Source organism: Sciurus carolinensis, chromosome 6 (assembly GCF_902686445.1).
Source record: "Sciurus carolinensis chromosome 6, mSciCar1.2, whole genome shotgun sequence".
Taxonomy (NCBI): Eukaryota; Metazoa; Chordata; class Mammalia; order Rodentia; family Sciuridae; genus Sciurus; species Sciurus carolinensis.
In genome coordinates, this window is record NC_062218.1 from 47,566,876 (window position 1) to 48,720,308 (window position 1,153,433).

The window sequence follows — 1,153,433 nt, forward strand, 5'->3', positions numbered from 1 at the left end:
TCTCCTCACAGGTCAATGGTGATTTTCCATCCTCTACTCCAAGGCCAGAGCAAAGGTCTGGCCCCCTCACCTCTGGAGCAGCTGCACCATTTCTCAGCTGGCCTCAGGGCCAAGCTCTTTGACTTTAGGGAGCAAACATTGTCTGGGCAGCTGCTGGCCTTCTCAGCTTGGCTCTCCCTGTGAGACATCTGACTCGTGTCACCCGGGGCTGTGCCAGTCACATTGAGCTTTCCGCCTTCTCTCCTCTGCTTCCTCCTGGACTTTGATGGTGGATGGTCCCCAGGTCTTCTGGATAGACCCATAGATAGACCAATTTAACCTCTCTTTGCCTCAGAATCTTAAAAACCATTGCTGGCCTGACAAGAATTCCTCCCAAGGCACTAAAATTCCTGATTACAGTGCCCACCTTCCAGAAATATAGTCCCTCCCCATATTCCTCTGGGAGAATTTGAAATTTGTAAAAATGTGTGTAGTAAAACACCTATGAATGGCAACATTGTCTTTCCCTGGGAAGTCCTCAAAAAATACTCTGCCTACGATTGCTTTTGAGCAGGGGGCCTTGTTGGCTATTTATTTTTCAACCACAGATTCCTTTCCCTCCTTCAAAAACTTCAAAAACCATATGTTTTTCTTTCTAAAGTATTCTTCTTTCTAAAGTATGTTTCCCTGGCTCTGCATAAAAGAAAAGTTTGTATGCAGTGCAAAAGAAGCCTTTACTGGTTTTGCTCTTGCCTCAGGTAATACATTCAGGGCATCCAGAATGTAGAAGCAGGCCTTTAACAACAGTTTAAGCAAATGGAATAATATCGAGCACATTTTTCAGAAGTTCTGTAATAGATATCTTCCAGCAGTCCCAAATCCAGCATTCTTTTTCCTTCTCAGAGCTGCAAGGACTCATGCCTAGCCTCAGAAACAGGTCTTTTTTTTTTTTTTTCTTTTTGTCCACTTCTAGGCTAGCAGGAGGTGGGCCTTGTCTGAAGGAGCTGTAGCGAATACAGAGAATTTCCCCATTTCCACATTCTGTATGCACAAGCATTACCTAGACACAGGCGTGTGGGTTCAGCCCCTGGTGCAGGTTGCTTTTCCTACTACAAGGTAGACTTATCAAAACTTAGGGATGGAAGCCACCTCAGAAGCTATGTAGTCAAACAACTCCATTTTCCAGTCAAAAGGACAGGCTGTGATTGACTGAAGTCAGAGCAAGAGGGTGGTGGCACACTGGCTGGGTTTGAATCCAGTCTCTAATTCCAGCTGCTGTGTGACCTTGGACATGGTACCCAACACTGCTGTGTTTAATTAGCATCTCTACTTGTGAAATGGAGACAGATAACTTTTGCCTCATAGGGTTGTCCAAGTGAGTTGATGCATTTATATATAGTGCCTGGAATCAAATGAGCGGACACTGAGCACGTGATTGCACCTCTACATATGTATCCACCGAAGCACAATTAAGCAAGGAATAGCCTACCCACCCACTTAGCAGATAAAGAAATGAGTCTGGAGAAATTATGCTACCCTCCCCAGGTTACAGACCCTAAGAGAGGTGACATGACATTCCAAGCACTAATCCCAGCCCCCTTCCACCACAGCACAATGATTCCCATTGCCCATGCCCCCAGTAAAGCTCAGCAGGTGCAACAGTGTGGTCACCTTGATCCAGAGCTGCTTCCCTCCCACACTCAGCAGAGAAGTTGAGGACCCCAAGATCTTCGCTGTTTTGTTCTGCTGCACTGTTGCTGCGCGGCCCTAGTTCCAGCCCCTCCTCTGCTCACGCCTGCTTGCTATTCTAATGAGATTCCCCGTCTCCAGGAGAGCGGGGACCATGCTGTGTGTCCCCCTCCCCTGTCTCCTCTGCCTGCCCTCCCTCCCTCTCTCAGAAGGGCTGCTCCTCCTCGCTGTTTTCTCTACCTGCTCCTCTTGGCTTATTTTATCCCCTCTGTGCTCTTGAGGAAGAGGGGAAGACTTCCAGTGACAAGCCCTCAGTTCCCTGCTCCCCCGCGCATCCTAATCAAAGCGGACGGCCCTGACACCTCAGCCCAGGAGGACTGAATCTTCTGCTTTGTTGTTCCACTCACAGCGGGCAGATTAAGGACACAGACATCTGTTGGGAAACATAATTGTCACTGTTCAGTTCCATGATCCCAAGGAGCTGCCTCCTCTGACGTTACAGCGAGTGACCTTGAGCCTCTCAAGAAAAAATGCTGTGTCTCTTCTTATGCTCTTGGCGACCAGAATTCCCGTGGGGAGCCATTGCGTCAAGGATGAATAAGATCAAGAGCAACGAAAATCACATCCTTCATCTGGTGGAGAGGGAGGATTTCAGGCTGTGTTTTATGTGGTTAGAGAGCAAGTTTTTGTTTTTTAAAGATGATTTATTTTTGCAGAGGTGAGGCTTAGCCTTAAAGTATCATTGTTCTTTGATGAGGCCCTGGCCCCAGGGGGAGGGGGAGGGAGTTGGGGGGAGGGGGCAAGTGTTCTGGGCCACCCTCCACCCTGGGTCCCTCCATTTTTTTTTTTTTTTTCCTTCCAGAGAGCATGGTCTCCTTTTGCAACGTGGCATGGTGCCCTTTAAGTACAGACTGTTATTTCACTCCTTCTGGGTGCCCACCTGTCTCACTCTTCCTCAGGTGCCCATCTGGGTTCCTATCTTCCTCCTCCACACCCTCTGCTTCCTTTGGCCAGTGGAGTTTTGCTCTCTCCTTCATTCCTTGCCACACAATGATCAAAACCTTCCTCTCCTCCCTGTGGTGCCCTTACCCCAAAGCGGAGACCTTTCATGCTGTGGCCCGAGGACAGTGGGTGAACACTGCAGGTGGCAGGAGTCATTTTCAGGTGGCACTCTGCCAAGTTTTCTGCAGAGCTCTGGGCTCTGATAAGAAACGCCTGACTACTTGAAAAAAATTGCTGAAAAGACCATGAAAGGTCACTCAACCCAGTGACCTACAAGTATTTTCTATCTTACCCCTCATTAAAACTTTCAATGATGAGCACACACATTTACTCATTTGTAAATATATATGTACCGCTTATCAATCTAAGCATTAACAAAAATATATGAAAAATGTCCGGATAAAAATTCAACTTTCTATTTATATGGACTTCTAATATTTTCTTCCTACACTACAATGGATCATTTTACACACCTCCCAGGGTGATCTACCTCGTATTTCCCTTCTCTAGAACAACCACATTTTTAAAAACAAAACAAATATTTTTGAGTACCTATTGAATATTCAACACTGTGGAAGGGACAAAAATGATTCAAAAACAAAAGGAACAAAACATGTTCTCAAATTACAAGTTTCTTCTAGTATAGCTATGGAAGTAAAATATAACAGTAGGCATAAGATTTAAAGGGAGGATAAAATAGTATGTATCAACCAGGGCACTTGTTACAAACAATATAATCCACTCTTGCTATTTTAAGTTTTAAAAAATGGGGAGAGGGATTTATTAGGTGACCAGAACTTCTTGGAGGACCAGTAAGCGAGGATTTGATGATGTATAGCAGTCAGAAGAAATAATCAACTATCCACAGGTTGTTCTGGTTGTAATCATGGGTTCAATTGTCTGTCACTGTGCACCAATACCGTCAGGGACCAGGGAGGGCAAGCACTACTGCAGGTGCTAAGAGGAAACGTGCCTCAGTCACCCTGCTTGCAAAGAAAGCTGAGCTCCCTACAGGCAGTCACTGGTTTGCATAGTCATTAATTTCTTCTCAGTAGCATGTGGCTGCATGCAGAACCAGGTTTCAAGGGTGTCTGTCTCTCTTAACTCTTCCACCTCGCTGTGTAGAAAGGAACAAAGAGACTGGGAGGGATATCAAGGGAGCCAGTACACAGGAACTGCCACATTACAATAGTGTCCTATTTGAGGACGAACCTGATGGATGCATGGGATGAGCTCTCATGTGGGCAGTGCCAGGAGACTGGCTTAGGACCTGCCACCTGCTACCCTGGACTCCAGGTGGATCTCAGCCCAAGTCAGCCATGGGTTCCTGCTGCAATAGGCAAGCTCTGAGGAGCCTTCCTGTCTGATGCAATTTCTCCTAAGTCCCAAATCTTCATTTTTTTTTCTATTGTGTTTATTTTTCCTCTTCTGACTACTCAAGCTGTCACAGACTGAGGGAACTATCATGGATCAGATAGGAGTTGTTCCCCAAAAAGCTCGTGATTTAGGCAATGCAGGAAAGTTCAAAGGAGAAATGGTTAGATTACCAGAGTTGTAATCTAATCAGTGGATTAATCCACTTGATGTACTGGGTGTTAACTGTAGGCAGGTGGGGCGTGATGGAGGAAGTAGGTGACCGGGATCTTATGCTTGGGATTTATGTTTTGTCCCTGGCACCTTGCTTTCTCTCTGCTTCTTCGCTGCCGTGAACCGAGCAGTTTTCCTTCACCATGCCCTTCCGCCATGATGTTCTGTCTCAACTTGGGCCTGAAGCCATGAAGTCAGCTGACCATGGACTGAATCTCTGAAACCATGAGCCCAAAATAAACTTTTCCTCCTCTAAGTTATTCTTGTCAGGTATTTTGGCCACAGTGATGAAGAGCTTACTACCATAGGAATGCAGAGTTCAAACTCAGTAGGTAAACAATACTCACCCATGTCATTTAACTTGCACATTACGATTAACCTAAATGTATCCTGATAATTCCTTAAAATGGTTAATTATGATATATTGGTTGCTTATATAAGCAATAATACATAATGCTTGTCATATGTGGTTTTCCTTAATCATTATTTACAATATTCCTATGCAACTAGTCATTATTTGCCTGGGAGGTCATAATTTCTTGCTCCCCATAACCCTTCACTTACGTGCCTACCACTGTTTCCCAATCTCTGAGTTATAGGGTGGGTATACAAAAGCTGACCCCTTTACCTCAAGATAGAGGTACTTTGTACTGCAAAGTCCTTCCTATGATTAGACTAGTCTCTAGTTGGAATCACAGATGGCTTAGTTTTCCCCTGATTCCTGAGAGTATCACCCAATCATTTGACCAAGAATTCCTCTCTCAGGCTCTCTTTTAGGGAAACTTATTAAGACTGGTATGCCTCCAATGTTACCACATTAATATGGATATGAAAAAAGTCATTAATGCACATCTGTGATCTCAGATCCTCAGGAGGCTGAGGCAGGAGGATTGCAAGTTCAAATCCAAACTGGGCAACTTAGACTCTGTCTCAAAATAAAATAATAAATAATAAAATAAAACAGCTGGGAATGTAACTCAATGGTAGAGGACACCTGGATTCAATCCCTAGTACTAGGAAAAAAAAAAAAAAAAGATTGTCACAGGTGCTGCGCACTGGGAATATTACAACAAACCTACTAAGTTTATTCCTTTGGGAGAATGTCAACCACTTTATTTCTGATTAGTTTCCTAAAAGATGCAAAGAAATATTGTTGAATATCAATAAGGCACATAGCACATCATAATGTTGACTATTCTGGGAACTAAAGGTAAAAATGGTATTCATGGGTGTATTTCTTGTTGCTACTATAACAAATTACCACAAACCTGTTGGTGTTGAGTAATAGGAATTTGTTCTCTCTCTTTTGGAGTCCAGATGGCTGAACTCAGTATCACTGGGCCAAAATCCAGGTGTCAGCAGGGCTGCCTGAGGTCCTCTAGAGGGTCTAAGAGAGAATCTGCTTCTTTCCTCTCCCAGTTTCTGGTGGCTTGCAGCATGTTTTAGCTTGGACCAGCATCACTCTGATTTCTGGCCTGTGGCCACCTTTCCTCTTGCCCCTCTATCTGTCTCATTTCTCCCTCCAATCAGAGGATGTAATCACATTTAGGAGCCACTCTGATAACCCAGGAAAATATCCCATCTGAAAATCCTTAATGTTATACAGAAAGATCTTTTTTACACATAAAGGAACGCTTGCAGTTTCCAGAGATTAGGACAAGAATATCTTTGCGAGGATCATTTTCCAGACCACCTCAATCGATGCAGTGTTTCTCTGCATTGCTGCGCTCCTTCACCTTAACACTTCATCACCCAGAGACCCAATTGCCTCTTCTTTACATGTTTTACATGTTTTATAGTACCACAGTATGTCCTCTGCTCAAGGATCTTGCCATCTCTTGCAGGCTCCCTGCTCAATCATAAATAACAATTCAGGTTGACATCACTGATCACAAGGGAGTGTAACCCTCCCGCTGTGGTCTTGCAGGCCCTCTATTCCAAGAGGAGGTAGAGGAAACCAGTAAGGCTTTAAAAAGTGTAAGACTTGAGCCGTGTCTTAAAAATTGATTCCACTTGGCCAGGCAGAGGGGAAGGGAGATAAATTGATTTTTTTTTATTTGATTTTTACTATTTCCATTTAGGATTGTATTTGTCAAGTATTTTTTGGCCAACTTCTGGTAAATAAATTTTACATCATTATACAGTATATGAAATATAATGCAAAATAAAAGTTTTGTAAGGCAAATGTTATTAATTCTTAACAGGAGTTTTCATTTTTTAATTTTCTTCCATTTCATAAATTCTAGTTGAGGTTTATTGTATTACTAAATTGAATCATAACTATTAGTGAATCAAGACACAGACATTGGAAAACATGCCACTCCAAGGCAAATACTTTGTACCCTGACTTCTGACCATACGCACTAGTTTTCTATTGCTGGCACAAAAACAATTACTCTAAAATTCACTGATTTAAAACAACATCCATTTACAATCTCACAGTTTCTTAGGACCAGGAATCCAGATATTGGTTACCTGATTGCATCTGCTTCAGGGTCTCTCACAATGCTACAATCAAATGGTGGACTGGGTTGAGATCTCATCTGAAGGCCAGATTTTGGGAACAGGAGGAATCACTTCCAAGCTCACTTATAAGCTTGTGGGACTCATATGGCAGGATTCAGTTTCTGCTGGTCTTGGAGGGAGTGATGGGCTAAGCTGCCCTCAGTTTTTTGCTTTCTGTGGGCTAAAGTTCTCCCTTGGTTAATTTTCATGTGGACTTCTTCAAAGGCAGCTAACCAACATGACAGCTGTCTTCCTTCGAATAAGAGAGGATGAAGAAGGTGAAGTCGTAGTGGGTTTTTCTTTTCTTTTCTTTTCTTTTTTTTTTTTTGTAATTAATCTCATCACTTTGTCTGTACTCTGGTCCTTAGAAAAAAAACATTATGTCCAACCCACACCTAAGGAGAGAAGATTATGCTATGGTATGAATAGCAGGGTTTAAGGATCACTGCAGACCCTCTTCAAGTTTCCTACCACACCTGCAAGTCTGATGTCAGCAAGGGAAGAGTTAGTGGTTGGGCAGATTGAGCATGACCTGAGATCTAGCTTGTTCCCTTTGGCCATCCATCTTTTCTGTTGTTCAATACCGAAGGTCACAGCTTTAGGGTAAACAAAGATGTGAGACTGCTACCTTAATTTAACATTTTGGGAAATGAGGTATGGTAATTGATTTGTTCTTATTTGCATGGCAAGTTAGTGATCATGCTATAATTAAAGTCCTGTTCTCCTGGGTAGAAAGATTAGTAATGTGGCCAGGGTTTCCAGTTCTTCTGTGCTGATAATTTGTAAACCTGACCATGGTCACAGAGGTGTACGTCAATACAATACCACACCATGTCTCATACCAAGTTAGAAAGTAGAGTAAAGAGAACTGGTTATTTACTTCAAGTTAAATTAACTGATTTAGGAATTTGTGCTTTCTCTGAGGCAAAGGGAGAGTATAACTCATATGAAAGCAAACCAAATCAGTTTTCAAAGCCTCTGTGCTCTTCTACCAAATCACAGTTCACTTTTCATTGGTCACAAGAAGCTCTAATAGCCTGTAGAATTTTGATAATGATGTAAAGGAAAATGTTGACGTATATGGAGAGCAGGATGCTATGCCACACATAATCTAAGGTCTTGCTATTTTTTATTTATTTATGTTATTGATTGAAAAACTGGCATTAGGAAAAAATAACTTAAAATTCTTGGATTCCCCATATGCCCTAAGGCTCTGTTTTGGTCATATGTAGTGTTTAAGGAATGCTACAAAAGTAACTAGTGACTCACAGATATATCTGTTTTATATATAGCACTTCCTAGGGTGCAGAAGGTCATCTAAATATGAGGAGAAAGAAGGTAGCTTTCAACAGCAAGTTATGAGAGGCCTAACCGGATGCTGAAGAGGATGTCTGAGAATTCAAGGCCTCTTCCCTAGCATCACTCGGAGGGAGAACAACAATGCCATTCTTTTGTAACCTTGCTGGTGTTGCCATGGTGATTGCTATGCTCACTGTAGCCAGAGACAATTGCGCTGAGACGCATTGAGGAACCCCTCCTCCCGACAACCTGCTAGAGGGATTTCAAGTGATGGTGCTCATCAGTGATGCGATCCGCATTCTAAAGGATGTCATGGAGACTTCAAGCAGCAGGGTGAGCTGTATGAGGTGACTGAAGAGACAGAAATTTTGTAAAGATTCTTTTTTCTTTGCACCCACAATGACCGTGGGGTGAAAGAGGACTTTCTATTCTTATTGTAATCATAACTTTAAAGAACAGAAAAGAATTTGTCCAGTGCTCCCAGTTTGGGGATGGGTTGTGTAGGAAGAAGGGTTAGGGGCATGAAACAAATGAATATTTCTTTTTCTGTGTTTCGGAACTTTCACTAATTATAAAAACTAGTGTCCTTTATTTATTGGTGCATTATAATTTGACATAATGGTAGGATTTCATTTTTGTACATCCGTACATGCTCATAGCATAGCAATATAATTTGGTCAGTTTTGTGGTCCAGTACCTCCCTTTCCCATCCCCTTAATCTTGTCTTTTATCAGAGGGACTCTTCGTGTTCTATGAGTGACAAGACATGGCACAATAGAATAAAATTGAAACTGTGAGTTCAATAAAGAAGACTGAAATCTGAAGAAGAATTTTTTATATCTTAAAACTAATAATAAAATTTACTAAAATTGAAGTCACCATTTTGAAATAAATTTTAAAATATGCTTACCTTTGTATTCTTTGTCTTTATTTACTCCTAATCATTTTTAGAGAGAGGATCAAATTCACAGGTCTTGCCTGACACAGATGTTGGTAGAACATCTCCTCATGAATGGGTCTTGAAACTATTAGAATTTTTCTTTTAGGATCTGTATTTTCTTTCCTCTATTCTCCAGTCTTTTCTTCCATTCTTCCCATGTTTCAGTTGGTTTAGCTTTTGGTCACTTTCATTGACATGGATTGGGGACAGGAGACTCAAGGGTTGCTATTGGATAGCTTAGCCTTTAGCTGGGCCTTCTGAAACTTCATGAAGTGTTGTGTCCCTCTCCCCACATATACACTACTGATTTTGCCCCCACATTTTCATCCAAACCCCTGAAGGAAGTTCTATTGATAATTATCTGTTTTCATAGATTTCCCTGTGTAGGGCCACTATTATTAAAAATACTGTTTTTCTACACTGAGATTTCATCCTAGTGCAGTCAGATTGGCAATTATCAAGAATACAAATGGTTATAAATGCTGGCAAGGATGTGGGGGGAAAGGTACACTCCTACATTGTTGGTGGGACTTCAAATTAGTACAACCACAATGGAAAGAAGTACAGAGGTTCCTCAAAAGATTAGGAATGGGGGCTGGGGAGATAGCTCAGTTGGTAGAGTGCTCGCCTCGCTGGGTTCGATCCCCAGCACCGCAAAAAAAAAAAAGAAAAGAAAAGATTAGGAATAGAACCATCAGATGACCCGGCTATTCCCCTCCTTGCTATTTATACAAAAAAATCAGCATATTATAGTGATACAAGCACAATGTTTATTCACAATGTTTATAGTAGCACAACTCATAATAGCAAGATATGGAACCGACACATATGCCTGTCAATTGATCCACACACAATGAAGTTTCACTCAATCATAGAGAAGAATCAAAGTATGGCATTTCCTGGTAAATGGATGGAACTGGAAAATATGCTTAGTTACAAGTCAGACTCAGAAAATCAAGGGTTGAATGTTCTCTTTCATATGTGGAAGCTGGAGCAAACTAAGGGGGGAAAAGGTGGAGGGGGCTCAGATATAATAAAGTCAGAGGGAGGGAAGATCAGTGGAGTGAAAGAAGGAAATTGAGGGAGAGGGAGAAGGGAGGGGAAAGAAGAAATGCAAAATGAATTTGACAAAATTATGCTATGTGCATATGTAAATATACCACAGTGAATTCTGCCTTTATGTACATCTATGAAGTGTCAATTAAAAACGCAGTAATGAGTGGAAGATAGACCAGCAGAGCAGAAGAAAGGGAATACTAGTGGTGGTGGGAGCTGGGAGTTACCATGTACTGAAATGGAGTAAATTAAATCATATGTATGTATAATTATGTCAAAACGAACCAAACCATTATGTACAATCATAATGAACCAATAAAAGCAAAAAAGTATTCATTTATCTATTTATTTATTCGGGGTCAGGGATTGAATCCAGGGGCATTTAACCACTAAGCCACATCCCCAGCCCTTTAAAAAATGAAACAGGATCTCTCTAAGTTGCATAGGGTTTTGCTAAGTTGCTGAGGCTGGCTTTGAACTCACAATCCTTATACTTCAGTCTCCTGAGATGCTGAAATTACAGACATATGTTACCACACCTGGCACAAAAGTACTGTTTTTAATTAAAATATCCTTGGCTCCACCAATGTCTTATTCCATGTGGCTTAGTCTGATGTAAGAATGACAGCAATTCTACTTTATGATATTTTCTCTTTGGGATCCATTAAGTTCTCTTAAAAGAAATCTTCAGTTGGGATAGGCAAGATTTTTAGCAGAAAGAGAGGCTAATGGGAAGTTAGAAAGTGTAGATGAAACCTCTCTAACCTCACTCTAGATTGCCAATTGCACACTAATCCCTTCCTTGGTATGTAAGTGGATATTGGACTGGAGACGTGGACACTGTCACCATCTGTTCAGTCAATTAGACCAGCCAAACAATCCATCTAAAACGTATAAAATTATAGTGACCCTAAGTATAGATGAATCTGTTTCTTATGGGTGCTTCTCATCCTGGGTCAGTTTGCTCCCACCTGTGTGCCCAGGAGGCATCACAACATGGCAGGGGCAGGAACGGAAGGTTGGGTGTTGCAGAGGAAAGGTGTGGATGACTGACTTGCTTTTGCTCCTATTGTTCTTAATGGATGACTGCTTACATGGCTTGTTTTTGGAGTCAGAGAAGTACCATTTGGTTTTTTGTTTTTTTGTTTTTTTTTTTTCTTTTGGGTGCTGGGGATCGAACCCAGGGCCTTGTGCTTGCAAGGCAAGCACTCTACTGACTGAGCTATCTACCCAGCCCGGAGAAGTACCATTTGGAAACACACGCTTTCCTTTTGAAAATAATCTGGAGTAGAGTATTACAATGTTCAAAAAGTCAGCAGTTTCAGGTGGTTTTCTAGAATCTCCTTGACTCAGTTTGGAGTCCTCTGCTGTGGTTCTTATTTTAGCCTTTAAGATTTAGGTTGCTAACTAAATGCCTTTTGTTTAACTTATTCCAGAGGCCAAAGCCCCAGCATCTGATCCTCAGTGAGTGACAGAAAGACCTAAATTGCTTAAGTTGTCCTTCGTGTAACCAATATCCCAGTTCCTCACTAAGGCAGCCAGCTTTGAGCACTGCATTTTAAATGTGAGCTCATCCTTATACAGTGAGAGAATAAATTTCTGTGAACTTGTGTTCTACACCTCTATTTATACATCCACATGTTTTCTGCTTCCCTTCAAGATAACAAAATTCTGTAGCTGAAAACACAGACTGCTTAAATGACCTCATTTAATCTGTTTGCTTCTTCCTGTTCTTTAAGTTTGTATTTAAAGAGTTAAAAAAAAAAAAAAGAATACAGAGGAAATGCAAGAGGAAACTTCAGATTTGAGATTGAAAAATGAAAAAGAAAGAAAAAGTATCTGGGTAGAGAGTTGACTCGAGATCAAGGATAGTTTATGTATCATTTTATTTTCTTTCATTCCTAATCAAAATCTTTATTATTTTATTTTTCCCCATATTTTATTGGTACATTATAGTTGTACATAATGGTGGGGTTCACTGTTACATATTTATACATGCACACGATATAATAATATAATTTGGCCAATATTATTCCCTAGTTATATATCAGTTTATATAGACTTACCAATTCTGGTTTAAAAGTAAGGAAGCTTCAGCACAAATTTATTTTGAAAAGAAATTTATAAAGACAAGATTGTTTCTAAACTGTCATCCCTTGCTTTTCAGAGCATGGACTGTGGACCAGCTTCCTCAGCCTAACGTGAGAGCTTATTTTGAAGGCAGTTTGCATTTTAACAAGATGCATAGGTGGCTATTAGTTTCCTTACAGTCTGAGAAGCCCTGACCTGATGACTTTGTGAGTTGTTGTCCTAATCTGGTCATCCCCATTCCAACTGAATTGTTTTGTCATTTGGTCCAGTTGCTGCCTGCAAACTGTGCCCACTTTCAACTTGACCAAAATTTCCAGCACACTTTCTCCAAAGTTTGTTTCGAGCCTGGCCTCCCATGGCTCCTCATACGCATACATTATCTGCTGCCAGACTGGAGAATTTCACTCATCACATCAATATGTGCCAACCGCAGGGTCACAAGTCACTTGCCTTTTCTTATGATGTTCTTTCTTCCTGGCATGCCCTCGTTTCCTCTGTGCATGCTAACATCCTGCCAAATTCTACCAGAACCATATCAAATGGTATGTCCTCTATGAAGGACAGGGTTCCTTTCTTTCCTTGAATGCCTATAACACTTGCTTTATAGCTCTTTTATGGTGTTGTCCTAATGATGGTTGGTTTTACTCATCTGAGCTTCTACCCTCTCTCCTAGCCCTGCTCCATGTATTAAGAACTTAGAAACAATGGCTCTGTTTAACTTACAATTGTTCTTCCTGATGTTACTAGTTGAGTACCTTGCACGTGGTAGGCAGTAAATACATTAAATTCTCAGACAATATAATTTGGTGAATATAAAATAATCATACACTAAGCTTCACATTCAAGGAAGATAATGTTGATTATCACCTACATATATATTGTGAGATGAATGTTTAATAGCTGAAGAATATACTCATGCTCAGTTCTATTTTTGAGTATTGTTTCAGTGCCAAAGGACAAGAACAGACCCTTCAGCTTTAGAACATAAGTAGGCTAATTGATCCTGGTATGCTTCTAATTTATGGTTTGTCTTCATTTACTGAGATGCTGACCAGGATAACCAGGATCAGTGTGTGAATGTTGATTTTGCTACTTCTTGGAAACCTCCCCTTAAGCAAGTAACTGAAACCTGCTAAGCTTCACTTTTTTATATAATCAAATAGGACATAGGAAGCATTTATTATGGTGCCTAGTGCATAAAAAACATTTAATAAACTGTTTTGATGACATCAAAAGTAATGATGTTAATTGTAATAGAATTCTTATGACCATCTTCTTTATTACTCTAAAGTAAAACTTACAGATCTGTGTGTAATGCTGTGTTCAGTGCTCACCTTCTTTTCTGGACAACAGTGGACATGTCTGATTCCCTGTGAGGTATTTCTTACATGCAGTTGGAAGATTGCTTTCTATCACTATAACAGACACCCAAGATTCTCCTTATAAGGAGAAAATGTTTACTCTGGCAACAATTTTGGAGGTTCTAGTCCATGACTGATTGGTTCCATTGCTGTTGGGCATGGGCCAAGGCAGCATATCATGTTGGGGAACATGTGTAGAGCAAAACTGCTCACCTCAATTGCCAGGAGCAAAAGAGAAAGAAAGAAGGGAACTGGGTTCTAAATTCTTTTCAAAAGTACACTCCCAATGACCTAAACACCTCCCAATAGGCTCCACTTCTTAAAGGTTCCACCACCTCTCAATAACATCAAAGGCTGGAGACCAAGACTTTAACAACACATAGACATTCTTTAGGGGACACTTATCCAAATTATAACAAGAATGGAATTATTACAAAATGATACAGCACAATTAACTCAAACATAGAAAAGTAACTCTTTTATTTTCATTTTTCTCTTACATCATTTAAAATTTTTCTTGAAGAGTTTATTATCTTAGAATCTAATACTACACAAAATAGCACTTGTAGATTCACCAACTTAAATAAAGTAAGAAACATATATATGGAATAAAGTAAATAAAAATTTATTTTCATCATCCTGAACACTGAAAAATAATGAAGGTGGAAAAGAAAAATAATTACATCATAATGTTATCAACATTACTGTCTTCTTGTGATGTTGTCATGGTGATGGAGGAAACAGTTCATGTAACAAAATCATTTTCTTGCTTGCTTGGCATATTCTGTCGCCTGTAATGCTGGCAAAAGGAGCAAACTTGTTATTTCAGAAATTTTAACAGAAAAATCTTGATCAAGTTTATGGATTTATACTTTCTAGAACCATCCATCATTTCCTAGCTCTTCCTTCTCTGACATTTTAATTTTCAAAATAATTTTTCTTCCCTTTCTGTGCTCCAGCTTTTCTCATTCTCTTTGGTCTCAGATCTTTGGTAAACAAAATAATCTCATCTTTCATATTCATCATTTTCTCATTAAATTTCCAACTATTTAATATTTTCCATAAAATCAATGGTTTTACTTCCCCTCTGGATCTCTTCAATTTGTTTCTTATGTTAAAGCACACAAAACTGAAAAGAGGAATCCAGATTTTTTTTTTTTTTTTTGCAATTCTCATCAAGTAGGTTCTTAAATTCTCACTGCCATTGGAAAGGACCAGAAGATTGTAAGAAAAATGATGCCAGGACACTCTTAATTATTCTAAGTAGCAGAGATAAGAACATTCTGTGGGTTCTGGAAACCTACTTCCCCTGCCTACCATCTGGTTCCTCTGTGGGTAACAGCATCCCTTTTTCATAGGAGAATGCTCTTCTTCCACTCTTAGATCACATGGTCATGTGACACTCACTTTGCCCCCTCTGGAAGGATTGGCACAAGGCCCAGAACTGGCCACTGGACTCTCTGCCTAGGACTTCCTTTGGACCCAGTATGAGAAGCACTTTTCAGCTGAGTAGCTAGGACATAAGTTGGAGTTCTTGTCATGACTGCAGAGCTCACCTGCAGATGAAGTTACACAGAAGCAGCAAAGTTGAAGTGGAGTGAGAGTATCTAAGGCCTTATAACCTGTTGGACTCAGAAGCAGACTTTCAGTTATACAGGTCATTTAAATTCCTGGCTTAAGTCATTTTGTGTTATGTTTCTTTCACTGTGGGATGAACTACTCCTTTCTGATACAAGTAGTTTTGATTCATCATGGTGCTTCTGCATTCTCTGTGTAGCTTTATCCTGTTTGAATAGACTTGGAGTTAATTAAATACAGTGATAAAAAGAAGAAATTCTATTACTGTTACATCTTGTCTATGATCTAAATTAGAAGCATCAAATGTGTTTGATGTCCCCAATGTCCCCATGGTGCTTCCTCATGGAGACAGATGCTTCACTGTTCCTTGAGGCATCACACATCTGATTCTTCGGGGGAACACAGGCTTTACAGCACCCCACTTCATTCTCTGGATATTGTAGAACACTGAATTCTCAACCTTGTCCCACTCCAACATGCCAGAAGGTAGAGATACAACACAGTAGATTATTCTTAGTGAATCTCCATGGTGGATGAAAATGCTCCTCTGATAAATCTTTAAAAAGAAGCTCTTTATGCTTGGCACAGTGGCACTCTCCTGTAATCCTACTAGCTCAGGAGGCTAAGGCAGGAGGATCACGAGTTCAAAGCCAGCCTCAGCAAAGTGAGATGCTAACCAATTCAGTGGTCGAGTGTCCCTGATTTCAATCCCCAGTATAAAAAGAGAAGAAGAAGAAAAAGAAGAAGAAGAAGGAGAAGAAGAAGAAGAAGAAGAAGAAGAAGAAGAAGAAGAAGAAGAAGAAGGAGGAGGCGGCGGAGGAGGAGGAAAAGAAGAAGAAGAAGTTCTTTAGAGAAACCAAAGTAATGGTACTAAACATAAAGTAACAAAGGGATACGTACAATTTGCTTTTGTGTAGGAGCTGGCTCTAGTCCACCATTAGTGGGTGGGTAAATTGGGATTACAACCTCTGGGAAAATACATGTGGTGTGCAGTTGAAAAGCTCCCCAGACGATTTTGAGAATTTTCTTTGAGTGGATTTCTGCCCACCTTTTCTATCACTGAGAATTACCTTTGCAGATGTTTAACAAATAGCAGCAAGCTACTGGGATTTGGGGAAAGAGTATAAGTACATAGGTACTATATTTTTCAAGGTTCTGTTCAGATACTTTGGGTCAGGAGATGGTAATGTAAGCCAGGATATGAAGAGCAGCTTGGGTGTTAGACCCTAGATTCACTGATAGTGCTTCTGATCATGATGATTGCAATCTTTATAGCAAATATTCCACTCCCATTGGTGGAACTGAGAATTTCTTTCTCAGATGGGTTGTAAACAATTCCAATGCTAGATGGTTTCACATTTAAGCAGTGTTTATTTATGGGGCATAAATTGAACTATCTGAAGTTATTTTGGTTACCTTCCAGCAACCATATACATCAGTTCATTTAATTGTTAGATCAACTGTGTGAGGCAGTTACTATCACTATCACTATCACTATCACTATCACTATCTCTTTTATAGATGATGAAATGGAAACAGGAAGAGGAAAGGACAAGTTATTCAAGAGCAGACAGGACGTTGATTGGAGAGCTGGAATTTGAACTGAAACTTGTGATCGGATGCGGAGCTCTGGATGAGGCCTCCACTAGGCTCTCATTCCAAGAAGTGGGTTGGGACAGAGGTTGGGCAGAAAGAGGATGGTGGTGCAAGGTCAATTTGCTTTCTCCCATCTATCTTCACCTACTCCTTTATAGGGTGCTATGCATGTCATCAATTGTGATGTCTTCTAGGAGGGCACTGGTTATCAATTGCCTCAAAATTCCACCAGGGAAGACACCCTTGATCAATGTCAAGACATTAGCAATCTTTCCCTGAGAGCTGTTCCTGTAGCCTAGTCACAACACACCAAATGCATCAGAGAGTGCTAGTCATCCTCCAATGTCCATTCTTCCATTTTTACATAATAACAGCAATTCTAGTTGGGTACATGACTCACAAAGTCCATATTTTCTGGATTCCCTTGGTGTGGCCAGGCCACAACTTTCTGGCCAACTGGATATGAGACATGAATTATGCAGTTTCTGAGTGGTACTTCTAAAGAAAAGATTGTATCTACCTTCACATTTTCTTTCTTGTTGGACAAGATGGTGGAAATTGTGAGTTGGGGACATGCATTGAAGCCTGGACTCCTGAAAACTTTGAGAAACAAAGCTACACTATCAGATTGGATTTTATAGAAAAGAAATAAACATTTCACTGTTTAAACAATTTTTATTTTAATGCTCTGTTATAATATCTAAGTATAACCAAGACATCAAAGGATATTCAGCTTTTGGTAAATCATCATGCTAACCTCATCATCCTATAAATATGTTTTTTTTTTTTTCAGCTTACAATGGCTCTTTTGCTGTTACTAGCTATAGCTGCTATTCTTTCTCTCTAGATTAACCAAGTACACCCAACATTGTGTTGTCCCCAATGATAATATCTTTCTTTCAATTCTCTGTAAAACCCAATTCCCAGAATTCTACTCCTTTTGTCTCTCACCTGAGGCTGAGTACACATATATTAAGGAAATGAGGAGTTAGCTGAAATTCAGACAAAATCTAAGGATGATGCTGAACAAATCAAATGTCAGATACAGTTATCAATCAATACTTGTTTGCAAGGAGGAGCCAGGGAATGGGAAGAGTTGGAGGTCTGTACAAAACTGTAATCAAAAATTAGGCAGATAATGTAAGAAAAAAGACAAAGGAGATTTGGGGGGTTAATGTACAGCAATCAACATTACCCTCAGCAGACTAACAGTAGGATGAGCTGAGAGAATACCTTGAAAAGGTACTACATGAATATTCAGGTGGTCATGTATTTTTACAGTCCTTGAAAGAACATTTACATGTAGGTCAAGCCTACAAAGCGAACACAGTAGCATCTGTGGCCACAGTGAATCCTCATTCAAGCCAAGTATTAAGGCATAATCCATACATGAACGATATGGAACAGGGGATGTTGTTGTTGTTGTTGTTGTTTTCTTCAGACAGAAAATGTGAGCTAGTAATGGATCTAAAGAGATGTTTATTCCATCCTTCATGTGGGGAAATGTGTGACCTTCCAAGCCTAGATTCTGGTCCTTTAAATCTAACACTTTTGAGCAACTCCTTGAATTTTAAAAATGCATGGTGAGTTTTCCAAACAATTTTGAGACAGGCTAGACTAATGTATTTGCTGAAGTCAGCTGGAAGCGAACGAACCTGAACAGAGATGAGGGTCAGAGAAGAATGGGAGCCATGTGGTCACAGGGAGGCTGGCCACACATGCCCAGTGTCCCTGGCATTTAACTGTTCTTAACTGGTTTCTACCAGACAGATTATTGGATTTCCATGCCTGATAAAAGGTGAATGAGAGATCAAGACACAGAGAAAGACAAAGAATGGGACATAGAATTACTAAAATGACATTGCAGATTTTTTTTGGAGTGGGTGGTGCTGCTGGGGATTAAATCCAGAACTTTGTGAATGCTAGGCAATTTTAATTTAATTTTATTTTAAGACAGGGTCTTACTAAGTTGCCTAGGCTGGTCTCAAACTTTAGATCCTCTTGTCTCCACCCCCTGAGTAGCTGGGATTATAGATGTGCATCCATACACCTTGGTTTTATTTCTTTTTTGAGAGCATCTTAAAACAACCATATCAAAAAATTGCCCACTATTACCATTTTTGTACATAAAAGCCATTTGAATATCAAAAGAGAAGAAAGCACATAATGCCATAAAATAAAATTCACTCTTTCAAGCTCAATGAGTTTAGTTTTAAGAAAAACTCATTACATTAGGTTGCTTTCTCCTTTTACTTCAAATCAGCACTTGAGTTTTTCCAAAAGCTACAATTTAAACCTGAGGTCCTTTGTGCTCCCTCCTGCTGTTCTTCCTATATATAGATTGAAAAGATTAGGGCTCCTGCCACAGCTTATGTTAAAAGTAAATTAAACACCTATCTGAAACATGGACTATCAAAAGTCGTTACAACTTTTAAATCATCTATTCTGAGGTACCTAGAGCATTAAAAAAGCTATTGGTAGGGTTGGTAGAGAAGACTTAGTAATCTGTGAACTAATTAAAGTTTAACTTGGTTAAAAATTGTGATTGTGTTATTCAAAACTTTTAAAAATAAATATGAAGCAGTGTTTTTTTTAATTTGAGAGTATATGTCAAGATGATATGCTGAAAAATATGTGTGCATTTCTTCAGTTTTTCAAATTAAGCTATTATTTACATATCATAAAATATAGCCATCTTCTCTGCACAATTCTGGAAAAGTTGGCAGTACATAATTTGTGGGACCACCACCAGAATTTATCATCTAAGGTTTCTCTCCCTCCTATGTAGTCCACTACCTCCAACACCTAGAAATCACTAATTTGTTTTCTGCTTTCTAACCCTATAGTCTAGTCTTTTTCAGAATATATATTTACAATTGCAGTGACATTTGTAATTATTTACATAATGATTTCCCAACTTTCCACGTCAGTGGAACCATACAGTAAGTATCCATTAGAGTTTGGCTTCCTTTCACTTAGCCAGGAGTGCATCTGGCATTGTTCTGCTGTTATTTGGATCAATAGTTCCTTCCTTCTTACCACTGGGTATACCACAGTTTGCTTATCCATTCGCTGGCTGAGGCACACTTGGGTTGTTTCTCTTTAGGGAGTAGAGAGATTATAAATCAAGCTACTGTAAACATTCACATTCAGGTGTTTGTGTGAATGTAAATGCCTAGGAATAGAAAACCTGAGTCTCATGGTAAATGCACGTGTAAATTGGTAAGAAATTGCCAAACTGCTTTCCAAAATGTTGCATTCACAACAGTACTATATAGAAGTTACTGTTGATCAATATCTCTGCCACTACGTAGTATTGTCAATGTTTTCCTTTTGTTTTGAATGTGCATGTAATGGAAAAAGAGAGAGACTGGACACTCTAGTAGGTATCGTAAGCAGTCAGTTCCCATCCCACCCAATCCCCACTCCTCTAAGCCCTTGCTAGCCACTAATCTGCTTTCTGTTTCAACAGATGTGTCTATTCTAGGTATTTCATATAAAGGGCATTTGGGGGGCAGGCTCAAAATGGCTATAGTTAGGCTCCCTCACTGAGGCTTCTGGTGGGCTATGTTTTTGGTATGTAGCCAAGATCATTAACACTGATTCAGTGCTTGTACTCAAAGTCATAAACATTTGCTTGTAAGCATATGCCCACCGATGTAAACTGCTGGCAGTGTGCCTTCTTTGTCTGGCCTGCATATAAAAATGCCTTTGGAAAGGACTCAGGGGGGCTAAATGGAACTGGTTGGGGGCTGAAGTTGGAACTGGGAGTGGGCTAAATGTTATTGTCACCTCCTTATAAAGCATGTCTACTATCCCAACTATGTCTTGCATCTTCTTTTAACTGCTTGATCTCTGAACTTTGCTTCCCAGGCTTGAGCCTCACTCTCTGCCTGACAGGCATCCTACAACTGTAAACTTTACACTTAGTAAAATGGTTTTGAGGTAGATATGTGTTATAGCATCTATTAGCACTTTATTTTCATGACAAAATCCTATTTCATTGTATGGATATACCACATTTTGTTTGCCAATTCATCAGTTGGACATTTGGACTGTTCCCATCTTTTGGTTATTGCAATAAACCTTCTAATACATGTTTTTGTTTGAATAATGGTGTTCAATTATTTGGATTAGAAGTGGAATTGATGACTTATATGGTAATTCTTTACTTAACTTTTTGAGGAAATGCCAAACTGTTTTCCACAGTAGATGGAAAACATTACACATTCCCACCAGTAACACACAAAGCTTCCAATCTCTTCACATCCTTGATGAGGATGTTATTTTTGTTTTACTTATTTAAAATATTATTATTATTATTATTATAGCCATGCAAATGGGTATGAAGTGGTAATTCATTGTTTTGATTTTTCATTTCCTAATGACCAGTGAAAGTGTAATATCTTTTCATGTGCTTATTGACCATTTGTGTATCTTTATCAAACATTACAGGTCTTTTGCCTGGAAACATTTTTATGATCCCTAAAAGTACAAATGGGAAATCCCAGATAAAAGAATTCCTTAAAATTTTGGACAGCTTTATCCAGTGGATTTGGAAAAATTTAAGAAGGAAAGCAGGAAAGATTGAGGTAAAGTACCCAAAGAATTACTTGATGGATTAAGTTTCCAGTCCCTGGAGCATTGCTTGCACCTCAAGAGTGCATGGCAAGGAGTTAGTATATATAAGATTATAAAAGGAATCACTGAAAAAAATGAAAGGAGAGCCATGAAGATTAAATGTAGGCTTGCAACCAGATCTGAGCTACATGCTGGCCTGATAGGAAAATCTCTGTAGGAGGGATTACCCAACACAAGCAGGAGGAGGTAAGCAAGATCTGTTTAGATGCAAAGAATGCATTTTAAGACTCAGAACTTGTTGATTGCGTATTTTTCATTATGAATCATCCAAAAAATAAAATCTAAAGAAATATGATTGAAAGCAAATGTATGGGTCAGAAGAAAAAAAAGTATGGAAGGAAGGTAGGCACTTAATCCAGCGAGTGGTACAAAGAAAGAAATGGGAAACAGAGCAAGCTGTTAGAGATCTATTAGAAATTTCCCCTCAGACAAAGGGGAAAGTCAGCAGTGAAAGAGGATAAAACACAAAAGCCTAGACTGCAGCGATGACAGGGAAAATGCTACTCAAGATCTGGAATCTCCAAAAGCAGAGAGAGACGCTCTCTAGAGATACATCTGGCAGCTTGCTGGTCTTTAAGCTCAAAGGACTATTAATGTTTTAGAAGCATCAACAGTAGGTTTGTCCAGGAATCTGTTGAATAAGACTTTCCTCAACAAATTTGAAGAAAAAGAAGAAACTCTACAGGAGGCAGGTATTCAGACCTGAGCAATTTCATAGCAACATGCCATGGAAAATAGATAATTAGCACAGGATGAAATGTATCTGCTGAATAAGAGATAGTGAAGGTAAGGAAATGAGACAGATTCCCGTCTTCACTCAACACAAGGCAGAAGAGAAGGAATCAGAGAGAGCAAGAATACTGGCTCACACAGGAAATGTAAATAAAGAGATTATTGTGCTGCACAGGAAAGAGAAGAAACTCAAAAATGGTGGATAAGTCTGTCTGTATTGAAAATTTTGGAACTATCAAGGAAAGCTGCAATACCTCAAAAAACTTTCTGAGAGAAGAAATTATATATAGATGGGTTTCGTATCTAACACAAGGCAATGTATATTGCCAAAAAAAAAATTCTCCCCATTGAATTTAAAATTTCAGGTCATGGACTCCAGACAACTAGTATTGACTGACCAGCATCCAACTAGGCTAAAATCAATTATCAAAAAAGGATTTCTTTTCTATCTTTGCTGCATCACTCAGAAATCACTTGGGTTCTGAATGAAATTGAGTAGAACAAAAAATTTGTTAGAGTGGCTTTTAGACTTAAGATTTTTGAATATTGAATTTCTAACTCATTAAAAAGGAGATTTGAGTTTGGGATTTTAAGAACTATTTATATTAGATATTTTGAACCTTAACTTTTCAGGAATCTGACAATCTGATGAGATTTATATTCAAAATAAAGATATATCTACATGGTCATCTCTTCAGTGTTGGAGTTGTTCCATGTATTTTGTATCAGTGTTTCCACTTATTCTCCTGGCTGTTCCCCTGAGTCTAGGATGTACAAAGCAATCAGACATAAAGATTGAGGAAAGAGAGAGAAGGTAAATTTCAGTGTCAGTCTACTCTGGGCTTGGATTGAATTTATTAAGGTACTAACTCACTTTAGATCCATCTGATGGCAAACTCCATGCACTCTACTGGTGACTCCAGAACTCCTCAAGGTTACAGTGTTGGTAGCCAGGGCCAGCCCTGTCAAGGTATGGTAGGATTTTCCTGACACACTCCTGATCATCTGCCCTGAGAGAGAGTCACACTGGGATAAGGAAAGGGGAAAGGAGACTTTTCCACTCCTAGCAGCTCCTTCCAACTGGAAGAACATTCATTAGCATTCTATTTCCCATGCTGGGTCTCTCCAAATATTTATTCCTTCTTCTTTCCTGCAAAGATGAACAACTACTTGAATAGCGCATTTGGGAAGAGTTATGGGTCTCACATCTGTCCCACCAGACTTTTTCTTGAAAGTGAGGTGAGCAGAGTTCTTTTTTCCAGATTTTGTCTTACACAGGAAAGCCTGTGATTGATTTGTCTGGTCTTAGTTTGTTCACAATCTCTTTGGAGATGCCAGAGACCCCATGTACAGTGAGCAAAGAAGAAACTGGATTTCAAGTTAATAAGGCTTGTGGAAGAACAGCTACCTGGGCCTTGAAACCTAGAAAGTACAAATAATGGGGTTTATTCATTTACAACCTGATTGGCAAGTACCACAGTAGAGTGGCTTTTACTAAGTGCCATTCCCATGTGACCCTGGACTCTCAACTAGACCGTCTATTGCAAGTCCTTCAACCTTGAAATCATCCTTGCTCTTATGAAGGGGAGAGTCTCTTTGCTACTGTGCTCCTTTTACTACAAGAACAGAATCCAATTAGATGAGGTCATTCAAGTGCTCTGATTACACAGCACTCCTCTTTACTAGGTTATAATACCTAAACATTTGCCATTCCCCCAGATCAGAATTAGTTGCTTTATGGCTCAGAATGATGGGTTTTAATGTTTGAACTTTATCCTGAAGAAAAACATAATAGGGCAATTGTAGTCCCTTCCTGTTTTATTCACCAACAACATGGTGGTTTGGGGACAAGGAAAATAGCAACAGGCTACATTATATTTTAAACCATGATCAAGTGCATCTATTGTGGTCTGTAGCTAAAGGAGACTCTTTTGGGCAAAGAATTTCCTTCTCCTTCTATCTGAAGTCTTTTCTTCTGGTAAGTTCAACTGTCTTTATGAAAATTTCATCGTCCACCTTGAATCCTCTGGTTAAAGTGACAACATAATTTATTGACAAACTGAGATGTTGGGTATGAAAGGAGGTGATAGGTGTGAAGCAAGATTTCGAGATAAACCTGGTCACCATACTATGATATTTCCTCAGTGATTTTGCAGTGTTTATAGCTTATTTTGTTAGAATCATGTATTGTTAATTATCCTCTCAAGTATAGGTTCTGAGTTCTATCTTTCTGGTTGAAAATAACTGAAACAACTTGAAAAAGCTTAGGGTCAAAGCAAACAAATGAACAAAGAAAAAGGAGGAATATTTATTTAAATCAGGGGCAGAGGGGAGCCCATGAAATTCAAGAGCAGAGAGCACAGCAGGTTGTCATGAGACCCCTGTGGAGGCTGAGGACAGGAAAGCATTAGGAACAAAAGACAGACACCAGTCTGTGGTCTGTGTATTTTCTGTACTCATCTGCTTAAGTCTTTTCTTCCTCTAAGGCCACAAATAAGGGAATTTGCAAGTTTGAGAAACTCGAGTGTGTAAAATTCCTGGGTTCCTAATAATACCACCTTAGAAGATGCCTCATGCAGATTGGCCCTGTGGTGTCCTAACTCTTAAACTTTTCATAGACAGCTATGCCAGAGTCTGGCATTTTTATTACTCTCTGACTTGGGTTTTATATGGAGTTTCTTTGTTGTTATTGTTGTGCTAGGGAACTCTGGGGTGCTCTACCACTGCCTAAGTCTTTTAAAAATTTTGTTCTATTTTGAAACAGGGTCTCACTAAGTTGCCCAGGCTGGCCTTGAACTTTCATTCCTCCTGCCTGAGGCTCCTGAGTCACTGGGATTACAAGCATGCTCCATGGTACCTGGCAACATATGGAGTTTCTTAATGGCATTTCTCCTTCCCAAGGGGGCATCTAAAAATGCATTTGGACTAGGGAGGCAGATGGGCTAAATTTTCCTCACTACAATGAAGGACAACTCTATACAATAAATTAACCAATCCCAATACCTCCTCCCATGCCAGTAGGGTTCTTACGGAGAGATGATGTCACACAGGTGCTACCTACAGGAAGCTGGATGGCTGAGTATGAAATATGTAGATCCCTGAATTGAGAAGTAACCTAGTACTCTGGTGTGCTCAGATTTTTTCAGCAGTGTGAAAATAGAGAAGTACCTTCCCTGGTCCTGGACAAGAAAATAAAAACCATATTGAAAGAGTGATTTGTGTTGTTGCATGTTTTTATCTGGAAGCTAAGCAAGATGTCATTAAGAAACATTTGTGCCGGGGACCACTGTACGGTGGAGCACGCCCATAATCCCAGTGACTGGGAGGCTGAGGCAGGATGATCCAAGTGCAAGGGTAGCCTGGGTAAGGTAGAAAGACTCTGTCTCCACATAAAAAGTAAAAAGAGGTAGGGATGTAGCTCAGCAGTAGAGTACCCCTGGGTTCAATCCCTAGTACTGAAAAGAAAGAAAGAAGAAAAGGAAGGAAGGAAGGAAGGAAGGAAGGAAGGAAGGAAGGAAGGAAGGAAGGAAGGAAGGAAGGAAGGAAGGAAGGAAGGAAGGAAGGAAGGAAGGAAGGAAGGAAGGAAGGAAGGAAGGAAGGAAGGAAGGAAGGAAGGAAGGAAGGAAGGAAGGAAGGAAGGAAGGAAGGAAGGAAGGAAGGAAGGAAGGAAGGAAGGAAGGAAGGAAGGAAGGAAGAAAACCCTGTGGTTCTAGCCGCTGTAAATGTAGGCCAGTGTAACAAAACCTGGGATGATAGCACTGAAATAGACATCACTCATTTACCCTCAGGACACTCTGTCCTTCTTCAGAAAGCAAATGTTAAAATTCCCCAGACTAAGGTGAGTGTCCTGTGTATGCTGACAAGGCACTGGGTATTAAAAATAGCCTATTTTGATCCCTGGGATATTTCAACCAATCTTATCAAAGCATTTTTCAAATGTCAGACCCTTCTGTCACCTGGTTTTCATTGACTTTCCAGTCTGCTGATTTTAAGCGATACTTAGTCTATAAACTGCAAGAGTTTGAATCCCCAAATCTAAACTGAGCTAAGCAGGCTTGCTTGATGAGGGTCTGCAATTTCTTTCAAGTTGGGATTTCTAGCTTTTCGTGTCATAGATTCTTGACCTGGGAAGCTAAGCTAGAGCCCAAATTGGAGCCTGATGCCCAGCTGCTGGCACCCGCCCCACCTCCAGGCACACTGCCCGCCCTCCTCTCCTGGAGCTGTGACTCATCATGCGGTTCTGAGTGGATGAGTGGAAACTTGGCTCTTTGCCCTAAGCAGATGCTTTGGAGAATACTTCAAACTGCTCATATCTAGTATCAGGAGACAAGAAGGAGGTTTACATTGACATCTTCCGGTGTTATCTAATAGCTTTCCTGAATGACGGAGAAACAAGAAATCCTGAAGTGCAAAAATAAAACTTGTTAGTATCAGCAAACTTCACAGCAGAATAGCCTCTCTTTTCCTCTTCATTATTAATGAAGTCAAAAGAGAGTCTGAAGTTTCGATCCAGGAAGCACCAAGGATAACTGTGGTAAACCATCTTTGCCTCTCAGGAGCAGGGTGGAAACCTTCCATGGCAGACAGGTGAGAGTCTGGCCTGTGATCATCGGGGCTTTCTGTGGATGTGGGCAGGGGCCCATGGTACCAGTAGACATGGAACAAAGGCAGGTCATGATACATTTACATTTTCCTAGGCAGAACTCAGGACAAATATCGCAGACAGGTTTGCATAGTCAGAGAATTTTCTGGAATGTCATTGCTAATGCCTTCCTCTTCACAGAAAGATGAGCACTCTCATTTTCCTGGAACACTGAATTAAACCATTTTTATCTTTATGTTGTAAACTCATGTCCTTTAAACAACAATTGCAGTCATTGGTATTACTCAGTTCGATGAACAATTGAGATTTGTTGGCCTCTTTAAGATGAGACAGTTGGGAATGAAGAGCATGGTGGGTATTCAAATTTATTTCAGCTGAAGTTGTGTCTTTAGTCTTTCCATTCTTCCATTCTTTTTTTTCTGAGTCATACATCAAGCAAGATTTTTCAAAGTTACTCTAGTTTAAAATGTTTAATACTAAACGAATGGTGTGTGGTGTGTCAGGTCCATAAAAGGAAATGTGTGGGCCACACAACTGACTCATTAGAAAGTAGTTAGAGCTAGACTTGAAACCAGAATGCCTATATAAGGCATAGACACACAATTGCATGCTCAAGTCCCTTTTCCCAAACATGTCATCCCTATTAGAGATGATCGCCCCGCACGAGTCCCTCCACAGAAGATCGTGAGTCTTCCCTGTGCTAATGACCTGTTAGTTGAGCCTCCCACATTTGACTCTTCACACCTCCTCCTGACCAGGAGTTCATGAGCTGACTCAATGTTGGGGTACAACCTAGCCCTACAATGGAGATTTTTTTCTTTGTAAAGGGAGACCATCTAAATGGAATTTTTATCCAGGATCCTGGCGTAATCAACCCTGGGCATCTAACTTATGGAGAGTTTGAACTTGCTACTTATATGGATATCTCACCTTTACTTTTTGAATCGACCATAGGATGTTTCATTTTCTTTTATTTGAATCTATCTAAAATTGACCAGTCAATTTATTTTGGGACAAGGTAGTACAATGTAGTCAGTGAAAATCTAAGTGATGTCTGTGTTTCCTTAACTCTTCTTTAAAAATGATATTTTATCTGTTATAAAAAAGTACCATTTTGTTTGTTTCACTGTTTATAAAGCACAGTATAAGTGCATTTGGAGCAAATGACTTTTTTTTTTTTCAATCATAGCTTTTTGTTGTGTGTCTTCTAAGTCATTGGTCTTGTCATGGTGGGTCTGATGGCATTAGTAGTGAGTAATAGCTCTGCACTAGCCAGCCTCGGGGATGGTGGGCCAGCCATAGTACTTTAAGCAAAGCCATAGTGTGGGTGGATACTGCATGTCCACCCGAAGTCTATCAGGTAAGTAAGAATAACTTTTGGTAGCCTGAAGGAAAGCACAGAAGAGCTCGATTATGGTCCCAGATCCTGGAAAGCTCGCTGGCCATAGCTGCTTCTGCACTCCAGACACTGCTTGTCCTGCAGACTTTCCTTGCTGACCAGAGCATTGGATGTAAATGTCTTCTTACCTGGTCACTGGCTAATTCACCTCAGTATCAGCACCTTCTAGGAAGCCTTTCTTAGATACTGAACAGGCTGAAGGTTATGGGTGCTAGTGTTGATACTGCCGTTTACTGGTGACGAATTCTGCTCCTTCTAATGAGAAGCACGCCACCACAAGCATATTAAGCAGGTTTTATTTAAAGGTAATAATACAGACTTCTCCCGGGAGGGAGAAGGGGGCCATGGCTGATGTTCTAGAGTCCCCAGAAGTGAGCTCACCCTACATCTTTTATAGGTTAAGGTCTCTTTTGTTCTCCAGTTCTCTCCCCTCTTATCTCTCCTTCTGCCTAGGTGACTAGGCCTGGTTTTGCATAAAGTGAGAAGCCATGGGCTGGGGGAGGGCCAAGGTGATTCAGGCAGGTAAGGGCCCAGGGGGCATTAATTAGCAGCTCCTTGTTTGCAGTCCTTGATAAAGGCAGGTAAATTTGGTAATCAATAGGCTCCGGAGATCCTTGACATTCCATTCTTCCAGGGGCAGTCTCCAACTTCCAGAGGCAGATGGCTTCATGGCTTCATTTCCTCAATTTGACCCGATCCCCTATTTCTACACTAACTACCTGTCCTTAATTCCGGCTTCAGTGTCAATCTTTAAGTTAGGATAAAATTGTCCTTAGATATCTTGAAACTATGGTGGGAACAGTAAATATCACCAATTACAATAAATTAGAATGACAGAAAAATTACACAAAACAAAAATTACTGCTACTAACAAAAGAACCAGCAGCAGAACCACATGCTTTGAGCCATTGTATAACTCTTTTCCTGTGCCATATACTCTCCTCAGAGGGCTAAGTACCTGACCTTGCTAGCATAGGAGCGGAAGAAGGGTGATCCCTTTCCTACTCTTCATAAGGGGTCATGGCCAACACCTCTGTAACATAAGACAGGTTAACAAGAGAATTGAATTCAAATTTATTAATGTGCATGACATGTACACAGGAGTTATGTAAAATGTGAAGCTCAAAGAAAGGCTAGCTGGTTGAAGCCCAAGTACCCACTTTGCAACAGAGGAAAGAAGAGGAGGGGGCTGTAGAAAATTTTAGAGGAGTAGTAAATGATTTCAAGAGGACATGAATGAGCTCGGAGAATACACATTGGCCTGGGACACAGTTCCTCTGGATTCTAGTTTTTAGTCTCTTCTGTGGTGTGAGCTTAATCTTTCTTAATTAATGAAATTTCAGTAAGAAGATCTTACTGAAGGCAATTGTGCTCCTCTGGCAGAAGCGATCTGTGGGTAAAGAAGGGAACCGCAGAGAAGCCTCTCCCTACACTTCAGTAAAGAAGATCAGAGAGGTTAGAGAGACCAGGGCAGAGGAAGGTCAGACGGACCTGAGTTCTGAGACTGGTTCTCCAGGGTAGCACGTCAAAGCGCCACATTTCGGGGAAAGGTTTTTTGAGTGCCAACACTGGCCAAGCATGAACTCATCAGAGTGTTTCAGAGCAAGTCTCTGTGGGATATGAGCTCTTCCAGTTTTGCATTCAACCTTCCACATATCCGAGGTGAGTACTGGGGTTGGTGGCACTTTGTACTCATGACGACATTGTTCTCTTTCATCACCCCACCCACCCAACTCCCCCATCTCCTTCACACCCCCGCTGTTTCAAAGCGGTAGTTCAGAACCATGCTCTTAAATAATTTGAGAGTCTCCACACTTAGGGCAGGATGTATAGACTGTGAAACACTTAACTCAGAGGTAAATTGGGCTTCTAAGTAAGTATGGAAGCACAAATTCACTTCAGGGAATTTACCTCCCTGAGTTTTAATAAGGTGCTAAAAGCATGACTTCTCAGTGATTCATTTCTGTTGCCCACTGATGAAATTAAATACTACTAAAATGAGATATTCTGGAGATGTGATGATCCATGTTTACAGTTGAGCCTACTAGCATCGTGCCTACTGTTATAACAAACCTCAAATTGAATCTCCAAAGCTGTAAAAACCAACCTAAATCTGGGTTCTTTGACTCACTCTGTGTCCCAGGTGTGGGAGGGATGGAGTTAAGGCTTCAATGAAGACTCCAGTGGTAAGTGGGGTGCAGAGTCATCACTGGGTACCACGGCTGCCCTGGGAGGAGATGGGCAATCTCTTCTCTACCACACTCTCCTCTTATTTGCTCCTCCTCATCTGCTAACCACATCCCTTGCCACTGCTTCCTCCTCCATGATCTGTTATGGAACTGGAATTGCAGTACTAAAGGTTCACCTTGAGTGTATTGAGGGATAAACAATTTTCAGTTTTGAGGGGTATTGAACAGGAACCAAAATCATCACCAGTGAAGGACCCAGAAGCAGCATCCTGAAAGAGTCTAGAAGATCCCTTTAGATATGAAAGAATAAACCTAAAACACACAGGATTAAAAAGTTAGGGTTTGGGGAGAGAGGAGAGAGCCTGAGGATTCAGCCAGGAGACAATTCTTTAAGATCAGTGTTTAGGTAGTAACACTGCCTACAACTCAGGGAATAATACCAAGAATCAATAAACCAGTGGCATCAAACTCTAAAGTGTCTGCACAGCAAAGGAAACAACACAAAGAGAGAATCTAAGAATGGGAGAAAATCTATGCCAGCTTATTATATAAAGAATTCAACTCAATATTTAAAAAAGAAAACCCAATCAATAAGTGCACAAATGAACTAAACAGATATTTCTCAAAATAAGTACAAATGACCAACAATTATATACAAAAAAAAAAAATGTTCCATGTCTCTATTCATCAGGGAAATGCATATCAAAACTGCACTGAGATTTCATTATACCCATGAAAATGTCAACCATAAAAAATGCAAATAACAATAAATGCTGGAGAGGATGTAGAGGTGGGGAGAGGAACTCTGATACAATGTTGGTGGGAATGTAAATTAATACAGTCACTATGGAAAGCAGTATGGAGTTTTCTCAAAAGACTAGGAATGGAACCACCATATGATCTAGCTTTATCAATCCTCAGTATTTATCCAAAAGAATTAAGGTCAGCATGTTGTGCAGATATATGCATATTCATGTTTAGAGCAGCACAATTCACAATAACCAAACTATGGATCCAGTCGAGGTGTCTACCAACAGATAAATAAAAAAGATGTGGTGTATACACACAATGGAGTTTTACTCAGCCATAAAGAATTAAACTATGTCATTTGCAGGAAAATGAATGAAACTAGAGATCATCATATTAAGAGAAAATAGTCAAACTCAGAAAGTCCGAAGTCATATATTATATTTTCTCTCATGTGGAAATTAGAGAGAATAAAGAAAACAATAGAAGGAAAACCTGTGGGCTGGAGAAAGGGGGTCCAAAGAAGGGGAGGTGTCGGAATTGAAGTGCAGCAAACCACGTAACACATAAGTACGAATATGCCACAATGAAACCCACTGTTCTGTATAATTAGTATGCACCTCTAAAATTTTTTACAAAGAATAAGAACAACAAAAAAGACATTTCCAGATAAAAGAAATCTAAGAAATTTAGTCATAAGCAGACCTGCACTACTAAAACAAACAAAAATAAAAACAAAAAGGCCAAGTAAAAAGGAAGTTTTGGGGTTAAAGTAAAATGATATCAGATAGAAACTTGAATCTTCAGAAAAGAAAGTGGTAAAAAAAACTTGGTAAATGTAAAGCACTGTATTTCCTTTTCTTCTTAGTTTCTTTATTAACCATACAACTTCAAAATTAAAACCTTAACATTGTCTTATGAGGTTTACAACATATGTAATATATTACAAAGAACAAATATAAACTAAAGATAGATATGAGCTCTCACCACCAAAAATATGAGCAGCTTCTAGATGTTTTGCAGTTTTATGATAAAACTTTCCTGCCACCCATTTTGTCACCTTATTTAAGATTGTAGGGAGGACTATTTTTCAAGGTTTTTCTGTTCTGTTTTGAGATAGATGCTAAAGATTGATTAAATAAAATTTATAGCCAGTCAAAAGGGGTCCAACTTACCTAGTGATATAAGGAAGTACCCCATTTTAACACCATAAACAAAGTAGCTTTGAGACAACCGGCCTGCTTTCCGTTCTCTGTCTCCCCTTTCTGAAGTCCTTTTCAGTCTGTGAAGTCAACCTGCTCTACTCAGCTCATCAGAACACACATTCTTTTTCACAAAATGAGATGTTGTCTGATTCACAAATCACAAATAAAAGTCAATTAGATTCATAACTAAATTTGTTGTAACTTTGTCTTTTGTCGGGAGAGAGCAAAAAGGCCCAGATTTACTTGAATTGTGTCTACATCTTAGCCTAAACTGAGAGTTGGCCAAGTAAGAGCAAGGTTTGCTGACTTGGACTGCAGCATGAAATGGGCCGAGGGTTCTAGAAGGGACTGTGCCGTGAGGCACCTCTGACATGCTTTGCCTCCCCGCAGCTCTACCCCAGGCTACCCCCGATCTTGCTTTTGGCCTTCTGAGTGCCCTTGCTGCGTCAAAGGAGTACCCAGGCAGCTGCCACCAGGGAGTGGAGTAGCGGCAGCTGGGTCCTGGGCGGAAGTCCAACTCTTCTCAGCTGCCAACACTCTGGCCCTGCCCAACCTCCAGGCCTACTAGGAAGTCAAGAGCCACCCCTCACCCCTGCCAATGTCCTAGCCATGCCCTTGTGGTCTGGTCCCCAGGCAGAAGTACATTGCCAACTTCTCCCCTGAAGCCAGGCTTGGGCCATAGGCTCCATGCTGCTCCTCTGTGCTAAAAGGCACAAACAGAGGAAACTTGGGGAGAGAAAGTTGGCGCTTCCTGGCAAATCTGGCAGCTTCTGAAGAGATTTCTGACTAGGGAATTCACTGCCTCTGTAGTGCTTTTAGAAAACAGTTCCCAGCTTGTCAGAGGAAGAGAAACTTTTGTGGAAAATGCCTGTCATTCATGTTCCTGGCAGATCTGCAAGTATTTTTTCAGCACAAATGTAGCTCTGATTGCTCACTCTACAAACACAGATGGAACCTTTGTCAGGACAGTGGCTGTTGTGTGTTCCAGGCGGCAGACAAACATGACAAGGGGATCAGACAAACAGCCAAGGGTGATCCTCCTTTCTGAACAGCGGGGCCGGCGGTGGGGGTGGACACTCACTCTCTATAAACACCCTTGATCCTACCACAGCAACGTACCCCCACCTTCAGGATGAAATGCTTTCTCTCAGGATCTAAGGGGATCTGCAAGACATTAAGCTAAATTGATTCCAAATGTTAAAAGTTAAAGAGACATGTTGAAGTCCAAATCCCTACCATCTCACAGTGTGAGATATATTTGGAAATAAGTTTGTATCAATGTAATCAGGTAGGTGAAATCATGCTAGAGTAAGGTGGGCCATTGATTTGATGGTCCTGGTGTCCTTAGAAGAGAAGGGAATGCCATTGGAGAGACAGAGACCCAGAGGGAGGAGATGGCCATGTGTCAGGTATAACCAATGATTGGAGTGATGCATCTACAAACCAAAGAACACTCCAGAGTGACCCAATAAAAGCTAGAAAGAGGCAAAGGAGGGTTCTCCTCTAGAGCCTCAGGGAGAGCACACCTCAATTTAAATTTTCTGGATTACAGAACTCTGATGAAATAAGTGCTTGTTGTTTGAAGCCACCAAGTCAGCTCCAGAAAACAAATATGCTAACCAACAGCAGTTTGATAATTGTCACTGTGAGCTGGTGAAGAGTTCAGAGACAAACTAGCAGCAATCCCATCCAAACTCACTGTTAGAAGCCCCAGGTAGAGCAGGAGTCACACAAAAACGCTTTTGTTGCTTTTTAGCTGACGCTGCTTCTATTCCACTGGTCCTCAGGGGGTTTGTAACCTGTTTTCATATTCCACAAACCAAAGTGCCAGTCTTGGTCACCTTCTTCAATAATAAATGTGGCGACTCCTTTAGTCTTTGCCCTATGATCTAGACTTGGGGGACAAGAAAACAATCCTTGGGAGGAAAGACTTAGTAATTTCTATTTGGTTTAAATAGAAAATGTCCTAATCATTCCAGAAGGAAAAGCCTAGTAAGACCTGGGAAGTTTATCCCATGACCCTGGGATTTGATTCATCCACTTCTGATGAACTGTTGATGCTGTAAATAACCTTGGTGAAAAATTGGACAGATCTTAAGTTGCCTATAAAGATAGTCAATTTCTCATCGCTTTGGGGATTAAATGGAGGAGAAAATTGGTTGGAGAGGGTGGCAGGGTGGTGTATCATCCAGGCATGAGGAAGTCACTGGTGGAGCCAGGGTGGGACAGCAAAGGTTAAGGGGAGGGAGTAGAACCAACTTGAATGTAAGGAGAAAAGGAGAGGCTCCAAGTTCTGTGGCCGAGTTCTGGATCTGGAAAGGGACCGTGTCATGGCACCTGCCCTGCGTCATCCAGAGAAGAGAGCATTTGTTCAATTGATTTTAAAACGTAGATTTCCAGAAACATTCCAGGCAAATCACAAAACTAAACACTATTCAAAGAAGACAATGAAAATTAAAGAACAGAAAAGAGATTTATATGAAGGAGGCAGAGATTTTAAATGTTTCCAAGCTTCTGCATAAAGAAAACGTGAACGATTATAAGACAGCATGCACACACACACACACACACAAGTGCACGTGAAGGAAATAATCTACTTCAGTTTTCACTGTACACAAATACAAATTCTTCTAAGGACAAACGTTTTCTGGGAAGTCAGCTAGACAACTTTTTATGTCATTATTCTATGAAATTTCTTCTTATGGTGAGAAAATGATTTGATATACATATATATCATCCTCTAGGTAACTATGTATATTTTTATCTGTATGTATCTATACAAAAACATAAACGTAGGATACAAAATTTCTCGAAATCTTACTGGGCTTGAATAAGATTCAGTTCAATTCTGTGAATGGATTCCCTGATTTCTGTGTTTACTCTCCTATCCTCAAGAAATTCAAGGTATAGGATTAAAAGCCAGATGAAACATCTGCATGGTTTTCCAGGCAATATATTTGTTCTTCCCCACCGTCAAGTCTTTGAGCCAGGGAAGCAGCTAGGGAAGTAGCAATGGGTGATAATTGAAAGGCAATCAGTTGCTTGGTCTTACTCAGCAAGAAACAGAGATGGTACTTTTAATCCCCTGGGGGGAATTATCTCATGAAAATCCCAGTTAGTAGAGAAGTCTCCTTACTAATATTAGCTTTCTTTCAGTTTAGGATGCAAGTGTATGCTGAAAGTCATTTACTGAAAATTGCTGGTTTCTCTATTAGTGTGTTTGAAATCTGAGCTTCATAGTGATTAATTTGGTCCTTGAGGTAGGTGAAGTCTCACTTTAGCTCTCCTTAACTCAAAGGTTGATGCTGAATGACCTGCCATGTGGCCCCTGATGCTACTTTTGTGTGTGTTTCTAGGAAAGAGCAGGCCTGTTCTCTTAGACTGCTGAGATTTCTCTAAGTTCAAGACTTTGTTCCATTGACTTTTTTCCTTCAAGAGATTTGAAGGTTCTTAGTAGCATTTATTTTTTTATGGTCATAACCATTGATATGCATATGGCCCAATTATTGGATCAAAAGAAAGCCCCCTCATCAAGTTGCTCGATTTTCACATGTCCCCACGCCTCATCCCCACACTCTTCATGGAACATACCATGTTTCCCAGAATCAATGACAGTGGAGCAATGGGCAAAATGACTGACCTGTAGATCCAAAACAAAATCATGATTTAATCAAAAGATAAGAATTTTATATGTAAATGAACTACCCGTTCGGAAGTATTAGGTCTGTTTTTCTCAATAGCTTTCTGTGTACATGTATACACACATGCACACACATGTTGGCTAGAAATACAGCAATTCTGCATTAATCACATGACAAACTAAAAAGTAATATGGGAAAAGACATATTCTAATATTCAGTGGATAGTGTCAATATTGCCGGACACCTTTGCAGGCCACATTGTATCCTAAGTCCCTCTGCTGGGCACCTAACTGCTCCCTTCACTTACCAATGAGGAAAGGGAGGCTTTGCAAGGTTAGGTGACTAGCCCCATCCTGCACAGCTGCGATACTAAAGTAAGAACGTGAACTTGCATCTGTATCATTTCTAAGCTGTTCTCTTATTCTTTTTCTATTCTACCATGACTATTGATAGTAGCTGGCTACATACAGAATAACTCAATTCTGTAATGCATAAGTCTTGACCAATAAATTAACAATAATCATTCTATTCACATCAGAATGAATGCTAGCATTGTCATTGTTAGTACTTTGCTCTTTGCACAGTCAAATGAGACTGGCTACACCCTAAGCCAAGCCAGTGCCTTTCGGAAGAGTCTTCAGACTCCTGCGTCTGCTGTCTGCTTCCTTCCCTTCTTCCTTTCTTCCCCAGAGCATGGCAGACTCAGGGCTGGCTCTATTACTCATCCCTCTGTTTTTCCTGGCATTTGTAAATGAGGATTTGGATACCATAGAATGCTCAGTTTTGGAAAACCCTGCCCTTTGATCTTCCCTGTAATTGGCTCTTGGTGTACTTGAGAAATTACAGTTTCTCAGTGACCAGGAGGAAAACCAGTAGCCAAGTTGACCTACAACATCGGAGGTGAACTCTGTTTCTTTTTGATGATTTCATAAGACTGTTGAGAGAACTGCCCTCCAGTCCTAGAATATCTAAAAATTCACCTACATGAAATTATTACACACACACACACACACACACACACACACACACACTACTCTCCCAAGAACTCCCATATCACTACACCATAATCTCTATTGTTTTCCTTCCTTCCCTCCTTCCCTCCTTCCTTCCCTCCTTCCCTCCTTCCCTCCTTCCTTCCTTCCTTCCCTCCTTCCCTCCTTCCTTCCTTTCCTCCCTCCTTCCCTCCTTCCCTCCTTCCCTCCCTCCCTCCCTTCTTCCCTCTTTCCCTCCTTCCCTCCTTCCCTCCTTCCTTCCTTCCTTCCTTCCCTCCTTCCCTCCTTCCTTCCTTCCCTCCTTCCCTCCTTCTCTCCTTCCTTCCTTCCTTCCTTCCCTCCTTCCTTCCTTCCTTCCTTCCTTCCTTCCTTCCCTCCTTCTCTCCTTCCTTCCTTCCTTCCTTCCTTCCTTCCTTCCTTCCTTCCTTCCTTTCTTCCTTCCTCTGTCTCTCTCTTCTTTCTTTCATGCCCTTCCTCTTTTACCCTTCTCCTTCCTTCCTTCTTCCTTTTTTCCCCTCCTTTTCATTTTTAAACTAACCTCAGGTCCAGAGGATTATCTTCATCATAAATCTCAGTCTATGATACGCTGGAACCATGACTCCACACAGGGACACCTGATGACTTTTATACATGTAATTCTTCCCCTTTCATCCTGATCCCCACTCTCACTCCTTCTGCAAGTCTCTTCCCTACTATGATTCTGTATTTGCATGTCTGTGGCTGGCACGACTCTTACCCTCCTTACACAGTAATTAAATTTATAGCTGGGCACCAGACATGACAACATGACAACTTGGGGATATAAGCAAAAGTGATATGTATGACTTCTAGATTCCACCTTCACTGGGCAGAAGTGTCTTTCCCTTTCCTTTATCCTGTTTCCCACTGGCTGGGTTTTGATCATGGTGGTGGAATATTAGGCAATCATGATAAATTCATGAGTTATGGGTGGCAAAGGAAAATAATAAACGCAACCTAGGTCCCTGATGATTTTGAAATACAATATGTGCATGGATTACCTACCTGAAGTTTTTGCAGGAGAGAAAAAAATACTCTCTATCCAATTTAATTCATTACTATTTGAGCATTTCTTTTATAGCTTTGGTAGACTTGCAAAATTTGTAGGGCATTTTCGATGTCTGCATGTGTTTAAAATTCTAAATGGTACTATTTGGTTTCTTAGGCTTTTTACTCAGCATTATTTAAAAAAAATCTGTCCTTTCTGCAATGAGCATATCTAGTTGTTGCTTTTAAGGAGACTATTATGTGAATGTACCACACTCTTCTTAGACACTCATCTAGTGACAGACATGTGTCAATTATAACTTCCCACCACCACAAACAAGACTGATGGTATCCTTAGTGATATTGTAATGGTGACAGATATGGCTCCATGGGAATGTTATAGGTCAGACTATGGGGGAAATGACTGAACAGACTCCATTTTGCTCTGAGACTCCATCTTATATAGGAAATAATCTTCTTCCATGGGAACACCCGCCTCTGTACCCATCAACAATTGCTTAGCTTCTCCCATGGGAGCACCCCACCTCTGTGCCCATTATCGGTTTCTTAGCGTGACATGTTTAGCAATACAAAATGACAATTCTTATGTAATGAAAAATGCTCTCTTTTGATTCCTATTGCTCCTAAACAATGCACCATGTGAACAGTGATTGTGTGGATGTTAGTAACCATTCTTTAGTTTGTACCGAGATAAGGGTCATTTTGACCCACTTCCTCCTCTGTCGATGATCTCATAATGTTAGTTTGTAATTTCGAATCATAGCAACAGACACTTGTGATTGATGTGATTTTTGGTATAAGAACCCCTACAACCCTATGGTCAGGGCTGTTCTCCCAATCGCAATTTTTTGGGGGGCATTGTGTGAGACAGTCAGCCGGCTGGTTTAATAAAGACTCTCAAATTTGGACTTCTCAGTGGTGATCGGTCTGTACTTAAGTTGCACCCCATAACAATATGCCTTAGGAACCTTCAAATAATTTCTCTTGGGTATATGTAGGAGACGACAATTGTTTATCTGAGTAGTCTTATGTTGAAGTCCATCACATACTACCAAACCCCTCCCAGAAAGACTGCACCAGTCTGCACCTCCATTAGCAATACAATAGGGTCCCTGTTTCTCCACATCTCTGCCAATGCTCTCCATCAAGTAGTTTGCTATTTTTTTGTCAATCTCAGATGACTTGTTTTCATCTGCTGTTCTGTGTGACTGTTCATATACTTGTTAGCCATTTGGACTTTTCATTCTGTGAATTGCTTCTTCCTACTCTTTTCTCATGTCCTTATTAATTCATGTTCATTGTAATTGGTTTCTATTCCTGATCTTTCAAGGAAGATCCCTTTTGCATCTTATTCATTGAGATGCAAAAGTCATTTTATATCAGTTCTCACATTTTTCTGCAACCCATATCCAATTCCTACATGAGTGTCCCACCTCACCCCAAGCCTAGTCATGTCCCTGATGTCTCCAGTGCCATTCAACTGCCTAGTGTCTTCAGCTTGCAGCATCTGAACAGGAAGTTATTCTGTCCCTCACCATTTGTTAACCAGTGTTAGCCAACAATCTCCTCCTCCACTTCTCTCCATTTAAGTCCCCAAGTCCAAATGTGGTTATAAGATACTAACGCTGTCTTTTTCCTGTAATCTCCTTTGCTTCTTCTGCAGTTAAGAAGCAGAGGAGAGTAAGATGGAATTTGAATTCTGCAGCGAGAGGTTAATATTTTACAACTTCAACATTTGAAATTGGGAATATAGATGAGAAACTTAAGATCTGATTCTAGAAAGTCTGACTCTTCAGAGTATATGTGGGAATTTACAGAGATTTTCTTTTTGTTTGTTAACCAAAAGGTTTCCATTGGCTATACCACTTATTTTTAGCTAAGATTTTCTTTAGCAAGAATTCTGGGACAGAGGCTTGGGAGTTTGAAGTAAGAGGATCGCAAGTTCAAAGACAACCTCAACAACTTAGCAAGGCCTTAAGTCTTAAATGAAAAATAAAAAAGGACTGGGGGATATGGCTCAGTGGTTAAGTGACCCTGGGTTCAATTCCTGGTACCAAAAATAAATAAATAAATAAATAAGAAAGAATCCCGGAAAATATCAACCCATAAAAATCTGTGCAAAAATATTCATACAGCTAACCAGCAAAATCTTTAAAGAGTCCTTGAAGCCAGAGAGGGAATAGTTTACGTCTTGTACCACTGTACCACTTCTGGGGGTCCCTGGGGTTGACCAGGGCCAGAAAGGGGAGGACCCTTCCAAACATCAAGTCGACTAGCTGTCATTTCTGTTTCTAATCATGGTTTACTGCTTAAGCCATTCTTAGTCAAACTTGACCTTTTATTTTTTTTTCAGTCCTACTCTGGAAACCCCCAACCCTGGATTAAACCCACCATCCTCCTCCTCTGCTCTCATAATGAAGGGCTCCTGCAAAGGTTGCAGCGTGGTGCTGATTGAGGCTGTTGACAAATTCATGGCCACTGACCTCAACTGGGCTTTCAACACTGCCTGGCAATCTTCCCGAGCTCTGCAGACAGTGCCCAACCACCAGAGTGTCTCTTTCAGACTCCCTCCTCCCACTTAGGGTGCTTTCTTCAGGTTTACATAATCCTTTACTCTGTGTACATCTTAACTTTCTGGTTGACAAAGGGGAAGGAAGGGGACACAGTTAAGGGAGTTACCTTGTCCCTCACTTCGATTGATTTGCAGCTCATCCATCCTTCCTGCCTTCTCTACAGCAGTGTCTACTGTCTTCTGCTATTTGCTTCTATCCAATGACATTGTCTAAAAAATATTTTGTAACCCTTTATTCTTTTACTGCTGAGAAGTCATATGACTTAATGCTAGGGTGTGAGTGTCCCCCAAAGTTCATGTGTTGGAAACTTGAAATAATATTCAATGCAGCAATTGTTGAGAGATGGGATCTTTAAGAGGTGTTTTTTTAATGTCATGAGCTAGAAGTGGGTTAGTTACCATGGGGGTGAATTCCTGATAAAGGATGAGTTCGGCACCCCCCATCCATATACACACACACAACATATATAGCAAGAAAGCCCTCTTCAGAAGTGAGTCCCTCCGCTTTGGATTCTCAATCTCCATAACTGTAAGAAATAAGTTTATTCTATTCCTTATAAATTAGTCCTTTTGTTCCTTATAAATGTCTTTGTAGTATACTGTTAAAGCAACTCACAATAGACTAAGGTATGGATGTAGACACATAATTACTTCTTAATTTAATGCTGTAATTACAAAATAAAGGGAAAATTTAAGTAAGGTAGCATATACTACAATATGTAAATCCTCAGGCACTACTACAACAGAATACAAAATCAGGCAGGCAAATGTGTGCACCTAACACAGACTCGCTATGCGATAGTTATGAACACGTAGGCTGGTACAGGTGCTCAGTATCGGAACTGAACAACAGGAGCAGAACGGCTCAAATACCCACAGAACACTGTGCCATCTTCCCTTGATTTACACAGCGGTTGTGTCTTTGGAAAATTGAGTCTATATTAAAACTATATAAAAACTACTTTTAGTTTATATGAAAAGCAGGTCAGTTCTAGACTCTGGTAATTCTACACAGGTTTTTCACCACTCTACTACTTGATGAGTCCCTTGATTGTTGTTTGGGATATGGAAACATTCTTCATTATGCCGGCCACTGCAGGACAAAAAACATCCCTGGACTCTGCCCACTCAGGGCCTTGACACTCCTAAATCACTCTGAGAACCCAGACCATCCCACACATTTCCATAATGCTCCCTGGGAGAGCCACACCTTCGAGTGGAGAGCTGGTTTTGGAACTCTCCTCAGTGACCTTGTTTCTTTAGGTATCCCTTCATTTCAACCTTACCTTCCTGACTTGCCATTTGTCCTCAATTCTGTCACATAGTAAAGTAAAAACAACCCCCGCTTCCCAACCCCAACATTAGATTCTCCTCTGGCTAATGCACAATCTCCTCCCTCCTCTTCACAGCTAAACAGCAGAGTGATCCGCCCTGGCTGTGTCTTCCTCTTGCCTTCGACACCATTGTTCTTAATTTCAATTACATGTGGCCACAGAGTTCCTGATTTTCCTTCTTTCGGGTTTGCTGTTTGGGGTTTTATTTTCCTGCAGAGTTCTTTGTTTGTCCATCCCTTAAGTGGACCACTCCCTCAGAGTCCCTTTTCTCAGCAGGTACCACCATCATCTACCCGTCGTTTGAACAGAAACCAGGGAACCATGGTAATGCTTAGTCCCAGCACTCAGCCAGATGCAAAGTTCTATTGCTTTTCCTTTCTTTTTTAAGATGTTGATGGATGTTGATTTTATTCATTTATTTATATGTGGTGCTGAGAATCGAACCCAGTGCCTCACACATGCAAGCAGCTTTACCACTGAGCCACAGCTCCAGTCCCTGATTTTCCTCTCTTAGCATCTCTTCAATATTTGGTCTTTCTCCATCTGTCAGGGACCAAGAAGTTCTCATTCTGAGAACATTCTGACCTTTACAATAAGCAGCAGCGCCCCTCCCCCCCTCCTGGCTGATAATTCTGACAGTATGTCGCCTATGGCGCCCACGGCTTCTCTTCCGGGACTACACTTTCCCGTCGGCGCGAACTTCACCTTCCCGCCAGCGCGAATTTGCACCCTATCAGGAACCCAGCAGAAGAATACAACCAACCAGGCTGCACCTCGTCATACCCCTCATTCCCTCAGCATAAATACCCGTGAGAACAATAAAAATTTGCAGCTTGATCAGAATTCCTGTCTTGCTGTCTCTCCCTGCGTCTCTTGTCCCTTCATTCCTTCTCTCTTAGGTTTGCCGTCCGCGTTGATGTCCCGCGGGTCGGGACATCCATCTATTCTAGGCCTCTATCTCTCACCTGAATTACTATAAAAACTTCTTTCCTCCCCTCTCCATACCATGTGTTGATCCTTGCCCTTGTCTTTGAAAAAAAATTTGAATAGTTATTGGAAAATTAAGGACAAAATCTTAACTTCTAAGCACACTGGAAAATAAAAAGCCTTTCTGAGACACTTGCCCAGTTTCACCGCTCACCATTTATTTCCCTGCAAATTTGCCCAGTCACAATGAGTTACTGGTTGTCTCTCCATGGAACCAGACTTTAAAATGCTCCTTGGTATTTTCACATGCTGTTCTTCTTGGATTGCCACCTCAACTTTTTTCTGCTTCTTAATTCAAACTTCAAGATATAGTTTAAATAGACATCCTTTCCTCCAAAATGAATTCTTTGGGCCACCTGGTCTAGGTCAGGTGACCCTCCATTGGTTCTACCTGCCTCTGCCAGAGCTCTTAGCACACTGCATTGCAATTACTTATCTACATCTGCTTTCTGCTTGAGAGTGAGTTTCTTATCTCTGTAATTCCAGTGTCTAGTACGGTGACTAATACTTAATAAAAGTCATGACATGAATACATAAATAAATGAATGAAAAATGATAGTTTAAAAGTGCAGCTGGAGTGAGATGAAATCTTAGAGTTCTTTTGATTTGCATTTCTCTAATTGCTAAAGATGTTGAACATTTTTTCATATATTTGTTAATTGATTGTATTTCTTCCTCTGTGAAGTGTCTGTTCAGTTCCTTAGCCCATTCATTGATTGGGTTATTTGTTTGGTATTAAGTTTTTTTGAGTGCTTTATATATCCTGGAGATTAATGCTCAGATTTCATCTCACTCCAGTCAGAATGGCAATTATCAAGAATACAAGCACCAATAAATGTTGGTGAGGATGTAGGGAAAAAGGTTCACTTATACATTGCTGGTGGGAATGCAAATTGGCACAACCATTATGGAAAGCGGTATGTGGCATGAAGATTCCTCAGAAAACTTGCAGTGGAACCACCATTTGACTCAAATATCCCATTTCTCAGTTTCTACCCAAAGGACTTAAAATCTGAACACTACAGTGATGCAAATCCATCAATGTTTATAGCAGCTCAATTCATAATAGCTAAATTGTGGAACGAAACTAGGTGCCCTTCAACAGATGAATGGATAAAAGAAAAATGTGTATATATACAATGGAATATTACTAAGTCATAAAGAAGAATGAAATTATGGCATTTGCTGGTAAATGGATGGAACTGGAGAATATCATGCTAAGTGTAATAAGCCAATTCAGAAAACCAAAGGCCAAATGTTTTCTCTGATATGCAGATGCTAATTCACAATAAGGGAAAGAGGGTCTAGGGAAGAATAGAGTTACTTTGGATTGGGTAGAGGGGAGTGAAGGAAGGGTAGGGGTTTTGGGGGTGGGAGGAATAGTGGAATGAATAAGACATCATTACCCTATGTACACAGGTGACTGCATGACTAGTGTGAATCTACATCATGTACAACCAGAAAAATGAGAAATTATACTCCATTTAGGTATGATGTATTAAAGTATAAATGCATTCTACTGTCAGGTATAGCTAATTAGAACAACAATAAAAAAAAGTGCAGCTGGTACCAATGGTTCTCAGTTACCTAAGGACTAGTCCAGTGATTTGCTGTATTAAAGCAAAACCAACCACAAAATAATTCAAAATTCCTCTCTGTCAGTCATGGACTGTATTAAATTTTTTGTCAATCTCAAACAGATGTGGTAGGTGGGCAAATGTTCAACAGGAACAAATGTTCATACTACTCACATATGTAGACCTGTTCTACTTCAAAGAAAAATGCCCAATATATTGCATGATAAAGCAAGGAAAACCTTGTATAAAGATGGGTAAAGAATCAGCCATCGCATGCTAGTAAACATCATGCAGAGGATAGAGCAGTGTAGGTAATAGATGATGGGTGGGATTGGGAAGATGAGGGCTAGTTGGAAAGGAAAGGAAATAAAATGTTAATACCATCAGGACATTTCCCACTCCTCCTCCCCTGTTTTCAAAGTTACCTTCCTCCAGGGGATTGTTCCTCCCAGCAAAGAGTTAATGAGCAGCCCCCGGTTGACACGTTCCTGCCCTTGGATCACTCCACCTTTTGGTCATGTACGCATTTGGGGGGCAGGATACAACATAAGAACAAAAGAAACCTACCATGTACAAAAGGGGCAGGACACCCTCACTTCCTTGGACACCCAGCTCTGGGGTCCTTTCTCCTCCAAGAAGTTTATTCTATCCTTTGAATAAAACTTGCTTCCTACTCTTGCCTCAGCATTTCTCAGTGTTAAATCTTCAGCACAGGGGAAATGGGACTCATCACCCATATCAACAGAATGTCGGGAAACACCTCAGACAGCTGCCTTTAGCACTCCACTGCAGCCAAGGGCTACAGGAGGAGGAGGAGGATGTTAGCGTGTAGGGAAGAGGGATACACTGAGAAGAGGGGACATATTTTCACAAGAGCAGGACCTTGTTTCTTCATCTTTGCATTTTCCATAGTTAAAATAATGTCAGATATGTTCTTGAGCAGTCAATAAACATTTCATGACTCACTAAATCAATCCTTCATTCATAACAGAGTTTTATAGAGCTTGGCTCCGAGTGTGTAGTCTGCCTTTTTTTCTTCTGCCTTTCTATGCTTTTTTGGTCCTATACAAACTTTCAACAATGAGCATGTTCTTTTATAACTCCTTTGGTAATCAGAAGTGTTTCGTGGAAACAAATGGGATGTGTGGTATGGTCAGATGACAGTGTAGATGGTGGGACATATTTTTCGGTAGGACAAATCTTCTACCCATTCATTGTTTCTTCATGCCTCCTTTATGTAAAAGAGTGTACCTTTACAGAGCGGTTAAGAAAGGCCATCATAAAGTCTAAGTATGATCTATTGTATCTCTTTCCTTCGGTTTCTTTCTCTCCTCTCTCTCCATTGCTTTGTCTCTCTATTACATAAAACAAATAGTCCCGTGGGCTGCATGTGAAGAGGTGCAGAGGCAGAAAAATGATAGGGGATTCCCAAGCTTCACAAAACTGTGTGGGAATCAGTTCTTTTCAAGTCAAATGAAAAGTTACTTAAATCCAAACCCTATTATGAGTGGTGCATTGGCGTGGATTTCTGAGGACATTCCTAGTGTGTACAAATGAAAAGCTCTCATAAGTCCCTTCACAGCCTGAGAATCCCCCAGTGCACTGCCATGAAAGTAGTTTAAAGGTCACTGGCTCTGATGATGACACTGCTTTCCCTCCTCTCCCCTACCTTCCCCAAACATCACCAAACACTTCACACAATTGCCAATGAGGAAACAAAGACCACTAATTCTAAACAAGAGTAAATGGAGTTTCAAATTAAGGGGTATCGGTAAGAGAGGAAAATAGATGCTTTCAACTAGTATTTGAGAGGAAATATATAAATATACGATGGGAAAATGAGAGAGACAGAGAGAGAACACACACGTACAAGCATACTAAGGGAGATCTCTCAGAGATAAGTGAGGGATTGAACCCTGAACCCTTAACCACTGAGCCACATCCCCAGCCTTTTTGTAATTTTTAAATTTTTTTAAGAGAAGGTCTCACTAAGTTGCTGAGGCTGGTTTTGAACTTGCGATCCTCCTGCCTTAGCCTTCCTAATTGCTGGGATTACAGACATGTACCACCACACCTGGCTTTCCCATTAACTTTTGACATCTTCTCTTGGTTCCTTTCTTTAACAAGTTCTAAATATTATAGAACTCATGGTTTAAATGATCCACTCATATATGCAAATGGCTAATTGTTTCATCTAGCCTTGGATTTTGATCTTCACATAGTTCTGTCAAAGATCCAGTGGCACTTCCCCTGGATGTGCTTTATATAAAGTAAGCTAACATGCAAAAGCTTTCAGTAGCCCTCATTAGGCCCATCTCTCTTAGCAAAGTGAAATATTATCTATCTTTGAAACAAGAAACAACAGGGACTGAATCTGTTGCATATGCAGCAGAGTTTGTATGTGGGTCACAAAAGTTACTATCTGTTCTCTAAGCGAAAAGTTTCCTAACCCTGATCTTCATCTTTCATGAATTCACCTCCTTCACTTTTGATAATAGTAATGCATTTTTTATCTTTTTTCCTGCTTAGTCTGATTAGAGGTTTATTAGTTTTATTGGATTACTCAATCCAATATTGAACTTTGGGTTTCATTATTTTTCTATTATTTTTCAATTTCTATTTAATTGATTTCTATACCAATCCTTACCTTTTTCCTTTCTTTGACTTTCTCTGTATTTTTTTAATTAAAATCTTTTTTATTTTTACAGACTGCATTTTGATTCATTGTACACTACCAGGGTACAACTTTTCATTTCTATGGTTGTGTACAATGTAGATTCACACCATTCATGTAATCATACATATACATAGAGTGATACTGTCTATTTCATTCTACTATCTTACTTTCTCTGTATTTTACTTCCTCTTCTGTTCATAATTTTTAAAAAATTATATTTATTTTATTCATTCAACAAAAATGGAAATTGATTCTTACAGAATTATTTAGACTACAGATTCAGCAAACAGGCTAAACCCAGACTAAAACCACATTAGCAAATTATAGCCAAATGCCGAGCCTAGACTAAAATCTAGTACATTGCTGCGAATAGGTTTTTCTCTATTAGCAATGTAGACATGAATCCATGGGATGGGCACAGCCGTCTAGCAAAAGGAAGACCTGTCTGTATTCAGAAGTACTTCTCCCTCTGACTCTGATTTAATTGATGAATCACACAGGTTCCTTCTTTTTCTTAAGATGCTTTTAAGTCCTCATGGAACAGGTTGATAAGCCACCCTTATAGGCTGTCACTTATCCCTGAGTGTTTAAATCCTCTTAGCCTGATGCTACACATGTACACATACATATGATTTTTGAGTACCTATTTTATAATAGGCACTGTGTATGCTCAGTAAATTTTAAACAAGAGGACACACCACAAATACATATCTGCATATGTATAATTCATATTTTTAATAATTTTTCACAAAAATGATCAGAAAAGGATTTTCTTTGAAAGCATAGACCTGCAAGGACAAAAGGACTGGGAAAGGAGATGCCACAATGGCATTTTAGAAGTTGGAAGTAGACAGGTGGTAATTAACTTGGAAGTAGAGTGAGTAGACACCTAAACTCAGAATAAGGGAAGTTCATCAGTAAGCTGATTTATGCAGTAAGAACCCATAAAGGCTCAGAAACTGGAGGATCCAGAGCCCTATGGAAGTAGACACACCAGTAAATTCCAAACGCAGAAAGATCAGTTGAAAACATGTATATGAAACAGTGAAAATCTTATCTCCTTCATGTACTGAATACCTGCCTTTCATTCATGCTAGTTCTAAAAGTTTACCCTCTAGTGTTATTTTCTCAGGAGGTGAGGGGGCTATCCTGACTCAGTGCATTTAAGGTGGGACAGATTGCCTAATGTTATTTTTTTTTCGATCTAAAATCACTTGGAGATTATTTTTTCTGCAACATTGGAAAATTATACTTTTTAAATGCACAGGTACATATGTTTTTTTCAATCCTCTTTTAAAGAGACAATCTCTATTGTTCTGCATCTCCATGCGGATGCAGATTTTGCTGATAGGTGTATTAAAGTGGTAACCCTGCATGAGTTTGATAATAATGTATTGTTGACGTTTTAAAAATAAAATAAAATACAATTTTACCCTCTAGAGAGATTGATTCCAAAGGAATTCTGTACTCAGAGTGGTTGGCCACTGCTGAGAAAAGAGGTACCATATTAGAACTGGAGAGCTTATGTGAAAATATATATTTTGAACTGAGAAAACCCTGGTCTCTCCTCTATTCAACTGGTAGAAAAATAGTAGCAGTAAAAACATTGGAGAGGTGACCACTGGGAAAACCAACAACCCATAATAGAAACACCTAAAAATAGCAACTGATTTTAGATGTCCTCCAGGGAAATAACCAAGAAAGAATACCTCCAGCAACCTCAGCGAGCCCTGTGCACACACTTAGCATTCAAATATCCAGCTCTTCAACCTGAACGGACCACCAAGGATCATCAAACACGGGTGAAACCTCTAACATGAAATATAGACCACCCAACCAACAAGAGGTGAACAAGACAAATCAGGAACTATAAAGTGAGCAAAAGGTCTGACGCAAACTAATGAGCATCAGAAGATATCACATCCACAGCATGGATGATCATGAGTCACTTATGATTCTGATTTTTTTAAACCATGTGTCTGCATTACATCTACAAAAAAAATTAAAAATAAGAAATAAAGTAACTACGTGAAATAGCTCTTGTAAGAAAAAAGTTGGAGCTCAGATTAGTTGAAGAATATAACCAACCAGGGTGACATAGCTGAAGCTAGGTAAGTCTCACTTCTGCCCAAAGATATTTGGGTTTCTCCTAGAGTCCAAGGGGCACCATGTGGACCCTGGAAGCTTAGAACAGGATCTTGATCTGTTGTGAAAAAAATCTCTCAGCCTTTCTGTTCCCTAGATTACTGCCTCTGTTCATTCACAAATACAACAGATGGTTCCGCACAGGTGTTGCAGGCTGGAGTTGTACTTCAAAGAAGTTCAGCTCCTTAAGTGAGAGGGCAGTCTCATCTGCATTCATTTTGAATGCTACCTGCTGAACCCAGAGAGAGGGGTGGGGATGATTCTGGCAGGAACACTAGGTCTTCATACCAAGAGAGCTGAACCCACCAGTACTCGTGAGGTCTGTGTTGATGCAAGAAACACATTTATTTCTCTTATTAAAGACAAACAATCACATGGGTCATGGTGCTGATCTTCACAAAATAAGAGAAAGAGGTGGGATTACAAAATGCTCTTGGGCAACTTCCCTTTCTCCCTTGTACTGAATAACCCCAAGGCTATAGAAGGAGAGAGAACATACCATATCCTCCAGGGGACACCTCACCTTCCTGGCAAGACCAATCTTTTTTGAACCCAGCTGCCTGGTAGCATATGTGCAAAATTATAGAAAACCAGAAAACGCCACAGCAGCCAAAGCTGCTTCTCTTCTTCCTCATACTCATTATGAGTTCTAGGGCTGGCAAACACCATGGATATTCTAATAAGCCACACTTCACATCTTGGTCAAAACAACAACAACATAGTGACCATTTTAGAATCATTTCATGAGTGCTGAACACTTTCGATCTTCACCAACTTCATGAAAAGGAATGAATCTGTCTGCGACAGAGAGGCCTCTGCAGAGCATTTGAGAACAACCAGGAGTATACAGAGGGAATTGATAGGAGTTCGTGTTCACCCTACTGGATCAGCCTCAGATAAAGAGATCAAAATGATTCTCTCTCACACACAAGTGTAAGCTGGAGGTTCAGTCTAAAGTCAGCCAGCATAGGTTGGAATCCTTGCTCTGCCACTCAGTGAGGCCACAGATGAGTTTGTTTTTAACTTCTCTGTACTTACATTTCCAATCTGTTGGATGAAAAGACCTGTCAAGTGAGTGTGTAGTTACATCTGGTGATAATAAATGGAAAGGGTTTTGTCCAACATGTTAAGCTCTCAAATAGTGAAGCAGAGGGAGGCCTGGGGTGTAGCTCAGCAGTAGACCATGTACTTAGCTTGTGCACAGCCCGTGAATTGATCCCCAGTACCTGAGATTTAGGGTTTTTTTGTTTGTTTGTTTGTTTTTTCTCCTGCAACACTGACAATTGAACCCAGGGGTGCTCTACTACTGAGCCAGCTCTTTTCATTTTTTTTTTTTTTTTAATTTTGAAACAGGGTCTCACTAAGTTGCCACATCTGGCCTTGAACTTGTGATCCTCCTGCCTCAGCCTCCTGAGTTCCTGGGACTACAGGTGTATGCCACTATGCCCAGAAAGAATTAATTTTTTAAAAAAGAAAATTTAAGAAATCCCCTGAATAATGCCTTGGATACTGATAAATGACATATAATAAAGAGCTAAAGCAACAATCCGATTAAATATCCCCCTCTTTCCTAGAGGACGTATGATGCTTCAGAGATAAACTGGCTTATATACATATATCAGAACTGACCTTTTTCAAGGGAAATCTTGTCCCTCTCAGTCTCATTTGGCTTCTGTCTGATGGGCAGAATATTGAACAGGTTTAAGGCTGATATGGTGTGAAGCAGGCTTAGCGCCCATGCTCCTCCCTGATACCCTCCCCCATTGCTTTTCCTATCACATTGAAAGCTCCTGAAAAGCCAGAATCCCGTCTTACTCTTTTGGGAGACCTGGTACCGTGCTCAATACAATAGGCAGTTGCCTCTGCTGAGGTGTATCTTGGGTCTGTCCCTCAGTGGTGAGAAGAATTACAAAATTCATTGTCTTCTTTTACCCAAGTCCTTCTAGGATGCATGAAAATAAGGCCACAAGGTAGGATGGAAACAAGGACAGATGCTGTGTTCATAAAACAGAGAAAACCGCTTGTCGCTGAAGCAGTCAACTTTCCCCTGGGGTGTGCTGGGGGGAGCCTCCCACCCCCGAGGGGGCTCTGGGATACCTCTAGCTGTTCTCCGTCTCTTCCATTATAACACTAAATATCACTATAATTCACCTGGAAATTATTCTAATGATCCAGCACAGGATCCAAACAAGGGAAAGGAAGTAAATATCAGTCTGATATTTTTGCACAGAAATAAAGAGTTACATATTGTTTTAGTTTTGCTTTTTTATTGCAGTGACCAAAGGACCGGACAAGACCAATTTTAGAGGAGAAAAAGTTTAATCTGGGGCCTATGGTTTCATTCCATAGACACCATTCCTTAGGGCTCGGGTGAGGCACAACATCATGAAATCATGAGGAAAGTGGCTCAGGTCATGATGATCAGGAAGTAGAGAGAAACTAAGCTTAGCTCACAAAAGGTGTACCCTAGTCACGCCCCCAGTGACACACCTCCTCCGGCCACCCCCTACCTGTTCATAGTCACTACTCTGTTAATCCCTATCAGGACATTAATCACTGATTGTGTTAAGGCTTTCATAGCCCAATCATTTCACCTCTGAACTTTCTTACATTGTCTCACTCATGAGTTTTTGGGGGACACCTCACATCCAAACCATAACAAATATCTATTCAGTACTGGACTAGGCAAAATGAGACCCTTGCACATCTAGGATATATACCAAACTGAAGGAATTTCCAATCCGGTTGTTACTTTCAGCCAAGCTTTCCAAGCAATATCCCCTACTCCTAGTATCGCCTTTGCAAACGTAAATAAAACTGGTACATCTTTAATCTATCTTCAGAGCAAGACTGCAGAAACCACATGTTCTCAAATGCACAGAAATTCCACCCCCTCCTCCGCCTGCTTTTTTTGTCTCTGTGTTCTCCTCTCCGGACATTCTGTAACACCAGAGTTGAGCTGTTTATTTAAATGCTCCTCTTACATACCACTCTAAAAGCATCAGTGTTTCCTTATCCCTGTTCTGTTCCTCCTTACCCTTCCTTTACAATCCATTAATGGATCACGAACTGTAGTTTGGAAACCTTCGTATGAAGTTTGCAGTGAGATGAACACTTAACTAATTAATCCAGTGCTCTTATGTACTGTAAAGAATGTAGAGAAGATTCTTATATCAAAACTTCCATATTTTAAATTAGAATTCAGAGATAAATTAAAATGATTAAGGTCACATAGCTAATTTGGAGCCGGAGCCCTAGCCTCCCTACAGTGCCAGAGATCTCTGTCTCCACCCCACCCAGACTTATTGGTACCTCCTTGGAGCAGGTAGTGTGTGTACTAGTTAGGATTCTTTCAGGGTCAAGTAACAAATGCAAGGGCTCACTAAAATGACTTAAATCATCAGAACTAGTAATTTCTTACATTGTTAGTTTAGAATTAAAGCTGATTATTTCAGAAGGTCAAACATATTTTCAAAGACTCAGGTTCCTTCTATCTTCTGTTGTGACTTTTGTTGTGATTTCAGGTAGTTCTTTTCAGGGTCTTGAGAGATCAGTCCAACCATGAAATCCTCAGGAATGACTTCCAGAGCCCAGAAGAGACAATGCCCTTCCTCATCCCATGCCCTATGTGTCAGGGGTATCTTTTCCAGAGGCCACCTGTGTATCATTGTGTTGCTTGGCAGCACAGCACGGTGCGCCTGTCCTAACCTTAAACCTCAGCAAAGGTAGAAGACTCACCACCATAAAAGGTTCCATCAGCCTATGGTTCTGGGAGAGGCTGCACCTCCTGGAATTGGCTTCACGAGAGCTAAGTAAAATCTCATGCCTCTTCGCCAGGACAAAGTGGAGGTAAGAGACATTGAGTGAGAGTCCAAGAGTCTGTTTAGTGGCCATGGGTAAAACTTTCAGGAGGTGGTACCTTTTTTATTTCCCCGCCTTCCTTCACACCTGTATACCTTTCCTTTCCAGTTAAACAGCCAAAGTCCCTTAGCTTCTCCTCTCCCATACTCCCTTCCAGTTGCCTTGATGCCTTAATGATCTCAAGCCATCCTAGGCCAACTCATACCCATTCTTCATCAATTTCTTTCATTCATTTATTCATTCAGGCAGTTACTCACCTGTTGGTCTCCTGTTTGATGATGACCCTTTACATGGCAGACACAGCAAATCCTGGGAAAACAGAAGAGGAGCAGCCCCACCTTTAATACCCAAAGTTCAATGTTAATTACTCAGTGCGCACACACATACATGTAGAAATTTCTCATCTGCCATTAAGCATGTACAGAATGGTATGTAGCTCAGAATCCTAGGAAATGGAGGCTGAGGAGGGGAGCAAACTGATGATAGTTTATATGAGAGGTGCAAGTCTTTAAGCAGTGGGGGTGAAAAAAGTTTAAGGCAAAAACAAAGCAAGTGTGGACAGAAAAAGGAAGGGAAGTAGGAAAGAGATGAATCAATGTGTCTTGATAAGTTTCCATGTTGGCTGCTGTTTCACTGGGAGCTGCCAGGTTGTTTGGTAGGTGCTCTTGTTGGCATGGAAATGCAGGGAGCATAGTGATGGACTTCAAAGGGAAGACCAGGTTCCAGAATAATGTGGCATGTGAAAAATAGAAAAAAAGCCTAGCTTCTTCCTGTGTGTGGATTCCCTATCGTCGAAGTTGATCTCATGAGGCATCACCTCCCTTGAACTTCTGAATTATCATTTGAACTCTTTGGTCATCCCTTGTGGTGCCAGATCCCAAGCTCTGTGTTCCATTGTTTCACCCAATTATGAAGGCAGAGGTGCACCCAACTCTGATTGTAAAAGCACCCAGCTAGGGCAACTGAAGCCTATGAAACTGCTCAGTTTCTATTAGTCAGATTTTTCACTGCTGTGACCAAAATACCTGACAGGAACAGTCCTAGAGGAGGAAAAGTTTGTTAGGTGCTCATGTTTTCAGAGGTCCCAGTCCACAGATGGCAGACTCCATCGCTCTGTGCTGAATGAGGCAGGACATCATGGTGGAAGGGTGTGGAGGAGGAAGGCCACTCAGGACACGGCAATCAGGAAGCAGAGAACTCTGCTCATCAGAGACGAAATATAAATCTCAAAGGCAGGCTCCTAGTGACCTACCTTCTCCAGCCACACCCCACCTACCTAGAGTTACTGTCCATTAAATTCACATCACTAGATTAACCCACCGAGTAGGTTACAACTCACAACCAAATCTTTGAACATTCCTGCATTGTCTTACACATACATGAACTTTTGGGGGAACACCTCATCTCCAAAGCATTACATGAATGGTTTTCCAGAGAGAAGAGGATGCAATTTCCTTCTAGTTTCATCCTTCTTTTTTACAACATTTTAATCTTTATATCCTTTAGTCTGTGTCAATTTATAATGCCAACCCTAGTTTTATGGTAACAGCCAAACCCAGGTTTTCAGTACTGCTAAGGGAGCTAATACCTGACTTCTCCTTTCCTTTTGTTCTTTTTTGGAAATTGGCCAATCAGGTGATCCTGCTGTTCTTTAGTAGCCAGGTCACCTGCTACAATGCCTGTAGTAGCACATATCCTTTTGATTAAATATAACATATGAGATAATGTTGGTTCAGATGTGTGGTATCTCCCAAAAACTCATGTGATACAACGCAAAAAGGTTCAGAGGAGAAATGATTGGGTTGTAAGAGTCATAACCCAATTAGTGAATCAATCCCCTCATAGGTATTAATTGAGTGGTAATTAAAGGTTGGTGGGGTGTGGCTGGAGGAGGTGGGAACTGAGGTGTGACTTTGTGGGTGTGTATTTGTATCTGGCAAGTGGAGACCTCTCTCTCTGCTTCCTGATCATGATGTGAGCTCCTTCCCTCTGCCACACTCTTCCGCCATGATGTTCTGCCTCACCTTGAATCCTGAAGAATGAAACCAGCCTTCTTTGAACTAAGACCTGTGAAACCATGAGCCCTCAAATAAACTTTTCCTCCTCTACAGTTGTTCCAATTGGGTCCTTTAATCAAAGCAGCAAAACAACTGACTAGAACAGATTATTACTTTTTTCGCCAAAACTGAAAGCGGAAAAACAACTCCATTAGGTCTTGACTGGCACTTTTAAAACTCTGTGGCACATAAAAATCACCTAGAACACTTGTTCAAACGTAGGTTCTAGTACGCAACTGTAGATTCTTATTTCAAGGTCTGGGGTAGGGTTTGATAATTTGCTTTTTCAATGAATTTCTAGCTGATGATGATATCAGCTCAAGAAGTACTGGTGTTAGAGGAAATGGAATGATCAAATACCAATGATCTATCAAAATGTACAAATGTATTCTACTGTCATGTACAACTAATTAGAACAAATAAAGTAAAATTTTAAAAAATACCAATATCTTGACTTAATTCCTTACTAGCCAAGCAAAAGCGAGTAAGTATCCTGCCTAGAAATATCTTACAACCTAATGGGAGTAACAGAAAGTAAAAAACAATTACCACGTCATGCTTTGCATCTTAAATTCCCACCAGAACTCCTTGGGTGTTGGCTTGGTCCCCAGATGATGGCACTTTTGGGAGAGGAGTGGAAGATTTAAGGGTGGGGCCTGGTTAGAGCAAGTAGGTCACTGGGGTGGCGCCCTGAGTATTTAAAACTGGACTTTGATGCCCATGAATGTCGGGAGCTCATTCTTTTCCTTAGCTTGCTTTTTGGCTGACATGAGATGAGCAGCTTCCCTCCATCCTGGGTTTCTGCCATGATGTTTTTACCTTACCACAGACCCAAAAGTAACCCATCCAAGTGACCATGGACAGAGACCTCTGAAACCATGAACCAAACCAAACCTTTTCTCCCTTAAGTTGATTTCTTACAATAAAAAAGCCAGTACGGGGTTATGTACAAAATACTAATGGGAAAAACTTTGCAGTATATATATATATATATATATATATATATATATATATATATATACTTTAAATTCATTTTTATTGTAAACAAATGTGACAAATCTTGTTTCTCTGTTTGTACATGAAGTAGAGGCATACCATTTATGTAATCATACATTTACCTAGGGTAATAGTTTTTGCTTCATTCTGTTATTTTTTTCTCCCCCCCACCCCTCCCACCCCTCTTATCCCTCTATAGAGTCCCTCCTTCCTCCATTCCTGCCCCCTTCCCACTCCCTATATGTTCATCATCCACTTATCAGTGAGATAATTTGTCCTTTGGTTTTTTGAGATTGGCTTATCTCACCTAGCATGATATTCTCCAACTGCATTTGCCTGCAAATGCCATAATTTTATTATTCTTTATGGCTGAGTAATATTCCATGGTATATATATACCACAGTTTCTTTATCCATTCATCAATTGAGGAGCATCTAGGTTGGCCACAATCTGGCTATTGTGAATTGAGTGGCTATGAACATTGTTGTGGCTGTATCTCTGTAGTACACTGATTTTAAGACCTTTGGGTATAGGCCAAGGAGTGGGATAGCTGGGTCAAATGGTGGTTCCATTCCAAGTTTTCTAAGGAATCTCCACACTGCTTTCAGAGTGGCTGCACTAATTTGCAGCCCCACCAGCAATGTATGAGTGTACCTTTTTCCCCACATCCTCTCCAACACCTATTGTTGCTTGTATTCTTGATAATCGCCATTCTAATTGGGGTGAGATGGAATCTTAGGGTAGTTTTGATTTGCACTTCTCTTATTACTAAAGATGTTGAACAGTTTTTCATATGTTTGTTGATTGCTTATAGATCTTCTTCTGTGAAGTGTCTGTCCATATCCTTAGCCCATTTGTTGACTGGGTTATCTGAATTCTTGGTGTAGAGTTTTCTGAGTTCTTTATAGATTTGGAGATTAGTGCTCTATCTGAAGTATGATTGGCAAAGATTTTCCCCCACTCTGTAGGCTCTCTCTTTGCATTGCTGATAGTTTCCTTTGCTGAGAGAAAGCTATTTAGTTTGAATCTGTCCCAGTTATTGATTCTTGCTTTTATTTCTTGTGCTATGGGAGTCCTGTTGAGGAAGTCTGGTCCTAAGCCAATGAGTTGAAGATTTGGACCTACTTTTTCTTCTATAAGATGCAAGGTCTCTGGTCTGATTTCAAGGTCATTGATCCATTGTGAGTTGATTTTTGTGCAGGGTGAGAGATAGGGGTTTAGTTTCATTCTGTTGCATATGGATTTCCAGTTTTCCCAGCATCATTTGTTGAAGAGGCTATCTTTTCTCCATTGCATATTTTTGGCACCTTTGTCTAGTATGAGAAAATTGTATTTATTTGGGTTTGTGTCCGTGTCCTCTATTCTGTACCATTGATCTACCTGTCTATTTTGGTGCCAATACCATGCCGTTTTTGTTCAAAAGTATATTTATACTAGATATAGAGAGTGAGCAATTTTCCAAGTGCAAATGATCGTATACATGATGTAAAAGCATCATTTAATGGAGACAAAGGGATAGCTACCCATGGCTGATGGGAGGAGTAAAAGGTGATTTAGTTCAACGAGACCCTTTAGGGTCCTAGGACTAAGAAATTGATCATGTGGGGAACAGGCGGTATCGTCACTGAAATTGGATCCTAGACAGTAGAGGGCCCACCTTCCTATACTCTCTCCCACTTCTCAGTCTATTTCTCTCGCCCTTCTTTATCTGCTCAACTTTCTTGGTCATTAGGTATTTGCCAGCCATTACTTTTAGAGCAATGGTTTTCAAAAGTGTTCTTTGACTGGTGTGTAATTCTGTTTGACACCAAATGTCTCCTTAAAAATCAGGGGTGGCTGCTCCCAAGTCTTCTGTGGTGGAGAGCTGACTGAACTCTGCCAACTCCTCTTGGATCCCTCCCTCCCTCCTTGAACATGAGTTCTGCTGGGGTAGCAAGGGGCCTTGTACCCACCCTCAGTCTGATTCGCTGTGGCAGATGTGGCATGGCCTGGCTGTCTGTCTCTCACTGCCCAGAAGCTGTAAATGAACAGCAAGAAACAGACACTAGTGCTAGGGAGAAAATGAGCAAGGTGCTAAGAAGCTCTGAGGTGACAGACTGCTTGTTCTTCCAATTAGTGCAGCCTGGTGGCAAGAGCAGTGCTTTGCATGAACCGGTACTGAGTGTTTGTCACTCCACACTCAGTCTTGCTTTTTGGATCAAAACAAGGAACACAGGAAAAGCAACTCTCAGAACTTTTCAGACAACATATTTTCATGGTTCAGATCTTGAAGCCATGTCTGTTGGCTCAGGATTTTACCAGATGCTCTGCTGAACAGATAGTGGTGGAGATTGGGATCTTCACTCCCTTTGCCAATGCAGACACACTGTGAGTGGTAGTGCTAAAATCCTCATGGTGTCATATGTGACCCTGCCACTGGGCAGAGGCATGTGCCTATCTCATCACTTAACTTTCTTATTAGTTTCTTTTTCTTGTCTACGACCTCAACTCTTCTCACTAATGTAGAATTCTAACCACATACTAAGGCTATCCAGATGGGAGTGGATAAAAGAATATGAGCTAGTGCCTGTCATCTAGCTTTGGTTCATGAATATAATCTGTAACATCTGTAATGAAGAATGGTTAAAGGAAATCAAAGACATTCCAACAGTTTTATTCCTTATTATGGGTCAACACAAATAGGATGCAGAAATGGCGATGTGAGTTCTGTCAAATTTGTAGTTCGTACAAGATCAGTCTCAGCATTTAGCCTGTGGATAATCTGAGTGAAGTCAATCTATCTGGGCCTCAATTTAGCTAGCTACAAGACAGAGTGAATCATGTTGCCACTTATAGACCATAGTAGGGTACTGAGATGAGAGGGTGGAGAATGTGGCAGGGATCAAATGAGAGTTTCATGTCATACAATTTTCCAGGCTATAGATTGTAATTGAAACAGCTGAGAAAAGATGTTTAGGAGGAGAAATGGAAAAGAGAGATTTCAGGAGGGAATGGTTTTCCCTCCATCCCCATACTGGAAGTGCAGGAGGGCCTGATTCGTTTCTCAAATGCCTCCATCTTAAAAGGTTCAGTCAACATTGTAGGATCTAAATGTTACCAAACAGGGGTGGAAGGTTAATGGACTGAATTGCATTTAATGTAATCTATTCCCATATTTTTTTTTCTTTTCTGTATGCCAAGGAATAATCAGAATTCTGCAGAATGGAGAACAGAGGTAGAATGAATTCACAACTCACCTATGTCCCCCATCCCACTTGTCCAATCCCATTGAAGAGCATGGAATGGAGGAGGGGGGGAGGAGAATCCCCAGGATAGGAGAAGGAGAGTGTTACATGTCCTCTGTGGTAGTGGGATCAAACCCCAGGTCTTGCACATGCTAGGCAAGTTCCCTGTCACAGAGCTGATTTCCCCAACCCCTTACAGTAATTTAAGAAGCTGTGTCTTAGTCCACCCAGAATGAATACCATCAACTAGGTGGTTTATAAATAACAGAAATTGATTTCTTGCAGTCCTAGAGGCTGGGAAGTCCAAGATCAAGGTTCTGGCAGATTCAATGTCTGATAAGGGCCCACTTTCTGATTTACACATGGCAGCTTCTAGTTCTGCCATCCCATGATAGGGACAAAGGAGTTGTCCTGGGCCTCCTTTATGAGGGCACTAATCCCATTCACAAGGGCTGGATCCTTATACTCATCATTTTCTGAGAGTCTCTACTTCCTGACACCATCACTTTGGACATTAGAATTTCAACAAAATTTTGAGGAGGGCATAAACACTCACACCACAGCAAGGCAGCAATAAGACATGGGAAGGGCAGGTTCTTTTTATGCACAAGCACTCTGGTGGGCCTAAGCAACTAGGCCTCCAAAGCAGGGTTCTAGTTTCAGTGTGTACAACTAGTAAACCACATGAACACCATGGAAGCCATAAGCTGGGGTACTGTAAGGATCCAACGCAGCTGGAGCACACAAATGTCTGGTGCTCTCTCCAGTTAGACTGAATAAGAGACCTTTTATGCTGGGGAGAGGGGACATACCAATCCTGACAGAGATGGGACATTTCCAACAGTAAGACAGGAACCAAATGAACTAAATAAAGCAGTATTTCCTGTACACCTCAATCCACGGACTAAGCTATCCATTACAGAGTTTGGCATTAAGCATTTGGAGACCTAAGAAGAGCTGTGGGGAAGGCAGCGCTGCAATCGGAAGGGAAAGCGCAAGTTATGGGGTTGGTACTCTCCCACAACAGGGTGAATGGGGCTTTTTCTTGTGGGGGGCTTTCTGGGTTTGTTTGGACTGCTTTCCTGTTGTGGGTTCAAAGCGTGTCCTGGGGAACGGTTTCTAGACAAGAGATCTGAACTTGGGCAGGCTGGACACACCTACGTTACCCTAAATCGGCCCAGAGAATGAGTAGAGAAAAGAAGGGAGTTGGTTTTTCCATCTCTTTGTCTCACTTTGGGGTCAAGGGCCTTGAGGAAGGGAATTGAGTTTAAGGAGGATTGTGAGTTCAAAGCCAGCCTCAGTAAAAACGAGGTGCTAAGAAACTCAGTGAAAACCGTATCTAAAGAAAATACAAAGCAAAGCTAGGGATGTGGCTCAGTGGTTGAGAACCCTAAGTTCAATACCAGGTACCTCCCTCCAAAAATTTCCTTAGAAGACTTGTTGGGCATCATTTGGCTCCGGTGACTGTCACCCTTTGGTGGGGCAGGAGTGGTCACAATAGACCATTCTGCTGAATTACCCTTATTCTGCTGGCTATGGTTCAGAGCACTATCTGGGGAATAAATGTATGCTATCTTCAACTACACTCATCATGAGAAATTAATCCTTTTGACATTCATGAAAAATACAGACTTTTTGAGGAACAAGCAAATGATTTTTCATCAGCAAAGAGATAGAAAACTATAAACTGCTTTCATTCAGGATGTAAGCAGGCTCCAAAACAACCTGTTTTTATGGTATCCAAATATCTTTTTAAAAAATACATTTGTAGTTGTAGATGGACACTACACCTTTATTTTATTTATTTGTATGTGGTGCTGAGGATCGAACCCAGTGCCTCATGTGTGCAAGGCAAGCACTCTACCACTGAGCTACAACTCCAGTTCTAGAAATATCTTGATTATCAGGTTGACATGCATTTAGCCTTTGTAGCTGTGGACTCTGTATTCACAGTTTAATTAAACCAGATAGAAATTATGTGTACAGAACATCTGTACTTCTCTGTCATTATTCCCTAAATAATATAGTATAATAACTATTTACATAGTTTACATTATATTAGGTACTATATGTAATCTACAGATGATTTGAAGCACACAGGGTAATGTACACAGGTTAAAGGCAAGTGCCACACTATTTTATAGAAGGGACTTGAACATCCTTAGATTTTGATGTCAGCAGAGGATCCATGGATACTGAACAATGATGGTATATCCATTACCAATTTGGTGGCTTTAATAAACACATATTAAGAATCTATTGTGGCCTGGTACTGTGGCGCACGCCTATAATCTCAGCGGCTAGGGAGGCTGAGGTAGAAGAATCCTGAGTTCAAAGCCAGCCTCAGCAAAAGTGAGGTACTAAGCAACTCAGTGAGACCCTGTCTCTAAAAAAAAATTAAAAAATAGGGCTGGGAATTTGAACCAGAGACCTTGTGCATGCTAGTCAAGTGATCTCCAACATGAGCTATTTCATCATGGCAACTTGAAAAGCTATAGGATAAGCAGATTTATAGCTCTCTCTGTTACCTTCTTATAACTCAGTCTAAGCACCTGAAAGATAAATCAGAAAGCTGCCTTCCATCTTAATTACCAAAAATTAGAGAAAATAATTTTTTGTCCTTATTTCTCAAAGTTGGGAAATTAATAGTAAAATTGATAATAAATAAATTGGTGTCAGCATTGTTCCAGTTACACTGTTAACCATGATTTAACCTTCTGGTATTGCTTATGCAATTTTTATCCAATGTAATAAAGTATTGATTTAACCTTTTTAATATTTTTCATATTTTAATCAGATATATAAAATTATGTGTAATCTAAAATCATATGTGATAGTAATCTCAGCCTAAAATAAATTCTCTTTTTTGAAATAAAATATATGATAAAAATAAAAAAAAAATAGGGCTGGGGATGTCACTCAGTGGTTGAGTGCCCCGAGTTCAATCCCCAGTACCCCCTTAAAAAAATAAAAACCTACTGTGTCCTGGGCATAGTTTAAATGCTAGGAATAAACTAATAAGCAATGAATTTGTCTTAGGAGCTGAGTTCTGGTAGGAAAGACAAACCGTTATGCATATCAATTTTTGATAAGCATTATAAATAAAATGCAGCAAAGTTAAGGGGACAAGGTGGTAGAGTAGGGGTGCTCTTTTACATTGGATGGTTAGAAATTGGCCTCAGGACCTGCCGAGCTCTCTTTTGATATCCCTCAATTTCTCCTGATATCCCAAGCTCATTTGTATATCAGGTTTTTTGCAAATGTTTCCTCTGTCTGGGCCTTTTCCTCTTCCTATCAACTCCTTTTCCCCAGTTACCTCTTACTGTCCTTCTGATCTTAGCCCCAAATACCTTCCTCCAGGAAGCCTTCTCTGGCCTCCAGAACAAGTCAAGTTCAGGTTCCCTCTTAATCATGGCACTGACCTTTTTCATTGTATGGAGCAGAATAAGAAGATGGGCGTTGAGTTACTTAATACCTTTGTCCCCTCCAGTCTACAAACTCCATTAAAGCAAAGACTGCATTTTTGTTTACTGTTGAATGCTTAGAAGCATGTGGTGTGCAGAGTAGGTATCCAACAAATAATTGCTGAATGTCTGAATGATTTTCAATATAACAGAATATTAAGTTAAGCACGGAAGGCCTATTTAGAAAACACCGTGCTTCATCTTACAGGCCATATACGTAACTTTGGGAAATTTTTTTACATAGCAAAAGTAATCAACAAAATTTGGTTTCATTTGGTTGAATCTCAGTACTAACCTATGGTGTACCTATCCTTTATTTCAACAATATTTATCACTTTTGGACATGTGTGCAGACTGAACTCCAATCTAAAACCAGTAATTTTTATTTGTAAAACACCAAGTCATAAATAGGCAGAATCAACCCATGCTTTTATTTTCATTGCATATAAAAATTTCATATGAAGGTATTGATGTACAGTACTATCCCCATGGGCTGTAAGAGAGGCTAAGAAACCACTAAAAGAATCATCATTTGTAATGCTCACACACAATTGACCACTCTGAAAACATATCCAAAGAAACAAAATTTAAAAACAACTAAATTCAGTAAGGATGTATTTTGTAATTATAGTGTCCCCTTTGTACTGTTTAAAACAAAAGTAATTAAATTCCTTTGGGCCAGGGCTGCTAAAATCTACAGTTTGTGTCAAAAAATAAAATAAAATAAAACAATAGGAGGCTCATTTTTCCTAGAAAAACAATCTCTCCTTTCACTGATAAGTCACACGTTCCAAGGGCCGGGCAGCCGTGGGAGGGTTCCACACTAGCCACTGGGGCACTTTCACAGCTTTCAGGAACTGGCCACTGTACAAAGTTAAATGTAATAATTCTAAGTGGATATAAGTTTTGCAGAAACAAATTTTAGATATTTGAATTGATATCACACCAAACTGCATTTAAGTAGATTTGGGCATATATATATAAATCTTAATCAAAGAAAAATTTTAAGGTTAAAAAAAAAGACTTTTATATTATACTGTCTCTTAACATGACTGAGAGCTAATGGAACAGGTGACTAACCAAGATGGGTGATGTATGGCTCCAGTTCCAATCAAGTTCATTTCCCTGTGAACTGTGGAAGCCAAAAAGACCTTCAATAATCACTGGATGAAAATATATTTCCCCAGTAGTATTTGAAAGTAAAAAAACCATCAAATATAATTAGCTGAAGTAGCTCCTCATTTACATCTAGAAATAATTATCACACATATAGTGCCACTCCATAGCAAGAAGTACCTACAAGCTTCCATCTTGAAAAGGTGCAAGATCTGTCAGAGGTTTTGTGATTTTGTAAAATTCAGCTACTGCCAGAAATCCAATCAATTGAAAGCTTGGATATAAATGCCCAGCCCTAACCCCACCATTACCTTGCTTTGAAATGCAGCAAAACAGAAGAAAATATTGGTTAAAGTTAAGGCACAGCCCTGGGACCAAAGACCTGCAGCTATGTTATTTAAATTTATATATCTTTATGTATTTTATAGTTTTCTTGAATCTTCCATAAACAAGCTCTAAAGTGACAAGACTATATTACAGGAGAAAAGAAAAATGTACAAGGAGTATGTATACACACCATTCATTCTCTCACCAAGAGTTTCCAAATATATCAACACCATCCTATCATGGGATGATGTTTTAATAAGAACTGATAATTTACAATTAACATTACAATATGTACATTGCAATAAATACATGGTTGTAAACAGACAAACAAGACTGTATTACAGGTAAGGTCATTTGGTGAGAAAAAATGCATGGCACAAAAAAATAAATAATGCATTCAAAAATTATCATAAAGCTTTCTGTAAAATCCATTTCATTCAAGTTTTTTCTTTCCTCTTCTGCAATTTGTTCTATCTACATTATTTTCTTGTGAATTTTAACTGATGCAAAAGAAAACAAAATTAAAACAGCATTATTGTGTTCAGTAACTTGCAAGCTGAAATGTACTTGTTTTATGCAAACTTGGACATATTTTTCCCCATACAGTACCCAGATATTGCATTTTCTTATGGCATTTTAGGAAATGTAAAGTCACTTGTGTAAGGATCTTCTTTTTAAAGCAGTGTGTATTTCTGAAGCACACTTTGGCGAGAGAGACTGAGGGGTGGGGCAGACAGGAGGGAGTGAGAGAGGGAGAAGAGAAGACAAGCAGATTGTACAGTGCATTAGTCCCTAACTCTTGGATATTATGCCTTTACTACAATTTGTCCATTGGTGGATATCTTTACAACATGGGACCATTAAAACCCAACAAACGGGGGGGGGGGGGCTTTATTAGTGCAGTTATAAACTCTTTCAGGTCTGAATTTTTTGACATATTGCTGTTTAAATTTTATTTTTCATTATTGAGATTCCAGGCACTCTTTGGGGGAATTGCCAAGTGAAGGGAGGGGAAGGAGGGAGTGAGAATGATTTGGAAAGAGAAATAAAGCCTGGACTCTCTGCTTTTCCTTCTAGGCCTCTCACAGGGACAAACAAAATTAAAACAGAAGTAAGTTCCCAAAAGTTCCTGTGAAACTACTTGGTCAAACACAGAGGTCTTTTTGCAAGATTGCTGTCTTTCTTTACAAGGGCAAAAGAATGGAAACTGATTCCTATTCTGTCCCATCCAAATGATCAGAGACATACTTTTTCTATCAAAGGCTGTAAGCATCATTTGGACCTCAGGAGATTATCACAGGGACTCTCTTCAGCGTGGATCATTTCCTAGCTGATAACTTTGTTTCACAGTCCCCAGATGGCCCATGAGAAGTTCCAAATGTGAGTGTGTTTAGGGTTGTTATTTTTCTTAATGTTTCGTGTATTTTCTATTTAGTCAGATATCTCTCCTTCAGTATCTATCTTAATTCTTGGATATCAATGAGAAAGGTGGTTATGTGAACTCCAAACTCTTCACAGAAAAGTCCTTTATCAAGGACTGACTTCAGAAAAAAGTCGACTAAATAGACACCCAACAATTTAAGCTGCGATCAGCAGTAGACACTGGGAATTAATCTCTAAAATTCCCATATAGTTCCAGGTGCTGAAATCAGCTGAGAGTGATCTCTGATTTTTTATTTAAGCAGACTCTTTTTACCAATCCAATATTTTAGAATGTATCTTATTAACAACCCTCTGGTGCTAATAGCTTCACCAACTGCTTATCCCTAAATGTGTTTAAAGAAAGAGATGGTTATGGATCAATGATAACTGGTAAAGCAGTGCCTAAACATTACACAGATATCCATTAAGAAAAAGCAGCTGCTACGCCTTAAGACCACTGCTCAGGGATACTCCTCATGTAGTTCTTAATCCCACGGTGAAATCACAGAAGCAAAAGAGAACTAGTTGTAATGGTGTTTGGTAATATATTCGGTTAATATTCTTAACATCTGTGTAGTTAGCTGTAAACTTTTCTCTGTAACCCCAGAGTAAAAGTTAGTCATGACATACAACCTAATGATAGAAATAAGTGCTAACCCTAACTTGACTACCTGTTTCCTTTCATCCATCAGAATGGTGGTGATAGATTTGGTAAGACCACATCTAGTGAACATGGACAGAAGTTCAAACACACATTAAATAATAAAGCAGCACAAGGGGGAAACATTTTTCTTACTATAAGTGGCTATAACATGATAATAAAAATGAGCATGAAATGTGTGGGTTATTATAAGGACATGCAGTTATGAAATGCATGTCTCTTGACACAGCAAAAAGTCATCAGAAGACACTAAGTAGGAAAATATCTAAAAAAGACTGACCATTTTAGCTACTGGGTGTTTATATATCTCCCATTTGCTTCAGACAACACCAACTGATGATTGAGTTTCTATGAGGCTTAAGACACATTTGATATAACGCACACCAAAGTATTACAGAACAAATATTCACTTTGTACACTGTGAAGAAAAACACTGGAGAGCAACTCTGCTTATCCAGAAAGAGTAAGATAAAAAGCAAAGTAAACGAAGACTTACAAAAAGGGTTTCCAGCAACATAAAATTGTTTTTCTGTTTTAAAATATGGAAGTTGTTGGTATATAAAACAATGAATCACTACAAATCAGTTAATTGCTATGAACTCTAAGGTGCAAGTAAAATTTGTAAATTAGATTTATCCAGTGTAGCACAGATTTGTACTGAAAACTTGCAAGTTACTTCTTAGAAAAAAATAATAACCAGTGGCAGATGAAGTTCTGAACATAGTTTTTTAAATATAATACCTCAATACATTTAATAATAAAAGTAAGCTCTACAAAAAATCTGTTTTACATATCATACAAAATGTAGAGGTGAGTGCAGCTCACTGAACCACACTATTCAGTCATGTATCAGGAAGACTTGAAATTAGAAAATTATGCAATTTCTGTGGCTCATCCTCCTCCTGGGAACAGATTCATGCTGTGTCCTATTTGTGACATTTTTGTTGCTTCATCCACTAAGTTCACTCTGTCCGTGCAATGCCTTCTTTCTTCCAAAAAATATTGCAAACAAATAAAAGAAACCCCAAATCCAATCCACTTTGGGCTGCCTGATGAGCCACACTCCCTTGAAAACATTTTGGAGTTAATTTTATCTGCTTTGTCAGCTCTCCCAAGCTGAGATCTTGTTAAAATGCTGTTCTCAAAGATGTCCCCCTTGCTCTGATGACATGGAGGTGAAGAAACTGGTTACGATATTCCTGAGCGCGAGACTGAGTAGTCAAGGTCAGTTTTGTTCAACAAACGTCCTGGCAGATGAGAGTGAGGTGTGACCATGGTTGTGGCATGTGACATGCACTTTGGAAACAATTTTTCTATTTAAAAAAAAAAAAAAAAAGGCGTGACAGTCTCTGCACTGTTACGTATCAGGAGAATAATCATCTATGACAGGAGCTTCCGGCTGGCTTTCTTCTTCCCCCACTGCCTCCTCTTCCACCTGTTCATCAAGGGGAATTTCAGTAGACTCTGAGTCTTGAGTACACAGAGTCTTGGAGTCACTGCAGCTAGTGTCTTCTTCCACTTGACTTCCACTGTCCTTCTCGGTGTCCGACTCACCATCTTCCTCTAAAGTTAGTTCAAACTGGAATTTCTCAGTTTGACCCTGCCGGCCCTCCTCTTGGTCATCAGGTGCAGGAGAGGGGCTCTGAGGGATTGTGCTCTGGTACCATTCACGATTGTCCTCCAAAGTGTCCAAAATGTCCTGGGCATCAGGATGTACCAGGTCTGCCCAGGTCTCCCAGAGAGGATGAACAATGTAGTCTATGAAGCCCACCTAGTGAAAAAAAAAAGTTCAATATGAGAAGTCCGATTGGACTGAGAGACCATGAAGAAGGTTAAGTAGATCATGGCCCACAAATATAATACAGATCTGAAGGTTACTAACCTTAATTTGGTTAAATAGTCATTATTTGAGAAAAGAGATCATATAAAAGTGCTTTTCCTAGTTGGTGAAAGCCTCTAGAATAACTATTAGTTGAAGAGTACGTTCACAATGTAAAATCGTTTTCCCTTATTTACATGGCAGGATATGGGGCTTGGCCCTTATTTTCAAATAGCCAAGGTAAAGGTAAATCCAGATAACTGAAAGAAGCCGAACACTCTCTGATATACGAATGTGGTCATAATGAGCGAAGAGAATGCACGGAGTGGATGCCCAGCTAGGGAAATCTAAGTTCCATGGCTGCAGGTTTGCTAGATTGTAAGTGCTAAGGATCGTAAGGTGAAACTGATCCTGTCAAAACCAAATCATTTTAAAAGTCTTCAAAAACACTATGAGTAATCGAACGCTAGCTGCATCTTTTGTCTCTTGAAAGCCTTCTGTGCCATGCCTTACCTGTGATTTTTCTACAGATGCATTGTGCTTGTCACACATGGGACTTATCTCCATGCCACGCTCCCTCTCTCGGTCTCCTTGGCGGAAAAACTCCTCCATTATCCGGTCTGTCCACTGGCGGTACAGCTGGAGAGGCTTCGTTGGGTTGCTCAGGTCTGCACAGTGCACCATATTCTGAAGGACCTAAAGGAGACAGAGTCCTCCTCTACTTAGCACCTGCTCCCCATTTTTTTTTAACTAGAAATTCACGTCGGATGACTGTGACACTTAAAAATACATGTAGTGTTAAGATTTATTCCAAACAGCTCAACCAAGATGTGTCTGTGTGTGGTTCACACTTGTATAAATAGTTCCAAATTATGCCACTTCTACTGCATCTAAGTATCATAAGAGGAGCTGTCTATGATGGTTAATGAAATTCAGACCTCCTTATGTGGATTTTTTTTGTGTGTGTGTGTTAGTTTTTCTGTTTCTAAAATACATGTGCAACTGAAAAGACCAATAAGTTTCTACCTGGTTAATAATCAGGATGAGAATGTGGATAAAAATCTTGCCCAAAGTCGCTAAGAGTATAAGATGGATGAATGGAAAAATGAATTTTATCAAAGCAGAATACACAGACACATGTGCATGTGAGCACGCACACAAACACACACATACAAACACACACACACAGAACACAAAGTCAAATAACAATTTACCTGAATCCTATCAGAATAATTATCAAGGAGAAGAACCCCAGAACTTGTCACTTTCTTAGTTTCAACCATAGTTTTCAAATCAGCCAGTAGATTCATGTGCTTTGACATGTCTGTTGCAAGTACCTTAAAACATAAAGAATATTAAGTTCAAAGGAAAAAGTCAGAATTTGCATATGAAAACATTTTTTGCAGAATGTGAGAGGGAATGGAGAACCACTATGACTTCTGATGGCAATATATGGAACTTCTAAGGGCACAGTCTTTTGCTTTTGCTAAAGTCTCTTGGAAGCCCAGCTAAACGTGTACACTATGCAGAAATATCAGGCACTGACCACCACCTTCATGGTGAAAATATGATGACATCTCTGAGGATAAGACATCATCACACGTTTCAAAGTTTCTTCATTCCCTGGCTTCCAAAGTGGTTATTAGATTACAATGAGCTAATTCAAGGTTGCTCACAGACCACTTCAGAAACAGTATTCTGATTAATTTTCTGCTTATCCAAGAAAGATAATCCCTGTCTCTGTGTGTATGAAGCTAGTAATTTTTCATAACCAGAGATTTTTCTGCATCTCATAATCACTCTAAATAATGTACACAGAGAAGAGAGTAAAGTCATGTACACTCCAGCTGCAGTCCAAACCCTTGACTTTTGCTTCTCCATCTTTTTCTGCCTGCTGCATGGAGCTCAGAAAAGAAAACATGAATAATGAGGTCAAACTATTACTATTCTTAAATTCAAACTGCTGGAAGTAGACAACCTATTATAGAATGGCACTGCCAATAACGGGCACAGCTTCTAGAACAAAAAGGGTGACAAAGGTTTGGAAATACACTTGCTTTTATCTGATACTCATCTCATTCTCATATTTTTTTAGACAACTTTCATCACAATTTTTTTTTCTTTGTCAACTACTTACAATGTCAATGACCATTTTCCTTAAAGATTGTCTTTGCTTTTTGGTCAAATTCTGGAAAATGTCACAGTTTTCTTCCTGAAGCAACTTAAAGCCCACGGCCAAATGATGGTTCTCTAAGACAGAGGAGTCGTTATACATCAAAGCAAGTTCAGAGTCTAAAAGGAAATGAGACAGATGATCACCAAAGCTGTTTAATTAGAAGTCTATCTTATTTTTAAAGTTCTATGATACTTTGGGTTTAGGATGCATTTTGCCTTAAATTCTCATTCATTCATTGGAGTGAATTCCAATGTTACTAACACATGGCAGGGCATTTCGCTCTGTGGGCCTCAGCTTCTTTCTTGGCCAGACGACTTTTAACCTCTCCTTGTAATCTGCCATAAACTCAGTGGGACACTGAGTGGAATATGGCATTATTTTTAACATCAGCAACATGTTCAGAGCATAAGATGTTGTATTCCTGATAACTGTGAATTCCCTGTCCTGCAACTTATATAAGGTGAGGATCATACAATGCAGCTGTGAACTTACAGTAAGTGCAAGGATAGTGCAAAATATATGAACAACACCAGATATGCTTATACTGCTCTTATTTTCTTCCAGAGGACAGCTTTGAAAGTCTAAGTTTTGTTCACTTTTTTCCATTTCCTTTTCCAAGTATCCTGGAAGTTCAAATATGCATGTAAGCTTGCCCCCTGCTTGCTCATGGCTTCCAAAAGAGATTGTATTCTGCCATCTACATGCCTTGTGATACTGCCCTGGACCCATGTCTGTCAGGCAGGAAGAAATCCTGCCTTTTCCCCAGATCTCTAAATAGCAATCCCAGATCTAGAAGGTAGTTATTTAAAAAAAATAAAATAAAATGATGCTTTATTCTGTTTCCATTTAAGTCCTTGAAATCCTTGTAAAGACTAAAAACACATGTATTGATCTTTTCTTCTGACTAATGAATAGAATATATTTGGAAATCTCTTATAAGGAAGAAATGCCCTGTCCCACTCATTGTTTTCAAGGAGCCTGGGAGGGCAGCAGAGGCTAAATCTAAACTTTTGCTACCAAGTTACAGGAACGGAGATGTCTAGGATAGTAGGGAGCAGATGTGTAGGAACTGTTTGGTTTTCTTTCTGGATAAAGCAACAATATTAATTTTTTTAAAAAGGCAGTAAGTGTCTAGTTAAGTTTTACTTTTAAACTATCTATAAAAAAGTCTGTCTATAGATAGTTAAGCACACAGAAATCAGAAATTTAATAGTAAATAGGATCTTAGCATATGACATTATTGTGGTTCCATTGTGGAAATTACATTAAATAAACACACTGAAAGGAAGGTGGAATGTTTTCTAGTTGGGGAAATAATGCTGAATCAATCTAGTAAGGTTCATTTAAGGGAGAAAATATGCGTAGAAATAAGGCATTTGTTGTAATAAAGGACTTGACCGACTTTACAAAAACCCTAGGTTTAAATGACCCCTGAAAAGAGATATAAGAAATGAAGGCCATTTAGTCTGCAGAAGAAAAAAAATGAGGAGCTACTATGTCCAGGAAAAGGGTGATCTGCCTAATGAAATTGCAGTGGGGAATTCTATTCAATATAAGGATATAAGGATGACTTTACATGGGGCAGATGCCCCAGGGCACTGGCTAGGCCTGCCATGGAAAGCAGTCATCTCCTGACAGGGAGAGTCCCTGATTTCAGCTAGAAAGGCTGTGAAGTGATTCCTTTTTGATCTGATGGGCCTCTTCAGCCTCTTGTCTCTGAGGCCATCACAGAAAGGTGGTGGTGACTATTATTTTTAAATAAATGAAGGTCAGCATTTAGGAACCTAAATCTCAGGGTAGAAGTTTAACTTTCTACTCATATTTAAGATTGAAGGCATGTGGTCACATCTAAAAGGGGAGGCAAGGTTCTGCAGCTCCTCAATAGATTTCTACAAAAGACTCTATTCCATCACTTCTTAGTAGAGTCCTTGAAGCTCAGGAATCATCGGGAAGTTATTTTCATACTTCGGCACAATGGGGTGGAGGCTAGCATGGGTCTCATTTTTGGTGAAATCCTCTCATCTTCAAGGCAAGTACAATTACCTCTTCCATGCAGCCTTCCTTGATTACCCCACCCAGAACTACCCACATGTCCTGTCAGCTCCTATACTGTTCTGCATCTCTCACTGGGAATTTATCACATTCATTTTATCTGTCCTTCTCTCTGCACACATCTTTCAACTGTCTTGCCCCAAACCTCCTAGATAAAGGTAAATATTTTTAATTGAATGGGCTTGTTTGTCTGGTTTTTCTGTGGCACTTCAAGTTTTCCTAACGTACAAACCAAAGAGAGGAACAGAATCTCATGAAGCACAGCATTTAGAGGACTTTCATGCCAGGCACTGTACTAAGTGGTTTGTAGGAATCATCCCACTTAATCCTCACAACCATTCTCCTAGGAAGATTCTCGTGTTCTAGCCATTTATAAATGAAGAAAATGAGCTTTAGGGATGGAAAGTAAATGCCAACGTCACTGGCTGTCAAATACTAGGGCTAGTACTTAAAAGCAGGCAGTCTCTAGAGACTTCACCTCATACTATTATTACAGATGCTTTAAAAATAGAGATGACAACCGTGAGCAGTGAGCTCTATCAGTGAATCAGGAAATGATAAACATGATCCCTTCAGTGCCTGGCACATATTAATAACTATATAAGTATTCTCTATTGTATTGATGGACCAAGCATTTCTTCACAAACCTAAAGCCATAATTTATTACAGATAGATCAATTATGCTCATTTTTAAGAACTACCCTGGATCATCAAGAATAAATTACATTATTCTCAATATATTGCTACTTTTAATCTCCAAGTCCCTCTCTTCTGAGTCCTCACTGGGTTGGGGGTGGAGGGTGGGAAAGTACCACCACATAACTGAGATCATGTACTTCAACTAGCTGATGCAGATTAAGTGTATGTTCTCAGTAATGTAATAAAATGCCTAATTACAGGAGTTGGCTCAGGCAATTATGCAGGCCTGCAAGCTGGAGAAGCAGGAAAGCCAGAGGTATAATTCAGTTCTAGAGTGAGGACTGAGAACGGGAGCATGGGGAGACTGGTGTAAGTTCTCTCTGGTAACCAGGAGCACTGATGTCCCAAGGCAGGAGAATACGGTATCCCAGCTCAACCAGAAAGTGAGTGCCCTTACAGTTTCATTCAGGTCCTCAATGGACTGGTCGATGCCCACTTCACTGGGGAGGGCAATCTTCTTTACTCAATTTACTGATGCAAATGCTAATCTCTTATGAACACACCCTCAAAGACACACCAGAAAGAATATTTACCAGACACGCTGGCAATCCTTAGCCTAGTCAAGTCACACACAAAATCACCCATCACAAAGTCCACCCCTTTGCCAACCTGGCACCTACATACAACGCATCTCCTTAAGCTCTATGTAGTCTCTAGCTAGAGACAATAACAAGCTCTCGATTCCACCTAACATGATACGACTATTCTGTATGCAACTGAGAACACACTAAATCCTTCTCCAGAAGAGGTAAAGCTCTGGAGTGATGTTTATTCTTCTTGTGATATTCTGCAACTTAAATACTATGATGCAAAAATAACAATACCTAAAAATGGATGTAAAGTCAAAACATCTTACATGATGAGGGAAAAAGGAGAAAAACAAAGAAATTTCCTAATATATGTATATCTACTCACAAAAGGGTGTTCTTAAATAAGAAAGAAGTACTCACAATGATTAGGGTCCTCATTTCTATAACTGATCTTGTGCTCATAGCTGGTATTTCGAACTACCTTCCTCTATTACTCATTCTTTATCTCCTTCGTCTTTAGAAAGTACCTAGTCATGGTTCTTTTTCTACTGGGGTGACACAAATCTTCATTCCTGAAGGGTCGTTAGTGATCTTGCCTGGATTGGGTTGTTATAGTTTCCCCTTGGCCTTACTCACATGACATAGTAATACAAGAGGTGCCATCAGAGATCTCCTGTATCTCATGCACACTCTTCCCTACCTAGGCGGTGGAGTAATAATCCAGTTTCCCCCTGATAGTTCAGATCAGTCCTCCCAGATAACACTGTAACTCCTTTCTTGGTGTCTTCTTCATTTGGAGCCATACAGAATCCAAAGGGGCTGGGTCTTAACTTCTAGGTGAGTGAATTACTGTCATGCTTCCTGGTAAAAGCATTACTCCTATGGAACTAAGACCTCTAGGCCAAAGAACATAATGTTGCCAAAACAGAAAAAAAAAAAAATTTATTAGTGGGTAACTGGGGATAAGAGTGAGTGGTGCTACTTCCATGTCCATCTTTGATTCCTGGATCTGAGAGTCTTGGTTATGGGAGAAGAAGCACCAAGTGCTGAACACTGGTTGAGATTACACATGGCCTTCTGGAACACTGCCCCAGCCTGCAAGGTATCCCCACCTAGCTGGAGATGTAACTGAGGCCACTCCACCATTCTAATTAAGCTAGTCACTTCTGGATGGTGGGCAGCCTTTGCCAGTGCTCCATAAGTGAATAATGGCACAGCTACTAGATCTGCTGAATCATATGACTCAAGTGTAGAGTAACCTGCACAGCAGCCTGGACTTGCTGCAGAGCCTTCTCTTATTCTGTGCCCCCACTCAAAACTAGCAGTTCTTCAGATCACTTGGTAAATGGGCCAAAATAACACACCCAGACAAGAAACTGGATACTAGGCATTGGGCTTCCTTCATGGTTGTAGGAGGGGCCAGATGTAATGATTTATCCCTCTCCTTAGAAGAGATATGTCAACATGCCCCATACCACTGGACCCTTAGAAATTTCACTAAGGCAGAAGGCCCCTGAGTTTATTTGGGTTTATTCCCTAATCAACATCCTCACTATACCAGCAGAGATCCTGGGAAGTTGGGAGCTCAGTTCGCATTGTATTTAGTCAATCACAGGAGACAGTTCTGCCTGGTACACCTAGAAGAACTTAGGCCACTGATGTGGTATTTGATCTTGGAATTCCAATCCCAACTTCATCCTTTTCCCTCACCACTTGGTCCAGTGACATCAGCAATAACCAACCAATTTCATTACATTCCTGAATTTTCTAAAAATGTTTGAGAATCACTTAGCTCCTTGCTTCTTATGTAAGTGGTTGATTAGGAGTACCCAAGGCAGAAATTTTATGTATAAACAGTTCACCCCATGGACTATCAATGCTACTGAAAACAGTCATTGCTGTCTTTAAACTTAATCACATTTAGAAAGCCATTTCCAGAAATCCCATAATTAATTCAGAAAAGTCATCCTCAAAACTCTCTTCCTCTATAACCATTCCCTGTTCCAAAATCACTATTATGGGATCTCTAGAGAAATAAAACCAACAGGATAGAGAGATATATATTCCAATGTGTTTATTATAGGAAATGGCTCAGGAATTGGCTCAGGTGATTATGGATGCCAATATCCCAAGATCTGCAGTCTGGAGCTGGAGAAACAAAAAAGCTGGTGGTGTGATTCAGTCCCAGTCTGAAGGTCTGAGTTAGGGAATAAACGGGGAGGGGATGGAGGGAGTGGAGAAAGTAATTGATGTAAGTCCCAGTTCACAACTGAAGGCCAAGGACCAGCGGCATGGATATTTGAGAGCAGGAGAGGATGCTGTCCTAGCTCAAAATGGGAAGGAGAGTTTGCTCTTCTTCCACATCTTCTATTCTATTCAGCCCCCAATGGCTTGGATGATGTCTACTTACATAGATGAGGATAATCTTTACTTTACTGACTGATTCAAATGCTAATCTCTTCTGAAAACATTCTCACAGATTCACCCAAATCATTTTTTGCTTCTGGGCAAGTCTCAGCCTGGTTAAGTTTACAAATAAAATTTACTCTCGCATCCTTAGACTATAGGCCCCTCCGGGGCAAAGTACTTCTTTCTTGTGCTTTAATACAACCGCAGATCCATTCCATATATACCTCTGCTTACATCTGCTTGATAAAATATACTTTGAAGAGTAAATTAAATGCATATTCATCATATAAGGGTTTGAGAAATGGTCATGAGTTTGGAACTCGAACAGACGTGGCTGTGAAATCAGCATCCAACCTCTCTTCCTTTGATCTTACTTGTAAAGTAAGAACAACCCCCACCAAACTCCTGGGAGGATTATATGCCAGTAACATAATGGACATCTGGGGGCTTCTAGTAATGCCCCAGGGGTTTCCTCCACAAATTGCAGCTGGACAGAAACAGTGGGGACTGACTTGAAACCTGCATTTCAGTAGCTCTCAGTCTAAGAAAGGAAACAGGGAACAGTTTTTAAAACTGTTTTTTTTTTTTTTAATCAGGAAGAGCCTGTTTAAAAGGCACAGAAATAAGAGAAGATGGAGCCTTCATGTGATGGTAAGAACATCCATGTGGTGGATTCAAGCCAACACTAGGAGATGGGGCTGGCACACTTAGGATCGAGGTGAAGACTGGGGTATGTACACCAAGAGTAAGAACTACATTCTCACTGTTACTATAGTTTCACTAGCTTGAGCCAAGAGATTGAAAATGACAGCAAGCTGCACTGGGACTCTAAGTTACAGAAGACAAGAACAAAAAAGTCTTCAAAAGAATTTCTGAACAAAACATTTGTCCTTGAAATGGGGAGAGGAAGTGGTGGTTTTAACTTAATATTGGTGCTGACATCAAAGGGTTAAAGTTGCTTGCCCATTCCCTCAACTCCTCTTTCGGTGCCTCAAGCTTGCACTGTTTTCCTCCAAAGCTCTGACACCATCGCATGCCACATGTTCACTTAAGCTCCGTCTTTTCCAGCAGAATGCAAGTTCCTAAGAGCCAAGGCTCAGTCTGGGCCACCATACATTCCTAGTGCCCAGAACCAAATTTGAATACATCTTTATTGGGTAAAATAACCTCAGTAGTTACATCTATACCATGTCTGTTAAAAATAAATTTACCCTTTAATAAAACATATTAGGTTTATACAGAAAAACAAAATTCTCTACATAATTCATAATATGGCTATGGGAAATGTATTTTTAAATAACATTAGAGAAATTAAAAACTATATGTACTGGTCATTAGCTCTAACTTCACCTTAATATGATGTGATGCTTCTCTGCTTTTAAAAGCCAAAATACATATGCTTTGATTACATGCCTAATATAAATAAGTCTCTCTTTACGACTTGGCCATCTTTGATATAAATAAAAATGATTCTTTTCCAAGTAAAATTTAATGCTATGTATATTCTGTACTTTTGACACTGCCTTTTTATTTTCAGAAAATAAAGCTGTGAAGTTAGATAATTTTTTTATAATAAAGACATTCTAGAATGTTATATTCAAGACTTCATGATACAGTTCACATTTTATAGGTTTAATTACCTACATTGTCCTTAAAAAAGAAAAGAAACGAAACTACAGGTGGAATTTCAGTTTCTCTAAGTCACACTCCTTATATCTCCAAGTTATTCATTAAAGCTCAACCAACTCTGCCAAGTAAAGATCTCTCTGTTTTCAGAACCTCCAGGCTGCTTACAGTGAGTACAAGCACAATTAGTGTCAAATCATTTGGGCACCCAAAACTAACACACATGACATGATTAATGAGAACCAGGATCACAACTAAGAAGCAGACTGTAACTGCACTGTAAACCAGCCAGGTGCACCTAGTGCCCTCTGAAATCATGCAACTTCATGTAACTTCAGGACATTCCTTACCTCGCTGCACTCAAAGGTGCCTTTATAGTAAGACAGATAACCTTCCAACTATGGGTTTATAAATCTGATAATTAGGACTTTTTAGAATTCCTTTTTATAAAAAATGGGATTCGATCTTCAGTTTGGGGCAGACTGGAGCTGCAGCTCTGAGCCAAGAACAGAGAGGGTGCTAGTCTGACTCACTGATGTTCAATTCAACCATAAACATAGGAGAAAAATACCAACTTTAGTCCATTAAGGAAAAAAAAAAAAACATTTACAGCAAATCAAAAATAAATGCATTGCCCGGTGAAGTGGCACATGCCTATAATACTAGTGACTCTGGAGGCTGAGGCAGGAAGACTACAAGTTCGAGGCCAGCCTCAGCAACTTAGCAAGACCCTGGCTCAAAATATAATATAAAAAAAAAAGAGGCTGGAGATGTGGCTCAGCAGTTAAGCAACCCTGATTTCAATCACTGGTACCAAAAGTATATAAATGTATAATTCTGATCATTTCACAAAGCTAATTATTACAAGTTATAAGAGATTCCCATATAGCATGCTGTGAATAAAATGCTTTTGTTTTACCAGCTATTAAGCCCTTTCTGTGTTCTTCAATGGAAAAAAAGGAAAAAACTGGCTCATGTGACCCCTTGTTAAAAGCTTACTAAGGCAGTAATTCTGATCATGCCCGGTTACTGTGACCAACTGTGGAATACTTTCATGTACCAAATGATAATGCTGATTCATCTGCTCAGGAATAACTCAGTCTCCTCACACCCCAACATCAGGAACGAAAGTTGTTTGGTGGATTGTGAGTGTCCCTGTGTTCCTGTGGTACCATAGAAAGGAGAGCATCACAATATCACAGGTAGCAAGGAACTTCCAGGTCCAGGATTAGTTATCCTTCCACCCCAGGCAGGTCACCAGAACAAAAACCTTAAGTGGACATCTCTGGCTACTCTCTCTGTATTTACACTCCTCCAAATTTCTCCATTATCTGTTTCAGGGACTCTTAAACTTCAATGGGTATTAGGTTTATCTATAGACTGGGGCTGTGCTTGCTTAAGTGACATGCTCCGCAGATGCCAAGATGCTCACCACAGTCCTCCAGGGCATTATCCTTGGAGGGGTCACAAGAAAGATTAGAACTGGTCTTTATTATTCTTTAAAAATATATCAGAGTACTTGAAAGATAGTAATTTTACTATCACTTTGTCCTCTTTTTAATTCTAGTGTTATAAGGGAACATAAAATATGATACATAATAGAATGCAAAGGAAACATATTAGTCTGAATGTTCACTGTTATTAACTGAACAAATTGATATTAACTGATATTTCTTAAATATCCAATATAAAATAAAAATAATATTTTTATGTATTTGTTAAAAATCAATGTTAGAAACATACACAGACAAGCGTAGTACCTAAATACCAAACCTGGCCGGGTCCCTGGAAGGTGCCAGCATACACTGTACTGCATGCTTCTCAGGAAGGACACAGTCCACCCTAATCACTAACACACTGCAACCCTAGGAGTAGCATCTAGTATGTCAATATTTATCTATGTATGCCTTAAAAAATATATATATAAAAAATACATTTAATATTTATTTTATATGTATTATATATATTAATATGTATAAATATGTATATTTTAAATATATTTAATACATATTTTTAGACCTTTATTTTTATTCATTTATTTTTTTGTGGTGCTGAGAATCGAACCCAAGGCCTCACACAGGCTAGTCAAGTCCTCTACCACTGAGCCACATCCCCAGCCTTCTACGTCTGCTTTCATGGGTACCCAACTACAGGTTCTCATTAGATATTGGAAACTGAAATATTATCCTGCCTACCCTGTATAAATAAGTTCCTAAACCAAGCTTCTAAAATATACTTGACTAATCACACATCTCAGGACACTTGTAACTTTTCCAATCCTTTTGATGTGTGAATCACTAAAGTGTATTTTGTTATAGGTAGAGCAGAGGCTGTTAAAAGACACAGAAGTAGATTTAAATAATCCTTAAGTCTGAGTCAAATATCTCAAAGAAAGAGTGCATTTAATTTTTCTCTTTAGATCTGGGTACAGTCAAGTATAAGAAATAAACAGTAAGCAACCAGATTGTACTATGGCTAGATTGTTATAGCATGTGAGAAGACTATTTATTATCCACAAATTCAAGCAGAAAAAAAAAGGCAGATTCTTAAAATGAAAAAAAAAATTTTTTTCCAACAACTTTGCATTTTTTTAATATATAAAAGTAAAATTATAATATTAATCTATTTTAGTGATGAGGAATTAAATCACAGTATATTTAAGTAATTTACCTATTGACTGCAAGTACCAAACAGAATTTCTGTAAAACTAACCTCTTTCCAAAGGCAAAAGTGGAACATCACCTAAACATTCCCTCAGAGGTTTGCTGTGTAGCTGTCAGAGATGTCCACTGTCAGAGATGTCCACATTGAACATTCTCTACCATCCTTAACATTTCCAAATTCAGCAATGACTTCTTAAACAGTGAGAGGTCACCACTGAGAAAGACTGAATGATTAAAATATCAAATTAAGAGATAAGTTCCTGTTACCCCCATTAAGAGGTTTAAAAAGGAAAGAAGGGGGCTGGGCCTATGGAGGGTGGGGAAAGATGAGCTACAGCTTCTGAAGGGGATGAAATGATGATCTACATAAAGTGAAGGTCTATTAGTACCCAATCATTCCCATAGCTTTGCTTTGGTTTTTTTAAACCTTTAAGGGCAGCATAGCTCTCTAAATATCTCTTCATATTTTCACTTTTGATTATCATCCTTATCTAGGGAAATAGCAATATACTATTTCCAGAGAAGTACTATAACACATATTTTCAAGCATCATAATATTCCGTGGGATGTAATGATAACTTTCAGAGACAAATTACAGTAACATACACTATCAATAAAACACATATTTACACATCTCAAAAGAACTTTATAGACCTGGAAAAAAAAAACCCAAATTACAATGATTCTCAGAAAAATTTGTTCTGCAAAGATCAATGAACTTTTTACTTACTTGTATTGATCAGAAATTGATTTGACACACCAGGATGATCTACATCATGTATTGCACTAGCAAAAATTGCTGCAAGAATCTCCAAATCTGTAAACACAGCCTGGAAAATCAGACAATATCGATGTTACTATTCTATAATGATATGAATGAAAAGTATAAATAAAGCGAGAAATGACTTCCTAGAATTCAGATGGAAAACAAAACTTCAAAATATATTATCATCATGTATTATGAACAGATTTTTAGATAATGGGGTACCTATAAATTTTTTAAGTATAATTCTGGAAGAAAATATTTTAACTTGTTAATCTGAGGATCGTTATATTTTTATAAATTATAAAAAAAGTATCCTTTTTTTTGTTTTGTTTTGTACTAGGGATTGAACTTGGGGCACTTGAACACTGAGCCACATCCCCAGTCCTATTTTGTATTTTATTTAGAGACAGGGTCTTACTGAGTTGCTTAGTGCCTCACTTTTGCTGAGGCTGGCTTTGAACTCATGATCCTCCTGCCTTAGCCTCCCGAGATGCTGGGATTACAGGCATGCACCACAATGCTTAGCAAAACAGAGTATCTTAATAAAAGGACTATTCTTTTCTTTGATGCAAATCAAGGTTTCTCAACTTCAGCACTGTTCATATTTTGTGCCAGGTAACACTATGTGTGATGCTGTCCTGTATCTGCACATTATAGGATATTTAGCTGAATTCTTGGTTTGACCCAAGACAAGCCAGTAGCATGTACAATCAAACGTGATAGTTTTGACAACCAAAATTTTCTCCAGGCATTCCAAATGTCCCTAGAGGTTGAGGTTGGGAATAAAGGAGGCAAGAAGTCATCTAAAGTTGAGAGCCATTCATCCAAATGATGAGGTATTAACATAATTTTATAATAAGAATGATACAAACTACATACAAAAAATAATCTTTAATGATACAAACTACATACAAAAAAGAATCTTTTTCGAAAATGATAAAGGAAATCAAATTGCTTCAGTAAACACTTAACGGAATAATGTCGTAGGATTTGAAAAAAATTAAAGAAGTATTTCTTCCTAATAAATTTTATGGAAAATATCAATGCATTCACTGTTTACATTTTATAAAATAATCATTCTTTGAGCTCTAAATAGAAAAGTCATCAAACTGAATTTGAAGAAAACAAACAAAAGTCCAGATGTGCTTTATGAAATGTCCACTGGATCATTTCAAAAGAAGCAATATCATAAACAGATGAATCTCTAAATCTTTGACCCACTTTTACAGACAAACTCATCAAAGACCTAACTCTTTATTAACCACAGCATTTTTCCTCTGTAAGTCAACAAATTTCCAATGAAGCCAATTATTGTCTACATCATAAACTCTTCAGTATGAAAGTTTAAGACACTTTCATGAATGGCAAGTTAGTGTTCTTAAAATTTTAAAATACAGATTTACCTCCAAAGCAGGTGTGGACAGTAGCACATGAGTGGACTGGACAACATCTGCAGCATGGATGTTGTTGTGATAGGCCACATCAGCATGGTAATGGTCTTCGAGGGTCATAAGGTATGTAATTAGAGTGTCTACTGGAATTTTAAATGTTTTTAACAAATCCCGTTCCTGTAGAAGAAGAAATTCTTGTAACATTTTTGTCTTTTTATTTAAAAAAAAAAGTTTCACATAGAATGTTAAAAAAAAAAAAATCACACACCAGAACTTCCTACAGATGACTCAGAAACAGAAATAGCACTTTCCCATGTTCAGTGAAGGAAATGGAAATACTTGGGAAGATACAGAACTTAAGGGGCAATATCAGAGTTGAATTGTCCTTCTGGAGGACAACAGTACTTTATCCAAACCTATGGTGTCAGGAATGAGTTGCCTACTCTAAAAACTTCAGTGTCCCATGACTATGGAGGTACCTGCAGTAGAATACCATTGACTCAATCCCTAGACCACACCAGCTCGACTCTCCTTCTAGGGCTGGAGTTTCCCATTCAAGTCTCAGTGTAATCAGCAACAGCCTCGAATTCTTATTTAAATCTCACCCTGAGCTGAGGAAAAGGCTCCACAAGAATAAGTGGATATGGAAAAGATAGTAGCACACAAAAAAGTGATTAAAGAAATTATGTTCTAAGGTTAGTCTGTGGAAATTTCTCTTTTTTTAAATTTGGCACTCCATTCCCTATGCAAGTCAGGATTATAAAGATGCTTCTTAAACTACTGTTTTAATGAATTGCTTCATCCCCCCATAACACATCTTTTTCTTTTTTTTTTTTTATTGTAAACAAATGGGACACATGTCGCCTCTCTGTCTGTACATGGCGTAAAGGCATACCATTTGTGTAATCATAAATCTACATAGGGTAATGTTGTTTGATTCATTCTGCCATTTTTCCCCTCCCCCCCACCCCTCCCACCCCTCCCCTCCATCTATACAGTCCTTCCTTCCTCCATTCCTGCCCCCCTCCCTAAACCCAACTCCAACCCCAACACTAACCCTTCCCACCCCCCATTATGTGTCATCATCCACTTATTAGCGATATCATTCTTCCTTTGGTTTTTTGAGATTGGCTTATCTCACTTAGCATGATATTCTCCAGTTTCATCCATTTGCCTGCAAATGCCATAATTTTATCATTCTTTATGGCTGAGTAACATTCCATTCTTAAATGGAAAAAAATAAAATAAAATAAAATATATTTGTGTTTTACCCACACTCCACTTTTCTATACCTTTATTTGTCCCTTGGAAAAGGAATAGATTAGGAGAAAAGATACTGTCGAAATGATCAACAACAACAACAAAAGGGTGAGTAATAAGGAAGACAAAATGCATACACATTTCATAGACTCAACAGTAAGTCCCTGCACAATAGAACTGTGATAGAACTCAACTATTATACCTGAAAAATGGTGTGCATGATAACAGTCAGAGGCCGGTTACCAGACAACTCAGCTATTCTGAAAACATGAAGACCCCATTTGTTCACATCTTCTAGTTCCTGGCATTAAAAAAATGGCATCAAAAAATTAGAACATGGAAGAACATGAGGCAATGAACACAAATATTTAAAAATTAGTGACTCTGATGGGAAGATTATTAGATTTTTTTAAAAAACGACTCATTTTAAATATACCATGAAGTATAGGCAAACTTCAGGCAAATTTATTAAATGTACTGAAAACTGAGGAGCATTGCTTAGCCTTGTAATTTTGACAATAATTCATATTCACAGATTTTGAATATTTGAATATCAATCTCAAAGCATTTCTTCAATGGATAATATTTACTCACAGAAAGTTAACTATTCTTCTAGAACCCAGAAGAGATGTAGACTAACTTCTTAAGACTAACTTCTTAAGACCAAAAATCAAATGAAGATGCAAAAAAATAAGACATGTGTACCAAACCACCTGTCTAAATTCACATATTAATAAACTTCAAATAATAAAAAGAGCTTTAAAAACTGCTTTTCTATCTTCAAACAACCCTATATAAATTAATGAACTTTTCCATCTATTTACAATAGAAGGAATTAAAATTCATGCAAAACATCACTGCATACTTATGATCATGCTCCCTGAAATTATCTTACCTTGGCCAGAACATCTTCTTGTTCTGTTTTAACTCCAAACCTTGGGATACTTGAATTAGTCAGACTAGAACTATGCATCAATTTCTTGACTCCACTGATCTGAGACATTGGTCTTTTCTTTTTCTCCTTTTCCTTCTGAGTTGGAGAAGGAATTTCCACTTCATGTTGCTTATCTTAAGAAATTTAGAAAATGTTCTACATTTATTATAAATTTTACTTTTAAAAAACACAACATGCATAATTAGATAGGTTATAATTAATCACTGGGAAATGTTTACAGGTTATACTTTCTCTGGTAGAGCTGAATATTTATAATTTCATGCAAACTTGATATCCTCACACCCAAAATTAAGCAAATAAATTCTATAACAACTAATTAATGGCAAACATGCCCAGTGGTTACCTCCTGATAGATTGCCCAATGAAAAAATTTTGCAAGATGTAATCATGATAGCAGACTTGGGAGAAAGCACAATTCTTGGTTATTTGCACTGTTCACCAACTCCAGTACTGTATGACATTAATTCAGAGGCTTGAAACTGCTCTTGCCAACTAAGGATTCCTGTATTCAACACATTTTAAAATAATAAAAACTACCCCCACAAATGTAATAAAAATAGCAGTAACAAACCTAATAGTTAACTAAAACTAGTCATACTATGGAAACTGAAGCAGCATTTTTTGAAAGAAAATATGTGTTTATTTATTTTCTGTTATTATAGAAATAAGCTTTCTAAGAAAAAAATTTTCAAAGGGAAGTAGTTACATCTGACAAGGTAAATTAAAAAAAAATTTAAAAATGGAAATAGCATTTTGAATTTACTTGATTACCTCAGCTACTTTCTATTTCAATACTACAAAGAGATAAGTTATGATGTAACCAAGTTTTATGGGAACCACATAGAATTCCAACTATAATCTCAAGTGAATTTACACAATTGCTCCTTATTGTTTTCTATAGTAAAACACATCAGACGTCTTGGTACATCCATTTATCCAGTATTTAAAGCAGTCAGCAAGCCTACTCATCCTTGCAGGTAGTATACTGTCATAAATGTCTATTCGGTAATGTGCTAATCAGCTATTAGAACAGTTTTGTTTTGAAAGTAAATTTCAATCAAGGATTTGTTCAAATTACTGATTTTCACTTATTTCATTTTCTTGCTGCTGATGAGGTAGAAGGGCTATCCCAGAACATTGGACTTTCAAATATTATTAGCAAACTTTTCTTCAGCAGTTGTACCCAACTTGCTCCCCAGTTTGTCAGACATGGTGTGCATTAGACATTGAAGTCATCAAGGGCAGGACTATTTCTAATTTATCATTAAATACCTACTACTCAGTCAGGGGTGCATTTAAAACAAATCTGTCAAATGCATGCATAAATATCTCATAAAGTATATTGTATGGTTTACTATTATGACAAAAAACTGACTAGGGATGTAGATCGGTGGTAGAATGCTTGCCTCTATGAGGACCTGGCAATCCCTAGCACCACTGAGTAAATAAATACAATTTACTTTGTCACCTTAGTTTCTAAGGCTTAGAAATTTATAGTATCAAATTATTAAGATAATAAATACGAATGGAATTTTTGACACTTATTTGGTTTCCAAAATGAGTTGGTGCTCCAATCCCTCTCGAAAAGCCAACAAGCAAAGAATTCAAAAGAAAAATACTAAGCCGCATGGAATTATTCTCACCTAAGAATGTGTTTGATATATACTCCGACACTTGGTTTCCAGACCGACTCATTTCAGAGAGATGGGTGAGCTCCCGATTAAGCATTCTTTTAAACTGAAAAACAAAAAGATAAAATGAAACAACTCAGAAGAGGAAATTTTAAGTGAAATAACAAAAGGATATCCTTGGACACAGGTAGATACACCCCCAAAATTTTAAAATTGCCTTCACAATTTAGAGCAGTACTGTTCAACAGAACCTTCAGCAATCATGGGGAATACCATGACCTGTGTTGTTCATGACAATGGCTACCGGGTGCAGGTGGCTGCCAAGCACTTGAAATATGGCCAGTTGTGAACAAGAACAGAATTTTGAATTTCGTTTAATTACCTTCAATTTAAATAGTCACATATGACTAGTGGCTACCACATTGAACATCACAGATGTTGATACTCAGTGACAATTAATAGTAAAAACAATTATAAACTTCAGATGTGTTATTGGTATTTAGATAAAAATATAATTTACAAGCATATAAAAGTATTTTCACATGACTAAGTATGGTACACTTTTATCATTTGGTTTATCACTATCAGAAATGAGTATATAAATAATATTGGTCAAAGGTTAAAATCTGATCTTTCACCCCAAGGAAAAACTTTAATAGATTTGAGTACTCTTTGAGAACTATGGAAAAATAAAATATTTTAATAAACATTTTACAATGTATCCATTTAAAAGTTTTTTTCAAGTAAGGAGTACAAGGTTTATTGGTTTTCAGCATTCACAGAATTTGCCAATCCATTTCCTAAGTCATGAAATAAAAAAAACAGATCAATTTTCATTATTCTATTTCATTACTTTGCAATTTGTTTTACTGAAGCTACAAGTGCCTGTTTTATCCAAAGACACCCTGGAATTAACTACCACCACATGGCATTGCCAGTATCCAACATTTTCAAAGATTTGATGCTTTCCTACCCATTAGCTGCTTCTTAACATGTCTTCCTTTGACTCTGAAAAGAGTCCAAATAGGCTTTTTAATATGCTTTTGATACTTCTCTTAACATGCAAAAACAATGTTTTTCAATATATAAAGTAACTGCTATTAGATCTTGTCGGAAGTCAAATACCTAATCTTTAGCAGCCCTTAAGTGGTTGAACTTCACTATAAATTCCCATTTAAATCTGGAGAGGAGCAATGAATTTATCTTTTAGAAATGTCTGAAATGCTATTCTTAGTATTGAATTACTTAGAATGTTCAAAAAATATGGCTTAACTGATACAAAGATGGCATACCTCAATATAGCTTGATAAATCTCTCCAAGAGTCAATCTTATTGACCACCTAAATGAGGTATAAGGATTGAACTCTCACTACAAAGCTCTGCAGAAAGCCACAACAACAAACCAAAGACTGCTGGACACAGGAGTGCATACTGGCACTCTCTGGCTGTCGAAAATCAACTGGTCCTGATGTATCTAGTTGTCAATTTACAGGTCGAGAAGTTTATTCTCAAACTCAGGAACACAATGGTTACGTTCTCCTTATGCCTTCTTTTTGTAACTTCTTGTTAATTATAAAATGCACATGTATGATAGAAAACCCAGAAAGCTGTATAGAAGAAAACAAGAAACCATGGAAATCTCCACTATTTAGAGATAAGAGCAATCAGTTATATTTTCTTCTATGCGCTTTTATAACCTGTGAGTTTTTTTAACAAAAATATTGGCATCACATAGTATATAAAACATAGCTGTTGCCTGTTTTCACTTAGCATTATGTATTATCATCTACTAGAATGTCCTAAGAATATTCATAAAATGTTTGCAGTACTGTTCAAATTTTTTTGTCCATCTTACCAAGTTATGTTTCCTTGAGTAAATTATGTGATACTGATTAATTAATTAATCTAATGGAAAGTCTTCTATTTAGTGTGACACATTATGGTTGCTCAACTTATTTGAATTCTTTTACCCAGTCCTCTTTCTAATACTCAGCCCCTACTTTTGGGTATTTTTTAGTTGATACTGATTTTTATGATTGAAGAAACATGCAGATTATGGTTATGAATAGCTAGCTTTCCTTTATCCAATCCCATAAGAGAGTTTAAGGCATGATCATGTATAATCCCACACAGGTTAGAGAGATGGCAACACATCTTGCTTTACAGATGAAATACACCTTTGAAAACATCTACTCATTAGACACACACACACACACACACACACACACAGAGTCTGCTACTAACATTTTATGTATGCATTCAATGAATTATCTCTTTGACCAGATGTTGTCCCTGTCATAAAGTGCAAGTTGCTATCATGACAAAGTCCTTTTATGTAAAAGATGTGAAACAGGCACTACTTTCAGCAACTGCCAGTCCCTCAGCAGTCCGTACAGGGAAGGTGTCCATCTGCACTTCTCTCAGTGCAACTAAACTGCAAGGTGCAAACCTTGTGGGGCAAGTGGAAAAGTTAGGTGAGGATAAGACCCACCTTCTAACTTGTGCACAAGCTCTAACCTATGAGGAATATGTTGCCATATGCACAAGTGGAAAAATGTTCATGCTACCTGCAAATACATGACTCCAATTACTGGTTTTTCTAGAAGAACATGAAATGTAATTTTTCTGGTAGTTCACCTACATAATTCATCAACATAGCCATTAGTACAGATAACTAAAGCAAAAAATGCCAGTGAATCTATTGTGTAGACTGAATAAATGGGACTGCATATTTCCTTGAATATTTCACAGCATACACATTATTTCCAGACTATTCTGTCTTTGTTGAAAACACAAAAACCTGGATTGCAGAAATCCTTCATCACACACCTGTCTCTCTACCAAGGCTTGCAAGGTGCTCAAAGAAGCTCAACATTTCTTTTTGACATAATTATAACTGACAGTAATTAGAAGCAACCTTTTCTCTTCCCAAAGAAGAGTGTGAGGGATTTCCTAAAGAGAATTTTCAAAGCATTCATTGAATTATAACATAAGGGTATTTTCTAAAAGAAATAAAAATCATTTTCCCGTATGGCTATTACATAAAACTTTCAATCCAGGGAAACAAAATTAATAACCACAAAAATCACCACAATTGCTTTCTCAATCTTGCAAAGTTGTTTTGGAGTGTATAGCCTGATGTACTAAAGAACCATATACTAAACCATTTAACAAACATTTCTGAACGTAAGCAGTATTTCTCTAATTTTGAGATAACCCTGCAACATTTATTAAAATAACTAGATAAAATTACTATGGTTGGTGAAGAAAGGATGGTTTAAAAAGCTAATAAAAAATATTCTTTTTGAAATACCATTATGTTTCATGATAGATTTAGAAGTCACAAAACACTGAACTGATTTTCAATTAATGATTGCAAATTAACTGAGCATTTATTTATTTTTAAAAGTTGCCTTTAAATATTTTCTGCTTGTGAATTTTTTACAGGTTTTGGTCTACATAGTTTGAAAATAATACATAGTATCATGGTTGCAACTAAGAAAATAATGAGGAAGATTTCTAAGTCCTTTGTTCTCATTTAGCATCAGAATATCTGTGTACACCATTTAAAAGGCATAAAGGAAAGTGAAAATGCAGTTAAATTTGAATGGTGTGTTTTATGCTTCAGAACTACAGTTCTCCAGTTTACATTCAAGATTGTATTTAATTTTTGTATTTAAGATTGTTAAGGAAGTGAAATAAAATAAATAAAAATATTCTTAAATATAATCCTCTAATATCCTGAATCATGCCCGTGTGCTACTTGGGTATATTACATATCTTCCTGGTATATATTCAAGGAGGGGGTGCAGCTCAAACAGAAAGAAAATGCTTAAATTCCCCTACAATCGTCTGCTAAAAAGTCATTAAATTTGCTGTTCTGTGACAAGTTTGGAAGCCAATAGTATTAAAAGCTATTTAAATTTAAATTTGCTGCATAAAAATAAAATCTTCAAAATACATAAGACCATATCTTTATTTGCCCTTCTTAAAATATTGTAGGGATGTATGTATTAAAATATAAACTAGGCTGTCCAGGAAAATTTTTCTTTAAAAAGTCAAGTGCTAAAATCTATATTTAGCTTTTTGGAGGTATTGTTCAAAAGCAAAATACAAAATCAAGCCTTTCAAAAATATATCAAATATGAGTGGTTAAAAGCTAAGATAAATTCAGGAGTGGGGGGGAGATTATGGGTATTTTTTATGTTACTTTCTATACTTTTTCTGAATTTAAAAAAAAAAGTAGCCCAGAAATGGCTAGCAGAATTCACATAATGAAAATCTACATTTTTAAAACATTTTGAAAATATGGATCATCCATAAATTTAAATATTGAAATGTTTTCTAAAAATTCAAGTAAATCTCGAAAGTAAAGAGGAAATTTTCCTTTAAGCAAAGAAACAGATAAAATATTTCAACCTGCAAGTCCTTAAAGTAATGGAATGAATCTTTAAAAATGTGTTGTGATTGGCTCAAACAGTCAAGGATAAGCCTCACTTTCTAAAGTGATGCTTCACCCCGAACAGAACTAAGTTTTTCTACCTTCCCCTACTGTCATGGAGGTAGACCACAATGCTAGCATTACCACAGAATAGGCAAAAAGACTGTTAAGTATGAACACATTCTTATTAAATTCGGTATATTAATTCATTTCTGGAGATTAACAAAAGCATTCCCAACATACAAACTTTCTTACAGTTTTATAAGACAAATATCACCTTAAATACTCAATGTCAGTTTTTAATGTTATTTAGAGTAGTATATGCAAAGGTGGAAAAAAAATTTGTCAGATTAAAGTAGTATAGATATTTAAAAAAAAAAACACAAATTGTGTAAATTTGAAGTGCTACATATTAACTAGAATCCATAAACCACAATAGGAAATTGGACCAAAACTGTATTTGAAAATGAATTTATTTAATTACCTTGATATTTTAAAGCATAACTCAAACTTACACCATATGACAAACAGAAGAATCACTGCACATCAAAGCTATTTTAGCAAACTACACATGATAAAAATTATACAATCATCTTGAACACTGAAAAACACGTTTCTTTCCTAGTTCATGTAAAAGTGAAAAATACAGAATTGCTTAGAAAGCTTAAATACCATCACAATTTGTTAAAACTATTAGTTATGTAATCAGAGTAACCAGGAGTTTTCAAAGGAGAAATCAATCTTACCTTTATGTAGCCCCAAGACACTGACAACAAATAGTTTGCTTCAGGCATTTTTGATTGCTTATCAGAAATGCTTATATATATGACAAATAAGTTAAAAAATATGTATATCTTCAAAACCTTGATACTTTCACAATCCCCATAAGCCACACAGTGTGTGGGATTTTAAAAAATTTGGGTAATTAAGTATACATAAGAATGCCTCGCATTAGGTTCCATCCAGTCTTCTTCCCATTTAATATATGCCATTTGTAAAACTCCAAAATGGAACAAAATTCAACAACTATTCTGAATAAAGAAAATCCATGTGATAAAGGAAGAGCTAAAGATCTAAGGGTCTGCATCTTTCTCTCTCAGAGCTCCAGGGCTTAATGAATAATGTATGTCAAGATGCTTAGCTGCAAGAAAGAATAGTTCTGTCCAAAGCTACCAAATAAGGAACTGCCGGGAAGCTGGGAAGAGTGACAAGAAACCCCTCCCACAGAACCCCAACTATGCACCAATCGCATTCCATCCTCTGGGTGTGAGGGGCAGAGGGCGTGGACGTGGAGCAGACTGCTTTGTGATTGGCTGGTGAGGGCGAGCCTCCCGGGAAGAGGTTTTCCACCTCACCCGGTGAACGCCATTTAATAACGGTCTCCCTGCAGCTCTGAGGCTGCTGTGGGAAACATGAATGGGGCTTCCCTCTCAGAGATGGATAACGACCATGACACTATTCAAAATCTGCAGCTTGTTTTAAAACGAGGACTGCCAGCCCTTCTGGGGCCAAGTCTATGAATTTTAATATTCTTGGACTTTTCTTGCATCTACACAAAAGCTGCTCTGAAAATACGCATGCATTTTAATTGCTTCCAATTAAATCCAAAACAAGCGGCTTCCCTGGTGACGTAGATATAACCATGGTTCTTCCCCCCCTTCCATCGCAAAAGCAAAGAGATTATAAAATGTGACCTATGTTCAGAATTCACAAGTGGAACGATGCATCCCCTGACCTGTAGGTATGGCTGGCCTCAGGTCCTTTGTTTGTGGTGCTATATATGCTTGAGTTCTTTAAGTTCAACACCTTACTGTAGAGATGATTTATCACAAATCTGCCTTGGGAGAAAAGGAATCTGAAAGCTAACAAGTTGTGTATGGATAAAGACTGCAGTGTATATAGATTTCAGGATCTATATTTTGATCAGAAGAGAACATTTTTATAGCTGTATACAAAGTTAAAGTTAAGTGGCTTTTAGGAATACAGAATTAAGCTGAAGAGTAATCACATCTTTTATGCAGAGGTGTCATTCTTTCAGAAAAATATTTTTTTCTGTAAGGTTTAGAGTAGTATTACTCTGTAATTTTTATATTAAAAGAGGTCCTTTGTATGAGAAATGAATGAAATCTTGCTTTTGCACTATTTTAACATAAAATTCTGCCCATTCCCCCTCATCTCCATCTCAAACTTTTACTCTCAGTTCTTCTGTGACTTAATGATATGGTTACTGCACATTCTTCCTGTCATTTAAATACTTCTGTACAGGTTTGTCTGTCTTAGTAAGCCCTCATCATAGATACAGCAGTTCCTCCTTATCTGCAGTTTTACTTTCTACAGTTTGTTAGTCTAAAAGCATTAAATGGAAATTCTAAAAATAAATGTTCAGAAGTTTTAAATAACTTTTATTTTGGTATATTGTTAAAATTATTCTATTTTATTATTAATTATGATTGTTGATCTCTTATTATGCCTAATTTATAAATTAAAATTTATCATTATGTTTGTATAGGAAAAATACATTATATGTAGGTTCTGGTATTCTTCACTGTTTTAGGCAGCTACTGGGGGGTCCTTGAATATAACCCCTGGATATAAGAGGGGACCACTGCATTTTCTTCCTCTTTGAAATTCTATTGATTCTTTGCTGTGGAAGTTCTCAGTTGCTATTTACACCTCTTGTGTTCATTTCCTAAAATCCTCTTAATCCTCTACAAAAAGAAAGGAAAGAAGGCAAAACGTTTTTTTAATCCGGTCTTTCATCCTGCTTACCTTCTCTGAAGTGTTCAGCCTTGTCTGATCACTCTTATCACTTTCCCTTAACTCCCAGGATCCTGAACTTCTTTTCTTTCCACTTCTCTGACCATACCTCCTCTGCCTTCTTCTATTAATCCCCTAACTCAGGATCTCCACAAAGACTCTGTCCCAGGCCTACACTCTTCAATGACTACTTCTCACCCGAACAGTAGTACTGTTTTTCCAAATCTATGATACTCTCCCCTTTCAGATGTCCTGCCAGTCACGTCAAACTTTTTCAAAACTATGAAACATTTTTCTATTTAAAGTAGTTCTTATCATAACTACTCCCATTGCAGTCAGGGGGCCCGTGTTTCTTCCAGTGTCTCAGATGAAATCTGTGACTCCTACTACCCGATAGGTGTCTCATGTGAGTCACACACTATCAGGTGTTTAATATAAATCATCTAACTGAATCCTTGAGTAACCCTGACGTGTTCCCCTCTACCACATTACCTTCTCGCCTCACCCGAGGTCGTGATCAACTCCAATCTTATAAAATGCCATTACTTTTGTTCCTTTCCATTCCCACTCCCAATGTCTCAATTCAAATACTGAGGAGTGAAATGGAAAGTACCTTCAATTTCATTCCCTCCAATCTCTCATTTCCACATAAAGAGACACCGTAAGGGTAAAAAAAAGAATTTCCCGGATGCACCCCAGCACCTGGACTCTAATCCTAACTTCTAAATAGGTTAGTACAGCAGCTATTCTGCAAACGACTCCTCCTGAGTCACACCACCACGTTCTGCTGAATCTGAGCTGGCCTGTGTGACCATGTGACGCTGCATGACTGCTCAGGCTGTCACAGAAGCCTCAAGCTTTCACCTTGCTTTCTTTGAATGTGCGACTGGGATCCCTGTGCTGATATATAGGAAAGCCCAAGTGCCCTGAAGAAATCTATACTGACTTCCTGAAACATTGGTGCTGGGGGCGGATACCAAGAGATTGAGTCTGCCTGAGAAGGAATACACATTTGCCCAGTCACCAACCAGACCTGAGATGAAGGAGCCATCCCAGTCATTCAGCCCGGTTTGGCTTTCGGATGACTCCAGCCCCAGCCACAACCTTACTGCAACCACAAGAGACCCCAAGTGCTAGCCATGCCCAGTTAATCCACAATATCAGGAAAGCTAGTAAAGATAAACTGCACTTCAAGTTTGAAGTGATTTGTTATACAGCAATCGATAGCCAGAACAGTTAAGAGGATTAAATGAGATAATATATGCAAAGCACTTGAAACAATGATACATAAAAGTTAAAGAGATATCAGATGATATTGATAAGAATAGTTCCATTATCATATCAACATTTTTTAACTCTCAAACTACTTCGTTTTTTAATATACCATGTTTCCTTTTATCTGCATCATGTCACTCCGTGTGTCAGGTCTGAAATACTGTAACTGCTTTTCCACTCATCTTCTCCACTCTGGCTTTTGCCCCTCCAGGGCCATACTGAATTCCACTGTCAGAACCCATCTCCTCAAATCCAGCCTCAGTCTGGGACTTCAAAGCTGGTAACCCACGGAGCACCACCTACTGCCCCTGCATCCACACTCCTCTGTGGGATCCAGATTGCTGCTCCTAATCCCCAACTGCAAAACTGTTTTCAGCCACTCTTTCACACCTCTGCCCTGTCCCTGGAAGGCTAGAAGTCCACCTGTCTCTTGGATGAGCAGCGGATCCCACTTCCCTATTGTACTAGTTCACTACCTAGAACAACCTCCTCCTTCCACTCTGCCTGCCTCAAACCAGCCCTTCAAAGTCAGATTTAAGTTATTTAAGTATATCTCAAGAATAAAAATTCCAGTCCTTCTTCAAATTCTAATTATCCTACATTCACCCCTTCATTCAATAAATATTTTTACTAAACTCCTACTATATGCCAAGCACTGTCCCGGGTGCTGGAGGACACAGTATAAACAAAACACATTGTTCCTTCCTGGAGCTTACATTCAACACTAAGTTAGCAATATGAAACACACTGGAGAATGATAAATACAATGGAGGGAAAGAAGGGAGAGGGAGGCAAGGATGTGTCAGGACAGAGAGGACCAGGGAAGCCTCTGAGGAGATGATGGACACCCAGAGATCTAGAGAGCCAGCCAGAGCCCTGGGAGGGGACCCCGGCTAGAGAAATACCCACAACAAAGGGGCCCAGGCAGCAGCACATATGATGCTGGGTTCCCCAAGACCAAGGCGTGTCATTAACTCCAAGTCACATGCCAAGTGGTTCTCAGCTGTCTCAGGCTCACTGCCCTGACTCCTTTTGAAATCCACCCATCAGTCAATTTTATTCTTTGACAAGCTTCAAGCTAAGTTATCATTTTCTTTTTATAACAAACGTTTCTTTTATCCTGAAGTGAAATTCTTAACCATCATTCCTATAAATATACTTTACTAAATAGATCTATACAGACTAAATAGTCCCTACATAGATAAAAATAAGTATAATGGTTTATCAGTCACATAAGGAGAAATAAAAGAATTTAGATGGAATAATACAAAACATAATATTTGTACACAAATATATTAAAAAATTGTCAAAATCTTAGATCTTACTATCCTTGTTTAGCTATATGACCTTGAGGGAGTTAAATGTTTCAAGCTTCAATTCAGCCATCTGGAAAATAATAATAGTATCCAATAGTTCCCCAAATTTCCTGAATGTTCCCCAAGAAACAACTACAATCTGTGTTCTAGCTGTTTCTACTGTTTTGAGCTTGGCCTCCATAATCAGGAGGTAAAATCATTGAGAGAAAGTATATATCTTATCCTTTTTCTATATTTCTTGAGGTAGTTAATGTATCACAGGTACAACAATGTTGCTGACTGATGCAGAAGCAAAAATTAGCAACATTTTCAAACACCTGTAGGAGACAGGAAAGGACCAGAGTTTTTACCCTCAGCAATGTCATCAAAGACATTTAACACAAATTACATATGGCAAAACAACAGAACCTGTCTTAAAAAATTGTGCACAAACACACACACGGTTTCCCCAGCCTCTGACTCTCCACTGCCCCTTCTCCTGCTGAATGCAGTGGTGTTTCTATTCCACAGACTTCCATCAGCAACCAAGATGCACAAGTGCTCGGATGGTGTCAGATTTGAAATAATCTTACTGTAAGTCCCTAATCTGCTGCCAGAAGATTACTGCACAGTGTTAAGTAAAAAGTACCAAGGAAGATTTACATAGTTCAAGGGAATCACAAGTCTTTTTTAAGCACCAAGCCAAATTAAAACTCGATTTACTTTTTTCCCACTATAAGAAACAGACTAGAAGCTCGTTCCTACTGCCATGGTAGGAAGAACTTGTATAGAGGGATTCTAGACAATACAGACGAGAAATTCAGGTGGGTCCAGAAAGATACAACTCTTACTGTCAGACGTGATTTCTGACGATGTAAACCGTCACAAGTTATTAGACATCTACTTTGTGCTGGGAGTTTTATACACCTTCTTTCCTACCTTTGCAACATCTCAGTTATGCAGATGCTATACCCATTTTAAAGTAAAAAGATGGACACACTTAAATACTCGATGACGTGCCCCATGGGTTACAGGGCTGAGGCAAACCCAGGCCTCCTTCTGTCTCTGCTCGTCATGGTCCACAACAGCTTGTCATCTAAGAGGCTGATGCAAGATCTATGATCATTCGTAGGAAGTTGGGAGCAGATCCCTTTACCCTCCATTCTTCTGCTGACTCTACAGTGTCTTAATGAAAGAACCATGGTTACTATCTCTGTGGTCCGATCTCCAGACAGGGTGGATCCTAGCAGCTAACTTAGTCAGGAAGCGGTGCCCAGATACGCAGCCCCACCCAAGTGAGGCAGGCCTATGTTGGGAACGCACCATGAACCAAACAAGGATGTCCTCTCATGCAGAGTGGCAGCAACACACTCGGAAGAGGAGCTGAGGTCCAGAGAGTCCTGACAACGCGGTGTGAGGGACAGTGTCACAGCTAGAATTCAGATTCCTGTTGTAATCTGCTGCTCTTGAACATATGAACGGTTTATATACATGTGTGCGTATGTTGAAACAGAAAAAGTACTTTCCCTCAGCATTCAGTTCCTGGCTCCTGAAAATTCTCCAGAGAACCACTACATGCCTCCTCTTGTGTTCCTCATTTTCTCAGTCCTTAATAGATACTCCAAACGATCAGCACTCTCTCTGGACTATTTCAGGATACTTAAAATTCTGCTGATCTTTGACACATTCACACATGCTGGCAGCATTGACTTGATAACAATGGTTGAGACAGAAAAGCCACACTTTTTAACAGGGAAAAATTAAAGTCAAAATATGAAGAAATTGGGGCTCAGAGAAGTCAAGTGCCTTGCTGAAGGTCACAAAGCCAGAAAGTAGTAAGGCCAATGTTTGAAATTAGGCTGTCTGGCTTCTGCTCAAAACAGTATTTCATAAGGCAAACACAGAAAGACAAGTACTGTATGTTCCCCCTCCTGTGAGGAAACTAAAAAAAGACCTGAAAGTAGAATAGTGATCACCAGGGACTAGTGAGGGGAGGGTTGCGGGGGAGGGGAGAGAAATGGGTGATTTGATCAGTGCAGGAAAATAGCACACCCAACTCCATTAATGTACAATTAAAACATGTTAATTAAAAAAGCAGCATTTCAGACTTTAAGTTTAGCCTAGAGTCTACACAAGAGGTCTATTAACATAATCAATTCTAAGCTGAACATTACATTATTATACTTGAAATATTTAAGACATATAATTTAAAATAAACATTTTCTTAGATTTCTCCAGTCTCAGGGATTGTTCTGGAAATAGTATTTTTGGTAGGACTTATACTATTGGAAAATATTTTATTCTATAATCTATCTACTTTTATTTTATACCTTTCTACTTAGAATCAAAGTTCTGGTAGTTATTATTAACCAAGACCCAAATCTAAATAAAAGCTGGGTCTCATACATCTAGTCCTGTTCAGTTCAGCAAATGCAAATACAATTACTTAAATCCTCCTGGAATAATTATGAGGCAAAGTTTAACTTGAGATAGTAAACACAAAAGCTACAGCAGACCAGTGTCTCTAAAAACAGTCTATCTTTGTTTTCAAATGTCTTAGAAATACTGTATGACAATATAGACGTACACACATACACACACAGATAAATACGTACATGCTTTACCACTGAGCTATAACCCCAATCCTTTTAAAAAAAATATTTAATTTTGGGACAGGGTCTAAGTTGTTGAGGGTCTCACTATAGTGCTGAGCTGGCCTTGAACTTGGGGTCGCTTTTTGAGTCACTGGGATTAGAGGTGTGTGCCAACACATACAACTATAACCAATATTTTAAATCAAAGAATTTTAAATCTACTTTCACATTATAAAAACTGTATTTACTTTGATTAATGCTAAAACATGAAGAAACCTTGAATAAATCCACTACATCTGTTTGTGTTTACTGCCCTCTAGTGACAAAGGACCCACATTTGACTTACAAAGCAGCTCTCCCTGAGTTACCTTTCAGAAAATGAAAGTTCCCTCACAAGTACTAAGGATACCTAAGATTAAGAGGAGCTGCAAGTTGATTCTTAGAGACAGAACAATCACCTAGAGAATAAGCTAAGGTTCATTCTCTAATTAATCTGGTCTGAAATGTTTCACCCAAACGGCTTTATTTAAAATAAGAAGCAACTGCAACATTTATTGAGCAAAGAAATTCCAATACAAGAAACTTTATTTTTGTTGTGGCTCCTCGAGGCTGCAATAACAGGAGGCTGATCTGATAGGTGTGTTTGCATTTCTCTTCTGCCTGGGCTCACTCTTACTAACTGTTAGCACAGCACCCTGCAATGCTGATCCAGCTTGAATGCACACAGAGCTGTGCAGGTCTGCACCCTCACAGCCGTTTAATCTACCTGGCTGACACCATTACCATCTTCATCACTTTGTCCAGAGGGATTTTTGTTTCACTGAAGAAAAATCAAAGCAATAACTGGATACACAAAGTCTCCACAAAAATAATCTGGTATGAAAGGGTACTATCTACTTAGAAAATGATGATCCCGATGCACTAACACTGGCCAGGGTCAACACCAACACTTCAAGCACAAGGGGGCCATCAAAATCATCTTAAAATGCTCCCTCTTCACTATGTGGTGTGCTTTGTGAAATGATTTAAACAGAGAAGGCCTGTCTTCTAAAGCCATAATGACAAATGTAAACAGGCTTACTCCTAGACATGCATCATTTTCACCTGCACCGCTTTGATATGTGGATCTTAAAGGAATTTTAAGTCACAAAAATTGAGCTATAATTCAAAGAAATGAAAGTGTATTTCTTTCAACAAAAGATGCTTGAACAATTGGACACCCAGTCACCAAACAATGAACCCCAACCTTGTGCCATACCGATTTCTACTTGATTCTTTGCAAACTATTTCAAAAATTTGAAGTGCGGGGGGATTTTTTTCTGAACTCCTTCTAAATGGACAGCAAAACCTTAATGCCAAAACCAGACAAGGACACAACAAAAATGAAATCTACAGGTTATTAATCTTGATGAGCACAGATGCAAAAATTCTCATCAAAAATTAGCAAACTAAATCCAACAGCATGGTAAAAATGATTGTTCATCCTAATCAAGTAGAATTTATCACAGGGATGCAAGGGTGGTTCAACACACACAAATCAATGAATTCTCCTGAGCTACATCACACACAGAATGAAGGACCCAAATCATGAAAGATCACCTCAATAGAGACAGAAAAGTCATCTGAGAAAATGCAAAATCACTTCACGATAAAAACTCCCAACAACAGCTTCCAAGGAACCTAACACAATAAAGACCATATGTGACAAGCTCACAGCTAACTTCATACAGAATGCATACAAAAAGTTGTTTCTCCAAGATCTGATGCAATACGAGGATGCTCACTTTCACCTCTTTTATTCAACATTGTCCTGGAAGGCCCAGCCAGAGCAATTAGGCAAGAGAATGAAAGAAAGGTCATCCAGTTTTGAATGGGAGAGGTCAAACTGTCCCTGCTTGCAGACACAATCTTAAAACAGAGGAAACCCTACAAAGTCCACATAAAGAAAAAAATAAAACTGTTAGAACTAAAAAACAAATTTGGTAAAGTTGCAGGACAAAATCAGTGTACAAATGGCAACTTTCAGCCACTAATGTTTGTTCATCATTGAAAAGACAACAAATATTTATTGTATACTCATTCTAGGCTGAATGCTCTGTCAACTGTGAGACAGAAAAAAATCCATTAAAGTGGGTATGACTTTTTGCACAAAACTGAAGAGCCTCAATAGGAGAATTCCCTCTGAATCCTTTTGTTTTTGAACACTTTTTCATAGTTTTCTTCCTTTTCCAGCCCTTGGTTGTCAGCCTGGTCTCTTTATAGTCAGTAAAAATGTGCTTCATTATACTCAGTCTATGATGCTTTTCCCCTTTTAGGATGAGCTTCGGTCTAGGGCAGCGTGTCCCAGAATGTGTTGTGAAGGGGAGCAACCTAAAGCAGCACTTTGTAAAGATGACTTCCACTTAACACGGCACTAACTTCTGTGGAGGCTGTACATTAGCATAGTCAAGGCTCTGCGAAAGGACTATGATATACAACCTTGCTTTATTTTGTTTAACACAGCATTTCCCAAACTTGTTTTACTATGGAACTGTTGATATTACTAATAAGGAAAAAAACTCATAGTACTTAGGTTTAATAAAAGATTCCTGTGAAAGTAATGGGCTTTAAAAAATCAGACAGTTAAGAGTTTGAGGATGGTTATCACCTATTCACTCAATGATATTTATTGAACAGCTAATATGTACGTGCCTGAGGGACACAATGATGAACATGACAGAGTCTTCTTGCCCATATAAAATTTGGGGCAGAAAGACAGACCCAGAAAAAAATTAATGAAAGAACAATAGAGGCAAAATGTACTGTGATGGGGGACTATAAGATTTAGTATTGAGGAAAAACTGTACCAAGAAGGAACTTGCTGAGAAGAGACCCAAATAACCATGAAGAGTCAAGTACTGCAGCAGTGTTCACAACTGCTAAGATATAGAAACAACCTAAGTGTCCATCAAGTGATGACAGGACACAGAAAATGTGGTGCACACACATCATGGAATGCTATTCAGTCAATAAAAAGAATGAAATTCTGTCACAACAACATAGAAGGAAATGAAACGTCGCAAGGAAAACATTTCGATTAAAATGGTTGCTTTAAGATGGCTACCATGATATCTACCCAAAGGTTTATGTACCAGTGGTTTGTCTGGAAATTATTAAAATCATCGATGCTAGCCAAGACTGCTTTTGGAGATCTCAAACACACCTAGATGTTTTTCTCAGGATGCACCGGTCTGACAAGTGCAAAGACCCTCAGGAGTACTCTACTACAACTCTTCAAAAACCATAGTCTGCCTCCCCTGGGTTACTACCGTCAATGTGTAAGTTCATTTCACTTTGGGTAAATGCAAAATAATACACTGAGTTCATACCATTCTTCAAAAGAAGCTCTTTACAGACCCCTTAAGACTGATTTACAATGGACCCAGCAAATGGGATTGTATTACAGGAGTGTCAATAAAGAGAAGAGTAGCCAAGATCCTTAACTCTTTATGCAAAAACGCTACAGACCCCACTAACGGTGATGGACAGCTGAACATGGACAGCTATGGCTTGGGTGGTCACTTTCCCTCACAGCTAGGGAGGCAAGTGCGTGGATTAGAATACACACACTTCCATCTGAGGTTATTAAGAAAAGACTCCAAGTAGATGGCTTCAACAGCCTCCAAAATACTGGTCCTAGTGATCCACAAAATTGTCTTTCCCTAAAACTCATAATAAAAGAATAATAAAAGCTAAAATTTATTGAGTATTTACTATGTGCTGAGGATGGTGCTGGCTATTCTACTGGTGTTATCTCATTTATTTTAAATAAAAACCCTATGGGTGAGCACTAGCATTATCCCCGTTTTACAGATGAGTCTTAAGGCTTCAACTATCAACTCTGTGGAGACAACACCCTAGTAAAATTTTGACTCTTCAGCAGAAAACCAGGCCTGACAGTTGAAGGCCTAGAGAACACTGCTACTTACACACGGAGTCTCACCTTCATCTCATGGCTGAAAGCTTAACTGAGATAATGTCCCACAGTCCCCATCCCAATCTGGCTTCTCTTCCTCATCTGCCAACTATCATCTTTCCCATTATTTGGGTGCAGTTTGACACTGTCCTCTGGCTGCAGTCCTGTAGTCTTAGAGGTCCCATCGCCCTCCCCCATGCGATCCTTGTCCTGGCCATCCTTTCTTTTCATTCCCATCCTGCTTCAGACCCTTATCACTTTAGTACCTAATTCTCCAACAGACTCTTCTTGATTTGAGCATGTCCCCTGAGTATGATCCATCCTGCGCACTTTCACCAGATTGACCCTCCTAAAATCACGTGGTGGTTATTTTCCTTTCTGATATTTTCCTTACAATCAAATGCCAGGTTCTTCAGATCTACAGGAGAGTTGCGCGTGGCTTAGGCTGTCGTTTAAGGCAGCTGGCCCTGTGGCCCAATCTGCATTTCTCACCCTTGTGCCTGGCCCTATGATCAGATGGTTCTGTCAGGCTCACACTTCCACTATCCCCACTAATCTCTCACCCCACAAACATATGATAAAACTAAACCACAGGATATTCTATCCTACTCCGGATTCTTCTAGACCCTAGGAATTCGCTCTTTCCTCATTAGCAACCCATGTGCATCCTCAATGTTCCAGATCCAGGTGCTGAAGAAGCACGTTCCCTGGAGACTTCTCAGTCATTCTGATCCTGTGTGTGGGACTTTTCTACAGGACAGGGACACCAGGAAGCACTCATTAAATGCAACAGGCTTAGTTATAAGGCTAGCTATATTTTCTTTTTTTTTTTTGTTACTTTTTTTATTTTTACAGACTGCATTTTGATTCATTGTACACAAATGGGGTACAACTTTTCATTTCTATGGTTGTGCACAATACAGATTCACACCATTCCTGTAATCATAAATATATATAGGGTAATATTGTCTGTTTCATTCTATTATCTTTCCATCCCCGCCCCCTCCCACCCCATTTTCCTCTATACCATTCGAAGTTCCTATATAGGCTAGCTATTTTCAATGGTAAGCCTGTATGTTTTGATACTTGGGTATCTACCTGTTTGCATAAAAACACTCACACATTAAAAATCTCATTTCGCCTCTAAGAACCTTGAGCAGACAGAGTCCTGCCATCTAAAACACAAGGATATATAACAACACCTCAGTGAAAGCCTGAAACCTGAACTGTGGTTGACTGCAGCCCAAAGGTGCCAAACAAACCCAAAACCTCCTAATGGTTTATTTCCCACATGAAAATGGTATCTCATCTAGAGAATGGTCAAGGTCAAACAAAGTGACAGGGACTTACCAAATTAAAAATGTCATTTGAAAGTGATGATGCCCATAAAACCCAAAATCAGGATTATGACTAACAAGACCAAGTCTGTTTCTTCCTAAGTTAAAAACCCTGATAAAAGCAACACAAGACTGTGTTGTCCTGGTTCACTTCAACTCTCCTGTTCCTTGTTAATTTATCTGTATAATGAAGGGGAACAGGACTCACATATCTCTTTTACCTCTAAGGACTTTTGGAACAGAAGAGGAAAAAAAGAGTTTATTAAGCAAACTCAAGTTGGATTCCTCTGCAAAGTGACTGACATTAAGTGGAAAATGGAAAGGGACCAATCGCCTATGCAGTGACTCATTTTCAACCCTTCTAACAACTGCTCCACTAGGGAAGTTTTCTCTTGCTGGCTATATCTAGTGTCAGACTCATGACTAAGACCTCATCATGGGGCTGGCACCAGATTCAAGGTCATCTCATCTACTCCTCTGTTTTCTCAGCTAGATTGTCATTTGTAATCTGCAAGGACTAAAGGGTCTAGTTTTTGTTCATTTATACATTCACCAGGAAAAAGCACTTGTTATCTTGATATTGACTGATATTAGGCACATTTTTTTAATCACAACTTCACATTTCACCGAATCAGAAAAATAATTTGGAGGGGCCTTGGAGGTTATCCAGGGTAGGAAAAAGCAAAGCACAAGCAAAGGACCAATTTTTAGACAGATAAATGAACTGCATAAAAGTAGTACATATAACCTTCACAACATTAGTAAAGTCTTTTTTTGTGGTTGCCTTTGTAGTATTCTTTTAGAGCCATCCTAATGAAGTAGTCAGCAAGAGTGTAAATAAAAATATGCTATCATTGGGTGCTAGGTAACCAAGATAACACTAAAGTAAACAAATCTGTGGGCATCACATATGCAAGCTAGTAAGGTCCCATAAATCACCATGACTGGGTATCAGGATTTCAAAGGCACACTCTGAAAACTCTCTCCCAGCCTGTTGATTCAAGCCCCAATTGCATTGGGTTACCTATATGGCAGCATATAAAGTTGACCTTTAAGTTTAAAAATAGCTGCAGTCCTCATCCCTACTAAAGATAGGCCATAGCACCTACCATGTGCATGCAGCACACTACGTACTTTACGTAAGTTTTCATTTAAGTTTCAGAACAGTCCAGTGAAGCAGGTTGTGTCTTGACTTTCAGAGAAAACAGAGGCTTGGGGCAGGGCGGGGGCGGTTGAAGTAAGTTAATGGTCCAAGGTCTTAACTTTAGTGTGGGGCAGATTTACATCCAGAAAAGAAGCTGCCAAGTTCATCAGCATTCAGGAGATGCAAAGGAGAACTGAGAATTTGCTATTCTGTTCCATTTAACTCTCCTACCGTCTAAGTAAACTTACAGTCCATTACAGTTAATCAGCTGATACTTATGGGGACATGCTCTTTTCACCCTATTGCAGTTTGTACCTTGCTGTCACATACCCCTCAACTATTCCCAATCCTCACTCCTGGGCACCAGGCTCCTCAGGGGATAGCCCAGCAGTTGGATTTAGCAACCCACCCATGCTGCTACTGGGCTACAACTCAAGGAGGCCACAGGTGAGGGAGATGACACCGGCTATTACACTACCAGAGACGTGAGCCTCATGAAATGCACTGTGTCCATAAATCTCCCTCACTAGTCGGTCCTCCCCCTGCCCCCAAAAGCTGATGCTGACCTTCCTCCCTAAAACTTTCGCACCCTCTGGTTGACCCATCAGATTTCTTTTAGCTTCAAAGCTGTCCCCAAGGCTAATTACAACCAGATTTCACCATACAAACCCTGAGGTGGAAGGAGGCCAGGAACACCAACCAGTTTGCCGCCAGCCAAGGAGAGCCCTGACCGCTTGCCAGCCCAATCAGACATTCTGCCATCTCCCACCCCTCCAGGCCTCCCTGCACACTGTCTAACAGCTTCTCTGTCTTTCTTGCTACCCTTCTTTCCTTTAATCTTCATCCCTCACCCCATCCATTGGTCCACCTTCCCTTCCCATTTTGTCCCTATAGGAAAACAGAATTCCAAAGCAACCTCACAGTAACAGGCTATTTTTAAAACCCTAAACCTCCTTACACCTTCTCTATCTCTTGTTGCCCTCCTCATCTCAATACCCCCAGATTCTCTGCCAGCTTGGCATTTGGAGATCTGTTTAGTCATCTGGTTTCCTCATCCCACCAATCTCATTACCCCTTCATTTGTACCTGTGCCCAGTTAACCACCTACCTGCCAGGGTGGCTCCTGACCAAACACACTATCTCACTATCATGCTCTTCCTAGGAGCAAGGGGGCAGGTCAGGTTTGTGCCTATTTGACATGACTGAGAGAAAGAAGGCAGAACAAGATGTACTACAGGATTCCCCTTGAGGAATTAGCTTTTGCTGAAATTGCTCTTGCTAATTTGGAATCTAGTACTCACTAAATAAATGTTTTAAAATGTGTGGAATATTTTGAACATGTAGCCTGAGAACAAACACTTGTTTGAAGTCTCCATTGTCACCCAACACTGTATCTAAAAAATAATCACCTTTACACCTACTAAAAGCCCCGTAGAGCACTTGCCAGACCTGCCCAAGGCCCTGGGCTCCCCCAGCACTGTGAAGCATGTGCTCCCCCTCTCTCCACACGGATCTTGGGTAAATATAAACGAGCCTCAGTTGTTCATGTTTAAAAATGGAAGAAATTATTTTCACAGGTAGTTTTACTATTTCTAGGACTAAATAGAAACTTAAGGTTTGAGTTATAAGAAAATAAACAAAATCACACCTTACATTAGAAGGTAAGGTACATACTGGAGTTTCCTGACCAGTAGTAGTCAAAGATTATTCATATGTACCAAATAGATAATACTATCACGTTTGACATTAAGCCTAAAGGGCAATAAGTAATTGATTTTTCCATTAAATTTGACTTTTCAGATAATAAATTCCTTTCATATAGGGGCTGATCATTAAGCCTGTCATAACACAAGTTCTTTGTCTTTTTATCTTTTGGCTTTTATGTCCCCTTTAATCTTCTCATTAACATTAAAAGAAAAATTAAGATTTAGGCCTAAATAATACCTTCTAGGAAAAACTAATCTGATGTATAGAAAAGAAATAGGCTAATTTCTAGTAAGATTCCTCATGAGTTATTGAACCCAATTATCACTACCCTCATGGAGATCTAAGAGACCATACTGAGAATATAACATTAACAAAGAAAAATAAAACATACACCAAAGAAAATGTTAATATTTCATTCTTATCACAGCATGTTGCTGAAAATGACTTGAAATATTCAAAATAAAAAGATGGAAAAGGATAGATGCTTAGTTTAAAAAAGGGAAGGGACTAGTCAATGAATATTCACTAAATACCACTTCTATGAAAGGCCCTGAGCCTAAGCGCTCAAGGTTTTCCCAAACCTCGCTTAACTTTTTTAATGTTCTTTTAACAGAAGTATAGTTTTGTTCACCCTTTGCAACTTTTAGTCTCTTTTGTGAAACTTGCCTGAAAATAATGACCTATTTAAATCACATATACATATTTAAAGCACTGATGAAGAATTCTCTTTATTAAAAACTGTGAAAGCCCTCTCAAATTAAAAATTTATTTTCTTCCTAAATTCTCGCTACAAAGCCCATCAATTGTTAAATACAGTTTATTGTTTTTTCCTGAAGCTAGAAAAATGAAAACAGCAAATATAAAATAGAACCTATCTTGGTCAACTCCTTTTATAAAATGTAGAGTTGATTTAAAGGCATAAACAATATAATATCACCTTACTAAGAAAAAAAATCTGTAATTCTGTGTAACTCAGTATAATTTATTCTTTAAAAAATTTTAAAATTATTTTATAAAATTATACAATAACTTTTATATTTATAAAGATATTTATATTTATAAATATTCATATTTATATAAATATTCCTATTTATAAAAATATTTATTTTTTTTCTCTAATTTCTCACTGTTATTCCTTCTTCAGTGAGTTTGGACTGGAATAACAAAAGGAAACACTGACACATTTCCTCAAAATATTCTGAAAATTATTTCTGTAAGATGATTATGAATAATTAATATGAGTAATGCTCATTCATATTTGTCTAAAAACAAATCAACCAAAACACTGCTATGTACAGAGACCATGCCTTAAAATCAAGCAGTTATTTTTTGAAGTGGAGAAGGCACCACGGCTCTGAACTTCCTCCAATATGGCAGCAGCATCTTTGCCTAGTTGCCATGGACACATCCCCATCACGCCTGTGCTTTCTCCTCTCCAGACCTGTTTATGATAGGCTGAGGTGTTTCCTACTATGGAGCCTAGGTCTGCACAGCCTACTGCTTGCCAGGAGTAAGAGCCAGAGGCTGCCACTGTAGGAATTACAGTGCGGCAGCCTCGAGAAGCTAATGGGAACCCAAGCACATGCTGGGCAGAACTTGACAGAATAGATCCTAAAAGGAAAGAGCTGACACACACACATCCTTTCATCAAGACTAACAGAAAACATTTAGATAGTTATTTTCAGTTGGAATAAACTAATAAAAAGGAAGTTATTGCTAAAACAGATATACCAGGAAACAGTTTAAGGCCATGGATATAGCCTGTCTGGCTTTAATCCTGAGCACTAAAAACTTTAAATCTAAATGAGATAAAGTTAACCTACTATATGCTGTGATAACATTTCTGAGAGATGAGTTATCCATAAGCAGAACTGAGATTCATAAGTAAAAAATACTCAGGACTCTTGTCAATGAAAGAAAAACACTTTCATAAAGGCAGGAATTACAATGCTTTGACTCTTGGTTTACCAATCTCAGCTAGAAATGCCATTTATATTAATCACTATCATGAGCCCTGTACTGATTTATCCGATTACCTACAAAGTATGATATTGACACTTCCTGGGTTTAAGCTGAAAGCAGTGTAGAAAGCCTCATCAGAAGAATAAAACAAAGGCCAAATATTGTAGTGAGTAAAGAGAATCAGAGATAAAATCTGGTGGAAAGTCATAGAAGGTAGACCTTATATCTAATGGGAAGGGGGCTGTGGAGAGAGATTCAGAAGAAGACAGGACACAACAGGCTTCAGAAAGAAGGCAACATTCCAGAGAAGCCTAGAGGATGCTTAAGATTTTTTACATAAACTTTTTTTTTTAAGGTTTTAGGTTTACAGAAAACTTGAGAAGATAGTACAGGAAGTTCCCCTATACTCTACACTCAGTATCCCTATTTTATATTAGCATGGTACATGTGTCACCATTACTGAACTATATTGATGCCTTTATTCCACACTTTTTCTGACTTCCTTAGCTTTCACCTACTGTTCTTTCTCTGTTCCAGGATCTCACTCAGGATACCATGTTATATTTACTTGTCATGATTCCTTAGGCTCCTCTTGGCTGGGAGTTACCTGAATTTTTCTCATTTTTGATAGCTCTCACAGTTTTTAGGAGTTCTGGTCAGGTATTTTGTGCAACGTCCCTCAATTGGAATTTGCCTGATATTTTTCATGATTAGACTGATGTTAAATTAATCACAGATGCCAAGGAAAATCACAGGTGCAAAACACCATTTTCATCAGATCACATTAAAGAAACAGACTCTTAACATGACTTTACCACTGTCAATGTTGACCTCGATAACCTGGCTGGAGTAGTGTCTGTTGAGTTTCTCACTGTGGAGTTATTCTTTTTCCCCCTTTTCATAGAGTACCACTAGGAAGGAAGTCAATATGCACAGCCCACACATCAGGAGTGGGGAGCTACGTTCTCCCTCTTTGTGGATGCAGTATCTAAATGTTATTTGGGATCCTCCTACACTGGAGATTTGCTGATTCTCTCCCACTAAATTATTTATTCAGTCATTTCTATCGATATGCACTCGGGTATTTATGTTATATTTTCAGTCATAATATAGTAATACTTCATTTTTTCGGTCCATGTTGTTTCAGCTTTGGCCACTGGGAGTTCTTTCAGTTTGCTCTTGCACCCCGCATATAGGTCCATGTCAGTGTGTGATTTTGTTTGTTTGATCAATTCTTACTTTCTGACACTATAAGATGCTCCAGGCTCATCTTGTACAGTTTCTGACTGAGTCCCTAGAATCAGTTATTTCTCCAAGGAATCCTGGCGCCTTTTATAGGAAAGTGGTGCTAGAAACTAAAATGGGGGTGATAGGTGTGCTCATGCTGCCGGGGTGTGGTTGCTTCTAGGCCCTCTCACCTGAGAGACCAAGAAAATATTTGTGGTATACAAGATGGTTACGATGCTGAGAGGTGGAATTGCAGGCTATGTTCTCAATATACTTTTATTAACATTAAATATTAATTAGATGGTGTGCCTGGGTTATTTCCAGTCTCATTCAGAGGAATTACGGAGATATATTCATTAATGAAAAAAACCCTCCACTGCTTCATGCAAGACTTTAAGAAGGACTAAAATTTTCCTTTATAGATGGAAATAAATGGCTTAACACAGTTAGTACCTATTGTGTTCCTGCTTCAATAATTCTCACCTTTCAATTATCAAATCGTCACAGCCACTATTTAACAGATGAGGAAGCTGAAGCAAAAATGGAAAGTGGTCCCATTTTCATTTAGTATAAGAGTCCAGCTCAAGCAACCTGGCTATAGAAGGGAGGTCAAAATCCACAGACCAGGGGCTGGGGCTGTAGCTTAGTGGTAGAGCACTTGCCTAGCATGTGTGAGGCACTGGGTTTGATCCCCAGCATCACATAAAACAAAATATACAAAATAAAGGTATTGTGTCCATCTACAACTAAAAAAATAAATTAATTAATTTGAAAAAAAAATCCACAGACCACTCTGAGGAATGAGTATCTAATTAATAAGAGATTTCTGTTGAAGAAATTTTCCATTTCTTCTAGAAGAGAAATTTCCCTAATGGCAGAGAAAGAAATCGGTAGGTTGTTTAAACCAAACATATTTTTGTAAGTGAAAAGGATTCTCCATAATCTTTTTGTTACAGATTCAGATGACTATGTCCAAAAATATGGCCAGTGATCACAAGTGGTAAGCAAAATGTTGTAAGGTGGCCTTCAAATGAATGCTTTCTTATTTTGTCATATATTAATTTTAATGTATACTAGAAAATAATATAACTAGAACCTCAAACCATTAAGTCCATGCATTTCATTGCTTAAGTTGAAGTGGTCAGGTATTTACATTTTTAAATAAACTGCTTTAAATAAAAACCTTTAACATACAATAGCAGATATGAATGTATACACAAATGAGTTTGAGCAACACTAAATAAGATTATAATTTAGACTTTAAATTCTCACAGAATAGAAACAAGAAATATTACATTCTTATACTGTTTACATTCTTAAACACACAGCTTTATTGATCTTGATATTTTGTGTATATTCCAGTAGGTGAGTGCAAATAATTTATGAAGCATGTGTTATGTGAGCTATGAACACATTATAGCTAATATTCTCACAACATTTCAATTTATTTCTCCTTTTGTTATCCCTACTTAAAAATGAAGAAAATTGAACTTCAGAGATGTGAGGCATCATTGCCTACCAAACTATTAGGTAGGAAACAGCAAAGCTGCAATTTGAAACCAAATTCACCTGACAAAAAAAGTCTAAGTTCTTGCCACTCTGCAAAGTTGTCCTAAGTATCACTGGTGCACACTCCAGGTCAGCGGGTAAATATCACTCATACTCATTACATACAGAGTAAGCAGACAATAAAAAAGTTCAGAATTTAAAATAATAATAATAAAAAAATTCTATTAAAAAATTCTTTAAAAGAACACAAGCCTATTATTACTTTAGCTATTAATGCAATTTAACTAATTTTCTAATGAATATAGAACTGTTGTGGTTTAAGTAAATATTAAGGTTCATCCCCTATTCCTGTAAGAGTGAATAAAAGGAAATGCCCTCTTACCATACTTTTCAAAATTTGTGTGACTAGGAGGGTGTGGTGGTGATTACAGGTCTGTAATCCCAGCAGCTTGGGAGGCTGAGGCAGGAGGATCACAAGTTCAAGGCCAGCCTCAGCAATTTAGTGAGGCTCTAAGCAACTTAGCAAGACCCTTCTCAAAATAAAAAGTAAGAAAGGGTTGGGGATGTGATTCAGTGGTTAAGTGCCCCTGGGTTCTATTCCTGGGGTAAATAATAATAAGAAAAAGAACAACTCAGGTGACTATTAAAGTGAAGTCTTCTCTGTCCATTTTCTAGAAAGATCTCAAACTATGCCAATTATACTATGATGACAAGTAACCAGGTATAGAACTATTGCCCTGCCACAGACATAATAAACTCCAGCAGTAAGCAGCTTTAAAAAAGAGCTGGTATCCCTCACTAAACAAGAGAAAATCAGGCTTTACAGATTTTATGGAGCAAATGAAAATCATGACACTAACCATATCTCACATCCACCATATATTTGTCTTAAAAAACACTGATAATCCACATGACTACTGCAAAAAAAAACTTCTTAAATAGAACCAAAGCATTATCTTCCTTGCTATTCAGAGAAAAGTTTGTTTAATCTATCCATAACACTGATAACAGTACTATTTTATCTTAGTTAAGTCTTATGATTTAAATATAATGTTCTCATTTGGAAGCTACCATTTCCCAAGAATCAAATCAACATGTAATAAGTGAAAGCAAATTTTCTAGCAATGATTAATTTCTTGAATCATATAATGAGGAGTTTTTGATAACTTGAGTGTTAGGGGTATTTAAGCTTACTGATACTAAATACTGACACAAGAACTGAGTTGATGACAACAGAGACAGCTTTATTCTTTTCACCCTTAGTGTCTTGCTAAATTAAAGTCAAGTAACTTACTATTCAATAAAACAAAAATACCCATTAAAAGTGTTTAACTCTTTTCTATTATTACTTTAAAAAAAGAGCATTTTTTCTAATAGTGATTATAAAGACAAGGATTTCCCAATCGCTTGCATTCACTTTAAGAAACTATAAGTAAGTTACAAAAATCTTTTCTAACTCTACCTTTATTAAATGGATGAAGGAGCAGATGTCAAGCTCAAGAAAACAACAAAAAGTTGAGTTTCTATAGTTAGACAAGTTTTTTTTATTTTTTAAGTGGATTTTTTTAATAATAGCTTTATTTTATTTAGTTTTGTGTGTGGTGCTGAGGATCGAACCCAGTGCCTCACACGTGCTAGGCAAGCACTCCACCACTGAGTCACAATCTCAGCCCTAGATAAGACTTTTTTTAATTTAAAGTATTTCTTTAGGTACCTCAGTTAACTCTTTAGGTACCTCAATTAATTCTTTTTTCTGAGTTTTATATTTTAAGGTAGAAAACAAGGTTGCTATAATGCTCCATAAATGGTCTTTTTCAATTAATTGACTTCCTTCGCAAATTCAACACTGATTTCTATTCTGAGTTATCTCTTCCTTGTGCAGTGCAGAAATACCTTAAGATGAGCCACTTCTATGAACATCTCATATTCCTTTCAGCAGCCCTCCTGCCCATCAAATGTATCAGCAGTCACAGAAAGTGCTAGTCTCTGCTATGCATTGACAATTACAAAGCAGCAGGGGGAGCAACCCATGAAAGTTCTAAGAAAAAGCACCCCAGAAAAGCAGTGTAATTTATAGGCAACAGAAACACACTAGGGATAACTGCTAAAAACCAAAGATACAAATTAATTCTATGAAGCAGTCATATCCACATTTGCAAAACTGGCCTAAGTACCTCTGGAATTAACTATAGAACAACCTTAAGTCTCTTAGAAGGACTCTTGAATCCTAACATCAAGACAGACTTTCAACGTGAAGGACAGTAGTTTCCAGTAATGCCAAGCCTCAGAATTGTCCCCAAAATTAGAGAGCAGAAACAAAATACATTTTTATCTGGGTGTGTTATAGAAAGAATTCAAAATTATTTCACTCTCTCTTTCAAACTTCACTGCACTTACACTGAACGCCTGGTGAAATGTGCATTACTAGGTCACAATAAAATTAAATTACTGGGTTCCAATGCAGTCTTTGAAAGTCCTGAGGCCCAATTCCTATCCTGCCCTCCTTGCCATCCATTCTACCCTCAATACCCTTTCCATGAGAGAAAACCAAAAATACCATGAAACTATATTCTACATTAAAAAATATTTTACCAGAAAGGCACTTTGCTTTGTAAAATCTATGAAAGGATAGAAAAGTAACCACCTATCTATATGAAATTTTGCATGTTCTAAAGATAAATATGGCCTTTGTTTTCAGTTTTACAGTAAAACAGATAAAATAATTAGTTGTTCTGTCTGGAATTCCACAGCTGAATTATTTTTAAAAAATTAAGCTTCCAATGAGGACTTCAAATGTTCTCACAGTTTTAAAGACAGCTATCTAAGAATTACAAAAGTATCTATGAAACTTAATGTGTCTAGCATAACTTATGGTAGGAAAAGAAACAAAAAAATTCAATATTTTAGCTAAATAGACAATCAGTAAAGTTTGACCTGAGTCCCAAATAATACCGATAACAACAGGTATAGTGCCTACTCTTGGCAGACACTGCATTAGCTTGCTGTTCAATATATATTACATTGACCTTTCAAAGTAGCTATTATTATACCTATATTATGCTAAGGAAACTGAAGCTAAAAGGTTTAAGTTGCTAATGTAACTCAGTTAGCAAGGAACAAAACCATGACTGAACCTTCAGGTCCATCTGCCTCCAAAAGCTCTGAGAGCTCACTAAAATTGCCCTCAACTGTAGCAAAGAGGTTCCAAAGGAAATCTGTACAAATCTCGTGCAGATTAATGTGCTTATGAGGGTAAATGCTGTAGATTTAATCACTCAAATTAAATGCCATCTGGAATCTCTTACCCCAATTGGTACAAGCATCCCACATGTCATATAGCCAACTGGCCTTGGCCAAGAATTCAATAATTTTCCTACCTCAATGGCATTAAAAAGCAGTATGCACAGTATAAAACCAATGCAGAAACTACAGATAGTTACTTCTAAAGCATTATTTTAAAGTTACTAATTGTTTTAGGTTTCTTTTATTAAGATTTTTAAATATAGAAATTGTTAACCCAACTTGTTGAAGGGGTTTGAGCAGTTTCCTTCTTCCTAGCACCCAAATTCATCTCCATCACTTTTAAATTCTGGTGTCTTACTAGTGTTTTTATTGTGCTTTTTAATCTATTAGAGTACAATTTTAAATACCTCAAGAAAGAGGAAAACTGCCCTAATTTTTCCAAGGTAAAAGATAAACACTGACAGAATAGATGGCAATAAGACTAATAACCAAAAAGCAATGTTGCGAACTTATTCCTTCTTACTCAAGATATGGTGTGAAACAAGCTGTCTGTATTTCCAGTCCAGATTGAAGGTAGGGCATCACTCACAGGGACCTTCAGATCAGCTGCTCCAGCTCAGTTTATAGCTCTTGTGGCTGTGGCTTATTCATGCCCTTGTTACCAAGCAGAAGGGTAACTTCCCAACCTTTGCCAAGAGCTTTAGTTCTTTCTAATTCTTTTTTATCTATAAAAAGTTATGTGAGCATAATACAAATTTAAAGATGAGTAAGTTGAAAAAGAAATGAACAGCCTAGAAGTTAAAAGTTGAAGCAAGAGCTTTGGTTGAGCCAAGTTTCATTTTAAAAATAAGTGTCATGTCAATAATCTTTCAACCACAAGCCATAAACACAACTGAATGGCTGCACTTTGAAAAAGTATTTTCTCACTTTACCTACATTTCACTTCAACCAAATAAACCCACCTTCTGCACTAATTCTGTAAATTAACTCAAAAATTTGAGAGCCTTCACAGAGAAGATTTAAAAGAAGAAGAAGAAAAAAAAAACACCTCTTATTTGGAGGCTTGCAAAAGAAAGCTATCATTTTGAGCAATTAGTGTGACCTAAAATGTTTTTATCTTAAAGTATAGATAAATTATTCCACAGTTGCAATCACAATACATTGTTAGATTTCACATCAATTTTTAAACTCAAACATAGGTTTCATCATTAAGAAAGTGAATTTTAAGGAAGGTGAACTGTAACCTCTCAGGTACTGAAAAAGTACTGTCAAATCATCTCAAAAACATAAACAAATGCATGCATATCACTAGATGCCTTCAAATTCTGCTATGCCTTTTACTACATGGAATCAGTAGAACTCGGCCCAATGTAGAATGCTCCCACTCAGCATTTAGGGCACTAGACATAACTTGGCATATATCTCATGCTATTATGAATCAAATTATGAAAAAACAACTTCTATTTCTAGCTTTTAAAAATAAGAATTTGTTAGCCAAATGAGAACAACGGCACCTAATGCTACTGCAGGGATTAAGAGTTCCAATAAGAAAGCAATTCTAAGAGAAGCCATGCCAAATTTAGAAATAAGACCCAAATTTAAATAATAAAAAAACCTGATCTGATCATCAGCACATATATACATGGGTAGATCGGTGTACATATGGGTAGGTTAGCAACTTCAGGCAGTGTCTGGGGATCCCTTTTATTTGCTTGAAGCCAATTAAACAACAATGCTATCTAAATAAGAAATGTTGACAGACAAGACAATCAAGTGCCTGTGATGCTATGCTATTTGTGTAAAAACTGCAAGAGAAAAAAAAAAAAAAAAAAAACAGGTGGGATAAAAACTATAGTAAGCTAAACTACGCACCGCTCATTGAAATACATGTACACACCTGAAGAGTAAAATGGCATAACCTTCCTGACCTTGCAAACAGGTGGCCCAAAACACATAAATATCTTTAAGAAACAACTAATTGCCACACAATATTACCAGTCCTTACTGGCTGAATCCCTCAGACATCTGCATCCAACATGCACATGCCCCCTTTTCTTGCCCCTTCAGTCAGTCAGTCATTAAAACACACATAATCCCAATTATTTCCTTGCATAACTACAGACAAAAAGAACAGGAATTTTAAAAAAATACTGAAAATACTCTACCTTTCCTTCCAGGCTATTTTATGGCTGTTTCATGCTGAAGATTACTTATCAGTCTCCCAAACTCCATTAACTGCCAAGACTAGCACTTCTGTACATATGGCAAAAATGCCCAGCTAAAGCCTCCTTGAAACTAAATGACCTCAGAAACCTGGATTTGTTCTCCAACATTGAAAGAAAAAGTATTGATCATAATGAAGCTTCTGCTACCGTTTCCTGTGAATGTGTATGACCAACAGAATATATAAAGGCTGAGGTCTTACAGGGTACCCTGACAACTAGATAAATGAGGGTTAAGGTTCCAAGTTCAGTGAACTCTTCTGAGTTTGAGTGCAGTAGGTGGTGAGATCCAAGTGATTTCATAGACATCCATCAACTCTTATTTCCAACCAGGAATCTCAAGAATACCTTTAAATATGCACCGCCAACAGACCCTACTGGGTTTCTGGTTGCAAGGCCAAAATGTCACTTAGGAACCCTGTGTCCTGGGATATTTGATCAAACTATGTCAAAGTTGATTTTGCAAAATGTTTAATTTATCTAGAGTGAGTGGAAGAGAGAAGGAAGGCATGGAAACAAGAACCTTCTTCCTAGGCAGAACAGCTAACATGCCCTAACCATGACAAATTTCTCCATGTATTTCCCGGGGCCACAGGGACTGGTGCTTCACCAGCGTGGTAATCAGCAGCCTTAGAGCGTCAATGACAGAGGAACAGGAGCTTACCTTGTTGGAGGCCATCTCACTGACGGAGTGCCTGGTCTGCAAGGTCTCTAGCTGGTCCAGACACCAATCCAGTTCCTCCAGGGTCTCGCTGGCCAGTTTCTGGTAGGCCTCCTCTGCGAAGAGATAGGGAAAGGGGGTCTCAGTTCTCAAGCGCTTCACTGGGCCGCCAGCGAGTTCAAAGGGGGCCATCCTGCCATACCCCGCCATGCTCGGATGCCCGGTGCCCGCACATGAGGGCTGCTCCTTCATATTGCTGAGACCGGCAGCTCGATGGGGGCCGAGTCTCTGCCCGCGGGGCCGTCGGCGACTGGAAGGTTCGGTTTCTCCAGCTTGGCGTCGCGTGTCGGCCTCCAGAGAGGGCGTGCAAAGTGCGACAAGCCAACTTTTATTACGGGAACGCGGGTGGAATAACCAGGATGCGACTTTTGGACAGCGCGGTTGGCGTAAGTCCTAGTTCGGGAGGATGGCGAAGGGATGGCGCGCACGCTTCGCAGCCCGTCCAGCAGAACGGCGTCGGGGCCACGGCCGGGTCTCCTCGGCCCCCGGCCCCGCGCCCGCCCCTGCTAAGCCTTTTGCTCGACACTTGAAGCGAATGAATCAGCCGCGGCCGGGTGAGCGGCCACCACGTTTCCTGTTTTCTTTCTCAAGTCCTCGGGCGGCGGGCTCAGCGCGGCTCCATTGCCGCAGCTTTCCGGGAACACTCCCCCTCACGCCCCTCGGCGCTGTCTGGCTCCTCCTCAACTCCCTTACAAAAAGATTCCGAATTGCAAAAGCCTGTCCATGTCACCCGCCGAGTCCTTCCCTGCAGCCCCGCCACCTCGCCGTGGCATCACCCGGTGCAGCCGAGCGCCACTCGCTTTGAAGCGCAGCCGGGGAGGCGCGGGCGCTAGCGTGTGTCTGTAGGGCTGCTATGGGGCTGTATGCAGGAGGAGAGCGGCGGAAAACCCGGCGTGGAGCACCCGCAGCCCGCCGCCCGGGGTCGCGCCCGCCGCGGGGCTCAGGCGGGGCTCAGCGGGACCCGACGCGCAGGCGCGGGCCGCCGCGCACCTGCCCCGCGGGGACCCTGCGCATCCAGCTCGGCGGTTGGCCCTCCGGGACTAGGGGACTGCCAGAGCCTCGGCGTTTCCACTCCCCTGCACGAACAAGGTTACTGAGGACCCGCACAGCACAGTCGTTTCTGAGGGTTTATGTGTTAGAGTTTCTGAGGTTCGCTTTCTGGGGGGTTAGGACTTACATTAAGGTAGATCAGTTGTGGGAATAAGAACATTTCTATCAAGAGCAGACTTTCAGAATCTGGTCCACCTCCTAAGTACCAGATCTGTAAATTTGGGGGGTGGACATAAAACAGAGTGCTTTGTTTGAGATTCAAACGCCTAAGAATCTAACAATGTACTGTCCTGCCTGTTCACATTGAGTTACCTAAGAGTTATCTTAAAGGAGCAACAACGTGAATGAACCACAGAGTAAGGAGAGTTCACACATGTCCTGAATACGTGCTTCCTTTGTGGAATTGCACAAGACCTGGATGATGTGGTGCCAAGGACAAAAGTCTGGAAGGGGTGTTTCTACCCCACCATGTGCAGAATAAACTATAAAAACGGTAAAACAAAAAGACCATATCCAAAAGCAATGTGGGGAAGCTGGTTCCGTTTATAAAGGTCAACCCAGGAGACCACAGTTCACTCCTCCCTTAACCTAAATGGATCACGCATTAGCGTGGAGATAAACAAGTCATTGTGAAGGAGAGAAAACCCAAAGTCCCATGGGTCCATCCTATAAAACTTTGTCATTCAAAGAAAAACACTGAAAAGCTCACATCAAGTGGTGGAGTCCCTTTTGGGGAGTCTTCCAATCTACTGATATTGATGAGGAAGAGATTCTGTGCTTGAAATTTAGACTTCATAAATTAGCAGGGGCACAACAAAGAATTTCATGGACTAACATTCAGGATCCTGGGACTTTCCAGACAGGTTTTTACAGAAAATATGTAAGGGTTATAGTAACTCTCAAAATATTTGTTACATGTGCCACGGGGCTTGTTGTTATCAAGGATTCTTGAACTGTTTGCTCTTCACTTTTAGTACTCTAGTTTTTGTCTCTTTTATTTTTCCCCCTGCACCAGTCTCTGGAAATACATACTTTAGGTGGATGAGCAACTGCCTAAACCTTGCCAGGTAACTTAAAAGTTTAAGGTTGAAACTTTTTAACCTTAACAGAAAGAACAACCTTAAAAGATAATTTAAAGTTTAAAATACTTTAGTTTTTCTGTGATTATAAGGCTATAAAATGTTACATGCTTCCTATTTTAAAAACTGAAACATTACACATATAGAAAAAATCCCTTGTAATCACACAACCTGAGATCTCAAAGGATTCTCTCTGTGGCTGTAACACAACCATTTTCAATTTACTGAATCCTTTCCATATGGAAGTACAGCATTACCTAGTTGCCATAAGAGTACATCCACTCTATGGTTTTGTTTTTTTCTTTTTTCCTCCCTTGGCTACATAAAATAGGGACATAGGAAATAGTAATTAACTTATTTTATAGTCCTTTTGAGTTCACAGTTAGTACATCCAGTAGGCATAGCCATTGTGCGGGTGTGTTCACTATCATCTTTTCAGTCATCTGAAGCCAGGAGTCCCCTCTCCCATCTCTGAGGTTGGACTTTCCATATCCCTCTCCTCTGCAGTTCGACTCTCAAAGCCTGAGACCCAGGGGACCTCCCAGTACATAAAATGTCTCCCCCTCACCCCAACTTCACTTAACTTTCTAAAGTTTTTCTGAAATCAGAAGTACAAATTCAGGCCTCAGACCTAGCAGGATATAGTTCCACATATTATATTTCAATCTTTATTTTTTAATGTGGAAAGGCAATTTAGGAAAGCTTCAGGTTAGAGCCCTCATGCAGTGTGATATAAGATTTGTTCTTAGGAAGGTGATATAATGACAAGAAGGGCAATTCATTTCAGATGATCTGTTTTAAGTTCAAATCATGGATCAGCCATTTGACTATCAGGATTTGCGTGCCAACACAATGTTCTAACATCTTCTACAATGTCCTATGTAAGTCAGAAAAAATGACAAAAAAAAAAAAAAAGGAGCCAGAACATACATACCAGTAAGTTAAGGAAATAATTACAGCAGAATAAAGAACAGTTTGTTTTATAAAGTTTGTTGCTCAATAAAGAATTATTGTTGATATTAGCATAGAATTGAGAATATTACTTTTTCCACATTCCTAAGTCAATAGGTAATATGGCTAGCCACAATTTTTCAGGATCATTAAGCCTTCATTTTTAGGAATTTTAACCCCAAGTGTTCTAAGGCACTGAGTAACTGACTTTTTCTATCCTTACCATTAAAAAAGAAAAAGAAAAAGCCTCAATGTGCAGTTGTCAGATATCCTACAAGAAATTGAATCACCACACCAAACACCTAAATGCCATCTACAGCTGGCACGTCAAAAACAGTGAACTGGTTTTAATTTTGCTTTTTACCAAGAACACATACTGCATTCATTAATAAAATACCCGCCCCCAAGAATAGTATACACTACAGCCCTATTTAAAAAAAAATATGAAAACCCTTTTATTTAATCTCGCTAAGTCATAGAACTAAAGAGAGAAAAACACCCAAGCAAAACTATTGGCTAAATTCCATACAGGCATTAGAGGGCTATGGAATAGCAACTGAAAAAGAACTTGAGCCTTTGGCAGCCGCCCCCCTCTCCAGGCCCCCAGCAGCATCGGTTTTCTCCAAGGCACCCTTGAACTATGTAACACCAGGGCTCTGCTCAAACCCTCCCGTGAACAAACAGTCCTCAGTGCCTGTGGGCCAGCACTTGGCTTCCGTCATTGTGATGCGCACAGGGTTCCCCTGACACATGGCCTGAAACAGTGCCAGGGGCTCCAGGAGAGGATGCTGAAGCGGCAGCTTCCCTTGGAAAAGGAAAAAAGTCATCAGCTCAGAGCCACAACAGTTAGCTGGAGTTTGAGGTCGTTTTCTTGTGCAATATTCGGCCCATTACTCTCACCCACAACTTAGAGCCATGCCGACCGATGAGGTAAACTGATCCACTCTACAGGATGTGTAACTGTGTCGATGTTAGTTTTGTGCCAACATTTACAGGGTTAAAGGTTTGTGTAAGTTTGTCGCAATTCCTAGACAAACCTATTGCTGCAAATGAGAATAGGTCCAACAAATGACTTACTTTGGATACCCTTTGCATATTCTTAAAGAAAATAAAAATTATCGCATCTGATTCAGATTGCTTTTAAATTAAAACAACCTCAGTAAACAGCTTCTAAGAGTAAATACTTGATACCTTTCTAACCAATGCCAGTTTCTCTTCTCATTCCCAGCAAAGTCTCTTCCTTGTTCCTAAGGAAGGAGTTGAAAGTGCAGGTAGAACTGGAGAAAATGATTTCTGCTTCACCCTGCATTGCTTTGAGCTAGACACTCCCGGACTTTGCTCTAGTAAGAGATTTGTGCAGGTTAGCTCTAACTTTGCTGACAAAATTTTTTTTCCTCTATAAATTTTATCTGATGGGAAGTACATGAAGGCCCTGGAGTCCCTTTCAGTGTGTACCTTCAACAGGCTTAAGCAAAACTTGCCAGTGGCAAGCTGCTTTTGATTCCCAGTGTATTTCTGGCATTGAGCTCTTGTTTTGAAGTATTTAAAAATCTTATAATATATATATAAACGTTCACTTAGTACTTCAAAAAATGTCCGAAGTGAAGATGAGTTTAACTTTTGTGAGGGTTTTTTTTTCTTTTATCTTCCCACTATCTACATTTTTTTCCTTGTGCTGCCTTAAGGCTCTAGTAGAACTTCTTAAATGAAATAAACAAAGGATTGAGTTTCACTGACTTTTGGTCTCATCAGTCACTAGCATTTATTTAGCACCGACTATGAATGTGTCACATATTAAAGTCTGCAGGAACAAGAAGATTACAGGTGTGCGTCCTTTATCCAGAGGAACCTAGAAGCCAGCAGTGGAGACAATTTCAGCACACTGCACAGTAGAAAGTACTTTCGAAGAAGGAAGCACATGGGCTATGGGACAATCAAAGAGGGCCATTTAAATCAGACTGGGACAGAGGTGGAGCAGGAAAAGGCAAAGTCCTAAAGAAGGAAATAGAAGGCAAGTAAAGAGGGTGGGAGGGATATTTAGGAGAAAACAAGCAGACACCTAGAGCTGTGATCAACAAGATGTGTCTGTTGTGTGTGTAGAAAAATGAATTGTCATGAATAGGTCCTTGCTCAAGGGAAAAGAGGCTGGGAAAAAAATCTGAAAAATCTGAGAAATCCGCAGACACTAGCCACGGAAATCTTCTCAGGCATCGGCAGGTAGGAGCTTTGGACTATCTTCAAAAGCAGGAGACTGAGTAATTCAGAGATCTGTGTGATGTGGTATCTGATTTTAGTTTAGCTGGAAAGTTCTTGGGCTATGAAATAAATGGGATTGAAGGAGTCAAGGCAGAAGTCAGGGAAACCGTTATCTTTGGCCATATTATTGCTAGAATAAAACTAAATAATTTATAGACCATTTGCTTCTCTGATGATTATTCTTATTTAGGACAACCTCTATATTAAAACAGGTTGGCATATGTTCTCCCAACACGTCAGGCATGAATGGAGGGACTGCCCAGTGTGACCTGAGAGAAGTAGGATTTCTGCTTTCAAAAACTACAACTTTCTAGTCACTGAATTTTTAATCATATGTCAGGAGAATGGTGCATATGATCAGAATATCTTTCAGAGAGAAACTTCCTGCAAGAAAATGTTACTTTAGTAAGCCTACTTATGGCAGAAGGTCAGGCTTTGAGAAACTATGGGTGGTTAAAATGAATCTATGGCCTATTCTACACAGGAAGCCAGATGATTAGGCTGACTGAAAGGGAGTTTGTGTGTGTGTGAGAGAGAGAGGGAGAGAAAGGAGTTAGTCTGGTCTAAAGAGTAAGTCCATCAGGTAAAATTTTTTTTCCCTCAATCTTTGATAAAGTTCCTGAAGGCACAGGAGTTGTTTTGTTCTAACTCATTGAAGGGATTGCACTTGAAGGCCAGATAGACTAGAGAAGAAGTGTTTACCTGAGTTGACACAGGAAAGAAGAGACTGAGGAAGAGGAGAAAAGCTTCTAGTACTTGATTTAAGAATAATTTTTGTCCAAACAATTTGAGTTTGATCCAAGTGTAATCAGATACCTGAGCTGGTGGCTCCATGCAACATGTGTGTAATTATAAGCAATATTATTCCTTGAGAAAAACTGGAGAAGTGGAAGAAGTATCCAATCTCCATTCCACTATTTACAAGCCACAATCACATGGCAATTCCCCCAATTTTTCTGGATTCTTACTTTTTTCATCTATAGATTGGGGAGGTAATAAGAACTCTGCAGGTTATTTTAGTTTAAGTGAGAGATTGTGAGTTAAATAATCTTGCATTGCTTACCAGATAGATTCTTTCCACATCCTCCTCTATTTAACCTTCCCTTCCCCCTGGAGTTATTTCATGTATCTAACTCAAATAATCCTATTAATTAAAGTAAATATATTAAATAATACTTAGGTAAAACCTAGGACTCCAGAACCTTAGCCCCAGGTATCTGGGATAGTTTTTAGGATGTCTACAAAGAAGAAAAAATTCAAGAAAGGAGGCAAAGGTCCTGTCCAAAAGTATGTACTTTATGAATCTGCTTTAGGAAAACCTTGCCGCTACATTTGGTCCAGAATTCACATATATAATTTAACCATAGGACTTCATACAATAAATCTATTGTCCTTTTGATATGTTTTATTTGTGTTTAAATTGAAAATGATTTCTCCCAAATAACACAGATATGAAGTGCTCTTATTTTAGATAAGCTAATTCATTCATTCAACAACCTATCTTTAAGCATATATATATAGTATATAGTAGGCACTATGTTAAATGATGAAGATTTAACAGTGACAAAGTAGTCAAAAGTTCCTTCCTATTCTCAAGTTTACAATCTACTGGTTATGAAGACGTTTTCATTTTAATAAACATATACTGAACATGTGTCATGTGTCAGTTGTCAGTTTCAAAGTACACTAAATGGAAGGAGATGACCTTGGACTTCAGGCTCCATTGAGGAACCAGGACAGTATTGTGTAAGTTGTGCACTAAAACTAGGCAGTAAGTATGGTGCAGTGTAAACAGAAGGCAGAGATTGGTGACAGAATTGGTGCCACTTGATACAGCCTTGGAAAGACATGGAAAAGCTTTCTGAAAGGAGCAATGTCCATGCTGAGTCTCTAAGGATGAAATCAAGAGTTGACCAGGTGGAAAACAGGAGGCAACAGAGGCAAACACACACCATTACCAGGTGGAACACACAGGCCATTCAGGAGCCACAAGCAGATAAAGATGTAAACTTTAGGCAAACCATGGGTATATATAAAAGTGGAGAAGAAGTTTTGTAAGACTACGGTATTTAAGAGTTTATGACTTTTGGAGGCATCACAATACCTGACTTCAAATTATCCTACAGAGCTACAGTAACAAAAACACATGGAACTGGCATAAAAACAGACCCATAGATCAATGGCACAGAAAAGAAAACATAGAGACAAACCCACATACCTACAGTCATCTGAGCCTTGACAAAGATGCCAAAAACATACTTTGGAGTAAAGATGTTTTTTGACAAATGGTGCTGGGAAAACTGGTTATCCCTGTATATGAAACTGACCCTTATCTCTCACCCTGCACAAAAATCAACTCAAAATGGATCAAAGACCTAGGAATACACCAGAAACTATGCAACTCCTAGAAGAAAACGACAGGTTGATACTTTAGCATATAGGTACAGGCAATGACTTTCTCAATAGGACCCCTAAAGCTCAGGAAATAATGCAAGAATTAATAAACAATACAGCATTGAATTAAAGAGCTTCTGTGCAGAAAAGGAAACTATTAGGAATGTGAAGAAAAAACCTACAGAATGCGAGAAAATCTTTGCTAGCTACTCTTCTTTCAGAGGATTAATATCTATAATATGAAGAACCCAATAAACTTTATGCCAAAAAATAAAAAACCCAATTAATAAATGGGCAAATGAATTAGACTCTTCTCAAAAGAAAAAAATACAAATGGCCAACAAACATACAAAAAAATGTTAACATCATCAGAAATTAGGGAAAAGGAAATCAAAACTACACAGATTTCATCTCATACCAGTCAGAATGGCAGAAATCAATAATATAATAAATGCTGGAGAAGATATGGAGAAAAAGGAACACTTTTACACTGCTGGTGGGATTGTAAATTAGTACAATCACTATGAAAATCATATGGAGTTGCCTAAAAAGACCAGGCACAGAACCACCATATGACCCAGCAATACCACTCCTCGGTATTTATCCTAAAGAAGTCATCACACTATGATGATACAGGCATACCCATGTTTATAGCAGTACAGTTCATAATAGTTAAATTATGGAACCAGTCTAGGTGTCTATCAGTGAATAAACTAATAAAATGTGGTATATATACACAATGGAATTTTATTCAGTCAAAAAATAATGAAACTATGACATTTGAAGGAAAATGGAACTTGAGACAATGATGTTAAGCAAAATAAGTCAAACTCAGAAGGTCAAGGGTCAGATGTTTTCTCTCATATGTGGAAGTTGGAGAGGAAAAAAGAAAAGAGAGATGGGGGTGTGACTCGTGAAAAGCAAAGGGAGATCAGAAGAGGAAGGGAGCAAGGCGGAGAAGGTGGGGAGGGAGGGGAAGTGCTGGAGAGTGATACTGGCCAAATTATATTTCTATATTGTGTCCACATATGAATATGTAACAACAAATTCCATCATTATGTGCAACTATGATGCACCAATAAAAAATGTGAGGGGAAAAAAAGGCTTATTTGCTTTTTCCAAAGGATCCATAAAACATGTTATATGCTAGAAGTCATATGGTCAAATTTGTTTCTAGAAAGATTGCTCTGGGAATAGAATGAAAGGAGGATTGGAGAATGAAAAGGCCAGTATAGAGGTTGATGATGAGATAAGGAGAAAATTCTGGCCAATGCCCAGTGGAGAAGCTGCAGAGCAGAAGAATTGCTTAAGAGACAGAAACAGAATTTCAAAGAAGAATATTGCTATGGAACAAATGTTTGTGCTTCCCTAATATCTGTATGTTGAAATCTAATCTCCAACGTGATGGTGTTTGGAGGTTGCGTCTTTGGGAAGTAATTAGGTCATGAGTGTAGAGTCCTCATGTGCGGGGTTTATACGAGACTGGGCAGCCAGCTTGCTCTTTTGCCATGAGGAAGAGATGGCAGTCTGAAACCCCAAAGACAGCTCCCACAATCCAACCACATTGATACCCCTATCTCAGACTTCAGCCTCCAGAACTGTGAAAAATGAATGTTTGTTCTCCAAGTCACCTGATTTATGGTTTTAGCAGCAAGAACTGACTTAGACAGATATTAGACTTTACTGCTAATACTCAAGACAGACTGTATATATCCACAGGTCTGGATTAAAATAATTTAAGTCCAAACTTGTATTTTAGCACCATAAGATCAAAGAGAGTATTAAAGTATGTTAAGGAGGAAGTTTGTGTCTATTGTTTCAAAATGTAACAATAAAATGTTGCAAACAGGCTTAAAAATAAGTATGAGAACCAAATTATTTACATACCTTTGTAACAACTTTAGGGATCAATTTTATTCCCATGGTATTGTGGGAAGGTACGTATGTTTTCATTATATCCAGTCAAATCTGGAGTACAACAGTCTTTGAATCTTTATCTTTGTCAATTACTGCACAAATAGTTCTTTAGAGAAAATAAGGAGTCTCGTAAATGGTCTGAAGTGACACTGGCTCTCATAGTCCTTCAGTCTCTGATCTTACACCATGTCATCTGGGTTAGGTGCTGGTTTTAAGGTTGTCCAGTGTTGGTTATCACAGAAGGGCTCAGCTATTTTTGTAGGGGAACTTTCTGAACTGACTAGATGCTGTGAAATATCCCTTTCATTACCAAGGATGGTGCTAGAATTCTGTTGAGTTAGCTTAACCATATACCAGGTGTGGATGCTTTATATTTCAAATCAAGATATCCAGAGAAATAAAGCTACTGATAAACAGTGTGACCAAAGATCGAACAGGAACAATTTTAGAGGAGCAGAAGTTTATTTAGTGCTCATGGTTTCAGAGGTCTCAGTCTATAGACAGTCAACTCCATTACTCTGGGCCTAAGTTGAGGAATATAATCCAAGAAGAAGGGCATGGTGGAGGAAAGCAGCTCAAGATATGGCAACAAGGGAGCAGAAAGAGAGAGTGTTCTGCTCACTAGGGACAAACAATAAACTCCAAAGGCATGCCCCAGCGTCTATCTCCTCCAGTCATACCCCACCTACTGCAGGTACCACCCACTTCATCCCTATCAGGAGAGTAATCCACTAATTAGCTTTAGGCTTTCATAATCCAGTCATTTCACCTCTAAATTTTCTTTCATTGTCTCACCCATGAGATTTTGGGGTGAATCTCCTATCTAAACCATAACTAAGAGGAAGTGTTTTGATCCTCTTTTCTGCCTATCTTCACTCTTGCCCCAAACATATTACCAACTAATACTTCACCAGCTTACCAATTTCTTCTTAATATCTGTAATTGCTAACTTCAATCAAGGTTTTTTCGGTTATTTCTAATGAACACAAACCAACCGAAAGCTAGAAGTTCTATAGTAGAAACCTATTCAATGTCACTTAACGAGTATTATCTAAACTTGGAATGCTTTCCTTGGTATGGCAAGTATCACTATTTTTTTCAGTCTGGAGATTGAACTCAGGGCCTCACACATGAGAGAGAAGCACTCCACCACTGGACTACATCCTCAGTCCTTTTTATTTTTATTGTGTGATAGTCTTGCTAAGTTGTTGAGGCTGACCTTGAATTATCCTCCTGCCTCAGTCTTCCAGGTAATAAGGATTACAAGCGGGTGTCACTGCATGTAGCTCAATTATCATTTCTTGAAGCACCCTTGGAAAACTATACTATCTACACCTATATATCAAATATTATCTGTACCTATACTATCTATACCTATATATCAAATATGTCTCAAATATAAACTCACTTGCTCTCTAAGTGCCCACATCTTTGAAATCTCCACTAGGAACATTTTATTTCCCCCACCTTGCCTTTGCAACAGCCTACCATTGAGAAATGGTCAGGGAGTAATCTTTTTCCCTCCTTTCCCACTTCATGTTCTCTCTTTTCCCCAGAAAGAGAGCAATCAAAACACCCATAAATAGTTATTTATTGATACATATTCTCCGATATACTAGTTGCTGTAAAATACAAGAAAAATGAAAGATTCAGTGGCCTGGACCTAGGAAGGACCTTAACATATCTTACTGAGAAAATCAGACACATGATCAGCTGCTCCCTAGAGGCAGTGTAAGTGTAAGGTGGCATATAAATCATTCAGTCTGTGAGTGCTACTGGAGTTCAGAGCAGGGAGGGGCGGGGTGTGAGCTGAAGCTGAGGGCGCAGACTGCCAGGAGGAAGGCCAATTGGGATGCAGGTCTTCAGCCGAGTCTGTGGTTTGAGGGGCTGTGGGAGGAGGGAGTCAGCAGGCATTTCTTTTCAGGTACAAGAAATGCCTGGAGCCTGCATCAGGGTAACGTGGGCGGGTGGTAAATGGCCTGGGCAGAGTAGACTCCTTCCAGGGAGGAGAAGGGAAATAGAGTTGAACACTTAAATGTGTAGCCTTGAGCTAATGGATACTGTGGGCATTGGATAAGTGCAGTGGTAGCCAGGGAAGATGAAATGGAGAAGAAACAAGGAGGGAGAGTGAGGAGCCACTGTAGCAGTGCAGAGGCAGAGCGGAAAGCAGAGGTTTGAAGGTGTCCATTTTAGAGGCCTACCACGGCAGAGCAACAGAGAGAACTGAGGTTCCCTTACTATCTCTGCAACTCGGCAGCCACGTGGAGAATGTGGGCAACTTATTTAACTACTCTACACCTCAGCTTTTTCTTTTGCAAAATGGGACTGAACATCTGTCCTCTGGAAGGTTACCTGTGTCATTTTTCACATTTTATTTGAATATTAAGACTAACTTTAATCTAAAAATCATGTATCTATATCCCTATTTCTTTTTTGTTGATTACAACTTAAAAATATGATTTGTCTTTTAAAAAACTGTATTTATGAGCCTATTACCTATAACACATGAGATGCTTTTAATAGCAATCCGTTTTCTCTCCATCTCTTCCTAAAAGACAATTCATACCATCAAAAGAGTCTTGTACATATTTTTGGTACTAGTGGGAGTCAATTCCTGTACCTGTCTAAAAAGTAACACAATTAAGAGTGTTAATTGTGCTTACTTTGAAATATTAAAACTGCAGTCTTCTTTTATTAAGCAAGATGTATAAAGCATGTCATTTATATTTTCTTCAGCTTTAAGATTAGCTTTTAGAAAATCATATTATTCCACAATTTTTGTTTTTCAGTGCTGTGGAGCAAATTAAGGGCCTTGTGCCTGCTAGGTGAATGCTCTAACTTGAGCAATTATTTTTGATAACTTTTGCTATGATTTGATCTTGCAAACTTAAATTTTAAGTAATATTCCAGTTGTATGCTTAAATGAGAGCTCTGTGGTAAGAGAAAAACAATTGCCTAGTATTTTTCTTCCCATTGTCTGAAAACATGGATATAAATATATATGTGTTATACATAATGTACATATAATATTTATACATGTAGCATACATAACGTATATGTGTGTGTATATACCTTTAGGGAATATTTGCTAGCTTAAATCATTTCATGTAATGTGTGGACATTTTGTTTTATGATAATTAAAACATTAATATGAATAAAAGATTTTCAATTTAAAACAAATGTTGGGTTTACTAAAATTATTGTATGTGTGTCTTTCTGTTGATTTCATATTTTTCTTAAATGGCCTTTTATATCTTAACTGTTGAAGTAAATGTGTAAGTTATTGAACTGATTTTTATGAATATTTCTATTTTCTAACACCACCATACTGACTGCATTCACTATTTCACGTGAAATTATTTATTTATATAAATTTTGGTTATAAACCTAACCCATGAAGAAGATTCTGGATGTTTAATTCTACATTCTAATTTCAACCTGTATATCTTTTTTGTTTTGTTTTGTTTTTCAAATTTGTCTTTTCTGACTCAACAATTATACTTTTTCATCTTGAAAGTGTCTTGCCTTCATCTCCTTCAAGGGCCCAGCTAACCAGACCATTGCTTTTTGATATTCTTCCAGATCTTCCAACAATTGCCGTGACAGGGAACTTCAAGTCCTCTGACACCCCTGATCATCTTGTGAGGTCCCAGACTTCTCACACATAGTTTTGCGGGATTGGGGGGAATTAAATGACATTGAGTGACTTACAAACATTTTGTCAGTGAACCACAGTAAACACTCTGTTTCATACTATGACATGGTAGGCTTGTTTCAAGTGGGAGATGCCATGAATATTGTTGTTAATTGTGCCCTTTCTTGAAGACATGTGGGCACTGATTCCTAGTAGTATAAAAAATATGTACGGGAATGGAGAAGGTTTCATTACCTATATTTGTTTAAAAAGAGATGGTGGCAGATTCCTACTATAAACATTTATGTGTTAAAATACTCATGGCAAATTTCATTTAGAGTCCTTTTAACACACTGTGTTTTTCAGTTCAGGTGAAACTAAGGGAAGGAATTCCATCTGCACAATGTAAAGGAAATCTGAATACAACTGAAGCAGTGTATGCACCACACATATGTAGCGACTAGGAACAGAACTTTGCATGAAGTACTGTTTATCCTTGCTACATATGGTTCACTTTAATATTTTGTATTTCTATGGGCCTTACTGACCAGTTTGCACCTGTACCAGCAACAGAGCTTAGTGGTGGTGACAGAAACATTCTGGAGAGTAGTGTTTACTCTTGCTCATATGAACAAGGTAATTTCAAAGGACAGAAATTGAAGTGCTTGTGCTGGGCAGAGTGATGATGAGGAGTATCATTCTTTAGGAGGCTGAGGTGGGGGGATCACCTGAACCCAGGAGTTCCACAGCAGCCTGAGCAACACAGCAAGACCCTGACACCCAACTTAATTTTTTGGGGGCGGGAATCTGGCTAGTCACTTGAAACACTATTTGATTTGGAGTCAAAACAGAGATTCCTTTCCTGACTCCAATAGTGACCCAGGAATGGTCATGGCCAAATGATCTCAGCTGTCCCTGGACCAACTGGGACCCCTAGGAGATGCAATGTGAGGAACGCAGACTGACCATAAATAGTTGAACCTGTTGACCTAAAAATGACCTATGACCCAGGAGCACTATTTCTCAAAGACCACAACGCATACTCACCCTTTCATTGATGAATGAGTAGGAAAGACACATCTTTCTATTTGACCCTCATTTTCCTCTCTACCCCTTCAGGTCTTATATTCCTGGCAAAACACATTTCCTACATTTCTGGTGTTCTCCTCTTTCAATACTTCCTACATGATCTTATATTCCCAAAGCAGAGTAATAATAATAACAATAATAATTACTATTATAACAGTAATAATAATACCTCTCAACAATAGTAGTAATAATAATTATAGATCTCTTTATCGAAGACCATATTACAGGTTTTTATTGACTAAAGTTTTCATCAAACTTCAGTTCATCTTTTGAACTCCTCGAAAAGCCACCTCACTTCCAGCACCGTCCCTTATGTCTGATCCCACCTCCACCTTTGCAGTAAGTTTTCTGAGTCTGGACTGTGCATATTTGGTCATGTTGGATTACTTTTTACAATTTATCTTTTGTCACTCGATCATCACTCAGTCTGCATGATCAAGCTCCTGCCTTTCCTAGTCTACTTCCTGTATGTGAAATTGCCTTCCAGTCTCTGCGTAGTCTCAGAGGACCCAGATGACAAGCTCCACCTCGCAGGGGCAGCAAGGAGCCAGACCTGACATCACTGCGGGAAGGAAACAGGGGGAGATGCAGGGCCAGGGGTCCAGGTCTGGAGGGAAGCCACACACTCTACTGGTTTGGTTTTACCTGGGGTGAGCCCTTACCACTGACACAGTTGAAAACTAGAGTTGTTAAATGATTCATCCCTGTCTACTTAAATGTTGGTTTGACTCATTACTTCTCAATAAATACTTGTTGAACCCTGCTCAAGGCAGCAAACCCGTATTCTGTGAGGTACTCTTATTATGAAGCTGAGCTCAGAAGACTTTTGGCTAAAAGGTGTCCACAGACCAGAGGTACCGATAGCAAATGGATAATCACAGTGATTTCAAAATACATTTATGCGTGCCATGGCAGAGACATGGCCAGGTCAGTGAATGCAGGCTTCCTGGGGAGGGCGAAAATGCTCCCCTCCACTTGGTAACTCATCATTGGAATTTGCAAAGTACAATACATTTTGCTCTCATAGGTGATTGGGGAAAATCCAGGTGATCCCCCTAGTAGGAGTTTCCACTAAAGATAGAGACTGGTAAATATGGTCAAGGCACCACAGAGAAAGCAGAAGTAAATCTTAAGTCACTAGATCTGTAAACAATCTATTGAAATTATTTGTTTGCTACTAGAATGAATCTCTCCAGTGTTGGGACCATACCAAATTTTGGTGCTAAACCCTCACTGTCACATATTAGGTGTCCAATAAACATTTGAATTAAACTGAAGTAAAAAAGCATGCAGCATTACCCTTATTAAGATCACCTTTCTATAATGTTTCTATATCTTCTCCTGCATCTGGACATCAATAACTAAACTTTTAAAAGAATATGAACATGATCAAGGGACTTTTAAACATCATACTCAGAGATACCATATGACCAGACTAACTTTCATGCCACAGCAGAGAAATCACTGGTAGGATAACCTGTATCTCCTACTTTTCTCTCCTGATGGCCCATTAATGCTTTGATTCTCCAGGCACCTATAGACACTGCCACATTTATTTATTATGATACTATTGCCCCTGTGCTTTATGGGTAGGGGGTCCACACCTCCCAGATGGCCTGGAACTTACCGGGATGTTTGTTTTTCTAGCATAGTTAGCAATAGCACTGCCTTTCACTCTAAAAAGTGTCCTGGTTTGTATGCTAAATGGTATGGATGCCCTATTTATGGGAGAGTTCACTGTCCATCATTTAGCTTCACAAGTCTACCCTGCTTGGAAGTCTGGTTACTACACCCTGCTTGGGCTTTCCTCCATGAGGGCAGCTCTCTTAGTTCCCGGATCAGGAGGTTTAAATCCACTTCTGAAAAAACAGATGCCTGTCTATGGAGAGATTCTTGGAAAAAAGTCAGATCTCTAAATTTAAATTCTTCCTTTAGTCGTGGGTCTCCAATGCATATAAAAAACAAAGAATCCCTAATAATTATATTTCTAAATTTAGTGAAATCTAGAAGATATACCCCTTTAAAAACTCTAGTAATTATACTTAAGCGTCTTGGTTAAACTGCACCTTAATAATGTGGCTTATTTTGTCAAAATCAGTTAAGGCCTCTAATGTGATTTGGAATAAATGGACAGACAAAAATTAAAACGTGGCTGGTCAAAGTAATCAGAAAGCTCACTTCGTTCACTCAATAACAATGTCCATTTAATGGGTTCTTTTTACTACTGGGATGTAATTGTGCTTGACTTTAATTTCTCATAATGATGGAAGAAATGAAATTACTTCAGACTTTTAGGAACATTTGGCTACATCATGTTTTGGTGCTTCTATAAACACTGTTGGAAATTAAGTCAGCTCTGTGATTGCTCACTCGCCCTCGTAAAAGGCATGCCTGCCTCATGTCAGCAAAAAGCTAACTACTGTCTTAATCCAAGACACTGCAGTAGAGGTAAAAGAAATTACCGCCCTGCCTCTCTCCTTTCAAATCTCCCTATTTGTAGCTATCAAATGTTGGCATGCTTGTGGGGCACAATCTTGTTAGAACAAGCACCATAATTCTCATGTGAGATGTTAGGACTTTCTCTACAGTAAGGTCAAAATGTACCTATGATTCAAATTTAGATGAGGGTATGAGTTAACAAGAACATAGAGAGCATCAGTTCAAGAACTCAGGCTACTATTATTCTGAGCTACCAGTTTCTCCTTAATTCCAGGTGGACATGCAAGCTTTGAGGTGGAGAATCTATTGTAATGTGCCATTAAAATTAATCAGCCTAGAACATTTCATCTTTAAACCTTTACCCAGGGTAGTAAAAATGTCTACTACAGTGGAGGGTGAGTAGGGAAGAATGAAGGAACTTTGGATTATGCATAGGGGGAGTGAAGGGAGGGGTGAGGTGGTGGGGATGAGAAAAAAAACTTCAAAAAAAAATAGTCTAGCAGAAATGAGCACAACCTTCTCGAACACTGCAGCTGTTGAGCTCACATGGTAAAAATCATCCTATAAATTATGCTGCAAATGGAGTGCTAAAGACTGATAAGAAATATTTAAAATCCAGGCAGCATTATTAATAACTACACTATGGCAAAGACTGTTAGCTGTCCTTTACTACCACTGCTTTTCTTCATCAGTTGTACTGGAATCCCAATTTTCTCCTGAGCGTGACTATCCCAAATTGAGAAATCATCCAGACTCCTTTGTGGCCAAGTGTTGCCATAAAACTAAGTTTCTAGAGAATGGGTTGGTAGTAGAATCATTATGTGGTGATTCCAGGAACTTTTCTTAAAAGATATCAGTCATGTACCTTTATTCCTTTCTCTTGCCTACTGGTTAGAATGTGAATTTGATGGCTGGAGCTGGAGCAGCCATATTGGATGATGAGTAAAACTTAGGTACAGAGTTCACATCTAACAAATCAACAAAATGGAAAGAGTGTGTGACCTTGAAGACTTCATGAAATAATGTGACCACATTTGCTCTGGACTGCCTACTTTTCAATTTTAACATAGAAGAGAAATAGCCACTTCTATTTAAATATCTATATTCACAGTCAAATGCAATTCCAGTAATACAATTACCAATTATAAAACTCTGATTCCATCATAGTTTAGGGTCATAGCTTAGTTTTAACAATAAGTGTGTTCACATAGGCCATGCTGAGATTTGAATATTGAATGACTGGTTTTTAGCTTACTGGTATTCAAAATTATTGTGCAGTCATACATTGCCAATAGCTTGTTCCTGAACTATCAGAAAATGATTTTTAGAAAACCTGTCAAACAAAATCCTACAAGAACCACCCTGAGATTCCCTGTAGACTTCAGAGATTTGTCTTTCTGACCTCACTTGAAACTGGTTCCAGCCTGGAAGTCATTTTGATGAACCAAATTCTCCTTGTCTTGAAGAAGAAAAATATTGTCTTCATTGCTAGGTGGTCCTCCTTCTCCAAGAACTCCTCTTTCACTCATTTATACACTTGAACGTACGGAAGTTTAAAAATTTTCTTCTGACTCAGTATACTCAGACTTTGAGTATATTGGTCTTGTTAAATCTTTTAAAAAGATGGAGGGCTGGAGGGTCTGGGTTTTTGTTGTTAGTTTGTTTTTTGGTTTTGTCAGCGCTGGGGATTGAACCCAGGGCATTGTGCACAGTAGGCAAGTGCTGTACCACTGAGTCACACCCCCAGCTCTCGGAGGATCTTTTTGAACCGATTTCTTTCCATGCTTTGCCATCTAAAGTCACTGTTCTCTCCCTCGACAAATATGATAGCTTTCAAACTAAATTCTGATGACTCCAAGTCATGCCTGAAAGATTTACTGAATGACATATTGTGGTCATATTATGAGAGCACAGATATTTCTGAACGTACAATATTTTATAGCAAAACAGTTTATGTGTAAGTTCTTTGAGGTTATAGTCCATGGCTATCTTATTTATTACCAAATCCCCAGCTCCAAGTGCTTCTCAATATAAATCTGTCCACGGGATAAATGAAGAGTCTACCTAGAGTAGTAAACCTGTTATTTGTATATACTTGACACTCTCTCTGTGTGGACAGTGTCAATGAGTCAGACAGGAAGGTGACTGTACAGAACTGTGTCTCTGTGTTGTCCACTGAAGTTATCAGGGACACACCCAACTTTCACAAATTGTTCCAGCATCATACCTTCCTCCACAGAGAATCTTGCTGCCATTCTGAAGGCCTGAAGCCCTGTCTCTCTCATTTGGCTTCCCTGACGCACAGACAGATGGTTATACATACTTGGGTGGAAGGGAATATGCATGATGGAGCTCCCTTAGGGGAAAAAATGGCAATTGTCATAAATGTGAGCTGTCAAATTTAGTGGCATAGGTCATGAAACATAAATCTTGACCCTATTTGTTCACAACAGTGAGAACCTGTATATTTGTTATCTAAGATATAACAAATGTATATAACAAAGTTAGAAGTACCATTTGGGGAGAGGGTCCCTCAACCAGCTTCAGTGAGGGTATGGCTGTGTCAGAATCATTACCCAGGGGACTGCTGCTTCTTCCAGGACCCAATTCAACATCATCAATGTCCCCTCCACTTCTCTACCGCTTACGGTCAGGGAGAAAGTCAATGGCATTGTCTAAGTCAAAACTATTTCAGTCTTTCAAAACTGGAATTATGTTATCACAAGAAGAGAAACAAGATACAAAGCACAGAGACACTAATGTGGCATCCTAATGAACGCTAGCTAACTATAATGCCAGGGATAAGTGTATCCCTAAACAGATAAATTTATTAAGGGGAATCGAAAAGCCTAAATATGGCTGTGATATGTCCCTTGATAAACCTTTCAGGCATGACGTAGGTTCCTAAAACCAGCATTTAGTTACTTTCCATCTATTGATGTACCATGCACCTTTGCAAATTTAAAATGCTAACAATATGACGTTTTCCCCCTAGATATGTGAGCTGTTCCTCAACTAATAGTTGACCTATTCCTTCCATGCGTCAATATCTGGACTGGAGCTTGAGGTAAAATGTTTTAAATAATTCATGCTGTAAATTTCAAAGGCAATCAGATGTTTGAGACTATACTGTAGTTATATTGGAAAGCGTCCTCCTTCTTGGGAGTCATACCTTAAAGAATTTGGGGATGGAAGGCCATGATATGTGCAGTTTTCTCTCAGGTACATCAGAGAAAAAAATAATGTATGTATATGTCCGTGTGCATGTATATATGTGAGTGTGTATGTGTGTACATATGTACAAAAGAGAGCGAGAATGACATAAACCAAATGAGGCAGAATGTTCACAGGGAGTGACTCTGGGTGAGGGACATGCATGTATTCTTCACACTATTCATGAAGTTTTCTGGTATATTTTAAATTATTTCCAACTAAAATGTTCTGTTTTATAAATAAAAAGGTGATCAGAACAGTGACAATGATTCAATTATTTCCCCTTGGGGCACTTTTTACCACCTTCCCTCCATGGACACACGCCACCTACACACATAGGCTCACATGAGTGACACGTCCTATACTTTTTGTGTATATGATGAGTGTTAGCACTGTGCATGAGTAGGAAATTCAGTCTTCTAATCAAGCAATCAAGTCGTCTAATCATGCAATCAAGCCCTAAGTAATTCTAAAAGACGTTTTAGGCAATGGTTTGACTTTTAAGACAACAGTTTTGAAGAGGTAATATAATGTCACCCTTTATAAACAAGACTGACCTTTTGTCCTTTCAGATTTGGCTGCAACTGGCCCACAGAGTACAACTACCTGCGAACACATCCTTGAGAAAGAGAGTCAGGCATGTTGCCCAAACCACAGGCTATTGAAAACTTGGCTAAAAGTGACTACCCTGGACGGTTGACCTCCAAAGTGCTGATGAATACAATGAACTGTGGAGGATGTATGATTTGTTTTGAACAAATTTACTATGATTGATGGCCGGGATTTGGCAAGTTAGTTCATTCCCAGTGGAGAGGAAGGTTTCAGGGCCTTGCCTCTTTCAACATTCCTGTTGAGACAGGTTTCACTCTTATTGGCCAATGTACTCACAAATCACTTACATTTGCAGCATAATGAACTCATTAGCTACACTATGGATCAATGCTGTGCATAATATTCCTGAGTCAACATGAGCTCTTAATTGAATTTCCTTATTATAATGCCTCTGGAAATTTTCCTTCAGGCTACTAAATTTCAAGGCATGAGTCTAGGTGTCAACCTGTAATTATGCTGGTGACTTTTTGAGACCAGTCAGAACCAGGACCAGAGTCAGGTTAGGAAGTAATCTATTATGAATGGCAGGTTTGAAAACGTACATGTGATCAAAATACCCACAAATGGACTCACACCATTCTACTCCTCAAGTTTTTCTAACAGCGTATCAGCCTTCTGAACAAGCCAATTTCAGTTACTGATTTTTTAAAAATCGTAAACATAAAAACTGAGATAAATCATGTTGTTTGGCAATGGTAATGATGTGGGGACTGAAAACGAAGTTAAAAATGAATGAGACCAGGACAGTGCTGGTTCTGTTGGAGGAAACTGAAATACTTGTTTTAAACTGGTGAATATGATGCAGAAATATAAAAAGGGCAGAGAGAACTTAATTCTAAGGTAACTCTAAGGAAGAGGCTACGTAAAGTCTGACCTGGACTGTGGCCAGTATCCAAGTTTGATTGTTTTTGTTGTCATTTTTACTATTGTCATTAAATAAAGAAACATGAGAGTAAAATAAATATTTTCTCTTGTACTCACTACGAAAAAAGGAGGGAAGAGATGGGGAGATGGAGAGATGGGGGTGGGGGACTAAGTCTAGAACAAGACAAAATCCAGATTTAAGATCCCAGAGAACATTATATTTCTACTTGCTTCAAAATATCAAATTTTGCTAATAAAATACATTGGAAGCATTCTTTAAATTAGATTTTATTTTTTAATGAACTGGTAGGCCAATTAGTGAAGATGACATTCATCCTTGCTATTTTCTCAATAGAGCTGTGTGGGTTGCCACCAGAAAGTCCCAACCAAGCCCTCACTGGCCCACTTTGTACTAGGCAGACCACACAACCTCCCAAATAAAAGACAACCACATGCTGGCCCAGCCGAAGGGTACTTTGCTCTCAGATCCTGTAGGTTTCTCATGTATCCATTAAAAAAAAAAAAAAAAAAAAAAATCACAAAAATCCAAAAGGGAAAGAAATATCTAGCTACCAGTCATAAATCTGCCAGCAGTAAATTTTCAATATTCTATACACAATGATGATTTTAAAATTCAGATTGGGCTTCTTTTAACTAAAATTGATAGTCTAAGTCTAACATGTGGATAAACCCTCAGCTTTGAGTTGTTAATCAAATAATTCTTTCAAAATGCATTCAGAATATCAGTAACACTTGAATTAATATAGCCATTAGTGATGATCCCCTTTCTAAACTCCTTCCCCACCACCCCCGGATCCTGGGGATTGATTGAACCTAGGGTCTCTAACATGCTAGGCAAACACTCTACCACTTAGTTACATCTAATCTACAGCCCTCTAACCTTATTTTTCTTTTTAGGCACTAGTTTTTGTTTTATTTATTTATTTTTTTTCTGTTTTCCTATTTGGAAGTCAAATAGCCTTACTTCCAAGAATAAGAAGTACTTCAGTTGTATAAAGTAGGGTCCAGAAGGTGCCCTGCTTTCAAAACAAGAAATACATTGATCTAGCAATCCCATTTCTTGGTATATATCCAAAGAAACTAAAAGCTGAGACATCAGTACTCTTACTTTTACTGCAGAATTATTCACACAGTATCCAAGATAGGGAGACAACCTAAATATCCATCAACAGATGAGGATGGACAAGGAATACAGTATATACCATGGCAAATTATTTAACTTAAAAGGAAGGAAATCCTACCAAGTACATAACACGGATGGACTTGTAGGACATTATGCTAAGTGACATAAGCCAGATACAGAAAGACACATGATCTTGTTTACATGTGGAATCTAAAATAGCAAATCTCATAGAAGCAGAAAGTAGAAAGGTAGATGCTGGGGACTAGGAGAAAGGGGCAAAAAGGAGGTATTATTCAAAGGGTAGAAAGTTTTAATCTTGCAAGATAAGCCCTGGAGAGTTACTGTATAATATATAGCATATAATATATAGCATATGGTTAAAAATTCTATATTGAATCCTTAAAAAAAATTGACTAAGAAGGTAGACATTATGTTAACTACTTTTATTACAAAAGGAAAACTCCAGAAAACCAAACCAAACCAACAGGACAGGATGAAACTTCTGGAGGTGATGAATGAGTCTGTGGCATTGTGATATGGGCTTCATAGGTATATACTTATCTCTAAACACAGGAAGTTGTATGTAGTAAATATTTACAGCATTTTGTATGTGAATCATACCCCACAAAGTCTTAATTTTAATATCAGAAAATAAGTTTATTAAAGAAAAGAAAATCAGAAGATTCTATTCTTTCCTTACCCACTAACTTCATGTCCACCAATGTCTAATTGTTGAATTTGGAGAGATTTGCTGCTTTCTACACATACAAGTCCAATTTTTTTTTTTGTCACAAAGGATAAATCAGATCTCCTTGTTATATTTGTAATAAAAATGAAATATCACAAACTTTTCTTTGAAGAATAAACATCTTAAGTCTATAGTTTATTTTGGAAATATCAGAAATAATTGTCAGGAGACTCCACAAAATATTCTGTCAAGGAGCACCAAGTACACAGAAAACCTAGAGGTCCTGTTCTTTCCTTTGACTCAGACTGTTTCAATCATATGATATCCTGCAACGGTATTTGGACGCTACTGAGACATTTCAACATAATATTGTCCTTAGAATCTATGAATCAGGTCTCTCTTACAAGAAAGTTCATTCTATAATAATAAGTACATAGAGTTTCAAAGGTGGTTAGATTAAGTAAAGATGTCCCAGTTTTCTCCATTTGCTTATCAGATTCTGTTCTAAAAATGTATCTTATTCAAACTACCAGTGGAAAATCCACTGATTCATTAAATCATGTTCTATCCACTAAACTCTGAATGAGATTCTGGAAATGCAAAGAGGAATAAGATAAATCCCTGCCCTTAGAAGCTCATTAGCCTAGTGAGTGTGGTGCTATAAGCCTGTAATTCTCTTGGGAGGCCGAGGTGGGAAGATCACAAGTTCAAGGCCTCAGCAACTTGTAAGTCCCTATTTCAAGATAAAAAATATAAAGGGCTGAAGACATAAACTCAGTGGTAGAGCACCCCTGAGTTCAATCCCCAATATCTCCGGAGAGAGAGAGAGATAGAGAGAGAGAGAGGGAAAGAGAGAGAGAGAGAGAGAGAGAGAAAAGAAATTCATAGTATGGTCCAGCATAGTATGGTCCAGAAGTGAGACAGGCTAATAAACATAATAAACAACCCAATCCCAGTAACACTGTGATAAGAACTCCAAGAGCACATATAGGAACACCTAACTAGGTCTTGAAGGAGCTTCCTCAAGGACGTAATGCTTGATAGGCTAAAAAGGAGAAGGTCTTATGAGGCAGAGAAGAACAACAAAAACGGGGTCAGGACAGATCAGTGAGGATGGGTCCCAGACAGAGAACGGCACAGGCAAGGCACAAAGTCATGGGAGTTCAGTGCATTTGGGGACCTGCCCATCATGTTACAGCAGAGTGCTTGTGTGGAAGGAGATGAAGTCAGAAAGTTGAGCAGGAGGGGATTGTGAGATTAATGACTAGTAAAGAGAGCTGGTTAAGTCCTCATGCAGTGGGAGAGTAGGAAAAGATTCTTAAGACAGTGTTTCTTCTTTCTCATTGCATGGAGAACAGAAGGTACTATGATCTGAATGTTTGGGCTCCCAAATTCATGCGTTGAAACCTCATCATCAGAGTGATGGTGGTAGGAGGTGGGGTCTTTGAGAGGTGCTTAGGTCTTGAGAGCAGAAACCTCATGGATGGAATTAATATTCCTTTATAAAAGAGGCTGGAGAAAGTTGCTTTGCCCTTTCCACCATGTGAGGACATAGCTAGAAGGTACCATCTGTGACCCAGGAGATGGGATCATGCCAGTACTAAAGCTGCTGGTGTCTGGATCTTGAGCAACTTCTGCTCCAGAACCATGAGAAATAAATTTCTGTTGTGCATACATCACTAACTTTATAGTATTTTGTTATACCAGCCTAAGCCAACTAAGAAAATAGAGAAAAAAATGCCTTTATGGAAAGCAAATGGAATGGTACAAAATAGTCATGGTTTCTGAAGAGAGGAAAAGATGTATGATCAACACCTTGTTTCAACTGGGATCTTTTAATTTTTATGTAATCACCTACCTTACACATTTCTATTTGATATAATGACAGTGAAATACTGACTAGTTTTATGATACATTTTTTGGAGTCTGAACATCACTGCAAAGATGAATAAGCAAACAGATTGAATTCACATGGGTTTACCATGAGACACACTTTTTTTCCACATAAGATTAGAGGAAAACTCTACTTCACCCAATTCCCTGCCTTATTTGGGTTAGAAGTAAAGTTGGTGCCATTATCCTTTTGCCTATTCTTTGTATTGAAAATCGGATGTGGAACTGTGCAACTATGGATGAAAACATTTAACACCTTCTGCTAGCTCTTATTACTCGGGCATTTTCATGTGAAAGGGGATGGGGGAGACAGGACCTGGACTTCTCCTTAGCAAAAGCACATTATTTCAGACCTTAAGAACTTTCAATTACTAAATAAACACATGGCTATAGTTTGATTTTAAATAGCACCCAAGGGTCCACGTGTTAAAGGCTTGTTCCCTAGAACAGCACCATTGATAGGGGGTGGAAACTTTAAGATGTGGGGCCTAGTGGAAGATTTGTAGGTCACTGGGGCATGCCCTCTGTTTTAGTCAGCTTTCGCAAGGCTTGCACCAAACTACCTGACAAAAACAACTTAGAAGAGGGAAAGTTTATTTGAGGCTCATGGTCTCAGAGATTTCAGTCTATAAATAGCCAAATCCATTTCTCTGGGCCCAAGATGAGAAGCATATCCTGGGGGAATGGTCCAATGGAGGGAAGTTCCTCCCCTCATGGCATTCAGGAAGCAGAGGGAGAAGGGAGGGGGCTAAAGGGAAAATGTATCCTTCCAGAACTTTCCCCCAGTGACTTACCTCCCCAGTCATGCCCCACCTGCCTACAGTTACTATCCAGTCAGTTCGTTCAAACTAGAATAGACTAAGTAGGTTAAAACTCTCATAAGCTAATCACTTCACCTCTGAACATTTGGGAAACACCTCACGTCAGAACCACAACATCCCAAAGGAGACTATGAGACCTCAATCTTTTTCTCTTTCCCAATTTTTTTTTTTTAAACTCAGATAATAGGGGCAATCAAAGATTTTTTTTTTTTAAAAGTATTATTTTGTGAGGAGCTAGATCTTTGCTAGGAGTTCTATTTCATTATTGGCTCACTGATTTGTTACTTCATTTATTCACTCAAACATATAAATTTAGCAAGTTTTGTATGACAAACACTCTAACAGGTGCTGAATTCATTGATGAGCAAAGTATCTGCCCTTTCTATGCTCAAGAATCTGCCCTGTGAAACATAAAGTCAGGCAAAGAACATCAACAGTAAATGAAAATTTAAATCTGATTAATGTTATATGTAGAAATACAATCCCACCAAAGAAGATAATTTGTCTCCTATTAAGAGATGAAAACAACCCTACAAGGAAGCTAACCATGTAAGCAAATCAAAAGCAAAATTATCAACAACTGATGCAGTTCTCAAAAAAATAAAAATAAAAAAAGGTGCTGGAAGGAGAGAATCCTGGATTTCAAATCTAGCTGTGTGCTCTTCAGCCTGTTACTTAATTCATCTAAGACTGGGTTTTCTCCTTTGTAAAGCGAGGATAAAACTACCTGACTTATCTGATCGAGCAAAAATCTGGTAAAGACCAGGCAGCTCATTAAATTAGAGTTGCTCTAACTTTACTTTTTTTAAATTTTGAGTTATGAAAACTTCATACTGATCAGAACATTGCAACTTTGGAAGATTAAGAAGGAATTCAGATGTTAGGATAGCACAGAGAGAAGGGACAAAATATGTGAATTCCAGTAGCCAGAATGACAATGGTTTCTTAGAGGAATGAAAAATAGATCCATGAAGCTGGGGCAAAATATCACCTAAGTAATCTTTCAATCTTTTCTTTCAACTAGTGAGGAAACATTCTAAAATTTACTTAAATCTTTTTACTTCCTCATGCCTCTCTATTCCCCATACCATAGAAATACATCTCTACCATTTTTATGATCACTCAGTGGTAAGAGACTTGGTTCATGAGGATCAGCAGATGCCACATCATTGGACAAAAAACTGAAAGAAAAGATAATAGCAAACATGTTCGATCTGAGAGCTTGGATGCTTTAGTAGATTCAAAAGAGGCAACTAAAGAACTGAACACTGGTGTAGAGGCCCTTCAGTTGTTCTTCTAACAGCATCCTAACCATTATTTTCTAACTGAATGCAGCCTATCCCTTATTTACTCATTGTATATATGGACTCTTCTCTGAGACAGGAAGCTCAATTTTATCCAACAGGGAAGCCTTTCCTTCTTCCCTGGGTGATTCCCAAGCAATCATGAGAACAGTGGTCATATCCCCACAGCTTGTACTTGCACAGAGCCTCTCTTGCATGGCACAAGGGCTGACTCACATTTCCAGATGGCCTTCTTAGCTTTCCTTCATGCTTGGTGCTCTTAACCTGATCTGGTGTGTTTGCAATAAATATGCTTCTCCACTATGAGGACTGGAGTTTTAAAAAATACAAATGTTTATTATTCTATTTTATGAATACAAAAGGAGTCTGTTTTTATTATAGATTCTTTGAACAATGAAGAGAGTAGAAAGAATCCAAAAAGAATCCAATGATCCAGCAATATGGATCATTTTATCATCCATATTGCTACCATTCAGAGATAGAGATACTGAAAAATTTCAGTCTTTTTTTCTTTTTCTTTTTTAGTTGCAGATGGACACAATACCTTTAATTAACTAATTAATCAACTAATTTATTTATTTATTTTTTTATGTGGTGCTGAGGATTGAACCCAGTGCCTCACACATGCTGGCCTAGCTCTCTACCACTGAGCCGCAACCCAGCCCCCAGTCTTTTTCTTTTTATCTTAAGTAGATCCCTAAGAGAGATTTGCCAAAGGGGAAGTAGTAGCTGAAAGGGAATAAACATTTTTTAAGTCTCTTCATGTGAAACTATCAAATTGTTTTGCAAAACGTTATACCAATTTCCACTTTTAGAAGCAGTGTTTGAGAGTGATGTTATATGATATTCTCACCAATGCTTATTGGAGACTGTTAACTGTAAAAAATTGTTCCTGCAATAAATCTCCTTGTTTGAGTTCCTTATTACAAGTGAGAGTGATCAATTTTTAAGTTAAAATTTTATTTTTAACAAAATCTAAACAAAGTTTAAAGAATTACTCAATTCAGTATTGTAAAGATCAAGAAAATAAGAAGTCTTTCAAACTGTCCTTCCTACCCCAATATATGAACACATCTTCCACTCCCCAGAGGTACCTACTTTTAAACTTTCAGCAAATCAATTTGCTATATTCCACTATATCTTTAAATGACACACCTTCCTTGCTATTTCCTAATATATCAGATTAGATAATGATTTTTGATATTTCATGGTGGAAGATGAGGATTTAGCTCCTTATCCATTCAGGCTTTTCATCCCCCATCTTTCCAACATATATTGTCATTTTAGTTTGAGGGGCAGTTAAAGTTTATAGATTAGTAGTAAAACAAAGGGAAACCTATAAGCCGTTTACATAGCACACTCTGATTGCTTTTTATCTGCACAAGTTTGTGCCTTTTTCATTGAAAGTTCTTGCCCCTTTGTTTCCTTATGTGTCTATGCATTTATCACGAATTAGATCCCAAACATTCCTGTCTGCAAAAATCTAAGTATGGTTCAAAAACATTGAGATTTTATCAACTTCATCTTTTGAAGTACTCTCTTCAGAATCTCTTTGATCTGGACTGGTTTTTCTCTAGGTCTGTTGTCAGGGGTCACTTTTGGATGTTCCTGCCTCATTATCCTGAAGATGTCTCCATAGTTGTTTTGATAAGCACGTTTTCTAGCAGCTTCCTGAGTAAGTATGCACCAGAGGCAGTACATTATTCTGTGCTCACTTCAGATCAGTGGTTTAGTTGAGTATGGAATTCTTGGTTGAGAATCAAGTTCCTTCAGAATTCAAAAGGCTCTGCTCCATTCTTTCCTAGGTGTCCTTAAGACCCCTACGAAGACTCATACCCTTTTGATTTTTGATACTTTCTCTAATGTCCTTATTCATTATTGCCATTTATGCTCAGAAAGATCCTTCTGTGAATTTTAGAAGGTAGAGGAATTACAATAATATGCTAATTGCTCTATCTTTACCAGAGATCTGTGTTTTTTAACATTCCAACTTGTCACGTGCATCCTTTTGTGAATTGCCTGAACATGTCTCTGCTGATTAAATATTGAAGCCTTAGTATTTTCTTTTCTTATTTGCATGAGGTCTTTTTACTTTGTCAGGTTGTTAACTGTTGATCTGCAGTATCTTTTAGGATAACTTATTTCAAAAGTGCTGCGTTTTCTGTGGTTTCTGTCATATACTCAGGTCATGAACTACTCAGATGGAACAGATATAAAGAAATTCTGATTATTTCAACAAAATACATATATTTAAAATCATATAAAAAACAACCTTCAACCAATAAGCTTTGGACTTGTAGCAGGAAATATTGGTCTTTAACTGCATTCATTATACACCCTGTTGTTGAAGAGTTGACAAGTGTAAAGCACCCTATCGTTGAGAATGTAAATAATGAGGGAACTGAGTCCCTTTCTTATAGGAGTTTTAGGAGTGAAGAGATCAATGGCTAGTTATAAAACAATAAGGACTGATCCAAATCAGAAGCACCAAGCTAAGGACAACTCACTAGACCTATTGAGTTAGGGGAGGCTTCAAAGTGAAAGCTGGATCTTGAAATATGAATGGTGGTTTTGGCAATATGGAAAGGTGACAAAAATATTCCAGCCTGGATAAAAGACAATGTGCTGATGCTACAGATGTTAGATATGTGTCTTCAGGGAATGGTGAGACGTTTCTGGAGATGGCTGAAGGTATGGAACATCAACAGGGAAATCACTGAAAATGAGGAGTAGAGGTAAGTTTGAATCAAATTGGGGAAATGTTTCTAAGCCTCCCAAGTTGTGATGATGCTGTCGTTGTCAACTGGGAAGTGTTCAGGGATGAGAGGTCAGGGCTTCAAGGGAGACCTGGCCCTTCCAGTGCCCGGATGAACCATAATCACTCCAACCAATTTCATGGCATTTCTCCTGCCAGCAGATGGTTTCAGTGTAAGCATATGATAAATTTCTTCCAAGTAAAGATCTGAGAAGGAAATCTGTTAGAGAGCTCCTGGGAAAGGTTTTGTATTTCTTAAAAAAGGAGAAAAGAAAGGGAAGTTGTGAGAATATATTGTGCTTTGGAGCTGCTGCAAACATAAGGTGATAAAACCAAGATTGAGAATTGAAGTGGTTAGACTGGGTGAGTTCAAGGAAATAAAGAACCTGGACTCTTAAAGCACGTTTGCACCTCTGGACTCATTTCATCACTATGATTTTTGTTATGTGATTCAATCTCTTGTTTAAGATATTTTCAATGGAATCTTCGGTTATTTGCTACCTAAACACACATCCTGATTCAACATCCCGGCACATTCTGTCACACATAATTCAAGGAACACTTGTTAACAACTTCATGGATGATTAATTTTTCAAGGAAATAGCCTTTCAAAAATTCTGAAAGATTAAAACACACTATGTATATTTATGCATGTTACTATATCTACCTGTAATGTGAACTACCTCACAGTGGCAAAAAAGAGCAATAACTTGTGCAGGGCTCTAGAAGAGGAAGCATTAATAGATATGAAATGGAGAAAAAAGTGAGTTATGAGATATAGGAAGGTAAGAATATAAAATCTAAAATGAAACCCAAAGTCAAAGAAGGTTAAACTTGAAAGGATTTTAGAAAGAAAGTCAATTCTAACCTTCATTTTATATATCAGAAGTCAGTCTTAGAGAAGTTGCAAGTTGTGCAAGGCTCTTCTATTAGTGATAGAACCAGGACTTGCACACCATGTTCTGAATTCTTTCAGAGCATTTTTATTACATCACAAAGTGTTTTACTTCTTACTAAAAATACCAATTATTTCCCTAAAAGTGAGTGATCAGAAAACCTGGAAGACACAGACTTCAGCTCTAACCTGCTGCTAGCAATTCCTCAAAGTTCGTTGTGGTGAAGGAGTCTGAGGCTTACAGAAAGGAGCATGATTTCTTAATTACAGCTACAGGGACATGAAGGAAGATATGCCATATAATTGTTTTCCATGGGCAGGAACCACCTCAGAGGGAATGAGAAGTATAAAATAAAAGGAAAATAATACACCATATGTAATTATGAACAACCTCAGTTTTGCTTAGCCTATATTATCAGACTTATTCTTTAAAAAGTCATTCAATTTTGGACTGGTTTATCTGAAACCTCCAATTAGCTCTTTTAGACAATAGATATGCTTCCTAGTCAGTATTCAGACTATGAAAAACTATTTAGTTATTTTGTTTTTTTTGTTCAGGTAGAAAATTCATTTTATAAATGATTTCAAATAATTGGTATGAATGTTTTTGCAAACAAGACTCAACTTGTGAAACTTTGCTCATTTTCTCACTCAAGCAAATAGACATTCCTTAATATACTGCATTTCCTTTAAATACAAGAAATCATAGATTTTCTTCAAACATGCACTTATTTCAAAATGTTTATTACTTCTTATAAAAATAGAGCATGTAGGAGATTCTTAGTATTTTTCAAAGGTTCACATTAGGTAGACATGTTATCTTTTAGAATACTATATTAAATTTTAAAAAATATTTCCCACAATTTCTTTATCTCCTTTTTTTCCATTACAAATTGTTTATATTTTTAAAGACCATACTATTCTTTCCTAGGTGATTTACACTAAAATGATATTTTCTGTAAATGAGGCCATATACTTTTCCATGTTTTTATTTCTTGAAGTCCTCAGAGTCATTGCAGATCCTTCTAGAAATCACTTTTTAAGAATTGTGCTTTACTTTGGAGCACTAAGAATTCTTGGAATAAACCAGAAGAAAGGTTAACAAGACAAAAGAACCCTATAGTTTCCTTAATCTAGCAGAATTCCCTGGCTCACTTTGGCATTCAGTGTAAATAAGCAGTCATATCACACCAGTTAGACATATTTTACACAGTATACACTTCATGCTGATATTTATAAAAAGAAAAACAACATAATTTCTTAGCTATTAGGGAAGCCTCTTGCCAAATAAAAGAAAAAATTATTTCCATTAGTGAAACACTAAAGTTTAACCTAGAGAACATGTACCCAAAAAATCTAATAGGAAAAGGCTTGATATCCATCATGGATAAGCAACTAGGTTTGAATAATGTAGTGTATTCACAGAGAACACCTGTTGGACTATTTGCAGTTTTCAATGACAACAAGAAAAAGAAAAGAATGAGCTAACTGCATCAACAAGGAAAGTGTGGAATCTAAGCAGTGCCTGGTGGCCTTAGCTATGTGTATAGCTGACTATTTAGATACAGTTCATGCATTTAGTAAGTGGGATAAATATCACTGTTACTCTCAAGTTGAAACAACTCTTCTTGGCCAAGAGCAAAGAATTGTTATTGAGCAGATGGTATTACATTTTTTTGCCAATTTACATTCATAAAATTCAATCAGTGCCTTGCCTTAAAAATGTCAAATAACCTAGATTTCAGGATAACACATACCAACTAAGCTGTTCTGCCTCTCTCAACCTTATCACTTCCAACTATAAAAGTTCAAGCAAATCATGAATGACACAAATAAAAATAAAAATTAGTTTTTCTTAGTTAAATGGACTGATTTATAATTTAGCATTCCAATATCTTATAAAAGATATACCATAATTGAAAGCAATAATCTGTCCCAAACTAAATGCCACCTATAAGAAAACATTTGTTTACCAACATAAAAACAAATTGTCTTTCAAGATGGTGTTAAGAGCCAGAACTTCAAATACATAACAACTTGGGTCCAAATCCTAGCTCTGACACTGTAAGCTGTATAATTGGTCTAGTTCCTAAATCTCTCTGATCTCAGATTTCTTATCTATAAAGTTGTAATAGCTTTTTATAAGCCTCTTTTGAATGTTAAAAAGGCATCTTATATATTAAACTCTTTGCATTATGTCTACATAGATTAAATCTTTAACAAAATAATAGCTAATACTGGCTCAGTTACTAGAGAACTAGAGTTTTAAATAAATTAAGGAGCTCCCAAATTTTCTAGGTAAATTTTCCCTCCATTTTTCCCTAATTTGTTTTGATTTGTAAAACAGATTTGCAGGCAGCTGAAGTAGTTGTACTATGGTGTACATTCATCCACAGGACTGACAGTGTATCTCCAGGATTTGGCAAGAGTTCCCAATATTTTCTTCTTGCACATCTGAGGGCCACCCTGCACATCTATTCAGCCAGCTACTTTGGGAAATGGTTGCAGGACCATTTCCTGCAACAGGACCATTTCCTGCAACAGGACAGGTGATTCAGAGTAAAATTGGTCATATACCTTTCCTGCCACCCATCAGAGCTTGCTTCCAGCTGTAGATCAAAGGAGTTGCTCTTTTCTGCACAAGGACAACAAAGACTAAAAAACACCTTGGTAGTGTATAGTGTGAACTTTCACTAAAACTTCTTCTGAGGACCCCTGAATTCTTAAAACATCTCCATTCTCCAGTGAGGTTGCTCTTTCTAAGTGAGCATCAGTAAACTGCAAAACTTGATGAATGTTTTATACTTAGAAACAATTGATTCTAGTCCCCTCAGTCTCTTCTTACCTTATGTTCATCTCTTTTATCGTTTCTCTCCATCTTTACAACTAATTCACTGATTTAAAAATATATACAATACATAAGCAAGCACGCATAATAATGTTCAGTGAAATGTTATTTCAATATAAAAAAGTACATTACTAGGAAAGCAGTTAAATCAGAATCTGAAATATAAATATTATGCTGCAATTTAAGAAGACTGCCTTAGATATAGATTACTGAAGTGGAATAATCTCCAAAGCATATTAAATACAAAAGTCAGCTGTAGAATAACATCTGTAGAATATCACTTTTGATTAAAAACTACCCATGATCCTGAAAGTTCATATATAAGAATATTCAGTTTCAAACTCTGGAAAAATATTGTTCTAGTTTGAATGTGTCTCCTCAAAACCTAGTGTCGAAATTTCATTGCCATTTTAAACAGTATTATGGTATGAGGAAGTGTGTTTTGGTTTAGATGTGAGGTGTCTCCCAAAAACTCACATGTGAGACGGTGCAGGAAGGTTCAGAGGAGAAATGATTGGGTTGTAAGAGTCTTAACCAAATCAGTGAATTAATTCCTGATGGGATTAATTGAAGTGGTAAGGTGTGGCTGGAGGAGGTGGGAATTGAGTTGTGGCTATGGGGTGTATATTCTGTACCTGGAGAGTGGAGTCTCTCTCTCTCTCTCTCTCTCTCTCTCTCTCTCTCTCTCTCTCTCTCTCTCTCTCTCTCTGCTTCCTGATTATCTGAGCTGCTTTCCTCTGCCACACTCTCCCACCATGATATCCTGCCTCACCTCTAACCCTGAGGAATGGAGCCAGCCTTCAATGGACTAAGACATCTGAAACTATGAGCCCTCACCTAAACCCTTCCTCCTCTATATGATCTTTGTAGTCACAGCAGTGACTAAATCATAGCTGACTAAAACAAAGTGGGACCCACCCAAAAGGCATTAGGCCATGAGAGTTCTGTATTATTGCTAGAGTGGATTTTAAAGGAGTGAGTTCAGTCAGTCAGTCTGTCTGTCTGTCTCTTTCTTTATTTCTGTTTCTCTCCCTCCCTCCCTCCTTGCCTTTTGCCATGTGATACAAGAGCAAGAAGGGCCTCACCAGATGCCACTACCTTCTAGTCTCCAGGACTGTGAGCCAATAAATTTCTGTTCACTGTAAATTACCCAGTCTCAGGTACAGGTTGAGTATCCCTTCTCTGGGATGCTTAGGGCCAGAAGTGTTTCTGGTTTCAGAGTTTTTCAGGTTTTGAAATATTTGCATAGACTTTACCACTTGACATCCTTAATCCAAAATCTTGAAATACAAAATGCTTTGAAATTCCAAAATATTTTGAGTGCTAAATTTCAGATTTTGAAACATTTCACTCTCAGATTTTAGAGTTTGGATGCTCTATCTCTGTCCTGCTATAGCAGCACAAAATGGACTACTATATGCCAAATGTACTATATATTTCTAAGTGGATATTCCAAAGAAGATAGCAAGGATACCAAAGGAGAGGAACATAGCTATATATATATAAAAGACTCTGCCAAAACCCATTAGAACTAATAAACAAATTTAACACATTTGCAGGATATGAAAGCAACATTCAAAAATCTGTAGTGTTGCTATCTGCCAATAATGAAATCTGAATTTGAAAAAAGAAATCAAGAAAGCAATCCCATTTATAAAAGACACCAAAAATACATAAGAATAGGACTGGGGTCGTGGCTCAGTGGTAGAGCGCTTGCCTAACACATGTGAAGCACTGGATTATATCCTCAGCACCACATAAAAATAAGTAAAATAAAGGTATTGTGTCCATCTAAAAAATAAATTAAAAGTACATAAGAATAAATTTGGTCAAAGATGAGAAAGATCTGTACACAAAAACTATAAAACAATGATAAAAGAAATGGAAAGACATTCCATGTTCATTGGAAGAATAGATATTGTTAAAATGTCCATACTACACAAAACAATCAACAGATTCAGTAAAATCCCTATCAATATATCAATGGCATTCTTCATAATACTTGAAAAAACGATCCTGAAATTTTTATGAAAACACACACACACACACACACACACACACACACACACACACAACTAGCCAAAGCAATCTCAAGTAAAAAAAGAAAGCAGGCATTATTACACTGCCCCACTTGAAAATATGCTACAAAGCTATACTACAAAGTTTAATCAAAATGGCATGCCAATGGCATAAGACTGAAGATAGATCAATGGCACAGAATAGAGAGCCCAGGAGTAAATCTGTGCATCTGAAGCCAACTGATCTTTGACATGGGAGAAAGGCAGTATCTTCAATAAATGGCGCTGGGAAGGCTGAACTTCTCTATACACAGAAGACTGAAACTAGACCTGTCTCTCATCAGGTACAAACATCAACTCAAAATTGATTGAAGACTCAAGTGGAAGACCTGAAACTACTAAAACACACAGGCAAAATGCTTCAGGAAGTCAGAATGGGAGGCATTTTTGGATAGAACCCAAAGCAAAGGAAACAAAAGCAAAAGTTGACAAACAGGATTACATAAAACTAAAAAGCATCTGTACGGCAAAGGAAACAATCAACAAAAAGAGGAGTTAAAGAACTGGAGAAAATATTTGCAAACTGTACTCTGACAAGGGCGTGATAAACAGGATATATAAAAACTTCAACAGCTCATACCAAAAGAATAAAAAAAAAGAAAAACCAAAGAGAAAAAGAAATATTGAAAACAACAAAAATAAGTAACTTGCTATATAAAAAAAGTAGACATAGTGTTTGTATATTATAAGATATATTCATGCAGAAGATAAGGGGAAGTACTAGAGATTGAATTAGAGCAAATTATATTTGATGCATTTATAATTATGCCAAAAGAATCCTAATGTTATATAGAACCAATATGAACCAATAAAAAATGAATAAAAAGAAATTTTTGGAGGTGATAGTGATTGATTGTGGTGCTAATATTATATGTGTATGCAAAGTCAAAACACATCAAATGTATGAATTATATATGTGCATTTCTGTATATCAATTATAGTCCAATAAGGCTTAAAAAATGTGAAAAAGGTGTATTGCTATGCATATTATGTTTAGCATTAGCTATAGCCATGACTCATTTTTCTGGTGTAGATAAGAAATAAAATTTGGAAAAAAAGAAGGCAAGTTTGTTTATTATAAAATTCAAAATCATTAGTGGTAATGACTTTTATAGCTTTACTATTCAAAAATTGTTCATTTTTTCCTATTTAATGGCTCATACAGGATTTTGAGAAGCAGAACTTAATAATTTTAATTAAAACCATATCCTAAAAAAAGAGCATAGACCAAAATGGATATTTCTCAAAAGAAGATATACAAATGGTCAATAGGTATATGAAAAAAGGCCCAACATCACTAGTCACCAGGAAATATGCAATTCAGAATTACAACAAGGTATCATACACCTCACTTCACTTAGGATGGCTATTCCTGAAAAGACAAAAATAAATGTTGGCAAGGATATTGAGAAAAGGGAACTCTTACACATTATTGGAGGGAATGTAAATTAGTAAAACCATTATTGAAAACCATTATTGAAATGGTAGAGGTTCCTCAAATATTAAAAATAGACATATCAAATTATCCAGCTATGCCACTCCTGAGTCTATACCCAAAAGAAATGAACTCAGTATGTCAAAGATACATCTTTGTATCCATGTTCATTGCAGCACTACTCACAATAGCCAAGAAATAGAAATAACCTCAGTGTCTATTAATTGATGACCAGATAAATAAAATGTGGTACATCTAGTACACAATGGAATATAATACAGTCATAAAAAAAGAAGTCCTGAAATTTGTTACATGGATGGAAGTGGAAGTTATTAGGCCAAGTCCAATAAACCAGGCACAGAAAGAAAAATACTACATGATCTCACATGTGAAATGTAAAAAAGTTGATCTCAGAGAAGCTGAAAGTTAGAATAGAGGCTGGGAAGAGTAGGGTGGAGAACAATGGAGGAAGATTGATCAATGGGGTATTAAGTTATAGTTAGACTAGAGAAATAAGTTTTGATGTACTGTAAAGTGACTACAAATAATGATAATATACAGTATACTTCAAAAATTCAGAGGCAAAGATTTTGACTATTTTCATCATGAAGAAATGACAAATATTCAAGGACATGGGCACACTTGTCCTGATTTAAATATTGTACAATGTGTACATATGTCAAGACATCACCTGGTGTCCCATTAATGCGTACGATTTTTATATGCCAATTGAAAAGAAGGAGGAAAGGAAAGGAAAGGAGAAAGAAAGAGAAAGAAAAGATAGACTGATGTAGTATGAAGTACATTCCTATATTCTTAATCATTAAAATGTATTATGTCAAAGACATATTTATTAAGTTAAAAAATTATATATCTAATGAAATTCTTGTGGTAGAAATCTTATGAACTTAGAAAAATTAGAGCAGATAAAGAATAAGCATGCATAATTTGACAACCCAGTGTTTTCCTTTGTAAAAAATGGCCATTTTTCAATATATTTTTATACACATATGTACAGACTGAATTTTTAAAACATGACTGGGTCTCTTTTCATTGGCCTTTTACCCTAAAAAGTTAAAAATACGTTAAAAATGTTTTTTTTTTTTTATTCCTACAAAGAAGCAACACTAAGATCTATGGACCAAAGTATGTTGTGGCTTCTAGCTATGCAGCTTAAAGCTCAGCTGAAGACAGGATGCGTGGGACAGGGACACTGCAGCCCTACACATACGTGTTTTCCATATTCCCAGTCACATCTGTGGTCAGGGACGCTAAGAGACCTGCACTGGCTCAAGTCAGTGACCTAATTCTAACACTTCACTCTGGTTCATTTCTTGCAGGACCTCAGAATGGGTCATTGTACATTCTGGAGTATGGATTCCATGTGTGAGCTCTGTGGGCCTCAGTCTCCTCACCTCTAGATTGATCTCTACAGACCTTTGCCAGTGTGATACACTATCAGCCATACAAATCACAATGATCAGACCACCATATTGTGGTCTGCTTCCTGAGCTCTTATGATCCTCAAAACTTCCTGTAAACTGAAATCACTCCTCTATCTGAGGAACTTTTCTCTTTCCTCCAGAATACCCTCCAGATCAGAAAGGGGTATCTCTTCATCTACCAACATCCTCACATTGTTTCTTACTGCTCACTACTCAAAGCTGAAAAAAAAAAAATTTAAAAACCCTGTAGCAACAGGTACTCAACTGAAAATTGTAGCTTTCTTCTTAGGAGAAGGCTGCAGGACAAAACAAGGGGCCAGAGAGCTACCACCTGGGAGTGACAGTACAGATGAGTCCTGGTTTTGATCTTCTTTGAAGTTTATTAAAAACAAACTGGAATCTGTACCAAGCCTGACAGGTATGGATGTCATATTCACAAATGAGAAATGGCAAGCTTCCCTAAAATGCCTTTTAATTTCATGTTATAGATCACGCATCATATTATAATTCAACATCTGGACTATTAATATGAAGAAGATTGCATATTAACTTATAGTCTTATTTCAAATAAAACCAGGCAGAAATCTTAAAAACGAAAACTTAGCTCTCTACCAGACACTGGAAGAAGATATTAGTAACAGTGGTCCTCATTAACATAGCAAGTAGTTTATTTGTTAAATACTTGTAATCAAAGAGGGATAATTAAGTTCAAGTAAAAATTACTCAACTTATGGATTATAATGATTGGAAATTTATTGTCTATCAAACAATGAGGAAAGAGCATAAGGCCTACTGTCTCCAAGTAGAATTCATGCTTTTAAATGAGGTCAAGTTGTATCTTAAATGTCAGTCAAAGGCCCATGTGTTAAAAGCTTAGTAGAGGTGGCTGTCAGTGGGAGGTATTCTGGTGGCTGTCAGATGCCTTCCTCTCCTTGCTCTTTTGTAACCAAGCCATGAGTGTACACCTGTGCTTGGACATGCACTACCTGCCAAGAGATACCGCCTCACCGTAGGCCGAAAAGCAATGAGGTCAACCAATCAAAGAATGAAACTTCCGAAAGTGCCAACAAATATCAATCTTTCCTCTTTGTAAGTCTCTGCTTTGTCACAGTAATGACATGTTCTCCGTAGTAGGAAAACTCATTTACTTTTTATTTGAGAACCATCAGAATGATGGCAGGGAGCCAAACGTTATTCAAGCTTTATTTTATAGAAGCTACTCAACTATTCAGAGAAGTGACTGGAGTTCAGTTACTGCTATTCCTTATTTCAGAAGAGAAAGTCAAATGTCTGATTTTTAGGAAACAGTAATTTCCTGTAAATATTTGCTTTTGATATGTATACATGATAAATAGCAAAAGAAAGATCTTTTTTAGTAATGATATAAAAATTCCATTCAATATTCATTTGGATTTTAAATCATTTTGCTTTCAAATATTCTGAGTCTTATGGGTAAGAAGTAATCAGGTGAGAAAAGCAGATTTGTTATCATACCTATCTCTTAAGTTCAGTCTTTTGGTAGGCATTTCCTCTACTTTGTCTATGTGATTATACATTTAAAATCATGGCCAATTACTAAATAGTTTTTCACCTTTTCTTCAAAATCCTATTTGCTCTATTAGTGGCTTATTCTTTCAAAGTATTGTTATCATCATATTGCTATGCTAATCCCTACAGCACAAAACTGAACCCACAATATTTATCCTACTATCCAATCATGTCCAGGATGTGGCCCACAACACTTGTTAAAGAGCTGGTAGTAAAACAGTTCCCCTAGTACAAGGAGAATAAAAGTGGTTCCTGATCATGCTAATGAATAACTTTCATTCAATGTCTATATCCATAATTAATAACATCAGAAAAAAGAAGGTATCTACTGTCTCCATTATTATTTAATGCTGCTCAGAAAATTCTAGCCTAAGCAATCAAACACAGAAACCAAATACACAGCACAAAAGTTTGAGAAGAGGGAGGAGAACTTTTACATTTTCAGATGTAATCCATTAACTCAAAATTCAGGAGAATTGACCAAAATGTATAAGAAAAGCAGGACACCATGATTTATAAGAAGAGTAAACATTGCAAAATACATATCCACAGTAGGTTTGCTATATGACAGGTAGAAAATGAAAAAATGAGCTCATTTATGAGTCTCATAAAACATATAAAATAGAGAAAAATTAATAAAAGATATAAAGGTCTTATATAAATATTACAAAACATCATTGAAAATCATTTTTCAAATTTTTAAAAAATCTATTTCCAGCATTGAGAGAGTCAATAAAGTCATCAAGACTATTTGTAGATTAATTTATATGTTTTATGCCATTAACTTTGCCCTAAAACATTAAAGGGTTCCCAATAATCATGCAATTTGAATTTTTACGTTTATTTTCTTCTCGAACTCACTTTTCTTGGAATTCTCTAATGACTCCAATTCAGGTTGCCTGCTTTCTAAGCCCACTACACTACTGTCATACTGAGATTTGTTTTCACAGAGCACCTGGGTTGATCCCTTTGGGGTTCTTTGTACGTAGGTTAATTTCTTCTTTTCTTTCCTGATTTATTTGGTACAGGGGATTTAGCCCAGGGGTGCTGTTACCACTGAGCTGCATCCCAACTCCTTTTTATTTTTAATTTTGTGACAGTGTCTCACTAAGTTCCTCAGGACCTGGCTAAGTTGCCCACACTGGCCTCTAACTTATGATCCTCCTGCCTCAGCCTTACTGAAATTACAGGCATGCGCCACTGAGCCCGGCTACCTAGGTTAATTTCTGAGTTGGATTCTTGTGGCTTTGTTTTGCTGAAGGATATCTTCAAGTCGTACCTTTTTTTTTTTTCCTTTCTTCAATTAGGAAGAGTGTGTAGGAGGTGAACTTGTTATCTTGAGCCCTTACATGTTTTGATACATCCTTAGTTTGTCCTAACACTTGATTGTTCAGCTATCAACGTTTGGTTCCAATTAATCTTCTTCAGAACTTTGAAATATTGCCTAGTCTGTTCCAGCTTCTACCTTTGCTGATGAGAAGTCTGATAGCTTGGGTAGATCCTTTTTTGTTTTGTTTTGTTTTGTTGTTTGTTTGTTTTGTTTTGTTTTCAAGGAGGTTTTAGAATCAATTTAGAGTTCCTAAGAGTTCTAACATTTTCTCAGTCTGGGTCTAGTTGTGTATCTTTTCCCTATTGGACATTTCAACCTGAAGACTTGAATTATCCTTCAGGTCAAGGAATTCTTGTTTTCCATTTTTTTCCCTGTTCCTTGCCACTCCATTTCCTCCAGATTCTTCATCTCGCTTTAACTTTCCATCATACTTTATATGCTAAACTTTTGCTCTACATTCTAAGAGATGTGCTGGATTAACTCAATATTCAGGCATGTTTTAGTCTTTCATCCATCTTTTAAATTATTTTTTCAAAATCCTGATCCTTCTTCATGGAAATCTGATCATACTGAATAGATATACTCTATATCTCTGAAAATTTAATATTTCAAAAAATTTAACCATACTTTTCATTGTGTCTTTATTTACCGGAAAACAGAAGACAATTTCTTCATTCAGAAAAGTAGAGTTGTCCTGTTTAATCATTAGTTTCTTTTCATTCAAGCTCTAGTTTTCTTCAAATGTTTGGTGATCCTTTGTTGCTAGTAATATTTACATTCAAAGAAATATAATGGTCTTTTTTATTTATTTCTTTATTTTTAACCTGATACTTGGAATTGAACCCAGGGGTGTTCTAACACCCAGTTGCATCCCCAAATCTTTTTATTGGTTATTTTGAGACAGGGTCTAGCTAAGTTATTTAGGGCCTTGCTAAGTTGCTGAGGCTGGCCTCAAACTTTTGATCCTCCTGCTTCAGCCTCTGGAGTCAGTCTTTTTAGAAGAACATGGATGATTATAAAATTAATTCTCATAATTTATAAATTATTTTTTATAACTTATCTAAACCATATCAGAAAAATTGGGGAGATCCTAAAAAAGAAAATTAAGTGAAAGGGAATATGTTCTACCAGATGACAAATATATTTTTAAAAATCCATAATAATTTGTGACATGGGGCCTTCTGAATCAGGGCAATATATCAAGATTAAAAACAAACCTATCACCCTTAAATTTATAAAACTGTATAAGTGTCATTTCAAGTCAATAAAGAAATGATGAATATGCAATAGTATTTAGACAGTTTAGGAAGTCAAGGAAAAGAATATCAGAATTCTGATTTAAATTGAAATGAGTTCTATAATTATTAAAGACTTAAATATATAACATAAAACATTAAAGAACTAGAAAAAGATATTAGCATATATTTTGGGATAGCAAAAGTCTTGCTAAGAATTTATAAAATATATTTATATGTAGACAGTATAAATAATTTAAATTTCTGTTTATCAAAATGAAGTACCCAAAAGAGTAAAAATGGAAATGAACAAATGTCAATAAAAGTAAAAAACACAGGACTGGGGGTGTGGCTCAGTGGTAGAGCACTTGCCTAACATGTGAGGCACTAGGTTTGAGTCTCAGCATCACTTATAAATAAACAGAAAATAAAGGTCCATTGACAGCTAAAAAACATTTTTTAAAAAAGTAAAGAAGAAAAAAAATAAAGGAGGAATCAATGTCCTTAATCTTCAAAGACCACCCTAAAATCAATTTTAAAAAGACAAATAAACCCATGGGTGAGTCTTCAAATGATGAGACTAGGTAAAGATGTATAATTGTCATTAGACATATGAATGGTATTTGAATATTCTTGATGCTAAATTAATTCATATTAAAACAAGATGACATTTGATTAATCAAACAAATAAATTAGCTATGATGTATAGGCACTAGTCCCTAAATAAATATTTGTTGCTAATTTTAAGAAGTATGCATTATACCTGGGTTGTTCATATATTATACCATCTAACCACCACCCTTTTGAGGGAGTTAATGGGGACACCATAAATCACAGAGTCACATAAGGCACACCAGGAGAACCAGCCTACACAGACACTGTCACAGGCACAAAATGTGCAGACACCCTAAGGATACATCTTGACTTTACGAAGCAAACAACCTTTTTTGAGGAGACAAGATTCAATGAAACTAGTAGAAAATAATCTCCTAACAAACATCAGGTGTTATTGGAGGTCTAAGAAGTAAGAGGCAAGAGAAGAATTCAGTAGTTATTTGTAGAGCAGAAAAGACAGAAGTTGGTGACTTCCAGGAGCCTGAACTTGAGAAGGGAAGGACTCAAGGATGACACTTGGATTTCTGGCTTCAGTGACCATGTGAATGATGGTGGCATCTTCTCTCAATAAAATAGAAAAAAATGCAGATTGGATACACATCAGTATTGGAAATAGAGTTTGAGGTGCCTATTAATATCCAGGTAGAAAATTCTGGAATAAGTCTTTCGTGTGTATCTTTTTGTGAGATTTTGCATGTAATGGTTCCCTAGTCTGAGTCTATATCTCTTATCTGGGACTGTCTTAATGTTCTAAGTCTCTGAGCCTAGACTCCTAGGAGGCCAATACATACTTGTTGAATAAATGGTTGACTTCCACCTGTATTTACCTTTCCTTTTGTTTACAGCAAATGACTGAATGCGTTCATTTATATGTTCACTAGTAATTATTTCTTTGATAGTTTCTGAGAACACAAAGATAAACAAGATATTGTCCTTGCCTGCAAGGAGCACTTTATTATTGTGTCATCCTTGTTTTTCCTCACGCTAATCATTTAGTTATATGTCTTCTCTTTATCATCTTCTCTATGCTTCACAGTTCTAAAACCAAAGTAGAAGTTCAATGTGTGTTTGTGGGAGAGGCTCACGTTGCCTTTTGGGGATACTTCCATTAGAAATTCCCGCTGCATGGAAAACCTCAGTGTGACACCTCAGGTAACTGTGGCAGTTGATAGGCTTTGTGCAATACTGGGACGGAGGGTGGAACTGTGAGCTTAGGAAAGAAAAGGAATGCTGTGTATGATTCCATGTCACCAGCTCAGCTCGCCTGTGATCCTGATTTCAACAAGATTAAAAGGTGAGGGCTGGATTGTGGCTCAGTGGTAGAGAACTTGCCTGGCATGTCTGAGGCACAGAGTTCGATCCTCAGCACCATATAAAAATAAATAAATAAAATAAAGGTACGGCGTCCATCTACTAAAAAAAAAAAAAAAAAAAGAGGCAGAGAAAATGTTTTAAAACAGTATTAAAATATGAATTTCTATTCAAGTGCTATTCAACTTTATGTTAGTTTTATAATAATCAGGAATTCAAGGGATAACATTGATTTTTATATTTATAACTATTATTATTTATTAATACTAAGGCAAGATAATATCAGAGTTACCATCCATTGAACCTTTATGAAAGAAAAGCCCATTTTTCAGCACTTTTGTATGTATTAACTTATTGAATCCTCATGATTCTTTCATTTCCATTTTATTGCTGGAGAAGCAGAAGCACAGAATACTTCAGTAACATTTCCCAGGTCATTCAGCTGGCTCTCAGAGAGATGGGATTCAAACACAGGCAGTTCACACTCCTTACACTTGTATTATGCTACTCATAAAAGGAACCCTGAATGTTACAAAACCAGATTTTCAGTCTTAAATTTACCACATAGGAGTGAAGTGAATTTAAGGATGCTGGTTTACCTTCTGAGTTTCATTGTCCTTATATCTTGTGAGGAAGAGCCTTTATGTAGTCTTTTATAAAATATACAGTGTTATAGATTCAAGAATTTCTTACACTACAATAAAGTTACTTTTAAGAGTCTGAGAGTCTTCCAGAAAGACCACATGAAGACAGCGAGGAGGTGAGACATCAGCACTGAATGTTCAGACACCTCCTAACCCAGTTAAGCTTCACATTTTATTGCTAAACCTAATGGAGAGATTAGACAGGAGGAGAGTGAGAAGCAAGAAGTATGAAGTCTGGGTATTTAGGGACTCATATAAATTATTTTTATGGTTGGTTTAAAAGTACTCACAATTACTTATGGGATTTAACAGAGTTAAAGGGGCTTGGGGAAGGAGTAAAACTACAAAAATAGTCAAGGTTTTAAAATTGTCAAAGCTATCTGTAAAAGCATAAGCAGTCTCATCGTTTATCTCTTCTTTAGAAAAGACTTCATGTTCTTGTCAGTTGCTATTAGCACTCAGTTGGTGAACGGCGCTCATGTTTCATGTGTATTAAAGTCGACACCCTGTCCAGGGCATTTGGCATTAACATCGAAGCTAGAACAGGACCTGAGTTCTGTTCCAAGCTTTGTGCCTTGTCAATACAGAATTGGTCATATACCCATGGGGGGATCTGTCTCCCTCTGTGATAAAAAGGATGTTGACGCACTTGCTTCCTTCTCCATCCCAAAAGGATACTCTGAAAATCAGTGAGGCAATATCCATAAGATTCTTTGCACTCTCTAAAGAGGAGGCACACACAGATGTCCTGCTAGGAGAAGCACCATCATCCTCTCTTAAGCACAGGAACTGTGGAAAGCAAACCTCCAGAGCAGTTCCATATTACAAAAATGTTAGGTAGGAGTGCTGGAAGTCACGAAAGAAACAAACGGAATCCAAACTAAGTTTTACATCCTTGTTTCCACGGATGCCTTCTTCTGGAGAATTATCAGAGCCATGCTTCTTGAGAGGTGGGAGCAGAGGCTAAAGTGATAAATGGTAATAAGTAAGGAGATGCTGCTAACTCAATTCCATTACATACAAATGACAAGCAATTGATGGATAAAGTTGTCTTGCTCATCACCATGTTGTGGCAGGTACTCTAACTTAGATAGTCTTTTGTTCCCTAAAAGGGGCTCAAAATGGCTTCTAGAAAGTGTTTTGCATGAAGTGCAACAAATGCAACCTAAAAAGAAAATCCAGTGTCTACTAAATATATGAAAGTGTTTACCTTAATTGGTAATCAGTTTAATAGAAAGACCTCATTGTAGAGTTTCCACACTTGAAAAAAACAATAAATAAACAGACAAACAGAAAGGAAATTCTGACAACTCAAAGGGTTTTGATTAGAATATGAAGCATCAGGAACTCTCATGTGCTTCTCATGCACTTTGTTAGCCTCTTTTTCCTCATCTAGGGAAATTAAAGGTATACTTGATTTAGGACACTACTCCCAGATATATTCCCCTATAGAAGTGTGTTCATATATGCCTCAAGATATGTGCACATGAATATTCAGAATACCTTATCTATAACATCCCAAACTGGAAACTTCCCAGGTGAGTCACCAGAAAAGATTGAACAAATAAATCATTTCTGTATAATTATATATCATGACGATTATGATGTACAATTCCCAGTCACATGCAGTATTGATGAATCTTATGACTAGAATACTGTGTCAAAGAAGCAAGATACAAAAGTATCCAAAAATGAGCCCATTTACAGGAAATATAGAAACAAGCTATAAAAACTCAGGAAAAAAATGGAACATCCAAATGCTAAAGTGTTAACAAAGAACTGAATATTTTTGTCCCCAGAAGTATCAAATGAGTCTGGTTTAACTGAAATTGAAGACAAATAAAACCCTGTATACTTAATTAGATTTTAATCTTGAAGATTCCTAAGCCTTGCCTGAAACATAAACAAATTTGTGAGGGTTCTTAAAGAAGCTGGTGTGATCTGTTTTCATAATTCCAAAGTGTATGTCACTTATGAATCTTCTTTTACCAATCTCTGGCTGGATATTCTTTTCTTCTAGTTGTTTAGTATCATATATTCACAAATTCCACCTCTCCACATATGATTTAAACATAGATATAAAGAGTATATTTGTTTTGCTGAAAGATAAGAGGACAGAATTCAAATCAATTATCTATGAGTTTGTGTAACAATGAGTGCTTAAGTCTTACACAAGTCCTACAGATACTGACAGCATTTATTCTTCTAAAGAATATTCTTTTACTGTTTTCCAAACCTGAAAGCATTTTAGATTAAGAAATTATTAAATAATTCAATTAATAATTTTGGTAGAATAGAAAGTCTCCTACATCATGAACATGGAAAGTGATTTTGTATACCTGTACATAATTTTTAGGAGGCAAGTCAGTGTGGTAGTTGAGGGAATTATCTCTGGAGTTAGGACTAGAATTAAATAAAAATTTTCCATCTACTGACTTAGACAAATCACATGGTCTCTTTATGCTTCAGTATGTACATCCTGGTCTTCTTACAAGGATGGAAATAAATAACACATGTAAAAGACTCAGTAAAGTGCCCAGCACATTGTACACACATATTTTGCATCATTGACTTGCAGATCATTCACAAAGCTTGTCCCACCTGACCTTTTCCTACTATAAGGTGCTCTTACAAGCCACCTTCTTCCTCAGCTGTGGTTTCCCTGGATTTCCAGTAATGGATTCCCAACCAAATAGGATGAAACCATACATGCTTGTTATCTTCTCTCTTTTTTTTCATACCTCACTAAAGTGAAAGTAAAGTAATAAAAACTCACATCTACAAAGGAATAGACCATACGGGAGGAGAGATCAGAAAAGGAGAGATTTAGATGATTTTTTTTCTCCATACTGGGGACTGAACCCAGGGGCACTCTACCACTGACCTACATGCCCCGGCATTTTTATTATTATTTATTTATTTATTTATTTTTCAGGCAGGGTCTCGCTAAGTTGCCCAGGCTGCCTTTGAACTTGGGATGTTCCTGCCTCAGCCTCCTGAAAACCTGGCATTATAGGCATATATCATCAAGCCCAGATCAACTGATTTTCTGAAGACAGAAAATGGATAAAGGGGAATAGAAACTGTCTTAGCACAATGAGAAAAAATTCCAAGAGTGTTCCTCCAAACCCAGTGAGATTTGTACTCGGAAGCAGCATAGATCGAGGACAGCAGAAGTTCAGGGAAGGCTGAAAGTGCATGAAAATTATATAGTCTTTGAATCCCACCAATTCTGCTCCTCTGCTGGAAGCTGAATCTTTGTTTTCTGCAGAAAATCAATTGGAAAGATTTCAAAGTGAGGACATTAGGCACTGTGACAAACAAAGTCCTCAGTTAGAGAAGTAGAAGCCTAACTGAAAGTCTATAAGAGTTCCCAGTGAGCTATTCAACCTAATATGTCATGCTCCAGGAACACAGCAGTCATGGATCTGCCCCAGGCACTAGTCTCCCAGGCAGTAAGCAGGGAATCCACTGAAAATGGCATTGAGAAACTTCCCCCCAAATTCACTGGCTGAACAACCAATCATGCAACAGTGCAACTCTACAGTTAACAAGCCCTACCTATGTTTGCAGAATTTTAACAGTGTAATGTCATCACTGTTATTGTCTTGTTGAGGATGTCTCATTTTTTTAAAGAACGAATAGCCTCCTGGAGAAACTCTGGAGAATAAAGAAGAGAGACTAGACTAATTAGTCACATCAACCAAACAAAGAAATTCAAAGGACATAGAGACAGAGGAAAACACAAGAACAGATGCTACTTAAAGGAGAAAACAAAAGAGGGCTGAATTCTAAAAATCATGGTCAAAATACAAAAATTTTAATAGACATACTGGAAGGTAAATTTGAACAAAATTTCTAGAAGGTAGAACAAACAAGAAAAATTTAATGGAACACAGGAAGACAACCATGAAGGATTTGGGTTTAAAAAGTCCAACATTCAACTATGAGTTCAAGAAGAGAACATAGATGGCATAAAATTACTAATGATTAACAAGAGAAGATTTTCCAGAATTGAAGGACACATGAGTCTGGAGTTAAAGGCCTACTGTGTGTCAGGAAAAGACCTACTGGGCATGAAATGTGGGATCATCAGAATTAAAGCTCATAAACACCTCTACAGAGAGAAAAATAGGTCAGACAACAGGAAGTCACCAGTGTAAGAAAACTGTGGCACAGCGCCTGCAAACTGTTGAGAAAATACCTTTGTAACCTGGAATTCAGTTGCGGCCAATGCAAACCTGGGATGAGAGGGATTGATGGTCACTGAATAGAATACAGGAAAGGTGCCAGAAGAGGAAATATGAAAAGCTAGCTTTTATCCCCAACTTTGGTCCTAAGTACAGAGACATAGGTAGGAATCAGGGGAACTCCAAGCATCTCTCTGAGACTCTGGAACTCCTGAGACCAAGGTCTTATTTGCGAATACCATTGAGTTGGAATCAAGAAGCTAACCAAAGTTATAAAGTCTGTCTGATTTTGCATTCCTGAAAAGATAGTATACTATTTTTCACATACATGAGACCTATAAAATATGAATCAACAGGTGATATGCTACAAAAAATCAGAGCCAAGTAGTCATTCTGAAGCCAATTTTGCTTATACTTTGTACATTGATAGCAAATTTTGCAGGTCCTAAAAATAACTAAGAAAGAATGACTTTTTTCCATTAACTAATGACCTAGCATTCAACTATCTGGGTATGACAAAGTAGAAAACATTCTCTTATTTTTTGCCTCTTAAGTTACATTGGAAAACATTTGTTAACAATTTCGTGAAAGGAGGTGTTTTTAGATGCTAATTCTTACCTAAAAGGAATGGAACAAAAAACAATCATACCAAAAGAAACAAAAACAAGAACAAAAGCTTTTCTTGGTATTCTAGCATTATTTTACAAAAGATACTGTTTATCACAGTAATTGACTCCCTCTTTTACACTGGGGATATTACACTTATTAAATAACTAAAGGAAAAACTTAGGTAACAGTGGAGCTATAGTTCTTTCAGAAGTAAGATAAATAGCTCTGAGTGCCAAGAAAACTTACTTGGAACGTTTCTTTGTACCCTCTCATTATTTCTGGCTACCTGATTGGCAGTGTTAACTGCTTTCTTCTGGAGTCATTTCAAGTCTACAATGATTGCCCCTAGTATTATCCCAACTACCAGGGGAAAAAAATGAAGAAAAAATTCTCTTCACTTTATTTACCAAATATGTTGAATGGTTGATAACATTAGCTTTCCCCCCCCTAATTCTCCAGACTATTTGGATAATTGGCGAAGACTCATCATAACAAATTAACAAGTGTGAAATCATTATAATAAATTTTCCTACTGAAAATGAGAAGAATTTCCAGAAACTAAAACAGAATTCAGACTGAGCTACTGAACGGGCTCTTTCAGGTGTTCTCAATGCATTCCTGATGAGGATAGGTAGCCTTTCATTTCCCTTAAGTGTTTTTTATTTATTTCACAAGTATTTTTCATTGTTTGCCATGTACACAGCACCGTGCCAGTTATCCTGGAAGAAAAGGAGGGGGTGGGGATATCTAGTACTTTTCTTCAAGGCAGATGGGGAATTCTGTGGGATTTAGTGGTAGGGCTACCTATAGAAGGAATTGCTGAGCAGGAGGGTCTAGGGAAACTAAGAAGAAGCAACTAAGTTGTGTATAGAGGGCCAGAGTTGGGTGTGGTGGCACCCTCCTGTAATCCCAGCAGTTTGGGAGGCTGAGGCAGGAGGACTGTGAGTTCAAAGTCAGCCTCAGCAGAAGCAAGGCCCTAAGTAACTAAGTGAGACCCTGTTGGAGCCATCCTTATCTGGCAGAATCAGACGTGGTTGAGCCATGGGACAAAGAGACCTGACTCCTAGGAACTGGCAGTCATAGAGGACTGTCCCATAAGGCCGGGGAGTATGTGGCGCTATGTGGGAGTGGTTCCCCATCTGGTTCTAGGATAGTTTCCCTAAGCAAATGGTTCCCCTAACTCACCCCATCCTGTTCGTCATAGAAGAAGCCCGCCTGGTAGGTCCCCTTTGCCTGTGTGGCTATAGAGTTGGGCTACTCCATGTTGTTAGAGGCCAGATCTGGTATGACCTGATCCATCACGCCCCGTCTTATTTGTAAAGAGTATTGGCTCTTGTGTGTTTATTGATTAGATAAGTTTATGGGTGATTAATTGATTTATAGCCAACATTGTCCTCTGGCAGTTAACCCTTTTCTCATCCATGCGGGATGTGGTGAAAACCCCCCAGAAGATCCTGTCTCTAAATAAAACACAAAATACGGCTGGGGATGTGACTCAGTGTTCGAGTGCCCCTGAGTTCAACCCCTGGTACCCTCCCCCCCAAAAAATAAAGAGGGCCAGAGCCATGCTTCTTCATAGGGTGGAATGGGATTTTCAGTCCTGCTCGCCTCTTCCCTGGCAGTTCCTTAAACAAAGTTCAAGTGGGCAATAAGACTTCAGAATCTAACTCCAATCAGTCTGTCATTTAGCAGTAAACAATGGGAAGGTTCTAGCTCATCAAGAAGTATCACTGTTCTTCCAGTGAGCAACTGGTTCTTCTTAAGGCCTAGCATTTATTCTCCCTTCCTTTTGAAAATGATACCTTGATTTCCTTTGTGGAACCTCTTTATAGTCAGATCAAGCCACTATGACTGATTGGTTCAGAGTAAAGTACACCATTAATCACTGCCAGCTGCTAGAGAGATGCCCTTTTTTCATGTTGGGTATATAGCTCAGAAACAGGTGATGCTAGAATTCTGATACTGGTCCTGTTCCAACACGGATGGAAGCTGAGGATGAAGCCTAAAGTGGGAAGTTCAGACAAAGGACCTACAGACAACCCAAATCCTCACAGGGTTCTAACTGGAACACTGTCCATAGCCAACTTAAACATGTTAGTGGGGGGCAGGGGCAGTAAAACCTTCAAAATACTGAAGAAGAAGTTCATCCAGGAAGAGATTTTACCAAGTGTGAAAAAAGTGTGTAATGGTTGCTTACGGGTGCATACTATTCTTTGCTTTTATCATCTACAATGTCAAATTTTGCCCTTTAAATTCACTGAGGACTATTCTCAGACTATTCTTGGCTGTCAAGGAGGGAAAATTCTTGGGCAAATACAAGGAGAAACTGGCAAATGACCAGAGTTGTGATTTTTGACACAGTTTTTTGTTTGTCAACAAGCAAAACCAACAAAACAGGAAAATGGATACGTGAAAAAGAAGGGGCTTGTGGTGGAAACACACACCTTTACAAGACTGCTGGGTGATGTATTTTAAACGCTGATACGTCATGTTAGTACTTTTATTTAAACCACAGTGACTAGTGTTTTCCTGAAAATAGGTCTGTACTCTAAAAAGAATAATATGCAATTTTGGACCAGTGCAGGCTTAATCTCACCTCCAGACATGCAAAATTTCTAGATTTCATGAAGACCCATGCCTCCTACCCCCTCCACTCTCCAACGACCCAAAGGAGCAAATCACAGCAGTACAGGGACACTGAAGAACACCAGAACTTCTCAGCAAGAAGCAAAATAGGATAAAGAAGCATGACTGTATTAGAAGAGGACTTTTTTTCCTTAAATATGAGTTTTCTTCCATCAAGCAAGCACAGAAGTAACCTAGTAGTACTAATGTGGCTCTTTTTTAGCTTCTGCTTGTTTGTTTTTAAAGACAAAAAGAATCTGCTTAAAAGCCAAGTACACTGATACATGTTTACTGATAAAATCTTCCAGATGGATCTACTTTCAAGGAAAGTCAATTACAAGCCTCGTGTCTCTCCTTTTAATGATATCCTTTAATGATTCTCTTCCTTTCCCAGAAAATTAAGTCACAAAAATAACTTAGGCTGAGAATGACCCAGTAATCCTCATAATCACACTGCAATGACAGACAAGGAGATCAAAGTGCAGGTGCACTGAGAAATGGGGCTTTCCATCCTACGACAATGTGAACTTGCCATTAGCTGATCTCAGGGTAATTTTTAGCTTCCAAATTTCCAAATCCCTATATTTTAAAAATTTTATGATTTCCTTGATGAACAAACTTCCCTCAATTTTTCCCCTCCCATTTCTACTAAACGTCACCAGTTCTTCACATTTTGTGGCTGTGTTTCTACAGATCCAAAGGCTCACAAATTTTAGAAATTTGATGAATTAGGTTGAAGCTCTAATAGCACTAAGAAGTTCCCAAACTAGTTAGTAAGCTATTGTCTTCAATATTGTAAGGAGAAAAATAGAAAATCATATAAAGACAACCTGCCAGGCGTGGTGGCACATGCTTGTAATCCCAATGTCTCAGGAGGCTGAAGCAGGAGGATTGAGAGTTCAAAACTAGTCTCGGCAACTTAGCGAGACTCTGACTCAAGATAAAACATTTTTAAAAGGGTTGGATATGTGGCTCAGTGGTTAAGCATCCCTGGGTTCAATCCCTGGTACTAAATAAATAAACTGATGTCAATGTATTTATTAGAAAGTAAATTAGTTAGTAGGGCTGTCCATAAGAGAGATATTGTTGCTGGATGCAGTGGCTCATGCCTGTAATTCCAGAAACTCAGGCAGCTGAGGCAGGAGGATTGCAAGTTCAAGGCCAGACTGTGCAATTTAGTGAGATTCTGTCTCAAATTTTTTTATAAAAATAGTAATTTTTCAAAAAGGGTCAGAGATAGCTAAATAGTAGAGCATCTGGGCTTCAATCCCAGTACGGCAAAAAACTTGGTGCATTAACATTTTAAGAAAATAAGAGAGATGTTTATTTTTGTGTCATATTAAGAAAACCTAGAAACAGATCAAAACTGGAATGATACCACCATGTGCCCCAGGGACCTAGACTCCAACATCTTCCTGCCCTACCATCTTAACGTATGCCTTAGAAGACCATTCAGGTTACAGGATAGTCTCTGATGCTCCAGCCCTCTTATAAACATTCCCAAGTCAATATTACAAGAAGAGGAGCAAGGGTAAAAGTTAGTGTTCTGCCAGAATGGCACACATCTGTAATCCCAGTGGCTCAGGAGGCTGAGGAAGGAGGATCGACAGTTCAAAGCCAGCTTCAGCAAAAGTGAGGCACTAAGCAACTCAGTGAGATCCTGTCTCTAAATAAAGTACAAAATAGGGCTGGGGATGTGGCTCAGTGTTTGAGTGCCCCTGAGTTCAATCCCTGGTACTCCCTCCCACACACACACCAAAAAAAAAAAAGTTAGTGTTCTGAGACAGGAGTGCCTTCTGCTTAAATTTCACTGTCTATAACCATCTCTAAGGGAATCTGACAAATGTAGTCTTTTGATTAGGCAGATGCCACCCAACATAATTAAAATTCATTTCATACTCCTAATTATATTGATAACTAAATAAATGAATCTGTAAAGGATATTCAATCAGCACCAGCAGTCTTTGACACAGCAGAGAATCATTGATTTCTCAATACTGGGTGGAAATTGATCCAGTCTGTTATTTACAGATAGAGAAACTGAGAGCTGTAAGATGAAGTGTTCCCTAAATCATAAAACTGATGAATCCAATATCTAAGTGCAGTGTTTACACTTTGATCTAACATTAAAATCCAGTTTTTGAGAAAGCAAACTCCAACAAGGTCAGTCCAGGAAATTCAGCTAACCAACATGAATAATAACACATCTTTGTACCTGGGTCAGACCCCCATGACTCACTTCAGGCTTTACAGTCACAACTGCTCACAAGTTGCGACAGCCACCCTCTTTGGTTATAAAGTGAGAATCACCATATTCACCACAGGTTTTGTAAGTGTTTATATGGCCTCTAAATTACCAACAAAATGAGAGAGAGATGCGCCATCTAACCTGACAGGACGAGTCACTGTTGATAGAACAGAACGTTCCATGCTCATGGGCAAAACCTGGTACTTGAATTTCATGAGTGACTCTAGGGCTTTTATGGTGATGGCTTTTAAAACGCACGCAAACACATTATTATGGTGTCTCCCGAAACTGACATTCTCAAAAATAGCACCCATCATTATACAAAGAATGTTCGAATATTTGGGGGAGTTTTATCACTGAAGGTACTGCTCTTATCGTCTTATCTCTTCTTTGACTCTGGTCAACACTTCCTCAAACTTTCCTCCCAACAGTATTCTCAGCCAACTCCGGTCTGTATCATGACTCACGTGTTAACCTGGATTCTGCCTCAAGCTTCTCGAAGGTGGGGGATCTTATTCCTGCTTTATTTTTCATAATACTCAGCATGTAGGAATGGCATTCCAGTTTTCCTTCATAAAATCCTGACACTCTGAACCAATCTGCCTGGTTCCAGTGGGTTCAGGATCATCTTCTTTCACCCCTATTCACAGTTGAAGCTACCTGAGTGATTTCTCAAAGTGACACAACACAGCAAATCTCTTTAATGCCTCTTTGCAGGTGCCCCTCTGTCTACAGATATTAACTGTCTTAGAAAGTGCCTTACCTGCACTTATCTCTGGTCTTTTTCCTTATCCTTCCCTCCCTTTGCACCCTACAGACCATAAGTTACTTAGAGATAGTCACCTCTCTTTCCCCATGTCTGTGATTTTATATTTTGATATCTCTGCCCATCCTTCGCTTTTGTATGGAGAGATTCCAAATGCTTTCCAAAGAGTGGATCAATTATTGATTGTGAAAAGCTATTATGTATACCCAGGATTTTCTAAGGGACAGGGAAACTCATATAACAAAGTCGGACACCAGTTTACACACACATACATTATCACATCTATTTTACTGAATTTGGAAAACCCCATGTATGTAGAAATGATGTTCGTTTTGGTTCACTGTGAATCCCAGGCTGTGATGCACAGGAGGTACTCAGTAGGTAGCAGAATAAATGAACGTCAGTTTCCATAACTACACTTGAATAATTTTCTTGAAATTCTTACTACTTGTCTTAATAGATCTTGCCTCAGTTGATTCTGTGTTCAGTTGATTCTGTGTTCACAGAGGTGGGCCTAAGACTTAGATGTAAATCTTGTCACTTCACCTCTGTTTTTCCAGTTGTCTTTCTGGAGCCCAGAGCCACCCTTTCAATAGGAAATCCAACCTTTCTCTACTTGAAAACTCTTTATCTTCAAATTGTCCAAGAACCTCAGGGGTTAGTCAGTCTAAAGCAGACTCTTATTCTAAACTTCTTTTGGGAAACTGGTCAGTGAGCATGGAAGTTTCTAACCCTGTCCTGTGGTATCAGAGTTGAATAATGGTCCTGCTCTGTCCAGTATCTGTGAAGCCAGGTCTCCCAGGCTTCCAAGGGTGGCCCAATCTTGGACTCTTAAGACTGCAGTTCTTTAATTTCATTCTCGCTTGTTCAGTGAAAATCAGCCCAGCTCCCCCTACCCCATTAATCCCTCCAGGGCTTTTTGCAATGACATTCCTGCTGACAATACAACAGATAAACTGCTTTGATCCATTCTAATTGTTTCCCTTGCCTTTAATTGCAGAGAGAAGGTTGGGGGAGGGTTTAGTCTCAACTCTCTATAGACTCCTGAAATTCTTGGGTAATTCCATCCACTTTCAACTCAAATTATACAAATGATTGGGGCAGCTTCTTGTCACATCCTTTATCCAGGAAAAGAGATGACTATAGGTGTAACATTTATATAACTATGGAACTATGGGAGTTACTTCTTTCCTTCCTTCCTTTCTTTCTTTCTTTCTTTCTTTCTTTCTTTCTTTCTTTCTTTCTTTCTTTCTTTCTTTCTTTCTTTTCTTCTTCCCTCCCTCCCTCCCTCACTCACTCACTCACTTCCTTCCTTCCTTCCTTCCTTCCTTCCTTCCTTCCTTCCTTCCTTCCAGGGCCTTGCACATGCTAGGCAAGTACTCTACCACTGAGCTACATCTCCAGTCCTTCCTTTTGCAGAAATAATATATATATGAACCATCAGCAGCTTTTCCAGTAACAGAAAAGGGGACAATACTTGGGGCACAGAGACACAGGCCTGTAATCCCAGCCATTTGAGAGGCTGAGGCAGGAGGATTGTAAGTTCAAGGCTAGCCTGGACAATTTAGCTAGACCCTGTCTCAAAATAAAAAATAAAAAGGGCTCAGGATGTAGTTCAGTGGCAGAGTGTTCCTGGGTTCAATCCCCAATACCAGATGGGGCGGGGGGGAAGAAGAAATTAGAAGAAGAAGAAGAAGAAGAAGAAGAAGAGGAGGAGGAGGAGGAGGAGGAGGAGGAGGAGGAGGAGGAGGAGGAGGAGGGGGAGGAGGAGGAGAGAAGGAGGAAGAGGAGGAGGAGGAGGAGGAAGAAGAAGAAGAAGAAGAAGAAGAAGAAGAAGAAGAAGAAGAAGAAGAAGAAGAAGAAGGAGGGCATAGAGATCTAGAATTTTTGCATCTCTAGTAACTCTTTCAACTGTTCTTGAAAATACTCTTTGAAATTAACAGTGATTTTTTCCAAGTTTTTACTTTAGGAACCATAATTTATACCATAAAGGCAAGGAGGAATTAGGGCAATTGAGAAACTTTTGTCCTAAAGGTCCTTTCCTGACTGGCCAAGGACACAGTGAGTCTAATAATCAACTATTTTTTTAAAACGCACATGGCCTAGCAATCCAATAAGACAAAAAGAGATTCATTCTGAGGTAAGGATTAAGCATTGCAGGGTCACATTTGAGTGGGAGAGAATGAATATGATAACAATAAATTTCAATTAGATGACAAAGTCAGCCACAGGTCATCGTACCAGCAGCATCTTTCCCACTAAGAATTGGTAAAGGGAAGCTTAAAATTCACCTTGTGTCTGTTTAAAACAGCTCTCTGGGAACCCTTCCTTCAAATGTGTCCATCCAATTGAGTTTACATAATTCAGGGCAGACTACCCCCAAATTGAGGCTTAATTTATTGAACTGCAGTGACTCTGAAAACGAATATTCTTCCCCACATTATTTTTTTCTGGCGCTGGGGATTGAATCCAGGACCTCCTGTGTGCAGGGTGAGTGCTCCAATGTTCAGTTAGACTCCTAGCTTCCTCCCTACTTTTTAATACCTCTGAAACCCAGGTGTGGTTTACAAGTGTGCCTTGCAATCAACGGCATCTTGAATTTGATGCAATAAAGTAATTAAATGTCATAATTAAATCAAATAGAAATATTTAAATCAAATATTTTAAAATGTAAATATAGAAAACCTAGAAATTGTCCAAACACCCAGGTTCCAGCCCCAGGATCAGGATTTGATCCTATTACTGTAAAGGCACCTTCAAGCAGAGACCCAGACAGCAGTACTGTTCTTCAAAGGGGGAAAAGCTGACAACTGAAGACGAATAGTGTAGTACAGTAGTTCTCAAATGTGGGTCCTGCCCAGGAGTCCAGCAGTACAAAAGCAGCACTTGGAATTTTCAAGTCCCAAGTGCAAAATTCTCAGTTCCCACCTTTGTGCATGAGTTTGAGAACCACTCGTAATATAACTCGCTTCATAGAGACATTTAATCAGAATGTATTCAGTAGACCTGAGTATGTATGAAACAAGTAACATCCTAACATTTCAACCCAGAGTTAAGGTGGCCATAAAAGCCGGACCTGGTAGCCCATCGTGTAATTCCAGCAGTTTGGGAGGCTGAGGCACAGGACAATTGTAAGTTCAAGGTCAGCCTTAGCAACTTAATGAGGCCCTCAGCAATTTAGGGATACCCTGACTCAAAATTTAAAAAAAAAAAGGGGGGTGGGGCTTGGGGTGTGGCTCAGTAGTAGAGCACCCCTGGGTTCAATCATTAGTACAGAGGGTGGGGGACAATATAAGAGGAGGAAGATAATCAAGACCCATGCAGGCAAGCACTTTAAATCCCCTCGTTTCCTAGTTTCTGACGTTATATATGTCAAAACAATCTCTAACTAAAAGTTTGTTTCCCAAGTGGCTGAACTACAAGGGAAGTATGAACTCTCCAGACCAATATGGCATCTGTCTACCTGTCAGTGTATTTCTCACTGTAAGTTACATCATTAATACTTCTTGCTCTTATGTTAGTTCTGAGTGTTGATAGCAGCACTGAATCTAACTGGGGTCTAAGAAAATCAAATTGCTGAACCTGGGAAACTGAAGGTTTGCCCCTGCAATTTGTGTATATTATGAAGACAAAGCTCGAAAGAGTCCACTCCATACCCAAGCCATTTAAATGGACAATTTACTGGGTGAAGAGAAATGGAGAATTAAGGGCAATTAGGTCAAGATTGCAAACTGGCATTCCTCAGACCAGATCTGGCCCACAGATGTGGTTTGTTTGGCCCACACACATTGTTTAAAACTTGGGAAATTTCACATAAAATTTTGGATTTCTTCCTGTCTTAAGAAAGCTAAAGGTTTGATAGTAGGGAGCTCACGAAAAGGCACTTGAGTGCTAGCCTCAACCGTCTGGCACATTAGGGTCCTAGGCTCCTTACTGTCCTACCTGGCTAGTGTGTCCTTTGTCATGCCTGCCCAGTCCTGGAACATCTAAGTTTGAGGACCCTTGTCCTATAAATCTACTTTTCATGAGAAAGACAATTGTACTAATTCGAATCAAATAAATTACTAAGAAAATTAACTCTGTTTACTTTGTACCTTTCTAGCTATTTGTGTGTACATGTGAGCAGGGGTGTAGAGGCAAATTATTTTTCACAATAGAAACAGGTTTGGGACAAAGGTTGCCAATTACAGTAGAAAGAACACAAGAATTGGTCCCTAATCTGCCACCTACTAATGTAAAATTATTCTTAAGCCTCAGTTCTCACTCCATTTTATGGAACTGATAATATCTGCAGTATACAGGACTTATTATGATGCAAAAGTTGAATCAGAAAATATATGCTCAAGTTCCTGACCTCATAGAATCTTAAAAATATTAATTGAACTAAATTTTGATAGTTTTATTACCTACATTTTATTTTAGAAATTATACTTAAGATAAACTTGGGAAAAAACTGAACCTTCAATAGCCTCACACTGTGGAGAGATAAAGTAACTGACACTGATTATCAACTATGATTGAGGTACCATGTTGGGTGCTTTATATACATGGTCTTATGGAAACCTCACAGCAGTACCAAGTGTGAGTATTGATCTTCTTATTCACCTAAAATCCAGGGCTCAAAAAGTTTAGGTATCTTACCCAAAGACACACAGTAAGTGTTGGTAACCAGGGTTCATCTTACTACAAAGATTTTACCTCATATGTAGTTACTTCAATGCTTCTCACTGGCTTGATTATAAGAATCACTGTCTACTATTTAAAAACACAGCTCTCTGATTCCTTCCCAAGTTTGCTCACTTGGAGGAATCTATGGGAAATTACCTTAGTATCTTCATGTTTTATCAGAGCCCCAGGAAACTCTTAATAATAGTAGGAAACTGCTTCAGAAAACTATCAGAGTGGAAGTAAACAGAAAAGAACTGCTTTGTATTATACTCAGTCGAAGAAAGAAGAAAGATATAAGAAAGGGAGGATAAAAGAAGACAGGAAGTAGGAGGAAGAATTGAAAGAGGGAAGGGAGGGAGGGAGGAAGGGAAGAAGTAAAGGAAAGAAGAGAGAAAGAGAATAAAAGTGGGGAGGGAAGAAAAAAAGGAGGGAAAAAAAGACCCTGGGGTTATAGTCTGGAGCATCTGCAGGATCAGGAAAACACACTTACTTGGATGCTTTTTCTAACTGCACCCAGCCTGTTTACTGCAAATCTACCAAGCCAGCCAACAGGAAGCCTAGCTTGCCACTGCAGAGGAGTAAAGCACTTTGAACTGAAGACATCTTGTACACCCAAATTACATACTGTGATACACACAGTATTTGAGCTGTTCCGCAATACAGAAGCCAATTATTCTTGGCACGTACTTCTGTCATGCTATCCAAATCACCATCCCTCACATGTGGAACTGTGCCACATCAAATGCACCAAGTCATAAATTCCTTAAACTCTGAAATGAAAGTACAAAGCTAGAGAAAAAGATGGTCTGCTCTATACAACACGTAGTAGAAAAGATGCACGCTTAACTTAGTGCTGCTAGATCTGTTACGAAAAACTGGGACAGCAAAATTTTGCCTGAGGTTTTTTGTAGGGTGAAAACTGAATTTTTCCAAGGTAATTCAGCATTTAATCATTGCATCAGAAAATCTTAGTAAAGATATTTTATTTTGGTATTCTTATTTTCTTTTAACAAATACAAATTATTGTCAAAGGGAATGAATGTGTTTTTCCAACAAACACTTCCAACATCACCCTTCCTTAGCAACAGTACTTAAGAAGAATTGTAGCATGTGTGTTTGTGTACACACATGTGTGTTATGTGTTTGTGTATGGAGGGGTGATAATTGGGCCCAGGGAAGAGTAGGAAAAGGACTTAGGGCCAAAAGGCTGAGAGGGTCAACATCTGCGCTTTATCTCCTGATTTAAAGAGAACTTAGTATAGTGCATCCCAAAATTTAACCTTAACTAACATTAACTAATTCATAGGGATTCAGTAAAGTAGTTCCCCCTTATCCAATGTTTCGACTTACGTGGTTTCAGTTACCCACAGTTAACTGTAGTCTGGAAATATTAAATGAAAAACTGTAGAAATAATTTATAAATTTTAAATAACTTGTACTATAGCATATTATTTTAATTGTTCTACTTTATTATTACTTATTATTCTGATTCTCTTATACCTAATTATAAACTAAACTTTATCATAAGAATGTATGTATAGAAAAACGGCATTGGATATATAGGTCTTGGTACTATCTTAGTTTTGAACACTCACTGGGAGTCTTGGAACATATCTCCCATGGCTAAAGGGAGATTACTGTGTGTGTGTGTGTGTGTGTGTGTGTGTGTTATTATAGCAAATGTATACTGAAACAAATTCACACAATATAATTTCCTGTGTATGATACACTATTTTTCTACTTTATCCCATTTATTCTTTTCTAACAGTTGGTTGTGACCCATTAAGTTGATGCTATATGCATGAATTGGTTGTGACCCTCAGTCGAAAGGCACTATCCTAAGAAACATTACTCATTCAAAAAAAAAAAAAAAAATCTTTACTAAACCCTGTATGTACCATGCGCTGTGCTAGTCCTTTGGGCATAGCAGTGAAGGAAGTAAACAAAGTTCCTTCTCTCATGGGTGAAGCAGTCATTAAACAGCAGCAACAACAGAATGCGCATAAAGTATGATGTAATTTTATTAGTAGTAAATGTTGAGAAAGTATGGGCACCCTAGAAACTTTGGTAAGAAGACCTCACTGGATCTGGAGCATTTAAGTGGCCCGGCTCATAGATGCTAAGACAGGGAAAGCTCCAAGAAAGAGCAGTCAGGCTTCAGAGCATCCTTGGCCTACCTATAATGAACACAGAAAGATGCAGGAGCCAGCTGGGCCTTGACCTGGGTTGAGTAATTGCTGTCCAATCACATGGCCAGATGTAGGGGCAGGAACAAGCCCTCCCTCCCTCCCTTCCTTCCGCCTTTGCTCATTTCCTTCTTCTCTTCCTTCCATGCACACCTTTAAATGCCCCACATCACAACCAGGGATACAGCATACATCCTCACCAGCAAACAGAATGTGAATGGAGAAATGGGGCGGTGGTGAGGAACTGATTGTACGCTCTATCACTTCCCTCTTAAACACTGAGATTCTGATATTGGCTGATTTGAATAAATCACTTTTTCATTGTTGTTTTACAGTACAAGGGGTGGAACCCAGGGATGTGCACACGTTAGGTATGTGTTAAGTTACATCCCCAGCTCTGTTTATTTTGAGACAGGGTCTCGCCAAGTTGCCCAGTTTGACCTCAAACTTGGAATCCTCCTGCCTAACTCTGGAGTAGCTGGGACTACAAAATATTGAAAATATATCAATCCTTCTACATTGATTCTACTTCACAAGTTTGTTAAACTTAAAATTGGGGTTCCTTTATTAAATTGGAGGTATGCTGTATTATCAGAATTGAACCAATCAACCAGAAAAATCACTGATAAAAATAAAACATTCACAAACTAAAAAGCTTTTCCTCAGCAATCAGTAATGTAAAGAGAGAGCCTACAGAATGGGAGAAAATCTTTACCACACACACTTCAGATAGAGCACTAATCTCCAGAATTTATAAAGAACTCAAAAAACTTAACACCAAAAATACAAATGATACATGGGCTAAGAAACTGAGCAGACACTTCACAGAAGAAGATATACAAATGATCAACAAGTATATGAAAAAATGTTCAATATCTCTATAATTAGAGAAATACAAATCAAAACTAATCTAAGATTTCATCTCACTCCAATCAGAATGGCAATTATTAAGAATACAAGTAACAATAAATGTTGGTGAGGATGTGGGGGGGAAAAGGTACACTCATACATTGCTGGTGGGAATGCAAATTGGTGCAACTCTGGAAAACAGTATGGAGATTCCTCAGAAAACTTGGAGTAAACCACCATTTGACCCAGCTATCCCACTCCTTGGCCTATACCTAAGCATTTAAAATCAGCATACTACAACCACATCAATGTTTATAGCAGTGCAATTCATGAAAGCTAAATTGTGGAATAGACCTAATGCCCTTTAGTAGATGAATGAATGAAGAAACTGTACTCCATTGTATACACTGTATTCCATTGTATACAATGGAATATTACTCAGCCTTAAATAAGAATAAAATTATGGCATTTGCAGGTAAATGGATGAAGTTGGAGAATGTCATGCTAAGCAAGATAAGCCAATCACAAAAAATCAAAAGCTAAATGTTTTCTCTGATAAGTGGATGCTGAAACATAATGGGGGTGGTAGTAAAGGAAGAATGGAGGAATTTTGGATTGTGCAGAGGGGAATGAGGGGTGAGAAAGGGCAGGGGGTCAGAAAGGTAGTGGAATAAGACAGACATCATTACCCTATATTCATGTATGATTGCATGAATGGTGTGACTCTGTATCACGTACAACCAGAGAGATGAAAAGTTGTATTCCATTTGTGTACAATGAATCAAAATGCATTCTGCTGTGATGTATAACTAAATAAAACAAATTAAAATAAAAAAATAGATAATCCCCCAAACAGATGCTCTTATTTGACTCCTGATTTTTTGTGGTGCTGGGGATTGAACCCAGGGCCTTGTGCATGTTAGGCAAGCACTCTACCAACTGAGCTATATCCCCAGCCCATTGACTCCTGAACATTATTATTTGTGTGACCATGGGTTAATGTTTAACCTCCCTGTGCCTCAGTTTCCATGACTATAAAATAAGAACAATGATGCATCCAACCACATAGATTCACAGTGAGGATCCCAATTAGGATATGTGGCACAAGTCATCACCCAGTAAATGGCACTGCTTAACAAGATATTGAGGATAATTAGGCTACTATTAACTGTGACCACCATCTACTAGGGAATTCTCTTCTCCTTTCCCAGGAAGTAACTTTTATATTTGATTTTATATTTCATCTTTCATATCTGATATGTCCATTTTTTTTTTCACTTTCAGGATTCATTTTCGAAGGAAAAAGCAAGGAGGGAAAGAAAGTTGCAAAGATAATGTAAAAAATTCAACTCCATTGGTTAAATAAATGCTAGACCATAAAGGACTACAAAAAAGTTTTGAAGAAGTATACATTGAGATAGGAAAATGTTTGTGACATTTTGTTAAGCAAAATATACATGTATGCAAGTATTTGGAAGGCTTGGCACCACAAGATCAAGCTGGCATGAATGATTACTAAAATATGGACATACCTTTCTCAGAATAATGAGGTAAATTATCTTTAGTGGGTGAACATTGTGAACATCTATTTCAGGCACTCAGAGACCTCATTTGCTCCCTTCCTGATGCTGATCTATCTTCCAGGTGAAAGGGTCACCAGGAGGTTGAGGGCTGAGTTCTCCATACAATGTATACTGTGGTTTATAATTGAGCTATACACACAGGTTATGCTTCCTATGCAACTTGTATACTGAGGAAAGTCTGATGGAGCTCCCTGAGCTTACCTGTCATCGTTTACTCCTCTTCCAGGAAGCCCACATGCATTGTTGACTGATTTTAACACAGTATTCTGTAAAGCCATAATCTATAATTACCATAAGTAATTAATAATACTTCGAAAATAACCTTGCTATAATTTTGGTTCTGTTTACAGCCCCAATAATGTAACTCCCACAAAATTCAGACAGATGGATAGTTACTGGAAAACATATTTCTTACCTCAGAGAGTGGGTCAATTAATGCTTGCTGTATTCCTAATAAATATATAGCTAAACATGTATAAAAGTACAAGAAGTAAAATGAGAATCTGTCCAAACTCACTAGCAGCATGGCACTAAGTTATGTTACAATGTACTGTTTTGAGGGAGAATATTCAAGAAATTGAAGTGCCTAAAGCATGTGTACAATTTCCCATTGTATAGTCAGAGAAAACAGAAAGGAATGATGTTCAGAAGGCTCAACCCTTAGATTTGTACTGTGTATGGGCTGCATGCAATTTACATTGAAGATGAAGATTCCAACCATGTTTTTGCCTTCTGACCCTGATTTATCGAACTTAACCCAGCTCAGACTTGCACAGACAGATTTTTGAAATAACAGTCACCAGGAACATGTGCAAACGTGCTCCATGAACATCTAGGTACGTGCATTTTACTACCTTTCCTTTCTTTTTCACTCTAAGTGCTTTTAAGAATCAGCATCATGGCAATAAAAAGAACCCACAACTGCCTTATTATTGAATTTTAAAGCAATGTGTGCAGGAAACACCCCTCCAAGTAAGTTTTAAGAGGGTCAAAAAGGAAGATGCTCTGCACGTACCACACGGGCACAGGAATTCTGGCGAAAGAAGATACCAACACAGAGCTGCTCAGATGATGACTCTACAGCCAGGCAGAGGTGGGAGAAAGACGAGAGCTGGCCTGGCAGGCACAACAGCTGGCGGGGCTGGGGCTGGTGGGGGGGTGACAGTGTAAAGGCAGGAAAGACAACAGGAACAACAGGGTTTCACACAAGTTGCTGAAATAGACCTACTCCAAGTTTCCATGTTTCAAACAAGTTTTTGTTTTTTTTTTTTTAAGTTCAAAGAAAAAGAGTACTCTGCAAGATGAAAGGTTGCTCGAGGCACCTAGTTTTAAATAATGAACAACAGTTGGTAATTATTCAATATAATCATTAGCAACAATAATGGTAAGACTAAATACCAATAAAAGTACTTTACAGTCTACAGTGGTTCTATGTGCCAAATCCTTCATCTGTACTTAATTTCTCTACATTTAGTCCCTATTATTTCTCTGGTTTCACAGTACCTGTACCTGACACTCTGGGATTCAATTTCTCAACATAGGAGTTATAAAATTCCAAGATCACTGCTGAGTTGAAATACTCTCACTTAAGCAAGGCAGGTCTTATTTGCGAATTAGTCTATTCTGGAGTCTTGATGATATTAATTATTCAACTTATTAGCAGATTAATCTTCCTAGGAAAAATGCATTTGCAAAATATTGCTATGTCCATTTCTGTTCAAAAACTGTCTGTTGACTTAATTAGTGTCCCAAATATCTCAGTTAGGCCAAGGCTAAGGAGTCTCACTCATCTGGACCCTCTGCTGCAGAACTGTCACACTTGTCACACACACACACACACACACACACACAGAATTCAACATTTGTACATCACATTTGGGGTGTTTGCTCTTATTTACATTTTTTAATCTTTAAGTCCTAACTCAAACCTTACTTTTTCAATGAAGTATTTCCTGAATAAGGTAACTCTCAAAGATCTTTTTTTCTTCTTTTCTCTTTTTTCTTTTTGTGATACTGGGGATTGAACCCAGGTCCTCACACATGCTAGGCAAGTGCTCTACCACTGAATTACATCCCCAGCTCTTATCTTCCTCTTCATAGTACCTACGTGATTTACTGGTCCTATTAATCATTTGATTGAGAATTAATTGCTGCTGCAATGGTTATGCCAGCCAGAACTGTAAATATTCAAGAATTTTACAAAAGAATTGCTAAACCAGTGGTATCTTGAAATCACCCATGGTGGGAGTATTTACACCAGGGGAATGGGAATGGGCAAACATTACAGATCAGGTTTTTTGTTTGTTTGGGGGGCAAGTTTGTGGAACAGAACAAGGAAGAGAATTGGGAGACTTGGTGTGCCATCACACCATAAAATAAACCTCCTAATCCAACTACTTTTCCTACTCTTAAAATATGTTGCTAACCTCTTACCATACTCTCCAGTATAAATTCATTTATTTATTTTTCTATATTTTTGTTGGTGCTTTATAATTGTACATAATGGTGTGATTTGTTATTATATATTCAAATGTGCCATAATATAACAATATAATTTGACCAATATCATTCATTAGTATTTCTCCTTTACCTCTGCTGCTCCCTCAATATAAATTTAAATACTACCAGAACAAAGTAATCCACCTCTCAAGAAATTAAATTCTAACATGAACATGTGTCCACATATACAAATTGAATTGAAGGCTCCTTAGCTGCTAGCTGTTTGTCTTGATCTTTGTGTTCTTCATGGTGTCCAGCATAGAGAACAGCAAAAAGCATCCTTTTACCCTTCCTGCTTTAGTTTCCAGGTTTTGTATCCTCCTTTACATTTTCAGCCTTATTCAACTTTATGGTTATTCCTCAAATATCTCACCTTCATAACTTAAATAAATATAAATATCTTACCTTCATAACTTTCCTGAGGCTACTTCTCTGCCTTGGCTAGCCTATGCTGATTGAAGCCCCGATGGCTTTAGCAAGCATCTATGTAGCCCTTGTGGCTTTAGCAAGCATCCCCTAAATATGGATTGCATTGGAATTGTGTGTTGACTTATTTATCTCTGTATTATACAGTAAGCTGCTTCTATTTTACATCCAAACTTTTGGTCAATTTTCCAGATTGTCATTTCCCAAAGTCAATAGATATTGCCTTGGGTCTTATGGCAAAGGCATGATCATACTAATAGTATTGTACTTAATTTCTAAACAATCAACAGGAGGAATTCTTTGATTTATGTGTATATTTAGGCCTTCCCCTATGCCTCAGGTTCATCTCTACATCACACATAGTCATCCCTCTGTCTTAATAATGAGCAACAGTGAACTTAATTCTAAAATCATCTCTAATTCTTCCTTTTTGTTTAACTTTCTATCAGCAAATCCTTCTGTGGTGTTTACTTTCTCTGTCAATTCAGGCAATTCAGTTCATTAGAAAAACAAAAACTCTTTTCAGGTTACCTTTATTTCCCTTTCATAATCTTATGTTTATACATACTATTAATTCTTTATATTGCCCACACCTTCAAATTCTTTGTTCTTATACTATTGTATTGCCATCAAAATATTGATTCCAAAATCTATGACCTTTCTAATTCATTTAAAATACTAGTTGCTAAGTTTCCAACTGCTTTTAATATGGAAGTTCTTAAAACTAGCATCAAACCAAATGTTTTAACTTCATTTCTAAAGCTCTAGACCATTCCAGACATTCTAATCTCTAACATTTACAGGTAGGAAATATGCATGCCATTGCAAATCTGGAAACTTCTGGATATGCAGGTTCACGTGTCAGATAGATTAGAAGTAACTCATATCTGAAGGATCCTGTAGGGAGGCAGCATAGCAAAGTCCTGAGATTAAAAACTTGCTTATAAGGTCAGAAAACCTTGAGACCAAATTTGGCAATACTGCTCATAAGCTATAAGACCTTAGATAAGTTACTTAAATTCCCTGAGCTTTCTCACCGGTACAATACACAAAGGTAGCATTGTTTAATGGACATGGTCTTGTCTTCAATGTACTCTCTGGTACTTCTACAACTGTCAATTCACCAAGGCCTAACCTTTATAATTTTTGGAAAATATAATCAAGAAGGAACAGCTTTCCCTACCCCAAACCTAGGCTCTGGTTCTGCTCTGAAAATGTCCCTCTTTAAATCAAAACACCTTTCTAGGTCTCTGCTTCCTTGTTTATAAAATGAATGGTGGTTGATTGATGAGTTGCACTTCATTATTTTTCTTTTCCACTTATTTCTAAGAGATTTTGCCTGCTTCAAGAAGAACTAGTCATTTTAGATCTCTTGCTGAAGAGTTCCAATGCTGAGGCAGGGCCTATAGTACAAACATGTGTAACCAAAGCCACAGTGCTCTCAATGCGTCTAGTGTTGGGTTACACCAGTTATAGGAGGCTGAGCTGTTTTGTTTCCATGGCTCATTAAGCCAGGGTTAGACGGTGTCCATAATCAAATTCACTGCACTTATCCTTGCCTCCTCCCTATAAAGTAGGGCCAGACCCTAAGGCAAAGAAAGATTTGAAAAATGTCTCTCACAACCCCCAAGTCTGTGGTAATTCTGTCCATAAAGGAAATTAACACACCTGAAAAGGATTACATTTTTTTTTTCCTTTTCCAAATGATCCTCTTCCTAAAGCTTCCTCTGTCAGCCAACTGCCAGCCCTATTTGCTAATTCCCATCCCTCATCAGTCTCACTAGCATTTCCTGCTACAAATTAGTGTTCAGTGGACCTGAGCCTGATTGCAGACACATCCAGATTCAGGGCTCTGGGCTTCCTGAGAGGGTGCCTGGAACAAAGGGCACCTCCACATCACTAGGACACCTCCATCACCTACGACTGGGGCGAGTTCCAGGCATAAGGAAGGGAAACTGGGAGACAAAAAGAACACCAAAGAGGAAGAAAGGAGGAAGGCTTTTGTATTTTTCTCTGGAGGAAACTATCTGGATGGAAAATATTGAAAATCACAGGTGGGGCGGGATTGGGGGATGACAGACACTGACAGGAACAAGTCAGGGAGATGGTTCAGAACAAGGCACAGGCAGGAATGGTGAAGGGAATAGAAATGGTCCTTACTGTGTTGACAGCATTCACATTTAAATCAGGATTTTTTTTTTTTTAAATCCTTGGTGTACAAGGAGTTTTGCAGGAGTCTCTGTCCCTGCTTAATTTTCCTGACCTCATCACCACAAGACACCAACACACACATTCACACATTTAGAACCAGGGGCTCTGAGCTTGTGATGCTGTGACGCAGGACCCTATCAGATCCCAGAACTCATGTTCAGAATCCTTTCCTTTTATTACTATATAAGAAGGGTGGGGGGAGAGGAAGAGAGAGCAAGGAGGAAGGGAATGAAGAAGTAAACAGGAAGCTAAAGATTCCATTTATGAAATGGACAAAACAAAATTTCAGGAAAAGCAAAGACAAAATGAAAAACAAAGGAAAACAATTAGCTAATATGAGCCAAGTTACAGATTTACCTGTATCCTTTAAGCATATACAACCAAAGTTCCCACATGGATAATAACTCATCTTTCCATCATCACACTAACCAGGACAGGGTACATGTAAATGTACCTTGCTAAACTCCTTCCCCTTTTATTTACTGCACCACAAGAAGCCCATCTAATACAACCTTTACTATTTTTCAAGATTAAATGGGATGAAGGAACGGGTTCTACTTTAAGTGTGATTTATGTTTTTGAAAGAGATGTTATTTAGCATTTCTTCATTTTCAGAAACAGGGCTCAAAAAAGAGCCTCCATAATTACACATCTTTCTCTCACGTGGCTGCTTCCTTCTCCTACCACTCCATTTGAAATAGGAGTTTCACATAATACAATTTATTAAATCCACATTTCCTGCCAGACTTTGCTTTATGTGCATGTGTTCTTTTGTTTTCCTGCTAACATTTCCACAACTCAGAAATCATTCTTTCTGGTATAACTGAAGGATAAGGATATGAAAATCACATCAGCAAAAGATTTTATGGAGTTGGGAAGTTGCCAATTGATGCTGTAAAATAAAGCATGAAGCAGAGCTGATATCATCAAGTCTATTCTGTGTGGTTTTAATATTGCTGGGGGGTGGCAGGGAGTGAGGGCAGAGCCACCAGAACTATTGGGAGAGGGAAAGAGAATGAACAGATTAGGTTAATTATGGAATTTAAAAGCCAGGGCAATTTACACTAAAGAATTGTTTTCAGACTTCCTAACCTCCAAGACATTTTCCAGTCTAGGTAACCTTTGAATTACAGCTGGAGGTGGTGTTCTTGGAGCTGCCTCTGAAAGCTGAAATCATAACACAGGCGCAGTGTCCCTTCCCAAACCCACAACTTTTGTCATTTTCTCAGACACACACCACACACACACACTCAAGAATCTGGGGCTGTGTTGCTTTGTAGCAGCTCCTTTGCAAAAAGTGATTCCACCCCCCCCCCCATTCATCAACACACATTTAAAGCCTATCAGTTTAAGTTCAGCAATTTCATCCTCAGTGGCTCAGTGGCTTATATTTTCTCCTGTGGCTTGGGGCCTCTGTCCAGCACCTGGGTGGCACAGTTTATTTTATCTGAATTCAGAAATGTTAGCAAAATTAAATATTCTCTCTCTCCCCTCCCTCCTTACTCTCAATTTAGGCAAAAGAGGCACTGCAGCAACCTGTGAGTGTGTGTGCATGTTTTTAAAAAAAATACAGGAAATACACAAAAGAAAGACGAGTTCAGTTGGAACCACTGCTTCCCCCTTTGCTTCTTTCCCTCCCCACCCCCCACTCTTGAGCACCGGCTTTTAATTTTCAAAAGCACTGCAATTGCTTGGTGTGGTTTTGAGAGCTGGGGTGCCATTCTCCCTGATGATGACTCTGCTGACGTCAATGGCATTCTTATCGTGCCGAGTGCGACATCAGAAACCAGCCCTCAGAGGCTCCTCTTGTTCACTGTGCCTGGGCTCTCAGCAAAATGCGGACCGGATTTCGAAAACCCAGAGGACTGCTCTTTCCTAGCCAGCGCCGCGATCGGCAGGAGAGCCTGCTTCCTGGGCGGCTTGCGGGTTAAGACTTGGTTCCCTCGTGTCCTCTGCTGCAAGGAGCCTCTGAAGGAGAGAGACTGCTAAGTGGAACACAGAGCTCCTCCGTGTCTGACCTTCAATGATTTGCATGTCCCTCCACCAAGGACAGACTCTGGTGAACCCCACTTCTCATCATTCTCTGAATTTTACCAAAGCATTTGATACAAGGTGATTCTCCTGTGTGGCAGCCAACACCCAGTCCTTGAAGTGCTCCTAGCTTATTTCCTGGGTCAGAACCAGAACTCAGGTCCAAAAATCAAGCCCACATTCATTTCAGACTGTGGCAAGCACTCCCTCCCCCTTTCAATAAAGAAAAAAAAAAAAGTTGGCAATACAAAGGAAATCATTATAGCTGAATAATAATGTTAACAGCCAAATATGAAAGCAGTATCACTGAGAAGTAAACGTTTTACTCTAAACACTCATGACTTTTTAAGAGGTCTGAATTTACAAGGTAATCACAAGATACTAAATCCATTATTCACTTCCTACCCAGGAGTTTGGGCACGGCTATTATGGTGATGATGAAACTTTCTCCTTTGCAGTGGAGATTACCATGGTCCAAATCTACCCTAAACATTTCAGAGATGTCTACAACTCAAATTGAGATGTTTAAGGAGTCAAGGTCATTTGGCATGAGGATGGAATGGTACATATCTAGGTAGATTTCATTTGCCTGGTCTTCTACATAGACAAAATTATCTTGGAATCTACTAACCATATTATGATTGTCCCTCTAAGATACTAAATCTCCTCTGGTAAGCTTATTAGGAGAAACTGTTCCAAAGAAACTTAACAGTATACAAAACAGACCATCATCAATTCCTTTTAAGACTTTTGGAATCAAACACTGAAGGGATACTAGCTTGCATCTGGTTCAACCCTTTCACCTTCATGTGGGAGACTGAGGCCCAGAGGTTGTTTTTGTGATTTATCCGAGGTCACACAGTTCTTAAGTGACAGGGCTGCCAAACTCAAGCCTTCTCCTAACTGGCGCACTCTCTCCACTGCCACATTGCTCATGATCATTGAAAACCTATGGACAAACCCAAATTGATTTGCCTAAGAAATTTCCATATGCATTTAAACAAAACGACAGTTATAAATTTCTTGATTAAAGTGAATTTTGGGTGAAAATTTAAGGACATTCCTTAACTTCTTTGAGTCTTAATTTCCTAGGTGTTAAACAGAAAGTAATAACTCCTGTTGGTTGTTGAAAGGATTAAGATAATGTTTACTAGGTTCTGGCACACAGGAGCAACCTCCATAAGGGAAAATGATACTGATGAAGAGTTTAAAAAATGAGAATCGTAAAATTGATAAGGCCTAATAAAGTAAAAAGAAAGGACAGATGGTGTTTTTTTGCTCAATGCTCAGTGCCACTAAAATGAAAAGGGCACTATTTCTTTAAGAATTTTGCTAGTGAGAAGTTAATTATCTAAAGTAAAATATATAACATTAGTATGCACTAGGAATTTCCATAAAATACAGTGGAATGCATTTTGCACTGAATATCTGATTACAAAAAGATGTCAAGTAGCTATAAAACCTAATTATGTTCTTTTTTTATTATTATGTGTTCCTTTTAGATAGATATGACAACAGACTGTATTTTGGCATATTATATAGACATGGAGTATAACTTATTCTAATTAGGAGCCTATTCTTGTGGTTGTACATGATGTGGAGTTACCCTGGTCATGTATTGATATATAAGGATAGGAAAGTTATACTTGAGTAATTCTACTATCTTTCCTATTTCCCTCCCCCCCTCTTTTCCCTTTGTTCCCCTTTCTCTAATCCAATGGACCTAATTATATTTTTAAATGTTCTTTAAGGATTATTTTGAAACTAGTCTGTAAGAGCGACTTTAAAGGTAAGTGATTAAGGGCTGAGCCAGTTGTTTTCCTTTCCCCAAGACAAACTGCCAATATTCATCTAGGTGATAAGTAGCTTTGTATACACCAAGATAAGAAGCCAACTCAATTCTTTGAACTTAAAAGCAAACCCACATTAAAGACACAGTGTTTTGGAAAGACTAGCTGTCCATTTGGGAGACATCACAGCATCCCTTAAAGCGTATTTTCACTATTTACCTACCATGTTATGACAGAATTGAGCTCATTTCATTAATAACATTTAGTAATATAAAAGTGACTTCCTTTTCACAGATCAATAACTTAAAATAAGTTAACAATAGTGTTTAAACCCAGAAACCAATGACAGTCATGTCTGTTTAAGTTCACCCAAATTTCATAAGCAAAACCAGAGTGGACTGCGCAAGTTTAAGATGGGATATGAAACAAGGAAACCTAGATGTTGAAAGAAGAGAACATGATTCACAAGGATGAATATTCATCCTGGTAATTTAGCCCTGAACCAATGAGTTTTGCTTGGGGCGCTGGAGGAAAACAAACTCCTATTCTTTAGGCCTTACCTAATAAAGATTTTCACCCAGTCAATATCTTAGAAAGTTTCAAATGTTTGATATCCTTCTGCTTCTTTCAAGCAAACGAATGGGAAGAGTTTAGTTCTATCTAACACCTCCAAACTATTAAGTGAGGCTGCAGTGCAGATTGGATCCTGTTGTTTCCTTCCTCAAAACCCTTCTGTAGTGATGCTCATGACCTACCCACGTTCCCAATGGGCAGGTTTCAATGTGAGAAGGCGTACCAGTTTCTAGTTCATCCAGCCCACTGGACAGTCCTGCAGCATCTATCTGCCCAGAGATGGTGCCTCTTAAAAATAAATGTAAAGGGCCTTAAACATAGAAAAAGTAAACAGAGATAAAGGGCAGTCCCATTGGGTTTCTGTTTAAGGTTGATTTCTGATTTGGTTTCATGCTCTTACAGAACCTTGTATTTTGCCTTCATGGTACTTAAGGCATTTCGATTGAACGTTTTGTGTAATGTTTCTTTCCTTACTAGAGTGCCAAGTAAGAACTGTGACCATATCATTCATCTCCGTATCCCTGATTCCAGTCAAAGTAGCTGTTACACAAGTAGTTGGTCAATAAAAAATTGTCATATAAAACTGGGTTATGTCATATTTAATAGCTGCTATGTTTTACACAGAAGTAATTTTTGAGAGGATATGAAATAACTTCTGTGTCCTCATGGATGGCACTGTCACGGTCATTTCCAAACAAAATGGGCATGTGGTATTCCAAAACAACGTTTTACTGGCTCTTAGTGAAATTAAAGGAACAATAATAAGGCCAACGCAACACATTTGCACATATTAAAGGTTTCTGCACATCCCTATGAAGGATGATAGCTCTTGGGTCCTTACTCTTTTATGATATTAAATGTATGTAGTATGCTGGACATACTGTATGAAAGCATGGCTTCAGTATATGGTAGTTGTTCTGAGAAAATAGTTTTATTTGGCAAAAATTAAGAGTTGGCAATTTCACTCTGGGCACCATAATTTTTAATTTTGAAATTCCAAAGTCTGGGAACCATAGACTTAGCAGAATTTCCCATCAGAACACAGACTTGAGGGTTTTTGTGAGGCAGGTCTTAGTTTATAATCACAAGATGCTCCAATTTATAATCCTTCCTACTTCTACTTCCCTATCCTTCATTTTGTCATTTTCTTATTTTCCACAACTTTCTTTTAAACTTTATTATTTTCAATGTGCAATTCTTTACAGTGCTTGTTTCCACTATAGGTTCAGTTTACTGCCTTCCCCAACAATACATAACCTATTTTACATTCAGAGAAAATGTTAATAATTAAATTTTTAAAATTATACTGTTGTAGCTCAGCATAGTGGTGCATACCTGTAATCCCAGTGGCTCAGGAGACTGAGCCAAGAGAATAACAATTCCAAAGCCAACCTCAGCAACTTGGTAAGTCCCTAAGCAACTTAGTGAGACCCTGTCTCAAAGTTTAAAAAATAAAAATAAAAAGGACTGGGGATGTAGCTCCATGGTTAAGTACCCCTGGGTTCAATCCCTGTTACAAAAATAAAAATACAAAAATTATACAGTTGTAATAATGGACCTGAAACACTCACTCAGAACTCACTCAAGTAATTAAAAGTAAAACCTTTAAAGATGAAAGTAACTAAGTTTATTAGCATGCATTAGACTTCCCAGTGGTGTGCCATGGCTTGGGACTCACAAGTGAACCAAAATAATGATTTTTTTCAGTCCTTGTTTCAAGTATTGGATGCTATAGTTTGGATGTTTAGTGGCTTATGTGTCCTTGTGGCTTGGTCCCCAGGGTGGTGGTACTGGGAGGTAGTGGAACCTTTAGGAGGCGGGATCCTAGCCCTAAAGTGGGATTGTGAGTCCCTGGCCTCTCTATCTTCCCTTTTTGCTTGCTGGTTCATGGTGTAAATAGTTTTGCTCCAAAAATGTGCTCCTCACCATTGCCATCCAGCATTCCTGCCAAAGGCCTGAAGGTAATGGGACAACTTGGTCATGGGTTGGAACCTCCCAAAACATAAGCTAAATAAAACTTTTCTGAGTTAATTATCTGAGGTATTATAGTAATGGTAAGCTAACACAAGGGGAGAGTGAACACAAGCCACATTCTTTATTCATTATCATTTTCACTAGAAATATAATTATCAATGTGTGCCATTTTGAAAAGTACTGACCTAAATAACCTTTGCAATGATTCAACACATGTGTAAGTTGAAATTCAGAATATTAAATCTCAAAATGATTCAGAGGACCTTATTCAATGGTATAATAGCATTTAAAATTTCATATTCCATTACAACACATTTCAGGTGCAGTTAAAAAAAAAAAAAACTTTAATGTAACCAAAACATGCATTTAATGAACATATGAAAATAGCTCCCACTTTATCCTCCCTTTAAAAAAGTTCCTATTACTATTTCTGCTGCATATACAGACATGAAACTCCATGGCATGGATGGCATATCGGTAATAAAAGCATCTACTTGATTGTGGGCAATGGGATTCAACTCCAGTTTGGCTGCAGAGAATTATTAACCTGAGGTAAAAATGATATACTGAAACAAAACTCTCAAGAAGTAGAAATACTTGTGTTGTTGAACATGTTCAGCCTGCTTTAACAATGGTAGCAAGTTGAGATGGTTCTGCCTAAGGGAGATCTTCCATTGCTCTAAGAATTTATTTTGCTGAAACTAGTATTATGAACAGTGTATGTGAAAGCATACATTGGCATCAAAAATTCTGCTCACCCAACTGTCTTTCCATTCTGTCATTACTTGGAGAATTGAAAAATTCACCTCAAAAATGTTTGTCTCTGCTGTATACACACACACACACACACACACACACATACACAACTAAACACATAAAAAATATCTGAAACTCTTGTCATGTACATGAAACACAAAAATAAACAGTTGAAATTTTGCTGTAAGTGTGAAACAGAAAAAGAGAACTTCCCTTATCGTTATTATTTCTGGCAGGGATTCAGGCTTTCCAGCAGGAATGGTAAAATGGATGCTGATTCACCAGCAAAGAGACAAATGACTTTGGAAATAAAAAGACCTCGTTTCAAATTCTAGCTTTGCAAACACAGGCAAGTCATCAACCTCTTTGGTTCTTAGTTTTCTCATCTGTCCAATGGAGTCCATCAAGTTGTGAGCATTCAACAAGATGTTGTCTGACACCCACTACAAATAAGGCATTCGAGACACTGCATTAGTATACAGCACTACATTAAGATTATTAGAAAAGTGTAATTTAACAACTCTGTGGTTGGATCCATTCTGATTCTGTTAGTGAACCAGATGTGAGTGCACTGGCCCTGTGTATGTCCTTCCCAGATCAACTCTGCCCAACCCACCCCATGGGCATAATCTACTTTCCCAGTTTCCTGGCCAGGACAGCCCCAGTAAAGCCTTAGTCATCCCTGCAATATCCTCATCCTCTTTGCCTGTGCATCCTGGAGGTGGAGGGTCTGGTCTGGGCAAACACCTCTGACTCAACAGGAACCGTCCAGCAGCAAGTAGGATGCATGCTGGTTCTGGTTCTGCTGGCACTTGTGGGAGGCTCCAGGGAGCGTGAGAGCCTGTGGAGCAAACTCTGACCAATGAGAGACATAAAACACATGGGCAGAAAAAGTGCTCCCTGTCTCTGCCCTGTGTAGAATGTTCTAAGACACAGTGGTTTTATATGGTTTCACAGGCTATGGCTCTTGTAACTTAGCAACTAGCTGTGTTTTCTGTGAACATGTGACAAGCTTGGTAGTACATTACCTTGTATTTGCTCTCTCTTCCTCCCTAAGGCTAGTCCTTTCACCTTCAATCCCCTTTTGCTTCCCTAGGATTGTATGGCTCTACCTACCCCATAAAGTGTTGGCATGAAAGGTAAGAGTGCACGAAAGAGAGAATGCAAGCCAAGAGTGTAAGATATAGAAAAAAGATGATGAGAGAGAGAGAGAGAGAGAGAGAGAGAGACATAATGCTCAACATCAATTCTACTGATGTATAATTCCTTGGATTCCTCTAGTAGTGGAAGCTCTTACAGTCACATTACCACCTTATTAACAAAGAATACCAGATAAGATCCTTAGAACAAGGGGCCTTTGAGGAGAAACTACCGTTCATTTCATTCCACAAAGTCTAGTTTCAATTATAGCCCAAGATAACACATACAGAGCTACTCAATGCTGTCATATAAGAGGGAGGAGAGAGAGAGGGAAGGAGGGAATGAGAGAGAGAGAGAGAGACAGACAGACAGAGGGTATTTCTCTTTGAAAAGTCTTGTTTCATTGCATTTAATTAAAAGGTAACAGGATATTAAAATGCAACCCTGACAATCTTCTTTCCTCCAGAAATATGCCCACATTTTATAAAGAAAGCCATATACTGAGGTTCTGCAAAAAAAAAAAAAAAAAAAAAAAAAATTGCAATTTTCACATTAAGCGTAGATTCTCATGTCTGGCATTTCTCCTAGTGCTTGCACATAATTATCCATAACTGCAGTTTTTCCAACAGGGGACCCACAGAAGTTGTTCTGACTCATTCCACATTCTATGGCCCTCGCACGCAGCGGTGGTGGTCGTCGATGCCAAAGCCCCTGGCTGCCATCTTCCTCCAGCCTTCATGGTACACTTTTCCTCTTGGGCCTCATGGTATCAAATACATGACCTCTATGTTGCTAATCAGGCTTCTTTTATCTTCATTTTCTGTATTTTTATGACTGTTTTCTGCATAGGCACATTTGCTGAGTTGGCGCCTCACAGGTGGTTTGGTTTGTGGCATATTTTAATAGCTATGAAACCATGGGCTCAGCTATTGGGTTGCAAGGAGTTACATAATGCATGTGTGATCCAGTGCACCAACAAGGGGTTTTTCCTAAGACCCCAAGTGACCCAAGAAACTGACATTCTGAAGGGGCTGATCTTCCCTGAATGTCTCCTAGAAAGGATGTGCTTGGCCTGACGGGTGCATCCTTACCATGAAGGACGGTGGTCTGTGGAGAGCCGATCTGGTAATCAGCCAACTACACTAGGGCACATTTATTTCTGTTGCTATTTGGCTCATTTTATTTTGATTTGGTTTGTTTTCTGTTCTGAGCAATCAGGCCATTTTATGAGCACTTTGGCAAACAGTAATAATAGTTGTTTTCTCTAGGAAATTTTTAACCTTTCAAACACAACGATATTATGAACATTATAAATTCAATTAAATACAGTCCCTGGTTCCAGATTAATGGTCATAACCATTCTTTTCTTCTTCTTACCACTCCTGTTTAATTTACTTGCAACCAAAGAAATAAGTAGGAGGTTCCAGTGATATTGAGTTGAAATTCTGGGCCTAAAAAAACACGGCTCTTTCTTGTCTGAGCTCATTGCTCAACCTACCTCTTCCAGAAAAGTCTGTCATTGGTCAGAAGGATAAACTTCAATAATTCTTTATTTATCTTATTATTCTCCACATATATCTCATTATTCTCCACATATAAGCCAACACTATGCAGTGCTAGATGAGAAAGAGATATCATATTGCTGAACTGCAAAATTCCTGCCCTAGGAGAACTTGCCATAAAATTTTCTTGAAATATGTGTTTTGGCATTCATTTTCCAAATTCCCATGTATTATGAGGAGGAATAAAAAGAAGTAAATGATATCATTCACTTATTTATGCATTCATTATCTGTTCATTAAAAAAATATTTATTGAGAATCTACTTAGTGATAAATTCTAATACTGCACCAGGAAAACAAAGGATAAAAGATACCAAGGGGTGTCCAGGTGCCATCTGAGCAACATCATTTTCATTGCAAAGTGTTGTTTTCAAAAAACACCACACTAAATGAAAGTTAAATTAGAATAAAATAAAAAGGGGCATTTGTTTCATTCATCCATTCATTCATTCATTCATTCATTCATTTCATATACCCAGAACATTAACATATTAATACAATGTTAAAGTCCCCAAAGATAACTAATTTAATGAGATTCTCACTGGGGTGTTGGGGCATGGAAAGTGGCCAATAAATAGATGAAAAATGGATCAGTTTTATTTAAGAGTAAATTAGATTGGCAAAATATATAATTTGTGAATGCCTGTATAGGAATACAAGGTTTTTTTTTTTTTTTTTTTTTTTTTTTGCCTTGCTAGGGATGGAACCTAGGACCTCTCACATGCTAGACAAGTGCTCTACCACTGAACTACATTCCCAGTCCATATATAAGCATTTCTTATACTGCTGTTGAACTTGAACTTGGAATGGATGTAGCTTTTTTTAGGAGACAGTTTGGCAATATCTATGAAAATTTTAAGTTCAGTTTCACAGCTAAGAATTTATTCAGTGAATATACTCACAAAGATACATGAAGATTTTCGTTTACAGGGATGTTTACGATGTTACTGGAGTAGTAAAATGTTGGACATGATCCATAAAACTACCAATAGAGTTAAATATATTATTGTACATAAAACAACACACGTCAGATAAGAGTAATATGGTAGATCATTATCTCCATAGAAGGTCATAAAAAGATACTCTATTAAATTAAAAATAGCTTGGTGCAGATAGTATTTTCAGTACACTCTTACAGACTATGCTAGAAACTGTGAATACCTCACTCTACACTGCCATGACCAAGCAATTAGAGTTGGCACAGGCAGGTGGTATCTATGGCATGTGCTGTCCTCCACTCCCATCTGATAATATTTATTGTAAGTAGGCCTCCCTCTGAGAGGCCTGTGCTTGTCCAAGATCTTTGAATATTTGGATACAGCTAGAATCAGGAAGAAGCAAGGATCAGTGCATATTCTCAAAGGAATGAGGATCTTAAAAGAAGAGAGTAATAAGGAGAAGGTAGGGAGATTGGTGTGACCCGGCTTGCTCAGGACTTCCTCAGTTTTAGCTGTAAATGTCCCATAGTACAGGACACCCCTCAGTCCCAGGCAAATGGGAGCAACAGGTGACCCCTGCCTGCCTGAGGTTACTGCCCAGGCTTATGCGACAACTGTATCATGGAAGAAGATGAGTTGCTATGCTCCTGCCCATATCCCAACTTCCCAGTACCTCTGCCACAGGGCTCCACAATTTCCCACAGCCACATTCCTGGCTTTCTTCCGCCTGTATCCTCTGGTGCAAAGATTTTTACATTTGCTTTGGTGGTGTGACCTTTTGATTAGGAGTTCTAAAACTGTCCATTTTCTTGAGTTTGCGTATAATTTTACAGGAAAAAAGAACCTATTGAGAAAGAACTGAGAAGGGATTTGAAAATGGGGAGGGGAAGTTACTTGTGGAACTAGGAATAGGAAATCAAAAAAGGTTTTTGAGGCAAAGAAAAAAATCATGCTATGGATGGGAAGGGCTAAACAAATATTCCTTAGAAAAGTTGAAATGGGGGCTGGGGTTGTGGCTCAGTGGTGGAGTGCTTGCCTAGCTTGCGTAAGGCACTGGGTTTGAGCCTCAGCACCACATGAAAATAAAAGATAAAAAATAAAGGTGTTGTTTCTATCTACAACTAAAAAGATATTTTTTTTGAAAATTGAAATGGTATCTATAAAATTGCTAGGTATTAAAGAGGGTACTTTCATAGCAAAATGTATCAACTGGATAAGAAGATATATTACATATGACCTAGTATGCTTTGGTGGGAGCAGCTCACTAATGGCAGAAGAATTAAATTATGCCCAGTTGCAGGTGTGTGCTGTCGTCTGCACATTCGTCTCTAATGAGGTTAAAAGGAAACGTCCTGAGGAATGTCATTGTTTACAGTGCCCATGGAAGAGGGGAGGCAAACACTGGAGTCACATTATTGCACCTTTGTCCCTGAAATGGCATAATGTTTCAGACTCAAGAAGAGCATTAGCTTAGCTGTTGAGGGTGTTTCTCATAATGGTGTTGGTGCTCATGTCCCATCTATGCCACAGTAACCATTTATTGAAGGCAAGCTGAAGATATTTCAACCTGATCACATTTTCTAAGACTTTCCTACAGAAAGCAAGCCTCTCATTTTTTACAAGTTATCTAGTTTCTTACCTCTAACATTTGTGCCCATTTAGGAGGTGAGGGTGATACGTTGCTGCTTGTTGCAGCAATCTATCAGCAGCTACACCACCTTTCAGAAAACCACATTTTTCTCCCTCTGGACCATTCATTTGCTCATTTGACCAACATTTTCTGGGAAATGAGTGGGGTGTCAGGGCTTCAGAGATGAATAAGACAGAGACCTCTTGAAAGCTCAGGAGAAAGTCAGGAGGACAAAATCAACAAATATGATGACATTATAAAAGGTCTGTGAAAGATCATGGAAGTTGAGAGAAGGAAATGATACTCTGGGGGAATCAAGGGAGAGTAGGTGCTCTGCAGTTTCTGTAAAAGGAAAAGACTTCCAAGGTGACAGAATGATATCAGAAGGATCCTTACAGAGGCGTGGGTAAGTGGGATTTGACCAGGATACTGGGAACTGCAGACTGGAAGGAGGGCATGCATGTGGGAGGGGGAGTCCCCTGGGGCACGTGGGGCCACATGACGGGGTGGGGATGTGAGAGTAAAAGCACTTCACCTTATTGAGCATTTATTTTGTGCCAGGCCTTTTACTGCTGCCAGCTCATATGATGACCCCAATAACTTTCTGACAATGTTGGTCACTTAGTCATGCAAATGAGGAAACCGAAGATGAACAAGGTCGCACCTGCGCTAGCCACTATTTAAGGCCAGGTATATCTAATACCCAAGGCCCCGGTCACTTTACCACAGGATACTGTTCAGATGAAGGGTAAAGAAGTTGCAGCTTCACCCTGAAGACACTGCAGACTCTCTGATGATTATCAGTGGGAGAGATAGGATCAGAACTGCATTTTAGTAAAAAAGCACCTTAGGCAGTTATGTGCAGGAGGAGGAACTGGGGGCTTTTCCTAGGAGGACAGTAAGAGGACATTTTTATACAAAGCTTCAGTATCTACCGAGACACTCGCCAGTCTGAAATGTAAGTTACAAAACCAAGATGAGGGATCCCTGAAACTCTGATCTACCCTGAAGAGCGGGGAGATGGGGGATCAGTTTGGGGTGAACAAATATTACATTTCTAAAATTTAGAAACATGACCAAAAACTTATGCAGATGTAGCCCCACATGTATAGCCAGGCTGACAAGAAGACCTCCATTCTTCTTTTTATTTTTTATTTTTTTGGCACTGCTGGGGATTGAATCCCAGGCCTTTTTCATGCTAGGCAAGCACTCTCCCAACTGAGCTACATCCCCAGCCCAAGACCTCTATTCTTTAGAGCAACACCTAGGTATGCTGGGAGCCTATGAAGAAGTTTTAACTTGCATGCGTGAAATTACTGCAGAGGACTGCACTCCTGTCAAATGATCCTCTTGCTTTAAAAGCTTGAGATGCTGCCTGGGCTACGCACTCTCTTGAGGTGCATGTCTCAGTGTGGCTATAAATTTCAGTCAAGTCATGTCCTGCAAACTGGGTCTCATTAACGAACTCAGAATTGGGGGCAGGTACTGGGGAATAGACACTCAGGGAAGGAGTTCATATGGCTCTTGCAAATCTAATGGACATTATGATGCCTTTTGGGGTATGTAGACCCTCTTATACACATTAGTTTTGCACAAATGAAAGTGGCAAAAGAATCACAGTGTGAAAGTTCTTAAGGACTACTTTATTATAAACTCGAGTAAAAAAGGCTTAAGACTATTTTTGAGATTATTAGGGGAAAATGTGTCAGAAAATATTGCTGCAGGATCTTTTCCAGAAATAGCAGTAAAACATCTGTATTGTAGTAGACACAAGCATTTGCACCACGAGAAAAAGCAAACCCTTATCCTAAAGACATGAGTTCAGGAAATGAATGGAAAGTAATGTTCCCCGATGTGACTCTGTCATAAAATGTTAACCCTCTACTTGTTGTCACCTTAGTGCCAAGGACGCAGTCATTCTTTTTTTTTTTTTTTTTTTTTTTTTTTTGGTACTGGGGATTGAACCCAGGGGTGCTGCTTAGGGCCTCACTAAATTGCTGAGACTGGCCTCAAACTTGCAACCTCCTGCCTCAGCTTCCACAGCATCTGGGATTACAGGTGTGTACCACCGAGCCAGCTAAGGATGCAGTCATTCTTTGAAAGCTGTCAAGGTCTTACTTGATTCTGCAGAGTGTTCCACTGAGGGTTAAAATTATATGTGTGTATACCTATTCCACTTGCAAAATCAGGAAGGATCCTGTACTTATTAGAAGTGGCAAAAGAAAGAGCTAAGAAGTAAAAATACATATTTTTTATTTATTTATTTTTTTTTATTTTTACAGACTGCATTTTGATTCATTGTACACAAATGGGGTACATTTCGTTTCTATGGTTGTGCACGATGTAGATTCATACCATTCGTGTAATCATACATGTACATAGGATAGTGATGTCTGTCTCATTTCACCATTTTTCATAACCCCCTCAATATTATGGCATTTGCAGATAAATGAATGGAATTGGAGAATATCATGCTAAATGAAGTAAGCCAATCCCAAAAAATGCATATTTTACTTACATGGTAAAGTTACAGAGGTTTTAGGAACCATACACAAAAAGAAAATAAAACTTGCTGACTAAAAGGCAAACTGTTTCGTGACTTTTTTTGAAACTTCTAACAAAATATATTTCCTACAAGTTTCGTTACCCAAAGATTCACAATTAGACATTAATTTCTTTGCATGTATAAAATAAAAATATTCTAGAAAGTAATTTTTATCACAGTCTAATCTTTCAGTTCCTTTTTTGTAATCACCATCTTTGTCCAAATAAGTTTTGTTAGCAATTTTCAGGCTATTCAAAACTAGAATTATTTTAAAGTGTAGTTTAGGCCACACCTAGCTTTCATTAATAAGGCCCAGAGAGGTGATATAATTTTTCCAAGGTCGCACAGTCTGTAATTAACAAAGTCAAAATTATGGACAATTGCAGAATCTTGTTCCTTGATCCTTTGGAGGGTCTAAGGAAGTTCCTGAGAAACCTATTCTAGAAAGTAAATGTGGTTAAGCAACAAGGTGATGGGGCTCCAGGCCCCCGCATCCTCACCATGTCTGCTGTGTTATGGGAGTTACATTCTGGACTTTTCTCTGAATAACATTTGTTTGAAGGAAAACCTTTTCTGCTACCTGAAAGGTTTAAATGAGTACCAAGTGGACCATGCTGATGGACAGCATTTGAGCATGTGGAAGAGAACTGTCCTGGTCACTGGTAGGCAGTCTGCATGCTCCAGAAAGCCAAAAGTCTGCCCCCTTATCTGGAATTTTCTCCAGCATCTAATTTGGTGCCCTCTGTCAGGGGCTTAAATGAATAGGGCCTATAAGTTCTTTTATCTCCAGGGCTCCCTTCCGAGTTTCGGATTATACCCAAGTTGTCTTCCACTGATGCATGTGACTGATGTGCTTATCTGTATCTCTTAAGGCCACCCCTGACTTCTTCCTGACCCACCTATTTCCAAATGAAGGACACAGAATTCCAACTTGACCCTGTGTCTGCACATAACCTTTAAGTTCAGGTAAATGAATGAATGAATATTAGGCTGATAGTGACTGCAGGGAAAGATAAGAGGTAAGAAAATAAAAATGGAGAAATTACCAGGCAATGGATGCCCTGCTATCTAAGGAAGAAAAATGGGTTTGTCCTAGCATTTCACTGATCCTCTGAGAAATTTTCAAGATTGCCTTCTCTCCTCTGTGTACTCTTGTATCTCATGCTTTTCCACCTGTAAGGAGGCTCCAAAAATAGTTTCCTATTTCCCCCATCCCTATTCCCTCCTCCTCTGATTCCAATTGATAATTAGGTCATAGATTTACAACAGTCACAGATACTGTGAAATATTCTCATCTCAAAGCAAACTTCAAATTGTAGTCTTCAAAATGAAAACCAAGTTTTGTTCTGGAAACAAACACCTGATTTCAGCCAATTTCTGATTAAGTGACCACAGTTCTTGCTGAATTTTGCCTAAACATCGGCTCCTTCTAGAATCACACACACAGAAGTAGTGGTTTTTAAACTGGGTGAGATCTGAGAAAAATATTTCAATGCTTTCATAATTTTATATTTCCAGTTAAACGATATCTTTACAAGTTATGTTTTATTGGTTACAAAGACCAAAAACTTTTTGGTTGTAATGATTGCAACAAAAAGATTTTGCATAGAAAGAGAATTTTTTAAAGTCAGTTTCTGAACCAGAAGTTCCTCAAATTCATACCTCAAAGTCATTTCTTGGGAAAACCAGAAGAAAGATTTTCCCCACTAAAACAGGAGTTCATAATGATATGATCAGATCACAAAGAATGATCTGGCCAGGTGTAGTAGTGCACACTTGTACTCCAAGTAACTCAGCAAGCTGAGGCAGATTTCAAGTTCAAGGTCAAGGTAGGCAACTTAGTGGGACCCTGATTTAAAATAAAATATTAAAGGGACTGAGGATGTAGCCCATTGACAGAGCACCCCTGGGTTCAATGCCCAGTACCATATACACACTCACAAATGCACATACAATCTGTAATAATGGATTATATGGCGGGTTAGGTGGGAATATAAAGGAAAATGTGTTTCAGACTTCCTATTTATGAAAAACTCTTATTAACAGAGGTTCTACAGAGGCACTAAGTTACTTTCCTTTTTCTTCTCCTTTCCACTTTCCTTTTGTTTCCTTCCCTTCCTCTTTCCTTCCCTTCTTTCATAAATACTCAAATACCCTGCTATCTTTAAACCTTTATTCATATACAAACTTCAATCCATTTAATTGGCTTTTATAGGGAGAGTTCTATTCTGAAGAAAATTGAAATGAAATGTCAACATCAATAAATCAACGAAAGGATCAAGAGGAGATATGGCAGGGGCAGAGAATGGATTTGGCACAGGGATTAAGAGGTTATCCAGTGGGTCTGATCCAGGCTGGACCACAGCTGCAACACTCACCATGCATGTCCTTGAGCCCTTAATTAAGGCAAACCTTGCAACCTCCCATCAAAATGAGGCTAGCTCTGTCTCCAAGCGTAATTGTGAAGATTAAACGATAATATGTACAGACTGTGCCTGGAACATGGCAAGCACTCGATGAATACTGCAATTAATAGATTGATGCAAACATAATATCTCATACTGCTCAGACCATTACAAAATGATAAAGCAAAGGACATTCCGACACCCCACCTAATTAAGCAGAGAAGTATTCAAACAATTTAATTCATGTGTTGCTAGTGTTGTTTGTAATTATTTCATTCAAATGACATTTTTGTAAAAACTGTGTGATGCCTCAGCTACCTTGATTCTAGACCTAGATCTTAGAATTAATCATTAATTGGTGGACTTTGAACTTGGGGAAGTTGTGATAGAGTCAAAAGCTGTAATTCCAAGGGTTGGTGTAGGATCACTGCTTGTCAGGATGTGCAACTCTACCACTGAAGCTAGCTGACTGTCAAAGCAGAATAGGGCAAAGGTACTTCAATTCTTCCATGGCCATATGTTTTCACTTTAATCCAATTTTAGATGCTAGCCACATGCTCTGAAGATCATAGGTCCAAATAAAGGAAATGTCCCCAGGAATTACTCTATGGCTTATAAAAGAAAAACATCTCCTATGACTTTATTGGTCTAATTTTCTGTTGGTAAAGACAAAAAGAATTCTCCTCTTTGTCCTTAACTAAAGCAGCCAGTTGTGAAAGCCAAGTGTGCTGTGGGTCAGGAAAATGTGAGTTCCGGCCACCAACCAGCCCTGACCTCTCTGAGTACTGAGACTCACTTCCCTTCTCTGTAAAAGGGATCCCTGCTTGATGGTCAGTGAGATGCTTTCCACCCCTTACAACTGATCATTTCACACCAAGCAACTTTCCTCAAAGGGCAAGATGGCCATAAACAGTATGTTCAAAGAAGACAAAATGAGATAGTAAGCAAGGGGTGTATGTGTGTCTTGAAAGAAAGAAGGAAGGAAGGAAGGAAGGAAGGAAGGAAGAAAGGAAGGAAAGAAAGAAAGAAAAAGAAAACTTCAAAGTTATTCACTAGATTGTTCAACAAGGAAAAAGATGAGTGGTGTTTTGAATATTAATCTTCATATCTCAGTTACTAAAATATGCTTCACAGTTAACTGCATATAATATAATGGGAATTTGAATATATTAAGCAAGAATGATTGAGAACTGACAGTGTACAAAGTTTCCATCTAAGTGCCATGGAGTTTTATACAGTTTGGATTCAACAGAGTCTGTCTTGCTGCAGATTGCCATCAAGTAGATGGATAAGTATAATGCAAATTTCATGTAAAATGCTTGAAAGGTTTCAGACAAATCACATTAAGACACATCAGACTAGTTAACTGGACTACCCTGGTATTATGACTTAAATGGTTTATATATTTAACACAGGTCTTTGGATTTTTGTTTTAGAGATCCTCCCTCCCTCAACAAGTTAAAAACTCTCATCTAGAGGATACTTTTGATTAGTGTTACTTTATAGATAACCTTGCTCTTTTAAAAAAGTGTGAATTAAGGTGTTGTTTTTATTACAGAATATTTATCCATTAAATATAAGTAGGAAAATTCAGAAAATTGATTTTTTTTTTTTTTTTTTGGTTACAGAAAATAAGGGATGGATTTAGTGCATGGCATTTTCAGGTGCAAAGGTGTATTTGTAAAACGCTTTCTGTGTAATAGGCACTCTTCTTCCCATTCAATTGCATCTTCCTAATGACCCACAGTATTATCGCCACATTCGTGAGGCTCCCGGAGGGTCAGGATTTTCCTGCATGTCTCATTCAGTGGGTAGGAGAGGTGGAATTAAGCCCAGGTCTAAGTGCCAGAGACTGTGCCCTCCCCACCCTTTCACATGTCTCACCCTCAACCTTCCTAGAACTGAGCGGACAGAGGAGTGGGCAGGCACTTTTCACCTCTGATGTACAGATATTATTTGAAAATAATCTTACAAAATTCATTTATCAGCTAGGGTTATTAAAAATGCACATCCATCTTCCCTATCATTTTTAAAGAAATCAAATGAATGAATTTTAAGTGCAAATTTACACACCTACATGAGAAGGACAGTAGATTGAGACAGGCATTACTACCCAATACACATGTATGAAAAAAATTTTAAAAATCAAATTTGCAAGTCTTCCTAGAGACATAAGAAATCTACTGAACTAAGCAAGAAAGACACTATCCCATATACCTAACAAAGAGTATCCCTGAAAAGAGTGCTTGATAGCCATAAAAACATATCCTATATTTAATATTATAAGGCCCTAATAAAAAACTGTATGTTTCATTTGAGTGACTCCATGTCTGAAAAATTATGTGGTTTTCTAATTAACATAAATATATTTACACACAGTTAAGGTGAATTTAACATGTGTGTCTGAAGACAAATTTAACAGGTTAAAAAAAAATCAAAGTCCTGTTCCTACTTTTTAAAATTGAAAAAAAAAATACACACATAACAGTAGGAAGTTTTTCTTTTCCTACAGATATCTTACAAAATATTAACTTAGTAAGATTAAACACTTTCTTATTTTTATATGCTGCTAGATCATATATATTTTGCTTCTAAATGAATGATATGTGCTTATATAATATGCGAGAAGCTGTTAACAACTGATCATTTCTGGGACACATTTTGAATTTTGAATTATGAGAATATATTATCTGTGAAAAATATTTTCAATTCAAAAAACATTCTAGATGTGATTGGTAATTAGAAGATGGATGGAAGGTAACACTTCCAAAGCCACCAGAAACAACCATTTCTTTAAAGTCAGTAAATGAATTAGCTGTTTACTCAAGAAATGGAAGTGGTCTGACTCAACTTTCTTCCAAATCAAATAATGTAGTCCAGTGCAAACTGTCGAATGGGTTTTGATCATTTTATTTCCAAATTGGATTTGCAATTTCTCCTTTTTCAGATTTGAGAATAGGATAGGACTCAGATTCATAATATAATTGGACAAGACTCCCTATAAGAAAACTTCAGAAAACAATTGCCTGCTTCTTTAAAAATTTACCTTAATAAAATAAACAGCAATATTGAAAAGAGTGTATTCAAGTTAGAATTACACTTCCCCTAAAACCTCTTTCATATCTCTCAGCCATATAACTCCAACAGTTAAGAGCATATGCAAATTTTAAAATTTAGGGTCTTTGTAACTTTGGCTATATATATTCTTTACAAGACAACAACAAAAAAAATCACAAATTCTATTTTGCTACAGTTGAGAATAGAGGTCAAAAACTATATTTGAAAAGTGAAAAAGAAATACAAAGTTTTTTTGGAGGAGGTTCTTTTTTACTCAAGCACTGTCAAAACTCTCAAGTTATTCCTAAGATAGATTAGGTTTTGAGTACATTGATAAGGTCACTACTTGTCAGAGCAGCCTACTTTGTTCCTTGAACTGGACACTGGTGTGACTGACTTGGCAGACCTGGAATCCAGGGTGAGTAGCTGACAAGCTCACCTTGAGTGTGACCCCTGAAGATAAGACAATTTAATTCTCTATTCTTCATCACTTTTCCAAATAAATGGTATTTAGAATTTATGGGCCAGTTTCTGTCACCGCAATCTTAAACTGGATTTAATATTGTTTATAAAGTAGATGCAAGAACTTAACTTAGTAACCCTGTTTCCTTTACTTAGTTCTTTTGTTCTCTCCAACGAAGTCCAGTGAAATATCATATTTGACTGGGTTTATTTTCATATAAAATTCTATCATTTGGGTAGTTTTTTCTTGACTTTCTCATTCCCTAGTATCCATAATTTTTCTAAGAGAACCAAGTATGAGTATCTCTCCCACAGCATTAGGCCATGCTAAGATTTAGATGTGAGGTGTCTCCCCAAAGTTCAAGTGTGAGATAGTGTAAGAAAGTGTCAAGGTGAAATGATTAGTGCCTCCATTCACTTGAATGGATTAACTGGGTGGTAACTGTAGGTGGGTAGGGTATGGCTGAAGGACTTGGGTCACTGCAGGGTATGCCTCTGGGGTAGGGTGTGGCTGGAGCAGTTGGGTCACTGGGGGCATGCCTTTGGGGTACATATTTTGTCCCTGGGGAGCAGAGATCCCTCTTTGCTTCTTGAAAGTCATGTCCTGAGTTACTTTCTTCCTCCATACCATTCCACCTTGGTGTTCTGCCTCACCTCTGGACAAGAGCAATGGAATTGATCACTTATAGACTGAAACCTCTGAAACTGTGAACCCCAAATAAACTTTTCCTTGGTCACCGTGAAGAAAAAGCTGACTAATACAGGCCATCAATGTGTGATTTATTGGTATGAGGGGACTTGCAAATGTTTTCCAAACCTAGCGGGTATTCACATCATTTCTACCCAAATATTTTCCTGTTTTTCTCAATAGAGGAAAGTCTTTACTTGGTGATTTCTTCATGTCACTAGAGGAGGTAACCCATTCTCAGTTAGAAAATAATATGTGTTTCCCTAAATGTTGACTTGTACTTTGTTGGTATTTTGGTGAGAGTGATTTTAAACTCCATGTTCTACAATGTACAGGGTGTATGACTTTATTTCAGTTGAGGGTAGAAATGAAAAATTATATCTGAGAAGTGGGGAAAAAAACATACAAGACTTCTCCACTGAATTGAAGGAGACTTTTTAACACTTGCTCTAACTCCTCAGTCTAACCCTCCAGTTATTATTTTTCTTCTCAAAGTTTCACTGTTCTCATTTGTTTCATGGAGACAATAACAGCAGACTCTCTCATCACAGTGAAGAGAAGGTGAAATAATAATGTAGATAGAAAGTTTTCCTTAGCCCTGGGCAGTGATGCACACCTATAATCCAAGTGACTATGGAGGCAGAGGCAGGAGGATTACAAATTCAAGGCAAGCCTCAGTAATTTGAGACCCTTGGCAACTTAGTGATGCCCTGTTTCAAAACAAAAAATTTTAAAAATAAAAATAGAAAGGACTGGGGCTGTAGCTCAGTGGTAGAGCACCCTTGGGTTCAATTCCCAGTCTGAAATTAAAAAAAAAAAAAGAATAAAATTATTTTTTGCCCAATATCATGGTAAGCATTCAAAGACAAGTTATTCATTAGTATTTTAATTTGTTATTCATTTTATTTTACATATAACCTGGTTATCCTGGAATAAATCTATTACCAAAGAAGACTTTTAAAAGGAATTACTCCATAGATGATAGGTTATTTGATAGACCTATAATAAATACCTACTGGGAACAAAATCATTAGCCAAAATCACATATATGTATATATAAAATTGGTTTATATGTGTGTATAGACATATGCATACAATGCACATTTTTAAGAACAAGTTTTGCATTAAATAATGGGAAAAATCTTTCTATTACTCTACAACCACCTGTGATCCACAAATGCCAAAGATATGTAAGTACTTATCAAAGGAAAACGTGACCAGTGATGCCTGTGCTGAGCTCAGGCCTGGATCTCAGGATGTGAGCAGGAGATGCCAGACCTGTTTGGTAGCAGTGGTAGTAATTGCAAAACTTGGCATCATCCGCTCAGAGGAGCTGGAGCTTTAAGGTATTAATTATCCCCTCCCACTTTCTAGTACCATTTTCTCTTAAACTAATACACATATCCTCAGGTTTAACTAGGCAGAAAAGCAAACAGGGAAGAAGTAGGTGGGCAAAGACCAGTAAATCAAAGTGAATACTCTGCATTTGAGTTGAAAACCAATTCCAAACTCAGTCTGATCGATAGACATTTCTTATTAGTTCTGTAGCTGTCTGGAGCCTCTGAGCCCTCTTTTCCAAAGCGTTAAGCCCTTTCACTAGAGGACCAGGTTCTTTCAGGTGCTATCTTCTTTGGAATTTAATTTGTCCTAACATTCTTCCAAGAGTTATTACAGCACACCACATCACTGTATCCCATTTAACTCAAACCACAGAGAAGTTGGCTGCAGCATCAAACAACACTATTAAAAATACCACAAGAGAACCTTGGAGTAGGAATTCCAGGCACAAGTAACTGCCTTGGGACAAACAGAGGTTGTAAGGAGTTTGATACTGGGATGGCAATCTAGGAGAATTTTAGAGTCTGCAATATAGTCCTCAAGATTTGCTTATTGATTGCTAGGGCTGTTTCTCTGGTTGTGCAGGTTAGTTAAAAGATGAGAATAAACTTTATCTTTCTCACTGTGACCTTGACTTTTTCTTGTCAATAGATTTGGGACTATACCCAAAATAGTTGGCAAAATTGTCCAAAAGGAGTCCCTTTCTCCCATTACTGGGCTTTGCAAAGGAACAACAGACTCATTAACATAGATTTTTAAAAATCTAGATATCTTTCCTGTGCCATTTAAGCAATTAGTTGGAAGCCTTCAGGCTGAAATCTTGACTCCAGGGGTTTTAAAATGGAAGTGCAGAAATAAGCACAGTCATGGCTTCATAAGAGGTCCTAGGCATTTCAAATTTGAATGAATGTTCTGGAAATGCAGCAGACTTGACAGATTAGTCCTGCTTTAGAGTCCTTCCATGTGGGAGGTCCTAATTCAGAGCCACAGATCTGGGAGCATGAGACTACAGTTGTGGTGGCAGCAGACTTGGAAGAAGAGGTGGTAATAGAGAAGGAGGATCCTCTTCTGGGTGGGAGAACAAGAGGAAGAGAAGCCAGTGCTTTGCTTCCAAGCTCTGCAGTAGAAGTACCACAAGCTAAACACGTCAATGGAATAAAGGACTTTTGGCAACAACTTACTTTTTCTCCTTGATGGTCCAATATGCCTCTGGAATCTTCTCAGAAGATCCATTCTGCCAGACATAGGTGTTTGTTTTCCTATGAGGTTCTTGGAGTATGGGTGAACTGGACTTCTGGTCTTCCACTCTTATAAAAATTTTCCTTCATATAACATACTTCAGTTTGGAATTTTACATTCAGTACTATTACTATTCGATTCATATATATCTCCTCTCTCTTGTCCCTAAATTGTAGGGACCAAGACCAAGGATAAAACTTCTTTTTGATCATTACTGACTCCAAGAGCCTTGCTTAGTGCCTGACATAAGAAATTATTTTTTAAAAGAATGTTATACAAATTGTCAAATGGACAAGTTCTAGATAAGTAATCCCCAAACAGGCAATCTGTGGGCTCAGCAATAGCCAACAACCTGTAATAAATAACTACAATGGAAAGTTATCTAACTCTATTTGAAAATTTGTAGGTTCCAGTTGTGATTGTAAATGGAAAATCATAACCAAGGTAATTAATGTCAGGAGAAAAACCACAAAATCATCATTGTCATTGTTGAGGTCATCATCATCATCTACAAATGACCTGAAGTAAAACTGGGGCTAGAGAAGTTATGAAAAATCATGAATAAACTGGGAAAATGAGAAAGTTGATACTATGAAGAGCAGAGGAAGTGTCTCCAGAGAAGGGGAGCAGTCCATATCTACAAATAGGGCAGAATCTCAAGGAAGTCACCATGCTTCCTATAAGCAAAAGATAAAGTTCGGGTTCTCTCGAACTGTGATGATGCTTCAAAATATTTAAACTTTAGTCCACCTGAATCCATGTAAGAATGACCTTTATTTGAAACTAATTATTTCTGATAACCAACTGATCCAATGAGATGCTACTGGATGCTGATGAGGGCCCTCAGCAACTTAACTATGTTAAGAAAAGATACTTACTTTGGCCAGTAGCTTGAGAATCTGGAATCCCTTCCTGGAACTCTCAGGCTGTTTTTAGGAAATGTCCCCAAATAGTTTTAAATTCAAGGAAATGAAACCCTGACCAATTCAAAACATGGTCACTCTAATAAAATATGTTATTGTTCAAGTACTACTGGGTGCCCCTCGACATTTGCTATAAGAGCATTATACACAGGAATGGTACTTAGTTCAGATCTCACAGTTCTGCATTTGGCTTCTATTTGCTGCCTAGAACTCGTTTCCTGGTAGTGACCACAGAGAGAAGCCTTTTCTATTTCTAGTCACTAGAGACCATCTGATGTTCAACAATAACTTAATTTGTGAGTTATCTGGCAGAATGAAATTCCTCTTCATGTTCACTAATGATACTATGTATGGGGCAAATGACACAGGCTGTCCACATTTATCCTCACCCTGTCTTGTGCTTGAAGCTTGACACTGCTTTAAACTTAGGCAGAGACTTTGGGAAGCAGAGGTGAAGAATGGCAGAGAAGACTGAATCTGCCCCTGGGAGATGCTATGGTAAGGAATGAGAAGGCATCATAAGGGGAGACCACATGGGTGTTATAAGCAGCATTATGTTGCTAGAACAAAAGTCCAAGATAATCATTTTATAAAGAAAAAAGGTTTATTTTGGTTCATAGTTTTGGAGGTTCTAGTTCATGATCAATTGGCCCTGGTGTTTAGGGTTTATAGAGAGGCAACACATTATAGTGGAAGTGCATAGTGGAGCAGAACCACAAAGAAAAATAAAGTAAGAGGAAGACGCTGGGGCCACACTATCCTATCTCCTTTGAGGGGATACCCCCAATTTCCTAAAGACCTAGTAGGAGACTGCAACTCTTAACATTTCTACCATTTCCCAGTAATGCCACCCTGGGGACCAAGCCTTCAACCCAGGTCATTTGCTATGGGATTAGGAAGCTGGGAATAATAAGATGAAGAGGATAAAGAAAGGAAAGGGATTTAGACAAGGAATTGGAAGTCATAGAAAATATGGGAAGAACTGAGAAAAAAGAATGGAAAAACAAGATGCATAAGATATAAGGGAAAGAAGAAAGAATATAAAGTATGAATAAAAAGAATGTGGAAAAAAAACTGATGTGATCTGATTCAAAGGAGACCATCACCTATTGTTTTCAGGGCATGGACGCTGAAATACAACTGTCAAGATTTTGCATCTTGGTTCTACAACTTTCCAGAATAACGACCATTGGAAATTTCCTTCAACTCCGAGCCTCAGTTTCTTTTCTAAAATGGGCAACGACTTACCTACCTCAGAAGGTAGCTATGAGAATTAAACGTGACCATGTGGGACAAGTCCCAGCAGGTTGCTTGGCAACAGAGTTGTTGTTATTAAGGTTAAGAGAAGGAAGGGAAGGGCAAAACCAAGAACAAAAGGAAGGAAGTAGGAAGGAGAGATTCTCAGATGGTGGAAGGGTGAAAAAGAAAGATGCACTCTGTTAATTCTAACCTTTCTTTCCCTCATTGCAATCCAGGTCTCTGCCTCCTGCATTGTTTTAATGACACGTGGGGAAGATAAATATGTTGAACATGAATACATTTAAAAATGTATTTTCACATTAAACTTACCTGAAACAGTTTGCAAAATAGATGTTCACATTTCCTTAAGAGTTGAAATGCTTCCCTAGAAGTGAGTGAGATCAAGGCTCCTTGCAGCTAAACCAGACATTCCCAAAACCATTTGTTTACTTTCCCTTCCTCTTCACTGCATCGACTAGCTGTTTGATGGAATTAACGAAATTGACTGGTTATTTTGAAATGTGTTAACCCAGCTGTAGGCACTGGGGAAAACAGAGCCCTTAGTGTTCTCGGTGGTGCTTCTCTCCAAGTTTCTCCCCACAACACAAACCACTTCCTCTCACTCGCAGTCGTTTTGCCTCTCATTAGTCTCTCCATCCAGGGGCCGAGGAGGAGTGCGGAGGCAGCCCTGGTCCAGGACCATGAAACAGCCCCACCAAACGTGCCCAGCACACAGAAGAAAGGCCCTGGGGTTGTTCTGCCCCTCCCCAGCCAAAGCAGGGAGGGCAGCGGAGGTATGAGAAGCTCCCGGGGTCTATTCCACTCAGGGTGGAGGGTGGGGAGGGAATGGAACCACAACCCAAGTCAGAAGGCAAAACTGGAAGGGACCAAAACAACTTGACACTCATCACAGCAGCGCTGGGTGCACCTGGCCTGGGCCTGCGCCCTTTCAGATGGCAGCCCTGTTTCCTCGGGGTTCCCACAAAGCTGAGTAAACAGTGTTCTCATTGGCTGGCCAGTAGCAGCTGGGCAAAAGACCCACCTTTACTGACCACTCTCAGGCTGCTCCTAAATGCCACTCAGAACACACCAGAAGGAATTTTTCCTTTTCACAAAATCATGCCCCTTTGTTGGACCATGCAGCTTATTTAAAATATTGGCCAGCGGAACACATATAGTAATGGCATGGGTTCTCATATTCTCCTCATGCTGGGTCCAAGGACTGACAACATGGAGAAGAACATCATCATTCCCTTCTTCACTTCTTTCAAGTTACTCCCACCTATCAAAGGGGCTAACAGTCACATTTTCATACCAGTTTTTTTTTTTTTTTTTTCTCCTAGGAGAAAAAAGTTTTCCATGTTAACTTTTTTTTTTTTTTTTTTTTTTGGTACCAGGGATTGAACCCAGGGTCATTTATCCACTGAGCCACATCTCTAGCCCTTTTTGTATTTTATTTAGAGATAGTGTCTTGCTGAATTGCTTTGGTTTTAGCTAAGTTGCTGAGGCTGGCTTTAAGCTTGCGATCCTCCTGCCTTAGCCTCCAGAGCCGCTGGGATTATAGGCTTGCGCCACTACACCCAGTATTCCATGTTAACTTCTACAACAATTTCACTCTCCTACCTTTTGCTCTTAAATACTATTTAATTAGTCATTTCAAATAATCAAAACCTCTGCTTTGAGTCTATTGAACACCTGTAAGTCAAGCATGATGGTGTGTGTCCCAGCACCATGCACTAGTACCCTGAAGACAACAAAAGAACTGACATATTATGGGGCAGACTTCTTGAGAATAGAGAAGCATAGACTACAATGTTTAGAATAATTTCATGGGTGTATCCTAGAGATACATTTGGAGGGCTGTGGAGACACCTGAATGGAAAAGCCTCTGGCAGATTGGGAAGCTGGGCACAGTTTGGATTTTAGGTATCCCCTCACACAAAGAATGAGATGCGGTAAACCAGACGATTCTGAGAGAAAGTGAGTTCTAGATGGGGAGAGGAGAACAAGCCACAGAAGACCACTGTGCATCATGCTGTGTGGGGTGGAACAAGGTTGTACTGACAGCCATGCTGCAGCTGGAGAGGAGGTGTCTAACTGGCTGGGCCTTGGGCTCCACTCCAGGGAGGCTGGATTCTACTTCCTGGTGATGGGGAGGTACAGAGGATTTTAAATAGGCGAGTGATCTTTTCACATTAATTTTTGAATTAGATAAATTTGGTTGCCCTACGGAGGCAGAGCTAAGAAGAGGTATAGTGGAGAAAGGCCATTCAAAGAATGTGGTTCTCAAATTTTTTGATTTATAGTAAGAAATACATTTTCATGGCAAAATGTGTGTGTACATGTGTGTGCATCAATGATTTCATAAAACAAACTGATCCTTAATATTATAGGTATGGTTTTATACTTCTATTACTTTCTATTCAATTCCATATTTTAAAAAAATGTTAAATAAAACTGACAGTTTCAAAAAAAAAAAAAAAAGAACTATTTCAGGCATTACTCCTGTAATTCAGGGGAGGTGGTGAGTGCCTGAATTAGAGAAGTGTAGTAGGTTAGAGAGAAGAGTAGAGATTTCATAAATATTTAGAAAACCAAATTTTAAAATATGGATTCAATGGAGGGGTGCATGATTTTGAAATTTCAGTGTGAGGTATAAGTACTTCATTAACTGAGGCAGGAAAACCATATTTATGATACAATATTTGAGTCCAGTTTTGGACATATCAGAATAGAAGGATATCTATGTGCACTGGGCTTTTGTGTGAGTGAATCTGAAAATCAGGGAAGTTCAACTAGAGATAGAGCTTTGGGAATTGTCTGTGCGAAAGTGGGGAGGGCAACTATTAAAGGACATCCAAGCATCCAGAGTAAGAAAAGTGCCGAATCCCAAAGAACTTTCTAGAATGCTCATGTTTAAGAAGGGAAAGAGAGAAAAAGAGAAACTGTGAAGGATGGTGAAGAGTAGAGCAGCAAGAAGTGTCTGGAATCTCCTGGGACAGAAACAGGTCCCAACAGAAGCTTGTTGAATAAAATCTACTGAGTGAGGACAGTTTAGAAGGGAGGCTTCTAAGAGGAGGACTGAGCAGCAAACAGGAGCTCACAGGGACTGAGGCCAGGACAGCCCGGGTGCAGGTGTGTATGAGAAAGTCCTCCCACAGTGGGCTGAGGAGTGAGGAGGGCCGAGGAGGGAAGGACAGAGGACTGGAACGAGGGTCAGTAAGGAGCCTGCTCCTGGACTTGGCCATCCTTCTGTGTGTTTCTAAGATTGAGAGAGAGATGAGTAAGGAAGGAGCCAGAGCGAAAGGAGACTGCAGATGTGGGCGGTGGAGGGATGCAGCGAGGACCGGGAGGAGCTGGAAGGAAGGAAATCAAGGGCACAGATGGAGGAGTTGGCTCTGAGCAGCAGGGAGAAGGGACTAGGCAGAGGGAAGGGAGGCCATGGATGTCTGTGGGGGACACAGGGACTGGGGAAGTTCATGCCTTGGTGCTGCTTTTCTTTAGGAAGCAACAAGTAATGCCGTGTGCTGAGAAGCTACTGAGTTGGGACGGAGGAAGGAGGCAGGAGGTGTGGAACAATACCAAGGGAACTTTGAGGGGCAGAGCAAGGACAAAGTGTCACATGTTCCGAGGGTCTGCTGGGGTGACAGGTCTTGATTTCGTTGGAATTCCAGCTTGAAATGATGAAAGACACCCCCGTCCTCAGGAGTTTAGATGAGTAAGTGGAGAAGGCAGAGTGCAGGACTGAAAGAGAGTAGGGTTTCTGAGATGAATAATAAGAACAGCTTGGCAAGGAATGCAAGACAAACAGGGCAGACAAGAAAAGGAGGTTAGGAAAGGCTCCTTTGCTCAAAGAAATAGAAATCTCCATACAAGGGGATTGCCAGGAAAAATGCCTTTATTTCCCAGTTTCTTCTGCAGTTCACTTAGGGCAAACAAGGAGATATAGATAGGCTTATGTGGGATTTCGGGGAAGTCTATTCCAGAAGGAGGGGTGTGCTTGTTCTCACTTCCTCTACCTTGTTTCTGGCAACCTAGATGTGATGGCTAGGGCTCTTGCAGCCATTTTGGTCCATGGGAATATACTCCATTATCTAGAGATGGTAGAAGAGTTATCTGAAAGAAGCTTAGGTCCCTGCTGATTTTATAGTAGCCATATCAGCCCTGGATGGTCCTCTCTGGGTTCCTTTTATCGGAAAGAAAATTAAATTTCTGTCCTGATTAAAGCATCATTTTTTTTAAAAATCAAATTTCTTAAAAATTACTTTTATTGTACATATTTAAGGTATACAACTGAATATTTTGATGTACACATATAGTAAAATTTCCAGGTCTCTTTCACTCTAGCTTAACCAAATTCTAGCTTAAATAGATTACAGAGCAACTGGAACACTTATAGATCCTTCTTGGAAGAGAATGTTAACCTTCCACCACAGAATGCCTGAGCAGGGAACATATTTTATAGTAAGTAAAAAGCTTTGATCTCTGTAGGAAATTGTAGACTGTTTTTGATTTGGGAGGAGAGGGGGAAAAAGTCAAACTTATATTTCTTCATTAATTTTTCAAAAATAAACCCACATGTATGTTGTGTTTTTTCCCCTATAACATCAAGCAGAATCTTTTCACTTTCTGTAAAGCAATGTATTAAAATTAATGACAACATTAATATCCAGAATGACATGTCTCCACTGTCTGACAAGTTTGCATTTTCCCCTAAAGGATCAAACTTCCCATCAGTTAGCACAAAATGATTAAAACTTAACCCTAGTAAATCACTTGCATTGCGTTATTTGCAAAGTGACCAAACAGCTGTAGTTTTCAAGGTCAGCCAAATCATCTGTCAGGGTCACATGTGTTTCACATGTCAAGTAACGTATATGGCTTCAATTCCATCTAGGATCATACGGAAAAAGACATTTGCAAACAAGTGATCTGAAGCCATGTTTCCAAACAGCTGCTAGGGTCACTCAGATATGAGTTACTATTGTAAACCACTTGGGTTTAGGACTATGTTTCCAATCACTCAGAAAGAATATTCATTTCAAATCACAGTATTTAAACAAAGAGGACCAGTTGCTGATCATAATGACACTCAATGTGTATTCACTGACGACGAAAGAAATGTAGTAGTATTATATAATTGCTATTGCTGTCATAACAACATTGTTCATGGGCAAGTGAGAAGAATTTTATACTGGGTATAAAAACACCACCAACCAAACACATAATTAAGAGGGAAACCTAGTTAAACAGCTAAAGAGAGAGGATTTCAAGAAACAAGACTTGGCTAATACTTCTCTCTCCAATTCTTGCTTCAGGCAACATGAATAGAAGCAAAAGACATGACTCTGGGATGCTAATAACTCCCTTAACAAGCTGTAGTAATTGGTATCATGGAGCCAGGCTGATGGAACGGAGAGGGGATGACCTCAGGATTTAAGAAGTTTAGCAACAGGAAAACTTTTTTTTTTTTTTTTTTTTTTTTAAGTCCACATTCTATTCGGACCACGGTTAGAGACGTCTGGCTTTTCAACATCAAGAAGGAAATGGGTATTGACTTTTGTGAGTTGCTCCTCTACTCAGTTCTCCTAACTCAAAAGAGATAATTGACTTTGAATAGTAACTCTTAAGTTGAATTTTTATTGAGTTTTCATTACGTTCTTGGTATGTATTCTTCAAAGTCCACATCTTTTTAGTTTGTTACCACTTATTGGCCTAATGATCCTCCACCTGTGAGGCATGCTCCAGAGGAAGAAGACTGCTTTCTAATCATTTAACTCTTCTCTGTAGGATTTGAGGTTGGCTTCTGTATTTTAGCAAGGAAAATAATAAAGAGCTCCAAGTGAGAGGAGAAGTGCAGACAGGCATCAACAAATACCCACTCCAGCTAAGTATGGGCTCCAGTTGAGCTGGAAAAGGTCTCTCAGCTCTGAGTCACTTGTGAAGTTGAGTCCCTGAACTTGTTTCTGTCCCTAATATTTTGTTGCTCTGGGCAACCATCAAGTCCACATGAAGACTTCTGCCAACTGGAGAGGATGACTAGCCAGGGGAGTCATTATTTCCTTTTAACTCTTTGTTGAAAACTCAAAATAACAAATGGTGTCAAGGATACACCCGCCCCCCAAAGATCCATACTGGGAAAGGTGGAATTCATTGACGTGGCATATCTTTTATTCACTTCTTAGGGGAATATAAATAAATACAGCAAAGACAACTAATTAGAAGCATGCATTTTAAAAAATAACAAAATATTATGATATAACTAGTTAGATTCACATTTAATCTAATATCTCCATCTTATAGATGAGAAAGCAAGTTAAATTCCTGACCAGAAGTGACAGAAGGAGACAGTGGCAGAATTGGGATTACAGCTCTGGTCTCTAAACCCTGAGGTCAGTGCTCTTGCCGTGACTTCCAGAAACCCAACAATAGATGCAAAATGAAAAAATGTTAACAATCACAAGTGATGGCCTCTCTTTTTTCAAATGGGCATGGCTGGAAAGGTCTGGTTTGCTGGGATACAAGAAGTCACTGCAGAGCTCTCCAGCTAAGGAGTGACCATTCATCAGTGCTCCATTACAGACAGTCTGGCCATGTGTCTGCAGAGTGTTCAACACCAAGCAGAAATACCAGTTTTTCTGGAACCTGCATTGCTTATTATCCAAATTTGATTTCAGTCTCCTCTGAATTATTAAGACACTTCTCTGTGGCACAGTTCTGGGACTACCTGCGATATTTTATTTCTTTTTCATATCAAGTTCTTGGGGGTGGGCCTACATCTTACTTATTTTTGTTTTCCTGACACCTGGAACACAAGATTAAACATGTTTTCATTGATTGGTTGACAATAAATCAATATTAATTGTATTAGCTCTAAAAGTATACAATAAACTTATCTAGAGATTTAATTATCCAAGAATTTATACTTCTGAAAACCAGTGAGGTGAAGAGAATCCAGAAGAGTCAAGTAAGTGCATTTAAAAATGTTTTCAGGATCCTATAGTTCTATTTCAGAGATGGATTGCCCCCGAATTCTTCTTTCATTTTCAATTAATTAGCTTTTATTTTATGCTCACTGCAATGGTTTGGCAATCTAGTTGTCCAAGAAGAAAACAGCAGTAAGTCAGAAAAGATAACAAGGCCAGGCCTAGTAACATCAAGTGACCACTGGACAATGCTATTGTTTGAATGTTCCCATCCAAATTCAGGTCTTACCAAGGTGATACCATTAGTAGATGGGTTTTAAAAGTCAACTAGGCCATGAGGGCTCTATCCTTGGGAATAGAATGGTACCTCTAATAGGGCTTGAGGAGGGAGTTTTTCTCCCTTGTCCTTTCCCTTGCTGCCATGTGAGGATGTAGCAAGAGACCCTCCTGTAATGCTGGTGCCTTCATCTTGGACTTCCCAGCCTATAGAACTTGGGGAAAATAACTTTCTGTTATTTATAAATTCCCCAGCCTGTGGTATTTTATTATGGTCGCAAAAAAGGGACCGAGACAACATGGGAGCATCAAATGGAAATTTAAAGTGCAATAAGATTTAGGGCTCTTTAAACAATTTTTTTTTTTAAAGTTTTACAGTGGTGGGGATCAAACTTAGGGCCTCGCCCATCCTAGGCAAGTGTTCCACTACTAAGTTATACACCTGGCCTTGGGCTCTTTTCTATAAGGACAAAAAGATCCTTCATAGATTATTATTAGCTCCTAAGTGCATCTGTAAATGACAGAAAAGTATAAAAGCAGATGTTCATAATGATGACCAGAGCCACTAAAAATGATTTTTATTACATTTGATGTGCTCTTTCAAGAGGTTAAGAATGAGCATACCTCCTTTCATTTTCTTTCCAAATGGTTAAAATGATTATAAGTCTTAGTTTTCTAGAATATTCAATATATGAGACACTTTTCCTAAGTGAAATGTAGGTAATCTAGGTACTGAGAAAAGCTAGTTTAAACTTGTCCATTGGACTCTACCTATCTATCTACATATGTGTGTGTGTGTGTGTGTGTGTGTGTGTGTGTGTGTGTGTATTTGGTTTCATATATTGTCTGAATTACTTTACATCCATTCAGTAAAATTAGACAACAGTTAGTAAAGCCTACACATTGGTGCTTCTCCTATCCTTTGCAGTCACTCTTTCTTTTATCCCCACTATTTAAATGCTTTGCCAGGGTAGTGTCTTTATTACACCATAAGCTTGGACATTGCTGTTATCCTCTAACTGGTCTTTGACCCTCTAATATTTTTTTTTCCTTTGCTGTCTGGAATTTTTAAAAGTCCCCAGGTGATTCTAATGAACAGACAAGTTTATGAACCACTACCCTAAGTGCTTAGCACACCATTCATTTGACCCTTAATTACACCCTATCATGGAACTAACTCCTTTAATGGCAGGTATCCTGGGTCTGTGATTCTGAGCTTAGCTGCTCTTAAAAAAAATAGTTTCTTTTTAATAAAAAGTATTCACAGTCCCCTTCGTTTCCATTTCCCCTCCATCCACTTAGCAACTACCATGGAGCCTTTAGCGCACACTCTTCCACAAGACCTTCTGTGCTGGCTTTGGCTCTCCAGCACAGAGGTGTACTTTTCTCAGGTGCCAACGGATGCTTATGCACAAACAGAGATGGCAAGTAGCGGTGGCTTTATTAGCTTCCTTTTCTTTTCAGGGAAGCACCTAAGGGGATCTGCCACTTTTCTTTGAAGGTCTGATTTGAGAGTAGATTGGGCTACATTTTGTACAAAGGCATTTTAAACATGCAGGTGTGACTGCTCAAAATAACAATGATACTTTGAACTTTAACAGAACCTTTCATCCAATGATATCAAAACATTTCAGCTTATTAAAGCCTTAGGAAGCTGGTGAACAAAATATTCAATTGATATAGAAGTGGAGATTTTCTGCATTAACTGGGTTGGTGAGTTTTTTCCAAGTGCCTAAACAATGAGAAATATAAGCAGAGAAAACTACATGATTTGTTTGATCTGTATCTCCAAATCATAATATTTAATTTTAAAAATCTCCAAGAAAAACTAATCCTTGTCCTTTTTAATTTTTGCTGAATTTCAGAGTTAACAGTCCAGAACCTGGTAATTATTTTTCCTCCTTAGTTTGAGCAAGCATTAGCTCTACTTTGTGTTGTCAAGGAGCTCATTGGACTTTGCCTGTTCACAGAGAACTCTCATCCACTGAATTTTTAAATGAACAGTACATCATACAAACATGTCGGATTCTTCTGGGGTTATGAGCATTCAAACCTCTAGCTGTGAATTATATTTAGCTGAAAAATTTACTAATTCAGTGTTTTCCTACTTTTGGCTTCTTTGACTCTTTCTCCTTGTGCATAATTGCTGGGAGCGCAAGATAATCAAGATTCAAAGTAGGAAGCGGGGTGTATTCCTGTTTCCTCTTATTTAAAATCTAGTAAAGCAAATAGTTATGGGCAAAATGTGTGAGGAATGTTTATCAGACTATGTTTTTTATTTTGCTTTGTCCTAGTATATTAGCTTTTGAAAAAAATCTTGCTCCATTTCAATGGTTTCTTTGATGTCTTGTTTTGACCAGCTGTGGAGTTTTCTGTGGTATCCATTTACATCATTTTAAAAAATGGTACATAAATGAAATTCAAACAAAATGAACAATACTTTCACATTGTTTCAAAATCAAACATGTTCCTAAGGAATCTGATTTGTGGCAGATGGAGAACAAAACCTTCCAGAGGGACGGCTGTTAAATGAGTCTTAATTGCTTGCACATGAAAATATAATGACTAAGATTGTGTGCACAATTAGGAATTTAAACATGTAGGAAAGAACTGGCCAAAGAAACAGGCAGACATTTTGTGCATGCACAGCTAGTTTCTTATGAACACAGACAATAAGAAACGAGTTAGTAAAGTAAAATGACTTTAAGAGAAATGTAGTTGTTTACTTCATTTTTACTTATGTTGACCTTCTAATTCTAAAGACAATTCATTTCCCTCTGAAATTCACTAGAGGAAGTATCATAGTATATTCAAGATAAACAGGTTCATTCAAGAATTTGTATTTTTCTTTTTAGGTCCTACCATGTGCCAGATGCTAGATTTGTTGCTTATTCTATTTCATTCTTATGTGGCACTCAGAGATAGGTGTGCTATGACTCTCATTACATAGGTGAGAAATAAAGGCTCAGAGAACAATTTCCTCAGTGTCAAATGGCTAATAATAGCACAGTCAGGATTCTCTGTATTGACTTAATGAAACCAAAGCATACCCTCTTACAATGTCTAGCATCTTCCCTGGAAAAAGACACATACTTTAAAAAAAAAAAAAAAGATCTCCAAGGATGGCCATTCTTTCAGTTTTGTATTAATAATGTCTTCTTTGTGTCAGGTGGAAAAGGTGTAATGAGGTAGGTGGAGAGGCCAGAGTAAATCAGGTCAGGAGACAGATCTGATGATGTTGAAGGTATGCATGGTTGAAGGAAGGCATGGTTGATCCCTGGTGAGGCAAATTGCTATGCGTAGGGTGTGTGATGTCTGAACTGGAATGGGGGCTGACAAGATGGACTTAGGCCAGGACCTGCTACAGGCTCTCTGTTCTCGGAAGTTTGGACAGTGTGGGGTGGTTAGTATGGTGGATGGGAGGAAGCATCCAGCAGAAGCTTGAACCAGAGTGGCTCTGCAGGAAGCAGGTGTAGGTCATTGAAGTTCTGCCTGACTGGTTCTGCCATGATGTGTGACACTCTGCCTAGCTCCTCAGAAGCTGGGTTTGGGCTCTCCTGATCACAATGACACTAACTTTACAAGTGGGTAAGTTGTGCAGTATTCTACAGTGAACTTCCCTTGGTCTTGGAGGATTTAAGTCCACCTCATCCCACAGAGCAAGGTGTATTTCCTCAAATTCTCCCTCTGATACTTCTTCTTTTTGAAATGGAGTTGGGGCTGATGCTAAGGTATCTTTGATAAATGCCAGTGTGTGGATATACACGTCTAAACATTCAAACGATGGACCTTCCAAGGAATTTAGAAATCCAACACATACTAGGGCCCACTCATATTATTTTCAGAAAACTGAGAGGACTGAAAAAATTGTAATACCTTATTATCCTGTATCCCTAAAAGTAAACCTAAATAATGAGTGACTCATTAAATGATAGTCCATCTTGATTACTACTAAGCAAAGATAATAGGGATGCAAATTACTTCTTGCCTTGGTCCCTACACTTGACAGTAAGTCAGAAGTCACAGGTCATGGTCCCCTGTGTAGAACAAAAGCATAAAGGAGGCATCAATAAAATTTTTTTAAAAAAAGGAGATCAAATAATTTTTGTGCTTTCAGAGGAACTGGGCTCCCAGAGATACATTAATAAATAGGTGCCATCCCACATCCCTAAGACACTGAGTATCATAAATAACAGTTTACTGGGCTGGGGTTGCGGCTCAGTGTAAGAGTGCTTGCCTTGCACATTGTGAGGTGCTAGGTTTGCTCCTCAGCACCACATAAAAATAAATAAATGGAATAAAGATATTAAAAAAAAAGAAAAACAACAGAAAATAACATTTGTTTTTTAAAAAAAGAACAGTTTACTGGGAAATAAATAACCAAAATAAATTGCACATTCAGGCCAATCCCCTTATCTCACTATAATTAAGATGTTTGTTTTGTCCATCAGCATTTATTTCTCCTGAGAGTATCATGATTTCCTTTAGGAAGTTACTTATTGTCTCCATTGGATAATCTTAATAATTGCATAGCTAACAATGACCAAGTGCCTACTCTGGTGCCATCCATTTTGCTTCATATATATTATCTCCACATCATTAATTATTGTATTGTCCACTTAAAAACTGATAACCTCAAAAAAATATGAAAGGTAAGAATAAAAAAAAAAATTGATGACCTAGAGACTCCAGAAGGTCAAATGAATTGTTGAGGAGAAACATCTATAAGCAGCAGAACTAGAATATGAATCCACAAAATCTGACCCCAAAACCCAGGCTCTTACTACCACATTATACTTAGTCTGGTGGAACTGAAGCCAGATGCCCTGTTAATCTTTTAGCCAAGGATCAAGACCCAAACTTGACCAATTAGATTCCTTCTTTGCAGTTTGATTCTTAAAGAAGAATAACAGGGAAATAAGATCAGTTGCAGGAACCTCACTAGCTCGCACATGCCACAGGGTTTGCCCCCATGATCTGTGGCTTTTTAGCACTCTGAAGATACATTGATTCCTTCAAATCTCATCCTCCAACTCCTTACAAACACCAGGAAATTAGGTGTTCTTCCAAGATTTTCTTCCACTAAATTATCTTTTGTGTAAGCTAGTAGAGTTGCTTCTTGTCCTACAACCAAGGGTTCATTGTTGATACACAATTCTCTGAAGGGAGGTGATAAGCCAGCCAAGGTGAGAATTTTGTAGAATTCTCAAAGAACAAGATGCTAAAGCATTGTTAAGTGCCCAGCAATAATTTAATAGACTTACTAAGAAATAAGGCCATAACAAAACACCAGATCAATTTCCACTGTTGTCCTTTATCTGGAAACCCTTGAGGACTCTTGGACCCTCCTGAGACAGTGACCTCAGGTAACTCAGCCTTCTCCTTTACAGCTACCACTGTGAAGGGGTTCCAGTAAATGGCACTTCATGGGGAGGATCTGTAGAGACATAGACTATATGATCAGTGACTGACAGGTTAAAAAGAAATCTCCCAGAGATGACCACACTAATTAGAAAATAAAGCCATCTCCATCAAAGTGACCCATAGGAAAACTTGTGGATATGCTTATTCCATATGTTTCCATGATTAAGGAATTTAGGACTTCCTATCTTGGAATTATCTTCAGAGTCCAAGTTTTACTTTCAACACTTCAAAATTTTCTTACCCATTCAAAGTGGCTTCAATTCTGGAGTTAGCCTCATCTAGATTAGTCTGGTAATATGTCTGGTGAATAGGGTTAGTAATCACATTGGAAATTGTATTCCTGGTTAAAAATAAAGTCTTGAGAGTAAACCAGTTAGATTTTTTTTTTCTTGGAGAGCTTGTAAACTGTCACTAATGCAATTCCCAAATGTGTTCAGCGATGGTAGAAGAACTCAAATAAAGTGTGTAGTTTTCAAAGGATCAACTTTGAGGATCAACAGTAACTAAGTAACATAATCCTATTGATAGTTGGTGATGCTTTTCCATATATAAAGTACTTTCCACATGCTTTTTAGTAAGCCCTAACATCTACCATGTATCAGATACTGCCAAATTTGCCAACATGAATTAGTTCATGTAATCCCTTAAAATTAGTAAAGTATTGTTCACTCCACTTTAACAAAAAAGATTCAAGATATGTGAGTAACTTGTCCAAGGTTATACACAGAGTGGTTGAGTATGACAGCCAGCCAGGAAACAATGTCTGTCCAGACTTTCTGAATCCTGACACCTACCCTTCCTCTCCTACTTAGGTTCTGACCTACAGAAGGAACAAACATAACATACCTACCAAGGTTTGGAATTTCTTTTCAAAATGGAATGAAGAAAATAAGGAAGGAAACCAAGCCTATTTCTATGTAAAAATTTTTAGATGAATAGTACAGTCAAACCCTAGTCAATGACTTCAGAGGTATCTCACAAACTCTTCTTACCTGTTCCTCAGGTCTGTAGCCTATGTTACATGACCAGTCCTTTTCTATTTCCTCCTCAGCTATTTGGAAAATATTTCTTCTGTTTACTGTTCTTACTTTTTCTTCTAATGCTGCTGAATTTTTCCTAAGGCTTGTATTGGTTCCCCAGGCCCTTTCTTCTCTCTAAGTTAAATAACATTGTAGGTAGCTTCTTGTGAAAAAGATCTAACTCTGTCTCAATTTGTCCTCCCTCCCCTCCTTATTTTATTCATGTATTCTTTCACTTATAAACTCTCTCTTATTTAGTTAAAACTCTTTGTCATTCAGTAGAGCACATTTTACCTTTTTAAGTTGCAGACACTTCTAGAGTAATGGTTCTTTCTAATGCTCAGAAATGTTTTATACCTCCTTGGATCTTCTGAACCTAAGTGCAGTCTTTTACCCATGAGGGACAAATGAATGAAAGAGCAAACCCAGGATGACACATAGAAATGGAGATTTCCATGTGGACAAAATTTAGCGTGCAATATAAAAACATCCAAAATATGTCCAGAAAAACACTGTAGTGACCCTCATCTCTTTTGCCGGGCATGTTAGAAATACTTCCACAAGGCCAACAGTACTGCAATAAGAACCACAAAAGAAGAAGCATACTAAAAAATACTGGATACTTGGACATCAGAAATATCTGGAGAAAGAGCATTTGAGGGATGGAGAGTTGGGAATTTTATGCCTGGAAATGGTACTCAAGAAGACAGTGGATGGGAAGATCCCTGAGCATGCCTTGTCATGAGGAGAACATGAGATTCTCCCTGGATAGAGCCTAGTGCAAGCCAAGGCTGGTACTAGTGAGTGGTCCTGGAGTTGGGTGAATGTCAAAGCTCAAACTCTGCTTCTCCCCAGTCCTGAAATTCTCCATCTACCTCACTTCTCACACAGACCTGGGGCCCCGGCTGGTTGATGTTCTGGCCCTGAGCACTCTGGCAACAACGGAGGAATCAGGAAGAGAACTGCAGGGACTGATGTGTGCATGAAGAACTCTATGTCCCAGGCAGGAGTCCTTTCCTTAGCTTATAGAACTGATTTCTTAGGGGTTCCCAAAGGGATTCTCAGCATCAATAGATCCAATCCCTCTGCTTGTTCTCCCCTCCAACCATACATGTTCAGCAATACATGGCCTAGATTCATTCTCTACTCTCGAAAGGAAAAAGGAAGAAAATAAAGAAAGGAAAAAGGAAAGAAGCAGGGGGAAGAAGAGAGAGAGGGAGGTTCAATATCCACAAGGAATAACTTCTTTTTGGGGCGGTAGATACAACAACTTGAGTCTATTTGGGAATATATGTCAATAAACTTAAGAGGGAGAAAAGACTTTAACATTCTGTGAGTCAAGCTTCATCTACACTTAGTACTTCACTAGCCATATTTCTTTGATCAAGTTATTTTACTTCTTCAGCCCATTTTCTCATCTATAAAGCAGGAAGAGTAACAGTGTCTATCTCTTTTGATTATAGTTTTTAAAAAGATTACATGTCTACAGTGTTTAGTTCATATCAAATGTCAGTAAATGTTAGCTTTTGTTACTATTAGTATCAATAATATATTCGACTGATTATTAAAGCATTTTTGAGATAGTAAAAGAAAGCACGTCATGAGTGAACACTTTATTTATTCGTAGAGATAAATAATTCAGCGCAACATTCAAACAGTAAAATTTGGGAAAGAGCCCCAAAGGAATTTTCAGTGTTTTTCCCCACCACAGTCACTGTATTTCTGAGTCTGCCCAGAATGGTTTCTAAGGCTCACATGGTGGGAAGCACTTAGTGGATAAAGGGAGTGACTGAGGAATGCTGCTTCTGTTGTTCTTTTCTTTTTATTTTCCTTTTTTTTTTTTTTTTTTAAAAAAAGGAGACTTAGTACTGGGTTTGCAAAGACAAAAAGAATACAGTTACTAAACATAACATTTCCCAAAGTCACTCCTACCCCATTCACAAACGAGGACACGAGGCCTCATTTTGTTCTAGGAGTGGAGCAAGGCTCTAATTAAAATCTTGTACACATTTTGAGAGATAACGGAGATGATGACCCTGATGATGACGACCGTGATGACGGGGATGCCAGATAATAAGATCACCTTGTATTTCTTTCCACCAGTTGTAGGCCACTTGTCACCGATTATCTCATGTGTCCTGGACAGTGCCGCTACTTCCATGGGGCTGTGGGTGTCACTACATGCGTTTTTCAGAGAGACAGGAATTTTCCAACAAATTACTGGCAGCTCAATGACAGCAGCATTCTCACCTGCTGCACTCAGTATCTTTTATTCTCCCAAATATGGCCCATCCGATTTTCCACCTGGCATCACTAGTTGACAGTACAGATTCTCAGTCTTATCTCAAGGATTCTGTTCTGCCATGTTTGGAAATCAGTCTTTCTGTGCTTGTTTTCAAATATCCCTTGGGGATTCCTTGGTTCAATGCAGGTTTGGAATGGTTTGGCCCTTTTTAAAACTCAGGGCAATGAGGAAGGGATACTGGCGGGAGTGGACTTTGGTGACATTTAGATTCTTTAATTACTTGGTAGCTAGCTTTCCTGATCAGTTGAAGAACAACAGAATGGTCCTGCCGTAGACTCAATAATCAACAGAATACTGCTCTATTCAAGAGATACTATTTGGAAATATATCTCATGCTTAATTGGGGCACCCTAATATTGAAACACCATTAGACAATTTCTCAGCAGAATATTGTCTGGGTCGTGAGAGGTTAACAACTGAGTCCTAAGAAACACTTAAATATCCATCACTAGATTCTGTGCAAAAGTGTACTGTCTGCCCTTGCCAATCACTAATAAACACCTAAACCTGTCTTAAACTGAATCCAACGTCCATAATGTATTATTTAAAATGAAAACCTTTTTTGATATTAATTTTTTCATAAATAAATCATTTTTAGAATGAGTTTTTTAATACTTAAATGGAATTCTGATATTATTTAAATATTTGGGTTGTTTTAAATCTTATATGCATATTCATGATACTATGATTGACATCTGTATATATGATTTCATTTTTTTTTTTTTTTACTTCCTCCTCATTCTCTAATCTGATCAACCCTTAACTCTTCTCAACCGTTTCTCAGAAAAAAAGTTGGGAATATATTCCTCTCTACTGACACTACTACCCCAGGTTAGAGTCACATTACAAGGCCTATGCTGCTTCCAATTGTGGTCACTTTAAAAGGCCTATTCATTTCCAGGATTAAAATTAATTGATGAGGCTGGATGTATAAATACCTCCAAAGTAGAGCACTTGCCTATCATGCATGAGACCTTAGATTTGAACCCTAGCATCATAAAATTAAATAAATAAATAGGATTAATAGATAATTTTCCATTGCTCATAAAATATAGTTCACCATTCTTTGTACTGAAGTTGCTTTAATCTAACTTTGGAGGCTTATGTTTAGTTGCTCCTGTACACTTTTAGCTCTATTTGTCCTTTCTTGTTACCAGTAGCCTGATCATGCTTCCACATCTCAATTTTATTGGTTCTGCTTTAAGATAATCTTTCCCTAATCACATGGAGAACACCATGTTCTTAGAAGTTTAGCAGAGAGCTCTTTCTAGGTAGAACCATTTGCTTTTCCTTCAAATACATATTATTTGAAGAGCCTTCAATCATGGTATTTAGTAAGTACTTAATTATTTATAATTCCTTCTCCCCTAGATTGTGAACTCCTTAAAGTCAATAGTCACTTTTACTCCAACACACGTATCTTGTTGCATACCTTATGTAAGGTGCTTACAAAACATCTTTTGACCAGATGGTTAATGTCAGTAAAATTAAAATTATGTTAATAATAATAACTAACATTTTTATGAATATATTCTGGGTACCAAGCATTATGTCAAGTACTGACTTAGAATTTACTGGTGAAAAAAACAAAACTCAGAGAATTTAAGTAAATTGACCAAAATTACACAGGTCAGAAGAAAGCTGGATTTTCAACTTAAATGGCTGGACTAAATCTTTTTGCATGCTAACAAAACAAACATTCAGTACCATTCATTTATTTCAACTAAAGTTATATTAAAAGCATCTGAACTGGATATTCAAGCAATAGAGACAGAATTAAATTATTTTCCCCATAATTATGCCATATCACTTGTTTTCTCTGCTCTTAACATCATATAAAACTTCCATCAATTCCCAGGCAAAAAGACACTTGTCAGATCTGGTCTTTTTGTATATTAATAGGTATGACTCTACTTATCAAAATAGAAGCACAGGAAGGCAAAACAAATTATAAAATATGTTGTATTAGTAAGGAAGAAAATAGACATTTACTGATCTAACAGATGATAAGTTTAACTAATAAATAGCCATATGCCATGCATTTAAGAAACTTTTTTTTTGTTTTGCTTTTCCCAGAAATCTTTTTCATGTGGGAATTTTTATAAAAATAAACTTTAATTTAAAATTTTAGAATACCTGATGTATTAAGATGTATTAAGTATGAAAGTAAAACAAGTAAGACTCCAAACAAGTCAATTTATAATCATGCACGCATACAATCTTGATTTTTTTATTAAAGCTATTAAACGTGATGCATCATCAGCATTTTTCAATTTGCATCCTTAAGAAAGTTTACTGAGAGCTCATTCTCTGCAGTTATTAAAGTCTTGTCACATCTTTGCTCTTCTTAATAGAGAAATAAAAAGGACTACAGGAAGGGAAGTGGGGGTGAGGAGGGATCAGAATGGGAAAGACCGTAGAATGAATCAGACATAACTCTCCTAGGATCACGTGAATACATGACCAGTGTAACTCCACATCATGTTCAACCACAAGAATGGGAAGTTACACTCCATGTATGTATAATATGTCAAAATATATTCTACTGTAATCTATAATTAAAAAGAATAATAATGATTTTAAAAAAGGACTACAGGGGACAGTCCGTGCCTGTGAGTGGCTGAGGAGTAAGCAGGCTGCTTGACCTCCTGTCCTCACACACTGACTTAACAGGGGCTTGGTCTCCTCAGGACTTGAGCATCTCTCTCACATAGGTCCCATGTTTCTTCTTTATGTGGCTCTTGCTCCAAACTATAATCCCAGATATAGATGCACATATATCTTTCTATATTATATATGATGCATTATGTCATAGATAGTGTTTGTCACAAACACAGACACAAAGACTTAAAGGCAGATCTAAATAAGTATTTGCATCATTATTGTCACCATGAAATACATAGTCTCTTTTCTTTAAAGTATAAAATGATTAGTCTAGATAATAAAAAAATAACTATTCCAGTCAGATATCTTTGTTGTGTTTTTTCACCCCTTATTCGATGGTAGAAATGGCTTTGTGTTTTCGATTCATCAACACACACAGTTACATTTCTTCTCATTTTTGACTGACAGTATTTGGATAGCTTCCTTCTTTAATATTTTGCCTTATGGATTGACAAAAATTCTATTGTAATAAACTTATTGTTTAATGGAGCAATGAGTTTTTAGGGTAAAAAAATACGAAGTGGGACAGAGACTTACACATTATTTTTGGACTGAAACTACTTATGTGGTGTTTTAGGCTCGCGTGGCATTGTGTGTCGCCCTCTACAGGTAGAGAGAAGACAACTGTACTCATTGTATTGCTTGGATGTAAGAACTTGTATTCTCCAAAGTCCAAAGTCCGAAGCCTTAGGCTGCCCATTTTTCTGCCTCTAGAATAATCAGTGAATATAATTAACATAGCTCTAACCATAAACAGGTATTCAATGGGAAAATGGGACAAGAAATTTTCTAATTTTCAAGTCCATGTACAAAAAATCGAATGCTACATCTAATCCTCAGAAATTAATATTCTTTAATATTTCTCTTATTTTCCTGAAAACACATAATTCTAAGAGTTGGAAAGCTATCTTATTCTGATGGGTTATTTTATTTTATAGGGGTGTAAGAAGGGAAAATAGAACCATATATTTATATTCAGATGTCACCAAGTAGCATTTTTGACTCACTAGGTTTCAGTATTCTCATCTTCCAAATAAAGAAATTTAAATAGATTTTCTCTGAGTTACATTCCTGCATGAAAATCCCCAAATTAAAGATGATTAAATAAAGAGGATTAAAATATGGAAATCCAGAAACATACTGAAAGTAATACTGTGAAAACATGACAAGGTTTTAGGAGATAGTCGCAGAATTCTTTTCTTAATGTCATTTAAAAATGAAATGCTTGCTGCCAGGCATGGTGGCTCCTGTCTGTAATGCCAGCGACTCTGGAGGCCTGAGGTGCAAAGATCATAAGTTCAAAACCAGACTCAGCAACTTAGTACCCTGACTCAAATTTTAAAAAGAAGATGAAAAAGAGACTGGGGCTGTAGCTTAGTGGTAAAGCGTTAAAACATCCCTGAGTTCAATCCTGAGTTCCAAACCAAAACCCCAAACAAATGAGCAAACAGATTGACCATGCCCCACTTAACAGGACCTTATTCCCCAAACAGGGCTTCCTCATCCCCACACAGGCACGGCTGGGTCCTCTCTGACTCTCTGCTGCCCTCTCGTGTTTCAGCTCTGGCAGGTACTGCCTGCTAAAGACCGATAGAGATGAGACTGAGTAACTGGGGGATTACTGCAAACACCCAGTAATTACTGTGTGAAAGTGAAGTCATGAAGAACATATACCAGAAAAGTCAATGAACCTTAATTGGCCTCTGCTGCTTCCACTCTTCCAGTTTTTTAATTACCTTAAATAATAAAAAGTCTGGAACATAGGACAGGATTGTAGAAAGAAATGCTTGGTGAACTACCCACCACCTAGTGAACTTTCTATAAATTATCTCCTTGAATTCTTGCAACCACTCTGAGAGATAAGCACTCAAAATCCATCCTTCAAATTAGGAAATGAAGTGAAAGGGAGAGACAGGTTTCACATTCAGGATCCGAATGCCACACATCAGCTTTTTGTTATATCTCACTAAAGAATAAAACAGCTCTTCAGTAGTAAATCTCTTTTATAAATGTTCGTTTAGAAGCCTTAACTTTAAAGAAGTATTAGTTTATTTTAGATCTATATAATTACCATTCATAAATAGAAATAAAAACTGGCAGGCATCTGACATGTTTTAACTCTAATGACATGAAATCAAAACTTTCCTGTCTTTAATATTTATCAAATCAAAAAACTTGGGCCTGGAACAGTGGCACACACCTGAAATCCCAGTGACTTGGGAAAGTGAGGCAGGAGGATCACAAGTTCAAGATTAGCCTCAGCAATTTAGTGGAGGCCTAAGCAACTTAAAGATTCTATCTCAAAATAAACAAAATAAAAAGGACTGGGGATGATGCTCAGTGGTAAAGTGCCCCTGGGTTCAATCTCTGGTACCAATAAATAAATAATCAAACTCGAAGGGGGTAAAAAGGTATTATAAGTTCTATGGGACTAAGTCTCAGGAAATATTATATGCCATATGTAGAGACTTGAAGTTCTTAATTTTTTTTTTTTTTTTACAGTTAAAGAGTTGGTTTATGGAAGAGTTACAATGAATTTTTTTTTTTTGATCAAAAAACTAGCTCTCAAAAGTAAGTCTTTAGACTCTGAAAAACTCCTGAAGAATAGTCCAATCATCTTAATCACAAATGCACCAGCATCTGTGACAGTGATGAGGGGAAAGGAGACAGAACTGGGACAATATGAGGTCTCATTTGGACAGGCACAAAGCAAGTGTGTCTCTGTGGGCCATTTTGAGGGATCCACACACTTTAATGATCCTGCAAACTTGTCTTTCAGACTTCCCTCCCCTTCTTTTATCACTTTGTCTATTCCTTCCACTATCCTTAATCATGGATTGAAGATGTGTGGGCACCTCAGATTCACATCCTACCCCGCAACATGGTAATATTTGAAGGAGGGTCCGTTGGGAGATAATTAGTTCATGAGTGTGGGCCTCATTAGATCATGAATGCAATTAGTGCCCTTTTAAAGGAACCTAATCTCTCACCCCCTTCCTACCCTGTGAGAATATAATGAGAAGACAGAGGTCTGCAACCTGCATGATGTCCTTCTCCAGAACCCAAACACATTGGCAAGTTGATCTCAGCCTCCAGCACCATAAGCAATAAATTTATGTGGTTTATAAATTTATGAGGTCAGTCTCTGGTACTTTTTATAGAGTTTGAACTGACACCCCTGGTTCTATGTACAGAGTAGGTCAGAGAAACAAAATCAAATCAAAACAGCAAAGCAAAATTTACTAAGATTATTTGAGTGCTGACTCTTTTGGGCACCATGCTAAGTAACAGCACATGTGTTAACTCATTCAGCCTACCATCAGTGATCCTACTGCATGAAGTGGGATCGCCATTTATAGTCAGAGAAACCAAGGCAAGAAAGGTATGCACTCTGCCCAGGGCCATACAGCTATCATGATAGGGCCCAATTTGAATTCTGGACAGGCAGCACACAATTCCAGGGACATCACACCTCTGTGGTTCTATGAAGGTGCCCTGCAGGGGAGCCTGGAGCTTGCTCACTATAGCCTGCTGGGTTGGTCAGGAACTGAACGATAGAAAACACTTCCTCCAGACCTTCAGCAAAATTTCAAAGAAGGCTGCCTTGATCTGAAATGTTGCCTTGCTGTCTTTAAAAAAAAAAAAAAAAAAAAAAGCAAAAACAAAAAAACCCCACAAAAACAAAACTTTTCTCCCCTCCTCCTCAGGGCTACTGTAGAGAGATAGGTTCTAACAGGAGGGAACACACAAGTACTACCTTTTCTTATCTGAAGTCTAGTGTCAAAGACTCAACCACCATTACTATTACTATTTAGGTTTTAAGGACCCACTTTTTAAGACTGGGATGAGAGAGAGGAAATTCTTACTGCTCTTGCCATCATGTCCTCACACCTCACACTATCTTCCCACCTTAGTTTGCAAAGTTTGGACAAGAAAACAAGAGTTCCATTCTCTAACCAGGCAATTTCCTGTTGTACTTTGTGAGGAGCCCAGCTGCCAAGCAGTTAATGACACCTAATTGGTCTCCCTTCCTACATGGGATGTTTCTGTAGTCCTCAGGTCAGGAGTTACTGGGTACAAATGAGGCTCTATTAATCTTAATTGCCCAATTCCAGTGGCTCTTAGTTCCCTCTCCAGGACTTCATATTATGTAAAAGTTTCCATGGGGTTTCTCACCTATGTGTAAGATCATGTCTGTGGTCTCTGAGTGTAGCTGCTCTCCCATGAATCTGGGCTGATTGACTGCCAAGATGGCTGGCAGATGCTCTGACCTCTGAGCACCCAAACATCTTGTGTTGGACACAAGGAGTTCTACTGGTGCCTAAAGCTGTTGTTCTGGAGAGATGCTGCCCCATCTGTGAGACTAACTCATATGCAACTTCAAACTAAAAAAGAAAACCGCCAAGAGACCAAAATAGCACACATTCGATTCAAACTGCAATGTCAGTCTTGCTTATTGCAAAAGTGGGTCGGGGGAAGGTATCTCTTGTTCACAGGGGTACACTGAGTACCTGCAATTCTTGGAGCGGGGTTGGAGACCAGGTTCAATGTGTTTTTTGTTCCTAAAATAAGTTATCTTAGTATTTAGAAATTCTTACTGTTAATCTGCTGATCAATGTCAAGAAGAAAACTGGTAAACCACATGTATACCATGAAATGAGTATGTACACTATGAAATAACAATGGAAAGTCATTACCAACACAATCTGTAAAATGAAACATGAAAAAAGAACCAATAATTTAATAATTATTGAAATACAAGTGCCATTTGATAGACTTTCAGAAAAGAACACAACATTAACTACTGTTTCAGAATCAACTCTGATGTCGTGTCTAAAAAGGCGACCAGTTGACTGGACATGATGAAGTTAAATTTCAAGAAAAGTGTACCCACTAAAAATTTAATAAGGAGTTCCTCAGCATATTATGAGTTGGGGTTCTAAGAAGACACTTGAATCAAGATGAAGTATTGGTCTAGTTTGGAGAGTATGTTAATTTTCTTCTGGTAATAATTTTAGAAATCATAGGTTTTCTTTTCCAGGCAATTATTTCAATGAATCAATTGGGGTTTTGAGAAATGATTAAATGAGGTTCAATTTGGTTTCAGGTTCAGCAAAATGAGATCATTCATTTTGTTTTTGGTTCAATTGAGGTCAAGTCTCCTGGTTAAAACCAGACCAATAGGCATTGGGATAATTTATTTTATGCCCTTTCTTTCCCTTGTCCTTTCTTCCACTATTCCTCCCCAAACATCTCTGGATCCTTTTCCTTTGAATATACTGAACTTTCCTGTATTCTTCTCTCCCCTCACAAGTTGAATTTATACTCAGCAATCTGAGTCCCCATAACGACTACTGGAATAATAATATGCTCACAACACACAAAAAAAACCCATTCCTCTTACTTTCACTTTCATTAAACTAAGCTACCACATATGAAGATGAAGCAGGTAACCAAGCATGGAACAAAAATGGTGGACATTCTGAAGGCAACGCCATCTCCCACCATCTCCCGCAACACAAATCCCTAGAGCAATGCTGAACGGTTTTCTAGCACAAGGTCAAGTGGTTAAGAATGGGGCACATCAGGAAAGGTTTTCCAAGAAACAGCTCAAATGGAAAAATTACAAGGTCAATGATAGTGAGGATAACATAAAGAAAAAATTCATTTTTTCAACATGTTAGACTTGGGTGGAGTATACAATTGGCATTAATGTGATTTTGACTATTGAAACATACAGATTCTTCCTGGACATGAGAAGAATAAGTCCCCAGATCTCTCTTACCTGTTATGGTGGCTTTGTTGATGGATGGTTGGTTGCACATTGGTGATCTTCTGACAAAGAGAGAAAAATGCAAAGCAGTAAATATATGGCCCTTGTTGATTTGAGTACCTGCTGAGTCATTTTAGATATACCATTTTAATTTTAAGGATTATTTTTAAGTCAGGACATGCAAATGATTTCCTTCAGACTAGGCAGTCAAGTTCTTGGGGGTCCTTTTACTATATTTCAGATCATATGCATCAATTTTTTAAAAAAGTTAAGTCTCATGGTGATAGACATTGGGGTAGATTATGATGCACATGTCACAGGGACATGATAGAAGAGGAAATTCTTATTGATTGACAATATTCAATTAAGCTAGGGTTTACAGAGCAAATAAAGACTTTCTGAATTTGGAAAAATAGTCAACTTATCATTGTTTTTCCTAAAACAGTGCTAAGAACCTTTGTTTTTGACATAAAGCCTCATGTTTGCCTGTACATTATCAGAAGTGCATGATTCTTTGTAAACTATCTTACAATTAGAGAAGGTATTTAAAATTTTTCCTATTTTCTTATATTGAGAAACATTTTTGATACATTTGTCAGAGAGGTATATTAACAAGTTGTCTAAACAGATGCCACAGAGGTTTTAGAAATATTGTAAACCTAAGGTATTTAAATAGATTCCATCTGGTATTCTTTCTTTCTTTCTTTTTTTCCAGATGTTTGCCAGGTTCCACAAGATGATTGTAAACACCTTGAGGTGAAAAACCATGTTATATGATTAACTCATATTCCCTTCAAAGTACAGCACAATGTACCTAGTATTTAATCAGTGCTCAATAAAGTATGCTGAAAAGAACATCACTTATGGAATGTCCAAAGTTTTTTGAAATATAACTTTACAAAATTGTTACTTATAATTGATAGCTTTTAACTTATTGCCATCTTTGAAAACACTTTAAGAATAGATACATTTAAGGGTGTCTGCAAAATATTTGAGGTTTGTGTGTGTGTGCTTCTTCCAGTGGCTACACTTAATAAGCACTTAGTGTCTGTCAGACGCTGTGCTAAATGAGCACTTTAAATGAATGATCTCACTTAATCCTGACAAAAAGCCTTAAGGCAGGTAGACTCATGGTTCTCATTTTCCCAGTGAGAAAGATAAATCTTTGGGAAGTTGAAAATCTGTTTTAAGTAAGACAGCTGAGATTTGAATCAAGGTAATGTGATCCTAGGTCTACTCTTTGTCTTAACTTGGAATGCTTTTGTGGAAGCTGAATGGATAACCACATGTATGTGGAATGGTGGCAGGCTCTTTAAATCTGCCCTGCTGAACTGGTAACTATTCTAGCAGGTCTTGGGGGGGCTTACAGAAAGCAGTTTGGTGTTTTGTAAATTCTCACTGGTTCCATGTAGCCTCTGGCTCTGTGACATTGCTCTTAGGTTCACTGGTGCCAGCTTGGGATTGAATTTTTGTGTTTGATTGAAAATGCACCACTATTTCTTCTGACTTTAGTTTTTTTTTTTTTTTTATGAAAATAAAAGTGGGGGATGGGATATAGCTCAGTGGTAGAGGACTTGCCTAGCACGTCAAAGGCTCTGGGTTTGATCCCAAGCACCACAGAAGAGAAAGAGAAGAAATGAAAAATGTGAATTTGAACTTGATAAATGCTTCATAAAACAAAAAGGTGAATGTTTTAAACTGTTGCTCTGCATTAGCTTTGTTCTCTATGCTAGTAGTTACTTTCCTTCTTGCCAAGTGTTTACTATTTAGATGAGATTGGGGATATTCAGGATGATATAGTTGTAGGCTAGAGTTTATTCAAATGACTTAAATATTGATGACTGCTAAAGAACTGCTTTTTATACTTGCTCTGTGAAAATTTAGAAAAAGTCAACTTTTTCCTGGGAAAAAATACAAATAAACATTTATCCTTTTCTATAGTTTTGGAAAACCCGATGGTTGACTTGTTACTAATTATTATTTTATCCATCATCCCACTGACACTTGGGAACTTGACATCTCAATAAGTAACAGGAAGCAGGAAATAGTAGTCACTGAATCCATGGTAACATTGACACATTATTTAATAAAGAATGAGCCACAACTCACTCTTGGGATTAAAAAAAAAGTCTAAAGGACAAGAAAGAGCAAGAAGATCACAAGAAACCCGCAACGGGCTAACACCAGAGTACCCATCCAGGGGTCAGGCTTTGGATGAGTTCTTCCTGGACTAAAGTAAAGAAAAAGGTAGCTTGTGAAAGACAGCACAGGTCTTCTTCAATTTTCAACAGTGAGGTTGGAAATGTTCCAGCAGCACAGTGAGTGCTGGGCAATTGGATTCTGATTCCTTCAGAGTCGTCATGCTTCATGCCAGTGATGCCCTCTTTGTATACCAAGCACAGCAGAGTCCAGCTGTGTAGAGATTGAGTTCTACTATTCTGACACCCCAAGAAGCTGATTTGTTTTGAATCAATAAAGGAGGTACAAATCTGCACTGACCAAAAGGGAGACCATGCACTGGGCTTGATTTAGAGTCTACCAGATAATGCGCAGTTGGATGCCACCATGGGCATGGTATAGTGAGTCAAAGTAGGTGTAAGTTCAGGTGTTAGCTATGATTTTCTTTCTCCCTCCTTTCCATTTTAATCTATTCTGTCCCTGTAAATAAGTTGAGAACCTCTGCCTTGTATAAAATGGGTCGAAGTACATTTCTTTGGGGACAGAAGGGTCAGTGTAATACCATCACACCTGTTAGAGTAACTGTGCCACACTGCTTGCACCCAGATAACCACATCCAAAGGAAGCTTAAAGGAAGTTAGTTTCTTGTTTCCCTTCTAAAGACAAGACCTTGATTTCTTACATGAAATTTGAGGCTACAAATTTTAGAGTGACAACCAATCATTTCAATTTTCCTGTGGAGTTGAGGTTTTCCAAAAGGTAAGGTGATTGTACCCAGAACCCACTGAATAACAAAAGCCCCAAGGGGGCTATCGAGGTCAGCCTGATATTTTACAGTTGACCATGCTGCATAAGGAAACACAACTAGCAAGGAATGGTTTCCTCAAGTCACACCCCCAGGTTTCAAATGCTGAATTACCACTTTACACTTTCAGCTAAGGAGCCTTTGCAGAGATTTAGAAATGAGGTATTCCCTAAAAACTCATGTGTGAGACAATGCAAATGAGGCAAAATGAGAGTTGTAACCAAATTAGTGGCTTAATCCTCTGAAATGGATTAACTGGTGGTAACCGAAGGCAGGTAGGGTGTGGCTAGAGGATACTTGTCACTGGGAGCATGACTTTGGGGTTTATGTTTTGTCTCTGCTAAGTGGAGCTCTCTCACTCTCTCTGCTTCCTGGTGGCCATGTTCTGGCTGCTTTCTTCCTCCACACCCTTCTACCATGATGTTCTGCCTCACCTTGGGCCCAGAACTATAGGGGCAGCCATCTATGAATTGAGACCTCTAAAACCATGAGCCCAAATAAATTTTCCCTCCTCCATATAGTTCTTGTCAGGTCTTTTGGTCACAGCAATGAAAAAGTTGACTAAAACAGAGCAATTACTCTGTGTTATGACAGGCACTGGAAACACTAATTGAACCAGCCACACCCCTGCTCACTGGAAACGGCCAATGCTGAGGAGCAAAGAGGTGAGGTGATCAGGCAACCAGGGCCCAGGGAAAAATGTTCTTTCATAACACGACGCAACCAGGTGGAGATGGAAAGGCATGTTAGCCAGCCAGGACTGGTCGCTCTATGTCTACATTCTGCAGTGTGAGGGACAGTGCCCCCAAAGCAATTATATTTAAACTGTGACCTTAAGAATGAATCACAGTTAGCCAAGTGAATGAGAAGAAGAAGGTAAGTATTCAAGTTGAGGAAAAAAAAACTAAAAATTCATCATCTGCACAAGTGGGCAAGGTTCTAGTTCCATCCCAATTATTTGTGTTGTGGCATTTACACTGATTTTTTTTTTTTTAGAAAAACTTTCTCTATTATAGGACGAGCTTGTTTAATGGCCAGAGCTTCTTGTTCATCAGGGAAATGTGAATTGGAGAGGGAAATTATGTTAATATGGAGTGGAAAAGTTCATATTTTTTTCATATTCTTTAAGAAGTAGTAAATACTATGAAATATAGACTCAGATATGCTATAATACCTAATAAATTTCTACTCACTATCCTCTTTATATTCATTTGAATTTTTTTTATTTTGGAAAATTCTTCCAGGCTGATATTTTGGTGATAATTTATTATTCATAACACTTTTTAAAAATAACAGATATTAGAATAATAGTTTGTCAGTCTCTCATTTAATCTAGCAAAATTTACTTTCTCCTTTCAGATTTTTTTCCATTTATCAGAATCCCCCAATTTTAATCATTTTCCATCTCAACTTAATCTCTCTCAAATACTTCTATTGTTATTACATCAATCTCAATTTTATTAATTGCTCCATAAAAGCTGCTGCTCAGAGAGTCAATGAATGACAGCAGGAGAATCAAAGATCTTTGCTGAGATTTGGTGTTTCTCCAGTTAATTGCTATCTTAGAATTAACAGGATGACTTTGAGATGACATTAAGGTATGATGAGATTATTTGCCTGTGGTAAATTTATGAAGTAAGTCAAAACTATAAAGTTACTTTTAGTGTAAATAACTGGCCAGAAGACGGATCATGCCAGGTAATTTATGACAGATGGAATCACCATGTTGATTTATCACACTGTTTCATTTCTGATGTTAGAATCATCACTACACTGTATTTATAGTAAATTAGCAGGGCATCATCTGATGTCTTGTTAATGTCCATGATTAGGTAGCATGGCAGTGACTCAGAGAACTCTAATATTTTGTCTTGAGTTCAATTCAAATCGAGATGACACTCTTTAAAAGCTCAGCAAAAAGGACAAGACTCAAGAACAACTTACTTGCTAGGTGCTCGATCTTGCAAATTAGTTAATGCAGCAAAATTGTTTCGTACAGTTCGCAGGCTGGCTAAGACCTACAACAAAAAGAAATTCTTCAGATGTCTTAAACTTGGGTCACTTTAAATGCAATTAAAAGTGGTTTGTTAAGAGGAAATCTGATAATATTTATAACTTACTTTCATATACTAGTAAAGAGTCGCCCAGCACTTAGCAAAGTTTGCATGCATCCATATGAAACCCAGGGAGGTCACAGTGCCAAAATTTTCCAGAAATCCCTTCTCATTATTTACAAATATGGTCACAGTAGCAGTAGTTTCCACAGCATTCCTGGATTTCTAAGTTGCTAATACAATATCCCAAGCAACGTATATGTAGCGTGGTTGCATTTTCTGCATATATGAAATAGTATAATATAAAAAACTAATGAAGACTTACTTTAGGGATAAAAATTAAAATTACTCTCAAATTCTCTTTAAGAATTCACCACAAGTTCCATGATTTGAAGTCAGCAAGCTAAGTAAATCTTAGATTGTTTTCCACTTTGCCAAGTGGCTATTCTAGCTAGTGCACAGATGGTCTTTTCCTTTGTTAAGATTGTGGATTACAAGAAGTCCCCAAGGAGGCATTTCTCGCATAATATGCTACTGCTCTATATGTGCATACCTCCTGGCACACAGAAAACACTCAATAAAAAGTTACTGAATGACTGAATACCTAGATGCAATATATCCACACAGATGACAAAGTTGGAAAAAGATGCCACCACCTCTGAGAGCCCCCTTTTCCAATTCCAGTTGGGACTGGAAAGTGGTCCAGGAATGGAAGTGAGCCTAGGACATACACTTGCATGAATCTACTGCCCCTGGTTTTTTCCTAGAATGGGTTCATTTCCTCAGGGTGGATCCTAAACTATGTGGGATTATAGGTGATCTGGATGTGAACTAGAATGCTAAATTTACCTAAAACACAGACTTGAAATGTCCTGGTATGTACTAGGGTATTGCATGACAAACCAGGCTGCCTGACTCCATTAAGTATTAAATGTGTGAACTTGAACAAGTTACATAAGCCTCTTCATACCTCAGTTTCCTTAAATACAAAACTGTGACAGTGGTATATAACTCACAGGATTGGAGTGAGGATTATATGAAATGACAGGTTAAGTGTTAAGAAAAGCACTCTGTGTGTATGATTCCATTAGGGTAGCATTTTACTTGATTAATGATTTGGCATGCACACAGCAAATTTATTTAATGACTATTAGTTACTTCAAGGACCCCCCCACCCAAATTTCGAATTGCTCTAAGGCTCCAGAATTGTCTCCAGAGTTTTTTCATCTGGCATGGATCTAAAGTCAGTTTATTGTTTCTTTTTCCAAGACAAAAATGTTTCAGACTTCAAGAAAAATTTGGCATTAATTTGTGTTAGTCAATGGAAGTTTTTGCACTGGGACAGTGACCTACAGCGTTTCCCCTGAAGAAATCTATGGTGCTTCCTAAGGAGCCAACCATGATTAACTCAATCACTGGAAAATCCTGGCTCATTACCACACATAAACAACCAACAGCTCTGAAAGGTCACACTGCCTATGACGGAATATTCAAATAGCTAACTGTTGACATCAGACCACGATGTCTTTCAATAGGCATGAAATCTTGACTGATGCAGAAATAAATTGGATAAATGATCCACTGTCATTAAATCATGCAGGCTTAATTTATGTTTTAAGAAGTGAATATTGAACACATTTAAAAAGCATTTTAAATAAGATTATTGCACCATGTAATTGATCCTTTTTTTAGGCAAAATTTTAACCTGAGAATTCTGAGGATTTTATCATAATATGCTGTTGCTAAATTCACTGCATTTGACAGCTGATAAATACAAATAATATTGCAGGTAAATCACATTCCATGCTTATTTTGAAAGGAAATTAATTCATGAAAGGAAACATTAGTTCATAAAAGAAATTTTTTTTGTAAATAGATTTTGCCTGTTATAATAATAAAGATATTAAAGTAGATTATTTTGTTTTAGATTTTATGTTTTCCGTATTTATTTTAAATAAGTTATATATTTGCCTTCTGTAGAAGTTAAATATAAACAAGACTACAGCAAAAAGTCTCACCTCAATAATTAAGTCAAAATCAAAATTATTGTTATTTCTGAGGCAGAGAGATGAACATGGAAAGGAACATTTCGGTGGCATTAAAATATTCATAGTGTTCTATTTCTTAACCTGTCCATTATTAGTATTACTATTATTCATGCTTTATGTAGTCACTAGATATAGTCTCTTATATAGGTGAATTATTTCAAAAGAAACAAACAAAAAAAAAAATGGAAGAAAAAGTACCCCCAACCAGCAGTAGTCTGACCTTCAGGCATCCAGCTGCCAGACCCTGACTGACTGACTTTGAGGCTATCTCTTACAGTTTGCTTTTACAAACACTGCTGTAGTAAATAACCCTGTGTGTGCACGTTTTAGGTCATTGTGGCTTTTGTGTGTGTGTGTGTGTGAGTGGTGGGGGGGGTGATAGGACAAGCAGTATTTTATAAATTTTAGATTAAGTGTTAACTATTATCCTTAGCACTATGGCATATGTGACATTCACCAAAGTATCAATAAAAGTTTCAGACAGTTCTTTTAAGGGGTGCTGACTGGGGAGCTTCATCCCAAATATCACTGGGTTTGTCTTTGCGGGACACCAAGAGGTAAGCAGCTGTTACTGTAGGCTGTGGGAGAAATGGAATCAGTTTTACTGCAACCCCTGAGTTAAGGCTCCATTATTCTTTGCTTTTGTTCCAGGGCTGCTCTCACCCCCTCTGAATTCAGCCCTCTAAGAGCTGTAGTCAGAGCTTTATTGCCCCTATAATTCTCTTCCCTTCTTAATGCTGTTAACCAAAGAGGTCCCTGGGGTTTCTTCCACATGGCTCAGTGACAGAAAATTAAGGTCACTGCTTTCTCCTCTTCTCCTCCGAGTAACATGTAACTGATCAAGATCAAAAATACCTCAGGAATAATGAGAAATATATACACATGTAGGAATGCTGATAGTACTACAGAAAAATTGTGGACAGAGATGATTCATACACCGGCCTGTGGAGTGGGATGTTATTTATACACACAGCTCTCAGAATCCCTTATGTTCTTTTAAACATCTATTGATCAGTAGGATTCACCAAAATTGACAGAAAAATGTGGGCTTCATGAATCAGTAATGAACAACAGTCCCAAGAAGAGTTTTGAGAATTGTTTTTCAATCTATGTACACCTTCTGCCACTAGGTGGCGGTAAAACACAGACTGTGAGATGCGGGTGGGGTGGGTGTAACCCTGTGAGGTGAAAACCTTCCTGGTACAGGTTTCATCTTCAGAAGAAATGCTGGAGTCCACTTAGAATGATGTAGCAGATAGAAAAGAAAATCTCTCTACCTACTATGTTTTGGTCAAACCATATGAAATTGTTTTTGTTATGTCAACAAGTTATTGACAATTTCATATGATTTACTGTAGCAAGAGTTCACATATCTAGAAAGATGCTAGTTGTCATTCATACTAATTAAGTTCAAGGAAATGCTGGGGGAGGGGGAAGCAACTGAAATGAGACCACTCTTTTCTTCCATTGCCTCACAGAGAGGGCCTGGTGGGTCCTGCAAACTTAGGGACTGTGATGAGATCTTAAGATCTCTCTATGGAGTGAAATAAGGACATTAAAAAAAAAATATATATATATATATATATTGGTAATGCTCTATTACCAACTGAATAGTAAAATGTTCTACAGTATTAATAACTACAATATTTTTTTCCCTAAAAGTATTCTAGGTGCTATATTTTGGTTAGAGAAGGCAAAATCATGCGGGTGTTCCTGCCCAGTCTTCTTGGGTCAGGCACATGTCTCTAGACTGACAGATGTGAGGCTCTCCCCAGGGAACCAAGATAATGTTTGGGTGGGTGATTCCTGTCTTTTGCTTCATCAAAGATTCCACTTCTTTCAATATTACAGACTTGCAGATGAGAATTCTAGGAGACTTAGAGTTTTATAAGGTTGTCATAATTGCAAACTGTGAGACTACGGACCAGAGACAGCTGACTCCAGAGGACAATTTCCAACAGTACTCAGCAGTGTTGTGCCTCTGTAGTGCTCTTGGTCCCCCAAGAACTCTGGCCAAGTTGTTAAGCTTGTGGGAGGAAAAGGGCAATGGGGTTGCTCTCAACACTCAACCTCCATGCCTAAGGAAATACTCATACCAAAAGATTTCAACAGAATTTCAGTTTTGAAATGGAAGTATACAAACTAATTAAAGCTGGAACTTTTTCTAGGGATCAAAGAAATTCTGAACTTATATGGAAAAGCCTAAGACACTAGAGGTAGAAGATAGTTTAGGCTGAACTCTAGCACTCTGAGAGTGTTTTTGATATTAGAACAAAACACGAGGGATAATATTGTAAGATCCTTCCTGAAAATCAGGTCTAACCAAGTTGTTTTAGTTTCAGCCCCATCCAACAGTGGGATATATCTTTTTGTGACTTCCTAAGTTCTCTTGTAATTTAGTATTTAATTCTTTTCAAAACACAGGAAGACATGGTTTAGAAAGAACAGGGAGGGATCCTTCATGTTTGGGGGCTGCACTCAGGCCTCAAGAAGATGAGGATGAGACGGGCTTGGAAGAAGGTCTTTGATGATTTTGGACAATGGGGGCCTGTTTTTAGAAGTCATAAGAAAAGTCATAACGCCCAGCAAAACAAACCTAACTGGATATAAAGTAAAATGTCGACAGTAGTTGTTTGGGGGTTGGGAATTATAATAATTTTCTTCCTTTTGCTTATATTGATTTTTCTAAAGTTTGAATGCAAAAGCATTTTGAGAACAGTGTGGCTCTCACTGCAAATTTTTGCCAAAATTTGGTGTGAAATTAACAAATCCAAAGCATGCATGGTAAGAAGAGGGTATGATTCTTTGGTTTACTTGATAAACATTTTTCTGAGCAAGTTGGCTAAAATCAGTTATGGGAATGCAGACCAAATAATGTTGACATAGCTTCAAGCAACACAAATATTTTATATTTTTGGCATTATAATATTCAGCATTAAATGGTAAGTGCTCTGTCCTGTATTATACACTGTTTTTTGAGGCAATGACAATTATGTCAACAAAATATGCCTGTTGGGCCCAACATGGCTTAAGAGAAGGCCTTTGGTCTCATTTACTTCCCCAAGGATGCTGTATCAGTGCTTAAACTGCTCAGAGTTAAAAAGCCTTTTCTTTCTTACATTTTAGTATAGCTTTCCAGATCTAATGCCTCAGGAAAAGTCCACTTATGGAAACTGTGGTGAAATCACTTAAAAAGAATTCAAGCCCCTGGGGCAATGACCACCTTCTACAAGGTGAATGAGTCCCTTAGTTGATGATAAGTACACTCTCCTTAAGTATATTTCAGGTTATTTTCAGACATCAGATATATCTGAATATTGCAAAGTTAGTTTATATTCCAAGTTCCAATTTAAAGGGTATTAATCATTGTAAAATATCCATAAATGATATTTTGTATATAAAATATGTGTAAACTTCCCAGTATACAGAAATTTGATTGATTTTTTTGGAGATTATAGATACATTATAGAAGTTTAATTATGTAAAAGGCTAGACTTCTTTAGAATTTAAGAGCATTGAAGGCAGGAACCAAGTTAAATTTATTAATTTCTTAGAGATTAATAAATGTTACTTGAAATAAGAAGACAAGGTATTACACAGATTTTTTTCCCATTTTTTACAACATTCTTAGATACATTTTTTTCTAATGATAATATCTAGATATTTTAGTTTTAGCTAGCTACCTGAATAAACTCATGATGGGATGATTGGTTCTGTATTTGGTAATGGTAGTTTATATTGTTTTGCCTGATTTGCCTGTTCACCTAACTCTCAGTTCTTAGATGTAAAATTATAAATTTTCAGCAGTAATTAATTAGAAGCTCAGTTTCATAAAAATTTTGCTATCACAAAATATGATTAAAACAACAGTGTAAATTTTTTGACACAAAAATACAAGTACTAGAAAGAATTCATGACCTCCAGCAAAACCTTGTGCAAACAGGACTTTAATCATGTAGAATTGGATGGTGATCACATTCTGTCCTTAGTTGCCAGCATTAATTTTTTAAATCACCATTTGACATTCTGTTATTTATGGATTGATTATAATTTTGGTCTAAATTATTTCAGAAAATTTTTAAAAATTAAAACTATGCAAAAACAAACACTGTTACTATTCATTTTTAAAAATCATACCTGTGTGACATTTTACAGTGAAAAGAGTACTTTATCTCTATACAATTAAACCAGTAATAATTAAAATTTATTAAACATTAAAATTTTTGGAAATCTTTTGAACATTTTGCAAGCCCAGTATTGTTTTAACCTTTTAACAACCTTATGAGGTGGGTACTCCTGAATTATTTAACAGAGGAGGAAGCAAGACTTGGAAAAGTTCAGTGCCTTCCTCAAAGTCATTCAGAGAACTTAAATAAGTTGCTTGAGGTACTATAGCTGTTTATGACATACCTCTGATTATAGTCTGTATAACCTCTTAGTACTACTTGTAATTCAACATTCAGTATTTCTTCTTAGTCAGTATTGGTTTCTAAATGGGCTTCATGACCCAGTTTATATAAGTTTTACCCCGTTCTGTCCTTAGTTGTCTACATCAGGGCCTGTTAACTTCTCTTACACATAGTAAAAGTACTATGGCCTTTGAAAAATACAAATGCTTGCATCCCCAGATTTTTTCGAATCCACAGGCATGCAGTCTGGACTTTGGGATAAGAGTGATTGGGGTGAATCTAACTTTCATCTAGGGTTGAGAATCACTGGTTTTTACAAATCACATCCAGTCATTAACCCTTTTATAAAGACTCAAGAACACTTCAGATCATCTCATCAACTCTTGCATCTATGTCATGTGATCAAAGTATTTTCATGATATATATGCTGAAAATGAATAAACTTATGCAGATCACTGGACTAAATCTTTGTGCCAATCACACATGTAAAAAGGAGTAAACAAGGTGTCAGGTTGAATTGTATGATTGAATTTCAAGCAATGATTAGGTACCTAATTTTATTAAATGTAATTTAATCTACAATATAGTCTTCTGCTTCTACTGCCAGTGTCAGTTAAAATATATAGGCCTATTTAAATTCTCTATCTCTAGGGTAATTTGTTATTTGAAGCAAAGACACTCTTTGGGTCTACAGTTTATAGAAAACAGATTTCTAGATTGAGAGGCACATTTTCTAGCATTGCCTATAAATTACTTGGAAGAACTACACAATTTGTATTTATAATTTACTTTAAAACTAAATTGAGAAACAGAACAAATCCTCCCAAACCAATTTGCAGATCTGTGAGAAGTCGGCCTGCTTACTGAAGTATGCTTACCTGAGCAAATGGAGTCACAATCAAGTCATCTCCATGTCTGAAAAATAAACGAAATCCATGTTAGAAGCCATCAATAACTCTAAGGCTAGTTTTAGTCAGTATTCAGTGTGAAGTCCCACTTTCCTAAATCCCCATAGAGAATTACAATAATTCCACCCTTATTCTTCAGCACATGTTCGTCTCAGGCACTGGGTTGAAAATACATCTCCTGGGATTTGAATCATTATCCAGTTCTCTAGTTGAAAAGAGGAGCTCCTTGATCATCAACCAGGGTCACTGCTGCTTTTGGGGCACACAGGGTACACCATGGTAGAAACAGAGTTCCAGCACTGGGGGCTGGCTTTTACTCTTGCCTCGTAGTGTAGGTATTCATCAGGGATGCTGTGGAAGGAACCAACAACCTCAGTGGCTTCTGTGAGAGGACCCTGCTCCATCTAACATTTGCAGGTGATTAGTGCCGAGTGTTCTGCATCATCCTGTGGAAGTCCTGGATGGGCCAGGAACTGTAGATGACATGGGACTGCATCATATACTAATAAAAACTCCATGAAATTTTTCAACTGACTCATGTCTCAACCACCATAGTTACGGGGGAAAGTTACCCTGTGTGTGCCGTTGCTGCGGCAACCTCCGCCACACCAGGCCTGTGATATAGGAGCAAGGTGTCAGCATGACGTGTCTTGGAGGGACAGAGAAAGGCAAGAAAAGTTGTGCAATGTTCTACTTAGGAGAAAGTGAGAAACTGGGGACTGCAATTCTTTCTGGGTATTTCCTAGCATGAATAATTTGACACCAGGATGTTCCTATCTTCATGGGCTATTTCTTGATCTAGACAGCCAAAGCTCTTGAATCAGGTATATGGAGTTATTCTGCACAGAATGCTTCCTGGACATCACCCTCACTGGAAAGAGTGCAATGAACTCTCTGTTCATGCACAATCTAAAAGCACCCAAGTGGCCTAAAACAACACTTAGGAAATGTGATACAGCACAAGAAGCATGTGGATGATGTTCACAATGGATTGCAACTGACAAAGAGACCGATTGCCATGGTCACCATTAAATTACACAGAGATCTTGAAAGTCAAAATGTGGAAAATAAAAGCAGAAAAAACTGAAAAACACTTCAAAAGAGGCATGTGTCATTTTCCTCTCCAGTGGTTTCAGAACCACATTTTCAAGGGACACCTGTTATTTGGAGTGATTATTCATAGAATCCTACATGCTGTGAAGTGGACATCAAGTTTTATGATCATTTTACAGAGGAAGCAACAGAGGTTCAAAGGGATCAGAAGGGCTAAAAGCTAATAAATGGTAGCTCTAGGATGTCAGTCCAAAAAGTGTTGCTGAGACCAAAGCCAGAAAGGCTCTTTCCTAGAAGAACAGCCCAGAGTGAGAGCAGGCCTGGTGCCCTGAAGCATAAGAAAGCCCGTGTGCCAGAGGCAGCAGCAAGGGCAGGAGAAGCCAAGGAGGCAGAGGAATCACCTGACTGAGGAAGAACCTGAGGAGCTACCAGTGGCTCAGTGATTCTAGAGAAGGCCAGGCTGGGCAGCAGATGCAGGAAGAGTGGCGGGTGGTGAGCCAGGTTGCAGATCACTGAGCCCTTGTACGTGTAAAGAAAACCTGGAATCTTACTTCCTGATGGGAGCGAGAGTTGGAATTCTGACCCTGCCACATTCTAGGTGTGTACACTTGTGCAAGCTTTTCAACTTCTCTTTCCCTTGGCCTCTTCATCTGTAAAATGGAGATGAAGGTCCATACATAGTGTTGTTTGGGGATTAAGCTAATGATGTTCAGGTGTTCAGAAATGTGCTTAGCATAAAGTTCAATACACTTCAGTAGTATATAGTTAGTAGTTGTAAATATTTTTCTATTCCAATGGCTCTTGCTTTCTTATGCAGTTAGGAAATTTAAAAGATTCAGAAAATTGATAGTTAAGAATTCTTGAGCCATTATGACAGGTTTGTAAGGGACTGAGAGTTTTGAAGGGGCAAAACTGGAAGCAGGGAAAGTAGTGTCAAGGGTGGAGGAAATGAGGTCCTAGGGCTTTGTAAAAGAACTTAAGAAAAATTTGAAACATACAAAAATGAGAATGTTGTCATGTCGGTACATTTCATGTACAATGTCATCAACTGTTACAACGATGATGCAGGGTAAGTGGTATTATTCTCATCTTGCAGATGAGAAAAAATTGAGGCTCAACCTGGTTAAAAGACTAAACATAAAATCACAAAGGTAAAATACACAACCACACCTGCTATGTCCCTGCCTGTTATGATTTCACTAGCTCACTCCTATAGGACAGATTAAAAAATAAGGCCCTACAAAAATACAAGAAAAATAGGAAACTGTTAATATAGTAATCTAGTAGAAGAAAAGAGGTGAAAACTACATGGCAAAACTCAAAATGATGTCTAGAGTTGGACAGCTTCATTGGTCCATCATTCTGACCTTGCTCTCTCAGGGTTGATGAGACGCACAATTTAGGATTGCAATTCTGTCTATGTACTCGCTTTAAAATAGTAATCTAACTCTTACAGAGCAACTGAGAAATATGTGCAGATGTTCCAGTTTTTAGAAAGCATGAGTTACAGGATTCATGGCTAAGCACTTTAGCATTTGACAAACATATACATATCCATTTGAAGCCAAATGTTTTTGTAAGCAGTGAACAAATCAATGAATTGTTTAGTGTGTTTTAATCTGTCATTGTTAGAAATTCCAAAGTCAAAGACTATTTCAACAGATTTTCATACATTCAAGACACTTCAGTGGTTTCCACAAGAAAAAGTGTTATTTAAAAAGCAGGATTCCATGATAGGAAACACATTACACAAGGAGAAAAAGATATGCAATGTGTCTCCTTGATTTGGCAACTGAAGAGCTGTCAATCTGCTTCAACACGTGGTCATACTGAAAGCAGTTTGGATACCCAGCACAAAAATAATATGAAATCTAGACACTGTCTCAAGCCAAAGTTTTTTCTTTCATTTATTCTTTATAATTTCCTGACTTTAAAGTTTACTTTCTAAGCGCTAAGTCATATGGACCAAGGCACATTATTGTTCTTAAATTAATCCATGGAAATAAGTCCCTTTAGTTTTGAAATGAACCACAGTGGAGTTGAACCGCTCAAGGATTGCATGTTTGTTAAAACACTTAATTCTTTCTTTGGTTGAACTACATTCTAAAACTTTGTAAAAGATATATTTAGAATATTCAATATTTAAGATAATTTATCCTTCTTGCTTTCTTTTCTTCTCAAAGTATAAAGAAAGACAGTTGTAATTTTAGTGGAGCTATGCTATTTTTAAAAATTGTCTAGAAATCATTTCTGTCCAATATCTCAAGTTTGTCTCATTTTAGTAATAGTAAAATGATCCCTAGAATTTCAATGGCAGACAACTTCTATAAGGAACATTTTATCCATTTCTTTTCAAAAGTATGTAATCATTAATTTATCTTTGGATGTATACCTAATATATAATTTAAAAATCTTTGTCTTCAACTCAATGTTAAAATAAACTTTTCCATGTTATTGTCAAATATAATGATGTAGGTAAAATATGTTCCTATTTTTGGAGAGAAGAAATAAATATAATATGAATGTATCTTTTAATTGTGTACTGAACTTTGCATGTATAATTAAAAATAGATTTGAGACTTAAGATCAACAGAAGATTCATTTTGTTATATATGATTGGCTTAAAGCACATGTGAGTTTATGTTTTTATTATTTTATTTTTTTGAGAAGGTTTTGTTGTCCAGGTTGGTCTAAAGCTCCTGGGCTCAAGTGACCCTCCTGCCTCATCCTCCTGAGCAGCTGGGACTACAGTGTGCACCACCAAACACAAAACAAAACAAAACAAAAAGCCCATGAAAGAAAGTGATTCTGCAACTTGCACTTGAACAACTTTCTCAACAAGGAAATTTTAAAAAATACTGAAATGAGTTAGGAGGGAGTATAATATCATGCAATCAAATGGGGCTTTCTGAGATGGGAAAAGACAGGGTCTCTAACAAATTAAGTTTAATTCACAGTGTTGCATGGAGATCTGAGATTGTACCTATTGGTGTCATGAATTTGGAGGAGAATTATTTAATATCATATTTTCTTTAAGTACAAAACACATAACAAACTTAAAGCCTCTGAGATCTGTTTTAAAAGGAAAATAATTTTCTTTTCAGAACTATAGTATTTGTAGGGCACAGAGGGAGAGACTGAAGGCTGGGGGTACTCAGGAGAAAGCTACATTTTGACATTTTATGTATGAATATATGCATGTGGAGAACAAGGAGATTGGGACACAGGAAACAGTCACAGCAAGGGACAAGTGCAGAGACTTCCAGAACAGACAGATGAACCACTGGAGGTCACTGTGACGGCAGTGTGACAGTGGTTTGAGTGCTGTGATGTGGAAGGAGGTGCCATATCACTGACATGGCTGTGGTGGGTGGACCCAGAATCCCCACCTCTATCCTGAGGAACCCTGCCTACACCCCCCACCCCCTACTCCCCACCCCAACCCTCACTCCCAAAAAGAAGCCTTGCTATTTCCTGAGCCAGCACCACCAGAGGCAGGGGATGCAAGATCAACACTCTACTCTTCTTGCTTTCAAAACAGGAATGACAACAGAATCAAGAACTCCCATTCTCTATGCGTCCTTTGCCTGTTTCTTGTTCTTTCCAAAATAAGATGCTAGAAACACAGGCAAGAAACTGAAAGAGAGAGAAAGAGAATCCCAGTGACTCTGAAAGAGAGAGAAAGAGAGAGAAAGAGAATCCCAGAGACAGAGATCCCAGCTGAGGCAGGAGGATCACAAGTTTGAGGTCAGTCTCAACAAATTAGTGAGACCCTAAGCAATGTAGTATAAACCCTGTCTCAAAAATGAAAAGGGTTGGGGATATGGCTAAGCAAGCCTGGGTTCAATTCCCTGCGTAAGAGAGAGAGAGAGAGAGAGAGAGAGAGAGAGAGAGAGAGAGAGAGAGAGAAACAGGTATCTAAAAGCAGACCTTCTTCTGGAGGCCTTGTTGGGATCCATAAACAATTCAAGTATAGTACTTAAATTTGGACAAATACATTGTCATCTTAAAACAGTAAGTTCAACCAACATCAGCACCTGGAATTATATATAGAAAATCCATTTCAAAATTATAACAGGGGACACCTTTCTTCTTGTTGGCTTCAGCACTAGAGGCCTTTGTAATATCTTATCATTTTCAATTTCTTTTTTAAAAATTTTTTTTAAAGATGTTGATAGACCTTTATTTTATCCATTTATTTATAAGTGGTGCTGAGAATCGAACCCAGTGCCTCACACATGCTAGGCAAGTGCTCTACCACTGAACCACAACCCCAGCCCCCAATTTTAATTTCTTAAAACAAGATTTCACTGTATTCCTTTTAAAAATTCAGAGTATAAACATTCAATGAAATTGTAAATAGTAGTTGTGACTATAAAATTAGTTATCATAAACAATAATGATAACTAATATTTATTGAGTGATTACTTTATGCAAAGTATTTTACAATGATAACCTCCTATTAATTTTTTTTTCAAAAATGAGGAGAGGGAGGCCCAGGTAGAATACAAAATCACATGTCCATGAAGTGATGTGGTCAGGATTCAATTTGGGTCAGGTAACTTTGGGGCTCTACTCTTAAGAGCTATGTAATTCTCCACCTAAAACACATTTATCAATGCCTAAATATCATCCAAAGCAACGCTTACTCTTTAATATATTTTTTTGTGTCATGAGACAATATCAAAAAGACAACAAATTGAAGAATTATACATGAATGTAAAAAGTATCAAAACAACATAAACAAACTAACCAAACAACATATTATGAATGACTAATAAAACAAAATGAACTTAGTCCACCTAATGATTTTCATGTCCTACAACCCTAAATAAAATAAATAATTATTTTTTTAAGGTGTAAAGTTCTGGCTGATAGTTATATAACATCCATAATCAGGGTGTGATAAGAATATGATAGTCCTAACAAAGACCTCTGAGGATAATATACATATACATAAAACTTTTTAATGTAAATATAAGTAATTTATATATGTCTATTTCGTAGTATGTTTGTATATGTAATCCTAAGAAATTTTGTGGGCTCTTGTTCTTTTAACGGAAACATTTTAATTCTCCACCTTCTGTATTTCGAATGACGGGGGTAAAGTACTGTTGGGGGGAAAAAAAAACACTCTCATCTTTACTGACCTTAAGAGAATTTACTGCATCATTTTGATTATTCTAATCAAGGAGAAAACCCTTCAGAGAACACCTGTAAACACTGCATTCTAATTGATATTTTATATAATTTAAAATATCACTTTAGAAAATGTTATAATCCTAGATGTTTAAACTTCTAAATTTCCTTCCCCTTCCCCTTCCCCTTCCCCTTCCTCTCCTCCTCCTCCTCCTCCTCCTCCTCCTCCTCCTCCTCCTCCTCCTCCTCCTTTTTTCCTTTTGATACCAGGGATTGGTACCTAAGGAAACTTAACCACTGAGCCACATCCCCACATCCCCAACCCTTTTTATTTTGAGGCATGTTCTTGCTAAATTGCTTAGGGCCTTGCTAAGTTTCTGAGGTTGGCTTTCAACTCTTGGTCCTGCCTCAGCCTCCCAAGTCACTGGGATTACAGGTGTGTACCACTGTGTCCTGCTAATGTTCTAAAATTTAAACCACTTGCTTAACACTTACCAACATTTTAATAATTAACAAACAAATTAGTACTAAGAAAGCAAAATAAGCCATTAAAAATGGAGCAAAAGAACTGAGTAAACATTTATTAAAACAAGACATACCAATAGTCAATAGATACATGAAAAGGTGTTTAACATTAATAATCATCAGGGAAATGCTAATTTAAATCACAGTGAGTTATCACGTCTGACCTATAAAATCAGCTTTTATCAAAAAAGCCAAAGATAAAAAAATGTTGAGAAAGATGTGGAGCAAAAGGAACCATTGTACGCTGTTGGTGCGAATGTGGATTGGTGTAGCCATTTTGGAAGATACTACGAGGTTCATCAAATTAAAAATAGGACCATCATATAATCCAGCAATTCCATTTCTGGGTTTATATGCCAAGAAAATAAAACCAGTGTGATAAAGAGATATCTGCATTCCTGTATTCAGTATAGCAGAATTCACAACAGCCAACACAGAATCAATCTAAGTATCTATCAACAGATGAGTGGACAAAGAAAATGTGTTACATAGACACGATGAAATAGCACTCTGCCTTAAGAAGAAAAGAAATTGTACCAGTTTTGAAAACAAATGATGCAGAAATGAGCCTCAAGTACATTATACTTAGTGAAATAGACCAGAAACAGAAAGTCATATAATATGTTATTGCACATATAATGTAGATCCTTAAAAAAAAAATTGAAGTCTTAGAAAGAAAGAGTAGAGGGGCTGGGGAGATAGCTCAGTCGGTAGAGTGCTTGCCTTGTAAGCACAAGGCCCTGGGTTCAATCCCCAGCACCCCCCCCCAAAAAAAAAAGAAAAAAGAAAGAAAGAAAGAGTAGAATACTGGTTGCAGAAACTTGGAAATGGGGTTGGGGTTAGGATGAGGAGATGTTGATTAAAGGGTACAAATATATAGTTAGATTGGAAGAATAAGTTGAAGAGATTTATAATATAGGCTACTGACTATAATTAAGAATACCAGAGTATACTTGGAAATTGCTGAGCACAGATTTTAAATGTTCTCATCACAAAAAGTGATAAGTGAATCAATGGACTTATTATGAGCTTGATTTAATAATTCCACAATGTATACATATATCAAGACATTACATTCTACATCACATGCACATATTATTTGCCAGTTAAAAAATAAATTTAAAAAAACAAATTAAGAATTGGACTAATCATTGATCAAAACAGTTCTTAAAGATCCATAATTTTTGGCCCATGCATGCTCATCTCTTGTTAAGATTATGCACTGATGATAAAGCAAATGGAATTAGAGGAATTACGCACCATAAGCAAAACAATTTTCTCATTTGAAATGGAATTTTTTTATGTGTCGTATGAAAAATACTTAGGAAAGAAAATACACAAGGCCAATAAATGCTCTTCAATTTTTAAGTCCTATGATGACACAAAAGATAATCTGTGTTTAAAATTATATATCAAAATTTTTCCTATTTCAGTAATTAAAAAAGTATTTAGCACATGCTTGTAAATGTGTTTATTCAGTATATTGAATTATTTTCTTTGATAAAAACCAGTGCAATAGAGGAATTTTCCAAGGGTGCTAATGTCACAAATAACCATCAGCTGTTTTGAGTACTGGGCTAAGTTGACTTCCACCAAGGGGAAGAAGGAAGTTCAAAGGGGCTGAGCACACAAGAATGGCTTTCACAAGCATCCTCACTTTGTGTTCTAGGAACAGGCTCTTCTTTCACTGTTGATCTTATTTGACAGGCCCATTCCTAATGTCAGTGGCCCCGCCTCTTGGTTCTTCTCCAGCATGGGTTCCTCGGAGGAAGATTTATGGGAAGTGTGTGCAACTGTTTTAAAAGACGGTGTGTGATAGACTTAGTGGATTAAAAGGACCCATCTGATCAAATAGAGAGGAAAGCATTATGTTTAATGTGAACCTACTATGTGTCAGGCACAGGCCTCCACCAATGGGCAATATCTAATTTCGAGAACTCTGCATTCATGGGTACTCATATTGCCACTACAAGGCAAAGAACCAGGCTCTGAGAACTTAAGTAACTCATCACAGTCATGCCCTTGGCAAGTGACTGAGGTCAGTGGTTTCCAAATGCCATTCTGAGATCTGGAACTTGCCCAACAGAATGCTCATATGTTGTTGTCAAAGCGAGAGTAAACATGGGTCATAGAGTGAGATATTAAAAAAGTTAAACATATTTCTTGGGAAAGCTCTTTTATTATGAGATTATACAATTTAATTTTTTATTGAAGTGAAAATGCCTTTTTAAAAGAATGATGGTGTATGCCAGTGGGAGTTTTTTTGTTAATAGCCTTTATCTGACAAAGTGCAAATTTAGCAACCCTAGGTTATTCTTCCAGGTGTTTTTTTTTTTTTTTTTTGACATTACAGATCATGAACTCTCAAGGTATGGAAATATGCAGTATATCTGATTTTAAACTCAGGCTTTAAAACACTGTTTTGTTTTGATCATGATGCTTTCTGGGTGCTCATGTGAATTTAGACTATTCTGAGGCCCCATGATGTAAATATTCTAGACTCTAGAAAAGTGCTGCCAATAGAGATTCCTACAATCATGAACATATTCTCTCTGTGCTGTACCATATACTATCTACCAACCACAAACATACAAACAAATCAGTCAAACAAATAGAACCAGACTTGGTTACTGAAACAAATTCTGAAGTTCTCTGAGTACCAAAGAGCAATTAATTTTGAGATATGGAAATATGAGATGTGCATGTAGCTTTGGTCTCCCTGGGAGTTAAAATGTTTTGGTCTTGGGGTCATTCATGATGTTTACTAGGAGACAATGTCATTCTCTGAATTGTTTAAACGATTTCCTGTCCCATTGCAACCTCTCACATCTGTAAAAGGGTGATGGGCTGTTTTTTTCTCTTCCTGCTTTTGATTGTCTGCTTCTAATGAGAGGGTCATAGCAATTGGTGCTTTATACAGGCTTAAACACCACTGTCCAGTATTCAATAACAGCAAGTTTTTCTTGACCCAAGGTTAGGGAAAACACTGAAATCTCAAGACTCTGAACAGAGAGCAAACATAAACCTTGAGAGAGACTGCAGTTGGCAGATGGAACAATTCAATTGTTGTTGTTGTTGTTGTTGTTTTAATTTTCATTGAACCTGACCCAAATCATACCTCCAAGTGCCAGGAATCTCAGCAAAACCCAGGGTCTGCATTTCTGACTTGGTTTTTCTTAAAGAAAAATGTGGGTCTGACTGAGGCTTTTTCTTTCTCTATATTTGTAGTAGTCTATCTTGAGACATTTCATGTTCTAAAGGGTTAGGATAATTTAGTAATACTTCTTGGTATATCTTATCTTTAGACACACATCACATAAATGTTCTAGTGGTGGGATTATTTCTCCTTATATGGCTCAGAGAACATACAGGAGACATTGAGAACAATTTTTTAAGAAGCTAAAGTTGAAAAGCAAAATAAACATTTTAAATGATGAATGTGTAAGTGAAAACAGGTATTAATACAAGAATCCCAATATAGGCTGCCTAGCTCCCTTATTTGTAGAATTTTTAAGATACCTAAATAAACACAGGAATGCATGCTCTAAGCATTGTTTTACCTTGTTTATAAATCTAGGATGTCTTCAAATGATATCCTGACATGAAGTAGGTGCTACTGATATTTGCTGAATGAGTAAAAGAATGATATTCATTCTAAAATGCCATCCAGTTAGTACACTCCTTTATTTAGAATGTGGTGGAAGACACAGATTGGCTACCTCCAATGGAAATCAGCTTTCTTCTTTCTCCCAGCCTGCCACCATCTGCCCCACTCCCACTACCCACTATCAAATTTAAAGTTCAGGAAATTTCCATTTTGTAAAGCCCTGAAACCTGCTTTGGATTTCAGACTTCTATAATACATGGAAGAAAGAAGGTAGAGATAAGAAAGCAAGTGAGGGAGCCACCAGGTTCGATACCCACCACAGGTGGAAACAGAACTCGGTTGCAATGGCCATCTGCCCTTTACAATGTCAAGGAAGAACCAATGATGTCTGCCTATGGTTCTCTCATTTGGGACTGCATCGCACTGAAGCACTGTCCAGGTGACTGGGCTAGCTTTTCTGCTTTCAAGATGTTTTTCCAATTTTTGTAATAATAATTTGTTGGTTTATTTTACTAGAAAAGGTCTCTCAGAGGTTGTATTCTTTTAACATACTGAAAAGAGGCCGATCAGTTCTTCCTTGACCAAGACTATCCCGTTTGATCACTGGCAAGTATCTGATGCCTCATGGATTGTGGGATAATCACTTTTATTCTTAAATCATCCCTTTTCCCCATGTTTTAAACATTAGGTGTCACCCTTCATAAAGTATTAAGTCTAAGATAAAATCACAATTATATAATCAAATATTTACAGATTTAAATATTTTATCTTCACATTGCTTATTCCTCTTATACACAGAAGTTGGAAAAGGCTCAAATGACTGTGTTTCTCAGTTTTGTTTGTTTGTTTTTACAATTAAACGAGAGTCCAAACATGGAGAAGCGTAGTAGATGTGAAGGAAACAAAGAAAATTGCTTGGTCAATATTAGGGCAAATTTCTCCAAAGGTGGAATAGTATTGCAGTAGACTTATAGAAATAATGAATTGCTACTATATTTAGTTTGTTTGCATTTATTTTTTTCTCTGTTTTAAAAAAAATTTCATGACTGATAACTTCTCTTTTAAGATTCCCTAAGACCTCAGGACATGTCTATTCCTTTGACAATAATAATCATGGGGTATTAGTATACAAAACTCAAATAATTTATTATGTTAAAAGACTGGAGTACAAGGATAGTCAGGCACATTGATACCATCTCACTGTAATAATCATTAAAACTGACTCTGGGCCTCCTCTCTTGCTCCCTCTCTTTGCCCGCTTTGCTTTATGGAGTGTATTTGTTCTACTTCATGGATCATTTTTTCTAATTCAATAAATCTATGCTTTGTCTGTCAAAAAAAATTGACTTTTTATTTTTACCCTCTGGCACTTAAAATATGACCATTCACAATGTCAAAACATTCAGATCTCCTTTTTATGATTTTTTTAAAACACAAGAATAAAAGTTTAAAATGTATATTCAGTTGGTTTATTTTTATTTTTATGTTTTTGGTACTGAGAACTGACCTCAAGGGCACCCTACACTGAGTTACATGCCCAATCCTTTTTCTTTTTTTATTTTCAGACAGGGTCTTACTAAGTTGCCGTTACTGACACCTCAAACTTGTGATTCTCCTCTCACACAAGTAGTTGGGTCTACAGGCCTGTGTCACTATGCTTGGACTCAGCTGGTATTTTTATTTTCTTTAGTTTGAGAATTGAAAAAAATGTGTTTCAATTGTCTTTTACTATTCATGGAACTCCTGGAGTGTTTGTTTGGTTCTGTACTGGGAATGGAAACTAGGGTTTGAGCATGCTAGGCAAGCACTCTACCACTGAGCTATTCCCCTGGTCAACTTCTATTTTTTATTTTTTGATTCAGAATAAAATATCCTTAGTGACTGAACGAAGAACAAAGATGCAGAACAAAAAGAAAGACTAAAAGGAAAAAGACAGATGGTATTCAGCAAGTACTCTGGTAATCAAATATCTTAGAATATGGTGTCAATGGACTTCTTGAGATCTCGGAGCTGGTGTTAACATCTGCATCAGCACTCCACACTGACAATGACAACAGCGGCCAGTTAGCAGGAATGAAGAAAAAGAGCAGTCTAAATTATTATCAAGAAAATATCATTTTTTTTTTTTTTTTTGTGGTGCTGGGGATTGAACCCAGGGCTTTGGGCTTACAAGGCAAGCACTCTACTGACTGAGCTATCTCCCCAGCCTGAAAATATCAGTTTTGAAAATAATAAAAAAGAGTTTGGCTACCTGAGATCCTAAAGGAATTAAGAACAGGATATACTCTACTCTAGCACTTGTCAAATAATTCATGACTTTGAACCTATTGTTTTTTTCTTTTCTGACAAATTTTTTCTTTATGTAAAGATTTTATTTAGCTCCAGTCCTAAGGACATGAATCAACACTCTAATGCAGAGGTTCTCCAACTTTCTTAGCCCATGGCATCCTTAACAACTCATTAATTTTTTATAGCAGTGCATTGGCCCAAAGAAATAACTAACAAATGGGATTATTAAGTAGTTTGATCCAAACAATTAAATAAAATCTTATCTCAACAATGTAATACCTATTGAACACTATGCATCTTCTCACTTTGAAATGAGATTGGGTGCTGACTTTCTCATTTCTGGTTCCATGTCGATTTCTGCTCAGTACTTGCTTTTTATCTAGCAACCACTGAAAACCCAGTTTTGCAAACATGAGGTAACAGAATGGAATGTCATGATCTAAACTGGAAACTACTTGACATTGTTTTGCTTTCCAGGTGATTGACAGATGTTTCTGTGTTTCCAAAGAATATTTCAAATATCCTTTACACCTATGTGAGTTCCCTCTGGAACCCCAGAGAATATTTAGGGAACCCTCGTCCTCATCCCTTTACTCACACCTCAGTTGGGAACACTCACCATTTTGGCCATGATACCATTTTGAATTTAGTTAACAGAAGATGGCTTTCAAATGGCAAGTCAGTTTCCTTTGGAAATGTTTATTAGTGTAATAAGATCTAAAACCTAGCTAGGACAGAGTTAGAAACTTTACTTATATCTAGTAAGACTAGCTGTGTCTTCTTTTTATTTTTGGAGATACCCTAGTGGGGCCAAGGAAGCATCATGTAAACTATAATAAAAAATATGAATTGACAAACAGGTAATCCTTCTGCCTTTTGCAGTTCTGGACTAGAAGCAATGCACCCTTCTTCTCAGGCAGTCGGGAGGAACTTTTTAGGATCCTGAATGTTAGCATAGTTCAACAGACTTGTGTATGTTTGCTGGGTGGGTTGCATTCTTGTCTTATTACCCTCTGACTACTTTGAGCTTGACCAGATTTTCATAGCATCAAGTAGTTCATTTGGTCAAATGAATTTAGTTTTGCTGCAGTAGTTCACAGCACTTTCTTCCCAATGGCATTATCAAAATAATATTCTCCTAGAAATGGTAAAAATGTTTTTTGTGTTCCTAAACAAGATTAAGATCACTGGACTTTGGATCTCTTGCCTGCAAGTGGCATAATAATGTCCCTATTGAAAGGACTGTGAGGACCTCAATGAAACAGCAGGTGTGAAAATACCTGGGAAAACAAAGGGTAGAACATGCAATGTGAGTTATGATTATTATTACTGACATTATTAGCCTTTTTTTCTGCATATGCCTCAACTTCTTTCCCACTATTATTTATAGAAGATAAAGTAGTAATATCCAATCTACTAGGAAGTGATTGTTTTCCTCACTTTTCAAATAAATTAAACAATTACATTCCGAATTACTGAATGTTTAAAGGTTTTCTAAAGCATTTCATTCAAATAGACAATCACAAACCTTCATTGGTATTGTTTGTGCTTAAAATTTCTCATTAGGAAAGTTTAACTAGACTGATAAATGTAAAATCCTCAAGCACAGATGAATTATAGACATTGGACAATCTGCACAGCATTATGAATGAGATAAGGTAAGAAAACAAGCTTACATATAGCCACAGGAGAAGTCCAATAAAGAGAAGGCATACTCCTTTATGTGCAGAAAACCTGGGATGTATCAGATTTATACTGAATCAGTAATTATTTATTCTACTTATCTTTCTTCCTCCAGAAGCCACATCTCCCTGGTTGAAAGAATGTGCTTCATGTGTTAGTGAGTGTGAAAGGAAAATCTTATTTCTCTGATGTAAATATCCCAAGGGAATGGGAAAACTGAGCATGTTCAAGATGTTATTTTTCTCTAATATAGAATTGCATCATGGCCTGATTAAACTTGTCACTTTTACAATGAGTCTGAGCTGATAAAGAAACTCTTGTACTGGTCCAGAGTAAGATGAGGTCATCCCTGTCAGTGGGCTTTGAATATAAAGGCCCTATTTAAATATGAAATGTTATAGGCCTTTTATAAAATACACGTGTATATTTAATCCTTCCTATCTTGAGTAGAGGGTGTGAAGGAACAATCTATATATACTGGTACTGGAAGGTTGATTTACTACAATTGTTGAAAACAGGACACAAAACTATATAAAGTTTATTAATTCATTGTGAGTTTTTTACCTGGTTTCTATCCTAAACCAAAATTGTCTCGCCCTTGATAAAGCTGGATTAGATGTCTTCCATTCAAAATCATTATTGTTACCTATGGGGATATTTAGTGTTCCTTTATTCATTTCCATTCTGTTTTTTCTTTTTGATCTGCATGGTGGTTGTCTTAGTTGTTCCTCATCCTTCTCTGGTTATCAATGGCTATATGTTCTATGATTGCAAAAGTAGAGATCATTAGCCATTAACTCTGTAAACATTTCACTCCTTCATCTCCAGATTTATGTCTCGCCTTCCACTTGCTTCTTTCTTTTTCTTCCTAAGGAATACAGTACTTGTCTCTATTACTTTTTGGAGATAATCTCTTTACTTGAACCCAGATCATATTTTTTCAGCAATAACAATTCCATTTTTATCCTTTTTTCCTTGAATTTTAGTGTCTATTTTCACTTGTCTCAAGTGTTCCAAATTAAAAACATAGCTCCCCTTAAACTTAACTCTACTCTTATTCTCCCCCTCCCTTTACTCATTAACCTTCTCAAAAGATGCATGTACTTGCTCAGATCTTAACTCTCAGCTCTCTCCTTAACCTTCTGGGTTTCTAATTCTATTACTTGACTGGAATGCTTCACTCAACTGTCATTCAAAGACCTAGTAATTATAGGTGGTAACTGGTTCTTCTAAATTCTCCTGGTCCTCTGGACTACTATTTCTGCTCTTTGTCCTTTTGCCTAATGGTTGTCTTGTTCCCCTATCCTCAGCCTGTAAATGCCAAATACATTACTCATTACCAGCTATCAGGTCTACTCTCTGTCCTTTATTCCTCACATAAACATCACCATTTTACTCATTCAGGGTAAAAACTAGCAATCCCTTTGATTCTCCTTCCCTAATGCCTATTCCCCAACACACACACACACACACACACACACACACACACACACACTTCTGTAAGCTCTGTCTCTCTTGCATCTGGATCAATCTCTTTGCTCCATGGCCACTTCCTTCGTTTCTGTGAATTCTGACATGAACCTCTTCCCTGTAGTCACTTCCCTGTGCCCACATCCTACAATAGAGTGATCGCAATGCATGGAAACAAGAATAAGATCGGTGTGAACCTTAACTAAGAAACTCTGTGGCTCTCAGCTCCCTTACACTGCATCTGAATCTTTCTCTCTTGCCACACTTTGCTCCCAATGCAAAGTAGACTGTCATTCCTTAACTGAGCCATCCATGCCTCACATTTTGCAAATGTTGTTCCCTTAGTCTGTTGTTTCCTGCACTGCTACCCTGGGCAGAAAACACCCTTCTCTTCTCTGTGCTGTTGTAGTGATTTGTAAATACTTTAAGGATGTTATACCCCAAATTTTATAACAATGACCTAAAATTCCAGACCTCCACTCCACCCTCCAGACTGGGAACTGTAAATACACTGTAAGTCTCAAAAAGTGTTTTCATTATGGGTGAATAAATAGGTAAATATCCTGAATTTCAAACCTATGAAAGTGGGATAAGAATAACATAGAAATAGGGCCACTGAGAACAGAATGTTGTTTAGAAACAAAGAGTGGACAACAATAATAGAACTGCTAAAAAATAGCCCCTAGTAACTATAGTTTATAATGAAGAGTAAAACTCAACTTCATTTCTAGAATTCCACTTAGACTACCTTCAATACTTCGATGATCTGTTAGGATACCTAGACTAACACAGGCCCTTAGGGACCTCATAGAGTCTAATTGGTATAAGATGAATTACAACCCACTACGTATTTCTGAGATGATGTTATGAGAAGATGGTGAGTGTAACTGGACAAATGTCTAGACTCAGAGGAGGAAAGTGGAGATCAGAAAGCTGCCAAAAATGGCAATGCAGATCTACACAGAAGCTTTCAGAACACAGAACATGGACAGTACAGTAAAAACAAGAATGGAATGTGCTACAAAAATGAGTTAAAAATAGTACAAAATCTGCAGTTTTAATTATTTTCCAGTGTGTGCCATATCTTCAATGATATTTGAATCTGTCCAATGTTTTACATGCTTACCTCTAGTGCTTCATCTTTCAAAACTGGTCTAATTTGAGAAAAACCTCCAAAACATCTCTCAAGTGATCTGGCAAACCCAGTGCTAACCTCTGAATATATATCAGTTGGGATACATTCAAAACACTATCCACTCACAGAGATTTTCTAACTGACTTTAATGTTTTTCAAAATATTAGAAAATATTCATTGTGGCAGGGCAGCTAAATCCACGTCCTACATAAATATAAGCTGACAATTAAGTGTAAGTTTCCATTAAAAATGCAATCCTCACTTTTCCCAGCGTGCTTTCTGGGAAAATAAAGATGTCTTATCAAGAGTGACAGAGTATTCAACTTAAATCTACCATTCATTTTCTTTTTTTTTTTTAATGTAAACAAATGGGGTACAACTTGTTTCTCTGGCTGAACATGAAGTAGAGGTGTACCATTTGTGTAATCATACATTTACATAGGGTAATGATGTTTGATTCATTCTGTTATTTTTCCTTCCCCCCACTCCTCCCACACCTCTTTTCCCTCTATAAAGTTCCTCCTTCCTTCATTCTTGCCTCCCTCCCACCCCCCATTATGTATCATCTTTCGCTTATCAGCGAGATCATGCATCCTTTGGTTTTTTGGGATTGGCTTATCTCACTTAGCATGATATTCTCCAACTTCATCCATTTGCCTGCAAATGCCATAATTTTATTCTTCTTTATGGCTGAGTAATATCCATTGGATATATATACCACAGTTTCTTTATCCATTCATCATTTGAAGGGCATCTAGATTGGTTCCCCAATCTGGCTATTGTGAATTGAGCGATTTGTATAATTTTACTCATTCTTTCTGCTTTAGAGAAGAGTGATGCAGTTGACCAAATTTTTGGCACTATTGCATCATCAACTCTAGAGATAAATTGGGTAGGTTTTGGTAGTGTCTCCCTCTTCACTTCTGCCCAGAAGGTACTCACATATCACTGGCAATGGAGGAGTTCCGGGACATAGACTTTGGAGAGAGGTCATAATCGCTGTCGGATCGATATAGGAAGGACTCCGGCGTTGACTGTGGACAAAGTTTGCTTGGAGAATTAGCCCAGACCCTGGGCTGGTCATGGGATCCAAGGGACTCCGTCCCGCAGATGTGCCATTGTCCACATCAAAACTGTGAATGAAAGACAAGGAGTTACGATGTGGTAAACACTTATGTGTTGATATTTTACCAAAACATTTAACTTCAATTTAGGAATTTACCATGAGAAAATTTATGGTTGATTCCTGCTGGTGAAAAATGATAATATTAAAATAAACAAAAGTTAAAAAAAGAAACACAGACGCATATTGGCTTCAAATTCTGGTTTCCTAACTTTTGATCAGATACATAAGACAGATCTTTCTAAACTCAATTTCGGCTAAAAAGAAACCATTCTTTAAAAATAGTTCTTCTAATACAGGATTGCTTGTTGGAAAAGAACAAATACATAGTAATTCACTAAACCTTTGAGTTCAACTCAACAAGTATCTGTTATATGCCTATTATCATTATTCCTCCAAACCTGGGCTTCTTTCCATACCCAATATACATATCCAGCCACTAATTTCCATTGTATCCACTTCCCTTCATTCCTTATTACAGGTATTTTAAATCTAGGATTCCATGAACTCTCACCTACCTTATTATAATAGCTTTTCTATTGGTCTCCTCAACCCATCTTCCAACCTATACCAAGTGAGAATCTCCTTAAAATGAAATCTGACCACAGCATTATTCCATTTAAAATCCTTCAGTAATTCACTAGTACCTTTAAGTTGAAGCCCAAACTTCTTTACTAGGTTACAAGTCTTTGCTGTTTCTCTCAGTTGCAATTACTTATCTTCACAACCTCAACTGGCAACCCTCTGCATCAGGTGCACTGTGCACTTATTGAAGCAACACACCCTCAGCACAGGATAGCCCTGCCTCGCTTCTGCTTTTTCCTGCCTAACTATTGTTCATCCTTGAGGACTCAGACTTTTACCTCAGCCTGGTAACTCAGAGATTCATGAAATGCTCCTTCTCTATGATCCCAAGACACTTCTCCATTCCTAATGACAGAATTTACAATGAATTGAAAATGTTTACCATCCAGTCTCCATTCCTAGACTGTGAGCTCTCTGAAAATAGAGACTCCAGAATATTCTTAGAGCTTCACCGGGCACTGGTTAGGTAGAGGTGAGTAGGGAGAAATGACAATGAAGAGTGACTGAAAACCCCAGGGAGGTTTTATCTAACAGGATAGGGACCTGGAGGTAGGGACCTGGTATGTTAAAACCACCCCCAGCCATAATTAATGACATCCCTTTAAGAAAAAACAAGTTTCTGGACCATGTCAATCATTATCTCTTGTAACCATGTCTCCAGGACCCTCTCTTATCACCGAAAGTATGTCACAACCTCCCCTCACCCTGATAGCCAAAACAGCAAGATACTCAAAGTAAACTTGATGGAGACTTTTAAAAAGGTAGCATAACCAATTAAGGGAGCAGGAAATTGAGACAAAAACCTAAGGACTGGATTTCCTTACAAACTCCAACGCTGGAGTCCACGCCCTCCTCTCTGCAGGAGCTCTGTGCAGTTCCTATGCTGTGTGGTGCCCTCACTTCTTGCTCTAATAAACTTTTGCTTCCTACTCTGTGTTTGGCTGGACTTGTTTGGGCAATATTAACAACAGGGGCACCGGAGGACTGTGGTGGCTGCCCAACTCCATGTGGCAGGCCCCAGGCCTGGAACAGCATTTCAAAAACAGCCCTTTCTGATGATATGATTGTATACTTAGAGGAACCAGGAAATTCCACCAGAAAACTTTTAGATCTCATAAGTGAATTCAGTAAAGTAGCGGGATATAAGATCAATGCACATAAATCTAAGGCATTTTTATACATAAGCGATGAATCTTCAGAAAGAGAAATCAGGAAAACTACCCCATTCACAATAGCTTCGAAAAAAATAAAATACTTGGGAATCAATCTCACAAAAGAGGTGAAAGACCTCTATGATGAGAACTATAGAACACTAAAGAAAGAAATTAAAGAAAACCTTAGAAGATGGAAAGATCTCCCATGTTCCTGGATAGACAGAATTATTATTGTCAAAATGGCCATACTACCTAAAGTGCTATACAGATTCAATGCAATTCCAATTAAAATCCCAATGATGTACCTTACAGAAATAGAACAAGCAATTATGAAATTCATCTGGAAGAATAAAAAACCCAGAATAGCTAAAGCAATCTTTGGCAGAAAGAGTGAAGCAGGGCGTATCACAATACCAGATCTTCAACTCTACTACAAAGCAAAAGTAACAAAAACGGCATGGTATTGGTACCAAAATAGAAAGGTGGATCAATGGTACAGAATAGAGGACACAGACACAAACCCAAATAAATACAATTTTCTCATACTAGACAAAGGGACCAAAAATATGCAATGGAGAAAAGATAGCCTCTTCAACAAATGGTGCTGGGAAAACTGGAAATTCATATGCAACAGAATGAAATTAAACCCCTATCTCTCACCATGCACAAAAATAAACTCAAAATGGATTAAGGATCTCGGAATCAGACCAGAGACCTTGCATCTTATAGAAGAAAAAGTAGGTCCAGAGCTTGAACATGTCGGCTTAGGACCAGACTTCCTCAACAGGACTCCCATAGCACAAGAAATAAAAGCAAGAATTAATAACTGGGATAGATTCAAACTAAAAAGCTTTCTCTCAGCAAAGGAAACTATCAGCAATGCGAAGAAAGAGCCTACAGAGTGGGAGAAAATCTTTGCCAATCATACTTCAGATAGAGCGCTAATCTCCAGAATCTATAAAGAACTCAAAAAACTCTACACCAAGAATGCAAATAATCCAATCGACAAATGGGCTAAGGAAATGAATAGACACTTCACAGAAGAAGATATACAAGCAATCAACAAACATATGGAAAAATGTTCAACATCTCTAGTAATAAGAGAAATGCAAATCAAAACCACCCTAAGATTCCATCTCACCCCAATTAGAATGGCGATTATCAAGAATACAAGCAACAACAGGTGCTGGCGAGGATGTAGGGAGAAAGGTACACTCTTACATTGCTGGTGGGGCTGCAAATTAGTGCAGTCACTCTGGAAAGCAGTGTGGAGATTCCTTAGAAAACTTGGAATGGAACCACCATTTGACCCAGCTATCCCACTCCTTGGCCTATACCCAAAGGACTTAAATCAGCATATTACAGAGATACAGCCACATCAATGTTCATAGCTGCTCAGTTCACAATAGCCAGATTGTGGAACCAACCTAGATGTCCTTCAATTGATGAATGGATAAAGAAAATGTGGTATATATATACAATGGAATATTACTCAGCCATAAAGAATGATAAAATTATGGCATTTGCAGGCAAATGGATGAAACTGGAGAATATCATGCTAAGTGAGATAAGCCAATCTCAAAAAACCAAAGGACGAATGATATCGCTAATAAGTAGATGATGACACATAATGGGGGGTGGGAGGGGTTAGTGTTAGGGTTAGAGTTAGGGTTAGGGAGGGGGGCAAGAATGGAGGAAGGAAGGACTGTATAGAGGGAAAAGAGGGGTGGGAGGGGTGGGGGGGAAGGGGGAAAAAATAACAGAATGAATCAAACAACATTACCCTATGTATATTTATGATTACACAAATGGTATGCCTTTACGCCATGTAGAAACAGAGAAACAACATGTATCCCATTTGTTTACAATAATAAAAAAAAAAATAGCCCTTTCTACTGTGCTAAGGGTGTAGCTCAGGGGTAGAGCTAAGCCTAGTGTGTATGAGGCCCCAAGTTCAAAATTCAGCAAGACAAAACTGAAGAATGAAACAAACTTTTAACAAACTTTCACTAAGTGGTTTGAATGAATGATTGATGCTCTGTTCAATAATATAGATTTTAGATTTGGAGGGGAAAAGAACTACACATGTTTTTAAAAATCACAGTACTCATAAGCTGGATGTGCTTTCTACAAATCTTTTCTAAGTGAAACATCCAGAAGCATCAAAATAAATTCGACTCTTGTGTGTTCATAAGAGAGGAGAGTGATAGCTGGAGATAGTCCAGGAGGCAGATGATTTTAAAAAAATTGTTGAATAAATGAAATTTAGTTATATGAATAAATAAACAAATGCATTTAAGTTTAAATGTCATCAAGATTTCCCCCATTAGAGTGTTTATCCAAGCTATTAGGCAACAAATTTTAAAATGTCCTTTATTTTCTTCATTGGATTTATTAATAGGGTTGTGACCAAAAGATTAGAAGCCAAAGCAGAAGAATAAACTAGAGGTTAGATATTTCATGGATCAACTACAAATCTATGATACAAGAACCCTGCCTCCAAATCAACCCGTGAAGTATAAGAAGAGAAAAAAGTCAGTGTAGCTTGACCACCCAAAAATATATTTTCCAATTTAAAATTTTCTTATAAATGTGTCACCTTAGAAATACATTTATATTTGGTTCCTTACACAATGAGAATTATTTAGTTGAACAGATTCACTTTATAGACAAGGATACCAGGTCCTAAAATAGTTATTTGGCAAGTTACTGAGCTAACGGGTTTTAATCACCTATCATTCCTGAAATTCCCTCAGGTCCATTGTATAATTACATAAACCAAAAATATATATCACTAACTGTGATATCAAAAAAGGGACGTCTGATTCACCTGGATAGGTTAGGCACTGGTATAGGTGGCACTTATGGCAATCCCAAGGAAAGCCAGAGGGGAACTGGGTCTCTAATTGTTGAATTCAAGGCATATTAGGGGATCTCAAGCAAACTCCTCCCAAATGTAGTCAAATATGCTTAATTAAACAAACAGTAAACACCTACCATGATCACTTGGAGACACAGAAATAAAGACAGAAAGGTTAATTCACTTGGATCTCTGAGAAGTCCAAAGATGAGTGATATTTAAAGAGGACTTTTGAAGTCATGCAATATACAGCTCAACAGGGAGAGGAGAGGAGAGAACTTCCTACTATAAAGATGCTCAGGAAGTTCAGGCTGAAGCCTGAGGACCTAAGAATGAGTGCTCAAATAAAAGCTATGTGCACTGACTTCCCGTTAGCATTAAGAAGATCTTTCTGTTATAAAAACTAAAAGAAAATGCCCTCTTTTCTTCCTGCATGAATGAAAATATAGGAGATATAGGAAGGTGATTTTGGTTTAGTCTTTCTCAATTTAACTGAGTAAATATCAAGTAGCCTCCAAATTCTGTAATTTTTAAAATTAAAATATATATTTTTTCAGTTCAATTAAGCAACTAAATTACAGGGACACTGTTCTTATGTTTTGGGAAAATACTGCCAAATGTATTAAAATATTTAACTTTTTCCATAATATTACCAATTAAAACCAAAATATTTATTACTAGGGCAGAAAAATGCCTGATAGGAGGCATTCTAGGGCACTGGTTGTTTTTTGAAGGTTGTACTATAATAATTTGTCCACTAGATGGTGATAATTTTCTTTCTGCTTATTTTGGGGGGTAGGGGGATGCTGGAGATTTAGTTAATTTTCTTGAGTAAGGAAATCCATCTTAAATAAATTTGAAGCTAAATTTCCTCTTACTAAAAGACTCATGAAAACAACCACCACTTAAATAAATACCAGCCAAAAATAAAATCTCACAATCTACAAAGTGGTTACCTATATGAATAAAATCATATTTTTCTGAGAAATATTAGTATTAGCTTAACTGTGAGAAGGATCAGAAAATGTTCACAGGTATTATTAGATTTTTACTTTTAAAACTCAAGTAGACATAACTTGAATTTTCGTAACAAATCACTAAAATTCATTATCTTGGGGCAAAGTAATGTAGTGTCATGAATGCTTTGGGGAATCACTCTAAGGAAACAAATTTTCTCAGAATAAAGTTTGCTTTCAGTAGTGTACCCAGGGTCTGAGGCCACTATCATGGTGAATTTCCATTACATTAAATGCTTCTATGATGAAAATAAATTAGCAAGATAAAGGAATATTACTGAGAACCCCTAGTATGAGGCATTACTGAATGTTAGTATTGGTGTAAAGACTTTCACATTACAAAAGAGGCATCAACTTTTACAGTCTGTCTTATGTCCTTAGACTAACGATGGAATAAATACAGATATACTAAACACAGCACTTCTCAACTAGGCAATAAAGTTCAGGTCGCACAATACAACATGAAGCAATTACAGAAAAAAACCTCAAACATATGGCATCTGTATTAAATAGTATACAAATCCTAAAATGCTACCATGTATGGATTAGGCAATCAAAATATGATTTAGACAATGAATATAAAGGGAGTTTGATAAGTTAACGGATACGCATTTTTGAAGTACAGATAGAATTGGGGTGGGAGTGGAGAATATCCAGTCAAAGCGAGGCAGCAAAAGTAAACCAAGTAGGGATGACTGAGGCATGTGTGTAAAACAGGAAATAGAATGTCTGGCTCCATTTGTGGGTGGGTCTTAAAGAATGGCGGGGACCTATAAAAAATAGCAATTTTGTACGGTTCAGTGTAATAGGGAGAGCTGCGTGTGCTTATGGAAAGCTAGGCCAGGGAGCGTCAGAAGCTTGTATAAAGAAATACATGGAAAGACACATGTCAGCTTTTAACACTGATATCTCGGGAGCGAGATGGAGAAGGCTATTTACTTTTCAGTTGTATACTTTCATATTTTTTAATTTGTTAAGATAAACATTATTATTTTTGCAATTAAAGGGAGAGTATAAAACAACAGAGTAGAAAACCACAAAAGAGAAAATAAATACATAAATAAATAAACAAACAAACAAACCAAAGGGGGAATCCTTTGAACTTCCCAGAAGAAAAAACTTGTTCATTAAATCCTTCAAATATTAGAACTAGTAAGCTTGCCTTGGGAGAGATCATTTTGGATTAAAAAAAATAAATAAGTAAAGGCAGGACTTTTTCACTCAGCAGATAATAAATTAACTGAGCATTACACTACTTATTATTTGCTTAAATTTCTGAAAGAGAGCCTAATTTAACTGAGAGTTAATTTATGCTGAAAATACAGACGCCTTTAAATAAGCTACTTATTTTTGCAACATAACTTTATAAACAGTTCATGTCATGGTAATATTAATAAAACAAGAAGGCAATGAGAGGTAAGGTAGCCCTAACCTTAGATGCTGTTACCAAGGAGATCAAGAAGTGAATTGCCCAGGAATTCCTTAGCAAACTCTTGGTAGAGAAAATTCTCTTTTGACTCACTGCCAATTAAAAGAGCCCAAGCATAGATTCAGATGCTTGGGAAAAGAAAAATTTTAAGAGAGTAAAAATATGCAATTATGAGAGTGTTGATAATAATGATAACTAATAATGAAAATTTGGAGCAGTTTAATGTGCAAAACACTGTGCTTTGTCTGTATCATCTCATTGAGTCCTCACAATAACACTTTGAAGTAGGTACTACATTTTCCATATGGTCAATGAAGAATCTGAGGCATGGAGACAGGGCTTGACATTACATAATGTGTTCAAGACCATCAATCTTATAAGGGGGTTTTAAACTCAACCTGTCTGATCCTAGAGCCGGGAGAATGGACACTGTATGTATGTCTTTATTACAGTCTCCTATTAACCATTAAAGAACACAAGCTTCCTTATCTGGATAGGACTTCTAGTAGTAACTCTTTAAAGTAGCATTTTGATTAACTTAAGGGGCATGCATGCCAAGGCTCATTCTGGGCCTGGATGTCCACATTAGCCAACATTTTGGCTAGATCTCTAACTCTTCCAATTCTGAACATAACAGTAGGCTGTGAAACAGTCTGCCATAACCTATTTGGTGGGTTCCTTCACAGAGTTTGAGATTTCATTTGGAATTAAGGGAGGGTTGGTGGGTCCTTGAAAGGTCTTAGCAAGTGTAACTAAGTGAGATGCTCTACCGCCCTACCTGTTTGCATCCTTCTATGTGATTTAAAGATGCACATGCTCCTCACAAGAGATGACTTTTACCAGAAAGCAGCTGCAGAGAGGCAATGATGCAGCTGCATTGGTCCCCTATGAGGATAAATCTGTTCCACTTGGAGCTCTTGAAGACGGTGTGTGCTCTGCATTCTTTTTCTATGAAATCAACCTCCCGCAAGAGATAAGCAGAAATCAGACAAACTGACCAACCAACAAAATTACTCTTAGACCTTCTTGCTGTTCCATTTCAGTGGAATAACTGGATGCTAATACAGTTTAAATCAACTTTCTAGCCAGTTTCTTTGACTGCTCCCATACTTCATGTCTACTGACCCTGTAATTATTTCTCTGCTCAGGGTCGTTTTTCATCCTTTTGGCTTGATGCTAGACCCTGCTTTCCTGGTCTAAACATTTTGCATCTCTTCTCAACCACAATTCAGTCTCTTCCTGAGAGCCAGGGTCCTGCTACTGTCCTGGGTAAATCACTCCCCTTATCTACTCTAGCTTTCAGGACCTTGTATTAAACACTGATGGCCAGTTTGGAGCCTGAGATGAGACACAATGAGAATCCCAGTGGAGGAGTTGCTAGGATCGGCTATCAACAGAAGTTCCCATGATGAAAGAACCTATGAAGAACTCCCACAGGAAAGACCAGGTTGAATGTTGCTGGGAACCTGGGAGCCTCCACTAATACCAGGAGTATCTGAGAGCTGCTTCTGCCAGTTGGTGTTAAGAACAATGGTACACTGACAATACAGATCCTATGCTCCCTGTTAGGTGGGGAGATACCCCACTGTTCCTATTCAAACATTTACTTGAGAGTTAGAAAAGCAGAGTTAAACTTCAAATCTTGGTTCTACTACTTTTGAACTGTATGCTCTTGGTCAAGTTACTGTACCTTTCTAAGCTTCCATTTCCTGATAAAGATAATTACGCACTTATCCCTGGAGTCATTATATGGGTTAGAAGAGAAAATGTTTGGAAAGCATTTACCACATTGCCTGGCAGCTAGCACATTCCCAATATTTAGCAGCTATGTTTTAGTTTTATTACTCCTTATCTTCCTGGGTGATCTCCTGTCTAGGTCATTTGCCTTACCTGACTCTATTTATCTGGATGCTTGACTTTGGGAAGACTCTAAATGGAGAGGTGAGAGGGGAAAGGAACTGAGGGCCAAATTGTGTGGATCAACCCTGGCAATCAATGAGGTGACAGATGCTGGAGCCAGATTGCACTTACAACTTCAGCTGCTATGACGTCACCACCCTACTCCATACTTCCAATGTGATAACATCTAGGGAGAGGGTGGAGACTGTTGATTTTTCTCTAGATATTCCTCACTGAGGAGAAAGAGCAATTTCCTGGTAGGAAATGTTGGAAGGCTTGGAGGTCCTGAAGATTCGGGTGGGGTTGTAGCTGAATATAATGGGCAGAAACAGTACTTCAGACCTCAGTCTCCAGACACAGGATGTACTTTGAGGACCTGGGACCACAACTGAACTGTTGTTTATTTCCCTAGACCAGCTGTCACATGTCTATGGTAGCCCATGCTACTGGCCATACAATATGGTGGCCTACACTGTTGGTCATATAATGGATTCCACTTTGGTGCTTTGCCATTTAGGGAGAGCAAAGGTTTACCCTCAAGCTTAATGGAAGTATACCTAGAAATGAATGACTATTTTGAATTCTTTTCTCTGAATAAAATTAAATATTTTACCCATTGTTATCAAAATCACAAGGTTGTGAAACTTGTTTCTAACTAACGTCAATGACATTTGCTCATTTAAAATTTCTCTGCAGGTAAAATAGCTTCTCTGAAGTAAAGAAAACATTGCTTCCCCAAATCCACACTTTTAATATTTACTTTGCTCTGATTATAGAGATAAAACTGTAGAAAATAGCATTTTACAGTGATACGCACAGATGACAATCTTTGTCAAAAACTTCACATCAAATTTAAGAAGTATATCCTGATAGGATCTTTAGTTACTCAGCCAGATTATGCAGTTAAATGATACTATGTTTGACAGTTCACATCATATTTTTATTACCATGGAGAACAAACATTTAAGAGCAGGAACTAAATTTTACCCATTTTTCACAAGATAACAAAAACCTGGCACAAAGGATACGTACTTATTTATGAATAAAAGGACATATGCTCACTTGTGAGATAAAAATATTGGGTGCTCTCCATAAACAAACATTTGTCTCTTACTTGTCAGAGTTCTTTCAAGTAACAGAGGCAGTAAAGAGATTCAAGGTGAAAATGATAGCTTGAGTTTGATATCTGAGATATTGCCTCACACCTATTAGGATGCCCATTATTCAAAATAATAAGTATCAGCAATGCTGTGGAGAAACCAGAACCTTTGTGCACTATTAGTAGAATTATAGAATGATATAGTTATTATGGTAAATGGTATGGAGTTTCCTCAAAAAATTTAAAAATAATAGGAATACCATATGACTGATCAATCTAATTTCTGGGTATTTACCAAAAAGATAATATCAGCATGTCAGAGAGATCACTGCACTCTTGTGTTCACGGAAGCATTATTTGCAATAACCAAGATATGGGAAAAAAAATCTAAGTGCCATTGATGGATTAATGGATAAGAAGATGTGATATATACATGAGAAGAAATATTTTTCAGCCTTAAATAAGAAGGGAATCCTGTCACATGATACAAGATGGGTGAACTTTGAGGATAGTATGCCAAATAAAATAAGTCAGTCACAGAGGGACAAATACAGCATGATTCCACTTATATGAAGTACCAAAACTCGTCTTGTAGAAGCAGAAAGTAGAATGGTAGTTTCTGGAGTCCGAAGGAAGTAGAAACTGGGAGTTGCTATTCCATTGGGCTTTCAAGTGCCAGTTATGCAAGATGAATACGTTACAGAGATCTGTTATGCAACACTGTGCTTGTAATAGCAATAAAGTTCTATACACTTAAAAATTTCAGAGATTTCATGTTATGTGTCTTTGTTTTATTATGATAAAAAATGATGTCACAACTAAAAGAGGAATCAGGAAAACTATCCCATTCACAATAACCTCAGGGAAAAAAAAAGACCTAGGGAATCAATCTAACAAAAGAGGTGAAAGACCCTACAATGAAAACTATAGAACATTTAAGAAAGAAATTGAAGTCCTTAGAAGATGGAAGATCATGTTCTTAAATAGGCAGAATTAACATGGTTAAAATGGCCATACTACCAAGAGTACTAAACAGATTTAATGCAATTCCTATTAAAATTCCAATGATATTCTTCACAGAAATAGAAAAAGCTGTCATGAAATTCATTTGGAGAAATAAGAGGCCAGGTATAGCCAAAGCAATCCTTAGTGAGAAAAGCAAAGCAGGAGGCATCTGATACCATACTTTAAATTATACTACAGAGCTATTGTAACAAACACAGCATGGTGTTGGCACAAAAACAGACATGATGACCAATGCTATGGAATAGAAGATACAGAGACAAACCCACACATACACAGTTATCTCATTCTAGACCACAGCGCCATAAACATACATTGAGGAAAAGAAAGCCTCTTCAACAAATGGTGCTGGGAACGGTGGAAATCCATATGTAGTAGAATGAAACCTAGTCCCTCTCAGATATCATCTGCTGCTCTCAGCTAAGAGTACAGAGGGCACAGTAGAAGGGCACAGCTCTCCAGGTTGGACTGGACCTGGGAGTCAGATATGGCCCCTCAAGGACTAACAGGTTGTATTTGCCTTGTGCTGCTTGCAACAGGTTACTACCAAACTTTGCCTTTCTGACCACTTCTAAGGGGTTGTATTTCCAAAGTGCAGGTTTCCTCTGACTTACTTCATCAAGCTAAAGCTTAAAGAGGAACAGTAGCTTGTTAAACAAGTGGGGGTGGAGAGTGTTTCTGTATTTATTTATACTTTCTGTGATATGGAGCAACTAAACTTGCTTTAATAAGCCCACATTGGAACACCAATATTTTAACAGAATGCTCCCCACTGCTTCCCAGCCCCCCATCATAGTTATGCACTATACTACAGTCGAAGTGACCCTGCTACAATGAAAACCAGATCCCTGCAAGTCCCTGGACAACATCTTCCCATGGCATCTTATTTATTCAGAGTAATCACTATGTCCTCAGAGATTGAGGCCTTTGGCGATGGACCCCTGGTCCATCTTGCACCTCCATCTCTTCCTCTTTCTCACTCTGCTTCAGACTGTCCTTTTCTATTCTTGAAACAGGTGTACATGTGTCTTTCTCAGGGCCTTTGCACCTGCACTTTTCTCCTCCTGGAATAGTCTTTCCCCAAATATCAGCTCAATGTCACCTTCACAGTGAGACATTCCCACACTGCCCTATATAAAATTGCTATCCCTAATCTCTGAGCCTGTCACAAGTTTCCTTCCTTTTTATTTTTTTCCCACGCTGTTATTAGGCACTGATAAACTATCTGTTTTACCCATTTTATTATCCTAAATTTTTATTACCCATTTATCTCTCCATTAGAGCAGAAGCTCCACAGTACAGATATTTTTATTTACTTTCTTCATTAAGGTTTTTCCAGCACCTATAATAATGCCTCTAGCATAGTAGTTGCTCAATAAATATTTGTATTGTGAATGCACAAATATCTTTATATGCAGCACTTCCTACTATCTCTTGGTTATCGTTTATGATTATGTGTGGTTCTACTTCAAGTGAACTTCATTATTGTATTTTTCAGTTTGGTCAAGAATTGCTCACTTGTTTAAAGAAAGATTTGCATCAACTAATGACTTTGATCAGTCTGGAAAGGTTCTGAGAAGGCTGGAATCTTAAAAAAGGCATTTTAATGGGATTATTTTAGATATCTTCCTGTTTGTTCAATAATCACCAAACAATCAGGGGTGGGATGCAATCTGAGGTGGGATTCAAGTATTGTGATATATCAAAGTGGTACAATTTGGGGAGTCTGTTTTGAGAAAAAATAATATAAAAATTTCTTACTTTTTCGAGTTTTACGAAAACCTATGTGTAGCTGCTACCTGGAAGGTCCTCAGATCAGAGAGGGACTCTGAGCTCGATTTTCATTAGTTTCCCAGCAACTGTGCATCTTTGTCAATTATAGAGCAGAAAAGGACAAGAATAGCAATGGAATGGCTGGAAATGGAAACACAGATCACCCCCTTCACGGGTGAGTTAATATTAGAGGTGAATTTTCAGAATAATTCTCACTATTAGCACATGGTTATTTTCCAGTGAGTCCTCCAGTGATTATTGGCCAGTTCTGGGAAGTGGGGAGCTATTTCATTGGTTAGGATATTAGAATAAATCTGAACTTCTGAGGATCTTTCCCCATTCCTAAATCCCCAGAGATTATGACTTACTTTTTGACAGCAGGGGTTTTTAAATAATTCTCAATCATATCCCTGGCTATTATGTACTTGGACTTAGAAGAAATTAATTTATAAAAAGGTTCAATTGAATAAGAATTTTTAAGTTATGACTCCTTTGTGAAAATCATTATCACTACATATTGTAGGTTAACTAAGTCTATGTAAGATTCCAGTTGAACACAAAACTGTAATAGTTCTACAAGAATTGACTTTAAAAATATAACCTAAATCTGATTCTTTTCCACTAATGGATATGAAAACTTATACACCATGTTTTTCTCTGGGTCTGGACTCTCCCTCAAACAGGTCAGGAAACCATTCCCCAGCCACCCTACTATTAAATCTATTTTGGAGAAGTGATATTACTCAGTTTCCAACCTCAATGATCCAAACATGGGGGTTTTTCACTTTAAAGGGGGTAGAGGAGAATAGGAAAGGGCTCCAGAGAGTTGTGTGGCTCAAATGATCATTTCTTCACTCTTACCAGGGTAAAGGATTACACAAATATTACCCTGTAATGGTCACGATCACTCTCTTCTGCCATTATTTTAAAATACATCACAAGGGATCAAAAAGGATATGTAAATGCTCATGCCAGAGAGCCTGCATCTCACTGTCTTGTGGGCACAGTGACATTAGCTTTCCCTTGTAATTTATTATATTTGGTGAATTACACACAAACCTATCTTTTAAAGATTGAAGACATTGGGGTGGGCTACCAAAAAGGCTGTGTTTGATCTACTTCAACAATGCTTTTGAAGAGGTAAAAAGTATTTTCCTGTGTTCTTGAAATTGTGTTGTATATAGTTCTTACTAAAAACGAAATGATCTTGGAAGAGCAAAGCTTTCAATAATCAGGACCGTGAATGTGGCAAATTTTGCGTGCTGTCTGCCAAATTCCATTCTCTGCTTGTTCCCGGGCACAGGAGAAGTCTTCATTTCCATGCCTTCCTTGCAATTAGATGTGGCCATGTGACTGGATGTGAGCAGAAATACTGCATGCTACTCTTGGCATTGGCCCGTAACTCCTCCCGCGTGCCTGTCTCTGTGCTCTGTCTCCTTCCAGCTGGATGGTGAAGATGCTGAGGCAGGAAGGATAGTGGAAATATGAGACTGAGAAATCTTGGTCCCCATCTGAGACAAAGGAAGGGCTCTGCCTTATTCTCCAAAACACCACCCTAGAAAATTACTTGATGAAGAATGAGCCTATTTTTAAGTCATTTAATTTTGATGTTTACCTGTTAGCACAATAACACTCAATGAACTCTATTACAACAAGTTAAGCTGGCAGTATGGAAGGTAGGTTCAACTTTCAGCCATTTCACATTCAATCAGCCTCTGGTCCAAACAAAACCAACTCTCTCTTCATGTCTACCATTTTCACACTTGGTTAGGTATTTTTTTCCCTTTACCTTCCTGTGTATTTTCATTAAGACATTTCTTATTATCTAAGAAACTGCATAAGAGTGAGAATATAAGTTTGTAAACATTATATAGAGTTGTGGTTGTTCTATAGAGTGAAAGCCAGTCCAGTTCTGTTCTGCCTTGATGACAATCTAGCATGAGAGCGATGCATGAACTTGTCTCCATATTTTAGAAGAACAGGAGTTATCAACACAAGATATGGATTCATGCTTTACTCCAGCCAAATAGGTTTAAGAAATACCTGATCTATAGGCTTGCCTTATTAGAATGGGATTCCAGAAAGAAAAAAAAAGGACATTTAAATGTGCATATTTTGGGTGAAAAATCTATGGAAAAATTCTAGAAGTATTTCATAGTTTATCCAAATCTAAAAATAGAACCACTCTTCACTGTGGCCTACTCATCTGCAATGCAACCAGAGTTGAGTTGGTTCTTTAGACTGGGAATATTGTTATTGAATCAGATGCCTAAGGCCCTTCCTGGCCTTAATTCATAAACTAAATGCCCATGTGTCTCTCTAGAGATAAAGAAGCAAATTACTTGGGGCATTCTCTTGGCTATGGGGCTCCTGAAATAATGCAGTGATGTTGAATTTGAGCTCTCTTACTGAGTTTCAGTGCCTTTCTGGTAAAACAAACATTTTATTGCTACCTTGGAGATCAAACTCAAACGATCAATTTATCCTGAAGGTGATAAATCATGTCACACAAAAACAGAGTCATTTATCTATTTGCAAATATCCATCCACTATTCACCATTGCCAGACTTGAAAGAGGAATGAAGTTCATTGAGAAGAGAAGACATAGGACTATAGCAGTTGTATTGAGTTTTTGCTTTTAAGCTAATACTGGATTTTTTTTTTTTCCCTCTTGGGATGACCACAATTATGCAGAATCTATTCATAAATTCTATTGCGTTTCCAAGTCCATAGCCAAGATAAATGCACAGCTGTTTCCTAAAAACATCTGACCTCTTCTCTAATCATCTCAAGTTGAGAGCAATGTCCACAATGACCCTCATGGCTTTGACATTAACTATGTTTTCAGAGGAAATCAAATTAGGTTTTACTTCCTCAGTCATTAAAGTTCCTCTCATTTTTATGCAATGACATCTCTCAAATATTTGGATTTATTCATCCATTCTGTGACAACTCAGCTATTTTCTGGATAGATTATAAAATTCGACTGTGTATTTTGTCTTTTTACTTCATTATAGAATTTGTTCTGTAAAATCTTGGCTCCCATTTTATGTTCCACTTATACTCCTTCTAAAAAATGATTTATACTTTTAAAATAAAGAGTCCAAAATGGTACACAGAACTCTAAGTTCAGTGTAAACAAGGCCATCTGTGTGCAACAATCTTTCAACCCAAGAAAGATTTGTCTAATAAGCATTGGATTATAATATTATTCATGCCAGAGTCCTTAGATTTAGTGTTTTCTACAGCAAATGTAATTGTTTTGATTCCTGGCCTGCAACATATTTAATTCTTCACTGTACACCATAATGAAATAAATAAATTAAATGAACCTCTATCTCTAACCCACTTATATATCATAAATACTCTTGGTGAATAATTTAATTGTAAATGTGATCAACTTTATAGAAAATATGCGTTATAAAAGAAATTTTTTCGTACACTAAACTAAATTTAGAAGAATAGATGTCAGCTTTTCAAACTTAGGTTGGGGAAAACAAACAAATGTGATTAGATATTTTGCTGACCTGTGACATTTAATTTTGACCAAATTTTGAAAATAGGGTTTCAAAGTTACAGATTGAGCTAGGCACTGTGGCACGCCTGTAATCTCGCTACATGGGAGGCTGAGCAGGAAGATTACAAGTTCAAGGCCAACCTGAATAACTGAGCAATATCCTATCTAGAAATAAAAATTAAAAAGGGGCTGGGATTTAGCTTAGTAGTTGAGTGCCCCTGGATTCAATCTCCAGTACTGAAGGAAAAAAAATTGAATTACTGAAAGGATGGTTGTACTTCATGAAATACAAAGGGGAGGTTTTATGAGCATTTAATGTAGGTATCATCTTTGCTTTCTTCACTTCATTAAAATGTCTTAAAACTTAAAATGTGATCTTACTAAATTTTTTTCTCTGTAAAATGTGGAACTGAAATTTAAATTTGATCAGAGGGGGAAAAATCCAAACCATGTCTATGCTTAATCTTCTCCTCCTTGATTCAACATCATATTCTTCAATGTAATTATGAGTCTGAATACCACATATGCCACTAATTCCACTAATGTAGTTGGCCCATCAGGCCACATGGAAATGATCTCTCCAGGGGGCTGGGAGCTTTATCATTGGCCACATCCAAGATCTTCATCTGTGCTTCTGATGGTCTGCCACCTGGTCTTGGGTGAGATATGAGTCTCTCCTAAAGGCCTTCCCTCCTTGTGCCTCTAACAATGCCCCACATTCATTTTACTAATTTTATCATTTTAATCACACCTATTTATGGTGTGCAGAGTAGAATTTCAATACAGGTATACAATATATCCCACAATATATTTAAAGCCAGTTTACAGTCATTGTTCAATGGATTTGCCCTTTAACCCTGGCATTAGGTGATGGGGGTGTGATGGGGGTTATTATCCTCATTTGTGGGACAGGAATTTGAGATTCTGGAAGGAGGGCAACGGTGTGCCCAGAGTATCACAGATATAAGCAGATAGATTATGACTCAAACCAAAATCTTCTGATCTTTGGACTAAAAGTTTAAATGGGGGATTAAACAATTGGATTGGTTTTAATTTCATAACTCTTGAATCAAAAACAAATTCTTATTTTAATGTGCTCTATTAGAACTCAGAGATAATATCTAGCTGAGCACAATGTTCAAAACCTTTGCAAGGAACATGACATTTTGCTGAAATGAAAAGACAGTTACGTGTCTCTGAATAACAGAATGAAAAAAAAAAAAAACTGGCAAGAGATTATAGCAAGGATCCTCCATTTTGGTAACCTTGCTACTCTTCCTAACCATACTGTGATGCCTTAAAGCACATGGTAAACATGTAATAACACTTAGAGGAAGACACAGTAAATGACCACGTGGTTAAATTCATTTAAATGAATTGTAGACCATCTTTGCAAGACAAAGGGATTTCCATTGCATATTCTAAAGCATATTTGAAACAAACACCAAAACAAAAAGGAATGCATTTCTTTATAACTTAACAAAGATAAAAACTAATCCTGGGCCTCCAAGACTCTACATTTGAGTTCTGATTTTGCTCCAACTGTTTGGGATTTTGGCAAATCTCTTGACTTCTTTGGGACTTAGTTATTTCATCCATAAGAGAGAAGACTGACTACAATTCATTCTCAATTACTGGTCTGCTCATGACTACAGAGAGGCTTTTAAAAATAGACACTTAGACCTCCTTTTTGACACTTGGAGTCAGTTGATCTGGGTCTAGACCCCAAAATCTGTATTTTTAAAAAGCTGTCAAAGCAATTCTGTATGTTGTGAGGCTAGAGACACAGGACTTGCTGATCTCTAAGGTCCTTTCCAACTTCAATATTCCTCATATCAACTGGGCAGCACTAAACTCATATCATGTTCCTTTATTTTGTGCTCACTGGAGGGAGGCCTTTCAGGGCCAAAGGTGTCCTCATTCAGAGTATCACACCTGCTCCCTTGCCGGTGTCCCTGCCCACGTGTCTTGCACTTCTGCACCACTCTCTACACTGTGGTTGGGACTTAGAGTATAAACAAACAAAAAGGAAGGGGAGAAGAGAAGAAAGAAAGGAAAGGGAGATAGCTTGGGTGGACAGCAGCATAATGTTGGACAACTGAAAATCTGTCTAAGTTTCCATTTCCTCAGTTATCACAGAGACATAATATTGCCCTCATAAAAGTGTGTGTGTATGTGTTTCTGTGTGTGTATGTGAACTCAATGATGTACAACCTGTAATACCTCCTCTCTGGCACAGGTGCCAGAGAAAGCACTTGTCCTATGCTGGCTACCTTACTTGGTGTGAGAGACAATCATTCTATAACTAATTGTAGCTGAGTTGTGTGAATGTCCACCTGTTGGGGGTACACTTATTCCTGAGATTTTATCCTTCTCGCCCCTTCATTGAGAAATACCGACACTGTGTCTTGGTGGTCAAGAGCACAGGGTCTAGGCTATGTAGGTTCAAGACTTCCTTCTTTATTATCCATACGAGCTTCCAAGCCTCAGTTTCTTCTTCTATAAAATGAATTCGATGGTATATAGGATAGTTGCCTGGTTTGTATGTGTGATAAGCCCCATGTACTTGTGACTATTTCTTTTATTATAGAGGCACGTATATCACAAGGAGAAAATATTTGTCCCTTGTGCCTCTCAACCAAAATTGATAATTCATGCAATAGAAACAAAAGTAATACTGGGTGGTATATGCCTGTAATCCCAGCAGCCTGGGAGGCTGAGGCAGGAGGATTGGGAGTTCAAAACCAGACTCAGCAAAAGCGAGGCACTAAGCAACTCAGTGAGACCTGGTCTCTAAATAAAATACAAAACAGGGCTGGGGATGTGGCTCAGTGGTCAAGTGCCCCTGAGTTCAATCCCCAGTACCAAAAAAAAAAAAAAAAAAGTATCACAGGAACCTATTCATTTCCATTCAGATTAACAGACAACAGTAATTAGATGGATGTCTGAAGAATACATGAGAAATTATGTATGGAAAGAAGAAAAACAAGAAGTAGGAATATGTATTTTACAAATACACAAAATTAAGTGTCAGTTCTTAAGCATTTCTGAATGAAGTAGAAGAAAAAAGCCATCTGACTTGTTGAATAGCTTGAGATACTATACTAGGTTTGGTGCTCTCATTTGAAATAACAAAACTTGCCCCTTCCTTTCCTCAGCCCCACTACCAAACAAAGAACTAGGAGGGGGAAAATGATCATATTTTAGAAACTGTTCCTCTCAATTATGGTTATCCCTTTTAAATCATATATCAAAGGATCTGTCCACCTGGGAAATCTTATACACATTTAAAAAGTTTAGAATTGTAATAACAAAAATATATGCTACTTGTAATGTCAGAATATTCCCAGCCTTGTATATGGTGTGAGGTAAGAGCAAAATTATTTTTTACTTTAAGATATTAGTAATGTGAGATCAGTGTCCTTTGGGATAACTGGAAACTTGAGATATTCATTGCATAGACATCATGTTAAGATGATCTGAGAAAGGTAATCCTTGGATGGTGATTAAGTTGCATCTAAAGGCCAGGTGTTCCTGCTACCAAAATACACACTGCTTAAGCAATGATAAACATGGGAGAGGAATCAATGAGATAGGGCTTTCCCTATCCCTTTGCTGGAACTTTGTATAGTAAGGTAAAAGAAATAAACACTTTTGGGTGCTTGGCCTGTAATTCTACCACGTGGGGTCCAAGTACAGGTGTTGCAACTGCTGTTGATAAATCTATGCTTTCTCCTGGATGCTTCAAGCCTTGGCTGATGTCCTGACAAAAAGCATGGTTTAAAAAACTCTGGTAACACTGACCACTTTGCTGAAGCACCTCCTCACTGGGATCATACTATCAAACTCTCCTGACCCTGCCTTCCCAGAGAGAATGAGGACTGATATCCTAGCAGCTTCCAAAGGCAGGCCCACCAGACATCCTTGAGTGGCTGAGTCACTGTCCATGGAACTTGGTTGCCCCTGTTTTGTGGGCCGATACCAACAGCTAATAACAACAGAAAATGTATTCTCAGTATTTCATATCTATTGTCTCATTTGATTTTTTGTTACTATTCTGGATAAAGAAATGGCACTAAGCCTTAACTTCATGTTTTTAATCTATTATACTACATTACTTCTCTAGGTTCCAGTGGCCCATTATTAAAACACAGAAGCAATTCACTAAAACTAGGTCCTCAATGCCATTTAGTTCCACAAAATATCATGTAGTTAGTTGCACAAACTATATGGGTTTTGAAGTGAAACCTGGACTTGTATATGCTGTATTCTTTGCCAACTATGGGACCCTAAGCAAAGTACTGAACCTCCTGAGCTAAGTGAGATTCTGCACTTGTTAATAAAGGATTATAAAACACTCACTTTTAGAGAGCTAAATTGGTTAGTGAATATTAAAGTACCTAGGACAAAGTTTAAAAAGAAACTGTGCTTAGTAGATATTAGTTTCCCTTTGTATTCTTCCTTTTTTAAACACACAGAAATGCCCTAAATGCTGCTTTGATATTTTCATAAGAGCATCTTAGTTTGTCTCATTGCATACATTCATGCACCTTGAGACCAGTGAAGCACAAATGAAATGATCACTGTCAATTCTTCTGGTTATTGAAGTGAACAACCAGGACACAGCCTTCTCAGTGCAGAAAGTCTACTTATGTCTTAAGGGAGGTGTTAGTTACTTACAGTGTCCATCAGAACAAAATTCTGTTATTAGTCTGACACTAAGACTTTTATGTTATATATGACAATGTCAAAGCAGAGAAAGGATGTGATTTGAATTCTGGTTCAAAGAAAATAAATAAAAGTAATTTACTTACTATAGATGTTGAAAATTCTTATTAAATAGCATATTCTCAATAGACAAGCCTAATTCATCAGGAGATGATAAAGTCACATGGAATGTTCCAAATTTAAAATTTCCTTGTCCCTAGGCTCACTTGCTTGTTTTCTTACAACTTTTCTAGTTCTCCAGATATTTGATGAGTAGCAAGAGGAAATCAATGGATGCCTCATGTCTGTAAAGCACTGGGCTCTCAGTTTAAGACCTGCAAGTCTTCCTGATGAACTAAACAAGTAGTTCTGTGAATAGAACATTTAGACCCAACAGGTGTAGACCCTGCCCTGGACGCTGCAGGAGATTGTTTCTGCTCAAATAATTCTAACAGAAGTCAATACACATTACCAACTCATAGTAGAGGGTGGACAATTTTCATATTTTGGAGGTCAGACAACCCGCTAAGAATAAGATGACTCAGAAATTTTCATAAACACAAGACTTCAAAAAAATCGTAAACACACACATACAGACACCCCTTTGAATATAATTCCAGCAAATTCAATATGGGGTAATATTAAGTCTGATGGATTTAGAGTCAAATAACCTGGCTTAAAATCATGACTTCACTGACATATAGTTATGCAAGTGATTTAACCTTTCTAAATTTCATTTCCCTCAAGTTCAAAATGGGAATAAAAGGAGTACCTATCTGATGGAGTCATTATGAAGATTATAGAGGATAAAGCATATGAAGCGCTTAACATGCTGTGTGACAGTAAATGCTTTGTACATTCTGGCTTTTATTTTAAGGGGTTCTAGTTCCCCAAAGCTTATTTGTGAACAGCAGCAGATTAAGAATTTATGCTATGAAAAGAGAACCAAGTTCAAACCAATTAAGGACAATCTGCCTACCATAAAAACAAGATCCTATTGAAGTTAAAGAACTATCCATAAAGGAGCATTCAGCCACTGGGTCTGCTACCCTGCCTGGCCCTGAACAAGCAGGACAATGGGTTCAGCTGCATCTCCCCTTGGCTCTCAGGGGCAGCAATTATGCTGCCTGGCTTATGCTGCCTGCTGCACCCGCCTGTACCAGCCCCAGCCCAGAACTTGGCAGCCATGGTTGCTTTTTGCACTTAACTGAAAAGGAAAACAGCTTTCTGGCTGCCTAAACTTTGTAAGGCCACTGTCCTGTTCCTGATATATTCTTTACAAGGTTCTAGGTGTAAGAAAGAATGGCTTTCTCATTAGGTTTTAATGAGAGAATCTTTGTTAAGTTTCCAGCTTTAGTGCTGACCCATAAAAAGCTCTTAATAAATGCTGTCTCTTTCCATGGATCAGGAATAAGGGTAACACAGCTTGACAAAGTCACTGCTCTGGGAGAAATTCCACTGACACTCAGGGGACTAAGTTACGTGGTTTAACTAAACATGACTTGAAATAAGGAGGCCCTGGAGAGGTCTTTTCTTTGGAGAGAAAATATACAGGTTTCAGTTGGCTGGTGTGATCATTTTCTCTTTAGACATTTGACTTCCTTTAAGGTAGACTACTTTAGTCAAAGTGGACTTTTTTAGTCACTATATTTTGAAATGACTGGAATATCTAGAAGTCAGCAATTTCCGATACATCAATCTTTAGTAGAAAGTAACCACAAATTGAAGAGTGTCTAGAGATTCCACATCATGTTGTTTGGCTTCAGAAAGATTATCACAGAAAATGGTCAAATTCGGTAACTTTAATATACTCATTTTGAATTCCCAATATCTAGCACAATTTTGACTCCAAGTATAGGTACTTAACTATTTGTGGAATGAATTTTCTGTATGTGGACATCAGTATCTACTTTAAAAATCTCTCTCTCTCTCTCTCTCTCTCTCTTTTTTTTTCTTCTTCTTGGAGACAGGGTCTTTCCTCATTACCCAGTCTATTCATGAATTCCTGGGCTCAAGGAATTCTCCTGCCTCGGCCTCCTAAGTAACTGCAACAATAGGCATACAAGCTCCAGGGCACCTGGCTATAAATCCCTTGTTTCTCAATGCAGGTTTTATTGCTATGCCTGGTGAGGGAAAACGAACTGCGCAAATGCCTGCTGCTGTTGACACAACTGGCATGGGACAGCTCTATCATGACCTGGAGAACCTCATGCTTCCTAGTGGGTTCTCTGAGCAGAAGAACAGCAGAATCACTATTTCATTTTCAAAACAGTTTTACTGATGCTCTCTCTACAGGGCTTACCAAACTCTGAGTAGTGCTGTTACTTTCAATCTCAACTCAATGTCAGGGGGGGGACAAGAGAAAATGAGAAGGAAATATCTAAATGAATAGAATTTAGCCCTGTTAAAAGAGACAAGAAGACAGATCACAATTGATACTCCTCCAACCATCATTTTAAATTATACATTTCCATTTTCTAATGCATGAATAATGATTGAATTTGATGCCAGTGACAGCAGGAATATTAAGAGTCAGTGTTCGTTGAGTGTTTATTATCTGCCAAGTATTGTGATAAATTTTTTGCATGGTTTATTTCTTTTAGTCTTCATAGCAATCCAAGTACAGGAAACTGGTATTTCTCTCTCTCTTTTTTATACATAATAAAACTAAGGTAGGTTTCAGTTAAATAAGTTACAGACAGATATAAAACTAGTGTCCAAGCATCAAAGTTAGAGTTCTTCAACACACTGGTATTCCTCCCCATGTGGCCTGGAACCACCTGCTTCAGAATCAACTGGATGAATGGCTAAAAATGAATAGCTCTTGTTGTCCAAGGTAACTGAATCAGTCTTAGGGATGAAGCCCAGAACTTTGCATTTAAAAAATGCTTCGCTTATTGTCACCATACTTTGAGAACTACTGTCTGAGCAACCTGAATTTCATAGCCTGTAATTGCTACATGAACCAAATTGAATAAAATGATTCTTTTTTTTATTACAGAGGCCAAAACTTATGAGTCATAACATTTAAAAGAAACACTTGAATATCCTTTCACCAAAAATTGTCTCAACTATTGAAATTATTTAAACAAAAACCCCAAATTGTCTTTTGAACTGATAATGCAGATGTAACTGTTTTGAGTCAGGTTTAGAAGGAAAACTTTTGTGCTCCTAAGAAAATAACCAGAGATACAAATTAAGGTTTCTTTTACAAAGATATGCAATAAACAGAGAAAAAGGGGAGAAGCTTAAGTGTCCCCAAATTAAGGCATGGCTAAATAAATCATGTTGTTATATATAAAATGATTCATATGCTACCATTAGAATATCGGTTTCCTAGAATTCTATGTCCTAGGAGGAAATATTTACTAAACATGTTGCATGCACAAAACAGGGTGAAAATAACACACAGTCCTCACACTCACCTGACACACAACACACAACTTACTATGCTTGGGTTTAACGAAATTTCAACTTCAGGATGGTTCACAAGCATACCTACACAACCTTTCTCTTTTTCACTCAGTACAGTATTCAATACATGAGCTATCCTGCACCTTCTTATAAACTATGTTTTGCATTAAATGATTTTGCTCACTGTAGGCTGGGAGTATTCTGAGCACGTTAGCCAGGTTAAGTTTGGATGTATTAAATGCATTTTGGTACAATATTTTCAACTTAGAATGGGTTTATTGATATGCAACCCATCACAAATGGAGGAGCATCTGTACATTGTAATAAAAATGTTTACAATGTTCAACCTCTGTGACTCAATTTTGTCAAATCCCTATGTATAGATTTACATATGTGTTTGTATATCTAAATATAGTTGTGGTGTGTGTGTATGTGTGTGTATTATCATTTAAAGAGTTATGCAGGAAATAAACCAACATGTTTTAATGATGGCTATACCTGGATGTCGTGACATGAGGTTATCCGTATTTTATAACCTACACTTTTCTGGAGGTTCCAATTTTTCTACAATGAACATACGTTCATTTTGTAGTTAGGAAAACATGTGTATTACAAAAGAACTCAGTAAGAAACGAGTTTTGGGACTATGTATATGATGGAAAGTGCAGCAGACCTGTAATATGCTCCTTGCTAACAAAGAGGTCTTGGCAGCAGCCTCACCAGTGCACCCATTGACAGTAAATTTGGCAATACATGCGCTGTCAGGGGAGCTCCATGCTCAAGTGCTGCCAATTATGAACTTGGGTACACAAGGACATGTTGGAAGTGGCAGGCAATGTTAGCTTCCTCCAAAACAATGGTCTAGCAAATGTGTGCTTTTGCCCAAAAAGGAAAGTAATGTGGCTGTAACTGAATATTGTAAACAAGTGGCCAAAGAATCCCTAAATAAGCAATATCACATACGCCTCTTTGTAGCATATTTTTCCTTCAGGATCTGTGTCAAGCTTACAGACATAAAGGCAGTCAGGATATTGTTATCTGTTTGCCGCTAATTTATTTTTTAACTGTACATGCCAGACACGGGAGAAACTGTTTCTTTGAGAGCAAAATTAAATTGGCAATGAATTCTTGAGTTTTTGAAAAATCTTGCCAAACAGAGACTCTACTTATAATGTAGCTGGAAAACCTATTCTTGTTCAAACTCCACTTCAATTGAATATATATGTATGTATTGGAACCCTAAGACTTGGCCTCTAAACCTGACTCTGCCTTGTGCCTTTGGGCAGATTTCTTAGCCTCTGTATATCTTACTTTTGCATTTGTAGATGTAGACAGAATTATGCCATACAGGATTCAGGAAGGTCAGCAGAGAAAAAAGCAATTTAAGTGCAAAACACAATCTCAGGACATAGTATGCACTGCACAAAAATCAACTTGATTCCTTTTCCCTCCTGCCATTAATTAAGATGATTTCAGGCATCTAAAAAGTATTTCAAGGAATACAGGAATGTAGTCCAACAAGTATGTGTATGATGAAATATATACATGTGTATGTATGAAAGATCTCTCTATCAATTGATAGAAAGACAGACAGAAACCTTTAAGACTGGAATTGTAATTAGCATATGCTTAAACAACAGCTAAACCTTTGAAAAATTCTTTATTGTCCTGGGGCGTTTAGGTGAAAATGCTCACTGATAGACAAGAAAATCAGCTTTGCCTGAAAAACATAGTCATATCTATTTGGTAAGGTACTGGTCATTTTTCTTTTAAAATACTGAGGCAAATGTATGAAAGGTTATTCATTATTCTAACAAAACCCATAAATAGGGGCTGGGGAGATAGCTCAGCTGGTAGAGTGCTTGCCTCACAAGCGCAAGGCCCTGAGTTCGATCCCCAGTACTACAAAAAAAACAAAACAAAACAAAACATAAATATCCAAAAAGAAACATGTTGTTATCCATCAGGTCTTTCCTGTCTTATTTAATAATAAACGTTAAGGTTCTAATTCTAGTCAAAACCAGCCCTGTTCTTAATAAATCTGATATAAAAATCTATCACCAGATGGGGACTATATTAACTTTAAGTAATACATTTTACCATGATGACTAATAGTTCCACAATTTTTATTGGAAGACGAATAACCATTTATGGAAATCTTCTTCATGGTTGTTTTTTGTTGAAAGGAAGACTGGATCTACATGCATGTCTACATACTAATGAAAAGTAAACATGCAACCAACCTATTCAAAAATTTGGAATGATAGTCATTTATATAGTTCCAGATGCTGATTTTTATCCAGATAAAGTGAGACTATTTTATTTCTCTGTCAGAGCTATAAAACTAAGTATTTTCAACATTCAAATAAATACTCTAACACAGTGTAAATTTGTATATGCATTGCACATATGCATGTGTCATAGGCTGAGAATCTAATCAGTTTTTGTACAAGTTATTACAGTTATAATACACGTTGTGGACATTTTTGTCTGTAAAACACCTATATCCACACACGAATGTACCCATGTATCATCATGATATGGCTTTTAAAACTGTCATATAGTTGATCTCATTTGATCCTAACTGAAACCACAGTCTAATTGAAATAAATGCATCACTATGTGATGTTAGTGATTGTAAAAGCAGTTGATTTATAGGAATATCTATTCCACAACCATAATAGCTGAGTTAAGTAGAGAAATATGCCATACAATGTTTGGTAAATTATGGAATGACCTTATATTAAAAGACACACCACAAAGTGCTGATTTTTAGGAGGTGAGCTATTATTTTCAATGTTTATGGCCACTATTTAAAGTGTAAAAAAGTCTCCTGAGTAAAAATTTAATAAATAAGAGGTTCTACTCATGTTCACTCAAGGTTAAGGTCAAATTCAATTTTCCAGAGCCTCAGAAATGGGCACTTTGGAAAGCTGGGGGTTGGCCGGGGAGGATTAGGATGAATGGTTTGACCAGATTGGACACAGTAGCTTTTTTCATTGATAAAATGTGCTGTACAATTGTTTATTGGTGGACTTCTAAAACATAAAAATGGAATGTAGATCTTAGATGTTATTGATCAAGGTTTCCCCCAATTAATATAGTAGGCATTTTCTTAATGAAAAATGACAACTGACTGAACAGGTGGCGTAGGCAGTTATTACAAACTACTCTCCTCTGTAGTATTATAACTTGAACTTCACCTGCTGCTCTGGCTCCTCCCTGGTCTCTAGAAATAATTTGACTTTAAGTAGAAACAAATTTAGGAGCCTAGTATCACATCGTTCTGCCACAGTTACTCTGAAAATATGTTCCATTTCTGATTGTTGGCTTCTGCCTGGAAACTGTGTATCTGCCTTCCCTGACATGCCAGCCAGGTGGCCTTCAGAAGTGGGCTTGAGACGCTCGATTCCCATCCCTTCCCTAAACTGCAGGCTGTAATATAGACCTTCCTGCAGTCTTCTGATGTAGAGCAGTGGATAGCATATTTCTATTGGTTAAAAAAAAAAAGTGCAAGAACCTCCATCATCTACATGCAATTTTCATAAATTATGAAGTGTTCTTGCACTATTCTGCCAAAAATATTTTCAACTTTCTAAAATACACTATAAAAACGAAGCTTAAGGATAGGAAACTATAGTATTTTCTTTGCATACCCCAATAAGTTGTTCATATATTAGCATACTTCCAAGTATTACTTGCTCTGAGCCACAATGTAAAGATAAATAAAAATTCATCCACAAATGAAGTAAAAATAGTCAAATATTTATCTACTCTTAGGAATATTATCCAATTATTTAAGCAAAGAAAGCTACCATAAAAACGAATAGATATGACTATAGAAAATACTATGAACAGAAAAAAAAGAAACTAAAAATTAAACTAGTTAATTCCAATGAATGCAAAATGAAAATGCTCATATATCAGGTAACAAACTTTGGTAAAAAGCAAGAAAAACTATACAACCCAAAGAAAAACAGCTCAGAGACCAAGTAGAATATTCACAGAAGACAAATGGCTAGTAACACATGAAAGCAGGTTCCTTCACATAGGTTGTTCAAAAATTTTAAGTAGAAAATATTAAAATTCTATTTTAGTCTAGGCACAATGGCACATGCCTGTAATCCCAGATACTTGGGAGGCTGAGGTAAGAAGATCACAAGTTTGAACCTAGCCTCAACAACTTAATGAGACCCTGTCTCAACATTAAAAAAATCAACAGAACTGGGAATTGTAACTCAGTGGTAAAGCGCCCCTGGGTTCCATTCCTGATACCATTAAAAATAAATAAATAAACCCTAACCCACACATTACTCTACTATGTGATTAAAGATTTTTTTCTAATTATAAAAATTCTGATGGTGGTGTAGTATGAGAAAACCCCCAAGCAGTGTTGTTTTGAGTGTAACCTGACATAACCTTCATGGAAATATTTTTGTAATACATATTAATAGTCTTAACATAGTTATATCTTTTGACATAGCTATTTTACTCAGGAAATAATCAGAGATAAGCTAAGTTTTAGGCCAGGTTAGGTCAAAGATGTCCATTGCTGATATTTTTAATCACTAGGAAAAATTAAGCAGCCTAAATGTCCAACAATAGGCAAGTGTTTAAGGTAGAAACTATTTCAAGATGGAATGTTATTTATGCACATAAGTTCAATTTCAAATAATAATAAATAACATGAGGAAATGATTATGATTAAATGCTAAATATAAAAATGTTGGAATTCAAACTATAAGAAAATTAATAAAAATTAACAGAGGTTATTTTGGGAAGTAATAAGACTAGGAGTAACTTATATTTGTATTTTTATACTTTCTATATTTTTAAGAAAACCTAGAGTGCACATAAATCGTTTACAATAAAATTTAAAAAAGATATGTGGGTGTTCTTATGCCTTGAATGTAAATACTTTGCAGATGAGATGACAAAAGATGAAAGAATGATGTTTTCCTATTTGAATAAAATATAAAGAAATCTTCAATAAAACAGTATAGTTAGAATCTTACATATTCTAACTTTACATATTTCATATTTGATTTTAGGCAAACTCCTACTGTGTTGTACCTTATTTAAAAAGTCTATTTAGGCAGTTTTCCTTAGGGCCCGTTATCCAAGACGTAGCACAGCAGAGTGGTTGAGGTTTCCCAGCAAGCGTCACTATTTTCCCCTAAATGGAGGCTTTGTCAGAAACATTTTCCAATAATTGAATAAAAACGGAATGTAATTATTCACGTTGTCTTGATTTTGAATGAAGTGATAGTACAGAATGAACAGAATGATATCTAGAAGTAAACAAATACCCCAGCAGTACTCAGCTTTGCTTCCTTCACTGGATGCCTGTGCTCCAGTGACAGAATGACAATGTGCGAGCACAGTCCCAGTGAGCTCAGTCATGTCCTTAGCAATTGCAATTAGATCATGATCATCAGTGCAGTCACACAGTCACATTCTCTACTCAGGCTACACACAAAATTGTCAAAGAATCTTGCCCCCGCCCCCACCAGCTCTTCCCCCCGCCCCATGAGGGAGTAAACTAAACTACTGTGAGGTTTTTACAACACAAAATTCTTTGTTAACTCTGTTGACATTTGGCAAACGAATTACTAGTTGCTTCATAAAAAATAGTTTGTCTTCTTTAAAAATAAACAATAATCCTGTCAAATGGAAAATGTACCACGATTTGAGAGCAATACATTTCATGATGTAAAATTTTCCACATTTAAATAAAATGAAATAGAGTAACATTTCTCTTTAGTTATAATTATCCCCATAAATGAGTTCTTCAGGAATGGATTAATTGGATGTACTATGTATTCTGGTAGCATCTGTTAATTTCATTACCAACCCCTCCACCTGCAAACACAGTCTCCACACATAGTATTCTCCTCATTTCTCAGTAGCAGGCAGACAATGATTGAAAAAAAAAAGTATTCATTCTTCATCTATAATTTTGTTCTTTTAAAAAAGACTTTAGGTAGAGTCAGGTATGGTAACACATGCCTGTAATCCCAGCAGCTGGAGAGGCTGAGGCAGGAGGATTCCAAGTTCAAAGCCAGCCTCAGGAACTTAGTAAGGCCCTAAGCAACTTAGCAAGAACATGTCTCAAAATTAAAAAAAAAAAAAAAAAAAAAAGCAGGGTGGGGGCTGGGCATATGGCTCAGTGATTAAGTGCCCCTGGGTTCAATCCCTGGTATTAAAGGAAAAAAAAAAAAAAAAAGACTACACTGTTTTATAAATTTCTGATAAAGTCAAATTATTTCACTAAAAATTTAGTTTTTGCAGATTCTTTCCTCCCTATCTTGATAGAAAGACAAAATGAACCAAAGTCATGTTATTTTCAAAATGAGCTTTGATTAATATATTAGAAAAAGAAATTATGTTTTGAACATTCAAAGGATACCAAATTATTCTTTCTTCAGTTAGAAATTATGTACCCCAAAGCACCAGAGAAAGAACCAGCAGTCACTGTGGAGCAGTGTCATAGGAGGGTTGAATGAATAAATGCTTCCTGAGTAAATAAGTAAATGCAAGAATGAACAAATCAGCAAAGCAAATGAAATTTGGCTCTTTCCGATCGTTTAATTAGGCAAGGGAATTCAGCCAAAGGCAGAAATCAGAATCTCCTGGTATGCTTCGCATAGTGGTACTATAGGTTTTGTGTTAATTCAAGAGAGAAACCCAAGCTAAAACGACTTATTTTCAAGCACAGGTGAAAGTAAATGCAAAGACACTTCAGAGCTGCAGGAGAGATGTGGTGCAGAAGGTAACCAGTCTTTTTCTTCCATCACCCACACATAGTGCTTGGAAAAGCATGTGTGAGAAACCAAGACTCCAAGCTTACCAGCCCCACTGCTAGTCTTTTCTCCCTCTCCCCACCTTTAGTCCCTTCTTCCGTGTGAATTAATTTGAATAAAACATTTGAAGAACTCTATTTTAGAAAAGAACTATAAACAATGTCTATTTTTAAAACCATACCTTGGCTAGTAAAGATAGAAAATCAGTCATTAAATATTTGCCCTAACAACTAAAAATGATGTCAATCTGGGCAGCTAGCAATGAGATGGGTTTGCTATGCCAAGCACCTCAGAGTGCAGAAAGACTGAAGAAAAGTACAGCTTAAGAAGCCCCTGGCCTGAGCAATATTTGCCAGAAGAAAATATGTGTCTGGTTTTTTTTTGTTTGTTTGTTTTGTTTTGTTTTTTTGTTTGACATTGAATCAAAATTTGCACTAAAAGACTAATCTATGTACATAGGAAAAACCTCCCAAATTCAAAATGAGCACTCAGTCCCATTCCATCTCAGATTTCCAAGTCTGTAATCATCTTCTCTCCAAAGTTAGCAACTTTTACTATCCTTATTGAACATGCAGAAAGATGCTTGGAAGTAAAACACATTTATGCATATAGAATTTTTTGTATTTTTACATAGGAGGGAATATTGTAACTTAATTTCTTCATTTGAAAATACCTGGACTAACTTAATGATTCAGCCATTCAATAGAATAACGTTCTGCTATTTAAAACAGCATGAAATTGCAGACAATTTGGAAAACAGTCAAGAAGTTAAACACAGAGGTATCATGTGACCCAGCAACTCTACTACTAGGTAGATTTCCAAGAGAAATGAAAACACATACCCACACAAATATTCACTGCAGCTCAATTCAAAACAGCCATTAATGAAACAACCTAAATGCCCATCAATTGATGAATAAGCAAAGTATGGTATATCAATACAATAATAATTATTTGGGCATAAAAAACTTAAAATCTGATACCTGCTATGCCATGGATAAACCCTGATAACATGCCAAGTAAAATAATGCAGTCACAAATGACTATATATTCCATGACATATTCAGATTAGACAAATCTATAGAGGAAAAAATGTAGATTAGTCATTGCCTAGAGCTAAGGACAGGGGGCAGGTGAAGGGAGGTGAGAGACTGGTAGCTATGATTTAAGAGGTTGCTTCCAGGAGTGACAAAAATGTTTTATTTGTTTTAAAATCAGTGATGGTGATGGCTGCATGGATGTGAACATATTAAAAATCAACGAACCCTACACTTTCTATGGGTGAATAGAATGTGATTTGGTCAACAGGGTCATTCTGTTCCAAAAATACCAAGACGGTTCTCTATGTACCAACATATTTTCAAACGAAAAATGCAAACTGCTGAAAATGCAGATGATGCTTCTTTTTGTGTTGGAAGAGGGAGAGAACAGAATGTATGCTCTTGTTGCTTGCACTTGCATAAATTCTAAGGGATACACAAATAAAGCTAATGAAAATGGATACCTGTGAGCATGCATATCACTGTTTGAAATAATAGCAATAGCAAACATCATGCGGAGGCAGCTCCATACCAGCATATGACAGATATTGCTCACAGACAAACCAGCATTTCACTATCTTTACACATAAACATTCAATTGGTCCTATACTGATGGATGTCTAGGCTTTTTCCAGTCTTCTGATACAAAAACTGCTGCAGAATATTTTGTACATATGTATTTGCATATGTACATGTATATATGTAAACATAAGTACATAAGTTAAATTTTAAAAGATGGAGTCACTAAAGACAGACAACATAAGAAATCCTTAAAAAGTGATGCAACCAAAGAACATCTCTGTAGCAGCTGTTAAACCACAGTAGGGCTTAGTTACAATTACAGAGCAAAATACATTCTTTTTTTTTTTTTTGGAAAAGATTTAATGAAAATGTAGGATTTCCCCCATTCTCTGTAGATACAGCGTTAAAGAAAGCAGTTCAATAATTTCACTTTAAAAGAAATTCAGTCAAAAATGAAATGGTTTGTTCTCCATAAGCTCTGGAACTTGAGAAAGAGAAGCCTCCTTTTAATAGGCATGAATTTATTTGAATTCATTGTGGGGTTTTCCAAATGCTGTGCACATTTTAAAATGACCTTTCAGCCTCTAAGTAGGAGTCTCAGAGTAAAAGGATGAAGAGAATCTGTTTCAATTAAGATAAACATCAAGTACCAAGATCCAATTATACTATTTGAATTCCCAGAAGGCAATTCATTGTTAAAAAAAAAAGAAAGAAAGAAAAAGAAAACTCCAGGGACATCAGCAAACTTGGTAAAATTTAATTGTGTGAAGTTTTAATGATGTGAGAAGATGCTGTTGAGTGTTCCACTGTGTTTGGATGAATTCCTTCCTTCCTTCCACTCTCTCTGCTTCATTCTGGAGTTGTTTTTGAGTGATTCTACTTAGCAACATTGTCATTTTTATTTAAATGGACATGTCTGGGCAGAAAAAATAAAACCCTATTATTCACTGAGGTTATCTAACAAGAAATTTGTTAGGTATTAACTAACAAAATGCCACAGTTGATAGACAGTTACACATATATTGTTAATGAATGTTTTGATGTTTAGAGAATCACACTGCCATGTGATTTATTCCATATGAAAACCTTAATTCCATTGCTTTTGGTTGTTCCCATTAGTTTTGTCATTATGTTATTGTTTTATGCTCCGGAAAATCCTTGAGAAGTTAAGAATGAGCACAGGTGACTGAAGCAATGCTCTGTGCTTTCAGTTCATAGGGGCCCAAATGTATTTGCTGTTTGAAGTTGACATAACCCATCCAGAGATGACTTAAGAGTGACCGGGAGGGAGACCCACATAGATTGAGTAGTCTTGCAGTGGGAAGGCCATATAAATTGAAGTTTTTACAAGAACTTCTTCCACTTCTTTTCTTTTTCAAATGATTGACAAAGGTTGTTTCTCATCCTACAGGTTCAAGGCCTCTGAACTTGCTGCACCTCTTCTCGGTATTTACTTGATTGATTCCTTCAGTTCTCAGCTTCCCTGACCACTCCAACTAAAGGTGATCTGCAGGGTACACACACACACACACACACACACACACACACCGTCCCATGTGTGTTCTCTTTACTGCACTTAAACCCCAATTTGAAAACATTTTATTTCTTTAATGACTTAAGCTAATAGGAGTGGGCTATGCTGTGAGATTTACAGAGCCAGAAAAGAGACTAAATATTTATTTCTCAGTAGAAACTACCCTTTACAAAACTATAGGAAATTATCACAAATAAGTCTAGTTATTGAACTATTTTATATACAGAGGCATTTATATCTCTTCTTGTTGCATCAGTGTAGGCTACTATGAGATAAATTGATATGAAAGAACTGACTATGAGAAATTAACAGGGTCATGTCAAAAACATTCCATATTTGGTAGGAAATCACACTATTTTTGTTTCCATACTTGTATATGTATAATCAAATAATAAATTTCAATTAAACCCAAAATTTAATTTTTAAATTAAGCATTAATTAGGTTTTAACTAGATTGTGATGACATTTTCTTAATAAACTTTCTATCATCCTTTAACTTGTGAAATGTCATATATATGGCACATCATATGCCATTTCGTATATGCCTACAACTCTTACATGGTTGTATATTAACTGTGTCAAAACAAATGTAAACATGAAAATGTTCTTGGTATTTTTTTCCTCATAATAGTAATAAACCAGCTAAGATCTAGTTGCTTTGCTGTGTCCCCAGCACCAGACAAGTAATTTCCCCATACCATCACATTTAACCTCCACAAAAGCCTCGTGGACAGTTCTTCCCACTAAGCTATTCACTTGATGTTCAGCTGAATCTTGCCTTCTAGACTAGACCTTCTTTATGTGGATTTGAAACATATGAAGAAGTTTACAATTTTGCCATATTTAGGGAGCAGCTGAGTGAAAAGGAATGTCCAAAGTGACTGGCACCAAGAGCATTTGGTATTTTTATATAAATATTTGGGAAGCCCATGTTAGCATGCACAGTTATTAGTTCTCTATTCTTTATCTCTTATGTTCACACAAAGGGCATGGAATTACGGAAGCAAATGTATTTGGTGCTTCGAACAAATTATATAGCTCTTTGAAGTAATTATCTAAAATTCTGGGTCTTGGAAATTCAGGCATTTTTTTGCTATTAAGAAATGATGTGTGGAATTAAAAGAATGAACCTCTGGCCTTTATATACAAAGAATTTACAAGGCAAGTCAAATTAACTACAGAACAGAAATCAATGAAAAACTGAACTTCAAAAAACTAAGTTGATTACTTATGAAGGGATGACCCATCTGAGAGAAGGGGAGGTTCAAATGAGAAATTGATTTAAAGTTTAACAAAAATCTTCTAAACACAGTTCCTAACCAAAATCTTATAGTTTGTTTGTTTGTTTGTTTTTTGATCAGTGGCTAAAGTTAAGAAGGGTAACAAGTGCCCACAGTATACACCAAAGCACTGTATGTTAGGTGGGACAGGTTCTGAAGTCACTGAGTTCAAAATTAGCCCTATAGAGCTGGACCTATAGCTATGCAGAAATGCTAGTGGTCCAGATATTTGAATGGGAATCATGGTTCATTGTCACACTCTTGTAATAATTTGGTACTTGTTGGCAAATCATTGTCCGTTGCTGCAGAGTACCAATGAGGCAATTGTAATCCTTAACTGAACTGCTGAGGGAGATAAATACCATTTTCTGATTACCTACATGGAATCTGGTCTTTGATTGTTCTTTCAAAAGTTTCAATTAGATCCCAATTTGATAAAATGACTTCATTTAAGCTGATACAGTTATAGTCATGGATTAAGATAACAACAAAGGAATATGACTATAATCAACCACAGTAATGGTTAAATTGGTTTCTTTAGAGAACTGGCAATCAATCTAGCAGCAGTTATTTATAGAAAGGAAAACTTTATTTCCTTCACTAGTGAAATAGCTCCTCAAACATTTTCAAAATTAAAGTAGGATCTATAAAACTAAAGGTCCCCTGGAGAGTACCTATAAAGACAGATTTTTAAAAACAAATTAAATTATGGGAGATAATCATTTTACATGTTATTTTTATTTTAATTCGCTTCTTTCTAGTTTTTTTTCTCATGTGCTCTTCTCATATCCCCCTTTCTATATATACATTAAAATTTCCCTAGTTTATATATTTTATGTTTGAAAAAGCAAAAGCTAATTTCACCTAAGTAAGAAATCTGTTGATTCTAAAATTTCGTTAAATAAAATAAATTTAAATATTTAACTTGGCCAACAGTTTTGTTAGGAGGCGATTAGGGAAATAATTTGTTTAGAATGATACTATCTCCTAAAATGATGGCATGGTTTTCCAAGTCAGAAAAAAAAAAAATTCTAAGATAAAAAAAAAAAAAGAGAAAACAAATATATCTCTATAGACCAGAGAAAATATTTTGATGTGAAAAAATAAAATATTACAGGTTTATTTCACTACTCCATTCCAAATTCAAGTAATGAGGTTTTTAAGGCTTTTAAATTATTTTGTTCACTACTGGATTTTTTTAAAGCAACTGCAACATTTTAAAATTATAAATGTGGTTTCCTATCATGAAAGTAAAAAATATCATGAGGATATATTAGTAGCTAAAACTCAAAATCCTTTAGTTACAAATTGTAAATACTTTAGTTACAAATTGTAAATTTTTACAAAAGTAGGGACTATAAACTTCATCATTGTTTCTCTAACAGTTAGAGGGCAGCTGGGCGGAATATTGTTAAACGAAGCAAAAAGAAAAAATGTACTTTTATTTTTTGCAACTAATAAACCCCCAGAGATGAAACTTTTTTCTGAGAATCATATCTTTTAAGACATAGAATCAGATTAAAAGGTAAGTGGTTAGAAAAATTTTGCACACATTAGAAAAATCGCTTCATCTTTTATTAAGGGTTAAACATTGATATTAGAGTATTTCAAAAATCTTAAAGTCTTAGAAGTGTGGTAAAGTTAAAAACTGACTTTGTAATGGGAAAAGTTCAGAATGCAACCAGGAATGCTAACCCTGAATTATTCCCTGACTTTGAAGGTCATGGGTCAACTCCCTTTGTGAGGAGTCTAAGACAAGCTTGTCTCTTTGGTTCAGCATCCAGGCTGCAGAATCTGCCTAACTATGACAACTGTGTTGGGCTTCAAGATGCTCATGAGGAGGAAAAAATGAGCCTGAAGAGGTGGTCTTGGTATCACCACCAACAGATTCCTCAGTTGTGCCTCACAATCACCCACTAATAGAGTGATGTCTACCATGTTAACTGGATGATAACCATGTGCAATACTTATTAGCATTTCTGTATGCACCATTCATTACTAGCCAATGACACTGAGAAGCATCACTCAAGCAAGGACAATATGTTGATGGAAACTAGAAAGCACAGATTCTAAAATAAAAATATCTGAGGGGATGGAAGGTATTTAGAGAGCTGTGATGAGACCGGAATTCCCAGTGGAGGTGGTAAACTAAGAATTTTAAAAAGTCACAGGAAATAAGCAAATCTTCCCAGATCTTTACAACTTCTTCCATAGAGAGTAATTCTGCTTCTACAACACACTAGTACAATCTCAACCAAGGTGCCATATAGTTTTAAAAAAATAAAATTAAAAACAGATTATAATTTTCTCTATAATACAGAAACAATTCACTGACCCCTCCTGTTCCTGTAACAGACAGATACTAAGTGCCCACAATGGAATAGGCACTGTGCTGGAAATAGGGACTCATTTCTAAACAAAGATGAATAAATCCAGTCCATTCTATTACATGATTATAGAGAGACAAAAGACAATAAGTACAATCTTTCAAGAGTTAGAGAGAAAAGCAGTATGGAGATTCCTCATGACAGTAGGAATGGAACCACCATATGACCTATCCCACTCCTTAGTATTTGTATGATAGAACTAAAATAAGTATATCACAGAGATATAGGCACATCAATCAATGTTTATAGCAATGCAATTCACAGTAGCCAGGTTATGGAACCAGCCTATTAACAGATGAATGAATAAAGAAAATGTGTATATAAAATGTGCATATAAACACAATGGAGCTTTACTTAACTATAAAGAAAAATGAAATTATGGCATTTGTTGATAAATGAATGGAACTGGAAAAACATCATGCTAAGTGAAATAAGTGAGATTCAGAAAGTTGAATGTTTTCTCTCATATGCAGAAGCTGGGGCAAAACAAAGAAGAAGAAAAAAAACCTGGAGGGATCTCATGAAAAATAGAAGGGAGATCAGTGGAGTAGACTAAGGGGATCCAAGGGGAGAAAAGAGGGACAGAAAAAGGAAGGAACTGCAGAATAAAGTTGACCAAATTATGATGTGTACATATGTAAATGTGTCACTGTGAATTTCGCCTTTGTGTACATCTATAAAGCAACAATTTAAAAATAAGAAATAAACAGAAGGAAAACTAGCAGAGCAGAAAAAGGTGTAAGGGAGAGGAAGGAGAAGAGAAAGAGGAAATATTGGGAACTGAAATAGAGCAACTTACATTCCATACATATATGATCATGTCAAGATGAACACCAATATTATTTATAACTCTAAAGATTTAATAAAGCATTTAAAAACAATAAATAAATATAAGGAAGACTAGTAGAGTAGAGGAGAAGTGAGGAGAGGAGGGAAAGTGGAAATATGGGTGATTGTCATGGAGCAAATTATATTCCATGCATGTATGCAATAAAACAAAATAAAGCTCAAAATTATATGTAACTGTACTACACTAGTAAGAACATTAAAACAGAGTTATAACAGAGAAAAGTATAAGGTTTCAGGAGAGCACGGAGAAGGGAGTTTTCATTCTGAATGGGGAAGTTTAGGAGGGCTTCCCAAAAAAATGTCCATTGGGCATGAATCTAAGCAAGAGAGTATGGACATTAAATTGTATTCAAACAATTATTATAAAAGGACAATGGAATTTTGTTGCTGTTCCCTGCTTCCCAGTGTGGGGACCAAAGGACCTCACCATATGCTAAGCAAGTGATTTACCACTGAGCTACACCTCCAGTCCCATGACAATAGTTTTTAATGCTTATATAGTGCTTTATACAAAATTACTATTTAAACAGTTCATTCACCTATTTTTACCCTGAATTCATTTCTCAAATATATATATATGTGCATATATATATATGTATATATTATCTGTATATCGGTGAGAATGAATGAAGCATACACACATCAACAAGGATAATCTCAAACATCATTTCGCAAGAGGATGAAGGGAATAGCCGAGGACAAAATAATATGTGCAATATTATTGCTTTTATATAAAATTCAAAAGCAGATAACCATAATTTGTGATCTTTGAAATCAGAATCATTATTACCTTTACTGGGGGTGGGAAGTGGCTTAAAGAGGAACAAAGGTCATTTTTTACTTCTGGCAAGACTATTTTTAATCTGGTTGGTGATTACAGGAGTGATCTTTGATAATAACTATTTTTTTTCCTTTTTTTGACTTGCAACATCCCAAAATAGTCTTTATGTTTATTATACTTATGCAAAATATTTTCCATAGATGGTAAATACACAAAACTATGTCAAAAATCATGGATACACATTTGAAGGCATGCAAAAATCCTGCTTCTGCTATAGCAACTTTATCTGCATGCACATTTAATAGTAGGGTTTATATACATAGAATTATCATGAGATCATCAGAGCCATTTAAGAGGAAAAGAACCACACTATGTCCTTCTTCCCTTGGGTAAACATCATGAATTGATGATGGTACTTTTTCTGAGTCCAATGCAGCTCTCAGTATATCATTCAGTGTAGCAACTACTAATTCTGAGAAGTTGCCCTTAGATTAAAAAAGTTAGCCATCTTGGTTTTAAACATAGGACTATTTGTTTTGTTATATACATGAAAAAGACCTTACAGTTATGGAGGAATTTCACTCATATTTCTAAGTAAGGGTATAATTTCATACCTATGCATGTAAAATGACTTTCTCAATTATAACTTTAGAATGGCACGTTTGCTAACAGCAAGTTTGCTTTTCTTGTCTGTCTTTTATATTACCTAGAAATACTGTTTCATATACAATTAGACTCCTTTATAACAATAGGACTCAGATAAATAATTGTGGTTTTTTTTATCCCCATCAAAAGACTCAGGGAATCTTCTGTGGTCCATTTCCTGCCCACAAGATGGTTTACTCCACCTTCAATTACAACTCTTATCCCAATGTACAGTTGTAAATTATAACAAGAAATGCTTCTACACATTTTGGGGTAACTATTCATAATAAAATAAGTAGATGCCAAAGACTGTGGAATACAAATTGCCTTCTCTCACTAATGTATTGCATGCTTGTCATCTACAGCTGCTGTGGCTGTGTGGTTTATCCTGTAGGATGTAGAAAGTAGCTTAAGACCTTTTTACAAAACTAGGGTGGAAGAGTACATTAAAGAGAACCCCTGCCCAGGATGTGGTCTGATAAGAAACATGAGCCCCAAACATGGATCTGTGAATAATGATCTGTGAATAACGATCTGTGAATGGTTTATATGCTATGGATCCACAAACAATGATGTGAATGACAATCTATGAACTATGTATCTATGAATATTGATCTATGAATCATACAACCAAGAATGCACTTCCAGACTAGATGAGAAGTAGGTTTAGAGAGGCAGTGAAGGTCTGTCAGCATCATTAATAGAATTGCTATGCATTAGTTAATTTTCCAGTGATAAGTTTAAAAATTATGTTAAAATCCAATATGAATTATAACAGGACTGCCCCTCATACCTTTCCTGATAAAGTAGTTTTCAGGTCTCTGTTTGACTTTAAATTTATTTTTGAGTTTTTAAAACTCAAAAACCTTTTACCACTCAAGTACTAAGAGTTATTCTTGATCCTACTTGACCAGAAATGTTAAAGACTAGCAAAACTTGGCTAGCTGCACATTGGGGTTAGGGATGGGAAGAATTATATTATAGGTTATACTCTGTGGTCCTATTCATTTAAAAGAATTTATGGTCCTAAGAAACTGGTCAAATGCCAGAAAGGAAGAAAACAGTGCAATTTGTAGTCTGACCAGAGGGAGAGGGTCACTAAACTGAGTGAGTCAGGAACTAGCTAGATCTCTAAGGGATGGAACTGTGTCAAAGTCCATCTTCTATTTCTTAACACATATCTAGGGTCCCTGGTTAAAATCCAAGATTTTGTGTCAATCTTGGGAGAAAAGGTAGACAAATACCAAAGGTAAACATGTTTTTGTATGCACAAATTAAAAGAAACTTGAACTATCAAGGACAGGAAGAAAAGGTCTAAGTAGAAGCCTACTGACTTTAAGTAAGACCAGGAGGTAAAATCACCATGTGACTGAAAACTAGTTTAGATAGTGCAGCAAAGCAAACAAACCAAAAGGGGCAATAGCAGCAATAACAAAGTGGGATTTATCATTAGACAGACCAGGGTTTTCCTGAATTCACAAGCTGTATGACTTTAGTGTACTTTGATACAATTTTTTTGAGGATGAAATGAGCTCAACTGTATATAGTAGCAAGTTAAATGTCTGACAAACAGATGCTCAATACACTTTAGCCATCATCATTACTTAGGTTACTGTTTCAACTACTGCTATAGATTTAGGAACTGCTGTACCTAACTAGCTGGTCTTCTGACTACCAATGGGTTAATGGCTGTCCTATAACAAAGCTGTAGTATCACAGAAATACATGACAGTCAGCAATGACCTATTCCATTTTGGAATGCCTTTCGTTACAAGTTGACACTAGTAAAGAAAAAAATTCTGTGTCACATTGCAATGGAATGACATCATGGATGTTAGGAATTACGATCTTTGGATTCTATAGATACATGAATACATCATATAAATTAATTAAAAGCTGAAATTCTCCTCTTGAACATGTTTTAAAAAGGAAGGAGAATTAAGTACAATGAGAACACTCTTCTGTGGAGGTGTGAAGACAATTATATAATGAAACTATCTTTAAGGAAACATTTAACAAGTCACACTGGTGCCATCTACTTAACAATTCAGAATGAATATTTCACACTGTGAAATGGAAAAATGTCCAAGAACACTAAGTAGCAGCTTCAAATTATATACAAGAGTTTACTGATTTACTGATTCACTATTGCTATATCTCTGAGAACTAGGAGGAAATGGGCTAACATTTCAGCAAGGGGGATTATTATTAGATGTAAACAAAAATTCCTAACTGTGCAGGTTTAGGACATCAGGACTGCTTTTTATAAGTTGTAATCTCCTGTATGAATTCTACAACTACTTTCTCATTTTCTAATTTCCTGTTTTTGGTCATATGTAATAGAGAAATGGAAGGACTTGCAGTTGCCTCCCTTTACACTCTTGCAGAAGTTCACAGGGCTGAGAAGAGGGGGAAATGTCCTTTCATTCAAGCACATTAATGGCAGCTGCAGCTTTTGTCCCTGAGGTGGCAGTATGATTAAACAGGGCAGGGCGCTAGATGGCAGATGTCTGGTTCAAAATAGGCTGGGGTTCTTGTACTGGTCTGTGTAGAATCTTCCTTCTTCTCTGACCAGCCTTCTCCAGATCTTCCCTTGAAATCCTCCCTTGCATTTTCCTAATCTCTATTTTGAATGACAGTTTAGCCTCTTGCTAATTTCTCCCTCTCACATCCTTACCATCCCACAGGATGCTCCTGGGAGAGCCCATACCCCAAAGAGGCTGAGGGCAATTAATGAACACTTATCATGTAGGCTTCCCATGTCGTATTAGAAAACCACATCCCTAGGCTCTGGGATTCTCCCTACTCTACGCTCTTTTGAAGTACTTCCCGGTGTAGGCCAAACTTGACCACAGAGCTAGGTAATTGGAGAACTGAGACAAATCCCAAACACAGGCTCAACCAGTTATCCCTACGCAGTTACATTTAGCAGCACTTTACTGAGGGTCTCTGTCTCTGTGCCCTGTGGTAGCCCAGGCTTCCTGCAGGTCTTTATCCCTGGATGGTATGGAGCTTTGGCTAAAGTATACCTCACCTCTACTGTCCATTTTGTAATTCATCTCCGACCCCTTTGTGTCTTAAGAAGATGTATCATCTCCAGAGGGTTATGAAAATCAGTTTTGTTTTTTGGTTAAGATGGAGCTTTCTTGACTATCTTCTCCAAACTAATTTATCCCCCTTTATTCTTATGCAGGTCTTCCTGCCTTTCTGCAGGCTTTGACAATTCTTCTTGTTTAGTATCAATATTATTCAGAATATACCTATGGATCCCTCAGGCGTTTTTTCCTGAGGAAAATGAAAAACTCCCTGAAGAATTCAACATTCTTTCTCTTCAGCCTTCTAGTGGAATCTCCTCAATCTCACGAGCAACAACTGGGTGGTTCCAAGACCAGTCATTCATTCCTATTCTCAACATCACACTCATGTCCTTCTGATCCAATAAAGCTCACTATATGGTGGGAATGAGTGACAGAGGACCTAATAAATGGGCTATTCCTTTATCTCTGCTGAAAGACAAGTTTTACTTATAGACTCAAAATCATCACATGTTCAAGGTCATTTATGAAGAAGAGTACAGTTACAGTTAGAAATATTAGGGCACACATAAAATGAGACAGCTGTATTAATGCAGACCCCACTGAATGCAATGTCACCGGCAGAGTGCTGCATGGGGCAATATTACCTATGACCTGCACTTGCCAGTGACATGGTAGAAAAAGGGGATGGAGAACCCAGTTTGAAATACCCAGAAGCACCTTTCTTGTGGTGAATTCAATATTAACTCAGCATTTCCTTACCAATCACCATGCTGAATTCCTGAACTATCAGTTATGCATATACTTACTGAGCACTGATTTCTTCCTCCCAGACAAGTTTAAAATTAATAGACCTTAATTATTTAATTCCAACTTTCCTGTGATTTCTCAGAAGTGAGAAATGCCCTTCAACTATAAGGCAGAATTATTGGTACTTACACTCCTCAGTAAGTTTAATTACCTGCCAGTTTAACTCAGTCCATGCAGGGATACCAAAAACACAAATGACTATCCAGAGGTAAGACATATGGAGAGTAGTACTATGACTGATTTTAGCAGTTACTAGCTTGGTGTTTTAAAAAAATCCTCCTTGGGACCTAGCTCTTGGGAGGTACTGCATGGACAGGGATTAGATTTAGGGTGGGAGCAAAGGTAAAAACTCACTGGATGTTTTATCATTTTATGTGTGTTAATATATCTGAACTTATACATTTCATTCATATGTATGTTTTAAAATATTTACCCTATGTACATATATAACTATATGACTGGTGGGATTCTATATCATGTATAACCAAAAGAATGAGAAATTATATTCCATTATATATGATGTATCAATGTGCATTCTACTGTCATGTATAGCAAATTAAAAGAAATTTATAAAAAAAATTAAAAATAGTCTTATTTTAAAAGGATCTTTAAAACTTATGGTTCTTAGGATGAATAAACTCTTATTAGAAAAAAATTCATTTAAAAAATTATATCTATACATTAAATATACATATAATCTTACTTTCAACTACACTATATACACACATGTATTTATGTTAAATTCCAAGTCACATTTCATCAGTAACAAGTGTTTCATTGAAAAAGCATGTTTGAAATTCATGTGTCTACCTTATTCATTACATTTGATAGGTGAATAGACCTGGATATGGAGGGAACTAGGTGACTTTTCTATGGACACTGAACATGTTAGAAGTAGAATAAGCACATAACTTTTTTTTTTTTCAGGGAATCTCAATTCATGACTTTAAAGTGTAAACTTCTCTGTAATACAACCTGTCTTTCCTAGTTATGTTTTAAATAATGTTTAAGGTATCTTAATTACTTCTAAAATCTGTGCATCTTTAGGTCTATTGCACAGCCAATGTGACATATTAAAAATCTCTCTCTCATGGTCAAGACTCTGAACCAACTTTGACAGTGGTTACCTAAGCAAAGTCACAATGTATATTAGATAGGTAGTAAATAAGCAGATTTCATTTATTTTCCCACTTATGCAAACTTCTAAAATAAAAGATATAGGAAGGGGACTTACGTACCTGTTTTCAAAGTTAAACTAAAACTGTGTGAAACTCCATACAGTCTGAAACAAAGTATTCGATTCTAACCTTACATAAGGCTGCAGAGAAGAGTAAACCTTGATAACATAATTGTAAAGATGTCCTATTGAGACTGGGGAATATTTACCTTATTCAATATTGTATATATGCTACTGCAGGGCACAGATGAGCTTACTTCTAGCAGTAGAAAGTACAATGGCAATAGAATCTACAAGTATTTTCAAACACACATTTCAACAACCAGTACAGCCTTAAACTTTATAGGAAATTATACTTATAAAAAGACAGCATCCACATATTGCAGTGTATTCAGATATATTTACAAAACAGACAATTTTCAGTTATTAAAAATGCTAATTAGGGGCTGGGGCTGTAACTCAATGGCAAAGTACTTGCCTAACATGTGTGAGGCACTGGGTTCGATCCTTAGCACCACATAAAAATAAACATGTCAAATAAAAAGGCTGTACAACTACAATTTTTTTAAAAAGATAATTATTACTGGACATGATGGCACATGCCTGTAATTCCAGTAACTCAGGAGGCTGAGGCAGGAGGAACACAAGTTTGAGCCAGCCTGGACAATTTAGTGAGACCCTGTCTCAAGATAAAAATTAAAAGAGCTGGGGATGAAGCTCAGTGGTGAAGAAGTGCTCCTGGGTTCAATCCCTAGTACTGTCAGGGGGGAAAAAAGACAGTAACATAGATTACATAGACAGTAGCAAGGGATGACATGCTGAATTGAAAAAAGCCTTTGCTTTTGCTTTGGAGGAGACAAATTTGGGTTCTATCTCCAGCTTTCCCTGGCATTTACTAGTTACAAGACCTTGCCCAAGTTATTTCATCTAGTAGACTCATTTTCTCCTCTGTAATATGTTGGTTAACAACTTCACCTTTCAATGTTGTTATAAAATCTAAATAATACACTGTCCATCAAATTCTCCACAGAGTTCTCGTTCACAAATGACACTCCATAAAATGAAAAGTAGATGAATTATTAGAAAAAGTGAAATGTTAAATGAAGAATCAGAGTACAAAAACTGTATTTACAACTATTTAAGATATGCAAGTTGTGTTGAAAATGAAAAGAATTGAGTATGGGATTTGGGGTTATGAATAATTATCCCATCAACAGATCAATCAATGTTGTTATATCTTTTTTTTTTTATTCTCAATTATAAAAACCAGTCACATCAGCCTAGGCAAATACTTTCCACTGTGATTTTAAGGCGAAAATAAGAACGCTCAGCCAATGTGGATTTTTACAACCTTAGGAGGAGAAAGCTAATCATAAAAAAAAGCAATCATTTATTGGTCTGAGCTGGAATGTAATTCAGAAAATTGAATCTTCCTAGTAACAAAATACTTACATTTTGGATTCTTGAGTAAATTATTTTTAATGCATATACATATAATTAGAACATAAAGATGAACTTACTGATATGCACAAAATAGTTATATTTTTAATAATTTAAACTTTCATGTATAATACTTCCTTGATTAAAAACAGTCAAATAATACAGAGATAGAGTGAAAAAATAAAGTCTCCAGTACCAGCATTTCTACCTTTTTTACCCTTAAACAGTAACCACTACCAAAAGCTTGAAATTAAGTCTCCCAGATTTTGTTTTATGCCTATAAACCTAACTACAATTTTTACATATTCTATTTCACTTGAAAATCTGCTTAAAAAAAAGCTGTAGTCATATTTTGGACAGCAGCAGTTCTTTTTTTTCTCCAGATTACATAATGAATGATTTTAAATATAACAAGTGAATCCTAAAAGCTGAATATTTTGATAGCAGGAAAGAACAAAGTCCAGTTTTATCTACCAACGTTGTCTTTACATTTATATTTGTGAGGCTAATAACTTTTTACTTAAACTAAATCATATGTTTTAATTACATTAGTGAGAAATATCCCTGAGATATGTTTGTAAATGGAAAATTGCTATGCAGATAAAAACTTTAAGTGATGTAATATTCAAATATTTCTGAAAAGGCAATGGCAGGTTTTCTTCTATTGAATTTGAAGATAGAATGTTATTACTGAAACAATGGAAATAGAAAAGCAAATGATGCCTTAAAATCAAGAAATTTGTTAATTTTATTAACTTTATGAGCATAAAATTACACATTAATTTTTTCTCAATTTCATGCATGCAAATGTTTCAAAAGAATGCTTTAAATAAATGCCATAATTGCTTTCTGTTAGAACCTGGCCATGTCATAGTATTAATAAATAACTACTGAATGAACAGAAACAATCTCTTATATCCCTTATTATATAAACTCAAATCTTGTGACACCTATATTACAAGAAAAGAGAATAATTTCAAGATTATTTTTATTTCAAATTTTGAAAATCATAAAATTTTAATTATAAGTAAAGCTGACTTTTTCAGAAGGTGAACTAAGAGGAAGAGTGTGAAAATCATTAGAAGTCTGTCATGAAATCCCTTTTAAAATGTGACTGTGCCATAGTGACTTAATTAAACATTTAAATAAAGTTAGTGTGGATGACTTTTTATGGTACTGGTTGAAAACAGAAACAGATAGAAAAAGTAAAAGAGAAGTAACCCAAACCACTGGGTTCTTGCAGAAGACTTGTAATAAATGTCCAAAGACACTGTTTGGCTTTGGGCCTTCCTCCCTTCCCTAAAGTAGACAGATGCAGAAAGTGGGCCAATGGATTAGAAGATTTACAGAACTAGAATTAAGATGGAAAAGCCAAACTCTGGGCTCCAAAGAACAAAGTATTCTGAAGAGCACAATGAAAAAAAAAAAACTTAAAAAGGGACACATGATAATTCAGCAGGTCTCTTTTGTGGGATGTTAACTGTGAAAAAGGATAAAGCAAGCTTTGGTGTTTGGAAAGGAATAGCGGGTGGTGGAGGTGGCTGAGACTTTAGAATAGGAACTCTGGTAGGAAGACATTGTCCGGCTGAGCTCTCTAAGGCTTGTGGCTTTGTGTGTAGAGGCACATTGCTTTTTTGTTTGTTTGTTTAATTGAATAAATATGTGTGTCTATACACACAAATGTATATATTTCTCTATATAGCTGATTTACAATGTTACTGAGTTCACCATATATAAATATAAATAAATATAAAAAGTGTGTATACTTTTTGAATGGTAAAAAAGCATAACAAAATGGTAAGTCTGTAATTAAAGCTCATTATAACCTCAGGCCAAATTATTTGAAAGCCACAGTGATACACCCAAGCAATTATATTATGAAATAAAAAGTAATATTAAAAAGTGGAGAGGTTTCTGTAGTGTGTAGTTACATCTAGGAATCATTAGCATAAAAGGAGAAATTTATTTTTATACAAAAATCATTTTGACTCTAACATTATACAGAATATTTAAAGTTCAATAGAACATAGACACATTGAGAAATCAGTATTTTTCAATATGTATTTTGAATTGTGGCCCTACGTATTCATGAAAAATAACTCATACAATTTGAAATAATAGGAGAATTGTAGGAAAAATTGACTATGACAATTTCTGACAGGTATAGGTGTCAACATTATTAGTCCCAAAATGAACTAGTTGTTGCCAACAGTTTAGCAGTTGAGGCAATAAGGGAAATAGATTAGTTAAACACTATCGGTTTAAATATTAGATTTTTTTTTTCACTTAAGAAAGATATGAATCATCAAATGAGAAAAAATTCCTTATTTTATGAATCCTGATTACCTGTGTCAGAAATTTACTTTAGTTATGTAAGTTATAAAAGAATTCTAAGTATTTCTAAGTATTTTTGTTTGGCAAGAAAGGACCTTACAAATATATTTACAGGTGCAAACATTTCTTTCAATAAACTCAAAGAGTTATTGCATGTATTCTTTTATAAGGAATGACAAGTATTACAAGAAATAAAAACTTCATCTATAGTATATTAAAATTCACAAAAATTTTATGGGAGGACTATTCTTGCTTCCAGTTCACCATAAAGGTTTAGCGTAAAAACAGCAAACAAGTACCCACTAAACATAAACCACAACCTGAATTTCTTTTACAAACAATGTGAGTATATAGATGTGCATTTGGTTGCTCACATAATACATAACAGATTTTGCTTGCCTGTTCATTCTGTCCCTGTTCTCGGCTCTTAAATCATTGCTTTTATTTTCCTTATTTGAAGCATGATGATTTATATTTCAGAAGTGAGTTTAGTTGCTTATTTACAATCACTAAGACAAATAAAATTAGAGTAACCTCTGAAATAGCCATATAAATATTCTATAAATAGCTATTCAAGGCACAAAAGACACTTTGTTGGGAAATTTTCCTTATGGACCATATACTTATGAGCATATGAAATAAGCATTGGGGAAATAGTAGAATAAATATTAGAATAAACTGAAGTGAATATACATTGCATTAGAGTGAACATATTAAAATTACTCAAAATATCACTAGTAGGGAATATTATTATGACAAAATAAAACAAGAGAGATGACTGAATCATAAGTGACTTGATACAGATTTAGTCACAGTTTTCTGTTCAAGGTGGTTTCATGTTTATGTTTAAAGAAACATAGCATTATTAATTCCTAACACATCTAAGTCAACAGCCAAAGTATTACTTCCAAAGACAAGGGCAGAATATCAACTTCCAGCCTGCCTGCAACAAGCATACAAAGATGAGAAAACAAGAAATCAAATCAGACTGTGAAAAATGATGTCTTCATTTTCAAAATTCTCAATACATTTGCCACTGTCTATCCTACTTTAAAAATTATCATCAGATAAATGGCTACTGTCCACATGGAGTTTAAAAAAAAAAAAAAAAACAATGTGAGCACCTCTTTGGATACAGCAGACAAGTTACGAAGCAAAATAGAGAATAAAAGAGCCACCAATACTTCTTTCTCACAAAACGTTAACATCACACACCATATCAATTAATTACAACATGCCCAGGTACTATGTCAATCTTAAAAGGGAAAGAGGGAGAAGCATGAGAAAAAAAAGCACATTACCAAACTGCCTCCGTTGTCCTTAGTGAACTTGTTGACCTGGATCTTGGCTTCATAATAATGCTCATTTTGGGGAAAGAAAGAAAAAAAAAAAAAAAAAAAAAAAGAGAAAAAGAAAAAAATATGTTCAAGTATCCTAATTAATACATTTCAGCTGTCTGTCCACAAAGATGATTTTAAATATATTCCATTTCCAAGGGAGGCTGCTTGAAGCAATCCACTTCTCTGCGAGTCCACCTCTTGCCCTCAGTCCAGCTCATCCGGAAGGTTCTCAGCAGCAGGAGCGTGTTCCTCTTTCATACTGAATTTACTCCAGTACTAGGCTGTTGAGAAGTGACAGTTTCTTCTCTGTCTTGCATTGCCAAGGGAGGAACTGAATTTTGAATCTATTCTTCATCTGGGTCACAGGGGAAACCAGCACAGTGAAAGTGTCACTTGATCTCTTTTTAGCAATTCCATAATAACAGGTTTAAAGGTTGCCAACACTGAAACTACCCAGGTAGAGGAGAAAGGAAAAGAAAATGACGGGGAGTACTGTAACACGGAGAGCTGTCAGGGAAGTTTCATTTCAGGGCAACCACAGGAAAGCAGTCTTCTAGGTGGAGCAAAGAATTTAGGGAAGGACTAAAGCTCTCCAGCTTGGGTTGAGTGGGCCGATTTACCTGCCAACGTAATCTCCAGCGGGTCCCCTGTTTAGAATTTGACTCCAAGCCTTTGTGAATGAGAACTATCACTCAATCTCACCCGGCAAAAACTATTCCTCAAGGGCCTAATGACGTCTGTAAGAAGGCAGTTCAAAACATCGCAGGGAAGTGAGAAAGAAAAAAAAAAAAAAGAAAGAAAAAAAAAAAAAGCAAGCGCCCAGCCCCGCCGGGTCAATTGCTGAAACTTACAAAGAAAGGGGCGGACCTGCTGAGTCCAGAACTGTAAACCAGCCAAGCAGACAGGAGACCTCTCAAAACTTGTAAAACTGTTTCCTCTTCTAGAAAATGAGTTGTCTGTGTTATTCAGGGTAAAAATCCGTGAGCACCTTTATGAGGAACACACCCCTTTCCATTGAATTTTTTGTTTATTTAAAAAAAAAAAAAAAAAAGATATTTTTCTCAAAGCACCACATTGAAACACGGAAAACTAAAATTCTGGTCAGGAGCAAAGTTGAGAAGACTTGAGGACTTAGCAGTTCATTCTGATTAGAATTTAATAAAATGCTGCACACTTTGGGGTTGGTTGTGGAGATAAAAATGGATTCTTAAAAATCCAGCCAAGTATAAACAGGCATCTTTGCATCAGGAGGTGCTGGAATGTTTAAACTGAAAAATCCAAATGCATTATTGCTGGACAAGTGGTTGCATGTATGCTGCATGCTGTGCCCTTTCACAATGTGTTTTGAACCTAATTTTTAAAAATGATGCAAATTTTATTGATTTATATACACAAAGACTCTGGGTTTGCTAATTCTTAACAGCTCTTCAGTCAACAATGAAGCTTTACATCATGTGAGTATCTCATTTTCCAGACTAATACCTGCCCCACATCCTACATCTGAAATAAAAGCTGTTCTATTAGAGGAGATAGCATCTAAGCTGATTCCAATTGCTCCTAACAAGGAATATATGACCATCCTGTCTGTCCCCTGAATGTCTGTACAAAGCATAGATATTCCTCCATGTGTGCCAACTTCAATTATTTTGAATGTGAATTATCAAGTGAAAAGTAATTTAAACATTCTGATTCCTTAAATGACATTAGTTAGTGCGTTGGTTCTCTAGTGTGACGTGAACTTGGTATTTATTTAGCATTTGCAGACAGGATGTTGGAGTGCAGTGGTGACCCACCCAAACAACTTGGAAAATTAATGTAGTAAGGCATCCGCCAGAGGCTCCAGCTGCTTATTACAACAAACCCTCCACTTCTTCCCTGGTCACACTTCAAGGTGCATTTGTGATTTAGTCTTCTTTTGAGTTTCAAGCTTCTTAAGGTAAATGCTAATTGATTCCCACATACTTATCTCTAAGTTTTTCTGTTGTCCTGTGGTTCTTACTTCTGACCCACGTTTGGTATCTTGCTGTCACTTTAAAACAGTTTAACTGATCACGCAGTCCTAGAAATTCCAAGGAAGGTTTGTGAAGCTACTATTCCTTTGGGAGAGGAGAACTTAAGACAGGAGGTTTGACTTTTTTCTCCTTAGAATTTTAATGTGGTAAAAGAAGATGAGCAAATATGTAAAATAAAGGAACTTTTTTTTTTTTTTCTCTGTGACACTGTTCTCTCCCACGGAAAGTCTGCCAACTGTCTTTTGTTACTGTATCAGAGGAAAATGACAATAATCACAGAGTCCCATGTCTGAATGTCATGTTAAGCTCTCCAGAAATAATCAGCCCTGTGTTCCTCGGTCCCCCAGAGGCGCTCTGTCCCAGTGAGATTACTTGCTAGTGGCCACTCCCTTCTTTGTCACTCACACTGGAGGAGCTGGTGCCTCTTCATGTGCCATTTCTTACTAACTTGCTCAAAGCTCCCTGTAATCCAAGCATCCTTCTCTGAAAACCCCAACATACTTAGCGGGCATCTACTGAGTAACAGTCCCATAATGACTAATACATCCTCCCCATCCCCATCCAAAGAAAACAAGTTCAAAGGGGAATTGGACAATATATACAATGAACCAGAACACTCACAGTCTTTGGATTGGTACATCAAGATTGCCATCACAGAGAAAGAGTGACACACAGCACTATCAGGCTGAAGAGATTTAAACTTTATCTTTTGCTTCAACCCCTAATATTTTTTAGTGACAGGCTAATAAACAAAGCAAAACAAAACTAATAGTACTCATTCAATATTACTGTGTTGTGTCCATTGAAAGGCAAGTTTTCCGCATGATCATTTCTAAAATACTGTTCTATAATCTGAGTGGCCTGTGACTTTCCCTCTTAAAAGCTGCTCAGAATGGAGAAGATATGACACTTATGCTCACCCCCCACTCCCCATAAACATGTGATGGTGTCCTGGCTGAGGAAGATGTCAGCATGTGGGGAAACTGGGCTTCTGAAGCACCCCTGTTGTCTGTAAGGATTTGGAGAATGTGCCTATGATCAGAAGTTCCTGCCATTTCCCTGAATTTTCTGAATATACTTAACTGTATAAGGTGTAGACTGCTTTCTATTTGCGTGCTGTCATCATATTTCAATGATCTGTACCACAGATGTGTAAGCTCACTGGGTCATTCATCTATGTATATTTTGCTGAATAAAGCTGCTATCTAATATGATGTTTCTCAAACTTCAATCATTTGGATACCACCTATATTTGCCATTACTTGATATTTTTCTTCACTTGTCTGCTTTTTTAAAAACTTAAACTAAATTTAAAAATTAACTTTTAATTTATTTTATGTTTAATATACTGGTTATATTATTTCCAAAATACAAGTAAATATATTTTTTAAAGTATCAATTGTTCAAATATCACCTGAAACCCGTCTCATACAACTACTCATGCCCCAAATACAAGTGGCAACTGTCTCATGGTAAATATTCACTACATACAGGTAGATGTGCACCCTAAAGTGTGATTTACATTTTTCTTATCAGTCTATGATGAGCATAATCTATGGAAACACTGGGATTTATTAAGTACCATGAATTATACCTGCAAACTGAAACCATAGGAATGAGCTATTACTATACAATCCAGGTTTTCTCAGGTACTGTCACTTTGAAATATTTCTCTACTCTCAATCTTCTATCCTCTAAGTAAAATTCCTATTTTCAGATTATAAAAGATGTTCTACAGTTTCCTATCTGTCCTGAATAGATTTCACAGAATGATATTATATACTAGCTACCTATTTAGGCCTGTCAAACGTACTTGAATAAGGCTGCAGAGAACAAGTCACTTGGAACTCTTGTTGCATTTCCTCATTATTGAGAAGTGTTAGGGTATTTTCCATATGTGGAGAAGAATTCTGAATAGTTTCCTGACCATCCTTTTATCTTACTATACCCACTGTATGGACAATTGGACTCAAGGACTTTCCCATTGTCAAGAACCTCCTAAATGACTAAATTCCTAAGGAGCCCCTTCACATTTCTTACCTAAAATGTCAGACCAGGATAATAATAAGTATTATTTATTAGTATGGCATACTATACACATTCATATGTAGCACTTTTAGGTTATAGGTGGTATATATTCTTATTTATTCATCACAACATCCCTGCAAAATAGATGTACTAATACTAATTTCAAATAAACAGAGTCAATAATTATTTGTTCAAAATATTTGTACCCAGTTATTATATATAATTCCAAAGTATGTTTGTGAAAGAGAGAGAGAGAGAGAGGAGAGCAATATAAAAAATGTTCTATCAAGTTCTTGAAATGGTTTTAACACCATCTATCCTTCTTCAGTTGGACAGTGGCAATGAAAACTTATTAAAAGTGGTGTGTGTGTATTACTGATATAAGTATGGACATATTTTAACAGCTATAACTTTTAGATTTTCAAGATAAAATAACTAAACAATGTCACAGTCTTTGTTTATTATTTTTAGGCATAAACATCATGTTAAGCATGTTGGTGACAATATTGTGAATCTGTTAGCCGTTAAATGGGATAAGGTCTTTGGCCATAGTCATAGCTTGAATAAAAGGGGCTTTCTATTACCTGTAGAACAGATGGCATTTTGACTATGCATTGATCAAGTAATGCTGAGTAATAAATGATCATTTCAAAATGTAACAATAGGTGAGAACTCTGACAGTGTATAGATTTTGATATTTGTTAACAAAATTCATTGCCTATTAAAAGATATAGAAAGCTAGTTTATACAGAGCTAGAACCATACCTGCCTGGGACCAGTAAAGATGACATGAACTGTGTATTGATTCAATATTGGATTTCAAGGAAAAATGTAATAAAGAATTAAACTGTCTAATTTAAAATGTTTTAAGTGCTGCTCAGTTTTCTTTGTATTATGCCTCCCTTTTTCTTCTTTTACTCTTCATGTTTTTCTTTATCATAAATATAAGTGCATCTCTATAAATTTAATTCATTTGGAATTAAATAAATGCTTTTAAAAAATACATGGGATAATGTAATCAAGCAGGGATGACAGTAGTATCCTCAAACTCCTGCTCTGATTCCTGACCACACTTCACATCTAAGGATGAGTCCTAGGAAGGTACTCAGAGGCTCTGTGTGGATGGGTGAGACTGATGCACTCTACATAGAGTCCAATGATAAACATTTTATTGTGTATATATTTATAATGTGTGTGTGTGTGTGTATATATATATATATATATATAAGTATAAGTATATATCATAAAATGTACTTTTAACCCTTTCTAAATGTACTGTTCCATGGCATTATATATATTCACACCCTCTGCCACCACCAAACCATTCATCTCCAAAACTTTCTCATCTTCCCTAACTGAAAACTTGGACCCACTGAATAATAACTTCCTATTCCCTTTTCTTCCCAGCCCCTGACAACCATCATTCTTACATTCTTCCTTTTTAATTCTATGAATTTGAGTATTCCAAATACCTCATATAAGTGGACCCATAAATATTAAGTTTTAGTATAGATTTAGAATCTTATAGCCACTATTGGTCTAGTTGTCTCATTCTTTTGTTTGTTTGTTTTTTGTAATTTGGTGCCAGGGATTGAACCTGGGTAGTTAACCAACAAGCTACATACATCCCCAGTCATTTTTATTTTTTGCTTTGAGACGGGGTATCACGCAGTTGCCGAGGCCCTCACTAAGTAGCTGAAGCTGGCCTACGAACTTGTGATCCTCCTGCCTCAGCCTCCTGATCCTCTCAGATTACAGATATATGCCACCATGCCTGGCTCTCATTCTTAAAGAGAAAAATAAATCACTGGAAGCACAAAGTTTGAAGACAAAAAAACTCTCACCTAGAGATTCAAAGTACTTGCCTGATCCATTGATTCTCTTCAAAGTATTTACTTGATTTTGAAGAACAAAACTATCTATGCATTGATCAAAGTCTGGTATTTTAAAAAAAATACCATCCTTTGAGGTTTTTGTTTGTTTGTTTAAATACATACAAATGTTATTGGTGCATAGTCAATCATATTATTGATCATATTAAAACTTAAGTTCCTATTTCAAATTCACAACAATCTCCCATGTTTAATTACTCTTGATACCTATCTCAAGAAAGAAAACAAAATTAACTTAGAGTAACTTATATTAATGAGAATAATTTTTAGAAGATTTTTGAAAATAAATAAACCACTGGACAAATAAGCCATACTACCAAATGAAATCCTTGTCTCTAACACTGATATATTGTTTATATATCATCTATGATATAGCTGTTTCTAACATCTAATATATTGATGTTTTCATTAAAACAGAACTTGCAAAATACCATGTCAGAAATGCACAAAAAAAGGCTCAATAATTATTGAATTCCTCACATAACAAGTAATGAGGAAAATTTATATTTTAGAAAGAAGTTTTCATCAGGACCATGAAATTTACATTTGTATGATAACAGTTTCCCCTGTACCTATTAAAACTAAAGGCAAAATAAATGCAGGCAACTTGGGCAATTTCTCTTTAAGGACACTTTACAAATAAGTTTTCTTTGATATAACAGATCTGCTTTATGAGAAAATGCCTAATGATCAGGAAGGTGTGTAAGATGAGGTTAAGAAGTAGCTCTGAGAATGAGACTGCATGTGCAAATCTGAACTCCACTAATCACTAGTTTGATCTCAAACAAGTTATTTAACCTTCTCTAAATCTCAACTTCCTATGCTAAAAAGCAGAGATAAAATAGGATTTTATGAGGATTAAAAAGCACAAAAAAACTTAGCAAAGTATCTGGCATATAAATAAGAGTTCAATAAAAATTACCCACTACTTAAAGCAAGTTTTAAAAGAGAAATTTAAAAAACTATGGAGGACAGCAACAGTAAAACTTAAAAGCCTATGTTACTATTCGGTGCTAATACTCTATTAGAATTTGATTTAAAATAACTGCTTTATGTTTTGTCTTGGCTCAGATCCTACCTTTCCTGATTCCCTTTATATAATAGATTATATATAGGTTTATTGCCTCCCTTCTTACACATCTAAAGTTCATTCTCTAAATTGTCTTAAGATATCTTTTGAAGACACAGAACTTAAATTGCTAAATAAACTGATGGATTAAAACCCTTCAATATTCCTGACCGAGTCAAGTTCAGCCTTCTTTGTGGGTTAATTAAAAACCTGTATCTGTCATTCAATCTGTCAGTTAGACTTGCCCTTGATAATTAGAGTTTCCTCCCCTAAAATGATAGCCATCCAAACTTACATGGCTTGCCCCAAATCTGCTCAAGCTTTGTCAATCTATGAAATCCTTCACCTTTTTCTCCCTTTCTGAAGAATATGCATCCTACTCTGCCTGCAAACTCTAACCTAAGCAGCAGTAAAAATCAACCTGAGAAGATCAGTCTCCTTGGCTTGATTCATTCTGTGAACAACTTGGGTTAATTTGCTTTATTGTCATTAATTTACTTTGTGCAATGTATTTGCAGTGTATGGTTGCACAGTGGAGATCACAGGGACATTAAAATCTCAGCTACTCTTTAGTCACTGATTTTTACCGTGTGATCTTTGAAAACACTCCGCCCCTTTCAGGTTCAATACCCTTTTCTATGAAAAGAGGACATCACACACAATTATCATCCTTCCAGATTTCCTCAGGGATTAAATAAGAAGGCATGGTGCCCAGTCTGCAATCCCACACTCTATCACTTTTGGATCTTTGCATATGTTTCTCTGGCAAGATTACTCTTTTTCCTTTTATCTCTATTTTCCAGGAATTAATTCAGGTGCCCACTCCTCTAGATATGTTGTTTTTCAGTCTGAATTAGGTGCGTGCTCATGCAGAGCTCTAGATATTGCTGCTACCTCTGCTCAAAGTCCTTATCAGCATTATTATCATGATTCTTTCTACATTTGGCCAACTAACCACTAACTGGAAACTCCAAGGAAGAAAGAATTGTTTTATCCACTTTGTATTCCTAGGATCTGGCCCCAGGAGGCACTTGGACCTCTGTAATGCTGTGAGTTCCTTGGAAACATGGAATGGGGCTTATTCATCTTTGTATTGAGAGTAACTAACACAATATCTGACTCACAGGTTGTTTGCTAAACAACAGAACAAATCCTTGGTCAACCGTAGCAGATAAGCCTTTTACAGATTTTCTTCCTGTGCCCTTTTTGGGCATTTGCCTCACAGCTGGAATTAGATTTCAAAAATTGAGTCTCATCTTTGTCTTCCTTTTCATAAACCTCTATCCCTGAATGTTACTTTAGCCACCTTCTTCAACAAAACCGAGTTCCTACAATATCCTTACAATAAAAAGTATGCTTCCAAAGAAATAGGAACTGGGAAAACAAATGCACTGGGAGAAGTCTTATGCAGGCAGTGAGCAGACCCAGCATCATTGTTAAGAAGGGAAAAATTCTTTCCTAAGTATATAAGAGGAAAAAATCAGCCTTAATCTGGAGAAGTTATTATGCAATGTGGTCTTTAACCCAGATACAGCATTCAGATTCTAATAGGGATCTTTTGGAAGCTCAATTAAAAGGAAAATGACTTTTCCAGGAAAAGTTTCCCCATATCTTGGCAGGATGAAGCAGGTGCTTGTGGCATGTTGAAAAATCTGCCAGTCGGTTATCTATGGACCTACAAATGTTTTCTGGATGGGAAGGCTACATCTGGTCAATGCTCTCTTAACCTATTGAAAGCCACTAAACATTTTTATTTATATCAACCACATGAAGACATTGTACACACATTTATTAGATAAGGGTGCTTCCCCAGAAAGTTGAATGGAAGGACCAAGTCAGAACTTAGGCCTTCTGGCTCCAGAGAAGGGAATCTGAAGATGTTTGAATTCTCCTTGCCTCATGCTCACCAGGCACTGGGTAGGATGCTCTGTTCTCTCATTTAGCATTTAAAACATATCCATGAGCTAGTACTATTATTTCCTTCACCAAATAGTTAAGGAAGCTTAAGTCTAGAGGAGGTTCAACAGCATGTTCAAGGTCTTAAATTTAGGCGTAAACTCAGTTACCAAAGCTGAACATCACCTGAGGAAACTAGGACCTGAGGAACTAAACAGATAGCATTGCAAGTAGCATCTCAGCAAAAGACTATTTTTCTAAACTTGAAATTCTTATTTTTGCTACAGGTAGTTTGTAATTATCAAAGAGGTAAAGGAAACAGCACACTAGCTGGAAATTTTAAATATTAAATTGCAATTCAGCAAGTCTTAGATAAAAATGGTAGGAAAGATAAACTTTTCATCTCTTGTCCTATTTGGGGGGAAGACATGACATTGAAATAATTAAAAATTAATAATTTTTCATTCTAAGAATTAAGACTTTCAAATATTTCAAATAATTTTGTATGGGACACCAAGCGTACATATAAATGTATTCAAGAATAACTTTTGAGAAAATGTATTTTTATTTTATTATGGTGATTTTTCTCTCAAAGTGACTATTTTTTCTTTCTTTTTCCAAAATAATTTCTATGCATATATCATATGCACTGTTAACATTTTTTTGAACGAATAAAGAACTAGGAAAACTGAGTTGGATACTATTCCCTGACCTTATATATCTGTCTGTGCTCTTCTGGAGAGAAAGGCAGGCTGCTCATTCCAGGCATGCAGTGAACTCTAAAAAATACTCACAAACAACACAGAACTCTGATTTTCAGAGAAACCACTCTAGTGTGTTCTAGTGTATTCCCTGTGTGTTCTTACAGAGACTGCTTTGTCTAGTACTTTTACCAAAAAAAAAAAAAAAAAAAAAAAAGTTGAGTCTTAAATATGTCACTTGGCAGAAGTTGCTTTATGGAAAGTTGAAGGCAAATGAGCTAGAAGAGATAATGCCAGAATATTCTATTTTCAGGGCAGAATGTTATTCCATATGGAGAGACAATATGAGAAAACTCTCCCCCTCTATCCATGAAATTTAAGCTTTCATTTGGCTGACAGTTCTGCAGTGAGTCAGATCTCTCTATATCCAAGTTACTCCCAGTTTGACTTGTAGGCAGTAGCTTCTCTGCAGCTAGTTAATTAACCTTTTTTTTAGGAGTCTCTTTACAGTAATTGTAAATTATCATTAAAGTGCAGTGATTTGGGCATGGGATGTAGTACTGGAGATGGAACCCAAGGGAGCTCTACCAGTAAGCTATATCCCCACTCTGTTTTATTTCTTTTTTTGAGACAGGGTCTCACTCAATTGCCCAGGCAGGTCTTGAACTTGGGATCCTCCTACCTCAGCCTCCAGAGAGGCTGGGATTACAGGTGTGCATCACCATGCTCAACCAAGTACAGTGATTTAAAAAAGTAATACACACACACACACACACAAACACACATACACACACACACACACACACAAATGTATACAACATAAACTGTTTTACAAATAACAATCTTGTGAGTAGTAGCTAAGGTAGGAATGTTTTGATGCCTTTGTTTGCTTCTGTTATAGACTGGATCTGAAATGGCCCCCAAAAGCTTATGTATGAAGCATGGGTCCCCTACATAACATGCTCAGAGGAGGAACTTTTGGGAAATGTTTGGATCATGAGGGCTCTAACTTCATCAATGGACTGATCCATTTATGAATCAATGGCTGACTAGATGATTGGGAGGTGGTGAAAACTGTAGGAGGTGGGAACTAATTAAGGGAGATGGTTCTTGTGGGCATGCCCTGGGGACTGTATCTTGTTTTGGGGCCTTTCTGTTTCTCTGCTTCCTAGCTGCAATGAGGTGAGAGTAGCTTTCCTCAGCTACACTCACCATGATGATGTTTTGCCTCATGAAAGTTCTAGAATCAACAGTCAAGTGATCATGGACTGAAACCTTTGAAACTATGAGCCAAAATAAACCTTTTGTCCTTTTAGTTAATTTTCTTGGGCATTTTGTCATGGTTAGGGAAAACTGACTAATTTAGTACCACTGTATATCATATCCAACATATTAAAATGGACCTGCATTCCATATTATACACTGTTATTTTTGCTATAAAAATGTGGAAAAGGTCTTTATAACTTTGCTTTTAAAATTACATGTCTATTATTAAACTTCTTAAACTAACAACTGGCCTTTATTCCTTTGCAGTCATCTGGCAAACTTGAGAATACTTGCATAATGAAAAAATTTAACCCACAAGATTTTATTCAAATATAATAAAACTTTTATGAATACTCATTTAACAATGATTGAAATCGACATAATGTTATGCTTTGAACACTTAATGAAACTTTACTATTGATTTCTGCAGTTTTCTTTTGTATTTTGGAGGCCATGACTTCATTTTTCAGTTTTCGAACATTCTGATTGGCCACAAAAAGCTCTTGGCTCTAGGTACTAAGGACCATAGTTCCTGCCATGGACAACAGAGCCCTGGAGGTGGGATCAGTCAGGAATGGGAATTCTGGTAAGAAATGATTCATGCAAGGAGACATATTTAACATTTTCAGATAGTCTGTTATTTCCTGTACAACTTTGATAATTGCGAACTGCCTTTGATAACGAGGTGAAGTAAGGTATCAAGCATTCACTGTTCAAGGGCTGACTCATGATCCAGCTCATAATTGAATAGCACAAAGGATAAAAAAAAAAAATCTCACACTGTGGTTGCCACCTTTGAAGACCTAAAAGTGCTGTTTTTCCTAAGGTTACCTTTTTTTTTCATAATTGAAATCATGAGATTGTAAAAATAAAAATTAATGAATAACCAAATAACATGATTTTCTGGGTTTTGTTAAACTATCCTCAAAAATATTTGACTAAAGACATCTAGACTAAGGTAGACAGAATCTGAGAAAGCATGAAGTTGTTGGTAGCCCCAAAGGCCAAGACAGCAAAAGATCATTCATTTTTTTTCTCAGTCCAGGGATGTAGTTTTGAACTAGGGTTAGGTTCCTACTCTAACTAGAGAACCTGGAAACATACAAAGAAGATTTGAGACAAAAGTAACACATGTATACCAGAGTTGAAAACTCTGACTCCAATTCTGCCCAGTTGCTTTGTGGCTATGGTCAGCATTTTTTCTCTGAAATGTACTTTGTTTTCTAAAGATAAATGGAATGTATTGTTTTGGAAAATGGCATAGGATATTCAGTGAAGCCTTAATAACCAAATTTATTTTCTTTATTGTTATTCTTACCAAATAGGTCCTATAATAGAAATAGAAATAATATTGATTTAGTGACCAGAGGAGTTTTCCCCTGCTGTAAGTGGGTTGGGTGCCTGCATAGGTAGATTTTGAGGCTAAATCTCAATGCTTGAGTGACTCTCCTTACTCAATGGAAGTCACACACCACTGAGGGCAAAATATGACTGCAGTGTTATTGCATGGTCATTGGAGGATGGTGACTCACCATTTCATGCTAAGCTGTGACACAGCATGGAAAGGTCACCACACTCACCTACCCCAGGGAACTAAACCTGCATGCAGCCTGCCTCTAAATCCTTAGAGACCATTTCAGGGAAACTGGGTCTTCAACTATTGTTCCCCATGACCAGAAACTAAAGAAATGGCTATAGATGGGGTAGTCCACCCTGAGGAACTCCCAGCAATCTTTGGATGATATAATATTAATCGTGAGAACTTAAGGTCAGATTTTGATGCCAAGCATGAAGAGAGAATTAAGTGGAAGTGTTTTGGGTAGTGGGCAGCCAGTTGAAGAACTACTTGAAGGAATGAACAATACAACCCATTTTGCATGAGGGAGCATTTTAGCAGGTCCACTGCATGTGTCACTGTGAACTGCACAGTGCCCAGCTCTGGGGGCTGCCATTTTCAGGAAACATGATGAGAACTGTGCTTTTCCAACTATATAAAATGATGGACTTCTCTTTCTGTTTCTCAAATGGTGAGACGATGCAACTTTATTTTCTACCTTAGGTGTCCAACGGCTCTAGTTAAATCACTGAGGATAACAAACTGGGCTAAAGCAGTATCAGATGGTGCTTAGCAGCACTTAAGAGTCATATTGCCAAGGTTAATTGCTTACTTCTCTTTGTCTCAGTCTCTTCAATTATCAAATGGGTGAAATCAGGGTGATTGAGAGAATTAAATTAGACACTATAGTTAAAATACTTGAAAGAACAGTACACACAGTCAAGAACTCAAGTGTTGAATTTGTTCAATCACTGGGATTTAAAGACAAATAAAAATGATTACTGATGTATGATTATGATTCTGACTCAAGAAAATTTATGGTTCCAGAGGAAATAGTTTATGTGAAATTTAAGACCAAGAACTAGGAACAGTTTAAATAAATATTCTGGAGAAAATGTAAAATGGAATTGTGTGACCATCATTAGAAGTTTAAAAGATACTTGTGTTGGCTGGATACTTTCAAATGCAGTCATCAGTGAAGGCTAATGGGAATCCAGGAATTTTCAAATTTTGGAAGAAAATGATAGGCATGCTAACATAAACATTGAGCAAAAACTACAAAATTAAAATTATTCCTTTGTATTTCTCCCCCTTTTTTTTTCAGGTGGTACTGAAAGCATGACAAAGGGTTATGGAACCATTTGAAAAATTTTACTGGGAGAATCAGATACTTGTGAAGATTCGCTTTTTAAGAAAGTTAACCAAATAGTTTTTGACTACTAATGGATGAACTTGTCTGATAACCTTCATTTTTATTTTAACAAAAGATTAGCTGTGGTTTGGCTTCTCAACCCTGGTAGTAACCTAGGAAAAACACCAGGGGAACCTGCGGGGAATGTAAGTTGTATTAGGTGTTGGTTGAATTCTTTTGTTAGCCCAAAGCAAATTGTGAAGTCAGAGATATGACCTTCTCTTACCGGTGTTAGGAGGCTTGTTTGCTGATAGACTCATTCTCATCCCCCCCCCCCCATTTTCTAGGATATCCAGGTCATTCTTCAGGTACCTTCATGCCTATGACCTCTGCAGGACAGTTAGTAATGCTGGTGAGGACAAGGTACAGATTTCTGCCATCAGGCATGACCACTGGCCATAAAGCTAAGGACCATCTACAAAAAGTATCTCTTCAGATTATCTCCTTTGGGTGTCCTGTTTGTATCTTCTCATCAGAGATTTAGCCATGGTCATATTAAGGTAACATCTTTCATAATCTGGGAAGATGGCACTTCCTTTGGAGAAGGTGCTCTCCCTTCTGGGCTTCTGTTCCCTCGCCACACCATAGCCTCTTTGTCCCAGAAACTAGGCTGGTGCTGTCAAAGAGTAAACCAGGCTGAAAGTTAGGGGAAAAAGCAGTTTAGAATGATACTGGACAGTGACTCCTATTTGTCCTCAGAGTTAGGATAATAAAAACTGAGGAGGCTGGGACATATTGTAAATGCGAACCCTCAAAGGAGTCAACTGCTATGTAGGCTGCTCCTTCCCTCAGGACTGAGCCCAGCATGGCCAACTTTTCCCCTTTGTAGGGAAATGTGAAGTCATCTGTGAGATCTTTTCATTTTAAATGATGGTGCTAATTCAAAATTGTACAAAGCACTGTCTGACCAACGCTGTGAAATAAATCTGGGGTAGGGTTGGTGGTTGTGTTACCAGATGTTCTTTTAATATCTGCTAAGACATAGATTTATTATTTTATTAATCTGTAATAAATTCATTTATATAGCATGGCTAATGCATCAGTGATCTACTACTTAATATTTCATATTTTAATAGTAAATAATAACTTAAAACAATTAATTTCCAAGGTAACTATTGCAAGCCTTCGGGGAGAAAATTTTTGAATTAGAGAATGAACTGTGACAAAATAGCACGTGCTTTTTCTATCCATGCATAAAACCAATCCCAGTAGATTTGATTTTCAAAAAATTCCTGAATTATTACTCTTTAACTAATCATTAGCCAAAATCTCAGTGACTAGTTGAATGAGAAATTTGATTTAGGTCAACTGGAGAAGGCAGAAGGAAATGAACACCTACTATCTGCTTGGTGCATTATATATAATTAACTCTAAAAGACAGTTGTAATTATTCCTTACTTTGTAGTTGTAAGTCAGTGTTTAAAAAGGTCATGCTAAACTCCTCTGGACCATGTTCTCCCATTACACAAAGAATATTGATCATCAAGTATTAATGCAGGAGCTCTATCAGCAATCAGAGACACACACACACACACACACACACACACACACACACACAAACATTTAAAACAACAAAGTTAAACTCCCTCAGGCAAGATCAGCTGCCATATTGTAATTCAAAGAAAAGAATTCTGTGTTGATAAATAGAGTCTTTTTAACCTTAGTTGAGTCATCTTAAGTCATTGTTAGGCACTGTGGACAGTATATACATTAACTGGCATCTCATACTTCCTTGTACCTGTCATAAAAACCAAAACTGGGCTGCATGTAATTAGGTGATTTAACTCTTCAGAACTTTCTGAAGGGGAGATGGGGGTCTGATGAGGTTGGAGAGAGAGGGATCAAAATTAAGAGATATAAAACTGTTTTGATTCCAAAGAGTGTTAAGAGTAAGTGGGTGGAAATTGAAACTAGTTCAAACATTTCCATGACAGCTTTGGAGTTAACATCCTATAGGGAAATCATTTACCAACATTGTGACATTTGTCTAAGCTTCCATAAGTAGGACAGTGTGTCCATCCATGCATATCAAATGAAGTCATGGTATCAACTTTATCTAATATCATATAAATCTTAAATGATTGAATCTACCATCTATTTAGAATATTATTGCATATTTATGAAGATAGATCAGTTAATAAGTATTCATGGGTCATTTTAGTAAATGCAAATAAATAAAAGGTAGTACATGTTTCAGGGAGCTTACAATAAAAAAGAGGGGATGGGTGGTAAGAGCCATATCACCACAAAAACACATTACTGTGTTTGGTTTGCTTTAGGTCACATATCTGAAAATAACTGGCTTCATAATTAATATTTTATTTGTGTCCTTCCATGTCTTATTTCACTTCCCACTCCTTTACTTATATTTCTTAAACTTCTTAAACAATAAAGTACTTGTATCCCTTGTCACAGGGCCTACTTTAGTGGGAACTAAACAAATACAGGTCTCTTCCATAATTTTTGTGAAATCAAAGAAGAGCTTTGACTAGGACTTACTGGGAAACTGTGCATGAAAGCTGAGTGATGAATGGCTAGGGTTATTTGTCTGTTCTTCATGGAATATTGAAATGCTGCCATATTATTTTAAACAATTTGTCAATTTTTTTCAAGTGCCTCATCTTTCTCTACACTACTCCTCTCTGCCATTTGGCCATTTTTAGTCTCTGGCAGGCACTCAAATAGGTCAATGAGAATCATAGAAAAAAGTTTTAAAATGCCTACATTTCACAGTGCTTCCTATATGAACTAAAAAATACTTTTATTATTTATGTGTGTATAGGGGTTATAATGAATAGATTATATATGCTTGCAAATTAATGTGATATTTCTAAAAGGAAAGGAAATATCAATTTATTTTCATGGGCCTAAGTCAGTGTTACTTTGAAACAAATATATTTCTTGATATGCAAACGCACACACACATACACATCCCTTAGCATGTGTGTGTGTGCATACATGACATACACCACTTAGTAATATAAACAAACTAAAGATACTGTCCATCAGCCAATTAAGAAATAGGAATCTAGAAGCCATCAAACATTCACATATTTAAATTAATTTGGTCCTTAGCACTATTTAAATGCCATATATGTCAGAATTGCTTTTCAGTCTTCCATTATTTACAACAAGTGTACTAACTTGGGGAGGAGAAGAGGACAGATTTCCTCTAAGTATCAGAGGAGCTTTCTGCCCCTTTTCCTTCTTCAATCCATAAGAAGGGAGAAGATCACTGTGGACTGGGGAAGCTGGGACAGGGAAAAAAGATATATAATGTGATTTTGATCTTCACTTTGCTGATAGCAATAGAAGGCATTTTGAGGTTGTGTGGGGGAGGGAGAGACAGAAAAGGAGGGAGGAAATATGAGAGAGCCTCTAAGAAGAGTTAAAACATTAAAACATTCCCATATCTAGTTTGGGATGTAATAGAGTAGATTAATTCCCAGAGTGCTAGGCAAGTGCTCTACTACAAACAAACTTTTACAGATCCAGTCACTTAAATATTTGATGAGAGGTATATAAAGGTATGACTCAAATTCCCATATTACCAATATGTGCCACTTCAAAGCTATGGGACTTTGCAATCCTTCAGGCAGATTGGTGATTTAGATTTAGAAGGCAAATGAACGAGGGCATTTTGAAAATGACATTTTTCTTAACATGTTTGTGACCCTTAAAACTGGTCCATCTAAAAGATATTATGTGGTTTCCTTTAGTCTTTAAACATGGAACATATTTCTTTATATTATAGTAATAAATAGTTCATGATCATGTTCTAGAACAAGTCAGTGTAGCTACATTTTAGGTATGAAATGAGGAAGAGGGAAAGACTTGTAGAAAGGATCAGACCCTCAGAGCAGGTGAAAGCAACATAAAACTGAGTCAACCTCATGTCACGTCAGTTTGTATAAAAACTGTACTCAGATGGGCAGAGGAAGCAGGAAGTCCCCTTGGCTCATGTGGAGGAGGAAAAAGCTGTATCTAGGTGATGGTTGGAAACTCCCTACTATCTTGTTCACAGACCCAGCTCTGCATAATGAACTCTAGAATGTGACTGGTATCAGTTCCAGTTGTGGACGGAGGAAATAATCTTCCCTGAATGTGGCTGTGAAAGGGCATGATGTCCCGACTGTGGTACACAGATGACATCATAACCACAACACACCTGCTTTCTTCAGCTCTATGAGAACATCTCCCACCTCACACAAGAGGTGGAAAAATGGGAAAGCCTGCCTGTCCTTGGACACTCAACTTCTAAATGGATGCCAGGTTCAAGTGCTGCCTTCCTGTCTGCTCTAGGGACAAGACTGTGGTCACTCAAGGGACACTGGTCAGTGCAAAGACATGCACCACCACCTCTCTCAGCTCTCAATTCATGCCGATAATTTGAGACCTAGCAGCTGGTGACATTCCCTCTTTACATACTAGCTGTGCCTACAGGCCAGTGCACATTTGAGCCAAAGTTGATATTGCTGGCACTTGCCTAGATGTTGAGAGCACCCCTGGCTTGGGGGGTACCAGCCAAGGAAGGGTGTAAACAGGTCACATCATGCTGGCACTTCCCAAAGAAGCAGCTGCCTTCACACCACTCGCTGAAGGAGGCACACAGGGCCCACAAAGGAGTGTTATCTGCCTTCATCAGTCAAAGGGAGGAAGAGGACAGTTATTTTTTCAATTCTATCAAAATCAGTTAACACATTGCTAACCTTAGTCATAATTAGGCAGGGACCAACAGGCTTCCTTAACACCCTTTTTATTAAGAGGCATCTTTTAGGTTCATCAGTTTATGTCTCTGCAAAATCAAGACATTCAGACTACAGGCAGAGCCATCTAACAAATGGCCCAGCTACGGCTGGCACACAGAGTAAAATTACCTCTGGCTGCATCTGCTTCTCATATTCACAGATGACTTAAACCAGCTCTCTCGCTTGCTCCCGTAAGAAACTGGCTCTCCAGGTGCAGTCTCTGAAAGAGCAGGAAAACTGCACGAAGACAATGGTGATGCAGTAAGACCAGAGCAGGAGATGCCCTGCTTACAGGAAATGAGGAGCTCCAAAGTCCAAAGCATTTCCCTTCATTTTTTTTTTTTTTTCCAGAGTTCCCTTGAGGTCATGTGGCTGCATATTCTCAGAGCTGGGAGCAGACTGGCTCACTGTGAAGTATTCATTCTACCTTCAGATATTTTCAAGCCCTCTGTTATGACAGTTGACTCAATTATTTCTCAAACCAAAGCACATGTGTGTCTAAGTCTTCTGATCTTAACCTCTTGGAAGGCAGTAAGATGAAAGAATGTTCGGAATTTTGTTTGTCACCAATTTTACTTTGTCCTTTAAGGACAATTCTTCTTTTTATGCAAAATATGCCTGGAGTCATTGGGTTTCTCAACTCACTGATGTCATATACCTGGAGAGAGAATATATAATAAACCAATTCTTCTGGCCTGGCTACACAGGAGGTATTTCTATAAATGTAACATGGTTTATTGAATAAAGTAATAAATTATTTCAAAAGGGTCTTTTCTGTCACATTAGAGAAGTTTTAGATAAAAGTCACACTAACAACACCTAGAGCATTGAGCCATTACCAACTACATATATTGTCTACTTTTCACAGATGAGAAAAGTCAGGTAGAGCTCAGTTGAGCAACTTGAGTCATAGCTAGAGACAGATGCCTATTAACTGAGAAGGATATAGGATTTTTTTTTTATTTTTTTATAACTAATCAATTAAATTATAAAGTTCTGTGCTTTCCCCTTGATTTCTGAAAGGAAAAGGTACCCAGTCCCTGAAGGGAATATATGCAATAGAGCTTAGATGAAATTGCTTCAAGGCACCAAAGAAGCCATTAAAAAAAAGGAATAGTTTCTGAAAGAGATGAAAGTATTCTCTTGCACTTGTTGAAGTACAGTACAATGGCAATTTACAGACTGATTGCAACTTAAGGAAGTAGAAAATGTCCAAAGGGGTATGACAAAATGTGTTAAGGTGGTAGAATAGGTCGAGATGTTCTTTTTACTTATTTTTTCTATAATTTGTGGATGTTTGATTTTCTTTTTGTAATTAATATCAGTGTATTAAAGACATAAATCACTAAGCCTCACCTCTTTCCTGCACAAGGTGGCTGCTGATGTCATAGTTCTTTAGCTCAAACTGCATGCATGTGAACTTACTGACCATTTATTTAAAACCAAGAAATTGGGAAAATCTTCTTCCTTTATCTTAAGAAGAAGGAAGACCACAGCCTTTTTGTTCATTTTGGGATGTCATTGGTTAAGATAACACACAAGAAAAAGAACAGGTTATCGAATATAAAGGTGTTTATTTAAAAAATCAAGTCCCTGCTTTTAAGGTGCTCATAATTGAAGGAAGTTTAGCTCATCACTGTGTGCTGCACAGTAGACTTGGACATGCTAATTTCAAATATGAGTGTATGTTTACACTGATATAGAACTCATGTATATTTTATAAAATATAAATATTTATAAAATATTTATATATAGTGTGTATATATATGTGTGTATGTGTGTATATATATATGTGTGTATATATATATCTACATATATATATATATATAAACTTTTTTTACAGATGCTTTCCTTTTTCCTTAAAGATTATCATTTTGTCAAGAGAAAATAATATGAAAGAAAATGGCTTGGATTGACTCAAAACTCTGAATATTTGAAATTCAATTTAGTTCTAAAGTCAGAAAAAAAAATGTCTACCCTTCTGGTATAATGCTTTTAAAGCAAATGAATTCCATCATGCATGTAAAACTAATCCCCTGACCTTTCATGGTAATTATACCAATGGAGAAAAGTTTCACACACTTACTTAGGACAAGGAAACAGACATTTGCTCACAGTCTGCAGACTCTAGTTCTGCTGACAGTAATTTTCCATTGATGGTAAGAAAATCATGGAATTTACATTGCTATGGTTGGCTTTCGACAGGTCCTATATAAACTTAACCCATAATTATATCTCTGTCTTTTGTGTTGGAAGAATACCAAGTCTCATAAAAGATGTTGGTAATATCTTTGAAGTGACCTATAATTACTATATCAGATAGAGTTGTAGCTTTGTTATCTATCAACTATATATTTTATCCATTTGTAAAACTTACGTAGGCATAGTTAAAATTCTGCCAGGAAAAGCAATAAAGCGCTCAGTTCTGAAAATTTTTTTCTACAAAGGCTACAATAAGAGTTTTTCAATGACTTTAAAATTTCCATAGGAGAAGCTTTTGAAATGTATTTTTCCAAATGCAGGTGGGAAGACACCTTCTGAACTTTGAGTCAGTTCTACAGGAAATAAGAGAAACACCAAAAAAGTAAAACACAATAAAACTCTCCACTCCATTGCTAAAGCAATGAAGCAAAACTATTGCCAAAGGTCGGTGGAGCAGTCACCCCATTCACAGTCCTTTATGCTGGGATGGTCCTGGTCACATCCCCAGTCACACCTTTCTGAAGCTCTGACAGTCTTTTGCTGCCATATTATAGAGTTCCCTAATAGCCAGGTTTCCAAATGCAAGAGTGGTGTGTGTGTGTGTGTGTGTGTGTGTGTAAACAAATTCACTTATGAGGGATGAGGTGCTGATAAAGTGAGAGAAATGCTAACCAAAATTGTCAAATGAAATAATACATATAAACACTTGTACATTATGTGGCACTTAGTCTAAAAACAAACATCACAAAGAACATCTTTGGTTTACTAAAATATAAAACATTATCTGTTTCCAGACTTTATGGACACTGCCTTATATGCAAATATAAGCAATGATTTATGAGAACCCTATACAAGCAAGAAATATTTTTAACCATATGACTTACTGACAAAAATTTTTTGGCAGTGTTGGGGATCAAATCCAGAACCTCATGTATGCTAAGCAAATGTTCTGACAGTTTACTAAACTTCAAGAATTTAATGGTAATTATACTTGGTATAATTTATTATTCATATTTTTGTCTACAGCAACTTGTAAAAAACACTTAAGCTAGGCACTAACATTGTTAATATGTCTTTAAAATTCAGACCATTTTAGGAACATAGTACATCGAAATACAACAAATCTGAGACATGCAGATTTTAAAAAAAATATAGTTTTAAAATCTGATTAATAGCAGATAATTTACTAGTAAGTACTGGTTTTTAAAATTAGTGAAATCAGAACACATATTTCCTTTGCAAATCTCTTTCTCGTTCCCATTCTTCCCTTTCTCTGTTCTTTCTTTCTTTCCTTTCTTCCTATTTATTACTTACCAATCAACCCACCAATCTGTCAAACAACAATTATTTTTTGAAGTTCTTTTTTCATTTAGACAAATCAAATAAGCAATCTATTACTTTTTAGTTAATAAATTTTGTGTTGCAAAAAATTTAAAAAATTAAAAAATTAAAAGTTAATTTCCAAGGTAAGTTGCTTTAGGACCCATCCCAGGCTAAGTACAGCAAAACATTTAACCCAAGAATGAAACACAGGTCCAGTGACTTCTGTGTGAAAACTTGACCCTATAATATTTGTATTTCCTTCAGTCTCAGTTTATTATGCACCTGTTGCACTTTCATTCCCTCCTTCTGAAATCCCTTCTTTCACTCCTCTGGTGTAGCGCCATGTGCATTCTCCCTGAGTATCTGCCTCCTACCTAGCCTGTCTTCCCTCCAGTCTTTATTAAGGGTCTTATACATACAGTATACATAGTGATGTATCCTCTGATCTGTTAGCCCTACCTGGACAAATTTTCTAAGCTCTGGGTTGGGATCAAATTTTTCAAGGACAACCCTGGTGACAGGTACAATTTAAAGGTCCCAGTAGGATTTAATCTGTAAATGATTAAGCTTGAATATACTTGTTGAATCTTGACTTGCTTGGCTTCTTGACTTTGTGTTCTCCCTGTTCATTTTCCTTTTTTATCAAATACCTCCTTAAACATTAGGAATTTGGGAGTAGAAAAGAAATCCTAAAAGAAAAGTTAGAATTTTGTTCTGAAATATCTAAAGGATAATGTGAAGGGAGACTCAGACCTGAATGATGCCTTCCGAAGTCACAAGTCATTCCCAGTGGCACAGAAGCTACAGAATGAAGTGAGATAAAAGTGCTAAGTGGAACAGAAAGTGAGCTTCCCTGTGTATTATATGCCCATGCCATTGGTGTCAAATTTTAAAAAACGATCTTATAAAAACAGGACATGCATACACACACACGTACATATGTGTGCACACATATTATAAGGTTTTCTCCAGCACCATGGGGCTATTTGGGCTTGAGGATTTATGGACTGATAAAATGCAATCTTAGCCATATGTCTTTGATTCAGGAATTCAAACAAATGATTAAAATTTCTTGCTTATGTCACATTAATTTGCAATCTAAAGATACCATAGTTTGAGAATTAAAAGTCTCATGTATGCAGCTAAGCTCTGCAGTGGCGAACAATTTTAATGTCACTTCTATTGGCCACATATTTTCTGCGGGTTAATTAAAATACCCTTTTGGTACAATAATCAACACAATGACTTGGTTTAACTTTCATAAATGTGCTGAATTTTTGGAAAAACTCCAAAGACTACATATAAAGGAAAATAGTGCAATCATTTTTTGCTATTTTAGTTCTTTTTTTTTTTTTTTTCTGTGGTGCTGGGGATATGAACCCAGGGTCTTGTGCTTGCAAGGCAAGCACTCTACCAACTGAGCTATATCCCCAGCCCCTGTTTTAGTTCTTATCATTTACTGAGTAGTACTGACGTGAGAAGCAACACCAGCCTCTAAGTAAGCCTAGGGAAATGGACTAATATTGTTGCATGAGGCCAAAGGAAACCAGTCATGACGATGAGATGCTCCTGAAGTAGTTGGTTCTATTCTGACCAATCAACCCAAAGACTAGCTTAAGTGCCCATGTCATTCATTTGGGGAAAAATACAGAAATATAGGGCAAGAAAGGAGGTCACTCAATGCAGTTACTCTCCTGAATTTGTAACAAAGATCAGTGAGAACTCCACTTGGGAATTCTCATGTTCTAGAAGCTTCATGGATGATGGATCAAATCTGATGCTATCTATCTTTATATGCCTTGTATGAGATCATTGTTAAGCAAAAATTCACTGCCATTTTCCCTCTCGTCCTCTTCTCTTTCTGATACTGGGCATGGTCATATTTATTATTTTGGCCAAATGGGCACAAATGGAAATCCCTGTTCTAAGATGAGGCCTCAAAAAGTATCAAGAGTTCCCACTTGCCACTTGGAGTTATCAATTGTGTCATAACAAGAACATGCCCTGGGAAACTGCTGGTCCAGAAGAAGGAGAAACCTGAGGGAAAAACATGAAAGAAACTTGCAGCCTTAGGCAGAATTATCTGGATGCATAAGAAACAAACAAATGCTTATTATTGCATGCTACTGATATTTTGAGGTTTTTCTAATGTAGCATTACCATCACAATGGCTGACTAATACATCTTGCAGTAAAGGATTAATTTAGGTAATATGTTTTTTTTTTCCAATTCAACTAATTCACAAACTTTCTATTTCATTTTACCCATTCAACTGTACCCTAACAACCCAATTCCTTACCATTATCCAAATATGCCTCACATCGTATACAGAAACCCTGCTCCTTCTTGATTTCCTTTTGCCTTGAGCTATTTGTCTAATCTTTATATGCGAGATTCAACCAACATGCATATCCTTCATGGGAAACTTGAGATTTTCCCACTTGTTTTATCCTCAGAGAGTAGCACTTCCTATTCTAAACTCCTTTATCGCTTTCTTGCTTTAGTCGTCTCTTTCTGCAATCAATGGCAGTACCCCCAGTACTGGCTTTCTTCTATCGCTTAATATATCCCTTTGCACCTGAAAGTGCCGTAAGGACTGGAACACCTCTTGAATTTCAGCAGAATGGGCCCCTCACACCCATTAGACACAATCTGCTTCCCCTCTCAACTGTTTCTCCATTGTATGTCATATCTCAATACAATATCATTATCTTCCTCGTGACCCACACAATAAATCAGAATGTGTGTTATGAATCCCTGTGTTTCTCATCTCCCATAAACCAAGTCCTGTTTAGCTGAAACTCCTAAATACCAGTCAAACCCAGTCACATCTCTCCAGCCCCACTAAAAATATCTTAAAGCCCTTCACCATTTTTCTTTCCTGGATTATTGCAATTGATTCTTTCATGACCAACCTCGTGTAAATGCAATCCAATTTACCATAACAAAGACATTATTTTGAGGTACACATTCTGTCATTTGATGTTTAAATATTTCATTAGCTCTGTCCATATGACTCATCACAACTTCTGTGATCTATAGTTTACCTCTCTAGTCTTTTTCATGACTGACAATTGTTTATCAATTACCTGCATCTCCCCAAACTCAGCTATGTTCCCTCTTATCCCAATTAGGATAGTCCATATGCTTGATTCCTTCTCTCTCCTTCCACAATTCTTCCCTTGGCTATTTCCTCCTCTTCTTTATATCTCAGGCCATGTTACACTTTCTTTGTAAGTCAACTCTGACACTCTTTTCTCCCCTGGTTCTGGGGAGACTAGCCACATGCAATCCTTGTGTATTTCCATAGCATCCTGCATTTACATGTTTTCCCATAGCACTAACTATACTGTTATTTCTGACTTACTTGTAGCTGACTCTACAGGTGCTCTAACCAAGAGATATTTCTCCCTTTCACTCGACCTTTGATGTAATTCAAATACTCACATACCTCTGTAGCCCTGTCCTTGTGGAGAGGTGATCCTCAGTCCAAGCCCACATGTGGGAACCCTGCTTATCTCAGCTAACCCTGGAGGTCCCATTTCTGAGGTAATGATTAGGTAAGACATTGGCATGTAATAGAATTTTGGTTGATGAGACAAGGGAAATTTGCATGGGGCATCTGTCTAGGAAAGACTTTTTTTCCACCTTAAAAGAATACATAGAGAAAAGAAGAAACTTCTTTTCTGGCAGTCAGAGTTGTATGTGATAACCAGAACTCTGCAGACATCTTGAGATCATGGAAGAAACAACATGAAAAACCACCAAAACTTAAGGGTGACAAAACAGAAAGAAAAAAGAACCCAGGGCCTTGAAGATGTCACCAAGTTACTGAGTGACCAAGCTTCCCATAGCAGGACTGCTCATGATTTTAGCCACTAGCGTTATAATTTTATGTTATTTGCAGCTGCTAATATTCTAACACGTGCAATGGTATTGATAGGAATAAAATTTGTGTTTGTAGATAGACCTGTAAAAGACATGTATTTAAAGAAAACATCTTAGAAAACTGCATAGCTTTATAGTAATTAATAAGGAAAACTTTATCAATGAGGCATCATCTAAAGAATCAAAATCAGCTCTGAGGAAAGTCTATCGCATTCTTTTGATTTATGATCTGTGCAGAGAATAAAATGAAACTGTAACAGCCCTTTGAAAAGTTAGCAATAAAATGATCACAGGGATTGTACTACACCAAATTTGGAAGGCTCCAGAAAAGTGACCTACATCAGCTTCTTCTCTGCTCTATCCCTTGCCTTTCCTTTCCCATCTTAGCTGTTTTTTGTTTGTTTGTTTGTTTGTTTGTTTTCCTTTAAGAACTGAAGAACTTAGAGGGAAAACTCCAACAACATATTTTCCTATGCCTTGAACAAAAATCCAAGAAAAGGTGGAGGTGATAACTGAATCCACAATGACATTAACTTTTTGTGGATTTGAGCATTGAACAATTCAGTATTCTATTCAGCATCTGCAGAGTTTCTTGTTAGAAATAGGAATTTGAAGAAAAGCAAGGATAAAAAAAAAAAACTCTCCACTAAATACTTTTCTTTTTATGCATTTAATATTAAGTATCTGGCAAGGAGGACCTAAGTAGTAGTCTATTAAACAACAGCATCCTTTTAAATGTCAACAGACCCAACTTAATTTTCTTAAGGAAATGGAAGACAATGATATGTAATATGGATGATGAAGACAACTGATTGCATTTTTAAATTGGTTGATATTTTAAGTCCTTCTTGTGCTGCAAATGGAATTGATTTGTTACTTGTAAAATAAGATGTTTTGACCATTGATTTAATTTTATCAATTTAAAGGTCTAATCCAGTGTGTCTGTGTGTGTGTGCGTGTGTATGTGTATGTTGTGTGTAACACATATTTGAGGGGAATTTTGGGTCAGTTTGGATTAAATTTATTTTTGTACTTTTACATATGATCAAACTTTAAAAGTAAGAAACAATAAAAATATTACAAATTTTAAAATAATAATTTTCCTTATGATTCTAGAGCCCTACTGTTTAAGAGGGTAGCTAAAAGTCACATGTAACTATTAAGTACTTGAAAATGGCTAGTACAAATTGAAATGTGTCAAAAAAGTCATATACACTATGAGCGAACTAAAAAAAAAGAATGAAAGATAACTCTAACGATTTTAAATATGATTAATTGATGATAAATTTTATATTGATTATTAATATATTGATTGAAATTAAAATGTATTGATTATATTGAGTCAAAAATACATTCTTAAAATTCATTTCACTTGTGGGACAAAGGAGGGTGGTAAGGGGGAGAACAGAAGTTCATTGGATTAGACAAAGGGAAATGAAGGGAAGGGAGGAGTTTGGGAATAGGACCAATAGTAGAACTTTCCTATGTTCATATATGAATATGTGACCAGTGTAACTCCACATCATGTACACCACAAGAATAGGATCTTTATTAGAATAAGTTATATTTCATGTACGTATAATATGTCAAAATTCTCTACAGTGTCATTTATATCTAAAAAACAACAAATAAAATAAAAGATTCATTTCACTTATTTTTAACTTTTAAAAATACGACTTACTAAAATACTTAAAATTACATATGGAATGTGCACTCCGTTGTCACTGGACAGCACTGTACTACAAGCACTCCCCAGCTAACTTCAGCATGATGCCTTGCATCGTAGATACTGGTGCCTGTGTAATCTTAGAAGCACGTATTATAAAGCATATTCCTTCTAAATAGATGTGTGATTTTGGAGAAGATGTATAACTTTTCTGGGTCTCTATTTAGTCATCTTAAAAGGTCTGCATAACATGATTCTGAAAGTTCTTTATAATTCTCCTATATTTAATGAATTCATAATTTTCCTAATTCTACATCCAGGAATACAGTGCAGTGATAATTCATTTCAGTTTCAAAAATTTCTGGAATTGCCAGTTCTTGTCTTAAGGTAATTCTACATCTACATATCCCCTCTGTATTTAGCACTACTCTTTATTCTTGGCAACTCTTTGAGAAATATCTGTGGAATAAATGCACACATTACTATTCTGCTCTATATTAAATTTTAATGAAAAAGGAAAATTTGTATACATGTGCTCACGTATGCACATATACACATATATACTTCAAATGAGCTATGAATGAAATACTAAAAAAAAAAAGTGAAAGATGAAGTTGTGTGTTTTTTTTTTTTTTTTTTTAGCAGAAACTCAAGTGCCTGAATGGTCTCTGAACCCTGAAGCTAAAAATGCTTTGCTTCTTCTGAAAAAATGGAAAATGCATTGTGATTCTGAAGTAAAGAGCACTCCAATTTTAGCTACCTTTGTCCTCTTTGAGGTTTGCCAGAGTCAATAATTAGCAACACAGCTTCTGGGATTGATAGAAGGAAGAGGATGATGAACAAGTGCAAATGAGCTACTTTTAAAGAGCAATAGCATAAAGCAAGAGAGCACTTAAGACTTTCCTGTGAAAGGCATTCAGAATGGGCAGGCCAAGAAACGAGAAATTGAAAATTAATAAACTGGAACCTGACTGTGGGCACTTACTTAATGGAGTCCACTGTTAATGTAACACATTTTCACCTTCTACTTTAGTAAGGACTTCTCAAATTATTCTAAATGCTTCTTTTAAAATGCTTTTTCAATTTTACTAGGATTCTTGAAATTCTTTTTAATTTTCTTTCCAAACTGTGTTAGAAAGAAATGAGGAAAAGTCTATATTGGAAAGAATGCTGGCCGAAAAGTCAGGAAATCTGATATGTCATCTTAGAATTGCTACAAAGTTGGGATATGAAACTTAACAAATTTTTCAGTCTTTTTAGTCTGTTTCTAAATGAAGATAAAGCTCTCTATAGTCTAATGGTAGGTAATGTGATCAAAAAATAATGGCAAGAAAAAACATTTGAAATTTATAAATATTCTGCAGATGGAAAGTATTTTATACATTAGAGAAATCTTTGATGAGCTAAAATCTGGGGAAGATATTAAGAAACAAAAAATAAAATATTACCTTTTTTTTTTAGTCTCCATATAGGTAATAATATACTGTTGATTCAGAGCTGAAAATCAGGCACATATGGCAAAGATGAAAATTCCATTCAAATATTTTCATGAGTCATTTGCTAGGAAACTCCCCTAGTAAAACGCATGGGCATGTACTTCAAAGTATTCGGTACACTGCCTAATCATATAGACTTGGGGGACAGACTAATAGCATTTGAGGTCTGCGCTGCCATTTGCTAGTGGTATGCTTTGTGACGTGTCATTGAAGCTCTATACACTTCAGTTTTCACAACCGTAAAATGGAGGCAATAGTAGTACATTCCTCACATATTTGCTGTGAAGATTAAATGACAACATATATAACACTACACTGGTGCTGGGACATCATAGGTATTATAAAAGTCCAGTTGTTATTTGGCAGTGCTGTCTATGATGCATTAGACTCTATGCTGACCTCCTACCTAGCATTTGTTTTGCCTTGTTTGAAAAATAGCATGAATTTCCCAGACACACATCAAATGTTGGAAGTATCACAGTGTATGCTGGGAGAACAAAGAAAAGCAATGTTAGTACAGAATTCACAAAAGAATAGTTTAGATAAGTCACTGTGTGGTTGAACTACACTTTTTAAAAGGCTGAAATATAAAATAGATGGTGAAACAAAGTCCACTCATGTGGGACCTGGGTACATGTGCTACTCTCTTTGTTTCTACACTTTCCTCAGGTACTGAAATAATAACAAAAAGTGTCTTTCATGGGCATTGTGTTTTTAAAATCAACTTCACATCTGTTACTTCATTAGAAGTTCAGGGTCATTAAAGGTAGACAATGGACTTACTTGCACCCTCACCAATCTTTTTGAGGAAACAAGTCAATAGAATATTTGTACTTGAGAAAAGAGGTGAACTCGTTGCCAAATATTTTCTAGCAGATCATAAGCCTGAGCTTTTCATCTGAGCCAACTGCAGGCTTGGAAGGGCCAGAGGAATAGCCCATCTGTTCTGCAGACCTTGATACCCCCCTGCAGTATGGGCATCATGCCTTCCACACACAGTGACTGGGCAGTAAATGGTCACTGACTGCAAGTTCCTTGACAAAAAGGTCAGGTTATATATTTCATCAAGGAATCTAAAAGATTGAGTTAGAGAAAGACACTAACAAGTTGGGGACTTTCTCCAGATTTCCCCATAGGCCATGACCCATTGCATAATCCTATTTGGTGGGTTCAAAGGTGATTTTCCATGAGACTACACATGCTGGAAAGGAAGGTCTTGAGCTGGTTCTTATCTAGATTGACCCATATTATATCAGCATTGTTGATTCAGAGTTAAAACTCAGGCACACATGGCAGAAATGGGAATTCTGTGCACGTATTTTCAGAGTCATTTGCTAAGAGATCCCCTAGCAAAAAACAGTATAGACATGTGGACATGCACCTTGTAATGTGGCTCTGATTCATTCTAATTAGAGCTCTTACTCCCAGAAAAAACTATTCTCAGAAATTATAGTCTATTCATGCTAATTTCTTTTATCTAAATACTTCTTGAAATCTTAAAATATTTTATAGCAATGGAATAACTAAAAACATGTTCATCTCTACTCAATAAGCATAGTATCTGAAGGTCAAGATTATCATAATACTTTACATGTCAAAATTAAGCCCATCTACTCTTGGACCAAACAAGATGATTTTAAAAATTAAAATTTACTTCATCATCTTGTGTTATTCTGTTCTTTCCACCAATAATTGGGACTTAAAAATGGGACTTGAAAAACCAAAAAAAAACAAAGGCAGGTCCTCCTCTACTTTTTAAACATATATATCAGTTTCTCAAATAGAATGGGCATGCAAAAGTATTTATATAATAAATGAATATCTGACAACTTTGAGTCTCTTTAACACACTCATATTTTTATTTATCTATACACAATAATCTCAAACACATTAAGAGAATCTTACCAATATTAGCAACAGCAAAAATGTTTTCACTTGCAGGAACATAACGCTAACTTACAATTGTGCAAACTCAAAAGATAATCTACAAATTAATTACAAAGCATTATTAAATGAGGCAAAGCTGTTCTATAAATAAAAAATGTAGTGCTTTTCTAAAGGTTGTTGCTATCATGTGCAAGCCCTCAGGATAAAAAATGGGAATCCGATTTTAATAGCTTCATCACAATAATTAATGAATATATAAACAATTTATGCAAGCACCTCAGACAAGTATTGTTCTTGGGGACCAATGGGACATTTCAGTAACAAGAACTAAAAGCAGGGAGCACTGTGTTGATAGAGGAAACTTGTTCTAAATTCTATTTCTCCAAAGGGTAGTATTTAAGCGGAACCTGGCACGGAAGTGAAATATATAATTGAACCCAACTTTCCCTTGTAAGGTAAATACAATCCTTTCAGTATTGGGAGATGGCTTGGATCCTGCCCCCAAGTTGTCCCCAGGCAACCTGCTCTTCCTGGCACTGTCCTCACTTCCTTCTGTACCATCCCCTCCTGCAGAAAAAAGCGCCAGTATCTTAAAGCTCTCCCACTTCACAATGAAGCTGCTCAAGATTCTTAACAAGGAATCTAATCCCAGATATTTACAATCATATGAATCCAAAGTACCATTTCCCCTTTTCCTGAGATTTTTGCAGTTTGGGGGTTTTAACCTCTGTATAAAACACCCCACAACAACATCAGACATCAGGAAGAGAGTATCTTTTAGTTTGTTTGGTTTTGAAATAAAGGCCTTTCTCTGACATTGGAATTACATGTGCAGGCAGGCTAAACCAAACAATTTAGTCACATTACTACAACTAAAAGGCACTGTGCATTCATTTATTGGTTGCTCATCACTGACATCCTTGGCTAGCTTTTCAGTTTCTTGGTGTCGGGCACACGTTTCTGATTGGAGATGGATGTCTCTAACCCGAGGACCAGTCCTCCTGGTGGGAACACAGTTCAAAGCACACCCACCATTTTCTTCCACCAATCCCCTTCCTTCCAGATGGATGCAACCCAGTGGAGAGCTCATCTGTTACTGAGCTTTTCATCTCCTCACCCCATTGCAGCACTGCAAATTTCAACCATGTGACATCTACACAATGTTTTTAGAAATAATTTTTTTTCTATTTCCACCTCTATGAATTTAATTTATGATCTGATTTGTTTTCTTTTGTGGTACTGGGAATTGAATGCAGGGGTGCCCTACCAGTGAGCTACATCCCAGTCATTTTTATTTTATTTTGAAACTGTCTCACTAAATTGCCCAACTGGCCTTGAACTTGTCGTCCTTCCGCTTCAGTCTCCAGAGTTACTTGAATCAGACATGCACCACTTTGCCCAGCATGATCTTCTTACTTTTTAAAATAATAATAATAATTGTTCATTATGTTACTTTGTTAGGTTTGCCATAACAAAGTACTAAAGACCGGAAGGTTCAAATAACAGAAATTTATTTTCTCACAGTCCTGGAAGTGGAAGTCTGACATTAAAGTGCCAGCTGGACTGATTTCTTCCTGAGTCCTCTCTTCCTGACTCACACATGGCCAACTTCTCCCTTTGTTCTTATGTGGTTGTTTGTGTCTGTGTTGTGGGGGGTTTCCTAATCTCCTTTTATTACAAAGATACCAGTCATATTGAACTAGAGCCTACCCAATGGCTTCATTTTATCTTAACCTTCTTAAAGACTCCCATCTCCAAATACAGTTTAAGGAATTGGTATTGGGACTTCAACACATGAATTTTGTTGGTACACAACTCAGTCCACAACACTCATGTTTTCTTTAGAGCACCTTTTTCAACCCAGAGTACCATTTTTTCCAGAAAATTTTGATAATTTGTAAAAAATACTATTCTATAGTCACAGATACATCCTTAAAGACTGTTTCTTCAGAATCCACAGACCTATTGTTCCAAGTTAGGATCCTCCTTCCACAGCCTCTACAACTCAGATTTCAGTTTTCAAGTCCCCTGCTACAATTCCAGTAAAGTATAGTCATATTGGATTGCTCGAATGTAGGCTTCTATTGCTTCCACTTAGCTTTTTTCTCTCCAAGATTGGCACTGTCCTTCAAAAATCTAATCACTAGCTAGTTTACTTTAGCGCCACCTCTCTTCAACCTGAGATGCACCCTTCCAAAGGGCTCAGTTCTTGCAGAGCCATACCCCATTAACCTGGGTCTCCTATTTCATTCATCTTTCTCTGCAAGTTTCCTATGTCACTAAACCCAAGTGTCCCTCAAGGAAGGGTTTCATCACTTCAAGAATGCTGAGTATGTCATTTGTTGAGTTAATTAAATCCAGTTGGTTTGATATCAATTGTTTTGGTGGTTAATATGATTAAAATATCATAAATAATTATTATTTATTCTTGTTTTCAACTTAGAGACATGCCATAAATCATGGTTTGATGACCAAGATCCAGCAATGGTTATTTTGATTGATTTTTCTTCCCCAAATAACAATCACAGTGTGTGTGTGTGTGTGTGTGTGTGTGTGTGTGTGTGCATGTGTATAATTTCTTTATCAATTTTTGGTGACATTTATGAAAACCTGGAGAAATACTCTTAGTATTATCCATATTATGATTTGGAAAACCCTGGGGTTCATTTGTAGCAATTGGTTTGCCTAATGTATTATAAGAAATGGTTTCAAGACACTTTTTGATAATTTCCTACTTAATTTCCATTCTACCCATTTCAAAGTTTACTTTGTATTTGACATAAAAATCTTAGGATTTTCCTTCCATATCCCTGTCCATGAGCAACCTTAACAAACTGATTTAACTCTTTAAAAGCTGCATATTTACATAAGCCAAACGTAGACCATGATTTGATTAGAAAGCCAGGAAAGCCAAACATTCACTTTCCCATCCTTTTCGCTTTAGAGACAACCATGTGGCATGGTTCTGGCCTCTGTGTGCAAGCTGAAGCCTTCCAGGGTATCAGGGATAAGTGTTTTTGATAAGTGGAGTGGAAACAGCTAGAGCTTCCCCTTCTCTTTTTCCCCTTCCAACTTCCTTCTCACTGCCTATAGCACAGACATGACGTCTGCAGTCATGAAGAAAAGGTCAAGAAAACTTCATACATGCTGGCCCTCCACAAATGTTGATAACATCATACAATCCCCGAAACACCTTCAGCGACCACCCACTTGGAATTAATCTCTACTTGTTCAAGCTATTGTACATTCAGGTTACTTGGTACAGTTGAGAGCATTTAAAACAGAAATACAATGCATATATCATGGAAAGTTTGAGTTTTCCACAAAAAGAAACTCTCTGGCCATAAAAACATCCTCTCCAACCAAAACTCAGTTATGAACCCACAAATCCATTTCCCTAGGTCAAAAGGAGGCAAAGGAGAAAGAGCTGGCTGTTTTCACATAGATGAGTCACCACAAGGGGATCTATGTAATGCTCATTCTTTATGGTTGAACGGCAGTATTTTTCTTTTACCCCAGGGATTAACTGTTTTCTGTGCATGTTAAAAAAGGAAGAAAGCTACATTGCAAACTAGAACAGAAGGAGGGATTCTGTGATAGCCTTCACTTACATCTTATTGTAATCTGCTTCATGTGGATGAAGAAGGTATAGAATGACAGAATGTTGAGGTCCAGCTGCTTTGTGTTTTGACCCTCCCTGAGCAAAAGACCTGGTAACTATGATCCATTCTTGGCAGTAAATCCATTCATTTCCTACAGAAACTCAGGAAGCTTGGACTGCCTCTCTTCAACTCATTATCAGAGCAATTAAAATCAGCTGTTGCAATGCTGCTTTTAGGTTTCAGATTCTGTAATTTGCGTAGCCCAAGGCATGATTCATTTTTATGAAGAGATTTTGGTTCCAGTCCTGCTGAGTTTTAAAGAGTTTTAATTAAACACTCTTTGGGGAGTTTTTCCTTGATCTGCTGGATTCAAGATTCTTTAATAAATAGCCTCCCAGGATTATTTTGGGTGGGGATAATTTATCTTTAATTTTAATTCCCTAATTGCATTTTATATATATACTGAAACCCCAGGACAGTAATCTCATTAAATAAATATAAAATTGCATATAATGAAAACAGCACATTGTTAAAAGATGTATGCAAATCCTTAAACCTGCAGGCTTTATGTTCATACAAAGCCAGAAATTCCTTAAATGGAATAGTATTGCTGCTTCTTTGAGTAATAGACACCCTCAATATTTAAGGCTAAATTAAAAGGCTCCAATTTACATACAAAGTTTACTCAAAAAATTCACAAAATAATTACATTTCTGAATGGTGCCAAATTTAAGACAGAATGATCTTTCTACAGAAGTCTGAGAGCCTTTGCAGGATTAGCAAATTATCTGATATAAATCATCTCCAAGAGAAGAAATTAGGGGAAACAAATGGGAGGAGATGATCTTGAGGATTTTTTATTGAAAATTGAGTTTGTATTGTAAACACAGGGGTGAAACTGTATTTAGAGTTTATGATAGTTGTGTGGGAAAACCAATGGATCCCAATCACACTTTGGTGCCATAATTGTTTTACCTAGGTTTGTAAGGAAAGCATAATTATATTAACATGGGAATATAATTTTAAGCAGGTCATCTCTTCACATTCACATTCCTGGGCTAAAAATTCATATTTTATTAACTAATTGAATTATATTTTTATCTTTCATGGAAAACATTAACCTATCAGTCAATTACTCCTTAGTAAGATTGAGAAAAATCATTTAGTTCTTCCTGTCTCTTCTTGAAATATCCTGAGTACATCTTTCCCAGTTCTGAAATACTTTTCCATCTACTTTTCATGTCACTAATTTCTTTCTAGCTTTATTTTTTCAGCTTGTGTATTATTTTTTTTCCCAGAAGCTTTGATTGCCTGTCCCAAGAAAAGTCCTTTCTTGGGACTTTTTTTTTCTTCAATGTATTTTATCTCATTATGCATTTAGTCATAGGCTGACATGTATGTTTGTCTCCACTATGAGTGAATATAGAAAGAACAAAGACTATTTTTTAAAGCTCAAGAGGGCAGAACCGTGTCTGTTATGTTCATTGCCGTGTCCTCAGACCCCAGCCCAATGCTGGCATTGTAGAAGTGTTCAAGAAACATCAATAGTAAAGATCTCAGGTTGCCTTTCTGAGCACAGAGCCTGGGAACCAACTCTTCTATTCTTCAAACAGTAAAGCACACATTTCACAGTGCAGACAGATGTGAAAATTGGAAAGCTTCAAGAACCTGGGTAAAAGAGGGTGATAAAGAATTACACGTATTTCACAATCTTGCTGAGGTTCATATTAGTTGTTAATAATCTTTCCCACTGAAAATATGCATTTTTTTGTTCCTATAGGTGGGCAATGCTAATCATTGCAATGGATTTGAGATCCATATCCCACATTTATCATTTTAACCTGAGAACTAACTTGAAATGAATACATATAGGTAAAATGATGAAGAGGGATATATATATATATATAAACACAAAGATTCTACAGTACCTTTATAAGTGTCTTCCTCAGAAAGATGAAGGAATTGTTTCTTTAAAAATGTGTAACACAATGAAGGAAACTCCTGAAGATGGAAACAGAACAAGCTAGGTGGCAGCAGATGACCCCATCAATGAATAGAAATGAGCTTGCTAACAGTGAGTGGCAATATTCATATAAATAATATAATTAGTTCAAAAGACTTTCAGAAATATGTTTTTAAGCCACTCCCAGCACTTTGGTATAAATATGGTTTGAAATTCCCCTCATCTTTGTAATTCTGAGAAGATGGTCTACACTAGAGGTCTATGAGTACATTCAGATGATTCCTATTCATAAGCTGAGCATACAAAATAGACTAGCTTCCTTAAAGTGATACTGCTGGGAGAACAAATTGGTTCAAGAAATTACAAGAACAACAACAAAAAAGCCAGTCAGGCGCTTCAAGGTAATCAATTTAGTTGTATTGCTTTTTGCAGTGACTCTGAAGAAAGCTAATTTAATCTCTGAAAGTGGTATCTTGCTGCCTGGAATTGGTACCCACCAGCTTCAAATCAACTATTCCATGAACTTGAAGTTGCCCTTGACAAAAAGGACACACTTAGCTCCAAGCCATTAGGGAAGGTATGGTTTCACATGGCCAGACAGCCAGGGAAAGTGATCCTCAGAGGAAACCCTTTGCAGAAAATATTTTGCATTTCCCTCTCCCCACACATTAGTAACCTCCACACAGCTATATTTGGATTGTCTGTCTTTATTCCATTTTAGCACTTTTATCATACTTTCGGAAACAATATTTTGGGCTTTTTTAGAAGCAGGAATGATTAATGAAAATGTGGCTGTAAAGCCAGGCAGCCTAGGATTCAAACCTTGACTACTTCTTAGTCATATATATATATATATATATATATATATATATATATATATATATATATATAAAACCTTCAAGCAACTGCTTGCCCATATGACCTCCATTTTCACAGCTGTTAATAAAGACAGGGGAGTGAGCAGCAATAATATTGTCACCTCTCAGAAACATTGTGAGGATCAACTGAGTTAATACTGAAAATGCCTAACCCAGGTCAGGCTTATTGTATGGACTAAAGAAAACTAGATCTCACTTCTCTCACTTTCTTCTGGCCTTTCCCCTCATCCTCTCTCTCCCCCATCTTCCCAGGACCAGCCTTAGTGGGAGCTGGTTGTCTAGGACTCCTGTCAAGCCCTCTGCATGTCAGGTGGCTCTGCATGCTGGCTGCCTGATACAAGACACAGCACCTTCAGGGACTTTTGCCCACTGTTCAGTTCATATTAGAATGTAAATGTTCCTGGAGGGGTGGGAAACATTAATTCATGTCTAATTGCTTATTTACTCTTTTGGCTCTTCTTCAATTTTTATAATTTATTGTGAGCAGATTTTATGAAGGAGAATACAGAAAGAACAAAGACTTCGGCTTTCAGGAGCTAAGATGTGTGAAGGAAGGGGAAAAGGATAAAGGAAGAAGAGATGAAGATATCAAACACCAAGCTTCCTGACCAGGAACTTAATAGAGCAAATTAAATTCCCTGCATATATGATAATGTCAAAATGAACTCAAGGCTTATGTATAACTATAATGTACTAATAAAAGCATTTAAAAAAAGTTACCTGCATCAGTCATTCTACTGAGCCAGCCCACTATGAACTTGCCATTTCTTTGGTAAACCAAGCTTGCATGCTTCCTAAATTGCCAATTGTTAGTTTCTCATCATTTTTTTTTTCTCTCCTAAATTTCTGGCATGGGGGATTGAACCCATGGCATTCTACTACTGAGCTACATTCCCAGTTCTTATTTATTTATTTGTTTTGAGACGGGATCTTTCTAATTCCCAGGGTAGCCTTGAACTTGTAAAAATTTTGCTTCAACCTCCTGAGTTGCTGGAATTATAGACATGTGTCACCATGCCTAGCTCTAAACTGAAAAAAAAATGATAATGACATTAGTATAAATGAAAAGCATTCATGAATTCATTTCTTTTGTGAGGCTGGCCACAAGTAGTAGTGAATCATTAATATTTATGGGGCATCTGTACTTAACATCTACCAGGCAGTTCATGATTATTTCAATAAGTTCTACAAAAACCTGACAAGTTGGGCATTATGGTTTCAATTTACAGATGAGGACACTGAAGCAGAGAAGAAGGGAGAGTATAGCTAGTAAGTAGTAGAATTAGCTAATAGGAATGGATCTCCTAGTCTGACTCCAAAGTCCAGTACTTTACCTCTCTTAGGTGATCAGTTGAGTTCAATAGGACTTGCAGATGTTCTTAACATATAGTATGATGTCATATTTTTGGGTTTTTTTCCTCCAAAGTGAGTCTTGGACAATTATGAATGGGCATAGGGAAGCTTTTAAAGCTTATGGAGTATTAAAATTAGGAAGGGCAAAGGTAGACTTGTCCATCCTACAATCCTCTTCCTGTCCACCTTCAGTCTTTCTGTCCACCTTCCCCCCTACACCGAAAACTTTTATAAAAATCCATGACTATCAGCTGCATTTCTTTAAGTAGTGGGAAGAGAGGTGGTGGACACAAAACATGGGAAAATTCACAGTTAAAAATCATGAGAACCATTTGTTTCCTACATGGTTTTGTGTAAATATTGAAAACCACTTCCCAAGAATTCTTTAAGTTTCTATTACTCTATGATGCCCCCCAAAAGGTAACCTCCATGAAAATACCTGACATTCCTATATCAATTGCCAAATAACTCTTCTCATTTGATTTTCAAAGCCAACCTCTGAGGTGATTAGGGAACATAACAGTAGTCCTGCTTTATGGAGACAAAAATGGAGATCCAGGGCCCTGTGGTACACAGAAACAGAGTTCCAAACTGGCATCTATGTGCCTACCCCCAGCCAAGAGCAACTTCCATCCACACAGAGGTCCCATATGTGCAACAGACTGTGACTTTTGTGTTGAAAACAGTCTTCTCAGTGAACCAAAGTTTGTGCAGGGAACCCAAGGGCTCCATGACCTCAAATTGCTGTTGGATGTGTCAAATCTAAAGAAACTGCCCAAGGGTCTGGGTAAGCTGCCCTGAAGGACTGCATGACATGAGCTCTTTACCATGGAGTTCATGATTCTAAGCTGCTGACATTTTTCTGTGAGGAAGACAGAGCACTGTATTTGGCTCCAACATAAATGAAGTATGGTAGACATGAACGGAGTGTGATTAGGACAGCATTTGGGAAGTCTGGGGCAAGTGTGTGGTTTGCAAGTCCCCAGGGAACAGGCTGAGGACTAATGTGTCCCCTGAGAGGTGCCAGACTGAAAGAGAACAGTGAAATAGCACCCTTTAATTTTTTAATTTAAATTCCTACAAATTCTTCGTGGCTATAGTAAACCATTAATAAAACAAAAGAATAGAACAAACTAAGAGATACATTATGAAGTTTTTTTCTCATTATGAAGTTTTTGTACATTGTGTAACTAGTGCCAACTTCACAACCATTTAGGCAGCTGATAGTGATGATGTATTTATCTTGTCATTATTTTTTCAAATCCCAATTCATAAAAGTATAACTTCAAATAGACATCCTACTCTTTCTCTAATGCAAACAGAGTGCTAGAGAGTGGTTAACCTCAAAACAGGAGTTCTTTGACTCCCTCTGGTCTAAACCCTATGGATATAAAAATAACTAAGACTTGTATCAAGCATATTTTTAAATCCTTGGTTTGATTTTTCTGGTGATAGTAATAGTAAGCTATCTTAACATCAAATTATATATTGTCCTGAATATTTTATGTTTTCTTGAAGCCATTTTTTCCTACCAGTCTACAATGAACAATGGCAGAAGGGAATTGAATATATTTCGGCATTTCTAGTGTTTTATAGTTCTTACACCTAATAGGTGATATAGGATTTATAGATACTAAGGAAGTGGGGAGTTGTTTTCTGGTAAAATAAGTCTGAGAAAAAGACTTAACAAAGTCAAACAGTTTTTCAGTAATTCTCAATGTCTTTAGTATATGATGAGTGGATAATGTTCAAGAGGGAAACTGAACACACTCTTTTTCTTAAAACTATGTGTAGAACCATTTTTCTGCAGAGCAGTTGCAGGACCAGTTTCATGGGTGCATTCTGTGTCACATGAGCTTGGGATTCACACAGAAGGGAGTCTGTTACAGCTCAGAAGAGCTGTGTGACCTTGACAGAATTACTGAAGCACTTTAAGTTCCCATGTCCTAGCCCCAGTGTCCTGAAGTTGACAAAAACTCTATAAGTTAAAAAACAGTGAGAAAGGGCTGGGGCTATAGCTCAGTTGGTAGTGTTTTCCTCACATGCACAAGGCCCTGTGTTCAATCCCCAGCACCACAAAAAAATAAATAAATAAATAAACACTGGGGAAAAACTGCATCATGTTCTCGTCATTCAAATTCATCACCACAAGTCCAGAATGCACTGATATCATTGTAGCATCTACTCTTCTTCCCTTAGAAAATTTAGTAAAACAAAGCAAAACATAATAAAATCCTCCTTGGAGCTCTGACACCTGCTACTTTACAGAAACGTGTGCAGTCTTTGCCTTGTCTGGAATCTCATTTTCATCAACAGCTTTTGGTTGCTAAAATTTTAACTCTCACTTGATGAGCAATTTTGCACTGACTAGAACAGATTTTTTTCTGGAAACAAACATATGGTGAACTATGGCAGACTTGTTCATAGAATTTGATCTCACTGTTTTAAATTTCATGATTTTCATCTTTTTTCTAATAGTTAAAAGTTATCATTTTCTTGACTCTTTTCTCTTATCACTTCTATCTAGATCAGCACTGTCCAGTAGAAATACAGTGGAACCATGAGTGGGTGCCATACATACAACTATAAATTTTCTAAAAACCAAATTACATTGACCAAATTATATGTATCCACAAATATATCACAATGAAGCTACTATATATAATTATAATACAGCAATAAAAATTCAAAAAATAGAAAACAATTACAAAAAGTTTCTTTAAAAAAAAAACAAAGTCGATACTTTGAACTTGATTTTAAGGGCTGGGGTAGTGGCTCAGTGGTAGAATGCTTGCCCAGCACATGGGAGGCAATGGGTTCAATACTCAGTACCACATTAAAAAATAAATAAAATAAAGTTATTGTTTACTCTATAGCTAAAAATATTTTTCTTTCTTTTTTTTTTTCTTTCTTTCTTTTTGCAGTGCTGGGGATTGAACCCAGGGCCTTGTGCTTGCAAGGCAAGCACTCTACAACTGAGCTATATCCCCAGTTCCAAAATATTTTTAAAGAAATTTAATAATATATCTTATTTGGCTGAATGTTTATAATATTATTAGTTAGACATGTAATCAATATACAAAATTACTATTGAAATATTTTCTACTTTTGTACATTTGGGTTGATCATACTTAATTCAAAAAAAACTCCAAAATCCAAAATGCTCCAAAATGTAAATATAAACATACTTGAGCACTATCCTGATGCTTAAAAAGTCTGAAATTTGGGAGTCTTTAAGATTTTTGGATTAGGGATACTCAGCAAGGAAAATCTACACAAATATTCCAAAATCTAAAAAATTCCAAAATCTGAAACATTTCTGTTCCTGAGGCATTCCAGATAAGTATACCCAGTCTGTACAAGTATTTGAAATCCAGGGTTCATTTTCCACTCCTGGAACACCTCAGTGCTGTGGCTAGTGGCCATCTTGTTATATAGCATAAGTCTGATTAGCAGTCAGCTTTCTTTTGGGGGCCATTTTTCTGGACAGGTACAATGCATTTATCACGTCAGAGTAAAAGTATGTCCAAGGGAGAACAGATAAGGAAAACATTTGTGAGGTGGATACTGGGTGATCTATAGGTTCATTCAATAGCTAAGAATCTTAAACTCACACAAGATCTATGGTATATGGGAATGTCAAGAAGTACCAGAATCCATTATCATAGCCCAAACCACAAAAATAAGGGACCATTATAATTGTTCTGCAAGTGGGAAAAGCTTTAAGAGTGATGTGAAATTTTTACAAAATTAAATTTTCACACACACACACACACACACACACACACACACAATACCAATTGAATACCTGATATTTGGGTATTCCTTAACATTTCAGAAAAGATGTGTGACATGAAAAATCCAATTTTCTGGGCACAGGTAAGCATGTATATGGATGTGTGTGCATACATACATATATCTGTATCCATGTCTACAACTATGCAGCATATCCAAATGTACATACATACACACATATGCTTGTATGTGTGGTATAAATCCCATGTGTTTTAAAGGGTGATTTGGATGGTGGTTATTTTTTCTGTTCCTGTTTATTTTTTTAAGTAATGGACACAATTTATCTTTGATGGAAAGAAATGTATAGCCTATACTTGTGAATAATGATGGCTAAAATGAGCAGACTACTTACTGTATGTCAGACACTGATCTACAAATGCATTATTTCAGTGCTCACAGTATTAAGTATGTGAGAAGAGAAGCAACTGAAACAGAGTACATATAAGAAATTTCATCAATGTTATAAAACTACAAATGGAAGAGTTATGACTTGTTTGTTTGAAATGGGGTTTTATTATGTTGGTTGGTCTTGAATGGGTAGACTCGAGTGATCCTCCTGCTTTATCCTCCTGAGTAACTGGGACCACAGTTGTGTGCCACCATGCCCAGCTTAGAAGAGTCATAATTTGAACTCAGGAATCACTGCTCAATAATGAACTAAACTCTTTGATTTAAATGAATGATGTTCTAACATTCTCTTTTTAGATGACAATTTGTAGCTAATCAGAATTACATACAAAAAAGCAATGCCCATATTTCTTATGATTTTAAATATGTATGGAGATCTTAATGGGAAAGAACTTGGAAATATATAGTTTTATACTTTGCATAAACTCTCATTCTACTTTATTCCAAGATCCATCCATGACAAAGCTCAACTTCATTCCTTATCTCTGACGAATACCAGAATCTACAGAGTAGGGTGCTTCTTATCTACATCATTTCACTGAGGGCTAGCCTTCAGCTTTAATGTTGATATTTTGTGGTCTGGCTACTCTTGAGGGATGACAAATACCTTTCTCCTTTGAACTGTAAAACAACCATATTTGGACTTGCTTCTTCATACAATTTTTATTAGTCCTTTTTATTTCTCTCATGTACAAATTGAAACTTTAAAATAATAAAATCTCTTTTAATGATATCTAAATATTTGTTTTAGAAATTCAACAGAGTTTGAGTTACCAGTAGTTGCACATAAACCAACTGAATCAACTAGGCAAGTAAATAGCCCATAAAGTTCACATCAACCCAGTTGGGAGTTGGTGGCAAGGAGATCTTTTCCTTGGGACCCCAGAATACACAATATAAAGTAAAAACTAGTCTTCATTTTCATTCCCCTCCTTTTTTTTCTAAAATTTATTATAAAAATAATTGACAAATAAGAACTGTGTGTGTATGAATATATGTGAATATGGGGTATAACATGATGTTTTAAAATAAGTATACATTGTGTGATGGCTGAATCAAGTTGATTAACATGTATCAACTCACATATTTATCATTCTTTTGTGGTAAGAATACTTTGAGTCTCCTTCCCTAGTGATTCTTCAAGTATATAAAACACTGTTATTAACTACAGACACCACGTACAATCAATTTTTTGAGCTATTCTTCCCAACTGAATTTCTATATCCTTTGACCAGCATATTCCCAGGTCATGGTAACCACTCCCTACTCTCTGCTTCTGTGACTTCACCTTCTTTACATTGCACAGGTAAATTAGATCATACAAACACCTTCCTCTTGCTTATCCTTACTAGCATTAACCCAGAAGAATAATGTAAGCAACAGGATCACTTTTGAAATTCTGCTAAGCCCTGATTTAAATCACATATACCATAAAGTTTATTACAAACTTTATTACATAAAGTTTGAGGCTTCATAAATGTAACAGGTTTATACATACCAAATGTTCATTTGTTGAATGAATGACTAAATTGCTTTTAAGTTCATAGGGACATCAGACTATCCTTTGATCTTTCCTGGGTTTGGTTTTGATTTCATGAATGCATCCTTGATATGTAGAGAAATATTTAGGCACAAATCTTGGGTCATGTATAGTTTTCTTATACTTTCATAATACTATTTCTATAAGAATTCAGTCATTTCATAGTTTATATACAGAATTTCAAATGAGAAGGCTGAGGGCCTGAGAAGTTATGTGGCTTGTCAGATGTTATATAATGAGCCAAGATAAGAGTGAAACTCTAGTTTAGCTGGATGCTGCTATTCCATGTAAAAAAAAAAAAAAAAATGGGTAGAGTTCCTCTTATAATTACCATATGAATGAAACCCAAAGAAACATTGTGTTGGGACTTCATTTAGGATAATAAAGAAATTTACATGAAATGTAAGAAATTGTAATTTGCATGGTGAATTATACATTAACAGGATATAAATGAAGTCTGCAATTGTATTTGAACATTAAAAACTATATTATGCCTTCCGATAATATACAAAATGGTTTGGGGAAGGACTTTTTTGAAGCATAATAATGAAAATACTTTCTATCTGTTAAGTCATTCCTTAGTAATGATTTTAAAGCAAGGAAAACTAAAAGACAGACAGACCTACACCTTCTCCATTCCATAATTCACTGTCACAGTGGTCAAGGGTGAATGAAAATGCTCAAAAGGGACCCATGGTCACTAAGTGATTCCACTTTTAGCACAAACTTCATATCTCAAGTGGTGTAGGATGATAATCAGTTTTCTCAGAAGTATAGCAAACTCTTCTCCGAGAATGGAAGCAGTGTTGGTGGATGGGCCAGGTTCCAGAGACTCCCTCTCTCAAGTTCTCACTTTAGCTGTCTCTGGGCTCTTCAGTGGCTTAAATCATTTATGGAAAATTATGGTTCATTGCTAAACTTTTTATACAAAAGCAGATGTTCCAGAAACCTTGTTATGAACCTGTCAGAAAAGAAAAATAACTTACATCTTCTTTCATACCCATCTTCCCTCTCAATACCATCTCCTTAAGATTGTTCTTGCCCAGTGAACCATGAATAAACCACTCAAAAGAGTAGATATTTATTATATGCATTCACAAAAATGATGCTTTCAATGTCTAGATATTTTGTTTGTGTATTAGTATATTATAGTTTCTATTCTACTAGTAAGCATTAGTATTACTTTTGGACTCAAATAGAAGAATGCCAATTAATTTTTGAATGATTTCACATACACCTAATCATTTGTATCTTATTTGCAAAATTTACTCCATCCTAAAAGTTTATTCTAACACTTGTATCCTAAGCCCTTACTACTTTAAAGGTGGTCCAAGGACCAGAAGCATTATAGCACCATCCTGAAGCCTGTTAGAGATGCAGAATCTCAGATGCCACCCCAGATTTATTCAATTAGAATCTGCATTTTAAAAAGATCCTCAGGAGATCCATGTGTACATTCAGGTTTGAGAGGCACTGGCCTAAGCCTCAGAATTCAGTATTTGTTTATAAACTGTCCTGTTCTCTTTGGCAGTACTTTAAGTTTCTCTCTAGGTCTGACGAATGGCCTAGATATTCGTTCAAATACATAAAATTATTGGGGGAAAAAAAAAAAAAACAACAGAAGAAAAGACAAACCTTGCCAAGGTAAAAATAAAGCCTGAAAGCTATTCTTTTGTTTATTTTCCAGAGTTTCAATTTGCTGTCAGATTCTTCCAACAGGCACTGCCTCTGAATAAATTCCATCCCTGGAGGCCAAACCCATCATGTCAGGTGGATTCATTTGCATTCAATGAATACAAGAGGTAATGATCTGCTTAGAGAATGATCCATGTCCTTGGTTATTCTTTTTCTCTCTAAATTTAGATATTTCATATCTTTTTATCACCCTCAGCAGCAGGCAAGACAACAGGGAATTGAAAATAATAGCCACTCTGCTTCTCTTTAGTAATTCTGCTAAAGGATTTAATAGGTTGAGAACATTAGTTAAAAATAAAGTCTATGGATTTTAATTTACCATGCCACATTTACCACTGACAAAATTATTGACTGTTCTAAGCTTCTATTTGGTATATATTTTAAAAATATTTTTGTGATCTGAAAGAATTAACAGAACTTCTAGATAAATCAGGGGAATTATTTAGGCACTGAGGAATGTTGGTTTTGAGAATTATATTTTTAGAAAGGCCTTATTTCTAAAGACTTTAAAAGTAAATTCAAATATAATAACATCTTTCAGAGCCTACTAAGGTAGAAATTAAACTTTAAAAGAGAATATAATGAATTTATAACTACCAATTTATGAATCAGTTGACCATCATGTAGAAACTACTTTTTCAAAATATGTGATTGGAAACACATAGATAAATAGATGATAGTAACAGTATATATTGTTGCATGTCATGAAACTCCTAGAATACATCTATACTGCCTTGATAATCTGATTTTTTTTCTCAATATGCCACAAACTAGCTATAGGACTAGGTTTTGAAAGCTTCAAGAAGATTCACAGTTATAACATACTAAATTTCTCCAGACATGATATAGAAGTTAATGATCACATTTCAATGTGGGATAAGCTGAGCCTGGGTCAACTGACTTGATGTGCCAGTAGCCAGATTGATATCATCCATGAATTTATGATGAGCTTTAGAGAAGCTTACATACAAAACTTACATATATTAAAAACAGAAAAAGAAAATAATGTCAAAGAAAAAGGAAAGAGAATTAAGGGAGAAAAACTGTTTTACATAGGTTAAAAAAATCTTTGAAAAAGCAACACACATTTATAGTAACATGACTTGCATTACTACATATTTGCTAATGCTTTAAAAATAGGTTAAGGCAACCTAGGTACCCTTCAACAGATGAATGTGGTGTATATATAGAATGGAATATTACTCAGTTTTAAAGAAGAATGAAATTATGGCATTTGCTGGTAAATGGATGGAGTTGGAGAATATCATGTCAAGTGAAATAAGCCAAACCAAAGGCCAAATGTTTTCTTTGATATGTAGATGCTAATTCCCAATGTGGGTGGCAGATAGGGAAGAATAGAATTACTCTATATTAAGTAGAGGGTAGTGAAGGGAGGAGAAGGGGTATGGGGATAGAAAAGATAGTAGAGTGAAACAGATATTATTATCTCATGTGTATATATATAACTGGCATGACCGATGTGATCCTATAATATGTACAATCAGAAAAATGAGAAACTACATTCCATTAATGTATGATTTATCAAAATACACAAATAGATTCTACTGTCATGTACAGCTAATTAGAACAAATAAAAAATAAATAAGATTTTAAAAAACAGGTTAAGAACTGGTATTGTGGCTCAGTGGTAGAATACTTGCCTAGCATGCATGAGGCACTGAGTTCACACCTAAGCACCTATAAATAAATAAAATAAAGGTTCATTGACTACTAAAAAATATTAAAAAAAAAAAAAAGCAGGTTAAGGTGACCTATAATCCCAGCAGCTCAGGAGACTGAGATAGGAGAATTGCAGGTTCAAAGCCAGCCTCAGCAACTGCGAGGTGCTAAGAAACTCAGTGAGACCCTGTTTCTAAATAAAATACAAAATAGGACTGGGGATGTGGCTCAGTGGTTGAGTGACCCTGGGTATCCCCTAAAACCAAACCAAAACAAACAAAAAACAGATTATTTCTTTTCTTTTCTTTTTTTTTTTTTCAGTGCTGGGGATCAAACCCAGGGCCCTATGTTTGCAAGGCAAGCACTTTACCAACTAAGCTATCTCCCCAGCCCCAGATTATTTCTTTTTCAAGAAATAATTTATAAAAGAAAAAAAATCTCACTTCTATTCAATGTAGTGTTAGAAATTTTAGCCAGAGCAATTAGGCAAGGGAAGAAAATAAAAGGAATAAAATAGGAAATGAGGAAGTCAAATTATCACTGTTTGCAGATGATATGATCCTATACCTAGAAGATGCAAACACCTCCACCAAAAGACTGCTAGAGCTAAAAAACGTATTTGACAAAGCACTAGGTTACAAAATCAATATACAATATCTTTCCTATATACCAAGAAATCAGGGAAACAGTTCCATTCACAATCGCCTCAAAACCCAAAAATAAACAAAAAAACCTAGGGATAAATCTAATCAAGGAGGTAAAAGACTTCTACAATCAAAACTATAAAATATTGAAGAAAGAAATAAATAAGACCTCAGAAGATAAAAAGACACATGTTCATACACAGGCAGAATTAATATTAAAATGGTCATACTACTGAAAGCAATACACAGATTCAGTGAAACCCCCATCAAAATACCAATGGCATTTTTCACATACCTAGAAAAGAAAAAAAAAACAGTCTTCAAATTCACTTGGAAGAATAAAAGACCCAGAATAGCCAAAGCAATTCTAAGACAAAAAATAATTCTGGAGGCAGCACAAGAGCTGACTTCAAATTATACTGTAGAATTATAGTAACAAAAACTGCATAGTACTGGCATAAAAACAGACACATATACCAGTGATACAAAATAGAAGACACAGACAAACCCACACATCTACAGTCATCTGATCCTCAATAAAAGTGCTAAATATATACATCAGAGAAAAGACAGCCTTTTTAACAAATGGTGCTGGAAAAACTGGTTATCCATATGTAGAAGAATGAAACTAGATCTTTATCTCTTGCCCTGCATAAAAGTCAACTCAACACGTATCTAGGAATTAGATCAAAACTATGCAATTCCTAGAAGAAAACACAAGGTCAACACTCCAGCATATGGGTACAGGCAATGGCTTTCTCAATAGGAACCCTAAAACTGAAGAAATAATGCCAAGAGTTAATAAATGAAATGGCATCAAATTAAAACGTTTCTTCACAGCAAAGGAAACAATTAGGAATGTGAAGAGAGAACCTACAGAATGGGAGAAAATCTTGGCTAGCTACACCTTTGACAGAGGAATAATATCTAGAACATATAAAGAACTTAAAAACCTTTATACCCCAAATCAAATAACCAAATTAATAAATGGGCAAATGAATTAAACAGGAACTTCTCAAAAGAAGAATTGCAAATGGCCAAGAAATATATGAAGAAATGTTCAACATCATTAGCAATTAGGGAAATACAAATCAAAACCATGCTAAGATTTCATCTCACACCAGTCAAAAATGATGGTCATCAAGAATACAAATAATAATAAATGCTGGAGAGAATGTGGGGAAAAAGGAGCACTTTTATACTGTTAGTGGGACTGCAAATTAGTACAACCACTATGGAAATCTTTATGGATGTTCTCAAAAGACCAGGCATGGAACTGCCATATGATCCAGCCATTACACTCCTCGGTATATATCTTAAGGAATTAAAGTCAGCATACTATAGTAATACATGCATGTCTGTGTTTGTAGCAGCACAATTCACAATAGGCAAACAATGGAACCAGCCTAGGTATCCATCAATGAATGAATGGATAAAGAAAATGTGGTATATATACACAATGGAGTTTTATTCAACCATAAAGAAAAATGAACTCATGGTTCTGCAGGAAAATGGATGGAACATGAAAGCATTATGTTAAGCGAAATAAGTCAAACTGAGAAGGTCTCTCATATGTGGAAGCTAGAGAGGAAAAAGGAAAAGAAAGTTGGGGGGTGCTGAATTAAAGTGAAGCACAGGATACATAGCTAGAACTAAAAGTGGAAGATAAAAGTTTAAAAAAGAATGAAAGATTATTCATTGGTTTGGCTTGGGGTAATAATTGTTGGGTTGAAACATAAGAGTGGATGAAGTTTAAGGATATGTTGATGAATTAAAGTGAATATGGACCAAATAGAGGGGAAATTCTATTTTTCTAATCAGACCAACTTTTTCATTGTAGTTGCTTACTTCCAAGTTATGAACGATTCATCATGAGGCAGGATGCAGTGTGAATAATTCACTGTTACACACACTATTCCTGGAAAAACAGGTCTTATGGATCAGAAGATCCAACTACATAAACAAAAAAATCATAATGGCATTGCTATTTATAGACAATAGTTTATTAATATATTGTCATTGAAAATGGAATACCTAGATGACCTGTACTTTGGCAAGGACGTAGCAAACTAAAACATTGCTTTGTAGACTATATAAATGATGCAACTATTTTGGAAACCTATTTGGCAGTATCCAAAAACACATGCATAACCCATACCCAGAAATTCCCCTTCTTGTGATATACTGAACCTAGTGTGTGTACACAAACCTACAAACACTACATGCACATTTGTTTACCAAGTGACATACCCTTAAATGTTCACTGCAGCTCTGTTCACAATACCCTCACACTGGAATATGCAAATATCCATCAACAGTAGAATGAGTAAGTACATTGCGGTATGATCATTTAGTGAAATACTATCACAGTGAGAACGAGGAATCTACAACCACATAAAACGATATGGAGGGATCTCACAAATGCAAGGGTTACTGAAAGAAGTCAAAACAAAGAAATACACTGTGTATTCCTGTTCATATAAAATTCAAAACTCAGCACATATATCTTTGCTCTTGGAAGTCAGGACAGTGGTTATCTTTGGGTGCCTAGTGACTGAAAAGGAAGATGATGATGTCTCCTTGGGAGCTGATAATGTTTTACATTTTGATCTGGGTGATGGTTATATCAGTAGAAATGGTTGATTGTATTTTTTTCATTTAGTAGCACATTTACAAATTCTACCTGATAATAACTAATCTCATAGAGTGCTAAGGGTTTAAAACAAAGAACAAATAAACAAAATCCTTTACTTTTAACAACACTGGGAAGACAAGATGCTTTTAAAAAGTCAGAACTAAGACAAACACAAAGCTTTTAAAAATATTCACTCCAGAGATATTGAACACTTTTTCATATACTTATTAAACGCCTATATATCTTCTTCTGAAAAGTGTCTGTGTAGTTCCTTGGCCCACTTATTGATTGGGTTCTTTGTATTTTTGGTGTAAAGTTTTGTAAGTTCTTTATAAATTTTGGAGATTAGTGCTCTATCTGAAGTGCCTGTGGAAAAGATTTTCCCCCACTCTGTAGCCTCTCTTTTCACATTATTGATTGTATCCTTTGCTGAGAAAGGGTTTTAGTTTGAATCCATCTCATTTACTGATTTTTGATTTTATTTCTTATGCTTTGGGAGTCCAAGAAGATATACAAGTGATTAATAAATACATGAAAAAGTATTTAAACCCTCTAGAAATTAGAGAAATACACATTAAAACAACTCTAAGATTTCATCTTATTCCAATTAGAATGGCTATTGTCAAGAACACAAACAATAATAGATGTTTGCATGGATGTGGGGAAAAAGGCACACTTTTACATAGCTGGTGGAGTTGCAAATTGGTACAGCCACTCTGGAAAGCAGTGTGGATAATCCTCAGAAAACTTGGAATGGACCCACCTTTTGACTCAGCTATCCCACTCCTTGGCCTATACTCAAAGAACTTAAAATTAGCATACTACAGTAACACAGCCACATCAATGTTTACAGCAACTCAATTCACAATAGCTACATTGTGGAACCATCCTAGATGCCCTTCAACAGATGAATGGATAAAGGAACTGTGGTATATATACACAGTGGAATATTATTCAGCCATAAAGAGGAAATTATGGCATTTGCAGATAAATGGATAGAATTGGATAATATCATGCTAAGTGAAATAAGTCAATCCCAAAAAACCAAAGGCCAAATGTTTTCCCTGATAAGTGGATAATGATATATAATGGGGGAGGTGGGGTGGAAAGTGAGAGAAGAATAGAGGAATTTAATATTATGTAGAAGGAAATGAGGGAGGGTCTGAAAAATGGTGGAATGAGATAGACATCATGACCCTATGCACATGTGTGATTACAGAATGGTATGAATCTACATCATGCCACAATCATAGAAACGAAAAGATGTACCCCATTTGTGTACAACGAATCAAAATGCATCTGTAAAAATATATGAATAATTTTAAAATATTCACTACAAAATACAAAATAATTTTTCTCCCTAAGCCTGTACATCTCTTAACCCTTTCTTGGTATTTCTCTGTGATGTTTACATCATCTCAGTCCACATGGACTTGTCAGAAGAGAACCCTGGTGTTTCTCATCCTTGATTATCTCAACCAAGGATTCAGTAGTCAGCACATGCAAGAGAGGCTGTAAGATATCGCTTGCTCTCTTGGTCAGGGAAGGCAGAGGGCAAGAATGTGCCCACCAAAGGCCGTGCCCCCTGGCAACCTTGCTACCACCTTTTCTCAAGGCGTCCTTGGCTTTCCAACAAGGGGTAAAGCAAACTTACAGTGGAAAAACATCTCCTCATTTTCCAGGAACCAGTCCGACATGAAATGAAAGAGTTATCTGAGCAATGAAATGCTTTCATCTTTCAGTTCATCTGCAATCAGGGCAGCATGGAACCCACAGACGGGAGTTTTTTTTGTTAAGCAGGACCTAAAGATGATGACAGAGGTTTGTTTGTTTCTTTCTTTCTTAGCTCTTTCTTTCTTCTCTTTTTTCCTTTCTTTCCTTTCTCTCTTTCCTTTCTTTCTTGCATTTTTTTTTTCTTTTTGTCATGTTTTCCCCTCCCCTAAAGTGACTGTCCTTTCACTAGAGAATATACTTACGTCATCAAATTAACTTGATTCTTAAACAGGATATAAATCTTCCCTTTGGATGAGAATACTAATCAGGCTCAGCTAATTTTTCATTGTCTATCCAAACACTGTATTATGTGAAAAGAAAAAAATTCCTGAAAACCAAGGATATTTTGCAGAGTTAAACCTCTCCTCCCAGTCAATCCGCTTCGTTACTCTACATAAACAAACTGCACCATTACGTTCCTTTTACCATAGCAACTTGCAGTGGATAATCCACAAATCAATTAAAGACAAGTTAATTGCCAAAAGGGATCAAGTGACAAGGATTGAAGCATAATATTTACAGGCACCATCCTAACAGTGTATGTGTTGGAGAAGAGTGTAGTCTGGCTAGCTTTCCTTCTAATGCAGATTTAAAATTTGTAAGATTACTTTTTAAAATAAAAAATGTGTTACATAATTACTCTTAGCTATGACATCTGTTTTGCAGGCAGACATGGACAGATAAACCAAGCAAAAGGAAAAAAAGAAAAGGAAAAAAAAAGGTACTACTCTAGGGCATACTATTGCTACTGATTTTTAACTTCCAATTTTTTTTACTTTAATATACTCTACATATGAAACTTTAGAGAATTACATGAAATAATATAACATAATGTGTATTAAAAATTTTTCCCTTCTCTCCCTTTTCCCTTCTTCCTCCTCCTCCTCTTCTTCCACCTACTTATAGATTTACAATTAATTTGAAGCAGAGGCAAATTCACTTGAGATTAAAACTTCATCTGACTGAAAATAAAGTCAGTAATGAGGGCAATAGTCATATGGTGCTACCATTATTGTACAATTCTGAGTTATGGATTATCTACCTAGAACTGCAAATGTAGTTATGGATGCATGGAATGGATACCTACGTAAATTGGCATTTTTCTCCATAAAGACTTCTCTGACTTCTCCAAGAAAAAAGAAAATCCCAGTTCCTATTTCTTCTGTTTATTGGTTGTACTTGTTTATTTTCTTCCATGCTCCACTAGAAGGTAAGCTTTATGAAAGCGGAACCCTCATCCATTTATTTCACTCCTCACTATCACCCTAATATGAAGAAAATGATTTCAGGTGGTTAGTAAAGCGTCAGTCACAATGGTGTAAGAGAGGTCTGTAACAGTGGGTGAGCGTGGACTTACACGTTTTTTGGGGTATTTATAAGTTGGTTGTTATACCAAATAACTACTAAAATTATACAAACAGAGTTAAACCAATTATTATTAAAACAATAGTAATTCATATTCAAAACTCACTACTTTTTTAATAAGCTGACTACATCCGACTATTATTTAGGTTTTTGAAGTAACTTACATTTATTCAATCTATAGGTGCTACTATGTATCTCTTGCCCCAATTCCACATTTAGTCATGTCTGCAACTTGAAGTAGGCTGGTGGGAGAATTTTAGGTATGTAAATTGGTAAATACTACAAATAAGCTTTTTGTTTTTAATTTTTTTATTTAAATTTTTCCCTGCCCAGAGTTGGCTGTTAACATTTACCAGCACATCACTGATAGAGTGTACCACAAGAATTGAACAATGGTCCACAGTCCTCAGGCTACCTCAGAGCATCAGTACTTTTATGTCAACGGCACAAAGTTCTTTATCTTTCGTCCAGGCTTGTTCCATGTGCTGTCTTGACAGTCAGGGCCTTCATAAACTGTGTTTTTGCTCTTTTTCTGTTTTGACCTACTTTGATTCATTGCACAGGTTATTTAGGAAGCTGGAGATGTGACTTTCTTAAAAAAATTTAGGTAATGCCTTCTGAAGAAAAGCTGTTTACAAAGTGGCCCTCCTAGACAAACTCTGTTACAACTTGTAGGTAAAATGTCTGAGCTCAGACAAAGTTTCTCTATTATTCATAAACCTGTTCTTCCATGGTTGTTGCCCAATTATGACCCTCACCTAATTCCCCATCTGAAAAAAGTGGGTCCCAAGTAATTCCCCTTGCTGCCTTACAGAAGGCATTGAATTAGATTCGATTTGGACTGATGTGGGGGCAGAGGCTCTGTAGCAAAGGTTTCCATAGAAGTGCATAGAATTGTTCTTGCTCTAGCCAAGAAAATCCTCAGGTCCCTTCAGCTCTAAACCTTTGTTCCCATGAATGTGGCACAGGAAAGCAACATGTCCCCATGCTAGTCAGAGATCTGAAAACAGCAACTAGTAGTTTCCTTCATTCAATACATGTGCACCAGATACTCACTCTGTGCCAGATATCCTTCCAGGCCATCTTCAGAAGGGGGGAAAATACCAAAAATCACTGTCAAGGCAGAGTTTACCTTCTACTATTCATAAGAGCTAGTATTTATTTTAGAGTTGTTTGTGTATCAGGTACTTTATGTGACTAACACACTTAAATCCTCACAAAACCACGTTTGTAGATGAGGAAACTGAGACCCACAAAGGTAAGTAACTTGCCCGGTGTCTCATAACTCTAAGTAAAATGTGGAAATTTAACCTCAGCAGTATGGCTGTAGAGCCAGCCAGCTCTCAATCTCTCCTGCAAACCACCTTTCCAAGGTAAGCCTGTATGCGTGTGCAAGGTACTTACAAGATCACTGATCTGCTGGATTGTTCTCTTCTATAACTAAGAGTGGTCCCAATGATGGCAGTTAACCTCTAAACATATTTGATAAAAGGAGCCTCAGAGAGTTCATGAAATGATAAAGAAAACTTGGAAAATGCTGTAAAAGAGGTGGTAGGTAGAGCTGTCTTCATGTTATATTTGTATTTAATCTGCACAATGACTTTTTGAAGGAGGTATTTCCATTTTCCACTTATAGACGTGGAAATGGTTCATGGAGATTAGGAAAACTGTCCAGTGGAGAAAGCAGCAGACTGGCCCTCAAGCTTGTTCTCTTTTGTATCCAAAGTCAAAGTCACCTCCTACCTCATGCTACTTTTCTCCATAGTGTACAATGATGGTTAATGTTATTGTTATTCTTTGGTATAAATGTTGTCTGTCAGCAATTATTTTTTATTGTCAATTTAGTTAATATTACTCACATTTTTGAATATCATAAAAAAAGCTAATATCTTAGCCACGATAATGCCAGTAAATGAATAGGCACAACATAGGATGAAGATGACCTCTCTAGCCAGAAAATCTCCAGGCTACTCTGAACAGCTGCCCAAGAGCAACATTTTGGCAGAAAAATTCAACCACATGACCAAGAGTTTTGGCCAGATGAAATAAGCCAGATGGAAGCCCATGAAGCAAAATCCAGGGAGGAGACAGAAGCAAGCTACATAAAATCACAGATTAGCTTTTCTTCTTCCCTTCCCCTCCCCTTTTCTCTCTTTCCTCCCCTTCCTTCCTTCCATCCTTTATCCCTTCCTTCTTATTTTTACATAAGAAATATTTTGGAGGGTTGAGGGTATTGCTCACTTGTTAGCATGGGTGAGACCCTGAGTTCAACTGCAGCACTGAAAAAAAACCAAACTGATTTTGATGCTTAATGCTACTTTAAACTATTATCAATTTGCCTAGAGTAAAATTTAGATATTATTTAGTAAATTTATATTTTAATTGATTATTTCGCCCTATTCTCTATTAAATTATGAGGGTTTTTGTTTGTTTGTTTGTTTGTTTTTCAGAGAAAGCTGTTGAGTTGAGCAGAGGAAGACAGCAAGACTATGAGAATCGGACCTCCCATCATGGAATTCCTCCACATGGGGTGAAAAGAGGGCCTTCTTGGGAAAACAGAAATGGAAGAGGAACTACGTTGGGGTCCAGGTTCTAGGGCAGCTTGCCAGGGTCTCCCTAGGAAGCTCTCCCTAGCTTCCTCATTGGTAAATAGTGGTACTGCTAGATCCACCCCCTGAGGATGTTTTGGGAATGGTGTGCAGGAGAAAGTGCCTGCACATCATTGGGAACACTGCTTGGTACAAAAATCAGCTTTCCTTATTTTTGCTCCAGACTTTATACCTATATATGGATGTGGTCTCTGGCCCCTACCTCTCCAATTTTCCCTCTATTATTTGACAGTATTTGTATCTATCCTTTGTCTGAAGAATAAAGTAAAATGTGTGTGGTGGGGGAGATTGAAACCAACAGATAGCACACCTGTTACATCTGGAAAGTTTTAAAAACTAAAAAAATGTTGTGCAAAAAGAAATATTCTTGTGATACTTAGAGAGTTACTTCCTAGTACATTGGTTCATGGTGGCAATCATTCCATTTCTAAGATGTGGGATCCAGCCAGCATTTTCTAGTGGACACTGGGGGGTTTGATTCAACCACTTGGTGATGTCCCTACTTAGGTTCTGGTAGAAGCAAAGAGTACCTTTGAAACCATGCTCTGCTGTGAACACTATTTATATCCTCTACTAAAAAATTTCTAGCTCAAATTTACAGATTTAAGTTTAACTTTCTTAGAGATGATTTAAGACTATTTAGATCTTTTATAAGGGAAATATTACTTCAAAAATGTCTTACTTTTTATTTGTTCTTTTCATACATACATGACAATACAATGTATTTTGACATATTACACATACATGGAGTAAAACCCATTCCAATTAGGATCCCATTCTTGTGGTTGTATATAATGTGGAGTTACACTGGTTGTGTATCAATTTATAAGCAAAAGAAAGTTATGTCTGATTAATTCTACTGTCTTTCTTATTCCCATTCCTACTCCCTTCCCTTCATTCCCCTTTGCCAATAAACTTCTAGTCTTCCCCTCCCTACCCTTCCTTGTTTTGGATTAGCATCCACATATTGGAGAGAACATTCAGCCTTTGGTCTTTTGGGACTGGCTTATGTCACTTAGCACAATATTTTCCAGTTCCATCCATTTACCAGCAAATGCCATAATTTCATTCTTCTTTATGGCTGCGTAACATTCCATTGACTTCCTCAATAAGTCTCCTAAAGCCCAAGACGTAAAATCAAGAATCAATAAATGGGATGGTATCAAACTAAAAAGCTTCTCCACAGTAAAGGAAACAATCAAGAATGTGAACAAAGAGCCTACAGAATGGCAGAAAATCTTTGCCACCTGTACCTCAGAGCATTAATCTGAGGATGTACAAAGAACTTAAAAATCTTAACACTAAAAAAACAAACACCCCAATCAATAAATGGGCAAAAGAACTGAACAAGTACTTCACAGAATAAGAAATATGAATAGTCAATAAATATATGAAAAAATGTTCAACATCTCTAGCGAATAGAGAAATGCAAATTAAAACTACACGGAGAGTTCACTTCACTCCAGTCAGAATGGCAATGATCAAGAACACAAGTAACAATAAATGTCAGTGAGGATGTGGGGAAAAGGCACACTCATACGTTAATGGTGGGACTGCAAATTGTTGCAACCACACTGGAAAGCAGTATGGAGATCCTCAGAAAACTTGGAATGGAACCTCCATTTATTTGACCCAGCTATCCCACTCCTTGACCTATATCCAAAGGACTTAAAATCAGCATACTACAGTGACACAAGCCACATCAACCTTTATAGCAGCTCAATTCACAATAGCCAAGCTATGGAACCAACCTGGGTTCCATCCTTCAACAGATGAATGGATGACGAGAACGTGGTGTGTATATGCAAACATTGCTTTTTATCTTCTCACACCCAGAAGATCATTTGGGCCATATTCAGTGCTTCTGCTCTTTACTTGTATCCCGTAAAAAAAAATGTTACTCATTCCCTTGTCTACAAGTGGCATAAGTATGTTCACAACACTGAAGGGATCACCAACTTAGTAGCTCTGTTAAAAAGCTGGGGAGGGAAAGATGTTGCCACAATTTGCAAAAATGAGTTTGGGAGATTTTCTGAGCATTTCAGTTTTATAGTGTATCTCATGACCCCTCGAGAGGCGAGAAACTAGAAGACACTTTCTGTTTCTGGCTCGTGGGATGCAATGGAATCATCTGTTCTACATTTAGATGTACCCTGGAAGGTTTTCCCTCTATTTGCATAGCATCCACCCCCCAGTCACGACAGAAAATCCCTTTTTGAATATCCCTTTTTGGAGAAGACACAAAGCAGAAAGTTTATGATTAGAAGACAGGGACAGCTCCAGAACAGTAAATTCTGTTTAGTGTTTTCTTGAACATTACTGTAATTTTGACTTTGTTGTTGTTGTTGTTTGTTTGTTTGTTTTCTTTGCTTCCTAGATCCTATTTTCTCCCATTTTTTTTTTCTCAGTGCTATATTTAAACCACAAACACAAATTCACTGACAAGGTTTTCTGAGCATGTCAGTCTCCTCTCTCTCGCTGAGACAAATAATCAGGAGGATCTTTAAACATGTATGCCAGCACCTCGGTGACCAACCAGTGCCTTGCCTCCCAAGAGCTGATACTCAGCTCTGGGAGATGAGCACCATCCTAACAGTGAAGCTATCACTTAAAGCCCAGTTGGCTCTCCATCCCACAGAGCAAAATAAACTTCCTCACTATGAAGCCCTCCACCACACCCTCCTCTCCTTTTCCTCTCCTTTCTCTTCCCTCTCCCTCTTTCTTTTTTCTCTTTCCCTCTTTCTGTATCAAATCAAAATAACTTATAAGCTGTATAAAAATATTTGACTTTTTAAAAAAAAAAGTACTAACAAAAGACAAAAACTTGTCACTGCTAAAAAATCACTTTCATATCAATTTTTGGCATTGCATTATTATCTCATATTGTATTTCTTAGGAGCCAACACTCATCAAATATATATAATTTGCTATTACTTTAACAAGTCAGACTCTGACTGAATTTCATGTCTGAAAGTCTTGGCTTTCCTTTAGCCTGAACATTAATAGGCAGGGAAAGCACTGCCAAAGATAAATATTGCAGCTTAAAGCAAAGTGTACCAACAATATCATGCATGAATATCTTTTTGATGTTCAAAGAAAAATGATACATTCTAGACATATTTGATTTTCCAAAATATAACATATTGTTCTTAAGCAAAAATATCTTAAATGTGAGAAATCCAGTGAAGAAATGTTGGTTAATGTCCAAGTTCTTTCAGTTGCTTCAACAGTAGAATTACATCCAAAGCTTCTTAAAGGTCAAGTTTAGCTTAAGTTACTTCTGTGTTTTCAAGGATCTTGTATATTAAAAAGGAAAGGAACAAATACAAAAAGAGGGTTATAAAATTAGAGGGCATTTTAAATATTTGTATGACACCATTTAGTACATCTAATTTCAGCAATGTTATGCAATAAAACTGTTATTCAGAAGATAATTATAGCATTTAAAAGTATGTGCATGACTGTGTATGTGTGTATGTGCATGTATACATACGTACATGTATACGTGGACTCATCTGGCATTTAGGTGCTATGGAATGATAAAAATTTAAAGTTAAATGATAAACATCTTTTTTCAATTATTGTCAGTATACTGCTGTGGTTGAATGCACAGTATCTTTTGGGAGGTGAGAGACCTCTGGAAAGTTGAGACCAGGAAGCCCAAAGACTTCCTATCTCCCTAACCTACCATTTCACTCTTGACCTGGGATAGGCATGACCATATCAACAAGTTGGCCATACCAATAAAGACATAATGCCGTCATACCAGATAAGACAGTGTAGCAGAATGCTCCATCAAAGAGGCATTAATGGCATTCCTGTTGTATGTAAGGGAACCTCTGACCCCAAAGTGTTTGCTGTCCAACTGGGAAGACAACATCAGATTCACAACAATGAAAATGGTATATGTAAATAATCAAAATAAATATTTTGCAGGCAATTAAGATTTGAATGAATTGGAAATAAATGAGGAATGAAGTCTTTCAAGTTTTTAAAGAGACTGACCAACAATGGCTACTTGAGATGTCACCCTTACCTCTTAATCTTCTGCAAATAAAGCTTGTCATTAAATACATGAAAAACTGACTCATCCTTAGCTATACCAGTGCTTGTATTTTGGGAAGGTGCAGAGCTTGAACAAAGGAAAAGAAATTTTTTTCACCAGAACAAAAAGGCCGGATTCATGATATATTCGTGAATCACACAGAACTTAAAATCAGCATTTCTTGATATTTCTCAGATTCTTCAGTTCATCAAGGTATTACCTTTTACTCTACCAACCAGTTATATATTAAGATATTAAGAAACTGGCTAGCAGATCTCAGTGATGAGGAGAGCTTAGAAGCCACAGTCTATAGGAAATATACACAGCAATGCTAATAAATATTTGATGATAAGTTCTGAGCATACAACTTAGCACCTAAGAGTGAAATGCAATTAATAAATATGAAAATAATATACAGTAGAATGCAAAGTATACAGTAGGCATACAGTTTCTAATATTCAACCAAATTTCATAGCTACAACAAATCAACATAATAAAAAATAAATGATAATTATTTTACTATAAAATGGAAATAAATGGAATTATACATCTATCTGCCAACTCATGTTTACTATACCTTGTCAAAGTTTGCTTGTGTATTGTTACTAGTGAATTTCATTATTTGAGTTCTCTGACTTTAAATTTTCTAAAAAATTATAAGGGCACTGTCTACCTTATTGTTTAAAGTAAATAAATCTTACAACTTCTTCTTTGTTTTTTTTTTTTTTCTTTTTTCCCTAAAGCTAGGGATTGAGCCTCATGCATGCTAGGAAAGTACTCTACCACTGAGCCACATCCCCAGCCCTTATTACTTATTTTAATCCAATTTTGAATGTTTTCTTATGCAGACAAATCAGAACACATTTTAATTTGAAGCTAGTACATACCTCTACATAAGCCTGGAAGTTTCTAAATTTCTCACATTTGGTCTAAATTAAAAAGATCTATTCTGTCATGTATATCTAAATAGAAAAAATTTTTAAAAAGACCTATTATTGAGATTTTGCAAAAAATTTCACTTCTATTTATTATTACTGAAATAGCTACCAGTAGTATAGACTTATTGATTAAAAACACAAAATTATGAAGAGGCAATCTTTTCCTTATAAATACGTAGAACACTCAAGTGAAAGAAGAAGCCAAATTTTTTTTTTTTGGTTCTTTTTTTTAGTTCTCTCTATTTATTTGGTTAAAATAAGCTAAACTCTGACATAGAACAAAGTCATTGATAATTTATTGAAGACATGACATTGAGACTTTTCACATGACTTTCAGAGAAATATTTGGAAATAAAACATTAATGAAGTATTTATTTAGAACTTACAGTATCTAATTCTGCTAGACAAGATTAAAACTGAATTACTACTTAGAGGTAGGTTCATCTTTTCCACGTGAATGTGCTCTGGGACACCCATAAACAACCATATAGTATTTTTATTTTGCCATTGTTTGCTTACTTAATGAAAGAAGAATCCTTTTCTAAATATCGATAGAGTTAAAGTTAGTATGACCAATTTTGATAATATCAATGCACTAGGCAAGTTAATACTCTTGTTTTTCCAGATCACAATAATGTAATATGAATGCTTTTCTAAGGTCACCATTTAACTCTCAGTATAAGCTTTTAGAGTTGGCCAACTTCTACTGAAGCAGGTTCTTACAAAGCCCTGACTATATCAAGGTTCACAATACCTTATCTCTTATTTCACATACTGGCAACCTTATGAAGTAAATCATAAGAGAAAGGTTTACTTGCAAGGGCCTAAGGCAGATGTAAAATCCTTCCTAGCTACAAAAAAGAAAGTGCGATACCTGTAGGACTTTGAGAAATGAAATCTTGATTTAGCTCTTGGAGATGGTCCTGGTACTGTGGCTCCCAGAGGATCCCAAACAAACGCCATTTGTAAAGAGGGTGCCAAGATCCACAGCAACAGCAGGAAGTCAGAGCTGGTGGTGCAGGGCCCTGGGGCTGGAGGGCCCCGCAGGGAGCAGGAGGCACTTGTGGCTGAGTGAGGGCATTTCTTCTGTGTGGTGGTATGTGCTGACAGAGAGGTGGCAGGCTGGCTAAGGCAGGGCTAGAAGGGACGCCAGGACTTCCTGCTGCATGACTCTTGCCCTTTGCGACAGAGCTTGCTTCACTTGGACTTTATCTCAATATTAATGTGAGAAACACTCCCTTATAAATTTTTTAAAACTACTGCCTTGATTAAACAATATAGTCACATACCACTCCTGAAAAGCACAACATAGACACACACAGACACACACACTCATGAGAGGAGGTATAACTGAAGTAGGTGAAATTTCACACTAAGTGTGAATGTTTAAAAACAGTAAATGCAGGGTTCTGTTAATAAATAAATAAATATAGGCCCATGACTGGGAAATTGAACAAAGATTTCTAAATTTCACACATTCAGCTGCCAAGTATTATTTTCCTTATTTCAACTTGTCTTAGAAACATGGCTGGACATCATTATTAGCAAACCTTCCACAAAGATTTAATTGTTTTAAAAATACCAGCATCTCCCTGCACGTCAGTGTGAGAAGAAAACAGTCAGATCACTTTCAAAGTGTTTGGCAGGTTTTCCCTCAAGGAGATGCTGTGTCACCTTGGAGGGTGAATTATAATGCATGACTTTGACAACAAAAATCAATTTTCTTGTCCATTTTCTATTCCCTAGAAACATCTCTTAACCCTCTGATAAATCCCTTAAAACAACCTTCCTTCAAATTAAATAAATGATGAAAGCCGAAGAGAGTCCTTTGCATGTTTTACGAGTCTAGCCACATCTCAGGGAGGCATATATTTCAAGATATTGTACTTGAGGAGTCAAAGGACCCCAATGCCGTCATCAGCTCACACCAGCGAGTGGCATTTAATGTTAACACTGCAGCATAATTCCATCAGTCCCTGTCCAAACACTGCCCCGCGGGTGACCTCCACTGTAAACCAAGGCAGAGCTCCTTTTCCAGGATAAGATTAGAGAGGCTCCTAGTGCCCAAGAGTGAATTTAACCCACTCTGAGCTGGACAAAACTAAGACATGAGTTTTGTGAACATGGCCATAACTGCTACATTTCAAGACACCTAAAACTCAGTCTCTCTCTCTCATAGACCAAAGGGGCTCAGAACCTTTATTGTCATTTCCATAGAAGATGAAGAACTTAAACACAATGCTTAGTTTCACAACAGCATCCAGCACATCAGGGGTTTTTGAGAATGCTACTGGTTCCATATCAGCTTTGGGGATGAGTAAGAGAAAACATTTTTACAGCTTCACCTCTTTGTTATCTGACGTATGGGCTCCAAGAGAGTGGGTGAGTGAGAGCTGCCCTGAACAGCAACAACCTTGGAAGAGCTGGAGATCCAAAATAAACACATTCTCTCTGAATCAACTGCAATATTTTTATGTTTCATAAACTGCCTCTTGGCTTTTGTGTCGGGTTGGTGCCTATACCCGTGCAATCTGCCCCTCGGGTGAATGAAATTGTACTATCAGCATTTCTCTCCTGTAGAACGACCCAATTTCCACTTCAGGGTAGCTCTTAAGACAATGCAAACATTCCTGGCAGAGTTAACACGTTGCCCAACAACTGGTGTTTAGTAGGATGGCTTCATCTTAGACTAAAGGCAGACAGTGTAAGGGAACTGGACATGTGAGTAAAAAGGGGAGGAGCCCTGTGGGTTGGGGGAAGGGGTGACCACACTGGCATGGAGGGAGGGGGAGAATAGAGCCCGAGGAAAGAAGTGGGGTGATCCTGGCACCTCAGGAAAATACCAAGATCTTGCTCTGTCCAGTGACCTTTTAAATTCTGTAGGTGAAACAGCATCATTGTGTCTGATAATGCAAACCACAGTCCACATAGACAGCTTTCAAGGCAGAAAAATACTACTTTGGTTGTTAAATCAATTTCCCATCCAGGCTAACACCAGTGATAGATATTTTCACTAATAATTGTCTATGTCTCCTTATCAATTTATATTCTAAAAGAATGTCCTGTTGGTTGACATCTAATTAAAAACATATAAGGGCATAATAACAAACCCAACCCAGGATGATACTACTAAAGAAAGCATGGTTTTGAAAATTGTACAAGAAAGGAAAAAGAAATTTATATTTTTTTATTATTGCCAAAAATGGTTCTTCTTTTTCTCCCTATATTTTGAATAGTTAAGCAAGATTAAAAACAAACTGTAAGTATGAGTTTATGAATAGAAAAATGGAAACTTTAGTCCTTTATCTTAATATGAATTGGATAAAGACATTAGAAGTGTCTGCTCATGTTAATCTTATTTTTCCTCAGAAATCACTCACTGCCTCCTTATTTCTTCTGTACAGTTACACATAATCCCTCTTAGGTTACAGGCATCAACAAGGTCATAGAAATAAGCAACTTATTTCTGAGATTAATCATGAACACACTTAAGCTTTATTTCAAATATAAGTGTCAATACTGTTTTGAAGGACTGGATAGAAACTTTCACAGGTGCAAGAATTTAGATATAAGAAAAATACTTTTAAAAAAATAAAGTAAGATGTTTTTTAGGATGAACTTTCACTGTCATTTATATCCCAACCAACTGTTTATAACTTTTACTCCACAGGCACAAGGGTAGAAAAGGGTTAAGTAGAAATCCCCTTAATATTTTAATTGCTGTCACTTTATAGTTTATTGTTCCAGAAGAATTTTAGTAAAAGCATGACTAAATGCAAGGGGTGAGACTTTATCTCTGAGATTAAGTCTCTTCTACAAGTTGAAAATTAAACTTACATCCCAGAGAAACAAGATTCTGAGATTTGAACACTGTAGCATCCAATCTTTTTCCACATCATTCTTCACCTTCTAAAACCTCAACAAAATGCCCACCTCCTGCCAATAACAGATCTTATGTTCTGCTGAGCTCTAAATAAGGCATCTTTTTTGCCTCTTGACTATTTCTGTGATTTGGGATCCAAGATTCCAAATGTTACAAATGATAGATTGAGGTTTTAGTGTCTGACACAGAAACTCAGAATTTCCTTTATAGGAAATAGCTTCTATCAATTAAACTAAAGCTCCCAAATTTAAAAGTGGGAGAATTTAAACAGAATTCACTTAGGCATTCATTTACTTATACAGTGGCCACTAGTTGACGGCATATTAACCGGTGTGTGCATAGGGGGTAAGCTAACCTTCAGAGAAAACAAAGTTACATCAGTGGGGTTTCGTTATGTTGAAATACATTGCCTCAGGAAACCAGAGAAGGCAGATAGATGGGTTTCAGGATAATGTTGCATTTTGAAATAGTTGCTGGTCACAGACTCAAAGCCAGTAGATGTTGACAAGGAGGCAAATGATAGACTGTTATCAGTTTCATCTGATGAGAGTATCATTCTAATAATTCTATTTTCAGAGTGATCCATGGCAAGAGTTCAATGAAAGGAAGTTTGACAGGTGGATTTGTGCACTTCTTAAAACTAATGTTCTTAGAGAACCAGTCATTGTGGTTTTTTGAAAAAGGCTTTTTTATTACATTAATTTACTAAATTATAAATCAACTACAGCTTATATAATCAGCTATAGTTTATTTCTGCAAATGGAAGTCCTACAAAATAATGCCAGAATTTTCTTTGCATTGTTTTCAGGTATTTGTTCTAAACCTTACGTGAGTGTACTTGACTGAGAGGTCAATTATTCCATGTTCTGAAGTGGGGGATACGTATGTGCTGGAATGCAGTGGAATATTAAAAAAATAGAAGGTACATGATCCTGAAGCCATTAGGAAGTATGCTCATGGTTTCAAGTTTCTGTAAATATATTCTTTATTCATATATCCCAGGACACAAACAGAAATAAATTTAATTCAAGAGCTAAGGACATTAAGGAATAAAATGAAACACCAGCAAAAGACAAGCTTAAACATGTAAAGAAAAGATCAATACATTTATGGATTGTGAATCAAATGTTTTTATATACTTGAGAGTATAGACAATAGGTGTGTAAGCAAACAAAACTTTACTATGCACTTAAAGTTAATCAGGTCAAGGCTTTTCTATTCAATAAGGCAATGGGGCTCCTAAATACTTGGGTAAATGAGGATGAAGGAAAGCAATGAGAAGAAATGGGAGGAAAGGAAATAATTTTGATGTTTATGAAGTATCTACAAAGTAATTCACAAAGTCTGGGAGATTTTTCTAACTATTCAATGGGAAATATCTCTAGAATCAAATGCTTTAAATGTCTTGAAATTAATATGAGTTAATCACTTGAGATAAATAACTTGAATTTTTAAAAATTATGTAAAAATCTTTTGGGATCAGTCACTTTCTGACTGTGTAATTCTCCATATGTGAATATTTTCAAAGTCAGAAAAATTCTTTCTATCCAAGATTGTATTCATGAATACAGTATGAAAAAAAAATCCTCCTTAGTTAGTGGATGGTAGGTGAAAGGGTGAATATGGGATTTCATCTTGAGGGCCTCCTCCTGCTGAAAGCCTTCTTGGCTTCCCCAGACCATGTGCCCTCTCCATGGCACTCTGCACTTCCTCTTGCCCATGTCACCATTGAAAAACAAAAACCACAATCATGTTTGTTTAATAAATGAATACACCAACATTCTCAGGGATTCTTTCAAATGAGATGCATCACCAGGATTATATTCTTTTATGTACTCCAATGGGGAAAAACAATCTCACCATAGTAATTAGGTAATTCAGGTCCACCTCATTTAATTTCTTTTTCCTTAGATGCTCCTTCAGACAAAGCCAGGATTGTTACAATAAATGAGAGGAGCAAAACCAAAAAATCCAGTTATCCTTTTGACCAAATGAATTAGCAGCCTGACTCCAAAATAATTTTTATTTTAAAATATAGCCTCACTGGACATACATTCAGCACAGCATTGGTAGAGGGCATCAGAGAGTAGGGCCACAGTTATGCCATGAACATGCCATATGACCTTGAGCACTGGTGGATGACCTTGCTGAGTTTCAGTCTTCTCTACTTGGATCTCATTTGAGAACCACTGCAAAGAGTTTTTGAGAGAACTGAATAAGCCAATTTATATAAAATCATTCTGAAAACACATAAAATTAAAGTACTACCAACAACAATGTTTATTACTTTTTGAGGGAAGTATGGAAATTATTTTCACACTGTTAGAATTATTTTCAGTTTTCACAATTGTCCTCTAAAATTGGTTATGTCATGAGCAAAGTAAGTAGGGACACTGTTTTATGAGTTTCAAAAAAAAAATCAGTCTTCAGTTTTTATGGGTAACTATGTTTTTCTATTTGAAATCTCTTTATCATAGTGTGTAAGAACAGAATATCAGCTATTAGATTTTAAAGGTTAATCCTATAACGAAGTCTTAATGTTTTATTTGCAGCATTAAAACATTAAAATTCTCTATAGATTTTATTTACAAGAACTGAAAAACAACAACAAAAAAAATAAGTGGAAAGTCAGGCATGGTGGCACATGCCTATAATCCCAGAAGCTTGGGAGGCTGAGACAGGAGGACTGCAAGTTCAAAGCTGGCCTCAGCGGCTTAGCGAGAGCCCCTGGATTCAATTCCTGGTACAAAAAAAAAAAAAAAAAAAAAAACAGGCAAAAAATTCTACTACAATTAGCGATGGAAATTTTCCCAATTGTTCAAAATTCTGGCATCTTCTAAATAATAAGAATGCTTCCATTTTTTTTTAATTTGAAAACTTATGGGATCCTGAAGATAGGTTGTTTAATTGGAAAAGTATTTGCAACACTGACTCCAACTCATGCGCCTCTCCTTATTGACCATACACCAAATAAGGACAGAAATGGCTTCTTCCAGCTTTTTAGAACAATGCTAGCAACAAGCAAGGGCAGTGATAGAATTACCAGACTGCAAGACAAAATCACTCCTTCAGGAGAGAGGCAAAAAAAAAGACCCTAAGTACCAAGCATTCCTAAATAACAACAATCTCCTGTGTTCAGTTTTGTTGCCATGAACATTTTTCCACGACAGTGTTCAATATCTTGCTAAATCTGGATGTCTGTTTGTTAGAGCAGCAGTTATAAACTTTACCACTCATGGGCACTTGGTGCTGGCCTGTCACCCTCAGATCCCCTCCTCACCCTGACACTTCCCAGGGAACTAACTGAGTCTGAGCAAACCTGACCAGATTTCTCATTTTAATATGATGATATCAACTACTTATTTGAGTGTTTATTCTGAGATGAGGGCATAAGACACACTGTATGATGCTCCTATCTATGAACTTCATATTATTTCCATTCTGTTTCACCACTGAAGAGATGAAGCCTTACAAAGTAAGGAGTAACTTGCCTCTGTGATCACACTGCAAATGTGTGGCAGATCTGAGGTTAAAATTGAAGTCTCTCTGATTCTAAATCCTATTATCTTAACCAAGATATGCCTAGAATATAAGTCAGTGAAGAAATGAACATGGTCAGGGCCTTTTTTCTTGAAGAGTTAGGTCATAAAGGAAGTTTTGGATATTCATAGGAAAAGGAACCAGCACCAAGTATGAGATTTATATAATCTGCTTTAATACACCAACTCTCAGGTAGACGTTATTATCACCACATTATAGATGAGAAATCTGAAGTTCAGAGAGGTTAAGCAACTTGGCTGTTATCTCAAAACTAATAAATGGTATAGGTGTGAGTCCAAATAAGTCCTGCCTGTTTCTAAATCTGTTTCTAAATCTGTTTCTTTTGAAACTAACTTATTCAAGCTGTTTAATGTCCTAATTCTAGGGATTCCCGGGACAAGATTGATCTGTGAGCCTGGGTGGTACTGAGTGGGCTCCAGAGTGATAATGGAGAGTTAGAGACAAAAAGTGAGGGGCCTGGTGACAGGACAGGCTTGGAGAAGAGTGACGGCAGCCTTGTTAAGGACCACAATGCCCTGGATTTTCCCTCTGAATAGTCTACACACAAGAGAAATATAAATACTCTTCACCCATCCAATCAAAAGTGGCAATTTACTGTATAACACTAAAACAGAAATCTGTGTATTTGAGCTACAGCCAAAGAAAATAATTTATTTTTGTTATTTGTTTTCTTTTTGTAATAGGGTGTATAAAACTTAGGGTTCCATTTTCTAGCTCTAGAAACTACCTAAGAATTTATAACAGACATTTATACAATTAGGCCAGTATAAGGCAATAGGGCAGGTCCTGATTTCTGCTTCCAATGCCACCACTAATTCTATTTCTGTTGGTTCAGGAGCTAATTGACTTTCTCAAATTTGATGAGTGGTAAGTAGCAAACCTTGATTAAAACTGTAGCTCACCTCTAAATGGTAGAGAGTGAGTCATTTCTGTATTAGAGCCTCCTTCTGGTAAATCTACTCCCTTAAAAATGTAGAAGTAAATTTGAGAAGATATAATCCCTATTTCATTGGTCAAAAAATATAAAGTAAAACCATTTATAGCAAAATTCGGATTTAAATTGGACCTATGTTGGTTTGATGTATATTATTAATGACTTAAAGGATCGAATTTGTGTTTGAAAATAAATTGTCATCAAAGAAACAAAACCTTAACTCTGGAATGTTAAGCAATAGACCATAAGGAAATATTTGGGATAGCAAACATTTTTCTAGCTATTCTGAGAGTGGCTCTAAGTCATAAAATCCTTTGAGATTAACAGAGCTAGAAGATACAGCCTAGTAAGCTAGTTTCTATAGGGAATTCAGTCAATCCACCTCCCTACCTCTTTCCTCTCTTCCTCCCTTCATCACCCTGCCTTCCTTCCTTCTTTGTTTTCCCTTCTGCCTTCTCCTTCACTCACAGCTATACTGTAGGTATCTCCTATGTGCCATGTGCCAAGCCAGTTGCAAGCTGGTGATCATTTATGAATTACTGTTCATCCTGAGAGAATCTAGAGAGCTGAGGATACCAGAAACTGAAATTTTAGGCATTTGAGAAATTGAAATGGGTTCACATTTTTAAAAAGCATCAAGACAGTAAAGAAGAGTTATAAAAGATAGAGAGATGGAGGATAACCTGAATTCTTATTTGTAAAAAAATTAAGAAATTGATTTTTCAGATCATGAACATTAAAAATAAATCAACTGAGATCTTGGTGAAACTCCCCTCAGGGGCATCTGCTTAAGGGACATAGTTGTCTTCCAACAATCAAATCTGTTTAGCTGGGAATGACTTGGGAGAGATGCATTGATAAAGAAGTTCTTAATCAAGACTAGTGTGGTTCCAATTCAATGCTTAATGACTGAGGGCACAAAGGGTCGTGGTATCTCCTGACAGACACATGCAACATGGAAAGAATCTCACCTCAGAAAAACATCTCTGAAACCTGTAATGGTAAGCTTTTCTTGTTTGTTTCTGTTTTTCTTCATTAAGACATGTCAATAGTGTTAACAAGATTAAAACTCATGTATTATGAACATTTTCAAGAATACAGAAAAGTTGAAAGAATTTCATAGTGAATAATGGTGTTTCTACCACTTAATTCCACTAGTAACATTTAAAAGACTCCTTATAACACAGGTGATCATCATATTGGTCCTAAGCAATAAAACCACAGCATTAAAATAAGATTTATAAAGTAATACTAATGAATTGTGGCTTATTTTGAAACTAAATTGTAAGTTTTTTGTTTTTTTTATGGATTCTTAAAGGGTGGACTTAGTGCAGGGAAAGACATCATGGTTTTCTTTTTTCCTAAGTAGTGAAAAACTCAAAATAAATTTGAATTCCTAAATCTTACCAACAAAAACAAATTAATGATAACAGTTCAATGTTAAAGACATACTCAAAGATTATTAATTATTAAAATTAAATATCTATTTAAGTGATGAAAACTGTCAACTATGAGGTTTTATTCCAGTGTAATTCTAGGTAATGTTTTCCGAATTATTTGATGCAGAGAAACTCTTGGTAAATTATGCATCAGTCAACAGCTTGGTAGAAGAATGGGGATTTTCCATACTTAACTGCTATTGTACAAAATCTCCATAAAATTCATAAATTAAGAGACATTTCAAAAAAAAAGAGACATTTCAATAAATGAGAACATTTGTTTTTACTGTCGGTTTAATTTTTGGTTCCTTTTATAATACTTTTACATTAATATTGCATAAATGTTAGGCTTAGTCGTTGACAAGAGATTCTACTTCTCTAAAAAATGAAAAAGAAAATAAAACTAACATCAGTGATTAAGTTTTTCATTTGTTGTTTTCTGATGTTCCTACTATAAAAGTCAGTTTGCTACCTTCTCAGCAATTTGAAACACAGGTCAAGGTCAGATGCTATCTCACAAGTGACAGAAAAACCCAACTTTGGTCTCCATGAAACTGAAGAACTCACAGAAATGATCACAGAGAACTCATGCTTAGTTCGTGTATGGAGTGGTGCGATTGCAAAATAATCCAATCAAGGAGGAGCAGGTACTGAAGATTTTTGGAAGAAGTCAGTGTGCTCTCAGGTGCTATGAGGACTATAAGCATCCCTGATTCAGACATTCATCCTCTCAGGTGCAACCAGGGATGTGTATTTACAACTCTCGTACAACCTCACAAAAGTAGACAATCAGTGAAACAGCAAATACACCGATAAACAGAAAAAAGTGGCATTTTCAGGATATCACTATTAATTCTTTGTTAAAAAGAATATTGTAAAATTGCTAATATTAAGTAGAATCTAAGTATGCCTGAAAATCATTTTTCAATTAAAACCACCTAATCAAAATAGGAATAGGAATGAGAAAGACAGTAAAATAAATCTAACATAATTTTCCTATGAACACATATGAAAATATCTAAGTGAACTCCATCATCATGTCCACCCCCAAGGATGGGGTCCTAGTTAGAATAAAATATATCCTATGTTTGTATAATTTTATCAAAATGGATTCTACTGTCATGTATAACTCAGAAAAACCAAATAAAATTCTTAAAAATATGTACCAAAATATCAAGACTTTTATATATGGGTCATAGGAACATATTTAACATTCTGTTCCATAATGTTCATATTTTCTACAATGAACAAAAATTAATTTTATAATTAGATAAAATTAAGTACATGCTAATAAAAAACTTGAGTAGTTAAGTTTCTTTTCTTCCATCAGGAGTTTTAAGTTTTAGGTTGATTAGATTTAAAAGGCCATGGATAAAGACTTTTGAATTCATATTAAATTAAACATGTCTAATAGATATTTTACATGTTGCTGAGATGTTTAAGAGATAGAGAAAAGTGCAGGAAAGCTAGAGAGGCGTCCGCATCTTTTAACACCTATGATGGTATGATTTAAAATCAAATTAAAAGCAGCATGATATCATCTGCAGAAGCATAAATAGAAGACAAAGCAGCCTGCCTTCCAGAATTGTACCAAAAGTTATGACCAAGAAAAAGCAAAGCAGGGAAAGAAATTAAGCTCTTTATAAATTAAGGAAATCCATAAAGTAGGAGATCACCATCTGTTTTTCCCCACTACTTGTGAAACTTACTCTTTTGCTTGAAATGAACAGTTTTTCCATTTGATAAAAAAAACTGAATATTATAATTGAAGACTATCATAAAAGTAAAATATTGTATATTCATCTTAAAAATAAGGAGTCCTTTATTTACAAAATGTTAATATATATCTGAAAATATATTGGTCACCTGCAATTTCACATGATAATCACTAAGAAATTACCAGTTGAGTAATATAAGTATTAGGAACATTGTTTTTAAGTGAAAAATTTTTTATTTGTTCTAATTAGTTATACATGACAGAATGCATTTTGACACTTCATACATAAATGGTTTATAACTTCTCATTCTTCTGTTTGTATATGATGTAGAGTTACACAAGTCATGTAATCATGTATGCACAAATGTACAATTCATTTTACTATCTTCCTTTTAGAGTGCTTTTAAATTAACTCCTTAATTAGAACAAAAATGTTAATTCATATACAGATCTTAATTCTATTGATTTGAAATTATATGGATAATTGCTTAGCATGAAGAAACAAATTCTGGATGTGTCCTGAAAAGGGAAAATTAGTCTGGAATGTGATTCAATGTGCAAAAGAGGAGTTATGCTTTATCTGATAGGCTGGTTCAAAACAGGGGAGAAAATATTCTGTTCTTACATTTAGTTGGGCAACAGAGAAGAGAGTAGTCTTCCCATTGCACAGCCTAGTGGATGAGGAAACGTCTGGCTGAGCACAAACTATTATTAAAAAGCACTGATAATTGCCCTTCTGACTAGAGTGAGATGAAATCTCAGTGGAGTTTTAAATTGTATTTCTCTAATTGCTAGAGATATTGAACATTTTTTCATATAGTTGTTGACCAATAATATTTCCTCTTTTGTGAAGTGTTTGCTCAGTTCCTTTGCCCATTTATTGATTGGGGTTTTTTTGGTTTCGTTTTTAAATTCTTTATATATCCTGGAGATTAATGCTATATCTGAGGTATAGGTGATAAAGATTTTCTCCCAGTCTGTAGATTTCATCTCACTCCAGAGTGGCAATTATCAAGAATATAAGTAACAATAAGTGTAAACAATAAACATTGGTGAGGATGTGGGGAAAAAGGTTCACTCAAACATTGTTGGTGGGACTGCAAGTTAGTGCAACCACTCTGGAAAGCAGTATGGAGATTCCTCAGAAAACTTGGAATGGAATCACCATTCGACCTAGTTATCCCAACTCCTCTGTTTATGCCCAAAGGACTTAAAATCAGCATACTACAATGATACAGCCACATCAATGTTTATAGCAGCTCAATTCACAATAGCCAAGCTATGGAACCAAATTAGGTACCCTTCAACAGATGAATGGATAAAGAGAATGTGGTATACATACACAATGGAGTATTAGCCTCAAAAAATGAAGTCATGGCACTTGCCTGGAAATGGATGGAACTAGAAACTATCATGCTAGGTGAAATAAGCCAATCCTAATAAACCAAAGGCCAAATGTTCTCTTTCATATGCAGATACTAACACACAATAGTGGGTGGGGCAGAGAATAGAAGTTCATTGGATTACACAAAGGGGAATGAAGGGAAGGGAGAAGGATGGGAATAGGAAAGACAGTAGAATGAATCAGACATAACTTTCTATGTTCATAAATGAATACACCACCAGTAAAACTCCACATCATGTACAACCACAAGAATGGGAAGTTACATTCCATGTATGTATAAGATGTTAAAATATATTCTACTGTCAAGTATAACTAAAAAGAAAAAAGAAATAAAAAAATTTTTAAAATTAAAAATTAATAAAAAGCAATGTTAATACTAAAGAATAGCTTGGAGAGCCCTTCCAGTTTAATGCCCACTAGTTTTTCCAAAATCACCCCAAATGTTATATATTAGAAGCTAAACTAGTATGCTGCTTGTGCAAATACAGGTTCAAAACAAGTCTCCAGGATCCTTCTCCTTCCAGTCAGTTTGTCATCATATCTAAAGCTACTACTCTTGAAATTGTACTCTGGCCTCTGCTGAAAGCTCAGACTGTTCATTGATAAGCATCTTTGTGTTCCTGTAGAAAAGTCAACATGAGGCAGATAAGGAAGGATGTGTCTGTGTAGGAAGGTACCCATCTTCAGAGCTTGGGCAATAGAATTTCACAAAGGCAGTGGGGCATGGTGGTACATTCCTGTAAGCCCAGCAGCTCAGGAGGCTGTGGCAAGAGGATCACAAGTTCAAAGCCAGCCTCAGCAATTTAGTGAGCCCCTAAGCAACTTAGCAAGACTCCATCTCAAAATAAAACATAAAATGGGTTGGGGATGTGCCTCATTGGTTAAGTGTCCCTGGGTTCAATCCCTGCTACGAAAAATAAAATAAAATAAATCTTCACATGGGTTGGAAAAGACAAATGCCATCCAATTATATCTCTGTCTCAAACATTTTTCCTGGTTTGAAGAAGAGTACATCCATCTCTTTCTTGGACATGAAAATTTGAATCTTTAAAAGTCATAGGGTGATTAAAATCCACATAGTACCATAGCAACATGAGCTAAATGAACGAGTTAAATAAATTCCCCCAATTTTTTAGAAGACAGACTCCTAGGAAATTTCATTATTTTGCTCTAAATTCTGCTTTCCTTCATGTAATGAATATTTAATTCTGTTTCTTTCCAGAAAAGTTTTAAAGTGTCTCCATTTCCTTTGGTAGTTAACCTAAATAAGCCCAAATCATCCATTCTCCACCTACCCAATGGACAATAATATCTCATGCTTGCATTTCTCACAGCTTTATTTGTACTTTGATATGTTTGAAACCATTTCACATAAACTGGCAAGTATCACTTGAGGATATAAACTATTAAACTTTAGAATGTCCAATGTAGCTCTATAAACAATTCCAAGTAACCGATTGAATCTGTCAGTTTAAATTATAAGTCAATTGATTCAAAATTTAAAAAGGAAAAGGAATATGTGTAGAGAGAAGTTTAAGCGCTAAGAGTTGTTTGATAGGATTATTATTTGTCAAGTAAACACAAGAACACAATTCTCAATCTTCCAGTCATTAGGGATTAAAGCTCTAAGGAACCTGATAAAAACAAGTATAAAGTGAATTAAGAAAAAAAAAAAAACATTGCTTATAGGTCCAGTTTTGTACATTTGCTCATTCTATGTTGACAAATAAAAAAGGAAAATGCTTTACATATTTAGAAGATAATCATGCTGCCCAAAATATCACCAGAGAAGCTGAACTGAAGCTAGTGACAAATTTTTACTTTGAGACACATTACTGTGGTATTTTTGCCAATATTATTTATGGGATTTCTTTCCATGTTTTATGCAGGTCATTTCTAAGGAATTCTGTGTTCAGGGCAAAATCCAGCTTAGCATCTTTGGGTCTTCTGCTACCTGTCCCACCTCCTCTCCACACACATCCATAATAGAGAAAGGTAAGTGCAAATGGCAGATTTTAAAGAAAATGTGTGTGGGGGCGGGGGGGGGGCAGGGGCTGATCTGCTCTGCTTTGCCACCATCCAAGGAGTGAGTGCACAGGGGAATTCTATGTTAAAAGTCAGCAGGTAGCCCTTTCCAGTAGGTTCTTGCATAGCAAAGAAAAACCTGTGCATAGCAATTCAGACCCAACATAGAACCCAAGACAAATCACTCTATTCTGGGGCTTAAGGCAACCCTCATAATGTGTCTACTTAACAAGCAAGAATTCAACTAAATGGCTTTTCTGATGTAATAAATAATTTTCTTAAAACCCACTGACCTGTACTAGTACTTACCTAAGTATCATATCTGAGAAAGTATTTTCAGAATGTTGAAATAATTTTATGTTTCAATAACATTTAATTTTAGGACTATATGTAAATGCTAAATATTCATAATGGAATATGTAGAAAATGCAGAAAATTAAAATGAAGAAAAAATTACCTCTGCCCAGTAGTTATGTGTAAATCTGGCTCATTTTCATTGTTTTTATGTTTAGATATATCTTTATGCATCTAATTTTAACATCAATTGAGATTTTAGTATTATGATTTTGGATTTTTTTTTGCTTTGCACTTCATGTTTTACTATAAGCAGTTCCCATATTGTCTAATGCTTTTGAAAATACTATTTTTGGTGGGTGATAAGATTATACTGACTTGGGCTAATGATGGCTATTTAAACATTAGTTTATGTAGACATTTATAACATACCTAGGTTCTCAATATTAATTTTGGTGAATATATTTGGACATAAATATATTTAACATTACAAGTTACTTCAGCAATCTAAATATCAATAAGTAGAATTACTAAAGAGAAAGATTATTTTTGAGACTTCAGAGTCCTGATGATTTTTATCATTTTTCCTGAAATAAAACTCTGAAATTAGTTCAAAAATTAATGACAAACTACATTTATATGCATGATTTTGCCTTTTAAAAAGATTAAGAAAATAATTCAAAATGACTTGTTACATACTACAAAGAGTACTCTCATCACATGAAAATTATTCAGATCCTAGAGCAATAAGACAATAATTCTTCTCTTATAAGATGGAAAAATAATTCCTACCACATAAAAACTCAATTTTGATCATATTTTTTGAAAAGGTCAAAAGCAATTAAAAAGAAAGACATATGGTTATTATTATAGCAACACAAAGGTGGTCAACCACTTCAAGTTCTTGTGGCCAGTGAGTTCATGGAAGCTGCAGGCCAACATTTCAGACAAATTATGCCCATTAAAGTCACACTGCTCTACTTGAGGCAATTTTTTATAACTGTAGTGCTCTGCAAAAGATCCTTGACTTAAAGTATCCTTTTGTGCCCTCTAGTGTTTAAATTCTTCAAAATGTTTGAGAAGTTTCTATCCTACTTCTAGACTACAGTTGAACACCTTTACACTCCTTTTTATACCAAATGTTTATCTGTATTCAAAGGTGGCCAACATGCACCTTGTTGCAAAATATTTAAAGTTAACTTAAAATGTTTCACTTCAAAGAGAGCTAAAGCCAGTACTGGGGAACTAACACAGGGCAAATCTTGCCCAACGCCTGCTTTTTTTTTTTTTTAAACAAAATTTTATTAGAACACACCGTGCTCATTCCTTACATATTGTCTACAGGTAACTGCATTTCCTCTTCAACACTGAAGTTGATTGGCCACTGTTAAGACCTTATGTCCTGAAAAGGCTAAAGTATTTACTATTTGACCCTTCACAGAAAGAAATCTGCTGATTCCTGGACTAAAGAATCTCTTTGATAATTATTTTGGAAGTCATTACATTTTAAGATGCTCTTAAATTCCATTCATTTTCATCAACCACCAGGATACTAGTTAAAGACAGTGGTGGGTTAGTGAATTAACTGCATTGTTCAAGTACCACCTTTGTCCTTGCTTGGTGAAAATGTACTATCCTTGATTTTTGTAATTTCTACTCAGTGAGAAAATATCCACTCCACACTGATGGCTTTCACACTGATTTGATTATATTCATGAATATACAATAAGATCAAAACTTTTTATCCATGAAGATCAGGACAGGAAGAGATTTTGCATCTTGTGTGCTAACTCCCTGTGTTAGTCAGTTTTCCATCACTATAACAAATACCTCAGATAATCAACTTATAAAGAGAAAATATTTATTTTGGTTCATAGCATGGGAGGTTTGAGTCTGTGACTGGTTGGCCCTAGTGCTTTGTGCAAGGCAGCAGATCATGGTAGGAATATGTGGTGGAACACAAATACTCACCTCATTTCCGGGAAGTGAGAGAGAGAGAGAGAGAGAGAGGAGTTGAAGGATCTGGGGTGGCACAATCCTTCATAAGGTATACCTTCAATGACCTTCAATGATACAATCTCTTAGAGGTTTTACCACCTCCCAATCCTACCACTTTAGATACCAAGCCCTTAACACATAGGCCCTAAGGGGACATTCCAGAGCCAAATTATAGAACTCATCTATTATTGATTAAGTAGAACTAGAAGTTCATGGATGTTCCCAGCCCTCTTCAACTTCATACAATTAATAGTAAGCATGCAATTACTTTTATAAACATATACAATCTTTCTGGAATACAGTAAACATGCCATTTATAATTAATATGACATTAGCATTTATGCTTCATTAAAATGTAACATATCCATTTCCTTTACATAACAATGAAAGCACAGTGCACAATAACAAGGCCATACCTCTGTGTGGGCAATGTTTTAGGTGACCTTCCTCTCCCAGTACAAGTCTCACACTTCCCTAAGTGCTTCTGATATCTTACTCTCACTTTTGTATATCCAGGAACTTTGTTGATGTTTCCTACTCTCTGTTTGAAAATGGTTGATACATAGTTCATCAGAGCTCATTTTAATATGGTTTCCAGGAAGTGAATCTATCTTATTGCTTTCTAACTTAAAATTTGATTTCTGTTTCAAAATGGTTTTCTTTATTCAAAGATACACATCATCAATAGCCTGGCCAGAAATCTTGCACAACAATAGGAGAAAACAGAAAACCACAGAGTTAGATTGTTTTTCCTCATGTAAAGGCATGTCTGTCCTGTGCCATGTCTCATGGCCATTGTAGATGGTATGCTGGGGGTGCAAGGTTGCTGCCCTGCTCAGCTCTGCCATCTCGACCCATGCTCTGTTCACTTTCTCATTGTTCCCTCCCCCAAGACAATCCTCTCCATTACACCAGACACAGAAATCATTCAAACACAAGTCTGAACACTAGCACTGCAAAGATCTGTCCTACAGAATCACTTTCTTAAAACCTGGGACTTAAATTAGAAACCCACAAGGCTACTTTTCAAACACTTGCAATATTAACGAAAATTTGTACAGAGACTCACGCAATCTTTGCATATTTAAAGATTCAAATATGCAAACTGAAATAAAACTCAGGAAAAAGTGACACCATACCTCTCTGTAGTCCATAAGAAAAAAAGAAATACTTCCAAACTTACCTGTAAAAGAAGGAAAAAAAGTAATAAATTTCATATCAGAGTACACTTATTATCAAAATAAAGCTGATTATTAATCAATTCCTCTATTAGTTTCTACAGTAATTTTCTGTTTTGTTCTTATAGGTGTCAACAGGGATGGCAGCAATATTTTCCAGTGGACAATTTTTACTATATATAGCCTCCTTTTCCAAATGTAATGTTAATGTAAGAGTTTATAGAAAAAAATTTTAAGTGATTTCCAGACCCAGAAAATCTATGCATTACAAGTCATATTTTTGGAAGCTTAATAACACTATGGAAAATAAGACTTTGGAGTAGGCTCACTTGTGTTTAAATTTCAGTTCAACCATAGTCTTGTCAACTCAAGTCAACTCATACCCACTGAACCTCGGTATTCTCATCTGTACAATGGAGACATTATATTTTCCTAACTGGAATATTACATGCCTTAAATGAGGTCATTAAGTGGCATGTTGTAGAAGCTCAAAATATATAAATTTCTTTCTCACCTTCCTGAATGCTTTCTTCTGGAAGATAGATGTTTCATATATATCCAAAGCACAGGAGAGCTTTAAGGAATTTAAAATGGATAGAAAAGATAGACAAGTTCCATATTTTCCTGTCTTTTTCATAGCAAGATGAGGTGGGTTTATATGAACTATTAGTCATCTTCTAAATGCTCAGTGATTTATTTTGTCATGTAAGTTAGAGCATTGCACTCAGGTCAAGCAATTAACTGAGAGCATAGCAGTCTGTGACGTGGCCTATGTCCCACATATTCACATTGTGTCCCCTATTATGTCCCCTTCACTGTTTTACATCACACTTACTGCCTTCTAGGCATTCCTGGAAAAGAGCAAGTATGTTCCAGTCCAGGGGTATTTGTAGTCTCTGTTCCCTCTGGCCATGAATTCACAGTGATCACTCTGATTTTTCAGGTCTTGCTTAAATAGACCTTTGTCCATGAGAGCAGTCCTGATCTCTCTATTGAAAATTCTGACCATACTTTCAGCCTTGACTTTTTTTTTTGCAGTACTGGGGATCGAACTCAGGGCCTTGTGCCTGCGAGGCAAGCACTCTAACAGCTGAGCTATCTCCCCAGCCCTCAGTCTTGACTTTTAACTCTCTTCCTCTGCACTACTGTCCCCAGCACTTATAGCCTGCTAGCACATTACACGCAGAAGCAGGGATTTCAGTATGTTGTTTTCGTTAATGAACACCCAGGACCTGGAACAATGCTGGCTCAGTAGAAGGTACTCAAGTAACACTTGTTTAAGGAATGAATAAAATACTCAGAGGAGATTACAATATAAAAACATAAAAAATTCACACATTACAAGCGTCTTTATTTATAAAATACATTTATTTCCATAGTTATATAATATAAAATATTTACCTATGTATTACATATATGACTATTTAATGTTAAGCTAAAATTCTAACTAGAAATAAATTATTTTACTTTTACTTAACAATTCTTATGAGGGAAATTGTGGTTGTCCTTAAAGCTGCTAGCTCCATCTCTCCTGCTGTCCACCTGTTGGGTACACGCAGATGCACTTAATAACCCCTCGAGGGTGGGATGGGAATAAGAGACTGGTTCTGGCCAATGAGTCAGGTGTGGACAAGCACTGAATGGTTGGTGTGAAACCTTCCACCTTTTCTGCTCTTTCCCTCTGCCAGAGGAACTAGCAAAGTCCATGATGATAAGGCTATCAGCCTCCTGACTATGATGAGGAAACTGGAGAACATAGGTCCCAGCTGAGAATACATAGCATAAGGAAACAAAAACAAAAATAAAACCAACAGCTTCTGCTGGGGGAAGATTTGGAAGCTGTTAGAGCAACTTAATTCACCCATCATGATAGCTAGAGAAAGTATGCACATAAAATTTAAAAATTGTACTGAGTGTTAAAACACAAAACTAGTTAATGTGCCCATTCTGAATGTTCTTTAATCACTTTGTTTCTACTAAAGTTCTATAATTCTGAATAATTGGCTTATTTTTTTCCTAGATTTTTAAAATTCTTAAAGCCATTATCTGTTTAGTTCTTGTTGCAAATAGATAAACATTTAATTATCTTATTTTGATCACCTTTTCCTTTCTTTCACCTTGGTATATGATAATTTTAGTTAAATTTGCTCTTTATATATTATTGCTGTTTACTTATCATTACTATATAAATCATTTACTACATGTGTAATATGGGACAAGTTTAATTTTTCCTAAAATCATTGCCTTGTTTTTTTTTTTTTGTTTTTTGTTTTTTGTTTTTTATCCAAAATTATTGCTCTCATCTGCCATTCCCCTCAGATGTTTAACAATTTCATTCCTCTCTTCAGAGCTCCGCCTCAGGGCCTCTACTTTCTCTATAATTCTAGGCTAATTGCTTCCTAGGCTTCCTAGAAACCTGACATTCTAAACCTCTCTCTCTTGTCCTGTGCTGAAGACCAGATTCTAGGACTTCCTCTTTTATAGCTTCCTGTTTCTGATGGATCACATTGTACAGAAGCTAAAGTGGCAAAAGACTGAATAGTATTCAACTTTTTTTCAGATCTTGCATGACTACAGATGGCTTTATTTTGCCTTTATACTTGCCGATGGTTTGCTATAGTTTTCTCCATTGAAAATAAAATTTCTTCAAACTATCAGAATATAGGATTAATTGAGTTCCAGCAACTAAGGCTATTAATTGTATTTGTTGCTGGAGAAGAGGGAGGAAGTATAAAGGCCTAAGCCAGATCCTTTGCAATTTAGATGCCTCCTTTGGGCTGACTGAGGCCTCCCTGAGATTCCAGTCCTCCTCCTCCTCTGCCCCTTTTGACACTGAAAGAAGTTCCTCTAAGTGCTGTTCACCAATCTCTTATCTGAGATCCTGTTCAGGGAACCAATCCTGCCACACAGGCATTTCCTGTAAACTTTTTTTCAGCTCTACTGTGTACTACATCTGTTCCCTCAGAGTTCTGAACTTTCTAATAACATTTCCCTACAAAATAAATGTTGGGTTTTGCTGTGGGAGGAACTATGTTTGCTAATGGCTGCCTCTGTGGGATGGGTAGGGGAGGCAGTCTTCTCTCCTACTCCTATTCCCCTCTATTTAATTAGAGATGATATGAACACATTTGATCGATTCACTCCAATTAAATAAAGGAGCACATTTTTTAGATTATTGGTGCAATTGCTCTATTCTATGAGCATGTATGAAAAACAATTTTATCATTAAAGGCAGAAAAATGCGTAAGAACGTTTCCCAACTTGCTGAATAGAATCCTGTCTTTTAAGATGAGTCCAGTTGAATAATGAAAAAAAAAATTAAAAGGAGAGTCAAATAATTTTGAAAACATGAACTTGTCAATTTTAAAGAAAAATGCTTTTTAATCATAGGACTTCTAAAAGCTTTGAATATATGAACTGGAGTGTGAATGTATCCTAGGAGCTAGCAGAGTGTGTACAGAACGAATGGTCCCCCCTGCACACCAATACATATCAGAATAGGTCATCCTTTAGAATGTGACTTGAGAAGTGCTGCACAAGGCATCTAAAACTGAACTTTACACTAATTGAAGTGATTCTATAATTCTTACAAGAATTCCTTTGCCTTAGCTGTTGAGGCAAAATGAATTGCTAATCACTTGAAGAGCAGCATGATTGTACTGAGTAATGAAACAGGTGAACCCAGGCGAGTACTTTCTCCATTACATCAAATTGCCTGCTAAATTAAAAATCATCATAATATTTGAATTAAGATCATTTAATGTAAAAAAAAAAAAAGGTTCTAACCCAGAATATTCTATGCTACAAGTCAATTTCTCATCTTCCTGAAATTTGTTCAAGTAATCTGCACATGCTGTAGTGGAGCACTAACCCCATTAGATATTCTGAAAACAAACAAAGTTCCATATTTAATAATATTTACAGCATATGGTATTTTTGTTCTTAGAGATTTAAAATATTTATCTAGCTTGTTTACAAATTCTTGGGAATTTTCTAATGATGTATTAATTTACTTCTGTGAAGTTCACTTTATTAAACTATGAAATCACTTTGCATGTAGTATCTGTATATACATTATATGAACCCAACATTCTACAGAATTTGCATTGGGAATTACTGACCTAGGCTAGTAGGGTTCTTAATAACAGGGGATGATGAAAACAAACTGCTATAAATATTAAAGGAAAAAAAAAATCTCCAATGATATTCACCAAAAAAGGTGAATTTTGTGAAGCCACTGATTCTTAATGGGATAGGAAAAGGAAACAGAGCTAGTAGTTTCACAGTATTTATATACATGCAGTAAGCTATGGGTCAAAACTTTTTGCCTAAATGTGTCAAGTTCATACTGTCATAGATTCATTTGCCCAAAGCTCTACTGTAATACCAAAATGCATCTTTATTTAATTTGCAAAAGTTGATATGTTTATGGCATGATGTTTTGGTATTTGCATACATTATGGATAACTACATCAAGCTAATTAACAAATGTACTGCCTCAGTACCTACATTTTTGTGATAGAAACAATGAAAATCAGCTATAGTCAACCCAATGTACCATAGATCTCTTTAACTTATTCCTTTTGTATAACTTTAATTTTGTATCCTCTGACCAACATCTCTGTCATCCCCGTCTCTGGTAACCACTATTTTACTCTCTGTTTCTATGCATTCAACTCTTTAGTTTCCACATATAAGTGAGCTAATGAAGTAGTTGCCTTTCTGTCCCTGGCTTATTCCATTTAACATAATGTCCTCCAAGTTCCTTTGTGTTGTTCCAAACAACAGGATTTCCAAAATATATAAAGAACACAAACAAGTTAGTGAGAAGAAAATAATCTTAACAAAGAATGGGACAAAAAAATCTCACCTGTAAGTGGAATCTAAAAATGTAAGTACCATAGGAGTAGAGAATCAGAGAATCGAAGGTTGGGGAAGTTGGGAGTGGAGGGATGGTGGATTGAAGAGTTGATTTAAAAAATACAAAATTGCAATCTAAAGGAATAAGTTCAAGAGATCTATATACACAGCTTAGTGACTACAGGTAATGATGATATACTGTATTCTTGAAATAAACAAAGAGAGTGGTATTGTTATCACAAAAACACCTGTGAGTTCACAAATATGTTAATTAGCTAGATTAAACCACTTCACCATATATATACTTCAATACATCACGTTATACATAGTAAGCATACACAATTGTATCTGCTGATTTTTAAAAAATGGTAATGCAAAGGACCTGAATAACATTTCTCAAGACACAATGATATAAATTCCATAAGCACATGAAAAAATGAAAGAAAATGTTCAACATCACTAATTATCAGAGAAAGGCAAACTAAAACCACAATGAGACACCACTGTATAATTCTTAGAAAGACTATTATAAAAACATGAAATATAACAAATGTTGATGAGGATGTGGAGAAAGGGAATCTTTGACCATTGTTGATGGGAATGTTCATTAGTAAGCCATTATGAAAGATAGTTTTGAGGTTTCTCAAAAATGCAAAGCAAAACAACCGTGTTATCCAGCAGTCCCGCTACTGGGTCTGTATTCAAAGGAAATGAAATCTGTATGTACCTGTGCTCCCGTGTTCATTACAGTATTATCCACAGTAGCCAAGACATGGAATTTACCTAAGGGTTTGTCAAAAGATGAATAAAGGAAATGTGGTGTATATGTTTGTGTGACAAAAGGTTAATGGGATTATATTTTAACTCTCACCCACAAATCTTTTAGAACTTCACTGTACATTATATAAATACACAGATTAAAAATATGAAGTCTATGAACAAGTTTGTGAATGAACTGCAGAGGAATTGGTAAAGTCCCTGAATTTATTTGCAAACTTGTACGCATAATTGCATTTTTCAAGGGAATGGAATCATATTTAATCAGATTTTTTAAACTAGTCTGACAGAACTCCCAATAAAGATCATTTGAGGAGATAATCTCTAAGGATTTGCCTTCCTTTCTTTTTTTTTTGGGGGGGGGTGGGTACTGGGGATTAAACTCAGGATCACTCAACTACTGAGTCACATCCCCAGTCCTATTTTGTATTTTATTTAGAGATAGGGTCTCATTGAATTGCTTGGCACCTCACTTTTGCTGAGGCTGACTTTGAACTCACAATCCCCTGCCTCAGACTCCTGAGCTGCTGGGATTACAGGCATGCACACACTGCCCAACTTGCCTTCCTTTCTGATCACAATTTTATAAGATTTCTTATGGATGGTGTTATAAGTCAAGTATATGATATTCAATAACTTATTTTCTGAAACTTTCATTTTGACATATTCAAGACATTTAAAGGGCATTGTAAAAAACAAGATTAACTTATAAGTATTAGTTTAAACATGTTTAACTATGTGAGTTTTAGTGTACTTTCTCTATTCCATAGTTGGGACAGGGAGAACCTGTCTGAAGATCGTCCACAAGATGGCTCTCTATAATTTTGAATATGTCTGTTTCCCAAATCAATTTCTCAGAAAAAAGATTTCTAATGTCTTCTCTTCTCTGAAATGATTCAAATTAACAATAGGTGATTCTCCATCATTATTTTACTTCTATGCTTGACCATCTAGCAATGCTTGGCAATGTGTATGTCAGTATTTTTTGAGTGAGTGATTAATAGACAGACACTTTAGACATTCACAAATTATTTACAAGTTTCTGCCACATTCATAGCTCTGCACTATGCATAGTAGTAGATTTAAAAACAAACAAAAGGAGTTAAAGTTCAAAGAGCAAATCATTATCCCAGTATCTCAGGGAAGATACAATTTTTATATCAAAAATCTTTCGAGCATATATAAACAAAATTTGTTATAAACATATGATATACAAAGAAAGGACGATGTCAAAGTGGTATTTAATTAGAAAAAAGAAAAAAGACATTGAGTTATTTGACCTGCAAGGCTTACATGAGAAGAAGGTAAGGAGAAGATAGTCTAGCAAGGGCAAATTGCACCAAAAGTAACTTGAAATTTTGTAGTCACAGCAGGCAAGAAAACAGCCTCCCTGTCCATAAAACTAGTGTGGAGAGTCATTCTTGGGGGAAGGAAAGGAAAGGAATATTTACTGAGGCCATCCTTTGACTCATGCTGTGATTTAATGATCTCCCCATCTTGAAAATACACCTATGTACCTCTTACAGTGTTGTACCTGGGTACCATGTTTGGTTCCTTTAAGTAGGTTGATCCTCTCTAAATGTTATACCAAGTCCTAGTATTCAATAACCAGACCAAGAGAAGTGTCCTCAAGGAGAAATTCAGAATTAAGAAGTGGGCCTTCAGTAAGCATCAAAGGAGACTTAGCTTCTCTGTCTTGAATCTGTCTCTCGAATGAGGACTGTGTCTTTCAGAGCCCTCTCTTACGGGAAGGTTAACAGCCTCAGCTGCAGTACAGAATAGGAACCAAAAGGAAGACTTCCCACAAGGAACTGAATTTCAGCAGAGTATCTTCCATGGCAAGTCTGATAAGCTAGTTTCACCTTGTTTTGATTTTACAAACAATTTCTTTTTGTCACTAAAGTCTTGGTTTAAAACTCCTGTTTGTCCCAACTGTTACACTAAGACAAGCATTTTTTAAAACATTTATTTGGATAAAATTAGGCAAAGGAAAGAAGGACCTGCCTCTACAAAGAATGGTAAAAGTAGGAAGGAAAGTTGAAAATATTCCAAGAAAAAATATCCATCTTGGGCAAATGAGGGTGGAGGGATGTGACCTTGCTGCCCAACTCCGAATTGAGAGTTTCCTTCCTTTCTAGCCTGGATCACCAAATATGTGAGTCAAATGGTCTAACCAGCATTCCCCCCTTGGCTTTCTTAGAGATGTCCCAACTCACACATCCAGAACACAACTACTGGTCTTCTCTACTTTTTCTGATGCCTTGTCCACCCCAGTGGATAGCAATTCCATCCAGTCAGTTGATCTGCCTGAAAGTTGGCATCATTCTCAACTTCTGATACCACATTATTAATCTGTAATGAAATTCTGTCCCTTTCCCTTCAAAAAAAGATCCAGAATCCAACCCCCTCTTGACCCTATCCTCCACTGCATTAATTGTGATCACACAGCATCATATCTCATGACACAGCTTCCTCGATTTCTTCCTCTGTTTCTCTTTTTATCTCCCTAAAATCCATTTCCAAGTTGGTGATCAGGATGGTCTTCTTAAAACCTGCTCAGAGCTGGTATATCCTCTCACTGTGAATTAAGGCAAGTCACTAGTGAGGTTGGTATGAACTGCCCAACCACCACCCTTCACTCTGTTTGTCTCCTCTTGTTCTTCACTTTGCTACTTCAGTCCATCCATCAAGTTCTCCTGTCTGTTTCTCAATCGTGGCAGGAAAAGGTTTCATTTTCCTCTACTGAGCATATACTTCACCTTGATGATGAAGTCTTTTTTAACCCTACTGAAAATTCCATCTCTCTCTCTCCCTCTCTCTCTCTCTCTCTCTCTCTCTCTCTCTCTCTCTCTCTCTCTCTCTCTGTCTCACACACACACACACACACACACACACAAATTTGTTAACCTGTTCTGATAAATTTTTCTTCAAAGAACTTACCACAAAATCCCTTTCCTTTCTCTATATGCCCATGCAAGTACACATGTGTGTGTATACACATGAACACACACACTTTAGATGTTTTTTCTCATGTTTCTTCTACACTTCGAATATAAATGCTATTATGGGTAGAGTTATTTTTTTCAATTTTGTCACTGCTATATCTCATCTAGTATATAGAATGCCTTCAATGGATATTATTTGAATTGTTACTATATATATATACACATACATATATATATAATATATATATACATACATATATATATATATACATACATATATATATATTAGTTGTAGATGGACACAATACTTTTATTTTATTTATTTTTATGTGGTGCTGAGGATCAAACCCAGTGCCTCACACATTACAGGAAAGGGCTCTACCACTGAGTCACAATGCCAGTCCCAAATAAGGTTGTTTTGTTTTTAAATCTGAATTCCTATGTTCTCTTTAAAAAAAATCTGAAAGCCTGCCAACACTGGCCTGTTTGTACATGGCAACAGCTGTTAGAGCTTACAAGGAGCTGCACATGCAGATGGAGACCTACCCTTCTATTGCCCAGGATCCCCACCTTCTTTGTCCATTTGCATTACCTCCTGGTCCCTGTTGATGTGTGAATTGTTACTTAGGCTGGGAGAGTCCTGAAATGGAGAGTGACAAGATGAAGTGAAGGCTTTCTATATGTCATTTGGAAGTCGTGGGTAGGTTTGATTTAATGAGGATGAATGCTGACATGCCAGTCAGTATCTGTTGTCCAAGTCCAGATGTGAATGGCTGAAAATCTGTGTGAAGCCAACAGGGGAGAATGAAGGACAGAACAGCAGAGTTTGAAGGAAGAATTAATAGCACTTAAGGTGAATTGGAAATTGGAAATGGAAAAAAAAAAAAAAAAGAAAGAGTATTGACTGAAATTTCTAGACTGATTGACTATGGGTATGGTAACTCTGATATAAAAAGAGAACTCAAGAGTCTTCCTTAGACATAAATAAGAAAACCATACATATGAAAAGAAATACAATGATCTAAGGGAAAAAGGTTGAGTTTGAAGACACAGACCTAAAGGTATTTGGTGACAAAATAGGACTTTGAGATCAAAGTCAGAGTTTAGACTGTAATTTTGTATACTGTTCCTATACTTCTTGTGAAAGGAAACTTTATGATGAAGATCATTCTAAGAATAGGATATGCAAAATGGATAAAAATGGAGGGAAAAGATTCCAAATTATAGCTAAAGTAGTTGGAATGAGATTTAAAGGCAAAATTCTTTCCTCCTCCACTACCAGTTTGTGCACCTACACAAACACAAATGTGAAGTGATTTAGTGTGTAAAGCTGGCTGCCCCCACTGCATGTGCATTTCACCTTTCCCCATGCCACTCAAAGATGCTCCAAACTAGCAAAGACTTACATTATAAATGACACCACTGATATTTGTGGACATGCCCTCCTCTTCCTTTCCTGACTTTGTATTTCCAAATCATATATATCCATGGATACTTCTAAGTGATGACAAAACAGTTCAATCAACTGATATTTAGGATTTAAAAAAGACTGCAATTATTTTTAATTCAGGCATCATGCAAAACTCTTCTTATTCAACAAAGACTAGGTGCTGGACACAACACCAAGAATGTAATAGATGGTCTCTCTTTTCTCCCTTTCCCTTTCTCTAAAACCTAAATACAAATAAAGTTTTATCACTCCAGCAAACGTGCACTTTAATTAAAATTGGAAGATAAATGGAATAAAAGTTTTCTTTGGGTTCTTTAAAATGAGTTCTGTCTGTAAGGGTCAAAAGTATTATTTTCTGTTATTTAAAGTCACTTCCTTGTGGGGCTTAATACTTCAGATTTTGGATACTCATTTCTTTGGATTGAAGGTTTTAGAAAGGTGTTTTCCACCTTTAATGCTCTGAAATGGTTCCCCTTGAGTTGTTAAAATATAGCCTGTCATTTTGGTTGCCAAACAGACTCACAGAGGCCTGCTATTTATATTGGCAGATAAATGATAGCAGATGGAATCAAGCATGCGCCCTGTCTCATCAGTAAGACTGCAGGCTTAGGAAATGGATGTGCCCCTGAAGCATTACGCAGGTTGTTAGTCTAGCATCAGTGTCACTGTCACGGTTGGGGAGAGGGAAACTGGCAAGCCACTATACATAGTAGGCAAGATGCCACACTCACAATTCTTACAGGCGTATTTTCCTCACTCACATCTTGTCTTTTTGCCGAAGGCAGGCTTCTGGGCCAAGATGTTTTGCCAGTCTAAATTTTTTTTTTTTTAATCCAGTGTGTAGAAGGATAATTAATGTTGCCATGAAGGCATGTGCTGCCATTAATATTAATTCCTTTAGTGGATATACTAGGAAATGAACACAAAAGTGAATTATCAACTTAATAAACATAAACTAGGTTTACTGTACTATACAATCATACTTTTTAAATTACCATCAGTGGAAATAATGAAAGCAAATACTTTTATATTGTGTAGCAAACACAAGGCACAATCCTGGGTCTTGAAGTTTATTGAGTTCTTAAAATTCTTACAACAACCTTAAGAGCTTAGCATTACTAACCTCATTTTAGATAAATGAGAAAACTGTAGTAACGGTTACTGCTTATTGTAATATGATAGTAATAATAGCTGATGTGTAAATAATTAATATGTGATAAGTGCTATATATGTCTGTTAAATAAACGTGTGCATGTGTGCATATACACATACATCAGGTATATACCTTAACTCCTTTAATGTCCCTTTGAATTGGGATTTTCATTCTCATTTGGAAATGAGGAAGTGAATAATAATAATTGATAATATTAATAATAGTAATAGCAGCTAACTTGTGAGTTTAATTTGTATCAACAATTGCAGACATTATCTCCTTTAGTCTTCATGGATGTTAACATTACTATTCTGGTTTTAAAGATGATGAAATTCTAAGAATTCAAGAACAAATAATAAATAAGTACCTGAGTTTTTAACAAATACTGAGTCTAAAGCCTAGTGCATTCACCAATGTGCTAGACCATAGGCAACACATTCTGGAAACACAGGTGTAAACACAGGTGTGTGATCACAAGGAGTTAATACAGAGTGAAGTGTGCTTTGCACCAGATTGCATCAGTTGAAAAATGAACTTTTAATGTCAGTTTTCTGAGGGCCCACTATTTTCAAAATTGCATTAACTAGTAGAAAAAATGTGAAGACAGACAATACCATGGCTACTTGAGTATCCTAGGAATTGTGGTCTGATGTGGGGATCATTCTCATGAATAATGCACCAGAGTGAATGAGGCAGGCAGAGTGGGGAGCGGGTGAGTGACAGATGAACTGTTCACTGGAATACCAAGCTTATGGTTTGGAACTTGGGTATTTCATTGAAATATTCTGGGTTCTCACAGGACCATTTGTCTCTTTCTATTGAGCTCTATTTACATGTATCTCCACAGATGCTTCTCTTGCAGACACTGATTTTCCCAATTAACAGAAAAGGAAGAGGTAATGGTTTGAGCACATGGGCTGCTGCTGCTCAGTGGGAGAACAGTGCTGCTCTTGAGGGGAACTTACCAGCATTGTGGGTTTCTGCCTGCTGCATTCCCTGATAGCTTGTCATTTAGGAAGACTGGCAGTAAGTAGAATGTACCCACACTCTGGAAAGTCCTTCCTTTTTGGACAAAACACAGGGCTTTCCTGCCAAATTAAGAAACCCTCACAGGCTGTGTTCTGACAACCACCTGAAGGTCAAAGAGATTTTTTTTCTGGATGCTTTTGAGGCAAAGGGAATTCTAAACCTGCGAGGAAAAGTCTAGGCTACAGTAATTCTGAGAGACAATGCCTAACAGTGAAGACAGATGTACTGTGCAGGCTGTACACAGAAAACCCACATCTGCACACTACTGTTGTACTTCAATGGAGTCAACAATGTCATGGAAATCCTATGTCCTTTCCTAAGAAGGGCAATGACCTGAGTTAAAGGGTGAAGGCAGCAATTCATTAAAGGGACCTTGTAGCTTCTCTTTACTCCTATTATTAAGCATCACCAGCCCTGAGTGTGCTAGTGGGCTTGAACAGGCATCCATGTCTCCTCTCTCTCCTGCAGTAGCCAGCCCCACTCTGCTGACAAAGGACATCACTGTCCCTGTATTACAGTTACTGACAATATTAAACCTACCCAATGTATAAAGGGAAATGGGATTTCCCAATCAAATACTGAGTAATCCTAATCTAAGATATTTCACTCTGATCATACTAATAAGCAGTGGATGCTTATCATACTTGGAAATTCAGTCCTTTTGATTCCTTTCAAATTTATAAAAGAATTATTAAACATATTTTCTCCCTAAATATACTACACAAGGTTTAGAACAAACTACAGGAATCTTTTGTGCTGCCTCTCTTGGCAAGAAACTCGCAAGCGCTTCTGTTTTTTAATCTAAGCTTCTCACTGACTTCCCATGAGGGACCGTGAGGGGTTCAGACTCTCACCAAGGGGCTTCTCCACCCTGCACCTTCTAGGTTCCTAGTATAGTTACATAACAAGTCATTGTTATTGGTTAAATGAACATCCATTATTCCTGCAAAGTAATGTTTACTGATAAAACAGCATGCCATGTTCATTTCATTGAACAACTTTTTTTTCTTTCTGGAATTATAAATTGTCTCTTTATTTGATTGAATTTGTGGCATTATCATTCATTCTTCTAGAACTCACCAACATGCTCTTTTTATTATGATTTATAGTTATATACAGTAGTTGGATTCATCCCAACAAACATATGTATGAAATTCGATTTTGGTTCATGATCTACCCCCCTTTTTCCTCCCATCCTCCCCCAGACTCCTTCTACTCCACTCTACTTCCTTTCACGCATCTATTTATTTATATTTGATTGGTCCTTTTTACTAATACATAAAGGCAGAATTCCAATGGTATATTTATATATGTACATAACATGATTTTAAAGGAATTCATTCTGCATTGCCTCCCCTAACACATCCCTCCACTCTATTAATTTCCTTCTTCTATAATAGTGATCTTCCCTTTATCTTTGTATGGTCCTGTCCTTCCTTCCCCCTTTCCTTTTACTCTAGCTTCTGCATATGAGAGAAAACATTCAACTTTTGATTTTCTGAGTTTGGCTTATTTCACTTAGCATAATATTCTCCATTTCCTTCCATTTACCAACAAATACTAAAATTTAATTCTCTTTTAAGGCTGAGTAGAACTCCATTGTGTGTGTGTGTGTGTGTGTGTGTGTGTGTGTGTGTGTGTGTGTGTTTCTTAATCCATTAATCTATTGATGGGCATTTGAGTTAATTCCATAATTTAGCTATTGTGAATGGTGCTGCTATAAACATTGAGGTAGGTGTATCTCTATCGTATGATGATTTTAGTTCTTTTGGGTAAATAGCAAGAAGTGGAATAGCTGGGTCATATGGAGGTCCATACTGCTTTCCAGAGTAGTTGTGCTAATCTGCAGTCCCACCAACAATGTACCTTTTCCTTATAACCTCACCAGCATTAATTATTTTTTATACTCTTGATCACTGCCATTCTGACTGGAGTAAGAGGAAATCTAAGTGTAGTTTTTATTTGCATTCCCCTGATTGCTAGAGATATCTCCAACATGATTTTAAAAGCCCTTTGTAAAATATTTTCTGCTTGGCTAAAGCACATCGATTATTTTATCAGTTCCCTTACCTTTGATTGATGGTCTATCAGGTTTGGGATTCCAAGTTACAAATCATTTTTACTCAGAATTTTCAATGTATTGCTTACTTGTCTAAGTATCCAAGTACTTTCAAGAGGGGAAACCAAAAACCACAAGAATCCTAATCAGAAATAGAATATATACATGTTTTTCTCCCCCTCTATAAGCTTTTAAAACTGTAGTCATATTACTATGTAGTGTTCTGAAATGTCAAGGTATGTCATTAGTGTGCATCTATTTTCTTTTGTTGTGCTAGGTACCAATGGGTCATTTTATTTTTTTTTCTTTTTTTCTTTTTTTTTTTATTGTAAACAAATGGGATACATGTTGTTTCTCTGTCTGTACATGGCGTAAAGGCATACCATTTGTGTAATCATAAATTTACATAGGGTAATGTTGTTTGATTCATCCTGCACCAGTGGGTCATTTTAATATGGAAAATTAAGTATTCCTTCAATTTGAGGAAATTTTTGTGCATTTACTTCTTTGATGAGTTCATCTACTCTCTCTCTCTCTCTCTCTCTCTCTCTTTTTCATTCTTCTCAGACATCTAGCACCTAGCAATCAGACACATCCTCAGGATGGTTTTTCAAACTTTCTTGACCTCTGTTGTCCTCTTCTCTCGCAGTTGTTTTACTTGCTGATAGACTTCTGAAATTTATCTTTTAGTGAGGCCATTGATTTTTAAATTTATCATTATCTAAAATTCAAATGTTTTTATTCTTACTTGTTAGTTTTGTGTACTATCTTTTTGTTTTATTTATGTAATAACTTCTCATTTCCCTGATATTAATTTGTTATGAATCTTCTATTATTTCTCACTTTATTTTTCTCTCTAAACATCATCATCATCATCTTCATATTTTTTTTGACTTTATGTTGACTAGCTTTCCCAAAGGTGTGTAGAAACCTTGCTACTCATTCATATGACAGAGGGAGGTGCCAGCATGCTGAGCGGGGGTGCTGCTTGGACTCACTGGGCATATCAAGTCTTGGGATTGCCCATAGGGTAGCTGGGGGAAGAAAGAACCCTGCCTTTTTCACTGAGTAACCATCTAAGGCCAGTACTTTTCCCTTCAATAGTGATTCTGTTTTCTATGGAAGGATTCTTCTACTGCCTAGGCATCATAAGCCTGACTGAGTCCTTGTTCCCAAGTGCTACCTGAAGAGCCAGAATGTCACATTCAGTTGGTTGACTTTTATTTAATCTCATACCTTGCACTTTGCATGGTATCTCCAGGTCAAAACACCTCTTTTTTTCATTTATTCATAGAGTAAATTTCCATTTTTCTCATGAGAATAGATTGAGTTGGTCTTCTAGTTAGGCAGAGTGAGAGGAATACCTTTGGACTGTTCACTTCAAATGCAGATTTTCCATCTATTTCCCCCAATTTTTAAGAGTTCCTGAGTTCCTAAGTACAGATTTCCACAAAGGGAATGACTTGGTTCTCTTGAGGTCCTCCTCTGTGACCACTTTAGAACTAGCATTCTCAACTTTGTTAATTTTTTTCTCACTTTTCCACTCCACTTTCTAAAAATACTCTTCCCACACCTCCAGTGATCTCCTCTCTTACATCCCTTTGTTTGTGGGAGTTTATAGTCTTCTATCCTTTATCATCATTGCTAGAGAAGACTTTCAAAGACAGCAAGTAAGAAAGGTTCTATTAGATTCCTAAGGTAGCCATAACAAAATACCACAGATTGGATGGCTTAAACAACAGAAATTTATTTTCTTAATGTTCTGAACTTTGCAAGTCCAAAGTCAAGATGTCAGCTAGTTTGGTTTCGATGAGGCCTCTCAGCTTAGCTTTCAGAAGTCTGCCTTCTCTTCTTGCTGTGTGTTTACTTGGTTATTTCCTTTTGTTTGGAAGAGTCTGGAGTGTATGTCCAAATTCTCTTGGCTTATAAGGACATCAGTCAGATTGAGTTAGGACCCACCCTTAGGACCTCATCTTAATTTAATGACCTTTCTAAAGTCTTATTTCAAAACATAATTACTAGGAGTCAGGGCTTCAACATATGAGTTGGGGGGCACAACTCAGCCCATAACAAAAGTCATGTTGAAAACATTATTTTAAAAAATTCTTGCGCTGGCGTGTGGCTCAGTGGTAAAGTACTGGCCTAGCATGTGTGAGGTCCTGGGTTTGATTCTCGGCACCACATATAAATAAATGAATAAAATAAAGGTCCATTAACATCTAAAAAATATTTTTTTAAAAAATTCTTAAACATGTGTTGAACATATTAAGAATATTTTCTACCCTTTTACTTAAAGACACTAGGTCTTTAAGTAAAGACCTTAAAGATCTTTAAGTAAAGATCCATGCATGTTCTCCATGAAATAAAACAGTTTTCACTAATTCACTGTCTTACTAATTGAATGGCAATCATTGAGCACCTATTTTGCAAGGTTCTTGGTTTAGCTGCACAGGGATTCAAAGGCACGTCAGACCCAGTCTCTATATAAGAAGGTTTCACTGAAGTGAATAAATGTAGGAGGCTTTATTTTTCTGTGATGAATTTTTATAGGATGTTTTAAAACATAAAACACTTGTCAGTTCCTTAATGAAGACTCCTGAAAAAAATTTAAAAATGCCTCCAATATACTACCACAGCTCATCTTCTACATTAAATGCCATGTTTTCACTTGCACTTATTTTTTAGAATTCCTTTTGCTATGCAGTAGTTAGGCATTTATGAAGGTTGCCTCATACTACTTTTGATTGATCCTATTTCATTTTAGGGAATATAACAGTTCAACCTTCAAATGAAAAAGAAAGTGAAGAATTCAGTGGCACTTAAAGGATTTCTGTTTTCTACATGTACACACCCACGTTTACCCTCCTGTTAGGGCAAGTTGGGAGCCCTGGGCTGGGGGAAGGGCTGTTCCCAGGGAAGAGAGTAACAGCCTTGGCAAAGTTCCAAAAGAGCACATGACAAGGTTCCAATGGATCTGGCCATGGTTTTTTCACTTGGCAAACACAGAATTGAAGCACACTGTTACATCTTTTGCTTTTGTGAAGTATCGATCCATGGAAAAACATTAATGATTAACCTAAACTTAAGCACTACAATAAGAGTTTGTTCTTTGTACCAGCAATTTTTGACTTGACCAACTACACAAATCACATATAGAATGTATATGAATCAAAAAGTAAACAATTGTTTCATTTACTGATAAGTTATTCTGGTCCTTCACCAAAATAAAATTTCTCATTTTAGTCTAAATTAAACTCCTCAAAAAGTCATCATCTGCTATTCCCAAAATGTTCTGTGCATGTATCTCCACTGGCTATAGGGAATTTTCTGTGAGCATAAGCTAAAGTTTAAGATGAAATTTTAATCAAGGTTTTCTTTACTAGTTTTCATAGACAATTTTCTTTATTTTGGTGTGGCTGGGGCTATATTATAGTCTGGATAAGAAATCTGGTCAAATTTAAACATGTCAGCTTTGTATTATAAAGTATGTGGAAGAAAACTATCTACATTTTAGAAATTTGCAGTAAGAACACTGTTCTTTTCAGCAAAAATTTGTTATATATTAGATAAAGTTGTTAATTGGGTTTCCCAAAGGCTGTTCTTCAGAGAAAAGGAGTTCAAGTGTAATTTTTTTCTCCTTATACCAATGTAGACTGGCATAACACATCAAATGCCAAATGCCATGCTTGTCTTGTTGGAGATATTCCTTATTTGCCTCCCATGCCTTGAAGCTTCCTTTTACAATCATCACCCCTCCCTTCCACCCACAATCCCTGAGCCTGTGTGTAAATAAATAGAGACAGGTGGTCAGCATACATTTCAATCTAGGTAGAAAATATCACAGATGTGATATGTGGCCAAGAATAAAATCAAACAGGTTGGGAAAGATGTGTAAACATTATTTGGCATTCCTGCTTCTATCTATCACCTTATGATTTGGATGTATTTGAGAGGGGACCAAACTCTTCAAGTCTCAGTTCTTCAAGAATAAAATAGGGATATTATTAGCTTCCTCAAAGAAGAGTGCTTTCTGGTGAGGACTGAATGAGTCAAGGCACAAAAAGTAATTTTCTCTTTTGATATCTATAGGTACACACATATGTATCTGCACATGTGTGCTCATGATTCAACTAAGTTTGAGGTATAAGCCAAACCCCAATAGTCAAGTTTGGAAATCAAACATATATTGTGTAATGATCCAAGTGACAATAAAAACTTACCTTGGGAGATATTTCAAAAGCTTCATGATTACTTGGTGCAGTGGCCACACCTGTAATCCTAACTACTCAGTAGGTTGAGGTAGGAGTATCACAAGTTCAGCCTGGAAAACTAAGTGAGACCCTATCTCAAAATTAAACATAAAAAAAACTGGGGATATAACTTCATGGTAGAGTGCCCCTGACTTCAATCCTCAGTTTAAAAAAGAACAATAACAAAAACAGAAAACTGCAATAATTAAATACCCTATGACTGTACAGTACTGAAAATAACTGAGGTAATGTATGCTCTCCGAACTCTCACTGAATGCCAGTATATACATTACTCTGAATATACAAGACACCCCTGCAACTTTAGGTTTTGTGATTTAATTACGTATTGAGGAATGTGAGGCTCACAGAGTCTAGGCAATTTGGCTAGGAAAACAATGAATCCAACTGATCCCTTTGGGCTCCAAGCTTGTCCTCCTTCCATCAGCCATACAATCCTGCATCTTCAATGTGGTGAACTATATCATGCTCTTAGAGATTCATCAAGGTAGAGGCATAAACTGGACTTTAAGAAAGGGCAGAATTTGAGAAGGAAGCAAAGAAAGCATGGACATTTTGGGAGAAGAAATGACGTGAGCCAAGTATGGAGATGGAAACAAAAAAAAGTATCTATGAGATAGTCATAAACTAGTTTGTCCAAAGCGAGGATCTGTGTGGATAGAAAGCAGGAGAGAGAGCTGGAAACGTCTCCTGGAAAGTCTTGAACTCCAAAGAAGAGTCATTCACCAGCTTCTGCAAAATATGAGGACTTATCAAGGAAACACTATACCGTATTATAGACCTATTAAGACAGAACAGACAAACAAAACCTCAAACAAAAAATAACAACAAATAGACTGTGTTTTGTAGAGTTTGTGGTCTGCTCATCCCAGTAGATGAGCCAGTGCCCTGAGGTCATGGAAGGAGTCTATGTGGAGGGTCTTGGCAGCACAGGGAAGAACACAGTCATGTGCACCTGGCACAGATGCTATCGAGAAAGGATTACAGGGCTGGGGTTGTAGCTCAGTGGTAGAGCACTTGCCTAGCATGTGTGAGGTACTGGGTTTGATCCGCAGTGCCACAAATAAATAAATAAAATAAAGATCCATTGACAACTAAAAAATATTTAAAAGAGAGAAAGGATTACAGAGGAGACAGATCTCTTTTCAAAGTATTGGGTGATGAAGGAATGGTTTGAACAGTGAAGCTATTTTTGAAAGATGGATTCAACAGCTGCATAGAGTAGGTCAATGTGGGGTGATGGTTAAAGTGTGAAGACTGAGGCTAATTAAATAGATGATTGCAGCTGTCTAGGCAGGACAAGGGGGTGGTGGCCATGGAAATGAAGAGGCAGAAAAACATGAGATGTTTCAGTGAAATTCTCACAAGATGTGATGGCAGACAAGGCCAGCAATGGAGAGGACGATTTAAGGATGCCTCAAAGGTTCTGAGTTTAGGTAAAAGGAAAATTAGCATTGTCTTAGTGAGAAACACATGAGTTCTGTTCAGAAGGACTGATTCCAGGAGACAGGTAAGTTCAGGGGAGATAGGCTGATTCTTTGACAGCAGGATACACAGGCAGTTAGAGATAAGATCTGCAGCAGAGTAACTTACATTTCTGTATTTTGTTCCCTGCCTACCTGATTTATAGACCCCAAAGTAGAAAATTTACTTCTTTCAAATACTAAGAAATGAGAGGACAAATGATGTGATCATAAAAACAATAATAATGAAGGCTAATGTTTCTTGAAGGTTCATTATGCACCAGACACTGTCCTAACTCTTTGATAAGTACCATTGGTATTTTTTCATTTAATCTTCATAGTAACATTATAATGTTAGGACTACAATTATCTCCATTTTACAGATGAGAGGACTGAGGTATAGTAAAAGAAAACAACTAGGCCAAGGTAGTACAGGGAGTAAGTGACAGACTGAGTATAAACCCAGATGATCTAAACACATATTATTGTCCAAGAGGCTCTGGTGTACTGGGAGGGGGGTCAGTATGACTGAAGAACTGAAGTTTTAGCCTTATTTCCATTTTAATAGCTAAAACTAAAAAAACGAGTTTATTTGGTATTTAGAAAACTGGTAAGTATATTTGGAACAACTTGGGTAAGTGAACCTGTACTTCTATTTGTAAATTTTATAAAATTTAAATATAATCAAGGGTTGGGGTTGCAGCTAGCATATGTGAGGCACCGTGTGAGGTTCAATCCTCAGCACCACATAAAAATAAATAAATAAAATATAGATATTATGTCCATCTACAACAATTATAAAAAATAAAAAATAAATATAACCAAATGATAAAGGAAAAAATTGCATCCAAGTAGATATATGGTATAGATAACAAATGTAATCAAGGATTTTGAAGATTTAGTATGATAAAAATTATATATTTTATTAATGATCCTGTATATTTATTATAATTTGAATTGATAATGTTTTGATATCGTGAGTTAAACAACCTTATGTTTATGAAATTAATTTCACCAATTTCTCCTTACTTTTCAAATATGGCACCAGAAAGTACAAAAATATAAATGGGACTCACATAATATTTCTATCAGCCATCATTGTACCAAACACTGAGAAACAAACAAATGAGAGGTCAACTGCAAATGAGAGATAAATGGCAAAGCTAACAGGACAGTTATTCCTTTTCCCATTCTGCATCTCTATCATTGATGAATCTGCTGGTGACATTTGTTTAAGTCTCAAAGGAGAATTTCACTCACAGATGTTTTGTGAATTTTGACCTCAAGTTTTGTCTTCATGTCAATCTCTATCTAGAGTCCATTTTATCAGAGAATCCCAAAGGAAATCCTACCAAGAATTTTTTGAAGTTTTCCTGAGAAAATACTAACTAGAGACATAGAAGCTGTTCAAGATTGAAGCATAACCATCTCTTTTTCTTTTTTAATGGGAATGCTAGTCTGATCATGAAAACTAAACAGTGTTTGAGAACTTGTGACAACAATTCAGATGTTTGCTCTCCTAAGAGTAATATGTGTGATACATTAAAAGTAGATTTTAATTAAATGGGAAAAAAGGGTGATAGCTAAGCATTTGTGAATCATTAAATTTTACAAAAATTGAGGAAGTGTCATTGATCAGGAAATCTAAAATTCTACCAAAGCACTATTCCTTTATAGAAATTTTCTACTAAAAATCTTAAGCGATATGTTCTCTATGGATTTTAATTTACTAATTATATATTATATATAACATCCCAAAAGTAAATAGGATATGATAAAGTATCATAATCTCTAAAATACAGCAATGAGGTCCCCACATCTCTAAGACAAATGAAAAGTAACTTCCCTGGCTGAAAGCACTGGGAAAAAGATAAACAAATCCATTAGAGAGAACATTAAATGTATTTGAAACTGCCTCAATAAAATAGTTAAGCCCCTGGGAAAATAATGTATCTGACTACTGATAAAACTGGTTTCAGAACCATTACAAGGCAATAACACACAAATACCCACATCTAGCCAAACAAGACATCACTGTGCTTATTGAACTTCCAGTAAGAAATGCTTAGTTATAAAGGAAAGGCCATTTTACCTTCTTTTTTTAAACAAGCCACAAAATAGAAAATGATAAAAGACTCGATCTCATGGCTAATTTTCACCGTGTGGTCAAAAACATTCGTTTTTCCAGTGGTTGAGGAATAGCACTTTCTTTGTTGTTGGTTTCTTCTCTGTTCTCCTCTGTAATTCTGAAATTATATAGTTCTATCTTTTTCAGAAAATCTCTAACCATTATGTCAATTTGGTTGATTTCTGGCAATTATACCAGTTAACAGTTACATATATTGCTGAGAATGTAATAGTGAAGCAGATCAGTATTAGATCATCTATTTCTTATTAATATCTATTTTATAAGCATTTGTTGGTTAAGCTCAGAATTTAATACCAGAACACATGATGACTTGATTTTTTTGACTTGATATTTTTTATTAAAGATTAACAGTTTAAAATTGAATGTCATTTTACAAACCACTAGGAATCTATGTATCTTATAATTTACTCAAGGTCCAAGTGACCTCAGTAATAAAATATTTAGGAATAAACACTGAAGTATTTTGGACTTTTTTGTAAATTATTTATCTTCCATTCAAGTTGCATTGAAAGGTCTGCACAATATAGCACAAGGTAAAAAGTAATGTTCTGATTGGATACAAATTGACAAGGAATTGACCGTGACTTTGAAAAATGCTAAGCTTTCACTTAAATATAAATCCAGCCACAAACGTATATGTTTCTCATGAATCTTGGTATTCACATCTCCCAACTCCAACCTCTTTTATTCTTTCTTTGATGTTTGTCTGCTCATCTCTATTCGTCCTGCCAAGTTCTCAAAAATCAGTTTATCCAGGAAGAAGTATTTACGTTCACTCTCAAACATGCTTCTCTTCTTGATCTCTATTTCTGTTAGCAGTGAAACTCTTCCACCAGAAATTCTAGACTCATCAGGTTATTTGCAGAGGACTAGTGTCCTCTTTTCTTTCTTATACACATCAAGTCTTATCAGTTATTCCTCCACAGGTCTTTAGAAAGTTCTTCCTTTTCCCCATTTTATTATCATCATGCACCTTGCCATCCTAAGTCCTAAATACTTGCTCACTCTCAAACAAAACTTTTCTTTTCCAGATAAATTTTTATATAGTCACTGCATAAACTGCAGTACAAAAAGATGACAACTCATATTGTAACCCATTATCTTGTGTTCGTTACCATCTTTTAACCTTTTATAGTAATAATTGCTATAATTCTTCCCACCAGGTTTCTTATTCCAGTCTTTGGCTGTTTCAAGTTATGTCTTCACTGATACCACTTTAGTCTTTCTTAAACAAAGTTATGATCATAGAACTTCCCTGTTCAAAAATTAATAGTTCTCCTTATCTTAAAAGATAATTCCTTAGCTTCAATTCATGATCCTAAAAATAGTCTCGCTCTCATTTTTCAGTTTTGTTTACTAAGATGGATTCTCAAATTCATTAGGTTTTTACCATAAAACATTATTTCTCTCTAAAATTTCACTGATTTACCTACATTCTTTTCTTTGTGAGACTTCTCTCCCATTCTTGAAATGCCCTTCATCCTCAATTCTACATAACTAAAAGTAAATCTCAAGACCAAATGCTAGTTTGTCTATGAAGCATTCTGTGATACCCGCAGTCTCCAGTTAGAAGTTAGCCCTTTCCTAAGAGCTGCTCAAACATTTTACTTCTGCTTTCTCCATAGCACTTAATAAAATACACAGCACACAATTCAGAGACCAACAACTGGGGCTTAGTCCACAACCATAGCACCTAACCAACCATGTACTAGAGAAAGACCCTTGAGCTCCTGAGTCTGTTTTTTTACCAGTTGAGATGACAATATGTGAAAACCCACTTTGTAATCTACAAAGTGCTAAGTAATGCAGACTTATTCTCTGCCAGCTGCCTGCTTTTTGGCACTAGCAATCAAAAGAATGTCTCATCCTCTTTCACAACCTAATTAGTTAAACCTTCCTGAATAGCCCAGTTGATGGCAGAATTGGCCCCATATGCCCCCTGGGAGGATAACTAAATACCTAAAATGGTTATAATTTATTTTTTCTTTGAATTTTTGCCTGAGAAGTTAGACTGTGATCTTTATGAAAGATGGGAATTTGTCATTCTCAGTTTTGCATTCCTACCAGAGAGCTCTGGACTCAGGTCCTATTAAATAAGTGTTTGCTAAACAGCTGAACATATGAGTGAGTGAATGAATGAATTACTGATAACTGGATCTTGTGGACCAGTTATTTATACTTAGTGTCTGTTATCTCTCTTTAGACTAGAAGTTCCATTTATATTCTTATAGTTTCATGTGCATGACAAGGAATAAATTCTTGCAGAAAGTTGAATACAAAAATGTAGTTTTGCTGGGTCACACACTAGCGTGTGGAGTTTACCTGCATATAGATCTTTCTTATAAAGAGAATATTTTACTGGAATACATACAACCTTAATCTCTGTTTAACTCCACAAATGAGTCAAATTATATTTATCATCAACACTGGAGTGTCTTCTCAAATTGAATGTTTTGAATATTCCATTTGTTTTCTTTTTCAAAGAACCTTTTTTGTGTTTTCATTATCATTCCATATTTAATTGGTACATTACAATTATGCACAATGAACGAATTTGTTGTTACACATTCATACTTGCACACAATATAACAATATGCTTTATGCATATTCAATTATATTCAATATAATTTATATTATATTCAATTATAATTCCCCAGCATTTTCTCTTTCCCTTTCCTTCTCCCTTTCCCTGGTCTTCTACTCTATTTACCCTCTTCAATTTTCATGAGATCCCCAACTTTCTTTTCCTTTTTTCTCTCTAGAATCCACATATGAGCGAAAACACGTGACCCTTGATTTTCTATGTTTGGCTTATTTCTCAAGTTCCATGCATTTTCTTTTAAATGACATAATTTCATTTTTCTTTATGGCTGAATAAAATTCCATTCTGTATATATACAACACATTTTCTTTGTCTATTCATCTGTTGACAGATACCTAGGGTGTTTTCATAGTTTGACTATTGTGAACTGTGCTGCTATGAACATTGGTATGCATGTATTGCTATAATATGCTGATTCTAATTCTTTACCAAGGACTGGCATAACTTGGTCATTTGGTGGTTTCATTTCTAGTCCCTTGAGAACTCTTCATGCTGATTTCCACAGTAGTTCTACTAATTTGCAATCCTACCCAAAGTAAACCTGTTCCTTTTTCACCATATCCTCTCTAGCTTTATTGTGTTTTGTATTCTTGATGCTGTCATTCTACTTGGAGTGATACAGAATCTCAGTGTAGTTTTGATGTTCATTTCCCTAATTGCAATGTATGTTGCTATATGTCGAACATTTTTTTCATATATTTATTGTCCATTTGTATTGTTTTCTTTTGAGAAGTGTCTGTCTAGTTCATCAAATCAAATTTTTAAAAATTGCTTTGATGGGACCATAACAAACTTCAGTGGAGTTATATCTTACTTAGGCTAAGTTTTAACATGAGTCTTTGTGGCACAAATACTGGAGAGTCTACATTACCATGGAACATCCCTTAAATCATTCAAATTTGGGGCAAGCTGTTCACACCATGATGGGTCCAATGAAAACTGAGTCAGGAAGAGAATAGAAAATTGATATCTCCTACCTCACACTTACTAACCAATACAGTTGACTGCATGTTGTGGCAGGAGAAGCAAATGCAGTTGTTCTATTTAAATGGCTTCTCTCCCTCCCCTCATTTTGCTTAGCACATATACTCAAATTTGCATAATGTAGAGCTTGGATTGTGTAATTCTATTGAATTGTCCCTTTACAGTGTCAGTCAAGTCCTCTCCTTAGTCATGGTGCTTGTAAAATCTCTCAATAACTTGGAAAGATTAATCATTCTGAGCAAACCTCATCCTCCGTTGAGTAAGTTAACCCTGATCTTCCTCACAGTAACATATCCTCATCTGACTTGGAGAGTCTCTTGTGGTATAATCAAAATGGCAATTTAACTTTAAAAGCTGCTAGAAATGTGAAGGTTAACTTTCATCTTCCTGTTCCATTTTGGAGTGACTTTGAACAGAAGTCAGAGTCAACAGCAATCTTAGGGTGGGGATGACCTGCTTCCACAGGACTCATCATACTAGATTCTTGGCATCTCTGAGCCGTACGAGTCAAATGGGATTTCCCCCAGAGGGAAAAAGATTTTGCTGACAAAATGAACTATCAGACAGAAGAAAAATCTCTTTCAAGTCAAAATGGCTAAGGATTCCCTTGTTAGTAGAGTATAAATCCTATCATAAGCATCTAAGAGGGAGAAGTGGATTGTACTACTCTTGATGTTATAGCCACTGGATATAAAGATACACACACACACACACACACACACACACACACACACGAAAAAGAACAGAGAAGGAAAAAGAAAAAGAAAAAAAAAAATAGAAACTCTAAGGGAACAGAAGTTGCTGGTATTCATAATGCTTTTATGTGCATAATGGATTACCATGGTAACACCAGTATCACATAACTCTTTTTACATGGGGTACCAGCATACATTGTTCAGAAATATCAGCAGAAACAAGAGAATACATTTGTAGTCAGAGTTTTTGGGGGAGAATACAGAAATTACAAATTTAGGAAAACTGTACACCTGTCATAAGTATTAGTTGAATTATTTATGACCATTTAAGATGTGGCACTTCTTCTAACTTCTGCCTGGATTAAAAATCAGTGACTAAATGCATATGCTTATGGTAATCACCCATAGATTATGATTAACTGCAGGATATTTTTGAGCTAATTTACTCTGAAGTCTTGTAGAATCACAAGCTCAGATTCAAGAAACATTATAATTTTGAATGCTTTCATCATGAAAATTTTGCAAATTCATTGTTTTCTTTTTCAGCAATTGCTCAGAAAAAAAATCACAAAGGTAGAACTGGGGTATTGATATTTGGAGTCAATTAAAAAACTTTGGAACTGAGTACCCACCATTAAAACAGTTTTGGTGTAATTTTCACATAATGCAGAAATTTGAATGTTGCTAAAGCAATAGAAACCAATGAACAAACAAACACGAAGCTCTTTTGGGTTAATTATACAGAAACCAGCAGTTGGACATCACTTAAGAGGTTTCTTAAAGTAGTTCATGTGAGTGAGCATATTCATAAAGACAAAGGAGGGATTAATTTCAGAAGTCAATAGGCAAAAGCCTTCGTGATGAGAGATGAAGGCAGGTGACAAAGGTGATGCTCAACATTTCTGGTTTGGAATACTGGGTAGTAATCAATCAGACCAAGGAACAAAAGAAATAGGACAGATTTTAAGAGCAAGATGATGAATTCAATTTGGGCCATGAGAGCACATGATCAAAATTTCAAGCAGTGAACATAATACAATTTCAAAGTAGAAGAGTGGTCAGGGCTTGAGATGTACATTTAGAAGTTGCTGGAATGAATTTAATGTTTCTCCAAAAGCCTATACCTACACTTACTGTTTCTGATTACTTTTTAAATCCTAGTTATAAAATTAAAAAAGTTCCACAGAATTTGTTGGATGCCTATCCTGTGCCAGGTCCTGTCTGAAGCATTGGAAAAACTGATGAAACATACTGGTCTACACTTTTCTCTCAAGGTCCCATGATTGAATGTAGGAGGAGACTCCTCAACCCACAAAATACATAAAAATGTGATTACAATAGTGAGAAGTGTTCAGAGGCCCAATAAGTGTATAAATAGGCACCTAACATAGTCTGAGCATTTGGAGAATGTTTCCCTGGTGACCATGAGGCCTGAGGATGAGTAACAACACATGCCCCTGAGAACCACATGAATGAAGCCTGATCATCTTTTGAAATTCAAAACACATCCCACCTTGTCTGAGAAGCTCATTATTTTTCCCTTGGATACCTGTAATGTTCTTCTCATCAAATTATTTTTCTTCAGTGCCATTCTCTGTTATAACTATCTTCCATGTTGAAGCAGCCTCTTTCTTAAGGCTGTACAAAACAGCATCAAGTCCAAAGTCATGGTTCTTGTGTTAAAGGCTGTTGGTTGATTGACTGCCCACCCCTCTTTCTGCCTTTGCTTCTTTCAGACTCTCTACATGAGTTCATAAGCTGTTTGACAGCAAGGTGCCATCCCAAGCCCAGAATGCTTTGCCAGCATTCCCTGTTTTACTTATCACAATTTACAAAGGAAAGGAAAGGTGATAACAGAAACTTTCCTTTTGAAGTTGAAGTTTATCTAAGTTATAAGTTTGTTCAATCCAAGAGCAAAGCCATGAAAAGATGAAGAAGAAAAAATTTCAAAGGGAAGCTAAGTGACTGAATGACTCTGACTGTATATAGAAACGGACTAAGACATGAAGATCTGTGGTTGTATGGCATTTCCTGTACTTGGCTGGCAATAAACGTTCTAAGCACTCTAAGGAGCCTCATTCCTTTCCTTTCAGCTAAGAAGGATATCTAATTGGGTGATGAACTGAAGCAGAAGAACAAAGGTTAACATTTAAGACTTTTTATTAATCCCTAGTTGTTGGGAATGGATTAAAACTTGACCATTTTTTAAACTTCAGTTGGAAAATATTGCATACTTCTTTTTTACTTGTCTCTTTCTTTCTTTTTTTTTTTTTTTCTTTTTGTATTGGAGACTTAAACCAGGGGCACTTTGCCACTGAGCTACATCCAGGCCTTTTTGGTCTTTATTTTGAGACAGGGTCCTACTAAATTATGTAGGCCTTGCTAAGTTGCTGAGGCTAGTTTGAACTTTCAGTCCTCCAGCTTCAGTCTTCTGAGTCTCTGAGATTACAGGAATACTCCGCCGTACCAGGCACATACTTCTTATTTCAATGCTTTAAAGCCCTCAATGATGAAATGAGATGCAAAGAATGTGTTTTTAAATGGCACTACTAAAATTAAAACTACTCTGATATTTCATCTTATTCCAGTCAAAATGGCAATTATCAAGAATACAAGTGACAATAAATGCTGGCAAAGATGTAGGGGAAAAGGTCTACTCATACACTGCTGGTGGGACTACGAATTGGTGAAAAGAAGTATGGAGATTCCTCAGAAAACTTGAAACGGAACCACCATTTGACCCAGTTATCCCACTCCTTGTTTATACCCAAAGGACTTAAAATCAGCATATAACAGTGATGCAGCCACATTAATGTTCACAGCATCTCAGTTCACAATAGCAAACTATGGAAACAACCTAGGTGCCCTTCAGCAGATGAATGGATAAAGAAAATGTGGTACATACACACAATGAACTATGACTCAGCCACAGAGAATGAAATTATGGCATTTGCTGGTAAATGGATGGAACTGGAAAATATCAGGTTATGTGAAATTAGCCAATCACAAAAACCAAAGGCCAAATATTTTATCTGATATGTGGATGCTAACTCATAATGGGGAGGGAGGGAGGGTAGGGAAAAATAAAGGTACTTTGGATTAGACAAAGAGGAATGATGAGAAGAGAGAGGGAATGGGAAGAGGAAAGATACTAGAATGAACTGAACATTAGTATCCTATGTGCATTATGAGTACATGATCAATGTAATTCCACATCATGTACAATCAAAAGAATGAGAAGTTATACTCCATGTATATATATACTTTATATGTCAAAATATATTCTACTATCATAAAGATCAATTTAGAAACAAAAAATTGCACTGCCAATGCATAAATTAATAAATTCAGTAATCCCTGGATGCTTCTCCAAAATGAAGATTAAAGTTTAAAAAAAACCTAGCACACTCCCCTCTCTACCCTCCACACTTCCTTTTTGTCCCTCTCCTCCCTCCCTCATTATACTTCATACACCTTACTATTTTGGTTCCTTTAGCATTCACAGGATCCTTCACAGGAGTTTTGGTAGAGAACTTTGTTGCTCATCCTCAGACCTCGGTTATTGCCAAGGAAATATTTTCAAATGTTCAGATTATGTTAGGCACCTATTCATATCCTCATATTGGACCCTGGTCTCCTTTAGAGCAGTTCTTACAACTGTAATCACCTATTTTTATAATTGTAAACAAATTGTCCCCATCAGGATTTTCCACTACTTGCCTCTAGTGGTCTTTTTCCGATTCTAATTTAGGTTGCATGCCATGGGTAGATTCTTCTCCCAAAAATATTTGTTTCCATTTTTTCACTCTTTATACCTAAAATGTAGAGTATATATCAACGACAGGACAATTGAAGAGGACCCAGAGGTATGGGGGTAGATCATGGTCCTTTTAAATTTAGATTTCTTTTTCATTTCTTTTTTTCTTTTTTCTTTTCTATTTATTTATTTATTTATTTAGTAGGCAAGGAGAAGTTGGTAGTGGAACCATGGAATTGTCATGAGACATTTCAGAAGATGTACCTGTGGGCGATGGTGAGGAAGAAGATGACAGTAGCATAAAAAGGCACATCAGGAGGCTAGCAGTCTTTGATGCAGGAGAGGGTGAGGGCTTGGATGAACATGCCCACGATCGGGATGGAAGGACGTGGTGAGCAGGAAGAATACGCCTGCAGCCAGCTGGCCTTTGAGTGCTCAGACTGAAGGAGGGGAAGCTTGCAGGAGGAATTCACAGTCTGTGACTTGGATTACCAAGGACATGGGTGGGATTAAAATTCCATATATATATTGAGTTTGAATTCTCTAGAGAACATTTGGCAACAGGCAGTGAGACATCCAATTCCAACACTGCAGGGAGAATGGGGAAGTCCATTCTAGATAGAATCAGTACTGCCACCAATTTTGATCCAGATGTAGGGAGGATTAGAAGGAATCGAGGCTAATTAGAAGTTTTATTTAAAGTGAAATGAAGACTCTGTCATCAAAGACTTTTTCCCCATGAGTTTTCCCCTTTATGAAATTTGTTCTTTATTGTTAGGAATGAGCTTGTTATGATAAAAATACCTGTGGCTCACATATTTGAATGAATGGACCCTTGAACACAGGCATGAGACAGGTGAGCCTCACATACCAGGCCAATGGAACTGTCACTTAATACTCATCATCTACTGTGCAACTTTACCCAGTACTTTTTTTAACCTCCCTTTGAAAAGAGATCAAAGTTTAGCATCTAGCCTAGAATTACCAGAATGTATTAGATTATTTATTCAGTTTTCCTTAATGAAAGCTCAGTAGTACCCCTACTAAAAGTATGGCAAGTCCTGAAAATGCAATAGCTAATACAGACACAGAAGAATTACTGAATATTTTAGATTATTTTAAAAGTGTGGCAGTTGTCTATTTTTAACCAGGTTAAGAAAGCATTATTTAGTGGTTACTGAAGAAAGATAAAAGTATTTTCATGAATGCATAAACTATGCCAATCGTCAGGATATAAACAAAGGTCTTCAAAGAGCTCTGAGATACACCCCAGTTGAATTTGTTACATAACAACTTGTTTACTCAATTTCCACACTATTGATGTGTTGGGTCAAATACTTCTTTGCTGTAGGAAAGTGTCCTGTGCACCATAGGATATTTAACATCATCCCTCAGCTTCTGCTCTTGAACCACAAGCCAATCAATCTCACCTTGCCTCATGACAATCAATAATGTCCTTAGAATTTCCAAATGTCCCCTGGGTTTCAGGGTAGGGAGAAATCACCCCAATTGAGAACTACTGGTTACATGGATAATTAATTTTTTCCCATGAAATGACCCCACCCCTTTTCCTGCTTGCCCTAAAAAAGACTGAACAAAAGCAAATGTTGGTCTAAGTTCTGTTTGCATGATTATTATGAGTCTAAATTAAAATAGTTAGATTTGCTGATTTATTATCAGTAATGTATACTTGTTTTCCTTTGGCACAGGGAATGCCAAGTACTATACTGTATTCTGCAATATCTGCTTGCTAAAGGTTCACAATCATTGATTAAATCCATTTTCATTAATATGAAGACACAAATTATTCGGGAATCATAGCCCTATTCCCATCATGCTCCATGGTTATTACTAGTACATAATCTCTATGGACAGTCTGTTCTGTGCTGAATGGCATCTCCTCTAAAATTTGTATCTTGAAACCCTAAATCCCAGCACCTCAGAATGTGACTATGTTTGACGAAGGGATTTTAAAGAGGTGATTAAGTTAACATGAAACTGTTGAATGGTCCCTAGTGCAATTCGTTTGATGTCCTTCTAAGAGAAGAAAAGATGACACACAGTGGGACACCAGAGGTGACCATGTGAGAATAACTTGACAGCATGATCATCCACAAGCCAATGAGAGAGACTTCCAACAAACCAAATCTGGAGACAGCATGTTTTTAGAATTCCAGTCTTGGAAACTATGAAAAAATACATTGTTATTTTTTAAGCCATCCAGTCTGCAGTATTGTGTTATGACAGTCCTATCAAATTAATTTATCCTTTCAAATAAATAACTTGAGGATTGTAAGAAATCTAACTATACAACTTTGGAATCTTTCCTCAAGGAGAAATCTTAGTGGTTATGTACTCAAACTCATTGTAGTCATTCTTATTTTCTGGCTTTTTGTAACCTACTTTTCTATGATGATAGGAGTCCAAGTCTACCCAAAGGATCAGAAGAACAGAGGCTAGAGAGTTTATACGAGAAGTACCATCTCTAGCAAAAGGGAGCATGGAGGGTGCATGGCCTCTTCAGCCAGCAGAAAGCACATCAGTCAAGCCTCCAAGATGCTGGGGGAAACTAACTGGGGAAGGCACAGTGCTAGGTAAGGTTGTCAAAAGTAGCGCCCGAGAGCACAAAGCTTTCCATCACTTCGGGATCTAGCAGTTCCCATCTCACCTCTTTGTTGTTCCTGGTTTTTATTTTCCATTTTGATTTTTTTAAAGAAACACGAGTTCTACATTATGGCAGGGCAAACAGAACCACGGTATGTTCCAGAGTTTTGGTTGCTGATTTTATGAACTTTGGTGCTTCTATCAGATTTCTCACAATTTTATTATTATTTCCCTCTAGAAATACCCCCATTTGCCCTCACATGCTTTTTCTCCTCCTTTCTATTACTTGAAGCCTCTCTCTCTCTCTCTCTCTCTCTCTCTCTCTCTCTGAATACAAAAGGGAATTTCAGGTTCTGCTTTACTGACCTGGTAAAACCAGTGATGCCTGGCCACTGAAGCCAGGGATCTCAAGTCAGTGCTACATGCACCTTCCATTGGGAAATGAGAAAGAAAATTCAACTTATTCAAAAGAAGAGCACAGACAAAAATCTTGCCCAAGGCTCCATAAGATGGCATCCAGGAAAGGGATATACGTGCCTTTGCCAAAATACGTAACATGTACTTTTCTAATTATTTATTTACTTAAAAAGCATTTATTGTGTGATCTGTATGGGGCTCTCTGCTGGGCACTAGGAAAGTTACAATGAAGAAGACCCGACAGCCCTCATACTCGTAGAGCCTACTGTGTGAGGATCTTCTGAAAGAGAGAGGTTAAATCTGACTTTTCAATCTAAGGTATTAAAATTGAGATGTCAACATTTTATCAAATTAAAACAAAATAATTATATTTCGTTAGAAGTAAAAATGGAACTCTAGAATTTGAAGAGGCTACAAAAGATTAAAAGAAAACATTTTAAAAATCACAAATACAGAGAGAATCATATCACAGATGGCGGGCTGTCATTTTCTTCAACTTTGAGCCTAATTAAGATTTAGTAGTTTAACTGCTTTGTTCAAGTCTCCATTGTCACTCTCAAAAGAAAAATTGAGAACTATTAAACAACCATGTGGCCAATCTTCTACTACAGATGATTTTTAATTTGGAAATTATTTCCCTGAGTTCCAAGACAAACATGCTGTTCTTTCAATTAATCACTATTTTATAAGGGTATACTTGGATTTAAACTGAGTCCTTTTTTGCATTTATGTATTAGATCTTTCTGCTTTATTCTCCCCATGGATTCTAATGAAAAGTCAGATTTCTTTTTTATCACCACAATCTCATGCTTCATTGGGAGGTTAAAACAATATATGGCTTTAAAAGCTTTTCTTTCTCTTTGTTCCCCTCCTTCTCTCCCTCCCTTCTTTTTTTCTCTCCCTTCTGTCTTACAGTCCTCCATTCCTTTTTTCCTTCCTCACATTTTATTTTTGTAATTAGAAAAGCGATTTCCTTTCTGTCAAAAAAACCACAACCATGAGTATATAAAAATAAACGTAAATGTGCTGTTTTAGATACATCTTAGATGAGTCATCCTGAAAATGTAACCAGTTAATTTGGGGCAACTGTGAGTGACTCTACGATGATGAAACACTGTCATTTCAGGTGTACTATTTTCTCATCAGATTAAGAAAAAAAAAAAAAAAAAAGCTAAGGTCTTAAAATTTGTAATGTTAAAAATGAGGTATACAATAAAAAGGCGTTCTCTATGATTTGGTCTTCTTCGACACTGGTCCTTCAATGTCGACCATTCCTCCCATCACATATTTACACACCCATGGAAAAGAAGCTCTAGGTAGAGTGATTTAAGTTTCACATCTGCACACACTAAAGTCATTATTTAATTGATTCATTTACTAATTATAAGCAGCATAGCACACTAAAAGAAAAATGAGATCTTGTATTTTTATAAATTCCAAAGTCTGTACTACAAAATATTATTATAAAATGACTTTCCAAAGTATCTCCTTGTGAAATACATCGTCTCGATTTGTTTTTAAATTAGTATTTACTTAACCAGATACTATGCTAAACACTTTTAAATAAATTAGTTTGAATTATAATCACAACATCCCCACGAGACAGATTTTATACCCTTTATACAAAAGAGGAAACGACAGATCAGAGCAATTAGGTAGGTAACTTGACCCAAATCACAAAGCTGGAAGAGTTGAAGTACATGGCTAAATCACAGGCTACATTAGAAAAAAAAAGGGACCATTCAGGTCTCTTCCAGCCCTGAATGATGAGGAGTTTGCTTGTTTGTTTGGTTTTTGTTTGTTTGTGTGGAACTGGGGATTGAACCAAGGGCACTGAGTTACCTCCCCAGTCTTTTTATTTTTATTTTGAGGCAGGGTCTCACTAAGTTGTGCAGGTTGATCTTGAACTTTCCAGTCTTCCTGCCTCAGCCTCCCCAGTAGCTGGGATTGCAGGCATGTGTCACCACATCTAGCCCCAATGTGGATTTTCTTATTGTCTCCATTTAAAAACTAATCTGGAATAAGAATGAAATTTCCTGGGTATCTGTACCTAAACATCAGCTTATATAAAGGTAAGTCAACTGACCTCTACAGAAAGGTGATTACTTTTTAAATATAAAAATAAATATATATGTAAGGAAACAGGGACATAGCATTTACACATGGATTTGGCAATGCGTGAGGTTTTTATTATTACTCCCCCTAACTAGAGGGGGAGTGAGGTAACTGGCAGCAACTGAGACATGCTGGGTGTCTCAGGACACATTTTGCTGAAGGAACCTTAAAATAGTTGATTGTAGCTGCCAGCCTGTTATAAATCTAAATGGTGATAGAGCTAGACATAAAAACCTTGGTATCTATGGAAAAATTAAATATTTCCCCTCACTGAAAGAGAAAAGCTGATTCCCATCAGATCAGGAAAACATTATTATAGATGAATAACTAAAACCAAGGCATTTCTGAAAGTGTAGGAACTTTTTTTTGTTTTTAATCACTCAAACATCTAAAAGTTCTTTCACTTTTATAATATGGTCAAATTTGGCAAAATGTGTATTTTGTGTGTGTGTGTGTATGTGTGTGTGTGTGTGTGTGTGTAATTAGAAACAAAAAGCAGAAGAATAAGTCACTAATGATATTCTTCTAGTAAAATACATTATCTTCAAAATTTTGGAATTTTATTCTGGGAGTTACAAAACTCGGGAGGACTGGCATTTTCACAGAGAAAAGAGAAAATCTTCATAAAATGCTTCTGAAGCTCATTGTTAAATGCTGAATATGTTTAAAAGCAAAATTTAGGGATAATTTTTGGACACATCAGTGAAACACATTATCATTATTCTACCACTGTGTTAAAAAGGCTGGATGGTAGCAAGGGTCTGCCGAGCATATATCCTCTTTCCCTGTAACAAAAACAATGAGCTCAGCTTTGAAATTCCTAATTATGTAACATGAGTTTGCCTGTGTATGTTTATATGTACGTGGTGTGTGTGCTGGGGGTGGAGACTATGAGTTAGCAGAATTCTGGAACACTGATATGGAAATGACAACTTCTTCACAAGAAAAATATATTGCCCTCTTCTGCAGTGACCACATAAAAATGAATGGTTTTGTGGAATTGTAACACATTTAGATCACATTGGCATTGAGGAAAGATAGATTAAGAGCTACTGGGCATCTGGTACTAAGTGTTGCTAATAAACATGTCCATTATTTGACTAAATCCTCTTTCAAATTCTCGTCATGGATGACTCTGGTGGTAATATTAGCAACAGCAATCTCTCAAATTCTTAAAATCTACAGACCTTGAAACCGGATTAGCTTTTACTAAATAGTAAGCTGAGAATATTTTTCAGCTTGCCTCTCAGGTTAATTTTTTTCCCCCAACTATCCAGTATGGTGAATTTACCCAACTAACCTCTCGCCCTGACCCTCCCAGCTCAGCAGACCTCCAAAGCAGTTACCAGAAGGTAACAAAACACAGTTTCACTGACAAACAACTAGAGGAAAGGAAAGCAGTTACCGTCTCCTCTGAGGCTTAATATCAATTGGCTTGTTGATTGCATAAGGTGATCCATGAACATAAGCGCTTCGGAATCTAGCCACCTTCCCCAGCGTTAGGTGCTCACAGCTGGTTGGCAAACTCATTTTATCCAGAAGGCAGGAAGTAAAAGCAAATCTTAGTAGTCAGCCCAGCATTCCTGGGAAGGCTGGAAAGAACGTGTCAGATAACGGATTTCAGACATATGCTGCTCACTGGTCGCTGGGTGCTTCTTTTCTTCAAAAGTAAACGCGTGTTTCTCAGAGGCTACATGCACTACCTTGTTTTCTGTTCATGGCTACAGGAAGCTTGTTGCTTATTTCTAACCAGAGCTGTGCTCCAGCCAATTATTGGCTGAGCAAATGAAATAGAAATTCTGTAGCTCCACAAAAGCCTACTTCCACTCAGACCAAATCTCTGGGCAGACAGCAAGGTTTAATCCATTTTCATATAATGTCTTAAAGGATGTCGACCTAATGCAATAGTGGTTGAGTAATCAGCTATTTACCTATACACCAAGCATACAGCTGATAGAAAGGAATAATTGGTTATTTGCTATATCTTCAAAGCAGAGCACAGCAGGGGGTGTTTGCTAAACTGATTATAAATACTGGGAAATAAAATGGGCACATGGAAATGATTATAGGTAGTTTTCCGATTTTCTGGTCAAAAAATTGTGGGCTCTTGTTCATAAATTACTGTTCACAATAGAACTGAATTCAGTCTCTCAGGAACATAAAAACTGTAAGCAGAGGTTTATGTGTACTAACACTAAGACTCGATACTGATTTTTTTTCTTCATTAGAAACATTCTCTCAATAGATGATGTATTGAAAAACTAACAGCAAATTGTTGTTAATTCTCTGTAAGTCATTATTTCTTAATAGTGAAAGACTAATAGTAGAGAAATCAGAAATGATAGCAAATCACTCTACCGGGGACATCAGGGTCTGAAGACAAAGTTACAACTTCAATTAGACCCCTGTTTCTAGAAGCCTTCACTCTGTTTTCTAGTTATAGCAACAAAACCTTTCAAACCCCATGTGTGGCCTCCAGACAGCAGGGCTTCTCAGTACTGCACAGGGTAGGTAATTGTGATATTAGAAAAATGAGTTCTTATTCAGAATTTGAATATACACAACCAATTTATTTAAGAGTCCTAGCAACTGGTCAAACATAAAGTGTGTTGAAAAAACAAAAAAAAACTATATTTTATTCTGTAGTGGCCAAATTCAGACGTGGCCTAGATTTAAATAGCAGACATAATTTAAGTTCAGAAATTTTTAAGTTTGAAAAGGTAAGTAGTTTTTCTTTTGACAAGAAATATTTCTATCCAATGACTTTGTTTTATATATATACATATATATATTCATATATATATGTATATTTAATTTTAAAATGATATGTGTTCTTTTTTTTTTTGGAGACAGATCTCACTTGGTTGCCTGCTGAGGCTGATCCCAAATTCCTGGGCTCAAGTTGTCCTTCCTCTGTCTTCCAAACAGCTGGGATTACAGGCACATACCACTGTGCCTGGCCATGCTTTTTGACATGTCAAACAACACAGAGGTATATAAATAAATGTAGTGGTTTTTTTCTTCATGCTTATTCTACCAAACATATGTACAAACATACATATACATACACATAATATGTGTGTGTGTGTGTGTGTGTGTGTGTGTGTGTGTGTGTGTTTGTATTTTCCTCTTTTTTGTGAAGTGGAATCCTACTATATTGAAACTTCTATAAATACCTATGTGTTTACTTGTGTATTCTTTTAAGTATTACATGAGATTCCATAGCATGGCTATATAGTTATTTCTTCATCTGGTCCTTTGGATTCACATGTTGGACTTCTATAAATAATAAACACATTTTTCATTATATTCTTACTGAGAATGATTTTATTTCTGAAAATGGATTGCTAGACAATAAATCATGTACATTTTCCCTTTAATAAATAAGCTATAGCAGTCTATATTCTCATAAGCCATGTAGGAAGTTGTTAATTTCCCCCACCCTCCTGACAACACTATTTACTGATATTCAAGTTTGTTTCTTTATAGCATAAAAATAAGGTAATAAATCTCCAAAATGTGCAGTGATTGCATATGGTTTCTTGCTAAAATTAAACTGTTACCTAAGGGACTTTACAAAGGTAAGGACAGCCTATCTTAACTGAAAAATACTGGGACATAAGTGAATGATTTATGAAGGTTTTTCACAGTTGTGTATAGACAACTATCTGGAGTCTCATCAAATGAGAGAATGCTCCATGCAAAGTAGAGTTAGTAAATAATTTTGCCTAATTTGCATAATTAGGAAGAGATTAAATATGGAGGGAGTTCCCACTATGTTGTCACTCTTCAATATATTTTTCTTAATCAGGATAATATTTCATGATTGGAGAAACATCACTAAATTTACAAAATGGAAGTAGTACTAATGACTGCCAACTAATTGTGATGTATGACTCTGTGTGATTAAGAGTTCTTGAGTGTAAGAGGCCCTTGGGTCCTACTCCCCTATTTTGGAAATCCTAAGAACAATGGAACAATAAAACAAGCTGATTTAGGAGTCTTTGTCCAATAGTAGAGGACAGGAACTGCTTTGTATGAGAATTTCCTAAAAGGTGTTAAGAGTCAGAAACTGAAGGGCAAGACATCAAGCTCTGTGGAAGAGATATATGTGTCCTCTGATGGGGAAAATTCTGTGGATTTTCTTAGCAGGGACATTTTTGCTTGTACCTCTGCAATGATTTACCAAGAGCCTGGCAAGGACTCCTGGGGATTACTTGTACTTAAAATTGGATGAGAAGGGATTACTGCTAAAATTCAACCTGCCAAGAATCTAGATGTTGTGAGAACTCTGACCAATTAGCAGGATGTGGCCTAGAAGGGAAAATTGATTGTTCCTGTCTTCAATAACTCCCTGTCTCTGGGGCTATACAGAAGAGAAGGAAGACCTTACCTCTGGGAAAATAACAACACACTGGAGAACTTAATCTCATCTAAAGATTAGACCCACAGTGTGTAATAGGTTTATGGCAAAATAGAGCTCATACCTCACTGAGAAGGACTATGCTTACCCCCCTATGTTTTGTGAGGTTTTGCATATAACAGTTTCTGTGGCAGACAGGCAGGGATCCAGCACAAATTTCACTTACCATCCCCATGACTCTAAATTCTTGAGAACATTAAAACAAAGGCAGAAATCACATGAAAGGATCTGGAACATCAATTTCCCGCAGCACAGTCTGGGTTGTGATGCTCTTGGTAGCAATTAAAAGCAATTGCTAACAATTGAGGCCATAGAATTTTTCTTCTAATTGTAATAATATTTACTAAAGAAGGTTCTTGCAGCCTGTAGCTCTCCCCTGACCTGACTGGCAATTTGAAAAGCTGGAGAGCCTTCTTTAGGCCAGGAGGACATCATCAGTTCACAGTAATGTCAGGGTACAAGAATCAACTGAATCATTTCCCCTGGCCTGTGACTTGGGAGGACTCCCTCTCCCTAGTCTTGTTTGCTCTTCTTCTCTCACCCTGGGGACTGGAGAACAATTGCTGCTGGGGTTAAAATTTGACTTCAGTTCTCTCGGCTCTTATTGATTCTAACCTCCAAACTCCCTGGTCACTACACCCAATCAGGAGCTTTACATGCCCCTTAGGTGCCTAAAAACTCCCACATCTGTATCCAGAATGCACCTCTTTCTGCTGTTACCACCAAACACTAATGAGAAAATTCCATTTGGAACCCTCACAGGTACCTAATTCAAGCATTTATAATGTAACTCACAGCGACTTTTCCCCTACCTTCACAGCCCACATTTCTCCCTGTATTCTCTGGCCCTATCACCATGCAGCCAATGATCTGACCATCATTGCTAATTAGGCCACAAGTCTCACAGATATGAATAATATTAGCAATAGTATTAAAGCCATGATGGATAACAGCCCTGATCACATGCTTTCTATGGTGCTAGGCACTGTGGATAGCAGAAATAAACCCATGTAATTATCATACAACTGTATGAGTTGTGCACTATTATACATACCCCAGGTCGTGCTGGATTTAGGCAGTGGAGTCAGAGTTGGGAACTAGTTAATCTGGCTCCAGAGACCACACTATATGTTTTGCCTGTATATACAATGCACTTTCCTTAATAGTTCTTCTATTTATCTTGTTTTCATAGTTTGCCCAGAGTTAACACTTCCAGTTTCTCCTCCTTACATCTATCTTTTACTTGACTGCCATGATCATTTTAAAATGGCAATGTGAACACAAGTCTATTTCTTGCAATCATTCAATGACTTTGGTGATGAAGTTCAAGTCATACATATCTAAACCCAGCACAAATTCTCTATGACCTTGCTCTCCTTTCTTCTCTTGTATCTGCTCCCAAGTAACACTTGACTGTGACCTTCCTGTGCACAGCCTGCTCTTTCACACCATGAGGGGTTCACAGATGATAAGCTCTCCTTCCACGGCACTTTCCTCTCTCCTCTGGTTAACTCTTTGAAATGTTACATCTTCTAGAAACCATTCTGCATTGCTCAGTTTTATCTAGATGCCTCTCATTTATCTTCCCATCTGCATATGATCCTTGAACACCTTCATGGCTACACAAACATTTCTAACTCCTCCCAATGGCATTAGAGTTCCTTGAGAGCAGAAGTCTTACTGGACTTTGTAATCCCAGCTCCTAAAGCCACACCTGCTCATTAAAGTAGCTTAAAGTGCAAGACCTACTTTATTTTCCCTTACTTCCTCCCCAATTACTCTCCACAGAATAATAATTAAAATAGTAACTATTACAAGTGGTGGCCGTATTCAGCACATCCTCTTGAACAGGGCTATCTTGCCAAGAGTAGCCACAGGAACCCAGAAATAATGTCTTCCCTCACCGGTATGGATTTTAATTGGAGGAGATGGAGATGTGCCTGGCTAGGCTGACAATTTCTGTTTAATAAATAAAAATCATTAAATATAAGTTATTTGACCATTTGAATAAGCACAATATCATGCTCTGTTTTGAGAACACATTATCAAGTTCAATATGTATTAGTTAATGAACCCTATTCTATGAAGGAATAGTTACTTCCAGTCATTCATCGAAATACTCTGATGACCCGCTGCAGTCTTACTCTACACAGTCTTGCATGCAATGGCTACGATAAGAATGACATACCATGAATGGAGGTGACCACAAAGGTTGTAACAGTGTTTTCCAAAACAGTAAAATGATGCAAGTTTTCTTAATATCCACAGGCTTAAATAATACATGGATTACCCAGTCCATGTGAATATCAGAACCATTAAAGTGATGATGTTGAAAATTTTCCCTTGGTAGTTTTCTAATCACTTGCAAACTTTTGCCCATATACAAATCTTTCCTGATTGAAACAAAACACCACTCTGGTGGGGGATTTTCACAGTCTGGTATATTAATACTTTCCTGGGAATTTTATTGATATGACTTAATCCTTGGTTGTGAGAAACTTTGAGACTGAATTGAATGCCTTTTAGAATTAAAGAACTTAACCTATTAATCAGCTGGCCAACAGGCCGAATTCAATTTTATAATGAGGAAAACTTGTCAATCAAGACCTTCAGTTTTTTTTGTTTTTGTTTTTTTTTTTTTTTGTTTTTGCGGTGCTGGGGATCGAACCCAGGGCGTTCTGCTTGCAAGGCAAGCACTCTACCAACTGAGCTATCTCCCCAGCCCGAGACCTTCAGTTTTATAAAAAGGCAAGTTTAGGATGAATGAAGTTTGGAAGATGAATCAACTTCTTTTAAAATTCTGTCCTCTCTCTAATGAAGTTCCCTTGAGGGCAATTTCTCTCAAAATCTTATTTTATCTTGTTAAGTGTTAATTCCTTAAAACGCTGGAAAAGATGTTGAGCACATGAAATCAAGTTCACCAATATACTGCAGTTAAGAAGACCACTTGGACACCATCTTAAAAGACTTATAAGAAGTACATGAAGCAAGTAAACATTAACTTTGTTCTCAGTTTTGTGAAATAGAGACAGAAAGGGAGGTCTGCCACCAGTACTGTTGAACAGGGATAAGAAATTATGTTGGTTTCTATTCTCATATCCAACAGAAGCCCATGACTACTAATAATCTTATTTCAACAAACTATCATATATCCAAAGTTTAGGCAAAACTAAAGTAGCAATAAAGCCAACTGAATAAAACGATGCTCATTCATTGAAGTTTTAAGCAGGCCCACGCAATTCATGTCTCCAAGCTCTGTTTCAGCTGTTTGAATGTTAAATGGAGTGACATTTGCTTTAGAATGTATGGAAATGGAAACAAATGAGTTTAATGTACACAACAGGCTTTGACAACATGACTTCTCCAACAGATGTCCTACACCACTTCCCACACTTTCATACATAAAAAGCACAGTCTACTCGCCAACTTATGAAATGTTGCCAATGTTCACTTGCAGAATAATTCCCAACAGTAGGAGCCAGTGGAAAGAATTAAAACACTGCACATTTATTTCCAAAACACTGAATTGTATCATTATAAAAGCACAAGATAAAAAATAATCATGCTATAAGGTTGTACTCTGTCAGCTAGTTGGTTGAGCAAAGAGATGGTATCTTGGGCAAACGCTGCTCTATATATGGCTGAAAGTAACCTTTAAAAATCTGTTTAGTCATTTGCTACTAATGCCAGCATTAGTTGAGCATGTACTTTGTTACACACAAGAAGTAGATGACACAACTCCCATTTAGAAAAAAAATATATAATTCATTTAAATTCATGGTTCATGACAGAACTGACTTCATCTGACAACCTGCAAAATAGAAATAAACACGGCATAGCACCAATGGGCCTGTTTGAAAACTTGTTGACTGAAATCCCATCAGGCCTATAGTAGCCTATACCATCATTTACTGCCTTCTGTTGGATTTTTAATGTTCTGTCTTCTATGATGGACTATAAACCACAGGTGGGAAAGTTCATGGCTTATTTATCTTTGAATTCTCCCCAGTGCCTAGTAATTGCTCTACAGATAGTGACACAGTGCCTAGTATAGTTCTGTACATCGTAGGTATTTTTTGTTATAAAAAAGACTTGCATTTGTATTTTATTTCCACTGACTTTTTAAAATAGGGAACTCTACAGTTTGGCTGAATGGTATAAAGCTATTGTGCTGGCATGATTATGAAATAGCACCTCCTTTTACTCTCAAAAGCATCACTGTTTGGATTATAAATTATTTGCTTATATGGTTTTAGAATTGTACATTTACAAGGTTGCCTCAGTCACATAGCTGAATGAAGTTCAAAAGCAAAGACAGAGTCTGACTCATTTTGGCTTCTCTGAATCTATCTTAGTACCTCAACTCTTCTAGAACCTGCATAAATATTCCAAGTAAAAATAACGAATAACAGGAAAACTCTTGGGTAAATCAGAAATTTATTCTCTAGTATAAATCTAGTATTCTAGTATTTTCTAGAGTAAATATAGAGAAGAAATAAAATGTCTAGGTGTGATACTCATGGAGTTTAGGCAGGCAAATAGTAACCTGAATGGTCTCTTAAATTTAGATAATACAAATATCTTCTCTCTGCATTCAAATCCATAGAGCAATGAACTACCATTAATGAACTATCACTGTCACTCACTGTCACTGTCAAATACTTTTAGAGCCCTGAGTTCATTCAACAGAATTCCTGAGTTATTAGTAATAGAGAACTCAAACATGAGGATATTGGTATGAGAGCAAGTGACTTTGGTTCACAGCCTGATGCTGTGATAAAAGGCTTAGGTTACCAGGTGGTAAAAATTATGCCTTTGTAGCACCAGTTTCCATGATACATAAGCTGAATTTACTCATTCAACAAATATTTACCAACTTACTATTTTTGGTATTGGAAATTCAGTAGCAAACAAAACTGACAAATACTCCTGCTTTCATGGAACTGCCATTCCAGAAGAGACAGGGAGGTAGACATATCAGTAGGTAAAATATATAGGAGAGATAATAACAGAATGGAGAAAATACATTACAGTAGGGGATAGGCACAGGGTGTTGACAGGGATGGGGAAAGGGACTGACTCCCTGCCCTGAGTTTACGGCACAGGAAGAAAATTTAGGGGCTGGTCTTCCTGTGATGAATGACTCAAAAAGGGAGAAGACTATGCAGAGGTGCAGAAGCGGGTGCTGTCCCTGGCAGTGCTCAGTACAATATTTGCTTGTTTTGTTGTGTTGTGTTACAGTGCTGGGTTCTGAACTCAGGGCCTTGGGTATGTTAGGCAAACACTCTATCACTGAGCCACACCCCTAGTGCTTTTAATTTTATCTTGAATCACTAAATTGCCCAGGCTGGTTTCAAAGTTGTGATCTTCTTGGCTCAGTCACCTGAGCCGCTGGATTACAGGTGTGAACCACCATGTCTAGATTCAGGACAGTATTTATTGAATAAGTAAGTGAATGAACAGATGTTAGCTATAATCCTAAAAGATATCAGATCTGTCACTTAAGAAAAATATATATCCAATGAACTTAACTATTATTAAGATTTTGTGTCCGGCGTGGTGGTGCATGTCTATAATGCCAGCAGCTTGGGAGACTGAGGAAGCCTCACGAGTTCAAAGCCAGCCTGAGCAACTTAGAGAGGCTCTAAGTAAGCGAGACCCTGTCTGTAAATAAAATACAAAAAAGGGCTGGTGATGTGGCCTAGTGGATAAGTGACCCCAGGTTTAATCCCTGGTATCCAAAAAAAAGCTTTTACAAGTCCCTCCACTGAAGCATCCCTCTTAATTAATTAATGAAAGGGAGACATTTTTTTTTCTGAGATGATTCATTTCTTTGTTAATGTACTACTACTATGTTAGTCACTAGATAATTTAATATAAGCAACTGTGATATAGCAGCCGCTTTGACAGTTTTCCTTTTAATTTTGATGAATTAATCCCAAATCTAGGTAACAGAGAATACAAAGGCAATTATAGAAAACATAAATTAAGAGAAAATCAGTTGTAAATAGCATAAGACCTTATTAACTCCCTTAATTATTTAGCAACAGAAGACAGTGCTAAAATTTTAAATAGTTTTTAAAAATTTTAAATATCTTTCTTTATTCCCCTAAGACAAATAACCAGTTATAAATTCATGGACTAGTCACTACCAGTAACAATTATAGATAAAATATCTATTGAGCATTTACTTGTCCCATGAAGCAATATGCCAGGAAATTTTTATGTAAGAGTCTCCTGGTTGAAAGGTCTATTGGAAGTGATTGGAAGTGCAGGTTCATATATTGGGGAAGACTACATTCACAAGTATGTGTCCCTGTCATGAGGAGCAACCAGTTTTATGGGACACCAAGATCATCTCTGAGAGATCTAAATATGAAGAGTTCTTTATACCAAAATAAATTTCATCTTCTTGAAGTTTCTACCCCTTGATCTTAGACCTGTCATCACTGAAACCAAGGCTGATTCTTTTGTAATATGACAACCCTGTGATTATCTAAACAGAGCTTGTCTTTCTTGCTATTCAACCACATAGTATGAGATCTTTTGACTGGTTACTAATATGGCATAAATTCCAAATGCTTTTCCATCCTGGAAACAGTTGTGGAAAGATTCCTGCTTGTCGATTTCTCTTAAAACATGGTGTATGAAATTAATCTAACATCCCAGGTTGATATGATTAAGAAGGACAGAGAGAGATAGCTTTATGTCTCTGTTCACCATTTACATATGAAATGAGGCTTATGATAGAATCCTCCACATATTCTTAATTCATGTACTGTGTCTCATAGGCCCCTACCGTCTAATTCAGATTAATTGTGAATTTGAAATTTCAGTCATTTTCATTAGCAAACACAAATAACTGTGGATACTGACTTCGTCTACCAGTATATTTACTCTCCCTTTCGTCCATGTTCTTTTATCACTTGGATGAATAATCTACCATCCAGACAAACGTTTAATCCTTATTTGGTATTTTCATTTATGTTTTTCAATTGATAACAAACATATTTAACTACACTTTCATTATATATACAATTACACCACAAGAGACATTTTCAAATACCTTGCCAAAATAAAAATGATTTCTACAGCATTTTCCTGATTTACCAGACAAGTGATAATAAGATTATGACTAATTTTGTGTCAATTTGAAATACAAATGATAACTAACAATGGGCTTTGGAACTAAGTTCATTTTTATTAATGAACTGGAAGCTGTGTGTGAGAGAGGTAAAAGAAATGATAGGTAGTATCTTGGAAGAACATTCAGATTCTAAATTGAGTTTAAAAAATGAAAAATAAATTTATTTGACACCAAAGCAGTATCATTTGGGCAGAATTAAACAGAAAACTCAGATTGGGGAACGAAAATATGGTTTTCCAAAATTAAACGTACATAAAAGATAAGTTTATGGGAAATGAACAAGTTAGCAGCTTAATACAAAAGCAAGAGAGTTAAATGGCAATATCATTTAACCCTCAATGTCTCTTTGAGTTCATTTTCCTGTTGTAGACTCCTTAGTTAAGCAAGAGCCCCATTCAAAGGGAAGAGTGACAAAAATAAATAAATAAATAAAGGAACATACAGTATGACTGAGAAATATGTTTAAATACATGATTCCATTTTGCCTGGAGATGAGAAGACAGAGATGATTTAATGATGTTTCAGAGATTTTTGCAAAGAATAATAATGCCTACTGCATTTCATTACTGTTAGAAAAAAATATTATTAAAGCAGTGATTTTAAAGAAAATAGATGCAGCAACATAAGAAAGCTACCTGAGGTTCAGTAAGCACTGTGTGTTTAATGTGAACTTTCAAAATGTCTTCAAGCATCCTTCTACATACACCCTCCTGCCACAGAGGTTCATAGGAATAATCCAAGCTAAGGGCAGACAGTTTACACACCTGATTTAGCTGTGTAGAAAAAGTCATTGGCCAGCAACATGATGAAAAAATGCTAACAGAAGCAGTGTTTCTTTTTTTTTGTTCTTCCTTCCTTCCTTTCTTCTTCTTTTATATATATATATATATATATATATATATATATATTTTTTTTTTTTTTTTTTTTTTTTTACCTTTTCCTGCTGTTTTACTCCATTAAAGAAAACCAATCATTTGGTCACATATGGCCCTTAGAAAAATTCAGAAGAGGAAGAAACTTTGAGATACACAGGAGAATGAAATGGCCCCTTGTCTCAGAAAGTTTACTATATTTAAAAAAAAAAAAGAATTAAATATATGAATAAATTTGCAGTGAATGTCAAACAATACATAATGTGTGGCTCAAACACAAAGAAGGGTTTATCAAAAACAAACTCAATATCCACCCTGAAGTAAACTTGTTCTGTTTATAGAGACTCTACTTCTGTATCTTTCCAGGCAGACAACAAAAGTCTCTAAAACAGCCCAGATGCAGTGGAACACACCTGTAATTCCAGTGATTTGGGAGGCTGAAGCAGGATTGTAAATTCAAAGCCAACCTCAGCAATTTAGCAAGACCCTAAGCAACTAAGCAAGACCCTGTCCCAAAATAAAAAATAAAAAGAACTGGGATGTGGCTCAGTGGTCAAGCACCCCTGGGTTCAATCCCCAATACCAAAACAAACAAACAAACAAAAATCCCCCAAACAAACTGGTTACATGGTTGCTGGAAATGATCATCTGATCATTTATCTTATGAAAAAAAAGAAAAGATCCCTGTTTTTCTCTTATCAAAAAAGAAGATAAAATGGCAAATATTTTACCCAAAGGTTTAGATAATGTTACTTTCCAAGATGGCATATGTTTGTACTTTATTTTTTATTTCCATAAAAGAAATGACAAAATTCCTGAACTGCATGTTCCATTTAGGAAAAAGCATGTACTCTGTTGTTCTCTTTCAAATGCGGGAAAATCAATGGTGCAATTACATGGAGAGAGAAAAGGCTAGGTCATCAGAATTACCAATGTCATTGCTATTATGAATAACAGATTGCAATATCTAGGATTTATTTAACATGTGATTATTTTGCTATCATGGACAATGTTAATCCTTAAGGGAACAGATGGTACAAGCATATTTTAAATTATTCAATGAAGTGTGCTTTTCAAACCACAAATGCATATTGGCAGAGTGGATATATTTAGTATTTAATCCTTGCTTACGGATTTGCCCTCCTCTATTCTAAGCAATAACCCTACTCAGCTGAGAAGTGTCGTTTTTTCCTCTGTCTCTCTCAACCTTTGAGTACAAAAGTGATAGAAAACAGGCAATGGGGAGAAGAACACTTAACTTAGCCTGGAAATTAAAAGAAATATATAGAAAAGAAAAAAACATTCAGTATTTCTTGGGTGGTTCAGTGGGACAGTACTGAGAATGCAGTCTTTTCTTAACAAGTTGATAAGACTGAACTATTTGAGATCAAATAGTAGAATACCTAAATGCACTTTGTAGTGCCTTTCTTTAATGATACTCTCTTCACAGGGAACATGTATCTGACTATAAAACTTAGAAATTCATGATAGCCAGGCTACATTGTCTTAGAAGTAGGTTATCTTTAAAGCATAGTGAGAAAATTAAGGATGCTGCTTGGAGGCTTTACTTTCTATTGTATTTTATTTTTGATTGACAAGTATTAATTTCATATATTAATGGGGTTCAATGTGATATTACAACATATACCAACAGTATACGCTAATCAAATCCAGCCTATTAGAAACAAAACTAGGCATCTACTAAAGACTTTGGGCTTTACATATTCTATTAGTCCATTTTTCTACTGTTAGAACAAAATACCTGAAGCTCGATACTTTATAAAGAATATTCATTTAGCTGAAAGTTTGGGAGGTGCAAAGGCAAGGTCATGGTATCTGCTTAGCTTTGGTAAGAGCCTAATGTTGGATGACATCACAATAGAAAGAGTGTGTGTAAGAGAGAAATCACTGAGACAGCAAGACAGAGAGCAAAGAAGGGCTAGTATTTTCTTTTATAATAACCTACTTTCATGAGAACTAACTCAAAGAGATCAGGATTCATTCATTTGGAAGCCAGCATCCTCAATGTCCTAACTGCCTCTTCCTAAGCTCTACCTCTTAAAAGATCCACCACCTCTTACACTATAAAGTTTCCAGCACATGAAACCTTGGGGGACAAACCACATCCAAATCATAGCACTCATGGCTCTGAAAGCATTGGAATACGATACACAGAAGGGAACCAAGGGAAATGGTAATGGCATGAAAGAAATACAGGATGGAGTGGGTAAATTGGTCCTGGGACCACAGGTGAATCATCAAGCCTGAGTTTACCCAACACATGGTTAGCTTTTCCTTCTGATATAGCATTTAAAGCACACAGAAAATGTCATAGAAAAATTGAAATTGGGACCTTTTTTTTTTCAATTCACAAGGTCTAAAGCATGGGGTCTTCCAAATTAGAACAAAGTATGGCAATCTCCTTTAGAGGAGGCTGGTGCTCTTGTTTGACAAGTCCCAAGCAAATTACTAATAGATACATTTCTTGTTGGCTTCTATAAGCATTTGACTTGAAAAGACACTTCATGTGAGATGGAGGTATGAAAGAAGGAATCTGCTATTACCTGGTTGAATTCTCATGAAAATAGCACTGAGGCTAGACTATACACCCTGGTTTACTTGCAATTTACCTACCACTTCCAGCAACTATTTCAAAGCTACAAAGTACTTAATTTGAATTCCAATTGCTCTAAAATTGCCTTATTTGTTATGTATCACAAAGTATCTACCATAGTATGAAAAAAATGTGCTCATTTACCAATACAAACCTGGACTTAAAACAAGATCAATATACACAGTCAATTTTAGTGAAGGAAGAATCATTCAATAGCATATTTTTCATGTACTTAAGAAACATATTGAGTTTATGTCAGGAAATGCTTTCCCAATGGTATTGACATGTATTGTTTGTTTGGTTTAGTAACAAGTCTAAAGTTTCTGGTAACTTCATCCCCAATATTTATAGAATAAATGAATAGAATCAATTTAATATATATTATTATAATAAGTACAATGTAAATACTTCTCCTGTTGCAATTTATCTGTAGTTATAAAGACAATCAATTATTTAATAAGACTCCAGGAAGACTATTCACATGACCTAGATAATATAAATTGATTTAGTCAAAATTATTTAACTTCATCCAAAAAAAAAAAAAAAAAAAAAATACACTGGGCCAAAGATAAGTGTTCAAGCAGTATTTTCTGGAAACACACAAGGTGAGATTAAATCTAGTCTTAATCAAATGCTTCAGATTCATTAGAGAAAATTTCATAGTTTGGGAATTATACTGCTTATGTATGCCTATATATATATTTATTTACATATATGTGAAATGAAGACATAAATAACTCTGAAAAACACAGCATTTCCTTCTGCCTCACAATATAATTAATTTATCTTAAATGGCTAGAAATATTTAAAATAACAGAAAATAAAATGCCCAGCAGTGATTTTTTTTTGCTGTGTTGGGTAAAAGCTCAGGGCTTCATGCCTGCTGTCCACTGAACTAAACTCTGGTCCCACAGTAGTGATTTTTAAAGCAGTCTTTGTTACTATCTTCACCTCCATGTCCACATATAGCCGAGTATGCACTAGTTACAAAGGAATGTCCATGGATGGTTTAAAGATAGAAGCCCCAATAATTAAATATCTGATCTAGTACAATTTGCCAGTTTAGTTTTCTAATATAACAGAAGGACTTGCTCTAGAGCACAATATGGAAATTTTCAATAGAAAATAACTCAAAACTTTAATTTGGTCATGGTGCTATATGTATACATGTTAAATAACATCATCTTTTAGGTGTAAACATATTACATAGACATTAGATATAATCTAGAGACAATTTTGTTTATATTCATTTCAAGTAATTACTAAGTAAACAACCTATAAAGTAACAAAGTAAACTACTTATAAAGTAACAGGTGATTTTTTAAAACATATGTATTATGCAAATTCAAGCTGGTGTTTCTTAAGTGATTACTTTCTTTTTTTCTTTTTTTGGTTGGTACTAGGCCTTGAACCTAGTGGTACTCTACCACTGAGCTACAACCCCAGATGATTTTACTCTTTAACAGGGTCTCACTGAGTTGCCCAGAATGACCTCAAACTTGCCATCTCCTGCTTCAGTCTTCCAAGTAGCTAGGATTAGAGGCATGTGCCATCACACCTTGCTAAATGATTTGTTTCAATGGATAAATAGAGCTCGCCATCTGAATGATTAAAGAGTGAATGCCCCTAAGACTAAAGACACTGGGACACATTTTGGGACACTATCATTACAAGCCATATCCAGTGTGCATAAGACAGCCTCTTGATAATTATTTCCTATTTTAATCCCAAATAGCCTTAGTTCAGAGGAACATCTACTTCAATAATCACACATCATGCAAGGACTTTTTGCAACTACATAGAACCAGATCTACCCTCAGCAAATGGAGATTTGCCATCAAAGGATTAAAAATCATATGCAGCAAGGGCTTTGAAGGGAAGTTCAAAAAGGATTCCCCAAAATATTAGAACAATGACAACATCCCTAAAAGATATTACTTAGAGTAGAACTTTTGATAAGTATTATTTAAGCAGGCTCAAACTCCATTAGCTCAATGTGCAAATTCTGCTGTGTTCTAGTTAATCTCTCTCCCTCTTTTCTCTTCTGTAGGAAGTATTTTTAACACCTAAAGCAAAGTCTACATAACTTCCAAAGTCAATTGTAGACATTCATGCTCTCTTTAGACTTTTTGGTGGGACAGATTTTAACTACTTCATATGCAATCCATAAAATGTCACATCAGAAATAAAAAGTAGTCATAGCTTTACATATTCCTTTGTAAACTCGGCATTATCTGTGCCTGCAGACTCAGGATTTGTTTTGGAGGAACCTAAAAAGGGTCAGACTTACAAGACTATGGGTGTTACTTTGGTAGTTTACTGTGTCAACTCTTGGGTTCTACGAGATGGTTGGACTTGGCAGTGGTCAAGTAGATGTTATATGGATTCCCTGTTCAGGATACAAAGTTCAAGGATCTTACCTTCACATACCTAGACAACACCTATATCCAGTAGCTTCTCCTTCCCTGAATTTGCCTATCTATACTTTTACACGTAGCTAGTCATAGTCATTCTTCAACATTCCACTGTGGGCTGAACTCCTTTCATAAGATTACTTATAGGAATGACATAATATATACAAAGTAGGGAAGGTAAAGCAAAACCTATCTATTAATTTGTTAATAGTTAATAAAAGATTATTAGGGTTTCTGATTTGTGCCAGCCACCCAGATGAATGTCATATTGCTCTTGTCCTCCCAAAGCCCACAGCTGATGACAGAGACAAGTAAACCAAGTACAATCGGTGTGTAAAGCACTAGTGGATAAATGTGTGCATTGGTAAACAGGACCAGGAAGAAAATGGAGAGCGATTTGTCAAAATGACACAGTAGAATTAGCTATAGCAACAGAGGCAGTACACAGAATATATGTTCAAGATTCAAGTAATTTTAAAACTATTTTAGAGGAACGTGATAGAGGGTGGTGTTGTCAAAGTCTTGAACAGCTTTCTGAACGTATTCCTGTGCAGCCTTCCTCACTGAGAGTGGCCCTGTCACTCCCCATTTCTTCTACCTTCTCAGAACGGGCTACTCCTTCATGTTTTATTCCAGAATGAAAAGGGATGATATGATCCGTCATAGGACCTGTGACAAGAGCAAGAAATAAAACTGCATTGTACCCACTGAAACATCAGGGTGGTTTGTTACCTCAACTTATCTGCTATAAATGGGTGAAAAAACATTTAAGTTCCTTGTAGTCAGAGACATTGTGGGAAAACATTTATATTTGATTTTTGAGTTGGTAAAGATGAACACATTTTGTGAAATAAAATGGTACCTTTTCAAAAGGTTTTTTTTTTTTTTTTGGATAGAATTGAATCCAGGGGTGCTTAACCACTGAGCCACATCCCCATCCCCTTTTGATATTTTATTTACAGAAAGGGTCTCACTGAGTTGCTTAGGGCCTTGCTAAGTTGCTGAAGCTGGTTTTGAACTCCAGATCCTCCTGCCTCAACCTTCCAAGCCACTGGGACTATAGGTGTGTGCCACCACACCCAGCAACTATAAGGAGAATCTTTGGTTGTCATTTGAGGTGGGAAATCTTGTGCCTTGCCCCAGTACTCCTCAGCCACATTGTTGGGAAGTTTCTAAGACTTTCCTTCTGGTTGTCCCTTTTTCTGTGCTCTGGGTTTTGCCCTCCCAAATGTTGCTCCACTAGTAATAGTGTTGGGTGGGCCAGGGTGGGGGGACTGGGTTGGTGATGAAGCTTCTCGCTTTCTCTCCGTGTATCAGGGTATTATTTCCAGTGTCATCAGAGTACATTAAAATTCACAACAGACATTACTACAGCTACAATTAAGAAACAATATTTTCAGTATGGGTCATACAGGTGTTTTCTTCTGTCAGAGTTTGGGAACAACAAGAACAACAGAAAGCCTTTCCTAAGTGCATCTGTACAACCTTCCACCTCCTACCCACACATTCTTTCCTGACCTCAAAGCCAGGTTGAGAGGTCCTGCTTCACAAGGGTGAGAGATTACTGATGGAAAAGCAATGCTTTTGATGCACCAAGACATCCAAGTACTGATACTACTTGCAGTTCATGCTCAAATCTGAACAGCAGATGCTTCTTCACTCAGGAGTCCTCAACTTGACCCACATTGGTTTACCTGAGACAGACCCCCTTTGGCACCTGTTGGTTCATCTTTTCTTGTGTATTTATTAGTAATACTCCTTTACTTCTGTACAACAAATTACTTGGTCACTCTAAATTTGAGCTTATTACCAACAAAAGTTTAGGCCCAGGAAAATGCCAGTGCTCTCTTATGCTAGGCTTGTGCGTTTTTCTGTCTAACCAATCAAAAGTGCTAAAACAAATACCCTTCAAAGTATCCTATCCTCCCCGCAAATCATGAACTCATGACAAAAGTATTATTTACTTAACCCTGGAAGCATTATATTAATCATTCATATTACATTTCTTGATTATCTCCCTAGTTTTATTGTTAAAAATTATTTGTTCATAATAATCATGGCTTCCTTCAAGTGACAGAGATTGATGTTTTGGATTCAAAAAAACAACTTTCTTTTCAGTACTTTATAAATGTCTATATTCTTAGCAGGGCATGGTAACACACACCTGTAAGCCCAACATGGAGTCTGAGGCAGGAGGATCGCAAGTTCAAAGCTAGCCTCAGCAACTTAGTGAGGCCCTAAGCAATTTAGAGAAATACTGTCTCAAATAAAACATAAAAAATGGACTAGGGATGTAGCTTAGTGGTTAAGCACCCCTGGGTTCAATTCTTTGGACCAAAAAAATAAACAAAGTATATACTCTTAACTTGATTAAATCATGTATGTTTTCTCAGTTTTTTATCTGATGCTGCAGAATGGTGGGGTGTGTAAGGAGTTTAGAGAAACAGAAAAAAGACACTTTCTGGTCTACCCCTCCCGACGTCCACAAATTTGCAATCCGAACCATGGAAAGGGGATTGAACTCCATGGACGCACTGATTTCCTTGAATCACTTTGACTTTCACAATGTTATGTGCAGAAATTTTAAAAAGCCGATTGAGAATAATATCTTGCCTTTCACTTATCCCATATGCGTTTATCCAACAGCCGCTGACTAATAGATTCATTTTCTAGTGTCTTTTGCCTTTGAGCAGTTGTTTTTCCAGCATTCTGGTCATTTGTACCACACTGACATCCAGAGCAATGCAATTTCTGGTTTATTTTAAGATAAAATGCTAAGCTAAACGCTCTATTCTGACTATGTAAATGATCTCCCAGTGCCAACTGATTAGCATTTTTAAGGCAAAGATTTGGAAGAGATGGTATGTTATGAACATTTTACTTAGTGTGAGAGCAAATCATCTATTTGCTAAGGTTTTTGTGATACCAGTTTTTCTCTGCCCTATAAACTGTATGTAAAATTGAGGTATACGCTATTTAGGAATGTTTTCTTTAAGAAGAGGTTTTGATTCCTACCAAGGCATTCATTACTCAATTTATCAATCCATGATTCACTGAATAAGGAACATGGCAAGCCAGCATTTTAGTCCAGAGCATACTACTTCCACCTAGTGGTCAAAAGGTGATTGTGCACTCTAGAGAGTTTTAAGGAATAAAAGGCAAAAACACAAGCTGCTAATCTTTCTTTAAAAAACAGAACCCAAGCACTACATACATTTTAAAATTCTAACAACTATTAATCAATTTTATTTCTCATTTCCCTAAAATTCCATATCAAATATCCTCTTTTCTTTCTTCTCAAACACTTGAGTTCCCACTTCCCACACACAGCAGATGATATTCTTACTCCAAGAGAAAATAGTAACCATCAAAAAGGAACATACTCCATGCCCAGTCACCAGGGCAGCAAACTCATCTTCACTCACATTTATTATTTCCATTTGTCCCCATTACGTCCTCTGGCAAATTCTTCCTCTTGGGTCTCAGTCCTTCTTAAAATCTTAGAAATCCAGCCTTATCCATTATCCCTTATTTTTTTTCTTCTTCTTTGCCAAATCCTTTACACATAATTCAAATGACATCAATTATTTTTCACTGTAAAAAAATCTCCCTCAATTCCTACTTCTCTGTGCAACTCCCTCTTCATTTATCTACTATCTTAATTTTCCCTTCACGCCTACAATTCAACCTACCTCAGTCTTATTTCTCTCCCCTCACTATGGGAATTTCTCTTACAGGGTCACCAAATGACTTGTATTTCAGTAAATACAATGAACATTTCCAAAACCATTGGTCTCTCCCTCCTTTCTGAAACAATCCTTTCCTTTGGCTTTCATAGAAACTATTTTTCTGTTTCTTCTTAATCTCTCACTTCATTATTTCTCCTTCAGCCTCTTCTACATTCCCTTCACGTGGTGGCATTTCTTTGAACTGGAATAGGGCTCTTTGTCCTCCTAATCCTGTTGACCCTCCAGTCGATCTTATTGGCATAAATAACTTCCATGACACTCTGTGAGTGGATGATTTCAATTAGCTTCTCTGGTTCATATCTGTTTTCTGAGTTCCAGGTATTTCTTGCATAACTGGCTCCTGCATAGATCCACCTGGACCTCAAGTATAACCATGGGACTCTTCTTCCGCTGGTGTTCCCACTTGTGGGCTTTATTTTGAGTCTTGGGAACGATCCTAACTCCTTCTTCAACCTGTCTCCTAGAGCCTGTCAATTTCCTAGCCATGTAGGCCTAACTCTTACCCCTCTATCTCACATCAGCTCCCTTTTCTCCATGACCTCTGGCCATCATTCTGCTCATACCAACACAGTCACCTGCCATCGACTTCTAAATGGTTCTCTGTCTCTTCCCAAACAATTCTATGCAATGCAACCACTGATTTTAAAAAACAAACAAACAAAAATACAAATGTCTACACCATTCCACTGCAAGGTCTTCCAATTAGCTTGGGTTCAAAATCCTCAAAGCTTGTCAGCCTTCTAGTGTATTCTTGCCTCTCCTTCCTTTCTTTCTCTCTCTCTCTCTCTCTCTCGCTCTCTCTGACTCTCTCTCTCTCTTACTTCATATTCAAGTTAGCCACATTGTTACAACTTAAAATGTGCCTCATTTTCTCTTCCCTTGCACACTATCTAGAATATTCTTCACCCTCTCCATTGATAGATTTCTAGTCACACTGAGGTTTTAACCTACATTTTACTGTTTTGGGTCAATGTTAATTGACTACTTCTAATACAGTATTTCCTTCTACCACTCTTATTAAAGCTTTATCAGATACTCTCCAACTAAGGAAAGAGATATGCTGTTTATATAAAAAGGAGTAAATTTAATAGATATAATCCATTGCACTGGTGATGGAAGAATTGAAATGCCCAAACAAAGAACTGTGAGGCCACCCAGATATTAAGAATAACAGGAAGCTACTACTACCCCTGGTCTGGAGGAGAAAAAGAGGGCTGATATTTCCAAAGCTTGGGGCCACCTGGTTGAGAAAGGAGTCACAGAAGAGATGTGGATACTGCTTGAGGTATCTCTCTGCTCAGAGAGAGGAAAACGTCTGATTTTCTCTTTCTTCCTTTCTTCAATGCCCACCAGTAGCTCCAGTGTGCTGAATCTATTTAACAATCAATAGACAAGGAAGCCTAGAAACCACAGCCTTCAGGGTTAGTCTCAGACAATAAAGGACAGAGAGGAAGGGCAAGATATGGACCTGAGAATAAAATGTCCAAATGCCAGCAGAAAACACCAATCACATTCAATGTCATTGCTTGCAAAGATTTTCCATCCACTTCAAACTGTAACGTCCCTGAGGGGAAAGACTATGGTATAACTAGTTTATAAGGTTTGTATTTTAAATAACAAAGGAACTAATACTTAAAAATCATTCAGTAAAAATTGGTTGAATGAGGAAATGAGTACAACATCATTGTCCATGTGTCAGAAAGGGAGAGGAAGGACCAGAGAGGAAAAGCAACAGCCTAGAGTCCCAGAGACAGGAGGAGGTGAACCTTTGATCTGAATCTGGTTCATCAGAGTCCATACTCTCATTAAAACATTATCTTGACTTTGTGGTCTCGATTTTATTATTTGGCTTTCTAATTTCTCTTAAGGCACTGATTTTTAAAATACCCATTCTATGGTGGTTGTGATTGTTGAGTTTGCTTCTTTCATTCTTATTTATTTCTTTATTTATCTACTCAAACATTTATTAAGCATTTAGTAAGTTTGACTAAGTCGAAAAACTGTGGAAATAAACTATGGATTTTATCTATCATTGTAATAACGGAACTCCTTCATAATGAGCATAATAGGCCTTCAATATACGTTTGGCAAATGAATCATTGTGCAAGTTTTAAATGCATACATAAGCAGGTTTTGACTGCTTAAGACAGAGGAAGAGAGCTCTTGAAAATTAAGGAAAGTCATAGTGAATGCTCAGTGAAAAGGGTCAAAAAATTAATCAAGAGAAACTGAAGGGTTCTGAACTTCAGAGGACAAGTCACTGAAACAAGGCAGGTGCCACTTGCTGCTTCCTGAATTCAGACTTTGTTCCTTTCCTTCAGTTCTATGTGGCTGGAGTCCCTAACCCATCCATGATGGTCACGCTGCTTTGCATATTAAAAAAATATGTTTTGAAAATAATGATATAATTGGCTAAGCTAGGGAATAAAAAATAAATAAAACAGACTAGCATCTTGTTAATCTATAACTATTTTGAACATGGTAAATAATTTCTCTGCTAAAATAAAATGACAATGCATAAAAGGAATGCAAAAATTTAAGTGGCATAGCCCTGTCTGTTTTAATTATAATTCTGCAATGAAATTTGATTTCTCCCACTTACACGACACTTTCTTGGGAATATTACATCATCCATTACCAATATTATATATTATTGACAATGTGAAAAGACAATTGGCATAAGATAAAGAAAGTGGAAAGTTAGAAAAATTATAAAGTTGTCTGCTAATAAATTTACACTTACCTTAATATCAATGACAATGTATATTTTTCTTTATTATTTGAATTTATAATTAATAAACATCGAACACTGAATATGTCCCTAAGAATAAAAACTGTTCTCTAATGATTCTTTTTTTTTTAATTAAAAAATGCATTTATATTTAATTTCAATGCTCTTCTTCAATAACATAGATTGCCAGTCATAAGATTAGGCCTATACTTTAAAGTAGTAAACACTAGTAATTTTTATGATTAATTTTGTGACTTGAGAATCTCTTGGTTACTGAAATTCAATTTGATTCTCTTAATTTCACTCTTTGTTACCAAAGCAGAAATCTTATTTCTTATTTTAGAAATCTTATTTCTAATTATTTTGAGGAGAAAAATGTGTTTAAGTTTAAACTATTGATTTTAGAAACCAAGTTAAAATTGAAAGCACTCATTTGGGGAGAATCTTTCTCATAGGAAAGTTGTCCTTACAACATACAAGATAGAGTCCTGAAATATTTTTCTAAAGTTCGAATAACATTTACCAGTCTCAGGTTATGTTCATTCAAGCTTCAAATCCAGTGGTTCTCAACTCTGTCTGCATCTTGGCTTAAACCCTAACCCTGATAGTTTAATAGATTCAAAGTCTCTCCAAGTGAGGCCAAGCATCACAATTTTAACATTACCCAGGCGAAACAAATGTACATACAGGGGTTCAATCTAACAGGAATTTGAGACAGCTTCACTAATATGATTCTATGATGCTGAACTTATACCACAGGTAAGCTAACAAGTAAGGTACTCCAAAGTCTGGGATTAAATTTTGACCCCAAATTTAATTAACATTATGTGTCTAATTGGGCACCAATTAATAACATTTTAGCTACAGAATGAAGTTAACTCAGTTCAATATTCGCAGATCTTTAACCATCTGAAAAAGCTAGGAACATACTCCTCAGTATACTGAATATTTCTACAACACTGGGGGTGCAGTTTCACAGAGCATCCCCAGACCATGTGAAGCCAGCTGTGGATTTCTCTAATGCACAAGGAGGAGATGGCTTGCTATGGCACCATAGAAACAGTAACTGAGTTATAATCAGGCATGTGTTCACCCTCAAAATGGGGAGCCAGAGGGATGATGCAGGGCTGATGCAGGGATGGGGGACTGCAGCTTCCACCCAGACTCTATGCTGTTGTGTACGGGAGCTCTGCCAAGGTATGTGACTACACTAAGAAACACGCCAGCTCTCCGGGAGGGAAGGGAAGCTGTAAGCCAAGTAAACCTAGGCACACACCTCCTCTGCCATTATGAGCTACTCTGCAGTATCGTAGAGGAGAGTACTGCTTTGTTCTGTTTGCAACTTCACAGATACAGCAAACAGACAAGAAATCTTAGCTTAGAAAATGTGGGAAGGCATGTAGTAAATTTCCGCTTCAGTAAAATTCCCATATACTCACAAGTACCAGAAACCTCAATATGCATATAAAATCTTTTGGAAATAGTTACCTAAGAGTAGGAGAGGGAGAGAAGATAACAGATATGTATTTTACCTAAGTCTTTCATTTCTGTGGTATCTAGATTATTTTATCAAAAGGTTATAATACTTACATAATCAAGAAAAATAAAATAAACATTTTTAAAAAGTTAAAACTGCTTAAGTTCTTTTTGGACATAGTTTTGAAACTTGGTTTCCTGAGGGACATTATAAAATAAAGTCATTTGGTAATTAAGAAATTGTTTTTCTAGGCCATTCAGGCTGCTCACTAGGTCAAAATGTTTTCTTTTGCTTGCATTCAGTTCAGCTATGAGCAATGCAGGAAAACAAAAACCAAAACAACATGCAGAATGAACATCGTATTTTTTTCATATTTTTTCTTTCAGTTGTCTACCTGCCTGACTTTTTCAGTGTAGTTAAAATGTCATAATTGGTTTGTTTGTGGAAGCCTCAGCTAATCATTGCCTCAGAGAAAACTAGATTTTTCCCCATGGATGATTATTTAGATCTCCAATTTATTTTTTTTTCTAATATGCCATCTTCTAAATTGGACAGATTTTTCTGAAATATGGATGATTTTTCCATATTTCTAGGCTCTCAGTAGGAAAGGTAGCCATCCCACTCATAATATTATCATGTCCCTATATCTTGTCCATTTTAACAGTTATAGTGGAAAAGTAGATTGTTTGGAATTTAATACAAACATAAATAGTATTTTGTTAACAAGGAGACTGGCCTGTTTGGCATATTCAAGCTCTCATTTTTAAGAGTTTAGTTAGTCCAAGAGGATCAGATTAAGCAATGAAGGCAGATAATATAAGGTAGCATTCATAAATATTGTTTAGAATGGTCAAATCAATGCATTGGTTGAATAGTTGTTTCATATTTGATCATTCTTTTTTTAATGGTAAAGAAAAGAAAGAAAAGAAAAATACTTCTGAGAGTAGCAAGTAGAAACACTTAGATTACATTATTTTCAGTTCCCCTCCCCAAATTATTTTCCTCTTTGTTATCATGTCATCCTCCAACCGTGTTACTTGGCAAAACAGTTAACATGGATTCTACTGTTTTGTCCCAGCAAGATGAGCTCGTGTTTCTAGATAGCACCAAGGTATTGCAGGTACATCCTGAAACTCCTTAAGTACTAACTCCAGCACATAAGCCTAGTTTTGAACATCCTGGGATTTTTGTGAGTCAAACTAATAAAATGTCATTTTATCTTTTAACAATTTTTTTTTGCATGCATGGTAAATCCAGTTTTGTGAAGCAAAACAGTTTTCATCATAAATCTAAAAAATATATCACCAGAAACACACTTTTTTGTCCATAGATGAAATGCACTTGCAGACATTTGACTTGTTGATCTACAACCAGTATGAATTCTACTACCTTAGGCGGGAAAGAAATAAGAGGGAGCAGGGTTGCCACAACAAAGATTTATCTTAAGATAAAATCCTTTCAATGATGCTGTATTTAATAATTGGGAAAAAAAAATTCACATCTTTCATATGTGAAGTTGACTTATATTTTCTAAAGTGCCATTAACAGTATTTTGAAACAAAGGGGGTACAATGAGTAAAGGGGAAAGATAAATTTTAATAAGGCAATTATACACAATCTGCAGGCAAATTTTCTTCTTGTCAAAACTTCATACTCAGAATGTCTGTATTCTTTACATATAACCTTTAAAGTAATTGTAAGGACTAAGGTCTCCTTGGTTAGTCATTAAATTCAATGAATATTTATTATATATCCAGAGGCCCTATGCCACAGAGCAAGGTTAACACAGGGCCCTCTCATTGGAGTTGGATGAACTGCATTATTAATTAGATGATGTAAATTGGGGTCCTGGAGAAGATGACTGAGTTGAAATGATAGATGGAGATTAATTCACACTATACTGATACATGCATTTTGTCAGGGAAACATACTACCCATGGAATCCTCCAATAGCCTACACTTCTGATATGAATCTTTATTGATTATGATATTTATCCTCTCCAATGCTTAGCACAGAAAGTATCAAGAAGAAATAAAAGGTAAAATTAAATCACATCCATCTATGTCCAAATAAGGTTACTTGACAGTGAAAGTAAAAAGGGTTCACATTATTAAAATCTATGACTGAGATTGGGGGTGTAGCTCAGTGGTACAGCATCTGCCTAGCAGATCAGAGTTCCTGGGTTCTACTCCCAATACCACAAAAAATAAAAATAAAAAATAAAAATAAAATAAAATCCATGATTAGTGCCAACCTAGGACTAGCAGTCCCAGCTTTCTCTGAAAACAGGTGGGCATGGGTTCATCTCTAAAAGCAAAGGCACCCCAGTGGAATTGTAATGATCATTCTGTTGTTTGACTTTTCCAATAGACAATGAAAGTGTTTAGTGATATTAGCAGAGAGATTTTTGTCAGGAAATTTTTCTGCTAATTGGGTCAAATAAGCAGCTGCATGTTTAAGTCAACATTTCTTTTAAAGTGTCACTGATTTAGAATCATAGAATATATAGGGATCTTAAAGAATCTCAGGTTACTCAGAAAGCACATATGCAAAAATAATACCAAAAAAATCCCATGACAATAAGGTATAGAACTTCTACGTGTTGTTTTTTACAAATACACATATGCTGAATTTTTATCTTCTGGCAAAGCGGTGGAGGAGAAAAACATTTCCAAAATACAGATTTAACTATATATGAAAGTAATTTTCCCACCAAGACAATAAAGTCTTTTATTGTCTTCTCATCATTTTTAGGATAAAAGATGACACAGTCTATGAGCTTCTGGCTCAGTTGGCTGCTAACCTTCTCTTTAGCCTCATCTCAAATTATTCTTCCTTTTAGCTCAGCAACCTTCCTTAGGTAAACTGAACTTTCCATACTATCTCCCACATCAGGACTTTACCAAGACAGCCATCCTTTTTATTTCATAATCCAGTTTATTCTCTTCCACCATCGTTGCCTAACCATTATTATCACTGGAACACGTACACATACAAATGCATATACCTATGAACGCAGACATACCCTCAAACCCCAATCATTGCTCCATGTGAAGAGAAGTATTTGTTGACCCTTTAAAGACAGGTCTCCCTGTTACAAATCTTCTACACTGTGTATAATTACTTCATAACAATTATTGCTTTTATTTTACATCATTTGAGATTAGGAGGATTTTATTTTAAAGCACAGAAAGTACTTTGGAATGCTGGTTCCAGAAATTATGGAAAATAGAATGCAAGAAACACTGAAGAAAGTCATGTAAACAGAGCCAGCATTTTTAGTGTTGACAGTTTAATAAGATAATTACCTTACATTTATATTAGAGTGTGTACAATTAGAGCTTATATTAAAATTTGCAAAATTGGAATTATTAGTAGACAGTTAAGCATGATTTCAGAACTTAAAACATGATTTCTGGAACTAAAATTTCAGTTCCAGAACACTCAATCTATTCCCCTGGGATCATAAGTATGTTCAAAATCTTCCCCTCCAAAGACCTGACTCTAGTTGAAATCAGCCTTAATTAGGTAATTATTTTCTACAAGCCCAGATTGTTTTCTGTGGTATGTGTTTGGGTTCAAAGTCCTTTACACTTTGACCCACTTGCAGAGGTCAGTGTTTCTTTTAACCAGATCGCCTCTGCTGCTGGAATGTAGAGGGGGTTCCCAGGAATGGAGCAGGGACAGGTCATCTGCTCCCTGCCTGAACGGAGACTCTGGTACTGTTTTTTTCCTGTGAAAATAAGGGAGCTGAAGTCAGCAAGAACTGAGTAAAGGGGTCCTCATTTGGATCTCTTACTCCATTATTTTCAGTTTAAAACAGTGTTTAACATAATGTGTCCAGTCCTGTAGATACAGTGACTTAAACGGAAATGGAATGTAAAATATGATCAGTCTTTATCTATGATAGATTGTATTCTAACTGGGGAGGACAGAATACACATGAAATAATGAGAAAATGATTAAGTGAGAAGATAAAGTATGGACTATTATGGGTTGAAGTGTATACCCCCTAAACTCATAAGTTGAAAGTGCTATCCCTTTGTACCTTGGAATGTGACTATGCAGTCATGCTTCACTTAACAACAGAGACAGGCTCTGAGAAACACATCATTAGGTGATTCCATTCTGTGTGCATTATAGAGTGCACTTACCCAACTAAGACAGCTATAATGTTGCTGGGCAATATAGTCTCATGAACCACTATAGTATATAAATCCTGTCCTTGACTGAAACATAATTGGAGATAAGATCTTGAAAAAGGGAATTAAGTTAGAATGAGGTCATTAGGGTGGGGCACAATCCAAAATAACTGGTGCTCTTTTAAGAAGAGGTTAGAACACAGACACACAAGGCACAGGAGAAAACGGTAATCTACAAGTCAACAGCAGAAGGTTCAGCAAAAAACAACCTGGATGACATCTCCAACTTAGACTTCTAGCCTCTACAACTATAAGAGAACAAATTTCTATCATTTAAGCTCTCAGTCTGTGGTTCTCTATTATGGAAGCTCCAGAAAATTAATACACTGCCTCTATTGAAGAAATACTTCAGGACAAAAATAAACCAGTATGTGTTGGCGCACTGGAAGAAAGTTCTATGCAGGACCTGGGTCTGAGCTGAACATAGACAGAAACTAAATGATGGACAGGCAGAGGGATGATACCCCAGGAGAGTGAAAACTCAATAAGGTCAACTTAATAAATGATTAAGCCACTGGTAAAAGTCTCTAAAACCTTTAAATCTTTATAGTTGTTGATTTTAAATGTTAATCTATGTCTTAAATACTTATGTTGTATAATTTTAAGTTGAACAATGTGTTATTCTCAAAAGAGCTATGTTGATGTGAATAAGGACATACTATTTACCACATTTAAATCTTGAACTCCATGGCCATATAAAAATGACTACTAATAAAGGCAAAATTCCATGGATCATTATAAATACAATTGCATTTTATATGTTTTTTTATATGCATGGGAGGTGTATATGTAAAATGAGAAAGAGAGGATCTACACAAAATAGAGTAAATAAAATCTGAATTCATTGGTATTTCTCTTATTTATCCAGATTCTATACATATATTATCAAAAGCTTAAGGATTCTTCTGGGTGAAATCTAAACATATATTCATGATAATATGCTGTGACATATTTTAAGATTATAGTATCAGAGCTATACAAATGAAAATTAAATATTAAAAATTTTTTTCTCTTTTAACTACTTCTATAGATAAATAGATTTAAAACTATCATTCATATTGCACACAATGTTTCCATTTGGGATTTTTCAGAAAAACGTTTAAAAACTGCATTTAAGTGAATAATTTCCAGCCTGGGAAGGTAAGCCAGCTCAGCACCATAGGCTGTTCATCTAACCAATGTGCAGGTGTAAATAAATATTTCAAGAAAGGTCCCTGTCTTCTCTGTACATGCACAGTAACAATCCCAGACCACCTCTCCCAACCCTGTCTTCCCAAACTGCTAGTCCCCTCCCTAAGAAAAGAGAGGAGTGTTTGAATGTCACTTAAAATTCTTACCAGTGTCAGGCAGTATGTCATTCTTTGCTGTTGACAGCATTTTCATCTTTTGGCTTTTGTTTTTAAAAGCCATTTGTTCTACTGATCAGGCAGGAGCATTTTCTTTCAGTATTATGGAAGAGAAATACCAAAAGTACTTACCTAAAAAACAAAACACACAAAAAAGGATTAAAGTGAATTCATAGGCGTACTTGATCATTTGACATAGTGCTGAGGTAGAGATAAAGATACTGTAGAGCATCTAAAGGTGCTGAACCACATGGTAAACAAAGAACATAAAGTATGCCAAGGAATATGCGTATAATCTGCAGATTTTCTGAAACTGAAGAGAACAACATGGTAGGCCTTATTTATTTTTAAAAATGAATAGGTGAAGCAAAGTTTTGATTTTCTTTTCTTTACCATTTTCTAAACAACTTAAATTACCAAAACCTCCATTTGGGAAGTCTATTTCTCTCTGTACTCTAAAAGACTTTATAAATTGCTTACATAATGTTTTCATCATTACAAGCCAGAAGACCTTGATTCTAGACCTCATAAACCTCTCCATCGGAGCTTTCAATGCTGCATACCCCAATAGCATAAGGAATGGACAGGGACATGCTGGATGCTGGTTGGTTATGAGGGAGAAAAGGGTTTGCTAACAGTCATCTTCCTGACTATGAGACCAGGGAACTGCCTTGGTATGAGACATTGTCATGTTGGCAGAAGGGCCCAGTTTCTGAGTCTTCAGGCACTATTAACACAGATGATATCAAAGCTAGTGCACATGATAGATGCAACATACAACAGAGAAAAATGACTTTTATATACATTTAGGAAAAGTTGCATACATCATCAATGGCAAATGTCTAATTTCATCAGTGTGTCAGCTGGGTTTTGGTGTGCTGCCTTAAAGTCTGCTGATCACAGAAAGTTCTCTATACAGGGAAGGTAGAAAATGGCGTTGGAATAGTTTTAGTGAGTGACACCTCTGGAATGGATGGAAAAAGGCACAGAAATACTAAGAGAAGTCCATTTGCTCTGTCAGTATTAAAAGCCAAGATAAAGTTTCTTTATAAGAAATGATTTCCCCATTCCTCACTTGACAGGCAAGAGTCAAACAAGGAAAAAAGTCCCAAGAGGAGGAGGACCCTGGAGAGAAGAGCACAAGAGCTCCCACTTACAAAGGGGAGAGAGCATCTATGCTTGGTGGCAGTGACAATAAGGAAATGCCAAATGCAATGCTGGCTGGTTAAACCAGAGGTACAGGAAAGCTATGCTTCTATGCCCTCCTGGGCATAAACATGATATCCCAGGGACAACCAAGATATATACAGTTAGTATCTCCAGAAGGGAGATTTTATAATTTCCATTTTTAATAATTATCCCTGGTGAATTTTATGTAGATAGCCCAAACAAGTTCACATAGAGTCTCAGAAAACATTTTAGAAGGGTTGGTTTCTCTCCTTATTAAATAAGTGCTACTTGTCAGAGTTCATTCTCTAAGGATCTGACCTACATTATGATGTCAGTATTTAGTGAAATGATATCATGAAACATAAGCAATAGAGATAGGGATTCCACATTTCTCTTTTTTTTATTTAAATTTTCCTCAACAACAAGTTGCTAATAAGAAAAAACAATCTTGCATAAAACATATCACATTAATTGACCTGTGCTACCAATTAATGCTGTTTTCCATTCTTAGACTACATGGATTCTTGTTAATAAGATGCATTCAGTACCCCTACTCATAGAAAGCACTATTTTCTTGCTATTTCATTTAGCTGCAGGCAAATGATAATAACAACCAAACAACCCCCCTCATAATGTCATCAGTGAATTTAGCCTAGAAATAGTTTAAAATATTATAGAGTATGTAGTAAAAAATTTTCAGCACAAACTCCCATGAACCTGGATTGTCTTTAATTTCTATCTTCTATTGACCTATGACACTTTCATTTTCATTTATAATGCTTACATAACACTTGAACTATTTTTATCAAAATATGGAGAAATGAGAAATTGATTTCTTTATTTTTTTTCAGAAATATTTTTATCACATTCTAATATTTATTTTCTTTAGATTTTTAGAAATATTCAACTTGCTTCTACGAAACTGTGGCATACTTGAAAGGATGAAAAAGTGCTGGAAGCTTGGGTGTATTTAATACTACATGCAAAAAAATGTTTTTTTCCAGACCAAAGTGCTCCCTTCCTAAGTATAATTTAACTTTAAAAATATTAGCCATAATATCAGTAAGCTGTGAATCAACCTCAATATTACTATCTACACTTACCAGAGAAGAAATTGAAATGCCTTTATGTTTCTATTTGCAGGTGAAACTGCACTGCCGTTTTAGAAGGTTTTTCTAAGTTTCCATCTGGGCATACTGGCATGTATTTCATGTTTCTCAAGTAATAGGACTGTGAAGATTCAATCAAAGAGGCTAACAGGGTTGACCAGGGGTTAGAAGACTTGGGGTGTGGGTTAGGAGTTGGGGAGAAGGTCAATAGGATAATTTTTTAAACATCTCCTGTATCTTAGAGCATAAAATAAACATGAATAATTAACTGACATAGGGCACAAAGCAACACAGAGTAGCACAAACAGCTTCAAAGGCATCATCGTAAGCCACACATTCCTGTACACTCCTTCAAATTCTGTTATCCACTTCCTTTTCCCTTTCCATGATACATAAGTGACAACAGTTACAGAATGCATCATTAAAAAGGAGGAGGGTGGGAAACACCTGAGGAACATAACGTGACAGCAATGAGGGTCTGCGTCCTCTCTCCAGCAGCACATAGAGCATTGCCTTTCTATTCTCCTCATTTGTAAGGTGGTAATGCAACATGGTCCATCCGCAAGCCAAGTAGCCAAGCTTCCAGAGTTAGCTACTCTGTGACTAAGATAACTCATTTATGGTATAGATTTCATTTTTTAGTTATGGGGGAAAAGTGTTAAGAAATCATAGTTGGAGAATATCATACTAAGTGAAATAAGCCAATCCCAAAAAGCCAAAGACCAAATGTTTTCCCTGATAAGTGGATGATGATATATAATGGGGGTGATGGGGTGGGGGGTAAGAGAAGAATGGAGGAACTTTAGATTACGTAGAGGGAAATGAGAGGGAGGAGGGGGCGGGGGTATGAAAGATGGTGGAATGAGACAGACATCATTACCTTATGTACATGTATGATTATATGAATTGTGTGAATCTACATCGTGCACAACCATAGAAACTAAAATTTGTACCCCACTTGTGTACAGTGAATCAAAATGCAGTCTGTAAAAATAAAAAAATGATCAAAATTTTAAAAATGTAAAAAAAAAGAAATCATAGTTGCTTTATTTCAAAATAAATAAATAAATAATGAAGAATATGACATAAATTTCCCTGCCAGTGGCAGGTCAGAATACACATGACAGAAGAAGATGAGAGAAACACAGAAGAGATGAGAGGTCTAAATTTTCGAAAAGAGAAATCACAACCTCTTCTACTTCTATCTACTGTCTTTGAAAGCACAATATATTAAGGCCAAATTAAACAGACTTTACCTGAATTTAGCTGGTTGAACTATAAAGAGAAAGTAAATACAAATCTAAAGTAAATATACCTGCTTACTGAAGCATCCAATGACAATATTCTTTTTTAAAATCAGGTCAAGTACAGACTTGACATGTTAGAAAGTTGAGTTTGGACAATGCTGCTCATATACAAGGGCTGCCTTTATAGGAGACACAGCAAAGGAGAAAGAGCCTCAGAATTGGACGAGATGGGCACAGTCACCGCAGCTCCTAATCCAAGATGGATTTCATTGTTTTCATGCACTGGAAATCACTTCCCCAAGGCAACAACTCATTTCACTTGCTGACCTTCCTCCTGAAACACTTGCCTGGCAAGTAGGTTTCTCATTAGCTTTCAAAGATACCCTATCCATGTTGTTTATACCCTGCAACTGCATGAACTATAACCTTCCCATCACTTTAACTTTTAATTTCCCCTTCAAAATAGGAGTTTTATGAATTCATTTGGCAGATCATATAAGTCTCTCAACACTCTTCATTAACCTTGCCTTGCAATATGCTTTGAAACTAAGATAAACCAGTTCCATATTTTCCTAATATCTACATAAAGCCTATGCTGAAGACTGCTGGCTGGAGGTACTGGCCTAATTAAAGAGCTAATATTTCACAGAAAAATTTGAAAGTTAACTTTAGATTTTACACTATTTGTTAACAGCTTAAAAACAAAGAATTCAGACTAGAAATACTTTCAACATAGAAGAAAAGTTAAGTGCTAAAAGCAGATTATAGGGAAATTATTATTTTTTTTCTTACATGTGAATCTGCCATTAATTCTATCTGACACTGTAAACAGGAGAAAATTTAATCTACAAATAAAAGTGTGGATTTTATTGTCAGAAAAAGCTAGGTTCATCACCTTTAACATAGTTAGACCTGTTCAAATCTTTCTACTTACTCATGAAAATATATGTCGAGAGAAAGAATGACCTAAAATAAAACTTAGAATGTGAATAATACTGAATGAAAGACTATTTTAGATCCTTTCTTAGTAAACCAACCAACTCTCATAGTTTTAACTATGTTAATAGTTCCCAAATACAGAGTTCAGAGACTAATTTCTAAATAAAGATTTAATACTAATTTCCAGAGGTCAGAATAGAAGCATCATATAAATCACCACATTATTAGAACAATATTATATGCAATTCAACTAGGAATTTTTCAATGATGAGATCTATGCACCAATAATTACATCAAAAGCTTGTAATTAATTGTGTTACTGAGAAGATGGTAAGCGAATGCCGGACTCATCTACAAAATTCACCAAAGGCATCTTTCCTTCGTATGAAAAACTGTCAAGATGACTTGGTTAAGCATTTCTATTCATTCTGCAAGGAAGAGACTCTTTTTCTTATTTTGCCTACCTTTTTAAAATGCCTCAAAGTACCGCTGCTTCAACAACAGCTCCGTGCCCAGCATTCTCAATGTTTAGATTTCCAGATGTGATTTTTTTGTGACAATAGATCTGCATTTATTTCAGATGTGTTTAAGAAATCTGTGAAGCTAGAGCTCATCTAGTCTGTCAACATTACTCTGCATCACCCTCCAGCAAATGGTCAGGCTAAAAACTGATGCAGACCACTAAGGATGCCCTACAGTGAACTATAAGAAGAAAGTGACCTAGGAGATTTGCCAGGTTTCTGATCACTCGATATGTCACTCCAAGTAGGACAGCAAGAGTCAGTTCCACTGAATAAAAATGGAGCAACATGGCAATTGTTCCTTTGACAGTCCTCCCATAAAGCTTAGCTTAGAGTTAAAACCCAGAAAGTATGCTGGGCATCATATTTGCTCAGTTCAGCTTCGCTATAGGGGTTGGTCTTGATGAAGAATTTTAGAGGAAGTAGAGGGGGTCATGTAGCTATGAAATTTAAATAACAGCGCATGTGTTATTAGGTTGTCGATAACCTAGGATGGTTTAATACCAATAAGAGTAAATCAGTGTTATGTTCAAGTTTTCCAAGTTTCTACTTCTACTTTATCCTTTTTAAGTTAATTACATGCCATCGTTTGCCCATTTATTTTAAGTTCAGTTACAGTGTATTATGTAGTTAACGTGGAATATTTTTTCTACCAAAAATATACTTACTCCCCTTTTTCCTGTTCAGTTGTAATCAAAACTTCAAAAAGTTAGGAAAACTGGGAGAGGAGTTCAGAAAAGAGGGAAATGGTAATTAATGTATCTACAAATACACCTAGCTCTCTTCTTATTGGGCATATGGTAGGATTTCCTTATACCCTCTGATCTCAGGGTCATGTGATATACTTTGGACCACCAGATTTGAACAAAACTGATATGTGTCTTTTTTTTTTTTTTTTTTTTTTCTTTTTTTCATTGGCAGTGCTGGGGATTGAACCCAGGACCTTATGCTTGTGAGGGTAGCACTCTACTAACTGAGCTATATCCCCAGCCCGATATGTGTTTTTTTTTTTTAATAAAGTCCTGACAACCCTGTAACTATATTTTTGGGTTTTTTTGCTTTGTTTTTAATTTGCTTACCCTTCTGAGGAAGCCTGACTTGAGATACGCCATCAACCACTGTTGGTTCCAGAATGTCCACAATAAACAGAGATTCTTGCTTAAAATATTTAATATTGAGGAAGAGTAGGAAATAAACATTTGTTATATATACCATTGGAATTTCGGATCACTGCAGAATAACCTAGCCTATCTTGACTTTTATGATGAGTAACCAAAATAATAAAGTATTAATAAATGAAGTCACAGAGAGTTTTATGCAAAAAATGTTAATTGTGTGTAGTATTTATTAAGATCAAAGAATGAAAAAACAAATAAGGGTTGTCTTAATTACTATCTTCAGTTTAAAAACAGGGTTGGTTTGTTTTTGCTACCATTTCCCTAAGAAATATACTTCTGTTAAATAAGAGGAAACTAAGTTGAATCAGGGTAACTCCGGGTTGAAGATAAGAGAAAATTAAAGAATCTTCAGATCAGTAATGAAGAGACTGAAACCAAGAATAGGATGAAGGCTATTGGTCCCTTTCCCTAGAGAAGCCTAAATAGGGACATATCTCCATCAGCCCAAGATTGCTCGTGTTGGTGAACTTTTGAATTTTAGAATTAGAATAAAAATTTTAGAAAAGGCTTAGGAATTCCTAAAGTAATTCATGAATTAGCTTAAGGGGAACTGACTGATGAAGCTAATAGCTAAATAGCATGGGCCTAAGAAAGGCTTGAACTTGAATGAACACCATTCAGAGCAGAAGGTCTATAGATTACTCAAATTTTCAAAGAGCCAAAATAAGGTTAAGAACCATTTTCAGATATTAACCCTCTTTAAAAAAAAGGGAACTGTAAAGTATAACCTCAGAGTTTTTCTCCAACTCTTTTGTGGATAATAAATCCACAGTTTGACTTTTACCTTCAAATCAATAAATAGCATGACAAGACTTTTTACTCTTGTCTCTTTAAACTACAAATTAGTTTTACAAAGAAGAAATTCTAACTTGAATTCTAACCAGGATGCTAATTACAGATGACATCAAAGGCAGAGAGGTTGGGGTTCTCAGGTTTTTACCCTATCCCTAAGGTCTCCTCTTTTCTCCCCTCTGAAAAGATGAACAAAGAAGGGTTTGCTGAGCCTCCTACACAGTGCATTTCGGACACAGTGCTTTTCAGACTGTCAGAATTTAAGATTTCCAGACTCAACTGCCTTAGGGCTCTGGCCCATGGCTTGCTGTGTTCTTCAACATCCTCAAGCCCCCAAGGTGTTCCCACCAAGCACTGAGACCCAAAGGGAAATAAGAGGGCAATTAGGTCCTTCAAAAACACCCCCACCCCACATTTCTGGTTGTTTCCATTTGATTATCGAAATCATACCAAAGAAAGTTATTTGATGACTGTGTCAAGAATCCAAACTAGATGTTTTTAAAGACTTGGCCACACACATCACAAAGAGATGCGAAGCCAGGTTCTTAAAGTCTGCTTATGTGGATCACAGTGCAGAGAAGAATGAGAAGCAGGAGTTCCTTCCCTCCACCTACCCTGCCTTCCTCACTCCACCTAATGAAGAAACTGGCAACATTAAAATTCAACTGAGTTCTGCTTTTGGCTACAAGGAAATAATTTATGGAAAAGCAAGAATCACCCCGAGAACACACACACACAAACAAAAGAAAACAAAACAGACAGAACCTAATCTAACATGAAGGGGTGAATTGTGATTGGAGTATGGCCCCAGGGCCCCAGGAGGGCTTGGTAAGGTTCCACTTTCTAGATCTGGATGATGGTTACTTAGATGGTTCATTTTGCTGAAATCCATCAAGCCGCATTTATAATTTGGGTACTTTTCTTTCTGCAGGTTAGATTTCAATTATCTCTTTAAAATGCTAATTGAATTTAGTGGGCTGGTGAATGACTGTAACCATTATTTGTAGAGTGTAAGCATATTCCCTGAGAGCTTTAACTTCATGACATGCCATGAATGTGTTCCAATTCACTTCATTGGAACTACTCTCTTCTCACAGTTCCACATAAGCAGCAGTCAGAGACAGAATGGCCTTCGGTTGTCATATTGGTCATCTTGCAGAAAGCAATGCCCATTTGGCACTGACTGCTTTTGCCATGAATATGGTTTGGGGTTACATACTTTGGAAAATGGCATTATATGTGGTTAGATGTTCTCCTGCTCCTTAACGTGTCTAATCTATCTTGCCTATAATTACACAATAAATATTCTGCATTGTATTTTAAGTAGAAAAAGCTTTGAAATATTGCTTGTAAACTACACTTCTTAATAGCATCATAACATGTAACACTAAACCATTGTAGAAGATAATGAATTACATCTCATAATAACTTTCAGCAATTTGTAGACAAATATTCAGAGATAATAGAAACACAAGAAAAAAGAACAATGGGACCATCAGTCTACAAATACAAGGTATGGAACACAAAAATTACACTAATATCAAATTCAAGAATTAGAATTAATACTGCAATTGATGGAATATTTAAGACAGCTGTGAAATCCACCATCTGGAAATTAAAATGAGAATATTATTCTTCTTTAGATAAAAAGAACCTGATAATGATATTGAGATAACCATTTCTATAACTTCCTTAATTTCATAGATTGAGCAACAGTGACTATTAATTGATTTTACTCTTAAAAACAATCACATCCATATGGTTCATAAATTTTATCTTTGAAAAAGTCAAAGGGATATATTATTAATGTTATAAAAGTATTAAAGACCTCTTTGTATGTATAAGCTCACTTACATTCCAATGAAGTAAATTAGTAAAGGTTAAAAGTTCTTATAATTTAAAGATATTAAAAGAACTAAATTGGTTAGGTTCAGGTAACAAACACTTAAAGAATTTAAAAAGACCGCATTTAGTTGCTACCATACAGTAATTATCATCATCTGGAAATATGTACATCTTATTCTTTCAGGCATTAGTAATTTTTGCCAGAGAATTATCTAATTAAAGATAGCAATCTGTATAAGCACAGAGTAGAGGTTTATAGCTACATTACTTTTTCTCAGATAGATTAAACACATCTAAACTAAATTTAGAAATAAGATTGCAGAGGAAATATTGAAATTATCTAAAAAAACAACCTGTTTTTAAGAACCTCTGAAATGACTGTTTATATATGAAAAATGGATATGCTAACTACCAATCACTTATCTTCTTACTCAATTGGGTACAGAAAGACTCTCTACTTGTCACTACTTTAAATATCTAAATTAGTTTACTAAATGTACTGGACATATTTGGAAGAGTTCAGCAATTTTATACCACAAAGATGATTTGTGTGTGCGTGCATATGTGTATCAGTTTTAATTAAGACCTGTGACAAAATTATGGAATTCATTTTTGTTTTTGAAAGATAATAGATAACTGATGATTATGTAGGTAAATTATTCGAATATATGTAAGTATTCAAAATTAATCATTTGATTTAATTAGCTAATCAGGTGTCTCCTGAACAATTTTCTTTTTTTTTTTTTTTTTTTTTTTTTTTTTTTTTATTGTAAACAAATGGGATACATGTTGTTTCTCTGTCTGTACATGGCGTAAAGGCATACCATTTGTGTAATCATAAATTTACATAGGGTAATTTTGTTGATTCATTCTGCCATTTTTTCTCTTCCCCCCCTCCCCTCCCACCCTTCCCCTCCATCTATACAGTCCTTCCTTCCTCCATTCCTGCTCCCCTCCCTAAACCCAACTCCAACCTCAACACTAACCCTTTCCACCCCCCATTATGTGTCATCATCCACTTATTAGCGATATCATTCTTCCTTTGGTTTTTTGAGATTGGCTTATCTCACTTAGCATGATATTCTCCAGTTTCATCCATTTGCCTACAAATGCCATAATTTTATCATTCTTTATGGCTGAGTAATATTCCATTGTATATATATACCACATTTTCTTTATCCATTCATCAATTGAAGGACATCTAGGTTGGTTCCACAATCTGGCTATTGTGAACTGAGCAGCTATGAACATTGATGTGGCTGTATCTCTGTAATATGCTGATTTTAAGTCCTTTGGGTATAGGCCAAGGAGTGGGATAGCTGGGTCAAATGGTGTTTCCATTCCAAGTTTTCTAAGGAATCTCCACACTGCTTTCCAGAGTGGCTGCACTAATTTGCAGCCCCACCAGCAATGTAAGAGTGTACCTTTCTCCCCACATCCTCGCCAACACCTTTTGTTGCTTGTTTTCTTGATAATTGCCATTCTAATTGGGGTGAGATGGAATCTTAGGGTGGTTTTGATTTGCATTTCTCTTATTACTAGAGATGTTGAACATTTTTCCATATGTTTGTTGATTGCTTGTAGATCTTCTTCTGTGAAGTGTCTATTCATTTCCTTAGCCCATTTGTCAGTTGGATTATTTACATTCTTGGTGTAGAGTTTTTTGAGTTCTTTATAGATTCTGGAGATTAGCGCTCTATCTGAAGTATGATTGGCAAAGATTTTCTCCCACTCTGTAGGCTCTCTCTTCACATTGCTGATAGTTTCCTTTGCTGAGAGAAAGCTTTTTAGTTTGAATCTATCCCAGTTATTAATTCTTGCTTTTATTTCTTGTGCTACGGGAGTCCTGTTGAGGAAGTCTGGTCCTAAGCCAACATGTTGAAGCTCTGGACCTACTTTTTCTTCTATAAGATGCAAGGTCTCTGGTCTGATTCCGAGATCCTTAATCCATTTTGAGTTTAGTTTCGTGCATGGTGAGAGATATGGGTTTAGTTTCATTCTGTTGCATATGGATTTCCAATTTTCCCGGCACCATTTGTTGAAGAGGCTATCTTTTCTCCATTGCATATTTTTGGACCCTTTGTCTAGTATGAGAAAATTATATTTATTTGGGTTTGTGTCTGTGTCCTCTATTCTATACCATTGATCTACCTGTCTATTTTGGTACCAATACCATGCCGTTTTTATTACTATTATATGTAAGTATTCAAAATTAATCATTTGATTTAATTAGCTAATCAGGTGTCTCCTGAACAATTTTCAACTAATAAAGTAGTATTTAACATTTAACCCGCTCTTCGATGGCTTTTTTACGAGATTTTAATGAACAAGTCACAGTCTTCTGTAATATATATTTTAAAATGTAATGTTCAACATTGGGCTAAAGGTTTGCTGAATCTAACCTCAGTTATTTTTAATACACTGTTGTTATTTGTTACTATATTTTTATACTTTTTAAAATATCTATTGCTCCTTTGGGTGGCGCACATGAAGCATCTTAAAAAAATATGACATTAAAAAAGAATTGTTAAAAAGACAGAAGTACTCAACGCACAAGGGAAAAGCATGGCTTCAGAGTTAGTGACAATCTGGACTCTGGCTTCAGGCAAGAATCAACTGTGAATTCTCATAATAAAAATGATGCCCAGGTCATGTGCTCAGAGGTTCTGACTCAGTAGGCCTGGACTTTCCAGGATTTCTGCATTCTCCACATAGTTCCCCAGATATGACAAAGTGCTTTTATGGTTGGATATCCATTTCATAACAACTCAGGAAACTAACAGCAATGCGAAGAAAGAGCCTACAGAGTGGGAGAAAATCTTTGCCAATCATACTTCAGATAGAGCACTAATCTCCAGAATCTATAAAGAACTCAAAAAACTCAACACCAAGATTACAAATAACCCAATCGACAAATGGTCTAAGGAAATGAACAGACACTTCACAGAAGAAGACCTACAAGCAATCAACAAACATATGGAAAAATGTTCAACATCTCTAGTAATAAGAGAAATGCAAATCAAAACCACCCTAAGATTCCATCTCACCCCAATTAGAATGGCGATTATCAAGAATACAAGCAACAACAGGTGTTGGCGAGGATGTGGGGAAAAAGGTACACTCATACATTGCTGGTGAGGTTGCAAATTAGTGCAGCCACTCTGGAAAACAGTGTGGAGATTCCTTAGAAAACTTAGAATGGAACCACCTACATTGCTGGTGAGGTTGCAAATTAGTGCAGCCACTCTGGAAAACAGTGTGGAGATTCCTTAGAAAACTTAGAATGGAACCACCATTTGACCCAGTTATCCCACTCCTTGGCCTATACCCAAAGGACTTACAATCAGCATACTACAGAGATACAGCCACATCAACGTTCATAGCTGCTCAATTCACCATAGCCAGATTGTGGAACCAACCTAGATGCCCTTCAGTTGAAGAATGGATAAAGAAACTGTGGCATATATATACAATGGAATATTACTCAGCCATAAAGAAGGATAAAATTATGGCATTTGCAGGCAAATGGATGAAATTGGAGAATATAATACTAAGTGAGATAAGCCAATCTCAAAAAACCAAAGGAAGAATGATCTCGCTGATAAGTGGATGATGACACATAATGGGGCGTGGGAGGGGTTAGTTTTATGGTTAGAGTTAGGGTTAGGGAGGGGGGCAAGAATGGGGGAAGGAAGGACTGTATAGAGGGAAAAGAGGGGTGGAAGGGGTGGGGGGAAGGGAAAAAATAACAGAATGAATCAACCAACATTACCCTATGTAAATTTATGATTACACAAATGGTATGCCTTCACTCCATGTACAAACAGAGAAACAACATGTATCCCATTTGTTTACAATTAAAAAAAAAAAAACAACTCAGGTAGATACTGGATTAAGTCCATCATCTGCCCTTTCTAGCTAATGATGTTTAAGTCTAAATAATTCCTGATAAAAAATTAGTTACATTTTAAATGAGTTACCTTGTATCTAACCTCAGAGGAAAGAAAGGTAGAAATAAAATACATTTTCTATGTATTAGCCCTTCCATCTTTGATAAAGTTCCAAGTTTCCCATTTATATTTTTATCAGTATATTTCAAACTGAGAGCACATGGGTGAAACAAATTTCATGTTGTTACGACCTTTAGAACTAAAAAAAATGGATTATATTAGAAATCATCACATGTAGTTAGATTTTGTGAAACTTCTGTCTCAGTTAACATACATACATATGTTTAGTGGTAAAATTAAAGGAATTTATGCAGTAGATTGTTGTATTCTCAGCTGGTTCCAACTGCTCTCCTTTGTTCACTGTCAGAAAACTGATAAACTTCTATAACTTCAAGAAAGGTAGCCAGACTCAGTGGTGCAAATCTGTAATCTCAGCAGCTCTGGAGGCTGAGGCAGGAGGATCATGATTTCAAAGTCAGCCTCCTAACTTAGCAAGACCCTAAGCAACTCAGCAAGAATCTGTCTTTAAATTAAATACTTTAAAAAGAGCTGGGATGTGGCTCATTGGTAAAGCACCCCTGGGTTAAATTCCTGGAGAAAAAGAAAGAAGAAAGGGGGGGGGGGGAGGGGAAGAGAGGGGAGAGGAGAGGGGAAGAAAGGAAGAAAGAAAAGTGAAAGGCCCCAGCTCTTTGTCTTAAACCCATGACCTAGGACACTCTACCAAACCCCCCCCCCCCCTGGGAAGGTTGCACGGCCTACCTGGAGGTCGTTAAACTGATAACTAGGTTAAGAAAGAATAGGGCGGTTGGGAAAGCATAGATCATCGGGTCCCAGGGAGAGTGCCTGAACAATCAGGAACTGATAAGCGGGAACCAGGAACCATAAAAATACCAAGAATACCAAGTAATAATTGTGGATTTTTTTGGGATATAATAACCTTACCCTTCAAGTAACCTAGGTGCTGTGTATGTGCTGGATTCAAAATAACCAATAGGAAATCTGTTGCTTACCGTGCGCACGAAACTTGCCCCTTTACCCTATAAAAAACCTGTACCCCAAAGCCCGGTGTGCCAGTTCACCGAAGCTCCGGCTGAGGTTTTACTGAGCACCCGCAGGCGCCTGTGTAATCAATAAACTGCCTCTTGCTTTTGCAGCCAGGGATCACGTGAGTTCTTCCTTGGACAGGGGGGCTTAGGGTCTTTCATTTGGAGGTCCCACCGAGATTTCCTCTCGACACCCCAAACCCCTGCCCGAGGAACGGCCAAATACTCTGGGAGGTAAGTTAAGCTGGCCAGCAGGGGGTTATTGTCTGTCTTTGTCTGTCTTGTGTAGTTGCTTTGTCTTGTTCGTTCTGAAGCGCAGCGATTGTACTTTGTAGGGCACGCGTGTTCCATTTGTAGTTTGGGCAGCCTGAGAAGGAGTTGACGAACTCTGACTTCTCTCCTGCCACCCTGGGAGACGTCCTAGGGGTTTTGGTGCCCGATCCGTCGGGACTTGTTTGGTGCCCGATTCGTCGGGACTTGTTTGGTGCCCGATCCGTCGGGACTTGTTTGGTGCCCGATCCGTCGGGACTTGTTTGGTGCTCGATTCGTCGGGACTTGTTTTTGGCCGGAGGGGCTTGCACTCTCCGACCAAGACGCGCAGCGCTTGTAATCTGTTGTCTGGTCTATGTTTTCTTGTGTGCCTGTTTCTTAAATTCCTTTTTTTACCAGCAAGACTGAAATGGGGCAATCCATGGTGACCCCTCTGAGTCTCACCCTCGATCCTACAGACCTAGGTTAATGATTTTTGATCAGTTCTTTTTATCCAACTCGAGTTATTTTTAAACATCTGCTACATTGCAATGGAGATGAATATTACAAGGCCTTTAGTTTTGTGTTAAATATAAGCGCGCATAAAAATTAAATTTTTTAAAATGGATCCAAATACTTTTAATTCACGTAATTTAAAGGTTCAATTCAAATTGGGTAAACTAATGAAAGTAAAATGTCTTTGAAAATAACTCACAAGTCTCTAGGTGGTCAAGCAAATAAAATATTGATGTTAATAAAATGTCTAATATCAATTGTTCCTAGGACTTTTCTTCAACAGGAAAGAGACAGCAAATACTGTTCAGGACACCTGCCTGTTTTCTTGGTTTTTACAGAATAAGTAAATTAGAGTTAACATGTATGGGACTACTCAAATGTGTTTGTTGGTGACATCTGATTAATTTGCAAAATTAAAATGCTCATTGTTAAATAACATCAGGTACTCTTAACTCCTCAAATTCCATGGGGTATCATACTTAAACCTTATTGGTGTTTTCATAGGTTGGTAAATAAAAGGGTTTAAACTTGCTTTGTGTCATCACTAAACTAAAAACAAAGTTACTAAGAGTTATGTCCTAACAAGTGGAATTCTATATACAAAGGGTCCCAAAAGTTTCAACTGTGTTTCAATTAGAGTACTATAAACAACAAACTATTTAATCTTATTAAAATAGAGCAATTTATCTAAATTCAGAAATTTCATAAGAGTTGTTTCAGAATGGGAACAAAAAGGGGTCAACAAATAGGAAAAAGAAAATAAAAGGTTCTGGGTATGGAAATATATTTAGTAAAAGGAAAAAGGAAATGTTTCTGGGTAAGAAAGTGCTTGTATGATGAAATACATGAGGGTCTAAGTAAGTGCTAAGAAAGTCTGTGTATGTAAAGGGCAAGTTTCAACAAGTTTGCGTGTAACTAAGTTGGTTGTATGTATGTGAGACAGCTAAAGCTATTTAAGGTTTTTCCTAAGGTGAAATACTAATGTTCTGATATAAACCAAAGTTTAATCTATATGGTAAAATAACAAGGATTTCTTAGAAACACTAATTTACTCTTAACTTTGTGTCTATTAAGTTTTATTCTTTAGAACAATTAGTCTTAAAAATTGGGGTGTATACAGTTATGGTTAAACAACTGTTAAAGTATTGTACTGTGTTACAGAGTCTAAATTTTTCTTTAAAAAAACTAAATTTGGTAAGAAAAAAGTGTCAAGGTAATTGTAAAATGGTTTTTAGTTGTATATTAAATGTGTTCATATTTTTCAGGTATACAAGTTTTAAAGCAGGGAATTTATCGAGCTGCTATTCTCCAGATAAACTTGTCTGTAATGGTAATTTTAAGCTTATAAAGAGTAAATTTTATTGGGGATCAATTTCTATCATTTAATGTTCTATTATAGGACCTGCTATCAATGGGGCACGTGTAAAATTTGTTACTTTTTACACTGAGATAAAGAACTTCAAATTTAAATGTAAATGTATATCTAAGAGTTACTGACAGCCTGATTTGTTTAAAGGTTCATATTATAGAAGGTAAAAGCATTTTGCTACACAAAAGAAAAGTTAAAAGCTCTCTCAGCCTTTCTTTGATTCATGTTTTAGATACAATGTTAAATTGTGCTAATTATAAAGTTTGTATAGACTCAGGAAACAGTATATGTAAACTACTTAATGATATTTAAGGAAGAAGCAAAGATCAACATCAGAATTAAAACACTTAAGATCTGTAAAGAGTCACGCCTTACCTGAGATAAGGCTCTGCCTCCCACCTTACTGCATGTTAGAGTGACTCCAAAATAAGTCAGACTTCAGCTTATTTAAAGTTATAATCAAAAGATTGGTTTTTGTTGTAAAATTACTATGATCTCAAATAGGAAATATAATGTGGTTCTCAGTCAAAATTCAAGATAGCTATTATACAAGCAGAATATATTTTTACTCTTGCTAATTTCATTTTGTAAAACTGTTACCTGTTAATGTTTTGCAGAAGTAGCTGCTTCAAGAACACGCAACCTAGGTAACTTGTGATAATAAGCCATCACCTAACAGATAGTGGTAACAGATATCAGAACAGATAGTGGTAACTTCCAGAACTAATGCAGACTCCAGTTAGATAAAAGGGTAAATAACTGTAAAGTTATGGACATTAAAGTTAAAGCCCAGTACTCTTACTTTATGACTAGTGAAACTGGCTTGCTGGATGATTAAGATCAAACTTAGAGATTGGAATTAAATACAGAAGGCAAGATAGGCCAGTATTTGGATCTTTTGTCCTCAGTCAGCCTGAACCCACGAACAAGAGAACTTCTCTAAGGAGCTTTGCAACTCTGTGTCACACAACCTCCTGATCAAGGAGATTGTTGAGACTAGAGGATGAGAATCGCTCAGTGCATCTGCTGCAAAGGAGGGTCATGGAAAAAGGGAGACATCCCTTTATGCTTCCAAAGGAAGTCACCTCATCAAGGAGACCCTACCTAACCAATGGCACTGGTGGAGCTAAGAAGCTGCCCTTAAGTTCTCTACAAGTGGCCCCTGTGGGAACTCAGCTGACTCTTTAACAAGACAGGAACCAGGTCAATTTGACCAGCTTGATCTTAGACACCCAGCAAAACAGTGAAAACCAAAATATAGCCATTCTTGGGCATTTAAAAGAAATAACAGTTAAATGTAACTTAAGATGTACACTTGTGTTAGTCCACTAGAATAAAAACTGGAAGCTACAAATGAAAGAAAGATTCTTCAGCAAATGTGCCTGATAACTATCAAGAGAAACTGCCAGAGTCAGAAGTTTTTAGTCAGTTTAAGGCCTGCAGACCTTCCTAAGCTATACAGGTAGACTTGATCTATGTTTGCTTGTATGATTACCTAGCCCTAAGTAACAGAAGTATAGAGCTCTCTACTAAACACAGGTTATACCAATAAAGGGATATTTTACAAAATCAGATGACTTAAGTAGCTTAACTATATTTTTTGGGATATCTATGACATTAAGAGTTAAATGTTGTGTTTACATTCCTGATAACCTGGACAATGTTAAAGTTCCCAAATAAAGGCCTTGTCCTTTCCAGCCTTTGCTAGGTCTAGTTATGGGAACAATTTCTCAGTTCTTCCACCTCCTGGTGAGAGATTGACTTCTGTCATTTTCATGATACTCAGTGGCATGTTCCAGATGCTGCAACATTTACTTTGTACTAATTGCATTTCAGTACTCATGTCTTTTTGTTCTTCTGTCATAGAAGCACCCACCCCCAGATGACTTTACAACCTGCTCTTCCCCAACCAGACTTCTACCTTGGACCCCTCGATTGACCCGATTTTTAAAAGAAACTCCAAACTGCTTGCCCCTCACTGCCCCCTTTCAGCTTCGAAGCAGCCAGAACGACCGACGCCCCCTTTTCCTTAAAGCAGTTGGGAGTTCCTATAGCTAAAGGGGGGAATGAAGCCAGAATTAAGGATAGGTAGTTAGTGTAGAAATAGGGAATCGGGTCAATTCGAGGAAATGGAGGCCATAAAGCCATCTGCCTTTGGAAGTTGGAGACTGCCCCTGGAAGAATGGAATGTCAAGGATCTCCGGAGCCCATTGATGACCAAATTTACCTGCCTTTATCAAGGACTGCAAGCAAGGAGATGCTAATTAATGCCCCCTGGGCCCTTACCTGCCTGAATCACCTTGGCCCTCCCCCTGCCCTTGGCTTCTCACTTATGTAAAACCGGGCCTAGTCACGAAGGCAGGAAGGAGAGAGAGGTAAGGGGGGAGAGAACTGGAGAACAAAAGAGACTTTAACCTATAAAAGATGTAGGGTGCGCTCACTTCTTGGGACTTTTAGAACATCAGCATAACCGAGGCAGGATGGACAAATGGATATAAGATTCTATCCATGATAAAGAAAAAGGGGGGAAATGAAAGGCCCCAGCTCTTTGTCTTAAACCCATGACCTAGGACACTCTACCAAACCCCCCCCCCCCCTGGGAAGGTTGCACGGCCTACCTGGAGGTCGTTAAACTGATAACTAGGTTAAGAAAGAATAGGGCGGTTGGGAAAGCATAGATCATCGGGTCCCAGGGAGAGTGCCTGAACAATCAGGAACTGATAAGCGGGAACCAGGAACCATAAAAATACCAAGAATACCAAGTAATAATTGTGGATTTTTTTGGGATATAATAACCTTACCCTTCAAGTAACCTAGGTGCTGTGTACGTGCTGGATTCAAAATAACCAATAGGAAATCTGTTGCTTACCGTGCGCACGAAACTTGCCCCTTTACCCTATAAAAAACCTGTACCCCAAAGCCCGGGGTGCCAGTTCACCGAAGCTCCGGCTGAGGTTTTACTGAGCACCCGCAGGCGCCTGTGTAATCAATAAACTGCCTCTTGCTTTTGCAGCCAGGGATCACGTGAGTTCTTCCTTGGACAGGGGGTCTGAGGGTCTTTCAAAAGAAAAAAGAAAAAAAAAAAAGGAAGGAAGGAAGAGAAAGAGAGAGAGAAATATAGGTAGGTAGGAGTTTACCCATTCATAATTTGAATCAAACTAACACATTAAAAATCTTGTAACAGAATAACCATGGTCTATATCCTGAAAATGCACACTGCAATAGGGAAGGTGTATAAATTAGCACCTAATTTCTACTATCAAGGGTTTTCTTGCCTTTAAATATTTTACGACTCTCATACAGCATACAGATTGGTCTTCCTATTTATGAGAGGTATTTTTGGAGGTTCCTGTACTGTCATCATTTTTTTTTTTCATTTCTGAAAATTTTGGGAGTAAAGGTACAGGTCAGGGCTAAGCACTTGTGTAGCATTAGGTAGGCACTGGGTTTAAATCCCAGAACCACACACACACAAAAAAATAATTGAATAATTTTATAGGCATGAGTAATAAATTCATTCAAGGAAGAATTCACCACGATTTTTATTCATAAATATGCTAGTACTCAGAAGCTTATGCTTTTTGTTTTTTTCAGTTCAAGCTATCCAGTAAGTTTTCAGTTTGCAAAGTAATCCAAGAAAAAAAGGGTGGAATAATTTATAGAAGAGAAAGGATGTTTCTCTTGGCAAAAGTACTGCCCATGTATTTCTTTGAAACACCATCTTTTCAAGAAGGTTGTCTATCCTAACAATGGAAAATACACTCCCTCACACACTCGGAATGGTTCAAGATTTAAAAATTACTGTCCTGTCAATGTCGCAGGTGACCTCCTTTATCTTATTTCCCACTGTCACCCCCACCCAGGCTTGGGTCCAGTCCAGGCTACTCAAGAATGCTTCTACTTTTCTTCATTCATGACGGAGTCGTATCACAACCTGTGGCCACGTTGGGTCACTGAGACTCATCAGCAAAGAGGGTGATGGAGCAATGTGTCAGGGTGGGAACACCCTGAAAAGCCAGGAATGACTTTTTAGCAGTCATTTTGAAGCCAGAATTAAGGACAGGTAGTTAGTGTAGAAATAGGGAATCGGGTCAATTCGAGGAAATGAAGCCATGAAGCCATCTGCCTTTGGAAGTTGGAGACTGCCCCTGGAAGAATGGAATGTCAAGGATCTCCGGAGCCCATTGATGACCAAATTTACCTGCCTTTATCAAGGACTGCAAGCATGGAGCTGCTAATTAATGCCCCCTGGGCCCTTGCCTGCCTGAATCACCCTGGCCCTCCCCCTGCCCATGGCTTCTCACTTAATGCAAAACCAGGCCTAGTCACTTAGGCAGGAAGGAAAGATAAGGGGGGAGAGAACTGGAGAACAAAAGAGACTTTAACCTATAAAAGATGTAGGGTGCACTCACTTCTGGGGACTTTTAGAACATCAGCCATGGCCCCCTTCTCCCTGCCGGGAGAAGTCTGTATTATTCCCTTTAAATAAACCTGCTTAATATGCTTGCCTTGGCGTGCTTCTCTAGTGTTCAATCTTCAACATTAGAAGGAGCAGAACTCGTCACCGGTAAACGGCGGTATCAATTTCATTTAAGTTCTTCTGTTTCTTTCATGAATTCTTTTTAATTTAAGCAAATTCTAATAGTTTTCTGTTCACTCATTCACTTAGTGAGCACCTACTGTGTGCCAGGCAAATAAATAATAATCAAAGGGAGCGTGGTTCCTGCCTTTATGGAGTCCAGTTCCTCACATCTTGTCCTGATTAAAACAATTTGTTTTATTCTCCTTTGAAAGGGACTTAAAGTCAAGGCCCATAGGCTTAAGGGTTCACAGAGTAACCAGGACAGCAGTGACCAGGGAAACGCCACACATGTGTTGTGCATGAAGTCAGAGATTGCTTGCATAGCAGGGTTCTGGGGACTCTCTCTGTGGTTTCAGCAGAGGTCCTAAAAAGGCCAAAGGCAAAGGCAAGTAATCCCACCCTCTGGAGTTGCTAGACCATCTCATAGGACTTGCAAAGGTGCAGTCACTCTGCCCGTTAATTGACATCCCACATGCAGCTTTTAAGAAGCCAGAGGGATGAATAACAGACTAAGGAAAAATTCAAGAGAGGATTTCTTTTGAGATTCGTTGGCATGCTTAGTCTCACCTCTTCATTGGATGTTAATGGCAGTAAAAGGAAAGATGGATACTTTCTGACCATGCTCATGAGTCCGAATTATTCAACAGGGCGGTTACACTTCCTAATAGACCAAAGAGTAGCACTGTAACTTGAAAACAATGTGAATCAGAAAGTCTAGTCTGGAACTGATCAATAGTCACGCACCTCTGAATGTATCATTAGCCTCTCTGAAACTCAGTCACCTGTTTTCTGAAATGGGATTTGATTAGGCCCGTGGATCCTTCACATGGGAATCTTTGCCATATATGGCCCTTCTTCCATGCTCTGTGGGTGCACTTAGGTGATGGCTGGGAAAAGTGTCCAAGGTACAGTTAGTTCTAAAAGTCCTTGAACCCTCCTGAGTTGCTGGGCTTCTGTGATCTGTGATTTGACTTTTCTTGGAAGTAAGGCCCTTGGGTCACTTTGGAGTTCTCATCACTGTCGTATGAATCACAACACTTTGTTGAAACCATTCCTCAGGTGGCTTGACTTTCTACATACAGCCTTTGTGCATACAAAACTCACTTCTTCAGAAAAAAACACCTTCAGCCGGGCAAGGTGGCACATACCTATAATCCCAGCAGCTTGGGAGGCTGAGGCAGGAGGATTGAGAGTTCAAAGCCAACCTCGGCAATTTAGAGAGGACCTAAGCAACTCAGTGAGACCCGGTCTCTAAATAAAATACAAAAGGGACTGGAGATGTGGCTCAGTGGTTATGTGATCCTGGGTTCAATCCCTGGTATAAAAAAAAAAAAAAAAGAAAAGAAAAGAAACAAAGAGAGAGAGAAACACCTCCCCCCCCAAAGCAACTCTTGCATTTTAAGTCCATGAATTCCACTTATAAAAGTAAAAAACTTAGTGTTTAACATCCCCTTAATTTGCCTTCTCTTTCCAGCTTGTCAACTAAAAAAAATGACAGATATTCTTTTACAGTTGGACTTATGTGAACCTTCTCATGTTCTATAGTGTTACATCTGTAATTCCTTAAAACATAACTTGGGAAAGTTGCATCAGCTAGTTGAGTGACAATGTGTTTACGGCAACATGCTGGTTCAACCATTGTCCCCTGGTCTCTTCTTTCTAGAGAATGACTGTAAGGGCCAAGAGAGGAAACATTTGCTTTGACACTATTCTTGAAAATACTCTCTTTAAAATGACCTTCCTCTATAGTTGTAAGCACTAAAAGAAACCATTTAGCAATGCCATTTCAAATATTGAGACAAAATCATCCCTGTAGTAATCAAAGAGGGTACCCTTGGAAATTCAAAATTTTTCATAAAAAAATATATCAGCCTAAGTCAAAGAAATCAAAGACAGAAAAGCAATTCTTTCTTGTTCTTTTAAAACAAATCCATAGAGGATAAAGTATTGCCCTAGGAAATAAGAACAACCTTTAGAAACACATATACATCATTATCAAAACAGTACAAAATTCATTGACTCCTGCTTAGTGGTCATCAGCAATGATGTTCTCCTAATCACAAATTATTTTTTTTTTTTGGTCATCTTTAATAAAAACCACATATTCCAATATTCTACATGTATTCACTGTTTTACATATAAATAAATATATGAGATGTGATGGTGTATTTTATATGATAATTGGATGGGGTCATTTGATACCCAGGTATTTTGTTATCCTTCATTTTGAGTATGTCTTTCAGGGTATATTTGAATGAGGTTGACATCTGAATTGATAGAGTAAAGCAGATTGCCCTCCCAAATGTGATGAGCCTCATTCAATCAACGGAAGACTTGAATAGAACACAAAAAGAAGGCTGACCCTCTGCCAAGTAAGAGGAGACTGCTGCCTGACTGCTTGAGCTGAGACTTCAGCTTTTCTTCTGACTTTGAACAGAATCTGAAATCTCAACTTTTCTTGGATATTATGCCTGCTGCTTTTGGTTTGGAATTTATACCATAGACCCTCTTTGGTCTTTAGCTACTGACTACAGATCATGAGACTTCTCAGTCTCTATAACTGCATGAGCAAATTCCTTAGAACAAATCTCTCTCTATATATATATACGTGTGTGTGTGTGTGTGTGTGTGTGTGTGTGTGTATACACATATACATATATATGCATTTCTATCTCTATATATGTATATATACATATATATACCTACATCTATAGATATATATGTATTGATGGTTTTGTTCTCTGGAAAATTCTAAAACACATGGAAATAAACTTTTAAATCTTTTAAATAAGGAAATATATGAACCTCTCATATATATAACCTTGAACTCATCTCCTTCTCTGGATTTTCATAAGAAAAAAATGTTCATAGCTTCTACAAACTTTTTCTTTTCCAAGGATCTTCCCAAGGCAAACAGAACAACACTTTTTTTCTCTTTTTCATGTTTTTCTAGAAGTTACTAGCAGAACTCCTAGTATTATGGACATTAGGGCAAATGTCCTTGCTATTTCTTCTTGGCATTGAGTGACTCATTATAACTACAGACTAAAGATGGGGGGGAAAGAGTGGGGGCTTTGGATGGGGTCAAAATAACTACATACACAGTTTATCTGCATGTATGACCTACTCAGGATGGTTGCCTGGCAGCTATGGCATCCAGCTAGTGCTCGGGATGTAAGTTGCTTTTCAGTGACACACTGCTACCTCCTTTATCTTTAAGACTGATGTTCTAGAAAAAAGTATACCCTCTTCTTATTAAAGATGATATCAATGATCGTTAAGTGGACAATATCAGTGGACTAAACACAAACAAACCAGTGTAGCGGAGATTATTATGGTTTCTGTTCCAGGAACAACATAACTACATTTTAACAAGACATATCTATTGGGAATGGGGCCAGGCACAGCACGGTTTTCACATGTGTCTCTTTCCCTAATGGGCCAGCGCTGACTCACAGCTCTCTGTTTCCTCTGGTTATTATGCTCTGCTTCTTTCCAATACCATCAACTCCTTACAAACCCAACTACATAAAACACATCTGGGAAACTCCACTTCATCCAGGCTTTCCCATGATGGGCAGGTTCTCAGAAAGCAAGAAAAAGCTACGGTTTCCAAGGGACTTCCTATCCATGTGCTCCATGCCAAATGTTTTCTTAAGACCAGCACTAACTGGTGAGGTAGTATCTGATGAATAATGCTTTTGTTCTTATACCCAACATATAATGGACTGTGGTTGTTTAAAGCCAGCCACTTAGCATACCTTTATCCTTCCTGGCCCTGTAAATGTTACATCTTTGTGTATAACGGACTTCCCTCTATTCAAGACTCTGTAACTATGGAATTCTGTACTTTGAGAAACCCCAGGCAATGGGACACATTGTACAAGTAAGGTCTGATTCCCTTATTTTCCACACTCCACATCACACTCCACTAAAACAAATAAATGAAGCAGATACACTAATGATTGACCATAGTCTCTCCTTTCTCTCATCCTCAGTCAATGACAGCATCTAATTCAAAGTTTCTGCGGACTCATTCCTGCAACATCTTTTTTAATCCCATCTGATTTTATTACATTTCTGAGAGGAGGTAACATATATACAAGAAAGAGCAGCAGATTATAAGTTAGCAGCCTGTAGTTTACCTCAGTTCTGATGCTAACTAGTTGCCTGCTGCTGGTGACAGTGAAGCCAGAATTGGGGACAGGCAGTTAGTGTAGAAATAGGGGATCAGGTCAAATGGAGGAAATGGAGGCCATGAAAACCATCTGCCTCTGGAAGTTGGAGACTGCCCCTGGGAGAATGGAATGTCAAGGATCTCCAGAGCCTATTGATTACCAAATTTCTCTGCCCTTATCAAGGACTTCCGCCAAGGAGCTGCTAATTATTGCCCCCTGGGCCCTTGCCTGGCTGAATCACCTTGGCCCTCCCCCTGCCCCATATGCTTCTCACTTTTTACATCTCACCTGCAAAACCAGGCCTAATCAAGTAGGCAGGAAGGAGAGATAAGCGGGGAGAGAACTGGAGAAGAAAAGAGACCTTAACCTATAAAAGATGTAGGGTGTGCTCACTTTTGGGGACTTTAGAACATCAGCCACGGCCCCCTTCTCCCTCCCGGGAGAAGTCTGTATTATTACCTTTAAATAAAACCTGCTTAATATGCTTGCCTTGGCATGCTTCTCTAAAATTCAAACTTCAACATTAGAGGGAGCAGAACTCGTCACCGATAAATGGTGGTATCAACACCACATAGTCATGTGTTTCACCTGTAATATATAACTTGGGTCAGCTCTGAATTTCTATGAGTGTTTTAAAATTCTATGATTCATCAACCACCATTTGAAATCCAGTAATACCTGTCATGATGTATGCAACTCTAACTAGTGAACCAATTAATTAAGTTGTCATTATAACAAAGCTAGTTCTGGTTTTGTACCAATTTTTAAAACAATTCCTAGAACCTTTGGAAATTCCACAATATCATAGGAAAGACGAGGAGATAACAGATTCTGAGGAGAATAGAAATAAAAGCAAATCATATTAAGGTAATATCTGGTGATATCTGATGGGCTTTTCCCATCGACCCCGTCACTAACAGTGGTTCATGGAAGACACAGTAGTTATTTGTTATCTGATTGAGAGATTGATAAAAAGATGAATATGCTATCACCTATTAGTATTCAGGAAACTAAAGGATGACTGTAGAGTATATCCAATAGTTTGTGCAATGTGTCAGCCATCTGGGTTTTGTTTTCAGTGCATGGCATTGTTATTTATTAAAGCATATGAATGATTAACACACAGACATCTGGCACTGCTTATATACCCACAATGCAAGTTTTCAAAAAAAAGATATACCCAGGAAATTAATATTTATATTTGGACATGAATGTCTGGTTTAAATTTTTTAAGTCTCTACCAATAAAATTTTACAAACCGCCTCTCTTCCCAAGAATAATGCTTTGAAGCAAAGCTGCTCACAAACTTTGCAGTTACTTATTTTAAATTTATTAAATAGGTACATATATTTAATACACAGCTATGTACAATTTTACTGCAGGATACTTTTCCTAGAGGAAATGTCCTGATTGAAAACCAAGAAGGTAAAGCCTCTAAATGCTTTCCTGTTGCATAAGATCAGAGCCAACACTCTCAGGGAATGATTAATACTCAGACTTTTCCAGTACTGTCAAAATACTGCACACACAGGCAGAATGCAGGATCGCCTCGGGCACTCCCAGCCCCCTGACGTCAACTCAGATCAAATTCAGATAACTTGCTATTGCCAGCTGCTTGATTCTCCCAGGTTCTGTGAAAATCCAATTCTCTTTAAAATGAGGTTGCCATCTAAATACCATCAAAGGTACTTTGAAAAGCAGGCAAAAGGATTTAAGCTTTCTTTGAATGCTTCTCACCGCCCCACATCAGTAAGCCTAAAAAGAACAATCAACTCCTTCCAATTCCCCTCCATTATGATCATGATTATGATAAAAAATGTTGTTTCCGAGCTCCATAGTTTGACCAGAATGAAAGAAAAACTGTATTCTGTTAAAATTACACTCCTATAAGTCCTGGACATGATTTGGTTGCAGACTATGTCATGCATGTGCCGCCTCCCGGCTTCTGAAAACAGTGTTGCCTAGGAAACCATAGGGTTGGCTTTGTTTGCTCCCCTACCATCCACTTCCCCGCCCCCATCCTCACCTTCCCTGGTCTTTCTCTCACTATCTAATGGCACTAAAGACTTTCTGTGGCTGTTCTTCAGAAACAGAAAAAGGCTTTCAAAAACTTGAATTAAATATCTTCATTATTTCGCTTCTAAAAGTTGTAAATTCATCTTAGTCACCATTTTTTATTGTGCCATCCTATATTAATTTTCACAAATGAAAATAACACTTAAAAAGCACTTACCAAGTGCCTTATTGTATACACATTATATATAAGATATATATGTATAATTTTAGTTAACCCTTACAATACCTTTTATGAAAGAGATTATTATCTCCATTTTCTTGGTGAAAAAAATGTAGGCCCATAGTTGCTAGATGAGTTGCTCAGTGTCACCTGGCTTGCAAGTGGAGGAGCTGAGGTGTAACCATGTTCTTTTTTTTTTTTTTTTTTTTATTTTTTTTACGTTTACATAGGGTAATGATGTTTATTATATTTTTTCCCCTCCCCCCCACCCCTCCCACCCCTCCCACCCCTCTTTTCCCTCTACACAGTCCTTCTTTCCTTCATTCTTACTGCTCTCCTTAGCCTAACTCTAAACCTAACCCTAAACCTAATGCTAGCCCGTCCCACCCCCCATTATATGTCCTCATCCGCTTATCAGCGAGATCATTCGTCCTTTAGTTTTTTGAGATTGGCTTATCTCACTTAGCATGATATTCTCCAATTTCGACCATTTGCCTACAAATGCCATAATTTTATCATTCTTCATTGCGGAGTAATATTCCATTGTATAAATATGCCACAGTTTCTTTATCCATTCATCAACTGAAGGGCATCTAGGTTGGTTCCACAATCTGGCTATGGTGAATTGAGCAGCAATGAACATTGATGTGGCTGTATCTCTGTAGTATGCTGATTTTAAGTCCTTTGGGTATAGGCCTGTAACCATGTTCTTAATCATTAGTATACACTGCTTTTATTTCTGAACATAAAAAATTTCATATGTGAAATGGCCTATAAACTTTTAAATCATTAAATACATAGCACTTTGGTGACCTGCCTAAAAATACTAGGTAATTATTAAGCATTTATTGTATGTCAGTAATTGACACTTTTGTATTATAGTAGGAAATAGAAAATAACAAAATGTTTGCTCCTGGAGTCAAGAACTTGACTTCCTAAATAAAATATTATTTTGCAAAAATAGTTACTATGCCTTCTTACTTTAATTTCTAGCCCAAGAGTTGTGCAATGTAAGAATGCTTATAAGAGAAAGTAAATGCTTATAAGAGAAAGTAAAATAATAGGGATCATACATCTATCATTTAAAATTATAGGATCATCTTTTTAGTTAGTTATCTGTGATCTAAAATAAGACAAAAGATCCCAGTCATTCTAGGGGTGGGGGAGATAAAGGTACTTTTTAGGACAAAAAAAATTTCGTGGGAAGGTATTTCCACTGTTCTTGGAAAGGTTAGAAGAACTTCTACTGGGAGTGAAGGAGCAGGGAGTAAATTTCATGTTGATAGAACATTAAGTAAAGAGAAATGGAAGTGATGAAAAGAAATATCAATTTAAAATACTCATTTGTGCTCAGTTAGGTAGACACTAGGAGAAAATGCATTAAGTGAGACAGGTGAAGACCAGAAGCCACATGACTAGGTTCACAACCCTTTCACACAGGGATATTCAGAATGACTTTGTATAAGTTTCTTAAATTCGGGTCCCTCATGAGTAAAATGATGCTATGAGCCATATCAACTTTCTTGTTAGTTATTGCTCTATTTAATTATATACATTCTTGTATCAGAAAGGGTTTTAAGCAGTTTATAAGGATTTATAAACTGAGATAACAAAAATAAAAAAATAATCAAGAAGGAGATGAACCCAAAAAAGTACCAGAAGCAAGACTAAGAAAAAAGGCACCTCAGAATCTCCTCTTCCTTGGCTGTGAAATGATTCTGCCTTAAAACAACATGGACAAGGGAAACCTGATGAGTTGCACAGCTCAGGAGGAGAAATGTCTGCCTCCTAGCACTGCAGGGATCAAGTGAGACCTTGCATGTAGCAAATATGCACACCCTTCTTGCTCCTCTACTCCAGGCAGCGACACACAGGACAGGACCCGCCCAGTCTGCCCACTTAGAGAATATCTCTTGTACCCCACACTGGAAGGATTCTGGAGCTAACTAGATACCTTTGGGTGCTCCATGGTTTTCTCAGGTTTCACTCCAAGTTGTCATTTAACAGTGTGGACAGACAGCCCAGATAGATCTTCTGATAACAGCAAGAGCCAAGAACGTTGACTAGTTGAAGTAAAAAGTATAATGCATTTGAAAGTGCTACAATAGCTAAGGCCCGTAGGCCACCCAATCTACAGCTTTCATTTACTTTTTTTATCACGCATTTTCATGCTTTACCGGTTCCAAATAATTTGAGCTATTCAGCTGATGGAAATTGAGAAAAACAGCAGAGAGATCTGCATCTTGTAAGATTTTGAATACAGCTATTTAATCTATCATAAATGAGTTTAGAGTAGATAAGCGGTTTAAGTACACATTTGAAATAGCATTAATGGGAACATGTCTTTGCTCTGTATTGCAGTTTTTAAAATAAATTTGGCAATTGGTGGCATGACTGTAGGCATAGCTGTGCAAACTATGCTTAGCAAATGTTACTTAATGCCAGGATATTCATTTAAATGAAAAAAATTATATATAATATATGTATATATATGTATATATATATGTGCATATATATATACAACAGAATATTGAACTTTAATAAAAATAACCCCTAGGAACAATCATTTTTGGGGATAGGAGAGGTCTTCAGAAAGCTTTTAAAGTGTATTTGGAATATTCCATGGCTTTAGAAATGGCATGAGAATATATATTGAAATGTATTGCCATGATGAAATATTTTTGGATGTACTGGGATTGATGGTTTAGCTGGTAAGTAGAGTTTAAGGGTGAGTAAGAGAGAGGCAGATGCAGAAAACATCTGTGTCTTCCAATTGATATGAGTCAAAGAGGAGGGAAATGACAAACGTCTGTGGCAAATGAGCTTTGAACCATTTCCTAGCCAAGCCAATTTTCATATTAATAAGAGCTGTTGCTATTCTCCCTTGTAGTAGCACCCTCCTCCAGGGCTTCTGCTTACTTAGGATCTTTTGTTTCTTACAAATGCATAAGCCTCTAGGAAATATTAATCACTATCTCTTGATATGTCAGAACTATTCTTTAATTGAATGCAATTTACGTTGATAAATGAAATTACTTTGTTTTTTTAGATCTACAAATTTCTAGGGAGAATCATATTAAAAAGTTTAAGATTCATATTTAAGGAACTCTACTTGGACAACACAGAATGTTTGGTTTAAGAATCTGAGATATTTGTTATTTTAATGAAATCAGATCTGTGGTGTTTGAGTGTTCTTTTTTTTTTTTTTTTTTTTTTTTCTTCTCTCTTTATTGCTTCAATATGCACAACATTTGAGTTTGTAAGATTTGGGTGCCTTAGCAGTGTGGATGAATTCTTATTCATTTCTTTGTTCCCACATTAAAAAAAGTGCTCAAAATGACTCATTAATGAGAAGAAAGGCTTAAAACTGAGAGAATTGTTTCTTTGTTGAGTCTCAAGGGAAACTTGACAATATCATGCAATATTCAGTTTTCAACTTATTTCTTTGTATTTTAATAACTTACCAGTTTTCTAAGGAACACATCTTTCCCCACACAGTTGTTTTCTTATATACATAGTAATAATAAAAGTTATCTAAGACTTCAACTTCTAAAAAGTATGTGTTTAATAAAATCCCTGGCTTTTCTCTAGAGATAATAAAATTATGATAACAGCATTGCTTTAATAAAATAACAATAACATTTTAATTGGCTATTACACCAGTATAGTAAGAATATGATTTCTCCAATATTGGTTTACCTTCTTTGACCCTCTCTCATTTGCCAATAAAAATGAGATACTCTTATATGTAAGAAAATGGATATATTTTCTTCTTTCCTAATGCAATTGTACAGTATATATACTGTGGAATAGTAGTGAAGTAATTACCTTCTTAAAATAAGCCTCCGTGTGCTAAATAATTTTCTAAAGAGTTGATGGTTGATCTTAGTCAAATGAAAACATTTAATATATTGGCTACTTCCCAACCGCACCATCACACAAAGAGTTTGTCTTTTCAGGTGATTATTAGCAACTGAATATTGAGTAGCTCTTTCATGCCAATTACACTGCCAAATGCTTTTATATACACCATCTTATTTCTTTATATTTATCTTATGAGATAAATATTATGAAGTCCACTTTATAGATGAGACCAGGAAGGCAAACAATAAATGTAGAAAAGAAATAAAGCCAACTAAAAATAGTTTCTGACCTTAAAACTATTCCATTCTGAGAGTATATGCTCATGAACAAAATTTAAACCAATTAGAGATACAATTTGTCATTTTTATGCCTTCCCTGATATACCTGCAGTTTTGTACTCTAATAATATAAAATTAAACTATTATAATTGAATTATCTTGCTATCTTTACTGTATACAGAAAATAAATAGGAGAGAACTTATATTATGTGCCAAAATTAATTTTCAACTGATAATGGTACCACAAATGCAAAAGTCTCAATAATTTCCCCTATCATAAAGCAACTCAAAAGTTGTCTCTATTAGAACTGCAATATCATAAAGTGTACAGAAGACATATGCATAGTAGAGGAGAATGGGAACTCAGAGCCCCCTAAGAGAGACAAAGTCTTGGTTCTACTAACTGCCAGTGATGTTAGCCATGAACATCTTTCTCTGAATTTACCTTTCCTCAGTTGAACTTATAGGGGGTAAATGACATTTTAAGCATATCTATACTGTTTTATTTATTTTAAACATTATCTGAAGCAAAGTTGACTTACAATGACATGCTTAGATTAAACTTTTGGGTGGTGGGTATATATGGTATTTTATTTTGCTCTGCATGCTTCTGTGTTTGCAATATCTTGTCACTCTTTTGAAAAAGAACTAAAATGAATAAGTAAATGACATGATATATGATAACACCTGCTTCTGGGGGAAAGTCCAAATGAATTTTAAATCAAATATTACATACAAAATAAATAACACACAGTAGGTACCTCTAAGTATTAGTTCCCCTCTCCCTTTATAATTATTTTCTTGGCAATAAACAATGACCTTCTACTTGATTAATTCACAAGGGTGAGCAGTGACTCTCCAGTGAAGTAAGTTATAATATTTGATGTAAGTAGTGACTGATAAAATGCTAAGTATCTATTATACAAGAAAGAAAATTATGTAACATTGAGAGCACATTTAAATTTTTTAGAAAATTTTCTCTGTACTCTCATTTTGAATTGCAACTGATATCTATGTTAAGTGAAATTCAAGTACTTTTTTCCTCAGTTTTTGTATGGAAAGATGATACAAAAGTTGTAGCACTTTCTTTTTTGTGTGTGCTTTTAGATTTTTTATGTTCTTTTTATTATATTATATATTATCCATACACAGATTCTACCTTCCCATTCTCATGGTTGTACATGATGTGCAATTGCACTGGTCATGTATTCATACATGAAAGTTATGTCCGATTCATCTACTGTCTTCCCTATTCCTGTCCCTCCTCCCTTCCCTTCATTATCTCTGTTTCTATGTACTGATATTCATGCAGGCCCAAAAGGTTTTTGTGTACATTGTCTCTTTATCAATTTAATTATAACAATAAATGCTGTGGGTAAATATTATGTCCAATATATAGAAGTTGGACTTTATTATTATAGTAATAAAACAGGAGATCATGGGTCTTCTGGTAAGAAAGTAGAAGGCAATAGATAGACTTTAGGTTGCACAGACAAGAAGTAGGACAGAGAAATTTAAAAAATCTGTTGCTTTGTTTATTAAAGTTATGAGATTATGCAGTGGATGCTCAGATGTACAACCCAGACACCCGTTCAGGGGAGAGATACTCATTCCCCTAGCAGCTGGCTGTGTTGGCAGCTGACAGTTCTCAGATAAGTCCTTCTACTGGAATTGCCTTCAGCTAAAGAGAGCTAAATCTTACTTCCTTCACTCCCCAGCAGGTGCTGATCTTGAGAAAATCTGCCCAACCACCAAAATTTCCCACACATAAACTCTGGCTCTGAGCTTGTTTTCCAGAGAATCAATCATGGCTGTTGCACTATCTCCTTCTTCCAGGCATATCTTTGAAGACTTTCAGTAGGAGGGTCAGTAACCTAGAACATGGATTTGGTTTCTGCAAAAATTTACTGTGCCAATGGATACCTATAGTACTTCACTGACAATAAACTGCAGAGATAATTCACACTTTTAGGTTCTCAGAGAGTCCACTCATGACTAACCGCTCATATTAATCACTCTTATATTATTATATGTAACTATAATAATATAAGATTCTGTCTCATTAGTGAGAGGTTGCCACTTGGTGCCTAACTGACCACATTTCTACATTTTGCTTGTGACAGTGCACACCTCTGTTGTTCTGTTTTTTAGAAGAGTTAAAGGTAAGTATATAAGAGGTTTATCATTTATTTATATTCATCCAGAAAAAAATGCTATGGAGTTCATTGCATAAAATAATTTCTTGATAATGGATTAATAAATTATTGAAGACAGTGAATAAATCAATGGTGTTTTTATCGTGAATTCAGTTGGTGTAATTCTAAAACCTTGACTATAGTTGATGTTAGTGGTTTAAGATTCAGAAAGATGTTGATCAGATTCCATAACAACAAACTATAATTTTCCTTCAATGCACCAAAACCAAACAAGATGTCCCTTCAGATTCATCACTCAAATTTATGTAAGATTATCTGTTTTCACCTTCACTGTTCCCAACGTAATTCATGATTACCTGGAGCTAATTTTCACATGTACATGTGCAATGTAAAAATATCATGGCAGTTTATTAGCATAGAAAATTGATTGGCTTATATATTCAATTCAGTAAGAGGTGTCCATTGGCTATTACTGTTTATACACATTTGAAGGCTTTTTAAAAATTGTCAGATTGGTAATAAGATATAACTTTCATTTCAATAATTTATTTCAGGCATTTTGGTAAATAAACATTAGGGACCCAGAAAAAAAAAAACAAAAAAAACAAAAAACCACACACACACACACACACACACACACACACACACTCTTCCAAAATGAATAGAAACTTCATTTTTGTTATGGGGCGCAACTTAAAAACAGACCGATCACCACTGAGAAGTCCAAATTTGAGAGTCTTTATTAAGCTGACCAGCTGACTGTCTCACACAATGTCCCCAAAAATGGCTATTGGGAGAACAGCCCCGACCACAGGGTTGTAGGGGTTCTTATACCAAAAATCACATTAATCATAAGTGTCTGTTGCTATGATCCGAAATTATACATTAACATCATGAGATCATCGACAGAGGGGGAAGTGGGTCAGAATGACCCTTACCTAGGTTCAAACTAAAAAATGGTTACTAACATCCACACAATTACCGTTTACATGGTATGTTGTTTAGGAGCAATAGGAATCAAAAGAGAGCAATTCTTTACTACATAGGAGTTGCCATTGTATTTTATTAAACATGTCACACCAAGTAACTGATGATGGGAACAGAGGCGAGGTGTTCCCATGGGAGAAACTTATTTCCTACGTAACATGGAGTCTCAGAGCAAAATGGAGTCTGTTTAGTCATTTCCCTTAGAGTCTGGCCTATAACATTCTCATGGAGCCAGATCTGTCAGCCCAACACAATTTTATTTTTTGCAGGTGGCTGAAATTCTTTGTTAAGATTAAAAAACTAATTCTCATTCTCAAGTTAAATTACCTGTTACATGACCAACATCTCATTCAGTTATAAATAGAAATTAAGTAATTTTTTTCTCTAACAAACATCATCTCAGTTCTAGAGATTAAATGACAAGTGTCTTAATGATTTAAATGTTATAATTGCAATGTTTCAATGTTTAGGTAAATTACTAAGACAGAAATTAAATGAATAACTGGAGATTGATATGGCAAAGTATTTCAGGATCTACTCTAAGAGTTAGATTTTGTTTATTTGTGAAAGTACATTTAGTGTTTAACTCATGAAGTCACACAATTCTAAAAGGATGTACACTATAACACAATATCAGAACACTGTGGAAGAAGGTGGAACACATGCATGTATAAAACCATGATCTCCTCACATTTGACCACATCACAAAACAGTCCTCATTTCCCAGTTGTAATAAACACTGCTTCAAGACAGTCATGGTGGGACATGCCTATAATTCCGGTGACTTGGAAGACTGAAGCAGGAGGATTGAAAGTTCAAGGCCTGCCCTAGTAACTTAGTGAGAACTTGTTTGAAAAAAAAAAAAAAAAATACAAAGGACTGGTGATGTAGTTTGGTGGTAAACTTCCCCTGGGTTCAATTTCCAGTATCAGGAAATTGGAAAAAAAAAAAAAAAAAAAAAAAAGTAAAAGGCTTAATGTAAATGCATGGTAATAAGATTAAAAATAATGTGAGTTTTGTAAACTGGCTTTGCCACTAGTAACCCCAATTAAAATTAGATAAATACTTTCATTAACAGTTTGCAGTGTGGTATCAAGAACTGCAACATAACCCAGAGTAACAGACAATGTAACGTTCTAAGTGTTGCTACCTGGTGAGTTCAGATCAACCCCAGCAGGGGGAATATCCTCAAAGCTGCTGGAATTGTTTGTGTTTCATTTGTGAATGTGGCAATGTATCAAATATGCAATGAAGGAGCTATGGAGGAGCTGTATTGCTATTAAACTTCTGAGCTATTGCCACATAATTAATGATGAATTATATAACTCAAAAATAAATTAGGATACAAACATGTCCTGAACATCTATTAAGGAAAGTCACTGGCCTAATTTGACATGAAGATCAGATTGATTTATCAACCCAAGAATAAAACCTGGGAATTTATTTCTTGGTCTACATAAATGCTTACCAAAAGTGACAAATCAGAAAAAGTTAAAATGCATTTTTTATACCTGCCACTTACTTGAGGTGTTTGTTTTACTATATGTAAGATTTTGCAAATATTTTTGTAATTTTTTTTATTAATCATTGCAAAGAAATATGACCAGAGTCATGTAATAATCTTTTAAACTATTCTTAATGATTTCTAATATGTGTCTTTCAGAGAAAGTTCCAAATGTTTTATAAAAGTCCTTCTACTTGCAGAAGGACTTGCAAGCAGCCCCAATAGTAGCTTGCCTCCCACAACAACATGCCCAGAAAACAATTATTCAGTGATTACAGAAGACTTCAAGGCATTTTGAAACTTTATTTCAAACATGGAGTCCAGGAATGAAAGGAAGTGAATGGATTTGTCCTAAACATTTCTCAGGGGGAAGAAAAAAAAAAAAAAAAAAAAAAAAAAAAAACAGGATCTAACAAAGGCTCCTATATTCAAATGTCCTTCAGGCAACTTTCTACAATTACCAGTAAAAGCAGAAATCCCTCTGGCTGCTATTTTTTCTATATGTTCTTTCTATCTTATTCAGTCCAGCTTAATTGCCACAAATAATTACCTCCCAGGGGACTTCTTTGAGTCTTCTCTGCCTTGGTGATATGATAATGTGAGCAAACTCACATGCATTTTCTATCACTTTGGGAAATAACTGGTTCAGTTCTGTGACCATCACACTAAAAACAGGCTTTCTCTCAAAGGCATTAACTTTCAAACTGTCTTCTCCTTGTCAGCATGCTGCTTCTGGTTGGTTGGCCTGCCCCTCTTCCTTCACCTTCTTTGCAAACCTATCACATCTCTGTGTCTCCCATTTACCAACCTTTGGACCTGTTTCAAATTTTCCTAGTGGAATTTACCATTAAATTTCAATTCAAGCCTCATCATAAATCTTCAGCCTCCATCTCTCCATTTTATTTTCATCATACAGCTGTACTTCTGAAGTAACACAGATCTATTTCTGAGATACAATACAGATATATTTCTGAAGTGATGCATAGAAATACAATACAGATATATTTCTGAAGTGATGCATAGAACAAACCCATTCATTTACTCCAAGGTTCCACATGAGGACTAAAGTTTGGAAATGCCTTGAAGTCTCATAGCCACCACTGGATATGATTGATCATTATATCACTTTTTATAATGAGTTCACAAATATCCACCTGTCATTTCTCCTTCTTTTCCTCCCTTCTCATTTTTTCTTTCCTCACTATCACTTTCAGTACTGTTGTTCCTTTCTATTTCTCCATGTGACAATCTAGCCCTCTAAGCCAACTTATTTTCATCCTTATTTAGTTTAGAGTCTTGGATTAAATTTGCATTAACACTTTTGAATCTCTTATATTTGGTTTTCAGATGTCACACATTGTAAAAATTCAAACCATATACACTACATATAACATACATATGTAATATATAAATATTCAAAGATAATTTTTATATTTATATAATAAATATAATGTATTTGAATATATATACAGTATATTTGCTTTCTAATTTTGATTTTGTTTGATTTATTTTTCCCTTATTTTTAGTTTTTGGGTAGTCTAAACAGACAGCCTTTTATTTCTAATAAAAACTCTTCACAGCATATTATTTATCTGTTCTAAGACCCAGTGGCTACAGAGGTGAATTTGGAGTTCAAATGTGTTTACGTCAACAAACATTTATTAAACACAACTATACTAAATAGAGTGGAGATGCTAAACAATAGTCCCTTAAGGAATTTTCAGTGTTTGGAGAGAAAAATGAACACATAGGCAATTTCAATATTGTACAGCAAACACAAGGAGAGGTTGTGTCAGGGTTTAAAAGTATACAGGATAGTGTTTAAGCATCCTGGAAGGCAGGAAAGGCAAGGGATGCATCTAGACACAGAGGGAGTCTGAATTCAAACTCAAAAGATCAGAAAGAAGCAGCTGGGAGAAAGAGGAAAATAGATGTTCTTGACAGAAATTACAGCAGGTTGTGCACAAGAAAATTAAAGCAGCTGGATGGGAGAAAGGAGCAAAACAACCAGATGCCCAATCATCTGTTGAATCGGTATCCCCAATATAGTAACCAAAACTCCTTCATTTACTCGCAATAGATTCTCTTTTCAACAATATATTAAATCACATTAAGGATGATAATTCAAGGGTCCAGATCATGCTAAGTGAAATAGGCCAAGTCCAAAAAACCAAAGGCCGAATGTTTTCTCTGATAAGTGCATGACAATATATAACAAGGGGGAGTGATGGGGGGGAAGAGAAGAATGAAGGAACTTTGGATGGTGTAGAGGAAAAAGGGGTGGGAGGGGTGGGGGGTGGAAAAACAGTAGAATGAGATGGACAGTATTACCCTATGTATATGTACGATTTACATGAATGGTGTGAATCTACATCATGTACAACCATAGAAATGAAAAGTTGTACCCCAATTGTGTACAATGAATCAAAATGTGTCTGTAAAAATAAATAATATTTTAATAAAAAAAGAAAGAAAGAAAGAATAATTCAAAGGACAAGTTTTAAAGGAAAGAGTTTCAGGAAGTCACTGTAGATCTTCTTGTACTTTTGGGAGCTATCTTAGAGCCTCTGGAAATCAGCAAAGCATTTTAAATGGGTATTACAAGTTTATATTTAAGCTTTTGACAGGTTTCTCCAGTGGCCAAGTGAGCAATGAGTTTAAGTGGAAATGCAATTAGAGGAAAGAAAACAAATCAGGAAACTGTTACAATGGTTCTATGAGAGCTGATGAGGACATAAATTAGTACAACCATGATATAATCAATAAGAATGATAAGAAGGGAAGGACTTAAGAAATATTTGGAATATAAACTCAGCATATCTTGGGGACTGATTAAATGTAATAACTAATGATACTGGGGAAATACTGGAGCATCAAGAGGCCAGGGAAATGATGTGAATTCAGATTCTGATAGGTTGAGGTTAAGCTGCTAATTAGAATGACTGCTAATTAGAGTGGAATAGACAGTAGAGTCTAAATTTTAGGGAATAATTTAGCAATAGAGGTAAAACTTGAAGATGTATATGCATGCTTGTGACAGGTAAAATTCTGACCTTACTAGCAGTTTCCTAAGGAAATTTAAAAATGCCTTTGGAGACCCAGAGGAACTGTCTTGTGCTATTGCTCCTCTGTCTCCTTTCTCTGGTATTTCCCTCTAAATTAAAATCTCCCAGAGGACTCAGACTATGCTTGTTTCATGGCTGTAGCTCTCCTGTCTTATGAGGTAGTACATTACTCTTAGGAGACAGCAATCATTCTATCAACATTTATTAAACTAAAAGGTCCTTATTAGCATGGACATATAACTAATGGATGGATTCAATTTATGTGGAATACCAGAGGACAGCAAGATGCCTGTCTGCGTATGTTCCATTAACATTTTAGTCCACCTGTGACTATATAACTCAAAGCAAAGAGAAAGAGGTCAGACATCATGTCATGACTTGCAGAAGTGAAACATCCAAGTAGCTGCCTAAAAGAACACGTCTCTGTTTAGTCACCTCCAACCTGTGGAGGCATCAGGACTGTCTTGTGTAATGAGGTTCAGATTCAGATAGCTGTCAAAATGCCACAAGAACAAGAGGAGTTTCTTCCTTATACTTCCACCCAATTAAAACCTGGAGTGAATATTGAAAAGACAGCAAGATGAACAAGACTCAGATAATTAGTTGAGTTCAATTAAGAAAACTGAAAGCACCATTATTTCCCATTTAGATAACTTCCTTATTCCTAAGGGTGTTATTATTATTATTAATTTTTAATTTTTTGTAAAACTCTCCCTAGGGAGTATTGCAATAATTGTTTTTCTTTACATTGACATAGAGACTAAAGTCTGAATTCACACTATTCCTAACCTCCCTCAAAATACCCAGATGGAAATGTTTTACAGCATATTAAAAGTTCTTTGAAGACTTCTTTGATATCCTTGTAAAATGTCAAGTAGGTCTGCACAGTCTTTTCATTCTGTATATATCTCAGATATCAAGAACTTTGGTATACTACTATAATTTTTATTCAGGAGAGTTCATTTTGTAATCAGAAGTTGTTATCTACTTATCCATCATTATGTTCGAGACATTGAGTATATGTACTTTATAAAGGGTTCCACATTTTAGTGGGAGAAATAGTGAACAATTACATATATTCGAGCATATTTATGAAAAAAGGACTTAAATTATTTTCTGAGGTTGCTTGTATTTGATTGCTTTTGAAGCATTGATCTCGATCTTTATTTGTCATTGAAATGTGATGTAAGTTCTGTATTAGGAGAAAAAAGATCTAGAAAGATTTATAGTCTCATACAAAGCATTAAAAAGTGAATTTAAAGAGGGTCTGCCATGGAAGACCCCTCAATTCAGTATCATTTCGGGTAGGATGAAAGGAAGTTAGGCCACAATATTCCCAAATGTGACTTCTTACTATGGAGTTCTTATGTAATTTTACAAAGCATGCATGGCAAACTGATGAGAGTATATTAGTCCCATCATTTACTAATGATGGAGAAATACAGGAGAAACTAATCAGATCCTTAGAAACTTGGCCTTCAAGGAAAAGTCAAATGAAAACAAAATAAATAATTCCACACAACTGATGAAAACCCAGAAGCAGGTTGGTTCCATAGAAGTACTCCAACCATTCACACATGGCAAACGTTCCCATGGATACCAGGTCTGCACAGTACAATGGTGGTACTGTCCACCCAGGACACAAGGAGATACTGATAGGGAGTCTAGAGCACTTGGATGCTGACTTCAAAACTTTCCATAACAATAGCTGTAGAGTAGAATGAGATGCATAAGGCAGGGTTTATTTCAAGTTCAATTAACCTGAAGGTTTGTCTCCTCACTTTCTAAAAATCTTTGAGTATATGTTCTCAGGATTCTCCCACTATATTTCACAAGTCTTCAAGTTTGGTTCCACCTTGGTTTCATCACATATGCCATCTGTCATTGACTATTGACCAAAACGTTGTCATGCATATGTGACGACAGTGCCTATTTTAATTCTATATTTCCATTTCCCCCAAAATATTGTGACCCTCTTAATTTAAAGACAAAATGTTACCTATTTCTAAATATTGGGTTTATGATGGGCTGGGGAAAAAATAAAATACTCACTAAATGACCAAAATAAATAACAAATAATAAATAATCAAATAATGTAATTGCATGTACTAGGTACAGTGGGTACCAGATTTGACAATGGACCATGAGAGATATAGAGTATTAAAGGGACTGTTTCAGTTTTAACAATGGTTCTTCATTCTGTTCAAGAAAATTACATATTGTTATTTTGTAATATATTTGGACTAAGTTTAATTCATACACACATACACACACACACACACATTCAGTCACAATACATTTTGTATTTGTTAGTAAGAAACAGTATATCATTTTAAGCAATTTAAGCACACATAATTCTTCCTGCTGGCATAACTGAAGCTGAAAGGGAAAACCCAACAGCTACATTTCATTTAATAGTGTATGCCAATCAACTTAATTACATGCTTTAAAAAAGCTACCCTGGTTTTAGGACATTCCTAGGAAGTAGTGATTCTATAGCAATGGGGTTCATTTCTCTGTTCTGATACATTTTATTCTCTGTAATAAAGGAGTCTAGTTTCACTTTTCAATATTTGATGCTAACAGCTTTAAGCCCCATTCTTCTCTTTTCTCATGTGTCTCACATCTGGACAAACAATGTTAAGACAGTGCAGGTATTCTCTTCTTCCAAGCTGGTGGGAGATTTCCAACCACCTCTCCCCATGCAGAACTCTCAGCTTACCCCCAACCTCTAAAAACCACAAAACCCAAGTAAGTCCCATTTACCTGCCCTCTCAAACCATGTCAGACCTCGGTAGACCTGCTTTGTTCTGTCCAGAAACACCCTGATTTTCTAAGTTACAAATATTTTAATAGCCTATTGGTGTGGGACAGAGGGACATTCATTTTAACCAAATTTTGGTTAAAAAATTTTGGCATGTATTTCACCAAATTATAGATAGAGGTTATCTAAATTTAAACCATGGCTTCAACAGTTTAATCTTCTAGATATTGGTTTTCTACTCTTCTACTGTTCTTCTTAGGAGGGAAATAAAATGTTAAGATATCTGTTCTTAGGTCACATAGAACCTAGTTCTCTTAGACATGCAGCTTTAGCAGAGAAAAAACTTAGGGAAGAGGGCAGAAATGATATTATTATTAGCACAAGTTGAAAACATTCACCTGCATAATTCTGAATTGACTCTGGCATCAGTAGCTTTCAAAACTATGTTCAAACAGCATTATTACCAGAAAGTCCTGAAAAGAGCAGGAAATTACTCTTTTTATGCTTACATTTGATTGGCCTCTTGCAGTGCATTAATATCAGGGTATGTGGTACCATTTCCAAAATTAATGTTATGGAAATTAACATGGACACAAGAAAAGCAGTATTCTTGAGAATAGTACATTCTTAAGGGTAAAAATGCCAATTTATATGTCTTATTCATCACACAATAACTGTTTAAAATACAGTTTAGAATTTACTTTGTGCCAAGCACTGTGCTAAACATTTTACAAACATAGTATTTATCATTATAAAAGTCTTACGTGTTAAGCACTATTGCCATTTTCTTGACAGAGAACCAAAATGTTGTCAGAGATACAAATTTTTTAACTGAATACTTCTTTTTAATTGATACCCATTTATACATGTGTAATTATTCAATACCTGTATATAATGTATAATGATCAAATCAAGGTAGTTTTCTGTCTCCTCAAATATCCTCATTTCTATGTCTTGGGAACCTGCAGACTCGTCTTGGCCTACTCGGTCTTACCCATACTTTTACTCATTCATTCTATGGTTTCAAAAAACATTAAGGTTGTGAGATTTCTTGCTTCCTGATCATTTTTGGAAGTATAATAAGCCTTTAAGATAATTAGCTGGTAAACTTTGGAAATAATCTCCTTTTTCCTGCTAGGGCATAGCTGATAGGACAGATGAAATAGAGAAATTTTATAGAAAGGAGAGCTTTAATCATTTCAGCTACATTGCCCCAAAGAAATATATACCACGAACTTAGAAGTAGCTGGACTGTGGAATATGTGACTTTAGATTCTTCTCAGTGGTTCATTACTGAATTATGTCAGAGCAAATATTCCGGGAAATGTGAGGACAGGAGGTGGAGGTCATGTTGCTGATTTTAACATGCTTATAATACAACCAAGAAAATGACCTATGACTCAGTAGTTTGTCTAGCTTTTAACAATATGAGACATTAATCTTATATTAATATGAATGGTTTTTTAATATAAAATATTTTCAAGTACTAGTTTCTTCATACTTTATTTTTTGAACAATTATGGATTCACAGGGAAATCAAGAAGATATGTAGATTTTTCATATGTAATCTACTAATATTAAGTATTCATTTTAATATTTATTTTGTCTTTAGACAGTAATTGATTTCACATGTTCAGTCTTTGATAAATGAAGATGTTTCTTTTTAAAACAGCTTATCATTCAAAAATTTACTGTTTTAAAGCTAATTATGCACAATCAACAGGTATAAAACTTAAACAGAAAATATTGGAAGAAACTCAACGACAAATTGGGCAAATGAAAGGCCAATTTCAGGAGTACTGAAATAATTCTTCAATGTAGCTTTGAAGAGAAGAAAAAGAAATATAAGAACAGATATGGACAGTGAAATTATTAGATGATTTTTTACAGTAATTCCTAGAAAATATTGAACCACAAGGAGGAATACTTTACTGCACAGAACACTTCAAAAGGTCAGGTGATTTTTTTCAATGCACAAAATCACTGATCCTCAGGAAAACACAAACTAAAACTACTACCAAACACTACCATATACACACTAGAATGGTTAAATCAAAAAGATAAATCATAACAAGTATTGGCAAGAATGTGGAGCAACCAGAAAATGGAGACATTATCAGATAGGATCTCAACTGGAAAAACTACTGGAGAACACTGTGTGGCAGAATTTTTAAAAAATTACATGGGCCATAATCAAGCCATCCTACTTCTGGCTATATCCCCAACAGAAATGTATACTGATACATAAAAATATCAGTACAATAATGTCCACAGTGGTAGGATTAGTAGTAGCCTCAAATAAAATCAAAACAAATAACAATGAAACAGATAATTTATGGCATATTCACATAAGGATGAAATGAAATATGAGAATATATATTTAAGACAGATGAACTTTCCCAAATATAACATCAAGATTAAGAAGGTAAACACTAAAGAATGTGTTCTCTTCAGTGAGTCACATGAATATGGAGATAGAAATCAGAATAACAGTTACCCCTGATGGGCAGAATCTAGTAGGGGTCACTACAGTGACTTCTGCAAGTTGGGGATGCTCTTCTTCTTGCTCTAGTTGCTGGTTATATGAACATGTGGAAATTCACCAGGCTGTCAGTTTAGGCTTATGTGCTTTTCTCTATTTTACAGAACTCAGCAAAATTTACTGTCAAAATTACACTGATTGTTTGAAAGCATTAAATTAAGAGTTTCTGAGACTTGAGGTTAAGAAAGTATGATTCTACATGGTAAGTGTTAGAGCTGATACTTCACTGAAGGCATCAGTCAATCCTTTGGGTACCAGGGAAAGAATCAAAGTCAGGAGTCTAAATAAAAAGAAACTCATGTTCTGACCCTGAGAGTCTCACACCTAAAAGTCAACAGCCATGGTGGGTAAACAAAACTTTCATGCAGGACTCATGATTTCATATACCATGCCATTCTAATCACAAGTATGCATTCATATAGGACTGGGTACTTGTGGGACCCCAAAATTGTAAACTTAATGGATAGTAGATCCATGGTTGGTAGAGCATGCAGTTACCTAAATTATAAGTAAACTTTCTTTGGAAAATACACTTTACCCACAAATAATACACACTGAGAAAATACTATGAAACATGACCATGCATGTGTGTGTGCACACCCAGACACACACACACACACACACACACACACACACACACAGAAAGAAAATTTCCATGAGAGATAATCAGCAGAAATAATAAACTGAAGAAATAGATCAAAAAGATTACAGATATTAGAATTATCAAATAACTAAAATAAAACATGCTTAATCTATTTAAAGAAATAACAAAATTTGGCAAATGAAAGAGTTCCTTAAAAAAACAACAGGCATATTTAAAATAAAAACAATAGAATCTCTAAAACTGAACATCTAATAACTGAGAATTGGAACTCAATAATCAGGATAAACAACAGATTAGACACAGCTGAAAGCTGAATTAGCAAGCCGAAAGACTATGAATGAAATATGCAGAATGGAGCAGAGAGAGAAGATATGGAAATCACGAAAGACACTAAGAGAAGTCAGTGACAGTTAGGACAAGGAAAGTCTTCCCAGGGTTTTCTGGGGAGAAAATGACAGGAATGGTCATGAGGTAATACATGCAACAGTAACAGAAAGAATTTCCCAAAAGTAATAAATAACGGAAATACTCATATTAAGGATAGGCAAGGACAGGCAATAGATTTTAATTAGAGCAAGTTTTTTTTTTTTTTTTTTTTTTTTTTTTTAACAACTATTGGACTGGAGTAAAACTATAAAACAACAAAGATAAAAAAGAAGAATTTAAAAGCACCCAGAAAGAAGAGTCAGAAAAAAAGATTTTTCAAAAGATAATATTAAGTGTTAAGAGAGTAAGAGTGCAAATCAAAACTGCTCTAAGATTTCATCTCACTTCAAAGAGAATGGAAATTATCAAGAATACAAGCAGTAATAAATGTTGGCAAGGATGTAGGGGAAAAGGTACACTCATCATTGCTGGTGGGAATGCAAATTGGTGTAACCATTATGGGAAGCAGTATGGAGATTCCTCAGAAAACTTGGAATGGAACACCATTTGGCCTCGTTATCCCACTCCTTGATTTATACCCAAAGGACTTAAAATCAGCATACTAGAGTAATGTAGCCAAATCAATGTTTATAGCAGCTCAATTCACAATAGCCAAGCTATGGAGCCAACCTAGGTATCCTTCAATGGATGAATGGATAAAGAAAATATAGTATACATATATGATGAAATACTACTCAGCTTTAAAGAAGAATGAAATTATGGCATTTGCAGGTAAATGGATGAATTTAGAGAATATCATGCTAATCAAAATAAGCCAATCCCAAAAAACCAAGGGTCTAACGTTTTCTCTGATATGCAGATGCCTATTCACAATGGGGAGGGTAGAGTTACTTTAGATTAGCTAGAGGTGAGTGAAGGGAGGGAAAGGGGTATAGAGGTAGGAAGGGTAGTAGAATAAAACTGACATTATTACCTCATGTACAACTATCACTGCATGGCCTACAATATGTACAATCAGAAAAGTGAGATATTATACTCCATTTATGTATGATTTATCAAAATGCATGAATGCATTCTACTTTCATGTATAACTAATAAATTTTTAAAAATAAAAAACTTTAAGCAACTCATAGCATTATGTATAATAAATACAGTAAACCAAAATAAATGCTTCCAATAAAATCTATCACACTTTAGTAACTCAAAAGTTAAAAAAAAGAGAGAAAACTGGGGCAGGGGGAGAGGGAGTGCATATGCAGAAAAACTTTTTCAACTCTAAGTGCAAAACAAAGATTTTTAAGAAAAAATATGTGAAGAAAATACTATAGACACTCTCATTAGAGGAATTTCTAAAAGCTGTAATTTAAAAATAAGAAAGGCCTGAGATAAAAGCACTGGCATAGAAAATAGAAAATACATTTTAAAATACCCACAAATAACAAATATCATCTTATTAAAACTATAATAACTTCTAAAATGTGAGGTAAAAGTGAAGAGAATTGAATTCCAATCTTTCGTTTTGTGTTGTTTTGCATTGGGAGGAGGGTAAAGGCATCGTAAAACTTATTTAATATTTAGTCTTTTTTAAGTTAAATATTCAGGAAATCTTTTTTAGGATTATTACAAAATAAGAAAATTAGGGTCTAACTGGGCAGAGTGGCACATGCCTGTAACCCCAGTGACTTGGGAGGCTGAGGCAGGAGAACTGGAAGCTCGAGATCAATCTCAGCAATTTGGTGAGGGCCTAAGTAACTTAGTGAGACCTCGTCTCAAAATAAAAAATAAATAATAAATAAAAAGGGCTGGGGATATAATTCAGTGGTAGAGCACCAATAGGTTCACCCCGGAACCAAAAAAAAAGAAAAAAAAAAAATTCTAAAACATACAAATGAGAAGAAAAGATACAATGAGAAAAGATAGTTTCTTTCATGCAAAACAATGCAAAAAAAAAAAAAAAAGAAAGTGAAAACAAACATCAAAAAGGATATGTTAGCAAGCCTAAAATCATATTTTTGAATATTATATTCATAATTAACCCAGTATTCTCAAGTGAACTAGAATTTCCAGTTAAAACTAGTTTTAACAAATATGAGAGAATAGGTATTATATAGGTAGATACATTGTTTTACAATAATGGAACAAAGTTATAAATTAATAAAAACAATATAAATATAAAAGCCTAGTCCTTTGGAAAAAAAATTTATAAAGCACTTTCAAATAAACTTAAATCTGGAGTAATCATAGAATTTATAAAATACTTAAAACTGACTAAAAACTATATTATGCACCAAGAATGAGGGATTTGCAGCTATATCCATGGAATTAAATCACTATATTAACAATAAAAAGTAAAAAGTAATGCACAAAGCAACGTACTTAAAAATAGCAAAATAGGCCCAAATAAAGAAAAAGGTGATAGTAAAAATAGATACTGATAACTAGAAACAATTATAGAAATTTAAAACCCAAAAGCTGTTTGAATGGACTAACAAAGTGGTCTGGCAATTTGACAAAAATGAGATAGAAATAGAGGAGGGGAAAAAAAAAACAGAATCAAAAATTCTCTAAAAAGGAGAGGGAAAAGAATGGACAAAATTATGAGATAGATAAATTGAAAGCTAAGAAATAATAAAAATTTAAAGGTGGAATGACTTGACATAATCAATAAAGAAGCAGGAAATGTACATGAAAAAACCATTCATATGCAAAAAGGAGAAACCTTTAATGTGTCTTGGAGAAAATACAAGGGTTTTGGTGAAAACTGTGTAGCCCCAGCGAAGAATATTGGCACCACTGGTTCTAGCAGAGATGGCAAGGAGGTCTGGCAAGGAGGTCTGAAAATGTAATTGTACCTCCTATTACTTAAGCCTATTTATTTATTTTGTTTCTTTCTTTTTTATTATAAAACAAATGTAAGTACCTACTGGTGATGGTAAGATTCAGTGAGGGAAAGATAGAATTAGACTCAATGGTGATAGATGACAAAATAAATAAGATTAAATAGCTTTATTAATCAGGTCATTCAAATAAATGATATCTTTTTGATTACAGAATGTAGTAGACATAACTACAATTATAAAATCTGACCCTAGTAATTTTATCACTGAGAATTTATCTTAAGAAAATTATTTAAAAGATGAAGGAACCCTCTCAAGATTTTTCTAAAATTTTTATTTCTTTTCTTTTCTTTTTTTTTTGGTACTGGGGATTGAACCCCCAGGCACTTTACCACTGAGCCACATCCCCAGTCATTTTAATTTTGAGATAAGGTCTCACTAAGTTGCTTAGGGCTTTGCCAGGTTGATAAGGCTGACCTTGAATTTGTGATCCTCTTCCTTATCTTCCCAAGTCTCTGGGAATATAGGCGTGCACCATTGTGCAACTTTAGAACTATTATTTCTAATAGTAGTCAATGAGGAAACAAAGCTAAAGCATCATACGGATTTTGAATCAAGTTTATAATTGAAATAATAAGTATGAAGATGTTTTCAGACAGCAGAAAAGTGTTTAAAGAATAACATGAGGTTTAAAAGGTAGTACAAAAATCATATGTAGGGCTGGGGAGATAGCTCAGATGAGTAGAGTGCTGGCCTCACAAGTACAAGGCCCTGGGTTCAATCCCCAGTCCCATCAAAAAAAAAAAAAAAAAAAAAAATCATATGCAATTACTGTTATAGCTTCATAAAATACATATTCCAATAGTCAACATTTGGAAGGGAAAAAATGAAAATTACTGTATCTTGGTAATAGGACTATAGGACTATAAGTAAATTTTAAAAAATCTAATATATATATATGTATATACATAAACATATATACAAATTTGGGAAATAAGACAAAAATTTAAAATCTTGTAACTGTTGACTAGTATGCACAATGGTGGTAGAGACAGGCCATTAGTTATTATTTTTGTGAATTCCCAGGAAATTCACAAACTAGAACACAAATATAAAATTATTTTAAATGAAATCTAAAACTACAATAATTATATTGCTTTTCAGTTTCACTTAGATAAATATGAAAATAAATAGTAATTTTCAAAATGCACAGCTGAGAACAGATTTCGAGGAAGTATCTGATGTGAGTTTATTATGAACAAATAGTGTTCAATCAATTCAATTCCCATAGAGTGACAAAATAACCAGCCAGGTTAGAGCCAGTTGGACAATATGACTTTGGAAACTCCCCACATGATATTCTCATTAGTAACATAAAAACACTGGATTTCTGTTCCATGGAATAAGCACTTCATAAGCCATTTCCAATAAAGCTTTTAAAAACTGTTATACTTTGAGGTCTGATTTGAGCTCAAAGATGGATGAAATTTTGGTTTTTTGGAATATTAACAAAGTATAACATGGGTTTGGATTTCTAAACTTTTGACTATATCCAATTTTAACCTATAGTTTGTGTGTTCAGTGGTGGAAAGTCATATAAAATATGTACATTTTTTAATGGAACCACAATTTGACCCAGTTATCCCACTCCTCAGTTCATACCCAAAGGACTTAAAATCAAAGTACTACAATGGCACAGCCACATCAATGTTTATAGCAGTTCAATTCACAATAGCTAAACCTTATAACCAAACTAAATGCCCTTCAACAGATGAATGGACAAAGAAAATGTGATATGTGGGGCTGGGGAGATAGCTCAGTCGGTAGAGTGCTTGCCTTGCAAGCACAAGGCCCTGGGTTCGATCCCCAGCACCAAAAAAAAAAAAAAAAAAAGAAAATGTGATATGTATATGATGGAATATTACTCAACTTTTAAAAAGAATAAAGTTCTGGCATTTGCAGGTAAATGAAAGGAGTTAGAGAATATCATGCTAAGTGAAATAAACCAAACCCAAAAAACCAAAGGCCAAATGTTTTCTGATATACGGAAGCTAATTCATAATAAGGGGGGTAATAGGGAAGAATAGAGTTACTTTATATTCGGTAGAGGAGAGTGAAGGGAAGGGAAGGGGTATGGGGGAAGGAATGATAGCACAGTGAAACAGACATTATTACCTCATGTACATGTATAACCAATGTGATCCTGCAATATGTATAATCAGAAAAATGAGAGATTACACTCTATTTATGTCTGATCTATCAAAATGTATAAATGCATTCTACTGTCATGAATAACTAATTAGAATAAATAAAATAAAAACAATAAAAAAAATACAAATAGGTGAAGACATAGCCTTGAAGACCTGGTACAATAAGTAAATGACTAAACCTCCATATTTTGTGTAAAAAAAAAAAAAAAAAAAAAATTAAACCTATATTTTTTCCAGCAAAGAACTTTTATTAATGCAAAGTGAGACAGTACACTCTTATATAATGACTCAGTGCTGAGGAAAAAAAAAAATAACCTCATCCCAGTCTCCTATCCTGTACCAAAATCAACTGGAAATGGATCAAAAACTAAGTGTATAATCTGAAACTACTAGAAGTGAACATAGGGGAAACACTTGAAGATATTGGTATAGGCAATAATTTTTCTGGATAGGATCCCTAAAGCACAGGAAACAAAAACAAAATTTGACAAACTAGATTGCATCAAACTAAAAAGCAAACTCGGCAAAAGCAAATGATCCACAGAGTGAAAACCTACAGAATAGGAGAAAATATGTATGAGAGAAAATAATTATTCATCTCGCAGAAGGTTAACATCCAGAATATACAAAAAACTCAAAAAACTAAACTATAAAAAGTAAACCAATTTAAAAATGGGCAAATGATCTGAATAGACACTTTTCAAAAGAAGAAACAAATGGCAAGCAAATATATGAAAAGATGCTCAACATCATTAGGCATGGGAAATACAAATCAAAACTAAAATGAGATACCATCTCACCAGTTAGAGTAGCTATCATCAATAATAATAACAATCACAACAACAACACATCTTGGTGAGAATGTGGAGGAAAAGGAAATCTTATACATACTTATTTCACTTATGCTAAATGTGGGAAATGTAGATTAATAGTTCTATAATGTAGAAGAACAGCATGGAGGTTCCTAAAAAAGTAAAACTGGAACTCCCATATGATCCACCTATCTCACACTGGGGATACGTGCAAAGGAAAGAAAATCAGTATACCAAAGAAATATCTGCTTGACCCTGTTTAGGAGCACTATTCACAATAGCTGAGATACGGAACAAGGAGAGGTGCCCGTCACCAGAAGAACAGATAAAGAAAATGTATCTATATGCCATGGAATATTTTCAGCTATGAAGAATGAAAACCTGTCATTTGCAAACAAAATGTATGTGACTGGAGGGTAGTACGGCAAATGAAATAAACCAGCCATGGAAAAACAAATACCAGATGTTCTCTCTCACATATGGAAACCAAAACCAAACAACTGGAAAGTAGTAAAGTGATTAATAGGGATTGGGAAGGGTGCCAGGTGGTTGGGAAGGAGGAAAGAAAGATGGTTAGATATGATCAATGCATGTCGTAAGATGGAAACATCACACTGAACCCTGTTAATAAGCACAATTAATGTTATTAAAATTTAAGAAATAGATTAAAAATAACATTATAAAATCCCCATCTTTAGAGATTCTAAAAACATTTCTAGAAAATCAACTTCCTTTTGGATGATATGGCACCTTCTCTCCTAGAAGGAACAGTAGGTTGAGTGACCTGAAGTTTTCGTATCTGTCTCTGGGTCAGTAATCAGACTCACAGCATGCATTCTAGCACACAATCACTTATCTATCAACACAGGCTTGCCTGCCAAGTCTCAGAGATGTGTGTATCTCATAATCTTTACAAAGACATGTTCCAGGAAGCTACCACCAATTAATAAAACCTATTTTATAGCCAGACCTCATTAAAAAGGAGAAGAGATGAATGAACACAAAGTAAAGTTTAAAAAGTATCTCTCCAATTTCACTTCAAGAATTTTCAACCCCTTGGAACTGATTAAAACAAAATTTTAGGTACACAGAAGTAGGCTTCATTTTGGTGAAGGGCTTAATATTGGATTTCCCATTTCAAAGGAAGGCCAAAAGATAAAATTCACTCAGAAATCAGGGGATGGAAGTCAAATGAAGGGATATTTGTTAATGAGGTTGATATTCAAGTAGAAATATGGACATCTTCTCTAACAAAATCTTATCATTACAGAATAACAACATCACTGGATAAACAAGCAGTACCAAGCACAAGAACCAAGTACAAGTACCAAGTACGAAGCAGTACCAAGGACAAGAAAAGAAAGCTACTTCTATTTTTGGAAAGAATTAGGTGATGTCTAGTGTAAAAAGAAAGAATGTGTCAAAGTATAAAATTCAGTTTTATTTAACCTTATGACTTAGGTTGTTTCTCTTATTAATGTACAAGAATATTACATATAGTTTCCAAAGCCTAAATGTTGTCATAGTAAAGTCTTCACTGAAAAACTGGTAATGAATATGCAGGGCAAAATAAGCAATGAGATAAAATTATAGAGGTTTCTCACGCCCATTCTTTTTAAGAGTCAATGATTATATCGTTATCAGTTTATAACATGGCTGTTTAATTACATTCACTTTGTCTTAGAAGAATTTAACATTATTTTTGCCTTTCCTCCACTAAATCTGTCATTTTAAGATCGTCAGTAGAAAAACCCAGTATCCTGGAAGTATTTCGCAACTCTATGTCATATTAGGATGAGATTAAAACCAGGTGTGGTGGTACCTGCCTGTAATCCCAGCAGTTAGGGAGAGTGAGGCAGGAGGATCTTAAGTTCAAGACCAGTTTAGGTAATCTGTGAAGACCCTGTCCCAAAATAAAAAAAATAAATAAATAAATGGGGCTAGGTATGTAGCTCAATGGTAGATTGTTACTGGGTTCAATCCCCAGTACCACACACATGCAAAAAAGAGAGATCGAGAAATGGAGTAAACAACAAAATTGACAAAAAACAGCTGAGCACATCATCTAGATAATGGGTTATTCAATCTCCCAGGAAAACAATACATTACATTAATTCTACATATTCATGCATTAATGAGAAAATACTTATAATGCTGAACAAATCCTTCAACATCAGAGCTGTGTGGTGAGAGTGTCTAGTTCTTCATCCCTTCACAGATGAGGAAATCAAATCTTTAAGAAATTACTTGTGCAGTTCATACAGTGCATGAACAGAATAATATCTCCAGTGTTTTCTTCTATACCACCAAACATAGGTAGCCAAAAAAAAAAAAAAAATTCCATAAATTACTAAAGTGAAATATCTTCTACAGAATGGTACTGCTCCCAGATGCCAACAATATATAAGAATGTAAGAAAGACCACGTGACAAGGAAATGGTGTAAAAGGAATCTCACCGAGAGGCAACAAATAAACTTACTTCAATGTTTACACAGGGTTCTTGAAGGATAGTGAAAATCTATTCTCTCTCTCTGAAGTTAGCTGTGAACAGGCAAATTTAAGTCCCAGTAAAAGAGATTTCTCAATCAGTTAAAAGGAATACTCCTTAGGCTAAAATTCATGTATTAGGGCTAAATGATTTTCCGAAAGTTTATAAAAAGGCATCCACCTGTTATTTAAGTATGCTAAATCACTGCTGAATTCAATCAGCCTATAGGTCAAGTGAAATCACTGGGGGAGATTTAGATTTTTGCACAAGCCTTTAAGCTGGTGCAAAACTAAGAAAAGTGTTTATGATGTTCAATTTAGAAGCCAAGGTCTAGCATTTCCTCTTTTAGGAAGTGTGAAGCTGTTAGGAATCACCAGGGGTCCTGCTTTTGCTGGTAGCCTGAGAAACTTTGTTTCTTTTGTTTCCTTTTAACTCCACAGAATCTTTCTAGTGGCATTGAAAACTGTGTCTAGGACTGAATTACTGAATCCATTCAAGATTGAATCAGTGACTAAACAAAACAACCTTATGAAAACCATTCTTTTCATTGTTCAATAGACACTAACAAACATTTGCTCTATCATTTACTAGTTTTGTGATTTTAGGAAAGTAATGGAAACTCTATGTATCTCAATTTCTTCATCAGTGAAATGCTGATAATAACAATGCATTTCAAAAATAATTTTAAGACATTAGTTCACAAGAGGGTAAACAATTTGTTTAATAATGATACTTTAAAATTGTCAGTCAGTTACAGAGGCACATATTTATAATCTCAGCAATTCAGGAGGCTGAGGTAGAAGGATCAGAAGTTTGAGGTCAGCCTGGGCATATTATGGAGACCCTCTCTCAAAATAAAATAAGAAGGGCTGGGGGTGTAGCTCAGTGATAATACACACCTGGGGTTTATTCCAGTGCTAGGAAGGAAGGAAGGAAGGAAGGAAGGAAGGAAGGAAGGAAGGAAGGAGGGAGGGAGGGAGGGAGGGAGGGAAGGAAGGAGGGAGGGAGGGGGGGGGGAGGGAGGGAAGGAAGGAGGGGGGAGAGGGGGAGGAAGGAAAGGAAGTGGGGGGAGGGAGGAAAGGAAGGAAGGAAGGAAGGAAGGAAGATAGATCAAGGATTATATGATGCAAATCTGAATCAAAATGACAGATTACCTCTAAACCACATATTAGTAAATCAAGCAGCAACACATATAGATTTGTGTATGTGTGTGTTTATATGTGCATGTATGTGCATAATGTGAAACACATTTTAATAGTTCATGGAATTACTAGATTAAAGGAGAAAAATCACATATCTCAATAAATGTCCTTTAATTCAACCATCATTTGTGATATAAATTTGTGGCAAATTTGGAATAAAGGGAATTCACTAAAACTGAGAGAAGACATCAACTATTTATGGTGAAATGTGGAAACATGTTATTTAACTTCAGGAAATAAAGATTGCTTGTTTTCGTCTTTCTACTTAACAGTCTATGGAAAGTCTTGTCATTTTAGACAAGTATTGTCACTATCTCCTAGGAGCTTGTTTAGAAATGCAAACTCTCAGGTCCTGACCTACTTCTGAACCAGCATCTTCCCTTTAATATGATTCCCCCGAAGATTCAGATATATTTTAAAATTTGAGAAGCACCAGACTCACGATGACAGAAAGACAATAAATATTGTTTAAAAGTGGTATACAATGTAGAGTATAAAAATTGGGATGGAAAAAAATAAATCTTTTTATTATTCACAGATGATATGACTCTCTACATAGAATACCTTAAAAATCAGAAAAAAAAAGTTATTAAAAATACAACAAAGTTTTGACAAGTTTTCTGGATATGTGAACAATTAAAAAATTATTTGATTTGTATATAATTCCAGCAAGTATCTAGAAAACATAACTTTGAAAATTGCTGCCATGCCAGGTATGGTGGCGCATGGCTGCAGTGCCAGCTACTTGGGAGGTTGAAGCAGGACAATAATGAGCTTGAGGCCAGGCTGTGCAATGGAGTGAGATCCTTTCACAATTGAGATTGAGAGAGAGAGAGAGAGAGAGAGAGAGAGAGAGAGAGAGAGAGAGAGAGAGAGGGAAAGAGAGAGAAGGAAAATTGTTGCCATTTTACATGGTAACAGCAGCTCACAGTGTATACAAATAAAAGATGCACAAGACCTTTATAACTAAATTTATAAAATGTATTCAAAACCCTGATGCAGACATAATTAATAGAGAGATATGTCATGATCATAGATGGAAAATATCCTGAATATGTCATTTTTTCATAAATTGATCCAAAGATTCAATGAATTTTAATCAATACCAAGATATTTTATTTCATGGGGCTTAATAAGTTATTTTAAAAAGCTTTTAAGAATGGAGGTAATAAGGAATAGCCTAGACAATTGAGGAAAACAAGACCAAACATAGGGAACTCCTTATCTGATGTCGATTATTATAATGCTATAGAAATTAAGACCATGTGGGTTTGGAACACAGATAGAAAAAATAAACAGCACAGAGCAGACACCCTAGAAATAGACCCACAATAATTAGAAACTCAGTGTATGTTGAAGGCAGCACTACCTTCAAGTAGCCAGTCAATGGGACGGAAATGACTGGTTTGCCAAATGGAACATATGTAGAAAAGTGAGTTCCTTCTTATACTACATGCAGAGTTCAATTTCATGTGTAAAATGACTTAACTGTAAAAAACAAAACTTGAAAACTTTTTGGAAGACAATTCTTGCCAATAAAAAACTACTTCTAGTTTTTCAGGAGGAAAAAAAATGTTAGAGTAGGGTTTTTTTTTTTTCCACTGGGAGAAGATATTTTCAATTCTTATGATTAATAAGGAATGGTAGAATTAAAAATGTTCTAAAAATCAACCAGAGAAAGACATCTTAGGACAAAAGTGGCAAGGCAGGGGGCAGAATTTTGTAGAAGAAATATAAATGAATAATAATTATATTTTTGATACTCAAACTTATTAGTTATCACAGCAATTAAAATTAAAACCTGGACTGGGGCCCTTGCATGGTTCAGGGATAGAGATAGTAATTGCTGGGTATGTGTGAGGTTCTGGGTTCAATTCCCCGCATCCCCCTAACACACACAGTCAAAATCAATTCCAAAATTACCATCATTTTATAACTACTACATTGAAAAAAAAATGTGTCTGACAAAGAACCACTTAGGAGAACTTTTGCAATCTACATATGACCACATGTCCCACTTTCTCCAACACTCACTGAGAGTCACTAAATCTTCCATGCATATTCACACAGATACCTACACATATACACAATCAAGGTTAAAATATAGTAAACATTTTCTTAGTTAAATTATTGTCTGTGGGTACTTCATGTAAACTTATTTTTTCAATGTTTGAAGTCAATTGTTATTAAGACATGAGACAAACTACTCTCTTGATTCAATATAATTAATATTGTTTTTTTATATTTATTTATTTTTTTTAATTGTATACAAATGGGATACATGTTGTTTCTCTATTTGTACATAGAGTCAAGGCATACCATTTGTGTAATCATACGTTTACATAGGGCAATGATGTTTATTTTATTTTTCCCTTCCCCCCCACCCCTCCCACCCCTCTTTTCCCTCTATACAGTCCTTCTTTCCTTCATTCTTACCGCTCTCCTTATCCCTAACCCTAAAGCTAACCCTAAACCTAATGCTAACCCCTCCCACCCCCCATTATATGTCCTCATCCGCTTATCAGCGAGATCATTCGTCCTTTAGTTTTTTGAGATTGGCTTATCTCACTTAGCATGATATTCTCCAATTTCGTCCATTTGCCTACAAATGCCATAATTTTATCATTCTTCATTGCGGAGTAATATTCCATTGTATAAATATGCCACAGTTTCTTTATCCATTCATCAACTGAAGGACATCTAGGTTGGTTCCACAATCTGGCTATGGTGAATTGAGCAGCAATGAACATTGATGTGGCTGTATCTCTGTAGTATGCTGATTTTAAGTCCTTTTGGTATAGGCCAAGGAGTGGGACAGCTGGGTCAAATGGTGTTTCCATTCCAAGCTTTCTGAGGAATCTCCACACTGCTTTCCAGAGTGGCTGCACTAATTTGCAACCCCACCAGCAATGTATGAGTGTTCCTTTTTCACCACATCCTCGCCAACACCTATTGTTGCTTGTATTCTTGATAATCGCCATTCTAATTGGGGTGAGATGAAATCTTAGGGTAGTTTTGATTTGCATTTCCCTTATTACTAGGGATGTTGAACATTTCTTCATATATCTGTTGATTACTTGTACATCTTCTTCTGTGAAGTGTCTGTTCATTTCCTTAGACCATTTGTTGATTGGATTATTTGTATTCTTCGTGTAGAGTTTTTTGAGTTCTTTATAGATTCTGGAAATTAGCGCTCTATCTGAGGTATGGTTGGCAAAGATATTCTCCCACTCCATAGGCTCTCTCTTCACATTTCTGATAGTTTCCTTTGCTGAGAGAAAGCTTTTTAGTTTGAATCTATCCCAGTTGTTGATTCTTGCTTTTATTTCTTGTGCTATGGGAGTCCTGTTAAGGAAGTCTGATCCTAAGCCAACAAGTTGAAGATTTGGACCTACTTTTTCTTCTATAAGATGCAGGGTCTCTGGTCTGATTCCGAGGTCCTTGATCCATTTTGAGTTGAGTTTTGTGTAGGGTGAGAGATAGGGGTTTAATTTCATTCTATTGCATATGGTTTTCCAGTTTTCCCAGCACCATTTGTTGAAGAGGCTATCTTTCCTCCATTGCATATTTTTGGAACCTTTGTCTAGTATGAGAAAATTGTATTTATTTGGGTTTGTGTCCATGTCCTCTATTCTGTACCATTGATCTACTTGTCTATTTTGGTACCAATACTATGCCGTTTTTGTTACTATTGCTTTGTAGTAGAGTTGAAGATCTGGTATTGCAATACCCCCTGCTTCGCTCTTGCTACTGAGGATTGCTTTAGCTATTCTAGGTTTTTTATTCTTTCAGATGAATTTCATAATTGCTTGCTCTATTTCTGCAAGGTACATCATTGGGATTTTAATTAGAATTGCATTGAATCTGTATAGCACTTTAGGTAGTATAGCCATTTTGACAATATTAATTCTGCCTATCCAGGAACATGGGAGATCTTTCCATTTTCTAAGATTTTCTTGAATTTCTTTCTTTAGTGTTCTGTAGTTCTCATTGTAGAGGTTTTTCACCTCTTTTGTGAGATTGATTCCCAAGTATTTTATTTTTTTTGAGGCTATTGTGAATGGGGTAGTTTTCCTAATTTCTCTTTCTGAAGATTCATCACTTATGTATAAAAATGCTTTGGATTTATGAGCATTGATCTTGTAACCTGCTACTTTACTGAATTCACTTATGAGTTCTAAAAGTTTTCTGGTGGAATTTCCAGGTTCCTCTAAATATATAATCATGTCATCAGCGAACAGGGATAGTTTGAGTTCTTCTTTTCCTATTTGTATCCCTTTAATTTCTTTGGTTTTTCTGATTGCTCTGGCTAGAGTCTCAAGGACGATGTTGAATAGAAGCGGTGAAAGAGGGCATCCCTGCCTTGTTCCAGTTTTTAGGGGGAACGCTTTAAGTTTTTCACCATTTAGAATGATATTGGCCATGGGCTTAGCGTAGATTGCCTTTATAATGTTAAGGAATGTTCCCACTACCCCAATTTTTTCTAGTGTTTTGAGCATGAAGGGATGCTGTATTTTATTGAATGCTTTTTCTGCATCTATTGAAATAATCATGTGATTCTTAACTTTAAGTCTGTTGATATGGTGAATGACATTTATTGTTTTCCGAATGTTGAACCAACCTTGCATCCCTGGGATAAAACCCACTTGATCGTGGTGCACTATCTTTTTAATATATATTTGTATGCGATTTGCTAAAATTTTGTTGAGAATTTTTGCATCGATGTTCATTAAGGATATTGGTCTGAAATTTTCTTTTCTCGATGTGTCTCTGTCTGGTTTAGGTATCAGGGTGATATTGGCTTCATAGAACGAGTTTGGTAGGGTTCCATCCTCTTCTATTTCATGGAATAGTTTGAGGAGTATTGGAATGAGCTCTTCTTTAAAGGTTTTGTAGAACTCGGCTGAGAACCCATCTGGTCCTGGACTTTTCTTTGTTGGTAGGCTTTTGATGACCTCTTCTATTTCATTGCTTGAAATTGGTTTATTTAAGTTGTGTATGTCCTCCTCGTTCAGTTTAGGTAATTCATATGTCTCTAGAAATTTGTTGATGTCTTCGAGGTTTTCTGTTTTGTTGGAGTATAGATTTTCGAAATAGCTTCTAATTATGTTTTGTATTTCACTCGTGTCTGTTGTGATGTTTCCTTGTTCATTCCGAATTTTAGTAATTTGAGTTTTCTCCCTCTTTCTCTTTGTTAGTGTGGCTAAGGGTTTATCAATTTTATTTATTTTTTCAAAGAACCAACTATTTATTTTGTTAATTTTTCCAATTGTTTCTTTTGTTTCAATTTCGTTGATTTCGGCTCTGATTTTAACTATTTCCTGTCTTCTACTACTTTTGGTATTGGTCTGCTCTTCTTTTTCTAGCGCTTTGAGCTGTAGTGTTAAGTCGTTTATTTGTTGATTTCTACTTCTTTTTTTGAATGCACCCCATGAAATAAATCTTCCTCTAAGTACTGCTTTCATAGTGTCCCAGAGATTTTGATATGATGTGTCTTTGTACTCGTTTACTTCTAAGAATTTTTTTATTTCCCTCCTGATGTCTTCTGTTATCCATTCATCATATAATAGTGTATTATTTAATCTCCAGGTATTGGAGAAGTTTCTGTTTTTTATTCTGTCATTTATTTCTAATTTCAATCCATTATGATCTGATAGAGTACAAGGTAGTATCTCTATCTTCTTGTATTTGCTAACAGTAGCTTTGTGGCATAAAATATGGTCTATTTTAGAGAAGGATCCATGTGCTGCTGAGAAGAAAGTGTATTCGTTCTTTGTTGGATGGTATATTCTATATATGTCCGTTAAGTCTAAATTGTTGATTGTGTTGTTGAGATCTATAGTTTCTTTATTCAATTTTTGTTTGGACGATCTATCCAGTGGTGAGAGAGGTGTGTTAAAATCGCCTAGTATTATTGTGTTGTGATCTATTTGATTTCTGGAATTGAGAAGGATTTGTTTGACGTACGTGGATGAGCCAATGTTCGGGGCATAGATATTTATGATTGTTAAGTCTTGCTGATTTATGCTTCCCTTAAGCAGCATGTAATGTCCTTCTTTATCCCTTCTGACTAGTTTTGGTTTGAAGTCCACATTATCTGAAATGAGGGTGGATACTCCAGCTTTTTTGCTGTGTCTGTGTGCATGGTATGTTTTTCCCCATCCTTTCACCTTTAGTCTATGGGTGTCTCTTTCTATGAGATGAGTCTCTTGCAGGCAGCATATTGTTGGATTTTTCTTTTTAATCCAATCTGCCAGTCTGTGTCTTTTGATTGATGAATTCAGGCCATTGACATTCAGGGTTATTATTGTGATATGATTTGTATTCCCAGTCAATTGACTCATATTTGTTTTTGACATGATTTGGTTTCTCCTTTATTTGGCTATTCCTTTAGGCTAGTTCCTCCTGTTGCTGATTTGCATCGTTGTTTTTCATCTCTTCCTCATGGAATATTTTGCTGAGAATGTTCTGTAATGCTGGCTTTCTTTTTGTAAATTCCTTTAGCTTTTGTTTATCATGGAAGGATCTTATTTCATCGTCAAATTTGAAGGTAAGTTTTGCTGGGTATAAGATTCTTGGTTGGCATCCGTTTTCTTTCAGGGCTTGGTATATGTTGTTCCAGGCCCTTCTAGCTTTTAGGGTCTGGATTGAAAAATCTGCTGATATTCTTATTGGTTTCCCTCTGAATGTAATTTGATTCTTTTCTCTCGCGGCCTTTAAAATTCTGTCTTTATTTTGTATGTTAGGTATTTTCATAATAATGTGCCTTGGTGTGGGTCTGTTGTAATTTTGTATGTTTGGAGTTCTATAAGCCTCTTGTACTTGGTTTTCCATTTCATTCTTCAGATTTGGGAAATTTTCTGTTATTATTTCATTGAATAGATTGTTCATTCCTTTGGTTTGTTTCTCTAAGCCTTCCTCAATCCCAATAATTCTTAAATTTGGCCTTTTCATGATATCCCATAATTCTTGTAGATTCTGTTCATGATTTCTTACCGTCTTCTCTGTTTGGTCAACTTTGTTTTCAAGATTAAATATTTTTTCTTCAGTGTCTGAGTTTCTGTCTTCCAGGTGTTCTATCCTATTGGTTATGCTTTCTATGGAGTTTTTAACTTGGTTTATTGTTTCCTTCATTTCAAGTATTTCAGTTTGTTTTTTTTTTTCAGTATCTCTAACTCTTTATTGAAATGATCTCTTGCTTCCCGTATTTGGTCTTTTAACTGTTGATTGGTGCGATCATTTAATGCCTGCATTTGCTCTTTCATCTCCTCCTTCAATGCCTGCATTTGCTCTTTCATCTCCTCATTAGCTTCCCTGATCGTTTTAATTACGTACATTCTGAACTCCCTTTCTGACATTTCTTCTGCTGTGCTGTCATTGGGTTTTATTGATGTAGTATCTAGGTTTGTTCGGGACATTTTCTTCCCTTGTTTTCTCATATTGGTCAGCTGTCAGTGGGACCCTGAGATATTGCAATTTTCCGCTATTGGCTTATAGTGTCCTGGTAGATTTCCAGTGTATCACCTCCCAGCCTTCAGTAGCCTGATGTCTTGGAGGAATCTGATAAAGCAGCTCATCCGAAGAAAACTGCCCCTAGCCCCCTACTGGTTCCATGGTTTGGAACTGGCTCTGTGCGGAAATGCTCTCACTGTGGGCCTGCACCGTGCAGCTGGCTGTGTGGGAGGAGCCCACTGCCGGAGTGTGGAAGGCTACCTTGGGAAGACTCTAGCTGCCCTGCCCGGCTCCAATAAGCCACCTCTATCTGGGCCTGCCACCCGGGCCGAGCTTTATCCAGTGGGCAGACTCACCCGTGGCTCTATTTCAGTCCGAGTCTCTCAATGCCTCCCCTTCTTAACTCCTGGGTTCTGGAGCGACTGGGGGTGCAGTCTCCCTCTAGGCCGCCATCGTGGATCGCCCCATGAAGAGAGCCTGCAGCCGGAGTGGGCAGAGCCGCCTGAAGAGGTCTCTGGCTGCCCTGCCCTGATCCCAGAGGCTGCTTGCAGATCGAAGCTCTCCGTTGGTTCGGGGACTTGTCATTAATATTGTTTATAAAGAAAAAAGTGATTGGCCACAAGATTATCTTATATTAGTATATATCACATGATTTTAAAATGTAATATAAAAGCTGGGCATAGGGATGCATGCTTGTAACCCCAAGGACTCAGGAGGATAGACATGTTCAAAGCCAGTCTCAGCAAGGCCCTAAGCAACTTAGTATGACCCTGTGTCAAAATAAAAAAATAAGGGGCTGGGGAGATAGCTCAGTCGGTAGAGTGCTTGCCTTGCATGCACAAGGCCCTGGGTTCGATCCCCAGCACCAAAAAAATAAAAAATAAAAAAATAAAAAAAAAAATAAAAAAATAAAAATAAAAAGGACTGGGGCTGTAGCTCAGTGGTTAAGCACCTCTGGGTTCAATCCCCAGTAAAAAAAAAATAAAGAAAGAAAATGTGATATAGAAACATCATTTCATTCACATTTACCAGCTCATCTTTTAAAGGTTCTTTGTATGAAATACATGCTTAGTCTTCAAAAATCATTTTTGTTAAGAAGACAGATGTTAGAATTTTAATGTAAATTGCAATAAGTAGAAAGATTGTAAATTTATCAATGAGCCAAGTCAAATGCACTTAGTTAATAAGAATCAAGAGTTTACTTTTACAGTCACCTTTCAAACTAGTTTCAGGTCCTGGGAATCCTTTGTTGTGACTTTGTCTACTTGGACACTAGTTTCATAGAGAACAGGTGAACGTTCACCCAGCCCATTTACTAGTTGTGTGACATTGGGTACGTTAAAGAGCCTCACTGTGTTGGGTTCTTCACTAGCAAAATGAGTCTCCAAGGAGCACATACCTCACAGGGCTGAAACAATCACAGAAGTGAGAACACTTTGAAGTGCTTCGGGCAATGTCTGGTTCACAGCAAGAGATCTGGGAGTGTTAGCTACTTTTATTCACATGGTTCACATTTAATAATAATAGCCCATGCTTCCAAAAATAGTGTGAAGGCAGTGGTCATTTCAGTCAACCTAGGTGACTTTTATTATTGACAGAATTTTATAGCTATAAAGTTTACGGTAAAAATAAAATGTTAACACCATTGACAATAGTAAAAAAGAGAAAGACCTTACCTGACCATCAGAACATTTAACTGCATTAGTTAAAGGAATTTATTACTTGCTATTTCCATTAAAATGTGCCTAATAGTTTTATGAATGGCTTCCTATTCTGGTCAGTATTTTTAGCAGGTTTTTATTTTCAAGCATTCAAATTGAATATGCTGGATTTTGATTGGAATTACCTCCTGATTTCATCCCGGTGATTTCTCTTATCAGATTAAATAAATAAGCATATTGTTTATACTAGTGGCAAAGAGTGATTTCAGTTTTGAAAGGCAAAGTGGTATTTGTTCTCTATCATCTATATTTAAATAAATGCACTAATAAAGCATGCTTAGGTATTTTTTTGCTGTCTGAACACTCGTTAAAGCCATCTTCTATTGAATAGATGAGTCACGATGAAAACCACAAATAACTATTATTAATTTTCTGTTGTGTCAGGGCTTGGCTGTGCATGTGGAGGCTGCAGAGGAGGAGGGGGAACAGGGCATGATTACTCACATTGGGGTCTTAAATCATTATAAGCAGACAGAACTAGAAGACTCACAACAAAAGTGAGCAATAAGGAACAGGGCCAGGTTGACCTGTGGTGGTGTATAGGAGCCTAGTGAAAAACAACAGAGAAGGAGTTGAGGTGGGCAACCGTCAGGGAGAGTTTCACGGTGGAAGTGGGAATCGCAATGGACCCTGAAGGAAAGAAGCATTTCTGGAGGTCAGTTACCCCTGATCTGGGCATTAGACTACATCCACATTTCTACTTCCTGATTTTTGGAGCATCTGAGCTTCCTCTAAACTATTATTCAGTTTAAAAAAATTTTAAATAGATAACTTTTTACAAACCAAAATACCTTTGTTTGAAGGGAAATGATATGGTGTTACTATATGTAGAAAGTTTGCCATAAAAAAATGGGGAATGCATCTGAAAATAAGTACAATGCAAACAGAACAACCCTGTTCCTATACAGGTAATGTTGTCTTCCAACGGCTCTGGGGCTAGAGGCCAATTTTATGGTATTTTTTGTTGCTGTTGTTTGTTTTTTGTTTTTAAGTTACATTGAGCAGGTATTAAGAAGTATTAGAGACTTGGTCACACTAACATCACACTTGCTCCTGTACTTCCTTCTTCTCTACCATTCTTTTTTCTTCTTTCCCTCCATCCCTTTCTTCCCTCTCTGTCTCCTTTGCTACCTCCTTCCTTGTCTTCCTTCTTTTGTTCACAAATGTTTGTTGAGCATCTATTATGTTCCATGCACCATTGGTCACTGGAAATGCAACAGTGAAGAAACGAATGAAAGCTTTTGCCTTCATAGAGGTCTTGTTGAAGGAATACAGTAAATAAAGAAGAAATAAGGAAAGATTTAGTCAGTTATCAGTGCTGTGAAGATAAATACAAGGTGTCAGAGTGGAAGGAAAAATAGAGGCAGGAAAGGACTACTGCTAATGCAATTTATGAGGCTTTATCTAAAGGGCAGGATGGTAGCAGCCATGCAGATCCTTGGAAGAGATTTCTCAGTATCAATAAATGCAAACATGATTGACATGTTCAGGAAAGAGCAGTGACGACAGGGTAGGGAAAGTAGAAGGTGAGGGGGAGAGTGACTTTTGAGAAGAGCTCAGAGCCATATCACTGAGTGGTAGTGAAGACCAGATCATGTAAATGTTTAAAAGACACATCTTCAAGTAAGATGAGAAGCTACTGGATGACTTTGAGCAGGGATCAAAGCAGCGTGAGCTAATTGCTTTCTTGTGGAATAACTTTGTGATGTGGGGGTTAGACTCGAGGGAGAAAGAATAGAAAGAAACTAGTGAGGAGGGTATTGCAAAAAGTCTAAGAGAGAGATGATCAAATGTGAAGTGCTAGGGGGAAGCACTGGAAGTAGAAATATTGGATTTGCTTGGCAAACTGTACCTCCTTCACCACCCGTCACCACATGAAAACATCTACATTTTAGCACTTACATATTCATAAATGGGGACTCGCATAGAACTGTTCATCCTGCCCCACATTCATTGAAAGTGACCAGCAATCATGCCGTACTCGTCTACAATCCTTAGTGTTGACCACAGCATCTGACACGGGTGTTCAAAGATCTGTGGATCGAGATTGCAAATGAGAGGGATAATGAAAGGTGCAGAGGCCAGAGGACTCATGGCAGTGTCCGTGACATAAAGACACATGTGGGAAGAGTAGAAAGGGCACAGACACAGCTGGGGCCGGGGCTCAGTGGCAGAGCGCTTGCCTGGCACATGTGAGACACTGGGTTTGGTCCTTAGTACTACGTCCAAAAATAAGCAATTAAAATAAAGGCCTGCTGTCCATCTACAACTACAATTTTTTTTTAAATAATAAAAAAATTTAAAAAAGAAAGTGCACCCACCCTGGGGAAAAGTTACTCTCAGGAAAACAGGTTCACATGAGAATGTGTTTAAATGAAGGAAGGAGAACTAAGAGAAAGATAGGGAAAGTGAATTTAAGATGATGTGGAAGAGGCCAAGTTTCATGGAATCTTTATTCCAAGAAAAATCCAATGTGGGAAAGAGTTACAAAAAGGGTTCAGTATTTGCTATATAACTTCTCTTTTTAAATCAGTAAAACCTTAAGACCTTCAATTTTAACTTTCTGTTCACTAAAATAATGTCAGAATTTTACTTATTTTTCTTCTTTTTTGGGGGTTACCAGGGATTGAACTCTGGGGCCCTTGACCACTAAGTCACTCCCCCAGTCCTATTTAGTATTTTATTTAGAAATACAAATGGCTGAGGCTGGTTTTGAACTCGAGATCTTCCTGCCTCAGCCTCCTGAGCCACTGGGATTATAGGCAGGCACCACTGCACCTGGCTTATTTTTCTTCTTTTTAAGAGACTTTTTTTTTTTTTTTTTTTTTTTTTTTTTGTGGTGCTGGGGATTGAAACCAGGGCTTTGTGCATGCAAGGCAAGCACTCTACCCACTGAGCTATATCTCCAGCCCCCAAGATTTTTTAAAAGCTGTTCCTCATCAGTCATATATGTATATTAAGTACACTTGTTTCAAGGACTGGCCTGGAACTATTTCTTTAGCTATAGGGGGGAACTTTCTTAATTCTTAATTTTAATTTGTGTTTTGAAATTTTACCTGGTAGGACAACTTTTTTTTAAAAAAAAATTATCACACCAAGGTACATGTATATAGTATGTAATTACTAAACTGAGGTAGTTAAAACAAGGAAACTTTATCATCTTGAGATGAAGAAACATGCAGGTCTCCTCCATGTGTATCTCAATTGGCTAAGTATATTTCAAAAGAACCAAAGAAATAATAGGGAATCATGACCAAAGGGAAAAAGGAAAAGAAAAATCTCCACTGCAAAATAAAACTACTAGGAAATGGAGGTAAGACTGGAAGCAGCAAGAGAAAATACCACACAGCTGTGAGTGAATAGGGACAGAGGCATTGAGGCAGGAGGTCCCTAAGGAAAGATGGCTGGAGGGAGCACAAGGTTTTACACAAATGCGTTCATGGAGAGGAAACGCAGCCAACTTTTCTTTTCTTTTCTTTTCTTTTTTTTCTTTAGGTGCTGGAGATTGAACAGAGGACCTCCAGGCCCCAATAATCATTTTTGCAGGTAGAAGTCAGGATATTTTCTGTTTCCTAATGAGGGTCATTCTCCTCTCTTGTCTGAATAGTAATGATCTCTTAATTGGTCTTGCACATCTATATTTTTCATGAGCCAACCATCAGGGCTCAAAGCTGTCCTTGAATAAATACTTAATCCTGTATTATCTGGTTCTATTCCACTTCTTGACACTCTCTTCCCACCTTCCAGCACTCAACATTACACAATTTCCTGGTTAATTCTTAAAAAGTTACCTGTTCTAATGCCTCCTTTACCTCTTCCTCCCCTCCGCCTCCACAATTGTGTTTATATCCTTTTGGTTCTGAGGAACATCTCACCTCCCTATCATAATATTTGTGGCACTTGGAATTCTACATCTGCCTCCCCCAGAATGTAGGAAGTGCCTGGTCCACAGTAAGCACTTAAATATTTGTTAACTGTTGAAGGTTGAATATTGACTACTGATGAACACAAACATATAAAGACAGTAGTTGATCCTTTCTTGAGAATACAGTTTTTACATTTTACATAAATTTACATTTCAGATAAGGAGAAGCTGGCTCTCTGATAAGTTCAAGAGAGTACTGAATAAATAGGACCCAGCCTTCATTGAGACTAAAATAGAAGGCAGCTCAGGTTTAGAATTCTTCTAGAATATTGTACACTCTTCCACATTCACCAGTTTAAAAAAAAAATTTTAAACTAATGAAAATAAAGTTTGTGTAAAGTATATTTGAGAATCAATTCGTCTCCTTAGAGAAAAAATAAAATGAAATTTACTTGGAATAGTTAATTGAATTGTTGCATTTAAATATTTGTTCTTGAACTAGGATGACTATGTAGAAATGTGAGAAAAATTAAATTTAAAAGGGTGTTTATTTTGAGTGTAGTTTTAAAGCAAGTCCTATGAGTCAAAGTAAATACTCATATATGTATGCTTGTGGTACTGGAGTGTACTTATTCTCCTATAAACTTGAGACTTAGAAACAGTTGCTAACCACACACACACAGCTTTCCTGTCCACTGTTGTACACAAACCACAATCAAGTGGCAAGAGAAGGAGAATTCCCTGATTACTTCCGGGTATGTGTCAGATGTTTAAGCTGCACATTAACTTTTTCAGGCTACCAGGGTAACTCTTAATGCACCAAAGCGATCATTTGAGACCATTTGATTTATAAGAGAGCAAGAAAAATCACCAGCAATTTTTTTTTCACCTTTGTTCCATCCCTTCCTCGCACCCACCAGGAATTTTTAGTATTTGATCTTATTAAAGTAAGAATTCCAAGCAACGAATCTTGTGGCAAGAAGCTGCTTCTACCGTTTCACATTTGTGATCTACAGACTGCAATTCTAAATGCCTGCCATTTCCACAGCATGGCATATGCAGAACTTGGTAAACTTACACCACCAGTGAAACTCCTCATCGTGTACAAGCATAAGAACAGGAAGCTAATTAGAATAAATTATATGCCACGTATGTCGAAATACACTCTACGGTCATATATATCTAAAATCGACAAATAAAAAAAAAAAAGAAGAAGAAGAGGAGGCTCTACTACTACAGCAATGTGTTTCAGACCCTCTGAGTATGAATCATGCTTAAGAGGGACAGAAAAGTTCAACAGTAGAACAATGTTGACTAGACTTAGAAGGGGTACAGTTTTAAAAGTGTTTGTAGCCTTGGAACAGAATATCTATCATTGTTAATATCAGAGTTTCTGAGGCACGATCAGTAGGCTTACCTCAGTCCCTGTCAATAGTTTGTAATTTGCTTATTCCTAAATGCAAATCCTCTACATTGGGGTCCTTGAATCTTGAAATGGATGCTAACCAATATCATTGTCAATGACTTGGTTGTCTGCTTCATGCTCTATCTCATTCACTTCTCTTTCCCTTTCACTTTTATTTCACTTTTCACTTTTATTTTCTTTTATTCATATATTTTGTTCACACATACTTTCCCCTTCCTTCCATTTGTTTTATCCTTACTGAAAAGAAATAAATCAGGATACACCTGCAAAAGAAGAAGCCTTGTCCATATAGAACTTCAATCCATACTAGGTTTTGTACCTTAAGATTATAGACATATTTTGTGAATGTTTATAGATAATCTAACAAATACTTATATAGATGTCAAATATCATTTCTGAACCATGAAAACATTACCGAGATGTTTATGCAAACTGAACTCTAAACAGAGTTCACTGTTGCCACTTGAATTTCACACATATGGATTTCCTATATAGTTTCTGAGAGAACACCACATTTGCCCAGGGTTTGGTTCATTGCACAAGACTTCTTATAGGATAGATGATGCACCTGATTTTGTACTACATTCTTGAAAAGCCTCAGTTGTTTTCTGATCATAGAAGTTCAGTCACTAATGGAGGGTAGAAAGAAGGCTGCCTCTATGGAAACTACCTAGTAGCTTTAACAAGATGCTTTACAATAAGAATCGTTTAAAAATACATTTCCTTTTACCAAAAACAAACTTTTACAGTCATAAACATTTCCATTCTTTTAAGTACCATCAAAGCTAGATGCGCAGAAGAAATGACATATTGCTGCCTCCTGTGCCTTGGGTTGTACAGCAGAGCCTGCTCAGCACCCTGAGAAACTGCAGTACTCATCACTAGAGAGACATTTGCAAATAACACTAGAGGGCAAATGGGGCCACAGAAGCAGACCACAGAGCTTTGCAAAAGGGTATGCTGCAGCCTGATGTACCAACCACAATGAGGCAATGGGGCGCTTCTGACCACTCTCAATATCAAAGAGTGTTTTTTTCAAGCCTGCCAAACTCTAGATGTTTCTCAGCAGGCACTCATCAATGACAGCCTAGGGACCAAGCAGGGGGTGACATAGAAAGGCATGGTTGTCTGGGCTTACCCTTCTCTTGGTGATTTGACTGGAAAATATGATTAAATAAGTTCCTGTTTGCTTCCAAGCATTTTCCCTTCCAATTTTATTTCAAATTTTGGGGCAAGTTAAATTCTCCTGTGATTTTATTCTATAACAATTCCTGTTTCTGGAAGTTAGCTTGTCTTGTTATCTAATACTACAGGAAATCTGAATGTTGATCAACTTCTAAAGTGGTAGCAGGAATACTTTCTTACTGTTTTATTTTATTTCTTATGTGTTCGGCTTTGTTGGTACAGCCATTTCCCTACTGGTAGACATTTTGGTTCATTTCCATTTTGCACTATTACTAAGGATGCTTTTTGGAAATTTTTAAATTAAAATTATTTTTTCTTCTTATGGCAAAATGAAAGCTTATAATAGAAGATACAAAGATGTGAACATTTAAAAATATCTGCAATCCTACTTAGTCTGAAATACTGAAAAGAAGGGCTTGGTGGTAGTGCGGTGGGGTGTGTTCATATACTTTCTTTTTTCTGAGTGTAAACATATATGTAAATTTGAAAATTTACATGTGTCAAGAATGAAACGCAGGGCTGGGATTGTAGCAAGAGCACTTGCCTAGCATGTGTGAGTCACCGGGTCTGATTCTCAACACCACATATAAATAAATAAATAAAGGTTCATCAACAAGTAAAAAAATTTTTAAAAGAATTAAATGTATAAGTTTGTAAAAACTTGATAATACTAAACTTACTTTTTATAACATGCTTTGTTTTTTTAGTCCTGTTGTACATTTAAAGTATTCCAAACACTATATATCTTCTAGCCCTATGTTCACAAAATGTTCAATTTTTTTTTTAATCACCAAAGAAAAATACATTGTATTAGACAGAAAAGAAATTTGGTTGAAAGTTATTCTCCTAACATTTGAGAGCGACTAGAATAAATGAGGCTTGGTGTACTTGATCCTAATGAGATGAAGTGAAATCCACCTTCAAATACTTCAAGGCTTCATTACAAAGTAAAATGAGACCCATTCTTATTCCTTCAAAAACGTCATATGCTTAGGAAAGTAAGGTGCCTACAGTTGAAAGGAATAATTTTGTGTCCTTGTCTCTAAATTGTATACCAATTTCTCCTGTTTTGATTCTGCTGTCTCAGATATTTAATTAACAAGTACCATTTGTAGCAAGGGGTTTGTCTATAATTTTATTGAGTCACCCACTTCTGAGTCATCTATTCCAATTTGTTTTAAAATCAAATGCAAGATACTTGGCTAACATACAATTGCCATGGGCTGGGAATATAAAGAATAAACCATAAAGAAACATAACAAAATAAGCTCTCTACAAATGAACTAAACAGACATTTATTTTAAAAGAAATACAAATGGCCTACAAATAAATGAAAATATGTGCAACATCCTTTGCAATCAGGTAAATAAAATAAAAAATATATGGAGATTTTATCTCAACCTATTTAGAATGGTAATAAAAAATACACATAATAATAAATGCTGGAGAGTATGTAGAGAAATGGTACACTTAGATATTGTTAGTGATACTGCAAATTTAGTAAAACCACCATGGAAATAAGTATAAAGATTTCTCAAAAGACTAGGGATGAACCCAGCATATGTCCCAGCTATCCTACTCTTTGGCATTTGTCCAAAAGAATAAACTCAGTAGACTACTGTGATATAGGAACATCAATGTTCCTGTTGCTATGCTATAAAACCATTCTAGTTGACCCTCAATAGATGATTGAACAAAGAAAATGCCATGTATAAAGAGTTTTAGTTGGCCATAAAGAAGAATGAAAATATGTCATTTGCTGGTAAATGAATGGAACTGGAGAATATAATATTGAGTGAAATAAGCCAGACTCATGAAGTTGTGTTTTCTCTTATATGTGGAAGTTAAAGAGAAATAAGAAATCAAAAAAAAAAAAAAAAAAAAAAAAGTAGGGGGAGATCTCATGAAAATGGAAGGGGCAACAGTGGAGTAGAATAGGGGGAATGAGGGGAGGAGGGAGGAGTAGTAAAAGGGAAGAACAGAAGACGAATGAAATTAACCAAACTATGTTGTATGCATGTATAAACATCACAATGCCACCTTTATGTATAACTATAATGTACCAATTTTGAAAATAGATCAATAAGAGTAAGTATTCTTTGATATTTTCCTATTTTAATTTGAACCTTCTTTTTTGATAATAAAAGTTGGTTCTCCACTCACTAAAAGGCATTTCTTAAACCTCTTTCTGTTATATATGAAGCACCAAGTCATCAACTCCTCCCTTCTTATCCATCAGCCATCAGCCTCATCCAGTTAAAGTTAATCATGGGAACTGTGTATTTAAGTGAAACCATAAAGTGGAAGACTCTTGATTACAGGAGTTTGTAATCTAGCAGGGGGGACTTGTGATTAAGTGACATTCTGAAGAACACATACACATGTACCAGAAAGCAAACCCACACTTAGTAAAACCAGCTGGGCTGACCCTATGAGATCTATGATAAAGCTTGTCTGAGAAAAACTGAGGGAGCAGTGACAAACCTAATCAGGGAAAGGGGTGTGTTTTGGGAAAGAATAAGATGACCAAACTGGGAGGTTAGAGGATAGAATGGATGGCAGAATGACCCAGATCTCACAAGATGGAGTTAAACAGGGACACAACTAAAGTCTTGCCCTTTGGTTAGAACAAAAACATCCAAGTGAGCGCTACCAGTTAGTTGAGTGCACGCTGTGACAACAATTGGATGTGGCAGCTGAAAAGTCTATGTAAATCTAAAGTCACTTCACTGATAAATAATGTCCAGGAAGAGGAAAAATTAGTCTGCATGATGCTCTAGGTCTCATTTGGAATTTGCTCATCTCTGGGCCACAAATTTAAACAAAGAATACAAAATGATATAGGAGTTAGTCTAAAGGAGAGTCAGTGGGGCAGGGAAAGGTAGCCATGACAGCATGGGGAATTAAGAACAGAAAATGTAGGCAACAGACCTGAAGGTTACAGGTACAAAAGAGTGTCAGGTGAAAATGGGATTGGACTTGCCCTGCGTAAGTGCAAACTTCACAAGTTGAAGCAAAGCTGTTTGGAAGCTTTGAGGAGGCAGAGTTGATTCACCAAAAGCCAAGACCAAGATATTGATGTAGAGCAGGCCCAAAACACATTAACAGCTGCCTGGGAAAATAATGAGCTCTCTGTGGGAGCAGTGACCCGGGAGCAAGCACTGACCTTGGAAGGTCATCTCATAGCTTGCTAAAGCACTGAAGCAAATCGTGTCTTCTTTCAGCTTGACTACTCTGATTCAAGATGTTTGTCCCCTCTTTTGTCTTCCTATATATTCCCAACTTAGCTTCCTTGGAACTTATTTAACTTCTGTATCCTCCATCCCAACTTAAACTATTGTACTTTTAAAAATATGTGGGTTGATTTAAGGTTTTGAAATATACATATAATATATGGCTAAAATGTTTGATAAATTCTCAAAAGCGTAACAATAAATACCTACTTCCCTGTAAATATCTTCTGAGACAAGAAACACTAAGCTCCCTTGATGAAAATAGCTTCTTAAAACATGATGTACTAGAGCAGTCTATTCAGAACAATGTGAGTTCACATGGACCTGCTAAGGATCTAAGATACTTGATGGTAAGATTCATAATGAGAGTCCCACGGATTGCCCTAGCACAGCTTTTCTCACAACAAATGTGCAAATAAATCATCTGGAATCTTGCTAAAATGCAGTTTGTGACCAAGAGGTTTAGGGTCGGGTCCAGAATCTGCGTTTCAACCCAGTTTTCAGGTGACATTCATACTGAGGGGACAGAGATCACAATTTAAACAGTACACAGTGGGCAGACTGCCCATGAACGCAGAATGTTGCTTACTATAGTAATAATTACCTGGGCATTTCTTTGCTTTATATGTTAACATTTCTGGTGACAAACATCAGAATTTTCATTCTCCTTTCCTTTGATAATTAAAATATATAATTCAATAAAACTTCTTCTAAAAAGTCATTTTTTCCCCCTTCCTAAAGAGGATGTCCATATAACACTGTTTACTTGACCTCAATCAGATTACCAAAAACTATCAACACCCAAACTTGTCAAGATTTGAATGTTACACTGAATTACCATCCTGATTTATTTTTTAATTTATCATGGGCAAGTCAGTCTCTGACAATAAAATTATTACAATGGCTCCCCCCACTCCCCACACTAAACTGAATGTAAAAATTCAGTTCAAATGTAGTCTGAGATACCTCTGAGGAGTTATAAAGTGTCATTTAATTAAGATGTAGAGTATATAGTCCAAAAAGACTCAAGTCTGACTATCTCCCGGTTGCTTGTTAATACAAGTTTTAAAGAATTTTAAAGAATGCATTTTCTTTGACTAAGGTGTGAGTGAGATAGTAATAATTTTTTCACCTATTCTCCGGCAAACATGCAAAAGTGATTGATATTGGTTAGACAAACCTGCTTACTTCCTTGTTAAAAACAATTCAGAACAGCATGTGTGGAGTTTTGAACCATTATCCTAAATCATCATGTGGTTATTAGCCATTGCTCTTTAAATGCTGGTATTTAGAATCTAGTTCTTCTGGGTCACTGTTCTAAAGTGACAGCCTTTGACCTTCTGCTCTTTGACTGAAATGTTCCTTCCTTCATCTGTTCCAAGTCTTTACACAAATGTTAACATGAAAGGCTACCTATCTAAAATTATATTGCCTATTCATTCCTGTACTTCCTGTCTCGTTTTCTGACTTTGCTTCTCTTCAGCACTTGCCACTAACATTACATTTTACCTATTTTTCTTGAATATTGTCTGTCTCCCCTTTATTAGTTTTCTATTGCTGGTATAACAAATTATCACAACTTGGTGTTTAACAATGAAAAGCTTTTATCTAATAGTTCTTCTATAGGTAAAAGTCTAGCATAGGTGTCACTGGGCTAAAATCCAGGTGTGAGCAGAGTTGTAGCCCTACCTAGGTGTTCTATAGAGGATCTGTTTCCTATCCACAATCCTTGTCTCACAATCCCCTTCCTCCAACTTCAACGCCAACAAAGTTGTATCTCTCTGATAACTTCTGTTGTCTCACTTTTCTCTAGCCCGGTCATCAAAGAATCTCTGCTTTAAGGTCTATGTGATTACATTAGACTCACTTGGATAATCCAAGACCATCTTTACATCTAAGATCTATGTCCTTAATTGTTATATACACAATCTCTTTTTCTGTGTAAGGGAACATTATTTATAGGTCCAAGGGATCTGGCAGTGGAAATCTCTGCAGTAACCATTATTTTGCCTACCATATTCTACACGGGAATATAAGTACCTTGAGGTCACAGATTTTTGTTTTGTTCTCTGTTATATCCTTAGTATGTAGAACAGCACTTAGCACATGGTTTGTACTCAATACACATTGTTTTCAGTGAATGAATGAAAGCTGGATTGGATTAATGATGAACACATATTTGAAGTTCAGGTGCTAGAACACAGGCCTCTATTAGCTGTGTTTAAAGAGTGCATCACTTAAATAATCTTAGTTCTTATTTGAAATGTGAAAGGAACATTTAATTCACAGAGAAGTTTAGAGAAACAGTCAATATTGTTTACATTGAGGTGATCTGAAATTCTTAGTTAAGAAATGCAAAGTATTAACACTACATTTTTAAATTGGTCTGAGATGTTGTTTTTGTTTGTTTTGTGTTCAGTCCCAGGGTTTCACACATGCTAAGCAAGCACTCTATCACTGAGTTATGTACTTGTCCCTTTTTATTTTTAAATTTGAGTAGGGTCTCCCTAAATTGCCCAGGCTACCCTTGAACTTTCAAACCTCCTACCATTGTCTCCCAAGTAGCTGGGATTACAGACACATGCCATCATGCCTGGCTTAGGTAATAACCTTACCTACACATTCAAGATTCTTTAGGCTCAAAATATCTGCAATTCTGGTCATAAGTATACTCTTCAGATTTTTAAAAACCACACCCGAAATGCTAAAGAAGATGTGTAAGAGACCCCAAAGTGAGGGTATAACCTTCCTTGGCTTATCTCCTGCCAGACATACCAAAACTCAGCCACATCTCTACAATGAGTGTATTCTGCTTAGACTATCTAAGCAGATGGTGAGATAATGGGACATTATTGGAAATATTCGTGACTCAGTCTAGTCCAGGCTTTTTGATTAGTCTGGCCATATCCCTTAATTTCTCTAAGTCACCCTGCTACCTATGGACTGTTGCTCTCAACCATGTTATTGAAGATGATATCAAATAGTACAGTGGTACAAATGTAAAGGACAAATAGCCTTACCATTTTAATCTCCTTCAGATTAGGACACATTTTGCCCAGCACCCTGTCTTCATGTAACACAAGTTAATAGTAAAGATAACAACATGCCTACAAATAATTAAAGAACTATTTTGCTAATTTTTTCAACTTTTATCATTTATTTTTAGAGTATTTGTACAAGAAGGAGTGCCTTCAACTTTATTAACATTCATCAATTTTATTAATAAAAAAAAAAAACTAAAATGTTGCCTGGAAATTATATGCCTATATTTACTAGAAGAGTGAAAAATCTAAAGGTTTAAAACAGAATCTTCTATTGTCTTAGAAAAGCTGTGATGCCCAGATTAGAAAATGATTTTCTCCAGAACTGATGTAATCAAATGTACTAAAAGTAGGCCAAACAACATGACAGTCTTAATATAGATGTGGTTTGCTTCTCTGAGTCTATGACTATACAAGGGTGGGTTGGAAAACATTAGGCTCTTTGGGGACAGGGTATGCACTGTCAGTCAACAGACCTATGCATTGTAGAGAAAGCACAACTAATAAAATCATTAATATAATGCAGTGTTTCTTAAAGAATAGTCCCCACACAGCAGCATTCACATCACCTAGGGATTTAATAGAAATGCAAAATTGAGGGTTCCACCACAGACCTCTAGAATTAGAAAGATGGGGGTGGGGTTGGAGCCCAGAAATGTGTGGTCTGTTGTCCCCTATAGGTGAACGCTGTTTTTAGAGGGAGATTGAGGACTCTTTCCGTAAGGACAGAATAGTATATGCACAAAATCACCAGATTACGAAAGAGCCTCCTAGGAAACCTGCAAACAGTGCAGTTAAATCAAGCAGGACTTCCCCCCTGGATTAAGGAGTTTGGGTTATCTGTAAGCAATGGTGAATCAGTGAATTTTTAGTCTATGTATTTACATATCACACTTTCTTAGGAAGATGGGCTCTGACTACAGAATAAATTCTAACCTGAATTTTCCAGAGACTTTTGTTAGGAAATTCTGGAAAATTCCAGCATGACAAAAATCTGGAACCAAGCAATGATGGTGGTAATGGAAACCAGAAATGGAGAGACTTTGGGCCAGGTTTAAATATGCTGGTCAGGGGGAAAAAAAGAGGAAACGAGGTAGAATCTTGGGCTTCTTAGTAACCATTTTTAAATTTTGGGTGTGATACTTATTTTGCATCAGCTATTCATGCAAACTACTGAAAGCTAAATGAGGCTTTTATGTTTAGGTTGGGGTAGGAGTAGAGAGGCTCTATCACGTGTTCGGCTGGTTTAAATGAACATTATTTGGAATGACATGGGTGGGAGGAAATTGGTATTCTGGAGGCAGAACAGGTGTGGACACCTTTTTTAACCAGTAGCCACCTAAGCAAGATCGGTGAGTTTCCAAAGGTGTCTGGCCTAGGCATCAGCATTTTAAGATCCTCAGGTGATTTAAAGGGGATGAGTACTATTGCTTAAAAAATGTGGAAAATTATCTTTTTTTAATTTGATGTGTATCCTTAAATTTCATTCTGTCAATTTTCCTAAAAATATGTGTTGATATTAATGAAATAAAAGTGTTCAATATTTACCTCTTACGGATGATACAAAAACAAATGAGATAGTTTGTGTAAAAGCACAAAATGCTGGTACTTATTTGGGTCCTATTATTAGCACCAGTCCTTCAAAAGTTTGCCACAGGGAATAAATACTTACATAAGTTACTAGAAAATACAACAAAGTAACATACTTTTTTCACTTTCACGTTTAACACATAGGCCACAAAACTATCAGTCATAAATATCATCTGCCACAACTTAAAACGAATAGATCCTTTTTTATTGACATAGATGAGCATCTTTTTTTCTTCTAAGGCCTCAGAAGGGCAACAAATGCAAACTGGATAACAGCACTCATCTGGAGAGTTTAATTTTTCTTTCTAGAAGTTTATAAATGGCAGACCCAGAAAATGCTCGTATCGATGCACAATGAAGACTCAATAATAGCTGAGCAACCTTAGCACGTGTGTTATATTAATACAGAATGGCCATATCACACCAGGCTGGGTTGTGCTGAAGGCATTAATCTCATCCAAGCCTTGAAGAATACTGACTATTAGCAGTAGAAACATCTGGGCAGACATGTAACTAAAGTGTTCTGAAATAATTAAAAAACCTAAAACAAAGAATAAAAGTATTTTTCTAGGGCACTGGTATAATTACAGCCTTAAAATTTTGGAGAGAAGAAAGAAGCCATAGAAAAGGGAAAATAAATGTAAGAAGTAATAGAGAAAAAGAAAGAAAATATCATAATGACCTACATGAATTATAATTTGAAATAATTCAGATGCAAGAAAAAGAAGAAATCATTTATATGGTTACTTTGGAGACACAGATATGGTGTATATTAAATCCACATGCAGTAAAGAGTAGCTTTTAGTTACTTGTAAAGATCTAATCATGAATACTGACACTATTCAGGCCTAACTCCAATGAACATTTCAGAGCTTTGTACATTTACAGTATTTAACTCTTTTCACTTTTTTCAAATTTTAGATTTCTTAGAAATTTGTAAGAACTTTATTCAACTCAGCCTTATGGACTTTTGAATTTGTTTTTCTTTTCTCTTTAATATAATATTTACTGTCTATTTAGTGTACTGAATGACATTATGGAAAAAAATCTACATTTCTGTATTATTCATGAATGAGACAAATCTAAAGACTTACCCTCATAAATTTGGTACTTCCTACATGAAGTAAGACCTCAGTTTTAAATATAATACTCTCCATATATTATGACAAATATATACTTAGTATATGAACCATTTGGTTTGCTGCAATCAGACCCACCCTAAACTTAAGCAAGCTTATCTGAAATTTACAGGAGTTTTACTACAATTTACTGGATGGTGTGTGTGTATAGTGACTTTATTGTTTCCTTGTTACTGAGTAGTCAAGACAAGAGCTATGATAGGACATGAGGACAAGCACTGTGCTGGTTGAAATAAAGTATCAATTAGTGAAAATAAAGGTTCCGAGGATCTGCATTCCAGCAAAGAACTTGGGAAAAGATGAGACTTCAAGAAGACAAGTTTGACTGTTTTGATCAATATCCAACCTTCCAGCTACAATCTACATTATGAATGAGCGAAAAGTTTGCATTTTAAGTGGAAACCTCCCAATTATTAATTAGAAAAAAGTCAATATATAGTATGTCACAGGAGTAGATTTAATTGTCCACTGAAAAAAACAAAATAATGAAGCTATTAAAAATAAAATGTCATCAGAAATAAATTATTCATGCTCTCTGACTTTTCTAATTTAATAATGTGAAAACATTAATCAAATACTTGACCATTCTAAATTTTGTCATTGACAATTCTTGGTCTCTTTATTGCTCAAGGCTAATTGAAATTTGTGTTCCTATATGTTAATTTTTCTAATCATGTGTGGTAAAATAAGTTCAGAAGTTTCATAACTGTGAAGACACTTTGGGCAAAATTCACAGAATAGTTCACAATTTTTGTGAGAATTTTCTTTAGTGTTTGACAACTTTCACTTTTACAAGTAATTACTCAGGAAATAAGTGACCTCTTAACTTCTTCTTTGAAGAGAAAAAGTGTCCAACATTCCAATTTCAATATTCTATCTGAAAAATACATCATTTATATAAAGTTAATGAGACTTGGGTGATAAAAAAAAAAACACTTCTCCCTTCTCAAAATGGGAACACTTACTTTACCTTTGAACAATTGGGGAAGAGCTTAGTTTTTAATATTACTCTCACCAAACAAGACATCTATAGTAAATATATTTACATGTTACTGTTATAGGGAAATTATCCCTTACGAGAATGAAGACAGAATGCTTAAATTTGAGTTAGACCATACCAGTTCTCTTGTATTCTCCAATGGTGAAATAAAATTTCAACTGAACAATAACCAGTTGTACAACAATAGCCATTGAACAAATTGCTTCGTAGGATTTTTTTTTTTTTTTTTTTTTGGAAAAAAAAAAAAAAAAAAAAAAGGCTGCAGTTCTAAAATTTACTTTGCACTTAAAACTGGCATCAAAGAGCAGAGCCTCAACACTATGGACATCATTGAGGACTGTGAAAGAAAGATCTTTGGCTTTAACCTCTGTCCTGGAAAACACCAGAAGGATTTATGAGGACAGGTGAGGCCTTAGAGAAGAGGTTCCTATAAGTTCCAGGCCTGTTTTGGATTTCCAACAATTTATTGGGCATCTCTCCTTGGATTACCACAGGCTTCTCGGAGCCTGCCTGCCCTAATTAAATATATAATTTTACCCCAAACCTGCTTCTCCTCTTAGACTCATAGCTCAGTGAATGGCCCACTATTTGTCCAGGTACCCAAGGTGTCTCCTTCTTGCTCACTTCCACACCTAATGAATCACCAGGTCCAGTGAATCTCTTTTCACTCATCGTCACTCCTATCTTGCTGCTGGTTCAGGCTATGAGAACTTCTTTGGATTATGGCAGCAGGGTCCCTGTGGGTCTTTCTCCAGGTTTGTCCTTCCCCAGTTCAGTCTCTACAGTACAGTCAAATCCTATGATCTCAAAGGTTTTGTTCCCGTCCTGTTGGAACAAAGTCCTGGCATTCACAGCTTCGTCTCCTATCATTCTGCAGACTCTACAATTGCCACTGGACACCAACACCCACCAGGTGAAGCCATGTTCAGTTACATGATGGTGTCAGGAACTTTCCACCTTTGACTTTGCATACAGTCTCGTGCCTACCCTGTCCTTCATCTGACTAATTTCTACACATCATGCAAGCTATACTACCTCTTCCTTAAATGTTCCTTGACTCCTTTCTCATCTTCTTCTGCTAAGTCTAGGAGAGTTGCTTGCATGGCATTCTATACTCCGCCTCATCTTGAAAGTTATCAGACTCTATTGTGCTTGCCTGTTTACTCATCTAGTTTGCCCCTTGGACCTCTGGCTTCACAAGAACCATGGTGTGATGGACTGACTCACTTCTAAAACCTGGCCCATCATAGTGAGAAGACTATGGTCGGTGCTCTACAAATATTTGTTAAATGAATGAATCCAAGTGCAATTATACACAAAGGCCACAGAGTTCAGATTTCTGTTTATGCTGTTAGCTATCCAGTGAAAGTACTGCAGGCAAGAGAACATGATAATTAGCTGACAACTTATTACGAAGTACCTCCCTGCTAAACAGTTTCACTCCCCGCCTCCCAAAAAAAAATCCAGTTGCTAGTTGTTAGATGTAAATCTTTTTGATTCTACTTATTCTAGCCTTGGTAAGAACTGTAGCAACCATCATTATATTTAAGAGGAAAATTAAATTACTAATATTGGTCTGCCCATTTTGCCAAGAAAATAAAATTACTTCTCTACAGAATTAAAACACCATTTCCTTGAATTTGATGAAGAAGCCAATTTTCTTTTGTGTTCCTGTCCCCCAAAAGAATATATGTCTAGACAGAATATTAGTGAAGTTTTTCCATGAGATATCCCTTTTTTGCTAGAACAAACTTCATTATTCCCACAAAATTACATAAGTAGCTCACTGAACCTTGTTGCCTATTTCTTATTTTAAAAACAAAAGAACAAAAAACAATTCAGGTGAAAAAAAACCCTAACCTATATTTCCCAATGTAGAATTCTACTCCCTTCCTCCTGCCCACACACAAAGTATGGATTCTCTATTTTTCCCCAAATTTCTAAATATTATAAAATCCATTTTAAGAGGAGCAGAGTCATTCACCCTGTATTATTCTTTGCACCAGTGGGTCTCAGACTATAGCATATACCAGAATCTTTTTTTTTTATGGTCTTAAAACCAGCAGTTTTTTTTTTTTTTTTTTTTTAAGACAGGTTGCTGGGTCTACACCAGAGGTTTTTATTCATTAGGCCTGACATGGGACCAGAGACTCCTCATTATTCCTTTTAAACATTTTGTAGAACTGATCACCAAGTCCGCTAACAAACCAGTGAAGTCTCTTTTATTCCGACTCCTAACAAGTTCCCAGGTGATGCTGGTGCTCCAGGTCTGGGAACCACACTTAGAGATTTGACAGGCAAGCAACTTAGAGTACAGAAGTTCTTTTTGTGTCTACATCATTATATCATGGTGCTTTGGAATTACCAACTCCACTCTCCTCTCTTAGTTTTGCTCACCAGTATCTAACTCAGTATTGCCAGCCAAATATGTGAAGCAGTGTTCCATGCTGAAACCACACAAAATACATCATTTTCTTGAAAAGAAAGGAAGAGGTCTGTTTCTGAAAGTTCGAAAATTAAATGGAAAGACAACTCCAAATTGCTCTAAGGGTTTTACCTTCCACACAACACGTTTCACCTCAAATGTGAGGTCCTTGATCAGGAACCAACCTGGCAATAAAGCTGGCACAAGGGATAGGAGCCATTTGTTTAAAGTGATAGAGTAGCCCATTTTAAGCCCAAGAACAATGAGGGCCCACAAGTAAGCTCATCTGAAGTTCTAGTTCCTTCTGTCCCCTCATTGCTCATCCTGTATTCTCATAGCCACAAAAGAAGGGAAAAGAGTCTCAATCATCTCACACCCTTTCCCATTTAAACCATTTATAGCTTACTTACAGATGCAATCTTAAGTAATGCTCTTTAAACACTTTGTACAACTGATCATCAAGTCCACCAACAAACTGGTGAAGTCTCATTGGCTCCAATGGTTTTACATGAACTTCTGTGTTCCCCTGTTTTGTCATTGCTCTGAGAAGTATAAGGTGAAAATCCAGTCTTGAGTTGGGCTTGGTAGGAGGGTTATGTTTGTCAGGTAGACTTATTTCAAACTTCTCAGGAAGAAGGGAGCTCTTAGGAAGTTCTAGTTCTCAGCAGATCTGGCATTAGCTTCGTCAAGTAATGTAAAGAAAGTTAGCGTATCATAATGTAAAGAAAGTGAAAACCTTAGTACCTGCTAATGAAGAAATCATGCACAGCATGCTGTGACTTTCACAGGGCACTATAAATGTTCCCATTCTTCTAGTAAGTTCTTTAACAAGTGGATTCTGTCTTGCTCACTGTTATTTATCTGTAGAATTTAGAGTAGCGCTAAGAAAATAGGTGGCACTCAATATTAATATTTATTGCCTGGTTGGTTGTCAGTATGAGCATTACAGGAAATGCACAATAAAAATTAAAGTGTAGCAGGGCATCATGGCATATGCCTGTTATCCTAGCAACTCAGGAGTCTGAGGCAGGAGGATCACCAATTCAAAACTAGCCTCAACAATTTAGTGAGGCTAAAGCAACTTAGTGAAACCCTGTCTCAAAATAAAATATAAAAAGAGCTGGGGATGGGGCTAAGGAATTAAGCCATCCTGGGTTCGATCCCTGGTACCAAAACAACAACAACAACAACAACAAAAACAAATTAGAGTGTAACATGACACCAAAGTCCAGACATTAAACATAACCAAACAGAGATCATTTCCATTAATGAAAGAATTAATCAGAATTTTTTACAGAAGAGAATCATCTCTAACCCCTTGTTTAGAATATATCCATTACCAGACTTCTGCCAAATGGAATTTCACGGAACATTTCTTTTTACATTTCAGGACTTAAGTATCTTGTTTTATACTTGCACAATGCCCATATGAGTAAAACATTTTTCACTTAAATTGTCTTCCAGTTTGCACAAGGGAAGGAATTCCTCATGGATCATCACCCATTCTCCCTATATATATAGGAAACACTTTGTGCCAAACCCTTCCTCAGTATAGTGTAGGAAGACAGTAAAATTATTAAATCAACAAATGTGATTACTTTTTTTTTTTTTTGTGGTGGTTCTGGGGATCAAACCAGATACATCCCCAGACCTTTTTATTTTTATATTTTGAGCTGGGGTAACATAAGTGGCCAAGGCTGGCCTCAAAATTGCAATCCTTCTGCCTCAGTTTCCCAGTAGCTGGGATTAGAGGCATGTGCCATTGCTTCTGGTTGTGATGTTATTTCACTTTAACATCAATTGTTTTGTAAAAACCACTTCTCTAATTTACAGGTATATCCATAGTTCTTTACAGCCCTTTCAGCTGAATTTATTCACTTCAGGCTCAGCCTACCTGAGTCCATGAAAGAATCTTCCCACCAGGTACATTAAAAGATCTTCATCAATCCCCAGCACAAAAAAAAAAAAAAAAAAAAAAAGATCTTCAGATACAGGTAGGCCATGCACTCAGGGGTGGCTCCTGGGTCATCAAGGATGACCACTGGCTTATACCTGATCTACTCTTCTTCCCAGTTCACCCAATCCCTGAGATCTACTCCAAGGACTCCAAATCCTGGATTAAACAAGCAAATTAGGATAGCATATACCACAATGCTTACCCCCTGTCAGCTCTGGATCTCCTGTGACCCAAGACAGCCTAATCCAAGCCAGACCCTCTTATGCCTCTAATGACTCAAAAGACCAGCCTCCAGGGAAATTCTTATTCTCCCAGGTCTCTTCTAGTATCCTAGCACATTTCTTTTCCTGCCCCAATTTGATTTCTTTCCCAGTCTTTGTTGCTGAAAACCCATTGAATCCTTCACAAATATCCTAAATCCTGGCAAAATAAGATGTGGATGTCTTAAGTTCATTTTCAGGGCTCAGTGTGTAATAATGACTAGTCATTCAGCACCCAATAAGAACACTGCACAGAGAAAATAGAAGTTGGAATGGGGAAAGGCAAAGGAGAGCCTTTTGGTACTGCAACATATTTCCACAGAATAATGTAATTGGTAAATTTTCATATCCAGTGAGGATCAAATTGATATACTATTTTAGCATTCCCAGAAGAATTCTCCTACCTCATTTTTGCAAAGAATTTCATTTTACGGAAAAGTTTCACACTGTTTAGCATACTATATAATTTCATGCCAAGTAGATGTTTATTTTAAGAATAATAAAATATACTCATTAAAAATTTCTGGCACAACATGTGCTATGTATTACACATTTATAGATTTTTAAAGTTCCTGACAAGCCTTTCTTGAGGTTCTGTTTAAAATGCAGTCACAAGCAGAGTCAAATATGATAAAAAAAAATAGATAATCAACTCACAGAGGTCCAGCACCTGCCCTACAGGTACTAGAATTAGAAATTTGTTTGAAATCAGTTGGAAATTAATTATGCAGTACCTAAGAACAAAGACAAGCTATGATATTTCCTTCTACTGAACAACATAAAAGGCTCAGAAATGAAATGTATAAACCTCTTCTAGAAATAAAAATCAATAGAGAAGAGCAGTCCAGAAAGCATTAATGCAATCAGTCTGCATGGTGCCAGCTCATTTATAACCCAGGACGGTCAGAGCCAAGCAAGAACATTTACGTTTGTTCTTCTGGTATAATAGAAGCGATGAGAGCATAAAGGATCTGCTGAATCAGATCGTGTCTGACTGAGGAGTGACAGAGGAGTTTTCTTCAATTAATAGCCAGCTGCATAATTTGAGTCAATGCCAGCCCAGCTTTCGTCATGAAGTGACACAGAAATAAATTATTCTATACTCAGGTGCTGGCATGGTAAAGTGAATTAATCTGCTCCAAAGTTGGGACAGAGGGAAGGACAGTCAATTATGCTGTTTTATGAGTATATTTCAGTAATCATTTTAAGGATATTGAGTTCATCATCATTGCTTAAATGTCCCAGTGGATCTGTTGAGGCTCAAATACTTGTTTGAGCACATTCTTAGAAGGGAGGAAGCAAACAGGAGAAGTGGTCTCATGAAGGTCATGTTGATTTCTTTTGCTGATCAGTGAAATCCATATTCACACTCAATTCTCATGGTCAAAGGAGAGTGGACCAAGGGGTTTATTATGGGCTTCCATATGCAGGAATTTTTTAAGGGAGAAGAGAAAAAACTGCAATCACAGAAAAGGAATCCAGGATAGGTTTGGAGAGGTCAAACGCCTGCTAGTTCATTCAGAAAAGACCCAGTTGCTGGAATTTTCTAGTTAGGTGCCTGTCTTGGTGGTCACAAGTCCATGTGTCTTCTGGCTGCCTAGCCGCATTCCCGTCTGTCTGGGTGGATGAGCGCCCACCCACAATCCAGACCTTTTCATTATGGGAAAACTTCTGAGCTAACACGTCAGGCAAACTTCGCTCACCCATGTAAACACTTCTTCTATGGGGATTTCTTAAGAGAAAAATCCCCTTGAAAGCACCTCTCCAAAGCAACGAAGGTCAGAAAAACAGAAGCTCTGTGAATATCTAAGTAGAGAATACGCAGGCAAGAAAGGTGCTCTCCAAAAGAGGACTCAGTAGCGGCCTGACTTGGGAATTCTTTGCTATCTGTTTACTTCCTTAATTTTCAAACCGTAGCCCTGGAAATATAAACCCACAATTGGAAACATTCCCAGGTCTGTGGCAACAAAATGTGACACACAGGCTGCACCACTGGGGCATAGTCCATAAATCCTTTAGTGACAGGAGGGGAGGTGTGGAAATGGACCATCATCATTCAGTACCCTGCACCAAAGAAAACTAGGCACAAAGAAAAGGCATTGGCAGCAGATTCTGGGTTCACTAGTTCATCCTTAAGAAGGATCTTGAGGATTGAGTTACCTAACTGACGCTAATTCTACCCATGCCAGAGGGCAAAAGTTACATGACTGCCAAAGGCCACAGTTGCTTTGAATTTAGGTAGAGCGGCTTGTTCTGCAGTTGTGACAGAAGGAAGTCCTGGAAACAGGGCTTCTCACCAAGTCTGGGAATGAGTGCTCCCTTTCTGACGTGGATCTTAGAGAAGGACTAAGGGGATCAGATTCCCAGCCTATGACCCTTAAAATCTGTCATCACCAAACGGATGAGAAACAGTCTTTGCTACTGGTAACATAGAAGGGAAAGGGCAAAGAAACCTGTCACTGTTGATAACTTTCAGAGCAGCAGAAAAGAGAGTCCTACAAACATGTGACACCCTGCTACATCAGTGGTTGGTCAGCCTGGGAGATCTTAAGCTATGAACTGGGAGCTATCTCCACAGTGAGCTGGTGGAAGCTGACTAAGCAAGTGCTTTTTCAAATGTCATACGGAAGGTTAATGTACACCCTAATGTAATTCCCTCCAAAATTGGCAATTTATACCCAGAATGTGGATGGGCACAATCTCTCAATATGAGATTTGCATGGTATTTCCCAAGTGTGAGTTCACTTTCCACGAACTGATTCTTAACATAAAGCACTTTATTTTCTACAACTCCCTATATTATACACAAATGTGTGAATGGAAACAGAAAATTCTGATCATTTACCAAAATACTGTGTAAAAGCCTACTGCTTTGCCTTGTTTTCATAAATTTTCTTATGGGTAGAAAGAGCCTCTATTTTCATCCTGGCTAAACAATACATATAGGTGAATTAACAGACTCTATTATTGAAATACTAATATATTTATATGCAGTCTTATCTCTTTCATTCAGGGACCAATTATCTAGTTGATGCCTTATTTTTCTTCAATCTTTTTCTTTTGACTTGCTTTTTATTAAAAAAAATGATGAGATGGTATCAAAATCTTTGAGCAATCAGCATGTCCCTGGCTATATGCTAGGTAAATAAACATTAAACCTAATGTTTTTTCTGAGGCTAATACCAATTACACAGAAAGCAAAAGAAACTCAGAGACAAGCCAAAACACCACTATGCCCTAGTTGTGCCCCTGCATTTTATTTAATTTTAGTTTTGTTAACTCTTCATTTGCCCATCTTCCTTTTGCATGTAATTTCCTTAAAGGTAGGAGCTATATCATATTCATCTTTTCATCCTCAGTGCCTGGAACAGTGCTTGGCATCTGCTAGAAAGAGATGAGAGGAGCAAACATAAACCAGGTAGGCAGAAAGCAACAGGATATTTTCAATCTGTAAAAGTCTGACCTCTAGACCTCACAGGTAAAAAACGTTGCAGTCTATCAGTGATGTTTGGCAGAAAAATGGGTGTTGAAATTAGTTCACTCAGTTTATTCTAGACAGGCTCACAACCAGTCATTTCTCAAGAAATATTTGTTGGCAGAATTCATGTATCCAATTTAGTCTGTTTCCTAAAACCATAGATAACTAAAAATTCAGTTAATAGCCTCAATGCAAGGTATAAGAGTTTTTATTAAACATGAATGACCATTTACTTTGTTAAATGATAGCTTAACTTTTCACCTAGATCACAGGAAATATACTCAAACATCAATTTTACTTTGAAGAACTGAACTGAGTAAAATTTTAAGTGCTCTCTGCAAGAAAAATTCTATTTTTTTCTTATTGCACGCATTCACAATGTAAATACAATCACCGCGGCATTTCTAAATCTGTAAAGCACAAGAATTTCTGGCAAACTACATAAAATAGTTTCATATTTTGTAAGAAGACTGCAGACATACACCTGAGGATTTTCAGGTATGTGACTTTGCTGGTGGAAGGGAAGCTCCTTTTTCAACCACGACACCACTTCCTCCATTTCATGTGCAGTGACTAATATTAAAAGCAAAAACATGTTTAAACTAGAAAGATAAACAATAGGCAGAAAAAAGTTGTTGGGCTTAACAAAATTCCCTGAGTTCATAGCTTCACATGTAAACAGTACAGCTATGATAAGGCAGGTCATTTTAGCTTATCTAGTGGAGAGGTAGGCACTGTGCCCAGGGCCATGATTCTCTTAGGAACCTAAGAAAATGTATGAATTATTTTTAATCAGAAGAAAAAATAAATAAAATATGCTTTGAATTATATTTATCTTTATATAAATGCAATTATAAAATATATTTTTAAATTATTTTTAATGGAGGTAGGAACTCATAAACTCAAAAGTGCATAGGTTCCCTAAGATCATAGTACAGTCTTGAACTGTATTTAATCTATACATATCTGCTATAGTATTATGATTTGGTGGAATGCTACAAGCATATTAATGTTATATGCCTTTTCTTTCTTCTCTCCCACTACTAAAATCAATCCCTTGAAAAAGATTGAAAACTTTCATCAATTGGATTGGCTATGAATGGAATATCAACAGATACCAATATCAAATCCAATTTATCAGGACAATGAAAGAAAAGGGTTTCCTAAGGAAGCCTTTTTTATTTCTATATCTCATATTTCTTACCTGGAACAATTTAGAAATAATATTGTGCCTTAATAAAAACAGTAATTTAGAAAGGCTGAACTACTAACTTTTTTTCTTTAACACAGAATTAGTTGATTGTATTGAGTAATTCCTGAATCTAAGGGCATACTTTGGTATGTAGTCATATCAAATTACTGAGTCAGTACTGAATTAGTAACCTAAATTAAGTACTCAGTTTGTAAAAAGGCTTCTGTCAATGGTAAGATCAGGCATCCCTTTCTTATACAGTATAGCACAGCTAACAACTTCAGTTCAAATAAGCATCATGTCTTCAGGTCAATAAAGTCATACCTTAACTTTCTGAAGGCTCTGCCTATGAGTTAGTCCTACATTCATTCATAAATAGGATGTTGATGTAAATATATTATCTCATTCTTTCTCAAATGCTAACTATTCTGTAGAAGAGAGTATAAAGGAAATGACAAAAAGTTGAAATAAAGTACCTACAATTTTGGAGTCTTTGTTAAGTATTCCTTAGCATAGAAAAAGATAAGAATGGTTGAAGTAAAGTTTTAGCATTATCTGTGAATTATATTTATTTAAAACAATCTATTAATCCTTATTTAGGAAAGAGCAGTGGTAGTATCTACATGATTCAAATTCTAGTATGTAGAAGGGAAAAATTGTACAGTTTCTGGCACACTTTAAATATTCTCTTTTTTGAAAATATGAAAGAATTAGAAGTTAACACCTTATGTATATTAATAAGTTATAAAAGTATATAAATTATATGAGAAGAAAATTAGTAATAACAACCTCATGTGAATATTTCCTTTTATACAGCTAAAGTTTACACTTTTGCACATTTCTATCTCCTTTTCACTGTTAGGAATGATATCTGATTTATCATATAGGTAGACCAATGGAGAGGTTCTGTCACTAAAAATAAAGTCGAAGTTCATTTTTTTCTTTTAACCTTTGAAAGAACTGTATTCTGCTTCATTGTAATGAGATACTTTTTTGTTTGTTTGTTTTTGTTTTGTTTGGTTTTGTTTTTTTGAGATACTTTTTAAATACAACTTATTTTGGGGAATTACAATGCATCTCTCCAGGTCTTCCCTTCTTACTCTCGTCTTCCTCTCTTATTCTTATAAAAAGAACCTAAATTTCCCTCTGGAGAATTACCCTCCAACCGAAGGAAACAGCCTCCAGGTCTGGGATTCATAGAAGCCTGGTCAATCACAGTTGATTCTGGGCTGGTCTAATCCAGGCTACCCGTTTTAAGACAGTCTGGAGTGTTCCTTTGAACCGCTGGGAGACAGATGTTCTCATGACACTGAAATTATTACGCCTGGCGTTACCTTTAGGGAAGAATTACACCTGGTGCTACCTGAACTTTCTTTGCCACCACATATGATATTGAGAAAGGGAGGCAGAAGGAGGGAGGGAGAGAAGTAAGACAGAGACTAATGCCCTAATCTCAGTATGAGAGGGTCTGAAAGAAGCCTTTCAACCAGCTACACTTCAATTTTCCCAGTTACAAGACCCTGTAAGCTGTTTTTGTTTGTTTTCTCTTTTTTGTTTAAGTCAGTTTAAATTTGGTTTCTATTCTTTTCCAGTTAATGGGGGAGAAAACTCTAATGACTCTGTTTCAACCCATAGATCTTTTCAATGTTAAGGAATGTAATAGAAATCTTGATGCAATTCAAGTTCATTCTTTCTTACTTATTCTTTTATGCCTTTGTATTTGATTGACAATAAGGGAATCCAACTGTTTATTGTTGTACCAACGGGACAAATTTACTCATTCACTCATTTACTCATGCATTCACTCAACAATGATTACTGCACACCAATTATGTACCAGGCACCCCCACTAAAGATTCATAACTGAACACTACAAGACAAATGATCTACCATTGTAAAATTTGTGATCTGGAATAAGGGAGTCTATCATTAACTAATAAATAAAGAGATGCACCATGTAAGTTAAGTATTTTGGATAGCTACATGTTCAATGGAGAACATTAATCCAGGAAAGAGGACACAGACTGGCTTTGATGATGGGTTTTTTGTTTGTTTGTTTGTTTGTTTTGTTTTGTTAAAACAAGATAGTCGAGAAAATACCTGAAGAAAGTGAGTGCCTTCCTCAGGAAGGAGCAAAATGTAGTAACTGAACTTAGTAGGGTGTCTGGCAAATTTTCCTCACAGGATTTACCTAGACACAGAAGAGAGACACTTTCATTGATGCTCCACTAGAACGTTTTGCTGCCAGCTCTCTGAGGGAAATGGGCACATTTGTTTTGTTTTACTGTGTAAGCAAAAATATGAGTTAGGGATGGTGGTAGGTTCCATGAATCATTATTATTTTCAGTGTGCACTCTCAGGCATAAAGACTGTAATGTGAATTGCTGACTAATTTTATAAAGCACCTGGAGCTCCTCAGGGTGAAAGCACTATGTCAACACCAACATTAAGCAAATAGCAATAATTGGCCAAGTCATCTGGTGGTATAAGGCAAATAAAATATGTTCCCTTTTAGAAGTTCATGATGTCTGCCAGGTTAAGCAAGAACAAGGCAAAGCAGCTTTAAAAAACCACTTCGGTGCCCATTGTATACAGCCTCCAAACAACCACTGTGAAACGTTGAGTATTTAACAGCAAATTAAGACTGAGTATGTTTTTTATTTCACTGTCACAACAAGGTACTGAATAACCACTTGAGATATTGCACTTTATCATTCTCCAGCAGTTTTACTATTAGTCAGAAACAAGAGTAGAGTGACATTTATTAGATAATAAAAGCAGAACCATTTTCCACTAATTTTTAGAGCACACACAAATCTCTATTTAGCAAAAAGATATTTTTTCACCAAGCATCAACTCTCTTACAGTTTCTCCATGTGAATTTTGATTAAAGAAACTTACAAAAAACAAGAATGATTTATAGGATTCCAAATGGTATGCTAAACACAAAAAATCTACAACTTATTAACCAGATTTCTTCATTTCTCTGAATTTTACAGGGAAAGGTATCTAATTACCCACTCCACACCATTCTACAACAAAAGAAATATCGGTGAGAGAGAAGCACAATATATATACACAAGTTAAACAAAAGACAATCAGGATTTGGATTTTAAGTAAAACAAAGGATAACCCAGTATAAATCTGATTTTACTCTACTAATTACAAAGTTCAATATTTAAAAAGTAACCATTTCTCAAGATTATTAACCATCATTGCTCACAGAATTATGGAGCTCCTTTGTTGAAAGCCTTTAGAAATAATCTAGTATGTCTTCTTCATTTCACCAATGAAGAAACCAAGCCTCTGACAAATTACTTCACTGGGAATATTGAAAATAACTATAATAGCCTTGAGTCAGGACTACTGTTAATATTTTGGGATATCCTCTCAGATGTTTTATAAATTATATATATATATATATATTTCTTATTTTTAAAAATTAGCTCTCACTTTATGTATTTGTAATGTTCCTTCACTTAGCATTCCATGAGTATCTATCATGTTAAAAATTATCCTCGTGCATTAGTAGTCTATCATATATATTTATCTTTATATTTTAAACTAATATCCACTTCTGGATATTTGGTTCATTTTCTTTTTTCCTTCTCTGGCAGGAGGTGGTGCATTTTCAATTTTTCACTATAACAGTAACAATGTAGCTGACATATTCTCCGTTATCTCCCTAGGCTAAATTCCTTTTTTTTTTTTCTTTTTCTTTTCAGTTGCTGGGGATCTAACCCAGGGCTTAAGCACATTAGGCAAGGACTCTGCCATTGAGTTACACCCCAGCCCTCCCTAGAATAAATTCTTAAATGGTAAATTGTTGGTTTATAGAGTACAATTTTTTTAAGGTTTTTGGTATTATCGTTGAGTTATCTAGAAAGCCTGTTCAGCTTTTCAATCCTATTGAACAAGCCCTGACTTGAATCAGTATTTGTTATTTATCTAGCTGTGGCTTTGACTTTTAGTCCTTAACACTGATTAGAGAAAAATGTTGGACCACTGCTTAATTTGCATTTCCTTACCATTGAGATTTTAGTCCAGTTGTTGGCAAACTGTGTTTCTTAAGAAATGATTACATTGATTTTTCATACAATGAATTATAAAGCTGACTTTCTTTTCATAAGCCCTAGAAGATTTTAAATAATAAACTATTTGTTCACCTGAAGTTCAGAAGAAACACTTTCTCAGAATTTCTCTGGGTTGAATGTCTTTTCAAGGGCTGATTGTTTAAAGCTGTTTTGTTTTTGTTTTTGTTTTCTAATTTTTACTTATAGATATTGCTTTATTGAGGTTATGTACTTTAATTTGTGTCAAATTTGGAAACACATATTTTTGTGGGAGACATGATTTAATCCAGATTTTGCTTATCTCCGTGTTTCTCTCTTTGACGTGTCTATGGACCTCACCCTTTCCCCCACCACCTATGACTGTTTTGCCAGCTGTTGAGCATGATGGCTGTCTCTTTCGCTCTCAACACAGAAACCTGGGAAAGACATTTTAGGAGTCAGGAAACAAGCAACCTCTCATATTCTCACCATCCCCCAAGAGAAGTACTTAGGGTCTCCAGGCCAACAGCACACTCCTTTGTGACCACTTTCTGAATCCCCAGGGAGTAACTTTCTACTTGGAGCCTTCAAAGAGGGAGCATGGATCCTTTCCTCATAATCTAGCTGCTAAATGATTTAATAGGTGTTCCACGAAATTCAAAAACAGTTGGTAAGATTTATAACAGAAACACTTCTCCACTGCTGGTCTCTATTCTTACAGCCTGGCTCTCAATACAAGGAGTTCTTTGAGACTCATTTGTGAAAGAACATGTCATTTTAAATATTATGTAATATTTTGAGCAACATTTTAATGAATGCTTCCTGAGATTTTTCAAATAGATATTAAAATTATTTTATGCCACTAACTAAGAAAGATTAGCAGAGCATAATGAGTTATACTTAATATTTTAGGGACCAGAGAAGTAAACTATTGTTTAATAAACAATGCAAGGCAAGCATTAGAAAGTGAAACCTGGAGGACTAATGCTTCCAACATAATTAAACCCTGCCTCCAGCAGACCCTTATGGAGCTCTTTGTCATTTAGGAGTTTGCAACAAATAGAGGAAACTATTGAGTATGATATTAGCTACGGTTTCTTGAACACGTCCCTACCTGGCATAATGCTAGGTGTGACCCACCTTAGCACCAAAGAGAAGCTTCTTGAATCTGCACAACTTTATAAAATTGATACCATAATTGCCACCACCCCACTATGTTTTATAGAGAAGGAAATTGAGGTTTAGAGAGTTGGCCTGTTCAAGGTCACACAGATGGCAGGTGACTGAGTCAGAATATAAAACCAGACTAACTCCAAATTTTAAGCTCTTAATCATGATACGTTCAGAAATGCCCATCAAAAAAGATGGTGGAATTTAGAGAATATCATCTATAAGGCAAGTCTACAGCAATGTGAATAAAAGCACTCAGAAGTCTATGATTTCTAATTATATGACAGGCAGTTTTTCTCAGTTGTCATCTATTCTAAATCTCCACTGGGAAAAGAACACAATGGAACTCAACCAAAACTGTTGCAGGGGAGTTATTTGTGAAACAACCAGGCTTCTAAGCCAGAAGCAGGTCTTGCTCTACCAAGAGAGGTCAGCCAGGTTTGACCACAGGCTTTAGGATCCTGTTTCTATGTTCAACACAGTAATTTTGAATGAATGACTTGCAGTAAAGCAAGAAAAACAAAGGGTACATAACCATCCGAGTGCATGTGTTTCTATTCTAAACTTCCAAGGAGATAGGAGGGGGAGGTGAAGAAACAGGACACAAAGGTGAATACACTTACTAAAACTATCAGGAAAAGAGCAAAAGGTGGCACTGTCCCCCAAGTGACAAGTGGAACTCTTCTTGTACACTGTCGTAGTCACTCTGAATCCTCAAACTGTCAGAAAGTTAGCATTCTTGGGTCTCTGCAAACTGTGTCTAGTCATCTTTTTCTGCTCAGTTGTGTGGGACTCTAGCACAATGACATTGTTGCATGTAAGTTATAAGAATGAATCTCTGTCTCTTCCTCCACTTCTATCCCAATCCCTAACCCTTGCTCCTCCTATAAAGGGACAGTATTAAGAAGCATCCTGACCTTGTTTTCTGCTAGTGGTTTTTTCAGTCAGAGCTTCACAGGAATGTGACAATCTGCTCAGTGGGACCTCGGTCACCCCAAGTTGTTGGCTAGAGGAGGTAGAGTGTTGTTCCTCCTTCGGGTGAATATATAGCCTAAATTCCTAAACCTTTCTAAACTTCACTGTAATGCTTTATGCACTTTCTAGCTGGTTTCCATAAGTTATGGCCTTGTGTTTGATCAATATTAAAATACACACTTTCAGTGCTGGGGTGATAGCTCAGTGGCAGAACACTTGCCTACCACTGAGGCACGGGGTTCAATCCTCAGCACTATATATAGATTAATTAATTAATTAATTGACAACTAAAAACATTTAAAAATCTACACTTTCTATAGAATATCATGTACAAAATCAGCCATCTCTTTACTTCTCTGACTGTGCTGTTCTTTTCAGGAGCAGTGTGTCACATGACATTATTCCTGGCCTGCACACCTGAGATAGAGTCCCTGACATACCTGATAGACTTGTTATCTAATTCCTGACCTGTGTATAATGCTCTGATTTTGACTCTTTATTCAAATTCTCTCTCTTCCTGTATTTCTTCAGCACCCACTAGCTGTCCACTGTGCCAAGGGACTCTCACCAAACCAGCACACTAACCCTTTTAACCATTTAGAGAGAATGGAGGTTTGGAGAGGTTAAGTAACTTCCATGTGGCCTTATCCTTGTCTTGCAGTGGTCCTGACGTTGGCTCTTATAGCGCTCACTGTTCTTTACCCAGAAAGCATCCTGCACTCCCAGAATACTGTTCCTTCAGAGGAAGCACAAGGGCCCTTATTATGGGAATATCTAGTCCTTCACCCAATTTTCTTTTTTAAAAAAATTCTGAAATAAAAAAGCTTTATTTCCTTTGTACTTTCTGTAATGTACTGCAAATCTCTCCACCCTTTCTCTCTTTCTCATAAAGAAAGAAGGAGGGAAGGAGAGAAAGAAGAGAGGAAGAAAAGACAGAAGGGAGGGAGGGAGGAAACAGGCAAACATAAAATAACTTACTATTCATATTTTAAATTATTTGGAAGTTAATTTTCAATAAAGAAAATCTTAATGAAACACCTTATCCTTTTTGTGAAGTAATAAAAGGTGTAAGACAAAAATGCTGAAAAAAGTGAATTGTTTACTGGCAGAGAAGTATTTGATCTGATGTTCCTTGTTCACTACATCTCAAGGGTTCCCAAGAGTGACCACATACCACAAAGATGTTTGCTAAATCTTGTCTTAAAATGTAGACTATTCTAAAATTAAACTTGGTATGACCATGATTTATGCTTTCATCCATAAGGCCATTTATACCATTCTAAGCAATGTAATAACTATTGAAAATACCACATGCTCTTATTTTACATAACTTTGCAATTTATATTATCCCTCCTCACCTCCTACATTGGTAGACATTTGTTCCAATGATATCACATGGTGAGTTTTATTTTCAGGTCATGTCAGTCTCTTGAGATTCAGAATCTTTGTAGCTCTGGATCTTTGGTGACTGGCTAGGTGTCTAAATGTCAGTTAAAAGATACTGAGCTAGACTAAAGATTAAGGCTAATCTTTTAACTTTGTAGATGTTTAAAACATAATGATGTTTTTTAGAATATACTTTAGAAATAATTTCATCAGTAGCTTTCTGTCTACTTGTGTGTATCCTGTGAGGTTATATAAGCATTTTACACTATGATAGGTGGTGTTCCCTTCCTTCGTTACTGATACACTGAGAGAACAGGCGCTTTATTTAATTACAGAATGAATTAAAATAGCAATGTGGAAATATAGAAAATAAACACTGAAACCACATAATGCTAAACATAGATCAGCATTGCTATATTTGCAAATGAAGCCAGTTAAAGGGAGGAAAGTATAAACCAACAAGGCCAAAAATGCAGTGGGGGAAAATGAGAACCTACAGAAGGGAGGAGCCCAGCAGTGCCTGGGTTCAATTCTTCCAACTGGAAAGGTCTACAGGTAGAGTGAGGGATCACTATAATCCTACCTCCTTAGAAAATGATGACAATTAATATGGAATAGTAGTGGTAGCTCTAAAAAGAATACATCTGGTTATACAGGAACATAAACTTTAGGAATGCTAGTATAAAAACACATATTTGCAGATTTACTGCAGACCAAGTTTCCATTTTTCCCCCCTACCAAGCTTTATGGAACACCTACTATATACTAAGGCTGTTAAAGGTTCCAGTGATACAAAAGGAAAGAAAACAGGCCAAACTCCTTTTCTTATGCAACTCATATAGTTGGAAGGATATAAATATTAAACAAAATAAATAGTATAAGGTATCTTAGAAAGTGACCAGGCACAAGAGAGAAAAAATTAGCAAGGGACACCATGGGAGTGAGGGTTAGGGACAGAGAGTACTGTTCCCAATTTTATGATTAAATTAGGTACTTTTGGGTGAAGACATGAAGGGAATAAGCCATGTAGATACCTTGGATGGTGGTAGGGACATACCATTCTCTCATCTGGATATAAATGTACTGGGGGAAAAAAAAAAACTTTTTATACACTAGACTGTGTCTCCAGTCTTAAAATACAGATGACAGAGATTTGTGAAGGAAAGTCAAGGTCAACAATTTGGAGAAAAATTAATATAGAAAAATAAGGGATCAGAAGGAGACTTTGAAGATATAACCTGAGGTATTAAAAATAAATTGCATGTAATACCATAATTCTAGGCTACTCTCCCAGACACCAAGCTGTGTTAAATTCCTTGTGGCATGAAGTTTCAGTAGAAGAGTCAAAAGAACACTTTTCTTTGCTGGGTCAGTCACACTGGGGTGATAACTGAGTTCAGGGGAATTAAAGGATATCTATGTTCATTGCATACACACTATAAGCAAAACATCATGGACATCATATGTGTCCAAGCTCAGAAGCACTAAATGAATCATATGAACTTTAGGTAGATCAAAGCCACGTGTGAGGTAAGAAAAATTAATGGTGGTGGTGGGTTTGAATCTTAGAATTATAAAATAGTTACTTTTAAAATTTTACTTATTTATATTTTTAAATAAATTTAACCTTGACTAATGGAAGTAGGTATGAAGAAGAAAAGCAGTATGAAATACACATATTTAAATGAAATCATGAGTTGGTGCTCTGTGGCCATAAATTACTTTACTAATTAACAATATTAATAATATATGTAAAATATCTCATGAAGTTCATCTTTTATCTTAAGAGACTATTTAAAGGCTTCATTTTTCTTTCCAGTACTGGGGATTGAACCCAGGGGCACTCTACCACTGAGCTACATCCCAGTTCTTTTTTTATTTTTAATTTTGAGACGAGGTCTCCTGAAGTTGCCCAGCTTGACCTTGAACTTGCAATGTTCCTGTTTGAGCTTCCGATTAGCTAGACATAACATCTTTACAGGAAATAATATTCATTGAGGAAAAAGAGTTTGACTATTTGCACCCATTAAGTTATTTATCATTTTTTAATTTAAAAAAAACTAAAAACATAATTTAATTTTTAATTTATGTGAATCATGTTAGGACTCTCAGTAATTTGGGGTCCTTGATTACATATGATTCATTACAATGCTGTAATATAATTACACAAAGAGATGATTTCATTTACTATAGGAACTCTGTTTAAGGAAATTAATAGGAAAAAATTAAATGTTTGTTTTGGAAAGGTTACATGCTATTGACTTCAAAGCACCAGAGCCTGCAGTGGCCCTCCTGAACAAGAGTTGTAGATAAGAGTGTGAATGACGTTAGTAGTTCTGCGTGAAACTGCCTGATGTGAAAACATTTCACATATAATGTCAAAGGTCAACTACAGCTAATAGCTCATGAGTATGTTCCCACAATACTGAATATTTTGGCAAAATATACTTTAATGACTTTCTGAAATGGAAATCGAAAATATTTTTTTAAAGTTTTCCTATGATTATGTTGGAAGTTTTGGGAATTTTCTTATAGCACTAAAGAAGAGTTTTTATTTGTTTGTTGTTTTCTGGAATGATGCCATTAAAGATCATTCCAGTTCTTTAAGCCCTAACTACCTTCACAAAATTTCCATTTCTCTATGCAAAACATTTGGGAATAATTTACATATAAATGAAGAAATATGCCACCCTTTAAAAATATGAGTAGCTCGACACAGAGTCCAGTGAATAGTTGCAATTTCAAGTCTTTCATAGATTCAAGGTAAAAGGAATGGCAATTTATTTGAAAAGGCTTCCAAAGCACAAAGGCAGCCTTGTTTTGCAGACAATGCTTCTTACACACTTGGTTTAGGATAGGACACCAGAGGCCTTGGCAGTGGATACTTTGAAGAAATGTAAAGTTTAATAAAACCATGAAAATCAGTCCCAGATGTGGTTTATGTTTTTATGTGCACCATATTTTCGTACATAGTCTAGAGTTCAAAAAAATCTAAAAATCCCTGTAATAGGGATCGATATCCATTTCTAGGGTTAAAACTAGGTAAGTTCAATTCATTTAAACTTTATTGAGTACCTACACCATGAAATATACATATTGGGTCCTATAGGACATATAAAGATATAAGAAAAAATATACTGCTCCAAAGAATATGAACAATCAGGAAGAGTAAGGCAGATAAACCCCACTCACTCGTTCATTCATTCGTTCATTCAATAAGTATATATATTGAGCCTCTTTTCTTGGTTAAATACTCTTCTGGTAAAATCAAAATAAGGGAGGCGAGATCTGGGTTCTTGCTCTTTAGTACCTTTCATTCTAGTAAGAATGGCATTAAAGTTTGCAAGAGATGCTAATGAGCTCAGAGGAGGAGCCAGAGCAAGCTGTCTGGGAGGTGGGATGGAGTGTGGAAGAACTGCCAAAGGAAACAGTAGGAGAAGCTAGTGCAGGCTGTGCAAAGGTAGGGAAAAGCCATAAGAGACAGGGAAAAATAGGTATACTGTTCCTGAAGTGTCTTAGGGGACATGATAAACAGAGAGAAAATACTAGCAAAAGAGGCAAGAGCAAGGCTTCCTGACAGACAAAAGGCTCTGGCAAAGAGTTTGTTTTTATCTTTAGGGCTCTGAGAAGCCATATAAAGATTTCAAGTCAAAGATTCTGAAATATATGACAGTGTAAGCTGACACTACAATCCTCATGTAGATATTATGGCAGATATTTCAACAGTTCACCAGTTTCTAATTTTATTTTTCTGACTCTACAGCAGAATTTTACTTCCTTTCCTCCTTGAGGTTAACAAAATCGCATTGTTTTGAAAAATGAAATACAATTTATTTTTCTGGGTGGAAGAATTTAATTTCTACTGCTTGGATCTCTTATCTTTTCTTCTGTTCTAGGGATTATAGACACCTATGGTTAATATGAATATAGAGTTGGCTGGGCTAATGGTTACCCAGATTCACAGTGGGATTTTGTGTGTTATTGCAATATAACTTTGCCTATCCTAAATAATAGACATATTCAAGAAATGGGGATATTCGGTTAAGAAGCTAATGGCTCTGATTTGCAATGTGTCATTTGTTCAATCAAGACAAGAATGTCCCTTAGAACGGCTTATCTTTCCAAAGTAAATTCCTTTGTCTTGGTACATGAAATCACCCTGTTCAGATATTAGAAGTAATAGTTAATGAAGTTTTTGCTTATTTATTCACTCATAATTAGCTTTTGTTTTTGGAAAAGTGAAAAATGCAGAGCACAAAGAGTAGTGTGTGCATTTATCTTCATAAGTTTCAGAAAGAAGCAGTACATTTACAATACGGTATCAGTATTATATTGTAAATTAATAAATGATTATAAATTAATAATTTACTAAGTCCTAGAAGTAAGTGCTTTACTTGTTTGTATGCATTTTATTCTTTGCTCTTTCTGACTGATGCTTGCTTACTGCATGCCTCCTATCACCAATTTGTCTTTAATTCATATGTCAATAAATGTTTAAAATGTTGGAGAATCTAGAGGAATCCAGAAACCTTTCTCAAAGATTCATGTGAACATTTTACAAAGTGGAAGAATTCATTGATTGACAATTCTTGGAACAACAAAGATTGTAGATTAGCATCACAAAAGGGAAATTACTTATTCTTACATTTATAATATCAGATCATTTATTTGACCTAAATTTTACATAGATTAGATCTCCAAGGAGGGATATTCTATATATTATGCAAATGAGATATTTTAAAAATAATAGAGGTGAAGGCAATGCTTCCTGAAATGAGAAGATGTAAATTTGCCTGTAAAATCAGAATGTCTTAGCCAATCCTTTGAGATTCGACCAGGATGTTCCCTTGGGTGAGGAACCTAACCCTTTCAAATTGCATGAAAATTAGAAGACAAATGAAGATGTTGTGAATGGAAATTCATTTCCAAGTAAACACCGGAATGGAAAACATTAGACTCTTAGTTTTTCAAGATTATGCTTTTTCTCTCTTTATCACTCACAATTACTTCAAACACATGCACTTTAAAGCATATTTATGTAGTTAGATTTTAATTCTCTTTAAGAAAAATTTCTTATGACAATTTTTTTTATTCTATAAAAATGCTCCTTTAAACAAATCACAATGTTAGCATGAAGTTGATGGCCAAAGAAAGCATATTTTCCATCTTCCGTGAACTTGAAAGAGAAATAAAATCTGTTTCTCCCTTTTTTGCATGGTAACAACATCTCAGTAGAGTTAAATTCTTAGGACAATGGGACATGCTGCTGTGAGCTGTTTTACACATGGCTTAACTTTTTGCAGGATCAGAGAGGATAACTCACCCAGAAGCTCCTTCTTATTTCCTTCTCAGTGACAGTTAGCTATTAATAAATATTAACATGCACTGATTCAACTCCCAAATATGGAGAAAGGAGCCACTGGTTTGCTGACTCCAAACTGGGTTCCAGAGGGCTCCAAGCTGGTACAGCCCCTCTGGGCATTGCCAGGCCACGGAGGCAGTGGCTGGGTGGAATGACAACAGGTGTCAGACATGCTGCCGAGTGGATGTCCTCAGAAGCCTAGGGAGGAAGGGAAGGGTTGCCATGCAAAGTTCTGAGCAGTGGCCTCAGAGGAACTTCAGCCTCAAAAGAGACTTGAGTGGAAAACAATTTCACAATATTTCAGTTTCCCAGGATGGGAGCCACAGACTCATTGAACAAATGAGAACAAATTAAGCCTACTCTAGTTAACATAACTCCCAAATAAGAATGTAATTCCTGAAACTATCATAGCCTTTGAAAAGCTATCCTGAAACAGTCATTTCACTGAGGACTTAGGGACATCCTCTGGGTGGAGGGACCCTGCAAAATGTGAAAGAATTAAAAATAAGTGACCTCTGCTAAATCATTATGTACCAGACATGGTTGGAAACACTTTGGAGCATTAACTTAGTCAGTCTTCACAGCAACTTTCTGACATAAGCATTATTTTTTAAAAATATTTTGTTTTAGCTGTAAGTGGACACAATACCTTTATTTTTTATGTGGTGCTCAGGATTGAACCCAGGGCCTCATGCATGCTAGGCGAGCGCTCTACTACTGAGCCACAACCCCAGCCCAACATAAGCATTATAATTTGCCCTAATGTACACTAACAGAAAAGGAGGCATGGAAAAGTGAAGAAACACGCCCATGTTGATACAGATAGTAAAGAGAAGAGTCAGAGAATTAACCTAAGCCTACTTTCACAACCCATATTCTTTTTTTGTTTGTTTTAATTATTTTTATTTGTTTTAATTGATTATATATGACAGTAGAATTCGTTTTGACACATTGTACACAAATGGAGCATAACTTCTCATTCCTCTGGCTGTACACATTGCTGAGTCACACAGTAGTGTAATCATATATAGCATAATAATGTCTGTCTCTTCTACCGTCCTTCCCATTCCCCCTCCCCCCCACTCAACTCTGCACAATCCAAAGCTCCTTAATTCTTCCCTACCCACTCCCACTGTGGAGCAGCATTCACTTACAGAGAAAACATTCAGCTTTGGTTTTTCGGGATTGTCTTATTTCACTTAGCATGATATTCTCTAGTTCCATCCATTTACCTGCAAATGCCATAATTTCATGCTTCTTTAAGGGGTAGAAATATTCCACTGTGTATAAGTACCACATTTTCTTTATCCATTCACTTGACAACCCATATTCTTAACAGCAAACTTCACCATTTGTGAGAGAGAGGAAATTAGAAAGTAGCAAATTTCCAGTGTTGCGAAAGGAATCACAAGTTACATACATGAAAATATAGAAAATGATGGGTGACAAGAAACATACAGTGATGGAATGGCCCATTGCACACTAGAAGAAGTAAAACAAAACAAAACAAAACAACTAAGAAATGCATCCTCGAAATTGGCTGTAAACAAATAGGGACATCAGCATGGAAGATAACACACAGCCTCATAGGGGCCAGGGTTCAAATTCCAGCTCTGCCTCTTTCAAGTCATATGCCCTTGGGTGAGGGATTTAGTTCTTGGTACCTTAGTCTTCCATTGACAAGGATAGAAAAGCCTAAATTTCCAGGGCATTCACGAAGGATAAGCAAGACTGATTATGCACAAGTCTCAGCGTGATACCTGGTATAGGTAAGTACCTAGTATTTCTATTATCTATTTGGGGGAGAAGGGAAGAGAGATTCAGATGAGGGGAACCACATGTGAAATACAGAACTATAATTTCTGCTAGCTCATTTCCAGCTGACCAGATTAATGAAATGTCTGACATGAGTTTGGAAAGGAGAGAAAAGCTTCCTTAGATGGTCACTAAATGCTCTCAAAGCTTTGAAGACTTTCTATGTACTCTTTTGGGTTAAGAAATATCACCTATTTTGTTTAAAGCCATGAATGTAGGAAGAAAGTGAGAGGTTTCTGAATGAGGAAAACCCTTTGCATTTGGTGAGATGGGGTGGCATGGAAATGTGCTTAGCCAAATGAGCACAGTGGACTTGGAACGGGTGACCAGAAGAGCAGAAAATAGGGATTAACTCAGCAATCAAAGAAATGTGTCAGTCACCAAGCAGGTGGCAGGCTGTATGCTGGGTGTTAGGGTACAGAATGAATGAGGGTAGGGAGAACAAGGAGCTTGCAGGAAACTCATTCTTGTGAGGAAAATGGGAAAACTGCATGCGCAATACTATATGAGAAGCGGTATTTGAAAGCAAAACAAAAAACATGGTGCAGGCTTCAGAGGCTGTAGGGAGCTGGGATGCAGCACAGGGTTGTAGGGAGGAAGGCTTTGAAGAAGAGACTGGGCTTCACATGAGCTATGAGGGCACAGCAGTCTCACAGGCAGATGGGCTTGGGGGAGACACGCTGGTTGGAAGAAACAGCATGGAAAAAGGCAGGAACATGGAGTAGGATGATATATTTAAAGAATTGCAAACTGCTTTCCAAGAATAGGGTGCAATTAGGGTGTGGCACGTGAGGTGGTGAAAAAATGGACTAAAGATGCTGCAAGAACCTGCAGGAGAGAGATGGACTTGGCTGTATTTCTCAAAGAGGCCCCTGTGGAAACAAAGAGAAGGAGAATGGGGACTGTGGCAAAACTGGAGGGTGGGACACTATTTTGAAAGCAGCTAGGTGAATCACAGGTGAGAAGTAGTTGCAGGGTCACTGGAAGAGGAAAGGGCTGTAGCATTAGCTTAAGGAAGAGACACGGGGTGGGGAAGGTCCTGGACAGGTGCTCAGGATGATTACAGCTTCAGGACACACAAGGGCAGTGGCCGCTCCCGATCGCTTTCTCTCTCTGTCCTGTCACGCTGTCCTTCTCCACCTTCTGGATATCTCCCATCTCAGAATTGAGAAATGGAAGCCAGTGTGTAGGGAGTGGGGAGATGGTCACAATAGCAGAGGACAAGGAAGAAAGAGAAGAGAGTGGTGATCGAAATGAGACAGGCAGTGCTTTTGCTAATGCTACCAGAAAACAAAACGTGGAAGATACACACACACACACACACACACACACACACATCACATGTATGGGAGGATTAAACAAACTTTAACCCCTGTTAGCCAGAACAATCTTTTCTAAGCAGACTGGGAAACAGAAGTGTTAGAAACCTGGGTGGGTAATCTTTGTTTTCCCCTTTGAAAAATGGTCATATTTTGATTTTCAGAAGTGCACAGATGGGAAGTGAATTCTTGATCTTGGAAGTGTGGTGGCTGTTCTTCACCTTTGGGATGATGTGAGGATGTTCAGCAGAGCTGCCAAGTCCTGGATGCTCTAGCCTCCACAGCTACTTACCCTCCTCTTCCGCTCTGTGCCTGCCTCCACCCTGGCTCCTTGTTTGCTTTGTATTAACTCATTGTTCATTTACTGCATAAGCTTTTCTCTTCTTTCTTTGGGGGTTAGTTTTTACTGATCACTCAAATGACAGCTTAAACCACTCTTCTTCAAGGAAGCCATTCCTGATCTTCCTGAACAGGTCAAATATACCCTCATAGATTCTTCCAGCTCTCTTCCACAGTATCTGGCCCTGTCACAGTCTTTGTTGTGGTTGTTGTTGCTGTTGTTGTTTGTGTGTGTGTGTGTGAGAGAGAGAGAGAGAGACAGAGAGAGAGATAGAGAGAGAGACAGAGAGAGACAGAGAGACAGAGAGAGACAGAGACAGAGAGAGAATTTGATTAATGCCCGTCTGCCCCACTTGATTGTAAATTCCATGTGGGCAAGAACCCTGTCTGATTCTGCCTACCATTTTAACCTCAATGTCTACAGATGAATGGTGAACAGAAATAAGCATGTGTGGCCATGGTGAATAAAGTCAGGGTGGGGTGAAAGGTTGACTAAGCTGCAGCTGAAAAGTGTGTCCAAGATCAACTTAATCTACTGACCATTTTGCCTGCTCTCATTATTATGTTCACATTATATTTCTTCTTTCTGGCTGAGTGGAAATTTTTGTTCACTTTCTAAAATCTTGGACCATAAACAAAGGCACTGCTGGGAAGTACACTTTTGTGAGAACCCAGGGAAAAATAAGTGTGTTCTTGAGTTCTATAATTTTCATATTACAGGGATTTTTTTTATATTAGCTTTCAATATAATACAAAAATTAAATACAAATTGGTGGCATATTAACTATTTTATGCAAGACTTTAACATTGTTTTCCTTAGAACATTCATTGAAAGTATGGTTCATCAGTGAAAATCTATGCTTCAGTGTGTTTCTAACCATCTAACCACCTTGAAAATAGTTGCCCTAATGCCTGAAGCTGAATCCCTGCTTTCTTTTGTGAGTACAAGGACTCTTGGTAAAACAGAGCATGGCCAATGTCCAGCTGCTAAAGGTGCATCCTACGAGTTATTCCTTTCCTTGAGATAGCACCAGGAGACGGGCAACCTACAGTTCTGTGGCATCTCTCCAAAAAGTGCAGATATTTATAGGTAAAGAAGGTAAAAGTCAAACTAGTCAATTTTCTTATTATAGACATAGTTGTCACATGGGAAATACACTGGTTACAAAAGAAGGTAAAGGCAATAGACAAACTTAAATTGTGGAAACATCTAAAAATTTCCATCATCTATGCTCCAAATTACTAAGAACAATATATCAACCTGTATCAATCTTTATATACAGAAGAGTATATGGAATAGAAAATATATTTGAAAGTCATAAGAGTTTGCATGGTACAAAATTTTATGGGAAAAATTATAAATTTTTCTAAGGCTTTGAGAAAAACTGAACTTCTATTTATGTATTTCAACTTCAGTCAGCATAAATGGAACAACTCCCCTGGAACTGAGCAATTTTGTAAGCAAATGGATGGTAAGAGCCAGGTTTCTCACTGGTGAAGTAAAAAGTTATAGATCAGCAAAAGGTAGAAGAAGGGATGAACCATACAGTAAAGGGTTTTAGTTAGAAATGTTAGGATAAACTCATATATTGATGCAGATATACACACTTACACACATATGCTGACATATATAAATATTGCAGATAAGTACATAGACATGGGTTAGCATTCCTACATATATCCTTATTCTTTCAGCCAAAAAGGACTAGAGGAAATGATACCCAACAGCACAGTGGGCAAAGCTACTACTTAAATATTGGTTTTTTATAAGTTGTTTTTGTTTGTTTGTTTGTTTGTTTTTGGTACCAGGAATTGAACCCAGAGGTACTTAACCACTGAGCAACATCCCCAGCCTTTTAAAATATTTTATTTAGAGACAGGGTCTAGTTGAGTTGCTTAGGGCCTCGTTAAATTGCTGAGGCTGGCTTTGAACTCATGATCCTCCTGCCTCAGCCTCCCAAACCACTGGGATTACAGATGTGTGCCACCACACCTAGCTTATATATTGGTTTTTAATAACATTCTTTGGTGAAAGAAACCAGAACACACTGGAGAAATGGCTGAAGATAGGGTGGGGAAGGAACTAAATTGTTGATAAGCCTCAAACATCTTATAATACCTGAAAATTAGAGAGGGATACATAAACAGGAGCTTAAGACAATACACAACAAAACCCCCACAAGTAAGGGGTTGAGGTAAGTCAAAGGAAGACAGGGAGCAACTGAAAGGCACAATTTCTTAAGCCAAAGCTGGAAAAACTTGAATAACACAATAAACAAAGCACTGTTGGATTATGTCTTCTTTTTTTTTTTTTGGTATTGGGGATTGAACCCAGGGCTGGCACTTAATCACTGAGCCACATCCCCTGCCGTTTTTATATTTTATTTTGAGACAGGGTCTCTCTAAATTGTTTAAGCCCTCCCTCAGCTGCTGAGGCTGGCTTTGAACTTGCAATCCTCCTGTCTCAGCCTCCAGAGCCTCTGTGATTATAGGTGTGTACCTTCACCCTCAACTGGATTATGTCTTAATGTACTATATGAAATGAATACCCATGATTCCATACCAGTATACATAAATGACTGAATAAATAATCTGTCTAAATGAATTTAATAGAAAATAGGCAAATCTTCTACAGACAAGAATTCCAAATATTTTATGTAGATACTCTGCCTTCAAGGGTATGGGGCATAACCCCCTCTATTTTAAGTGTGCATTGTTCATAATGATTTCCTTTTAAAGAGTAAACTATGAAAATGAGGAAAAAGAGTGTTCATACTGGAAAAACTTGACCATAAGCCACCTCAGCCTCAGATTAACATCTTCAGTAATAATTCACATTCACAGTGCAATGAAAATTGACATTTTACCTCTGTCCACTACCTCTCCCAAACACATAACCCCAGTCTGAACGTGAGAAAAACATCAGGAAAGAGCAGTAGAAGAACACTCCACAAAATGCCTGACCAGGCTCCCCCAAACTGTCAAGATCATCAAAACAAGGAAAATCTGAGACACTGCTATAGCAAGGAGTCATCTCAGGGTGATGATGTTAACTGTAATATGTTATCCTGGATGAAGCCTGGAACAGATGAGGATCCTTCAGTAACACTAAGCACATCTTGGAAAGTGGGACCTTCATTAATAATGCATTCATATTGGTGTATTAAATAACAAAAGTACCAACTCATGTTGTGGAAAGTGCATATGAGTAAATGGGAACTCCTTGTACTATTTTCTCATATTTTCTCTAAATTAAAAGCTGTTTTAAAACAAAATGTTTATTTTTGAAAAGAACCAAATGTATATAAGTTTAACTTAAACTGGTATAATTAAATAGTAAGATCTCATCTTATTGATATGTCAATATTTAATTCTCTAAAACTAAAAGATAATATTCTTTATATTTTAAACTCTATTATCACTGGCTTTTTCTACGTCTCCTTAAGAAAATAGTAGGTCATTGTCAATTGAAGCCGGGTTAGAATGTCAGGGAATTTCTAAACAGATGACTCGCTTAAGGGAAAGTTTCCTAAAACTTAGGAAACAATTTATGCAAGATATGATGTCTCTTTTAAGAATTCAAAGATCAAGACCAATACAGTACTCTAAGATTCAAAATGAGAGGGCAGGACTGGGGACATGGCTCAGTGGCAGAGTGTTTGCCTAACCTGAATGGGACATAGGTTCAATTACCAGTATTAGGGGAAAAAAAAAAAAAAAAAAAAAAAAAAAGAACAACTAAGGAGAAACAAAGTTTTAAGTCAACCCCCTCCCCCCCCCAAAAAAAAAGATAAATTGTGGCAAAATGGTAAGATGCTAATTTCTCATAATATTTGATCCTTGCCAACAAGGTATATCGGTCATCTCTGCTTTCCACTGTGAACCCTTGCAGGCCATATCACATAAAATGTTTGTTCTGACAATTACAACACTCAAACCATTCTGAGGCTTAATCTCTTTAACTAAAGGTGCACTGACTAGTTGTTTGTCACATTAGCAGCCACAAAGAACCAGCCTCTCCCAGGTACCAGTTCTTCAATGACTGCATAATTTTCTCTCTTTAATAATCATAGTCTTTCAACCACTTTATATGGGACAAAGTGTGAATTTGCTTCTTCCCTTGTCTTTCTCCTCTGATGCTCTTCAGTTTGTCAGAAAGCCCAGAAGTGGGCACAATATTCCAGCTAAGGTCTGAATGATGCAGGGTAAAATCCATTTATTAACTCTTTATTTTGGGTCATTTGAGTTCTATTGATGCAGCCCAAGATGTTCTGTGAAATCACCAAAATAGATTCCATATTTTACTTCAAAACCAAATGGCAGATACAAATACTACATTATCTGTGATTACTGTGAATCAGGTTAGCACATTGTTATTTGGTTGTGACTATCATAACTGGCCTCCTGGAGACATTGAGTATTCATTATCACAGGACCCCTGTGATGACACAGAGGTGCCCTAAGAATGACATACCTTCTAGCGTTCCCTTATTCTAAAAAAAGCCACATCCTCTGTTTGTTCCAGTTTATATAGCTGTAAAATCAGAGCTGAGCCTAATGGATACTAAGATTAAGTCTTACTGAGATTAAGTCTCAATAGTTAATCTCCTGATATTTTCTGGACATCTTAAAGTAGTATGCATTTTCATGTGAAAGATTACTGCCTATGTATAATTAATAAGGATCACATGCAAAATTAACCAATTAATAATTGAAGAAAACTTTAAATTCAGGTGCCAAAGAATATATTTTCTAATCTTCATAGAAAATATGTAGAGAATTATAAAATTTCATTTGTAAATTGTAAAAACAATGCTGGAACAATACAGATGAGAAATTTCCTTGAAATGGTCTTAAAATCTTATTATTGATTCATTTAATATCATTTCCATCAATTCTACTGACAAAGATATAGATATATAGTCATTAATGCTTTCAGAAATATACAACACTGATAAATATGCAAAAGAAGTCACAAATCTCCAAGAAAAGAAAATCAAGTAATGAATGGTAGGCAAATTTCTAAGCTAACTCAGTGAAGTCATTGGTATCTTTGGTCAAGAAAGATGAATAATGTTAATCTTAGGAAGTTTATCTTTAGTGGACTTAGATTAAATAATACAATTAACAACTATTGAACTTGTGGATCAGAATTAGAGGCAAGGAAAAACATATTAATCAAGTAGACATGTTAACAAAATAATAGATTAGACAATATTACATTTGAATAAATTAGTCCCTCTCTGAAAAATTTTGGTTTGAGACATTTTTTTAAGAGTGACACAGGAATGAAGGAAATTATTTCCTATGATAGACATAAAAGTTCCTAAACACGTCATGTTGTTGATGTAAAGCACATTTGCAAAAGGCATTAGGGACCTCAGTTTAAGAACAAGAGGCAAGGCTGATGTACTGGTTGCCTCCTGAATTCTATACTCAGCAGTTTTAGAGCACTTAACAGTGATGAATTGGCACAAGGAATTAGGTACTGAAAAGCCATTTCCTTGGAAATGAAACTTTTCTTTTTATTATTTTATCTTTTGCCTCTCTTGATTGAAGTTCTGCAGAAGCCAAGGATACAGAAGGAGTGGGGAAGGCATATGCAACTCAGATTACCCAGAGGAGATACTCATGATGAGGCTGGATAAAAATAGATTCTGGGGAGAGGAGGGGGGAAAATGGCCATAATCCTCAAAATTCTTTTGATGTGTTATTGCTTTCAAAGCTGTGGATTTTCTCGAGGTAAAGCTGTTTGATGCAGATGGACTCATCTGTCAATCAAACATCTTTTACAGAGAGCCAAGTCAAACACTTAACTATTCCAGTACTGGAAAAAAATTCTTAGTGCCAATATGAAACAGTCAATTCACCTAGCTGGCAAAAAGAATAATAGCAAAATGGAAAAATACACAGAGCTTTTATGTCTTATATTTCAAAACTGCATTCATTTATATTTTATGAAGTTGTTTTTGCGTATAAAAATGTGTGTGTGCGTGTGTGTGCGTGTGTGTGTGTGTGTGTGTGTGTGTGTGTGTGTGTGTGTGATGCTGGGGATTGAACTCAGGGCCTTGTTAATGCTAAGCATGCACTCTGCCACTGAGTTTCACTTCATCCTCTGTGTAGCTGTTTTGTTATTTATTTGAGGTTTTTTTTGTTTTGTTTTGTTTTGTTTTCTGGTCTCCTTTTGTTTGCTTATTTTTACTCCCAAAGGATTTTTTTAGGGGAAAAATAGATAACAAGCATATTACACATGACAGAAAACACTTATTTGACCTGGCCTCATAAAGGGAAAGGATTTCCTAAATCCCAGAAGCTCAGGCACATGTCAACATCTGTTTTCCAGACTGCTGGCCATTTCATAATCATTTTCGTGGTTCTCATTTTCCTTATCAATGGGATTTGTGCTTGAAACACTCAAGAACATTTGTCTCTAAGATTCAGGTCTCTGTAAAATCACACAAGGTTGGATCGCCCTTCACTGCTGCTGCCATTAGAAAGGTTGTAGGAATCAGAACTCTAAGACACAATGCCGGAATGGACAAGAGGAGAAGGCTCAAAGTATGTGAGAAGATTGTGCTTTTAATTTAAAAACCATAACTTGGCAAGATAGAGCATTTGTTCATAAAGAACACATTTTCAATTTAGATTATCCTTTTACAAATACATCAGTAGTATTTAATCAGATTTTAATGAAATCTGATACAAGGATTTTTTTTTGATTATGAACTAACAATTGTGTTTACAATTTTCAAAGAGCTTTCAAATATACTTCAATATTCACACAAGCTTATGGGGAAGGGAAGGGACAAGAAGGAAAATAAAATGTGTAAAATATCTTTATATATCGTGTCATATATAAATATATTTTTTATTTCTCTTTTTTAATGCACATGCAATATACAGAAACACACAGAAAGATATACATATGTAAGGGGATTTTTTTGTGATCTTATTCCTCTTTATGTGCAACCTTAGGACAAATTTCCTCCTGATCTTATTATCAGAAGTAGGGTACTTCCTTGAGCTATTGAGTTGCTTATATCTAACGGTCCCTGGATTGATATTTAAACTTCCTGATTTACACTGGATTCTAGGAAGTTTATGAAGAACTTCATATTGCATCTAGCATATTCATTACCTTCCTGGTCTGATTAGCACTTAGAAGCTGAGGGCCCTCTGCCCCCATTGAGATCTAGACAAAATTGATTTGACTTCTCAACTTCGCAACCAGTAAAAGTCTCCGAACTCACCTCCTGATTTCTTATCATTTCCTAGGGGCGGGGTTCATTGACCTCTCTTGCCAACTAGAGTCCTTGTCATTCCATAGGAAGTCCTACATTGTTCTTCTTTAGCAGATGGTTACTCCTGATTCTCAAACCACCAACATCCCTAAAATCATTTACTCTAAAACTTCCTCGACATTTTTTTCTTTCTGCCCCTGGAGAGGGATTTATTTATGCATCCATCGTTCTCAAGGGCATCTCCCCTTCTTCCCCTCAACTCTTCTAATTTCTCTTCCTCTTCTCCATCACTCTAGCTGGCTCCATAACACCCAATTCTCCCTGCAAACAGAGTAGTTCTCACCTTCATTGCCCCTGAGCATCTACCTGTGGCCAAATCCTCAAAGGATTCTATTCCTACCCGAAGAGTATCTTCAAAGACCCTTTCAGCAAGGGGCCTTTCTCGTCCTCAAGAAGATCCTCATGTCATTTGCTAAGGCAATATAATTTCTTCACCTCGCCATGTATACACATGACTAGGAATGTCAATCTTTTTCTCACTGTGCCTTCCCTCATCTTTCACCTGTAAATTTTGCACACATATATCTGTTGCCTGCCTAGGACACACAGGGTTTAGACAAACAAATAAATGTGTTATCTCATGGAATCCTTACAAAAAACTTGGGTGGTTGATACTATTGTACTTTTCTTTTATGAATGAGGATAGCGATGCTCATAAAATTAGATAATTTGCTCAAAATAAGCCATTCGACATCAGAGTTGAGTATGAATTTAGTCTGATAGGACTCCAAAGCCTGGGATGTTCCCTTGCCTAGAACTACCTGCCAAGAAAGATGAGATAACTCCTCAAATGCTTTGTCAGAATACCTAGGCCACCTCCTATCCACACTTCCAAATCCAGATTCTCCTTGTTACTGGATGGGAAGGTAAGGACTATTGCATAGACATGTGCAAATATTTCTAATATGTAATACAACTGCCTTCCTAATGATATTTTCTTCAACTCTCATCATCTCTATCATAGTAAGAACCAAAATTCTAGATCATTAAAATATTGAAGATGAAATTAATTTTCCACATATACTCTGACCAAGAAATACATAAATATATAAAATAGTTAATGATACTCTTTCATAGTAAAACTATATTCTAATATGTAAGGGGATCTAACAGACATGGTTGATATTTTGAATGAAATAAAAATATAGCACCTTTGACTCAATTTCAATTCAATAGAGAAATTATTTTTCTTACAAAATGTCAATATTTTCAGGGGCTGGGGAGATAGCTCAGTCAGTAGAGTGCTTGCCTTGCAAGCACAAGGCCCTGGGTTTGATCCCCAGCACCCCCCCAAAAAAAAAAAACAAAAAAACAAAATGTCAATATTTCAAAATAGTTTTTGACATGTTCACTTAATGCCTCCTTTTGAAAGCAAATAAATTCAAACCAATAGCAAAATGAGAACCTAAGGAATAGTGCTAAAGACAAAGGTCTAATAAGGCATTGGTTACTTCAGAATCAAAAGGATCAGGGCTGGGGACATAGTGTACTTGCTGCCCAGCATGTGTGAGCCCTGGGTTTGATCCCTGAATCCCCAGTACCATGAAGAAACAAAAACAAAATGACAACAACAAAAGACCATCCAACAAAAGAAGAATCAAAAGAATCAAGTAGATCCCACTAACTGAGCTTGCTCATTCCTTCCTTCCTTCCTTCCTTTCTTCCTTCCTTCCTTCATTCCTTTCTTCCTTCCTTCCTTCCTTCCTTCCTTCCTTCCTCTCTTCCTTTCTTTTATACCTGGGATTGAACTCAGGGACATTCTACCACTGAGCCACGTCCCCATCCCTATTTTGTATTTTATTTAGAGACAGGGTTTCACTTATTTAGAGACAGTGCCTTGCTTTTGCTAAGGCTGGCTTTGAACTCAGATCCTCCTGCATCAGCCTCCCAAGTGGCTGGGATTACAGGCATGCACCACACACCCAGCATGAGTTTCTATTTCTTGAGAAGAACTGTGCTAAGCATTTTATAGAAAATGCCTCATTTAATCCTGGGGATGGGGTAGGAATTTCAGCTTTATTTTTGAGGTGAGGAAAAAGAGGTGAAAAGAAGTTTTACAGTTGCCCAGGGCATATAACTCAACAGTGGAAGAACAGGGATGCAATTCGGGTTGTGTACGTCCAAAGTCCATGCAGTCCTTTCAGTATTTCATAGTGTTTTACTGGGCACAATGTACCAAAGTGTATGTAAAGGATGGGAAATTATAAGACATGAATGTTTTTGTTTGTCCTGATTATATGTGTCAATTAGAGAACCTCACCAGGCAACAGTAAATCAAACACCATGTTGTGCAGTCTTTTGTGTTAATGGGACTTCAGAGAAGTGAGCTATCTGAGGTCAAAGGACGTTTCATGAAATAGATTAAGGGGTGGGGGTGGGGACTTGAAGAACAGGCAAAGCTTTGGCTAGGCAAAGCTGAATACAGAAATATCCCATATGGGCACATCGGGGAACAGTGAAAAGAGTGATGAATAAAAGACGCCTCTTGTTGGAGGATCATAAGAACTATATATTGGAAATTAACGATAAAGTCAGAAGCTTTTAGGAAAAACTTTGAAGGTTGAGTAGGAAAACCAATGTGTTAGATCATTCACACCATCACAAGATCTCTGAATGTATACTACATGGGCCAGGGAATATTTTTTAAAAGGAAAAACCAGAATACAATAGTTCTAAGGAATTCAGGTTACAATTCTGAAGCAATTTTTGTCAGAGCCCTGCCCATATCCCCTCGGCAATAGTATGCCTATGGTTCTCCAGTCTAAGTGCATGCATTACTTCACTTTAGACTTGTTTTGCATGCAAATCAGACTGGAAAAGGTAGAAATAAGGAAGGAACAAGAGTTGAAGGATCAACCCCTCTGTTGGTGTTCTTATCCCTTGAAGTAGGACAACTCTGATGCAAATTCTTTATTTTTTTCTAGAGACCCTCAGCAGGATTGCCTGTTGTCTGACCATGACTACACCCTTTATTAGATTTTTTTCTTCTCTTTCTGGCCTTACTTCCTTCCTCCCCTACTGGTGTTTCCTAGAATCACCTCTCAAATAAACTTAACATGTACTCAAATCCATTTGGATTCATATCCTCTGCTTCAAGGAAACCCAACCCCACATGATCCCCAATACCTGTAAGGATAACTAATCATGTAGAGAACCTGCATGCTTGGAGCTGTTTTAAACATTTTATTTATATGACATTTCATCCTCACAAAGACCTATGAAATAAAAACTATGGTAATCCCCATTTTGTAAATGAGAGATTTGAGAGGTTAAAGAACTTTCCCAGTGTCAAAACCAGATTTGATCCAAACAATCTGGACCCAGGTTCTGTCTCTTAGTTGATATGTAGACTGCCTCTCTGCACACGGAAACAAATTACTATAGTAACGAAAACAGTGCTATTGGAAGCAGAAGGATCTCCAACAGGATAGAAGGAAGGCTTAAGCCTACTCAGAGTTCAGGACAGGCCAAACAAATGAAGACCTGATGGGCCACCAGGGGTTTGTCATGGCAAAAAGTAATCAGACAGAAGTACATCCCAATGCAAGGCCCACTGAGCCGTAGGGCAAAGTCTTTAGATACCACTGGGCCCATAAAAGGTGCCAGGGGAAGGGGTGGTAAGTCCTGGTAGAGGGTTGTTGACCAATTGAGCTGCAGTTTCCCCAGCCCTTCTTCAAAAGCATGACATTTATGTAAATTTCTCATCAACAGTGATCATATCTATTTTACTTATTAGGTCACTGCCTAAGTTCAAAAGTAGGGTTTGGTGACTTACAACTGTTTGCACTGATAGCACCAAATGCTGGCAAAGATGTGGAGCAACAGGAATGCTCATTCACTGTGAGTGGTACTGTCACTTTTGATGACAGTTGGTGGTTTTTGTAAAACAAAACACATTCTTCCCATATGATTCCACTATGATGCTTCTTGGTATTTACTCAAGGGAATAGAAAATGTATGTTTTTACAAAAATGTGCGCACAGATATTAACAGCAATTTTATTCATAAGTGGCAAAACTTGGAAGCAAAGAAGTTTCTGAATGAATAGGTAAATGAACTGTGGTATATACAGACAATGGAATATTATTCAGTGATAAAAAATAAATGTACTACCAAGCCATGAAAAGATATGAAACCTAAAGGTATATTACTAAGTGAAAGAAGCCAATATGGCATTATGGAAAAGAAAAAACTGGTGATGGTAAAAATGCTGTCAGGGGAGCACCAGGGAGGAGGGATGGATAGGTGGAGCACAGGAGTTCTTAGGGTAGTGAAACTATTTTGTATGACAATCTAATGGCTGATGCATATCCATACATTTGTCCAAAGTCATAGAAGGTATACCACCAAGAGTGAACCATAATGTCAAATCCAGATTGGGTGATTATGATGTGTCTATACAGATTTAGTTGTAATAAATCTACCACTCTAATGAGGATGTCTACATAAATGAAGGGAAACATAACTGAGAACCCATGATAAGTAATAGAAAAGTTACGTCTGTATATAGAGATTTTGCTCTAAAATCAAAGTGCATGCATGTGTGTACGTGTGATTGCAACCACTATACTAAAGAACAAATATATTTAAAAACTCAAATATTTGAAGCTGTGGTTGTAGCTCAGTGGTAGGGTGCTTGCCTAGCATGTGTGAGGCACTGGGTTTGATCCCACCAAATGAATAAATAAATAAAATAAAGGCATTGTATTCATCTACAACTGAAAAGTTTAAAAACCTCAAATGTATGATATGTATGCTAGAGTACCAAAGGAGGTAACATTGACAGTAATGATAGCTGGCACTTACACTAAAATATTAGAAAGGCAGAGACCAGATGAGACAGGGCCTTATGCTCTATTATATAAATACACAGACAATACATTTTTCTTGGCAAATGAAGAGATAGTATGGAGACGATTTTTAGAGCTCAGTTTGACAGTATAAGCTATATGACAAGACAGAAGAACCACATGCGGAAGCTGGTCTATGTCCAAGGAACATATCATGCGATGAAAAGCAACATTTATAAATGTTATAAATGCAGACATGGACATAACTAAGTATCAGAACCAGCAGTAGTGTTAATATGTAGACTTTTGTCTTGCTAAATTAAAAAAAAAACAGTATCTTCAAAGAAAGATCCCTATATAAAAGTGAATTGACTTATTAGTTTTGAAGAAATATCTAAGATAAGGTAATTTGGAGGAATAGCATTTGGATTTTCATATTAAATACAATTCAGTGAGATGGCAGATTCCATAAATTCAGCTAAATTGTCCTAATTGCCAGAAATCAAGATGTGTGGGAATTATTTACGCCAAGTGTGACAATTTTTATAGAAATTTTATGAGTTCAAAAACTTGAACTGTCTACTGAAAAATCGAAATTAATCTTGAAAGCACTAAATTTCAGGATTGCAATTCTGGAAAAGTAATTTTTTTTCTCCTAAAGTATTTATTGAGCACCTACTATATGTCAAGCACCATGCTAGGAACTGAGACTATAATGATGCAGGACTTGAATAAGACAACCCGTGAAAAGAAAATCCATCTGGCATAAAGAAGACACAGAGTCAACATGCAGGAAGGCATCAGTTCACAAGGGCAAATGGTTCTCCTTGAGGCTTGAGAGATGAGGGACATGCACTAGTCTACAATTCAAATTTAACCCAAGTTTTTTTTTTTTTTTTTTCTGGTATGTACTCAAAGTTCCAAAATGTAATATAGAAGAGGGAGTTTGGTCCTCCATGTAGCTAATGGTTTGCAGCTGGCAATTAGATTGCTCCAGGCAACCTGGTTAACCATTCACAGACTAGTTTCTACTTACTGGTTCCTTACTAAGTAACAGGTGCTCTTTTTAAACACTGCTGCTTTTCTCATTTAATCTTTACAGTCACCTTATGAAGTGAGAACTATTTATTGTGTCCATTTTATGAATGGGGAACCTGAGTCACAGAGAGGTTAGATGATTTGGGGAAGGATTATAAAAGATAATGCCTATGAAAAGGTTAGTCTATATGTGACATTAATTAGCTCTCCAATGTGATACTGATTAATATTATCTTTAATTTTTTAGAGCATAAATTCCCTTACCTCATGTCAAAACATAGCACAATAACGATATTTAAAAAATGTGAAAGAATATCTAATTAAATTATTCTGTAAATAAATATATATATATATATGTTTTTTGCTACTTATCCTTATTTTTCCTTTTATTCCCCCCTTTTATTTTTGGTACTGGGAATTGAACTCAGGGACAATTAACCACTGTTGTTGTTGAGACAGGGTTTTGCTAAGTTGCTGAGGCTGGCCTCAAACTTGCCATCCTTCTTCCTCAGACTCCCGAATTGCAGGATTATAGGCATGTTCTACAACATCCAACATGATTTATCCTTTGCTATGCACATACTCATTCAAGAAAAACATATAAAATCCCTTTCAGGTGAAACACTGTACTGGGTGTGGGGTACAGAGTAGAGCAAAGTCCTTTAGGTGGCCACTCTGGTGAAGAGTATAGAATGATTTGTTACTAGGAAGTCAATAAGCCTCACTTGGACACAGTTCCTTCAAGCAGAAGGACATGCAATGATGGCCTCATAGCATGTGATAAGTCTTTCAAATGGGGACATCCTGATCTACCTTAATACTCAACCTCTCTCATAAAGCAACTCTTGCATGGATGACTTTCTAAAAAATGAGATTTTCAATAAATACTCTCTTCTTTTAGAATTCACACACTGCAAGATTAAGATCCGAATGCCTTACAGTGATTTTTACAAGGTGTCTTCCCATGCTCTCAATAACACCACGGTTGCCTCAATTTGCCTCTGAATAGCTTACTGGTTTTCTTTTCTTCTTTAGAATATTAAGGACTCTCATCAGTATTCCAGTTATTGGTTTTAAATTTACTAATACATGGTTGTTAATATTAAGGACTTCACACCACTTCATTTCCTTAGACTAGATGAGTCTAGATAAAGCACGGGCCAAGACCTTTACCAAGAGGGGAGTGGGGAAGACAGGAGAGATGCAAACACAGTATGTGGGTACGTTGTCAATCACGGAGGATGTCAACATCGAAGGCCACAACACTACTGTCTTACCCAGGAAAACAGCTGCTGTTTAAAGTTAGTTTGTAATGAGAGGGAGTGGGGGTATGAAAAATGGTGGAATAGACAGGCATTATGACCCTATGTGCATGTGTGATTACACGAGTGGTGTGAATCTACATTGTGTACAACCATAGAAACGAAAAGTTGTACCCCATTTGTGTACAATGGATCAAAATGCAGCCTGTAAAAATAAAAAAAAAAACAAATAATTTTTAAAATAGTGAAATAAAAATAAAGTTAGAGTTTGTGAAGAAGGAGTTAAGCAAAATATGGCAGTTAAGAGGCCAAGGGTTTTCTAGAAGAGGAGGCAAATACTTCAGAAAAGCATTAGAGCTCTGTCTTGGCACAGTTTGTAGATCAATGCATTGCTTCTCTGCACTACCTCAATCTGAAATGCAGCCGAACCTAAGCAAGCAAGAAATGAGTAAATCCATTAGGTAAAATATAGCATCATGTTTAAAAGGCATTATAGCAATCATTGTGTCAATCTCCTCACCTTCAAATTTGGAAAAGAAAAACATGGACACTCATGGGACAGGAAGAATGAGGTCCCTTTATGAGAGACCAGGACTGCTTGGTACCTTATTTAGTTTTGGAGCCACTGCAGAAATCCCACAAAGAAAGTCCTGTATAATTCAGTGGTGAGCACCCTACCCCCCAAACACACACAGACAGTATTAAAGAAGCAGCTCTGTTGACCCCAGAGAAAGAGCTAATGATTAGAAGAGATGAAAGACATCCACACTATCTGCTAAACTCATGGTTCCTCCCTCCAGGGTTTATTATTGTGGCCTATAAATTTATAAGCCTACTTAATAATATCTCTTTATTAATTAATATCTTATATTTGTCATCTTTCCCTCTGAGGTAATCAAGGCAACATAAAAGAGATTTTATATTTATAAATATTTAAACTAGGTTAGACCAGTTCTGGCTCAAGTCATGTTAGGCTTTGTTATTTTCAGTAAGTTTCCCAGGAATGATGACACTTTCAAGTAAACTTCACAAGGGTTTTGAAGAAATCTTTGTGAAAGCGGGTTACATATATATGGACTTGTGACATTCTAACATAAACCACTGAAAAGTTCTTGCTAAAAAGTGAGCAAAGCTGAATCATTTTGCCTTGTCTTCCCACTGTGATTTTTATTCATTTGAAGATAAAATTCAAAGCGAACATCTTAGAACTTCTGTTTGTCACTCAAGAATGATTTCCAGGCAGCATAGGAAATCTTACATTTCCAAAATCAGGTCATCAAACTAGAACTGCAATCTAATTAATATGTTCATAAAACAGTTTCTATCACTACCACACAGAAAACAACTCTGACAATGAAATCAACTTTGGGTTCTTCAGCATCCCCAAAGGCACGAGCAATAGAAGAAATTCGAATCACAAAACAATTTCTAATTTAGAAATTAAGAATTATAATATTTCCATCACATCTCTATCCCTTTCCCTGACATAATGCTTTGTGTAAATAATATTAAAAGCAGAGTAAACATCCTTCGTTGACTTGATATGTTTGTTGGGTATCACTGAACATTTTTCAACTTTGACACCCTTATACTTTGCTCTTTGTGGTCTCTTCAACTTCCCACAGTGATTCCATTTCCTTCCTAAGTCCCCCACTTACTCTTCCATGGTCCTTCCATGTGACCTTGAATTCTACTTCCCAGAGAAAACAGAAGCCAGGAGATGGAAACTCCCTCTTGTTCTCCTTCCTTCTACCAAATCCTAATCTCTGTGTTGTCTGCGACCATCCTCCTCTCACTCCCTCCTGTCTCAGGGTGGTCATGTCTTCCCCTAATGTTCCAGCTCTGTGCCAGGACACTTTCTTCAGGAATGCCCAGACATGCCCTCAACTCACTCTCCAATGTATTACTGATAGCAACTCATTTTCAATACTATTGGATATATTTTTGGTCTCTTATTCCTAGACATTTTTAAGGTATTTGAATCAAGTCAATTAACTTGCATCTTCTTTTAGATTCCTTAATGCTTTGAATATATCTGTATTAACAGGATCCCTCTTATATTGTAATTATTTATTTCTATGACTGTTTTCCTCACCATGCTATAAGCATCTTCAATACAGGCCTCTTACCATATTTATCTGGACATTCCTATACTTAAAAGAATCAGCCTATCTCACCTGTTCCAATACTATTCATTAAGAATGATATTTTTTAGCAGCTCAGATATCTAGCTATTTTATGATTAAAATATTTATTTGGCCCATATCTCTGATTTCAGAAAATGTTGATATTCTTTAAATATACACAAAATAAAATTGAAAGATCTATAATCAGTTGAACATTTGAAGAAATTAATCATGTCAACAAACCCCACAACTTGTATGCTCTTTTTTGTCAGCAAAGTATTCTCAAGAATATTTCAGGGGCTGGGGAGATAGCTCAGTCAGTAGAGTGCTTGCCTTGTAAGCACAAGGCCCTGGGTTCGATCCCCAGCATCCAAAAAAAAAAAAAAAGAATATTTCATGCAACCATTGGAAAGTGAAGGTGGAGCATCAAAGCAGCGGCAGAGCTGTTTGGGGCAAGGCCCAACAGCGCCCTGCAGAGATGGTGAATGGAGCTGACCCCATCTCTGCTCTGCTCACCAAATACCTGCCCAGAGGAAGGAGCGCCTTTCACTTTGTACAGAGGCTCTGCCCATTCACCAAGCAACACCGTTTACATTTCTTATTCATCAACTCAAAGTGTGTCAGCTTTCCTAATATATCTGTGCCAAGAAGTACCTTTTACTAATTCACAGAAAGGACCCTACGGGCCAGAATGGCCCTGAGAACATAGTTCACTGCAAATTCCTTATAAAACTTCTCATTCTGAGAAAACAGAAAAAGCTGCTGACACAGACTAAGTACAGGTCAAAGTCTGAACGTTAATAGGAAGGGCTTCTCAAGAAAAGGCCACTCACATTCAGTATATACCTACCCAACTTGCTTAAATGGCAGAGTGAATCTGATTATTTTGCTAGTCTGTTTTCCAGGAGGCCTCTGGAAAGAGCACTGAGGCATCTGCCACAGAAACGATATACTGGATTTAAAAAATGTTGGGCTTTCAATTCAGGGTTGACTTGGCTTTGACTGGGTCAGCTTCTCTAACTAATACGAATGTGACCTTGGGCTCCTTACTTAAACTCAGTGAGTATTATCTTCCTCATCTGCAAATAGGGATTCAAATAAATCCCTCCTTAGAAAGTCATTCTTGCTATTAAATGATGTAATTCTTGGGAAAATACATGGGATACATCTAGGGTTCAATCAGTCTTGATCCCTTCAGTGATGTATATATTAGTTGTATTTGTTGCCTATATTTTGAAAAAATTCATTCAAGTGCTGTTAGTATGTCATTGTTAACATTATAATAGATGATTGTTACCAATGTTCTATGAGCTCTCCTTTAATCATCTACTCTTTAACATAAAGTGGGCAAATATTTGCTGCCATCATTTTCAACAGACAAATGAAAGCTCAGAGCACTTTCACAAGGTCACACAAAACATTAACACCAGAATGGAATGTAAATCAAGAGTTGTGCCAATAACCTGAGTATATAGAATACAGATGATCCATCAATATTTGAAACCAACTATATATATAATACATGTATACACCAAATATATATATAACAAATACATATACTAAATATATGTATGGATCCATATATAATTTAAAAATATGTATGTAAAATGCTTACATATATAACACATCTATTTTTAAAAAGTGTATAAGATTTATAAAAATTTTATAAGACATATAGCCCCTGGTTGAACTATATTGTCTTGGGAATATTTATAGGCTGGTACTTCTCAAACAACTGGAAATTCTTCTCAGTAGTCTAAGTGATTAGCAGTTGTAGTCACAAACATATGATTGGGAGATATTTTTGAAATATTAGTTAAAAGGCAGAAGGGGAAGAGGAATGGGGTAGAAATAATATAGAGTGAAACAGACATTATAACCTCATGTACATATATGACTGCATGGCCAATGTGATCCTCAATATGCACAATCAGAAAAATGAGAAATTATACTCTATATATGTATGATTTACACAAAATGAACAAATGTATTCTACTGCCATGTATAACTAATTAGAAAAAAAATTTAAGAATTTTTAAAAGATAGGGGGCTATTGCAATACATAGTATTAAAGAGCATTAACTTTTGTGGGATATGAAGGATAAGAGGAGAAGGGTTGGAGAAGAAAAGAATTTTTAACCTATGACAAGTGAGAAACTGGTTGTGAAGGTCCCTTAGGTTCTTCTTCCACCTTTGAATTCTGAAAGATCTTCCCTTTGCTCTTTCTCTGAGCCTGAAGAACTCAGCATTAATGGAAATAACACAGTAATAGCCGATGAAAAGACATGAAGGAAGAAGGGGTGGAAAGTGAGGAATTTAACAAAAGCTAAATATCACAAATACTTAGCTGACAATTTTCATATGATGGAAAAATTTTTTTTCCTTCTTCCTTTTGTGAGGATTTTTTTTTAAGACCTCCCCAGTTTAGGCCACCCACTTAGCCCACGAAGGATGCAACCTGTCAACAGATTAAAATACACAAACTATTTTATTAGTCTATAAATCCTTCTGGGACTAAAAATTATACTTACTCTCCATAAAGGGTAGGCACACTAGTATTACTAATACTAACAGCAACTTTTCTCCTCTATCGTAGCATACCTAAACAAATTTATCTTAAAAATGAAAACATAAAAATATGAATTTTTATTTTGATGTTTAAATTCCAGGTAATAAAGGGCAGAAAAATAGAAAGCCAAAAATTAAGTAGGATCAAATATTATATAATGGAAAAATCTGTTGTGTTACATCCAAACTTAAATTTCTGATTTACACAACGTTCTGACATTCCTAATGAGCCCTAGGGACTGGTGCATAATTATGAGTCTAAATTTTATTGGCCAAAAGTGTTGAACAATGAACAACTTGGCCTAAAGAAGATTCAATCAAGCTGGGATTCTGGTGTTGGATTTTAGAATTCCTGGGTAGTTCTGTCACTCAGAGGAAGAAAAGTAAGTTCATATGACCTGCAATCCATGAGAAGACAAGCAGACTCCCAGTGGATTTCAGTTTGACTAAAATGAACAGAACTCCATGATTTTGCATGAGAATACTCCGTCCTTCAATGCATACACTGTCATCAAACTCAACATTTTCCCTGCCCACTCAAATTCAAGTAAAACCTGATTATTACACTGGGCAAAACACAAATTCTTGAAAGTGTACTTCTGGGTTGAATTTCTGTAATGTCAACATGTGGAGAGCAGAAAAGTAAAAAATGAGATTGATAGTGTCTAGATAGGAAGATTTGTCTAAGAAGCAGGGCAGCTTGCCTTTCTCTGAATATTTATTCATTGGGTTAGTTATTTGAAACATATAAACACACATATGAATGTTATATTGAGAGATTGATTTTTATCTTGTTTCATCAAGACTTATATCAAACAAAACAGCTACTTTAGGAGTTGAATCCTTGGTCTGCAGAGTGACATCTGAACTGTGATCTGTTAGACCACTTTACAGGCACCGACCGATCTTTGGAAGGGATCGTTCAACCAAGTAATGTCAGGGCCTAGAAGGAGGGAAAAAAGTCTCAGCGTTGAGCTAAGTGCCACAATCTTCCCATTTTTGCCTCTTGATTGGAATCAGTGGTCAGCATCACAAAATGTTTGATAAAAGCATTTAGCTCTCTGGTCCTTAGAAAATTAAACCCTGAGTACCAAATAAGTAAATAATTAATCGCCGTGGTCCACAATTGCTTTCCCCAAATCTTCTTCTGGTACCCTCAGAGAGCACTCTGAGGGCAGCACTGAACAACCTACCCTTGTAGGGGTCTTTCACTTCCATTTTCCATTGTCTTCTCTCTGAGTTATTTGAATTAATCATAAAAAAGAACACATGTATTCAAAGAAAATGTCCTAAATTTTACAACTTCAAGACTATTTGATAGGCCCCTGATGTTTCTGGCATTAAATTACATTTTTACAACTCAGATTGTGAAAAGGGCAAAAGTTGCAAACAATGTGACACCATATTGTGTGATTCCTGATAGACCCTTACATGTGATTCAATGTCATGAGGAGTCTAAAGAGTCCACTTAATTGCTGCTAAATGGAATTTAAATTCCTAGAAAGTTGACTTGCATTTTCCTTCTTTTGACATGCAAGGCCCATTTCTGAATTTCCAGGCTGCCATTCTATTCTCATGACTAGCCAGAATAAAATAAAATATAGGCACTATATAGTACTTGTTTACTCAGTGAGTCAAACCCTTATCTTTGTTTAGCTTGGCAATAAAAAGACAGAAAAGGGTAATGAAAAGAAGCCTTTGCAGTAAAATCCTCCAGCAAATACTTCTAATGTAGCTTCGAACAAGAAAGACACATTCTTCATACCACTCTCTTAGCACTTATGGGGTAGTGTTCTATTAAGCCAAGTAATAGAAGCACTTATTAACTTTAACTTGTAACCAATACACAATGAATCTGTAATACAATTGTGCAATTACCAACACAACACAACAGCCTGAGGGTAGGAGGATGAGAACGATTTGAATCACTACTTCTGATGAACTTTTGAAGACTACTCCAGACTTGGTAGGTCTCAATTTTTTCTCCTGCTTGCTTCTAGAAAAGCACAAGAGAATAGAGGCAGAGAATGCATCTCTACATCCTTCACAGAGGTGAACTAGGGCTCCTGAAACCAAAGTACATATCTTTAAAATGTTTATTATACCCTGCCATTGATCTGTTGCCACCTTCTTATCTGTCTCTTCATGAAGAAAGACCAGCATGCAAGAATAAAGAAAGAGAGAGTCTTTGAATGTGAAAAAGAGAACAACCAGACAAACCCTTTCCTCTTAGCACGAACATTCAAGAATGGAATCTGATCCAACAGGGATGCTTACAGTAGGACAAAGGGAAGGAAGGTTTCCTGTCAACAAACACCTAGAATCTCTTTCTGTAGTACTGAAAGGTGAGGTTATAAATAAGAGGAAAACAACAACAATTAGGGAGGTGGAGGACCAAGCACATTAACTGGGTCACCTGGAAAAACACCACTACTTTCTTCCTTTGAGTCCAATGTCTCATTGATAAATCCTTCCAAGGGGTCCAGGGAAGAACACATATGCATAGCATTCACAATTCACACTGGCTCAGCTTGGCTACAACAACAATCTGGTATATCATGCAGTAAAATGGATGAAGGTTTACCTAGCTCTAGGCACAAAATAATCAACCAGGACACTCAACTTCTCTATAGTTTTGAAACATATACATTACAGATCCAGAGAGCATGAATAAGCAAATTTGCATTCTTTCCAACACTAAAGAGTTGAATAGCTCATTTTTCCCAGTACAAAGTAGAGGTAAGGTTAATGCAACAGAATAGAAGGTGCTTATAATGTTAGGTATTCAGAGAGTACATGCATTGTACCTATTGCAACATAAACAGATGTACTCAAAAAAGAAAATAAAAACAATAGGACTTGGGCAGAACAAAAACTTGCTTTACAGCAAGGTATACTTTGTAGAAATGAGTATGGCAATTTTTGGATCTAAGTAACTCTTAAGAGGTATAACATTAACCTTAAAGAAAGGCACAAAGGAGGAAAAACACTGGACAAATGTCTACTATGTGCCAGGGACTGCTTGCAGGACGGTTTAATCCCAGTATTAAAGTCTTCTGACGTGAAATTTTCTGTAGGAATGAAGGACCATATTGCTGATGTCTGCCCCTCACTAACAGGACAAGCCAAGGCGATGGCACCAAGCTGCCACTGAGTGGGGTGCTCTGGTGATGCAGTTGGCAGTGGGCCACTAAGGTTTGCAGGCATGGCACCCAGGATCCCTCCCAAGCACATTAGAGACCAGGGACAGTGAATGTGGTCAGTAGAGAAGGAAGATACGCCACAAGGTTGATTCTGGATGTCTCTGGTGACAGAAGATGAGCACCTGCCTGGAGTGACAAGATGTCCCCCACCCTTGTCTGCAATGGATTTTGAGTTGAAAGCCAAAACCTCTATAACAAAACAGCAGGTGATTTTGGTGGTGCCTTAAGCTATCAGGAGGCTTTCATTAAAGACACTTTCATAAAAGCAGCTAGAAAACCCTCAGAAACCTGTGTTCATATATCTATTACTTATCCTGAGTCCAGCTAAAATATTTAGCTGGGAAATACTTTGAAAATCAGACACAGAATCCAAAACAACCCATGTTCCTAGGCACAAAGCTTTAAAAAGTGCCTTTATTATGCATTCACAAAGTTTCTGCTATAAGAGATTGAATCTAGACCACCCTAGAGGTATAATAAAACAAGCAATTTTAAAATAATGGCCTTTGCTCTTGTACTATTCTCAGAAACTAGTTCCTATACACATTTGGACATAAACTTCAACAAGAAATGGTCCAAGATAGCACATGCCCAAGGACCTTAATGCATTGCCTTGAGCCTTAAATACATAACCAAATATCCAACACTAAGCAAGTTCTATGAGTCTGAACACTTCATGATTCATGTATTAGAGTTCTACTAGAATTCTATTGGTTCATTCTAGTAGGACTATTTCTTGAACAGCTAAAACATTTTTAAATGAGAAGCATCAACACATCTAAGAATTATTTTTAAATCGAGTCAGCAACTCTAAGTTTATCTTAACCTTCTTTTAGAAATTCAGACCAATTGATATGAGATGTCAGAAATTTATGAGAGCCCTTCTCCAGGGAATTTTCAAACAAAAACAGATAAAAACAAATCACAAACCTCCTCTTTTCAGTTATTAATAAGTTTCCATTCTCAAAGCATTTTTTTTTCTTGACCATGAGCTGTTAATAGTTATAAATGTCCTCATACTTGATTTCTTACTTGAAATACTTTATATTAAAAAGTAAGTTTTTTATTGCATAACCAGTACTTTCTCAGACAACATTTGATTTTATATGTTTGACTTCTCATTCTCACTTGATACTAGCATTCTTGTTCCAGAGAAATTCTCATCTGGTAGCTGTCTTGGAATTTTAGAATTCTGAGTTTTACAAACTAAAGGGGATATCGATTACTCACCATATCCAGGAATGCCTTCTAAAGGGAAAATTATTCACGTGCATCATGTTCGCAGATCTTCTGTCATTAATATTTTCCTTGTCTCCTATGTTATATGCAGTGATTTTCACAGATGAATTCCAACTCTCTTGTTTGAGCAGCTATCATGGGCAATTATTGCAACAAGTATTGAATTCCAAAAAAAAACCCCCAAAAAACAAAGAGCAACAACAAAAGCCCTTCCAGAATTTGAAGAAAGAAGTATCACAGAGCACTGCAGGTATGGGTCCATCCATTTAGGTTCCACTAGTTAGTCGACACACTAAAATAACCAGTCCAACTGCTAATCCTAAATGATGGCAAATATTGTCCTGGTAAAATCCAGCTGCCTTGAGTATAAATTAATGCATCCTTGCAGGAAGGACTATGGAATGTGAGAAGAAAGGAGTCAAAAGACAGTTTCTTGTTATCCTTGTTAAAGAAGTGTTAGAAGGGAAATCGAAAACTTCAGGTTGCTTTGCCATGCTGTCCTTTAGAAATGAATATTGCTTTTTCTTCTTTCTTAGGCACATATTCATGTGTGGTCACTTTAATGCAGTGCTACTGTCTAAGACGTGTCGGACAAAGACCTGGGCAGAGGGGCTGGAAACCATGTATAATTAAAGCCAACTTCTTCCCCAAATCTCAGAATTGCTGGTCTCCACTGCAAAAGTAGGAAGGCAAAGAGTAATTTCTGCTTTGTAGGACAGGATTACCATTAGCTAACATCATGACTTCAGAAGGTGCTGTCGTGATGAAATTCATTTCTGCTGCCTAACCCCATAATAAGGCTGTCTGCTCTCTCTTTAAGTAAAATGACTAAGCTATTGATCTTTTCACTGCAGAAATTCCCTCTAATCTGTTGTTATCCAAACCATGTGTGGGCTTTTAATATTTTTGCCTTGTAAAGAAAATGAATTTCACAGCTGCAAGTCAGACGTTGTCTAAGAATTTCTTCCCCCACTGTCTTTCTCTTCTCTTTGCTCTCTCTTTCGGTTTTTCCTTTACCCCAAATTCAGTTTCCCAATAAATGTCATTTACTCTGATGCTCTGACATCTTCTGAAAGGTTCTCATGCCCAAGCTATACAGACCTTGCATGCTTTTAAAACACAATGGCAACAGGCTCCTGCTGGAGTCCCCCAGCGCTGAATTTCCAGCAGAACCTTTGGAATCGTCGCAGCCGCCTGGTCTGCCCTGCGCTGTGCCGCCCCAGCTCTGAGCAGCTCAGGACACTTGCAGGCTCCGTGGTACTGTACATTAACTCTGCAGCAGCCCGCTCGGCTGCAGACTGCTGCCTGACAGGGGATGTGCTGGCGTCAAGGGGGCCCTCTAGGTGGGTTCCCAGACACTGCAGAGTGAGCGCTCCCTGCCAGCCTCCAAGGGAGAGCGAGCAAAAGGGGTTAAAGGAAGAGCTCACCCGCCCTGAAGGAGCAGATTTCTTTCAGTAAGTAATTACCAGGCAAGAAAAGCTAAACAGCAAGAAACCGGTAAATAACCTCACAGGGAAATGACACCTTAAACAGATAGATGTTATTATGGAGGTAGGTTTTTTTGTTTGCTTGTTTTCCATCTTATCCAATGAATATAAAGGGAATAAAAGAAGTCTAGAGAAAATTTTAAAAATGACGAGATCTGTTCGATTCAGCTCTTTAAAAAAAAAAAGAAAAAAGAAAAAGAAGGAAAAGAACTAAAATATGGGGAGGGAGACTTGCTTATTCCAATTGTAACCATTGGGCTACAGATGTTCACATTCTGATTTTGGGCAGGAAATCCTGTGGAAGCCAGTTCTGCAGAAGTCAGTTAGACTTAAACTGCAATTGCGCATGCTATAAAGCTGCTTGTTTGATTAGGGGGTGTGTAGACTGGAGGAGTGCTGAGATAAAACATTGCAATGCCTATAGTTGGTATTTTGTATTTCCTCAAGCTTGCCCCTTTGTTGCAAAAATTCTGTTCAATAATCCCCTGAAAGCACCCCATCACTGTTGATGCCATTTTGGAGAAGAATAAAATAGTAAACTCTTGTAATAGTAGGTTGGCACTTAAATGGTGTTTGTTTGAAATCTGTAAGAGAACGGGCTTGACAGTAGCAGTGTACTCAATATTAATGTGTCACTTTTAACTTGAGTATTTTAAAAGGATGCTATGCAATTTCTTAATATTAAATGGAATACTGGCAACACTTAATATAGCATGCTATTATCTTCAGTTAGGATTTCCCCAGTGAGGTTGTATCATTGCAGAAAATATTACCCAGGTTTGGGAGAGAGGGCATTTCCCATAAATTCAAAGGTGGATGTAAAAATAATACTGAGTTTTGAAAATTGCTATAGTTTGATCAATCCATGATCCTATAGGTTCATCATTCCTGGGAGGAGGAAGAACTGGGTGATTCCTTTAAAAGCAGTTTGAACTTTAGGTTCACAAAAATGGCAGCACAGCACAAAGGAACTTGAGAATACACACTGGGATTTCCTGTAGACCAAACCATATCCTCACACCTGATTTTTGTGAAGGAGCTCAATCTCTTTCATAAGACCATTTATTATCTGATCCAAAACACTTCAGCATTAATTTTTTTTTAAGCTGGGAATGTTTGGAATCAAACATCATAGAGTAATTCTAATTTTGATATTATACTCAATATTTAGATATTATTATTTAAGAGCTAGAAGAACTGAAAATATCCCGGGTCCTGTTCTAAGAGCGTCATGCGACTATCTTACTCCTCATCACAACACGATAAGGTAAGGATTGTTATCAGAAGAGGAAGTCAAGGTGTTCAGATGTTAGGTAGCTTGCTAAAAGTCAACATCCAGAAGAGTCACCATCTGACAAGGAGACTGTGATGTAGTGTAATGTTCACACTACATTCTAGTGCTTCTCTGACAGTAATCATACCACCCTGAGCTAGTCCTAAGCTTCCTAACCAAATTCCTTTTACAAGTATTAATTTAATCTCACAGACTCATGCTGAGGAGATTAAAACAGTTTTTATGCCATTTGGAGATGATCTCTAAAAGGACAGTATTAGTTCATTACCACACCTTATGGCAGCAGAAGATCTAGTAGAGAATTTAAATTATTTCTGTGCTTAGTTTTCTTTGATGATGATGATGACTATGGACATTCATCTTTTTCAAAACCAACATATCCTTCTTGCATTATATTAAGAGAGTAGGGCTCTAGAAAGTAGTAGATAAAATGATGTAGAAATATATTTTCCATTTCATAAGCAGTATTTGGTTTTTTTTTTTTCAGTCCACTCTATTCCATACTAAAGTGTTACCTATCATATCACCATACAATAGCAAAAATACCTCTGAATCTTTCTCATCTACCAGGCAGCTAAACACACAATAATTGTTAGTTATGTTTCCATATGTGAGCAATGATATACGCAAAGCACTTTATAAATAAAAGACAAATAATTTAGTCATTAGATTAAAAAAGATTTGAAATTAAAATATATTTAAACTAAAAGATTTCAACTAAATATTTAAATAAACCTTTCTTACTTTTAAAAATTATTGGCATATTTGTAACTGTTTCAAAGAAAGTATAACAAATTAGAATGAAAGAAAACATAACGGAGAAGCCATGATAAGTAATAGAAAAGTCAAATTTCTGTTTGAAGAATACTAAATAAAAAAGTTATTTATTTCACAGTTCAAAGAACCAAGACTACCAATTAATAATCAACCCTAAATTGAATATTTTTAAAGACTGAAGACAAAAATATATAAAAAAGGGTTTTTTTAGATTAGAAAGAGCTCACTTCTAACATTTTTATCTTATATACGTTAGAAAAAGGGCCTTAAGGGTTATAAGCATGAAATTACAGACTGAAACTTCATAAGACCTAAAACTTCATGAACATGTAAGCTTCAAGAAACAACCATTAGGCAGAAGCACTAGTTTTTGTAACTTAAAAACAAGTCCTCCGAATGAATAATGTGGATGGGACTAGGGTACTACTTTTTTGTTCTAATAAAGATACTTGTCTTTTCACAGAACATCTAAGAAATATTAGAAGTAACCATGAAATGAGGATGTGGGGAAAAATGTACACTCATACATTGCTGGCGGGACTGCAAACTGATGCAACCACTATGGAAAGCAGTATGGAGATTCCTAAGAAAACTTTGAAAGGAACCAACCACCATTTGACCCAGCTATCCCACTCCTTGATCCAAACCCAAAGAACTTAAAATCAGTATACTACATGACAGAGTCACATCAATGCTTATAGCAGCTCAATTCACAATAGCCAAACTATGGAACTAACCTAAGTTTTCTTCACCAGAAGAACAGATAAAGAAACTGTGGTATATGAACAGGATGGAATATTACTCAACCATAAAGAAGAATGAAATTATGGCATTTGCTGGTCATGGATTGGAAAATATCATGCTAAGTGAAATAAGCCTGAACCCAAAAAAACAAAGACCAAATGTTCTCTCTGATATGTGGATGCTAACCTGCAACAAGGGAGGGTCAGGAGGGGAAGAATAGAAGTCCATTGGATTAGACAAAAGGGGATGAAGGGAAGGGAGTGGGGAGGGGAATAGGAAAGACAGTAGAATTAATCAGACATAACTTTCCTATCCTTGTATTTGAATAAATGACCAGAGTGATTCTGTACAACCACAAGAATAGGATCCTACTTAAAATAAGTTATACTCCATGTATGTGTAATATGCCAAAAGACACTCTCCTGTCATGTATATATAAAAAGAACAAATTAAAAATTTTAAAGATAGATACGAAGTAAAAAAAAAAAAAGAAAAGAAGAAGTAGCCATGAAAGATTATTGCTATGGTCCACACCAGTCCCATTATTTTAGTCAATAAAGGAGTGCCAATTATTAGCAGGACATCATATATTGGCACTAGCTTGGTGAGTTCCCTGTGGCTATGGTACAGCTTCAGCTCTACCAGCACAAGGGTTGTTGATTTGGAGGTTTTTAAAATTTTATTCACATGGCAAGCAAAAGAGTAATTGGTTTTTCAAGGACAGACTCACATTAGCTACCCTTGTATGAGAATGGTGTAAGAAAAATATAATGTTAACTCATTAATAAAGTGAAAATTGCAAACTCAGAGCAAACCAAAATCACCAAGATTTTTACCAAAAAATTGCCTGGTGCACTCAGAATCAGAGGAAGAAATATTAATTAGCCAGCGTTTTCCAATCAAGTCCTTTTATGACTAGGGGTTTATGCTTATATGAGTGATGGTTTTTAAACTAGGTTCCTGGGAACCCTTTGAGTTTACAAAGCCATCTTAGAACAACTGAGAGGCAAGGGGGAGAACAACAACTTTGTATTGTTTCCACCAAGTATCTTCTCCTTTTGCAGTTTTGTCTCAAAGTTTGATTGGAAAGAACCTGGTCTTCAGAAAAAAACAAAAAAAAGTTTACAAAAACATAACAGTATGAAGACAGAATTAACACTCTTTAGGCACATTTTATGTGCCTTCAATAATACAATGACTAACTTAGATACTTATGCTGATACAGTCATAGTGTAATAAAGACACACCCTCGTCTCTGAACTTGGGTGTTTCCTAAACACTTGGGTTATTTGTACTTGCAGATATGGAGGGTGTGATGACCTACTTCATTGATTTTTCCCTTTCCCTCCTTGAGTTTCACTTTCAGCCCATGATTTTACTTCTAAATATTAAGATGTATCTTTCTGTCACCAACTCATTCTGGTATGATCAATAAGCTAATATCAATATTTGCCTTTTAACTTAGAAGAAATAAAACTTCTATATTTAGACATGATATGGCAAGGACCTAAGTGATGATATTTTGTTAATTTTATATGAATATTAACCATTAGCTCAGATATTTTAGGAACACTCCCATTCTTTTAAGAGGTGTGTTTACTTTTGCGTTTCAGTTGTAAAAAACAAAACAGAACAGAACATAAAAATCCGGTCCCTCATTTTACATACTTGGTTGGCAAATATATTTTATATACAAACATCTCTACATATTCTCCTTAGCACATTCTGTCTGCATAGTAATAGTATAAATATGTTATATCCAAGGAACTATTAGCTACAATTCTTTGGATGTCTTGAGGAATATGACTTCTTAGATAAAGTATCTTTACCTTTACTATTAAAAAGGAAATGTAAGTGTAAACATACATAGATTTGTCATTTTCACTGCACCCAAAAAACAGATGAGAGTTGGATCCCACGTACAGAGTGAGACCAAGATGACTGCATACTTCCCAACCCTGCTCCAGCAGGAAGGGGACATGTAAAACCTCTCGCCACCCTTATCCTCTGGGAAGGAACAGCATCTTCCTCTGTGTATTTATAACACCAAACACACTGTTGGCACTCAGTAAATGTTAACTAATAACCATGTTGATAGTGATGACTTTCACTTCTGGCAAATTCTAGCAGACTCTGAAGGTATGCTGCTCAGCACATTCACAACTGAAATAAGAGAAACACTTCATGAAGCCATGGTTTCAATTGCTAAGTGTCAGGGAACTGCGTCGTGCTTCAGCAAGTTGCTAGTATATTCAATTTCAACATATTCTTTAGCCAAGAAAACGGTTAGCAATTGAAAAATGAAAAGGAATCTATTAAATACCTATTTTGATGCCTTACTGAAAAGGTTCATCATTTAGCTAATAAAAAACAGTCATTTTGGATCATACAAAGCCTAAATTTTTTAATCTTAATCATGAATAAATGCATTTACAGGAAAAAAAAATGGTGTATCATCAAGTACAATACATTTCACAATTGGAATATCTGGAATACTTGCTAAATTCTACTTTGAATAGTTTTGGAAGTCAAAGAGTCAGAAAACCTAATGATAGAAAATAAAGAACACACTTAAAATGTATACTCAAAAATCAAATGTGGAAAAAAAATCCACACCAAGTTTGAAGAAAGGAAAAGTCAATTTGCATTTGGGTTTAGAGTCCCAATATAAAAACACTTAACCTCAAGTTCTTCCTTTTACTTTTAGTGTAATTTTGACCAATTCCCAAAATCTCTTTGAGACACAATTTTCTTATCTATATTATACACATTTTAGCAAAGTTATAGATTATTATAATTTTTAACTCATAGAGTTAAATTATAGAAATCTACCTTGTAAAATGAAGTCTTCAAATTGTTATTCACATACATTTTTAAAATTTGCTTATTAAAATATTAAAAACAGATTCTTCACTTGGTTGACAATTTACTTGAATCAAAAAACAAATGAAATAATGTTAAATATTTCTTATGAAATGGAATTATATTTCATTCTGTCCAAAAGTTTTCTAAAGACATTTTTTCATATTTCAGAAATCTGTATTTCAGAAATATTTTCATATTGTGTCAGAAAGTCAAAGGATCAAAAATCTTTCTCATGTAATAAAATAAATATCAGTTTCAAAATATACCCATGCTATAAAAGAGTAGATTCCTAAAAATACTTGGAAAAGAAAATCTGAAATGATTAAAAGAAACCCTCAGGTTTTCAGAATATTATTTTGAGTGTGAATTCATCAATTTATTTGTGTGTTAATATATAAATTTATGCTATTGTAGAGGAAAAGAACCAGAAAGATACACACCAAACTACTGACAAACTACCTTTAAGATAAGAAAGCAGAAGTAGACAGCAATAAAAAAAGATTTGCACTTTTTATTTTACTTATTTTTAAATTGATTAAATTTAAAAATAAGAATATAACCATGTATTATTCATGTGATTGAAAAAGCAATTAAGAGAAAATATATTTAGTGTTTATTAAGAAAGAGTAGACATTTGTAACTGACCTCTACATATTGGAATATCAAACCCACCTTTCTAATTCTTGCCAAAAAGACTTGCTGATACATATCAAACATCAAACCTCAAAAAGTAAAAGTTTAGTTGAATTCAAAATATGGATTTAATAATGTAAATATTCTACAATATTATTAGAGAAATCAATACTGAGTCTTAAAGATAAACATAATTAGTGATTTACTCTTTTTTCCATGTCCACATCAGCACTGTAGCTGGGGCCAGAAGCAGTAATCACAGTTCAGACTAACAAGAAAGATATGCCTCCCATTGAAATTAAATATCTGATCAAATGTCCTTATCATACATATTAACAGTATGTTATTGTATTGTTTTAATAGTACATATTAACATTGTTGCTATGATCATATTTTTCTCCAGTACGAGTATGTGAATGCAAGCATGTAGATTTCCTCCTGCCCTCCTGCACCCTGAAATCCATACAGACTTTACTCCATCATACCCAGAACAGGTCAAGCCAAGAGTGAGATTGTTTTAATCAGCAGGAAGAGAAGTGTATCTGGAGTACATAACTGCCCATTCTTTCATGGGCCCTAATTGATTAAATGCATACAAATAGATGTTCCTTCATTGATAATTTCATTGGTATTTATTGACAAATTGTCCTTGATGACAGTTCTTACAACTTTCATTCTCTCAGTTAAAAAGCAACATCATCCAGGTCCCTGTTCCACAAGTAAGGAGCTTGGAAGTTGTCCCTTAGTCCTGATAAGTTAAACAGCTGGACGAACTGAAAAGGCAACAACCCTTCTTAGATCTGCAAGAGATGTGAGGTCATAGGACAAACTTCTGCCCCACAGAATTGGAGAGAAGAACAAGAGGATGCAGAAAATCACAAGATATTAGAGCTGAAACCTCCATGGGAACCACTGTTAGGGTAGGAAAACCTAAATCATAATTGATGGATTGCTGGAGGCTATGGGCTGAAAACCTGAGGTTAAAACTCCAGGGGAATCCCGTAATAAGGAGGGTCCCATGATTGTGAGTTTTATCTCCAGGAGTTTAATCACGGTCTCACAGTGAATATGAAGGAAAATTCCCTCTCATTTCTGGAAAGAGTAGAGGAAAAGTCAACATTTTAAAATACGGCAGAACACATTGCTCTTCTTAACATGGTCTTCCCACAAGAGAAACTAATTAATCAGAGTCTAAAGTGCTGAGGGTTATTTTTTTATTTTTATTTTTTTTAATCTCATCGGAAAATATCCAACTCCAGGCATCCATAGTCTTCCAGGTGGGAGAAGGGACATACTGAACTCCAGCCCTCTCCACTCATCCTATCCCACATAAGGAAGGGAGGAAAAAAATCTGAGAAATACTTGTGAGATTCATAGTCTGGAGGCATAGGCTCACCAAATGACTAAGACCTAATTATTGGATTATGGAACACTTCCCCTTCCCTCCACTTTATCACTATTTATAGGTGTATTTATAGTACTCCTTTTAACCCAGAATACATCTAGCTGTGACGGAAAATTATAAGGAATACTAAAAGTCAAAAAGTGTTTGAAGATAACAGAGCAAGCATCAGAACCAGACACAGCAGCGATGTTGGCATTTCCTGTATGATACAATAATGGTAGGTACATGTCATAATAGATTTGTCCAAACCCATACAATGCACAACAGTATGGGTGAATCCTCATGTAAACTACAGACTTTGTGTGGTCATGCTGTTATTGGAGGATCATTAATTAAACCAATGTCCTGTTTGTTGAAAGATAGTGATAATAGGCAGGTTATGCATTTGCAGGGGCTTAGAATACATGGGTCATCTCTATACCATTCTTTCAATGTTCCTGTGAGTCTAAAATTGCTCCAAAAATAAAAATATTTTTAAAATGAAACATCAGAAGTATTGATCTGTCACACCTAGAAGATGTCCAATATTTACACATTTTCAAAATGGTAGATACTAAAATCTACATCATTTATGTGAACAAATTTCATTTCCTTTAGTTAACTATTGGTTGAAACAAGAGCAGACCCATACTTTTCTCAAAAATGTTTGAGACATATTTTGAGAATTGATAAAATCAACACACTATCCCACAGCTTCTTTATTAATAAATGCAACAGAATTTAATATTTCTTTTAAAAATGAAAACATAATTTCGTTTAGGAAATGATGTGAATTCATCATGGGAAATACAAAGGAAAGAAAGACAAACACAAAGAAGAATCAAGTCCATTCATGATCCCTTCCCCAAAAGAGTAGTCGGTGAATTTCCTTCTCTCTGTCTCTCTCTGTCCACCCCTTTTTCCCACTCCACTGACTTTCCATTACTGTAAAATATTTAACTAGTCCTCTGCAGAGAACTGCCTGAGCAAGACCTCTTGTATTTACCAGATGGCACACGGTGATGGAGTTAATCAAACCTCTCGGTCGCACAGGCTTATTAGGGTGAGCAATTCCAGTCAGAGGAGGTTCCCAGAGGTTTTTCTTCTCCTTAAACCCTCGTGATGCAATTTCACTGTGGATGGTCTCTCGAGGATATTCCTTCACACTTTTCTGCTTCTAGCTCCTAATTTGGATCCAGATTAGAGTCTGCCAGTACATTTCTTTTTAAAAAAAAAAAACTTTAGTTGCTTATCAACTCCTAGTAGTAGTATATGGTAGAAAATATATCTATTCCAGGTAAAACTAAGAAATTGTTTTTACTCATTGTTAAATGGAATTAATAGGATGGGCAGACTACCATTTCTATTTTCAATCTAACTTACTGCTTCTTTAATATACAGGCATAACATCACAGTCAGTCCTGGCTTTTAGTGCTTTTTAATAATAAGGTTTTTGAGGGAGGGTGTTTTTATAGTAATGTGAGTAAAAAGGTGAAAGAGACTGCATTGACTTCTGTAAGTCCAATACCATTTAAAAAATCCAAAGGTCCCAAATGCTAAGTACGCACACACACATACGCACACACACACACCAATGACAATTGATGAGTTAATTAAAAGCAAATATGACTGATATTTAAAATATATATTTGTATATATATTTATAACATGTTACATATACATATACACGCAAATATGTATGACTATTTCTTCCTTTTGTATTTACTATACAGAGACATTGCTATTTCATTTTTCATTATCTTTGAACAGATAAAGATTATCATTAGAATATCCCTACCTGAGCACTGGGGTTTTTGATCTCTTTTGTTCCTGTATATCCTCAAAAGCTTAGAATAATATCTGGTACATAATAGTTGCTCAATGGAATGTGTATTGAATCAATTATTATTATGAATAAATCAGTCACTATACCAGACATGACTATTTATGTTTGCCCACAGCTCCTAAGGAACTTGCCCTCCGTGTACCCATACCCTATTCTGATAAAACTTAATTGGAATAGGTATGCAAACTTGATTCACTGCCCCCCGATTCATTCACTGGGCAGCAAATATTAATCTTCGGAATGTGAAAAGTTCCAAGTAAAAGTGAGACTATTCAGTCCAAAGTGGCATTGAACCAAAATGCCAAGATGACTGAGGAACTGAGTCTGCCAATTGTGGGTCACGTAAAACCTAATCACCAAGAAGAGAGTGGCGCCCACAGTGGTAGTGCAGGCCTTAATCCCAGCAGCTCAGGAGGCTGAGACAGGAGGATGGCGAGTTCAAAGCCAGCCTCAACAAAAGTGAGGCACTAAGCACTCGTGAGAGCCTGTCTTGTACATAAAATACAAAATAGAGCTGGGGTGTGGTTAAGTGCCCCTGAGTTCACTCCCAGGTAACAAAAAAAAGAAGAGGATGGCAATTTCAGAGGAAAGAGAAAAGCAGACAGACACAGAAACAGAAACAGAAAGGGATGACTACCTGGCCCCCAAAAGAGTTGCTGCCTTAAGTCCACAGTGTTCTAACCAGCTACACGTGTTTCTGTAAATTTCTGTAACTTTACCATAACTATAATTCCTTTTTTTTTTTTTTTTTTTTTTTTAAAGCAGGAGTGTCTGAGTCAGTTTCTTTTTCTTGCAGTCAAAATCTTGATGAGTCACCATGTAAGAAACTTCATTTGGCTACTCATAAATTCTTTCCTCTCCTCCAAATATAGCAATTTAAAATTAATGCTAGAAAGAAGTATGAAAAAGTCACAATGAATCAAGTTGGCATTTGATTAAAAGTTACAGGGTCAAGAGGCTTAAATGAAAACAAGTTATTATCCCAAACTACATCCACATCCAGATGTTTTAGAGAGACTGTTCTTTTTCTCTGACTGACATCTATTACACTTCCAGTCAAAATATTAGCTTCTTATTTTTCTTAAATGCCTTTCATAATTCTTTTCACCGTGTGTCAATTTGTTTCAGATAGGAAATAGGAGAAAGAGAAAAAGAGAGAGAGAAAAAGAGAGAGATTAAAAGGAGGATAAATACTATGATTTTTTTATCAGCCTTTAGGAAAACTCCTTTCTAGGGAGAAAAATAGAGCATCTTATGAACATTTAAAAATTAAGTGAAAAGCTAGAAAATGTTAAGATGTATTAAAATTAGAACACAAAGTTTTGGAATAACTAATAGTTTCAAAGTCAATAGGATAAAATTAAAACATTCTATGCATTTCAGAGAAAAATACATTCAAGGCTAGTTATTAAATCTCAGTTTCCCACTGTAAACAGATACCTCTCCCTCACCTATAATATTCCAACTTCTGCGCTGCTGTTTATACTGTGCTCAGATGAGGGTAAATCCATAATGCTGAGTACTTGAAGCTATCAAATAATCTGCTTCTCTCTGTAATTAGTATAGTCCCACCCTAAGAAACATCAAGATGGACTATACAAATCACTTAACAGATGCAAAAAAGCAAAACAAGCAATATATCTGTAAAACTGATGAGACAGAAAAATATTAGCATGAAACTGAATTGCCTTGCTACATATCTTATACTCTTCTCTTTGGGATGCATGCTATGAGAAGGAAAGAATTTAATATCAAATACCATGATTTCATCTGTTGTTTTTAGTTTCAAGATTTGGAAAATGAGTAAAGATATAAGATCTTCAAACTTTTTTCATAAAATAAAGCAACCTAGCTCATCAAATGGTAAATTTACTTTTAGGATTTCTCCTCCTTTTGCACTGATCTTTGCCTTTTAGATGAGTGACCAGTTAGGATTTGGGATAGAAATTTTTAAAAAAATAAGAAAGTTGGCGAGCACCAGGTTTTTGTTGTCTGTTTTTGTTCTTCCATCAAAATCTCAGCAAGTTTCACTAATTTTTGAAATCACTATCTTGTTTTTAAAACACCAGAAGTCACACAGGAAGCAGGGACAAGGTTGATGGTAGTACAAACTCACCTTTCTCCCAGCTCTCCTTAATTACTCCCTGGCCAGAGGCACAGGTCACTGGAGGTGAGCCTACCCATGTGCATGTGGGAGGACTCAATAATTTTTTTTCTGAAAGGAGATCAAGCAATTTTGCAGCCCCAAATCTTCAGTGGCCTCTCTTCACAGACTGCAGGTGCAGAAAGCAGGTAACAGTCCAACACCCCTATTCCAAAGGAGTCCGAAGGGAGGAAGGGGTGAAAAAAGACAGAAGGAAGTCAGAGTAGACTGGGACAGAAAGACGCCACTTTTAATACTATCTTCCACTCCTCCCATGAGTGACTGCTTTCTACACCTTTACTGTGAATTTATTCTGGGATTGGACATAGGCATTTTAAAAAGGAGGGGTCATTTGCTGGAAGGTGTAAATCATTTGCCTTGACGTTCCTCGCAAATATGAGAGGACAGGAGAAATATGCAAGTAGAGATATAAAATTGATAAGGTATTGTCAAGATAATTTTAAAATATTTGTAAATGAGGGGTCAGGGATATAGCTCAGTGCTAAGAGTATTTACCTAGCATAAGTTTATCCCTAGGATTGCACAAAAAGAAAAGAAAAGAAAAGAAAAAGTAAATAGTAAGTGTCACTATTTCACCGCCCTGAGTTTATCCCCAGGATTGAAAAAAAAAAACTAGTAAACAAGTGTCACTATTTCACCACATTTGTTGAAAGGCGTGTGATATGTATTAATACCCATTTTATTTTGCTATCCCACTGCCCCCTTGAATTTTCTTTATGGGGAGTGTCTTGTGACTTTTCAGAGCACTGTTAAGAAATAGCTTTACATTTATTCAGATTCTATTACATTCAAGCAGATTCTATCAGAAATTAGAATACCCACTCCAAATTACAATCCCGAACTCCACACTTCCTCCTCGCTCTCAGTTGAGCAGGATAACTGCTTGCAGTGAGGAGAATGCAATGGAGGACGAAGTGCAACCTGGCTTATCCCCTGCTGCTACTGACTGCTCTGGGGTTAGGGGGCTCAGGGAAAGAGGAAGAGAGAGAGATGGGCTTTTCTTCCCTTGAATTGGCACTGCTGTAAGATGGCATCTCCTGCTGGGGACCTGGCAGATGTTGAAAGCCGCCTCTTTGCCTCGTGGGCCCTTTGGTGGGTTCATCAGCAGCACCCCTGCAGGGCCCCCTGGCTGCAACTCCTGCAACTCAGGCAGAGCCTGTGTTCCAAGTACTGCTGGTTAATCAGCCCCCCACCAAGCCCTCGGTTTCTAGTGGTGCAATCCATACAAACTCTAGGTATTGGAGTCCAACTGTCTTTCCCAGATGGTCCTCTGGGGAAGGACAAAAATGGCTGAAGCCTAGGACTCTGTCTTGTGTGTGGTGTGAATCCGGTCCATGAGAAAAACTCTCACCATTGATGTGAAGAAGACGACTGCATCTCCTTTTGAGTGAGAGGAGAGGAAGACTCTCTCACTCTCTCTTAAAAAAAAAAAAAAAATTACGTAATTTATTTTACAGGAAAGAAAGGGTTCACAGCCTTTGGACCTTGTGCCTGGCTATGGTCACTCATCTTGTGTTAATGAAGAGTCAGGCTAAGCAAAAGGGCAATGTGCTACAAGAGCCAAGCATAACCTAGCTGATGTGCTAAATAACCAACCCTGGAACCATGTACCTTGACACTTCACATTATAAGACAGTCACTTGTCCTTGTTGGCTTAGCTCATCTTAACTGCCAAAGTCCACAGTGAAATATTTATTATAATCCAGATGACGGCCCCTCTAGTTGGTAATCAAGTTAGACAGGAGAGGGACACTTGTGTTTTTCACTTCTATTTTTTTTTCCTTCCTAAATGACTGGTGGGTGAGCTCATCTGCCACAAAAAGCACTTTAAAATCAGATGTTAGGTGAATTTTCAGAACTGCAATTGCTATTATTGAATCGAAACAACAGCTGTGATGACACCTATGATAACAAATGGAAATGAAAACAAACAAAAGCTGTGTTCAACTTGTGAATCTGTCATTTATCTGTCGGCTTGGAACTTTCTCGGAGTTCATGAGGAAATCAAAGAGATGCCTACTATGACATGATGCTGTCAATATCTAGGGCAATGATCACGTGCCATCTTAGAAAATTAGAAGATAAATGTGTGTGCCAAAAACCCTTTGGAAATCAAATTGTATTTAATGCTGATTTCCATTTAAGGATCAAGCAGGGACCTCTTTTACTGTTCTATACCATGATGTGGGTGTGCTTATATTAAATCACTTTCTGAGAAACACTAGGTGACTAATTTGTGACAACAATATGTTTGCAGACTAACACATTCATAAGAACAGCAGAATAATGAGCTAATTTGTAAATTACCAGATGGAGTTTACTGAAAGTTGGTGGCCTAAGCTATTACAATTGTCCTTTATACACCAAGAAGATATTCCAGTAATCTTGCTACCCACATCTTTGCTTTGGGATAAACAGGCCAAGGTATAACCATTCCTTTTCCCATAAAGGTAAGCCTCACCTGGGGCTCTGAAGCAGGGTCATGTTTGGCTTCTTGACCCCTGCGTGAATGGCATCCCATAATGAGAGCTCATTCATCTTAACAGTTCTGCAGTTCACGTCACAGTTGTTTCCTGTGATGTTTTGTCAATAGTTCACGAATGCCGAGGTGCATTTCCATTTATGACCATGCCTTTCTTTTTCCTCTGCTGGTGTGTCACTAATCACTGAAACAGGTGCTTGCCTACAGCCCTTTTGAGATTATGACTTTTCCATTTTGCTTTTCCTTTCCCAAATCAGTCCAGGTATGAGTTTATCCTTCTTATCAATAGTCTCCCCCTCCACACACACATACACATTCCTTTACTTTCAAACAAAAGTTTGAGATTGATACACCTCAACACCATTTATGGCTTTCTCCATTATATTTCTTCAGAGCCCCAAATGTAAACCATCTGTGCTATTAGTTAATGGAAATTTTTCTGAAGAGAGAGTCAGGTGGAAGGAGCACAGGTTTTTAGTATTATCAAACAGATATGAGTTCTCTCACTGGCACTTCCTTTACTTTGGGCTCATTTCTTAACTTTCTCTGAATCTTAATTTTCCTGTTGGAGACAACAGTGATGTGTATCTCTTAGAACTGTTTGGTATTCAATTAAAAGGTATAGATTCACACAGCCCATGAAAGAACTCAATACACATTGGTTTCCCTTGAACTCTTCAAATGTTTGCCATCCAGCTGCCAACTGCAATGGTGGAATGTCAAAATTAGAGAAGGAAAATAGCCCTATAGAAAGAACACAGAAGAGTGTACAATTCTCAGGTGATTACTGATTCAAGTTGTCAAGGTTGGCTGCGAACAAGACCCTGGTATGGTTTTTGCCTTGTTTGCCTTAAAAAGAGCCTATAGATTAATTAGAGTAAAACCAACAACCTCAAAGAAAAATGAGAGATGGATTCAAATAAGCATCTCAGAAGAAGAACTACAAATAGTAGTCATTTATGTGTTGACTCTCACTAGGCACCAAAGAAATAAAACTACAATGTGGTATTTAGTCTATCGCAGTGGTTAAAAAAAAAAAAAAAAAAAAAACTTTTTAAAAAGACTAAAAATATCCAATGATAGTGAGGAGATGTGAACAGGTAGGCCTGTTCACAGTTGGTGGAATCAGGATTCAGGAATGACCTTTTGATAGCATAATGGAACAGACATTTTAAAAATGTAAAACACACATATCATTTGATAAAAAATCCAGTTCTAAGAGTCTATCCCATAATGATCATGCAAATGAGAATGAATACACACACACACACACACACACAGATATTCTTTTTTCACTATTAATAATTTTTTAAAAATGCCATTTCTGTCTCTGCATCACTGACTTCCTGGAGATTGAACCAGTCTTTTTGCTCCTCCCCAGTGATTTCCAAGACCCAAACATATAACAGGGTCAAAGATGGTTAAAAGTGCATATTGATGACAGTTAAAATATTTTTATTGTAATCAATGATACAGATTTACAAGATTTGTAGTTGATTTGTTTTCAGAGGTAAAAAATGAGTATTTTATAATTTCTACTCCTCAAGTTTATCTTTTTGTACCCATTTAAAAATTGCAAATCATTTCATAAAATAATTGATTTTACTGAACTCTTCAACCCTCTGTAAATCTTGCATAATTTTTATTAGAGACTTGTTATCTTTCAAGACTTAGCATATTTAAAATATCTCACCGGGCACAATTTAGTCTTGTTCTATTGCTACCTTTACTCTCTCCTATAACATACACAAGGCTTTACTGTTGCACTTTTCCCAACACTTGAAAAACAAAAAACATTGCCCTTATAGGCCCAAACTGCTCTCATTTATCCCAAAAGTACAAATATTCTCCAACAAAGGTCTCAACTCCTGTTACTCTTACTCTTGGGGCCTGTTCTTAAATGAGATTCTCATCTTCTTGCAATATAAAATGGGGAAAGAGGAGATGGTTCTTTCAAATACAGAACCATGCTTCTGATACCATTGCAGGGTCACTTTTCCTAGTAGTGAGGGTGGGATTCCACTTCTGCAGTCATATTACTCAGGCTATGGGACGGGGTGAAGTCTATCTGTTAGTGAACTGTCTGACCTGGGCTATGAGGCAGATTCTTGTATCTCAAATGGAAATTCATCAGATGGTCAGTACGACTTGTTTACTTTATTATAAATAAGATTTGACATTGAAAACTAAAATAATACCTTATTTTTCAAGGAAAATTATACTATACAAGACTACAGTGACTTCATATATACATATATATTTTTCTTTTTTTATTTATCTTTTATTGTAAACAAATGGGGTACATCTTGTTTCTCTGTACATGAAGTAGATGCATACCATTTGTGTAATCATACATTTACATAGGGTAATAGTGTTTGATTCATTCTGTTATTTTTCCTTCCCTCCCACCCCTCCCACCCCTCTTTCCCCTCTATACAGTCCCTCCTTCCTACATTCTTACCTCCTTCCCTCCCCCCTTTATGTATCATCATCCACTTATCATTGAGATCATTTGTCCTTTGGTTTATTGAGATTGGTTTATCTCACTTAGCATGATATTCTCCAATTTCATCCATTTGCCTGCAAATGCCATAATTTTATTATTCTTTATGGCTGAGTAATATTCCATTGTGTATATATATACACACACACCATACCACAGTTTCTTTATCCGTTCATCAATTGAGGGGCATCTAGGTTGATTCCACAATCTAGCTATTGTGAATTGAGCAGCTATGAACATTGATGTGGCTGCATCACTGTAGTATACTGATTTTAAGTCCTTTGAGTTTAGGCCAAAGAGTGGGATAGCTGGGTCAAATGGTGGTTCCATTCCAAGTTTTCTAAGGAATCTCCATACTGCTTTCCAGAGTGGCTGCACTAATTTGCAACCCCACCAGCAATGTATGAGTGTACCTTTTTCCCCACATCCTCGTCAACACCTGTTGTTGCTTGTATTCTTGATAATCGCCATTCTAATTGGGCTAAGATGGAATCTTAGGGTGGTTTTGATTTGCATTTCTCTTATTACTAAAGATGGTGAACATTTTTTCATGTGTTTGTTGATCGCTTGTAGATCTTCTGTGAAGCGTCTGTTCACATCCTTAGCCCATTTGTTGACTGAGTTATTTGTATTCTTGGTGTAGAGTTTTTTGAGTTCTTTATATATTCTGGAAATTAGTGTTCTACCTGAAGTATGAGTGGCAAAAATTTTCTCCCACTCAGTAGGCTGTCTCTTCACATTGCTGATAGTTTCCTTTGCTGAGAGAAAGTTTTTTAGTTTGAATCTATCCCAGTTATTGATTGTTGCTTTTATTTCTTGAGCTATGGGAGTCCTGTTAAGGAAGTCTGATCCTGGGGCGACATGTTGAAGATTTGGACCTACTTCCTCTTCTATAAGATGCAGGGTATCTGGTCTGATTCCTAGGTCCTTGATCCATTTTGAGTTGAGTTTTGTGCAGAGTGAGAGATAGGGGTTTAGTTTCATTCTGCTGCATATGGATTTCTAGTTTCCCAGCACCATTTGTCAAAGAGGCTATCTTTTCTCCATTGCATGTTTTTGGCACCTTTGTCTAGAATGAGAAAACTGTATTTATTTGGTTTATGTCTGTGTTCTCCATTCTGTACCATTGATCTACCTTTCTTTTTTTTTTTTTTTTTTTTATTATTCTTTTTTTTTTATTATTTACTTATTTTTTTTACGTTTACATAGGGTAATGATGTTTATTATATTTTTCCCCTCCCCCCCACCCCTCCCACCCCTCCCACCCCTCCCACCCCTCTTTTCCCTCTACACAGTCCTTCTTTCCTTCATTCTTACTGCTCTCCTTAGCCTAACTCTAAACCTAACCCTAAACCTAATGCTAGCCCCTCCCACCCCCATTATATGTCCTCATCCGCTTATCAGCGAGATCATTTGTCCTTAGTTTTTTGAGATTGGCTTATCTCAATTAGTATGATATTCTCCAATTTCGACCATTTGCCTATAAATGCCATAATTTTATCATTCTTCATTGCGGAGTAATATTCCATTGTATAAATATGCCACAGTTTCTTTATCCATTCATCAACTGAAGGGCATCTAGGTTGGTTCCACAATCTGGCTATGGTGAATTGAGCAGCAATGAACATTGATGTGGCTGTATCTCTGTAGTATGCTGATTTTAAGTCCTTTGGGTATAGGCCAAGGAGTGGGATAGCTGGGTCAAATGGTGTTTCCATTCCAAGCTTTCTGAGGAATCTCCACACTGCTTTCCAGAGTGGTTGCACTAATTTGCAACCCCACCAGCAATGTATGAGTGTTCCTTTTTCACCACATCCTCGCCAACACCTATTGTTGCTTGTATTCTTGATAATCGCCATTCTAATTGGGGTGAGATGAAATCTTAGGGTGGTTTTGATTTGCATTTCCCTTATTACTAGGGATGTTGAACATTTTTTCATATATCTGGTGATTACTTGTACATCTTCTTCTGTGAAGTGTCTGTTCATTTCCTTAGCCCATTTGTTGATTGGATTATTTGTATTCTTCGTGTAGAGTTTTTTGAGTTCTTTATAGATTCTGGAAATTAGCGCTCTATCTGAGGTATGGTTGGCAAAGATATTCTCCCACTCTGTAGGCTCTCTCTTCACATTTCTGATAGTTTCCTTTGCTGAGAGAAAGCTTTTTAGTTTGAATCTATCCCAGTTGTTTATTCTTGCTTTTATTTCTTGTGCTATGGGGGTCCTGTTAAGGAAATCTGATCCTGAGCCAACAAGTTGAAGATTTGGACCTACTTTTTCTTCTATAAGATGCAGGGTCTCTGGTCTGATTCCGAGGTCCTTGATCCATTTTGAGTTGAGTTTTGTGTAGGGTGAGAGATAGGGGTTTAGTTTCATTCTATTGCATATAGTTTTCCAGTTTTCCCAGCACCATTTGTTGAAGAGGCTATCTTTTCTCCATTGCATATTGTTGGAACCTTTGTCTAGTATGAGAAAATTGTATTTATTTGGGTTTGTGTCCATGTCCTCTATTCTGTACCATTGATCTACCTGTCTATTTGGTACCAATACCATGCCGTTTTTGTTACTATTGCTTTGTAGTAGAGTTGAAGATCTGGTATTGCAATACCCCCTGCTTCGCTCTTGCTACTGAGGATTGCTTTAGCTATTCTAGGTTTTTTATTCTTCCAGATGAATTTCATAATTGCTTGCTCTATTTCTGCGAGGTACATCATTGGGATTTTAATTGGAATTGCATTGAATCTGTATAGAACTTTAGGTAGTATAGCCATTTTGACGATATTAATTCTGCCTATCCAGGAACATGGGAGATCTTTCCATCTTCTAAGGTTTTCTTGAATTTCTTTCTTTAGTGTTCTGTAGTTCTCACTGTAGAGGTCTTTAACCTCTTTTTTCTCAAGTATTTTATTTTTTTAAGGCTATTGTGAATGGGGTAGTTTTCCTAACTTCTCTTTCTGAAGATTCATCACTTATGTATAAAAAATGTATTAGATTTATGAGCACTGATCTTATATTCTGCTACTTTACTGAATTCACTTATGAATTATAAAAGTTTTCTGGTGGAATTTCCTGGTTCCTCTAAATATATAATCATGTCATCAGCAAATAGGGATAGTTTGAGTTCTTCTTTTCCTATTGGTATCCCTTTAATTTCTTTGGTCTGCCTAATTGCTCTGGCTAGTTTTTCAAGGACAATGTTGAATAGAAGTGGTGAAAAAGGGCATCCCTGCCTTGTTCCAGTTTTTAGGGGAATGCTTTCAGTTTTTTACCATTTAGAATGATATTAGTCATGGGTTTAGCATAGATAGCCTTTAAAATGTTAAGGAATGTTCCCACTATTCCTACTTTTTTTAGTGTTTTGAGCATGAAGGGATGCTGTATTTTATAAAATGCTTTTTCTGCATCTATCAAAATAATCATGTGATTCTTGACTTTAAGTCTGTTGATATGGTGAATTCCATTTATTGATTTCCAGATGTTGAACCAACCTTGCATCCCTGGGATAAAACCCACTTGATCGTGGTGCACTATCTTTTTAATATATTTTTGTATGCGATTTGCTAAAATTTTAAGAAATTTTGCACCGATGTTCATTAAGGATATTGGATATATACATATATTAAGTAGGATATACTGCAGTATTTTCAGAGTAAGGCAATTGGAGAAAATCCTTCATCAGAGTAAGTCCCAGATCAGTTGGTATAAACCCTGTATCTGCATATTTCTAGCAACAGAAATTGAACTAAGCACTTCAAAAGAATATATTGTTTTGACTGAAGGCACTTTATTAATAATTTGCATAAGAAATTAATTAGCTTTCTTCCATATGCCATTTTGAAACATGCAATAGCATATCAGAAATAAGAAGAATGAAATAAAGTTAGCATTTTGGAGGGGAAGGTTTTCTGCACTGAGACTTGCTTATTTCCTTTGAGATTAACAGCAAAGTAAGTATTAATCTCCTTCATTTTATAGATGAGTAATCTGAAGGACCTAGAGAGGTTAAAGAGGTTAAGTTACTTGCCCATGGACCCAGATAACAAGGGCTGATCTCTGATTGAATTTCCAAGTCTACCTTTGTCCACCACACTGAGACCAGCATTTTCCTGTGGATTTAGACATGGCCAGAAAGGATTGTTTAAAAGGAATGCAATTATAGAAGTAGGAGGTACAAAAATAATGACCATGAGTTCTGCAATCAGTAAGTGCCAGGCACTGTGCTAAATAAACACTTGCTACTCCTCATTTGCTATTCCTCAAAGGCACTACTAGCTTGTCCATTTTATAGTGAGAAAGTCATTGCACTGAGTAGTTAAGAAAGTCACTCAAAGTTGTACAGGTAATTAATAAGTCCTATGATGAGTTCAGATGAGTTCATAATATTTCATTGTTTTTACTTTCTATCTATCTATCTATCTATCTATCTATCTATCTATCTATCTATCTTACAGAGGAAACAATCAAATGAGTTAGATTACAATTTACTGATTTCATATAACCTGGAGAGTTTTACTAGTGTCTTTTACTAAAAATATTTTATCCCTGCCTTTGGGATGCCAAGATGCTGTCTGGGGATATTGGAAGACACTCTACCGACATTCTGACATTCAACAGATACTCATAGAATTAGGCTACGGTTTGATTCCTAACCCTGTGCCTAATGCCTATATCTAATGCCTCATTAAAAATATCTTGCTTTAGTTGCTCTATATTTTATCACAAAATTTAAAACAAGTAAGTGTCTGTTTAAATATACTAATATACAATTTGGCAAAGGTTGATATTTTCTCTTGTCTCCTTGGCTGGTATTTCAGGGATTATTCATCTAGCATTGACTGAGTGCCCAGCATCCAAGCCCTTCCCCTTTCCTATTTATTATCAAGCTGCTGCAGTGCCGCACTGAAATGTCTGATCATTTAGATCATTAAAAATCAATCCAATGACCAAAGAGTTCTGTACATTTTAGAAAAATGACCAAAAGTATAGTATTTGATTGTTATTATCTTGCTCTGGGTTTTCTTTTTACAGTTGCCAGGAAAGTCATTTGGCAGAATTGATTAAACCACCATGCCAAGGAGAGAGGGGGAAAGCAGAGATATGTAAACATAGTGAGCTTCAAGGGGAGGGCAATGATTTTCTTGGGAGTGAAGTGAGATGTTGTTGGTGGAGGCAGGAGGGGGCAGGTGGGAGGAGAAACCTCACATAGAGTGAGCATACTATAATTTGGGATATAAGAGATTCAAGATGGTAGGTTAAAATCAAGCAAAATGCAGAAACAATAGAGAATGAAGGAAGGAAGAGGAGGGAAGTTATCCCTGTGTTTCTAACAGACTGCCTGTACAGGTCACATGGCACAATTTAACTGAATTAGTCCAAGAGATAGCACTGGTACCATGATAAGAAGCTGATTTAAGGATTTCAGTAAATAAAACTCTCTCAATAGCAGGAGAAGATAAGGCAGACCTTCTAGGCACTCCTAATCTGTTGCTCAGTTAGGCTTTTTCTGTAAGAATAATTAATAAACAAAGGAAACTAAACCTACTTTTGCTCCAAAATGAGTGCCTACAAATTCACACATGCATCCCCCTATTTGTTATTATAGAGTTCATACATAATCCTTCCCTCCAAATAGGAATTGCCTTCTGCTAACAGAATTGCTTTTCCTCCCAAATATCTGTCAGTGATTTCCTGATTAATCTAAAAAGAACTCTAGTTTATGGAACCACAGTGTCCTGAGAAGGATGAATTTCAATGTGAAGTTTCTGCCACTGTGCCACTATTTCTAATTCCTCCCTGTGTCCTATTTAAAGTCACACTTAGCTCACACTGCTCATCCTTCCATAGAAAAGGGCAACAAAAATTACCAAGTGTTTATTTGTTCTTATTTGCTATATAGTAAGTCTGCACTCATTTCAAGTATGACAACTACCTAAACACAAGGGATTTAAAAATAGCATTTAAAACTATGGATAAAGTAAACAAGTCATGGAAGAGTGCATGTACTTTCTTCGATATTGGACACAGAAAATGATGGAATATAAGAATAATTTAATTGTGTAGGAAAAGACCAACACTGGTCTAAAGGAAGGAACCCTCTTGAGAGAAGTCTTACATTTCATTTACTCCATGATGGGTTTGCTACTTGGCAGAAATTAAAATTCAGAAAACATTTACCTGCAGCCATGTGTTTATATAGGAGTAAGTAGCTTTTTTGAGTGGAAGTGGTAGCCAGCTTCCAAGAATGGTCCCCAATTACTCTACCTCCTGGTATTCACATCTTTGTAGAGTTCCCACATGCTCTATTTCAGAGTTGGTCATCAGGTAGAGGTGACAGGATGTCACTTTCAATATCAGACATAAAAACTGCATGTGGTTTCTGTCTTGGGGTCTCTCTTTCCTTTCTCTCTCTCTCTTTTTTACTCTCTCTCTCTCTCTCTTTCTCGTTCTCTTCTCTTACTGTGGTGGATACTAATTATCATACTGTGAGCAGTCCTATAGCAACAGATGCATACCAACAACTACATGAGTTACTGTGATAGCAGCTGAAACTTAAAATGACTACGCCCAAGACAGCAACTGGTGAGAGACCCTTAGCCATAACCAATAACTAATATGGGGGAATCTTGAGCCTTCATCTGATTGAAGGTCATACATGTAGATGTATGGCAGAAGAGGCAGAAGTGAGTAGGGAGACAACAGAAAGTGATAGGAGCAAAATTCCAAGAAAGAAGGTGTGATTATCACCATTGCTGTTCTTCAGCATTCTCAGATCTTCTTCAAGCAATGTGACAAGATGGCACCTCCTTGCCCCTTAGGAGTTGGGCATGGTCACCTTACTTTGACTAATGAGATATAAGCAGAATTAGAAAGGACGGAATACCCTTCTCTCTCTAATTTGTATTTGTATGCACAAATAAATGTATGTATGCCTTATTAATTTATTACTATGGATTGATGAAATAAGACAAAAAAAAAGAAAGAAAGAAAGAAGGAAAGAAAAGAAGAAAAGCAAAAAAAAAAAAAAAAGAAGGCAAGGAGAGAAGAGGTAGCACATGTCAGTTCCAGGGAAACCATTAAGAACTGGTATATCTCCCTTCTTCTTTGCCAAAGTGACTGAAAATTTTCCATGTCTCTGTTATGGTGTGGATGTGAGGTGTCCCCCAAAAGCTCACGTGTGAGACAATGCAAGAAGATTCAGAGAGACATGATTGGGTTAATAGCTTTAACCTAATCAATGAATTTATCCCTGAGGAGATTAACTGAGTGGTAACCTGAGGTAGGTGGGGTGTGGTTGGAGAAAGTGGGTCTTTGGGACTCACTTTTGGGACGTGGCTATGGGTATATATTTGTATTAGAAAGTGGAGTCTCTCTGTCTCCCTCTCTCCCTCGCCTCTTGTCCTCCTGATCACCATGTGAGCTGCTTCTCTCTGCCACACTCTTAAGTCATGATGTTCAGCCTCACCTCGAATCCTGAGGATTGGAGCTGGCCTTCTATGAACTAAGACCTCTGAAACTGTGAGCCCTCAAATAAACTTTCCCTCTTCTAAAATTGTTCTGGTTAGATTCTTTTAGCCACAGCAGTGAAAAAGCTGACTAAAACAAAGCCAGAGGTTCCTGAAAAGTGTAGTGCTTCTGGATAGATGGTGGTGACTGGCAAATCCAGTCGTATCCTGGAAAGACCAAAGTTTGTGTGTGAGAACTGGAGGAATTGTTTCCACTAGATTCCTAAAACCTGTGAGCCTAGAAGAATCCCAGCTGTTGGCTCCCCTTGAGAGAACAAGAAAGGAAAATGCATTCTCTTTTCTACTCTGCAGGTGAATAATGTGCTGGCACTGCCCTAGATGGAATACAGAATATTAATAGCTGGAACAAACTTGCTGGAGTCTGCTGCTAGGCAGTAGAGAGACCAGCGAATCTGAGTTGAGGTCACTGGTAGAGCAGAGGCCAATACAAAGTAGCATTCCCAGCAGATTCACACAGGGCAACTTCAAGGTGCCTCTAAGTCTCAGAGATCCTTAAGTGATAAAGGTTGTGTGAGTCACTGGGATTAATTCTTGAGACAATGGGCACAGAGTTACTGAGATGGGAGAATTTTAATGTGACCTAATTTATAATCACTGGCTTGGAAAGAATGAACACCTAAAAACTTATCACTTTATTATTCACTCATTTATTATTCACTATTAACTAATTAATAATTATTATTGCTTTATTTGTTGTAATAACCCATCCCAACTCCACAGTGTATTATATGGCATCGTGTGATTCTATCTCCATCAGGTATCTTCTTGAAAAGAGGCTTGTTTTAGCCAGGGATGGTTTAATCTATTCAAAACTGCCACCCACAATCAGATGCTATAGAAATAAGATGATAACAAATTTGTTGTTTTAAAATGTAATGCCCTATAATTTAGTACAAAAAGACATGGGCCCCTGGGAGAAGATGTGGTTAGTTCCACTGAATTAACACTTGGAATCTTTGCACCTTTTACTTTTGGATGGGCTCCAGTCTCAGAAACCCATTCAAACTGGCCTCAGTGAGACACCACGGAAGCAAGCGGGAAGAGGTGCTGAGGGGAGGTTTTGAATGGACATAAAGTGAAGTTAGTAAAGCCAGAGAGAAAAATTCACACACATGATTCCTCTTTTATTTCAACACAAGAGAGATGTGACAAGGGTGGAGGGCAAAGAGTCAGGAGACGAAAAGGCACCAATCCCCTTTATTTCCTTTGTAGCATTCATACTCACTAACAGAAGGAAACAAGGGCAGAGAATACAAGGTCCCCCATAAAATGGGAAGAAATAGGACCTAGACCACAGGCCCAGTGCCTTGACAGAGGATTCACTACTCAAATACTTCCTGGATTGAACCCACAGATCCTTCATGAATTGTTATGGAACCTTCAGGATGGCTTTTCATGACAACCTAGTAGTTTTAGTTCACTTGGGCTGCCATAACAGTATGCCACAAACTGAGTGGCAGAACAGACCTTTATTGCTCCCAGTCATGGAGGCTGGGGATCCCAAGATCAAAGAACTGGCAGATTGACTGGGGCCTGTCTGATGAGGACCCTCTTCCTAGTTCACTGGTTGCCATCTTTTCACTGATACCTCACACGGTGAAAGGATCTCTCATTCCACTTTCATGAGGACACTAATCCCATTCATGAGTTTCCCCCAACCTTACTGCCTCCCAAAGGCCCCACCTCCTAATGACACCACCTTGAGAGTAAGGATTTCAATACATGAATTTAGGAGGGACACATTCAGGCAATAGCAGTGGTTTAAAGCTTGTGACTCTTGTTCTTTCCATAAGCACCCTTATCTTTTCTCTTCTAGTACTATTTATAACCTGCATTTATATATTCACTTGTCTGTCTCTCTATCTTTCCAACTGGGGCATGAGCTTAATGGGAGCAGATCTCATTTTCATGGTGACAGTTGAATACCTTCCCAAGCATGCACTGTGGCTGATTGATAGTAAATATTCCACAAATATTTGTGGGTGGAAAAAATAAGCACAGGCATAAGAAAAAATTTAATATTATTAGGCTTCACTGCTTAAAATTCCAATATTGAATTGACCTTAGCTCTCTTTGGCCCTCTTCCCATTCTAACTTAAATGAAGTACTAGAACGAACTGTGGTTCAGAAGGCCTACACCTTTGTAAAACCTCATTGATATTTGGAGGTTTTCAATCCAGTCTAGATAATATAAGAGCCAAATCTATCCACATCACTAAACCCAATCAGCCAGACTGTCATTCTTACTCTGATGCTATTTAGAATGTGCAATGAGCCACCGGATTCCACTTCCTAAAAACTAATTTCCCTAGAGCTTTTGCTCTATTATTTTATCAATGCCCCTGAGGTCAGAAACTATGATTTCTTCTCTCATGAACAGCACAATGTCTCATTAAAACTTCTTATAAGCCTGAGTATTTCTTTAGAAATTCAAGGCAGTTTCAAGGATCATGAAGGACCTTTGGTTCAATACCAGCTATATTTAGTGCTTTGAGAGCAACAGCACAAATTCATTAATGACCCAGAAACAATTAATTCAATATGTATTCTGATTCCTTGATTGACATTGTTCTTTTTTTTAGATTTATAAAAAAATTGATGTGAGCAATTTCTCATAATCATATGGTCTTATAATCTTTTTATATATCCCAATAACCAGGTTGGCTTATTATATTTACACATGAATATGGATGTCTGATAATCCAACAATTAATATTTTATATTCCCTGCTTCTACCCAAGGAGAAAAGGTAGGAAAATTAATTCAACAAATTTTTATTGACTGCCCCCCATGTTCTAGAAACTGCCATAGAGGGTGGGGATTCAGCAGTGCACTATGAACCAAGAGAGGTGAGTAATAAAGCAGGTGATATCAGGAGCATGCAGGTTCTGGCTGAAGTGACAGAAAGAATGAGGTCCCCAAGGAAGGCCTGTGCTCACAGAGGTGAGGAAATAGAAGGAGAACAATGTGACTGGATCAGAACAGAAGCAGAAACAGAGGGGTGGCAGGAACCACAAGTGGCAGGCAATGATAAGGATGCTCGTCTTCATTTGCAGGAAGATCAGAAGTTATGGAAGTGTTCTGAGCAAAGGACTGACCTGACACAAACTAGATTTTAGCAGCCCGACTCTGCTGAGAATAGACTGCAACAGGGAGATCAGTTGGGATGTGCTGCAGCAATCCAGGCAGGAAGACTGGTGGCCAGGACCCAGCTGGCAGTCATGAAGAGGGTAAGAAATGGTCAGATTCTGACTTTTGAAATACAAATGGCTGGATTTGCTGACTGAATTGAATATGGGGTGTGAGAGACAGAAAGAAATCAAAGTTTCCTGCACAGTTTGACCTGAGAAGGGGAAGTCCAATGGAGAACCAGGTTCGGTGGGAAAGAGCAAGACTCTTTTGGTTTTGGATGTATAGATTTCAGGCACAGTATTCCCCCCTTATTTGCATTGCTTTCTGCAGTTTCAGTTACCCATGATCAACTACCTGAAAACATTAAATGGGAAGTTTCCAGAAATAAACAATTCATAAGTTTTAAACTATTTGCTATTCTGTGTAATTGCATGCACTCTGTGTCCATCTTCCCATGTCATGACATCTCTTCATCCAGAGTATTCACACCGTACATGCTTGTTACTCAGCAGCAATCTTTGTTATCAGACTGACTGGTGCAGTATCACAGTGGTTGTGTTCAAATAACCCTTATTTTATGCAATGGTCTCAGCACAAGAGGTGATTACCAGTGAGACTGGAAATTCAGATATGCCAACGAGAAATAAAAATGTGAAAGTTCTTGACTTAATATGGAAAGAAAAAAAAATCTAGGCAAGGTTGTTAAGATCTATAATAAGAACAAATCCTCTATCTGTGAAATTATGAAAAAGGAAAAGGAAATTAATTCCAGTTTTGTTGTCACCCCCCAAACTGCAGAAGTTATAGTCACCAGAGTACATGGCACAGGCTTAGTTTAGATGGAAAAGGCATTAAATATGCATGTAAATGTATAGGGAAAAACATTCCTTATGCAGAATTTGGTAGTTTCAGGCATCCACTGGGGGTCCAGCAAAGGCGTCCTTGTAGGTGGGGTGGCTACTGTACACAATAGATACCCAACTGGGAAAGACAGGAAGTCAATCAAATGTAAGAGTCTGTATTCAGGGGAAAAGTTCAGACTAGTGATAGGAACTTGGTAAACCACGATACACAGAGTTTAAGGTCATGTGATTAGATGACCTATAGGAGAGGTATAGAAAGAAGACAGAAGAGTGCAAAGCTAAGCTTGAGGCATGTCATGCTAAGACCTGAGGGAGCTGAGGAGTAAGCAGGGAAAGGGGATGAGGAGTGACAAAGGGGAAAGGAGAAGACCCTCAAAACTGAGATGCTCTGAATCCTGCATAGATAGTTTTGAGTACCAATATAAAGACAAAGGCTCTGCCATCTGCATTTGGCTGTAGGATTCACAGCCCTGTTAACTTTTATCTGGATTGAAATTAAACTTAGTTTGTATATTTTTGAGTCCAGTAACTTATGAGAAATAAAAGAGGAGGAAAAAATGCCAGAAATGATGAATCTGTGATTAACTGATTTCACACCTGTGAACCAAAATTAAATGATCTTAAGACAGTCATTAAATTATGTCACTAATACTACACAATCAAAACTATCTTAATTTTTAGCTGAAGTTTTTTAGAAAATGAAGGATTTGACTTTGAATATACTAAGGAGGAAAGACATTCTCGGTTCATGTTTTGCAGCATACTTATGTAAGTTAAACTTATTTCCAGGCAAATCCGTAATTTAAATAAGTTCTGGCCCATTTCTTACTTTCTGCCCTGATGAAATTGACCTGACCATGAAACACACATTAAATTCAAAGAACACTCTGCACTTAGATTAGCCCCATAGGAACAGGCCATTTTAAAATGCAAATATGTAGAATTAGGAAGAAAGAGAATCATGCTGGAGTAAGCATCTTATTTTTAGAGAAAAACTAGAACTGAATTTTATGCCAATTATAATATTCAGGCTTTGTGTTATGATAGGAACTATGATTCTGTTTTGTGTTGGTTTTTAAATAACGCTTAAATCAAAGAGTTCTTACAAGTATGGGAAAAGTGAATTTAAAAATAAAATAGAGCTATGTGGGATACATGCAGTGCAACTTCTATTATTATACACAATCACAGCTCAGAACTATAACACAGTCTGTGTGCCCACAACTATAGCAACAACACGCAAAGTCACATACCATCCACTTCCCCCCTTTAAAAAGTGGAGATAATAATATAGGTCCTGTTTTTCTAATCATAGGAGATTTATTATTTAAAGTTATTTTAAAGCCACAGAATATTGTATAACATCAAAGGATTAATTTAGCATGGCTTCTCTTTAATAGGGGAACATTTAAAAGTGCCAGTTGGTTTGTAGACACTGGAAGGGGTTTATGTTTAAATCTACATGTCCTCAGGCCACTGTGCTGATACTCAGATCATTGCAAATATGACTTTTTGATACCTTCGAGGTGGCCATTCTCATACTAGTCCTGCCTTCCTTATCTAGAGGTCAGTAGCAATGCACACATGTTAGACTAGCATTTTGAGTTTAGAACTTAAGAATCAAATCCTAACTTTCCCAGGATATATTAGACAAAAATGAAATTGGCCCCTAATATGTTTGAATTCTGAGTAGTTTTGGTACATCATAACTCTCTAGTTCAGAGGTAAAAGCCTCAAATGGTGTCATAAACTTTAAGGTTTCTTGGATATTCAATACTTCTTCCTGACATTTTGATGAGCCTAGTGTAAATGAATCATAGGCACATAGATTAAATTCCCCATGAGATACTCATAGCTATGAAACATTTAAGGAAAGGTCTTTTGGCAAAGAGTCAAGTATGTTTTGCTGACCCCTCAATATTTTCAAGATACTCAGTGGACAGAGTCAGTCAGCATATTCAACACAAGATAAGTGACCCAAAGTGGTCATGCTTGCTTGGCTGTCACCAGTCTTCCTGTCACCTGGCATTGTCAGCAAGAGAAGCTCTTCAACAATACTGTTCACATTTCTATCTTGGTGAGCTGAGACAATCTGACCTCTCAATTTTACTGTGGACTTATTTTGAATGTAACCCTAGTAAGCTTAAAATTAATTTTCTGCTTCCCTTACACTCTTAGTTAAATAGAAAGGAGTTGATACCAAAACAATATCTCCTAGTGAAACATATGCAATTTCCAATACATATAGTATGTTATCATGGAAGTCTTCAAAAATGACCTTGCAGGGGCCTAGGATAAGTAAATATATTTTCTATATGTATCCACAATCTATCCCAATAACAAACCAAGCACAGAGGACCTCTGATTTCCAATGAAAATTAAATGTGTTTGCAAACAGGATGTTTTTTTTTTTTTTTTAAGTGTTTAAGACCATGCTTTATAATGGAATTTCAAAAAAGCAGCCATTTCCACCAGCTTTATTCTTATTTCACTTTACAAACAAACCAGTTGTTTTTGGATTTTAAAGTTTAAAAAAAATTTAACACAGTATTTTGGTGTTTCAGCACTTTCTTTCCATTTTGAAAATGAGCCAACTATTGATGTGGTCAGATCTGAGACTACTCAACCCGTTAGAAATTATAACTGTGTGATAAATATAATGCAGCAAATTCCAAATTGGCAACTCATATTGAATTTAAGCATAGGCACTACCTACAAAAAGCTGTTTCTAAGTTCATATGTCTGTCACTTTAATAGTGCCATGCTCCCAGCAATGCTCTGAAATGAGTCACTGGCCCTGGTCTTTACAAGTTTTATCCGTGCAAAATAAAAGTAAACTGCTAAAGTTAACATCAAATTTAGAATACTAACAGGTCTCAAGTAGCATCTCTGAGCATGTGCTCAACCTCTATTTTTTTCTGTTTGTGTGCATGTCATAAAGTTGCTCCCATGGAGATTATAATTCTGCTTTAATTTTTTTCCTATTCTATGCATTTCAAGAGCTAAAAATAATGCAGGGAAGGATAGATATATACACACATTTTTTTCCAAGATAATAGAGGCTTCAACTTATCAATGCATTATTCCGAACTAATAATGGTACATCTAAGATTTTAAAGTATTAAATAACATTATTTTTACATACATTTTGTATGTTTGTCATTTTTTTTCTTTTAAAATACCCACCTTGTTTGCCATTACTGAGGGTGTAGACTCTCTTCTTATTTGAAATCAACATTCAGACTAAAAATATATCCTCTCACATGCCTTAAAGTCTCATTTTAGACTGCTGAATTTCAAACCTTGCTTTGTTTATGGGTAAATTAGGTAAAGAGAGTTGCTGTGGCTGAGGATCTCAGTCTCCTACCTCCAACCTGGGAGAATTCAATTTGGAAAGCAGTGTGGTAGCTCTGCAGAACAAAAGTCATTTACTTAAGTCTCTTCTATGACTACTACAATAAACATTAGGCTATAAATGAGGGCTCTTAAATAAGAGTGAAAGCTAATATTGATATGTGCATGTTTGGTAACAATAGCACCATGAATAAATTAAAAGTCTGACAAAAATTAATGGATTCTCACTGTTCTGGCTTGAATTGTGTCACTCACTAGGATTCATATGTTGACATCCTAACCCCTCATACCTAAGGATGTGACCTTATTTGGAAATAAAAGTATAGTTTAAGAGGAGGCCTTACTGGAGCAGGGTGGGCTTCTAACCCAATATGCATGGTGTTCTTATGAAGAAGACATCGCATAAAGAGATAAACACACACACACACACACACACACACACACACACACACACACAGGAAAGACAGCATGTGAAGAGTGCAGTAATATAGTCACAAGCTAAGGAACTCCCAGAAACCAGAGAGAGACTGGAAGGACTCCTCCCAGCTCCTTCAGAGGGAGCAGGACCTTTCCCATACCTTGATTTTGAACTTTCTACCTCTAGAACTATGAGACAACATACTCTGGTGGTTGAAACCACTTTTTTTCATACTTGTGATGGTAACCCTAGCAAACACATACAGCACTCATTTCTCAATGTCCTGCACTTTGTCTCCAGTTCCCACCGTACCATGAAGTGCTTTTCACCAAGCTATAACCTCTTTTTATGTCTATAGGTTCATTCTACTTCTTATATGTTGAACATCCTCCTCTTTAAGCCTATGGCCATTGTTACTTTCTAATTTTGTGTTTTACTAACAGTTTTGAACACTCCTCATTTTATTCCTTCAACAATCCTTTGCTATATGTCATGAAAACAAAAAATTCTTCCATGAATAAGAGTTTCTGAACTCAAGGAACATAAATCAGATAGGAGAGAGAAGTAATCAATGAGTAAAGCTCAATCTTGTATGAAGACCATCCTACAGGTTTAGGCAAGATTCTTCTAGAAAGTGGCATATGAGCTGGAATATAAGTAGAGGTTATCTAGACAGAGGTGGAAAGTGAGAGACCTGGGTCAAAGAGAAGAGGGTATACTAGCCTAAAAGATAAACAAAGGCTCAAAGATCAGGGAAAATAATGAAAATGATGCCCAGAACTGTGTGCAGAATGCAAGGGAGGGCCTGGCAAGAAAATAGAACAGGGGTTTGGTCCTGATGGGCCATGTATGTTGTTGTAGAGCTTAGACTTTATTCTGAAAGTGAGTCATTGAAACGTTTAAATCAGGAATATGTATATAAATATCTAACCATATTTACCTATTAGAAAATATACACTGTTGTATGAGGAGTAGAGAAGTAGAAATAAGTACAACAAAAATCAGAAAGTGACATTAGGAGGTGGTTGGAGTATTTCAGAAGACAATGACGGTGGCTTAACCTGAAGCAGTACCTATGGGTATGGAAAATAGTAGAAAACCTTGGAGAATACTACCAGGGGAACTGATATACTTTGGTAATTGATTGGACATGGGAGACAAAGATGAGAAATAAATTCAAAAGCAATGATCACATTTCTGGGTTGTAAAATTTGGAGAAGTATGATATCATTCATTAAGATAGAAACATGGGAGGGGGGGCAATAGAGTTGGCTGTGATGGGAAGGGGCTGGAGGCAAGGAGGCATTCTTTCTTTTTTTGGTGGGGGGATACCATGGGCTCAACTCAGGGGTACTTGATCACTGAGCCACATCCCCAGCCCAATTTTGTATTTTATTTAGAGTCAAGGTCTCACTGAGTTGCTTAGTGCCTTGTTTTTGCCGAGGCTGGCTTTGAACTCATGATCCTCCTGCCTCAGCCTCCCAAGTCACTGGAATTACAGACTTGTGTCACCAGGCCCAACAAGGAGACATTCTTGAACCACAGAATATGGACATCCTTTATGAATGCATCTAGAATACCAACCTAGGGTCTAGGTGATCCAGATGAAAGACTGGATCATGATAGCTATCATGGTTGCTGTGAAGGTAGTCATGAATAAGACCCTAGGCTAATTCCCAAGGCTGGCAGCAAATCAGAATCATTGGTGGAATTTCTGAAAAAGGTAAGTGCCAGGACCTGCTCCCTAGTAATTCAGATCCAGATGCTCTAGCATAGCTGGAAGACTGCTGCACTTTTTACAGCTTTGCAGGTGAATCTTGAGCACCCCTGGGATACAGAATGAGAACAGTAAGGGCTGAGAATGAAACCCAGAAGAGTTGTCATTTCTGAGATGAGCAAAGAATCAAGAACTTCAAAGACTGACAAACTGCAAGCAGATAGCTAGGGGCCTGTAGAAGAAGAGACTGTTTTAAGAACAGAGAATGGTCAGCCTTCTTGAAATATAGAAAAGAGTAAAATAAAGACAAAATACATCTACTGGATTTAGCACTAAAAATATTGGTATTTTCATAGGGGAAAATATAAAATTGGGATTCAGAATATAAAATCTTTTGATTATTAAGGGAAGGAAGGTGGCAGGCAAAGGAGAAATAAGTACCAGTGAAAATGTGTTTGTTTTTGCTTAGCTTTGTTTTGTTTTTTGAGGGAAATATTTTAAGGATGTGACAATGTTAAAGACCCAGCATATTGGGAAGGTTGGTGGGCCCAAAAGAAGTGGCAGATAAGGGAGTAAGTCTACTGAAAATGCAGAAATGGTATAAGATTGAAGGCACAGGTACAGGTTTTTGACTCAAATAGAAAAAGGATGGAATCTTCTATGTGACAGAGGGAAGGGGTTTCAATGTGGGAGCAATGGACAGGCAGATGACTAGAGAAACACAGGGAGTATTGGTAGCAATGGCAGCTCCCTTAGTTGGGACTAAAGACCATGAACTGGCTGTGCTACCAAGGTATGAGGCTGTGATTTCCTCTGGAAATTCTAGGGGTAAAAATGGGAGATCAATGCTGATTAGTAATTTTCTTATGTGGGTACAAGTGTAACAATGGAGGGTTTAGTAAGAAAACAGTGGAAATATCAGATTACAGCATGTTTAATGTCATAAAAGGAGCTAAAGGAAAGGAAGCTATGTTGAAAGCATGGGATATCTGAGTGTAAGATTTCAACAGGGGTTGGACCAGTTCTGACTGAAGGCAAGGGCCAGAATATGGCCGTGGAGGTGAGTAGAAAAAGTAGAACTGGAGTTCAAGGTCAGTGGGTTTAAGGAAGAAAAAGAGAGAGTAAGATTGTGGTTTCTGTTCTTGGTTGCACATTATGATCTCCTGGGAGCTATAACATCTCTCAACACACAGGTCCAGGTGAAATGAGTATCTCTGTGCATAGAACAAAAACATGAGTGACTTTGAAAGTAGAGGTTGAGAACCAAAGAACTCAGTTGCCTGTTTTGTCTAGCTGGATTCTGAAGCCACTTAAGATGAGGAGTCAAAAGGAACTTCTAGTTTTAAGACTCAGGAAAGCATTAAAGGTAAAAGGCTTAACAAAATAGCCAGCATAGGGACATAACAGAGTTCTTAAGGCTCTTAAATATTTTGTGGTTTATTATTAAAAGATAAATGAAACTGGGATAGCATTATTAGATTTCTTTCTTATGAGAATGTAGGGACATCTCCTAAACACTCATTTTCTTATTTTGCCCCTAAGATTTGGCGTTCAAGATATCTCCATTTGGTTTCTTTGTAAAGTTGAATCTGGCAGGGTACTGACTCTGCAAATTCCATCATCACCCATCAGGTTGCTATCTTGGACTTGGTCTTTTTAGACAGGACTCCTTGGCTAGTTTTTCAGTCACCACTCAATCCCAGAGACTGGGGATTGATCAGATCCCTTCCAGAGGCCATAAATGCTCAAGATTAACAGAAATTCTTAATGCTTCCTGGAGCAAGCACTTTCATCTGGGCTTAATGGAATAGGAGTGGAAGCCAGCTGAGTTCCTCTTGTAACCATGATGACCTTAGCATCTCTGAATTATAAGTTTTTATAGAAATTTGTCCAGGTGAATATGCTTTGAATGTGGTGAGAGAACAAACCTGCTAGGCCTATAAATGATGTTTCAGTTTATGAAAGCATGGAGATAATGATTGGGTATTCCTTGGCACAGTGGCCAATTCCTAGTAGTTTCTTGCTGATTAAATCTCATTTTCTTTCCTACAACAACAGAGCACAGGCTTTTCCTGAGAAGTGAAGGGTCACAAAGATCTTGGTTATAAACAAAGTATTTGTAATGTTGTCTCTTGCATGCCTGACTTAATTTATCAAGAGTCCACTAGTACTCATGAGAGGTCCACATTATTTCACTTGATATATTTTCCCTTACCTAATCAGCAAGGAATAAAGATATGTTGCTAAATCAGGTTGTAGAATACTAGAAACCAAATTTTCAAAAATTTCTATGCCCCAAATTATGTGATATCTGAGAAATGGACTCCAGTAATAAATACTAATGATTTTAAATGATAACACTTCAGAATTAAGAATTTTGTACATTATAATTTATGTTTTTATTTCTTTTATTTCATTTCATCTTTACAATAAATATGATAAAAGTTGCCTAATTTTAAAGACTGTGGCTTATGGCTTCAAAAGATTAAATTTGCCTGAGATTAAACCTGAAATTAAGTGACTCACTATAATTGGGGATTAAAATCAGATACTACAGTTTTTTATAAAAAAAAATATGTTCATACATATACATATGCTTTTATGTATCTGAGTACATGTATATGTATTCATATAGTTTTAGAAGAAACAATCATTCCAAGAACTATGGTAAATATCAATAACCACTTGAGACCAAGTCTTAATTCTAATCTGCTAAGATTCATACCAGAGTTATTATAGCTTCAAAAAATAAAACAAGCAAAACAAAACAAACAGAATTCAGCTCTAGTCTGACATAAAGACTCCCTACTAAGATTGGTATTGTATAGCTCATCTCCATTGAGGTTCAGATCTCAAGTCTAAGATATTGGCTACCTTAATATGGCTATTGTTATCCTGACTATAACAATGTTTTTAGACAATGTTTTGTTTTAGACAAATCTCTATTTCTCTCCCTATCTGCTCATTTTCTCTTCCCAAAAGAAGAGTCTCCCTTCAACTCTTGCCTCTGAACCTTAAGGGAGCCATGCTGTTATTGCCCTTGCCAGGTAACAGCTCAATACCACCTGGGAGAAGACTTTAGAATGAGTCGAAGTCATTGGCCTGAGACTCCATCACCCAATTTACAGTCCACAGAAGGTCTGAGAACCTGGAGACAGGTACTATGAACCTAAGAAAGTACTGGAAGTTGTGGCCAGGGCACTGTAGTTCCAGTTTGGGGCTGGTGTCTTGGGGCTGATTCTTTCTAAATTTAGCTCAATTCCCATTATCCCCACATCTCTTCAGTTTTCCTGCCCAGTTCTTGATTCTTTGTCTTTGGGTTACCACCCAGGATGAAAATCCCTTTGGCCCTGCACTTACCATATTTCACTAATATTAGAATGCCACTGATCATGACATGCATCATCAATCAGTTAACAGTTTTCAGCAGAAAGAAATAAACACTACCTTATTAAATGAGCATATCAATTGTGTGACTCATCCTAATCAAAGAAATGTTAAAAGGACAAAAGAATACTTCAAGATTGTCCAAATACAGAGCATCCTTGCTCACATCCTCGTGTCGGTAGTTTCTGTTGCTCCAACATTTTCTGTAAGATCTGATCCTCTCATTTCCCTGCACCTCTAGTACTGTTCTATCCAGTTGATTTTTCAGTGGTGATAGAAATGTTCTAAAATCCATGCTATCCAGGGCTATGGAACTAATCTCATACTTGAGCCACATTTTCATTTCCTGTCCTAACTTATACTGTTGTTCCCAGTGACAACTTTGATCATGGTGACAATTTCTTCAGATTTACCTACACCAGACTTTGGAAACCACGGTCAAGGACTTGTTCACCTCCAACTCTGCCTCCCATTTCCTGAAGTTCTGTAGCTGCCCTCCTCCAACTCTGAAGCTTAAAACTCTTTTACAACTTCTCTTTAATGAAATCCATTATCTTCCTACCACTTAAACTTCCTAGCTCATCCTGAATTGGTATGTGCCTTCATGAGAACTAGACCCCCCAGAGTGCCAATCTCTGGACTTTTGTAAACCTTGAGATCCATTGCTTTCTCTGTGCATTCCTGGCTGCTAAGCCTTATTAGGAAAAAATAATTAAGTTAGCCATGTTGACCAGATACTCACAAATAACGTTATTGACTTTTACAAAGGGCTCAATGTTTTTCAATGATACTCTTATTGAACAAACTATTAAATTTTTTGCTATTAAGTTTACAACTTTATCTCACTACACTGTCAACAGAAAATAAGAAGGATAACAATGCTAAAATGAGCTAATATTTCTGAGGACTTATAATACAGTATGCATTATTCCAAGCACACTACATACCTTTGCTCATTTAATTCTTGGAACTATTATTTGGGCTGTGTTCTATTGACCCTACCTTCTTTTATCACTTTTACTAAGGAGGGGAAAAAAGGTGGGTCTGTGTGTGTGTGTGTGTGTGTGTGTGTGTGTGTGTGTGTACATGCAAGTTTGTGTATATATAAAAATATATATGAATGATCCCATAGTAATGAGACCTTACATGAAATGACTCAGCATCTCTCACTTGAAGCCACTACTCATTTTCTTTCCTTTTCCTGTATTTCAGAGAATTAAGACCTCTTTATGAAATCAAACGTATCTATGTATGGTCTTAATTCTATCTCCTTTCCATCCTTCATAACTTTCTCTTAATCCCATTCGTTCTTCCACTCTTTGGTATCTCCATGAGTTTGATTTCAATCCTCATTTTCCCATTTCCCCTCTCCCTATTCTCCTTCCTTTATTCATCTTTCTTTTGCTTATCAATTTATTTGTTTATTTTTAATTTGTTTTAATTAGTTGCACAGGACAGAATCATGCACCTCTGCCTCCCTCCACATTGATCAAAATGGTTCTTTTCATTTTGTCTACAAATTCTCATTTAAAAAACAGAAAAATGAAAGTACTTTACTCAATTTACATGTTTCTTTTTTTCCCTTAGACTCTTCTTTTTCCTTCATAGCCTTTCAACTTCCTAAAAGAATGGAGTGGGTGTGTGGTTCTGTGGAAAGCTTGACCCCAGGCTGCAGTCAGGGAGGAGGCCATACACATACCACAGCACAAACACAGCAGCATTTATCTTTAATATATAACTGGTTGAAAGGTCCATGTAGTTATATGGCCTCTACCTTCTGTTTTAAACATGAGGACATTTAGTCTATGTTTTAGTGATAGGAAATATTTCTTATAACTGAAATTAGATAGTCATTTCTTCATTTTTCCTGGTACTTATCATACTCAGATGATTAAACTTTCGGCATCCCTTTAAGTCCTTATAGTCTGATTTCTATCTCTATCAGTTCTGATTGATAGATTGAAATTTCTAAAAAAAAAATCAATGTGACCAAGATTCATAGCTATCATTATTGTTTGTCTTAGCACTGAAATATAAGGTGATTGACTCCTCAAATACTTTTCCATTGCTTCAAATTTACTGATTGGAATTATACATCTTAGCTGGTGCAGAATTTTCGGGTGGGCCCCATTACCTTCAGCCATTGTGTTAAGCAATGGTTATGTTAAGTTACATGGAAAGGGGGATTCCCACAGATTAAGATTACTAATCAGTGGACCTTAAAATCAAGCAGAGGTTTTTCTGTGACTGGAGGCAGAGGAAGAATTCAGAGAAGTGAGAAGACTGAGGGAGAAGGTTCTCCATTTCTGAGTTTGAGGTGAACCATGGTGCAGAAACCTAAGAGAGGCCTCTAGGAGGACAGGCATGGAGGGCCATTGTCAGTAGCTAGAAAGGAAGAGGATTTCCATCCTGCAACTACAAGAAATACATTCTTTCCAAGGCAGAAAGGAGTTTGAAAGATAATTTGAGCTCCTGTTCAGAGCACAATTGGCCAGCACCTTAATTGTAGCTTTGAGCATGAGCCGGAGCAGAAAACCTAGCCCTGTCAATCTGGATTTCTGACCTAAAGAACTGTGGGAACTTTCCAAAACAAACAAACAAACAAAAAAATGTAGCTTTAAATTGCTCAACTTGTAGCAATTTGTTACTTATGAACAGAAAACCAATATAGCCAAAAGTATCTGGATAATTTATTATTGCACCCTTCATCTTCTTAAAAAAAAATAAGGGAGTATCATATAACTCCAAAGCATGAATTTTTCAATTTTCCTCTAAAACAAAGTTTTATTCAAGTTTTAGTTTTAAAAATCATGTTTCTTCTTTAAATTTTTTTTTTTTTTAGAATAGATTCTTTCAAAAAATCAGAATACTGCATTACTGATGAACTGCTAAGCATTTCAAACTAATGGCTCATGTTCTTATTAGGGACTATTAATATATTAATATTTGTTGGATTCCATAAAGTGACAGTTGGTTTTTGAAGCATTTAATAAAATGAGGTTCCTAGACCTCAAACATTTTAAGCCAAAGTCAGTGATGATTCAAACAAAATGGTTATATGGACTCATGGTGATGATGTTAAAACCTCAAGTTGTACATATTAAATAAATACAATTTCTATTTGTCAATTATAACTTCAATAAAACTGAAAAATTACATTTAGTTGTTAAAACACACGGAATTACACCTTTATTTAAAGGCAATTGTTTTAAGAACACAACTGAGTGACTTTATCATTTGGAAATTCTATTAAATAATTTTGGTTAAGCTAACTTCAAGCTTGCAGTTTGCAAAAAAAATGGAAACAAAACTTTTTGATAAAAACTCATAAGCTAAAATAAAAGTACAATAGAAAACATTAATAATTTAATGGTGAAAAGATGAGCATTATTTTGTTTAGCTCTCAGTAGTAAAACATATATTAAGATCCAAATCATGTCACAGGTTATTTGAAGAATGAGAATAGAGTCAATATTTTGATTGAATAAATTAAGGTAATAACTTTAATGAGCAGTGAGCTGAAAAACCAAATCAGATTGATAGAGGCATTTCAAGACCCTGAAAATGTATATGCTTCTGTTGGTTCCCATGTTTCAAACAAACATAAATATGATCATTTGTACATATCTTAAAAATTATTCTTGATATATATCTCCTGCTTTTGCCTTTTCTACCTCAAATGGTAACACTTCTGCTGCTTTTGAAAAGCAGCTTGATAGACACATCAAAAAAGCTTTGTATTTTGCATACCTTTAACTTTGAATCCTCCCCCTATACAGTCCCCAGGGAAAGATCTACTCTACAGCCTCATTAGGGAAGTAAGAACACAGTTAGGAAGAAGCTTAGAGTCTAGCCCTTCCAGTAACATGTTGCATTTTCCAGAGAAAATGACCTTTCTCCCCTGAGGTAACTAATTATGATTTCTCAAATTAAACTGGATGGTGAGGAGTTTGAAGATGTGAATCATCTTTCAGTTGTCGCTTCCCTGGGACCAACACTTTGTTTTGTCAGAAAAGTCACAACACAGGTGGCACTGACATATTGTTGTTCAGACAAGGAATAAAATATAGTAATATAAGTTATTTTAGGATGCCACCCAATGTTAGGGGTTTATTTTGTCTTTCCTTTTTCAAAATGGAAGCATATTTCAATTTCCATGCCATAACTATTGCATATTTTATTCTTGCCTAAGCCCTGAATTGTATGTAAACCATGTTTTCTATCACTTTCCATTTGTATTATGTGTTAATTATGCTCCCCATAACCTTTTATTTTGCAGATGGTATCAATGAATCCACCAGTAGGAGTGTAGGTCAGAATTGAGTAATTTTGCTTGTGTGCTATTGCTCTGAAGCATCAGATTTTTATATGAAACCACCAGAGTTTTCATAAAATATAGATGGTTATATAATGCAAAGGTTTTCACTGCCCACCATGAGGAGTGTTGTAGACTTTGGCTACTTTCTGAACATGAAATTACCACAGCACTGCTTGTCCCTATCATAGGTACTGTACAAAGACAGCAACAATCCATGTATTTTCTGGGGCTGAGGGAAGATATGTATCACACCTGGACATCCGCTGGTCCCTTGCTAGCCCCAAGTCCTCCTGCATCCACATTCTATCCTCAAATGAAAAATAGCTCAATTCTTAGTTCTCAAAGAGCCATTCTTAAGTTGTGTAAAATAGTCTTTAAGATTAATCATCTACACCTACGGTTTATCTGAATAGTAAAGAGAATCAGAATTAAAATAAAACATTGCTGCTCAGTATCCACAGCAATTATGTTAATGGTATTCTCCAGACAACCCTTTATATCTTTTTGAAACTTCAAGTTATATATTCAACTTGCTAACTGAAGAAAAGAATGTTTGTAACATACCAGTACCATAAGCAAGACAAAAGCAAGCAGTGCCTTTTCCGTACATCAGAGGGCAGAGAGCTTGGCAGTGCTGTGGAATTCTGTCAGGCAGCACTGGACAAGAGTCTATGGTTCTCACTCTGTGCCCAGCAATGTCCAGTAGAACTCTCTGCAATAGCTGAAATGTTCTACCTTGTAACTTTAAATACCCCCTAGTGCTCAGTCTTGCCACCACTAGTAGATACTTAAATCACTTATTAAAATAATATTTAAAATGTAACTTCTTTCATATGTGGCTACTAGATACCAAATTTGGAAGAGAATGAGACTCCTTTTAAAGATATGTACAGCACTTATCATTTACTGAACCCTGAACTTGAACCAAACAGTTTCTCTTTTTCCCCCTACAATTATTTATTGAGGATCTACTTCATGCCAGGCTGTCGGGGTTTCCGGGACCCCCAGCCTTGAGCACGGTCAAGATGGTGCCTGGCACTGAGCCAAAAGCGGCCAGCTATACAGTAAACAACCAGAGAATTCCAATGATTGGCTAGTTAACGATGTGATTAGAGCATGCCCCCCTCGTTTACCTATTCTACACCTGCAGCTGTCCGCGCGTTTACCTCGTGTGCTCTCCCCTGATTGGTTGAAGTGTATATAAGCCTGGTGGGTGGGAGAGTAAGAGGAAGCTGAAGCTGGGAGTGGGAAGAAGATGAGAGAAGAAGCTGGGAGTAGGAGCAGAAGCTGAGGGCAGAAGCAGAAGCTGAAGCTGGGCGCGGAAGAAGCTGGGAGTGCGCAGAAGCTGAGAGAAGAAGCTGACAGAAGAGAAGCTGGGAGTGCACGGAAGCTGGGAGTAAGAGAAGTGTAGGAGAGGGACTGTGCATAATAAACTTCCAAAGCTTCAGACGTTTGTCGTGTCTCTCTCTGCGGCCAGAGGGAACGCGATACCAGGCCCTGCCCTGGGTGGTAAGAACAGAATGATATCCACAACAGGCAAGGTCCAAGACAGGTAAGTAAGGACCCTGCCTTATGAAGCTTTCAAGCTAGTGTGGGAGATAGAAAAGATGAATAATTCTATGACTTACTTTTATGTGATTGGGCATGTTATATAGGACAAAGGACTGAGGGAAGTGGCAGGACTGTTCTTAGAAAAGGCCATCAAGCAAACTCTCTCTGAATAAAATGGTCTTTGAGGGTTATTGGTTGACTTGTATCTCTCCACCAAAATTCCCATGTTGAGGTCCTACCCTCCCGGTACCTCCAAATGTGACCTTCTGTGGAAATAGGGATTTTGCAGAAGTAGTTAATTAAGATGAGCTCATATTGGAGCAAGGGTGAGTCAATCCAGTGTGACTTGTATCCTTATAGAAAAAGGAAATAGAGAGAAAATGAGAACATACAAGGAGGATGGCATCTCTGAGCCAAGGAGGGGCTTTGGAATGGATCTTTGCTCCCAGCTCTCAGAAACTTCCCTGTCAACACCTTGATCTCAGACTTCTAGTCTCCAGTACTGCTGGGCGATGAATTTCTATTGGTGTTTTTTTTAAAGACAGTCCCATCCAACTAAATACAAGTAGACACTTGGGTGTGGAAGCCATGTCAATTGTGCATGTCATTTAATCCTCACAGCTACTCAGTTGAGTTAGGCATTGGTGTCTCCATTACCAGATGATGATACTGGGTTTGAAAAGCTCAAGTAGTCTGCCTGAAGAAATATTTCTCTTATGTGGCTGAGTCAAGGCAGAAAGCTCAGTTGGCCTGACCCCTGAGCCTAATGTCCTCTTAATACTACTCTCTGCTTTTGAGTTATCTTTTTCTGAATCCAAATAAATGTGACACAATGACAATGAAGTAATTTTATACGTAAATAAATTGTCAGTTATTGCTATGCTGCAGCATTTCAGTTAACAATTGAATATCTAGCAGAAATCTTATTTGGCTTTTTGTTCAAAACTAACTAGATATTTTGTCTCATCCCTCTGTAAATACTAATCTTTGAAGCATGGACATGCACACACATGTATACTCTGTATATAATGCTGAGGCTATTTCACATTATAGACTAACAAGTCATATGAAATCTGCAGTGTCACTTTATTAACATTACAGCTTCCCCTCTCTTTCATGTGTGCAAGTGGACACTCATATTAATTCACTCCGCAGACATCTGCTTGTTCAAAGTCATTTTTCCATGAGGGCAGATGATTCCTCTTTAATGAATCTGTGCACACATTTATAGAACCTCACCTTGTCCAAGGAGTTCCAGTACTCTGTAAAGAGTATGAGAATTTGTCTTCTAAAAATATAAGTATCACTCTTTCTCTCCTGAAGAAAGGGTGGTGGAAAGTTCTCATGAGAAGACAGTCAATAGTTTTGTCTGTTCAACTGGTGAAAAGAAATCACTTCAGTGGCAAAAATGATTCCCCAAATGAGAACACCTGTATAGAGTTCTAAATATAGCATGACATTAATCAAGCAATGCCATCTGTTCAATGAGTGGCAAGGTCACAACTTTTATAATAGGAACAGCATCCAATGCCAGAAATGGACGTACAGAAGTCTAACTTCTCCTGCACAAAACATGACTACCCAAGTTCTAGGAGGTATATGGACATGCTCCTTGATTTGTGATGGGGTTATATTCAAATAAATTCATCATAAGCTGAAAAAATCTTATGAGAAAAATGTATTTGATACACATAATACACTGAACATCCCATAGTGCACGATGTTAGTGATATAATACACTCTATAGTGTCAGTTGTTTCAATAAGCCTGACTGGGAATGGTGTTCAATATGCCTGACTGGGGACAGTGGCACAGCAAAAAAGGATCATATTGCATATGACTACACTGCAAAATGATCAAAATCCATAGTTCCAAGTTCAATTTCTACTTCAGGTGAATTACTTCCATTGTAAAGCTGAAAAATTGTTGAGGTCCACCTGTTAGCTTCCTGTGTGACCTTTGTAGAATGTACTCTGATGGATCTGGTCCTGCTATACATGAATTGCAGGTCCTTGGCTAAGTTTTCAGAAACTTTGTTTCCTCCCTAGGAAATGGTTCTGATAATTTTTGTCTCATGTTTGTGGTAAGAATAAAATGAGGTCATATTTATAAATGCATTTTGTAAACTGTAGAGTAAAATGAAAGCAAAAGGCATAACTTTTCTAATTATAATTAGTAACTCTAGAAGAATGAAAAATATTTTTTTTCTTTTTCAGTTCCAAGTAATTATTTACTATTAGTGTCTTGTAATTTTGATACTTTGTTGTCTTTAAAAGAATTTCCTCTTTCATTTTCCTTATTAATCCAGAGACTTTTATAAAATTGTACAGCAGGTAATATAGCAAAAAGCCCAACATACCAGCATATATACTTTTATTTTTTATTTTTTTTTATTTTTATTTATCTTTTAATTTTTTACAGACTACATTTTGATTCATTGTACACAAATGGGGTACATAATTTCATTTCTATGGTTGTACACAATGCAGATTCATACCATTTGAAGCAGGTTTGAGTACTTATTTTGCACATAGCTCATTGCCAATCATTTTAGCTCCATCATCAATTTTTCTTACATAATGACACTGTCAATTATGTACTATTACTATTGCCATTTTGCATAGGAGGAAACTAGTGTTTCAAATAGGTTAGGTGAGTTGCCACAGAGTGAATTTGAACTCTACCTGATCTCAGAGTCTATGATCTTAAGGTTTCTTCTTTCAACCCCTGCTCCCTTGGGGAAAAAAAATATCCTAACAAAGAGCATATTTTTTTGTTTTCGTTCTTAACTTCATTACAGAATAAGTACTTTGCTCTTGTTTGTAGAGACCAAGATTTTACGATTCATTATTAAATTTTAAAATTCTAAAACAAAACTTTGTATACACATATCTGTCTTTAATAGGAAAATTACTACTTATAGTAAAAGTCATAAATATTACTTACTACACAACATTTTAAGATACCATACTATTGTACATTTCAAGGACCCACTTTTTAAATGTGGCAAGTCACCAAAGCAATCCTAAAAGTGTCAGTGTTAATCATTTACCTATGTTTTTTGGAATTCTTCACTAATCTTTGTGTATGACTGTTTAAATCAAGAAGAGGATTGATATCATTTGATTTAATGACATATACATGCCATAGTGAAAAAGAAAGGAGTGTGTAGGGAGGATAAGAAACAACAAAGTGATTTGAGAAGGGATTGGTCTTAACGGTATTTTTCCCTAGCAATAATTAAAATGTTTATTTTAAGATGATTTTATTAGCCCTTCAAAGATATGTACGAAAATCACTTTTGTTTTGTATTATTTTATTTTTATTAATGACTCTTTATATGACAGTAGAATCCATTTTGACATAATTATAAAAGCATGGATTATGTCTTGTTCTAATTCAGTCCCCAGGGCCTCTCCTTCCACTCCCTTCCATATAAAAGGAAGGTAAAGTGTGAAGAGTTATTAAGTCATAGTGGATTGAGGGCAGTGTGCAGTGTTTTATATCAGAGATTTTACAGGAAATTTTTTTGGAAAATATGAGGCAGACACAGGATGTCCCAAGGCCCTCAGTTTTCATATGTTTTGGAAAATCAGTGAATTTGTTACATGGCATTTCACAGATGCTGAGTTGCAGAATTCTGATTGGTGACTGCAGTTCCTGCCAGAGGCCCTACTTTTGTAAAGAGTTACACAGTAAACTAGAGCTTTTATTCTATTTTCCTTTCATGTTGCTTCTTTTTGGGGGGAGGTGAGACTAGAAAAATTCCTGCTAAAACCATCACCTAGAAGTCTCTTTTTATAGTATAATATATTCAAGAGTTTTTGTATTTCAGAGTTTGATTTTTAAAGATATCATATTAATGGTGATTTAGCAACTTACTGAAATACAGATCTGTAGTAATATTTCAATGACTATTTTATAGCCTCTGGATATAATTAATCCCTTCTTTTGAAATATATGTTGTTCTCTCCCATTATAAACAATACTGTAATGAACAGCTACTTAGTGTATATCTCAGCAAATTTATCTGAATATACTCTCCAGTGAAATTTCTAAAGGTCAGAGAATCTCGTGGCTTTTTTTAATAATGATCTCTAAAAATGTATCATAAGGCCATTACCATTCTTTCACCATGTGGTTTCAGAAGCATAGTTCTTGGGGCTGACAATTAGGGGGATAGATTATTTGGAGGCGAAAGGAGACTGACAACTCAGAAGCCTATAACCTAAACTCAGGCAAAGATAATAGATGCACAAATAAGGGACAACAGAGAAGCTATTTAGACAGTGGAATCTGCGGGATGTGGAAACTGATCCTTATGGGACAGAGAAATTCCAGGAGAAAAAGAAGTCAGGGGTGACCTGAGGCTTCTAGCTTGAAAAACTGGGGAGGAGATAATGAGTTCCAAATTGAACATGCTGAGTGCCAGGTGCTTCCAGGCACCCCGGTGGAAATGGTGCATGGGCAGGGCAGAGGGAGAACTATACAGGGTTCCAGGACACAGACCAGGCCAAGGCCACACACGAGACGCAGACGCAGTAAAATCTAGTTTGATTTCATAATACTTTACTATCACTTGTTTCTCTACTTGTTCTTATTAGCTTCTCCTTTCACGACAAATTTTAAATGTACTGTGTGCATGTTTGTGTTTATGTGTTGAGGGGTGGATAGAGATTACAGAAAAATGTTTCACAGGGTGTTGGCAAAAGTCACTGTATTTGATACAATAGTTCTTTTTTAAGATTAAGGTTAATGCCACATCCTTAAAGAAAATACTGAATACAGAATACTAATTGAGATGTGTGTGTTGGGGAATTTTACAAATTTAAAACCAGTGTGTATATGGAACAAAATCATTATCAGAAAGTAACAATCAGGGCTGGGGTTGTAGCTCAGTATAGAGCGCTTGCTTAGCACGTGGGAGGCACTGGGTTCCATTCTCAGCACCACATAAAAATGAATAAATAAAATAAAGGTATTGTGTCCATCTACAACTAAAACCTTAAAAAAAGAAAGTAGCAATGCTTCCTCTGAAGAATAAACGTCATCATAATGCCCAATATTTGTAGCGTCTACTGTTGTTTTGTTTGTTTTGCAATGTTAGGCATTCAACCAAGGGCTTGTGCACAGCAGGATAGTACCACCAAGTTGCATCCCAGTCCTATTATAATTTTGAATATATTCATAAGACATTTCATTTTTACCATATCTTAGAAAGTAGATAAGATTTTCTTATCAGTTTACATACAAATCTAAGCAAACTTAGGTTCTGAAAAAACTAAACATCTTTTCTCTTATCTTACAGCTGGTAAATGTCCAAATTGGGAGTTGAAACTCTGGAACTCAGATTCTAAGATCCAGGTTCTGCCCACTCCCCTTCAGCTGCATTAAATCAATCAATCACTCAATCATTCGCTCTTTTCTGCCTGTTCCTTTGCTTTTACTTCCTCCTTTTCTTCTAATAAAAATACTTTGATTTTTAAATTGTTAATTCCGAACTTATCTTTGTGGCAAAAGGTTTCACATCACTTCATGAAAATTAGGAAAGTTTCTTTTGTGCTACAGTACCTAAGTGGAGGAGCACAATCCTCCCAGGTGGTGCCCACAGGGGAGACACAGTGTGCTGCCTGCTGGGACAGAGTGAGCCATGGCTGACTCATGTGCTGGGCACATCACTTGTCTGCCCCTCCCAGCAGCTCGTCCTTCTACTTCATTCTCCAGTCACCTTCAACTCCATAAATCCTGCCTGATAAGTGTATGTGCAACTGAAGCTCATATACTGCTTTTTGGAACCATTATATTATCACTTCTAATACCAAAAAGACAGATTTTCAGTGGCTTTTTTTAATAAAGATCTCTAAAAATGTATCATAAGGCCATTACCATTCTTTCACCATGTGGTTCAGAGCTAAAGCAATTAAATTGTTCTCTTTTTTTTTTCCCCCCTTGTGTTTGGTCTCTGTGCTTCTTATTTCTCAGAGATTAATAGGCAGTCGTTCCTATACAACACTGTTGAGAAGCCACATTTATTTTTTCAGGTCTTTTAGGCTGAGTCTAATTTGGAGTCTCTTATTTTACTGGTTCGGTTACCTTAATCTGAAAGGGTAAAGTGACTTTCTTCAGCTTCCCAATTTATTTTAGAAAGCTGCTGTAACTGACAGGAGAAATCTAACCAAGATAGCACACACACAAAAGTTTTGTTCAAATTCAATTTTACCATTAGCTGAAAGCTGTTTATTACATGCGTGGTGCCATTTTTTAAAGTAACAGTTTTATTGACACATAATTGAGATAAACCGCATATTTCAAGGCATTCGACTTGACAAGTGTTGACGTATGTCCACACTGGTGAGAAAATCAGAAACAGCAAGGGACCAACACATCCATCACTCTCAAACTTTCAACTTTCCTTTGCAGGCAACTATCTAACCACTGGAGGCTCAACCTATTTCTGAGGGGAGGCTTGATGTTATAAAAGCATCTAATCCTCTCCTACATTATCAGAAATTCAATTTTTATTTTAATAAGAAACTCAAGAGTCTTAGAATCTGTGACGAAATTATCCAAAGGGTGGGGGGGAACAACTTTTAAGGTAAACTGTTACAAACAAGGAAAGTAAGAGAACTATAACTAAGTCAATGTAAATAAGTTAATGTAAATCAGGAAAAGCCCCCAGGCAGAGAATGCCCATCTGGTTAAGATGTCTGAGGAAGTTAACTGACATGTAATGAATTGTCAAAGAAATGACAATTAAAATAACAGGTATTCGTTTATATTTATCTTCTTGGCAAAGCTTTAAATAATACTATAACACCAAGAGTTAAAATGGGTTTTGGAAAGAAGACACTAAAGTATTGCAAGAAAAAGTTGAACACATTTCTGTATAACTACTGCAATTAAATGTGCCTTATTTTTGACCTAGTGACTTGTCTAGAAATTAAAATGAAGGAAATCTGCAAACAAGTGAACAGTGGCAACAAGTTGTGAGCAATGTTAGTCCTTAGTACATTGATTGAATATATTGTGATTCATCATATGATGAAATTACTGGGGGACATTTAAATGGTGAAGTTTATCTATATGCATTAGGTGGAAAGAAAAAGAGTAATAAAGAAAATGAAATATGTATAGAAGGATTCCTTTTGCATGGAAAAATATTTTGAGTATGTTTTTGGATGTATAGAAATAACTCAGAAAAGGATAATATGACAGTTCACAGAAATTCTCTTTGGGGATAGGAGTAAAAATGTATATTTCACCTTTTATTGTATTAGAAATTTTATTCTAAGAGATATCTACATTTATAATTTAAAACATTGTTACTGGAATAACCATATGCATATATTCTTACTAAAGTCATAAGTTTCCCATGTCTTTAAGCATATCCACCAAGGAGAAAACTCTAAAAAAATATACACTACAAAATGTTAAGAGTCATTCTATAATTACAGTAGTCTTGTAAAACATTAGTGTGAATTTTTCTAATCTTTTTAACGTTACAGTTGTATAATGAAATATGCCTAACAAACCTTTTCTGTTTAAGTAAAATCAATATATTAAAAATCATCACAATAGTAGCAAATAATCTCTAACAATGTTCTTCTCAAATGCTGATCATCATAACCAAGTAAATATGGTCCCTGGTGAAACTTGTGTTCCCTGCTAAGATAGAGTAAAAGGAGCCTGTTTTATGTTCCTTTGTGAGGCAGGGGCCGCAGGGGGCCTGCAAAACTGACCAAACATGTGAAATGAATTTTCGACATTAGGCGGCAGGTAGCTCTGCACAGCAATAGAGAAGAAATGCAATGAGATTTGGCTGTGATGGCCCAACTCACACCTGAGGAGGTTTCCTGGCCTCAGCATAGGGAGGGGAAGCCAAGCCAGAGCCCACAGTCTCCCTAAATTGAGGAAATGGAGCTGGGAATCTGAGGAAATCAAGGCAGACAGTTTGCTGAGCAGAAGGACAGAGAGGAAAGTGTGGCACAGAAAGTAAACTTGGAGAACATCCACACAGGCTCCTGGTGAAGTCCTCAGCTGAGCACTGGTCAACTAGGGGAGGGCAGGAGATTTAGGAAAAGGCCTGAGACCAAGGGGAGCAGGGACTATTTGGTGGGATGTATATATTTGCCATCTTGACTTTTTTGGATTTCACAAAGGTATTACACATACATCAAAATTTACTGAATTGTGCACTTTAAATACTTGTAGCTTATTATATATTGCTTTCATCTCAGTGGGAATTTAAAGAGATTTTGTAAAGAAACGTTGGTGAAAATGAACTGATAGCATAGGGTCCTTTTGTACTAGCACAACATAGCATCAATTTGTAACATACGAAAGCAAGTAAAGATGCTTCCCAAACTTTGAAAAATTTTGGCAGTTTTCCTTATTGGATCAAAGTTTTCCTACCATGTGACTATTTAATCAGTACTGATTGCTCTTAAGAAATTGGAAGTTATTAATAACACAAAAGGCCATAGACTAAGTCTGCCCTTTCCCCTCTACTGAGAATACCTAGCATCTTTAGAAGATACGTCAATGTTCTGACTCCAAGAAGGGGAGAATTACATGCCAAGAGAGATGTAAAAGTACTGAGCAAGAGTCTGGGGAATTTAGAATAAGCCTTGCCTGAAATCAACAGGAAGGGCTATTCTTCAACAGGATATTAGTAGAAAAACCAGGAAAACCAAGTACCTGGGTTCACAGGACAGACCTGAGGACAGTTACATGGTGACTGACATTACATGTTCCCTGAATCAGCAAATTGCTATTGAGACAAACTTACCTATATTGACTGCTCTCAACCAGTTAATTGGAGGCAAAAAGTACCTTGGCAGCCAGCTGAGGGGAATTTTGGCACTACTTTGGCCTAAGTAATGTATTATTGATCTACAATTAAACTGATCTGAAGGTCAGACTTCTAGGATTTCTCTCTGTCTCACATTTTGAATCAATTGTTGTCTTTTAGGAATGGCTAGACCAGAGACTCCTGACTCATCTTTAGTCCAACAAAAGGAACTAACCTGGTGTTAACAGCATCTGGGCCACAAATACAACAAAATTAGTGCCTTTAGATTTTGCTTTGCAGATTTTCCTGAATTATGGGTCCATGATCACGCTCCAATGCTCAAAGTTTCTGTATCAAGAGAGAATGTGAGTAACCTGCTTGTTCATACTGAACATTAGTTCAAAGGTTCTCGTCACCAAGTATTTCACGGTTTTTAAATAAAATGGCTTATCTATTGATATTAAAGCTGTCTGAATTTTGATTTCTTTGTTGATATGTGTGCATGAGAGTGTGTTTTGAGTGTGGGTGTGTTTTTTCTTGGGGGCGGGGAGAGGTATGAGGGATTGAACTCAGGGGCACCCAACCACTGAGCCACATCCCCTGCCCTATTTTGTATTTTTTTAAATTTAGAGACAGGGTCTGACTGCTTAGAGCCTTGCTTTAGCTAAGGCTGTCTTTGAACTTGTGATCCTCCTGCCTTAGCCTACCAAGCTGCTGGGGAGTGTGTGTGTTTTAATCAGTGAAATGATGGAAGAGTCTCAGCTTACTGATAACTATCCTGAAAAATCTAAAAGATAATCCATATTCAAAATATCATTTTCTTCTCCTTGAACTGAATTTTTCATCCCATTATCATAAATGCCATTTGATGCTTTAAAATAAAGCATCAAATAAAGGGGAACTTTCAAATGACATGGATGACTTCTTCCTATGCAGGGTACAATACTGGAAAACAACTGAACATTTAAAGCCTGCTAGAGTCCAGCTAATTTCCCCCTCAAAAGATTCAATGATTCAAAGATAGAGACTAAACTAATTGATTGATTGACTAGTCTCTGGTGCTGGGGATTGAACCCAGGGGTTCTTTGCCATTGAGCTACATTCCCAGTCTTCTTATTTTTATTTTAAGACAGGTTTTTGCTAAGTTGCTTAGGGTATCCCTAAGTTGTTGAGGCTGGCCTTGAACTTGCAATCCTCCTGCCTCAGCCTCCCGAGTTGTTGTGATTACAGGTGTTTGCCATTGTGCTTGGCTAAGAAATTGACATAAAGAAGTTTAATATGTGAAATGTTGCTATCAAAAAGGAGAATATATCAAAAGAATTTCTAAGCCAGGCATGGTGGTATACACCAGGAATTCCAGATTTCCAGATGTTCAGGAGGAGGATTACAAGTTCAAGGCCAGGCTCAGCAACTTAGCAAGACTGTTTCAAAACAAACAAACAAACAAAAAAACAAAAAAACCTAAATAAGGGCTGGGGATGTAGTTCAATGGTAGAGAGCTTGCCTAGAATGCACAAGGACCTGGGTTCAATCCCTTCCACTGCCAAACACAAAAAGTTCTAAGAAACACTCTCTGAACAATGGTGCTGACCTCCAGGGAAACATATATATATATATATATATATATATATATATTTTTTTTTTTTTTTTTTTTTTTTTTTTGGTATAACTGGAAGGTCAGAGGCCAGATTCTTTGTTTCTTTGGTACTCGGATTTTCTGTGATCTAGAAATTTCCTGTATACTATTGAAGTGGATTTATTATAGACAGGAAGGATGAGGCTCAGAGAACCTCACCTGTGTGAGCCTCTTTCAAAGTCACTAGAAATGGTGAGACAACATGCTTAAAGGCTTTGGGAAATCGGTAAGAGTGAAATACTTTAATTGCAGATATTTAAGACCATTATCTACACTCTTGTTTTATTTCCATCATGCTTTCCTTTTGGGCCACGTGGCATGAAAGTGATCATTCCAGGACTTCTGGGGATCTAGTTAATTGGAAGTTGAGTTAAAGATACATTTAGTTTGAGGTTTGCTGGAATTATATATCTGTGATTCTCAGTCTCTTCTACGTATCTTCAGGTTATTGCTAGGAATTTTTTCATAGGAAAAGCTTCTACAAACACTACTAATGACCACTGTGCTAGCATTGGGAAGATGCAGGCCAAAGGTTACACTGATATCCATGTGCCCAGGGTTCAGACAACACTAGTCTGTGTGGCATGAAGAAGAAACACTTAAACATAAGACCAAGCACTTCGAAGTTCCTCCAAATTTTCTAGTTCAAATATGAAAAACTTTTCATAAAGAGTTTTATACATTTGACCATGATCCTAAGAATGTTTATGAAATAAACAATAACAAATGGAGAAACTTGATTTAACTTTTCTAAACCACCAGTAATAAAACATCAGATTACAATCAATCATACTGGAGAAAAAACTGCATATTTTTTTATTCTCAACATAGAAAACACAATAGAACCATGGTCAAAGGAAGAGGCAATACTGGAGAAAAACCTGCATATCTTTTTATTCTTCAACATAGAAAACACAATAGAACCATGGTCAAAGGAAGAGGCAATCAGAGAATAAACAGCCCAAAACTGTGGAGCTAATAAAATAAAAATAATATCAACATTATATAGGTGCATCAAGAAATTGGATTCTAAAAGTTAATTTTATAGATTTAGTGATGCTTGTAGAATCTGTCAGTACACTAAATTTGCTATTTTATTTTTCTGAACCTAGGGTATCATGAATACTAAGCACAAGCTCTACCAATGAGCTTATATTCCTAGCCTGTGTGTGTGTGTGTGTGTGTGTGTGTGCGTGTGTGTGTTTGGCATTCTAAGTAAATATTCAATTATTACCTGTTGTTGCCTTTGTTGCTACTACAGTGGGTTCTCCTAGTTGTATAAAGCTTCAGGCATCATAAACCCTGGATCTACCCTCTTCCTATCATCATACCCTGAGATATAAAGAGGAAAATTCTTTCATATTATGACTAAGTAATAAAAGACATATGAATCTATTATTAACTACAAATGGTTATATTCAGCATTGTTAAGGGACCGAAGCTTATAATCTCCCAGGAATACAAACAGGTCAAAATCTATTTCCAAACAATAAACAAATGAACACCCTGCATCCTTGATAGTACTTAAATAAAAAATACTACTTTTCCTTATACTACATTTTGAATTTAATTTTCCCTATAAGTATTTGTTGTTGCTATGATTTGGATTTCAAAAGTCTCCCAAAAGCTTGTATGCTGAAGATTTTGTCCCCAGTGCATACTGTTCAGAAGTCTGTGGGAGATTAGATCATGAGGACTCTGACCTCATGAGTGGATTAATCCATTTATAGATCCTAGCTTAATGGGTTTTGGGGGAGGAGCTTTGTTATAAAAGTGAGCTCTCTGCTTTCTGGCTGCATGAGCTGAACAGCTTTGCCCTACCATGTGCCCCTTGCCATCATGTGCCTGATTACAGGTCTAAAAGCAAAGGAGTCAGCTAATCATGGACTGAAAGCTCTGAAACTATGAGACCAAATAAATATTTCCTCCTTATAAGTGGATTATCTCAGATATTTTGTCATATTTTGTGATGGAAATCTATCACTGTTGTATATGCATAGTTCTCCAGAAATATTTTTTTAAAGTCTTTATATATAACACCAGATTTTATGTTCTCAGTATAAAACAATGTGTTTTGAACATTTGTTTGGCTAAATATTCAAACATACATAAGATAGGAATGACACTATAAAAGGCGAGTAAACTTGTAAATGACACATTTTGCAAGTTGGTCAGACTTGTTCGACTCCCTAACCCTCCCTACAAAATGCACACAATCTGACATAAGACAACCTTCAAATCAAAATGGGAGCTTTCATTAAATTTAGCAAGTTACATGAATCACATATGACAAAAGATAGCTATCATACATGTGATGTTATAGATAATTTTGAATAATAATTTATGTTGATATTGGTAAATTGAAGTCAAAATAAAAAGCAAATAGCACTTTATGATTTATTATTATAATCTAACACAAAGGGTAGGATTACTATTTTTAAAACTATGGGCTTACATTCACTGAATATCTATAGGACTCATGTATTATTTCCTTTTTATCTATAATATTTATATCTATATATTTCAAACAAATTTGAAAATGGGGATTCATGGATTTTAAGAAGTTTCCTATTTTTCTATATGATTTATATCCCTATTTTTCTATCTGATTTGTATCTTTATATTTTAAATTTAAATTTGATATTGGGGTTCACAGAGTTTTCAAATTAGAATAATGGTGATTTCAAATATACCTACAGCTATTTAAATATACCTACAAAATGAGCAGATTGTGAAACCTTGAAATAATTAAAATCTACCTTATAATGCATCTTTTACAATATCATTTACAGGTACAGGAGATAATGGAAGGTAGGACTAAAGAATGTTGGATGTTAAGGGTTTACAAAGAAAAAGCATTGTTATAGTATTTTCAATTATGAAAATATTTTAAAGAAAGAATTCAAAAGAAAGCAAGTGTAGCATAAGATTATATAAATGTGTTTACACTAAGAAACCTGATTTTTTTTGTGTAAAATTTTGAATTTATATTAATTCATAAAATAACATTGCCTTTAAAAGACTACTGAATGGAACTATTAAACATATAACTTTTTAGTAAGATTGCATTTTCTACATGTTTGAGGAAAAGATCATTGTAAAATGAAGTAAAACTAAATTGGTGATTCCCAGTCTCAATCCCATATCTCATAATGGTAATGTAGATGTTTTTCAATAGCACACGAAACTTTAAAATTAAATGCAGGGGCGGGGGTTGTGGGTCAGCGGTAAAGCATTTGCCTCATACATGTGAGGCACTGGGTTCGATACTGAGCACTGCATTAAAAAAATGAATAAAAAATAAAAGTATACAACTCAAAAATATTTTAAAAAATTAAATGCAAAGTCTATGGGTGATGATATGCACATATACAGTTTTTAAGAGAGTGTTATTAGGTGGTTTAAGACCCTAAAATAATTCCAGAATTTCTAAAAGAAGAAAAAGTACACACCGGTCTATTTTATTTTCCAGATGGAATACAGTACTTTCACAGAGAAGGAAAAAGAAATGAAGTTCTAATTGTGTTGGTTGGTGATGACCCAACCCCACCCACGCATCACAAGATGGGGAGAAAAAAAAATTCCAAGAAAAATTTGATAATTTCAAGGAACAAAGTGCCCAGGAGACATCTTCACTGAACAATTCCCAAAGAGCTCATGTGTGAGCAATGCGAAAATTCTAAAAATACAGCTCAGTGACATCTCAATAGTTCTTCAAAATACCAGACTAAAGAACAAAGTCTTATTCCAAGTCAGACTTTTAAATATGGTTACATGTTTTCATTACATAATAATTTTAAGTAGTCTTTAAGCCTATGGACACTTTAGTAACCAGAATACTATGAATATGAGCTTTTGCAGTCCTTAAAGGATTAATAGGATAATTAATTATTAATTTATTTTAAGTTTGTGAAAACCATCTTCAATGTTAATTACTAACCATGACAACTGATAGGCAATATTTGGACCAACACTGACAGCAAGCCATCTGTGAATTCTGCTCAAGATATCACATTGGAGGTGCAGCGAGAAGAGTGTGAAAATTCACAAAAACTCTGACACAAGAGGAATTATTAAAGCAATTTAGGCATCTAGCCTCAAACAGCAAAGGTTTAATGGAAGAAATTATGGCTGTGTTCAGTTGTATTATTAGAGCAAGGAGATTTTTAGAATTATTTTTTATCCTTCTAGCTATACTCCTCATACCAAGGAGAGGAAGTGGCATGGAAACAGAATTTAGCAAAAAGAGTACTTTTCTCAAAATGAACCCTATGAAACAGATAAAGAGCTTGTTCTATAGGTTGTTGCTCTCTCCTGAAAAGACAACCGAAGGAACAAGAATTTTCTGAGCTGGGTTTCTACACCAAAGTGGGACACTGAATTCCTACCTAAAGAAAATCCCTGTCAATCCATGAATTATATGATCTTGATTTATCCAGAACAACTGCTTGTTACCACAGAAGACACCACCTAAAAATAAAACTGCCTGAGGACCACCCTTACGAGTTCCAAGTAAGTACTGAAGGTGAGGTTAAGAAACAGGCCTTTCTAGAAAGTTGTGTACAAACTCCAGGATTTTCCTGCAAGTTGCTTTGGTGAATTTTGAGCCACAGCCCCGTAACTTTCTTCTCTGAGGAAATCTGAAGAAAGATTAAAGCTCTTCAAGGCAACAGCATTATATAAACCCCAAGCATGTTCATACTTTGAAAATGTGCTCACATAGAGAAGTGTGAGCAGAAGGAGGAATCTGAGGTGGTAAGGAAAAAGACATAAGCAGAGGCAGAGTGGTGAACGGTCTTCAAGACAAGGATAAGGAACTGAAATTGGTTAAGAAAGCAAGAGGGAGCCAATCAAAGGAACTGGAAGGATGAGTAATGGGAAGTTAGATGAGAAAAGCTAGATAGATTATGTTGGAAGCTAGGATTTTGAAGTCTTTAGAGAGGATAATGGCCAAAGGATATTGTAGAATTGAGATAAGAAACCAAAAGACAAGAATGGATACAACAATTCCTGAACCAGGAATAAGACCTCACAGAGGTACCAGGGATGCAGTTGTAACAGAAATAAGGACTTTACTGAAGCAGGTTGCTATCTAACATTGACCCAAGCATGGCACATATGTGCCATTAGGAAATGTTTGCTGCGTGAATCATGAAAAATAAGTCTATTCTTATATAAAACAAGTATTAAGATCAGTACTTTGGAAAATAAAAGATTACTATTAGATAAAAAATTTCTATTCCTGAACTTCTTTTTAAGAACTATTTAGATTTCTGTCCACAAGTTAAACAAGAACATCAGTTCTTAAGGTCTAAGATTAAAAATGAAAATTGTTCATTTTGAATTTATTCAATGTACAGGAGTTTTATATGAAAAGTACAGTCATGCTAACTCTGTAAACGACATATAATCTCTACGAGGAAGAAAATACCCAATATTCCCCTTGCTCATATATACCTTTCAACAAATTTGGCAACAAGATTAACCTTTACAGACGTGTCTTTATAGATATTCATCTTCAGAATGCAGATGAATGAATTAGAAGAATGGCTCAATTTAAAACACTTTTCACTTAGTAAATCTAACATTTAGGTTGTCAATAAAAGAATTGTTCTTTTAGTCACAGAAAATCCTCAGAAATTCTTAGAATTGTTTTTCTGCTCTGAATTGGCACAAATTATCTCTAGGGGAATTAATTCCAATAGGAATGAGGAGGTTGGAGTTAGAAATCAGTTGCTTGAGCTACATTTGTGTGTATGAAAGGGCTGAGTTGGTATTCAGTCTGTAGCCACCACTGACAGTATCTCAAATGAACTAAAGAGCAATCTGGAAAAACTTCATGGAGATCTTAAAGGACTCAGCACTCTTCAGCTAATATCCATTCTTAAGTACCATTAAAGTAACACTAATGTGTCCTTTCTTTTTAAAAGTGTGTGTGTGTGTGTGTGTGTGTGTAAATGTGTATGTACACACACACATACACAGATAAACTCAACTTTAAAAAAAAGGAAGTTTTCTAGTTAGTTTCTATACTATATTTAATGATATAATTCATTTCACTGCCTTGCCTTGAAATAACCACTACTTAATAAAGAAGGTAATTCTGTTTCAATTTGAAATATTGAATTCATGTATCTATGCACTAGGTTCTCCACAATTTCATGTGGATGCTTCAAAAACCATGCCATAGTTAAATAAATTAAAAACAGAACAAAGAAGTGCATATATAGCCAACCAAACAAAAGCCTAGCCCAAATAAATATGCTGCAGTCTTCATAAAGTGGTATTTTTAGATATTGATTAATATATTTGTTTTATAAAAATGGTGGTTAAATGAGATCAAAACTTTTCAAATAAATATAATATTTCATGGTTATCTGCTTCTAATATAGATAATAAAGACCTTTGGCATCACTTTTAATGGATACTGAATATCTTTATTTTTCTTTTCTTTAATATGGAAAAAAAATTTTACCTATATTTATCATATAGCTAGGGATGGTCACAGAGAGTACCTGGGTCATCAGGTGTGTGGAACTAATGTTCCCATGGGAAACATTAATGACTGTTGAGTGTGATAATAAAGTCAACTCTTGACATTAAAAGAACAGATTTTATGAAAATTATCATTCTATTTTCTTTCCCAAAAATAGCAGCCTACTAATTTAAAGCATTTTTAGAAAAAAAATATTGGGTTGGGGGAGAGAAAGAAACATAGAGGGAATGTAAGAAGGAAGGAATCTACCCTGATGGCCTTCCTCAATGCTCACAGGTTCTAAAATACCTGACTAACTGTAGTGGATGTTGTGATCATTTACCTTGAAGGATGAAACTCATTTCTCTAGGTTTGGAAAGTGCTCTCTTTTCTCTTTGAGATTTGCCTCAGCTTAAGAAGAGTGCCTTGTCCAAGCATTCAATATTGGGTCCATAGGAGGGTATCAAAGTCCAGGCCCTTCACCCACATGTAGGACAACTCTGAGAGACAAGGCCACTTCAGAACTCCCCAGGGGCTCTATCAAGGTCTTCCCACACTACACTGCAGACTGACTTCACCCTAGCTCCTGATTCTGCTTTCTATCCTCTTCCTCCCCTCCATAGATGGTGATCCCATGAACAATCTCTAAATAAGACTCTACCTGATTGGTTGCTCAGAGACTGTTTTTCTGGAAACATAATCTATGAACCAACTAAATGACAACATTGGGGATGCCTCTGGCCATTCATGCTTTATAAGAGTGTGCTATTTAAGCTACTGAAAAAAATGAACCTTAGAACAATTTTCAGTGTTGCATATTTTCCATTATGAACATCAATGTGCACTGATATGTCACATAAGCATTCACATATACCAACTCTTTACTTGCACAACATTTATTCTGTGTGCTCAGGATATATCCTGGTAAACAGAGAATGAACTAAGAAAACTCCCCCTGCAAAGGACACAGAACTCTCATGACTGTTTAAAATAGATATAGGTGGTAATATAATTAAGAAGCATACATTTAACTGTACCCTTTTTAAAAATTTCCTTATGATTGCATATTGTTTGATAGTTGGAATCTCGACTGTATTATTTTATCCATTTTTTTTCTCCAGACAAACGTTTATAAAACTTTAGTTTCTCATTGTTCAAATCTCAAACTTTGTATTAATTGGAGCTCAGAGAACATTCATGTTGATAGAAATTCAGATTTTATTGTATGTATTTTTTATTACATCATGGAAACTGTCAAAATTTAAATGCAGTTAACATAGGCTGACAAATAAGAGACATTGAATTATCTGGTAAGTCAGTTATTCTTTCCCGACAAGTAAGCATGTTAGATAGTATTGCACATTACATAAATACCACTTACCTGAATGTTCAGTTATTCAAAACAAATTCACTCATATTTAATAATAGCAATTAGTATTGAAATGTCACATTCCAGAAACATTTCAATGCAAAAATGACACTTCATAGAAAGATTAATTTCTTAAACTGAAAGATACTAGCCAACATTTCAAAACTGAAACTTATAAAATACATCCATTGATGAGGTTCATACACTTGCATATTGAACAGATTATTCTTCAATTATATGTTAAGCAAAAAAAAAAAGTTTTAAAGGCAGTGATTATAGATAAGATATAATGAGAATAAACATCCTCTTCCTAAGGGATCATCTGATACCACAGTGAATGTGCGACTTGCATGTGAAGGAGGAGCAGGTGGAAATCATAAGAGGACGAGCAGAGGATACTACTCAGTAGGCCTGGAGATGGAGTGACGAGCCACAGGAATAGGGAAAAGGGAGGGAGTGCATACAGACAAATGCTTTGTATTAGCCATTAAGCCACAGAGGACTTCTGCACTTTTTGAATCTTGTCTCAGGAAATACTTCAAAATCATGAAAATAAAGAAAACAGTTTCCTCCGACGTACACAAAACTCTAATTCCAAATTACTTTATCACCTTGTCCATCTGTGGAGGAAAAATGGGTCAACAGGAGTGGAAAGGTGTAGGGAGACAGAAGGAAGAAGGAAGAGGAGGGAGAGGAGAAGAGTAAAGAAGAGGAGAGAGAGGAGGCCAGGCAGGAATGAAGAAAAGAATATGACTGTCCACTTAGCATTTGTCAGGGCTTTGCTGGTTCCAGACGACACTGCCCCACATCTATTTCTGGCCCTGGTGGCTGGCCCTCCCAGACAGCGTCAGCTCATAGGCAGACTTTGCGGTTTGAGGTGCTTTGTTAGTAGCAGCACCTCCTCTCTTGTCTGTGGGTATTGATTTGTATCAGGAAGGTCATGACTGGCTACTCCCAGAGCTCTTGGTTCAATAAATGGGGAGGGTTCACTACTTCGTGGACTTGCTCTGCATCTTGTTTTAATAGCTTTATGGAGATATAATTTAAGTACCACACAATCCACCCATTTAAAGAATATAATAGAGTGATGTCAGTTGTACATTCATTACCACTTTCTAGAATATTTTCATTATCCTATAAAGAAATCTCACACCCCTTCACTTTCAATCTCCAATCCCCTGTTCCCCCCAGCCCTAGAGAAGTACTAATCTCTCTTTCTCTACATAACTGTCTATTCTGGACATGTCATGTAAATTGAATCATACAATAATTCATTCTGGCTTCTTTTATTTACCATAATGTTTTCAAGGTTCATAGATGCAACAGTGTATTAGTACTGGATTCTCTTTTTGTTGAATATATTCCTTGTATGACTATATCACATTGTTTATTCATCAGTTGATGGACATTTTTATTGCTTCTACTTTGGGGCTATTATGAATAATTTCTGCTATGAACACCTGTGTACAGGTTTTTGTGAAGATATATGTTTCCAATTCTTTTCCATATATGCCTAGAAGTGATGATTTAGATCAAATGGTAACTCTCGAAATCTTTGAGGAACTGCAATATCTTGTATATTTTCTATTCGTTTCTCTGTATCTTAAAATAATCATCTCAAAAAATCATTGCCAAATTCTTTTAATGTGGTTCAGTTTTCTGCCCCATGTTTAAGCCAAAGTTTCATGGCTTTTGTTGTTCAGTGGATTAACATTGCAAGTACTTAATCAAAAGGCATTCACTAAGCTGGGTATGGTGGCACAGGCCTCTAATCCTAGCTACTTGGGAGGCTGAGGCCAGATGATCACAAGATCAAGGCTAGCCGGGAGAATTTAGTTGAGATTCTTGTCTCAGAATAAAACAAGAAGGACCCAGATGTAGCTTGGTGGCATAATGCTTGTCTAGCATGCATGAGGTCCTGGGTTCAATCCACAGCATAAATCTAGACAATAAATAAACAAATAAATACCATTCATTAGGCAGCATGTGTTCTTTTTTTCTTTTTAATCCAATATACTACATATTGCTAATGAAAATTAACTTTAGAAATTTCTTGAAGGTGGAAGCAGAAAATGATAGTATCCCATTAAAATACCCTGTATGTTATTTTGTTGTTCTGGAACTTTTAAGATTAAACATGATGTTGGAAAAATAGTGCCACCCTTAATAAAAATATGCAATATTTTACATCCATGTAGCACTTCATACTTAGTAATTCCAATCTGGACAAATTTATTTAACCCTTCAAGCATTTATATTAAAAAATCCTCTCCCTCTAAGGATGAGAAAACTAAGATATAAACAGGGTGAGCTGCTCCCAAATATTTACTACTACTCACAGAGCTGGGTGGGACTTCCCAAGATGTTAAGTTCAAGTTGATTGCCTGTTTATCTGTCACTATTCCAGTGAACAGAGAACTTAGAGCCATCCTGCTTGTCCAGTTTCTACTCTCACCTTTCCTTTCTACATCCCCCACCCAAACCCAAGCCCCACTCAATTCATGCACAGGCTTACACAGCATACACACAGGCCTCCCACGCTACAGACATGGATGTGCACACTCACACCACATCTGCCACAAAGAACACATGCACATGTGCTCACTTTACACACACCCTAACATCTCACACCCACATCCAACTTACAGATGCATAGAATATACTCATATGTAACACGCACATGCACATATATGTATATATATTTCTCACACACACTCACTCTATAGACACGGAATGAAGTCAAATATACACACCTCACTCAAACCCCCATCTCACAAACGTGCCTCATGGGCACAACAAACACAAGAATATACTCACACACATATACACTGCCTACTATCCACATAAAATCTCATGCACAGAACATTTCATATATACATACACCACACATAAACCTCAGGCATGCATGCTATCAACTCGCACACATATGCACAGACACACACGTATTCACACAGGAGGGAAGAAAAGTTGTGAATTTGCACCATCAGATTAGGTATTGGACTAGATTCTCCAGGGATATTCCTTCAGTAATGTGCTACAAGGTCCTGTCACATTCTCTCTCTCTCTCTCTTTTTTTTTTTTTACATTCACTTTTTTTATTGTAAACAAATGGGGTACAACTTGTTTCTCTGTACATGAAGTAGAGGCATACCATTTGTGTAATCATACATTTACAAAGGGTAATGGTGTTTGATTCATTCTGTTATTTATCCCTTCCCACCCCTCTTTTCCCTCTATACAGTCCCTCCTTCCTCCATTCTTGCCTCCCTCCCATCCCCCATTATGTATCATCATCCGCTTATCAGAAAGATCATTTATCCTTTGTTTTTTGAGATTGGCTTATCTCACTTAGCATGATATTTTCCAATTTCATCCCATTTGCCTGCAAATGCCATAATTTTATTCTTCTTTATGGCTGAGTAATATTCCATTGTATATGTATGTGTATATATATATATATATATATGTGTGTGTGTGTGTGTGTGTGTGTGTGTGTGTGTATATATATATATCTCACAGTTTCTTTATACATTCATCAATTTAGGGGCATCTAGGTTGGTTCCACAATCTGGCTATTATGAATTGAGCAGCTATAAACATTGATGTGGCTGCATCACTGTAGTATGCTGATTTTAAGTCCTTTGGGTATAGGCCAAGGAGTGGGATAGCTGGGTCAAATGGTGCTTCCAAGTTTTCTAAGGAATCTCCACATTGCTTTCCAGAGTGGCTGTACTAATTGGCTGGCCAGGTAGGTGAATCCACAGTGTGTCATCTCTTACTAGAAAGTCTCTCTCAAGTCCATGTGCCATGTGGCTGACCAGAAAGTATTATAACCAAAGACAAGGATCTGGGCTTTGGAGAAAGTGGGCATCCCTGCCACATACCTAACCCCAAACTCGGGCATAGCAAGGGAGGAGCTGGTTGTTCTTGAGCCTTATTAACATTTCTAACTGTGAGCACTTCAGGAGTTTTCTTAAACTTATAAATCTTAGTGTCATTTTATGATGATACTAGAACCTACATCTGACAGTTGTTGCAAGGTCTGCGAAAATATGTTACATAAAATACGAGGCACTAAAAAATGGTAGCTGTTACTACTACCACAATCAGGTTTATCCCCACAAAATATATACTCAGAGATGTACTTGCAACACAAGATTTGTTTTTAAAGAACAAATTAGAAAAAACATTAAAAACAGATGATTTGATAATGATATCTCTATAAAGAATGTGATAACCATTTGCTATTTTATGAAGAACTGTTATGAGTAATAATAATTCTTTGCTATTATCATTGCTAAAATTGAAGAGTGTTTTAGACAGCATAGTTTAATTCTCAGAACTGTTGGTCCCATTGCAACTCCAAGGTATCAAACAATTCATAGAAGACTTGTCACTTCTTCCCCCTCATCTTGCCGATAAGGACTGTTTCATTATCAATAAACTAAGGATGTGATTTTGTCTTATTCTCTGAATCTTTAAAGTACAAATGAATCCATATTATTGAATATGTGAGAGTTCTTGATAAATTTCTAATGAAAAATAAAGTTCATCATTTATTTTCTAAAAAAAGCATTTCTGTACTTGTCTCTATGAGCTTATATTAATTACACAAATCCACACTATACGTTTACATTCACACACACATATATACAATCTATATATTTTAACTGATGAGGCAGTGTTGCTCACTGACTGACATTTAAATTCATACAGAATATTACTCAATAAAATGGGCTCACACTCATGTAATTAGCTAATTCATAACCATATCTAAAAAATAAATACAGAGATAAATAAGTCTTCAATTCAAACAGTGCCAATGTATTTTGCACATTACAATAAGGTTTTTTCTGAGTCACATTTTATTGTATAATTAAAGTTTAACATACAGAAATCTGAATTTAATCAATGTTTTAAGGTACTCCTCTTTGCAAATTAATGCAACCTTATCATCACAGTTATGAAACTATTTGAATTTATTAAATAAATTCCACATTGATTTTAAATTCCCTAAGTAACGTTATAAGCAGGTTTAGAGGAAAACTGAAATTATTCTTTGCTAGATTACCATGAGGTTAAAGCTTAATAAATGCTTGCTGAAATAGAATCTATGCTCATATAGGAACAAGCAATTTTTAATATATCAGATTATTAATTATGATATGAAAATCAGAGTGATATTGCTTTCTATAGCTTATAGATTCAACAATAATTTTAAAACCAGAAATTTATGAGTATTTTAGTTACTCAAGTCTTACACCTAAAAACTATTGGTCCTGGGTTGATGAATTAAAATCCGAAGCTTTGAATTTCTATTCTGTTCCATCTTCCTAAGGACCCAAAATGGGGAGCCAGATTTTAAAATGGGCAACTGGTGTTTGGTGTTGCTCAAATAACTACAGTGATCAGTAATTATAAATTAATAGGGTCTAAGACATTTTTATGCATGGTTTAAAATTCTGATTGCTATTTTAATATACATGCATAATATTTATAGTATGTGCATGTATATACATATAGATATACACACACATTGCATTATATATATTCATATACACACCCCGACATTTTTTAGGTGTGAGACTTAAGTAACACACACACACACACAAACATATATTTGTATATATACTAAAGTCTATTACTATTTATTTATATACATACATGCATATATGTGTGAATATATATGTATGTGTGTGTGTTTAGTCTGTTTTTATTTTTGAGATGGAGTCTTGCTATGTTGCCCAGGCTGGTTCTCAACTCTTGGGCTCAAGTAATACTCCTGCCTCAGTCTCCTGCGTAGCTAGGACTTCAGGCATGCATCCCTATACCTGGCTTGTATGTTTCAAGAAAAGTTTGATGTAACTTTGATTTTTTTTTAGGAACAAGTCCTTACTATACAATTAAAAGCTAAACAGTCTAGGGAGTTATTCACCCTCAAGGCTGATATTTATGCTTGGAAGGGATGTATTTAATCAGTAAATAAAAGCAACTTTTGCAGATTTCTAACAATAGTTCGGTGAAAGAAATTGCTTAGAGTGAATCACTTAGGTAGGAATACAAATTTACTGGTTCCCCATTGGCAGACATAGGGTTAATGGTGTCTTAATCCTTCTTTCCAAGAATTAGAAGAGGAGAACATTGAACAGAAGGGAAATGAAGCACTAAAAATATTGGGTCACCCAAGGAGAGGAAGGAAATAGGCAGAAAATGCTTCTAAAGCTAAGCACTTAGGGACAGAGCATTAGTAACAGAAGTGACTAATTGCAGTTTTGTTTCTTTTGCAAACTAGCTGAGTGAGGAAAACTATGACAAAAACCAAACCACAAGTGAGAAGTGCTTTACTTTTCAAAGTGTGGCTTCCAGGCCTTTCAAATGTTAGGAGAGAAGAGATTAAGAGTCTTACAGGTAGGATGCCTTTAAGACGGTCTGTTCAAAAATATTGTTTTTACTTAGCAATTTGTTCCAGCTAGGTCCTTTCTCTGATGTATTCAGCTACACCGACCATCCATACCAAACTGCCTAAAGAGTTCTTCTTTTTTTTTTTTTTTTTTTTTTACCGACTGCATTTTGATTCATTGTACACAAATGGGGTACAACTTTTTGTTTCTATGGTTGTATACAATGTAGATTCATACCATTCATGTGGATCATACTTAAATAACTCATTTATTATAATAACCTCTTTTTACATCCAAGAGCCAGCTTTCGGCTACAGCAAACACAAAACTTAGTCTAAGCTATGCTATGTATCCTTGGGCTCTGCCTGATTCAAAATAACATCAGTCAGAAGACTCCTAGTCTCTAAGGAGTCTCTCAAAGCAAACTTGAAATTTTTAAAGAAACACTGAATTAATAACTTTATATTTCATGATATATGCTTCTTATGTAGGTGATAGTAGTCTATTTTATTATTTTTTGTTCAATGTTTGGTAACAAAGTTCATTTGTGTTAGCTTAGGCCTCAGACAGAATACATTATCTTTTGCAAACTTGTTTTTGTTTGTTTGTTTGTTTGGTTGGTTGGTTTTTTGTTTTTGTTTTTGTCATACCAGGAACTGAACCCAGGGGCATTTAACCACTGAGTCATATCCCCAGTCCTTTTTTATATTTTATTTAGAGATAAGGTCTCACTGAGTTGCTTAGGTACTCACTAGGTTGCTGAGGCTGACTTTGAACTTGAGATCTCCCACCTCAGGCTTCCAACCCCCTGCTATTACAGGCATGCACCACACCCTGCACAAACTTGGTTTTCATGGAAACTGTATTTAAAACCATTTACTTTTTCTTATCTTCTCTTTCAAGGACAAATGGACATGAAAACTAGTTTTTTGGGTTTTTTTTCCCCTTTTTTCCTGAATTTCTCCTTATCAAAAGCAATTTCTCTTCTACAATTGAAGAGCCATCTGAGAGCAGTTACCGTAGAGCAACTAAAGGTGATCATATTTTAGCCTTTTTAAGAAAGAGTAAATTCATGCATAGGTCTTTGCTTTGGAGAATTTCTGGAATTCAAAGATGAAGTAATGAGAATACTATACTGGAAAAATAATGCCAAATTGGACTAGAAGGCTACTTTACAATTTTGTCTGTGGATTTTATTCAATGAAGAATAGGCAGCCAGCAAGGCTAAGCAAAATAATTACTGAAATATGTCTCATATGTTTTAGGCAAGTTATAGAAATTCCAAATTCTGCCTAAATTAGCAGTGAAAATAGCTATTTTAAAAGATGCCATTCATTATTTCTTCTGACTGTAATCCACCACTGAAATCATAATGCCAAGAGTAACCCCTACTGGTCAGTCTCCTTTATGGCTAATGCTACAATGGCAGGAGAGACGTTATGGCTACAACCCCAGAAACCCTTCCCACTACTGCATTAACAGAAGCTTCATTAAATGTCTTTTTGCTTCTTGCCATCTAGCTCCTACGGTGACCCTCCTTATGTTTAGCAAGTTTTAATTTTACAATGTTAAGTTTTCATAAACATCGAAAATTTAAAATTTCTAACAATGTAAATAATATTTTAAAACCAACAGATAAAATTACATTGGCTTGAATTAAATAGTACTCTGAAGAAGGTCAATTATCAAATGATTTTTGAAAGCTCCATGACAGGTTGCATATCCTTATTCAAAATACTTTGGACCAAAAATGTATCATATTTCATATTTTTTCTAATTGTGGAATATCTGCATACACATAATAAGGTATCTTGGGCATAGGAGCTAGGTCTAAACATAAAATTTATTCATGTTTCATATACACTTATGCACATAAATTAACCTAAAGGTAACTTTATACAGTATTTTTAGTATACCTGCATTTTTGACTGCAACCTATTGTATAAGGTCAGGTGTGAAATTTTCTAGGCATGACATCAAGTTGGCATTCAAGGGCTTTAGATTTTGGAGCACTTTGTGTTTCAGGTTTTTTAATTAAAAATGTTCAACCTTTAACTGCTCCAAGTTTAAGGACCTAGACAGGACACAGAATGAAACCAATAGGGGTGGTGTCATTAGGATGCTAATTTACATGACAGGTTATATAAAGAGCTTGTTCCCAAAAAACCAAAGTTCCAAATGTCTCTCTGGTATGTGGATGCTAACACACAATGTGGGGTTAGGGGGGAGATTGGAAACTCAGTGGATTAGACAAAAGGGAACAAAGGGAAGGAAGGGGGATAGGAATAGAAGAGACAGTGGAATGAATCTGACATCATTTTCCTATGTACATATATGAATACACTATAGTGACTCTCACCATTGTGTATATCCACAAGACTGGTATCCTAATTAGAATAAGATATGGTCCATGTTTGTATGCCAAAATAGATTCTACTGTCATGTATAACCAAAAAGAACAAATAAAAATTATAAATGAATTAAATATACTGAAAAACAAAAAAGAAAAAAAAAAAACATGTTGGTAATTCAACCCAAATGCCCTCCATTTTCTCTGCTAATAAAGTATAGTATATGACGCTAGAATTTTACACAAACACATTGCAGACTCCCCTTCTTTATTGAGTGTTCAGGTAACCAGAAATTAACTTATAGTCTCTGAGCTATAATTAGGTAAATACACTTGTCCATAAGTAGTTTACCATGCAATCCAATTAATTTTCATATCTAGATATCCAATCATTACTAGACAGTTTAGAACGTATCATGCAGAGGGCAATATTCTCACTTCTTGGCCTACTGCATCTCTCTTGCTTTCTTTATTGGTTTGTGAAAGTCAGGTTAAGATCACTGGGAGTGATCCATTTCATTTGAGAAAGAAGACAAGTGAGCACCATAGCTCAGGATAAACCAAGGGCCAAGGACAGATGCAGAAGGGACTTTGCCTTTTGTAGCCTGCTGGGGGCTGCTAAATTCATGAATGTCATACACTGCCTTAGATTGCATTATTTGTAGTAATTCACTCTTTAGCCCCGTGGTGAGCACCACATGAATTTTTAGGCATTCTGGTTTGGGGATATATTGCTCAGCCCCATTATCTAGCAGGTCACAAACAAGCTTGGATCAGTGGAAGTGGCAATATGTCATTTCAAGGCAAAGACTGAAGAAGCATCCTGTGCTTCCATTGGCCATTTGCTCTTTCTCCTCTGCCTCAGGGCAGTGGTCCCAGCCCCAACTGGCTATCCCTTACTGAAGGCTCAGCCATTTCCTTCTGCTTTCTGCTAGTGGATCTAAAGGTCCAACATACTAGTTGACAGGAAAGCGAGAAAATAATTTGGCTGGAAACGAACTCTTTTACATGATCTCAGGGAAACTGCTGAGGACTTTGAACTGCTCTTTGAAAACCTTACTTATCAATGACCAAGGCACAGGAGACAGCAAGGTACACTGCGCCATCTGGGCCTCATTCTTGTCAACAACACAACGGATGGAATGAGCATCATTAGCTTTCTTTGTACAGCTCTGAATATGTTTTTGTCAAAACTATCTGAATGCATTTAGTTTCAGTTTCCCATACATGTAATCGCATTACTCATAAAGTTGACTCTTAAGAAAGATTTAAAATATGAAAACTTTTAAATTTTTTTAAATTGAAAAAAAAATTAAATTTAAAATATGAAAATTTTTACAAAGAGGTTGCCATTTCTAATTGTATAAATTCAAAAGAAGTAAAAAGTTTTCTTTAAAAAAAACAACTTTATCTTCTCTTTTACTTGCTTATAAGAAACCATATAAGTCACTCAATGAAAACAAATCATTAGATACTTATTATTTTATATTTTAATTCTGTAATATTTTATAAATTAAAACAATGGAATAAAAATTGAGATTAGGATGAGAAAGATTCCTAGATTGCAGAAAGACAACTTTAACTTTTGGTATTAATTTTCTTCCTTTAGAAACAGTTTGTGGACTGGGGTTGTGGCTCAGTGGTAGAGTGCTTGCCTAGCACGTTTGAGGCACTGGGTTGGATCCTCAGCACCACAGGACAAAAATATTTAAATAAAGTTATTTCCATCTACAACTAAAAGCACCTTTAAAAAAATAGTTTGTAATTCTGCCCAAACAGTTACTAATTCTACCCAAACTTTTTTACAAAGAAAGAGATGTATGGACAGACATCTAAGATTTTTTTATAAATAAATTTTAACTTGGAAAGTATTAGCCCCACTTTAGTATGCCTTAAGTTTAAAGAAAGTATTATTATGAGCCAATGTTTCATAAACTTTGATTTGTCTCCCTAATACTTCTAGAGTAAAATTATTTAATTGCTTACATAGAAAAAAAAGATTTAGAAATAACCCAACTTTGCTTATTTTCACTGATACTTTTAAAATAGAAAATCAATTTTAAGATTTTGCCATCTGAAATACTGACTAATCATTTAATTTAATTTTTGATGCTTGCTTGGTTATATTTTAATATTTTTCAGTATTTATATTTTTTCTGAACAAATGAACTATTTTACCATATGTTCATCCTCCCACAGAACCTCATATAATTTCCCAAATAATGGCATCAATGCCGTAGGAGGATCTATTTACAGGCTCACTGCATTTTCTGTGTCATTACTGGCAACAGATTCCTAAGCAACTGCTGTGGAGAGAGGATCAAAATATACAGCAGAAATTTGAACCATATCAAGCCTGAAGGGCCTGGTGAAGGTTAGCAGGACACCACAGCCTTCAACTCTGCTCCTTTTCTTACCCTCATCTCATCTCAAAATATATGTAGGAATGTCTCCATTTTCCCCTCCTAAATATAATGGAGATCTTATTTCAAATTTGAAGCTACAAGTAACAAGTTGGCCTATTTTAAAAATAATTTCCTTATTTCTGATGTACTTTAGGAACAATCCAGAATGCTGGCAGGAAATTTTTAGTCAACTGAATTCCTGACACTAATACTAATATTTTATTCTTGTTTGACTAAGTTCCTAAAGACTGATGTAAACAAAAACTATAGAATCTCACATATGCTATCTTATTCCTTCATTCCCACACTCTCCACAAATCAACAACCTTTGTTTACTGATGTTTTGTATTACGAGACATGTGGATACATATTTCAAGTCATCTACTAGACCTGCCATGTTGGCCTAGTTGAACCTATAACACAGTTTGTTCTCGTATTGACCAAGGTGATCTATATGAATACATTTATTCATTTATTTTTTCAAACTTTCTTTTATTAGAGCTTTATGGTTATACCTTCTAGTTGGGTTGATCTCAATGAATGCTTACATGCATGGAAATCAATTTCAGATCAATATACTTCATTTTCCCTTCCCCCTCCCCTTTGAATGTATTTATTTTGATAAGTAAAAAATCATATTTGATATTTTGACAAGTAAAAAGCATTTAATATGAGTGTTCATATATATTATTTCATTTTAAGTTTGATACATAGTCAACTGTTGATTCGTGAGTAGCTTGCCTTTTGTGCTAAATATTTAGAGTCCACATAATAGTTATGGGGAGACTTTAAATATAGGGTCATCTTCAGAAAGATTTCTCTGGTGGAGGAAGATCAAGAGTCTCCACCCTAGAGGGTTATCAAAGTTATCAATAGGGGATAAGAAAAGAATATAAAAGTGTGTGTTTATACCCCCATGATTTCTATTTAATTTTGATATTTGCCTGTTTTTTAAAAATTTGCCATTAGTACACATATGGAGCACAGATTTGTAGCTATCTAAGCAAACATATAAACATATCATATTCGCCACTTCACCCCTTTGCCGATGTGAGATCAAAATGTTTAGAAATTATTTGTAAGTGAATCAGAAACAGAAAATCAGTGAAAGATCTAGGTCTCTGAAAATAGTCCAGATAAGTCAAAATGAGAACTTGAAGTAAGACATTAGAAACAGAGAAAAGGGGAGAGACCTCGCATATTCTCGAGAAGTCATACAGACTGCCGTGAAGAGAGAGAAGGTCCAGGGAGGATACTAGGATGCAGGGTAGATTGATTGAAGGATCTCCCCGAGAGCAGAGAGTTGTCAAAAGTGGTGTGCCCTGGACTTGGATTTGTGAACAAGAAGTTGTTTTGCTTTTTTTTTTTTTTTTTTTTTTTTTTGTAAAATTTTGAGAGAAACTGTAAGCAGAGAGGAGAGGATGGAAGGAGAAAAGTGAGTAGGTCATTCTCCAGACCTCATTCCTGCCATAACTCAACCAAAATGCTTCTCTTCTATTCATTTTTTTTAAATAGTGAAGTTTCATGCAAAGTTTTGTTTGGAAAGGGGAGTTTTTTTACTTCATATTTGTTTTGCAGGACTGGAGACTGAACTTGTACATGCTAAGCACATGCTTTAACACTGAGCCACATCCCCAACCTGGTTTCTGACTTTAAAAAAAATTAAATAATAAAGTTTAGCTGGGCATGTTGGTGTATACCTGTAGTCGCAACTACCGGGGAGGCCAAGACAGGAGGATCCCTGGAGCCCATGAGCTCAAGACCAGCCTGAATGACAGAGTGAGACCACGTCTCAATTAAAAAAAAAATTAAAAATTACTGGTTTAGAACTCAGTACCTAATTCACAAAGAATACTTATGATGGGAGAAAACCTGCAAAAGATATATAACTATAAATAAAGCCAATAAAGCTAAATTTTTATACTTAAGAAAACCCAGCTTCTTAAATGAGGGGGGAAATTTTGTTTGTCACATTGTGATGAATTATTCCTCTCATTGTCACTACATTTAGGTACAGTGGTCTTCTATGGACACTGGAATTGTCCATAGAATTTGGGAATTTTATTCTATCTCCAAAGAGAATATTACTAATGCCAAAAGAAAAACAAGTTCATGGAGTCACACATCTGATTACCAATATGAAGTAACTATTGTTTTCATTATCATGACCCCAAGTCCCTGTATGGTGATATGTTCCCCAAATTAAACCCAAATAATTCATACAAATTTTATAAAAAGTCGAAATGTCACCAGAGGAGTATCAACTGGTCATCTCCCTGGAGCCTTCCCAGGGTAGCAATAGTAAATCTGCCACCAGGTGAACATGGGCATATACAAGGAGCTGCCTCAGGGCATTCCAGCAAACAAAGTTTAAAAACAACCATGACCTGTGACCAGCACTAGTGGACAGAGCTTTTTGCTTTATGTTTGTGTAGTTGCTGGAGTGAAGTTACAGTGCTCCAAAGACAGTTATTGTTGCTGACGTTCCAAGCAACTTTAAGTTGATGGAGTAATTATCTTTCCTGTGAATAAACTTTGTCTGCCTCAAGCCACTGAATCTCTTATTCTTCCTAGTATAAAATTTCTATCCAAAAAGCAATCTACCACAACTGAGGAAAAAGTCCATGAATACATTACAGTCAGAAGAATGTCTCTTCAGACCCTCTAGCAAAATCTGATGATTGCTTGTAGTTTATAAATTATCTCTGCATAGAAACACACTATTGTTGTGACAAACAATATGCAAATAAGCTGAAATAACCTGCTATGGTCTGAATGTTTGTTTCCCTTCAAAATTTCTCTGTTAAAATTTCCAGTGTGATGGCATTAGGAGGTAGAGCCTATTGAAGGTGGTTAGATCCTGAGGGCAGAGGCCCCTTCAGGAGAGATGCCATAGAACTCCCCTGCCCCTTCCTGTATGTGACACAGCAAGAAGGCACTATCAATGAACCAGAAAGCATGCCCTCATCAAACACCAAATCTTAAGCATCCTAATCTTGGACCATCCAGCCTTCAGAACCGTGGGAAATAAACTTCTACTGTTTGCTAGCTACTAAGTTAATGGTAATGGCTGTGGCAGTCCTGTGAACTAAGAAAAGACCCAAATCACTATCGATGACCAAAAGACTAATTTCTACTATTCCTGGAATCTGAAGACAATTTACTGGACCTTTCCTTGAAAAAAAAAAAAAAAAAACAATACAAAGTCTATTTTAGGAAATAAAGTTAGATGGATAGATGGAATTTGGTGTAGTCAGTTGTAATTTACTAAACATAATCTCAAATCTTTTGGAATTTTTCAACAAGCAATAAAGTATCTCTCTCTGCCTAAGCAGGATTTTTTTTTTTTTCATTCTACGGAGAAACCAGACAGTTGGTTGCAGTTTCTGTGCATTTTATTCATAGGAATGCATAGCATGACTTACTGATCCTGAAAAAGACTGCTGAAAAGCAGATTTTAAAAAGAGAAAGCAACTAAATCGTAAAAGGTCCTAGCGATGATAGATTTCACAATTCCTTAAGAATCTGTCTCCACAACCCTCCTGATTTTTGGATTCCAAGAAGAATGAGAGCCGTGGCTTATAATTAGCCCAACTGTGTCAGGGGCATGACCAATGCGGTTGACTAACCCTGATGTCAGAGTCGGAACTGTCTTCTCATTAATATTCCAGCTCCTTTCCTGAGTGCAGGCATTGGTTTCCTTGTATGTTGCAAAGATGTTGTAACACGTATAAGGTGGGGCCTAGGGGTTATGGAGATGAATAATGTATCTGTCTGGGTCAGGCAAGAGCCAAGGAAATGCCAAGTGAGCAACAAAGACCGGGTAATTCCAAGAAATGGAAAATGTAAGCGAATATTACATTACGATATCATTTTGTGTTCAATTCAAAAATTCAATTTGCCAATTGAAGATGTTTAGCAGGATACACATACTGTGAGAGTTAGCCTGAGAGCTGTCACTAGGCTTACTTGGCATCCCTGCCAGAGAATTTTATTGTGGTTCTAACAGCATCATTTTTTGATGCAACTCTCCTCTGGGGCCTTTCCTACCTAGAGGCTTTGGCAATTTCACAATGATGAGAATAAAGTTAAAATGAAAACTTTATATCTTGTATCAGTTGGCATGCTTCTCACTTCAAGTAATAGAAAACTGACTCTGCTGGCTCTAAAAATGAGGAAAAACAAAATCCCAGCCAATAAAAAGTCCCGAGGCTGGTGACTGCAGGTTTGATTGAAGTGGCATGACTGTTACGTCAAGGAAACACGTCCTTTCTGTCTCTTTCTGCTCCACAGTCTCCGTGTGCCAGGATTCCTCTGGCTAGCTCCCTCGGGGCCACAAGACAGCTACTCCAGCAATAAGACCATTCAGCTAGTGCAGAAGATTCCATGCTCCTCCTGAGCATCTCTGCTTAACAAGTCCCAAAAGAACTTCTCTCATACGTCCTTTTCCAGAATTGTCATCTGCCTATATCAAAGACAGTCACTTTTAAGGAACAAGGGGAATGGAGGATGAGCCTGATCAACTACCACAATGTACTTCTAAGCTGGGGACAACGTTACCTTCCTCGAAGAGAGTGACATCAGAAGAAGCAATTATGCTTTTTAACAAAGGAGAAGACAGAGCAGAGTATATATGAATTTCACTTAAATTCAAGTCCCCATTTCTGGTTTTTTTTGTTTGTCTGTTTGTTTTGCTTTTTGTTTCTTTGGTTAGTTCTGACAATTAAATCCAGGACCTCATGCATGCTAGACAAGTGCTCTACCACTAAGTTACATTCCAGTCCATTTTTTATTTTATTTTGAGACAGTTTCATTAAGTTGCTGAGGCTGGCCTCAAATTTGTGATTCTCTTGCCTCAGCCTCCTGAGGTGCTGGGATTACAGGTGTGTGCCACCAGCCTCGCTTTTGTGTCTTTAATAAAATTATAAGTGTTAGAAAAGAAAGGAGTCACTAAAATCACCCCCCTTCTCTGATCCAAAACAGTGCCTGAAGTTATTGATCAGGCTGATTTTGAAGAACAGGTAGCTATCTGTTCTCCCCTCTTCTGGAGCCTGCAGGAGCCCTGTTCTGGTGCTTCTCCTAGGAGATCTACTAGTCTTCTGGTCTGTCTCCACTGGCTTTACATCTATTTCCTGCTCCCTTTCAGAGCTTTCACTGGAAAGTCCCTCAACTCACTTCTGAAGCTTCTCTGAATACTTCCATGGCTTCAAATAGCACAATTATACAAATGTCTTTCTGATTTCACTTCCAACTTGGGGGTAATTACTTGCATGCTATTCTCACATTCAAACTCAACAAATCACACCCAGGATTTTCTCCCAATGTAGCTTTTCCTCCTGATTTCCCTATTTCTGTTCCTGGCTCACCATTCTCCCAGGCAGTCATTCAACCCGAACCTAAGGATGATCTGCGATGTCTCACTCTATCTCAACCAGCACATTAGCTACTCATATACTCCATTGATGCCTTTCAAACATCTCTAGTATCTACCCGAGTCTTTCCATTTCACCAAACTTGACACCACACACCTCTTACCCCATCTGACCCACCAATATTAATTTCTCTTAGACCACACACCAGCTGGCGCTCCCATGAAAGCATGCCAGATGGATCTTCCTACAGCATTCCATGGACATCTGCCCACTCTTCTTTCCATCCTGTATTTGAGCTCTCTAGCTCCCTATGCTGAACTTCCTGTGTTTGTGCCTTCCTCCCAGGTCCTTTGCTGTCTGGAATTTCACTGTTCCTGCTTCTGTGGAAATCCTACCTATCCCTCAACTTTTAAGCATTGAGAATAAATGTCTCCTTAAGATCATATATGACGACCACAGACCATAGCAATTCAACTTTTCTTGGCATTTTTTTTAACTGATCTTGAGGAATTCCTCAGTTCTATGAGATTTGGGTACTCCTCTGTAATTGGAGGGAAGGGGAAGAGGATAATACTTCCTTTACCTCTATTATTACAGAACCATGAGCAAAACTTTTAAATGAGGTGAATATGTAAAATCAAGTACAAAGGCTAGTACACTCTACCATGGAGAGCACATTATCATCATCCTCTTCAATGCCACCTATTCACAGTACACTTTGAAGCATCTTTCTGGGATGCCACATATTTTCATTGTTTTAGTGGTCACTACAAGAAATATTCCACATATTTTCATTGTTTTGTTTTCACTACAAGAAATTTTTCCACTTAAAAACAGGCCTGCCAAGGGTCACTAGCTCTTTGGGATATACATTCATATTTAGAAGACATAATAGAATTTCACACTCATTGATTCAGGGAATAAAAGTAATAAAAGGCATTAGTTGTAATATGATCATATGGATGATCCCCTTTAATCTACTTATTTTAAATACTCTACATAGATGCATAATTTGAAATAAACATCTACATAAGCATTGAATGATGAAGTCACCTGACTATCCTCTGAAAGGCTAGGTTTATACTGATTTACTCCAGGAAATAGCTCAAATTCAACCATTTCTGGAGTTTTGCCAAGACATGCTGGGCATAATAGGAAGTATGGGCTTGCTAAGAGTACTAGGACAGGGGATGTCTTCTTAACATTGCATGGGAAATTTCTAAGACCACATTTTTCATTTCAGATTTTTCATGTACCAGTCGGGACCATAAGAATTTTTTTCTTTTTAACTTTTTGCATGACTGAAGACTTATCCTATAGTCTCAAATTTTTCTTTTCATTTTCTTCATCTTTTATTTGAGAACATAGAAACATTAAATAAATTCAAATCTGTATTTTATCAATTAGTACCACCATTGAGAACACAGAATCCAGTTCAACCCCTGGATTTTATCATTATGGATCCATAACAGGGCACATAGTCCATTGCCTAAAACTGAGTTTCAATTTCACATATGCAAAATTAATTAGCGCTACTCTACTTTGTCAATTCTGTGCCACCACACAGCCATCAACAAATGCAGATGAGGTAGTGGTAGGTTAATGAAATGTGACAGCATCATGGTAAAGAGCAAGGATCGGATTACTTGCTTCTCAGTTTCCTCATGTGGAGAAATGAGAGCAACAAAAATGCATCTAGTTTAGAGTTGTGAAGTTATTTGATTAATATACACAAAATGCTTAAAACATAAAACTTCTTAAAGTTGAAATCAGTATAAAGAGACATCTGCCCTGCTATGTTCATTGCAGCACTACCTGCAATAGCTAAAGACAGAAACAGCCTAAGTGTCCCTCAGTTGACGAGCGGATAAAGAAAACATGGTACACGCACTCAGCCATAAAAATGAATGGGATCTTAGCATCCATACTACTTGGATGGAACTGGAGATATTATGTTAAGTGACATAAGCCAGGCACTGGAAGACAAGTCCCACATGATCTCACTCATAGGTGAAATCTACAAAAGTTTATTTTGTAGTTGAGAGTACAATTGTGCTTGTGGGAGGTCTAGGCGAGCAGGGGAAACAGTGGGATAGGCAGAGGTTGGTCAACAGGCACTCATTACAGGAGCCAGAAATTCTGGTGTGCTACTGCATAGCAGGGTAACTGCAGATGATGATCACCTGCTGTAGGTTTCAAAAAACTAGAAGAAAAGATTTTCAAAGATTTTACCATAAAGAAATCATACACATTTGAAGAGACAGATTTTTAACCTACTTTAAATATTACACAATGGATTAATGGATTAAATGTCACATACTATGTATAATTTTTATGTTTGTATATATCAGTGAAAAAAATAAAATTAAAATTCTTAAAGTAGTACCTGACCCATAAGTACTCTATACACATCGGCTATTATTATTCTTCTTGGTTTTGACTTAAGAGTTACAGGGTTCCATTATTTCAATATATGTAATAAGCATAAACTAGTTCTTGAATTTTTTTGAGAGAAATATAATAAAGAAATTAGGCAAAAAATCTCTACAACAGGTATTAATAATTTTGTATGGTTTAATAACTGCTATGATCAAGATAGTTCCTTCAATTGCCTTTCTGGTGAAAATTTTAAAGTGCATACACCCAGCATAAATCCACATAGATTCCACACACATTTTTTATGGTACAAAGTATATCCACAGATAGATCAGAATGAGGAATAAGCTCTGGCTTTTTAATCTGGCAACTGTGACCAAAGTTCAACTATATCAATATCTCCTTCTTGACTCTGATTTACCCACTCCAATTATCAATTATCAATCTACTTATCAATCATCAATCTATAAATCAAGATCTTATTCCTGTCTAATTAGCTAAACACACAGCCTGACCTCCTCTGAGCTAGAATCACAGGAAGAAATTATCAGAGATTAAAATATCAATTCAGGCAGGCAGATTTCCATTTAAAAGAGGAGTAACATCTCTCTCTCAAGTAAGGGTAGCTTATTTGGCTAGCTTGATTCTTTTCTAATTATCTTGGAGTTAATGGCAGATGATAAAAACATAAAATGGCATGTAGAAATTAATAAAGTCAACAACCATGATAGTCATCTTTCCCAATAATGGAAAGAAACCAAATATTGCTTCATTATCTTTTTCCTTAAAAGTTTTAAAAATCACTCACTCATTAAAATTTTTAAAATCACTCATCATCTAACAGATTTAGCAAATGCTAGAACTCCTTGTCCTTAGATTCTTTCTAAATGTTTAAACCTTCCATTCTAAGAGAATTTGCATGTAAGTATATTGTTTCTAAGTTCAGGACCTTCAAGAGATCCAAGTTGCTCAAGGTCTTTAAAGCACACTCTTGGAGATATTTCACATTTTCGTGGGCTCTCCCTAAGTCTTGAAAAATATTTAGGCTAAAAGACAGGGCTGGAGCCCAAGTTGAATTAGAACCTACTTTTTGCCAGCAACAGCATGCCTTGCCAGGCTAAAAAGTTTGCCAAGACCACACAAACAGAAAATAAATAGTAAATTACATTTGTATTTCTTTTTACAACTGGAAATCATTCTGAACTTCTTCCTAAAGATGGAGAAAATGAAGAGGGGCCAAAACCAGAAACCATAAGGGCTCAGAGATTATTATTATGGAAAACCAACAAGCATTTACCTAATGATTCCCCAGGGCCACTCCTAGAAGAAGGAATGAAAGGAAAATGTTTACACCACCCACAACACAAAGATTCAAGGCAGTCAGTGAACCAAAGAAAAATCCAATTTTTAAATTTGATAATAGCCTGATATTACTCCCTTCAAATTTCTAACTGTTTGGCTATATTACAATGGATTTTATACATATATTCATAAAATACCAACACCCAATTAAATTTTACCACCCTGAGAAACACTGTCATCAGCAATTCTTTGTGTATAATCTCTCTTAATTTTTATTACTGAAAATTTTTGGCTTCCAAGTACACAAAGGGAATTGCTCAACAGGATGTAATACACAAAGTCCAGGATACATCACAAATTAATCTCTCAAGGAGATAATCACTGCATGTATAAAATAAAAGGGTTGCACAAGAAGTTTAAAATCCCATCCAGCTCTAGAGTTCTAGGATAGTTCTCTTCTATCAAGTGCCAGAAGAGAAAACATTCTGAGCTGGTAATTCTTCAACTTCCCCAATAATAGCCCTTGAGCCTGCACATGTATTGACCAATACCTTGAAATAATAACAGAGAAGTGTGCCATAAATACACTGTTTGGGCCTTGTAATGTCTTAATTATATGCAATAATTACATCCATAGTTTACCATCTATAAAATAAAGGTATTGGAAGAGGCATCCTCTGTCTTTACTTACAACTCGACTTTCTAAGAATCTATAATTTCATACACATGAATAGTACTTATTAGAAAGAAGCCTTCTACCTCATTTAACAAGTAAATCTTTGATCAGGAAGGTTATGTGAGCACTCTTCACACATCTGGTGCTTTTAGGAACCTGGTGATTCTTTTTTAGGTGGGACAGTAATGGCCCAACTGTTTGCCAAAGACTCAGCAGAATGCAATTTATCTTTTCCTTGGTTTGTAAAAACAACTATGTAAGCTTTACAACATTCTCCAGTATTTCCATTTTCTAAAGAAACAGCTCACTGATTGCCAGGATTCAGTTTTCCAAGAAGGACAAGATGTTTCCTTGTTTCTGAGTAGTTTGGAAGAGTGAAACAGACCCTGTGAATTACCTCCTAAAGGCATGATTCACGATACCAACCCAATCATTGCCTCCTTTTTTTAAAATACATTTTTTAGATATTGATAGACCTTTATTTTATTCATTTATTTATAAGTGATGCTGAGAATCAAAACCAGTGCCTTACATGTTAGGCAAGTACTCTACCACTGAGCCACAACCCTAGCCCCATTACCTCCTTTTTGAGTGCAAAACAACACAAATTGTTGCTTTGACGAATTTAATAAATAAAAATCCTGTAGGAAGTACAATTGTGTCTTCTTCCAGACTTCTATGCGAAATAGAACCACACTAGCAAATTCCTGAGCCACTTCCTTCTAAGGGAAGCATGTTGCCATCTAGTGATCAGTTAGGAGATTGCATCTGTGCATTTTCCACAAGCACGTATTCCAGTGTACTACAATTGGATCACACATTAGAATTTAAAGAAAAGAAGTACAATAAGAATTCCTCAGGCAGGAATGTTACCTAGTTATTTGCTGTGTACACAATTCTGCATAATCATTACTAAAAATATATGAGTTATAAAAATAATAATATGGCATTTTCTCTCTCTGGGTCACTTTTTAGCTTCAACCAACCATTGGTTTAGTCATATAATTCCCCAAACAAATGACTTTCCAAGGAACATTTAATTTAAATGAACCATTCTTTTGGTTCATTAAGTATTAATGAAGCTTTTGAAACATAATTCCAAACAGTGCTTGTAAAATACATTTACTCTAAAATGCTTCATTTTATTGACTCTAAGTGATGCCTTGCTAAGATGCTACTCAAATTGTTGAATATTTTAAAACACAGAGGAAACATTTATATTAAATAAGTGCATACTATTTAAAGATTAAAATGATTCTCAATAGGAAATCCAAAGTATTCCACATCATCATAAAAAAGCACCTATTTCTAGCTTACAGTCATGTAGATATCAATAAGATAATCCTGCCTGAGAGAGGCTATGCCCTACACTGTCTCAGAAGAATTTGTCCAGTTCCCTACTCTGGAAAGTTCTAGAAAGACAGAGATCATGTCTGATGCATCTTTTCATCTTCACATACTCCTGCATTCCCAATCCTCTCATCATCGGCACAATACCTGGTATTTTACAGGGACTCAGTATGTGTCAGCCTAAGGAACCAATAATATTTTATGTCTCTAAAATGATAATCTTGAAGATTCTACTTACAATGGAAGTACGTAAGTAACAGAACTATGGTTCTCTGCTTCTCTTCAAGATGCTCTCCCTGAAAGTGACATGTTGACTTGATGGATGTTCAAATTGCTGCCTTCCTAAAATTTTTAGCATCTTGAGTTTCCATGTCCAAATGGCTTCCCTCTAACAGTCAGACATTATAGTTAATGCCCCTTTTAATGAATTGAATCCAAAAGGCCAGGAATTAGGAACTCTTATTTTTTAGTATTTTCAATGGTAAGACTGAAGTTCTACAGTAAGGAGGTTTCAATTCTTTAATACATAGGCTATCGTTCACAGTGTAAAATGCTTTTGGCATCGTGGGCATTGGGTCACAATGCACAGTTTAATATAGCGTGGTTCAAGAAATCCACCTCATCTTCAAATATTGAATAGGAAATTTCTTCAGTCATACTCTCCCTGAGTAGTGACTTCTAGGTAAGCCATGGTATAGAGATGTTAATATTGAATATATAATATATTTACCTGCATATCAGCTAACTATGACTAGGTTTCACAATGAGGCATAACAAATTTCAGTGAAAACATCAGATATCCCATTCCTTAAGTAAATAATCTAAAAACATATATAACATCTCTGTAAAACAAAACTTGAAAAACAAGATTTATCTTCCTCTAGTATTGTTGAATTGTGATTAAATTCAGTAATTTTTCTATAATCAATAGTAAACTTAACGGATTACTACACCTGAAGTACAAAGATTGTCATAGGGTAGAATGGAATTAATATGTTTTTAAACAATGTATACATCCAGGTCAGCATACTATTTCTCCTTTTAAAGTCAAAATCGTTTGTTCCTAAGGTAATTGTAACCAAGAGTTATTAAATTATCATTGTTCCTTAAATATGTGGTTGAAGGATAGGAAATGACATGTCATGATACTTCTGATAATGAATCAAGGAAAGTTTTCAATAGAAAATGAAAAAACCTCTGACCTGAGTTCAAACCTAACTCTTTTACTTTTAAGTTTGAGCAAGTTACTGAACCTTTGTGAGTTTTTTCCTTGAACATATGGAGATGGTCTTTGTTCATCTTCACAATGCAAAGTTCTAATTTGGGCATGCATCGATCCTTAAAGAGAGCAATAATTTTCAAAGTAATTTTGAGATTTCCGTTAAGAAACATGATTGTAATAAATATAGTTTAAGAGCCCACAGTGCGACCTTAAAGATTTTAAATTTAGGGGGGCCTGGGAGCTAACTGAGATTAGGGATCAAGTTGGATATTAAATATCACAAGCATGTACTTGTATTTGTGAAATAGAGGACCAGACTTATGAGCAAGAAGAATGCAAACTGCATTTAATTTATCAAATAAGGGAATTAGTTTTTTAATTACTAGTTTAAATAAATCCATTTGGTTGTGCACCTGAAGGAATTCCTTATGAATCAATTCTGCATTTAACCTTGATCTTGAGATAGCTGGTATTGTTTAGAGACTTCTCATATATTTCAAAGGATGAAAAAATTCATTCACTTATATTTTCTTTCACTCAACAGATATTTATTATAGGCCTTTCCTGTGCCAAGTATGTTTGGGAATTGTCTACTTGTGATACAGATTAATATGATTTTATGATACAGATTAATTCAAGGGATCATGTTAAATTTGTTATAAACTAATGAAATAGCAGCTACTAATAGCTGAAGAGTTTTATAGTTGCACAAAGCACAAAGAACAATATATTTGAAGTCTCAAACTATTGTATAATAGAATAAATAAAAGAAAATTAAAGTATAGTAAGGTATAGACATTAAACAATAATTTCTTGAGTGAGAAAGCAGTAGGAAAATTAATATGGATGGTTTTAAAAGGGAAAAAAGAAACGAGAATTTTAGCTTTGTCTCCAAATATATCTTACCTTGAAAAAAATTATTTGTAATAAATTTTTTAAAAGTAGTTAATTGTTTGCACCTATACCCATAGAGTCATAGTTAAAATGTAGTCTTTATCATTGTAAGACATATTTACAGACAGACAATGCTGGCTAGAACATATCAAAAATGAGGAAAAAGTTTCCTCATTGTTTAGCAGTCTCCCGCCAGTTATTTAATTTATACACTATCAGTACCCTAGTGATCTGGCCTCTCTTGATCCACTGAAATAACATATTACTTAGTATTTATCCAGCCTTCTCTAAGTGGAAGCTTAAGGTTTATTTTGAATGAATCTATTATTGACTCTTATACTAAGAGAGACAGCAACCAACCTGAGCCACGTGAAATCAATGAGCCATGGAGATAACACAAAAAGTCAAGTTGCACTGACAATCATTTTCTGATAGAGAACAATGGAAGATGTGGATCTCTCAGAATTATGGACTATAAAGTTCAGCCAAAGAATTTTTTTGCACAGTATATTCAGAGCTGATATTCAGAATGGCAGTTCTACCTAAGACTCTAACTGATCAAAAACTAATTTAATGGGTTCGATCCCCAGCACCACAAAAAAAAAAAAAAAAAAAAAAAAAAAATTTAATATGAGCGGAAAGTCCGCTGATTTTTTTTCTTTTCCTCATTCCCTTCCCTTCCCTTGCCTGCCACCACCCTCCTCCTCCTCCTCCTCCTCCTTTTCCTTCTCCTCCTTCTTCTTTTCCTTCTCCTCCTTCTTTTCTTTCTCCTCCTCCTCCTCCTCCCTCCTCCTCCTCCCTCCTCCTCCTCTTCCTTCTTCTTTTCCTTCTCCTCCTTCTTCTCCTTCTTCTTTTTTTTTCTATTCTCCTTCCTCCCCACACTTTCTCTCTCAGTATTGAACCCAGGGCTGCTCCATCACCAAGCTGCATCCCCAGACTTCTAATTAGTTTATTTATTTTTGTTATGTTGCAGAATGGACCTTATTAAGTTGCCCAGGTTGGCCTCAAACTTATGATGCTCCCGCCTCAGCCTCTTGAGGCCCTGGGATTTCAGGTGTGCATTCCCACATTTGGCAATTAATATTGTTATAATGGCATCTAATAGAAGATTTAGAAATGGAAAGGACATCTGAATTAATGTTGAGCCCAACAAGCAATCCAGGGATCCAGAACACTCCAAAGTCCAACCATTTGTCCCCTCTGGCTCTTTCTAGGTGTGACTCATCCAAAAGTAGTTAGCTCTTAAGTTCTTAAATCCTCTGTGCCTCCCTGGACCATATTGTTCACCTTTTAGCACAGTTCAACATTTGTTTTTGTATTTTTATGATTATCTTCCTCCACTAAACTTTCAGTTCTTGGGAACTGAGAAGCTTATTTATCTTCATACTTGTGAATCCTACTAAGCACGTAGTAAGTGCTCAATGAATACTGAATAAGTAAACCAATGATACTATCATTGCTTAAAACTGAGGTGCCTGCAAAAATAACCACAGTACTAAAATAATGTTAGTCCCCCAAGAATTGTTTAAACACTTTAATGTCAATATCAAATGAGTGGAAAAAACATAGTCTTGGTTTCTTTCAAGAAAAGTATAATGTTAACTCTAATTCTTGCAAGATTAGTGTTACTGTAATATTCTTTTATAACTTTAATGGAAAAGATGACATTTCAAAATTTACTGAAGATATAAATACAGATATGTGAATAAAAAATATAATCTTATCACTCAGAGTTACTATATTTTAGTTCAAATATTTAAAAATGTGTAAAGAATTGCACTGTTTAGTTTTGTGACAGATTTTAATGCAAATATCACTTTTTTTAAATATTTGAGGTACCACAATTTTAAATACTTTTATTAGTTCATATAGCACAATCCCTGACAATTTTTTCTGTCCTCATATTGTTAATGAGCAACTTACTGAAAATCATCTTTGTCCATTTTATCTAATTATTAGCTGAGGACAAATGTCTAGAATTGCTACATCCAAAGCATAGGGACATTTTTATAGGGAGTTTTAAAATTGCTTTTGTAATTGTATCCCATTTATAGTCTCTCTCACATATGTGCACCTGTTTCCTTACCCCTTCCTAACTCTGGGTATTATCAATCTTTCTAATGTTCCCAGTCTATTTCCAGTAAATTTTCAAATTAATCTCAAAAATAAATTGGAGATGAGCTGATTCCCTGAATCTCTTTAAATGGCAAAAGACAACAATACAAGTCAACATTTGTTTTTAACCCATACGTATTACTCGCTCAGCTTGTCTTTAAATGACACAATTACTATCTGTATAACTCCATAGTAGAGAAAGGACAATAAAATTATTTCCAAAGCTACTAAAGCTGTAAATACTTCTTAGACTAGAGAGTTTAGGTATCATAGTAACGATGGCTTAAAGGACTGAAATCTAACTGCTTATCTTGATACATTTGTTACTTTTCCATTATAAAACAAATGAAACATTCCAAGTTTATTTTATTTTATTGCTTTAGACCACATCAGCAACAGTGAGAAAAGTCCCTGCACAGTACTACAAATAGGTAATCAGATACATCTGCGGTTGCCTTGCCTCCATAAACACTTCCTGGAGATTTGGTTAACTATAATCCTGTAACATGAACCCTCTGAATTTTACTTCAATACAAATCCCAGATTATTGGAACAACATGCAAAGAGCTAAATGTCAAACTGACAGTCACCTTGCTTCTGTAATCAAGCTCCTGCCAACTTAAGTTGAAAGGAGATATATGAGAGAGATAATCTATTGGCAAGCTAAAAAGTCATTCTACTATGTGTACTAAGCTCTTTTCCAATATCAAGGCACCAGACCTATAATAATTTAAATTCCTATAGAAATACTTACATACAATGATGGCTTAAATTTTGACTTCTGTAAAGGCCAAATATAAGAAAATTTACATTTATCTATGATTGATAATATGTTCTTATGTGGTTTGCACAAAATAACTGTCAAACACATTGTTACTTTACTTTATACAAAGATTCTAATGAAAAGTCTTAAGATTAATTTCTGAAAGTTTTGTTCCTGGAATAAAAAAAAATATCAGGTTTCCCTTTCTGCTGTATCTTTAATGAAATTTTAATTTTTAAAACTGTAGGGACTATAGAAAGATATTAGAACATAAATATAAGATCATACAAATGTGATTTATGTTCTAATGACTTTCCATAGTCCCTACAGTTTTAAAAATTAGGATAGCTTAAATATTTTTTGAAACAAAGCATGAAAATACATAGTTAATAACACTGTTTCTATATTCAATTTTGACTGCTTACCATGATGAAAATAAGATGAGGTATAAATAACAAGATGTCAAACCCCAGAGAACCACACAGGCATTTGGAATTTTCTCAGAAATTGAAATATGTTTAAAAATACTTAGCCACCAATATTTGCTCCTTATTTTCAGATTATACTGAAGTTTGGTCAAAAACCATGTTCAGTAGGTACTGTGACTGAAGTCATAACAATCCAGTTCAGGAAAACACCGCAACAGTCTCCACTAAGTATCTAACAGTATAGGCATTTCTCATTACTGTGGAGATGATATTATTTGTTCCTATGTCAAATACTGAACAGAAAACACCAATATCCACATTGTTCAATTCAGTCTAGGTGAAAACAAATTTACAAACGGAAACAAATGAACTAAGTCATATTTCCAGTGAGCAACACAACCACTTTGGAGTGAGATGGAGTGGAAATGAGGGAAGAGCTAGGCAAGCGATTTCTGAACACATGACAGGCATATAAAACAAAAAGAATGCTACAACAGTCTACTGAAAAGGCTTAAATCCTTTTTATTCCCCCACAGAGGCATGGGTTAACAATTCTGAAACTGCTTTCTAAAGCTACATTCTAGGATTAAGCAAATATGTAGTGTATTGTGAATAATGGGTGCCATGTTTCTCACTATTGGAAAATTCCGGAAGTTACAAGTATGAAAATGGAGGACAGAATGAACACATCAGTGAGGAATTAGAATTGGAAGCATGGTAAAATCACAGTTTTAATATATGGAGAGAGATATTTGGACTTACACAGGGATACAGACATGCATGAGTGTATACATGTATGTACATATTAATATACATGGACATGTACACATACGCTGTCCCCCAGATCTCTCTGCTGGTAGAACCTGGAAGCAAAATCTCCCTGCTATGTTCCCCAACTCCAAACACCATCCTCTATAAATAAGAACCAGGGATCCTTAGAAAAGTAGTTGATCCCAAGGCTAGGGCAGGGAAAAATAATGAATTTTAGGTATCTTTTAGCAGAAAGTAAGAAAGTATGAAGGAATGACATAACAAAATGACAAAGGACTCAACTTAGAACATACTCCTACTATCTAAATCTGGGACAGGATGAGCATCAAAATAATGACATTAAGTAACAAAATTTAAGGTTTATAATCTACTAAATAAAGAATCTATGGGCACACAGAGAAATGAGCAAACTAAAAGAGAACATACTTCTGCATAGCAGAAGACCAAAAAATGAACAAGGCTAATAAAAAAAGATAGAATTACACTACTGCTCCTTAGCAACTTCTGAGATTTGACTGTATCCCCAAGATCATGTGTTGGAAGCTTGATCCCCAGTAGAACAGTGTTGAGAGGTGGGATCTTCGAGAAGTGATTAGTTCATGAGGACTCTGCCCTCATGAAGGCCATTATGATGGCAGTGGATTTTACATAAAAGGATGAGTTTAACCCCTTCTTTCTCATCTGTGTGATGTCTTCTGCCATCTCCCATGTTATGATACAGCAAGAAGGCCACCAGGTATGGCCCCTAGATCTTAGACTTCCCAGTATCTAAAATTGTGAGTCAAATAAATTTCTGATATTATCATAAATCACTTAATCTGTGGAATTCTGTTACAGAAGCATACAACAAACTAATACAGCAGCTATCAGAATAATAACTGAGTACAAAAAGACTCATCAATGGATTATAAAACTTTTGAGGAATAACAGGATATTATGTAGCCTCAAATTATCCTCCCATCTCTTTTCATTAAAAAGGGGGAAACCAGTAATTTTATTGTGAGGAAGCCTGGGAGACACCACTTTAACCAAATAACCAAAGCTAAAATGTAATGGAATTCAACAACAGCATGTGCCTCTGAATTCAAGCACTTAACATCATCCCTGTGTTATTTCAGTCAAAATTGCAAGCTCTGTGTTCTCATACATGAAAGCTAAAAATTGAGCTGATAGGAATAGAGACTATTATAGTGATTAGCAGTGGTTGGGAAGAGTTGTGGGAGGAGAGGAAGACTGGAGGGTGGTTAGTGTGTAAAAGGGTGCAGTTGGATAGAAGGAATAACTTATAATGTTCTTAGGGGAATAATAGGATAATTATGGTAGACACCAATTAATTGTATATTTCAAAACAACTAATAGAAAAATTTAATGTTCCCCACAGAAAGAAATGATTAATATAGAGGTGAAGGATATTCATTTACCTTGATATGATCACATTGTATATATGCATTGAAATGTTACACTACTCCATCAAAATGCAAAATTATTATGTATCAATTAAAATTATTGAAACAACTTTTAAATGTATGATCTGCATCTTATCCCAAGGAAATACAAAGCAAATTAAAATTGAAGGATAATCTATGCATACACTGGATACCTATGTCTCTCTCACACACTCTTATCCCTCTACCAAACATGTGTTGAAACAATCAGCAATGTGATCGTTTAGGGGCCTCAGGAAGTGATTAGACCATGAGAGCAGAGCCCCAATAAATGGGATCAGTGCCCTTAAAAGAGCGATCAGTGAAATTCCTTCATTTTTCTGCCATGAAAAGACATAGCAAGAAGACAGCCACCTGTGAACCAGGATGCCATTCCTCACTAGATACTTAATTTGCCAGAGCTCAGATCATGAAACTTCTCAGCCTCCAGAACTATGAGAAATAAATAAATTTCTGTTGTTATCTAGGCTGTGGTAGTTTAATAAAGCAGCCCAAACAGTCTAAGATGTTTAAAAAACATTTGGCCTATATTTTTCAAAAATATTAATGTCATGAACTAAACTGTTCCAGTTTAAAGTATACTAAAGGAATGCCACAACTGATTGCAAAGTATTATATTTTTTCTTGCTATAAAATGAGGTTGGGTCTATTATTGAAATTTGAACTAGGGTCATTTTTATCATTGTTAATTTGCTAATTTTGACTATTGTACCATATCTATGTAAGATAATTTTATGTTTTGGGGAAGTACTTAAATACCTAGGAGTAAAAAAGAGTATCATGTAAACCATTCAGGAAAAAAATTATATAAAGAAGCATATGAGAGAGAATGAATGTGAATAGATGGAGAGTTTGAAAGCGAGAGAGAGGTGGGGCCGGATTGGGTCAGGCTGAATCCAGCAAATGTAAAAACTTGTTAACATTTGGAGAATCTTTGTGAAGAGCATCCAGGGATTCTTTGCTTTCATTGCACTTTAAGTAAATTTGAAATCATGTTAAATTTAAATTAAAAATAAATTCTTTGTTAATGAGAAGATGCTTCAACTTTATGCCAGGTTTTTATTTTCCAGGCCTGATTTTAATAAATGACTCAAAGAGATTTATTTTTTTCTGAATAACAACACAAATGTATATTTCTTCCCATGTCACTAGTTTTCAAAGTGTGTGTTGCAATCTACTTGAAGGTTATGAAATATACTTAGTGGGATACAACCAGGCTATTTTAATGGATTGGAATAGAGAAAGAATGTCAGAATGTTCATATTTTGTAAAACAAATTCCTTGTTTTTGACACTTGCATTGTGATTATATATAATTATATGCCTTTGTTTGTGGGTCTTGGGTCATAATGTAAAATAAATTTATTTCTATAGTCCTAACCCTTGTGATTTAATTTTCTCACTTTTAAGTTATTCATCCTAAAATTGAGCTTAAAAATGTTTACACCTTCTATATCTTGACTCTTGGCATGTACTAGAAAATGTGTAAAATAATGAACAGTAGCAAGAAAGTATTCATTAAAATATTAAGAAGCCATACATGAGGCCTACTTTAAACAACTGGAGTTATCTTCTGAGCATGTGCCTATGCGAAAATATATTTACACAAATGTAAAATAACCTGAGTTTTCAGGATATGGCACTATAGATTTTTCTGCTCTTGTCATAATCAAACAGTCAATTTAATTGCTTTTCTACCTGGAGCAACTTTTGTTTAAAATGTAATTTCTACATAGATTATTTAGTGAAGAATGATACAATTTTCTCTATTTCATAATGTTTTCTTTAAAGTAAAAATGTTAAATGGTGAGGTGTGTCACTCAGTTGTACAGCTCATGCATGCTTAGCATGTACAAGGTTCTGGGGTCAATTTCTAGAACCTCAAAAAAATTAAATAAATGAATACAATAAAAATATAAAACCTTAGAAATATCTACAGTTCTTATAAAGTGGAAAAATACATTGACTTTAGAACTTACGAAGATAAGTTACATTCTGGTGAAATTCTGTAACTCCTTTTCCAAACATCACAAAGCAGGCTTACCATAAAACCCTTCTTTTGGATATCTTATGTGAGTGGAGAACAACTTGATTTTTCAGTTAAGTCTTTATAACTACAAAGTACAGTAAGTAAATATATGCAAAACAGGAAATGGTTACTCGCAACAAATCTCACACCTAAAATAAAAGTCTGCTAAATCTTCCCATTACATTTGGGTCTTGTGTTGTATATCTTTGCTAGTTGTATCAAAGTGTGATTTCTTCATTTTAATGTATTTATTAGTAGTTTTTAAGGATACTCAACATATTTAAATATGTAGAAATATTTTTATTTGGTAATATCATCCCTTTGGGTATTGTATAAAGGAATTGTATATATCCACCCTACTGTGATTCCACCAGGCCCAAAGGACTTTGAGATGTTCTGAATCAAATCGAACCCCATAGGAAAAAGTCTGAACTACGTACCAAGACCAGAAACCCCAAGTAATCAGACTTTAGGCCAGTGGATTTACTCTCCACAATAAACTCATGAATGCCCTATGGCATGTTAGCCTCTTTCTACTACATACCTATTCTGTTCTCTCTCACACCACTATGCATTTGAACACGTTGTCCACTCACTCATCAACCCCTAACTAGCCAGTCATCCTTCAAGACAAAGCTCAGTGCCAACTCTTGCACAACATCCTTCGTCTTTCCTCAAAGGTCACTCTTTCTTCTTCTGTTGCCTCAAATCTCTTTGCTCCTATTTCTATCTAACACTTCTATGCTATATTCAAAATAATGAATTTTAAAGTATTGTCTCACCCATTAGACTATCATGGTTTCCTTTGTTGTTGGTGGTGTTTTTTTATGACCCTCACTTCAGGAGCACAGAAAGATGTCTAACACAGTTCTCAATAACTGTTTTTATAGCAAATGACTAATAAAAAGCAACAGTTATCATAGGAAAATACAAATAATTATAAAATTTCAAAAGAAAGTGCATTGTTCAGAATCACCTTCATGAAAGTAGTGGTAACTGATTTAGGCATGAAGAATGAGCAAGTCTAGGATCAAAAATGACAGCAGGAAGAGTACTATAATTGAGAACAAGAAAGAGAAAAAGCCAAGATCGAGAAGCCTCAGTGTGGTGGTTAAAGAAATGAGCTACATGACAGACACCACATTGGCTAAGGGCCCTAGCTGCTGCCTCTAGTACCCAGTGCAGCAAAAGAGCTAAGATGGTGCCTTCTCTGATTGGTTCCCTGGCAATGACTGAACACAGACAAGATATTGATCTTTTCCCAGGAAAAAAAAAAAAATGGGGCTCCTCCGATGTTCCGAATCTCTCTGGCTTAAGGACATGGTTTTGCCTAACTCAACCTAGAACACTCCCACCCAGCCTCTCTTCCTCTCTTCATTCATTACTCAGGATTAAACCTGTATTGCCGTACGGAGATTAACACACACTTATCTGGCTCCCTTGCTATTCTCTTTTACAAGGCATTTCCAATCTCTTTTTAGCATCTGATTCTTGGAAAACTCAGTAAGCACACAGAATGAAGACTGTGTATGGAATAAATGGTGGTATTTTAAGCTGAAGGAGCTTGTTGGGACTTTATCACTGAGGACAACCAGTCAATTCAATACTTTGCCTCAAGGCAGGATAAATCTTAATTTCTTAACTATGTTGTTTCAAAGTTCACCAGTGACAAAGATTTCATAACTTCCGTTTGCAAATTGTTTCATAGCTTAATCATCCTTCACATCTGACTTAGATCTATACTAAATCCCTCATGATTTAAGGTCATTTCTTCCAGTTTAGTCCTCTATGGTGATAAATTACAGCCAACTATAGAAATGCTTATTTAACTAGGTCAACTTTCACTCATAACAGGAATTGTCTCTCCAATATCCTGCACCAGGTTTTTGCAGGGCTGCTGGCCACTTTTCTTTTTGATATGAAATTATGTCTCATTAATATAATCTAATCATGGAATACCTGTTCTCTATGCATAGAAAAGAAATATTTCCTACTTGTAAGCAAAAAAAAAAACAAAACAAAACAAAAACAAAGGTCTGTGTATTTACTTGAGATAGAATTTTATGATTTCTATCAGAAAGAAAAAATGTTCCTAAGTCTCTTAACTACTCTGCCTGCCTTTACTCATAAAATAAAACACCCAAGTTTCAATTATTTAGATGAAACATAACATTTTATGCAATTTAAAATAATAGATGCATTTTTTTTCTGCCAAGATTTGAAACAGAGATGGAAAGCATGTGGGAAGCTCTGTTCTCCTTCCAGATCTCAGCTTGAAAATGATAAAGGAATTTGTCTGACTGCAATAAGCACATTGTCCGGTCCAGATTCTCCAAGTATGCAAATCAACATATAAAGCTCCAGCAGCAAGACTTACCCATCTGCAAAGAGCTTCAAAAAAGGGGATGTACTTACCTAAAATAGAAAGAAACATGACATTAGTGACATTCATTGCAGTTTAGACACAGTGACAAACACATTCTACAAGGCATTTAGAGCATCTGCTCCCCTCACTATTGCCAGACCCGGTTTCAGGGCTTTTCTTTATGACACACAGGCCAGATGGTAGTGTCTCTCACACTGTCCAAGTTTACTCTGAGTATGCTTCCTAGGTATTTGCTCAATAAATGCTGGAAAACATTACAATAATCAACTAACCAAGCACTACGGTTTAATAACAATAGCAAATAACATCTATTGAGTGCTTTTTTTTTTTTTGCCTGTTGAGCCCAATGTGATACACCATATATGCTTTTTCTCATTTACTTTTCAGGCAAATGGAGCTAAGTATAATTATTATCTCCATTGTAAATATGATATAAGTGAGGCCGAGTGAGTTTATCAACTTGCCTAAAGTTATACAACTAGAAAATGTTAGAGCTGGGTTTCTTATAGGCTCTTGATTCCAGAGCCCAATCTCATAGATGCTATTCTGCTATAACTCAGTGGGAAAGAAAGATGATACCAGTAGCAGTACTTAGTTAAATAATAAATTATAAAAATAGAACTGATCACAAGTTTAGAGCATAGAATAATGAACAATGAACAATGCCTGTTATATAGCAGCTACTCAATAATATCTGATAAATGAATAAAACAATAAATAACAATGTTGTTTTTATTTAATTAATGTACACTGGCTCCATCCTAACATGATCAACATCCGCGCAGCAAAGCACTGATATAGACGTTCTTTCTTTCTTCCTGTAGATGGTCAGGTATCACTACTTTATTGTGCTGCTTACCTAGAAGTGAGAACTTAGTATTCGTGAATGAGAAGGATGATAGATGGATCTAGAACAAATGTCCAGAGAGCTACAAGAAAAAGATGTAACTGCCAAACCCTCGAATGACATGTTAGACAACATGAAAGATGCTTCAATTGTTCAAGAATCAATTAGCAAACACTATTTATTAGTTTTGTTTTCTTCAGGATTTTTAGTGGCTCTTTTGCAGAGATTCTGATTAAAAACAAAATGTTAAAGAAAGATGTAGCTGAGGGAGTAATAGAAATAAAGAGACAAGGTATTTGAAAGAATATGGTAAATTGGAAAACAAAATAAAAAGTGGGGCCTCAAGGTCATGGACAGATAGCTATCACGTTATCTCACATTTTAATACTGACAACATACATTAATACTTACTTTTAAAAATAATCAATACCGGGCTGGGGATATAGCTCAGTTGGTAGACTGCCTGCCTCACAAGCACAAGGCCCTGGGTTCAATCCCAAGCACCGCAAAAAAAAAAAAAAAAAAAAAAAAAAAAAAAAAAAATCGAGACCAAATTACTCCCTAGAAATGCAAATCTCTACTTCTATAAGCTGGTATTAGAGTAAAACAAACCAATTAAATAATGTTTCATCCAAATGTCCAAATGTTATTTTATCAGACTACTCTAATTTTATTATGTTTTGTGTGTAAATCTTCAGATTTGTGACGTTTTTCTCATCATTATTTATAGATTTGAGTTACATATTAGATGTTATTACCATAGTTAAACCAATTTAAAAAAGGAAAGCTGATCAGGTTTTAAACAGTTTTATTTATTTGTTTCAAGGTCAAATCGAATGGATATTAAAAAGAAATCATAAATATCTGCAAATTTTAGTGAAACAAGTGAGAGGATTCTGGATTCACTATTTACCCTTACGAATAACCGGACTCAGTGACTCAAAACACTAATTAGGAGTTAGTCCAAAAATTGCATTTTATCCCATTTTGATAACACTGGAAAAGATCTAAGGAGCAAAGGTCTTAGCATGTAAGTCAGGTAAGAGTTGATGGAATGTGCTTGTTGACTAAGAGAGGCTAATTTTTTTTTTCTTTATTTACTTTCTTGTGATGATACTAAGGTTCCGGTTAACAGTAAGTATGTCACTGAACACATAAAGGGAAAGAGCCTAAATAAGAATCAGTTTCAATAGGACCAAAGCAGTCTTCAGATTAAAAGTTATGCCACTCTTTCTCTGAATATTTGGAATCATTCTCAGAGATAAAGGGATATGAAAATAAGACATCAAAGGCTGGTGCCTTAAGGGTTGAAAGACGTAGGGGCAACTCAGAGATAGATGTCATTTGAATTTGTGCTTAGAAGGAAAAAGACTTCAAAGAACAGTCATACTAATTCAGCAGACTAAAGAAGAAATATTTCCAGCACTAAGCCTGTGACACAATACTTTATGCAACCCAACTTACTCTCCATTTCCAAATATTTTGGTCATACAGCACTTTCTTTCTTCAAGAAAATAAAAAAATAAACCACTATCATCTCATTGGAAATTTAATGGCTTCATTCACAAACTCCTAATAACTCAGTTTATCTATCTACTGTGAAGTAGGTGAATCAGGGCAATGGGATGTATAGATTCTTTTCTGGCAAGATGGTTAAATCAGTTTGAGATGAGGTCAATATCTGTGCTTTACACTATGTCTATGCTTGGTACAGTGTAGTGAGTTCTTGATCTGAAAGGAATTTTATTTTAATCTTGGGAAGGCAAGAAAAGCATACACAAACCAACTATTAAACCATGCAAAACAACGTATAATTAAATGTAAATTACATGGTAGAAACATCAAATGCTTTAGGAATTAAAAGAAACGAAGAGAAGATGTTTTAGCAGTCGTATGGGATTACAGTAATATGTAGTAACTGGGTGGAAAGTCGTCAGAAAAGCTCTGGACTTTGTGCAAACAGAACATGCTCTTCCTGCCAGCATGCACGGAGTCCAGCATAGAGATTTCTGGATTAGCAAGGGAGCTACTCAGAACTAAAGCAAAGGCTCAGAGGGACTAGGAGACTGCAGTGGTTTTTTGAGGAACAAGACCAGAGTACTCTACATCCACATGATCATTTGTTCCTACAAACCACAGACTACAATTGGCTCTAACAAGTAACATATACAACAGTCTACTTTTTTTGTTTTGGGGGTTGCTGAGGATTGAATTCAGGGGCACCCAGCCACTGAGCCACATCGCCAGCCCCATTTTGTATTTTATTTAAAGACAAGGTCTCACTGAGTTGCTTAGTGCCTCACCATTACTGAGGCTGACTTTAAGCTGGAGATCCTCCTGAGTTAGCCTCCTGAGCTACTGGGATTACAGGCGTGGGTCACCATGCCTGGCCAACAGTCTCCTTTTTAAATAACCTTTATGAAACATTACTATTAATAAATTTTTCTCAAGAACTTTCCTTATTCTCTCAATAACTACTTCCAGAGGATCAGTTCTGTGCCAAGGAGACTCACACAGATGCTCATAATCACGTTACTTTCAAATTAAAGTGAAATCCCCCAGTTATGCCTAACTAAATTCCATTGATTTATATCTAATCCACTGTTAGCCACGGGGAAATATCCAAGGTCTCTAAACTTGTGGATCACCTTTCCCTTCAAAATTCAAGGAACGTCACGTATCTCCTTCTCATGTTTATTGCAGAACCCAAGAACCCATGTTCCTCTTATGTTTCTGTATTTTTTAAAAGAGCAGGGCCACCTCCAGGATCCTCTCTTCTACAAAATTTCTACTGATCATCATCCTATCTACCCACCTCTCACGCAGGGACTCCTTTTCTATTCTTAGATCCTCATTGTACATTAGAGTTGCTCCCTCAAGGTAGGAACTGCCATCTTCTATTGCTAGCTATGTAACCAAATGTTGTCATTCCTGTGGCATCACATGGTCACATGGAAGGTAAGCAACATGTTGATGAAATGGTGAAAAGGTTCCATTAGTTATCTTATAGATCAGTTATAGGCCCATGGTCAATCCACTCTGTTTATGCCATAGTGACTATTTGTATAAAATGTACTGGATCTTGAAGTCTTTTCAGATGAATTGCATAGAATCAGGACATGTTCAAAAATGATGATTCATATTTGATTCTATTCTTGTTAAAGTGATTTAAACTCATATTTTGATTGATTTCTCAAAGTTATTTAAACTCAGAGTATGGAAGCATTATTTTAGAAACCATTTTGTGCTAATACTCTTATTGAATTTTTTAAAAATGGGAAAATCAAGGATGATTTGTGTGTACAGATGAAAGAAGGGCAATAACTCTTTTTTTTTTTTTAAAAAAAAACACCTTACATTCTTCCTATAGATTTACACGCATTGTGCATTTGATCCTCCCAACAACCAGGGAGGCACGTACATCTGGGAAGTGAAAGATTCAAAGTAAGTTTCATCTGAGTTCACACAGCTGAGTGCTAGAGCCAGTATTCAACACAGACAATTTGTCCAGAATCTCTGTATACATCTGTTAATCCCTACTTCATTTAATAAACTTGTTTAATGATTATTCATCAAGTGCACACTAAGATCAGGTGCTTGTTCTAGGGATAAGTCAATGACTAAAATTTCCTGGTCCACATGAAACTCACATTCTAGCATCATTGCTAGAAGAACCAGCAATAAGCAATAACATAATATATAAGTAATTACTTAGTAAGAATAAAAAGGTTGAGCGCTGTGGAGTAAATTAAATGGGGAAGCAGAAGGAGAGAGTGGTGATAGGGGAGAGGAATGAATTGTAATGGTAAATAGGGTGCTCAGTACAGACCTCATTGAAAAAGTACACCTGAGCAATGATTTGAATGACATTTGAACATATTTTTAAAAAATAAGACACCAGTAAAAGTTAAGGATACACTAGAAAACATTAGAAAAAACTGAAGCTCTTGGTTTTTATGTTTTTAAAGGCATTTACCTCCATGTCTTATACTTTAGCTAATCTTGCATGTTTTATTTCTTCTATTATTTTGTAAGTTCCTTAGCTGCGATAATTGTACTCCACGCATCTGTGTGTGTGTGTGTGTGTGTGTGTGTGTGTGTGTGTGTGAGATATGGGGTTTGAACCCAGGGGTGCTTTACCCCTGAGCCACATCTCTCGCCCTTTTTGAGATAGGGCCTCACTAAGTTGCTGAGGCTCACTTTGAACTTGCAATCCTCCTGCCTCAGCCTCCTAAATTGCTGGGATTACAGGTGTGCACCACAGTGTAAGGCTACTTCACATGTTTTGAAGTCCATCCACAGCATTTAGAAGATTGGTTGTCACAACAATGAGTATCTATTGAAGAAATGTTTGTCTAATGGAAAGAGAAGAAGTTTTAAAATCAGGGGAAATATTATTAGTGATTAAATCAATGGTTGCAATCATCAATAAGCATACTCCCAAATGTATCTAGTATGAAAAAGAAATTTCATGAGAGTTTTTTTCTGACCATAGCAATGAAACTGAGATAACATATTTTTTTTTCATAAAACAGGAATAGTTTTGTTAATGTTGGGGCTGAGCTAGTTGAATGAGAAAGTCTTCCTGGTTGGAGGTACTTTGGGTTGAATCTATATTGATGGCCCACAGTTATCAGATTGAATACAGTTATTCATCCATTTAATCAGTATTATTATGAACTAGCTGTGTATTAGATACCAGAGATAAATTAGTTAATAGTCCCTGAATTTATGTGCTTATATTATAAAAGAGATAACAATTTAACAAAGAGCTGTTATTAATTATCATAGTCTTTTATTCTAAATTTTTAATTTTTTTAAAAAATTTATTTGTTCTAATTAGTTGTACATGGCAATAGAAAGCATTTATACATTTTTATAGATCATACATAAATAGAGTATAATCTCATTTTTCTGGTTATACATATTGTAGGATCACACGGGTCATGCAGTCATACATGTACATGAGGTAATAATGTCTATTTCACTCTACTATCATTCCTTCTCATTTCCTTTCCTTCAGTGGTATAAAAAAGGCATACAGAAGGTCAAATGGACTTAATCTTCTCTTGGGTGCCATGAAGGTAAACCTGAGAATTTTCTGCATTCTAGGTGCTATGTTTGTTCGGTCAATGAATATTCATCAAGTGCAACTATATCTCCTTATTATATGCACCCAACACATACCAGCTCATCTACCTTCACAACAAATCTATGAATAGGGCTTATTTATAAACCTTTCACAGGTGAAAAATGGAGGCTCAGAGAGATAAAATACTTTACACAGATAACATAGGTTGTGAGCCAAGATTTCAACCCAAACTTGTTCAGAATTTCCCCCAAGATGTCAAGGATCAGGAAACCTGTTAATAAGATCTCTGTTATTTTGATGAGTTTGGACAATGTATTTGCTAAAAAACAACAGCTCACATCTGACTGCAGACTGAGGCAGGGCAGTCTGACCTGGGCTGGAATGGTCAATGAAACCCCAGATGAATTGCCCCAGTGGAACTAGCCCTTTGTTCCACTAGGCATAACAAACTTTTCTACCTTATTTACTGAGTTTATGCAATGAACACATATTGAAGAACTATAGACATCATTTTTAACACTGTGAATAAAAATGCATTACACATATCCTTCTCCCAAGGAGCTCAGTCTGGGGAGGATCCAGGTCCCTGAACAGTTGAATAGAGTCTAACATGGCAAACATTACAAAAATGTTACAGAAAGCATTCAGTCCAGTGGAAAAAGCTTCTAAGTTTTCCTGAAGGTTTCTCAGAGGAATTGGCCTTTTCTCTGGAGATGAGGGCAGAACAAAGGGAGGAAAGAGACTAAAGAAAGTCCGCCATGTTTTTCATACAGCAGGTGGCTGTTTGACTGAGTGTGTTGGAAGAGAGGGAAATGGCCTAGTCTACCTTTAAGCAGACACCACATGGCAGTTATCTTGGCACTGACTTCTTAAATTAGATGAATATTTGAAAAGTTGACTATGCCATGTTCTATTCTCTGGCATGGGCTCTATAAAACTATTACCATGATGAATAGATAAGCAGAAGAAAAGAGATATTCAAAATCACATACAGTCCCACTCAAATCCTATGGTAATGAACTCTACCTGTAAACAGGTTTGCTGCTTCTGGAGAACACTGTAACACTAAATGTAAAAAGAATGTCAGCCCATATACGGTGCTTAGAGATATTCTGGATTTACTTGCTTCATGTTTACTTATAATTTGGAGGTTGAGTGATATCAAGAACATTAAGAAATTCATTTCTTAACAGACTCCAAAGAATCTATTTAGATCAAAACCATAATGACACTCTCATGATCGGAATGGCGGCATAAAGTCAACATTCTACTCTGAAAGACCCATCAACAAGCATTTGATTCAAAGAACTTCCTTCATTAGCACAGACCATCCCTAGTGAGCACAGATTTACCCAAGGCTGAAAAACCTGATTTCTCTGTCTCTGAAACTGCAAAACCACCTTAGCAGTTGCCTCATTTCTTTGAGAATAGTGGTTTCACTTGGCAATTGGGCGTGAGAGACCTCAAAGTGGGCGATCTACCTTGGTGGATACACGGTGTACTTTCTCTCTTCATTAGTGCGCCTCCCATCAGCTCAAGCAGAACAGAAGAGCTTTCAGTGTCAATGGCTTTGACCAGTTGGTATCTTGAAGCAAAATTTCTTTCTTTTTTTAATTGAACAGCATGGCTTTATTTTATTTGTTTATTTTTATGTGGTACCAAGGATCAAATGCAATGCCTCACACGTGCTAGGCAAGCACTCTGCCACTGAGCTACAGACCCAGCCCCATGAAGCAGAATTTCTTAATCTTTTAATTTCTACTCTTTCTCAATTCATCAATAGCCAGGAAAATATAAGTTTCTTATAAATCTATAAAAACATTATATTTTCTTGGATCATACAAAAGGAGATATGTTCTATTATCAAAAATAATTTTTAAAGGGAGAAATAAGAATCAGAATATGTTAGTTAACCACACAGTGTGGCAGTAAACTCTAGCTTCATAACTACAAGTACAGGTATTTCAAAAATTAATACATGTAATATATATTTATTTAAAAGGTTAACTCTTCTAGTGTCACCTTCTACGATTATATAAAAAAGCACCAATAGAATCTTCCTGGCTTCCAAATCCATTTGAAGAGTGTAACACTTACTTATTTTTTATCTGTGGGGTTTCTGAGCTATCAGAAAGGTGGTATGTAGTGGAAATGCAGACCCTGGACTCAGAATGCCTGGTTCCAACACAGGTAAATTCAAAGGACCAAGAGCAAAGTCTTCATGATGACGATGGTGGTGATGGTGGTGACTGCAGTGACCTAAATAAAACTGAGGAAGATGGAAACGGGGACCTTGCCCATGGACATTGACTTCTGCAACTCTCCTGATAGGCCGGGTACATTTTATATCTCTACCCTGTTCAGGTTGAATCAAAAAGCAATTTTTTCCCCAAAGTCTTCCCCAGGTTAGACGGATGCCAATTAAATGTCAGTGTATCTCTCATTTGAATCACCACTACTAGTTCGATTCAATTTAGACAGACTACCTCCTGAGAGAATCTTAATAGCTTTTTCTGCACAGGAACTATAGAGTATTGATCAGACAGCCTCAGGCAGGATCCCTTGAGCTTGTGTAGGTAAGTTTAATCCAATAGTGAACTGAAATTCCAATACCTGCTCTGCAGGGATCCCTGGTCACAAATTTCAATACCCTGCTAGAAGAAGTTGCATAAATATTACCAACTTCTATCCAGTTGACAACTGGGAATATCTAGAAAACTAATAAAAGAGAGAACAAAACATTCAGAACTTCAGAGCTGAATGATTACAATCTCTATGAGTTGTGATTTAAAGTAAAATCACCAAATAAATGCAAATGCAGCTAATATAAGTTTGCAGTAGTTGGCTAACTAGAAAAATACTTTGTGATATTTTATCACTTTACCAACATCCCAAATTTGGGCAATGATATCTCTGGCATTTTAATTTCCCTTCTACAAATTGTGTCATTAAGATTTAACAGAAAACAATTTATTCATTTTTTACCAATTAAAATTATACTCCACTTACGTATGATTTATCAAAATGCATAAAGCATTCTCTCATGTATAAATAATTAGAACAAATTAAAAAATGAGATAGAAACACAACTTTGCTGAGATGAAACAGAAAGAGACTTCATGATTCACATTTATTGCAAACCAAAAATAAACACAAGTTAACATAAGTATTTTTATGTTTAAAATACCCAAAAAAATGGAAAAAGGAAAATAAATACATAGGAATATAAATGTATTAGTGTTTAGACATTTATACTTAATAATTCATTTATACTTAATTAATCTATATTTCTAGATTTCCCCACCACATTTGTAACAATGCTAATCCTCCTCCTATCTTCAAAACTTATTCTACCTGCCTCTAAATCTCACCTTATTCTTGAGTCTTATCTATCACCAGTAATTTCTCACATTGTCACTGACCCACATAATGATCATTTCATCATATATCCCATGGAATTCCTTGCCTCAGTGTGACAGACACAGAGAAATGGAAACAGAAAGTAGCATAAGACATGAGGTATGGTCCTGGCATAGAGGTCATGGCAAAGTTAATGGATTCTCTAAGGACAAGTGAGTCCTAATCAATAGAGATATGATGTCAGAGAATGATGTGGAAGGCAGAGGACAGATGCATTCACATTACAACAACAACTTCCTCAGGCAATGATTTATTATGATTTATTATGCTTTTGTAACTTATACTGGTCCTTTAAAAAAATACCTGACAGGACTGAAGAATTAAAAGGACACGATTTAAAAGTGAACTTCTTAGCATCCAATATGAAAAGGGAACACAATCCCTTATACAATTTGGAATGTGGAATTATTCAGAAAACATCTACCCTTGTCTCTGAAGTATCAGGTAGAAATATCCTGATACTATTAGGAAAACACTAAGAGTGTTGACCATAATGTTTTGCAAATATGATATAATATCATGAGCAAGAAAAGTATCTTGGAAAAATACTTGAGAATTATCACCTACAGCCTCCTGCTCTTGACCATGAAGGTGCATGGGTAAGCCACAGGAATTGCCTATTTCACATCACATTTCATCAATCATTGTACATCTCACTTCAGCCTTTATGCACAGCTATCAATGAAAGAAACATGCCTTATTTTTAAAGAATTTTTATTGTTCATATTTTTGATGATTTTCAGACAATAATTAACACACAATTAGTTTCTCCCTCTGTAGAGGAAGTAACTTACACTCCAAATAACCCTTATCAAAAGAACAGACAATAGATACAGACTTTCACAGCATTAGTGAAGAATGACCATTTAGAGAGTCGCCATGAGGCTTGTACTTGTAGAAGGAATTTTCCCTTTGCAACTGAAGGGGGATCTGTCGGTGTTTCCTTGTCCCCAGCAGTTTGTCAATAGCCGACTTCTCAATGAAATGTTTCCACTTTGCACCCTTTGGGTTCAGTTGTTCAACCGGTTACAGTTAGTTAGATTAGTAACTGGTTGAACAACTGTAACCAAAGAGTACAGATTGACGTTTTGGTTGTATTAGAGGGACGTTTGCTAGTGGTGTTCAGCAGAGTTCTCTGTCCTCTTCAATGTTAGCATGAATGACTTGGAGCAAGATACATACATTCAAGAGAAATCATTAAACATCCATTCAGAATCTAGTATTTGTTTGTTACTATGGTGGGGACTGAGTGAACCAAGAGAAAACATTAGTTATATGTCCCTAACATCAAATGAGGAGAAAGAGAGGAAGCAGGGAGAGGGGCAGAGAAGAGGGAGAGGAAGGGAGAGAGAGGAGAGGAGAGAGGAGAGAGGAGAGGAGAGGAGAGAGAGGAGAGAGAGAAGAAGGGAGGGAGGGGGAGAGAGAGAGAGTGAGTGAGAGAGAGAAAGGGGGGTGGGGAATGAGAAGGAGACAGAAAGAGATAGATGAGTTATATTAAACAACGGGAAAGTTAGTAGACGGCTTCTGGCTAGAAAAATGAATGAAAAAAATATTTCAAGGAATGTGAAGAAGGTAGCTTTCACAATTTACAAATTTTCCATCAGAATGAATATTCAATCATTTTCAACACTATAGAACACAGATCTTGGATTTTACCTTCAATTAATCAAACTCACACAATATTTTGTAGATGACATACTGACAAGTCTTAATTAACAACAAAAATAAGAAAACCCAAAAGTCCTATTTCACTAAAGAAAGTAGAGGGATCTCATTTCCCAAAGACCTAGGTTTGATTTGGATTCTTTGGGAAACTCATCCTTTCAATCTGGGATGCTATCTGTCTGTAATAATTATTTCATTTCCCTAAACACCTAAGAATTCTGCAATGGACAGATTTCTGCATCAGACTATACCTTGCTTACTCTATCATCTGAATTCTGAAGATTTTCCTTCAGTTATCCAGCATTAACTGATAATTTGGAAAGCTGATGGCTTGGTGCTTGAAAATGGAAAAAAAAAAGAGGTAAAGAAAAGTTATTCTCAGGGAACCCACTTATTCATTGGATTGCTTTGCTACAACTCATAGATCCAATGAGATTAACTGGTGGGTATTTTTTGCTATTCAAGAACTGATTTTTCCTCACTTTTAGTATGGATAAGCAATGAATATTTACAAGTCTGTGTGTCCATTAATTGTATCCAGGAGGGTCCAATTCTGAGCTTACATGATGTCCCACCTCTTAAAAGTGACAATGTAGACAAAAAAGCATCATAATCCAATTACATGCAAGATGGAAGAATGGGCCCAGGATACTTCAAAATATTTTCTTTGAAATGTATGTTTCTCCATCAGATTTATTTTGGTTTTCTAAAACTCTGTAGAACTAAATATTGCAATTGCTGATATTAGTCAAAGCTGTTTAAACCCAGGCTTCCCTTATTTACAAAAAGCAGTTTTTACAAGACAACCATCATGGATAAACACAAAAAGAAATGAAAACTTTTCCATTTCTAGCAATTCACCAGAGTAAACTGGCTGTATATTGAACACAGCTGTTTCTGGGAGAGATTTCTCTTTTTGGGGAATTTAATATTGACTGTGCTCTTGTGGCATGAATATAGTCAATGAAAGATTGTTCTGGGCTTGATAAGAAGAGAGGCCAAGAATAATTGCTCCCACAGGTCTTTCCCTTCTTTAATAACCAAACTGCTATCTAGAGCTTCCTGAGTAAGAGCCTGTCATTTGTCATGTCAATTACACACAAACAAAATATTCTAGGACTTCTCTTACCACCTTCCCCAACCTGAGAAAGACACAGAGGCAGCAGGCAAGCAGTTCTAAAGATAAAATGGAAAGTAAGAAGGCAAGCCTCACATGTAAACAGGAAAGAGCCTCTCACTCCTTATACTTCTCACTTTCTCTCCGAATTGAAGGCTTTAAAAAGGACAACTTTGCCTAGGATATACTACATATATATTTTTACACAGTTTTTTATAATAATACTAATAAAATTGGATGGTTTTAGCAGCTCATTTAATAATTTAAGGAGGCTTTTCTGGCTAATTTGCTGAAGAACCCACTTGGGTTGCTAACATTAATAGTTATCAGGTACTTGAGGTTGGGAGAGGAACTGTCTACAGTACTCTAAGGGTTACCATGTTTTTTCTTTCCCAGAAGCAATCCAGTGATCACTTCTTAGACTCCAGTTTGTCCTATTCAAAGTGATGGATACTGGCACAATATTAAAAGGCATCACACTGGAGTTAGATGAATCTCTATTTGAATTCTAGTTCTGAGAAGTTGGGCAAATTACAAAATGAATATAACAGTACTACCAAATTCCATAATACAATTCTAGAGACTAATCAGATATGTGAATATTTGGTCCATTTGCAGATCTGTAGTTTAATCTCTGGTACGTTCCAGGGTTATTTGATATTTTTAAAACTTCCAATAAGAAGTATGGATCTCGACATCCTCAAAGACAAACAGTGCCTTAAAGACCAGCCAATTTTATGATCAGGTTCCATTTACTTGGTCATGAATACCGCTTTCCGACCTGACAAATGCTTTCACAAGAGCTCATATCTGTTCTTTGACTGCAGCTTCCCTCAGATCCAGAGGAGGGATGGTCAGCCAGGATTTCAGGGTCATATATCCTGTGTGGTTTGGCTGCATTAGCTCAAGAAGAGACTGAGTCAAATTCTGAGGCCAATGAAGAGCTTTTTTTTTTTGCCATCAGCTTAAGGTTAAACTGGCACAGACCTACCTTCATGAGCAACACTGGGAATCTGAATAATTAAAAGGTAGGATATCAAAAATGATGTGATTAAACCAAAGGGCTGAAACAATGGAAGCGTGACATTCTGTGCTCAAGTTATAAGGCACTCAAAGGGTAAGAACTAGGGATATGATTCTCTAGGCAAGAATGAAAACAGGGATAACAGTTGATCCAGGTTTTTCTCTCAATGTGGCTTACAGGTTTCCGGGATTTGATTATCTTGCTTACATCTTTAGGAAGAAATGAATTCTACAATGTGTAATTTGTCAATAGGATGTGATTCAGGTTTATAGAGATATTTTCAACATGGAAGAGTTGGTCACGAGGTAGGAAGGGCCTAAAATTGACAGGAAACACAAGTCCTTTTTCTAGTTCTTCCTTAAACATGCTTTCATATATTTTATTAAATAATTTTTTAAAATATAAATTTGATCTTTTAAAAATATCTAAATCTAAATAAAAGAGTAATTTTAATAGTTATATTCAATTACTTTTATGAAAAAAAAAAAAAAAAAAAAACAAATTGTATCTATCATAATGAGAAACTTCAAATGATACCAGTGATACAACCATGACATCCAGGAAGGTTTTCCAGCAGAACATCTTCAATAAGACCCATAAGATCTTAGGAACATAATGCAAGTTGCATCTCAGCTTTGTTAGAGAATTTGTTTTACATTTCTTGACAGAATAGTTTTTATTATGAATATTAACATCATAACTTTTTAAAATTCTTTTTTGGTAGATGGACACATATCTTCACTTTATTTTTTTTTTTATGTGGTGCTGAGAATCAAACCCAGTGCCTCGCACATGCTGGGTGAGTGCTCTACCACTGAGCCACAAACCCAGCCCAACGTCATAACTTTTTAAACCTGTATACCTCCTTAGCTACACACAGAAGAGTGAGGGATGACTCACTCAGAAATTGTGACATAAATATCTTCAGAAAAAAATAGTCTGACTCATGTTCAGAGACAGCAAATGGTAAAATCATGGACCAACTTTGCACCTCTTTGTGAATTAAATTCTTTAATTCAACAAACATTCTTTGGTCTATTGTTCCTACAAGCATGGAACGGAATCAGAGAAGATACAACCCTTTCCTTGAAAAAGCCCCTGTCTGTGCAAACTCACCCACAAGATGGAGGCTTCCCGGTGCTGGTCTACTGTGGGGCTTAGCAGACTGCCTCCCAGGTCAAATTAAGCCTGTAGTTAACTGTTGAAACAAGATTTTATGGGAATCCAGTCCACTCATTAGTTTACATATTGCCTATGGCTGCTTTGGGGCTATGATGGCAGATTTGAGTAGTTGGGAAAGAATCACTATGCTTCTCAAAGCCAAAAATAATTACAAATTTGGTCCATTACAGAAGTTGGTCCTATAATCTCACAAATACCAGCATTTGTGAGCTTAGATTTAATATCTTAAAAATGGGAGTGCATATGATTATTATCACTTAGTCTGATGCTCTAGTAAAAAAGACAAAAGGAATTTTTATATAAATTATGATATATTCATACAATGGGGGACTCTTGAAGAATGAAGCTGCTTTTAAAGACTAATACAAAAAGTTATCCAGGAAAATATATATGTGAAAGGAAAAACAAGGTACATTCAGAGTTCTTTATACAAAAAAAAAGTTGTCCACCTGTACATGTTTTTACATTCCTTAAGTATGTTTAGAAAAGTACATAAAAATTGATAATCTTCTTCTTAAAAAGGGAATTACTAGATTTTTTTTTACTATTAGAAATTGGCATTATTTTGTTAAATAGCCTAAAATACATCTGACAGTACTTCTACATAGTGTCCTGTGTGTGCAAACATATGTGCTCATGCATGTGTGATAAGGACACAGAGATTTATTCTCTATTATAGGAGCCATCTTTGATATGAGAATCACCTCAACGTGAAGCCCACACTCTAAATATAACCACTTACTAGAATATCTAGGGCTACTATCTTGCACTGCACTAAGAAAAATTAATTTGAATAATGAATATTAAAATAATTTTCATAGATGAACTGAAGGTGTTTGAGCAATGTTCATTGATTCAAAAATTGCAATTTTATAACTGATGAACAGGAATGTAGAAATCTAAATGGTGTCCTAATCCTGAGCTTCCATTGGTTCTTGGATCCTCTCACTGTAAGTGAAATCTATCACCAAATTCTGTTGCTATTTCTCCTTTAAGAACATTGCCACATTGGCTTAGGATGGGTTTTCTGTGTAAGACACTCATGGTATTCTCTTGGGGATAAAGAGTTGGGAGTCTACGGAACTTTTGAGAACGGGCTGGATGATGTTCTGTGCCTCCTTGATAAGATAACAAAAGCTTTCAGCTTACCATAATTCAGTCCAAAACGTGCTTATCTTATTACATTGCACATGATGGTTTGGCTGCAGGAGAGGAGACTCTGGTATCTTACACTTTTCTAATTAATGTTGGCTATGATCTTCACTGGAAAGAATCTGATAGCTATGAAGGGTCAAGATGCCTATGTCAGTTCACAATGACTAATTTAAAATAAATGGTTAATGTTGATAAAAGAAGTATTGCCTAAGCCTCAGTTAATGAATGTTCCACTAATTTGTACTCAGGACATGAAAGTCACCCTGGGTAAAGTCAAAATCTTTGACAAAAAGTCTGCATTTTTCATCCAGTACATTAAAAAAAAAAAAAAAAAAAAAAAAAAAAAGGATATACCATCCCTACACACAAATGTATTTTAAGCAGCACTGAAGCTAAGTCTTATCTAGTGTTGAGAAGCTGTGAATTTGATGGTATAATCATAACATTTTAGATGTAAAAGGTACTTTAAAGAGCATCTATTTCATCTGCCCTCTCTATGCACCATTTTATACAGGAGAAAATGGAGTTCTACGGACTAAAGGAACTTGCCTACACTGACCCAGCTAGACAGAATCAGAGCCATTAATGCCTAACCTTTCCTCCTGAAGGCTCAGGAAAAGAAATTCATATTGAGGAAATGAGGAAAAGTGTTTAATACTTTTAGCTTAGCACAAAATTCCTACGAATTCCTCTATAAACAAAAAAATCTAAACTGCTCAGAAGAATGGCACCTCCTTCACCATAGCACATTCTCTGAAGTTACTTCACAGCTGTAAACCTAACTAACACTGACTCCTGGGTGTTTTTACTGATATAGAATTTTCTGGAAAGCAAACTAACCTTCCAAGGAAGAATATGGGATCTGAAAGAGGAAGAGGACTAGTGCCAAGAGCTTGCTGCTGAGAAATTTTTGGATGGCAAGAAACACAGCAGGGAGTAGCAAGAAATGGAAGTTGCAGACGAAGCTGCTCTTCAGGCACAACTTGGTTTCTAACCAATCATGCTGAAAAATTTGGGAGCAGCTGAACAGAAACTTAGTCCAGAGGCAGCCGCCGTGGGGCTGGAGTGCTCCAGGCTATCCATCTCGGTATATAAATAGGGCAACTTCCTCTGATCCTTACAATGCAGGAAGAGGAGGCTGCAGGGGCACAGACTTGAAGGCAGCTGTGATAGGAGAACCAATCACTGGGTGCAGTGAAGAAGAGAGCAAGGTTAGATTTGGATCTTAACACCGTTTTCATAAAGAAAGGAAGTTAATAGCCACAAAAATACAAATTCCAGGCCTCTGTCAGTGTATACAAAGCTCTGCAGAGGAGGCCGCCTAAGGGAAATATGGGGACATGCTCCAATCATTGCAGCAGGTTTACTGATCCCCTTCTGTGGGCACCATGTGCTGTTTGGATCTCTGGGATTGTTAGGGAAGAAGGTATACTTTCTCTCCTTAGAACTTCTGATTCTGGATGGGACAGGATAAATGCACGCATGTGAGTATGTCACAAAGACATAAACAATTACACAAGGAAGCAGAGCTGTGCTGGCTTGGGGCCCAGGGAAGGGTGGAGAATTGAACTTGAGCCCTGAGTCTAAAATGAGGCATGAATGGCTTGATGGAAAGGTCAAATCGTCAGTTCAGTTTCATACATGAGAAGGGATCTGGTTTATCTGCAAAGTGCTTTCTGCATTTCTACTAAGTATGGGAGGCAGGAAGGTAAGAAACCCTTCCTTCAAGGGTAGTTCAGGGGTAGAAGAGCCCACTTAACATGTGCAAGCTCCTGCGTGTGTCCCCAGCTCTGCTAAATAAATAATTAAATTAAATAGGATGGAAGGACCAACCAAAGCTTCTGAAACCTACATGTATGTAGAGAATTCACTCCTTTTTCAAAATGAAATGTTGAGATTCATGCAAATGACAGAACTCAGTATTCTGCACAGTAATAATTAAATGAGAATATCCATTTAACATCAACCCTAATCCCTCAAAGTCTCATTTGCTAAAATAATCATGCTTCTCAGAGAAAAGAAAAACCTAACCTAAAATAACAAAAGATAATATTTAACTTAATGTCAACATTAAAAATGAATAAAACAAAACCCAGACTGGTATTATATTTCATAGCTATAAGAACTGGTAATGTAAATTCTATAAATGTCATACCCAATTAACCTTTGGGAGGAAAAATATTCCAACGATACAGTTCTAATGCTGTTTTATCATCCATAAAAGCAAAATTTCTCATTCATAAAAATTCTGACTATTTTGATAGTTGGAAGTTTCACATACCCTACATTGAATCCTATCATACAGCAATGGGTTAACCATAAGCTACCACCTGTGCAGCACTGAATAAATGAGGCCTGTGGTAGAAATGTTACAACATTTTATAATTGATACTAATAATAGACTAATAAGGCACAACAACTCTATGTACATTTCATAGGGAAAAGAGGTAAGTAAGACATCAATAGTTGAAGTCATTTGCCATTGCTCTGCCATTATTCATAGCACAGACACCAATCAGAGTATAGTAATCAATTTTATATATCATCTCTCAGAGAGTTCCTGAGTGTCTTATCAAATGGGAATTACAGACAAAATGATACATGCTCGGGCAGTGAGTATGGAATGTCTCTCACACTGAGTACTTGCTATTAGCAATGTCTTAGCAATCTTTATACGCCTTAAGGGAATTCTTATAACCACATTTGGAAAGTTTTCTTCATTCAGATGCATCATACTCCCAGAAAATTTTTGTTGATAAGAAATATTTATTTTTTCCCAAGAATTCTCATAATTGCTCTTAGTTATCAACCCATAAATCTTTCTGCCCTGCAGTTTTTATCCTCCATTAAAAATCAAGTAACGAATATGCCCATTCACATATTTAACCAGGCTGTAAATAATACTCTTCTGTTGCATAATCTTGCAGTTCTTTCATCATACTTTCTTCTGCTCTCTCCACTCCCTTCAAATTGTTTGCATATTTTATTTTCCACTAGGATTGAGTTGCTGTGCTTGAGGCTCTGCATAAAAACTGGTTGGGAATCACTCTCAGAATGGAGTGTGAATCATTTGCTAGGGTCTACCCTACCTTTCCAGTTTTTATCTGACAGGACCTCTGCTCTTAACACCTTCACCATTGTGGGTTCTGAGTATTCCAGGGATTTTTGAGAGCATATGATTAATTCACTATACATCTTCCTTCTTTGGTACATTATGAATATGCTACTTCTTATTGTATATCAATCTGGAAAAATGGTTGGGGGAAATGCTTATAAAGCTTATATAATGTTCAGGTTTTATTCATTAGCAATTCTCATTTTAAAATCTTCTTCAGTAAGGAAGGGGAAACATCCAAATCGATTGTGATCATTTGTGGATTTTACTTGTCCCTGCACTCTTTCATTAGCTTTTATATTTGACTGCAATTTCCTTTGCCAATTACATTATCAAAATCAAGTGCATTTCCTTCAGGCCTTTTCAAAGTTTTCCCCAGTGGCTACAAATTTGACTTCTGATGCTTGGACCTGCTTTGACAACATTCAGATGGTATAAAAACTGATAATTTTCCTATTACTTTTAAGGTATAAATTGATATCAGACAGCTCCAATAACATCTAACTAAGCCATCTTGCTGCAAGCCATAAGAAAGAGAAGCAATTCCTCATTACATCCAGCTCCATTTCTCTCCATTATATTCATTCTCTTTCTACAGACCTGAAATCTTTTTCTGCCCTTAAGTTCTACATGATCTTACTCTGCCTGTCTTTCTTTAGACAGAGACTACATTAATGTAAACATGGAAGCAACTTAACTTTTCTAAGTTTCTGAATAAAATTTTTAATGAAAAGTCCAAACTTCTTGTTTCTCATTAAAACCCCACCACTTTTGCCACTGGATTTATGAACCTACTGAAGTCATCCTGCATAAAAGGTACTGACACACATTCTGTCCAATGACCTTAAGTTATTTTTAAAAATACATATAGCATTATGATACATGTTTTATGGTTATCAATGAAGCAAGTTTAATCTCAAAGCATGGTACATAAAATTAATTTCATAATTATTGAAATTAGAAGGCAGAGATTCTGAGTAAGGTTCGATGATTTATGCTCCAGGTATACTAAAATTAGTGAACACTTTTCAGAGACATGGTACACATAACCTGTATTAAGTTAGAAAGAGTCAAAAAATGACAATTTTAAATGAGTTTTTAAGTGAATAGTTCAATATTCATATTTTACTATAACATTGTGGAATATTTGGTGCTTAAAGTTACTAATCATCTATGAATTTAAGTTTCAAGTGGTTTGTTGTGGACATTGTTGTTCTGTGATTAGTACTTCCGTGACACAGTCATTTGCTTTAGGAATTTGATACTCTTAAAACAGTTACATAGAATTGTTTAAATTGAATATAAGAACTCACAGAAATAAAAGAACAAATGATTAATGAACATTTGAAGAGATAGGAAACTTTTCCAACAATCAGGAAGAGAGTAATTAAAACAGCAATGACACATATACTTAACCCATAGCAAACATTTTTTAATCGGATAAAATCAAATGTTGCAACAATGTGATAAACAGCAACTCTCATATGTGGATTGCCAGAGAGAAAGCTGGGGTAGCCATTTTGTAAAGCAAGTGAGGATTATATAGGGAAGTTGACAGTCTTATTTACTTTAATGCCCAGCAAATCCTCTTCAAGTCATGTACCTCAAAGAAACTCCCCCAATGTATACCAGCAAACAAGACAAGGGTGCATGCATGGCAGTGTTTAGCCATTCATTTATTCATTTCCTTTTTAATTTTATTTGTTCTAATTAGTTGTACATGACAGTAGAATTCATTTATATATTTTGATAGATCATACATAAAGAGTATAATTTCTCATTTTTCTGATTACACATATTGCAGGATCACATCAGTTATGTAGTCATACATGTACATGAGGTAATAATGTCTGTTTCACTCTACTATCATTCCTTCCCCCATGCCCCTTCCCCTCCCTTCACTCCCCTCTATCTATATAAAGTAACTCTATTCTTCCCTATCTCCCCCCATTTATTGTGAATACCTTTGCATTCATTTATTCATATCACAAAATAGTTATTGAAAGAGCAGTACTGTTAGATTAGGATATGTCTGGGACTGAAGTAGAAATTCTCCCATCTTGATTGGCATATTCCAGATACTGTTTGTGTTACAAGACATTTAAATCATTTAAATAACTACCCTGATATAACAGATAAAGTAGCATGAAATCATAATGGAACCAAAAACAAAGAAAAGAAAACCCTCTATTGAGAGAAAAGGGCATGCTCTGTTGCAAAACAATGCTTACATGATATATGATTTGCAAGAAATCTAGAACCATGTAAAATATTATGTAATATTTTAAATACGTGATTGTGTGTGTATGCAAAACCAACATAAAACTGAACAGGGAGGATATAACCTATTTGTATAATAGTAATTAACTGCATTTAAGAAATGGGATTAAAATGCTGAATAAGAGAATTTCAATTTTATCTATAATTTAAAAAATATGAACTAAGTATTATACTAAAAATTAATTCTAGTTGGTCTGCCTATGTGATTATTAATCTTTGAATTTTTAATATTTTAAAAACTGTCTACTATAGCAACAAGATTATTTTTCTCTTTTGGTAATGTCTAAAAGAAAAATTCGTAAAAACAATGATTCCACCAATAACATGACCTAATTAGTTTATTACAGGGTGATTGGTAGCCTACAGGATAAACAGAGCATAATGGAAGAAGACAAGATAAATCTATAACACTAAGCAATTACCACAATCAGGTCAACTGAATAGACATTATGAATATCTACTCGCATTTCCTTTGCTTTTGTTTGAATACTGCACTTTAGAAACATGTCACATGATAAGAGGAGCTGTTGTGAAAGCACAGTGGTAAAGACTCATTAGGTGTTTGTCAAGCTCCCTGCTTCAGTTACCAATTAACACCCATGGAAATAAAAGGACAGGTTCAAGTCTCAGCCTTAGCCCTGCCTGTAAATTTATTGAATTAACCTATTCAACCACAATGGCATGATCTGTTTATAATAAAGTTACATACCCATATTTTAATGAACTCCTATGGAAAACTTATATGGACTATATTTTAGCCTGTGTGACCTTGGAAAAAGAACTTAACCTTTCTGTCTCAACTCCCTCATCAGTAAATTATAACTATTATTAATAATAGTTACCCAAAAAGGTTTCTTATTATTTGTTATATCAAGCACTTACGCTGTATTTTCTGTGTCATTCATTGACATAAAATTTGTGCCATTTTTTAAATAAGTAAACTGATCTAAAAACCATTTTCATAGTGTTTAGACTAAGATACATTCTAGTTGCCTCACATGTATTTTAATAATTTCAAAATAATATGGCTTAAGATTTTTAAAAAATTCTATCACAATACATCCTGTGTACTGCAGAGCACAACAGAATCCACTTATACCTCCATTTTTATGTAATTTTAGAATACATCTGATGAGTAATTACTTAAAATAAAACTATTTCTGTCTTCCATATATCATTAAAATATAGGAAAAATATTTGATTTAGCATTATCAATTCATTCCCTTTCATGTAAAATACAAAACACTAATAAACAGCATGAAGTTATTTATTTGAACATAATGCAACTCAACACTGCCTGCCTCCTAAATATGCACCAGAAGCTACATGAAATGACAACCATCTTGACTCTAATTCTGTGCTTGCTTTTGCATCAGTGTTCTGAGAGACTCATGGAAGAAGTACATTACTAGTAGGCATTGCTAAAAGATTTAGAATGGGAAGAGAGTGAAGAGAGCTTTTCTTTCTTCAGGATAAAACCCTTTGATCTTGGTTCTCATTAAGCTCATTGCTAAGCAGGCTGATGTGTGTCGTTGATAGAGAACAAGAGGAAAATGCTCTCTGGCCTCCCTTTTCTGCCAGTGGATTACATTAATTGATCCCAGGAAAGCTTCTCATTTTGCTGCCTTCCCCACATCAAGCCTTCACCTACCTTAAGACCATCATGCAAATCTCAGTCAGCATGGCCTTCGTCTGCAAGAACCTGCCCACATTACTGCAGAGAATGTGCATTAATTCTTACTCTCAGAGATGCTAGCATTTCTCCTGCTTCGGGGATCTATAATTCCAATGAAGAGCTGAACTGCTGAAGGATTCATGTAAATTAGCATCTCATATTATGATTCACTGTCACCCTATCATTATTTCTTATAAATACCATGCTTGTAAAGAATTTAAGAATTGAATTCCACATGCAAGATAGAGGCAGCCATGATTCTAGAACTACACTCAACATTTCTGAACTGATTTAAAAAAAAGATATAACCCATTTGGAAAAATAAAATGTTTAAGTAAAATATTTACACGTATGTAGGAGACTACCAAAAATTATTAGGGTGAATATTCAACATCCAAAACTCTATTAAATTGAGAATAGCACTTCAGTTATGTGTTCACTTCATTCTGGTGCAGAAGGCATCTAATAGTCAGAGTGATTAGGAACATTCTAGCATGTTTCCATCCCTGCTAGAATTGATAATCTCTTGACAAAAAGTAAGAGAACTGATAATGACCAACCATGTAGCACCTGACTCTAAAACACCATAATGTTCTGAACACTTTCTACAAAGCCTCTCACTTCCACTTTCCATTTCCAAGGTGAGGAAACAGAGGCAAATCTCCATTATTATTTCTAAGTCATCAGACTTTGACTTGCATAAAAATACTATAAGCATTCTATTAAAAAAAAATAAAAAGATATAGCAAAAGCAAACTTTCTAACTATTCCCATACCCTGCTCCAATTCAGTACAGTTGGTTTGGGGTAGACAGTCAGCAATCTAATGTTATGATCTCCATTCTCAAGTGGTCTGAGGACCACGCCTGGAAAACAGGACCCTGGGTTACACCCTTTCCAACAGCATCCATAGGGAACATGACTGCCTCGTTGGTGTTGCATGGGTCCTTGTTTTCATGTTTCTGGACATTCAATCTCCTTTCATGTCCAACTAAGAATATTTTGGTCTTAATAGATTTGATTCCCTATTCTGTTTTCACCTAAAGCTTAACCAAAACAAACTCTATGGATCTGCTTTCACCTTAATGACATTAGCTTGAATCAAAGCCATGGCGCTGTCACAAGCTAGAGAGCACCTCTCTTAAGTATTCAGGCACCCAAAAGGCAAATTCTCAAAATCTTTGTGTGCACAAACATCAGTTTAAGTAAGGATTATAACTCTTTCAAGCATACATGAGAAATACAGAAATTCCTGGTGAATGCTCAGCTATAGCACCATTCACAGCACACAACCTAAACATCATGAGAACAGTCTGACTTCTTCAGAGCCCTGATGAAGGAAAGATGCTCTGAATTCTTCAGCAGAGCTAAAATCTCAGAGTAACATTTGCATAGTAAGTGCAGTTGTTAGGAATATCTTGAGATGGTGCTGGCATAAACACTATTTCCTTATTTTCACTAACATGAAGAACGAGTTTATGCAGAGAAAAGAAAAACCAACCATCATTTCCTTCATCCATGACGGCATTCTGCATGGCTTTCCAAAAAGATGGAAAATGTCTTTCAAAGTGCAGTAATTTGAAAAGCAGTGTTTAAAGTTCTGAAGCAGTTCTTAAAGGAGTCTGAAATGTAGGATACTAAAAGCAACTGCTCTTAAAACCAAAGCCAGTCACTTGCGGAACTTTAAGTCTCTCGTTTCTAGTTTCACATGGGGAGTCATGGGAGAGACTTTGTGGTGAACAGGGTAGGAGCATTACTAAACCTGTAACTTTTGAATCATGTCATAAACTGAAATGAAATTCACCCCTGAAACAATAGGATCTTTCTGTACATGAAGCCCGTGCATCTTGTTTTATCAGTTGGTTCTCCAGAGGGAAGAAAGCCCTGATTTGTAGACTTGGTCGAACTCCATAGGCATCTGCCACCACCCTGTCTGATTTCAAGCTACCAAAGTGAAGGCACTAAAAGCAGAAGAGTGGCATAGCATGTTATGTAGTATTTCTACCCACAGACACAAGAAGCTAAATAACTTCAAGGACACAGAAAATAGTAAAGTAATTAGGTAGTAATGAGTATTGAGTATCCATTATTTTCCTTGTATATAAAATTGACTTAATTATAAGGTTATATAATTTAATAGTGATTGTGATTACCAACAGTTCTAAACATTCTCAAATATGTAGAAATTGGTTCCCATGAGCTGGTTCTACCAGGTTCTGGTTCACCATTGCATGTATCTCACGCCAAGCACAACCTCACATCCTAATCCTAATGTTTTCATACAGGATCATTTGTGGAATTTATAATATGATTTACTTAAGTAAAAAGATGTACCCCATGAATACACTAGGTTAATTAATATGATTCAATATCTGCAAGATTATATAGAATGACAGCACTAGATAATTTTAGTAGTAAGACAGATTCTAGAGTTATCTGATCCAACTCCTTTGAAGATATTCCATGAGAACCACTGGGGTTGCTGTTCATACGCCTCCAAAATTCCCAAATTACAACCTTGTATAAGGAACCACATTTAATTCAAACTCTTCTGACTCCTCTTTAAGACCATCCATAACTTGTACCAATTCTATTTGTTTTTGTTTTGTTTTTCTATGCCTTCTCCCAGCAAACATCCAGCATACCGAGTCATCTCATTATCTTCTATAAATGCCATGTTTACTCTTCCTTCTGAAGCTATTTCTTTAGCTTTGTCACATGTAAACTCATCTGCATTTTTTAGCTTTTTAACAAGAATGGCAGATTACTTACATACTTGTTACAAATGATTTCAACTACAAGACTTAGCATATCTGAGTAATGGAATCAAGAAAGCTTTATGTGTGCTTGGTTTGTTTTGCATTTTGCTATGTTGCCTAGGATTCTGTTGGGCTAAGGGGGCTCAAATGAACCTCCCATTTCAGCCTCCAGAGTAGCTGAGATGACAGGGGAGCAGCCTAGCACCTTTCTTAGAACTCTGCTTCATAAGCGAGGAGCCCTCAGGTGACTGTAAGATCTTTAAAGTTTCACAATCAACTGGTTTACGAATTAGCAACCAAAATTTAAAGTGAGAATAAGAACATGAAAGACAAGATCTAATAATTTAGTGGCTATAAAACTATATACAGTTATCAGTACATGGAATACCACAACAAAATAACAGGCAGGGCCAACATTAAAGAGAGAATGACAGAATAAGGAGCACTGATCACTGACAGGAAGCTTCACAAAGAAGGAAGAACTAAGTCAGGTGCTTAAGAATGTGTTCCCTTGCTGGTCCTCAAAGTTCAAGGCCAAGAGTGGCTGAAAAATGTCTTATACAGGGTCAAAAATGACTTTTGAACACAGGCCTGGACAAGGCTGAAACCATCTAACACAGAACGCCCATTGTTTGCTTGATAAGAATCACTTGGGTTCCAGACAAATGTAGACTCCCTAGCACCGAACTCTTTGTCTTAGAGATTCTAGCTTACTAGAATGGATAAGGTCTTGGAAATCAGCATTATTAACCTGAGAGAAACTGGTATAGGAGCAAGGGACCCAGAAATGTCTTTTATAGGGAGTAACACCTTCAGATCTAAGTTTTAAACTAAGCTTGAAAATCTTACCTATTTTTCTTAGTTCAAGTTTAGCACTCATTGAATCTTATCTAATGATTACAGCCCACGTTGATCTCTTCTTTGTTTTGTATGTCATTGACTTGGAGTTCAACTTCTACAGTTACTGATTTCCTATGTATTATTCCTTTTCTTCTATTGCCAACCCTCAGGAGTAGAAATGGTTTATCTCTCTGTATTCCTAATAATGCACAATGCAGGCATAAGCACACAGACACACAAGTATGTGTAGATCAATTGATTTTATGCATTCTCAGTAGCTAGTTCTGTATCCAAGGCACATTCACAAGGAATATATTAAAAGCCAAAATGTGATGAGTATGTATATTCCAGTTCCTCTTGGAATGACTTTACTTATATTAACTCATTTTATTACAACCTTATGAGATAAATCCTATTATTGTCTCCATTTTATAGAGGAGGAAACTGAGGTTTAGTAATTTTCCAAGGTAGACTGGCCCCAGATCCCATGCACTTTGTAACCAAGGCATACTCTTCTCCCCAACCTGACCCACTAGAGATGTTGTTTAAATAATGAATATATATATTAAAAAAGCAACAAACGAACTTTTATTCCACAGCAGTGATTTTTAAAATAATTAAGTCAGAATCCTCAATAAAAGATGCTATTATAAACTACAAAGCAGTCCAAAGTGCTCTAAAAATTCCCAAGTTAAAATCCACATCTTGCTAGTTATGCCTTGCTGATTTCCACCCAGGCTCCTGATTAACAATCTCCTCTGTGTCTTCACGTGCCCATTGAGAGTCACACATCAAGAGAGGTGCATCCTTGGGTGCAGCAGCAGCAAAAATGACAATACATCACAGCCTCAAAATCTGTGACAAGCCCAGCCTTTTGACAGTCTAGTGAGGGGGTGTGCATCTTGAATATTACCAAATGTGTCATGATCTTTGTTCCCCAAATACTCCCTTTTGGATAATGAAACAGCAGAAGACACTATTCAGGACAATAAAATAGGTTCTAATATTCCCATACACTATAATTAATCTTCATCCAATCAGAAGAAGTTCTGTTCAATCTACTGCTTGAAATGAAATGCTAATAAGGCAAGAAAATGGAACTCCAGGACGATGCCAGAAAATGGCCTTCATTTCTCTTCTTTTGACATGAATAAGATGCTTTTGATCATGTTAATGAGTGAGAAATGCACAAGTCTCTAAAACAAGGTTTAGTTAAATTATATCCATCCTTGGAGATGAATAACCTGAATTTTAAAGAATAATGTGGTTGGAAAAAAAAAAGTTGAAGCACATTGTCAGTAAAAGTCTAATCTTTTAGACTTTTAAATTCAATTTAAAATATTCTAGAACCTTTAAAATAGTTATTCTCACACATTTCCCATTTTCCAACATTTTTTCTCAATCCTCCTATTTCCTTAATTCTATCTCTTTACATGTTCCCATGAAAATCTTATTTATTCTAGACTTCCTGCTTTTCTAAGATTGTTTTTGAATGCTTGCTGGCTGCTAGCTATCAGAAACCAAAGGAGAATAGTAAAATCTATCTCAGGCATATTAAATAAACCTTATTGGGTTTCATCAATTATCTCTTATGCAGTTACTAACCAGTTTAAAGAGCTCACAAGAGAGATCCATACTGACAAATAATTTTATATATTGGATATTTAAACTCCTATTGACCAGAACATTACTAGCCATTTGACTTGAATCTAATTGAGCTCAGTATTCTCCCACATGCTCAAAAGTTTTTGCTTTAGAGAGTACATCGTAGGAACACAATAGATACATACACAGAACACATGTACATTCCCCTTTTCAATCTCTTTCTGCTTCTGGAAATTTGAGGAATGAATTTAGATGGTTGTGTGTCTTTCACAGTTGCTTTACTATTACATAGTTACAGTTCAGTTTCCTTTAAAAATGAATAATCTTTGTAATTGCTTTCAAAGCTGATCACAATGTGGCTCAGAACTGTGTCAAACACAGGGCACTGAGATCACATTAAAGCCAAAGTGATCTTCCTTTTCACAGATCAAGGTCTAGGTGACTAGTAGAACAGAAGAAGAGGAGCTGCCCACACCATCGGTGTTCTTGGGTGATAGAGAGGACACCTTAAAATGCTAACATAAAAGGATTCTCCATGGCAGTGAAATTCAGAATTCAGGATGGGAGATAGTAATGACACATGGGTGCCAATCTCAGGGTCTCCTGGTTTTCCCATAACCAGTGTGTGAATATGGGTAAATTATTTATAGCTAAATATGTTTTCTAACCTATACAATAGAAAGAGAATAAACACCTCATAAAATGTTGCATACTAAATGAGATATTATACATGAAGCATTTAATAGAGAGCCTAGCACAGAGTAAATGCTCAGGAAATATGGGATTTTTGTTTTATTTCTAGGATTTAGATAACTTTTATTAGTTTGGACAAATATACATATGGTGACCCCATAAAAAGAAAAGTAGAAGTTGAGATACATGAGATTTTATCACTTACCTACAAATGCATATGGAAAACAAATAGGTGTGAATGCACTGCCCTTGGTGGAACAACATGGGGTTCTTCAGGCAAACACTTTATATGTGAATGGCAGAAGAAATCCAATAATCAAAACACAGTATGGGTTTTCCCAGTGGAAAATATTTGAACACTTCCTTGAGAGATGCATTCTGAGACCCACTTAAGTAGCTGTTCAAAATAATATTGTATGAATTTGACATGACAGCTGGGTTTGAAAAGGTGCTTTTAGCGAAAACTGAACACTGATTAACTTTTATCCTTGCGGTTGGTTACATTAAATAATTTTATCCAGAGAAGGGAGTGAGAAGCTAAAATTCAGGTCATGGAGCATTCTGTCATGTTTTGTTTCTGTTTTCCTTCGTTCTTCCCCTCATTTAGCAGAAAATCACCGTCTGTAAGGGAAGTCAACCAGGGTATGCTTTTCAGACTCCTTTTATTTTTGATTTGAAGAAAGAACAGACTGAAGGATGGGGATTACAAGAGACACTAGTTGGTGATTTTCCTTGGGCCTTCTAGTATCTGTCTGAAGACTGTTCCAGAGAAAGCTGTCAGCTCAGCTCCATACTTAACTAACTAGTGAAAGCCAAGAAGCAGGCTGACGTAGTAACCACTCCCTTAAGTATAAAGGTATCTATGGAGAGATCATTTAGACAGAGAGTCCTAAAGAATGTAAAACCCAGGATCACTTCCTCAAAAGATTAAATCTCACTCTAACAGAGAAAGATGACTTAAACAAGACTGGAAACAGAATAGGTGTTGTTTAGAAAGAAAATATTTTTGTTTATTTGGAGTTAATTATGCATAATTAAAAGTATATATCAGGAAGTCCTGGGCCCAGTTTGTTTTATTGGCTTACCCACAGATGACCTTCCCTCCCTATCCTCTCCATCTCAGGGAACGTGACACAATGAAGTCAAGTGTAGGACACATTGATGGATTTCTCAAGTTAGGGAGAATTTTGGATGTCTGGATGCCTTGGACGGCTGGAAAGCATGGCCCTATTCCTAGGGCTTTTGTATCCTTGGGATTTATCTTTTATTTTTGCTAAGGCCCAATAAAAGTAAAAATGTATAACAATATTACATTAAAATATCTAGTAGAATTTAATATAAATAGCAGAAGTTAAAAGTATGAGTTGAACATTCATTCATCAAACTCTGACTCTGCTTTTTACTAATTTTGTCACTTCATGCAAGTTACTTAACATTGTTAAGCCTTGTTTCCTCATCCATAAGACTGGGGATAAAAGTGACTGTCATGAAATATTTTAATGGTACCTTGAGACCCTGAGTACCTCACCAAGGTTCTTTCCCTGCTGTCCCTCTCTTCTTTCTCCCCACTGTCATTGCATACATTGTTCCTTGGCTTTCTCTTTTCTGGTCTTCCTGGGGGTAGGAGTGAAAGCTTAGGTGTATTGCACCTCCTCAGGCAGAGTGCTCAACCTGACCCTACCACATGTCAAGTTAGTCCCTGAATTCTCCACACTTCAAGAATTGCTTTGTTGTTATTATTATTATTATTATTATTATTATTATTATTATTATTCCCCATGAGTTTTGTTTGCTACTGGACTGGGTGGGCTGGATCTACGTTCTAGGTATCTTCTTATTCACTCAGGTATTGGGCCCACCACATCTATACCTTGTAGATGCTCAGTGAAAGTTTGTGGAATCTTCTTTTTTTAACAAACAGCAAAAACCCTTAAAATGCTAAGAAAAAAGAATAAGCAAAACAGTAGGAAGACTTTCTGGAGGAGGCCATTCATTGCCCAAAAAAGGAACTCTTTCACTTGGGAGGAATGGGGAAAGATCTTCTAGCCAGCATACAAATATGAGAATCATAATCAGTGGGTTACCTTGCATGCCAAATTGATTTACAGCCTTGGTTTTCTGTAAATGTCAACAGTAAATCTAATTCGGGAAATGTTATTTGAAAAAAAGAAATCTTAATTTAAATCTTAAATGTTTAAATTGTTAAGAATTAGACTATATTGCTTTGTACTGAGATCTCTTGAACTCAGGAAACAACTACAAATCCTGAGTTTTGTTTAAATAAAAAGTCTCCATAAACATGAAGATTGTTTTCTCACATCAGTAACAGATTAGGTTCCCTCCAAATTATTTGGAACAAGGAAAGCTTTGATTTGAATCAATCTGTAATCTGCTGTGTGACTCTCACCAAATGAGGAATTTCTCTGCATTTCATCTTCCCCCTAAAATGGTTGATAAAACCCTTATTAAATGTCCTCCAAAAGCTCATGCGTTGAAGACTTAGCCCCAGCTGATGGCACTATGGGGAGATGTTGTCAATCTCAGAAGGTAGAAACTAGTTTGAGGAAGCAAGTCATTGAGATGTGCCTTCCATGTGAATACTGAAACCCTGGCCCTTTCCTCTCTCTTTTTCTGCTTCCTGGTCACCAGGGTGTGAGCAGCTTTGTTCCATCACACTCTCCCAGCCATGACCTATGTATGTCTTGACCATCAATCCAAAGCAATGGGGCCAGGCAACCATGGACTAAAAACTCTGGAACTGTGAGCCAAAGCAAACCTGTCTGCCTTTTAAGTTATTTATCTCAGGCATTTTGTCATAGTGATAAAAAGCTAACAAAACCACCCTGAGGACTGATATGAGGATTAAATGCAGGGGAAAAAAGCATCACAAAGTACATAGCACAGTGCCTGGCACTCAGGAGGACTCTTAGTTCTCTTCTTTCTTCTCACCCACACTTGCGCCTCAACACACACATCTAAAGTCAATGTCTTTGCAATAAATACTTTATAAATTAAATAATATTTTCCCAAAAGTATGATTTTTAAAAATGAGTGTCAGGCATTAGATCACATAAATATGTTATATAAAATATTTTTGCACAAGTTTTGTGTGAATCATAGCTTTGAATTATTTTGTCATAAGTATATGAGATATCCATTGCTGTGGGCTGAATTATGTCCCTGTAAATTCGTTTGCTGTGACAGTATTTGGAGGTTGGGGCTTTGGGAAGTAATTAGGTTTAGATGAGATCATAAGGATGCGGCCCACGAGATGGAATCGTGCTTTTTTAAGAAAAGACCCCAGAGAGCAGGCTTTCTACCACCCGAGAAGACAGGTGTCTGCAAGCCAGCAAGAGAGCCCTCACCAGAACTCAAATATGATGGCACCCTGATCCAGAACTGTGAGAGAGTAAACTTCTATTGTATGAGCCACCCAGCTCAGGGCATTTTGTTATTGTAGCCTGAGCTGGTTAAAGCACTCATATGCCAATGTAGGGTCATTTTAGTTATAAATTCAATATTGATGCAGCATTAGCTATGGGAGTAAAATCTATGAGAGGAACAATACAACTTTTCAATAATATAATTAGTTCCTTTATTCATACAAACATACACTTTGTAAAATACATATAAAACATGTGAATATATTGAATAAAATCAATTATATTACCACAAAGTCTGATTCACTGATCAATTTATAAATATTAGTTAGGTTTACTGAGTGACTGAAATGTGCCAGGTGATGCACTAAGAAGTAGCCTGTAAAGACAAACCGGATACATTCTTATCTCCATTGAACCCATAGCCAATGTGTGATAAATGCTTAAAATTGTAGCTAACATAATATTAAAAGCCATTCTACTTCAGAACTGTTTTTCTCTAAAACTATCTGTACTGACTCCATCTAGATTAATCCAACAATTGTCTCCCAAAATTTTTATTGCAAGACATATTTGGGAGGCATTTAAGGCAGAATAAAGTTATCCACATCAAGGTCAAATACGCCAACAATTCCCTCCGCAAAAAAATAGACATAGATTTTGAGTTTCAGCTCCTGTCAATTTAAATGAAAATAGACAGTTGGTTCAGCGTATGTTGATTTCTTAAAATCGGAAATAGACTTTCCCAGCAATATGCCTCAGGGAAAATAAATGTGTGGGTTGGTTTATTCACTTATATTAAAAGGAAGCTTCCAGCTGAGGTTTGATTACACTCCTGAAGAAAAGAAAGAAAAGATTGTAATGAGAAAATTACAATTACCTTTTCCTCAGGAGTAAAGATTTCTTGGTCTGAGAACTTGCTTCAAATCACTGGTTAGAACACAAACAAACAACAAAATTTAAAGGGAAAGAAATGAGAATGGTACTCTTGAAATAGCTACTAAATCTGAGTGGGCACATCTTGGGTTCTGGAGTCCAATAGACTAATTGAAGTCCTGGTTTTGAGGCCTAACAGTTATGTGATGGTGAGAAGGTTTCTTACCCTCCCTAACACTCAATTTACTCAGCAGTGGCATACGACCAAAGGAGACCCATTCATAGAATTGCTTGAGAATTTAGGGAGATCATGTGTTCCATGTGCCTGAATTATGATGGACTCTCAATATTGATAGCTAGTTGTTATGGTTTAGATAGGAGACATCCCCCAAGAGCTCACATGTGAGACAATACAAGAATTTTCAGAGGTGAAATGATGAGATTATGAGAGCTGTAACCTAATCAGCTTATTAACTGGGCAGCAGTTGTAGTCAGGTAGGGTATGGCTGGAGGGGATATTTCTCTGGGGGCATAACTTTGGGATTTATATTTTGTCCCTGGTGAATAGAGTGCTCTCTCTCTCTCTCTCTCTCTCTCTCTCTCTCTCTCTCTCTCTCTCTCTGTTTTCTCTCTCTCTTCTCTCTTTCTTCTCTCTCTCTCTCTCTCTCTCTCTCTCTCTCTCTCCCTCTCTCTCTCTCCCCCTCCCTCTCTCTTGTTGCCATGTCCTGATTTTCTCTCTCTCATTGCAATGTCCTGAGTTGCTTTCCTCTGCCACACACCTTCTGTCATGATGTTCTGCCTCATGTTGGGTCCAGAGCTATGGAGTCAGACAAACATGGACAGAACCTGTAAGACTATGAGCCAAAATAAACATTTCCTCCTTTAAGTTGTTCTTATCAGATATTTTGATCACTGTGACAAAAAGCTAACTAAAACACTAATAGTAATAATATTATTATTGGAAAGAAGAGAAATAAGAAAGAACAGCAATTTGAAAGACTGCCAGTAGTTTCATTAAAGTAGAATTTTTACATTTAGCTTCACTTTGCTTTCTCTTTATATATATGAACTAATAATAAATAGTACTTGAAGTTTATACTGAGTAATTCCACCAGGTTTTTCAGGTCTTATTTCACTTAGTCCATAGTCAATAAGCCTCAAATCCCCATTTGACAGATTAGGAAGTTGAGGCATAGACATAGTAAATACCTGGCCAGTGTAGAATAGATGAAATCAGAACATAAGCCCAGATCTATCCTAACTCTGAGGTTCATGTGAATATGAACAAAGCATAAAGCATAATATTACATAAAAACCATAGTACAACTACTCTGCTTATTCTCTCTTAACCTTCTATTCTGTCTTCTAATATAACCTGAGAGGTCTTAGGTTTGATTTAAATATTAACTCAAATCTCTCTAGGGGGTTTCCCCAGAAAGCCTAGACAACTGAATTCTCTACCCTGATGTTTCTCTCTCTTCCAGGTATTCAAATACATGATAGTAAGAAACTGTCAACTGAATATGCTAGGGCTATTCTTTCTCTATGTGGTATCTCAGTTAGACCTTGTTCTTGGTCTCCCTATGTAGCTCTACTCTCAAATGTTTGACCATGGCTGTCTTGTATAAACAATCATTAATAATGTTAAACTATTAATATTTAACTATTGAAACCTTGTGATGAGTATAATACAATATAGAGCACAAAATAGGCTTTGAACGTTGTCTTCTATTTGCACTCTATGGTTAGTGAAATACAACTAGTGATTGACATTTAATTTGATCCCCTACTCTAATTTTAGTAAAGTTATATTTAAATTGGATGGTTGTAATTGTTGTTGTTGTTGTTGTGATGATGGTGGTGATAATGATGATGATGTGACTATAGAACTTTGGGTGTTGTAAGTACATATATTATTTTTGTAAATGGGAAAATTTTAAAAGCACTCTATCATTCTAGATGTAGCATCACATCTTATGCTTAAAATGTTCATGGTTCCTAGATTTTATTAGCGTGATGGTGTTAAGAGGTTATCCTCTGAAAAAAAGTTATCCTTGCTCCCCACAACCCAAAATGCTTGCCACAGTTTCACGAATGCCTCATTTTGTCATCTGACATTTGTGGAAAAACTGTTGACACACTAACTTTAAATAAAAGAGAGAGTCATAAATGAGGGAGAGAAGGATCTTTCCAAACAGTCTGGGAAGCACCTTGACCTGATGCAGAGGCTTGCCTAGACTGCATGGATTTCACCCTCATGCTGTATGTTGTGGACCACATCTGGTTTCCAAGCTTCCAAGGTAGAAAAGCCTGAGACTTTACCACAGCATCTACTCCAGTGGCTCCCAAACACCAAAGCTTTGCTTGGAGAAAGCTGTTGCTATTCCACATAGAAAAAAAATAGAAGTTTTCGTATATTTGTCATTAAGTACATTTTCCTGATTTAATGAATGATTCCTTATTCTATGATATTAACTGTTTTAAAAAAATCTTAAATATCCATGATTTTATGAATGATAAAATTGCAGCGTTTGTTTTTTTAATGATATCACGCAGCAAACTAAAATAATCTACTATAAGAACCTCATTTTTAAAATAACTATTAAAAAATAAAAATCTAGGAACATATGTGGCCCATAACACATATCTTTACTAGTAGAGATCACTAATATAGTGACATATTTTTTTCCTCTTAGATTTTAATTGTCTTCAGATCTGGAAATGCACATGAAGATAGATCTAAAAACTCAACGTCAATCCATCAATAGTTTATCTCACATAGTTCTGAAACTTTTGCTTCCTTAAATAATTCTAGTTGTATTTAATTCTAGCTGTATAGTCAAAGTGAAATGAGGAGTATTTGGGCATTTAAATATTTATATATATGACCCACTACACAATTGCAATTTTAACAGGAAAAGCACCTAAAAATAGCCATTCTTTAGGATAAAGGAGTCACTATTCAATGAATGATTTAGCATCTTGTAAAGGTCAGAGGAAAAAAATGATAAATCTGAAGAAAACAGAAAAACATAATGAAAGAATCAGGAAGGAGAAGAAGCATCAAATGTTAATTAACACACTTCCAGATCACTATCATAAAGTTGATTGAATTGAAGAAGAAAAGAAGCACAAGTCAGCTCATTAGGAGGTTACTGCAGTATAGTAAGAAATGAGTACAGCAAAATCACTGAGACAAATCATTATTTTTATTTCAAACCTATCCTTATTTCAGTACTTAGAAACCTGAAAGCATGTAGAGAACATTAATTGATTGTTCCCATCACATTCTTTTCAGAAAGTCTCTAATGACCTTGGGAGAAGGTTTTCATTGAAGAAAAGAGTTGGAAAGGGGGAATAAGAGTTCCATTTATATTTATATGCACAACTTGGACTTTTTTTATTTTTTAGTTAAAAATGAATCTCAAGTGCACTTATATGACCCCTGTGGAAAACTGCCAGATCTCTTTAAGCTAAATGTATCCACATCGGTAAACTAGCGTTTCTACTCATCAATTCAACAGAAGTGTATACATATTTTAAACAAAAGATATGCTAGAGACTTATAGCAGTAGTATTTGTAATAGCTCCAACCTGTAAGTTGCCCAAATGCCCATCAGCAGTAAAATAAAAAATAAAATGTAGTCTATTCCCACAGTGGAATATGGATGATTTATAAGTTCATGTTGAATCAAAGGAGGAAGATATTTTCTAACAAAGTAATGTAAAGTACAAAAAGAGGCAAAACTCCAAGTTGTTAGGAGTGAGGATAGAGGAACCTTGAAGGAAGGAAGAAGGAACTGGACAAGAACAGGAGGGTAGTTTGATGGAGTGTGGGGCTGAGAATGTTCTGTTTCCTGATCTGGGATGTGCTAACATAGGCATGTGCAGTGTACATTTATGTATGTTTTTCTGCATGTATGCTATGCTATAACACAAAATTACAAAGAAAACTCAGTTACTAAAATAAATGAGTGAGTTGTCAGAAGGTTTATATCCAGCAGTTTACAATATGATGACAAGATAATGCTTTTTCTAAACCTATAAAGTTGCAAAGGAATTTGGGCAAGAAAATAAGCTCAGAATGAAATTTAGAAGAGATCTGAACATTTACAGAACATGCTACGTTTTCAGATCCACAGTATGTCTCACAGAGGACATTACCTCTGGCAACATTATTTTTTAGAAAAACAAAACTAACACTGATCTTGGGAAATTATTTGTATGAATCTCCTCATCTTTAATTAAAATAATCTATCTCATTCTATTATGGTCTCATTTGGGACTAAGACTTCACCCTGGAACAAAGCAGTTTTAGACATAACATCGTTTTTCCAAGTCACTTCAGTAAAGGCTTGAAATTCTGGGGAAAGCTGATACACTTTTTAAGCAATCAATGTTTGCTGAAAACATGGAATTGTCAGAAGATCTGGCTCTATTTCTATCACTTAAAATCTGATTTTCAGTTTCTTTGTGACTCTAACAGTAGTTACATTGACAATTGCTTATCAAAATCCTTTTCTTCTTGGGCACATGGTTAAATTTTATTTCTGAGCCTCCTTTACAATTAGCTGTGGTCACATCATTCAAATTCGGTGCAGATTCCTCAGTGCTCTTTGTCCAGTTCAGTTATTTGGAGTATAGACATCCTCAAGGTAAATCCTGGAAACCAAGCATTAAAGATGGTAAAATTTCCACTAACCTGAGTTCCTGGATATTGGGTACAAAAAGGGAAAGAAAGGATCTCTTGTGTTTGTATCATACATTTTTATTATCTTACCCTAAATCATATACCCCAGGAAAACATTTTGGTCCAAAATAAAATTGGCCAATTATTATTTTCTTGTGATGTACAGTGGGGTCTCTGTTCCCCTTACCTTCTTTATACTTCTACATTCTTATAAGATGGAAAGGGGGATATTTTACCAAAACAAGGCAATAAACTATCAGTTTTTAACAAAAGAGACTATGTCTTAGGTTTATTACTTTCTTAAGACCCATGGAATAAGGGAGTAGGCTGGGAGTCAAAAATAAAAGGGGGACACTGAATGGAATAAAAAGCTGCTAGTGGAGTAACAAAGAGATGATTTGCAAGACTTTTCTGGACTCCTAGACAATTTGTGGCCTATCATGAGTAAAGCTGAATTGTCTCTGGTAATGGCCAGTAGTTGAGTATCCTTTTTTACGTGGTGGGGAATGAGGACTGGAATCTCATCGGAGGTAAAAAGGAACAGCTTCCTTGCAAGCTTGAACAGAAATAAAGTTACTGACTGACAATAATTTTTTTATTTTTCAAATGAAAGGTATAAACACTGCGCTTTATGCCCTTTATTAATTATCTTGTAATACCAGTCTTAATTTCTCTGGACATGAGATCATTGCCATGAGACCAATTAATTATGCCTTCTGAGACCAATTCAAAGGTCAGAATAATACACCTTCATAATGCAGTCTTTTGTATACAATTGCAACTAAAGCTCTCTAAACAGAAGCTGATTGTGATCCTTTAGATGGCCAAGACCAGGAATCCCTCATCCTCACACTCTAGGAGATATCCAGCAGACTATGGAATACGAAGATTTTATAAAAGAGGCAACACTTAGAGTGAACCTTGCTTTAGGACCATTCTTCCTAATCCAAATGATACTACTGGGCTAGTGATATAATTCATTCTCAGTCAGAAAACTTGAATGAGTCAGCTGGAGGGGAGAGAAGCCAATCCTCTATCACTGAGAAGAGAAACAGGAGGAAGGCAGGAAGAGATGGGTTTGTTGACACCAAACTGGGCAAACACAGTTAAATAAGGTGACATTATGGCTGGGTACAAAATCTCACTTTGCCTCAAACCAAGGAAATTGTAAAAATTAGGATATAGTTACTTTTAAAAATATTAGCTGTTAGTTGAGATAGATGCGTTTATTTTTAAGTTTTAAATGCTGTTACTTTATTAAAAACTTTTATTTTCAGACACTACTTTCACATACACAGAATAATGGGAAGTGAAACATGTATCATTTAAACTAGCTCCACGTTTGAGATTCACTTAACAAGCTATTTCAGTCCAAAGGGATTATTGGCTGTTGTTAATCAGTGAGTTTCCTCATTCTCCCTTTTCCATTTTGAATCAGCTATAAATAGCCTGCAAATCTGTCCATTCGATATTTTCTGCTGTTTTCAGAGTTTAATTTCTACCCTGCTTAATAAAGCAGGATCGCTTTGAATTAAAGATCAGAGAGGTTGCATTTCAATTATTTCAGTCACATGTCCCATAGACTGTGTGTGAATTTTGCTAAACCATTTATCTATGAAACAAAGAAAGTGAGTCTTGGGAGTGCAGAAAATGAGTCACTTGTTTTTAATCTGAAATTAGCATTTTTTGTATTAGGTCCCAAACACAGTTGTATAAAGGTAGTGTGATCTGATTGTTTGAAAACCCTCATGTCATATTGCTTTTCATCTCTTATTATAATTGTTTTTCCAGTCCCATCAAATTTAGCTGTGTCCACTGAACTTTGATACTATGGCAAGACACGGCTGATTGTATATCTAATGTCCATTTCCCCTTAGATTTCACTTATATGAGTCTAATATTGTTCACTCAACAATAGATCTAGTTAAAAACACAAGTGACCCAGTGTCTCTTAAAGCTAAGTACAAGATGTACAAAGAGAACTAAACTGATCATTCCTAGGAAAATCCTTGCTGTCCTGATATAGACATCATTCCTTTTGCTACCTTTTCATTTCCTTTCTTTACCCCATGTGGAAAGAGGAGTCAGTGCTGAAGGAGCCGCACTGATCCTGAGGTGACAAGGACAGGTTGGTATGCTAAAGATGGCAGGCAGAGAAGACAAGACGGCTTCCTCCAAATACCCTGTGCACAGGGCAAATAAACCCTTAGATGGTTAAATAGGTGATAGTTGTCTCTTACTTCTACCTGAATGTATTGCTAACAGATATACAAAAGACCCTGTAATGATTTTACACTACGACTTTGTAGCACACCTGCCCTATTTGAAAACATGAGCATTCTAAAGGAGTTGGTGCTAACAATTCAAGCAACCACCTTCTTCCTAACGTTCATGAGCTTAGCTTTTATTGGAGTAAATATTTCCTTCCGTCATTTCTTTCCTTACAAACCATTTTTAAAGTAAATATACACAAATTATCTACAAAATATTACCTTGAAATTACAAGAAGCAGAAATATTTATAGATCTAATTCAATTATTGCTTCCTTTCCTAAACTATAAAATTCACTTGGTATAAAATGCAGTATAATTGAATGTTGTTCTTGTATTTTGTGCACATCAGTTGTCAGGCTAATGTGCACAAAAGGTTTTTATCCAGCATGAATGTAAAAAGTAAATCCCAGTTCTTGCCACTGTAAATGCTGACAGACTGAATAAAATTGCTGACAATTTCCAAAATTTGTCCAGATAGGTCAGTGCTGTGCAAGCATCATTGCAGGTCCTGGTGGACAAGCTAATGCATTCATGTGTGGTATTTGTCTTTTAAATTTCAAAATAATAAAATTCACTACTTAGTTCCATCTATGCATTCCCTATAATTTTCTGGTGACCCAACTTTATAGTGTGAATTTCAATAAAATTGAGCCCTTCTTTCTGTATTTGATTTTATCCTAGGATTAAAAATAAACTCTCGAACTAATGCATCCTTCTCTGAAAATCTGTAACTTAATCTATGCTAATAAGAAACATTTTATCAAAAAAATATTTTATCATCTCATTGTCAGATTGTACTGTATATTCCAAATGCCAGGAGAATAAGATATGGAAAAAGAGAGAAAAAGAAACAAAGAGAATTTCCTCCCTACAAAAAGGCCTTTGTTTCCATCAGGAAGGTTTTTTTTTTTTATTATTCATTAAAAAATTTAATTTACAAATTAACAAAACTCCACTATGAAGATCTGATTGAAGAAGAGGAATGGAAACTTCTGACCTTTTGGATACTAATCCTGGGATCAGCTTTTTCCACACTCCCCCATTAAATGCTGGAAATGCTCAATATCAGCTTTCAGATTGAGATGAAGCAGCTCAAAGTAAAATCTTGCTTTCGGACAGGTTGGGACAATTGGTGGTAATTAAATAATAAAATTGATTTAAAGAGACTTCGCTTCTAATCCCTGTTGGATAGATACAAACCAAGAACCTATTTATGTCAACTAAATAGATAGAATCATTCATTATGTAAATATGACCTTTAAAGTCATATCACAGCTATAATGTGAATAATATACCCATGAATAATTGAGGATTGACAGCATGTAATATTTATTAAGGGCCTTTTATATGGATTTAAGTAAATCCACTCCATAGACCCAGTGATGGTATCCATTTAATGATTAATTCAGTCACTAAAATGATGAGTAACGTGTCTAGGAGAGTGAGTTAGAAATTGCACAAAGGAGGTTTCAAGATGAATGAGACACTGTCCTGTTTTCAGATATTTCACGTAGTAAGTTCTTTGGGGAGAAAATAATAGTTCTTTACAGGAGGTAAAGGTCAGCCCCACATTAGGGATCAGGAACTTGAACTGGAGGTGTGAATTGGCCCTGAAAGATGGACTTTGGTGGGTGGTCATATTAAAAGGAGAGTGTTTCCAGGATGTGGAAGGGTAAAGTCAAAGGGCAGTGAAAGTTCAGGAAGGTAATTCTTTCAAGGTGAGACACCTGCAAAAGGTGAGGAAAAAACCTCCACAGGTAAGATGGAACCAGGAACTTGAAGGGCTCCGGTTAGACTCTTTTGAGAGGACAGTGGTGAGAAAGAGGAGAAAAATGGGCGAGATGCAGTATAATCAGAGTTCCTCCCCTATTCCCCAAAGAATAGGACTATTCTCAAAAGAATCAATCAGACATGACTTTCCTATCCTTGTATTTGAATAAACAACCAGGGTAACTCTGCATCTCATGCCACCATAAGAATAGGATCCTAATTAGAATAAGTTATACTCCATGTATGTACAATATGCCAAAATACACTGTACTATCACGTGTGTCTAAAGAGAACACATACAAGAATTTTAAAGAGAAAACAACATACAGTTACCCATACAAAGAAAGAAAGAAAGAAAAAGAAGGCATAAAATTTTAGGATTAGATTCATATCTTCTTCCTCCATTTATGATTACATGGATTAAAATCGAGTCAAAATCTTTCTTCAACTCCGCTAACTTACTCAGTGTGCAATTAAATCTATTTTTCTGAGTGCCCCAATCATGAAATGTCAGCTGACCCTGACTTCAGTTTTACCCTTGTAAATGGCACCCTTAACACCAGACTTGCTTTCCTTTTCTCGTCCCTTCCTTTTAAGTCTCCAATTTCTTAATCATTTGACCTTTGTAGGTAAATATCAAAAATAAAAAGAAGGGTAGATTTTATTAATTTTTAAGTGATGAAATAATGATTTTTAATGAAACTATTATTGACAGTCACTTCTTGACTGTGACAGAATGACACCAAGTTTCAAGTCAACGGAGTAAGGAATAAATCTGTACTAACATGAATTTGAAATTCTCATGGACTCTCATTGTCAGACTTTAGGGAATTATGAACTTCTAATGAAAGAGATCATCTGAACCTCCTCTTAATTTCATGGCTATGGAAACAAAAAATTCTCACAGACAGAGGCAGAACTGTCACCTAAAAATTATATCGGAGGCTGGGGACATAGCTCAGTTGGTAGAGTGCTTGTCTAGCATGCACAAGACCCTTGGTTCAATCCCCAGCACCACCCCAAAAAATATATATATATGTGTTTTAAATATTTATATATATATATACATATGTATGTATGTATTATGTGTGTGCACATGCACATGGCATGAACATGCATGTGTTCCAATATATATTATATGTACACATATACATATATACATATGTATATATATATATGTGCATGTGTGTATATGTGGGTATATATATTCTTTCACCCACTCAGGTAATGATTTTATTTAAAAACATTCCTTTTTCTTAAACTATACTTAATTCATGTTCATGGTTTAAAAAAAGAATCAGTGGGACAAAATATAGTACATACTATTCACAGCAATGAACTCGATGGAATATTTTTAAATGTGTATAGGAAATGACATACAAATTGCAAATTATAAAACTGGTTTACTTCCTTGTATCTACTTGTCTTAAGAATTCACAACTGAATTAAATTTCTTCAAGTAAGATGCATTAAACTGCTGTGTTATTGAGATGGGCTCATGAAGGTAAAGATGTTTGACTTTATCTGCTGTGATGTCGTTGTACCTCTGGAATATGGAAATGTACAAATTATCTCATAAATAAAGGTTTGATGTTCTGATCATTTTCTAGGTAGATATGAGAGAACTGTCAAGAGGAAGTAAAGGATATTAAGATAATTCCACATATTTACCCATTGCCATTCTTTAGTGTACTCCTTGGATGTATTTTTCTCTCTCCCACTCCAAACCCTACACACCCTCTTTTCCTTTTTTAGAGAAGAGTCACAGTTAAAAACACAAGGGGATTTAAATAAGTTATATGCATGTTCTAATGTGGCATAAAATTCCACTCTTACATATAATTATAATGCTGCAGTAAAACTAAATTTTTTAAAAATCAGGAAAAAAAGAAGTTGGAAATATGCAAGGAAAAGATGAAGAAAACTTTCTACATCTGACCAGACCAACCTGAGTCAGTTCAATTACACACTTAGGCTTGTGAGGTCCAGTCTGCAATGTCTGATTAAATCTCAAACTGGCTTCACAGACGTATGCAGAGAGCATATCCCAGGAGATGCTATGGAGGAAAGCCTTAATAGGAACTGTGAATTTTTATAAGCACTGTGCTCATGAAATACCTCAAACCCCATAAATCTTATATTGAGGTTTGAAGCTCCATCTACTCAGAAAACCAGATTTATCCATTGCCCATAGGGTATCTGTTTAAAAGTGCTACTTTCCTAAAGAAGTTCTGTGAAAAAGGTTATCTACTTGAATGCCAATGAAATAGTTATACATAAGCCCGTCTATGCATCATAGAATGATGTCGCAATGATAAAACATAAATCTTAAAAATGTGTTAAGGACCTCGGAATCAGACCAGAGACCTTGCATCTTATAGAAGAAAAAGTAGGTCCAGAGCTTCAACATGTCGGCTTAGGACCAGACTTCCTCAACAGGACCCCCCATAGCACAAGAAATAAAAGCAAGAATTAATAACTGGGATAGATTCAAACTAAAAAGCTTTCTCTCAGCAAAGGAAACTATCAGTAATGTGAAGAGAGAGCCTACAGAGTGGGAGAATATCTTTGCCACTCATACTTCAGATAGAGTGCTAATTTCCAGAATCTATAAAGAACTCAAAAAACTCTACGCCAAGAATACAAATAACCCAATTGATAAATGGGTTAAGGAAATGAATAGACACTTCACAGAAGAAGATCTACAAGCAATCAACAAACATATGGAAAAATGTTCAACATCTCTAGTAATAAGAGAAATGCAAATCAAAACCACCCTAAGATTCCATCTCACCCCAATTAGAATGGCGATTATCAAGAATACAAGCAACAACAGGTGTTGGCGAGGATGTGGGGAGAAAGGTACACTCATACATTGCTGGTGGGGCTGCAAATTAGTGCAGCCACTCTGGAAAGCAGTGTGGAGACTCCTTAGAAAACTTGGAATGGAACCACCATTTGACCCAGCTATCCCACTCCTTGGCCTATACCCAAAGGACTTAAAATCAGCACATTACAGAGACATAGACACATCAATGTTCATAGCTGCTCAGTTCACAATAGCCAGATTGTGGAACCAACCTAGATGTCCTTCAATTGACGAATGGATAAAGAAAATGTGGTATATATATACAATGTAATATTACTCAGCCATAAAGAATGATAAAATTATGGCATTTGCAGGCAAATGGATGAAACTGGAGAATATCATGCTAAGTGAGATAGGCCAATCTCAAAAAACCAAAGGACGAATGATATCGCTAATAAGTGGATGATGACACATAATGGGGGGTGGGAGGGGTTAGTGTTAGGGTTAGAGTTAGGGTTAGGGAGGGGGGCAAGAATGGAGGAAGGAAGGACTGTATAGAGGGAAAAGAGGGGTGGGAGGGGTGGGGGGAAGGGAAAAAAATAACAAAATGAATCAAACAGCATTGTCCTATGTAAATTTATGATTACACAAATGGTATGCCTTTACGCCAAGTACCAACAGAGAAACAACATGTATCCCATTTGTTTACAATAAAAAAAAAGAAAAGAAAAAGAAATAAAGATGTATTTTCCTGTAAAAAAAAAAAATGTGAATCACTGTCATAAACTACGAGATTAGAACAGGAATGTACAGAAATGTAAGCCGAGAAAAGAGTTTGTTTTCTATTAATTGTACTCAGGAAATCTGCACCCGAGAGTTCGGTTTTAAATTATTCAGCTAACTGACTTGAACTACCATCAAACAAATTCTAAGTTTAACACTTGAAGAGGATCCCTGTATTTCTATTTTTTAAATAAGTGGTGATAACATTTTTCAAAATATTAAGAAATTAAACAAGTTTTTGCAACACACACACACACACAAACTGTGAGAATGGTGCACAGTCACACATCACTTAATGATAGGAATGTGTCATCAAGTGATTTTGTCACTGTGCAAATTTCATATGGTACACTTATGATGCAGTATATGGTATAGAAGGCAGAGTTTCCTACACACCTAGTCTATGTGGTACAGCCTCTTGTTCCAAGGCTACAAATCTGTACGGCATGTTCCTATAATGAATACTGCAGGCATCTATAGCTCGATGGCAACTATTTGTGTATCCATACATATCTACACATAGAAAAGGTAGTATAAAAATCCTAGATGATAGGAATTTTACAGTTCCATTATACTGTTATAGGATCACCATCGTATATACAGTCTCTCATTAACTAAAACATCACATGGTACACGATTGTATTATATAAAAAACTGAGATATATCTGACATGTGTAGAAAAATATATTCAACATTTAGTTTTTTTTTTTTAATATAAGGAACATTATCATAAATCAGAACACATGTCTTAGGAATGAAATGTCCTTACAATAAATTTTAAAAACAAAATAAAAGAATCTAGATACAGTTGCTTAAAACAAAGCCCACAGACAAATTTATGTGATAAAAAGAAATAATACACATGTATAAGAAAATAAACCTACAGGTAAAAATTAAGATCCATCAGGTAGATCTTGAAAGGATTTGAGTAGAGTTCAGACAAATGTATCTACAAAAGATAAACAATTGGAATAACACTGCTCCTTACTGAAAATACTGTCAGTGTAAGTATTTAATGTTATCTAAAGAATATTTTGAGAAAATTATTATCTTAAATCTGGCTAAAATGATACAATATTATTGGGGCATTGCAACTTGCTGTAAAGTCCTTTGAAAGCAATGTGACAAAATGTGTCTGAAATTATGAAGGAAACAATCAGTTCTACTGAGTTAAATAAATAAATATATCTATGAAATATATATGTAAATTATATATATCATATATAAAACATATATGTGTGTGTGCAGAAAAGACATTTATAATAGAATTAACTGCGTCAGCAAAAAGAAAACATTATAAGTATTTAATATCTGGAGAATACTTATTTCAAAGACAGGATTATAATTATTTTAAAATGTTCTTATTTTTATTTTCTATAGTCTTCAAAATTTTAATTCAAATATATTACTTTGGTAATTTAAAAATACCTGCTAGTAAATACATGCATAATATAATATGAAAAACAAAAATGTATTTAGCTTGTGGTCTTTTTCACAGAAATTAGACATTGTTAAGAAAACAATTTAACATTGTTATTCTCTTTTAAATTCTCCTTTATAATAATTCTGCATCTATGCAACAACAGCTAGTTAATTATAGTACTGTTTTGTCATCCACACCAATGACTTTTATAGCATGACATAAAGCTTAGGCTTTGAAAGTAGCCATGTAATTCTACATAATCTACAATCACAAGAACGGGATCAGAATTGTAATGGGTTGCACTCCATGTATGTATAATATGTCAAAATACACCCTACTTTCACTTATAACTATAAACATCAACAACAAAAAAATGTTTAAAAAATAGTAGCCTTGGCAGAGAAGGCATTTGAGAGAATCTGCTTTTAAAATTGATAAGTTACTCAAGTGGCCTCAAATTTGCCATCCTCCTCCCTCAGACTCCAAAGTCATTGAGATGACAGGCATGTGCTACCATGCCCAGTATCTCACTATTATTATTGTTACTGATGACAATGATGATCATCTTTTTAGCATGTAATCTGTATAAAGCACATAACCTATGAATTATCATTTTTACTCTCCAAGACAACCTTTTCAAGCTTGTCATTTTGGTTATTTTATCTCCCTTTAAAAAATAAGAAAATCAGTGTTAAGAAGGATTAGACTTGTTCAACTTATGGCTAAAATATAGCAAAGCCAGGCCTCAAGCAACACCAATACCCAAACTTCTGTACTTTTATTTGTCCTTCAAGATGGTAAGCATCTATGTAGGGACAAAGGTTTCAAATTTCTGTACCAGGTACGTGGTTATCAGGGTTGCTAAATGTAGTCCAGGAATTTCACTTAGGTAATGTCCCAAAGTTGATAACTCTACTCCTTATTTAGAAACTCTTGTCATTTCATTTTGAAAAAAGAATCATTCTACGGAGAAATATTCTCTCACTCTGGCTTCAGTGTCACTGAAAACACTTGTCTCTATGACTCCTCACAGAAAAAATTATTTTGGGAAACATTGTTAATATTTATTTGGAAAGGGAATAGTGCTCAGCGAGTGGAACAATTCAGTACTTCAAGCCAACATTACAAATACTGAAAGCTCTATCCACAGCTGAAGCCTGCCATTCAGGACGGGGCAAACCAACCTTCCAGAAGACCACAGCAGTAGCACACGACAACCACTGCAGTGGTGGGTGTGGCAAAGTGGCTCTTGATAACAAAGCCTCTGCAAGTTAATACATGACCAGTGACTATTCTATAAAGGGGGACTGGAGCAAGGGCACAAAATAAGCTGGACCCTTTTATGATGCCTCTTCTCTTTTCTTTCTTTTTTTTTTTTTTTATGGTGCTGGAGATCAAATACAGGGTCTCAGGCTTGCTAAACACTAAACACCACATGCTCTACCATTGACCTACACCCTCAGCCCCCTTTATTCCTGATCTAAACAATTACAGGTGTATCAAAAAATAACACTGGATGATCTAAAAATGGAGTCGCATTTCCCAATCATGACATAAAAGTGGTACATGAAGAAAAGGTGGATAAATATTACAATATTAAAAAACCATTTTTGGAGGGGGGTGGGTACTGGTAATTGAATTCAGGGGCATTTGACAACTGGGCCACATCCCAAGCCCTATTTTTCGTATTTTATTTAGAGACAGGGTCTCAATGAGTTGCTTAGCACCTTGTTTTTGCTGAGGTTGGCTTTGAACTCTCCATCCTCCTGTCTCAGCTTCCTGAATCTCTAGGATTACAGGAGTGCCCTATATTCAAAAATTTTTTTTTTTTTTTTTTTTTTTTTTGTGGTACTGGGGATCGAACTCAGGGCCTTGTGCTTGCAAGGCAAGCACTCTACCGACTGAGCTATCTCCCCAGCCCCCAAAATTTTTAAAAACAAATAAAACTGGCCAGAGGATTTGTATGGACATTTCAAGGATCAACAAGTAAATGAAAAGCTGCTCACTAGAACTAGTTATCAGACAAATGCAAATCAAAACCACAAGGATTTATCATTTTATACCCATTAGGATAGCTACCATAAAAAAGAATGTTGACTAGGATGTAGATAAATTAGAACTCTTGTATATTCTTGGTGGAATTGTATAATAACAAAACTACTATGGAAAACACCATGAAATTTCCTCAAGATGTTAAGGATAGAACTATCATATGATAAAGCACGTTAGGGAATATATCCAAAAAAATGGAAAGCAAGGTCTCAAATAAATATGTATACATCCATGTTTGCAACAGCACTGTTCACAATAGTCAAGAGGTAGAAGCATTCAAATATCCATTGACAGGTAAGTGGATAAACAAAATGTGATATATATGCGCATGCGCGCGTGTGCGTGTGTGTTTGTGTACATTTATTTGGATACTATGCTATGTATATATGTACATTTATTTGGATACTATGATTTTTAAAAACATATGAAAAGTGAAAGAAAAAATAGACTGAGAAAGACACTTAAAATAGTTATGACAAAGAGGTAATTCCTAAATACACTGTTATAAACCAATACCAAATTACTATCATGTCAATTTTTAAGGATGGAAAAATGAACAGTGGACTAAAAATGGCAAATAAACAATGAAAGATGCTCACACTCACCCACAAAACATAGACTAGTAAAATAATAACAGAAACTATTGTTTGCCCGTACTAATGATGAAACATAAAAGTAGAACATACCCAGAGATGCTGAGAGTTTTCATGAGAAACCAGTGGGCCTTTCAGAATATTTTTTTATAGGTGTGAAAAAAGTGAAATAGTTTTGCAGGCCAGTTTCCTTATACCTTAAATGTTTAAAATGAATGAAACTTTGGACCAGGTGCAGTGGTGCACACCTGTAATCCCAGTGATGGGAGACTGAGGCAGGAGGATCACAAGTTCAAAGTCAGTCTCAGCAAATTAGCAAGGCCCTAAGCAACTGAGTGAGGCCCTGTCTCAAAATAAAATATGAAAAGAGCTGTGGATGAGGCTCAGTGGTTAAGCTTCCCTGGGTCCAATCCCTGGTACAAAAAATAAATTAATTAATTAGAAGTAAAAAAACTGAATCAATGATTTCACTAGAAGAAAAAGTTTTTTTAATTATTTTTAATTTTTTGTAATTTGTAGATAGACAGCCTGCCTTTATTTGTTTTATGTGGTGCTAAGGATCGAATCCAGTGCCTCACACACGCTAGGCAAGTGCTCTGTCACTGGAGCTACAGCCCCAGCCCCTAAAAGGAATATAATTCACAGATAAAACTTTCCATTTTTGTGGTGATCATTAAATGAAAAAACAGAATTACCTAGCATTGGGTTAAATCCATATTAATTACTAATATTCTTATATTTACTAAATACACCCAAAAATCTTGAAAGGCTATACCAAACTAAATTAAAAATAGTAACTCTGGTGGGAGCAGATAGAAAGCCAGGACACAGGCAAGTCATTAGAGGACTTACTCATGGTTGCGTTTCGTAGGAATTTTCAGGGTTTACAAAATAATCCTACTTTCAATTTTAGTCACTGAGACTCAGACCAAACCTTCACAAACACTGAGAAAAAAATCCACAATTCTCCTTTATGAACTTACTATGCTGACAGTTTTCCTCCTTCCTGTCTCAAGAGAATTCAATAAAATAGAGTTTCTCTATTTCTCTTTCTCTCATCCATCTCATCCATTTCCAGAGTCTTTGTAAAGAACCATCAACACAGTATGACTGGAATTCGGTGACCACTGAGTCACATTCCCTGCCCTTTTTGTAAACTTTTTATTTGGAGACAGAATCTAAGTTGCTGAGGCTGGCTTTGACATTCCTGACAGGACCTTGACAGTTGTCCACTTAAAGGAAGCCTGATGTTCTTGTCTCTTCACCCTTAGAAACCTCATCACCTTAGCTATTCAAGCTGGAATCCTGAAGAGCTTTTGGAGTTGTCGGCAAGTATTGTCCAGATGGGAATGGTCTAAATTTCCTACTCTCTGGGTGGCTTTCTCAGTGACTCTTAAAACAAAACACACATTTAGACATGTAGTAGGCTAAACAGTGGCCACCAAAGACATGCACATATATTAATTCCTGGAAACTGAATGTCACCTTATTTGAAAAAAGGTCTAGGCAGATATAATTAAGAATATTTTCATTTTTTAATTTTTAAATTCTATTTGTTCTAATTAGTTGTACATGACAGTAGAATGCATTTATACATGTTGATAGATCATACATAAATAGAGAGAATCTTGAGATGAAGCCATTATCTTGCCTTATGGCAGATGGGACTCTTATCCAAATGTCCTATAAGAGACATGTAGAGGAGAAACACACAGAGTAGAAGAAAGATATGAAGATGGAGGCAGAGATTGGAGCCATGTTGCCACAAAATGAGGAAGCTGGTAACTACCAGAAGCTGCACAAGGCATGGAAGAGATGCTCACATAGAACCTTTAGACCAAGTGCTACCCTGCTGACGCATGAATTTTGAGCTCCTGGCCTCCTCAACTGTTAAGAGTGATCCTCACTTATATCTCATCCTTGTATTTATTTTTGTCAGTTTGAAAAGTCAACAGGCTTCACGGCGCCCTACATACTGCTGAAAAGACACCACTTTCCTTTAGAACACTTGTGGGGAGAAGACCTTCTGTTGAAATTGCCACAACTGCTAATGTGGTTGATATCAATGATGTTCCACACTTCTAAACTCTACAGCTAAAACTCAAGGACTTGGGATGGGAAGACATTTCTGTCTTTTTAAGCTCCTATTAAAGTGCAAAACTACTGAAAGATACAACTTTTGAGGTGAAAACTATACTATTTCAGGGTGCCCTCTATGCTACAGGATTTGAGAAAGGGTGAGAAGGGGGAATACAAGGTCCAGACAATTCCAAACACTGCTTCTAAGTACTGAGCATGTTTCTTAGAATGACAGACCAACTTCTCTATGACATCAAACCATCAGAAAAACAAAACAACTAATTATATTCTGGCTAAATGTTAGAAATATCAGAAAATGACTTTCAATACGTAAATCATGGTTGTCTCACCAGACACCTTACATTAGGGAATGGAATGACATAAATTTTCCTCATTGTTTCTGTGATTACCGTTCCAAAATGTATATTTAGTGCTGTCACAGATTCTGGAAAAGTGCTCAGAGGATGGTAGGGGAGAAGAGATTTACCTAGGATGACTGACAGATTTATTTTCCAAAAGGTCTTGAAAGTTAGTGATATCTTGGAGGAATTATAAGGGTCAGAATATGGCACTATTATTATGGAGACTCAGAAACTGGAATATCTCAGCCCATGAAACTAGTCTGTTCTCTCAGGCACAGACTCACATTGGACAAGCTCATGGGACTCTTGAACAGAATCCAAATTCCAATTTCTTTTTTTTCATTGAGCACCAAAATCATTGCTTAGATCATTATGTTTCCAGAAGCCTGACCTAGTACTTTGCTATATGGGACTGTATAGAGAATGCTATATAACAATGAAAACTACTAGCAGGAGTTTGTTTTGTGAGCATGAAACCAGAACACAAGATAGACAGACATTCAGACAGGATGCTGTTAGCTGAATAAGCAACATAATTTGAATGTTCAATATCAGTTTGTTAAACAATTCCTTATTCGTAGACAGTGTTTGAGTTTGTGCTTCACGTGTTTCCTTTGTAAACCTCTTTGATGCTAGCTCTGACTCTGAACAATCCTACCATCTGATTGGCCTATAAACTTACCTCTTCTGAGTTTTGCATCTCCTCTCTGATGCATTAAGCCCAGATGTCACATGTCAACTCACAGGGCAAGAATCTTATTTCTCTTATTCCTACCTCTTAACCTTTGGAGTTAGTTGTGACCACAAAATTAATTGTAGACATAATACAGCAGAGGAAAAAAATTTTAATATTGCTATAATGTAGCCTACCACCCTTGAACACTTAACAAGGTCATCCTTCATTATTGCTAGGTATGACAATAACACAATGACTACAAGAAGAAGCTGGTGACCTTAACTTTTCAGGCAGCCCCTAGTATAAAGCCTGACTTTGATGTGTTCAAATAAGCATAAATATAGAACTCATGACGAGGTCTATTAGGATTGTAAAATCTTCTGAAAGGAAGCTTCTAGAGCTGCCCTGCTTAAAAGATTTAAAAGCAGACAGATCAAAGCATGTGTCATTGAAAATCCTGCTGGTTGTCATGAGAGAAGGGGTAAAATTGTAAACCCATTCGGTAGTCTCCATTACTGTAATGACTTAGAATAGGCTAGATGACGAAAATGAAAGGTGAGTGTAGGGGGGCATAATAATATTAATCACAGGTCATATGCCACTGATATTGAATCTTTATTTTGTACAGCAAAGAAAGCTTTGTATTTTTTTTTCTTTGGATAGCTATGGTAACAGGTTTTATTTCTGAGTGCCTGGTTTCCTGTCTGCAGACATCTGAGTAATACATCTATCCCAAACATTCATTAGGCTATTGAGGATGAGTCAAAAAATAAGATGGACATATGCCAAAAGATTTCATGCTAAGAAGAAAATATATATCTCTACTGAATTATCAAACTAAATTTTAAGCAGGTTAAAAAAGCAATGCTGTCACATCAGAGTGAATCTCATCAGCTCTCACATCTCATACTTTCTTTAATGAATATAGTGTTGCGATTACATAGATAGGGAATAAGAGTTTAGAAATACCTACATGCTCAGCATGCTGAAAGGGAAAGTCTGGAATAGATAGGTTCTCTTTTTCAGAATAAGTCACTCTTTAGAAGTTAGAGCTTAGGGCCAGACAGGATGGCACAGGTCTGTAATCCTAGCTACTCTGGAGGCTGAGGCAGGAAAATTGAAAAGTTAGTGAGAATCAGTCTTAAGGTAAAACATAAAGAGGGTTGGGGGTGTGACTCCATAGTAGAAGGGCCCTGAGTTCAATCCATAGTGCCAGAAAAGAAAAAGCAGAAGTTAGAGCTTAGGACAATGTCTGAGTGAACCATCTCCTTGGGTGAGGCTCATTATAATTGTATGGTCTGTAAAGCCTTCCACTGACAGTGTTTTTCTTATAGTACTTCCCTTAAAATGCATTCCTCTTCAAATTGATGCTATGCCTCTTTTAAATGGGCCACCCTGTATATTTTGAATGAGCTTTTTTCCAGTAAAGAACTGTGTTGATGTAAATCTACGTTGGCAAGAGCGTCATCAGAGTCAGCTGGGAGTGACAGGCATGTTCTAGCCAATTCTGGACAAAGTGTTGAAATCTGCCTCCAAGGCTACAAGAGCAAATGCACAGAAGCATGCCCACATCTTCACAGGGATGACGTGCTGTTCAGCAAAGCCCTGGCTCTGTTAGAACATAAAACACGTACCAGGAGTATTTCTTGAAGAGAAGCCAACCAATCAATCACAGCAAGAACTACATAATCCTTACAGGTTAAAAGGTGCCAGGGCTCGCCCTTTTCCTTGAGGGTGGTGGGGGGGAGTTTGTACATGTTGCTTTGCAGGCATGCTTCTTTTCTAAGACCCAAGAGATCACATTTCCTAATAACAGCCAGTCAGCTCACATAACATAAATCCACAAACAGGCAATGTAAACCAACAATTCACATTACAAAGAGCAATCTATGATCCATCTAATATTTTTTTCATTTACAATTGTGATGAAAAATTGCAGTATAAATGTTAAGATATGGCAGTATTGTCATCTTAATTTTTAAAATATTTTCTGCCAACACATAAAGCATACTTATTTAATTAAAGTAATAACATATTCTAATTATGTGGATAAAGTAGTGTGGAAAGCACAAGATAGATTTTTTTTTCAAAATATTTTTTGCATTTACTTCCCCAATATCTAGCCCTACATGTTTAAGAACAGGATTTTTGTGTCTGAGTCAGAGAAAAAATTTGTAATTCATGGTTAAAAATCTGCCCCAGGGCCAACCATTTGGAAACTAGCAATTTCTGTCTCCTTTCTGCATCTTCTGTCATATACCTCATCTCTGTAGTATAAGATGCATGTGGTACAGAGGTCAGAAAAAAACGTTGACATGCAGTCTGTGCCTGGATAGCCCAACTCCCATCGCCCCTCCCCTCCATTTCTACAAATGCATCATGGATGCTATAAAGTGCCTGGAATTAAATAAAACAAACAGACCCAAGAAACTGACCAACCCAGAAGAGATTGTGTTTGTCTGACTACATGGTTTCACACAAGTCCTTGTCTTCAATGCACACTAGACAATACAAGAAGCCCAAGACTTCTGGGTTGTTTTTCATCACCAGAAGGTTCTGTAACTCCCCTAGTCTGGCTTAAGTCACCTGCCCTCTCCCAACGCCAGGAACCTTCAGTGTGACTTTTCTCAGTCATATTCTAGCACCACTACAATCTCCTGTAACCCTCAGTGTCTTCCCTCGTTCCTTCTTGCTCTAACACTTCTACTGCCCATTCAGAGTGCTGATTTCCTTTCAGTGCTCTGATGTGGTGGCTGTTTTCCCTTCCCCATTTTTGTACCATTGCCTCCAAAGGAGAAGTATGTGCCTTTTTTTGTTTTTCTCTGTTACTTCCAGACCATGATATTTCATTTGCCCTGAAACATCCTTGAAACTCACGCTGTTAGTCTACATCCCTTCAGGTTCCAGTCTTCCACAGAACTCTGGGTCTCTCCTCGGCACCTAAAGATTCTAGCACCATCTCCTTCAACATAAACCCTGACAAAATGCATAATGATTATAATTTTCTCCCATAATCTCCCAGTTCCTTGTTCTCATTTCAGATAATCATTTTCACAATTCCAATTCTGTGACCTAACTTTCAGAACCATATGCAAGGCTGTGCTATTGCGAGTAACTTACCCAATAATCGCCATTAAGCATCTCTGGATAACTTCTTTCTTTCTAGCTCATTCTCTCTAGCACTGTGACTTCCCCAATTTTGCAAAATGTTAGAGCCTTCCAATGCATTCACTTTACAATTCTTACTCACTAACCCTGTGTCCTCTTTTCCTTAGCAGCCCTAAAATAAATATGGCATCATGCATCATGACTCCACCTTTGCACAGTTTTCAGCTCAGACATAACTGGAATATCTCACCTCAGTTAAATTCTGTCTTCTCTCACCTCTGCATTTATGCCGAAGCAGTCAATAATAACTGAGGAAAACTACAGCCATAGTGACTTTAAATTTAAAACTACTGATCTAAAGGGGGTCTTTAGTATTGCTGGGGAATGCTACATGTCTAGAGAAAATGTGTTCTCTCGTCCTATGCTGATCATGTCACATCTTCTCCTCTCCCTTCAGACCTCCAAGAGCTCATCCCTTCTAAAGCTGATTAGCTTACTAGTTTATTACCTAGTAGAAACAATTTAGAAACTTTTCTTATACACCTACAACCAAATATACCAAGCTACTGGCCTTCCATACCCCCAGACTCTTTACTCTTTCAGAAGAATCACTGGTCTCATCAAGGGGACCTTGTTGTGCTAGAACTTGGGATCCCTTGGTACCCCTATCAATTTTCCTGTAAGTCTCTCCAGTCAATAATAAGATATCCTCCTTCCTATGAGTCCTTTTTCAAAATCATAAAACACATTATAAAAAACTACAATGAACAACACACCCCTGACTCCCAGTTATCATTCCATTTTTTTCCTCATCCTCTCACCTTACTTTATAGCAAAACTCCAGGAGTTAACTATAGGGGCTGGGGTTGTGGCTCAGTGGTAGAACAGTTGCCTGGTATGTGTGATGCCCTAGGTTCAATCCTCAGCACTGCGTATGAATAAATAAATAAAATAGAGGTCCATCGACAACAACAACAACAAAAAGAGTTAATTATAGCCTATACTTATCCCATCATCTCTTAAGCCTATTTGATGTAGTCACTGTACAAGAAGGCTTTCACCTCCTATGTCATACCTCCGAGTAGTCCTCTCTCCCATTGTACCAGGATTGGTTGTGTAACCCATAGAACATGGCACAATGATGGTGGGTCACTTCCAGGTCCAGATCACAGAAATCATGATGTCTTGATTCTGGCGTATTTTAGATATGAGGGGCCCTGTAAAATCTGATGTGTGAAATACTGCAAAAATGTTCAGAGTTGAAATGTTTATAAGAGCCTAATTAGTGGATTAATCCACTGATATGGATTAGCTAGGTGGTAACTATAGGCAGGTAGGGTGTGGCTAAAGGAAATAGGTCACTGGGGTATGTCTTTGGGGTGTGTATTTTGTCCCTGGTGAGTAGAGCTCTCTCTGCTTCCTGGTTGCCATGTCCTGAGCTGCTTTCCTCTGCCACACCCTTCCTCCATGATGCTCTGCCTCACCTTGGGGCCAGAGCAATGGAGTTGGTTAACACTGGACTCAACCTTTGAAACCATGAGCCAAAAGAAGTTTTGGTCCTCTAAATTTTTCTTGTCAGGTATACTGTACAGCAATGAAAAAGTTAACTAAAACAACCTTTTTGGATCACTTACTGTGGTTCATATCATAAGGATACTCAGTCCTTTGAAAAAGCCCATGCAGTGAGGAACTAGACTTCTGCCAATAGTCAAAAAACAAAGCTGTCCACAGACAGTATCATCTTGGAAACTGATATCCTGCCACAGATAAGCCTTCACTGACAGCTTGACTGCAAACTTTTGCAGGGAATTGTGCCAGAACCACCATGCTAAGCTGCTCTTTGATTCTTAATTTCAGAGACTAAATGAGATAATAAGTGCTTGGTTTTAAGCTGCAAAATTCTGGAGCACTTAGTCATATTCCTCTCCATTCAGTCTTGTATCATCATGACTCTAACAATGCCACATGTGCTGTGGGCCACTAAATGTCCTCTGTGTGACATGCAATGATCAGTCCTCAGTCCTCATTTTAGTTGACCTATGTTCAACATTCAATGCAATTTACCACTTTCTCCTTGAAATAGTTCATTTGACTTCCAAATATAAATTTCAAGTTTCCTTTTTACTCCACTGGCTGCTCTTTCACGGATTCCTCTTCTGGTTTTCCTCATCTTCCTTCTTCCTAAATTTTGAAGAGCCTCAAATGTTAGCAATCTTTTCTCTATGTATACCTAATCCCTAGTCAACGACATTCCAGTCTCACAGGTTTTAATACCATCTGTACTTTAATGACTTCCAATACTGATCTTTAGAGCCAATCTCTTCTCCAAGTTTCACATGCAAATATCCAATTATCTAAGTAATATGTTTATTCAGAAATCAAAGAGGCATCTAACATGTAAAACTTTAAATATTAGTTTAAAACTAAACTCCTGATTCACCTCTCCTAAATATACTCTTTCTACAGTCTTCTCCGCCAGCTTAGTAAATGGCAACTCATTCTGTTTCTGAAGTGCCAAATTTGGATTCATTCTTGAGTCTTCTTTCTTACCTTTCACACTCAAATTCTGCTGGTTCTGCTTTCAAACTGTAGACAGAATTGTGACCATTTCTTTTTTTCCATCACTTCTACCTCTACTATTCTAGGCCATAATCTCACCTGGAATATTCCAATGGTCTTCCTGAATCCATCTTTTCTCTCTTTTTCTACTTTCTACACAGAAGTCAGAATGATTCTTCCAAAGCTCAAGACAGATGGTCTCTTCCTAAGACAGACACTCCCAACTACTAACCTTCTCACCTTGATACATCACAGTTGTCACCACGGAAACCCTAAATCCTTAATACAGTTTTAAAATACTATCTGATCTCACTCATTTGTATGGCTCTGACCTCATTTGTATAACCCTCCCCATCCCACAAACATGCCAATCACCTCAGGGCCTTTTCATTTATTTCTTCTGCTTGAATGTTCTTTACCTGGATAATCATAGAGCTCACTCAGTCATCTTCAGATCTCTGCTCAAATGTCACCTTAGAGAGTCTTCCCCAAGAATCTTACATAAAACTCTTCATCCCCTTATTCTACTTTCTTCATCTTTTCTGTGTTTATTATTCTCTAACCCCTGGAACATTTATTTGTGCATTGTCTTTTCTTCCAAGAAAATATTGGGGCAGGATTTTGTCTATATTGTTCAGTGCCCTATCCGCAGAAAAGTGACAATATGTAGTAGACACACAGAAATTATTTTTTGAATGGATGAAAGGGTAATAGGATATTTAACTTCCGAATGTCACCCTGGTGAGCTAGTCTTGAAATAGAGAAAACTGCCTTGAGCAAAATGGTTTTCTCTGCACAGTTCATCAGAAATGCTAGATGTGTTCTAAGATTATACTCTTACAATTTAGTAAAAAGGTAGGCACAGTTCTCACATAAATAATGCCTCTGTTCTATGCATCAGAAGACTAGTGCCACCAGTGGAATTAATATTCCTGATGTGAACGAAAAATAAAACTTTGTATTCTGCTATTTCAGAAGGATTATCTTGGAAGGAGTAGCAAGGCATTAGCTTGCTGAAAGGTGGTTTAGATGGGTCTAATCAGACTGAGTACTCACATTCCAATGATTCAGTGTGTAAAGCACACACTTGTGGCTTATCAAGCTTAGTCTTGGGTAATAACTCAAAGTGTCACTTCCTTTTATGTGGAGTGAAATTGTTAAGAAGATAAAATTGATCATGTTTTACTTAAATATATGAATCCCTGGCTGGGGGAGGAGGGAAACAATAAGAGGGAGAGAGAGAAGTCAGCTACCCTTCAAAATCTGGTTCCAGTCTACCGCCATGATTCCCTTCCCCAGAGATATTCAAACTCACCAAACACAGGCAATCCTCATAACTTCCCACACTGTTTCCTCAATGACAGGAACTCATTTCCTGCCATTTTTCTCTCTATATTTCTCTCCAGTTCTCTCCCTGATGAAATCTTTGAAGCTTTTTATCTATGTCCAATTCCTTCCTGGACCACATTCTACCCTTTGTAACATGTGATAATGAAACATGAACCTAATTAAGTTGCCATGAATATTAAACAAGATAATCTAAGATAATGCTCAGGAAGTTGTCTGGGACTTTTCATGACCACTGCAATTTAGGCATGAAATCTGAGTGATCTCCTCCTTTAAACCATCTTTAAACACCCACTCCTCTTTGACTTAATTATGGTAACTACTATTTTATAATTATTTGAGTAGTCATAGTTGATTCCTCACCAGATCATAATTCTTGAGAACAAAGACAATGCCCAAAAAGTTTCCCATACAGCAATGTACACAGAGTAGACACAACATATTACTTGAATTAAGCATATAAATTTCATAGGCTCCAATCATGCTCTGTGTTCCATGAATATAATTTTTATATTATATTTGAATAGTACTTTATTCTTTTCAAAAGATCTTTGTGTTAAATACGTCATTTAAACTTGTAAATAATTTTATGAAGTACATATGTTTTAGAAATAGTTCCATTCATAGATGAATTTAATTATGGCCCATGGAGTTTAAATAAGCCCCTAGAATCCCAAAGTGAGTGAGCAGCAGAATCAAGCTAGGATTTAGGTATCTAGACCTCCTCCTGTATCACAAGATAGAATGGGGTGACTTGGTTCTTCCCTTCATGAAACTTGCCTTCTAGGCAAGCTTTTCTCCTCTGGGGCCAATTTTGCCTCCCATTGGGCACTTGGCAGTTTAAAAATATTTCAAAATATTTTCAAAATAGGGTGAGAATTATTGTCACCAAGTGTTTAGTGGCCAGAGATGCTCCTAACCTCCTACAATGTGCAGGATAGCCCCCAGGACAAAGTATTATCCTGGCCAGATAGTTACTAGTGTGGAGGTCGAGAATCCCTTCTCCAGATTTGGCTCCACGATGAAAGGAATTCACAGAAAACCCTATCAGAGATGGTAAAAGAGAGATATTTGGAACTATAGATTGAGCCTTAAATGCCAAGCTGAGAAGTATGAACTTGAGCCTACAAATCTGATTGATCAACTATGGGTAGTGGACCAAATCCAGCCTATTTTTTTTAAAAGAAGGTTTTACTGGAACACACTCAGGCTCATTTGCATAGATGTGACTGCTTTTACCCTGGAATTGCAGAGCTGAATAGTTGACACAGAGGATGTGTGGCTCAAAAGCCCAAAGTATTTACTGTACAGCTCTTTTTAGAGACAAAAATTTGCTCACCTCTAGTATAGACAGTAGGAGAACTTTAGATTAATTAATGAGATTGCATAAGGAGGGCATCTTTCAAGGGAAGGGACTGATGGCACAAAATAAGTTAGGATATTATTGAAGCAGACCAAAACATAAGACTAAATAGTAACTTAAATGGTAGTGTTGGGAAAGAACAGAAGAGCAAGAACTATTAGAAGAAATGATCCATATTATAGTAATGCTGCTACATCAATGTTTATAGCAGCTTAATTCACAATAGCTAAACTATGGAACCAGCCTAGGTATCCTTCAACAGATGCATGGATAAAGAAAATGTGGTATATATGCACACAATGGAATATTACTCGACCATAAAGAGAAATGAAATTATGGCATTTGCCAGTAAATGGATGGAATTGGAGAATATCATGCTATGTGAAATAAGCCAATCCCCAAAATACCAAAGGCCAAATATTCTCTCTGATATGCAGATGCTAATTTACATAAGGGGATGGAGGTAGGGAAGAATAGAAATATTTTGGATTAGACAAAGGGAATGAGAGAAGAGAGGGGGGATGGGAATAGGAAAGATAGTAGAATGAATCGGACATAACTTTTCTACGTTAATATGAATACATGACCAATGTAATTGCACATCATGTACAACCAGAAGAACTGGAAGTTGTACTCTCTGTATGTTAATATGTCAAAACACATTCTACTGTCATGTATAACTGAGAAGAAAAAATAAAACAAAAAATAAGAAATGATCTACAGACCCAGGCAAAGGGAGGGCAAAGCAGAAGTCAAGCATGATTTGGATTGATTCCCTGGGAAATCAGTGGCCCAATGAACACAAATAGAAGAATTAGAAAGCAGCAAACAGTATGCTTGCTTGTGCACAAGTCAAATTTAAGGTAAGAGTGGACCTTTCTAGTGGAAATGTCCACAGGAGGCATAAGGAACTGAAGCCAGTGATATGTCATTAAGAATCAGATTTCGTTAAATGAGCATACAGTGGAGCTATTGTAGAGGTCAGTCACACATGGCATAGGGAATATATACTTAGCTCTTTGACTTTATTTTAATATAACTGGGGACACCATGACTTAAGGTGCTAGAAATGAAGACAAAGGAGGTGGAAGAGAGATCTCACAGAAATTGTTAACATAGTGAAAGAGACAGTTTCAAAGAGGGTGAGCCTCAATATCAAATGCTAACAATATATCACCATGGCAGACACTGAACACACTGGTGAGTGATCTTCCATGTAAAGGTAATGCTGCCTTTCGTTGTCTTATGTATGCAAGTGCTCACTGGCAAAGGAAACCCTGTAGGTGAACATTAGGTAATGCTTCTCCTTCGTCATTTACACTTGGTACACCTCTGACTTTTTATAAACTTTACTCCAGGGCAAATCAGAGTCCTCTGGAGTGCCTACAGCAGTGTAAAAAAGAGAAGGAGGTGATGAGTCAAGATGTTCCTCTGAAAGTCAAGTTGTTTTCAAAGGATGGCTTTGGCATCACTTGTAGGGCTTACGATCTTGGCTTCTGGGACCTTGCCTCAGACATACTGCAGGTGCAGGGCTGCCTTCAGCAATGTGACTACACAGTTACACAGGATCCAACTCTCAGAAGGGTGCTGTGTGGGATTGAATGTCTCTATACCATCATGACATTTGTAATTTTTTTTAAACAAAGTTCTCTGGATTTTTGTTTTATGTAGCCCTGCAAATTATGTGTGAGTACTGGGTGAGTATTCCAGTCTAGAAGTACATTTCCCTCAATATTATAGAGGTATAGAAAAATTTGATTCTCTGCTAACCTTACCTCTCACTTAATTGCTTAGAGTCTCTTCCTTTAAAATACACATAATTGTGTCCCTTGGAAGTAGAACTTTGAAGCTGCCATTAGCAGGTATGATATTGAAAGAGACAGTTTGTATCTCTACAGCTATCAGATTGGAAATTAATAATTATAGAGTGGGAAGGCCGAGTACTAACACTATACTTGCTGCTTAGGAACTGGAATGGCCCAATCCAAGATCACCAAGTCAGAAGAACCCCTGCAAGAACCAACGTCTCTCCTCCTATTGGAATTACCAATGGTTCAGGGACCACTGATTTGTTACATTATTTGGTTTAATTTCTTCTACCAAGTTAGTTTTAGACATAGCTGGTGTGGCTTACTGAATTTTCAAATGTGGAATTAGATAATAAGATTATTTCCTTTCCAAACCCCTTTCAGTTATTCTTATTGTCTTATGGAGGAAGATTTAATTGGTCTTTCACAGGTCTATATTTCTAACTAAATGACATTTTAAATAGAAAGCAGACCTCAGACCTCGAGTCTTCCACTGATTATAGTAACTAGGTAAACTTGAATTTATTTTGCCTTTTATACTGTATTTTTTTTCAAGTATTGTCTATGCATGATAAATGATATGGGTTTTCAATTTATTCCAGTAATGATATAAAAAGTCACTTAAAGTTATGGACCTTTAAGTAAAATGTAAGTGTACTAAAAATATTAAATGCAATGCAGTTCTAATGGTTCACAGATTGACCTTAAGCTGTGAAGGTGAAATTGGAGAGATCATAGCATTAATGGCACTGCTATTGTTATTAGTATGGGGACTTTATTAAAGGAAGCCTGGTTCTATTCATAGGAGAGCCATACAAATTGTAGCCTTGTGCGTCATCAGCCTGCAATTCATATATGTTTTAGTTATTACTACCCATAAATCATATGCTGTTCTATTTGGCACTCACTCAATAGAAGGTCATAAAAAAAAAACCACACTGCACAGAATAAAGCAAAGTAAAACAAATACTATAAACCTAAAGAAGGTAAACAAGCAGAAATGATAATCCAAGTAACATTATTAGTCAGAAAGTTGCTTACTTTAAAAGGTCAACTACACACTCACTATTATAACTATACATGTAAAATCAGCTATGAAAGAAAAAAAACAGGTATCCTACTAATAATACAAAGAGGAAGTCACTTTATTTTAATAGTAGCTAATTTGATCAGAGGGCTATCTCATAAAGGTAATGGAAAGGAAATATGTTGGTTTGAAATTATTGCAATGCAAAAAATGAATATGTATTGAACAGTGGACATATATTTATATTAAAATAATATTTCTATGAAAACCTCTTCAAAGAGATATTCTATTACTTAATTTTAGTTATTCTAAAGATCTACTTTAGAGAAGTGGTGCTTAGTTTCTACCTGTTAAAATTTCTCCAAATTGTCATACTAAAAAAGGAACTATGGAGGCTGTTTTTTCAAATTTCTCCTAAAAATCTTGGCATTTCTTTTATGAGCTTAGGACTTGGTGTATAATTTAACCAGTATGAATTCTAAGAGATAAAGATTAGTCATCAGAGTTTAGCCAGCTAGTTATTCAGTAATTTCCCAAGAATTTAAAACATATTTATGTAGGACTTTTTTTTTCAGAAATACAAAAGGCATAAATCATTTCTAAAGTATAAGTTATATATTATTAAAATGCATATACATGACAAATTATTGTGACTCTATCATATACAGATTCATCATACATACTAAAATCAAACTATACCAATTAGGTGTGCATAAACCCAGAACACAGACAAACATATACACACACACACAGAGTCTTGGTGACAAAGTTCATACAAATGGTTAATCATTGGGTTTGAAACTTCTTTCCACTATGAAAATCAAGTGTATGGAGCCCCTTGAGTGTTCACAAGAAGACTAGCCATGGAAGATTCGTTCTTCAGTTGTTCAAACAACAAATATTTACTGGACTCATACAGTTTACACTTGGACCTTCAAAATATATGTAAAGATTGATGGATGATGAGCTTCTGACTTTTAGGAACAGTCCATGTACTCAGGCAACACATACACATGAAATAGAAGCTATCACAAGATACAAAGGACAAAAAAAAATGGCAACAAATTGTGCTTGAGAATTCAAGGAAGGATCTCACTGAATGAAGGCAGGCAATTTTGGGCCAATGCATATTTGCTCATGAAAACTGAGTCACACTACCAATCCCATTGTTTTCATTTTCTTTTTTTAATTATGATATATTGAACCCAAGAAAACAATCTTAGATATGCTATTTTAAAGAAGAAAGACAATAGCATTTGCCTCTGGTCCCACATAGAGTTCCATTCTAAAAGCAGATATCTTTCTAAATCACAAGAACTATTCAGTAATGGTGGGATTTGACATGAAGGTGAGATGACAGGAAGGAGAATGTTTCAAGGTGAGATGGGTCTTGCTCCTCCTGTATGGCCACCTGGTCACTCAAGAGTCAGCCTGTGAGTCAGGCCAGATCTGGTTACCAAGCAGTTTGCTTCTCTGTTGCTTAGTAACTTGAGCTTGTGGACCATCATTCCCAGCTGGCTTTTCTGGAACCAAATCTTTGTAGATTTCTGACTTGATCTTTCTTCTGAGACCTTAAGCCTGTCATGATTTTTTTCCTCTGGATCACTGACAATAAAATTCTTCTCTGATTGGTTTTGCTTAATCTAAAAATCACTCCTGTATTACTTAAGAATCATTCTGAATCAGAATGTCCTTGACCCTTAAGCCCTTCTTCATCAAAGACATATTTTTCCTATGCACACACATATATTCATCAAAAGAAGGAAGTCTACTTTCAAAGTCACATATGTAAATAAATAAACTGAGACTCCATACCAAGAGTTCTGTTCTACCATCTCTTAAGTACCATTTTGTAAAATCTTTGAATATTCATCATTGCAGTTTCAGTGTACAGGCAGGATAGGGTAATAAATGTGAATGTGACTTTTAGCCTAAACAGAGGTGATACTGACAGAAAGAACACAGAATAGAGAGTTAGCCAGACACGGGTTCAAGTTTTGACTCTACTGGTTTCATGATAATATAAATGAATGATCTTGGACCACAGCATCTGCATATGTAAAGTATAACAAATACTATTTAATTTGAACCTTGGTTTTTTGAAGGATTAATGTACCTAAAGAACTATATACATGACAGGAGCTAAATTATTGATCACTAGGGTATAATAAATCTAAGGTTATGAAACATGTTATTTTGAAAGTGAGGCTTTTATTCCTTCTCATTTCAACTTTTTCAGGTCTCATTTTGAGGATAAGTACTTCAGCCAACACAGTTAGAGAAATTTGTGCCCTTGAAATTTCACATGAAATGATTTTTCTATTTTTATATACAATAGTAGAGACAGATTTGTTAAGATGATATAAAATTGGAGAACTAGTAAAGGAGAATTTTAAATTAGAAATTGTATAATATCTATAAATTTTCATATTTTCTACCTAAAATTATGGCTTCCAGTTGATGTCCTAGAGTGAAAACCATAAATTCTTTCTTTTTTTGCAGTGGTGGGGATTGAACCCAGGGGTTTGCCAATGCTAGGCAAGTGCTCTATCACTGAGCTACATCCCCAGCCCTACCCATACCTTCATTAAGATAGCCTAGAAGCTTATATATGAGTCACAGAATTTTCATAGAATTATGTCTGTCATTTTTTCCAAGCAACATCTACCTCATTCTCTTAGAGCAGCAGGCTGTAACTTGTTTTTACTTATCTTAAATGTACTGTAGTTTGTTATCAATTTGTATATTTAACTAGTCAATCTTTTTTTTACTAGTAAATATCAAATGCCTTTTTAACCATATGACTTTTGAACAGAGAGCCTAGACTTCAAAATGTTTGAATAACTAAAGTCAAATATCAAGTGGGCAGCAGAACTAAAAATACATGGTTTCAACTATACCAAATCCATCACAGTTTTTAAAATGTGATTTTTTTCAAAGTAGTTGCTTTCCTGGGAATAATGAAGTGTCTTTTTGAAAGTGCTTCTTGTATAAATTTGGTAACTTCCTGTCTAAGAAAGTGGGGGAAATGGCTGAAGTTCATTTAGTTGCCTAAACTCACAAGAGCATTTTATTTACAAAGAATAATTTTAAAAATTAAAGCCATAATTTAAATTATTTAAATGAACTTTGATATTCAAGTTTTTATTTTCATGTCATTCAACATCTCTACCAAATTTCCAAGGAAGAGTATGTTTTTGTTTGAAAGTGTTCTCACTACTATTAGCAAGGCTTCATCTGGTACAAATAAGCTTAATATCTTTTCTCCTTTTATAAGATAAATGTCAGTAGTCACAGGAAGTACACAGGAATAATAAGCTATCAGGGTATTCAATATTTCTTTCTTTTATTTATTTATTTTTTATTGGTTGTAGATGGACACAATACCTTTGTCTTTTTTAAAAGATATTTATTTATTTTTATGTGGTGCTGAGGATCAAACCCAGCACCTCACATGTGTGAGGCAAGCGCCCTACCACTGAACCACAACCCCAACCCAATACCTTTCTCTTATATATTTATTTTTTTGTGGGGCTGAGGATCGAACTCAGTGTTTCACACATGCTAGGCAAGTGCTCTAACATTGAGCTACAACCCCAGTCCCTTATTTATTAATCAATAGCTAATTGTCACATTATAATCACTGTAATGTTGTAAACATAACAAATCAATTGGCGTGTTCTTTACAAATGCCTTCCTGGGGTCTTCTGATTTCAGGTAAGGTTAATAATGCCTTCCAAATGCCTACTAAAAGCTAAAGACACCCTCACCTTGCAGTGCCTTCACCTACCATGATTCCCATAAAGGTAACAGCCTATTACAACATCAACACAGCTTAAGTCTGGCTGAATGATCCTGTCCAAACACAGGGAAGTCCTTCCTGGTGTGCTTCCCAGATGATTGCCCCTGGAAACTTTCTCCCCACCTCCTGGTGTCATTGCCCACAGCCCTCACCTGGGTTCCTATCTCCCAGATGAACACCAGAGATGCTTTTCTCTGGGTATTTTTACCTTAAAAGACAGAAAAAAAAAAAAAAAAAAGCTTACAGATAAGTAGGACAAATGTAGAAGAAGTGGAACAAAGGAGAAAGGGTCCTCAAACAGAATTACTAAATAATGGCTTTGAAAAACCTACTGAGTTTGTGTATGTATGTGTATGTTTGTGTTGTGTGTATTTTTAACCTGCAAACTCTAAATAGTAGGAATTCTCGTTTACAGGTAACAAATGATTTCCTCCCCTTTCTATGATTTGAAAAAAATTTATATAATAGTTCTTTCTTAAACAGCAATAAAAGCAACCACAGTTGCAAAAGAAATGAAAACTCAAAAAAGCAAATGTTTATTATGTTATTTTATTTTTAAAATTTGTATTATTTATTTATTTATATTTTGACAGTACTAAGGGCCTCATGCATGCTTATCAAGTGGTCTACTACTGAGCTACCCCCAGTCCCAAGTATTTACTTTTAAACTTTATACCTAATGCCAATACTCTAAAGAAATGTATAAAGTACAAAAATGATCAAAAACATTTAGCAAGCTCCTTAAAAATCTTCAAGATATCCTAAAAGTCTCCTGAAAGAGACTGTCCAAAATTCAAATTTTAATTCCAAAGGAACTATTATGTTGTTTAAGAATGTTACCAAGTACTTCTACCTTTGGGTATGTTGTAAGTAAAAGCACACATGCATATATGGAAATTATAAATATATTTGAGTATTACCAGGTCACCATGTTTCCCAAAGAAATCATATTGCCTAATATCACTTAAATACACTACAAGACATTTTCCTTCATTCAATATATTAAGCATGGTATAAACTGAAATAGTTGATAACAGAATTTTCTCATCCATTTCTTAATCAGGAATATAATCCTCATCATATTATTCATATTAGAATATAATATTTTGCTTTTAGCAAATTTAGAATTTAAAAATGTTTTTGAGGGATTATATACATAACCAAACTTGAGGGAACTCAATGAGTGCTAGCTATAAATAATAGTTATTAATGGTTAATGTTTCTAAAGTAGCTTGACAATACTTTGGAGCCTAAATGAACTACTCAACAGGAAATTGCATCTTCATCTCCACTATAACAAAATGACTCAATGTTTTCTATTGTGAATATATGTTTGCTTAGATTGAAGTATGTTACTGAATATTATAGTTAACAACATTCTAATAGTAGATAAACAATGGGCATTTTAGAGCCAAATGAATGTATACTGTTTCAGAGTTTAAATGAATGAGTTAGAGATATGTGTCCATACAGCAACATTGCCTACCATAGAATGAAAAAGAGCAAGTTGCTAAAGGGCATATATGACAGTTACTCCTTGTTCTTTTTTACTCCATAACATAGCCTAGTGTGTTAGTTTGTAAATACACAAACAGTGGCACATATATATGCAGATAGAATTAAAGACAGGTAAAGAAGAACACACTGACTTTGGTATCCTCTAGGAAGGAAGAAGAGTAGGTAAAGGATGAGTGATGGCTTTAGCAGAATCCATTACACTTGATTCTTTCAAAAAGCAGAGGCTGGGGATACAGCTCAGCATTAGAGCATTTGCCTAGCATGCTAGAGGCCCTGGGTTGGGTTCCCCAGGAACACACACACACACAAATTTTGATACAAACGGTGATAAAATATTGACATTTTAAAAAGTTTGACTGGGTTTGATCCCCAGCACCGCAAAAAAAAAAAAAAAAAAAAAAAAAGTTTGAGTGGCAGATTTTTGACTTTATATTATATGAATATGAAAAATATTATAACTTAAAATGGCTATATTAATTACCTTTTAAAAGAATGGGGAATAAAAGTGCAGAAGTGTGGTGATTTAAATGTGACTACACAATAACTTTTTAATTCTCAAAGACGGAAAACAAGCAGTTCTAACTTGTTCTTCTATGACTCTAATTAGGCCTAACCCAAAAGAAATGTGCTAAAAATTCAGTGAAGCAAATATCTGAAAAATATATAGAATTTCCTGTTTGATTTTTCTAGAATAAACTAGTACTGGAAATTTAGTTTTCTTTAATGAAGATTCCACTGACCTTGGAGTTTCTGCTGATGTCAGAGGGAATCCCCTTCTCAGATGATCAGAGTCCTGTGCATAATCACTAGACAACAATGTTTCATATATTAAGTAAAGACTGTCAAACAGAGTGATAGAAAGCATGGATGAAAAAGAGTTCTAATACTAACACACAGTACCAGGCCAAATACCAGTGTAAAATAAGCATGGGTCAGTGATATAATTACTACTACTAAGTACTGAGGAAAAAACCCAGGTAAGAAGTACTACAGAAATTTGAAGAAGGAAGAGATTACTTCCAGGTGGGAGAACATGAGGAAATCAAAGGCACTTGAGAGACGTGTGAAAAGGAACAGGCAGAAAAGAGGTACCAGGCCTATGGCCCTGCCTCACCAAACCTCTCCTTTCTGCCTTCCCCTTTTCCACAATCATAAGACAGACAAGACACCCATTCTTTGAATTCATGGTCTCATCACATATATTCATGTCAATCCATCCACAAACAACTGACAGGGTAATCAAGAAATTTAAATATGATTCTAAAGGTTCATTCAGACTGAAGCTGGAATAATTGCATATAATACATAATAAGGAAAATATTAGCTTATGATACCAAGTCCCCAGTTCTGTGTGACACATTTTAATTTGTACATAAGTGTACTTGATGAAAATCACAGCCCCAAATGGATACCACTTCTAGGAATTTGAGTAAACAGAGAAACTGAGCTTCAATGCTCTCTGCTGAAGTCACAGGGCACCTGGAATATTGGGTCAACTCAGTTTGCTGCTTTTTAAGTGGGTCATAAAAATCCAAATGAAACCTACATAAGAACAACCATGATTAACTTGGTAAATTCAGTATATAAACAGGTGACATAACAAGGGTTTACTTAAGAAAAAAGAAGACTTTTTATATAAAACTCAAGGACACTAAAATATTGATTAATGAGTTTGTTCAGCAGGTATCTATTAAGTATCCACCACTGACCAACCACCATGCTAGTGTACCAAGATAAATAGAACAGTGCACTGGCTCTCTGGTGGGTTACTCAAAGCCTCTTGCCTTAGGGGCTACTTAATGCAAATGAGCAAAGATTCAAGCTGAGGGGTTACCAGAGCAAATCCTGAACCCATAGATGACAGTTGCAGAAAAGAAGACTTCAACTCTTTATAAGCAAGCTCTTTCCAATCAACAGGTCTGTCAAACAACAGAACTGGTTTACTATAACCCTCATCCAGGAGGCATGAGGAGAGGTTCAAGGACTTGTCATCAGGGATGTTATTCGAGGAATTCAATGATGATAGAGGATGAACCAGGTGCCATTAACACACTGGAACCAAGTTAGGCTAGCTGTGCACCAGATCTGCTTTATCTTATTCTTTGGAACAAAGTCGAGATGTGTTTCTCAGCTTCCTTTGTGAATTGATGTGGCACAGAGCTGATTCTGTCCAGAATATGGTATAAGTAATATGTGTGCTTCTAGGCCTGCCTCACAAACATACATGCCAGCCTCCTCACTCCATATCCCTGACTCAGCTGAGCCTGGCAACCTTGGGACTCATGTTAGCAAACAGCAGAACCACAAAATGGTAGGATCCCAGGTCCCTCAATCGCCTAAATCAAGCTACTTCCCCACAAATAGCAGAAGCAAGAAGTAAATATTCACTGAGTCAATCGACTGAGATTTGGAGAGTATTCTGTAGATTAGCAAGCTCACCTTAACTAGAACAGATATACGCCTTCAAACATGATTTATTTTTTTCTACTAGAGTGTAAATTGTTTTAAACCAAGAAATGACTATTGCTCAACTTTGAGCACAAAATAGGCACAAAATAATAAACACTTCAAACTGTGTAGGTGTCAAAAATATGCATAGCAAATGAAAGGGAATATCAGTGGTAAGAACTAGTATTGTGAGGCAGGATCATATAAGGCATGTATTGAAATAGTTGGAAACTTAGGGAAAAGCAAAAGATGTGGCTATGGTGGTAATAATAGCAAGTTAGATAGCAATTATGTGTGTGTGTGTGTGTGTGTAAAATTTGAAATATATTTTTAAAATTGTTTAATGCTTTGTAAAATCCTGAAAGCAAAGATGGGATGATATTTTTCAAAGGATACCTCTGAATATTATGAGTCTTGGGACTCATTGAAACAATATGGAAAATTTAAGAGACTCTTTCCATCTCCCTTGCTGGATGGTTTTAGTCCAGGAGGTAAACTGTTTCCTCCTGAATTAACTGGGAATCAGTATCATAATTTTTATTTTTAATACCCACTCTTTATGATTCCCTGATCTGGCTGAGACCTGATAGACCAAAATGAAATATTGGTAGAAATCATGCTCTTGGAGTTTTTCCAAACAGCACCAGAAAAGGAAGTGCCAGAAATTTCAGAAGAAAGCCTGTTTTCATGAGATTTCCTGCCTTCCTTACATCTCAACATGTCCAAATAGTTCAGATAACCTTCTGTTGAACTCTAGGTTGCTTCACTCAGACTAGAATCAAGCAGCAGAGTTGAAGCTCATCCATTCAACGATGGGTACAATTTAGGAAATATAATAATAAAGCAGCTCAACCAAAAGGGACATAGGTTTCCAAAATTCTGGTCCTGGCTGACCATGAGCTGAAGCCAACTTTCCTTCTTTGGCACTCGATGCCTGGTCTTGAGCCAACCCCCTCCCATGGAGCATTTCCCTGTGTTTGTTTCATTCACTGTTTATCACTGGCAAATTTTTCAGCAGTATCTTTTTATAGAGAAACCATAATTTTCCAGTAATTTTTAAGACTGAAAAATCCCATGTTTGCCTTACCGTTCTTGTGACCATTATATACAACTAAACCCTCACCAATACCATCTAGTTGGTTTAACAACTTAGCTATTTAAAATTAAAATGTTGAGGTTGGACATGATCTTGGGTGTGACATGCCCTTTGCTTCATCTGTCATCTACTTGCACCTATTATATGAATGCATTCCTGGATATAGCCATGCCACTAGGTTAAATCTTGGTTCTACTTTCTGGTGCTTTCTTCCTTAAATACTTATTTCTGTTTTTTTCCATTCCAGGCATTCACTTTCATTTGTTATGAGAAAAAAATATTCAGTTTCTCTTCTAATGCACTCATTATCTTCTCTTTGTTATACTGTTTTATCATAAATTATATTCATCTTACCAAAATGTGAAGGTAATGTATATCACTACCACTACCTAAAATTAAACAAGCATGTATCACAGAGCACAGAACACGGAGCCACTAATCTGAGCCTGGAATTATCTCTTCTCAGGCAAAAAACTCCAAATAAGCTCACCCGATGGTTTTAGTTAGGCATTTGTTTGTTTTAAGCAGGAAAACATCAGGAATCCTTCTCCAGGAAAATACATGGAAGAATATGTGTAAAACCATTTTAACCATTATACAGAAGACAGAAATACTCATGAAGAACATTAAAATATTGACAAAATATTCGAACAATTCAAATTCAAAGAACAAAGTATTGCCAAATACTAGCCTGCAACTTTCTGCAGACTTCCTAATTTCTTTCTTCTCTTTTGGAAAAGCATGTTTGGGATTGTAAATATAATAAAGTCAGTAGGAAGGAGGAGTTTTAAGAGGACACATGTGACACACACATATGTGCACTATGAACATCTCTGTTCAAGTTGGGATAGTGCAGAAAAGGGACTCCATTCCCTCCTCTCCGATCCTTTCTTTCCTAAGCTGTTGGAGAATCTGGCAGTGATGTTAGCTTAAGAAATCAAAGAAATGTCACTACATAGGTATGGGAGTGCACTACATTCTTATTTGACATCTGTAATCCAATTTTCTTGTAGGAACTTGCAAAAGGAATTGAACTTTGAGAACCATCCACCTCAATCTCTCTTGTTACCTGTCTCAATGAATCCTGCTCTGACTTGGACATTTGTGGGATTTATTGTTAATGTACATCACTACCCATACATCACAGGGGAGGAATGATGGTGATCTTCCCCTCCCACTCCCAAAATGAACCACGGGAGGCGCAAAATAACCCAGGGGAAACGGTTGCCATTTCCGTGTAATCCGTGCAAACCTTACCATGTATGTGCCACGGTGAAACGCCGCTGTTTGGGGATGTTGCTACTGAGAAGCATCCTGCGCAGGAGCCTGGGGGAATTTCTCGGAGAAATCACCGGGGAGAGCTTGGGAGAAACGGATTTCCTCGCTGTCTTGGACTTCTCATGCTGCAACAGGTTTTCCCGCAAGGATTTCACAAGATCCTCATTCAGCCATGGGTTGGGACCATGCGGATTATCCACTTCAGGTACTGTTAAGGTATCCGGGCTTGTTGTCTGCTGAGCCATTTTCCTGGTCAACTTTGTACAGTTGGCAACAATCCAGGGCAACGTGGTTGCCTGGCCTCTTTCCAGAGATTCCCTCGCTCGGAGTCTGGGAAATGTCCGGGGAAGCAGGTCGGATCCGGCTGTTGTTAGTTCATTCGGTCGCCTGCCTCAGTCTCTCGGCGGAGATGGGGCTTGTGTCGACCAGGAGAGCGCACCCCCTGCGGAAGCCTGTTCAACGTCACCGTCCTCTCCCCAGCCCCTGCCAAAGATCACTGACGAGCTTGCGAAGCAAAGGAACATGGAGGGAAGCCACAGCGCTGGCTCGGCTTTTGTCAGCGCTACAAAGCAGCCTGCTAAACTATTGGAACTAATGCGCCGCAGCTGCTCGAGTGACTTCTGCTTATGTACATAAAAAGTCCTGGGGGGAGGGCTTAACCATCAGATGCCTGCTGCTCGGTTATTTGGCTAGGCTTTCCATTTGCTTATTCCCGAATCCAAAGGAAAGAAAAACTTTGAACTTGACCTTCCTCCCTTGCAAGGGCTACTTATCTCCTACAGTCTACGTTCATAAAAGAAAATTGCTAGCCCTTTGGTTTTTTTATAAGGGAAGAATAAACAAGCACTAGCTAGGCAGGAGAAATATTTTGCTGCTTACTAAACTCAGTCTCATGCACCTTAAGACGAATCCCAAGAGTCCATTTCATCAAATGAACTCCATCCTCCTCTAGTTAAAAACAACACAAAAAAGGTTTCAAAATATTACACGTGAAACATATTACAGGTTGCTGTTGTGTTCTACAACCTTGTTAATTATGGCCCTTTTAGAACACCAAAGGACAGGATTCAGACCATGAATGGTGTTTGCAATGTTTCTGCATTAAAGCTCACGCCACACCAGAAGGACAGGTGGTTTTCATAAAAGTAATAAAAAATGATCTTAAAGTTTCAATTAGTAAATATGTAACTTTATGTATTCAACCATAAAAGGGAAAGCAAATCTAGCTTTTCATACTTTTATTTTCGCATTTTAATGTACGATTTTAATTTGTGATGAATGTAGCTTCTACAAACTTATTCAGAAGAGGTTTAAAATAAATGAGAAAAAAATTTACTTTGTTTATGGAAAAAAGTAAAAATGTTGTAACAAGTAAGTGAGTAAGTAATAAAGCCTAAGCCTTATTATATGGACGCTAGGAGTGCAGACATTAGAACAGCACCAGGAAAAAACCCAAATCTTTGAACAGGGATGTCCCCAGCCCAAGCAGTCTGGTGATGTTACAGACAGTTTAAGATTGAAATAAAATCATATTTGTCAAGGTCTAAGAATGTTTTACATTTTTTATAGACATCAAAACTTAAGAAGGAGCTACAAAATGTATCTACACAGAATGGAGACTGAAATGATTTTTTGTGGGGGGGGGGAGTATGATTACTATTAGCTCAATTATAAATTTTTCCTATCTCCCCCCATCCTCCATCACACTTGTTTCACCTTAAGCTTCAATTCCTTGCCTTTAGAGTGTTACAGATAAGGAGGAATATTCAGTTTCTGTTTACACAAACACGGGATCAACCAGTTGGTCCATTTCTCCTGTTGGTGTACCTATAACAATTCATAGGGACCTATGTGTTGTGATTTAATCAGAGTACACTATGAAAATATTTAACATTGAAAAAAATCAGAGTTATAACTATTCCTAATGTTTTTTATGAATAAAAAGATTTCATCAGTGTGCAAAATTAAGTGGCAAGATTCCTTAATCAATGTATATATCTATATAGACATACACATACATATCACACATATCCTTATATATATATGTATGCTATATGTAGTATGTTCATATATTATATATATAAAGTATATTTCTACATATACACTTATTTCCATAAAGTGGACAGAGGAACTCACAGCTGCCTTAGTAGTTGTGCACAATAAGAGTACAATGCTTCCCCTCAAAGGGCTTATTTTAACTTAATTAAGAGACTGGAAAATGTATGGGAAAACACACCAGAACAACTGGAAAATGACATCATCTGGTTTGGAAAAATGAATTGAAAATGGTGTGCATGTGTGATAAAAGAGCTTTGAAATACAGATTGAAGATTGGGAGGTTCAAAAATTAATGGAAAGGAGCTAAGAAAGAAATGTATTCACTAGAAATTAAGATGAAGAAGTAGAGACTGCAAATGTAATAAAAAGCAAATTTTGTGCAAAAACAAAAGAAGAAGGAAAAGAAACTGCAGTCACACAGTAAAAAAAAAAAAAAAAAAAAAAAACAGAAGAAAGACCAGAGGGGATTGAAGGGGATGAAGAAGGGATGGAATAGGGAAAGACAGTAGAATGAATCTGACATAACTTTTTTATGTACATAAATAAATAAACCACAGTGAATCTCACCATCATGTATGTCCACAAGACATCAATTTTTAAAAAATCTCTAACTAAATCTTTAGCAGAAGGATAAGTAGAACGGAATGGGAGAGGAAGGAGTGAAGTGAAAGGGGAAATGCTGGGGACTAGAAAAATTATATTCCATGCTTTTATAATTTCATCCAAATGAATCCTAGTGTTATATATAACTAAAAACAAAACAATAAAAATTCAAAGAAGAAAAAAATGATCTAAAAACTGTTCTGGTTCAAAGAAAACAGAATTCAGATCATAGAATAATGTGAGAAACATATACAACAAACTGACATGGCAAAAATCTAGTCTTAGAAAAATGTCTCACTTTTGCGGATTCAGTTCAATTCAACAAACATTTGTGGACATTAACTTTGTACCAAGTACCACACTGAGTGTGAAATGCCATTCAAAGCTGAGCATGATGATACCCTTGCCAGCAGAGAGCTTGTAGTCTAGCCACAGACGGCAAGCACAAAACCAATGACAGGCAGAAACAGCCCAAGGACACACAGAAGAGCCTGGGGACTGGATAATTTAAATATCTGGCTTTAAACAGACCAAAATGACTCTTAATGATTAGTAAAGAAAAATGTACCGCCAAGAATGACATGACCCTTTTTTAAAAAATATTTTTTTTAGTTGTCGATGAACACAGTACCTTTATTTATTTATTTTTATGTGATGCCAAGGATCGAACCCAGTGCCTTACACATGCTGGGCAAGCACTCTACCACTGAGCAACAAACCCAACCCCAACATGGCTTTATATTTGGAAATTCATTAAGTTAAGAGATCCTAGATTCTACTTCTTGCTTTCAGTGACCTGTATAAGGCACTTAAGAAGAATAAACTGTTTACATGCTGGTCTTCTCATAAATGGTTTGATACAGGAAGCTCATAGAGACTTGGCACTTTGTTGATGAGCACAACTAAGCTAAACTAGAAGATAAAACACTATTCTATTAAAATTTCTTCGGGCCTTGTGGTTAGATCTGGACTAAACCTGAAGGAAGGCATGCTGCAAATCTCCCATTGTTTTGGTGGGTGTTAAAGGACTCTGTCACAGTAGAGCAGGATTGAGACCCTCTTCACAGGTCCCCATATCATCTGGTCATTGTTAGATGAATTTCCTAACAACTACGATTCCCTCAAATGATGTATGCCATGCTAGCCACTTTTTAAAAATAAAAGGCACTTCTGTTTCCCACAGTGTGGTCCTCAAGGTCATTTTAGTTGACTCCTGGACAAACACTTTGTTTCAAGAAATTTTGTATTTGATGTACTGGAGGAAAAAAATACAAACACAAGAAAAAAAAATTAATTTTTTTTTACAAATTCTTTGCTACAACCCCTTGAAACAACTTGAAAAACCCAGCCGTGTTGCAAAGTCAGGTTTGAAAATCACTGCCTTAGGAAACACAAATTGTCAAGTTCTGAAGATAAAAAGGTGGGTGAAGCTTAGATAGACTGGCATTGTCCTTCATAGTAATGCAGAGGATCAAGAGGAACTCTTCCAACAGGAGCGCTCCAGAGCATGCCTTTTGCACAAAGTCTCTTTAAAATTAGCTGCCAGGAACTTGTCTGAAAAATGCTATACTGTAAGTGACAACCAAATAAAGCCTTAGGTTTTTACATGTGGAAATTTGAAAGTGGGCGAAGTGTTTTGATAAAGTCTCCCACACCTAGATCGGCACATAACATCTCAACTTCATAAAATTTTCCTAGAGACCTCTTGGTGGGTTTTCAAATGTGTCCTAGATTATTCAGAACCCTTAACAACATTTTGCTTTATTAATTATTCATTGACAGTAAAACAAAGAGCATACAATTTAGCAGGACAAAGATTGGAAAAGTATATCCTTGTCCAGGTAACTACAAACGCTGGATTTCCCACTATTGAAAAGAAACCATTGTGTGGTTCATTCAGAAGAATGGATAAATTAAAATGATTTATACTTGACTAAAGAAAGCATTGTTGGCTCCTCCTGACTTTGTTTTAATTAGGTAAATATGTATTAAAATGAGATTGTCTTCAAATTGCCCATAGGATGTGGTCCATGGAAATGACCAAACAGTGGGGGACGTTTTGTCTAATGGTTAAGAGGGTGTGGTATGTGTTTGGAGCTGAAAAACTTGTTTTGAACCCCAGCTGTGCTCTTTACTATCTGTATTTGTGGTTCAGTTCTTCATCTGTGAAATAGAATGATGATAATTAGGAGGAAGAGGAGGATGATAACTATTACATAAAATGATGCAAGCATCAAATATGTTAATACTCATGATATAAACTATACCTTGGATCAGACAGAAGGGATTAGAAGGGAAGGGAGTGGGTATGGGGGTCGGAAAGATAGCAGAATATGTGCATATATAATATGTGCACATATAATTACATGACTATTGTAATTCTACATCATGTACCACCAGAACAATGAGAAGTTATACTCTATTTAAGTATGATGAGTCAAAATGCATTCTACTGTCATTTATAACTAATTAGAATAAAAAAAGGTACACAATAAACAGCCAATAAATGATACCTACCACTAGTGGTACAAAGAACTTGCAGAAATGTACACTTAGGAGATATAAAATATGTGCCAGCAATTTTACATTTTATTTTGTTTAGTTATTGCAATCAACCTAAGGGTGGTTTTTGTTTTGTTTAGTTTTATGCTGTTTTATAGATGAGAGCATAGGAAGTTACAGAACTTGCCAAAGGATATTATAATTCAAACAATGGCAGATGTAGAATTTGAAGTCTGAGGTGACAGCCCTTTGGTTTTGATGCTATACCACAACACCCCAGATGGAAAAGCTGCTCTGAAATTTAAAATTAATTATAGCTATTTCTGAGGAAAATAACAGACACTTGAGTGCCTTGAGTTCTTTGTCCAGTTAACACAAAATTCTGCCCTTGACTGCACTCAGAACACACACTGTGACAACCTGTGAGGCTGCCAAGTCATGAAGTTCTTATAGAGGCATGGTATTTAAGTAAGGGCAGCTGGAGGTAGAATTCCTGAGGGTTTTTTTTCCCCCATCTATATGCCTCCACTCCTTTGATGAGAATAAATTTTGAACTCCATGGTAGTTTTCCGCTTTGCAAAATATTTTCTAAAATTATTTGACCTCAAATTTTCATCACAATTAATTTTCATTTAGAAAATTATACCGTCTCTTTATCTAAAAGTTCATCTGAACATTGTAGAACATAGCTTTGAACTTTAATTAGGTTCTAGTTAGTTGGAAGAGTAAAATGGAGAGGGTTAACCAAGCAAGAATTGAGAAGTAAAATATCTACATGAAAAATGGAAGATATACACAACACTCTCAACAGAGAGAATATATGATAACAGTCAAATTAGCAGTGGAAGTTATTGATGCTTCAAGGGTCAAAAGGAGTGTCCAAGATTGTACACATCTGTAATACTAGCTGCTTCGGAGACTGAGGTAGGAAAATCTGAAGTTCAAGGCTAGCCTCAACAACTTTGTGAGACCCTGTCTCAAAATTTTAAAAATGTTTGAAAAGGGCTGGGGATGTATCTCAGTAGAGTGCTATCTACCATGTGTGAGTCCCTGGGTTCAATACTTAACTCCCCAAAAAAGTGACCAATAAATATGTAGACAGATGAAGAATACAAGAAAAATCGGGGCTTGGATTAAATCTTGAAAGATAACAGATAGTACCTGTGGAAGGATAATGGTAACAAAGTTTAGGGAAGGTAGATATTTGGGGAGGTAAGAGATGTTGGATTTTTAGACTATTCATTGAGAGAAAAATCAGTAAAAATGTACTTGATATGTGGGTAAAGAAAGGAGAGGGAACTTAAATAAGATTAATGTGCTGGCAATATGTACTATAATTTGACAGAGAATGATTTTGAAGGCTATTTCGATAGTTCCTATTCAATATGTATTTATATAGAAATAGAAAGGATCTAGGGAAGCAAGAATTACAAAAATCTGTGTATTGGTTCTATAGGAGTGCAAAAATCAATACAGAAGTCAGAAGTTGGACATTTCTTGGCAAAATTAATTATATATTCCATCTCATCAAGTATGGCAATCCCAGCTACCTGGGATTACCTAATTGATTATCAAAGTCCTGTAATATTTTTAAAGTTTCTAGAATTTACTGAACACAACAAATCAATGTCTTGATTTACATTTTGAGCATATAATTCCAAGCTTGATTCATTTTAGTAAAAAGATCAAACCTAGTTAAAATTTTTCTAGATTTTAACTAAATGTTAGATACCTAGTGAAACAATAAGTCAACATTTCACTTGAGAGAAAAGTTAACATTTTATAAGACTCAACTTATATCCACAACATTAACACAGCATATTTATTTTATTCATGAGAAAAACTACAATGTAACCTAGGTAAGAACTTTTACTTTCCTCCTAAAACATTGACTTTTAAGAAGTTCAGTAACAAAAGAGCCATTGCTAAATGATTTCCTAAAGTGAAACACAGAGTGCCCTGTATAAATATTATACAATAAGTTTCAATGCACACTAAAATTTTAATGTATTATCATGCCCTACTATTTCCAAGCCATCTTTCAGTGGGAAGAATAACCAGGCATTATTTGCTTTTGAACTTGCAGACAAAAAAAAAAAAAAAAAAGCACCCTACATCCCACTCTATCTTTAGGCTCTATCTCAACCTGCTGAATAGTGAAAAAATCTCCAGATTGAAGTTCTCTACACAAGTGCACTAAGCATAAACACTTTGAATTATTTCTTACTTTGAGTTTCACATTCATTCTAATGAGGTTGGCATTCTCCACATCTTAAAGTTGAGAAAAATTAGATTTAAAAAAAAAGGTTAAATTACTTCTTCAAGGTCAGGCACACCAAGAAACATGCATAGCTTCTCAAAGTCAAAACAAGAGATCTTCAAACTCCCCCAAATGGTTCATTGTGCTACAAACAACAGACATAGGTAGTGGAAAGAAGATTTTGGGTACTCCTGAAGTTTTTCCTCATAGTAAAAGTTAACAAGAAAAAAAAAATGTTTGTTTTCCTGGTCTACACAATAGACACAAAAATGAACAGAATCCCACCTATGCTATGCCCTAAGCTCAAAGGAATATAACACAACAGTGACTTACTCAAAACCTGGCACCAAGGAACACACTTTCTCACCTCTCTCATTCTCTGTTCCCACCTACCCCACACCCCACTGGCCCCTGGGGACAACTTTTAGATTCTTTCTCAAATTAGTGTAATATAAGTGGAAAGCTTCCCTTGGACCTCCACATGGAATGCCTTTTTCCGTCATTCTGGTTTTTGGATATGGTTTTTATGACACAGTGTATTTCACTGAAAGTACCAATAATTCAGGAATTTATAATTGTCATTGGACTTTTTCATATTTAATTTCATATCTAAATGCTTTCTCACAAAACAAATCCTATTTCCAGGGATAAAATTTTTCATATCTAACTATAAGGAACCTTCTGAAGCCTAGATGTTTATGTGGGGCACATTTTACGAAGGGCACTATATGAACCAGAGTTTTATTCTATAATTACCAAGCTAAGTCACCTTGAACAAGTTCATTTCACCTCTCTGGAACTGTTTTCCATTCAGAAGTGCTGGACTTTACTGGCATGTTAAAACTTGAAAAATGTTTGGTCCAGTGGTTTTTAGCACGTTTGGAGTATACAATTTAAAAGGGTGAATTATATGACATGGATTATAACTCAATAAAGTTGTCTTTAAAACAAAACACATTTACAGAAAAAAATTGCATTTACATATAAAAAAACTTAAATAAACATCAGATCCTCATTTTTGACTGCAAGTTCCACTGGTGTGCAATTTAAGAAAATTCATTATCAAGTGCAAGATGATCTCTTTCACTTGCAGGTGGGGTTGTTGAGTACTACAGACCACGGCAAGGAAAGTTATATCCAACGTTTAAGGAAAATAAGAATGGGAAACACAACAGTGCCACACTAAACAGGTGCCTTCCTGATGTGTTTATGGCCCTGAAACTTGTGAAAATTCCTTCCCTAACTAGGTAAAAAAATTTGTTCTGAGATCTGAGTCACAGCTAGGGAGACAGAGTGGGAGAGAAATGCCTCAGTTAATTTAATATTTGGAATCAAAGCATTGTTTTACTTCTAAAATAGTGAAACTTCAGAGAGAGGTCTATTCATTGTTACATAATAAGTCAGATTTTCAAAACTTCATGGCTTAATTAAACTTTTAGGCGATAAGACGAACCTCTGAACTGACATTTTCCAAAGAACATCCCCCTAAAGACTGAGTTTGACCAATTTTAATGAGTGTTGTATGAAAAATTAAAAAAAAACATTTTGTGCTTTAAAAAATAATTGGACTGTGTTGAACATAATCAAAAGGGTTAACTCAAAATAAGATGTCTGTGTCATTTACTATGTTAATGGGATTTGTGGATGAAGACTTGCTTGGCTCTCACCCCACCTGTGTGCTCCAGCATTTCCAGAGATGGATGTTTTCAGGAATTAACTAGACTTACTACAAGCATCTCCTTGAACATGGCTTATAAATAATATAAAATTTCCTGGTTGTCTAGGGTGTGTGTGTCACTCACAGACCAGCAAGTGTATCCAGTCTCCATGCACTAGAGTAAATAGGGATGGACAGCCAAGAAATTTCATAAATGAGGGAAGATAACTTGGTCCCAGGTGAGCCATTTGTGTAGTGTTAAATCGGCTGCTGATATTTTAATAAATAATGCATTTTAAAATAACTTGTATTACCTAACATTACATAACAAATCATAAACCTTTTTTTTTCAAAAAAGCATATATACTCTAAAAGTTTCAATTATAGAAGAAGACTTTGTTATATTACATCTATACTTTGAAGATGAGGCAAGAATGACTTAAAAGATTGAAACAATCTCTTTTGCAAGTGTGATAAAGTTCTCTGTTTCTATATTATTAACTGGAATCATAAGGCAAACTTTAAGATTCGTAGACTGTTTCCTAAATGTAATAATTATTCTATGGGCATTTAATGGGACATATAGTATGTACTCAGTTCCTTTGGCATAGTAGGCATGCTAATGTTTGTGTATCTGAAGACAATATTCATCTTCAGTGAGCTGAGACTTCAACCCTAGCCTACTGTGCCATATGAACCATTGCCAAAGATGCTTACCATCAAGGTTCACCACTATTTAATCAGGTAAGTGTGTTTCCAGAAAATTTGTATTTCTTATAGTCAGGGATAACTGCAAAAGCAGATTTATGCTTTTCTTTTTGGTGTTTTCAGAGAAGTTATTCTGACCTGGATTTATTCAAATGGTTACTAAATTATGTATACTAATTGATTTTTATCCTAAAAATTTTATTATTATTTATTATTATTTGGAAAACTGAATTCTCTCGCAAAGGGAACTGTTTTATTATTAGTAGTAGTATGTATGTGTGTGTGTGTGTGTGTGTGTGTGTGTGCGTGTGTGTTGTGATGGTGGTGCTGTGAATGGAACCCTAATGCTAGGAAGACACTCTACCACTGAGCTACACTCTCAACTCCTTCTGAAACTATTATTGTAAGCCCTAACAAAATAAATATGAATATCTATTGCGCTGATATTATAAAGGTATATATTTCAGTGAGCCTAATAACTACCATTTATATTCTAAAATTATATAAACAGTACATAGAGCCAACCTGTATCATTTAATCAATAACAAAGGAAAAAACCAATGTGTGACAAAGAAATGCTCTTATTGCACCTCTAGTGAAACCCCTCAGTCTAAGCCACTGTTACCTCATGATCCTTGTGCTTTAAATGCCCAGAAGATGCTAAGTGTTCATGCACTTATTAAGGGAGGAGAAGTGGGGAGAAAATGGATTGGTATAGTTTGTTTTAGCATTTTGTGTGTGCTTTTAGATAGTTACCAGTTTAAAACAGGACAGAGTGACCAAGTCAATTTACACTAATCTATTAAATATCTAAAATGTTTTGGAAATCCTATTGTTAGGCATACTTTAAATTTCACAAATGTATTCATTTTAAATTATCTAGATAATATATTTTCATTGTAAACATTTTAAAAGTTATGTAGAAATCTGAAGTTTCTATAGACAACCATCCCCAAACTCAGCCTCCCCACAGGTAACCCTGGTATATGCTTCTCTTCCTAGAGTTCTGCTTTCCATCATAGAGACCACCAGTCAAATGTGGCTATTAGCTCTAGAAATGCACCACGGACAAATGAGACACTGAGTTTTAATTTTTATTCCATTGTATTAATTTATTTAAGTAACCTTATGTGACCAGTGGCTAACATATTAAAAAATAAATTATAGACCATCATTCATGAGATTTCATGTATTAATGTGTCCATAGAAAGATATATTTCTGTTTCCTGAAATCTTTTTTATTAAGTATCATATTTAATAATCATTCAGCAACTTGCTTCTTTCCTTCAATAAAATCTCCTTTGTCATTTTTAGCTAATATGTATTATTTCCATAGTATGGCTATTTCATAGTTCATTAGCCAGTTCCCTATGCAAGAGAATTCAGTTTTCCATTTTTTCACTATTATGTACCAATAAAACAACTTGGTAAGTCGTTGGTCATACATTCCATTGGTAATGCATTTTTTTCTTACATAATAGATAGTTGGAAGTGGGATTCCTAAGTGGTAAGATATCTACATTCCTAAAAATTTCATAAAAACTGCCAAATTATTCTCCAAAGTGGATGATTCCATTTATATTTCCACCAACGGTGCTTGAGTTTCCACATTGTTTCCCTCAAACAGCCTCTTGTTGCCATAAATTTCCCTGCATTTAGTTGTTAAATTCCTTTCTCCCTCAAGAACATCTTCTATTTTTATTTTTATTTTTTTTTACTGTAAGAGAAATGAAGAGCACCCTCATGGTTACCATTAAATTTCACAGAAGGGGGAAGATATATTTCACTCTGCTTCCAAGTCAGTGTTCAATTTATCTCTTTAGCAATTTTAGTTGACCAAGGATTTCCCTGGAGTGTCTCTAATATGACAATATCTACACATTGTAGAAGACTTTTGAGAAGGAAAAAGCATTAGCTTTCTTTTTTCAGTAATGTTCTGGCACTACTCAGTAAACTATCTCTTAAATTGCTTTTCCTATAATAAAGACGGATTGTGCTGAGCATTTATCCTTCCTGCCTGCTCTCTCATTTACACGTCAGCACGGAAGCTGAAATGACTGGCCAGAACTCTGTCGCTCTTTTGTGGAATTTTTCCCTTGAGCAAAAGCAAGGTCTACAGAGAAAGACTAAACGCACAGACTTATTGGACCCTGGTCTGATAGTAACGTCACTGCAGCATCCTTAAGTAAACAGTTTCTGTGTGATTAAAAGGGCATTTGGCCAGGAGTCTAGTCCTGACTGTGCACACTTGTCCTTGAGCCTGAGTCAAGCCAACCATGCTCTAGTTCTATGTTTTCTTATCTGAAATGATGGTGACCCAACAGATGACCGCGGAGGCAGCCAAATCAACGTTGCATAGCACAGGGGAAGGTAGTTTCTATACAACTATGGTTGATCTTTTGGTTTATGTTAACAAGTAAGACAAAAGTGAAACGACCAAAAAGTATGTTTAATTTCACTCATTTGTCATTGATGAGGGACATTTCTTTGCTGATTTCAAGATACCAATGTGGCATCAGTGAACGCGGAGCTGGCAAGTTTGGAAGAGATGCATGTAGCATATCTTCGAATAGTGTTTCCTTCAAACAGATGCGATAAGCAAATGCCTCAAGAACAGAGCTAATGAAATGTCACAAAATTATTAGGAAGGGACAAGTTTAGAGTATTTTATATTACCTTTGTTTTTGATATTAATTCAAAGTCCATAAATTTATTTTTAAATAATTGATGAGTTTAACAGTTTTCTTACCAAATGCGCAGATGATGAAACACAGGTGCTTGTTATGTTAGATAGATCAACTCCAAAACATTGCTGTTCAGTGGTCATTTGAGCCTCTTCTAAGTTGAAGAGCCTCTTTCGTGATTTTCTTAAAACTATTGTTTTTTATAGTGACTTTTAGAAGTTCTTTTGGGGGGCGGTGGCGGAGGGGTTACTTGGAATTGAACTCCCACTTTTTAAGAGTAAACTTGACAAATCTAGGATTATCATGTAGTATGTATTAAGTGTTCAATAATTGTTTGGTCAGGTAAGTCCCCAAAAACATACTGATGTATGGAGATTATAGTGCACCCTGGATTCTTAAGTCACTTGCTGCTTTTAAATGGAAACTTTTCAGAGAAGGAGATTCCCTCCTTTTACCTTTGTAACATGTTTTACTCTCTCACAGGCCCACAAATCGCCTACTTTAGTGATCACTATCTCATTTTTAGAGTGCAAGATCTTGAAATAAAATCATACAATTTTGAGATTGTAAAGGAATTTAAAGACCTATTGGTTTTGTCCACCTTACCAGTCTATGACAGTCTATGTTAAATATACATATAAAAAACATGCATCATATATATATAAAACATATATCATATATATATGTAATCCCTAGCTGTTCCTTTTTCACCAAAGTGATACATTTTATGAATTCATTTAAGAAATTGGATTGTAAGCAATTTTGCTCTAATAATTTTGAGAATTTTGTGATAATATATTGGGAGACTTATAGGAATTCAAACCAGGGATGAAAGACAATGAAACATATCTGATTTTTTCTTTTTTTCATACTGGGGATTCAACCTGGGAGTGCTTTACCACTGAACTACATTCCAAGTCCTTTCAATTTTGTGGATACAGGGTCTTGCTAACTTGAGGAGGCTGACCTTCTACTTGTGATCCTCCCTCCTCAGCCTCCTGAGAAGCTGGGATTACAGGAGTGCACTGCCACACCCAGAAACAAATGCAATTTGTATAATAGAAGATGATGATCTAATATCTCCTTTTGCTCCACGGGATGATCTCGGCCTCCTTTGTCCATGCATTGGGGCTTTCCCAACCCTTTCTTCTCTTCCTTCAATGATTTTTTCTGTTTTGAGGCCCTTCCAAGTTGTGTAACCTCTGGATGTTAGTATAGATATGCTAATACATTAACCCATCCAAAGGAATATAGTTCACGTCAGCCAGGAGCTTCTAGAAACTATGCCTGACCATATCAGAGAAACTATAATGGGAAGATTTCAGGCACCAGCAGAGGAAATGGTTTTGATATCCTTCAATCTATAGCTACTTTCTCAATCTTAGCTATATATTAAAATCACTTGGAAAGTTATATAAACTACAGTGTCCAGGCCCAAAGAAAATCAGGAAGACTCTCTAAGGATGGGACTGGGTCATCAGTCCTTCTGTAAAGCTCCTCAGATGATTTTAATGTGTAGCCAAGTTTGACAGTAATACAGCTGGAAAGAAATGGCACACACATCTATAAGTTAAGGTCATTCATTCTACACAGTCCTGATGGAAACGGCCACCTGTTTTCAAGGTGAGGAATCACTGTTCATTCATCAAAGACCTGTGAGAGAATCCTTTCCTTCCCTGGGCTACATGGTCTTGCTCTACTCTCTTAAGACTTCCTTTCTCAGGCCCCAAGACCCATTTCAATTCATTTGTGGTTTTTTAGTCTAAAACATCTATTTTCTATAAAAGAGTATTATCAATTTCTAACTACATTTGAACCAGATATAATTCATACATATTTATTTACAAAACATAATTTGACACTTGGCTGCATTTTATCAACCCTAGAACCATTCAGAAAGTTGTTCTTGATGTTCTATGTCAGAAGTCAAAAAATACCAGGCAACTTGTCTAAGATCAAAAAAGTTTTAGGACTCATCTACATGAGAGAGAAGTGACTGCCATCAAGAACAGGATTAAGGAGTTCCCTCCCACAACCCACAACTCTCCAAGAAAACCAGGAAGTGCATGCCTGTGATTCCAAATGCAACTTCCAAATTAAAAACAAAATAACAACAACAAAATCAATAACGATTGCGCATTTTAATATTGACAGTTGTAAACCAAAGTTCTTAGACCTTTGTGGATGAAAAACCAGGATCAAAATTAGTGCAGGTAATATTTTAAATATGCAGGAGACTCAAACTCCACTCATTTCTTTCTGACTAAAATAAAAAGGGAAAGGTAAACAGTAAAATCTTGTGGGCTGTGACAGAGGGATGTAATGAAGGGCAGGGCATGGAACAGGTTGAAACATGCAATAAACCAGGTGTCACTCTTGACATTTGTTAAGCAAGTTAGCTTTACCATTAGTATTTCAAAACATGTTGGGAATTAGTCAGGATCTTAGGGAGCCTATTTCAAAGAAGCAAACATTGTACAATCTCAGTCACTAAAACTTAAAACGATACATAGATTTATTTTCCTTACCCCTAATTGCTGTCTTAAAGTAATCTTACTTTAAAATGAACACAATATCTTGAAAATTTTTATTCACTACAAAGTTATTCTTGTCTTGGAATTGGCACGATATTTACATTTTTAAATACCGGGTGCAGATATATTAGTTTATAACTAAATTCACAGTTTCTCATTTCATAGGTATAATAGGAAGAATACAAGAGTAGGAAATAGAAAAGAGTGTGGTACAACTACTATCCCTAAATTTATGTATTTGTAGCTTTCAGTTGCAAGTACTAGCAAATTCCTCATAATCAAATTCTCAATAGAATATTCCTAAAGATTAGTACTCTATTTACTGATTTACTCATTTGGCAAACATTTACTGAGCACCTATTATGTTTCAGGAATGCATTAAGTGAATAATGGCACAAAGATATGTCAGTCTGGATTGTTGACCTCTCCCAGTGCTCAGAAGAGAATGTGAACTGCTGTACAGTTCCAAGGGTGGTGAGAGATAAAACACCCTTCCCCATCTTGGTAGTATTTCAGAGGATGAAGATGAGGAAGGAGATGCTGTTGTTCATGCTTAGTGGGTAGATAGGTAGCAATTTTAAGAGTCTCGTTTAGACAAAATAATCTGTAACAGCTCTTATGACAAAAAAAGGAACATAATTAGCTTTTGCATGTTTTAAAAATTGATATGCATTTTCCTATCGTTTTTTTATATCACATGCATAGTGAAAGACAGTGCCACGTTTTTGCAGGCCGTGCTCCAATCTTCTGCTCTTCAGAATCAAGTATGTGGTTTGCTTGTGATGCAACTCCTGCGTTTGTTGCCAATGACAACGGTTGTTTTCTTCATTAGGTTTCATGTGGTTGGTCAGGTTATGTCATGAGAATTGTATTGAGAAGAATTATGGGTGTGTTGAGTGCCAGCTTTGTGCAGAAAATACTTTGTGGTGTGAGGGGTGGTAGCCGTCAGGGCTGCTTTTGTCAGGAGAACAGAAGTACAGACTCTGGGGTACCCTACGTGAGTTTTGCACGTCATCTGGCTTCTCCTTTTTCCCACCCAGCATCTATTTTCTAGCCTCTAGAAAATTGCATATGTGTGTGCAGAAAGTTCCATTGATCCATTCTCTTCTGTTGCTTTCCACATTCCTGTGGCTTCCAGAAACCTTGAACTGCACTCTCCCTCTACTCTTAGCATGCGTTACTGAGAACAACTTTAAGTCAACTATAATTTTCAACAGATTCCGAACAGGGATTTGGAAAGATAAGGTGTTATTGAATTAAAATAAATTCAGGCTGGAGTCCAACTGCTTCCAACTTTTCCCCTCCCTCTCTGGGTTAACAAGTGTTTCCAAAGCCCTGGGGCATTCGGAATCCTGAAGCAGCTAATTAACAGTGCTGATCTACATCATATGAAGCATGTGTGCTCCAGCAGCTGTAAAACTTCAGCTTCCTGAGGCTACTGCAATGATGATGGAGCACTTAGAACTGTATTTTGACATTCTGCTCCCTGCCTGTGGCAGAAAATAACCTTCTTAACAGGCACTTTAGGCAAGGGTAGTCCTTTCAGCATTAAAAAGAAAAAGTCTCATTGCATGACCATGAAAAAGTAAATGAACATTTCCTCATGTTCAGACTATGACTCACAACTGGCCTGTTAGTGGACGAAGGAGGCCTGAGGCATTCGCTTGACAAGTCGTCCCACCAAGTGACATACGGGATTGGTGAGACATTGGGTTTCGTAGCTTTGGATCAGCTATCTTCCAAAAGGCAATTAAAACCAAGAGAAATGAGGTGGCTAATGTCCTTTCTCAACTTTTTCTACCTATTTAAAGATTTCACCATGAAAATAAACACAAGTGGTAAAAGAAAAAAAGAGAGAGAGAAAAGCTTACCCTTTTATTCAAAAGCATTGGACAAGTTGAGATGAACGGGCCTCATCTTGTATAGATTTGCGTGTAAGTTATGTGCTTTATTAACAAAATCATCTGTCACACTGACAAAAAAAGCCTTATCTCTTGCCTCCAGCTTATAATTCATCTTCCATAATGTTATCAAAAAATGTCTTTATAAAACGTGTCACTCCCTATTTGAATAACCTTGACTTTTTATTTTCATGATAAATAATATGCACACTTCTTAAGCTCTTTATACCAAAGCTATCACTACCAGATTCACGTCTGTATAATTTCATCGCAGTGTACCAGGTGCAACACTGGGCATTTTAATTCTGTAACTACAGAAATTTAGTTCCCAACATTTCCAGCCCTTTCAAGCGTGATACAGCATCTACCCAATCACTTGTCGTTTGCCATTGGATTCTTTGTTCTTTCCTAAGGTTCTGCTCAAATGTCACTTGCTTTGGGAATCCTTTCTTCACCTCCCAGACAGAAGCAATCACCCCCTCTATTCCTTCTGTCACCATACCACAGGCACAGGTCTGTGAGTTACCTTTTTGTCCCTAATATTTTTATTACCCATAATAAATGGAAAGAAAGTAATAAATGACTTACTACAGGAATGTATAGCTGAATGGATGAATGGATGCAATTATGACATTGAACTAGATCACACACTAAAGGTTCTTTTAATTCTGTAATTCATTTTGCAAGATTAATTTGTTTGTTCAATTTTTATTTAATTTTTTTGGGAGGGAGGACTAGAGACTTAACTCAGGGGCACTTTACCAGTGAGCTACAACCCCAGTCATTATTTTTTATTTTGAGACAGGGTCTCACTAAGTTGCTGAGGCTGGAATTAAACTTGCAATCCTCATGCCAAGGTTTCCTGGATTGCTGGAATTATAGGCATGCATCACCATGCCCAGCTTCTATGATTTATTTTAATGAGGAAGATTTCAAGTGATAATCAGGAAATATACCAGTTAGCAGCAGCTAAAATTAATATTCACTGATATTTGAAATGCCAAATGGAATTTTAACTTACCCCTTGCATACATATGTCCCCTTAACTCAGACTTCTTATAATAAAGACAACAGAAGCATCACATACCGAAATATAAATGCTGGGTCTACAAGCAACTAAAATCTGATTTGATGGTTAAAAAGTTAGAGATTCATCTTTTAGAATGCTTAAGTAAAGCCAAAAGTTGGGAATGATACTAATATACTGAATTAGGATGTGAAACTATTCAAACATGCTAAAAAGTGGGCTGAATTAAAAGTAGAATAGAAACAAAGTAAAGCACCACATTTGCTTACAACAATAATAACAAGCTATGTAGAAAATAATAATAATAGCTATGTAGAAAACCCAGCACTCACAGCAAAAAAAGAAGGTAAAGGGTATATCTGTAGGAAGGAATTAGTAGAACGCTCTAAAATGATGGTTTTGCAATACTGGAGGCATCACAATATCTGATTTCAAATTATACTAGAGAGCTACAGTAACATGGTACTGGCATGAAAACATATACATAGACCAATGATTCAGAAAGGAGACACAGGCAAACCCACACGTCTACAGTCATCTGATCCTTGACAAGGGTGCTAGAAACATACACTGGAGAAAAGACAGCCTTTTTAACAAATGACACATGTAGAAGAATAAAGCTAGACCCTTATCTCTCACCCTGCACAAAATTAACTCAAAATGGATCAAAGACCTAGGAATTAGACCAGAGACTATGCAACTTCCAGAACAAAAAGGTAGGGTCAACACTCCAGCTTTTAGGCACATGCAACAACTTTCTTGATAGGACACTTAAAGCTCAGGAAATAATGCCAAGAGTTAATAAATGGGATGGCATAAAATTACAAAGCTTCTTCATAGCAAAGGATATAATTAGGAATGTGAAGAAAGAGCCTACAGAATGGGTGAAATCTTTGCTAGCTACTCTAACAGAAGATTAATATCTAGAATATATAAAGACCTTAAATTTTTTTACACTGAAAACATCAACCACTTAATAAATGGGCAAACGAATTAAACAGATACTTTGCAAAAGAAGAAATACAAATGACCAACAGACACAGGAAAAAAACAATGTTTAACATCATTAGCAATTTGCGAAATGCAAATCAGAATTACAGAGATTTCTTCTCCCACCAGTCAGAATGCTATGCATCAAGAATTCAAATAATAAATACTGGAGAGGATGTGGAGAAAAAGGAACACTTTTACAGTGTTGGTGGGACTGTAAATTAGTATAACCACTATGGAAATCAGTATGGAGTTTTCTCAAAAGACTAGGCATGGAACTACCATATGACCCAACTATGCCACTCTTTAGAATTTATTCTGAAGAATTAAAGTCATCATACTACAGTGATACATTACATACCCATGTTGATAGAAGCACAATTCACAATAGCCAACCTGTGGAACTAGCCTAGGTGTTCATCAACAGATGAATGGACACAGAAAATGCGGCATACATACACAATGGAGTTTTATTCAGCCATAAGGAAACATGAAATCGTGTCATGTGCAGGCAAATGGATGGAACCGGAGATGATCATGCTAAGCAAAATAAGTCAAATTCAGAAGGTTAAGGGTTGTATGTTTTCTCTACTATGTGGAAGCTACAGAAGAAAAAGGAAAAGAAAGATAGGGCTGGGTCTTCTAAAAATCAAAGCAAGATCAGCAGAGGAAGGAGACCAAGGGTGTGGGGAGGTGAAGGAGGGAAAGTGCTGGAGAGTAATTCTGGCCAAAGTACATTGCTGTTTTGTGTGCATGTGTAAATACATAACAACAAATCCCACCTATATACGTACACCTATAATGCACCATAAAAAAAGTGGGGAAAAATGATGACTTTGAAAAACATTTAGTAATTTGGAAAAAAATATTGGTGGTATAATCCTCATTTTGAGAAGAAAGAAGACAGGCTTTGAAACAAATGAAAGCCCATTTGCAGAGGGTTTAGTGCCTTTTGTGCAGAGTGCCTTGCGCCCTTGTACTGGGGGAGGAGCTGAGTTCATGGAGCTTAGCTGGGTGACAAAGCCTTGGTGGGCAAGGGCCATCCTGCATGGGACATGGCAGCTGTGACTAGAATGCCTTTCTAGGGACGAATTTTTGGGACCTGGAGAGAACAAAGAACGTTAGTTAAAGAGCTGTTGCATAGAATTTTGTACAGGATCAGGGGCAAAGAGAGAAATGTTAATGTCCATTGGAGCAGACACATTGTTACCCAGCCTTGGGGTGCCTGGGTAACAATGTCACCTGCCAACACTTGGAGAATCTAGGGATCTTCTGGGTCTGAGGGAAGAACAGAGGTCCCTCAAAGAAACTACCTTTGGGAACTCTCGGAAATAATGAAATGGATTGTACAGGGAAACCACTTCAGCAAGTGTGGACAAAAGCTAATAAAATTTGAATTCTTATAACTAATGTAATCTTCTTTGTTGGTACATGCTGGCAAAGTCTGGCAAAATTTAGGGCAAATAGTCTTCCTTAAAATTTATTATAAAAACATAGGAGAGGAGGATTTAGAAAGTTCATTTATCATAAGTTTATTATACTGATGTTTTATGAAAAGAAAATTTAAAAAATTTAAAAATCTAAAATAAATACAATGTAATTTAGACTTCTTTAACCTCCATAGTAAAAATACTATTTCACTGAAGAAGATGAGTTCACAGTTCTATGAGCTCTGCTATGATTTGCCTTGGCATGGAACACCACAGTCAGAATAACAACAGGGGTGTTGATGGGCCTCGCAATATTTCATAAGATAAAGGAACCCAAAACTGGGACTCCTCACCTAAAGAACTGTCACTTAGGATGGACATGACAGTTGTTCCAGGCAGTGGAAACCAGTTCCAGCAAGAAAATTCACAGAAATTTTGTACTAAGAAATATAAGCAAGGGGTGGGCAATCCAGAGAGGCAGACAGATGACTCTTTATAAGGGCTCGTTTCTGCACAACCTGAGCTGTCCTGTGGCAGATCCCACTGCCTGGGAAGGTGGGTGTGTCATGTGTTTCTATGACCTTAGGAAGAAGCCATCAGAAATGTGACTAGGTAGATTCTGTGCTGGATAAGTGATCAGGACTCATGGAGTCTACCTTTCTGTGTGAAACCTCAAGACTGGTTTTTGTCCAATGAAAGTAATGTTCCTTAGAATTATTGTCATTTACTTGGTTTCCTTGAAGTCACAGTGTGCATGTAATTAGTCATTCTATTTTAAGCTCTATACAGGTATGAATCTATTCTCAATGTGAATAAAAATACACCCTAAGTACATGTAAGTGATATTTTAACCTAGGATAAAATTGAAATCCTTAATTTAGTGCATTAGGTTCTGGATCTTTGGAGGTCCTCATCTTCCACAGCTACCTCTAATCCTGGTCCTTTAGGGCTCTTCAAAACAGGTGTGTCCTTCAAGGAATCCATAAGATCAAGTTCAGTTTCAACTGGAACCAAAATTATGTTGCTTTGAGCTCAGAATACACAGAACTGCAGCTCTACTAAATAATTTTGTGCCGATGAGCTTATGTGATTCCCTATTCAGTGGTCAGTGGAAATTAAAAGGCAGGAAGAGTAATTTTGTCCATTTTTCCACTTGGTGGGGTGCCATTGGAAAGAGGGTAGGGAAAAGGAACTGACTCCATTCCTTTCTCCAGATCTGTGACAGAGACACAGACACATAGACACACAGAGTCTCAGGGGAACAAAGTATCTCTATTTTATAGACAGGGGAATGGAGGCTTAGGGGGGGACAGTAGTTTAGTCAAATGTGGAACCCAGGTTTAAAACACAGCTTGGCAAACCATAGCTCTTCCCCTTTCAAACAACTTGGCACACGAGAATGATGATATGAACATATAAATATGTTTTATTTCACATTTCAGAGAAAAAAGGCCACTCAATTTCATTTTAGAATGATCAACTCCAAATTAAGATGACATTGGAAATATTTCATTCTACATGCATTATTTTACATAGTTTGAAATGTTCAGGGTTTTCTGTGAAAATAAAGCCTTAAAAAATGACTTCAAAGGTTGAAAAGAAAAGCAGACAAGTTATTTCCCAGTAAAGAAAGATTGCTGCAAAAGCATTATACTACAGAGTGCATGGAAATTTCAAAGGCTAGTGAATATGTGTTCTGATACCCAAAATGAATAACAGGATGTGTGACTAAAGCTATTGACCTACGACCAGCTCACTCACTTCAGAACCTACGGAGCCGCTGACGTTACTCTTCTTTTTCTTTCTTTTTCCTCTTCCTCTCTTTGTCCTTATTTTGAATTTCACCCTCTACCTCAATTCTGCTTCCTCCTTTGCTCTCTGCCCTCTTATCTGCCTCCTTATCATATCTTTAATTGAACCTAATATAAAACTCATATCATGAAACTAATGAAGCTAATATGAAAATTTGTTGTGTATCATGAAAGACAGGTTGGTGTGATCTGTTACTTCCTCCAATAATAATTGTATTTTTTTTTTTTTTTTTTTTTTTGCGGTGCTGGGGAATAATTGTATTTTTATCATGCAGCACAATGCTTCTTCTGAGCTACCCACCCACTCAGAATATGTGGGCGTGATGGGTCAGGGAGGGCGAAAGTGCACTGTAAATGCTCTCTGTGAAAACAAAAGCATCCCTCGTCCCTATCCGAGGAATACTTCTGAAATGCAGGTTCAGAACCAAGATGGTTCATGCAGCCACAGAAGGATGCTCTATGGCACTTTATGGGAACAATGTCAATAGAATAACATCCCAGAGAATGCAAGTAAAGCTCTTGTTTAAAAATCTGTGGTTAAAAGGAACTGAGTACCTCATAATGCACATGCAGTCTAAATATGCTGTCCTTGGGTGGAGAACACATCGGTTATTAAAAGCCACAAGAACAAACATACTTGATCTTAGCCAAAGGCTAAAAGGCTATGAATATAATGGTAGGAGTTCACAGCACTCAGAGCAACACAAAGCAACCTTAGAGAACCTGCCATGTGAATTCTGGTTCTTCCCAGCAGATGGCATTGAATGCTTCCTTTAACCTTAAGGGTCTGTGTTTTAGAATGAAGACATTGTACTGCTAACCTTCCTCCACACGGGGTGAATGGTGGAGAGGCCAAGCACAAGGCTCCCTGCCCCACCCACCAATATATATGAAATTATCCCTAAGACCATAATTTTACATTATTCAAATGGTCTGTTGTATCCATTCTACTTACAATTTTAAAAATATTTATACAGGACCTTTTCAGACAGTCACAGGGCAGGTCCCTATAAGAGTTATAAAATTAAATACTCAAGTGTAAGCAATGAAAATAAATTCCTTCTCCTAAGGTCACAGCTTTAGAAGGGAGGAGACAGCCCTGGGCTGAGAATCGGGGGTGTCATGAACATTCAGGTCCTAACTCACTTATAATCCTCCCCACTTTCCCTCTTCACAGATCTGGGATGCTGTGGTTTGGATACGGCTAGAGTGGGCCCTCCAAGGTTCCATATTTGAACTTCATCCCCATGGGGAGGTATGGAGGGGGTGGAAAATTAGTCTGACTGTGGTTAAAGTTTGGAAGCAGGACCTCTGGGAAGTGATTAGGAATAGATACAGTTATTAGGGCAGAGCCCCCAAGACTGAATCCTGGAGGATATATAAGAAGAGGGGGAGAGACCAGAAACATAGGTACAGATATAAACTCCCTGTCTCTAGCCACATGCTACCCTGCAATACCTCGGGATGCTGCCATCAGGAAGACCTTCACTAGAAGTGACGCCTAGCCCTTGGACAAAAACCTAAGCTAAAATGAACCTCTTTTCCTTAAACCCGCCCAGTGTGTTGTGTTGCTAGCAATGGAAAATTGACTGTTTCCAGGGATTATATTCACCTCCCATGTTGTTGTGAGAATGAATGAGAGAATGTGTGAGAAAGTGTCTGGGTGCTACAACTACACAGAAATACAGCAGGAGCCAAGTGTTCGTACAGCCTGGGGGGCTGGGGAACAGGTGGCAGAGAAAGGAAGATTCTTTAAGGATGGGCAGTAAGCTGATAGGCATTATTGCTGTTGTATTGATATGCAAAACTTAGAAAGGCTACACAATAAGCCTGAGGCCACATTAGGACCACGAAGTGACAACATCTACATTTAAAGCCAGTTTACTTACTTTTATTAATTATAATTACAGGCATTTGAAACACTAATGGAAAGCTTTGAGCTTAAAGAGCCTCTGTGTGGGGGTGGGGGGCATTGGGGAAGTGGGCAAGAACTAAAAAAGGAAAGTAGGAATGTTATGGAAAAAAAAAGAACTATCCAGAGACACCTGATGCATGTGACACTGGGGTCTGAGAACAGAAAGTCCAAATGGCATAGAGATTTGTACAGAGTAGAACAAAGGATAAAGGAGAGTTGGCACTAAATATGTGAAGGAGTTTGAACATTTTCTACTATGAAATAGAGTCTAGTTGCAAGTCTTTAAATAGGGGAGTGATTTATCTAGTCCAGGTGGTTTTAGGAAGATGGGTTTGAAACCATGTTAAATAATTGGATGGGGAAGAAGCTACCGGCATGTGATGATGTGGATAGAGGAGATGAAAGGAAAGGAACCAGTATGGAGGAAGAACTGAGAGAAAATGGTGACTGGTGGACCCTGGGATTGGAGTTGCAGGAGATGGCGTCGTTAAAGACCGTAGGCTTCAAGTTCCCTGGCAGAAAGAGTAACAACCACACTTATAGATCTGCAGAAGTCAGAGGGCACTGATTTTTCAGGAAGAAGTCACACTAACAGGACAGTAAAATGAAATGTCCAGTAGGTCATTAGTGGGAGGAGGATGAGAGATCTGATGACAGACTCAGGAGTCCCTGAGGATCCCTAGTTAAGGCTATGGGTGTGCTTGGTTTCACAGGTGCCACGAACCCAGACAGAATGATTGAGGAATGCCTTCTTGAGAATTGTCAGTGTCCAACTGGGAACACTGAAAACTTTCACCTATAACAATGACAAAATGTTGACTTAGGAATTCTGCTCTTTTGCTTTAAGTGAAACTCTAAATGGTAGTCAAGCACCTAAAGGGGCAGAACCAGTCTTATGATTTATTTCAAGCTGGCTTGATATTAATTGTTTAGTTAATAAATGTCCTTGGGTAAATTAGAATTTTATCTGAAATCTGTTTTCATTGTAACCAGGTGGTGCGATTACAGGGAAGGAGCTACCTCTTACCAGCTCGGACTTTACTGGCAGTTACAAATGTCCAACAGAAAGAACCCAATTATGTTCCCCATCAAATTGGCTTAGGTCAGGTGCCAAAACAGCTGACCATGAACATCTAGCCTTTGAGGGAATGAAGATTCATTCATAATGGCTCATTATTTAAGAGAAAGAAATGGTCTAGGAAAGTTCTAGTCAAATGATTAATCACTTGACCTGTTCAAATCATGTAGTTGGGGATTCACACCTTGTGATCAACACCTGCCTATTTAGCAATTAGAATGGACAAAGGGGCATTTTTAAAAGAGTTTTTTCTTTTTCCTTGGGGGGCTAATATATCAAACTGTGGTGATATAGAACAATTACATTTTTTAAATGCTACCATTTAGTATAAAAAGTGATAATCTGACTTAATCCCTATCTTAGTAGACCATTGTGAGCACACAGGAATCTCAACAGCAGATTACCACAGGGTGTCTACCAACGCAGGACGCTTCAGTCTCACACAAACACACTTGTACACAGACAGCCAGACACACAGAGCCCTTCACAGAGGCATGCAGACACGGATACACACATGCACAATCCTAACTGTCCCTCAGGAAACCCAACAAGCCCAGCAGCTGACTTCCTCTTCAGTTTCAGAACAGCTTTTCCTTTCCTTGAAGAGCAATAACTATCCCAGGAAGAAAGAGAATGAGTCACACTGAAGCCAAGATTTGTGAAAGGTGCATAAATGTGCTTCTCCAAGCCATTATCAAGAAGGGGCAACGGAACAACCTTGTTCATGAGACACTGCCCAGGAAGAGTCTCAGTCGGACTCCAAGTCCTCCAGGTCCAGAGCCAGGTTTCCTGTCTTCCCTTGGGGCTTCTGCTCCACTGACCTATAAACCTTCCCTGGGACTACGTCCATCTTTCCTTTCTGCACTGTTCACCACTCTTATTGTCCTGCTCTATTTTTTAAAATGCTGTCTTCAAAACAGAGTACTTTGCAGAGAAAACCTCTAGTAAAACAGAGAAAAACAAACACAAAGGCACTTAAAACAGCTCTTAGTAGGAATCATTTAAAAACCAGTAAATGAATGATTCATTTTGCTAAAAGTGTTTACGATGTCATCTGCAATCCTTCGTGTGACTTCAGAGGGAATCCAGGGATGAATTAAAGAGCTAGATGGATGGGACAGTGGGCAGTATAGCTCTTCCACAACCTGGAACAGAACGGACTCAATGGGTTCTGGAGAAATGCTGCCCACATGAAAACTTGGCCCATCTCCTATGACTCCCTGTGTGCACCCAGAGAGGCATCTGTGAATCTATGAGACTCAGTTTCCTTGCATGCAACACCAGGACTCCTATGCTAGTGAAAAAATCGTCACATCAGGCTTTGCCATATCTGTTCTCAGGATGCTTGCTGTTGGCAAGAGCCAGTGAAGTCACAAAGGCTAAAGTCATTGGTCAACCTTCTTTATTAATAATACTGATTAAGCACTTACAGTCAGGTAGGCAGTTCCTTCAAAATCTAATGGGTTTTCATTTCCCTGGATACCTGCCATACGAGAGACTCTGAATATGAAGATAAACTGAGAGGGTAGTTGATTCATTTTTGTGGGTACAGAGGAATAAGAAAAACAGTTCTCAGAGGGCAAAGAATATGGGAAAGACGCTGGGTGTGTCCTCTCATTCCACCCCAAATCTGGTCTTGCTGACATGGACACTCATCTCTGTGGCAATTGTGTGGAAGTGGAAAGATGTGGTTTCTTTTCTGAAAACTTTTGAAATTATCTCAGCAGGAAAATCTTAAATAAATTATACCAATGCTATTGAAATAGAATTACTGCTCTGACTTATAAAATGTTAGAGCAAAGGTCAGTCACTTCAACTCGCTATTCAGCAGAAAGAAGACTTCCGTTGCTCCATGGGGCCTTGTAAAGCACCCACTATCTACTTCCATGTACTTCCCTGGCTCAGTAGTTGGTGTTAGGATTGGATTCTGTCACCCCCTCCAAAGAAAATGGTGACTCCCTAATTCATCATGTGACTTTATTTGGAAATAGGGTCTTTTCAAAGTTATTCAAGTTAAAATATTCTCACTGTAGCTCTAATTCAATAGGATTGGTGTTCTTATAAAAATGGGGATTTGAACTTAGATGTACACATAGAGAAGACTCTAGAGACACACCGCAAGAGGCCAGCCATCCCTAATAAGGGAGAGAGGGTTGGAGGAGCAACTCCCCTCTTGGCCCTCTGGAGGAAACACATGCCAACACCTTGATTTTAGTTCTGCCAGAACTATGAGACCACACATTTTTGGACTAAGCCACTCAGTTTGTGATCCTTCATTACCAAAGCCCACAGAAGATAATACACTGGGCGATCAGGATTTCAGTCAAGTGGAAGACTGAGAAGGAAGATTTGGTTTCTTGAGAGGAATTTTCAGATTATACGAGTCTCTAATTTTGAAAAATAAATCCATTTCAAGTATTACCAGTCATGTAAAAGTCCATAGACATCCAATTATACAATTTTACAGTCCAGAGAATGGGACAATATTTAAAAATTACTATTCATAGAAATTTAAGCAAAGTTTATGACTGGGAAAATGAACAGGGGCCTGGCAATCTTGCCACACAGGTTTACGGACCCAGTAGCAGGCATGAGGCTGTGTGGGTTTGAAACTCGGGCTGCCATCTGACAGGTGTGTGACTTCAGCAAGTCACTGCCACACACTGAGCCTCAGTCTCCTCCAGGATTGCTGTGTGGACACCTGGAAGCAATGCACTAAGAAGCTAGTCGCAGGATCCACCCATGGGGACTAATAACTGAATTTTAGCCATTATGATGATGGTTCATGGCAGTTGATGGCTTGAAACTTAAAAAATTTGAATGTAAGCACCCAAAAGTTAAAACCATGGGTTTATTTGTTTGCTTTTCTCTCTTTTTGGATGGCACTTATGTTTTACTTTTATGTAATTCCTTCCATCTGTCTTATTCTGGAGCATTTCATTGCTTTGAAAGCAAGTAGTCCATATCAAATGTAAACATCATATCTGAGAATAGGGATCTCCCTTTCTGCTATCTAGTTAGGCCCAAACCCTGACAAGTACAAAATATTCCATGTACAAAAGCTGTTCTTTTCATGAGCTTTGAGAGATTTCAAAATAAGGTTGCTGGTTGTCTGATTTGAACCATATCTTCGCAATGTCAAATCACTTTGGAATAAATTGAGTTTATCCTCTTGACTTTTATTGTTCAGACTTGGTTTCAAGAATGGTAATTCAATTTCCTTGTCTCACATATCTGCATTTTATATTCACTTGTTGGGCCAAACCTGAAATGTAGTACTTAAAGGATGTAAGGGGAGGCATTGCCTAACAAAATCAACCAAGCCAGGTAGTGAAGTTGCTGAAAAAGCACAAATAGATAAATACTCTATGAGGGGGAAATGAGAGATCCTTCAACTTGTGGGAAACAGAATATTTCTTATGAGAAAGTGGAGAAATTAGATCAGGTGTTATCACAGATCTGCCTAAAGATAAGTAAAGAAAATGTGCTGAATGTGGCCGGCTCTGCACGAAGAAAATTTCAGGAACCAGTTTGGGATAGTGCCAACCTTGTGCATGGTACAGCAGGGAAGCTAGAGTCCTTGGGCAAATGAAAATATCCTGGGAGTTATCTTGTTATATTGGAGACACTGAGTCCTCTATGCTTTGTAAAATATTATGATAGCCCAGATTATATAGAGACAGGTGAAATTTTTTATTAAAACTGATTAATAGAACAGGAGACATATGTGTGTGTGTGTGTGTGTGTGTGTGTGTGTTTTACAATTAAGTGATCAATAATTATGATGTGTGAATTCTAAGATGGTTATATGTAAATTCTAGATCAAATATGAGCTGAATGACAAAACTCAATTTGGTCATCCTACCCCCATAAATGAAGAAAGAAAGAAAGAGAAAGAAAGAAAGAAAGAAAGAAAGAGAAAGAAAGAAAAAGGAGCAGGGGCAGGTGTAGGAGGAAGGGAAGGGGAACATATTAATATCCCCAAAGTATCCTCTAATGAGGGGGGGAATGTAAAATGAAAGACTGTTTTTTTTTGTGCTAGGCATCTGAAGTGAAAAAATTTGGAGTTCCTACGAGCAATCTTAGGATGAAGAGAATAGAACTGGGTAGGGATGAGAGAAGAAGACCAAACAAAACAGCAGAAGGCTAGCAATTTTATTGTGGAAATGACTGGGCAAGTTACTTTTTAAGAATAGTAATGTCTGGGGCTGGGGAGATAGCTCAGCTGGTAGAGTGCTTGCCTAGCAAGCACAAGGCCCTGAGTTCGATCCCCAGTACCGCAAAAAAAAAAAAAAAAAAAAAAAAGAATAGTAATGTCTGAGTTTACTTTATAAGAATAGTAATGTCTGAGTACCATTCCATTTCACATTACTTGTGACTGTAAATTCCAGTTCCTCAAAGCATCTGAACAGTCTGATACATAACTATCGGGTGTGGACAAATATTCATTTGCTGGGGGAGAGGGAATTCTGGGAAATTTAAGGAGGTGCCCAGATTCCACCTGTGGCCTCCATGGTGTGGAAATGGAGATCCTGGAAGTGGCTGTGGAGGAACTCTGAAGCTGACCTGATCCTGCTGAAGCTGACTTGGGGACTTGCTGAGATGAGGAGACATACTCTGAGCCACCCAGGAATTCTTAAATGCTTTGGAGACAACATGGGACTTTTCATAATCTGTACAATAGGAACATAAGCCAAATTTTTCTAGAATTCAGGAAATTGCATGAACTCTGTTGACCCCATGAGGAAATTTTTCCATATCCCACAAACAATAAAAACATTAACTAAATTCGAATGTGGTAGCAACCAGAAACCCAACTTCCTGTAGTCCTCCAGCAAGCAAAAGTTCATATTTGTACCCACATAACTGCCTTCCCTACTCCCCACCTCTTGCTAGGCAGGTGAACGGTTCAGCCTGTTGAGTTCAGCATATCTCAACCTGGGAGATCTGTTAATGGCAGAGAATTGTTGGAAAGAACTTTATGAGGATGTTATATAAATGATAAGGGGACTTAAGGAAGTAGGAACACAAAGTAAGATTGTAAAGGAAGAATCTTAGAGAATGGAAGTAGTAGAAGGATTTGACTTACTGAATAAAGGATGACATCTCATTCTTTACTGGGTGTGTAAAGAATGAGAACCTGAAATGCAGGTTTGGTTATTAAAGTGAATTAGTAAAGGAAATTTATGGTATTGAAAAAAATCAATGGTCATTGGGGAGGGGAAAAAGAACAGGAAATGTTTACAGGTAACTTTTAGATTCTATGCTTGGATGACTAATGACAAATATAATATAGTAACCCTTGGATCATATTATGCAAACAGTCTGTGTGAATTAAGTTTTTGTTTGTTTCATTTTTGCTAAGGAAATAGATAAAGCAGAGATTGTCTGGAGAGACGTTGTGAAGGTTTGGCAATATGGTATCACTATCAAGGCAATGGTAATTACTATTTGGCTGATCTGGATACCTAAGGAAAGATAAGCATTCTCTGAAAATTACCTCTCAATACAAATTCCCAGTTGTTCCCTAACCTGGCAGCACAGGTCTCTAAGCCCCCTTTCCCTATACTTTTCCAGAACACATCATCTTTGTACCAGATCTTCTTTTCCTTCCTAAATATAGATCAAACCTTCATGAAAGGGAAGACTTAACACTTCATCACTTAAATAAGGCCAGATTGGGGTGGAGGGGTAATTGTTCAGTAAATAGTATCTGGAAGCAAGGTTTGTGAAGAAGGGAAAATACAGTCATTAAAAAACCAAAAGAATGGGCTGTGGCTGTATAGCTCAGTGGTAGAGTGCTTGCCCCTCACATGTGAGGCACTGGGTTCAAATCCTTAGCCCCACATAAAAATAAATAAATACAATGTGTCCTTCTACAACTAAAAAGTACTTTTAAAAAAGAACAAAAAGAAGACTGTTAATCCACATGGAATCCTTTCTCTTGCCTCACCATCTGGGATAAACAGTTTCAACATACACAAGATATTTCCAAATTCGAATCGAAGTTCTCACCATAACCGCTTGTGACAATACTAACCAAAGACTGCCCTCTAGTGGTCAACTGGAAGAACTACAAAAACTGGCAAAGTGCAGAATAGGTAATGTGAAAGAAATTACACAATCCTTGAAAAGATTTCTGTGATTTCCCTTGGAATCACAGAAAATTGTTAACCACCTACATATTAAATGAATATTTCATGTTTAAAGTGTTCTTGTTTTTAATGAGTCAAAAACGCTATGTGAGGTCCCAGCAAGTCCCAAGTACCTGTCCAGTTTTCTCTTAACCTAATTATGACACCAGTACAGGAATATTTCAACCAATGACAAATTGGTATAAAATACAAAGACCTTTTAAAAAGTGAAAAAACATGATGAGCATGAGAATTTTGTTTTTCTTCATCATGGCTCATGTCTCTCAAGTTACTCCATTAAGTGACTGGAATAGCTGTGGGGTGCAGATTTCCCTCAGAGTCAGATAATCTGGGTGGCTCCCCTACTTTCAAAAACTTTTGCTTAATCCTAAATTACTCATTTAATCTGAAAGTCACTTTTTAAAAATATGGAAAGTGTTGTTTTCTCTAGCTCCCTGGGTTTGGGGGGAAATAAAATGAAATGTGTACAAAACTACTTTATAAACATTAATGTGCTACACAAATATCAGTCACTGCAGTCTTGGAATATCCAGGTGAGGGTGAGGAGGTTGGTGAATCTAATGTTGAAGGTGCATTTAAATTTATATTTAAATTTTAAAACAAGCGATTTGTTCTAAAATTGTTTTCCTGAGACAAGTATGTTTGAGGTGGGTTGAGTAATTGGATTTCCCTTTAACTTGAACCTGTAGATGCAGCAAAAAGAAGCTAACTGTCAGGTGCAGTGGCCTACTCCCAAAATCCCAGCGGCTGGGGAGGCTGAGACTGGAGCAAGTTCAAAGCCAGCCTCAGCAGCTTAGTGAGAGCCTGAGCAACTCAGTAAACCCTGTCTCAAAATAAAAAATGAAAAGGCTGCTGGGGTGGTTAAGCACCCTTGGGTTCAATCCCTTGTACAAAAAAAAAAAGAAGCAGCAGCTAACTATTTGCTCAAGTTTATATATTGAATCAATGACAACCCATAAAGTTCTAACCGTCATTATTTTGTTTGCTCAAGTTTGTCCTGCTAGAACTCTAATTACTGTGGTCACTTGTTTCCTAGCAGAACTGGAGGAAAGGAGGGAGTAGGAGGGGCTTAATAGAATGGCATCATCATTAATGAGAAAGAGTTGTTTCCTAGGTATATTGTAGCGACTTTAATCTGTTTGTAGGTAATAACTGTAGGGATGGAAATCAATTGATTCTTTTACAACATCAGTTAGCTTAGAAACAACTAGTTTCTAATTGATTTAGGATAAGCTATTTTCAAGTTTCTTGTGACTGAAATTAATTTGTTTTTTTTATTTTCCAAAAAAGTGGGATAGTAAACATGTGGTCATTATTTTCAAAATGACATGGCATCATTATAAATTATAGTTTTAAGTTGGTACTTTTGCTTTTATGTGTAATTATTTTATAATGGAAAAATGCCCTTCAATTCAGAGGATTGTTCCAATATAAATCATTTACTCCAACACCCTGCTGTAGTTGTTAATCATAGGAAAAACAAATGCTTACCTCTCAAATCTTAATGAAGTAGCTGAACTGTGACAGGAAATGAAGAATTCAGCAAAGTTCATTTTTTTTTTTTTTTTTTTTTTTGTTTTTTGTTTTACCTCTAGCTCAGGATCACCCAAACCACAGAATGAAGTTAATGTTTTGTACAGCATGTAAATAGCCATTTGTTATAATTTTTTGTTTCAAAAGCAAAATTCAAAACAAAAACATTCATAAGAGGCACAGAAATAAGGCTGGGATTGGTGTTTCTGAAAATAATATTCTGGAAAAAAATGTGGTTCTCTTAAAACTTCTAAAGAGAACAGGTACTTCAGTAGCTCTAAAACTTTTCTATGTATTAGAATCATCTGGCATGTTTTGTAAATCTTTGTCCCCAGATCACAGCCCACATCAAATGAGAAAGAACCTCTGGGGTGGGACCCAGATGTCAGTATCTTTAATAATAATTGATGTTTGTGTGCAGCCAAGTCTGAAAAAACACTTTAAGAAACACATCATTTAGCTGGGCACTGTGGTACACACCTGTAATCCAGCAGTTTGGGAGGATGAGGCCGGATTATCACAAATTCAAAGCCAGTCTCAGCAATTTAGTGAGATTCTAAGCAACTTAAGGAGACCTTGTCTCTAAATAATAAAATTAAAAGGGACTGGAGATGTGACTCAGTAGTTAAGTACCCCTGTGTTCAATCCCTTGTACAAAATTTTAAAAAAATAGTAATAATTTAAAATGTGAAAATAATGCCCATTTGGGGGACTAGTTATTATAGGATCACAGATTATTTTTATAAAAGCTCCTTGTTTTTATAAGAGCAAGAGGCAAAGCTTCGTTTTGTGGGTGTGTAAGGTGTGAACAATGCACATGCAGGGGAGAAAGGGGGCTATGTAGATTAGATCAGGGTGGAGTTCAGCAGCCCATGCAGCTCTCCCCCATGGCCTGTCAGGTGTAGACAAATATTCGACCTGATTCCTTCAATGAGTTGACAAATAGTTGGGGCCGCCAAATGTGCAAGCAAACCAAAATGAAATCAAATGTGTGCTTCAAAGGAGTTAAAATCAACGTCAAGGGCAGAGCAAGGTGATAGATGGCAATGACATAGGAAGATAAATATGATGCCGATACTAAAATCTCTACTTGGTTGATTCAAAACATTTTAAAATAGCAAATATATGATAGGAATCCTCACTGGTGAAAAATGGGAAAGAAATAAAAACATAACTTTGTGAGCGCTAAGGCAGTGGTCCTCCAAATGTGGCCCACACTTCCACAGCATGACATCACCTGAGACTTTATTAGAACAACACATAATAGGACATACCAGGGACCTTCTAAGTCAGAAATTTTGTGGATGGGGCTGGTGGTGCCATTTGCCAGCACTCCAGGTGATTCCAGGCTCCAGGGGATTCTAGTGCACCCAGAAGTTGAGAACCACATTCTTGAGAATAAACTTCTCTGTGGGCTGGGATATCCTTGGAATGACATTACCCGAAAACATTATGTCATTCGCATTTTCTGAAGTAGAGACACTAAATCTGCAAAGGTAGATATGTATTCACTCATACTTCAATATTGACAAGAGCATTGTTGCTGGGAGCCATTCAGGAAGACAGCAATCTTAAATGAGTTCTTAAAATCAAAAGAGGAAAACTGCTTACTGAAAAAATACCCAGGTAGAGTAAAAACTAATATTAATGAAATTTGCTGAATGCAGGTCCTAAGAACAATTGACAAACTTACATTTTATATAAAGTTTATAATATTTTGGACAAACAGCATGACCATTTCCCCTTTCTCTTGTATTTCTCTTGTATAATTCATCACTGAACCTTAAATGTAAAAATGCAAACGTGAACACAACCAAAAGAATGAACAAATTTTAACTACAGGAAACACCCTAGATAAATCTCACAAATAAAATGTACCTAACAGTATCATGTGCAAAAGAGAAAATGAACTATGGCTTTCTTTTCCCAAAGTTTAAAAACAGGCCATAACCCCCACTACAGTTTAGTATTAGAATTCCAGTAGTGCTGGCCCTGGGCTTAGTAACTGGAAGAGGGATCCCAGGCTTCTGGGGTGCTAGTAATGTTTCTTAATCAGTGCTGGTTACCCCTGTGTGCTCACTTTGTGAAATCAATTCATTGGCATTTACTCTTGTAATTTGTGCGCTTGCACTTAGCCTTCAGCACAAAGTTTCTAAAGATGTAGAAATGGGATCAGTGCCATTGCTATTCAGAAGGCAGGACACCTTCACTCCCTTTTGGCATTTAGAGATGTGGCGAATGTTTGGCACTGCTTTCCATGAGCATTGGGGGATCTAGGCAGGTCATCCACTGTGGAGCACAAAGCCCAGTGGATAGCAGTATTTGTACTTTGAGACTCTAAAAGTCCAGAAGAAGATCATGGGATCAGTCAATACCGAGCAATTCCTTCTGGCCTCAATGTGGCCTAAGTTAGGATAAAGCAAAACTCTAGCAGAAGAGTTGCGGACAGTTCCCTAAATGACTGTTGGGTGGCCTGTGTCCATAAGCTCTGTCTTCCCAGCCCCTCACGGTCACAGTCCTATTGCATTTCTGCCACTTTCCAGCCCTGCTCTAAATCTTGGTGGAAAACTTCCTGGCCCCTCCTCTTGCCCTCTCTTCCTCCTCCCCTTCCTTCTCATTAAAACCTACCTGCTCTCAGTTTTATTATCTCCAAATCTTTGTTATTAGCCAGCTCATTAAACCACCGGTCCTATCCCTGGTTGCACATTACTATCCCTGGGAAATCTTATACGTACACTGATGTCTGGATCCATTGCAGGCCAAATACACAGGAATCTCTGGAGATCTCCCTCACCTCAGTCCTTTTATAAGCTCCACAGTCATGTTAACAGGAAGGCCAGAGCTGAGAAATTCTCTGGCTTCCAGAGTTGAAGGAATGTCACTTCCATAGCATTCATACCTAGCCCACATCTGGCCGTTACTGGAACCTGAGGATCCTAATGAGGGAAAGACTAACTCAACACACATCTTAAGCCTGTGGAGAAATTCTCTAGCCTGAGGTAGAGTCTACCCAGTGATGATCAGCTCTACCTAGGTATGATCACAGCCTTCCCTCAACACCCTTTCTCCCTTTCTCAAACCTGGAAGTGGCTAAAACTGTGGCATGTTCTCCTTTATTGCAAGGAGTGCCTGCCCCAAACCCAAACAATGTTTCTTTTTTCTTTTTTTTTGTGGGTGCTGGGGATCGAACCCAGGGCCCCTGCTTGCAAGGCAAGCACTCTACCCACTGAGCTATCTCCCCAGCCCACAGTGTTTCTTTTAAACAAATAAGGTTTTAAGAAATGTGCTGAAGAGCTAATGACATGGTCATTGCTCTAATGGTGTTTTAATGATATGCAAAGAACTCAACTGACAGCCAACCAGGTGTAAAGTTTTACAGAAGCATTGCATTAGTGTGAAATTAAACTTCTCTCTGATTCAAGCTTACTATTTCTATTTTCTAAAACTCTGTTTTCTAGACATCTATTATCATTCCAATTTTCATATAGTTAATAGGAAATAGTTGCAGAACAATAGTCAATAACAATGTATTTTAATATTGAAAACAGCTAAGAGTATACATTTTACATGTTCTCACTACAAAAAAAATGAGAGAAAATGCATTTACTAATTAGTTCAATTTGGACATCCCATAATGTATACATATTTTAAAATAACATGTACACATTTCACACATGTAATTTTTAAAAGTTATAAAATTTCTACTTTCCTTTTAAATATCATTCAGAATAGGGAGGGTAATTTTTTCCTTGATTTTATTTCATGGGTAAGGGACAGCGAAGGAGACATGATAGAGGCTTTCTGGATCTCAGAGTCCTCCACTATTCTAAGTGATCTTGAAATGACCTAATAGCAACCAACAAGCTCCTTTCTTGCCAGCATTATAAGGTTGATGATCCACAGTGCTATGTTCTAAGACTAGGGTTTCACCATCCTAGTCACCTACAACCCACACTCCATTAGGCCGGGCAAAAGGAGGCCGCTCCCTGGGAGCCCTGGAGGGGCCACTCTGACCCTTCCCCTGGGAGGAGCAATCTGTGCGACCCACAGAATATGGCCCTGCAGAGCCCAAAGCCGTCTTTTAGACCATGACCTCAGAACTGGAATCATGGAATTCCCTGCCCAAATGGCGCATGCTCACTAATGGGCTGTGTGGTCCCACTTTCCCACGTGCTCTCTGGGGGCAGACATGCAATAGGCCTCAGGTGACTGCTTGGAGCATAAAGGTAGAAAGTACTCATTCAATTCTTAGGGGCTTAGGCTGGCATGACCCCACTTAGACACAGAGGTGCGTTATGGTTCCAGATGGAGCCACATGGAAAGAGAAAAGTGGGTGGGCATAGGCTCCTTCCCCTCAATGCTGGGATTTGAAAATGCCACATTTGAATTCAGTCTTCCTTGCTATTATGATAACATTCATCAAAGTAAGAAATGGACCTTTGACTTTGAGGTGTCAGGTACAACCTAAGTATTACAGTTTTACACTTGAATCTGTGACATTCCATATCATTGTATAGGCTTTTCCTTTAGTTTAACAATTTATGAGTGGGAGTTACAACTTTTAAATATTCAGTCACGCGGTGTGTAGCCTCCTACCTGCATTCCTACCTCACAACCTCACAAATTTCAGAAGCGGCTCTGCTTAGACCCCCACCCTAGACCTCATGGATCAAAATGTCTCAGGTTGGGCTGATCAATCTGAATTTTAAATCAGACGACCCATAGCTACATTTCACTTGCCAACCAGTATCCTAGACGTTATCTTCTTTCGTTTTTTAATACCGAGTTCACGCATCAAAAAAATGTTGTGGAATAATTCACCTTCAAGGAATGAAAGCAGAAATCTCAGAAGCCAGGTTTTACTGGAACATGGGATACATCAAAAATCCAACTCCATTCTGTTCAGAGAACAGCTTTACTAAGCCTCATGAACTTGTGGCTCTCCATTCTGAGTTTTCTCAGTCTAGTGACATTATGTGGGAGGGCTGTGACCAGCCTCTCAATGGTCACTCCATGTTCAGGTCGTGTCCCTCCTCAGTAGAACTCGTTCTTTTTAAACTTAACTGTTCTTCATCACTGGTTCCTGAAGCTAATTGTTTACCTCGGTATTTGCTTTTTCTCCCTAACTACGTCTGCTTCTCAATGCTTAGAATTTTTGTTTTAATATACAATTATCAAACCTAGAGATCTCTGATCTCTCCTGGTTGGTAAGAAATAGTTCTTGTTTGCACAGAGCCTATTAAAACCCTGGCAGCACATCAGGATCACCTGGGAATCTTAAAAATGTTCCAAAACCGGGCCCTATTCCACCCATTGAAATCTTGTTCTACCTATGACAAATGACATGTGTGTGCACATATGTGTGTGTGTGCATAGGTGTGTGAGATAAAAACACTGGGAACAGATGAGTTTCCATTATTCTGCTCACATATCAAAAGTTTCAGCAAATACCTTTCCCCCAGAAAACCCTAAACTTTTGGTCATTCATTTAGTATTTTTATAGCATAAAACAAACCTTGGTCCTGGAGATTATCTCAGTTTATCTTACTCTCTGTTCCACTAATGACAGCACATGCTGGCTGCAAGGGGGCCTACCACCAAAATGCACTGCAAGTTCTTCTGTAAAGTCTCCTGCTCAAGGACTGTCTTTCAGCTTTAAAGAGAGAAGGAAAAGTTGAAGTTAGTCTGAACTCCCAGCATCTTCTTAGTTAGGACTATGTTCCCCTTCTGTTGGTTTTGAAGGGGGCACTGCTACAGAACACTCTAGTGACACACCCCACCCACACCCTGTGATTTAGAACTGTGATGTGTGTGTGTGTGTGCATTGTGGAACATGAACACTTGCCCTTGACATTCAAGTACATAAGTTAGTGGGTGTCTCTATGCTAGAAAGTTGACCTTTGCTTATGACACCCTTCATGCCCATTAAGGAAGGGGCTTTGAGATGTTGAGAGCAGGTAGATGTTTGTCAAAGTGTTCCTGTTGTAGCTACTTGGCATATAGCACCATCATTTTCAAAATTAATAGGAAAAAATATCATATCTAAATTGACAAAATCACTCATACAGATTCATCTGAGTTTGGGACTTAAAAATATTGTTTCTAAACCATAAATACAAAATTATTTTTAGGCTCATTAAAACCTGACCATCTAATTTTTTAATTGTTGAAGCAGCTTTAAAGTATAAATATCCTAGCAAAGAAGAAAACAAAATCAAGAGAAAGAAAACTATAATCAAACATATCATTTCTCAATTCTTATGCTATGTAATTCTTACTCTCTCAATTTCATCAAAGAGACCAATTTTAGGGTAAATTATTGCCCACCAAACTCAGAGCATGTCCCTTGCAGGTACATTTTTATATTGTGCAAGGGGAGCCTGTGTTGAATTTTGCATCAAGGTCCAGTTTTAGTCATTATCTATTGACAAAAATGAGACTTTATTTTTCCCCCATTGTGAAAGGGACAAAATCAGTTCTACTGTAAAAAACTGAATAGGGCTTCTTTGCAGAACTTTGTTGCATCCAGACTCAGATTCAGAGTTAGGAAACTAAGGTGAGATTTCCCTCCAAATTACAGATGCTCAAAATCCTCATATAAAATGGCACCGTATTTTGATCTTGTCCTTAACAATACTTGACTGGTTGACATAGAAGCAGCACTCTTCCTGGGAAAACTTGCCTTTTTCTAGTGAACCCACAGGGTGGCTTCCATTGGAAGATATGCAACTAGAAGCAAATTGGAAGAGAGGCACTCCTGATAATTTTGGGGTGATATCCATCTGCTCTGAGGGGGTGCTATTGAAAGTCAAAGAGCTGTTAAAGTCTAGGGCACTACCAGGAGATGAGAGAACCCTGCTCTCATGCACAACCAGCATCTCTGTGTGGTCAGGGGATTAGTTTAATTCAGTATGTGGTGTGTGGTGGTGACTATCTGTGTTAAGAGTGGATTCTCTGAGCACTGGTTGTGAGCATATGTAAAATGGGTAAAACATCCCTGGGGACAGTAGGATTCAGTCTTCCAGCAGTCCCTTGGGCAATCCAGGAGGAAGGAAATGGCTGGCACCTGGACAGATCTATTGGGGGAAAAAATCTAATAGTTAGGAAAATGGCAGACAGGGTGAATGGCAAGGGAGGCAAGAATGTAGCTGGCAGTTTAGCTATCAAACTGGCCTTTGCCCCCTGCACAAAATCAGATTCAAAAAAATTTCTAATCACACTATTAATCAGCTTGTATTACAGGACTATCAGGACCTCATAAAGGAAGAAACGGAACCTGGGTACAAGTACATTCCCCAGGGGAACTATCCAGTCCCCAACCCCCACCTACTGCAATGACATCTCCCTCTCCTGAATCAGCTCTATGCCCATACCCAGCAGGAAACAGTTACTGAAGATGGATCTTCACCCATATGCCCAAAAGAGATCTTCTTATAAAAACAAAAATGGGGGAATGAAGGGACAATGGGTTAACAAGGCTGCAGCCATTTCTCCCCTGCCATTTTGCTGTCGCCATTATTCTGCCCACCCCCACCGCACCATTTTACAACCTAGATTGTTAGCCTGTGAACTTCCTCATCACTCACTGGTCAGATTGTTAGCCTGCGAAATTCCACTACTTAAGAATAGCTCCCCTACTATTTTCTGCCCCTGCCTTCAGAGCAGATACTCTGCTCGTCTGCTTAATAAAATCTCTTGTGTGAAAAAAAAAGGCACAGTATTGCAAGTAATCTATGCACATCTTTCCATATACTTTAAGTCATTTCTATATAACTTCTAATACTTAATGCTATGTAAATATCTATATTGCTTAGGGAATAATAATTTAAAAGTTTGTGCATTTTAAGTAGATATGCTATTCCCAATATTTTAAATCTGTGGTTGGTTGAATCTACAGATGCAGGACCTGCAGATCCAAAGGCTGATGGTCACTTGGGGCCTGGGACAGATTGGTCTCTGCTCAAAGAGTATGTGGGAACTTTGTCATTGTGTAAAGGTACTACTATTATAAAAATTGTTTATAAAGTAAATAAAAATTGTATGCTGCTTGGAGTATGAGAAAGCATTTTCCAAAACTCATGTGAATCATTAGGTTATTATTATGCTTTAGAAATAGAAAGATGATTGTAATTCTATAGCCTGGTTAAGCAAGGTAAGAAACATCCTACTCTATGTCACTGTTAAACAGTACTCTCAGTGACCAGAAGGTGGCATTCAATACTTAGAAATATCAAAACGTGATGTTAGAAAATCAACTCCATGGGGCACCCAAGCCAACTAACAAGGAAATGTCTTTGAAGGAAAAGATCAGTCAGCTTTCACAGTGTTACAACCATCCACTAAGTGCACAGCAGTGTCATTCACAATGCCTACAGTTATTGGCAATCATAAAGTGGGCTACAAAATGGAATTGTGGACAGGATCCAAGATGGCAGACTAGAGGGTGACTGCATCTCCCATCGCTCCAGAACTCAGGTTTCAAGAAGGGGAGGCATTGAGAGACTCGGACCAACATAGAGTTGCGGGGTGAGTCTCCCACCAGGTGAAGCTCGGTCCGGGCGGCAGTCCCAGACAGGGGCAGCTTCTCGGAGCAGGGCAGGGCAGGGCAGCGAGAGTCTTCCCCAAGCAGCCCGGTTCCCTCCGGCAGCAGGCTCCATCCACAGCCAGCTTCTAGGAGCAGGCCCGCCCAGTGAGAGCTTTTCTGCACAGAGCAAACCCCAAGCCCTGGACCCAGCGGCGGCCCCGGCCCACTGGTGGTTTCTGGGACCAGGGCAGGGCAGCGAGAGACTTCCCCAAGCAGCCCTGCTCCCTACATGGCAGGTGGGGTCCACAGCCAGCTTCTTGGAGCAGGCCCGCCCAGTGAGAGCTTTTCCACACAGAGCCAACCCCAAGCCCTGAACCCAGCGGGAGGCCCTGGCCCACAGGTGGCTTCTGGGACCAAGGCAGGACAAGGAGAGGCTTTCCCCGAGCAGCCTGGTTCCCTCAGGCAGGCGGGGGCAGGCCCTGTCTATAGCCAGCTTCTAGAAGCAGGACTGCCCAGTGAGAGGATTTCCACGCAGAACCAGCCCCCAGCCCTGGACCCAGTAGTGGGCTAGGGGCAGCTTTCTTCGGAAGCACTGAATTATCAAGTTCCTCCAAGATTTCAGGCTACTGAAGGCTGAGAGGTGATATACTGGAAATCTACAGGGACACTATAAGCCAATAGAGGAAATCTGCAATATCTCAAAGTCCCACTGATATCTGACCAATATGAGAAAACAAGGGAAGAAAATGTCCCAAACAAACCTAGATACTATATCAATAAAACCCAATGACAGCACAGCAGAAGAAATGTCAGAAAGGGAGTTCAGAATGTACATAACTAAAACAATCAGGGAAGCAAACGAGGAGATGGAAAGAGCAAATGCAGGCATTGAAGGAAGAGATGAAAGAGCAAATGCAGGCATTAAATGATCACACTAATCAACAGTTAAAAGAGCAAATACGGGAAGCAAAAGATCATTTCAATAAAGAGTTAGAGATACTGAAAAAAAAGATCAGAAATCCTTGAAATGAAGGAAATAATTAACCAACTTAAAAACTCCATAGAAAGCTTAACCAATAGGATAGAACACCTGGAAGACAGAAACTCAGACATTGAAGAAAAAATATTTAATCTTGAAAACAAAGTTGACCAAACAGAGAAGACGGTAAGAAATCATGAACAGAATCTACAAGAATTATGGGATATCATGAAAAGGCCAAATTTAAGAATTATTGGGATTGAGGAAGGCTTAGAGAAACAAACCAAAGGAATGAACAATCTATTCAATGAAATAATATCAGAAAATTTCCCAAATCTGAAGAATGAAATGGAAAACCAAGTTCAAGAGGCTTATACAACTCCAAATATACAAAATTACAACAGACCCACACCAAGGCACCTTATTATGAAAATATCTAACATACAAAATAAAGACAGAATTTTAAAGGCTGTGAGAGAAAATAATCAAATTACATTCAGGGGGAAACCAATGCGGATATCAGCCGATTTTTCAATCCAGACCCTAAAAGCTAGAAGGGCCTAGAACAACATTTACCAAGCCCTGAAAGAAAACGGATGCCAACGAGGAATCTTATACCCAGCAAAACTTACTTTCAGATTTGATGACGAAATAAAATCCTTCCATGATAAACAAAAGCTAAAAGAATTTATAAAAAAGAAAGCCAGCATTACAGAACATTCTCAGCAAAATATTCCATGAGGAAGAGATGAAAAACAGTGATGCAAATCAGCAACAGGAGGAACTAACCTAAAGGAATAGCCAAATAAAGGAGAAACCAAATCATGTCAAAAAACAAAAATGAGTCAAATGACTGGGAATACAAATCATATCACAATAATAACCCTGAATATTAATGGCCTGAACTCATCAATCAAAAGACATAGACTGGAAGATTGGATTAAAAAGAAAAATTCAACAATATGCTGCCTGCAAGAGACTCATCTCATAGAAAGAGATACCCATAGACTAAAGGTGAAAGGATGGGAAAAAACATACCATGCACACGGACACAGCAAAAAAGCTGGAGTATCCATCCTCATTTCAGATAATGTGGACTTCATGCCAAAACTAGTCAGAAGGGATAAAGAAGGACATTACATACTGCTTAAGGGAAGCATAAATCAGCAACACATAACAATCATAAATATCTATGCCCTGAACATTGGCTCATCCACCTACATCAAACAAATCCTTCTCAATTCCAGAAATCAAATAGACCACAACACAATAAAACTAGGCGATTTTAACACACCTCTTTCACCACTGGATAGATCGTCCAAACAAAAATTGAATAAAGAAACCACAGATCTCAGGGACTGGGGATATAGCTCAATTGGTAGAGTGCTTGCCTCATAAGCACAAGGCCCTGGGTTCAATCCCCAGCACCGCAAAAAAAAAAAAAAAAAAAAAAGAAACCACAGATCTCAAAAACACAATCAACAATTTAGTCTTAACAGACATATATAGAATATACCATCCAACAAAGAACAAATACACTTTCTTCTCAGCAGCACATAGATCCTTCTCTAAAATAGACCATATTTTATGCCACAAAGCTACTGTTAGCAAATACAAGAAGATAGAGATACAACCTTGTATTCTATCAGATCATAATGGATTGAAATTAGAAATAAATGACAGAATAAAAAACAGAAACTTCTCCAATACCTGGAGATTAAATAATATGCTATTATATGATGAATGGATAACAGAAGACATCAGGAGGGAAATAAAAAAATTCTTAGAAGTAAACAAGAACAAAGACACATCATATCAAAATCTCTGGGACACAATGAAAGCAGTACCTAGAGGAAGATTTATTTCATGGAACACATTCAACAAAAGAGGTAAAAATCAACAAATAAGCGACTTAACACTACAGCTCAAAGTCCTAGAAAAAGAAGAGCAGACCAACACCAAAAGCAGTAGTTAAAATCAGAGCTGAAATCAAGAAATTGAAACAAAAGAAACAATCGAAAAAATCAACAAAATAAAGAGTTGGTTCTTTGAAAAAATAAACAAAATTGATAAACCCTTAGCCACACTAACAAAGAGAAAGAGAGAGAAAATCAAATTACTAAAATTCGGAATGAACAAGGAAATATCACTACAGGCAAGAGTGAAATACAAAACATAATTAGAAGTTATTTTGAAAATCTACACTCCAACAAAACAGGAAACCTCGAAGACAACAACAAGTTTCTAGAGACATATGAAATTACCTAAATTGAACCAGGAGGACATACACAACTTAAATAAATCAATTTCAAGCAAAGAAATAGAAGAGGTCATCAAAAGCCTACCAACAAAGAAAAGGCCGGGACCAGATGGATTCTCAGCCAAGTTCTATAAAACCTTTAAAGAAGAGCTCATTCCAATACTTCTCAAAGTATTCCATGAAATAAAAGAGGAGGGAACCCTCCCAATCTCATTCTATGAAGCCAATATCACCCTGATACCTAAACCAGACAGAGACACATTGAGGAAAGAAAATTTCAGACCAATATCCTTAATGAACATCGACACAAAAATTCTTAACAAAATTTTAGCAAATCACATACAAAAATATATTAAAAAGATAGTGTACCATGATCAAGTGGGTTTTATCCCAGGGATGCAAGGTTGGTTCAACATCTGTAAAATAATAAATGTCATTCACCATATCAACAGACTTAAAGTTAAGAATCACATGATTATTTCGATAGATGCAGAAAAAGCATTCAATAAAATACAGCATCCCTTCATGCTCAAAACACTAGAAAAAATAGGGATAATGGGAACATTCCTTAACATTGTAAAGGCCATCTACGCTAAGTCCATGGCCAATATCATTCTAAATGGTAAAAAACTGAAAGCATTCCCCCTAAAAACTGGAACAAGGCAGGGATGCCCTCTTTCACCACTTCTATTCAACATTGTCCTTGAAACTCTAGCCAGAGCAATTAGACAAACCAAAGAAATTAAAGGGATACGAATAGGAAAAGAAGAACTCAAACTATCCCTGTTCGCTGATGATATGATTATATATTTAGAGGAACCCGAAAATTCCACCAGAAAACTTTTAGAACTCATAAGTGAATTCAGTAAAATAGCAGGTTACAAGATCAATGCTCATAAATCCAATGCATTTTTATACATAAGTGATGAATCTTCAGAAAGAGAAGTTAGAAAAACTACCCCATTCACAATAGCATCGAAAAAAATAAAATACTTGGACTCAATCTCACAAAGAGGTGAAAGATCTCTACAATGAGAATTACAGAACACTAAAGAAATAAATTAAAGAAAACCTTAGAAGATGGAAAGATCTCCCATGTTCTTGGATAGGAAGAATTAATATTGTCAAAATGGCCATACTACCAAAAGTGCTATACAGATTCAATAAAATTCCAATTAAAATCCCAATGATGTACCTTACAGAAATAGAGCAAGCAATTATAAAATTCATCTGGAAGAATAAGAAACCCAGAATAGCTAAAGCAATCCTTAGCACAAAGAGCGAAGCAGGGGGTATCGCAATACCAGATCTTCAACTCTACTACAAAGCAATAGTAACAAAAACAGCATGGTATTGGTACCAAAATAGACAGGTAGATCAATGGTACAGAATAAAGGACACAGACACAAATCCAAATAAATACAATTTTCTCATATTAGACAAAGGTGCCAAAAATATGCAATGGAGAAAAGACAGCCTCTTCAACAAATGGTGCTGGGAAAACTGGAAATTCATATGCAACAGAATGAAATTAAACCCCTATCTCTCACCCTGCACAGTACTCAACTCAAAATGGATCAAGGACCTTGGAATTCGACAGGAGACCCTGCATCTTATAGAAGAAAAAGTAGGTCCAAATCTTCAACAGGTCGGCTTAGGATCAGACTTCCTTAACAGGACTCCCATAGCACAAGAAATAAAAGCAAGAATCAACAACTGGGATAGATTCAAACTAAAAAGCTTTCTCTCAGCAAAGGAAACTATCAGTAATGTGAAGAGAGAGCCTATGGAGTGGAGAAAATCTTTGCCACTCATACTTCAGATAGAGCACTAATTTCCAGAGTATATAAAGAACTCAAAAAACTCTACACGAAGAATACAAATAACCCAATCAACAAATGGGCTAAGGAAATGAACAGACACTTCACAGAAGAAGATCTACAAGCAATCAACAGATATATGAAAAAATGTTCAATATGTCTAGTAATAAGAGAAATGCAAATCAAAACCACCCTAAGATTTCATCTCACCCCAATTAGAATGGTGATTATCAAGAATACAATGATCTCACTCATTAGCGGAAGATGACACATAATGGGGGGTGGGAGGGGTTAGTGTTAGGGTTAGGGTTAGGGTTAGGGAGGGTGGCAAGAATGGAGGAAGGAAGGACTGTATAGAGGGAAAAGAGGGGTGGGAGGGGTGGGGGAAGGAAAAAATAACAGAATGAATCAAACAACATTACCCTATGTAAATTTATGATTACACAAATGGTATGCCTTTACTCCATGTACAGAGAAACAACATGTATCCCATTTGTTTACAATAAAAAATTGGAATTGTGCCACTCATTTTTATATATGTCTTTAAAATTTTCAATTAAGTTAACATACCGATTCTTTCTTAATGTGTTCACCTGTGCTGAATTTAAAATAATTCCTTTCTACCATTGACAGTGAAAAAGTGGCTTTCTGGTGACTAAAAACCTGTAGGGGCATCACTGTGTCTAGCTCAGCTCTTCTTCAGAACTGTGGACCTTGCTTCGAATCCCAGCAGTTGATTCCACCATGGGTCACCTTGTCTTCTTCCACATCTGCCAACCTCAGAGTCACCACAGTCTCAGACTATCTGGTCATTAGAAGTTTGTTTTTTGGTTTTTGTTTTCTTTCCTTGTCATTTCTTTTCTCCCCATTTGTCAATCTTAGGATTAAAGAATAAAAGGATGTGAACTTTAATTGTACTTTGTAGTTTTTTTTTAAAGCAGTGCATTTTGATTTGTGTGAATTTGTGGGTTTGGGCAGTGATAGAAAATCAGAAGGGTATTTGTGTTTATTGACCCTGAAGGCATACTGCAAGATAGGTGTATCTAGCAATGGATTCAATTTTCAGGTAGATCATGTCTCAGTAGACAACAGGACAAAAGTTGATATGAGAAAGTACTTTTAGAAGTTAGGAAGAAGTTGGGTGGATGAATGTATAAAAGGGTTAAACAGCCACTGCATAGCTGGGGTGAGGGGGAAAGGACTAGGACAGGTGACCCAAGGAAAAGGAAAGAGCTGGAACAGAGGCCAGGGAAGAGATATCCGGGGAAATTTAAATTTGCCACAGAGGGTCCTGAAAACTTCATAATGCAGGACAAACCTATGATGAGGACTATATCTATGAAAAGAAACATGATTTCCCCTGGAGAACTTCAGACAAATGCAAAGGCTCCTAAGTTCACTTTCTACTCTACCCTGTTAGATGCCAATCTATTTTCCCCACTTCAATTCACTTCAGTTCATTTCTGCAAGAGACCCACACATCAGAAATGCACAAGCCTGTTACAGATTTGTTCTTTCACTCTAGCTGTATCCTCACTCATAATTTTAATTATCCCCAAAGCATTTTCCCTCATCTGAGCTACCACGGATGTTTCAAAACTCCTTCACTCTTGTAAGTCCCTTGGTTTAGCTGGAACTTTACCATCATTAGAGGATTCTGTGATGTACTGTCTGATTCGCAGCACCGCCCTGTGAGTTTAAATTTCCTGGGACCAGTTAATGCCCCATCCTTCCTCCCAGCACATACAGATGAACCTCTGCTTGTCTCCAATCAATCTCCTATCCAGCTGCAGGTGACAAGGATCAGAATAAAAGTTGTGGGAATATCAGATGTGGAACTTTTGGGTTTCAATCTTGGTGTGGCTTCTACCTAAGTATGTGTCCTGGGGCAAGATGTGTTAACCTTTCCAAGACTCTGCTTTCTCATCTGCAAAACTATGGTAATAACCACCCGATGATTTGGGGATCCCTATTGTGATTTAAGAAAGCACTTTCCATACTACTTAGCAATAAATTCCTTCAGATCCCTACTTGTTGACTTTGAACATGAAGAATATTAATTCTAAAAAGAACAATAGTTTCCCAATCACCAGGGTTGGTCAGGCCTAGGATGAGGTGAGAAGCCAGATCTTGGCCTTGCAGATCTGTGACCATATCTATGTCCAGCTACAGCCACCTTTACTGAAGGGTCATTTCTTTGTCTTCTGTCCTCTTCTGAGCTGTATCTTAAAACACCCCCTACTCTTGGCCTTCTTTTCTCCCTTACACGTAGATCTTGGATGATACTGTGCATCCCTTGGCATCCACATCTGAAGCCCTGAAAGGTATTGCTCCTCATCTCCTAGACACCTTCAGGGAGATGTTCCTCAGGTACCACTAATTCCCAAGTGACAGGAAGGGACATCAGAAGGATATTTGTATCCCCATTTATAAATCCACAGACTCAATTTCAAAAAAAAACCTTCAAATTAAAGAAGTGAAAGAATATTTTAAAAGAATCTAGTTTGTAACAAAGCAATTCCTCCAGACAATGAAATCTTAAGTTATCTCTTTGGAGGGAAGCACAAACGATATTATTTTGCATCTTCTCATTAGCAACTTAAATTGTTCTTTTAGGGAATAGTATATATAATAAGAGGGATGCCTAAAGACTGGTTTGGTGGAAGGAAAATCATTTCCCAATTTTCTGCCAGATCAGACTGCTGGGTTCTACTTAAACTGGAATAACACAAAGTTGTATTCCTAAATTCTTTTTTTTTTTTTTTTTTTTTGGTACCGGGGATTGAACTCGGGGATTCAACTACTGAGCCACATACCCAGCCCTACATTGTATTTTATTTAGAGACAGGGTCTCACTGAGTTGTTTAGCACCTCACTTTTGCTAAAGCTGGCTTTGAACTCCAGATCCTCCTGCCTTGACCTCCTGAGATGCTGGGATTACAGGTATTCACCACCGTGCCTGGCAGTATTCCTAAATTCTGTTACCAAGAAGCCTGTTTATCTTCATGACTGTGAGGTCTGATGCTAAGATATTCTCTGATTAGCTTTTAAACACTAAATCTCTATAGTAATGATACTTTCTGGACATTAGCTTATGGTCCAAGGTTAACCTGTTTAGATCTTCCTTGGTCTTCCTGCTAAATAAACCTGTCTTTCCTGTTTCAGAACCATAAGAGTTTTGGCAAAGACACTAGGCAGAAGAGCTTTGCATTGAATTAGACCTCTCTTACTCTAAGGTCACCAACAATCACTGGTGTCTCTTTTTACACATCTTCTATGCACTGAATTCTAGTAAGAGTGAAGTTGTACATGTGTGTAGCAATTATTTAGCACTATCAACTTTAATGTTTTCCTCCACAACATATTTCCCTTTGCTGTCCAGATTGCACAACACACGTTTACACACACATACACACACAGTGCCTACTCAAATGTACGCGTCATTGGTTACTTTTTGCCCAGGGAATCAGAATGCATTTTAATAATGACCTAGTAAGGTGGATTTAGTTGCCTTTAACAGACAAATATGAACAGATGTCCTAAGTCAATAAAAATTATTTTCAAGTCTTTCAATTTTCCACACAACAGCAAAAATATTTGACTAAGAGGTTAGCTGGGAGAAGAATGTTGTCTTTGCAAAAGCAATGTGGAAAAACCTCAGGCATGTGCAAGAAAACTCTTCAATGAAAACAAATTGCATATTTTTCAAGATTGTCTATGCATGGCACGTCTCTGGGCAGAGTGGTCTCTTCTTCCTGGTCTCAAATATTATTAACCTCTGTTTATGACTGCAACCATCATCTTGGCCACAGGGAGGCAGTGTAGGTCACATAATGTAACTAAGGCACAGTGGAAATATTTGAAAACTACCTCTAAAAGTTTGAAATATAATGGAAAAAAATAACTCACAGTAGCTGACATAAAGCTAGATGTTCGGGTACAAAGTTAATGTAAAATATTCCTTCTTAGGAACAGGGGATTATTTAGTTACTAAACTCAGAAAAAATAGATAGATAAATGCAAGTCTTAGGTGGTTGGGGACACTTTTATACTGAGTCTCTTGGTGTATTCCTTATTTCTTTTTTCTTTCTTCCTGACATTTGGGGTGGCACAGTATGGTTACAAGGGCTAAATCAAGCCAGTTATTTGTTTTTTGGTACGCAGCTCACCCATTTATTTACATAATGTCTATGGCTGTTTTCATACTGTACAGAGGCCCATGGTTGCAGCTGAGACTGCTCTGCCTCACAAAGCTTGAAACATTTACTATCATGACATTTACAGAACAAGTTGCTGACCTGTGCACTAGATCTATGCTATTTTTCAACAAGGGACATGGAGATGACAGGGGTAGATAGATATAAGGAACTTGGATATGTGTCTGGTTGGCCAGGAGAGGTACCAGCTTCCTCACACACATGTCAGAAATATGATAAAATCACCATCTGCCAGCCATTTCTAGTGAGTCACATGCAGGCAAGTGATGCCAAGAGAAGAAACCTAGGAAGCATATCCAGAGACCACACAGTATTGGAAATGAACTTTGGGAGGGCATAAGTGGTGTTTGCATCTCTTTTTCCAGGTAAGAGTTGTTCCAAAGACAGAAAACAGTCCAGGATCCCCAGCTGCAGATCTGGGTTTAGCTTCAGGCAGAGGGTGTAGGGTTCTCTGCTGGGGACAGGATGTACCTTACAAAGCTGCAAAGCCGGTGTTTGTTCAGAGATTCAATTTGCAATCTGATTGCAAGAGTTCAAAGTGGGAAATGTGGTAAGAAGAAGAAAAACGTTCAGATAAATAGATAAGATAGAAGACTTTGTGACAGAGTTGGGGGAGGATGGATAACAAAAGTAACACCTGTTAAAGGGAAATGCCCTACTAATTTCCACCAAAAAGGAGGGAGCGTGGCCAGAACACTTCTTAAAGTCTCAGATATCTACATATTTTTGTAGAGTCTGCCTAATAAATGAGAGATTTATAATTGTACAAATTGCAATTTATACAATTATAATTGAGAGATTGTAATAATACAAATGAGAAATGGGGTAACAATGCTGCCTACATCAAGGAAGCAGATGTCTATGGGTAAATTCTCAGTGTGAGGGAGCAGTGTGGCACAGGAGAGATCCATGGGTGGAGACTCATGGAAAGACCAGAAGTAACAGGTTCAGGTTGCCTGGTCTGCCTATGTGTCACATTCTAGGGAACTTGAGAAATTGAGCAGGAGGCTCAGACTTCCAGAGACAGGAGAGCTGATATAGGACACAGGTAAGAAAAAATGTTATACTTTCCAAAACAGGGGGACATGGGAAAGATTAATTGCTGAAACTAACACAGGTGATTTTGGTGTTGGTTCCTGAAAACATTTCAGGACTAACTAGCAGATGGTTTTTGAACACCAGAGGGTGAGTGGATGTTCTCTTGGAGCTAGAATGATTCCAGAGTATGAACTGTACCTTATAGTGCAGACGTCAAGTGTGAAGGCCCCAGAGTGAGAATGTTGGAGTCCAAATTGGCCCTGCTGCTTCCTAGCTTTATGGCCTTTGGCAAGTCACTTACCATTTTGCTCCTTTTTTTTTTTTTTACTTGTTGAGTGGCATAATGATGAAACTGGGTACTTGTAAGGCCTTTCACAAATTCTCACATGCTGTGAGGGGGCTAGGAACAGGTGGTCTGAATGACAGTACACCTATGTAAACTGGAGTCCAGTTGTACCACTGTACCCATGCTACAGCTTGAAAAGAAATCTCTGCTTGCAAGCCATGAGATTGTCCTCAGCCCTGTCCTTTGCAACATTTTCCATCAGTAGGACCTGAAATAACTTTACTTCATTGTGACAATTGGGAAACATTGTGAAATATTCCAAGCATACAAAAATAACTTTCAACATTTAGAACTGACAAACTATGAAAATGCCATAGCGAAAGCATGAGCGATTTCAAATAAAGATTAAAAGGCCCCTCAGTGAAAGAATCTTGGAGCTTCACATGTTGAGATAAATCCCCCAAATTCTCTTCATTCATGCAAATGTTTATTGAGCATTTAACATATGGTTAGGCACTGTCCTGGGCAACCTAGAATTTATGTAAACAAAATGGATAACCTGACTTTGCAGAACTTATATTCAGATGGGATCCTTGTTGGCTAGAAAGTCCAGTGCATCATGAAACTTTGGCTTCATTTAAGATTTGCAATTAATTGCAAAAACTCAAGAAACTAACTTTTATCTGTAAAATGGTAAAAAGAAAAAAAAATCATGCCTTAGTCATTCAACCACTTTACAAGGATTTCCTTTGTGCTAAGCCCTTGAGAAAAAAGTGAGAAAAGGTTCCTGCTTCATGGAGCTTTTATCTCAGCCATATGGTAAAATTAAGTAGTTAACATTAATATTAACGTTTATATAACAATAGACGCTGTGACTCTTTTGTGCAATAATACACACATGAGTTGTGAGTCTTAGGTAGACTTCTTGGGGGATATCCAAGCTAGATTTGGTTTTCATCAAAGCCGTATTCCAACACCATAGCCAGCCCCATTGCTAGTACATGCTCATAGAGGCAGGGAAGAAACCCTAGGATTTCCCTAAAACCTAGGATTTTCTTCCTAAGAAAGATCCAGCTTTACTGCCAAACACTCCTCACCTCCCACACAGAGACCCGAATAAGTGGAACTGTGGGTGGAAGAGGCTATCTTTTGTGTCACAGGAACCCGAACATACACACTTTGGAGTGAAGTTCCAAACCGTGTTCCCAAATCCACAACATGCCAAGCAAGAAGTGCACTGAGGCCTGGTCCCTGGAGGTGGAGGCAGTAAGGATTGACAGAGGACAATATCCCCTCAGAGGTGAATGAGCAGAGGCCAATCAACTCTCAACTGTGAACTATTTCTCTCCGCTGCTCAACCACCTCATCTCTCTGCCAACAGGACAATGCTCTCTTTCCTCCAGAGTCTTCTGCAGGTGACAGGCCTGGCTGCAGCTTGGCATCTGCTGTCCCCTCCCCCAATAAGCTCTGGAAGATGACAAGGAGGCTCCCACATTTCCAGCTAAAGGATCACAAATTTACTCAGTAGCTAAGAGTGACTCTGAAAGTTTGCAAAGTCACATGAGATGGGTTCCTTCTCCCTCTCAGGTAGACCACACGTCCAGCATGAAGGAGAGAAGAGGGACCTTTACATTTTTTTTGTTATTCACCCAGCTAATAATTACTGAGCACCCACCATGTGTAGAGCAGTCTCCTAATTATTAGAAGTATGATAAAGAATAAACCGAAGATCCTACTGGAATTGAGCTTACCAGTAGTGTATGTGGGGGTACACAGTACACACACTGATGAACTATTAAGTATCGGCTGTGTTACTGCTGTGGATGGATTTGTCCCCCAAAACTGATACCTCTGTCCTCTGTCATGTGACTGCATTTGAGACAGGGCTTTTAGTAGGTAATCAAAGTTAAAAGTCATAAGGGTGCTTCTCATCTGTCAGGACTGGTGAGCTTATAAGAAGAGGAAGAGAGCAAGAGAGACTCTACCTATACCACCCTGCTCACCTCAAGGAAAGGTCCTGTGAGGACAGGAAGAAGGAGGCTGAGCAGCAGCCAGGAAGCAAAGCCTTACCGGAACCCAGCCATGCTGGCATTGATCTTGGACTTCCCACCCCCAAAACTGAGCCAATGAATGTCTGCTGTTTGAGTCATGCAGTCTGAGCTGACTAACACAGACTGATAGTGGTATGTGTTCTGAAGAAAAAAAAAAAAAAAATGAGCAGAGAAAAAGGTAGAGAGAGAGTTGACCAGGGAGCTCTTGTGAGACAGACATTGAGCGGAGAGCTGAATGTTCTGAGGCAATCCTGAGTCTAGGGTTCAAGAATGACAATCAGAATACAACACGGCTTGTCTTTAGAAGCACAGGAGACGGCTGCTCTGTTGGAGTATTTTTGGGAACGTTCTCTTGCAGGAGGAGATCTGTATTGATGATGGCCTCGCTGTGTGAGTTAGGGCAATTCCCTGAAACCCCAGGCCCCAGTTTCCCCAGCTGTGAAACAGGGTATCAGTCATCTTTCCCTCACCAGGTTGCTGCGAGGTTTAAATAAGTTCATTCATGTGAAGTGTATAGATCAATGCCTAAAACATAGTCAGTGGTCAATACATACTAGCTATTTTTATTACTATCCACCCTTGTATTGTTAACTACTATGAGAGCACCTGCTACTATGATTTTTGGAAAGCCATAGATAGAAATTTCAGCAGTGGCACCTTTCGATTAAGTCATCACTGAGCATCTTGGCCTTACTGTCTCTGGGACAAGAACTTGGCTCATCTGTCTCCCCCATTTCCATGAAAAGAGCCAAACCAATGATGAAGTTCCCATGCTGTGAACTTGGAAGTCCTCCGGAAGATTCCAAAGCCATCAGTCACGGGGGCTATCTCCTCACCAGCTAACTCTTCCTGGCATTGGCACCAGCTCTTTCACAGGAGGCTGCTGGGCTCTCAGTGTATGGAGGTCAGGGTGCAGGAGAAACAACCTTCCCAGTACTAAGCACTCTTCATAGGACGATGACATTCCCCCAGGGGTCCCTGGGGAAAAGCAAGGAAAAGAAGATCGGGAAAAAAAAGAAAACAAGGAAGAGAGAAGTCTGAATGGAGGAGGAAAACTGAAAAGGGGTGACTACGGGGAAAACTGTAAAGACCATTAACCATTCACTGTGGACTCCACTCCTGCCATAAACCAAGAGGGAGCTAGGGAAATGGATGGCGCAGGCAGACACTGTCCACTTGGGTCTATGCTCATCTGTTGGTAGATATTTAAAGAAGCTCCTTTGTGCGAAGTTGACTTGGGTGCACTGAAGTGAGTAATACCGAGAGACACTTCTCGGCTTTGCTTTTATGGAGGCCTTTTTACAATGGCATAAAGTGAAGCGAAATTGGTTTGAACCTGCCAGACTGCAGGCCTCCTAAGGACAGGAACCGTGTATATGTGGCTTCCTTTGAGTATTTATTCCCTCCTTCTTGATGCCTAGTAAACATGGGCTCAAGGGTGGTCAATAGGTGGCCATCTGGCAGTTCTCTGGCAGTTTTGTGCAGGTTTCCTTCCAAAGGACTCCAAATCTACTCGTTTCCATAGGTTTTTGCTTTTATTCTCCCTTTCTTCTAGAAAATTATTTTATTTTTAACACGTTGTCATTAGAATCGTACACACCACACACTGCCTGTCAAATAGGCCTCTTACTCATAAATACTGACATCATTCCTACATTCTCAGAAATGTGCTTCTTGGTTTTTATACGGTTCTGTGGAAACCAGGTGATCTATGCATCATTGTGTTTGGCTTTTGGGGGGAGAATTTCATGTTAGGCACTAGGTATGACTGTACCAAGTCTTTCTCACTAGTGTGATTACACTGAGTCAAATGAGAATCCGAAGGAGAAAAGATTTTTTTTGTAAGTAAGTTCTTTAGCAAGAATAGCTAGACAGTAGTTAGCTTTCCCCTCAGTGGCTATGAAAATGAAGGGTGGGAGTGGAGGTGGTAAAAAGAAGCAGGAATTAGAAAGTCTTAAGCAAGTGTGTGCAAATTAGGACTGCAGTAAAATGTGTTGATTTCTGTGTGAGGCAGTTTCCCTCGGGACAACAGAGGCATTCTGAAAAGACCAGGATTTATAGTCAGAAGCTGTGCCTTCACTCTCTGCTACTGCTGCATAGGTTTTACCGGCAATAGTCCTTGACCTTGAACAGTCACTTGGTCTGTCACAAATGTGATGGCCCTGTGTATCCAATGAGAACAACGATACCTGCAGCCCACAGGGCATGGGAAGCTGGGTGTGGTCAGTGGAGTTGCCAACAACCAACCAACATCTGAATCTCTTTTCTGATATTCACATCTTTATTTCTTTTCTTTGCTTTTCCCCTTTTCTGAAACCTCCCAGATGATATTATTATGATACTAGCATGTGCATCTTCCATTTCAAGCCTCTGCCCATTGAATAAATTGTTCACATTTATTCATTTATCTATTCAGTGGACTTTAAGGGCAGTTCTGCGGGGTGCATGAACACTCTACTCAGGAAATCCCCAAATCAGGGCCAGTCAACCCAGAGAGGAACCTTTTCTAAACTTTAGACCCATCTTCTCCCATTTTCCTTTGGTTTCTCTCCATCGTTTGAAGTATAGCCAAAGGAAACTGCATGGATGTTAAATGCTAAAGGAATCAGAGGGAACTTGTTACAAGCAATCTCAGTTTCAAAGTAGGAAGCTATGTGAAATCCTCTCACCCTACTTTCAGATGGGTCTCTTGTGTTTCCTGAAGCGTAATCATGGCTCCAGTTAACAATCAAGAGTGTCAGTGGAAAATGCTTTTCTCCTTCTGATGGAAATATCCAGAAAAATGGGACATTGTAGTTCTTTTGTGGAAAGAAAGAAAAAATAATTCTTATGAGCTTCTTTCTACTAACTTCATAGTATTCAACTCTCAATGTATAGCTATATAACATTCAGAGCATTAAATTAATATTAAAATATTAAGTTTAAATTTGCGTGTAAGGTCTCAGTGAGGGATAACTACTTTCATAATTTGTACAGGTGCTCCAATAATTTATAAAACATACCAAGAACATCTAAGCTGCCATTCTTTTGCAAGGGAGGTAATTTTTAGAAAAGAAAGTACATGAAAACAGGTATTGAACAAAAAATAAATTATTTGAAAAAAATAAATTTATTTATTGAACAATAAATAAATTTCAGATGAAAATGACATGATTACTCTCACATCACACTAAGCCAGTTAGTGGTACTAAAAAAGATAACTCCATTTTGAATCAATCATTGCTTATTTATATAAATTTCTCACTTTTAAATGAGGCATCAATTTATTTCAATAATTTACATGATAAAATATTACATATTTCATTTATTAATTTTTAGGTTAGATCATCTAATTCATTTATATTGTTACCCAATGTTTTTTTGATTTGCACAATTCTGAAGAAATAAACTAAAATATGTCAATATGATTTTATAATTTAAGTTTCCTTCCATTTGTAAAAGTTTTTGTTTTATAGCATTAGTTGCTATGTTGTTAGGATATAGAATAGATGTATACATATGTGGGATATATACATATTTGGGATAATTTTGACTTTATCAGTTGTATCAACAGGTTCTTATAAGCTGGTACCAGCCAGTTCCCTACACACTGATTTTATCATTTTGTATTATGTAAGTTCTCTCTTTACCCTGCTTGTAGTTAAAGTTTACATTTCACCTTGTTAAATATTAATAGTGTTACTTCTGCATAACTTTGGTTCATATTTGCCTTATATAACTTTGTCTATTTCTTTGTGTCCAATCCATGTAAAGAAGTTTAAGTATGTTTCCCATAAATTGTATAAAGTGATTTGTGTACCATGTGTTTTAGAGTAATAAGCACATGTGATTGTGTGTGTGTGGCCATGTATGTTTTAAAACCAGATACTGAGTAGGAGAAATTGGTTCATTCATATACAATATGAGTCTTACTTCACTTTTATTATTTATACATTTTTGAAAGGACACATAAATTTTATACTCAAAGAATTAGAGGGAACCACATTTTTATGACCATCTAAGTAAATGCAGACAAATTTATTGAAACAAACATTTATGGAAATGAACACACTTTTATGATCTTGGACGTGCAGATCTATTAAATTTTCCTATTTGGTTTTCAATTATTCAATAGACACTGAGGTAGGTAGATTTCACTGTGGATTAATGGTAATGAGTTAGTACTGTGATTTGTATTATACTAGAAATCATTATAGTTCATTTTGTATTTTATATCACACCTTTCTTTTAAATCAAAGTGATATCATGAATGGTAAAATGAAGTGAGGGTAGCCAGTTGTGGTGGTTCATGCCTGTATGACCCCAGTGAGTTGGGAGGTTAAAGCAGAAGTATTCCAAGTTTGAGGCCAGCCCAAGGCCAACCTTGGCAACTTTACAAGACTCTATCCCAAGATAAAATATAAAAAGGGCTAGAGATTTAGTGGTAAAAGGCACCTGGGTTCAATTCCAGCACAATAAAAAATAAAAATTAAAGATGGGGGGATAGATTACTTTGTGAATGAAATGCTGAATATGGGATCAAATATGATGTTCAAAGTGCTGCTGTTAAATAGATTGGATTGTTATAATTCCAATTCAAAGATTGTTTTCTTCCAAAGCCATGAGCCATGACTGGCTTGCTGTGAGTAGATGTCACTCTAGGTACTCATGCCTGTCCTGTTCAGCTTCTTTGACAGACTGGCATCATGAAGATCCCCAATAAATGTCTGACAATAGACTGCATACAGCTGCAAGTGTCACAAAGTATAGCAACAGCCTTGGGCCGAGGTCCTTGCAGGGTGTCATCAGCCTCCCCCAAGGAGGCCACTCAACAAGGGAATAGAACATGCTTTCTCCAGATGGAGACGGACTGTGAAAATCCTGGATTATCTAGAGTCCACTTTTCCTGTTGGAGTTGTAATCGAAAAGAGTTGTGCTTTGGTTGTGCACAGACTACCATTCTTAGAAATCAGCATTTTTTTAATCAAAGCATGTTTGATTTTCTTGGATACAAAGCTTCGGTGCCTTCTACTCTTCAAGACTGGCTGAACTTCAGTCACTTTGCACTTCTTCAAGGCATATCTCTTCTTGACTCCAGCCTCAGAGGTTCTTGGAGCTTTCAACACAAGGTTTATCTCTGAGCTAATGCTAATAAAATCAAACTTGTGTCTTGCGCCCCTGTTTAATGCCTTCCTGTATAATTCTCCAATTCATAGGCTCCAGCCAAGGGCTGATAAAGCAATTTCCCCCACATTTTATGATTTCCTGCTTATAATGATTTCTTTTCTTTTTCTATTCTTTGAAAAACAACATTAGCAATGATGCTTTCAGTTTGTCTCCAGCTTCCTGCTGAAAACAAGAACGGAGCATGACAGAAGTTGGGAAAACTAGCCAAGGCAAGAGTCAACCAGTTTGGGGACTCCATTTTCCCCACAGGTTCCATCTGAAAGCCTTCCACAGTCTCTCAACCCCCAGTCTATTGTCGGACACTAGCACTTTCGGCATGCACTTTTCTGACACTAATTTATGGTGGTGTGACTTTTTTTTACTCCAATAAATGAGCTGCCTCCCAAATTTATATTTCTTGCTCTGATTTCTCCACTAAACTCCAGACTTACAAATGCAACTCCTAACTTCACTTCCTCATAGAATTTTCCATCTTAATACAGACAAATAGGACCTCTCTGCCCTCTCTGCCTCAAGCTTTTCTCTTAATTTCTCCATCTAGGTAAATGCCCCCTGCCTTCCATATCAAGCCAGAAACCAGGGGCAACCACTCAGCCACCTTCTCTCCTCCCCTGTCCAAATCATCAACAAAATTCTGGAAGTTGGAGGGTGACTGTATGTTTCAAATACCTGCCTGTCCACTGCTGCCATCACTCCTACTTATGTTCTAAACCACCACCATCAAAATGGCTACTGGTCTCCCTGCTTCTCTTGCCCCTTTGCATTAAATTCTCTATGAAGCCATCAGAGAAGTCTTTCTAAAAATGCAAATCAATCCATGCCATTCTTCTAACAGCCTTTCTTTGACTTCCCACTGTTATTCACATGACATCCATATTATTTCCAGGTCTGTTCTCCTTAAAGAACTGACCTGTCTATCTTTTTGACCTTATCTCATGCCACTCTCTCTGGGGCTCATTATTACTTAACCCTACTGACTTCTGGACTTTTTTTCTTTTTTTAGGACGCACATTCCTTGGGCCCTTTGCTAGCTCTCATCTAGTGTGCTGCTCTTCCCACGGAAGTTCACCTGGCTGACTCCTGCACATCATCCATATGTCAGCAAAACTGTGTTCAGAGCTTTCCTCGGATGATTGCTTCAGCGTCATCTCTGGCAATCTCCATTGCATCACTGAGTTTTATTTTCTTTTTCGCACTTCCCATGTGGGAAAACAACTTGTTCATTTATATCTGAACTAGTTTATTTTTGACTCTTTTCTCAAGAGCAGCACTGTCCAATAGCACTATAATCATAAAAGTGATTCAAACTTTTAGTAGCCACAACATAAGAGTAAAGTAAACAAAAATTCATTTCACTGACAGGTTTTTTTAACCCAATATGAACAAAATGTTACCATTTTAATATGCCATCTATATGAAAATTTTTGTTAATGAAATATTTTCATACAGTCTTTGAAATTCTTTGTAAACTCTATTCCTCTTTCTCTATTGGGACTGGTTACATTTCAAGTGACCAGTGGCCAGTTGTGACTGGTGGTTACTATCTTGGACAGGGTAGCCCTAGAATGCAAGGCCCATACGAACAGAGACATTGCCTGTCATTCACTGCTACAGTCCTGGTTTATGGAAAGAACAGTGCCTGGCAAATTGCAGCCACTGAATAAGGATTATTGAGAAAACAGTTCAATGAATTTTGAGATCTTAGTGGCATCAAGCAAACTATATTTATAGACTACTTCAAGTGCTTAGACATTTTAAAAAAAATAAGTAAATCAATGTTGAGGAGTAACAGTGATTTAAGTATAAGTATGAGCTTAGGGACAAGGTCCCCAGTCTGCATAATATTGCTCACCAATTAGATGCTTTCATGAAATACCCTCGCTCTTTCCATTTACTGGAAAATTCCACTGAGCTTTCACATCTCAATTCTTATTCTCAGGTATCTTCCAGGCAGACTTGGCCACACCTGCACTGGGATTTCAATGACAATCAATGGTGTTCTATTATAGAATTAATCACAGGTGGCCTATTTCTTTGCCTCAACTTCTATGAAGAAACTTCTAATCTCCTTCTTGGGTTTCAAACAGTATTGGAGTAAGAATTCAGATTTCTTCGTGGGAAGATAATTAATTTACTGATTGGAGAGATGGAAAAATGTCAACATATTGGTCAGTGTGTACTAATTGGGTGCAACTAATGTAATTCAAATTTGTCCTGAACTCAAAAAGAAATGAGTAGGCTGGGCATGGTGAAGCATGCCTGTTATCTCAGCAGCTTGGGAGGCTGAGATAGGAGGATTACATGTTTAAAGCCAGTCTCAGCGAAAGTGAGGAACTCAGCAACTCAGTGAGACACTGTCTCTAAATATAATACAAAACAGGGCTGGGGATGTGGTTCAGTGGCCACGTGCCCCTAATTTCAATCCCTGGGTATCCTCCATCCCTCACAAAAAAATAAAAGAAAAAAATGAATATGACTGACTCCTCAAGAGCCTTCCACAAATGATACATTGGTCAGAAAATATGAAATATATAAAAGCATCAGATAAGGGTCAAAATATCATCTTTGTTGACAAATCTAGATTGGACATTGTTAGTAAAGAGTTACCAAAGTAAATGGCCGGGCTGATGCCCAATCTTCTCATAATGTCTTAGACACTACAGTGTTAAGATCAATGTGCCAGGTCACTTCTGCCTTGCCTGCTGGTGGTACCACTGCATTAAGGTGCAGGAACTCTGGGGTGGCATACAGGCCTGGACTCCTATAACCTGAACAATTCTAAAGTGTTAGCTGGAAACAAAGGACACAGTTTCTCTTTGTTCCAGTGGCCCCCATGTATTTGACTCTTGTCTTGAGAGCCATACACACTCTATGAGGGACTAAAAGAAACTGTATACCTGGGTAGGTTCTAGCCCACCTGATGATAAGATGACAAGAACATGGTTACCTGCTGTGTCTGTTGTCCTGTATCATCCTAGAAAATTGCATACATGTAGATTTAAGTTGAAGGTTATTATTTTTTGAGAGTTTGACAACTCAAACCCATAAAAGCCACCATATGAGGGCAGAGATGTATAGAGAGAATCAGGCTTTCTAATGACCCTCTCAAGTCTTGGTCCTGAAACACAGTAGCCAGGAGGAGACTTTTATCAGAGGACACTTGATTTTTACTGTACAATAAATTGAGGCTTCTCTCTCAGTCATCTGAGAGCCAGAAGACTTAGGACAAAGAGACTACCACTATGCTCAGGGTCAGTGATGAGATGAAGGAAAAGAGACCAAGATCATGTGTGCTTGTGGTTATCCAACTGTAAGTCTTGAACCAATGGATGTCAAGTTCTTGCCACTTTACTTATCATTTAAATCAACCCTTTCCCTATGAATAAGAGTGTCTCAGGGATGGGGAGAATTTGTATTTTTCTGATACTAAATTTACAAGGAAGAGAACAAGGTACATGGGTCTACTAACATTTTGTAAGCATGCCTCTGTCCAGTAGACTGCTCGCTCCATGAAACCTAGTTCATTTTTTATTTCTATGTCCCCAACTATTGATGCAATTCCAAGAATTCAAGTAACAATAATTTCAATGAATAAATGAATTTAAAATGAGTGACCAATCAATCATCAAGCCTTAATTTCTGTACTATAAAAATTTTGTTAAAATATTTTAGGCTTTACTAAATTTTATAGTAGGGACCATGTAAAACTTACAAATAGAATATGAGATTTATATTGCTTCTTTCCTTTGAAGACCTCTAAGTTGTGTACATGAAAAACACTCATGCAAACTTAATATCATTCATGTGCTTGCTGATCCCTGAAGCCAGAAATTGTCAGTATTGGAAAATTGAGAACATTTTGGAAAAGCGCCAAAGAGGCTACTTCAATTCTTATAATTTCACACAAAAGTTTGATGTTTTTGGAATCATACAGATCTGTATCTTTAAGTCTGTATAGTACTTGCCAAGGAAGTCAGTTCCATGCAAGGGAGCAGAGACTGAGAGTGGAAAATGCATAAAACACAGTGCTTTTTTATTCTCTAATTTAAAGAGAGAGAGAGAGAATACACACATAAGGAGAGGCCTTGATCAAATTAATGCCAAATAGGAATAGACAATGGAGAAATTATTTGACTATTCTAACTGATAGGAATTACAAGAGCTCTTTCTCAATGTTGTCATTATTAACAACTACCATGTAACAGAAAGAGTTTATAGGAATATTGCAAATAATAAGGAAGATGATTAATGGAGTTGAGTATAAACAAATAAGAAAACACACACAAATATCTAGAATGTTATTCAAGCAAAAACTTTTGGTATTTGGGGCATAGCTCAGTGGTAAAGCACTCACCTAGCATGCACAAGGCCTTTATTCTAACCATAGCACTGCATAACAACAAAACAATAATAAAATAAAAACAAAATTTTAGAGATAAGATTAATTTCTAATCTAGGTTAAAGGTGAATTGGCTGACTTGAACTTTGAACTTATGGTCAAATGGCAGGTTTTGATAGCCTTTGGGGTCAAGTTGAGTTGAGCTTTAACTTTTTTTTTTTTTTTTTAAGGATCAGTTTCTGTCAGTCAGGACCAATGTACTCTGGTAAAAAAGATTTAAAAAGGTAAGTAATTAAGACTGCTTGAACATTAGCTCAATTTAATTAAAGTTGGACACCTATCCTACACAAAGGATAAGGCATGAGTCAACAAACACAGGTAGTTTGTGATCCAGAACTCTTAAGGCATTCTATTACTCAGTTTTTGGAAAACAAGAATGATCTCAGGACCTCAAAAAAGTATTCCTTTGCAGTAGCTTGGAAGCATTAGATATTGTAGCATCATTAAAACATGTCTTTATCTGGTTACAAGATACAGAATTTCATATTCACTAATCTTCAGGATTATCAGGTATATATTTTACTTTCAAGTTCAATTACACAGCATCTTGCTGATTAATTAAAACATCCAATATCTGTTTACACGTTCACAGTTTTGTCTAACCCTCACTCAATTTTACTGCCCAGCAGGAGCATGCTAATTGAGAAACATAAAATACTCATCAGGGAAGTATGACTTAGAAGGACAAGCCTAGGACAGAGGGATAGTTCAAGTCAGGGCTAGTGCATATCTCATTATGAGATGCTGCTGGGTGTTCTTGAGGGGGATTAAAGACTAGGGAAGTTGGATGTCCAAATAGCTCAACTTGAACTTGACCTTCACAAAATGCCTCCTTTGTTTTGTTTCAAAGAGTGTGGCTCAAAATAATATCAGAAAAGCAAACATTAAAAGGTACATATGAAAGAAACATTAGAATAAAAATTTGGTTGTTGGAACTATCTCTGCCATTTCCACTTTATTAGGATAGTTAATTGAGGTCTTATTATATTTGTTAACTTATTACTTTCACATAGTGTTTATAGAGATTAGAGGAAACTATACACTTAATAGAAAATACAAATGCTTACTTGGTAGAAGAGGGTTGGTAGAGAGGAAAGTAGCAAAACAAATGCGAAAGAGAAAAGAAAATAGATCAAAGAAAATATTTCATAAAAATTATTTGAAGTCAAAGAATATCTATTGGATGACTTTTTAAAAATCTAAAACCATTTCAAAATTTGAGAAAAGAGAGAGAAGGAGAAATGGAAGGTTCTAGAAATAAAATAGAACTAGGAAAAAACTGGCATGAAAATGGGAAATTATAAATCTAAAATTAAAACATGTAGATAGGGGCTGGAGTTGTGGCTCAGTGATACAGCATTTGCCTAGCATATGTGAGGCACTAGGTTCAATTCTCAGCACCACATATAAATAAATAAATTAAATAAAGGTCCACCAACAACTAAAAAATACATTTAAAACATTTTTTAAATACTTATAGATATATGTCATAGGAAATACTCTTCCCTTTTTTTAAAGGACTAAGTATCCAGGAAGGGGAGGGCAAGGTATCAGACTCTAAACAAAACTAAAGATGACTGAAAAGAATTGTAAGGTGTAAAATACTTCTTTGAGTTTTTTAAAGTTTTTTAAATTTGTTTTTGGTAATACTTTTTTAAATGCTACAAAGTAACAACTTACAAAAGTAGACCCTTATTTTAATGACGTTTCTATGCCTCACAAGTGTCTAGGAATCCTCTTTAAGATCTTCCCTCTGCTGTATGGTATTTTTATACGTGTGGTTCTTCGATTTAGTGTTCATTCAAAACTCCCATCCAGCTGGAGAGCTGCAGAAGGGCAGGGATAGGCATATCTCAGCAAGAGTCCATTAAGAGTAAAACAATGTTGATTAACCCCTTTCAACATCCTTTCATATACAGCTAGGAGGAAAGAACACTAACAGGGACTCCCATGAAGAAGTACGAAGGTTGCATCCCATGAGCCCAAGTGACAGCACTGAGAACACGTGTGGGCTCCAGGAAGTTGTGTGTGAAACAGGGCTGTCAGTGCAAGGACAGGGTTCTGGGGTCCTTATTTGGGAGAGATTCCTAAGCCTTGGGTCAGAGGCAAAAAACCTGGAATAAATAAATGTACAATTGTGGGATTAGCAGAAGTCACATACACATATTTGTCACCCCTGATACAAAGTGTTTATCTCGATAGATTTCCTTGTGCTGTTCATGGAATAGCTGTAAAGAAATGATAGCAAAGGATTAAGTATACAGAGTCCAGAAAACATTACACATGTATCTAAATACACATGTGCACGCTCATGTGAGCGAGCACACACACACGCACACACACACACACACATATACACACAATTGTACAAATGGCTGAAGGATCGAGTCACAGAAAGACAGAATTTTGAACAATACCACACATTAGAACACACAAAATCTTTTGGTTCATTTAAAACTCAGGTTCTTTTTTGAGTAGTCAACTGCTGGTAGAGTCAATTTTCCTATGTTAAAGAAATAACTTAGGGAAGAGATTCATTTTATATGTGCCCAATTATGCAAATTACTTAACATTTATACAATTATGTGGATTACTTCCTTACTCCCTTCATAATTAATTATCTCCGAAGGCAGCTGTGTGGGGGGCTGGCAGCTCCTGTTCCACCACAGCTGTTTCTCCTACATTCCAGCAGTGCTATCTTCCAGTTTGCCAAGCATCCCACAAAGAAAGAAAAGTAAGTCTCTGTGAGAAATCTTGAGGTTCTGGTTAACCACAAAACAAATGGACTTATTCTAATGTACATTTCATTGAAAAAGAATCCAGAGTCATCATTTATACCTATGAACATTTGTCAGTGCCTACATGAAGACATTTTGATCTAATTATACAATTATCCCTTAACTGCTCCATTTTTGAAGAGTCTATTTAAGGAGTTTTTTACTTGCTACATTTTCGTTTCCCTTATTAATTAAGAAGTAATAGAGCAAAAGGGGCCACTAACAATCCTGGTGTCACATACACCCATGGGAACATTTGCAATGGGAATTCATCTTCTCCTTTTAAAATACTTTAGGAAGATGGTATTTGTTTTTAATCTTAAAGTCTCCTTCAGCATGAGCTGCTTCTTAAAATCTTGGGGTAAGAGGACATATATCTGAAGTGCTCAGTGCCACACTGTCACTGGGTGCCCATCCTTAGTCAGTTCCCTGACAAGTAGGCTGTTTACAAGAACAGAGAGCTTCAGTAGAAACATCAATATGAGTCTCAGCAGGGGACTTTCTCACCTTGGCAAGAAGTACATGAAAGAGAACTGACAGACCTTTTCTATATTTGAATTTAAATGACAAGCTGGAAGATAGCATCTTTTCACCTGTAATTGGACCAAAAAAGGACCATAAGAGGGGGTGGCTTCATGGCTGGTGTTTCAGCACATCATCTGTTAGCTCTCTCACTCCCTGACACCACGGTAGTGATAGGATTAATAACTTTGGAGCTCTCTGTAAGTTCTCTGCTGTGAACACAAAGACATACAACTCAAAATGAAAGGCTGAAAGAGAAGCTTCAGATTTTTAAAATTAGTCATTTCTAATCCATGGAATCAACCACAAGAAAATAAATCTACTCATTGCAAACTGATCTTTCAGCTTTTATCCAATAAAGTAATGTCGGCAACTGTTTAAAAATGTGCATCTGATCGTGGCAGAGATCATGGTCTTTGTCATTGTCATCACCAGCTCCAGGAACCGTTTAACAAATTCTTCTTTGTACATTCCATTAATAGTCAGTTGGTGCTCTTTAGTTACAAATTAGAATGTTTCATAAATAAAGAACATAAAGATAATGAAAAATCATCAAATATAAGCACCCAAAGGTAAAAAGCACATTTTCATTTCATGTATAGGTAGTGAAGTATTACAAAACCAAAAGTGATAAAAATGGCTTAATTCAATGGGTTCAGATTGCAGTTAAGTCGTTTTCTATCTATTGAGAGTTTAGAACTCCTCTAGTAATCCTTCAAAATAAAATTGTGTACCTGTGTAAGAAACCATACTGGCAGCAGAATTCAGTTAGGGCACACATAGCAAGAAGAAGCTATAAGTGTGCTACAAAGGGCCTTTCTTTGAGACAGCAATGATTTTACTAGAAGTTTCAACATATTAAAAATAGGAGGTTTTAGCAGGGTACACTGGTGCACGCCTATAATCACAGTCACTCGGAAACTTGAAGCAGGAGGATTGAGAGTCTGAAGTCAGGTTTAGCAACTTAGTGAGACCCTGTATCAAAATAAAAAGGAAAAAACCACTGGGATATGGCTTAGTGGTAAAGCACCCCTGGTTCACTCCCCAGTACTGGGGGAAAAGAGTTAGCCAGGGTAGTTACCTATTATGGTGCACACCTGTAATAATCCCAGCTATTCTGGAGGCTGAGGCAGGAGGATCACATGTTCAAGGCTAGCTTGGGCATTTTAAGGAGACCCTGTCTCAAAAAGTTAAACAAAACAAAAAGAGGGGTGCTGGGAATGGAATAAAATGGGATAATGGGATGTAGCTCAGTGCCTTCCCTGGGTTTAGTTTCCAGTACAACCAAAAAGTAAAAAAGTAAAAAGAAATAAATAAAAGGAAGGTTTCTAACTAACTTAAAGAAGAAGAAAGAATTTGTTTCTGGAATGGGATGGGAAAAGACCAGAAATAAAAACAATCTACTTTCTACTTTTCTTAAGAGATTGGTTTAGAAGTGGTATTTTATCTAGAAATTATTGTTTCCTGCCAAGAAATCACACGGAAAAAAAAAAAAAAAAAAACACAAAACAGCATATTTTGGCTTAGTGGGAAAAAAACTCACAGGATCAATAAAACTTTAAATGTTAGTATGAACACATAGAATGGTCAAGATGAAGCCAAGGGAGTTGCCACATGCTACACTGGTCATCAAAACTAGGCAAATGAGAGGAACAATATCACTGCTTCCCAGGTTTCATGGTCTAAGCCCTAATTCCTTGAAAAAACAGTTTATTAATAAAGGTAACTGCAACACTAACAATATATTAAATATTTCATTTGCATCAGGCTTAGTGCCAAAGGTTTTACATGCATTACCTCATGCAATCACCAATCTGATGTAGTGGTAGAATTATAAATATTATAATCTTCTTTTAAATATGGAAAACCAAAGTTTAGTCATGTTGTCTAAACTTAACCTTAGTTACAACCTCACCTTTAACCCTAAATCTCTTGGATCTTTGTATGTCCTTCTATATTTTCTGCACTATACAGGGCCCTGGAATGAAAGTGAAATCTTAGGAGCACTTGTAAAATTCAGTGCAAGAAGAAAGCACAGGTTGCCTAGAAGTTTGTCTCAAGGGAAAAATGATCCCAGCAGAAATGACGCAGTGCAGCAAACTGTAAAATGTATCAGATGAAAATAAGATGCTTGGTGATGAAGCTTTGATTCTGCCACATATCAGCACAGAAAAGGACAGAGAGAGACAAGTCAGGGATAAAGGACAAACAGAGACATGGGCAGAGACAAATGCCCAATAGCCGCCATTCATAGACAGATGCTTATTTCTGAATTTCAGTTTAAGCAAATACTGGGCAGCCCAGAAAATGAAGGTAGTCTCTCTATTCTCAAGATTTTATTGCTATAAAGGTCCACCCATTTGGCAGGGAGAGTGTAGGATCTAAAGTTTGAATGGCATTATGAAGTCCAAGAACAAAGCCTGAGGCCAGCTTGAGCCACTCCTGGCTATTGATGAAACAGAAAATCCTGAACTTGGGTAGGCCCAAAGGAATATATTTTAGTGACTTGGCAAAGATCACTTTTGCTTGATTCTGCCAGACCTCTAACTCATTGACATCGTTTTCCAGAACAGCATGGATTTCTTAGGAAGATATTGGGATCACAGAGGAAGAAAACTGGAAAAGGAGTCATGATTAAAATACTCTTTTTAAAGAAGCTATTTTATGATGTCAGGATACAAGAATCAAAAGCATAGTGAAATACTAGCTGCTTTGTCCTTCTGCCTCTGGGTTTATATACTGCCTAACTAGCTGTGGTCATTCTTTTCATAGCCACGAATTCCCATTGTGTCTACAAAATATTTACAGATTAGATATAGGTAGGAAATGTGTGGGTAATTAATGAAATTTTCAATCATGTAATTATAACTCCTATTGTCAGAACATTATGAAAGCAGGCCTGAAATATTAGAAACCCAAACATGCATGTAAAGATGTCGTCCTATGCATTTCATTTCTAATGTTTGGTTGTCTGTATTATGGTAAAGGATAAAGGGATTGGCTATCAAAGAACTTGTGCCACTAAAGAAAAGCTCCTGGCTTCTCTATGCCTATTTCTTCATTTTGAAATGAGATAGTTATTTCCTTAATTTCAAGGAAATCCCACTAGAACACTAACATGAAAAACATGAGGCCATTGGTTTGATGCATGGATATGGGCTTATGGGAAAGTGAGGGCTAGATGAACAGATCAGGGAAATGGAGAGGCCAGCGAAGATCGGGGCCAGTAGAAGACACTTCTCAGTGGGAAGGGGCAATGTTAAACCAGAAAATAAGAGACAGCAACTGGAGAGCGGGCCATCCAAACTGTCAATTTTGGAAGTATACGAGCCATCCAAACTGTCAATTTTGGAAGAGTAGTGGTTTTGCATTATGACAACGAGGGTGGCAGGAACCATGGTTGTACTGCTGTGGATAAAAGAAGACACTTCAAGAAGCCCAGGGGCCAGGTGGGGCGGAGCACACCTGTAATCCCAGTGGCTTGCGAGGCTGAGGCAGGAGGATAGCAAGTTCAAAGTCAGTCTCAGCAACTTAACGAGGCCTTAAGCAATTTAGTGAGATCCCCATTCTCAAAAAAATTTTTATAAAAGGGCTGGGATGAGGCTTAAACTACTGCTGGGTTCAAACATTACTTAAAAAAAAAAAATGCCCAGGGATCAGGCGATCAATTTGTTGAACTGTGGGATGAATTAAGTTGGAAAGGGAGACTGATTTGCTGCGGAGGATTCTGGAAAAGCAATGAGTGTCAGTACAAAGAGAGAAAGAGTGATCTACTTAGCCTTAGTCTTCAAGGAGAAGAGGAAAGTATCATTTGGAAATCATGGTGGAGGAAAAAGTGGATTGTTACTCAATCCCCCAACCCTGAGGTGAGTGAGATTTGAGAGAGTAAGCAGCCATCACCAGGAGATCTAGAAGGGGAACAGGTAGCTTTAGTTAAGTCAAATCTAAAGCAAGTTTCAAATTTGAAATAAGGAAATTCAGAGAGAACTTTCTGAAAAATCATTGAAGAAATAAAGATAAGTTTACTGATTTAAAAAAAATTATTTCTGAAGTTATTGAACAGCGGCAGTGTTTCTTCTTCAGGCCTTGTCTAGTATCAGTGAGCCTGAGATTTACAGTTGGCTCTAGTTCCACCGTTCAGAAGCCTTGGCCCATACAGCCTGGGTGGTGGTGTGGTATGTGGTATGGGAGGGTGAGGGAGAAGAGGTCAAAAGCAATCTTCTGGAGAAATCACTTAAAGGATCACAAAAGATACTATGTATAAGCCTGACACATAAGTGTTCAGTGCTGCATTAAGTAAATATAGATCACCTGAATTTTCTCTTTTACGTGCCAATTAAATATACCAACTCAAATAATTCCACTCAAGGAAGATGACAGAGCTCTCAGGGAGCAGGTCAGAAATAATTGTCAGTTCTTAACAGGAAATCTGCAAATGTTTATAATGGAGGGGGGAATCAATCTTTTTTCATGACAAAATTCCACATCGAAATGATCTTGAGACTGTCCTACAGAACTAAGCACTCATAATACCATGTTGCATTGCTCTGAAATAACCAAATTCACATTCTAGCTGCCTCTGCCATCCTTCCCTGCATAAGCAAATCCACCTACTGCAACAGGAACTACAAGAACAACAAAACTACGTGATAAATACCGAAAAAATGATGGCTTCATCAAATACCTAGTGTACTTTATTTTATAATCAATAGCTAAAGCTATGTTCTCCCCACTCCCACCTCCCATCTTATCCACCAAAAGCACAAGGCTCTGTGCAGAGGGAGCACGTTTTGTTACTTATGAGCCAAAATGATTGATTGGACAGGATGACATTTCTACATACATAAAATGATGATCCCAGATGCCCTAGAATAACTACATTAATGAAAGTTTTAAAATGAGATAATTGCACAGAAACCATTTGAAAAGGAATGATTATACTTTAATTTGACATCTGATCATGCAAAGTTGTAAGTGGAATTCAGAGTCTGTGTGGAGTAAGTAGTAAGGGCAACGAATGCACCAACCTGTGAATTATTATCCTTTGTCAACTCCAAATTCAAAGGCTAAATATTCATTTGTCATGCTTCATGCTCTTTGATCACACACTTTAGGCAACAAAAGTGTTGACTGAGCGTTGTTCCCCAGCAAAGCTTGTGAAAATCAAATACGTGTGTGAACTGTAAATACAATTTCATAGGTTAATAGTCACTAATAGCTTGTCATCAACCAACAGCCTATCAGGTAAACAGGCCACTTTGAAATTTCAGAAGTTTGACACTAGGGTTTGCCCCTCAAATACCCTTAAAATGGTGAAATCTGTGTCCTCAGCTGTTCAGGGATTTTTAAAAAGATCTTTTACCATTTATGATCTCAAAATTCTCCCCCAGTTACCCCTTTACACCTTCCCATTAAAACCTGTTTTCAGGAAAGGATCTAAAAATATAACTCACAACCAGATGGTCCTTGCCTTTTAAATTGCGCAGCCAGTCTTATACCAGGGAATCAAACAATGTGATCTAGTTGAGAGAAGTGGTAGTTTTGGTGAGAGGGTATTTGGAGCATGTTGGCCAAGATTTGAGTACTTGTTTTCTTCATTCCTTAAAACATGGTCATGAGAACTAAATAAAAGAAAGATACAGGTCTTTCTAATCTTTAATTTCTTCATCAATGATATGAAAATAATCATTCCCAGGACACTGTACTTTATGTGGGGACTTTGTGTATTAGAAAAGGCCTCTCCTCTGGGGTAGATGCATCAATTTGAATTCCTAGATAATCAAAAGGAGTGCAACCTGGATTTGAGCCTTATCTTCACCAAATATAAATGTCTTTATTCAGTGCACAAACTCTGCTATAGTACATGAGAACCCTGATGACGGTTATCTTATTATGCTGCTATAACAATTAAAGGAAATGATATGTATGAACATGACTTATTACAGGTCCTGTGGTTAAGAGTCATTACTTTTTCAAAGCTATTTTCTTTTTTTTTTTTTATTGTAAACAAATTGGATACATGTTGTTTCTCTATTTGTACATGGAGTCAAGGCATACCATTTGTGTAATCATAAATTTACATAGGGTAATGTTGTTTGATTCATTCTGTTATTTTTTCCCTTCCCCCCACCCCTCCCACCCCTCTTTTCCCTCTATACAGTCCTTCCTTCCTCCATTCTTACCACCCTCCTTATCCCTAACCCTAAACCTAACCCTAACCCTAACGCTAACCCCTCCCACCCCCCATTATATGTCCTCATCCGCTTATCAGCGAGATCATTCGTCCTTTAGTTTTTTGAGATTGGCTTATCTCACATAGCATGATATTCTCCAATTTCACCCATTTGCCTGCAAATGCCATAATTTTATCATTCTTCATGGTGGAGTAATATTCCATTGTATATATATGCCACTGTTTCTTTATCCATTCATCAAAGCTACTTTCTTATAGTTCTTCCAGCTTGTACTTTATCAATATTGACCTGCATGTACACATGCTCACTTAGTAAGTTGAGTAATACATAATAAATTTATATGAATGATTAATTGGTAAATAACATTCTTGGGGCAAGTTATTTCCATCTTAAATCATTAGAGTAATTTTGTGTATATTTAACATGTATAAAAACCAAGAACAGAGTCATAGTCCTGCCTGATGTTCTACAGAAATAATTTTTGAAGAACATTCTCTAAGGAACACGCATATAAGTACAGTGTTTATAAATAGAAGGAAAAGCAATAAACAGAGGTTTTGAATTCAATAACCAGATTCCTATGCCAGGAATTCTTGTGTGTCTTTGCTGCTACTTATAATGCAATAAATCTTGATATGGTCAATTAGCATTGTTGTTTCTACTCAAAGAACACATCTAGTTTAGTTTCAGCCCATAATGTGCCAAAACATGTGTCTGCATGGAGAAAAGTAAAACACACACAGTTCCTCCTGTGGACAGGATACTATGGGGCTAAATGCTCTAATGGAGACAGAATGTGGGACCCATGCCTTACTTACAACTCGTTTTTCAGTGGGTGAGGTGTAGATTCTTCAGTGAAGGGTGGTAACACTAGTGAAGATTCTGAACTGAAAACCCACATGCATTTCTGCACCACATCCTCACACAGGGAGAAAATTGTTGCTTCCTAGGGCAATGTGAAAACCCTTATTTTATAAGATAGTACAAGGGAGAAAATAAAAGAATTTTAGCTACCTGTTGGGAATATAAACATAAGCGTGTGTACACATATACAGCTATGATTAGTTCTGTGGAATGGAGACTTCAAGGACTTGAAGGTAAAATTCACCAAGTTTAGGAAATTCAAGGTGTCACAAGAGTTCAGAAGTCTGCACCAGCTAAAAACATTTCTAAGACAAATTTAAAGCCATATCCATTTCTGTAATTTGTATACTACTAAACTCGGGGTGACTAATATGGAGCAATTCTATTGGGGATTCACAGGATGAAAATCAAGACCTGCATGTCATTTTTCTTCTTCCCAGCAAGCTTCTAGACACTATTAATAATATTTTAAAAAATGCAACCCCCTATTCTGTCTAAAACAGATGTAAAAATAAAGTGTTTTAATGACAAGAAAAATATTAGTTTGAGAAAAATGATGGCACTGATGTAATATAGCATTTGAATTCAGATTCCATTTATACACAATAAATGGGAAATTATTATCTTAGTTGGTTCTGCCAATTCTCTGTCAACCAAATGACCAGTTGAGCACCAGAGTCTGGAGAGAAAGCCTTGGTGAAATTAACCTTGTAGCAGTAACAATGAGACCAGACCTTCACCTCAGCTCGAATTGTGGAAATAAAAAATTGTATTTCAAATGAGAAGGGATTATGGGAGAGAAATTGTCCTTTAATAAATATATTTGTGCCATTGTTTCCTCTAGTCATTTGTTTGGGTAATTGGCTTTTCTGAATTCACGTGCTGGAATCATAACAAATGACCCTTCACAGAAAGCTTGAGCAAATGCATTAGGAACATTTAAATTGCAAACTCTGTTCACTTTTCCAAGAATGATAACATCTCTTTCTTTTCTGGTCATGGATCTGAAATGGGGTCTCAGTTCATTTACCAGAGCTCGTTTGTATCCTTCATATCATATGCAGGATTTTGCAGATTTTTAGCTTATGAATCTCCCCCGTCCAACCAGGTATGGCTATTGATAAATGGACAAACAAGGTGGTGACGGAGAAAAGGAGGTACCTAGTCCTCAAAGCTCCCCCTTCTGGGCTGATCATTTCTCTAGGTAAGTCTACTAGCTCAGCAGGCAATGGTTAACCTGGTTACCACAAAATGCTCATAAGGAGCAAAGGGAAGGAGTCTTAACAACTGAAGAGTTTCATTTCTAACTAAAACTTCAGAAACTACACCACCAACACTTGCCATAGAGTCTGAAGATAATGCTGGGTCTTTGAGTAACTTTGGTAATGTCAAAGACATGTGGAAAGCAGTTTATTCAGTCTTTCCCTGGCTGACATTATGCCACCTCACTATGAGTCTTTATTTGTCCCAAGGTGCCTCATAATCCCGCAGATTAAGATTCTGTTTCATTGCAAAGGAGGCAAACTGCATGTCCTGTCATGCAAATAGTTCCATAGTCCACCTACTTTGAAATATTCACAGTTCACCTGGTACTTTAAGGCAGTAGTCATCACAGGGGTTTATATGTTACTAAAATAAGCCATTCTCCCTCCCCTGCTTTCAGCTGTCCTTTCCCATTGCCCTCTGATGAGGGGCTGCATGCTGCACAGGAGAGTCAGTCTGGAGGGCAAGAATACTGGGCAGCAATGCCACAGGGTAGGTGGTATGGAAGAGGTTGCTCATCACTGATAAAAGGGTTCATGCTGGTCATCTGATTAAGTAGAATTATGGTTAGGAAACTTAAGGTTAGGAGTCCTGCTCAGAGAAGATAGTTCTGGGTTCAAAATCTAAGGGCTACTGTGTATATATTCCACCGTTTCTTTATCCATTCATCTGTTGAAGGGCATCTTGGTTGGTTCCACAATCTAGCTATTGTGAATTTAGCTGCTATAAACATTGATGTGTCTATGTTACTATAGTATGCTGGTTTTAAGTCCTTTGGGTATATGCCCAGGTGTGGGATAACTGGGTCAAAAGGTGAGTCCATTCCAAGTTTTCTGAGGATTCTCCACACTGCTTTCCAGAGTGGCTGCACCAATTTGCAACTCTACCAGCAATATTATTCAGCCATAAAGAAGAATAATATTATGGCATTTGCAGATAAATGGATGGAATCAGAAAATATCATGCTAAGTGAAATAAGCCAATTCCAAAAACCAAAGGCCAAATGTTTTCCCTGATAAGTGGATGATGATATATAATGGGGGTGAGGTGGGTGGGAGTTGAGAGAAGAATGGAGGAACTTTAGATTACACAGAGGGAAAAGAAAGGGAGGGGGGTTACGAAAAGTGGTGGAATGAGACAGACATTATGACCCTATGTACATGTATGATTACACGAATGGTGTGACTCTACATCGTGCACAACCATAGAAACAAAAATATGTATCCCATTTGTGTACAATGAATCAAATGCAGTCTGTAAAAAAATTAAACAATAATTCTAAAAAATTTTAAAAAAAATCTAAGGGCCACTTACACTAGAAAGCATTTCCTAATGGAAAACAGTACCAATTGTCCTAGACCACTACAGAACCATAATGCAGGAGTGCCCATAAAACTGGGGTGTCACTTGCTGAGCCATATCCCCCTTCTGCCTCTTTCTGTTGTGTGTCCATGGTCAGGTGGCTTATCCCTCTGTTTCAGACACCTCATCTATCAAGTAATAATTGGTGCACACCTGTTACCCCTAGGAACTCGGGAGGTGGAGGCAGGAGGAACTGGAGATATAGTTTAGTGATAAAGTACCCCTGGGTTCAATCCCAATACAAAAAAAAAAAATGTAAAAAAAAAAATAAATCAAAAAGTTAGAAGAACAAAACATTTTGGGGCTGCTGTGATAACTACACACGCTAATTTACATAAATGCTTAGAACAGTACCTGGCATGTGGTCAGACACACAGTGTCTGTCATCACTGTCCTCGTCACCACTTCCATTACGATTATTACAGCCACTATTGACATCCTATCACACTTAGCACGTTATTATTCTGTGACTGTGACTGTCTTTCAAGCCAGAGCCATCATTTCTGATATTATTATTGTTTTCCTGGATTGTCTATCTCTTAAACTTTCTGCAATGAATATATATTTCTTTGGAGTGAGAAAAAGAATTTATAATTATAAAATAATGACTTATTTGTTCTTGGTGCTGAGAAATAAATACAAAGAGATATTAGTAAGAATCACTTGTACCCAGAATGTGAATGCACGGGTGGGGAGTTGGAGTATGATAAACAGATAAATGGCAGAGTGTAAACACGGGAATTCATTGCTTCAACTCTGCCTCTCACCTCGCCCCTGCATCTGTCTTCAGGCCACACACAGTACACCAGTACACAGTCCCACCAGTTCTGGATGATCTGTCTTTCTGTCTACCTATCTATTTATCTATCTAGAATGGAAAGAGTTGGGGGGAGGGGTGAGTAGAGAGAGATGAAGGCACCCAAAAGAGGATTAAATAATTTGATTGTGTTAAGTGTTTTGTGTTGGTATGGGAAATGAAAGCAGCCCCTGGGTATCCTCCCCATCGCACACTTGGTTTCTCGCTAGCTCCTCTCTAGGCACTTGAGGTCCTTCATTCACCTCCTCCTACACTGTCTCTCACTCATCTATTGTGGCTTCAGGTCATCCTGAAAACATTCACACTCTTTCTTCTCCATGTCACACCCTCTCCCATCCTCTCTCTGAACTCCAAAACCTGTACCAGTTACAGTTCTCTATGTCTCATTCAAGGCTTTCTTTGCCTGGCTCATTCTACTCCCAATTATGCTCCTGTTCCTCAAATATGTGAACTCCTATCCAGTCAGTTGTAGATTTTCACTTACTTGATAAATATTCACTGAGCAATTAGCACTGTGTGCCAGGTACTAGGCCAGAGGTTATCTCTTTTAATTCTACCCCATGCTGGAGAGCTTGTCAAATCCAACTATGCGCCTGCTCTGTGACAGCAGTCAGGGTCCATTTTAGCTTCTGTTATATGAGTTGACAATTTGTTTTTCCAACCAGACTCAAAGCTCCTTGCAAGTAGGAGCTCTGTCACCTATGTCCAAGTCTTCATCCTATGATCTAGAATGCACGCTCCACTAGGTCAGGAATGTATGTCGTCCATTTTGTTCAATGATGAAGACAAGTGCCAGGAATGTGTCTATTAATGCTAGATACCCAAGAAATATTTGTTGAATGAACAAATAAAACTATATAGCACCTATCAGCTTGCTGGGCACACATTATGTGCTTTAAATCAGTACCTAGAAAATCAATATTTAGTATTTAACATTAACCATTAGATTCTTTCAGGATGTCCAACATAAGTACATCACCTTCAAAGAGTTTCAAATAATACCATTTTTGTACTCAAAAACACACAGGCAGATTCCTGAATTTCTATGTAGCTGTAGCAAGAGTATATAAAACATCATAGCTTTCTACAAATTAAATCTTTGAAAAAATAAAAACAATTACCAAAACACATTCATCATTTGGTCTTTACATTATCTATAGTTTAATATAGCATGCATGTTCATATTGATAGGTTGATAGGTTCTGCTTTCTAGGATTTAGTTAATTCTATTGCTTGGTATAACTGCTCAGCAATAGTGACAATTTGTTAACCTCTAAAGATAGCTGTATATCATTTACATACTTTAATTAGAATGTTAGAATTATAATGTTTTAGAACTGGAAAGAATTTAACATCTAGGAATCTTCAATTTGTTTTAATCTTTGAAACTTTCTTTAAAGGATCTTACAAATAACTCAATGTATAAAGACACAAAAATAGGGTTATTCTGGTGACCCTGGAGGAAGGAGGGTGAAGAGTCCACAGCCCCTCCTGCTTCCCCGTCCTGTTCTTTTTCCCTAAGGCATCACAACCTCCAAGACTCTGTACAGAACATGGTTTGAATTACTAAACCAAGATTTAGCATCAAAGAAAGGCGTCTCAAGAGACCTGTCTAATATTACCCAGCTGGGTAGCAGCAAAGCGGAGAGGAATCCCTGGTCTGCACCCATGGGTGTTTACATCGTGTTTTGCTGCCTGAAAACCAAGGACATTACTGACCATTGCCATTCTCACCTAAATTCTTCCAGGCACTTCTGCACCTCCAGAAGGGTTACCTGCTTCCCTCCTGCAAGGCTTGCTTTAATTCTTCTGCTAATCTCCCATGGTTTCTGAATCCACTTTTTAGGAAATGTCAGATGACCAACCTGTTTAACAATTTCTTTCCATGACCCTTAAATTGCTTCCAGCTGTTCCCCTGAAACTTCCATCATGGAGGTAGTTAGATTAGCACTTAAGAAGGTGTTCTAGTAAACTGTCTAGTGCCTATAGAGTGCTTTCCAAATCAAAGTCAGCTGTCTGCGGGTAATTTTCATGGTTGAAAGAATAGGCAAACATTCACAGATGCTGGTCCATTTATAAAGTGGCTTCATTTAAAGCCTATGGCTTTAAAATGGTACCTTTGCAAACGGATGTCTATTCTTTTTATTATTATCATACATTTACACAGACACACATCATTAGTTCTTTATTGACATCCTGTTTTATTTTTATCCAGTTTTAATGCTAGCTGCGAATGTCATCATAAAACTGTCTTCTAGAATACCTACTGATAGGGAAAAGGAAAGGATGGATCAAAACTAAGTGCCATATGGGAGAGGCGAGACCTCAGGATCCCTGCTGCCTGCATGACTGAACAGCAGGTGCAGCATGCAGGGTGAACACTGAGCCAGGGCAGGGGAGCCACTCACAAGGCTGTCTTAGAGAGCATCTAGGCTCCCAGCTCACCATTCAAATGGAGCCCAGTAGTCACTGGAGCTGTCAACACTGATGCCTGACTTCCACAGTCCAGGGGAAAACCCTGGGCTCACCAGCTGCTGCTGGAAAGGCAATTAGGGCCTTTGGGAGGTGGGAAACCAACGTATAATTGACTCGCTCCAACTCCTAACAGTTACTCCTGCCTCCAACTCCTGACTGGTTGTAGTCCTCAACTGTTATTTATTTATTATTTTAGTTTTCTTCTGTCTTTTTTGCTATACTTCATCTTGTTCTTATCATTCAATTTTGGTTGGGGGGAAAGTGCTCAAGAAATACATTTTCAGGACCGTTCAGATTATCTCATTTCAATGACTGACTGAGTTTCAAATGTAATTTAGGCTTCCCAGAGCTACTTGAATTTATATGATGCTGGATTGCTTTCTACTCTATATTATTTTTCATATGGTGGAAGTGTGATGTGAATCATTTTAATAACTCCTTGCATCATATCCGCCTACTCTCTCTATTTGTGCAAGTAGTGTTCAGGCATGTGAGCGGATTGCATCAAACAGAATACAGGAAATCACAGTAGGAACCAGAGAGATGATATGGCTTCCAAAAAAGGCCTGTAATTGTAGCCTGAATTAAAAGATATACAGTGCCTGTTAGAAGGAGAGGTTATAAATTTGATTGCTCCAGTCAGACTAAATATATAAAGTGATGTGCTGAGTTTGTTCCAGACATCTCAAGATGGATACTGAAATGCAATCACTTAGAATAGTCTGAATTCTCAGTTGGCCATGATCTTGTGTGATGTCTTCTTGTGTGCTTAATCAGGTTAATTCCCCACCGGTCCTGTGGGGCATCTTTTTGCTCCTAACTCAGGCCTGGCTTATTCTATTCTTTCACTTAAAATTGTCCCTGCTTCAAAAGCTCTTCCTCTTCCATTCTGACTTCTCATTCTGTTCTTAGAGAGACCTTCCCCAATGACTGAATCTGAAGGCTTGACTTCCACTTCCATGGGCACTTGGGCGTGTACATGCACACGTGCACACACACACACACACACACACACACACACACACACTCATTTTAGATAGTGTCTGATTAGTGCCCAGATGAGAACGATGCAGGAATGGATGACAGAATGACAGGTGTGTGTGTGTGTGTGTGTGTGTGTGTGTGTGTGTGTGTATGCGCGCGCATGTGTGTGGTGGCTTAATGTACTCTTCCAACAGGAGGAACCTTTATTTGTTTTGTTTCCTGCTCTATCACTAGTCCCTAGAAAAGTGCTGGCACATGGCAAGAACTCAGAAGGTATCTGCTAAATGAGTCATAAATAATTGAAGAGAGCGTGTCTGGTGTCAGCTGGTCAGGGTGAGAGGAGACAGAAAAGGGCTATCTGAAAAACTACTGAAGCAAGGGGGTTTGAGCCTGGGAATGGAAAGATTGGGAGAAGCCATAATAATTGTCACAAACGCTCTGAAGGACTTCCCTCAGAAGAGCGACAGGTGAGGTCAGATGTGGGAAATCTGGGTATGTCCTGTTAGGCCCTGGCTGGGGAGAATGATGTGACAGAGTTCTTTTAAAAAGCATAGACTTCTTTGCAAGCTAGGGCTTTCTCTTAGCGTTAAAAATTTAAGGGGGACTGTGGTTGTGGATCAGTGGTAGAGTGCTCATGTGAGGTACTGGATTTGATCCTCAGCACCACATAAAAATAAATAAATAAAGGTATTGCATCCACCTACAACTAAAAAAATATTTAAAAAAAAGAAAAAGAGCTTCTTCCTATTAAGACCTGTAAGCTGTTAATGCACCCTGGAAATCTGCATGATCAGGCCTTTTAAAATGTCTGTATATTGTTTTAAATACATTTTTAAGGACTTCCTTTTTTTCTCCCACGGGGGTGGCGGGGAAGAATTTAAGGAAGGACTGGATCAAATGACTGGTGAAGAAGGTAATATATTTTAGATTCAAGAATATATGGGAACTGTAGAATGAGAAAAAATAATTCTGGAAGAAAAAAACATTCCAATTTCCTAAAATTATATCTCTTAATACTCAGGAAGGTCAATATTTTTTGTTCGATGTCCATACTTAATCATTTGTCAGCTATTATTAAATACTTACTATGTTCCAGCCAGTGCCAGAACCTGGGGGATTTCTTGTGTTCTCTGGTCATACAAAACTGTACTGTGCTAGAAAAGATAACACAAGTGAATACATGATTACGATTCATTGAGATAAGGGATATGGCAGGGGTACACAGGATACCAGGATAATGGAGAAGCCCAAGTTTGGAAATGGAAAAGGAACAGAGAGGGATTTCCCAAGGAGATGACATCTGCTTACAGCCAAGAATTCATAAAGAGTAGAAGTTAACTAGAAGATGGAGGGGAAGATGGAGGTGAAGGAATCTTGGGGCAGAAGAAGATTGGGGTGCAGCAGACAAACTCCATGTGTATGTAGCAAGAAGGCACAGTGGAGAGATGTGGGATGGTAAAAGGGGAGTCTGGAGGGATAAGCAGAGTCAGGTAAGGAGGGGTGCTTCAAGACTGGAAGTCAGGGAGATGGGTAAGATGCAGAGATGATGGGAAGTAGAGTATCAGAAGATATGTGCAAGATATGAAGAGGGCAGAAATGAATGGACTTGCGGATGATTAGGTAGAGAGGATATAGGAAGGACTACCAGGTTTCTTGGTTCACTAGAGGAACAAAGACACCTATCCAACCTAGACTACCTGGAGGTAGCCTGGAGCAGAGAGCTGCTGGGACAGGTAAGTGTTCTGGGAAATACCACACCTCTCCAAGGCAGATTGCATTACTTGTGCAGAACCTGTTCTCTATTCTTAAATTCACTGCCCTAAAAAAATTAGTGATCAGAGAAAATGTCAAGTAATTTGAGCACCAAGTAGAAAATAGGATTCCTTAGTTGGGACCTTAATTTTCATATACCATATTAATAATTTTCTCTATAGGCACATTCCCATCACTTAAATGGAATATATATTCCCTAGGAATTTTACAATAGCAATATTGTGTTATGTAAGGATATTTGAATAAAAATGCTAATAATCATAAAAACAAATTCATTTTAATTTCCGCTGGTCACAAAGTGTCTCATTATCTTACAGTCACAGCTGTACACATAGAAGAATGTCACTAAAAGTCAATTAACATAAATTTTGTTTTCATTTTAAATGTTGAAATGATTCTTTTCAGTTAGTTTAACAAAAGATTTTTTTAAAAACTCAAATTCACATTTCTGAATATAAAATGCATTTCAGTAGTATCTGTATTTCATTGCTAAATGCTTTTTGAATTCTGTTTTTTTTCTTAATGGTGAAACTAGAATCAAAATGAATGCTTCCTATTTATATTCAGAAATTACCTAATGGCTATTCCAGTCACATATTTAACATAACTGTAATTTCTAGAAATCAACATTTCTAGACCACATGCTTCCAAAAGTATTATTTTAAAAGATTTCTCATAATTTTTGTTCATATTTCACTAATTGTATAGAAAAAATATGTAATTTTTTCTTTTACCTCAGGAAACATATGGTGTCAGTGCTTAAGGAAATGTGAGTCATATCTTTGATGAGGCAACTACTGAAAAATCAGCTCCTTCTGCCACAATATAAATAGCATGATAATCCCTATCGAAGGTCAAAAATCTAAATTTAAAATACGTATTTTAAGAATTTTTATTTTAGCCATTTTGCCATGAATTAGAAATGTGGTCTGTTCAGTGTCCAACCCTGACATTTTCTAGGGTGCTTGCTTTTTCATTTTTTTGGAGCTAAGAGAGATGAAAAGCCTGATTTTTGCTTTATTTCAACTCAAAGATCTCTGAGACATTGCAGTGCCAAAAAACAATTTCCTCTACCCATTCCCTGCCCTCCTCCCCCATGAAAAATCCTTTCACCTCCCAAACAACTTCTAAAAATATATCTTTCTTTTCTGTTAACTGCTCTCTTGAAACTTGAAGATATATCTGAAGGATTTGGTTGTCAATGTTACTTATTTCCGAACTCCCATGTGGTTCTCTAAGGACTCTTCCCTCCTCTTCCAAGTGAACACCTTTGGAAGCTGTAATGGATTTGGCAGTGGTTGAGCACCTCTGTTTAAAACTATGAGCACATAAGTGATGCTACCTAGGAAACAGCACCCAATACCTCCAACTATCCCTCCCTAACTGTGAACTTCATACCCAGTTTGCACTTGAGAAGTGGAAGCAATTAAATAACTCCTGAACAAGGGAGGGGGCCTGATTGACAGGTGAGAGAGAGTTCAGGCCACTTGCACACTACGTAGAAATAGGCCCTGTGATAAGTATGGAATTTCATTCTCTTGCATCTTTAGATGTAAGGAAACTAAGGTAGAGGAAAGTTAATTGCTTTAATGCCTACAGAATGTAAAGATCAAGTTTCCTGCCTATTGTTTAATCAAGGGACATACCTGAATTGTCTGATATATTTGGCATCCTTGGCTGAACCTGGGCTTAATTTCCTCACCTTTGTACAGCTCATGTGCAGCTAATGCTTTAGCTTGCTTTTCAACCTGTCAAAACATCTGGACACACAATTTGCAATTCACTTCAAAGAGAATTCTTCTGGGATTTGTTTTTGAAAATCACATAAATAGGCTTTTTATGAATTATGACTATAAAAGAAATACATGTTTTGCCAGAGGTGGTGGTGCACACCTGTAATCCTAGTTACTTTGGAGGCTGAGGTAGGGGGATGGCAAACTCAAGGCCAGTCTTGGCAACTTAATGAGACCCTCAGCAACTTAGAAAGACCCTGTCTCAGAATAAAAATTAAAAGGACTGACTTGCAGCTCAGTGGCAAAGTACCCCTGGGTTTAATAGCCAGTACCAAAATGAATTAATAAATAAATATATATATATATATATATATGTATGTATGTATGTGTGTGTGTGTGTGTATTTTTGAGAATATTAGAAATAAGAAAGGAGATAAAGGATCTCTAAATCATCCATAATTGTCCAAAGCTAACAGATAGATGTATTTACTTCCAGTATTTTAAGATGTACATGTATATTTTCTCAAAACTAATACTGCATTATATAAGCACATATTCTGAGTTTTCCATTTAATATTTCATGTATGTCAATTTCCATACTTCAAGGATTCTTTTGAAAGATATCTGTTAAAGATTGCATAATAGTATCCGCATGGGCTATTAACTTAGCAATGCATGGTTTGGTCACTACTCACCCTTGCCCTGGGACATTGGAAAATGTTATACTTTCATTTAGGTCTTTTAATATACCTAGTTCTTCCTGCCTGATATATGCTTCCTGTGTAGGCACAATTTTAAGGTGGCCCCCAAGATTCCCATCCCTGTGGATAGGCCCTACATAACTCCCTGTTCTTACCTGGGGGCCTAACCAGTAAGTGTGATCAGCTCTCACTCCCTTGGTTAGGTTATGGTATATGGAGAAGGAGAAGGGAATTTCCTGATATTGTAAAGGGCCCTGAATCATTTGATTTTAAAATTAATCAAAAGGGTAGTTCTCTTAGGTGGGCCTGATTAAATCAGGAGAAAGTCCATAAAGAGGAACTGGGTCTTTCCTGAAGAAGGCCATTCTCCTACTGGCCTTTGAAGAAGTCAGCAGCCATGTTGTAAGTGGGTCTGTAAAAGGATGAGGAATTTCAGGGGACTCCCAGAAGTTGAAGCAGCCCCAGGCTAACAACTGGAAGGAAAGTGGAAACTTCAGTCCTAAAAGCACAAGAACTAAATCCTGCCAACGGCCCAAAGGAGCTTGGAAGAGGATCACAAGCCCTGGAAAGGAGTACACTCTGACTAGCACCTGACTGCAGCCTTGTGAGATCCGGAGCAGGATATCCAGCTAGGCCTGGCTCCTGACTCAGGACGACTGAGGAAATGAATGTTGCTTTAAGCTACTGAATCTGTGGTAGTGTGCCACTCAGCAATAGAAAGTTAAAACATTTCCATTCTCTCTTCCTCTGGCATCTTCCAGGAATCTTCAGGTCTGATCTTTGAAGCCCTTTCCTTTGAGGAGTGTCCCCTGACTCCTCCTATTTAGGGCCCTGCCTTCTTTTTTACTTCCCCCATCAACAGCAATCACAGGTAGAATAGCAGTTGTCTCTTTTCTGGCCTGAGTAACCCTTACACGATCAACAGTTGTGAATGCTGAACCTCAGAGAGGTGAGGACATGTTTGCATACTGGCAAAACATCTGAGGAAAAGCAACATATGTGAACCACAATGCCAGCCTGGATGTTAACAGATTTACCAATGAAAGATGCAGTTTGAACAAAAACGCAGTGAATAGACCATAATGTATAATATTTAATATATTATCTGAGACTGGTCACCCATCAAGGTGACTCAGAAAGACCTATTGAAACAAATTGCATTGCATAATTCATGTGAGCATTAGCCGTGTGGATACAGAACCTGAATCCATATACAATTTTCTATGTAGCCTTGTCAGTTTTTATGTAAAAGTCTCTGAGTGAATAAAATTGCATATTTATGGTAATTTGTCATTTATTGATTACCACTGAAGAAAACACATTTCTTTCCACTGGGTTTCAAAGCCTGGTTAGCCGACAGGATCACAGAAGCAGTTATGTGCTGGGTTGCAGAGTGACTCATCTGAGATTACTGGAGGCAAACATGTTCTACATGCTAATGACGTCAAGCCAAAACCTTCCAGATATTAGAAATGAAAGTCAGTAGATGTGTGATATTTAAATTCCACTTTAAAAATAATAATAGGGCAAAATAAACACAAAGGCTCTATGTTCCCTGCCATTTTATGATCGCTAGAGGAAAAAAAAAAACCAAACCCAAATCCTACTTTCTGTTACATACAAATCTGCTTAATTATCTACCTTCCCTACCGTGATACCTGATTTAGTACTGGACACACTGAAAAAGGTCAGCATTGATTGGCTTTTCATAAAATCCAAATCTGGTGTTTTCACAATTGCTGGGCTGGTAATATAGAATTATTTCCTAAAACCCGACAGTTTCCTCTAATTGGATCTGTCTAACAGAAGAGTTGTCAGATCCAGGAAGAATTCAATAATGCTCAATAAGCTTAATGTTTCATAAGAAGCACCTGAGATGCTTGTTTTACTGTTGAGATTTCCCAGTTCTTCACCCCAGAAATCCTTAGATTTCAGGGACCCTTACCAAAGTGTTTTAAACAAACCTCAGAGATGATTGTGACATGAGTGGGTTAGCTCTCACACTTACATAGTCAAGGAGTAGATCACTAAATTATTGTTGGTCATTGCTTCTCAAAGAACTTGCTCCTAAGACCAGGCGTTTTTCTGGTATTCTCTACTTTGCCTGAGAAAGAATATTCAGAGATATGTAGATTCTTGGAGTATATTCCATAGGGGGAAAACAAAAACAAAAACAAGTAGAAAGTCTGGATGCCTATTCCAAACAACAGGGCTACAAATGCCTAACTCAATCAGGGGTAGACTTAACTGGATCAGAGTGAGCCAGTCCAGAGGAAGGGCTGCTATTCAGTTTGCAGGTGCAGCACTCTTGGCAGGTGGGAACGTGAGCAGAGTGTGGCTAGATCTGTTAGTTTTCAGGAGAAATAGAAATTCAGACTTTATGGAAATTCCCCTGATTTTTTTTAAACATTGTATTTTAAAAATAAAATTCACAACTGGGCGAAGGACTGCCATTTTGAACCTCTGTTTCCATCAAGTTAATTCTCCATAACACTTGAGAAATGGAAGAATCTGTCCCCATTGACAGTGGTGGCAATGTGGGAACATGACCATGAACTTCATAGTCATGGGAAAGAGCATCCTCTCCGTGATGCCATTGCAACACAATTGAAAAAAGAGCTGCCTTTTACAGAACTCAGTTCTGTGAGGAAGTGTTTTCTAGTATTTGGGACATGAAAATTCACAAAATTGGATTTCTTCTTCCCCTTCCTTGTCTTCTTCTTTTTCCTCTTCCTTGTCCTCTTGTTCTTCTAAAAAAAGGTTTACTTTATATATCATTATATTCCCACACTTAAGCATCCACACTTAGACCAACTCAAGGGTAAATCTGCAATATGTTTCGGTGCTATAGTTTTCTGTGTCTCCTCTGGATTCAACCCAGTCTTTGGGCAGCCTATAACTGATGGGGACTTGGACTGTGGTGAGTGCCAAGGCTGGGTAAGATACCAGTTCAGATGAGGCTTAATGCCAGACTATCAACTGTGTTCTGAAGGTATGAGGAGCCATCTTGTTGCAAGGATGTTCCTCATAAGCCATGGTTCCTCTAGAAATGTTGGAAACCATCTAAACCTCCCAAATACCAAACTACTTTTTCCTCCTGAGGTGTCAGTTTCTTCTGAACATGTTCTCTGTGTTTGAAGGAAATCCTGGAGAGCACTGATAACGCCTAAATTAGGCAAACCCAGGAAATATATAATCTGAGCCCAATAACTCCATATGGCAAATTTGACAGAAGACTGATCTGAAAGTCCCTCCTGAAACCACTGGCTTGTGCCAAGTTATACGAAAACCAAGGTAGTGCCAGCTCCTCTGCCCTCAAATAATATTTTGAGTTTTTCAGCACAGCTTCTTAGTGCAAATACCATAAATACAACATATACCTCCAATGTGAAAGAGAAAGGTTCAAGGATTCCATTATAAGCCTTAATTGGAATCTTGGTAATGATCACAAGGAGCTCTTTTAAGATCCATCATGAGCATTATAAAGGGTGATTACAAAGGAAAGCAAGACTTAACTGAACTGTGAACATGTTTCCAGAGGTAAAATATGGTCAATTTTATCTCTAAAGCTATTTCCCATACCAAAACCTTTATTTAAAAAGCTAAGATTCACTGCTTGCCTAATGATATAAAGAAAAATCCTTCAGTGATAGAGTATTGCTTCAGAATATCTGCTAGGTCACATTACCTGACGGTTGTCCTTACATTGTTTACTGTAATTTCAAGTGAACTTGGTGCTTAAAAAGTTGATGTAAGGACAGAAGGTGTTATGAAAACACATGTTTCATTGTCTCCATAGTACTACTGTTGTTGCAGACTGGAATCTCTTTGAATTATGTTCACCACTTACATTAAAATTCATTAGTTTAGCTATGCCAGTATTTAATTAAAATGGACACATAAATACAAGAGGATATATCCTTCTTTATGTAAGCTTTTACAGACACTTTTTTTTTAAAAAGAAAAATGTGCATAAGAATGAAAAATATGACACAGTGCTAACACTAAATAACCAATGACAGGATTAAGAGTGAATAAAACAAATCAAAACCATAATGAGATACTACTTTATACCCATTATGATGGCTATTACTCAAAGAATTTTTGAAAAGATGATCATGGATGAATAGAAACATTTTCTCTATAACAAAAATACACAAAAGTTTAAGCATCTAAAACGTGCTAAATTATTTCTTTTGAGCAGTAGGCAGGTGAAGGTGTAAGCTAAAGAAAAAGTCTTATTCCTCATTAATTTATACCTACTGTGGTAAATGGTCACTGGGAACACTGAACACAGTAGAATACTCAACACTTTTTCAAGAAAGAGATTTTCATCTGGTGAATACAGATTATCTACAGAAGATTGCATGGTGTGGACTAGGGGCTTAAATGTCTTATTTAATACAATTTTGAACTATTGGGGTATGATTTTAAAATAACAATTAAACTAAAAACCACAGGAGCAACAAACAGACTTGAAGTTTTATATATATGTGTGTATATATATGCATGTATATTTATATATATTCACATATATATGAAATATTATAAATAACATATAAGATCAGAAATTCATGTAGGAATATAGTCTATGTTATATAAATTCATGATGAATAGACACAAAAACCAGAGCATCTCCTGCAAGCTACACACATCCCTTATTCACATTTTTAAATTTACTTTTTTTAGAAGGTACAAAGAAGAGCCTGATTCTTCTGTTTGTCAAATGTCTTGAATTACAATTGGTTAGGGTTCTTTTTTGTAGTTGTTTTTGTTTTATTAACGCCAAAGGCAATAGATGTGAATGTGTTTTCAACTTTCTAATCAATATGCAGAAAAAGGAGGTGACATTTTGGTACCTGAAGTTTCACAGTGTTTTTGTCAATTATTTGTTTAGTTTCATTTATAGAGAGATGGTCTGGAATGTGTGATGCATTAGAAAAATATTTAAATTCCAATTTTTGTTATGATTCAAAGGCAGATGACATTGTTGAATTCTTCAAGTTTGCCTACGTGCTATGATTTATTGCTAGAAGCAAGCAATATTGAAAACACACCGTTTAGGAAATGTTCTCATAATTTGTGTTAAATATATAGGGACAATTGACATATTTGCTTTGCAGTATGAAACCAAGAAGCTAGTCATAAGACTGTAAAAAGAAGTCTGGATAAAGCAGAAGTGAATTATACCTGTATCATGTTGGAGACTTAAATTGGTTTTGTTGATTACTCGACAATTTGATATATCCAAATCCTCTTGTTCCAGGAAAAATAAAATCAAAGATAAGATTATCAACTTTTTTTTCCCTCTAGTCTCCACTTGCAACACACACACACACACACACACACACACACACACACACACACAATTAAATAGTAAAATTCAATTGATTTGGTCAAGCACACTGGATGTTGCTTAGTAAATTATAAAATTTAACTTCATGTTTTCAAACTGGTTGCATAAAGAACAACAAATAGCATCACTGCAGAAACTCCAAATTCTTCTTTAGAGTGTGTTTCTTTAACAGTTATTCCTTTGGAGTTAGAAGTGCGCATTTGCAGCATGAGAATGACAGTAACAGTTACCATATAAGGCTGTGGTAAGGAGGAAATTCAACTATCCAATGTGTGACTTAGCACAGTACCTGCATGGATTTTAGGACATGCATAGTCAATTTTACCTGTTGTTGCTCTTAGAGAAAACTGGAAAAGAAAAAGCATAGAAATATGTATGAGTTCAGTACCTTTTGGAGAAACATAAAGAGGTCGGACATGACTGAAACATAAAGACAGTTGGGAGGTTAGTAAAGAGGATGATGCAAGAGATGCAGGCAAAGATCGTGGCCCAGGTTGCCTTGTTAAGGACTTTACCTAGTGGGTTATGGGGCATAGCTTTTAACTAAACCACCGGAAACATTTAAAACGTGATAACACTGGGAACAAGGGCACAATGATAAGGCTACGTACATACCCAAGAGAGACGAGAACCTGAACAGGCTATGGCAGTGGGCACGAGAGAAAATTGCAGAATATTCTTTCCTCTATTTTAAGAAATTCATTTATTTTGTTTTTATAATTGAGGTTGTGAGAACCAGCCTCCAAAATGGCCTGGATGTACTTCCTCCTGCTCTCCGTGGCCCCTCCTATACTGTATCAGGATCGAACTGTGTGACCTATACAATATGACAGAATTACAATATGTCAATTTTGAAGCTAGGTACTGAAAGACACTGCTGCTTTCCCTTTGTTCTTTTTGATGACTCAGTCCAGGCCATGTCAGTCACCATGACAGGAAGACCTCTCGAAGCCTGGCGTGCAGCACATTTGCAGAGGAAATGAGACCTTCCATAAGCAGTCAATATCAAGAAGACCACCATGTGAATGAACCACCTTAAAAGCACATCCTCCAGCCCCAGTCAAGCCTGAAGAGGTTAGTAACGCAAGCTGACCTCTTTTTTTTCTTTCAGCACCCAGGATTAAACCCCAAGGCCTCACACCTACTAGGCAAGAATCTACCACTGAGCTATATCCCAGCTCTTTGTTTACTTTTATTTTGAGACAGTCTCTTGCTAATTTGCCCAGACTGGCATTGAACTTGTGATCTTCCTAAATAACTGTGTTACAGGTTACACTACTACACCTAGCTACCCTGACTATTGTTTTGTTTTTTGTGGTACTGGAGAATCACATCTGTCTCTGGTCGATTTCTTAACTGCAACTGCACAACAGACTCCAAGCTGAAATCTGCAATCAAGATCCTTCTGAATTCCTGACCCACAGAAATTGTGAGAAGGAAGTCATACTTATTGTTGTGTTATGCAATTTACTACATAGAAATAGTAAACTAATGCAGATTTATGTCATCTGGTAATTTACTACATAGCAATTGCAAACTAGTACAGATTTGACTAGACCTGGTATCTTGGAAAGATTCTAAGATTCCCATTTCTCTGTGTGCAGGCATTTCCTATTTTCTGTGCCTTAAGTGTGGAAGGAATCTGTGCATAGGTGGAATACCATGCCCCCAGTTCCATTACTTTACATGGCAAAAGGAATTGTGCAGATATAATTAAGTTTTCTTATCATCCAACTTTAATTCAAAGGCCTGCTCTAATCATACAAAATCTTTACATCTGGGTCTAGAAGTCAGTCAAAGGAATTCAGAAATGCCAAGCAGCTGGGAACTTCCTTTGCTGACCTTGAAAGAACAAATTACCACATTGTGGAGCAGGTCACTTAGCACGGACGGAATGGCATGCAGCCTCTAGAAACCCCAGTCTGTCAATCACAAGTAACTGGATTCTCCCAACCACCAGAATGAGCTTAGAAGAGAACCCCAAACTCCACATGAGAACTGAAGCTATGACTAACACCTGGATTTCAGCCTTATGATTTCTTGAGTTAAGAACTCAGTTACCCCATCCCCAGACTTTGGACCTTCAGAGCTCTGAGATAAGAAATCGGTATTATATAAAGCTGCTGTGGACATAAATTTTATTGTTGTTTTAAACTGACAAATTCTGGATGTATGCAACAACACATAACTAATTAAGAGGTTTATAGAGTGGTTTCTGAAGATTGAGCCCTCAGCCTAGATTATAGTGGACAATCAATTTGCAGTAGAAAAAGGGGAAAAGGATTTTCAGTAGTATTCAAGGAGAATTTTCAAGACAAGCACAGACTACACCTGTGATCCTTTTTCCCATTTTTAATGGGTTATATGTCACTGATGAAAAAAGCAATCGCTTAAGACAAAAGACTTTGAAAACTGAACCAGGTGAAGAGATTGAGAGTTTTTCTCTCCACTGGCTCTTCTAAACACCTTGATTATCTTTAACACTCCCTTAAGACCTTTTCTCTATGTTTTGTGCAAAAGGAACAGCAAAATAGAAGAAAATCTCTTTGGAGAAAAATGACAAAAAAGAGAAAATGCATGCCTCTTAGACAAAGTGAAAATCATGCTATGAAGGACTCCTTGTAACTGCAGAACCATGACTGTGTTCTAGTATGGGGAGCTGAAATGCTTTATGGGAATGTACTTTCAACTAGTTGCTAATTTTTCATGAATTTGAAAGTAAATTTAATGTTTATACAATACTTAGATTGGGAATATGGAGGTAATATCAATATGCAGCTTGACAATGAAAATAAGTTTAGAAGGGAGTCTTAAAGGTAGTTCGTTCCTGATTATAGAAGTCATAGTATTTTAAAGAGTCAAAAAGAACATGAAATTTATTCATAATCCCATTTAAAGTTAAATACCCTTAACAATTTTATGCATGTTATAAAATTAAAATATTCCTTTCATGAAAATGTTGCATATTTCATTTAACTGTCATTAATAAAATATTTTCCCTGTGCTATTAAAGTAATTTTTAGCTATGTGTGCTTATTTAGACTACAACTGAATATTCAATACTAAATCAAAGAGGCAAGGCCAAAACAGACAAAATATTAGGAAAAAATACCTTATGATTCAGGAATCAATATTCACTTTTAATACAGCATCTGCTGATCTTTCAATACATATATATTTTTTATGTGTATTTGTGTCTATTTACAAAAATGATATGTTAAGCGTACTTATATTTATAATGCTATTTTTTGGTTAGCAAAATAGTGAGAATATGTTTCAGTAAAATGTTTTCTACAACATGTTAATGGGTACACTCTATTCTTATGGATATAATTTACATACTTATGAACAGTTCCACTGTTATATGGAATGGCAAATTTTTCTTTGGTGAAAATTTTGAACATATACCATTCAAATTTAGATTACCACCATAGGATACATTCTCAAAAAGTAAAATTATTGACTAAAAATATATAATAAATTTTAATTATAGATAAAGCAAATGAATTTTCAATAAATATTGTAGTGATATATGTGTTTAACCAGGAGTTGAAAGAAGGACCTTCTCAAGTATGAAACCAGAACCTTATCTCTCACCCTGCACAAAAATCAACTCAAAATGGATCAAAGATCTAGGAATTAGACCAGAAGCTATTCAACTCCTGGAAGAAAACATAGGGTCAACATTCCATCATATGGGAAAAGGTAATGACTTTCTCAATAGGACCCCTAAAGCTCAGGAAATAATGCCAAGAGTTAAGAAATGGGACAACATCAAGTTAAAGAGCTTCTGTGCAGCAAAGGAAACAAGTAGGAATGTGAAAAGAACCCACAGAATGGGAGAAAATCTTTACTAGCTACTTTTCTGATGGAGGATTAGTATCTAGAATATATAAAGAACTCAAAAAACTTTACACCAAAAAATCAAATAACCCAATTAATAAATGGGCAAATGAATTAAATGAACACTTCTCAAAAGAAATGCAAATGCCAAGAAATACATGAAAAAGACATTCAACATCATTAAGCAATCATGGAAATGCAAATCAAAACAATACACTGAGATTTCATCTCATACCAATCAGAATGGCAGTCACCAAGAATACAACTAATATAATATGCTGGAGAGAATATGAAAGAAAAGAACACTTTTGCACTGTTGGTGGGACTGTAAATTAGTGCAGCCTTTATGGAAATCAGTATGGAGGTTCCTGAAAAGACTAGGCATGAAACCATCATATGACCCAGATGGACAACTACTTGGTATTTATCCTGAAAAAAATCTTTTTACTACAGTGATACATGCATACCCATGTTTGTAGCAACACGATTCACAATAGCCAAACTATGGAACTAGCCTAGTGTCTGTCAGTTGATGAATGGATAAAGAAAACGTGGCATACATTCACAATGGAGTTTTACTTAGCTGTAAAGAAAAAATGAAATTAAGGCATTTGCAGGAAAATTGGATGGAACTAGAGACCATCATGTTGAGCAAAATTAGTCAAACTCAAAAGGTTAAGGGTTGTATGTTTTCTCTCATGTGGAAGCTACAGAGGTAAAGGGGGGAAAAAAGTGCGGGTGGATCTCATGAAAATCAAAGGGAGATCAACAGAGGAAAGGGACCAAGCAGTGGGAAGAAGAGAGGTAGGGAAAGAGCATGTGATGGGGAGTGATTTTGGCCAATTTATATTATATTGTGCACATGCATGAATATATAACATGTATGAATATATAACAATAAATCCCATCATTCTATACAACTATAATACAGCAATAAAAATGTAGGGAAAAAAAACACTTTTCTGTTATTTGCTGTGGGAATACAAGGTTTTAAAAGTGATGTGAGCAGCTCTAAAAATGAGATTGAAAATGATATTTTAGTCACTTGCATTCCCTTTATGAATACTGAAATTTACTTTTTTCACACCTGACATGTTTATTTTTATGTCTATCAATGTCTTATATTCTTTTAAAATCATTGTGTTCCTTCTTTTATTGTTTCTTACAAGGCAATACTTTGCCTGTGCATATGGTTCTTTTTCAACTTGTGATTTCCTTTTTAATTATCTTTATTTCCTTACAAGTAAACATTTGTGTTCTTAAATATCAACATTTTCCCTAATGGTTTCTTCTTTTGAAGTTGGACTTACAGAGGGTTAACACAAACATCCAAGATTTTATAAATATTAAGAATATTTTTCTCTGGAGTTTTGTGGATTTCACAAAATAGTTCTTCAAAACTATGTCTGAACTTTGTTTAGAAGTTATGTGTGAGATTAGAATCGAACTTTGGTCCCAAGTGAATGTATTACACAATTAGTACACAATAATCATCAATTAATAGAGACAAGTATGAAGAAGAAAAGACCAAGTACAAACAGATTTTTAACATTTTGCTCACCTTCTGTCATTAATCCTCTCTCTTTTCCCAATATCTATCTATCTCTCTGTCTCTAGCTCTCTCTCATAGTCTTACTCCATGTGTGTGTTACTGGGAGGCACCCACTGCCATGCGTTCCAGGTACCATACATGTTACTTTTACAAGTTTATGTATTTAGTTCTTAAGCTGGACTTGTAATGTAGAAATTATTCTATTTCAAAGATGAGGAAGGAGAGATCTAGAGAGATCAGGGTGCTAGAGATTACAGAGCTTAGTGGCTGATAAGTTTGAAGGTGTCTATGAATTCCTGGAAACACTGAAATGCAGGCACTTAATAAGTAAATGCAGGCAGTAGAGCTGAGGATTCTCCTTGTACCTGGCTCCCAGGTGATGTTGATACTGATGGTTCATGAACCGTGTTCCAAGTAGCAAGGGTACAGATGACAAAGAACAGTGAAACTCTGTAGATACCAAGATTTCTAGGCTTCTGTTTCTTCCACACTGCCACAGTTCCTCTAGCTGCAGTTAGCACATGTGTGTGCCCTTCCTTCAAAATAAGTTCCAAATTGAGAGTCAAGTTTTTAGATGTAAGATAAGCATAGTAAAAATGCTTTAAAAAATACAAAAGTCAAAATGAGTAATGAAAAGAAATTAAACCAAAAAAAAAAAAAAAAAAGAATTTATGCCACACAAAGTTCCCCAAACACTTTACAAGGGAACTTGTGAAAGTCCATTACTAAAATTAATTTTCATAGAAGATTAGAGAATTACCCCCCAAAGAAAAACCAGAAGGGCTGAAATATCCATAGTTCCTATTTCATAGTCTATCCATTCCTTAAAAATGGTACAGTTACAATTATTGCTAGGGCTAATGCTTATTGTGGATGTTCTTGAAATGAGAACACTCTATTCCCATAATTTCACATCTCAATGTATTCTTAGGAGACAGGAAGAAATTATTGCCATTCAGTTTAAGACCAACTTTTTTTGACAGCAAGTCTGGAAAGGAAGGGCATTTGTTTCACACAAGTACATTTTTATTCACACAATTACCATATCCACAGAAGACTTAATTTGAGCTTGATAAAAATAATTATTTTAAACTGTGAGTCAAATATTCAAGGCTATTGCCCTCAGATTGAACAACAGTTACACATGATTCAAGCAATATTTTTCCTGGTTTGTTCACTAAACTAAGACAACTGTAGGATATATTATGGCTTAGGACTTAGAGGATCAAGTGAGAATTGTCTTCCAAAATAGGACTGCAGTCCAGTGGGAAACAGGATTGAACTCATAACCTCATATGTCCAGCTAAATACCACTATTTCTAAGTGACAGATCTGAATCACAGTAGTTTAGCTAAAACCATAGAGATAATTTACTTATCCTGTGCTCTTTACAATTGACTTTACTTTTGCTTTTATTTAGAAAAAATGGAAAATAATAAATTATATTTTTCTTTCAGCATTGGAATTCTAAACCTGAATGTATCTGTGTTCTTCCAATCTACTGAATCATTCTGATGTTCATACTTATAATACAGGTAAAGAAAAGACTGTCAATAAGGTATTATTTTAGTGCAAAAGAAATAGTCAGGATTAAATGTCGCATTAATGTGAAAAATGTATTTCTGTAGGTGTGCGTTTCTCCCATCAGTGAGTAGGACGGTTGAATATATAAATCTCCATGCATCAATGAAAGAACAAATCTTGCAGTGATGACTACTTGAAAGATTTTTCTCTGAATAGTGGAGAACACAGTCATAGTAGCTGCAAGTAATTTTGTAATTGCCTTACTCAATTACTGATGTGGCACCTGCTCAATACACTGAGACCTTTTCCTCTCATCACTGAATTTCACACTGAATTTGCATAATGTGTCACAAAAGAAAAATAATGGGTCTGGTTGAAGTTTCAAATGAACTAAACCATAAGGAAACAATGCGGAAGCAAGTCTCTCCCTAAAAATATATTAAAATACAAGGGAAGTCAACATCAAGCCTCTGAACATTCATCTCAAGTACTGAAATTACATTATTTCCAAACTTTCACAAGAAATCTTGAACACTTAGTCCTCTTTTTAAAATATTATTTCTAAAAGTATTTTTCAAGTCAAAATGAGTCTTAATAATATTTTTTTCTGCACCCCACCTGCTTGGTAAAAGAGGGATATTTTTTAATATACCCTCAATAAGCTCCTTAGTATCATGAACTTGGAAAAAGAAGGAATGGGAAAATGCACTAATTTCAGTGTTGCTTGTTTCATGAACAAGAGCTATGGTTACCCAAACCATCTCCTTATCACCATTCAGCTTCTAAATCTTATTCCCACATCCAAGGGCTAAGAAATACCCAGGAAGGGCTCAAGGTCAGAAACAGTTAAGAACCTATAGAAGGTGTAATGATTTTGGAATGATTGCTAAGCATGAAAGACTCACAACTGCCTCTATGAGTTCTACCAATCTGAACTGCTCATCATGTGTCTGCCTACAACAGGGAACATCTGTGATTGACTTGGTATGAAGAACAATAATTTTTTATTATTATTGTTGCGCTTTCTGGGAAATCACATTTATCTTTTTAACTGATTTTTTTGCAAGACCTTCCGAATTCCAAAGAAGTCATTCTTTATTCTTCTTTTCCAAATTTTGCTCCCAGAATACATCAAAGGTTCTTATATTTCAAAATATATGAAAAAGAATAAATTTTTCTTCACCTCAAACTTTATCTCTGAATTTCACTTGGGATTATAAATAAATTATGACTAAAAGCTACCAGGTTTATTTCTCTGATGATCAAATCCATTTCTGAATCAATATTTATCTTTGTGAACTATTGATGACTAACTTCAGAACCAGTAACATTTCGGAAGATGGAACTTCTGAAGTAATTTCTTAATGAATGTGATGCACCCATAAATCTGTCACCTGGACTTTGTTTCTAAGACTCTTGAAACTTATGCAGATGGACACAGATGGAAAAGATCTAAAAAATTCATAAACATCAAAAGAGACCCCATTACTAAATATCTGAAAGATCAGAAACTTAAGAACTTCCAAGATCAGAACTTAAGAAAGATAAGGAAGGAAGGGAGAAAAGAAGGAAGGTTGTTTGGTTGGGTTACTTCTATTTGGGACTCTTTATCTATGCAAAGACAAAAATCTCAATGGTTCTGAGTTTCATTTTGGTCCATGTTATGAAATAGATGCATTTCATAAATATAGATATAATTGAGAGGTGAATGTTCTTAGACATTTGTGCTGCTGCTGAGATTGATCTTGATATTCCTACTTGATGCTCTCATAGTTAAATTCTGAAGCAAAGGGCCTGAAAGTTCTAGAATTTCCTTCATCTTTTCTCTTAATGGCAGGATACATTATTTGGCCCCAATTCCTCACTCCCTGTATCCACATTCTTTGTCATGGAATTTTCTTGGGACCTCCCATCCTGGGTAGAAAAATGTGCTCTACACTTTGACTTTTCACTGAGCCACAGGATATTAACAAATGCAATGAAAGACATTGGAAAGGGTGCTTGTATATTAGGCTTGTTTCCTGCTACCTCTTCCATCACCATGAGAAGAACACACCCAGGTAAGCCCTCTGTCCCAAGAGAAAGATGAGAGAGAATGTAGAATACAGCTACTACTGGCCTGGATAAATGTGAGTCTAATGACAATTTCAAAAAGAAAAAAAAAAATCACCAACTGAATCTCAGACTCGTTATAAATAATTGTTGTTTTAAGCCATAGTAATAGTTGACATATATTCTTGCCTCCCTGAATCTAACAAAATTTTCTAATTTATTTGAAAATAGAAAAAATGGATATCAGTCTCAACAGGACCTCACTGCTCTTTGTCAAGAATTCGAAGGTAAAACAATGAGAAGAAAGGATGAATTTTATTACAAAAGTCTCACTAAGGGAATACTATTCTGGTTCATATTGAGTGGAGGCTCCTGAGAAAACATTGTGCAAGCACTGAAGTAATATTAGAACTTATGGCTTGCTGGTAAGCAATAACTGTTAGAAATTATTAGTCTTGTTATCTGTGAAGGCAACTAGAATAATCTATTTGTTTAAATCAAAAGCCATTAGAATCTTTATTAAGTACTCATCTTTTCCAAAAATTAAGTGAATATCATTTGTTTCCTAGAAAGAAGATACTGAAGCAAAATTTCAGGCTAATAAGTGACAATCAGGAGTCTATTACTAAAAATTGCCACCTAGATTTTTTTTTTTAATAAAGACATGACAGGTATCTCTTATTTCTTCAGCTTTGTCCTTCTGCATCCCAAAGGATAGTTTTATGTTTGATGTCAAGATAGGCAGTACAGAAATAAAAATAAGTCAATTTTTAATGGTCAGATTTTACCCATTCATTTTGTTTTGACCACCTCCTTCTCCTTCAGTCTGGAAAAGGATTTTTAGGCATTAGATAGGTAGAGGAGTCAAAGAAATTTCCAAACAATTCAAACGATAGCTGGGTTATGAACTTTCTACAAAGTACTTGGCATATAAGTAATTTGTTTTTATAAGAGAAGAATATTTTCTGATGTTCTAAAAGTATGTTTAATGAAGTGGGGGGTTGTTTGTTTTTAAGAACAGGTTGATAACAACCAGCTAAGCTTTAACCAAATTTCCTAAAAATAAACTGATTTCTTTAGTGTGTGTTAAAAGGATGTAAATTTATGCTTCTACAGCTGATAATAAAATGGTATGATTAGAGGTATCATGGTAAAAGTGTACACAAGTGAGACAGAAATAGGGATGGTCCTTGGAGCCTAAGGTGATCAAGAAGGATGTGTCCCTGAGTATGGATATGAAAACTTATATTATTCAACCATAAAGAAGAGTAATATTATGGCACTTGCAGATAAATGAATGGAATTAGAGAATATCATGCTAAGTGAAATAAGTCAATCCCAAAAATCCAAAGGCTGAATGTTTTCCCTGATAAGTGGATGATGATATATAATGGGGTTGGGGAGATGGTGGGTGAGAGAAGAATGGAGGAAATTTAGATTACATAGAGGGAAATGAGAGATAAAGTGGGGCGGAGGTATGAAAAATGGTGGAATGAGACAGACATCATTACATGTATGATTACATGAATGGTATGAATCTGCATTGTGCATAACCATAGAAATGAAAAGATGTACCCCATTTGGGAAAAAAAAAACTTATCAGGTTGGGTTCTAGATTCCTAAAAGATATTAACATATATTAAAATCAAGGTTGCAAATTGATCCTCTAAAAGTAGGATAGCTAAAGCTAAAAATAGTCATGCCGTAAGTATAGTTGGAAGAGGTCCAAGTATCTTGAGCAGCATCTGGGAAGGATGAAATGTTTGATAGATTGAATTAGAGCTTATTGACTCATGGGTTGCTCCAATTTGATAGGTACACTAGAAGTAAGATGATTAAAGGAGAAACTAACAGGACATTAAAGATAGTTAAAAGGACCTATAGATAAGGCACCTGTAGTTTTCCCACTGATTTGGAGATAATGGGTCACATTTCCAAAAAATGAAGGAAGACCCTGGTGGTATTTTACTGTAAGAACAGATAGATTGTACCAAGAATGCACTAATGAGGAAGAGCTTAGGGATCATGGAGAGGGAAACTGTGCAGATGGATATATAAACTTGAAAACTTGAGATACTGAAACAACTCACTTGTTACTAATCTGTTGTACAAATGATGCTGTGAGATTTAACTAAAAGTACTTTCACCTTAACTGAAGATTTCTACAATGCAGAAGAGTTTCCCTCTTTTTCCACACACATGCCTCACCGAGTGCTATTTTTACTAAATATGTAATAATAAACAATTGTTTTATTTATTGAAGTTAATAGCTACTACTGTAGTAATAATTAATTCACATTAATTCAGTGACAACATTTGTGCTAATTGCTGAGTAGATTATCCAAATGCTTAAAGTACATAACTGCATAATGAAAGTAGGTTTAAGTACTAAAAGACTACATCAAAAACTGAAAATGAAATTTGAGGATCACACTTAACTAGTATTTAGTGACAAAGTAAGCAGACATGACTATAGACCATGATGATTATAATTGCCAATAAAACATAAACTGAGAATTTTCTAAAGAACCCCAAAGACAGGATTCTTCCTTACTCAAGTCTATCTAATACCACCTAAGTTATCATTAGTTACTAATCAATGCTAATGTAACCTTGTTGCTCAGTCTCTTGGATACAGATAAAGCAACAGGGAAGCTGTGGGTTATTTATTTGGAATTTAGACAATAACCTATATTTAATTTAGGAACATTTTTAGTGGAAATTTAGGAATCCAGAGGCCTAATTTATTTTGACTCTTCAGCAATTTACTGAGTTACACAATTTGTTTTTTCGAAACCTAAAGGATCCCTAACTGAAAGAGTTTACAAGCCAGTTTGTTAGCCAGTTAATAGACAAAAATGCTAAATATGGTCATTAGGTAAGCAGACTTCTATTTCTTATTAAGATTACTGAATCTCCCTGGTCCTTGCAAACTGCCAATTCAGTTCAATAAATTAAATCAAGCAACCATTCAAAACAGTGGGAAGATAATCAATTTGAGTGTCTCTTCAATTTACATGGAGAAAAAGGGTTTTAACCTTCTCCTTCCAAGACCTGTGTTCTTTTCTTTCTGGCTCTCATCTTCAGTGTGTGCACCAACCTCACCCAGTGAGGACTCTGGTCCAGGGGTTATCTGTGGACATTTCCATTGCAGTTCTGTGGGGAAAGCTCCTTGTTAAAATGCAGATTCCCAAAATAAGGATAGAAGGAAAATTTTGTGAGTATAGGGGCCTCCAACCTGATATTTTTAAAAATGCTGTTAAAATTAAGGGAAAATCAGGACTTTTTTCCTTTGGATCAGGGATTTAAAGGAAGTAAGAGAACAGCTGGCAAATACCTGACTAAGGCCAGCCTTAGGCAAAATTGAGAAGCAGTCCAAATTTAGAGTTTATCCCTTAGTTCATTTTAGAGGTGCCTTAGAGCAGTGTTTTTCCCCTTTTGTAATTTGGGCAGCCCTGTGCTCTTGGCCTGTCTTCACATTGCCAAGAGGATCATGCAACCCTTGCCCTCTAAGCAACTGAGCATCCCTGAGGCAGTCTTCTCACTTCTGAATGCAGTCCTTACCTGATCATGCCTGTCTCCCAGTATGTTCCCAAGACTTTTATCCTATCCATCAAAACCATTTGTGCACTTCAAGACACTATTCTACAAGACAAGAGGTTTGATCCCCTAACAAATTTTAAGCTGCCAACTAGCTCAGTACACTTTAATAACATTTAAAAATCACATGATCCTCCATTAATAAGTACAATTTGCATGTTTTTATGTATTAGTTTAAATAAATTTAATTAAATAATATAAAAATTTTATACAAAAGTGATACTTGGTTGAAAAAGAATAACTCAGTACAGAAAAAGATGAAGGAAAGGGTCTTACATAATCTCCCTAGTCATGAGCATCCTTAGTTTATTTGGACTGCCTTAATATTTATGTGTGTATTCATGTATTGTCTGTACATGTGAGTATGTACACACAGATACACTTGGAATAAAGTGTTGGTTTGGATAGTTCTTCTGGAGCCGGACTGGCTGAATCAAATCTTGGCTCAGCCACCTTGAAAAAGTTACCCGGCCACTCTATAGCTTAGCCTTTATATGTAAAATGGGGATACGTAAACGACTCAGGTAGTGGGGTCATTAGGATCACAAAGGTGGGCACTCCTTGCTGCAGTATGTGCTTTGGTTATGAATGTACATTCTAGCATGGACTGCCTGAAGTTGAATCCTGACTCAACCATTAACAGACTTATTACTGTGCAAAGATTTCTTCATCTCTCTGTGCCTCAATTTCCTTACCTGTAACATAAGGAACACAATTAGGTAATGACATATAAAATTAGATGGCATGCTAATTCACAGGTCTGTGTTGTTGGAACTGAAAGGGCAAGAGAAAATCATGAACCAATGATCTGAGGTGAACTTGGCCTTTTTATTCTTGGGCTCCAAGCTTTCTAAATTAAGATTAATCTCCCTATCATGATTCCAATTACATAAGAGAGTCTATTCTTTTTCTAGGGAGAGGAAGGCTAAACTATACCAGGTTCACAAAGGAATCTAAGAAAAGTTAGGAACTGCTATGGGCTTAGTTGATCTTGCTCCATCTTTCATTACTTTCAAGTGTTATGTTACCAATTTTGAGAATCTATTGCCTATATTAGTTTGTTTTTGAATGACATAAAAAATATTCCAAACTAGCATTCCTAATACTAAATTCCATTACCCTCTGGTGTTCAGATGCTCACAAATTGACTGCCAGGATTTGGAAAAAATATCCCACAGTACATTTTCTTTTATTGAAATAAGATGAAATGATGATTTGTTATTCATATATCTGGATAATACTATTACAGTTTTATTTCTATTTTTTCTAATTTGGGACTAAAACAATATTTTAGAGGAAAAATGTATGGGTTCAGGTTAGGAAATATTGAGTTGACTTTTTAAAGGGTTACAAATAACTGCATCGAATATAACTAGAGATTTTTGACTGGAGCATCTAATATCTTTTGGTTTAAGTTTAATTAAAATAAACTTGTCTCCATGAAGTTGAGTCATTTCAACTAAATAACCATTGGACTACTTTTTTGTTTCAGCCATACTGTTGTTACTTTTGTGCTTATTCATTCCCCATCATTGATCTGAATTTATGCTCTAAGTATGCATGATTTCTGTCCACAGACCTGAGTACAAACGGGAATGATAACAAGTGTTAGATCTGTCTTTTAGTTGCCTAGCCACAAAAGTTTTTAGCTTAGGAATTCTTTTCAATATAGCTTATGTTTGTGATAGTTTGGGCATTGTGACTAGGGAAGGCTTTTAGCTGGTCCTTGAAAAATCACACAAAAAAATTGTTTTAAAAATATCCTTCTTGCCGTTGATGAAATTCAAAAGAACTTCAAGGATGAAAGGGATGATGCAGCTTCAAACCCCAACTGGCTCCCTGGAAGGCTGAGTCACTCAGCAGTGCTCTGCGAGCAGCATACAGGGAACAGCGCACAGCACAGCGTCCTTCTTTTGAGCTGGCGGGGAGCTGAAATTAACTGAAATATCCTCCTCTTGGAGGCTCTTCAGAAAAGGATTTGCTTTCTTTTCAATAACCTCATAGTTCAAGCAGGGCAGTCACAGGTTTCAGGGGGATGTAGAGCAGATATTCTCCTTAGATGTCTAAGACGAAGCCCCTGGAGACCAGGGTCATCTGAAGCCTTATGGAATTAAAGGCTTTAATTGGGCCTGATAGGATCTAATATTTTCAGATACCCAGATGGATCCCAAAATACCACTTTTTACAATTGAAATTGTAAAATGTGTAGGCTATTTTTTCCTTCTATTGCTGTAACCTGAATGTGAAAGAGATTTCCTGTGAATTGATTCTGACGAATGCTATTAAACACCTGTCCAATCAATCAACACTTTAAAGTAGTGTTTTCTAAAAATAAACTAGCTCCACTTCATATTTCACTTGCCCTTCTATCTTCTCACCAGTGATTATTCGATGTTGGGTAATAATTAATTGTAGTGCAAAGGGGTATTCCAATGTGCATTGTGAACAGCTGTGTATACATATAGAACGTGTGATACGTGTCTATGAATGTACACAGCAGATTGTCCTCTGAGTTTGATATTTTGTTTTGGTTTTTCTTTTTTCTTTTTTTTGGTGGTGTTGTTTCCTTTGTAACTCTATGGGAATAACAAATCCAACAGACTGGCAGTACCTTTCACTCTTGGATGCCTGCAGAGCTTGCCCTTTGGATAATCATTGCAACCAAGTCCCATGAGACTGGTTCCTTTGTGCCACGGGAAAGGTAGCGGCTGCAGGGAGGATTTGCTGGTAGAGGCTAATACATGATCTCACTCCACTGGGTCCTCCACTGCACCTACTCAGAGCAGGGCAGAATGTTGGCAGCCTGTTCTGGAGGACCGCTCTGTCCAGCACAGCAGCACACATTCTCCTTGAGTAGCCTGAGATTTAACAAACCCTACTCCAGGTCACTTAACACTCTCCCTCCAGGGAAGGCTGAGAGAAGGATAATAACTACCTTGTTATCAGGAAAAGGACAGCCATTTGTGACCTTCAATGAAATAGCCTGGTATTCTATGCATTTCTTTCAGTGTTTGTGTGTGGGAAGGGGAGATGGCGGTGAATTTGTAAGATACATACAGAAATGAAGGTGAATAAGTGATACTCAAACTAGGTGGCTTTTAAAACTTAAGGGAAGAACATATGTGCAAAGCATTTTTGGGGGAATCTTCTGTAGATAAAACATAAAAACAAGTTGAATTTAACTAAAGAATGTTGGTTTATTCCTATATTTTAGAACTGTATTTATAAATGACAAATATTTGGTGATTCTTTTATGTAGTTTAACTACTCAAAATAATTTAAAGACAAATGCAATTTAGATGCCCAGGGTTCAATTCCAGGATTAAATTCCAGGTAAGCTAAAACCTACTAACTAAAAGACAGAGGTATCCCTGTTGTTTACTCAAGGCTTTTGATGTAGACTTTTGTAGAGGTAGGAGGAATATATAACCTGGGTTCTGCCCCAAATCCCAGCAGCTGAATGTCAGATCCAAAAGAAATGTCACCATGAGGTTCTAACTAAAGCTTCACAATTACCCTTTATTTTGACACAGAGTGAGTATATTATATCTAATTGGTCAGGTCTTTTATTTTTATATGTATTTGGTAGTTGGACATTCTTTTTCATATCCTCTTTCAGAGAATGGCCAGTGACTTTACTAATAATAATGTTAAACTATTATTATCAAATGCTGACTTACACATGTGATTTCATGTGCATTACCTGCTTTAATTTTTCTCATCACAAGCTAAATTTTGCTATGGCCACAGATAAGGAAACTGAGAACCAAAGAAACACAGGGACACTCGAGTCACATCACTAGTGTGTGGCACGGAAAATACAACCACAAACACTCCATGATTGCTGCTTGAGAACTTTGCCTGTGGTACTGTTAGACCTTGGCACAAAGAGAGTCAAGAAGAAATTGCTTACTACACAAATAAAATCCAGAATGAGGAAGGTATCAAAGTCTATGTAGATTTACAGAGGAAAGTACACAAAAATACAGCAAGCTCTAGCATTGGTAATATTTCTAAAAAATAAATATGTCATTCCTTCCTTTGAAAGTCTTTCTTGATTTTGAGGAGTCTCTGGGGCATATATGACAGACAAGGCTGAAGTTGTCACGATCCGCTTAATCAAGTGTCTCTTCACCAGTGTCCATGGGGAGTACACAGTGTCTAATGAGGTTTTAGGATGATTTGTTAGACTAAGGTTTCCGTCAGACACAGAGTTCTTTCATTAATTAGGATTCCCCCCTAGAGACTAAGCAGTGTTTCCTAATCTTAAAAAAAAATCTTCCTGAGCACATATGAATTTATAAAATAGAAAGTAAAGGCAATTTCCACTCTGGGACACTAATTTGCAAACTCAAGTCAGACTGATGGCACAGGTAGCCTCTGGAATCCTAAGGAGTCTTCTGCTTTCAGGGGATGAGAGCTGAAGCTGACTTCACTGAGGTGTGGAATGAGAGTATAGGAAGAGATCCCTGAAGCCAGGGAGGAAAATCTTCAAGAGTACACTTCTGTGACCAGGCAATGGTTCAAAGACTTTGTATGTGACACAAATACATGTTTTTAGAAACTAATTGGACTTCAAAGAAAAAGAGGAGAGGAACATCAAAAGAAAATTAAATATATAATCAGATATTCTTTTTCACTTATCTAACTAGAAAATATTAAATATTTTATATGTTGCTATATTCTAAAATAGACTAAGTAAAAATAGTCATGGGGTTAAATTTCATGGTTTTTTTTAGGATAATTTAGTAATACCTATCAAATTTGAAAATGCATATTTCCTCTCACTTAGTAATTCTGCCTCAAATTTTAATTCAACATATATACTTATTTTATATGCACAAATAATTAAGTAAAATGTAGTCACTACAAAACTGTGCGTGATGGCCAAAGATGGGAACAACCTACCAGTAGAAGACTGATGAAATTAGAAATTATGGCTCCTTCATGTATGAAGTGTACTGTAATCGTAGAAAGTACTGTGTCTGAACCACAAGCAGTTAGGGTTTACCCTCCTTGCCTCTCATTACAGAAAGTAAGCAAGAAGCAGAATAAAGTCGACTGTGTCTTTGCAATTGAATGAAGGCATGAAAATTCTCTGGTAGGAAATTGGAGAATAGCAAGGGAACCTGAGAACAGAGACACTGAGATGAGAAGAATACTTACTGTTTGTGAACATCTCTTGATACCAATGAGACTTTTATTCTTACACTTACATTAGCTATTCAAATCAATTATCCAATTGATCTTGCAGAAAAGAATGAAATAAAAAGCTATGTAAAATACTTAGATTACAAAGTCAGGTAAAATTGTGTCAATAAAATGGCTTTGAGAAATAGTTCTTAAACACCTCTGGCTCTGGATTTCTTTATAATGTTAAAAACTATCAAAGACCCAAAGATGTTTTGTATATGTGGAGTATTTGCCATCTTAAAACTGAGAAATTTAAAAACACTTGTTTCCTAATTCATTTTCAAAAACAGTAATAGGCACACTTTTATCAAAAATACCTTTTTTCCAAAAAACAAAATTGAGAGGAGTGACATGTTTTCCATTTCTGCTGTATCAATAGGAAACAGCTGGGTTCTCATATCTGCTTCTGTATTAGGTCTGCTGCAACATGACATGCATCATGTTATGCAGTTTCTAGAGAATTCCACTGAGAAAATGTACAGTGACATATTGCTAATATCATGACAATGCAGGCGATCTCTAAAAGGGTCCTGAGGACCATGATGTAAAATCCACTGGTTAGAATAAAATTAATAACATTAAAAGTGACTTGCCATGATAGAAAAAAAAATCACCTTTCTTTATTGCATTTTACCTTCCAGAACCTTCCAACTCCATTAGTAACACCTGCCTATGCTAACACAGGCTCAAAAAGCTCTAAGAAGGCAACAGTGACTAATAAAAGCAATATTCTAGAACAACTACCAAGTTCAGTTCTCCAGTGAAATGACAGTGGCAAAATGTTTTTTTTTTTTTTTTTTTTTTTTTTTTTTGCAGCCTCATTTCTAACACTGGCCATATAAGATTTTCACTTTGGAAGTAAGAATCTAGTAACACCAAAATTTCCATTTAAATAACGTCAAACTATTTTCCTATTCCCCCTCCCAAATTACCATGTTTACATCATTCAGTCTCTGTAGGATAGGAATTATAACTTCTATGAGAGTAAGCCTATGAGGAGCTAATATAAGTTAATTAATGACAATTAATTGGATCATAACATCCTTTCAGCACATTTTTTTGTTAAATGCACAGTATGTTTTTCATTGTGCTTTGGACTGCTGATACACTGGTCAGCAAAACACCCTGCAACCTGTATTCCTGGAACTAACAGTCTGGCTGATTGACATTAATCAAAAAGTCTCAACAATTACAAACACTGATGAAATAAACTGAGAGTAAGTTCTGAGAGCCCATAACATGACTGCCTACCAAAGTCTGGAGAACCAAGGATATGTTCTCAGAAGTGAAATTTCAGCTAAGATCTAAAGGAAATGTCAAGTTAATAAGCAGTGAGAGTGCTTATTCTTCTCTGTAGATAAAATGGCACACATCTACAGAGGGAGAATGGAAGTTTCCAGGTGCTGAAATTAGGAAATGTCATTAAATTGCAGAAAGGAAGGTCAAGAATGATGTGAGATAAGCTATCAACACATAGGCAGGGCTTGGATCATGCAGATTCTTGAATGCTAATGGTGAGAATTTTGATATCTATTTTGAGAGCCACAGGAAAATATTAAAAGGTATTATAGACACTTGTTAGTTTGCTGGTATATTTTCAGAATTTAAAGCAAATCAGGTGCGCTCAGACAATAGTTACTTTCCTCATAATTTCCAGTTGAAAGTGAACCTTACCACCTGCTTGTGAGGTTCAAAGACTATATCTTGACTTATATTAGCCATGTGTGGCATAGCACTCAGGACCTCAAGATGAATTTTATTTGAAATATCCTTCCCAAATGCTATCAAAGGCTTTAAGGGGGGGGTGAATTCTTAGGATTATTAACAAAGATATTTAAAGCATGATATTGTCCCTCTAGTCCTCTGGGTCTAAGAGTTTTACATAAGAAACAGTCATCAGAACTTTTTGCACTGGGCCCATAGTAATTTAGCACTTGAATCACCTGTCCTGAGTTCAGCTTCAACATTCGAGACTCTGCTTCCACAAAGGTAGTTATAAGAAAAAAATTTTATTATACATCTGTCTGGATTTGTTGCCAACACTTTATTAGGATAAGGTCTGTTTTATTGCCTACAGTTTCCCATAAAGTCCCACATGGAAAAAAAATGTTTTTATAATTTAGTACCCAAAACACATGGCTTTCCCCAAGGGACAATACCTTTCTTCTTTTGTATCAGTGAGAACGAATTAAATTGTCACATAGGCCCAACCATGGTGGTCAGAGTAGTAACTTGGGTTCAATGGTGTTAACTACAAAGACTCTTGTGGTTTCTCTTCTTTGTTTCTTTCTGATGTTACATTTTTCTTATACTATATCAACCTAAAATCTATCTTTAAGCCATCTCTAATCCTTTGGTGGAGTGACTTGTAGATATATACAATATGTGACAAACTTATACCTTCAGTTCTAGGAATTCCACCTAACATATCAAGAGGAGCTCAAAAAACAAGTTCACATGACAGTTTCATTACAGGCTCCTTTTAACCTCATTAACAGGTTAACAAGAAAGGGCTAATATCTAGTTTCCCCACTGCAGGAATGATTGGAACATTACATAAAATATTTTAAAAATTCATGCCCAAGAAGGGACACTTACCTTATTGATATAAAATTTAGTATAAAATTCAGGCTGGTGGCATCACACATGTGGGCCATGGCCTCACTCCAAACTGAAAAAGCTTGTTCTGGATCACAAATGATTTACTAAAGACTCACTCACCATTGCTGCCAAGTTGGCGAAATTGTATTGAAAGTACATTCCAGAGTAAATGTAATGCTTTCTCGTCTAAGAAAGGTGAAGCCAGGACAGCAGAAGAGAGATCTAATAACAGGAGTGGAAGACCCTGGAGAAACTTAAGGGAAATATTCCAAGTAAGAGGTAAGATGTGTGTACTTACTACCTGTTTTTGGATGCATGCAATTCATTTTTAAACTTATAATCTATGAACATAAACACTCACTCACACATACTTATATAAACATACACAATGACTTTGGTTCACAGAATTCTGTGATGACGCCCAATGATCCATATCTGTGGAGTAATATATCCCCATTGGTGCAAAATACAAAACCCTCAAATGATTGGTGGTTCTGGGAGACTAAATGATTGGTGGGTTCAAGTGGTGTGATGTGCTGATTGATGGGCTGATTGGATAGGTACTCAATAAAAGAAGAAGAAGCTTCTGCAATAAATGAGTCAGCAGCTACTAGCTCACCTGCTCTTACCTGGCTCCCAGAGTCTGTGTGGTTATTGACACTGCGCCCTTCACCCCCCATTACACGAGCCCCCATGGTAAACAATACGTATCCTTACACTAATTTGGTAATTTGCTTTTAATTAATGGAATATGGCAAAGGTGAAGGGGTGTTCAGATGTTGGTAAGGTTTTTAATCAGTTGACTTTAATCCAAAGGGCCTAAGCATGAAAGTCCTTCAAAATGTAGTCAGTCTCATTCTCATGCTGACCTGGAAAATGCAAAGCTCCATGAATTACATAGTTGTAAGGAAATTAATTCTGCCAACAGGCATATAAGCTTGAAAGAGGAGTCTAAGCCTCAGGTGAGGCCCCAATCCTGGCCACCATCTCATTGAAACCTTTTGAGACCCTGAACTGAGAATTCTAAAGCCAACCCTGTTTTCTGACCCATGGAAACTGAAATAACAAATGGGTGTTTTCCAAAGATGCTTATTTTTTTTTTCTAGCTATTGTTTCCTGCATAGTTTGTCTCCCAGTCATTGTTCACAAGACTCTGAGAAGTCGAAGGAAAATGCAGGCATGAAGATGCTAATTTTGTGAAAATTTGTTATGCTGCAATAAGAAAGTCAATATAATGATGTTTAGTATTATGTAAAAGGGACCATGTTGAAATCAGATATGTTGACTAATTAGCACAACTTCAGTTTTAAATATAAACTGAAGAAATATTCAGGATATTCAAAATTATACACATACATCCAGTATATATCCATATACACTCAAATTTGTCATCATTTGAGGGAAAAAAAAAAAAAAACTTGTTTCATTGCTTTCATCCCAATATTTATTCTGTGTTCTGCCCCACTCATCTTGGTTAAAGGCAAATGCTTTCACTTTTTGGTCCAACAAGAAACCTCAGAATCATTGATGAATACTCACTGCACTTCACCTCTTCTAGCAAATTAGCCATAGAATCCTATCATGAAACTTTGTTTCCTCCCACTCTTTAGTTCTATCTCTATTGCTGGTCATGAGCTCTTCTTCAAACAACCCTCTGATCTCATCATTTCCTCACCAGTACCCCGAGGCCCACCGGTTCCCTTTCAGTCCTAGAGGTGCTTCTTAGAATAGTCAATGGGGAAGGAGAGAAGAAGATAGTAGAACTGGATTGCCATGATCGGAGAAGACAGGCTAGAAATTAAATAATGTTAGACCTGCACCAGAGAGTGTGGATGAATCTGTAGACTTTGCTATGGGTTCTGAACATTAACCTGGAAATGATGGGAAACATTAAAGGATTTAAAACAGAAGAGTGATATTTAAAAGAATAGTCTTTCCTTGCACAAAATCATTCTTAATTTGGAAAAAAAGGTTTCTATTATGAATCAGCAACTTGCAATGACTGTTTATTAACTTTTTAACCTTGGGTGGATTAATCAAAATTTTATTTTTTCTAAAATTTTAATATGGGAAAAATGGATGTACACAAAATCTACTACCTTAACCACTTAAAAATCATAATTTTTTGGTGAACAGAATTTAGAAGTTGAAATAACAATTACCACAGCAGCCTGGCATAGTAAGGTTTCAATAAAAGTTAATTCTTTTTCCTTCCCCTCCCTTTTGATAAATGGTAAAACATAAAACAGTATTCATTCTACCTATTAATATTGAATAAATACTTGCTGAGTGAGTTTGATCTCAGGGAGTATGCACATCTAAGTAGTAAAAAAGTTAACATCTAAATAGCTGCTAGTGAACAAGGTTAAGAGCAAAAGTAACCTGCTGTCTTTTCCACATTTGGATACCTAAGTGGGTAAAGTACAAATCAGTAGAGAAAACCCCTACTGACGGGTACAAAATGTCAGAGAATATGGTTCCATGCCGTGAAAATGGAAAGATTTCTCATATGTCACATCTAGTCCACAAATTTCAAGTACAAAGCATTTACGAGACAGTGTCTGTCCATCCCAAGATATTTCTGTGACCAAAGCAGCTATGTCTTACCAGCTACTCTGCAGATGAGTTGCCAAAGGTACATTTTCTAGGACTGAAATGCTACACTCATATTCTCCTTCATTTCTTACCCCTTCCCATACTTCATACACTCTTTTGGAGAGCTAAGAAAAAGAAAAGAAAAAAAAAAAAAAAAAAAACCACATTTGATCCAACTCATGAAATAGTCTAATTCCAATTCCCCAGTTTGTGATTTGGAGGAGTTCTGAGAATTTAAGAAGAGATCAAGAGAACATTCTTTTCATTCTCTAAACCCAGATGACATGGATTTTTAAAGGTTGCACAGTCAGGGGGATGACTAGGCAGATCTTGAAGCAATCTGGTAGTCACATGGAATCAGCTTGCTTTAAGACCATGCTCACATTTGGGGCTGTCCTCATTTGAGCTGTGGAGAGCAGTGTTGGGGCTGCTAACTGCACAGCTCACCAGATGCAGGAGTGGGATTTGCCACACCAACCATGCAGAAGCCAATTGAGCCAAAAATCTGGAAGGAGAAAATACAAAGAGGATTTTCTTCTCAAAGGCTTAAAGGAGTGTGAGTGAGATTCCATTGGGTAGAACCATGTAAAATTGGAATTATTTGACAACTTTTACCTACAAAGATGGTTCAACAAAATACTTTGCAGAAATGAAGAAAATTCATATTAAAGTATTGGTATAATAATTCATATATATATATCTAAACTAAAGTAATAAAAGTATATAAGAAAAATATATGATGACAGAATCAAGAAGTCATAGCTTTTATATTCCCTTTCGGCTCTACTTTGCATATTTTTGAAAATTAGTGAATTATATCAATAATTCCAAGCTAAGAAAATATTCTCAAATAAGTAAAAAAAAAAATAAATATTGAAGTCAAAAAATCAAAAGCAATCTAATATAAAACAACCTTGAACTTTTCATACCAATTACATTCGTAATAGCCAGATGTAGAGTTGGACAGTCCAGTGAAGTGATGTTCCAAATGATGTCCCTTTGCTCCACCTCTCAGCACCTCCAGGTTACTTACACAAACAAAGCTATTTCCACTGTACTATTGGAAATTTTATCACAGCAATTCTTTTTGCACACTATGAATAAAAAATGAAATATGAATACTGCAAAATTCTAATATGCACCAGAAGGGAACTTCAACTGCCAAAAAAACTGCTCTTGTTGCAGAAACAATCTTCACTTAACATGATTGGAAAGACTGTAGATAATAGAGTTATAACCTGAGAGTGATGGTATTTATGGAAGGAAATGAATTTGTGTTTCTTCTCTCTCTACTGTGTTTTATTGCTTACTTATCAGAAAAGCAAAAGTATTTAGAGAATTCGAAGTAATATTACATGTAAAACAATAACACTGCACTCCTTTCTCATACGAAGAAAATGTTGATGTCAGACTGGGTTGTTATCCCCACTGCCAATTTTCATACTTTATACCCCTACATTCAATCACTCCCCCAAAACTTGGTGACTTCCTATTCCCTTTGTCAAACAGATGGAACTAGTATAAAGTAAATGGAGAATTTATCTTATTGCAAAGTGAATAAACTTCGACTTTTTCCAATCTAAAGCTACGATTATTTTTCCTCTTAGACCAGTAAGTGAACAGATTCATGAAAGAACAACTCTGTGGGGCAGCCCTTGAGGGTCTATCTATTAAGTACACAAGATGTGAAAATCTGACTATCTTCCCTTGCCAGGTAATGAAGAGTTCCTGTATCTGGTACCCTTCTCTGTGTTAGTGAATAAAACCCTACCTATATAACTTGATGAAACATCCACAGATTGGTTGATCTTTTTATGGACATAAATGTCATAGCCTCAGTCTTGTTTTCTTATACATCCAAGATGAGATGCCCTTTGTCCATAGTTAATATTTCTTAGTAAAAGAAAGAGGAATTTGTTTTGCTTGAAAGTACAGGGTTTGAATGCCTCCTTAGCTTCTACCACTGACTCCCTTTCCATATGTATTTTCAGTGGTGTTTCCCTAGCTTTTATCCTAGAGTTCCTCCACTGACATTTCTCCTTTGGGTGCTCTTATTGATGCCTATCATATTTTGCTGATAACTTTCCAACTAATCTACTCCACTCTCCCTTTATCCTGAGTTTCTGAAATCTGATATATTGAAAGGATCAGTACTTTGGTTTGGAGTCAGAAGGATTCTGACTTTGACCTGGGTGAATCTGTAAGTTCTATGAACTTTCTAAGTATCAGTTCCATGTCTGCATTTAAAGAAAAGAGCATATACTTCATGGATTGTTAAAAGGATTGGGGTGTGATTTGTGTAAAGCTACTAAGAGTACTAGACTAGTAAATGAATAAATGGTAATGCTGAGATGATGATGATGGTGATCAAGACAGTGATGATGATTGTGATGATGATGGTGATAATCACCTGCTGAATGTTTCTAGTTTGGATGTTCATGGGCAAATTCTTGAACTTCCTTAACCTAACTTGGTCCATGGTACCATCACTTTATGTAGATGGCTGAGTATATGTCCTAAGATTTCTCTTCCTCTTTAGTCCTTATCCTCCCATCTTTTTCTAATGGAGCACAAAGAAGGGATTCATCTACCTTTTTATACCAGCCATATTTCTGCTGCTGTTGCTCTAGTTTATTCCTATATCACTTCTCCTCCCAGTTTTCAGTCACAGTATCTCAACTTGATGGACCACTCCTGCTCTGCTCCTGATCCTCTCCTGTGCTACTACCAGCGTCATCATTCTAGAATATAATGGTCATGTTTCTCTTCAACTTAAAACTCTTCTGTGTGAGGGTCCCTTGGAATAGTACATGTTAAAGCCTGATGAAAATGTCTTTTAAACATTAATATGTAAACATGCTCTTAATAATATTATATTAGAAAAATGTAAAAGTTCTCATATCTTGGAAAGAAAAATTTATTGTTATGTATTTACCCTAATACTAAATGAGAGAATTATGGTAAAGGAGAAGGATGAGATAACAGTGAAGAAAATGAATACATAAGTAATTGCTTTGTGGAGCAGCAATGTTATGAAGGTAAACATAACAAAAATACACACAAAGAACCAAAATACATGAAAATATTCATATAACAAAAAGAACAGGTTTGAGAGAAACCTCTTTGTTTATACTATACTTACAACTAGGTATAGTAACAAAGTTCCCAAATTCTAAAAAAATTAGAAGTAAGGAATTATTCTTGTCAGAAGTGATTCATAAAAATAGTGGTCCTAAACAATATGAACTTACAGAGGGGATGAGCAAAAGGAAGAATAGGGGGTGTTTAAAGTGGGTGCTGTTTTGCTTTGTCTGCAGGTTTTGTTGTAAGCACGAAGTGTACCAAATGCAAAGACCTGGCAGTTTCGTTAGTAAGTTACACACAGAGAGACTTAACCAGAGATAAAAGCCAATGGTAGACAGTAAGAAGAAAATACAATTGATGACAGGGAGAACAAAGTTAAGGCAAATTTACAGAAAGTTTTAAACATAAAACAACAAGAAATAATTTTGCCATAATGCACTATCATCAAACACACAGTCTTACACCAGTATAGGAAGGATTTGCTTGAATGGATGTCTACAGAAAATCAAAGGTGGAGAGCCTAGTGTAGGAGCTTAAGAGAGAGAGAGACTCAGAGAAAGACAGAGGAGGAGGAGGAGGAGGAGGAGGAGGAGGAGGAGGAGGAGGAGGAGGGAGAGAGGGAGGAAAGGAGAGACTATGGAAGAGCAAAGTTCATTAGCCTTTATGATGTCTCCTAAGAGGAAGTAGTTTGAAGTATTATTTTTCAACCTTTCAAATGAGCTAGGAAAACCAATTTAAATTAACACAATGAATTAGCATTTACTCTACTTAATGCAGTGGCAAAATGATCTATCCGCAACATCACTGCAAAATTTCATCTGTGTACAAATATTTTTAAATGGTGTACCTTAAATTAATATTTCCAATTTTACCCCATCCAAACAAGCTAAAAATTACAATGAATTCCAGGAAACAAAACTGTAAGATTTTAAGTTTACTTTAGGTATCCAGATATTTATATTCAGAAATACATGCAATATAAAAGTTATTTTATCTAATAGCATTAAGTCAGACAGTCAACAAGTCACATCACTTCTACTTATAAAAATCTTTCTTAAATTCATCTTTTTTCCCATTCTTCCTGATACTGTATTAGATTTAGACTATCATCATTTCTTCTTATCTGTTGTACCTAAATCACACTTTCAACTTCTTCCTATTCTGTATGCCATATATCTGCCTAAGTGAGCGTTTAAAACTTCAAAGCTAATCACATGAATTCCCTGCTTAAAATCTATCAGTGTTTCTCTGACACCTTAGAGAAAAGCTGAGGAATCTTTAGTAAAGCTTTGTCTTCATCTTCTCCCATTCTTCTTGCCACCTCCATCCCACACAGCCTGAACTCTGTGAATACCGAACTCCTATCAGGCTAGCATCTTGGAAAATACCATTAGATCCTACATCCTTTGGCTATCTACTTCTCAATGCCTACATTTTTTTTTTAATAAAAATGATACAACAGTGCTATTTTGCTAAACCGACTACTCATGGGGTATTTAAAGAGAAAACTATTGTATTTCGGTTTGGTTCTCTATCATTTATAATTTGTTTGCATTTACTTTTTATAGGCAGATTTTAATAATAGGCAGAAGATCCAAAATGCTCATTAATTAAAAACTACATTAAATATTTAAAGCAAATGCTTAGACACAAACAGCATCCAAAGCAATAAACAGGCTGCCAGACTGGTTGAGGGCCAATGCTGGTGTATGTTATTACTTCATCTCAGATTCTCTGTACATCCTCAATAGGTTCTCCATGGGCTCAACATTTCTGAAACTTTTCATGAGTTACAATCATGTAGTAACAATCTTTCAAAGAAGTGTCTGGTTCAATTCTTTCAAATTAATAATCGAAGTTAGTTAAAGTCAATTTAAAAGGTCTCTGGGGAAACATCACACAGAACTGCTTGGTGAAGTTGTTTCAGATGTTTATATAGTTTTATCTTAAAATTAGCTATGGAGGTAGAACTTTTAAGAAAGAAAGAAAAGAGACCTACTTTGGTATATAACAGAAAGCAAATTATTTTTTCTCCATCTTGTGTCTGATTAATGAGATGTCATCATTATGTTTGAGCTCATTGAAAATCGAATAGCAGAGTAAATAGTAATGCAGTTGAATACAAGTTCCTCAAAGCTATGGCTGCCATTGAAAATAAATAGAGAATTTTCCCTAAGTAGATTTTTTTCCTGAACTATTACTATAATGTTATTACTAAGTATTTATATAACCTTCTATTAATGAATTTTCATTACATTCTTTTGTGACATTGGTCTATTGCATGTCAATAGAAATAATGACTTGCCTAATAGATTCAATGTCTTACTGCACCAGAAATAAAAATAATACATAAAGCAAAAGGGAAACACTGATGAGATTATAAGTGGCATTTTACTAGAATAATGGTGCATACTCTTCCTTTTTCCTACAGTTATGAAGTTTCTTAGACCATTTGAATTGGTTATGTTGTTCTCAGGCAAGAAATTTATTCTTACAAGACTCTGAGGGTATGAGTAGTTAAGGACACTTAATATTTGTTTAAACTAGATTAATAGAGATAAAGAATTTGAGGCAAATACTTATAACTCATTAATAAAATTAATGTAAGATATAAAACAACACTAAATAACCATGAAAACAAATCACAAAATAACATTAAAATTAGCATCTGTTGCCTTTATTCTTTTATTTGCCATTTCCTGTAACTCTTCTATAGCATCATAATTCTGACAGTGCATAATTCTACCTCTTAAATCCTGCCTTTCAGACTTCTTCCAGCAGGGATACTTGCCCCTGCTGACTCAGGTGTCTTTCACATCAAATAAATTGTACGGTAATTTCTTAACTCTTTAATCAAATAAAGCACAGGGGGAAGATTGCCTGAAACAATTTGGAATTTGTTTCTGTCCTTTATAAACAGATTCCTAACTTTATAAAATTGGCAACATGATTAACTCTAGGTTTCATTTATTTATTTAATTATTATTTAGTGCAACCAATGTACAAGTACTGTGTTTAAACGTGAACAAAACTGAAAGGGTCTTTAATTTCACAGGGGCTTCTAGTTGGGTGGAAGATATTGGTATTAATAAAATAATCATACAGTTAAACATGTAATTAAAATATAATAAATACTATGAAGGAGAACTGTATAGTATTATGTATAGTATTATGACAGGTTTGAAAGATCTCAGACTTCATAGAAAAAGTGATATTTGTATTCAGGTGTGAACTATGAATAGGTGTTATCAAAGTTAAGGGGTGCAGAATTCAAGAGAACATTCTAAAGGAATGTAAAGGAAACAATACCTAGGTGGGTAGACATGCCATTGGACACAAAAAGTAGCATAGCCCACTAAAACCATAGGTATTTTCTTTTCCCCACAAACTGTGAATCTATGGATATATTGGCAATTGTATGGCATAATGTGTATGGCATATTCTCATTTGTTAGTGTAAGTATGGGTTTTTTAAACTTATATTCTACCCAAGTATTATTATTATAGTCTTCATCACTTTTCAAAAATATGATAAGAACATCACAGGGCATTTCTCAGTGTATGATGATCATTCTTCAGTGTCTGTAGTAGAGAGTCCCATCATGAGGAGCTATGTGATTTCAGTACAATAGAAACCTCTGAAAACTGATCATTAGACAACAACCTGGTCCTCAGTACAAACAAAAGAATGATTCCAAGTGATGGTAAAACAAGTGTTTATATAGAGGATCCCAGACTTTTATTTCACATTTTAAGAATTTAAAATTGCTTCCAATTGAGCTGGAATCATATCTGCCTGCTAGGTAAATAACAAGAAAATGAATATAGTATTACTATCATGAGCTTGGAGAAATCTCAGTAGACAAACAGCATGCCTCTCTAACTACATTCAGAGAGAAGAGTTATGAGTAAATAACTCTAAAAGAACAATCTCAGTTTTGATAAATAACCTCTAACATTAAATTGATCTATATTTTAGCAGGTCAGTCTATGTACTTTTCAGGGTTACATGTTATAACTAGCTTATCCAGGATCATTCAACTGGAAGTGAATTAAATGTTATTAGGAATATCTAGAGAATTGGGCAATGATGTCAGAAAATCAGAGACCTGGATACCAAGGCTGACTTTTGTTGTTCCTTTGGTTCTGTTTCCTCTCACAAATCAAGGGGATTTGCTTAGCCTAATGTCCCAGAATTCTGAGCCAAACCTGAGAGTTGGCTGTAGTTAATAGGAACAAATTAGGTCAAAAAGCACTGCTTGAGAAATAAACTGAAATAAAAACTTAGCTATTAATCCTAAGGACCAGAGAATCAATAAGGTATCCATATCAAATACAGGTAACCAAATGGAAAGAGGAGGCTGAATGTTGGCTGTAGGAGATAGAGTCTAGAGGAGATTCCCCATCTGGGGAATACAGCTCCTTTTAACAAAGCACACACAGCATTTAGCACTGGAGGAAAAGCACTGTTAAGATGCTACTGTGAGGGCTGGGGATATAGCTCAGTTGGTAGAGTGCTTGCCTTACAAGCATAAGGCCCTGGGTTCAAACTCCAGCACCGCAAAAAAAAAAAAAAAAAAAAATGCTACTGTGGGGCTGGGGCTGTAGCTCAGTGGAAGAGCCAATTGCCTCACACATGTGAGGCACTGGGTTCGATCCTCAGCACTACATGAAAATAAGTGAATAAACAAAGATGTTGTGTCCATCTACAACTAAAAAAAATACTTCAAAAAAAGATGCTACTGGGGTTTCAATGCTGGTATACTTGCAATGAATGACACTTCCACAGACCTTCAATATGCAGTTTTATAAGAAACAGCCCTAGTTATAACAAACATTCACATTCATTTCATACTTAATCAAGTGTGGGAAAGTTGTTGAAGTTGTGCACACCATATCACATACAATCTTTTTCTTACAGGACACCAAGAGGAAGTATGTCTTTTAATTCTCCAAAGTCATAGCAATGTATTTCCTGAGCAACTCATTTTTTGACTTCCTGACACACAAGTCTTGAACTGAAAGTGTTTCCTTCCTGGCATTAGCTGATAGGAAACTCAGAATCAAATCTTTGAATTATTTCTAGCACCTACTCAGAAATCAGTGGAATACATTTTTGTTTTTACATTTTATACTCTTTTCCTACTGCTATTTCTCCTTTCTGACATTCTAATTTTTTAACCTTGTATTGAAGTGTTGTATAACATAATTCATGTTTTTGTTTAGAGGGAGGAGAAAAAAATGGGGTGCACATAAAATTTATATTAACATACATAAGTAGGAAATATATTTACAAAGGGGGAAATATGTGACTTCTGTTTATTATGAAAGTAACATACGCTCATTTTAAAGGAAATCAAATAAGAGAAAAGAACATGAAGCAGAAAAATCAGAGACCTCTCAACTATCGTCTCTTCACATACCTATAGCAACTTAGTGACTAAACTCTACCAGGGGAAAAACAGAGAGACATAATCTCATATGTGTAAATATAAACATACATGAATGTTCTGTGATCTAATCTCTACATTGCTTTTTTCACATAGCAACTGAAAGAATTTGTAATTACATTGGAATACATGTAGATCTTCCTCATTTTTTATCTAGTAATCATTTGTTGCAGAAATTACATCCCTTATCAGTTCTCTATCAAAAATATTGAGGGGTTTCTAGATGCTTACTATTTATGCAGTGTTACACTAGAAAACTCTTTGCTTACTTATCCGATTATATTCTTAGGCTAAGTTTCTAGCCTAGAATTACTTGGTCAGAAGCATATACATTTAAAATGCTGATACATATTATTTAACTACCCACTGTTTTCCTACTTTATACTTTTCACTAAAGATATAAGGGGCTTCTCCATAACTTCTCCAATCCTTTTGGATTATTAATCTCTTTCACCTTTTTTCAAAATTATACATGAAAAACAATAAATAACACTGATAATTTGTATGCCATTGTTCACCAGGAGGAAAACTTTGCAAATGCAATTTATTATTCATCTTTCTTCCTTCTTAAGTTCACTGTTCATGTACTTTGTCTATTTTCTTTTTTTTATTGATTAAGTATTCTTTATTACAGGATGAAGTAAGAATGTTTTCTATTTCAATAAACTGGTGAACACACATACTAAATAATTTATACTGTACTCACTGAGTTGGAAAGCTGCCCTTACTAAATCCCCAATTTTCATATATGCCTGAGTCTCATTCTTGACTCTTCTTTCAACTTCATTGATCTATTAGTTGGTTCTTGAATTAATATCACAGTGTTTGAAATAATAGCAAATATGATATGTTCTGATATAATAGAAAAATGTCTTTCTATTTTTTTCAAAATGTTCTTCTTATACAGGTTTTATTCAAATTTCAAATAATTCCCCCAAATCCTATTAGGGATATGTGATTTTAAAATAACCCTGTAACCTTATCTGTCTAAAGTATTGTACATTTTTAAAATCCCTCTTCAAACTGCTTACTTTTAGTCAACCCAGTGAGAATATCATTCCATTCATATATGATGTTCTCACAAATGTTCTCTTAGTCAATTAGCTAATAGTTAACTTTAGACACAGTGTCTTAAACCTTGTGAAAATAAGACTTGTTGAGAATGTTGTTGGTCAACATTCTCCCCAAAATATGACATATCCTTAAATGCAATGAATTCCCTGGCTCCCAAGTACCCAGAGTTAAGGATTTACTCAAAAAGATATCTCTCTAAATTAAAAGGGTGGCTTTATTCCATCAGAGTTCTTTCCATCCTGATGTCATTTTCTCACAGGCTGGATCATAACTGTTATATATCTTCATAATCATGACAATTCCCCTTTCCTCATAACTTTAACTGAAATTATGGGCTGCTTCTCATCAAATACCAACAGACAACAAGAGATATTCAGTGCAACTATTTCACCAGGTTAGGAGTTTTAAGGTTCAAGCTGTGGTTCTGTATTTAAATATGGATGTATGTCTAATTTTCTGAGGGACAATATTCCCTTTCATAATCTATGAAAAGAGCAAAATATCACCAGTTTTGTGTGTTCCATAGAGATTCATAAGGAAATCAAATATATCCTGCTTGAGAGAGCACAAACTAAAAAGGCAAGATTTCATTATTACTTCTACATTTAAAAGCTCATCATTTATTGAGGTCCTATTATAAACCACACTTCGTACAAAGTCCTAATGTACCTGATGAAGGAAACAGATATAAGCAATAATTAAATTGTCATTAGTCACTGCTAGAGTACAGATAATGTACAAAATGCTATTGAACAGCCCAGTAAAGAAAATTACTCCCTCTTCTTGTAGGCATATCCATAAGAGTAGTAACATGAACTAAGTTCATAAAGTTATTATTGTGTTTTCCAAACAGGTAGGGAGAGGGCATAGGAAAAAGAATCTCTAAAGAAGTAGTAGTTTCAGAGAGAAAGAGGAGTATGTAAGGTATGGAGAGCTCAGCACATGGCAAACCTGGGTTTGGTCATTTCATGGGGTTGTGGAAAGTGAGGAAGAGCAAGATTTTCTGTGAGAAAGACATACTTATCAATATTCTGGAGTCAGACTAAGAAATCTGGATTTTATCTTGCAGGCAAAAATAAATTATCATAGGATCCAATGCAAGGAAATGATGAGATTGGTAGACTGGAGTGTAAAATAAATTGGAGTGAGGAGAGATTGGGTCTGGAGACCACTTAGAAGCTACTGCAATAGTGCTTGAGTAGACAGTAAGCGCTTGACCCATGGTGGTGGCAATGATAAAATATGATGTTTTGGAGGTAGATTCAAACAATTTGGTGGTCTCTGAAATCCAGAGTTAAGGGAGGAAAATAGACTGAAGATATCACTGACCTGAAACAATAGGAGACATGTTGAAACCACTCATTGAGATAGATCAGTAACTACAAATGCTTATTTAGATGACAAATCAAACCTCAGTTCTCAATCTCAAATGTGGTCTAGTGAAGTTCATGCCAATGTCGGTATGTGTGTATATGGAATCAAACCAATTTAGCTAATACATTTTTAAAAGATTAGGTAAAATGCCCTCTTCACTGGTGAAAATTAAGTTTCCTATTTTTAAATGTAGAAAAATGTTCCTCAGGGTAAAAATAACCACAACATCTTTGAAATATAATACAGTGCTATTTGGTATAAATTCCTTAGCAACATTACTGTTATGAGCTAGGACAGGCAGCATTCAAGTTATAGACTCACATACTGCATATTTTTAAACATGTAAATGGATAATAAGCTGTGAGAGGGACATGAATTTACCAATGTTAGGCTTGAGATATTTGAATAATTTGCAAAAGTCATTAACAGATTTTAATCATTTTAGACTTATCTATATGGTGCTTCAAACCTTTCCAAGATACTCCTCCAAACCCACATTAGTTAAGAGATAGAAATTAGTGACAATACATCACCCAGTGTGTGTGTGTGTGTGTGTGTGTGTGTGTACACATGTATGCTTATGCATGGTGTGAAAATGTATCCATACTGGGAAGTGAAAGAATGTTTTATTTTCTGAAGTCATTTTTCTCTCACCAATATCTGAAGTTTCCATCCATTTACAAATGCTTTCCAAAACTAATTTCTGAATTTTTGGTTTTAGGGAATAGCCAAGTCAATGGGAAATTTTATTATTAAATGTGGCCACAATGTCCAACATATAAATTAATTGTCAAGAGATATAGAAGATATAAAGTATATTTCTGGTCTGTCAATAAATCAGTTGTGTTGAACCCCTCAGGACACGTTTCCTCAAGGGTAGAAGACATGTCATGGTGGGCTAGGTTGGTTTAATTAAATCTCTTCCCTTAGGCAGTCCATAGACTTAGAGACATGTGTCTTGTGTACACTGTCACTTATCTATGTCCCTGTTACATACATGGACAAGTGACCAAGTTGGACCAATTAGAATAAGTGCTTATGCATATTCCATCATTGGGGGACATATTCCTGTCCCTCTTTGCTTTTTCTCTCCTCCTTCCAACCCTATGAAATATGGAGGTACACTATTTCAGAACCAAAATGTAAGAAGGTAATAGATCCATGATGCTTTTCTGATGCATCAAAGTCTCAGAACACACTAGCCAATAAAGTACTAAATCAAACTACCAAGGAGGCATATAAAGAAAACCTGTTCAAACAAGCCTTTAAAAAACTGTCTTAACACTGCTTTGTCAATATGTAGGAAATGTGAAAAATATTACTTTTACCTTACATTTTTGCTACTTAAATATCTTTTATGTCCTAACTTAAAATTTAAAGACGTCAATCTTATATCAGTTACCCAGTACAAGAAAGAAAGAAACAAACAAAAGACACTGCTTCCTAAAATCCAAAGTTTTAGATTCATTGACACAGGTGGGATGGATGATCAGCTTTTCAGCTAATTATCATGGTAATGTGAAACATAGATTTTAACATTTGCATCATAAATGTAGAGGATAATTACATATTTTAATGAAGAACAACCTACACTGAAAAACTTTGATAGCACCAATTAAAGACAATGGAGAATGTCTTATAACCCAAAGTAGAAAAGTAAACAACTTGATTTCTTCAGTACTGAAATATTACAGTATAGTCTTCTCTTTAGTTTACTATGTCAATGTAATTTTAAAAGTTAATGTCACATAAATATTCAGTGTGATTATAATTTTCAGCTATTTTACTATGAAAATGCCTAAAATCAAATGTCACTTTCTTGATATTTACATCTCTGTCATCTAGAATGTTTTTATAGAATCAAGAAATCACCTGTGCTATTGAATTTTCAACCTGAATTATGAAAACATAGAACTCCTGTGAATTTTGAAAAATACATTACTGATACAGAAGATAGATATTTTGCTACCTAGAGGGAAGTCAAAGAAATAATTAAATCATTTATCAGTTCTGTTAAATAGGTTTTACATTTCAAGAGACTATTGGTCGAAATGATAAACATGATATATACATTTGTGATGGGTGTTTTAAGTTTTTTCTTATTTCATTTAGTTCTAATAACGTAGAGACTCACTTCTCTGGAAACTCTATTCTTTCAAATTCCTTTTGTGTTGAGATTAATAAATGAATTCACCATGCTAGACAACTACACCTTAGTACAAAATTTATTTAACACAGCTACATTTTTCATGGAATCAAAGTAACTGACCACAAAATGTCTCGGGACTGTCTCCTTTCTATTTATTTTGATTTTTTTTCATTAAACTAAGATGACTCTTTCACATTGCTTCACAAACTGTAACCAATTCTCAAAATTTCAGTCAAGATAATATCTAGAAATGCTATTGTACATACTAGAAATAGCTTTTTAAAAGACATATATTTCTTGATGATCCATAAGGAATCATTCACCCATCCACCCATGAGGCTTTTGCAGACATTAACTTGACAGACAATTTAAACCCCCATTTAGATGGTGTTGTGTACGCATGCATGGGCACACATGCACACTCTCTCATACCTTTTCTTGTCCCCTTTAGATCTTTTAGAAGATCACTGAAAACAACCTGAAGTGTTCTGATTAGCTTTAATTTCTCTGAACCCTTCCTCATATTTATTATTCTGTCCATTTTACAAAGTCAACAAATATGCTGGTTTGCTTCTATTGACATATTGAAACCCTGGACAGGATTTCTGAAGTTGAAAAATAAAAGTTAAAATTTCTCATTGCTTCCAGAAGCTTGTATGCTGATTTAAAAAAAAATGGATTAAAATCACATCTCATTCTTGGTTCATTTGGTCTCTATATCCAGCAGAATCAATTGATAAAAATTTCATATTCAGTTTCATGTAGTCTTGATAATGTCAACATATATCCAGGTACATTTATTTTAGGAGGATCTTTGTGAAATCAGGAGAACTGGGTTTCAGTCTTTGCACTGGCATTCCCAGTCGGTGATACTGAACAAATTACTTACATCTAGGGCTCAGTGTTCTTGTCTATAAAATGGAGATAATACCATCTCATCTTAGTGTCATTATAGGATTCAACTAAGGTAATATATGTGAAATTTCTTTGATAACTTCAAAGCATGGTTACTGTTATCTTTACAGGGTAAAACTAATATCCATACACTCCTTGGAAATCTGTTTATCTGTAAAAGCAACTCTATAAGGAAAGTGTGACATGCAATGTGAGAACGTAGGAAATAAATGAGCAATGTAAAGAATTCGAAGGATCTACATTCCGAGGATCCTTGAATAAAGAATTCAAGGATCTATAAGCAGCATGACAAATAATACATCAGGTGAGCCACAGCAGAAGCTAAGTGTTAATATTGTATGTCTTAGTTTTTCTTTGAACCATTCAACTAAGGAATTTCAAATAGAACAATTAATCAGTGTAGAGAGGATTACAAAAAATAAATTTAAATAAATGTTGCAATTCTGCTAGTCCTATTAGCTTATTTTTCTCCTCCACCCTCCTAAACATATTCTATTTGAAAATGAAGTCAATAAGAGACTCCAAAAATCAGCCAATCCATGGATTAAACTAGAACTCTTGTTTTTAATGTTTATTAAGGGTTCATCACCCCATAAAAGATTTTCTATTAATAGGTCAAATATAGAGTGTCATGCTTGCCTTTATTCTACCATTGGGGACCCACAAAGTACAACATTCAACCACAGGGAAGAATGACCCCCTCTTGAAACAAAGAGTAAACCTATGTGTGTTTTAGCAATCTGTATTGTAAAAATGAAACTTGTACATTGACTTATAAATATCTGCAATTCACACCAATCATCAAACTTTAAATTGATCTGAATTGAGATTACTAACAACAATTCTTAAGTTTTGCAGCCAAAAGTCACAATAACATCAACAAGGTACCTAAGGCAAAGGGCTAAGAGTACGCATGCAAGCTGAAAGGATGTGTATACATCAAGGTTGAGATATTCTGTTTGGCTAGATTCCCCCGTTCCTAATGTATATGACACACAAAAAGGACTTGCTCTCACACACACACACACTCCATCAGATAAACCCACATTGGAACACTATTATGATTTTCTGATAAACCCCACCTGCAGTCAATCAGAGTTGGACAAACAATTCCAGTCCCAGGTTTTCCTGTTTCCTCATGGAACCCTGATTTACAATTACCCACCATCAAGACATGGGGCTAAGAAATGTAGGGCTTCAATAAGGTTAGATAATGACAGCTCCACTTTGCCACTTTGTCATTAGGCATGCCAAGGATCAGCGCACCCCCTCTGTCTGTCTGTCTGTCTCTCTCTCTCTGGTGGGTGGTGTGAGGAGATTCGTGGTACCAGGAAAGGGACCAATGCAGGCTCAACGTTCATCTCCATGTCTGAAATAAGAATCTGGAGCTGACTCCCAGAAAAGCTGTAATTGGTCCTTTACAGTACTCATTTCCTTGGAAAAGCAGCGGTCGGCATCTATTAAAACTCCCAGCTGACTTGCGGCTTCCCTGCCCTGTCTTCCGGAGCACTTTACATTAAGAGGAAATCACTATAATCAAATCTCTACGTCTTCTTTGCTGCTAAAACGAGGTGCTTTCTTCCTCGAATTTTGCAGGGACCACTGATATACACTCTGGGTACAGACACACTCACACACACCGACGCAGTGTAAACTCCCACAGCGTCCTGGCTCCCTCCTTCCAACACTCCCTCCTTCCCTCTCCTAAGGATTGCTGAACATTTTGCTCCAAACTCTCCAAGTCACCCACGTGTTTGTTCTCCCCTTTTGCTGTTCAATTTACTTCCCGACTTGACAAAGAGAAACTCGAGTTCTCAGGCTTTTAGCTGCAATCCAGGGACCGAGCTGTCTTATCCACTCCCCGCGCCCTCTCCAGCCAGATCTGCACGGCTGACCCCTCCTCACTCTGGGGTGAGTGGACAGATTACTGGGTGCTTTCCGGCTCGAACCCCCACCCCACCTTCACCCTTCTTCTCCTTCACCTTAGAGCAAACTGAATTCGCTGTTTAATCTCAATGCCAGGGTGGGATGAAAGCGTGTGGGGAGAGGGGAGGTGCGTGGCACAATAACTGGATAATGCGCGCACACACACAGACACACAAAATCCCAATGAACAATTATGCCATACTTTCGGGGTCTATTGCACACACCTGAATCTTATCCTCTCAAGCAAGGACAGCCACGCCCCTGTTCGCCCGCCCCCAATTTCCAGAATATAATTTGACCCTGGGTGCAGCCGTGGTGGTGATAAATAAAGCAACTAGGGGGATTTGAGAAGAGGGGAGGTGACCTTTTGACTGAATGGGGGAAGGGGCGCTCTCCACTCACCGCCTGAGTCCCTGGAACGACGAGGGCCAGGACATCCTGGATTTCTTCAGGCCAGGCCGGTGGCCAGTCTCCACCGCGTAGGAGGTGCGGTCCATCGCGCGGCAGTACAGGTAGCGCTCGGTATCCGAGTAGCCGCGATGCCGGACGCGGCCGCTGGCCCCGCTCGAGGCGTAGCGGCCGCGGGCAGCCCCGGGCGGCGGCGGGGGTGGCGGTAGGGGGGGTGGCGGCGGCGGCTGCTGCGGGCACTGGGGCTGGGGCTGGGGCTGGGGTGAGGGCGGCGGCGGCGGGGGCAGGTGGTGGTGGGGATGCAAAAGGCGGAACTGGGGCTGCCGAAGCGGGTACTGGTGGTGCTGCTCGTGCCTCCAGAGGTGCTTGGGGGCTTTGAGTGTGGCCCCGCCGCCGTTGCCGTCGCTGCCCTCGCCGCTGCCCACCCGGGCCGGCACGCTGCTGCCCTCTGCCTCCATCCTGGCTCGCGGCTCTGCGCCCTGCTTCCCAGCCGGGGATCACCGCGATGGCCCGAGCGCCTCCTCGATGCTGCCGCCGCCGCTGCTTCTGGAGGCGAGCAGAGGCTTGGCTCCGCTTCCGACTTGAAGCCACCAGAGACTTGAGGCTACCGAGAGGGGGCTCTGCCAGCGGGAGCGATCACAAACGCGATAGGGCTCCCTTCACAGAAATAGTGGCAGAGACGCGCTCCTGTGCTCTCCAAGTCACCAAGACTGGGGAGCCCAGTGCGCGGTTTCGCCAAGGGTCGGTCCCTCCTTCCTCCTTTTCTTCTCTTCGGTGCTGTTGGCGCCGGCGGCGAAAGCAGGAATTGGTAGCAGCTTGAGCTGCAGAAGCAGCAGGCAGCTTTAGCCGCCTTCCTGGTCCAAGGCACCCGAACCCTGATCTCCGAGCTCCTGAAAAGTTGGACAGCTCCGACTGGCGAGCCCAAGCTCTGACTTTCTCCAAAAGCACTCCAGCCAGTCAGGAGTCAGACCTGTGCTCCTGATCCTTCCCCTCCCGGTGCCCGCACCTCCCTCCCCCCACTGCTTCTCACTGCCCGGGAGGTTGCTCTTCACCTCCGCTTGCCTCAGTCCTGTTAGAGAGATGGAGTTTTCCTGGCTGGTTCTCAGACCTTCCAAAGATAAAAGATGTGACCTGACAAAGTTGTCCAGAGTAGTATGGGCACGTCGCTGAAAAAATAAAATGGTATTTAGGATTAATTCAGTCTCTTTCCCTAACATAGGATAAAATATTGTGTGGATCTTTCTCACAGCAGGGAGAATGCCCAATGTTTTCTCTTGAAGATCTTTCTGTGGCTAGTATCTTGGTCCTGGGGAGTCGTCTTAGCTGGAAATCAAGAGGAGCAGTCCTTAATTATAGAGCCAAGACTGAGGTGTCTGGCCACACTGAAGGTTGGGGCACCTTTTCCATTAGAAACCTGTGGTTATCTTCAGCAGTTACTAGCTTCAGAGCGTGCCTGCAATTTGCCTTTCTGCCACTTCCAGCAGAACACAGCTCTATTACCAAAACGTTTCAAAACACGTTCTATCATTATTATTCCACAGCAATTAGAGTCATATTTGATCCTACAATCCAAATTCAACCTTTATCTTTCACTAGTTATTCTTTTCCTGCTGTATTGAATATTCTTAAGAAATCAAGAATTTCAGAGAAACATTATAAACATATTTATCTGTACCTTTTTAATAGTACCATATTACTTAGGGATCAGATGTCATTTACTCACTGTTAAAATTGTTCTAGATTAGTCTTTGTGGAAGTCACCACAGTACCATCCATTATTTGACATATGTTTAGAACTCACAGTAGTTTGTTGGCAGAGCAATCTATTCTTTGCATGCAATCTTAACATAATTGAATATGTATACTTTATGCGTATCAAATGATGAATACTAAAGTACACCAGACTTGGGAACTGTGTAGGTCCACTCTTCAGAGTGCTGAAAATCCAATACTCTCCACCTAGTTAATATTTGGTATACATGGCATTGGGAAAATAAATGAAAATAAATGCTCACTTTGCTCATTAATAAGAACAGTACATGAAACATACAAGTGTCTGTCCTTTTGTTTAAATGGCAGCAGTTCAATTTAAGATTGTGCAAAAGACCCTTACCATCTCTGTGCTATTTATTTATGATTGTAAATGTCTCTGTCCTTCAACACTTTGGTATGGGCATTCTGCTTGTACGTGGCCCATGCAAAAAAAGAAAAAACAGAGAAAGGCTGTCTAAGAGGATAAAGCCAAAATATCCCAAACATTAATTTCCATATGTAAGGCTGAAAAAGGCACTCTCCCCTTATAGACAAAAGTATGACTACCCGCAGTGGCCAAAGTATTTTCTATGCCTCAGAGTGCATTGAGTCAGCATCTTCCCAAATGTGAAAGGAAAGAAAAACTGTTTTGCAGTATAAACTGCTTTTTTTTTTCTTTTAGTTCATTGCTTTCTTAACATTTGGAACCATTTCAAAGAAGTATACAACTTTCTTCTTTCCTCTGAAATGTTTGCCACCTTTTCTTCACTAAAAAGATACCAAAATGAAACTGCTGGCTTTTCATATGCTATCAGTGCAAGTAATTTATGATCTGCTTTCTAGATTAAAGTGAACATTTCAGTTCTAATTTGATTCTCACTGTTCTTTTAATTCAGGTACACCTTATTTCCATATTCTCCATTTTAAACATAATATTTTAACATAATAATTTGGTTTTAGTGTATAATTACAAGTCAGAAACATTTTAAAATATAAAAATAATTTAATATGCTCCTAGCTTGAATTTTTTTTCAATTTCTCCTATAATCCCAAAAGATTATTGATAGTAAGTTTATTATCTGGAATATGAGTTTAGAATTTGCATTCTAATCCACCACTTCCTACCAATATAACCTTAACTGAATTATTTACCTGTAGTTTATATACAGAAGAGTTACTATACATACCCACAGGATCTTGTAGGTTTTCATTGTGATATTATTTAGTACAATGATTTACATACCACAAATGTTTAATTAAAGAGCAGTTTTGATGAATACTATCATATTTGGAAGAATCCTAAATATCATAATCAGTAGTTATCAAACTTGACTACACCTAGGAGATGTACCTGTGGAACTTTCTGAACCTCAGACCAGTGATTTCAAACTTTGATGTTATCAGAATCAACTGGAGAGCTACTTCAGGACACAGAGGCTCCTGAGAACAGTATAGGGCTTGATGCTTTATATTTTTATCAAACTTGAAAATGATTTTATTCACAGTAAAGTTTGGAAATGGGTTACTTTCCCAAACAGTTGCTTTGACTAATGAAATCAGTATTTCTGGGGCAGAACACAGTACTTTTAAAAACATGTCGGGTGATTTTATGTATCATTAACTACTGATCCAGCCCTATTCCCTCATTATGTGGATGCCAAAACACATGGTGCTATTAGTTGACTTGTCCATGTGTCCCCAGTTCTTCCAGGGAAAATCAGTTTATAAGCCCAGCTCTCATGAAATACGTACTTAATCTATTATTCTAGTTGTCTCTATGTTGAAAGAAAATCTTACACTCTTAATAGTATTCTCTGTCTTCTATTTAAAAACTTTTTATTAATCTAGATATTTTCTAATTGCAGTTAAAACAACAAAAATGTAAATATTCAATAGACCCACTGTCTCTGATTATATATCAAATTATCTATCTTTTCCAACCAATTGACCATAGACTTCAAACTTTTATAAAGCTTAAGTCTGAGAGAATCTTTGTGAATTATTATGTTGATATGGGACATCTTGCAAAGCTCTTACTACTTATACAATCAGCATATGTGTATAAAAAGTGGAAAAACAGGTAAATAAATGATCAGTGTCTTTTCCCTGAACCTAAAATGCAGATAGTTGGTGTCATTACTATTAGATGGAGATTACATACTATCATCCTCTTCTGCCAACATATTTCAAATCTTCGCTAATGATACAATCAATCACTCAATGTGCTTCTGGGCAACTAACAAGGAAGAACGTTTCTGTCAATAATTATGGGGAGTTCTAGCAGAAATTATGTCAATTAAAAACTAGCAGATAGCAAGCACTATTTCTACCCAGATCACAGAATAAACTGGTAAGCTGTAATAACTAAGGGTTCTTTTATCTCGATGATGGAAAATTTAAATGAGGCTTTAATCTACATATATCCTATGTATTTCCATTTTTTATTAAGATTCATCATCTTAAAATTAGAAAATTTTTATCATCAGATGTTGTCTTACGCAATGCCCAACTGTCATCTAGCTACAAATGTCTAAAGAATTCAGAAATCACCCAAGTCTTCAATGTTGAGTAGAAACAGGCATAGGACATTTCTTTGATATACATGAAGGGCTCTTAAAATTATAAATATATGTGTAGACATTAGATGGTATCATCAATATCACCACTATAATAAGTACTAGTATTAAAGTTTTGATCTCATTGTTTCCAATATATTAGGCCTTTTTTGGTGATTTTTTTTCTCTAACATAAAATAAATACCAATATACAATTAATGTTAAACTAAGAAATGTTGCAATTGAATACATTTGTTTTCAATTAGTACACTGATGCAAATTTAACAGCATGCTAATCTCAAACTGGCTGGTGACCCAGTATAATCAAATCAATTTTGTAACTTTCTATTGAAACTGGTCTTGTCAATTCAAGTTAAAAGTATTGTTTATCTACTATTCAATTTCCATGTAGACTTTGGTACTCCATTCATGATTACAAACCAAAAATACTATCCTTAAGGAGCTTTGTTTCTTGTATAATTTGGGGAGAGACAATAAATGAATGAATGGTACATGTTGATATGGATATGGAGTATTTACATGGAAACAGATGGAAATGCTAATTCCTAAGACTCAGAGAGTCTTCTCAGAGTGGCATCTACGTTGAATTCCAAGAATAGGGTGAAACTGGCTATTCTCTTTTTCATGTATATGTGTGTCACGATGTGTGTGAATATCTTTGAGAGGGAGGATAGAGGCATGAAGGCATTCTGGGCAGAAAAATTATGGGGCATTAGTCATTCAGAAAATGGCAAAAAATTCTATAAACCTGTTAGGAGGACAGTTGGGTAAGTATGCAGAAGGAATAGCCTCTTATACAGTACCCCGCTTCAGGCAATGTGGTGACTTTGTGTACATTGTCAAAAGAAATCCTCCTTAGGTATATCAGGTTTAAAGTTCAGTAAGATGTAAAGGGAATAAGGGGAAAAAAATAGTGTGTTGCTTCTGAGACAATGAAGCAAATCAAGTGAACTGTAAGGCACAGATGAAAGGAATTCCCTAAACTAGGTAAAAGCCCATGTTTCCTTTGCAACAGGAGAGAAAGGGGAAAGGACAAAAGTCAAGTTTATTGCATTTATTGAATATTTAATTTGGCATTGTCCCAGACTCTGTTCATACACTATTTTCCTTAACCTTGCAACAATATACTTTTTTCTTTGCATTTTACCATTTTGAACATCAGGGTGAGTTTTCTAACAGGTATTAAAAGAACTCTGCTAGCCACTTGTGGATACTGAGTACAGCCAGTGTGACATCTGTGAGACACCTGATTGTCTCAACATTAGTTAATTAATTCAACCAATATTTATTGAACACTTAATATGTGCCAAACACTAAGTTCTGGCTATACAGAAGTCAATAAAGTAGAGAAAATTCCCAGTTCTCTTGTTTTAAGTGAAAGAGATAAACACTAAAATGCATATTTAAATATGTCATATGAGGCTAAGTTCTATGAAGCAAACTGAAGCAAATTAAGAAGTTCAAGCCTGATATTTGGCTATGCTATTTTGTACAAATCAGCTAAGGAAGACTTTCCTGACAGTGTAACATTTGAACAGAAACTAGAAAGAATGGAGTGAGCCAGTTTTCTAAGATATGGGAAAGTCCAGAGTAAAGACACTGAGGAATAGAAAAGCAACTGGTAGTCTTGGGCAAAGTGAAGCAGAGGCTGTTTAGAAATGGTGACAGATCAAGGAGGTCCACTTGACCATGATATAGATGTTGGGTTTGTTGCTTGTATTCATATACTATACATTGTTGAATTTTAAACTTAAATTTAGACTCATAATAGTCACTTAAAATGTCTTTAAAAGATTTCATTATAATACCTCCTTGAAGAGAGAACTTACTCGGTATGTAGAGGGAGAAAGAAAATGTCTGGGAGACAAATATTTCCTCTCAGTGAAGAAAATATTTTTTATTGGAGAAAGATCACACTTATCTTATTGTAGATGATATGATCAAGTATTTGAGGTTTTGTTGTCTTATCATTGAAATTACTACAAAAGCATGGTCAATTATACAGCTGCAATATACATGAGTAGATATTTCAAATCCCTCAGATGTCATAGAACTTTCTAAGTGATTTGCGAGCTTGAAGAATGGTTATTCAGGTGCTAAGTGTCCATCTGTCAAAGGCTTCTAGTTGACTTTTAAGATAGGATGTTTAAATTCTAGTGGTTGATAATTAAATTTAAAATAAACAGTATGCTTTGAAATGTCATTCTCAATCTCAAAGATGCAACAAAGATTACAAGAACAGGGTTATAACTATGAAATTAGATCCAAATACCAAAAACCAAAAAATGGAAGGAAATTTAGATTCCAATGTGAAGAAGATTTAATCTTACACTTGGAGATGTTTAAAATTAACATAGTAGGCATTGATATGGCAATATGTAAGTATACTTTATTCATTTAAGAAAATGTAAATTTAAAGTAATAATTATCATTTTTAAAAGTCTGTTAAATTCAGTTGCATGTTATAATTAACAAATTTCTTTAAAATAGAAGAATTAAAGCAGTAATTCCTTTTTATGATCAAAGGAGAAAACTTTGATCATAACAAGTTCAAAGGGGCTGTTACTTTTCTAAGGTCAGACATTAGTGTCCAAGACTAGACTTGATACCTAATCAAGTTGGGTCCAAAATCTGTAATCTTACCTGAATGACGAAGGGGAAAAACTAAACATAGACCTTTGAAAGTGAAATGTCAATAGATGGGTTATTTAATAGCATCCACAGATGGGTAGTTTAATATTTCAGCTAATCCTGTATAACCACCCATCCACTGATATTATTGGAGTATTATGACATTCACACAAGGGGAGATTTCTTGTTTAAAAGATGCAAAAGCACAAACAGTAAAAATCTGATAAACCAAACTATACTAACATTTAGAACTTCATCAAAAGTGAAATCAAGAAAGTGAGAGAACAAGTCAAACTGGGAGAAAATATTGCAACACATGTAATTTGCAAAGAACCATTTCAAAATAATTAAATGTTCCTATAAATCTCTAAGAAAAAAAAAACAGTAGAAAAATAGGAAGAAATACATGAAAAGAAATTCCACAGGAGAGGAAAGCATAATGGTTGTTAAACTTAAGAAAAAATGGATTAATCCATTAGTAATTAGAGATGGGAACAAAGACCATACCAAGAGAGCATTTTATGTCCAGTGTGTCAGCAAAAGAGCCTGATGACACCAGTCTTGGAAAAGATGTAGATCAAGGGAAGCCCGCATTGCAGGTAGAAAATGATTTGCTGCTATCTGATCAAGTTTAACATTCACACAGTTGATTCACAATTCTACTCTTGGGTACGTAGCATAGAAAATATCTTAACATGCAAACACACAGGTGCAGACATGTCAGGCACAGACAAATGTTTATCAATAAAAATTATCAATGTGAATACTATATCATGCAGCCATGAGCAACTACTACTCAAAGCAATCTGAATGAATCTTAGAAACACGCTGTGTACAATGCAATGACAGAAGACAATCAGTGGTGTATCATTCTTATAAAGCTCAAAAATAAGGAAAAAGTAAGAAAACAAATGAAACAACCCCAAAGAAGAAAAAACAATATATTTAGGGGCAGTGCTTCTCAAACTAATGTGCATAAAAATAAACTCGGGTTCCTGTTAAAACGTGGAACCAACCTAGATGCGTTTAAAAAGATGAATGGATAAAGAAACTGTGGTATGTATACACAATGGAATATTATTCAGACATAAAGAAGAATAAAATTATGGCATTTGCAGATAAATGGATAGAATTGGAAAATATCATGCTAAGTGAAATAAGCCAATCCCAAAAAACAAAGACCAAATGATTTCTCTGATAAGTGGATGACCACATATAACAGGGGTGCAGGAGGCAAGAATGGAGGAAGGATGGATTGTATAGAGGAAAATGAGGGGTGGGGAGGGGTGTGGGGGAGGAAAGATAGTAGAATGAGACAAACATCATTACCCTATGTACCTGTATGATTATGCAAATGGTGTGACTCTACTTTGTGTACAACCAGAGAAATGAAAGTTGTACCCCCTTTGTGTACAATGAATCAAAATTAAAAAACAAATAAAAAAATTTATGCAATTTAATAAATGCAGATTCTGTTTTGGTAGTTCTGGGGAAGGACTGATTCAGGGTATCTAAGGAGCCCCTTGATGATGTCAATGCTGCAGGTCTGGGAAACATACTTAAGTGACAAGGTTATAAGATATACACATATGTGGTTTTTAAAATACTGTTTAAGAATTGGAAGGTTGTACTTCACAAAATTTCAGATGTTGGTTACCTGGTGAATGGAGAAGGAAAAGATGGTACATGAGAAAAGGTAGGAGTTCATAGGTAGAGACAATGCATGATGGCATTTCAGCTCAAAAATCGTTTGATCTGTAATTACATCTGTTACAGATATTTGCAAATATTAGGTATTGATTAGAAGAAACAACAAAGGTTATTAAAACCCCACAGGGCAAAGAACCACATCATCACCAACAGAACAGATAAAACTGAGGGAGATAGGAAAAAGCAGCACACAAAATGGAACTGAATATTCCATCATTAGAAGTGAAAGTTTCAGGCCATTGTAAGCACTCCATGTTTGTAATCCCACGTTAAACTACTGGGCAAAGTTTTCAAACTGTAGCATAAAATAATGGGGGGAATCCAAACAGAACTGAAGCTTAAAAATAAGTACCAAACCTCTTTAAAATAGAGTTCATCTTCCTCTCAAAGTTTAGTTTTTAAAGTAACACTGATTTAAGATAAAAATCTTTAATGAAAATGAGTAGCTCTCAAACATAAGGTGAACCTGTTCCAGTCACTGGCTGATGCCCCCTCCTAGTACACCTATGTCCCTACCTATCTACCCCCCATCTCCTCTGGATCTCCAGAAAGTATCTTTATTAGGGTCATAAAGTGGTTTCATTTCTCAAATGTCTCCCATTAAAATGTAATATTCCTTATCATCTAACATTTTAGCTATTAGAGAACACCACAGCAGGGATTTCTAAGAACTAGCAAGGACTCAGGATAGTTGCCTAAGGATCAGGAAATGGGGTTGGCAGAGAAGAGATGAGAATTACGTTAATGATAGAAGATGGATAGTGACAGAGAGATTTTTCTAGTTTCTCAATATCACTTCAAGTTCTCTGAATATTTTCCATAAATCTGTAATTGAAGCACTCCCCTAATGTCTGGGGCAAGGTCAAAAAGTGGTACTTATAATCTAATGATAACTAATGTTTCTTGAGTTTTTTTTTTATGAGACAGGCATTGTTCTAACTGCTTTTCAAGAATTAATATATTACTGTCTTCATTGCACAGATAAAGACACTGAGGCACCAAGAACATAGTATCTTGTCAGAGAGAACACAGCATAGGAAATCCAGGTTTGCAGTTCAGATGGCCAGTTACAGAGGTCACACCCCATGCTCCCTGCCTGACTCTGTAGCCCCAGTACCTGGTCCTCTATCTCTGTACATTGTCAATTTCCTTGGGAGTGAAATGAAGTGTTCTATTTAAGAGGATGGGTATTAGAATCAGACTGAACTCATTTGAATTTCCAAAAGTTGTGTGACTTGGGGCAAGTTTTATAACTTTGCTGAGTCTTAGATTCCCCCATCTGTAAAATAGTTTAGTGACAAATTTTACATGATAGGATTTTGTTGGGATTAAATAAAGCAATCCATTTCATGCACTCGATAAGAATTTGCTGCTATTGTTATTACTAAGTAAGATTACCAGTGTAAATCCAGGTCTGTCTTTACTTCAGACTTTGTGCAAAATAATATGCATGTTTATGTACACACACACACACACACACACACACACACACACACACACAGCTATTTTCTATCTTTCTCCCTGAATCAGATGGCTGTTAAGAACGCAATGTTGAACTCCTGGTGCCCAAGGTAGAAACTTTAAATAGGAGAAAGAGAGATTCCTTTTCACTTTGTAGAAACAATGTCATTCTAGCATTAGCCATCCAAATTTAAATTCATTAGCTTCTAAGAGGTCTGAGAATATTTTTAGATAATTAACCAAGACCACTAACTTCAATTCCTAATATAGCTATAGCTGTTCTTAATTGAAAGATAAAAAAGTCTAACTCATTAAATCAAATGACTTCTTCAAGTGATAACAAATGTGTTACTTTCCAGCAGTATCACAATTCTCCCTTAAGATCTGAAGTAAACAAGACTTCAAAGGGGCTCCTGGCATTCATCCTCAACAAATACATTATGCTCTAAAAGATGGAGAATTAGGAGCATTACTGGGGCATACTCACAAAGTGACTTGCATTGAAGCTCAGTTATTTACCTTGTTTGTGAATAGAAAAATTTAATGGAGTAGTACTTCTTTAAAAATAATGGGAAAAGGCACTGTTTATTTCAGTGGGAATGTTAAATTTCCATGTAATTATTGAGCATAATAGAAGAAAATAAGAACTTTAGAAGAGAAAAAATATAGAATTTAGAATTCAAGATAAACTTCAACGTGTCTTTCAGGTTTTTGCTTGTTTATGCAATCTTCTTACTCGCTACAATGACACAGAATTTTTCTTTATTTAATCAATGTAGTTTTGTCATAGTATTTGGAGGAAAGAGAAGAATATTAACCATTATTCTCCTTTGTATGACATTACCATTTTAAAACAGAGGAAAGATCCATGGTCTAATATTGTGAAGACTGAGTAATTTTTCCCCTGGCTCAGTGCATGGAAAACAGCATATTTTCTTCATGCATAAATAATAGAAATCTCATCTTTTGAACACATTAAATTGTTCAGAATGCTTTGTGGAGTGTGCCAAATGTAGATCTAGATTCATTTGCAAGTGACCTTTAAGCAGGTTCAAAGATGTGGACTTATTGACCAATTAAATACCACACATTGGACTAACTAACCCAGTTCTTCATTGATGTTGGTCAAGTAACCCATATAATGAATCTACTTAGTCAAAGTGGCAGAACCAGTAGTCTCTTTACAGATAAAGATTTATTTTGTTTTGTTTTAAAAAGGGTGTCATCCATCATATTAAGAGAATGGGCTAGGAATCACTGAATTTCAGTTCCAGCTCTGAGATTACTTTCTAGACGTCTGACAGCAGGTGGGTTACATTAACCTCTCTAAGTGTCAGTTTTTCCATTGGTAAGGATGATAACAGAACCAACTTTGCAAAGTTACTGTAAGTATTAAATAATAGATATTGAATAATCAGCACAATATCTGCAAAATAAGTAACATGTACCTATAAGTATATACATCTACATTATTTTATGTATATTATTATGTATATGTATGTATGTATGTGAGTATGTGTATACACACACACACACAACACATATGAAATTGGGCAAGCAGAGAACCAAGAACCCTACTGTATTGTGCTAGGTGCTGAGCTCTTGAAAATTATAAAACTGTGTTGAAATTGTGTTAGGACTGTGCCTTCAAGCCCAAAATGAATGTTTTAGTGAGCTAAGAGTGTCTGGCACACAACTATATTCCCAGCAACTTGGGAGGCTGAGAGGAGGATCACAAATTCAAAGCTAGCCTCAGCATCTTAGCAAGGCCCTAAGCAACATATTGAGACCCTATCTCTAAATAAAATATAGAAAGGACTGAGGATGTAGTTAGCCCCCTACCCCCAACCCCTAACGTCCAATTCCAGATATAAAAAAAAAAAAACTACTTCTACCTTCATCCTTTCTAGTTTGGTTTTACTTTCTCCTCCATTTGTGTTTCCTGGCATGTAGGGAAAAAGGAAACAAGTGAATGTTTACCTAGAGCCTGCTCTATGTGGGATGCTGCTGCGGTGAGCATTTCACTTATACCATGGTAATTGTTAGCCACAGCCTTTTGATGAGGAAGGTATTATTCCTACTTTACGGGTGAGAGAAAGACATCCTGAGTAATTAGCCAAAATTTACATTACTAGAAAATATTGGAACCCAATACCTAACGACTATTTATGTACCCTTACAGCCTTCTGCATTTTTTTAATTAAAAAATTTACTAGATCTAGTATCGTGTTAGGTCCTTATCTATCTATCTGGAACTTCTGGTGCTAAGTAGAACTATGGTAGTGAAAGTTAGCTTCTTAAACTAGGAAAAGTCCTTAGTGTTATAAACCAGTCTATTAATCCATGATTTAAAAAAATTGCAATAAATAAGGTCAGGCAAACTGGTTATGTGACAATTCCAGTTCACCACCTGTTTGTGTAAGTGAAGATTTATTGGCATATATCATTTCTTCCACTCATGGCCTGTGACTGCCTTCGTGTTTCAATGGCAGAGTTCAGTAACTGTGACAGACTGTATGGCCTTTAAAGCATGAAATGTCTACTAATGAATCTTTATGGAAAGAGTTCCCTGACCACTGATGAATAAGGAAACACCAGATGACAAATTCTATCACCAGCATAACACCATATATAATATTCTCTCCTTGAGGAAATACTCCTTTTATGTTTAGGCAAAAAGTGAGTGTCAGAATGCCAGAAGATGACTTCAGCACCCTCCATGTCAGCTGCAGCAGGGCCCAAGGAGAGGGGAGTCTGTGTGAACTAATGTTGACACCCTGATCAAGGGAGTTTGCCACACAGCAGGAGCTCTCAGTTCCAACCAGTAGTTGCTTCTCTCCAGACTTCCTTTGCTGCCTGCTCCTTTGTACTTTGGATTGAAACTTCCCAAGTTCCCATCTATTTCTATCCCATTCCTCTCATTCCCTTCAGAAGGTGAAAGCCATCCCTCATTCACAATGAACACCTTTTAAAACAAAGGAATATGATTGTTTATACTAAACTGAAACTGATCTGTACACTTTTGTACACAGATTCATAACTCCCTGATGGGTTTTGAATTTCTCTGTCTTTTTCCTTCTTCTATTGATGGAATTAAGGGCTTCAGTAATTTAAGTAATACCCATGTGAAAGAAACATTTTAATTTCTAATACTGCTTTATACCTTCACATTATCTATGAAGGTATTCTTGGAAAATACTCATTAACTGAAAAACCAAATTTTTTATTTACATGTAGAAAAGAAGGTATGAAATATAAGAAACCCCAAAATTATTTTAAAGATGGGATTGGGAAAGTTGCTTGTGATTATTGGTTACTGTTTGATGAAAACCAGTGCAAGTATCATGACTCAAAATTTGCATCTATCTGAGACTAAAATACTTCCTCAAATAATTATTATAATTTCTACTGAAAACTTAATTTTCCTTATATGTGTCATCAATACTACTATTCCTGGAGGCTTATTGATGTAAGATAAACCCTACCAGTAATAGTCTCAAGATTTTCTTTTTCCTGGAAGCTACTCACATTTGGCATAAGGTTCAAGATTGTATATTTTACCAACTATGGACTGTAAGTCCAGTAGCCATATTGTTCAAAGCAAAAATTGGGGTCCATATTCTGAAAGAACTCTAGGAAAGGGAAAATATTATTGTTTTTTTTAAATAATGTTTTAGTTGTTAGTGAACTTTTATTTGTTTATTTATATGTGATGCTGAGAATCGAATCCAGTCCTCACACATGCTAAGGAAGTGCTCTACCACTGAGCCACAGTGTCAGCCCCTGGAAAATATTTTAAATTAGAAATGTTTACACAAATCCAGTCATAATAATGGAGAAATTCAAATTATTCCTAGAGTTGACCTTTTAGCCCAATGAGAAAGATTGGGATAATTGAGAATTTTAGATTGGCTTTTAAAAGCTAATGATAAAGAGGAATACAGGAACCTTGTATGAGAATTAGTTAAATACATGATGGGGAAACCAAAAAAAATTACAATATATTTAAATAGGAAACAGAGTGCTCACTTAATTTTTTGGAGTTGTTTTTTATTTACAGTTATGAACATAATTTCATATTTTTTTCTGAGTTCACATTGACCATTTATCTTTATATGCACTATTTTCAGTGACTAAATTGACAAGTAAAACCAGTTATATAGATAAAATATTAAATATGTTGACTTTAATGCATTAATATCATCTTGGAGTATTTCTTCCTTTTGATTTCTTATACCCAAATATTTCTAAGCCTTATCAATTCTTTGTTAACAGTCATCACTTCCTTTTCAGTCCTACTTCCAAAATTATAGTTCAAACCTTCACCACTTCATTTCTGGATTATTGAGAGTATTCTAATTTAGTATTATCAAATTACCATCTGAGGACCACTTAAATCAGAATCACATTGATCTGTGTTAAGATGGAGATTATGGACCCTCTTCAGACTTACTGAGTCAGAATCTCTGGAGTCAGGCTCAGTAATCTGCAATTGTAAGAAGCTCCCTAGGTGTATTCTTAAGCACATTAAAGTCAAGAACCACCATTCTAACTACTGTCTTCCTTTCTCATCTCTCCCTGTTTTAAAAAAATTGTGCACATTTCTATCAGCTTAGTTATTCTAACATGCTGTATTTTTCCTACCTCTCTCTTATAGAAAACCTTCTTTGATTCCCCATTATTCTCAGAATAAAGTCCCAATGTCTTAATAATCAAGGGTCCAGCAATATGGCCAAGAACTACTTTTTGTTATTTCCCACTGTTTCTGAACACAGTTTCTGAATCTTTCATGCATTCAACTCCCTTTTGAATACCTTTGGTACTCCCCTTATGCCCCTGCAACTTGGAACACCCTGTGCTTATTCATCAACTACTCAACTTCAAACAAATAACACCATGTTCTTGTATTGGTACTTTCCTTGATCTTTCCTTTTTATGAACTCATGTTCTTTATTGTTCATACTATTCATATGGCCCTTTATCATAGATTGCCTGTGCTCCCTTTTGAATTGTCACTTAATTTTGAATGTGAGTGTGCAGTCTCATTTCTTCATCCTATAAGAACATTGTGTATCCAACTATGCTTCTAGTATACCTGTAGACAATAAATAAATGTTTTTGAAATGACCAGATAAATAAAAGATTATCTAAGTCTCTTTTGTTTTAACCAATTTTTTTGGCTGATACACTTGATTGTTTTTGAATTGCACATATTCTGATATAACAAAGCCAAATTCCCTTGTTTTATGAGCTTATCTATCTCTAATTTTCACATACCAAAAAGCTATACAGCTACATTCCTGACTAACAAAGTAATCCTGAACCAGACAAAATGTCAACAACAGATGCATCAGCTATAGTGGTCTAAATACTGTATGCTTATCTTGTTGGCTGATTTAACTAGAAAGAAAGCTTGAAGTTCTAAGTGTCAATGTGCTCATTTGATACCCAGGCACACAAACATAAAGTGCCATTTCTCAGTTGCTTCTCTCAAAACCTCAATGTTATACTGGTAATTTGGGTTGTATGACTCCCACATCACCACAGACACTGAATTTCCTATTGGAACCCCTTTCACCCTTGGTGCTTACAATAACAACTCTCTCCTTGTCTCCAAATTATTACTTGTCTAAAACACAAAGTCACAATTCAGAAGCAGGAGACTCCTGGGTCAGGGCTGGGGTCTACACTTGTTTTTCAAGAACTAGACAGTGAGCTAAATGAAGGATTATCACAGGAATGTTGGTTAACAGTAAATATTGGCTTATCTGCCTACCGTAATCTGGTGTTTACCATATGAAACACTATAAAGCAGTTGGAGGTATCTTAATTAGAATACTTCGGACAATAACTGATGAACTCTGTTATCTGGATGATCTTTTGATTAGTTCTAATTTATACTATGATGCAACGTGTAGATGTTTAAAGTAATTTGTGACTACTACCTTTAATATACTTAGTTTCTATGATCAAAACACATAGCTAATTTCTCTATTTGAGTGGGTAATTGATTTTTGTATAAATTATAACTCTTTGAAGGTGCTGTAAAACTCAGTTTCATTGAATATTATTTTTTCCAAAGTGTAAAGGGAGGAGACTTCAGAGTTTTAAAAATTTGTGTTCATATTCCAGTTTGCCATTACCAGTGCACGTCTGGGTGAGTTGCACTACTCCAAGCTTCATTTTTCTAATATATAACAAAAGAAATAATTCCTACATCAAGGAATGTGAGTGACTTGTATATAAAACTTGCTTAATATTTGTTATCTGCTCCCTATATTAGAAGCAAAACTAAAGGAAAGAGGAGCCTGGTACATGGTAGGTACTCAAAAATCATTAGTCAAGTAAGTACAATTAACCTGGTTTTCTGATAAGAAAATATTAATGCCAATTCTTCTATATGTTAATGCAACTCATCTAAAATACTTGATTAAATACCTTCTGGAAAGGAAAACATCAAGATGAAGTAGAACCAGGCCCTGTCTTCCTTTTTTCAGATGCAGAAAAGTCAGACTGCCCTTAATGATGAGAGATACATATTATCGACAAACTAATGAACACAGCATGATTAATTTGTTTGTCACAGAGTAGTTTGACAAAGGACCTTGGCCTATTACCCTGGTGACCTATGAAGATCAGGTCAGTTAATTTTCTGGATTGTTCATGACCCATGCTCATATGAATTGGAAGAGAGTCTATTTGTTGGGTTCTACTTTCTCAGGCTCCTGATGACTTTCAATCATTAAAGCAAATATGAGAAATAATAGGGCTTACATCATTCATTTATTGAATAAATAATTATTGAGCACCAATTAACTGCCAGGAAATATCCTAGTCATTAGGGATACAGCAGTGAACAAAACAATCAAACTTCTACTGTCTGTTTTTAATGTAGTAAGGGGGAAAACAACACATAATAAATATACACCAATCATTCCAGAAATAAGATAGAGATGCATGCTATGCTGAGAATTAAAACAAGGAATGTATTAGTAGGTGCTTTAGGTTGGGTGGCCAAGGAGACCTCTCTGAGCAAGTGACCTTTACAATGAGATGTGATGACATGGAAGAGCCAGAACTGCAATCATCAGGAGAAAATAATTATCAAGGGAACAACTGAGTGGATGTGGCATCCTTGAAGACTAGATTGGCCAGTTTAAATGACCAGACAGCAAGTCTGTAAGGAATGAAGAATATTTCTATTTTTCTCCTTATCATATGGAAGGTGTTGGATGAGACAATTTTCAAGGACTATTTTCTACTAAAAAAAATCCAATATTTCTAAGGTCACAATGGTTCTGTGAATCCCAGGTTGCCTCTTTAGGACACCTTGAGTCTTTAAAGTCCTTTTGTAGAAAATGCCTGTGGGTTGCACTTCTGGCCCCATGAGATTATAGATTCAAAAGTTGTTATAATGTTCTGTGGGTAGAAAAACTGAAAGCATCACCTTTCCATGAATGTGAGATATCCAGGCAAACATACTTGTAGTATGCCTTAATAAGACTTTCATTGGAAAGAGAAAAAAGGAAGTATAAATTTCAATACATAACAAGTAAACCTTATTTTCTATCATTGTGATCTAGAACTTAATAAATGTTAAAACTTTTGTGAAAATAAATTAGATAATTAATTTCTATAGTATTAAAGATGCTAGCAGTATGGTAAATATAATGTACTTGTTTATATTTGGTATAATATGTATGTCTATAAAGAAATGGAGTATGAATTGACATATTAACTCACTTATGCAAATTAGCTATACAAATAGCATATCTATGCTTTATATATTTAACATTTTAAAAGAAAAATAAAGTTTAGTGGAAGAAACATGAAATGTCAATATTGGAATCAGGAATAACAGAATTACAGGATGATCAGAATAACATCAGGATTTTTGGCATGTTTCTAAGAGACTATATTCAATAGTAAAAAACAGACAATAATAAAAACCATCAAATAATATCCCTATTCAGTGTCTTCTTCTTGAATATAAATTAAAAATTGTTTTAGCTACATAAGGTATAATATGTACATTTCTCTACAGAAATTTTGAGTTGAAATTGACATTTTTGCTCCCACTTATGCCAGTTATAAAATTATTTACTTATTAATGAATACAAATATGACATGTTCTAGATATATGTGTGTATATACCTATATCATATATATGTATATAGTATATATATGTATGTATAGTATATATATGTATACATACTACAATATTCCTGTCACCTTGAAATAGACAATTATTAATAAAAATACATAGTCAGATGATAAATTCTATGAAGTGGGATACAAAGTATGGGAGAGGGGAGTGTGCAGTTTTGTAAGATGTGGTCAGGAAATTCCTCTGATGAGTTGATATCCAGAGAACTGAGGGAAGCTACAGAGTATTTTCAGATAGAGAGGATTGTCAGGGCAATGTATCTGAGGTAAGGCAGTGCTGCAAGGAAGCTCTTTGTGGCTGGTGTGAGTTGAGCAAGTAGGACCAGAGGGGGCTCTGTGTGTGTGTGTGTGTTGGGGGGATTTAACCCACCGAGCTACAAAAACCTTAATAGTTGTTGTTATAATACTTTTAGGTGAGGCAGGAGCTCTGGAAGCAGAGTAGGTTTGGAAATTGTAAATCCAGAGTTTGTTTTAGGGCATGTTAATTTTGAGACATCTATTAGAGTTACATCTGGAGTGCAAAAATATAGTGTATAAATGTTTTGCTTGGGTAAAAAAATACATTTCCCTATAGAAGTTCTGAGTTAAAATGGACATAATGACTCTCCCTTGTGGTTGAGGCTAAAGAAACAGTTTTGTGAATTTTCATCCAATGGATAACCAGTAAGAGCAAGACCACAGACAGAGCAAGTCTGAGGCCCAAGTTGGGCAAAAGAAGAAGGAATCAGAAAAAAGACATCAAGGAACAGCTAGTGCACAGGAAAATTAAAAAGAAACCCAAGGGAAGTGATGAACTAATCACCTATAAGGATATTTTTAAATCTATAATCAATAACCAATATTAGTTGCTTAGAAGAACTCAATTTATTGAGGTTGCATCTTATAGAACACTGAAAATAAGTGTCATAACAACTGCTGCCTTCAGCAGACCTAGGACAGGAAAAATAGTTTGCCTTAGTATTGGGGTTGTTTGTTTTAGGAAGGAAGACCATACTTTTTCATCATATTTGGGTTACAATGTAAATAATAGGTACTGTCCTCATTGTAACCCTCATGATAATGTGCATTAAACATCTATTCGCACATTTGAACTCACTAGGTACTATGACTTTGCATTATGTTCTATTGATTTCTGCCCTCATCTTATGTGAATTACTCTTCATAGGAAATATGAGTAAATCAAGCATTTCTCTGAAGATGTTCATTTCTTTATAACACATTTCTTTTTACTGATATGAATTATATGAAATATTCACAGAAACAAAGTAGAATTCTCTTGTACATAATCCCTTAAAAATCACCTAGTCTAAATATGAAATAGAATATTTACTTCTGAAATATTTCTGTGTAAATTATTTTCCCCATATATTTTAGTCTCTTATTCCCCAGAATGCTCTGTAATCAGGTTTGTTCTCTTTTTTTCCTCTAATCACCCCACACCATTCTTGAAATATGGGTAGTCAACCACAAAGTATAACCCACAAGAGATTTTTTCCTGAGCTCTTGTATGTGGATGAACAAAGGACAATAGCAGACCTGGAAACCCAGTTTTGAAGCTGGTCTAATACACCAAGACCTAAGGTAAATGGAAAGTAATCAACACAACAAACTTGCATGCCAACCAGAAATACTAATTGGCAATATCCACAAGGAAAAAACAAAGGTGTACATATACCCAATGAGATTATAAGAATGAGCTACTCTACCTTTTTGACAATTCTACCTGAAGTTTTCTCAATATGAGAAAAATTTAGTTAATGCAATCAAGTTCATGCTTATGCAAAACAAAACAAAAAAGACCCAGGCATATAGTGCACGGTAAGATGTAGTAATTCTGGCCAAAGTATGATTGCTAACTGCACTTACTTATCAAAAGGTAAACTGTAAGGAAATAAGAATTTTCCCAGTGTGAAATCAATGCATTTAATGACTAGAATCTGGCAAGCCAATTCCACGTACATGTAATTCAGTTTAAAACCTGCTAAAGAATCACTTAATCATGTTATTGTTTCACTATGAATTTTTAACACTGATATTATGTTTGAAATACTTTTTAAAAGATGTTGGCTCTAGGTATTACTAACATTTAGTAAGTATTTTCAAAAACCACAGCATAAAGATTGTAAATATAGTTCCTTTTATGCAAACCTATGAAACTAAACAGATTGCTTCCTAAAGATGTCTTTCATTACATGTTGTCACACAGACTAGGATGAAGGTCAAAGGAGAAGAACAACCAATTGAATTCTACATTGGCATCTGTGACTGGTGGCACATTTAGGCAGAGTTTGGTTCTAATGAGACCTAAATTCCAGACTTGTTCTGATATGTGTCAAATAGACTCATTCTGTTTCACGTTTCCAACCTGAACTCTAACCATCACTGGCTGACTCGTGGCTTAGCTGGTCTCAGTGGAAACCAGACCAGAGATTTTGCATGGATCAACACAAAGCTTTAACTACTTCAGGAAAAACAACTTTAAGGATGCAACTTCCCGATGGCAGGCCATTAATCACCTTCTCTGACAAATGAGGTGATTCATTACCTAAGAGTCATAGAGATTGTGGAAAGTATTAAACTGTGATTCAAAGACCTGGGTTCCAGTCCTAATTATAGAGTTCTGAAACTTGTGACCTAAAATATAACAATTAAACTCTAACTTTTAATGTCTTCATTCATTCATTATTTCACAATAATACTTTCCCAATCTAGCCCTGAATATTGAGAGCATCAAATAAGATGTGACTAGATCGTGCTTATGTTTTAAGTTTCTAGAACCTAGTTGATGCTTTCTTAACCAATATTCACTGAATAAATTGTAAGAATGAAATTGGAAGATGGAAGCATACTATTTCAATGTAACTCATTTATAGTAGATGACCATTTCTAGATATTGAGTGATCTAATATGTTTGAAAATATATTATAGATCTTGCTATAATAAAGATTATAACATGTATTAAAATTGTGCAAAATAAAATATAACATCTTTTCTTACTATGTGCTAGAAACATTTAATGTAATTCGAGTAGGCTTTATGTCAATCAAATGCATAACCTATCTTCTAATTTTAGTCTTTTACTAAATATTAATGACACATGGTTTTATAAAATATATAATCAGTTCTAAAATTAGGAAAAACTGGAGGAAAAATAACATTATACATAGTACCAATAAAAACATATAATCATCATTTCAAAAAAGATGATTTTCCAATAGGATCTGGGAAATGAATAAAAGAAGCTTTATTGTCAAGCTAATTATAGGCATACTTGTCTGCTTTAAAATATGTGTATATATTTTTTAAGGAGGCACGTTTGTATGGTAATTAAATGCCATTCAAACAGTTGATGTTTTTAAAATTTCTTTTAGTTGTCAATAGACTTCATTTTATTTATTTATACATGGTGCTGAGAATCGAACCCAGTGCCTCACACATGCCAGGCAAGTGCTTTACCACTGAGCCACGACTCCAACCCCCCAAACAGTTGATTATTTAATTTAAATTAGCTGAAAAACAATCAGAATGATGCCTAGGGCAGGAATAGATTTTCTTTTTTGGAAGCTAGCAGATAGACATCAAGATCTGTCACCCCACTCCCTGATCCTACCTCCTGTCACTCACAGCTTCCTCATCTTGACTGTGGGCATGAACTTTAACTTGCTTCTAACAAAGATGATGCAGTAAAACTGGTAGCCTGTCACTTCCAAGTTTATGTCATGTTTATAAAACTCAGTCTTGCTTGCAAACTTGATAGCAAAACTTCCTGGCTGGATTCAAAAAAGCAAGCTGAAATGTTGTAAAGTATCTATGGAGAAGTCAAGGCAGCAGTGAACTGAAGATGGTTTTTGAGTGATAATGAACTCCCACAAACATCCACCAAGAAGCTGGATCCTTGGTCTGACAACTGCAAGGAAATTAATCCTGTGATTAACTTGGATTAGCTCAGAAGTGGATCCATCACCAGTTGAGCCTTGGGATGAAAATGGGACCCTTAATGATACTTTGTAGTCTTGAGGAGGATCAGTCAACCCACACCTGGGCTCCTGACCCCCAGAAATGTATGTTGCTTTAAGCCACTAAATATTTGAATATTTGAGAAAGTAAAATTTTTCTGATAAAAGTTTCACAGGGAGACTCAAAAACACAAACACATTCATATAGAATACAGGTGCATAAATATTAGCAAACTGGCATTTCGGGCAGAGGACAGTTGAATTGTGTAAAAACATCATTACCACCACAACTTAAAAACTGGTTGAATTCAAATTAAAAATATTTCTCTCTAATTGTCTACATATGGATACATTCAGCAAACTCCTTCCAGAACTGGCTGGTAATGTCGACAGTCTGTTCAGTTTATCCATGAGACAACTAATTGCCAAGGCCAATCTATGAGTTTCAGCCTGACTTTAAGATGTGCATTTAGAATAAGGCTATAAACATATTCTTGAGTCTGGAGCAGGGCTCTGCTACTCAGCTTTTGCCTTCTCTCCTCCAACTATAGTTATTCCTAGGGACCAATTAAAATCTGCACCATGCAATCTGCATGGATTTTCTGGTAGTCTTTTTCTTTCAATTAAATGTGCCAGGCTTTGATTATCAAACTAATTGGATTAACTATAGCTGCACTCACAAATGTCCTTCCTCATTTAGCAAACTACTACCCTCTCTTAAATTTAGGTTTGATTCTCATACTCTGAAAGCCATATCTGACATTGTTCCATCTGGTCAGATTTAGATATTTAAATTTTTATTTTTAAAAAAACAATCTTGATTAACATGTATAAATTATATGTATTAATGGGTTTTGGTATGATGTTTCAATATATACATATAATATTTACTAACCAAATTCAGTTTTCCTTGATCCATTCACCTCACCCCACACCTGGGCCCTTCCCAATCTCTAGTAATCACTATTCTTGATGCAGGTCAGCTTTTTTAGCACACATGTATGAAAGGAAATGTGGTCCTTCTTTTTCTTATTTCACTTAACACAATGTCCTCCCATTCCTTCCAACTTGTCATAAATGAGAAGATTTTATTCATTTTTATAGCTAAATAATAATCTATTATATATATACCACAATTTCTTTATCCATTCATCTGTTGATCAACAGATGTATGTTATTTGTAGATCTGTATAGCTAAGATATGTGTATTTTAGCTACCTGAAGATACCACAATAAATATGGATTATACAAGTATTCATCTGCTATGCTGACTTCATTTCTTATAGATATATGCCCAGAAGTGGGATGGTGGGATCATATGGTACATCTATTTCTATTTTTTTGAGGCCCCTCCATATTTTTTCCTATAATGGCTGTATTAATCTAGATTCCTTCAACAGTATATGAGAGTTCTTTTTCTCCACATAGTCCCCAACATGTTATTTTTTTTAAACATCCGTAATAAGTAGGACAAGGTAATATCCCATATGAAGATAATATCAAGGTAATCAAGAAAGAATCTCAAGCATTTTCCTGATAATTATCCTATTTATCCCTAAGAGTCCCATGCAAAAGAGTAGACCCAGTAATTGTGCATTCACTGCTTTATTTCTTCTTGAAGGAGAGTCATTGCCTATTTTCCTTCTGCTCCCAGTTCAATACTTGCCTCGTAGTTCACATTTAATGAACATTTGGGAACTTATATTTTCAAAAAACCATTTGACCCAAATTTAGACATTCTTTTTAACCTCGTGAATATATGGATAATAATCAAGCAAGTGTTAATTTATTAACACTAAGAGTGTTGGTATCTTTACTGATAGAATAGGTGCTTTCTTAAACAACACTGCCCTACTATTAAGGAAGCATGTATCTCTATTTCTCCTATGCACATGGTAAATTTTAATATTCTTTGGTTAAAAAAAAAAGATGCAAGTAAGAATTAATGTGCTGAGAGTATATAAAATGAAATAACAAAATTGCCTACCTCAGTGTTGGTGTGAGCATTAAGTAAGGTATGAATGTGTAGTGCTAGGAACAGTGCCTGACACAGAAAACCCCCTCACTAGGGGTTAACTACTACTAGTAACTGATCTTGTGCATTCTCCCCACTGACGTCAACATTTCTAAGTGGGAAGTATATCAAGGGTAAAAGTTATGATTATTAGGGGTGCTAAAGATATAACATGTCCCACATTCAAAATAATTTAGATGCCAAATGCATACACCTTATTGAAATGTGATAACTTGTTTTTAAAGAGACAAAGGCATAATGACCATTCATACAGTGACTAATAGTTGTGATGCTTCTCATTAAATATAAGACTCAACTTTAAAAGTCAAAAGTTAAAGTTTTGAGAAATTCAATAAAAGGAAAGGAAATAGATTTGTGAAGTACATTGCTAGATATGTGATACTGATTCCCAGAAGAAAACCATGAGTTATTAACCATATCACTGACAGTATTTCAAAGAGTATGCAGTGAAGACTAGAAATAATAAGTCATGTTCAACTTAACTCAATGCTTTTTTTTTGATAAAGTTTCACCTTTGAAGAGGCTATAAGATACATGATTCTGACAGACTTCTAAGACAGCAGCACAGATAAAGTTGTGAAATGGGATGTGGATGATAGTGCTCTGAGGTAGAGTAATTGCTGGTTGTCAGTTAAATACTGTACTCAGACAATATTGATTAATAGCTTGAGATCAATTTGGAAACTAACTCAAAGGAAGTTCAAGATTCCAATTCCATATTTTTATAAATATCCTGGGTGAAGATATGGAAGGCTAGCTAGTTTATCAATTTTGTGGGTAATAGATAACATGCTACAGAATAAAAATGATTTTGATGTGTTGACTAGAAGAAACTAAAAAAAAAGAAATTCAACATGAATACTATTAAGTTTTATATTTAATTAAAAGAAAAATTAAAAATGAGGCGTGTGTTTAAGCAGTTTTTTTGTGAGGGAGAAGGGTAGGCTGTTGACTTCTACATGATCTAAATTACATATATGTAACCAAATGGCCATCCTGGGTGTCATTCAAGATTGCCTGAAGTAGAAAAATGACATTCCACTGTTCTCTGTGTTGACTGTATCTAATGCATCATGTTTCTTTCTAATTTATCTTTGAATATTGCAAACTGTGGTGAGCCCAAAGATCAAAACTTTGTTAGGATAATAACAACTACACACATTGGTGTCTGGTGTTTCATGACTCTAAAAGCACATTTGTTGAATGGACAATTAAGGGGTGAATAAAGGGGAGGAAGGAAAAAGGAAGGAGGAAAGAATAGGGAACAGCTGAAGAAACTGAAAATGGTTATCTTGAGGAAGGAAATTATCAGGGACAAGAAGTATAGTTGTTCTTTTATGTCTTCACAAGACTTGATAGGCCTACTGTTATTCCAGAGAGGAGAATTGGGGCCAATTGTTGGACATTGCCAAAAGGTAGATGAATTGGACATAATGAAAGACCACATGGCAATCTGAGTTCTAACAGTAAACCAGGATGCCCTATGGAACAATGAGTCATGGCAAGTGTTCAGAGAGCAGTGGACTGGGCTTCAACGCAGGGACAGGAGAGGTAAGAAGATCCAATGAAGTAATGGGAAAAGCTATGGACTTTGCCTACAAAGAAGTTCCTGTCCTGTTTGAAGATGGACTCCTTGCAAACAGTTACAGAGCAAAACACATTGAGGTATAGGAGCATGAAAAGGAAGAGACTTCTGTTTACATAGAGGTGGTAACACATAAACCTAAGAGATGAGTAGAACTTCGTTTGTTTGATGACCCTTCTGCAATTGAGAGGGTTTGAACAGCAGTTTCCTCCGCCTAAAATTATTTTCCCTGATGTGCTTTTCCCTGCTTCAAAACACACTTATTTTCTCAATCCCAACCCTTTTCTTATTTTCCTTCCCTGTTGTACTTTTAAGGCTTCTTTCAACACTTGGACCTCCTTTGGCTTCTCTCTGATCCCAAACCTAGGAGGTGAAAAGAATTCATAAACATAAAAATATAGTGAATAGAATTCTTCATTCTTATACTAGGACAAAAACTGGCAAAATACATTGCAGAGTGACCAGAAAATATTCATGTAGCTATATTCACATATACTAACATGAATGAAAACATCAACAAAGTGGATTGTCCATACACATTAACTAGAAATCTTGAAACTCAGTATTTTTTTTCCTTCACTTGGTTTGAGTTGAGTGCTGCTTCTTGAATGCAGGTGGAGATACTAATTAGCATGAAGGAACATAAATCTAGAGAGGAAGGTAAACGGAGACCATATGGAAATAGGAATTTAACCAAAACAAAATTTCTTTTTGATGATACACATGGCTTAAAAAGTTTCAAAACAAGAATGAAAGCTAGTGGATGGGAATATTCTGTACTTCTCATGCTGAAATCTGCCAAGATGAAGCATTTATTACTAAGAAATGTGATTGTTTAGTTGTTCACTGCTTGAATATTTATGAAGTTTATAGTTTACATGTGGCATTTTCATAAATTGGCTTGATTAATGAATTTAATTGTAAATGTTATGAACTGATTTCTTTCATTATATTTCATTTTGTTCATATGCTTAGTGTAAAAGTAAACTTTCAGACTGAGTAATAGATTTGAAACAGGTGACAAAGCTGTCAAGCTGCGTGACATGAGCAGAGCACATGACTGGAGAGAGTACAGGTCTCACCAAAGCAAACACATGAAGGGCAGTGGGTTAAATTTCCCGGGCTGATGTAGACCTCAAAATGACCCATAAGTTCATCCAGGGAACTCCTTGAAAAGCACCAAGGACATATTTTAAAAATGAAAAGATCAAAATAAAATACTACTCCAAGGATAATTCTTCAGATACACAGGATCTGATGGAGGGTGAGTTTCATATGTTTTAAATTTTCAAGGGAAGAAATAATGGATTTAGCCTATTGGTTACCTTGTCTAGTCCCTTGAAACTCTATTCTGACCTATAATACCTGAAATAGAACAAATACAGGATTGGTATTGTGCTGCAAGTCTTCTTCCTGGGACTACCTGTGATTTTGGTCTCCCTCGATTTCTTTTTCTTTATTTTTCCTTAAAATATTTTAAAGTCTCCAAAGGTCGAGACTTTAAAATACACCATCTCTATATACTAAGTCAAGTATTATTTTTTGCAATCAATCTTCCCCATCAGGGCAGAGTAAAGTCCATTAATTTAGTGGATATTAGTATTTTGGCTCTCATATATATATAATTCGTGTATACATATGAATAATATACAAAGTCAAGATCAAAATTACATATATATACATATGTGTATATATGCATGTAAGTATACACATGGTGGTATACATATATATGTGTAATTTTCATTTGATCTATAAATGCAGTCATTTTGCCAGTATTCATATAAAAATTAATCTCCATATAAAACTCTTATTATATACTATTCACATCAGTATAACTTAATAGATGCCAGAAAGTAAACTATTGTAAACATTTAGGCATTTTATTACACCCCATCTTCAGATATTTTACAATATTGGTCATAGCAGCCCCTAAGAAATTTTACCTATATTCTTCCATTTAAAACAAATAAACAAAACAAAACAAAAAAAAACCTGGTTTATTCCTACTTTCATTTTTTTTTTAAACTCAATCTCCCTGTATCTCAAAACATACCATTTTCACATCTATTCCATTTTAATTCAACTTTTCAAAATAACCTTTGGTACAAATTTTTTTGAGTGGTTTAAGAATATTCTATCTATAATCTTTTATTTTTTTCTTCTCCCCATCCCAGAATATACACAAAGAAAGGTATTATGTCCTCTTCAATGTTATTTCCCTCAATATGCTAAGCATCTTAAATTGAAGATTTTCATGATTAATATATGAAAGCATTGGTGTATGAAATGTTCCTATATATCTTTATTTCCATTACATTTGGAAGTGATTTCTCTAACCTGGCATCTTGATGAACTATCAGTAGACCTTGGGTTGTAGGCTTAGTTACTACCCAAACCCAGCCCACCTTATAGACAAGACCATGAAAGAATCAGACACCTCTTCTCTGGGAAAATATTTTCCTTCAAAGTCAAATAAAGAAGCTCCAGCTACCTCTGTGTGGAAGTCATAAGGGACGTTTGAATAGGACAATTGTGTAGTGAGAAGAATGCTAGCTTTGTGCCAATTCATACAGTTTCGTGCCTACTTCAGTTCTACAGTGCATAGTTGGCCCTTTTCTAAAGAAATCTGTAGTGGATTGAAAACTGTTTCCATAAAAAGTCATGTCCGGCTGGAACCTGTGAATGTGAGCTTATATAGAAACAGCATCTTTGCAGATATAATTAAGATCTCAAAATGAGATCATATTGGTAGACCCTAAATTCTTAGGAGAGGAGAGAAGGGAAGATGAGAAGAGAAACAGAAAGAGGCTCCATGCTTTTGCAAGACAAGGAAAGCCAGGAATCACAGAAGCGAGAAGACAGTCAAGGAATACAATCTCCCAGAAAGCCTCCACATGGAACAAGTCCAACTGACACTTTGATTTCTAGCTTCTGGTCTCCAAAACTGAGGAAAAAGATTTCCTGTTTTAAGTCATTCAGTTTGCAATAATTTGTTCCAGTAGCTTTTTTTTAGAGAACCAATCATATCCTAGGTCTGAGCTCTTCCAATGGTATCTGTGCCGAAATCCAGAGAAAACCAGGAGGAGGATGTGCTTATTGCTCAAAAAGAAGATGTTATTGTTGCTATAAGAGATAGAGATGTTATGGTCACTGTTTTGAAAGAGCTTTCTACCCAGTGTGGCAGGAGCTTCCTATGAGAGGTAATGATGAGAGTTAACATTGACTGACAACTCACTATAATCCTGTTTAAGAATTTTCTATGCATTATCACATTTAATCCTTAAAAATCATAAAGTTGCTACTATTAGTAAGCCCATTTTAGAGATAGAGGAATTGAGGCTGAATGGAGTTACATAACTTTTCTAGAGTCAAGCAACTGGGAAGGAGCAATTTGATTTTCAAGTTTGTGCTTCAAGCCTCTACACTATAATGACCCCATCCCACTACCATCAATAAGCAAAATTTGCGATGATACTTTTATTTTCATGTGCAGGGAACATAGAGGAGGAAATGGTGACTTATTTCAATATGGTTTATTTCAATTTGGGTATGTTCTGAAAAGGCTGTATGCATCAAGCTGACTCTTGGAAAAACAGAAAAAAGTTCACATGTTAAAGATAAAGCATTCCCCCTGAAGAGATCAGTCAAAAAAACGGGGAACCTGTAGAGAGCAGGTCTCTAGAAGGGTGCTCTGCAAATTCCAAAGCACAAAGGAGATTTCTGTGTTCCAGTTGCTATCTCCCAGCTCCAGAGTGGCTAGCCCTTCTAGAAACAGAATAGAAATGCTGGGGCCAGCATCAGCCTTTTGGAGCCTTTCCTAAATGCTGTGGGACTCAGGTTTGGAGTGGCATCCAATCTCCTATACCATGGCTCTAAAGTAAAATATGGAGAATTTGTAGTTGGAACATCTTGTACTGCACACATAATACCTTAAATTCAAGTTATTTTCTTCAGATTCAAAGTCCTGAGCCAGCTCAGATTAATTCCGTGGTTTTGATTGCTAGCAATAAGGCAGAGGAAAACATTACAATTTGAGAAGATACTTCCATAATTACTGATATGTCTCTAAACTAATGTGTCATTTGCTCTTCACACTTTAAGTTTGAAAGTCATGATTTCCTGTCTCTTCAATTAAGGGTAGAACTCTATGGAACTGTCTCCAAAGTAAATATGATGATATCGAGAAAGGGAAATCATAGTATCAAATAGCTTTTGGGATTCTGCAGTAAAATACTCTATCCATATACATTTGAAAAACTCACCGGAGAAACCTTTCTGAATTCAACAAATGTTTTCAACTGGTACTGACAGCAGACTTCCTACTGTGTGTCAAGACTCAAGGATTTTACAGATATTATCTAAGTCTGCACACGTATATGAGGTAAATATTATTATACTCATTTGGTTGGTTAGGAAACAGGATTCTCAAGGTAAATAACTTGTGGTAGTCCCCTATCTCACATATGATAGATTAAGGATTTAAACTCTTTTTTTTTTCATACCGTAATTAATTAAATGTATGGAGCTACATGGTCCTTCCCTAAATATATTTTCAAGCTAGATGCAAAAAAGATAAGACACATAAAAAAAGAGTATAATTTTTTTCTATCTTATAGTGCTGATTATGTAAATTAGTTTAAGCTGGCTGATCCCAAGCAACTGCAAGGCTACAGAACTCCTCTGAGGGACAGAAGTGCTATCAAGCTTACGAAAACACTTAAAAATCTACTTAATTATGGAAGTTGAAGCTCTGTGTATAATCTAGGCAGGCAAAATATAAGTAATAACAAAAAAGATAAAATATTCTGCATAAAGAAGTAAAAAGTGCTAGACACAATAGTGTGTACCTGTAATCTCAGTGACTTGGGAGATTGGCCTAGGAGGATCTCAAGTTCAAGGCCAGTCTCAGCAATTTGGGGAGGATCTAAGTAACTTAATGAGACCCTATCTCAAAAAATAAAAAGATCTGGGGATGTAGCTCGGTGGGAAAGCATCCTTGGGTTCAATCCCCAGTACCAAACAAACAGGAGGAGGAGGAGAAGTAGTAGTAGTTGTTTGACCATGGGGAGAAGAGATGGGAAAGAATGTGTATAGAGATGAAGAGTCCATGACTAGAATGTACTTGATCATAAACAGTTTGATAAATGGCTAAGAACTCATTGAATCATGCACATTTCAGTTGATTTCTGCTTGTGCAGCAATTAGCATCCCCACACACCCCCTAGAACTTTCAGTAAAATATTGTTACTGACAATAACTGCTGTGAGTGGTGTTTTGGATAACAATAGAGAAGATGTGGAGTCCTGAGTCTAGATAGTGACAGATCTTTGATTAGATCTACAATATGGAGCATAGTGAGAAGCGCCATCTAAATAGCACAGAATATGTACTAGAGCAAGGCAGAGGAGGGAGCAATCATGGGAAGAAAGGGGAACAAAGAATATATCACAAAGAATGTAGCATTTCATGTACGTTTTGAGAAATTGGCAGCATTTGAACAAGTAAAGAGTAATGGAAGAGCTTTTGATTCAGAGAGAAACTGGCATGGAGGCTGGAATTTTAATGTGTGTTCGGGAAACAAAAAAGGATTCAAACTATGTCAGTCACATATTTTAAAGCAATGGAAGGTTTAGAGAGAAAAGAAGGTTGCAGAGATAAAGATATTCAATGTAAGAATAAAAACTTAAAAGAGATTTATTCCACAGCAAACAGAGTCACTGGAAGTTTCAATAGAGCAAAATAATCCAGTAGTTACTGGCAGTTGACGTGGGGTCTGGAGAGAAGTTATGAATGAAGTCTGGAAACGAATAAGAGGACTCTGATTTTAAACAAGTTGAGTCTGAATGTCTGGTAGGTGATAACTACCAATCCTTGGGCACAGAAGACAAAAACTTGGGAAAGCCTTCAGGATGAAAGATAATGATTGGAGAGTGACTGTCAAGGGCTAAACTGAATCTGAGAATGTGGATAGGATTTCCCAAGGAGAGTAAGAGAGATGAGAAAATATCAGAGAACAGGATTCAGGCATGTCTTGGGGAGAGAAGTGAAGAAAGAAGTGGAAACTTGAGATTACCTAAGTCAGAAAACAAGGAGAACTCTTCAGGAAGGATGAAGTGATTTAATGTGTCATGGATGGTAGAGACAAAAGAAGAAATCAAAGGAGCATACTGTCTCATATGAAGGAAAAGGGATATAGATGTTAAAACCATTATGAATGATTTAGAAATGCACAACATATGGAGAAACTAATTGAAGCCTTTAAGTTTAAAATGTGTGCAATTTGAGTCTTGCCAAGTTGGCTTTTAATTTTTTTCCCCATTGGTATTTTTAAAAAACTCCTGTATCTGGAATACATATTAGCAAATACAAAAACGGGCACATAAAAACAAAACAATAGCAAAAAATTGTCAACATCACTTTTGCTAAAACAAGGTATATCCTTACTACTCAAAGGGTGATCTAGGAACCAGCAGATTCAGCATCAAGGTTCTGTTGGAAATGCAGAAATTCAGGTCTCATCCTGTACCTCCTGAATCAAAATTTGCATTTTAATGTGATTTTTAGGTATGATTCTTCATTAAAGTTTGAGAAGTACTGCTGCACAAATTACTATTTTGTCTACATGTAAGCTTAAGATTATGTATGACCACCAATATGTTCAACAATTATATTTATAGATTCCTGACATTGTGAGATAATAACCAGGCTGTGAGACTGGATCTGGTTCCCAGATCTGCCACTCAATCACTATGAGAAAATCTTACTCTCTAGCACTCAGTTTCATTGCAAAAGCAGTAATCACATTCAGCTCTGTAATTCTTTTTTTTTTTTTTTTTCTTTTTTTCTTTTTCTTTTTGTACTGGAGATTGAACCCAGGGGCACTTAACCACTCAGTCATAACACCAACCCCTTTTTATAATATTTTATTTACAGACAGGGTCTCACAGAATTGTTTAGGGCCTTGCTAAACTGGAGACTGGCTTTGAACTTGTGATCCTCCTGCCTCAACCTCCCAAGTTACTGGGATTACAGGTATGTGCTATTGTACCCAGATATAATTCTATTATTTTAAACAAAATGCCTTTAAGGGAATGGTTCCCCTCTCTTCAGAATCTGCAATATAGCAATGATATCATGATGGAGAGAGACATTAAGGGTATATATTAAACAAAAGTAAAAATGCACAAAGTATGTATCTTGTAATGACAAAGTAAAGTAAAATGAACTGGAAAGGACATTTTTATAGTTTCAAATCTGAGAAGAAATTGCTATTACTTGCTCCTCCAAGTAGTTCAAGCTTTTCTGGAAAGAGCACTTTTTTACTTAGATAATGTAAATAAGGAAGCTCTGCAAATTTCTTAAGATGACAGTAAACAGCATATAGGAGTGCTTACTGTATGCCAGCTATATTGACAATGCATATCTCCTTTAATCCTCACAACAACCCTAAGAGGCAGGTAGCACTCCTATTATCCACATTTACAAACTTAAAAACTGAACCTTAAAGAAGTTCAAAAGTTGCACACAGTCATGCAGTTTATGAGAGGCAGAACCCATAATCCAATCCAGGTCTGTCTGATTTGCAAAGTAGAATTTTTAAGTATGATGTTATCAAAGGAAGAATTAGGGGTGGAAATAAAGTAATATAAATAATGCTATATCTATAAGCACCTACTATATACCAAGCATGATTTTAAGAGCTCAGTATACATTATTATGCTCGATTCTCATGAACACACTATCAGGTATACACTGACTACCTGTTTTCTAGGTGGGCATGTTATTCAGCTCCAGCTGCCATAACAAGATACTATGGAGTGGGTGGCTTAAACAAGAAAGATTTTTTTTTTCCTCACAGTTCTGGTAGCTGAAATCTGAGATCAGGGTGCCATCATGGTCAGGTTCTGAGGACTTACTTCTAATCCAGATTGCAGATGGCCACATCCTCACAAGACATTTCCTTAGTGAAAATAAGTGAAAAGAGAAATGCGCTCTCTCTCTCTCTCTCTCTCTATTTTTCCTCCTCCTCCTCTTCCCTGTCCCCTCCCCCTTCTCCTCCTCCTCCTCTTCCTCCTTCTCCTTCAAAAGCCACTAATCCTATTGGATTAAGACCCTGCTTTTGGGCCAGGGCTGTAGCTCAGTGGTAGAGCACTTGCCTAGTGTGAGGCACTGGGTTCGATCCTCAGCACCACATAAAAATAAATGAAGGTGTTGCATCCATCTATAACTGAAAATATTTATTAAAAAAAAAGACCCCACTTTTATGATCCCATTTAACCTTAATTATCTCCTGAAGACTCCTTTTCCAAATACAGTTTCACTGAGAATGGGGCTTTAGCATGTAAATTTTTTAGGGATCACAATTCAGTCCATAACAGTGAGGAATCACTATATGAGAATAATTAAATAAGTTCCTCAAGGTCACATAGTGGTGGAGTTTCAATCTGAACCACAGAAGGCTGGTTTGAGAGATCATACTTAGCTACTACATTATGCTTCCTCTAAGGATCAATGAACTGAGGGCATTTTAAGCATGACATAACCTTCTCCATTAATGGTTTCTCTGTAGTCAATACTTCATTACAACTTTTGTTTAACAAAATAATTTTATTCCACCCTAATTCCCCTCCAAATATCTGTTTCCTATTTGTGAAATTATAACAGTGTGATTCTTCCTTTTCCAATACCAGTACAACTAACATATATAACATGGAAGAAAAATGGTTATACTGTATTGTCCACGTGCTACTAATTTTTAGGGATGGTTTTACTGAATCCACCTTTTGACTTCATCCAAGGTTTTATACAACCTATTACTCTATACCATCTTTCACTTTATAACATTGCTAAGGATCTGTCAACTCGGTTAAGTTCCTGAAGTATCAATTAAACATGAGATTAGAGACTGCTTCATATGCTGGCAGGGGCTCTGTGTTTACCTGCCCAGGGATGAACAATGGGTTGAGAAGAAGGAGTAAAGCAGTCTCCTATTTTTAACATCAGTTCCAGTTATTTCTAGATTTTCAAGTCCACCAAGAGTCTGGGAGAAAAGCAGTTGACAGAATTTTAAAAGTAGACCCAAGCTGGAGACATAGGTCAGTGGTAGAGTGTTTGCCTAGTTAGGGCCTGGGTTTATTCCTAGTACTGTTGCAAACAGGTGGATAAAGTGCAGTTGAGTCAGATGACTGATATGTCCAAAGCCATTTACTGAATTTCTTACTTTGAGGATATTTCTTCTTTCTGAACAAAATATTTAACATAGATTCATGGACAGCTAATACTCAAAACTGTCATTCAAATATTATTTCCTATGGTCCCTCAACACACCCTTTGCTTCAGCAAAGCTGGTCACACCCCACTGTGCCTTGGACACAAATTCACAAATATCTTTCAGATTTTATCCAAGCTATTTCTTCTACTGGAAATGTTTTCTCACTCAGACTATCCATATTACATCCTTTAGCCCAATTCTATTATCATGTCCTCTTGAATTTTTCTCTCATCCCTTCAAATTCTGCTTTAATTTTAATTACACACAACTCTTATACTAGTATGCCAGGGGAAGACTTCTAATGGTCACACATATCTAATTCTTCTTTCCTTCTTGGTGTGTGAGAGAATTACATTTTCCTGTCCCCTTTAGAGAAGGCAGGACTATAAGACTAGTTCTGGTCATTGGATTGTATATGGAGATGAAGTACCTCTTTTCCTGGCTGGGGCATTTAATTACCCATGTGAAACCATTCTTGACACTAAAAATAGACAATGTTGCAAGCAGTAGCTTGGGTTTTCCATCAACCTGGGTCTCAAAGGAAATAAAGAATATTCTGATAAGGACAATGAGAATGTGAAGTGAGCAAGAATAAACCTTTTTGGTTAAGCATCTAAATTTTATGAGTACATGTGGCTGTGTATGTGTGGTGGTCGGGGTTATTATAGCAGAACCTAGTCTATTCTAATTAATAGAGTATCCTTCTGCTCTTTGACATTATACATGTTAAGGGGCTTTTTAAATTCCATACTCAACATACACTTATCGGAGCACCTGCTGGGGCCCAGTCAATGGTGCAGACACTGAGGATTCAGTGGTAAACAAACCACATATAACCCCTGCCCTCACTGTGATCTAGTAATCTAGTGAAGGAGATAAATGGTCACCAAATAACTAAATAAATATGTAGAAAGATAAAACCAAAATTAGTGCAGTAACGAAAAAATCCATCTTACCCATCTGGAGGACGGTGGTGAGGTGTCAGGGAAGGACTTTTTGGGAAAGCAACTTTGAGTTGAGTTATGAAGACTAATTAAGGGCAAACTAGGTCATCTGGCAGGAATGAGACTGGAGGAGAGCATTTCGGGCAGAGGGTGTACCAGTCCATGTGTCCTTAGGGAGCACAGCTAAAATGTGAAGGAAGGGAAGCAGTGAGGTAGGACTGGGCCAAGCCAAGGAATGTGGTAGGAAATGGATCCTGTATGTAGAAAGACCATCTATAAATAAAATTGGTGGACCAATGACTTGAGAGACTTCAGTATTTAGAGGCTGTAACAGATTTTTTTTGCAAATGGCTGAATTAACACTCCTCTCTGTCTAATCCAGCATCTGGCCACTCCGCCAGGCAGTTTCTGTGTCTGATTCTCTCCTCCTGTGCATGGGTTATACTTCTTTGTTTCTTTCCATACCTTGTCATTTTCTGTTATACACTAGATATTATAGGTAATATATTGAAGCAACTTGGGGTCCTCGCCACTACTTGTTGTTATTATTTGATTTAGTGACTGGATTACTTAAACAAAGTCAACTTCCCTTATTTTAATTATTTAAATTAAGTCTCTGAGTTTGCACCCCAGGAAGGCACATCTTGGGTATATCCACAGACACCTGGTTTGAGATTGACATTGGAGGGTTCTCTCTCCTAGACTACACTCGGCTGTTGAGCTCCACTAATTGATGGAGAATTGCTGCATTGTTTTCAACAAAGCTCTGAGGGAATCAATTGCTCTACAATCTAAAACAATCTAACTGTGGTTCCTTTGAAGGCACAGTTTCAAAGTCAGTGTTCAGTACTTGTTGTGACCTGGGCAGGGCTCCTCCCAGATCTTAGCCCCAGTTCTCCCCTGCAAATTGGTATGCAATTTAGACTCTATCTCAGCTTTCCCCTCAACTGCCCTTCACCACAGATCCTACTATTCTTGAAGTAAGTCTTGGGCTTGTGCTTCTCCACGTTGTTATAGATGAAGACAATTTCTATGGAAAAAGATGTGGAATTATTTGTTTTAGGGACTGCTTCTCCCTCAAGGAAAAAAATCTACAATCCAAAGCTCTGGAGATGGAAGTGGGGAAAATGGTAAGCCCCTCTCTGGGTGACATGGGTTCTAAAGCACTGGATTCTCCTGAAAGATCAAGGAAGAGAAGGATTGGAAATTTCAATATGTTTAGAGATGTTAAGGTTATTGTTCATCTACAAAAGACCAGTTTATTGGTGGCATGGGGACAAGAGACATAGTAGAATAGATTCAGATTAGATTCAGTAGACTAGATTCATGGCCCATAGAATAGATTCAGATCTGAGAGGGAACAAAGAAAAGGGCTAATGAGAATAGGTATAACTGGAGAAATGAGGCTTTGCAAGGAGAAGAGTGATGGTATAAGAATTTAAACAGGAACTGTCAATTGGGGAGCATTTTGCATCCCTCCAGGGGTCATTTATTAATGTCCAAAGAAATTTTGATGGGGGGGGCAGTGCTCTCATGAATAAAGGTAAGGGATACTTCTTACCTTCTAGAATGTGCAGAACAGTCCCAAAATGTGTTACCCAGCCCTGCTGGGTGTGGTACAGGCCTGCAGTCCCAGCTACTTGCTAGTGGGAAACTGAGGCAGGGGAATGACCTGATCCCAAGGGTTCAAGATCATCTCAAAACAGAAAAAAAAAAAAGAGAAGGAAGAGAAAAATTATTCAACTCAAAATGTCAAACACTAATGTAGAGATGTAGAGGAAAAGGTGGGTGAGGGTGAAATTTTTATCCTGTTTGTTTTAAACAGATGGTTCTTGAATACGTTTTGATTCTCATGGAAAAGTGTCAACTAGGGAGGAAGAGGTTCAATGTACAGAAGAAAAACGTGTAGTTTTCTGTGGGGAGGAATGATTACTGTCCATTTGTATAAATGAGGACACTAAGACCCTGAAAGGGAAGCAGTTTTTCTCGGGAGAGAAAGTCAGTAAGAGGTGGAGTATAGATTCAGAGTTTGGCTGAGGTGACTATGCCAAGTTCCTGGAGGGGCTGAGTGACCCTCTGGATCCTGCCACCAGCAGCCATGGCATCAACAAAACCCAGCCGCTCTAATATCAAAGATTTCTCTCACTCACCTTCTGAAAGCTCTGCACTTCCCTCTGACCCACATTTTCTTTTCTGAACCACGATTTTAGCTTGTTATTAAGGCTGCATGTATCACACAGTGAAGAGGACTTTCACCTACAGTTGAGGCTTCAATCCTAGTCCCATTTGTGGCCATTTGGCTTCTGCCATCTGGCAAGCACCATTTCCTCTTTGGGACCCATCTGCCCAAAGAGCTGCCCTGGCCACTCCCACACCTATTCTCCCTTCCTTGAAAGGCTCCACAGACCCAGTACAGCACAGAAGAGTGGGCCAACTCACTTGAAAGCTGAGTTCTTTCCTGGTTCTGGTTTAAGACTTGAATCCTTTGTTGTTCTACTGGTCCCCAACCCCTAAGGGATGATGTTGCAGAATTTTAAACACAGCCACTTTATAACATCCACAGATCTTAATCGTCCAGTAACAACTATGCAGTTAGTGGAGTGGCCTAGAAGCACTTACACTGCACCCCAGGGACTATTATGTCAGGCTAAGGCAAGCAATAAAATGAACAGCAAATGAGGAAATGCAGGGAGGGAAGGTCACCTGGCGCCAAATGACACATTACTATGCTGACGTATCTGTGGAAGAAACTTTTAAAACCTGTACCCACAGGACATCTCCAGGCAGATTCCAAAAGTGTCCAGGGAACTTCTGCTTTCCTCCCAAGGAGCTTTTCTGGACTCAGGAGACTAAAGAAGTGTTAACATAATACCGTGGAGTAAATTGTGGAAGAGTCGGGTGTCCAATTTCTTGCCTTAACATATTCTGTACCATTTAAATCTCTTCAGATAGATTTTACAAATTCTCTTTCCTGCTTCTTCCAGTTTGTAATACTTTTCCAACTCAGAAAATTCTGCATTAGGAAATATTGCAGTGAGGCATACTCCTTGTTCCACCACCTTGCAGTTCCCTCCTTACTTACTGGAGATGAAGAGACCCTCTAGCTCATTTTAAAGATAAGTAACCCTTTAAGGACTTGAGGGTTTTATTCTTCCTCCCATCTTCCTATCTCCTTCCTACCCATCTTCTTCCCTCTTCTTCCTCCCTCCATTCCTCCCTCCCTACCTTAAACTTTCTCTGCAGTCTTCTTAGGATTTGAACCCAGATGGGTTTGCTACAAAATCCCACAAAGAATATAGACTATATGAAGTACAAATAGCCACCCTGGGCTATAAGGGTATATTTTTTAAATTGATGTATGCATTCTGATCTACCAAAATATTTAAAGTACAAAAATTTTCAAGAATATTATCAAACATATTTTTTTGAAAAGCAATATAATTCCACTGTTGTTACTCTTCCAGGTTTTCCTGTTGCTTCTTTAGAAAGTGCATACAGTTGTTTAGTTAATTTCCCCCAGTTTCAATGTATGCTGTACTCCATTACTGGAGCAGAATAAATGGTTGAAATGGCAATTTGCCACAAACTCTTCTACCACTTTGAAAGGAGTGTATCAGAACAGAGTATCATTTACTGTTGACTGAAATATTAAAAGATGAAGTAATAACATTTGAAATAAGTTCTTTTCATGAAAAAAATCACTAAATGTCTACCAGAAAAAAATATTGAAAACACTTTGGAAGGCATCTTGCCCTTTTATTTAAGAGTCTGAATTACCCTGCAGAGTTTCTGCTGTTTTCCAAAAGAGGTTAAGCTTAAGAGAGGCAGGATCCAATGAAGATCTACAAGTTTTTAATCTTAGGCTATTTCATTTTGGGGCAGTGACTGAGACCTATGAACAATTCATATTCCACTAAAACTGGGCATGGCAAGATGACCTTCCTATTGCTCTTCCCTCCCTACTATTGCTCTATACAATTGTTGCTTTCGTTCTCTTTCCTAACATTTGCATGGGATAGGCTCTGCTAGAAATCTTGATAAAATATAAAAAGGGAACACAGCCCATGTGTGGAACATGTCTCAAAGCCTAATATCATAAAGTCATGTGGAGGAAAGTGATCAAGGGGCAATATGGAACATTGTGACAATTTTGATACTCTGGACAAACTGAATCTTGGGATTCTTTATTAAAAACAGCTGCCCCTTCTAGCTATCCCCATTTAAAGAAATATTCCAAGTAATGCCAGGAATTAGATTCTTATCTCCAAGTAGCTGAGAGTTTGACACCTACTACACCTTAGTTGGACAAGAAATCAGATCAGACAAACATTTGTATGTCAAAATTTACCTTTCTCAAGTCAAAACATTGGACCAAAAGGCTTTTTGAAGTTTCCTGTATTTTTAACATGTTATGCACTGAAGGACACCCATCTTCCTACTCTCTTGAAAATTATTCAAACCAGAATCAATTCTTATCCAATTGTCAAGTCATTAGCACTTACCAGGATACAATTATGAACTGTTTTTGCCCAATATATTATCAGATTGCCCTAAGTCACCTGATATGGAAAATAGTTCATGGAGAGCACTGTCTAATGAATAAAATGCAACATTTATATGGGAGTTCTTGTTTAGATTAATGAGTTTAACATGTATCCTCATGGGCTTATAATTCATTGTGTCATTGGGGGTCTTTTCAGTTGAGTGTTGTATGTTGGCATTTATTCTGGCCCATCAGGAGGTCTCTCCTCAGACTATTATGTTCTACAAATTTACAATACAGTAGCTTCTTTTGTGTGCTCTTTCTCTTACAACCCTTTTGATACATAACTGAGTTTTGGCCTAGTTTTCTAAAAGTTTAGATTCTCAAACCAAATGCCAGGTTCCAAATAAGGCTTAGTAGATCCCATTTGTTGTCAATGAGATAGAGCTAGAAACCTAGAATTTCTTGAGGAGTATCCCCTGGCAGTAAATTTTGAAAGTGGCTGTTATGTTATTACATTTGGCTATTTTCAAGTTTTTCTGAAAGTTTCCTTTCCTTGAGGAAATAAAAGTTCTTCTAGAACTTCCATGTGGATAGCACATTGCAGTTCTTTGAGCAAATTTCATGAAACTCTTTGGAAGGCAAGACTCAGGAAGTTCTTTCCTTCTCTTCTCACCTGACACACCCTTCCCAATCCATGTAAGCCAGAGATAAATTCTTGTGTATGCAGCTCAGGAGTGCAAATCTGGAGAGGCTCTTGGGAGTAAGACAGGTCTACAGAAGAACAAACTGGTCCAGGTAGTCAAGTCAGTTACTAGCTACTTCTTTGTGTGGACATTCTCTTCATCCTGAGCATCAAGAGAAAGTCCAAACTTGTATGCTATACACACTTGTTCCTGAAACAGGCAAGTTCTTGAAATGTGAAAGGCAGAGACTGAGAAAGAGGAATTTATACCTTTTAAAGGCATGTTTAGGACAAACCTGTTTTAAACAGCTGATTTTCAAGGATACACTAAGTAGTCTCTTAAGAGTAGCTTCACAGGAAATTAAGGTAATTTGTCATAATTAGTAAACTAGTATACTCCAGTAGAGGTGTACAGAACATACCTGAAATATTAGCTTGTTCTTTGTAGGTAATAGTACAACTATTAAGTACAACTCCTTTGCATGAAAGCTGTTATCCAAAGCTAAAAATAATTTACACTCTTTAGATGTTTTATCAGGTCTTCCCTGTGGGTACTTGTTATATTCTTGGGATCATATTATGGCCTGTATTATGCCCAAATTATTCCACAATAAGTTAAATTAGTATGGAATTATTCTTTTGTGATTGAGTAATGCTGCATACAAATTCTATATATATGGAGAAACCTAAGCATAGATAAATTATTTTCTTAATAATGGAGAAACATAGTAGGAAATTGCATGCTCTTCTCTGGGGAATTACAGAGGGAGGAGATGGTGGTTGTGCAGTACGCAATTCTAATTTTGTGCAGAGGATTGTAATGGTTTGATGTTCTTATATATTCAACTACTGAAGAAGAAAGGAGAAATATGAGATAAATGAAATAATTTCAGGTTGACAATTGTGGAGTTAAAAGTTCATAATTAACAAATGAATGTTGAGCCGCTACAAGAGCAAGAGCTTCTGTTAGAACTTAAGAGTTTATGATGATATCACTAATCAATGTCTAACCTTTGAGATGCTTACCATTTATTTTGGGAGGCAGGTAAATGGTAAGTTAATAACATGAGAAAGTATAAAATTAGCTGCCAATTAATGAGATAGCTTAGTATAAAGAAAGAATACTGAGTTAGGAATCAATACGTGATTCTGGTCCTGATTAGCCATGACAGTCATAGGGATCTTAAGCAAGTTATATTCTCCCTGGGCCTCAATTTTCTCACTTGGTTATAACATTTATTGAGTGCTCACTATGCCTGCCAAGCATCTTACACATTTTCTCTCATTTCATACTCAAGCAGAAGCAAAGTAAATTTATGTAAATAGTCCAGGATTATAGCATGTGGCCGATGATTCAAATCTGAGGATATGTGTGTATGTGTGTGTGTGTGTGTGTGTGTGTGTGTGTGTGTTTTCGTGATCGGGGGACACACATCCTGGTTGTGTTAAAAAGCATACACAATAAAGGAACTAACAAACTATCTGGCTGAACTATAAGACATGGTAAGTCGCCAGTCTAGTCATATTCTACTAAAGAGCTCATTCCTTGAGCCTACCTTTATGACCAAGTGTGCCAAATTTTCTGCTTCAATTCTTTACAATGTGATAATGTTACACATACACATTTATTACTTTCAACATGAAGCAGCAACTTTCCCATAAAATGTCACCTACTATGTTTCATGTTTGAGGTGACGTGTGTTATACATTCACTCAATTCAGCAAAGCTGTTTCTGTCTGGTCCTGAGTTACAGGAGTTTTCATGTTACCTTTTCATTTTTCCTCATATATTGGTAGATCTAGCATTTTTGTTGTGTTTGTTTTATATTAAGAAGAAACATGAATATACCTTAACAAATTCAGTTTATGATGATAATATAAAAGTAATGCATTTAATTTGAATGTGATTAATAAGTATTTAACCTATTTTCATTTGTAATGTTCATGTCAAATATCAGAATGCTCCTTAGGGTAAGATCTTCAAGACAGTATAGGCAAAGTACTATATTGGATTTGTAGTGGACTTATGGTATCTACCCTAAATGTTATTTGTATTAGGAAATCTTCCAGACATTTTTAGTTATTTCTTCATGACTCATTTTATACATCATACTTTCCTGAATTTTTTGTTGTACATATTTCATAATATCTTGGGACAAAAGCCATATACTTCTGATCTAAAGACTACCAACCTATAATGCACCAAAGTTTATAGCTCAGTATTTGCAGCCAAATAGCTAGGTAGGTCAACTTGGTCTTTGGATGGAAGGAGGGCAGATAAAAATATAAGAGGAAAATTCCAAATGCTATCATTATAGGTTGTTATATAAACTGTTAAGAGAATTTTTATTTCATACAATACTTAATTTTTTTATAATTCGGTTAGGTTCTTAATAAATATTTGTAGTTGTTATGAAATAGATGCTAGATTTTTCTGGATTCAATGTGGCTTTTATATTTGTCTTGTCTCTGAAATACAGATGCTGAATTTTTGTTGAATGAATAAATTGATGAATGGATGGATGGACAGACAGATATATAGATGAATAGGTAATTATGGTATAAGTGGAGAAGCAAAGCCTAGGATGTTACTTAAGATAATCTGGGATGCCCTCTCTTGACTGAGTCTATACTATTCCATAGATAAAAACCTTTCTTTTCCATCAAACCTGTATTTAAAGTTTATTTTGTAATTATCTTTTGGTTTTCCTAGAAATGGTTTTTATTTTATTATTGCTATATCTTTTCTTTGCTTTAAAATTAAATAGGTTTAAAATGTATTAGTTTTTAAGAAATAACAGTTAACCCAGGGTAAGTATGAATAAAGCAATATCCTGTCTAGTTCAAAATAGGCATACATTGAGTAGTGATAGCAGAAAAGCTATTTCAAATAAACCATCATTAATATCATCAACAATAATGTGTGAGTCCATTTTTAAGTACCAGGCATGACTCTAAATTCTTTATAAGTACCAGTTGACTTAATCCTTACAAACCTATGTAAGATAACACTGTGCTCTTTTTATTTTCAAGTAACCTCAGATTTACTGATAGACATTGAGAGTAGATAGAAAAATAACTAAGGAATAATCCTTTGGTATTACAAGAAATCAATTATTTTCCATGTATTCATATAAACATTCATTATCCTTTTACATCCAATACCAATAAAAATATCTAAGACAAAAAAATTGGATTTTTTTTCACCAAAGCACATTGCAGTTTAGAGGGTCTCCTATGTGTTCAAGGTATTAGTATTATATTCCACAACTTCTTGTTTTTCCTAATATGGACAGTCAGAAATTCAAAACATGAATGTTGCCATCATTTTATAAAAGAATGACCATTTTAAAGCCAAAAGTGTTGGGAAGATACAGGCTCATTTGAAGGTCATTTTCTTTAATTGAACACATTTAGCTTTGTGAAAGATTCATGATATTATCTAATTTCTGATTTCAGAGCCTGCCAATGAAAATTTCACCAAAGACTGGCCCCAGGCTTTACACTGACATTTGGGAGCCACCAAACATCAGGCCATGACAGCTACATTTATTACTAAATTTTCTTGAAAGCAGATGTAATCTAGCTTTAGTAGGCCTCAACTTTCCCCCTCTATCTACCTAGAGGCCATCTGTATTCAGCAACTTATTGCATCTTTTCTAAATCCAACTCTACAACCCAGTGGGTTATCATTTTCTCTAAAGATTACAAAAGATATTGGAACAATTTTATATCACATACCACATAGAAACACTTCATAAATAGCCCCTTTAAAATTTTTGTTTTTCTCTCAAAATTCTTCTCAGAATGTCAAATTTCTTACCATTTCTCTCATCTCCTTTATATCCACAGTCTGTAAAATTCTCACTCGACTGACACCCATATCACTTCTGGCCCTAAGCTTTCAAGTTTCAATCAATAAAACCCTTACCTGGATTAGCTAACATATATATAAATATACATGAGTATGAGCAGGTTTTTGAGTTGGGTTTGGTTTTGGTTTTGTATTAAAATTTAGGCTTCATTTAGGGGCAGGATTATGGTTATCAGTAGGGCATATGTTATGGTTTAAATGTGAGGTGTCCCCCAGAAGCTCAAGTGTCAGACAATGCAAGAAGGTTTAGAAGAGAAATGATTAGTTTATAAAAGTCTTAACCCAATCAGTGAATTAATCCCCTGATAGAGATTAACTGAGTGGTAGTTGAAGTGGTAGGGTGTGAAGGGTTTGACTGGAGGAGGTGGGAATTGGGACATGGCTTTGGGGTACATATTTTGTATCTGAAGAGTGGAGACCTCTCTCTCTGCTATCTGATCACTATGTGAGCTGCTTCCCTCTGCCATACTCTTCCACCATGATGGAACTGGCTGTGTTTAGACTGAGACCTATGAAACCATGAGCCCATAAGTAAACTTTTCCTCCTCTACAGTTATACTGGTAGGGTTATTTAAAAGTCACAGTGGTGAAAAAGCTGACTAAAACCAAAATTGTTACTGAGAAGTGGGGTCATTGCTGTGACTAACTTGTCCATGTGATTCAGAATTTTTTGGAGTTTTTTGGAATTGGTGGGAGGAATTTTGAAATGTATAACAGTGCAAACTGAAAATGTTTTAGATTGCTGTAAGTGGAGATTAATGGCAGGTTCTGGTGGGAGCTCAGACCAGAATGGTAAAAGGACTGCGGTCAGTGAAGGCCCTCAAGAGGATTCAGAAAAGGAGGACTCTACTGGAATTTGGAGTAGAGGCCATTTGTGTTATGTTCTGGCTAAAAAGTTGTCTGCATTTTCCCCTTTTCCTGAGACTTTCTGTGAAGCTGATTTTAAAAGTGATGGACTTCTTAATCTGGCAGAAGTAATGTCTAGCCAACATAGCATTCAGGAAGTGACATGGATATTGCTGGCAACTTTTAGCCAAATTTTATTTTGATAATCAGGAGCAGAAAGTAGCACAGAAAGATTTGAAAAACATGGACTTAAAAGGTCAGAGTAAAACTAGGGCTAAGGAAGTTGCAGATAAAGTTATTACTGACACTAAAGAAATGCTAAAGACTTTGCAGAGAGATAATAAGAAAGATGACTTGAGGGCATCTCTGGAGCTGGCAAGACCACAGCCATCTCAAGCTCAAAAGAGTAAAAATGAGAATTGTCTTGAGAAGAGACCAGTGGGACACTGGAGGACCTAGAAAGTTTTTTTTCAATGTGCTCAGCCACCCAGACACTGAGAGAGGCTGCTGCAGCAAGGGTCACTGGAGGCTTGGCTGCTACTCTAGATGGCAGCTGATCTTGGCATCAACCACATGGTTCTGGTTCTGCAGGAATGCAGGATGTTGGAGTTAGAGGGTCTTGAGGCTTCCACCAAGATTTCAAAGAAAGGCCTCGGAGGCCAGGCAAAGTACAGAAGGATCAGAGTACCTGTGGGCTTCCCCTGAGAAGTCAAAGTGTGGAGATGTGAGGAGGAAGCCAAAGCTGCAGCGGAGACACCTGAGTTAAGAAATGCCAGTAAAGTGGGACATTGTCCTAGGAAAGCTGTAGAAATCCAACAGAGACAAGCCAATAGAAACATCACTTGTGCTGCAACCAACACAGCATATTCATATATTTATATATATATATATATAAATATATTAATCTCTATGTGAAAATATATATGGTTAAATATATATGTATATTTAACCATATATATATTTGCATAGAGCAGAATGCATTTTCTAAAGCAAAATATAGAGACACACAAATTATTTCATGTAGTTACTGACATTCTTCCCACAAAAAAAGTGGGATCTATATCCTTTCCCTTTGAATCTTTAGGGGAAGCCTGTGGTTGATCCAACAATGAAGGATAGTTGCAAATCTTTGGTTTCCAAGGCAGGGCATAAAGGGACACAGCTTCTATAGGTACTTTCTTTCTCTGGGGATGCCTGCTCTTGGATCACAGTCACCATGCTATGAGGAAGCTTAAATTAGTCTTTGGGAAGAGAACTCCTGGGAGAAACTGAGAGTATAGTCCATAGCCAACACCAACCACCAGATATCTGAGTGAATGACCTTTCAGAGCATTTCAGCTGAAATCTTCAGAATCTTCCAGCTGAGGCCTCAGACATTACAGAGCAGAGACCAGCCAACTTCACTCACTATTGTTTGATTTCCTGACTCACAAACATCAAGAGAGAAAATGAAATATTATTGTTGTCTGAAGTCACTAAGATTTGGAGTAACTTGTTGTGCAGAAATTGGGTAGCCAATATATTCCAGTAGGAAGAAGATACTAGGAAGACCATCTAGTATCACTTAGATCTTCTCTTTGGAGAAGGGGAACCATGAGCTTTATAATCTTTGTTAAAATGATTTTCAAAATAGTGACTGAATAAGTGCTGGTCTCATATAATTAAACAAAACAGAATTTGTTCTTCTAGCTTACATAGAAATGTTTAAAAGTTTTAAAGAAATTACCTAATGTTTATATGAGAAACATGAAATTCAAAATCATGTTCTAGTTACTCAAAACAGAAACACTACAAGTATAATTAAATGCATCACAATGTTTATTTGTTAAATATCTATATTGTTTAGAATTTTGAAGTCATAAAATGAATTATTAGGCTGTCATTTTAGTTCATATTTTGCATAGCAAAAGAAATAATAACTTTATTGGAGCTAACTAAACTTCTCATTAACATTTACTTGAAAAAATTGGGAATAAAACTGAACATTAATTTGATTAGAAAAGTACCCCTAATGCTTCAGAATTTTTCCTTCAGTAAGCACGGAAAACTAACATCATTTTACAGTTCTCAAATCCATTCTTGGCAAGACATTACAAAGGCTGAGCAGGCCCAGCACTTAACAAATTATTTATATTACAGTACTATAAATTACAGAAATTTGTGAACATTTTGATATTATAAAATACATCTATACAAATGATGACTTAAAAGGTAGCAATCCTTTCCCACTCACTTTCCTTAGACAATGAAAAGTACAAATTTGAGAGTGAGAGAAGCACCATTGAAAAGACCATTCCCCAAACTATTTAGCACAGGGAGCCAATTTCCTGGTTCAGGGCTACTGAACTAATATTTTGGCAGTTATCTGAGCAGCATTCAACACGAAGGAATGTGTTTACATGGAAGATTCAGACCCAAGGGTAATGGAAAAGAAGCAAAAAGATTAACAAGTCAGAAATGGTCATGGTCATTAGAGATGGCAGGCCTAAAGACATTCAGCCCAGACTGTGGTGCCACTATGTTGAGTAAGAATTCACTCTTATTCCCAAAGGTCCGTATTTGCAGCTCCGCCCTGAAGGCACCCTTCTTCTCTTTCAAGCTATTGCTACAGTACCAGGTAAAAGAACACTTTTCAAGAAGATTCAGAGAATGCCTTGGGCCCTTTTCTTCTTGGTTCACATACTGAAATTTAATGGACACTTGCATTAAATAAGTCCATGCATGTAAATGAGGCACAGGTCAATGCCTGGGCCATTGTGAATGCACAGATGTATCTGTTTGATCTCACTCTCTTAACAGAATCTGTGCAATACACCTGGGGTCCTAACTACAAGAACATATCCTTGAACTCAATAAGCCTTCTTCTAGATGTTTTTCCCCATAGAAGATCAGAGATGTGCACAGTACATAGAATGTAAAATTTTTTCCCAAGTTGAACATCTGAAATGTTCAAAATTCTGAAAGAATTTTTATGATACCAAACAACATATTAAGAATGTTTAATAAAATTAAATGAAAAATAATATGGTATAAAATAAAGTTAGAACACATTTAAAATGTGAGGGTAAACAATAAATATAATAATACAAATAGCAAATAATGAATATATTGATAGTTTTCTTTGTTACATTAAAATTAATTAAATTTTTTTCTTTACACTTTTCTGTTTTCCAAATTTTCTACAATGAACAAGTTTTAAAAATATGAAAAAAGGTTGATATTCAAGATTACAACAGAAATAGTTATAGATCTTTTCTTAGACTGACATGGGTCTGTTACTATTTAAAACAAAGCAAATACACAGGAATAAGAAAAATATATATAATTAAATGGATTTTTATTTGCCCACTCTAAAATTATCAATATAATGATTTAATGAATCAAAGTGATTATATGTGCTTGAATATGTATGGATTCTTTCCATGAAATTACATAAGAATTTAGTAAAGGCTGAAATGCTCCCTCTGACATGCGAATGCTAACTCACATTAAGTGAGAGTGGAGGGAAGAACAGAAGTTCACTAGATTAGACAAAGGGGAATGAAGGGAAGGGAGGGGGATGCGAATAGGAAAGACAGTAGAATGAATTGGACATAACTGTCTTATGTTCTTATATGAATACATGACCAGTGTAACTCCACATCAAGTACAAGAATGGGAAGTTATACTCCATGTATGTATGACATGTCAAAATACATTCTACTGTCATGTGTAACTTACAAGAACAAAAAAAAAATTAAAAAAAAGTTTTTAGTAATGGTAGTTGTACATTTGAAGTGGGGGACTGAAGAAATGATAATCTGGGGTCAGAGTTGTATCCTGGTACATATTTTTATTGTTTGAATTTTCCTCATGTGCACATATCTTTTAAATTAAAACACTATATATAACAATAGTTGACACTGATAAAAGTCTAATCCATCTAACTAGTGATCATTTCAATTTTAGCAGGTATTTCCCCCAGGCAACCTCTGTCTGGCAATTCAGTTGACATGTGCAGCCCTAGTAACAAATCAGCTGTTCTGTTCAGTGAGTACCTGCCAAGTTGCAGGAACATCCTGCCCCATGCAAGTTCACTGCTCTGCTCAAAATAAGGAGGCAATCCCTGGGGATGTCATATAAATTGGACTGAGCCTACTTGGGCTTCCAGCTTTCAGGACACATAGGGATTTTCAGGTTTTTTTTTCCCCCCAAGCCTGAGGATTCTACATAATACAGCTGGGAGAGATTTTCCTGTTTAATATTCTTGTCTCAATCATTTTAACCACAGCAAGAGCTAGTTATAAGAATGGCCTCTGCAGCAGGCGGGTACCAGGTTACTTCTCACATCTGTCTGTCACAGTCAGACTTTTTAATCCCAGTCACACAGAGCCACCTCCTTCCTTTATTACCACCCCTTTCACCTGCATTGGGGTCTTCCTTCAATCGGACCTCCCTTCTCTGTAGGGAAATTTACCATGAAATAAGATCAGTGTGTTCTTTGGTGGAGCTGCTGCTACTTGTTAAAGGGAATAATTGAATGGCCTTGAATTCTGCTCCATCAAAGTTTCTGTTGTGTTTCAATCAGAGGAGGTCATGCTTCTCTTCCTCACTGGCACAGTCATCTCATATTCTTTCTGGGAGAAAGGATAAGAGCTCAGCCTTATAGGTGATCTATAAGATTCCTCACCCCCACAGACAACCGTAGAAAGAGAATTGACCAAATTCTGAGTCTGACAACAGTACAAAAGCAAGAGTTCAAAAATCTAGGTGAGTGGGCCAGGTCTTGGGTTTAGGTGAGATGGCAGGAAACCCTGTATAAAAAAGCAGGTGATTTCCACATCAATGGGCCTTTGACTTCAAATGGGAGGAAATGGAGTTCTTATGGGGAAGGCATCCAAGCAACCTTGATTCTCTTTGGTCAGATTAATCAAAACCTTAGGCATATAGGCAGAACTCTGGTCCCTGACTGCTGGGAGACAATCCTATCAGTGTTTATCAGTCCGGTGTCAGCAAAGTATCATTCTAGATGTATCATAAAATGTTTCAATGACATTATAGAACCTATAAAGTCATAGTGAAAAACAATTTTTTTAAAAAGTGGGAATTGCACAGAACCAAAGGCAGGCAGGTATGTGTGCTTATGAACCAAATGCAACTAAATATTTCCATATGTAAGCCCAAGATAACTGGGGAATTTCAAATACTTCTATTTCTCAGTGACAAAAGGTGCATGCTTTCAGAATAAAGGCAAGCATTACTAGTCTTAAATTTATAAGGTTTGTGATCATTTTTTTAAAAAAATATACATTTAGAGTCTGAATTGAAGCATTTCTTATAATGTCTTCATTAAAAGTCTTGTAGCTTGTTTTACAACCCGTAGAATCTAAGAGGGGAAACTGACTAGCAATAAATACAAAAACAATGACACCAATTTCATTGCCCAAACTAAAAGAAATTTCAAGATATAAAACAGAGAATGAACCACTAAAAAATGCATTTAAAAGTCCACTTTAATCTTCAAAATCCATATTATGAAAATGAGACAATAAAATTTACATGAGAAATATATATAGTCATGAATTCAGGAATAAAAATAAGTCTGGCACGGATTTATGAAAATCTTTGTGCTTCGAGGAGACTGAGAATGAAAAGCTTTCTTTTGTTAAAAAGTCCTGACACCTATACCAAAGAAAGCATCTGGATGCCTGTTCTTGGAACTAAAGACTTACTCAAAGTCAGGTCTGTGACCCTGGTAACATATCAGCCAGTTAATAGTAGGTTCATTTTATTTTTTGAACTTAAGTATTGGTGATTAGTTTTACCATGCTATTACCAAAATACCTGACAAGACCAACTTAGAGGAGGAAGTTTATTTTGGGTTCACCATTTCAGTGGTTCACTTTGGGACCAAGAAGAGGCAGAGCATCTCAGAGATGGAGGAAAGTGTCTTGCCTCATGGCAGCCAACCAGGAAGCAAAGAGCAAGGGGGAGGGTCACAGGAAAGATGCATCCATCCAGGGCAAATGCTCAGTGACTCACCTCCTCCAGCCATGTCCCATTTGCCTACAGTTGTCACCCAGTTAGTCCATTCAAACTAGGATGGACTGATTAAATTATGGCTCTCATAATTCATTCACTTCACTTTTGAATATTCCTACATTAACACAGGAGCTTTTGGGGGGGAACCTCATATCAAAACCATAACAAGTGATATTGAAAGAGCCATTTCACATGTGATAATTTCCATTATAGAAATGGATAGATAGTTTTACACATTTTTACTTTCATATACCTTTTTTTTTTTCAGCTATCAAATCGATACCTGAATGTGTGTGTATATTTAGTGACTAGCAATAGTTAATTCTTTTGGATCTAAATTTTCTGAAAATGTTCTGTATGATATTCAAGGCTCTTCCCGTCTACTATGAATGTCTGAGAGGGACCATTGTTGATAGTGTAAGGAATATAACATGTATGTGTCATATACATTTCAATACGTGCATATGTCATGTATACTTCATTGTATTTATGAATGTCATGAATATTCATTATATAATGCATATAGAGGTTAAGGAAAGGAAAAAATAAATGGACATCAAGCCCTGAATTTCAAGTGCTATAAGGTATTTCCTACTTCTTTTTGTCTGTGGGATTTTGTTCAAGAAAGTGTGATGCTAAGCTTTCTTCTGAAAGTAAATGAGTAAATTGTCACCCTAAACATGTTTTCAGACTCAAATTTATTGTCTAATTAAGTAACTAAATGGTGAGTGAGTACAGCATAATAAAAAAAAGAATTGTTCTATCAATTCCATATACCATTCACAGCAGAAAGCCTGGGTAGTTTTCCTGATTTATAGAGATCACAGAGGAAATAGGCAAACGGGGGAATGTTTTTCTTGATGTGAATTTAAATAAACAAACTAGAGCCTTTGGCATTACTTGCAAATTTTCATGGGGGAAAAGGATAAATTATTGATAACAGGCTCTGACAGTACTTATATTCTTCTGATTTTTTTAATATATTCAAATTAAAGTTTTAGCATAAAAATAGTAGAAAACATGAACATAATGAGTTTAAATATGATATTTTATGATTATCTTCATGACAAACCTCATCACTAAAACCTTGACATCGGAATCTTTGCATAGTATTTTATTTACATTTTTGTTTCATACATTCATAAAACCTTGAGAAAAGCATAGAGCTTTTTAAAATATTTTTTAGTTATCAATGGACATTTATTTATTTATTTATTCATTTATTTATATGTGGAGCTGAGAATTAAACCAAGTGCCTCATACATGCTAGGCAAACACTCCACCACTGAGCCACAATCCCAGTCTAGCATAGAGCTTTCAAACATAAAACTGCCACCCTCTTTTGGCAAGAATGCTTCTTCCCAAAGGTTATATTACCAAGCAGGAAAGGGGGAACTGGAATCTTGCATAAACCAAATCCACAATGATCCAAATGACACTAATGCCCATTCACCTATCTATGGTTTGCTCATTGCCAGTCACATAATAATACTTTAAGAAATCGAAAATTTACAAATACCGTAAGAGACAAAGAATTTATCCTCAAAGAACTTACTAGTGAATAGAGAAGATAAATTATACTTAAGGTATAATTAAATTGCAAATACTCTGAGTACCTTAGTCAGTGTCAGGCATGTCATAGATTCTCAACGCATCCACTCAACAGTTTTATTTTTTCAGTGCTAGGGCATAAGTTCAAGGTCTCACACATTCTAGGCAAGCTCTCTATCACTTAGCCACCCCTGCCACAATACTCAATGAAGGTTCACTGAGTGAGAACACAAAGAGAAATTGGTGTCTTCTTTAGTGAATTGAAACTGAGGCCCACAAAATGGTCCACTGAGTACAAATTTACCTTTATTTGTCATAAGGGTTTTTGAAGATATAATTAAGGTAAAACTTTTGAGGTGAGATTATTCTGAATCAGAGTAAATGCTAAATTCAATGATTTGGCATCCTCAGGAATGTCCTCCTAAGTGATAGAAACAGGAAGGATTCGGAAACACAGATAGAAGGTGACCTTGTGAGGACAAAGGCAGGGTTTGGATATGAAGCCCCAGACCAAGAAATGCCAAAGTTACCCCTAGAAGCTATGAGAGAGGCAATTATCCCTCAGAGCCTCCAGAACCCAGAGAATAAATTTCTGTTGTTTCAATCCAAGCAGTTTGTGGTCATTGGTATGACAGTCTCTCCACTTCCCACACCCGTCTCCAAGGACACTCATAGGCCTACCTTTATGGTATTCAAATTCTAGTATGGGGAGATGGAAAACGAACAAAGTAAATAAGTAAGCTACATGGGCTGGGCATGGTAGTGCATACCTATAATCCCAGCTACTTGAGAGGCTGAAGTAGGAGAATCACAAATCAAGACCAGCTTCAGCAACTTAGACCTGCCTCAAAATAAAAAGGGTGAGGATAGAGCTCAGTGGTAGAGTGCCCCTTCCAGACCCAGTAGCCCCTGCAAAGGTATACAGGATATTAGTGTTGATAAATGCTATAAAGATAAACATAACAGAAAAGAAGCATAAAATAATGAGGTGTGTTTCGGCTGTTCATGTGGTACATTTGTAGGAGGAGCTGAATAAAAGGAGGAGGGGCAGGTGTGGGTTATGTTAAAGTTAAGGATGATCCAGAACTCTCTGACTGCACAAGTACCTTCCAAGGCTCTTAAGTGGGATGGGGTACTAGGAATGTATTTATTTAGTCATTAGCTTTGGGAAATTTTGCGAGACAGAAGTAAAAGTCTTTCCAACATCAAGAGTGAATTTAGAAAGATGTTTTGAATGTTTCATTAAGTGAGGAGTTATTGACTCCTAATTTGGACATGTGAAAGATGCCTATTTTATCCTTGAATTCCTTTATTAAATAACTACAAATCAAATAAGTGACTAACAGGAAATTTCAAATTCAGTTATTAGAATATCAAAAAAATTACAGAAATGCCCTAAGTGATTAAATCAATAGAAATTATTCATATATCAAGCAGTGAATTATAATAATTTTTTCAGATCATCTCAAAAATGGTAATTCATTGAGAAAGAGATGCATTTCAAATAGACATGATGAATGAGCTCTCAGATTGCTTGACAATTGAATTAATAAAGAGGGTGAATCAAACTAACACATTGAAAACTTTTGAGTTTTTTTCCTGATTTGACATAGAATGCCAACAGTGATGAAGATGATCTAAAACTCATGTTATGACACCAGAGTGGGGACCTCAGTGACAAACTGGTTAAGGAATAAAAGAGAATGTAAAATGAATCAACACACACACACACACACACACACACACACACACACAGATGAAAACGAACCCCAGAGGTCCTGAAACCTTGTAGCTCATGTGAAACACTAGAGAAATCTCAAAATTTGACATCACACTTCTAAACCATTAATAATTATTTTTAAAAAAACTCAACAATTTTAAAGTTCAAATGATCTCTTTGATTGCTCCATAGAAAATATTACAATTTCAGTGTCATATCAAGAGTCAAAGAATATACAGCCAAACTGTAAAGGAAAACTTATTATACAGTGTTAGGCAGCTAAAAACAGTACTATGGTTTATAATGTTTCACAATATTTCTGATATATGTCAACTTAAATTTTTAATTTGTAGTGATTAATTTTCACACATTAATCATTCACTTATGGACTGGGGTTGTGGCTCAGTGGTACAGCACTCATCTAGCATGCATGAGGCCCTGGGTTCGATCCTCAGTACCACATAAAAACAAAATAAAGGTACTATGTTCATCTACAACTAAAACAAAATATTTTTAAAAATTATTCACTTATACTTGATTTATATTATATTAATGATTTTGATTTCCAATCTTAACAAGGACATCATAACTGAATCAACTTCAGGTCCAAATTTTAGCTGACCTCTATAAACTGCATCTGTTCTGTGGAAAAGGCTAGAAGACTGGAAAGAAAAAGAGAATAGGATCTAAAAAGCTGAGTGCATGGAAAGAGACAGAATCAGAATTATTTTTCCCAATGAGTAGGCAAAAGCATTTAAGAGTAAGGGAGAGGGGCTCCTGAGGTTGCTGAAACTCATTTTCTGTCCTACCCTTCTTTGCATATGATCAAATATCTTTCTATATTCCACTCTGGATCTCAAGATTATGCTCTTAAACACTACTTGGACAAAAAAATTCAGAGGAATGGGAATGGCATCTAATTTTCCTTTCTAAAATAGCTTTCTGATTAAGTTCTTAAGTTTTCTCCCATGAACTTGAAGATTTTGCCCAAGACTATTCTCTAGGTTTGAAATATGACCGCATACCCACTCTCCCCTCACATCTGTATATAACTTGACCATACTTGTAACACTTTTACTCTCTGCCTTCTCTCCCAGCCATCTATTAAAGGGAATTTTCACTAGAAGACAATGATGTCAAGCTACCCCCAAAGTAGGAAAACAAAAGAACATAGAATCAGGTGGTTCCCAGAGTGCAGATTCCTTATCCTAATTTAACCTTAGAATTGAGCAAATAAGCCTCCTCCAAGTATACCAAGCTTTGCTGCTAAAATATGTACCTAAAATTTTCCTATTTGGCTTTTCATGTTCCTCTTTTTAATTAGTAAAGTATGCTCCATGTTTAGATGGAGTTTTCTTCTAATTAATATGGGCTCTTATTAAAAATAAAATGTCCTCTTCTCTATTCAGAGTGGAATGATTTATTTTGTGCACTGTTTTTTTCAGTTTGAAAACACCTCTAAGAGCCTAGACTAACAGGACTGAAATTCTAAGACCAGTTCTTATTATTTCCATAGCCATTTCTTAACTCCATTTAATAGTAATCCCTTCAACAGGGTTCGAAAAACTATAATTTTTATGTGCAGAAATATTTAGCAATGTGCAAGTTGAAAGCATACTGCAGCTACTTTCTTATACAAGGTATATAAAGAAGATTTACTTACAGAGTGTGTTATATACATATTTAGGAAAGATGCAAAAATAAAACTCAATCAGTTCCATGAGAGAATATTCAAATGAGGAAGGTCTGTATGATGACCCTAGAACAGGACCTCTGTGTAGATTGGCACATTGACATCATGCCAATCAGCAATATGCCTGTTAAGTTCTGACCCAATCTCCCCTTCAGATTTTGACCTTTACTTTGGTCTTATTATGAAAATAAAAATTTCAACACTTTTTCTCAAAAGTAAAATCAGTCAATAAAATATCAGAATTTTTAAATACTAAGAAGTAACTAGCATTTAGTGCCTGCTAAACTAATCTAATGGAGAGTATACCCTCCTTCCGCACTACAGGATTTTTGTGGATGTGTATCTTAACTCTTAGCCAGATGTGAAGTTTGGTTTCTCTTCAACAAGGTTCAATTTCCTCACTCAGTGGGTTAACCCAGAATCCAAGTCCTCTGAGAGTCCCTATTCACCCTTAGGCTGTCTTCTCTATTCACTTGTTATTCACACAGAGAATCCCTTCCACACTCAAATATGGCAGTACCTCCTGACTGGTACCACCAGAGACACTCCTGTCCCACACCCCCATCTAATCTCTAGCAGCAGCCACAGTGATCTTTAAAAAGGCAAATCTGATTTCACCTGTTCTTCATTGGTTTCCCATGGCTACATCCTTAGCCTGGCTGACCTTTGCATCTTGCCTACCTCTTCAATCTCGTCTTGTTCTTTGTTACTGCTTATATCACAGTTCAATTACGCTTCCCTTCATTTAATTCATTGATTATACCGTGCTCTGGTTTGTCTCCTGGATTTTGCACATGCTGAGAAGAATGAAAGCCTTTTGGCAAGAATTTCTACAATTTCCAATCACCACAACTACCCTCTTACCTGAATCTGTGCCCATATACTCCACTTTCTCTTACATTAAAATGGTATAATATTAAAATGCTATAATACCAAGACTAACTCTCTCATACATTTGATCAATCCTCTTATCTACTCAAAGACCCAGAAACTTCCTGCATTGTTAATTTTTTTTCTTTCTTTAAAATCTCCTTCCCACTGGCATCCAAATGTCGTTAATTTCCAGACTTTCAAAAAAAAAAAAAATCTTGATCTCACCTCATCCTTCAGCTATGTCCCATCACTCCTTCTACAGAGAAACTCTAACAACATAGTAGCTCCTTTAATTCCTCTACACCTTTATATATAAAGTCACTCTCTTAGTGAGATATTCAACGGTCACTCTACCTAAAATTCCAGTCTCTTCAGTTAGATAATGCACCTTATCCACTTTCACCACTAAAATATAAGATCTATGACATCTGGGATATTTTTCCACATTGTAAACCATTGAACCTCTCCTCTCTCCATAAAAGCATTCGTGTGCCATTTTTCACTCATGGCTGTATCTAGAGTGCCTGGCACCGTCCCTATCTCAGAGAGGGTACTCAGTCCTTCTTTGGGGAATGAAGAAATGAATGTATCAGCACTGTAACAGCCCCATCTCTCCTTGGCTCCTCCCTTTCTGCCACAGGAGGCAGATAATCATGGTCCTTAATACTTTAAATGCTTATTTATCCTGATGAGTTATTGGCTCGTTAACTTCTTACAATATAAAACAAGGGTTCACAAACTTTTTCTGTAAAGGGACTAATTGTAGACATTTTCGGTTCTGCAGACCAAATAGTCTCCAACTTGACTAATCTTCTCTGCATTAATATTACATGCTTCGAGAAAACTTCATTAATAAAACAGGTGACAGGGGTTATTTGGCCCACAGGTTCTAGAACACCAACTCCTAATCTGGGTTGTATTTCTGGATCCTAATTCATATTCTAAACAGAAGTACATGAGAACAACAAATGCTATAGCTCCTCCCCATCCCATATCCATGGTTAGCCTTTTCCATTGCCTTATGATCTCTTTGATCCTTCAAAAGTGAGGATCTCAACTTTACCCAGCCCCACTACAGAATCTACTACTAAGTTCACTACTACTAAGTTTGTGATAACACACAAATTTACAAAGGCAGTTAGAGTCAAAAGTAAAGATAAAAGCAAAATCTTCCTAGTTGAAAACATCCTGTGAGTTTGACCCCAAATATGCCTCCAATTGCAATATGCATCTTTGTCCCATGACTCCTCCAAGGAAAGACATTACAACCTTCTTTCTGCTAAAGCATCATTAGAAAGATAAACTCTAGGAGCAGAAATATGTGGATCCTTAAAATTCTTTTTCAGAGGTGTTTACTAAAACCCACATTTTTAAAATTTTGTAAGATGATCTCTCTCTCAGGTGCACAAAACTATGTCACTCAAAGTAATCTTTTGTTTGCTTGTGCTTACAAAATGCTGCCACAGGAATAATTTAAATGGAAATTAAATTAGAAAACATGCAAAGACAACTTTATTTTGCTGTTGCGATATGAGGCCAATTGGAGTCTTCAGTCATTTTCCAGGAGAAAAATGTCCTTTAAACTAGAAAAAGTACAAACATTTCACCTGATGCCAATTTTATTTTATTAAATATCATCTGATTTTATTTCTTTAATGAATTAATAAAGTCTAATAGAGTGTCATGCAAAGTTATTTTTCTAAAAATAATAGTTTGCAAGCTATTAAGGCAATTACCTGTGGATGTTTGATAATAGATCTTGGTATCATGTGACAACACATTATTCTGAATGGGTAAGGGTTTTAATTAATGTCACTAATTTATATCATTGCATTCTAACTGTAGGTGACAACTGTTAAGTCAGATTTTCACTACCGTAAAATAATTCTTGGAGAAATATTTGGTGTTTTTTAAAGGTATTTTAACTCTTTCAAATCAGTCAATTAAAGACCATCTGATTCTGAAGATATAATTTCCTAATTAGTAAATTAGACTCCAATGTGGGGGATCTTTATAGAGAGTTGACCTGGAGTTTTCTCAGGACCCCAAATACCCCAGGAACTCCAGTCACCTCCATTCTTTTTCATACCAGGTAAGGGTTGCATTGGTATAATAATATTTAGCTCATGTCTCTCTTTCAGTTAATTACAGATATTAGTAGGACCTTATTTAAAAAGAGGGGGATAACCTCAGGCAAGAATCAAAAGTTATGTAGGTATTAGATCTTGAAGGAGATTAGAATCATACAAAAATTTCCCTGAATTATCATTGGTTGTCAAAATTGGGATAGAATACAGTATTGTAGTAAAACTGATTGGGCATTTTGTGGTATAGAGAGGTGAAGATCAAGGACTTTCATATCTTGGTTTGTATCTTGGTTCTCTTTGACATTGGAAAAATTACTTACCTCCGAACTTGAGTTTTCTCATCTGTAAAGTGAAGATAATAATGATACCTGGTGTAAGTGGTCCTGAGTATCAAACATAGACATATCCAGCATATAGTTTGGTACATGGTAACAGTACTCTTCAACCTTCAACTTTAAAAGTGGGAGTGGGAGATAAAAGACAAAAGACAAAGGAGAACAAGTGCTGTGTTCATCCAGGGAGAAAAGCATATATATAAGTATTTGCAGTGTTATAATATGTAGTTTCCTCAACATTGCTACTACTGATGCTAAGCCAGCCTGTTTCTAAACTATTTCATTTTCATTTTTTTTGTTAAGCCAATCATATTTTTCTGAGCTCTAAGAAAGAGTACTGCATATGCAATTAACATTCTGAGGAGTTTGTAAATGCAAATATTCATCCAGTTTTCTTCACAATACCACCATTAACAGTGGAACAAATCACTAAGTTAACTGAAATGATTCACATCTCATAAAGAATGGCCTTAGATCCTTTCTATTTTACTAGAAAAGACTCCCTGAAGAATAGGTATTTTGTTAGAAGGGAAGATGGAAGAAGAAAACACATTCTGAAGCACTGAGCTCTAATCGAGGTTAGAAAGTTGTGACATAATTAAAATAAAATGTATTAAGGTGGAAGAGGGTTCCAGGAGGCAACAGCAGATACTTGAGTGCTTCTGAGAAATATTGTGGTAACATGTCTGTTTTCTCTGCTTAAGGTTTGGGAACGACAGTCTCTGAAATACTTCTCAAGTACTTCACATGTGTGCACACTCACATGAACACATGTACACTGTGGCAAAAAGAAATGATTTCTCAGGTACAAGGACACCTAAAACCAAAGATTAATAGACAGTTTCTCATATTTCCCCTCATGATTTTGTTCAAAATGTTTACATCAGAAACAACTCTGACAAATATAGCAATAAAAAACTTAGACAAAGGTGTGTTCCAGTGTTCAAAGGGATGCCTTTCTCAGTAGACTAACAGCAATTAGAGTTAATTTTCCTTCAGGGCCAACTTCTTTTAAAAGACAAAGAGAAATTTGAAGAAGCAGAAAGAAACAGAGAGGGCAAGGGAGTGCATACCAAAAGACAGAAATTTAAACAAAATAGTACTTATAGAGCAAGAATATTATGCAGTTCGTAAGTTCCTTGCACTTAATTAATTGCAGTGCAAGCCACTCTCATTAGGAGTCCATTTTAAGCCTACCAGATTGAACAGTCAAAAGGAAATAATTACAATGAAGCCCTGTTCTTGTCTCCTTATGGAGAGCTTTACCAACTTTGCCAGGGACCTCTCAAGAGACTCTTCTCTCTGCTACTCTCCTTTTTGTTACTCTTTTATAGAAAAAAAATTAAAAATAAAAAAGCATTGAAATGAAACTCAACTTTTTGCCTTTGGTTCCTCCCTACTAACTTTTACTACTGATTTGACAAATTTTAGGGAAGTCATGACACTTCCTTTACTTCGATTTCTAGCATGATGAAGTTCCTTAATAAATTCAAGGGCAGCGTACTTGCCAAGGTTCTGGGTTGCAAACAACAGAAATCGACACTGATAAATATAAATAAGAAAAGGAATTCATTAACGAATATAGGCTAGAACTCAGAAGGACAGGGAAATTAAAGAACCCGAGTTGAGCAGGATCCAGCAAAGTCATGAACAGTCAGAAGTCTAAATCAGTCTACCGAGGGTGCTGTGCTCACTAGCTGGACACATACTGCTTCTAACCAGACCATGAGCAGCCACAGCTACCAGACCACCAACCTTTCCACTCAATCATGGTACAAGAGATACTGTGGGTCTGAGCCATCCTGTCAAGATTCCTGGCTGAGAACATCAGACTGGCCAGGCTGAGGTTATAGAGACTCACTGTAACTGCCAGAGGGGTGAACAAGGGACTAACTACAGGGCCTATACTCTACAGCATCCCTGGTGGAAGGCTGAGTCCCCTCTCGTTCCTGTCCTGAGATTCCTCCCAAAAATGAGACCACTATGTTCTGAGTGGTGAAACCAGTCATGCATCCCAGGACCTTCTCTGCCTGAATTCTCATTCCTCTAATTGTTCCTAGGGCTGTGTTTCCTACATTTCCAAGCAATAAGGTGACAATGATATAAGTTAAAAATTGTTGACCCTGTTGGCTAAGTGAGTACTAAACCCAGCCTTGTGCACAAAGAAGGTAAGAATTACAACCAAAATACTTTCCTATCCCAGTGTCAAATTATGTTGGGTCAAAGCTTAAGTGTCTACTTTAGGCAGCTTTATAGTTCAGGAACCAAAATAGCTTAGATACTTGCTCCAGGAAATGCTTGCTCCTGGAAAACAAGACTATAAACCAACTAAAATAGCTTATTTATTAAGACTAACTATTTGCTCATAAAGGCTGACTTTGGGAGCCTTGCTTTCCTTCAAAAACCAGTAACCCAAAGTTTCTAGGTCCTAAATTCTTAATCTCAACCATTCTTAATCTCAATCTCAACCACATATTAGGACCAGGCTCCTAGACATGGCTATGAAACTCTACAAATATCCTTCCTCTACCTTACCTTCCTAAGTACTACTAAGTTGAAAACTGGTATTCTTCCTTATTTCCATGAGACTGATACTTAATTTTGATTGATCGGTAGGTTCTGTTGGGAATCTTGTTTGGGAAGTTGGTTGCTGACAGATAACATAAAATGATCTGCAGTATTCTGAAGGGCCCTTCCCCATAGCTGCCATATTTTCCTATTGGATGGCATGTGAACAATAAAATATCATGAATTTTATTTTTATCTACTATAATACACTCCCAGCACCTCAAACTCTGTTCATGGTATACTAAGGCTCAATAGATACTTATATGAATATAACTGCAAGTAAATCACGAATGTGATTTTAACACAATTTTATTGATTGGATAAATACACATTTTCATTAATAGAAACAAAAGAGTAAAAATTCCCAATCCTGTTATCCAAAAAAATCAAATAATTTTCATCTTGCTTCCCAGTTCTTAGACACGTACAAGCAAACATTTTGCAGTACTATAACTTTAACATGGATATATTTACATATTTTGCTTTTCTCCCAAATCGGTTCTAAATACTTCCATGTTACCACAGAGTTATCCTAATGATCATCTTAATGACTGCATAATGGTCCATGAATGTGAGTCTTCACTATCATCCACTCACTGTTTTGCTAATAGCAAAGGATGTCTTTGACTTATAGAGAAGTCTTTTGGAAACAAAGATATTAACCCTTATTTCAGTTTTTTGCAGAGAATTCTGGATACACATACCAGAGTTTATAAACCAAGATAAGAAGTCATAGGTTCTGTTTTCTATTTGTTGTAGTAACCTTCTGAAAATCAATTCACCTTCACATTTCTTCCTAAGACAAATTGGGCCCTCTTCTCCTTAGGTCTCTGTGGAGCATAATTAATACCCTTTGTAAAGAGTGTAAATCAACATAAATACAAGGGTATTTATAAATGTGATATTTATAAATCAGTGCTCATACTCATCTCAGAGAACCATCTGAGACAGAAGCTCTTTTTCTCTGTTTTCTTTCAGTTTCTTGCCCCTATTTTGTTCTATGATTTCCCTCTCCATATCCAACTCTTGTTCTTCTCAAATGTGGATAAATTCTGGTCACAAACACTATTTCAGGGGTATAGATAAAAGAAAAAAAATCCTCTCACAAGGTCACAGAAGAGACCAAAATAAAAAACTGTGCTTGCATAAACATCATATCTAGGTTTTTAGCCCCAGGTCTCAACCATGCAATTCTGTGGGATAGTCTTCAGTGAAAATCAGCAGATCGCAGGGTGCTATAAATTAAAGTCTGCAAATGATATGGTGCATCCAAGCTAAGGGGAAACCACAAGCACGTGCCTCCCTACTATTTCCCCGAGGTCACAATCATAACCCAATTTACTAAAGAACATTTTTGACAAATAGAATTTGTCCACGTAGAATTCATTTTCATTCTTGATTTTATTGCTAAATTTTGCAGTGCGATGAACTAGAATAATGCTTGAATCCCAGAAATAGTATTTAAGGATATTTAAAGAAGCAGTAGTTTAATTCAATGATCATTTATGAGAAAGGAAATTCTCCAAAGAAAACTCAAATGCTAACTTGGAACACTTAAATTGTTATGATAACTGGCAAAATAATTAGAGCTAGATATAAAAAATGTTTGAAACAAAATAATACTCTGAAAATGATAATGCACATCTTTTTTTAAAAATCAGATCATTCTTCATATTCCACAGCCCATAATAAATCTAGAAAATAGCTGAGTAATTTGGAAGATGCAAAAATCCCCAGACACCAGAAGCTGCTGCTATTTCCAGTAGATGCTGAAGGTACTAGGAACCCACCCAAGAATACCATTGTGGACCTATTTATTTGGACAAGGACAACCTCTCTAGTTGCTTTTTGTTTTTGTTTGCTTTTGTTTTTTTTTGGTACTGGGGACTTAACTCTGGGGTTCTTTACCACTGAGCTACATCCCCATCCCTTTTTATTTTTTATTTTCAGACAAAGTCTTGCTAAGTTGCTTAAGGCCTTGCTAAGTAGCTATGGCTGGCCTGAAATTTGTGATGCTCCTACCTCCATGGCTTTTCTGTGAGACTTTTTAGCGATGCTCAACTGACCCTTCCTGAATGAGCATCTGTCAGAGGACAACTGGAACAATTCTTAAAAATGTTTGGGAATTCAGTGCTTATACTCATCTCAGAGAACCATCTGAGACAGAAGCTCTTTTTCTCTGTTTTCTTTCAGTTTCTTGCCCCTATTTTGTTCTATGATTTCACTCTCCATATCCAACTCTTTCTTCCCAAATTACTCAGTGAGGTCCTCTGGAACCCACATTCAATGGTGAACAGACTTCCCTTCATCCTCAGCCTTTCTACCAAATAATCACTTCACATCCTGATTTCTTTCACTGAGGATGCCCTTTTCTGGGGAGCGTTAAGGACAGGCTGGCTGCTCTGGGTCCTCATGCTGAGTGTACTCACATGCTGGTTACTCACATTGACTTAGTCATGTGACTTCTCCACCCTCTTGTGAAAACCTCCTCTTAAACCTCTGTGCCAGTCAACATCATCTCTGACTTGGGCCCGTCTCCCTCAACACTGTGTTTCATTCATTGACATCAGTCCACCTGTTAGCACCTCCACATCTGAAGTCTCACTGCTACCCTGGATGTTTATGTGGAGGAGTCACTTCATGCTCTAATCTCTCAGTTCCTTGACTACTCCTTTTCCACAGAACTTTCCCTCTTTCCGGGCATCCTCCTACAGCTTTGAAAGCACCTTAAGTTACTCCTAGTGCTTCAAGGTTAAGGTTCAAACATTTTATCCTCCAAATACAACCTCCTATCTCTTCTGCTTATTCAGTTATTCTTCACTTGCCGAATATCCTGGAGACCTATAGAAACCCTGAACACTTTCCATGTCAGTGCTTTCTTATAATCACTCATTTCCACATCCACCTTACTTAGCTCAAATCATCACTTCCTTCATTCTCTTGCAAATACTCTCAAATACCTTGTCCTATTTTTCTTACATTGTACTTGTTTTCCAATTTTGGATCAATCCCACTGTTCACCTTCTCAGTGATTATACCACAGCTGCTTAGCACTATTGGAAAATATTCTAAAACCTCACATTGGTTGTATGAAAAATTAATGGCAACTATTATCAATTGTACTTTCCATGTGACCTGCTGGTCTAGCCATGCTTTAATGGTTTTTATTTCTAAATGCAGATACTCTGCTTAATCTCATTCCTAGACTTGGTCTCTGCTGTTCTCTCTGCCTTCTTTGTCTTCTCTTAGGAATTGACTAAAGGTGTCAGTTCTTCCAAGCCCAGGTTAGTTTTCTTCCCTATGGTATCCCACATTGCTCCATATTTCTTCAGTCACATTGGTACTTAAAATGTAAAAAACAAGATTGTTGTTATCCATTTTCCTGTGTGTGCCTTACTTGATTCTATACTCTGGAAAGAAAAGCTATGTTTCTTGTGTTGAGACTTCTGTCTCCAGTGTCTCAGAAAATAGCAAATAGCAGACACTATTTCTTGGATGAATATAAAGTGAATGCATTAATTCCTGTTCTATATATGACTGAAGGGATATTCGTATTTATCAGTATTGCTTGCATATAATCTGTTGCTGCTTTTCCACTGTATGCAATGTATGTGTAAATATGTAGCTTCAAGAAATAACATTAATATGAATTAACTAACATAGAAATAAGGAAGCCATAGTGACTTTTTTTTGTGTGTGCACTGTATTAGGGATTGAACTCTAGGGTTTCTCTACCACAGAGCTACATTCCCCAGCCCTTCTATTATTATTATTATTGATAGAATCTTGCTAAGTTGTTGAGGCTGACCTCAAATATAAGATCCTCCTGCCTCAGTCTCCCAAGTTTCTGGGATTACAGATGTGTATAACCATGCCTGGCAATAGTCTTGTGTTCATGAGGAAACAGAATAGATAGTGGAGAAGTAAAGAGGGAGTACAAATAGGAAATGCATTACCAAAAGATGGGAGAGTACCAATAAGTCAATGGTATTTTGTAGGCATATGGTATAAATTCAACATCCTAAATCTTACTTATATATGGTAAATCCTTTATGTGTTCTGAAGTTCTTAATTTTATACATAGTTTTATACAACAGGACATGTCTCTCTATGGGTATGATATTTCATATTAGTCATAATTGTTTTACGGATCACAGGACAGTAAAAGTCAGGACATCCTGAGATTAAAGTTCATTTGGAAATGTGGACCACGATGTCATCTTTCCCAGCCTCAGAAACATTAACTTCAGTAAATGATGCTAATTCATCAAATGAAGTAAATCCATCATCCAGATATGTTTCATAAATGATATTAAGTGACTTAACTAAATGACATTTATTTTGATTGAATTCCACAGATTTGGAATATGTCTAAAAATGCCTGACTCCATCTACTTCCTTTGCAGTAAAGGGAAGATTCTAAATGAATGAGAGAAATAGGTATGATAGACATGTAAATCATAAATCATTAGAAAGAATTATATCATCAACTTAAAATTTCAGGGTAAAAGTATACACAATACAGGTGGTAATATGGTTTTCTTATGGTTCCTTTTCTATTTATATATTTTTAGAAGGAAATCTCATTGCCCTATTGTAGTGTATATTTATAGGGGAATGAAATTTTTATCACTTCATCCTTTCCTAAATTTTAGTTGAACATATTTTTCTCATTTTAGATTTTTCATAGTGATGGACATTCATATATTTTTGAATGAGTATATATGTTTATGAGCACATTTTATGAGCAATAATAATTTAATAAATACCATTCAGCCAGAATGCTTTTACCTACATTTTTCATAACAGGACATTATAAAATGGAATAATTTTGTGGTAAAGAATTATAAACTCTCCCTAAATAGTGGTCAGTGATTAACTTCACATAGTTTTGAGTTACATAAGGATAGTCAAGCAAGATAGTGTTTATGGTAAAGAAACTGAGGAACCAAATGATTATTTCCTATTATGAAAATAGATAAGGGAAAGTGCTTTTCTCAGCTCTGTTTTGTGCTAGATGTATTATTGTGCCCTAACTTTTCATAGTGAAATAAATGGGCTCACTCTTAGAAAATGTGGGGCACCCAACCAACCCATACTACTATAACAAGTCAAGTTGGCACAAGAAAGGATTGGAAATGAAGACCAGACGTTCTGATGTGGTAAATGCACACTTTGCTACTCCCTTTAGGACAATGAGAACCTAGTAAAATAGAGAACTTTGATTTACAAGAACAGACACGGTACAAGGTACAATACTGACACAGATACAGAATAAAATATTGTGATGTATCATTCATCAGTGTATCCTTAATATGGGTGCCAGAGAGTGCTACATTAGTAAAAAGGAATCACAATATGAAAAAAGAAATTGGAGTTTGATAATTATCTTATTAGTTTACATCGAGGACGTAGGGAGAAAAGTAAATTTTTCAAAGTTCTATAATGCCTGAGAAAAAGCAGTCTGTATTTTTTTCATTGTTTATTTTAGATGCAATCCCAGAATTGCTACTTATTCTGAAAGTACAATGTTGTTCATCAAGATATTATATAGCAAGTTTGAAGTGCACCATTACTCTTAGAGTCTAATTTTAATCTCAAAGATCACAAAATTAAAGCCCAAATAAGATGAGATTTAATTGAATCAAAATCAATACTTTAAAACAAAAAGGCTGGGGGCCAGGGGTCATGACTCAATGGTACAGTGCTTACCTTGCATATGTGTGGCAATAGGTTCAATCCTTGGCATCACATAAAAATAAATAAAGTAAAGGTATTATGTCCATTTACAACTAAATGATATATTTTTTAAAAAGACTGGCATATTCTATAAGTATCCTGAGAAGATTAGACAAATACTTTGCTGATACATAGCATTTAAATAAAATCAAAGACAAAAGATCCACTTCTGCGTCTTCAAGATTACTCGAAGTACCACCTCTCTATGTCTTTGTATTGATTGTTTCTAGAACCACATACAGCTCAAGAATCCTGTTCTCAGCAAAAGAAACAATCAAAAATATAAAAGAGAGTCTACAGGTTGGGAGAAAAATCTTTACCACATGCACCTCGGATAAAGCATTAATCTATAGGGTATATTAAGAACTCAAAAAACTTAACACCAAAAAAACAAATAACCCAATCAATAAATGGGCTAAGGAACTAAACAGACACTTTACAGAAGAAGATATATAATCAATCAACACATATATGAAAAAAAGGTTCAACATCTCTAGTAATTAGAGAAATGCAAATCAAAACTACTCTAAGATTTCATCTCACTCCAGTAGAACTGCAATTATCAAGAATACACAAGAATACAAGCAACAATAAATGTTGACAAGGATGTGGGGAAAAAGGTACACTCATACATTACTGGTGGGAATGCAAAATGGGGCAACCATTATGGAAAGCAGTATGGGGAATTCTCAGAAAACTTGGGATGGGACCACCATTTGACCCACTCACTCCTATCTCACTCCTCAGTTGATACCCAAAGGACTTAAAATCAGCATACTACAGTGACACAGCCACATATTGATGTTTTATAGCTGCTCAGTTCACCATGGCTAAAATAAGGAACCAACCTAGATGCCCTTCAACAGAAGAATGGATAAAGAAAATTATATATATATATATATATATATATATATATATATATATGTGATGGAATGTTACTCAGCTTTAAAGAAGAATGAAATCATGGCATTTGTTGGTAAATGGGGTTAGAGAAGATGCTAAGCAAAATAAGCCAAACCCAAAACACGAAAGGCTGAATGTTTTCTCTGGTATATGGATGCTAATCCACAGTAAGCGGGGGGATAGGGAAGAATAGAGTTACTTTATATTAGGTAGAGGGGAGTGAAAGGAGGGGAAGGGGTATGGGGGTAGTAGGAATGATAATAGAGTGAAACAGACATTAATACCTCATGTACATATATGACTTCATGACTGATGTGATCCTACAATATGTATAATCAGAAAAATGAGAGATTATACTTCATTTATGTACAATCTATCAAAATGTATAAATGCATTCTACTGCCATGTACAACAAATTAGAACAAATAAAAAAATCCCATATTTCTAAAGAATCTTTCACAATCATAATTATATGTCTCATTTTCAATCTTGGAAAGCTTTATCTAGTAGGATATAGATTTCCTATGTAGTGTTCAATAATAACTTATTAGATAAGTCTCTTGAAAGTTGAGCACATACCCAATATGAGGTTGTGGAATAGGGAGACCGTGAAATCTAACCCTCTAGGTTCATAAGTCCTTATAACCAGAATACCTCAAATATGAAATACCCACTGTTAATACCTTCTCAAGTTAGAAAGGACAAATTCGATAGATCAGATGTGTCTGCTTGAACCAGGCTCCTTTTTTTCTTTCTTGTTTTTTTGTTTGGATTTCAATTCAGTAACAAAATGCTAACAGTTTTCTTTTTTGTTTTTCTTTTTTATGTTCACTCTAGTGTACTGTTTGTCCTCAAGAAGACTAGGTGATGAATGGTTGATCAAAGAATTAAATGTCTAACTGGCATCTGGCACCAGCCCCCCTGTGAATGACACATAGCTCAAGGAAGATCCTTGTAAAATGAAGTCTTATATGACTAAACAATCTCTCCCCCTCTGCTGAGTCGTGAATTTTATCCCCAAGAGTTACTATTTCTTCCTTTAAATTCTTTTTGTTTTCTTTTCTTTATAGGACATGGTGATATAAATGTACCCCATGTACTTCTCCAGACAGGTAATGGGACACCAGTAATGAGAAAGTGCTTGTAATATCCTCCACCCACACAGACCCCTGAATATACACCCATTCAGAGGTGTGTCATCCTGTCACAAGGGAACATCTTTCTCCTTGGCTTTCCTTTTATGATAGCTGACGCAGCCATGAAACAAAACTAGAGAGACTGAGCACTACCTTTTCTTCCTCTACCTCTGTGTCCCTTCTCCTGTGCAAACAGTGATTGTCACCTGTGTGGCAAGCAAAGCCCTCCTTATAGTATCCAAGGGTCGTATACTACCCAGGAAACATAAGCCAGCACCTGAGTTGGGGCCAGAAGGAGCTTCTAATTCCTCCTGGGGATTCTGGATAGGAAAAAAATTTAGAAGTCAGGAAGCATTTACTTTTAGAAGTAAAATGGAAATAAGGAGGACCTCCACTATCATTCCAAACATGACTGAACAGTACTTGGAAACAGAGCATGTCGGTGACAGGTGCCAAAAGCAAGATGAAGACTTTTTGACACAATGTGACATGTCCATAATAACTGTGAATTTGTGCACTAGAAAAAAATTTTCGATTGACTCCTGTATCTGCTAGAACATCCATTTCTACCCCATAAGTTAGTAGTAGGGGATTTTAAAATGTGATTCCGGTAGGAAACAAACAACATCAATAACGACAAACTCAATTTGTTCCAATGCTTTTCCAATATCAGTGCAACCGTAGCTGTTGCTGCTCTTGTACATTAATCACTTGCAATATACCAAACGACAGTGCTGAGTATTTTGTCTCTGCACTAACCCATGAGGTAGTTAGGTACCCTGTTATTCCTAGTCTTGCCCTTGTAAAATTAGAAATGTGGAGTATTAAGTAACTTTCCATAGTGATGCAGCCCGTGAATGGTGAAGTGGTGAGACAGGACTCAGATCACACCACCTCCACCCAGAGCCCTGCTCTTGACCACCTACTGCCTGCTGTCAGTCACCCCCACATACTGCTGTCATTTCACTGTTAACTTCTCTTTGCCTGTACCCTTAGTGCCTGGGTGTCCTATTCTCCATCATCCTGTAACCAAGGGACCAACTATCCTTGTCTCCAGGTAAAGCTGCCCTTTGAGTAAAGTGCCATACTTGTTATCTGCTTTCTCCTTTTTAAATTGGATCTACTTCCAGCTTTCCGTTTTCTTCTCCACTCTGTATACTATATTCTCTTCCTTTTTGCACTGTTTTCCTCCTTTATCTGTCCATCCTCTTTTCTCCCACCTAATTCCATTGCTTCATCATCTTTTATTCTTATTTCTCCAATATCTCATGGTGACATTTTTTTTTTCAATGCACCCATATTGAAGACACAACACATTCAGAAACCTCTAGGATTGGCGTGGTATTAAAAGTAAACAGAAAATAAAAATGCAAGTTGTAGTCAGGGAGGAAATATTCTCTTAACGAAACATATCTAATAATGTCTAGAATATATAAAGAACCTCCAAAAATAAGTAAAAGAAAAACAGGGAAAAAATTGGTATAAGAAGATATATAAATATTTAATAAACATGTTAAAAGGTAAACAATATTACTACTTATCAGGCAAATATAAACTTAAACCATGATAAGATACCAGTACACATTCACCAGAATGACCCAAATCAAAAAGACTAAAAACACCAAGTGTTGGTGAAGATGTAGAAAAAAATGTGACTCCCAAACATTGCTGATGGAAGAGCAAAATCAGCACCTCACTTTGGAAAGTTGATGGGCAGCAAAAAATGAACATTTGTCTAAGTATGATTCAGAAATTCTATTCCTAAGAATATACCCAAGAGAAATCAGCACGTATGTTCACAAAAATAACTAGCATAATAAGGTACACAACAGTTTTACTTATAATATCCCCAAACTAGAAACAACCCAAATGTCCATCAATCAATAAGAAATATTAATAAATAAATTATGGTATGTTCATAAAACTGAATACTGTATTATAATAAAAAACTAATATACACACCAACATGGATAAATATCAAAAAACATTTTGAAAGACAGAAGCGAAACACAAACAGTACAATCATAGGATCCCATTTATATGAAGTCTAAGAAGAGGCACAACTAATCTTTAATGATGAAAATCAAGAAATAGCGTAGTGAGTACATGGGTATATAAATATCTAAAAATTCATTGTGATGTATATTTAATATTTGTTTTACTGTATATAAATTATACTTAATAAAAAATTTAGTAAATGGATTAAAAAATATTTAGGTGGGAAATTATGACATTCCAGATTACTTCTTTGGCAAATTCATAACATTCAATTAATAACTGAACCTCTAGTTTCAAGAAGGACTGATAAAGAACCAGGAAGTCAAATGATCCTGCCCTTTATGGAAAACTAACTGGTGGATGAATTCAAAGTTCTCAGCATCCCAGGTCTTGAACATTTGATTTTGTGTTCATTTAAAGTTTCCAAGGTTGCTGACTGACAACACACCATCTAACACCTTAGGCATACCCAGAGGCAATTGTTAGGGTGTGCACTGGAATATATTCACATTGCTTAGATACTATCGGAAGAAGAATTATGAAAGTGTTAATAATTAAAAGCACTCTTGAATGCAGTCTTCTGACCAGGAGAAAGTTAAGAGCTGCCATCCATAATACTCACTGTTGTAGGCCAAAGATCCTTTCAAGACACCATTACTTCCAGGGCCACGATGTAGCTCTCTAAAGGGGTAGAACAAGTCTCTAGACTCACTGCCTGATATTTGACAGAGTGTAGTAATATATCCGAAGAAATGGCAAAGAGTTATGATGTTAAGAGTGAAAGGAAAATAAATGTAAATGGCATGAGACATCTTCTCTATCAGAATTTGCACTTGCTAAGGTTCAGTATAGGTTGAAATAGGAACTGAGGGCACCCTTAGGTTTATTAATGGGGAACTGTGGCCAACATAGCTAGCTAATATCACCCTTTCTGATAGCTCTGAAGGAATCTGGGTTCCAGTTAACTGACATGGCCATAGAATATAATTCCTGACTTCTCCTTCTACTACTTTTGCAAGGCTTAGACAATCCAGAAGATTATACTCTTGAATTTCTTCTTACTCAATATTCAATTTGCTAATTACTTTTGCTTCCTAAGATAATAACAGTCACTTTAATGAATACTTAGTCTTTGTTTCTTGTTGATTGGGCATTCTTAGCCATGTTTTCTCTTGGTTGCCTTTTGGAACAGAAAAGTCATACTTGTCTCATCTTCACTAAAGACAAATTATTTGCTTCCTAACACTGAATAAATATGTAAATGGTAAACATAATATTGCTTACACTTAATTCTTAGGTTCTTGATTAAGAGAAAAACAAATTTTAAAACAACAGAAGTGCTGTTGTTTCAGACAATTCTGAATACTGAAGTTCCTTGACTCTTGGAAACTGTTTTTGGAAACACATTAAAATCTAATTAAATAAGCTTAGCTTTTACCTAAAATTTTTAATTATACACATTACCAAATTACAAAGAGATAATATTAAGTATACTGTATCCTTTTCTTTTACAAGCACATGGGCTTAAAATGAGAAATTATGTTTAGTTACTAAAGTTTTTTAGATACCAAAGTTAATTGAATATATCAGAGGCTTAAATTAGTTTATTCAAATTTAATTATAATACCTTCTTCCTCAAATGTGGAGAAAGAAGACAATTATTCTAAGATGAACCTGGTGTACAGAAAAAAGTTAATCAGGCCTCTGACTACTGAATTTAAAAAGACTTGTTTGAGAAATAAAAAAATCTCTAAATTTTAAGAGTGGCCTATTGTGCCTCAATTGCTTATGCAAACAATGCAGTTTATGCTGAACACATACTTTCCTCCTTAGAAGTCTGGAATTTTGGTATATTCTAGGCAGAGGACACCTAGCTAACTACTTCCTAATAAAACTCCAGGCACTGAGTTCCTGGTAGGCTGCAGAAGACATCCCTGGTGGAAACCATTCACATTGTTACAACTCAGTACTGGAGGAATTAAATGCAGCCTGTTTTACTCCACTTGGGCTCTTGGGAGTTTGTGTCTGTTTCCTCCAGATTTTGCCTTGTGTGCCCTTTCCTTTGCTGATTTTGCTTTAAATTCTTTTGCCATAATAACAGCCAGTAATTTGACCATTCGTTGAGCTCTGGGAGTGCCTCTGTTCTTTGCTTCCAGGTAAGAATTTGTTGTGTTCTTATTTACCTAGTAGTGATGTTCTTGTGACTTTTAATAACATAGGTCTTTTGGACCAGTCAGTCTGTAATAATCTAAACAGCTAAATTCAGTATCTTAGAGTCAAGTTACTGGCTAAATTTTGTAGCACAACTTTCTTTTTTAAAAATATTTTTAGTTGTAGATGGACACAGTATTTTTATTTTATTCATTTATTTTTATGTGGTGCTAAGAATTGAACTCAGTGCCTCACATGTGCTAGCCAAGCACTTGATTTTTAGGGATGGTACTTTTGGATTTTGCTACGAAATCCAAAAGTTACTATCCATAACCATCCCTTTAACTCAGCAGAGAAAGAAAAAGAATCACATTTGTAGCATAAATTGATTTGTTCTTTAAGTCTTATCAAATGCTCAATTGTCTGTCTGTGTGAGCCACTGGCTTCATCTTATTTATTTTTTCTATCCAAGCTTTATAAAATGCAGCTGGTCAGAACAAATAATAAATGTGCCCACTTTCCTCACTTTCTTTCACAGTTTTTAACCTGCTGATATTGCTATTATGAGTAAAAACTGCACCAGTAAATAGCAAGAAAAAAAAACCCTACAAAGTATAAAGTTATTTAATAGGGATATGACTTTGGTTGATCCTTTTATAAGTATTAAGGCTAAATAAAATAGACTTATGTTGAGAACTAAAACAGTATTATGGTAAGTAACACCTCAAGTGTCAAAGGCCAAATTACTAGGCTCATTCATGAATATAATTGCATATTTCCTTTTATTCTAATTACAGTGCAATCTATTCTTGATTCCAAGTTTGCTTTGCATCAGTGAACATTGCCTACTGTTTCCACATATGTATGCCTACATGGTAATTTGTCCATTAGTTCTCATTTGTTAACGATTTTTGTGTTAAATTACAAGTAGCCAATATTAATTTTCCATGTACAATTCCTTTGCCTTGATGCTTATTAACGTTCACCAATACGTTTTCAATGCCTTCTTGTAAAACAATAGACTAAAATGCTTCATCCTGCAGAAATAGAGATGTTACCTGAGAAAAATCAACCTTTTTTTCCCCCTTGATTCCAAAAACACCATTACCTTCCTACTCAAATCAAGCAATGAGGCAGAAAAACTCAGAAGACCACAGTTGACAATCATCATCTAAAATATAAAACAGGGAAATATCACCCGAGGGCACTCACCCACTAGAGTCTGCAGAAGTGATAGCAATCAGTGGCAGGATCTTCAGGGGAAGGCTGGTTGGTCGTGGAACGTTCTCTGATTCGCTTTTCAAGTCTGCTTGTTCCAACTGTCTGAAGGCCAGAGGAGGAAGCTGAATGTTGCGGCATGAAAGTCTCCGCACAAGATAGGGTTCCATTCCCCGGAAAGGGTCTTCCTCTTCATTGCTGGAATGCAGTGTTTCCTCAGAGGCCTATGCATAAAGTTTGAGAAAATACAAACAATAAAGGTTCCCGTGTTTATAATTAATTCATAATGGTTTCATACCTATCCAGGGAAGAAATTAAGTGAAACTTGTATGTGAAAAATATTCATATTAACAACAATATTTAGTGAAAAGATTAGAATTCATAACTGAAATCTAGGCTTATTTTGAAAGTAGTAAATTTGTTCACCAGTAAGTATATTTAGGTACAGCTTGGTGGAAACCATTGACTGACATTCTCAGTAATCTTAGAATTCATTAATTTTTGCATGAATTCTATAAAGTCAAAGGTAAATCAAAATGTTTTCCTACCTTCTATGAAATGAATTGCAAAAACATCACTTCCTTATTTATCTTGAGATATGCATGTCAGAGTGTGTGTGTGTGTGTGTGTGTGTGTGTGTTCTCACATAGATGCCTATGAAGAGAGAGGTAGAAAATGAGCCCTATTTTTTTTCATACTTAGCACCACATTTGCAACACATTTTCATACATCTCTGATATTCTCCTGCCAATTGCTATAATAAGAATTTCTGAGGGGGATTTTTAAAAAGGTATGAAAAGAAAATCTGAATGCCAGTAGAATTTAAAACACACCTGTATTTTGAAAAATTTGAACTACATTACCCACAGGCAAAGGCAAATCAAGACTAGAATAAAGTATAAATTTTAATATTTTTATTTTATTGAGAAAAATGTACCATTACACGAACAATAATTATTTCTAAGTTTTTGAAAAGTCTGCTGGAGTAACATTTATTATATTCACATACCCAGAATTATAGAATCATCAAGTCTACAACATGCTTCAGTAGAGTGCTAGGGTTTTGAATACTTGCCACTTTACCAACTGTGGACTTTTTCTTTTCTTTTTCTTTCTTTCTTTCTTTCTTTTTTTTTTTTTTTTCTCTCCTCTCTCTCTTTTTTTTTTCTTTTTTGTACTGGATATTGAACCCAGGGGCACTTAACCACTGAGCAACATCCCACCCCCTTTTTGTATTTTAATTAGAGACAGGGTCTCATTGAGTTTAACTTAGTGCCTCACTAAGTTGCTGAGGCTGGCTTTGAACTTTCGACCCTCCTGCCTCAGCCTATGGAGCTTCTGGGATTACAGGCATGTGCCATGATGGCCAGCACTAGCTGTGTTCCTAGAGTGTTGTTCAATCTAAGGAGCCAGTTTCTTTCTCATAAAAACAGGACTAATATTTACCCATAAGAATTAAATGAGACATGGATAGCTGATTGCCTATAATGTGATAAGGAATGTTAAAGGGCAATTTTCTTCCCTTCTGAGTTTTATAGATGAAGAAAATCACCCAGGGAGGCAAAGTACCTTCCCACAAATTAGCCTGTTGGTTATAAGTTGAAACCACCTGAACTTTGGAGCATTCAGAACCAGAATATAATCTTTGCACTCCTTATTATACCACCATCTAGGGTCAATTAACTTGTGCTCACAAAGTTTGTTTCTCCAAAAACTGAGATAATTTTCTCTGAAAATTGACATAATATTATTTACCTCTTGGGATCATTGTCTGAATCAGGTACAAAGTATCTGAAGCACCCATATCTGGTACAGTTTGTACTCAACAAAGTGGCTGCTATTATGATTAGAATCCAATCTAATTCCCTTTTTCTCTTCATAGCACTATGCTAATTTTGATGCTCATTCTAACCTGGTTGGTTTCCAAATAGAAAATGTATCTCTTCCTGTTATATTATCTTAAAAACTGTGAAAGAAACAATGGACTATTCAGCCTTGCATTGTTTTATCTAATTTTATGATAAGTAGTATAATACAAGAATACCCAAAAGGTGAACAAGAAATCAAAGTTAATACAAAGTTCTTTTATTTCAAATCCTAGACCCAAAGATCTAGATTTGGAGAATCTGTGCTTTGAAGAAACTCTTGCTTTAGGTAAATAACATTAATAATAATAATAATAGCAAATATTTACTGAATCCCTTTTAAGTGGTTCTTTGTTTTACATATACCATCTTATTTAATTGGTATGAGATATAGATGGTATAAATCCTATAACTTCTCTTTTCTCATTTCACACATATAAGAACAGAGATGTATAAAATAGCATACATTGGCCAAATGTCCACATGGCAAGTAGGTTGACCAACTATCCCTGTTTGTTTGGGGACTTTCTGATTTTAGCCATTGAAGTCCTTTATCTGGAAAAATAACACACTTCCAAGCAAACCAGGATGGATAGTCACCCTCCAAGTCAGAATCCAAATCCAAATCTCTTTTAACAAAATCATGATGTTACATTAGCAGGGTGCACATGACTAGACTTGAATACAACACACACTAAATGACCACAACTTTAAATAAACTTCACACTTGAATGGTTTTTTTTAATTAACAGAAAGGAAATCAGACAATCTTATGAAAACATTTAAGAGTAATGATAATATGTGGTTAAATCAAGAGATAGAAATTCTAGGTCTTGCATACCAGTGATTACTCATATCGTCTTAAGAAGTCACTTAACCTTTCCTGACTCTTAAGGCTTAAAATTAAGAGTTTGTACAAAACGAACCTTAAGACCACTTTCAGTTCTGAAAAACTCAAGGTGGTGACAATGCACAGCAAAAAAAAAAGTTTAGTGAGCTTGAAGACATGGAAAATAAAGAGAGAACATATGCAAGTCACATTCTTAGCTTTTGCATGGGGAAAGCAAGCTGCATGTTCATGAGAAGATCATCTGTGAACAGAACTAAAAACTGACTCCCACCTTGGGTTGCAAACAGGTCATAATTAAGTTAATGACTTATGTGTGTAGATACCTTTTTTTCAGAATGCACATAGAAAGAAGAAAAAAGGATAAGTCTACCAAAGCTTCGGTCACACTGAATGTAACTAGCTGAAGTTCACACCTTTTTGTTAGATGCTTAGATATCCACTGTTGGCATTTGAAAATCACAAAAATGCTTTATATAACACAGGTTATTTGATGAATGACTTAATGTTTGTGACATTCTCTTTTCAATAAAACTGACTCAAGGGGTAATTTATTTTAAGAGAATCATCTCTATTAAAATTAAAGTTTAAGTTCATTGTCATATATTATCAGTTTAAGCCCAAACTTCCTGTAGGTACTATATTCTTGATAATAAAAGTGATAAAGCAATAGATATTTATATTCAAACATTTTCCACTCAAAAACAGTATAAAAAGTGATCTTTTCACACTCTGGGTCAATGTGCTTCAATTATACTTGAGAAATATAATAGAACAACTTTATTGGTTAGAAGGCAGGAGTTTAAATGCCCCTATTTTGGAAAGAAATATAAATCTAACCACCAGAGCAATACATATCTTATATTATTGCCAGAAAAATGGCATTTTTGCAAGGAGTTGAGGAAAAAGATAATATTTCTAACATCCTAAGCCCTTATTTCTCAAAATGTGGTGCTAAATTCCCTGCATTAGAATTGTGGAAGATTCTTGCTAATATTTGGACTCCCAGGTCTTCTTGCAGATCTGTATAATCAAAATCTCTATGATTACAGCCTGGGAGTCCAAATAAATCTCCACTATGATTCTTACATGTACTAAAATTTGAGAACTAATGGTTTTGACATTTTAGACATAGTCTAATAAGGTTATTTGGCAAAGATTCAGCCACAAAGACATTCATTGCAGCTCATTTATAATAACGAATAACTGGATGTAATCTAATTGCTATACTGAAGGATTGGCTTAATAAATTTTGATGCATCATATGATGAAATACTATGATAATGTTAAAATAATGCAGAAGAATATGTGATTATGTTCATGACATAATGCTGAGTGTAAGAAGAGATTATAGAGTGATCTCATTTTTATGAAACAACATCAAAACAAAAAAGTCACATATTATATTCATAGAAATATTCTGGAAGGATATATCCTAACTCCCTAAAGTAGCTCTCTGTTTAATGGTATGGATGGTGACTTTTTTTCATATCTTATTTGTTACAAATTTTTAGATTCTCTATGATAAAAATGTTTTACATTTAAAAGCACATGAAAGTCACAGTAATAAAATGAGACAAACTTTATCTTGCCATTAATGGGACTTAGAAAAACCTCTTATTCAACTTCAAAATATGCAATATCAAAAGAAAAAACACTAAAGTATTTGAATGAATTAACCTGTTTGATTATAACAAAATGAAAATTCTCATGATAATTAGCCAATTTAGGTGGAAGAGTTGACAGACAAGTAATTTAATGTGATGCTTTTTGCTGTTAGAAAAAATACCCCTTCAAAAGATATACTTAAAGAAATTCCATACTCATTACCATTTTTAATGAATGTAAATAAACTTATGATTATTATTATTTCCCTTTTTGTTTTCTTCAGTTTTATGCAATGTACATAATTAATTTCTCTGTTCTTTTTTCTTTCTTTCAAAGTAGGTAGTAAAACATACACACACATACACACATACACACACACGATGCCATGTATATAATACTTATATGCATTGTATGAAAGAATATGTCTTTCTAGGCACACAGCTAGACCACACTTTCAGATTTCCTTGCAGGTAGATGTACACATGTCAATGAATATTTTATTACATGACAAGGGATTGTAAACTAAGGAGATGTCACTTTCACATGTGGCCATAAAGACTTTGTGAGTACAATACTCCAATTCCACCCCTTTCTGTATCCCTTGCCATATGCTGAAGATGGAAGAGCCACAGGATGGAAGAAGTTATGGTCCTTAGTCACTTATTACAGGAGAGCCACTTGCCAATCATGATGCTTTATTTGGGTTTCATGACTCACAAGTAGTCATCTATCAGTTTATGTCACTAAATTTTGAGGGTTTCTTGTTACAGGGAGTGCTATTTTACATTTAGAGGCACATCTGTATTCTCTGAGTTCAATCTGTCTTATTCATGATACTCTTTCCTGGTCAGTTCCTTAATTAAGTGGTTACTGAGCACCTACCACCTTCTAAGCCTATCCTGGGTGCTGGAAATGCAAAGGCAAATTGACACTGTCTTTCTTGTAAGTGCCTCTGGTCCACTTAGGAGAAAGACAAGTAGAGAGACACCAGAATATGATAAAGAAAGTCCTGTAGAAGAGGACTTAAGGTTCTTCAGGAGTACGTAGGTGGGATGAACTTTCCCAAGTGTTTCTTTCTAACCAGATGTAACATCAGTGAAAAGAGAAGACTTGGACTGTGTCAGGCAAATTGAGATGTATGATTCACTCATGAACTGGCCATTTCTGTTTTTAATTCTCAGTTCTTTAACCATTTCTGTTGTCTCACTGCTGGCTTCTCTATTAACTCTTAAATCTAGGCATCCTCCAATGTGCTATCCTTCAACCATTTCTTTTCTCACCCTACACAATCATGTTGAAAATATTATCTAAGATGATGAATACAAATGCATCCTGCTTTCTTATTTATGATGCCTAGTCAGTTGTCAGCCCACCGATTATAGTGTAATGATTTGCTAATGTCTATTTATTTTCATAGTCTGGACACGTGGACAGTAAGGAAAGAGCACACCCAGACTTTTGTACCCTTACCACTCAACCAGTGCCCAGGACAAAACACACTAAATAAATCTGAATGAAGCAAATAGACAAATATTTTCATGTCTTCAACTGTAAAAAGTTGAGAAATGAGGAAATAGTATTAGATGTTGGTTTTAATAGTAATGTTGTATCTATTAATATGTTAGGTATGATGCTCATGCATGTAACAAGGAATCTCTTTTAGAATTCCAAATCTTTGGCCACTCATGTTTGAAACTTTTGTCAAAGACAGTCATCCCTCCGTATCCATGGGATTCAAGTCTGTAGATTCAAACAACTGTGGATCAGAATACACATCTGGAAGGAAAAAAAATTACACCTGTACTGAACATGTAGTCTTTTTTATTATTCTCTAAGCAATACAGTATTACAATCATCTACATTGTATTAGGTATTGTAAATAGTTTAGAGATGATTTAAAGAATACCGGAGAATCATGTATGCTATATGCAAACACTATACCATTTTATATGAGGTGCTTGAGCATCTGCAGACCTTGGTATTTGTGGCTGTGGGGAGCCCTGAAACCAATTCCCCATGGATACTAAGGGACAACTGTGAATGTACCTTATGATCAATATTTTCACCTAATTAAAAAAAAATTAGAATAAAATATTTTGGGTACTTAGTGCTTCCAGAGGACCTACATTGTGCAGAGCATTGCAGAGATAAGCATATTACAGAGTTGGATAGGTTTCTAGAAAGAGGACAGATAAAGCTGAGGATAGGTGCTTATCACTTCCAATTTGACATTTTTTCCCCCTGTCCATTAGTTTGCTGCACATCAAGCTCTGTAAAACTAAAGTTTACATGTTCCTGAATATAGTATAAACAAGATAATGTTTGAAAACTGAATCAACGCCTTAAGGACTAGGAAACAATTTAATAAGTTACTATCACAGCAAATTGAAGATTATACTTGCAATCTAAAAAAAATATGCCAGCAGTAGACATTACCTATATATACTATTATTTTACATCATCATGAAGTCCTTTACAATATACTAAGTAATAATTGATAACCAACCTTAAGATTCTCTAAACTGTATAATGGATGTTTTTATCCTTGTCTCAATATTCATTATGTATGTTTTATCTTAAAATTATATGCTAACCTTGCCAAAATAATCTTAACTAAAAAAAAAAAAAAACATGTCAAGGTTAATCAAGAGAAATACCTAGGTCTTGGAGTATTGAAAAGGAGACCTTACTAAATCAACACAATCCATCTTTAAATGGATATCAGTATACTGATAAAGAAGAGGCACTGTTGTAAAATGAATTCCATGTAAAAATGAAAATTTCCACCTCAGTTTAACATAAAGATAGCAAATAATTCTCAAACATTCACAGAGCATAATCCAAATATAGGCTGTGATTTTATACTGATTAGAAGAGACAGAGATCACTCAAGTTTTCTAAAGCCATTTTCTACATCTCATCAAAACTTCTAAAAAGTTCTTAAAAGGAATAGAAAAATTTCTCCTCCAGTAATATTCTCATCAACAAGAAAGTCTATCTGAAACTCTAGAATTCAATTAACCTTCTGTAAATAGCATTGTACCTTTCCTGGATGACCTTGAAAAAAATGAAGTCAATTTTATTTTGTTAGTAGAGGAAAGAAAAAAATAAGGAAAAACATGAATTCTTCCAATTATTAACTCAAAAATGACACAGTAATAGAATCACAACTGTGAAAAAGAACCTAACATTGTTTGCTTTATTTTTCATTTTAGCCCCTGAAAATCATGTCTTTCTAGAAAAGTAGATTAAAATACAGTCATCTTACTCTTCTGGTATTTTGAAAAAATCTCTCACTTGAGGAATTAGGTGTCAAACCACAAACTTAAGAGAAATGTAAAGAATCTACTGTCTTCATTTTCAAGTTTCATTTAAATACCAATACCAATAAAACTACTACAAACATGAAATAAAATACTGAAACCATTTAAATAAAGGAACACTTTATATAATAAGCTATAATTTATAGGTCTATAAAATTAGAATAAACTAACAAAGATCAGGTAACTATAAAGAATTTTGCTGATAAAATATGAATTAAAATAATTTTCTTTTAAGCCTATATCCAACAATGCTGTAACATAACGTTTATTTTTGTTAAAATAAGGATAAAAATAACACAAAATGATCCTCATCTTCCCCTATCATTTAGCATTATTAATAGTATTTATTGCATTACCTGATCTATATAGATAGCTACACTAGATCCTTACTAGAACTACATGGGTTACTACCTTTCCATTTTATAGACTTGGAAAATTAGGCTTAGGGTTCCAAAGTGACAATATTAGTAAATGGTAAATCTCGATATTGAGACTAGGTTTACTGATACCAACACTCATGGTTTTAATCCAAATGCCACATTGTTCACATTTTTCAAGAACATTTGACTAATTTAATAAAGCAATGTGGGAAATATGAGAGGCCCAGGCATATAACAGTAGGTCTTCAATCTCAGTGTTGATTGAGAACCCAAAACAGCTTTATGATTCATTTCTAGTCCTTTTCAGCAATAGCCCACAGTGAGTTCTCACTGACCAGAGGCCTACCCAGAGACCCAGAATGATATCTTCAGGGACCTGAAAGGAGTCAAACCCATCTGCACACCTGGTAATAGGCCCACCATCTGTAGAACCTAATCCTGAAATGGAACTTTGTTACATGATATCTCAAAAGAACAAAGGCTGGGAGGTTATATAGTATTCCCTGGGAATGAACAGAATTTACTATGTTCAAGTTCCTGATAATAGGCCTCCCAAATGTGGACTGCACTGCTGACTTAGCAGTGCAGACTTGGGACCTGGCTAAAACTCCAACCGACTGTGATCTTGAAGGCAATTCCACCAGCCTTGGTACCCAGCAGAATAAGGTTGCCAAAAAAAGTCTGTAAAGACTAGAAGAGGTGTTTATGCCTTCAAATGCACAGATCTAATGCAAGTCTGTGGAAACTAACAAATTTTACATACCTGACCCCAAAGAAATAAAAAACTAGATATTGCCTGAGAAATAATTCAAAATTATCATCCTAAGGAAGCTCAATAAGATATAAGAAAACATGGGAAGACAACTAAACAGTATCAGGAAAACAATACATGAACAAAATAAGAAGATAAATATAAACCATAAAAAATAGTCAAAAAGGCCAGTCTAAGTGGTGTACGCCTGTAATCCCAGAAGCTCTGGAGGCTGAGGCAAGAGCGTCGTGAGTTCAAAGACAGCCTCAGCAAAAAGCAAGGTGCTGAGCAACTTAGTGAGATCCTGTCTCTAAATAAAATACAAAAAATGGACTGGGGATGTGGCTCAGTGTTCCAGTACCCTTTAGTTCAAACCCTGATACCCATGCCCCCACCAAAAAAAAAAAAATAAAAAAAATAAAAAAGAAATTGTGGAACTTGTGAAGACAATGATAAAACTGAAAAAATCATTAGAGAGTTTTGATACTAAATTTGACTATATAGAAGAAACATCAGAAAACTTAAAAAGAGATCACCTGAAATTGGCTAGCTAGAGGATCAGAAAGAAAAAAAGAAAATAAGTGAGGAAAGCAAAGGGACATATAGTATATCATTAAGTGAATGAATATGTAAATTATGGAAGCTTCAGAAAGAGAAGATAGAAAAGGGGAACATAAAGTTTGTTTTTAAAATACTGACTGAAAAATTTCCAAACTTTGGAAGGATATGAACATTCAAATTCATGAACTCAAAGAACTCCACTAAGATCAACACAAAGATTGCCCTGCAATGTTATACTGGCAAAAGTAAAAGACAAAGACAATATGAAAACAACAAGAAAAAAGAGATTCATCACATACCATGGGCTGTTAGCAGAAGTTTTGAAAGAAAGCCTGCAGGCCGGGAGGGAGTGGGATCATATAGTTCAAGTGCCTAAATACAAAGTCCCAACCAAGAATTCTATACCCTGCAAAAGCTGTCCTTTAGAAATGATGGAAAGATAAAGACATTCTAGACAAACAATATGAGGGTTTTCATCACAATACCTGAGTTACAAAAATGCTAAGATTTTTACGTGGAAATAAAGGTTGCTAAATAATAGCATGAAAACTTATGAAAGTTTAAAACTCATAAGAAAAATACAATCAAATTATGAATGCTCTAATACTAGAATGGCTGTGTTGTTATTTTAACTCTAAATTAAAATTTAGAAGACTAAATATTAAAAGTAACAATTTTCACAGTAATTTGTCAGTATATACATGAGATAAAAAGATGGAAATACAGGTAGCATAAAATGGGGCTGGCAGTTAATGTAAAGTTTTTCAATGGAAATAAAATTGTTATAAACTTAAATAAATTGCTATAGCTGTATGATTTTTTGAAAACCCTATGATAATCACAGAGTAGTTCCGCTAGAGGATTTGTAAGGGATATAAAAAGAACCAAATCACTCCACAGCAAAATATCAATATGTCACAAAGTAAGGCAGTAAGAAAGAAACTACAAAATAGTTAGAAAATGAGGAGCAAAATTAACTATTAATGATTAGCTTGAATCTAAATGAATTGAATTCTCCAATTAAAACACACACAGTGGTTGAATGGAATTTAAAAATATCCAACAATACTCTGCCTAAAGACATATGTAAACTGAAATTAAAGGAATGGGAAAATGTATTCCATACAAATAACAATCAATAGAAAGCAGGGGAGACTATATTTATATCAAACAAAATAGACCTTTGGTCAAACTTTGCCAAGAGACCAAGAATGTCACTATATGATAATGAAATAATCAATTCATATAGAGAATATAGCAATTATATAGTGCAATCACTATGGAAAGCAGAATGTAGATTCCCCAGAAAACTTGGAATGGAACCACCATTTGATCCCGTTATCCCACTCTTAGGTTTATACCCAAAGGACTTAAAATCAGTCTACTACAGTGATGCAGCCATAAAGTTTATAACAGCTCAGTTTACAATATCTAAACTATAGTACCAACCTAGGTGCCCTTCAATAGATGAATGGATAAAGAAAATGTGATACATACACTATAGATTATTACTCAACCTTAAAGAAGAATGAAATTATGGCATGTGCTGGTAAATGGATGGAACTGGAGAATATTATGCTAAATGAAATAAGCCAATCTCAAAGAACCAAAAGCCAAATGTTTTCTCTGACATGTGTGCTAATTCACAATAAGGAGGGGGCAGAGAATAGAGGTACTTTGGATTACATAGAGGGGAGTGATGGGAGGGGAGGGCCTATGGGAGTAGAAATGATAGTAGAAACCTATGTGCATATATGATTACTTGACTGGTGTAACTCTACATCATATACAATCAGAAGAATGAGAAGTTATATTCCATTTATGTATGATGTGTCAAAATGCATTCTACTATAATGTATAACTAATTAGAACAAATAACAATTTTTTTTTCAAAGAATATAGCAATTATAAATGCACCAAATAGTATAGCACTTAAATATTTGGAGAGTATAAACAGGTAGAAAACATTAGAAACAAGATAGAAAAAAATCAACAAAACAGAGTTGATTTTTAAAATTGACAAACCTTTAGCTAAACTAATGAAGAAAAAAGAGAGATCCAATACACAAAATTATAAGTAAGAGACATTACAACTGGCATCATAGAAATATAAAGGATTTTATGAATATACTATGATGAACAATTTATGTGCCAACAAACTGGAGATTCAAGAGTACATGGGGGGGCTGGGGTTGTGGCTCAGAGGCAGAGAACTTTCCTCACATGTGTGGGGCACTGGGTTTGATCCTCAGCACCACATAAATAAATAATAAAAAAATAAATAAAAAGGGTATTGTGTCCATCTTCAATTTTTAAAAAAATTTTAAAAAGGAGTACATGGATAAACTTGTCCCAGGACTGAAACATGAGGAAATAGAGAATTCAACAGCCCAATAACAAATAAGGAGATTTAATCAATAAACAAAAATCTCTGAGAACCCAGGATTAGATGGTGTCAAGTGTGAAATCTACCAAGTTTTTCAGGGATGTCAATACTTCTCAAACTTTGCCCAAAAATTAAATCAGAGGGTATACCTCTATACTCATTTTATGCATCCAGCATTACCCACACATTAAAGCCAGAAAAGGACACTGAAAGAAAATTATAGACCAATAATACTGATAAACATAGATTTAAAAGAATTTAATAAAACATTAGCACACCAAATTCAACAAAACACTAAAAGAATCATTTGCTAAGATCAAGTGAGATTATTCCTGGGTGTGCAAGTAGGGTTCAGCACACTCAAATCAATAAGTGTGGCATACCTTAAAAACATAATAAAGGATTAATCACATTATCTATGATCATCTCAGGAGATGAAGAAAGGGACATGAAAATTCATCATCATTCATGATAAATCTAACTCTCAATACATTAAGTGTAGAAGAAACGTAGTTTAATATAATGAAGGTCATACTTGACAAGCCTACAATTTACACTAAACCCAGCAGTGAAAAGCTAAAAGATTTTTTTTCTAAGATCTGAAACAAGATATGAATGCCCACTCTCACCACTTTTGTTCAATGCAGTAATGGAAGTCCTTACTAGGGCAATTAGACAAAAAAATAAAATAAAATAAAATAAAATAATAAAAGGCATACACATTAGATAGAATTTAAATTGTTTGCAGATGACGTGATATTATATATATAAACTCCTAAAGACTTTGCTTATTATTAGAACTAATAAGCAAAACAAGTAAAGTTGGAGGATACAAAATCAACATACAAAAGTTAGTTGCATTTCAATATAACAACAAACTCTAAGAAAGTAAAATTAGAAAAAATATCCCATTCATAAGAGCAGCAGAAGAATGAAATGCTCAGGAATAATGTAATGAAAGAGGTGGAAAGTACCTACACTTAAAGTTGTAAAACACTGGTGAAAGAAATGGAAGAAGACACAAATAAATTGAAAGATATCCCAGGAACATGGACTGGAATATTTAATAGTGTGAGAGTGACTATATTACACAAAATGAACTACAGATTCAGTGCAATGCCAATCAAAATTTCAATGGCATTTTTAGGGAAAATAGAAAAAAATCCTGTAACTATTTTAGAGCTGTAAAAGTCCCTGAAGAGCCAAAGCCATCTAGAGAATGAAGAACAAACATGGAGGCATCACACTCCCTGACTTCAAACTACATTACAACACTAGTAATCAAAGAAGTATGGTCCACAAACAGGAATGGAAAAAAGATCTCAAAAATAAATCCATGCATACACGTATAGTCAATTGATTTTTCACAATGCAGCAAGAATACAAAATGGGGAAAGGGTAGTATCACTAATGAGCTATGCTGGAAAAACTAAATACCCACATGCAAAAGAATGAAATTGCATCTTTATTTTACATCATTCTCAAAATTAGCTAAAAATGTATTAAAGATGCAGAATCATAAAATTTCTAGAGGATAACACAGAGGAAAAGATCCCTGATATTGGTGTTGTCAATATCTAATAGGATACATATGTAAAGTACAGACAACAAAACTGAAAACAAAGAGGTCTACATCAAGTTAAAATTTCTGCACAACAAAGTTACTAATCAACAAAAGAAGATATTTTCTACAATGTTAGAAAATATATGTATGCATTAATTGAACATAATGTGATCAGGGTATGTATGACCAGAAGAGTGGGAACCTAAATAGAATAAGTTATGTATGTACATTAGATTATACCTTATAGAATATAATATTTATATATTATATACATAACATTATGTATATATTATACATAATATTATATACTATGTATATTATATTATTCTTAGTAGAATAAGTTTATGTATGTATATTCTGCCAAAATAAAATCTACTGTCATATATAGCTAAAAATAAAAATATTTTAAAAAATGTGCAAACTATATATCTGATAAGGGATTAATAGCTAAAGTATACTAGGAACTCCAACAACTCTATAGCAAAATCAACAAACTGATTTAAAATTAGGCAATGGCCTAGATATTTCTCCAAAGAAGACACACAAATGACCAACAGGTGTATTAAAGGGTGTTAAATATCACTAATCAACAGGGAAACACACTTCAAAATGACAATGAGATACCACCTCAAATCTGTTAGGTATCCCCTTATAAACTTTGAGGATGACTCTGTGTGTGTGTGCGAACACGTGTGTGTGTGTGTGTAACCTCAATAAATACCAGAAAGAAGAAAAATATTTGCCTATTCCTTCAAAATAATAAAACATGAATTATTTACCAAACATTTAAATTTAACCACCAATTATTAAAAAAAAATTCAAAGACAGGTGACTGTGTTGAACAACATCATTGGAATGCCCGTGAGAAATTCTGTAGGATATAGGACCTTTCTAAAATTTCTTAACAAAAATTTCAGAGAGGTGATAGAAAGTGGATATTAATAATCTAAAAAAGATTTAAGGGATATTATGATTTTAACATGTTAGCCTTGTTTTAAACCATTGTAAATTAAATATTATTTTAAAATTTAGAGAAATTTGATATTAAAATTTATAAGGAAATTTATTATAAAAGTTTAAAATTATTTTAATATTGTTGAGGTAATATTTAAAGAGATAATCATTAGACATATATTAGAACACAGATGAAAGAATACTATATTTGCTTAAAAGAAATCCCACTGGAAGGAAATGTGGGTAGGGATAAAGTAGGAAGAAGAATTAGCTGTATGTTGTGAATTGCTGAAGTTGGAGGAAATTCCTTAAAGGGGCATTATACTGTTCTCTGGATTTTGTACATATTTGATATTTTTCACTATACATCTTTTAAATATGAAAGAACTCAATCAATAAATGGGCTAAGGAACTGGGCAGACACTTTATAGAACCAGACATATAGGCAATTAATAAATATATGAAAAAATGTTCAACATCTCTAGTAATTAGAGAAATGCAAATTAAAACAACTCTAAGATTTCATCTACTCCAATTAGAATGGCTATTATCAAGAACACAAACAATAATAGATGTCGGAGTGGATATGGGGAAAAAGGCACACTTGTACATTGCTGGTGGAGTTGCAAATTGGTTCAGCCACTCTGGAAAGCAGTGTGGAGAATCCTCAGAAAACTTGGAGTGGACCCACGTTTTGACCCAGTTATCCCACTTCTTGGTTTATATCCAAAGGACTTAAAATTAGCATGCTACAGTAATGCAGCCACATCAATGTTTATAGCAGCTCAATTCACAATAGCTAGATTGTGGAACCAACCTAGATGCCCTTCAACAGATGAATGGATAAAGAAACTGTGGTATATATACACAATGGAATATTATTCAGCCATAAAGAAAAAATAATATTATGGCATTTGCAGGTAAGTGGATGGAATTGGAGAATATCATGCTAAGTGAAATAAGCCAATCCCAGAAAACCAAAGGCTGAATGTTTTCCCTGATAAGTGGATGATGATATATATAACAGGGTTGGAGAGGTGGGGAGTGAGAGAAGAATGGAGGAACTTTAGATTACTTAGAGGGAAATGAGAGGAGGGGTATGAAAAATGGTGGAATGAGACAGACATCATTACCCTATGTACATGTATGATTACACGAATGATATAGATCTACACCATGCACAACCATAGAAATGAAATGATGTACCCCATTTGTGTACAATGAATCAAAATGCAGTCTGTAAAAAATAAAAACAGAAAATTAATAAGGATTTTCTCCTTTAAATCAAGGAAGGAGAAATAAGGTGCTGTGCAAAGGGGAGGCCTCCAGCCAGCAGAAATCATCCAAGTAAAATGGTGTTTGACTAAAGGCTGGCTTGACCACTTGACCAAAGGCTGGCTTGACCACTTGACCAAAGGCTGCTTGACCACTTGACCAAAGGCTGCTTGACCACTTGACCAAAGGCTGGCTCTGCAGCTAGGGTTAAGCTCTGTGTTCATCATGCCCTATGGAGTAGCCTTGAAAGCTAATTAAAACAAACTGCTGGGTATTTCTCAGAGACAGAGTTTTGCATGCAGCACATTATCACGATGATGATGACTGTGGTGATACAGTATTCTAAGGCTCTCTGGGTACCACTCCACAATAGGAATTCTCCTCTGTTCTTTATCTTCTTTAGAAGGATGTTAGAAGGATGAGTCATAGATCCAGCCCACCACTCAGCATCCACTAACCTTTTCACAATTGTGTCTTTTCTCCGTTTGTCTTGAAACTAAATAGAGGAAAATGTTATCCCTTAAAAATAATACTTGGCAAAAATCAATTACTGTATCTCCTTCAAACAAACCAAAACTTTCCCAGAATCTAATAAGCTATTGTTTTTTCACAGTGTACACCCCTCAGGACTGCATTCTAAATACATTTATCTCTGGCTTTCAAATTTAGGGCTTTAGATTTTTTTTTTTTTTTTTTTTTTGCTTCAAGGTTATAAAACAAGATCTTCATTTTTTGATTTTGAGAATATTAAAATTGCAAGAGCTTCAAAATAAAAGGTGCATACAATTTTTACAAGCATTTAAAAACTAGACACTTTAGCTATTTGTTTCTTTTCCACATTTTGGGCTTTGTTATTTTCTAGGTTACTTATAAGATGATTTTTCAAAATGTCACTTTTGGTTACCACCCCAAACAATGACAATTGAAATCAGTTCCCAGTGGTTTGATTTGTTATCAAGGGTTTCCTTGAAGGATAGAATAACAAATCTCTCCAAATCTCAAGGCAACAAGGATTTTATAAGTTAGATTACAAATAACAGGGGATAAAATATTTCTTTGTTGCATAGGAATGAGTAATGATTTCTTAGCTGGCACAAACAGCTAAAACATGGAAAAATCAAACACACCAGTATGAATATAGGATAAAGTCAAATATCGGGAAAAATCTTAAGTAATTATTTACTTCAGTTTTAACATTCAAGAAACAATGTACTTGTCCATTTCATATATAATCAGCAAAAGGCTTCAGAGTTTAATTTACTGTTTACTATTTGATGTAAAATACACTCTCTTCCATGTCACTTGCCTGATAGACTGCTCTCAGGGTTAGTAGTGACTTTAATTGATACCTAGTTTAATATTCCCCTTATTCCATAGTCCTCTACCTATATAGCTAATTAATTTTTCATACAGTTCTGATAAACAGATTATGATTTTACCTTTTACTATCTCAGTCACTAAATCTGAAATCAATTAATAGGCACTGTCATACAATAGGCATTAATTTAGTTCTGGGATACCACTGTAAACAAATTGAACAAAGATATCCATTTCCAAAATGCTTACATTCTAGCAGCTTCTGGAATTGAATTCATCACCCTCAACCATTTTTCCATAAGTAGTCGCTGAGTGCCACAAGCAAATCACAGCTACTCACCAAGTCACTGTGAGAAATTATCTTGTGTGTGTAATGTAAACATGTACCCTACCTATATTTAGTTCTCTGAGGTCAGACAGATCAGGTCTATTTGCTCTGAGCCATGAAAGTCCTATATATTTGTGTCTTCCCCAGTCAACCACGTATTCCCCAGTCCTTTCTATTCAGGTGCCAAACATTCAAATTACTATAGGCACAGAACTGTTATTTATTTGAATTTTTGGATCTTTTTAGTTATGCATGGCAGAATTCATTTTGATATAATTATACAAACATGGAATATATCTTATTCTAATTGCAACTGCCTTCTTATGGATGTACAAGATGGTGGGATTCACTATGGCATATTCATATAAGTACATAGGAAAATTATTTCTGATTCATTCCACTAGGGATAAGCATAGGAATTTAAAGCAAATGAGTATAGTGGGATGAGTGAAGCACAAAACATGATAACTATCTCTCCATGGGTGGTTTCCATTCAGGAATTTCAGAGCACAATCCAGAAATCTATATTTTATTGAGACATCTACTCATTTTGAAACTTTTGCCTCTAATTCAAATTTTGAAAACACCATAGATAATGGGCTACACAAAACATAACTGAAGGCCACAATTTTGAAACAACAGCTTTAGATATTCCTCATGTGATATATTTTTGACTTTCATCTATACGATTATTGCAAGTTTCAGATGTATATACCTTCTCAATGATCTAAAGGTAAATTGCCCAAGACTGGAATCACAGCTCAAGGTATGGGAGAACAAGCAAATATAGAACCAAATCATTACCTTTTCTTTCCTAAACCCAAGAATTAATGAATAGACAGGGTGGGAGATCATTTCATATTATTGATTCCTATTATTTTACAACCTCGTAAATCTCCAGTTGCTGTTAAACTAGGATTCATCTCACCTCCACTTCTATTGCTCCTCAAACAACATTAGTTAGTTTTTGTCTCCTTGGTACTTACATTTTGACTGTTTAAGTTTTGTTTTATTATGTGTACTTCTCCCCACCAAGCTGTATGCAGATTATGTTAGAAATTTTAGCTGTTCCTCCCATTTTTGCTTCATCTGTAGATTAGCTCATCATGCCATTAATGCTACCCCCAAATTAATGATAAAATGGTGAACAGAAAAGACCTAAAGCCCAAATACTCTAGTCAATTATTAGAGGTTGCACCATAGCCAGACATTGATTCAAGAAAACTTGGAATGGAACCACCATTTGACCCAGCTATCCCACTCCTTGTCCTATACCCAAAGGACTTAAAATCGGCATACTACAGAGATACAGCCACAACAATGTTCATAGCTGCTCAATTCACAATAGCCAGATTGTGGAACCAACCTAGATGTCCCTCAATTGATGAATGGATAAAGAAACTGGTATATATATACAATGGAATATTACTCAGCCATAAAAAATAATAAAATTATGGCATTTGCAGGCAAATGGATGAAATTGGAGAATATCATGCTAAGTGAGATAAGCTAATCTCAAAAAACCAAAGGACGAATGATCTCACTGATAAGTGGATGATGACATATAATGGGGGTGGGAGGGGGGAAAGAATGGAGGAAGGAGGGAAAAGAGGGGTGGGAGGGGTGGTGGGGGAGAAAAAAAATAACAGAATGAATCAAAAACTATTACCCTATGTAAATGTATGATTACACAAATGGTATGCCTCTACTTCATGTACAAACAGAGAAACAAGATGTATCCCATTTGTTTACAATAAAAATGAATTAAAAAAAAAAAGAATGCAGATTTTCTTTTATGACCTTGTCTTTTTGCACCTCAATCACAAGTTGGCCATGGAAGACTTTATTAAGTGCTTGCTGAAATCCAGATAGACATAGGGAGAGCACTGATCTCATATACTGGTCCTGCGGGAGAAGGAAATTAATTTAACCTGATCAACATTAATATTAGTGACCCAGTATATGCTCCAGATGATCACTTATTTCTTTTCTAAAAGCACAGAACATGCTTTTCAAAGACTAACTAGAGAACTATATCTACAATGAAACCATTAATTTATTAGAAGCTGCATTTATGATGAAGTCATTGATTTATTGGTCCATTCAACAACTATTTATTAAATGCTTATGTTAGACACTGCAAATACAGTAGTGAACACTAAAATTTCTGTGGATTTTTAGAGTGTGAGGAGAAAAAATAAACAATATAAATAAGAGAACTGTATAGAATATTAGTGTCACATGATCAGGATAAAAATTAAAGAAGGGAAATAGATAAAAAGCATCAGAATACAATACAAAAAAAAAAAAACCCTATACAAAATTTCTTAAAGTCTGTTATGCACACACACAAATAACAGTTGGCCAAACAGAGACTTCCAACTAAAAGCAGTAAGAAATCCTGTTCAGAGCACTTATAGTGAAGCTTATAAAGCATAAAGGAAGAACCACATCAATTTTCCCTGTAACTGCCCTTATCTTTTAGGATAAGCAGAGATATTTAAGCTGATTTCCTGTAGCTAATTGGTTTAATTTCACTGAACCATGCTGACAAGGACAAAACACATTTTGTGCTTTATTATTAGTGCTAGCAATTCAGGAAAATTAGAATAACTTAAATTTTGTTTATTTGAGCTCTGGGAAACTGTGACTTCTATTCCTAAAAAAAGGTCTAGAGATGGGGGTGGTGAGTACTTGTAATTTTAGACAGGGATCCATGGTCAGCCTCTCAAAAAGAACTAAAGAAAATAAGATTAATTTCCTACTCCCTGAGGACATAACTCTAGGAATTCACATTCCTTGTCTTCCTGAAAATTGGAATTATTCAGTATTATTTCTAATGCACTGTTAAATATTTCCTCAAAGATTTGGGCAAGCTATTAGGTCATGTGTGAAGTGGGCATAATGGCAGTGTCCAGTCAGGCAGTTACTGTGAAGACTCCGTGAGAGCAAGCCTGTGAACAGCTTTCAGCAGAGCCTGGCGTGTGTGAAGCACATGTATTCTTCTGTGTTTCTGTGTGCAAACAAATTCATAGAGACCTGACAAATTAAAGACTAATGTCTGTATACCAGGGGCATTTTGATGGTGATACAGACATGATTTTTCCTAGCACATCATGTTTTTTTTCTAAAGTAAGGGCAGTCAAACACAAATACGCTAAGAACACTAAGCATTCCATGGGGGTGGAGAATATGGTACTCTCTGTGATATCTATTTCCCATACATGCTTCTGCCTGCCGCATTTTGTCAATGTGCTCTGTGCTGGGAAAGTCTATTGCATGTATCACCTGGTTGTTTGTGCACTTTGTTCTTGTCTCTATAGCATTAATTATAGTTTTAGTGTCATATCCAGAAGTTCTTTTTGGCCAGTTTACATCAGGTAGACTTTATTCTTTGTTTATTTGTTTTGAGGGAGGGATTTCTTCACCTTAGGGAAGTTAACTTTACTCAATCTTTCCCATGTTTATTATACCATTTTACTTTGGGGGAAAAATCCATTTTATTTTCATATATCCAATTTTAGTATGAGCCATGAATAAGTGATTTTTGCTAGACATTGATAAGTTGACAAATGATTTCAGTACTGTTCTTGTTGATGTACAGTTTTGAGATTATATATGAAGTAAATAATTATTTTGCATATTTTCATTGCAATGAGTATTTAAGAAGGCAATATGGACAAATTTTACAGTCCTGGGTCCCTACCTTGAGGGTCAAAGCCAGACTAGTGTGTTGGGGTAGTGTTAGGTTTAAAATATTAAACTGAATATTAAAGAAATCCCCTGATTTTCTACATAACATAAAGGACCAGATCCTAACATCATTAGCTGTCATGTTTATTAGTCATGATTAAATACTAACAAATTATTTGAACTGAAAATACCAAATTATCAAGGAGCAATTAAACCTCCCCCATCATCATTTGCTTTTTTTTTCAATTCCAAAACTTTATTTGCTTAAAAGTAGATCTGACATGACAAAAAATTGCCATATGGTAAAAGTTATAGAATTTTCTCATTTGGCATCAAGCATTTGCAAAGATATATTGAAATGTCACTTTCTTCTTAAATATTATGATGTAAAATGGATGTTTTCCTACAACCTAGTAAAGCTAATGTGCAATTTTGACATTAATTTGAGTTCTAAATTATTTTATCTGTTTCAATTTTAGACCAATGATTTCTCAAACCTTCCTAGTAAACACTAGTCAACCATGCAATTATCCTTATTATCTAAAGCAAATTCAGACTAAAACCTTTTAATACCACCCCGGTTCCATCAACAACAGGAAAAACGATGCTCTGGGTGACACAGAGGCCATGTATATGTGGGGCAGCTTCTTTCAGCTGAATTGTTTTGTTGTACAGGAGAAATGTATCCCAACTTGCACTGTTTTTCAGGAGCAGACTGGTACAAACACAGTGCTAATGAGGACAAGGTTGTACCTCTGCTTCATGACCAGACCTTGCTAGCTTCAGTGAGGAACACAGGTCTGTAGACACAAAAGGCTCCATTAGTTCCAGCAGTCATCTCCTGAAAGATGCCATTTTTCATAGGGAATTTCAAACACAGGAAGGTGGACAGCAACTCCTAACTGGCCAACACTACTGAGAGGGAGGATGGAGCTGCAGAAAGGGCAAGTTCTGCTAATGTGGGGGCCAAAAACTGATGCATCATCTACTCTTCCAACATCTGTATGCCATGGGGCCGGGGGGAAGGTAAAGGGCAGGATGCAGTCTATGGCCCTCCCTAGTCCACTGACATGTGTCCTAGAGCAAATCTTACTTGGAGAAAACAGCGGCCTGTTCAAAATGAAGCATGTTCAGGAGGGCTGGGAAAAGGAATACAAGCTTCCAAAAGCTTTTATAACTTTATACATTTTTTAAAAAATTTCACTTCCTGTTCACTTTATACATTTCTTAACTTTATGCCAAGAAAATCTGTATCGCACAGTTCTAATTGGGCTTTGTCTTTTTCATTCATATGACATCGATGGACTTACCCCCTTGCATCCAGGATGGATGAATCCCAAGATCCCCAGTGGATATCTGACACTGCAGATACCACAGAACCCCAGATACAGAGCTTTTTCCTCTACATATGTACTTATGATAAAACTTAACATCAATTGGGCACACTCAGAGGTAACAACAATAACAATAAAATAGAAGAATTATATAAAATACTAAAAGAGAATACTAAATTACTAAAAGAATTATACAAAAGAAATACAAGATATTTAAAACTTATGCTGGGGCTGTAGCTCAGTGGTAGAGTTTTTCTAGCATGTGTGAGACACTGGGTTTGATCCTTAGCACCATATAAAAATAAACAAATAAAATAGGGGCACTCTGTCCATCTACAACTACAAATTTTTTTAATTAAAAAAAACTATGGGTTTATTTCTGGAATTTAAAAAATATATATTTTTTCAATCCATGTTGACCTTGGGTAACTAAAATCCAGGAAGGTAAAACCGGACAAGGGAGCATCAATGTGTTCAAAACAGGAATCCATGCACAGGTCATTCACCCAGACATCTGCAGAACATGCCCTTTCTGAGCTTGCACACTTGGCCATATTTTTTGCTTGTTTTGTTTTGTGTACTGGTGATTGCACCCAGAAGAGCCTTACCACTGAGCTGCAGACCCAGTCTCTTTTATTTATTTATTTTTATTTATTTTTATTTTGAGACATGGTCTCATTAAATTGCTGAGGCTGGTCTCAAAATTGTGATCTTTCTACCTCAGCCTTCCAAGGTATGCAACATCACACCCAGCTGATAGTTTGGTTTTCATGACAAAGTTTGCTGACCTCCAGTCTAGGACATAGAAGCATCAGAATGGAGTGTAAACAGCCTGATGAATTGGTAACTCCATCGTCAAAAACAAAAATTACAGCATTTAAAAAAATGAACAATGAAGGATCTGATAAACATTAAAAATATCCTACATATTAGTTGCTGTAGATTTTCATACTACTGATTCTTTGAGTCACTATGAAGTCATCACTAGAACTGTGTACAAAGGCAGTACTAATAGAAATTTAACTATGAAGTAGAAACACTTATGTGCTGATGCACCACTGGCAGTTCCTGGAGAAGTTATAAAAATAGAAAATGCTATATAAAAAGACCTCACACTTAAAAATACCCCCTACCAATGCAGAGATGCAGTCCTAATCAAATCTTTATAGGAAACCAATTGAATTTCTTTAATGCGTCTAACGGTAAGAAAAGAAACTACCCTCCCTGCCATAAACTACATGAATGTATGCATCTGTCTTTTTTTTCTTTCAATATATTTCTTTAGAAATCCACACTAAATTTCTCTTTTTTAATCAAGAAACTCCACATTTTCTAAACATGACTTTAAATGATTCTATTGTATTCTATTCAGAATACTTCAATGAAAAATGAAAGTACAATGTGACTTCATAAGATAGAAAAAGATTTCAGACTGAAATAATAATCAGCAGGAGCAAAGATAAGGTACTCAGAAAGATTCAGAAAAAAAATCTACTTCTGTAACTGAGATTCAGATAGGAGGCTTTGTGATTCCCATTGCCCTCTGGGTAGGAACACATTGGACCCTTTTTAAGAAACATTCCTTTTCCCTAGATTTGAGGGAATTGGTATCATTTCCAGTTATATCTCCAAATTGTTATGAAAGAGTGATTGCTATGTGCCCTGCATTTCCCTCCTTTTGAGTGAATTATTAAGGATACAGTTACCCCTGTGTCATCAATTTATGTTGAGGGGTACACAAAAGATATTATTTTAATTACAAATTTCTGGATCAAGAGAAGCTGTATGTGAATAATCCTGACTTCAGATGTACCTGATATAGATGATAAGATCTTAGACCTGAAACTGAGACTAATGCTGTAACATGATGACACTTGAGAGAAGAGGCATGAGTTGCGTAGCCAGAGGGAAGACTGCAATAGTGATTCCTCTCAGCCTCACCCACATATGTTGCTCTTTGCACCATGAAGTAGATTATTTATCTTCCCCTGGACTATGAAGCAGACTGTGACTTGCTTTGACCAACAGAATTCAACAGTAATGATATCCGGGGATCTCTGAGCTGGGTCTGACAGATACTGCTTCCCGTCTCTGGGAAGTTAGCTGCCACACTGTAAAGACACAAACTACTAAATGAGGGGAACCCACATGGAGAGTTTTATAGGTAATTTTTTGTTTCAACTTGTCTACGTCATGGCACCCAGATATTTGGTCAAACACATCTGGACGTTGCTGTGAAGGTGTCTTTTAGAAGAGATTAACAATTAATCGGCAGACTTGGTACAAACAAATTGCCCTCTAAAATGTGAGTGAGCTTCATCAAACGGTTGAAGGCCTCAAGAAAAGACACTGATGCTTCCAGGGGAAGAGAGAATTCTGGCAGAGGATGAGCTTCAGATTTAAAGTGCAACATCCCCTTTCCCCTGCCTGCTGGTCGGTCCTGCAGATTTTCTACTCGCCAGCTTCTACAATCATATGAGCCATTCCTTAAAATGAATCAATCAATCTCTCTCTCTCTCTCTCTCTCTCTCTCTCTCTCTCTCCACACACATGCACACACACACAAACATCCTACTGATTCTATTTCTCTATAGAACACTGACTATCTCAGAGAGACACAGAGACCACACCGAATTCCTGAGGCAGCACACGTGTGTTATCTTTCTTCCTGGACTTTCTAGCTCAGACCAGTCACCAGTTGAATGCAACCAAATTGATGTTTCACAGAAGAGGAGAATCCCCCAGCCAGTTCCTCATCCAGGCCAATTGTGAGGAAAAAGACAAATCATTTTTGTTATTTTTAAGTTGCTAAGTTTGTGACTTAGGATATAGCACTAAGTCAGTAAAACTTTTCTTCCACCCATTCTACTCTCCCATCCTAGGCATGAGCTTAGTCTTCCTCTGAGGTTTAATTCTGAGATCAGTTCAAGGTCAGCTCGTAATGGAATTTTCTAGCCTCTCATCAGTGAAGCCCCTTTTGCATTCAAATCAATTATATGAGATCATGTTTGCATCTGTATAGTAATCACTTGTGGATTTTTAAAAACCACCTATTTGACTGTCTTATAGCTTCAGCCTTCACTTATGGTCCTATTTGTAAAAATAGGAAAGGGGAGGGGGGCAAAATACAGACAGGAATACAAGGAAAAGAAAGTTTAGCCCTGCTACACAGAACCCTATTGGCCCCGAGAGGCTCTAATTCACTCTAAATTCAGAAAAGGAGTCATTGGAATGAAAAATGGCTGTTGGAGGTGTCACTGAGTCACTCGTGACATGCCACAAGAAAAATTGGACACAGTCTTACATCCCAAGAGAACATTGCTCGTGAATGGGCATAGCCACAGAAGCCTTGGAGAATCCAAGAATAATGAGGTCAATTAAATCCTGCCTATCACTGTTCAAGGAAAATGTCACACTGCAGCTACCTTGAGACCCAGGCTCAGGGCACAGGCATTGCTGTAACATGTGGTCAACAGCAGAAGTGGCTGTGGAAAGCTGTGCAAAGCTGCTCAGAATAAGAATTTGCTATAATTTCAAGCATGTGATACATCCGTCTGTGCAGAAAAATGATACATTTGGGGACATCGTTGCTTATGTAAAGGGTACATATTTAATGTCCTCATTAGCATGCTGAATGAAAGGTGAAGTCAAATTTTGAGTCAATTTTCTGCAGCTCTATTATAGGTGCAAAAGTACTAAATAGACTGAGCGTACTTGATATTAACTTTTCTATAGTCTAAATGTTTAGTTTAGATATTGAGAATCAGGATATAATAGCTCAGAAAGTAATTTTGGTAGCTTCATTCTGTCTAAAAAGGGTTATATTAGAAAATGACATAAAAAGTTTCTCCTGATAGACTCTCCTCTGCCATTCCCACTGTCTCCTAAAGTTCTCTATAATCTTTTCAATAACAATAAAGTCACAGTGTTTATTGAATTCCTATAACATGAAAAATATTGCTGAAGAAATGGGAAATAAATTGGAGTTATGGAGAGTGCTCAGACTCAAGAATTTTATAATCTTTTAAACAAGATCTTAAAATGCTTTCCTTTAATCATAATCCAACAAAAATTGTGCAAACCAATTTTGCTGTAACTTTTGACTGCATTTACCTCTTTCTATTCCAGACACAGATACCAGTGAAGGTCCTGAGGGCCTACCAGTCCTTCCAACTAAGCAGTCCCACGTCCTCCTCCTCAACCTGTACCCCCAGAAACTAGATATGCCAGAGGAGCTAACAACCTCCAGTATAAACTCCCTTTGCTGAGGCTGGCCCCTCATTGCTGTTTGGTAATTACTTATTCCCACCTTCATTGATTCCCTATCACGTGCTTCACAGTGATGACTTCAATTCACCCCATTCTTCTTGGGTTCCTCTTTTGTTTCCCAGGTCCTCTAAATAGTAAGGTCTTTCTTTCTACTCCAAGGGGAAATATTAAATTTTCCTATCATCCCTCTCTTCGGTTGGAATCACTCAGTGCTCCTGCATCTTCCTTTCTTTCTTCCTCTTTTTGATGCTGATTCTTCAATTCACACACATAGTCTATCCCTATCTGCGACTGACTCAGGGATAGTAATGCTCCACTGAATGTACTTTTCTCTCTAGCACAGGGAGGTAGTATGATAGAGTGGTTAAATGCAGGCCTTGGGAATTAGCCTCCCGCTTTAAATCTTGACACCAATCACTCATTTGTATGGGCTCTCCATGCCTCAGTCTCCTCACCCAAAATATGGATAATAATGGTAGGCTATCTCATGGCTGTTTTTCAAAGATTAAATTAGCTGAAGCATTTAGAACTTTCATGGAGTACACAGAAAGTACAGCTCAAATGTTGGTAGGTACTACTGAAGTTAGCCCTCCTTTAGTTTTTCCTTATCTCAACTGTTTTCTGAATTTCTCCACATTCTATAGCATATGTGATATTTTTCTTTCTTACTTTAGTGCCAATCTTTTTTTTTTTTTTTTTTTTTTGAGAGTAATTTATATCTACTGTAGAACTTGTTCCTAAGTGGCCTGACTCAACCCCTGGTAATTTCAGCCATAACCTCCACACAGATCATGTCTTTTAGACTTTAGTTCCAGAAACCTGCTTCTGTCCTTACCTTTTTTCATTTCTCCACAGACCACTGTTGCTCTTCACCTTTCCTTCTGCTGCACCTGCATGATTCTGGATGCCCTTGATTTTCTTCCTACTGTTCAAAAAGTTACCTCTGTTTCTCTGGGTCCCTACTTCCCTTTATGCCTAAATCTAGGTGTTTATTCCCTGAAGTTTGGCTCTACTCTCTCTACATCTTTGTTTTTCATACTGAGCATAATACCACAAGGCTGCTCAGTGTGCAAAAGCACATCTGTAGCCTTGGGATAAATAAATTAGACCATCGTGGATACCACTGTATTAGCATTCACATTCAGCTGCAAGTGTCCTTAGAAGCAAGCAGAATATCATGTCATTCCAGGCCAGCAAATTTTATGATTTATTTATTTATTTTTTGTATTAGGGAACCCAGGGGCACTTTAGCACTGAGTTACATCTCCAGTCCAGATACTTGCTAAGTTGCTAAGGCTGACCTCGAACTTGCAATCCTCCTGCCTTAGCCTCCTGAGCTGCTGAGATTACAGGTGTGTGCCTCAGCACCCAACTGCAATTTTTATTTAACTACCTAAGTAGAAAATACTTACTTAATATACACTGAGGGATGGAAAAATATGGTACTTTAAAATTGTTAGGAAACCAAGTATCTTTATAACTATAATCAAATCAAAGTGAATTTACACACTACTGTGATCACAGATGGCACTATCCACTCCCAACCACAGGACTGGTAATACTCTAAAAACGTGACCCTTTTTTGAAAACATGGAAGAACTATTTTTATAAACCACACATTTTCCTATAAATGAGCACACATTCTTACAAACCATAATTTCTATTTCATTTCTGACTGAATATACACACAACACACAACGATTGCCTCCCCACAAATTGGTTAGACTTCCTACCACAAATGTACTTGGACTATTGCTCTATTTACAAACATGAAACTATGTTTAGTTACATTTCCTGTTGAAGTTCCTCTGAAAATAGCAACAAATCTAGAAAGTCTGACTTGAGAGAACTAAAGAGTCGCTCCTTGTTTCAAAGAGTTGTATTTATTTAAAATTATAGTTTTAATCAGAGATATTGAGAGGTGGTTACAAGCAATTATGTTTGGAGCAAAGATGTACAAGTAGTGCAAATGTAAAAGATAACAGGGGAAATTCTGAGCAACCTTCAACCATGGGGTGTATCACAGGGATAGTACAGTTTCCAAGCACAACTAAGGAACTCCACGTGGCCCTGCGGGTTGGTCACATATGTGCAAAGGGTACTTTGATGCTCATTTAAAATACAGATTTTTAATTACTATGATATAACATGAGCCTTACTTGACATCTGCTGAAAAAAAATTCTGAGAAATACTACCATGAAAAATTTCACTCAATATATAAGATTTAAAGCAATTTTGAAACAGTTGGAAACTAAAAGTTGAGAGTAAAATGTTGGCTATCAGCAATGCTTCAAAAGCACAATGAAACAGAGATGAAAGTTGTTTAAAGCATCATTGAGGGTAGTTTCAGAAGCACTATGAAAAGTAGAACTTCTGAGGGAAGGGCAGTGCGGTGAAGTCCTGAGTGGCAAGTTGAATTGCATGTGTTCTGATTCAAAAAGAGGATTGAGATAACAATGAGTATTTTAAAGGTCAAAACATCACTGAATAATCAAGAATCTGAAAATAAATGAAAATTGTATTGGGATGAAAATATAGACATACATGATACAAGTATTTTATTAGTTGGCTACACAGAAGTGCTTATTTGAGTAGTTTGTTTAGATGTTTTAATTACCAAAGTACTTGAAAGTAGAACTGACAAAAAAATGTTCAGCAGGATATGACCATTTTGTTTATCATGATACTAAGTAGAAAAAATGTTGAATTCAAATCTGTCTTAAGGAAATGCTTAAAAGCACCAGTGTGCATCAAAGGCGCTAGGCTCCTGACTACACCAGAAGCAAATGCTTCTATTCATTCTTCTAAAAAGAGTTTTACAAAGCAATTCTGGAGGACTAGGGTTGTGGCTCAGTGGTAGAGTGCTTGCCTAGACGGTGTGAGTCATTGGGTTTGATCCTCAGCACCACATATAAATAAATTAAAGGTATTGTGCCCATCTACAACTGAAAAAAAAAAAAAAGAAAAAAAAGCAATGCTGGAAGCATCACAATACCTGACTTCAAATCTTACAAATTATACTGCAGAACTACGGTAGCAAAAACTGCATGGTCCTGGCATAAAAACAGACACATAGACCAATGGTACAAAATGGAAGACACAGAGACAAACCCACTCAATTACAGTCACATGATCCTTAACAAAGGTGGAAAATACATACATTGGAGAAGAGCCTTTTAAAACATGAAAAATGGTGCTTGGGCAACTGGTTATCCAGATGCAAAAGAATGAGATTAGACCCTTAACTCTCACTCTACACAAAAATAAATTCAAAATGGATCAAAGACCTAGAAATTAGACCAGAAACTATGCAACTCCTAAAAGAAAACAGGGTCAACACTCCAAACTATAGGCACAATGACTTTCTCAGTAGGACCCCTGAAGCTCAGGAAATAATGCCAAGAGTCAACAAATGGGTGGCATCAAATTTAAAAGCTATAGCACAGCAAAGGAAACAATCAAGAATGTGAAGAGAGAGCTTACAGAATGAGAGAAAAATCTCTACTAGTTACTCCTCTGGCAGAGGATAAATATCCAGAATATATAAAGAACTAAAAAATCTTAACACCAAAAAAAAAAAAAGTAAATAATTGGGCAAATGAACTAAACAGACACTTCTCTAAGGAAGAAATACAAATGGCCATCAAATATATAAAAATGATTTAATTAGCAATTAGCGTCAGCAATTAGGGAAATGCAAAATCAAAACTACACCGAGGGCTGGGGTTGTAGATCAGTGGTAGACGCTTGCCTAGCATGCATGAGGCACTGGGTTTGAGAGTCAGCACCACATACAAATAAATAAAATAAAGGTCCATCAACAACTAAAAAATATGTTAAGTAGAAAACAAAACAAAACAAACTAGTCTGAGGTTTCATCTCACACCAGTCAGAATGGCAGCCAACAAGAATATAAGCAATAATAAATGCTGGAGAGGATGTGGAAAAAAAAAGGACAACTTTCAAACTTTTGGTGGGATTGTAAAATAGTCCAAGACCTGTGGAAATCAGTAAGACTAGACGTGGAACCAGTATATGACTCAGCCATACTAATCTGTATTTATCCTAAAGAACTGAAGTCACCAAAGTCACCATCCCATAGCAATAGAGGGAGACCCATGTCTACAGCAGCACAATTCACAATAGCCAAAACTACGAAACCAGCCTAGGTGTCCATCAGTGGATAAATGGATAAAGAAAATGTGGTGTACATACACAATGGAGCTTTATGCAGTCATTAAGAAAAATTAAATTATGTCATTTGCAAGGAAATGGATGGAACTTGAGACCATTATGTTAAGCAAAACAAGACAAATTCAGAAAAAGGTCAGGGGTTTTATGTTCTCTCTCAGATGTGGAAGTTAGAAAGAAAAAAGAAAAAAAGGTGGGGGAGGGGTCTCATGAAAATTGAAGGAAGATCAGTAGCGCAGAAGAAAGGGACCAGGGAAAGGGAGGAAAAGAAGGAAAGATATTTGAAATGATATTGGTCAAATTATTGATATTGGTATACAAATTATAATGTATATATATATATATATATGAATATGTAATAAGAAATCCCACCATTATGCACAACCATAACACACCAATAAAAAATATGGAAGAAAAACCAAAATTGTTTTGAGCTTCTACTGTGCCAACAGTATGTTAGATCATGAGGATTTAATTCTGAATAAAGCAGATATGGTCCTATCCTTCCATTGTTCCCATTTACCAAGAGATTTCTCCAAAAGTTATTTTTCCCTTGATTTTTCTTGGAATGTACAAAGACTTAGTAAAGCAAAATTTTTGCAAAATGCAGTATTTTAATATTAATTACTTTAAACTAAAATTAAAATATCTGAGAAAAGACTGAAAGCCTATACTATAACCTAGATGGATTATTGTTCAAAATAACAGTATTTAGGCTTAGAATTTTCTAATTCAACCATATATTAGATTATTTCCATAAGAATAACAAAGACATCATGATCAATTGGGAGAAAAGCACTAAATATTATGAGTTAATTTATTTTTCACAATTGTCCCAAATAGTAAGTTTAATGGGATTGCTTATTTAGCAGATTTCTCCCTCAAAGTCTGAACACTGTCATTGGACCCTTGATAGGTAAAATTGTAATGATTTCTGTAGAGGGTGAAAAATTATAACATAAAATGGAAATTTCAGAGTTGAATGAAGATATCAAAGTGAATAATTTGAGGTTCAGTTAATTTACATCTGACAAAAATACAGCATTACTCACAAAACAAAATCATTAAGCACAGTGATTGATTAAAATGTCCTTTCTGAGTGTTTCCTTGGGATTATAAAAACACTAGCCAGTAGAAACAGAGAGTTTTTTGATCTAGTGCTGGACAAGTAAAGAAGTGCACCAACGAATCAGCAAGAAGATGAACACATTGACATTTTTGGCAAGAGCAACCTGACAATGTGGCACTATCCTTCCATGTGTGATTCTGGCCTTCTTGAATAGCACCCCCATCCACCACTCATAATCTTTTTTTTTTTTTTTTTCTTGTTTTCAGTACCTGGGATTGAATCCAAGAAGTATGCTACCTCCAGCCCTTTTTATTTTTCATTTTGAGACAAGGTTTCACTGTTTCCCAAGTTGACCTAGAACTTGTGCTTTTCTAGTCTTAGCCTCCTGAGTTGCTGCAATTACAGGCATGTACCTCCATGTCCTGCCAGCTCATAATAGGCTAAAATTATTTCCTGAATGTTCACATGTACTTAGGAATTTGATTTCTAAACATAAAGTCATGCCACAACCAGGAAGACAGTGATGATGTACCTAACATAGGTGATCAGCTGTCTAATTTGGTCCAATTATACACAGAGGTAATGAACTCTATAACAAGGCTGTGGGGATTGATCATCTTTTGGTTATCACTTTCTCTTAACAGCTACCCATATCCTTCTTCCATTCCTTTCAGTTGCTTTCCCAATTTCATGTGGGGCCCCATGCAACTCACTTTCTACATACCAGGCAGAGAAATCATTTAAAAACTTAAATCAGATAATCTAATCATGTAATCTCCTAGCTTAAAATCTTCAATGATTTTCAGCATGGCCCCTGGTCAGTATTTCAATTTTATTCTGCACCATGTTTTGTTGGCCCTCTTTTCGTTCTCCATATTCCCTCCCTCACACCTAAAGACCTTCACACATGCGATCTTTTTCTGCCCAGGTGACTTGTTCCCAACTCCTGACCAAATTGTACCCTCCTTATTCAGGGTAAAGTTCAAAGGTTGCCTCTTCAATAAAGCTTCTTTGACCATCCTTTAATTCCCACACCTCTTGATTTATCACTGTTTTTCTAATAGTACTTTTTATTTGAACTTTCTCTTCCATTTATTACTACTTGTCTACTGTCTACTACTCTTTCAATAGACTGTAAGCTACTTGAGTGGCTTAGTCAGAAGTTTCAGTCACAGACATAACTGCAGGGCCTGGAATGGTGTGTGGTGCATACTAGGTACTCCAAAGATTTGCTGGTAAAACAAATAAATCCTCACACAATATTATCTGGCCCATTAATGAATGAATCAGGAAGAAGTATCTATTATAAATGATGGTTCTATTTTAGCATATTAAGCACACAGTGCTTTCCAGTACGGCTGATAAGGTACATATCTATTCTCTGCACTGAATTGAAAACTTCTTTATGGCTGGGATTATCGTTAAATGATTAAGAATTCTGCTACATCACCAATTGCAATGTCAGTAGGTGGGTGATTGTTACAGCTAGGATGAAGGTGACGTGTATGTGGTGGTGGCATGATAGATGAGGTAAGTCATGTGCAATATAGTTGGTGGCATAGAAGTCCCAGCATCATGCCAGTGATGTGGGAGCTTCCTGTACTTTGGAGCACATTTTCCATTTTTGGCAATCTAAAATCCCCAATGAATCCAAGAATATGCAGCACTGAGCTTTTAGACCATGAAGGAATACTATATGATCATTCCAACTATTACCCTTTAATGCCTGAAGTGCTTGGCTGAAGCACTGGACAGGAGTCAGGAGCAATTGATTTAATCCCCAAGTTCTAAATCCTAATCACATAGCTTATCTCCAATCAACTGTGACCCAAACACTGCCAAGTTGATTAACATCCAGGATCAATATAGAGATGAAGACTATAAACTAGATTTTTCTACTAGAACCTTTATTCCTATACTCAAGATAAAATTACATAGTTCCATTTTGCAGTCAGCATAAATCAAACATTAAAACTCTACGCAATTTTAAAATACACTTCATATCATATTTTATCCATAAATAATATGACATCTTAAAATTCAATGCCTTTGTTGAAAAATACAACAGTGTAGGACATGCAAATGCAGTGAACAACTCCAGACCCTTCACCTTTTATTTCTGAGATTATTTCTTTCTGTTCAGGGATATGTATCTTCCTTGATACATTTAGCATCTATAGAATTTATTTGGGAGAGAGGTAAAGAGAATAAACCAATTATGAATAAAGAAACTCTGCCTTATTCTACAGATACCAGAAGAAGACTTTTTGAATTAAAAAACATTAATTAACAAAAATTTTGAAGCTCTTCCATGTGGCGAATGGATCATAAAGGAAATCAAACATGACAGAGGCTATTTGCTTTGCTTTACTTCACCACCAGGTCAGTTCCCGGCACATCCTGCCATCCCGGAGGAAATCAAAACAGGAGTCAGGAAAACACAAGGGCCAAAAATATTGGTGGATCCTAAGTGCAAGTCTGCAGGCTGCTGCGGAAATTCACAACAGCAACAGCAAGAAGCCCAGGGATGATTTACATGTTCATCTCCCTCTAAATCTGAGTTTAAATCAAAACAAAGTAGATTTCAGTCTGCTAACCCTGTCTCATGAAAAGTAATATGTTTACACACATCATTGATACCAATCTTTTAACCTCATGTTAAAATGAGCTTTTTACCAGAACTCTGCATTTAAACACTGGAAGAAATGTATGATAACTACTAAAATAACCTATTGAAATTAAGCAAATAGTATAATGAGAAAAGAAAAATTATAATAGGGACTAGAAAGGGAGGGAAAGCCAGAGAAATGGAGAAGGGAGAAAGGGAGAGAGGGAGATTATTATTCATTATAGGATTAAAAAAATTAATTTTTTAGCCCATAGAGAAAATGGCCAAAACATGATGTAATTATAAATATAGGAAATATTATACAATAGGCTATTAGTGACTTGAAGAAAATTATAAGTTAGAATTATACAAATCAGCTTTACTTTCTGGCTATTATCTTGAGAGGTTATAAGGAAGTACTTTATTACCAACTGGCTAGTGAGAGTCATTATAAATTATCTTTTCAGTACAGCTTTGAAAATAGAAGAATTTGGTAATTCAGGGAAATATAATTAAATATTATTATAGATTTGACTACATGGAAGATAAATGATGACCCTAATGAAGATAGAATTAATAGAATTAATGACTTATTAGAATATAAATTCAATAGTCTTTAGACTGTGGTAAGTTGACGGTTACCTATTTAATTTGATCAATGAATATAGTCATACTGCATTCAAGCTTTTTACCTTGACAAAATTAATGACATAATATCTACTTCTGTATTGTGCTCTTATCTGTAGATTTACAATGCTATTTTTTAACTTGTCTCTTTGAGGACCTCAAAACACTATATATTCTGAGCCATTTCATAACTATCAGGGTAAACTTTAAGTACTTATTTATTCTATATGGGGAAGGTACTCATCCCAGTGATATGTTACTTTAGTGGTATGTAAAGTATACAGTGAGCTTTGAAATAGTTCAGACCAGTGTTCAAATCTAACACTTCCAGGCAAATTACTGAACCTCTCTGAGCTGGTTCCTTAAAGTATAAATAGAAGGATAATTTACTAGATAAGGTAGTTGTAAGAATTAAATTATATATATCTTATATAAGCACCTACAATAGACCTTTCCTCAGAGTGGAACATTAAAAAATGTATTATTTCTTCCCTTTTGTTCCTTATCCCATATTCTTTTGGGAAAGGATATAAATCCAAAGATATCATATTTTGCATAAAGTTGGGAAACTGTCCTTTTCAGGACTCCTCAGAAAGAGAGACAGTACCCATCTTTGAAATCCATATTTGCACACTTTGAAGAACTGCAGTTCTCTTCTTACAAGATCTTTGTCTTTTCAGATAGGTCATGAAAATAATATGGCCTCAGTCTGCGGACAAGCTGTGGTTGTCACCACCAAATAAGATGTCTTTGTATCAAGCATTTGGCTTTCCTGAAAGTGCCATATGTGGATAGGAAACATTTCCAGATTTAGCAAAATAAATGTTAGTGTCCAGGTCTACACCATATCTCCTCTCCTGAGTGTAATCGTGTCTGTGTGTGTGTGTGTGTGTGTGTGTTCGCATGTGTGTGGTGCTGGGAATCAAACTCAGGGCCTTGTGCTTGCTCAGCAAGCTCTCACCACTGAGTCACATCCCCAGCTACCCCAATATGCCTTTGAGTCCTTACTCGCTGAGATCTACACATCCTTGGTCTTTCATCTGTGTTATTCTTTGGTAAAGCACTAATGTTCATTGAGAGGCAAGCAACATTTCCTTTGAGTGTCTACAAATTCTGCATCAGGTTATACACTAAAGACCTAGAACATGAAAATCCCCAGCAGTTCATTTCTGATCACTACCTTAGAGCGATCACTTCAGGTTTCGAGGAGCTTTCATGAGAAATTTCAAAGAAAAGACATTCAACCTTCAAAAGTAAATGTTGTTGGTTCAACATGAAGGAAAATGCTGTGCTTGTCCTATCACTTTTATGCTCCAGGAATTCAAAACAGGCTTTCTAAAGAAGTGATTTTTTTTAACACAATAGGCGGAGAAAAAGGAGCAAATGACATGAGCTAGCTCTGTAAACTTATTCAAAAGTCATCAGTTGCCATCAACTTTAACTGTTAACCTTAGTAATAATTAATTTCACACAAATAAAAGGCAAATACACCCTTCCTCCATTTTTGCGGGGGCGGGTACCAGGGATTGAACTCAGGGGCACTCAACCACTGAGCTACATCCCCAGCCCTATTTTGTACTTTATTTAGAGACAGGGTCTCACTGAGTTGCTGAGCACCTTGCTTTTGCTGACACTGGCTTTGAACTCAGGATCCTCCTGCCTCAGCCTCCAGAGCCGCTGGGATTACAGGTGTGGGCCAAGGTGCCCAGTTGCCCTTCCTTCTGAAGACTTAGAGATTCTGCCCATGAGGTTGGTGAAGGGTATTTTGGAGGGGAGCATTTTCACACTGCATGGATGAGTCAAGGGATCCTCCTAGATCCCAATCTTCAACACAATTTCCAGAATCAGCATGGTGAAAGTAAAACGTAGGCAGAAACTTGGCAACAGGCAAGTGGGAAAAGAAATAGAGTTCACTCTTGGTTTTGTTCTCTAATAGAAACTTTTCTAAGGCATAGTTCTTAGATGAAATAGAAAGAATACATACTGTTAATTCAGTCTTTTTTATATGCTATAAATAAAAGACCACAAAGTTTTCAAGGAGTCTTAGGACCATTCCCTTTGCTAACAAATTTTATCTTGATGATCTTGTCCCCCTTTCTGAGGATAAATAGGAATTTGCAGAGTGGAGAAGCTATGAGAAAGGTAGTGGTACAGGAATCAGGAAGAGGGGCAGGAAAAGCATATAAGCAAAGGCAAGAAGGTTGCCAAAGTTTCTGGGGATGGTAAAGATCTCTATAGTTGCAAAGAGTAGTGGATGGGAAATGTATTTGTGTTCTATTGCCCTGACAGCATATTACCACAAACCTAACATTTAAAACACCATGAATTTGTTCTCTCATAATTCTGGATATCAGATATTGTAAATTAGTCTCAAAGAGATTAAAATGTTAGCAGGATTAGTTCCTTCCAGAGATCCCCAGGGGGTAATCCTGTCCTCTTTCAACTTCTAGAGGCTAACAGTATTCCTTGGCTTACCACATCACCCAATTTCTACATCTGTTGTCACACTGCCTTCTTCTTGCCTCTCTCTTATGAGGCCCCTTATGAGAATCTAGGGTAATCTCCTGTCTGGATAATCAAGGATAATCTCCCGATCTTAAGATACTTAATTCCATTTGCCATTATGTTAGTCAGCTTTCCATCGTTATGACAAACATCTGAAACAATAAAATTATAGAGAGAAAAGGTTCCATTTGGCTCACAATTTTGCAGGATTCAATCCATGATCAACTGGCCTATTACTTTTGGGCCTGTGGAGAGGCAGCCCATTACGGTGGGAGTGTGTAGAGAAGTAATACTGCTCACCTCAAGTCCAGGAAGTAAATGAGAGATAGAGGAAGGGGCTAGTGTCCCAATATCTCCTTCAAGGACACAGTCCAGTGACCTAAAGAATTCCTGCTAGATTTACCTGTTAAAATTTCCATCACCTCCCAATAGAAAAGTACTAGGGAAGAAGCCTTTACCATGTGACTCTTTGGGAGATGCATATTCAAACCATAGTAGCCATATTAGTTAACATATTCGCAGTCCAGAAAATAGAACATGGACATTTTTTAGGAATCATTATTGAGCCAACCCCAGGTAAGAACATAACTTACAAAAGCATCAATCAGGGCTGGGGTTGCTTGCCTAGCATGTGTGAGGCACTGGCTTCAATCCTCAGCACAAGATAAAAATAAACAAATTAATTAATTAATTAATTTAATAAATGTACTGTGTCCATCTACAACTAAAAAAAATTTTTTTCAAAGTATCAGTCCTTATTATACATTATTCAGAACACTAGGCAGTTCACAAGCATTAGTCATATCACTCACTCTCATTCCACAAGACAGGAATGAGTGTGAGTGATATTTATAATGTTTTAAAACTTGTACTTCAGGGGTACTGAGCAATCTAAATAGATTCCAGATATAGCTCTGGAGCCCTCATGGCGAATAATTCTCCCTCTGCTGGATCAAGCGCATTCCACTGCCTCCAGAAAGCACTCTACAAGGCTATTCTGTGCATCCTTGAAACACTGATTATAAAGGTATTGTGTCCATTCACAACAACAACAACAACAATTTTTTAAAAAAAGTATATTCATTTTTGGTTCATATGCCAAAGATAAATTTATTCACATAAACCTGATGGATGTTATTGTTAGTTCTCTGAGGAAAAAGTTTAAAAGAACCATGAGAAGCATCTGTAAGATCGAGAGATAAACATAGTTCAAAATATCTCAAATAATGTGTTATCACTGGTACAAATGTCTCCAAGCACACACACTCTCATACAGACCCACAGCGCATGATAGTGTTGGAACTCACCAATCAAGCTATTCTAAGGAGGAAGAGTTTTATTCTTTTTATTTTTAGCAACATTCAGTCCCCTGACATATGGTGATTTCTATAACAGGAAAAAAAAAAAAAGGATGTGAGCCCATCAGCAGAGTGAATCACATTAACTCAAAAAGGATGGCTAATGAGAGTGAAAATGTGTTGGTAAGTTTACATGGATCATTAACCTAATAATTTATTCAACTTTCTTTGCAAATTCCCATGAATACATCCAAAAAGGCACATAAATTCATACCTTTAAAATCTTGTTAAAAGAACCTTGGGGAATTCATAAAGTCGACAGAATTTGAAAGAAAATATTAACAAGTCCTAAGTTTCCTTTACGCCATGACACTGAAGTCAATGTTGTAATCCTACCAAAATGTAAACACAATCTTCCCTGGGGCCTGACTGAAGCACTCTGTTGCCTAGTTACCCTCACATCCACACAGGCCTGGGTCATCTACCTCTGGGAATGAGTTAAATCCAGTAAATGAACCAAATGTGCCCTGTCTTGACCGCTTCAGGGTCTTATAAGTTTACTGAAATCAAACCATGCTTTGTTTATAAATGGCCTTAGAATTTCATTCATGCCTTCGGAGGGGGCGGGGCATTAAAAACATAAAATCGGAAATACAAACTATTTATAAGTATTTTATTCTATAATAAACATTATCATTATCTGTTTGCAAGAATGGAACCCACTGGAATATGTTACTAGAGACCAGAAAAATTGCATTCACTTCAATTAACTGCATGCCAAGTTAACTCAGATAGGATGTACACATGGTGTTCTATCACAGCAGAAGAGCAAGGTAAGACTTTGTACAGGTAACACTATCTGGTGGGTAGTGGCAGGGAGATGATGTCATCATTAAAGTTTGAAGTTTAGGAAATCAGGAAATAGTATGTGTAATATAATACATTAAAATAGCACCTATACATTCACATTTCATAGATACATAGTTGATATTGCTAGGTCGGATTTGAGCAGCTACATCACAGGGAGTAGGGCAACTGGTGACCCAATACAAACACGGAGAGCAGGGGCATCAGACAGCCCGTGGGCACCTCAGACACTGGCACATAAACCTTAGTGGTGTCTTGCAACCGCGTCAATCAACGGAGTCCCCAGCCAACCCCAGGGTGATACTAAACCCTTGTAAGCCTTCCCCCACCAATTCTGGCCTAGAAAGACCCGGGGCAGCCAGGGCCACGTGACCTTTACCCGAGAGGGCTGGGAATTTTCCCGGAGAGCCAAATTCCAATAAAGCTTGGTTCGGCTACTTTTGTCTGACTCCTGTTTGGCCACCTGACCTTGAACTTATACATATATATATATATATATATAAAACCACAAAGTTCATTTGAACATTTCCTAAGCAATTTTCATAACATTTCTAAGAAGAGACAGGATGAGCACTGTTATCTTCATTTTGTAGGCACAAGGTCTTTTTATTCTCATATTGCTCTTGAATGTTATATTTCTTAAGTCTCTTTTAAATGTTTTTAAATTTGTTCTAATTAGTTATACATGACAGTAGAATGCATTTTGACACATCATATATAAATGAAGTATAACTTCTCATTCTTCTGGTTATACATGATGTGGAATTACACTGGTCATGTAGTCATATATGCACATAGGGTAATAATGTCGGATTCATTCTACTATCCTTCCTATGCCTTACCATCTCTCCTCCCTTTACTCCTATCTACCTAATCCAAAGTGCCTCTGTTCTTCACTAGATACGCCCATTATTATGAATTATCATCCACATATCAGAAAAAACATTCGGCCTTTGGTTTTTGGGGATTGGCTTACTTCACTTAGCTTGATATTCTCTAGCTTCATCCATTTACCTTCAAATGTCATAATTCCATTCCTCTTTAAGGTTGAGTAATATTCCATTATATGTGTGTGTGTGTGTGTGTGTGTGTGTGTGTATCACATTGCTTTATTATTTATCTGTTGAAGGGCATCTAGGTTGGTGCCACAGTTTGGCAAAAGCCAAACTAGGCACCACCTCTTTAAAAGCATTTTTAAAAATAGTTTTAGTTGTAGATGGGCACAATACCTTTATTTCATTTATTATTATGTGGTGCTAAGGATTGAACCCAGTGCCTCACACATGCAAGGCAAGCAAGTGCTCTATCACTGAGCCACAACCCCAGTCCTTACATGCATTTTTAAGGTTTAAAAATGTCCTAATTAGTTTCAGTTTCAAACTAGTGATTATTTAATTAATTTATAATTGATTCTCACTGATATTCATCCATGTATTCATTTATCCATTTCTTCACTTATTCATTGGTTCTGTTAATATTTTTATACCAATCACTGTGCTATGCTCTAAAAATTCAAGGTGAGCTAGAGGGAGAATATGCTCTGCCTTCACAGAGCTTCTTGTGGAACAAAAAAGACAGATATTGGACAAATTATTACAAAAATAATTACTAAATTGTTACAAAAGAGACAAACAACACATGAAGCATGACTGCTAATCAATTCATGTGTAATACTCTTCAGCTGAAGAAATCAAAGCTGGTTCTGAAATATGGACCATAAGCAACTTTTATTCTGACACTTTATACTTTTACAGTGATTTCTGAAACATGAACTCTTAAGATGACTTCCTTTCAGTCTCCTGCATAGTATCAAATTGATACAGTATAAAATTGTATGTCAAAAATGAAAATGATATCATTTTGAAGATTTGGGGAAAATAGATGGTTCTATATTTTTCTTACAGGTTGTATCCATTTTTTTTTTCACTTCCTCAGATTCAGTGATTGATTCTTTTGAGTGGTCAAAAGTTTGCTTTGAGAGTAATAAAATGGTGTCTCAGAACCTGGGAAGACAACCCTACAGAAAATGCTGTAAAGTGTTTTGGGGGTTTGATTGGTCATAATTTTGAAATGGCAATGTCATGCTCTTTATGCATTGATTCTTCTCCATAATTGTTCAAATATAAATATTTATTCATTTCAAAAGTGATTCTATATATTTAAAGTATATATTGTATATCTATAAATATATATACATACGTACACAGAGAAAAAGAGAGAGAGATGGTTACTATTATTATATTACTACAGTGGAACAAATTAATTTATCCTTTTTTTTCACATAGTTACCCATTCTCACCTTGACTCTGGGGGCAAGAGCAGAGTCAAATTAGCAATCACAATACACAAGTGTTAACTAGAGTTCTCGTATTGTACATGAGCTCTCTGGACTTGTTCATCCCACACATCTGCTCTTCTGTATCCTCCCATTTCCTCTCCAAGTTTCCACATATATCTGTGGCCCTGAAATCACATAATCTCATATCTTTAATCTACAACCTCATAGTCATTTATAATTTCTGCTCTTCAAGATGTTTTCTAGCCTTATCAAAAAGGCAATGCCTTTTCCTCAGTGGTAAAATCACAGCAGCCACCAGGAGGAACATCTGCTATTGTGTTGAGGTTCCTTTCATTCTCTTTTGGATGAGGACAAATAAACAGTCAGTGACAGCACAATGCTTCCCCACTTAACATTCCTGAACACTGTCTGTCAGAGAAAGGAGCTCTGTTTATATCTGAAGTGTTATATTTTTATCATTTGTTTAGACATAGGTTTTGAATTCCCCATCCACTCTATTTATCAAGCTGGAAACACTTCCCTTTTCAGTTTGTTGAGTTTTCCTTATTTCTTTAGGCGAAGTTCTTTAAATTTCACAAGTACAAAATCACTAGATCTATTGATCTATCTATACCCTCCCTCAGCTACAAGCCAATTTTTAAATTTTGGTTCTAAGTAGAATATTTGGGTTTTTCTCAGTGTAATGACTTCTAACTCACCACACACAAAAAGCAAAGTCTCCTTTCATGACATAGGCATGTGTTGCTGTAGGAAAAGACAAAAAGGCCAACACCTCACTCCAGAACGTGAGCTGTGGCTTGCTTTCCTTCTAGCAGAACAGGAACTGTGGCTTCTCCTCCATGCCCTCACTAATTTCCTTCACAAATGAAAGGCAAGTGCTGATGTGCACTAGTTGGGTGGAAGTTCCATCTTTGGACCCAAGATAACATTTTCCTAATTAAAATTGTGTATGTCTACAGTCCATGTCATTTGTTTCACTATAACTTTGACCAAATGGATGAATCAGCTTCCATTTTGGTTATAACCAACTGTGATGTAAGAGCTGCATGCTGTGTGGGAATTTTTTTCCTATTCTTAACCATAGATGGTTCTGGTAAGAGGTAATTTTTTTTAAAAACAAAATGACCCACTATGGGCTAAGCATAGAGTTGATTATTAGATATATGCACATTCAAAACTAATGTCACAAGCCAGTCACATTGGTACATGCCTATAGTTCCAGCTACCTGGGAGGACATTTAGACCAGGAGTTTGACAAGTTGGGCAATAGAGTAAGAGCCCATGTCAAAGAGAAAAGAAAAAAAGTTAGGTGTGATGGTACACACCTGTGATTCCAGCAACGTGGTAGGTAGGGAGGAGAATTGAGAGTTTGAGTTCACTTTTGGCAACTTAGCAAGACCCCATCTCTAAATAAAATTTTAAAATGGGGGGAGGCCGTGGATGTAACTCAGTGATAGAGCACCCCTGTGTTCAGTTCCCAGTAGGTTTCCCCAAAAAAGGGAAAAAAAATTGGAAAACTAGTTTCACAGTGCAACAAATTCCTTTACTTCACTGTCCAAGTCAGTCCTCAGTTATCTGGGATAATTAACAATAATATTTATTCTCTCTCATTAACCTAAATTTGCACTGTTGTTCCATTTACTTTAAAACATATGAGGTAATATTTTAAAGGATTAAGTTCTTTTCCTCTTTCCAATTGGAATTCTTTCATAAGCCTGTTGAAGGAAAAAATCCCTTCTCACAATAAGTGAAATATTTTACTTATTTTAGCTGATTAATACACAAGCTCATAAAAAACAAGACTTATATAAGTAACTTCAGCTTTATAATTCCTACCATTTCTAGTTCTTACAGAAATACCAATAATTAAATTGCAAACTGCTCTGAATGTTATTTCGAGAAGTAATCACTCTGAGGAAAATGGAGAGTATGAAATCACAAAAAATAAGACCTCATTAGGGGCTGGGGTTGTAGCTCAGTGGTAGAGCACTTGCCTAGCACATGAGGCACTCAGTTGATCCTCAGCACCATATAAAAATGGATGGATAAAATAAAGCATAAAAAACTCATTAGTTTACAAATGAAGTCTATTTTGACATATTGGTACTTCCCTCCCTGCCTCAGGGAAACTGCAAACTCCCATCAACAATGACAACTGTACACAGGATCCAGGCAAAGTAGAAGCAAATCAGAGTGAGGGAGTCTACTGTCGATTAGGGGTACACACATCTCAGCTGTTGATTTCCTCACAGTTTTTTTCAAGGCTGAAGATAAATTATCACAAAAAGTTGTTGAATCTCAGTGTGGTTTTGATTTGCATTTCCCTAATTGCTAATAATATGGAACATTTTTCCGTGTATTTGTTGGTCATTTGTATTTCTTCTTTTGAGAAACGCCTGTTTAGTTCATTTGCCCATTTGTTAATTGGGTTATTTGGTTTTTTGGTGTACAGTTTTTTGAGCTCTTTATAGTAATTTGCCCATTTGTTAATTGGGTTATTTGGTTTTTTGGTGTATAGTTTTTTGAGCTCTAGATAGTAATCCTCTGTCAGAGGAGTAGCTAGCAAAGATTCTCTCTCCTTCTGTGAGCTCTTTCTTCACATTTCTAATTTTTTCTTTGCTGTGCAGATTGCATCTCACACCAGTCAGAATGACAATCAACAGGAATACAAATAATAACAAGTACTGGGAAGGATGTGGAGAAAAAGGAACACTTTTACCCTGTGGGTGGTGTACTAATGTACAACCACTATGGAAATCATATGGAGGTGCCTCAAAAGAATAGGCATGGAACCACCACCATATGACCCAGCTGTTCCACTTCTCAGTATTTACCCTGATGTCCTCTGACTACAGTGATACATGCATACCCATGTTTACAGCAGCACAATTCACAATAGTCAAAATATGGAACCAGCCTAGGTGTCCATCAATGGATGCATGGATAAAGAAAATATGATATGTATAATCAATGGAGTTTTATACAGTCATAAAACAATGAAATTATGGCATTTTCAGGAAAATGTTTGGAACTAGAGACCATTGTGTTAAACAAAATAAGTCAAGTGCAGGAGGTCAAGGGTTTTATGTTTCCTATTATATGTGGAGGCTAGAAAGGAAAAAGGAAAAGAAAGGTGGGGGTTGATCATCTAAAACTCAAAGGAAGAACAGCAGAGGAAAGAGACCAAGGGCAGGGGGAGGAGAGGGAAAAGTGCTAGGGAGTGATATTGGCCAAATTATATTGCTATATTGTGTGCGTGTACAAATATGTAACATCAAATCCCATCAATATGTGCTACTATAATGCAACAATAAAAAAATGAGAAAAATTTTTTTACAACAACCAAGATTCCATTTCATTACAATGAAATGACTAAATTACATATTTCACATAATATAGAAAGATGAAACCTTCTACAGAAAATGTACATATTGGCACGAACATTAATGTAAATTATATATAAAAAAGTCATGAGTGTGGATAATAAAAATGGCTGCTTGTTCTAAATACTTATATATAATAACATTTCATTCCCATAGTGCCTAATTGATAGAAAATATTATTTACTAAGACATAAGAAAATTGAAGGAGTTGAAGTTCATGACTTGTTCAGGGTCACCCAGTTAGTAAGGGGCAGAGCCAGGATTCATAGCCCAGCAGTGTGACTACAGGGCCTATGCTCTTAACCTCTGCTGTATACAGCCTTCCTCTTATACCACAGAGTAGAAGAAACATGGAGAGCAGGTGGTATTTGAAAGAAGAAAATTACTTATGCAGAGTAATAAAGGGAAAGAATGAAAAGTTAACAAGAAACCAAGGAGAAAAGGTGAAAGGAGAGGTAAAGAGCTGAAGAGAAGGGAAAAGGAAGACAATAAATAGATGATAATAAAAGAAGCAGCATGAACTTCTGTATCCCTGCTATATGATTTTTCTAATGAAATTGTAGGAAGATGAGAAACCTTTCAGTAACTGCTCATTGCCTTTCATCTCATCTCAGCATAAGACTTGGGTAACTGCCACATCAAAAAACTCATAAAAGAAAATACCAATTTATGTATGAATCACACTCCCACTTCTCCTGAAAATTGCCTGATTTCTTCATTGTAAGTAAGATATTGGGTCTCCTGTGAATGAACTCATTGCAGCATTTTCTATCTCAGTTCAAAACACAAAAGACCACTGGTCTGCATTGGGTATCTTATCCAAACGAGGCTTGTAGGCTATGCTGAGAATCAGAAGTACTAACCTCTAAACAAGTTTATACCGAGACTCTCTTCAGATGTCTATTGTAATGTGAAAGATGAAGAAAGGAAGAAAGCAGCAGTTACAAGGAAATCTGTCAAAAAAGCAAGGCCAACTGCAGTGATCAGTGTGTTTATGCTAAATGGATTTCCCTTGCAAATATAAGTGGAAGAGAGACAGCAGAGAATTTTTAGCGTAGGAAGCAGGGACTCTCAATGAGCTCTGGATGATCATATGGTTTCTTCTTGTTCTCTGATTCCATATATCTGGAATTTGACAACATCATGATATATTTTCAAAGATAAATGAAGAAGCCCAGGTTCTGGGCTTTACTTTCAAACATGAGCAGCCAGCCTTGCCCTTCTGGGCCTGGGTTACCATACATTTAAAATAAAATGCCTCTTTCAGCTTTTATAATCTTTGATCTTTTTAATGGCACTTACTTTGATGATCATAATTTTGCACATGTAGGACAGCATGGGTGTTCACGTATACACACACACATGCACACACACACACAAAACAAACACACAAGCTATAAACTGATATAATTATTACTTTCTGTCTCCAAGTAGAACTAGATCTATTTTATTCAAGTTCAGTGTTTATCTAACCTACGGATTTCCTTAGATGGCACATAACATTTTATTACGAAACCTATTCTAACATCTCGCAACTCCAAATGAAGGAAATTTTCTCACATATATAAATAATTGTTTTATAATTGATATTTAAGTTATAGCCTAAGGCAAAAAGAGTATTGAGTTCTTCTATGACTTTTATGTGAGGTAGAATGCCAGCATCTACTTGATGAAACCAAAAGCTCCACATAGAATAAATTAGAAATTCAGAGACATTTAGATAATGAAAGTAGAAGTGACATTAAGCCAAGATTAACAGTAAGATGCTTTGTAAAATAGAAATAAAGACCAACAACCAACCCAGCATATATGCACAGCCACAGGTTAAAACGTGGAAAGCAACACAATCCATGTTAATATGTGCCTGTCTTCACATAAAGCCACACAAGTCCTACATAATGAGGCATTTGACCTTAGAGGCCTATATTATGCCAGTGGCATTTAATTGTGAAAAAGATTTTAAAAAGTGGTATCTGGATAGATCTTGCTCACCTTTTAATAGTTCTGCAATGCCTCCTCGCAAAAGCCTCTCCCAACTCACCTTCCCCCTGTCCTCTTCAGGGGTCTCCTCTAGTACCTCCCCAGCCCTACTGAATGCTTAACCATGGTGCATTGAGAAAACTTACTGCTCTCATTGCTTATTTCTATTCTCTTGTTAGCTGTGAGTTCTCTGAGAGCCCGGAACATATAGTACTTGTTTTGCATAGTACCCACCATAATTAATGAGCAAAATAATAATTAATGTAAATATAATACTGGAGTCTTTTATTTATTTATTTAGGTACTGGAGATTAAACCCAGGAGCACTTAACCACTAAGCCACATCCCCAGTCTTTTTTTATATTTTAATCTATTTAGAGACAGGGTCTCGCTGAGTTGCTTAGGGCCTCACTAAGTTGCTGAGACTGGCTTTGAAATCACTATCCTTCTATCTCAGCCTTCCATGCTGCTGGGATTACAGGCATATACTACTGTGCCTGGCCATATTGGAGTCTTATTGCTTGTGTTTTGTTAACAAAGGGTATATTGAAATGATATTTTGTAAGTGGGTACTTATGACCAAAGTCAGTTTTCAATTGAAGAAAATAGACATCGTGTTCACAGAGAAGTTACATATTTCTATCTATAGATTGGGAACATATTACCACTGGTTATATTCATGTTAATAGAAAAAGAGCTTAACTCATTTTATTTACAGTAAAGGCTTACAGTTAATAAAATTGCATATATCATGTTTGTATAAGCATGACTCTCTTTTGGAAAGAGACTTATTCAGACTTCACAAATCTACTGCTTGATAGTTTATTGGTTCTAGATTCTCTACAGTTAAGTGTAAGAAAAAATAAGAAGGAAACACTTTAAATTAACCCTCAATTCAACCAAACCCATGGAACATCAAGGTACCAAAAATTGATATTTAAAAGTTGATGGGATTTTAAAGCCTCCTGAACATGTAACTAACGTTTTGAGCATTTTGAACTATGTTGATTATTCTTATTTACTCCTTTCTTTTCTTGGAGTTACTAAAACTCTACCTGAGTCTGATTTAAATGATAGTATAGTAAACTCTGTGTCCTCATGATTTTTTTGCATTTGATCTGCTGATTTCAAATTGTGGTAAAAGACTTCTATTCTGCAAGCAGTTTCTCAAACCAAAATAATGAAAAGTGAAAGAAATAATGCCCTTGGCGTTAAATAATAACATCCCCATAAGGATTATTTATACCTCACAAACTCTGGCTGTTTTTTATTTTGGATTTTAGTACTGTTGTTATAAAATTGTCTATCCAAATTTATAAAGACATAAATGAAACTAATATTCCCAGAAAATGTGATCTATGCTTTTAACTTGTCTCCTGGGGAGAAATTGAAATAAACCTAAGAGTTGCTAAATAGCTTTTCTGCAAGAAACTCCTTTATGGAATGAAGTTAAGCAAGAGCTGGTAGAAGAAAGATCATATCAAGTAGAACACCTCCATAACAACGTACAAGTTTACCATTAGATAGAGGGGAGTCGGGAGGGGAGAGGGTGTGGGGGTAGGAACAACAATCGAGTGAAACAGACATTATTACCTCATGTACATAAATGACTGCACAACTGAGGTGATCCTACAATGTGTACAATCAGAAAAATGAGAAATTATACTCCATTTTTGTATGATTTAACAAAATGCATACATGCATTCCACTGTCGTATATAACTAATTTAAATAAATTTTAAAAATTAAAAAGTTAAAATAAAATACAATACTCTATCTTCTTAATATGTTTTTGTATGTGATTTGCCAGAATTTTGCTAAGGATTTTTGCATCTATGTTCATCAGGGATATTGGTCAAAGTTTTCTTTCCTTGATATGTCTTTGTCTGGTTTTGGTATCAGGGTGATACTAGCTCCATAAATGAGTTTGGAAGGGTTCCCTCCTTCTCTGTTTCATGGAATTCTTTGAGAAGTATTGGTGTAAGTTCTTCTTTGAGGGTCTTATAGAATTCAGCTGAGAATCTGTCTGGTCCAGGGGTTTTCTTGGTTGGTAGGCTTTTGATGGCTTCTTCTATTTCATTGCTTGATTTGCTTAAATTGTGTATGTCCTCCTGATTCAGTTTGGGAGGATCATATGTCTCCTCATGGTATTGGCACCAAAATAGACAGGTAGACCAAAATGGTACAGAATAGAAGACACAGAAGTACAGTTATCTCATACTAGACAAAGGTGCTGAAAACATACAAAGGAGAAAAGATAACCTCTTCAACAAATGGTGCTGGGAAAATTGGAAATCCATATGCAGTAGAATGAAACTAAACCCCTAACTCTCACCCTGTACAAAACTCAACTCAAAATGGATCTAGGACCTAGGAATTAGACCAGAGATCCTTCACCAAATAGAAGAAAAAGTAGGCCCGAACCTTCATCATGTTGGCTTAGGATCAGACTTCCTTAACAAGACTCCCAAAGCACAAGAAATCAAAGCAAGAATCAATAAGTGGATGGATTTGAACTAAAAAGCTTTTTCTCAGCAAAGGAAACAATCAATAATGTGAAGAGAAAGCCTACGGAGTAGGAGAAAATCTTTTCCTAACACACTTCAGATAGAGCACTCATCTCCAAATTTATAAAGAACTTAAAAAACTTTACACCAAAAATACAGAAAACAAAGAAATGGGCTAAGGAACTGGGCAGAACACTTCACAAAAGAAGATATACAGATGATTAACAAATACATGAAAAAGTGCACATCATCTCTAGTAATTAGAGAAATGCAAATCAAAACTACCCTAAGATTTCATCTAACTCCAATTGGAATGGCTATTATCAAGAACACCAGCAATAATAAGTGTCGGCATTGATGTGGGGAAAAAGGCACACTTATACATTGCTGATGGAGTTGCAAATTGGTGCAGCTACTCTGGAAAGCAGTATGGAGATTCCTCAAAAAGCTTGGAATGAACCCACCATTTGACCAGCTATCCCACTCCTCGGTTTATACCCAGAGGACTTAAAATCAGCATACTACAGTGATGCAGCCACATCAATGTTCATAGCAGCTCAATTCACAATAGCTAGATTGTGGAACCAATCTAGACGCCCTTCAGTTAATGAATGGAAAAGAAACTGGTATATATACACAATGGAATACTACTCAGCCATAAAGAAGAATAAAATTATGGTATTTGCAGGTAAATGAATGGAGTTGGAGAATATCATGCTAAGTGAAATAAACCAAGCCAGAAAAACCGAAGTTGGAATGTTTTCTCTGATAAGTGGATGATGATTCATAACAGGGGCAGGGGCAGGGGGGTGAGAGAAGAATACAGGAACTTTGGATTGTGTAGAGCGAAATGGTGCTGGAAGGGGGAAGGGAAGGGAAGATAGTAGACTGAGACAGACATTATGACCCTATGTACATGTATGATTACAGAAATGGTGTGAATCTATGTCGTGTACAACGATAGAAATGAAAAGTGATACCCCATTTGTGTACAATGAATCGAAGTACAGTCTATAAAAATAAATAAATAAATATATAAATAAAAATTAACAAATAAAATACAAAATTTATACTGCCAATTCTTTTCTTCTTTTTCCCCATAATATTTTAGGGAGTAAAGAAAATGGCAGTATTGTCATCCACACATAGTATAGGCTGGGGAGATAGCTCAGCTGGTAGAGTGTTTGCCTTGCAGGCACAAGGCCCTGAGTTCGATCCCCAGTACCGCAAAAAAAAAAAAAACAAACACACATAGTATAACACCAAAAGATGAAAATTTCCTTGTTTGTTCTTACAAAAAAATAATTCCTAATCCTAATTATTTATTGATCTAGAACTTTCAGTAGTTACACTGACTCAAACCTTAATGTGAAAGTATATTTTATGTTTAGCATACCAATGTATTGCTTTTAGCTTCTTCAGGAAACCAAAAACATCAGTAAAATTAGAAGTTCTACCTATTCAGGCAGTGTCATAGTTTTTCAGTTAAAATGTGAACACTTGATTGTGCATGATACTGTAACAGTGGCTACACAATGTTATATAATTGGTGAAACCTATAAAATATGACATTTGCTGAGAATTGCCTCCTTTTGTGCTATGGGCACCTGAGAACTATAGTAGCAGCTGCCTATGATATAGCACTATCTAGTTTTTTTAATTCTAGTTGTGGATTCCCTGAGTCTCTAACTCCAAGGTCTTGGAATTACTAGGCAAGCTTTTAATTACCTGCGTTACACTATTCTGTCTTGTGTGAAATACCTAGAGTGGCCTCCAGTCTCTCCCCTTAATCTGTTCGCTGCAATTATTTCCTCTCCCATCTCATACTTCACAAAAAGGGGAAAAGTGAAAAGCCATAATGATAACATAGAACTGAAAGAGATTCATCAGGAAACCAGAATTCAACAGATAAAGAAGTGGTAGCTAATGCAGAACAGTAGAGGACACTACAGCTTGAAAAGGTATAAAGGAGAAGGAGAGAGGGAAGGAGGGCTGGGGAGGGGAGAGAGACAGAGGTAGGGGGGTGATTCTCTCTGAGTCCTGCATAACCAGAAAGGCCTAGAATTCCAAAACATCAAGTACAATGAAACCAGGAGGGAATAAATGAGTGATGTGGGTAGCTGACAAAAGGCATTATGATGACAAGTCCCTATATGTAGAAGTAATCACTGCCCAACCCTGTGGGAAGGAGAAGAATCCATAGTTAGGCCCCTCTATAAGATGGAAATATCTGAGGATTCTTCACTAAAGAGAAAAACTTAACTAAAATAAAATCTACTACTACTACTACTACTACTACTACTACTAATAATAATAATAATAGTGCCCCCAATGAAAGTCTCCCACAGTCTAGCAGGCTCTGATCCCCCTGTAAACCTAAATCACAGTCCCATCGTTCTGATGCAAAGTGCAAGTCACAATCCACTCAGCTTTTCATTCCTTAAATTTGAATAAAAAGATGATCTTGGTTCATGAGAAATCTGAAGTAAGCTTGCCCAGAAAGAGACAGCCCACGACATACAAGATAAAATGCCTCCAAATGAAACAGGGATAACTGGGGGAAAAAAAGAGAAAACGAGAGTGGGGGGGCTGGGGATCAAACCCAGGGTTTTCTGCATGCTGAGCAAGCACTGTAGCTCTGAGTTACATTCCCAGACCTGGAGAAGAGAAGAAAATTTGAAAATACCTCTGATGACTATCAGCTGAGAAAGTATTGTTAAATAAAACAAAACCAATGTATCACAGTAATGTTTCTTGTCAGAGAACAAGACAGAGCTAAAAAATACAAAAGGAGTATTTTAACATCCAATGGAAGGAGTAGAATATAAATATGAAAAGATTTCTAAGTAGAATTTTTTAAAGAGAAAAACAAAAATAAGACAGAAAAGATAAAAGATATGGAAGAGCATCTAAGAGTTCCAACATTCAACCAATATTCCTGGAATAAGGGAATAGAGAAATAGAAGAAGATAAATGATCAAATACTATACTCCCAGGACTTAAGGACACAGTTTGCAAGTTGAAATGATCCACAGCAATGGGCAGGGGTTGCAGCAGTAAGCTAAGGCTCCCACAGGAATCTGTCCAGCTACTGTAAAGAAAGGACATCAGATCTAAGGGGAAGACACCCCAGGGTCATACTGAAGGCCACTGCAGCCACCACATTATCCCACTTTGCTAGAACCATTTCCTTCATCCTCATGAGTTTAACTGCAACCAAACTCTGATGACTCCCGAAAATGCGCTCAAGTTGCAACCTGTACCTCAATGCCTCCAAGTCTTCTCTTACCTGCCTATTTGGGAAGAACCTTAAAAATACAATGTTTTCAAACTTAATTTACCATCTTCCACACACACTGGCTCTGCCTCCCCTTTCTCTATCCCTAGTTGGCACTGTCATTCCTCCATCCAGAAACCAGCAACTCAGGAGTCGCCCTGACTCCTCTTCCTCTCTCATTGTCAGCATCAAGAGCCACTTGGTTGGGTCAGTTTTACTTCCTTCTTAAGTCTACTCTGTCTTCTCTTGTCCACCCTTAGTAGCTTAAGGTAGATTTGTATAAATCTGGAATAATCAAAGGCAGTGTTGGCAAAGCACTAGGAAAATTAGTTATGGAGCTGGATAGAGGTCAAACCAGACCAGACCATATACATAAGGAAATATAAATATTAGCCTGCAAACTTCATCAAGTAAGGGTGTCATTTCAAGTAAACAGGGAGAGTATGGCCTTTGTAACATATGATGAGAGAATAATTAGTTGCCCACTTAGAAAAAAATTAGTTCTTTTTGGCATAATCACAACTACAGATAGAAATGAAAAAAAAAAAAAAATAAAATTATTAAAGGAAAAATTAAATTATATAACTCTGGGCTAATGAAGACCTTTTTTTAAAAGAAAACCAATATAAAAAAAAAACAGGGAAAATTTATAAATGCTAATTACTCTCCTAAAATCTTTAAATAAATTAACTTGTCTAAACATTCACCAACCCAATATGAGTATTATGACTATGTCTTCTTACAGGTGAAAAAAACTGATGCAAAAGGATGAAGTACTTTCCCAAGTGCACGTAACTTTTTTTTTGGCAGTGCTGGGGATCGAACCCAGGGCCTTGTGCTTGCAAGGCAAGTACTCTACTGACTGAGCTATCTCCCCAGCCCCTCAAGTGCACATAACTTTAAAAGGCTGAGTTGGGACTCTAGCAGAAGCCACCTGTCTCCAGCCACTGCTCTCTCAATCAACACATTTTACTGTCTCACAATAACTATGAGTGCACAGAAATTTTACAATCTGGACAAGAAAACACCATAGAAAAGTTGAAATATGCAATATTTATAATACATTCAACAAAAGTAATTAGTATCCTAAATGTAAGAACTTCTCTAAATCAATCAGGGAAAGATAACCCAATGCAAATAAAGGGGACAAGAATTTGAAAAGACAATTAATGGAAGAGAAAATGAAAGTCATTAAACGTATCATATTGTTTACACTTTCACTTGCAACCAGAGAAATGTAGATTTAGAAAGCAGTGTTGTACTGTTTTGTAGATTGTTAAAAGTTTTAATAAAAATATCAAGAAAGATATTTTTGAAATAGCATTTGGCTGTTGTGTTACCTCTCAATATGTATAGTAACTAAAATGTATATTTTTTTGAGTAAGTAGTTCCTATTCCTGTGTCAAACATACAGAAAAAAAATCACCTTTATGCATTAAAAAGAAAACAAAAGTGTTAATTACTGCTTTTATGTAAAAACAAGAAATAAATGTGTCCATGAAAGCAGAATCATGAAATTAGCTGTATATTATATACTATGAATGATTATTTAGCTATTAGAGGTGATTAGCTACATCTACATTTAACAACATTGATAGACTTTCAAATATAACATGGGGTAGGAAACACAATTTATACAAGATGATTCGTATGAAAACCCTCACTCTCTTTATTCCCCCTAACCAAAAATTTATCCAACACTGTATATATTCTACAGATATTGATATATGTATGTAAGGCATGTAAGGATGTAGAATGTGGCTTTATTTTTTTTAGAGGATAATCTATTCAATGATTGCCCATATAGTCAAACAGTTAACTTTCCTCAAGTGCCAAAGAGAAATGTTCTTAGATACTTGTTAAAGGTGACAAGACAGATTTTATCCAGACTACTGCAGTAGTGGGGAGGGTAAAGCATCCCCAACCAAAGGGGCCTGGGGGTTTGAAAGGGAGAACAAAGGAAACAAAGGGGGTGTGGGGAAGTAAAAAGGTTGGAGGTGGGACTGTAGTCCATGGGGATGAGGAAAATTACAGAAGAGGTAAGTGGGAAATCCCGAAAGGGTTTAGAGATGTACTTTTTGTGGATTAGTAGTGCTGTCTTTTCTCTATGGCAGACTCAGCACGGGGCTGGGACACTTTCAGGGACACAAGTCAGCGCAGGCAGAGGTTGGTTCAAGTGTGGTACAGTCTCTTAGTGCAGCGATTCAATGTGGGAGTTTACATGTCACAAGAGATGTCAGTAAAACAGGAGTTTTTAAGATAACTTAAGTTTTACAGGAGGAAAGCAGACAAGACTGTGAATGCCGATGTGACACTGAGAGAGTGTGGCAAGAGGAGACAGGTGGGCTGCTTCTCAAGATGAGCCGTCAATGGACGGTAAAGTGAAAAATGGGAGTAAAAGCATCTGCCTTGAGACAGAGATAAAAGAGTTAAAAGGTAAATGTTCACTGAGTTAAAAGTGTCAGTACAACAAAAAGAAACAAATACAGACAACTATTGATTTCCATCACAGACCTCTCTCTCTCAACTTCCATAGATGAGTCCATAGTGCTTTGATAAAAATGTTTTATTTAAAAAAATATTTTTTAGTGGTAGATGGACACAATAACTTTATTTTATTTATTTATTTTTATGTGGTGCTGAGGATTCAACCCTGTGCCTCAGACATGCTAGGTAAGCATTCTACCACTGAGCCACAATCCCAGCCCCTAATAAAATTGATATAAACTTTTCCCAACACAAACAAATGATAAATGTTTGAGTTAATACCAATTACCCCAATCTGATTATTACTCATTCTCATTGTACTTAATGTCACACTGTACCCCATGAATATGTGCAATTATTATGTATCAATTTAAAAAATGTAAAATAGATGTTAAAGGGATTTGCAACATGTAAAAACTGCTACATTTTTTAGAAAAGGTTTTGCTTTAGAAAACAAAGACTTTTTCTAAAATATGTTATTTTATTACTATGCAAAAGGCTTATTAATATTTTAACAAATTAATATTTTAAAATATTTTAATGAACATTATCCTAAAAAGGGAATAATAAAGTTAATATTGTTTGCCTGAATTATTCTCTTTCATCCATTAGGATTATAATAGAGCTTCATAAGAGCTAACATTTTAGTTGGGAATGCACATTTTTCTATCTATGTCCACATAATATTAGAATTTGATAAATGGAGAAGAAAGGAGGTAACTCAATAAAGAAATACATTTATGTGAATATAAAGGTCCACTCTGCCTGCTGGGCACAGTGGCACATGCCTGTAATCCCAGCAGCTCAGGAGGCTGAGGCAGGAGGATTGTGAGTTCAAAGCCAGCCTAAGGCACTAAGCAACTCAGTAAGACAAAATAGGTCTGGTCTAGGGATGTGGCTCAGGGGTTCAGTGCCCCAGAACCAAAATAAATAAATAAATAAAAAGAAAAGAAAGAAAGAAATCCACCCTGAAAATAGAATAATGCTTTTATTTCTTCACAAATAGATTTGAGAAAATAATTTAAGTGTTTGTGTAAGACACAGTAAGGAGGGTAAAGTGTGGGAAGGGGCACAAGGAAGGGTATTGGATTTTTCAAAGAGATTAGTATAATGTGCCTGTGAACCACTCAGTGCAAAGCAATACAGGCTCCTCTCTGCTCACAGTGGTGTAAACAAAAACGTGATTGTGAAAACTGTTTTTAAGAGAAATTTCCCCAATATATTAATTTTCTTTGTTCCATTTCCCTCCTCATATCCACCTGTCAAACTATTTTGTCCCCTTTCTCCTCTGAATTCCTTGGCACTCATCACCATCTTGATTTCTAGGCTTAATTGCTCTTAATCATGTCAGCCTTCACTTCCACACAGGTCTCACCCACCTCCCCCTACCTTTGGGCATCACAAACAACAGCTCACAATCCAGTTAGAGCCACCTTATTCAGCACCTAGGGTACTTCAGGCTGTGTTCAGCACCTCATATGTGGCAGTTTACTACTGAAGACAACTGTCAAGGGAACTTTCATGACAACCACTGTGGCATAATTATTTTAATCTCAGTCTCCTTTTCTTAAGAAAGTCACTTTAAAAAAAAAACTGATACATACTTACCTTAAATAATTTACATATAGAAGAATAACAATGATAAATGACAATGAACAAAAAAATTATGATCTCCCTTCCAGAGAAAACATTAACATAATTCCAATGATTCCAAACATCTTTATAAGACTGGTTCTTTATGGTGGAGAAAGAGAGAGAGAGAGAGAAAGAGGAGAAATATTTTTCTAAAAAATTAGATTATATGCTTGTTCTTATTTATTAAATTTGCTTGTAATTGATGCTAACAGAAGAAAAATAATTTGAAGATAGACTTACTAAATTTTACATAACCATAAGATATATTTACAAAAAGATCCCGGTAGAATTAAGAGATTATGAAAACATTAAAGATTTGGGATTTCTTTTTAAACAGTTTGATTTTAGAAAATCCATTTTCCTAGCTTTGAATTCTTTTTTTTTTTTTTTTTTTTTTTTTTTGGGTGCTGGGAATCAAACCCAGGGCCTTGTGCTTACAAGGCAAGCACTCTACTGACTGAGCTATCTCCCCAGCCCCCTAGCTTTGAATAAAGAGCACCTAAGTACTTTCACATTTTTTCATTTGATCCTCCCCTCCCTTTCACCTTTCCTTCCCCTCTTTCTCCTAATTGTTATTCTTACAATGATAACAATTATAATATGTAAATCTCTAGAATCATAATCCCTGTGATTTTTTTTATAGTTCATTCTACAGATAAATGTATTCCAGAGCTATTGCTGTGTAATATTCCTTACCATGGCTTGTAAATGACACATGTATTTGCGTGATTACTTATTAGTGGATTTCTTCTCCCCAAAGACCAACAGTTCCATGAAGGCAGAAACTCTTTTTCTGTTTACCATTGTAACACCTTAACCTTACCTCAGAGTGTCTGGTGCATTAGAGGTATTCAATAAAAATTTGTTGAATCAAGAGGCAAATGTGTTGAGTCCCATGGAATATATACATGGAGTAATTAGAATGGGTTTCAGAAGAGGATGTGCTGTTCAGGAAAAGCATTACAGAAGATAATGCTTTCAAGGAACATGAATTTTGACAGCTGAGAGTCTCAAGTCCACATGTATATTTACTCCAGGGGCAGGATGGAGTGGGGGCCAGCGAGAAATGGGCCCAGTGAGATGTGTGCCTGATACAATTGTAATCATTATGTGTGTTTCATACTCAGAAAATCTTTTGGATGAATACCTAAATGTTAACTGTAGTTATGGGTGGGAAAATTGATTCCAAGTAATTATTTCTTGTCTGTGTACCTTTCTCTAAAATTTACCTTTTAAATAATAAGCACATATCACTTTAATAATCATTTAGGAATATCATCTTCATTTTTGAAAAATTTGAATCCATAACAACTAATTTTTATGGAGGGCTTACTATATTCTAGGAAAATGCTCTAAGTAATACTATGGATTCATTACATATTTGAAGAAGCCTTTGAGATAAGTTTTACTGTTTTCCTCATTTATGAATGAGGAAAATAAGAACACAGAGAAATTAAATAGTTTGGACAAGGTCACACAGCTAGTAAGGAGAACTAGCCTTAGAAACCTAGCTGTCTACTTTCAGAGTTCATGAGACTTATGTCTAGCTACTTCTCACATGAGAGCGAAACATGGATAATCAAAGTTCTTTACAGCCCTCTATTAGAAGAACTTCAGGCAGCATTAATGATACATAGACTGCCCCCATCTCTCAATCTTATTCTCCACTCTTCCTCTTAAAAGAATTAATACTGTTCAACAAAGACTATTTGGCTCCTTTATTTGTGTGTCACTCTCAGCATCAGGGCTGCCTGAATGGCTGGGAATATGTCATTTAAAAACTGTTAGGATGCAGTCTCCTGAGTAAAGTATATGTGAAATCAAGCCCCTCCTGTATTATTTCTCCATCTTCTTCTTAGATTAAATCAATGGATAATTCATCACCTTGCCTTAAAGGGCCATTTCAAAACGCTTCACTTGTATTGGCATTTCTGTTCCCAAATATAAATGCCATGCCTCATCAGGGTCAAGTAATGAAATGTGATGTCTTCTATTTGCTTGTGTTTTCAAGGGCATTTGGTGAGGCTGCATTTCTACACCTTATCCATCATCTCACACTGCCTTGACTGCAAAAAGTACAGAAACTGCAGGTAATTCTTACCCCTAGGCAAAGTCTCTGCCCTAATGTAGGACAGAAAACCAAATACAATAGTGAATCATTTCTAACAAACCTTGAATACACATATGGCATTGTGACTTCAGGGTTTCTCTGATTTTCTTTTTTGATCAATTCGCAAGGGTTGGAAATGCATGTGTCCGGAATAAGTTTCTCTGTGCCAAGAAGCTTTTGATTATACTTTCAAGAAATTGGGTATGTGAGATATACTCTATGCCTAATCCAGATTCTCTAATAGCCAGGCTACTGCAAATAGAGTGCACATGTGTTTGTGTGTGTGTGTGTACATGTAACCTTTTTCAAGTACAAAATTTTTGTTTTACATGAACATTTCATGCTGTATCTCATGGTCTTTAATAATGTGAAAAGGCTACATGACCTCAAACTTATTACTAATAACTTTAAATAGTATATTTAATAACACACTATATATTCTTTCTAGATAGTTCCATTTAGTTATTTTGGGACCATCTCTTGATAACACAGGAGAATTTGCACAGTCAATTCAGTTCATGACAACAATGTAGACGGTTGACCTAGTAAAAGAAGTAAAATATTCAATTAGGGATCTAAAATCATTTGGTTCAATTCATCATATAATTATAAATTCTTTGTTCATTTTGTAGTGTTTGACTCCTTGCTGAAGAAAAAACAAATCACCCCAGGAAAATGACCAAGGAAAGCTAAAGCTAAAATGAAACAATGGTTATTCTCTTTTATGCTTTTGTTGATGAGTCACCTCATTTGTAACCATTATTCTGGCTTAGTCTACGTTATTTAAATTCCTTCTTTTACCTAATCTCATTTGCTTCCATCTATACTGATTTGCATTGTTTTCTCTTGAGACACTGTGCAAAGGAAAATGATTGTGCTTTGATCTACTCATATGTTCTTTCTATAATCCAGCAGAGACCTCAACACTCAGTGCAGCATTTTACTCTTACACAATTACGTTGTCATCCATCACTATCGAAATGTTTTTTCCAGAAAAACTGTTCTGCATCTCTGAAATTTCTGGTGCTTCTTCAATGATCATGAGCAATAAAATAACAAACTGAAAGAGGAAAAAGAAATCTCAAACACAAATTCAATAAAAAGATGACATTTTCTTCCCTCTCGACGTGGCTACATTCCCTCTTCTGACATCTGATGTGTTCACTCATGTAAGTCCACATTTTACTTTTGTATATTCCTGCGGTCTCATAAATATGGGTGAAAAAGCTGAGCTGTCCTGTATTTTCCACAGGTAAGCTCAAAGTACTTTGTTCTCTCTCCTAAGGAATAACATGTGATCCTCAAAGTGACAGAGTAGGGAAAGAGTAAAGGAGACTAGCCTGGCCAGAACACAGGTCACTGCACCACTGTGAACACAGCATAGGACTGAAGGAGATGGTAGGAAATTCAGTGTGTTTTCTCATGCAGGAAGACATACTAGTCTCCCTCATAAGTCATTCTATGTCTCAAAATAACAAATGAACTGCTAATATTTTGTACAAATATAAGAATATGCCTGGGGTTTAGAAATTCTAATTGAGTTTAAGAGAGAATACTTGTTATGGTTTGGAAGTGAGGTATCTCTCAAAAGTTCACGTGTGAGAACGCAAGAAAGTTTTCAGGTGAAATGAGTGGGTTATGAAAGCCTTCATTCTCTGACAGGGATTAACTGAATGGTAAGTGCAGGCAGGCAGGGTGTGGCTGGAGAAGGTGGCTCCTTGGGGACATGATTTTTTGAGGTATATATTTTGTCATTGGTTAGTGGAGCTACCTCTCTTTGCTTCCTGGTTCCATGTCCTGAGCTACTTTCCTCCACCACACTATTCTGCCATGATGTTCTGCCTCAACTCAGGCCAAAAGCTATGAAGTCAACCATCTATGGATGGAGCTGAAATTATAAGCCCCCAAACAAACTTTTCTTCCTCTAATTGTTCTTGTCAGGTCTTTTGGTCACAGAAAAAAAAAAAAAAAAAAAAAAACTAAAAAGTACATTAGAATATCACTGTATATTTGTCTTTTATTTTTAATTGTGGCAAGAACACTAAACATAAGAACTGCCCTCTTAAAAAAATGTTTAAGAGTGCAATACCTATTGCTAACTATAGGTACACTATTTTATAGAGGATCTTTAGAACCTTTCATCTTGTCTGATCTGTAACTCCGCACTTCCCCCTACCTCCAGGTCTGGTAACCACAAATTCCACTCTTTCATTCTATGATTTGACAACTTTGGATACCCCAGATAAATGTAATCACGCAATATTTATTTTTCTCTGACTCACCTATTTCACTTAGTATAACACCTTCAAGTTTCATCCATTTTGTCAAATATGGTAGAATTTCTTTTTTAAGACTGAATAATATCCCATTGTATATATGTGCCACTTTTTCTCATCTATTCATCTGATAATGGGCACATAGTTTGCTTTTTATTTGTTTCTGTGGAATTGAGTTTTGCTATTTTTCCCAGGCTGGTCTCTAACTCCTGGGCTCAAGATACACTCCTGTCTCAGTCCCTGGATTGCAGGTATGCAACAGCAAGCCCAGCTTTACACACAAGTTGTTCCTACATCTATGTCATGTATTACTCTCATGAATTTAGTACACATCTTTATGAAAGTTATTTCTAATTTTTGTCAGGTAAATCATATAACCCCACTTCATTAGGGTCAGCTAACAGAGATTTATCTTGCCCCTTTGTTTGGAACATCTTTGCCTGGTTCTTCATTTTCCTGGACTCTGCACCTGTGTCTGTGCATTAGACAAAGCAGGCACTCCCTCCACACCCAGTTTTTGCAGAACGGCCCCTGCATGGTAGAGGACCACCATCAGACAACCCATGCATCTGGGGGCCTCCACCCAGGCTTTCCCTCCCCAGGTAGAAACAAGCAGCTGTAGGTTTTGTCAGTTCACTCTGTGCTAAGCCAGGAGGCAGAACTATGATGGCAAATCACTGTCTACATTCTGTCCCTGCAACTAGACTATGCATACCAGTCAGAGCCCTAGGATTAGTAAAGACAGATGCTAGTTGTCTGGGGAGCCCTGGAGAAGTTGGGGCACTGGGCTCATAGATGAACTCTTTCCTTCCCTGGGGGAAACTGAGAGCTGGGACTTTTCATCTACCTATTCTGGGGTGAGTCACATAGGGGTCCTAATTAGAATAAGATATATTCCATTCTTGCATAATTATATAAAAATAGATTCTACTGTCTTATGTAACTAAAAAGAATCAATAAAATTTTAATGTAAAAAATAATAATCTAAAAATAAATTTAAAAATAAATGTAGTCACATTGGGAGTTAGGGTTTCTACATATGAATCTGTGGGAGGGGAACAGAATTCTGTCCACGACACTCACAATTCTCTGGATAATTTCCCTTCACTTAACACTATTGTTGAAAGAAAAATACCTAGACCAGTTGAAATGTAACACTATCAACTGAAAATCCATAGTATAAAACTCCTTTTCCGCTTACCTCCCAAGCTGAAGTGACCATGCACATCAATTCAGGCAAATAGGAACCTGACAGGTGCTGTCACAGCAAATAGCCAAATTCCAAATCCATTCTGAGCACAGTGAAGACAACTATACATCCAATAGTTGTAGAATTCATAATTTCTCTGTGGCATAAAAAGTTGTCCTTCTTTCTTGAATTCTTCCATTCCCTTACCTTCGTCGGGAATTCCATCTCAACCAACTCTGTGATGAGGCTGTGTACTGCCCATGTGGGAAGCTCCTATCATTAGAATTAAGCCCATTGTTAGATCAAGGGGTTGCAGAAAGCACATGGGTTTGGGAACCAATCAGTCTTGATTCTTACTGTTAATTAAATTATTTACTCCCCTGTCAGAACTTGGCAAGTTATTTAACCTCTCCAACCGGAAGTTTCATTCTTTGGCAAAAATAGAACCAAGAAAAACTCAGAACTTTTGAAAATTAGAGATAATCAAGAAATGGCATATAGGATTATGCCTGGAAAATAGATTAATGACTTGCTACATGATGCTTAGAAAGAAGATGATGATGAAGATGAAAGAGAAGAAGAAAACAGCAGGAAAAAGAAATCTACGTAATTTAAAGGGTATCAATAAGCAATCAAAATTATCTTTTTGTTTACTATAAGAAACTACACCATTTTGGGGAAGAGAAAGTTGGGTAAACTATACTACTCCATTGAATATGTAGTAAAATGTTTAAATTCTCAAAATGTTGGGAATGCAGGGTACATCAGGACGGCGTGGGAAGAAAGTGATGTCAGCAACATAATGGAATAGAAAGCCCTGGACTCTCCTTCCCATCACAGACACAACAACTCAGCAGCAATCCATGGATAAATTTCTTTTGTGAGAAATCAGACACCAAACAAAAGGCTCCTGCACCCATGGAGACCCTGAAACTAGACTCTGCAAAATCAGTAGACAGATTCAGAACACTCTTCATAGAGACCCTGCCCTGGCACAGTGCCTGACGACCAGAAAGATTTCCCTGAAATCAAGGAGGTTCACCTAGAGGGGGGAAGGATTTGGTTTATTACCCGGAGACATTCCCAAAGGGGAGACCCAAAACTCTATACGATGTTTCTACTTCATAAGGGTAGAATCCTATTCCAATAGGGCAGGTGCCATTATGAGAAGAGAAGGAGACACCAGAACTCTTGCTTTCTCTTCTGTATGAGAACAAAGTTAGAAAGGGGCCATCTACAAGCTGGAAGAGAGGCCTTGCCAGGACCCAAATCTGTGGGAACCAGATTCTCACATTGCCAGTCTCCAGAGCTATGAGAAAACTCATTCCTGTTGTGTAAGCCACCCACTCTATATTTTGTTATTGCCACCTTCCTTTCCTCCTCCTCTCTGATGAGAGTTTGATGTTTAGCCCAAATGGAGAGAGGGCTTATAGTCAGGAGACAAAGTATTTATGTCAAAAACACAAACAACAAAATCCCTCTCAGTTATGCATTATGGTCCATAGGACAAAATACAGCATGCAGTTGGGGAGAAGGTCAGATCCCGCACTACCTCATATGTGTCAGTATCTGAGACCACAGATGCATCACTGTGGCCACAGTAATCAAGCATACTTGAGAATGGCTATCCTTGCATGACTGCTTTCTTCTGCAAGAAGGAGGGATTGAGATGAAGGATAACAAGGAACACAATTGTCTTCAGCACATTTAAAACATTTAGGGCTTTTGGAAATAATGAAAGGAGATTTTCATAGTAAGGAGAAGCAGGGAGGATAGGAAGAGACCAAGGACCTGTAGCTGTGCAGATGGGAGAATAAAACATATTGCACTTAGGACAATGGTGTTAATGTAATCTCATTTGTATTCAAAGGCTTTGTGAAGTCTGGGAACACTCAAATCCATAAAGTGAAACATTATAATCTATACTAATACTTGCTTTTTATCACATGGTTATTACAATGTTATTCCTGAAATATAGTATTGGCATATTTTAATAATAGAATTTTTTTTTTCTTTTTGTTCATTGCTTTTACAGAAGAAAGTATTTTCTTATCCACATCAGATATTCTTGCCTGGTATTTTCAGGAAAAACTCTGACACACTACTAAAAATATATATACATTCACATTTTCATTTACATATAAATGTTGTAGTTTATTCAGTATTTCTATGCCTTTAGAAATACATATCTTAATGCAAAGTGATCTTCTCAGAACGAAAAAATAACCAGAAAAACGATCTAAGGAACATGATGCTTATAAGACAGGTATCTCTGAGAAAAGGCATGGAGGAATCTGACAAATTACTGTCAGGTATCCTACTTAAGAAATACTGAAAGAGAGTGGCGTCAAATTCCTCAACACTGAAGTCAGTTTTGAAGCAGTTGATTCAGTCTTTCAGGTTATTTCATATGCTTATCCATGCTTTAGATAAAATGTATTCATCACTAGTGAACATGTCAAACAAGAGACCATAGTAAGACAAGATAATGGTCCCAGGAGCCTTTGATTTAGCTACACTGGCAGGACCCAAGGCAGAACAGAATTTCTACTCCCAGAATGGATATGGTTATAGGAAATTGGTAGAGGAGGTTGGGGGAATGCTACACTCTGAGAAGCATTGCAACCAGAACACAAGTAACTTCTAACCAAAAGTGGGGAGGGAGAGATTTATGAATATGCCACTACGCCCCCTCAACCAACTGCCTCTAGTCTTTTCCCACATACTCCATATCTTCCAGAGCTCCCTTTTCCTTGCTTGGTGGCATGTACTTGCAGGGCACTCTGGACCTTCATCTGGTCTAGGATTCAGATTCTCATTCATTACAGTGCTACATGGAACGGACAGAGTGATGTTAGCAGTCCCTTCTTCAAATAAGGGGATCCGATGCTGGAGGGTCACAGACTTGACGCTATTTGGAAGCAGAGAAGTGGAAAACAGGGCTCTGTTCTGTGTGCAGGCCCCTCCTTGATTTTCTAATACCTTCCTCTTGAGCATGTGCAGCATCATAAAACAGGTGCATCTTGGAGGGTGACACAAAGTCCTCTGGTCCCAGTCACTCCCACCTTGTCCTGTTAGCACTGACTCAATTCCTCTATGCCGGAATCTCCCACCATACTAACCTTTCCAGCCCAGTATCAGATAACAAAGTAATCTGAACTTGTCTTGCTGAGGCCAAGTTCAGTCTTCAGCTGGGTGTGTTATGGGACCATGGCTGGTACAAGCACCAAGACTCATTGGGAGGAGGAGAAAAAAGAAGCCACATGTTCTCTGCCTGCTCAGTACTAAGCACTGTGCTCTGAACTCTTGTTTTCTATTCATATTTTTTCAATCATCCTCTCACTTTCAATTCTTTTGCTATTTATTTTTCAAAAGTTTTAATTGATTATTTTACATTCACTAGTTCTAAATTTCTTTCCTTAGTCCTTAATTTTATTTGCTTCTCATGTTTGTTTTTATGATGTGATCTACTCTTTTACCTTTATATGTGCTCCAATTTTATTTCTAACCTTTGGTTCCATTTGTTTCTGACTTTTTTATTTATTGTTTCAAATTTAGTATAGTTCATCCTACCATGAATTCCACCTGTTAACCTTTTTCTTTGTTAGGATTTTAGTTAAATTTTTACCCCTCTTTCTACTTTTATCTTACTTTCCACTATTGAAAAATAAATTCTATCCCCTCCTAATTTGTTCTTCTTCATCTCATATTTTTAAATCAACATGTTTGCTTTATCTTCTCTTTAATTTTCCTAGTTATCTCATCCACAGGATAGTAGGCCTTCAGTCTGACAGGAATATCAAAAGCTCTTTTCTCCCCAGGTTTTCCCAGTAGGGCCCTCTCTGGATACCTACATTAGTCTTTTCAAGTACATCTCTTCAAAATTTTAATTCCAAGAAATTCAAAGACCACAGGTTAATAATTTTCTTTGAGGTTGTAGTTCTTTATGGATTATTGGTGAATGCTAATATTTTATGTCATCAAGCCCACTTCTTGAATTTCTATGTATATTTGACATGCTAATGATCAACCTTTGGTAAACATTTTGGCTGTGGTTGACAACAAAGAACGATGTTTAGAATTGGAGAAGACCTAGGAAGAAATCCTTAATGAGTGACTTTCAAACTTTTGGATATAATATTATCTAAAGAAATTTCAATAGACTACAATCTAATATCTAATTTTCTTTTCAATGTACATTTAAATATTTGCAAGGGATCTGTTAACCAGTTGTAAAATTGAAATTTTAAAATAAAATTATTAACACTTCTAAAAACACATTCAATGAAATCTAAATGCCATGGTAATTTGGTACATTCCATTATCCATTTTCTAAATTAAATATTATTTAATTTAATTTGTCTTCCATAACAAAAAAATTGTTACTGTTTATTCTTGAATTTATATTTCCATTTTCTCAGGAAATGTTATCAAGCTTATAATATATTTAACCTTGAAAGCATTTTATAGCACTGCTCTAATTCTCTGCAACATCAAAACATAAATTGAAATTTGATTTTTGTAAAATCCAAGGGAGATCAGTAGAGGAAAGGAACCAGGGGGAGGGAGGAATGAAGAGAAAGGAAAATACTGAGGAAATGATATTGACCAAATTATAGTGTTAAATTTTGAGCACATACAAAAATATAATGACGAATCCATCATTATGTACTAACTATAATGAACCAATAAAAACTGTGGAAAAAATGTATTGTACCAGGCATGGTGATGCACCATTTATCTATCTACATAGTTTTTGAGAATCTCAAAAAATATGGATTCTCAAAAGTACATATTCTGAAAAAATATACAGATAGATACTGTGGTCATAATGCTTTAAGTGTTAAAATTTTGCTTCTGAGGGATTATCATGACAATCACAGAGTTTAGTATAAAATCATTCAAGACATTTTATACATTTTAATAATTATCATAAAAACCAAAATTTAATTTTAAATTAATCATTTAAGAGATGATAGCCTTAAATTTCTCTACCTACTAATTTATTTGTATTAGAATGATAAAAGCTCAGCATAAATTTTATTCCTACATTTTAGTTTTATGGTAAATTCTTCTATAAATAAGCATATGGGGATGGAGAAGTTATGTTATAACAACATCATTAAATTTCTTAAAATCTTGATACATTGCCAAAAAAAGCAAGTGATGTGATATCAAAAATGTGATACTTGGGAATGCCCAACTATCAGCTTTGTATCTGAAGTTGGTCCATCTCCACTCCTCTAAACACAAAGACTTAATAATCACACTTCCTGCATGAGAACTTTAGTCAATCATCAGAGTTATTCATTTTTAATAATACTACCAGGACAGTATTTCAAATTGTCCCTTTCATTTCTACTGCAAAAGTTTTAGATTCCATACCAATGCACCATAGTAAAAGTAAAGCTGGGGAGGAGTCGACTGTTTCTTTTGTAAAATGTGAGAGTAACAATTATGAGAAGGGAAATTTGGGGGAGGAGAACTTTTAACTCAGCTGGGTTGGTTCTCTGGTAGCTGCTTTAAGAAAGGTAATTGAGGCTCTAAAAGGGATGTTCTTAAAATTATTCATGATCAGGTACCCTGTTTAATGTCTTTGCATACCCCCAGGTAAACATAACCAATTTGCAGACCACAGCTCACAGTAATTGCTTGGGTCTAACTTTGGTGAGGGTCTGTGAGGTATAAAATCTCCCCAAAGTCATTAACGGGAGAAGGTTCAATATCATATCACCAGCCTGACCTCAGATGCAGCTCTGCCCGAGGTGCAGTGCAACATGTATTGAAAAGATGGGCCACTTGCCTGCTTGACAGGGTCACAGGTTCTTGAGTTCTGGTCAGGCAGGGCTGACAGCCTACGTGACTGACCTTGGGCCCCTCTGGCCAACTCCTCAGTGCACAGGGAAGCAACTAAGAAACACCTTCTCGGATTCTTTATTCCTCTGAGTCATTTAGAGTCTGAAAAGGATAGATGCATCAAGACATGAACACTTCTTCACATCCTTTTCTCCTTTTCATTAAGGGAGAGTTCTCCCCACTTGACTTCTACCCCTCATCATAGCAGAACCTACTGCAATATTTTACAAAATGGTTTTACCTCCCAATTCAGTCTCTGAAACAGACCTTTCCTCTCTTCTTCCTGACCCTCTGTGTCATAGTTTGAATACTTATGTGCCCCCAAATCTATATCTTGACATCCTAGCCCCCATGGAGAAGGTAGGACTTTGGGGAGATAATTAGTTTGTAAAAGTGGAGTCATCAAAATGGGGACCTATGCATAGAGATCAGAGAGTGTTCTCCTCTCTGCTCTCTACCACATGAGGATGCAATAAGAAGACAGCCATCTCTAAACCCAAAAGGAAACCCTTGCCATACACCGTGTCTGCCCATGCCTTGTTCTAGGCCTTCCTAGTCTCCCAAACAGCCACATAAATGTTTAACTACCAGCTCTGAGAGCTACTCCACTGCAGAGTTGAGCTGATCCATTACCAGACTTATTTTTAGGAACTGGCCTGGAATGATTGGTGCTCAAAACTCATTGGCCAGATCTAGAAGCACGACCTCACCAAACAGGAGCCAGGAAGTGCACACCAACGCTTGCATGGAAGGAGGTGGAATGTCACTATTCCTACCCAGCTGTCCTTTCACTCTTCATTCCATGCCATTTCCTCTCCCACTGTTCCTGCTTTCTGCCAGTTCCTCAGCCGCCCTTGGGGCATGTACTTCCTTTATTCAGGTTTTCTTCCTCCCCCTTTGCCTACTACTTCGCACTCTTCTGGTCATTACTAAAATAATTCTTTCTGGGAGAAGCTCCCTGCAACATTTCTCCTCCCTCTTTCTCAGGTAATGCCCTCTAGTAACTCTATCAGGGTTCTCTGATCTGCTGCTTTTACAGCTCTCATATTCAATTGTAATTATAAGGTTCTTTGTTTACCTGATTAATTCATATCAGACCCTTCCATTTAACTATAAATGCCGTAAAAGAAGTGACCGGGTCCCATTTTGTTCACCACTGTGAATATACCTGATGCCTAACTTGCAATTATGCAAAATATATTTGTTGAGTAAATGAAGGAACCTAGGACCCTTTTAGGATTTTACCTCAAATACCTTTAAAATAAAAATTTGTTCCTACTTTATGCCAAAATTGTATAATTTTGGAATTAGTGTTATATTTGATAAGACATATTGAGTAGCAAAAAATAAAACAGGGGCACAGTTCAGTGGTAAAGCAGTTGGCTAGCATGTGCGAGACCCTGGTTTCCATCCCCATCACTGAAGTAAACAAAAACAAACAGGAAAAAAAAAAGTAGACTGTTAGAATTAGAAACATGCTTAAGGGAAAAACTCTATTACGAAATTTCATATTCTTTCAAAGGAAACAGATTCATGCAAGAAACCCTGAGTTTGATCATCAGATGTAATTATCAAGGAAAAACTGTCACTACTATAGAAAATCAAATCCTAAACTCTGATAAGGTATCACACCTGGGAAGTTTTGTGTGTGAAACAACCATGTAGCCATTACCCACATACTGCATGGGCAATACTCTTTCGTATTGTATGAATGTTCCTAAAAAGTTTCATGATAAATAAAGCACACACAGAACTGTTTAAGGAAGTTTCCCTAGAACTGTTTAAGCTTCAGCCTTAATAATAGCTTGTTCCTTGCCAGCTGTTTATCTTTAGCAACTCTAAGGGCATAGTCTGGCCTGGCTGGAGCCAAAGGTTAGGTTTCACTATTTGTCAAAGAGACAGCTCTTGACCCCATTTGACTTTTAACTTTTTGGTTTATTAAACATTCCCTCCAAAGTCTAAGCCAGTTTTCTTCATTGTGAATTGAAAATTGAGGCTTTTCCCACTAACGGTTCTGTAAAAGAAGCAGATAAGCTATAGGCCTACTTATATTTTATATTAAGCACTGTTTCATACCTTATTACCTTGTGAAAAAAATTCACAATTAATAGTTCAAGGATATTTGTAGTTTTTATCCCTGAGTTCATATGAACAAGAATTGGTAATGGGCTAACCTAAATGGATGCAAAACAAACCCCTCATCTGATGATTAATATGGCTGCAAGAGCAGGCATAGAAATGGGGTTTTAGGCATCAGCAGGAAAATTTCAGTAGTATTTCTTAAGACTGGGCTGTAATCCTATTCCTTTTTAAATCGTAAGCTCATTATTTGACTAATTATGTGACACCACTCTTATATAAGTTTGAAGATCTTACCCACTTACAGATATTGGAAATATGATGTTCATGACAGTGATTCTTAACATCTTAACATCTGTGTGTGTGTGTGTGTGTGTGTGTGTGTGTGTGTGTGAGAGAGAGAGAGAGAGAGAGAGAGGAGCCTGTTTGAGAACCTGGTAAAAATGATTGATCATCTCACCACCTCCCCCAAAAGGCATATATCTTAGTCATCAAAATATGCAAATATTTTCAAGGGATTTAGCAGTCTATGTGAAGTACATGCAGGGAAAGAAAAAACAAAACAAACAAACTTCAGAACAACTGTTTTAAAAGGACATCGTCTTTGGTCAATGTCCTAAACATTTAACTCTCAAAATCAATTTTGCAAGATTAAGTCTATTAAGTAACTGTTAATCCCACTTACCTAGGGAGTAATCCACATTCAATCATCAGCAGTTACATATCATTACCAAAATATTAAAACAGTCTCTGTCCTGGTTAAGAAATAGCTGCTACTTTGAGCGCCTCTGAATCCTCAACTGATAACTTGCCCCATTCCTCAGAATTCCTGGGACCAGTCCACAATTCAGCAAATGGGAAACTGTAGGCCAAATGACATAGCAAGAGCCTCCAAGTTGCAGTGTCCCCCCAAAAACCAACACCAGTTTTGACATTCGGTGCCCATTCAGGTGAACATACCACCTGAATTTAATCCTTTAATTTTTTCAAGAGTCATAATCTAATTGGAAAGTGAGAAAGAACACCAGGAACTTTCTTTTAGCTATTGAAATTGGAAGTATAACAAAGCAGTAGGCTTTTTTGTCCTGTCCTGAAAAGATTATTTATGAGTGAAATTTCCAGTTGGAATGCAAGAAATGAAAGGGGAAGGGAGCTGGGAAAGAGAAAACTCTAGGTACTTAGGGAAAAGAGAAGAAGGAAAGGGGAAATGGTTTGCAGTCACTCTAAGTGTGTTTGACTGCTTGACTTCCCTTAGGAAACCATGGCACCCTCATTCCATAGGACACTGGCAGGGATCCTCACTTCCCAGCCACCAGAATACCCGGTCATAGTATCTCATTTCCCTATTAGTAGAATGTGTCTAAAGAGTAGACATATAATCTAAACCATGAGCCCAGCAGAATCCTTCTCCATGTTGATGTAGGGAGCTCCCAACGTGAAGAGGAGCAATGGGCTTTTCCACAGCCGACACTGCTGCCCTTTTCCTTCTGGGTGGAAGAAACCTGTGCACAGACCAGACTAAGAGGAGGTAAGAGACTGGTGGAGAAAAAAGTCCTGCCCAGTTCTACAGTTATTCCTTTTATTTTTAAGTCTCCAAATACCCTTCTAAGACAGCTAATATGTTGTCATCATTATTATTGTTATTATTGAAACTGCTTAAGCTACTTTAAGTTGACTTTTTGTCCCTTGTGACCAAAAGTACTCTGATCAGTTAGAGGGTTATACTACTGGCCATGTTTATGGCAAAAAAAAAAAAAAAAAAAAAAAAAAAAAAAGAGGAGGGCAAGTAAATAAGGCAATTATTATTGATCAAGATTCAAAATTCTAAATGGAAGGGAGAAGTTGTCAGTATTAATAAAATAAAATTTTCAGCAATCTATGATCATTTTTAAAATACATGCTCCAATAATGTTTTAATTGCTTTTTTTTTTTTTTTTTTTGTACCGGGGATTACTTGTGGTCCTCCTGCCTCAGTCTCCTAAATCACTGGGATTATAGATGAACACCACTATGGCAGGCTTAATTGCTTATTAATTTCTTAGTGATAAAAAAAAGCATGAGAACCACTTATTATAATCAATAAAATATTTTGCAGTGCACAAGTGCCACACTTCTCTGATAGCATATATATACATATAGATAGACAGATAAATAGATAGATTCAATCTAGTTAAGTGCCAACTAGAATATGCATTTACATTTGATAATTTATGGTAACAAAGTCATATATTTCTAGGTGAAACAATAGAGCAAGTTGAGAAAGAACTTTTAAAATCCATTTTTCCAGTAAGATAGAGTATGTGGAGCTTTATTTCTGGAAGAAAAATACTTAGACTTTCTGATATAAAATCAGATAGGAAATTATTGGTTTGATTATTAAATAATCTATTACTCAATATTCAATGAGCTTTAGAAATAAGACAACTATACAATATTCAATTTAACCCACGAATTTTTTTTCACATTTAAGAATTGGTATTCTATCCTTTCTAATGACTAAACAAGACCATGAGTACCTTTTATGAACCACTGCATAATTATTCCCATTCAGTAGAGAGAGTTATTAAGCTTCATAGCACTTACTGAAAGCTTTAGCCATGAATAGAATTTTCCATAAGAATAGAAATCTCATCACAATGATCTGAAGAGTAGATTGTAAGGTACTATAAGGGCAAAAGGTTATAAAGTAGATGATTTGCAATGATTCTATCCACTGCCTGAATGCAGACACATGATTGTCAACTCTAGGCAGAATAAAGGGTCCTGTGGACAAAGTGAGGAATATTGCGCCTCAAAAAAATACTTTTAACTACATCAGAAGAAACAAGATAAAGATTTTTCACTCTAATAGTGAACTTCCTTTAATTCCACTACAAGGAGGACCAAAGGGAATCACCAAGCAAATATCACCCACAGTTAGAACTAAGGCCAGATTTATTTATTAATGTGAACAAGACTGTAGGCTAAATTATGATACCCATACAGCAAGATTCATGATCTTGAGCCATTCTTAATTCTGGGCATTAAAAACAACCAAACCCATAAAAGAACATTACTGGACTGCATTCAGGTGAGCTCAAACAAGATTCACCATGCAAGCCTACCTGACTAATATAAGCATGTCATTGGTACGGATTCCAGACTTACCATACCAAATCTTTCAGAACCAAACCTGAAACCAATAGATTACACATGGTTAAATATCTGATAGATCAAATGTGTTCAGGAAAAGATACTGTGGAGGTGTGTAAATCCCATAAAAATGTCAGAAGGCAACCCCAAAATTACAGGAGACAAAAGCAAATATGGAATTTCATTCAACTAAAAATCACAGCAAAACAGCAAACAAAACAGCAGAAAAAAGAAACAACCTACAGAATGGGAGAAAATATTCATAACTGTACATCTGAGAAGAGGTTAGTAAACAGGATACATAAAAGGAACTCAACAAAAAGTATCCCCCAAATCCCACAACAGATGTAAATAGACATTTTGAAATGAAGATACACAAATGGTACAAAGACTTTTAAAAATGTTCAACATCAGTAATCATCAAGGAAATGTGAATCAAAACTTCAATGAGATACCACCTCACTCTACTGAAATGGCTATTATCACAAAGACAGAGATAGCCAGGTGCGGAGGAGCACACCTGTAATCCTAATGGCTTGGGAGGCTAAGGTAGGAGGATTGCAAGTTCAAAGGTTGTTTTGGCAACTTAGTGAGACCCAGAGCAACTTTAGTGAGACCCTGTCTCAAAATAGAAAATATAAAGGACTGGGGATGTGGCTAAGTGATTAAGCACCCCTGGGTACCAAAAAGTAAAACATCTACTGAAGGCTAGGATATAAGTTATTGGAAATCTACAGGGACACTATAAGTCAATAGAGGAAATCTGAAATATCTCAGAGTTTCACTACTACAGGGGTAGATACCTGAGCAATATGAGAAAACAAGGGAAGAAAATGTCCCAAACAAACCTAGATGCTACAGCAATAAAATCCAATGACAGCATGGCAGAAGAAATGTCAGAAAGGGAGTTCAGAATATACATAATTAAAATGATCAGAGAAGCAAACGATGAGATGAAAGAGCAAATGCAGGCTTTGAATGATCGCACCAATCAACAGTTAAAAAAGCAAATTTGGGAAGCAAAAGATCATTTCAATAAAGAGTTAGAAATGCTGAAAAAAAACCAACAAACAGAAATCCTTGAAATGAAGGAAACAATAAACCAAATTAAAAACTCCATAGAAAGCATAATCAATAGGATAGAACACCTGGAAGACAGAACCTCAGACACATTGAAGACAAAATATTTAATCTTGAAAACAAAAAGTAAAACATAAAAATAAATAAATAAATAAAAGACAAACATTAAACTAAGTCCTAAGATGTGGAAAAGGGAAGCTTTGTACACTGTTGGTGGGAATGGAAATGACTAGAGTCCATATGGAAAACAGAATTGTGGTTCCTCAAATAATTAGAAATAGAATCCCAACATCATTCAGTAATCCCACTACTGTGTATATAACCAAAGGAAGTGAAATTCTGTTTATTACAGCACTTTTTACATCAGCCAAGAAATGGAAACAACCTAAGTGTCCACCAACGGTTGAATTAATAAAGAAAATGTGGTACATACACACAATGGAATAGTATTTAGCTCTAAAAGGATAAAATCCTGTCATTTGTAACAACACAGATGGAACTGGAGGACATTAGGTTTAAGTGAAATGAGCCAAGTACAGAAAGACAAATACTACATGATCTCACTCATATGTGGAACTGAAAAAAGTGGATCTCATCAAAGTTGAGAGTAAAATGATGGACACCAGAGTCCAGGGAGAATACCAGGAAGGGAGGGCTGGGTAAAGGTTGGTAAATGGGCAATAATTCATAGTCAGATGGGCGAAAGAAGTTCTTATGTTCTATTACATTAAAAGATGACCACAGATGACAATAACAGTCTATACATTCTTTCAAAGCTATAAGCAAGGATTTTGAATATTTTTACCAAAAAGGAATAATACTTACTTGAGGAGAAAGATATATTTACCTTGATCTGAACATTATACAAGTATAGGTGTATAGAAATACCACCTGGTACCCCCAGGAGAGTAGAGTCTTGCTTTTTGCCCACGTTGACCTCGAACTATGTCCTCAAGTGTTCTTCCTGCCTCAGTCTCCTGAATAACTGGGACTACATGAGTTCGCCACTGCACATGCTAGTACAATTTTTATGTTTCATTTAAAATTTTTAAAATGAAACAACAGCTTAAAGAAAGACATGAGATGGGGAAGCAGGTGTGGAACCTCTTTGGAGATACCTTGAAATAATACTGCCATCAAACGAAAAGGATGCAGGGAGTATGGATTCTGTCCTCCGTTTCCCAGGGTAGTGTGTGTCTGACCTCTTTTCATCCTCTGAAAGGATTCAATGGATTTCAACCATTCTGGAACCCCTAGATATGGTCGCCATGGACCGCTCCTCCTGGCTCTCCTCTTTATATTCGGGAGGGTGACCAAAGTGAGTACAAACAAGAAAGAGACTCTCTCTGCTTCACCCTTGCTCCTGCCCTACATTTTTTTTTATTTTAAATTTTTTAAATTTGTTCTAATGTTATACATGACAGCAGAGTGCATTTATGCATTTGAGAGATCATATATATATGGAGTATAATTTCTCATTTTACTGATTGTGCATATCATACGATCACATGGGTCATGCAGTCATATATGTACATGAGGTAATAATGTCTGTTTCACTCTACTATCATTCCAAACCCCATACCTCTTCCCTTTACTCCCCTCTACCTAAAGTAACTCTATTCTTCCCTGGCGCCTCACCTCATTGTGAATTAGCATCCACTTATCAGAGAAAATGTTCGACCTTTGGATTTTTGGTTTTGACTTATTTCACTTAGCATGATATTCTCCCATTCCATCCATTTACCTGCAAATGCCATAATTTCATTCTTCTTTAAAGCTGAGTAATATTTCATTGTATAGATTTTTAAAAGACTCTTCTCTTAAGAAATATTCCCACTTATATTCAATGAGAGAGGATGAAAAAAGGCTACTTATTGGTGCCTGGGTAGAAGTCCCAGCTTCAGAATGAATCAGACTGTAGTATAATGTCAAGTGCAGAAGGAGCTCTGTTGAACTCTGTCTGGGATCGCTCATCCCTTAGGACTAATAGAACACAGTAAGAAAACTAAATTCCAGCTGTAACTTTATAGGCTTGTGCCATATTCTCTCCAGAAGAATAAAAAATGAAAATAATTCTTGCTTTACATAATTAAATAATAATTCTTCAGTAAGATTAAGGGTGATTTTTAATCGGGCAAATGATCTGAAAATGTTCTTGGCAAAGAATTTTTGGTGATATGTGAAATTGCATATGTAGTTCTACAGATTCATATATATATGTACATATATAAATTAAATTATCAAAATGTTTGCACATGACTGCTGTAAGATAATCTGATTATCTCTTGGTGAAATTATAGAAAATTTTAATATTTATCTCCATAATTTTTAGTTTTTGCCCTAAATTTTATTCAATGAGCACCTGCAACATTTATAATAAAGAAATCAGTTTTATTGAAAATATGAACACTAAATGAGCACATTAAAATAAAATATTATTGCCCATGCACATAGCATTAGCCTTAGAGTCAATCAGATATAGATCCGAGTCTCTGCTCTGCTGCATACAAACTACACAACCTTAGAATGGCTGTTTTCATCCTTTATAGTCTCAGAGTACATGTCACTGGATCCATGGGAAATGATCTGTCACTGTCTAAAGTGAGTGATTAAAGGCAGCCATTTAAGGAGCAGTTTATAAAACATCCAACAAAGCTGAAGGTAACCTGAATGTTCATAAAAATGTAGAAACCATTTTCAGATTATTCCAAATAGCCTGCATTATGATAGAATTGTTTAACATTGGCAAATGTCGAAAGATAAAGAATGATTAAGTTATTACTGTTTGGGACTGAATTGTATCTCCCCAAAATTCATATATTGAAGTCCTCACCTCCATTATGTTAGGTGACCTTATTTGGAGATAGGGTCTTTATAGAGGTGATCAATTTAAATGAAGTCATTAGGGTGGGCCGTAATTCAATATTATTTTAGAAAGAGGGAGCAGGTAGGATTTCAACGAAGGATGGATGGAAAAAGACGTGAAGAGACACAGAGGAAAGCTGTCCATCTACAAGTCAAAGAAAGATGGTGCAGAACTTTTTCTCAGTTCTCCAAAGGAACCGACCCTACCAGTACAGTGATTTTAGACTCCTAGCCTCACAATAAAATTCTGCTGTTTAAACCACTCCATTTGTTATATTTGTTCCAGTAGCCTAGCAAACTAATACAGTTATTTTATTTTGCTTCATTTTTATATTTTTGAGTGAGCCCTCTTCATTTGTCTTCACCTTTAAGAAAAGCAAAATTCACAAAGGGAAGTTGAGAATTTATGAAACCACTTGGCATGAACAAGGAATTTAAAAAAAAAAAACTACACAATAGAATTTTTAAAAAACATTATTTAATCTAGTTCCTCACAGATGGAAGTTCCAAGTAGACGATTCAATTTATTTCAAAAAGAGAAAACAAAACTTTAATTTTCTAAAGATAAATTGATTGTTCCATGACTCAGGTTTACTGTGCATTAAGAATAAACAAGAATTTATAGGATAAAAGAAGGCAACTCTAAATTGTGTTCCTTCTTATGTTGTGTATTCACTTGGGTACACTCTACAGTTCAGGCACACAAAACTATCTTGAAGGAAGTTTACTTTTACAAGTCACTGAACACTAATGCATAGTTTTAATGAGACCCGAAATATGCTGGTCAAGGCTGAAACCCTGAAAGCTAATGACTGAGGCAATTGTGATGTTTCCTGGAGGAATAATGAATTTCTGGGCCTTGATAGCATTTAATTACATGGCTTCCAGGCCATTAGTTTATAAGGAAGTATCTAGTTCTTTTATCTCATACCCAAGTCTCCTTGCCAACTCACTTCTTTCTTTTCAGAGTTAACTGCTAATGCCTGAGAAAACACCATTAATATGGGTGTTTCTTCACTCAGCAGGCTCTTGCTATGCCAGTCAGCCGGGTCATGGACAGAAACGTTTTCAGGACTTGAAGTGTGAATTCTTGTTGATATGTCTTTCCACTAAATAGGAAGTAGTATATTTAGGCTAAAATATGATTGTGATTCAATAGAATTCTTATTCTGAAAATCACAGCCAGACATAGTACTGAACATGATAGAGAGATAAGGAATGAGGGCTGTGGATAAGATACCATTTTACTTGACTGTTGTGAGGCAGTTTTACCCTTATTTGCAAATGAGAAAAATGACAGTTCAGAAATATCAAATCTTTTGCCAAAGTACAAACAGAAATCAAGTGGGGGACCTTTCATGAAACCCTCTTTCTAATCCCAGATCCCATTCACATATAACATACACAATTTAAGTAAAAAGAAATTAGGAACTGTTTTCCTGAACTTATTTCTCAGTGAAGGTTTTTAGATTCTTTGATTTTCAAGGTATGACTGACAGACTTGACTTAATTCAGACTTATCATTTCGGTGTAGGATATTTTATACATGAGTGTCTAAAGTGACATAGTAAATTTGTCTGTAATTTAACATTTATACTGTACTTGTTCCCAAAGATATATACAATCTATAATTATTAGAACAATAAATGATATTAGAGATCAATTAGTAATAGCTTTTCTCTCTACAAATGGATTTATTTATTCATTTTATAAATACATAGTGTGTGTGTGTGTGTGTGTGTGTGTGTGTGTGTGAAAGAGAGAGAGAGAGAGAGAGAGAGAGAGAGAGAGAGAGAGATGATAACATTAGGGAATACAGTAAAATACAAGGCAGAAAGGGTCTCTCTTCTGAGGGTTACAGAACTCTGAGATCCAGAAGAAAACCAAACACACACAAACACACACACACACACACACACACACATACACACACACAAAAATACATACATGCAACCTACTCATCCAGGCTGCAGAAGCCAAATGGAGACTAGTGAGTCAACATTTTCATCTCCTTGCATGTAGAGGAAAACTACTTACTCACACTTCAGTAAGTCATCTGAAGAGTAGGAACGGTTTCTTACTTATCTATAAAGCTATCTCTAGCACCTAACACCTGAAGAGTGTCTGTTTCTCTCAATTAAACTCTACTTCTTTCCCACTAAATCTTGCATTGCACGTCACAGCCAGACACAATGATTTCAAGTTGACTTTGACTTGCTCCTTGCCTTGGGCAAACTGAGTAAAATTGTTAACTAGCCTAAATCAAACGAAGATCAGGGAGCTTTAGGAGCATAACCCATCTTTAAAAATTCATTGCAAACCTCCTAGGATGTTAATTGCCCTATAGGTGGAGAATCAGACCTGCTCTTTCATATGCAGGTCTCCTATCATTTTCATGTTACTGGAAAAGTCACCACATTATTCCACTGGCAGGCCAATTCTTCATTACTTTTGGCAAATATAACTTCTTTTTGAGAAGAAAGGAGTAAGACTAACATCCAATAGATTATAGAACTACATCAGGGAATCAAAGAATCATTAGGTTGATATAGGCCGTAAATGCAAAATATGTTTCTGGCATAGGAGAGAAATAGGGCTTATTTTGGCAAAAAGAGATGGCAGGAGTGGAGTGACAAGACTCTTTTTCTATTCTCTATCTCTCAGCATTTTATGTCATTATAGAAGCATTACTGAGTTTTAATTCTTCTGTGTGAAACTACTGAGGAGAGTGAATAATCACCCTCCCCCAATACACACACACACACACACACACACACACACACTCCACTACATCTTTAGCATTATAAAAAGAAAGGAAAAATCTTTAGCATTATAAAAAGAAAGGAAAAACAAGGACAAATCATTTCTAAGCATGGGCAGGGCCCAAGGATGCAAAACCAGCCAAATTATATCAAATGGTGTGTGGTGTGGGCCCGGAGCGTCTGGGCATAGAAGGGAAGAACAAGGGCTAATTCTAAGGGCCCTGGTGCTGAGGGACAAAGAAAATGTAGCTGCATAAAGCACTTTGGAGCAGCAGAAGGGGAACCCTTGTGTCAAGAAGTCCAAAAAGTTACCTAGTACTTCCAGGCCTTCTTCCCAGTCCTCCTCAAACTGTGCAGGAATAGCCAGTTCGTTCAAATACATTTTGTGTATATATAATCATCACATCTACGACAAGATATCATAGGGAAAAAAAGAAAGGAAAATAACAGAAACACCTCTGCAGGACAAAACGAACCATAAAAACGTTTCAACACATCACAGGAAAGTATCACCAGAATTCATAACAAGAATTAAAATTTTTAAAATTATCAAAGGAATCCCAACTCTAAAGGATCACAATGAAGTGAAGAATACAGAATTCAGTGAAAAGTGTGTCAGATCAAGGGAAAGGAGCAGAGACCCAAACAACAGGAAGAGGTGAGATGAAACCAACAGGATTCTGGAAAGAAATCAAGAAAAAGGGAAAGCCATCTTTAAAAAAGATTCCATTGTGATGACTGTCAGATAAAACAAAGTGGAGACCACATTAGAGGAAGAAATGAGTAAAGGAAAGATAATAAATAGACTAAAGAAATAAGGTGGGTTTTCTTTTTGTAATATTGGAAGGAAAAGTGACAGATCCAGAAAACAAAGATATATACATAATTTAAATCACTGGAAAAATAAGGAAGATTATTTTTAAATTATACCTAACTAATTTAGAGAACCATCCACCCAACACTGAAAGGGCATGTCATAATATTAGGAAAATATACCTACACTGGGCAACACAACGATATCCCAGTACAGGTATTAAACATGACAAAGGAGGACTCCTTTGAGACTATAAACCACCGTGTAATTACTAGGAAAGTCAAATGAGCTCCACACCAGCCTTTGTACTGGTGAACTTCAACTCCAGAAAGGGTAGAGAAATACCCAAAAACTACAGGAGAGACAACATTGTGAATAAGCCATTCTTTGGGTATAAAAACTATATACTGACAGCATGAATGCACATGAATTCAAGAAATACTTGTTCCTATAAACTGTAGCTGAGAAAACAAGTAGAGGATGACTTTGAAACCTCAGAGAGAATAAATAAGTAAATAAATAAATAAACAAAGGTTAGTGACTGAATTTAACTGTAAAGCAAAAGCAAAAATAAAAATGAGAGATTAGTATGCAAATACGATGTTCCCTAATAATGTGAAAATGGAAGATAAAGGAAAACCAAGAAAAATTGAAGGAAAGAGGGGAGGATGGAGAAAAATTACTGATTGGCTCACATACATTTCCTGGAAGTCAAAAGATATATTGCTTAATAAATATTAAGCAAGAAAATGTCATTAACTAAAATTGGTTGGCAGAGGAGAGGTGCAAGAAAGAAGTCAGAAACTAAGTCCATCAGGGCTCCTTCATACAGAAGAAATTCTTTCTAAATACAGACATACAAGAGAAAATATGAAAAGATCACTAGAAAAAGAATTTGTATACCCTAGAAGAATAACATACAAATAGTAAATACACAAATAACGTTAAATATAAAATTGCTGGTGGAGTTGCAAATTGGTACAGCCACTCTGGAAAACAGTATGGAGATTCCTCAGAAAACTTGAACTGGACCCACCATTTGACTCAGTTATCTCACTCCTCAGGTTATACACAAAGGACTTAAAATCAGCATAATACAGTGATGCAGCTACATCAATGATTATAGAAGCTCAATTCACAATAGCTAGATTGTGGAACCAACCTAGATGCCCTTCAATTGATGAATGGTTAAAGAAACTGGTATATATACACAATGGAATACTATTCAGTCATAAAGAATAATAATATTATGGCATTTGCAGATAAATGGATGGAATTGGAGAATATCATGCTAAGTGAAATAAGCCGATCCCAAACACCCAAAGGCCAAATGTATTCCCTGATAAGTGGATGATGATACATAAATGGGGGTTTGAGGGTGGGTGTAAGAGAAGAATGGAGGAACTTTAAATTATGTAGGGGAAAATGAGAGGGGGAAGGGGGAGGGGGTATGAAAGATGGTGGAATGAGACAGACATCATTACCCTATGTACATGTATGATTACATGAGTGGTATGAATCTACATTGTGCATGACCATAGAAATGAAAAGTTGTACCCAATTTGTGTACAATGAACCAAAATGCAGTCTGTAAAAAGAAAAATTAAATGAATTATAAAAAAATTTAAAAATAAAATAAAATGAGAGACTTCAGATCAAACAGATATGTCCTATTTTAATAAAATGGAAAAGACATAAATCACCTATTAGAATAAAAAGGGGTTCAGATTGGACATAAAAATTTTACAGATTTCAAAGTCTATACTACATACAAAGATACAGTAAGCTCAGAAGCAGTGGGATATGTTCACCAATTCTGGAAGGTGGGACAGGTAGATTGGGAGATGTTAGTAAAAGATGCAAAATTTCAGTTAGACTCGAAGAATAAGTTCAAGAGATCTACTGTATGACATAGTGACTAAAGTTAATAACAATACATTGTCCACTTGAAAATTAACAAAGCAGATTGTGTGCTCACCACAAAATACTATGTGAGACACAGTGCATGTTAAATAGCCTAATGTAGACAATCCACAATGTACTCATATTTCAAAACACTATGTTGCATATAATACAAAAAATTTTATGTCAATTAAAAAAATTTAAATGTGTATATTTACATATATGAGTATACCTAAATGCATATATGTAAGGGCATATTTATAAATTTTTTACTACAGATTATAGTACAAATGGATAACATAAAGAGTAAAATCAGAATTTGGTGTTTTAAAATATAAAATAACCATTATTTTATGCCTATATTTCTTTTTGTCTGAAAAACATTATGATAACTTTTATCAAACAAGAATGAGAGACATTCTAAAGTGTTTAATGGAAATTAAGAATAAAAGAATAAGCAAAGATATACCACACCAATGTAAAAAGAAATCAGAGATTTAATCTCACCACCAAACAATGTAGAATACAGAAGAAAAAAATTAAGTAGAATAATAAAAAGAGCAAGTTACAATGCTAAGGTTCATATTTCACAATGAAGAGCCAACATAAAAAAGTTTACATGCAAAATAGCATAGCAGCAATTCACTTAAAGCAAAAATGACAGAACATTAATACAAAGGTCAAAAACACTGATGTGAGGCTTTGATACATGCCTCTCGATTATCAGCAAAATTTAGTTTATATAAGATCAAAACAAATAGTAAGGTAGCTACACAGATACACATACCCACATTGAATTATGTACCCTAATAAAGAGAATACTCCTTCTTTTCTTGTACTTTCAATATTTCTGAAATCTGATAACATATCAGGCTTCAAAGAAACTTCCAAGATTCCAAAACAATAAACATAATAAGGGCAATAGTTTTCATTCATGATACAAAAACGAGAAACAATAAAATCAGAGAACAACAACAAATCCCTCACACCTGAAAATTTCAAAAATCTCTGTTAAATAATTTTATATCAGAGCAGAAAAACTAAAATTGCAGACCTCTAGAAAATGATGAGGAAAACACGACAGGTCTTCATCTATGGAACACAGTTAAGCAACTAAAGATAATGCACACCTTTAGAACTTGTATTAACCATGAACAGAATTAAAACAAATGAAGTCAATGTTTTTACTAAGAAATAGAAATAAGGATAAGAAAATAAAAATAGATAAAAGGATAAATAAATAAAACTTTTTAATTAAGCTTATCTCTATTTTTTCAAAATAAGAAAACAAACATATTTTAAACAAATTAATAAAATGGACAAGTTCTAATCAAGAAAAGTGTAGAAAGCAAAAATACGAGCATGAGATTTAAAAGAGGATTTCAAAGAGATATTTGTATATCTATGATTATAGCAGCATATTCACAATGCCAAAGGTAGAAGCAACCCAAGGGTCCATCAAAGATTAAAAGTCTCAAGAAAATGAGGTATATATATGCAGTGTATACTCTTAGAAAGGAAGAATATTCTAATACATGCTAAAACATGGATAAACTTTAAATACATTATGTCAACTGTAACAAACCAGTCCCCCAAAATAAAAGACAAATACTGTATGATGCTACTTACATGATACTACTTATCAGAGGTTCTTAAAATTCATAGAGACAAAAAGTGGAAGGATATTGCTGGGGGTAGGGATGGAAAAAATGAGGAACTATTGCCTGATGGATACTGGGTTTCAATTTGAGAAGATAAAAATGTTCTGGAGATGCCTGGTGGTCATGGTTGCATAATAATGTAAATGTGCTAATGTCACCTAACTGCATACTCTAAAATGGCTAACAGGGCAAATTTTACATTATGTATATTGTACAATAAAACACTTTAATAAAAAATGAAAAGGGTTAAATAATATTTGACTACAAACACTATTTAAGTTAAAAAATTTTAAACTATATACAACTTTATGCAGAAACATATTCTAGGAAAATGCAAATCAACAAAATTGACCTGGATGATATGGAAAATCTTAACAGATAAACTTTCATAAAACAACCAAAGAAATTGAGAGAATTGCTACACTACAATATGCAAGACATAATTTTCCAGTAGATTACTGTGAAACATCTAGATTATCCAACATGTTAACCTGTTCCCCAAAGCAGAAAAAGTCAAAAATTAGGTTTTATGAAGCAAGTTTGATCATAATTCAAAAACTTTTTAAATATTGGAAAAAAAAAAGAAATCCTAAAATTTGATGCTAATTAATACAAAGCTTCTCCCTAAGGTGTATCAAGGAAAATCCAAAAATATGCTTGCATAATAAATGGGGTTTAATTTCAGGAATTGAAGCATAGTAAAATAAAAAAAAATCTATTAATATCATTTATATTAAATTAGAGAAAAATGTGATTACTTTCATACATGCTACAATTCAGTTGATTTTAAAAATGGCATTCAACAAAATTCAATATTAATTCCTGATTTGAAAGAAAAACGTTCAAGAAAGTAGAAATCAGTAGAATGTCTTAGCATCTTACTTAATGAAGAAACACTTGAGGCATTCCTATAAGTAAGGAACAATCTAAAGTTGTCCATTTTCACCATATCTATTTAATATCGTATTGGAAATATCATCTAATACAGTTTAAAAAGGAAAAGTAATGGTAAGCTATTGAATGGAATAGATAAAATCATTTTTGTTTGGAGATTTCATGATAACCTTGGAAAAATCAAAAGATTAAACTAAAATAGTACTGCAAAAATGGCTAAGTCTGTAGGACATAAAATTAATACATAAAAATAGTCTACACATAAAAAACTAAATGATCAGAAAATATACTGCAATACTATATTCCATTAATAATAACAATTGGTAAGGTAAATTAGCTAGAATAAACACAGCATGAAGTAAGAAAAATCTTATGAGAAAAATTTGAAAAACATAAAGGAAATAAAAGTAAACTTGAACAAACAAATTCATGATATGTTCTTAGGTGAGTAGACGATATTAGAACATGTTGATTTCCACTAAATTGATTCATTCTTTAAGGATGGCCCTATAATTGTACTGATAGCATTTTAATATGAATTGTGATTAAAATGTTAATTCAAATATTATATACAAAACAAGGAAAAAACATGTAGAAAATTAGTTAAGGACCATAAATACAGTATTTCAACATACACTTTAACACTGAAAATAACCTGATACTGCTGCATAGACAGAAACAAAATTTAATTAAAGAACAAGGATATTCTAAAGTGTTAAATGATGTTCCCTTAGCACCTCAAATTAGTGAAGCAAAGATGGAGTTTTTAAAATATACACAAAATTTTATCACACATAAAAATTAGTAATCAATTAATTCCTTAATAACATCAATTATCCTTAAAGTAGCTAAAAGTTTATTTTAATATAAATACTTACTTAAACTTTCTTTGAAGCAATAATTTGCTTGAAATAATGATTGTGTGTGCTGTTCATATTTTTCAATATATATTAGAATAACCAATATTAAATTTAAAAAAGAAAACTATATCCATGCAGCCCTAACATTATCTCATATAGTATCAATATACCTTACTTAGAATATATTATGAATTTTTCCAGATTTATTGATATATAACTGATGCATAAAATTACATATATATGCATATATGTAAAATTTAATATGTACAACATGATGACTTAATATATTTAGGCATTGTGAGATGATCACTACAATTACATTAGTGAACATATTTATCACCTCCCATAGTTTCCATCGTGTGTGTGTGTGTGTGTGTGTGTGTGTATGTTAAGTAGTGAGGATACTTAAGATCTACTTTTGGCAAATTTCAAATATAAAGTATTAACTCAAACTGTATATTTGCATATTATATCTCTGGAACTTATTCAAATTATAATTTATTTTATAACTGAAAGTTTGTACCTTTTTAAAAAAAACTTTGAAATATTTTTTATTGGGACATAATATTTGTGTATCTTTAGAAGGTACATTATAATAACTCAAAACATGTAAGTATTGTATATGTAATGATCAAATCAGAGTAACAAGCACTGCTGTCTCTCCAAATGTTAATCATTTTCCAAAATTTTATTTCTTGGTTCTTCTTAGTTTTACATGACAGTAGAATTCATTTTGACAAAATTATATAAGCACAGGATATGTCTTATTCTAATTAGGACTCCATTCTTGTGGGTGGGCACAATCATGGGTTCACTTAGGTAATTTCATATATGTACATATGAAAATTGTGTTAGATTTATTCTACTTTCTTTGCTATTCCTATCTCCTCTCCCTTCTTTTGTTCCCCTTTGTCTAATCTACTGAGCTTCCCTTGTTTCCCTCCCCGCCTATTGTGGTTTAGTTTTTATGTATAAGTGAAAACATTTGACCTCTGTTTTTTTGGGAATTGGTTATTTTATTTAGCATGATATTCTTCAGATCCATCTATTTACTGTAAAATATCAAAATTTCATTTTTCTTTATGGATGAGTAATATTCCATTGTGTATATGTATCACAATTTCTAATCCATTCATCTGCTGTAGGGCACATAGGTTGGTTCCATAGTTTTGCTATTGTAAATGTGCTGCTATAAATATTGATGTGTCTGTGTTACTGTAGTATACTGATTTAAAATCTTTTGGATATATGCCAAGGAGTGGAATAATTGGGTCAAATGATAGTTCCATTCCTAGATTTTGAGGAATCCCCATACTACTTTCCAGAGGGGTTGCAACAATTTGCAGTCCTAGCAGCGATATATGAATGTTTCCTTTTCCCCACATCCTCAATAACATTTATTGTTACTTGTATTTTTAACAATTGCCATTCTACTGAAGCAAGATGAAATATGTGTAGTTTTAATTTGCATTTCCCTAATTACTAGAGATATTGAACATTTTTCATGTATTTATTAATCATTCATATTTCTTATTCTGTGAAGTACCTGTTCAGTTCCTTTTTTCCATTTATTTATTGGGTTATTTGGGGCTATTTTGTTTGCTTGTTTGCTTTTGGTGTTAAACTTTTTGAGTTCTTTGTATATCCTGGAAATTAACACCCTATCTGAGGTGCAGGTGGCAAAGATTAAAATACTTAGGAATAAATCTAACTAAAGAGGTGAAGGATCTCTACAATTAAAACTAGAGAACACTAAAGAAAGAAATTGAGGAAGACCTGAGAAGATGGAAAGACTTCTGATGTTCTTGGATAGCTAGAATCAATATTGTCAAAATGGCCATAGTACCAAAACTGCTAAACAGATTCAATGAAATTCCCATCAAAGTTCCAATAATGTTCTTCACAGAAACAGAAAAAGCAGTCATGAAATTGATTTGGAAAAATAAGAGGCCCAGAATAGCTAAAGCAATCCTTAGTGAGAAATACGAAGCAGGAAGCATCACAATACCAGACTTTAAATTATACTGCAAAGCTACATTAACAAAAACAGCATGGTACTGCACCAAGAAAATCAATGGAACAGAAGACACAGAGACAAACTACATAAATACAGTTACATCATATTAGACAAAGGTGTCAAACGCACACACTGGAGGAAATATAGCCTTGTCAACAAATGGTGCTGATAAAAGCGGAAATTCATATGTAATGGAATGAAAGTTAATTCCTATCTCTCACCCTGCTCAAAAATCAACTCTAAGTGAATCGAAGACCTAGGAAGTAGACCAGAGACCCAGCTCCTACTAGAAGAAAAGGTAGACCCAACACTTCAGTATATTGGCACAGAAACAATACTCCTAAACCACAAGAATTAAAATTTAAAAAATCAATAAATGGGATGGCATCAAACTAAAAAGTTTCTTTACAGAAAAAGAAACTATCAAAAGCATGAAGAGAGAACCTAGAGAATGAAAGAAGTTTGTCCTTTTGAGCAACCTTTCCATATGTCTATTCAAGTCATTATTTCATTATTTAATTGGGCAATTTTTCCTATTTAGTGTAATAGGTTGTTATAGTTTAGATATGAGGTGTCTCCCAAAAGCTCATGTTTGAGACAATGCAAGAAAGTTTAGGTCGATTGGGTTGTGAGAGCCACAACCTGTTCAATGCATTAATCCATTGATATGAATTAACTGGGTGGTAATTGTAAGCAGGTAGGATGTGGCTAGAATAATATGTTGTTCTTGACAGGTCTTTTGGTCACAGCAATGCAAAAGTTGATTAAAACAGAGGCCCTTAATATTTTGAAGACTAACCTCTTAACGAATACATAGTTTGCAAATATTTTCTCCCATTCTGTAGGTTTCCTTTTCATTTTGTTGGTTATTTCCTTGGCTCAATAGAAACTTTTTGGTTTGATGTAGTCTCACTTGTTAATTTTCACCTCTGTTGCCTGCGTTTTGGTGTCATTTCCAAAACATCATTGCCAAGATCAAGATCAGGAGGACTCTTAACGGAAGGTGATAGTAGCAGAACCTTGGTCAAACAGGGCTGAATCTGAGCCACAGGGGGATGAAACTATTTCTAGGTAAAAATTTAGGACCAAAGTTGGTGAGTCTGCCATGGGCTTGTCTTTTCAAAACAGCCTTTTTCGTTCACAATGCCTCACCTGGGTCCTCTTACAAAGGTATTTTGTCTAAAATGACTGCCAAATTACTGTTACTGTGCAGGTATATGAGTGGATAATCTCCTATTCTGCCCATTTTGCTGATGTCATTGCTGGAAAACACCATCTTAAGGAGATCCTGAGAAGAAAATTTTGCCAACATTCTCAATTTGTTATTGAAAGGTAGTACAACTGGGTAGGCTGAAAAAATTATAAACTTGCAAGTAAACTGATTACCATACACCAGAAGAGATTCCCAATGTTAAATTCAAATGTTAAAAAAAGAAAATCTATTTAAATATTAAAATAAAATAATCTTGTAGAGGGTTTTTATAATTATATTGTTCTATATATTTATGACTTATAATTATGACTTGCGTCTGAAAACATCAGAGTATATTAACATACTTAGCAGTACATAAATAAAAAATTTTGCATGGCAAATTAACTCTAAGCAATTACAAAGGGTAAATATCAAAGAGCAAATAAGAAAATCTGCACTGGTAGTATATACCTGGAATTCCAGTGGTTCAGGAAGCTAAAGCAGGAGGATCATAAGATCAAAGCCAGCCTCAGCAACTTATCGAGGCCCTAGGCAACTTAGCAAGACCCTGTCTCAAAATAAAATATAAAAAGGTCTGGGGATGTGACTCAGTGGTTAAGTGTCCCTGGGTTCAATCCCTGGTACCAAAAGAAAATCTGCAAACCATTTCACAAACAAAGGACTAATCTCCCTATCCTATAAAGATTTGATAGAGAGTAACCTAAGCAAATGCCCAGTTTAAAAAAAAATCAGCAATGGAAATAATGATAATGTTTACTGAAAAAAAGAAAATCAAATGGTTATTAAACATAAGAAAAGGTGCTGATATTCTTCCATAAAAGAAATTGAAAATGAAAACCACTATAGCATTTATTTTTATTTATTTATTTATTTTTAATTTTTAAATTTTATTTGTTGTAATTAGTTGTACATGACAATAAAATACATTTATACATTTTGACAGATCATACATAAATAGAGTATACTCTCTCATTTTTCTGATTATACATATTGTAGGATCACATCGGTCATGCAGTCATACATGTACATGAGGTAATAATGTCTGTTTCACTCTACTATCATTCCTTCCCCCATGTCCCTTCCCCTCCCCTCACTCCCCTCTACCTAATATAAAGTAACTATTTTTCCCTATCCGCTCCCTCCTTATTGAGAATTAGCTTCCACATTGACTTATTTCCCTTAGCATGATATTCTCTACCTCCATCCATTTACCAGCAAATGCCAGAATTTCATTCTTCTTTAAAGCTATGTAATAGTAATACTCCATTCATTGTGTGTGTGTGTGTGTGTGTGTGTGTGTGTGTGTGTATACATACTACATTTTATTTATCCATTCATCTGTTAAGGGCATCTAGGTTGGTTCTATAGTTTAGCTATTGTGAATTGAACATTGATGTGGCTGTGTCACTATAGCATGTTGCAGTATATCATTTCTCACTAATTAGATGTAAGAAACTCTAAAACTTAGACAGTTTTTGAAAGTATATAGGAAAACATGCACTGTAGGATTGTAAATTGCTATAACCAGTATGGAGGGGAACCTGGAAATATCTACAAATCAACAGAAACAATTACCCTTTCAACAGCAATCTCAATTCTGGGTCTATATCCCACAGATACCTTGTTTGTATATGAAATGACAGTAGTTATTTATTGTAACATTGTTCATTGCAGAAAAAACTGGAAACAATCTAAGTGTTCTTGATAAAGACTTCTTTAAATAAATCACAATGCAGTCATAGTGAAATACAATGGTGCTGTAAGAAAAAGGGGCAACCTTCATGTGCTGGTGTGAAAAATCTCTAGTATATATTATTAACTAGGAAGAAACAAAGCTGAGAGCAAGACAATGAAAAAGGAACAGACCTGGTAAAAACAGGTAAAAACAGAAGGGAATTAAGTGTGTGTGTCTGTGTATATGTAATGTATTATGAGTGATACGTTTGTATCACATACAGAAATACTGGAGGCACAAACACAATTCTAATAAATATAATTTCTCATAGGTGGGAAACAAGGTAGAAGAGGGAAAAAATGGGAAAAAACTGTTTGACCTTTTTACCTTTTTATAAATTCTTACTTTTAAGTTTGTCCAACTTCTTCACTGAGTCCAGAAAATATTAATTTATGAAGGAAGGGAGGCTGGTGAGGGAGGGGAGAGACAGAAAGTGCTTCCACTTTTAGTCTGAAACTACTTGGTTACATTATTTGTCCTTAACAATTGTTTATGAAGAGGATTTTACCACAAACTCTTAAATTGGTCTAGAATATTTGCACTGGCTTTTCTTTCTCTCCTCTGTACTTCCTTTACCATATGGAATAGCATCAAAGAGCCAGACACATGATTGATACCACTTTGGAAACAACTGCTGAAAATATCTGAAACTTCTATTCCTACCTTCAAGAACTACCACACTTTCTCAGGTTTCTTCGATCTTGTGTTCTTTCATGTAAGAGAAGACCTAAATTGTAACTAAAATTATTGAGTCTACTGACAATAGGTGATAGGATTTTATACACTAAATAGTTTCTTCATTTATCTCTAGCTCTGAAGTGGGACTCCATGGGTTTGCATCAGCTCTTGGCAAGTTTGTTCACATACACATTCTGTGGCATGAGCTTCTTATAAGCCAAAGCCGAGGCCTCCAAAACACAAGGTATGTTGATCTTCTAGTTGTCTAAAATACTCACACCAATCTGTGAGAGGACTTCAAAATGTATTTTGCAAAAGGTGATTTGGAATTAACAGCTTTCTGTGATTTGGAGGTTAGTACAGACCAAAAGTACAAATTGCCAAAGTGATCATATTCCTAGAAGATTAAGATCACTGGCAAAAGTAGTAGGTCTAAAAGGAGTTTTGCATTGCAAATATATGACATGAATTGCATGGCTACTTACACGGTTGCTGAGAAAGGCAAAAGTCAAGGAATCTACATTGGATGGAGTCTCAATAATCTCCAGTGCAATAAAATCTGCTAGGTACCAAAACTGAACAAAGAATAAGGAAGGCAACCTTCCTGGAGAAATGGAGCAGAAGAAGATCCAAGATTCAACTTCTGGTTGCATCTCTTCATTCAGGCATTTTCAAATGAACTTGTTCAATAATCAGTTAGAAAAAAAAAAACACATTTTTATAATGGAGACAGTCTTGCTGCCAGCCTGGATCTCAGGCTTACATTCATTCATTTACTTACCAAGAACAAAGTAATGTGTTCTAGTCTAAAATACTGTCTTTCAAGTATTTTGATCAGTCTCAAGTGGGAAATTTAGTTAGAAAATCCTTACCCTTTCCCTTCCAGTAGGCATGAGAATTTGGGTCTATGTCAGCATTTCCTTACCAAAAAAAAAAAAAAAAAAACAGATTTTGGGCTATAGCTAATAGATCTTTCATCCTAAGAATTCTGTGATATAACATGTACAATGTATCTTAGAATTAAATGTTTCACATATATAAGTTGGGACTGGGAAGCTAAGAGTTGAACCCTGACTCATTTAAAAGAATAATTTTCTCTAAAAATGCTAACAGAATTTCACAAATGATTTCTGCCACACCTACTCTTTTCCAGAGAAGAGATGAGAGCATGAATTTATTGCAATGGAGCAAGCACCCAAACACACAGCAGTTTAATTTTCCTTTATTATTAAATTTGTAATTTACTATGGATGACTAACACTTATTAGTATTCTTTCTGTTGCCACCAACACTGAAAGCTGTTTTCTGCCTGGGTCTTCCCAAACCATGAAAGTAAATAATTCTTTAAAATATACATGAGTCAGCCCCAGAAAATTGGGAGAGTTCAATTGAGTTTGGAGGTACTGAAATTCTGATGTATTTTCTATTCATCTCAGAAACCTGATCTGTATAAGGTATCAGGGAAATAAAAATTAATTTTTAGAATCATAATACAATATAAATCATCTAACCAAACTCTTCAGGCCAGATGGCTTTTAATTTACCAGCAAAGTAGATCATTGGATGTCTGAACATAAACCAGGTCTTTTGAACTGTGGGGAAGAAATGTTTCAAATAACCCACCAGCTATCCAGTGCTGGCAATGGAAGCTGGGGGGACGCACCGAGAGGAAAGTAGGGAAGGGGGTCAAAGGGGGTAGGTGAACATAACAATACACACTTTTACAACAGTGCTCTAAGTGAATTTGTAGGGTTATATTTTCACACATTTAGCCCCTTCTAGTGGAACCTTAAAACTCCAGGACTAAAAGGAGCCAGAAAACTGGTTTATCAATGGTAACCATATTCAGAAAAAAAATAGACACGATGACCCAGAAAGTTGAAGCAGAAACAAATAGAAAGCTTTCCTCAACTCAATGGATTACTAAGAAGAGTAAAGCCTGCAACCATGAGGCCATATGCAATATATTTTAAAAACCCCTATTTTCAGATATAACCAATGAGGATGAAGACAATGACCAAGCAGATGAGACATTCATTGGAATCAGCCATCTGAATACCAGTGCTCTGCAGTCCTGCATGGAAAGGAAATCAGTCCATAGGGCACAGTGGTAAATGCTGTAATCCCAGGGACTGAAAGACTGAGGCAGGAGGATGGCAAGTTCCTAGCCAGACTGGGAAACATAGTGAGAACCTATTGCAAAATTAAAAAAAAAAAAAAAATTAAAACAGAACTATGGCAGAGCTTCCCTGGGCTCAATCCCCAGCATGAGAAAAGAAAAGAAACCAGTCTTCACCCCTAATTTCATCTTCCTCTTCTACTTACAATTTCATTACAGAAGAAATAGCAATGAACGGAAAAGATTACCGAGCAGAAGGACAAGGGCTAAGGGTACAGGAAGTTCTCAGAGCATCCCTGCATGTAAGTCCCATTGATTCATACATTCCTGCAAGTAAGCACTGTGACTACTATGTCTCCTGGAACTCTCTTCAGGAGAAAGCAAGCAGTCAGCATACTGGCACTATGCGAAAGAGCAGACATACCAGCCCAAGTCAGTGTCCCTGGAGCTAGTGTCTTGCTAGAGATTCAGTCTCAAAGTAACTCATGATAACAGGTTCCTCTTTGCTTTTTGGTGAACATAAACTAAGTAGGAATAACAACCTTCTGAGCACATTCACATGTATCACTTTATGTTGGGCTACAAAGACGGATCAAAGTAGGACAGCAAGGGATGATGTATTTCCAGGAGAAAGGAATTCATTCCGGTAACAGGGTTCCAGCACATGGTGAAAGGCTGAGATTTATTAAACAGAAATAAAGAATATGTAGCCAGGCCCCACACTCGAGCCAAATTTTGTCCATTGTTGAAATCCATTCAGCTCTGCACACATACGGTGACCTGGGGGTGCTTCCAGAAGTTTATTTTGTAGAGGGAAAAGGCAGCTCTGTGGAGAGAAATAAACCCAACAAAACAAAGACAGGCACAATCAACTTTACTTAAGAGTAAGCCTTAATTTAATTTTCAGAAGTAAAGACTACTTAGGAGCAAAGCATTCTATCACTCTTCTTGAATTAAAAGAAAGCATAAAATGGTAATTGGAAAACGCCTAACTTACATCTATTATTAAATAGATGAATATTCAAATTTGAATTTTAAAAAATTGAAAACCTATTCTTTAGAGTTGGCTGCTTGTTCTTCTGGAAAGGGAGAAAGAAGGGAAGTATATGCCAAAACTACTGCTTGAAGGAAATAAAAATTATCTGAACAGGACATTTTTGGTTATTTTTAAATGTCAACAACAATATTAATGATATTAAAAGCACTGAGCACAATTATTCCCAGGAAATTAGATTGGGCATTCACCCCGAAAACAGAGAGTGTACATTTATTAAGTATCTTACCTAGGAATTTTTTTTTTGAAATATTCTTGGGGAATTATATACTTCTTTAAAGATAAGTATTTTTTCGCCACCACCATAGGAATGTGTTGTACTTCAATGCTCTATTCAGAGCAAATGTCCCAGACACAAACCTTTCCAATGAACTAATTAAAACAAGAATTGCAATATAGGTGTGATTTTTATCATTTCACTCATGTCTTATAGGGGCATTAATTCTTCCAGACTGACATATCTAAAATTGATCTATAAGTCATAGGAGAATATTACTAGGTTATCTCTAAAAATACTTAATAAAGAAAAAGTATGATCAAGTAAATTTTTAAAAAATAGTTATATTAGATAATAATCTCAAATTAATAAAATATTAATCTTTTCTCATCTAATATAGAAATAATAAATAATTGCTTTTATTCCCTATTTTATTCTTTTCTAAAATCTGATTTTCTTTAATGAACCTAGGTTTAATTTCTTACTTAAATGCTAATGATTATTTAACTTAATTGATTACAGAATATTTTTATCTTACTTTCACAATATCTGCCTCAATCTTATGGTTTTTTCATTTTGTTTTGTTTGTTTTTTTAATTCTGGGAGATCCCTGAATTAATCATAGTTAGATCCATCAAGTTTAACAAGAAACACCAAATCAATTCAGCTGCTTCAAGGGATCTTGGCTAATGGAAGAGGAGGCTATAATCCAATTTGTGTATATTTTAGTATGCATTTTTTAATATATCTAAATGAACCCCACTATTATATATAACTATAATTTTAACATTCTGTATATTTTTAATATTGATTAACATTGATGAAAAAGACCTGATAACCCAACAAGTTTATTGTCTTCTGAAACATTAATTATTCACCAACAAAAATAAATGTTATGTACTCAATTTCAGACATTATAAACAATAATAGGCACTGTTCTTTTTACTTTTGACATCTTCTCTAGTGAGTGTATAATCAGTACTGTTTTGAACTCTGTGGGTTATATTTAGCAAAATTTATGAAAAAATGATACTAAATGGCATGGCCTACTTTAGTTTGGTATTGAATTGTTTGTTCACCTTGATTCCATCAGGACTATATGAACTTACTTCTCAACTTGAATGGGCCCTCTCATTGAGGTTTCTACTTAGTCAAAATAGCATATCCTTTATCTACTTACTATAAAAAACCAAGGGTGAATTTAGCACTAAATTCATAGTTCGGAGTAAGTCAAAAAGATTACCCTTGTAATCAGATCACCCGCATAGGTTCTTTGCTCAAGATCGTATTCTCAGGAGAGGCATTTCCATCCACTAGAGAGTATATGTTCACTGAGGACTCTTAGTACCTGGCTAGGACCTACATTGTACAGAGTACATGTAGAAAGCATTGGAGAGAATGACTCTGGGATTTGTCACACTAGGAAATGAAAGAGGATGATTTGATTTTTACCTTAATTCGTGCCCCCATGAAATATATCACCAGAGGACAGCAGGTCCATAGAGTTCTACCTCTGTGTACCCTGAGTCATCTGCAAAGTTTCAGAAGGCAAGGGTTGGACATTCAATCTAGGAAATGAGACATAGCTCAACCTCATTTGAAGAGGACATTCATGAATTTGCTTCAGCTTAGTATATGTAAACCTCTGTAATAACATAATTATAGCCTCCAACCATCAGAGCCTCTGCTGTTTCCAAGCCACGCTTAAATAATATAACTATATATCAACTATTAAAATAAGGGGCAATGCCAGGCTTGATACCTAAGACTTGCAAACCCAGCAGCTCAGGAGGTTGAGATAGAAGGATTGAAAGTTCAAGGGCAGCCTGGCAACTTAGTGAGGTCCTGTGCAACTTAGTGACACCCTGTCTCAAAATAAAAATAAATAATAAAAAAGATCTGGGGATGTTGCTCAGTGGTTAATCACCCCTGGGCTCAATCTCTGATGCCAACAAAATAAATTAATTAGTTTAATTAAACAAAGGGCAATCCTAAGCAGAATAAATTGTATTTTTCCCCCTCCATGACAAATCTCTTTTCTTAAGAACCGGATGCCTAACCTGCTTGAACAGAATAAATACCATTAATTTATTTGGCACCAACAATACACAAGACTGAGATGAATGCAACAAAGACAAAAAAATGCACATACAATAGACTTTATCCTTAAGAAGCTTCCAGAAACAACTTCTTCCATCAACCCTACCCTGACATTGTCATCCTTAAGATCTTTGTGCTGCTCCTTAATAGGGAGCTATGGCAGCAACATACCTAGAGGCCAAGTTGAGCCTCAGTCCTGGACATTTCCCAACATACTCCCTTTAGCCTACCACAGTTTCTCACTGTATGGAACCATATAGTTGACAGCTATTTGTTGAAATGAATTCATACAATCAAAACAATGATATAAGGAATGGGTAATGAGAATAATGGGCTTTATGTTCCACCTGATTCACTGAATCTTTATCCTCATAGTAACTATTAGTATGTTAAAGACTCAGTATGTAATAGATTTTTAGAGCAGGTATTAACTGATATTTCTTGTATAACAGCCAAGAATTGATTTTTACAAGATGGCAACGTGGCTTCTTGAATATAAGGGATGTGGTGTGGTAGTCATGTTATAAGTCTCAGGGAAAAAAAATCATGTGTTGGTGCTTGGAATTAGAAACATATAGCCAAATTTCTCTGGTTTGTAATGTCATTTTGTACTTCTATTATTTTAATGGCTAAGACTATGAAATTCAGTGAAGTGTAGAACAAAGACATCCTTACTTAGTCCTCCAGAATTCACAAAATACAGCAAACATCTCTCAAGAAATAGGTTGTTTCAGAGGTGGAGGTCAAGACATTACAAGGACAAACCAGAAAACACAATGATTGAACCTGTTTCCCAGTGGCAAACGGTGTACATTGAAGAAAAAGATATGATTAATTTCACAAGCTTATCTCTGATTATTGTCCCCAAATGCATTGCTTTACATGAAGATAAAATCTCACTAGGCTGCAAAAAAACTGACATTGGTTTGCTTGTTTAAATTCAACTGAAATAACATAACAGTGAAATAGAAACTACCAAGTAATGCCATATACTTATCACTGTCTTAATCCATATTTCACATAGAGGTATTATATGTATATATGCATATATTTGTATATAAATAGGTATATAAACAGTGTATATTATATATATAAAATTTGATAAATACATGGATGTATGGATAGAGAGATCGATAATAGACAGATACAAAATACTTAGCATGGCCTCATACCAGTTTCTAAAAAGTCACTATATAGGGAAAAGAACGTTCACTAGTTTGAAAAGGAAGACCAAATATTCTAATACTAGATGTCCATGCAGTTCAGAGGTTCTTTGAAAAAACTTTCTCAGTATACTAATGAATAGGGTCCCTCTATTCTTGTGTGATATGTTGGTCAGCATAAAAGTATTTGGGGGATCTTTACCTGAAAATAATTGTCCTTCGGTTGATCCAGTTCATATACATGCTGCTTAGAAACACTGCCATATTTGGAAATACCACCTGGGTAAGAGTTTCTGCTATGTCGCTTCCTTGAACCATTCTCAGAGATGTCATTCTTGTAAGAACTAATTAAATTTAATTGTAATTACATAAGAAAGTGATTAGAGGCACCAAATAATTTTTAATTTTTTAATTTCTTCTAATTAGTTATATATGACATGAGAATGTATTTATATATTTTGACAGATCATACATAAATGGAGTGTAATTTCTCATTTTTCTGATTGTACATATTGTAGGATCGCATCTGTCATGCATTCATATATGCACATGAGGTAATAATATCTGTTTCACTCTACTATCCTTTTGACCCCCATATCTCTTCCCCTACCTTCACTCCCCATTACCTAATATAAAGTAACTCTATTCTTCCCCACCTACCCACCCACATTGTGAATTAGCATCCACATATCAGAGAAAGCATTCAGTCTTTGGTGTTTTGGGTTTGGCTTATTTGCCTAAGCATGATATCCTCCCACTCCATCCATTTACTAGCAAATGCCATAACTTCATTTTTCTTTAAAGCTGAGTAATATTCCATAGTATGTATGTATATGTGTGTGTGTGTGTGTGTGTGTATATATATATATATATATATATATATATATATATATATATATACCATATATTCTTCATCCATTCATCTGTTGAAGGGCACCTAGATTGGTTCTATAGTTTAGCAATTGTGAATTGAGCTGCTATAAACATTGATGTGGCTGTGTCATTGTAGTATGCTGATTTTAAGTCCTTTGGGTATAAATCTAGAAGTGGAATAACTGGGTCAAATGGTGATTCCATTCCAAGTTTTCTGAGGAATCTCCATACTGCTTTCCATAATGGTTGTTCCATTTTGCATTCCCACCAACAATGTATGAGTTTACCTTTCCCCCACATCCTTGCCAACATTTATTGTTGCTTGCATTTTTGATAATTGTCAAGAATAACAATTTTTTAAAGCTGATCTTTTTGAGGACCTACTATATACACCAGACACGGGACAAAGAAGTTTACACTCACTATTGTATGTAGTTCATAATATAACTCTATGATAAATACATTACCACTACTTTTCAGTGAGGAGCCTGGGATCATACCACTTAAATAAATATTTAAATCAAATAGCCATTTAATGACAGACCTGAAATTCAAACTCCCACCTCTTTGTATATTTCATTTCCATATTTTCAGATTGAGGCTCTTTAATCGCTTTGTGATTTGTAAATAAGGGATTTAAGTATGCACAATTCCTTTATATCATACCAACATCAAAAAATATTTATTACTTTTATAAAATGATAAGATTTTCTTAGGTGAATGAAGAGAATTATTTTTATCAGTTTACTGAAAATGTAATGTTAATGGCAGAGAGTGGAATCACCCAGATCATTCCACCCTGGGCTCATTCTATTCACAATTCAGTACAGAGGGCTTATATTGGAGGTTAAATTTTGTAGTAAACAACATATTTATGAATAAGACACAAAACAATTACACAATGGCACCTGCCACAATCCTTGGTCTTTGAGTCTTTAACTCATATCTAGAACAGGTTTTCTACCTAGCATTATTCCCAACCTGGGTGTCATAATGCAGGTCTGTGGGAGGATAGTGACAGGTAATAGGTGGAGTCCTACCACACACAACCCACACCTCTCTTAGGTAGCAGAGACAATCCCAGATGGTGATGTTCAAGTGAACTTCTGCCTACAACAAAATGCTAAGACCCAGAGTCCTATAAGCATAGCATTAGTATATATAAATCACCTATATTTAATTCTGAGCTTCCCAAGGGTGTTAATAAGGAAAACTCCCTCTAGCCTATTAGCATTCCCTCCATGCCACAGGATACCAAAAAAAAACAGCATAATCCTTTGGAAATATCCCATGTTTTTCCTAAAGTCATTCATAGATATTTGATCATTGTATTGTCTCAGATAAGGAGGAGGGTGGGAAAACAAGTATTTTTTTTAATATTGTTAGTTTTGTAAATACCTAATAATGCAGAAACTAATAGTCTATAATTAGGTTTATTATTTATGGGGAAATAATTTAGTTAATGAGATTTTTTTTAATAGGAAATGGTTGGTACTGGTACTGGAAATAAAAATAAGATCTTAAAGATATAAAAATTAGAGCAGGAGAAAATTAAATTCTTACACTGGGGAAACTGCAAACTCATTGCCCACAGGAAGTGACATCTGGAATGCAAAAAATAACTTCATATATTATAATCGACAGAACACAGTGTGCATTCATTTATCATGTTAATAAACATAGCCACCTATGCAGAATTAAAAGAAGCAAGCAATATTTTTTTTGGAACTCTTGGCAACTCACTCAAAAAAATGTGGGACCTAAAAGACCTAAAGAAAAAAAGTCATACTTTCTTCTAGTGTGAACTAATGTTGGCTGTACTTTTAAGATTTTTTTCCACCAAAATTATTATAGGAGAAAAATGATATTACCCCAAATTGCACAGGCCTAACAAAACAGCATTTTCTTTTAATTATGTTTATAGCATTGACATAATTTCACCTTCTCCTTTTTACTTAACATTATGTCTTGTTTTGGTATCAAATTATTTAAAATTAATCTTTTTTCAAAGGAATGATTCTGGTAAGAACATCAGTATTTATTTGGCTTTTTCCCTCTTAACCTTTACAAGATATCAATCCATTTTCTCCTACAAGCCCTTATACTAACTCTCCATTTTTCTTTTAGTATCTTTAGATACTAGGTATATTCCAGACCACCAGTTCAATTGCAAAGTCTGCACCAAAAATATTCTCTATAACCTCAACCCTTCATTTAAGGTTTTTACTTTCTTTACCTTCATACTACCATCTCATAAAAACACAATGTCAATATTTTATGAGTCAGCCCACACTCAACAACAAAGTATAAATATGAAAACTTTTATTTCCTTCTCCTTTTTTAGGTTAATTTAATTACAATGAAATGTCCTATGCATTGGCCTGGTGTTTGGTTTATAAGTATCCCAAGGAAAACATGATCCCATGACATATCAGTCCTCACCTAACTCACCGCCATCTTGAATATTTTCTTATTCTCTTTTCTGGCTCCTTCCATTCTCTCCCCAGTTGTCAAAAGAGGACCTCTAACTCATAAAGTTATCCATACTCTGATTACCCCTATAACCTTGCCATGCCGAACTGCTGTGAAGAATTGTATAGAGTTTGGGAAAAGGTTGTCTTCTGGAACTAGATGTCTCAATTCAAATCCCAGCTTCTTCATTGATGTGAACAGGTTACTTAATTGTTTTGCCTATTTCTTTATTTGTGATACAGGTTTACCTCATAAGGCTGTTTGGGGAATTGATAAGCTAATATATACAAAGCATTTAGGACAGTACCAAATGAATGGTAAATATATGTGCTATATATACACACACATGCAGACATACATATACACATACACATATGTATAAGTGGGTAGCGAAAATAGTAAACTTAAGTTTATATATAAAAATTTTAAATTCTTGCGATATATTCAGATGCAAATAAAAATCTGTGACTTGGAAAAGTTTCATTTTTGGTCATATAAAAAGAGATTTGGTTGCTTAACAACATATAAATTGATCTTAAAACATAGATTTGTATAAACTCACTCTGAAAGAAAATGTAAGATAGAGGATATGAGAAACTTTGGGACAGGAACTAAAAGCAGAAACTTTTGGCAGACCCACAGGTTATTGGATATTTTGTTAAATGGACTCAGCAGCTAATTAATTATAACCTATCAATTTCTGAATATAAGTCATCTATGTGCACAGAAAAATCTTCAACTTCTTACAGAAAATATCACTGTTATTCATCCCATTGATGTTGTATAGAGCCATTAAAATTATTTACAATGAATTTTTTATCTGTTGATCAAATTCCTCCCTAATACATCCACCACCTTATTAGAACAACTTTAGGTTTACTAGACAAACATAAAGCAGAACAGACAGAACTTCATGAAGAGCACAGATGCACTAAGAAAAGAAGTTTGAGTAACGCCATGCTGGGCAGGAGGTCAGAGACAAACAGTTATACACTTAAAGAGCCTAGATACATAGAATGATGCTCAGCCGGTGTTAGTCTGAGAATAACTTTCCAACTCATAGACTCAGTGTCAAAGAACTCTTGATATCATGATCATGGAAAACAAGGAATGGATACTAAATGCATAAGGATCTTTCTAGATGTTTCTTACATAAATATACTTAATGGTGGGGGAAAAACTGATTTTTAGAGGAATGTCATCTTTCTGACTTTACTTTGAAACCATTTCATAAGCATTTGAATTTGACCACAAAATAAAATTTGGCTAAGGAAAAGCTCTATACTATCTCATTAAGTAATATCTCCACAACAAAAAATAGCATTATATTAGTATTTTTCATTTTAACCATTAAAAGATAAAGCTAAAATGCTACTTAATATTCTAGTACAAATGGTAGCATTCCCATATTCCCATGATGTTACAGTATGTTTATCAAAATTTTGAACATGTGCTGAAACATAGAATGAAATTATTGGGTCTTATCTATCCCAGTCCCTTTTTAATACAATAAAATGCATATAATATCTTTTAGTGTAATTTTCCACAATTATTTTTGTTTGATATTATAAGTATGGCAATTTAGTATGTTTCACCCTACTCTTTGTGATTGTTTTAATATAATGCTTCCCAAGTCATAGTGGCTCCAACCTGTAATCCCAGCTACAAGGGAGGCTGAAGCAGGAGGATTATAAATTTGTAGCCAGCCTGGGCAACATAGTGAGACCCTATCTCAAAATAAAAAAGGTCTGGGCATGTCACTTAATGATACATCATTTGCCTAGCACGCATGAGGGCCTGGGTTCAACCTCCAATACTAGGGGATAAAATGTGTGTATATACATACAATCATGTGTGTGTGTGTGTGTGTGTGTGTGTGTGTGTGTGTGTGTTTAAAATGCTACCTTAACCCAAACTTCAAGTCTTCTATTCAAGTCTTCCTCAGATTATTTCTTACCTTTCAGTTCTTGGAGTTGTCCAAAATACTTACTACATTTTCCTAATTCATTCATGTTCCCACTCATAAATAATCCTTTCACAACTCTCTTAACACTTTCAAGAACTGCTGTCTTATCTGCACACTCAGTTGATAACCTGTTACTTGGAAAACATAATCTCAAAATAGAAGATAATTTCCCTTTGCTTCCTCTTTCACATTTAGCAAACTCTCCATTAATATATGTGCCTGATCTTATCTCTTTTCACTTGCTCAAGAATATTTTTTCAGTTACTATCCTTTCTCCTACATCACTAACTTGCCCCTTTTCTGGATTCTTCCCACTGGCATAAAAATCCACCGTAATACATTCATCTGATGTCAACTGCCACCTATGTAATTTCTCTGCCTAAATTTTTTAGTGCAAGACTTCTCAAATGACTTGTCCAAACTCAGTTTCTTTATTTTCTGCCTTCCCAGGAAGTGAATTTATTCTCAAGTCTACTCCATCTATGCTTTTGTCCTCAGTACTTTATTGAAACAGCCCTTGTCAAGGTCATGCAAGGCATCCTCAATGCTAAATCCATTAGTCAATTCTCAGTTCTCCTTTACTTGGGTAATCAGCAGTATTCAGCAATTATTCACTCATTTATTTTTAGAACATTGTTGTTATGGTTTAGATATTAGCTATTCCCCAAAAGCTTATGTGTAAGGCAATGCAAGAACATTCAGAGGTGAAAAGATTGAATTATGAGAACCTTAACCCAATCAGTGAATTAATTCTCTGATTAGGGGGTGGAAACTGTAGGCTGGGAGGGTGTGGCTGCAGAAGGTGGGTCCCTGGGGGTGTGCCTATGGGGCATATATTTGGTGAGGTGAGTTTAGTCTCTCATGGCTTCCTGATCATCATGTAAGCTACTTACTTCTGCCACACTCTTCTGTCATGATATTTTGCCTCACTTTAAGCCCCAAGGAATGGAGCCAGCTCTCTATCAACTGAGACCTCTGAAAATGTGATCTCCTATGTAAACTTTTCCTCCTTAAAACAGTTCTTTCAGGTCTTTTTTCACAACAGTGAAAAAGTTGACTAAAACAGTTGTCTTCATTGACTTCCAATACTCCCTTCTTAACACCATCCCTTCCAGATTGTCTTCCTGCACCACCAGCTGCTCTCTCTAATATCTTCTTATTTACCTATTGTAACAACTCACCTTCAAAATCATCTATATCTAGATTAAAGTTGTAAACTAGACCTGAATTCCAGACTCATATAACTGACTACTAAACCTTTCTACTAATATGTCTGAATGCGCATATATCAATGCTAACATGGAAATCTTGATTTCCTCCTATCTCAGCAAATAGACACTCTGGTTGTGCAATTTCTCAGACCAGCATTTATATCATGTTCTTTCAACTGACATGTTAAGAAGCAAATCTTATCAACTCTACCTTCAAAATATATCAAGAACCTATCTTTCTTACTATGAGCACAGCTACCTTCCAGGTGCAAGTGGGCATCTTCTGATTGCAATAATGCACATGTCTTCTGCAGTAGACGCTCTTAGTACTCTGCCCAGATTCTCTCTTCTAGGAAAGTGCACCCATCTTTCAGATGTTGTGAATATTCACTGCCAAATGGCTCATAGCTGTACTCCTAAAGATTTTGGAAGAGCCAAGGGGAGGCTTCTCCAGAGATGCCTGGAATGTTAAATTCCTTTTCTCCTGGTTGGTAATAGCCCATGAGCTACTGATAGAGGGATACAAAAGCCAGACCACCCTTTTCAAGGTGAGGCAATTCTGTAGTGCTACTCATACTTCAGAGACCCCCTCTATAATCAGGTTTTAAATATTACTTTTTTGCTTAGTTTCCCATTCTTCTGTCCCCTGTGCTTATCCTTCTGCCCTCACTTCTTAACAGGCTTTTCCTGAGAATACTGCTTTAATTAACCACTTTCAGGATAATCTCCATGTTAAACGCTTCTCCTATGGAACCTAACCTACCTCCAATGATGTTCCTTGCATTTTTACTTTCATTGTCTATTCGCAACACAGTGAACAATGTGATCTGAAGAAAATAAATCTTCAATTCAGATTACATCCTTCATCTAGACACCATTGGAAAATCTTCATGTCACTCATAGTAAAAGACATAGCCCCTAAACGAACTATTCAGCCCTTTATGATCTCTTTAACCTACTTCATAACTCTTCCCTTCTGTTTCCTAGTACCCATAAGAGTTTTTGACACATATGTTTGTTGAATTGATGAATCATCTATTTTATTTGTTTTATCCCCTTCATTGATTCCCTTATCCTAACTTTCCTGCCAATATTAAAAAAAGAAACAACTTTATTTAGGGCAAAGATAAGTGCTAAGAATTAAATGTCAAAGATCATTCTTTTAAATGAAAAAATAAAAGCTATGCTTTTTTCTATTTTGAGCTAAAGGGGTCCGTTAATATCTCAAGAATCCTAGCCTGAGAGAAGCAACAGTTTGAGAAGAAGAAATAATTGGGAGCATGGCTCTTTTCAGTTAAAGGGGCCTTTAATTATGATTTTACCTCTATTAGCTTCAGAAGATTAGGTGTCCAAGTTAATAAGGCATCAAGCACAGTCTAAACTCTAATGCATATTCAACATTTGGTTCAAATGGTGAATTGCTTCTGTCAGATCATATAGACATCCTGGGATTTGCTATAAAAAGTTGATTACTTATCATCCCACATTTAGCTCTTTTTGAAAAATAAAAATCAAATTTTAGCCTTGAGGTCAGTAACACAAGTTATAGATGGCAAAACAACATCCTAAATGCTTAGTAACAAGGATTTTACTTCTATTTTGCAATACTTTTCTTATTTTTCACATGAAGAACCAAATACTACATAGAAGTTTTATTATTCAAATATTTTATCCAACTATTTATTTTTCCTTCTACCAAATCCCTACTCCTTTAGAAACAGATGGTTAAAGAAATGAAATGGGGATAAATCAGTTTGATATCTTTAAGGCAGTCTCAATCTATTAGTAAAACCCCTTCTTCTAAATAGCAAACTCATGAATCTTTTTGAAACAAAATGGCACGCTTGCATTTCTGATTAGGAGGCAAGCTGGGATGGCCAAAAGGCAATTTGGTGAAATCTGTCTTGGAAATTAACACATTTAAACTCTAGCCTTTAAAATGCAATCCAACGCAATGTAGTTTATTTAGTTTCACTCTATGCCTGTGGTTGGGTAAGGATTCACAAAGGAGGTGCTGAAAACAATTCTTATTGGATAGGTTGGTATACCAGGCATTTGCCTGGGTCCTGCTTATGTAATGATAAGCATATAGACATCTTTTAGTGAATAAGGGACATTAACCATTTAATCACAGTATATGATTAAAATGTCTGATAACTACACTACAGGAAATACATAGGGTAATAGGATATTAAGCAAGAAGTCCCAACTTCAGGAAAGGCTTTCATGGAAAAATGAATTTTCAAAAACAGGATGTATCAGGAGGGGTTCACTGGACAAAGGGGTAAGGAAATTGGAAGTCAGTATTCCTGGCAGAGAGAACAGCATGAGCAAAGACCCTAAGGAACTGAGTGAAAAGTCAGTACCATTACTGTGTTAAGTCAATAATGCTTCAGGATGAGGCATAAAGGAGGCTGGAGATAGGGTGTGATTCTAATGTTAGAGTCCCTGGAAGACCACCCTAAGGGGATGTTAATAGTTTTGAGAACAATGGGAAATCGCTAATAGGTTGTAGGACAAGAAAGGTGGTGAGTAATGTGGTTTGGTTTTTGTTTTGAAGTGACACTAAGTGCAATGTGGAAAACAAACTGGATGGGTGGGACAAGAGCCAGGAAATGAACCAAGGCATCTGTTATTGTGGTCAGAAGGAGGTGATGGCAGCTTTGATAGACTGGAAATGGTAAATGAAGAGAGAGGGATGGATGCAGCATACAACTGGGAGCTGCAGGAGAAAAACCAGGTGATGAGAGCAGGCAGAACAGGATTTCAATTTGGGTTATTTGGGATCTAAAATGCCTGTAAGCACTTAATGGGAAATATTGAAAAATAAGTAGTATATACAGGTCTGAATTCCAGAGGACAGATATGGACTGGAATATAAATGAGTCTTTGACACACAAGTGATAATTAAATCAGAAGAATAAGAGGCATGGAAAGTATAAGGGGAAGGAGAGAGGGTCTAGGACCAACCCTGAGAAACTTCAAAATATAATAGCCAGGTGAAGTTAAAAGGGAGACAAGGAGAAGCCAACAAGAAAGAAGAACTCTAGGAGGTAATTATACAACGGAAGCTAAGGAAGAGGACCTAAGAGAAAACAAAGAAGGAGGAAGTGATTGTCCAACTGTTAAGACTGAAAAAGGATTTATTTGTTACTTGAAGTTGGGAAAGATATGGAGAAACACACATTAAGCTTCTGAGATTGGAAAACCTGCATAATTCTGTAACCATAAATCAATGAAGATTACCTTGGGATGTATTAGAAGTCCACTGAATTGCATTGTCCAAAACAAACAGACAAATGTTATAATTATTATATAGATTGCAACATATATGCTTTGAGAAAAATTGAAATAAATTGATTTGGAAATGCACAGTGTCATCAGATCTTAAGCAGAGTCAGCAAAATTCATTTCATCTTCCCAGGAGACCAAATTTTTCATGTATATACATGTGAATGTATGGTGAATGGAAGCAATAGGTGCTACTTCTGGGCCTGCTCATAGGAAACATCTCTGGTTCCCCACTCACTTACAAGTGGGAGATAAATCTGAAGCTTGAGAGAATGAAGCCATGGATGCATAGGAAGAACACCAAGTGTCTGAATGAACAGGTAGAAGGCAGCTGTCAAACCAAAAATATCAAATGACTTGGCATGAATGAGATGAACTTCAAATGTTTTAACCACTGAGATTTGAGACTTTATCTAGTACAAAATTTAGCATAAATGACTGATATACTGTGACTGGTTACTTTGGAAGCAACTTGGATAGGCAGAATTTATCTCACAGCACACAATCACCTTTTTAAAAAATATTTTAGTTGTCAATGGACCTTTATTTTATTTGTTTATATGTGGTACTGAGACTCCAACTCAGTGCCTTACACATGCTAGGCAACTGCTCTACCATTGAGCCACAACTCCAGTCCACAGCTTTTATCCCTCATTCATTCACTAGTGAACCATATTTCAGTGATATGGACAGAATGTTCAAAGCCAAAGGGCAGTTAATTTTCTCCTAAGCATTTCCTTAAATTTGATTGAGTCAGAATAATTTAGTGTTTTGACTTTTGCTTTTTACTGGAAAACAGTATGATTTTTTAAAGTACATCATAGATAAACAACACTTTTACCAAAAAGCTAAAAATAAAATTTTATTTTATGTATTTGATTGACAGTTCATTAAAAAACACACTAATTTGTCATAAATATTGTGGGTACAGGGATTTAAATGGTAATTAAACAAAATGCAGTTCTCTCAAATTAAAAAAGAAAACTCCAGATTTTTTAAATATGTAGGCTTGCTTATAACAGCAGTAAAATTCATTTAAAATGTGTGTTTATATATAACAACATTCAAGTGCTCATATGACAGCTTGGCAAAGATGCTGTAGAATCATCATAGAAAATCTGGTATGGATATTGCATATGCTTCATCATAACTTCATCTTTAAGTCTTTACAGGGGGAAAAAAGAGCCAATAATGGCATAGTGATAGAAACAGAAAAGTCTTACAGATGGAATATATACAGGAAAGGAGAAGTGTTGAATGCCTGAAAGTATTTCTAAGGTGTTTGAGATGTGCTCTCGGTTCTTAACATTTTCCAGGCATAATCTGATCAGTAACTGGAGTACTGTAACTTAATTTTATCTTTCTTTCATGTAGCTCTATAATTTTCAGGTCCTTCTGTGTGGGTCCCATGTGAAGGTACAGTTTGCACATTCATGAAGTTAGCTCTGCCTTCATGGAACTCAAAAAATTGAAATTACAAAACACAGCAGATTTGAGGTCAAGATTTTTCAAGTGTGAAGAACACAAATAAACTGGTTCCACTGCACTAAATCGGAGGAGAGATGCCAAGAAACTTCACTGGAAACAAAACAGAGAGGGAGTCTTGTTCTGTCATTGGACATCCACTGAGCCACCAGACCAGCTTACTTATCTTACTGGAATGGGAAAGTATGGGTGAAAGAAGAAAAGTGTTTAGCTAGATAGAGCGGGGACAAAAACTGCTTGAATTTTAAATTTCAAACAGGTTAAGAGACCTGCTGGTCTACAGGTCCCCAGATTGATGCACTTAACACTGTCAAACTCGAAAACATTTAAAATCTGATCATCAGTTAAGACTTACATGAAATGATTCTAAAAGTTAAAAGTAATAAACAGTTTTTATTGTAAAGACTACCAAAAGAACATTTTCTGATGTTTTTTCTGATTCCTACTTCAGAACTAACAGTCACCAAGAAGAGGACATTTCTAGCATCAATTTAGATCTTCAAGTTTTTATGGCTCCTCAATCACTCTACAATTCCTTCTAATAGATTGCCCTAAGTATCTTTATCTATTCTCTTATAATTCCATCTCTTTACTCTTTTTCCTGTATTTTTGAGATTACCATCACTTACTATTCTTTACTTGAATTTTCATTTTGATAGTAATGCTTTGAAATTTTAAGAGTTTAGTCATAATCTGTTTTTCCTTATTCATAGCATCTTATAATTTTTTTCACTTTGTTTTATGTTAATGTTTACAAGATTCTTGACTCTATCTAAGAATGGTATTGTTTTTCCTTTTTCTGAATTATTTTTGTTTCCTCTGGGATCATGTCTCCTTTTGGTCATCTTCATCTTTCTTGTTCATGTTGCAAACTTCCTCAAATATCTAATGGTCCTTGGTTCCCAGTATGTATATAAGACTCCTTTTAAAGAAGGCAACAGAACTCTGACTTCCATCATCTGTGTAAATAGGCATGCCTTGTCATTTAGCTGGCTTTTCTTTCAAGTAAATAGAAGGAAGTCAGGCACCATGACCCTTATTTTGATGAAATAATTTCCATACTAACAATCCTAGTTCTTCCCAAGGGCTGAGTTCCTTCATTCAATAAACCATGCTTTCTTTGTTTGACTTTTGTTGCATTAGTGACCAACACTTGACTGCAACCAGATATTTTTGTATGGGACCAAAGATAGGTGTGATGAATGTAGAAGGATAAAATGGTTTAAATACAATGTTAGACCTAAAACAGTTATGATTCATCCCTTCCCTATTCCCACATTTTTGCAATGCAACTTTGTAGCTCTTCCCATTAACAGATTCCCTTGAATTCATACTGGTCTTAAAACCTATTTGACCAATAGGATGACTGAGGAAGACATTAAAGTGCGCCAAGTCTAAGCCTCAGCCTTGAGAACTCTTTCAATTTTACTTTTTCTGATAATCCTGCTCATCCACCATGTGAACAAGCCTAGAACAGTTTGATCAGTGATGAGCTTCCTAAGACCCTGTTGCCTCTATCATCCCACATAAGGGACAACCAACGTGTAGAAGCAGATCTGACATATAAGCAGTTAAGTGAAGACACGTGAATAAGCCCAGATAAGCCCAGCCAAAATGCTAACCAGGTAGAATACTGAACTAAATAAATGCTTACTTTAAGTTGTTATGTTTAATATGGTTTGTTGGGCAGCATAACCAGATGCACCTACTAGATCACAATTCTACTTATAAGTGTTTCTCATTTCAATATCCATGAGTGTTATATGCAAACTGGAGCCTTGTTAGCTTCTACCAGGCCACTGGGCTCCTTCTTGGATGTGGCTCTTCCCACACATATTCTTTGCAATGTTTACTCTGGTTTTGCTTCAACGATCAACACTACTTGTTCACATTTCATCTTCTAGAACTTAGATGCAATCTCTTATCAATGATGGCCTCTTCCCCATTGTCATTATTTTTGTACTCTATACATATTTATTATTCTCCTATTTTAATGAGGTCTCCAAAGGAAAAGTGGGATACAACAACAACAAAAAACAAAACAAAACGAAACAAAAAACATGTGTTCTAACATCTTAATGGAAATCAATCAGTATTTATTGAGCATCTAATGAGTGCTGGCTATATAAAACTTTAGAGGCACTATTAGTTTATAAGTAATAGAAATATTAAATAAAACATATTCTTATTCATTTTAGTAAATCATTGTTCCTAAATATTATGCTCAGGATATTTTTTTAAATTAACTGTTCTTATTTAAAAAGTATCGGGCTGGGGATATAGCTCAGTTGGTAGAGTGCTTGCCTTGCAAGCACAAGGCCCTGAGTTCAATCCCCAGCACCGCAAAAAAAAAAAAAGTATCTTTCAAATTTTTAGCACTTATTCACTTATGTATCTTCCTATTTCAGAAAGAATTTACAACATGATAGATTTTGAACTAATCTGGACAATTCCTTCTTTCATTATGAACAAAAGGTAAAATTAATCATAATTTTCTCTCAGAAGAAAAAATAAAATCAATGCATTATAAACAGTCAATTATCTGCTGGGTATAAATAGGAATTAAAAGAAACCAGAAAACCAGGCAATTATATTCATTTGTGCATGTGTTAGGCATATACTTTGTTTCAGCAATATGCAATATGCAAGAAAATTGCTGGTGAGATAAAATTTATGACATGCTTATTAAAAAGGCATATTTTTATTCATAACAATTTTAGTTTATCACTTCTTACATTTAAAGCATTATTCAACTAAATTGTGTCTTCCTAATTAATAAATGCACTAACACTTTGAGATATATCTCTGTTGTCTAAATAGTGAGAAGGGATTTTTATACTGCTAAAAACCATGATGTCTTCTATGACTGCTCTCGTCAAGTTGTGTTTGGTTTTTACCAGATGGAGAGTCAAAGAATAAAAGTATCTCATGTTTTCACATAAAGAAGACATCAAGTTCCAATGTCTGGCCCTTCTAAATCTGTATAACCTGGATTTATGTATAAATCTGTATAACTAACTTCATTGAGTTCTCAGTTTCCTCATACATCAAATAAGAAATATGAACAAATTGATCTCCAATTATCTCACCCCTATGTTACCAACAAAATAAACTTCAGTCATAAACTTCGGAGTCACCAAGGCACGGTTTTGAAGTCATACTCCTTCACTTACTTGTGGTAAACTTTTGAAAATCTCAAAACCTAAATCTTATTATCTATGAAGTGGAGATAAACTCATGGAACCATGATGAAAATGAAAAGATATAGTGCATAAAGGACTCCTAATCCAGCACTTGAAACCTATTGAGCATTTAATAGATACTAGTTATATTCATTTACTGTTGTACTACAAAATCTTCAGTATTTTTTATGGAAGTTAACGGAACATTTTCATTGACAAATAAACCATTACTTCATAAGAAAGTCCTTCCTACTCTAGGACATCCTTACTACGAAGGCTTTACTTATAACAAGCTTTCCTGTTTTCTTGTATCTGTCTATTTATTGCAGTAGTTTTTTAATCTGGGGTCTGCAAAGAATTCAGGAGTTTGGCAAATGTGATGGAAAATCTTACATCGACATTTCCATTGACTTCTAATTAAAAAATAATATTTCTTTCAACTGTGAGCATAACCACTAAACCACTATATTTTGTGATTCTGTCACTAGTAAGAAATTACATTTTCTTAACTCATTACACATGTCACAAGCACTTTGAAATACAGTGTGTTAGAAACGTATTTGCTGGATCTTGTTACTTGATTCATTAATAAAGAAGCACAAATATCACTATACCAAAATTTGTTTTAATAGTTGATAATTTACTTTAAAATAGTTCTTTTTTAATCTTATGGTTTTATTTTACTTTATAAAACCTTATATCAGAAGTTAATCACAGGTTTACCCAATCTGCTGAAAGGATCTAGGACTTATGGAAGATTAGTAAACTTTGCTCTAGCATAAGCTAGAATGATTTTATTCTTTCTCATTGATGAAACTCTCAACCATATAAATTTAGTGTCTCCTCTGAATTTATATGGTGATACCTAATCCCCAATGTAATGGTATCATATTGAGGTAGAGTCATTGGGAAGTGCTTAGGTCATGATAAATAATGCCCTTGTAGAAGACCCAAGGGAGACCTCTCTCCCCTTCCACTATGTGAGACACAGTAGAAAGATGGCCATCTACGAACCAGAAAGCAGGTCCTCACCAGTTACCAAATCTTCTGGACCCTTGATCCCAGTCTTCAGAACTGTGAGAATAAATTTCTCTGGTTTATAAGATAGCTATTTATGATATGTTGTTAAAGACAGACCTGATTTTCAGATGCTTTTTTTTTTCTCCCCACATCTTCTAAACATCTGTAATCGAGCATGCCTGCAGGCAAATCCCATGAAATGCTATCCTGCAACATGATCTATGGGGAAAACCAAAAGAATCCTTTGCTCAAACGTAGAGGAAAAAATAGAGGAATGTAAAGGCGGTGGGGGAAAACCTCAAATACCAAAAATAGTAAGAAGAAGGAGAAAGAGTAGGTAGTTGGAGGGAGAAGCAAACTTAAAATTATTTTCATGCAAGAGAACCTCTGTATTTGAAGTAAGCAGAGAGAAACTATTAGAGAAATGTTAAGATCAGGAAAACTAAGAAAATAATTAAGAGGAGGAAAGGTGATCTTGGTCCTTGAAGAAAGGTCAGGAGGAGAAGGTTGAGTGTAAGTAAATACAAGACAATGCAAATGCTCTCAGGACCCTGTATAGTACATTTCACGCCAGGTCTCCCTATGTCCTACCATCATGGACAGCTGCTAAGCCTATTGGTCCTTAAAGGCTCTGAGTAGTATTGCCCAAAAGACTCTGTTGAATTTTCTCAACAACTTATCCTTTCCAAGCTTCTTTAACCACAGATCTTTCCTCCTCATAGTAACCATTAATATTCTATGAACCACTGCTCTGCAGATTACACTCTGGGAAACTGCTCTAATGCATGAATGAGCAGGATACGCCACAGGTAGGTTGATTATTGGGAAAGCACAATCACCGCTACTTCACCTAATGTTGATTCTTCATTTTTTTTCACAGAGAGATTCAATTTAGAAGATTTTTGGGTCAAACTTATTACAGTAATGGTTGTTATAGTATTTGCAATTAACTATTTTTTTTCATAAGAACTGTCCACAAAAAGAGGTCTGTCTGTACTTCTGCTATTGTGTTTAGGTTTTATTAAATTCTAAATCAGGACACATATTTAATTCCTATTAGATTTTGCCTTTTTACTTCTGGACCATCAAGTTGTTTTTGAATCGTAGTGTTGTTGCCCATTCATTTTAACTTTGAAGTTGTTTAGCACTTCTGTTTATTTTAATGCAAACTCCTCTTTAAAATGCTGAGCAGGATATAACCAGGGAAGAAGACTGTGACATATAAATACTTCAGAGTATGTTTGTTCAACCATTTTCATGATTATATAATTTCAGAATTTTCTACTCTATCTAGATTGCTGGTACCCCTGTGATTCCATATCTATGGCTTACATGGTTTTTATTTTCTCTTTTTTGAATCTAGAAATGCCTTTAGTTATTCTAACTAAAACCACAATAATTAATATCAGTATGAATGATGAGAAAGATACAACTGCTATAAATAGCTGCTCCTAACACTTTTATTTTCAATGGATAAAAAAAATTATGTTCAGGATGATGAAATTGTGCAATTCAGGGTTTTGTTTGTTTCTGTTTTATCTTGAAAGCGAGATTATAGTTTAACTCACTATTCTCATTTTTGGAAATTAGCAATCTCTCCATCCTAGTACAACTCTACCCCTCAAGTACTTGCAATGAAATCTCAAAAGCTCTGATGGTTTTAGGATCAATGTATTTACACCTAAAATTGTAAAATGATGAAGTTACTGTTATACACTGCTACTGTTCCTTTATAATATTTGGCTACGTGAATAGGAAGTACAGTTCAGCACTAAGCCAAAGGTGTTTCTAAATAGACCAATTCATTCAAGATAATTGAAGCTTAAGCCTATTATATGAAGGATTAGTTGCAAAATGGCAGTGGAACAGCCATGGGATTTTTATGAAGAACTCCAAAAGAAACAGCAAACTAATGATCAAGTGCAGTGTATCCCTCTGCTACTGTACACATTCCAAGTTCTTATTAGAAGGCACTGCATATTAATCATACAAACTAGTTTCAGTGAAAACCCCTTAAATAGCAAGACTCTTCTCAAGGGATATTATGCAGTCAGGTAAATTTAAATTTATACAAGGACCACTGCCAATGACTTCTACAGAATTTCAATGTCAGACTTACTGCCATGAAAGATATATAACGCCAAAGAATACAAAATCCCATGGGAGAGTAAGTCAATATAACAGCTGGGATGTAAGCATGTGTCAGTAGAGGAAGAAAAAGGGGAAAATAGGTTGTTCTTTGGGAATGTGGCATTTAAAACCACATAGCTCAGCTTTCTCAAAATGCTGAGGTATTCCAAGAACAATATTCTGCAAAAACATTGCTTCTTATATAAAGTATATTTTAAATCCTTCTACAATTGTTATCATATCACAAGAACACACACTGAAGAAATTGAGTGAAACCTAGGAAATTACATGAATGATCAGGCATATAATAATATATGAGGTAAAATCTAAATATTGAGACTTCAGTGTATTCACCAATTAATTGTACTGATATATACTGCTTTCTAATAATCATTGCTCTATGCTATATAACCTGCTTCATCATTTCAATTATTTTTGTCTTTTTCATATTCCCAGTAAGAATAAATATGACTTAATCTATTTAACATGTAATATTATTTTGATCCTGTAATTGAGTTAGCATATGAATTAATGTCTTTTATCATTTCTTACAATAATTAATTTATTATAGACCATTTTGGGGCTTTCTTTAATCAAAGTGGATGTTAAATCCTGTGAGCTATTACTGGTGTTTTATAAATACATAAACCTTTGAAAAAAAGTATCCCATTGTCAAATAAATTTAGAAAATGTATATTCTAAATAATTTTTCCAGGAATTTATATCATAACATGGCGTATTCCAGAATTGGAACAGAATCATTGAATCATATAGTTTTTATGCTGGAAGGGACTTGAAATTAGCCTCCTCACTTTATTAACCATAAAATGAAGACCTAAGGGGTTAAATGGTGGGCTTAGTTTTTTCAGTGAGTTGGACTAAGGATGTCTTACAGTTGCCAATTCTGTGAACTTCTCTCTGGTTCTTCACTCCTTGGTATCAGAGATGTTGAAAGAGAAGGAAGGAGGATGGATAGAGAAAATGTGGTATATAAACACAATGGAAGAATGAAAGTATCACATTTGCTGGTAAATGGATGGAACTGGAGAGTATCATGCTAAGTGAAATAAGCCAATCCCCAAAAAACCAAAGGCAGAATGTTCTCTCTGATATGTGGATGTTAACCCGCAACAAGGGAGGAGAGGATTAGAAGTTCATTGAATTAGACAAAGGGGAATAAAGGGAAGGGAGAGGAGATGGGAATAGAAAAGACAGTAGAATGAATCAGACATATCTTTCCTATCCTTATACATGAATACACAACCAATGTAACTTCACATCATTATACAACTACAATAATGGGATTTTAATTGGAACAAGTTATGCTTATTCTATGTATATATGACAAAATACACTCTACTGTCATGTGTATCTAGAAAGAATAAATAAATAAAGAGAAGGGAGGGAGAGAGGGAAGGAATTGTGTTCATCAAGAATATGAGTCCCCCACCAGTAATATTGCAAAATTGAAAGATTAGATAAAATGAGTTTGCTGTTCAACCAAAGTATTTTAAACATTATGACACTTCATAAACAATCAGTTATGTAGAAGAGACAATAAGGACTATACAATGTACCCTAGAGGTAAATTGTAGATCCTAATAAAGAACAGGATAATAGGGACTCAGCATAGATTAGTGACTCAGCTTGAACAAAAGCAAATTAAAGTTAAATTCTGAGAATGATTTAAAAATTAGTGAACTCTCACAGTTAGGGGATTATTTGACTCTAAGTAACAGAACTCAACTCATGTTGACTTGGGCCTGAAGGAGGAGCTTATTACAAACGTATCCAACTATTTTATAGAACCCAAGGCTAGAGAAGGAGCCAGGCCTCCCACAGGGTTAGAGTCCCCTCTAGAAAGTTGCCAAGAATAGAGGCAGCTGTACTCTTTGTTTCTTCTTCCTTGAGTTACAGTCCCTCATCTATGTGTCCCTATGAACATCAATTTTGCTCTCCTCCTTCTAAGAAAACTGGCCCTCTTATCTCCAATCCCAGCAAAAAGAGACTAGAATCAATGTGTCCCAAATCAAAATTCCTTAGAGAAATCATGTTCTTCCGTCTCAGGTGAAGGGGGGCAAGAAATGCAATGGCAGGACCTTCCGCCCCCTGAAGAGTAACTATGGGAATAGACGTTCTGGAATGACATCATTAGAAGCTTCTCTAAGAGAAAACTAGGGCACAGAAAACAATCTGTGGCAAAGGAAGTACGTCGCTTCTATACAGTTGAACATTCCTTGGCAAAGGGGAAACTACTGGTAGCAACAAAAGTAATGCATGGCAAAGAATAAACTGAGTAAGAGAGGAGGAAGCAGAATCTTCCTCGGGGGGTTACTACCTTTTCAGGGCTTGTGCTGCAGACAAGTTGGGGTGCTTTGCTTTAGGACTCTTCAGTGAGCCTGAGAAGAGTACAGATGGGGCTTGACCAGACCTCGCACAGTCCCTCCAGTCCCTGGATCTGTTTCACCCAATCCTAGCCCTCTTGCCCAGAAATCCTTCTCATCAAACTGTTACCGAGTCTACTACTCACCTCTTTAAGGAACAAGGACACAGATAAGAGTGAAAAAAGAAAGAATATCTTCAATGATTGTCATCCAGGTTGATGTGATTTTAGAAATAATCCAACCAATCCTGGTGAATTTAAACAATAAATGCTTTCAAATTCCAGAGGCCTCAGTTTACCTAACCTGACTCTTAATTTCTCAATAAGACGATAAGGACTTCTTCCATAAGTCTTTGGGCAAATGCACAGGATAATTCTAAATGAAAATAATATAATTATAATTATGCCCTCAAAAAAAAAAAAACTGGATTTCTGGTCTAATTTCTAATTCCTAATTTTACAGCAGTCATGAATCTTAGATCTTTTATGGAGCACTATTGTATACAAAGTATTACCCCAAGAAATTGCATCAAAACCAACAATTTACCAGTCATAGGACTCATACTACAAGGAAATTACAGAGTTAGAACAAACAACATAAGGAAGAAAGGAGAAGAAGTAAAATCTTGTAAAATTTGTCTGCTATTTTTGCATATATAATTTTACTCATTATAAGCATGTTTTAGGTAATTGTTATTGTTCCCAATTTACAAATAAATGAACAGAGACTCAGAAAGGTTAAGGGACTAATGAGAAATTATCAAAAAAGTGGTCCAGGTAAAGCGTTCTGTAGAATCATAGTAGGATATGTTGCTTTCTGTTATGGGCTTCAGAGTTTTGTAGAGCAGAAGAATGTGAGCCTGCCACACTGGCTGGGATTTAGGCACTGGTTGAAAGGTAGCACGAGCTAGGGTCCTGATAAGGAAAAATGATAGCTAGTCCTGTCTGAGTACTGTTGAGCAGCTAAATCAGTTCCACCATACTTGGCTCAAAGGGGAGTAGTCTTCAAAAACAAGGGGGGGGGGGGGTCCACGGGATAGAGAAACTGAAGGTCTGGCTACTGAGTTGTGAGTTTTCTGTGGTCAGTGGAGAACCACTGAAGGCAAGTAAAACATGATGCTCTCAGACCTGTGATCAGAGGGTACATCCAAGACACATTGGTGTGGGGCACTCAGGATGATTACCAAGGCAAAGAAACCCAGATCCTGACTGAGGATGGTGCCATACACATGGAGAAACGATGAAGATATGGAAGGAAATTGAAGAGGTAGAATCAATATATCCCGGAATTCAAGTGAACTGACGAGAGGAAACAAAGATGCCATGGGTTTTATAAATAAGGGACTGTGACAGCAACTGGGAGTGAACAAGAAATCAGACCCTTCTCTTTTCTACTCTCTGGGCTTTCTGTTTAACAGGAGGCTAATTTTGAAGCTGTTTTTCTGCTAACAAAAATGAAGCATATTGTTTTCATAAACCTTTGTAAAATCTGCTGTATTCTCTGGCATGTTTGCAAATAACGGCACATTCTCCAGACAGTTTATGTGCAAGAGGCTTCGCATTACTAACAGAGAGACATCACTAAAATGATATTATATCACAAATTTATGAAGGTCATTCCTGAAAAGACTATTTTAAAAATGGAAATACATTTGTTGAGAACGGTTAATAATTTAGTACTTGCACTTTAGATCCACATTTATTTTCACCCACTACCATGTGGGTTTTATTATTCATCTTCAAGGGATGTGGCACACAGACTGCCAACTCCAGCTGCACAATGGACTCACCTGCAGAGCTTATGAAAATGCTGATGCCTGTAACTCACCCCAGGGTTCTGCTGAAGATGACCCACAGGCTGCCTCAGATTACTTTGTTTCCTTTTTTTTTTTTTTTTTTTTTTTTTAATTTTTTTAGTTGTAGATGGACACAATACCTTTATTTTACTTATTCATTTTTATGTGGTGCTGAGAATCGAACCCAGTGCCTCCCACATGCTAGGCAAGCAAGCGCTCCACCACTGAGCAACAACCCCAGCCCCAGTATAGTGTATTTGGACATATTATACATACATAGAGTATAATTTAGGATCCCATTCTTGTGGTTGTGCATGATGTGGGGTTTCACTGGTCATGTATTCATGTGAGAACATAGGAAAGTTATGTCTGATTCATTCTACTATCTTTCCTATTCCTATGCCCCCTCCCTTCCCTTCATTCCCCTTTGTTTAATTCAATGAACTTCTATTCCTCCCAGCCACCCTCTCCCCTTAAATCAGAGAGAATATTCGGCCTTTGGTTTTTGGGGATTGGCTTATTTCACTTAGCATGATAGTCTTCAGTTCCATCCATTTACCAGCAAATGTCATAATTTTATTCTTCTTTATGCCTGAGTAATATTCCATTATGTATATGGACCACATTTTCTTTATCCTTTCATCTGTTGAAGGATACCTAGGTTGGTTCCGTAGCTTAGCTATCGTGAATTGAGTTACTATAAACATAGATGTGACCATGTCACTATAGTATGCTGATTTTAAGTCTTTTGTGTATATACTGGGAAGTGGAATAACTGGGTCAAATGGTGATTTCATTCCAAGTGTTCTGAGGAATCTGCATAATGGTCCCACCAATTTGCAGTTCCACCAGCAAAGTATAAGTGAATATTTTTCCCCACATCCTCGCCAACATTTATTGTTACTTGCATTCTTGATAATTGCCAGAGTATTGGGAAATTTTTGAATAGCTATTTAGATGATTCTAATGTGGAACCATGGTTAAAAACCACTCAACAAAAAGAAAAGTTAATTTTTTCTGTTGAAGATGAGATCATTTATGCTTTGATGTCTAGTCATTGAAAAAGGACAATCTGCTACATTTATATAATCTGTACACACATAATCCCATATCAATCTTTCTGTAACACTCAATGAGATGAGAAAAGTTAAATCAGAAACAGTTTTGAAGACTGAGTGGTCAGAATTGAGGGAACAGATGAACAGAACAAAGAAATGTATAGTGAACTGCTTTCTGAAACATTTAACTTGTTCTTTCCCATGGACTCAGTAGCCACTCCCGGAATGTTCCAGCAGTGCGAGTTCTCCCTGCCCCTTCCTGGATGCTCTGTAAACATGGGGGTGCTGGTTGACTGACCCCAGAAATAGATCCCAATTTTCTCTACATAGCGTCACAGTGGCAGCTGCCATTTCCTGGGTATAGAAGCCAAGATGAGGCTTTGGATACATTGAAATGCAAAGGAACTGGGAGGGATGAGTTGGCTGTTTGGCCCTGCTGCCTCACATTTGAAGGAAAGGTGAAAGGTCTTCCCACATCTCCTCTCCCTCTTGTCACACACTGACTAAAATGCCAATTAACTCCCTGGCTTAAGGCATTGCCCACAGAAATCCCATATTAAATGTGCCTGTGGCCTGGCCAGAGTAAAGCATTTCTTTCTATTGCTCATCAAGTCTTAAAAAAAAAAAAATCTGATGAGCTTTCTCTGGCAGGCAAGACTCTGAGGGAATAGGACAAGGCACACACTGACAGCCATGGGGAATTTCTAGGGAGAACAGCCCCAAGATGACCTCTGGCTACTCTAAATTGCTCAGCAGGATTCCTTCAACAGTTTTTTTCTAGCTTGACTCTGGTAGTCATTCTTTTTTATTACTTTTCCACGGAGGGCTCTTTCTCCAATGTTCTGTCCCAGAATTCTCTCCATTCCCAAGCTCTGGTCATACCAGCTTATATCGATCCTCCTTTTCTCTCTTATCTTTGCAGTTGGACATCTTTGCACTTGTCATTCTTCTTTACCATACCTAAACCCCTCAAGACACAGAATTCTGCCTTTGTGCAAATGTAGACACCACATGGCTCCAGTTGCTATACTTTTGTGTGTAACACACATGCAATATTTATAATAAATTAATTAACTCAATCAATTTAAATATCACCACAGAATTTACAGACAACTGAAATTCTTTGTCTTGAAGTAGTGATTAAGTTTGGGCATGAAAGTGGTAAAAGGCTCATTGGCCTTCCCTGGAATGGATGTCCACAGAGGCATTAATTATTCCACATAAATAATAGACTCATAGCTGAAGCAAACATGAATATCCTCAACTAGCTTCATCTTAGGGGACTACAGTTGTTCTATCATGACTCTCTAATAGTAGCACATGTTCTTTTCTGAAGCATTATTTAAATAAGCTTGGTTTATGCAAGTCCCAATAGTCTCTCCTTATAATTGTACTGCTGAAAGCACTATAATTCTTGGCTTAAAGAAGTTAATATATTTTCTGTCAGGGTGACAAGAGAGTCATCACTTATCTCTGAGCCCTTCATGTGGCACACTCAAGAATGACTTTTCACCTCCAGGGACTGACAACTGCATGTTTATTTATGAGATCTTGATCCACACTACCCTTGCTTCCTGATTACTGGGGGAGCTATGGGGAAAGGACTTTAATTACTAAAGTTCTCAACAATTCTAATTTACTTAAGGGTCATTTTAACATTGCTTTCACTGTAATCCATGGGGTTTTAGACTATTTACAATTACTCTGCTTTTACATCAAGACTTTTGTTTTACCCAGATCAACCTTGTACCAATCTGAAAGTTTCACAAAATTTGGAGAAACACTTAGAGAATTTTCATTTGCATACAGCCTTTGAGCCTTTCTTGTCCTCCAAAATACCTAGCACAGAGTCTTTCAAATAGCCAGTACTTGCTACCCTTAGGGAAAGAACAAAGGAGTGAATGCTGTTTACATTTTGCTAGAAGAGGTAATTGAGATCAGAATTTGAAAATTTTTGATGTGTGATTCAAAGAAAATGATAGCACAATGAAATTTTGGGCTGAAAAATGGCATTTGAAATATCTCATATAAGATTCTCTTGCCTTCTGTTTGTTACTAGATATCTTTTGACATGTATATCTAACTTTTCAACTAGACTATATATTATAGAGGAATTATATTTGTCACTCAGCACAGACCCTAGCACCTAGCAGTAGGTGTTCCACAGATATGTGTGATTGATCTACTTCTATATCATGCACTATTTCTCCCTTTGATTCATATTTCCCTCAACCTACAGTCTCTTCCCAGGACAAGCTTGCTGACTGGAATTTTAGTGTCCAAGATCTGACAGAGTCAATTGCACAAACATAACACTAAGGCCAGCCCCTCAGAAAAGTTGCAAAGTAGGAAACAAAACAAAACAACCTTCACTGACCATTTTCTTCACCATTTTCCCTTTCTCAAAGTATTCATTGACCTACTCATTTTCAGAAAATAAAAATCTGGTTCACTTTTTAGTACAGAGCACAGGCAACAAAAGCATAAGAGACAGGGCTGCATCAAGCTAAAAACTTACATCTGCACAGCAAAGAAAACCACCAGCAGTAAAGAAACACTACGTGGAATAGAAGATGTTTTCAAGCCACACGTCTGATAAGTGGTTAATATCCAAGACATAAGGAACTCAAACTAAACAGCAAGAAAATAACCCTATTAGAGAAATGGACAAAGGAGCCGAATAGACATTTCTCAAAAGAAGAGACACACATGGCCAATGGGCTTATGGGAAAAGTGCTCAACATCACCAAATATCAAGGAAATGCAAATTAAAATCACAGTGAGACCTCACACCTGTTAGCATGGCTACAATCAAAAAGATAAAAGGCAAGTGTTGGCAAGGATGTGGAGAAAAGAGAACCCTTTTATACTTTTAATGGGAATGTAAACTAGTGTAGCCACAATATGGAAATTTCTGAGAAAAATTAAAAATCGAACTCATTTGCTCTAGTGAGCTCACTTCTGGAGATATATCCAAAGGAAATAAAATCTGTAAGTTGAAGCGACATCTGTAATTCTGTGTTCATTGAAGCACTATTCACAACAGCCAAGACATGCCAAGACATGGCAACAACTTAAGTGTTTATTGACATGTGTGTAAAAACTATGTGATATCACACACCCACACACACACACACACACACACACACAGAGAGAGAGAGAGAGAGAGAGAGAGAGAGAGAGAGAGAAAATGATTCAGCCTTAAAAAAAAAAAAGAAAAAGAAGGAAAACTTGCTATTTGCAGATGAATCTGGAAAACATTATGCTAAATGAAGTAGTCCAGACATAGAAAAACAAATGCCGTGATATTTCACTTACCTATGAAATCTCAAAAGGTCAAACTCACAGAAACAGAGTAAAACAGTAGAGGCCAGGGGTTGGGGGATGGGGTGGTGGGAATGAGAAGAGGCTGGTCAAAGGGTACAAAGTTTCAGTTAGACAGGATGCATGGTTCTGGAATTCCACTGTACAACATAATAAGTAAAGTTAATGATGACACACTGTACACTTGAAAACTGCTAAGAGAGTAGACTAAGTCTTCTCATTATATACTCTCAGAAGGTAACTCTGAAGGTTATGGATATGTAATCTGGCTTCATCGTGGTAATCATTTTACAATATATGCATATATGTGCATATATCAAACACACTGTACACTATAAATACGTAAATGTTTTATTTATCAATTATATCTTACCATGTGTTATGCTCCAAAATGTTTTATTCTATATTATTTTTAAAATACGTTTGGCTAGGTGCAGTGGTGCATGCCTGTCATCCCAGGACCTTGAGAGGCTAAGGCAGAAGGAGTATGAGTTCAAAGCCAGCCTCAGCAACTTAGGGGAAGCCTGAGCAACTTAGCAAAGCCCTGTCCCAAAATAAAATATTTTTGGAAAAAAAATAAAAAGGCTGGGGATGGGGATGTGGCTTAGTGGTTAAGTGTCTCCAGGGTTCAATCTTAATAATAATAATAATAATAACATAATAATAATAATAATATCAACAACATTTGGATAACAGGTTATGCATTTTACTAAGAAGTCACTACAGAGTTTGGAAATACTACTTTAGGAAAATGCCCATGAAAGTCCTAGAACTGGATCAACCAAGTTCATAATAAAGAAGAAACCACAGCTACTGTGACAAGAAAAAGATAACAACTATTGCTCTTTGGAAAAACCATCTATTTTATTAACCTACTTTCACTGAAAGTGACAATGCTTATTTTATTGGGTATTTTGCTTTTTTTTTTTTTTTTGCTTATGTCCAATAATCATTGAAATGAATTGTTTCCTTCCTCTTTCCACTTCATGTTGAAAGTTTCTTCTTCACTACTACCAAAGAAAGCCCCATGAATGTGTAGCACCACTTAAACAAACCACCACTACATCAAAACTAACAACTGTAAAGTCTGCCAGACAATAAGAGAGCTGTGGCATAAAAAAAAAAAAAGTTACATCAGTACCTCCCCATGATCACTCGCACACTGGCAAGACATGAAGTCTCTGTCAAATTGATAATGTTTCCAGGAAATACAGAAAAGGCATCCCCAGGACACAGCTGAAAATCTGAAAACTGGTGCCTTTTCAAAGCAATCACCTTTAAAAAAAAAAGCTTGCTTGTTTCAAGAAACACGCCTTGAGGTTGCTTCTTGCTGTGTCAATCACAATGGTTAGTTATGGCGAGCTGACTGTGAATGGGCCACACAGCATTCACTGCTCACTAGCAAGATGAAGGAAATAGTCACTTCTGACATTCTTATTTCCAACTTTCATTTCCCAAGATTAACAGGGAAGTTTGGCATTTTGCAAACAATGTATTTTCTTATATTCATTTTTCACTTGATTGGGTCCAGACAAGACAAAGTGCTTTAGGTTATCTATTGCTATATAACAAATTACTTCAATATGTAGCTTCTAAAACTTGAACATTTGGACTAGGGGTGTAACTCAGTGGTAGAACACTCACCTAGCATGTGAGAGGCCCTGAGTTTGATCCCAGCATTGCAAAACAAGACAACAACAAAAACAACAACAAATCTACTACCTCACATAGTTTCCAAGGATCAAGGATTCTCAGGGGAGTCTTAGCTGGATGGTTATAGCTCACAGCCTCTCAAGAGGTTGCAGCTAAGCTTCAGCTTGGGTTGCCGGTGTCAAAAAGCTCTAATAGGGCCTGAGATTCACTTCTAAATCACTCACCCAGCTATTGGCTGGCCTCAGATCCAGGAGACCACTGCCTGGAAGGCTCCATGTCTTGCCACATGGGCTTCTTCCACAGCCTGCTTAGGTGGCCTCAAGAGTTGCCAGCTGGCTTCCCCCAGAGTGAGTGATAAAAGGGAGAGGGAGGGAGGAAGGGAGAGGGGAGGGGGAAAGAGAGAGAGAGAGAGAGAGAGAGAGAGAGAGAGAGAGAGAGAGAGGAACAGCACCCAAGATGGAAGCTGAAGTCCTTTAAAACCTAACCTCCTAAGTGTAAGTGGTATACCATTGTTCCTGCCATATGCTCTTGGTCACAGAAATCAACCCTGGTATAATGCTTTGTGAAAGGACGTGACACAAAAGTATGAACAGCAAGAGCTGAGCATCACTGGATGCCATCTTGGAGGCTGGCTACTCTAGAATGTTTCTTTAGATGCCCATTTTCTTTTTTCTTTTATTTTTAGTTTTCAAAAATAAATTTTAATTATACAAAGTTTGGGATATAGTGTGATAATCTGATACATGTACATAGTGGGTAATGATGAAATCAATTTAATTCCATCTCCTTAAACATTTTCTAAATTTTTTGATTAACAAATAATTGTACTATGTTAATTTTAATTATTAGAACATAAAAGTTTTAGGGAACAGTAAGATACTTCAATACATATGTACAATATGTGCTGATCAAATCAGGATAATTAACTTTTTTATTTCCCTATCATTACTTTGTGTTGGAGCTTTTGAGCTCTTCTTTTATAGTCATTTATAAAATATTCAATAATTGGCTGGGCACAGTGGTGTATGCCTAAAATCTCAGCGACTTAGAGGGCTGAGGTAGGAGGATCACAAGTTCAAAACCAGCCTCAGCAAAAGTGAGGCAATGAGCAACTCAGTGAAACCCCGTCTCTAAAAAAAATACGAAATATGACTGGGGATGTGGCTCAGTGGCAGAGTGGCCCTGAGTTTAATCCCCAGTACCCCCCCAAAATAAATATATATATATATATATATATATTCAGTAAGTTATTGTGAACTATAGTCATCCCACTGTGCTATAGAACATTAGAACTTAGTACTTCTCTCTGTGTTTGGGTACCCATTGTCTACCCTCTTTCTACCCTCCTTTCCCATCCTCTTCACAAACTCTAGTGATCGCTAAGACACATTCTGATCAAAATTTTTTCACACGTTCATATATGAGAGAGAACATGCAATATTTAAAATTAGAAATGAAAAAGGAAATACCACAGAAACACAAAGGGACATTAGATACTGTGATGAACAACTATCTACTCAACAAATTGGAAAACTTACAAAAATAGACAAATTTCTGGGCATATAATCTTTCAAATTGAATCATGAAGACATAGAAAAACTAAGCAGACCAATAACAAGTAGCAAGATTCAATCAGCAATAAAAAGTCTTCCCTGAAAGGAAAGTCCAGGATTGGAAGGTTTCACTACAGAATTCTATGAAATATTTAATGAAGAATTCACATAAGTTCTCCCAAACTCATTCTACAAAGCCAACATTACTCTGGAACCAAAACCAAACAAGGACAATGACAACAAAAGCTATCCAGTATCTCTAGGGACCATTTCTATGACTATAAAGAATGTAATATTCAAATGGATAGTTAATTGCCTCCCAGAGGGAAGTTTTTAACTTTTCAGGTGGAAAGGGGTCAATGGCCTATTGGTTCCCTAATGGCCTGTATGTACCTTTCAGGTCTAAGCTGTGGATTTACATGCCAAGAGAATATGCAAATGAGCCATTATAATTTTGCACACCATTTCTCAGGGTGCAAGGATCCCCTGAAGAGTTTCCAATGATCTCAGTTTCAGCAACACTGCCCTTAATGTCCCATTCTTCCCACAATTACTTGGCCCAAGGACATGGCCATTATTGGGAACTTACGGCTAGATGTACATATGGGTAGAAGGACATGGCCATTATTGGGAACTTACGGCTAGATGTACGTATGGGTAGATTTAGTTAATCAAACTCTAATTCACATTTTCATTTAACCAGAAATTCAAAGAGTTTTGAATAGATTATTGTTGCCGCCTGCGGCAACAATTGCACGGGTATTTATCGGAGGTGGACTGAAAATAAACTACTTTTCCTATATTCACTAATTTATAGAGGAAGAGAGACTTTGAGAGAAAGATAGGCTTTGCTTATAGAAAGAGAAACTTTGCTTATCAGGAAGAGAGACCTTGCTTAGAGGAAGAGAAACTTTGCTCAGAGAGAAAGTTTTAGAGAAAGAGAGGCTTCTACACTTGTCAGAGATCTATTTCTTCTTAAAGTTCTGCTGCTTCTTCTTGAGGGTGCGTCCTGCATCCTGTGAACTAGGTGCTATCTATATGAGGGTTAGCTGCTTCTTCTAGCTGCTTCTTCTCTCTGCTAGCTACTTTTCTCTGCCAGCTGCTGCTGCTTCTCTGCTTCTTCTTACTGCTAGCTGCTGCTTTTCCTAGCTGCTTCTTCTTTCTGCTAGCTGCTGCTCCTTGCCTTCTACCTACTGCCCACTTATATCCCCTCCAGGAGGTGGAGGGCGGGACCACGCTAGTTGAGATTAGGTGAGGAGTCAGCTGCCCCATCACGGCAAAGGTTAAAACAAGCAGGCCCAAGCAGGAGCACTCAGGAACACCTGTGCACACGTTGTGTGCGTGGACTTAATTGAATATAGCCAATGATAAATCACCTGGGCGTGCTTATGTTAATTAACCTCCTCACTGCCAATGTGATCAAAGCAACATCCGGCTGGCTGCCAGGCGCCATCCCTGCACAGCCCTCATGGCACAGCCCCCAACAGACTATGTTCATTTTTCTGAGTCAGGCTTGCAAAGAAACTCCTAGCTAGGAACCCAAATCTTTGCATGTGTTGTAGTCCTTGAGAGAAAAAAGTCCTAGGGGTGCTGATCACAAGTTAAAGAGACATGGAGAAATTCTGCTATGGAGAGCCACTCTGAGCTAAAACATAGTGCTTCACAAGTGTGAGATAATCTCTGAGAGATGTCTTTTTAAAATTGTGGTCAACAGATTTAAGCCTAATTTCGTTTTCATTGTAGCCATACCCACCTTCTTTCCTTCTTGAGATTTACATTTTGAAATCCAGACCCTGAACTATGCTCACTCACCATTAGCCTAACAGCTACATCTGTTGAGTTAAACTCTTCCTTTTCCACTAAGTGTATTTTTCAAGCATGTATCTCAAATATTACCTTCCTATTCTATCTGGTCATTTAGGATGTCCAGTAGATTCTATTTGCTGTTATCATTTAATAGAAGATGTTTTAAACAGAGTAAAAGCTAATATAAGTGTAGGGTTCTGTGCTCTTCCTGTGTGTTCCCATGGCACCATGTGTGTGTGTGTGTATCCCAGCGTAGCACACACTAGAGGATATATACTGTCATTGTTCAGTTACTTCCACCAGTATCCAGGAGCTTCATCAAGGTAAGACTGCTTCTATCTTGTTCATCATTATATAGTCAACACCCAGCCATACTTGACAGACAGAAAGCATTGAATATGCATTGAATATGCATATTCAATGCATATTCAATATATACATTGAATAAACTAAAAAATATACTAAATCAATAATTCTTTCTCAATTACTATATAAGAAAATATTACCATGAATCCTACAGGACTAGAATAAAATAGAAAGAGACATGGATCAAGTTGGAATGACTGACTTTAATACTTCCTAGTTATGCAAACTAGGCTCATTTTCTGAGTGTTTCCATGTCAGATTCCTTCAGCAAAATGGCATAATAAATGACATGACTATTTCTATGGGATTTTTGAGAGCCCAATGGGACAATTAGTGTACAATTAGTATGGAAAACATCTTTTAAACCATAAAGTACTGAAGTTTGTCATATATTATTATTGTTATCAATAAGTGTGCTATATAGTTGGTAAAGATGCTTTGTAACAAAATAAAATGGTTATAGTTTTTTAAAAGTGACTCTCAGAAAATCTATGTTCACTGGCCTGAAGGTGTCAAAAGAAATACTTTTGCAAGGTAAATGAGTAGCCATTTCTACCCTGAAGGCTGAATTCTGTGCTCTCTTCATTATAAACCAAGTTATTGATCTTGACATGTACAGAAGGTGCTTTGTGGAAAATAGATATGACAAGGACCCTGAGTACTAGGTTTGCATCTAAAGAAAGACAGAAGCTTAGTCTCGTAATAAATCTCACCTACCTCCTTCAAAGTACAGTCACATATTCCTGTCTTTTTCAACTATAACCCTGAGGGATGGGAGATCTGTGGATACCAACAAACTATAACTAGACAACACCATGAGTTTGTTATTGGTATATAGCAGGTAAAAGTACAGGTGTATTCATGCACCACAGCCCCAGGAAACTTAGAAATGGCTCATTTAGACACCTTGTGGGAGGTAGTAGTAGCATTGACCAATATAGACACAAGTTTCTTACCTTAAAAAATTTTTTAAAATTGTTGACTCTTATACTGTAAATTGTCACCAATTCATAAGCTCAATTGCTTCGTAACTCACCTTAGTTATTTGATAACTAATGTTATCAACTATTTGTTATAAATATATAAATGTTATAACTAATGTTATCAACTATTTGTTATAAATATATAAATGTTATAACTAATGTTATCAAATATTTGTTTTTGTTCCAACAAAAGTATTATTCAAGCTGCATCTCAATGTAATCAAAGAGATTCAACAAATAATTAAATATAGAAGGAAAAGTAAAATTCAGCTATTAGTCATTGGTGTGTTCTTTTGGAAGCAACATTTCTTCCTTCATTCCCATGTTAGGTTAAAGCATTTATATTCTTTTGCACATCAAACCATCATAAATATTTCAAGTGGAGAACTTAAGACAATGCACAAAGACACAAAGTCTTTCCCCTATGCTTCACTGCATTAGATTTTTATTTTCATATTTTATCTTGAATCTTTAATAATATACTTTGATTAAATTTTTGTGTATGATGTAAAAGAAAGGTCCAAATTCATTCTTTTGCAGGTGGATATCTAGCAGCTTCCTCATCCTAATGTATTGAAATACTCTCTTTTCTTCATAGTGCATTCTTGGCACCCTTGTGAAAGATAAGTTGATCATATATGGGTGGGTCCTGGGCTCTCTGTTCTGCTCTGCTGGTCTTTGTATCTGATTTTATGCCAATACCATTCTTTTTAAATAAGCATCCTCTTATTTTGAAATTAAAAGTGTGATGCCTCCAGCTTTGTTTTAGCTTAAGATTATTTTGACTGTTTGGGTTTATTTGTGGTACCATATGAATTTTAGGATTCTTCTCCTTCCCTGTTTTTATAAATATGCCATTGATATTTTTACAGGCTTTGTATTGAATCTATAGATCATTTTAGGTAGAATGAAAATTTTTAAACTCTTGTTTTCCAAACCATGGACATGGAATGTTACTCCATTCTTTTTCTTCCTTGGTTAATTTTATTCCTAAATATTCTATTCCTGTGACGCTATTGTAAATGGAATTTTTTTTCTTAATTTCTTTTTTGGATAGTTCATTGTTAGTGCATATAATCAAAACAGATTTTTTGTTGACTTTATGTCCTGCAGCTTTACAGAATTTGCTTACTAAATCTAACAAATTTTGGGGAATCATTAGGGTTTTCTAAATAGAAGATCGTATCATTTGCAAACATATAATTTTACTTCTTATTTTTTGATTTGAATGTCTTTCAATAATTTTTTCTTACCAAATGCCTCTGGCTAGGACATACATTACTATGAAATAGGAGTGTCAAAAGTAGGCATTTTTATTTTGCTCTAGATCTTATAGAAAAAGGTATCTATTTTTTATCATTAAGTTCAATGATAGTTGTAGGCTTGTAATCTATGACCTTTATCAAGCTGAGGTAAATTCTTCCTATACCTAGTGTAGCATGTTGATAGTTTTTGTCAGGCTGGGGGGTACAACTCAGTAATAGAGTGCTTTCCTAGTATACGTAAGGCCCTGGGTTTGATCTCCAACACCTCAAAAAAGACCGAAAGTTTTCATCATCAAACATGTTGAATTTTATTAAATACTTTTTCTGCATCTATTAAGATGATCATGTGACTTTATCCTTCATTCTATAATGTGGTGTGTCACATTAATTGATTTGAATATGATGAACCATCCTTGAATACCAGGGATAAATTCCACTTCTTCATGGTGTATGATTTTTTAATATGCTGTTGGATTCAATTTGCTCATTTTGTTGAGGACTTTTCATCTATATTAAGAAAATTAATATAGATAATTAAGTTTCTTCTATAGCACTTTTTTATAGCTCCAGTATCAGGGTAATGCTGGCCTCATAAAAAGAGTTTGGAAATGTTCCCTCTTCTTCAGTTTTCTGAAAGAGGTTAAGAAGGATTGGTATTAATTTTTGTTTAAATACTTGATGGAATTACAAAGGAAATCTTATAGTCTTGGGCTTATCTTTATTGAGAGATTCTTGATTACTTAATCAATTTCCTTATTGTTGTTGGTCTATTGTTCCCTATTTCTTCATATTTCAGTCTTGGTAGGTTCATGGTTTATTTTATATGTTTCTAGGAATTTATTCATATCTTCTAGGTTATCCAATTTATGTATAATTGTTCATAATAGTCTTTTATGATCCTTTTAATTTCTGTGATATCATTTGTAATGTTTCCTATTTTATTATTTGAATCTCTCTTATTCTTACTTTGTATGGGCAATGATTTCTTAGATATGATAACAAAAGTACAAGAAATAAAGCAAAAATAAACAAGTGAGCCTACGTAAAATGAAAACATTATTGTACAGCAAAGGAAACAACCAACAGAGTAAAGAAACCACTTACAGAATGAGAGAAAATATTTGTAACTTATACATCTCATATGAGATTAGTATCCACAATATATAAGCAACTCAAACAACTTAATAGCAAGAAGAAAAAAGTTAAAAAATCAGCAAAGTTCCTGAACAGACATTTCTCACAAGAAGACATACAAATGGCCAACAGCTATATAAAGAAAATGTTCAACATCAATCATTCCCACAGAAATATACATTAGAGCCACAATTAAAAATTAACCCATACCTGTTAGAATGGAAAAAAAGATAAAATATAACAAGAATAGGAAGGATGTGGAGAAAAGAAGAGAGAAGACTTCTGTGCTTTGGATGGAAATGTAAATTAGTACAACCAAAAGTATAGGCAGACAGTATGGCAGTTCCTCAAAATACTAAAATGAAACTACTATATGATCCAGCAATTTCACTGTTGGGCATATATCCAAAGGAAATGAAATCAATATGCTGAAGAGATAGCTCCACTCCCAAGTTCACTGTATCCTTAGTCACAAAATTCAAGATATGGACTCAACTGTCCATCAACAGATAAATAAGGAAAATGTGGTATGCAATACAATAGAATATTTTGTAACCTTTTTTACAAGGAGGAAATCCTGCTACATACAAAAGTGTAGATAAACCTGGAGGACATCTTGCTAAGTGAGATAAACCAGTTACAGAATGACAATCAGTGCATGGTTCCCCTTACTGCATATGAGGTATCTGAAGTAAACTCACAGCAAAAGAGAACAGAGAAACACAATGGTGGTTACCAGGAAGGGAGGGGAAATGTTTCTGTTCAATGAGTATAAATTTACACTTACGTGAGATGAATAATTTCTAAAGATTGCTTATACAACATTGTGTCTGTATTCAAAAATACTGTATTGTACACTTAATAATTATGTGACTTGATGGTAGATCTCAATTTATGTGCCCTTGTCACAATAAAAATGAATCAATTGAGCTGGGATTTTGGCTCAGTGATACAGCATTTGTGTGGCACACGAGAGGCACTGGGTTCGATCTTCAGCACCACATAAAAATAAGTAAATAAATAAAATAAAGGTATTATGTCCATCTACAACTCAAATTTTTAAATCAATAAATTAATTAGTTGGTTAAGAGCATTACAAGTAAACACTTAAATTTGTTCCAATAATAAATTCTGATAAAATATATTTTGTATATCAATTAGCAAAATAATATTTTAAAAAACAATGCTACTCATGATATTACACCATATCAGAAGATATTCAGGTACTATGTTTATATGCATCTCATGGTAGGATCAATACCAGGATTGGTAAGTTAATTGAAAAAAATTAATAAAAATTCTTATCTTTTATTGAAAAATAACATACGTTAAAGATGTATAAATCATATATGTATATTTCAATAAATTTCCATAAAGACTACTCCAAATTACAACCCCCATATTATCAGTACCACGGCTGGTCCCTACGTCCCCCCTTCTGGACACTAGCTCCCATTCCAACAAGAGTGACCACTATCCTGATTTCTAGCACCAAAACCCTTTTGCCTGTATTTGCAACTGATATAAATGGAATCCTCCTTTGTGCCTGGCAATCTTACGTCTGAGAGATTCATTAATGTTTTTAAATGTAGTAATTATAATTCATTCATTCTCACAGCTGACTTGTATTAGAGTTGTGCAAATGTATTATAATTTAGACATTGTTTCTTCTTTTGGTAGGCAGTTAGGCATTTTCAAGGATATCTATTACAAATAAGGTTGGCATGAACATTCTTGAACAGTCTTTTAATAAAAATTAGTATAGAATTCTGTTTTCTACATATCTAGGAGTAGAATTTCTGTAGAATGGGCTGTGTGTTTTTTTTAGCTTCAGCAAATTCTTCCAAAGAGTTTTTCACAGTTAATTACCAATACACACTCTTACAGGCTATGATTGAGGGTTCCAGTTGCTCCACCTTCTTGCGAACACTAGATACTATCTATCAGTTTATTTTAGCAACTGTTGTGGGTATAAAGTGGTTTTGAATTGCAATTTTGATTTTTCTTGCTGATCAGATTGACTTCCTCTTCATGTCTATTGAACATCTGAAATAGAGGTCCTTTTGTCAATTGCCTCTTATTGTCATCTGTTCATTTTCTATTGGGATATGTGTCTCATCCTTACTGATTTGTAGCAATTCCTTACAAATCCTGAATTCAATCTGGAGTGAGTTTTATATTTTTAAGTCATTTGTGTAAGATAATTTAGCTTCATTACATGAATGGATTCATAACACAAAAAGAAGTATTTGAAATTCACTGGACAAATATTTATCAAGCATTTACTTCATGCCAGACACTGTGTTAGACTATATGGAATTTGCCTCAACAAATTTTAGTACAGTAGATTATAATTGCAAAGATTTAGGTAGAATACATTTTCTTATTGCATTTTTCCTTCACCTCAACACTTGAGCTCAAACAATTTTAGAGGCCTTCTACTTCTAAAGATCTGAAAGCCAGGCCAAAAATTAAGGAATGTTCTTGAACCAAATCTAATAGTTCATACAGCTATGAATTAAGTGAATCAAATTATAGACAAACCTTGTTATTAAATGTTGTGCTTTGGCCTGCTGCCCTAGTGTTCTGGCTATTTCACAGCCTCTGGTCAATGAGAGAGATCAAAAGAGAAGCAGGAGTTTATGTGGTCAGACTCATCAATTGGGGTATCAAGGATGCTGAGGGGGCAAAGCCAGAAGTAGAAATGTAGCTAATAATCCAAAAAGCTATGGTATAGTCTTCAAAGATTGAGCAAAAGAGGCCAGAAGGAATTTTCTGTCTGGAACTGGGGCTGGCCACAAGACAGAACCACAGTACTTCCCCTTACCCAGAGGTCCTGACGCCTTCTAAACCCAGGTAGCACAGCCTCTCTGCTTAGCATTTCTATTAAATTGCACTACCCTTACTAGTCTGCCCCAGCTCACTCAGCAACCATTACACCTGACTATTAAATCCAAGTAACTCATCTCTTCCATTGACTAGAATCCAAGATCAAACACGTCTTTGATATTTGAAAGGATATACTAATGTTCTTTAGAGTTTAGATCTTCTTACTCCTATCATGAGAATTCCCCTAGAATTCCCAGAATCATGCTAAAATTAAAGCTTACTTATAGATACTTAACATGTGTATTAGTAGATAAATAAAGCAATGCTACATTATACTCATTTCTTCATGTAAAGTCATAAACCTATAGCTTATAACATAATCATTTTCTGAATCATTGAGAATTTCATATTGAATCATTTAAAAATATTTTAAATTATTTTTTTCTGATTATAAAAGTTTCATCCAGGTAGAATCAGAAAATAAAAGTATAGAAAAGTATAAAAGAAAATCACCCATATCCTTCCTGCCTTAGTCTCTGTTAATATTTTAGCATAATTTCTAGACATGTTTCCATGTATGTTTTTATAAAAAAAATCATGAATTCAAATTTTCATGCTATTTTTCAATTATTTTAAATTCAGAGCATTAGCATTTTTCATTGTGTAAAAGACTCTTAGTAACCCTAACTTCTGAAGTTTATGTGATATGTCATGAGAGGGATGCAGCATAATTTATTTATCCCTCACCTTAGCCATCAAATTTTTCTAAGTTCCTTCATTATAATAAAATAGTGTTGAAGTAAAGACTTCCATGCAACAAAAGCTATTTTTTTAATTTTGTGGTTTTCCCTGAATATATTCATAGAGCTAAAATGTGAAAAGAACACTTTTAAAGACACTTACATTTTCAAAATACTTTCCAGGAAAACATCTTTCAATTTTGCACAAATGTCTGTTTTATTTCACCCTCATGAGCACTGAGCACATCTCTTACATACATTTCATTCATTGTTGGTAGATGAAAATACTGTTTCCACTTATTAAAAAATTCTTTAGTTTTTATAAAAGCAACACTTTTCAATTATTTATTAGACACATGAATTTCATTATTTAATTTAAATTTTCATTTATTCAAATATTTATTGAACATCTGTAAGTACCAAGCAGTGTTTCAGATGCAAGAGAGTTATCAGTGAACAAGGTGGAGAAATTCCTTCCTTTATGAACCTAGAGGGGAGGAATAGTCTATAAATAAGCTATTTGAGAGACTGTAATAAATGTTACAAGGGGAAAATAATGAAGGTGAAAAATCAAAGAATTAACCATATTCTATTTAAGACAGGTGGTTTAGGAAGACCTTTCTCTAATAAAATAACACTTGAAAGAAATTATTGTGGATTTTCTGTTCCTCAGTCAGTTCATTATAGTTGTCTTTTAAACTGGTTCAGAAATGATAGTCAATGTTCATAGCATTCGGTACTGTTTTAATCTGTTTTTTCATTACTGTGACCAAAAGACCTGACAAGAACAATTTCAGAGGAGAAAGTTTATTTGGTACTCCTGGTTTCAGAGGTCTCAGTTCACACATAGCCAACTCCATTTCTCTGTGCTAGAGATAAGGCAGAATATCAAGGCAGAAGAGTGTGATAGAGAAAAGCAGCTCATGACATGACAATCAAGAGGCAGAGAGAGAATAAGCTCAGCCCGCTGGGGCCAAAATAAAACCCCAAAGGCACACCTCTAATGATGCACCTCCTCCAACCATATCCTAACTGTTTACAAGTACCACCCAGTTAATCCATTCAACTAGATTAACACACTGATTAGGTTAAGGCTCATAACCCAATAATTCAACCCCTAAACTTTCTTGCATTGTCTCACACATGAGCTTTTGAGGGACGCCTCATATCTAAACAATAGCAGGTAATAACAAAAACAACCTAACTTCTTAAATTTCCTAGAATTTATTTCCTTCCTTCCTAGAGAGCACGATGATCTTAACTACTGTTCCTTCAAACCTAAATCACCACCCCCAACAGTTAGCTTTTTCCAATAAACAACGATGCTGTCTTATTCAAATACAAAGACAAAATTGACCACCATTTCTTCTCTCTCTTTCTTTTGCTTTTGTTTTTGTTGTGTCTTTGTTTTGTTTTGTTTTACTTGTATTGATGGTTTGCTTGTGATGGAGTAACCAGATCATTTTTGCAAGTCTATTTTGCGACTTACACAACTGTGAAACAACTAACTTGTCTTACTAAGTTAGTCTTGACCACAAAATTCAGGTTTCTGCTAAATATATAAAAACCAGATGATTTAGATAATCTTATAGAAACAATGGTGCTAACTAATAACACAAAATTCATAAGGTTCTTTTGAGAATTATCTGACTTAATTACATGCTTAACTTGATGCCCAATACATATTAACTACTGAATAAATATGTCAAATTTTCATTATTAACTTCATGGGCACAATGTACTACTACTCAACAGGGCAAGAAGCCCAAACCTCATTCTCATCTTCCTCTTGCATTGGTTTCTTAAAAACCAAGAAATGTCAGGAGAATTTATAATATTGGCTCTCATTTAAATCATAGCAGTGCCTAAATTCAGTTTGCTTTCAAGTTTCTTTGTGAACATGAGCATCATTTGAATGTTAAGGATTACATCAGATTTAGTCATTTCTCTATTTGTAGTCCTCTGAAAAGCTCATGCAAATTTGCTGAGAATATTGAATTAATCAAATGCAGAGCTCTGTAAACTGCAGGGATTTTTTAACTATTTCACACAAAAATACTAACAAAAAGTATAAACATATTAGGAAAAGTGATAAAACACATTTGAGCTAGATCAGAGTAGGGAGAAACACAAACCATTCATTCATTCATTCAAGTATTTCTTGAGTTGCTTTTCTCCTTGATCCTTCATTTCTAAATTACCAAATCTCTTTATCTTTTAAAAATTCCTTTGATATGAAAAGTAAATTTCCACATCTTCTCTTTCCTCACTACCTTTGCTATCATGGCTCTACGGATTTTTGCTTTCAAGATAGAACGTAAGTTACCAGAAATACTTCTTGGGTTCCTCCTACCATTCCTGTCTTCCTCTCCATATCTCTTACCCTTTTCTTTAAACGTAGATATTGGTAAGTTAAAGTTTAAAGTCACTATTTTTTAAAAGACTGATTTGAAATTTCCTAAGTCATTTGTAAAGTTCTATGAAAACATCTGAAATCTATAAGTGAGTCAATAAAAACACTTTGAAGGAGAGCATGGGTAACATCAGTGATCAAAATTCATCATGATGTGCTTGACACAAAAGATTTTCTTAATGAATTATCCATTAAGATGTCAGGCAAATTAATTGGCGTGGACTTTCTAAAGGAAAGTGGAAGAGAAAGAAATAGTTAAGTACCCTGGATGCTAAAGGAAATCAATAGGCACTCAGAGGAGGGTTGCTGTAACTGGCATGGTTTCTTTCTACTTTCCAGATCACAATAAACCTGTTATTTTGTTCTCTCACTCAGAAAGTATAATATATAAGTGGACTTCAAAGTCATTTGGCTTTGACTCTTAAATGGGAATTTTATATTAATATTTAATTCTGCAATATCACATGTCATTAATTTTATCACCTTTGTAAACCGCCCCCCCCCCCCTTCTTCCCCATGGAATTAAAAAGGAAACTAAGAATCTGGCCGTTGAGAGTTTGGACACTATGAAAGAAGGACATCTTTCATTGCTTACTTTCATGGTTGAATATGAATCACTTCACTTAAAGGTATTTTCCCACTCTTCAACTGCCCCACCTAATGGCAAGAGGTATGAATAACATCCATTTTTTGATCCCAAGACAGACAAAAATAATTGTCTCTATCTGTGCAAATTTTGTAGTCCTATGATTGAAAGGTGGATATTTTGCCCACTGCTCCACAGTCCTACACTACATTCCAGATGAACTGGCAACAGATATCCCAGGACAAAGCAATCACATAAGGCAGAGAGCCCATAATCCCACCCCAGCTAATAAAAAGAACCTGTATTCAAATGCCATCTGTGAGCAGTATGAGTTCAGGCACTGTTAAACCTCTTTCTTTTCAATTTGCCTCTAATGACAATCTATTGTCTGTCCTTAGAGATGGAGGATTGTGATGATGTTACATAAGATAACAGATGAAAAGGCTTAGCACATTCTTATTCCAGAGGGCCACAAAAATCATTTATCCTCCAGTGGCCCTATTTCATAGAGGCGGAAACTGAGGTGCAATGAGGTAAGTGATTTTCTATAAATCTCATCTATCCTTAGTGGCAGATGAAAGGGCTTATTCTCTAGACTGCTGCCTCTACCACCACTGGGTAACTCTACCCAACAACCATTTTCTGATAATCACACCCTTTCAGTCTTCTACTCGTAACAAGTAAAATGTTATATCATGGCTTTAATAAGTTAGGAGGGAAAAGTGAAGGGGCCTTTTTTTTTAAGTTGGAACCTGGAGTTAGGACATATGCAAAATTAGAATATATCCCCAACAAGCGCATTATTATAAAAGAAACATTAGCAAAATAGATTTGCCCAGCATAGCCCATACATTGCAGATCAGCATAGTCAGTAAAACTGATAATGCTTTCCAGAGCTCAGGGTTTGTGTCAATAGCTGAAATTCATCATGCTCCTTGAAATGTTTTCCATTATCCCTCCATATCAACTTAAGTTGGCCTCTCTGAGTCTCAGCTGCTGAGTTTGATCAGATTCCATTATATCTCTGAGGACTTATTTAAAAGCCTTTGTTGGGATTTGCTTTCTTTGAGCCATTTGCTTTGTTGTTATATATTTGAGTTGTTCATGGGGGTTTTTTCTGTGCCTCTCTTATTCTTGGTAGTAATATTTTAGCTACAGAATACCTATTCCAAATTTACCTCCTACATATATGATACCTCCCACATACATAGAGATTTATGATCTAAACTCAGTGTCAGAGTGTGGTCCTTCAACTAGCTACATCAAAATCACCTGGGCCATTGGTTTAATGTGATGATTTCTGGTCCTTAGCCAGATATATTAAATTAAAGTCTCTTGTGGTAAACCTCAAGATATGCATTTAAAGCAATTATTCCTGATGATTTCAATGCCCATTAATAGACTCACTGCCAGGAAAGATTAAAAAAATAAAAAGATTGCCACCCAACCACCAAGGACAAAGGACGAAATTAATTTTGTCTTTACCACAGAAAGGCCCAGCAGTTGGCACCCTTTCACCTGGTACTTCAGACTGAGTCTTGGAACTCCTTAAATTAATGAGAATCTTCAGTGGCAGGCTTTTAGATGTTTTGTTCCTAGTCCCTGTCCTGAGAACAAATTACACAGCAACACAGATGGTTTTCAGTTATCTATTTTTTCAAACAATCTAAGTAATTGGAAAACACAATGTGTTATTATCAAATAACAGCTGCACCAAAAACCTACCAAACTAAAATTCAAGGTCATTTTGAAAGAAAAAAAAAAAAAAGAGAGAGATATAGGGATAGGCCTCTCTTCTTAATTGAAAGCCTGGGCTAAAACCTAGACTGGTTATATTGTTTCAAAAATTGCTTTTGGTCAGTTATTAAAAACTTGAGTGTTTTTCTTATCTTCCTCCCCATTATGATTTTCTCTCCATTCCTTTCAGTTGTGAGCTCTCTTCTTAATCACTTATTACTATGTATCTTTACCTCTTGAGAAGTTTCTTGAACCATTTTGTTTTCTCATTGGGTGAATTGAGCTCATGCCATTTGCCTTCTCCAAACAGCTTGGTTTCCTGAGGAGTCTTTTCGGCAGTCTTCGCTCTTTCTGGTAGGAGATATGGTTGTGCATTTATCCAAGCAGACAGACACAGGAGGGTCTGATTCTATACACAGCAAAGATCAATGGACAAAGAAGTGGGCAATACCAGATTATTCTCGGCTCTCTTCTGATGATAATAATTGTGTTCATCACTTCAGGGAAGCTGAGCCTTAGCTGTGGCAGTGCTCTGGAAAGTCATTGACCATGCAGAGACAGGGCAAAGATACCTCTCTGTACTGATTGTGCCCTTACTATAGATGCCAAAAGCTGAAGCTTATTTCTTCCAAACTTAACAGCCTTTTGCTTTGCCTTGAGTTAAACAGTACAGGAGCAAGACTAGGGAAGTGCAAAATGGACACAGAACAAAAACACAGCCTGCCCCCAAGGGAGCCCCACTGCCTCCCTGGAAATCTAGGCAAACTTCAAAGAAGGAAAAGAAGGAGTCTGGCTTCAAGCATGGGGAAGGACTGGTTGGGAACTCTTTTCTAAAATGAACCCATCATGTAATTAACCACAAAAGGCCACAAATATGTCTTTAATACCCCTTATTTTCCAAATAGCAATTTATTCATTTATTTGTCCCACTAATCTTCTTTTTTACTTTGTTTTCAAGGAAAAATCATTTACTAGAATAATTCTTCCCAAATCTTAATATAAAGATGAATCAAGCAATAAATTCAAGAGTGTACAATAAATTTATTCCAAATTACAAATGGTAATACTAGTGTCAACTGAAGAGTAAAACTCAAGAGGCAAGACAGTCAAAATAAATAATTGATTTACAAGTACAGGTCAATTATCTAGAGACACTGTTTCACACTTAAACCTAGAAATTTCCTGGTGGCTAAGTGAAATCTGTATTATGTGCCAAACCCCAAAACCTAGTAACATCTGAATGTTAATTATTTTTCTTTTCTTCTTCTTCCCTTCTATTTAAGCAATCAAAAAGTTTCTTATTCCTGAATAAAGATAGATTATTCAGTAAGTACTGCAGAAACAAAAGATATCAGCTTGGAAAATCAGGTAGCTGAATGTGTCACTCCTTATACATAACTAACTTGCTCGTAGAGGGAGTAAAAATGCTAAATGTAAAAGAATGAATCTGTGCTCATAGAATGATGTAGTCACCAGGGAACTTACAGTCAAGGTAAATGTGGTGGGAATCTTGGCCCACTTAGATCATGCTGGGATTCCTAAGAAATTGTTGGAGAACATAATTTGTTTGACAGAGTTTGGGCTACAGCCAAGTCACTAACTGAAGGAGTCATTGGATGGTCCAAGTTTGCTCATCCCAGAGTGGTGTGCAATTAGACTGAGAGCCCTCGGACATAGATTTTCTCTATTTAAGACTGCAGACCACCTGTTTATATCAATATGAGCTGGAAACCCAGTCAGAAGGGCAATTATCAAGAATATAAACAACAATAAATGTTGGTGAGGATGTGGAGAAAAAGGTACACTCACACATTGCTGGTGGGAATGCAAATTAGTACAACCATTATGGAAAGTGGTATGGGGATTCCTCAAAAACTTGGAATAGAGGACACCATTTGACCAGTTATCCTGCTCCTTGGTTTATACCCAAAGACTAAAATCAGCATTCTACAGTGACACAGTCACATCACATTTATAGTAGCTTATATATCTATATCTATCTATCTATGAGATGAATATTACTCAGCCTTAAAGAAGAATAAAATTATGGCATTTGCAGGTAAATGGATGGAACTGGAGAATATCATGCTATGTGAAATAAGTCATCCCCAAAAAAACCCCCAAAACCAATATTTTCCATAATATGCAGTTATTAATTCACAATAAGGGAGTGGGGCTAGGGAAGAATACAGTACTTAGGTAGACGGGAGTAATTGGGCATTAGCTGCTGCCAGAATTCTGCCCTCCCACACCATTTTACAACCCAGATTGTCAATCTGCGAACATCTTAGCCAGCTATTGGTCCATTGTAAGCCTGTGAACAGTCTCATCAGTCATTGGTCCATTATTATTAGCCTGTGAAATTCAGGAGTTTAAGAATAGCTTCACCACATTTTTTCTCTCTCTCTTTCTGCTCTGGCTCGTGCACAGTCTCTCCCCCCCCCCCATTTTCTCTCTCTCCCTCCTCTCTCTCTCCACCCTGTGGTCAGACACTCTGCCTGTCCACTTAATAAAATCTCTTGTGTGAGTTCCCACATTCAAAGTGGTTTCTGGGTGCTTTCAGGAGTGAAGGGAGGGGAGGGGTTGTGGGGGTAGAAAGGATAGTAGAATGAATCAGATGTTCTAACCCCATGTACGTATGTAACTATATGACCAGTGGGATTCTACATCGTGTACAACCAGAAGAAAGAGAAATTATACTCCATCTATATATGATGTATCAAAGTGCATTCTACTGTCATGTGTAGCTAATTAAACAAATAAAAAATAAAAATAAAAAAGGATCAACTGGAAAGATTGAAGTAAGGTGTGGACAAAGCTAAGGAGCAACTGAAAATGCAAAAAGAGCTAATAATCAAGATTTATCAAAGTTAAAAGCAAAACCCTATTAAAGAACATTTTCCTAGTTGGGGTTTGGGGCGAGGCTTTTATGGCGTGGTAATTTTGAGAGAAAGACTTTAAGTGACTTACTTTTTCCAATTGCACCATCCCTGTTTTCCCTGGAAAAAACATGATTGGCTCTTTGCTGAACCCCTTCCTGATAGACCAGTGCATGGCTATATGTATATGTACTTAGGTTTGTACTTATTTGCTAGTATGACCATATCTCATGCAACATGATGATTGAAAAGAAGGAAAAAGGAAAGAATGTTCTTTTCTCAGTATGCTTTTATGATGTGCTTATATTACTAAGAAATATGTCTTCTACTCTTCTTCTGTAAGAAATCCTATCAAAATATGGATAAAGTAGCTCACCATGGGGCATAATTCATCTTCTGAAACTGTTTCAAATATCTATCCTTTCAGCTTTGCTGCATTTGAAGGTAAAAAAAAAAAAAAAAAAAAAAAAAAGAAAAAAAGAAAAAAAGAAAAAAAAAAAAGAAAGGAAGTAAATGGATTTGTTTGTCAAGCATGGGAGGAAAATGAAAAACCATAAGCATTAAAAAATTTCATGGTAGAAATTATCCATAATCTTGGAGAAAAAAACTTGCTAAGCAGAATACAAAAATGAGGGAAAAGATCAATACATTTTTACAACACAGAATATGTACCTCCATCTTGTTGGTAATTTTTAACAGTATCATAGTGTTTATACAATATTTAGAACTTCCCAAAATATTTGAAATTAATTAGTTCAATTTTTTTCAACTGAAGCACTTAATTACCACCCTAATCCAATCCCTTCCTTTCAAACTGCACAGGGAAATCTTTGCTGAGGTTAGTTTTCTAATCTATTAATAGCATTCATTCTTAACGCAGATTTAGAAAGAGAAAAGTTGAATCAAAACGAAGGTGAAGAAATGGAACAGTTTCTAACTCCATCTTCTTTGATTCATTTATTAGTTCTTATCAGTTAAAAATAATATATTTTTCAAAAAGTCCTCATTAGATCAGATACAATCCTGTTGATTGAAATAACGAGCATAAAAGTTTCAAATCCAAATAAACTATTTCAATATCTCCCCTCTCCCTCTGGTTCCCCTTCATTACTGCAGAAAGATTCTAAAGCACTTGAAAGAGTGCATTAGCAAGAATAAAATAGGTTATTCCATTAGCTTCCTTCCTCTTGATTATATCAAAATTTTACATCACTTAATTTTCGTAGAAGTTCCACTTATTTTTAGTTTTAACGATTCTGCATGAAAACCTAAGAGACTCAATTTTACATTGGTTGCATATAAACTGCTCATGATTTTTGACTCTAGCTCTGCTCCCCACCCCCTATTTCCCTGCAAATTTTACCTTATAAAGTACACTGTCATGATTTTCCAAGTCTAATCTGGGGGCAGGGGAAATCTATAAAAAATTAAAAACTTCTAAAGAGAAATAATTCAGGTATCTATGAGAGAAAGGAAATTTGGTATATTATGCAAACCACTATGGGTGAGATGTTGCTATATTGGATGCTGTTATAGTTAATCGGCTTAATTCTTATAACATCCTGTGATGTAGTTATTATAATCTGTATTATTTTGGATGAGTTCATTAAGACTCAGCTTAGTGAAGTGATGACTAGCAATTGATATGCTGGCCTTTGAACACTCTTCAACCTAATTTCAAGTACAAACTGTGATGGGGGAAAATGGAGGGAAAGTGAACAGATCTCAGAGTTTGGACTTAAAAGTCTTTAGTTCAAATGCCTTCTCCACTAGCTGATAAGAACATTTTCTTGAATGCAAAAAATAAAAAAGAGAGATGATAATAATATACCCTAATTTACAAGGTCATTGTGAATATCCAATAAGTAATGTTTGTGAAAATCACTTTGTAAACTGAAAAGCAACACATAAATTTTTGTAAAGCAGTTATCATAATGAGACCTCCATGCAAACACACACACAAAAGAACACTTTATAGAGAATTACAGTGCTTTAAACGAACAAGGAAATAGAGATGATGAGATAGATGATATATAATAGCATAATAGATGAAATAACAGAAGAGAACATCTCCTAAATTATAACAGTGTTTATGCAATTCCAAGAATACATTTGTCTCTCACTCTTTAGTTTTTTGTATTGATCAAGGAAATAATAAAAGAAAACACTCAGGAGTTTAAAGAATAGAAAAAACTAGCAAAGCATGCGTGAAAATAGAAAGTCATAGAAGCTGGCCAAAAGTGCAATAATCTAACTATGGAAATATTTCAGTTTTGGGTTCAAAATATGTATCTGTCCACATATTTCAGGATCATGATTGTTGAAATAAGGAAATTATTTTCTGTTAAAGTCATCATACTACAGTGATACATCCTTGCCCATGTTTGTAGCAGCACAAGTGCACAATATTCAAACTATGGAACCAGTCTAGGTTTCCATCAATGGATGAATAAATCGCGGTGCATATACACAATGGAGTTTCATTCAGACATAAAGAAAAATGAAATTTTGTCATTTCAAAAAAAATGGATGGAACTTTAGAACATTATGTTAAGTTAAATAAGCCAAACTTAGAATGTCAAGGATAATATGTTCTCTCATATGTGGAAGCTAGAGAGGAAAAAGGAAAAGAAAGGTGGAGACAGAAAATCAAAAGAAAAGATCAATAGAGGAGAAGAAAGGAATCAGGGGGAGGGAAGAGGGGAGGGAAAGTCGAGATACTAAGGAATGATATTGGTCAAATTATATTGTTATATTATGTGCATGTATGAATATGTAACAAATCTCACCTTATGTATAACTAAAAGACACCAGCATAAAACATGGAAAAAAGAAGAAACTATTTTCTAGATGTTGTAAAATCAGTCTACCTTCAGAATTAAAACTGCAATGGAATTTGGAACTACACATAGTTCATCTATCCAAAATGGAATGGACTTTGAGATATGCTGATGTGTACATAAGCTGGATAGAAAAGATGAAGCAAAGTAGTATACATGAATCAAACCTGGGGGCAAGGTGACAAACTACACAAGGAGATTACAATTGTTTTGAGAGAGAAAGAGAGAAAGACCATATTCCTAGGTAGATACAATTCATTCCTGAAATTAATCTTGTGTAGAAAATGTGCAGAGAGAAACATCCTACACAGAGCAGGAATACTGAAGAAGACTGTTGTTAGTGTTCAGAATTAGACTTAGTTCCATGGAAGTAGCACATAGAGACACTATGGAGATTGATCAATTTTAATTTTAAATTGCCTTCATTTTAAATTTAAAAAATCAATTTACATTGATTGGATAAAGAGGAATGAAGGAAAGGGAGGGTAATGGAAACAGGAAAGATAGCTGAATGAATTGGACATAACTTTTTCTATGTTCATTTTGAATACATGACCCGTGTTACTCCACATCATGTACAACAACAAGAATAGAAGTTATAGTCCATGTATGTATAATATGTCAAAATGACTTTCCACTGTCAAAATTTTAAAAATGCAAAAAGAGAAAAATTAATTTGAGCAAAATATAAAACTGAAATAAGTGAAGTGTGTGGGTCTGAAATAGAAGGAAGGGTTAACTCATCCAAGGAGAGATTGGAATAAAAGCTCTTTTATTCTAAAACTTTTGTGTGTTTTATAAATCTCTTTTCCAAGAAGGATGAAAACCTATCTAGCCACTTTAACACATTCAGATCTGAATGTCCATCCTCTAATTAAAAATGGAGCATTTGAGAAAACATGTTCAAAAAGTCATGAAGACTAGATGGCCCATTATTTTGGAAAAATTGCTATTTGCATAGGTGACTTCTTACAATTTATTTAAGATTATAAAACAAAACTGAAAAAAAAATGTTGCATGCACATATTAGGAGGAGGTCTAAAACTTATTTTTTTATCAAAAATGCATGTATATAATACTTTAAAGTTCTAAATAGCCTGACTATTCAGTTTCATTGGTAAAACTTACATAAAATTTGTGGGCTTTTCCTCATATTATATGCTAATATTTCAAATGTGTATTTTAGAGGCACAACTATCACTTTTTTATACCTGTCATTCATCCACCAAATAAAGATAATAATAGTACTAACATCATAGAATAGTTTTAAAAATTAAAAAGGAATTTATATACAGCTGGGGCTTAGTGGCACACACCTGTAATCCCAGTCGCTCGGAAGGCTGAGACAGGAGGATTGTGAGTTCAAAGCCAGTCTCAGCAAAATCGAGGCACTAAGCATCTCAGTGAGACTCTGTCTCTAAATAAAATACAAAATAGGGCTGGGGATGTGGCTCAGTGATCAAGTGCCCTGCGTTCAACACCCAGTATACCTCTCCCCTACAAAAAAAAGAATTTACATATATAAAATGTTGGCATTTGGTAGGCACTCAATAAATTTTTATCACAAAACACTATATCACAAAAGTATTTTATAAAATGACTTAAAATGGAATTGCCTGTGATAGGTACCCCAACATATAGTCAGACATATATCTACATATAGACATATACAAATTCATAGTTTCTCTATCCATAGGGGGTACATTTCACAACCCCCATTGGATATGTTAAACCGCAAACAGTGCTAAACCCCATAAATGTGCATTGTCCTATATATATGTTCCTAGAATACAGTTTGGTTATAAATTAGGTATAGTAAGAGATTAACAATAACTAACAATAAAGTAGAATAATTACATATATTCAAAGTTATGTGAATGTGATATCTCTCTCTCTCTCCTCTCTCTCTCTCTCGTCTCTCTCTCTCTCTCTCTCTCTGAATGCCTTATCGTATTGTTCTCACCCTTCTTTGGCTTGTGATGATGTGAGATGAAACTGTGGCTATGTGATAAGGTGAAGTGAGGTGAGTGAAGCAGATGTTTTTATGAGGGTTCTATGAAATCAACCACTGCAAACCTCCACAATCAAACTGATGACAAAGATGACTGTCAGTCTATATGACTGAAAGGTGGGTAGCATATACAGCAAAGATGTGCTAGATGAAGGGACGATTTGTGTTCAGGCAGGATGGAGTAGGAGGACATGAGATTTCATAACACTATTCAGAAAGGCATGTAATTTAAAACTATGAATTATTTATTTCTGGAATTTCCATTTAATATTTTCAAAACCAGGATTGACCTGGTCTGATTTATGGATATAAATCATAAATCCATTAACAAATCACAGAATGCAAAAGAGAGGAATCATGAACTTGAATGCCCCAAGTATTCAGACTTCTGTGGACAAATAAAATAAGTGAAGCCCACTTCTCTTATAACTATGGGACATTCAAAACCCTTACTGGTATTTCTGGGCACATACAAAGGAGACGTCCTGTCATGTACCTGGCTGCATTCACAGCTCCCCTGAGTCAGTGCTCCAATTCTACAGCGCTCACTGCTCTTCACTCATCTTGATCCCTTCTTCTCTACTTTGTCTTAAGTAAACCTTTTTTACTCCCTGTGGCAACATTATTACAATACTTCTGTAATTACAAAAAATTTAAGAAAAGGTTTGAAGAAAGGGAAAAGAAACAGAACAGACAATACCTTTAAAACTAGTCATAAGATCTTGCTATTCCTATAGTGGCTTTAAAGGAGCCCTCTCTGCTACAGGGACAATTGGAAGTCACTTGTAAAGCCCTGCTTGATGCCATGGCTCCGTCCCTGAAGAGCCTTTCTCTCCAGAGTCCTCCACAGCACTGCCTCTCCCCCAAAATCTGTCTCTCTTGAGTAGTCAGGAGCAAACTTTTTAAAAATTCTGATACTTCATTATGCAAAAGAGTTTATCTTTCTTTTGAATTACCTTCTCTTCCCAACAAACCTGGGTAGCCTCCATTCACAATTAAAATTTCTCCCTTCACAATCCATTTGTCACACTATGCAATGCAACACATCTGGAGTTTACAATGCAACATTGTTATCTAACTATAAAAATAGCTATAAATACATATATTTGACTATAAATATGTTAAAACTTATTTTCAGTAGACATATGGTGTTACAGATACATTAGTATACCAGTGATGCCTATAGTCATATGTGTGAGGCTCCATGGTGTAGTGACCTCAAAGAAATTTGAAATCAGAAAATCTGAAGTACATATAGGCTTTTCTTATTACAAGTTGTGTAATCTTGGCTAACTCAGTTAACCTGACTAAAATATATTTGAGTTTCCATAAAATAAAGATAAAAATAATTGCCTTTCCTATTTCTAAGTCTTGTGAAGAAAAACAAATGTTGCAAGGGTATACTGACACTTACTTGCATTTTACAGAAGTAATTATTATTATTATCAGTAGTAGTAGTAGTCACATTAGCATGCATATGTATTAGTCCTTAATCCCACTTGACATCTGGTATAATAATCTAACATTTCATCCAATTTATATACACAATCATATATGCATAATCAGGCTTTGCTATAATTACTTTCTGAAAAACAATGAATTATGAATAATGGATGTAATATAAATTACAAACACACACATGCATGCACACACACATGAAATCAGTTTTCACTTTATTGTGAATTTAGTCTTTAAGAGCTGACTTAAATTCAATCAAAAGTAATTGTGAAAAGATTTGAAGTAATAACTTGGTATGCAGTTAGTAGGAGAAAATAAAGGTCCACCTAGTAATACAAGTGTCACTATCTTCCATATACAATACTTACATAATTTTACTACTTCTTACTATAGTGGCATATTTTAATGAAACCCAGCTTCACAAGGAAGAACAAAGTGATCCCCAGAGCATCAGAGTAATTAGTATATGAGAAGAACTTGGAAATATGTAGCCTTCAAAGACATGAGCTGACATGCATTACTTGTTTAGATGTTGGAAGCAATGATAAGTGAGAGACAGAGAGAGGTTCTTAGGGCTCTGACTTGGGCAATGTGTGGATGACTGGTGAGCAATAAATTCAATGGAGAATATTTAGCAGCATATTTTAGAGAAGAAGAAGGATAGTGAATGACTCTAGTTTAGTTTATGCAATAGTGTATGGATGTCACAAATGTCCACTATTCATCAGGATAGAATTCTGGGACTAAGACCAGAAATATTAGCTGGATATGGAAATTAAGAGATAGTCAAATAGAATACAGTTAAAGACAGAAAAGGAGCTATCTCTGTATCTTAAAATATGGGACCCAGGACAGAATATCAGGGAATACCATTATTTAAGGAGAACACAGCTTGGAAGGAAAGAACTGTCGAGAAAAAAATAGGAATACCAGAATTAACTAAAGAGATACGAACGCACAGGAATAACAACAGTAACTGGGAGGTCTCATTCAAAAACTAAGGTTAAAAAAAAAAGAGATTAGCAATACTGCAGTTGACTTGCAGGAAAGAGGAAACAATTGACTAAGTCCTCTGAGGCAATGGAGAAGTTAGTCTTAAATAAGAAAAACCTCTTTCTCTTTTCAGACTTGAAGGAAAGCAATGACAACAGAAAAGAGGGCTTGGGTACATATTACTTTGCAGATATCTGATAGGATACGGATTTGAACACTCCTCTCCGAGGAAGTTTTTTACTTTAGATTTTAAGTATGGTCTTATTAGGTATAGAATTCTGGGTTAACAGGGTTTTTCCTGTTGTTTTCCTTCCGGTAATTTGTAGACAGTATTCTTTTGCCTTCTTGTTTGCATAGTTCCTATAGAAAAGTTTACTGTAATTCTTGTCCTTGTTCTTCTATAGGTAATTTGTCTTTTTTTTCCCCTCCTGGGTGTCTTTAACAGTCTTTGGGTTTCAGAAAATTAAGTCTGATTTGCCTTTCTCCCTCTTCCCTGGTGTGTGTGTGTGTGTGTGTGTATGTGTGTGTAAGCACATGTGTGTGTTCATATGCATTTTGTTTGATGTACTTTAATATTTTGTGTCTGTGATTTGGAATCTGTCATCACTTTTGGAAAAATTTTCAGCCATTATTTCTTCAAACACTTCTTCATCATTTTCTCTTTCTTCTGTGATTTTAATCACACATACATTACACCATTGAATATATATTTTTTTCTCTTTGTATTCCAGTTTGGGTAATTTCTACTGACTTATCTTCAAGTTCAATGATTCTTTCCTTAGCTGTGTCAACCCTACTAATGAACCCAAAGACTTCTTTTTATCTCTTACTATTTTTATTTCTACCATTTCCATTAGATTCTTTCTCAGTTTCCATCTTTCTGCTGAAATTTCCTCCTGCTATATGCTCTCACATGTTGCAACCTTCTGCATCAGAGCCTTCAACACATTGATCATAGTTACTTTAAATTGCCTAATAATTCCACATATATTCTGTATATGGGAAGTTTCTGTATATTGTCACTTCAGAGTGTTTTATCTTGCATTTTCATAAAGGTGGATATCTTTTGTGGATAATAGATACTGAGGTAAATACTTTCCTATGCTTAAAGATGAGCATGATTTTCCTTCTGCTTCAGTGTGAGAATTTGAGCTAAATCTACTTAGAAAGGCTGAATTTGAGGTGTATTCCTGCTAATAATTAACCATATGAAAACAGGCTTCAAATTTCCCTGGTGATCCCTTGTGATTAAGTTGTATAATGGCTCACCAGAGGCTATTTTCTTGATATCTGCTCCCATTTTAGTTTGGGGACCTCTCTTAGTGTTGGATCCCAAAGAAAATATGTCTCTTGAATCTTCTGCACCAAATTCCACTGTTATTTTTACTCACAGTTTATTAATCTGTTAAAAGAGGGCCAGGAAGGAAGGATGTTCCCTGAGGCTCTGATCAAGCCTGAGTCTTAGGTAGGCAGTATAGTATGACCCTGGTTCTAAAGGGATATGGCCTTCACAAATGCTCCTGCCCCTTCTCCAACTGTAGTGCTAGTCCTAGGGTGTATTCCCACCCTGGTCCAGGAGATAGGGTACTGTCATTTCCGGTTTCCTTCACCACCACTGTTTCTCCACACCCACCATAATGAGTCTCCTCCAGTACCCTAAGACAACAACTTTTAGTGTTCTACTTTGTCAACTAACTCTTTTATTCCACTTTGGGGATGACTCTGGCTTCAAAACAGTGGCTGCCATTCTTCTTGATCTTCCATGTAATCTCCTGGTGGGGTCTCTGGAGGAAGTCTGCTACTGTACTTCCTCTATCTGTCCACATTCTCAAGCTAACACGTCCTCATTTTTTGGCAATTCATTAAAACTTTTAGCTGAATCTTCTCATTGATTTATATGATATCTGATGGCATCTACTCAAGGTAAACAAAGGAGGGCATTTTCTTTCTCCTTGCAGGTGTCTGTCTTCCCAGATTCTGTGGTAGTTGGTGACCCTACAATCTTAATTCTCTGGCGGGTTTTTTTTAAAGTCATGAATGTGCAGTTGGTATAGCTTTTTCTCTTATAATGAGGATGGGAGAGGCCCACTCTGCAGCTGTCTGCAGTTATGAGCTTAAACCAGAAGCTGAACAGTTCACATCAGTATTCTTCAATATTCTGAAATGAAGACATTGAGATTATCTTCTGTGAGAAACAGGAATTATTAGGACTGGGTAAGAAGGGTGATTATTTGGATTCATGGATAATTCCATACCTTCCACTATTTTAGTGGAATGAAAATGCTCTTATATAGTGTTAGTGGAAGAACCAGGGAGTGGGAGCCAGAAAGTAAGTGTGCCTTTAAAGGAAAATGTTTTGCTCTAGCTCTAAGGAAAGGGTTACTCTTTTGGTTTGGCAAAGGCCAGGATAAGGTTACTGCCTGGAATGTAGATGTTCCAGTTTAAGTTGCTCTATATAATGCTATAGAAGAAGTTTTTGCTGTGGGCAGAGTTGCTCCTCTGAAGTTATTATGTATACTCGGACTTGGAGAAAGGATTCAACCAATAGAGGCATAGTGAGCAGATTCAGTGAGCTCAATCCATTAATCAGGATCTTGCTTATACCTTGGGTAGGAAGGGTAGTCATTTATTGGGTTAAGAATAATGTATACTTTGTTGTAAGTATCATAATTGAAATAATTTTGTTGAACCTATTCTGAAAAATATATAATCTTGAAAATATGTAGTCATAAACTCAAAGTTGAAAGAAATCTTTCCATTCAATGAACCTACTTCCTTCATTTCACACTTGAGTAAAATAGACACCAACAAGGTAATTCACCCAAGGTCACATTTTGGTGAGACTTTATAAAACTAAGGAGCAGGATAGTTTAATGAACTATGCATATTATCCCAAAGAAAGTATATGATATTGGTTTCAAATGAACAGATATCAATTAACATATTTGTTAATGTTCCTCACTTATGTCTGTTGATATGCATATTATATACACATGTATAAATATAACAGTAGGAAGTTAAAAACTATGAATTGAAAGATTCAAATTTCTTTGATAATCCTGAGTATGGTATTAACAATAAAACAGGTGTAAAATAACAACTTGGAAATATCTTGGTTTAAGACTCTTTCAAAGTTTCCTCAAAAATAGGGTGCCAATGCTAGAAAGCCCTGTTGGGAAGTTTTAACCTACATCTATTTCAAATATTACAACATCCATTTCCTATTTTCTCTGTTTTAGATTCTCTCTTCTTGCATTAGGATGTTTTCAAGCATTGTTTCAAAAATCAGAACATACAATGTTTTCTGAATAGACACTACTATCCACAAAAGGATGTGCTCTTCTTTGACTACTCTGCCAGTTATTTCATTTGCTTTGGGTGAGGGAATACATGTTGTGAATCCTGACATAAGCAACTTAAAAAAAAAAAATCATTTGCTTGTTCAGTCCTCATAGGCATACATTCTGAAGATCTCCCATATTCACCTCAAATCCTTTGTTTATCTTGGAATATCCCCTCAGAGACTATTGTTTCTGAGCAATGTCTAGGTCTCTCTTGGTATGATTCATATAGTGTTGAAATGGAACACTGTGGGCAAATTAACACTGTGTAATGGCCTCTTCTAGAAAAACACAAGCTGAGCATTTAATAATGTTTTAAAGTACTTACAAGAAGCAGAGATAAGGACCTTTAAAGTTCATAGTTTCTGTTTCAAATTAGTTTCTAGAAAGGATTGCTTTTTTTTTTGGTGGCACTATGGTGTTACCACTTGTCTTCAGTAGTTTTAATACGTTTGGTTTTTAAAATTTTGTGAACCAGATTCTCACAAAGCTTACATACCAAAATGGTAAGTGAATTGTGATCTCCAGATCTCTTAGGGACCACTTGGTAAGAAGCTCCATGGAATCTACCTGTTAGTGTGGTCAAATAGTTGGTGAGGTTTTAATAAATATTGTTGACCGAATTAATCTAGGAATCTTGGAGGCTATCAGCATGTCCAAATTCCCAACACAGAAGCAATATTGCCAAAACAGAAATCCAGATTGCTACCATAGGAAGATTAGGGGCTTGGGAGGGATGTGACCATAGGAGACTTATAAGCTAAATGTCTTTTCCCAGCCCTTGTGCTACAGATGGGACTATATACACAACTCCAGGTATGTGGCATGAGATGCAAAATTGGTGAGAAAAGGAACTGGAAAGCAAGGTGGGGGGTGCTGCAGCATATAACCATGATCCAACCTTGGCTTTGGCATCATGACTTTTCATTTGCACAACTTAGGGGGGCTCGTGAACTGACAAGAGTTAGCTTGTACACTTTTTGTTGTTGATGATCTGCTTTTTTGATGAATCAATTCCATTTTAATTGTTTTCTAATTATTTTTATGAAATCAGTATTTATTGAATGATCAATTATATTTTAAAAATCCTTAAGAATTAAAGAATTTCCTACAGAAGCATATGATACAATTGAATATTGTATAACATCTTTTATTGTCTGGTTGATTTGGTTTGGATTTTTTTTTCTTTTGATATGGGGATTAAATCCAGAGGTGTTTAACCACTTAGCCACACCCCCACCCCTTTTTTGACTATTTTATTTAGAAACAGGGTCTCGCTGAATTTTTTTCTGGAGCAAAATACTACTAATTAAAAACTCCAACAAATTAGTATGCTATTCTTTAAAATTTCAACTTGTTATAGAGTTACTGCCTATAAAAAACATGCTTTAATATTCATCATTGATTCAATAAGACTCCTCTACATTTTTATAAATCTTTGATTTGTTAAGTACAATACATGCAATTATTTCTTGCACATAATCATTTGGAATTCAATTCCCACTTGAAATTTCCCCAGAATGAAATAGCAAACACATCACAATATCAGAAAAAAAGTGAAGGTTTTTCTAAGACAAAAACTTAATGATTGGCTTTGGCTGCTGAAACTGTCATGTGACATGATTGATTTCAAAGCAAGTGGCTGCTGATCAGTCCCTGTTCTTGCAGACCTTTCTTGCCATCCTCACATTCATCTGTACTCTCGGCTATTCTTACACTATTGTTGATTATCTGAGAAAGATTCATTTTAACTATTCTAAGATAATCTATGTTTCTGCGACAATGAACATAATTGACAATTAGGGCACATTATTCACAGCCTCAAAATATCTCCACCAAAGAGGGTATCTGCAATGTGCTGAAGAGCAAGTGCATGGAGATTTGAGAGACAGACTCCAGCCTCCCAGTGAAGAAGGAAAGAAGACAACAGCAGAGACACAGCTGAGCAAGGGTACCAGGGTAGGATGGGGAAATAATTTTCACAAACAATACAAACTATAAATTCAGTTATCAGATATGCCCTTCGAGAGTAGAGACAAGTATCTTATTCATATTGGATATCCTAAGAGAGACTATCACCCCAAAACCACTGAAAAAATATTTGTTGAATTTTGTAAAATAAAAATCACACATTGGAAGAGAGAAATAATGACCCAAGGAATAAAATCTCTAAAATTACAAGTTATTATTTCAGTTTGTTGCTGGTAAAGATACAAACAAGAATATTATTTTGATTTTGCTTTGTATTTTACCTTTTTCAAAGCATTTTTACCTACTCTATCTCCCCTGACCATATTTGGACTCTAAGAGGAAAAATCCAGTTTCTACATGCTTTACTTTGTCAGGATTCTAATTCATGACAACTGTCAGTCTCATGTCTTAGGTGGTGAAGAATATAGTAGAGAAAGGAAGGCAAGTCTGGGAATGGATAAATTATTTTAACTTTAACCGTAAAAACAAAAGTAGTCTATTGGACAGAACAATTGTGAGGAATAATAAATGTGGATAGCTCTGAAGTGCCATAACAAAATGTATCGTCCTTTCCAAAATTCTGTTTGATCTGATCTCTCTAGTAGGCACCAATAGAAGAAAATACAGATAAGGCAAACATTACTCACCATGGGTCATTAGAAGACTGAATGCCTCCAAAAATCAGAAATGTAAAGATACAACTGGAAAATGTTTACTTTTGTTTTTTGAAGCATCAGATAAATTTGGACAACATTTTTAAAGTCTCCTATGAGAAGAAGCAATTCTAGAAAGCCTACTGGGCATACATCGCCAGATGGACTCCTAACTCAGGACTCAAAACTGATAGCCCACTTGGATGATCTTTAATTCAGTATGCAAAGAATTTTCCAGATACCCTGTGTCTCTGAAAACAGCCAAGACTTGCTTCTAGATTTGAGTAACCACTAAAGAAAACAATTCTATCAAACAGAACAGGGGACATCAATTAAAGACATCTGGTGAGTGACAAATTTATTCAAATGTAGAACATCCAAAAGAATCCTAAGTCAAACAAAGGGCAATTTCATCAAGAAAATAATAAATCCAATTGAGCAGCTGATACTTTGAATCTCTCCAAACTGGTAGGAAGAAAATGATTCAGGGTACTGGCAAATTGGGAAGTTAATATAAAATCCTAGAATATACATTAGAATTCAGTACACAAGAGAATTGATTAATGAAGAGGAATTAGAATCTATCCAGTTCATTTACCAGATGAGATTTATAAAAATTCATGAGTTCAGAGTATAACAGCAGAGATATTATAAGGAACAATGTTTTAAAATTCTTTTAACTAACCCTTGACTTTAAAATATACTCTTAAATGGAAGTGTTGGTGCCAGTCCTCCTGTCTGTACCTGTCCTGTTTGACCAAAATGCAGTGGGACGTAGGCTTTGGTAAAGGGAATGGGGGTGACTCAGGATTGTCAAGTCTGAAATTTACAAACTGGCAAATCCATTGACAGGACAAGGGACTTTAAAGACCTATGTCATTGGATTGGATGTTAAAAACAAATAATATAAAATAAGCAAAACATGAATAGCAAAGGAAAGGAAAACTAGTTTTGAATAAAACTAAAATTAGCCTCTAATCCTATGAAGAGATTATTAGAAACTCAAAAATTATCAGAATTTTCCAGATACCCTGTGTCTCTGAAAACAAAGACTTGCTTCTAGATTTGAATAACCACTAAAGAAAACAATTCTATCAAACAGAACAGGGGACATCAATTAAAGACATCTGGTGAGTGGCAAATTTATTCAAATGTAGAACATCCAAAAGAATCCTAAGTCAAACATAACATAACATAAACCTTAGGAAATATATATATATATTTATATATATATATTTATATATTTATATATATATTTATATATGTATATATATTTATATATATTTATATATATATATTTTATATATTTTATATATTTATATATATATTTTATATATATTTATATATATATATATATTTTATATATTTATATATAAAATATATATATTTTTTGACCGGGTCATTTTCAGTGTTACCTAGTTGAGAGAATATATTGATTCTACATAGTGGCCATCCTTTGGGCTTACACATCACTGTGACACTGAAATCATCCCTTCAGAATACCAAACTCTCTGCTACGGACTAAATATTTGTGTCTCACCTAAACTCATATATTGAATTTTTATTTCTCAGTGGGATGGTGTTTGGAAGTGGGGTCTCTGGGAGGTCATCAGTGTTGAATGATGTCATGAAGATAGGATGACAGGAACTGTGACCTAACAGGAAGAGATTTTGGAGAGCTTTATCTCTGCCATGTGAGGAACCAGCAAGAACATGGCCATCTGCAGGACATCAGCAAAGACCAGGGTCCTCACCAGGACCTGAGTCAGCTGGCATGTTGTTCTTGGACTCAGGGCCTCTAGAACTTGGAGAAATATGTTTTTGCTTAAGCCACCTATGTCTATGATGTTTTGTTGTGATGGGCCTGAGCTGACTAATGTTCTGTCTTTGCCCCAATTCCTTGATTGTATATTTTGGGAACTGATGTTCAATTCAATTTATGAATGAGCACAACATGACTTGGAATCACAGAAACTAGAAACTGATGATGAACAGACTCACCCACATCACTTCCCATCTTATGCTCACAACTTTTACATGACAGGGAGAATGACTAAATGATCTTGCAAACTACATGGAACCCCTCTCATAAGAGGAACTCACTAAAAAGGTTATTGTTTAAAGATAGTCTTTTCCCTCGTCTTTCACATGCCTTAATTCACAGTGACAGATACAAGACCTACAGAGTCACATGTACAGAGGAAGGAACAAAAACTGTTTTAACATTTAAAACTTTCCCTGGATTTTCAAATGTCAAAATGTCAAAGAAAAACATTTTTAGATTCTAAATCAAATTAATTATTTAAAACTTCAACCAAAACAGGAAACACCCACTTCCAAGTGTACAATTTTGGATTTTGTTATGACAAAGATTTAAGTGCTGGTGGCAGGTTGGTGACCATTAACAAACCAGTACAAAATAAATATTTGAAGGCCTTAAGTGACAACTTCTAACCAGGAAAGAAATGGGCTCTTTTCTCTGATAAAGAGTAATCTCCTGCTTAGAATCATTTAATTAAGTGGAAATATTTTCCTTATGCCAGTGGATTCTGAAGGAGCTGGGATGGAGTGAAATGAGAACTCAGCTGTTTACATTTGGACAAGTGTAGGCAGCTGAGATTCTTAGTCTAGGAAGCTTGAGCCTTTCCACCACAATGAGAGATTTTGCCTTAAACAAACAATAGGAAATCTTCTAGCATCGTTAAGTATTCACAGTTCCTTAAAGTCATGGCTCAGTTAATCATTTGCTTTTAGAATGTTTTTCTCCAAGAACAGGGAAAAGTTTAATGGTGTATTAATTATCCAAAATAATCTCCCTTTTGCCTTTATACATTTTCTCCTATCACATGTCTCTAAAATTAAATAAAAGAAGAAAGCATTATGTTAATGGTTTGCTTTCATATTTAATTTATAATAGGAACACTCAGAAGCAGAAGGATGTGTTTGCAGTTTGGTATGCAACTCACCTCCTGTTACAATGAGGAACTCTATGATGATAAAAGGAATTCCAGCTTTAAAGCTCTGGCCCTTTATTTTATACAAAACCCATACAACCAAACACCAACTAGTAAAACAAATGAATCTGAACATTCCTTCAGAGTTTGTTGAATTTACTTGGTTGGTTATTAAACACAGTACTCAGTAAAAAAATGGGCATATATCTCAGCCTATCCTCATTTTTTAAGAAACCCTATTGGGCATACTGTCCTTTCTTTCCTCCCTGCACACTCATGCTTCACTCTGAAAAACTACTTAGTAATTCTATAGAAAGAATGAAAGATGACCTTGGGCCATCATGATAGAATCACTGGATGTAACACAAAGAGATCCCATACGAGAGAAATGTGTTTGCATTTGTGGTTTTTCTGGTGCCTTCAAATGAATACTCCTACGTCACAACCACATCTGTTTGGATGCCTTTTCCCCCTTGGGTAAATGAACAAAGGGCCATGTTCTTAGAGCTTTCCTGATGGAAATTAACAGTCTGCTTTCATCCTTGCCTTGTGCAGCTTTCTTTGAATTGCTCTATTTCTTTAAGCTTTCTTTCATAAGCTGATAAAAAACTGAAAGCTATCATGAATTTGGTACCTGAAGAACACTAAGTAATTGTCCTGGAGTCTTTGGGATCCTGAGTATGCTCACTTAAGAATGTTAAAAAGATAGACCAAAAGGAGAGATTAGAGACCTATGTCAGGGTGGAAAGTTCATGGAAGGGAAGAACTTTCAGAGTGTGATCAGTTTAAGATTGTTGACATAATTTAAATTTGTGCTTTTAGACTTGCCCAGAAATTTTGATATTTAAGACATTAACTTCTCCATTTTCAATTTAATTATATATTTGTAGCTTGCATTTAAAAATCAGGGTTTTCCATATGTACCAGCAGGCTTATACGAATGAATGGAAAGGCTTATAAACTGACAGAGAATTCCCATCAAATGTCAGGCAGACCACATTGACGAACAAGTCTTCATTTGTTAATAGGCTACATATAGTTAGGAACTGAAAGATAACCAAAAGTTTCCCACAAGTCGAATCATGATTATGCAGCATTAAAATCCAAAGAAGACAGTAAAAGTTATAAGCATAGCCTTTAAGAAAAGAAAAGAAAAGGTACTTACACTTTTACTCCGAGAAAGCAAATCACATGTATTTCTTTTCATGGTTGGTTTTTCAGTAATCCAAACGGGCACTAGTAATTTCCAACGTCAATGCTCTGACTGCAACAATTATCCACTCAAAAGCCAACTGGAATGCTGGAAAAAAAAAAAAAAGGCAAGGAAATGTTTAATCAAGTATATGATTAACACGTGTGCTTCAAAATGCTATCTTAGACAAGGACAGTAATTCTTAAATAATTCATCAAAACAGGCTAAAATGGCAATGTGTTTAAAGCAACCAAAGTACATACAAACAACATTTCCAAAACAATTTTTGTGAAATGTAAGTTAGAGATTTCAAGCACCATCTGTTTTCCATTAAATATTCAAGTCTACTTTTTTGGTGGCTGGAAAACAAATAGGTATGGTAAGCACAAGTAAGGTTACTGTATGAAATGAAGATGTAGCAGAATTGTATGTATTATGTGTTGATTATTACTAGGACAATCTGGGACCCTCAACTTTTCACCAAGAGATCATCAACTGAGCCTTGTCCACCACTAGGGGAATCTTCCTACATCTGAAGGGAAGTGCTGAAAGCTGTCATGGCTCTTGTTTCCTGAACAATAACCCAAAGGACACTGAAGCCATCCCAGTGACTCTTCAGTAAACTTAGTGAGTTCTTTATCCCTTTAGCTCAAAGAGGTTGCAAGGAATGCTTGAAAGAATTGAAAGCACTTTACTGAGATAAGCAATAGCTGTTATTCAAAGAACATTTCAGAAGAGTCATCACATGAATGACATTGATAGCCTTATTTCCTGAACTTCACTTTCCACTAGACACTGGGATAGAGATTCTGTGTTTGGCAGAAAGAGCAAATTTACTATGTATGTTGTCTGCATGTCTAATGTGATACTATATCTAACCATGACTTGCATATATGGAGGGTAGGTTTGCATGTGGACTAAAGAGCGCTTAATGAAAGAACTTACCCTATGGGAAAGCAGGTGAGGCAATCAAGCTTTGCCAAAACACAATTCTGATAATACAAATGTAGGCCCACACAGATGTAGGCTGATGCTAGCAGCAGCATGTAGTTCTATTATTGGCATTCTTCTGAGCTTCTCAGGGGAAAACAGAATGAAAGGACACCTGTGTCTGAAGTTTAGGGAAAAGACTAATACTACTTAAGCTCTGAAGGATCTAGTTTTACTAAAGTGATTTTTTAAAAATGCAGAAGATTGCAAGAAACAATATTAGTGTGGGCCCCAGATGAGGCCAGGCATTAGTTTCAGGGGACTCAGGACCACCAGTGGAGAGGGACCTTCACCAGACTCTTCAGCACCCTGCACTGGCATTCTCTCAAGGCTGACAAAACTTGCTTAGAAAATATGTGAGTCACCACTCAAGACTTCTGACAATAAAAAGCAGATACTTTTAGGGAGGCCCAACAACAAGATGGTGTTAAAACATAGAAACGGAGTTCATTATGACTAAGAATTCTCTAGTGACAACTCGGAAACCCAAAGGTACTGAAGGAAGAAGCTTTTTTTCTGAACTTGATGAAGGTTAGAGGGGGAAAAAATGCAAATGTGAATTTACTAGAACAAAAATGCTGTTTCTTTGACTATCTTTGGACTTTTTTTTTTTTTTTTTAAGAGAACAGGGCTTGGAGGGAGGAGCTAATCCACAAAGAGAAATTTCTCAGCAAGCACGCCTCCAGGAATGTAGTCACCTTTACAGACTAATCATGATGCTGAGCACTTTATAGGCTCTAGGAAAATGTGAAATCATGTGATTCATTTCGTTTAAGAAGTGGATTGAAATAACAGAAGCCATAAACTAAATACACTACACCTAGGAAGGAAAAAAAAATTAAGTGCTGCAGGAAGCTTACACATTATCAGAGGAAAGCTCATTTAAAATAGTTAATTATTCATTCCATATATAATGAGGACCTTTAGGGGCAACCATAAAATAGTTGCTCATAGTGAGCAAGTGATTCAATGATTTTTAAATTAACAAATCAGACAAATAATGGATAAGACCTGATGAGTTTTGCTGAATCAATCAAGTTTTTAATAAACTTACCTTGAGAGCCTTTAAAGGCCATCATTAAGAGGTGCTTTCCTATAGGAATTTAGAACCTATAGCAATTTGAATAGACAAATGCGGTTAATTGAAAACTGGCTGCTGACAGGAGGGCCCTTCTCAGCCTGGGTACCTAGAAGCAGCCTGGTCTCCATAAAACAGTGTGGACCTTGGAACCAAATAGGTGCAGATCAAAATTTTAGCTCTTAACTGTGTTCTGCATAAGCTTTAGGTAAGTCATTTACCTCTCTGAGAAAAGGGGAGGTAATAATAATACACATGTGTGTGTTTAGCTCAAATGAGGAAATGTGTATGAAGAAGTCTAGGAGAGTACTTGGCACCCAAGAGATGCTTGGCTATCATCATCATTGCTACCTTTTTCTTCTCTTAGTACCAAATGTCAAGAAATAACAACAAGAACCAATTCTGTTTTCTCCTAAAAGTGCTCATCTCTGTTATTTGAAACATACCTAGCAAGCATACTTTCAAATAAGAAATATATGAATAATGTATCAGTTAGGGTCCCAGGGTAAAGAGGCAGCATACTAATACTAGGCTCATTTAAGAAGGGTTTAGTAAAAACTACTTAAGGTGATGTGGAGTAAGAAGTACAGTCTCTGGAGCTAGCAATGGTGGAGTTTTTACTCCACTATTCTTGGGGTGGGGGTTGGAGGAGTAAGCAGAGGGATGGGTTGTCAATACATAGGAACAAAGAGTCACGTCAGCCGGAACAGGCTGCCTCCACAGAGGAAGTTACTCCCTGGGACACAGTCAATCCCAGGTACCCATGAAAGGAAGGAGATGAGGAAAAGCACAGGATCTCATTTTCCTCCCTCCCTCTGATCTCCTGCCAGTACTCCCCAGGAGCCAAATTCCAATGAGCCAGAGGACAAAGGAAGCTGCTGATGGGTTTCTTCTTGGTCAGTCTTGCAGGGCAGAAAGGCTCCTAGGCTAAGGCAGGGAGGAAGTAAGAGCTTCAGGGGAAATGGAAGATGTGCCGCACAAATTTGATCTGTAGTCCAGCAAGAGGATTGCATTTTTCTGTGACTTCCTTCACCCTAAGCAAAGTGCCCATCATTTATCTTTAATGATCTCGACAACCCTGCAAGGGTGATAATGTCAATATATTGTCTCCATTGTTCAGAAGAGGAATCAGCTCCAGAAAGCAAAATAAATTGCCCAGTAAATAGCACCAGGATTCAAACCTGATCTGCCTGCACAGTACATGTTTTTGTTTATGTTGCCAGGCTGCTTTGCTGCCGACATCATGAACCAATGCATTTTAATTATCAACAAGGGGCAACTTCTGCAAGTTATCAAAGCTGTGCCTACACCAAAGAATGTTTGACCAAAAGGTGGACTCTCAGGAAGGTAGTTATCTGAGTTCCTACATATTCCTCCCCTCAGCAAAATAATGCAATGAGACAGCAGAAAATGCTTCTCCTTCCAGGTGCACTAAAAAGAAAACCAGGCAAGCGAACATGGGCACATGTGATTTCATTACGATAAGAGTTTCCACATAAAAGTTAATTAGGGAGAAAGAAGAGTCTGCTCCTGGAGGGAAAATACTTCAGAAATAAAAATGGAGAGAAGAGGCAGTTAAGATGGACGGTGCTGGAACTTTCTGAGAAGGAATCTGAGGTGCAGCACCTGTATAAATTGTTCAGCTTTGATGCAAGGATAAGGATTAAGACAGCTTCTTTCCTAGAGATTAAGGATTTATATAGTAGAAAAAGCCCTGAACAGGTCATCAGAAGAAATGAGTTCTGCTTTCATCACTATGTCATATACACAAGCTGTATGATATTAAGAAAATCCCTTCTCTTTTCCCCTCTACTAGTTGCTTGCTTTTCTGTCAAGTAGAGATAACAGTATCCCTGCAACCCACCTCACAGGTTGTTACTGGAATTAATTAGATAATATCTCAAAAAGTTTTCTGAAAACCATAAGGTTCCCTGCAAATAAAATTTTACTCATTTAAACAGTAAATGTGCCAAAGCCTAATGATACTCAAGAATAAGAGTTTAAAAGGGTTCCAATTATCCTCAAATATTAGAAAAGCTATTGGTTATGTTTTGTGTATTTCAGAAGAATTTCCTATGCTTCCCTTCTTTCCAAACTGATACTGTTTTGTTTTGTTTTTTTCCTATTGACTAATTCAATTATATAGTGGCTGCTGGATCATAAAGTCACTTTAGTGCATTACTTTGAAAAAAATTATTGAGCACCCATGTGCCAGGCACTAAATCAAACTAACAGATCAACATCAAATTTTCTAGATCCAGGGGAGAAGAAGTGTTTGGGGTGCAGTTGCCTAATGATCAAGAGGTAATTTATTAGATCTGTCTCCAACCTAGTGTCTTCTCCACTCCATCAAAAGATATAGCTTTTCCATGCTGCATGAAATAGACACCAAAGTGAAACCAAATTAACACCCCACCCCTTTGTTACATATTATATTTGTTGGAGTTTTTGTTTGATTGTTTGTTGCAGTGTTGGGGATCACACCCAGGACCTCAGGCCTGTCTCCCTAATTAGATTCTAATCTAAATAAAAAATAACTAGCTATGTCCAAGCATGGGAGTTTATACCTGTAATCCCAGCAACCCAGGAGGCTGAGGCAAAAGGATTTCAAGTTCTACACCAGACTCAGCAACTTAGCAAGACCCTATCTCAAAATAAAAAATAAAAAGGGATGGGAATGTAACAGTGATAAAGCACCTCTGGGTTCAATCCCTGTAGCAGAAAAAAAAAAAAAAATAGAAAAAGAAAGTAGCTATGGCACGTGCATGAACGAAGTATCATCACTATAGAAGACAACCACAAAGAAATATAGTAAAAACGGTCAAGCTATCAAGGTTTACACAACAAAGTATGTGCAGGCAAGAAATTAGGAGGAGGCTATGCATAAACTAATACTTGAAAAGAAGCATACAAGGGAGAACAGATTTTTTTCACAGGAAAGCTTCATCTCTTCAGTCCCTACTAAAATGCCCTCCCCACATAGAAGGAAGATAACTTGAACACTTGCTTGCCCTGATGCCCTGCTACCTGTGTGGCAGAGACAAAGGAAGAAAGTACCAGATATTTTCTCACACCTTCCAAAAGAGTAAGTTAAGAGCAAGGATGCCATGGTCCAGATCTGAAGAAAACAGGTTTCCTGGCATCCACATACTCTCTTTTCTCCAGGGTGCCCTGTACAGGTAATCTCTTAGCTGAGTTCCTGCTAGAGGTTACAGAGTCTGAGCCTCCAGAGAGCTCAGCAAATATTCAAGGTAATCCAGGTATAGGGAACATAAGACCCAAATAGCATAACATAACATAACATAAATAACATAACAACAAAAAAATAAGATAACAAAACATAAAATAACAAAACAAAAAACATAACAAATAACATAACAAAAAACATAAAAAAATAAATAACATAACAAAAAACATAAGATAACAAAACATAAAATAACAAAACAAAAAACATAACAAATAACATAAAAAAATAAATAACATAACAAAAAACATAAGATCCAAAGTCAGAGAGCTGACTAGGACAACACAGGAAGTAGACTGGGGCCCTGGTACTCCACACTAGTATCTCTCCAGCTGATGATATCCTGCAGTGCTTTGATTTTCCTAAAACCAGCTCTATTGAGAACCCAGATCACTGTGCAGTCTGCTCAGCAGAGTTTAACAAATTGGTTTTCGATGAAGTCAGAGCAACCGAAGGATGTGCTTTCTAGGGACCCTTCTCTGGAGGGGACTTGCAGAGACTAGAGTGATGCCTTTCAAGGAGAGGAGTCAAGTCATGTGATTTACATGTTTAACTGACCTCATCTCACAGGCCACCACCCAGTACCATTCTTTCAGCCTACTTGGACTGTTCTAAGCTCCCCAGCCCCTATGTCATGTTTATTCCTACATGGTAGCCCTAAATTCATGCTCTTAAATTCTTTTCATCTCTGAATTCTCTTCTATTCCTCAGAGCCTAGCAAAAACCCTTGCTTCTAATGATGATTTTCTCTGCTGCTCCAAGTCACACAGGTTTCTACTTCTCCTGAATTCCAACAACCAAGAACAGGTAGTTCCACAAAATCATCTACTTTTGTCCATTTTTTTCACTGATTGTTTTGTGTTTTCAATCTTTGCTTCTTCAACTGGGAGTTGAATAAGGTCCATTGTAAGGCCTCATCAATAAGCAAGCTGTATGATTACAAAATACAAGTTCCTTAAAGTTGAAAGTACTTCATTATCATTCTTTTGACTTTTCCATAGTGTTTAATATAGTAACCACGTACTATGCTAAAAATTAAAAGCATAAATACCTAAGAAATATATAAGCTTTGTAATTAATAAGTACAAATTTTGTAAAATCAAAAATAAAATTACAGCAAAATGTGGAAAATATTTGATTTCACTGTTTACCAAAGAAGTGAAAATTAAAATCTTATTTTTTCTGTAATTCCTACACATTAGTAAAGTTTTTAAAATAAAATACTGGGTAATGGTATGTATATGATTAAATAAGTGTTTCATACATTGCCAATAAATTTTCAAAATGATATAAGTCCTTTGAAAAGAATTTGCTAATGAAGACCAAAAATTTTAATGCTGTTTTATATTTTCATATAATAATTCAGGAAATAAATTGAAATATAAAAAATGCTTGATATACAAAGGCATTCTTGGCAGCACTACTTATGATAATGAAAATTGGAAACAATTTAGGCATCCAATTATAAGGGAACATCTAAGTAAAATATGAAAAACCTCCTGATGTATCATGCAGATAAAATATATATTTTATACACAATACTTTAATTACATGATAAAATTCTTGTATTGTTAAAGAAAAAAAGCATGATTAATGTCATACATGTAGTATGCTCCTATAACAAGTTATGCACAAAGACTGAAAAGGAATGTAGCAAAATATTAGTGCTTTTATTTAGGTACTCTATTATGGTTGATTCCATTCTTCCTTCTGTATTTCTTTGCTTTCTTATCAACAATCAAATTATCAACACTTGGGAAGAAAGTACTTATAAGTTAGATTAAAAGAAAGTATAGGAGTGAATATAGAATATAAAAGTCACTAATCATCTCTTTCTGCTTCAGTATATAACTAAAACCTCTTGCTTTATTTCTCTGATTATTCTGGGGGTTTGTCAGATTGTTGATTCAGGTACCTGATTGAAGAGAAAACAAGTCACTAACCATTTCTTCCTACTTAAGAGCACAGCTACGAGTACTAGCTTCTGCTCCTGTGATTATTCTGGAGCATTGTGAGATGGTTCATTTGTTCATTTGCTTTTGGGTGCACAAGGTTGGTATTTCGCACATGGAGTTAAACTTTGTCTTTTAGGAATCCACAGACTTGGAAAAGACTTAACTGGAAAGGGAGAGCTAAAATTAAATTCTCTCTCCCTGACCCTGCTTTTCCCATCCTCCACTGAGTGTCAACCAAAGGGCAACTTTCCTTTTTCTTTTGGATCTAATAATGGTGACTACATAAAGAAGATCTCCAGGCTCTATTTCACCTAGAAAATCAAACAGTTTTGGGGGTCTTCCTGTGCTAGTTTCTGGGGGTATAAAGAGCAAGGAACAGCAGCAAATGCAAAAAATAACTGAATCAGCAAGTGAGAGATCTAGGTTTCAAAGGACCAACAATCTACAAAATATTTTCTAACATTGTAAGTTGGAAAAAATGCAATGTAGAAGGAAAAGAATTAATACTTCTATAAATTATTAATTATAATTATATGATTTTATATATTATATATAATATAATTATGTTATAACTATATCATAACTATATTATACAATTATATAACATAATATAAAGTATCAGTTATTATATAATCTTTATACTTTAATCAATTAAAAGTATTAATTAATAATAGGACTCTTGCCTGAGGTTAGACATCAACAAACTTTTTACCCTTGAACTGTTTGAGCCTCTTAAAATCTTCCTGAATATTCCATCCAAATTATTCCATTCCTGTGTTTATGCTGTAGTCACAGCATCTTGGTAGGTTGAGGCAGGAAGATTACAAGTTTGAGGTTCCCCTCAGTCACTCTGCAAGGCCCTAAGCAACTTAGCAAGACCCTGTCTTAAAATAAAAAATAAAAAGGAACTGGGGATGTGGCTCAGTGGTTCAGCACCTCTGGGTTCAATCCCTGACACCAAAAACAAAAAAGCAAACAAAGCAGTGCTCCAGTTTCCTGCCTCACGCCAGCTCCACCTCCCCTACCTCTCTTCTCCCATCAAGGATGAGGAGCTTCTCCTCTGATTCATCTTCTACCTACACCCATCCCCCCTGACTCTAACTGGGTCTCTCCCCTCAAGTCTAAGAATTCTCTTGAGAGACTCCCCTCAAAAGAAAATCATCCTTATAACCCTATGTTTTGTCTACTAAAGGTATCATTTTCTCATTCTCTTCACAATCAAGTTTTTTGAAAAAAATATCTATTCACCTTCTCTTCATCTTTATTGCTATCCTGTATCCTTCGGTCCAATGTAACCTAGTTTTTATCCTATTTCTACACTTCTATTTAACCCACAGGTGCTTTATCATGCAGCTATATTCCAGTTCTATTTTTAAATTCTGAGACAGGGTCTTGCTAAGTTGCTGAGGATCTCACTAAGTGGCTAAGGCAGACCTCAAACTTGCAATCCTCCTGTCTCAGCCTCCCAAATCACTGGGACTACAGGCATGCCCTACCATGCCTGGCTACATTTAAAGATACTAGACCTCTATATCGCTAAATCTAGCAAACCTTTCACAAATTCTGACCAGACTTCTCTACTATAACATTGTTGTTTCTTCTAGAAACTTCCTTTTCCTCTGTCTTCTGTGTTCTCATTCTCTGCTGGTTCTCCATCTGATCGTTTTCTTTCTACTTCATAAGACCATCTTCTTATATCCATCCCTAAAGTATAGGTGATGCCATTATTCTTATTCTTTATCAGTTTTTCCCAAACATGATTTCAAATCAAAATTAGCCAAGGAAAGCTAAAAGGACAGATCGCTCTGCACAATGAATCAGAACTTCAAAGAGATATAGCCAGGAATCTACTTTTGATCAATTCCCCAAATAATAATCATGAAGATTGCGGAGCACCAGACTATTAAATGGTACTTGTGAACCTCTATTCTACATTATATTCATGGAAAATCCACTAGTTTTCCTTTTTGTGTGTTGCCATATGCATGCTCATAATTCCCACATAAAAATCTTAGACCCTGACTTTTCCTGAACTTTAGATTTATATATCCGCCAGACACCTCCACTTCCTCCACTTGAAATATCCAAAAGCACCTCAAAAACACCATCTCCATATATGAACTCAACAATTTTCTTCATCACTAAATATATTCCTTCTATTATTCTCTATTTCTCTCTCTCTCTCTCTCTCTCTCTCTCTCTCTCTCTCTCTCTCTCTCTCTCCCCCTCTCTCTGATACCAATATCTACCCAGCACTCCAGCCCACATCCTGAGTCCTTCACTTCCTTATCACCCATATTCAGTCCATGATCTGGTCTTGATGGAATGCCACGCACATTTTTCTTAGCTCTCTCCTGTCTTTGAACGTCTACCACCACTGCTCTCTTCCAGACTTGTGTCTACCTATTTCAGGGACCTGCTCATAGGTCTTCTTGTCACCAATACTGCCTCCTTTAAGTCCATCCTTAAACCAATAGCTGCCGATCACCTACACCACGAGGTCCGATCCCTCTCCTTCACACAGTGAATAGGTGTCACTAAGTCTTCTGCTTGCAGTGCCATCCCTCGTCCCTCCACACACCAGATTTTACTTACTTGTCATGGCGAACGCCTGGAGCTTTCTGCGCACTCCCTACAGTGTCCCACTTTGTGCCCTCGTTCTTGATTATCTTCCCTCTTCCTCTTCCCCATATTCATTTCCTTCCTTCTTTACTTGGTTTCTCTTGCTTCAAGACTCAACCCAGATGTCGCCTCTTCCTGGAAGAGTTTCCTGATTCTCCCAACATCCCAGCCCCACCCCTTCGGGCCTCAAGTCAAGCCTCTTTCCCCTCCTTCAATCATGCCTTCTGAATACTCCAACAACATATTTGCCAAATGACATTGAAATGGTCCTTTTACCTGTACAGTATTGCCATTCTCACCCTGTACTCCAAGTCCTTTGAGGGCATAAAACATTCCATGCTTAGATATGCAGTCATCGCATAAAATATGTTCAATAAATGTTTACTGAACTCTGCTGAATTGAACTGCTTCCCTTGACTAGAATTATGAGAAGGAAGCACATTTTGTCTCTAGACTTAAAAAAAAATGAATCTTTTCCTTTGTAGTTTATGCCCATACAAAGTCATCATCTTAATCCCTTCCCGTCTCCCAAAATGATAGCAGTGATTCTTCTTACTAATTCATTCACTAGACATTTACTAGGCACTTGTGGTACACAATGAACTGTGCTAGTGTCCAGGGATGCAAAGATAAATATAAAATCTCCCTCCACAAGGAACTTGCAGTCTAGTGGGGAAGAGAGACAAATAATACAATGCACTAAGTGCTCCGACAACTCAGAATAGCTGGTGTGGGACCCCCGGGCGGCAGTAAGTGATTCATATACCTAATGGCTTCAATAGCTGTTCTGAGTTATTCTGCTCTTGTGAACACTTGACTTTAAGTTACTCAAATGCCATTTCATATACTGATATTTTCTCCCAAGTAGAGGGAAAGGAAGATGAAAGTAGAGATTGAAAGTTACTTGAAAAGTTACTGTTGCACACATGGTCAAACCCCTTCCTTGCAGAAGAGGTGGCTATAGAACTTCATACCCCACAAATGAGCTGCAAATGCCCAGTGAATGAATAGTGTGTAGGCTGTTATGCTTACATAAGAGATCATACGCTACTTTTGATTTCAGCATGAATTTATTATAAAATAATCAACATTTTGGAAAAGCAAAGTACATCATTTGGCTCCCAAGGAAGTCCAGTTCTTAACTTCCAAGGGATGGAAATGCCAAAGTACTCACTCTTCAACACTCACCTTGACCAGTATTTCAAAATGATCCAGCTGAGTCATTTAGCAGCAAATCAATTACATTTCCTTCCAGGATTCCATGCTTTATGGCCTTTCCCCCCACCTGAAATAACTGCAGCCTTCTAAAATACACTCTTACCCTAAATACAAGGCTAGGGAACTTTCTAGTTCATCTCTCACAAATGTAGGGTCTATTGCTTGATAATACTTTGCTTTGGCTTTAGTCTCTTGCTGCAGGGAAGAAAGTCACAACAAAAGCTTCCTTTCAACAGCTTTCCTAGCCACTCTCCCTCCCACTGCCTCTTTATGGTGCCCTTCCAGGCCTGTGCAGTGGGAGGGGACCAGAGCAGTTCTGTCCTATGAATCATAGGACAGCATGGTGCGTAGTCTGCTGACCTCAGGCCCAATATGGTAGGAGCCTCTGGGATGTGTCATCAACAGCTAAGTTATAACAGATCCATTGAGTCTCAGGATAAAAATCCTTGAGTCACCAAGAGAGAAAACAAAATGACATCAAGATGATCTTCACAAAATCTCTGGTGCACGCTGCTCGCCACATACAAAGAAGGGTGCAGTTCATTCAGGCGCTGAGGCTTTTCTCTTTTACAATAATTTTCTGTCTCATACCAGATTAAAGTCAAGCCTGCTCATTTGAACACTCTTAGATTTGAGAAGTGTTAAAGTGGCATTGTGAAGAAGGAACACTGTGAAATGTGTGCACAGACTGTAGTTGACAGGTCATGCATTACAAACCTTAGGCAGCACTTTCCTTTGTGAAATCAACTCAGTTCTCAAACATGAGCCATTCTGCCTCTCTAGCTGGAGCAAGAAGACCAGATGACAGATGGACAGTTTCAGATAGATGGATGGATGGACAGAGCAGAGAGAAGAGATTGAGGGAAAGAATCCAAATCATAGATCCAGAATTCAATTATACAAAGCTTTCTCAGTCCAAGCTATAGAAACAAAATTATCATCTCTAAATAATATCAACCAGACTTTTCCAAAAGTTTGTTTTTAACCAACATACTTCTTTGTTCTTTACTTGCTTCCATTTATCAATCAGCAGTGACTCCTAATTTTCATTTTCTTGCAAAATCTACATTGTGAATGATTCTTTTAGGAAAAATAACAACTGAATTCCTTTGAGTTAATTCTAACTATCAGTTTATATCATCTAGAACACAATGAGAATTTGAAGAAAATAAACCCAAGTTAAAGATAAAGAGATGGGGAGTTGACAGAGCATCATGCAGATCTTACTTAAGGTAGGTATGTAAAAGCTGATCTAATGAGACTGCAAAAGAACAACTTTCACCCTAGAATCAGTAACTCAGAACCCTCAAGCTACTGCTTCTCCGTGATAACAATTGCGACTAAAGCTGTTTTTGCCTGTAGACACACAAACAGAAGAAAAACAAGGCAGAAAATGGAGAAATTCAATGTTAATTAAAAGAAATATCAATGAGGAAAATAACACAAACAAGAAACCAAAGACTAGAAGTAGAAACCCAAACATATCAATTCTCTGCCTCTTAGGCAGCAACAACCCATTAGCATCCTTGCAAGGGAATGAGCCTACTGTGGTAGGGTCATTAAGACCCAGACAAACTGAAAAGTGCACACAGGCTTGCTTGTAGTTGGAACCAAATAGGAAAGTTCTAATCAGTGGTAGAAAGCAGGATTGTTTTGTTTTGTTTGTTTTTTTATGTTGAAAATAAAATAACAACAGAAAAGAAGTTGGACCAAGAATGTGGAATTTTTTTCTCTTTGAGTTTTACTGTTTTAAGGAAGTATAATGGGAATTAAAGTTAGCAAACAACAAAGTCAAGATCTACGAAGGAAGAAATTATAATACTCTTTGGCTCATTGTCAAGATATTCTTTTTCTTTCATATTCAAGGTATGTGTGCTCATACAATCAAGCCAAGCCCCTCTGTAGAGTACCCTTTTTAAAGAACTTTCATTCTTGAGAAGAATGCTTTTCATTCTTATGAAGTTCACTGTATTCTGAAGAAGAAACTTTAAGATATCCCCTAAAACAAAAGGACAATTTACATGTGAAATGTTGATTTGGGAGGATGAAGAGAAGAATGGAGTTGATTAATGGAATATTCTCAGTTTTGGAATCAGTCATAATTGAATTCATATTGTTTGGACCATTTCCTGACTATGGTCTTGAGGAATTAGCCCTTTCAAATGTCAATTTCATGGTCAACATAAATGTGGCATTTAAATCTATACCCGACTCCTGTGTATACTTAAGGATAACTTACATGTTGCCACATACCTCACTATACTCAGTTCAAAGAAAGGGCTCCTTAAATGTCAGCTTCATGTTACTCTCCTCTCTGAAACATCTTTAACACCAATGGCCTCAATGAGCTCTAAGAATCAAGGCAACATATGCTTTTCATTAATTCTTTAAATTGGAGGAAGTAACCCAAAATGTACTGTAAAGCATATTGTATCCTGGTGGCAGAGTTAAGAGCCATGAAATACAGTTCATCTTCCTCAACTTAGAATAAGTAAATATTAGATGTTTTAGGAGACTTGAATTTTACTAATGCTATAAAACCATTTAATTAAAATATACTCTTCCCATTATTATTCTGCCATTCCACAGCCACAAAGTGAGAGGTACACCTAAATTCTCAGTACGCTCAAGTGTGTACAAGACTTAATCTTCAATGTCCGTGTCCAGTTCTAGACTTCTCCACAACCATCAGTAAGGTCACATAAATGTGTCAAGCCTTATATCTGAAGGCCTGAAACCCTTTTCACTCTGATACTCCTTTCTTCAGAACTTGTTGAACAGCCTCAAAATGAATCCTATCCTTTTTTCAACAAAAAGTAAATTACAACACCCACTCTTAACTGCTAGCCCCAAGCAGTTACCAAATTTCTTGGCACATTTAAAAGGCTGAGTATAGCCAAAAGACAAGAGGAAAACTGACACACAGAAGAAAACTCAGCATGATCTATATGATTACCCTTAGTGATCCAGAGCTTGGTTGCTCTAACTGGAACCTGTGCTGAATCATGCACATTCATGTGGTACCCATCTGGCACCTGATATTAGACTTTGTTCCCTCTTCATTCATAACGGTGATGAGGGATGAATGTGAAATTGCATGATGGCAAAACCCTATAAAGATTATTTTGCTAATAGAGGAATTTCTTAGTGAAAATGGAAAATGGCAGTTATTCTTTCCTAAAGATCTGGTTACCTTGTATCACCCAAGAGCTTATTAGCTCAATTTTTCAAAGGATCTATCATACTTGACAAGCCAGAATCTTATCTTTATAAATCACTGAAGAAATAATATAATTCACTGAAGAGGTAACATAAGTTAAAACATATAAGTTGAAAAATAAAATCAAATTTAATGTCTGAAATCTAAGCATCAGAGGGAAAGAAACTTAAGGTTAAAGGGTCTTTCCATTTCCAACTTATCTAAAACCCCACCACTAGGAAGGATATCATATGTCATATCAAAGATAGTGTTAAAAAAAAGATAGTGTTATTGATTTTCTATAATTAAATATTACTAGGGAGAAAGAGAGAATCCATAGCCTCAGCAGAAACTAGACATAGCCCCAGCAGGAGCTAGACACCAAAGACAGCTGAATTCCCTTAAAGTAATTCCTATTCTTTGCTTATGCCAAAAGAATAGAACAAAAGATTATTAGATCAGCTTCAGGTCTTTTAAAAGTAGAGGAGGCAAAAGAGAAAGACACCAAATCACTCCAAAAGTTTCGGTTAAAAAATGGCACATGAATGACACTCCTAATGGTATAAGGACAATAATTTTATTATTATAATTAAAAGCATCAACTCAATACTTACTATATGCCAGGAATTGTTCTAGTCACTTAAAATGTAATTATTAATTCACTACCCACAAAATTCTATAAAATAGCCACATTTTAATATCCAATTTGCAGAAGAAGAAATGGAGGCTCAGAAAGATTACGTAACCAGCACTGAAGCACACCGCATATGCAAGTTTACTCCTGCAAACAAAAGCCATAGGGAGCCGAGACCAGAACTCATTAAAGAGGAGAAAAACAGTTTTGATGTACAGCAAAACTTGAATTAATTGAATATTTACACCAAAGAAGACATTTTATACTAATTTTTATACTCTAAAATAACTGAAGTTTGGGGAAAATTTTCTTTCTCATCATCTATAGCAGTGGTTCTAGAGCTACACGATTGGTTATAGGAAATTAACAGAAAAATAGACATTTTTTCATACTTAGTTGTAGTGAGTAAATTTTGACCCTATTGTAGATACTAGTCAATAAAGTGTACAAAACTTTCAATGATAAGATAGAAATTTCAGTCCATTGATTTCACTCTTTGTTTACCCAATTTCACTTTGAAGCAATGAGACAAATATAATAATCAGAAAACCATGGAAGAGGGCCATTGATTTAGAGAATTTCCATAGGCCAGTCCACAAAATCCAGACTACCCATGAGTCCACCCAATTTGGAATGTGAGAAGATTTCAATAGTAAGAAATCTGTGGGTCTAAAAAGAAGGAAAACACATAATCTTCCTAATAATGTCTAGTATGTTCAACATTGAGTCCTGATTCTATCAAATGGAAAAGTAAATTATACCTTGCTCAAACCGCCAGTGTCTTAAGTGAAGAGATTAGATATATTCCCACTGAAGTCAGGAGCTGCAGCAAGACACCCACCATTGCCACGTTCAGTTAACATAGTTAATAATGTGTTTAAAGTGCTAGTTATGAGTCCAGTAAAAGAGCATGATACATATTGGAAATGAGGAGGCTAGTCTATTATTGTTTAAAAATCATAGAACTCTCTACTTGAAAGTAAGAACCAGAAAATAAAGTAAAATAGAAAAAATGTTTTAAAGTTAAGTAAGGTAGCGGGGCATGGTGCTGCATGCCTGTAATCCCAATGGCTAGGGAGGCTGAGGCAGGAGGATGGCAAGTTCAAAGCCAGCTTCAGCAAAAGCGAGGCGCTAAGCAACTTGGTGAGACCCTGTCTTTAAATAAACTATAAAATAAGAATTTGGGAGAGACACAAACATTCGGTATATCAATAGTGTTAGAATTTAGGATAGTCATGAGAAAACTTTCTAGGCATATGAGGGAAATCTTTGATTGACATTAATTTCTGTATGTATGTAGTATACTTTTATGTATATCTCTTATAGGTAAATAAAAAAATTAAAAGTTTAAAGTAATTAAAAAATAAACTATAAAATAGGGCTGCAGATGAGGCTCAGTGGTAGAGTGTCCCTGAATTCAATCTCAGGTACCCCCCAAAGAAAAATTTAATTAAATCAATGTTTTCCTGTATTCCAACAATTAAAACTGTAATAGTCACACACACACACACACACACACACACACACACACACACATCATATACAAGGCATGAAGAAGATTGTTTAGTTTTTGTTTGCTTCTTTGTTTACTTTTTAAAGAAAGCTACAGGGGCTTTGTGAAAAAGTACACTTAAAAACCTAATTAAAGTACATAAAATGAGACAGAAATAACCAGTCTCTTGCTACCCCCACACCAGTGGGAGCACAGGAACCCCACCTTCTTCAGAGGGCGATGCTACCAACTGCTTTAAGAAAATGGCAGATGAGCGAGAGGTGGTGAAAATCCCCTCTGGGGTTAAGTCAAGATGAAGAAAACAGAGATGCACAAGACCCTGCTGACCAAGACTCTGCAGCAGCAGCAGGTGAAATCTTCTAAGAGCCTAGAGGATCCCCCACCCCCATCATCACTGAGACCCCAGTTGTGATGTGGAGGAAGAGCCATCTGTGAGATGGACAGGAGCCATAAGCTGCTCTGTGAACCCAGGTATGACGTGCTAATGCCAGTGGCCTGTAGGTCTCTAAAGGAACCCCCAATTCGATGACCAAATTCTCAGGTTTTTACTAGAATATTATAGAAAAGTATTTGGAGGATTAATGAAAATAAAACACACCTGTGGCAACAAACAGAAAAAAAAACAACAAAACACACATCTCTGGAGAGGAAAGCAGGTGCAGTTGTGATGGTGTGCAATCCCAATGCAAATCATTTATCTATTTATTTATATTTACAGTAAAGACTGAGAACAGAATCATGAGCCTCTCATCCCATCACCCAGCTATGACAGTATCAGCATGTCCCCAGTCACCCTGTTCACCCCCAGTGGCACGTCCTCATCCCCTCCCCCTGCTTGCCTATTTTAAGACATCAAATAAATAAACACGCAAATAAACCTACAACATTTCTGAAAAACAATAATAATTAAGGGAGAACTTCTTCAATAATGAAATAAAGGATCTTGGCAGTAAAAGAGAATCCACTGGAACCGAACAAAATACCAGTCACAGTCTGAACAGAGCAGGCTCCGAGTCCCGGAGCCGCTGCAGTGCAGTGTACTCCTGCAAAGAACCAGCGGAGAGCCTCGATCTGCAATCAGCCTCAGGGATAAGGGCAGGGCAGCCGGAGACCTCTTCAGGCGGCTCTGCCCACTCCGGCTGCGGGCTCTCTTCACGGGGCGATCCAAGATGGCGGCCTAGAGGGAGACTGCACCCCCGGTCGCTCCACAACCCAGGAGTTAAGAAGGGGAGGCATTGAGAGACTCGGACTGAAGTGGAGCCACGGGTGAGTCTGCCCACTGGGTAAAGCTCAGCCCGGGTGGCAGGCCCAGATAGAGGTGGCTTAGCAGAGCCGGGCAGGGCAGCTTGAGTCTTCCCAAGGTAGTCTTCCACACTCCGGCAGTGGGCTCTTCCCACACGGCCAGCTGCACGGTGCAGGCCCACAGTGAGAGCATTTCCGCACAGAGCCAGTTCCAAAACGTGGAACCAGTAGGGGGCTAGGGGCAGTATTCTTCGAATGAGCTGCTTTATCAGATTCCTCCAAGACATCAGGCTACTGAAGGCTGGGAGGTGATACACTGGAAATCTACTGGGACACTATAAGCCAATAGTGGAAAACTGCAATATCTCAGGGTCCCACTGACAACTGACCATTATGAGAAAACAAGGGAAGAAAATGTCCCAAACAAACCTAGATACTACATCAATAAAACCCAATGACAGCACAGCAGAAGAAATGTCAGAAAGGGAGTTCAGAATGTACGTAATTAAAACGATCAGGGAAGCTAATGAGGAGATGAAAGAGCAAATGCAGGCATTGAAGGAGGAGATGAAAGAGCAAATGCAGGCATTAAATGATCGCACCAATCAACAGTTAAAAGACCAAATACGGGAAGCAAGAGATCATTTCAATAAAGAGTTAGAGATACTGAAAAAAAAAACAAACTGAAATCCTTGAAATGAAGGAAACAATAAACCAAGTTAAAAACTCCATAGAAAGCATAACCAATAGGATAGAACACCTGGAAGATAGAACCTCAGACATTGAAGACAAAATATTTAACCTTGAAAACAAAGTTGAACAAACAGAGAAGATGGTAAGAAATCATGAACAGAATCTCCAAGAACTATGGGATATCATGAAAAGGCCAAATTTGAGAATTATTGGGATTGAGGAAGGCTTAGAGAAACAAACCAAAGGAATGAACAATCTATTCAATGAAATAATAACAGAAAATTTCCCAAATCTGAAGAACGAAATGGAAAACCAAGTACAAAAGGCTTATAGAACTCCAAACATACAAAATTACAACAGACCCACACCAAGGCACATTATTATGAAAATACCTAACATACAAAATAAAGACAGAATTTTAAAGGCCGCGAGAGAAAAGAATCAAATTACATTCAGAGGGAAACCAATAAGAATATCAGCAGATTTTTCAATCCAGACCCTAAAAGCTAGAAGGGCCTGGAACAACATATACCAAGCCCTGAAAGAAAATGGATGCCAACCAAGAATCTTATACCCAGCAAAACTTACCTTCAAATTTGACGATGAAATAAGATCCTTCCATGATAAACAAAAGCTAAAGGAATTTACAAAAAGAAAGCCAGCATTACAGAACA

At 36.6% G+C, this 1,153,433-nt stretch overlaps 1 protein-coding gene and 1 long non-coding RNA gene across 3 annotated transcripts; one reads left to right on the plus strand and one right to left on the minus strand.

The window, feature by feature from the left end:
- Positions 1–63,160: 63,160 nt before the first annotated feature.
- On the minus strand, positions 63,161–896,349 carry LOC124986645 (cAMP-specific 3',5'-cyclic phosphodiesterase 4D-like). Its single transcript, XM_047555161.1, is given in 16 exon segments — positions 63,161–68,049; positions 68,611–68,793; positions 69,312–69,434; positions 70,235–70,389; positions 80,983–81,082; positions 82,422–82,586; positions 83,872–83,970; positions 84,565–84,737; positions 86,268–86,361; positions 117,588–117,700; positions 238,680–238,729; positions 243,595–243,668; positions 251,040–251,076; positions 268,913–268,997; positions 269,000–269,103; positions 895,886–896,349. Coding segments are annotated over 16 exon segments (2,433 nt in total). The 3' UTR covers positions 63,161–67,635.
- LOC124986647 (uncharacterized) lies at positions 596,788–599,722 on the plus strand. 2 transcript variants are annotated; one of them, XR_007109050.1, is made up of 3 exons: positions 596,788–597,015; positions 598,220–598,315; positions 599,583–599,722. It is a non-coding gene; the product is annotated as an uncharacterized LOC124986647 (long non-coding RNA). The 2 variants fall into 2 exon arrangements; XR_007109049.1 differs by having other exon boundaries at positions 596,978–597,112.
- Positions 896,350–1,153,433: the final 257,084 nt, after the last annotated feature.